This window comes from Ursus arctos, unplaced genomic scaffold (genome assembly GCF_023065955.2).
Source record: "Ursus arctos isolate Adak ecotype North America unplaced genomic scaffold, UrsArc2.0 scaffold_26, whole genome shotgun sequence".
NCBI lineage: Eukaryota > Metazoa > Chordata > Mammalia > Carnivora > Ursidae > Ursus > Ursus arctos.
Window position 1 is genome coordinate 23,336,120 of NW_026622941.1, and position 921,638 is coordinate 24,257,757.

At 38.9% G+C, this 921,638-nt stretch overlaps 5 protein-coding genes, 2 long non-coding RNA genes and 1 pseudogene across 21 annotated transcripts; 3 read left to right on the top strand and 5 right to left on the bottom strand.

Moving 5' to 3' along the window:
- Positions 1–31,207: 31,207 nt before the first annotated feature.
- LOC130544888 (uncharacterized) lies at positions 31,208–36,460 on the bottom strand. Its single transcript, XR_008961596.1, has 2 exons — positions 35,222–36,460; positions 31,208–35,108 (listed from the first exon to the last, which is right to left on the bottom strand). It is a non-coding gene; the product is annotated as an uncharacterized LOC130544888 (long non-coding RNA).
- A 64,709-nt stretch (positions 36,461–101,169) lies between these two features.
- LMNTD1 (lamin tail domain containing 1) lies at positions 101,170–173,498 on the bottom strand. 2 transcript variants are annotated; one of them, XR_008961577.1, is made up of 8 exons: positions 172,167–172,390; positions 171,452–171,582; positions 150,245–150,429; positions 147,285–147,419; positions 136,535–136,732; positions 135,684–135,803; positions 132,685–132,856; positions 101,170–107,254 (listed from the first exon to the last, which is right to left on the bottom strand). XR_008961577.1 is itself a non-coding variant. In XM_026502242.4 (8 exons), the coding sequence occupies exons 4-8, from the start codon at positions 147,311–147,313 to the stop codon at positions 107,234–107,236; spliced, it is 540 nt and encodes a 179-aa protein (XP_026358027.2). In that variant the 5' UTR covers positions 147,314–147,419; positions 150,245–150,429; positions 171,452–171,582; positions 172,472–173,498; the 3' UTR covers positions 101,170–107,233. The 2 variants fall into 2 exon arrangements, 1 of the variants encoding a protein (XP_026358027.2); XM_026502242.4 differs by lacking the exon at positions 172,167–172,390 and adding an exon at positions 172,472–173,498.
- Positions 173,499–189,963: 16,465 nt separating this feature from the next.
- On the bottom strand, positions 189,964–578,380 carry LOC123000103 (putative ankyrin repeat domain-containing protein 20A5). 9 transcript variants are annotated; one of them, XM_048216721.2, is made up of 8 exons: positions 577,721–578,380; positions 546,490–546,543; positions 471,567–471,742; positions 272,015–272,088; positions 271,671–271,880; positions 194,115–194,229; positions 193,912–193,957; positions 189,964–193,825 (listed from the first exon to the last, which is right to left on the bottom strand). In XM_048216721.2, exons 5-8 carry the CDS (start codon positions 271,682–271,684, stop codon positions 193,710–193,712), a joined length of 291 nt encoding a protein of 96 aa, XP_048072678.1. In that variant the 5' UTR covers positions 271,685–271,880; positions 272,015–272,088; positions 471,567–471,742; positions 546,490–546,543; positions 577,721–578,380; the 3' UTR covers positions 189,964–193,709. The 9 variants fall into 9 exon arrangements, 1 of the variants encoding a protein (XP_048072678.1); XR_008961580.1 differs by lacking the exons at positions 189,964–193,825; positions 193,912–193,957; positions 194,115–194,229 and adding an exon at positions 194,352–196,238 and having other exon boundaries at positions 578,020–578,374; XR_008961578.1 differs by lacking the exons at positions 189,964–193,825; positions 193,912–193,957; positions 194,115–194,229 and adding an exon at positions 194,352–196,238 and having other exon boundaries at positions 577,721–578,374.
- LOC130544879 (protein kinase C-binding protein NELL1-like) lies at positions 314,941–361,195 on the bottom strand (annotated as a pseudogene).
- Positions 578,381–578,439: 59 nt separating the features above from the next.
- RASSF8 (Ras association domain family member 8) lies at positions 578,440–695,587 on the top strand. Of its 5 annotated transcripts, none has more exons than XM_026502236.4 (6): positions 578,440–578,868; positions 616,650–616,750; positions 671,366–671,572; positions 687,827–688,716; positions 690,817–690,961; positions 691,501–695,587. In XM_026502236.4, exons 3-6 carry the CDS (start codon positions 671,470–671,472, stop codon positions 691,620–691,622), a joined length of 1,260 nt encoding a protein of 419 aa, XP_026358021.1. In that variant the 5' UTR covers positions 578,440–578,868; positions 616,650–616,750; positions 671,366–671,469; the 3' UTR covers positions 691,623–695,587. The 5 variants fall into 5 exon arrangements, with proteins under 5 accessions (XP_026358021.1, XP_026358024.1, XP_057174901.1 ...); XM_057318918.1 differs by lacking the exon at positions 578,440–578,868 and adding an exon at positions 594,293–594,453; XM_026502239.4 differs by lacking the exon at positions 616,650–616,750.
- A 13,530-nt stretch (positions 695,588–709,117) lies between these two features.
- LOC123001236 (uncharacterized) lies at positions 709,118–724,733 on the top strand. 2 transcript variants are annotated; one of them, XR_008955923.1, is made up of 3 exons: positions 709,118–709,194; positions 720,452–720,604; positions 724,402–724,733. It is a non-coding gene; the product is annotated as an uncharacterized LOC123001236 (long non-coding RNA). The 2 variants fall into 2 exon arrangements; XR_006409870.3 differs by lacking the exon at positions 709,118–709,194 and adding an exon at positions 719,303–719,466.
- Positions 724,734–732,576: 7,843 nt separating this feature from the next.
- BHLHE41 (basic helix-loop-helix family member e41) lies at positions 732,577–739,038 on the bottom strand. Its single transcript, XM_026502232.4, has 5 exons — positions 737,152–739,038; positions 736,945–737,008; positions 736,524–736,631; positions 736,086–736,197; positions 732,577–735,625 (listed from the first exon to the last, which is right to left on the bottom strand). Exons 1-5 carry the CDS (start codon positions 737,211–737,213, stop codon positions 734,517–734,519), a joined length of 1,455 nt encoding a protein of 484 aa, XP_026358017.1. The 5' UTR covers positions 737,214–739,038; the 3' UTR covers positions 732,577–734,516.
- Positions 739,039–809,861: 70,823 nt separating this feature from the next.
- Positions 809,862–846,311, top strand: SSPN (sarcospan). The gene is made up of 3 exons (XM_026502234.4): positions 809,862–810,351; positions 836,132–836,218; positions 842,080–846,311. Exons 1-3 carry the CDS (start codon positions 810,076–810,078, stop codon positions 842,443–842,445), a joined length of 729 nt encoding a protein of 242 aa, XP_026358019.1. The 5' UTR covers positions 809,862–810,075; the 3' UTR covers positions 842,446–846,311.
- Positions 846,312–921,638: the final 75,327 nt, after the last annotated feature.

Genomic DNA, 921,638 nt, shown 5'->3' on the forward strand with positions numbered 1-921,638 from the left:
GTGATTTAAGCTAAAATCTTATTGAGTTGATATACACAGTAGAATAGTGAAGTTAAAATTCATTGCACTTGTGAGTTTATTTTGTTAGATTTATGGTTCATTTGATACCAGGAAGATTTTGTTTGCTAAATCAGACAATAATAGCATTAAAAAAGAAAATTAATCTTTTAAATTTGTAAATAGACTTTAGGATGTTCGAAAGCATTCATTTAACTGTAAGTGAGATCAAACATTAATTGATGGTCTTTAACTATGATTGGACTTATTTTTTGAACATGGAATATTATTTTTAAGCTTAATTTAACACTAATAAAAAAACTACTATTTAGAATTTGTAACTTTAATTAAAAAGTTCTCAGTAATCTTTTCTACACACAAAATCCTTCCCCAAAGATAATCAAACAAATCTGACTTTTAACACAGGATTAATACACATATACAAGTCTAGTTGTTCGGTAACTACTGGGTTGTCTGTGTTTGAAGTTTTGAATTCTCTTACCCCTGATTAAGTTATCCCCACAATATGCATAGCATTATCCCTGCAACACAATCTAATCTTTAATCCTTCTTTTTAACCTCTTATTTTATTCTTCTTATTCTCCTGAATTGAACAATCTTGGTCTAGGGCACACATTCTGACTTACAAGCTGATTGACAATATGAACTTCTAGGGGATATAAATGCATGTTTAGAATTCAGAGATTCTAAAGAAATCTACTGGTTTTAAAGTTTTCATATTACTAGGTAGGGGAAAAAAAGCACTGACATGACTTAATGAAAGAACCACAAAACTAATTAAAGTTTTGTGAAATAAGCCCCACAGGAAAAAGTTTAAAGATCTGAAATATGTAAAGTGGAGAAAACTGAAATGTCTGAACAAAGTGGGTTTAAATTTGCCTTGTAAATACTGGTTGGAGTCCTTCCAATAAACTCCTCCCTCCTCCTCCCCACGCAAAAGCAAATGAAGCTGAGATTTCTTTTTATTCATCAGCTGATTTATTAAGTACAGAATTTGAAGGTCTCTCAATATAGGAAGAGGTATTCTATGAATTATATGCTAACCAGACATTTTCTTTCCATTAGAGATAGTACAAAAACAGAATTCGCTTTAACTATAGAAAGAAGATTATAGGTTGACATTAGAAAAAAGCTTTAGATCTCAAGATAGCATTGTACAAATAATGTACTATCTTTTTTTTTCTGGAAAAAGAACTTAAATAAAAAGAAAACATTTTTTTCTTTTCTTTTTTGTTTTGAAGAGTGTGATTATTTTCTTATAACTGAAAATTTAGTTTATGTCTTGTATAGATTTATGAAGTGATAGGGCTCGACTACACTAAAAACTACCCATATGTGATCAATATTAGTGTTTTTCAATAACATTAAGCTATAACCTATGCTTTCAAAGGCCCTGTTTCCTCCTTAAAATATCTCTGATACCAAAAAAGTAATCTCAGGATGGATTCTCCACTTAATTTACAAGTTATTTAAAAGAATCTTATTTTAAATTTGTATATACCTAGATATTAATTGTTGTCACACTTTTTTAAGAGTTCTTATTGTTATTTCAGAAAGCATAGCAAATATGGGCTGTTGGAGTTCTCCTTTCATAAAGATAGTACCATATTTTTTTACCTAAAACTTTCTCATTTTAAATAATTTTCTGGTATTGGAAAATAATGTGTTTCCTTTCTTTATTGGTAAGAAAAAAAAAAAGACTATCCATATGCCCCTATGCTTAATTAACCAAACTTTATGACAAGTTAATTAATATTTTTTGTTCACTTGTTTGTTATGTACCAAAACAATTGATTTTTATGATGGTTTAATGTCAGCTAATGTGGGGGTGCCTGGCTGGGTCAGTCAGTACAGCGCACGACCCTTGATCTTGGGATTTTGAGTTCAAGCCCCACACTGGGTGCAGAGCTTACTTAAAAAAATAAAATAAAATAATGTCAACTAATATGATTGTAAATATGTCAAATTATTATATTCCATGAACATTTCTGTTATACATTTTAAACCCTTAAATACAAATCTATATCTGTAAATGGCTTACTGTAGTGTCTAACATATTTCATGTGCTAAGTATTGACAAAAGTTCTAAAAACTCAACCAAAAGATCTAATCAACAAATTCATTAAAGATGCAAGATACACATTTAACATACAAAACTCAGTAGCATGTCTATACATTAGCAGTGAATTTTCTGAAAAAGAAATAAAGGAATTGATCCCATTTACAATATCTTTTTAAAAATTTTTTTAAAAGATTTTATTTATTCATTTGAGAGAGAGAGTGAGTGAGAGAGAGCATACAAGCAGGGGCAGAGAGAGAGGGAGAAGCAGGCTCCCCACTGAGCAGGAAGCCCGATGTGGGGCTGGATCCCAGGACCCTGAATCATGACCTGAGCTGAAGGCAGACACTCAACCAACTGAGCCAGCCAGATGCCCCCCCCCCCATTTACAATACCTTAAAAACGATGAAATACTTAGGAATGAATTTAACCAACACCATTCTTTGATGACCAGAGATGACCAGAAAAAGGTGCTGAGGAAAGCTCACAGAGTACAAGCAGAAAGAAAGGAAAGGAGGGTAAGCAGCCCTTGGGCATAGTCAGGTCCTAGACAAAATTTTTAAGATGTCAAATTCAGTCCTCTAGTTATTCCAACTTCCCTACCCATTCAGGCCCCAGGAAACTAGCTCCTTGGAACGCTCATTGTCACAGTCCCTGCTCTGAACCATACTTGTCTTTCTCTAACCAACTTGTCTCCGGCCCTCAGGGTTTTGTTTTTGATGAAATAAAAGTCTGCTCATCTGACAAGGTAGTACTGATTACGCGGCTAATCGGTTCCCCTTGGCTAAAGTGATCTTTGCCAAATAGCACATTTTCTTTATAATCAGATTCTCCCGAGTATTTAAAACTTCACTCAGAGAAATTACTTCAATAATAAAACTCTCTGGAACTCTGTTAGGTCTGGGTGGGGAAAGAAGATTTGGGGGGGGATCTAAATACTCCATGTATATTCATTCAATAAATGATTACTAAGCAGTTCCTGTGTTCCAGACACTGTTCTGGGCATGATGACAGCAGAGTAGAACAAGAAATGCAATGTCCTTTCTCATAGGATTGTGTTCTAGTGGGATTTAGGGGAGACAACTCTAATTTCATACGGTGACATACGCTATGAAGAAAACACAAAATGGTGATGAGACAGAGTGACTGGGTGAGGTTGGGCAAGAGAGGGGGTGTGGGTGGCAATGGTGTGGGGGGTGTGCTCCTTTTCCTGGATTGGGCAGTCTTGGGACTCATTTCTGAGGAGGTAACACTTGAGCTGAGAATCTGAGTAATACGGAACTAGCAGGTGAACATTTGGGGGCAGAGAGTTTTCCAAGAAAATCTTCCAGTGAGATTGGATGGTCTGCGTAAATTCACCTGAAGAATATCAGGAATCCTGGCAATACTGGGCTCTCATTGTCTCTAGAGGTTCCAGAAAACTAGGAAATTCAGACCAAAATTTGACATCTCCTGTGATCTTTTTCTTTTTAGATTTCAATCTTCTAGGCAATTAGAATAGTTGTATTCAGCTCATATAAGCTTCTAATTATTCATTTATTCATTAGTTCTTTAACATTCATTCAATAAATATTTATTATCTACCATGCACCAGATGATACAGCAGCTAACCAAACAGATAAAAATCCACATCCAGGGGCACCTGGGTGGCTCAGTTAGTTAAGCATCTGCCTTCGGCTCAGGTCATGATCTCAGGGTCCTGGGATCAAGGGCTGCGTTGGGCTCCCTGCTCAGCGGGGAGCCGGCTTCTGCCTCTCTCCTCTGCTTGTGCTCTCTCTCTCTCTCAAATAAATAAATAAAATCTTCAAAAGAAAATCCACAACCATATGGAGTTTGCATTCTAGTGGGAGAGAGATACAATAAAGAAAATACCCTATTTCATGAAGCCTAAGATGCACAGTTTCTCACCATTTGAACATTTCTGAAATTGTAATGTGGCTTATTCAACACTACCTTACATTTACAATTGGCAGCTGTTTTTCTTAGTGATACAAAAAATAATATTGCATCTTATAATCCAAGGCATCTTAGATTTGATGAATTATAGTTAATAAAAAATAAGTGCATAGTTAGTGCAAGGAAAGACGTGACTGTGACAGAGTGAGCAAAGGAGAGAGCGGTTCAAAGAGGTAATGGAGTGCTGGTTATGAATGGCTTTATCAGTTGATCTGCCATTGATGGAGAAGGAGACTGCAGGAGGAGAGGATTTGAAGAAAAAATATGAAGAACCCAACATGGGGCGTGTCGGGAAATTCAAGGAGTCAGTTTATCCTTGTGTCTAGACTCAAGAGAGGTCCATGTTGAAGCTATAAATATATATAAATATGTATGTGTGTATATATATTCAAATTGTTTATAAATTTGGGATAAGAATGCTAAGGATTGAGTTGGAGGGAGGACTGGTACTCCAGCATTTGACTGTGAACCAAAGATGACTGACTTACCTATTCTGCACTAGGAAGGAACCTCACTCACAAGGCTTTAAATTTCCTAGTTCCAACCCAATTAACTTAAAAGAGCCTGTGGGCTACATTTAACAATACTGCATGCGTTCATCACAGCGGATGATCTGATAGGTGGTTATTCCTCGGGGAGCAGTGTTTTGATCTGTTTTATCTGTTCCAGATATCTTCCAGTACTAAAAGATTGCAGAATTGCGCACAGTTGTGCCATAGACATCATCCAATCTACATTTTTCCCATTCCTTGAGAGGTTACAAATAATGATACCAATTTCCTTACTCTTAAAGTAGGAATATAATTGCTACATCACAAGATTATTCTGATGAAATAAAGACATACAGAAAGCATCTAGTACAGCATCTGGGAACACCCTGTCAAATCCATAGGTGTTTATTTCTTTATTTCTTTTTCCAGTAACAGTCTTGAAGATATTTTTTTAAAAAATCTACTGGACCAGAGTGTAAAGATATGTTCCAGGAAACCACCCAGTGGCATCTGCAATTATAAAAAATGAATGTGAGGATATTCCAAGATTATCTTGGAATCATATGAAAAGATTAAATGCGTAATCTTTTCCCCCTTTGTAATGTATAAGGAACAACTGTAATGCTTTACATCATTGAAACAGCTCTTATATATAGCTTAAATTGTATCAACAATACTATTGCCATTTATCTTAATTTTACGGACTGATACTATAAATCTAGGCTTCTAGAAGAAAGAGAACTTTCTAACATGGTGCTTCAACATACATGTAACATAGTACTGTGTATCTATTGGTCAATAGATTAATTTAATGGATGTCCATGTATTTCTTTAACAACTATTTTTTTAAGGACTTAACATGTACTGGGTACTGCACAAACCACTGGAAATCCATTGGTGAATAAGATAGCATTTGTGCTGTCAAAAAGATTAATATATGGTGAGACTGGAGAGTAAAGTGCAGAATGAGAAATTTTACAATAGGAGTAAGTTCAATGCACTACGGGAAGACGAGAGCACCAGGACTTGTCCCCAAATCTTTCATAACCCATTGAAGATTTCATTTACCGGAAGTCTAGCTTCCAATATCACAATTCCACATTATGAGTAGCAGATGATTACAAATATAGCTTTGAAAGAGACTACCTCATTAGCATCATTAAAGTTTTCCTTTTCCTTTCTACAACCAGAAGTATGAATATGAATGCCTGATTCTAACCCAAGCACGGTCAGCCACAGTAAGAATAGGTATTCCAGTCATTTTGCAAGTCAAGCCTTAATCACAGTTTCAATGAGTAAATTATCTCTCTGCAGATTTTTTGTAAAGGTGCAAGAGTATAAATGTCTTGGCTAAATAACACCAATGCTATTTTCCTGCAGGGAAATCAAATCTCATAAAAGTATTTTGATTTTCTTCCGGAGTATTTGCGTTCAATGACTCCTAGAAGCAAAATCCCCCAGTGGATGTAGTTCTTGTGTGTGATAACTTCTTAAGCCATTTCACAGTGTTGTTGTTTTTTTTTTTTTTCCTCTGGAGTTTCAAGGTAGATTACTAGCCTCCCTCAACCCTTATCAAGTGCTTATGTATCCTGGGCTCTAGGGGTGAGGAACTGGATAATATTCACCTCATAGCCTCGCACCTTTCTTTCTGGACATTGTGAATTCTCTTTGATCAACTTCCAACCACGGAGGTCTCTGTGGTGTGCGTTTATGGAGGCTTACCATCCGCTGCTCACCAAGACAAAAGAAAACCGTAATGAAAGTTCAGCGACATCCCGAACCACCTAGAAATGACCCATACTTAGGGAGAAACAATTCTATTCAAAATTCCCTTTTTATCCACTAACGAGTAACCTCAGAAAACATCCCGAAAAAAGGCTGACAATTTCTATTTTTCTGAAAATGTGAAGTAATTCAGCAAGGCTGAATCAGGGGCAAAATATTGAGGAAATTATTCATGGTTTAAAATTTGTTCTTTTTTTTTTAAATTTAGTATACTTTCCATTTTAGTGGGAAAGAATTATTACCGTTTTTGCCTTAAATAAAGAAACATCTCTTTTAAAGCTAGGCTTATATTGTGAGTAATCATTTATCTTATATATTTCTCAGTTAAAAATATCATATTCAAATTCAAATTCAAATTCAAATTCCCATCCTTCTTGTTGCCTCTTTGTAGACCTCAGTGTATGAGTGCTTATACACATATGCATTTTCAAGTGAATTTGAGATTTGTTGAGAAGGACACATGCTTACAGTTTTGTTCATAAAGATAACGCGTGTACTAATTAGGTCAATTAGTGAAGGCCCTGGGTCATCAGACTTAATAAATGGGTTGTATGAATTTCTTTACATCTGTCTCTGATTAGACTGTCAGTTACTAGAGATCAGGGACTGAAATCCTTAAGTACGCACAGACCCGACACCAAATGTAATTTCAATAAATAATTCTTGAACTGGATTCTCAAATGCGCCCTAAAGAAAATTAGACTATGGATAAATAAGAATTGAGATAAAAATTAAAAATAAACTTTTAATTCTGGTCATGTATTTAAGATCTTGTATGCCCTAGCCCTGTATCTAAGAATCGCTAAGGAATAGTAGGCAAGGTGATGCCAGTCCCCAGAGCAGTAGCACATTTTATGAGCAAACTGGTCTGACAGTAGATTTTTTCCCCTGTTTTTTCTTGGTTGTTGTTATTTCTAGTATCTGCAATTAAATGAACTGAACTGCTACATCCAACAATTTTCAGAGCTTATTGTCTATTTAAAACCAAATATAGCAAGATTTCCAAAGCAGTGGATTCTTATAATGGCTTTGCTTCTTTCCTTTCTCAACAGCTGTATGTCCGTGTGTGTGCCTGTGTGTGTGTGTGTGTGTGTGTGTGTGTGTGTGCACGCGCGTGAGTTTTTTTATATCATTACCTACCTATTTAAAGAGGAAAACTTCTGAGAAAAATCACCAGAAAACTGAGTTTATCCTGCTCTGACAAACTAAAAATATGAAAACAATAAACCAGTTTCAGCAAATCATCTCTTGCCTCACTTTACAAACACTGGATCCGTTTGCAAAATTATAAACTTTTAACTTAAGAGTTGTCTTTCCCTAAAAATATATAATACAAAAGGGAAGAATGATAAAGTCACATTGTTAATGCAGAGCCAAGGTTTCCAGAGTCCTTATTAACGCATATGAGCTAACATCATTCAGGATGTCTCCCTTCAAAATGTTGGGCTCATTCTATTCTCTTTGCACAAAGGACAGTCCTGGTCTTTGCACAAAGGACAGTCCTGGGCATGAGGAAGAGAAGAGTCTTTTAAAATAGCTTCTTTTCCAAGTGTCTTCCTTCCCTTAATCAATGAAGTCCCTAACTGTTTATTAAGTATCCCCTGCACTAGGAGATACAGAGATGAATAAAACCAGGTCCATCTCCTTAGGGAGAGTGACAGTACGTGGGGCAGGCACACTGTGGGGAGCCATGTTACCTGTCTGTGGACTCTGGAGAAGGGTTCCCACAAGTGTCTTTTCACTGGCGCTGGGAGGGGAGTTGGCACGCTGGGGAAGCAGGGAAGAGGAGAGGTGGAAGGAAGGCCCTTCATTTCAGGCAGGGTGGGACCATGAGGCTTTGGAGGTCCTCCCATGTTTGACAAGTGGGGAGGCATTTGCGAGGCTCGAGGGTGGAGAAGTAAATAGCATTTGGATTCTGAAGGCCTGAAGAAGGAATATGGGCTTTGTTCTCCAGGCTTTAGATGGCTGCTTCTCAAACTGCTGTGTATGTCCTCACCCAGTGGCATTTGAGGCTTTAGGATAAACATAGTGCAGCTTCCTAGAGTACCAATTTAACATGAAGATTTGGGGAGGGAAAAACCATCATTTTTATATAAAAATAAACATGTATATATCGTAAAGTAGAAAGCAACATTTTCTGTTTGGCGCAGCTGCTTCGGGCTTTGCCCTAGATGCTCAGATTTCCTCTCCTTCCAACTCTTCAGCCATTAGGTGTCCTTGGCTAACGAACGTCTGGGAAGTGCTGGAAAGTCATCAGTTCGCTGGCGCAGAGCCTGGACCTGAGTATAGCCACCCAATCCTAATCAGGAGACTAGCGCCTTCAGACTGGCTCCCCTCCCCCTCCTAAAGAAAAACCACCCATCAGTGTTAGGTGCAGTCATTCCAGCCTTCATCCCTTCTCAGGTGTGTTTTTGTTTTGTTTTGTTTTGTTTTTTTTTAAGATTTTATTTATTTATTCGACAGAGATAGAGACAGCCAGCGAGAGAGGAAACACAAGCAGGGGGAGTGGGAGAGGAAGAAGCAGGCTCATAGCAGAAGAGCCTGATGTGGGGCTCGATCCCATAACGCCGGGATCACGCCCTGAGCCGAAGGCAGACGCTTAACCGCTGTGCCACCCAGGCGCCCCTCAGGTATGTTTTTGAGGTGTTCCAAGTTTAAGTGGCAAGATAATAATTACAGCATCATTTATTAAGACAACTATGTGTCATGCACTAAATCTATTATGACATTGAACTCTTCATCTCCTGCTAGAAACTGTGCTTGTTTTGCATATGAGAAAACTGAGACCTAAAGTCACAGAGTTTGGAATGTTGGGGTCAGAACTTGAAGTCAGGTCTATCTGACCCCAAAGCTCGTTTTCTAAGTACTTTTCTTTATGCAGCTCTGCTTGAAAAAAAAAAAATGGTTGACAGAATTAGTCAACCATCTCTGTGGTCAGTGAGTCCCGATGCTCAAAACAGCATACTCGTACACGGTGTCCTAAATCCACAGAGACAAAGCCGTACCCAGGTAGAAGCCTGCCCACTGTGCACTTGCAGAGTCTTCATCCCGGTAGCCCGACCGCCTGCAAGGCCACAGAACCCAAAACAAACACTGGGGCTGGGGTGGTAAAATGCCGATGCCTCGGGCTGGGGTGGAGTACTCACCCTGCCTCTGTGGCCCAAATAGAAGGAGCGCCCACAGCGCTAGCCTCACACCTTGCAGACGGCACCTAAGCCCCAAACAAAGCGCTAATAGCGCACGCAATCCCCCTGCGCGCTCCCAGAGTCTTTTAGGACCCGCGGCATGTAAGTGAGGGCGCGGTTTGTTTGCAAATGTATGTAAATTGGCACCTAATTTCCTAGCTGATCCGTTTTTCTTGCACTTTGTAGTCACCGTGTTATAGAAAGTTTTTTTAATCTGGCAAAGCACTAATTCACCAGAAACTTGCAAATTGTTTTTATAGAAGCTTGCAAATCATTTTATTTTTATTCTTATTTTTCTAAGATTTATTTATTTATTTTAGCGGGGAGGGGCAGAGGCAGGGGGAGAGAGAATCCTCAAGTCGACTCCCCACTGAGCGTGGAGCCTGACCTGGGGTTGGATCCCAGGACCCTGAGATTATGACCTGAGCCAAATCAAGACTCAGCCACTCAACCGACTGAGCCCCCCCAGACGCCCCTCAGATCATTTTACAAAATAGACATTTTCAGAATCCTGCCTGCTCTTACATACTTGGGGGGAAAGAATTAGCACTTACAGGGCAGGGAATTAAATACACGGTAAGAGCCGAGTTGCAGGACTTTCGCCCACCTGAAGAGTCCCGTGCGAAGTCCATTTAGTGTTGATTCGGGGTCCCGGCCTCAGGGGTTCTGATTTAATACTTGTGGAGGGTCCAAGAAGTGGCATAGGTAACGAGCAACCAGGAGACTGTGAAGCATTCTTGAGAACTACTGTCTGAACTACTGTTCTGGAATACTATATAATCACTTTGCTTATTTTCCAACTTTTCCAGTTTTGAGATTGTATTATTTTTGTAATCAGAACCAAACATCTAGTTTAACAAAAAGAAAACGATTCCAGCTGCTGCCTTAGGGCTACCATAAATACTCTGCAAAACTTCCAACATATCGCATGATTTCTTGCTGAATTTTAGTCTCTAAAAAATATGCAACTGTGCATTAAGAATTCTCCATTGGTGCTCAGTCTCTTTCCCCAACCTTCAAGCATACTGAATTATTGGAGCCAGGCTCTTAATGCACAACTACGGTAATGAAAAGGAAAAAAAAAAAAAAATACATGCAACTGATCGATGCATCAGTACTGTGAACTAAGGATTATGATGAAGCCATTACGTTTTAATTTATTAGCAATTAAATAGCAATGCTGTATAAATGCGTCATCAAGAAGGAGGGGGAGAACGCCTTAGAAGCAGAGCTAGAAAGGGCAAGAATGCCGGCTGTGCCAACCCGGATGCACATCACACAGGTCTGAATGGGTTGAGCTTGCTTTCTTTTCATGCCCTCTCACCTCTGAGCTTTTTCAGGCACACCCCAGCGTTCCTGTGTTTTAGGGTCCACGGTTCCCAGGTTAAGAAATCCTGGGCCAGCCTGTTGAGGTAGTTTTAGAACTTGCCTCATCATTCAGGTATTTTCTGTCCTCTCAGGATAAGAAACTATCTTGAGCGGAGCAGGGCCAGTTTCAGGGACTCCCTGGAGAGACTCAATTCTATACAGGTTACCAGCGGTATGAGCACAGTAAGAGGACAGCTTGAACTCCAGGCAAAATACTATATTAGGTTTTCACATCCATACTCTAATTTCATCCCAACTTCAAATTATCCTACATTTTAGAGATGAAGTTCAGAGAGGGTAAGCAACCCTCCCAAATTCACACAGCCAGTAAGTGGTAAATACCGGTTTCCAATGCAACTGGTGCTTCAGTTGGTTAAGCATCTCCCTTCGGCTCAGATCATGATCCCAGGGTCCTGGGATTGAGTCCCACATCGGGCTCCCTGCTCAGTGGCGAGCCTGCTTCTCCGTCTGCCTGCACCTCCCCTGCTTGTGCTCTCTCTCTCTCTCTCTCTCTTTCTGACAAATAAATAAATAAAATCTTTAAAAACAAACACACAAAAAAATGAAAGGAGAGCTTGCATCCATAAAAGCTAGGATAGACAATTCACTGAGGGAAGGAAAGAGGTGTTTATACAACTAGATTCTAAATAGAACTAGGTAATCAACAGCATCAGCAGCTTAATTAATAAGAGATGATGACAAAGGGGCATATTTTCAATTAAGAAGAGCACTTACTCAAGATCAGCTTAACTGATACATGTTCTGCAAGGCTGAAGAAAATTATTTAACTGTGATCCTCTCTTATTTATAGAGAGCTTACTGTACTAGGAAAGATTTGTTCCATTTTGTTCCAGTTCAAATCACAAGTCTATAAAAGTTCTTGCTAGATAAGCAACGAAGAAACATTAAATATGTCACCAAAAGGCTTCTCTGCTGTCACCCCCGCCTCTACTGCATTGCCCTCTTCTGTTTTCCTCGGAACGCTTGGTACTACCTGCAGTTATCTTCGTTTATCTACCACGTGTGTTATGTGCATGCCCTACTAGCATACAATCCCCACAAGAGCTGTCTGGTTCGTCACCACACACCCGGTCATACGTCTGTCCCTGGCACACTGGAGGAGCTGGCTGCGAATTTGTTCAAGAAATGAATAAGACAGTCAAAGCACTTGCATGAGGGATTTAAAAAAATTTTATCTGGCTAAGTTTATGCTTTGGATCTGGTAGCGGAAGAATGATACAGCTGCATCTAAAAATGTTACCTCGTTATTTGGATCTGTAGTTACTATCCTGTATTTTTTTAAAGAGTGCTCTGAAAAAGTATGTATTTTATATAAAATAGAAAGATACATTACATAGAAAAGCCAATACTTATTGCGTGCTCACTATGTGCCAGATACGTATTATCGACTCAATTCCGCAATAACACCATAAGCTAAGGCAGTATTTTTTACCTTCTAAATTGTACAGATGCTAAAATTAAAGTACAGGGAGATAAGGCAACTAACTTACCAAAGTTGTCCAGCAGGGAGGTTGTGGGATTGGGATTCAAACCTAAGCCATCACACCCTGGAATCTATAGTCTCAGTCACTACATCCACCGGCTCCCTGTTATATGTCATTGTGACACATGCGTTTTTTTGGAGGGGGGGGCATAAACATGGCAGCAATTGTTACATACTTAGCAAAAAACATTTTTTTTTAAATCTATGACGGTGCTAACATTTGGTGCAAACACTGGTCTAAAAAGTAGATGTGACCCCATAGATTGCATATTAGTCACAAGCAGGAAAGCCAGTAACTATGCAGGGGAGAAAAAGACTACACCTTGACTAGACAACCAAAATTAAATTGCCAGTGAGGAGGAGGTCCATGGGTCCATGATGGATAGAATACATTGAGAAGGACATAACACCGCTTACGTAATGATATATAACCTGAATCTAATCATGAAGAAACATCAAATAAGCCCAAGCAGAGGAATATTTCATAAAACAACAGCAGTAAAACAAAAACGTCAATGCCATGAGAGACAAAAGAAGGCTGAGAACCTGTTTCAGATTAAAGGAGAATGAAGAAAAATGGCAATTAAGTCTAATGCGTGAACCTGTAATGCAAAATCCCATACTGAAGACAGAAAATGCGACACAGTTCATTATCGAATAAATTGACAAAATTCAAACATCGACTATAAAGTATTCTAGCAATATTGAATTTCCTCAATTTGATAACTGTACTGTGATTATATAAAGAGTATCCTTGTGCTTTGGAAATACACACTGAAGAGTAAAGGGATAAAGGGGCCTGTGCCAGCTACTCTTAAATGGTTAAAAAAATAGTAAAGAGTGATAATGTGTATAGCAAGTTTTTAAAAAGTGGTGAATTTGTGTAACTTTTATATGGGAGTTATTTTTATTACTCTTGAAACTTTTTGGTAACTTTGTATTATTTCAAAAGAAATAACTTCAAGTTAAAAAAATAATTGATTTAAATTTAAATTTAAAAGTAATATAATTTAAAGGTAAAAAAGGAAAAAAAATGCTTCAAAGAGGCATTGAGTTTCTTACTTGATATGACTGATTTACATGACTGTATTTCAAGAAAGATCCTATCCGAACTAGGACACAGTTTGAGTTGTTGGGCATGTCATCATGCTTCTGCCACAGGAATCACTATGTTGTCACTAATTGTGACCACTTATTATTGGCATTCAATGTCTCACTTGTCAAACAGGGAGATGTTCGCCAGGTATCTCGTATGCCTTAAAGAGTCTCTGATAGAAACTCGCAGAATCACCTCGAACAACTGGTATCCTGCAGTGAGGTAGAGAGAGACCGAGTGACCCAGGGAAAAGGCTAACAAACCGCGAGTTGAGACCTGAGAGAGATTGGTGAGGCTTTATTAGATCTCTAATTTACAAATTAAGATAGGGAGGAAAGAATGTTAAGGAATTGGCCAAAATTATGTGTTCCTATGACATAAGGAAAAAGCAAGTTTGGAAGGTGGGTAATAATAAGCGAGAAGAGGTGGAATGCATATTTGTTGCATTGTTATATAATAATTGGTATGTGAGGACTTTGGATTACTCCAGTCCACAGCACACACTGATTCCCAACGTTTATACTGTTTGTGGAAGCAAGAGTTTGTTCCTTTTTTATTTGTTACACTAATGTTCAAAAACTCCCAGTTCTGATAGAGCTCTTTTTCTAAAACTATCTGTTTTGGTAAGGGGTAATCTCATCTGAGTGTCCAGGAACTCCCCCCGGAATCCTTTTTATCTTGAGTAGACTACAGTTTGAAGACAGCCACTTAATCTTGCGTGATGGTGATTGTTACTGACAAGTAGAATTTTCAAGTTCCCCCCACCCGTACATATAGTCACAAAGAGAAGCTTGTACCAAGTCATTCAGATGCATTCTAAAAAGACTGTCTGAAGATTTGTTTACATCATGATTCTAGCCACCCAAATGAGCAATCCAGCTGCTGAATGGTAATCTGTTCAAGTGCAGCACGATTCAGCTTAGCACTCAGCATCCATAAGGCAAAACTTGATTCCACTATAATTTATAGACATAAATTAGCTAATTACTTCTTCCAGAGCCTTGAAGATTAAAGTCTTAACATAGCTTATTACTAATGTTGATAGAGGAAAGTAAGGTATTTCTCCAAGAACTTAGAAACTAGAGAAAGATTATTTTCCTAATATTTCCTACTAGAAAGGACAGGCAATTTCCTACTAGAAATTGCCATAGAGTGCTGGCAATAGTGAATAGAGTTTTTTGAAGGAAATTTACAAAAGAAACCCTACTCAAGGTGTTTAAAGTATTATTGGAGGAAGGTATGAACAGATGTGATTATAATTAAGGAAGACAAAATATACACAACTATATATATATATAATAACTGAAGAAAGACTTTACAAAAACAGAAGGAGCCTTGCAAAGGGGAGTCCAACGAGCAAGAACGTGGCACCTTAGTTAGGAAAGACACGTGCTCTCTGTGACGGACAGGTGTGGTTTATCAGCCTCACCTGGACCTGGACGCAATCCCTCCCCCTCCAGACTGGCTTGCTCCAGTGTCACATTTCTTTTCCTCACTAAGCTCCCTTCTGCATTTGGCTGCTCAAAAGGAGAGAATGCACTGAGCAAATGAACGGGAGCTTCTGTTCCATTTGTCAGCTACATTTCTCATTTAAATGAAGAATTTGTCGCTCTGTTTCACACGGCAATCTCTTGCCAGTTTAGTTAGCAATATCAGACTCCTTGTTCCCATGTCTCCGTGCTGACTCTTCAAAGCTGGAGACCAGTTTTCTGCGAAGCAATGACCATGCCCAGGTACTACTAGATTCAAGGAGCTGCTTCCCCACAGACTCTCCCTAAATGCCAGTTCCCTCTTTAAACCCCCAATCTGTAACCATTGGGAAATGTATCATTCTGCTCATTAACCATAATTAATTTTATAGCCTTAGTTCCACATCCTATTGGTTTTAATGTTATTTCAAAATAAAAACCCGCAGCAACTCAAGCATTACATCAGCAACGTGCTATGTAATATCTTCTTCTCACAGCTGGATGGATGGGACAAAGCAAGATGGAAGCCTGAGGGGTCTGGGGGGGGGAGGGGGGAGTTGAGGACAGGCTCCATTCAGGTTAAGCACTGGTTTATAGGTCACACTTCAAAGGACTTGGGACATATTCAGAAGACTATCAGGCAGCACAGAATGAGCTAGGCAAAGAGTCCCAAGAGAGTTCGAACTCCCCTCCCCCATCCACGGGTGGGAAGGTCTGTTAGGACTGCCTGAAAACTTTACTCCAGCAAGTGCTCTGCCAACCATGAATTTTCCTGATCCCGTTGTCTTCACAATCCTACAGTTTGCTCTTTAAACCATATTATCCTGCAAGGAGGTGAGGCTATCTCACAACAGAACAATATAAATACCATTCAGATAATATCTATTGAATGCCTACTACATGCCAGGCACCCTACTTCATAGAGTCAGCTCATGTAACCCACACAAGTCTGCAACCTAGTTAGTTGCTGCTGTTAAAGAATATATATATGTATGTATTTAATATATTTAAATTTATTTTTATATACTTAAATATATGTGTGTATATATTTACACATAGATGTGGAAACTGAAGTCTATGAAGGTTAAGTAAGACAAGTCAAAATTCACACTGTCAACAGGTGGAACAGGATTGAAATTTACATCTCTCCGCGTCCTTCCCTGAGATTCTTGCTAATTCAAGATGAGAGAGGACAAACTTTCTGGGAAGATGTGAGCCTAGAATCTACCACGTGACAAGAGCACACTTGGGCAAATCCCTGGCCAACTAGCATCCACCTTACTTTGGATCCAGGCCATTTTCGAAGCAGCTTGTTTTAGGTGTACAAAAGTTCCTCCGGAATTTCAGGGCTGAAACAGCTTTTCGTACCTACCTACAGAGAGTGGCAGTTAGTATTAACTATTGTTATTATTAATCATTATTTTGCCTGAATACTCAAGCAGGACAAACATAAGATTACATGAATTGCTCTTTTTAATATTTACTTTCATATTCATTTTTACCTTCATAGTGCCTTTATCCTTAATGTAATATTTTTCTAAACACTTATGACAGATAGAGCCAATCCACATCCTTTCAAATATCCTCAATTATGAATACCACTTACACCTTTAAAGTTTTAGTCTACTTCAGGAGAAAGCACTTCACTGACAAAAGACTGCAGTGTCCCTGAATAGCAAATAGAATTTCTACTGAAGGACTCAAAAGTCTAGGAGAGCACAGACCAACCACATTTTGTACACTATAAGTGATCTGGAACAAACTGGTGTCCCGTAGATACAAAATAATATACCAATGGAATTTAAGTTACCATTCATCATTTCAGGCTAGTTTTATACCTTATTAGAATGGATGGATATTATTTTCATAACAGTACAAAGAAAATGATTAAAACTGCTACTTGTAGATTGTGTTTCTAAGATGTTGGAGCCTTCCCCACCCCCTGTGGTGTATTTAAAACATTAATAGTATAGCTATTATTACTCTCATTTTTGAATAAGAAAAGGCAATCAGATAGTTGTTTTTCCAAGGTAATACAATAACTGCAGATCAATAAATGGCTTCTTGTTTCATCAAATTCTGCTTTAACTCTTATGTTCCAATTTTTTTTGTTTTCCAAGAGAAATATATTTTCCCTTATTCTTCATATCACTGTGGATAGGACGATGTCCAGGACAACTTAAGAAAGTATTTTGCAATGCTGATTCGAAGGGGCACAATGTTTACAGCAGCATTATCAACAACAGCCAAATTATGAAAAGAGCCCAAATGTCCATCAGCTAATGAACGGATAAGGAAGATGTGGTATAGATACACAATGGAATATTACTCTGCAATCAAAAAGAATGAAATCTTGCCATTTGCAACAACATGGATGGAACTAGAGTGTATTAGGCCACACGAAATATGTCAGAGAAAGACAAATACCATATGATTTCACTCAGGTGGAATTTAAGAAACAGAACAGATGAACGTAGGGGAAGGGAAAGAAAAATAAAATAAGATACAAACAGAGAGGGAGGCAAACCATAAGAGACTCTTAAATATAGGGAACAAACTGAGGGTTGATGAGGGGGAGATGGGTGGGGGATGGGCTAAAGCGGTGATGGACATTAAGGAGGGCACTTGTTGGGATGAGCACTGGGTGTTATATGTAAGTGAGGAATCACTAAATTCTACCCCTGAAACCAACACTACACTATATGCTAACTAATGTGAATTTAAATTTTTAAAGAAGCATTTTGTATCAGTAGTAATCAAACCAGATGGTTTCTGAGGTTTCTTATAAATTTGGTATTACTTTAGGTAGAAAGCATTTAATAGTAAAACCAAATAAGTATATAATATAGATTTAACATCTTCTCAAAGTGTTACTATGTGTTATAAAATATATGAACAATATAGGATGGTGATAAAAGCAAAAATTAGGCTTCTACTGCCAAACTTAGAGTAACAACTTCCCCAGTGACCCTGTCGAGCCAGTTTCTCTCCCTTTTGAGGAACAATTCCTTTTCTTTCACTCTAGACCTTGCTTCTAGATAGCAACTGTCATGTTCTTACATGACTGCCCATCCCTGGCTACAGGATCAAGAGGGTATGTGAACCAATTTGGGCAAGGACAGTACCTACATTATTGGTCCCGGTAACTGGTGCAGGAATGGGCATGTGACTCAAGTCAGGCCAATCGAAATCCTTCCCTGAGATTCTTGCTAATTCAAGATGAGAGAGGACAAACTTTCTGGGAAGATGTGAGCCTAGAATCTACCAGCAATGGCCATGTCCCACTGGGTGAGAAAATCAAGCCTGCAATTTAAGAGGAATATAGCTGAGGGGCGCCTGGGTGGCGCAGTCATTAAGCGTCTGCCTTCGGCTCAGGGCGTGATCCCGGCGTTATGGGATCGAGCCCCACATCAGGCTCCTCCACTATGAGCCTGCTTCTTCCTCTCCCACTCCCACTGCTGTGTTCCCTCTCTCACTGGCTGTCTCTATCTCTGTCAAATAAATAAATAAAATCTTAAAAAAAAAAAAAAAAAAGAGGAATATAGCTGGGATCCGGAAAGAAATACAGAAGAAATTGTTTATAGCATTTAGATCCTTGATTCTAGACATCCTCAGGCCAGCTGTACACATGCCCTTCCTACCTTTGGGAACATCATCCCATAAACTCCTTCTTTGTTCATGCTAGCTCAAATAGAGTTTCTATCATTTGCAGCACTCCCCCTGCCCACCCCCCAAATTCTGATTAGTACAACTGGTATAAAGTTGAAAGTGGAAAAATCTCCCCAACCCCATCTCCACAGGCACTAGTCAGGGCTTGTGGATGTAAGTTCAGAAACCCAATTTGATCCATCTTAAACAAATAGGGTGATTTCTTTGCTCATATAACCGAGCCTTTGGAGGGGCAAGTTGTATGAGCTAGCCCTGTGGACTCGACACCAGGGGCTCATGACCAGCTCTGTCTCATTCCTGCTTTTCTCTGCATGTTAACTCCATTCTCTAAGATTGATTCTTTTCCACTTGGAATGAAACTGGCCACCAGCAGCTCAAGAATCATTTTGTGACCACAGAGGGAAGAGGCCTTTCTCCTCTTGTTAAAAGAGGCTAGTTTGAAAAGCAGAGCGGCTAGAGGCTCCTGGGAAGTACACCTAGCCAAGTCCCGCAGCCAGAGAGAGAGAATTGAAAAGATGCTGGTAGCTTCCACTTGGAACAACTGACAAAAGCAAGAGGAGTGGCTTATCAGATAGAGAGGGTTGCTGTGTCTAAAAGAAAAGAAACTTGTAAAGCAGATAACCAGTTACTGATCACATGCCTTCTTTTAACAGTTCAGCGCATACCTTCCAGACTTTTGTCCCTTGTGAGTAAATGTAGCAAATAGGAAAATTCCAGTGTATCTGCTGGACGCATCCCAATATTTAAAACAAAGCATGGCTAGAATATAGATTTCTTTGTGAAAATGAGACATGCCATATTGTATCTTGTGTTACTATGAAAGGAAAAAAATTGTCCCTGTTCCTAACTGGTGGCATTCTACTTTCTTTCAGGAGCAAGAGAAAAGCAGAATTTCCCAAAAGAACTTGGAGGTGCAGGCATACGTCTGCCTAACTTTTGGCAAGAGAACATCATTCTGAAAATATATTACAAAGATATCCTTTTTCTCTTTTAAAGATTTTATTTATTTATTTGAGAGACAGAGCACAAGCGGGGCAGAGGAGAGGCAGAGGGAGCAGGACAAGCAGACTCCCTGCTGAGCGAGGAGCCAGACTCGGGACTCGATCCCAGGACCCCAAGACCATAACCTGAGCCAAAAGCAGACACTTAACCCACTGAGCCACCCAGGTGCCCCACAAAGTATCCTTCTGATAAAATCCTGAGACTGCTCTATCACCTTCTGCGACGTGACGTGACGTTAAGTATGCTCCTAGCATGGTTGTGGGCAGTCAGCATATTCTCAATAAAGACAGAATTAACTGCCTTGGAATCTAACATCTGTATGTATTTTCATCAGGCCTCCCCTGTTCTCTATTTATAATATGATGTACATATATACATATTTATATTTGAAAAGAAGTTAATGGTTTTGCATTTTGGTTAAAAATTATCTGCACGGCTTTCTGCTCTAAGCTGTGGCAGCCAACCTCCGAGAAGGGCCCCGGGGATTCTCACCTCTGTGGTGTTCATGCCCTTGCATAATCTTCTCCCACAATGAATCAAGGCTGTTTTGTGTGACCAATAAAGTAAGACAGAGGTAATGGTTTCCGAGGCTAGGTGACTCGGCAGCTGTGCCCCGTGCTCTCGCATTATTCACTCTGGGAGAAGTCAGATGTCGTGTCATGGATATTCAAACAGCTCTGCGGAGAGGCATGCGTGGAAAGAAACTAACGTCTCCTGCCGACAGCCACACCAACTTGCCAGCCGTATGAGTGGGCCACCTTTAGCCCCAGTGAAGCCTTGACATGAGGTCAGTCTCAGGATTTTCTCACCTGAGAAAATCCTTCAAGAAGATAGTCTGAACCCCCCACCCAGCCCGGTCATTCCCTGATTCTGGCCTATGGATGAATACTGTGGAAAAGAAGAACCGTTTATTGTCTTAAGCCACTAAATTTTGGGGAGTTATTTGTTACACAGCAATAAATAACTAATATATATATGAATAAAAATAAATTGAACAAATATATCTCAGTACGCTTAACAGTAACCTTTTCTTCTGAAATTCTAAGTCAATTTTGACATGTCAAATTAGACCACATTACCACAAATGGAATATGTTTTCTGGTTCCTTCTTCCTGTTGAAGCTACTATTCTGAGAAGTGCATATCTCTAAGGCACTAATAATTAAACATCTGTCTTCAGCCAATGAGATCTTTGTTGCAGAGAAAACTAGAAACCCTGTTTTCTTTACCAGTAGTAAAAATTCAGGCAAGAGCTGAGGTCACTAGTGAAAGAATACAAAGTAGCAGTTGGGCAATATCTCTCCACCCCACCCAACAGGTTTTCCTTTAAATGCTAAACAGACCTGCACCTTAACAAAAAGAAAAAAAACAAAAAAACAAAACCCACATTTAACAAAAGTGCTGCTGTTCATACATTTTAGAAAAAAAAAATTTTGTTGTTTACTTTCACTAAGTAACTTGTTGAGAAAATGCACTCTACTGAAGTATTTTTAGTTATATAAACTCCTTGTTAATTGCTAAAGGAAGGGGTTTTTGGAACCACTCATGCTAATATTTGCTTTCCTGAACACCAACTGTCCTTTAGCTACATGTTCAAAAGATTCAAAGAAAGAGCTTTTAAATATTGCAAAGAAGGAAGAGTGAAAAAAAAAAACTGTTTTTCTAAAAAGAACTATTTCCAGAAAAATTCAAATTGATCTAGGCATTCTAACAAAGGTGACAATGAATTGTCTTTAAGTTCGTGTCTAAAAATTACAGAATTTAACATGAGTAAATATGAAAATATGGTTCCTTTTTAGCAGCAGGGTTAAAAAAAAAATCCTACCAAGTTAAAAATCATTGTCATTCGGAAAGTAGATTAGTGGTTGCCTAGGGCTGGGGGTGCATGGGATGGGGAGGGACAGCTAACAGGTTTAAGGTTTCTTTTCAAGAGTGATGAAAATGTTATAAAATTAGATTATGGTGATGGCTGTCCAGCTCTGTAAATTTACTAAAAAACCACGGAATTTCATACTAGTAATACAAATTATATCTCAATAAGACTGTTCTTAAAAATTGTCATTGATGACTGAAAATATTCAGTTGAAGTATTAGCAATGTGCAAAAAGTCCCTTAAAGAAGTATTCTAGCTCAAGTGTTGTTTTCCTCCCACTTCTGAGCTGTTAGGGTGCATAACCAAAGCTGAAATCAAATTTTAAGATGCTCCAATGGTACATTAAAAAACCTCTCTAACAAGAAACACATTTAAGAGGCTTTATTTAATCTTGGAGGCATGCTGCACCGTGTGTTCTGACAATGAATTTGACAGACTTTGAACTTGCTTTCAGAACTGAAGAGGTAATAGCTACAGTCGTTTGCAATTACTATCCAGGCAAATGCACGGTGCAAAACCGAAACTCTTACAAGTGAAGAAGGCATGCTTTTCATAGACATTGCTGTAACCACAACAACGCATGCCAGGTATTTTGCATTTTAATTCTTTCAGAGGGTAACAAAGAAATTGTTTTCCTATGGGTTACCTTATATATACATGGAATAGTTGTGAGCTCTGAAGTGTGCAAGTCTATTTTTGTTTGTTTGTTTATTTTAGTTTTTTATTCTGGCACTGCAACAACCTCCCAAAAATCTTGTTAATTAGATCTTGTTGACTGCCTGTAATATAAAAGTTTTTTGAGGGGGAAAGTTTTAGTTCTTAAGTAAAAGGCCAAAGATAATTAAAGGTACTGTAATTATATCTGTATCTATACATTTACAAATTAATTAAAAGTTTATTCAGTATCCCAGGCCAAATAGTGTATTTTATTTTTTAAAAATGTGAAATGTATAATGAAAGTATATTTAAAACAAAATATAATACTTATAATGAGAAAAGCCAGGAAGAAAAGACTGTTACTGCATGAGTCCATTTATATCATGTTCTAGAAAAGCAAAACTCTAGGACAGAAAACAGATCAATGCTTCCCAGGAGCTACGGGAGAAGGGGCACTGAGTACAAAGGCACACTAGGGAACTTTCTGGTCTGATGGAAATGTTCTGTATTTTGATTGTAGTTGTCATGACATGACTTTGTGCACTTGTCACATTCATTGAACTGTAATTAAAAGGGATGGATTTTAACGTAAGTAAATTATAATTCAAAATCTGACATAAATAAATACATTAGAAAAAGTAGATTTAACTACATATTTTGACCGGAGTATGTTGTTAGAGTTGACTACATAATGCTGAAAACACACTATGGCATCAAACAAAGATTCAATCTATAGTTACTGGAGGTTTTATAACTTCCCCCAATTTTTTATCTTCATTGTAGAAAATTCCATGAGAAAAAGGTTTTAAAACCATTCTGGATAGAAACTATTTAAGCTGAAATTAGTTCCTACAATGTAGATGATCAGGTGTTTTACAGGGTACTTACTTTCATCATTAACCTGATTATTAATCATTTACTGCATCCCTCTATAATTCATCCATTGCTCTTATTATTACAACTACTTAATAAGGTAAAGTTCATTAAAGGCCTATTAAATGCCAGCCATTCTCTCACCTCTCTTTCTCTCTGTCTCTTTTTCACAAAGAATTCATTTGACTTAGTTCCCTTGATGTAGACACGTCTTTACTGTTTGTTGAGGTTAACAGACGATCCACATTATAATTTTCTCGGTATGTGTATATGGCAATGGTACACATTTAATAAATAAAATCGGAGAGATTTGAACCTACATTTTTTCAATTGGAAAAGATGTATCTTTTCCGGTTTATTTCTGTTTTGTCCTATTATGTGAATCATTTGAGGGAAGGGCAATGCCGTATGTGTTACTTGCGATCTCCACCGTCCTGCCCTCGACGTAAGGCACGCAGCACTTGCTCATACGTTGTTGCGCAAGGACAACACTGAGCCGTGAATAGTCATCACGGAGAGTTGTGTGCTATTGTAATACTTCTTTCAGGGATATATTTAATATTAAAAGTTACGGGGAAGGGCTTCTCCCTACATCAATAACAAAACTGATTTATAATTTATCCTTGACAGTCACGGTCATTCTATTTTTCAAAAAGTGTTTCCACTTACGACACAAGGCTTGGAGGCATAACTTCGTTCCATTCCAATGAATTTAAGACACCACTTGACTGTGGCTGTGATGGCTTTTGTAGATTAGTGTTGGACAAACCTTCCAACATCCTTTTCACGTGCCTGCCTATTCTGCAGAGGCTCCCAGCTTCCTGGCCGCTGGGTCCCAGAATGCATTTAGGATCAGCCAACGAGCTGCACTTCCGGAAGAGCAAACGCTACTTCCATTGCCTCTACTGACAAGGGTAGTTCTGGAGGTGTTGGACTTTGCTGTGTCAGCTTTAGTACCGCACCCCCTCTGTCTAGGCTCTAGCTTCATGGGCGCGGGGCGCGGGTTTTGCTGGTTTGGATAGAAATGAGCGTGAAGTACTTCTGAGGTCAGCAGCGTAGCGCTGGGGTTCTGATGGTGGCATTAACAGCGCAGTTCAGGAGCCTGCAACCTCCGGACTCGAGAAGAGGCAGTTGCTTCCTTGGTGGTCAGTTCTGTGGAGTGGTTTTGTGAATCATTTTAAAAGCTAAACCTTGAGGGCTGTTCTTCAGCCATTTCGAAGATTTAAGTCATTTAATACTCCCTAATAAATCCTTTCCTGCTCAAATAAGCTTGAGTAGATTTTATTCTCTGCAAATGAACCCTGACCAACAGAGAAATGAAATGGATTGTAGTCATCTATGGACAAAAATTAAATGGATGATAGCACTATACTGTCGATCAATACAATGACGAAAATGACTCCTGGGCCTCGCTAAAAGGAATGAATTTACATTGTAGGTTTAGATGGAAATTTTTTGTCTTTCTGTAATCTAATGAACTCCGAAGAGAAGGCTCCATATTGCATACCCATTGAAATATTCAGTATTGATCAGGACCTGTGGACTTACGATATTTTCCTTTTGATAACATTATTTCAAACTGATGTTAGGCATGATTAATTAGAAGTGGGAGGGAGGGAAATTAGTGAGTGAATCGTGGAAAATACATTTTTGAATGGAAACTTTTCTAAAATACACTAATTTTGTGAAAATCTACTGGTTTTATTTAGTTACAAAATCTTCAGCAAAGCCTGTGAGAAGTCAACGCCCTCCCAAAAAGAGGGGGCCCCCAAGTATTTGAGGGTACTGGCTTAAAAGGGGAGCCCTTCATGAAAAGTTTTGCTTGGAGGTCTAAAATTACACACAGGATGTGTGTGAAGTTTTACTTTGAAACCATATAATTAATTGGTGTTAGACAACTTATTACAGAGAATTTTGAATTTCAGAAGAAAAAAGCCTTAAAATGTAGACTATGACGATGATCACCTATTTTGAAGGATTTCTCTCTTGAATGGAAGTTAGAGCCACCATAGCAACTTTCACGATACTTTAACTAGTTAAAAGGAAGTCTTACAGTACCCCCTAGGTGTTCAAGTTATATCGTTGTATCATTGCGAATGTGTCAGCAATATAGAACTGCTATTTAAGAGGCGCTGACATGACCCTACAGTATACTAACCGAAATATGATACACAAAAACCATGAAGAAATTTTTCCCAATATATATATAGGGTCGGTCAAACCCCTATTAGAAACTCACATCCAGTCTGAGGCTTCATTTTTTTAAAAAGAATGTGCAGAAACTAGAAAGGGAATGGAGCATAGTACAAAGACTGATTAAGGAGCTAGAAAAATAGGGCATAAAAATGGTAAGGAAGGGAACCGGTTTCATTTAGCCATAAGAAGGCTAAAATGGTTTTAATGTGTAACTTAGCATTCTTGGCTATAGAAATAAAATATAGACAACTTCCAGGTAAAAGTCCCAACCATCCAGACAGTAATGGCATAGAACTAAAGAAATAGGACCCTACAGTTTGCCACAACAATCACATAGTTGAGAACTGGTTCTACCTTTTGATTCCAAAACAGCTGGCCAGATCCGCTGGATCTCCACAATGTAAAAACGCGGGGAAAATGATAGAACTTCTGTGGTGTCAGAGGATTGCTGGATTGATACTTAAATATTTCGTGACAAGAAGAAATACTCCAACTATTATTTATTACGGGGAAAACCATTAACGGGGAGGCCAGCCTGCTGTACCGGTTGCAGATACTTTCTGTAGAAGAACTCACTCACATAGGCATCGAGCTCACTGGTGTTAGCAAGTTCCAGCAAGTTTTATGAGTAATTATAGAGGACATACTTAACATGTACTGACAGATTTGAATCTCCAGTAATAACACTTATTCTTAAACCTAGGCTCCACGCCAAGAGGGAAAAAACAATTGGCTCTTGCGTTCCCTCACTTTCTGTGAGGAACCTGCCTTGTCATAAACCCAGTGTTTTAAAGAATAATCTTGGTCATTAGACTGGTTTCTACTATAAACCAGGCGAGGATTAAAGATGGCAAAACAACAGAAGGCTGTTATCAAACGCCACTAATTACTTCTTTTGAAACGTTCTGAAATATTTTAATAATAAAATGAGGGTCCTCAGTTCTCACCTCTGCCAACCCCCTCCCCTTCCCCCAAAAAAGAAAGCATGACTGATTGCCAGAGCAATGCCATAGATCTGGGACCACCCTGATGACCATATATATAAGGATACAGACCCGGTGGTTCTCTAGAGAATCATGATTCGGAATCCTTGTGGGAAGCTGTAGGAGGAATCTGGAAGGGAGATAGTGAGGAGTAGAAAAGTGGTGTTGCCAGAGAGCTTCCGGATGTTTTTTGCAATCAGATATAACCTTGATGCTTTAACCCTGCCTCTTTTTTTTTTTTTTAAAGATTTTATTTATTTATTCGACAGGATAGAGACAGCCAGCCAGAGAGGGAACACAAGCAGGGGGAGTGGGAGAGGAAGAAGCAGGCTCATAGCAGAGGAGCCTGATGTGGGGCTCGATCCCGTAACGCCGGGATCACGCCCTGAGCCGAAGGCAGACGCTTAACCGCTGTGCCACCCAGGCGCCCCTAACCCTGCCTCTTAAAGAAGCTTAGAATTCCAAGTAAAACGCAAAAAAAAAAAAAAAAAAAAAGGCGTGAGGAAATGTTTTCTTAGTTCAAATGAAGAGCAGAATGCACAATGATCCAGTGATTTTGAACTAGTTCCAGGATTCTATTTGGATAAGCAGAAGAAGGCAAAATGAGAGTTTCATATGTTCCCTGTAGTGGAAACCTGTGGCTTTTTTGCTGCTCTCTAGGCCTCACTCTGGGCAAGTACTTCCCTTCCCAGTTCCATGGGATCTCGACAGGACAGCCAATCACGCAGCTCTGCCTGACCCACGACAGGCCTGAGCATCAGAGCAGCCCCTTCCCCGGGCATGATGGTTAGTCCAAGATGGCTATGGGTCTAAACTGAGCCTTGGAGATTTGTGTGGCTTTTGGAGAATAGAGGCCACTTCTGCTGAGACAACCAGCTAGCAAGTCCATGTAAACCTAGGATGGTGGAAGACCACCTTTCTTGCCACCAGGAGAGAGTCTACAAGAGAATGAGTCCAAGGGCTGAAGCCAAGAGATCAGGAGTGAAAAACAATCCCGTAGCGATGGTTGAGCCTATCCAGCAATGGTGAAGACAAGGTGACCCCTGGACTTCTTATATGAAGGGAGCCATAAGCTTCTTTTTTCTTTGACCTATGTGTACTTACATTTCTGTTACTTCTACCAAGAGTCCTGAGTCCTGCACTCCTGTGTTACAGATCGGCAAACAAAAGCATGGTAATTGTTAAAATCTATAGTGAACAGGATGTGAGAAAACCCATCAAAATGTTCACTACTCCATAAGCAACTAGATATACATGGACACAATGACACTATCACAATTTTATTTATTCGGACTTAAACACTTTAGAGTTTGTGAGGTTTATAGTACAGAGGTGAACGTCATGGGTTTTGAGTTAAACAGCCCAAAGTCCCAGTCCCAGCTCACACTTACTGGTTGAGAGGCTTAGGTGGGAAGGGAGAAGATGGACCAAAACCCACTATATATCAGTTTCCTTATCTGTAAAAAAGGAAGAATAATAATTCCAACCTCATAAAACTATCATAAGAATTAAATGAGGTAGTGTATGTAATCTGCTGTGTGCAAACATTACGTGAACCATGTAGTGAATGGTATTTGGTAAGGATTCAATAACTTCCTCCTGTTTTCCTAATGTTAGTTCACACCAACATTATAAATGATACCTAGAGGAAGGTTCAAGTACTGGGGGGCAGAAATTTCGTGCATTTCAGAGCATGGAGGTTTCTTCCCCTATGTTAAAAAATACAGTTATAAAGCTGTTCTGAACATTTATTAGAACTTTTCTTTTAAAATCAATTGTACCTGTGAATCCTGTGTATACATAACAATACTACAATGAGGGAGTTTTTATTTATTCTGTTTTTAAAGATTTATTTATTATTTGAGAGAGAGCACGCATGCGTGTGTGCACGCACAGGGGTGGGGCAGAGGGAGAGGGAGAGAGAGAATCCCAAGCAGACTCCCACTGAGCACAGAGCCCAAGACAGGGCTCGATCTCACAACCCCGAGACCATGACCTAAGCCAAAATCAAGGGTCAGACACTTAATCTTAAATGACTGAGACACCCACATGCCCCAGTGAGGGAGTTTTTAAAAGTTAGACTATTTGTGTCCTCTGTCTCCCCTCCCTCATCCCCCTCCCCCTCACCATCTTCCTGGTTTCCTAATCTCAGGTTCTGACACTACCACCCCATCTCAATTCAGGCAAGATAGCCAGAAGGAATCAGTGTACTCTTTCTCCTTTATCCTCATTCCTTGCTCATTTGCCATTTATGCTCAGATCTATTTTCTTCCTTCCTCTGCTTTGCTCTTCCTGCAAAAGGTAAGCTACCTTGCTCAGGCTCCCTTGCCAACAAACTCCTAGTCAGGCTAGGCCAGTGGAGATAACAGGGCCAGGAGAGGGCATTTCTTCGCTCTTGTTCCTCGAGTTGACTGCATCTCTTTCAGGGTCCAGCTCCCTCTAGGCAGCCACAGGTCCTGGGCTCCGGTGACATTACCTGACTCTTTGGTTCCTCTGGTCTTAGGGATAGTAGTCCTGCTCTTCCTAATCTCGGGGTTTCCAACGGTTTCCTATGAACCCTTTCCTTGTTCTAACACCTTCAAAAATAGTTCCCCATGTTAAATCTCTTTACGAAACTCACTGACACAGGCTCTGCTTTCCTGATTAGACGCTGACTGGTGGAGTCCTCTATATGCAATTAGTGACCGTGCCTTGCCAATTTGTGTCTCTGTTTCTCTTCATCTCTTTCTCACTGCCCAAATTCAGGCCATCATCTCTCACCTGGACTAATCTAATGTCCCCATTTCTTGGCTCTTGATCTTCAATCTAGTTGCCTGTGAAGACCTTTTCCACATGCTGTCAAGCAAGCTTTCTAAAACACAATCCCCTGTGACCTTGTTAATAACCTTGTTCAAAACCCCTTCAGTGGCTCTTTATCTCATACAAGAGCTCTGAGCTCCTTGGTATGATAGACAAAGCCTTTCATAACCTGGCTCTTTACCCCTGCCAACTGCATCTCTGACTTCCCAGCGTTCTAGTAACACTAAATTGCTTATGACATTGTCTCACACATGCATTCACATATATGTATGCACACAACTCCTCACACACAAACGTTCTGTTCCACCTCTCTGGTTTTAGATCGTTTCCTTCTTATCCGACTGACTAACTCTTCTTTCAAAACTCAGCTCAAAGATGTCTCCTCCAGAAACCTTCTGTGATGAGCCAGCCTGGGCTTCCCCTGAGCTTGAATAGCATCTTGTGAACGCGTTCATGAGTGCAGTTACCGTACCTTGTTAACATGCCCTGCTTACGCATCTCTTTTACCCACGTGGAGTTCCTCAAGGGCCTCGACCTTGCCTTCCTCAGTCGTCTGTTTCTGTACTTCCTATCAAGAGATATTGGTTGAACTGAACTATACCCCCATGTGCCCTGGCAGCCCAAATTAGGAACCTGTGAATCATCCGAATTTCCTTCTCCTTTACTCCTACCTCCAGTTGGTAAACTGGTCTTAATTGTACCTCAGAAATTACTCTGATATCTTGATACTTCTCTCTCACTCCAGAGCCACTGCCTCCATCTTCCAAGGCAATGTTTTTTGTTTTTTTTTAAGATTTTATTTATTTATTTGACAGAGATAGAGACAGCCAGCGAGAGAGGGAACACAAGCAGGGGGAGTGGGAGAGGAAGAAGCAGGCTCATAGCAGAGGAGTCTGATGTGGGGCTCGATCCCATAACGCCGGGATCACGCCCTGAGCCGAAGGCAGACGCTTAACCGCTGTGCCACCCAGGCGCCCCCCAAGGCAATGTTTTTAAGCTTTCTTGAACCCTGACCCTACAGTAAGAATACATTTTGCATTCGACCTGGGATATGCATTCTGTAGTTCACATTTTTCATAAAATCACTTCTAAGACACCATTTGCATCCAAGAGGAAACTTACTCAAGATTTAAACCTAATAATTAACCACTCATTTTTTCCCCTCATTTCTTTTAACTTCCAGGTTATAAACCCTACATTATATTGAATGGCCTCAAGCTGTCATGCTTTCTATCCAAAGTAATGGTGCCTATGTTGAAACATAGGCACTTAAACATGCTAAATTTTAAGTAAATCCACTTTGTTCATTTTGAAGGTTATTTAAATCTATTATAGAAATGGATTTATTAAAAATTCAAATTGCCTAGAAATTTATGCATGAGTAAATCAAAAAGAAATTTTATGAAACATTGATCCTTATTACATGAGACTCTGATATTTTCCCATTCAAATCTATTTTTTTTCTAAATGCAGGTTGTGACCCACTAAAATCATTTCAAGATTCCACTTTTCCAAACTGTTGCAACCCACAGTTTGAAAACCACTGTTGTAGGCTTTCATGATCGCTTGCTTGAACTGCAATTACTTCCAACTCGCCTCCTTGTCTCCAGGCTGGTCTCCATGCTGCCATCGTTCTAAAAGAGACAAGTCTAACCATGTGACTTTCCTTCTAGATAAAACATGTCTGGGAGACTAACTCCCTGCTACCTACAGAATAAAATCCCTATCCCTTAGCATGGGCACATCAAGTCCTCCAGGATCAACCCAGCTTCACTTTTCACCCTGATGTCTACCCACTGCGTCACATTCTCTACCACACCACCCAACTTTTACCTTTCCCTCCACAGACACATTCTTAGCATCATCCTTCACCACTGCTGTTCCCTCTACTTGACGTGCCCTTCCCCTTTTTATGGGTCTGTTTATCTTACTGTATTCTTCAAGGCCTTAGCATCAATGTCAATATTTCTCTCTGTCTCCCTCCCCTGCCCCTCACCTCGAAGAGGCTAGCAGATTAACAGCGTCCTCCTCTGAGTTCCCATTTCACAACTTTGGCATTATCATTATTGCTTTCTGTAAGGCTTAAGATGTGCCTGCATCACCTTTCTGATACCAGCCTCTTGAGGGCAGAATATTTGTGCTATTAGAAGAGATAATGACTGCAAAGCATTTGGGAAAGAAGTGGGCAGGATCAACAAACATAAATTTCTTTTCCTTTTCATTCATTTTTGTGTCTTATCATCCACATGTTGTCAATAAATGTGTGCTGACTTCCAACTCATAACTTAATATTCTATATTTATAATTACTGTATATTAATAACACTCTATATTTATATAGTACTTTATAGTTACATCTGACAAAGTATTTCTGCAAATGCAACCCATTGATTCTGACAATCAGTGGAGCATATTGGCGGACAAATGGAATTCCTATTTTACCAAGGAAGGAAGACCCAGAGAGGCTGTCCTATTGACAAAGCCCACACAGCCAAATGTATATCCAGACCTGACTCAAAGCCAGCTGTATCTTGTTTTCTTTTGGGGGGAACTACCTGAGGCCACTAATGCCTCACAGCCATCCATCTGCCAATGGAGCCCTCGTCCACATTTGGAGAAGTGCCAAGGCTCTCACTAGCTTTCAGTTGACAGCTTTCTAGCTCCAGTCTGACCCCTCCCAAGTTTCGGTCTCACTTCTTCAAAGGCAGCCTGAATAAAATTCCTTTTCTGAAGATGGCTTCCCCCCAAAAAGGATTTTGGGAGATATATTTCTCTCTTAAAACCAACAAAAATCCAGACCAACAGAGAAAGGGTATATATGAGGCAGTTTGTTTACTAATAATGGAGTTTCAGTCAAAAATCAGGCCTAGGTTTCATAGGTGTTTTTAAAAAATAAAAAAGAAAAGTTCAGTGATGTGGCAGGGCTTTAGGAACCTTCTGTAAGTATCTTTCTCACTCACTTGGGGGAGATAAAGGATGACAAGGATGACAGGCACAAAGCATCAAATGGTAACTCCTAAGCGTCATTATTTATTTATTTGTTTACTTTTTTTTTTCCCAGTCGGCTCCACATTCAGCTTGGGGTTCGAACTCACGACCCTGAGATCAAGAGTTGCCTGCTCTACCGACTGAGCCAGCAGGGGGGCCGTAAGCCTCATTTTAGCAAGTGGAAGAAAGACAATCCAGATTGACCCAATGTCGTTACGACCTGGTGGCTCGATATACATATTTTATCTAATCCTCACATCTCCAAATAATCACACAAGTGCTTCCTTCCAGAGTATCTTCTACTCTGTGCCTCACACTGTGCCAGGCATGAAGGAGATAAAGGTGGACAGGACAGACACCACCCCTTTCCCTGTGGAACTGCCAACCTAATGTAGCCATTCTCAACCTTTCTTCTTCCTAACACACTTGGGGGACACAGCATAACATCATCAGCGCCAGGGGCTCATGGTGTTGTGATTTTCAGCTCAGAACACACTCGTGGCAGATTGGGAGTGGGAAGGGTGGATGGAGTTTTGGGGTGCCGGTTGACAAGGCACCCTGAATGATTCTGATGTATCCCCCTTCCACTTCAGCCAAGTTTAAAGGCGTTTAGTATACAGTGTATAGGTGCTCCGACGGGAAAGCAAGCTCAGGAACACCTACAGCGGCGTTGAGTGGAGGTCAAAGGGCTTTCTCGAGGAAGTAACATACAGTGAGAACTGAAAGGGTAGTAGGGGCTGTTAGAAGAAGGGAAGGGGATGGGATGACATGGCATGGCAGTATTCTAGGAGTAGCTTATGCTAAAGCTCAGAAAAACAAAGAAAGAATTTGGTGCCATTAGAAGAATTAAAAGAATTTAAGAATGGCTGAAGGGTAGAGAGCAGCATGAGGAACAGCTCGAAACCTAGGTCTGGACCTCGTCTTGAGGGGCTCTGTAACCCATGCCCTGCTTCATTCTGAGGGCAGCGGAAGCCCCTGAGGGGTTATGGCTGCACAGTGAAGAAGGTTTTAGGGATTGGGAGACAGAAGGCAGCTAACAGCCCGACCCACGGTAGGAGTTGGCCATTAATTAGATGCGTTGGTTAAGGGAAAGAGGAATTAGCTAGGTTTTGACTTCAACACCTGGGAAAAGGCAGGGCAGACCTTTTATCATAAGAGGTATGGAGACAGATAATGACCAGTTCAGTTTGGAACATTTAACTTTGAGGTGTCCAGTGGGGACTTCCATATATAGTCAGATACACAGATCTGGAGCTCAGAAAAAAGACCTGGGCGAGAGAAGGACTCCGAATGGTGGCTGGGCCCATGGCCTGGATAAAATCATCTAGGAAGAGTGTGCTGAGTGAGAGGAGACTGGGCCGAGGCAGGGATTTTGATCTTTTAACATCAGCATTTAAAGAACTAGAGGAGGAAGGGCAGTAGCAGAGGAGAATGTGAGGAGCAAAGCTGTCCAGCAGCGCACGTGCAGCGGGTTTCCTTCCATTTCACAGATGAGGAAACACAGATGAGGGTCTCACATCTCACAACTTGTCTAAGGCCTTCCAGCTGGGATGGGGCAGAATTGAGCTTCAACCTCTATCAGGTGTCTGGCTTTCAGATCACTTGTTTCTATCACAGGCATACCTTGTTTTATTACACTTTGCTTTATTACACTTGGCAGATATCGCGCTTTTTTACAAATTGGAGCTTTGTGGCATCCCTGCATCGAGCAAGTCTATTGGCACCGTTTTTCCAACAACATATACTCACTTCATGTCTGTGTGTCACATTTTGGTTAATTGTTGGCAATATTTCAAACTTTTTAATGATTATATTTGTTATGGTTATCTGTGATCACTGATTATGACTTGCTGAAAGCTCAGATGACGGTTAGCATTTTTAGCAATAAAGTATTTATTTTATTCTTAAGTAATCACTACACCCAAGGTGGGGCTCAAACTCCCAACCCCGAGATCAAGAGTTGCATGCTCCTCTGACTGAGCCAGCCAGGTGCCCCAGCAATAAAGTATTTTAAAATTAAATACATTGTTTTTTAGATATAATGCTATTGCACACTTAAGAAATTACAGTATAGTGCAAACATAACTTGTATGTACACTGGGAAACCAAAAAATTCATTTGACTCACTTTTTTATGACATTTGCTTTATTGCAGGGATCTGGAGCTGAATCTGCAGTATCTCCGAGGTATACCTGTGTATACAGCTGTGGTTGTATAAACAGGTACAACCTCGTCCCTCTAAACCTTTCCTCATTTGGATTTTCCTTCCCAGACACTAATCACAATCTTCACAAGCACAGGCAATTCCCCCTCCCTGTCTCTCTCTCGGTTGCCTAGATGCTGGTGAAGAGAGAGAAGGCAACCAATGGGGAAAACAAAGACAGGACTCATCTGACCTTGAATTAGGCTATCTGCTAATTCTGATCATGGCCTCAATCCTAATTTACATGGCAATCTCACTCAGTTCTTTAGGTTCCCTATATGCTTAATGGGGAGAAAAGGATTTCACATTATCCAACGGCCTGAGCTCAGAATGAGGTGCTATATAAAGTTAATCATTAAACAGCTTATAAGATACTGTTGCAAACGCAGTGCAATGAGAAAATTAGCTTAGGTAACTTAGCTTTTCCCAAGTCTCTTTTACATAAAGGGACTAAACCTGCTAATTCTGCCACTTGACACCCACCATGTTTAACCAAGACTAGGTTTGGGTTTGATTTTTGCTTTTTTGTCTTTTTTTTTTTTTTAAGTAATCTTTACTACCAACATGGGGCTAGAACTCACCACCCTGAGATCAAGAGTCACATGCTCTACTGACTAAGCCAGCCAGGTGCCCCATGACCAGGACTAGGTTTATTGTAGTTCACAGGATACCAGGAATGAATAAAGGCCCTTGCCTTCTTGGTGTGAGGCGAGGTGAGCCTGGAAGTTCCCCAGACCACTGTGGTCTCTCCTCCCCCATATAGTTGGCACAAAGAGGTTAACTGTGGGCTTTGGAGTCAGGCGGCCGTGTGTTCCCATCCCTCTACCTAGTGGACGCTGGGTTCTTGGAATCAGTTTCCTTATCTGTAAAACGGGGATAATAGTACTCACCTCATCCAACGCTGGTGAGATAAAGTCTGACAAGGCGCTCAGCAAGCTGCAGAGCACAGAACAGTCAATAATCATTAGCTATTGTCACCACCTTTTTTGTGTTAAGCTTTGCCCAGGGGTGGAGTGGGGCAGGAGCCTGGAACTGGTTACTAAGGTTACCTTGTAATGACCCCGAACTGGAGAGTGAAGGAGCAGCAGAGCAGGTGAAGCTAGTGTCAGACTCAACATTCCAAGAGGCAAACATGTACTAATTCACAACGCTCTCCTGCTTCGTGTCCGTCAAGAGGTTTCTGAAGAGCAGTGACAAGGCCCCAGAAGATGGGACCCTGGCAGAGAATAGGTGTCCTGTGATCATGTCCTTCGACACTGAGAAATAAGATCCCCGACAAGGTGTAGAGAACTCGTCCGTTTCCACACATTGTTGAGATTTCTCCCCATACACCACCTGCTTTCCTGGGGTTGACTGAGCTCACGCTGAACTAAGGATAGCAGCTGAGCACTTCGTGCTGGCCCCCCACCCCCTCCTGGAATTTAGGAAATCCATCTAAGCGCCGGGCTATCTTTGAAAGGAATTAGCTGTGGCTTCTAAGCAGCTCGCCGAGGAGGGCGACGTGTAGCAGGTCAGGGCACCCAGGCGAGGAGTCCCCGAACGCCTCCCTCCACCACCCCCTCCCCCGCCTTTGCGGGAAACCCCGCAGCGCCGCACAGCGGGGCATCCAGTGCCCCAGCCAGTGGCCAGCGAAACCTTTGCAAGAAATAAAAGGGGGAAATTTGGGAGAGGAAGAAAGCCAGCCCTGCAGATGCAATGGCTGCAATTTGGGTCTCTTCTCTTCTGACGTAATGCCAGTTTCCTGCTTTCGCATTGCAGTGTGCAGTTTGCCGGCTGGGAAGTCTTTAGATCAATCGACTGAAAGCCAAGATAATCACTGCCACTATCTTGCAATTTATTTTCCACGAATACACTTGAACTGGTCCAATAACCCCGCCCCCAAATTCCACGACTTTTGGCTTTTCAGGCCGTATTGTTCTCCCCTCCCCCCAGGAAGGCCGCCTCTACAGAGCACAGGCCAGCACCAGGAAACGGCGCCCGTTTGTGGCTCAAATGTGGGGCCGGGGCGTGGTCGGTTCAAACGTTCTGCCCCCTTCTAACCCCCCAGCTTTTGTGAGATTCCACATCCCTGGCTTTGTTTTAAGTAAAAAAAAAAAAATTGCCCAAGCTGCAGCAGTTCCTCCCCCTCTCCAGAAACCAAGGCTGGGAAGTGGGTAAAAACCACGGTGGAACGTGCTCGGACGCTCTCCCACGTCCCACACCCCCACTGGGATGGGACCAGCAGCGACCGCTCCGCCACCTCACGCGCGCCGGGTTAAATGCACCTCCGCAGCCGCCGCCACCGCCGCCCAGCCGGGCCCGGGGAGACTCCCAAGGGCTCTTTAAATACGATCTATAAATACTACGGGCTCTGGGCGCGCGCGTCAGGGCAGAGTCGGCTTTCTATTGGCTATCGTAATCTTGCTTATTTGCATAGCCGGATTGCTCAACCGGGCGGCGACCTCTGCCTAGCGCGCCCCTCCTCCTCAGCCGGCGCGCGAGGCCGCCGGGGCGGGCGGGGACAGTGGAGTGGCGGCCGCGCGGGCCGGCGACTAGCGCGGAGCGGCGGTGGCGTCCAGAGTCGCTATAACTAGGGAGCCTTTTAAGTCTTGAGTCATGCCGCAGCCCTGCGGGATGCCGATTGCTTCCCAGAAGGATCAATTTTGGGAAGCCGAAAGTCGGCCCTTTAAGACTGGATTTGTTTTGCTTTCTACAGAAAGAAAATGCACAAAGTTTTAAGGGTTTTAACCCGAGCTCAGGGTGGCTCACAGAGGTACCACGTGGGAGTTGAACACGCATCTAGAGTCCTGTCCAATGACTTGCGACTTGGGGTGCTCAAAAATGGCTTTTGCATGATCACTAGTAAGACCTCATTAGCTTGAAAACGAAACAAGGAGCGTTCAGAAAATGCAAGATGTAGGATTCCCCCTTGATTAAATCTAAGTCTTTAAAAATGCGCCAATTAGCTAATAAAAAACGGCGATGCGGAAGCTTTCCCCATTGCGGTTCTTACAGAAGAGAATCTCTTGTAGCAATTGAAAATGTGCAACAACTTGAACCTGCCCGGAGTTGGTTCACTCTGGGGAGACAGGTGGTGGTGGGGAAGGTCAGAGAGGGAGAAATAGACCATGATTTGAAATCCAGGAAGCAATCCGGGGTTATGGAGTGCAGAGAGGCACAGAAGATTCTGTCCAGAAAAAGCCGTAGATCACGCAAGAAATATGCAGATATTGTCACATATTAATAGTCGGATGTTACAAAATCATTTCTCTCTTCAGGATGTGAACTGAGAATAGAGACTGTTTCTTGCTATTCCTTCCAAACAACTTAGGTAGGATCTATCATACAGTGACTTCTTTACATCTGAGTGGGCTAAATATGATGACTTTATTCCTTCATTTTGTTTTAAAACGTTCTGCCCTTAAAGCGCATACAGCATATTCTAAAGTTCCAAGCCTTCCTGTAACAATATCCGGGGATGACTGGCGAAGTATATGTTGTGTCTTACACCTATTTGGTCCTCAGTAAGTATTAGTGGAATGAATCAACCAGATAAATGTATTTGTTCAGAAGAGACTAAGCATGCGCTAAAATCAAAGATCTCATTAAATTATATTTCATAAACGTTCCACTTTGGCATCCTTCCACCTAATAAAACTCAGAGCCCAAACGTGTTCTTGTTATTTGAAAACAATACTTAACTACTGTTCTTGCATTCTAGCGAATATGCTACCCTAAAAGCTTTTAAAAAAGAATTTCAGATTTTAACAGAAGAGCGCCCCCTGCTGCCAAATGGTTTATGGGCAACGCGCCCGAAAAGTAAAACGCTTGGGGTGTGCCTATGGGAATGAGAGTCAGTTTATGCTTTAAAATCCGTATTAGAACAAAAGATGGACTTGCTTCACAATCATTATTCTCTACGTTAACAGGTACTAATGTAAGAAAAAAGTGTCTTAATCATCGAAATACTTTTTTAAATAATTTTATTATGAATCATCAAAGTTGATTTGAATACAGTCTACTTGCAATCATCTTACACCAGCCTTTCTCTTCTCAACTTGTTTCCCTCCGTCTTAATTAGTGATTCTAATTTCCCAGGGCAGGTATGGGTGCATTTATAATCTCTGCCTTCTTGGTAATCATCTCTTCAATATGAAGACTGTCATTTTATTGTAGTATCTGTATATTTATTGCATTTATACAGTATTTTCCCTTAAGTTTTTTTATGTTACTTTTTTTCTAATTCATTTATTGATTTCCTTGTTAATATGCCCAGATGAAAGATTTTTTAAAAGCCCCCACGTAACTGTGTAAGTTGAAAACTGCACATCTCAGCTGCCTCTTCCATTACCTCTCATTTTTTAGAGCTGCTCATCTTGAGGAAAGAACTACAGTCAGGGGTTAGCTGCTGGTACAGCTTTGAGTCAGTAGGAGGTAGGAGGATAACTGGTAAACCACAAATGAAGAGCTAAGGGAGGTGTCTGTCTCCCGCTGTAATGCTAATATGGGCATTTCAGCTGTGTTCTTCACAATAAGCACTTTACCACCCTTTATAGAAACATACAGATAATGATCACGGATTATTCTGTGGTTCTCAATTCTCTCTCAGTTGCAGAGGCAGAAATGGAAATAGAGTTTATTATTATGCTGAAAAATCTATTTAGAAAAAACTCAAGTACTCTCCAGGGCTGGGAGAGACTCTGTGCTTGTGTAAGCCTGGGGCAAACAATCCAGAACTCTTAGAGGAGTGCCAAGTTCTTCAGCTGCTCTGTGAATTGGGCTCCGTTTTCCCAGCTGGAACCGTATTCTTTTTTTTTTTTACATGGATGGCCCTGTGGTCACCACACCTCAAGCCAGTTCTAAAGGTAGAAAATGGTTGAGAATATTCCTGGCAATATGTTTGCCTTCTTCCCTATTTATTTAGGGGTAATTACAAATTGTCCTCTCTATAAAAGTTCACGTCTCTATCATGTAAACATAGTTGGTAAAAATGTCAAAGTTTAAGGGCAGATTGGATACTGGACAAAAGATTTATGAAGTGGCCCAGCTTCACTGCAGTTAGATCAGCACACCCCTGAGATTCTGGGGCGATTAGTGAATTAATTTGCAGTGGAGTACAATGCTGGCTTCTCTGATCCAGGGACTGAGGGATGGTCTCTAAATTTTATTCCCGGTGCCCTTGCTCACTGACAGGAAGATTATACGACCATACGACGTGAGTATGGGAGTATGTGCATTGACTGTTGAGAGTGTGAAGTACATGCTTATTAAACTTGGGTTGTCTTTCCATATTGACATATGACTCGAGTTTTGTATATGTTGTCTCCTTGGGAGCCCATAAATTCTGGTTAAAGTCAAAATTACTTATGTTTTTATGAAAATGAATTTACAATACAATCCAGTTGAGTTTTATGATTTATAGTAACGCTTTCCAAATTATGCTTCCTCATTCAAACACAACTTCCTTTAAGTAATTTTGCTCTATACATCAGATAGCCTGAAGAATATTATTAGTAGGATTACCATTTAATGAGAATGTAGTGTCTACCAAGGACTATACCCAGGTTTCTTGCAATCCTATCTTAAAAGGGCAGCACTGTTGCTATTTGCATTTTACAGATGAGGTAACTGATCTTTAGAGGTTACGTAACTTGCCCAAAGTTAGTGTCAGAGCTGGCCTTCAGACTGAAGAGAATATTGCAATATATGTAAAATTAAAAATGAAAGTCATAGGCTCAATCCTAACCATTTTTATAGTATGATAGAGCAGTACTTTCCGAATTATGTCAGAGAAGTTAGTTCCATATGATATGTATGAATGACATAAAGAAAGAAGAAAGGTTCCACGATCCAGTAAGTTTCAGAACTAATGGTTTGAACCGATACCGTTTTAACTGCAGAACTGTACAACGTTGGTGAGAGCCATTCATACTGTAGTCATCCTGGATTTATATAGTTGTTACAACATTTTCCCAGGAGATGGAAAAATGTGTCTTGAGTAGGGGAATGTTCTGTTTTGCACAATGGTGCCATTTGGACTCTGATTGGGGCCAGAGGTGGGAATAGGATGAAATGCCCGACACCTGGATACAGTCCCATTTTTTGTGTATTGCCAACATCATCATTTTCTAGTGTTTTTAGCATTGATAGATTATTTGTATCAGATAGATTTTAAAAAGAGCTAATTAGAGTTTTAAGTGCCTTATGCTATTAGTTATTACACCTAAAAGATATGTTTGGAACGCTAAAAGATTTTCTTGCCGGTAAGAGACTTCACAATGTGTAATAAGAACATTGGAATAATGAAATGTAAAATTATTTTCGAAATCAGCTAGGCACAGTTGGTTCAAGTAAAAATAGTTGAAATTTGTAATGAACGTGCTATTACATGTGCATAAAATACATTTGTTTAAACTTCTTGAAGGGAGAAACTCTTTTTGTTTCCTTGTCCTTGCCAAATGCCTGGGCCATAGGAGGCGCTCACGTATGTATTAAATGTTTATTGAGTACTTTCTTTGTACCAGGCACGGTTCTGTCCTGGACACTAGATATTAAGAGTGAAAAGTGGGTTTTTGTCCTCAGGGAACTTACATTTTATTGGAGAGAAATACACAATAAGTGGAGAGGGGGAAGTGAAGCCATGCAGTGGGTGCTACACAGTGGAAAAGGTGCAGGGTCAAGAGATCAAAGTTTTCAGTGAGGCCAAAGAATTTTTGATATGGGGTCTAAGTAAAGGCTCTAGGGAGGATAACTTTTTGGGAGGTGGTATAATGATTGGTAACATAGAAGATGACGTGGAAGACGAAAGGAGAGGAGGCCAGGTTTCTGAGCAGGCTTGATGTTGAATGGGATAGCACCTGGGTGTTGCAGTCGTTGGGAATGGTGACTGGGGCAGGGTGGACAAGAAGACCGTGAGCTCTGTGCCTCAGTCCCTGTGAAGCAACTTAAGAGATTGTAGATGATACCATGGGGAGGGGTACGCACTCATTACATTGCATAGGATAACTTCATAAAAGCTGGAGTTTTTCAGGAACAAAAGAAATGACTTGAAAAGGGCAATTTATATAAATTTAGGTCAAAGGCTAGGAAGGTGAGAGAACGTTCGGGCAGACATGTTCTCAGGAGCAGCCAGATTCCACTTAGACCAAGACTGATGGAAACACGTATTTGTTGCATGAATAAAAATTAAATCTTCATTTATTTTGGATAGTTTTTAACTAAGCCTTGTAAGTTAATTTATGTTTAAAGAAATGCATATCCCAATTCCCCTTGTTCATATTTTCATTTGTGCTTCAATATACTCCTGAGGATAAAAGTTGGAAGTAGAAGAGAGATTTCTGAATTTAAAAGTATGTGTTGAGAGGGCAACTATCATTTTTGGTACTTCATGCACTTCAGGATTTTAAAATGTATTACAGGTACGTAGTCCTTTTATAATAATATGAAGGTGAAAACAAGTATATATTTTTTACCATAAATATCTGAAAATCGGGTCATCAAAAATTAAAATGGAGGTCTTGAACAACTTCCCTTTCATTCCTGAGCTAGGATAATTTCAGAAAAGAAAAGTCATCAGTACTTTTTTTTAGATTGTCCTGCCATCTCCACTCCCCTACCCAAACAGGAATTGTGGTTGGATTTTCTCCAAACAACTGAGTAGCTACTCCTTTCTCTTTGTGGAACAAGGAGCTTTAAAGACTCTTCATATCATATCCAGGCTCTAGTGGATGTTTACCCATGTTAAGGAAGGGCACAGAGGGGTTCTGAGGAGAAAAAATGTTTCTCTCTGCTTCCTATTTTCCAAGTAATTGACTCACTTGTGTATTCTGCCAGTGTGCTCTACCAAATCTTTTTTTTTTAAAGATTTTTATTTATTTATTTGAGAGAGAGAGAATGAGACAGAGAGAACACGAGATGGGGGAGGGTCAGAGAGAGAAGACGACTCCCTGCTGAGCAGGGAGCCCGATGCAGGACTCAATCCTGGGACTCCAGGATCATGATCTGAGCCAGAGGCAGTCGCCTAACCAACTGAGCTACCCAGGCACCCCTCTACCAAATCTTTTTATTTCTGTTTTGTTTTTCCAGCATTCTTGAGACATAATTGACAAATAAAACTGTACATAAATAAGCTGTACAATGTGCTATTTTGGTTATATGTGTGTGTGTGTGTGTGTGTGTGTTGTGAAACGATTACCACATTAAGGTGAGTTAACACACCCATCACCTCACGTAGTTGTCATTTGTGTAGGTATGTGCTGAGAACATTAAAAATCTACTGTCCTAGCAATTTTCAAGTACACAATAAGTATCGTTCACCATAGTCATCTTGATATATGAGAGATCCCCAGAACTTAATCTTATAAAAAAATCTCATGTAACAAAAGAACTACCATATGATCCAGCAGTTCTACTCCCGGGTATATATCTGAATGAAATGAATCACTGTCTTTAAGAGTTATCTGTACCCTCAGTGCGCCTGGGTGGCTCAGCCAGTAAAGCATATGTCTATGGCTCAGGTCATGATCCTGGAGTCCAGAGATCAAGCCCCGTGTGGGGCCCCCGGCTCAGCGGGGAGCCTGCTTCTGCCCCTCCTCCTGCTCCTTCTCTCTCTTGCTCTCTCTCTTGTTCTCTCTCTCTCGCTCACTTTCTCTAATAAATAAAATCTTAAAAAAACGAGTTATCTGTACCCTCATGTTTACTGCAGCATTATTCATAATAGCCAAAACATGGAAACAACTGAAGTGTCCCACAATGAATGAACGGATAAAGAAAATATGGTGTATATATACAGTGGACTATTATTCAGACAAAAAAGAAGGGCGCCATTTGCGACAATATGAATGAACCCTGAGAGCATTATCCTAAGTGAACTAAGTCAGGGGAAGACATGATCTTGAAATCTTTGGGTAAATAATTCAATAATACTTTAGGCTGAATATTGCCTCCTCTTGGATTATACCTTATCAAAAATGGGTAAAAACATGCCTATTTAATAAAAATAATAACAAAAATGAGCATACGCTGTGTGTAAGGCATTTTGCTAAGAGCTCACCTTAGACTATCTCATTTGGTCCTCATTGAGGTAGGTGCTACCGTTGTCTACTTGACAGATGAAGAAACTGAGACACAGAGAAAATAAGCAGTCTGTATTGTGAACCATCAGGCTATACTGCCTCTCCGTTTAGGTTATTCAGTAGACATTTTAATTTTTCCTGTGTTTTAGAGCTGAGATTGTCACTAGAACGGGATATTTCTCCTAAAGGGCTTTAGGGAAATGTGTTTAGAGTAGGAGAAGTTTCAAATTTCCATAAAAGAGCATCTCAAAACAACTATATAGTGATAACAATAAATGATGTTTTTTATAGTGTAGTGAGTGCAATTCATGATATTGTTTTATGTGACTTGAATTCAGAAGTGTTAAGAGTAACCGAGACTCTTTAGAGGGGGACAAAAAAAAAAAAAAAAAAAGAAAAAAGGAAGAAAAAAGAAAGAGCATATTAAAAATCCCCAGTGATTTTGAGTAACATATCTGTATTAGTTAGAATTCTGACAGAAAAGGGGCAGCATACTCAGCTGGGATTGTTTCCCCCCAGCTTTATTGAGGTATAATTGACAAATAAAAATTGTATCTATTTAGGGTACACAGTGTGATGGTTTGATATATGTATATATTGTGAAATGACTGCCAGAATCAAGCCAATTAGCATATCCATCACCTGACATAGTCATGATTTGTGTGTGCGTGTCTGTGGTGAGAACATTTAAGATCAGTTTTCTTAGCAAATTTCAACCATGTAATAGAGTATTATTAACTAGAGATACCACGCTATACATTAGATTTTCAGAACTTACTCATGTTACATAACTGTAGAATTTTTAGAAAAGTAGTGTTTATTAAAATGATTGTTGACAGAGATGTGAATGGCTTAGGGTTTAAGGGACTCAACAAGAGATGTTCAGGCACCAGGGATTAGTAACAGCGGAAAGACGTTACCTTCATAAATCTGAAGGGCAGGAGAGGGAAGGGTGTTATCAGAGCTGATGAGAGTGATCTTGGACATGACATCTAACAAGAGGTACCATTGTTGAAGGACCAGCCACAACCAGAGGGGGTGAGGTGACACATAAGCAGGAGCAATCAACACTGCCCACTAAAAGCAAAAGGGCAAGGGACTGAGGTGGGGTGAGGAGTTTCCTACCACAGAGGTTATTCTTCTGGGGCACAGAGCAGGACAGAGAATAGATCTGGAAAAAACTGAGAAAAAAGTCCGTTTATTAAGAACTGACCTGGGAGTGGTAAGTTAGAGCCCATTAAGTCTCCTTTATTTAGTAGGAACAAAGCTGCAGCCAATAAAAGCCTTAGGAGAGGGGCAAAAACCTTAGGAGAGACCTGAGATCTATAGAACATGGTTTTAGAGCTGAACTATAGTGAGAGACACTTTGGTCTGTAAATCACCGATTAGTCAGCTTGGCCTGTCCTAACAACATACCATAGACTCAGTGGTTTAAACAACAAGGATTTATTTTCTCACAGTTCTGTAGAAGTGCCGGATGAGGATGCTAGTGTGGTCAGGCTCCGCGGAAAGCTCTCCTTCTGCTTGTAGAAGGCTGCCATCTTGCTGCATGCTCACATGACCTCTTTTTTGGGCATGCTTCAGGTGGGGGCAGTGAGGAAAGAGAGAGAGGGAAGGAGAATGGCAGAGAGAGAGCTTCCTCTTCTTATAAGGACTAATCCTATTAGATTAGGGCCTCACCCTCATGACCTCATCTAACTCTAATTACTCCTTAAAGACCGTCTCCAAATATCCTCACATTGAGGGTTATGACTTGAATATATGAATTTTGGGAGGACACAATTCAATCAATAGCAATTGGGATCTCATTTCCTCCTTTTCTATTCAAAAAGAAAGTTAAGGGAGCCTGGGTGGCTCAGTCAGTTAAGCGTCTGCCTTCGGCTCAGGTCATGATCCCAGGGTCCTGGGATCAAGCCCCATGTCAGGCTCCCTGCTTGGCGGGGAGCCTGCTTCTCCCTCTCCCGCTTCCCCTGCTTGTGTTCTCGCTCTCACTGTCTCTCTCTGTCAAATAAATAAATAAAATCTTTTTAAAAAAAAGTTAAGAATTTGTTTTCTGATACTTCCTTTTAAACTTTTTATTGGGAATCATTTTAAACTAAAAAAGTTGCAAATAGGAGATAGGGAGCTCCTATATACCCCTCACCTGGTTTCCCCTAATGTTAATAATTCATATAACCATTGTATAATCATCAAAATTAGGAAACTACCATTACCATAATACTATTAGCTAAACCTATTCAAACTGCACCAGTTCTTTCTCTAACGCCCTTTTTTAAATTCTAGGATTCCATATCAAATTTAGTTGTTTCCTTAGTTTTCTTCAATCTGTGACAATTCTTCCTTCTTTCCTTGTCTTTAATGACCTTGACACCACTGACAAGTACTAGTAAGTTATTTTGGAGAATGTCTCTTATTTGGGGTTTGTTTGATATTTTCTCAAGATTAGATGGAGATTCTGCATTTTTGTCATGAATACCCCAGAAGTGATCTTGTGTTTTTCTCTATCATTTCAGGGGACACATAATATCAATATGTCTTTAACTGGTGATCTTATCCTTGGTCACGTGGTTATGGTGTGTTTCCTGTGTTTTTCCAAGAAATGTTACTATTTTTACCTTTATAGATAAATATCCTTGAAGAAATCAGTCTCTGATTCTTGATTGTTCAGTGATACCTTAAAACAGAAGTAGGGAAGGGAAGGAAACTTTCTGTCCACAATATTATATGTACTTGCACTCTGTGAGACACACAGAGTGGGGGACAGAGTAATATGAAGTTATTATTCCTATTTTATTTATTTATGTATTTTTAAAGTAAGCTTTACAACCACTGTGGGGCTTGAACTCACAACCCTGACATCAAGAGTCACATGCTCTACTTACTGAGCCAGCCAGATGACCCTATTCTTCCTATTTTAAAGAGAAAACTGCATCTTTTTTAGCTTAAGTCTCTTGGCCAAGGTTACAGAGCTAAGCCTGTGTTTGCTTATTTTAAGTAACTATTGGATATTCAGAAGAACTGATTCTAAATATAATCACACAATTTGTGACAGGAGAATCCCACATTCAGATTTACTTAATGGTAGAACAAATCGTTCCACTGGTTTTCAAATGCCTGCAATGTGCTCGAATTTATACAGTCTTTAAAAGCAAGTGATAGCTCAGTCTGAAGCACTAATTTAAAGCCCTGGCACATCTCCAAAACTCATTTAAGAAACCAAGCACTTAATTAAATCTTCAATCAGATTATTTAAGTGCTTTTTAATAATTGTGCTGTGGCTTAGGCAAAAATGATAGAGAAAACCCTTTGAAAATGTTGTGTCATGATTTTTGGAACCAACCAAAGATCATTTACTACAGATAAGTACTGATAAAATGAATAACTCTAATGATGACACAATTTTTGAGTTATTTAGGATAAGAATTTGTCAATTAAATCATTGTGCACACCTTCTGAATACATGTTAAATTAGAGTGAAGGTGGAAGATGGCATGTTATCTAAATTATATTTTTATTGACAGATGATTGTGTAACGTTTCCCAGAATGGCTAAGGAACAGAGGGCACCCCTCCTACACCAATCTCCTGCCTTGTCCGGTGCCTGGGGCCACCAGGGAACTAATCCAACACCAACCAGGACTCCTCACTTCTATAGGGCAAGTCTGGCCAAATGGGGCCCTCCTTTATCCTTAGAAACCTCCTTAATTGCCTCCCTGTCCTCCTCCTCCTATCCACCCCCAGCCCGGAATCTTCAGTACCAGACACAAAAACAGAAGGGCTTAAGGCAGGGCAGGGAGGGCCACTTCCTGCAGCTCGGGCACTCCTTGTCATGTTGCTGTTGGGGTGGGAGGGCAGAGTGGCCAGATGCCAGAATAGCCTCTCACACCCCCAGCATCTCAGGCCTCAGGAAGGCTGGGAGTGAGGGTGAGCAATTATTATGGCTTTGTGTGAAGAAGTTTTTAAGTTTGCTGTAGTCCCGTTTATCTATTTTTTTTTGCATCTGTTGCTGATACTTTTAGTATCATATCTGAAGAAATAATTGTCACGTCCAATGTGGTGAAGATTTTCTCTTATCTTTTTTTCTAAGTATTTTTTTAGATCTTACATTTAGGTCTTTAATCCATTTAGAGGTCACTTTTATATATGATGTAATTGTCCAAGTTTATTCTTTTGCTCGCAGATATCCAGTTTTCCCAGCACCATTTGTAAAATAGACAGTCCTTTCCTCATTGTGTAGTTTGGCACCTTGTCAAAAATTGCTTGTTTGTGTACAAAAGAATAATTATTATATATAAGGTAGAAAGTAAAAAGGCAACTTCTACATTTAGGAAGATGGCATAGACATCCTTTTCCCTCTTTCTCCCACTATGTATAATTGAAATCCTTGGATATTATATATAAAACAAACATAAGAAGGATGTGAAAGGTAGAGATAAGAAGGCAGGCTTACTAGAGGACTTAAAGCCCAAGGAACAACATAGTGGCGAGTATTCTGGGTTTGCTTTTTGCTTCATATATCTTAGACTTGGAATTGAAAAAACTGGCAACCCAGGAACAGTGAATATCAACAAAAACACAAAAACCAAAACAACCTTGACAAAAGGTTTTTGGGTGTTTTCGCCAGCCAAAGGATCAGGAAAGGGATAGCCTAGGAAGACAAATTTTTGGACAATAACCACTCTACTGGAACTAAACACTACTTTATTTATGCCAACAAAGGCTGAGTGCTGAGTCGAGCTTTCTAGACCCACAAAGCTGTGACTTTTATCCTTGCTTGTTGGTGATAAGGTATCTTCCCTGCCCCTTGCAGTGTCAATGGAACTCCTTCCTGGACGTAAAGGGGCTCCCCTAGCCCTTTCCACCGGGTTAGTGTTAGGAAGACCTATTACAGAGTCAGGACTTTCATCATCACACGATAATAATAAGACCACAGGCTGTGATGATATTGGAGATCACTTGAGGAGTTGGAACTCCCACCCGTGCCCAGAAGTAACAGAGGGACCCCCACTGCTGAAAATAAAACATATCAAAATTTGTAGAGAAAAGCTAAAGCAGAGCTGAGGGGGAAATATATAGCTAAATGCATACATTAGAAAGGGAAAAAAAATCAAAGCAATAATCTCAGCTCTCACCTCAAGCATCTAGAAAAAGAAGAGCAAAATAAAGCCAATGCAAGTAGTAGGAAAGAAATACTAAAGAGAAGAAATCCATGAAATTGAAAACAAACAAAGAGAGAGAGAGAGGGAGAGAGAGAAAATCAATGAAAAAACCAATAAAATTGATAAACCTCCAGCAAGACTGATAAAGAAAAAAGAGAAAAGACACAAATTACCAACATCAGGAATAAAACAGGGACTATAATTACAGAACCTGCAGACATTAAAAGGAAAAGGAAATACTACAAGCAACTCTACACACTTGAAGTTGATAACTTACAAGGAATGGACCAGTTTCTTGAAAAACGCAAACTGCCATAACTCACCCAAAATGAAATAATTTGAATAGCCCTAAAATTTTAGGAAAATTCACAATTGAAAAGTTCCCAACAAAGATATGTCCAGGCTCAGATAGTTTCATTGGAGAATTCTATCAAATTTTCAAAAACAAAAAATTAACACAAGTTATACGCTTCTTCCAAAAAAAAAAAAATAGAAGAGGAGAAAATACCTCCCAATTCATTTTATGAAGCTAGTATCACCTTAACACCAAACCCAGGCCAAGTGACACACACAAAAATGAAAAGTACAGACCAATGACCCTCATGAATATAAAAGCAAAATCCTTAAAATATTAGCCAATAGAATTCAGCAATATATGAAAGCAATTATATACCATGACCAAGTGGATTTATGCTAGGGAAGCAAGGCTGGTTCAATATTGAAAAGTCAATCAATACCTGCCACAATTTTAATGTGGTAAAAAAGAAAATTACATCATTATATCATTCAATGCAGAAAAAGCATTTTTGCAAAATTCACAACCTATTCATGACACACACACACACCCACAAACTCAGAAAAATGGGTAGAGAGAGGAATGTCCTCTCTTTGATTACAAACATCTATACAAAGCCTACAGCTAACATTGTACTTAATAGTGGAAGACTAAATGTTTTCCTCTGTAAGATGCGGAAAAAGGCAAAGATGTCTAGTGTTACCACTCTTATCTAACATAGTACTAGAAGTTCTAAAGAGTGCAATAAGGCAAGAAAAGGAAATAAAAGGCATACAGATTAGACAAAAAGAAATAAAACTGTCCCTGTTTGTAGATGACATGACTATCTATATATAAAATCCCAAGGAATCTACAAAACAACTCTAAAACTAGAAAGTGAGCTTAGCAATGTCGCAAGATATAAGAAAAACATACAAACATCGCTAGTATATAAAAATCCAATTTATTTTTTAATGTTTATCTTATATCCTACACAATGCTGATGAAAGAAAAGATCCAAACGGAGAGACCTTCTGTGATCATGGTTTGGAAGATCTAACATAGTGGAGGTATCAATTCTCCCTAAATTAATAAGTAGATTTAAAACAATTCATATAAAAATTCCAAATGAATTCTTAAAGATTGGTACAAAATTGTTCTAAAATTTATATGGAAAGGCAAAGGAATAATAATAGCTGAAACAATTTTGAAAAAGAAGAATAAAGTGGGAGAAATCAGTCTACCTGATTTTGAAACTTATTACACACCTACAGTAATCAAGACTCTGTGGAGGGATAGATACATAGGTCAAAGGAACAGAAAAAGAAAACTAGAAATTGCTTCACTGATTTTTAACAAAGGTGAAAAAGGAATTGGATTAAGGAAAGATAGTCTTCTCAACAAATGGTACTGAACAATTGGACATCCAGAGGTTAAAAAAAAAAAAAAAAGAGCCTTGATAAGTCTCACACCTTATACATAGATTAACTCAAAATGGACCACAAAGTAAATGTCAAATGTTAAACTATAAAGCTTTTCAGGAAAAAATACTTCTATTTTAAGAGCTCTTAGCTCTTAACTCTTTGGTTAGGCAAAGAGTTCTTAGGCTTGAAACCCAAAGTAAAATTTATAAAAAGAAAAGTTGATAAAATGGATCGCATTAAGATGAAAAACTTTTGCTCTGCAAAAGACCTGGTTTTTTAAAAAAATTTTTTTTGAGAGAGAGAGTGGACACATGAGTGAGTGGGGGTGGGGAAGGGGCAGAGGGAGAGAGAAAATCTCAAGCAGGCGCCATGCCCAGCACGTAGCCCAACGTGGGGCTTGATCTCAAGACCCTGAGATCATGACCCAAGCTGAAATCAAGAGTCAGTCATTTAACTGGCTGAGGCATCCAGGCGCCCCTACAAAAGACCTCGTTAAAGATAGTGAAAAGACAAGTTGCAGGGTGTGAGACAATATTTGCCAAACATATGTTCAAAAAAAGGATTATTATCTAGAAGATACAGAGAACACCAAAGCTTCAACAGTCAAAAAACAAACACTCCAATAAGATATGAAGAGAGATATCCCTGAAGAGGACATACAGATAATAAATAAGCACATTAAAAAATGGTCAACATCTTCTGCCATTATGGAAATGCAAACTAAAGCCACAATGATATATTATTACACACCTATCAGAATGGTTGGAATAAAAAAATAGAAAATGCCAAATACTTGAGAAAATGCCAAGTATCCGGATTACTCATGTGTTGTTGGTGGAAATATAAAATGATATAGTTACCCTGGAAAACAATGTGGCAGTGTTTTAAAAAAACTAAACGTGCAATGACTATATGACCCATATATTGTAGTTGTGGACATTTATCCCAGAGAACAAGAAATTATATTCACACAAAAACCTGTAGACAAATGTGTATAGTAGCTTTATTTGTAACAGTCCCAAACTGGAAAATATTCAAAGATATCTTTCCACAGGTGAGTAGTTAAACAAACTGTGGAATCTCCTGGCATGAAATACTACTCAGAACTGAAAAGCGTGAACTACTGATACATGCAATAGCCTGGATGAAAATCCAGAGAATTACATGAGTGAAATGAAGCTGTACCCCAATGGTTACTTACTGTTGGATTCCATTCATAAAAAAGTTTAGAAATGACAAAAAAATTATAGAAATGGAAAAAAGATTAGTGTTTGCCAGGGGTTGAGGAGGATATGGGGGTGGGAGAGAAATAGATGTGGCTATAAAAGGACAACTTGAGGGATCCTTACGGTGATGGAAATACTCTGTATCTCCACTGTATTGATAGATATCATGTCGTGATATAGTACAATATTTTTTTTTGAGATGTTACGAGAGGGGAAACCTGGGTAGAGTGTAGGACCTCTCTGTATCACATAAAATGCATGTGAGTCTACAATGATCTCAAAACAAAAAGTATAATTTAAAAAAGTGAAAGCATCTCCTTTGCCCTCCAATCTCATCCTTTCCCCAGATTTAACCACCAATAAACATTTTGGTAAGCTTTGTTCCAAATGGTGTGTTAGAACAAAATCCAGATTTGAGATGAGCATTCTGTGGCCTTTTAGACTATGTTATACATATAGGTCTGAAATCCTCACCTTTTCCACTTAATAATACATTCCAGACAGTATATATTTCTATGTTATTATATCTCCCTCTCTTTTTTATGACTATAGAGTGGTCCATTATAGGGAGGTAGAATTCCATTTCCGCTATTGATGGACTTTTTAGTTTGTTATGAGTTGAATGGTGTCCTCCCTGCAACCAGAATATATGTGGAAATCCCAACCACTGGTACCTTAGAATGTGACCTTATTTGGAAATAGGATCTTTACAGAGGTAATCAAATTTAAATGAGGTTATTGGGATGGTCCTAATCCAACATCAATAGTGTCCTTATAAAACGAGGAAATTTGGACAGAGACACATGTACAGAGGGAAGACGATATGAAGACACAGGGAGATTGCCATGTGAAGATGAAGGATTGGAATACAAACCAGGAATGCCAGTGATTGCCAGCAAACCACCAGAAGTTAGGAATAGTCGAAGGATTCCCTTACAGTTTTCGGAGGAAAGCATGGTCCTGCTCATACCTTGATATCAGACTTAGAACTTCCAGAACTGTGAGGTAATACGTTTCTGTTCTTTAAGCTAAGTGTGTGGTACTTTGTTACAGCAGCTCTAGAAACTAATACAATGTTCCTTTTCTTTTCCTATTATAAACTGCTGTGATGAACAGTCTTTTTTTTTTTTTAAGATTTTATCTGACAGAGAGAGAGACAGCCAGTGAGCGAGGGAACACAAGCAGGGGGAGTGGGAGAGGAAGAAGCAGGCTCATAGCAGAGGAGCCTAATGTGGGGCTCGATCCCAGAATGCAGGGATCACGACCTGAGCCGAAGGCAGACGGCTTAACCACTGAGCCACTCAGGCGCTCCTGCAATGAACATTCTTATACACATTCTTATTATTTCTGTCGGATGGAGGCAATTTATGAATCATAGTATGTGTATATAATACATATTAATATGTGTGTTAGTCTTCTTGGGCTGACATAACAAAAATATCACAGACTGGGTACTTAAACAATAGAATTCTAATTTTCACAGTTCTGGAGGCTGGAAAGTCCAAAATCAAGGTGCTGGCAGATTCAGTTCCTGATGAAGAATTGTCTTGGTCTGCAGATGGCTGCCTTCTGGCTGTGTCTTCACATGGTCAAGATAAAGGCAGGGAGTTCTCTGGTGTCTCTTCTGATAAGGACATTAATCCTGACAAATTAGCCTCATCTAACCCTAATTATCTCCCAAAGGTCCCATCTTCAAATATCATCATACTGGGGATTAGGGCTTCAACATACGAATTTTGGAGGAACAAAATTTAGTCCATAGCATTGTGCTTCCGGCCCCCCAAAATTCATGTCTTTATTTCATGCAAAATACAGTCATTCTATCCAATTAGCCCCAAGTCTTAACTCATTCCAGCATCCACTCTAAAGTCTAAGGTCCAAAGTCATTTAAGTATCCTTTAAAATCCCTCTCTTACTGTAAACCTGTGAAATCAGACAAATCATGTTCTTCCAAAATACAATGGTGGGAGAGGCATAAGATAGACATTCCCATTCCAAAAGAGAAATAGGAAAGAAAGAAGAGGTGAGGCATGCCAAGCAAGTCAAAAGCCTAGCTTGGCAAATTCCATAAAATCTTAATCTCTTTTGCTGAATGCCCACCTTCCAGACCCACAGGGGCAGGGTCCTACATTTTGGACCCACTGACATGGTCGTCCCACCCCTAAAGCTCTGCTGGGCAAGGCTGGCTCTCAAGGCTCTAGGGAGCCCCAAGCCCCCTGTGGCTCTGCAGCATAGCCCCACCCCTAAGACTTCAGGCAGAGGCCATCTGGCCTATTGTAACCAAAGTGATGGACTCGCCCTTTGGAAGAGAGGAAGTAGTCCTAATGATCTTTGAAGTGCCTTTGGGGTTATTCTTCCCTTTTCTTGAAGACCAGCACACATTCTTAGCTGAATAGCTCTATGGCCTGGTTCTATAGGATCTAGGAAGTCTGACAGCCTTCCTTCATTCTGTCTTGTTTTTTCTGTCCCCATTAGTCCCTGCTGCCAGTGTTTGGGCCGTAAAATCCCGTTTTGATTCCTGGCTTCTGCTGAGATGGCTGATTAAATCCATGAGTCACACCCATGATCTTTTTATCTAATGGTTTTTCAGCCACACCCTTAGGTTCTGTTCAGAACTGTTCTCTCTCTCTCTCTCTCTTTTTTTTTTTTTTGCAATATGGATAGACTGAATTTTCTAAAGCGCCATATTCTTGTTTAAAAATTCCTTCTTCAATTCATCTCCTTCCTTTTGCATTTTACTATAAGCAATCAGGAGAACCAAGTTGCTCCTTGAATACTTTGTTTATAAACCTCCTTGGCTAAATATTCAGTTTCATTGCTTAAAAGTTCTTCATCCTACAAAACACAAAACACGATTCAGCCAAATTTTTGCCCCGTTTTAACAAGGGTCTCTTTTCCTGCAGTTCCTCAGTAAGGAAGCTGTTCCTCATTCCATCTAAGACCTTACCAGAATGAACTTTAATGTTCACATTTCTATCAAAATTCTGTTCACTGCTAGTTATGTATTCTCTAAGAATATGGAAGCTTTCTCTCTTGCTCTCCTCTTTTCTTTCTCGGCTGCCATCAGAATTGTCTTTAATGTCCATGTTTTTAGCATGTACTTCAAAACGCTTCTAGCTCTACCTGTTAGGCAGTTCCAAAGCTGCTTCCACATTTTTAGGTCTTACAGAAGCCTCCCACATCTTGGTACCAAAATCTGTATTAGTCAGCTGGGCCGCCGTAACAAAATAGCACAGAATGGGAGACTTAAGCCACAGAAATCGAATTCTCACAGTCCCGGACGCTGGGAAATCCAAAGTCAAGGTGCCAGCCAATTTGGTTCCTGGAGAGGCCCTCTTCCTGGCTTTCAGATAGCTGCCTTCCTGCTGTGTTGTCACAGTAGAAAGAGAGGCCGCAAGCTCTCTGATATCTCTTTTTAAAGAACACTAATCCTAGCAGATTCAGACCTTACCCTCATGACCTCATCTAACCCTAATTACCTCCCAAAGGTTCCATTTCCAAATACCATCACACTGGGGGTTAAGGCTTCCACATATGAATGTCAGGGGCATATAATGCAGCCATAGAAGTATGTATAGAATATGTGATAAGCTTCCAAAATACCCCATTAGCATTATTGTAATGGGTGAAAGCAGAAGAAATTTCATCTTTGGGGGTTTGGGGCTATAATCGCAGGTTCCATAGGAAGCCTCTTCCTTATATAGCAATTATTGTACCACCCACGTGTTTTACTTATGTGTGAATGGGGTTTGTTTATCTGTAACATTGACATCTTAGAGAATAGCCACACCTTGGTGGGACCCAGCCCTTGGACTCCTTCTCCTAGCCTGATCTCCTATGCCCCTTTTCTTGGCCCTTCACAAGTCCTCCCTCCTCACTCCTTCCTTCCCTATCCTCACACACACATGTCAGAACTTGCTTGCTGAATAAGACTGCAGTGTCAATGATCTACACAATTTTAATGATTTAACTAAATGTGCCTTTTCTTTCATAAGATTTACTTTTTAAGTCTGGGATTTTAAGCATCAATAAGCAGAAAAAGGAAGGGTTTGGAAAAAGCTCACTTAACAATGAGATGGACAGAACCTCTAGTCCTGTGCTGGCCTGATGAGTGTGGTACTTCCTGCCTTCCCTGCGTTGCTGAACCTTTAGGCCATACACGATGCAATGTGCTTATGGTGGTTGTCCACCCTTCAGGCACATGTGAGCTCCCCACTGTCTCTGTTCAGCCAAAAGGGGAAGAGGACAGTTCAACATGGAGAAGGCGAGTGGACAAGTGGCTGGGAAACTCACCTATTTCTCAGCTCATGCTAAATCTTTATTCCCCTGTTGCTCTTTGGAAATGTAGGCAACACATGTGGCTTGCGTATGGAGAAAATTCTTGGAGGAGAAGCTACAAAAAGATGTTTAAGTCCAAACTCAGCTTCAAAGAAGGCCTCACATCTTTCCTTTCCTTTCCTCCCAGCCCAACCCCTCTCTTCTAAGGGTTTCTCATCTGCTTCTCTTTCCTTGTCTTAAGGTTTTTTTCATTTGCTGCTGACAACATAAACTATAAATTTAGTAAGGGTTTCACTGAACTTTGAAGTAAAACTAAAGCACAGCTGTTTCCTTTCTCTTGTGCTTTTTTCTCCTCCCCATCATTTTTTCCTTTTAGTCATTTAATATTTCCAAAAATTAGCCAAATATCTATATTTTATAACCAGCATTACTTTTTGAAAATATTGGTCTCATTTTTCTTTATTAAAGCGCTGTTCTAGGACTCTAGCTACTCACTGTTAAATATTAAGAAAAATGATTGTTGGACTGTTTTGAATGGGAGTGTAGCTGTGGCAGGTTTTGTTTTTTTTTTTTTCCCTTGCACACACCTCAGGAAGGAAAATACAGAAACACCCTTTAGACTACACTTTTGAGAAGTACTCTTCAGGCTCAGAATAACCCCAAACAAGCAAAACCTTGTGTTTAGCAGAGAGTGTGTCTGGAGGAGAAGAGGATGTTAAAAAAGAGCAGAACATTGGGCTCTTCTCAGAAAGATATTCTGTGCTGTTAGTGTCTCTAAAAGCTGTTTACCAAGGGAAAGGATGGTAGAAAATGTACTCATTACAGGGGTGTTTGAATCTCTAAATCTGACTTCAGTTTCTAAGGTGAATGGCTTGCGTAAATAAAACTAAAATTACCTCAGATTTCTGTATGCCATATTTTTCCTTCCTTTTCTGCTGTGGTTGGCACTACAGTTTGGGATGAGCTTGTAAGTAAAGCACTAGTTGTATAGAGAGTAAATACTTGCAGAATGGACTAGGGCTTTTATACTCCCAAATTCATCAATTCACAATAAATCTTCATTTGGGGAAGCAACATACATTTTTGACATTTTGATCAAAAGACATCATTCCCATGGAATATTGGACTCTATTCACCATGGAATTTTTATATTTACAATTATTTATTATGAATTTTCTAACTTCTTGCCTTGTCATGATTTCAGATTCAGTCTGCCTAAAACCAAAGTTATTAGCTTCCTCTGGTTCCTCACAAAATTTCTTCATTTACTGAGGAAAAAAATGAGTGCTTGCTTTCTTCTGGGCACTGGGTTAGGTGCTAGGACTATAATAGTGGACTATGACTTAATAAGTCTCAGCTCCGATACATTCTAACAGGAGAGATCAGAGAGTAGGCAATAATTATCTTAATGACTATGCAATTACAATTGAGACGCATGCCATAAAGGAGATGCTTAGGGGCCATGAGTGAGTTTAACTGAGGAAATCTGTCCTAATCTGGGGAGTCAGGAAAACTTCATTAAGGAAGGAATGTCTGAGCTGAGCTCCGAAAATGACTAGACGTTCCTTGATGGAGATACTATGGATGTGTCGAGGGGAATCAATGGCCAGTGGAAAGGACCTGAATTGTGAGAAAGCATGATATGTTAAACAAACAAACAAACAAAATCCAAACAACAACAACAACAACAACGACAGCAACAGCTAGGGTTTCGGGCATAGAGAATGAAGGGAGAGTGACATAAAATTTAGTCTAGTGAGGTAGACTTAGAGCATGAAGGCCTTTCAGCCTCGTGGAAGATTTCAAATCTTATTCTAAGTGTAATAGAAAGCTGCAGAAAGATTTGAAGACAGAGATTTAGATTTAACTTAAAAAGAATAAAATAGGGGCACCTGGCTGGCTTAGTTAGTAGAGCATCTGACTCTTTCTCTCAGGGTCATGAGTTCAAGCCCCATGTTGGATATAGACTACTGAAAGTAAAATGGCTGAGTGCTATGAGGAAAATGGAAGTGAATTCTGATAGAATTTTTGTTCATCTAGCACACTATCCCTTTCCCTTCACTTCCAGTAACAGAACCCCTTTGCTTGTGGGGATCTCCTTCCATGTGATTTGAGTAGAATTGACTGTCCCTCATCCCCCATCACGGGATGGGCACATAACCCATTTAATATATAAGTAATCAGAGTTCCCTGTTCTTTGGCCTCAGTGTTTGGTTCAGGGGTGGGCACATGACTTAAGTTGGACTAATCAATATTGTCTCTAGGACTTCTGCTCAAACTCTCAGGAAAGAGATAACCCCTGTCTCTCTGGGACTATTATCTATAAGGACCAGGTCAGATCATCAAGGAAAAGATCAGCAACTCATCCATCATTTGGGGACAGGCATCTAAGAATAAAGTCAACACAGAGGGAAGCATAAGTAAGAGATGGAGAGAAAGATGAATTCCTGAATAAATTGCGCAAATCCATAGATCTGGTCGTCAGACCTAATTCACTTCCTCTTTATTATATGATCCATGAATATATTTCCTTTTTAAAAAAAAATAATCAAGTTTGCAACATGGACGGCACTGGAGGAGATAATGCTAAGTGAAATAAGGCAAGCAGAGAAAGACAATTATCATATGATTTCTCTCATCAATGGAACATAAGAACTAGGAAGATAGGTAGGGGAAGAAAGGGATAAAGAAAGGGGGGGTAATCAGAAGGGGGAATGAAGCATGAGAGACTATGGACTATGAGAAACAAACTGAGGGCCTCAGAGGGGAGAGGGATGGGGGAATGGGATAGACTGGTGACGGGTAGTAAGGAGGGCACGTATTGCATGGTGCACTGGGTGTTATACGCAGCTAATGAATCATCGAACTTTACATCGGAAACCGGGGATGTACTGTATGCTGACTAACATAATATAATAAAAAACATTAAAATAAAAAAAATAATCAAGTTTGGGTAGAATTTCTGTCATTTGCCATCAAAGAGTACAGACCAATTCCAGAGGTAAGGGTAAATGCAGGAGACCTATTTGGTAGGCTTTGCCGTGCACAGGTGAGAGACAAGGAAAGCTTGGACTAGTGTGGTCATAATGCAGATGGAGAGAAGTCAACACATCTGAAATCTGTTAAGGAGATACAATCGGCAGAATTGAGTTAACTGATCAGATTTGAGAATGTGAGGGTGAGAGGAAGAGAGAAATGTCAAAAACATCTGCTATTTTTCCATCTTGCCTATCTGCGGATGCCATTCACTGAGATAAGAAACACCTAAGGAAGAGCAGTTTGGGAATAGTGATGAAAGGAGGTCTTTAGTTTAATTTTGCTCTTGTTGAGTTTGGGTCTCCTGAAAGACACATGCTTTGTTAATGGCAGTATCATTCTATTAATCATTTTGATTTAAAACTATTACCTTTGACTTACCTTTCATTATTATTCTTGCAAATAGGAAGACCTTTAAGTCTCTATTTTTTTTAAAAAAATCAATTTTTTTGAAGCATAGTTTAACATACCCCTCCCCAATTGCATACATTTTATATGTACAGTGCAAGTTGTGACAGATGTTCATACCCATGTAACCATCAACACAATCAGGATACAGAACATTTCCATCACCCAAAAGTTTCTTTTGTGCTCATTTCCAATCTATTTCCTGCCCCTCCAACCCTTGGTCCCAGGCAGACACCAATCTTCTTTTCATTACTATAGATTAAATTTGCCTTCCCCAGCCTTTTGTATAGATGGAACTGTACCGTGTGTACTCTTCTATGACTGGATTCTTTTATTCAGTGTAATGTTTTTTGAGATCCATCCATTTTATTGCTGAATTATTCCATTTTATGGATATACTATGATTTGTTAGTTCACTCTCCTATTAATGGATATTGGAATGGTTTCGAGTTTTTGGCTTTAAAAATAAAGCCGCTACAGGGGCGCCTGGGTGGCACAGCGGTTAAGCGTCTGCCTTTGGCTCAGGGCGTGATCCCGGCGTTCTGGGATCGAGCCCCACATCAGGCTCTTCCGCTATGAGCCTGCTTCTTCCTCTCCCACTCCCCCTGCTTGTGTTCCCTCTCTCGCTGGCTGTCTCTATCTCTGTTGAATAAATAAATAAAATTAAAAAAAAATTATAAAAAAAAAATAAAATAAAAAAATAAATAAAAAAAATAAATAAAGCCGCTATGAACTTGTCATGAATAGGTCTTTGTGTGGATATATGTTTTACTTTTTCTTTTTTTTTAAATTAAATTCAAGTTAGTTAACATATAGTGTAGCATTGCTTTCAGGAGGAAAATATAATGATTCATCACTTACATATAACACCCAGTACTCATCATAACAAGTGCCCATCACCCATTTAGCCCATCCCCCCACTCTCCCCTCCAGCAACCCTCAGTTTGTTCTCTATAGTTAAGAGTCTTTTATGGTTTGCCTCCCACTCTGTTTTTATCTTATTCTATTCTTCCTTCTTTTCCCCTATGTTCATCTGTTTTGTTTCTTAAATTCCACATATGAGTTAAATCAAATGGCGTTTATCTTTCTCTGACTGACTTATTTCACTTAGCATAATACACTCTCATTCCATCCATGTTGTTGCAAATGGAAAGCTTTCATTCTTTTTGAAGCCTGGGTAATATTCTGTTATATATAATGGAATACCATACACACACACACACACACACACACGTGCGTGCACACGCACACACACACACACCACATCTTCTTTATCCATTCATCATTCATCAGTTGATGGACATTTGGGCTCTTTCTATAATTTAGCTATTGTTGATAGTGTTGCTATAAACATTGGGGGGCAGATGCCTCTTCAAATCAGCATTTTTGTATCCTCTGGATAAGTACCTAGTAGTGCAATTGCTGGATCGTAGGGTAGCTCTATTTTTAACTTTTTAAGGAAACTCCATACTGTTTTCCAGAGTGGCTGCACCAGTTTGCATTCTGACCAACAGTGCAAAAGGGTTCCCCTTTCTCCACATCTTTGCCTACATCTTATATACCTGTAGTACCGACCAAAACCAGGAAATATACATTGATACTACTGTTAACAGACTTAATTCAGTTTTGGCTTTTCATAAAACCTGCATTTTTTGGGGGGGGGCTATGTGGATGTGTGTATATGCATGAGTGTGAAGTTCTATGTAACTTTACCCCATGCATAGATTCATGTAATCACCACTACATTCGAGGTACAGAACTGTTCTATCACTACAAAAGAACTTCCTCGCGCACTTTGTATTTACGTACCATCCCATTCTTGGTCCCTGTCTTCTAGCAACGAGTCTGTTCTCTATCTTCATAATTTTATCATAATCTATAGTATGTAGTGTCTATCTGGCTGACCTTTGGTGAACTGAACCACCCACAGCGGTACCTTAGTTCCAATGAGTATATCAGCTATTTACCGAGTGGTTACTATGAACCCAGAATGATGCTCAGCCCTGAGGACATGATAATAAGAAGTCCTTGCATTCACAGAATTATAATCCAGTGGGTCAAGCAAAGGTACAGAGTTAGGAGATGGGGGTTGATTCCCAATTTACCACTCACTCTACTTTAGGCAGCTTGGTTAAAAATTCTTTGAACTTCAGCTTCCTCATATGTCAAAAGAATGTAATGGCGGTAGTAGCAGTAGTAGTAGTAGTAGTAGCAGTAGTAGTAGTAGCAGCAGCAGTAGTAGTAGCAGCAGTAGTAGTAGCAGTAGTAGTAGTAGCTGTAGTAGTAGTAGCAGTAGTAGTAGTAGCAGTAGTAGTAGTAGCAGTAGTAGTAATAGCCAGTTCACAGGGTTGTTGTAGTAACTAAATAAAATAATATTTGTGAGGAAAAAGGTAGTTGTTAGATTGTTGCACAAATGCTAGTCACTAATGTTAGTAACGACGGCCTGAGATAGGCAAGAAGAGATGTCATTACCCCTAACTTTAATAGCTTTGAATCCATTAAATCCATAGCTTTGGATCCATTAAATCCATAGCTTTGAATCATTCCAAAATGATTCAGTACCTTGTGAAGAATCCTGTAGCCAGTTATGTGCGGTGTTCTTTCAGGACCAAGGTCTTTGCATTCTGTTGTTTTCACCCCCTCCTGCACTGCAAGAATCTTATACATTCCTGTTTATAAGGGAAGCCTGTCTTTTTAAAAAATTATTCTGGGACACATCTGAAAAGCCATAGTGTGAGAAAAAAAATAAAACCTCTGTTTTGCATTTATCTTGGCAGCTTGGAGAGAACATATTTTTCTGGGCATGTTTGGAAATGGATGATAGTTTTTGATTCTTATCCATATCCTCCAGGCTTTCTTTGGGACACTTCAGAGATTATGTTTGGGATTCAGAAAAGCGTAATGTCATTTTATTTTTCAAATCCTCAGGGTGTTAAGAGTTTTGGGTCTTATTTTCTGTCTGCCCTTTCATTATAGCTATTATTTTTTATATATAATATTCATAATTCATTTTGTTGAAGAAGAGATTTCATTTTATGCCAATAAATATGTATGACTATTGGAAGAGAGAAAAGTGTCTGAGCTGTGAGTGCTGGCAAGAATTATGAGGCATAGTACAGTAAAATAGAATGTGGAGATTATGTCATTGTGCTGCTCTGTACAAACTGCATGATTGAGAAGAAAATGAGAATCATCTTCTGCTGAAATTCATCTTGGAAACATCTTCAAAAGCATGTTGGAAATGGATGATAAAATTAAAAGGACATAGTTTATTTTATTTGGAAAATCATAATCCTTTATGAGAGATCTGGGTAAACAGACTTCAGAGTTTTGGCTTTGTTCAAGATTCCTTGACTCATTAGGTGGCTTGAAAAATTGATTTAATTCACTTGAATTCACTACTCCTTAAAATTAGAATAATCATGGCTTGTAACACTATACTTGGCATTTGGCAGTTAATTATATTAATGGTTAGTGTTTATTGTATGATTACTATGTGTCAGACTACATGCTAAATATGCTATCGTTATAAATCCACTCCAAACTCTGGGAAGTATGTACAATTATTGTTTCTATCTTATAGATAAGGAAACTGTGGTAAGAGTTTTTCAGTGTGTTATAATCATACGTTTACATGTTGGTCTTTTCCTCTGGACCTGAATTTGCGAAGGTAGGTACTGAATTCTCGTAACATCTGTCTCCCATGGTTAGCATAAACTCTGCGTCATAGGTAGTCAATAAATATGATCTAATCTGTGCTTCAGGAAGCCATTGTGTGTAGGATGAACAGAAGTGTGGAAAGATGAGGTAAGGAAAGCGCTGAGGCTATTTCAATTGTTTAGGGAAAATCAAATAAGAATGTGTATTTGGATAACGTACATAGAAAAAGGTGAGCAGACATGAAAGGATAAATAATTAGTAAGTGATAAAAGATTTTTTTCTTATTTATTTGAGAGAGAGAGCACATGTGAACTGGGGGGAAGGGTCAGGGAGAGGGACAGGCAGATGCCATGCTGGGCATGGAGCCTGACGTGGGGCTCCATCTTAAGACCCTGAGATCATGACCTGAGCTGAAATCAAGAGTTGGCTGTTTAGCCGACTGAGCCACCCAGGTGCCCCAGCAAGTAATAAAAGATTTTAAGTAAAAGCAGCAAGAACATGTATATCCATTAATAGAAAGATCATTGAATGTTACAACTTCGAGTATTGATTTGAAGGAGAAGTATGATAAACAGTTAAGAGGATAATACAAGCTGCATTGCTAATAAGTAAATGATTTTAACAGCTATTTAAAAGTCTAATTTCAACATCTGTATTTATGGCTATTGATCGATTGTCTTTTCTCTTGAGAAAGGTCAAGATTTTCCTGGTTCTTTATATGTTGAATAACTTTGGATTTGATCCTGGACGTTTGGAATATTATGCTATAGGGCTCTAGGTCTTGTTTAAACCCGATGGAGAACAGTGGTTTACTCATTGGTTTTCGCGGGCAATCAAGCAGTTCAGGTTTGGTAGCTAGTCCCTCTTCTGCCTTCTGTGGGCTGTGATTCCAAAGTCAGTGCAGTTTTCAAAGAGCAGTCTGAGACTCGGGTGGTGGCCCACCCTGTGGAGCAGTGCTCAGCGCCTGCGGTATGCTGTTTCGGGTCAGATCCATGCATGTGCAGCTCGGAGATGGACACAGGAGTTCCTACGTGGTTTTAGGGTCACTTTCTTGAACTTCCTTCTCTTCATGAGAATCTTTCCTGCCCCTAGCCATCCGCTTGCAGGTCTTTTGACTGACAGCTACGACTTTAGTTTCCCTGGTTATGCACGTTCTGCAACTGTGTCTGGTACAGGACCAAGTGCTGAGAGGTCAGACAGAAAAGAAAACCAGGGATTTCTCTCACACTTTTGGATCTATGGCTCCTCTGGCCAGGGAGAAGGATTTCTTTTCTTCTGAGTTTTAGGCATTTGCTCAGCTATTGTTACTTCTGTGCCAGGTGCTGGGACAAGAGAGGGGGGAAAAAAACCCAGAGGATTTCCCCCAATTTTTCTGACCCATAATAGGCCATTTCCTGCTCCTCAGTCAAGAAACAGAAGGCTTCTCTTGGAGCGCTTTCTGTAGGCACCTGTATATACTTCTGGATTTCAGGTTGCCCTGCAGTCCAGGCTGGGAGAGAACAGGTTTAAAGAAAAGGGAAACTCACTCCCAGTTTAGTGGTTCTCAGAGATCTGTTTGTCTTCCCCAATAAACTTGCTACCATTTCCTTTTCAAAGTCCTCAGGTAGCCGCTCTGTACCTGGTCTCTAAGGGTTTTAGTTGCATTCAGTAGGAGAGACAGGGGAAGGAATGCTTTCTCCATCTTCTTTGGAAAGTAGAGAGTGCTTATTTGCTCTTAAATACTTTAATGTAGTATTTCTTAAGATGAAGGACTTTCTCTTATATGATTGTACTGTAATCAAAATCTGGAAACTAACATTCTTATAATACTATTACCTAATCCGTAGTCAATATTCAAATTTCATCAGTTGCCCCAATAATTTCCTTTACAGTCATTCTTTTCCCTGATCATGTATTGGATTTAGTTGTCTTTTTTTTTTTTTAAGATTTATTTATTTATTTATTTGACAGAGATAGAGACAGCCAGCGAGAGAGGGAACACAAGCAGGGGGAGTGGGAGAGGAAGAAGCAGGCTCCCACTGAGCAGGGAGCCCGATGTGGGGCTTGATCCCAGGACCCCGAGATCATGCCCTGAGCCGAAGGCAGACGCTTAACCGCTGTGCCACCCAGGCACCCCTAGTTGTCTTGTCTTTTTATTCTCTTTTAATCTGGTACAATTCTTTTGCCATTCTTTGTCGTTTATGACCTTGACATTTTAAAGAGTACAGAGCAGTTATTTTGTGGGATAGCCTTAAATTTTTGTGTTTGATGTTTCCTAATGTTTAAAGTTAGCTATTATTGGCAGAAATGCCACACATGAGATTTTTTTTTTTTTAATGTACACGACAGGAGGTGCATGATGTCTATTTACACCATTACAGGGTTGTTATCTTTGGTCATTTGGTTAAGATGTTGCTGTAACAGTTTTCTCTATTGTGAAGTTACTATTTTTTTTGAGAGTTTTTAAGGGCTAGAGTTTGAATATGATTATGAGATTATAAGGAAATCTCTAGACCAATAGACTGCTTTGCAATAATGGAATGATCAATTCTGCACTGTCCAATATGGTAGCCATTGCCACATGTGTCTATTGAGCATTTGAAATACAGCTAGCACAACTGAGGAAATTAAAAGAATGCAATTTGAATTTGAAAAATTCCAAAGAACACCCTACCCTACCATATCCTAAAGAGATTTTTTTTTTTTATACCCTGGTTTTCTGAAATGCTTTGTGAAAAAAGAAGAGTATCATGGTCAAATAAGTTAGAGATCATTCTAGAGGGCATACTTGGAGAAACACAAGTGCTATATGCTGCCATATTGGAATCTAAAGATGGTTTTTTTCATTTGGTCTAGTGCTAAGTGTAGGTGAAATTGTCAGCTAATTATCTGAGTCCCCACAAAACTCCTTAACTGGTTGTGTAAATGACTTGCTGAACAACACAGGCAAGTCAGTGGTAATGGTGGGATTTACACCTAGGCCATTATTTGACTCCAAAAGCAGAAGTATTTCTGGTACACCAGAAACGATAATGGAGAAAATGCTATTGAAGTTCAGATTGCCTCATGAGATTTTGTCTAAGGTTGATGAAGGCAAGAGTTTCTCAAAGACAGGTTACTTAGTGTTTGGATTCCATGTTAGCAAAGCAAAAACAGGAAATGTTTAGTATTCACAGAATGTGGTCATCTCAGTCTTTCTAAGGGAATTAATATTAATATTAATGGCCCTTGTCTACTCACGGCATAGCTATCTGCGGATGTGTTTCTTTCTATTTAAATAGATAAAATCCCAGAACAGAGTAGTAGGTTAATGCCTTAGTCAAAGTCACTCAGAGCAAATATTCTCATGCAAATATAGTTATCACAAAACGGTCTAAGCATCTCTCAGAATCACACACAGTCAGTTGCTGAAGGGAACGTAGGATGGGTAGAAAGTCTGAGCGAAGGAGGCTTGGGTGGGGAGAGAAAGGCTAACAATATGCAGAGAAAAAGAAATCTTGAGCCAGAGAGTAGAGCCAGCGATTGGCTGGTTTGAATTAGAGAGTGAGCAGTGTACATTGTCTTCTTTCTTTTCCTTCAGTGGAAGTTCCTTTGGGAAGTTCTTTGCTGCGCCAGGTTGGAGAAATTTCATTCCTGTAACTGTAACTGTTGTTTTGACTGGCTTACCCCAGCGGTTGAGAGCTGTAGTTTGAAGATTTTTCAAGCAAAGGAACTTTGTCTGGTTGATGAGTTCAAAATTCAGATACAATCTTGAAAGAGGTAACGAGTCATTATTGTTGTCTGAAGCTATAATTCTTGAAGGTAATTCGGTTTAAAAGCAGAAGTATTTGGGAGATTGATTTCATCCTCAATAAAAGTACATTTTACTTTCTTTTAAGGTATGCAGTGGAAGTTGTGACCCAGAAGTGCCCCCATAAGACATTACAGATGGCTATTTTCATGTGCTGCTTGGCATATGTTCAGGAAAGCCACAGGGGAAAATTGGCTCTGAAATGCTTGTGCTTTAAGGTATATGCTGTGATACTTTGTAAGGATTCATTTTCTTGCCAGATATAACATTCAGTTACCAACTGGAAGTGTAAAAGTTCATATTTTTAGGAAAACCTTACCAATGAGTTTAACAGGCCTGCTTAATTAGGTTTCATTTTTTTCCATTCTTCAGAGCCTACTTAATTTACCACTAGAGGGCATTGTTGGCAGTGATATCAAGGGAAAGCAAAACAAAGAGACTCTTGCCTAAATTTATTCTGAGATCTTTTTTCAATATTCATTTTAGCCAGTAAAAAATAATGTACATTCAAAGGCTACTTTATTTACTATTTTGTTCTTATATTTCACACCCCAGATACTTAACTTCTAGACTTTCTTGGGGTGAGCTAATTTAATAAAAGATAAATCATTGCAAGGTTTTGTTCTGGATTTCTAACAAATTCTAAATCTAGAATCTGCCCCCCCCCCCATATTATACATTCTTGTAAATCCTGTTTCAGAAGGTTATTGAGCACTTGGGGACTCATCATTGTTTATTTCTGAAATCATGAAACAATTCTATTTTCCAAATCATACTTTTCTGATATTTGTCAGAGGATCTTGGAGTGGGAGGGGGCCAATTTGTTGTAATATATAAAGTCTCTTTTATATACTGACAGGCTGTCTACATCTAAAAATGATACAAGAAGGTTTTTTCCACTTGGGGATAGCTATATTACTTATTGGATGTTTTTCATGCGAAGAGAAAAGTTAGCCTCTTCAGAATTTATTGTATTGGACAATATCCTTTACTTGCAAGTAATAGAACCCAAATCAGGCATGCTTATGCAGAAAAAGCAGATAGGGTGTGAGGGAATTTATTGTCAGGAAACAGACGGCTCATGGGCTGTGGCTAACATGAGATCTGGAAACTAGAGATTTGTCAGGACACACTCAGTCTCTTGCGTCTGCTTCTCTCTTTGTCATTACTTCATTCTGTTTGCTCTGCATATCAGTACTCTCTGCTTCTTGCATTCTTATGGCAAAATATACCATTTGAATGGGTAAAAGTGACAAAAGATCTTTTGTTACCTAAGAGTAGACCATTCCAGCATTCTGGATGATACAGTATGTGAAATGATCAATGGTTCCCACAGTCATGGCCTCCCTTGCACATCACCTCCATGGTGAAGTGGGTATCCTCGTTGGATGTCTTGTTGTGTGGATTTTCAGGCCTATGGTTGAAGCCCTTGATAGTGGTGCTGACGGAGGCTCTGCAGACAGGAAAGGCAAACATATACCTGAGATAACGTATCTAACCCTCTGAAGGTGAATGGTTGGCCTTTTCAGGATGGAGAGGATCTGTGTAGCCAACTTGCTACTAAGTGGCTGGTTGATTTCTCCAAGGAATGATATCATATTGGGAGTTCAGTGTTGGTCCCTGTTGCTGAAAAGTTAGATATTCAAAGTCAGCAGTAGTTATTTGGCATTGGTAAGCAGGGTCTATGCTCACCCAAGTGAATGACTAGCTCTACCATTGGGAAGATTTCCCTTTCAGCTCTTTCCAAGTCTAGCACAGAGATGCTCAAGCTTTAGTTTGCATTAGAATCATCTGGAAGCTTTTTTAAAACACCAATTGCTGGGCTCAACACTGAGAGTTTCTGATTTGTAGATCTGGGATAAGAATCAAGACTGCACTTCTAACAAGCTTCTAGGTGATGTGGATACAACTAGTCTGGGGACTATACTTTGGAAATCATTGTTCTAGAGATTATAATACGCATCTTTAATTTACTACAGTCTTTGAGGACTATTTTACCATTTAATGAACAATGTAAAAAATCTCTAAAAGTTCCATTATTTATAATGGTCTTTTTTCCCCCTTTTCCCTTGTATTTTACTTCTACCTGTATTATAAACTTTACTACATGTTATTGTTTTTATCACTTTGTTGCTTTAAATAGTCTCTAGTCTAAAAAGTTTTCAAAGAATTAATCTTTTATATTTATCCATATCTGGAGCTCTTTGTTCTTTTTTAAAACAATTCCACATTTCCATTTGGGATAATTTCCTTTCATGCTGAAGAACTTCTTTTAGCTTTTTTTTATATTGTAGATATGCTGATGAAAAATTCCCTCTGTTTTGGTTTGTTTGAAAATGTCTTTATTTCACCTTCACTTCTGAAAGATATTTTTACTGGGTAAAGAACTCTAGGTTGGCAGTTTTCTTTTACTTCTTTCCAGCACTTAAAAGATGTCATTTAATTGTCTTTTGGCTTTCACCTATCATATAATTGTTCCCTGGAAGGTGTGTCATTTTTCTTTGGCTACTTTCAAAACTTTCTTCTATCTTTAGTCTTAAGCAGTTACCTATACTGTTCTTGGGAGTTTTTTCTTTGTATTTATCCTATTTGGGATTCACTGAGCTTTTTGTATCTGTGGTGGTCTTTCATCAGCTTTGGGAAACTCTTGGATAGTATCTCTTCAAATATTTCTTTTCTCCATTCTTTCTCTCTTCTTCTTCTAGGACTCTAATCACACATATGTTAGACTATTTGACAGTATCTTTTTCTTTTTAAAAAATTCCTTTTCCTACCCATGCTTCAGTTTGAATAATTTCTTTTGAGCTATCTTGGGATCCACTGACTCATTCCATAAAATTATAATTTCCTATACTGTATAGTTCTAGCAAGTTCATTTGGCACTTTGTGCAGATTCCATTTCTCTGCTTAAATTCTTCATATTTTTATCCATTTTGTCCATCCTTTCCTCTATTTTATTTAATATATTTATAATAGTTATTTTGATATGTCAGTTAATTCCAACCTCTGAAACATCTGTATATTTGCTTCTATTATTTTCTTGATTGCAAGTCACATTTTCCTGCTCCTCTGCATGTCCTTTTTTATTTTTAATTTTTAAAACTCTATACTGGACATTGTATAAAGAGATCTTAGATACTGACAGAGAGATATTTCTCTCCAGGTAGGGCACACTTTTTCCTGTAGGGGCTAGGAGCAAGGTTGAGGGGCTATTCACTTCACTTCTGTCAGGAATTGAGTTGGGATGGGAATGAGTTATAGTTTTAGTTTGCTGTAGCTCCCGTCCAGTTTCAAATGTGTTGAGAATGAGATCTGTTCTGTGTTTAATACAGCTGTTCCCTTCTTCTTGGAATTTAAACACTTTGGGACTATGGAGGTCTCTCTTTACCTTTTCAACCTAGTGCCCCAGCTTCACAAGCTGCCCATCATTCATCAGAAGCTTAGGTAAAGACTGACTGGTGGGGAGCACTGTTTATTCTTTTGTGGGGGGGGGGGTCCTCTAGACTCTAAGATATCACTCATGCTCATGTGGCTATTTTAGACTTTGTAAGATTCACTTTTTTCTCAGAAAAAGAGTTCCTCTTCTCATGGCAAACTCAATCATCGACCTACCCCAAGCTCAGCAAACGCTACCAGGGGGGAAATGACTCTTCCCTATCTGGACTTTAATCCTTTAGACTTCTTCGCATCCGTGTATGTTGTTGTTGTTGTTGTTGTTATTTGTTTGTTTAGCTTTTCAATTTCCCCTACTTGTTATAGTGAAAATTATGGCCTGCTACAGTCTTTTACATTACAACCTACAACAAAACTCATCTAGATTATTTGTAATCCCTGTGAAAACCAGGCAAATTGGATATTTTCATCTTTGTTTTAAAGATTAAGATGAAGCTTCGAGCAGAGCACTTGCCTAACATTATCCAAGTTATATGTAACAGAGTCAGAACCTCAGTGCGGGTTGAACTTTCCATGCCAACAGGACATGTGCCCACCTCCCTTCCCTGGCCTGCCCCCCCTGTCTTCCCACTGTTATTGCAGCACTGTAAGGTGACTCAGGAAAATAAAATGTTCTGTGGTCAAAACAAGCTAAGAAATGCTGTAGGCTATCTCCCTCTCTTTAAGATTCATGATATCAATCAGCGTGTTAAAAGTCACGTAAAGAACTTGTTTAATACAATGTTTTCTAAACTCATTTGACCTCAGCACTTTCCCCCTCCTCAGCAAATAGTATCTATTAACACTCCATAGGACTAGAATTATGTGAAGTACATTTTGCACAAAATAGCACTAGTCTGCCTCCCAGATTCTGCTGTCTGTGTCATCCTAAAAGGTCATTTATGCGTTATTTTATAACAATTCACCGAAGCATTTGACAGAAGACTGCAATGTTAAATTTTATTAATTTTAATATTCCCTGTAGAGGAAACACACATTTGCCTGAATTTTTGGAATAAATCTACTTTAAGTCATGCTTTCTTAAAAAAGAAAATGGTAAATATGAGAGAATAAACAGAGTTAGAATAATAAAATATATTGCTTTATTTAGAATATAGTCTTACCTGAATTATGAAGCAAGTTGCTCTACCCACACCAGTAATGAGTCATTTTGCAGCATATAAAAATGCTACTTTAGAAGTATTTTATATCAAAAGGATAAGGAAGTTCAGCAACTGAGAAACTTATAGCTGTCTAGACAGAGGTCATAAAAACGGAAGTATTTTCTCCATAGGGTAGATTTATGGGATATCACTATCTTGCCTTATACTGTTTTCCTGTGGATTTAACAGTAAAAGTTAAAGTAAAACCTATAAGATAGATTTGTTGCAGGAAATGCTCTAGACTGTGTTAATTTGGTTGAGACTCAGGTTATAAAATTTCTTGTGAATTAAAAACCAAATTGTCCTCTACTGGATCTTCTGGAATATCTACCCAATTCCAGAGTAGATGATTGTCCATCTTTTTTTGAGACAGGAGTCCTCTGTATGGTTTGAAATCCTCATGACCGTGATCTGCCAAGTGGGAAAGTTCAGTGTGTTAGACTCAAATGCACCAGGTGGTCACTACGTCCCAGGGCACGGGGTACGCTCCTGATCCTGACTACCATACGTTAACTGAGAAACATGTGACTACTCTTGACCAAAAAATCACACTTCATTTATGTCCCAATATTCCATGAATAAATGCGGAATCGTGGTTCGTCTTACAGGGAATACAAAAAAATACAACGTCTACCTGAGAAAAATATAGTGACCCCTCACATACTCATAATCTTAATCAGTTATCAGCTCTTGGCCAGTGTTGTTTTATCTACACCTCTTCCCAGTTCCTTTGACCCCCCTCTCTTCCTTCCCCACCTGGATTATTTTAAGGCAAATCCTGGATATCTTATTTTAGGATGATTCTCTAAGGACTTTTCCCCCCCTGCACACTGCTTTTTTCTTAATAAATCTTTTATTTTGGAAGCATTTTAGGTTTACTCAAAATTTGCAAAGATAGTGCAGAGAGTTTCCATATACTCTATACCCAGTTTCCTGTATTAGTAACATTTTAAATTAGAATGGTATATTTGCCACAATTACTGAACTAATACTGATACATTTTAATTAACTAAAATGGTTTGTTCAGATTTTCCTAGTTTTTGCCTTATGCCTATGTTCTATTCTAGGATGCTATCCAGAATAGTACATTTAGTTTTCGTCGTTTCCTTACACTCGTCTCGACTTTGATGGTTTCCTAAACAGTCCCTGGTTTTTGATGATCTTGGCAGTTTTGAGGAATACTGGTCAGGTGTTTTGTAGAATATTTCTTAATTGGTAATTCCAATTACTTAATTGGAAGCTACAGAAGTAAAATGTCATTCTCATCATATCATATCAACGTGTACTATCAACATGACTCATCACTGCTATTAACCTTGTTCACCTGGCCGTGGGAGTGTGGCCACGCTTTATCACTGTGAAGTTACTCTTTTCCCCCAGTATCCATACTCTTTGAGAGGTGTACGTTCTGTGCCACTCACATTTAATGAGTGGAGAATTATGCTTCACCTTCTTGAAGGGAAATATCTACATAAATTATTTGAAATTCTTCTGTGAGGAGATTTGTCTATTTTCTCCCATTTATTTATTCAATCATTTATTTATATCAATATGTCATCATGGATATTTGTATAATGAGTTACAATCCAATACTAACTTATTTATTCTGTTGCACAAATTGTTGCAGCTTTAGCCATTGGGAGTTCTTTCAGTTGATGTCTGTGTTCCTTTAACATACTGCCATCACTGTGGGGCTTTTATTTGTTTGTTTAAGCGCTTCCTTACGATGCTTCAGGCCAGTCTGATATGTTTCCTGCCCCAGCCCTAGAATCAGTCATTTCTGGTTTTAATTAATTAATTAATTAATTAATTAGTTATTGGAGAATGTACAAGAAACTAAGATCTAGGCTCTGTGTTTGTTATGACGCGGGTGTCACTGCTTCAAGGTTCTCTCAGCTGACAGAACAAGGAAATGTATGTTTATATCTATAAGTATTTCTATATATAGCCATTTGTATATTAAGCTAAAATGAATCATACAGATGTCTCAAACTCAAATTCATTAACACATAGATCATTCTAGTCTTTTCCCCTTTACAACCTGTCCTCCAACAGTGAGAATCCTGGCTCTCACCATCTGCCACCCATTTACACAATAATTTAATTCCAGCATATACATATAGTGGTTTCCAAATCATTTACCCAGACTCCATGGGAAAGAACTTCATCAATTAAAATATAGTTCTCATGTGCAATTTCTTTTGCTTCCAGTCTTACAGACTCCACTCATTTCTGAAGTTATTCAGGTCAGCACCTCATTCTTCTACCCATTTAAGAATATCTAAAATCCAAAATAGCACAAAAACTATAACAAAATAAAACCCACAGAACCATTCTTATCCCCCTATAATTAATAATTGCTAAATATCATCAAATATTTAGTCAAAGTTCACATTTTCTTCTATTATCCAGTATATGTTTTACTTTATTGCTGCCTCGTCTGAGTCACAATATAAACAAGTCTCACCCATTGAATCTGGCTGATAGAGCTCTTAAGTTTCATTTGCTCTGCAGGTTTTCTGCTCTCATTTTTTTAAAAAAGATTTTATTTATTCATTTGAGAGAGAGAGGGAGAGGGAGCATGAGCAGGGGGAGGGGCAGAGGGAGAAGCAGACTCCCTTCTGAGCAGGGAGCCTACTTGATGCTTAGTCCCAGGCCCCTGGGATCATGACCTGAGCCAAAGGCAGACAGTTAACCCACTGAGCCACCCAGACACCCCTCCGCTCTCATTCTTCTGTTGCCATTTATTTTTTTGGAAAAATAAAAGGTTTATTTGTTCTATAGAATTTTCCATATTCTGATTTTACTAATATTTAATATCTTAACTTCCTCTGTATTTCCAAAATTCAATATTCCTGTTATTTGTATTTCTTGTAGTCTTTTATTTGGATCCAGAAGCTTGAGCAGATTTGATGTGAGGAGGATGCTAATGTTTCATAGGCAGTGTTGAGTATGCAGGCACCTAATATCTACAGATCTTTCTTTTTGTGATGCTAAAACTGATCAACGTGTTAAGATATTTTCAACTCAGTTATCTCACCTCAATTATAAAGTCCACCATCAGCATTTAACCCAATCATTTTAGCATCATTGATGATTATTGCTTAGATTCATTTTCCCTCAGGGCTTAGAAAATAGTGATATTCTAATAGAGTCATTTGATTTTGCATTTATGCTTTTTAAGTATTTAATGGTTGAACGTTATTCAACTGTTGGTTTCCATGAAACACAGTTGATACAGGAATGCCTGATTCTTTCACTTCATTGCTTCAGTTTTCAGCATAATAAATTGACACTCTAGTAACCCTTCAAGGTGACCAGTTAGGTTAAAATTTTTTGAGTATTATTATGAATTCATGATTTTCATATAATTTTATGTTTCCATCTATTGTTATTAATTATGAAAATTAATTTTGATCCTCAGATTTCCTCTTCATTGACCCACGGAGACTCTTCAATTGGCTGTGTCGTTTTGACTTGAATCTGATGTTGATAGTTTCTTTGCTTTGATTCCAAGCTCATCCTGTACATTCTGCCTCAGATCTGGAATAAGCCATTTTTCAATGATTCTTGGTTCCTTTTAGGTAGGAAATAGTACTTAGAGATCTGGGCTCTAGGATGATACATTGCCTAGAATGATCATTATTTACAGGTCTTTTTAATGGGCGTATCTAGGAGATGTAAACTCTCAAACGAAAAAAATACATCATCAGTTTATACTGCCAATTTGAATTTAGCATTGCATGGTTTTTACTCAGCTTCCTTTATTTTATAATTACATTTCTTATGCTAAAAACCTTGATTCCAAGTGAAAATAATGTAATTTATTATTTGAAAGGAGACAGACCCATAAGAAAACATACTCTGTGATTTCATTTATGCAAAGTTCAAATAACAGTAGCTTATAGTATTCAGAAATTAATGCTTAGGAGGGAACACTATAGAGAACAACAAAGATGTGATTATCATAGTCAGGATGGTAGCTAATTTTAGAAGAAGAGGGGGGCTGAGCTTGGGGAGAAGCACTTGAAGAGCTTTTGGCTTGCAAGCAATGTTTTCTTGACTTGGGTAGTGATTACAGGGGTGTCCATTTTAAAATAGTTCTTAAATTGATCATATATGCTTTATGATTTTTCTGTTGATTTTCCCTCCCCCCACTTTTAAAGTGAAACACAAAAGAAAAAATAAAACAAAAAAAAATGGACATATTGACAAAATCATGTCTCCTGATTTCTTCTAAGAAGTCACAGCTATATGAAATCTGTGTCTGACTCCGAGATGGAGAACTGCCCGGGGCCCAGAATCAAACTGAAGGGTGGTAACAGTAATCATTGAAGAGAAAGCACCCACTGCAGCCTAGGAATCATAATCTATTCATTTATTCATCAATAAATGTTCATTGAGGTCTTCCTATGTGGTGGACACTGGTGTAGGCACCGGCAGTAACTAGATGAATAAAATAGGGTGTTTGCTCTGAGAAGGGGCTGGGGCTGGTAATACTCATCTAAATAAATCAGTACACTAAAATGTGGATTCTACGACAAATGTCTTTATAGCACACAGTGGGGGAAATGGGTAAGGATTCAGGTAAAGATAACAAGCACTCTATTTTTTTTAAAACCAGATAGAAATATTATACAGGAAATGAAGAATTCATAAAAATCTTTGCAAGTTAAAGGACTCAAGATATCTTCATAGAAGGTCTATTGATGTTTAAAACCTGTTTCCTATGGGGCACCTGGCTGCCTCAGTCAGAAGAGCACGTGACTCTTGATCTCAGGGTTGTGAGTTTGAGCCCTATGTTGGGTGTACAGGTTTCTGTACAGGTTTCTTATAAAAAATAAATTAAAAAGCCCCCAAACTGTTTCCTACTACTCCTTGAACCATAAAAGAGTGAAAGCAGTTAGGATCTAAGTTTCAGAAAATGGGAAACTTTGTTTACACGTCCATCTCAGTATAGTGTGGAAGGCCCTGAGTGGAGGAAGGCACATCTGATACATTCGTTTTATAAGAAACTTTGTTTACACGTCCATCTCAGTATAGTGTGGAAGGCCCTGAGTGGAGGAAGGCACATCTGATACATTCGTTTTATAAGTGCCAAGGGGGAACTAATATTTACTCATTCTCCACAAGAAAATCTGATGTTAGAATCCGCAGTAGTTATCTAAGGTAAGAATGATGGCTTTTAAGAGCGACGTTTAGTTTTACTGCATTGCTCTCACCGCATCCCGAGAGCTGGATTTGAGTGCTGGGAAGCACTGAGTAAAGACATACCTCCTCTTTCCAGGAAGACTAAGTACTTTTCCTGATGTGTCACTTAGCTGGTGAGCGATAAGGCTAGAGACAGACCATGGGTCTCTGGACTGTGGATTTAGTGGCTTTTCTACCAGACCCTGATACCACCCTGTTTTTTGTGCCCTTCAGCATTAGGTCAAAAGACACCATAACATTTTATTTGGCAACTTAGAAAGATATGGGAGATGCTTACTTAAGAGGGAGGGAAGCTTACTTTGTTAATAGTCAGCTTTGTCTCATAGAGAGAAGAGGTGATCCATGCCCCTTGGTAAGAAGAAAGTTTCTGTCCCTGGGGCTCCCTGGGTAGCTCCTTGCTGATTCAGTCCCATGCGATGAATGGGGCAGTGAAGCACTTATTTAGCTGTTTTGTTTTGTTTTTTTTTAATCTGGCGAAGAAAAAAATGATGACTGAAGTAAAAGAACTGCATGTCTGGCTTTTATAAAATAAAAGTGTTCCAGATTTTGTCTTAGCATTTCATCTTATTTCCATTCCTTTCTATGCCAGACCCTGTATCTGGAGCTGAAAGACCGATTTTTCATCTCCCAGGCTCCATTTCCAGCAGAGTTTTGGACTCAATTTAAGTAATGATAGCAAGATGCATTCATGTGATATTTAGAAGGTAAAGGAAGGTTCTCCAAGCATCAATGGCAGGTGTGTGAACTTCAGCAGACGTGGGTTTTTATAATTAATACACTTCCCTGCCAGTTACCCTCATCTGGGCAGCAGGCAGCTCTGACTTTCAGCTGTGGTTGTTTCTGGACCTCTGGGCAGCAGCGCCAGCTTCCTGATTCTCTGGACCAAAACTCTAGCTAAATACTGAAAGCTAGTGGTCCCTCACTCCCTGTAATTTTCACTCCTAGCCTTTTCAGTCATTTTGAAAACACCTGATTCTATGCACTAATCCTTTTTCCTTGAAATACGTAGAACAGATTCTGTTTTGCTGACTGAACTCTGATTTAAAAAGTTGTAATCCTGTGATCTAGGAATTGCACTATGAGGTATTTACTCAAAGAATACAAAAATACTAGCTCAAAGGGTTGCAGGCACCCTGATATTTATAGCAGTATTATCAATGAGAGCCAAGCTATGGAAATAGCCCAAGTGTCCGTCGACTGATGAATGGATAAAGAAGATGTGATATATTATTTATTTATATATAAATTTATTTATTATATATAAATAATTTATTTATATATAATTATTTTTTTATATATAATTATTTATATATAAATTTATTTATTATATATAAATAATTTATTATATATAAATTATTTATATATAAATATAAATTTATATATATAATGGTGGGTATATATATATATAAAACGGATATTACTTGGGCATAAAAAAGAATAAAATCTTGCCATTTGCAATGAGATGGATATAGCTAGAGAGTATAATGCTAAGTGAAATAAGTCAGTCAAACACCATATGATTTCACTCATATGTGGAATTTAAGAAACAAAACAAATGAGCAAAGGGAAAAAAGAGCGGCAAACCAAGAAGCAGACTCTTAACTGTAGAGAACGCACTGACAACGATTACCAGAGGGGAGGTGGGTGGGGGATGGGTGAGATAGGCGATGGGATTAAAGAGGGCACTTGCTGTGACAAGCGCTGGGTGTTGTTTGGAAGCACTGAATCACTAGATCGTACGCCTGAAACTAATATAACACTGTATGTTAACTAACCAGAATTAAAATAAAAACTTAAAAAAAAAGTTGTGATCAGAGTGTCTAGTCTGAAGTTCATATGGTAGGACCAGCATGTCTCTGATCGCAAAGACAATGGGAAGATACCAGCTAAGTGGTAGAACAGGAAAAAAAATCCCATGTTTTTATTTAAAAATGAAAAAAAGAACAGAAAAGTCATAACTACCAACATTTTGCTTTGTCTTTTTTGGACCTTAAAGACAAGGCTAAGCCTACATTAATCTTTATCACCCCCCCACCCCACCCCACTGACATCATTTCCCACCCTCTTCCCCTTTTCTTCAGAGCAACCACTATATTGGGTTTGTTCATGTGCTTCCAATCGATATTTTAAATATAAATATGCAGAAATATTCTATGCATTTAAAAAATAGCATCATAGGCACATATTCTCCATCTTGTATATCTTCCTCAGCATCACGTTGGTGAGACTGATCCATGTTAATATACGTGGATCTAGAGCAATTGCTTCAACCGCTTCCCAGTATTAGTCCACATTGCATTACTATGTCCCTATTAGACTGTATCTAATTTTTATGCTATCATTAAAACAATGACATAATAAGCTCCTTTTGTTTTGAATGCTTTCTGAACCTTGAATTTTAGGGAAGCTAAGGCAACATATATACCTAAAAATATATCTTCTCTTTCCTTGGTATTTTCTTATAAGAAAACTACTTAATAGTGATACGCTCCACACATTCTAAAAACTGACAAAAGTCTGATTTTAAATGATCAAACAAAACAGAGAGTTGAGAGGAAAAAGCTTTCCTTAAATTCTCTATCTCTTCTGACCCTATGAAATCATGGAGACAGAAAAGAACTGTCAGTGTTAATAATTATTCGCGAGTCTCTTGGCTTTTAAATTGTGCCATTGCAGTATTTGCTTTCAAGTACCTTGTTGGGTCCCCATCAAAGAGCAGCAACATGAAACGCCTCGCCTCATTTGGACATCCATCCCTTTTGCTTAGGCTCAATGTCAGTTTCTTGCTCCCTGGTAAAGTCCCCAGCAGTACAGAAACCCATGTTGGAACACAAAATCTAGTAAGTGTGACAATGACCCTTAGCGACTGCCCAGTGTAGTCCTTAACGAGAGTATTTAGTCTTTCACTTGAAAGGCATGTTTCATGCAGAGAGGTATGCTTTGCAGAGATAAAATTCCAAGAGGGTTGAAGTGAGTCATAGTAGTTGATTAGTCTGTGATGGTGATGAGTCACAAGTACCAAAACATTTTGCAAAGTGCTTGGCGGATAACCAAACGCTCTGGCTTGAACCACTGAGATAAGACATTTTGGAAAATGGGAAGAAAACTGTGATATCTTACTATCTTCCCATGGAACATGTTTGTCAGCCGTTTCGAGTCTTATTTTCATTTTTGCACATACTGCTCCCTTGACTTGAACACCCAGTCTAATGCTACCACTCCGACTTGCGAATTCCTATTACTCATTTTTTGAGATCCTCCTCAGCCCTGAAGTTTCCCTGAGACACGGTTACTCACTGTCATCGCTGAGCCCCACAGCTGTGGGTTTCTCTGCTATTAGACCATCTGTCATGTGATACTGTAATTTACCTGTCCCTAAACTTATCTTCTTCATGGCTCCTCTGGAGCAGAGACCTTGTCTTTGTTGTTCTTTTGCGCTTAGCACTTGTAGCACAAGGTAGAGTTCAACTCACTTTTGTTTCTTTGTGAAATGGGTGTTTCTGTTCATGTCGGCACTATGAGACGCTAACAGCTAACAATGTTGTTCCAACAGTAACAGTTAACGCTTACTGCTTCTTCTGTGTTGGGCACTGTCTTAATTGCTTTTGTTGTATTATTTCATTTAATCTTCTAACACCATCCAGAAAGTAAGACTATAATCCCTTTTATAGAAAAGGATGCTGAAGCACAGAGAGGTTATGTAACTTGTCCTAAGTCACACAGCTACTAAGTGTGGAGTTAGGAATTACACTCAAGCATTCTGACAGCAGAGGCTGCATCCTTAAGCACTGTGCTATATTGCCTGTATTTTATCCTAGGAAGAGACTCTAAAGATAATTTTAATGGGACAGAATATAATTTCATTAAAAAAATTTAAAATGGCAATCACCAAAAGAGAATGTCTCAGGATTAAGTTGAAGGCTATATTTGACTGAGTCAGAGCTATTCCTATTTGCCTTGAGGAAGTCCCTGATGTACTGTGTAGTAAAGTAAGCAAACTAAATTGTACAGTAACTATATAGTGTGATTCCTCGTAAATTAGAAGAAAATGATGGAAGGCTCACACATGCTGCAACTCTTCCTTTCACAAAATATACTTGCAGGCCAGGCTGAAAATGTTATGACACAGAAAGGGACTAAGGCAGGAGGGTGAGCTTATTAATTTTCCTCTTCTTTGCATTAGTTCACTGCAACATTATTTCAGTGGCAACATGTCACTTTTTAATATTTTAAGAGAAATTTAGAGAAAAAATAATATAGTTACATATACCACGTGTAAATGTAGAATGTTTTCCAAATATACCGTATTAATATTTGTATACATTTAATAAAACCTGAATATATTCTATATATGATTTGGAATGTTATCATTTAATATATTATGAGATATTCCCCCAAGTTATCAAGTATTCTGAAAAATGCATTTTTATGGAGACATTCAGTAGTTCACTGTGTGTAGAGGCCAGAGTTTATACCTAACCAAATACTTTGCTGTTGGATGTCCAGCATGTTTTAGATAAGGCTTCTTGTAGGAGTTTCCCTTTCCTTTTTCAAAAATATTATAGAATTTAGAGGGATAGAGAAGGCTTTGAGGGATGGTCGAGTTCATACCTCCATTATCCTTTAATCATCCTTTTAAGTGGGACTGAGACTAAGTAAAATGGTAGAAGGGATTTATTCTGTGCCATTTCTTTTATTCCTCTTCCTGCTCAGGTGCCCAATGCCGTCAGCCTCCCTCTCTCTCTGTGTGTTGCCCAAAGAAATTATAAAAGCCTCATCTCTCTGGTTTTAATAATCATAGCAGTGACAGTAGTAGGTAAGGCATATGGGCCTTACCCTGTACCAGGTTCTAGCTTAAATACTACATTCATTTTAACTTATTTAATTCTCGCAGAGCCTTCTGAGGTAGATACCCTTACTGTCTTCCCATTACAGATGAGATGGAAACAGAGTGGTTAAGGTAATCGTTTACTTTCACATAGAGTTAGCAAGTGAGGGAGCCAGGATTTGAGCCTGGGCAGCCAAGATTCTGGAATCTGAGCTCTAACCACTGTGCCATAACAGAGGATCCCCAGAATAAAGACGGCAAGGAAGTTCCATTCTGAGCTCTACTTGCAATCACTGGGAATGGCTGCCTGGAACTATGTACTGAGAAGGATTTGGAGGGTGTATCTGGATTTAGAAGAGAAAAGCGCCACGATGTATGAACAATGTCTCCCTTATGTGCAAGGGTGGAGCTATTGCATACTTCCCATCTTTGCCTTATGGTTTTCATTATGCTACAATTAGGGATACAGGGATAAAGCTCTAGAGATAAAAAAAACTCTGTAGGCAGAATAGAGTTAACAGTCACTGTTTCTGCAGGAGGGAGATGAGAGGGCAGAGGTTAGGGCTATTACAGGCCTTGGAAATCACACTTTGGGTCTACACCCTTCCTGCCAACTGGCATAGGGCCAATGACTCCATATGCATTTCAAGACTGCTATTTTCATATTTGTTAAAAAAAATTGCCTCTTTCATTCTGTTTGTCCTCAGTTGAAATAAAAACAGAGGGCAGTGGGAAGCACAAAGAGTTTGGAGAAAGAGATATGGGCTCGTGTTTTTGGCTCCTGCGAATTAACTGTTTTCCTGTGTAGCACTTACTAAACCTCTCCTAACCTCAATTTTCTCATCTGGAAAAATAAATCTTACTTTTTAAATTGTCATGGAGATTAAATCAGATAATTGTATGGGAGATGACATATGTTGAGGGCGAATGTTTCCTCCCTTTCTTTCCTACTAATTCATACGCTGTATCCTTTCATATTCATTTTTCCTTTACTTCTGATGGAGGCCATTTATGAAAATGTTTAATGGCTTTGATTTTTTTTCCCTTGATTTTGGTTATATGGAAATATCCTTACCAAGCTTTTCGTTATGGAGATCTCAGATATTAGCACTCAAATAAAGATCTTCCTAGTGCTTGGTGACTACCCAAAACTGCGTAACGGGTTAGTTTAGTGCTTGCTTGTTCACAAATTATATTTTAAGAGGTATTATAGAAAGCCCATCGCTCTCTCCTACATTCATAATGCCACCATTTTCCAAATCGCTCAAGGCAGAAACTCAGGGGCCGTTATATTCACTCACTTTTGATATGGATAACTTCTCTGATACACTAAGTGTTTCTTCGGCAGTGCCTACTCTGATGTCAATCTCATTTGTGCAGGCAACTTTTTTTTTTTTTAAGATTTTATTTATTAAATTAAGAGAGCACAAGTGAACACAAGGTGGGGGGAGTGGCAGAGGGAGAGGGAGAAGCAGGCTCCCCACTGAGCAGGGAGCCTGATGTGGGGCTTGATCCCAGAACGCTGGAATCATGACCTGAGCGGAAGGCAGATGCTTAACCAACTGAGCCACCCAGGCGTCCCTGTGCAGACAACTTTGCATACCTTTTAGAAGGACCTAACTGGGGGGCTGGCCCCTGGCTGCCACCTTGGAACTTGGCTTTGGAATGTTCCCCACATTGATAAGGGTATTTTGCCCACTGGGGACCCTGCTGTACCAGCTTGCCTCGACCTAGATTAATTGCACAAATGTTGCATTTTAGTGAACACCAGCTTTCCTGCCGGGAGTCTGAAATTTTGGCAGTTATAGAGTGTGCCAAACCCCAGCCTTTGAGTTGTAAGCAGGCTTCAAGAAATGCTGATTTTTGTTGGGAGGAAGGAGCATGTTCTGTGTGACTGTTCCTCCACTCCTTACCCCCTCCAGCCCCAAAGGGAGAATCTTAGAAGTCTGTGCCTGAATTCCTGCAGCCTCCACCTTGTGTGTCTTCTTCCCTTGCAGCGCCTGCTAAGTATGGTTGTGCTGTAATAAACCATAGCTGTGATTACGCTCCCACTGCGGTAATGAGCCCTCTGAGCCAGTCTAGTGAGCGATCCAACATGTGGGTGGGCCTGGGACACCCGAAAAACCATCCATTGTACTATTCATGCTTTAAAGTTCAATTTGAATCTTTTTCATATCATCCTTGTCCCCTCTTAACAAGCTCAATCTTTTCTCTCCCTTCTTGAACATATGGAATATATTTATTATAATTGCTTTAATGTCCACGTCTATTAATTCTATCATCTGTGTCATTTCTGGAACTGTCTCCCTTGACTGATTAGTTTGGTCTTCTCATAAGGGGTTGCATTTGCCTGCCTTTTGGCATACTTCGTAATTTTTTATTGGTTGCCAGGTATTTTACCTCGTTGCTTCTTGGATAACATTCCTTTAAATATTCTTGAGCCTTTTTCTGCAGTTAAAATACTTGAACATAGTTTGATCCTTTGGGGGCTGTCTTTGAGCCGTGTTAGGTGGAACCAGGGCAGCCTGTAGGCCCACAACCAAGGTGGCGCGTGCTCTTCTGTGTTCACTGTCTGATGCCCTGCTCATTACGAGGTTTTTCCAATCTGCCTGGTGGAAACACAGAGTACTCCCAAGTCCTGTGTGAGTCCCAGGAATTGTCCTGTTTCTTGAGGTGGTCCTTTCTTGGCTCTGATGGTTTCTTCACATGCATGTACTGAGCAGTATTTAGTTTAAGATGCAAAAGAAACGCTCAAGAAATTTCTAGAAATTTCTCTTTGTGAGGCTCCCTCCTCTTCATTCAGCTCTGTCCTCTTGTAGCTGCCTTGGCCTCCCCAAATTCTCCACTCTGTCTCCTCAACTCTGGGAGACTGCTGGGCTTTGTTTGGGTGTTGAGGCCTGGAGACTAGGCGGTGAGTTAGGGCGGTCATGAAGCTCCCTTGTTTGTGTTCCTTTTCTGCAGGGTCGCTTCTCTCTACTGCCTCTTGTCTGGTGTCTAAAAACCACTGTTTTGTATATTTTGTTCATTCCTTTTTAGTTTTTAAGGTGGTAGATCTAGCCTGTTACTCCTTCATTGTCAGCAGTGGATCTCCATCCTTCCACACTATTTGAATCATGAAGGAAAGGGCCTTAACTTCTCTGGGGACAATGGCTGGCACACAGTAGATAGTCAAACACTAGCTGCTGAATGACTAACTCAGCAAATAACTGGTCTCCCGAACTTTACCATAAAGACACAGAATTATTCTTCATTCACCAGACTAGACACTTATTAGTAAAATGTCAAACAATTGTATTTAGATCTATGCAGGCTCAAGGTAAAATCCCTGCTCTGGCATTCAGTAGCTTTCTGACTTTATGCCTTTTACCCTTCCGAGGATAACAGGGGCTTACCGGGCAGGCGGGAGAATTAACCAAGAGGCAGTGTGCGCCAAGTGCACCGTAAGTTCTGCGAGAAGGTAGAAGCCCGTGTTATTCTTAATGTATTGAAAGGGTGACCTTGCATTGAGATAAGACTTTGTAATTCCTGTGCTTTGCATATCGGGATCTTACATAATCCTAACAATATATTTTCTCCCAAGTAGTTACCTAGATTTAATATAAAGCAAACAAGGTTCTTACGAAAGAAGAAAAAAAAATACAACGAGCTAATATTTGAGTATCTGGAGACTTGAGAGCAGAGCTCTGCTTTGCGGTGGGCTCCTGAATGTCACACTCTTTCTGGTTTGAACAACAACATCGAGCGTGCGTGATAGACTTTGTCTCTCAAGTTTTTAACTTCTCTTCACCTACCTGATATGCCGAAAGCTGTTTTTCCCAGACTCCCCTTTGTACTCACCTTCTGTGCTATAAGGCCTAAAATTAATATGATGCGCTGCCCTGACAGCTGGTAAAATTGGGAAGGTCTCGAATGGCTGAACTGTCAGTTCTCCTCCCCACTCTGCTCTCATCATTAAGGCCCCCTTGCCAAAGCACCCTCCTTATCAAGGGGACCAGGCACAGTTTCTGCTTATCCCTCACTAATGGGTTTTAGTTTCTTGCCAGCCTGTGGAATTATTCAAACCAGCCAATCATATCCGAACCAGAGGGCGCCCCACCCTCTTAACACTATAAAGCCTGCCTCCCACAGCCCCTGGCTATTCACACGCATCCATGTGGCCCTGCGTGGGGTGCTGTGTCCTCCTTCCCTAGACTGTGAGGGTATGTGTCAAAGAAGCTGCTTTTGATCTCATCTGTCCAATGTTAGGTGTCAGGGGTTTGGCTATCCTCAGAACCCTAGGATGGGAATCTCCCCTTTGACAGTGGGGTGAATGGGCAGTGACTAAACACCATCCTTGCCATCCCCCGCCCCTCCTCTCCTCACTTTTCTGTGCTAGTGGGGACGTGTGGAGGCAGTGCCTCCACATCCACTCCGTTGAGCAAAGGGATCAGGATCTGAGAGGAGAAGGAATGGGCAGGGAGAAAAAAGGCCTTTAAAAGTATGTCTGCTAACCCTCTGAAAGCTCTGGGAATGTACAGACAACAGATCCCATAAGAGGTTGGGGGAGGGGACGTAAGGAGCCAAACACAGCTTCTCCTGCTTGGGCTCTCCCACACCCTGGCAGAGTGTGGCAGGATGGGGTGTTCTTCCTCTGCACTCTTGTCTTCCCTTCATCCTCACCCGTGATGGGGAACAAGTCTTCTAATCTGATTACATATCCAAATTACGCTGTGAGAGGTCCATATTAGGAAGAGGATTTGCTTGTTTAATAACTTCTTTGGTCAAGAGTCCCACTGAGAATGTTGGAAGCCACTGTTACATCCCCAAATAAAACCAGGAGCAATGGTCTGGTTGGCTTTGGGGAGATGGTGGGTGGGAAGAATGGACCAGACTTGGAGGAAGTGTTAGTACAGTGTTCTGTTGGGACTGACGTATTTCAGACTATAAAATATAATTCCCACCAAACTTTTAAGTAATAATAATGAGATGAAAGAAAAAGAAATATATTATGTAGTTCTGACTATAGTTTATTTCTCCACAAAATTCCTAGTGTTAAACCTGTTAAATTAAATAAGTTAGGGAGCCAGAAGTTAATTTCAGTTAAAAGGAGAAGTTGATGAATCTGAACAGTTTCCATAAACAGCTGATTTAAAAATCTTCCTGCCAGCTGTAATTAGCACGGCTGTTTTAGCTCGTGAAGCTCTCGTTCCATCTTGACTGAATCAGAATGGTCTCTCCTAGAGAGTGAGATAAAGAATCCTACCTTCTTACATCTGTTGAACAGTCTGGGAACAGCACAACTAATACACAAGCACGTGGTTACATAGTAACCATTGTATCCATTGTACCATAGTAACCATTGAATCCCATCACAGCCCTACAAGTGCTGCCTGTGTGACTTCGGGCAAGTTGCCTAACCTCTCTGAGTCCCATCTATAAAACGGGAGGGGTGACAATACCTATCTTGTAAAGTGTTTGTGAAAATTAAAGGATAGAATCAATGTGAAGCACTTAGGCCAGTTCCTAGTATACATTAAGTGTGAAAAGTAGCAGAGTATGCGGCCCCAAAATATGCCTCTTTGGCATAAGGTTATTTTGAGAAAGTGCAGACACCGGGGAAACTCTGAAAACACAGTAGAAGGGAAATTTACATTAGAAAGGGGCCTGTACCAGGAAGAGAGCTAACGCCAGACAGAACTTTTTCACTTGAGAGATTTATCTGCATGGCAGGGCCAACTTTGTTTACTGAACATTTTCTCTTCTCTTTGAAGCCCCAGCCCTCTGTCCCTTTCCTTAGCTCAGGAGGGTATGTAAGCAAGCCTCAATCGTCTGGCACCTTTCTAAATCTCATCTTTGTGGAGTTCCTGCCCATATGAACCTAAAATGTTTTTTCCCCCCTCCTGTTAATCTTTTATTACAGGGGGTTGTCTCAGCCACAGAACGTAGAAGGGTAGAGACAAAATTATTTTCCCTCTCCTACAACTGCTCGAAGCATTAGCTGGTAAAAAGCTATGCTATTTTTATCCCTAGCTGTCTAGGGAAAATGTTTACAGACTAAGGAAGTGAAAAATACTTGAAGTTTTAGAAGCACTCAGAGCATCAAACATTCTCTCCCCGGGCCTGCATTCGAGTGCAGGCTCGGATCAGTGCCGGGGGCAGGCCTGTGACAGCAGGCCCGTGTCTCTGACCACCAGGCATGTTGGCCTCTTCCGCCCGAGGCAGGCGGTAGGCAGTGCAGTATATGGTACAACACCGGCCGCCCTGGACTGGGGGGCTAGATTGCTTGTATTTCTTTCTTTTTTAATGTTTTATTTTTTATTTGACAGAAAGAGAGAGAGACAGCCAGCGAGAGAGGGAACACAGCAGGGGAGTGGGAGAGGAAGAAGCAGGCTCCCAGCAGAGGAGCCTGATGTGGGGCTCGATCCCAGAACGTGGGGATCACGCCCTGAGCCGAAGGCACGACCGACTGAGCCACCCAGGCGCCCCTAGATTGCTTGTATTCTAATTCCAGTACTGCCAATTAGTAGCTGTGTGACCTTGGGTGTTTAGTGAACCTCCTTGTACCTCGTTTGTCACCTGTAAACTGAGAAGAACAGCGGCACCTACCTCAGAGGATGTCATGGGGATTAAAGCCGGGGTGTCGATGGCCTGGCCTGCCGCGAGCACTCGTGATTGACAGCCAGGACCTGCTGATGAAGAGCATTCGAGTCGAGGCCTACTTAAGGAGCTCCTACTGCAGAATACAAAGCAGGTGTCAGCCAGGAGTTCCGACCTCTCTCACGCCGAGAGCTCTCCGAGAAGGATGGTTCTGGGGCTTCGACAGCCTGTACAGCTTGAGTATTATTTACAAGGCACCGTGCCCGAGCACTTTTCCAGTTTGTACTTGTTTACTCTTCATAATGATGCCATAAGATCGGCCCTGTTGCTCTTCCCATTTGACAGAGGAGGAGATGGAGGTACATAGCAGCTAAGCACCCCGTGCTCCAAGCAGCAGGCAGGACTACGTTAGAGGGCCCCGTGGATGTGGTGGGGGGCACGGAGCTCACTCAGCCATAGCGTGCACATGCTGGGCGCTGGGCTTAGAACAGGAGCCGGCAGCCGGGTCTGGCGGGGAGGGAGGGGATATGCTAAACCTTTGCAAATTCCCTTGTGTGCAGAAGGGGTGGTAAGCTGCAGAGCACACTTCCTCCCTGCTCGCCTAGCAGCCACTTCACTGCTCCTATTAGCAGAGGACAGGTCAGGGGAACACTTTCCTGAAATTCGGGTACCTGGCATTCGTGCAAACTGAAAAAAACCAAGGGAGGAATGGAATGGCTTTGTGGGGTAACATGACTCTTAGCACAACCCAGAGGTGAGGCAGAGATGCCTTCTGGCCAGAAATATCCATCCTACCACCTGTCTGAAAACTCTCTTTCCAGAATCCCCTGTTTAGCGAGGGAAAGACATAGGGAACACGTTCAACTGTCCTCAGGTAACACTAATTACCAGTTAATCCCTCAGAGTCGCTGTTTTATGTGTATTTGACGAAAAGATTGAATTTAATGTCATCCAGCTGAGAGCAAGAAAGGGAAAAAGAATACGAAGCTAAATGGTGAGTGTGTTTGGGGGTGACACGCGTGGGAGTAACGATGGGGGTGGGGATCGAGCCTAGGGGGTCTGAGAGAGGATCCGGGCACTGCCTGCTTCCAATTTCTCTTAAACCAGCCTTGGAAATGCCATGCAGGAGGACCTCAGGGGATTCTTTGGCTTGGATGTTTGTAGAACGCTGACCCTCAGGAGAGGGCATACAGGAGTATTGTCTCTTTCATCTTTAAAAACACTTTACTTTCTATTCAGCAGCTGCCCTATGGCAACTGAAGTTCCCATCAGTCAAGCAGACATTAAGTGGCTTCTTATATAAATACTTACAGAGTTCTGACTTTGCAAGGCTCTCTGAAAAGCATTCTGTTTCTTATAAGTTCTTTGAAGTTTTCTATTGGCTCCAGCAAGTGTGTGCAGATCTGTCCACTGACGGAGGTACTCCTGTGCAAATAACTCCACAACAGTAAAGCGATGTGAAAGAGAATATGCCCAAATTCCCTGCTGAGTTTTGGTCAGGTCAAAAGGTCATCCTCAGGTAGTGTGATTGGGAAACTGCTTTGCTGTTGTTTATTGTCCTCATTTAGAAGAGACTTCAAGAATTTCTTTTTAAATTTGAAAGCGTTTGGCAATTTTAAGGATACGAATAAATGGGAGAATTTAAATGGAAGAAATTAAAAATAAATTGTATTTAAAATATTGAAACAGTTTCCATTAACAATTTTTATTCAGAATATACCTTGTATCTCTATTTTTGTTTGCCTCTGATTCATCGACCAATCTGCCTATGGCCACAATATTTTGAGAGAGCGAATTTTTATTATAGATTTTATTGAATACAGATAAAAAAGTGCATGAATCATAAGTGTACTGATGCACAAATCAATGTGTCTTTTTTTTTTTTTAAAGATTTTATTTATTTATTTGACAGAGATAGAGACAGCCAGCGAGAGAGGGAACACAAGCAGGGGGAGTGGGAGAGGAAGAAGCAGGCTCCCAGCAGAGGAGCCCGATGTGGGGCTCGATCCCATAACGCCGGGATCACGCCCTGAGCCGAAGGCAGACGCTTAACGACTGCGCCACCCAGGCGCCCCTCAATGTGTCTTTTTAAACTGAACGCACCTGTGTGCCTAACACTAGCTCAGGAAACAGAAAGTTACCAGAAATTGGTGTGTATTCGCTGTATTCCCCCTGCCTTTAGCGGTACCCTGAGGCCCTTTCTGTAGCTGAAGCTAGAGCTTTCCAACTTCACGCCTTGGGAAAGGGAGGTCTCAGCAGAACATAGGAAAAAAAAAAAAAAGAACTTTACATTTTGACAGAGATCCAAGAATGAGAGATTTGGAAGAACATGAATCAGTCCTAGCCGGTTTTTCTAACTGTAAGCCTAGATAAAGGATTCTTGGGAGGGGAGGAGGAGACAGGAAATGAAGTAAGCAAATAAAGCAAAGACATTTGTGGGTCTCTCAGAAGGGAAATTGGCCCTGCCCGAAGTTCAGAAACTTTATCAGAGAAACTGTGGAGAGGAACTTTGATTCAGATGGAAATGTTTCCAGATCCAACAGCATCCAACTTTCAGTACAGTGAAGCACTGAGGCTTTGTTCAATTCAACTAATGGCTCCCACGTGCCATTTCTCAGTGTATCTCCCATGTCCCAATATGCACATCACAGACATGCAGGGGACTGATGCAGATGGTCCCTGGTCCTTACTTTCAGAAACATGGATGTAGGTTTTTGTCCTGACCATGCCCATGCCCAAACTTGTCTGTGCATTACAATTACCTGGGAACCTTGTTAAATATACAGATTTCTTGTATATTCAAGACCTCCCACTAAATTTAATCAGGCCTGGCAATCTGAATGCCAACCAACTCTACAAGTGTTTATTACACAGCCAATCTGGCCTCCACCAGAGTACTGGATTTGGGAAGTTGCTCTTCCAGTGGCCTGTGAACTATACCATTTTATCAGGACAAAGACTCAGGGCAGTGTGTCCCTGTGACCCGCAGAGCCCTTTTAGAAGCTGCTGGGGGGAGGGGAGCAGCTCAAGTGGTTAGGCTCCTCTCCTGCTCTGCATTCAGCAAGACCAGCCCCTCCTACCCTAATGTGCTTGCATAAAGAATTACAACATTAAAGGGCAGCTAGGTGGCTTAGTCGGTTAGGCGTCTACCTTGAGCTCGGGTCATGATCCCAGGGTCCTGGGATGGAGCCCTGCATCAGGCTCCCTGCTCAGCAGGAGCCTGCTTCTTGCTCTCCTCGCTGCTTGTGCTCTTTCTCACTATCTCTGTCATGATCTGTCTCTCTCTCAAATAAATAAACAAAATCTTTAAAAAAAAGAATTACAACATTAACAAAAGTTGGCGGACCACTCTGCATGGTAGTAGCAACCTTATCAATCATATCTTTGCTTTGTCATTTGTTTTATCAATGGAGGGACTTATGTGAAGATAAGAGTGCCCCTGGGGTGAGGCCAAAGTCCTCTCCTCATTCCCTGAAGAAGGGATGGTGTGATGAGGACACTGCTGCTCAGTCCTACCTGGCATGAGGGCAAGGTCTGCAGGCCTCCTGAGGCTCCCAAGAGATGCTGACTGGGTTAGATCCTTCTTGCTGGAGGGTCCTCTGGGCCTGGCTATGGTGGCTTTTAGAGCTCTGTCGACAATTAGTAAAAGCATGGCAAGGGTGCAGAAAACATTTATAATAATAATAATAATAATAATAATAATAATAATAATAATGAATTTTAAAAGCCAAGCCTATAGCACACCCTCACCAAGGTCAATGTTTTTAACCCCTCGAGATGAGCTAAAGTGAAAGCTGGGTGGGGGGGGATAAAGTGGAAGCTCCAAGTGTAATAACCCACTAGGGTAATGTATGAGCCACCGAGCAGTCACAACGAGAGTACGTACTGCAAAAGCCAGTACCTGTCGCCACCAATCGGACCTACTTGTTTGGGCTGCTACTGGCCAGGATGAAGTCTCTGTTGGCCAGTGGGAGCAACTTTTTAAAAACGGATAAAAAAGAAACCAGGTGGAGAGAAATCTAGAATTTGAGACCCCCCCCCCCCCCCCCCGCAATAATCCTCCACACGCGATCCTGGAGAAGTAAGAGAAGATACAAAAGGAACTCCTAGGGACCAGGTGATTCCCACTCAAAAACGAGAGTATCCAGGAAAAACAAAGGATGGAGAGGAGGTGACCATTGTGTCACTCAAAATCCTGGTGCTGGCTACAGTGTAGGATGGTGAATGTTTTAACTTCTTATTTAGATTCAGGAAGGATGGGAAAAATCAGAATTAGGTGGTGTTTATTTCGATTTGCTTTTATCCAAGTCAATTTTTTATTTCAGTGTATCTTATATATACTAAGGTACAAAATCATAAATTTATAGTTAGGTGAATTTTTACCAGGTGAACTTATCACTTTTGTAAGTGAGTACGGGATGAAGAGTTATCAGTTCCCTGGAAGCCGGTTTTGCCTCCTCCTGATCACCAGTTCCCGTAAAGGAACTCCCTATCCTACCTACTACCGTGGGGGATTAATTTTGCCTACTTTTGAGCTCTACATAAATGGACTCATGTGGCACGAACTCTTCTACATCTGCCATCTTTTACTGTGAGTTTATCTATGTGTTTGTGTGTAGTTGTTCCTTTTCATTACTGTACAGTGTCCCATCCCCTGGACATACTACACATACCATAGATTCTCCATTCGGTTGCCAGACTATTTAAGGTTCTCTACAACTCTGGGCTATTACAAACAATGCTGCTATGAACTTGTTTGTTTTAAAAATTGTCTTTATCTTTGACGTTACTATAAAAGGAATTCAACTATTTTTATTTAAGAACATGTTGAACATATGGCAAAATATTTTCTTGGAACTAAAATGTACACTTCACTACCATTTTATTTTTATATAAAAATAAAACATTATGAGCATACATTATCAATGGTGCACACCACTACCTCCTCTTTTACTTTTCGAATAGTGGGAGAAAACTGCAAACACGTGATTAGAGTATTAAGTATCAAGAAAATTACATTTATGGGTAGGGCTCATTTGGTTGAAAAAAGAAATTTACATTTTTTATTTTTAAAAAAGATTTTATTTATTTATTTTAGGTGGAAGGGGAGGACAGAGAGCAAGCAAGCATGAGCAGGGTGAGGGTCAAAGGGAAAGGAAGAGGGAGAGAGAGAATCTCAAGCAGACTCCACCCTGAGCACAGAGCTATAGACCATAATCTGGGTGATCTTTTCCTGGTAAGAAATCCTTTTTTTTTTTTTTTTTTTAAGATTTTATTTATTTATTTGACAGAGAGAGCACAAACAGGAGAAGGGACAGAGGGAGAGGGAGAAGCAGACTCCCCACTGAGCAAGGAGCCTGATGTGGGGCTTGATCCCAGGCTCTGGAATCATGACTTGAGCCGAAGGCAGATGCTTAACCAACTGAGCCACCCAGGCACCCCCTTGGTAAGAAATCTTTAAGCCAATTCATAATATTTTATAATCCTATGTTAAAAGTTCATTTAAAACTGCTGCTTCCCCATGAATGTGTTCTAATTCTAATTTGTCTTGGTGAGGGTGCGGTGGGTGAATGCCAGCTCAGTGGTGTTCTCCTGCGTATTCCATAATGTCCATGTTGTTCCTGTATATCAGTTAAGATCATGTTCAGCTTTACGTTACAAAAAACAGTATGAAAGAAGAAAAAATGAGCACATGACTTCCATTCCAGTGGTCACCCCATGGTTAAATAGGGTTGCTAGTGATTCAACTGAAAGCTGGTCCATGTTATAGGGAAGAAGGAGAGGGACGAGGACAAGGAGAAGGAGAAGAGGAAGAAATTCTTTAACAGGTAGGGGCACCTGGGTGGTTCAGTCGGTTAAGCAGCTGCCTTTGGCTTAGGTCATGATCCCAGGGTCCTGGGATCGAGCCCTGCATGGGGCTTCTGGTTCAGCGGGGAGTCTACTTCTCCCTCTCCTTCTGCCCCCCATTTGTGTTCTTGCTCACTCTGCTCTCTCTCTCAAATAAATAAACAAAAAATCTAAAAAAAAATTTTTTTTGAACAGTTAGATTTCTCAAGACTTCTTTTAAATCAAAACTTAAGTAACTACTTAGTTTACTCAGTAAGGTCAGGAGACACTTAAGTCACCAACATATATTAGTATATTGTCTCTTCTGATATGTGCACGTGAATGCACACATACACTACACATACACTACACAGACACACACTGACCCTTGAACAATACAAGGGTTAGGGGTGCCAACCCCCCATGCAGTTGAAAATTCAAATATATTTTGACTCCTCCTAAACGTTACTAATAGCCTGCTGTTGACTGAAAGCCTTACTGATAACAGTTGATGAACACACATTTTATGTTATATGTACTATATAGTGTATTCTTACAACAAGGTAAGCTAGATAGAAGAAAATGTTATTAAGGAAATCCTAAGGAAGAGAAAATACATTTACAGTACTGGTCTGTATTTATTTTAAAAAAAATCTGTGATAAGTGAATCCATGCAGTTTAAACCCATATTGCTCAAAGGTCAGATATATAAATAAATAAATAAATAAATAAATAAATAAATATATATATATATATATGTATGTATCAAGATATAAAGAAAGTTGAAAATAAATTCATCTGGGCTTTCATTTAAAGGCTGTAAGTCAAGCAATACTTCTTTTTTTTTTCCTGAAACTCAAATCTCTTCAGCAGTATTTTTCCTTGTGGTAATGGAAAATAGCTGATTGTGGATGATTAGATAAAAGTGAAACAATTTGAAAAAACAGTTCAGAATATGTATGAAAACAAAATGGAGGCAACAACAGACATTAAGAAAGGAATGCTGCATACGCTAACTTCAGGCGATAGAGTGGCTGCTGTCGGCAGTTCATGCTTGACAGTTATCAGGTAAAGTGATTAATGGGCTGAGTTTGATCAGAATCAACAGAAGATATGTTGAGACCTAATAACTTAACACCTCGTATTGATTCCAGAACCACACTAGCCTCAACAGCTTCCGTTATCTTTTATTTTACATTTCCCAGTAATTATATTTTTTTACCGTTGTCAGAGATCATTAATCTTGAAATTCTAAGACAATCTACTTTCATGAGAAAAAAAATTAAAGCCCAGAACTTAACACAAATCTAACTGCCACAAGACATTATTAATACTTATCTGTTGACTCATTTTACTTTTTGAGAATGGTTTAGGAGTGTCTCTTTTCCTTATTAAAAAAAAAAAGTTTGTGATGAGCCCTGGGTGTTATCCCAGCTAATGAGCCACTGAACACTACATCCACAATATACAGTGGCTAACTGAACATAAAAAAACCACAAAAAACAAAACAGTTAAATTCTGGATGGATCCTTTGCTAATGTTCCCAGTGAGAATCAGTAATAAAATGTAAGAGATAAAGACAAGTGGTTCCTTCTAAAACGAAGAAACAGGAAGTGAAATTTATCACATTTCCAATTTTTCAGAAGATGAACCTCTCATGTCTCTGAACTCCCATCCTCCCCAACCTAGCCGGGTGATTGTGTTTATTATGTTCGGCCCCCTCACTTGAAAAGGCCCAGGCCCAGGAAACAGCTGTTCACAATTAAATTAATTATCATTTGTCAACGGCATTCTGAATGCCGTTCTGAGGCCCAGAAATTCTGTGTTCACAGAAGAGAATGTTGCCAGGCCACAATGCACTTCAGAATGTGTGTTCACTTATATTTACCATTTCCCTTGGTAAAGTATCTTTAAGGTTTTCAAAGCAGTGACAATACCTTTGTAAAACTATTGTCACATAATCCACTAACATTTCTCTCTTAACTTTAGAGTGTTTGCTCATCATTTATCTAAGAATTTTTTATTCCCCTTGGATTTTGACACCATACTTAAAAATCAAAGACAAGTAGCAGAGAATAAAATGGGTATAAGAAATATCAGTGTGGTCTTTTAAAAATGAATAATTAATGGTTGAAACTAAAGTTTCTTTGGTAGTAACCCCACAAAATTTATTAATTAGGATCCTAACCCTTTAACCCCTTGGTTAAAATATTTCTTTGCAGAAATAAACAATCTGGAGACCTAAATAAGACTTGGAAGACCAAGAACTTTAACTGTACTGATTAACCTTAAGGATTGTGTCTATAAAGCAAAGTTCGGTCAGGGGATTTATTAATCTCAAGTTTACCAGGTAATTGACAGAAAAAAGCAAATGTATTTAAGTTACCTGGATAGTTACATCTGAGTTTTTCTTGTGGAATTTCTTTTTTTAAAAGAAATACGAGAATTTTTTGGAGTTAAGAATGAGGAAGTTAAATTTAGAAAATATTCATATTTTATTCAACTAGAGTTTTCAATTAAAGTTAAATTCTTCTCTCTAAATTACTGTTATTTTAAAAATAAATATGTCCATTAGCATTTTTGGACACCAAGTAAATAAGCCAACATATAGAAACAATAGTACGTAGGAATATGTTTCTTGAGGCATTGTTTACAACAAGAAATATTTGGGAAATGATTTGAATGCCCGGAGGTGAATAGATAAATAATGAGACTTGCCCCGTTGGCCATTTTAAGTAGTTATGAAGACTATGAGACAACATGTACCATGCTTATGATGAAATTACATAAGAAAATCCAATGATATTATTGAAAAACAAAAGAAAAAAACCCTGAGGATATAAAGATTTTATGTACTGATTTCAAATGTACATATTTCTATAGCTTTCAATATCTTTATGACATGGCTATAAATTTATTACTGCAATTTGAAATAATGTATTAGATCTATTTTTATAGCAAAGATTCTGAAAATGTTGCTGATAAAATAGAAAGTAAACCAGGAAGTTTAGTTTTTTGTAAACTATTTGAGTTTAAATAATAATAATAATTTAAAAAAAACCAGTTCAGCAAATATCCTTTTGAGCTTCCTGCTCCCCCGCCCAAATCAGCTCCCCCTACTTGTTGAACATTTAAAAGTTTTTTCTTTCTTTTTTCTTTTCTTTTCTTTTTTTCTTAGTGGAGACCAACATGGAGCTTGAACTCACAACCCTGAGATCAAGACCTGAGCTGAGATCAAGAGCTGGACACTTAACTCACTGAGCCACCCAGGTGCCTCTAAAAGTTTATAGTCCCCTAAAAACCTATAATGTGTAATTTGTTCTTCTCTAACACTATCTCATATTTCTCCCCCCTAAGCTCCCCTTTTTAAAAAGATAGTAAGACATAAGGAAACAAACCTAAAACTAACAAAGAAACACTATAGATAATGATAGACATCTATAGTGGTTTTTTGCTAGCTACAAAAGAACTAGCAAAAACTCCATTTGGCACTTTCAAAGAGGATTTACTTATAATTGTAAAATTTTCCTAACACAAGTGAAATTTAAACCATAATACTTTCTTCAAACATATCATTTCTGAAACACATGGCAATTACAAATCTTAATGAGGTATATATATTCCTTAGTTGCCAAGGAACAAAAGTAACAAATCTATTATCTAAACAGAATGGATAAGTTCATAAAAGTTCAAAATGAAGCATTTACAGTTAAGATGTGGACAAAAGGAAGCCTTATTTAATGGGGGTATGGAAGGGAATTTGAAAGATGAAAATTACTTTAAAAATTTTCGTGAAGTGCTTATGTTCAGAACTAAAGCTTTCTTTTCTCTTTACTTTTGCACTATTAAACTATTTTGCTTTTTCTTCTGGAGATATAGGGTCATCAACATCTTCTTATGCTGAACTAGCAGTCCTGGTTGAATACAGAACTTAATCAGGAAGTATTTGTAAAGCTTCTGTGATCCTAGTAACATACTTAGTATTCTAAATAGTGCTTCTTTAACATTGATGTGCATAATAACCACCTAGGGATAGAAAGTACATCTAGAGTTGATTCTAGGGTGATGAGTTTCTAATAAATTTCCAGGTGATTCAATGCAACTGTCTACAGACTAATCTTTGACTAGCACCACTCCAGAATACCAGAAGGCAAAGTTGCTTGCCTTTGTAAAAAGTGAACTGGAAATAGACAGTTGACAGAGGTGAGCCATAGAGTACTTGGCCAGATGTAGATAAAGCAACTGCAGTTGAGCTCTAGCTGACTGCTGGTGTTGGGTGCCAAAGTTGCTTGAGGCTAAAATGAGAGCTGTCTAGTTCAATGGCTTGCACAAGGTAGGTGTTCAATAACTGGTTTTTCCTCTTCTTTCTACAAAAATAATTACCAAATGAAACTGCCAGTAGACATGTCCAACTTATATTTCAGCATTTTATACTGATAAAATCAAATGCTGATTAGAGAATGGGCCAATGGGTATAATGTAGAGTGCAGAACACATTACTTAATAAATTTGAAATCAGGGTTTGTTTTGAAAGAAGATTGACTTATTTAGCAACCACAACAAAAAAGCTAAAGAGAGTAATTTTCCGTAAGAGAAGTAATAGGAAAGTCAATCATCATGGAGGTGGTGTTGTGGTTGGAGAGTTAGAACTGGACTAGGAAGCTAAGGAAATGGAGCTAAGAAGAAAGATTGATGAAGCAACACGCTTTTATGGGAGCAATGTCCTTGAGAAGCTCTCAGAGGTGGTATGACATTGTGATTTATAATAAGAAATACATATTTGATCTTCATCTCCATACCTGGCACAGAGCTCCCCAAACCCTTGTAATTTTCTGTGATGAGAGCTTTTGTTATGTTAATAAGTGACTTTTGGAAAACATCTAAGGATGGGGGCTGGTTACCAGGGGAGCGAACCTTCTGAATCCATCCCCCTGACTGCTGTGGAGGAGAAGGGGGGAATGAATCAATTACCACTGGCCAATGATTTAATCAATCATGTGTCTTTATAATGAAGCCTTCATAAAGACCCAAAAGGATGGGATCTGGAGAGCTTCCTCAGTGAACAAACATGTGGAGCTTCGAGGAGAGTGGTATGCTCTAGGAGAGGGCATGGAAGCTCTGTGCCTCCTCTCCATACCTTGCCCTATGCATCTCTTTCATCTGGCTGTTCCCGAGTTATATCCTTTTATAATAAACTGGTCATCTAGTAAGTAAAATGTTTTTCTGAGTTCTGTGAGCTGCTTTAGTGAATTAATCTAACTCAAGGAAGGGGTCGTTGGAACCTCTGATCTATACCAGTGTGTCGGAAGAACAGGTGACAACCTGAACTTGTAAGGGGGCATCTACAGTGGTAGTGGGGTGGTGGGCAGTCAGGTAGGACTGAGCCTTTAACCTGTGGGACCAGGTAGATAGTGTTAGAATTGAGTTAAATTGTAGAACACCCAACTGGGGTTTGGAGAATTGCTTGGTGTGGGGAAAGAACTCACACGTTGTGATTGGGTGCATAATCTTTAAAAAAAAAAAAAAATTCATCTCTACACTCACGACCCTGAGAGCAAGAGTCAGATGCTCTACTCACTGAGCCAACCAGGTGCCCCTGGGTGCAGAATTTGGTATGGAAATGCCCAAAAAGCTTCAGAACATACATGATAAACATTCACTTCTAACTTCTTTGGTGTGCTGTAGACTAAGTGACATAAATCCTCTCTACTGTCCCAATAAAATGTGTGTTGGACACATACAGCCTTATGTAGGAAGTATTTTGGGATGTGGAGAATTCCGGTAGTATTCAGGTTGATTCTGGTAGTACCGAGTAACGTTCAGCTTGAGGGAAAGGACAGCACGTGGAGAAGGTAAGACAAGAACAAGAATTCAGCAGAAGGTGATTAGTGACCAGGGGGAACACAACCCCTAAACAATTAATAATCAAACCCCCAAGAGATGGGGGTTTCCCATGATGGGGGCAGGAAGAGTCCTTGGGAACATTTTTGGAATTGACAATTTACATAAAAATAAACTTTACATAAAAATAAAGTTGAGACAGTAATATGCAAATAAATACAGAAGGGAGAAACATAATGTGACCAGAAATCAACCAGAAGATTTAACACACTTTAGATTTCACTTCAGATATCAAACTACAGGGAACAAGTGCCATTGTGGGATGTTGAGCCATAATATGTGAGCTAATTTTCACTTTGGCAAAACTAATAGTGCAGGTTTTTAAAAATATAGGTCATTCTTTTTAGTACCATTTTTATTTTTTCTTTATTTTTTTGATAAAAGGTTAGTATCTATTTTTTTAAAATTCAATTAACAAATAGTGTATTATTAATTTCAGAGGTAGAGTTCAGTGATTCATCAGGGTTATATAATACCCAGTGCTCATTACATCATGTGCTCTCCTTATGTGCTCATGTCCATCACCCAGTTACCCCAACCCCCACTCCAGCAACCCTCAGTTTGTTTCCTATGATTAAGAGTCTCTTATGGTATGTCTCTCTGATTTTGTCTTGTTTTATTTTTCCCTCCCTTCCCCTATGATCCTCTGTTTTGTTTCTTAAATTCCACACATGAGATCATATGATAATTGTCTTTCTCTGATTGACGTATTTCACTTAGCATAATACCCTCTAGTTCTATCCACGTCGTTGCAAATGGCAAGATTTCATTTTTTTGATGGCTGAATATTCCATTGTATACACACACACACACACACACACATACACACACACACACACACACACACACACACACACACACACACACTACATCTTCTTTATTCATTCATCTGTCGATGGACCTCTGGGCTCTTTCTATACTTTGGCTATTGTGGACATTGCTGCTATAAACATTGGGGTAGAGGTACCCCTTTGGATCACTACATTTGTATCTTTGGGGTAAATACCTAGTTGTGCAATTGCTGGGTTGTAGGGTAGCTCTATTTTCAACTTTCTGAGGAACCTCCATACTGTTTACCAGAAGGCCTGCACCAACTTGCATTCCCACCAACAGTGTAGGAGGGTTCCCCTTTCTCTGCATCTTCACCACCATCTGTTGTTTCCTGATTTGTTAATTTTAGCTGTTCTGACTGGTATGAGGTGATATCTCATTGAAGTTTTGATTTGTATTTGCCTGATGCCAAGTGATGTGGAGCCTTTTTCACTTATCTGTTGGACATTTGTATGTCTTCTTTGGAGAAATATCTGTTCATGTCTTCTGTCCATTTCTTGATTGGATTATTTGTTCTTTGGGTGTTGAATTTGGTAAGTTCTTTATAGATTTTGGATATTAGCCCTTTTTCTGATAAGACATTTGCAAATATCTTCTCCCATTCTGTCAGTTGTCTTTTGTCCACTGTTTCCTTTGCTGCGCACAAGCTTTTTATCTTGATCAAATCCCAATAGGTCATTTTTGCCTTTGTTTCCCTTGCCTTTCCAGACGAGTCTAGCAGGAAGTTGCTGTGGCCGAGGTTGAAGAGGTTGCTGCCTGTGTTCTCCTCTAGGATTTTGATGGATTCCTGTATCACATTTAGGTCTTTTATCCATTTTGAGTCTATTTTTGTGTGTGGTGTAAGGAAATGGTCCAGTTTCATTCTTCTGCATGTGGCTGTCCAATTTTCCCAATACCATTTGTTGAAGAGACTGTCTTTTTTCCTTTGGATATTCTTTCCTGCTTGTTGAAGATTAGCTGGCCAAAGAGCCGAGGGTCCATTTCTGGATTCTCTATTCTGTTCCACTGATCTATGTGTCTGTTTTTGTTACTAGCACATTTTTCAAAAGTCTTTTTAAAATTAGAATTATCTCCCCATCCCCCATGAAGTTTTTACCTGAAAATTCTGTAACATAGGGTTAGAATAATTCAAGCCAACTTTTCAATTTAGGTTCACACCTCCAATCTTTCCTCTTAATAGAATACCTTCCTCAATTCCTGAGACAGCTACTTGAATATGACAATTTCCCAGTAGCATATTTTCACAAAGGAGGTTGGACAATATGCCATTACTAACTTGGTAATGTGAGTTAATTGTACAGATTGAGAATGGCTTAACCTTAAATTCCTGGGGGATGTGGAACCCATCACACAAATCATGGCTGCCTTCTTCAAGTATTTATTTGTGTGCCTTGTTCTAACAGTAGATGATGGAGGTAAGGAGAATTTTAAGAAGCTTATCCTGACAATAAAGACAGACCTTTACTCTGAAGCCAAAGCTAGATGAATTCAAACACTGCATTTGCTCAATGTCTTTTAGGTTTTGTAACTATATATGTGTAGCTAGAAATGCTCTACTCTGTTTTTTTTTTTTTTCTCATTGAAAAATTTTTTTTTTTTTAAGATTTTATTTATTTATTTATTCAACAGAGATAGAGACAGCCAGCGAGAGAGGGAACACAAGCAGGGGGAGTGGGAGAGGAAGAAGCAGGCTCCTAGCGGAGGAGCCTGATGTGGGGCTCGATCCCATAACGCCGGAATCATGCCCTGAGCCGAAGGCAGACGCTTAACCGCTGTGCCACCCAGGCGCCCCTGTTTTGTTTTGTTTTAAAGCAAGTCTTATAAAAAGTGCATTTGGAAAAGGTTTCTTAGAAAAATAGCCACTGTATTATACTGGAACAAATTCTCTCTCCATCTCTCACTTTCCCATGTACTGACAGATTCCAAAGGCAAATCTGGAATTGCTATCTCCTTTGTATAATGTTCAAACACTTGGCCCCAGAACACAAAGCTCAGGATTGGCTGAATCTACCTTCCTAGTCTCATCTCCTTGTTCTTCCTTTCATTCCCTATTCTACGCACACCAATATAAATGGTCATTTCTCAAAACCACCTGGTGCCTTCCATTTACTTCCTGCATGTGCTGATTAACTTTCTGTTTCTCCATTTGCCCGAAGCATCTTCACTTTCTCTTAAAATCAGCTTCATGGCACCTACCTGGAATTCTTCATTCTCTAAGAACCCACAGGATGTTATGTTTAGCTTTACTGTGGTATGTCTTTGATTTTTTTTTTTTTTTTTGGTTACAAGCATGTTTCCCACTGGTATATGAACCCCATAAAACCATGAATCATGTATTTTTAAAATTCCAGTGCTTAGCATATAATACATGCTCAAAAAAATTTGGTGATTAAGAATGCATGACAAGGAAAAATAAGCTTGCAAAATGCAAACTAGCCAGGCAACTACCAGCCCTTCAAGATATATCTCCAGCTAATCTGTATAGATTTTAGTGACTTAAAGAGAGAAAGATATTGAGGGGTCCTAGAAAGGTGGTGCAAGAAATTAAGAGGTAATTTACAATCTCTACAGCCCATTTTTGTTTCAGGGCAATATTTCAAACAGATTCCCCTTTTTGAATTAAACTTACAGTATTCCCTAAGTAAATATGAGGATGTCACAGTTTCTTGCCTGTTTTGTTGTGATTCTTTGAAATATCAGGATTCAACTTGTTCAGGGGATATACTTTATTTTCTAAGATTGGGGCAGACATTCCCACTTGAGATTAAAAAGACAAGATCAAATTGAAAAGAAGTATATATTTTCTTGGTGATATACAAATAGTGCTGGTTTTAAAACAAAGCCACAAAATTCTTAGGCCTCCTATAGAAAAGTAATGTCTATGTCCCCTCCCCTGAAATACAGGCTCCCTAACTTCTTGACTAATAGAACATGGCAGAATGATACCATGTCATTTTCTGCATCCAGATCTTAAGAAATTGGTAGCTTCCACTTTCTGTTTCTTAGGACACTCACTCTTGGAACCTAGATAACTGGCACGAGGGAGCCCCAGCTGCCTTATGCAGAGACCAATGTGGGCATGAACATGCAGTCAACATCAGTTTGCCTGCCATCTGAATGAGCCATCTTGGGAGTGGATGTTTTCCTACCCATACCCAACCCCAACCTTCTTATAGATCCTCTGTTTTTAGTAGAGCAGGAAATACGAGAAATGAACTTGAAAATTAGTTCCTATGATATTTTGAAAGTTTTATATTTTCTCATACTGTGGTAAACTATAAACTACAGGCTGGAGGTTTCATGGCATTCAGCCTGCTGAAGTGGTCTTTATTGTAAGAAAAGTAAAATATTAGGAAAGTGAAACTCTAAAAATGAAACAAAATTTCTGCTTGTATCTAGTTTGTCTTGTAATCTCAAATAATATGTATATGTTATGAATATGTCTCTATAGATATATTTCAAACCAGTATTTTTGTAAACATATATGTGTGGTAACCATTTTTATTATCTTTAGTGCGAAGTTGTACTGTTGCTATACATTTAAAACTTGCTCAGATGATTAGATTCTAACGCCTCCTCTACTTTGACTGGGGATAAAGTGCCAAGAGCAGCAGGAGTTTACCTCCCAAAAGAACTCTAGCCCTGATACTGATCTGAAAATTTGGATTCCTCTTCAAGGCTCATTGGCAATTAACCAAAAACACTTCATCATCAGAACAGTGTTTACCTTTTCACATTTTTTTTCATTATTTTCTGCCAAAATCATAAAATATGTGTGTGTGTGTGTGTGTATGTGAAAGAGAGAGGGAGGGAGAGAAAGAGACAGAAAGGGGAAGAGACAGGGAGAATGTGCTGGAGTGTGGCTTAAATTTTCACCTACTTTGGAGTATATTCAGCAGGAGGTAGGGTTCTGGATTTCTTTTTCATTGTAATTCACCTAGTTCATCCGTCTGTAGATGAATTTGTTTCCCTAAACTGTGAATGTTATTTAGCAATGTTCATTACTCAAATGCTTTATGAAGTAAACCTCATAATTCCTATAAAATAATTACAAACAGAGTGGTCCTGGCAACTTGCAGAAGGCAACAATGAAGTGGCAAATTTCTGGAACTATAAGATAAAGCTCACGGCTATGTAAGGCTGCTAAAGCCTAAATGACCGATGTTGTCACTTTCACTCATAGGAACTTAGGAAAACAAAATGCTCCAAACCCGCATTCTTTCTTTGTAATCCCTGAACAGGCTTGCCTGAGCATTTAGACAGTTAATGATTTATACCAGCAAAGGTGGGTCTGTCTTCCCCCATCCATACCATTCTAGAGAAAAGCCGACAGTTCTTAAATAGGAAAATAGTGTTGTGCTAGAACACTCTGTGGTGACTCAACTGACAAGGAATCTACTACAAATCCCAGCACTGAGCATTTATTTCTCTTTCTTGCAGGGGCAAAAGGTTATATACCCTTTCTAGAAGTGCACTTCACCGAAGTAAGCAATACTTACATGTACAATATTTTTGACCACCCGGAGAGGAAATGATCTTAAAGAAGAGCTCAGAGGAGATACTGTGTTATTGATGAAGTGTCAATGAATTAGGAATATGTAGATGAAATTCTTCTGAAGCTACACAATCTTTAGGGAAAACTATTTGAGCTGAAACATGTTTTGCATTAAGAAGTCTTTGCTCATATGAGGGAAATAATTGAAAACACCTGAAGCTTACATGCCACTTCTTTCATGTGTTTCTATCCAAATCTTTGAGGAAAGGAGGTTGGAAGTCTGTTATGGGTGAGATCGCTTATTGGCTATAGTTACTGGAGCCCTTTTGGTTGTATGTTTATACTCCCAATGTGAACATGATAATCACAAATGGAGACAGCTGGAAGAAATTGTAAACCATGAAATAAGCTAACTTTTATTGTATACTTTCTGATGCCCTTGTAGTCTCCTCGTAATGCCATGACTATACAGTTTCCATGGTAACCATAAAAAAGACAGAACAGCCTACACATTTAGCCAACACACGATTGATTCAAAGATCATACTTAATGGCTCAAAGTGGCATAAGGTATTATTGACAGTTTTCCAAAAATGTGTAAGTCTATTCCTAAATGTTCAAAGAATGAGGAAATAATGTGATCAGTGTGGCCTGGTGACAAGAAAATATTTGTGTTGTATCACTATGCAGGGGTTAATGTGAATCCTTTTTATATTAAACCAAAAAGTATACGACAAATTCTTCTGTCAAGCAATGTATGTCTTCTCAGATGCTTTAGACCGGCATATGGTGTCTACTTTTAGCCTTGGAAATACTAATCAGATTTTATTAAAGGTATTTTTAAATCATTTTAACTATTTTTAAGTGGACAATTCAGTGGCACTGAGTACACTCACAGTATTGTGCAACCATCATCACTATTTCCAGAACTTTTTCATCATCCCAAAACATAGATTCTATAGCCATTAAATAATAACTCCCCATTCCTTCCTTCCTCTCGTTCCTTGTAAGCTGTATTATATTTTCCACTTGTATAAATTTGCCTATTCTAGGTACCTCAGATAAATGGAATCATAGAATATTTATCCTTTTGTGTCTGGCTTATTTCACTTAGCATTAACATTTTTAAGGTTTACCCATGTTGTAGCATATATTAGAATTTCATTTTTAAATGAATGAATAATATTGTTATATTGTATATACCACATATAAAAAATTCATTCATCTCTTGATGGACACTTGCATTGTTTCCACCTTTCGGCTATTGTGAACAATGCTGCTATGAACATTGGTATAGAAGTATGTGTTTGAGTCCTTTGGTATAGACTTTTTAAAAATGAAGTATTTTTAGTTTTTGGTGTTTGAATGTAATAAAACAAAATTCAGTGTCACCACTGAATGGGTTTTTGGATTATTTTGCTTTTCTTAATTTTTTTTTAAACAGATACTGGGAAAAATCCTTACTTTTCTCACTCCTCCTCACATTCCAGGACTGTATATGCCCCATCTTTCTTCATATGCTATATAAATACATAAATCAATGTAAGTTAAATTAAGTTAAACAGGATTGCATGGTATAGATTGGAAGTGTTTCTCAGAAACTGAAGCAATCATACCTTCTGACAGAGTCAACATTACAAATGAGCAAATTTCATAATTTTTCACATTCCATACTTGTGATAGGTATAGAATAAGATTGTTAAAGAATAAGGAATAAGAACGGTTGAAAAAAAAGTGCTCCATCAGATTATTTAGTTGAAACGTTCTTGGCATTTCCCAACCATGGGATTTTGTACTTAGTACTGCAGCTAGAAGACACTAATTTGGATGAATGTGAAGTAAGTGTAGGCAGGTTTAAAAACTCCCAACTAGTTACTAGTTGGGAGAAACCAGAAACTTCATCTACTACTTCCAGTCATCAGGAAGCTCAATTCATCCATGCTTTAATGAGATAGACCAGATTCCAAGTATAAAGAATCAGATAGGGGCGCCTGGGTGGCTCAGTCATTAAGCGTCTGCCTTCGGCTCAGGGCGTGATTCCAGAGTCCTGGGATCGAGCCCCACATCAGGCTCCTCCACTGGGAGCCTGCTTCTTCCTCTCCCACTCTCCCTGCCTGTGTTCCCTCTCTCGCTGGCTGTCTCTATCTCTGTCAAATAAATAAATAAAATCTTAAAAAAAAAAAAAAAGAATCAGATAGACCACAGATTCAGAATTCCTAAAATGTGCTTTTGGAAAATGCTCCTGCAGAAATGGTGGAAATTAGTGTTGGGAGAACATCATGTGCATAAAGTGAAGACTGAGATGGTTTTATTTTTGACCAATGTTTCTCTTCTTAACAGCCTAGAAAACAAATAGTTTAACTTGACCACAAACTCTATTTCCTTCTTTAAGAAATGGTTACCGTAAAGTCTGGAGGAATTATCTTTTCAAAAAGAAACCATTTTCTTGTTTGCTGCTGGCTTCCTCTCCTTTGCAGAAGGCTGGCTGTGACATGTTGGGCATCTTGTATTCTCTAGATTTGAATATTATTGTCCTGAACAAAAAAATAAAATGGCAATGCATGGTGAAACAGAATATAGACTGTAAATATGCTGAAATTGTTATAGAATATAAAGTTGAGATGTTTAGAATCTTTCCTTTGCCTTAATCTTAAATTAAGATTATAGTGGTAAAATAGCAGATCTTGAACATACTCATGGATGAAGGGCAATAATAGGGAGGAAATTATTCTGTGATACCTCACCCTTTGCCAAGGTGAAAGGATTATTCATTTCTTTCTCTTTTCTAAATCAACTCTGTAACATGTGTGCTTGTTTAGGTTATAGTTTTAATGATCATTTATGATGTAGAGAGCTCTTTGATTGTTAAGCAGCATAGCTATTTCATTAGCTGGTCATGGATATTGTTTACTTCTGGTCTTAAATATGAAGATCAAAATTGTTCGGAGGCAAGCAGTCCAATGACCCATTTTGAAATGTTCATGCCCTTCATCTCCTTCTTGATGGGACTTGAATAGTACCTATCTTTTCCATTAAATGTCTGAGATATTCCCTGGATTTAAAATGTACCAGGAACACACAAAAATTAACAAAAAAGGGAACGTTTCCTTTCTCTGCGTGTGCAACTGCTTGAGTCTTCTCCAGGGAACTTAGCAGGAGACCTCACAGTCTGAGATATTTATGTTCAATGCTTCCTTTATGGAAGTGGAACTGGAGACCTTTGCACAGGCATCTAATTTTCTTTAAACTCTGGAATACCTCTGACCCTGCCCGGTGGAGAGTCTAGATTGCAGGTCTTTTTACTCCTCCCTTACAACCTAACTGTGACATTGGAAGGTTAGGCAGGGGAGAGAGAGAGCATGGTGGCTGACAAACTTTGAAGGAAGGATGTTGGGGGAAACAACTATGAAATTTCAACTGAAGAATTTTGGAAACATAGCACTGAGGGCTGAGAGGAGAAATATATTAATAAATAAGTGGCAGGAATATATAACCAAATATAGATAAAAAAACATTTGACACCAGAAGATTTAACCATTAGACTTTCAAGACTTCATTAGCAAGGTTTCATATTAAAGAGTATTAAATATTATTTCCTCTTTCTGGGCTATTAAATACTGGCTCATTGCTTACAAAATGTGGCCCCAAGAGGAGAAACTGTTATGGATGGTTCTTGTCAGGGTCCCAAAGAAGGCTCCTTGGAAGGCTAGAAGGACACCTCATGTTTGGGTTATCCAGTTTGGGCCATTCAGAACCCAAGGCGATGTTGTGAACATAGCTTAGTTCATGGAAGGACTCTATCACCAATACTTTGTTAGAAGTGCCTCCTAGGTATAAGCACTTTTACCAATCATGAATTTAATATCCTGTGCTTGCAATTTTGGTGTTTTCTTCCCAGGTCCTAAGCAATTGGATACTCTTGAGGCCAGTGCTGGTGATAGACAACAAATCCTACTTCTGCCCCTCCTCTTTCTTCCCTCTATTCTCTATCCTAGATTCTTCGGTGTCTCCTAGCAAGTCTGAGAATTCATATGGCAGGTGGCAGACACAGGGAAATCACCTGGCCTTTACAGAGTTGTCTCACTCTAACTCATGGAAATTTCTGTTTCTGTGGCTTCTGTGGCATCACCCACCTACACTGTCCATTAGTCACACAGTAGAACTCCCACACAATCCTTGCAAAGTACTGAGCAAGAAACTGTGACTCCAAGTACAACTGCATGGTTTTAATCAATTGTAGCACAAAGATGTGATTAGCAGTCAAAGACCACTGAGAATGAACTTTGCTTTGCTGTTTGTACCAATAATTAGCACTCTGTTAAATTAGCAGTTTCGGAAATAAGACCTGACATCTTTTTTGCTGTATGGAGCAGTCTTAAGATTCTCATGATAGCCAACTCCTTTTTTTGTGAATAAAAATGTCTCTTTTCTATTCCTACTTCTTAATATGTGTTATTTTTCCTTTCAGACAAGTTGGGGGGGTAATAAGACCAAGACAATATTTGAGGGGAGGGACAGAGGAAGAGGGAGAAAGAGAATCCTAAGCAGGTTCTACGCCCCCAGCACAGAGCCCGACATGGGGCTCAATCTCACAACCCTGAGATCACGACCTGAGCTGAAATCATGAGTCAGACGCCTTACCAACCGAGCCACCCAGGCACCCCAAGACAAAGACAATCTTAATGCTGGCTTGCTAGGATTCTAGTCTTAGCTCTGCCACTTACTATCTAAGTAACTTTAGGCAAGTCACTGAATCTGTCTGAGCTAAAGTGTTTTCAACTGTAAAAGGGAGATAATATCAGCCTTACCTATTTCATAGGCTCAAACAAGATAATGTGAAAACCATGAAATGCTATATGAGTGTATAGCATTATAAATCACCAGGGAAAAGTCATGAATATCAATGAGAACTGAAAGATGACTTAGTTTCTGAACAATTTTCCATAAGTAGACATGCTAGACTCAGAGCTGACTATCATATGAAAGTTATTCACTGACAGATAAAATAAAATTTTGTTCCCAATAAAGGCTTTAGAAATATTGTGAGGGCACATTGATGGTCAATCCTAAATATACCACCAGATGGGGGTGGAGGCTCTGAGAAGACAGAAGTAAGGCATCTTAAGCCACCTGGAACTTTTCAAAACAGGGTAGGTTAAAAAAAAAAAAAAATCAAACCTACCGAAGAATCTCCTACAGAGCGGAATCAATGAACAAATTTGTGACCATGGAAGTGAAGCAAAATAATAACCGAAGACGACCAACAGAAGCTAAAACCTTTGCCAAAATTATGTTGTCCGATATCCAATGAGAGGATTCAAAACATTTTTTTTTTCCAACCAAACCCAACAACAAAAAATTTCCCTGTTTTTATATATAATAACATGTCCCCTTTCCAACTCATATCCAGTATAACTCCTTCCTGGCTACAGAATTGAAAGGTAGACGTGCTGACTGCCAAGGTCTGGGGTGGATTTCAGATCCCCTCCTTTGCATTTTGACTGTACTCTGCTCATGGTTATACCAACTGGAGGAAATGGGTCCCAGTGAAGGTAGACCTTTGAGAGCAGGAATTATGTCAGTGGGGACAAAGGGTGAATTCTCCAGTTCTTTGCAGTTGAAAGGCCTTAGATTTAGTTTTGGCTCTATGGTTGATTACAAGGTAAATTTTGGTAACGTGTCTCTACAGACTTCAGTTTCTTTTGCTGTAAAATGAAGTGGTTGAAAAAAAATCTCTTTACATTCCCAATGTCCTATAGGAAATGTCTGAGAAGAAAACTTCTCAGAAGGATAGGAAGGCTGTGGCCATTGTATTTTTAGGAAGTTGGAAGCTCAAGGGCAATGTTGCTAAAAAAATAGAGAGAGTGCACTTGTAAGAGAGTAGGTGACATCCAGAAAAATAGAGTATGAGGAACAGGGGAAATCTAGGGAGAGACAAACGGAACGAAATTGGGACAACTGAGCAATCTCAGAAAAAATGAAAGACTGATACACAGTTGTGGGTAGTAAGGGGCACTATGAAAGGCTAGCAGGCTGTGTGAAGTGGTAAAATTAAGTCATTTCTGCCAGTGGAGTCTAGCATATTAACAAGTTAAGGATCGGGTGGCTGTAGCTTTCTTCTTTTTTTTTTTTAAGATTTTATTTATTTGACAGAGAGAGAGACAGCCAGGGAGAGAGGGAACACAAGCAGGGGGAGTGGGAGAGGAAGAAGCAGGCTCTCAGCAGAGGAGCCTGACGTGGGGCTCGATCCCAGGACTCTGGGATCACGCCCTGACCCAAACAACTGCGCCACCCAGGTGCCCCATAGCTTTATTCTTAAACCAAGGAATAAACCTAAAGCCTACTCAGAAAAAGAGCAAGAGAACACGTAAATAGAACAGTTATGGACTAGGGCAACAAAGGATGTAAACTAGGGAAGGACACTGAGCAAAAAGGAATCCTTGACCAAAAAATCACCTTGTCATCAGCTCTTTGGGGAACAGTTTAAACACAACCACCAACAAAACAGAAAGCCATTGAGATCTTCGTCAATTACTTAGATGTTAATATCATGAAAAAGACAAAGCAATGTAGGAAGTGACTGGTTAAATGATACAGGGTCATTTATCAACTGAGTAGCAGAGGTCAGAGTTCCTAATCCTCCCTTCCATTGCCATTTAAGAGATACACAATGACAGAGAATCTGGAATCCCTTTAACCAGAATAATTTCTGCTAAACTATTAATAATGTGTTGCTCATAGGAACTAAAAGGTATTGGTACAGTTGGAGAACGTTTTTTGGGCATTTGAAGTGCCCTGGATTCTAACTGCTCTTACTTCTTCACCAACAAGGATGGCATGAGGATACAGGACAAAAAGTAAAGATGTAGTTATTTCCTTCTTCCCCGTTCTTAGAAAATTTATCATACAACAAGGGAAGACAAAACTGATGGATCGAAAAACAACATAAATATTTAACAAAAAATTAATGACTACAGAACATACGAGAACAATCCATGTTCCGATGGCTCTGAAAGATACATGTGCGAATTATTTTAGTCTTCTTATTTTTCAGCAGAGAAGGCAAATTTGCAATACTGTTGCTTACCTTTAAAAGTTGAGTTGACTGTTTATTTGCTTTTGTAACTCAGATGTCATATTTTTTCTTGGTCCCTGCAAAGTCCTCAAAAAGAAGAGAGACTGGGAATCCAATATTCCAAGCACTGAGTTTTCACATTAAAACAAATCTTGGGATAGACTATGAACAAAATAATTTTCTTTCATTTGAAGGAGACGTTTAAAGTTTAAGGACATTTATTTAATGGTAACTTTAACCAAGGGGTTTAAAAACCACTTGATAAGTAATATTTGAATATTAAGTCCAAGTTTTCAGTGAATCATTTTAAAAAGAAACCTATATTTCCAGACATAATTAATCAAAACCTTGAGGGAAGAAATATCAATCTATGTATTTTTAAAAACTGAGGTTGCAGGGTAATTTTACCAGCCTGTCAGATTCCTTAACTTCTCTATGTTCTACACTGAGAGCTGCCATAATGATGTTAGCTGGTGAAGGGAGGCACAGGAGTCAGGCTGCATCCTGAGGGACGCCGGACATGGTGCATGGACAGAAGCAGATGCTGCTTAGCTGGCCAGTTTAGCCACCTTCACCCTGGTGATGACTGAGGTGACAGATATGGTGGCTTCCCTCATTTCTATACGCTTAGGCAGGGATTGAAAGTCACGTCTTTAAATATAATTTCTTCACAGAAAACTAGAGTATCAAATTGAAATAGTGCTCAAATAATATGAAATACAAATTACTTCTAGCCCAGAAATGAGATGGATTTTTTTCCCCGTAAAATAAAAGATAAGAAGGCAAAATAACATTCTAGGTACAGACAATAATAAGCTCCTCTGGAGAAAAACAACTATGGGAAAAGTGACTCAGTCATACCTAACCCTTTCTTCTTCTCTGAAAGTGCAAAAGAATTATCAAGTTAAATTGCCAGTATTTGATTACAAAGAAATAATATCCAGAGACTGCTTGTGAAAATGTGATCTGAAAGAGAGATGAACAAAAATGCAGGGTGTTTCTGGTTAACACAGTGATTCTCGTAGTCACTAATAGGTTTCTGAAGCCAATAAGTCAGCATGCTGTTTGGCTCATCACAGTGTAAACTTTCTGAGTAGTAAGTTATGGACCTGGAGTATAAATAGGCTTCTGAAATATTTTCCATACTAGAGACAGTGGCTCAGATATAATAAGAATCTAGCTCATCACTTCTCGTCTTCTGGTACAATTTGTTGGCATGACACAAACCTTGTAACTATTTTATGTATGTCCTTCCAGACTAAGTAGCCTGAGGATGGAGGCTTTGAATTGTACCCTGGAAGCTTGTTCTTCAGGAAACAAAGTTCTGTATTTTATTTTCTAAAAAGATTTATTTATTTATTTATTTATTTATTTATTTGAGAGAGAGAGAGGGCAGGGAGGGTAGAGAGAGAAAGAGAGAATCTCAAGCAGATTCCCTGCTGAGTGCAGAGCCGCAGGCAGGGCTGCACCTGGGATCATGACCTGCACCAAAACCAAGAGTCAGATGCTTAACTGACTGAGCCACCCAGGTGCCCACAAAGTACTGTATTTCAGAGCTAAAAACATTTGTAAGAAAATTCCCACCTATAATTTCTTGAAATTTAGTGACAGAATTGTCAGTAACAGTGGCGTTTCTTTTAATTTCGATGGGTGATGGCAATTTCTTAATGGTTATTTGAGCCTGAAGCATTCAGCCCTGGTAACTTTAATCTTAGAATACTCTGACTTCCTGAAATAGTATTTCTTACTTGTGTGAAGAAATGGTTCATTAATGACATATATTTCCATAAATGAGATTATAATTGTTCTTAAGTAAAGGTAAATTAACTTTAAAATGCTTCTATTTTGTAACGTTGAATTGTTTTGAAACAAGAGATCTAGTCATGAAGTCACCTAATCATTCTGTCATTAGGGCTAATATCTTGGAATTCTTTGTATGGTCATTAAACAACCTTTATTTTGCCTGTAAGAACAGACATGTACATGGTTTTAATTGTCTATTTTATAGAAAAATGTCCTGTAGGAATATGGTGATATTACAATTTAAATTTTCTGAAAACAAGCAACGGAAGAGGAAAATCATTACCCTTGAATACATGATATGATTTTCCGTTATTAAAAAATTTCTGATATTTTGGTGCTATTATTTTGATAACGAAAAATGGACGGAAACTCTTGATAGTCAGTGTTCCTTCAACTAATTATTTTCTACTCAGATTGTAAGAGGTTCAAGTAATTGGCCTTTTCTATTCTAAAGGATTCTAAAGGATAGTCAGATTTTCCCCCTATATATCAGTTCATACAATTTTTAATTATATTATTGATTGGTACTGTCGTGTGTATATATATATATGTGTGTGTGTGTATATACATATATACATATGTGTATACATAAGTAAAGTAAAAATCACAGAGATGTGACATTCAACATTCGAAGTTTGTAATCTGATAAATGTAAATGATGCAATACAAGTATAAACATCAATAAAGAGAACAAAGTACTTAGATGGAGGATACTTAATTTAAGTATTGCTCCCAGCACAGATAAGCCAGACCTATTGGACTGTAATGAGTACTTGCCCACAGTACAACTAAAGTAAAATTCCATCAATGTGATCTTAACATATATAGAGCTTACAGTAGTAAGATTTTAAATGTTTAATTCTTGCATGTTATCTATGTTCTTGTTTCCTTTGTTTACTAACAGACTGGCTTTTATTGTGTGGCTCTGCAGTCTTCAGAAACAAAGAGACACTATTATTATTGTTATTATTATTATTACTATTATAACATTTGTATGGAAGATAGTAGCAGCTGTAGAGTTTACAGTTAAAACGAATCCCACTACAGGGTGCAATATGGACCACAGATGATAGGCAAAGCGTATCAGACAGCACGCAAATAAAATACATTGAACAGCATACACACACTGTCAGCTTAAAACAATGTTGGTAGGATACTATCTTCACACTACTTCCTGACATTTAACTTGAGTTACAGAAGACTGACAAAGTTGTCCACAATCTGTAAACTAATCTCAGCAAGAAGCCAGCAAATTCTCTCTAGATCTAGGAGAAACAGTGGCAACATGATGCAAACACATCTGCTTTGTCAAAGGTTAGCCTCCGCTACGCTGCACTCAGGTCTTGCCTCTGTGCACTAATAGCTCCAAGTGCATACCCCATTCCATCAGATGTCTTTCTTGTTATTTTTATTGTGAAAAATTTGAAATATAAAGAAAACATGAAAGCATAATACAACCAAATCCATGTATCTATCACCCAGATTCAATAGTTAATATTTTGCCATATTTGCATTATCAATTTATTTATGCTTATATCACCAAACCATTGAAAAGTAAGATTTCTGTATGAATCTAAGACAACCAATATAACCACAACACAAACAACACAATTAGCAACCTAAGGAAAGAACAATGACTTGTCAATATCTAATATTCATTCTATATTTAAATGTACTAAATTGTATTAAAAATGTCTTTTCTAGCTGTGACTTTTTTTTTTTTTAAGATTTTATTTATTTATTTGACAGCGATAGAGACAGCCAGCGAGAGAGGGAACACAAACAGGGGGAGTGGGAGAGGAAGAAGCAGGCCCATAGCCCCATAGCATAGGAGCCTGATGTGGGGCTCGATCCCATAATGACGGCATCACGCCCTGAGCCGAAGGCAGACACGTAACCGCTGTGCCACCCAGGCACCCCGACTTTTGTGTTTTTTAACCAATAGTTTAAGTGAAACTAAATGGTAGTGATATGGTGTGGGCCATCTGGTTTAGACACAACTTAACAATGGCTTAAGCAAAATTATTACTCTTTCATTTAGTCTGGAGATGTGCTGATACAGGGCATTTAGTTGGCTTTTCCATCGTGACACCCAACACAAGCTTCATCTCTGATTTGAAAGAAGGCAGCTGCAGCCTGTTATTATGGCACAGAGGAGACAGGGAAGCTTACAACTCCGAGGGCATAATCCAGATGTTGCATACATAATTTCTGTTCACATTCCATTATGCAGAATGTAGACTCATGGTCCTATCTAGCTGCAGTAGAGGCTGGGTCAAACAGGCTTTATGCTTGGTGGTCATGCGCCTAGATTTCCCTGGACTTGTATCTGAAGGACCAATGGTCTAGGGGCAGTAATTAACCATCTTTGCCAGAGATATTCCTGGAAATAACTGAGTCATGACAAACTATATTAAAATTAATTCCGTATACATTCCAATATAATGATAGGCTTAGACTTATTTCAGGTAAGACTATTTTTCTCCTATACTAAATAAGCGTTGTGTTAATACTCATTTTGAGTCCATCAATCTATTTTTTAAGATTTTCTTTCTCCTTCCTTGTCAGGGTATAAGCTGTCAGTGCTTATTATTGTAACTAACTGTGTTTACTTTGCTTTCTAATTTTCTTTTTTTGTTGTCACCAACTTTCTAAAAAGAAGAATTTTATCTAAGTATAACATACTTTCATTTAAGTATAACATACATGCAGAAAAGTTTACAAGTCATAATTGCACAACATGATGAAAATAGTGAGAAAATAGAGATACATATAAACACTATTCAGATTAAGAAGTGGAATATTATTAGTATGCTAGAAGCAGTTTTGTGCAACTTCCATGTACTACTCCCCTTCTTCTCCCAGAGATAACTATTCTGATCTTTAACACAATAGTTTAATTCCATGTTTTTGAATTTTATATAAATGGAATCATACAACATATATTCCCTTTTGTCTGTCATCTTCTGCTCAATATTGTCTTTATGAGATTCATTGATGTTAACTCATGTGGCAGGTAGTTCATCCATTTTCATTGCTTATGGGATTGTATTAATGTATTATAATTTATTTATCCATTATATTGTTATTGAATATGCTTTTGGCTCTTACAAATGCAGTTGTTATGATCATTATTGTATTTGTTTTTTTGGTATACATATGTATATATTTGTTAGGCATATGTAATTCCTGGGAATGGAATTGCAAGATTATAAGGTAATGGGAGATAGATAGATAGATATATCTATCTATCTATCTATCTATCTATCTATCTATCTATCTCCCATTACCATATATATATATATATATATATATATATATATATATATATATATATATATATATATAAAAGGTTTTATTTAAATTCCAGTGAGTTAAAATGCACTGTCATATTCATTTCAGATGTACAATAGTGATCGAACAATTCCATACAACACCCAGTGCTCTATACAACAAATGCACGTCTTCATTTCCATCACTTATTTAACTCATCCCCCAATCCATCTCCACTCTGGTAACCATCAGTTTCTTCTCTATAGTTAAGAGTCTATTTCTTGATTTGCCTGTCTGCTTTTTCTTCTCCTTTGCTTGTTTGTTTCTTGTATTCCACATATGAGTGAAATCACATGATATTTGTCCTTGTCTGACTTCTTTCAGTTAGCATAATACTCTAGCTCCATCCGTATCATTGCAAATAGCAAGATTTCATTCATTTTTAAGGCTGAGTAATATTCCATTCTATATATATACACCACATCTTCTTTATTCATTTATCAGTCAATGAAGACTTAGGCCAGACTGTTTGAAGCAGAAATGCTCACTGCCACCGACTGTTGAATTGCTTCTCCAACAAATCCAAGGCACAGACAGCGCCAGAGCCTGGGACTATACTCATCACAGCACTCAGTAAAGGGAGGATTGTCCCACAGAGCAGTGCAGCAGCTTCCCGGAAAGGTCACCCATCTACAATGATCTAAACTACGCTGGGGTTATATACCTGGGAGACTAGCCCTTTGTGCAACCACAGCACACACTTTGCTGATCCTGCCCATGCTACCGTCCAGAAGGCTTCTTCATCTCCAACATCTACTCTGCCATGGGACATTCTGAAGCTATGCACTAAATGACTGCATCATCAAACACCCTTCCTCCATCTACCGCCACTGATCTAGGCCTGGGCAAACAGTCATCGCAACAGCATCTGGTCCTCACTAACACAGGAATTCAGTTAAATCATGAAGATAGAATAGGACTTCCCTACTTCTCAGAAACCCACCATACTTGCCATTCCTTTATTCCATTACAAGTATTCATCAGATGACACAACCAAGGGCTGCCTGTGCCTTTCGAGTGACTAAAGGGAGTCACGTTGGGTTCCCTACCCGCTATAAAAAGAGTTCTTCACATTTTCTTTTAGTAGGTCTTACCTTTCTCTCTAAGGTCAATGCCATCATCGTGTTTTACTTACATCCCAGGGCTAAATGTCTGAATTGATATCCATTGGCCTTGTTTCTAATTGCAATTAAAAGGTCAGTGAGGACACTCTCACAACACAGGCAAAGAAGAACGTTTAGGATGCTTATGTAGGTGGAAATAAAACTGGGGATAAATAGAAATGGAGATCTGCAGATAACCAGGAAAATAAACAAGTATAAGTGATTTTTCTAAATCTAGGGAGTCAGTTGGGCAACCCAGGAAAGGTATCCTCTCTTCACATGCAGAATTCATGCCAATTCTTCATCCTCTGTACTTTCCATCTCTTAACTGGGGCTACAATATGACTCATACTCGAATATGTTTCTCTAACTTATGGGGTATCTATTACACACCAACCACTGTTGTAAGTGTATGTTTACTTTATAGAAACATGAAAACAACACTCACATGTATGAAGTGGGACGCAAACCTTTATTAGGGGCCATGGTGGAGTGCTTTAGGGTCCCTGGGAAAAGTCCAGATAGCCTTTCAAACTAAAATAGATTTCAGTAAGGTCAGTGGGAATCTTCTCTAAAGGACACATAAGGGGAAAGTAATGGGAGACAGGAGAAATGGTTGCTCACAAGGGTGGAATGGGAATGTCGTATCAGAAGGTACATTAACTTCTGGCTCTGCAGCTTGTTACGTAGGGAATGAACTAGTAAGATTCTCTTGTGTCACTTAAAGTCCCCTGCAAAACTCCTGCCTACACAAAATGTATGCTAAATAGCATTGTCATGGAGTACTTCAATTAGTCGATCAATAAGACCCATATACAATCTATAACATATCCATTATATTATTCCACTAGTCCCTAACAGGAGAAAATGATACAACAGATAAACTAAGGGAAAAACAATCACACATTATCTAAACATTAAGGCCACTGAGAAAATGGATTACTAGATATTTTTTCACTCTGTTGCCAAATAGGTGATAGCACCAGTTACCTACAAACTTATATAAAACGAGATAGGTTAACATTGGTAGTTGGATAACACTTCATTACATATCCATGTTAACATGATAAAAACCATTATGTTTTATTAATTAAAACATATTAAGTTCACAATAGACTAAATTATGCATTTCAATCCCCTCTATAATCTTTGCTCAAAATACAGAATATTAAGTGTTAGAAAGCATTCAAGCACTGATATAATGATGCGGGAGTAGTGGTTTCAATAAGTTTCAGGTGTGAGGTCATTCTCAACAAATGTGGATTCAGGCTGTGTCGGGAGTCAGCTGTCTTCTTTATGATACCTATGAGGATTTCTTCCTTTCAACCACATTCACTAATATCCTCTACTTCTAACTATTGCTATCATGAGGCTACATCAGTATTTTACTGGATTGCTACCTCTTTTTCCTCTAATACCAGTTGGTAAAATATTTTATTTAAAATACTCAGGAAGTTCTTCAGTTTTAATACATGGAGAAGAATGATGTTCTGAATACCTTTTTCATGACAACTGTCATTAATGTTATAACCAAAAACAATATCTCCATTTAGATTTTCTTCATATATTGTATATTATATTGTCCTTCATCTTCCATGGATAATTAGATATCCACGAGCCCCACCTAATGAAGGAGAGATCTCATATCTTTGATGAAGCAACAATCAGTCACATGATTTCACACACACTAAAAATAAATGTATTTTCTGAAGTGACTTTAAGAGTAGAGACACATTAATATTTCCTAGACACAAATATCAGATAGGGTCAATGTAAAAAAAGCACATATTGAAATTAATTAGAACTATGCAAAAATCTATCCACCTAACCTTTTTAAGCATAATAAGATAGACATCTTCTAGCAGTTTAACTTTGGTATTATTCCTTATCACGAGCATTCTAATGTCTGAATAGATTGACTGACGTAGTTTTCCACTTGATTTCTCTGACATTTATTGACATCTGATGTTCAGTTACATTAATTCCTCAATATTTACATTTTTCAAGTTACTTTCCTTTATGCACTCATGGGTGTTTGCTAAAATGTGTATTTAAAATGAAGGTCTTTCCTCATTTATTAAGTTTGTAGGGTTGAATCTCGTGTGCACTCTGGATATTAAGGATTGAATTCCAGTTAAAGGCACTGCAAATTTCTCTGTATTTTAGTTTTTATCCTGTATGAGAATTATGATGTTGAGTAAGTTGGGAGTTCCAGATAGAGGCTTAAGACTTCTTTTACCTTTGTAATGTTTCTCCTCAGTATGAACTCTGAGATGCTGAGTAAGGGTTGAGCAATCCTAAAAGTTTAACCATATTCTTTATGTTTCTAAGTTTTTCTTCTCCAATATGAATTTTCTGATGTCCAATGAAGCTTGACGTCTGATTAAAGGGCTTGCCAAATTCATTATGTTTGCAAAATCTTCTCCAGTATACATTCTCTGATCAGAAGTTAAGATTTTAGCATTGCTTAAAGGCCTTGACAAATTCTTTATTTTGGTTAGGGTTCCTTCAAGTATGAATTCTGTGATGTCGAGTAAGGTGTGAGTGCTGGTTAAAGGCCTGGCCACATTCTTTACATATATAAGGTTTCTCTCCAGTATGAATTCTGAGGTGTTCAGTAAGCTTTGATTGCTGGTTAAAGGCCTTACCACATTCTTTACATTGGTAAGGTTTCTCTCCACTATGAATTCTGTGATGTCAAGTAAGGTGTGAGTGCAGATTAAAGGCCTGGCCACATTCTTTACATATGTAAGGTTTCTCTCCAGTATGAATCCCGAGGTGTTCAGTAAGCTTTGAGTGCTGGTTAAAGGCCTGTCCACATTCCTTACATACGTAAGGTTTCTCGCCACTATGAATTCTGTGATGTCGAGTAAGGCTTGAGTGATGGTTAAAGGCCTGGCCACATTCTTTACATACGTAAGGTTTTTCACCACTGTGAATTCTGTGATGTTGAGTAAGGCTTGAGTGCTGGTTAAAGGCCTTGCCACATTCTTCACACTGGTAAGGTTTCTCTCCAGGATGAATTTTGTCATGTTGAATAAGGTATGCGGGGTGGACAAACACCTCGCTACATTCTTCACATTTGTTAAGGTTTCTCTCCGGTATGCATAGGCTGATGTTGGGATAGTGTTGAGTGCCAGTCAAAGGCTTTACCACATTCCTCACAAATGTAAGTTTTCTGTCCAGTAGCGACTGTGTTATGTATGTTTAGTCCTGATGATTGACTCAACATATTCCCAGGTTTATTACATCTGTATGAATTTTTTTCCATGTGAATTCTCTGATAATCACCAACATTGGAGGACTGCTTAACAGATTTCCCACATTCATTATATTTATAAGGATTCTCTCCCATAGGCATACTCTTATGTATAATCACATTGGAGCTTTGATAAAAGACTTCCACACATTTATCACATTCATAATGATTCTCTAGAAAATGAGTCCTCAGACATTTATTAACATTTGAACCCTTGTTAAATTTGTTCTCAGATTCACTGTATTGAGCAATTCTACTTTCACTGAAAATCCTCTGGTCATCTTGTAGGGTCGACTCCTTGGTGAAGGACCTCTCAGATGGATCCCACTTAGCACTTTGTTCTTCATTTTTAAATCTCTGATTTTCAGAAATATTTGACTCAAAGGTCAATCCAATCCTACTTTCAAAATGGTTCAAATAATTATTTTCAGTGTGGACTAGGCAAGTTTCCAGATTTTCCAAATTTTCGTTCTCCAAATATGTATGTTTCACCATTTGATTTGAGCTTTGCTTACAGAAAGACACTGCTTTTCAGAAGTAGCAGACTTAAGAAGGTATGTTTTCCAAAGTGTTTCATATCCTTCACCATTTTGGGCAGTGAGATTCATACTATGGACAATTGTCTCAGTTTGGAAATGTCCTTCATGATATCTTTGATGCTCTTCACTTTCCCCTTCATTTTTCCAGTCTATCATTAAGTGTAAATTCTCAAGGGCACTATGATTATATCTACCCACTGCCACATTTTGGAAAGAAGCTTCTATGCACAGTTTTGACAGGAAACTCTGGGTGCCATGCTGGGTGGATGGTCACTCTCTTCTTTCTCTTCATATCCCAGAGCTCCTTCTCTTGCTCCAAAAAGATGACCAGGTTTGGCTTCCACACAACGAGATCTGAGAATTGGCCATTTCTTCTTCTTTTACCTCGTTCTCTGGATTTCTTTTTCAAAGCAGATTTGTGGAGAAATCACAGCTGTGTCAGGAGAAAATGCCCTGAGAGCCACCAACAGAGCCTCTTCACACATAAACCGGTCACCTGCAGGCAGGACTGTGAAATGCAGAAAAGGCCCAACTTCCTAGTCCTTTGTGTCAGGAGCCAGGCAGAAACAATTTATTTTTCCTTATTGCACTCAGACTTCTAGTGTAATGATGAATAGAAGTTGTCATAAAGAAAATTCTTCTCTTTATCTGGATCTCAAAGAGGAAACTTCCATAACTTCACCATTAAGTATGACAATTTGCTTTAGGAGTTTTGTACATGACACTTGTCAGATTAAGAAAATTCTTCCCAGTCCTAATTTTCTAAGGTCCTCTCTTCATAGGTGGGTATTGAATTTTATCAAATGCTTTTTCTCTATTTTTGAGATGGTTGTATAGTTTTTCTCTTTATTACATTAAAATGATAAGTTTACTTGATTAATTTTCAAAGCTCAAACCAACCTTGCATTCCTGAAATAAACCCACTTTGTGATACATTATCCCCAAATAATCCATGTATCAAAGAAGATATCACATTGGAAATTAGAGTATATTTTGGACTGAATGAAAATGAAACTATGATATGAATCAGATCATAAACATGACATTCTTATACTACTCTTTTAGTATCTGTTCTAGATTACAAAACATGCATCCTTGATTTACTAAAGACTAATATAAACTGTAACTTTTACAAATTACTGGACAAAACACGTAATTTAGAGCACTTTAACTCCATTCACTTCCCTCCCAACTTATGTGTTATTGCTGTTGTTATGGGTTAAATTGTGTCCCCCAAAAAGACATGTTGAAGTGCTAACCCCTGGAACCTGCACATGTGACCCTATTTCGAAACAGTGTCCTTGCAAATGTAATGAAGTAAGATGAGGTCATACTAGTGTCCTTAAAATGATTAGTGCCCTTATAAGAAGAGGGAAATAGAGACACAGATACATAGGAGAGAAGGCCATTAAAAAATGGAGGCAGGTTTGGACTGATGTATCTAGAAGCCAAGGAATGCCAAGGTTTGCCAGCTAGGAGGAAAGTAAGGATAATCCCCTAGAGCTTTCAGACAGTAGAGCTTTTACCAACACCTTGATTTCAGACTTCCGGTCTCTAGAATTGTGAGAATACATTTCTGTTGTTTTAAGCCATCAAGTTTGTGGTACTTTGTTACAGTAGCCCTGGGAAACTAACACAGTTGTCATGTATTTAAACTCTATATAAATTTTAATCTCTACAAGAAAATATTGGTATTGTTTGTATAGTGAATATTCATTTATTGTTTGTATAGTGAATATTCATTTATGTTTGACTCTTTCCACTTTTCTTCATTTCTTTTTAAATCTCTGTATATCCCTTCTAGGATTGCTTTCTTTTTTCTTGGATTACTTCTACCAGTATTTCCTTACTGTGGGTTTGCTGTTGGTGAATTCTCTTAGTTTTGTTTGCCTGAAAATGCCTTTATTTTACCTTCACTTTCTGAAGTATATTTTTGCTAGGTATAGAATTCTAGGTTAGTAGTTCTTTTAGCATCTAGCACATTGAAGATATCATTCCATTATCTTCTGACTTCTGTTACTTGGTTTTGTGAAGTTTTACTATAATATACATTGGTGTTGTTCCCTTTGGCTTTGTGTTGCTTGGGATTTACTTTTCTTAATTCTGCGACTTGGTGTCTTTCATCAATTTTTGACAATTTTTGTAATTATTTCTTTACATACTACTTCTACCCAAATCTTTCTCTTCTTGTCCTTGTGGGACACAGATGATAACTTTATTAGACCTACTTGTTCCTAATCTCTTTTTATAACCTGTTTTGTTTTTCCTTTCCTTTCCTTTCCTTTCCTTTCCTTTCCTTTCCTTTCCTTTCCTTTCCTTTTCCCTTCCCTTCCCTTCCCTTCCCTTCCCTTCCCTTCCCTATTCTTTCCTTCCTAGATTTTGGAATATTTTCTACTCCATAACATTTTCAGCATTGCTTCTAAAATTTTCTTTAAAATAGGTATCTAACTCTATGAGATGCTTGCTTAAAAAACTTCAGTATCTCCCTTTCCATCTGTCCTTCAGCAAACATGTATTAAACAACTATTATGGGTCATGAACTGCGTTTAGTGCAGGAGACAAAAAGATGAGCAGTATAAAAGCTATTTCTATCTTTTTAGAGCTTATTGTCCAGAGACAAAGAAAATTTATAATAGAGTACAGTAAGTGCTTTGTATGATAGGGGAAGTATAGGATGTTAAGAGAATACATATCAGGAACATAAAACTCATTTGGTGGAGGCCAGAAGATGGACTCTTTGGAGGTAGTGGCATGTAAGTGGAAATATTAAGAATGAATAAGATTTATCCATGTGAAGATATGGGTGACAGACCTTGTGAAGGCCTAGAGGTAGTTATGGTATGCTGGAGGAACTAAAAGAACAAGACGGTTGAGGCACAGAACACAAGATGAATGTTTGATGAGATAGGTTGGGCCAGGCTACAATATACATAAACAATTTCATGGGTTTGAGCTTCATCATGAGGACAATGGGAGAAAAAAATGAAAATATTTAAGCAAGGAAAGTGAAGAGGTTTCTAAAGATAAATAAACAAGATTTTGTGACTAATTATAGGTGGGAGTTGAGAAAGGGAAAGGAATAGAGAAAGATTTTCAGGTCCTAGGGTTTCTGAATGGCATCTGCTAAGATATAGGGCAAAGGTGGAATGACAAACTTTGAGGGAGACATGATGATGAGATAAATTTTGTAAATATTAGGAATAAGACACTCACGGGGCATCGAAGAAATTATAAGCAGTTGGCCTCATGAATCAGGAATTCAGAATAGAGGGTTAGGTTACAGATACAGATTTTAGAATCTTTACTACTCCATTTCATTTTCCATATAGCTTTCAAAGTTCTCTTTCAAAAACAGATCTACCTATAAGAGACACCTGCTTATAAACCATCAGAGTCTCCTCCTAGCTACCTGATACAGTCTAAACTCTTTCACATAACGGTGTGCAAAGGCCTTTAAAATTTAGTACCTACCAAACTTTCCAGACTAACATCTCAACATATATTTCAGTTGGATACAGTTTCTCACTGTTCTCTAGACACACAGAGTTTATTTTTATCTCCATATGCTTTTAAAATATGCTGTTTCTTTTATTCAGAATGCCTTGTCCACTTTCTTTTCAACCTGAATAACTTCTATTCATCCTTCAATATCATAGTTCAAATACATATCCTCTGAGTTGCCTTTTCAATTGCTCTCATGTCACTTTATAAATGTTTCTAAAACAATGTTTTTCAAAGAGCAGATCTTGTCCCATTTATTGGTTATGAAATAAATTTAGAAGGTCATGACAGGTACTTAAAATGAAATAGAACAGAGTAGGAAATACAGACAGTTCAAAAAATTATTGCCTTTTGAAACTTTTGTTTCAGTTACATATGTATGTGTATATGTATATTGAATAATTATATAAACCATATTTCTTACTGTGGTTTATCATCAAAAATATTTGAAAGTCATTACCCTACTACTTTTGTTGCTTTACTAGTCATCTTTCTCCCTAGAAAGAGGGTGCCTTATTTGTTTTTGTGTCTCTGGTGCTTAGCACTGTGATTCATTATAGGCACTCAGTCATTTTTGAATAAATTGTTCATGGTGGAAAGTGCTTTGCATAGTTGCCAATGTTCTCTCCCTCTTTCTTTTGTTCAGTGTTCCTTCAATTCTTCTCTTAAGGTAAAGAAATAGTTTAAGTTTTGTTGATAACGTATCTTTAATACATATTCATACTAAAAGGAATGATGTGTTCTAGGTTTCAAGATATATTAACAGTTATGGATAAATTTTCTGAGTTTCAACAGCTCAGAGTGAAAAAAATTCAGAATTTTGAGTTAGATTTGAGTGGAACAACAACACAATACAAAACCCCACCGCCAACAACAACACCCAAGTTCATGGATATTGCTTCAGGGAGAGGGGGAGGAGACAAGGAGCACAGAAGGAACTACAGGGGGATTCTGCTTTACAAGTACTATTTATGTCTTTTAAAATAGAAAGTCGCTGATGCACATATGACAACATATTAACATTTTCAGCTGGGGGAGTAGGCAGAGGAGTGTCTTTTGCAACTTTCTGTATTTAATAGCATTAAAAAATTTCAAAGAGGGAAAATTTTCTAGCTCTATCACTAACTTTCTTTATCTGTCAAATGGGAATAATAATGGGACTTACAATGAGAGGAAAGTGTTTTGGTATCTATCATCAGATTTCTCTTAAGATAGGAGAGAGTATATTGATAGTCTTTTGATAGACGTTGTGGGTCTCTCTGAAGTTATGGGAGTAAGTGTGCTTCCAACAGAGAAAATGAGAGCAATTATGGCAAGAGATTTGGTTGTTCATGGAATGAAGGGCCAGTGAATGCCCTCTCCCCCTTGGTAGGATAGCTGAAAGGACTCTTCAGGAGAATCTATTCACAATTTTTGGCTTTTTTGTAGGGGGCTTTGATGAAACCCTCTTTCATAACTCCATAATTATCAGGAGTACTTTCTTCGTATGAGTGGTTTTTTGTGTGTTTTAGTTTGTTGTGAACATTCACTGCGGAACAATGAATTTCATATCTTATTTAATTCTTTCATAATGTGTAGGCACTAAGTTAACTGGAGCCTTTGTGCATTTTGTGATTTCTATCAGATTGGAAAAAATTCCCATGCATTTTAGAAGTTCAGAACACTCCCCCAAGTTTCTTCTAATTCCAATGGGAATAAATTCTCAGCAGATCAAATGATAAGTGGTAAATTTGGCAAACATCCTGCTGTTGCTTTAGAAGCATTCTCATTAAGAGTAAAAATAAGCCAAAGATGGTCATGCTCACTGGAACTATTCCATAATATACCAGAAAACCTAGTCAATTTAACAACATAAGAAAATGGTAAAGGACTTCTGATGAAGATGGCAGAGTGGGAGGGTCCTAAGCTCACCTTGTCCCACAGATGCAACTAGATAACACCCACATCAGTGCAAATAACAAGAAAACAACCCCAAGACTGGCAGAACAGACTCTCCACAGCTAAATGTAGAGAAGAGGCCACATCAAAGAGGGTAGGAAGGGTGGAGACATGGTTGGGAGCCAAACAGACCTGCAGGACTTTCCCAAGGAGGGAGGGATGCCACCAGTGTAGAGTGGGGGAGAGGACCAGACCCCATATCAGGCACCTCAGGCACAGGGAACATACATGGAGAAGATGAATCCCTATAACATTTGGCTTTGAAAACCACAGGGGCCTAATAATCAGTGGGGCTTAATACCTGGAACTTTAAAAATCAGTGGCTCAGCCCTGGGATAGCTGGGAGGGTGGAGTCCCTGCCCTTATAGAGACAGCCCAACAAGCTGTGCTGCGAAGTTATAGCATAGAAGCAGCAGTTTGAAAACTGCCTGGAATATACAAGAAGGAGATTTATTGACTCATTTCAGAGCATGTGCTGGAGAGGCAGGGATCTTTGGGAGACTATTGCGAGAACAAAAGAGCTGGTGGGTGCCATTTCCCTCCCCTGTACCCCAGCCTAGATATATGGACGCCTGTGGGAATGAGTGCAATGCAACAATCTCCACCTAGCTTGCTAAAAGCATGCCCCACTCCTGCACTCTTCTGTGGACTGCCCTTGCACCCAGCCTCTGCAACAGTTCTCCAAAGTGGCTAATGGGTCCCCTGCCATAGCAGAGGCAACCTTGCTAACACTGCATGCCAGGCCCCTGTGAACTGCTTCAGATCTACCCCCTTCAACCTGATGAACCTTGGCAATTTTGCTGGGTGGTTACTAGGGCCCTCCCACAGCAGACCAGCATGACCCTTGCTGGCACCTCAGCCAAGCCCCCATGTTTTCCTGTGGACCTTCCTCCTCCAATATGCCCTTGGCTGGAGCCCATCCAAAGTGGTACAAACAGCCCCAGCAGGGACCAGGACCACTGAAGGGCGACTCTTACTGGAGAGGGAAAGATAATGAGAGAAACCAGTCCAACTAAAGCCCCATAGTGGGCTGGGGCCAAATAGCAGGTCTGACTACAGGCCCTGACCACCAATAAAAGCTTCTCAGGGGTCAACACAAAAGAAAGCCTTGCAGTTTGGTGTTACTGAAGTGCTGGAAAACAACCGGTCTGATTCAACTAAAGCTCGAGGTGGCCCCAGACTGGCCCACTAAGAACACAGGGACCAAACACTGCCCACAACAGGCACAGAGTCATTGCAGATGACTAGAATGAGGGCGAATGTGACTCAGCTACAATAATAGGGCATACACAACAAACATGGAAGGCACCCCTGAAGTGCCAGGTGCTGGTGAACAGGGAACCTTGAACTGTAGGGCACTGTGAGACCTCTTCTTTATAAGGTCACTACTTTCAAGGGCAGGAGATATAGCTAACTTTCTTAACATGTTGAAAGAGACATGGAGAGTTAGACACAATGAGGAGACAGAGGAATACGTCCCAAATGAAAAAACAAGACAAAATCACAGCAAGAGGACTAAATGAAATGGAAATAAGTAATATGCCTGCTAGAGAATTAAAGTAATGGTCATAAAGTTACTCACTGCACTGGAGAAAAGACTAGAAAACATCAGTGAGACCCTTAACAAAGAGACAGAAAACATAAAAAAAGAACCAATCAGAGATGAAAAACTCAAAAACCAAAATTAAAAATACACTAGATGGAATAAAGGGTAGACTAGAGGAGGCAGAACGGATCAGTGACCTGAAGGACAGAGTACTGGAAAGCAATCAAGCTGAGCAGGAGAGGAAAACTAATAATAAAAAATGAAAATAGATGTAGAAAACTTAGTGACACCATGAAGCACAACATTTGTATCATAGGGATCCAAGGAGAAGAAGAGAGAGAAATGAGGGCAGAAAATTTATGTGGAGAAATAATAACCTAAACCTTCTCACACCTGGGGAGAAAACAAATCCAGAACCCGGAGGTCGGCAGTAAGCACACCCCTATCACTAATGACCTCGAATGTAAATGGACGAAAGCCTCCAGTCAAAAGACTATAAAGGGTGACGGAATGGATAAAAAAAGCAAGACCCACCTATATGCTGCCTACAAGAGACTCATTTCAAACTTAGACCCACGCAGATTAAAAGCGAAGGGGCTGAAAAGCATTTAGCATGCAAGTGGATGTGAAAAGAAAGCTGGGGCAGCAATACATATCAGACAAAATAACTTTAAAACAAAGATCATAACGAAAGACAAAGAAACACACTATGTAATCATAAAGGGAACAATCTGACAAGAAGATATAACAATTGTAAATATTTACGCACCCAACATGAGAGCAGTCAAATACATAAAGCAGCTAATAACAAACATAAAGGAAGTGATACTAATACAATAATAGTAGGGGACTTTAACACCTTACTTATCTGATAAGCGTTAGTGTCCAAAATCTGTAAGAACTTATAAAACTCAACACCTAAAAAATAACAATCCAGTTTAAAAAAAATGAGAAGACATGAATAGACATTTTTCCAAAGAAGACATACAGATAGGCAGCAGACACATGAAAAGATGTTCAACATCGCTCGGCATCAGGGAAATACAAATCAAAACTACAATGAGTCATCACCTCACACCCGTCAGAATGACTAAAATTAACAACATAGGAAACAACAGGTGTTAGCAAGGATGCAGAGAAAGGGGAAATCTCTTATACTGTTGGTGGGAAGGCAAACTGGCGCAGTCACTCTGGAAAACAGTATGGAGGTTCCTCACAAAACTAAAAATGAACTACCCTACATTCTACAATTGCACTACTAAGTATTTACCAAAGGATACAAAAATATTGATTCGAAGGGAAACATGCACCCTGATGTTTATAGCAGCATTATCAACAACATTATCTATCTTGGGAAAGAGCCCAAACGTCCATTGACTGATGAATGGATAAAGAAGTTGTGGTATATATATGCAATGGAATATTAATTAGCCATAAAAAGAATAAAATCTTACCATTTTGCAAAGATGTGGATGGAGCTAGAGAGTATAATGTTAAGTGAAATAAGTGATTTCACTCATATGTGGAATTTAAGAAACAAAACAGATGAACATAAGGGAAAAAAAGAGAGGCAAACTGGAAAATGGCCTCTTAACTATAGAGAACAAACTGATGGTTCACTGGAGGGGAGGTGGCAGGGGAATGAGTTAAATGGGTGATGGGTACTAAGGAGGGCACTTGCTGTGATGAGCACTGGGTGCTGTAAATAAGTGATCAATCTCTAAATTCTACATGAAACTAATATTACACTGTATGTTAAAAAAAAAAGAACTTACATAATTGAACACCAAAGAAACAAATAATCCAATTGAAAAATGGACAGAGGACTTGAATAGACAGTTTTCCAAAGAGGACATACAGATGGCCATTAGACACGTGAAAAGATGCTCAACATCACTAATTATCAGGGAAATGCAAATCAAAACCAAAATGAAATATCACCTCACACCTGTCAGAATGGCTAAAATAAAAAAGACAAAAATTAACAAGTGCTGGTGAGGATGTGGAGAAAAAGCAAGACCTGTGCACTGTTTGGTGGGAATGCAAATTGGTGCAGCCACGGGGGAAGACAGTATGGAGGTTCCTCAAAAAAATGAAAACAGAATTACCATATGATCCAGTAATTTCCCTACTGGATATTTACCCACAGAAAATGAAAAAACTAATTAAAAAAGATATGCACCCCTATGTTTACTGCAGCATTATTTACAGTAGCCAAGATCTGGAAGCAGCCCAAGTGTTCATCCACAGATGAATAAATAAAGAAGTGGTATGTGTGTGTATCTATCTATCTATCTATCTATCTATCTATCTATCTATTTATCTATCTATATAATGGAATATTATTCAGCCTTAAAAATGGATGACATCTGACCAATTGCAACGACATGGATGGATCTAGAGGATATAATGCTAAGTGAAATAAGTCTGTCAGAGAAAGATAAATACCATATGATTTTATTCATATGTGGAATTTAAAAAATAAAACATGTGAACAAAGAATAAAAGAGACAAAAAGACTTTTAAAAAATTATTATAATACCAGTATGGTTAACATACAGTGTGGTATTAGTTTCAGATATAAAATATAGTTATTCAGCAGTTCAATATATTACTCAGTGTTCATCAAGATAAATGTAATCTTAATCTCCTTCACCTATTTCACCCATATAATATAATATAATATAATATAATATAATATAATATAATATAATATAATATATTATTGCTAAAAGAACTCTTTAAATTTCAGACCAAATCTCTTACTTGACAGATGAAGAAACTCAAGTACAAAGATATAGGGTATTTAATTTTATGAAATGGAATATATTCAGGACTTTACATAATCTTCATCATTTCACTTTCAAAATTTACTATTTGGGGGGTGCTACATCCAATTATATGTTGGTCTATTAACAGTGGTTTTCATACTATGGTATAGAATTCTATGATTCCAGGGAGGTGCCTCAAAGATCACAGGGAAGAGGGAAAAAGCAAGGAAAGATGAGATGGGAAAAGGGTGTAGTGGGCAGTGGGAATTGCTATCTTTTCTTCAACTTGGACAGGCTTGCTTTTACCCATTTTATATATTGGGTCTGCCCAAGATTTCATTTAAAAAAGCACCCCTCTACTAAATAAATGTTTGCAAATCATTATAGTTTGAACAAGATATAGCACCTGTATGAAACAGACTTTCTCCACAGCTTAGGATCTGGCATTGTGTTATAATTAGCTTAGGATCTGGCATTGTGTTATAATTAGTTTCTTGTAAACATCACCTGATGAACCTCATGAACTCTTTTCCCAGGAAACAGCATATGGACACACATTTGTGTACCAAATACAGCAGTTCAGGGACTTCCTGAAATCTATCCAAAGATCCTGGGTTAATAACACAACTCTGAAAACTTAGATGACTTAAATAAGAAACTTCTTGTTGAAAAATAATAAGAATTTGGGATTAAATTAGAATGTGTTTGGAAGAGATGGATTTATCTCTAAGCACAGCATAACTTTGTAGGGCCAGTTTTTCCTGCCTAATGAAAAACAAATGTACTTTTGACCAGACTTCAAAGATCCTATTACTCTTGCTGGCCACACTATTCTTTTGATTCACTGATTCATTCAACAGATATTTATCAAGAACGGTAGAAGACACTGCTAAAGCAAATGGAGGTGAATGAGTTCAGATATTTGCTTCAGAAGCCATCTATACCGGAGGATATGAAGAGTTTTTAGTCCTTAGTGAATTTTACCACTTAACCCTTTTCACCAGGTCTCCCTCCCTCCCTCCTACTCTCTTGCCCTCCCTCCCCACACCCACACGTCCCTTAACTCTCCACTGGAGTAAGTATCCCTTTGACTTACCTGGGCTGGATCAGGCCTGGATGAGTGAGGCCTTGGCTGTCTATTTAAACTGCTTCTAGCCATGCACGTAGCGCAAGTTTCAATCAGAGGACTGTAGGGATGTGCGGGGACACTGGGACTGTAGCACCAAGGGCTGCTATTGGGAAAAGGGTTTGGTGGGTTTTCTTTTTCTCTATATAAAAAAAAAAATTAAGCCAAAGTGAATCCAAAAGGTATCTTATATAGTGGAATTAGCAATGAAGGCTCAATTAAAGTGAAAGAATGTTTTAAGAACAGAGAATATGGCTTTTCTAGACCTTTGGGCAGACTTTTATCAGCATCAGAAGCATTTGCCTAGATATGTGTGACATAAATTCTGTACTTTAAGCCACAAGCCAGCTCTTGATCCCAGAGTAAATTTCTAGGTGCTGCACCTCTTCCTCCACCTAAGCACTGCTAAAGACATGCTGATAACTTCATCTCTTCACCTCTCCACAGCCTTGCCTCTAGCAGCAGGGCCACTAAGAAGTGAAATGGCCAGAGGGGTCTTGTTATTGCCTAATGGAAGTCACCAGCCTTTACTGTCCCATGACTATAACCCTGCTTGCTCTGTGTTTTTCATAAAACACAAGAAGTATTATGGTTTTTATGGTCCTATTTGAAATAGGATTTTTTAAAATTTGATTTACCTATTCATCATGTATCTGTCACCCAGTCATTCCTACTTGCTCAGTTACTAATTGTGGGAAGGACTCAATTAAAAAAAAAAAGCCAAGCAACTTTTACCTTTTAAGAAAACCTCTGACTGTTCCATCTGATATTTTGAGATATCTTTATTACATTTATCTTGTTTTTCTTTAGTTGTAGTTAGTTGCTGGCCAATTAAACATGCGTCTTCGAGACGCTGAACTTACTACTGAGCATCTGTCAGTTCAATGTCAGTCTCTAATTTCTCCCACGCTTGCTTCCACTGAATAGGAGTGTACCAGGCAACAGCCTAACAAAAATGACTCATTAATATCAAATACCAATGCAGTTAGATAGATTTTTTAAATGCCGTAGGCTTATTGCAATAACATTTCAAAGTCCAACAGTTTAATGTCACTTACCTACTGTGCGTGAATTAGTGGAACACCATGAGGATGTAATAAGACATCCTGGCCTTAGTTTCTAATTCTGAAAATTATAAGGGGCATGACCTCAGGCAGATTAGTCACTTACTGCCTTGGGCTGTGTCGTCATATATGAAATGGGGGGGGGCGATAGTAGGGAATTGCTATATGAAGGTGTTGTGTGATTCAGCTAAACTACTAAATTTCATAACTATAAAGAACTATGCAAAAAGTAGTTGTAATGTTATCATTAAAATTTAAATATTTAAGATATTATATATATGTATATGTGTATATATAGGTCTTATTTGAAATGAGGAAGTGGGCAGTAGAACTAGAGACATGGAGAGGAAACCACATTTTTTGAGCTAGAATCCTGCGTGGAACTATTAAGGAGATCAGCTAGACTCGGAATTTCCTGAGGATAGAAACTATGCAATAGTTATGCTCTTTTTTCCCCAGCACCTAGCATAATGCTTGGCAGACACTAAACATATGTAAATGTTTCCCATATGAATGAACTGGTCAGTTTCACTCTTTGACTAGCAAATAAAATTATCTGTGTTTACGTCACCCTGCAGAAATAATCCGATCCTATATGTGCAAAGTAGTTCAAACCAGAGTAAAAAGAGTAGTGTGAAGACTAATCCCATTGCAGGGAATGACAGCTTACTCAAATGGGCATTCCAGGAGCTTAGGGACCTGTTCTGTCTGGTTCAATACTTAGTGCCTGGTAACAGTCTGCATACTAAGTAGAAACTCCCAAAATGTGCAGAGTGAATAAATGGGTGGATAAATGTGATGAAAAGTCTGAAATAAGAATGCCTTAATCTTAGAGTTTTGCCAATGATTTTTTATGAGCCTGAGTAAATAATTTAGATTACATCACCTTATTTTTCCCAACAGTGAAAATCATTAGAGAAGTATTACAAAATTCATTTTAAGCCCACTAAAAGATCTAAAGGTGAGTAAAGGCTTCAAAATTACATCTAATGAGTGTTCTATCTAATGACAACTGCTGTTCTTACAGAAAGACATTAAGTGGCTCTTAGTAAATTAGCAAGTCTACTCTAAAGGAAGAGTTAAACTAAGCATGAGGTATAATGTAGTTAGCAAGACAAACAGAAAGATAGATTCCAATCAACATGTTATCTGGATTAGTAGTTATATGACATAGTAAGACTGGAGGTAAGAAAATAAAAAGGCAGGTATTTTAGAAAAATCAAAAGAATGGTTTTGCAAGAGGAATAACTTTTTTGTTGTAAACAAAGATATCTTTCTATTTTATTAGTGTGTCTTTGGGCATATGTTTATGCTAATATTATGCTCAGGAAAAGGTAGAATGAAAATATAAAATTGTCAAATACTGGGAAAGAGTTATCCAAAATTATTACTAATACACCTAATTTTGTAGTGAATAATGTATAGTTGTTACAAATTAGACTACAGATCCTTACATTAGAATATTAGTCTCTTAAGGGCAGATATTGTGTCTTATTCTACATTGTATTCTCAGCACTTACTATAGCCGTTGGAATACAGAATAATCTCAACAAATATTTGAGAAATGAATAAGTGAATAGAAAAGATCTCTATGTAGTACCTTCCTTTCTTTCTCTTCAACCTAAATATCATAAATAAAATCCATCCTTGACTCTGAAATTTGAAGTACTTCTTAGAAATATGGGCTATGAAAATTATTTTTGCCAAATTATAAGTAGCTCTCTGGCACTTTGGCCCTGGGAACAGGGTGCTGTTGATTTGCCCGACATGTTGTTACAGTTAGTGATGGTTTTATCTAAGCTATTAAGGATGGACAATACTTGAGTCAGTTAAGAGGCGAAGGGGAACCTAAGGACAGCTATCCATTCTTCTTCTAAAACCTATTGTTAAGAATAGGACACTGACTTCACCATTCGGTTTGCACAGAATCGTTGTGCAGTTTGGGCTTGTTCCAAACTTGCTTTGTTCTCTCCAAAGAAAATCTGATGGTGGCGGATGCTTTGCTTCAGAGGCAGCTGTCCACACCTGTAGGAAAATGGTGTGTTAATGACAAATGCCATTTGAGCTCCATGTAGTTCTGCGTATGTCAGAGGGTCACTGCAATGTATCATTCTGAGCAGATGAGGTTCTAAAATATGCCTGTACAATACATCACGTCAAGCTGTCTACACCAAGCAGCCACCATACATGGTTTAAACGAAAGCACAAGAAAGAGAGGAAACCTTCCAGCATCAGCTAATCACCTGCTCTCTAACCAAACAATCTCTTTGCTTTTCTTTTAAGGCTTATGTTTGCTTAGTTTTAGGAACCTAGGTATTTTGTTTTAATAGTTGAATCATAACAACAAAAGGTATTCAGGGCGCCTGGGTGGTGTGGTTGGTTACCTCGGTTACCTCGCCGACTCTTGGTTTTGCTCAGGTCCTGATCTCAGGGTTATGAGAGCAAGCCCTGCACTTAGCGTGGAGTCTGCTTAAGACTCTCTCTCTCTCTCTCCCTCTGCCTCTCCCCCCCCCCCAAATAGATAAGTAAATCTTTAAAAATCCCCAAAGGTATTGTACACTAAATTGAGGAAAGCCACGGAAATTTAATTATGGGTATTAATTTACATTCAGGGATGGACAAAGTGGGACAAGTAACTAGTAACAACAAGAAATCACATTTTACCTAGAGATTGAGTGATGAAGAAACTGGTGCTAAGCCAGTCTGGCTGGGTGAAGGAGTTTTTCCTATAAAATTCTAGTTCATAGCATTTATACCTTTTACTCACTGTTACTGTGCAGTTGGCCTGCATTATGATATTCGGAAGGAAGCAGTACAAAGAGACTGTTTGTCCATTCACATTTTGCTGGAGAATATGACCTCCAATCTCCAGTTCTTTGTCAAGGGAAGAGTTAATGAGTCTCACAAATAAACCCTTGACATTTACTTCAGCTATTTTAATGTCTCCAAGAGCACTAAAAGAGAAAGCACAAAGATTATAGAGTGACTTTAGAGAAATGTGTCTTTAGTTCATTTTAAGAACTGAAAAATATGCTTTAAAAGTACAACTTTTAAATAGCTGTATATTCTATTGGACACATTCTATGTAGAAATGGTTATTTTATAACCTAAAACATATGGTTTGATCTCTTAGTTCTGTTTATCTGTGCAACGAAATTATCTCTTTCACATAAAATAATTAAAGAAAAGTGAAAAAGTGCTTTAGGTGTCAAGGTATAAATGCCATAGGAAGAGGTGATTGTCATTATTTAAATTTCCTTCTATTCACCATAAAAGCATGAGACATGAAACAATCAAGTAAATAAAGAGGAAAGATAAATCATTTAGATTATTTCTGACAAAGTTACTGTGAAGATGAAAAGCAACTATGTGCTTAAAAGAATTTTGCAAACAAAATATTATGCAATTATAAGATGGTAATTTTCCCCTCTAACATGTGTTGAGAGCCTAGTATGTACCAGGGACTAGGCTAATAAACATTTTTATGTTAGCTCTTCTCAAAGTGTGGGTCACAACCTAATAGTACATCATGAAATCCCTTCAGTGGGTTATAGCTGTCATTTTAAAAATGAAATGCCAATAATAATAACCAATACTTATTATGTGCTGGATATTTTTTAATGATTATATCTACAAATTCATATCCACAATTTCAAAATCCATAAAGTTCTGAAAAACCCCAAAACTTAAAAAAATGCATTTCATGTTTGATGAGTACCGGGTGTGGTATATAAGAGATGAATCACTAAATTTTACAGCTAAAACTAATATTATACTGTATGTTAATTAGCTGGAATTTAAATAGAAACTTGGAAAAAAATATATTTGAGACAAAATCTGACCTTAATTCCTTTGGTGGCAAAATCTGACCTGAAACTGAGGGGAGTCTAGTTATAGCCTTTATTTGTGATTTGTGTGAATTATTCATATGTTTGGCTGTGGACAAATTAATGTTTGATTTTGGATACTTTTCTAAGCCCTGATGGGGTGTTATGTAATATGTGTTCTAGTCATCATACCACTTTCCTGAAATCCCCCAAGTTCTGAATTTTGAAACACATCAAGTCCCCCAATATTTTGGTAAAGACACTGTGAACTTGTAGATATTCATTTAATTCTCATGATAAGGCTACATATTTCTTACTGAAAGTCACGGAAAAAAAAAATTGAGGGACACTAATATTTCATTTAATTCTCACAACAACCCCTTGAGACAGGTTCTATTTTTAGTCCCATTTTATAGATAAGGAAACTGAGGTTTAGAGAGATTGCCATGTTCGAGATCACTCAATAAATGTTAGCACAAACATCTTCTTTATCCATTCATTTATTGATGGGCACTTAGGTTACTTCCATTATCTTGGCTATTGTAAATAACGCTGCCATGAAGATAGAGGTGGGCATATATCTATCTCTTGAGATTGTTTTCATTTTTCAGTAAATACTCAGATGTAGAATTGCTGGCTCATATATTATTAGTTTGTTGAGGAACTTCCACATTCCTTTCCATAGTGGCCACACCAACTTACATTCCCACTAACTTAGTCTTTGTCTTAATGTCTCTGTGGTATTTGCTTTTACCAGATATGCTTTCTTTTTTGGAACTCCTCTCCTTGTTTACCAAAGTCCACTGTTTTCCTTCTATCAGTCTGGTTGCTCCTTTTCAGTCTCTCTCTTTTTTTTCTTTTTAGTCTCTTTTTCAGAGTTTTCTTCTTCATCTGTCTCTTAGATACTGATCCCTGGGATTCTGTCCTTAACCATCTTTTATTTTCATCACATTCCATATAAGTGATATCACCTATGAACAGGGCATCAGTAATCTTTAATACATTGATGACTGCTAAATCTAAATCTCTTGCTTAGATTTAGCTGCTGAGCTTTGGACCCATAGAAATGATTGACCACCACAGACCCCAAAGATGTCTCTGAATCAACATGCGTCAAATTGAATTCGTCATTTTAGAAGGGTGGGAAACCTATTCCAGTGAATTGCATCATCATTTATCCTGTTGGCCATGTCTGAAATTTCCATTACTTTCTCACTCTCTTAACCTTCTGGTGTTATCTATGACAAATACTATGGATTCTATCACTATATCTTCTATAAACATCCATGCTACGAAGTTGGTGTTTTCTCTGGAAGGAAATGGTCAGTTATTGCAATATTTATCCTTGTTCTGGATAGCAAACAAAAATTGTTCTGAAAACAAAATGGAGAATACTTAGGAGGGTACAGAACTGGAGAAACTAGTTAGGACACTGTTAAAACATCACACAGAGGTGAGGAGGACCTAATGAAGACCACAGCAATACGGATGGAAAAAGGGGGATGTTTTTATACTATGATTGAGTTCATAGTTTTTAAATAAAATAGCACTTAAATATATACGCACATTTTTAGAAGAAGAACTGTGCAGTAATAAAAGTATTATTCATGTTATTTTAAGTTGCCATAATGGTAATAATTCGTTATGACAAGCAATAGAAAACTAATATCCACTTCTTGTAAATTTTTAAATCGTGTGCCAAAAATGTTGTCAGAGTCTTCTGTCTTCTATTTTTCTGATGATAAACCACTCCCAATGTTCTATTGTTCCTTTGAATGTAAGTTTCCTTTTTCTCTGGCTAAGATTTTCCGTATGTCTTCAGTTTTTCATTTGTTTGCTTGTTTGTTTGTTTAAAGGGGGGTTGGAGAGGAGGGACAGAGGGAGAGGGTGAGAGAGGATCTTAACCAGGCCCCACGCCCAGCATGGAGTCAAAATCAAGAGTCTTAACCGACTGAGGCTTAACTGACTGAAGCCACCCAGACACTCCTCTTATGTCTTCTGTTATAGAAGTTTTTCCAATATGTACCCAGAAGTTTGGGTTTTTATTTTTCTGTCTTTTATCTTTCTGGGGTTGGTAGTGCTTCTTGCATCTGTGGCTTGATGTCTTTCATTAGTTTGGGAAACTTCTCTGCTATATTTCCACCAGTACTGTTCTACCTTCATCTGTGTCTCCTCTCCTTAACTTCAATTACAAGTAGGTACAATTTTTTTTTTTTAATCTTTCTCTATTTGTCTTAATGCCTGTTTCTGTTCATCTAATATCTTTGCAATTCAGACTGGGTATTTTCTTCTAAGAATGTTTTAGTGCAATAATTCTCTCTTCTGTTGTATCAAATATATTATTAAACCCACCTACTTCTGAAATAGTAATTTCTCTTACTGGATTTTTTAGTTCTAGAATTTCCTTTTGATAATTTAATAAGAATAAACCAATAAAATATTTAGTTTCCAGTTCTATCTTGTCATTTAATTCTTTGAACATTTAGTCATTGTTATTTTAAAATCCCTGTTAGATAACCGTAATATCTGCAACACCAAGGCCTGTTTTTATGTCCATTTTAACCTTAGGTTTTGGTTAGCTTTTATCAGTTGTATGCCGTATTATTTTTTACTTAGTGCCTAGTATTAAAGAGTAAAAAACTGCAGAGATAATTTAAGGCTCTGCATAACATTTTCTCAACCCATAGAGGATTTTCTTCAGCTTCTCGCAGCCATCTAAGTTGGGGGTAAATCACTTTAATCAAACCAGGGTGTGAAATGATTTGACGCTATGCTTAAGCTCCAATTAGGCTGGTCTATTTTGAATACAGCCTTATTATTGGGTGACCCTTTGAAGTTTCAACTGAAAACCTGGGTTGTTTATCAGGGACCCTCTTTCTGGATAGGCTCTGAATCCCAATTTTTATTCGCTGGGGTTTATGAAACTGCCAATATATTATTAACTTCTCAGCTTCTTAGCGGCTGCTTTCAAATTAACAACTGTTTTGAGGAGAAAAGTGGCTCCAAATGTCTGCCATCACTCTGAGTTTCCTCTTCGAGAAGAGGAATTGCGAGAATAGAGGATGTAAACATCCATGAAATCTCAATATACACGACTAAACTGCTTTCAAAATAGTGGTCTCACTTCATACTCTCATTGCTTTGTATGAGAATGCCTGTTTTGCAGAGGTTCACTTTTGATTAATTTACATGTGTAGTCTTTTCTTTTGCATTACCATTTATGGTTCTTACTAAATTGTGGATATAACATTTTATTCTTCTTTGAAGTCCCTAGAATTCCTCCATGTCATCCTTATCCTACTGTTATTGAATTCTCTGTGGTATGTTTTAATTTCTTAACAAGATGTCTTTTTGTTTTTAAGACTCGCTTTTTTTGCATGGGAGATGAGCACTAGTTTGAATTTTGCTTTTAAAAGGATAAGACACTAGAATAGTTCAGTTATCCCTTTGTTATCATACATGGAATATGTATAGTTGCTTTTCAAAAATCTTTCATTATTTAAGTGAACTATTTATTTATTGATCTTAAATTTTTATTTTATGTACATAAGAATAAATTGGCTCATATGAAAGAAAATATTACATCACCCATATCAGAGCTAGTCATTTCATCTGCCTTCCTTTTGAGGTAAGTCCAAAAGCTATAAGAAAATACTTCACACAGTACATAGAAATTCACCAAGGCAGGGTTGTTAAACTGCTATCCCACAGTCTTTAGTAGTTATCTTTTTCTCTTTCGAATAAGTCTTTCCATTTTTCTTTAGTAGGAAAGGGACTTGAGACCTCTGCTTATAAGTCATTATTTGATGAGAGTGTACAATGATGTACCAATCATTCTGTCAGGAATCTTTGCATGGGACTGATTTGTAAAGAGATTGAAGAGACATATGGCTATGTAACTTTTTAAAAAACAATGACTTGCTATCATTTAAGTCCTGATTTATCTAGTTCTTGGGTTTTTCTTGATAGCTTCATGCTACTTATCTGCCTTTAGGTTTCTACATCTTTAAAGTTTGCTAAAATTACCTTTAGAGTTTCAGTTCTTCCAATATACACCTACCTAACATTCTTCATACAGATGGGCATCTGTGTTCATAGTTGTGGGGGGTCTAACAAAGGGGTTGGCATTTAGGACCTCCTAAATTTTTAAGAGACAAACAGGGAGACTCAGGGAACTTGATTCAGTTCATTGGTATTATAAGAGAAAAGCCCTCAGACTGAAAGTTCTGGTAATAGATCCTTAATGTAACGAAGAGGTAAGTTAGTACATCATTATCCTCAGGTTTTAAAACATCTGAGGGAATAATAACTAGGACTTAGTTTGAATTAGAGTCCTTGGGGAATATGAATAGATTTGTAATATCATAAGCTATTTTGGACCAAAACTATGCATGTAGCTGTCATTATTTTGGTGAGGCCCATCTCAGTTTACACCTTACTACCATCCTGATTCTAGATTTATAGAATGGAGAATTGCCTGGGGGGTAGAGAAGGTGAACGGGTGGGAAGGTAGCCTTAATGTAGTTTGGTTACTCCTGAATCATCCAGAACTGACCTGGAAGCTAATACATGGTCTTAGATATAGAGGAAAGGATCATGTGTAGCCAGTGAAAATTCTAATGATGTCTCCATCTTGCTTCTTGTTTGCCTACTAACTTTTTCCCCTCCTGGAGGAAGATACTAAATATTCTTAGAGATGATGAATGATAGTAGGAAAGAAACAACATATTTTATTGAAAACAACCAAATTGAGAATTGGCTTCTGTTTCTAACCAAGATAGAATGACAGAAACTATATTTGGCCACTCACCTGAAACAACTAAAAATCTGGAAAAAATTATATGAACCAATATTTTTCAAGATATTGGACACTGGCCACTGAAGAATAGTGATCTCTGAAAGACAGGAAATAAATGAGGTGAGCCTTAAAATTTTCCCACATTATTGCCTTGAGAGAGTTTCCAGGCTGTGTCACAGAAAAGTGGAGCCAGGTAAAGCCTGATGGATCTTTTCACTTGAGGAGATGGAGCTGAGAGCCTGGAGAGACCAAGGTGGCAAGAGGTCATAGGCAGAGTTACCAGAGAGGAGATTGCTGCTAAAGAGAAAGTTCTGGAGATTTTCAGAAGATTCCCATTAAGTATTCAGCAGAGGACTGATTAGCACATGCCTTTGAGTAAACTCTCTAAGACAGGATAACAAGAGCACCTGAAAGGATTAGGGACACCAGCACTCAGAACGCTCCCAGGATCAGGAAAAGTACGTGAGTGCATGTTCCCATCAGCCAGACTAAAAACCTCACAATTCATGGGCCATTGGGTAGAGTGCTCAGAAGAGTCTTGCCTCAATAGTGAGGATTAATTAGCCATTGCTCTGCTGCCAGCTAACAACTTTTGTTTTTTTTGGTTTATTTATACATTTTTAAATTAAAATTCAATTAACATATAACATATTACTAGTTTCAGAGGTAGAGTTCACTGATTCATCAGTCTTATATAATACCCAGTGCTCATTACATCATGTGCCCTCCTTAATGTCCATAACCCAGTTACCCCATCCTTCCCTTCCAGCAACCCTCAGTTTGTTTCCTTTGAGTAAGAGTCTCTATAGTTTGTCTCCTTCTCTGATTTTTGCCTTGCTTTATTTTTCCCACTTGTTCCCTATGATCCCGTTTTGTTTCTTAAATTCCACATATGAGTGAGATCATATGATAATTCTTTCTCCAACTGACTTATTTCACTTAGCATAATACACTCTAGTTCTATCTGTGTCCTTATAATTGGCAAGATTTCATTTTTGATGGCTGAGTAGTATTCCAGTGTGTGTGTGTGTGTGTGTGTGTGTGTGTGTGTGTGTATACCACATCTTCTTTGCCCATTCATTTGTCAATGGCCATCTGGGCTCTTTCAATAGTTTGGCTATTGTGGACATTGCTGTTATAAACACTGGGGTGGAGGTGCCCCTTGGATCACTACATTTGTAACTTTGCGGTATAAACCTAGTAGTGCAATTGCCGTGTTGTAGGGCAGCTCTATTTTCAACTTTTTTGAGGAACCTCCATACTGTTTTCCAGAATGGCTACACCAGCTTGCATTCCCATCAACAATGTAAGAGAGTTCCCTTTTCTCCCCATTGTCTCCAACATCTGTCGTTTACTGACTTGTTAATTTTAGCCGTTCTGACTGTGTGAGGTGGTATCTCATTGTGGTTTTGATTTGTATTTCCCTGGTGAAAAGTGATGTGGAGCACTTTTTCATGTGTCTGTTGGCCATTTGTATGTCTTCTTTAGAGAAATGTCTGTTTATGTCTTCTGCCTATTTTTGATTGGATTTTTTGTTCCTTGGGTGTTGAGTTTGATAAGTTCTTTATAGATCTTGGATACCAGTCCTTTATCTGATAAGACATTTGCAAATATCTTCTCCCATTCTGTCAGTTGTCTTTTGGTTTTATCCACTGCTTCCTTTGCTGTGCAAAAGCTTTTTATCTTCATCAAATCCCAATAGGTCATTTTTGCCTTCATTTCCCTTGCCTTTGAGACATGTCTAGCAAGAAGTTGTTACAACCAAGGTCACAGAGGTTACTGCCTGTGTTCTCCTCTAGGATTTTGATGGATTCCTGTCTCACATTTGGGTCCTTCATCCATTTGAGTCTACTTTTGTGTATGGTATAAGTAAATGGTCCAGTTTCATTCTTCTGCATGTGGCTGTCCAATTTTCCCACACCATTTGTTGACAAGACTGTCTTCTCTCTATTGGATATTCTTTCCTGCTTTGTTGAAGATTAGCTGACCATAGAGTTGAGGGTCCATTTCTGGGTTCTCTATTCTGTTCCACTGATCTATGTGTCTGTTTTTGTGCCAGTACCATACCATCTTGATGATTACAGCTTTGTAATAGAACTTGAGGTCCAGGATTGTGATGCCACCAGCTTTGGTTTTCTTTTTCAAAATTCCTTCAGTTATTCAGGGTCTCTTCTGGTTCCATACAAATTTTAGGATTATTTGTTCCAGCTCTGTGAAAAAAGTTGATGGTATTTTGATAGGGATTGCACTGAATGCAGAGATTGCTCTAGGTAGTATAGACATTTTACAGTATTTGTTTTTCCAATCCATGAGCATGGAACGTTTTTAAATTTCTTTGTGTCTTCCTCAATTTCTTTCAAGAGTATTCTATAGTTTTCTGAGTACAGATCCTTTGCCTCTTTTGTTAGGTTTATATCTAGGTATCTTATGATTTTTGGTGCAATTATAAATGGGATTGACTCCTTAATTTCTCTTTCTTCTGTCTCATTGTGTATGGAAATGCAACCCATTTCTGTGCATTAATTTTATATCCTGCCACTTTGCTGAATTCCTGTATGAGTTCTAGCAATTTTGGGGTGGAGTCTTTTGGGTTTTCCACACAAAGTATCACGCCACCTTCGAAGAGTGAGAGTCTGACTTCTTCTCCGCCAGTTTGGATGCCTTTTATTTCTTTTTGTTGTCTGATTGCTGAGGCTAGGACTTCCAGTACTATGTTGAACAACAGTGGTGATAGTGGACATCCCTGCTCTGTTCTGACCTTAGGGGAAAAGCTCTCAGATTTTCCCCACTGAGGATAATATTTGCTGTGGGCTTTTCGTAGATGTCTTTTATGATATTGAGGTATGTTCCCTCTATCCCTACACTGTGAAGAGTTTTAATCAACAAAGGATGCTGTATTTTGTTAAAGGCTTTTTCTACACCTATTGAGAGGATCATATAGTTCTTGTCCTTTCTTTTATTAATGTAGTGTATCACATTGATTGAGCCAATTTTCTGAAAGTGCTTCTACAGCAGCACCTGTACCATTCATGTGTATAAATCAGGTAATTGTACATCGAGCCACTTCACTGTGTACGTAATTAGTCTACTTTACATATGTAAATCAATTATCTTATATACAGTTTGCCAACTTCTTGCTTTCCTTTATTTTTCCCCCACGTTGTAAGTTCAGATAGATCAGATTCCCGAAATACCATTTTAATAAACTACCAGTTTTTTGTTTTTTGTTTTTTCTCAAGCCATTTAGGGATATTTCCAATTCCTCCATCTGATAATAAAACACAAGGACAAAGTTCAAAGAAGCTGTTAAGTCCCTACTGATTCATTATATCAGGAAGCTGCTTTACTTGTACTGGATGTTCCCAATGCTTTTATTCAATCTTTTCTGCTCTCACAAAAGAACATTTCACTATGCTCAGGTGTCTCCAACTGTCACATAATTCCAAGTGACAATACTGAGAAATGACAATATAATTAGATTACAGATTTGATAGGCATAAAACACAATGACTGATCTCATTCAATTTTTTTAAACTCTGGGCAAAGATCTATACCTTCTAACCTTGCCCATTTAGGTCTACCTGAATCTCCACTCAAATGCTAATCTACCAATAATTCCAGATGGGAAAAAAATTAAAGATGCATTATTGAAAATGTTTCAAAGGATATAAAGATACAGAATTTTGTTCAAGACTACATTAAGGATCAGCACAGCATTAGATCTCAAATATACAAACATAAGCATGAAGTAAACCTTGAAAATTCTCCATTTATTTAAGGCAAAATGTTTTAAGTTCATAATGTATATTCTGTTACTTAGGTGAAGTTTAGATGACTAAAAGTTTTGCTTTGCTTTAATATGTGATTTAACTAAACTATAAAGCAATCTTAACAGAGAAAAACAAAGTAATTCTCAAATCATAATATGCTGCCTATTTTTAAAGAACACAACTGGTTATTTAAAAAAACTTTTAAACTTCTATAAAAACCATGATAGAAAAAATATAAAGTACTTAAACAATACAATTTATATGTGTGTCACTGCAGAAAAACCAGCAGAACATTCTGAAAGAAATACAATAATCAAATGCTAATAAAATCATAATGAACACAATAAATGTTATTACAGTGAACCAATGAAGGTTTTACTAGTCCTGAGTTTAATAAAAGCAACTATTAAAAACACTTGTGAATTTCATCAGAATTCATGATTACCTCACTTTAATAATATTCAATGAAAATTAGAAAAACTACCTTCTTCTAGGACTGGCAGTTACCTTAACAGGGCACCTTCCCAGATGTATGCCTGCATCGGAAAGAACTGTCCAAACCTACTCTCAGGAGACTCTACAGTTTCCCTTTGGTGACTTGCTTGGTATTCAACACCATTTCTGATATGGTTTTTTCCCCATAAATGTAAATACCTGGTTCTGTGGTTTATGACATTAGTATTCAATGAGGACAGAAAAAAAAATCACGGCTTACCATTTTTGTCTAATGAAGCCTCACTTAATTTTCTCTCATACCCTAGCACCTGGCACAGAGCCTCTGTCACATGTTAGCTGAACAAAATACGGATGAATAAATCAATTTTATAATGAAATCTCTTTTATGCTTGTTCTTCTGCAAGGCAAAGAATCCCTGTCTTTTATTGTGGAGATGTTTCCTCTTAGTCATTAATAGCCTTCGTGGCTTTCCTTTAATTTCCTAATGTGTCTTAAAAGCATGAGGCCAGAAAGGAGCACAATGTTCTGCTGAGGCTGTGACCAGTCAGGAACATACTAAAGGAAGGGTTTCCTGGTGTCGATGATACGTAAACATGCAGTCATTCCGAGACCACACTGTGAATTTCCACACGTAGAATAATGTTGAATCACTTACCTCAAGAACCAACCACAGCTTGTCTCCATTTATTTTATCCTTCTTAAAGTACATGCCATAGAACCTCACCACATTGGGGTGGTCGGAAAGCGTCTTTCAGATGTTATACTCTGCTTCAATCTCTTCATCGATATCCTAGTTTTGAAAAGTCATAGGAAGAAAACCATGAGAAAAACATGAATTATGTCAAAGAGACACATTAGAGCACACCAAGTAGAGAATTTAATTTTGTCAAAGCAAGGTTATAATAATGGCTTTTACTGTGCTCAATTGTACGTATTGAAATTTCTCATGCCATTATGTAAGGGGAGAGATTGTGATTTTCCCGCTAATCAAATACATCTCTAATTATGTTCATTTCACTGAGTTAAAAAGGGACAAATGAAAGACTATTTTTGTATGCAATTAGAAAGAAACATACATGAAGAAGGACTCCAGAGAATATTCCTTTCTTTGCAGTGTTAACTTTGTTTCACTGGCAAAGCCATTGACTTGAAATAAAAACTTTTAGCTGGTTCATTTTGTTCCTTTGAAATACAGGATATGTAGAAGCCTTCAAAAACTAGTCATATAAGGAATAAATTCCTACTTTTCCAAAAAAGTAAAATCAAGTTAGACTTAAGATGGCATCCAGGCTTTAGTTAGCGAACAGCCCATTTGCCAGAAGTACAACAGGTTGCTACCCTGCCAACAAAAATGCAAGACAACAACCACTGAGTCGTGTTTTTAGAAAACCACAATACATGAAGCGACTCAGAGTAATAATAAGAGAAAACCTTCGAATGCTGTTCTAACAGTAACATTTAGTGTCCACTTTGTTTTATAACAAAATCATGTAATCACAGAGCCGGATTTAGACCAGAGCTCCAATTTGAGAAAAAGAAGCTAAAGCTCAGAGAGGCTGGTGACAGAGCTGGTTAGGGTAACACGCAGGACTGGCCGGCAAGTCCACTGCCTCCTCCCTTCTAATCCCATTCATTTTATCCCTTTCTCAGATAGAAACGTACTATATCAAAATTCATAACAGTAAGGCTCTTTTAATTAAAAAAAGCCACTTGGTAAAATGCTTGGGATGCATTTAAATTTATTTTATTAAGATTATAATCTCTTGGTTATAAATCTTTTTTATTTGGCTTGTGACATGATGAATGAAGAGGAAATCAATAATTCTGAGAAAAACATATATGTACCATGACAAGAATAAAGGCAGCAAAAGAACCAATTTCATACCATGGTTATGAAACCGATATATTTCATTAAAGCAATAGAACAAAACATGATTTTTAAGGTTCACAGGATATGAAACAGGAGTAAATTATAAAAGAAAAATGGCCATATGTACTCATAATCCATTTGTCCTTCCGCATTAAGAAGTACAGGAATGGGAGAGACATGCTGGTTATGGGGCCAGACACGGGATCCAGCTGGAGCCCTTCCTCTTGCCACCATGAACACTAACCCATACTTTCAAAGAGCAGAGGAGAGAGGTACAGTCACTGTGGTATGGCTTAATTTGTGTCTCTCTTCCTTCAGATTAAATAGTAAGAACTGGGGCACCTGGGTGGCTCAATTGGTTAAGCATCTGCCTTTGGCTCAGGTCATGATCTCAGGGTCCTGGGATGGAGCCCTATGTCAGGCTCCCTGCTCAGCGGGGTGTCTCCTTCTTCCTCAGCCCCTCCCCCACCCCCAATCCCCACTCACGCTCTCTCTCTCTCTCAAATAAACAAATAAAATCTTTTAAAAAAATGGTAAGAACTTTCCAATAGGGAAATATGAAAACATTCAGCATCAGTTAAGCCTGGACATAGTTGTCTCTCTCTTTTTTTTCTTCCAGTGTATCTAATTTATTGCTTGAAAATTCATTGCTCTCCTCTGTTCAAAATAATATGAAACGCTGTAGTTATAATGGGTTTGGTAGAAATAAGCAATCAAAAAAGAAAGCACAACCCTAAGATGCACAGAGACCTGGAGACTTTTTGCAGAGTCCTACAGTTTGTTAGTGTAAGAGCTGTGACAAGGACCAGGAGTCTCATGTCCTTCCCAAAACACATCACGTCATCTCTGTCATGTCACACCCCACCATGTGTGCAAGAGTCAAGTAACTGGAGAAACTGCTCTCGATAGAACTTTGGCTATTATCTGGCTCACCCACATGCTGTGGGAGAGCTACATATTTCCCAGGAGATGAGAATGTTCCAAAACAGCCAGTTATCCTTCCCAGAAAAACAACAACAACAACAACAACAACAACAACAACAAAACAGGGTGGGAGACCTCATCAACTTCTTTATGGTCTTCATGGCCAAAAAAAAAAAAAAAAAAAAAAAGGCCTAGAAGGTTCCTTATCACACAAGTGCTATTCCAAAAAAAAGCAAGAGGATCCCGACTGGGGTATCATTTGAAGAGGCCATATGCACATGCAATTTCCGTTCTTCATAAGGAAACTCACCCTGATTATAAGTGAATACCATTTCTGCTTTGGAAACATTTCAGCAAACCTGAAAATTAATTTCCCATCTCCGAAAGAAATATCATCTAAAATAAAATATTTCTGGGTTCGCTTAAGAGACATTCTGCCTGAAGCCTAAATAAATGCAGGAGGAAAAAGAGATTTGGCCAAGATGACATTTTAGAATTACTTCTAGACCCTTGAGTCTGTGTTCTTACAATTTTTTTGAAATCTAAAATAACATTAAATCAACCATTGAGCTATGGAGAGCTGCACTTATTTACTTACTTGTATATTTGCTCAATTATTAAATATTTATTGGTCCCTATTGTATATATTAAGTATATAACAAGAAAAACCTAACAAATAGACTTCTTTTTTTTTACATTTTCAACTGTAGTTGACATTGTGACAAATAAATCAAGTTACCTACAGACTTTTTAACTGTTTAGTACAAATAAAAACGAAGTTAATCAGAAAAAAAAAAAAAAGGAAAAACAACGTGACATACCTGAATCGGGTCTAGAATTTTCACTGCTGCTTTTTGGCCATTTTTCTTATTCAACACTTTAAAAACCTTCCCGTAAGTTCCTTTGCCAATCGTTTCAGTGATTTCTCATGTATCAGAAGGATCAGGAAAGTTATCAAAGATGATTGTCTTTCCAGTTAATGGAAGCATCTCACAAGTTTAAATCACTGCAGAGAAAAAGCACAGCTTCAGCTACATTTGATTGGGGATATTAAATGGCACACATAAACTCATGGGAAATTACCTAACATTTCACTGATATGATGGAAAATATACAGCAGTAACCAAATGTACTCAGAATTATAGAAAATTTTAACTTCAATTCTTTTTGCAAACAGATTAATATGAGTTTAATAATACTTTGTAAATAGGACTTTATTTCTATGTTTAATATAGTCCCATATTAATTGCTCTTCATTCTTTTCATATTAAAATAAGAGGCACATATTTAAATCACTTTGATATACTGCTTTATACTCAGATATTAATACAATGAATCAAATAATTTAAGATTAACCTTAAAGATGATAAAATTCAATGTAGTCAAGGCAAATCCCACACTTTGAGGTGATTGTGTTTTATATCACTCCTCTATGTAAAACCCAATAATGGGTCCCCTCATATTGCTTTTAGGATGAAATTTAACACAACCTACCACGTCCTTTAAAGTATGGCCCTTGCTTAATGTCCTAGCCTCATGTCTCAACTCTTCTTCTCCCAGACACTACAAACCAGTCACCGGGATCCTTTAAAGTCATTTATTTCTTGCTTAAGGATCTTAGTAGACATGAATCCCTCCCATTTTCTGCCTGTGGTTTCTTTATTAAATTCCAGCACCTTCTTATCTTTCAGATCTTGGCTTAGATGTCATTTCCTCTGAATGTGACCACTCTCCATCCCACTTGGGTTGCATGCCCCACCCCTGTACTTGCATAGCACTCTACCCATGTTTATCAGATCTTATGATATGCCCAACACCTGGCACAGTGTTGAAATAACTAAGAGAATACAGCCAATGAGGTCACGTGACTTTTAAAAGGAGATGTTATATGTAACCTGAAATAAGATCCCAGGTTTCTTGACTTCCCAGTAGTGTTTTTAACTTTCTATAGTCTTCCTCTATTACATTCAACCATTTGTATATAACCACAAAAAAACCACACACACAAAAGAAGTAACAGAAAGAGCTCCCAGAACTTCTGGTGGCCCTTACATTTTTCTCGATTATCTGTGCAAAACCTCACAATCTTCAATGTTAAAAAGTTGCATGCAGTTGTACATGCATACACGCAGAACACATCTATTAATAAATAGGTATTAGTACTACAATAACGTTAGCCCATGAAATTCATTGGTCTAACCACAATTTTCAATCTCAGCCACACTACTGATCCACTGAGTCCTCACTTTCTTTATAGCCATCAACCATGTTCAGTCATCACTCCTTCTCCATTTGCTTCTTCCTCAGCATAAATTCCACAGCTTGAGTTATTATGACTTCCTTGCAAACACCCTCAACATACTCTTCTTCCTCTTTCTCCACCATCAGTCTCCCAGGATAAAAAAAACCAAGTCTGTTAAACCCTACATGTCTTCACACCTGTGCCTGTAGCTAGAGAAAAACCACACAAGCATATTGACTGGTTTCACTTCAAATTCAGAATAACAAACCTACAAGTAGACCCTCGACACTGCCTAGAATTCCTACTGTGCTTCCCTGGTTTGTCTATTCCTTTCTCATTATTTCACAGTGATCCCTCTCCTCACATTTTTCTGTCCTCAATTGTTCTTCTTTGCTATCTATCCCTGCCCACAAAATTTCCCAACTGATGCCCTTACTTAATAATTAATTGAAAAGATAAAAGCAACAGTAAATGCCTTAAAACTACAAACTTCTCATCCTGAAAACTACAAACCAATAAGCATCAAACATGAGTTCATTCTCATTATCCATCATCGATTTTTGCTGTTTGGCCTCAATTAGTCTATTTCTTCAGTTCCTTCTCAGCCTTCAGATTTTGGCTCAAACATCACTTTCTCAGAAAGGACTTTCTTGACCAACCTTCGTAAAGTTAGCTATCCCCACATATTTTATTTCTCCTTTAGAATGTAAGCTACAAAGGAGTATAGACTTTATTTTTACTACTGTATCTGCAATTCCCAGAACAATGCCTAGCACATGGTAGGCAATTAGTAAATCTGGCTAATTGGGCAAATGTTTACCTGTTAATTCTGACAACACAGACCTTAGCTATCTTGTTCACATCCAAATCTAATAATGCCTAACTCTGTGCCTGGCATATAGTAGATGTTAAATATACAGCTGTTGAATAAATTAATCAATATGGTTCTTCAAAAGAAGTTTCTAAATGAGGGAGAAAAAAAGGATTAGGGAGAGCTGAAAAGAATTTGAAAATCTAAACAAAATAAGGATCATGCTCTGATTCATTGTACTTAAGGGCACATCATCTCATAAATGGCTATGAATGCCTGCTAAAAATTACATCACTACATAAAAACACACTTATGAATAGGTCTTAGAACACTTAATCTTTATGAAATTTGTGCCTTTGATCCAAAATGCAATGGAATAAGTAGGAGGTAATCAGTAATAATCATCCACTTTAGTGATTTCATAATCAGTGACAAGATAACTACTTCTTACATCTATGTACTTGAGTCATGCAAATAAGCATTTATGCCAACCATCTAATGTAAAAGTTAGACCAAAAGACCAAATTAAATCTTGTTAAATGCCTGAAATAAGCGTTTTTAACCACAAGAAACATTCATTATATGGAATACTGCTTTTCAAGTGGTAATGTTAGTGAATACAATTTTAATTTCTGCTACATTAATTATTAGGAAGTAACTATTGGTATTTAAATATACAGGCATAAGAATGACTGAACACCTAATGTGTGCAGAGAATTTTAGAGTCTTGGGGATACAAAGATAAGCAACTCATGGATAGATATATATAAGTAATATTATGAAAAGTGGCAGATAATAGAAACAAGCCTAAAGTGCTATAGTAGCCCAGGTGAAGGAGCAATTAATTCTGAAGTGATCACGAAAAGATACAGAAAATAAGCAGTTTTGGAGCTGGACATTGAACATGAACAGAAGTTTGTCCAAAACATAATTTCCTCTTTAACAATTCTTGGTAAGATAAATATTTAAAGCAGTACATTGTTATATTATAAAAAAAATATAAAACAATAATCACAGAATAACAAAAGCAAAGGTGTTTTGGAAACAGAGTACACCTAGTCAAATCTCATTTAAAACAAACAAAACTCCCAACAAGTAGGTAAAATGAAGTTGAAATGACTTCCTCAAAATTAAACATTAAAAAAGTCAAAACCTTAAAATAGAAGCAAGTTCTTCTGAATCTTAAGCTATACTTTTTCCAGTACTGATAGATTATTATTATTTAAGAATAAACAAAATGTCAGTTAATAAACAACTAATTATTTAATGATTATAGTAGGTTGTATTCTACATGGCAATGAATGTTCATATTTTTTTCTAGTCCTTTAGCACTCACAGAATAAAAAATAATTCTCTAGTTCATAAAATGAAAACTAACTTCTTAATTATATGATCATATGGGCTAAATAACGTTTTGGTATATATACTTACTATATTTTGACATATGTATTTACCATAATTCCAAAAAGGTACTTCAATTTTAAAATCTACATTTTAAAAATGAAGAATCATCTCTCTGAATTGATTTATTATATATTGAACTGCTGAGGGTTTTCTTGGTCACTATAGAAAAAAGACCATATTACAATGAAAAAAGTATCTTACTTCAGGATCTTATCATTCATCTCAACACTTATTTTGATTGCTTTTGTAAACCTTACCTTTATTCTTCTTTACTAAAATAATCAAACTGCCCTCATGCTCATTCTAAAACACAGCAGGACTGATCTCCCATTGGGCTGTGTCTTCCCTCTGCCTGGAATGCTCTTTCTCCAGATATCCATATTGCTTACTCCCTCACTTCCTTTAATTCTTGCATCAGCCATCACCTCCTCAATAAGTCCTATCCTAACCATCCTGTTTAAAATGTTGCCTTGCCCTCCTCCATTCTACCCTACCTCAAAACCCCTGGTCTCCCTTTCCCTGCTCTGTTTTCATAACAGTTTTTACTTCCTTTCATGCTATATAACTTCCTGTTTATTATGTTTTACTTATTGTTTTTCTATACTACTGGAATGTAAGCCTATGAGCATTGAAATTTTATCCAAGTTGTTCACTGATTTATCCCAAAGACTCTAAACCCATGACTGGCACAGAGGAAGTTCTCAATAAGTATTTGTTGAATACTGGATAAAGATGAATAAACACAGTAGCTAGAAAAATTTCAGATGATTTTACCAATGAATTCAATCAAATATTTAAGAAAGAAAGAATGTCATCTTATGCAATCTTTTTTCAGGGACTAGAAATAGAGGGAACACCTGAAAGCACCTAAAAAGAGATAGAAATTAAAAAAAAAAAAAAAAAGAAAGAACCAAACAGAAATCCCAGATATGAAAATTAAAATACTTGAATTGAAAAAAATCCCCTAGAGGAGTTTAATAACAGACTTGAACAGGCAGAAGAAAACCAGCAAACTTAAAGCCAAGTCATTTGAAATTATCAAGTCTGAGGAGCAAAAAGAAAAAAGAATGTAGAAAAATGAACAGAGCCTAAGGGACTTCTGAGATACCATCAAGAGGACCAATATAAGCAAAGAAGGAGAAGGAGGAGAGGGAGGGGGTGGGGGAGGAGGAGGAAGAGGAAGAAGAAAAAGGAGAAAGAGAATGAGGCAGGGAGATTATTTGAAGAAATAATGACCAAAAACATAAATTTAAGGAAAAGACAGGGATGTACAAATCCATGCAGATGGATCTACAAATCCAAGAGGCCCAACAAACTGCAAGGATAAATCCAAAGAAACCCATACTGAGACACATTATTATGAAGCTATCAAAAGACAAAGACAAAGAAGGAATCTTAAAGGCAACAAGAGAAAAGCAACTCAACATTTACAAGATTTTCCAGCAGAAACCTTATAAGTCAGAAGGCAGTGGGGACAATATAGTTAATGTGCTGAAAGAAAAACTTGTCAAATGAGAATTTTATATGCGGCAAAGCTGTCCTTCGAATACAAGAAAGAAATTAACATTTCCCCAAATAAATAAAAGCTGAGTGAGTTCATTACAACTAGATCTGTCCTACAAGAACTGCTAAAGAGAGTCCCACAGGTTGAAATAAAGGATGCTGGACATTATATAATGATAAAAGGATTAACTCACCAAGAAGATATAACAATTATAAATATATATGCACAAAACATCAAGGCTCCAAAATATATAAAATAAACATTGATGTAATTGAATAAGAAATAAATAGCTCTACAATAATAGCAGAAAACTTCAATAGCCTGCCTTCTGCAACAGATAAAACAATGAAACAGAGATCAGTAAGGAAATATAGGTCCTGAACAACACTGTAGACCAATCTGATCTAACAGACACATACAGAATGCTCCATCTAACGATAGCAGAATACACATTTTTCTCAAGTGTAAATGGAACATTCTTCAAGATAAACCATATGTTAGGCCACAAAACAAGTCTTAATAAAATTTAAGACTGAAAACATACAAAATACCTTTTTCAATCAGAACATAATGGAACTAGAAATCAGTTGAAAGAAAATGGAAAATCCACATATATGTGGAAATTAAACAACACACTATTGAACAATTAATGAGTCCTACAAGAAATCACAAGGAAAATTAGAAAATATCTTGAAGCAAATGAGACTACAATACAGCAAAACTTAGGGGATGCAACAAAAGCAGTGCTAAGAGGCAAATTAATAAGTATAAAAGTTTATGTTAAAAAAGAAGAAAAATCTCAAGTCCTAATTATACCCTAAAACTAGAATTAGAGGAAGAGGAACAAATTAAACCCAAAAGTAATAAAAAGAAATAATAAATATTAGAGCAGTGATAAATAAAATAGAAAAGAGAAAAACAATAGAAAAAAATCAACAAAACCAAGAGTTTGTTCTTCAAGAGATAAACAAAATTGACAAACCTTTAGTTAGACTAAGAAAAAAAATGGAGAAGACACAAATAAGTAAAACCAGAAATGAAAGAGGGGGCATTACTACTGATTTAATAAAAATAGAAGGGATTGAACTAGGACGATTACATGCCCACACAATGGATAAACTAGATGAAATGGACAAATTCCTAAAAACACACAAGCTACCAAGACTGAATCATGAAAAAATTAAAAATCTGAATAGGCCTATAATTAGTGAGGAAATGGAATCAGTAATCAAAAAACTCTCAACAACAAAAGAAGCCCAGGACCACATAGATTTCCTGGTTAATTCTACTAAACATTAAAGGAAAATTAACACTTAAACAAAAATTAACACCTTAAACTCTTAACAAGCAAGGACTAAGAATCCTTAAACTCTTCCAAAAATATAAGAGGAATGACCAGTGCCTAACTCATTCTATGAGTCCAGTTTTACCCTGATACCAAAGCCAGGCAAAGACCCTACAAGAAAAGAAAACTGCAGACCAATATCCCAATAAACACTGATACGAAAATCTTCAAATAAAATACCATCACTCTGAATTCAATAGCATATTCAAAGGGTCTCAACAGCATATTTAAAGGATCATATACAATGACCAACTGGGATTTATTCCTGGAATGCAAATCAATCAATGAAAATCGACCAATGAATACATGTCATTAACAAAATGAAGAGTAAAGAAATGATCATTTAAATTGATGCAGAAATGCATCTGATAAAATGTAATACTCATTTAAGATTAAAAAAAATATTCTAAACTAAGAATAGAAGAAAACTCCCTGGACATAATAAAGGCCATCTATGAAAAACCCATCGCTAACATCACACTCATTGGTGAAAGACTAAAAGCCTTTCTTCCAAGAACAGGAACAGGCAAGGAAGCCTACTTTTGCCATTTCTATTCAATACAGTACCAGAAGTCCTTGCCAAAGCAAGCAGTCAAGAAAAAGAAAAAACATCCATGGATAAAGAAGATGTAGTATATACATAAAATGGAATACTAGTCGGCCATCAAAAAAATGAAATCTTGCCATTTGCAACAATGTGGATGGAACTAGAAGGTATCAGGCTAAGCAAAATAAGTCAATCAGAGAAAGACAACTATCACATGATTTCACTCATATGTGGAATTTAAAAAACAAAACAGAGGAGCATAGAGGAAGGGAGGGAAAAATAAAACAAGACGAAATCAGAGAGGGAGTCAAACAAAAAGAGACTATAGGAAACAAACTGAAGGTTGCTGCAGGGGAGAGGAGTGGGGAGATGGGGTAACTGGGTGATGGGCATTAAGAAGGGCATGTGATGTAATGAGCACTGGGTGTTATATAAGACAGATGAATCACTGAACTCTAACTCTGAAACTAATAATACCCTATATGCTAATTAATTGAATGTAAATAAAATTAAACTAAAAAAAAGGAATAAAGCCTTCCCGTATCAAAAGTAAAAAAAAAAAAAAGACATCCAAATTGAAAGAGAAGATTAAAATTATCTCTATTTCTCTATTCACACATAACTTGATCTTATATGTAAAGAACCCTAAAGAAGGCACAAAAAGACTGTTAGAACTAATCAATGAATTCAGAAAAGTTTTGGGGTGCAAAATCAGTTTCATTTCTATACACTAACAATGAATCTGAGAAGGAAATTCAGAAAACAGTTCTATTTACAATAGCACTAAAAAGAATAAAATACTTAGGAATAAATTTAAGCAAGGCAGCAAGAGACTTGTACAGTGAAAACTATAAAACACTGTTGAAAGATATTAAACAAGACACAAAGAAAGGTAAAGACATCCTGTGTTCACATATTGGAAGATTTGATATTGTTAAGATGTCAATACTATCCCAAACAATTTATAGATGCATTCCCTATCAAAATCCCAAAAAAGAAATAGAAAAAAATCCATCCTAAAATTCATATGGAATCTCAAAGAATCTTAACACAAACAATACTAAAAAGAAGGATAAAGTTGGAGGTCTCACACTTCCTGATTTCAAAACTTACTTCAAAGTTACAATAATCAAAACAATGTGATACTGGCATAAAGACAGACATACAGAACAAAAGAATAAATTAGAGAGCCCAAAAATAAAACTTCACATATACGATGTTCAAATGATTTTCAATGATTTTCAACAAGACTGCCAAGACCATTAAATAAGGGAAGAACAATCTTTTCAACAACTGGTGCTGAGAAAACTGGATAACCATATGTAAAAGAATGAAGTTGAATCCTTATGTTACACCATATACAAAAAATTAACCCCCTGCATCAGGCTCCCAGATCAGAGGGGAGTCTGCTTGGGACTCTCTCTCTTTCCGTCTGCCCCTCCCCCCCATGATCACTCTCTCTCAAAAAAATAAATAAACCTTTAAAAAAAAAAGAAAGATTGAAAAAATTAACCCCAAATGCATCGAAGACTTAAACATAAGAGCTAAAACTATAGAACTTAGAAGAAAACATAGGGGGAAAAGCTTCATAACAGTGGATGTGGCAATGACTTCTTGGATATGACACTAAAACACAGGCAACAGAAAAAAAATAGATAAACTGGATTTCATAAAAACTCTTGTGAATCAAAGGACACTATCAACAGAGTGAAAAGACAACCTGCAGAATTAGAAGAAAATATTTGCAAGTCATGTATCTTATAAAGGGTTAACCAGAATGTAAAATGAACTCCTACAGGACAACAACAAAATAACTCAATTTAAAATATGGGCAAAGGACTTGAATAGATACTTGTCCAAAAAGATATACAAATGGCCAATAAGCAAATGAAATGATGCTCATCACCACTAATCATTAGGAAAATGCAAACCAAAACCATAATGAGATACTACTTCACACCCATTAGGACGGCTATTATCAAAAACACAGAAAACAACTGTTGTTGAGGTTGGGAGAAATTGGAACTCTTGTGCCTTGCTGGCGGGAATGTAAATTAGTGTAGCTACTGCAGAAAATGGGATAGTGGCTCCTCAGAAAAACACAGAATTAACAACAATTCTACTTTTGGGTATATATTCAAAAGAATTGAAACCAGGTTCTCAAAGAGATATATGTATATCCATGTTCATAGCCGTATTATTCACAGCAGCTAAAAGGTGGGAGCAATGGCGCCATGTCTATCAATGGATGACATTCATTGATACGATGTTGTATAGACATACAATGGAATATTATTCAGTCTTACAAGGGAAAGGACATTCTGACACATGCTACAACATGGATTAGCCTAGGAGACATTACGCTTACCGAAAAAGGGCAGCCACAAAAGGGCAACTATTGCATGGTTCCTTTATATAGAGTACCTAGAACAGTCAAACTCAGAGATGGAAAGTCGAGTTGTGGTTACTAGAGACTTGGGGGAAGGAGAATGAATGGAAATTGTTGTTCAATGGGTAGAGTTTCAGTTTAAGAAGATAAAAAAGTTCTGGAGATGGATGGTGGTGATAATAGTTCAACAATAGGAAGGGACTTAATCTCACCAAACTGCGCACTTAAAAATTATTAAAAGGATAAATTGTATGTAACGCGCATTTTGACATGATAAAAATGTTACTCGGGATGCAGCAGAGGGAAACAAAGTAATGAAAAAGAGGAAAGCCTAACTGAAAGATATGGAAAAGAGAATGGAATGGTCCACTTGCCCTCAGATCCACGCATAACCTTCCATGTCCTGAGTCTGGGGAGCTGATATCTCAAAACCGTATTTCCCACCCTACTTGTTCCCTTGGCTTCCTCCTCTGCTAAATTCTGTCTGTGAGAGTCTCAGGCAGGAGACTGGATGGGAGGAGGAAGGGATACCAGGATATTCCTCCTCTGCTGTGTCTGGGTTTTATGGTGTCTCCATCAGTGGCTATGTCTCCACGGTCCCTGTTTCTGTAAGGCAGAACCTGCCATGGTTCGAGGGGGCCTCAGCTTCTGGGATCTGGTAAGACCATCTCTGTATTGCAAGCCTACAGCCCAAGCAGTGACAAGAGTTTTTTGCTATTGCTAAACATAAACGGCCTCACTATGCCCTGTTTGGCATTCAGATGTCCCAAAACATTTCTAACTAGTTTTTCACATGTCTTAGTCTGTTCAGGCTGCGATAACAAAAACGCCATAAATTGGGTGGCTTTTAAACAACAAATACTTATTTCTCCCAGTTCTAGAGCTGGGAAGTCCAATGTCATGTGCTGGTAAATTCAATGTCTGGTGAGGGCCCACTTTCTAGACAGCTGTGTTTTCACAATAACCTCACATGGCGGAGAAGCTGAGCTAGATTTCTGGGGTCTCTTTTATGGGACATTAATCTTATTCGTGAGGCTCCTCATAACCTAATCACCTCCAAAGACCCTACCTCCCAACATCCTGGTGGTCAGGATTTCAACATAGGAATTTTAGAAGGACACAAACATTCAGACCAGAGCACCATCTGAAATTCCCTGTTGAAGCATCCAGTATTAACTGTTTTCTAGACTGACTCAGTCCAACACACATCCATTTGAGAAGGAAAGAATAGACAGAATGGAGAAAAAGCAACAGGTAATGGCTGAGAGTTTCCCCAAAGAGGTGAAAGGTGTGAACACTCAAATTTAGGAAGCTCAAGTAGGGTAGATAAAAATAAATCCACAGTTAGATACACACCACAGTAACACCAAAGACAAAGAAAAGCTCTTAAAACCAATCAGCCAGAAAATATATATTACATGTAGAGGAAAACAATTAGAATGACTGCTGATATTTCTTTTCGTTAAGATTTATCTTTTAGAGAGAGAGAGGGAGAGCCAGGGGAGGGGCAGAGGGAAATGGAGAGAAGCAGACTCCCTGCTGAGTGGGGAGTGCCACGTGGAGCTCCATCCCAGGACTCATGAGATTATGACCTGGGCAGAAATCAAGAGTCAGACACTCGACCAACTGAGCCACCCAGGTGTCCCTTGACTGCTGATATTTCAATAGAAAGCACTAGTAAGTTATATTCAATATATATTCAAATGAAAGAAAATAATTGTTAATCTAAACAAAAGTATCCACAAAAGGATCTTTCATGATCAAAGGCAAGATAAAGACATTTTTCACCAAAAAAAATGTGTGTTTAACAATAATGACCCCTGAGAAAGAGCACGTTTATAGGATACGTTTCAAGAACAATAATGATCCACAAGAAAGGTCTAAATTGCCAAAAAAGGAAAAACAACTGTTATGCACGTGTATAAATCTAAACCAGCACTGACTGCAAGACACAAGAATAGATAATAATGAATGATAATAATAATGAAATGAATAATAATGAATAAAATGAATAATAATGAATAAAATGAATAATAATGAAAAGTGTAGTAATAGGATTTCAATGTTCCTAAATTCCTTATATGGTTAAAGAGGCAGTTAGAAATAATAACTTCAGAGGCGGAGTTAAGATGGCGGAGGACTAAGGGACCCCTTTTTCAGCCAGTCCCCTGAGTCGAGCTGGATAGGTACCAGACCATCCTGAACACCCACGGAATCAGCCTGAGACGCAGGAAGATGCATCTGGATCTCTACAAATGAACATCTCCAGCGCTGAGTATTGAGGTACGAAGCAGGGAGCCGCGAATCCACGCACAGATATCGGAAGATAAACAGAAAGGGGAGGGAGCTGCCGCACTCGGGCGTCGGAAGCGGTAGCCACCTGCACGGGGGAGCGGGCGGACTCGAGGACCGGCACCCACGAGACAGCAGACTGAGACCGTGAGCCGGGTGCGCGCGCCACCAGACTGAAAACTGGAGCTCCGGTGTGCTCACTGGAACCAGACTGAGACCAGGAGCTCCAGGAATGAGCGGGGCGGCTGGCGGCGGGCGGTGTTAGAAACACAAAGGACAGAGACACGCCGGCCCTGGAAGTGAGGGTTGGGACACCAGGTGTGGGCCGCACATCCCGGGATGCTGCAGGGTTTTTAGCACCACCAACAGAAACAGAGTTAAAGAGGCGAGAAGAGCTCAGTGGAGAGCGGACTGCGATCCCTCTGTTCTGAGACAGAGGCTGAGATTCGGCCACTGCTGCTCTGACTCTCAGAAGAGGCACAGCAAACCGCCAGGGAAAGCCGCCAGAGAACAAAAGCCTGGAAATGCCAGCTCACAGTGTGCCCATCCCCATCCCCCCTCGCAGGGGACACAGAGACTCTACCCAAACAGGGTTGCCTGAGTATCAGCACGGCAGTCCCCTCCCCCAGAAGGCAGGCAGAAAAATCAAGAAGCCCACATCCCTAAGGTCCCTATAAAACAAGGGCGCATGGCCTGGGTCCCGGTCAATAATTTGGGCTCTGGACAACCCCGCAACCTCTCCTCATCAGAATGATGAGAAGAAGAAATCCCCCCCAGCAAAGAAAAGATAATGAGTCTGTGGCCTCAGCCACAGAACTGATGGATATGGTTATAACCAAATTATCACAAATGGAATTCAGAGTAACAATGGTCAAGATGATGTGTAGACCTGAAAAAAATATTAATGAAAATATTAATGAGAATATAGAATCTCTAAGGGCGGAAATGAGAGCGAATCTGGCAGAAATTAAAAATGCTATGAATCAAATGCAGTGAAAACTAGATGCTCTGACGGCCAGGGTAAATGAGGCAGAAGAACGAATTAGTGATTTGGAGGATGGGATGGTAGAAGAGAAAGCTAAAACAGAAACTTGGCTCAAAAAAATCCACACTCAGGAATGTAGGTTACGGGAGATTACGGACTCAATGCAACGTTCCAATGTCAGAATCGTGAGCATCCCCGAGGGGGTGGAGAAAGAGAGAGGTCTAGAAGAGATATTTGAACAAATTGTAGCTGAAAACTTCCCTAATCTAGCAAAGGAAACAAGCATTTGTGTCCAAGAGGCAGAGAGGACCCCTCCAAAATTCAACCACGACAAACCTACGCCACGTCACGTCATAGTGCAATTCGCAAATATTAGATCCAAAGATACAGTATTGAAAGTGGCCAGGGCAAAGAAATTTCTCACATACAAAGGCAAAAATATTAGGATTACATCGGACCTGTCTACACAGACCTGGAATGAGAGAAAGGGTTGGGGGGAGGGCATTTTTAAGCTCTTTCAGAGACAAACATGCAGCCAAGGATCCTTTATCCAGCAAGGCTGTCATTCAGAATTGATGGAGAGATAAGGACCTTCCAGAATCGCCAGACACTGACCAATTTTTGTAACCACAAAACCAGCCCTACAGGAGATATTAAGGGGGGTTCTATAAAAGTAAAAAGGCCCCAAGAGTGATACAGAACAGAAATTTACAATCTATAGAAACAAAGACTTCACAGGCAACATGACATCATTAAAATCATCTCTCTCAATAATCACTCTCAATGTGAATGGCCTGAATGCTCCCATAAAATGCCACAGGGTTGCAGATTGGATAAAAAGGCATGACCCATCCATTTGCTGTCTATAAGAGACTCATTTTGAACCTAAAGATACATCCAGACTGAAAGTGAAGGGACGGAAAACCATTTTTCATGCCAATGGACCTCACAAAAAAGCTGGGGTAGCAATTCTCATATCAGACAGATTGGATTTTAAACTAAAGACTGTAGTTAGAGATACAGAAGGACACTATATTATTCTTAAAGGATGTATCCAACAAGTGGATATGACAATTATAAATATCTATGCCCCCAACAGGGGAGCAGCAAGATACACAAGCCAACTCTTAACCAGAATAAAGAGACATATAGATAAAAATACGTTAATAGTAGGGGACCTCAACACTCCACTCTCAGCAATAGACAGATCACCTAAGCAGAAAATCAACAAAGAAACAAGAGCTTTGAATGCCATACTAGATCAGATGGACCTCATAGATATAAATAGAACACTACACCCCAGAACAACAGAATACTCATTCTTTTCGAATGCACATGGAACTTTCTCCAGAATAGACCATATACTGGGTCACAAAACAGGTCTCAACCGATACCAAAAGACTGAAATTATTTCCTGAATATTCTCAGACCACAATACTTTGAAATTGGAACTCAACCACAAGGAAAATTTGGAAGAAACTCAAACACGTGGAAACTAAGAACCATCCTGCTCAAGAATGATTGGATAAACCAGGAAATCAAAAATCAATTTAAACAATTTATGGAGACCAACGAGAATGAAAACACAACGGTCCAAAACCTATGGGACACTGCAAAGGCAGTCCTAAGGGGAAAATACATAGCCATCCAAGCCTCACTCAAAAGAATAGAAAAATCTAAAATGCAGTTTTTATATTCTCACCTCAAGAAGCTGGAGCTGGAACAGAAGAACAGGCCTAACCCACGCACGAGAAAGCAGTTGATCAATATTAGAGCAGAGATCAATGAATTAGAAACCAGGAGCACAGTAGAGCGGATCAACAGAACTAGAAGCTGGTTCTTTGAAAGAATAAATAAGATTGATAAGCCACTGGCAAGACTTATTCAAAAGAATAGAGAAAGGACCCAAATTAATAAAAGTATGAATGAAAAGGGAGAGGTCACAACCAACACCAATGAAATAGGAAGGATCATTAGAAACTTTTATCAATAGCTTTATGCCAATAAACTAAACAACCTGGAAGAAAAGGATGCCTTCCTTGAAACCTATAAACTACCAAGACTGAAACAGGAAGAAATTGATTTTTTAAATAGACCAATTAATTATGAAGAGATTGAAGCAGTGATCCAAAACCTCCCAAAAAACAAGAGTCCAGGGCCTGACGGATTCCCCGGGGAATTTTACCAAACATTCAAAGAAGAAATAATACCTATTCTTCTGAAGCTGTTTCAAAAAATAGAAGCAGAAGGAAAACTACCAAACTCATTCTATGAGGCCAGTATTACTTTGATCCTCAAACCAGGCAAAGACCCCATCAAAAAGTAGAATTACAGACCAATATCCCTCATGAATATGGACGCCAAATTTCTCACCAAGATCCTAGCCAATAGGATCCAACAGTACATTAAAAGGATTATCCATCATGACCAAGTGGGATTCATCCCTGGGATGCAAGGGTGGTTCAACATTCGCAATTCAGTGTGATAGATCATATCAACACGAAAAGAGTCAAGAACCATATGATCCTCTCAATAGATGCAGAAAAAGCATTTGACAAAATACAGCATCCTTTTCTGATTAAAACCCTTCAGAGTGTAGGGATAAAGGGTACATTCCTCAATTTCATAAAAACCATCTATGAAAAGCCTACAGCAAATATCATTCTCAAGGGGGAAAAGCTGGAAGCCTTTCCCTTAAGATCAGGAACACGACAAGGATGCCCACTCTCACCACTATTATTCAACATAGTACTAGAAGTCCTTGCAACAGCAATCAGAAAACAAAATGGGATAAAATGTATCCAAATCAGCAAAGAAGAAGTCCAACTGTCTCTCTTCGTAGATGACATGATACTCTATATGGAAAACCCAAAAGAATCCACCCCCAAACTACTAGAAGTTATAGAGCAATTCAGTAATGTGGCGGGATACAAAATCAACACTCAGAAATCAGTTGCATTTCTATACACGAACAATGAGACTGAAGAAAGAGAAATTAGGGAATCCATCCCATTTACAATAGCACCAAAAACCATACGTTACCTTGGAATTAACTTAACCAGAGACGTAAAGGACCTATATTCTAGAAACTACAAATCACTCTTGAAAGACATTGAAGAAGACCCAAAAAGTTGGAAAAATATTCCATGCTCATGGATCGGAAGAATTAACGTAGTTAAAATGTCCATGCTACCCAGAGCAATCTACATTTTCACTGCTATCCTGATCAAAATACCAATGACATTTTTCAAAGAACTGGAACAAATAGCCCTTAAATTTGTATGGAAACAGAAAAGGCCCCGAATCTCCAAGGAACTGTTGAAAAGGAAAAACAAAGCTGGGGGCATCACAATGCCAGATTTCGAGCTGTACTACAAAGCTGTGATCACAGAGACAGCATGGTACTGGCACAAAAACATACACATAGACCAATGGAACAGAATAGAGAACCCAGAAATGGACCCTCGGCTCTTTGGGCAACTAATCTTTGACAAAGCAGGAAAAAACATCCGTTGGAAAAAAGACAGTCTCTTCAACAAATGGAGCTGGGAAAATTGGAAAGCTACAAGAAAAAGAATGAAACTTGACCACTCTCTCCCACCATACACAAAGATAAACTCCAAATGCATGAAAGACCTCGATGTGAGACAGGAATCCATCAAAATCCTAGAGGAGAACATAGGCAGCAACCTCTACAACATCGGCCACAGCAACCTTTTTCATGACACATCTCCAAAGGCAAGAGAAACAAAAGAAAAAATGAACTTGTGGGACTTCATCAAGATAAAAAGCTTCTGCACAGCCAAGGAAACAGTAAAAAACTAAGAGGCAGCCCACGGAGTGGGAGAAGATATTTGCAAACGACACTACAGATAAAAGACTGGTATCCAAGATCTACAAAGAACTTCTCAAACAAACTCAATACACAAGAAACAAATAAATCATAAAATGGGCAGAAGATATGAACAGACACTTTTCCAATGAAGACATACAAATGGCTAACAGACACATGAAAAAAATGTTCAAAATCATTAGCCATCAGGGAAATTCAAATCCAAACCACATTGAGATACCACCTTATGCCAATTAGAATGGCAAAAATTGACCAGACAAGAAACAACAACTGTTGGAGAGGATGTGGAGAAAGGGGATCCCTCTTACACTGTTGGTGGGAATGCAAGTTGGTATAGCCACTTTGGAAAACAGTGTGGAGGTCCCTTAAAAAGTTAAAAATAGAGCTACCCTATGACCCAGCCATTGCACTACTGGGTATTTACCCCAAAGATACAGACGTAGTGAAGAGAAGGGCCATATGCACCCCAATGTTCATAGCAGCATTGTCCACAATAGCTAAATCGTGGAAGGAGCCGAGATGCCCTTCAACAGATGGCTGGATTAAGAAGATGTGGTCCATATATACAATGGAATATTACTCAGCCATCAGAAAGAACGATTTCTCAACATTTGCTGCAACATGGACGGCACTGGAGGAGATAATGCTAAGCGAAATAACTCAAGCAGAGAATGATAATTATCATATGGTTTCATTCATTTATGGAACATAAGTAGGATGATCGGTAGGAGAAGAAATGGAAGAAGAAAGGGGGGGTAAACAGAAGGGGGAATGAACCACGAGAGACTATGGACTCTGGGAAACAAACTGGGGGCTTCAGAGGGGAGGGGGGTGGGGTAATGGGATAGGCTGGTGATGGGTAGTAAGGAGGGCATGTATTGCATGGTGCACTGGGTGTTATACGCAACTAATGAATCATGGAACTTTACATCAAAAACCAGGGATGTATTGTATGGTGACCAACAGAATATAATAAAAAAATTATTATTAGAAAAAAAAGAAATAATAACTTCAGACTTTTAAGATAAATATACATGTTAAACATATTAACCAGGAGAACCTCAAAATACCATTATATACAGAAAGTAGCAGGTGGCTTTCCTCAAAGCCAAGCAATATTGTAATACCCCGATTCTTACTTTTAAAAACATTCATCATATATTTTTGCAGAACATATTGGAGGATCCTTCCCTCAATGCACCCACCTCTGCTAAGCTGTTTCAACTTCACCAGGAAAAGTCTAAGTCAGAATCGAAAGGAGCTCCTGCCTACAATGGAAGAGACATACTGGAAGGTCAACAGGTCAGCTTCCTACATTGTCCCTCTCCACCTGGCAGCCAGAATGATCACAACACAGAAAATCAGATCACATTAGTTTCCTGCTAACGAGCCCTCAAAATCCATATTCTTACTGCGTTCTCCAGACCCTGAACGATCTGGCTCTTTCTGACACCCCTAACTAAACTCACCCAAAGTTTTTCGTCACCACTCCCTGTGTCTTTAACCTCCACTGGCTCCTGACAGGTGTTGGAACACCGTAAACTCTTGTCTGCTGCAGGATGTCCTGTTGTCTTGGCCTAGCTGCTTCCCCAAACCCTCTGAATGGCTGGCTTGACCTTCTCTCTCACACACACCATGAGGATCTCATACAGTTACTACACCCACAAATGAACTACCCCTGCTTTTATCTTATTGTATAGATTATCTTCTTGGCATGACTGTGAATGTAATAAAGGCTCCCTGTTAAAAGAAGCCCACTAAAAAGTGTGTTTGCCATAGAAAACAACTTCACAGAGATACCAGGTGAATCCCCACACGTTTTGGGTATCTCCTTTCTCACAGAACTTTAAAACACACTCACAGAAATCTCTGGTCTAGCTTAACTGCAGACCAGATGAACTGGACACATATCCCTTTCAGCTTTCCAATAACAGGTAATAAAGTATGGCTTAAAACAGAGCTTGTTTAGTTATATGTATTGTCTGTTTTGAATGAGCCATAATCAATGTTTTGTTCCCTTCAATTTGCTTAAAGATGCTCTGAAGAGAGGGAGAACAAGGACTACCAATGTACTTCCACACATGTATTCTTTCTACCACTCATTTTCTTAGTTTGTAATTATGGGGATAAAAGTACTCACTTAAAATAAATGTTGAGACCGAAAGAAAGGCTATCATTTCCTAGCAAATTTCTCCATAGTTAAAAAGTGGCATTAGTGGGATGCCTGGGTGGCTCAGTTGGTTAAGTGTTTGCCTTCAGCTCAGGTCATGATCCCAGGGTCCTGGGATCAAGTCCTGCGTTGGGATCCTTGCTCAGCGCGGAGCCTGCTTCCCCCCTGCCTACTGTTCCCCCTGCTTGTGCTTTCTCTCTCTCTCTCTCTGACAAATAAATAAATAAGATCTAATAAAAGATAAAAAAAAGTAAAATAAAAAGTGGCATTAGTGAGAACCCAAAACAACTTCGTCATCAGAACACTAATTTAAGCTTTAGTACAAACCTGTAAGCTTCAACATCCACAGCTATAAAATGGAATGATAACGCATGTCTGAACTAATTCTGAGTTGATTTAAGTATCAAATAAGGAAAATGTTTCATAAATTGTAATACAAGATTACTCTACTCCTTTTTAAAGGATAAAAGTTGGGTTATGGGGGCACCTGGGTGGCACAGCGGTTAAGCGTCTGCCTTCGGCTCAGGGCGTCATCCCGGCGTTATGGGATCGAGCCCCACATCAGACTCCTTGGCTATGAGCCTGCTTCTTCCTCTCCCACTCCCCCTGCTTGTGTTCCCTCTCTCGCTGACTGTCTCTATCTCTGTCGAATAAATAAATAAAATCTCTAAAAAAAAAAAAGTTGGGTTATGGTTTTGGCCACACAATAACCTGTTCAAATTAGTAAGGTGTATTTTCTGAGTCAGAAATCACAACCTGCAACGTCTGCAGGGCAAGGGAGGTGAAATACATGAGTGAAGCAGGTGGGAAGAAGCACGAGCAGGGAGTGGAGGCCTTGTGGAAATTGGAGTGTATGCAGACTCTGTCCAAAGTGGGCAAGCCCCGTCTTGCAACTGTTTTTCAGGAAAAGCTAGGACTCTGGGAATTTATGTAAAATGTACTAATTTTAAAATATTGGTAAACAGGGGGGAAAGGGGCGCTTGAGTGGCTCGGTCAGTTAAGTGTCTGCCTTCGGTTCAGGTCATGATCCCATGATCCTTGGGGTAGAGCCCCATATGGCATCCAGCTCTCTGCTCAGTGGGGAGTCTGCTTCTCCCTCTCTCTGCCCCTTCCCCAGCTTGTGTTCTCTCTTTCTCTCTTGCTGTCCTCCAATAAATAAATAAAATCTTAAAAAAATTAAAATATTGGTAAACGATTTTAAAAGTATTTAATTATTTTAAAGTGAGCTCACCCAAATCAACATATGCAAAGACCAAATTCAGCTTTTATGCTATCACCCTATGATTTCTATGTGAGGTTTTGTGTTCTTTGTCAAGAAATGGACAACAGACATAAACCTAACCACATGGTAAAATCATCCTCAGAACTCAGGAAAAATGGGCATTAACAGTGGCTAGCATTTCTTTGACTACCATATGCCAGGTGCCTACTGTACTTATAGTTTTATATGCACTATGTCATTTAAGACTCACAAGAAACATTCCAGAAAGGCATTACTTTAACCTGCATTTTCAGAAAAGAAAACTGGGATTAGAGAGTTTTTAAGGTCATAATGCTGGTGAATGGTAGAGTCAAGAAAGAGAGCAGGTCAAAGGCCGCGGTAGAAAGTTGGTGTTCAATGATAGACGATTTCAGTTCAGAAGGGTAATGCTCCCCAACTTGAGGTTCCTGACTCCCTATGTGTCCCAAAGTGCTAAGGGGTCTTCTGTGAATTATTTGGAAAGTCTAATGGAAATCTTCTATTAACCCTCTAATGGATAACTGAATTTGTTTCCTACTACCAAGGAAAGGGAGTTTGCTAGACACAATCTTTCAAATTATAGATCCAGGGGAAAGATTAATGAAGGGATCTTTTTTTAAAAATAAAGTTGGAAATGAAAAATTTAGAGCACTGACATGGTAGAAATTATTAAAATGATAAAACATTTTTACATCACAACTTTATATAATCTACATTCATATACTCTAGATTTGCACTTACAAATACTTGTTTGTTCACCAAACTATTAGTAGCAACTAATGGACCTTCAAATATTTTGGATTTGGCAGATAAAGTTATTTTTCAAACACTTGCACAACAAATTTAGGTCGTAAAGATACAGTTGAAAAAGAAAGAGCAAGACAATGTTATCCCCTTTTGTGATGTGACCATAATGTCTTGCAAATAGATAAACCAAACTGGTATTAAAGACCATCAAGTTGAATCTTTCACTTTGCACTTTTTTCCCCCACCAATAATAATAAAAAGGACTAAGACAAATGAGAGTAATTTTTCACACGAGCCAGACATCACATCAATATACTCATAAAAAACAGGTTATCGTTGAAATCGTATACATCTCTAAATTCTCCCATTTGAAAAAAATTACCTTTCATAATGTCATAAAAATCAATATGGCATGGATAACACGGACCCTCATTTATTTGTTAAAACTCGAAACTTAGGCTCCAGCAAATCCAGAAGACTTGTCAACTTGATCACCTACCTTTAGAAAAGTCTGAAAGTCATGCATAATAATGCTCAGATACAAGACATAAAGCGTCCAGGCTGCGGCTGTGATCCTGGGCCTCTGACACAGAACAAAGTCATGGTGTCACAGGGATAAGCATCCAGGATCTAGGGAAAGTAATCAGAAGTTGAACTTACAAACCTCTAAGTAGTATGGCAGGACTAGAATTTTCTCGTCCACGTTAGCATTTTTACATAACTAACACGGAGCACAAAGCACTTCATCTCCTTTACTGGCATAAAACAAATTTAAAGTCACTGGATCAATGTGAATTATAAAAAGACAACAACATAAACTTAAGGCTTTAAGAGCACCTACAATCACCAACAAAACTGCAGAAACAATGAAACCCGTGAAGAGTCTTCGGATTTTCAAGTCTTTTTTTTTCTTTTTAATTTTAGTGCCTTTACAACGGCTATTTCAAGGCTTACGTCCAATTTCTATCCTAGTAATAATAAACGATCACTTAAAATTTTATTGTTTAAAATTTCCCTTAGGAAAATGTTAGCAAGGTGCAAATACAAGAAACTACTGGAAAACAGTACGGGGCTGTTAGCAAGTTGAAATGACATCGTTTCTGGTAGGATTCCCCTAGTCTCTCCACAAGGATCACAGTGCTCTTGTCTGCACTTTCTTAGAAAGAAAACTTTCCAGAGGCGCATGGAGTTGTAGGGACCCCAGCCCCACCGACCTGCTCCTAGAGAAATCATCCCCAGCAAGAGCCCCTGGGGCCGACCCGGCGAGGCGTAGCGCCACAGGCTCCTCCCGGACCGCCGGGGCGAGGTGCGTCCCCGCTTCTCCGCGCACGTTCTTCACGCTCGCCCTCCAGGTCTCTGGGCCGGCCGGGGCGCGCGCCGGGCTCGAGAGTGCGAGGCTTCGGCGCCCGCGCGCGCCCTCCACGGCCCAGGGACCGGGAAGCGGCGCCGCCTCCAGCGCCGCGCAGGCCCCGCCCCCTCGCCGGGCTCCTCGCCAGACCTGCGCGGCCCTAACTCCTACCTGGGCGGGAAGCCGGTTCCTCCTTATTCCCTTCCCGGGCGCCGGGACGTGCTTCCTCCCCGCCGCGCCCCGGCCGCACCCCGTGTGCGCCGAGAGAGATGGCCGCGCCACCTGCGCCTCGGAACCTCGCGGGGCCGTGGGCTGGCGGCGGGGGCTGCGAGGGCCTTCCCGGGACTCGGCCTGCGCCTTCCTGGCCTGGTGCACCGGACGTGGGGGAAGGGGAGTGCAGCGCCCACCCTGGGGCGTCCCGGATCCCTGGAACGGCCCGGACAGGCCCAGTGTCCTGGAACAGATTCGCCTCATTTTAACGCGCGGTGTCTACTCCCCCCCACGCCCCAATCCACGCCAAGAACTTACCCAGTCTTTGGGGCTGGCTCTCTTGGGGCTGAAAATGAGCATCGGTTTTAGACCTGCAGAAGGAAAGTGACTAAAGAAGTCGTCCCCGGATACCAATTCACTTTGGCGGTTTAAGGAACCTGGAAAACTGGAAGCTTCAGGAAGACTGCTATGAATTACCAGTCCTCTAGCTGGTCCCGTGGGGGGCCAGTTCTGTCCTCCCTGTCCTGACTCTTCTGAGCCCACGGAATGGGTCCATGCTGACCACATTCCCCTGAACAGCCTCAAGGGACATTTTGCGCCTAGTTAAGCCTTCCTTCCACCTCAACAGGCGAGAACCACAGTCAAAATGTCCTTTGATTCTGTTAATAATCTAAATGGGCCTAACATTCATGATGTTATCTAAATGAGAAGAATTCTAGAACAGAGGTCATCTAGTCCTAATCAATGCATTTGCCTTAAGGAAAAAACATGGTCATTTCAATAGATGACAAAAAGGCATTCAGCATATTCAAGATCCTTCCTCGGAAAAGATCTCTGAAATCTAGAAATCGAACGATGAATTTTTCTCAGAATATCATGTATCTCATCTGATATCTGAAGATATCCCAGAATATTGAGAATATCATATCGATACTAACATGTAAACAGCCTCAAAATTTTAAGTTACTTCTTTGAAAACCAGCATATCAAATTTATTATTTAACATAATAAAAAGTAACCAACTGGCCACATACAAAATAAGAGAACAATAACCAATTAAAATGCAATGGGAAAATAGATCCCATTCACAATAGCAACTAAGAATATGAAATAACTAGGAATGATAAAAAATGAGAGATGTAGGAGATCTGAAAAAGAAAAGTGCAGGACTATTGAGAAAGTATCTATAGGGGTGCCTGGCTGGCGCAGTCCTTAAGCATCTGCCTTCTGCTCAGGGCGTGATCCTGGTGTTCTGGGATCGAGCCCCACATCAGGCTCCTCCGTTAGGAGCCTGCTTCTTCCTCTCCCACTCCTCTTGCTTGTGTTCTCTCTCTCTCTGGCTGTATCTCTGTCAAATAAATAAATAAAATCTTTAAAAAAAAGTATCTATAAAATATTTTATTAACTAGGGAGACAGAGGATATCCTTAAATGAGAAGGCAAGATTTTAAATACATAATTATTACTTCCTAAATTATGAGACAAAAATATTCTAGAATTCATCTAAGAAACTACATAAACTAGAAAAGTTAAGACAGTAGTTCTCAGACTGTGGTCTTGGGGCATCTGAGGTCGTTCAAGGGGTTCACAAAATCAAAATTGCTTTCATGATAGTATTAAGACTTTTTTCACTCCTTTTTTGGTATCCATTCTTTCACAAGTATACAGTCAAGTTTTCCCGTGGCTACCTCCTATGTCTTATTACAAGAGATTAAAGGAAGAAGCAGATATATCTTCTATCATGCCAAGCATGAAACAAATTTGCATGAATGTAAAGGAATGCCACTTCTTCCACTAAATTTCTTTTGTTTTGGAAACTGCAGGGATCAAGGATTAAATCACGATGCTTCAAATTGTCTAAACACCATTTATGGCTTTTCAATGATGGGCTCAACTTTGGCCAAGTGAGTCTTTCTTGGGACTTTTCCCTGGTTCCATTCAAACGGAACACCCACTGTCCTCTGTACTTACTGAACCTTCAAAATCTCAGTCGTGATACACTTGATTGTTCTTTTCCTGTGGAAAAGCATTTGCCAGAATCAGTATGATGGGTACAGTAGGCACTTTTTAAAAAAAGAATTTCATCCCTTCATTCTTGATTCATCATTCAATAAATATTTACTCCTTGTTCCTATAGGCTAGAGCTCTTCTGGACATTGAATTTGAAAGCCGTCTTTGCCATATATGCCTGTAAAACGTTTGCAGCCTTTGCTCTTTACATGAGCTGACACCCCATAACTAAGTGGGAGACTACTAACATCAGGTTACTAATATAAATGATACTCAGATAGTTGAGACTAACACATTCTTTCACCACTAACCTATGTAAATCATCTAACTTGTTCTGGATTCATAACTGGTTCAGAAAATTGGCCCAGGTGTTTTCTTAATCTTTGTTTTGGGCCCTTTGGCGGGTTGCCCCCTTGCTATCAGTTTCTCAGCTCTAAGGACCTGTAAACATTTACATATGCATGACTGCTAGTGCAAGTACATCAAAACTGTCATTTTTACTTCACCCATTGAGGCAGAGTGCAAGATTTGACTTATGTATGTTTGTAAAATATTCCGTTGCACTGCCATAAAGTGTATGCAAGCTACTTCAAATAGCACGCATTGCATAGGCTTTCTTTCCCTCTTGCTCCTTATGTGTCGGGCAGTAAAACAAACAATAGAAAGGAAGAACGTGTCTTGTTTGGTTGATGATGATTTTTGCTGGAGGCCATTTTTTCTACCTTCACCTTAAATTCATTTGGTATCAGATACTTCCACTGACACTCATCAACTGGCAAGATAACTTATCAAATAATCATTATCAAAATAAAAATTTTGGTTTGGATTCTTAATTGGAAATAAAATAGTTTAAAAATAGTTTCATTTTAGGGGCATCTGGGTGGCGCAGTCAGTTGGGCAACCAACTCTTGGTTTTGACTCAGGTGGTTAATCTCCTTGGTCCTGAGATCACCCACGTGGGGCTCTGCACTTGGTATGGAGTCTGCTAGGAGTTTCTCTCTCCATCCCGCTCTGCCCCTCCCTGCTGTGCGGGCACTCTCTCTCTCAAATAAATACATAAATCTTAAAAAAATAGTTTCATTTTAGAAAGTACATTTTCCAAGAAAATTTAATGAAGACAATCAATTAAGATAAGCACTTTATAATATAAAGTCCTTTTCAGGGGGTGGGAAAAAAGGATAAGAATTGTGGGCAAGAAGTAGGGTTAAAATCTTCATAGAAAGTAGATTAAGGTATTTGACATCTTTCCTTCAGAACATTTATAGCTAACATGGCTTTTTAAAAGTTTGAGATGTGTGGATTCCTGTGTGGCTCAGTCAGCTAAGTGGCTGCCTTTGGCTCAGGTCATCATCCCAGGCTCCTGGGATCAAGTCCCTCATCAGGTTCCTTGCTCATCGGGGAGCCTGCTTCTCCCTCTGCCTGCTGCTCCCCCTACTTGTGCTCTCGCTCTCTGACAAATAAATAAATAAAATCTTTAAAAACAACTTTTGAAATGTGTTGAGAGATTTCTTGATTTTGTTTATTGTTTTCGTTTGTTTTTTAAGGTCTCTGGATGTTGCAGGCTGTTTAAAGTTGTGCATTTTTCCTTATGGAGAATTTTGGGTTGGAATGTAGAGGTTGTGGTAGGAGGGAATTTAAGGGAAATTTCAACATCCTATACTTCAATCCCCTAGTTTATAGAATAGGACACCAGGAGTTAATTCACATGCCTGAGGTCACACATCAAGCAGGTGGCACTCCCAAGGGAAGAGCACTGACCTTTCATTTGGCCCACATTCTTGCCAGAACATTGCACTCACTGTCTGATCAATTTTAGGGTAGGTTTTGGGCTGCTGGGAACTCAGTTGGGAAGGTACCCATGGTATACAAATAGATACACATTATTATTATGATGATGGTGATGAACTTTATTGTGGACCCCAACACAGTTCCTAAAGAAAACGGAAACCCTTAGATCTCCTTATGTCAATGTTTTGGACTTGACGATCCTAGTTGTAAAGGATCCATATATAGAAAGAGAATCACGAAAATTTTAATTTCATTCATTAAAAAATATGGATCAAAAGCTTCCTGTATGCCAGGTATATTCTCAGTGTAGGGGATATGACAATCCAAGGAACGGTCAAAATCTCTGCTTGTATGGAACTTGTGTTCTAGTTGTAGAGACTAAATAAATAAGTCAAATATATTTCACTTCAGATGGTAACAAATATGAAAAGAAATAGAGCAAGGAAAAGGGATAAAAAAGATTGGGGGTAGAGGTTGTAAAAAGTAGTGTGGGGAGGGGCTGGGCCAACTGAGAAGGTGGCATTCAGGCCCTATGGGAATGAGGGTCCAAGAATTAACATGGTGGCCACAGCCCATGAAACATGGAGGCTTTTCTTGACCCCATGGAGAAGTGTCCTCCTGTGGGATAGGGTTGTCTCTACTGAAACACCCAGCTCTCCAGGGTGCCTTGGTTATTGGCTCTTCACTCCTATCAGTGGAGGTAAGGCCATTGTGAGTTTACTTTCTGTCCAAAAGTATCCCAAGTGTTTAGTGATTTAAAATGTGATGAGCCCTTGACATCAAGGAGGAGACACAGGAAGAAGGAACTAAGAGCTGGAACTTAACCCACAGTATGTCTGAGATTGTGCAAAACCATTGACATCGGTATCCAACCTGTTCTTTTTTTTTTTTCCAGCTCTATTGAGATATAATTGACATATAACATTGTGTCAGTTTAAGGAGTCCAAGTATTGATTTCATACATTTATATATTGCAAAATGATTACCACCATAGCATTAGCTAACACTCCTATCTTGTCCATTTTATTTTTGTGGTGAGAACATTTAAGATTTACAATCTTAGCAACTTTCATGTATATAATACAGTATTAATTATTAGCTATCATCCCCATGTTATACATTATATCCCCAGAACTTATTCACCTAATAACTGGAAGTTGGTACCCTTTGACCAACATCTCCCCATTTACCACCTTCTAGCCCTTGGCAACCACCATTCTACACTATTTCTAGGAATTTAGCTGTTTTAGATTCTGCTTATGAGGGATATCATATGGTATTTGTCATTCTCTCTCTGACACTTAGTATGATGCCTTCAAGATTCATCCAAGTTGTCACAAATGGCAGGATTTCCTTCCTTCTCATGGTTGAATAACATTCCATTGTAAACACACACACACACACACACACACACACACACACACACACACTACATCTGCTTTATCTGCTCATCTGCTGATAGACATTCGGGTTGAATGTTCTTAATTTCGCCACATCATGCAGATTGTCACCACTCAGGAAACTTAACAGTGAATCCAGGAATCCAGTAAAGTGGTTATTTGGATGCTCCTGGGTAGATACCCATACCACAATGTGGTAGAGATAGATGGAGAATCCAAGAACAATCAATTTTGGAAGGAAATGACCTAAAAACATGGAATCGAATTCCTGTTTTCCACACAGTTACTAGGGATTTTAGAAATCTTGTGCCTGACTTTAAAAATTATGACACTAACAAAGCATTCGATCTCTCTGTATGATCAGATACTGGGATGTGAGGAATTTTCAGGTCAAAATGCATGTGTGTTAGTATCTCCTATTGACATTGTAAATAACTTCTGGGAGATTCTGAACATATTCAGGCAAAAGCAGACAAACAAACATTCAGAATGTTAAAAGTGTAGAAAATCCTTAGAGTTAAATATGCTAGGGAGTAAGTGTAAGAGAGTAAACAGAATGAAAATATCCTACAGTCATAAAAGTACTGCATATTTATGAGAGTGCTTCAAAATTCGATTCTTTTTTTAAGGTTTATTTATTTTATTTTAGAGAGAGAGAGTGGGCTAGAGGAGGAGGGAGAGAAACTTAAGCAGACTCTGTGCTGAGCACTGAGCCAGATCTCATGACCCTGAGATCAGGACCTGAGCCAAAACCAAGAGTCAGGCGCTTCACCAACTGTGCCACCTAGGTGTCCCCCCAAATACTCTTGGTATGGTATCCTATAATACCCAGCATGTTTTAGTTACCAAGACCCTTCCAGACCATTACATTTCAATAGAGTTTATTTCACTTACTTTGGTTTATTTTTCCCATACAAAACTCAACTCTTATTTTAGATTAGCAGTAAAAAAAAAATCTGGATTCATCATACACATTTAATTAATTTATTGTCAATTTACCTCTTGGCTATGTACAATGTACAGTATGTATTTGCAATTTGTACATTATTTAAAGTTTCTGTGCCTCAATTTAGTCATCTAGAAAATGGTGAAAATAAGAATATTATCTACATCATAGAGCTATTATGAAGATTAAATGAAGTTATCATTATAGGAACTCTGTACCTTAAGTGGTGTATATTTATATTATTATAATTAACATATATTAGCTTTAATTATTACTGCTGTCATCAGTATTATAATTATCATCTTCCTCTCACAGAAAGATTTCAGGGCTCCTATTACAAAACTCTTTTCTTCATATTCCAATATGCTAGCTATTTGAATCAAGAAACTTGGATAATTTCATGGAGAGTGGTCTTTATAATTTCATGGAAAGAAAGTAGCCTTTATTATCACTGAGATTCACTCTAGTACTAGCTGCGTGAATTTTGTACACTTCTTTTAATTTCTCTGAACATTGTTTTTCTCTTTTGTATGACAAAATAGCTCTTATTAATGCCTTCACAGAGATATGCATACTCAAGTTCAGAGAAATTAAGGACAAAAAAGATGATACATAAGGACTGGTACTTTGTTGACTCATTAAATGATAACTATTGCTTTTAGTTATTATTTCTTTCAGGAAAACCCTGATACTAAAACTCTGTGTTTCTTCAAACTGAGGTAGCCAAAGTCAAGACTAATAGAGACTTTTCCGTCCAGAAATACCACTTATGAATTGAACGTTTCCTACTTCTTTCCTACCCAGTATTAAGTCTTCTGCAGAAATCTAAATAAAGAGGTGACCATGGCTTCTAAGAGCCTACTACTTTATGTTAATCATATTCCTTCATTGAATGAGGAGCCCGAATTGTGTAAATGAATCCTATCTTCCTTCGGGTAGGTGATTGAAATACCAAAATTAAAAGACACACACAGCAACCGCCTGGCTCCTTTTCAGGGCTAACACACCGAGGGGTCTGGTTCTGTCATTGAGAGAACCTCACTCGAGTTCTCACAGAGGAGGAAGAGCACTGCCACTCACCTGCACCACATTTCCTTTGACTGATCTCATCCAAACTGAAAGGCAGGCAGGAGGCCCAGAAGAACAGCCCCAGAGTTTAGGCCAGATCCACCCATTCTAGTGAGGAATCATATGGGCAAGTACAGGTGAATCATAGAACAAACAGAAGCAACCATTCTTGGGAAACAATTGCTTTTCGTCCATGTTTCTGTGTTAGTTCATTATTGCTGAAACTTCCCTCTTTGGCAGAGACTTTCTTTTTCTTTCTTTTTTTTTAATAATAATTTTTTATTATGTTATGTTAGTCACCGTACAGTACATCCTTAGTTTTTGATGTAGTGTTCCATGATTCATTATTTGTGTATAACACCCAGTGCTCCATGCAATACATGCCCTTCTTAATACCCAGCACTGGCCTATCCCATTCCCCCACCCCCTCCCCTCTGAAGCCCTCGGTTTCTTTCCCAGAGTCCATAGTCTCTCGTGGTTCATTCCCCCTTCTGTTTACCCCCTCTTCATTCTTCCCTTCCTTCTCCTACCAATCTCCCTGCTATTTCTTATGTTCCATAAATGAGGGAAACCATATGATAATTGTCTTTCTTTGCTTGACTCATTTCACTTAGCATAATCTCCTCCAGTCCCGTCCACGTTGCAGCAAATGTTGAGAAATCGTTCTTTCTGATAGCTGAGTAATATTCCATTGTATATATGGACTACATCTTCTTAATCTGGCCACCTATTGAAGGGCATCTCGGCTCCTTCCACATTTCAGTTATTGTGGACAATGCTGCTATGAACATTGGGGTGCATATGGCCCTTCTCTTCACTACGTCTATATCTTTGGGGTAAATATCCAGTAGTGCAATGGCTGGATCATAGGGCAGCTCTATTTTTAACTTTTTAAGGGACCTCCACACTGTTTTCCAAAGTGGCTATACCAACTTGCATTCCCACCAACAGTGTAAGAGGGCTCCCCTTTCTCCACATCCTCTCCAACATTTGTTGTTTCTTGTCTGGTCAATTTTTGCCATTCTAATTGGCATAAGGTGGTATCTCAATGTGGTTTGGATTTGAATTTCCCTGATGGCTAATGATTTTGAACTTTTTTCATGTGTCTGTTAGCCATTTGTATGTCTTCATTGGAAAAGTGTCTGTTCATATCTTCTGCCCATTTTTTGATTTGATTATTTGTTTCTCATGTATTGAGTTTGAGAAGTTCTTTGTAGATCTTGGGTACCAGTCTTTTATCTGTAGTGTCATTTGCAAATATCTTCTCCCATTCCGTGGGCTGCCTCTTTCAAAAACACTGCACTTTGGGGGTCGTCAGCACAAGAGCAGAAAGAGAAGAAAAAGAGGAGGGACGGAAAAGTCAACAGAAAAAATAAATTTTGCATATCCCACTCCAAAACAAGCCTCCCTCAACACAATGGGAAGGGCACAGAGGGATTATGTAAGTGTCATTTAAGGACCATGAGCTAGAGATTTTAGGCAAACATGGTTCAGGGTGAACTTTTCCTGATTAGCAATATAATTAGCCTTCGCTATGATTATAATAATTAATAGGCCAAGAGTTCAGGATGTGTATGTTTTGTTCTCTTTGACTGAAGCTACAACAATAAAAATTCCAACGTGCATTCTTTTCCGAAAGTTCCTAAAGCTGAAATGAAGGCACAGCCTTATCTTCTACATGACGAACTCATCTCTGATTTCAAAACTGCAAAATTCTTTATCATAGGATGAATTCACTGCTGAGAAGCCTCAAATGATGGGGTGATGCAAGTTGTCCTGCTTGTGTTAAATTATACATTTGCTTAAAGCTGAGGTAAAGTAATCCCCCAGAGTTTGTTAAAATATTTACATTGCTAATTAGTGTAATGGGACCAGTAGATTCTATACACGATAGCTCTGAAAAGCAGGAAAACCAGGAAAGCAAATACTAAAAAAAATAAAAAAAAGGACAGGATCCACCTTTGGAAATAAGTGTTCAATGTTTACAGATGCAAGACATCTTTTCCCCCCCAAGTCCATCAAATATGTGGTTTTTACACCTCTGAGGGTACAGGCTTTGATGCTTAAAAACATATGCAGAGACATCTTTCAGGCAGAGCAAATTAGAGCAAATCATTCTAGCCTTTGCTGTGGGTGGATCTCCCTACTGGTGGAAACAGTGCCAACTGTGGATGAGCAGCTGAGCTGGAGGGATGAGCACTAAAAACTCGCTTCTTGTGGTGCCAAAAAGAAATCGATGCCTAAATGTTCATCTGATGCTACAAAGCCACAAAGTCCCCATTACCTTCAAGAAAAAGAATGAGATCATCATCCTTCCTTCCATACGTATCTGTGACCCTCTTTGTTGATCGTGACCCTGAAAATATAATTAATTCCCGTTTCAACAAATTCATCTGTACAACGTAAGACATCGAGAACTGACTGTGCCATATGCCCACGAGGCTCTTTGCATCTGTCATTTACTGTAATCCTCACAAAACCCTGACTGGCAAGAGACTGGCATTTCCATTTTACAGAAAAGTTAAGTGAGGCTAAGAGAGGTTGAGTAACTAACCCAAGATAGCACAGTTTATAAGTGGTGGCCTCAGGGAGTGAGGAGCAAGTTTATGTGCAGTTGAGTTTTATAGAGTATGGGATACGTTGCAGACTTTCTTATTTTAAAACTTGCCTAAAATAATAAATTCTAATGGGATAGCTTTGTTTTTTAAATCTTTTAAATTTTTAAATTTTTAAAAAAGATTTTATTTATTTATTAGCGAGAGAGAGCAGGAGAGTGAGAGAGAGAGAGAGAGAGCAGGAGCAGGGGCAGAGGGAGAGGGAGAAGCAGACTTCCTGATGAGCAGCAAGCTGGATGCAGGGCTCGATCCCAGGACCCTGGGATCCTGACCTGAGCTGAAGGCAGACGCTTAAGGGACTGAGCCACCCAGATGCCCTCTTTGGTTTTTTTTTAGATACTTTGTTTACAGACCATTGTTCAGGTAAGAAATGGGGGACTTAGATGTGCCAAACTGGTTGATTGCCTTTTAAAAAAAATTCTGGCAAAATACATATAACATTTACCATTTTAGTTATTTTTAAGTGTACATTTTAACCACATTGAGTACCTTCGTACTGCTGTGCAACCATCACCACCATCCATCCGCAAAACTCTTTTCATTTTGTGAACCTCAAATTTTGTCCCCATTGACAGTAACTAGCATTTTCCAATTGGCCTCGGGCACCACGAGAAGCAATAGTTCTCAGTGCTCACCCCTCCATTCTACTTTCCGTCTCTGTGAATTGAGTATCTAGGTACCGCATATAAGTGGAATCATATAGTATTTGCCCTTTTGTGACTGTCTTATTTCACTCAGCATAAAGTCTTCAAGGTTCATCCATGTTGTAGCGTGTGTCAGAATTTCCTTGCTTTGTAAGACAGAATATTATTCCATTGTGCACGTATACCACATTTTATTTATCCATTCATCCATCTGTGGACACTTGGATTACTTTCACCTTTTGCTTATCAAGAATAATGCTGCTATGAACGTGGATGTTTGTGCAAACATCTCTTCAGGTCACTGCTTTCAGTCTTTTTGAGTATATACCCAAGAGTGGGGTTGATAGATCAAATTATAATTCTATTTTTAATTTTTTGAGGCACTGTCATACTATTTGCCACAGAAGTTGTACCATTTTACATTCCCACCAACAGCGCACAAGTTTTCCAATTTTTTCACATCCTCTTCAACATCTGTTATGCTGTTTGATAGTAGCCATTTTCATGGTTGGGGGGTGTGAGGTTGATTGCCTTTTAAGCATAGCTTTGCTTCTGCATAGAAAGGTAGGACACTTCATGGATATCTCAAAATATCCTCTCCATTTACTAACAACTGAATCTGAAATTCTTTGCAATGTGTGAATCATTCAAGGCTCTCAATAGAATGGATATTAGCTATTAGTGATTAATAACATTTGTGAAATTGTTTTCACATATGTTTAATTCTTACAACATTTCTGTGAATTCAATATTATTATCCCCATATATATACACATGAGGAAACTGAGGTCTGAATTGTTCAAGAGCTCAGAAACTCAAACTCAGACCCTCTTGCTCCAAATCCTGGCTAGTCCCACACTGATGGAGGCTGGAGAGTTGGGAAGGGTGTTAAAAGAGGAAATTATTATCACTGGTTAAAAATTATTGGGTTATTGGGGCACCTGGGTGGTTCAGTCATTTAAGCCTTTGACTCCTGATTCTGGCTCGGGTCATGCTCTCAGGGTCCTGGGATTGAGCACTGCATCAGGCTTCTCACTCACCAGGGAGTCTGTCTGAGGATTCTCTCCCTCTCCCTCTGCTCCTACCCCCCCCCCACTCACGTGCTCTCTCTCTCTCTCTCGAATAAAATAAATAAATCTCTTTTTAAAAAATTATTGGGTTGATGAGTAGAGAGCAGGACCTGAGGGAGTGTGGCATTTGGCACTCCTAATTCTGATGGTCAGGTTTAAGCGAAACTAAATTCAAGTGAAGGATCCCATGACCCGAAGTGGGGGAGCTTTCAGAGGAGAAGAATGTTGGAGTGAAAATTGAAGAAAACTGAATATAGTCATAACCAGTTTTACTCTTTTGTAGAGGGAGGGCTTTGCCTTCTTGCAGACTTGCTACCTACACACCTCGAAACACTGGGCAAGATTGTTTCTCTCCCTCTCAATTTTTGACCTGAAAATCAAAGACCACTCTCTTCCTTCAGGAAAAATCAAAGCATTTGAATCTGTAACATTTTCTAAGCTTCTTGGAGAAAAATGCTTACTGTATTTTATTTACTTGATTTAACTCTGAAAAATGACAAAGATAATTAAACATTCTTTCTATGTTTAACACAGAATTTGAATATTTAGCATGAAACGCTGAACATGTAAGTGTTAAACTCCCTTTAGAAATTATTATATTATAGCTCCAAAATTACTATGGACACCATTCATTTAAAAAATAAACCTTTAGTAATGTTTGACGCTTTAATAATGCAATTTTAAAAATCGCTTCAAGATCAGTGTTTTGTGACAAGTTGGACAGTAAGAAATAAAAAGATCAGACATTATGACCACATTCACTTGTTCATTACCTAATCGACTGACACTAAGAACTTTAGAATATGGATAACCATTTAGTAACCCACCAACTTTATTACTTAAATAATTTGGAAGAATGGAACAGTAATATGTTGAATTCAGAAATGAGACAAAACTAGAAACATGAATAAACAGAAAAAACATAGGGAAGGATGTAGGAATAAGCTTTAGAATGGTATAATACAACCAGGTATCCCTAATAAAAATCATTTTCTAATAGCACTTTACCCATTTCAAAGTATTTCCTAGTTACATTGACGTATGCCAGCGGTGACTGAATTCAGCCATTCACCATGACCACTTTAAACCATAAGTTTAAAACTAAACAAACTTCCAGAATCATGCTCTATCTACACGGCTACACATCACCAGTGACATTATACGCATTTGTTCCAAAAAAGATTGTGAATTAGGCAACATAAAATACCAAGAATGGAGCCTTACTTAAAAGTCTTTAAATAAAAACAGAGATAGTACCTATGTCTTTTGGTGAATGTGATATGGAAGATTATTTCCATGGCTCATTATACTTACCTGGCCACATGCCTCCTCAGCAAATGTTACTCAATTCTCTGGCTCATGGAGGGAGATCTAATTTCTAGAACAGTCTTGGAAGTGAGGATATAAACTTTGGTCATTCCCCAAAGGTTTGACTCTGGTTAATGGCGATTCTGGAGAGTTGGACATCTCTAAAAGTTATCCTAAAAGAACAAAGTTTGATGAAAGTACTTCGGCAAAACAGGTCAAGAAAAGCCCCAGAATACCAGACCAGGTAGACCAGAATACCAGAACACCATCCTCACCAAATATCTCTAAAATTGCACACACATACACACAAATATAGACAGTCACAAAGATTTTGTCTATAAAATGAATTTCATTGTGTCTATGTAAATATAACATACATATCAGGGATGATTCTTACTTCACTCAAGATCACAAATATTTTTAGAATGAACAGGTAGCAAAGAAGAAAAATTAGCCAGGGGAGAGCCTCTTAAGAAGTCTGATGATAAGGGAAAAAAGCAGTGTAGGAAAGGGTTTTTCTTATTTTTAGGCTAGTGGAGATCAGAGCAAGAGAAAGGAGCCAATAGACAAGGAGCAACTGAAGATCGTGAGCCAATCTACCTTGGAAAATAAAATATACAGCATATGTTAGGTACATACATCATGCCCTGTGCAAATGGCTTGCCGTAAATTTTCTCAGATAACTCCGAAGCACGGACCTTCTTTTTTTCACCCTGCAGTACCATTAAAGCAGCTCTGATCCCATCATATTAAATTTTTGTTTATGTGTCTCCTCGAAGGCAGAGACCATTCTTTATCTGTTTTTGTGTCCTCAGTGCTTAGCACAGGATAGAGTTCGGTTTGGCAAATTGAATAAGTGACTGGATGGGAAGACAGGAGAGAAGAGGCAGAAGCAAGGAGTGAATCCAAGAGAATGCAAACAAGGCAGGCTCCCGAACACACAGGCACTAATAGCTTGTGGAAAGGTAATGTTAGTGTTCAGGAACATGGGTAAAAGACCTAGAGAGCAAATACGTAGAAAAAATTTGAAATGAAATGGAGAGAGGAACATAAAGGGAAGGTGGGCCAGTGCCTTACAGTGCTATTTGGCAGAGTAAAAAGGTACATACTGAGAGTATGTACTGTTGCACGTGTGGGGGTCGACGCCAGGTCTCCCAGAAAAGAGAAGGATTTGGTAGCAGGAAACTATAAGGAGAGAGTGAAGACGTTTCTGGGTACCCAAGAGGAAGGGTGATGGGGAAGTAGTTGAAGTAAATTCAATCACAGGAGCTAAAAATCTTTTCTCCCACAATGGCTGGCAATTCAAGAAGGGGGACTAGCAGCAAGCTGAATGGTGCAGAATGTCAAAGAAGGAAGCCATTATAGGATGGCAACAAGCTTATTAGAAGTCTAGTCTGGAAAGATGGCAGGACAGAACGTCACTCAACGTGGCCCCACTCTTTCTGATTCATTCATTTTTTCTGGATAAGCCAAGGCTAGAAATTTCCAGTCTCGTGCCCTTCTCTAAAAGTAGCCAGAGCCTCTTAAAAAATTAGGCTGATTAATTTTCAGAGGGTGTTTTATCCCAAGGAGTCAGCTTTGATCACAGAAACTGCTATCCTTAGCCCAAACCACATGCTACAAAGAGACAAAACAAACCTAGCAGTGAGAGGGAGGCTGACTCACGGAATGCGTGCAGCCTACCGATATGGCCGCCATCAAATTGTCACCTCATTTTGATTGATCTGGGATCCCCAGGTTTCCTTTGGTGTCAGTTAGGAAAAGCTTACAGTCAGGAAATTTCTGGCCCCCCTGTGGGGTGAATTACACAGAAAAATATATCAAAACATTAAAGTTTAAATAAGACTGCTCAGCTAAATCTTATTATTGCTCCCACTAGAGAAGGTCAACTGCTTGTTTACTTCACGGTATTTCCACGGAGAGGGCACAGCAGGTCATGATGATCCAACAGGAGCACCTCACATATATTAACCTTAATAGGCTACGTATGTTTATCCGGGTGATATTTCTTCCTCTGTGATTACGAACTATCTTTTGGATTCTTAAACACTTTCCATAGTTAGTACCCGATCGTCTGAGTCTTTCTGAGAGTGAATACAAGAAACGATCACACTTGACACTTTGATCCAGAACCCCACAGCCCCCTTTGCTCAAAATCATTTTTGTGCTGGCAGCTACCCGACTTCAAGATGCTGGATATCACTGCTACTGGTGAATAAGCATCTGAGAGGCAAAATGAAGCTGATCAGGAGCCAGTCTTTGCCATTAGCAATCCACCCTCCATCACCCTCAATCTCTCCTTTCTTTTTTCCCCTTCTTTAACTTGTATTCGTGTCTTTCTTTAAAAGGCTTTGTTATCTTATTAATACTATGATTGTTCTCAGTGATCAAGTGTTTATTTCCTCCCTATTAAAATAGGGGCGCCTGGGTGGCTCAGTTGGTTAAGCGTCTGCCTTTGGCTCAGGTTATGATCTCAGGGTCCTGTTCAGAGGGGAGTCTGCTTCTCCCTCTCCCTCTGCCCCTCTCCCTGCTGTCGTGTTCTCTCTCTCACTCGCTCACTCTCTCTTTCAAATAAATAAAAATCTTTAAAAAAAAATTAAAAATCTACCCATCTGTGTAGCACTGTGCTATGTTCCCCCAATGAACAGAAAAGTTAATGAAATGGCTCCTGCCTTCGAATAGTTAATAGTTATGTGTCACATTGTGCATTTTTCCACATGGTTGTTATTTTCCTCTAGATTTTCAGTAATTCTTTATATGTTTTGGATATAGTACACATTGTGACACAATTCTGCCAAAAGTCTGTTCATGTCCGTTCCCATTTTGCTACATGTTTTCTTGTCATCTTATCGCTTTATAATTATTCTTTATGAATTTTGGATATAAACCTGATGTCAGTTACATGTGTTGAAATTTCTTCTTCCAGATTGTGTATTTTTTCCTACGTCCTTTATAAAGTCTTTCGGTACATTGGAAATTACAACTGTAATTTTTCCAATAAGGAGTTACTGCTTTTGTATCTTGTTTAAGAAGTCCTTCTCCATATCAGTAATAAGGATATTCACCTACATGTTTTACATTTTATAATTTTGTAATTCACATTTGTAACTGATTATTATGTATGATTTGGAAAGACTCCAATTTTTTTTTCATATTGATGAAAATTTGCCCAGGTTAACTTTTGTAATAGTCCATTTTTCCCCCTACTGATTTGAAATGTCATAAATAAAGTTTCTAAATAAATGGATTTTTTCCCCTAGGTTCTTTAAGTCTACTCCATTGGTTTATTCGTTACTTATGTGCCAATGCTACTGCACAGCTTTGAAGGAGCCTACTTGGGTATAAATCCTCGCTTTCCTATTTACTCTTTGTATGGCCTTGGGGTACTAAACCACAGTTATTGCTTTACTTGGCTCATCTATAGAACTGTAATAAGACCCCAGTTCACCTCACAGTCATTGCTGAGTTGTTTTCCATTTGTGACTTTAGGGTTTCAGGCCTTTCTTGCTCTCTTAGTAACTACCATGCCCCTCTGGGGTTCTACTGTCATTATGCTGCCTCTCCTGATCCTGGGGTCTGGGGAAATTCTGAGAAGATGTTGAATAGCAGTTGCTATTCTCCCACTACCTTCTTAACATCTATCCAGGATAGGGGGATATAAGTAGGCCTGAGTCCCCAGATTTATGTGGGATTTCTGTTCCCAACCTTATCTGTACAGCCCCTCATCTTTTCTCTTTATGTCAAGGAGCATTGAACACCTTAGTGAATGCCTTAGGGAAATAGCACCAAATAAGAGAAATTCTGGGAATAAATCTATTTTCAAATAGAATTTCAAATATATTATTCTGCTAAATAACTAATAACACATGTTCAGAAAGATCTTCGTATGTTTCAAAGTAATTATTCTACTGCATTAGCCTGCATTTATTTATTTGTTTATTTATTTATTTATTAGAGGAGGGGGAGAGGCAGAGGGAGAGGGAGAGAGACTCTTAAGCAGGTTCCATGCCTAGTGCAGAGCTTGACTCAGGGCTCCATCTTACAACCCAGAGATCATGACCTGAGCCAAAATTGAGTCCAATGGTTAACCGACTTAGCCACCTAGGCACCCCATAGTCTACATTTAAATACAAGTAGACAAAATGATTTATTTTCTAACTATTTTGAAGAAACAGGAATCTTTATACTTCTCAATTTGACTATTACGTAAAAACACAGTTTCCAAAATTCCCTGTAAAAGTGCTGTCCACAGTGCACCTGGGTGGCTCAATCAGTTAAGCATCTCTCTTAAGCTCAGGTCATGATCTCAGGGGCCTGAGATGGAGCCCTGAGTCAGGCTCCCTGGCCAGTGGGGAGTCTGCTTCCCCTCTCCCTTTGCCCCCCCCACCCCTCCACCCCCCACCCCCACTCATGCTCTCTCTTCTTTCTGAAATAAATAAATAAAATCTTTTTTTAAAAAGAAGGGCACTGTCCACATATTAGTTTACCAAACTTGGCTTTTAAACAAAAGTTAACTTGAATTTTTAAATGAAAGGACTATTATTACTTTTAGGTAAAAGTTTTTCATCTGAAAAGACAAATTTGGGTTAATTATTCTGTCTAAATTATTCATTGGTATAGCCAGTTAATGAATTTGTAGAGCACTTAGATATTTTCTTAGGTAAGATGTGGTCCATATATACAATGGAATATTACTCAGCCATCAAAAACAATGATTTCTCAACATTTGCTGCAATATGGACTGGACTGGAGGAGATAATGCTAAGCGAAATAAGTCAAGCAGAGAAAGACAATTATCATATGGTTTCACTCATCTATGGAACATAAGAAGTAGGATGATCGGTAGGAGAAGAAAGGGAAGAAGAAAGGGGGGGGGTAAACAGAAGGGGGAAGGAACCATGAGAGACTATGGACTCTGGGAAACAAACTGAGGGCTTTGGGCGGGGGAGGGATGGGATAGGTTGGTGATGGGTATTAAGGAGGGCACGTATTGCATGGTGCACTGGGTGTTATATGCAAGTAAATCATGGAACTTTAAAAAAATAAATTAATTAATTAAAAAAAGATATTTTCTTAGGTAAAGATTATAACTTAATTTGATAGACACTAATTCCTGAGAAGTTCTTACCTATTAAGGCTTATTAAATTGTACATAATGAAAGATATTCCCTGAAAAGAGATGAATCTATGCCTCTCATATCTTTAAGGAAAAACCATCTTTTTTCCTCTAGTGGTTTTGTCACCTTTTAATTCTGAGGTATGCTAGACACTCACTTGTATCTCACTACCGAGGATTTGTGAAATTGTTGATACAATCTGTCTAAATTTGATTTCACTTTAATAGATCCTTTCTTTGCTAACTATAAATTGTAGAATGGCTTTTAATGCTTAAAAATTTGACAAATTACTTCTTTTCAAGAATCTCAACTATTTAAGAAACACCTTTTTACCCATCAACCGGTCTTAACTACAGTCAGAACACATCCCTTATGGGCATTTGATTTTTTTAGGTAGTTTGAATCCTTGTAATTATGCTGTTGTTGACCATGACAATAATTTAAGTATGCACATTCATGGGTATTAATGGAGTTAGGGTCCAACTATAATTTCTGTCTCTTATTCTCTGGGTGGCAGTTCCAACATTAGTTTGGTTTCCACCTTTGTTGTGTTGGTTGGGTCTACCTGATGCGTACCACTTTGGCTTTAATCTAGCTAGGATTTGGCTAGTGATTTATAACATAGTTCAGTTCTTGAAGCTTTTGTTAAGCTCCTGCGGGTGTGTTTAGAGCATGCTCAGCTCGTGGCAAGTCCAGGACTTCCGAGTTCATAAAGTGAATGGGAGATCACCTTCTTTAGCACTGTTATCTCTGGGGTTACCCACACACGTTCTGCCTCCAGGGGCCTCTTTCCCCGCTTCCTCTGGACAGCATAAGGTTTTCTCTCTTCTCTCAGGGTTTTACATGTCAGAGTGCTGCCACAGCAAAGCAGTTCCCCAGCTGGGGTTGGCCTTGGGACTGGGCTGGGAGGTAAAAGGGAGAGGAAAAAGGAAAACCACTAGGGATTCCTGCCACACTCTCTGGCACTCAGAGGGCCCTTCTGGTCCTCTGACTAGACTAGGGAGTTTCTCTCTGAGTTTTGGCAGCACATTTCTGCCAGCGGGCCTGCCCACAGGTCAAGGCTGGGCTGCAAAGGAGGGAAAAGCAAAGCAAACAGGGATTCTGACCCCTATTGCAGATCACTATTCAGGTTTTAGCCGCAGCCCCAATAAGTTGGCTTACTTGATCAAGGCTGACACCAGATGTTCTGGATCTTGAAGAACACATGTGGAGACTGACCACATGGAAGAGGAAATTGAACCAAGGCTCAACTGTGTCCACCCAGTGCAGCTGCTCTGGTAATGGGGCTCCTTCTCAGCAATGCTAATTACATTAAAATTGAAAAGCCACATGAAAGGAAATAAGAAATAACTGGAAGCAGAACTGTGTGTAGTCTGTTCAGTTCCATCTTAAGGGAAGCTCTGAGGAGGAATTTGGGACAGAATTATGACATAAGCAAAGATGGAGGCCCTGAGGGAAAGAATTTGAGAGAGCTTCTAGGGAACTGCTGGGTCTCTCCCGACCCAGTGGCTTTTGGATCATGTCAGTGTAAGCAACAAATTAGAGGTATGCATATTCATATCATTCATATTCATATGCATATTCATATCCTGTTCCATTGGTCAGCATAGCTGTGAGGAGGAAGCTCAACTAGGAAAAGGTGGCTGTCCCCCCTTCTGCTGCTCTGGGTGATTTGCCTTGGAGCTAAGCCCCAGGCAATGTGCTGCTTAGATCTGCTTCCTGCCCCCAGGGTGGGGCCCTCCACCGAGGGCATTGGAACAAGAATTTGCTATGGATTATAGTCTAAGCCTGATTATATCTAAAATCAGCCTTCAAAATTTTTTTTTTTTTATATTTTGAGATAAAATTCCAATTACAGTCCTATTTGTTTATGGGTTGGTACCTTGTTCTTATCATTTACCATAAAGTTTTGGTCCTAATTTCTAAGTGAATTAAACCTGAAAGTCTTTTTTGTCAGTACCTGTTATCCTCAATGCAGGTCTTCCATAACTACCATGTGCCAAGCACCATCCTAGGGATTTTTGCATAAATTACCTCCTTTACTTCTCAGAGCAACATATAGAGCTCAGAGAGATTTTGCCATTTGCAAAAAAGCCAAGCTGAGATTCCAATCCACAAGTATTGTTTAACCCTTGTGCTTCCTTTCAATGTCACGGGAAACAGACCATTGTTCCCTTGTACTCTATTTGTCTTCTACAACCTCTGGTGTCCAAACACATTTGCATCTTCCTATCACTAGTTTTTGTCATAAAAAAAAATTGAGCAACTTGTTTTTGGAAACACTCGACAATTATTTGGAATGTCAAGAATGTTGGCCACTGCCAGACTTTAATTCCTTAGGGAACCCAAGAGGGTTTGCTTTTACAAAGCCACTGCCATTGATCCCTATCATGTATCAAAGGGTCACCATGATCTTTGACATCTGGTTCAAAGCCTGGACATTTAGCTCCTAACTGGGCTGATATCTAGCTCAGGGCCTGGCTGTGCAGCCTTCCCAGGAAAGGAGAGAGGGGTAAGAGCAGTGCTGAGAGGTAATGCATGTCAAAGAAATAGCAGGTGGACTGGTAAGCGTGGTTATCAACTACTCCCCATGTACAGCTACCACCCCACTGGGGAGCTACACAAGGCTGAGCAGGAACTACTCTCTGAAACGGGAGACCCCAGTGTGGTACATGGTGGGCAGAGTAGCTGTGAGCACAAGGACATGCCCTTGTAGGATGTCATGACCCGATCCCCTTGCTCTCATCTTCAGAACCTTGGGGCCTGGAGTGCCCAGGCCCTGCAACCTGCTGCTTTCTCCTCCTACATGCACTCACCCAAGTTACCCCGCCGGGTCACGGTCTCCCACCCATCCCCAGCAGCACCCATTTCCTAAGCCCCTGCACAGTACCCAGCCTCCATCATCACCTCCCTCCCCTTTAGCCCTTCAATCATTTGTGGGCTCTGAGCCCACTGTCCACTCCCAAGCACTAATGGGAAGATTTTCTTTCTGGGGTGGAAGGGTGGCTGGGAGACAGAACTTTGCCCTTTCCGTGGGCATTACATTTCTCTAGCCCTCCCTGCGCTGGCTTCGGAGTTGTTTCCATGATGACAGGACTTGTGTATAGAATTCAGTATATATATTATATATATAAATAAATATATAAATAAAATGTTTTGTGGCTAAAAATAATTTATATATATATAATTTCAAATACTTTATAAATAAAGTTGATCTGTACCTTGTTTTTTCCTTCAATTATCTGCATTATGTAGAAGCAGCTTCTCTACTATTGAGACGTTCTGATCAACGGCAGCATAGTGGAGCGCGGTACTGCCATTACCGTCTGTAAGATTCGGATCAGCACCATGTTCTTTTTTTTTTTTTTTAAGTTTATTTATTAATTTTTTAAAGTTCCATGATTTATTACTTGTGTATAACACCCAGCAGCACCATGTTCTAAAAGGATAGTTACACAGCTCTCTTCTTGGCACTGCACAGCCTGTCAGTATTATACCAATAAAGAGAGTGTAAATTCTGAGAATTTAAAGTAAACATGCCACAAGTTTCACCAATTAGTTATGTTTAAATGCAATAAATTTTCATTCCAAGTAATTAAACCAAATCCATCTCAGGCAGACACAGCTGCTACAATATACCTTTATTAACAGGGTCCTATCTTCTTTATCATAGAGGTTAAGCTGGCAATTCCTGTCTGCTAGAAAACTCACCACATCTGGATGGCCAGTGGCACAGGCCAAATGGAGAGCAGTCCTATGAAAGTGAAAGAACTTTTTAGGAAATTATAGTGCACTATTTCAAAGCATGCAATTAATTCATGTAATTGTAAACGTTAAATAGCATCTTATTTCTATGACTCCAAAACAAAGATTTAGTTTTCTTTTGAAGAAAGGACAATATTTGTTAGAGATTATTCACCACACTAATAAAAGAGCAGCCTATCAGATTAGATAGAACATGACCTCAGGATTCAGCTCAACTTGGGTTTGAATCCTACTTTAACTGTCGCTTCATAGTTGTCGCTTAGCCTTATCCTCAATTTCCTCACCAACAAAATGGGGATAAAGACAGTTATCTCAGGTTCCCTGCCCAGCTCAGTCTGAAGATCATGTGACTCTTGATCTCGAGGGTCCTGAATTCGAGCCCCATGTTGGGAATAGAGATTACTAAAAAATAATAATAATAAATAAATAAAATAAAGAGTAGTGATCTCATCTATGCAAAGTGTTTAGAACCGTTCCTACCACAAATAACATCTCAAAAATTGTTACATAATATTATGATAACTATTACCATCACTGCTACTTTACAAAGACAACACTCCAATTAGGTAAAGTGATACAATTATGCCTACTTTGCAGATACGTTTTAAGGATTTCCAAGAATACTATATTTCAGTGATTCTACGATGCTTATTCTGTCACCTTTTAATATCTCTGACATTAGGATGCAATTTATAATTCAAAATGTCTTACAACTATAATTGGCAGAATTTTTAAAAATTTCTTATTGATACATAAAATAGTGGGACATCATACAATCTATGGTGCCTTACATTAAATGAAATAATGATATATACAAGAGGTCTATTGCAGTTCTAGTCATATGGTTGGCATTTAAATGAATTTTAGTTCTTGAAAGCATTATTGGAAAAGAAGACTAAAATAATGAATTTTTTAAAGTAATTCTTACTCTGATTTTTAATAAACTTTAAGCCAAAGGAAACTCAGGATTCAAATAAGCAGGGACAACTCATTTTATTAAATATTTAGATTTATAGATCTTATGAAAATCAAGTATTACCAATTATCAATATTAGTGTTAAATACTCATAAATATCAAAAGGGCAGTTAAAGGTTAATTTTTACAATTTCCTATCTTCAGAAACGTTTTCGTTTGAAAGGAAGGAGGAACAGCTTCAGTTGAGATTAAGTCCTAATACTTCAATTTAAAATTTTTCAACTTAGGGGCACCTGGGTGGCTCAGTTCCCTGAGTATACGACTCTTGGTTTTGACTCAGGTCATGATCTATTATGGAATAGATCTTTTTTACAACATTATCGTATAAAAAGATGTCCATTAAAAATAAAATACACACTCCTCTACAGCCCAACATTAGGGCTAGAGATAAGGCAAACTGACCTCGCCACTACATCACAGTAGCAAAGCTCCGGGGTTTGGAATCTTTGAGCGCAGAGTAACCGTTAACCAAGCAATGACGCTGAACACAAATGCGCTTGCCCATTTCAGAGGCGGGCATCGCTGCGGGAGCTCACGGAGGGCCGGTGGCCAACGGTGCCCAGAGCACACATGCGAGGCCCAAACCTCTGAAATTTCAGTGATTGTGTGGGAATGATTGAAAGGGTTCCCTTCAAACGCTGGTGGGAGTTGGCTGAGCGTTTCTGCACATTTGCAGAAGTTAGACTCGCCGGTGTGGAAAAGCAGTCTTTGTATACTACTGGGACTAGAGTGCATGGATCTTCAGGATGCTGAATGCCTCGTCCCCCAGAAAACTTCCTAAAACAAACTCTCCCTCAGTTTACTCCTCTTCCATATCCCTCTGGGCGCCAGCTGGTCTCCATGGAGTTGAGCAGATGCAGCAATAGGCGTTCTCAGGGGCTCCTGGGTGGCTAAGTTCATTGGGCATCTGCCTTCCCAGGGCATGAACCCCGGGTCCTGGCATCGAGGCCCCGTCGGGCTCCTCACGCAGCGGAGCCCTGCTTCTCCCTTTCTCTCTGCCCGATGCTCTGCCTGCTTGTACTCTCTCTCTCTCTGTCAAATAAATAAAATCGTTAAGAAAAAAAAAAAAAAAAAAAGGAAAGAAAGAGATCTGTTTCATGGTCAGAGACTTCAGCAATATGTATCATCAAGTGCAAACTTATGAGGGGAAAACTATGCACGTTCTCCAGGTGAAATGAAAATGCATTTCTGCATGCCTCTTAATCCTCCCATTTGGCCCAGCCTTACGTTTACATTTTCTTTACTTTTATTATTTGCTATTTCCCAATTAAATCTTTAATCAGTCCAAGATTTATTTTGGAGCATGGTGCAACATATAAGTTCTTTTGTTTTGTTTTTTTGGGTTTTTCTGAGAGAATGGGGGTGGGGAGAAGATGGGGGGAGGGGCAGCAGGAGTGGAAGAGGGAGAGAGGAGGAGAGTCTTAAGCAGGCTCCACCCCAAGCACGGAGCGGCGGCTGGGGGGGGGGGCAGGAATTGATCTCAGGACCCTGATATCATAACCTGAGCTGAAATGAAGAGTCAGATGCCTAACCCAGGTGCTCCAACTTTTAAGAACTTTCTAAAAAATAGTTATTTGCTTGTCATAACTAATCCATCTTTTTTCATGTAATTTAAAATTCCACTTCACCATTATTAAATTCTCAGGTATGGTTTTTTCTGTTTCTGGGTTTTGTGTTCTGTTCAGTTGACTGGTAGTCTTCTTCTTATGTCCGTACTCTACTATTTTAACTTCTTTATAAAATATGTTTTGATATCCATTACAGATCTATAGTTCCCCTTCCTAATCTTCTCTTTCAGTATTCTCTTGGCAATATTTACCTCTACATTATTTGAGATGAATTTTTAATCACTATGCCAAATTAAAAGAATTCACAGTGAGAATTTGTCTGTAATTAGGTTAAGAGAATTAATTTTAGCAGAATCAATCTTGAATTGGTGTACCTAGATACATGTTATGTCTTTCAGTTTAAGTCTCATTAGCTTCTGGTAGTCTTTTTCCTTATATAAATCCTGCATACTTCTTTTTTTTCTTTGTATTGTTTTTGCTATATTTATATATGGGCTTTTTCATTTTTCTAGTGTGATGGTATGTTTTTCCATTATAATTTGTAAACGGTTATTGTTTCGATACCAGTATATTTATTTGGCAACAGAGTGAAAACCTTTTTAAGCTACAGTTTTGTTAACAGAAGTTGTCAGTTTCTGGCAGGTGCTTAGGGAAGGCACAAATTGGATGGTAAATATTTCACCAGAAAGATTTAATATTGAAGAATGGTATGATGCAATTGAAAAAAAAATCAAGTAAAATGCAAACAAGATGGGTCATGTGGCTTATATATACATATAGGCTGTATACTGAGTGTCTACAGAAACTCCTTTTAATGTGGTACTTGATCCAGTACTTACATCTGAGCTATACCTGATATTGTGGATGAAGCAGACAGACAGGAACAGGAGCAGACCCATGACAACAGCTAATACAAAACCAGCTAACCCAAAACTCACCAGATTCCTATTACATTTGTTAATGATTTTAAGAATTAACCAAAGTAGGAGCCCTTGGCTGGCTCAGTTGGTAGAGCATGCAACTCTTGATCTTGGGGTTATGAGTTTAAGCCTCACATTGGTCATGGAGCTTACTTAAAAAAAAAAAAATTAACCAAAATAAAAACTAACAGAAACCACTGTTGCACAAGATACACCAGCAAAATTTGAAAGTTTGGTGTCTATTTTTACGGCAAGGCAAATACACGGATATAAATTTAGGTACTTATTCTTCAGAGGAAATTTAATGTCATTTTGTGTCTGTAGGTTGAATGATTTGACAAGAAGTTGTTTGGAATTAGCAACTCAGAAATCAAGGGTCTGCATCTTCAGCCGAAATTGCTGCTGGAATGACATACAGAGCTCTGGAGAGCACGAGGGTCCCTGCTGAGGAGGTAACTAGTTCCAGAATGGGTGTCTTCACTGGTGAAAGAGCAATGAACAACAACAAAGAAACAGAAACAGAAACAACAACAAACCATTTCTCAGGCCGATCCAGCTTAGCTAGACAAACGGTTTTGGTGTGTGTCAATGGTTTCCACTATGATCAACAAATATTTGTCTCCTACAGGTGCCAGCTAGAAAATTATCTTTTGCCTTTTATTTGTCTCCTCAGAATTCCCCAGGGTGACTTATGAGACCAGTAAAGGCTCTCTGTAGTAACATTTGAACAGAAGACTCTGACATTTCCTAATGCAACCTGGAATGAGGGTCAAAGACATTACCAGGCTATAAGGAGATAGGAACCACATACCAGGACTCTAGGTAAGTTGCAGAATTTGGGGGACTCTAGTGTTTTTCTATAGATCAGAGATACTCAAACAGTGTATGATAGGCCAACTCTGAGCTTCTGTGTTCCTTGGTCAGATGCTATGTGGATACCCAAAGAGTTTCTCACAATCAATTGAAACCTAAGATTTCTGACTCCCAGGCTTCTGTGCAAACTAATGTCAGATCTAGAACAGACATTCTCTAGAAAGTTCTTGATTAGAACTCCCATCCCCATCTAAAGCTCAAAGATGCCCTGGTTCAGTTTTGCTGCATACTCATTTGATAGTTATACTAATGGAATTAATAATGTGTTAGAGTAATATCTGTTTTATGATGAAAAACAACTGAGATATGAATGCCTTAACAAATCCCTTAGCTCAGGTTTTCCAATTCCAGTTCAGGGTTGTTACAAACGTTTTCTCCTCTTAAGAGTTACCAAGACATTCATCAAACACTTTTCCATAACTGGTTCATTCATTCTTTTGGACATGTCTTCCCTTGCATCCCACTGTATCTACTGAGGAAAACTAAAACTACATTGTAATTAAACCATGATTAGAATATGAGGGTTCAAGTGTGTGGAGGATGATCTGCCAGTGTCTACTGGAGATCTCTGACCCTGAAGAACCCCATTGAGGGGACCATAAAGTTCAAACAGAAACATGTACTGAAAACCTTTATTCTGGAATTGTGAGAGTCAATGAGGAAACAACAGACATAACATTCTGGTGTTCACGGAGTGAGGCGAGTTTTATATTTCATGCCACATTTAGGGTGAGCACAAAAGGGCCTATGGAATCATGTGAAGGTAAGGGTAGTGAGTCAGGGAGTGACGCACAGGAAGAAGCAGTATCAAAGCTAAAACCTAAAGAATGAATAGGGGTTCGCCAGTGAGAGGGGGAGAAGCACATTCCAGAAAGAAGGGATGTATTGTATCACTGAAGGTCCAATCAGGAGAGAAACCGCTTAGTAATTTGAACAGGGAAAGTTTAATATGAAAAATTATTGGGATGCCTGGGGGACTCAGTTGGTTAAGCGACTGCCTTTGGCTCAGGTCATGATCCCAGAGTCCTGGGATCGAGTCCCTTGTTGGGCTCCCTGCTTGGTGGGGAGCCTGCATCTCCCTCTGCCTGCCTCTCTGCCTCTCTCTCTCTGACAAATAAATAAATAAAGTCTTTTAAAAAAATTCTTAACTATAACAGTAGATCAACTATAAAGGTGAAAAGAGAAATCCAAATGCCCTAGGGTATAAGATTACCCAAGAAAGATTGCCCAAATGGTTGACTCCCAAGGCTGGGATTCAGAACTCATTGAAGGAGGTGTGGTCACAGTCCACTGAGTTGCCCAGGCCAAAGCTGGTCCATGCTAGTCATCATGCAAGCAGGAAATGTCCTTCAGGAGCACAGGGAACCTCGTCTGACAAATGGATGTATAGAGAGTGTCAGGGCACAACGAGCCCCCCTACCAGCAGAGCAGTGCTAGGCCTCCAGTGTATCATATCCACGTGCAGCAGGATGCAACAGACACCTTAAGGATACAGCAGAGTTAAGGCTGAGGACTGGGTGCACAGAGAGAGTAGCGTGTCAAGAGCATTTGCTAGGGGCATGGTATCCATTTTCGAAGGGTCACTGGCTGGGGGCGGGACTGCGTGCTCTGGCTGTACGCAGCTAGGGCAGAATACTTCTGATGTTGGTGCAGAAGGAACAAGAAGAGCAGCAGCACACCAGAACATGGGCCAGGGCCAGGGCTCAATCTCCAGATAAACAGCAACAATCTGCTATGACACAAATGAGTTAAGATTGGCAATTGGATACACAGAGGAAGTCAGACACACAGGACTCAAACTTCTCTGCCATTCACTGTGCTGCAATCACACCTTCTTCAACAACTTTGAACCCCCTGCCCAAGTTAGCCCTTTTGGGGTGCTCTCTTTCAGCCCTAGGGTACCCTTCAGAATTATCTTTCCATCCTTTAATTACTTTCTCATCATAGTTTAGTAATTCTTTATATTAAATTTCCACTGTTTAAAATACTATATCATTCCTTGGGGCACCTGGGTGGGCTCAGTCGTTAAGCGTCTGCCTTCAGCTCAGGGCGTGATCCCAGAGTCCTGGGATCGAGCCCCGCATCGGGCTCCCTGCTCCACTGGGAAGTCTGCTTCTCCCTCTTCCACTCCCCCTGCTTGTGTTCCCTCTCTCGCTGCCTCTCTCTCTATCAAATAAATAAATAAAATCTTAAAAAAAACTACTATATCATTCCTGTCTTTTAATTGGACCCAGACTAATATAGAGGCCATGGAGTTGCACTGTTCAGATTTGTCTTCAAGAGGACCTAACATGGGGGCGCCTAGGTGGCTCAGTTGGTTAAGCATCTGCCTTCTGCTCGGGTCATGATCCCAGGGCCCTGGGATTGAGTCCTACGTCAGGCTCCTTGCTCAATGGGGAGCGTGCTTCTCCCTCTGCCTGACGCTCCCCCTGCTTGTGCGTTCTCACTCTTTATGACAAATAAATAAATAAAATCTTAAAAAGAAAAAGGACCTAATATGAGAACACAGTTGAGCTATAGCTCAGAAGGCAGCTAGCCACTACATTTTCATATCCACCATAGTGCTCACACTGAGGCCTTGTGCCTACCAGGCTGTGTCCAGCCAATGACTGAGCTCAGAAGGAATACTAAAACCAAGTCATTTCTTCATCTCTGTCTACTATAGGACTCCTCTACAGGCAAGCTTCTGGTGGAGAATCAATATCAGAACCCCAAGGGCCTGCACTATGATTCTCCTACTGGAGCTTGCACTAAGATCCACAGTACCACTTTTCCCCACCACTGACACCATTAATAGCACAGGGTCTACTGGATCCTCTGACCAAAGAAGCGGAGCTTCTTAAAGCACAGCTTGCACCTGCTGCACAACTCATCTGCTCTGGGCCAGCTTATGTCTTGCATTCTTTAGTGTCCCCAAGGTGTCTGGATGAAAGGAGTACCCAATGTAGGACAGAAATTGAAGATGACACAAAGAAGTGGAAAGACATTCTATGCTCATGGATGGGAAGAACACATATTGTTAAAATGTCTATACTACCCAAAGCAATCTGCAGATTTAATGCAATGCCTATTAAAATACCAACAACGTTCTTCACAGAACTAGAAAAAACAATCCTAAAATTTGTATGGAACCACTGAAGACCTCGAATAGCCAAAGCAATATAAGAATGGCCAAATCTAGAACAGTGACAACATCAAATGCTAGCAAGGATGCAGAGCAGTAAGAACTCTCATCTGTTGTTAGTGGGAATCCAAAATGATATACACTCTTTGAAAGAGAGTTTGGCATTCTCTTACAAAACTAAACATACTCTTAGCATATGATCCAGTAATCACGTTCCTTGGTATTTGCTCAAAGGAACTGAAAACTTAAGACTACAGAAAAACCTGTACATGCTTGTTTAGATGAGTGGATAAGTAAAGTGTGGTATATTCAGACAATGGAATATTACTCAGTGCTAAAAAGAAATGAGCTAAACCACGCTAAGGTATAATATGTGGTTTAATGGAGTATAACATGGAGGAGGAAAAGTTATTCCCTTCTTTCCCCACTTGAGTATTTGAAAGGGCTGAATTAGAAAAGAGAAATGAGCAAGCAGAGTAATAGGAGTGGGGTGAGAACACCCCTTATAGAAAGAACATCTAAGGAGCAGTTCTTGGCAAGTCATGGGATACTGGGTATATAGCATGCAGGCTATCCCCATAGGCAAGAACAATCTGGGGTGAAAGAGGGAGTGATTTACCCGTGAACTAGTCCATGGACCTCCCTTGTATTAAACATAGAAATTTTTAAAAAAGATTTTATTTATTTATTTGACACACAGAGAGAGACAGCCAGCAAGAGAGGGAACACAAGCAGGGGGAGTGGGAGAGGGAGAAGCAGGCTTCCCAGTGGAGCAGGGAGCCCGATGCGGGGCTTGATCCCAGGACTCTGGGATCACGCCCTGAGCTGAAGGCAGACGCTTAACGACTGAGCCACCCAGGCGCCCCTTAAACATGGAAATTGTAAAGACAGTGGGCCCTAGTGGCAGAGGGTTTTGTTTGTTTGGGGGAAATCTGTTTCCTGTTTGGTTTGTATTTGTGTTCCCAGGTAAATCCAGCCTGAGAAACAACTGAATAGCACACACTAAGTTGTTACTAATGCAAATACAGGTGACCCTTCATAAAGGCAACTTTCATGAATGTACGTGCTCTGCTTATGTTGTTGAAAGTGTGAGATGCTTCTCAAGAATCTGCTTCAAGAAAAGAGTTGCATTAGGTTGTGTATTTGAAAACCCACATGAGAAGTCAGATTTCCTACACCGAAGACTTGAAAAGTGTGGAGGGTACACATAGCACTTTAGTCACGAAGATTATTAAGAATCTGAAAAGTCACTATCAAGGGGCAGCTATAGGAACTCCCCTCTACTTACTATACTGGATGCTCCTCGATTAAGGAGTTGTTTAATTAAGCCAATAGGAGGGTAACAAAAAAGGGGGGAGGGGGAGAAGCAGCTATAATTTTTTTTTTTAAGTAGGCCCCACACCAAGTGTGGAACCCAACACAGGGCTCAAACTCATGACCCTGAGGTCAAGACCAGAGCCTAGATCAAGAGTCGGACATTGAACTGACTGAGCCACCCAGGTGTTCCAGCAACTATAATTATTTTGATTGTATGCAGTTTCCTTTTTTCTTTTCTCTAACTCTTCCATTTTTTCTGTATTTTTGGCAAGAAATTGCATCCTTGCTCTGAATCCTTTTCCTAAAATATAAGCTCTAGGATGATGATGACCGTGGAGATTTTTTAGGGATCTAGGTCATACCACTCTGCAGGATCTTACCAAAATTGGCAATATCCAACAGGAAACTAAAATAAAAACTGTACTTTTTAGAATCTGTGCTTAATTAGTATAAGTTCTACCCTATCATATGACAAGGGTTAATATAAAAACAACATCATCAGACCACACTCCTTAGTGCAGGGAACCATGTTTCTAAGATACATAAAATGGTTGTCTAGTTAGCATCCTTGGTCAGATGATTCATACTTTTGTATACGAGTAACAGAGAAGTAATCATGCCTACGGTGAGAGAGGGTGGTTCTCTTTCTACTTTTTTCATGTTTACATTGGTTTCTTTTAAAACTGATGGATGGTAATGCATAGTTCATGACATTTTCACAAAGCTCCAGGTCATTATTATTCAAATATACCAGCTTTATCTGAAATTAAGAGCTTCTGAAAAGTGAGATGTTTTGTTTCTTTGAGGAGTTTTAAGATTAAGTACCCAAAATTGGATTGGGCAGATAAAGAATAAGAACCATAAACACTAGAAATCTGCTCCTTAATGAAAGAACACATGCAAACTACTACATCTTTTAAACAGTGCTGTCAAAGAATATCTGGTAATAATAACCCTGTAGCTTTAATTCTGTGCATGATCAGGATGTGCCTAAGCACTAATTAGGCTTTTTCATTTTTTATAAGCTTTTTATTCTGAAATAATTATAAATTTATAGAAAGTTGCAAAAAACTATACAGGGAGGTCCTGTGTATTCTTCACCCAGTTTCCTCCAATGGTAACATCTTGCGTAACTATAGTATAAGATCGATCCAAACCAGGAACTCGACATTGGTACCATTTCATTCACTACATTCAGCTCATCAGTTTTACATGCACTCATTTGTATACACATATGTCCACATGTAGTTCAGGCCTTTTTGTCACTGCACAATATTCCACAGTACTAGTTCATTTAACCACTTGCCTGCTGAAGGACATCGGAGTTACTTCCAGATGGAAGACTATAATGGAAGTGCTACATATGTTCATGTACCAATTTTCTCTGGAATAAATATGCATGAGTGCAATAACTGGGTCACATGGCAAATGCATGTTTATATCCATCCTTTAAAGAAGTGTTTATTGAGCATGCATGTGCAAAGCACTGTTCTAGGTGATGAGAACAGAGGGAACAAAATTCCTGCCATCACGGAATTTATGCTTCAGTGACTATGTCCTGGCCAAAAACAGACTGCAGATTAAAAATGAAAAAATTACAAAACTATAGAATTTTACAAATGAAATGGGATTACAAATGAATTACCCAAATATCACATGTAAGGGAAGAAAACTGGGCTAGATCCTAAGACCCAACAAGTACAGAAAGGGCTAGACAAAGCAAACAAGATCAAACTAAAAAAAAAGGTTTTTTTAAAAGATTTTATTTATTTATTTTTGAGAGAGAGAGAGACAGAGCGGGCACAAGCAGGGGGGAGCAGCAGAGGTAGAGGGAGAAGCAGACTCCCTGCTGAGCAGGGAGTTGACGCAGGGCTTGATCCCAGGACTCTGAGATCATAATCTGAGCAGACGCATAACCGACTGAGCCACCCAGGCACCCCAAGATCAAACTAAAAATTAATAATAATTATAAATTCTAATTAAATAATTTGATCAGATAGGGAGCAAATGGTATTACAAGGATTAAAAACATAAACATGCATTACACAAACTGTTATATTATTCTTACCCCAATGTTGCATTAGAAAAATTTTTGCTTATTTGTTATTTATATGGAAGACTACCACTTACAATCTGCTTTCCATATTGTGATAACAGCATGGCCCCCAGATGTAGAAGAGTAAGAAGTTATCTATAACACAGTGATATTTTTGTTAGTATTTATTGTAAGAGAAGAATTTCATTCAGCTTATATCATATTGCTGTCATAATAAATGGACTTCTACCCCAAGGCTAAGACAGAACAAGCTAGTTATCATTAGCTGAAGACAGTACTTGAAAGGTTGTTATTTTATTTTTAACATGGGACATTTCAAAACCTTTCCTAAGGAAAACATGAATTTCTCAATTACACTTTCTGATGCACAAGTTCCCTATTTTCTGGAACTACAAAAAAGAAATTTGTAGTTTTCACCATGGAACAACCTGTTATTAACACAACTGACTTTAAGGGCTCCTTGCAGATCAAAACTCAATCTGCGCTACTTTGCTTTAAGTTTTAAATAACAAAATATTAGGGTATTGAAAAAAAACACTTTGAAAAAAGCAAATTGATTCCACCAAATTTAATATTCTACTATACTGCCATGGTTCACCACTTAGGAGAATGGCTGAGTAGAATTTGAAAAAGAAAAGAGGAACTAGAATGGTCAGATAAGAAGGCATATGATAAAACCAGAAAAAAAGTGTGATTAAAAATAAGTGTCACACTGGCATTAGATGAAATGGAAGAGAATGGGAAATCTAAAAGCAAATTCAGCTATATAAAAGAATTTAGGATAAAAGTGGTATTTTTATCCATGATAAACAGTAGACAATTCAATGTGTTGCAATAATTGGTTAAAAATTTAGGGGGAGGGTTTTGATTTCTACCATGTATCATGGGGATTAAGGAGTTAAATACTTAAAATACCAACCATGAAAACTAGAAGAAAATACGGTATCACATCTATCAGAAGGTCATGCAGGGAAACGCAGTAAGACTGCAGAGTGATAATGACAGCTCCCCCAAATCGGTGGTGATAAATTTAAGCAAGACCAGTTAAGTATGGTCATACATATATTTTTGTTCAGTCACATTCAGTTTTGCAGCAAATCCAGACATACACGGAGTAAGAAGAGTTGGTTTTAACCAAGATTGGATAGAAATGTCAGAGAAAGAACCAAAAAAAAAAAAAAGTGTGGCATGCTGATTCTAACATGCACCCATTCTTCCCAAATGACCCCTGCCGCCTGGAACTCAAGCCCCATATCACACTCTCCGTGAATGTGAGCAGCATTTGTGACTTGCTCCTAACCAACAAAACAAAGCAATGGTCACAAAATGGAACTTCTATGACTACATTCACATCGTTCTGTCTTGTTGAGAGGCTTTCTCGCTAGATTACTTGGATAAAGCAAGCAGCCGTGTTGAAAGGCTCATGAGGTGAGGAACTGAGGGGCAGCCTCTGGCCAGGAAAAAACTGAGGCCTTTGGGGAGCCTGGCTGGCTCAGGTGGTAGAATGTGCAACTCTCGATCTTGGGGTCATAAGTTTGAGCCCCACACTGAGCATTGAGTTAACTTAAAAAGGTGAAACATCAGTGCATGTAAATCCTGGAGAGATGAAGATTGACAGAGTAAGCTGGTGTTGGAGATTCTACGGTTGTTAGTAAATGACAAGGTTGAGGCTGTTTTTCATTGTGTCATACTTAGAAGTACTAATACATACTTGTACAGCCTTCTCAGGGACTACAGACCTATTTCTTCCTGCTGACTCAGGCCTACCCAGGTGTGTGGCCAACTGTTTCTCAGGCCAACTGCTCATTCATGACCTCCCATATGGTAAGCTCTGGCCTGAAGGATGAACATGTGAATGAATGGCTAAAGTAGAAAAAACAAGTTCAATGGAAGAGGGGAGGGCTAGGAACTGAGGGACTAGAGTATTACAGATATGAGTATTAGGAGTATTAGAGTAGGACGGTGAACTGAATCTTTGAGTAATAAGCGGGTGTATAACAAGGAAGGTATAGAGAGGACTATAACAAGAGAAACAAACAGTGATCATGAAGGGTCACCTGGGTGGCTCAGTCAGTTAAGTGCCTGACTCTTGATTTCAGCTCAGATCATGATCTCAGGGTTGTGAGATGGAGCCCTGCATCAGGCTCTGCACTGGGCATGGAGCCTGCTTGGTTCTCTCTCTCCTTCTCCCTGTGCCGCTCCCCCCAACTCTCTCCCTCTCTTAAAACAAAACAAAACAAAACAAAAAAATCCACCTTTGTTAAAAAAAAAAAAAAAAGCAGGGCACCTGGGTGGCTCAGTCTGCCTTGGGGGAGCCTGCTTCTCCCTCTACCCCTCCTCCTTGCTAGTTCTCTCTCTCCGTCTCTCTCAAATAAATAAAATAAAATCTTAAAAAAAAAACCAAACTTAAAAAAAAAAAAACCAAACATAAAAAAAAAAAATCTTAAAAAAAAAAAAGCACTGATCATGAATTCAGAACTTGGGGGGGTTTAAAGAGGAAGAAGGTAGAAAGGTCTAGAAGTGACAATGAGGAATAAGTACGATACCAACCCCAGTTCTCGGCCCAGGGGTAAGAGGGCTGCAGTAGTGAAAACAGCCACCACTGCAAGCCACAAGGAAGCAGTGTCCTCATGAAAGAACTAGTCTCAGAACCAAAAGTGTCAGAAACATTCAAAAGAAACTAACGATACAGGAAATTTTGCTTACGACTGAGGATGGTGAGCTACGGAAGGCACTGTGGGTGTTTCTTCACTTAGGAAGGGTGTAAATCAATGTACTATATCTTCACTGAGAAAGTTATTATGGAAAAAACAGTCAACTGAACTAAAGAGCATACTTAGTGACATAACTGGTTCATATTCTGGTAAAAGCTCTTTATCTTGCTCTAGACAGGGACTATGCTTTGAGTAGCAGTGGTTTAGGAAATGAGGGCTGGCCTAGGAGTCTTAAAGTGACTCACACCAACACGAATAAAGGGTCAAATAGATCAGTTCAAATAAGACAACTGAATAGATAGAAAGAGGGTTTTGAGGAAAGGATGGACGTAGGTCTTGCCCAGGAACATGGTAGAGTTCTGGGAACTCTCTCTCTTCCTCCTCCCAACGTAGTACGGAGACAGGAAAAAGGGAGGACTATTTAGCATCCTTGACTCTCTAAATGTGAGTAGCCCTCTCCAGTTATCGTTAAAACCAAACCTGTTCCCCAGGGGTAGCAGTGCCATATGCTTTCGAGAACCGCTACTTTAGACCCCAAGGGTGTGGGGTTCATCTTTCTTCTGCATTTAAGGATATACAGATCAGTGCAAAAATTTAAACATCAATAGAAAAGATCACCTTTAGCATGGAGATATTATAGAACTATAAATAACAAAGGAACAGGTCACAACTTTTTAAAAATTTGATATTTTGGGGGCACCTCGGTGGCTCAGTCGGTTAAGCATCTGATGTTGGCTCAGGTCATGATCCCAAGGTCCTGGGATCAAGCCCCACGTGGTTGGGCTACCTACTCAGTGGGGGAGTCTGCGTCTCCCTCTCCTTCTGCCCTCCCCGCCTCCCCGCTCGTGCTCTCTCTCAAATAAATAAAATCTTTAAAAAAATTTTTGGTATTTTCCAACATTTAAAAACTAATCATAAATCATTCTGGACCAGCTATCTATTGCTGTTTAACACATTACCATAAAACTTAGTGGCTTAAAATAACAACAAACATGTATTATGTCACACAGTTTTGAGGGATCAGGAATTTGGGGCAGTCTGGCATGGACTATTCTAGCTTAGGGTCCTTCATAAGCTTGTTATCAGATGTTGGCTACGGTTTCAGTCATTTGAAGGACTAACTGGGGCTAGGGTATCCACATTTCTGAGGTGGCTGGCAGGGTAATGCTGGGTGTTGGCTAGAGTCAGTTCCTCTTCACATGAGTCTCTCTACAAAGCTGCGTAAGCATCCTCACACCACGTGATCATCACTCACAACACAGGGTCCAAGAAACCAAGGAAGAAGTCATAATGGCCTTCATGTCCTAGCCTCAGAAGTCAACACGCTGTCCGTTCCGCAGCATTTTATAGGTTAGATAGGTAGTCCTGATTTGGAGTGGGAGGGGACAAGGACCATTGCGGAACATCTTGGAAGCTGTTTATTATATATTTTTCTAAGCAGAAGCTATTAAAAGCTACTAACAGTTTGTCTCTCAAATCCAGCAGCAACATCAAATTTTCTGCCTCCTTGCTGAAATCACAGCTTAGCTCTGCTCAGATGGCTCACAAAAAAGGGGGGGAAAGGCCAATTTTTAAAAATTTCATGTAAGTCACTGCACTTCTTTCTTAGTTGGTAAAAGTAGCCCTAGCCCCCCAACAAAAACAGTAAAAAAAATTACACAAGTATATTACCTGTTGACCAGATTTTCAGCATTCTTACTCTTCAAACTAAAAAGAAGCTAGGCATTTAACTGAAATTCTTATTTACCTACCAATAAGAAAACAGAAGTTGGCCTTTTCTTAGAGTATAAATTTAAGTATAAACTTTCTATTCTTTCCATTTAAAAAGCACTTTACACATTGGTACAAAAGTTCAAAAGTATAGTGTTTCAATTGATGACAGTATTAGCAAACTCATATCGTGCTCTTACTATGTGGCAAACACTGTACTAAACTTTACATGCATTATCTCAACTTGTCCACTCTAGAAATAAGATAAAAGGAAAAAAGAGATAACCACCTGAGGTCACAGTGCTATTGAACAGCAATGCCAGAACTTAACAAGCCTGATGCCTGGCACCTACATATGTATACTTAATGCCAACCCTTTATTAGCCCAGATTAGAGAACACCAGATAGACCTCTTAGATAGGCTCAGCTTCCACAATTCTGGTGATATAAAACTCATGTAGACTAAAAAGGTTACCAAACTTTAGATTCATATCAAGCAAATGTTTCTAAAACCAAAATATATATCTTATGGCAGTTCATCTCATTATCCTTTCTGGGAAGGAGAATGTAGAGTTGATGTATCCGTTTTTTCACAGAATAAACTATTCTAAATGAAAATGTGGATAATACAGTACTGCTAAAATCTTATGGAACAAACATTCTCTGAAATGGCACCAACTCTTTTTAAGATAAACTGGCAAAATTGATGAAATTATCAAATGTACATACCATTTTCATAATGTTCATACATAGTTTTATAATCAGCATGAAAAGACCTAAATATGCACCAAGAGCAAAATTATGGTAATATCCATACAATGTACTACAATGCACTGTATGGAGATAGAAGATTTCTATATTTATTCATTCAGTAAACATTTGTGTCTACTCCGTTTCATAAACAGGAAAGTGACATGGTGGCGAATGGGGAAGACTACTCTGCTTTCATAAAACTATGAACAACTGGAGTTTTAGATGGGAGATATAATTTTAGGAACCTTCAGAGAATAGGGTGTTCTTAAAGCTATGAGAAAGGATGAGATCACTTGGGGGGGGAGTGAAATACAAAAGATATCCCTCATCACACCCTTGTAAATTCTTTTAAAAACTTAAGACTTTATATCCAACTTTCTATACAGTAACCACTGTCTAATAAACATGTCAAACTTACTTAATGTTTCCCAAAACAATATAGATAGCATCCATCCCACAAGTATTCTTCCCCGAGTCTTGCCCATCTCAGTAAAGGGTACTTTTACCTCCATTCTTTCGGACACTCAGGACAAAATCCTTAAGTATCATCCTCAACTCTTCTCTCTTGCATCACACATCCAATCCAACAGGAATCAGTCGTCTCTACCTTTAAAAGATCAAACACCTAATCGAGTCTCACTACCTCTATCTACACCACCTAGTTTTCTTCTTCCTTTCCCTCTTAGGCCTGAAATCTCTCTGGTATAAGGGATCCATTTACATGACTGCCATCACAGTCAGAATAAAATTCAAACTTATGTCCAAAATGATCTTAGAAGATTGTGGCCTCCCCACAATTTCAGGTCTTAACTCCAACTAGTTCCCCTTGGCTTACATCAGGCCCCCTGGATTCACTGTTAGTCCACTAACATGCCAAGCTTGCACCTGGCCTTACAGCCTTCATGCTTGTTTCCTCAACCCAAAACCCTCCATTTTCTCCAGACGTTTGCATTGCCAACTGTCATTCTTCTAGTACTATTCAAAAGGAATGGACTGCCACACTGTTATATACATGAAGGGTAGGAACCCTATTCCATTGCTGTATCCCTACTATACATTTTTATGGAAATAATCAGGGTAACATGAGAATAACTGAAAACGTAAGTCTTGATGAGATGACATTTAATCTGAGACCTAAAGAAGGTGAAGCATCCAGCATAAAAAGAAAGTATTAGAAAGAGCTTTCCAGGCAACTGAAACTATAGTTGAAAGCTCTGAGTCTTAACAGTCTGAGGAACTGAAGGGAGTCCTGTAATTATGGCAGGAGTGGAGTAAGCCCAGTGAAATCCAGTTTGATGGAACAGGCAGGAGAGATCATGTAGGGCCTTATAAAACTGAGACAGGAAGTCTCTAACTCTGTTGACAAGAAATGGGAAAGCTTTTAAGCTGAAAAATGACAGGATCTGAATGCGTTTTATTTATTTATTTATTTATTATTATTTTTTTAAAGATGTTATTTATTTATTCGACAGAGAGAGAGATAGCCAGCGAGAGAGGGAACACAAGCAGGGGGAGTGGGAGAGGAAGAAGCAGGCTCATAGCGGAGGAGCCTGATGTGGGGCTCGATCCCAGAACGCCAGGATCACGCCCTGAGCCGAAGGCAGACGCTTAACCGCTGTGCCACCCAGGCGCCCCTGAACGTGTTTTAAAACTACTCAGGCTGCTGGCACATGGATTAGATGGCACAAAGAAAAGCAAGGAGATGACTTAGAACAGAACTACGATAATGCAGTTATGCTATGACGGTTTGGACTAAAGCCACAGCAGGGCAAGGGATGAAACAGAAGTGGACAGATTCCAGATTTTTTAAAGATTTATTTACTTGACAGAGAGAAAGAGAGAGAGCTCAAGCAAGTGGTGGGGAGAGGCAAAGGGAGAGGGAGAGAGAGAGAGTCCCAAGCAGCCTGCATCATGAGCACAGAGCCTGATGCGGGGCTCGGTCTCATGACCCTGAAATCATGACCTGAGCCAAAACCAAGAGTCCAATGCTTCACTGACTATGCCACCCAGGTGACCCCAGACTCCAGATTTAAGCTGATAGCAAAATCAACAGAACTACTGTTAGGTAGAACAGTATGAAGCAAAGGAAAAGCAGGAAGCTAAAAAGACTCAGGATTTTGGTGTGGGCAAAATTTCAGCGAATAATGATGCATTTATTATAACAGATAAAACTGGATTAGAGGTTGGGGAAATCAGGCTGACATAAGGTAATTTACTAGGAAGAAGGAAATGTAAGCATACAGGTGATGGTTATATACGCGCAAAGTATTTTTGGAAAGATACATATGACCAATGGTTAATGAGGAGATCTTTTCATTGTATAGGCTTTTGTACCATTTCAATGTTTGAAGAAATTCATTAATGTATCACTCTTTTTTACTAAAAACTAATTTTATCAGCTTTGAGGTATAACTGACAGAACTATAAGATATTTAGTGTACAATGTGATGGTTTAATACACATATACACTGTAAAGGATTTCCTCCACTGATTCAATGAACACACCCATCACCGCATTTGGGGTTGAGAACATTCAAGTCCCACACTTAGCAAATTTCAATTATACAATATAGTGTTATCAACTATAGTCACTGTGTTATACGTCATATCCTCAGAACTTATTTATCTTATAACTAAAAGTGTATACCCTTTTAACCCTCCCTGTTCTTCCCATCTCTCAGCAGCTGCTTTTCTACTGTGTTTCTGTGAGTTCAACTTTTTTTTTTAAGATTCCACATGTAAGTGATACCATGCAGTATTTGTCTTTCTCTGTCCGGCTTATTTCACTTAGCATAATGCCCTCCAGCTTCATCCACCCTGTTAAAAATAGACAGGATTTTCTTCTTTTTAAAGGCTAACCATATTCCAGTGTGTGTGTGTGTGTGGGGGGATCCATTCATCCACTGACAGATACTTGGGTTGTTTTCATACCTTGGCTATTGTGATAATGCAGCAAGGAACATGGGAGTGCAGGTATCTCTTCGAGATGATGCTTTTGTTTCCTCTAGATATATACTCAGAAGTGGGACTGCTGGATCACATGGTAGGTCTATTTTTAATTTCTTGAGGAACTTTTATACTGTTTCCCATAAAGGCTGAATCAGTTTACATTCCCACCAACACTGCACCAGGGTTCTCTTTTCTCTACACCCTCCCCAGCACTTGTTCTTCCTTGTCTCTTTGATAACAGCCATCCTAACAGGGTGAGGTGACTCCTCATTGTGCTTTGCATTTACTGATGATTTGTGATCTTAAGCACGTTTTCATGTACCATGAAAATGGCCATTTTTTATGTCTTTTTCTTAAAAAAACATTTTATTTACTTGAGAGAGAGTGAGAGCAAGAAAGAGGGAACACAGAGGAAGAAGCAGACTCCCTGCCGAGCACAGGGCTTGACCAGGGACTTAATCCCAGGACCCTGAGATCATGACCTGAGCCAAAGGCAGACACTTAACTGACTGAGACACCCAGGTGACCCCCTTTTTAAAGATTTACTTATTTGAGAGAAAGAGTGTGCGAGCAGTGGAGGGGGGGTGTGGGGGGTAGGGGCAGAGAGAGATGGAGAAGCAGATTCCCTGCTGAACGCAGAGCCCACTCTTCATGGGACCTGATCCCATGACCTCGAGATCACCACCTGAGCCGAAATCAAAAGAGATGGACACCTAACCAACAGAGCCACCCTGGCACCCCATCCATTTTTACGACTTTGGAAAAATATCTTTTCAAGTCTGTTGCCCATTTAATTACTTTGGATTTTTTCCTATTGAGTTGTACCAGTTACTTATATATTTTGTATATTAACCCCTTATCAGATAACGAAGTTTGTAAATATTTTCTCCCATTCAGTAGGCTGCCTTTTCATTTTGTTAATGATTTCCTTTGCTGAGCAGAGCTTTTTAGTGTGACATAGTCCCACATGTATATTTTTGCTTTTGTTGCCTTTCCATTTGGTGTCAAATCCAAAAGAGCACTTCCATTTTCTTTTAGAAGTTTTATAACTTCAGGTCTTATGTTCAAGTGTTTAATGCATTTTTGGTTGGTTTGTGTGTATGGTGTAAGACTGGTGTCCAGTTTTAGTCTTTTCCTTATGCCAATACAGTTTTCCCAAAATAATTTATTGAAGAGACTACCTTATTTCCTATTGTATATGCTAAGCCCCTTTCTGGAAAATAAACCATATATGTGTGGGCTTATTTCTGGGCTCTCTATTCTGTTTCATTGATCTACATGTCTATTTTTAGGCCAATTCCATACTGTTTTGACTACTATAGCTTTATAATGTAGTTTGAGTTCAGGAAGTATGATGCCTTCAGCTTTGTTCTTCTTTCTCAAAATTGCTTTGGATATATTGTGGTTCCATACAACTTTTAGGATTGTTTGTTCAATTCCTGTGAAAAATACCAATGGAATTTTGACAGGCATTGTACTGAATCTATACTTCTCTTTGGTTGGTATGGACATTTTAACAATATTAAATTCATGGGCATGAAATATCTTCCCATTTATTTGTGTCTTCTTCAGTTTCTTCTATGAGTGTCTTATATTTTCAGTGTATACATCCTTCACCTCCTCGGTTAAATTTATTCTGAAGTATCTTTTTTATTTATTTTTTGATGCTACTGTAAATGGGATTGTTTTCCTAACTTCTCTTCCTGGTAATCCACTGTTAATGTACAGAAATGCAGGGGCACCTCGGTGGCTCAGTTGGTTAAGTGTCTGCCTTCGGCTCAGGTCATGATCTCAGGGTCTTGGAATCAAGCCCCTTGTCAGGCTCCCTGCTCAGTGTCTCTCTCTTGCCTCTGCCTCCTAACCCCTGCTCATGCTTTGTCTCTCCCTCTCTCTCAAATAAACAAAATCTTTTAAAAAAGAAAAAAAGAAGAAAGAAAGAAATGCAACTGATTTTTGTATATTGATTTTGTACCCTGGAACTTTACCGAATTCACTTACTAGTTTTAATAGTTTTTTAGTGGAGTCCTTAGGGTTTTCTATCACATAGTATCATGTCATCTGCATACAGAGACAATTTTACTTCTTCCTTTCCGATTTGGATGTCTTTTCTTTTTCTTGCTCTGGCTAGGACTTCTAGTACTACGTTGACTCTTTTTCAAAACTGAATTTAAATATAGATACATATTTTAAGATTTTATTTACAAGCTGGGGGGCAGAGGAAGAAGAAGACTCCCCATTGAGCAGGGAGGGAGCCCCACATGGGGCTCAATCCCAGGGCCACTAGATCATGACCTGAGCCTAAGGCAGCCTTTTAACTGATTGAGACACCTAGGCTCCCCTTAAATATATTTTAAATAAAAAACTTATACCAATCTTTTCCTACAAAGAATCTAAATTGCTTGCATATACAGTTAAAACTTAAGACTATACAAATTCCATGTAAGAAAACAATAGGAAATAGGGCCACTAAGCCAGCAAGTTCAAAGAATCCTGCTTCGTATTATTCTCATTTGTTAAAACAGATTGATGTTTCTCACAAGTCCTGGCACTTGAGGGTACCATCAGTTTATTCATGTTCATTGACCCTGCATGGTGTTGAAGAGGCAGTGCTGAGACATGATCCTTGTCTTCAAGGAACCTTGTCTAGTAGCGATGTGGCTAGGTACATGAATAATTGAAATGAAGTCCCACTGAGAGCAGTGTGACTCTAGACTGGTGTGACTGACACTGCAGGCAAGGAAAGGCTACCAAGACCACAGCAACTGTCCAGGCAAAGGATGCTTAGGTCTTGAACAAGGACAAGATCAAGTGTTAGGAAGTAAGAACAGGTTACTAACTAAATGTCTGAGACTATGAAAAATGGAGAACTAAGGAAAACTCCTAAAATTTTGTCTCAACTAGATGGATGGTGGTGCCAGTTCAATCCAGGGGAAACAGGAAGAATAGTCGGTTTGAGAGTTTTAGGGAAAATGAATTCACTGGCTAAGCATGTTGAGTCTGAAGTATCTGAAGAACCAATAGGTGAGGACCGCTTTAAGGAGTGTAGAGCACAGGGGAGGACTGTGTCTTCAAGCAGTGGTCGTTCGCTGCAGTTTCAGAGATTTCACCACCCCGGGTAGAAGAGAGAATGTATTAACATTTAAATGGTGGGTGAAAGAAAAGGAATTCCAAAAGGAGTAAAGGCAGGCTGAAGGGGTGTTGGTAGAGGAAGCCGGGATGCATGGCCTGAAAGTTTTACAGAGTTCAAAATGAAAAGCAACTGATTTGGCATGAAGAGTCAACAGTCCTAGAAAAGAGCTGACTCATGCTGAAGAAAGGAAGACAGCAATGGATGGGGGCAGAAGATCAACATTAGAACTATTTAGTTCCAAAGTATAAATATATGATTAAGGCATTGTTTGGCACCTTACATTGACTATTTCATTTAATCCTCAGCAATACTATGAGGTAGGTAACCTTATTAACTGTATTTCACAGTTGCAGAAAAGACATTCATCAGGACAAACCAAAGGTCACACACGGCTAGTAAATGGAGAAACTGACTACTGTTGACAACAAAGTTACCTTCCATTATACCACTTCCTAACAATGCATCATACTCAATTATATTAACTACATTTATAAAAATTTAACTTAATAAGAATTAAAACAAAGTTGGACATTACACTAACTAGTTATATAATCTACCTTGATTTTTCATACTAGTATACCTCAAGTGTTTAATTATTTGCCAAAAGTGGTCACGTCTAACCAGATTTTTTAGTCATGAATATGTACTATCTCTTATTTGTCTTTTGACCTGATTACATATAACAAAAGCATAACTGACTGTGAACTGATATGATATGAAAAGAAAGTTTCAACCAAAATATAGATGTTTTTGCACAGCCTACTCATTTCCTAGTCTTTGAATACCAATTTTTGCACTCTTCCCCAGGAAATAATTTATAAGAATAGTATAAATCAACTCCCTAAAATTAAAACTCTCAGAAAATAAGTTATTCAGAATGCTCTTAAAGTGTTAGGATATAATTTTTCTGACGATGGATCTATATCTGTTCTCTATTTGCACATGTGGCTAATGAAACACTTGAAATGTGGCTACTATGACTGAGGCACTAATTTTAAAATTGTATTTGATTTTAAGTAATGTAAATTTACATAGCACAGGTGGCTAAGTGGCTATTATATTGAACAGTGTAGCTCTGGAACATTGGTACTCAACCTTACCTGTGCAATAAAACCACGTAGGAGAACTTTCTAAAACCTAATGCTTAGGCATTAGCCTATTTTTTTCTTAAGATCTCGAGGAATGAGATCCAGGCAAAATATTTTTTTAAACCTGGGTGATTTTTACATGCAGCAAAAGTACAAACCCACTGCTCTAGATGTTCTCAGACTTGAGTGCACACAGAAATCACTGGGGAACTTCTTAAAATGCAGATTATGCGGTGTCTGGGTGGCTCAGTCGGTTAAGTGTCCCACTTCTGATTTTGGCTCAGGTCCTGAAATGGAGCCCCCCTCCCCCCGCCACTTGGAGTTGGCTCCCCTGCTTGGGATTCTCTCTCTCTCTGCCCCTCCTCTCCCTCTCTCTCTAAAAAAAAAATCACTTTTTCAACAAGAAATCCTGACATATTCTTTTCATCTTAAGTAAGGATACTTGGGTATATTTGTTGAATATTCTTTTTAGTGTAGCTATCAGGTTACTGCCTGTATCATCTTCCTAGGAAGTATTGCTACTATCCTGACATCATTAATATAATAAAATTCAAGTGCCTTCTTACTGGAAGTTTTCACTAGCTCTTGAATTTTGTGTAGAAGGGTAACTTCTCTTTCTAGTTAAACTGTTTCAGAGAGTAGTTGTAAGCAGGGTTTAGAGGACATTATTACTATTTCTCATTTTATATAACTTCTCCTATAGGAAATCTTATGGTAGTGATGATGGTAGTCCAAAGATATTTTTAGGTACTCCTTACCAGCCTGACAACCTAAAAGACTTGCTTGTTCATGTATCACCTGGTACTTCAGGTGCCAGCTAAGGAGTTAACACTATTTGTATTAGCCAGCAACAATTTCACGGCCTGCAATCAACTGTGGAAATAAACTGAGGAGAAACCACCACCAGGGCCTGAAGGAGAGAATGGTGAGAAAGGAATGGACTGGACTCAGTTCCGGGGGAAAGGATCTCTTCAGAGGCAGGGGTGCACTGTTGGTCCTCACAAGAACACCAGCAACGTGTGCGTGTGTGGGCTTGTACATGCAAGTACCTAGATGATTTGAAACACAAAGGGTTTAACTAATCTCTTAATAGATCGTAAGAGAAGCAGGTGAACTACCTAAACCACCTTACTTTCAGTCATCAAATCTGACTTCTTTACATTATGGCTTTTTGTTCTCTTTTATTCCACATTTCAAAATGTTTTTCTACTCTGAATCTTTGTGCCTCAATTGACTTTTATACATTTGCTTCTGAAGTCAGCTTGTCAGCCAAGAGCCTCTTATTTTAGGGGTTATACACCTAAATGGTGCCAGGGGAGGGGCAGGAACCCTAAAACGGTGAAGCAGGCTAAACTAGGAAGCCACTGGGAGAAGTGGGAAGTCAGGCAGAGTCTCTGCAGAGAACAGAGGTGAGAACTGCTAGGTAGAGCTGTGCCCCTGGGAGAAGACCTCCTTCACTGCTAAGCCAGGAAGTGGAGCTGCTGAAAAGTCACTTCACCTATGATTTTTCCACCCTCTCTTCTTCTGGGTCAAAATTAGAAATAAGGAAACACTTGGGATCGAATATGATCTCTCCTCCCCACTGGTGCCTTTCCACCATCTGGACTAAGGCTCTTGGGGAATCTTTGTAAGGTTCCTGTTGGTTAAAGGGACTTTTCCCTTTCTTTCTTTCTGAATCTTCCAAGATTATTTTCAAAAATAATAAACCATTTAAAATAGGATTACAGGGGCACCTGGCTAGCTCAGTTGATAGAGCATTCAACTCTTGATCTCGGGGTTGTGAGTTTGAGCCCCACACTGGGTGTAGAGATTACTTAAAAATAAAATCTTTAAAAACAAACAAATACATAAATAAAATAGGATAACAACTGCTAACAAGTTATGGCCAAGCAGAATTTTTTCTTAAAGATTTTATTTATTTATTTGGGACAGAGAGAGAGTGAGCAAGAGAGACGGAACGAGCCTGGTGAAGGGCAGAGCCCGATGGGAGGCTGAATCCAGGTACTCCAGGATCATGACCTGATCCAAAGGCAGACACTGAGCCACCCAGCTGCCCCAAGCAGAATTTTAATAGGAAAATTACCCAGTTAAACACTAACAAATGGTAAAATTAAGCATGTAAAACTAACCTAAAAGCATGCCCATTCTAACATAATGTCCAACTTTCCACCTGCTCTATTTTTCATGTATTACAGATATCAGGATTTGTAGAATGGCTGGTGGGAGGCTTTGTTTTTTATAAAAGCAAGCTAGATTAGAGCTCAGAGGCAGACAGTATTAAAAAACTCATAGCACTAAGCAAGACTGGACAGCAATTAAATAGAGCCCAATTAAGGAATGAAAAAGAGGTTCTTTAAATGAGAAAAAAAGGAATTTTTCAAGTTAAAACACATAAACACAAACACACACACACACATACACACACACACACCCGTCTGAACAAAATACCAGCAAAATCCTATAAACAACTCTGATTCATTAATTCATTAAGCAAAAATGTTAATGATTCTATGGAATCATGTAAATCACTGTTATTATCTAGTAATTTCTTAAACAAACTGTTTCTAACTTCTACAAACAAATTCACACATGAAGACATAATCATCCTATGCAAAGAATAATATCAGGTAATTATCACATGATATTAAAATCTCTTATCTAAAATTTTATAATCAATATAGCACCAGCCCAAGAATAGACATAGATTAATGCAATGAACGGATATGTGTGTACCACATGGCAGTATTTCAAATCAGTAGAGAAAAATTAATAAATGGATGGCATAACTGGTTGTCTGGAAAATGTTAGGTTCCTATTTTGTACCACATATCAGAACAAAATTCCTATGGATTAAAGAAATTAATTAAAATCATAAAAACTAATAACATTGAAATGAGTAAGGTCCTTTTTTAAGCCTTCCATTCAAAGAAATCTTGATACGCCTGCTGCTAAACTGTATGTAAACTGTAAAGTCAAATAACCAGTAAGTAAAACATCGCATGAGAGGACAAATGGTTATCTGGTATAGAAAGGAGCTCTTTAAGCCCAATATGAAAAAAATCCCATACCCAAAAGAAAATGCCTAGGACAATCATCAAAAAAGTGTTATGAGGGGCTCCTGGGTGGCTCAGATGTTTATACGTCTGCCTTCAGCTCAGGTCATGATCCCAGGGTCCTGGGATCCAGCCCCACACTGGGCTCCCTCTCAGTGAGGAGCCTGCGTCTCCCTCTCCCTCTACTGCTCCCCCTGCTTGTGCTCTCTCGCTCTGTCAAATAAAGAAATAAAATCCTTTAAAAAAGATGCTGTGATAAACACTGTTGCTACTCATCACCACAAGCATCGATTTCAGGAAAAAAGGAGTTTTGTTTTTGCCTATTGAAATGGCAAGACAGTAGCTCCTATTATTGATAGTTTCCCCCACATTTCTGAAATAAGAAAATGTTACTTTTATGAATAAAAATTATTAGCATGAATACTGAGGTAGATAGTCCTCATATACTAAAATGAACACTGGAAGTGTTATCAAAAAAGTTTGGGTTTAGCACCAAGTACTGCAGTGACCAGTGCTGTGACTTTATTAAGTCACTTTTGCCTTTAGTATAAATCTGTTATCATCCAAAGCCACATCATTTAATTACCACCCTTTTTAGAATGCTTGTGAAAACCATAAAGACATTAATTTAAGCACTATTTTAGAGAAATATATGTCAATGTGTGGCCTGCGGACCTGATTCATCTTACATGGGGTGCTTATTAAAAATGCAAATTGAAAAAAATGCAATAGAGAAAAAAAAAAGGAAAAATGCAAATTGAAAGTCCCCTACTGGATATCTCATGGGAGGCCCACTGACCTGTACTTTTAACAAACATCCCTCCCACTGTACACATGAACATCGAGGTAGACAGCATTAAAGGGGAACCAAGTTTTGAAATTTTACACAGAACTCATTCAAGTATAACGTACTCTGTTGGGGAGGGGGTTTCCAACGGTCCTTCCCTCCTGTGTACCATTTTAAAAAGATCAGAGAAGTCTGATTCTAGGTAGAAAATGTTCACTGAAAGTAAGGCCAACAGACCTGCCATCCCCTGTCTGCAGAGAAATAGGTTTAGTGCATCTAAATTTTTCCTTTTCTTTTACTAGACAAAGTATAACATGTTTAATCACAACAGAGGCCCTGGTGTGATATCCTTTTAGAACTTTTATTTTATACTTAAATATATTCTATAAGATTCTTACCTCAAGGTGAGATGTCAGTCGTCACACCTCTGTAGTTTTGTTTCCTAAAGCACTGTAACTAAACAATTGTCCATCACCTATCCTAATCTTGTTTGCATGTACAATTCTTCAACCTAGAAACAGATCATCTATTATGACTGAAAAATAACCCATTCATAGAGCTGGCACTGAAGAATCTATCTAGCTTATCCTCTGGCAACATCCTCAAAAACAAGGACATTCACTCATTCAGAAAAGAGGGGGCAGTCACAGAGTAAGACATAGGGACACCATTAAAACCTGGGTGAATCTCTCCCGGCAAATTTTCAAAAGAAAGATTTCATCAGGTTTCAATAAATGATGCATTTTCTAATACAAATAGTGGTAATTGGCTTAAAATAACCATACTGCAGCACAAATATTATTTAATAAACTAAAGCAAAATTCAGTGGCTTTGTGTATCAGGATTGCGTCTAAGTACGCTATCATACTTGTACCTACTATCATATTCCTCATTTTCTTCGAGCACGAAATGTCTAACTTATTGAGACTCCCAACAACAGCCAGTACTTGCTATCTCAATGCACACCACTTCCATGTTTTGACCTGATAACCTTCTGAATAACTATGGAAATAGAAACATAATTACCAACAGAGATATGACGTATTAATTTTTTGGAAATTTTTAATTTCTTCAAGTTACTGAATAAATATGCCAGAAAACAAAGCGAAAACCTAAAATGACTGTATAATTGTCATGTTGGGTAGGGTTATTTTTTCAAGGCTTATCCAAGATACAAACATAGCAGACCGTTGCCAAAGAAGATAAGAAGTGCATAAAAACCTACCCACTACATCTTCCAACCCCAGCAATTAATGTTTGAGGAATAATAGAGGCTGCAGCCACCCCTGGCTTCTTAATCCCAGACGGGGAGGGGAGCGGTAGGGATGGTAAAGAGATGGTATTATTCCATTCCTATTAAATCTGTTCAGAGAAACAGCTGAAATAAAACTTTGCTTATTTTTCTTACAAATCTGCTATATAACGTTCCCTTTCACTGATCCCAAGGAAAGTACATTCTGTGTAGGATCAGGTATCAGGTGACTCATCAACAAAGAAGGGCAAAGCAATCAGGAGACAAAGACTGTCAGCATGGTATATAACGCAAAGTAGGACAGATCTGGATTCAGTTCAGATGTTGGCTCCATCAAATGCTAGCTGTGTAACCTAGACGCTTCATTTCTCTAAGGCACTTTCAGTCTTTTACTTGAAATTTTTGTGCCATAAAAACAGGGGGGAAAAGACTTCAATTTCTTTAGACAACAGAGCAAATAGGGCAAGTAATCAAAGATGCACAGTAAAAGTGAGTGTATCGTATGACATCAAGTTTGGGAGCTGGCAAGCCCACTGACAAACAGAGTTGTAAAGACTGAGCAACAGTGTCTGTTTTTCCTTTAAAAACAAATGTTGTAGGGACGCCTGGGGGGCTCAGTTGGTTAAACATCTGACTCTGGGTCAGGTCATGATCTTGGGGTCTTACGATCAAGCCCCTTGAGGGGCGCTCCATGCTGCTTCTCCCTCTCCCTCTGTCCCACTCTCTCTCCCTCTGCCTCTCTTAAATAAATAAAATCTTTAAAAAAATAAATTTAAAAACGTTGTAAATAAATACACACATTTATAGATATATAAACACAGTTTACATAAATTCAAAAAGCAACCATACTATTCATTCTGGGAACTTTTTTCTCCATCTTCTACATCAATAACAATCTCTAACTTCTACATCAATAACAATCAAGTGTATATTCCTTTTTGTTTTTCTCAATGCACATGTAATCACATACATGATTTATACATACATGCATGGAGATATACAAATAAATATGAGGATTAGCTGTATCTTAATAGATTAATATTACCCATACTTCTCTGCATATCACTTTTCTTGTTATCTTGTGAAAATCCCTCCAAGTCAAGGGATATAGCTCCAATTCATTCTTTTAAAGGCTACCTAATAGTACATGGTGCGGAGTTAACATATTCTATTCATCTACTCCCCAACAGATGGGCTCTTGTTTTGTTTTCCATTTTTTTTTTTAAAGATTTATTTGACAGAGAGAGACAGCCAGCGAGAGAGGGAACACAAGCAGAGGGAGTGGGAGAGGAAGAAGCAGGCTTCCCGCAGAGGAGCCTGATGTGGGGCTCGATTCCAGAACGCTGGGATCACGCCCTGAGCCAAAAGCAGACGCTTAATGACTGCGCCACCCAGGCGCCCCTTGTTTTCCATTTTTTGCCACTTCCCATGCAAAATGAGCTTCCATGTGCACAGGCCCTTGGTGTCGTTTGCATTTATGAGCTAAAATTCCAGGGGTGGCAAAAGACAAAGTTTTCCTCTAAGATTAAGAACAAGACAAGGGTGCCTACTTCCACCACTTCTATTCAACACAGTACTGGAAGTTCTAGCCACAGCAATTAGACAAAAATAAATAAATAAATAGCTTTCAAATCATAAAGGAAGAAACAATTATTTCTGTTTACAGATGATACGATCTTCTAGGTAGAAAACTCTAAACATTGGGGTGCCTGGGTGGCTCAGTCAGTTAGGCATCTGCTTTGGGCTCAGATCATGATCCCAGGGTCCTGGGATAGAGCCCCATGTCAGGCTCAGGACTCAGTGCAGAGTATGCTTGTCTCTCTCCCTCCCCCCGCTTGTGCTCTGTCTGTCTCTCTCTCTCAAGTAAATACATACATTTTTAAAAATCCCCATTATGGGGGCACCTGGGTAGCTCAGTCATTAGGCGTCTGCCTTTGGCTCAGGGCGTGATCCCAGGGTTCTGGGATCAAGCCCCACATCGGGCTCTTCCTGTGGGAGCCTGCTTCTTCCTCTCCCACTCCCCTTGCTTGTGTTCCCTCTCTTGCTGTCTCTCTCTCTCTCTCAAATAAATAAATAAAATCTTTAAAAAAAAATCCCCATTACGTTTTTCTTCAGAAAGAGAAAAACCCTAAATTAATCCTAAAAATTCTAAAGTTCATATGGAATCTCAGGGGATCCCAAATAGACAAAACAATCCTGAAAAAGAACAAACCTGGAGGATTCTAACTTCCTTATCTCAAAATTTACTACAAAGCTACAGTAATTAAAACAGTGTGGTACTAGTATAAAGAAAGACACCATATGATTATCTGAATAGATGTGGGAAAAGCATCTGAAAATCTACAACATCCATTTATGATTTAAAAACTCTCAACAAAGTAGGATTAGAGGAACTATACCTCAACATGATACAGGCCATAAATGAAAAACCCACAGCCAACATCATACCGTGGTGAAAAACAGAACTTTTCCTCTAAGATCAGGAACAAGACAAGGGTATCTCTCAGCACTCTCACTTTTATTCAACATAGTACTAGAAGTCCTAGCCCCAGCAGTCAGACAACAAAGAGAAATAAAAGGCATCCAAATTGGTAAGGAAGAAGTAAAATTTTCACTATTTGCAGATGACATGATACAATATACAGAAAACATGAGACTTCACCAAAAAACTACTAGAACTGAGAAATAGCTTCAGTAAAGTCTCAAGATACAAAATTAATTATACAGAAATCTGTTGAATTTCTATACATTAATAATGAAGTGGCAGGAAGAGAAATTAAGAAAAAAATCCCATCTACAATTACACCAAAAATAATAAAGTACCATGGAATAAATTTAACCAAGGAGTGAAAAGCCTGTACCCTGAAAACTATAAAACATGTGATGAAAGAAAATGAGGATGATACAAACAAATAAAAAGATATCCCATGTTCACTCACTGGAGAACCAGTTTTGCTAAAATGTCCACACTGCCCAAAGCAATCTACTGATTTAATACAATCCCTATCAAAACACCAATGGCATTTTTCACATTACCAGAACAAATGGTAAAATTTGTTTGGAAACACAAAAGATCCTGAAGAGCCAAAGCAATCTTGAGAATGAAGAACAAAATTGGAGGTATCACAATCTCAGATTTCAAGATACACTACAAAGCTGTAGTAACCAAAACAGTATGGTACCGGCACAAAAGTAGACACATAGATCAATGGGACAGAAGAGAGAGCCCACAAATAAACTCACGTTGACAACAGTCAATTAATCTATGACAAAAGGGCAAGAATACACAATGGGAAAACGGCAGTCTCCGCTGGGAAAACAAGACAGCTACATGCAAAAAAGAATGAACCTAGACCACTTCTTACACCTTACACAAAAATAAACTCAAAACAGACTGAAGACCTAAATGTGAGATCTGCAACCATAAAAATCCTGGAAGAAAAACAGAGGCAGCATTTTCTTGAACATCTGCCATAGAAATGTTTTTCTAGATAGGTCTCCTCAGACAAGGGAAACAAAAGAACAATTAAACTCAATTGGGACTACACCAACATTAAAAGCTTTTGCAGAGTGAAGGAAACCATCAAAACCAAAAAAAAAAAAAAAAAACAACCTACTGAATGGGAGAAGATATTTGCAAATGACATATCCGATAAGAGGTTAATATCCAAAATATATAAAAAGAGCTTATATAAATCAACATCAAAAAAACCAACTAATCCATTTAAAAAATGGGTAGAGGATCTGAGTAAATATTTTTCCAAAGAAGACATCCAAATAGCCAACAGACACATGACAAGACGTTCAACATCACTTATCATCAGGGAAATGCAAATCAAAACCACAGTGAGATATCACCTCGCATCTGTCAGAAGGCTAAAATAAAAAACACAAGAAATAGTAAGTGTTGGTGGGGATGCAAACTGGTGCAGCAACTGTGGAAAACAGTAGGGAGGTTCCTCAAAAATTTAAGAATAAAAATACTCATATAATCCAGTAATTCCATTATAGGATATCTAGCCAAAGGAAAGAAAGAGTAATTCAAGGAAATTTATGCACCCTTATGTTTATTGCAGCATTATTTACAACAGCCAAGATATGGAAGTAACCTAAGTGTCCATCCATAGATGAATGTTTAAAGAAGATGTAGTATAGGGGCACCTGGGTGGCTCACTCGTTAAGCATCTGCCTTCGGCTCAGGGCGTGATCCCAGGATCGAGCCTGCATTGGGCTCCCTGCTCCGCTGGGAGCCTGCTTCTCCCTCTCCCACTCCCTCTACTTGTGTTCCCTCTCTCGCTGGCTGTCTATCTGTCAAATAAATAAATAAAATGTCAAAAAAAAAAAAAAAAAGAAGATGTAGTATATATACACATGGAATGTTACTTAACCATAAAAAACAATGGCCCTAGAGGGTATAATGCTAAGTGAAGTAAGTTAGATAAATATCTTATGATTTCACTTTTTTTTAACAATAATTTTTTAAAAGATTTTTATTTATTTATTTGTCAGAGAGAGAGAACACAAGAGAGCAAGAGAGCACAAACAGGGGGGAGCGGCAGGCTCCCTGCTTAGCAAGGAGCCTGATATGGGACTCGATCCCGGGACCCTAAGATCATGACCCGAGCCGGAGGCAGGCACTTAACCAACTGAGCCACCCAGATGTCCCTGTAGGATTTCACTCTTACATAGAATTCAAGAAACAAATGAACAAAGAAAAAAAAAGATTAAAAACAACAACAAAAAAGAGTCGTAAATACAGAGAACTAGTGGTTGCTGAAGGAGAGGTGGATGGGGGAATGGTGGAATAAAGGAGATTAAGAGTACTCTTACTGTGATGAGTCATGAGTAATGTATAGAATCGATGAATTATTTGTACACCCGAATCTAACATAACACTGTATATTAATTATACTTAAAAAAAAACATGGATATATAGACCAATGGAATAAAATTGAGAATTCAGAAATAAATCTTTGCATTCAGTCAAATGATTTTTGACAAGGGGGCCAAGACCACTCAATAGGAAAAGGACAGTCTTTTCAATCAATGGTGCTGGGAAAACTGGATATCCACACACAAAACAATGACCTTGAACCTTCACACCATATACAAAAATTAACTAAAAATGGATCAAAGATCTAAATGTAAAACCTAAAAGTATAAAACTCTTAAAGGTAAACAGCAAAAATCTTCATACAATGATTTCTTGCGTATGACAACAAAAGGTACAGGCAACAAAAGAAAAAAAAGACAACACAAACTTCATGAAAACGTAAAAATTTATGGATCAAAGATACTGATCAACAGAGTAAAAAAAGGCAACTCACAAATGGGAGAAAATATTTGTAACTCATATATCTGTTAAGGGGTTAATATACAGAATATATAGAGAACCTACAACTCGACCAACAAAAACCCAAGAATCTGTTTTCAAAATGAGCAAACAGAAGGGTGCTGGCTGGCTCAGTTGGTACAGCATGCAACTCTGGATCTTGGGCTTGTGAGTCTGAGTCCCACTTTGGGTGGAGATTTTACTTAAAAATAAAATCTTTACAAACAAATTAAATAAATAGGCAAAAGGCCTGAATAGACATTTTTTAAAAAAAAATACAAATAGCCAATAAACACATGAAAACCTGCCTAATAGCACTATCATTAGAGAAATGCACATCAAAACTACAATGAGATATCACCTCACAACCACTAGGATAATTACTGTTTAAAAAAAAAAAGAACTCATTGGTAAAGATGTGATGAAAACAGAACCCTTGCACATCCTTGATGGGAATATCTTATAAAAGAGACACTGAGAAATATAATGTGGCGGGTTCTCAAAAAGTTAAAAATAGAATCACCATATGATCCAGCAAATCCACTTCTGGGTATATACTCCAAAGAAGTGAAAGCAGGATCTCAAATTGATATTTGTACACCCAGGTTAGTAGCAGCATTATTCAAAATAGCAAAAATGAGGAAGCAACCTAAGTGGCCATTAATGGATGACTGGATAAGCAAACTGTGAAATATACATACAACAGAATATTATTCAGCCTTTACAGGGAAGGAAATTCCGACATATGCTACAACATGGATGAAACATGAGATCACTGTGCTAAATGAAATAAGCCAGTCACAAGTAGACAAAGACTGTATGATTCCACTTATACGAAGTATTTAGAGTAGTCAAAATCTTAAAAGTAAAATGGTAGTTGTCAGGGCCTAGGGGCAGAAGGGAGGATGAAAAGTCACTGTTTAACAGGTATAGAGTTTCAATTTTACAAGATAAAAAGAGTGTTCTTGAGATGGATAAGGTTGTGATGACTGTACACTTTTATGAATGTATTTAATACCAATGAACTACATAGTAATATATACTAAAAAAATGCTTAAGATGATAAATTTTAGGCATGTCTGGGTGGCTCAGCTTATTAGGCATCTGTCTTCAGCTCAGGTCATGAACCCGGGGTCCTGGGCTCCCTGCTTAAAGGGGAGTCTGCCTCTCCCTCTCCCTCTGTCCCTCACCCTGCTCGTACTCTCTCTCTCACTTGCGCTCTATTAAATAAATAAAATATTTTAAAAAATGATAAATTTTGTTATGTTTATTTTTCCACAACAAAAGTAGAAAAAATGAAATAAAAGCACAATGAAATACCACCCCCCACACCCATGCATGCACACACACATGCACACACACACACACACACACACACCCATCCTAAGAGCTGCATTTCTGGGACAAAGAAAGTGTAATATTGATGTCGTTTTAGTATTAACAGATGTCAGTTTATTTTTCAAAAAGGCAGCATCAATCTCATTTCCCATTAGGAATGCATGAGAGTAAATGTTAATCTTCCAATACATTACTTCTCCCTTATTTAAGGGGTATACATTTCAAGATCCCCAGTGAATGCCTAAAACTGCAGAGAGTACCGAACCCTATATATACTCTATTTTTCCTATATGTACACGCCTATGATAATGTTTAATTTATAAATTAGGCACAGTAAGCAACTGATAAAAAATGGAAAAATTATAACAGTATACTGTAATAAGTTATGTGAATGTGTTCTCTTGTTCTCTCTTAAAATATCTTACTGTGCTGTACTCACCCTTCTTGTGATGATGTGCGATGACAAAAATGCCTACATGATGACATGGAGGGAAGTGAATTATGTAGCCATTGTGACATTAGGCTCTACCAACTTCCTTTAAAAAAAAATTAATCTATTTATTTACTTAAGTAATCCCTACACCCAATGTGGGGCTTGAACTCATGATCAAGAGTTGCATGCTCTTCTGACTGAGCCAGCCAGGCACTAACCTTCTGAAATAAGAAGGAGGATCATCTGCTTCCGGACTTCTGATCTGACTGTGTGTAACTGCAACCACAGAAGGTGAAAGTGCAGATGAGGGAAGACTACTCTATCTACCATCCTTCTAAGTGTTGCCAGTCAGGTGAGCATCTGTTTTAGATATCTGTCGGCCATCTAGATTTGTTCTTCTATGACTTGTCTCTTCATTTGCCCATTATTTCCTTAGGATGTATGTGTATTAAAAGTATTGACTCCTTGAAGCACCTAGGTGGCTCAGTCAGTTAAGCGGCTGCCTTTGGCTCAGGTCATGATCCCAGGGTCCTGGGATTGAGCCCTGCATGGGGCTCCCTGCTCAGTGGGGAGTCTGCTTCACCCTTCCCCTCTCCCTCTGCCTGCTGCTCTGTCTGCTCGTACTTGCTCTCTCTGTGTCACATAAATAAATAAATAAAATATTTTTAAAAAAACAGTATTGACTCCTTGTCATCTGCTTTGCCCATTTTTTTCCTTAAACCTTGTGAAATATAGTTTAAAATTTTTTTATGATTGGGACACCTGGGTGGCTCAGTCAGTTGAGCATCCAGCTCTTGGTCTTGGCTCAAGTCATGGTCTCATGGGTCCTGGGATCATCCTGCCGCAGGCTCGCTCAGTGGGGAGAGTCTGCTTGGAGATTCTCTCCCTCTGCCCCTCCCCCCCCACACACTTGAACATGTTCTCTCTTTCTCTCTTTCTCTTTCTCTCTCCCTCTAAGTAAATGGATAAATCTTTAAAATATTTTTTTTTAATGATCTACAGTTTGTCCTTTTATAGCTTGGAAATGAGGATGGCAAACTATGGTCTGCTCCTTGTTATTATAAATAAAGATTTATTGAAACACAGCCTTACCCAATCATTTACATAGCAAAGTCAAGTAATCGTAACAAAAACTGGCCCTTTACAGACAAAAACTCTAATGCTTATCATAGAATGAAGAGAAGAAAATCAAGTGCCTGATATGTCTCCCTCCATAGAATATAAGCTCCAAGAGGATTTTTGTGTGTTTTATTTATTGCTATACTATCTGACAAACAGTACATATTAAAATTTCAGAATACAAGGTCTCCATGCTTTCATATTCTTAACTTGAAATATAGCTAAATATTAGTGATATTTGAATAGTACTATTGGATGTGAAAAAAACTTTTTATCAGTAATGTATAATTTTTATAGTTCTATTGTGAAAATCAATGAGAAATAATGCACTACAGTTTCACAGCTGAAAAATATTCCAGTAAGAGTATCTCCTAGGGGAAATCAGTTGGGCTCGCTTTGATGTTAAAAGTCATAGCACTCAAGACAATTTACTGTTCATTATAAACTATTTTTCAGTTGACAAGTCTAATCAAGGTGACTATATTTTCAACACAAAATACCTGAAGAGAAGGGGCAACATTTTACCTACTAAACTCAATGATTAATGACACTATACAACTCTGGGTTCTAGCCTTGGCTTGTCTACAGTAAACAGGCTCATTGCAGAATTCAGACTTTTTAACACATGTCATCTGGGGTATTTTTTTCTCAGTATTTTGCTTCCAAGAGTAACTTTACAATGCATTGTAAGATTACTGCATGTTTTATTCAGCTTGGTAAAGAAGAGAAAAAAATTTAAGCCCAAAATATAACATACAATCCTTTCAACCTTTTTGTTCATGTGAAAGTTTTTATTATATAGTACTGGGAGGAAATATTCCAGAATCACTTAAAAACTTCTCATAAGCCTCATAACATTACAGTCTGACTACTATTACCCCACAAAATAAACATTGTTCTTTTAAATGACTGAGTTACAAGAGCTACATCCATCTTTCAAATTCTAGATTTATTCTTCTATGACTTGTCTCAAATTCAAATTCAAATTCATGGTAACTGGTTAACATTCACACTAAATCCATAAGTCTAATTATATTTTTCCTTTTACTTTTTTAGATACTTTTGATAACTTGACTAAGCCCTAGCAACAACCAATAATATTCATCTTGCACTAAAGTTTGACAAACTTTAAAATCTTTTTAGTCCTATACTGTTTACGTATTTCTATTGATAGTGAAGTGCGACATTAGGAAAAAGGACACCTTGATAAGTTACAGCATTTCCATAAAGGTGTCTTATAAAAACAGGAACTCCACTACTAAATCTATCTCTAGTAATCTACCACCTGGAAAGAGGCAGTGTAGTAATGAAGGAAGAACAGAAAATGGACAAGGAATAACAAAGAAAAGAAGAGGACTAAAAATCTATTTCCGTATCTTCAATGACTGGGATAAAAAAAAAAGTAATGGAAAAAAAAAAGCCTCTCAGGATTACATACATGTCCAGAAAGTGTATGTATGTATGTGATTACAGTTGCAATAAGCTGGAATTTAAAATAAAAGACTGAAGTAGCAGCAAGTAGATGAAAGGGGGCCCCTCCAGTTGCTCCTGGAGTCCAGCAACTCTCAGCAGTTGGCTGGAGACTAAGCTGGACGATCCTGTGGAGCTCCAACAAAGGGACGAGACAAACTCGAGTCCCCAGGGCCCCCCTCCCGACAACGCGTGAAACAACTTGATAAATGATTGCTGTGTCGGGGGACAAGGAGATGGAGACATCTGGGAGCAGAAGGGGGAATGTATCTAATTTAGAAGGCCAAGGGAGGCAGAATGGCAGACAGGAACAAGAACACCTTATAACACAAACATTCAACCAGAGAACCTAGAAGCAAATACCACAAAACCCAACAGAATCTCTAATAATTGAAGTCCTAAGAGTATAAGAGACTGCTCACAACCTAATTCCTCCCAAGTCACTAGGATTGTTGGGGGACAGTTTTCACCTTCATATAGCCCATTTTCTAGCCTCAAGTCCAACCTTAAAAAAAGCACTGCTCTCATGTTACTTCATTCATTTCGGGATGACATGAAATACAAACTCCATTTCCCCACCCCCAGTCTATGCCTAAAGGATGCAGATTCAGAACTGAAAGCCAGAAGCCGAAGTGCCCAAAGTTTAGCTCAAGCAAAGGAAACATTAATTACCCTAAAACAAAAACAGGAGTTCACATCTGGGGCCCAACACTTAAATTCTCCTCCTTCCCCTCCTCTGGAGTGTGTGCACAGCTATTTATACAACCTCTTCCTGACCGAGGATTGATATTGGTCCCACAGGACTTCCCTGTTTGGGGAAAACTCAGTGGTGACAAACTCAGTCAACAATGAGTAGGCATAGAAGGCATCTCAATTTGAGAAAAGGATTGTCAGAATCAGTAGCGATACAAATATAGGTTTTTCAAAACCAGTTACCCAAAGAGTAATTAATGAACTCAAAAGGGACATTAATTATTCAAAAGGCACATAGCTTACACATCTGATGAAAGACCATTAAGCAAGTTTACTAAAACACATGTCAAAGGTAGGAACAAACAAGAACCATGTAAAGAATTCTTAATTGACTCAAGTCTTAAGCCACTCCAACTTCTTATGTGATAAACTAGAAATAGGTAACGTTGCTATAATCAAAGTACTGTACCTTACATCATTGTACATAAAGCTTTACCTAAAGCCTGAATTCAGCTCTGACTGTAATTAAGCATAATTAAAATTAACAGCAAATTGTAGTCCAAGAAAGAAGAAGTTGGGGAATTCAACTTTTCTGATGCCCTTGGAGGATTCATATTCTATGGCCCAAAACAGAATATTTCAGAACATCTGACATAACAATTAATGGCCAGAGACACACTGTATAGTTTAAGGGACAGGACAACCATGAGAAAATAATCATTTAAGTGGCTTAAGTTGGAGGATCTTGATCCTATTAGTTTAATTTTTCCGGGGGGGGGGGGCGCTAAAAAGAGATCCAGTAAGCCTATTCTAGGCTAAATGTATTTACGGCCTATCCAGAATTTTCACTGTATTGAACAAAAACGGATGTTCTGTGACCCATCCCACTTGCTAATTCCCCCAAAACCTGCCTTTGTCAGGATACATAACTCTAAGTGGGGTCCTAGGGCTTCCTAAATTTAGAGAGCAGAGATGAAGAGGCTCTGCACCATGAATCTCACTTTGTGATAGACTAATTTTAACCAACAAGTCACAGAACTATGCTCTTGAAAGTTATAAAAACCCTCTCCAAATTCTACCTTGCTTTACAATCTTACTGCCAAAGTTTGGGTCTGGGTCTTACAAATAAGTAAATCCCTCTTTTGGGCTATCTTAATCACAGAATTTGAAAAGATTAATGGGTCAAAATTCACCTGATATATGAGATTGCAAACTGATAGCATGCAGAAATGTTTATTTTGGCCTGTAGTTTTGTTTTTATTTATTTGGTTGTGTAAAATTAAAAACAAATCTGGGAGAGTTTACATAAAAGTCTGGATACCTCACTTCTCTTGAAAAATGAGATGTGGTTCTGATTCATGGTCCTTCACGACAAGATTCAGCTGCAGCTAACACGTGGGGCTGCCCTCCTTTACAATGGACATATACCCTCCAGCTCATCAACCATACATCAGGCCCATCCCCTCAACGAACACCTGTCTGGCCCTGTAGGTATCTGAGTTTTGATGTCCAGTTCTACAACTTCAATGAATGCCAATTTAATCTGTACTTGGACAAAGCCTTGCATGTGTTCTTTTCTAGTCTAAACATTCATGGTTCTTTTTTTACATCAGTTCCAGATAATCCTCATTCCCTCTCCTCTTCAAATCTCCCTTGACTTGACACTAACCTTTCACCTGCTGCACCTAGGATTTAAGGAATATTCTTTGACTAGTTAAGAAAACAGGACAAATGTCTTTATTCTGAACAGGGGTAGGTAAAGGATCGCATCACCCTAAATAGCTACAAAAGATACTGATAAAGAAAATACAGACAAGTAAAACATAAGCAAGCCAGGAAACCAAGAAACAGTGACAGCTTAGCCAGGAAAAAAGAGTACTAATCCATGGTTAGGAAGTGTTTATTTCTAGGCTGCTGGAAGGGGTGAATGTCCATAAAACAAAGTTAGACCAGTGTTTGCCCCTGAAAATCTTCTACTGCCACCATTTAACACAGTGTTCCACGCCCCCAGCCCAACCCCTGCAAAAAAAGGGCGGGGAGGGGAGGAGCTTAGGCTACTTGCATCATAATCTCTACCCAACCCCAAATCACATTATCTGGAGCGGGGCTTCAGAAGCTGCATTTTTTTTAAAAAAAGATTTTATTCATTCATTTGAAAGAGAGAGAGAGCACAAGCAGGGGGAGAGGCAGAGGGAGAGGGAGAAGCAGACTCCCTGCTGAGCAGGGAACCCAACCTGGGGCTAGCTACCAGGACCCAGGGATCATGACCTGTGCAGAAGGCAGACACTTAACTGACTGAGCCATCCAGGCGCCCCAGAAGCTGCATTTTAAACAAGCAATCTAGTGGTTGCTAAACACATTCGAGTCTGAAAAACAAATTCTACTACAGCAGCCTAGAAAGGTACATCAAGGCTCAGAGCTTACATACCATACTCATTCTGGACCCTTCCCTTTCTCTCTCAGTCCGACTTACATGGTTCTTCCTATGTGCTCTCCCACTCACCCTGAATATACCTCCTTGAACTAAAGCAATAATCACTCCATGTAAACTAATATATAAGACTTCCCCCAAGAAAAGCAAAGGGTCTTTTCATTTTTTATCCTCCTGGATAGCAGAGTGCTTAGCACATAGTAGGCACTCATTTTATTCAAGGAAGTAAGCTGTTCCACTTCAGTGCCTTATTCAAACACTGTTCAGTGTGGTCCAACTAAATGATCTCTAATGATCAAATATTCTAGCATCTGTTTTATGCAGTAGAAAAGTATTTCTCAACCTGTTTTTCATTACCACCCCCTTACTTAAGAAACTTACTTAGATAGTATTTTCCTAATCATCCCAAACCATAAAACTTTAGTTTCATAGGTATACTATGTATCAGTTTAGAGGCCCTTTAGAGGCCCACAGTTAAGAAGACACCCAAAAGAAACAATTTTCAACCCCTTGGGGGAAATATCATCCCCTTGAGAATGCATTTAATAGTGTTTGGGATATTAACAATAACAAAGCAGGGCGCCTGGCTGGCTCAGTGGGAGGAACATGAGACCCTCAATCTTGGGGGTCGATCTCAGCGTCATGAGTTCAAGTCCCACACTGAGTGTAGAGATAGTTTAAACAAACAAACAAACTTTAAAAAATTAACAATGCAATGGCAAGGGGAAAGTATCAGTCTAATGCTCAACAACAGTTCATTTTAACTTCTCTGACCAAATCACCACATGATTCAAATTGATATGGGTTACTGACAAAGTTTAAAATACCCTCATCGATTCCAAATAAAAATTTTCCTCAAACTGAGGAAAATACTAATGGCATTCCTATTTGAATCTATTAACTATTACTGAAATAAACTACTTATGAAAAGCGTCTCTAAAGATTTTTAAGATACAACAATACTAGGCCTTCTCACACATATTTACTTTAACCAGTGAGTGATATCATTCGTATGAGGTCAAAGAATTAACCCTCCAGTTTGCCAATGACATAAGTGTTCCTCCCCAAAGTCAGTGCAGCACTTGGGCAATCAGAAGTACCAGGAAAAACACTATGCAGAGCATGTCACATTATAGACATCACTAAAGCATCTAACTGTCATCAAGGCCAATATGTAAAGGTCTATGAAAGCTGTAATAAAAAATATAGATAATAACAAGTGTTGGTGAGGATATGGACAGACTGGAACCCTCCTATACTGCTGGTGGGAATATTAAATGTGCAGGCACTTTTCCGTTCTTCAAGAGAAATGAAAACCTATGTTTACACAAAAACCTATATATGAATTATAAGGTAAGCAGCAGTATTCATAACAGTCGAAAGTGGAAACAACCTAAATGTCTATCAGCTGATGAATGGATACACACAATGTGATTAATTCCATACAAAGCAATACTACCTGGCAATCAAAGAATGAAGTACTAATACCTGTACAACATGGATAAACCTTAAAAACAGTAGCTAAGTGAAAGAAGTCTACTATAAAAGGCTGTATTTTGAAGGATTCCACTTATAGGAAATGTCCAGAACAGGCAAATCCAGAGACAGAAGGTAGATTCCTGGTTTCCAGATAATGGGGTGGGGAGGAGAGAAGAGTAGTAACTACCAAAGGTTTGGGTTTTTTTAAAGGGGTGACGAAAAATGTTCTAAAAGCGATTGTGGCGATTAATGGTTGCAAATCTCTGAGAATATACTAAAACCACTGAATTGTACGTCTTAAATGGGTGAATTGCATGGGGTGTGAATATCTCAATGAACTGTTACAGAGCAAGAGGAGAAGGGTGGAGGGTAGTCTTCGAAAAAATATCAGGAAATGGGCTGTGGTTGTGTCTGTGGTTGTTTTTCACTTTGAAGTAACGCTCCAATGATACCAACGATACCATTGAAATGGATATGTGGCTTTTTAATGCTCATATTTTAATTTATTGAGTTCAAGTTTAACAGTAGTATACAAAAAGTGAAGCACTGACGGCAGTTATTCAAAATCAATATACATATAATTTCATGCTGTGGCTCAAGATGGAATGAACTACCTTTAGAGATGAACAAATTCAAACAAAGGCTAGGATGTTTTAAAGATGTTCTAGACCATAAATGTATCTGAGAACAGGAAACATGTCTGTGTAATAATTTCAGTGTCAGGCACTATGCTTTACACTTTACATATACAATATTTGCCACCTTCCCAACAAATCTTGCAAGGTAGATAGAGTCTTCATTTAAAACAGCTCAAGAAACCAAATATCCTCAAGACTGGAACAGTTCAATTAATTAATTTAAGCTTCAGTTTCCTGATCTGTGAAAGAAATAACAATGCTATCTACACATCAGAGTTGCTCTAAAAACTGAAATAAGGTATATTAAGAGCCTGACATTAAAAAGTCACTCAAATTTCTGTTTCTTTTACCCCAACTTTAGCAAAAAGAGATCTAGCATTCAGAAAGCTAGCAACATGTGTAATAACTGATCAGGGTTAGGATCAATATTCAAAGATCATCAATACTGTCATGTTCACCAGGTTCTCTTCAAGTTGCTGTAAGCACTTAACTGGGCAACATTAGCAACAAACTATGTAAACAAAGCATTTACAAAGGTCACTGTATTAGTCAAATAAACTAACAGAGGTCGTAATGTGGCATATATTTAATGATGTCCGTGATCATAATTCTGCTAAATAATAACTAAACAGTGGGTAGTGATGGTGTATTAACTATTACAACTTGTACAGGCAAAGTAATTGTTTCCAGGGTCATTTGAATGTCAAGCAGTGAGCTGTTTTTAAAACCAGTGAAAGACCCTGTAGCCACAACCCACAGGAATGATGCAAGCCTGCTCTTCTCTTCCCCACTGGATGTTTTCAAAGAAGCCTTGGCTGGATGTTGAGAAACAAGTCAAGCCGCACAAAGTACAATTTAGGCTTCTTTCTCCAGCATTAAACTGGACACTTCTTTCTCCAGCATTAAAATCTGACAGGGCAGCTTAGACTAGAGAGGAAGCTGGCCAGAGAGGAAATCAATCACAGCCTGAGAGACAGGAGCATTGGGGTGTGTGTTTGGGGTGAGGAGGGGAAAGGGTTAGAGATAATTGAGTGTGATGAACTACAAAAGCTGATGGAAGATAAATTGGCTGATAGAACATCTTAGAGAATTAGGGGGCAAAATAAGAGTGACACATGGAATGATGGCCAAAGGACATGTGGTAAGAGCAGCAGGGATAAGGGTGCAGGAAGGTAAGTCCACTCCTGCAGACACACATCTGCAATGCTTATCAGCAACCTGTGCTCACCATTCTGCTAAACAAATACAAGCATAGATTATGTGGTTTATCATGTACCACCAAACTGGGAAGTTTGAAAAGTTTAATGGAGCTGGACTGTGAAAGATAAAAATACAGGTAAAATGGCAAGAACTATAGCAGTATGTAGTAGTTGTCTGGCATGAAGTGAAGAGCCAGAAGCAATCTTTTAAACAGCTAGCACAGAACCCCCAACACGCAAACCTAAGTGTGGAGCTGCTGAAGGTGGCAAAGACATACACAGCTCAACAGAAGTGAAACTGATCATGGTACTACACAATTCCCGGGACTAGACAAAATATATTCCCATACACTATATTAGGGTGGGAAGGGCTAAAACAATATATACTGTATGATTCTATTTATTTTCTAAGACAGACAAATCTCATCTGTACAAAAATCAGATCAGTGATTGCATAGGGTAGGTGTGTACAGGGGCAGATATGACTCAAAGGAGCATATATGACTCTGGAGGCATGAAAATGATCTGTATTTTGTTTGGGGTGGTAGTTACATAGGTGTATACTGTTACTGAAACTCAACTGTACACTTAAAATCTGTGTCATGTATGTAAATTATACTTCAATAAAGTTTTTTTTTTTTAAGGCTGGGAAGTATAATACTATCAAAATTTCTTCTCAAAATGTGTAAATTAAAAGTTTAGGCCATTAAGTAATAAACAGTAGTGAACTCTGTAATATACAGAAATAGTACTCCAAAGCTCGCTTCCATGGAAATTACAGAGAGCCACATTCTAAGCAAAGATTGTATAACACTTTGAATCCTAAAATTTTTTCTCCTTACCTTTTGTAAGACTTGACCAGTGAATTCATCAATAATATTACTTTCACTAACTACAACTTATTAAGTTACTACAAAAATTTTCCTTCCATAGAAATAAAATTAGTTACTGCCTCTCTAAGAAACAAGTTAAGTACAGAAAATTTCCCATTTTATAAAGAAAACTGAATTATCAAGACGTGACCTCTGGGCGCCTGGCTGGCTGAGTCAGAAGAACATGTGAGTCTTGATCCTGGTCGGAGTTGTGAGTTCGAACTCCACGTTGGGTGTAAAGATTACTTAAAAAAATAAAATCTTATGGGCACCTGGGTGGCTCAGCCGGTTAAGCATCTGCCTTCCGCTCAGGTCATGATCCCAGAGTCCTGGGATTTGGCCCTGCATCACTCTCCCTGCTCCGTGGGGAGCCTTGCTTCTCCCTCTCCCTCTGCTCTTTCTCCAGCTCCTGCTCTCTAATAAATAAATAAAATCTCTTAAAAAAAAAAAAAAGAGGTGACCCTCAAAGAAAATACAATGCCAGCCAATGGCTGTTGGTAGGTCTATATTTAATTTTACCTAAATGCTATTTCTACTAAAACTCTTACAACACAAACTTGTTGAATGCATTTAAATAAAGCCCATCAAAAATTAAGTTTCTTCTCAATAATTAGCAAGAGGAAAACACTCACTAAACTGCTAGCTCTGTGATAAAACTATTTTAAATTCTTTTTTTTTTTTAAGATTCTATTTATTTATTTGACAGAGAGAGAGACAGCCAGCGAGAGAGGGAACACAAGCAGGGGGAGTGGAAGAGGAAGAGAAGCAGGCTCCCAGCGGAGGAGCCTGATGCGGGGCTCAATCCCAGAATGCCAGGATCACGCCCTGAGCAGAAGGCAGATGCTTAATGACTGAGCCAACCAGGCGTCCCGCTATTTTAAATTCTTAAAGAATGTTCTTCCGTTATGAGAGAACACATCTGACAGCAATGTCAATGTGACATATGTATTAAAAAACTTTAAAAAGTTTCACACCTTTTGTACTTTTAGAAAATTTGTTAATATGGAAAACATACATGCACACATTTGATATACACTAGTACTTTATTTTTTAAAGAAGGCATTGAAATAATCTAACAGTGCAAACTGTAGAGCAATAACTGGATAAGTCACACTCCATTTACGGCATGACCAAGATTTGATTCCAAGCAGCTTAAGATTAGAACACAAGATCTTAACTAACATTCTATACTGGCTTTACTCATTTTATCATTCAGAGCATTAATAGAGGAAAGACTTTATCAATATTTGAAAACCAAAGAAACAAACACAAAAAATGGCAGGGGACAATAAAGGTTTAGGAAAAGAAAACAATGAAAAGGATACATAAATATTACACGTCCTGACTCAAATTTTTTAAAAAAAATTCTAAATTCAGTATCCATAATCTTTTTGAACAGTAATAAATATAACTTTTTGTGTATCTCTAGCTTTTATGTGACTCTACACGTACACTTAGGTGCCTAAATGCAAGTGGGTTTTGGGTTTGTTTTTATTTTTAAAGAATTTAATTATTTATTTGAGAGAGAGAGAGAGAGAGAGAGCGAGCATGTGAGAGTACAAGTAGAGGTTGGGACAGAGGGAGAGAGAGAAGCAGACTCCTCCCTGAGCAGGGAGCCCCACATGGGGCTCCATCCCAGGATGCTGAGATTATGACCTGAGCCAAAGATTGATGCTTAACTGACTGAGCCACCCAGGTGCCCCTGCAAGTGTTTTCATATGAAATTAATTATTATTAAGGGAGACATATTCAAAGGTATTTCAGTAAGTAGGGAACCCAACTCCCTGAGCACTAACTGCTGGCTTCATAATTTCACCATATCAACCTCTCCAACAGAGAATGGGAGGGGTCTGGAACATTAAAAGCAATCTTAGAAACAGTTTCTCCCCCCAAATCATCAATATACTGGAAAACTTGGACCTCTGGAAGTAAGTGATGAGGCCTCAAATCTACAGGGAATCCTACACATCAGATGGATAGACAGATGGTGAATGATTTTGGTTGAAAGATAAAAAGCTTCAAGTTATTTGCAGAATAAAGCAAAGAACAATTAGATAAACTGATATAGTGAAGACTAACATTCTCAAATTCCAAATTCTGACTCACTTAAACACAACCTTCCATCTCATGAAAATATGCAACCAGGTATATTTACTTTGTAAGAATAAGGAAAGGCCTAAAGCAAAAGTCAGAATACCTGTTAATCCACCACAGCCCAGGCTCAGTTTTCAGACTGCTGGAGGCTATTGCACATTACTTTAAGAAAATGTGGTGCACACACAGCAATATTATCCAGCCATGAAAAAAAAAATCTTGCCATTTGCCATGACATGGATGGAGCTAGAGAATACAATGCTAAGCAAAATAAGTCAGCCAGAGAAAAATACCATATGATTTCACTCATATGTGGAATGCAAAAAGCAAAACAGGGGTACCTGAGTGGCTCAGTTGGTTAAGCGTCTGCCTTCAGCTCAGGTCATCATCGCAGGGTCCTAGGATCGACCTCGCATTAAGCTCTCCACTCATCAGAGAGGTCTACTTCTCCCTCTCCCTCTGGGATCTCTCTCACTTTCGCTCTCTCTCTCAAATAAATAAATAAAAATATTTTTAAAAAAAGAATAAAGAGGGGCACCTGGGTGGCACAGCGGTTAAGCGTCTGCCTTCGGCTCAGGGCGTGATCCCAGCATTATGGGATCGAGCCCCACATCAGGCTCCTCCACTATGAGCCTGCTTCTTCCTCTTCCACTCCCCCTGCTTGTGTTCCTTCTCTCGCTGGCTGTCTCTATCTCTGTCGAATAAATAAATAAATAAATCTTAAAAAAAAGAAAAGAATAAAGAAAAAGAGAGACTGAAAAACGGACTCATAACCACAGAGAACAAACTGATGGTGACCAAAGGGGAGGGGGGTGGAGGATGGGGGTTAAGGAGTGCACTTGTTGTGATGAGCACCAGCTGATGTATGAAGTGTGGAATGACATTAGCATGAAACTAAAGTAACACTGTATGGTAACTAACAGGAACTAAAATAAAAACTAAAAAAAAGGAAGGAAGAAAGGCCCACAAATAAAAGCAGAAATATGAATTCTTCAATGCCGCAGAAATGATTGGTAAAAAAGAATTTACTAATCAAATTAACGTGGAAGTTGTGTTGCATTCTAACGGGGACTGCTGATACTGAAAGGGAATCTAGCAAATCTGAAGTGCAAGTTTCTTTTCCTATTTAAAGTAAATAAACTTTACCTTTACATATAAAAATTAATATTAGGCAATGTAGATGACCTATCCTGAAATTCTGATTGGTCATATTTCTGTTTTCATCTTGTTCAAGTCACTTTATTTAAACTATTTTCTGGTGGTATGACTAAAATTAATCCATACCACCATTACTACATCTTTGCCATCACTTTGGGGCCATTGTAAATTATATAAAAAATAAAAAGTCAAAATACTTTGAGATAATCACAACCAAATATAGTATTTGACTTCCAAACTGCATTACATAAAATGGTAAACATATCAAGAATGGTAAGAAACACTCTTCCATTCAAGTTAAGATGTACCACAACTTGGGGCACCTGGCTGGCTCAGTGGTACGGTATGTGACTCTTGATCTCAGAGTCATGAGTTCAAGCCCCATAACTGGGCATAGAGCTTACTAAAAAAAAAAAAAAAAAAAAAAAGATAGATGGATGTACCATAGTTTGTCAGCATCATCAGCAAGCCAAACAGTTCTAATAAATGTACTCCACCAATCCACAAATATTTTATAATAAAATCTGTATGCCTAACATTAAGCACATAGATGCCATACCACCAGGATTTTCTGGAATACAAAATGCTGGATTTTCAGATTTTTACTATATTTGGATATATTGTAAGTCACATTATTTCCAAGAGTTCAGATACATTTGGCCACTAAATTGTCTCATTTCAACTACAGGCCCAGGTATTTCACACATGGTACTAAATGGTAATACTATTGTATACTAGCACATTTTAAAGAGAAGACAAGGTAATCTGACTCATCTTCTCTAATGTACAAACATTTCACTTTCTCTCTCTAGTTCATACTGAAAGAAGTGACTGCAGATATTGTACAGTATTTTAGCTCTGTACCTTACATCTTTTTATATGGACTTATTTCCTAGGGTGAATTAAAATTTTATCTTGAGTGCCTTGAGTTTCACAACACTGAAGTAACCAGAGAAACCTAGGATTTTGTAAAACTGAGAATTGCATATTACTACACTGGAGTCATTCAGAAAATGTTGTTGGTCTATCAGCATTTCTCTGGAGGAACATATAAAATATATTTTTTAAAGATTTTATTTATTTGAAAGAGAAAGCACATACACACAAGGAGGTGGAGGGGTAGAAAGAGAGGGAGAAGTGGACTCCCTGTTTGTCCTTTCTCCCTGTCAAATAAGTAAATAAAATCTTTAAAAAAATGTACAGCACAGTGGACATAGTCAAAATACTATAATAACGTTTTATGGTGACTACACTTATAGTGGGGAGCGCTGAGTAATGTATAGAATCGTCAAATCAGTATGCTATACACAACAACTTTAACATTGCAGGACAGCTATATTCCAATAATAAAAATAATTTAATAAAAGAGCATACTGAAAAACTCGCAAAACTCACTATTCAGAAAACAACCCAATTTTTTAAATGGGCATAAGATTTTAAGAGATACTTCTCCAAGTCTATGCATGGCAAATAAGCACATGAAAAGATATTCAGTATAATCAGTCATTAGGTAAATGTAAAATCAAACCACAATGAGATACCATCTTACCTATTAGGATAGAGTAAAAAACAGCAACACTGACAGCAACAAACACTGGATACAGAGGAACTGAAACAGTGCTAGTGGGAATACCAGAACTACAAAAGTGTTTTCAGAAGGTAAACATACACTTACCATATGACTCAACAGTCCCACTCCTACCTATTCACACAAACATCTGTAAGTGAATGCTTAAGCAACTTTATTCATGATCACCGAAACTAGAATAATTCAAACATTCTTCCACTCGTGAATGAATAAACAAACCAGTTTATCTCCCCAAAATGGAATATTATTTGACAATAAAAAAGAATGAAGTGCTGGTAACTTCCAACAACATGGATGAATCTCAAACACATTATGCCAAGTAAAAGACACCAGACTCAACAGACTACGTACTATTCATTGCCACTCATATGACACAACCAAAATTATAGGGATAGAAGACAAATATGTGATCACCAATGGCTAGAGGAAAGGGTTAATTATAAGGGAGTGTAAGGAAAATTTCTTCAGTGAGGTAGCTCTTCTACACCTTGATTGTGGTAGGTTATACAACTTGAAAAGTCATAAAAATGCACAGAAAGGCAGAAGGGGGAGGATTTTAATATACCTAAATTATACATTAAAGTAATAAAAAAAGCAATTTGTTTGGAACATAATTTGTTTTTTTTAATAAAGCTAAACACACACGTACATATGCTCCAGCAACTCTATGGCTAGGTATTTACTCAAGAGAATTCAAAACATGTCCACACAAAGACACATATGTGAATATACACAGCACTTTTATTCACAAATTGCCAAAACTTGCAAACAACCCAAATGTCTATCAGTAGGAAAATGGATAAACTGAGGTATAGCTACATGATGGAATACTATTTAGCAATTTAAAAAATTAACCACCAATACATACAATATGGCTGCCTTAGAATGATTATGCTGACTGCAAGAAGCCAGATACAAAAGAACACAAACTGTATGATTATTTATAAGAAATTCTAGGAAAGGCAAACTAATCTATAGTAACAGAAAGCAGATCAGTAACTGTCTGACACCAGAGTAGAGGTGGGGGTCAATTGCCAAGGGCTACGAGAAAAAATCTGGAGATGATAAAAATGTTCTGCATCTTGACTGAAATAGTGGTAGTTACGAAGTGGATGCATTTATCAAAACTCAAACTACACACTTAAAAAGGATGCCCTTTATTGTATTTAAATTATAGTTCAATAAAACTGATTTAAAAATTTTGTCAATGACCAATCTGAATATAAAACAATTCCATTCATAATATCATAAAAAACACCCCAAAGATACTTCCAAATAGACTTAACAAAAGAAGCACAAAACTTATGTTTGGAAAACTTCAAACATTGGTCAAAGAAATATATAAGTAAAAGGGAAAGCATTCCATGTTCATGGATTAGAAGACTTAATAATGTTACAATGGTAATACCCCCAAAATGGATCTACATATTTCAAAGCAATCCCTATCAGACTCTGATATCCCTATCCCAGCGGATGTCTTAGTAGAAATTGACAACCTGATTTTAAAGGGACCTGAGCATAGCCAAAACAATCCTGAAAGAGAACAAAGGAAGAGGACTCATGGCTCCAGATTTAAACTCACTACAAAGCATCATGAATTAAGACAGTGTAGTATAGGCACAAGGACAGACATATAGTTCGGTGAAACACAATTAAGAGTTTAGAAGTAAACCCACATATCCACAGTCAACTGATTTTCCACAAAGGTGTCAAGACAATTCCACAGGAAAAGGATAGTCTTTTCAACAAATCATGCTGGGAAAACTGGATAGCCACATGAGAAAGAATGAAGTTGGACCTCACATCATATATAAAAAGTAATACAAAATGGATCAAAGACCTAAATACTATAAAACTATACTATAGATTATACAACTCTTAGAAGAAAGCATAGAGGTAAATGTTCATGACCTTGGATTTGGCATAGGATTCTTATATATGACACCAATAGCATGAGCAATAAAAGAAAAAATAAATTTCAAACTTTTATTCTTCAAAGGGCATCGTCAAGAAAGTGAAAAGGCAACCCACAAATAAGAGAAAATATCTGCATCTCATATAACTGGTAAAGAACTTCTATCTAAGATATATAAAGAACTTGTATAATTCAGGGCCCCTGCCTGGCTCAGTCAGTAGAGCCTGCAACGCTTGATCATGAGTCTGAGCCCCATGTTGGGAATAGAGAGAGTTTACTTAAAAAAAAAAGGGGGGGGGGCACGGAGCCCAACATGGGGCTTGTACTCAATGACCCTGAGATAAAGACCCGAGCTGAGATCAAGAGTCAGACACTTAACTGAGCCACTCCGGTACCCCAACAACCCAATTTTAAAAGGGGTAAAGGATCTGAATTGGTATTTCCCCAAGAAAGAGATATAAATGGCCAAAAAGCAAATGAAAAGATGCTCAATAGCATTAGTCATCAGGGAAATGCAAATCAAGACCACCTTGATACAATATCACACCAACTAGATAGTAGACTACAGTCAGATAACAAGATAACAAGTGTTGGCAAGGATGTGGAGAAATTGGAACCTTCACATACTGCTGGTGGGAAGAGAAAATGATGCAGTAGCCTCTTTGGTAAACGGGCAGTTTCTCAAATGATCAAATGCTTTTACCATATGACTCAGCAATTCCACTCCTAGGTATATACCTCCCAAAAATGAAGACATATGACCAAACGAAAATTGTATACCACTGTTCACAGCAGCATATCATAACTGCCACAGGTAGAAATAACCTAAATACCCATTAACAGGTAAATAAAATATATTATCCCTATAAAATAGAATATCATTATTCAGCTATAAAAAGGAATGAAGTACTGATACTTGCTACAACACGGATGAGCCTTGAAAAAATTTACACTAAGTGAAAAAACCAGTAACATTAGACCATATACCATATGATTTCATTCATTATGAAAACTTAGGAAAGGGTATCTACAGAAACAGTTGATAAGTGGTTGCTTAAGGCTGGGGGAGAGGGCAGATAAGAAGGTAGATAGCAAAGGGGGGGTTCTTTTCGAGGTAAAGAATATGTTCTAAAATTGACTGGGGTGGTAACTGCACCCATCTGTAAATATACTAAAAACCACTAAATTTTATACTTCAAATGGGTAAATTAAGTGCTACTGAATTGTATCTTAATAAAACTATTCAACTACACTCAGTGATCACTATAATCCACATAAGCACAATACATTGATTTTTTTTCTTTTTAACAATTTTACTTATCATTTGACTTCAAAATAAATATGGGAAGGGACACCTGGGTGGCTCAGTGGGTTAAGTGTCTGACTCTCGATTTTGGCTCAGTGATGATAGGCTCTGCATTCAGCACAGAGTCTGCTTGAGATTCTCTCTCTCCCTCCACCCCTTGCCCCCCCCACCCCATGCTCATCCTCTTTTTTTAAGTGTCTCAGGTTTTTCATCAGTAAAAATGGGATAATGGGGGTGTGACTGGGTGGCTCAGTCGGTTAAGCATCTGACTCTTGATTTTGGCTCAGGTCATGATCTCAGGGATGTGAGATCCAGCCCAGTGTCTGGCTCGGTGCTGGGCGTGGAGCCTGCTTAAGATTCGCTCTCCCTCTGCTCCTCACCGCCCCCCCCGCCAAATGCATACTCTCTCTCTAAAAAAACAAAACAAAACAAAACCCAAAAACAAACAAATAAAAAAACAACAACAAAACATAATATGGGAAATCACAAAAACATCTTTATTTAATTCCTTTCTCCCAAATGATTCTCAGTTATATTATCATAATTCAAAATCTAAATAGAGAAAATAATTTAATAATCTTCATCATCAGTTGTTGAAATCCACTTGTCCCTTAGCTCATTCAAATCTCATAACAGCCCTAAGGAATAAGTGAAGAACTTGCCAATAAAGAAACAGGCTCAGATAGGTTAAGTAGCTAGCTGTCAAGACCTTGAGTACAGCCTGGATTGCAGCCAGTGTTATTCTAATAAACTGTCTCTTTCTTTCTTATTATTTCACCTAAAATACTGTCAGCTTGAAATTTAAATCATTTTACCAAATTTTCTCTTAAAAACTATTCCCTTAACAGCCAAACACAATGTGTGAACCAGGATAGAGGTAGTCACAACATATGTAAAAGTCATTGTGGGGAAAAAATGAAGATATTTGAATATGGACTGTTTACTGGATATTATTATAGAATTGTTAATTTTCTTAAATGAGAACACACAAGGGGCACCTGGGTGGCTCAGTCAGTTAAGTGTCTGCCTTTGGCTCAGGTCATGATCCTGGGGTCCTGGGCTCCCTGCTCAGTGGGGAGTCTGCTTCTCCCTCTCCCTCTGACTCTCCCCCCGACCAACTGGTGCTCGCTCTCTCTCTCTCTCTCTCAGTCTTGCTCTCTCTAATAAATGGGTGAAATCTTTAAAAAAAAAAAAATAAAATAAATGTGAATACACTATTGTGACCATGTAGGAGAAGGTCCCTATTCCTCAAAAGTGCATGTCAAAGTATTTTCTTGATAAAGTATCATCACAATGCCAACTTACTTTCTAATGGCTCAGCAAAAAAAGAAAATAAAGCTGATGTGGTAAAATGTTAACAACTAGTGAATCTAAAGTAAACAGTGAGCAGGGATTCAATTATACTTATCCTTCTGAATTCACCAGAGGTTGAAATTTTTCAAAGTAATAAGAAAAAGTGAGATCTGAAGTTTTAAAAAATGATTGCACTCTGATTACTGTTATATCTTCCTACAGTCACTCTAGAAAATTCCCAAGAGAAAAAACTTTTATAAAATTGTATTCTTATCAGATGCTAAAAACAGTTTTGAATGAAACATTTAGAATTCATGATTGAAAACTGAATGCCAACTTAATGTAGAAGGAATGATGGAGGGGTGCCTGGCTGGGTAAGTTGGTAGAACATGTGACTCCTGATCTCAGGGTCTTGGGTTCAAACTCGACGTTGGGCATACCACTTACTTTTATTTGAGAGAGAGCTCTCAAGCATGAGAGAGAGCACAAGGGGTGAGGGAAGGGCAAAGAGAAGCAGGCTCCCTGCTAAGCAAGGAGCCCTATGACAACACAGGACCCTGAGATCATGACCTGAACTGAAGGCAGATGGTTAACCAACTGAACCACCAGGTACCCCGTATCACTTACTTGGAAAAAAAAAAAAAAAAAAAAAGGAATAATGGAACTTGAAAAGACCTATTTGGCAACTATGATGTAATCAATGAGCCAAAGAATCATGCATGGATTAAAATTACTAATGGGTAAAATTCTGATGAGAAACAGGATGTTTACATAGTATTCCTCCACCAGATATGTGTGTTACAAGGGAAAAAGAGTAACTTCACAGGGGTGAGACCTGACAGACACCATCTTAAACCAAGTGATCAAAATAATAACAACCAGCAACATAATGGGACCAACTGGCATCATCGTAACCCCTGATATCATGCACAAAGGACACCACACCAGTTCTTCCGCAGTCCTGCCAGAAACACAGTACCTGAATCTAATCATGAGGGTACATTCAGTGAACCCAAACTGAGCAGCAATCAATAAAATGTACTCTTCCCAAAGGTCAAGGTTATGAAAGACAAGCTTAAAAACCATTCCAGACTAAAGGAGCCTAAGGAGACCCAATAACTAAATGCATATTTGGATACTTGTGTCTCTACTTCTGCTTTTAAGTAAAATCCAAACATTTGAGAGAATCTCTGGGGAAAATGTATTATCAAAGGCAAGAAGTGTTTATATTGTAATGACACTACTTTGATTTTTTTATTGTTTTGCTTTTATTTTTTTTCCTTCCGTCTTTTTTGTGATGGTGAAAATTTCCCATAGCGACACCTCTATCTACTCGGCCATTCAAGCCAGAAACCGAGACTTATCATCCCATCCACTAGATCACCGACTCTTAAACCAATTGGCTTCTCAAACAGCTCTTAGATCTTGTCTTCACTCTCCAAACTCACAAATAGTGCCTTGATGCAGTACATATTATTTCTCACCACAATACTGCGGTAGTCTTTTACTGGCTTCCCTTCCTTCCAATGTCTTATTTTTCAGTGGGAAAAACTGTCATTTGTCCTCCATTTCCGTTTTTTTTTTTTCCTGCTACACTTCCTTGCAGCTGGGTATCACCATGTGACTAGGAGCTGGCCAATGGGAGGTAGGTAGAAAAGTCATACAGCAGTTCCCGAGATCTTAAAAAGACAGTTGGTGGGCATACTTCGCCCTCTTTTACTGTGTCCCTACTCAACTTTGTTGCCTGGGATGTAGATATTGCCATCTTAGACATAATGAGAGGCATACATGAAAGCAACATAGGAGAGCAATAATATAGGAAGAGACTGAGCTTCTGACCATGGAGTTTCTGATGTCATATCAGCCCTGAACTGGGTCTCTGGACTAGCTTTTTAAAGTGGTATTATTTTGCGTTACTATCCATCAAGCCAATCCTAATACTATACAGCTAGGCACCTAAATTCCACAACATCTTGAAGGTCATATTTCTGAAACATAGATTTGATCACGTCCCCATATTTATTGTCTATAGAATAAAGTTCAAACTCCACTACAAACCTTGACAAGACCTGGACTTTCTCTGGAGCCTCATCTCTCTTCATGCTTCCCCTTTGTGCTTTAAACTCCAGCAATACTGAATCATCTGCAGTTTGCTGTACTCACTGTAACCATCAGGCTTTTGACTATCATGTTTGCCCTGTGTGGAAATTTTCTATTCATCCTTTAAAAACCAGTTTTGATGCTTTCTTATTCTGTGATGTCTTTGCCTAACCCACTGAACTTTAATAGAGTTAATCATTCTCTTCTCTATGTGACTTTCACCCTGTCTTTGCCTCTAATATTGTCCTTATACTACATGGTAATTATTGGTCTATATGTACATTTTCTCGCCTGGACTATAGATACATTGAAGAAGAAATCATCACTTTTTCCCCCTTTCTTTCTTCTCTCTTTTTTTTATGGTTAGAGGAGGGGATATTGCCTAGGTCCTCAATAACTGTTGAATGGAACTAATTTGAGTTGAACTCTAAGGGCGTTTTAGGAAAGAGGGTGAGAGAACAGAAAACTAGGTAAAAAGTAGTAAAGCTTTTTTTTTTTAATTAGTCTATATGTAATCAGCAATATGCTTGGACCCTAATTATTAGTATTTACTAAGCACCATGGCTTGGGCAGCAAATCTGAATATTTATAATTTATCTCATTATTTCATATTATATTTCCATGAACCCAGAAGACCAGAAGTTCTTCTAAGGTATATATTTAGGCTACTAAAGAGAAAAGAATATAAAAGAACTGGCCATGCCTTTGAGGCTGTAGATGTAAAGTGTGGGTGTATTAAAGTTAATTCATGATTATAACAAACATAAAACGTTCAGGGATAAGGTAGCAATAAAATGAAAATAAATCTGTTACCATAGCAACTAACTAGCAATTTAGTGAAATCTCCTGACTCACCTGGAATTAACATAGAGAGATTTGTAAAATGGGGTAAAATGGAAGACATAAATGGATTTAGATGAATGTTATTTTTTTAGGTTTATTGAAATTTCAACTGATAATCCATTGTTAATTCGAGTTATAGGCAAAGCTATAAGACTCAGTAAGATGAACTGCAAATGCTGTACCCTTCAAGATAGCATATGAGATCAGGCTAAGTCTCACAAGCAATGTTGATCTAAAGAAACAACCTTCCCCCCAAAAATAAAGAAAGAAGCAAAACCTAAAAGAATTTGTATAGTATAAAGTTCAAAACAGACCACATTAAACTATATTGTTTAGAAATAGATACCTAGATGAAAAACTATGAAGAGAAGCAAGGAAATGATCATCAGAAAAATCAAGATGATGGTTTCCTCTGGAGCAAAAGGTGTCATTGAATTAGAGAAGGACTTGTGGAGATTCTTGGGTCCTGTAAATGTTTATTTCTTGATGTAGGTTGTACTTACATGAATATTTGCTTGAAATTATCTATTAAGTTATAATTTGAAATTATTTATTAAATTGTACATAGATGTTCTGTGTAGCTTTGTTTTATACTATTATATTTCACAATTAAAATGGGAGGAAAGCCTGCATATCAATAGGTAAAAGTGAAATACTCCAATAGGAAAATGTGCAAAAAATGAGAACTGAGTGGTCATTAAGCATAAAAAATATCCTCAACATTAGTAATTAGGACAATAAAAATTAAAAATACAATGAGATCCCATTTAAGACATATCAAATTAAAAAGTATGACAGTATCTTGGTGAAGATGGAAGAAGAGGAACTCCTATATGCTGCTGGAAACCAAATTAAAAAACAACTGGGGCATTATCTAGCAGAGTTAACACATGTATTCCCTACAACCCAGCAATAACTGTTCAAGATACATGTATAAAGATAATCACAGAAACATCTGTTATGACAGCAAAATTTTGGAAACAATAACATTTCCACATATACAACACCCATTTAGTCATCTGAAAACAATCAAAAATAGATTAGAGCTACACACATCTACATGAATGGCTCTCTTAAACATATTAAGGAAAACAAGTTACTGGGAAAAAAGTAGGATATCTTTTATATAAAATTGAAAACTTACAAAATTATATAACACACATATAGACACACATGTTACAGATGCATACATAACTGGAAAATTACAAAGTCAAGCAAGGAACTGATAGATACAAAACTTGGGATAATGGTTGAAGGTTCCTATTAGGGGCTGGCACTGGGAATGGGTACTTAGGTGACTTCAAAGCATTGTTAATGTTCTGCTTGTTCTATCTCTCTACCTGGGTGGTAGTTATAATTTTGTCTGTTTTACTTATTTTTAAAATTACATATGCCTGTATATAGTTTTTAAAATATGTTATATATTTCATTTTATACATTTTTTACATTAAAAATAAAGGATCTGATTATTGTTTTGATGTTTCAGGTACCTGCCATGTTTCCAAGAAGGGATTATGAGGTTTAAAATTTTATAGCGGGAATATTCCACATGGAATAATTATAAAAATGTTTCTAGCCCACGAATTAGACTGAAGGGAGCGTAGATGGCATAAAGCAATTATTCACTGTGCAATACCCCACATCTGCTTACTCTGTGAGTCCCTGCACTGGCAGAAGTGTTACACACCAAGGCGCAGCCTAAAGCAGCCACCACTTATCCTACCCACGTTTCTAGAGAGCTGGTACAACTGTGGGGATTAAAACCCCAGAGTAGATTGAATTCTCCTGCAAAACAAAGCTAATGCCTTTGGAACACAAGAGAGAAGTTCATAAGAAAAGAAAATCAATACTTAATCATCAGTCCTCATGCTCCACTTTTACTGAAAACCAAGTTAATTCTTTTCTGAATGGTTGGCCAACATCTTAATGCCTATGCTAGAATGTTAGAAAATATGTTTCAGGTAATAATGTCAATAAGTTTGATTGTTTCTAACCATGCTCTTTTTATATGTAGAAATTTATTCTAATTATTTAATAATACCAGAAAGAGGGAGAGTAGCCATATTAAATTTTAAAATCTTTTTGCCTCTTCATAAATCTATCAGAATAGGATGAAATCAGACTTGTAATTGGACAGCATGACTCGGGTTGCAACTTGTTAATCCTAAATTTTTCTTTTTTAGGGCATGCATCCAACTGAAAAAGAAAATACCTACAACCTTCTTGTTGATAGTTTTTGGGCCACAGCATTCTGACTTTCTCCTGTTTAGGCCGAGGGGAAAGGGGAAGTCAGAGGATAGAAGGGCAACATACCAGAAAGCGTAAGATATGCTTAGAGGGAAATCATTGAGTTTTGTTAATTTCTGAGGTGCTGAAGTGGTCAGGGAGTCACAGGACTTCCTTTTCTTGGCAGTGTCACATTTGCCTCAGACCCACATGGAAGAGCTTTCTCTAAGGATAATTCTAAGGGGCTTTTAATGGCCGACAGTGAAAAGATTCAGAAGATTGTTTCCTAAGAAGTGTCCTTTATCAAAAGTAAAAGACACTCTGACCTGATGAAACTGTCTTACTAGATTCTCATATATTTGGATTTTCCTGGAGGCCAAAGTCATGCCTTTCACCTCGTAATTTGGCTTTTAGTCCCCTTAATTTGAGTCACTTGAGAACTGAACACAGATGGGAAAGAAAAAGAGAGAAACAAAAGCAGTTGAAACAAGTAAAGAATTTAGGCTTAGTTTTCAATGTAAATTGCTCTATCGTCTTTTTTTTTTTCCCCTCTTGTTTTATCTAACCTAGTCTAACAGCACTTCTGAAATTTGGACAAGTTTCTGTAAACTCACACTGAAAAACATCTGGACTCTTGGCTGCAATTTGCCAAACAGAAATCAGCACCAATGGAAATGTTCTTTATTGCTATAAAGAGCAGGAAGAAAAGGTAGAGATAAATGAATGGTAAAAACTTCTGATGTATCACAATAAGATGTTCCCTTTCATAAGCCTTGCCAGAGTTCACTGTTTACTTTTTTTGATGTTCTTCATTATACAACATTTAACTTTGTGGAGCTCTGATTTGGTGTCAATTTCATAAAAATAAAACCAGATGGACAATTCTTTTAATGTTCAAAGTTCTATCAGGAACATGTGCTGACTATCTCAATAAGCATGTTGCAAAAGTTCTTGAAAAATAAAGTTACCTACATTTCAAAGTCAGATTTAAAAAACTTTCTTACAAAACCACTTTGATAGCAGTATATCTGATTCTTTGTACTCACAGTCAGTATGAGGGGACAAGAAGGCTTTCGTACATTCATTATTAAATAAATTCTAGAACCAGATTCATATATTTTTTTGTTAAAAATCTCCTAAGAAATGATTTATTCTAGTCTTTTAATTCTAAAGTAAAAGAAATATACATTGGTTGAATAAAGAAAGGAATTCTATTATATTAGGTCCTATAGAGAGGATATATCAATATAAAGGTAATTTCTGCCTCATGAAGTTGACATCCTATTAGGTAAAAGGAGAAATATAAACAAATAACATGAGTATGATGACTGAGTGCCTTAAATGGGTAAATGAAGTACTGACAATTTGGAATAGAAGAACAACTCATCTATTCATGGTGGTATATAAGATGGAAGGACAGAGATTTTCCTAGAAAAGGCAACATATGATTTGGCCATTGAAAAATGGATAAAATTTTAACAGAACTGTAAGTCAAAGAAATTACACATAGGGAATGGCATGGACATGTATAAAAATTAAGAGGAAAACCTGGAAAAGTGGATTGGTCTTGCATTCCACGCTAAGAAAGAGCTACACAAACAACTATATGACTGAAAGAATTATATTCTAGAATCAATGCTATAACATTCTCAGAAAAGCATCCAATTTAAAACAACCTCTGTTACAGAGAATCTGCTATCTCTTGAGAGTTCCTGTCCCAACTTTGTTTAGTTCTATTTTCGCTTTATATTGAGCTAAATAATTTTTCTTATAGCTTCCACTTAATTGTTCAAATTCTACCCCTTATGACTGCATGGAACAAAAAAGTCCTTTTCCAAATGGCAGTTATTAAAATATTGAGATCAACTGTCTTTTTTTTTTTTTTAATTGTGATTCGTGGGGCACCTGGGTGGCTCAGTCGGTTAAGCGTTTGCCTTCAGCTCAGGTTGTGATCCAAGGGTCCTGGGATTGAGCCCTGAGTTGGGCTCCCTACTCAGTGAGGAGTCTGCTTCTCCCTCTGTCCCTCACCAGACTTGTGCTCTCTCTTTCACTCTCTTACATAGATAAATAAAGTCTTTTTAAAAAATTAATTAATTAATTAAAAATAAATAAATAGTGATTTTTATGGCCAAAATATCTCCACTTCTTTAACCACTTGTTGTTATGTGACGTGGTCATAGATCTTTCCCCAACCTGGTCATTGTACTCTTATTGAACTCTGTTTCTTATATCCCCCTTTAGGTGAAATGCTCCCATAGGACACAATTCTGATTACATTAATGTGCAGTGGAGCAGTCTACTACCCCTCTTATTCTTATTTTAGACATCATACTGTAACTGATGCACTTCATTCAGATTTAGTTTAGTAGGCAATGCAAGGCCATTGAGGGCTTTTGCACACAGATTCATAGCTGGCAGTGGCTAAGGTTTGGTTAAAGAAAGAAGAAAATGAAGGGGGGAGATTATTAGGAAACTAGGACAACAGTATAGGGAAAAGGCAGTGTGAGGCTGAATTAAAGGAGTGATAGTGCAAATGAGATGGCGAATGGGGTATAGGGAAGTAGGCCCCATGGGGTTTTGTGGCTCATTAGTTGGAGAAGAGGGAGAAGAAACAGAAATTTTCAAGGCTTTTAATTTGTACTGGGAAAATGGTGGTCTCATTAGTCAGAGGATGTCTCAAGGCACAATTGGCTTCAGTGGAAGATGTGTTTGGTTTTGAACATAAGAAGTTTGAGGTTGGAACAGAGGCTAAGATGGAAGGAAAATTGGGAAGCCATCTTCCTTTAACAGTTGAAATTGTATGAGTGGATGAGATCCTCAAAATAATGTCTTAAAGAGAGAGAGAACCTTGAGAAATATCTACTTGTAGAGGCTTGTAGGAGTCAGAAAAAGGAGCAAAGGAGAACCAATATAATGCAGGGGAAGGATGTCAAATGAAGGATAAAATTGTATTATCAAATGCCAGGGAAGTTCAGAAGAATAAAAACTGAGGCTAAGCTATCACATATGGTGACTAGGAATACAAATTATTAAAGGGCAATTTTAGTGGTGTATCAGGGACAAATTATACAAAACGTTCAGATAGAAGTAGGTGGTGAGGAAGGGGAGACCACAAGGAAAAATGAGACCACAAAGAAAAATGAGTTAAAAAACACTGCCAATCAAGCTGAGGAGAAGATTAACACAATGAAAAGAAGCTGTTTGATTGTTTTAATGGTGGTAGGAAGTGTTTTGTTTAGAATGGGGAGACCTGAGAAAAGGCGGTGAAAAGATATAGTGATGAGGGAAGGACTGAGAGGAAGGAAATAACTACATTCTGGAATCCTTGACTATCTATGTAGATGAATTAAGATAATTAAGTAAAATCCATTAATTGTACTCAAAAATAATGGTTTAGCTCTAGCATTTAACTATTATGTTTAAGAGCATGTTATAGTATATTACCTCAAAGGACAAAAATTTAATGAAAAAAATTCCCAAATATTATTGAGAAATAAAGACTGCCTTTCCTTTCATCTCTCTGTGTGTCTGTCTGCCTCTCTCTCACACAAACACACACACACGAAGCCATGAGAATTTCAAAAATACTTCCTTGACTATTTTTCCAGGCAAGTGGTTTGATGAGCCAAGTCAACTACATATTGACCATAAAATTATTTCACACAAGCAAGTAAATTAAGTAAAATGAAAGTATTTTCAGTGTTGCAGCCTGATCCTAGTCCTGAAAGAGCAAAAGCTTTGCATTCAAAAATTAGAATAGGACCCATTTTATGTCAACCCGATTTCTTATTTAAATGGAAACAAACTGAGGGTTTTAGAGAGGAGGGGGGTGGGAGGATGGGTTAGCCCTGTGATGGGTATTAAGGAGGGCACGTATTGCATGGAGCACTGGGTGTTATACACAAACAATGAATCATGGAACACTACATCAAAAACTAATGATGTACATATGGTGACTAACATAATGTAATAAAAAAGATAATAAATGTTTCTTTATAAACTTATATTTCCTTTGCTTACCATTTTGGCCTCTTTGCCTTTATTATGTGTGGTAGAATTAAAGAGTAAATGCTTGTCATTCAAAGATATTTTCCCTTGAAACAACAAAATTTCAGTTCAGAGATAGAGATTGCTTGTTAAGCTTGTTTTACCATTTTAGCTTTAACATAACTGTACCTACTCAAAGGTTTTTGTGTGTATTCAATGAGATAGAGCTTTTCTTCCTATTGTTAACCACTGAAATAAGAAAAATACTGTGGCATTTGATAGAGACATAGCAAAATTAGAATTTTTCAGAGAAATTAAAATGTTTCTTGTTAAAATAAATGAATAAACTGCCTGAAAAAAGAATGTCATTCCCTATATTTAACCATCTCTATGTGAGATATCTGTGATCCCTAACACACGCTTTGTCAGCAGTACTGAACAACTACTCTAAGAAAACAAATGAATAAACAAACAAAAAGCAGAGTCAGACCTATAAATATAGAAAACAAACTAATGGTTCCCAGAGGGGAGAGAGTGTAGGGATGGGCAAAATGGGTGATGAGGAGTGGGAGATACAGGCTTCCAGTTATGGAATGAATAAGTCATGGGGATGAAAGGTACAGCACAGGGAATATAGTCAATGGTACTGTAATAGCATTGTATGGGGACAGATGGTAGCTACTCTTGTGGCGAGCATATACATAATGATAGACTTCTCAAATCACAGGCTGTACACCTGAAGCTAATATAACATTGTGTGTCAACTATACTCAAAAAAATTTTTAAAAATAATATCGAAATATTCATTGGGAGAAAATACAATACTCAATTGCTACCTATCAACTTTATCTAGTCAATCCTCTGGCACATTTAAATCCTTCTATAAAATTTATAATAAAAGGTTATTGGTAAATTTGATCACTTCATAAATGAAATTCTAGTAATTTTTTTAATAATTGGAGAAAAACTATTTTAATTGAGAATAATTTTTAAATTGAAAATTCAAAAGCAAAACTAGTGTAAGGAAATTCAATATGTTGTTAGGTTATCCTCATCACAAGGGCCCTGATAAGAGGGAGGAGATGTCTGACAGGAGAGTAAGAGATAAGGAGGGGATGTGATGGTGGAAGCAGAGGTGAGAGAGACTGAAGATGCCGCTCTGCTGTCCTTGAAAATGGAGAACTGGGTCTATGAGCCAAGGAGGCTGGTGGCCTCTGAAGTGTAGAAAAGAAACTCTCTCCTAAGGCTTCCACAGTACAGCCTGCCAAAACATTGATTTTAGGTCTTCTGACCTCCATATTTGAAAGTTACTAAATTTGCGTTGTTTTAAGCCACTAAGCTTATGGTATTTTGCTACAGCAACAACAGAAAATTAATACCCTGAGTAAAGAGACTTTGCCATTTTTTATGAGATGAGGAATACATTTATTTAAAAGGTTTTATTTAGGGATGCTTGGGTGACTCAGTCAGTTAAGCTTCAGCCTTCAGCTCTGCTCATGATCCTGGGGTCTGGGGACTAAGCCCCACGTTGGGCTCCTTGCTCAGCAGGGAGCCCGCTTCTCCCTCTCCCTCTGTCCGTCACTCATGATCTCTCTCTTATCACTCTCCCTCTCTGCTTCAAATAAATAAATAAAATCTTTAAAAAAAGATAAAAAATAAAAGGTTTTATTTATAATTCTAGCCTTTTTTTTTTACCTAGCGTTTGCTACAAGCCATCTCTGTGCTAATCACATATTTCAGTTAATACTCCAAAAGCTAAGAGATAAAGTTTATCCAGGTTTTATTTTTGTGGCAATTTGTTCTTATACCAATAATAGAACTGAAATGCAGTATGTTATTTAGATATATTTATTATGTTTACTTTTTATTATTAAAATAGAATAGAAATGCATATTTATTTAAAAAAAGATAATTTTGTCAGAATCAATGAACTTGACTTTCCAGAGGTTACTATGGTATCTGACCAACCTATTTCATGGAATTGTTATGAGCATCACATAGTATTTTATCTATCTATCTATCTATCTATCTATCTATCTATCTATCTATCTATCTATCTATATCTATCTATCATCTATCTGTCTATCATCTATACACGTGCATTATGTAAACTGTAACGAAAGTAAACTATTATTATCCCTACTTACTCTTTTGGACTTGGGAACTGAAGGCTTCTGGTAAAATGTAAATGAGTCTCATTTAGTCATTAACTTTGTAGTTCAGTGCTTTGAATTGTGCCTGGCACATAATACCTTGTACATAGTTATTGAGAGAATAAATGAGTGGATGATTGCATAAATGAAATTGGTGTATTAAAAAAACAACAGAAAGTTTTTGAGAATTGGTCATGGGAAATTAAATATTGGGAAGAGACAAAGTATTTGGAGAAGTTTAGGGTACAGGGTACCACCTATAATGGGGATGGAGAGCTACAGAAGTGGCTGATGTGAGAGAGATGTGTTAAGTGAGAAGTGGGGTGAAGGCAGATTCCTAAATAAAGCTGGCATTTGAAGAGTGACGAAAGGAAAGGGAAACTGAACAGCAGTGGGATAGCTGTCAAAAGGACAGGAAGAAGACCAGAAAAGAGTGCCGTGGCAAAGGAGGAGAATATTTCAAAAAAGGAGGAATGATTGTCAATGTCAAGTGCTCCCAGAGGGTGAAAATAAAAAAAAGACAGCGTCTGCAAAAAGTGTCCACTGGGTTTACTGAGGTAAGTCACCAACGGCCAGTGCCAGTAGGGATGCTGACAGATGGGGTGGGGGAGGATGAGAGGGCTTTTGATCATTAAATTTCTTAAGCATTTCCTGGTTCTCTTTCTGTCTCATCCGCTGCCATTCTGGCTCCATTTCTGGCTTCTCCAGCTCTTCCTTCCACCAACCCTGATGCTTCCTACAGCTCAGTTCTTGGTATTATCTGGTCTGTATAGATGCATTCCCTTGATAAGCTCAATTCATCCCGAGTCCTCAATTGTTGGGTCCCTGGGTAACACCTTCAGTGCTGACCTCCAGCACACCTACCTGCTCGTGGTTGCTTTTCCAAATATCCCTCAGAGTGATGAAGTATGAACTGGAACCAAGACTAAAGTTTAATTTACCTTCCACGAGCCTATCATGTGCAACAGACTTGGTGCCCATTCTCTTTTGGGTGTTTTCCTTCTAAAATTAATTTTCAGAAACCCAAAAGAGAACAGGGTGACAGAGGTCAACTGCAGAAGAGCAAATCGCACTTTGCAAGCAGAGTATAGGGAGACTGTATCAGAATTCAAAGTACGCTTGGTAAATAGAAGTGGCTGTATTTGCTTGCTAGGGCTGCCATAACAAAGTACTACAGATTGGATGGCTTAAATAACAGAACTTTATTTTCTTACCGTTCTCGATGCAGAAGTCAGAGATCAAGGTGTTGGCAGGGTTGGTTTCTTTTGAGGCCTACTTGAATTGCTGATGGGCTGCCTTCTCTCTGTCTTCACATGGGTTTCCTTCTGTGAGTCATACTGGAGTAGGGCCCACCCTAATGACCTCATTTTACCTTCCTCACCTCCCCAAAGACCCTATAGCCAAATATAGTCACATTCTGAGTTAGTGGAGGTTAGAACGCCAACATATAAATTTTGAGGGGACACAATTCAGCCTAAAATAGGGGCCAAAGACAGAATGAAGCTCAGTTAAAAGGGAAAAACTTAGACAGCAAAATCAACTCCTTGTTCACCAGATGAGGATGGGCTGGGATGTACAAATTGGGCAGAAAAAGTTCCTGAGGTCATTGCGAATAACATGCTGACCACGAGTCAGTGCTGTAACTCAGTAAAATACAAAAGCACGATTCCTGGATATTTAAATAGGAGAACCCTAGTAGAACTTGTGAGGTAATTCAGCAATTATGCTTTGCAGTGGTCAGTAATAAAATACACTTCCAATTCTGAACTCCAAACCGAAGAAGGATGTGAAGATTTTGGATGTGATTCAGGAAAGAACCACATAGAACCATATATTTTAATTATTAGAAAGTAATAAAGACACTGAAATTTCTCAGGCCAGGAATGAGGAGACTGAGGAGGGATTTACTAATGCTCATTAACTCAAAAATGGTCACTAGGAAGATAGTGATCAGTAGTTCTCCAATCCATAAACTAGAGAGTGAATGTAAAGAAATTAAGATTTGTCATATATTAAAAAAAAAGATTTGCCATAAATTTTTTCTTAATGTTAGTAATTTAGCTGTCATAAGTATTTCTCACCAGTATGAGGTGTTTTATTAACTTTAAAAATAAGTTGTCTTTCATGCTTCTGCCTAAATTATGAGCATATGGAATATAATCATTCATTTACTTATTCAATAAATATTTATTAAGTGCCTCTCATGTGCCAGACACTATTCCTGACCTAGCAGTGAACCAACAAAGTCCCTGTCCTTATGTTTACTTACAATAGGGAAGACAGATCTCTCTCTCTCTCTCTCTCTCTCTCTCTCTCTCTCTCACAGATGTTAACAATAAGGTCTATGAAGAAAATAAAGACCACAGGATAAGAGAACAGAGATAATAATAATATGACTGATACTATTTCAGACAGTATGGTTAGGGAAGGAAAAACAGATGAATCAGTAATAATAACCGATATTTACTGAATACTTACTATGTATCAGAATTGTGCTAAACTCTCACTTAATCCTTCCAATAATGTATTTTACGAAAGAGAAATTGCAGCTCAGGGAAGTTTAACTTGACTAGAAATTTGCACAGCTATTAAGACTCACAAACTCTGGCTAAGTCTTGCTTTTTCTTAGCTGCTAGTAATATCAATATTAACATTAATATTATTGGCTGAATTATGGCCCTCAAATTAATATTAACATTAATGTTAATATTAAAGTTGAGGCCCTATTATGTACAGGATTTTTCTTTATTTTTAATGAGTACTACCTAGGTAATAGCTGAATTTTACAGAACCCCAGTGTCCCGGTCCAGTCCAGAGTAGCCTCTAGGTTCAGAGGCATCACCAATACCAGACACTCTACTGATGTTGATCAAGTCCATAAGGCAGGTGTCTCAGTACAAAGAATGGACGAGACCGCATGGACTGGTGGAAGGGGTGACCTTTACTAGGAGAGTGGATCATTCACCCATGGTGATGGGGAAGGCAGGATGTATTGGCACTGATGCAGGTGTGGGTAGACGTGGCAGTGGGATCGTGTAGGAGTTCTCTTTTGGAGGCTTCTACTTTCTCAGAGAGTTAAAATAGGGGAGGGTGATAAAAGTTCAGTAAAATAAGGGGATTGATGTTTATTTCCTTAGTGATAAAATGATATTCCTTAGTGTGAAATGCCTCATCATACTTGACAGAAAACTGTCATAAGGGGAGGCAACAAAAAATTACATCAACTGCAGTGCCAAGTGATAAATAGGTGAATAATATTAGTCTCTTTGGAAGGTGTGTGGGGACAGAGAATGGATCAATTTACTCTTCCTCAGGGATTCAAAGGAAATTTTAGAGTAAGCAAAATTTGAAGCAACTCTGGAAGGACACAATGGTAATGGGCAGACACTTTTCTAAGTATTTAATATTTGTAATGGTCTTACAAGAGGTAGGTATTGTTCCTGTCCCCATTTTCAGGCCCAGGGATTGAAGTACACACTCACACAGCTAGTGTGTGCAGCAATGACACAAACTTACCTAGTCTCCAGAGCCTGCTCTCTCTCTCAATCATTGTCCCAATCTTAACTTTTTCAGGTGAATACCATCATGATGTTATTTATTTATTTATTTATTTATTTATTTATTTATTTATCTATCTATCAATCATCTATCTATCTATCTATTTGAGAGAGAGAGAGAGAGAGCATAAGCAGGGGGAACGGCAGAGGGAGAGGGAGAAGCAGGCTCCCCACCAAGCAGGGAGCCCAATATGGGGCTCCCTCCCAGGACCTTGGGATCATGACCTGAGCTGAACGCAGACGCCCCACCAACTGAGCCACCCAGGTGCCCCACCATCGTGATTTTAAAACTGCCTTCACAACTTCATATTTGTCCCTCTGTGGTTGTTTATGTGTCAGATGACTGTAGGATTTTACCTGAGATGGTTATGTTGATTAATTTCAACCAAGGCTGCCAATTAACCTTGCACTGGGAGCTTTTAGAAAATTCCTAGTTCCAGGTTCTACCTATGAGGATTCTGATTTAATTGGTCTTGATTGGGGCTCAGACATCAGTGTGTTTTAGAATAATTCCCCTGGTGATTCTAATGTGTAGCTGGAGCTGAGAATCAGTGTCATAAATGAAAGAGAAGAGTTCTGAGGGGTAGATACAAGAATTTGATACTTGCAATACCATTAGTGATACTTGGAATACCACTGCTTTGGGTTAAGACTTTTCTCCCTTAAAATGGAAAAGCTGTTGGGGTTGGAGCAATATGTTAATAAGTCCCTAGAAAGATCTTAGTGGGAGTGATTTTTATCAATTCTCCTTTCTCCTTGTGATGAGACCTTCAGGAGGGCTGGCAGTGTAGCACCTAGGTCTAGAAAGGAAGGAGGCATTAGGAACCAGAAAAGCCAAGGTTGAACTGAAAGTTAAGGATTTGCTCTTTTCTTAGTAAAATCATTGGACATCAGTTTGAATATTAATCAATGTAATTTAATAATGAACTCTGAGATCAAACCACCTGCTAAAATAATCTAATGATAACCCTAAATTAATTTCAAGATCATACTTTGGTTAGTAAAGTACAAAAATGGCAAGGCTATAATCTTCATGAAGGCAGGTGTTCTATCCTACTGTACCCATAGCACCTAGCATAATATTTAACACTTGAAAGTCATTCATTAAACAATGAATGAAATTCATCACCCATCTTCATCAGTGTGAAATGACTTGCCCCAGAAGAGGAAAGAGGTTTGACTGATTCATAGTCTTTGCCATACCATTGTAGGAACATTCTATAATTTGCTTCGAGTTATTTATCCATTTCCCTATTCAGACTGGTGACATTTAGATTGTTCCCAAATTTTTGCTATTAAAAACAATACTGCAAAAAACACCTTTGTATGTGTTTGTCTGTGTACTTACACAGCAGTTTCTCTAGAATATAGCCACAGAAGTAGAACTGCTGGGTTGGTGGTATGTACTTGTCAACCTTTTCTATATTGTTAATTGGTTTTCCAGCTTTATGCTCCAAATAAAACCAAAATGAAAAATATAAAAATGATTATCAATTTGACTTAAAATATAAAAATTCCAAATGACAAAATATAGAATGAACAAGCTAAACCACATTGCAACCCTTTTCACTTCTTTCCAGTGCATGTAAAATATATAATAAACCAACTCAAAGTTTGAAGTTTGCCTTTTATAATCAGTTCATAAAATGCTTAGTAGAAATCAGCCACCATCACCTGCCCTCCAACACCCTTTGTGTCTGTCTTTGCCTTAAGAAGTTGTTTAGAAGAATATTCACATCTCCAGATGGTTATTCAGGGCAGTTTGGCTGGTGGTAGTCAGGCTGAGATCCAGGAAAGAATGATCTAAGACTGCAGGTGCTCATTCTGCTATTTTTCCAAAGTGAGTTCCCAGCCCTTAGCAGGTGAGGCAATGCACAGGGCTGCCTGGAGCCCCTCCCTGGCACATCTGCTTTTCCCTCCGTGGTCCTGCTCCAGGCGTGGACTACTTTTGTCTAAATGGATGGTCAAGCTATCCTGGGCATAGCTAACGCAAGAGAATTCTCACCAAGGCTGATCCTAGATAGATTTGCTAATTTTTTCTTTTTTCTTTTTTTTGAAACATTTGTTGTAAGATTTTTGTTCTACATGTAAATTCTGGCTATAATCAAATAAGTCAGAGTTAGAGTAGAAGTGTCTGACCCCTCTCAGGGAATCCTTTGAAGTCTGTATCTCCAAAAACTTTGGCTTTATAAATATTCAAGAGATCTGAAATATATACATAGATGACCACGTGTATTTTATGATTTAGACTCTCCTTTAGCTCTGCTTGAAATTCAGGTGTCCTGTGCTGAGTAAAAGGAAAAACAAAGCTTGGCTATTGTCATAGTTTATTTCCAGTTATGACAGAGCTGCTCTCCTACAGGAGACTCTATGTTCCCATACATGATTGTATTTTAGATGAACTAGCAACACCTATGGTGATTTTCCATACAGTGGTTTTAAAGGACATTCCAGCAAAACCAAAACAAAGCAAACAAACAAAAAACCCAAATGGGACTTTCATTACGTTATCAGGAACTTCAACAACCTCTTAGTACAATTCCGTTTAATTCTATGCTCTCAATTCTTATTTTTAGCGTTAGTAAAATAAATTTTATGAATCTCACTTCTTATTGGTTGTTTCTCTGAAGGATAGGCAAAGCAGTAAAATAGACCCTTTCAATATAAGTGTTCTTTTCCTTCAACAAGATAGGAGTAAATTTACTGGCTTTTCTGCCACAGTAACACAAGAACTGCTGCTTCTGTCACGTGACTCTTCCATTTGCCCATGCTCCAGGTACAGAGCAGATTCGCACAGAGTAAGTCATTCAGTTTGACTTGTCTCTATGCACCTTTTTTTTGACCTGACTTCTTTTCCTTGTGTTGAACATAAATGTACTAAACACAGCACTGCAGCTTCAAGTGCCAGGTCACCTTGGTCCTCTCACAAAACCTTTTGTGGATCGTACTCATCTCAAAGCCACTACTGTTTGCTTCCATATCTTCATTTGCTCTAATGATGGTCAATATTTATTGAATTCTTACCACATGTCAAATGTTTTATGTGCACTGCATCTCGTAATTCTCACCAACATTAAGCAATAGATATGTCACCCCAGCTTTACAGATGGAAAGAAACCAAAGCAACAAAGGCTTTTAAGTGACTTGTTTAGGATAGCTGGTTAAGTGGCAGGGAGGAGACTCAAACCCAGGGGAGCTGACATCAGGGTCTGGGCTGCAAACCACTGTCCTGGGCTGCCTGCTTATCTGCTCTCTTCATCTCTGTTCATTGCTAGTGCCTGATTCCACAAGAGCACCTTTCTTCTGGTTTGTTCACTGAAGCATTCCAAGGACCCAGGACAGTGTGTGGCATGTTAACACATAATAAATGTTTCTTGCATAAATAAATCTCTTTGCTACTTTTTGCTTTCACTTATTCATGTATTTTCTCATTAAAGAAATGCTGATTGGGCCAAGAAAACTGGCCTTTTTCTACAAATTTGAGATACAATAATGAACAAAGTCCCTCCCCTTAAGAAGAGATTACATTCTTGAGGGAGGAGGCAGACTAATAAATGTTTAATATCAGGTAAGGAGTTGTGAAGAAAATAAATCAGGATAAAGGGGATAGAAGATGATGTGGGGATGCTATTTTAGCTAGGGTAGTTGTGTAAGTCTTATCCAAAATGGGGACATTTGGGCACTCACCTCAAGGAGAAAAGGAAATGAGTCATTTGGTTATTGAATGGGAGAGGGTCCAAATAGGAGAAAAAGCAGGTGCAAAGCCATGAGATGGAAGCATTGGGGATGTTCCAGGCACAATACAAGGCCAGTGTGTATGGTCCATAGCAAACAAAGAGGAAGGCAGTAAGACTTGGAGAAGTGCAGGAAGGGAGGCATTGGGCACACAGGCCATGGAGAGGATCTCAGCTTTTACGCTGAGTGAGACAGAAAATTAATAGGGGGTTTTTAACAGAGAATTTCTGTGATTTACTTCCAAAGTAAAAGGATCTCTCTGTGGGGAGAAGTGTAAGAGCACATGTGTGGAAGCAGATAGACCAGTCAGGGGCTATTACAATAATCTGGGCTAGAGGTGATCACAGGTTAGACCAAAGTAGTAGCAATGAGAGTAATGAGAAATACTTAAATTCTAAATATCTTTCAAAGGTAGCATCATTTGCTGACAGAGTAAATGAGGGACATGAAAAAAAGAGAGGAACAGCCCTATGGTTTTCAGCATTTGGAGGGGCACATTTAATGAGTTGGGGAAGGCTGTGGGAAGGGACGCTTGGCATTGGAGGGGAATCAAGAGTTTGGGTTTTGAACACGTTTCTCACAATCTAGTACTGCCTTGTATGGTGAGAATATTCAGTAAGGATTATATAAGACAGCAACTCAGGGACCTGAAAATCCAAACCCCCTCAGGGTATATGAAACAGGTAACCTAACTGTATGACTCGGCTAAGGGTGAAAAAACAAAGCAGTGATGAGGCCAGTGAACTAGGGAGTTCATGCATGATCCACAGGCACTGACATAAAACAAAAGATTGTGCTGGCCAGTGTTGCCCTTGCCCTTGGGTTTGTGACCACTGCAAAATGATACCTGCATCATTGGCTTTTACTCACATCATTCTAAGTTAATACTTATATGTGCTTTCTGCTGAACTGGGCAGGTAGCTGAATTTTGCAGGACAGAAACTGTATGGCCTGCCTTCATTCATCAATATATTATTCTACAATAAATGTTTGTTAAGCCCTTATTCTGTGCCAGAGTTCTAGGAAAGACATGACAGAAAATGTATAGTGTCAAATAACATTTCACATTATGTGAATACCTCATATAGTCAGAGATGACCCCCGACAGTCTCAACTATGAAAACAGAGTAAAACTAAACATAACATAAAGGCACCAAAAAGATCCTGAGTAGTTTAAATAGATGTTTGAAGTTGGACATTCAGATATTACAGCTTATAGGCTTAATCCATAACATTTTCTCAGTACCATCTTGTTTTACACAAAATTTTAACAAACCTGAACATTTGTGTTTGTAGTCCCAAACAGATAATCAGAAATAAGTTGGCAGTAGAGGAAAAGGGAAAGTCTAATAAAGGTAGACACACTGAGAAAGGTTAGATGTAATAAGAAACACCATCACACTGCTGAGAAAAAAAATACAAAAAATAAATAAATAAACACAACTTTTTAAAAATGTGTTACTCCGGGGAGACTTTATATTTTCTGAATGGACAAGAAGTCTGTCTGAGCTTAATAAACCTGAAGTCTTCACTATTTTACACGACAGTCAGGGACGGTCATCTAGTAAGGCTTACGCTGAGCTTATAAATTCTGATTGAGAAGGCGAAGGAATATATAATCCTTTTTTGTTGTTCATTTAAGAGTTTTTTAAATTTAAATTCAATTAGCCAACATATAGCACATCATTAATTTCAGATGTAGAGTACAATAATTCATCAGTTGCATTTAACACCCAATGCTCATCACATCACCTAATGCTCATCACCCAGTTACCCTATCCCCCCACCAACCTCCCCTCCAGCAACCCTCAGTTTGTTTCCTAGAATTAAGAGTCTCTTATGGTTTGTTTCCCTCTCTGATTACTTCCCATTCAAGGAATATATAATTGATTGAAAAGGTTTCCCTGGCAATTATGAATGTATGAATTATGGCATTTTAGAAAGAGTTGTTTCAGGTATTTGGAAAGTCCATTAAAGTGAAATATCTCATTCTGCAATGGTACTGGGTATCTGCTCTGATCCCGTGCTCTGGCCTGTATGCCACATACGTGGCCATATGTATGGTGAACAGATAGTAACAACACACCCTCAGATACACTTTCTGTTTACAGCAAGTGCCTCAAATCTCTTACATCACTCACCTCCTTTCGCCCTCCCATTTCCATTGCAGGGTGCTGCCAGGGTCTGTTCTATCTGTTGCCCCCTGGCCCTTTGTGGCCTGTACTCAGAGTTGCACCTAATGACAGAATTCAGCTTCCCTGCATCCGACCTTTGGTGTTTCCTGGGATGTGGCATGTGATGCGATGAGCACTGGGTGTTATATGCAACTGATGAATTATTGAACTCTACATCTGAAACTAATGATGCATTGCACCTCAGGTATGTACCTGTCTTCACTGGGCTTGTGCACCTCAGAGCTTAAACCTAGCTTCAGCCCAGACTTGATTTGTACTGGCATTGGATCCACCAGAACACCCTGTGACTGCTCTTATATTCAACATGCCCTGAAAATACCTTTTACATATGAAAAGGACACAACCATTGCACCTTGAATAAGGATGCAGTGTCAGTTGTTCCTGAGTTAGTGATCTTTCTTTTCAGAACTGGTTAACTGACAGAATCATACCTCTTAGGCTTAAAAGTATCCTGGAAGTTTGCCATCAGTCTTACACTGAGTACTATCCACAAAGTTACCAAACTCTGCCAGTTTTCATTAGTCTCCGGTATTTTCAGAAATAGTCATTTGCAAAACAGAAAACTAGGAAGAGATACTCAGTGCGCAGCTGTGGCATAGACAAAGCTAAAAAGTTAATAAAAGGATTAAACCAATGACCTTGACTTGTTGAAAGTAGAAAAAAAGAGCTAGCTGGCCATAGCTAGAGAGCTGATAGCGTGGAGCTAACTGAGCAGCCCAAACCCATCCACTAAGTTACGAGTTTAAATAATGTTAACTGTTGTCCAAGGTCAAGGAGGATTGAGCTACCATTATTTGCATTATTTAGTGGTTCTTTAGCTTAAAAGCTAATTACATTTAACCATGTGATCTGGGTTTCAAAACACACAGAGATCACAAACACTTTTGTAAAACAAGTTACCCGTATCCTGTCTAAAGGCGAATAAAATGACAAGCATCCCAGTGTCCACACATTGCCCTTACAACTGAAACTTTCTATTATTTTCAGCTGCTACATGGAAAAAACTGAGTTCTGTAGACCAAAAGTACATAATAGCATTACAATAGCCGCAACAGATCCAAGAATGTTGGGCACAAACATTTACATGCACATAAACATACATACCAAATACACACAAATACAGCAGAGCAGAGTGTTAATGGGTTATCTCTGTAGCTAGGTCCTTTCCATTCACACTTACTCCTCATTTTTTCCTAGCCAGCTAAGCAGAAAGTTAGCACAATGGCTCTGCTTGAGTAATAACATGACTCCGATTTCACAGTATCCCCACAAAACTCCCTTAACCAACCGCCTAGCCCTAAGTTTTCAATTTGTGTTTTTCAGGCTTCTGAACCATAACGTCTTTCCAATACAACTCAGTAATACAAAGTAATAAAATGATCTGACCTGAGTAATAACAAAGAATAAAATGAGCTCTGGAGGCTGGGGGATGGCTATTCTGGTCCGAGCATCACCATTTATATCCCTGCAACCGGAACACCCCTTGGGCTATGTTTCTGTATCTATAATGTCAGGGAACTCACTGAACAATTCCTGTGAAATGGACCCTATCCCTCCATAGTCTGTCTGCTCTGAGGGGTACTAGAACCTTCTCTACCTCCTCCAGTTGGACCCCCTGGTGCAGGTTCACTCAGGGCCTGCTTAATTTCTTTCTTTCTTTCTTTCTTTCTTTCTTTCTTTCTTTCTTTCTTTCTTTCTTTCTTTCTTTCTTTTCTTTCTTTCTTTCTTTCTTTCTTTCTTTCTTTCTTTCTTTCTTTCTTTCTTTCTTTCAGATTTTATTTTATTTGACAGAGAGAGAGAGACAGGCAGCGAGAGAGGGAACACAAGCAGGGGGAGTGGGAGAGGAAGAAGCAGGCTCCCAGTGGAGGAGCCTGATGCAGGGCTCAATCCCAGAATGCTGGGATCATGCCCTGAGTCAAAGGCAGATGCTTAACTACTGAGCCACCCAGATGCCCCAGGGCCTGCTTAATTTCTTAAGCCTGCTCTTTTCAGACCCCTGTACTTACCCTCCTGTCTTCATCTACGAAGTGGACTTTCTTTGTTCAGCAAGTCTTTTTCAACCTGGTGGTTGCCAGAGCGCTGCCTGGGCCTTGGCCTCACCACCACCCAGGCAGGCCCAGTGCCAGCTCCAGGGACAGCCTGAGAGCCTGGGGTGGTACCTCTGCCTCCCTCTTGTGGTGGCCTCCAGCAGCCGGGGCTGTGCACAACACCTGTTCCTAAAATCATAATTCAAGAGCCTGTGAATTTAAACTAGTAATTCAGTCCTCCTCACAAATTGTTTATTCCCCTTGTGGTTTTATATAAATGCCCCTCCTTTACTGAATGGAGAATAAAATAGAGTTATACTTACCTCTTCTTGCCTTTTAGTGTACTTTTTCATCTGTCTGAAAGTAATGACAAAACTTTTGGGTCCCTCGAAATTGCCTAAGAAAAAAGTGTGCCAGTAAAATGACTATTCAGCTTCCTTTTCAAACTTCTAAACAAGCAATATCAAATCCTTTTTTAGAAGATTAAATAAAGGGGGTTTTGAGGATGCTGTCTCAGATTTAGGTGCTGGCTACACAGGTGTGTTAATTTCTAGACAAGAATATTCATAATATTTATATTTTTGTGTATATTTTATACATCAACAAAGATTTTTTTCAATTAAGTAAATGTGCCATTATTTTAAAATGCTGCCAAATCAATGATATTTCTGCCCTTATGTAAACGACAGGTATAACTATTTTCATGAAAGTAGGAATTGCTAAGAAATTTGTGTTTTGCGAACAAGAGTACAATTTGATTAATATACCTAGTGATTCTCTGGGCTGAATTTTCTAACAGAACTAACTGGAACTGAAAAGTTTTGTCCTTTCCCACTGAAAATAAATGTACATATTATTTAAAGGTTAAAGTACAGTGGAGATTGGAAACATTGTTCCATAATTTTTTAGCACATGTTTTGTTCTCTGTCACTATTTCTCATGTTTGTTTACAGGCTGGAGAGTTTTATGCAGCTGATTGGATTTTCAACAGGATAATCATAAAAAATTGCTCCCACCCAACCTGAAATCTCAAAAACATTCTCAGAGAGCTTGAACATCACTTGAGAATATAACAGACAATGGCTTTTCTTGATTAAAGAGATTTGTTTTATGATTCTTTTTAAAAAGGCCTTTAAATTCAGTCATTTGAGAAAATGTTTGACGTTCTCTTGCATTGAAGTTATAGAACAGCAGTAAATCAATAAGTCTAGTAAAGAATATGCTACAATAAAAAAGGTATCTATTCCACAGAACCCAATTCTACGCCCAGAAAATACCCTTATGCTACCTTTTTTCCTTTCTCCGGGCTTATACTACAAAGAGAATTTTACATACTAACAAGAGGGTCAGATCAAATCTATTTGGCAGTGTAATGATCCCTTTCAAGGGCCAGATTCTTTGCCTGTAACTACTACTTGTAACTGACAATAGTTTATTTTTCCACTTCCCATCGAGTGGTGATGACGCGCCTGGGAAAGGCACCCAGGGAAGGAGGAGGCTTGTACATTTTTTTTTTCATTTTTTTCCTTTTTGTCTTTCTTTCTTTCTTTCTTCTTTCTTTCTTTCTTTCTTTCTTTCTTTCTTTCTTTCTTTCTTTCTTTCTTTCTTTCTTTCTTTCTTTCTTTCCTTTTTTCTTTTCTTGTGAAATGGCTTTGTACAATTCTAAGTACGGTTTGTTAAAAGGAACAGTTTCAACTCTCATGATGACTTTTTCCTCCAGAGTAGTGTGCAATCATTAATCAGTTCTTTCCACGGGTCATTTTATGTCACAAGAGAAATGTTAACATGCCCTGAATGTCCTTCAGAAGCTGGGGATAAACACAACTCTAGGGAGAAGCACTGGAGAGGATCACACTTTATAAACTAAAATTAGTGAAAATACTTTTTGGAAAGAGAACTTCCCACATCACACACAGTTCATTCAATTAAATTTTCCAGATTCCTTCTGAAATTGTGGATGATTTCTGTCATTTGGAATCACCAAAGGACACATTACCCACAAATTATCTAAATGTGCATATGTTTATTCCACGGTGCATATGGTAATAACTATATTTTATTGCATATATTCATGAACAGGAATTAAATTAACTTGGGGAAAACATCTTGCTTACAGCCAATCCTGTTCTTTGAAAGGCAAAGAATTTTATAAAAGATGAAATTTGAATACAATGATTGAATTGCATATATTACTTTTAAACTGAATTCAGATCGCTAGTTTTGATAAAAACTAATTTTATGCTTTCACTATTCACCATTTTAAATTGTATATCTATGGATTAGACCCCACAAATAATATGGATTTTATTTGTGTTTAGTCATTTAAACTTCATGTCTTAAAATAGGAGTTTGGAGACCTGGTTCTAGCTCTGTGACACACTAGCTATATGACCTTCAGTAATTGTAACTAATCCAAACTACAGTTTCTTCATCTACAAAGACTACAGCTCCTTCCAAACACTAAAATTGCACAATTCTAGAGAATTGTGCCTCTCCCTCCATCCCTTCCAGATGCTAACATACTAAACCCTGGGAACCGGGGAATATCACCTTACATGGCAAGAGAGAAATTGCAGATGTGATCAAGTTAAAAATCTTGAAATGAGGAAATTAGCCAGGTGACATTGATGTAATCACCAAGGTTCTCATAAAGGCAACACAGGGAAAAGTCAGTGTCAGAAAGCAGGCTATGTGACAATGGCAGCAAAGATTTGAGTTATTGGGTCCCAAACTGAGGAATGTCTGCAGCCTTTAGAATCTGGGAGAAGCAAGAAATGGATTTTCCCCTTGAGCATCCAGAAAGAACTAGTCCTGCCAACACACTGACTTTAGCCCAATGAAACTAATTACAGACATCTGGTCTCTGGAACTGCAGGAAAATAAATTTGCATTGTTTTAAGCCACTACATTTGTGATAATTAGCCACAGCGGCTATAGGAAATAAAAACACCATATTAGCGAGAAGCACTTCTCAGCGGTGGTATGAGAACCTCTGTGGACCCTCTTCCCAGTGAAACAACCGGGCCTAGTGAAAATTATAAAAGCAATTGCTATTTAGAGCCTCTGGGAGTTTTCCTAAGGACATACAGAAAATGAAGAAATATTTATTTAAGAAAATCTGCTAAATCTCATTAAAAATAGTGAGCCTCTGGCATTTCAGCCACAACTTGCTCCCCATCCTCTAGTTCAATGTAATGGAAGTTCTATTCTAAGTGGGTGTGGTCAAGAAGGTGAGTTTTTTCTTTCTTCAGACTACCATAGTCAGAGCAAATTACGCAAGAAAATAAAAGTCATCCAGATTAGAAAGGAAGAAGTAAAACTATCTCTATTTGCAGATGAAATGGGCCTGTTTGCAGAAAATATTAAGGAATTCACTAAAAACCTATTAGAACTAATAAGTTAGTTTAGCAAAGTGGCATAGTACAAGATCAATATATATATATATATTTCTATCCATTAGTAATTAACAATTGTGGTTTTATTAGTAATGAACAACCCAAAATCCAAATTAAGAAAATAATTCCATTTATAATGGCATAATAAAATATTTAGGAATAAATTTAAGAAATGCAAACCTTATGTTTTGAAAACTACAAAACATTATTGAAAGAAATTAAAGATCTAAATAAATGGAAGACATCCTATGTTCATGGATTAGAAGACTCAATATTGTTAAGATGGCAGTATTCCCCAAATTGATCTATAGGTTCAATGCAATCTTATAAAAATTCAAGCTGCCTGCCCTCCTTTTGGGGCAGAAATTAAGAAAGTAATCCTAAAATTCATATGGAAATGTAAGAAATCAAAAATAGCCAAAACAATCTTGAAAAAGAACGAAGTTGGAGGACTCTTGATTCTGGATTTGTTACAAAGTTAGAATAATAAAGATAGTGTGGTGTTGTGGCAATAGGATGGACATATAGATAAAGAGAACATATCTGAGAGTCTAAAAGTAATCCCTTGCATTTATGGTCAATTGATTCTGACAAGGGTGTCAAGGCAATTCAAAGGGGGAAAGAATTGGTTTTCAACAAATTATCCTTGGGTAACTAGATACTCACATGCAAAAAAAAAAAAAAAAAAAAAGAAGAAGAAGAAGAAGAAGTTGGACCCTTCTTCACACCACACACAAAAATCGGGCTCTGTGCTGGGCATGGAGCCTGCTTAAGATTCTGTCTCTCCCTCTTCCTCTGCCTCTCCCCTCACCCCTGATCACACACTCTCTCTCTCATGAAAAAAAAAAAAAAAAGGAAAAGACAACCCACTGAATGAAAAAAAATATGTGTAAATCTGATAAAGAACTTGTCCAAAATATATAAACAATCCTTGCAACTGAACAATAGAAAGACAACTAATCCAACTTAAAAATGGTCAAAGGATTTGAGCAGATATTTTTTCAAATGGTCAACAAGTACATGAAAAGATGCTTAACATCATTAGTCATTAGAGAAATGAAGATCAAAACCACAATGAGATACCACTTCACACACACTAGGTTGGTTGTGATGAAAAAGGCAATAAGAAATGTTTGTGAGTATGTGGACAAACTGTAAGCCACATACATTACTAGTGGAAATGAAAATGGTGCCACCACATTGGAAAACAGTTTGGCAGTTTCTGAAAGTGTTAAACATAAAGTTACCTATGACTTAACAATTCCACTCCTAGATATATACCCAAGATATATAAAAATATTTCCACATGAAAACTTCTACATGAATGTTCATAGCAGCATTGTTCATAATAACCAAGGAGTGGAAACAATCCAAATGTCCATCAACTGATAAATGGATAAACAAAAGAAATATATCCATACAATAGAATATTATTCAGTGATACAAAGAAATGAAGTACTGATGCATGCTACAAAATGGATGAACCTTGAAAACATTCTGCTAGATGAAAGAAGTCAGTAAGAAAAGACCACAAATCATATGATTCCATTTATATGAAATATCCAGAATTTAATAAAATAAGTATCTAGACAATTTATAGGGACAGAAAATTGATTAGTGGTTGACTCAAGCTAGGGCACCAGGAAAGGAGAATGAGGAATGACTGCTAATGAGTATGGGGTTTCTTTTTGGGTTTATATTGTGATGATTGCACAAGTTTGTGAATATATTAAGAAGCATTGATATATCTCAATTGTTGCTAAAAAATTTATTATCCAATATATTTTGAAACTAATATATATTTTATGTCAACTATGCTTCAGTTATAAATCAATCATTGGCAAATGAATAACTGCTGGTGTGTTCTACCAAAATAGCAAACACACTACACGGCTAACTGAAACTTCAGAAAGCATATGCAGTTTCAGACTTCCACTTTTAGTGTATGAGAATGTGTACTACTTTATTTTTCATATCACAAATTACATGTTATAAAACCATGTTTACTAATTTTTTAAATTTATAAATTATAGTATAAATTTATAAATTATAAACTACAATAAACTGAATAATAGCTCCAAAGATGTCCATATCCTAATTCCCAGAACCTAAAAACAAAATTTTTGTTATCCAAAACATCACAATAGTAACAAAATATCAGCTCATTGAAGGAAGAGATGTTTAATTTGAAGTTTATTTTAGTTTTCTGTTCATTTACTCATACTGCAAACATTTATGGAATGCCAGGAAGTGCTTAGGATTAGGAATGCTTAGACAAAAATTAGTTAAAAAAAAAATAGTTTCTTCATTTGCTACTATTCCTAGCATATAGTCTGTGCTCAACAAATAACATTTTGAGTGGATGGATGGATAACCATAGAATAGGTCTGGTAAAGACAGAAAAGTAGAAGTGTTCTGTTTATATTTATTTATCTATTTATTTTTCCATTTTTCCACCCACCTCCACTCTGGTAACCATTAGTTTTTTCTCTATAGTTAGGGTCTGTTTCTTGGTTTCTCTCTCTCTCTCTCTCTCTCTCTCTCTCTGTTCATTTGTTTTGTTTCTAAAATCCCACACATGAGTGAAATCATGGTATTTGTCTTTCACTGACTAACTTATTTTGCTTAGTGTTACATTCTCTAGTTCCATACATGTTGTTGCAAATGGCCAAGATTTCATGTGGCTAAATAATATTCTATTCTATTCTATTCTATTCTATTCTATTCTATTCTATTCTATTCTATTCTATATATACCACCACTTCTTTTCTTCTTTATCTACTCATCTGTTGATGGGATGCTTGAATTGCTTTCATAATTTGGCTATTGCAAATAATGCTGCAGTAAACATAGGGGTGCATGTATCCGTTTGATTTAGTGGTTTTGTATTTTGGGGGTAAATACCCAGTAGTGCAATTATTGGATTTTAGGGTAGCTCTATTTTTAACTTTTGAGGAACCTCCAAAGTGTCTTCCACAGTGACTGCACCAGTTTGCATTTCCACCAACAGTGCACGAGGGTTCCTTTTTTTCTACATTCACGTCAGTGCCTGTTTTTATTGTGTTTTTAATTTTAGCCATTCTGACAGGTGTGAGGTGATATCTCATTGTGGTTTTGATTGACATTTCCCTGATGATGAGTGATGTTGAGCATCTTTTCATGTGTCTGCTGCCTAGCTGTATGTCTTTGGAGAAATATCTGCTCATGTCTTCTGCCCATTATTTAATTGATTATCTGATTTTTGGTGTTGAGTTGTGTAAGTTCTTTATATATTTTGGATACTCTTTATCAGAGATGTCATTTGCAAATATCTTCTTCCATTCAATAGGTTGTCTTCTACTCTTGTTGATTGTTTCCTGCACTGTGTAGAAGCTTTTTATTTGATGTAGTTCCAACAGTTTATTTTTGCTTTTGTTTCCCTTGCCTCAGGAGCAACAAGATGTTGCTACAGTCGTTGTCAGAGAAATTACTGCCTGTGCTTCCTTCTAGGATTTTTATGGTTTCAGCTCTCACATTTAGGTCCTTAAACTGTTTTGAATTTATTTTTGTGTTTGGTATAAGAAAGTGGTCCAGTTTCATTCTTTTGCATGTTGCTGTCCAGTTTTTCCAATACCATTTATTGAAGACACTCTATTTTCCCATTGCATATTCTTGTCTCCTTTGTTAAAGATTGACCATATAATTGTAGGTTTATTTCTGGATTTTCTATTCTGTTCCATTGATCTATGTGTCTATCTTTGTACCAGTACTATAATGTTCTGATTGCTACAGCTTTGTAATATAACTTGAAATCTGGTATTATGATACCTCCAGTTTTTTTTTTTCTTTTTCAAGATTGCTTTGACTATTTGGGGTCTTTTGTAGTTCCATAGAAATTTTAGAATTGTTGTTCTAGTTTTGTGAAAAATGCTGTTGGTATTTTGATAGCAATTGTATTAAATGTGTAAATTGCTTTGAGTAGTATAGACATTTTAACAATATTTGTTCTTCCAATCCATGAACATGGAATGTCTTTCCACTTCTTTGTGTTGTCTTCATTTTCTTTAATCAATGTTTTATGGTTTTCAGACTACAGGTCTTTCACCACCTTGGTTAAATTTATTCCCATTTTATTCTTTTTGGTACAATTATAAATAAGAGTGTTTTCTCAATTTCTCTTTCTGCTGCATTATTAGTACATAAAAATGCAATCGATTTCTGTACATGGGTTTTATATCCTGCAACTTTACTGAATTCTTTTATCATTTCTAGTAGTTTTTTGTTGGAGTCTTTAGTATTTTCAATATATAGTATCATGTCACCTACAAATAGTGAAAGTTTTACTACTTCTTTACCAATTTAGATGTTTATTTCTTTTTGTTGTATGATTGCTGTGGCTAGGACTTCTAGTACTGTGTTGAATAAATGTGGTGAGAGTGGACATCCTTGTCTTGTTCCTGCTCTTGGGGGAAATGCTCTCCATTTTTCTCAAAATTTGAATTTTACCAAGACTAGAAGACATTTATGTCCTAATAGCCTTTCTTTACAAGTTGGTTATTATAAACTAGTAATTTGGCTGCAAAAAACCCTGCAATAACAAAATTATTGGCTGATATAGTAAGCTAGGTGCAATGGAAAGGAATTGTTATCAGAAAAACATAGGTTCAAATATTGTCTCTGGAACTTACTAGCAATGTAAACCTGAGATGAGTTATGTAAGTCTTAGTTCCCTCATCAGTTAATGGGGAATAATAGTCATACCTTCCCTACTTGGGGAGATTATTAATAATGTGTATTCAGAAAGCAGCATAATGTTTAATAAATGGCAGGTACCTTTATTAAGTTTATTTGAATTTACCTCAATTCAGCAAGTAATATAATCACCCTTTTACTGTTATTTGTCCACAATGGTAAACATTTAAAATGTGTATTTGCAGGGTGCCTGGGTGGCTCAGTTGGTTAAGCATACAACTCTTGATTTTGGCTCAGGTCATGATCTCAGGGTCATGAGATTGAGCCCTGCATCACGCTCCATGCTGAGCATGGAGCCCGCTTAAGATTCTCTCTCTTCTTCTACCTCAGCCCTTCCCCACTGCCCATGCTTGTGCTTGCTTTCTCTAAAATAATAAAAAAAATTAAAATGTGTATTTGTTATGTCACGTCAGACTTTGTGATAAATAACAAAGGAAACTTTATGGAACTCAAGAATTGCACAGAAAATAATTAAAGATACACATAATTTAAAAATTAAACTAATAATTACTGCAAACTTGGTCCATTGAGATTTGTTTTTCCATTCTAATCTTTTCTTTAAATAATAAAAATACTGTTATTATTTGTACAATTATATATAACTACAATAGAACTTTTAATTTTTTTAAAAAAGTAGCTTAGAATTATTTATACTAAAAAACTTGAAATCAGAAACTCTAAAACTCAACTCTGCAATCCAAGGGCTTTTACTCACTGCACAGCCTCATTAATCCAACTATCATTGTTCATCCAAAATTTTTAAAAATTTTTGAAAGTTTTTATTTATTTATTTGAGAGAGAGAGAGAGAGAGCAAGCACAAGTGGGGGAGAGGGTGAAAAGGCCAGAGGGAGAGGGAGAAGGGGAGCCCAATGCTGGGAGCCCAATGTGTGGCTTGATCCCAGGACCCTGGGATCATGACCTGAGCTGAAGGCAGATGCTTAATGGACTGAGCCACTCAGGCACTCCTCATCCAAAACTTTTACAAGTATTTCCCCAATGTTACCCAATTTAATTTTATGATTTAGATGCCATTAAAAAATAATAAATGTTAAAGAATCTAGGGTAAGATTTGTTTCATTTAGGGCCTTGAGATAAGGAGGCTTGTTATTCCCAACACCCCTATGTTATATCATGAATGTTTGTATCCTCTCCTAATTCTTACGTTGAAGCGCCCATCCCCACTCTGAAGGTATCTGGAGGTGGGTCCTTTGGGAGGTTATTATAGTTAGATTAGGTCACGGAGTTGGTGCTTCCATGATGAAGTTAGTGTCCTCACAAGGGGATGAGGAGACCAGGCTCTCTCTCTCCACCATGTTAGGATACAGTTAGAAGGCAGTCCTCACCAAGAACTGGATCATACTGGTACCCTGATATTGGACTTCCTGGCCTCCAGAACTGAGAAACAGATGTTCGTTGTTTGAGCCTCCCCAGTCTGTGCATTCTGTTATTGCAGCCTGAACGAGCTAAAACATCTCCTCTCTCTTTGGCCATCTGTCCCAGGACTAGAGGTGCCAGAGAATACACATTAGCTCTATTTTCCAAATATAACTTTCTTCTCCTTTCAAAGAATATATAAACAACAAACCTATCTTTTGATTTCCTTTACCCTCCTCACTTTAGAAAAGTATTAAGAAATTTTCTTATGAAGTATTATTTAGTCAGAGCTCCGCTAGCTGATGTTTAGTGGATTAATCTCATTCTGATGCCACATCACCAATATGAGCGTAATTACAGCCAGTTAGAATGATATATATAAATGATTCAGCAAATGCAAGTGTCAAGCACTGTTCTAGGCATTGGAAATACCACACAACATCATAGTCTTGAAAGAAGATTAATATTCCCTCGAGAATAAGCTTCTCAAGGGTCTTATATTCTAGTGAAGGAGACAGAAAATAAACAAACAAGAAAATAAACATATAAAAATGACAATTTTTATATTGTGATAAGAGTTAGAGAGTAAATAAGTCAGAATGGAATGAGCAAGGGAAGCTTTCTAAAACTGATGACATTTGAATTGAGTCCTGCATGACAAGAAGGAGCAAGCCACACAAAGAACTGGAGGAAAAGCATTTCAGGCAGAGGGAACAGAGAAGGCAAAGGGACCTGAAACCTTGATGTAAAAACAAAAAGGAAAAATAAAGAGGAGGTCAACATGGTGAGTAAGCAAAGGAAATAATGGTATGAAACGAAAAAGATAAGTAACGTCCCGATTGTAGAGGGCATTATAGACAACAGGGATAGACATGGGATTAAGAGAAAAGACACAGGATCCGATTTACATGGTCTTTTTCAATAACAAGGAAAATGTCCCTGGAGGCTCTGCTGCAGATCTTTCTTTCTTCTTTCTTTCTATCTTTCTTTCTTTCTTTCTTTCTTTCTTTCTTTCTTTCTTTCTTTCTTTCTTTCCTTCTCTTTCTTTCTCTTTCTTTGATTTTATTTATTTATTTGACAGAGAGACAGCCAGTGAGAGAGGGAACACAAGCAGGGGAAGTGGGAGAGGAAGAAGCAGGCTCCCAGCAGAGGAACCTGATGCAGGGCTCGATCCCATAATGCTGGGATCACGCCCTGAGCTGAAGGCAGACACTTAACGACTGAGCCACCCAGGTGCCCCTGCAGATTTTTCTTTCAATTCATTAGCCAGAATTGTGTCACATGTACATTTTTATTTTCAAACCAATCACTAACAGTAGGAATTGTACTATCATGATTCGGCCATGACTAATCGAGTTTCACCTGGGTGTCCAATCACCTCAGGTAACTACACAAAATTGAGGTTTCTCTTAGTAAGAAAAAAGGGAGGAATGGCTGTTGGATAGGCTTGTGATGGAAAGTGCCACAGAAAAATCTATGTTTGTCATCCAAACGTAGGTGACGGGTAGTCAGTTGATTATACAAGTCTGGAACTCAGGGAACGGTGTCAGATGGCAGATGAAGTCTTCTGTATATGGTTGGTATTTAAAGTCATAGACTGGATGAGATCACCTGGAGAGAATATATATAGATTTAGAAGACAGGCCAGTATTATGCTCTGGTATATACATCCTAATATTTAGTGATCAGGTAAAGATGGAGAAGCAATTAATGAATTGACCATAGTTGCAGGAGAGTGTTTGTTTTAAAAGTCAAAGGAAAAAAAGAAGGGATTGGACAACTGGGTCAGATATTGCTGGGAGTACAATGAAAACGGAAGGAGTATGCAGAGGATTTCACAATAATGAGATTCCCGATGGCCCTGACAAGAGCAGACTCAGTGGCTAGTTAAGCAGAAGCTTGGAGTAACCAGAGTGAATGAAAGCTGAGGAAGTATTTTGCAGCAGATGCTGTGGAAAACCAGAGAAATATACCACAGGAAATCACAAGACTCAATGGAAGGTTTTAGTTATCATAATTTGGAAGATTATAGAACTTGTTTGTATGTTGTCTGGAATGATCCAATGCAGAGAAAGACATTGGCGGTATCAACAGAGGTGAAGGTTAACTATGAGAACAAAGTTCTTGGAAAGGTAAGAGTGAGTGGGATCTGAGTATGAGTGGATGGATTGACCTCTGAGAGGAGCAGATACATTTATTCCATTTCAAAAAGAGGGAAGGCAGAGAGAGTAGGGGCACAGAGACTGAGAAGTGAATAGACTTAATAAAATGCAAGCTTTCCTGTGCAATGGCTTAGATTTTTTTAAAGAAATCTAATGGGCCCAAGTCATTAGCTAAGAATGGGGAAGGAGAGAGTGCAGGAAGTCTGGAGGGAGAGGATATATGAAATAGTTATTTCAAAGACTCCAAAGGGAGCTTTATTAAGGGAAGGTAGTAAAGCCCTTTGGCACTGAGGGTATATTTGAGGCTTGGGATCACAAATTTAAGGTGCAACCAGCAAATGGTTGTGATATAATCTAGAGTAGATGCAGGCATTGAGAAGATGGTTAGTAGGCTCATGAAGGGTTGGGGTCTAGCCAGGCAAGTACAGGAAAAATGGGGCCAGAGAATTAAATGTGTTTTCAAGTAAATTAATTTAATAAAGGGTCATGATTTGTAAGCTTGGTAAAAGAGAAGTCAAATTGGGAGAGTAGTGAAGATTGTGAAAAGTAGCAGTATCAATGGAGGTTTTAATAAAATTACAACAGAAGTTCTAGAGTAAGAAAGCTGAAGGGATAGGCAGTAGCAACCAACAGACTAAGTTCCCACTTCCAAGAGTTAGATTGTTCATACATTATGACTTTGTATTTTACGACAGCCTCTTCAAAAAGATCAAAGTACCTGCTGAGCCCAGCTTGCTAATAAAGAGTACAGTTACGTGTGGCTACGGTGCAGCCATGTGATGGTAATGTGCTACTTCAGCAATGACATGGTAAAAGTGTCCACATAACATCAGATCTGAATAGGGCAACATCATGGCATAAGGAAAAGATCTTGGGCTTGAAGTCAGAGCACCCTGATTGAAGCCCTCGCTGTGACATGTAGAGGCTCTATATCTTGGGGCATATTTCTTAGCCACTCTGAACCCTGGATTATGGCTCCCATTTTCAGGGGTTGTTATACACATTAAGGAGGATAATAATATATAAAATGCCTGGAAATAATAGGTTCTCATGAAATGCTAACTACTGTGAAAATAAGAAGCCATGTTCCTACTGCTGCATGGAAGTTGTGGATCTATTTTGGAAGCCCGTGCTCTGGGTATAGGTGTGGAAGGCATGTATCAACCAGAAGGGCAAAGAAAGGATTCTCTGTATAGGGCCATCCTGGGTGAAGGTGAAACCTGGGCTGATTATTGCATTATATTTAATAATTTTGATGATAGAAATGAAGGTCTAATTTTGACTACTGACATTTTAGAGGTCAGAAATAAAATCACAATACCTGGATTAACATCTTTGAATAAATGAAGAACACTAAAGTAGGAGATGTAGTAGTGTGCTAGATGGTGTGGAGTGACAGCAAGAGTAGGCCAGGTATTTGTAGACATTATGTGGCAATTGTACTGCCATGTTTCTACATGGGCTTTGAAACTATCCTAGTCTTAACCTCCCTTTCAGTTCCGTGTCATCTCCCACAGCCCTCTCCAGCTGCTCGTTGATCTTATCTGCCCCTACTTTTTCATTTGATTATTCTATCTTCCCAAATTCATCTTGGGCTATAGCATCTAATCTCCCCCCTTTTATTTTTTTTAAAGATTTTATTTATTTATTTGAGAGAAAGAAAGAGAGAGAGAGTGAGCATGAGCAGGGGTGGGGGCGAGGCCAAGGGAGCAGATGGCTCTGTGCTGCGCAGGGAGCCTGATGCAGGGCACAATCCCAGGACCCTGAGAACATGACCTAAGCAAAAGGCAGACACTTAACCAACTGAGCCACCCAAGCACCCCTTTAATTTCCCTTTCAAATGGCCTTCCCCTTTCCTGTTGATGGACTGCCAGTACCCAATCTGGCCCCTCAATCTTTTTTTTTTTTCCAACTTGTGTTTTTCTCAAAGCCCAATAGAGCACAGCTGGGTTGCGACTGGTGATGTCTGCCATCCATGTGTGTTAACCCAAAGTCCCTGGTTTTTCAGTACTCTCTGGCTTTGATTATTAAAGGAGGAAAAAGAAGACCGAAAATATGCAGCAAAGAAACATCAACCACATTTCAGAGAGAGATCTCCACTAATTGAACAGGTGGCCCAAAACAAAATTCCAAAAGTAGCAAGCTGTAAATATTTTCAAATATAGTGTCCTGGTGGCCTTAGAAAATCCCTCTAAAGTGGGTGAGGATCTACTGGGGCTCAGAAAGTTTAAGTGCAAATCCACTTTTCCATAGAAATTTTGCTTTCAGACTACGTATCTGTGTTTTAATCTTTAAACATTGTAACTATCAAATAATATGAAAACTTCTCTGTAACATGTATCTTTTACATATGAGAGGTGGTTGATATACCTTATCTAAACCCCATCAACTAAGAAGAAACGGGAAAAAGAGGGCATACTCCTAAAATGCCTTTCCTAGTATTCTGGAACGAGACGAATTTGGATTTTCTTCTGGTAACTTCTCAAATCCTTACAGCGAGCTTTTTTAAAGAGAGTGGAATAGGGTTTTGATGACTTTATGCATAACAGATTGTTTGGCCATTCCATAAAAATAATAAATATTTTTCTTATAGAATTTCTACAATTCTACACAAACTATTTTGGAAGAAGCTACAAGTACAAAAGAATATAAAACCCAAAAAGTTATTTTCATAATAAAAGTAATGCATATATAATTGGAGAAATTTAGAAAACATGGGTAAAGCAAAAGAAACATTAGAAATCACCAGAAATAGAAATCCACTTCTTTGAGATACCCCTGTTTACACTTTAATGTGTTTCCTGTTTTTATACATGCATGTTTATTTCTACAGTCCTGGGATCATACTATACCTCTTCAACATTATTTTTCACTTCACCATAGACTGTATTATGTTTTGCTTAAAAATAACATTTCAATTCATGACATTTTTATTATCTTAGAAGTGTCATCTCCATATTTGTGAAAAAATAGTGTTCTTGCTTATCAGTGGTAATGACAAATATAACCACTTTCTAAAGTGTCAGGTGTTTATAGTGTAGCAAAGAAATGAGGTAAGCTAGTTTATTACCCAATGGGAAAAATTCAGAATTTATTTCCCATTTACAATGATGGTCTGGACTTTGGAAATGCCAATGCTGCCTGCTCTAGCTGCCTGTTGAATGTAGCTTCCCCCAGTTTTTAGCCTGTTATACTCAGACCTGAAAATCTGGCACACAAAATCATAGTAAGAGCTCAGGCAATCAAGTTTTCTCAGCTACATGTTAGTGAAAGGACAGGATGGCTGGCCTGAGGTTCCTGCTACTGACTTGGTGAGGCGATGAGGAACACGTAGCATGAGGTGGGAATGTGCTCCTACCTTGCTTGAGGGGCAACTTAAAAGTAAGTAAGTCAGCTCATTGGCTTACTGATCTCATACCCTGGCAGGGCTCTAACAAGCTTTTATAGGTTTTATGGAATTTTATCTGCTTGGTAAATCAGTTTAATCATACAGAAAATTGTTTTTTTTAAGTTCTACCTTCTGTGAATTAGTCTGCAAACAAAGGATCTTTGATGGTTATTTTCCTAAGTAAATTGTTTCCACATCCCATATTAGGTTAATGAGTGCAGTTGTCATTATAATGATATGTGTGTGTACCCTAGGGGTTATTCTTTACCTTCCTATAATACGTGCTGCATGATTTCCTATTTCACTTGATAAATATGTACCAGGCACTATGCTAAGAACCGGGGACTCTTAGAAGGAACCCAGTAACCTCTTCACAGACCTCATATTCTAGAGCTGTGTTATCCAATGTTGTAGGAATTAGGCACATGTGGCTATTTAAATTAACATTTTAAAATAATTAAAATTTGAAAAATGAAAACTTTAATTTCTTAGTCATACCAACCACATTACAAGTGCTTGATAGCTACACACAGCTAGGAGCTACCATACTGGACAGCACAGAGACATTTCTGTCATTGTATGAATTCTATTGGACAATGCTAGTGGAGACACTGAGAGAATATCAAGGCTGTTAATAAATTATGTTTCTGTACCTATCATATTAAATCCATCCTTCAAAACATTTTGATGACTCTACTTGTGGTGGTTTTGTAATTATAGAAATAACTCTGTAAGGAAGCTTAAAGAGAGATTTAGGAAGAGGGTAATGACTAGCATATGCTCATTGTTTAGGCAATTTATCTTCAAGCATTTTATAAATGTATGCTACTATAGTAAACATTTTTGAGCAAAGTACTAACATAGGCATTTGTATTTTTAAAATAATATGTCTTACTTTCAGCTAATATTTCAAAACACAGTATATATTTAGAACTCATTAATGTTCATAGCAGCATTGTCCACAATAGCTAAATTGTGGAAGGAGCCGAGATGCCCTTCAACAGATGACTGGATTAAGAAGATGTGGTCCATATATACAATGGAATATTACTCAGCCATCAGAAAGAACGATTACACAACATTTGCAGCAACATGGATGGGACTAGAGGAGATTATGCTAAGTGAAATAAGTCAAGCAGAGAAAGACAATTATCATATGGTTTCACTCATTTATGGAACATAAGAAATAGGAAGATCTGTAGGAGAAGGAAGGGAAGAATGAAGGGGGGGTAAACAGAAGGGGGAATGAACCATGAGAGACTCTGGGAAAGAAACTGAGGGCTTCAGAGAGGAGGTGGGTGGGGGATTGGGATAGGCCGGTGATGGGTATTAAGGAGGGCACATATTGCATGGTGCACTGGGTGTTATATGCAAATAATGAATCATGGAACACTGCATCAAAAACTGGGGATGTACTGTATGGTGACTAATATAACAAAATAAAAATTATTTTAAAAAAAGAACTCATTAATGATGGTATAAATTCACATTTCAAATAATCTTATTGATGATTTTGAATTTCAAGGGCTAACTTCTTATCATATCCAATTAAATCATAATTGTAATTTAACAACGTAGGTGAAAAAGAGCTTTTTTCTAGGAGTAGAAGTGTCCATTCTGCTTTTCCTCTTCACTTGTGTTTGCGCATTATCATCTATCCACCATTTGCCTGCAGGCCTCCTTTTAAGCCCTGTGTCCATTGTGCTGAGGGTAAGCTTAGTTAATGCTAGATAAGCTGATTTGTTATTTCAATTAAGTGGGCACGCATCAGGTGCAACAGTTTACAACAGGCCTTCACTGAAGAACCAGGGTGTGCACTGCAGTCAACCATGAACTCCCGTTTTTCCTCTGGCTGTCACACTCTGCTGCCCTAATATGGATCAAGTGACAGTATGATTGTCAACACTTAGTAAATATTAGGAAAGCTTATTTCCTTTTCTTGTGATATAAATATAAATACAAATTCTAACATTTTCTTCCTTCATCCAAATGGATCACGTCATCTCATGGGGAGTAAAACTTTGCTTTGGAGGCCACTCATTTAGACTATAGCAGAATGTTTTCAACCCTATCATGTAATTTATGGATGGCATTTTATTGGCATCAGCTTTATCTAAACTTATGTTTACGTTTAATCTAATTTACAATGCACCCAAATTTATAGCAGCTTAACAAAAGTTTATACAATACCAAAAGACTTTTAAACACAAGGATGCCTGGGATCTTGTATACTTGGGCTACAAATTTGGTTGTTAGCTTCCTGGCAGCCAGTGTTAATCAAGAAGTATGCACCCCAATAGAATGTCCTCCATGTCAGTTCCTTCTGAGGATTCTAGGAGAATCTGTTCCATGTGTCTTTTAGCTTCTGGTGACAGCCAGAAATCCCTGGTGTTTTTAGTTTATAGATACATCCCCTCTGATCTCTGCTTCTGTCTTCACATTGTAGTCTTCATGGGTCTCTTATCCTCTTCTTAAAAGGACACCAGTGATTTTGGATTAAGGGCCCACTGTATTCCAGTATGAACTCATCTTAACTAATGATATCTGCAACAACCTTTTTTTCCAAATAAGGTCACATCTGAGGTACTGGGCATTAGAACTTCAACATATCTTTCTGAAGATCACAATTCAACCTATAGCAGACAGTGTCTATAAAATATCCTCCACCATGTCTGGCACGTGGTGGGTTTTCAATATATACGAATTTCCTTTGCCTTCCTCTAGATTGAACTTCTTAAGTGCAATGACTGTGTCTTATTCCTCTTTGTGGTCTCAATACCTTGCACACATAGTAGACGTTCATTAACAATTTTAATGAATGGCAAACCAAAATCTAGGAGACATGGTGGTCAGCAAGATAATGCCCCTAGCCCTGCAAGAGCAGGCCAGGTGTTTGCAGACTTTATGTGACAGAGTATCATGTTTCTAAATGGGTTCTGAAGCCATCCTGGTTTCTACCTCCCTCTATTACCTCTTATCTCCCATAGTCCTCCCCAGTTGCTCTGGCCTCTCCCCTGCCTCTAATCTGTTGTTTGACTGTTCTGTCTTAGCCTCATCTTGGTTTGTAGCATCTAATCTCCCTTTTGGATAGTTCTGCTTTCTTGTTGATGGACTGGCCCCCGATCTTTTTTTACTTGTAATTTTTTTCAAAACCCTTTGAAGGGGTGGCTGGGCTTAGAGTAGTGGTGTTTGCCACAATATATGTTAACACAAAGTCCCTGTTTTCTTCATATTTTCTTTGATTATTATAGGAAGAAAAAGTAGGCTGGAAATACAGACCAATGTGAGTAGAAAGTTAGAATTAAAAATAGTCTATATTCAATTCTACCACTTTCATTATTTTTAGTTCTAAACCACCACCAAACCTAGGTTAAACCAGTAGAGAAGATAATCTCATAATGAATAGATAAGTGTTGTTTGTGATTAGTAAACTAACAATCCACCTTAACAAAGGCTATGTTTATATACAAATGGGTAACACTTGCAAATGATCAGAGCATGTGGGTAAACTTTCCCATTATAATTTTCTTTTTATTTTAAAGACTTATTTATTTATTTATTTATTTATTTATTTGGGAGGGTGAGGAGCAAGGGGAGAGGGAGAGAGAGAATCTTAAGCAGACTTCCCGCTGAGCACAGGGCTTGATCTCATAACCCCGAGATCAAGACCTGGGCTAAAATCCAGCCAGACCCTTAACCAACTGAGCCACCCAGGAGCCCCTCCCACCATAATTTTCATACAACACACTTGCCTAAGAAATTTCTTTTCTATCAGTGGAACTAATGAAATCCTTAATTTGTGAAACTCCAAATGAATTGTTGAATCACTCATTAAAATAAATGTGGATGAATGAATGAATGAATGAATGAATGAATAAATAAATAAATCATTAAAATAAATGTGAATGAATACAAAATTCAGTTGGAAAATGATACTCTATCTATATAGAAAACCAACTAAGTAGAGTAATGATTTTCAAAGTTAAATCTGTTTCCTTCTGTATTATATTGCCATGAACTGGATGAAACAAGCTTTTAATTCTTTAAAAATCCTTTCATAAGGGGGGTGCCTGAGTGACTCAGTCGGTTAAGCACCTAACTCTTGATTTCGGCTCAGATCATGATCTCAGGGTCCTGGGATCAAGCCCTGTGCTCAGCTGGGAGTCTGCTTAAGATTTTCTCTCTCCCTCTCCCTTTGCCCCTACCCCCACTCATTCTCTCTTTCTCTCTCTCTCCCCCAAACAAAAAAACAAATCTTAAAAATCCTTTCATAAGTGTGTATGTGCCCCCTCATTTTTTTCCTGTGGAATCAAATCTCTCATAAACTAGGTGCTTATTCTAGTTTGGTCACCAATTTGCAGGGAGAGACGGACTTTGGCAAGTCACTTGATCTCTTCAGGGCCTCTCTTTGCTTGTCTATTAAGGGCATTGGGATATATTATTTTTAGGCCCCTTCCAACTCTATAGTCTCTGATTCTATGAACAAAGAAGTAGTTTTAAACTATGTTATTCATCTTCCTACAGAAAGTTATTTTTTAAGCAATATGAAGCTTACACATTTTTAAATGACCAAGAAATCAAGTATGTATTCAAAAATAAATAAAATCCAATCCACAAATCAACCCGTATAAATAATAATTATAACAGAGAAGCATGCTGGGCATGGACCCCGATCAGGTTTCTACACGGTGCCTTTATAAATCATACACTGATTTCTAAACTAATGAGGTCCTTCAGTTATGCTGTGATTTTCAATATCATGAGAGCAAAGGACATATTCAGTGAATTTCCATGGTTGATTCTGTTCAAATCATTTTGCATATACAGCAAACTGAATCTATTTAAAGACAAAAATCCATTCCCCAAAGTCATCTTCACAAATTTTAGCAAATGTGTAACTTAAAGCAATGCTTACAGTATACTAGATTGATTAGAAATTTTTTTAAAAGAAACCTTGAAATTGCATTTAATTGTGAAATAAATGTAAATTTACAAGGCAATGTTTGAGACTGAGAACATCTTTTCCATGCTGATTGCATGAGGTATTTTAAACAAAGCAGCAAAAGGGGTCATTAACCCCTAAAGAAGCAACTAGGTAAAACTGCTGTAGTTTAATAAATGTGTAATGTATGAGGTTTCTGGAATGATTTCAGTCAATGCAAAACAGATGAAAATAATAAATTTTTCTTAAAGGGACACTAACACAATTCAATACTCCATCTATCTATCTATCTATCTTTGTATCATCTGTATCTAAAGTTCCCTTCCTATAGGATGCTATCTTGTGCAATTTAGAGATTATACTTTGCTCCAAAAATACAGTTTTTTAGTTATGATGAAAATACAAGTTTACATAATTTTCAAAGTGTGTGACCTGGATTCTTTTTTCTATAAGGCAGCTTTTTCAATGCAATAGTTCTAATATACTAAACTTTTTATACATGTGAAAACCCTCTTATCATCTGATAAGCATAGACAATACTTCAAAGTTACTAGTAATCCCACCAAGTTAGAAGGACAGTATTCCAGACACTGGAAATTTCCTTCTAGAGGGCCTTAAAAGTCTCTGCAAACAATAAAGAATTAAGATGACATGTGGTGACACAATTGATGATGAAACCACTCATTTTAGTATACTGATTTTGAAAAGAAGACCATTAGAAACTAAGAAAACAATAGGTAAAAATTATTCTCCAGAATAGGATGTATATGTGCCTATCAAAAGCTGAGTAGAAGAGACGTGGGTTGGGAGAGATACTGTGCATGCTGAAGAATGGGCAGATGTGTGAGGAAACCAGTTGTGGGAGAGCTGGAGCAGTAAGTCAGCACAGGAGGCATGACAGCCTTGGAGACCGGTTCCCCTTCCTTTGAGAGAAAATATGAAAAGGGGAGAATGAAGGAATACAAAATGTGTATGTGTTGAGCTGGATACTCTGTGAGGTTTTTTACAGAAATTTTATCTTTTGGTCATTGCAAGCACCTGGAGGTAGATGGTAATCCTCATTTTACAGATGCCTTTATATAATTTACCTATTTATTTTATGCCTACATAGGTAATTATCTATTTATATGTCACACTGCTAATAAGTGACAAATACAGCCTTTTAGGACCCAAACCCATGTTCATTTCACATTTCACCGCCCTGTCTTCCAAAGGAAAAGGCTGAGGAGTTAGTGTAGACACACTGTGAGGGTAGAAAAAGAAATGGAGGATCAGATTGACAGTGGCTTACTTTTATGCCAGCATTAAGAGAGGATATGGAGCTGAAGGTTTAAGGAGAGGACAGAAACTTTCATCTGTGATACACAGATTAGTCTTTTTTTTTTTTTAAAGATTTTATTTATTTATTTGACAGAGAGACAGCCAGCGAGAGAGGGAACACAAGCAGAGGGAGTGGGAGAGGAAGAAGCAGGCTTCCCGCAGAGGAGCCTGATGTGGGACTCGATCCCAGAACGCTGGGATCACGCCCCGAGCCAAAGGCAGACGCTTACCGACTGCGCCACCCAGGCACCCCCACAGATTAGTCTTTAATGCAGCTTCTCCTTAATCTAGCTCTTACTGACTAGCTGTGATTGATTGGAACGTGAATATCAAATCCTGTTGATTTAAGTATACTTCGTCTTTATGTCTGCATAATTTTCAATTAGGAATAATCTTGACACTGTTTTTCTCTGCCTCCATCTCTCTGTCAGCAGTTAAGAAATGCACCAGAAAACTTCGAACGCTTTGTTGATCTTTTAAATAAATAATTCCATTTTAAAGCCATCAACTCTCACCAAATTTGTTTACCTTAGTTCAGCTCATTTTCATTGAGTTTCTTAAAGGGTGTGCAACTTACAATAAGGTACTCTACAATCTGGCAAATTGAATCAAATCAGTGGCAACAAATACTTATTAAACACTGATATTCTTGATGCAGTTTGGGCAGATTCATCCAGTCATGTGAAGATGATGGAGTATACCAGGATGCTGAGTGGTAAGTGAAATAATCATGTAGAACAATAATGGCTTGAAAGGACCTTCTGTCCTGACAAACATAACTAGCTACTGGAGAGGGTTAGCTAGGAGACCCAGGACCAGGGCCCCAGCCAAGCATGTAAGGCCTGGTATATACTACAGCCAGCTAGCAGCAGCATGAGGTCTGGACAGTGTGTTAGGTAACAGCACTAACAAGCAGAAAAGAAGGGTGTGTACTCCTATCAGGCACACAGATGCATGAACATGTACTGGGACCTCAGTAGCAAATGCCAGTATACAAGAAGGGGAAACGAGCACTTTGGCTGTGAAAAGTGACACAGCTATGGCTCTGGCCTCCCAGAAAGTAGCCAACAGCTCAAATATGTAGTCAAATGTGGTTGGCCATATCAAGTTCTAGTTCAGCCTAGACAGGTACCCAAAGGAGCACCAAAGGAATGAGAATCCAGATTCCAGTGTGTAGGGACCCATAAAGTCAGATGAAAAGCAGCATTTTGGGGCCAAGTGATGCAACAGGACTGAGTAGAAGTGAGGCAGGGCGGCAAGGCCCAGCGAACCAACTGAGCTGAAGTATAAGGAAGGACTTCAGGGCACTGATGTGTTCAACAAAAGTCCAAGTGTAAAACATAGTTGTACAGAAGGGACCAGTATGGCACAGGTAGGACAGAGATCACTCCCAGATTTCTGACTGTCTTGTCTATATCTAAAAGACTAATTCCAGACCTTACTTGCTTAGGTTGAGGTGGGAGGAGTAGGAGAGGGCAAAAACTTCTCAGCTTCTCTCTGTCCTGGTTTTACTGGCATTGGAACTAGGCTAGACTGAACCTTAAGGGGAAATGCTTCCATGAGTACAAAGGAGGGGGGGCTGAGGAATGTGAAGCAAATGGAAAGCAAATAGCTTCTGCCTAATTTCATGCTTCCTGTGAGGTATACGTCAGCAAGGACAACAGCCTGCAGGCAGAGCCTGATCAGGACTGGGACACCCACAGAGTTACTGGGATCTGGGAGTGTGAGAGTTTCCTTAGTTCAGGGGCTTAGGCAGATGTGGGAGAGGTCATGCCAGACCAGTGACCATGGCACCTGGGGCCTGACTGACACCACCTTTTGTGGTGACCCTTCAAAGCCTGGGGTCATAGAACCAAGTTAGTGTGGAACATTGGAGATGCCAGTGCACTGGCCAGGAAGTAGCCCCTGAAGAGCATGCTAAGCAGGATCATCCTGTGTTCCTCATTCCAGTTCTTTCTTGCAGCTTACTAAGCACTGGTTGGTGAGTCCATCTCTCTACCTGAGTGTTGCTTACGGAGCTCTGGAAGCTACTTCAAAATATTTTAGCTTATTTATTTTTTAATTCCCACCAAAAGCTTTTTTGATAAGCAATAAACATTAAATATTAAATATTTTTAAATTAAATGTTATCAGAGTGCTTACTGTGTACAGATCATTTATTTTCAGTGTGCTTTCAATGAAAAGAAAGATCTTGACCTGCTTACTTCTATACATTTTCAGTCAATAACATTCGAACATCTATATAATCCCTCTCTTTACCCATTACATTTCTCTTCCCCACATGGAGCATGCTCCTGGGGAGAGTTAAAAAATTTACCATTTTTACCAGCCTGACCAAAAGAAAAAATAAAACAGCCTGGAGAGTTTAGGGGCTTTACCAAAGCAATTTCCCATTTCCAGAAATCTCTGCTTTTATTTGCTACGTAGCCCCAAGATGGCTGGATTTGGAGAGGAAATCCAAGCTGGTTTGTATAACAATTTCTAGGGAACCTCTCTGTTTTCTGAGAAATCTCTATGGGATTTGATTTGAGAGGGCCTCAGGGGTGGAAGGACAAAGGTGTTAATGGTGTATTTCAAATCCTTCCTTGGATTAGGAGAAGCTGCTGATACCACAGGCATAAGAAGCTTTCTTCTCTAACTGCTCTCTTCACCCCAGCCTTCACCACAAACTTGCACACACACACACACACACACACACACACACACTTCCACGTGAACACACACACACACACACACACTCTTCCACGTGAACAAGAGCAATTTTTTTGTTCAAATATAAGGCCACAGTGACTCTGCCACTTCTATCTAATCAAATAGAATTATGGGCAAGGATGTAAGAAAACAGGAATGACATATGATGTCAAGATGACCTGACCAAAATAATATAAACTGATAAAGTATTGAAGGCAGACAAGTATTTTGAAAGTCAAAGTAGAACCTTGCTCTTCTAAGGACTAAATGGCAGCTAAAAGAAATAGCCTAGGCTTGGTCTGGATTGTGGAATGTGAACAAATAAATAAGAAAGGCAAATGAGCCCGTATCCAGGCTTGGCTGAAAAGTGAGGAAAACAAAGAGAACTTGAAAGAGGCAGATCAATGATGTAAACCTGTAGCAAGCATGGGACATTACTGAGATGGTGTACATTATAATTTGCACAATCTTCAGAGTCCGTACATTTCAAAATAAATTAATTAGAAAGGGAAAATGTAGTAATTCTGCAATTTAGTAAAATCAGCGTCCAAATCTGAAAAAAAATTATAGTCTTATTACCTTATTAACATTTTTACTTCAATTTTTCAGGATTTAGAATGTGAATAGAAGTCACCCTTCAGTGAGGACCATATCCTAATATCCCATATGCACACATAAGCTCTGCCACTATTTAACTGACAGGATCTTCCAAAGGACCGTTGCTGCCTGCCTCGTTACAGGTCATTCTGTCAGAAGAAATGGGCTGAAACACCGTGTTTCACCACCCAGAACTCATGCTAATGATGCTCCCCTTGCCAATTCTCTGAATTGGAAAGGACTAAAAATGCCCTAGTGTGAAAAGTATTAATGGGAGTATGTGGAGGATTGAGAGTGGAAAAGAGAGAGCTGAGCCCAGGGCCCAAACCTGACAAGCTCATATATAAATAGCTTTTTGCTAATGTTTCATCAAAACTGCTGTAGGTCTCACTTTGTCAACTGTTCACCTTGATGGGATTCTCAGGGGGCACTTCACACAATTCAGCCAATCTGGGAGAGCAAGATTAACCCAAGAGTGATGATTTGACCCTGGTAGTCTGAAGATTATCAAGTACTTAAAAGAAAACACCCCCCCTCAAAAAAATCCCCAAACAAATACACACAAAATCTTTAGAGGAGGAAGAGAGGAAGAGAGCAGTTTGTAACAGAAATGTATCTGTGCTAGGTCCTTGAATTAAGATTTCCCAAGAGCTCTGTGTGAACACCCTGTTGTGCTTAACGCTGACTATTGTAAAAACACACATTTCCTTTTTTAAAGATTTATTTATTTATTTATTTATTTGAGAGAGAGAGAGATGCGAGTGGGAGGGGGTAGAGGGCAAGGGATACAGAGAATCCCAATCCTGCTCCTCACTGAGTGTGGAGCCTGAAGTGGGGCTTGATCCCACCACCCTGAGTTCATGACCTGAGCCGAAACCAAGAGTCCGAGGCTTAACCAACTGAGCCACCCAGGCACCCTGAAACACACATTTCTATGTTGTTGCATACACTATTTATGAAGCACCTTAGAATCATTTGCAGAATATAATCTTCATTCCAGGCAAAGAAAGCAAACAGTTCAATTATAATCCATGCCAAATGTTGACTATCAGAAAAGCAATAAGTGTGTTCATCACAATCATTGCAGTTGCTCTATGGCAACATAAAAATATAATGCTTACATGTTGTCCAGCAAAGTTGCCAAATCAGTGCCAGGCTCTTTATGAGACAATAAAGAATAAATATAATCCGATAAAAATACAGGAATTGCCATACAGGGTGGTCCAGTGTTCTTGTGGCTCAGTCGTCTACTGCCAGCGCAACTTGGCCCAGAAAGGAGGGCGTGGCTGTCCTTCCTAACTCTAGGGCCTTTTCCTGATTCTCTTCGTCCCATGGCTGGACTTGTTTTGTAGGCTCCTTAGCAGAAAGTACATTCCAAACCTTTAAGCTTTTCTTTGTTGGAAGGAATGGTTCTGCCGTTCACAAATCTGTTCAAATTCTTTCCAAATCTATTTATATTTTCTTCCATTACTACCTCCCCAAATCATAAATTCTATAAAGGACTCGCTATGGGAAATTGTAAGCCAGAGAGTAACATTTTTAAGCTTTCTTTTCTCTGTAAGAAACTACACTAAAATATCCCAAAGGTGTGTGTGTGTGTGTGTGTATAGCAATTAAGCATATTTGGAAAACTAGGGAATTTACTCAAGAGAGATGCTGAAAGAATTGAAGGTCTACAAAAATTGGGGGCCTCCATTAGCCATATGAAGGGCCTGCGATATTTTAAGCTGTTGCACTGGGTTATTACTCATTTTTCCCAGCAATGATCCCAATACTTGGCAAATAGAGGCTACTATTTGGTCTATATTTGCTTTAAAAAATATGACTGATATAATATATTCACATATAATCTACGTTTATCAGGCCTAGTTACAGGTACATTAAAATGTTAGGGTTTTTTAAATTTTTCATTATTTTCTTCTTTTTTCAAAAATTTTCCTATTACTATCTTAATATGCTTTATATTTTTTTCATAGCAGCTATTACTATCTGACATTATGTGTGGGTTTACCGATTTGGTTTCGGCCTGTCTCTCCCAGAAGGATGTGAGTCCATGATGGCAGTAATTTTGTCGATTTGTTCAAACACTGTGTCAGGAGCTGGAATAGTATCTGGTATATAGCATTAACTCAGTAAGTATTGGTTGATTGGTGAGGGGATGAATTTTCATTCACACATTATCACCAACCTACCATTTCCCCCCAGAGAGAGGGCAACAAGGCCAAGTGAAGGGACTCAGAATCCAGTCAGGCCAACCAAGAGGTCACGCCCCAGCCACCAGCAGGTCACAGATGGCACACTCTGTGCCCTGTGGCCTAGCTTATGTTCTTAGTATTCCCCTGCCAAACTTTCTTTTGCAATGTAGTTCTTATTACTGCACTTATTTTCCCAACCATACAAAAACATAAAGACATTGATTTTTTTATTTTAAAATAAAAATAATGATAATAAATAAAGTGTTCTATTTCCTTTTGTTCAGTAATAAGCAGGCCAGAGAAACTCTAGTCTTCATACCGACAATCTGTTGCCATAGTAACAATAACAAGCTTGATTTTTTAGGGAAGGCAGAAAAAGATTTTCAGTTGATCTAATGAGGGAACGATCTCTTGTTTTTTATGTTTGTATTTATTTGTGTGCATACAAAAAAAAAAAAGACTCTCTTATCCTTAAAAATCTTAGTGGCCAATCTCTTGATGCCTATTTCCCTTGATGTCTAATTTTCCCACAAAGACTTGTTTTAGGGAGGGTACTTCTCATCAGCAAGTAGAAGATAACATTACCTTCATTCTACATTCCTTTAAGAGAAGTAGTACACTTTATCTCCATTTTACAGATGAGTAAAGAGAAGTATCACATTACGGGTGATCTGTCTCAGCCCAAGATGAAAATGACTAACTCAAATGATGAGACTTGTAATCAAAGAAATCCGATTAGAATCCAAAAATGATTTGTGAAGCTCTGCAGATGTGGTTTTTTCCCCTTTTTTCATTTGGCTTGGTTTTCTACTGACTCCATAAAATAGAGAGATTCAATACAGATGCCTATTCGTGAGATCAGTAACAAATGGAAAGAATGGAAGTGATTAAAGATGGGGTGAGCATTCATAAGTGTTTGGGGCAAATTGGATTATTTTAGACTAAATGGTGTTTTGGGAAACTATGTATAAAGCTTCTGGGGGGGAGACATTTTCTGGAACATATTTTGTACTTTAAAATGCAGGCAGATTCTAGTAATCAAAGATTTTTTTTCAATATATGTTTAAGTAGTATATATCCAAAAAGAATATTAAATTACTGTTTTAATGAATAAACTTGAATAACAATGGATTTTATATCACAACCTAATATTTATGGTTTTCTTTTTTTCAGGTTTGATCTGCCTTTCCTGAGAATTTTATACTTTTTGAGGGTGTGGATCATACCTTCTTTATTTGCACCCAATAGTCAAGAAATGCTTATTCATTTATCAATTTCTCAAATAGATATAAAAGTAATCAGTGTTTTATTTTCCTTAAAATTGATAACTATTTCTACTCTAAAAATAATATACATTTATTTTAGAGAAATAGAAAATAAAAAAACAATGGAAATTTATTTTCCAACCTGGAAATAACTTACACTAATAACATTTAGTAAATTTAATTTACCTCTTTTTTCTTGGTTTATATAAAATTTGCTCTAAAAAAAACAAAACCACAATTGCCATTTTGCTTTGTATCCAGCTTCTTTCATATGACACATTTATTATTTTCCACTTATGTATAGTTAGCACAATATAAAAGCAAGAAATGAAACCAGAACACCTTACATTTTAAATTAGAGTAAATCACAAACATTTGCAATGTTCCTTCTAAAATGTATTTTAAAAACCACTCAGCTATTATGAACTTCTAAAGCAATAAACAGAATTTGCCTGAAGCCCTGCTCTTAAGTACAAAAAGAGGATGATCGTTAGGTGTTGGTGCCCATTTCTAGAGTTCTATCCCCCTGTTCTTCCCACTTCAACTGCAGCTTGTCCTTCTGTCAAGGGGGCCCCAGTACAAGGAAATGGCACAGAGCGACTCAACTGCATCCCATCATTTCCTTTCAGTGATCCACGCATGCAGCTATCGGCTGTAGCCCAAATACCAGGCTGACTTACAGCTTCTCTGAGCCCTTCTCGACTTATCCCAGGTCAGAGCCTCAATCAGAACCACCGCTAGCATCGTCAATACACAGCTCTCGCTACTATCACACCATTGCTTCTCCTTTATGGTATTAGTTTTCAGGACTCATTTCATTTCATGCTTTTTTTGTTGGCTTATTTGTTTTGTTTTTATTTGATACCCTTTAAAGTAATGAAATGACTGAATCACTCCTTTTGAGCTATGAGAAAACATCTTCTGTTTATGGAATAAGGTAATATTTTATTGTTTTGTTTTTTTTTTGGAGAGGGAGCTGTGAGGGAGAGGCTGAAGCTGAGGGAGAGAATTTCAAGCAGACTCCATGCCCAGTGTGCAGCCTGATGCATGGCTTGATCTCACAGCCCTGAGATCATGACCTGAGCCAAAATCAAGAGTCTGACACTTCACTAACTGAGCCACGCAGGCACCCTTTTATTGCATTTTTTTATTTCTGAAAGAAACAATAATTTTAAGTTTTCCAATAAATCTGTAATTTAAAAAATCAAATAAAAGTTTGTGGCTTAAAAATAAAAGAGCTGTTGGTTTGTTCTTAGCACAAATTTCATATGAATTTAGCATATGAAATAGAAAGTGAAACACTGGATCTTATTGTAGGGTGGCCCACAATCCAATTTTGCCTGGGGCTGCTCTAGGATAGTGGTAGTTTGTTTCACTGGCACTGAAATTCCCTGGTCCTGGGGGAACTCCTCAATCCAAGACAAACCAGGATCGTTGGTCACCCTGAATATTGCTCAGTAAGGTATGAAATATTTACCAGGCTACTGATGTTCATGATGTTAGGGGTATTGTCTAGGGAATGAACTGTAGTTGAAACAAATCAAACTTATACCCACTTTATGGTCTAATTTCTGTCAAGTGTAACTGTAAGCTATTGAGGTCATTCTGGGAGATGTGTTTGGCCCTCTACATTTCTTACAAGAATACGTGACCTAAAAAATGTTTGCTAATTGCCTAAAGTCCATATGTTGATGCAGGCATAAAATAGCAATTTGATAAAATTGCGAAGACTTCATTTTCCATTGCCATTTTGTTTCTGGCTACTGTTAGTTCCGAATTGAGCCAAAGCCCAGACAATTCCAAACTTCATGTCTTTCAGATGTGATTTTTTTCCCTCCAAGATCTTTAGCACACTGGGTCTCCACTAAAGTTAACATTTCCCTGTAGTTCTCCAGAGCTGTTTCTCTGTACCAATACAAGGCATTCCCCAAGGGTCCTGAGAAAGAGTACTCTGGTAGGTAATCCTGCAACTGAAGAACACCCGCCATCCTTTTGCCTATCAGTAGAAATAACTACCCGTGAAACGCCCTCTCTCACTTTTTTAAAGACTTTGCTAGCAATCTGTCCTCCAACTGACCTTACCTCAATGCTTTTTTGCATATGCTAACACAGTGCAATGTGGTGACTGCCTTTTTAATTCATCCTGTAGTTTAAGAATGTAAGCCTTATAACTGTCAACATCCAACAAGTCATATTTGGTTAATATGAAAATTCATTACCGTTCCTTCACAGGGCACAGAAACATTTTATAACAGCTGGGGAAAAAAACATTGTATGATTTAAGAAAAAATAAAAATATACTGACATTTCCTTTTCAGTCTGTACTAGTCTATAACTTGCACCCAGAAAACTTAACAGTCTTGATGTCATTACTTGAGCATCTGAGCATCTGGAAAATGGAAGCTCATTGTTTTTGGCAAATTTCACCCATATGTTATAATGCATGGCAGTTTCATATCTTGGAATTTAATTTCATTGTAGGTTGAGAGGCACTATCACATTTTTTATCCTGATAAAAATAGCAGAGGCCTTTTTTTTAACTCACTAAATGTCTTGAATTTGAATAGTTTGAATGGTGACTAACATAATCACTATGGGATGATATTTTATTTTTAGAAAATATTTCAAGAGAAGAATTGTATCATCACTCAAACAGATTTTGGAATTTTTTTTATACCTCAGATTAAAGAACCACAATTTTAATGCCCCAATAGAAGATAAATGGAATGTTATTTTGAAATGCCATTTTTAAAAAGAGCTCTCAGAGATGCCTTGTAAATAACTTAAGTCCTTAAAATTTATCAATTTATAAATATTATGTGAGGATTATGTTGGCTCCATATGTCTCTTTGAGGGCTTGAATTTTCTCTAGAATGTTAGTGGTAAATGCATAAAGAATTATGTGTTATGTCAAGTTGTAAGTAAAAAGGCAATGTGGCCTCATATTTCCTCATCAGAAGTCAACTCTGCCACTGACTAACTGGGCCACTTTGGACAAATCGATTAAAGCCTTGGTTTTCTCATCTGTAAAATGGGGAATTTCTTAATCAAATGAGATAACATACAAACAGCATTTAACGAATGTCTGGCATGACTCAAGCATTTGATAAACAATAGCTGACATTATTAGTTTCATTAATCATCAAAGATACTGGGGTGCACAATGGCAACAATATTCTTAAAGCTATCTCATGCTGTTTCCTCTTCATAAAATGCCTTCCCCAAATTGTGACAGCTAACAACAGCTCAACCAGACTTCCATGTACATCCCAAATGTCATTTTTTTCAAGAAGCTTTCTCCTCAATTATATGTGAACATTCACTCTTTTACATGACTTGTGGTTCATGTGATAACATAATTCGTCTGGAGGAAGTAGCTTTTAAGTGGGCCAAAAAGGCTCAAGAGGATTTCAAAGGAGAAAGAAGGAGGGAAGTCAACTCCATGAAGAAACAGGTGAGCCACAAAGAATAAGTTCGCTTGATTGGAGCAAGGTGAGTGTGTGACTGGTGGGAGATAACTTCAGGAAGGGAGAAACAGTATGATTGTGTAGAATCATAAAGGACAAGCAAAGGAGGTTGAAATTATTTTGGGGTCATCTGCCAAAGCTGGGAGAGGAGGAAGTGACACAGAGAAGAAATGCCATTGCCCTCATTGCAACCTTTTAATTCTGGACTCATCAACACTCAGATGACTTTGCTTAATTTCTCCAAAATATCTTTTTTTTTTAAAGATTTTATTTATTTACGTGACAGAGAAACAGCCAGCGAGAGAGGGAACACAGCAGGGGGAGTGGGAGAGGAAGAAGCAGGCTCATAGCGGAGGAGCCCAATGTGGGACTCGATCCCGGTACGCCGGGATCACGCCCTAAGCCGAAGGCAGACGCTTTAACGACTGCGCTACCCAGGCGCCCCTAATTTCTCCAAAATATCTATCCCATATCTGTCTGTTCAAGATAACTGACCATGCCACATTACTAAGTCTTGAAAATATGTAAGTAAGAGCATGGGTTTAGGAGGCCGACATCTTGGATTCAAATCTTAGTTCTGCCAGTTACTAAAGAATGATCTCAAGAAATTACTTAACCACCCTAAGTCATAGTTTCCTCACCTCTAAAATTAAGTAGTCATCATATTAACTCATGCGGGTACTGTGAAGTTTAAATGCCACACGTGTAAAATACTTAGCAGAGTCCATGGAAATGGCTCATGGGACACTATGACTCTTCATTGCTCCATAATACTGTTTCCTGTTCTCCCATATGTTCAACAATCTGATTGGACTCCCTTCGCTATTATCAGGGATATCTCAAGAAAGGTTGATCCATTCAAATGACTTAAGCCTGGAAAGACTATACTAAAGGAACCATTTACAGAGGTATGCACTGGGTTAAGAAACCAAAGCTGGTGGAGCACCACTCAGTGAGAAATCATGATCAGCTTTAGGCTTAAAATGTAAGAGGGACAGAGGTATCACTGAAGCCAGATGGTAGCTAGAGCCGTGGCTGAGAGGAAAGCGGCCACCCTAGAACAGCAGTAAGGCAGGGAGGGAGCAGTGTGTGTGCAAGGGAATAATCCAGCCTCTTTCTCCTTCCTTCCAATCTCTTGCCATTGGCTGAAACCAATTGGAAACAAAATAATAAAAGAGCCAGGTGATGGATGCAGTCAATAGAGGCCTGTTTTCTGAGGGCAAAAGCAGGGCAGAGAAAGACAGGAAACAGATGGTGGAGTGGGCTGGGGCAAAATGTGCTGTTGTTTTTTGCATAAGTGGTAGAAGTATGGGAAGGAACGGAAACATCCCAAGGGAAAAGTCTCATTGCCCCCATGACAAGTGAAGGAAATGAAACTCAGAGAGGTAGTGAATTGTGAAGTTTTCTGGCTAGGAAAAGGAACCAGATTCAGATCTTTAAATTGTGCCTCAGGCCTATACTCTTTCCTACTACACTGTGTAGCTCCACTCAGAGTGATAGCTGAAATTATCTTGGTCTCACCTAAGCAACTTCTGCCCTGAGATAAACCAAGTGTAGGAAAACATATCTTGGGGTTTTTTTGCCCCTCCTTTAGCTCCTTACTCACTTGGTCTAAATCCATTCATTGTGTTTTTCCAGTTATCTTTCAGAGAGGGTTTCTTAAAGATTAATTTGAAAGTTGACAATAACCAAACTGGATTCCTTCCTTTTTAGGGAGAGGGAAGGTTATATCTAAAATATGAAGGCATCTGAAAGAGGGAGATTGAGAGAGAAAGAGAGAGAGAGAGAGAGAAAAGGGGGGAGGGAGGAAGGGAGGAGAGAGTGGAGATGGGAGAGAGGAACAGAGAAAGGGAGAGGTAAGGATGGAAGCTTTACAAAAAACAGTTTGAGGAACATTATTTGTAATAGTTAAAAACTGGAGACTAATCAAATGTCTATCAACAACAGCAGAATGGAAAAACAAATTGTGGAATATCTATATAATAGGATATTATACAGGAAGGGAACTAAAACTGCAAACAACAGAAGGAATGAAACTCCTAGATCTAGTATTAAGAACAAGAAGCCAAGTTCCATTCATAAGATTTCAAAAGCAGGCGAAATAACCTATAGTGTTAGAAGATAGGAGAGTGGTTATTTAGGGTCTGGGAAATGACTGGAAAGGGGTCTCTGTATTGTTAATAATTTTCTGATTTTTGTCTATTTGTTTTTGTTTGTTTAATCTCAGTGGTGTTTGTACAGGTGTGTTCATTTTGTGAAAATTTGTTCAGCTGCCTGCCCCTTATGATTTATGCCCTTTTCGATATGCACAGCCACACAAGTTCAGGTAACTAGTTGCATTAGTCAGTTTGCTGCAGTAAAAAATCAATCTCCCCAAATCTCTGTGGCTTACAATACAATTATCTCTTTGTAGTTTGCAGAATTCTAAGAAGGCCTGGAGAGTCTCTATCCCTTGGTGTTACTCGTGTGATTATGTTATGTTAAGTGGCAAAAGGATTTTGCAAATGTAATTAGGTTTATTAATCAGTTGACTTTAAGATAAGGAGATTATCTGGGTGAACCTAAACCAATCACATACACCCTTTAAAAGCAGACAGTTACCTCCAGCTGCTGGTCAGAGATTTGCCAGGAGGGAGATTCAATGTGCCAACACTGGCTTGAATATGGGATAGCCACACTGAAAAGATCTAAGAACAGCTACTAAGAACTGAGAGTAACCCCTAGCCAACAGCCAACAAGAAAATGGGTCTTTAGTCCTACAACCACAAGGAAACAAATACTGCCAAAGACCAGTGAGCTCAGAAGAGAACTCCAAATCCCAAATGAGAACAACAGCTAACACTCTGATATCAGCCCAGGGAGACCCTGAGCAGGTTATATAACAGGGTCACGCCCATATACCTGACCTACAGAAACTGAGATAAATAAATTTATAATTTTAAGCTGCTAAGTTTGTGGTAATTTATAATGCAGCAATAGAAAATGAATGCATACTTGTTCACATTTTGGCGGCTTTGTGTTGGCAGCTGCTGAGACTGCTCAGCTTTGCTCCACATGTCTTCACATTCTGGGGCACATATTGAAGGAGCTTCCCTATTTGGGACATTCATGTGACAGAGGGAAAAAAGCAAGTAAACTGACAAAATACCATGATGGCTCTTAAAGGATGTAGTATTCATCACATCTGTTCATACTCCAGTGGCCAAACAAGGTCACACAGCTTGCCCAAAGGCAGTAGGGCAGGATGCATAATCTTATAGAAAAGGTGAGACTCGGTAATTTTGAAAAATAATATAATATAATCCACCACCACGGAACAGAAACTCTGGTCTAACAGGAAAAAGCAAAGTCTTTAGGGTCAGAAAGACTTGAGTATGAATTTTGTTACCACCACTTTACTAGTTATGCGACCACAGAGAAATTAAGATATTTCTCTGAGCCTTAGCCTGTTAGATGGCAAATACATGCCTTAGAGAATTGGTGTAAATGTTAAATGTACCAGTATAATGCCTGATGGATATTCCAATATGTGTTGATAAATACTAGCCTCAGCCTCTTGTCTCAAGGATTAACAGATTTCTTTCCAAAGGGAAAAGTCAGGGAGTGGAAGCTACGTCTAAACATATTCATTTCTGAATATTTAGATTTCTTTCACAAAAATGGGGTGATATATTCTATTTTATAGCCTGCTTTTTCATGTAGTTATATACATATATATCACTGTTTAAATGGTTTCATTTAATAATTCTATGTATATTTTTCAATCAGTACCTTATTATTGGATATTTAGATTACTTGTCAATTTTCTATTATCCAGCCTCATAATCAGAGCTTCCACTAGCCCATACATATTAACTAGAGGAAGCCAGGGTGTAGGGCTTGCTGACTAAAGTGCCTGCCGGATTTTGGCCCTATTCACCCTGACTTACCTCTTTGATCAGATCCCATATATGATAGCTCTGCTCTTAAATTTTCAAATATATACTAGAAATGTTAAAGAACGATAAGCATAGAATCTCTGTCAGAATGGATGAGCCTTTGTTGAAGTCTCCAGCCATTTTGTATTATCAAGAGTTGCCAGATGATATGTAAAAGTATCTGTGTTTTAGTTTATAAACTGTGCTTTCCATGATTTGTTTTTATTGACTGGTTAATTTCTTTGTGAAATCAAAATTGACTAAAGTGCTATAGACTTTATAGTTCATAGATGCACATAGTGCCCTGTCTCCAGTGCCATCACAAAGGTGCTCTCTGATTAAGGCACTCAGGTGCTCTCCTTCTTCTTTTTCCACAACAAAAATTGAAAAAGGTAACCTTATGTTCTGAGTCTTTTTTTGCTTCAGACCAAGAAAATGATTGCTCATAGAGTTCCCAAAAGAATGGCCAACAATGACTCTTGTAAGCCCTGAATGAAGCCATTGTTATAGAAATATGACTGCCTTTATGGGTGAAACAATCACATATCTATCTATCTATCTATCTATCTATCTATCTATCTATCTATCTATCACCTATCATCTACCTATCTATTTCAAACATATAAGGAATTCAGCAGAAGTTTCCATCTGCCTCTGTTAAGAACTCCTTCTGGAGACACTGTGAGGCCAATTACCTAGGAGCTGGTGGACACTGACCTCTAACCTGGGCCTCTGGTCCCAGGTTTCCGTTGTCTCCTCCTGGGCTCCAACTTGGCTTCTGATGAATGTGCTATTGTTGGTCTCTTCAGAGAGGAGTTGTTAAAGGAAGGGGAAGATTATTTCCAAGTGAGTAGGAAAATGTTTCAACAAAAGAATGAAATGAAGTAATTAGCTTCATTCTATATATAAGCACCAGCACTGTTGCCAAATCTTCAGACTGTAGTGAGTGAGTAAAGAAATAATGACATTGCTGATGCAAGGCAGAGTCCCCTGCAGTCACTGACCAATCATGGGTAAAGCCACCCTCCTCTTTACCCCAGGGGGATGGAGGTGGAGGTGCATGCAAATTTATCCTAGGATATTTCTCATCTTATTAAAACCTTTTAAAATAGGGACCACTGCCTAAATGGGAGGATTATGTAAAATAATAAACCCTAAGGGAACTAAAGGTTTTTAGGATGATATGCCCCTTTAAAAAGTTGAGAGATCTGTGGGATGGTGTTATCTGATTGTTCATTTTTGCTGTATGTGGAAAGTCTTGCCATGGCCTAGAACAAAGCTGAGGAGAAACCTTACCACCACCCTATTTTGGTGAGCCTAAGGTTTGACAGGGATCTCAAAGCTATGAAGAAAGGCTTCTTAAACTTGATCTGTGCTGTTATTATTTTAGAAAATGAGGGAAGATCATGGGTTGTCTATTTCTCATAGATAATTTGACACTGTGGATTATTGGAAAATATGAACAGAAAAATGGACAATTGGAAAGATTACAGCAGAAGGATAAAAAGAGGAATATCTGGGCCTGACCCTAGTTAGCTACAAGTTAGCTAATAGCTTTGTCCAAGAGATGGATGACATGGCTGCTATATGGAATGAGGTTTCTTCACTTTCATCTTGAGGAGAGACTTGAAGAAAGGAAGCTGGTGGGTTTGCTGAAGGCCTGGAAGTGCATCTATGAAAATGGATGCCACCAGTGATGGAAAATAATAGTTAACTTCCAATAATGGCATAAGAACCAACCAAAGGGTTTTTAAAGAATAGAGGTAGTTGGATGTGGAAGACAAGAGTTAAGAGGAGTGAGAAGGAAAAAGAAAATGCAGAAAAGATAAGAACTTTACATTTTGAGGTCTTTCTTAAACTCCCTGGCTTCTTACCTTTACTTCTCTGTCTCAGGTCTAACCCTCCAAATAACACTGTCCCTAGGAAGCCTTCTGTTTCTAGCCTGAGTAAGGTGTCTTCATCTGGGCCCTTGGACTCCCACTGTCCACCCCTTATCACAAAGGCTTGCAATGGCCTAAATTTGCTTGTCTGTCTATCCAATAGCCTCTGAGCCTCATGAGTTCAGTGCAATATACCCGCTTTGCTCCCTACTGTGGTCTTAGAACCTAGAGCAATGCCTGGTGCATAGTGAGTGTTCAAAAGTATGTTGAATGAATAAATTGCAGGGAAGGCGGTGCATAAGTCATAGGCAGAGAGAATAGCCTGATCAGAGAGGAACAGATTCATGGAATGGCCAAGGTCCACAGGTAGAGAATTGATACAGTTTCGGAATTTAAAAAGCACCACAGAGCGTGAAAGAGTGGCAAAATTGGGCCCTGAGGGGAAAACAGGGTTGATCACAAAGAGCCCTCAAGTCATGTGAAAGAGATTAGAATTAGCGCTGAGGGTAGCATGGAGACACTGACAAGGAAGTTGGGAAGTGATGTGATTAAATGTGTGTGTATAGAAAGAGGAAGCTTGCTGCAGCCTGGAAAACTGATTGGAAAGGGGCCAGCATGGAGGAAGGGAGCTCATTTAGAAGATAGTTGCAGATATCTATGGGAGATATCATCATGGGTTGAACCCTGTAGTGCAGGAGGGATAGAGAAAGGGGATGGATTTATGAACTATTTCAAAAGTAGAGTTGACAGAGTTTTGATATTGGTTGGAGAGTAAGGAATAAAAAGGAGAAGTTAAGATTGATAACTATATTTTAAGATTGATGGTTTGAGCAAATAGATCCTGAATGGTACCATTCACTAAGATAAGCAAATAAGAGGAATATTTTTGCACTTTTGTAAAATCAGCTTTGGACAGGTTAAAGTCAATGTGCCTATGCAATACTGAAGAGGACACATCTGGAGGTGGCTAAATATGCACGTCTTGGGAGCTCAGGTGAGTAACAGAGCTGGAGACAGAACTGGTGATCACGGGCGGAGGTGGTAATTAAAGCTAGGCAAATTGATGAGATTGCTTAGAGGAGTGTGTAGAAGGAGGAGACAAGAAGATTCAGGACTCTGAGGAATGGACAGAAGAAAGAAGCCTAAAAAAAAAATAGTACAACAAAGCAGTCTGAGAGATAGAGATGTGTCACAGAAGCAGAGGGGAGAATTCAAGTAGAAAGAGTATTCTAAATATCAAAGTCTATAAGAAGTTAGGTTGACAACTGAGACAATGTCAATTAAATTTAGCACATAGGCAGTAATTCGTTACTTTGATAAGAATAGCTTCAGTAAAAGTTTGGGGACAGAAGCCATATTACACTGGGTTGAAAAGGGAACAGGAGATAACAGTGTGAATACAGTGAGTATAGACAAATATTTCGAGAAGTTTGACTGTAAAGGGGCAAGTACTCCTATAGTTTTCAAAGCCCTTAAAAATTCAATCTTTATGGGAAGAAATAATTGGCAACTAACTGTGGCCTAAGGAAGATCAAAGAACAAAACAGACCCCCAAGAGCTGTAGGTAACTCTAAACCTTGGAGGTGGTGGTCTCAGAAGGCAGGGGAAAGTGGGTTTGCTGGGAAAGTTCCATTTTATAAAACTGTGATATGATGGATGGTGGTTTGTTGAGTGAAAATACACAAAAGCAATTACAAAGAGGAGTGGATTTGACCGAGGTGCTCTGGCTGAGATGAACATTTTAGGAGTTCTATGCAGTAGTAGCAACTAAGACCATCCACAGGTGTAAGACTTCCAGGGGGGAAAATGTGAATGAGGGAAACAGACAACTGAGACAATAATGACCTAATAATCCATGATATTTGTCACCTAGGAACTAGGTAGGTACTCACCCTGATTGGACAACTGGATAAGGACAGTCAAGTTATCATTTTTATGTAGACTTTTGAACCTTTACTAAATAATCGTGAGTATAGACACATTTAAACTTTTGATTATTAAAGTTAACGCCTCTATCCACAGCTATGTATTGCACAATTCCCTTGACTTTACAACTTAAAAGTCATTCAGTAAAATTTATTCAGATACCTTTAGCATTTTCTGTATTACATAATTTCTAGGAACAATATATTTCCCACTATGAACTGCTATTTTCAATAATGAGTAAAATTATGAAAGATACAAATATAGAGTTCAGGCTCTCTCTGAATGAATGTTGAATGGTGTCATGTGTTTAAGCAACAGCCAGAATGTGGGTAACTGACAGAGAATATGGAGTGCTGTGTTAGGAAGTGGAAGCTAAAAAGGTGGGTGGAAATCAGATCATGGCAGGTCTTCAATATTCTGCTAAGTACTTTCAGCTTCATTCTGCAGGCAAGGGAAAATCACTGAATGATTGTGGGCAGAGGAGAGAGGCTTAGATCTAAATTTTAAGGCGGGAATTCTGGTAATTAGTAGGCTCTTAAAATGTATTTGTTGACTGAATGGAGAAATCAGACTGAAGACTGAGGGGTCAGAGGATAGGTACAATTACTGTTTGGAAGACAATGGGAGATAACGTGGACGGAATCTCATTCAGTGAATTCAGGGACCGAATGTGGTCAATCATTTGCAAAACTTATCAAATCAGAGAACAACAACAACAAAAAGATATTTACCTTGGACATCATATTTTAACTTAAGACACAAAGGAGTACATTCATCCAGCAATTATATAATAGAATGCTAAGGTGCCTTCTTTGACTATAGGTCTGCTAATTAGAGTTTTGTATTATTTTTCTTGCATGAATCACAGCCATTTTATGTTTCTTTGAATTGCAGCAAAAGGCAATTGGAGTGCAGAATCTCGAAGACATTTTTACAAGAGTTTTCCCCAATGATTTTTGGTTCACCTTCTCCATGCTTATGTGGATTATAATGTTTTCAGCCACTCACTCTCATCTTGTCTTTCCAAAGCATTCAACTCAGTTTTCATAGGAAGAGCTCTCTTTAACATTCATATCTCATTAGTTTACACAGTATTTAATTAAATATTGTAAAATAATAAAAAGTACAACTGCATTGTCTGGCTTGAGAACAAAATACAACTCTTTCTTGGTAAACATGCAACTAAGCTGGTGGGACCAGGAATGTTCAACATTCCAGGCAATCTCTTACAATCTCTTACTAGTTTCCAGTGATGAGTGTGTAAGAGGATTGAAGAGTGTTATTAATAACATGATTTGACTAATTGGGGATTGGCTAGCAGAACTGCTGTGACGATCTTAGCTGGGGCTACAGCAACAGAAAAAGACAGGAGAACAAATTGAAAAGTCATCAAGACACTCACTGCCTTTGGAAATAAAGAGACTTGAGTTCAAATACTGACTTTATCACTGAGCTCTAAACATTTAAGCTTCTGATTTCTTATGTGTAAAATAACAATAATGCAGAATATAGTGAAAGATTGGGAAAATGCACCTAATGTACTTAGCAATGTGCCTGACAAAAGTAAATGATTAATATGATATTAAGTCAATAGAATTTGATGTTGAATTCAGGAAAGTAAAGAGTCAAAGATGACTCCTTATTGTCTAACTTGGCTGAATAAAAGATAATAATACCACTAACTGAAATAGGAAACACAAGAGGAGAAATAAGTTTGGCAGATAAAATAGTATTGTTAGTTTTGGATGCATTGGGTTTCCTGGTGTGATAGTCATATTGAGGTGACTAGAAGGCAGTAGGAAATGTTATCCTGACGTTTAATGAGAGGCCTTAGTGATATCAACTCAAAGTCATCCATATAGAATGATAAATGAAGCCATGAAATGGATAGGTTTAGACACAAAAGGAATGAGGACATGGCAGGTTGGTTAGGGTAATACACAACCAGACATGAGGTAAAAGCCAAGATACAAGAGGAATCAGCTAGGGTAGTGGGGCAACAGTGGCATGTCCAGGAGAGGTATAGGTTTAGATAACTAGATGACTTTCATCTAAGTCTTGCACATTGTCTTGGCTCAGCCCCCCAAGCCTGAGGCAAATTTTTCACTCCAGAGGCATCTTAAAGGTCTCCCAATAGCACTGAAGAGTAGGTGGCTATGAAAGAGATTTCATAGCAGTTTTTGAAAGGGAAGCAAGACTGAGAGGATTTTTTTTCTTTTTTAAAGAGTTAGGGTTAGTGTTCAAGAGGAGACTTGAACATGTTTCCAGGTTAACGGAAGGGAACTAGTAGAAAGAGAAATTTAAAAAAAAATTACAAATAAAAAATGGCTCACTCTATAATAGGAGATTATAGGTGGTTTTTATATTCATCTTAGTTCCTTTCTGTATCTTCCAAATTGTCTGCATTGAGAATATAAATAATGGACTTAGAAAAAAAATTATTTTTTTTTAACATGAAATTGGGGATAGTCTATGAAACAATGTTCCAGGGGCGCCTAGATGGCTCAGTTGGTTAAGCGTCTGCCTTCAGCTCAGGTCATGACCCCGGGGTCCTTGGGTAGAGCCCTGCTTCAGACTTCCTGCTTAGCAGGGAAAGTCTGCTTCTCCCTCTGCCCCTCCCCCTACTTCTCTCTCTTTCTCTCAAATAAATAAACAAAATCTTTAAAAAAACAATGTTCCAGAAAAAGTGGAATGGGGTGGTATCAGGAATGCAGGCGGGGAAGAGAGCTTGGAAAGGGCACAGGGACGCTTCTCCCATTGAGAGAACAAAGAAAAGAGAACAACTGAAGATTCAGAACCATTTTGAAGGGAGGTGAGAGAATCTGAGGAAAATCACATCATTTGGTCTCTATATATTTTTTAAATTTTTTTTACAAAGATTTTATTTATTTATTTGACAGAGAGAGAGAGTACAAGCAGGGGGAGCAGCAGGCAGAGGGAGAGGGAAAAGCAGGCTCCCCACTGAGCAGAGTCTGATGCAGGGCTTGATCCCACGACCCTGGGGTTCGTGACCTGAGCCAAAGGCAGACGTTTAACCGACTGAGCCACCCAGGTGCCCTTGGCCTCTATATTTTTAAAGTAAATTAAGAGGCAAGGTAGTTTGCTGAAACTGAGGAGGAAAGATAGGACTTCAAGTACGGAAAGAGTGAAAATGTTTTTAAAAGTCAATATGAGGAATAGAAAAGAATTTACTTTGAAATTGGTAAAAATATTTGCGAAGAGCCTGGAGACCCAGCTGAAGATGGGTAATATGTATGTGTAGTGCAGCTAGTTACTGAGTTATCTCCTATGGTAACAGTTACCTGTCTGTACAGCCACAGCAGTTAGAATTCACCAGAGAGTCAGTAGATGAGGAAATCTAAGTTAGTCCTCATTCCCACTCCCATGGAACCTGCTCTCTTCTTGTGTTCTCTGTCTCAGGCAATAATGTCACCACGACCTCGAGGTTGCTAATTGTAGGAACCTTGGAATCGTCCTAGATCCTTCTTTCTCTTTCATGAACCCTATCTAAACAATCCCCAAGTTCTGCCCACTTCTTCTCCTAACTCTTCTCCTACCTTTACTGTCGCCATGCTTGTCCAGACCATTATATGGCCCTATCGCCTTGGCCTCTTAACTGCTCCCCCATATCTGTTCCTGCCTCACTCAATTCCATTCTTCGCACTTCGTCTTTTATAGAACAAAACAAACAAAAACAAAACAAAACAAAACAAAAACAAACACCACAAAAACACATCAAGTGTTGTTTCAGTCTTTTAAGACCCTTAAAAGGCTTCTGACTGCTTTTAGGATAAGGACCAAAATTCTCAACACAGCCCACCAGGTCCTTATGATACAGCCCCTGTGACATCTGCAGACTCACCTGGCATAGTTTTTCCCCTTGCTCTCCATTCCCTGGCCATATAGGCCTTCTCTCTGCTCCTCAACATGAAGATGAAAAGTGACCAACAGAGGCAGAGATGGAGGGTGTCATGTAATCCGATGCTATGGACTTCAGAGAAAAGCAAAATAACAAAATAAAATATAAAATAGCCTGAGCATTGACCCAAAGGGGTTGAATAATCTAAATCAGAAAGAAAAGAGGTGACATTTACATCTTGTTTAGCTTTCCCAGTGCTTAGGAGATTGTGAGGAAGCTCAGATCTATTTAAGGTAATAAAAACTCAGACCCTTCACAGAGCACCAGACCCTCTAGGACAATGTCTCTGGGCACCTTCCCTGGAAGCCCCACAGCATCTCACCCTCAGCAGCTCACTCCTCCCTCTCTACTCCCATCCATCTCTGTAAGCCACATCTGTGCCAGAGCCAAGTTGTCCTGGCTCCTCTCACATCTGGTCCTACTGATGTGACACCTCAGGCATTCTTAGCCAGGTTCCCAGCTTATTCTGCCCCCAGTCTAGTTCCCTTATCCAGTCTCTCTCCCATCCACCCTCTGCTCAGATATGAGCTGGTCTTTCTAAATCATCAACACCATCACATTACTCTCAGGTTGAAAAAGAAAAAAAAGGAAGTAGTGGAATGTAGGAAAAAATGAGAAGATTGTTTAGTAACTTGATACGAGGAGCAGGGAGGAAAAAAAAGGATGACCTCTGTTTGAAAGATTTTGATTCAAGTGGAATTATCAGAGAAGGTCAAATTTCAGTCAGTTGTATCCTTAGTTTTTCAATAACTGGATTAGAAAATATGATGTCAAGTATTTCCCTATATAGCTGTGAAATGGCTGGGCATTGAAGACAACACATGTTAGCACAAAAGGGTGGACCCTCTTTCTTAAATGAGGCACAAATTTCTGTGAAACTTAAATTAACTTCTACAAAAATTCCACAAAAATGTTCAGATCTTTTGTTTCATGATAGTAAGATAACACTTAGGATGGTCATTGAAAAAAAAAATCCCTTGGAAATTGGTTGAAACTCAGCAATGACTTCAAGTGACATCACCAGATAATATGTACAATTGATGTTCTCTCATTTCCTGACTCAGCAGGTGACTCAGCCCTTGTTCAGCAGGGCTGTGGGCACAAGTTATTGCTTGTGGCCTGAAGACCACATTACACAAAATTAGGTGCTCATAGTCCTCTTTTCTAGTGGGTAGAGGGCACAAAAGAACCATATCTCAAACAGCATGTTTATTTAGCAAAGAGCCTTATTTCCAAGGATCATGAGAAGGGAGGCTCTTTTAACCTTTTTATGTAAAAACTTTTCAAAATTTTATGAAAGAATCCACTTGAACTGCTGTTATTTGACAAGTGAACAGTGGTTTTCAACTATCTTCTCAAATTATAGCCCCCAACCTGGTAAACAAAGATATTCAGGAATTGTCTAGAGCCTCAAGCTTCACATGTCATTTGTCTACACAGATGATTGATTTCCCACCCTGAGCCTAAACTGGGTTCAGACATTCTGGATGTGTACAAAGCGATATCCTGAAGCATCTTTTGGAGAACTCAACAATTTTAATCAAGAAACACACTTGCAGTTAAAAGACAGAAATAATTCTGAGTACAGTTTGGTAGCTGTCTTCTACTCAGCCTCATGAACCACAGCTGGATGAAAGGGAGAGAGAGAGGGAGAGAGAGAGTTGGGGACTTGCTTTGGCTCCTAAGATAGCATGACCCGGAGCGTTCAGATCTCACCTCATTCCAGACCTCCATTCAGCTTTAGTGCTACAAGGAAACTTTAATGGCATCACCCAGTGTGAGATGGAGGGTCAGGAGCCACACCTGGCAGGAGGGGATCTGTCAGGACCTTCACTGTGGATTGTGTGCAATACTTGTTGTGGAGGGTCTTTCTAGGGAGAGTAAAGTCTAAGACAATTCACAAATTTCAGGCTTGGCTAACTGATAGTGGTTATGGCATTTCCTGAAATAGAGAATAAAAGAGAAACATGATGAGCAGGTCAGTTTTAGGTAAGTTGAGTTTGAGATGCTTATGAAATTTCTCAGGGAAGGTGTCAATAAGGCAGTTGAGAGCTTTCGAGAGTGTTTGGGGGTAGAGCTATAAATTTAGTGTCATAAGTTTAGAGATGTCAATTGAAGTAATGAGGAGATGTTACAGAGAAAGTGTGTGAAGAGAGCAAAAAAGACTGCAAAACCCTTGGATTATCTATACTGAAAGGAGTAGCAAAAAGTGACCTTACTGGGAAATGCTTGAATAACAGGGTAAGCTTAGGAGGTGCAACAAAGAGATTTGGAGGAAGTTGCTACCCCAAGAAATTACACTTAGAACTTAATCTACAGAGTTGTTTTCAGAAAATTATATTACATTTTTTGTTCCCAGATCTTCCCTTTCAGAGGAACTAACTGCAGAGTATTAAATCTGAAACTGGATTTTCAAATAAAGGAAATATTTGTAAGGACCTTGTTTTAGGGATATAAATCAGCAAGTAGTTAACCCAGGGAATAATAAACAGTCATTAACTGAAACATGGCAATGTAAATCCTAGAAACTTTTATTTCTTTTTAAAAATTGATTGTCCGGTAAGACACTAATAGCATGAAGAGTCACATTAATTGGTGCTTATAAAGTGACTAATCTCTTTATTTCCCCTCCAGTCATTTGAAACATTCTATAAGATGCCCTTGTTAAAAAAGGTATTTTAAAAGGAACTTTACAAGAGCTTTCATTTTGCAGGGTTTTGGAGTGTGGTGGCATGATTTTTGGCATCATAATTCAACAACAGCTAACTTTAAAGCAGACGTTTTTATGTAGGTTCAGAAGATATGCAGGACCATGAACTCTAACACTGAAATTTCAGAAAGCAACTCTTTCATTTTTTAACTGGAAAATAAACAGATTGCTATTTTCTTTGTAAAAGAGGCCCTACGTAATAAAAAATGAGGATGACAGCTTTGCCAAGTCCCTCCATTTCCACCTTCTTTAGGAATAAACCAACCACTTAACTTTTGCCCTTACATAAGATGACGTGGAGCTTTATGCTCCAGTCCCACATTCTCCACGTCCTGTCCCATGAGGAGTCCCACCCACAGCAAGCATCTGTTTTCCGGAAGAGCTCAGGTGGGATGCTAAAGAGGGTGATGCATGCAAACACAGTATTTATGGGTCTTCCCTATACATTTCTCATGATACTGACTGGGTAGAAGATGACTGTGACTTTAAAGTTGGTTTCTCTATGTATCGATTCCCAGAACTCCCAAGCCCTCAGGAACTGAATGAGTAAGTTGCTGAAACTAGCAATTAGTAGGCCCCATTTCCTCTTTGTCTTTCCCTGGCTGGTTCTGATGATCTTCCCATCTACACGTTCAGTCTTGCCCTTCTTGGACAGGAAGTATTTATAAGCCTGGGGCCCTTGATCTCTTCAGAGTCAGGAAGAGTTTAATATGAAATGTTCTGGAGGGAGTCCATTGGCTTGTACTATGCTAGTAAACACCTTACTGCCTGCCATACATTAGGGTGTGAAGCTCTGCGTACTGGTCCACATATTGCCTCTCACTTCTCTGTGATGTTCCCATGGGCCTCCTGTACTTGCTTTGCCTTTGAGAATTGGCCCTCCTTTGTTCTTGCTGGTTCTACCACTTGAAGCTTTGTCTGATTCTAATTCAGAGGCCATGTCCCTGCTATTCTTATACAGGCCAACTGGATGTAGCCTGTCAATCTCTATGAACTCACATCCTGGGCTTCTATGGCTGACCACTTTACTAGAGGCTGTTACAACCCTAAAACTGGGTGCTTTCTGCCTCCTAGGTAGATCCGTCCTGTCAGTCCTGGAATTGGCACAGGTCTCCTTGGGCCAGACCTACATTACTAAGGGGGCCAGTATCAGATTAATTACACTGCCCTCTGCTTTAATTTGCTAAGAATAAAAACTTGATGTATCCCTGACAGATCCCAAATTATACCATTAGCATGAAACAAGAATGTTTCAGTCTACATCAAAACTGTCATTAATTATCCGTGTAATGAACTCCCTTGATAAAGTGAATAAATTTTTAAAATGTGTTCAGATCACATGGACATAGCACCTGAGTATTAGTAACAATCTTTGCAAATAATAATTTTTTTAGTAAATGTATGGTAGCCCACTAGCCAGGTTTATCCGTGACTTTCCTAATTTTATGCTGAAAATCCTGCAAACTGAGATGTTTGTTCACCCTAGGAAAATTAGTCGTCTCTCTTGTTGGCCTTGATTCATAGATTAAGAAAGGACCCAACAATAACTATATATAAAATTATAATGTGATGATTCTCTTCTTAATTGCAGCCTCTTCATGCCCATTCAACGTATTGTAACTACACAGTGCTTCCAGCTAAATGGGTCCTTTCCAATTAGACCGCTCTTCCTTCTAAGGGACTTTTTCCATTTCCTACATGACATATTCTGTTCCAAAGATCATCATTAACGCTGCCCTCTAGATTTCAGCAGATCATCTTGACCCAGACAGTGACCATGGATCTATGGGAAGTCTTTTATCTAAGTCTACCAGTTGCCCCTCTTTTCTCATTGTTTTGACTGATGCATTTCGCTATCCTACAGCATGTGTTTTAAGTGTTTAAATCAGGAAAGGAACAGAGACTCAAATGCTAGTGTAGGCCAAATAAACAGGGTTTATCTGTTTTTTTTTCCCTATTCTGAAGGACTTCTCAAAGTCTTAATTTGCTACATACTATACACAGTCAATCTCTAAAGGAATCAAGGGTGTTTGTTCACTGTTTCCCAAACATACTTGATAATGGATGTCTTCGGAGGAATAACATTATTAATACCTTGTGGACATCATGTCTGGCTGTATAAAGTGTGGGAAGTGCTAGGATAAGAGGAAAAGCACAAACTTTGATGCCAGAGAGCTCTGGATTCAAATCTTAGCTCCAATGCTTTTTAGTTGGGTGACTTATTTACTTATCTGTAAATCTTTTATTTAATTACATTTCCATGTTGTTATTTTTATTTTTCTAAAAAAAAAAACATGTTAGAAAAGAGGGGGTTTTAAAAGCATTTTATTTCCTCTTTTGTATACCGGGTATCCACCTGGTGGGATTGTTGTAAGGATTTATAAACTTACGTATGAAAAGCACCTACCATTCTACCTTAAAAGCCTGTGTGGGTGTAACATGAATATCTCACTCCAGTGACTATAGCTTCATGAGAGATTAATAAATCAAAGCTAAAACTAAGAACAGAAAGCCAATGTGCTATGATTTCAGCAAAGAGTTTATGTATAACATCATTGTCTATCATTTCAGAATTCCTTTCCTTTGAGACTTAACATTTTTATCATCTTAAATTGTTATCAAATGATTCCTTACCAGACATTGTTCAAAAGATAATGACATTGAGAAAAAGTAAATGGGTAGAGAGAGAAGAGAACCAATGTATGCTTTGTTCTTCTTTGAGATCCACAAGGCATATTGGCATAGTAAAGTCTCGTTTTGGGGGACAGTGGGGCAAAAGGTCACAAAGAAGGTGGAAAGAAGAGGCCAGAGGCATTAAAGATACAGTTCAGATTCTTCATATTCAACAAATAAGAGGTAAGAGGGTTAGAGCCCCAATTGTTATTCCCGAGCCAAGTGTTCTTTTTCAGGAAAGACTTTCAAATCTATACTCAGTCTTATTTCACAGACCAGATGTGTTCCAGAAAAGCTGACCTTCATTCAAGCTTCTTAAGCACATATTCCCACAGGCTCCCATTATGAGAACAGAGATACGTTTCCTGGGAGAGAAGGAATAGGCCTACACATAGTCTATCGTTATGTTATAGTGAAAAGAACCCCAAATTTTGTCTGCTATGTATCACAAAGAATGGGTTCTCTTCCCCTTACAAAGCTTCAGTTTATTCTTGAAAATAGGGATGATGATGATGATGTTAATAATGTCCTTCCCCAGGGTGATTATCGGGAACAAATTAAACAAGTTAAGTGGAAAAACTATTAAACTGCTACCACTCTGAGGATAGGAACTATGTCTATCTTGCTCATCATGGTATTTCTAGGATGGTCTCAGGGTTTGGCCTCTGGGTGGTGGCCAGTGCATCCACGTTAAAAGGTTTGAGTTTATACTTTGTAAACTCAAAATCCCTGAACAAATTCTTGTTTGATTTTTGTTCATTTCTTTATATATGTTAGGAGTGTTTAATTATAGTGTTCTAGGACTTTTAGATTTTATTGCATCTACTGTTAACTACATTTAATGCAAGAAAGAACATTTTCAGATTAAAAAAAAGTAGGAATAATGTCATCTCTTTATATGAGTCAGTTCTGCCCAAGAAAGAACCATTAGTATAGTTAAGCTGTCTAAAAATAATGTTATTTGCATTTATTGAGTGCTTACTCTTTTATGTGCTTACATGTAATAATTAATTGAATCCTCATAATTCCCCATGGGGCAGCTATTTTTATTACAACTACTACATAGATGAGAAAACTGAGGTACAGAAAGGTTAAATAACTTCCCAAAGATTACAGAAACAGAATTCAAACCGGGTCAAGTGGCTCCACAGCCCTCACCTGTAACCATCATGCTTTGTTGCCTCTCTTAGTTCTTGATATTGTCTTTATTTTTCACTAGAGAAAACTTCACCATAAACCATCAGTGGACTGAAGTCTAGAAAACCAATGACTTATTTTACTTGAGGATTCTATTTGTTTTGACTATCCTTTCCTCTGAAACCCCAGACCCCAAGAAGTTCATTTGCAACTTGGGATAAAAACGATAACCAGTTCTGATCAGAAGATAATAATGTAGAAAAAGAAAATATAAATGGAGACAGGCTTCCATTGGTAACAAGAGAAGAAAATCAGAAAGACATATAACGTGGGAACACAATCTATGCTATTAGAGAGGGCAATGTATCAGGAGCAATGAGCAGAATTAAAAAAGTTAAGTTAGTAGACTCATGTACCAGTCACCGAGTTGTGGTGGAAAACCTGAAAAATGTCCACCTGCCCGGTGGACACCCTGGCAAATGTTATCTTCTTTAATCCACAAGAATGAAAAGAGCCAAGAGCATGACTGGAGTTGTACCAAATGGAGCAGAGGGTATAAATGAAACTGAACTGTGTATATATGGGGCCTCTCCTTAATTTCATGAACTAATCAATGCACAGGTGAGCCATCATGTGGTCTATGCTCCCCTTTTGGGTGAGCTTAGTCAGAAGCAATGAGGGTTTCAGGGACATTTTTCCTTTGCTGGCTGGGTCCATACTAGGCTCTGTCAATGAGAGAGTAAGAGGCTCACTGCAAGGCTGAAGGAAGACAGGGGTACTTGCTCTGACTGCTTCTTTCAGACATCCTGGTGGCTTACTATTTCTTTGAGTGTCTCCCCAGCATTTTCCCCCCCATCTGCAACAGTTATTCCAGGGGCAATTGATTGTAGTTTTCAGATTTGTTTCCTGCACCTTCCCAGGATCAGTTTAGCAACCCCTTTCAGAATTACCAGCCAGTTAGTGCCCCCTCCTCAGAGGTCTGGTGCAACTGGGCAGGAGCCCTCCTCTGAGCTTTTAAGTACTGATACTTCCAACCTCTTGTTTTTGTTTCCATGATGTAGGAATGGGAGCTGTTTCCTATAGTTACCCCTGGGTTCCCTTTTGCCTTGTCAGTTCTCTAATACCCATTTGGTCAATCTCTTTGTTAAAATACCTAGTGTGGTTTCTGATTGACTGGCTGGACCTTGGTAGGACAGTATCCACACCTATCTGCCTTTTGAGATTTATTCTTCATATCCTTCATCTGCCACTTTTTATTTGCATCTTTGCATTGTTGTAGAGGGTTTTTGTTTGTTTGTTTGTTTGTTTTATATATGTGTTCTGACTTACCATTTAGATAAAAAACTCTGGAAGCACAGAAAAAAACTTACAATGTTCAGATTCAGAAAGATATAGATTTAAGATCTGGTTCTTCCGTTTCACAAAATAAGTGATTTTGAGCAAATCATTTAACATCTCCATATGTCACTTTCTCATTTATAAAATGGTGACAATAATGCCTGCTTCATATTGATGTTGAGAGGATATAATGACTAAAATATATATAAAGTGCCTTAATAACGGCACTCAAATGTAAAGACATTCAGCAAATGGCCTTTTAGTTCATAGGTGTCTGTGCATGATTGCCTAAGACACTGGCTTGTACAGGATAGACACCCAATATATATATTTGGTGATAATGATGATGATTTAGAGTTTCTGTGTTTATGTCTGTGTACCATGCCATTGGACATTGGCTTGTACATAGAAGCTCTCAATGAATATTTGTGGGTGATGACAAATATAAGATCAGACTATTTGATTAAAAACCCATAATATATTATAATCCATTTGTTGTGTATATTTACTAAAAAATTGACTGCTGCTCTGCCTTCAAAGAATTCCAGAACATGCTATCTGGCTATCTAGAAGGTCTGTCTTACCTCTATGGAACACCACACATAGAGTGTGTACTGGTACAATGTGTTTGACACAAACAGTCTGTCATCTGTTCAAGTGCCCCTTCTGTTAAGAAAGAAATGAAACTCTTTCCAGATAATGTTCCTTGAGGAAAACAAAAGTCTGTGACTTTCATTACTGACTGATTCTTACTATGAAAATGGCAAACATGTACCACCAATAGTTCGCAGGAACTCAGAACAGCCCTGAGGACAGTGTAAGTGTTTTGGTAATGGAACAGCAAAATGTGAATTCCTGTAGCTCCTCTGTTTGCCCTTGAAGAGTCTGAAAGCAGAGCTGAATGTTTAATCATGGGGAAGGAATAATAAAGATCACAGTGCATGGGGAGGGAGCACCATGAAAGTCCAGAAGGTTCTGCTGAACACTGCGTGGTGTAAAAATGTTTTGTTGTTCCTGCAGCTTGCTTGCCTTAGATAAGGTCCATCCCACACTAAAAGTAAAAGCAATTAGAATCTTTGAGGGTTTGAGGGAGCTTTCTTACCTGTTTCATTTAGTCTTTAGAATATATTTATATTGAGCAATAGCAACAACAAATATCTAGAATATTTACACTTATATTTATACGTACTAAGCTCGTTAAGACATTAGACAACCAGAGCCTCCTAGTTGTTACTGAAGGAAAGGTATTCTGTCAAAATGGGTTAGTTCAGGGAAGTGACATTCATTTGTGATATCTGAAAATAAGTCATGACTCAGGAGTTTAACTCTGCTGGTATTAAAATGCTGCCCTCCTCATTGGTCTGGTCAATCTAAGGTGCATGTCTTAAATAGAGTAGTTCTTAAGCTTTAGTGCATGTAATAATCACCTAGAGGGCTTGGCAAAACACATATTGATGGGCTGCACTCTCAGGGAAGAGCCTGAATAGAAATCCCAAATGTATTAGTCAGCGTTCTCCAGAGAAACAGAACCACAGGACTGATAGATTGATTGAGTGAGTGATTTAAAGAAATTGGCTTACGTGGTTATGGAGGCCAAGAAGTTCCAAGAGCTGCAGTCAGCAAGCTGGAAACCCAAGAGAGCTAATAGTGTAAGTTTCAGTCTGAATCTGAAGGCCTAAGAACTAGGAAAGGTGATGGTGTAAGTTCTAGTCTGAAGGCCAGCAGGCTTAAGACCCAAGAAGACGTAGTCCAAAGGCAAGAAAAGAGGTGCTATCCAGCTCATGTAGACAGGCAGGAATTCTCACTTATTCAGTCTTTTTGCTCTATTCAGGTCTTCCATTGATTAGATGAGGCTCACCCACATCAGGGAAGGCAATCTGCTTTACTCAATACACCAATTCAAATGTTAATCTCATCCAGAAATGCCCTCAAGAACAGCCAGAATAATGTTTGACAAAAGGTCTAGGTACCTCAGGGCCCAGTAAAGTTAACACATGAAGTTAACCATCACACGCTGCTGCTGCTGCTAGTCCAGGATTCACATGCTAAGAACCACTGCTAGAGAAGAAATTGGGTCAGGAGTAGAAACTCACTGCTTGCTTTATCCTTATCACAGAGCCTGGTACCTAGGTAGGTACTTTAATAAAAAGTGTTATGAGTGAGTAAATAAAGTAATAAAAGAACGGAGTGGATGGAGGAAGGATCTCTATATAAAGAGACCTGAGTGGACTAATATTAAATAGTCAGGGTTCTAGTCTGACTATGATGTGGGAAACAAAGGCAGAAGAAAAATTATTAAATTTCCTTACTACCTATAGCCCATTGACAAGTCATTGAAACAGGCAGAGTGACATTCCTCTAGGGACTCAACTGCCTTGATGTTAATACTTTGCTAAGGACCAAACGCACTTTAGCCTGACCACCCCCGCCCCCACCAGGATCCTGTCTGTCTACCTTTATATGTTAACATATAAAAATTTCTTTTGAAACTTCCCGTATCTCTAAAACCCCCAAGATATGTGTTGGCAATCATTCCCCATGCACATGGCCCACCAATATCCATCTGAAGGGTCTCATGACTAAGGTTTTATTAGATGGTAATAAATGACCTTTTCCCAGCAATAGCTAGGCCCTCCAGGTCCTGGAAACCTCACTTCCAAGATTCTTTAGAGACTTACACTATCCCAAACCCCCTCCCAACTTGAAAGTTCTCAAGTATATAATGGGCCACTCCTCATGACCCCATTGCAGCTCTTTCTGCCCACTGGTCCTGTCCCCGTGCTTTAATAAAACCACCTTTTTTCACCAAAGATGTCTCAAGAATTCTTTCTTGGCCATCAGCTTCGAACCCTAACGTTCTTTCCTACATCAACTAGACCTCACTTTTCTCAGCTCTAAGATTTGGCCTAGATTCTCTCAAGTCTTTCATGGCTCCATATTTCTAAGTTCATTTCTAATTTAAAGAGAAATAATGTCTAACAATTATTTAAAACAAGTAATTTATTTTAACCAAGAAAGTGAGCTTTCATTGCAGGCCTGTTATGTGCCAGCTACTGTGCTAAAAACATGGCAGCATTATCTCATTTGATCCTCTTGATAACTCCATTATTCCCATTTTACAGACAAAGAAACTGAGTTGATGTATTGAGGAAGTGGTTGAGCTGGGATTGTATCTAGGTTCTCTTTAGTTCCAAAACCTTCCTTCTAACTATACTGACTGCACCACAAACATTTATAGAACATCAACTATGAGCAAATCACCACACTAGGGAAACCTCAAGGCATTTATCATTCAGTGAGAGCCAGTATTTTATTTTTAAAAAAGCCAAATACCTAAAGAAATTTCGAATAGAAGATTGGTCAAAATGTTACTGGAATGTAACATTAAGGACTAAGGCAGTAGGTATAGTGGTTTTAAGAGTGTAGATTTTGAGATCAGAGTATATGGGTTTGAATACCATTTTCATTAATCACAACCTGTATTAACTTGGCTATGTTACATAATCTCCTGCTTCAGGTTCCCCATCCATAAATATTTACCTCATAAGGGTATTTACAACCTACAGGTTGGATTACATCCTCACAGGATTAAGTGAATCACCATATGTAAAGCATTTACATAGTGCTATTCACAGGACAATCAGTATATGAATGTTTATTATTACTATTACATCCTCAGCATCTAGCCCAACACCTGACATGTGAAAGAAAATCTGTATATGACTGTTGAAGAATACCAAGAACCCATGCTCTCTAAAGGTTATAGCAGTTATCCATATAGTAGGTATATTTCCCTATATAATTGACCTTCTGGAAGCTCACTCTCACCCTTTGGATAGCTTCTTCCTTTTCTCAAGGCACCAAATTCAATAACATGTTATTACCATCTCTCAAAGTGCCTTCTTATTGCTGGCTCAGTGATATTATATTAGTATGGTTTTGATGTGCCACAGAACTAAATACAGAGTAAGAAAATGAGAATAAAAAACCCTGAAATTTGCCTGAAATGTCTGTTTTCAGTTCTTATAGCTGAAGATGATTGAAACTTTAAGAGTTTTAAAAAAAATTTTAACCAGAAAGAACTTTTGAATTTGCCTTTTAATTAATACCCTGTGTATAAATTGCAGGTAAAGACCTCTTGTTTTGCTTATCAGATCAACTGAATAAAAATCATTTTAAAACACAAAACTGCACTTGTACTGTCTTTAAAAAGTGGCACATTGCCAAGAAATTCATAGCAGAGCATAGAGCTGTGGTTTGTTCTCTGACATTAAAAGAATACCTGAGGTCTTTAGCACATGGATACTGAATATTCAACAATGGTCTGAGATTTCCAGTGCTGCTGCCTGCTCCAGCACTTTAATTCCTGGGATATGCCAGCATTGCTCATTAGCATTTAAATGGACAGCCAAGTCCTGCAGAAACCTAAGATATATGTCACACTGTAACTGGCTTCAACTCCTTCAGGGGCTGTGGAGTTTCTTTGCCTCTTCTGATGTTCCAACTTCTCTTTCAACTTTTGCCTTTGTGGATTTGGGATGATCAGTTATCTGCAAGATTTATAACCAACAGCTTTGATGTCAGACAGATGTATGGTGTCAACATTCTGCAATTTAAGAAAATTCTCTTTTTCTTTTAGGATGTACTGTTGTGTTTTTCTGTCTGCTCACTGTTCACTTTAATATAATAAAGCAAATTTCAGTTTCCTGGGTTTCTCTTAGGAAAATTTTAAATCAGCCCTCATTCCAAGTTGGAACTTAATTTGGTATAATGTCCCTAGCTTCACTAAACCACCAGGCTAGATCAGAAAGGGCTCACACTCCATATACCTAAAATCTACAACTGCTTCTGTCTCAGCAGCAAAACTACAAAGTACTAACTACTAGAGTACTTTCACTTGGATGTGATTACTTGCCTACTGAAACTCAGACAAAATACACAATTTAAATCACATGTTTCTCAAACAGCCATCATTGAATCTATCTTTTGACCTCAAGAGTGATAAAGGTAAGTCTTATCAATATTCCTGGATAACCATATTATACTGCCTTGTGGGTATAACAATGGCTACAGGACATAAAGCTGATGGGGTGATGTCATACAAGTGTGCAATCATACTGCTTTCCAGTGTGCTTCCCTTAGGGCTGCTGCATGAAGCACCTCACTAATGATCACTTTCATGGCATCACCTAGAGCTGTGCTGTCCCACATAGTAGCCACTTGTTACATGTGGTTACTTGAGTTAATTAAAAATTGAGTTCCTCCATTGTATTGTTCACATTTCAGGTACTCAATAGCCACACGAGGTTATTGAATTGGATAGTGTTAGATATAGAATATTTCTATCATTGCAGAAAATTCTATTGGACAGTACTGATGTAGAGTCTTAAGATTTAAGGGACCTTAGAAAGCGCAATTAACCATCCTACTTTTCCCGGGACTGAGGGATTCCTGGTATCTAGGACCTTCAGTGTTAAAATTATGACATTCCCTAGAAAACTGGGACCCTAAGAGGTCTTCTGGTCCAACCATATACCTAATGCAGATATTCCTCCTGTAACATTCTTAACTTCGGACATTTCTGAGCCTGCTAGCCAAGTGATGTTATATATTAACTGGGTTGGCTGAAGCGGGCAGTATTTGGAGAACTATAGTAGAAGATTAAGCTAAAACTAAATGGGTACTGATTTTCACCAAGAGGTAGAAAGCACACAGGAGCAAGTAGACTATTAAAGCAAACACAATGACATAGTCCCACCCACCGAAAGGGAATACATTTCATAAGTAGCCTACAAGATAGGTAATGAGTCTAGCATCAAAGGCACACGGCTCTTAGAAATGTCTGGTGAGTCAGGGTCCTGTGTCATATTAACAGGCAGGGTTCTGTTGAATTACTTTTTCTCAAAAGAAATTACATATATATATATATATATATATATCAGTCATTGAATTCAAGAACTCAAAGAAGCCTTGGGGATTTTCCAGTCCAACTCCAATTTTGCAAAAAAGAGACCTGGTGCCCAAAGGGCCTAAATGTCTTTTCCAAGATACCACAGTAATAGAGAAAGTCCATATTGCTTTTTCTAAGGGCGAAGGCACAGATTAGTCTAAATTCCTGTAAAGAAAATTAGTGACATTTTAATTGAGTGTTAAATTTTTATTACTTCTCCATGATTTTTGTTTAATGTTGTTAAAAGTACTTTACTTTATATTATTTTATATTTGAAGTAGCTTCCTATTAAGAAAAGTATTAACAAACATTGAATAGGAAGATGGTTTAATGTTATCAGATGCCAGAGGGAAGGCACAACTATTTTTATTTTGCTTTGGTTTCTACAACCAGAAGAATGATCACTTAATGAAAAGAGTACAACAACACTGTAAGGGGGAACCGAAGCCCAGTTTAGGCAAGGAAATGGAAAGAGAATATCTAGGACTCCTTAAATATGGTGAAAGCCCAGGCTCTAAACAAAAACAGACCTGTAGGTTCAAAGATGGTTTCACAACTGTGTGATTTTGGGTAAGTTATTTTATCTCTCCATTCCTCAGCAAAGTCAATCTATAAAAATATGGATTATAACAGAAACTATCCCATAAGGCTAGATAATATGTATAAAGTGCTTAGAACAATGTCTTACCTGCTTAATGCTCAATACATACTTTTAATTATTCTAATTATTATCATTAAATCACAAAACTGACTTCAAGTGTCCACATTCAGATGAATTATATACCAGGGTAATGAGTAACTTGCAGAAATATTTGTTGAATGATGAATACACAAATTACAAGTCTGGCATATGACTATTGCCTTAATCAGTAACATAAAATACTTGCATTCAGACACTTGCCAAAACAATGTTTCACAAATGTCAGTCATTTGATAAACACCTGTATTAATTTCCTATTTTTTGCTGTTATAAATTATCATTGGCTTAAAACAAGAAGAATTTACTCTTTTACAGTTCTGGAGGTCAGAAGTCTAAAACAGTGTTTTAGGTTGTTGGCAGGAGTGGTTCCTTCTTGGAGCTTCAGAGGAGAATTTGCTCCTATTTTTCAGCTTCTAGAGGCTACCTGTGTTCCTTGGCCTGTGGCCCCTTCCTTATATCACTTCAGCCCCTTGCTTGCTTGTCACATCTCCCATTCCTGTCTTTGACCCTCCTGTCTCCCTCTTAAGAACACTTGTAATTACATCGCTGGGCCCTCCCAGATAATCCAGGATAATCTCATCTCAATATCCTTAGTTTAGTCACATTTGCAAAATCCCTTTCACCATATAAGTGAACATTCACAGATTCTGGGATTTTAGTATGTAGACATCTTTGGGGGTATTATATCTAGCCTACTACATCACCTTCACCATTTGATGTTTTCCATGTTTGCTTACCAATAAACTATTACTTAATATTCATCTTTAATTGTTTTATTGAGTTAATTTATCTGTGAAGTCATGGTTTCAATGGGTTAGTTATATGTTTATCAAAACATATTAAAATTATGTTGTTAAAAGTTTTGCTTTTCCTCTAACATCTTCTCCTGTACTATGAATGATATTATATAATATACTTATGAAATACTGATGATAAATTCTGCTATAAACTTATATTCCTCAAAGTTTGGCCAAAGACCTTTCTACAGTAATAGATAATTGGGAAAACCTAGCCTAGTCTAATGAGCAGGCTTCTTATTTTCTCTTCTGAATTCTTTGAGTTTTTTCCCAGCATTATTTTAGAATACTTGAAGGCATGGTTTTTGAGTCATATTACTTAAGCCAAGCAGAAATTCCTTGACCAAGTTACAGCTTAATGTTAAGTCCTCTACAGTCAGGGGAGGTCAATGCAAAATCATCTCCTTGAACTGCATCTCTGATCCTTTTGTAAATCCACCATTGGCAATACGACCCATTCTGATAGTAAGCATTTGTACAGGGAAGCAGGTAATAAATTCCCGTTTGAGTTTAGTTCCAGGAAGAAAGATGGTATTAAATTTATTGGTTTTCTTTTGTTATAAAAAGAAGACAACAACAACAACAACAATAATAATAGAAAAAGAATAGCCTAATTTGTTTCTGTTTTTGACTAAAGCTACTAAACATAGTCAGATTCAAGGTGTAGATGAAATCAGCTCAACTCTGGAATGTTGGCATCAAGATTCCTTTGATTCCCATTTATGAAGTATATTGTTTTGAGGCTTAGTTGTTTTACTTTATATTGTGTCCAGTCTTGTTTGATGTAATAATATACAAGTCTTATTGTGACAGAAATTGTAATTAGGTGGATTTGGATGTTTTATATAAAATAAATTCCTGAATCCTGAACTATATTTGATATTTTAAGAAAGTAATTGTGGTGGGGCGTGAGAATGTAACCACAGAGAACCTGAACAGGGCCCAGCTGCATCCATCTCCCTCTTTGCACTAAGGCCATGCTGCCCATGAGCTACTCCCAGATAAGGACTGAGCATGGACAGGCTAGAAAACCAGGTCCATTCCTAGGAGACTCAGAACCCGTTGACAGCCAGTTTTGTCTCGAGGGCTCTCTGAGAGTCTTGCTGAAACTTCCTTAGGTTGCATGGTAATCTAGGATCCTTCCATCTGACTTTCCTTTCCTTTTCTTGTTCACTGTCCTTGCACTGTGGTCAGAAAAATCTGCCTTCTCTGACTCCCATCTCTTTTTCTTTCACAGGCATTTCCTTAATTAAATCTATATGTATTTAATCCTATTGTGGCATCTACATCTGGAAAGACCTAGATTAAGAAGTTTTATAACTTTCTGACCCTTGAAATAATCAGAACACCTTAAATTTTTTTTTATTTGAAGGCAGATATGTAACTACTTTATACAGTGGTCATACCAAGTTGTTTGATTGTATATTTGTATATCTAAAAAGAGAGGGCATAATACAAAGATGTAATATAAAGCTTTGTTCTGGCATATTTAACCTTGGGGCTGTATCTGCTTCTTGGAGTGTTTTGATGCAGCTTCCATGTGGAATGAACAGCTTGGGATCTGTATCAGTGTAGCATAATTGGACAGTTTGGCCATCGAAAGACTGCTGATAGGATGATGAATGATGAAAAAGGCTTCGGTAGCTATTATGGGGTTTTGTGATGAGATAAAGAGAAAAAGTTATCATAGTGCTCAGGTGTGAAGAAATTGCTGACAATTTATTTAAGATGGAACACGGGAAAACCAAAACCACAATTATACTGAAGGCAAAAAAACCCAAAACCCAAACAACAACAACAAAAAAGCCCTGGTAAAGAAATGATATATTTGAATAGTTGGCCTGAAATTTCCTTTTTGAAAAGATGGGGTACTTATACATAATACCCAACTTGAAAAGGATATAACACAAATAACTTTTAGTTTTCTTAAATGCTTCAATAGCAGCTACTTCCTTGTTTTAGCCCATTTTGAGTGACAGGACTTTTAATCTCCATGCCTCAAGCCCTGGTGGTGTTCCAGGTTGTGACAAAGGGGCAATCTACCATGATATAAACTTTAACTCCATGTAGTTCTTTCAAATTCCAGGGTTATTTCTATAGGACTTGAAGTCCTGATTTTTAATATATATGTACACATGAGCAGACTGCTAAGTATATGTTTGTAATATATGGCAATTCTTAGGATTAAAGTATTCATCATACATATATTTTATATACAATGGTCATCTTCAAGCATCTTAGATGGTACCCTGTGTCATAGCATAATTCCTTTAGATTTGATTTTATGTAGTATAGACAATCAGAGATAACTGATTCTTTTATTATCATTTTGTTTAGAAGGAGTTGTTAAACTGATAAGAGTTGAGTCACGGGTGCTGAGCAAGATTAGTAGTACATAGTGCTCAAGGGAGTCTCATTTTCTTTTTCTTTTCTTTTATTTATTTAGTTTTAAAGATCTTACTTATTTTTAGAGAGAGAGAGAGAGAACAAGTGGGGGGAGGGGCAGAAGGAGAGGGAGAAAGAGAATCTCCAGCAGACTCCCCACTGAGCAGAGCCCAAGCAGGGCTCCATCTCACTACCCCGCGATCACCACCTGAGCTGAAATCAAGAGTTGGACATCTTAACTGACATCCAGGCATCCCAGGCATCCCAGGTGTCTCATTTTCAATAAAATCCACGAATCAGATATTGTTGGTAGATATAAATTACGTTAAAAAATTTTATGTTAAAAAAAGATGCTGTTATAAAATATAACAATAAGTTAAGGTATAGTTTAATTTTCTCCAAAGCATTTCAGTTGTCTAAGTAATTGAAAGAAATATCATTTTAAAAGGGGTGGAGTGTTGAAAAATAGGAAAAGCCATGGAGATATGGAATTATTTCCCTGGTAGTTTTAACTTTCCTTCTTTCTTTTTTAAAAAATTGATACTATGGGGGCACCTGGGAGGCTCAGATGGTTAAGCACCTGCCTTCAGCTCAGGTCATGATCCCAGGGTCCTGGGATTGAGTCCCACAATGGGCTCCTTGCTCAGTGGGGAGCCTGCTTCTCTCTCTCTCTCTCTCTTTCTTTCTCTGGCAAATAAATAAATAAAATCTTTAAAAAAATAATAAAGTTTAAAAAATAAATAAATAAGTAAATAAGTAAAAATAAAAAAATTGATACTATGATAATAACTACCTCTAAAACGTGTGCATATTGGAAAGAAGAGGTCAGAAATTGTGGAAATAATTATAAAACCTACTAGAATGTTGTGTGATTATCTTAAACTATTCTGTGTATATATATTTTTAGTAATAGAAAATACATATTGCTTGAAAGAGGAAAATATTCTGCATTTCTCCTCTACTTTTACTCAACTACTTCTAATACTTCACCTCTGACACGAGATGTGTGGGTTTTCCACACCCAACTATTCTCTAGCTTTCTGGATACCAAGTAGGTATACTATGATTTAACTTATTGCTGAATTTGCATCATACACCACAAGTTAAGGGCGTAGTACTACAAGAATGCCCTCTCCCTTCAACTTCAGATGCCAATCACAAGTCCAGGTTGTCACTTGTGCTTGTGACTAATTGGCTCTAAATCAGAGATACCATGACCCTTTTCCCAAGTTTGATCATTTGCTAAAGTGGCTCATAAAACTCAGGAAAACAATTTACTCATGAAATTAACAGTTAATTATAAAGGGGATACAACTCAAGAAAAGTCAGGTGGAAGAGATGCATAGGATAAGCACCCTCCATACGCTCACCCTCCCAGCACCTCCATACGCTCACCAACCAAGAAGCTTTCCTAACCCCTTTGATTAAGATTTTTATAGAGGCTTCATTATGTAGCCATGATTAATTTAATAATTAGCCATTGGTGATTAACTCAATCTCTAGCCCTTCTACATCCCCTGAGGTCAGAGGGTGGGGCCAAAAGTTCTAAACCTCTAATCACATGGTTAGTTCCTTTAGCAGCCAGCCCCCATCCTGTGATTATATAGGAGTTTTCCAAAAACCACCTCAGTAACATAAACTCAGATGTGGCTGAAATGTGTTTGTTATGAATATCAAGACACCTTTATGACTCTTATCAATTAGGATATTCAAAGGATTTTAGTGGCTCCCTGCCAGGAGTGGGACTTGTTATGAAAAACAAGAGAAATCTTCTTTAGCCTTTGTAGCTCTTATCACTTAGGAAATTAAAATGAGGCTCTGACCAAAAAATGGGGACAAAGACCAGATATACTTATATTGCTTATTATATCACGATATCACATTATTACTAAAATCTTTAACCATGGTCTGATCTATAACTCAGTTAGAAATGAGATTTCAATAGAAATCCATTTTGCACTGTGCCATGTTCTATGGTAGTAAAAGAAAGAGCAAGTGTTTTCCTAAATGTAAGCCCCTTTTCAATAGTAGCACTTGACAGGAGCCTCAAGTTTCACATTTCCACTTTAGTGGACTGGGTGGAAATCTTTACAAAGTTGGTATTAAAGAGAGTACCATCTAGAAAGAGGCAGGGCAAAGAACAAGGAGGATGGGCAGTAAAGAGATTTTAGATTCAGGTACATTTTAAAACAAACTGAAGTTGCTTTTAAGTAGATAGTAGGTAGATAAGCGTCAGTAAAATACCACCAGTGTCTCTGAAGAGGAAAAAAGTATTAAGAAGGCAGTTAGAGGCTGGAGTCAACCAATTACTGAAATGGTTCCCGGAAAGGAAAAGGAGTCCTACAGCCCAAACATTTGACAGCAATGGAAACTAGCAGCCAACAGAATTAAATTGTGATTTTTTTTCATCTTTGGACTCACTAAGGGTGATCATATAGGCACCTCCTAAAGATGATTTAACTAGTGATAATGCCCAGAACATTATTACTCTACTCTTAATGTCATCATTGATAATTCTATTTTGGCAATTGTGGTATGAATGCTGTTATTTCAATAGCTGGAATAAAATGTCTTCCTATACAGCATAAAGTCATATTTTTGTGTGTTTTTCTTCATGTCTGAGTATCCTTTACCAGATATCTATAATGACTTAGATTAGATGTCCTCTAGGAGTCCGCTGAGTTCTAAAATTCTTTGAGTCTATGAGGTACAAAAGACATAGTGCTTTCTTATAGAAGACAAATAAATGGGGACTTCGGGTCCTGGGCAAAATGGAGTAATAAGGAACTGATTTATCCTTCACTTTAAACAAATATAAAATATATGGGGAAAAAAACAGTTTTCAGACATTGGACAACACACCACAGGAATGTAATCCCCAAGGAAAGGGACACAAACAAGAAGAGCTCTAGGACTCACTGTCTTACTGACCAGAGAGAGTTTCCAGACATAGAACAAAGAGACCAAATGCAGTATGGTAGTCTCACTGAGTTGAAAGCACAGAGATTGGAGTTTAAGGTGACCAAGATGACTAGATTTTATGGAGCAGAGCACCAGAAAGAAGAGAACTCATATATTGAGAGAGATTGTAAGAAATTTGCAGAGGGCTCTCTTTGAGTCTTTCAGCTCTATATTAATCAGTGCATGTATATGAAGAAAATACCTGAGGCTGGGGGGGGGGCGGTGGCTACGAGGAAAAGAACAGGCAAAACAATGTGTAGGAATAGTTCTGCTGGGAATAGTTTGTGTTCCTACTAGCCAAAGTAAAAAGATCTTGTAATACACAGGGCCTTAGGAAGAATCCCCAGAAGGCCTTAGTAGAATGACTAAAATAACTCTATACTAAAGCTGCTCTACATTCACTCTAGCTAAGCTTAAAAGAGAGTCTCTAACTACTTATTCTAAGTAAGTTAATGGCATGCGGAAGAAAATCAAATGTTATCTAAAGGACGACAACAAAACACAGTAACAATAATGCAAAATTAGCAATGTTTTGCATCCAATTACAAAGACCAGGTATGATAAAGAATCATATAACTCAGCACCCAAAAAACAAACAATCCACTTAAAAAATGGGCAGAAGATCTAAAAAGACATTTTTTCCAAAGAAGATATACAGATGCCCTAAATGAGAAGATGCTCAACATCACTAATCATCAGGGAAATGAAAATCAAAACCACAATGAGATATAACTTCACACCTATGAGGATAGCTATCATCAAAAAGATAAGAAATAAGTAATGTTGGTAAGGCAGAAAAGGGAGCCCTTGTACACTGCTGGTGGGAATGTAAACTGGAGCAACAATTATGGAAGACAGTAGGGAGGTTCCTCAAAATATTAAAAATAAAACTACCATATAATCCAGCAATTCCACTTTTTGGTATTTATTTGAAGAAAACTAAAATGCAACCTCAAAAAGATATATATATATCCCCATGTTCACTGCAGCATTATTTATAATAACCAAGATATGGAAACAACATAAGTATCCATTGATGGATGAATGAAAAAAGAAAACATGGTATAAATGGAATACTATTCATCCATAAAAAGAAGGAAATCTTGTCATTTATGACAGCATGGATGGATCTTGAGGGTATTATGCTAAACGAAATAAGGCAGAGAGAGAAAGACAAATACTGTATGATTCCACATACTATGATTTCACATGTATGCGAAATTTTGAAAAAAAAAAAAACAAAACCCAAAACCCCAAATTCATAGACACAGAGAACAGAGTGGTGGCTATTGAAGGTATTGGGTGGGTGGGAGAAACGAGTTAAAGGGGTCAAAAGGTAAGAACTTCCAAACACAAAACAAATAAGTCATGGAGATGTAATGTACAGCATTGTGTCTATAGTTAATAATACTGTATTGCATATTTGAAAGTTCTGCAAGAGTAGACTTCAAAAATTATTATCATAAGAAAAAAAAGTTTTGTAACTATGTTAAGGTGACAGATGTTACCTAAGCCTATTGTGGTGATAATTTTGCAATGTATATGGATATCAAATTATTATGTTGTACAATTGAAAATAATATAATATTAATGTCAATTATACCTCAATTTAAAAGTACTAGATATGGAAAGAAGCAGAAAATATGACCCCATAACCAAGAGAAAAAGACACAAAAATGGAAGAGATGATGAAACCAACAGACAAGGATATTAAAATGGCTAGTGTAACTATGACCCATATGTTTAAAATGGTAGAGCAAAACATAATCATCATAAAAAGAAAAGCAAAAGACATAAGAAAAGCCTGCATGGAACTTTGAGAGATTAAAAAAAAAAAAAGTACATGATTTGAGATGTAAAACTACACTGGAGAAGTTTAGCAATAGCTTAGACACTGCTAAAGAAAAAAAAAAATCAAGTGACTTCAAAATATAGCAAAGGAAACTATGCAAAATTAAGCACTGAGACCAAAAAATTGAAAAAATTATTTGTGGGACAGTGGAGTCTCAAAGGAGAGAAGATAGAAGGACAGAAAAAAAATATCTGAAGAAAAAATGGCTAAACTTTTTTTTTTCAATTTAATAAAAATTATTAACCCACACATCCAGGAAGCTCAACAAACCCAAAGTAGAATGAATATAAACAAAACCATGAAAGTCATGGTTTACGTTGTACATGATTACATTGTAATCAAGTATTTGACAACCAGCAATAAAGTGACAATCTTAAAAGTAGCCAGAGAAAAGTAGATACGTTACATACTTAGGAGCAAAGACAAGAAAGGCAAAAAACAAATGGAAATATCTTTCAAGTACTATAAACCTAAAATTCTATACCCAGGGAAAATATCTTTCAAAAATCAAGACTTCATCAGACAGACAAAGCTAAGAGATAACAACTACAATCAACTTCACTCTTTTCATATAATTTCAATTATTTGAAAAAAAAAAAACTTGCGTTACTTAGAACTAGCAAAGATAGATCAGGCTTCTTTGAAATTTAAAGGCTTATCCTCTCACACTCTCCCTCACACACAGCATTACAGAGTGAGTCCATGTTAAATAATTCCAAGATATGAGGTAAGCCTGTGCATTCCTGATACCAGTGTGCAGGACCTCCTCATCTCATCTATCATACTTTATCATAGTATGATAAATTGTACTATCATACAGCTTCTCAGTCTAAAGATTACTAACTCTATAAGATATACATCACAAAAAAGAGAACTCACCCTTTTTAAATAAAGGTAAAACCGTAGCAGTTTCCTCACATCTAAAACAAAGACATTTGTCTAGATGACATCTGTTTCCTTCTATCTCTAAAAGTACATAAGCCCAAGAAAAATGTTGACATAACCATTTACTGAATAAGCACTCTGCAATGCTATCCCTGTCAAAGTAATAAATACATAATTACAAATTGTGATAAGTATTACACAGGACAAGACCTATTGCTGTAAGATAAAATAATAGCAGATCTAATATTGATTGGGGAATGCTATGGAGTGAATTGCAATTGCCCCACAAAATTCATATATTGAATCCCTAACCCCTAATATGATAGTATTTGGAGATGGGGGTCTTTGGAAGATAATTAAGTTTAGATGAGGCCTTTATGATAGGAATAGTGCCCTTATAAGAAGAGATAACAGAGTTTCTGTCTCTTTTTCTTTGCCGTATGAGGACACATGAAGAAGGTGGCCACCTGTGGCCTGGGAGAGAGCCTTCACTAGAACCTAACCATGCTAGCACTCTGATCTCAGACTTCCAGCCTACAGAACTGTGGGAAAACAAATTTCTGTTGTTTAAACCACCCAGCCACCTGTCTCATTTTGTTATGACAGCTCATGCTAAGATTACAAACTGTCAGGTAATGCCCTCCTCATGTAGTAACATAGTAACATTTCAGCTGAGACCTAAAGGATGAGTAGGAACTGCACACATAAAGAATGAGAAAAGCACTTCAGGTAGGAAATAACATGTGAGAGGAATGCAGCTAAGAAGAGAAGAGTGTAACTGAAAGAAGGATGAAGCTATCAGGGTTGAGGAGGAGGATGTGGGGCTGGAGAGGTAGGCAGGGGCCAGATTAGACAGGTGCTTGAAGGCAACATTAAAATCTTGGTTTTTATCCTATGTGCAAGGTTTAAAGCAAGGTAATGACATGAACACACTTTTGTTTTAAAAGGATCACTGATTACGGTCGAGAGCAGGGCTGCCCAATAGAAATACATTGCAAGCCACACAGGACATTTAAATTTTCTATTAGTCACGTTTTCAAAAGTAAAAAGAAATCTATCAAATTATTTTTACTGATAGATTTTATTTAACCCAACATATCCAAACCATTAGATCATTATCTTATCAGTGTAAAAGTTTATTGACGTCTTACATTATTTTCCATACTAAGTCTTTGAAATTTAGTGTGTATATATTTTTTCCCTTGTGTGAATTTTAAACTTACAGCACATGTCAATTCAAACCTGCAGCATTTCCAGTGCTCCAGTAGCCACATGTCTCTGGTGGCTACTGTCCTGGACAGTGCAGATCTAGAGAATGAACTGGGGGCACTGGAATGGGTGCAGAAAGCTGAGTTGAGAGGTTACTGCAGAAGTCCCAGTGACCTAAGCATTGCTTGGGTTAGGCTAGTAACAACAGAGATGGCAGAAAGTAAAGAGATTTGAGATTAGTTTGGAAGGAGTTAACAGCAATAGAAATAAAGGAAAATGAGGAAAGGCATTAAAAAGTAAAATAGAACCAAAAATAAACCATAGGATATTTCAAAGACTGATCCTAATTAATGCTTTGATCTTAAATTTCCTCTTTGTAGAGGGCCCTTAGCAGGATATAGATTTTCACTCTCACTTATGATTTTATTGTTTTCTTTCTATACTTACTTTCGTTTTTGATCAACTGCTTTTCTGACTTGGTCTGCTTCAAAATTCCTGTTTCTTTTTCATCTGTATAGTGAATTCAACTTGATTTAACAGATATTATTGAATGACTGATTTGTGCAAAACTTTGTGCTAAACACTGGGAAGATAAAGAAAAATAAGAAATGATACTCATATTAAGAAGTTAAGTCTAGGGGCGCCTGGGTGGCTCAGTCAGTTAAGTGTCTGACTCTTAACTTTAGTTCATGTCATGATCTCAGGGTTGTGGGATCAAGCCCTGTGTCAGGCTCCTGCTTGGCAGGGAGTCTGCTTGAGATTCTCAGATTCTCTCTCTCCCTCTGCCCTTCCTCACAACTCTCTCTGTCTCTCTCAAATAAATAAATCCTAAAAAAAAAACAACAACAAAAAAAGAAGTTAAGTCTAATACAGGACCTAAAACATTTACTATTTTTCTCACAATTGTTTTTGCTGTGTGTGTGTGTGTGTGTGTGTGTGTGTGTGTGTGTGTGTCTGTTTGTTTGGGGTGACAAAAATCACAATAGGCAGCTTTATTTGTAGAATTTGATCCAAAAGTCCAAAAGAATAAATAAATAAATAAAGGAACTTGAATCTCTATTATGTTAGTACACAAAATAAACCAAAAATAACATCAACATTCACCATGAGATCATTTAAATGTATTTGCAAATGATCTGATAAGGGAAACATGATTTGCAACATGGGAAACTTCTAACAACCAAAGACTTGAATGCACTGCACTGTAGGTCATCTAGACTATGTTAGCATGAATGAACAAAGTGGTAGGTCCAAAATGCATTCCCCAAACACTTTTCTCAGATGCAGACTTTGATAACACTCTGTGGTAGAAAACATCAACTTCTGTTCGTCATTACATTGGATGGTCATTTTGTCCATTTTTCTCCTGTGATGATGAATCCATTTTAAATACTTCAATTATTATGAAAACACTCCAAATTCACAGAACAGCAGGCGTTTCCATCCTTGCATTTGCAGGTTGTACAAGGAGATCCAGCCATGTTCACACTGAGCTGCTAAGCCTTGAAATGCCACAGCCATCCAGGCAAGTTTTTCTGATGTCATAGGCAATGTTTTCAACTAGGTCACAGATACAGTGGGGACATCAATGCTTTTCCAAGATGGCTGTGTACTCACAGCTCAAATTGGAGTAAGTGGCCAGTAATCTACCTCTTCTTCCAGACACCAGCACTGCTGCCAGCTGTAAGTCCAATTGTCTCCACTTTGATAGATCTTGTGTCCATTTTGATCTAAATATAGACTTGTGACCCTGGTCTCACACTTTGGGCAACAGAAAAGGTCAACATTTGGATTCCAGCAATCATAAGCTGTCTATTGACAGAATATCTTTTGGTCCTTGCAGGAACAGACAGAACTGTTTTCTTTCAAGGTTCACACCTGCCTATTGCACTGCAGTTCCCCGTGGGGGCAGTCACCAGAGCAGAGGGCCCAGAAAGACAGAGGCAGTTGAATCCCCTTGCCAGGTTGATAGAGGCAGAATCCCTCCAACAGGTATGAGTTTTTATGGCACATTCATCAATGTCAATACAGGACTCCATCATCCTAAAAACTGCTTCTGCACTTACAGTGGTACCACCCTGGCAGGATAATACAGCAGGAGTGGTTGTGGCACTCAATGATTCCCCCTGTACATTCATCAATATCTTTCTTGCAGTGGCTTCCTTTGACTCCAGAAGACAAACACATTTGTTTGGAGCCATGATATTCCATATCTGCTACCCTCTTGGCAGAATACTCTGCAGACAGTCCTGTTCCCCACTCAGCCCAGTTTGTAGGTGCAGCTGTGTCCCTGGACAGTATTGGTGCAGATGGCATGTTCATCACAGGTGTGCTGCCTGCAGCCACATTCATCCTATTTTGTACAGAAGTCATCCACACAAATGTATCTCGGGACACAGTCACAGCGATGTCACCCAGGCAAGTTGACACAGACAGCATTGGCGTGACAGTAATGCATTTTAGGTGCACACTCATCAATATTCTCATGGCAGGTAGAGTCTCTCTGGACACAGATGTAACTGTTCTTGCACTCATGAGAAGCTTTTGTATTCCAGTTTTTGCGCTGTAAGTTTTCACCACATTTAGGTCTGTCTGTACAAAAGTTATAACTTCTACTGCATGTGATCCTTTTCTGAGCAGTTCAAAGGAGGGAATGCTTCTGTAATTTTTACTAAAACTTCACCTCAGCATTCCCAGTAGCTTTTAGTTAAAATCCACTGGCCTTCTGCAAGAACTTTTCCTGTATAGATACATTTTGGTCAGCAGACTTTATAGCACTGGCCAGTAATGTGCATGGGGAGGGAGTCTGGGGAGCAACTGAGAGGGGGATGGGGCATCCTTCAATACTCCACAGCACCATTTGGCATGTTCAGTTCCTGCAGTGTTCACCATCAACCCAAGAGACTTGATCTCTACAGAAAAGTCTACTCACCTGGCAGATCTCACAATGACAGTTTTCCAGTTGACTAAGTCTTGTTGTTGCATAATTTAGTTTTGTAGGCATCTTGGCCAAAAGTTCCTGAAAGTCCATTACTCCTTGTACCAAGCCTAAGAAATCACTGCAAGTTGGACAAGTGTGATTCAGGTTCAGACACTATGTTACATATGCATTTGGCATAAAGATGATATTCCCATCTTGGATGATTCCCTTGAATAAGCCTTGCTTTTGGTTTCACTGACCAACATGACCTTGTGCCATTGTCCATCTACCATCCAGTATGAAAGTGTTTCAGTCCCGGGCTTCCCGTTATGTAAAAATAGTGTTATTGGATCTCATCCCTCAGACTGTTGCTCTGCAGTTCAAAATAGCTGTGTTCCAGTTCTCAAATGGACAGTATCATTCCTAAAGTCAATGTTTTCTGCTGTACAGTGGCCAAGAAGAACAGCTCTTATTCCAGAAGAGCTGAATTAATTTCTTACTCACATGAGGGACTGCATAGATCTCTCTTTGTATATCTTGCCTTCTACAGGTTTCTTTGGTTCTTGTCCCTTTCCTAATCTTCAGAGTCAGCAGTGTAGCATCTTAGACTCTCTGCTTCTATCTTCATGCTGTGCCTCTATCTTGTCTTCACTATTTAACAATAGTTTCCAGTTTCATCCAGAATATTCTCAGAGAATGTGTACACCCCTATTTTTGGTAGAATGCCTGATCATTCCTCAGGGTCAGTCAGAAGAACAAAAATCACAGTAGGTATTTTGAACAAAATGGGGTTTAACCCTGGGAACTAGAGACTTACCAAACCATCTGAAGGGCTAGGAGAGCAAATGTCAGGGAAACCCCTGCAAAATTTCAGGAAAACTAGAAGTACAAGGATATTAGGAAAGCTACCTCCATTGACCTTAGCTGCTTCACCAAAGTGAGTGTTTCTCAGAGAGGAGGATGTGTGGAAGTCACTGGCAAAACTTCACAGTAACCATCTCCCAATCCTGCCTGCCCATGGCTGCCACTGAGGAATAAGGGATTTTTCCCCCATTTTATATTTCAAGGAAAAACCTCTCATTGGAGAATCCTACCTAAAATCTGCTGGCTAGGGATTCTGGCAAAGGTAGTTCCCAGGATCCTCCCCTGCAATGGAAGGGAGAATTTAGAAAGAGGGTGGGCATGAAGCTGAGTTGAAATATACAACCACGCACATGTAGATTAGGCATATTGTAGGCTCTGTGAGAAAATGTTGTATGTCTATAAGCCTCAGATACTCAATTTTAATTTTGTACTCCCAAATAAATTTTCAGTTAGACTTCTAGCATTTGTGTCTTGAATAATGCTTTCTTTCACCAGAATCAGAAAGTACTTAAGGAGTTCAAAGGCAACTAAGCTCTAAAAAATATTGAGAGACTGAATATACAAATGGAAAATGGATAGGCCATATATGAAAATAGAACTTTGACTCACAAACTATACCGACCTGCCCAGAAAACCAACCTTCTATATACAGTAAACAATCCAGGAAGCCAGGCAACTGTAAGTCAGACTTACAGGAAGCCAGATTGCTATCTCTAGTGACAACCCAGGAAGCCAAATTATAACATCTGTAAAAATCAGCCCAAAATGGTCAGGACTTGATTAATAACTGACAGCTTCCCTGCTTTTTGTCCCCACTTTCAATTTAGGACCAAGCAGAGAAAGTCAAGTACAGACCCCTAACCAATCACACAAGATGCCCTGCTTCTAGGTAGCCTGCCTGCAGTTTCTCCACGCCAAAAAGCTCCAACCAGGACACACCCGAAGGCTTCCCTTCTGTTCACTCTGAAGCTTTCCCAACTTTGCTTTTCTAATTTGGTTGATCTTCTTTATTTATACAATATTGTTTAAGCTAGGATTTGATCTAAAAAGAAACTATTTTGTGAGGGAAATAATGCATGAACTTCTACGCACCAGTTTTCTCATACGGAGCAGGCACTATGGGACAATGGTTAAATGCTTGAGTTCTAGAATCAGAAAACCAGACTTAACTCATATCATTTTCTCTGTCTAGCAGTATTTTTTAGGGTTGTTAAGAGGATCAAACTAGGTTATGGTTGTAAACTACATTATCTAATTTCATATTATTATTATTATTATTATCTTCTTTTTTCAATCTCATGAACCTCTATCCTGTTCCGCACATAAATTATCCCTTGATTCAGCATCCTTCCTCCATCTGATCCTTCCTTTAGCTCACCTAACAGGAAGCAACCAAATAAATCTTCCTCAACTGTTATCATTTCATTCCCCTACTCAAAAAACTCCAGGGCCTTTAAGGATATCCATAAGCTACTTTCCACACTTTCTCAACACTCTCTCTGACAAGAATAACCTTTCACTCTAGCCAATGCACATATTCACTGGTCTAGAGATATCCCACAAAATCCCATGCAAATGACCATTTTCCCCTCCATTGCTCACATTTGAAATAAACCACACCTCCTTTCTCAATATCTGAATCTTCCATCTCATTTATAGTTCAACTCAAATCCTCTCTCTCCCATTAAGCCTTGTCAGACAACTGCATTCCAGAGCAATTTCTTCCTCTCTAGGGTACTAAAGCTTTTATTAGATACATTGAATCATATTCTGATTTGCAATAAATACAGCTTTTCACGTATGTGTATCAAAACCTCAGTGAGAAAATATTTCCAAAGGCAGGGACAATAGTTTATACTTTTTGTGTATTGCCATATACTTAACCATAACAACTGTAATTGTTGTTCAGAACTATGTTTCTGTTATTGTGCCAAATACTTCATTTTATCTGACTTAATTCTCTCCAGAACTCTTGAGGGAGGGGTTATAATTAGTCACTTATCAGGCAAGAAATTTTAAGCACAGAGAGGTTGAGTTATTTGCTCTAGGTCGCAGAATTAGTAAGATGGATTTGAACCACCTAGGCATCTCTGACTCCACAGCTTATGCTATTAATAACATTTTGTGGATTGGTTAAACATACTGCTTTATGAAACCTTACTAGATATACATATAAATTTCCTCTCTTTATTTCTAGTGTCTCCTTGGGAAACCCAAACATGGGATACATTTTGGAGATCATGTATTTCTACAGTACAATCAACTTCCTAAGACATTTTTCTTCGATCTGTGATAGAAACCTTGAAATAATCAGAAAGGCATGAAAAAGTACATTTACTTTCACCATGTAGGTTGTTCAGAATGAAACACTGTAGAACAAATCACATGAGGCCATGCAACATCTTTCTATTTGCCATTTATTCCTATTTTAAGCAGAATTTGGGTGCCACTATTCACCCAAAATTTTTAGGTGGGTTTTAGGATACATGTCTTACGTCCCAGCTAAAAAGAAGAATAGTTGTTATTTATAGCATTCCAATAATATATGAAGAGCAAAACTAATGTAGAATTTCAAATATTGAATATTCCATAAAGCTTTATCATGAGAGGATATTTTTAGTTTTTTGATTCATTTGTTTTATACCTTGTCTCTCACAATAATCTTGGTATACATTCAATTTTTAAAATGGTGTGGGGAGGTAGAAGCATGGTGCAGTTGGAAGAAAACCTTGTCCAAAGTATCTTACAGTTTTATTTACTTATTTATTTTTTTAAGATTTTATTTATTTATTCGACAGAGATAGAGACAGCCAGCGAGAGAGGGAACACAAGCAGGGGGAGTGGGAGAGGAAGAAGCAGGCTCACAGCGGAGGAGCCTGATGTGGGGCTCGATCCCACAATCCCGGGATCACGCCCTGAGCTGAAGGCAGACGCTCAACCGCTGTGCCACCCAGGCGCCCCTATCTTACAGTTTTAAATTCTTTAATCAGAGAAGCATATGAATTCTCTTAAGTCTTACTGAATTTTAAAAAATTTTAATTTTAAACCTGACCATTCAAGAATATTAAACTAACTTGGCTCTTTCAGCAGGCAATCCATGATAAAGGAAAGCTGGGAAAATCCAATCCTGACAAAGAAATCCTAATTCAAAGAGGGTAATGTTAAATAAAGATCTTTCTCAAAATACACTTAAAGTATAAAGAGGCCATATCTTTATTTTATTCTTGTTTGTTCTATAAAAATACAAAGTATGGAAAGGAAATGAAAATTTCAATCAACATTCAGTGGTAATTAAAAGCAATTGTAGTCCTCAGGCTGTTTCTTTACAATATGATCCAGTGATCAGAAGGAATTGGAAATGATTACATTTTAACTAGAAACACATTTCTGTCCAGAACTGAGCTTCGAAGCATGAAACAGACACAGTGGTGGCCCCTGTTTGTGTTTCCATCTGGGGCTCTAATTTGAACTTCAGTGATTATTCTGCCAGACTTCTGGCTGTGCAAAGATCCAGAAAGTCAAAGCCAGCATATTCTTGAATGCTGTTTCACGCAAAAAAATAAAATTGCACCAATTACCATGTTTGCATTTTGTAGAATGGCTCTATTTAAATCGATTATAGGTTAAACAAGAGCGTTTGTAAAATTCACAGCTCAGAGTTAATCTGGCTTTATTCCAGGGCACCCAATCTGAAAAGTAAGTGATTGCAAGCACTCTTGGAAAAAAAGTTAGCAATGGCCTATAATGGAAAACAGTCTGAAACAATTAAATTTAGTCTGCTTTCAAATTAGGAAATTCATCCCATCACTGGTCTTTCATTTGAAAGATTTCTTCAGATCCCATTAAAAATGCTCATCTTTTTCTGGTATTCAGTTAGTGCTTCCAAAATGACATCCTCATCAGTGATAAGGATAAAAGTAATGAAAAATGTAATGCCTCATGCCAGGAATTACTTGGTCATAGAAAGCACCTGAAGGCTGTTGTAGTTGCTCTGACTTAACAGCTCCTGTTGCTGGGAATTCTGTTTTAATGGCCAGGAGAGAATGATGAAGTCATAGAAGTCTTGGGAGGAGAAAGAGGATAACTTTGTGGTCCCTAAAGAGCTTGGCAACTTACTATATTTGACGTGAAATGTATAGTCCTTTTATTTTCTTGTTCTAAACACACAAGAATCTTTTTGATCAATGAATCTCTGCTCCTGATTCTTATTCTGAGAATCTAATCATTACTTAGAACTTTTATATAAAGTTTTAAAGAATATGATGTCATTCTTGGGGTTTTCAAAATTTCTTTACAAGGTATGAAAACTGAATGCCTATAAAATAACAGAGTAAGAGCTTCCTACCTCTATCTATAATCATTGAGAGATGTTTTATTACCAAAACACTTTCCTCAGGAAGATAAAGGGGAGAAATGCTTTAATGGTAAAAGCAAATTATGATTCATAGGAACAAGTTAGATGCTCTCAGGTGGCATATTCTTTTCATTCATTTCATTTCACTTCACAAATACCTACATAATGCTTCCTATGTTCCAGGTACCATTCTCAACACTTTACAAATATCAGTTCATTTAACTCATACATCAACACCATAAAGCAGGTACTATTATTAATCCCACTCTACAGTGAACACTGAAAGAGAGGTTAAGTAATTTGCCTAAGATCATATAGTTGGGGAGACAAAATGAAGTTCTGCAGTCCATCTCATGTTTATAAGAAACTCTGATGGTGGAACAAGCACAAGGCCCACATAGACCGTCAACAAAAGCTGTTCAATGGCGTGGACTTTGAAAGCAAATGGTAAGGTCATTTTGTATTTGGTTGTATGAATTTTATAGCTTAGAGGTGGTTTTTCATATTTGTCATGTAAAGGGTAAAATTTTCATATGCCATCATAAAATCTCTAGCTGTGTATGATGAGAAAAATATACATAAGTCAGATGACTTGTCTGTCTGGCTTTTCTTATCAGCATGTGATACCAAGGCTAGATCTTTAAAATATAATGCTAAGATAAAAAAGAAAATTATATATATGTATATAGATATAAATATCCATATATATATATATATATCATAGTACCATTTATGTAAATCTAAAAATATATGCAATATAAAACCATAATATGTGTTTCACAAGTAGATACACAAACCCAAAAATGGATACATAGCAAACACATTAGAATAGTTTAAATAAAACAGGAGCAGAGCTTTACAGGGATCATTAATCATAGACTGAGATTTGTGATTAACTCAATTCCCTGCCCCCAAGGTCTGAGGCGAGGAGAAAGCATTTATCTATTTATCCATGCATGTACAGAGTCCTCTTATCTATGTATGCATTCATGCCAACCAGAGAAAGTGAGACTGTTTTCTATGTTGCTGATCCTCATTAGATTATTTTATTATATAATAATTATTAACCCTTGATAGCAGCAGTTCTCCCACACTTTGGGCTCAGGATACTTTACGTAAATTATTAAGGACTGTAAAGAGTTTACAGCCTAAAGAGATATGTCTATATCAATTTATGTCTATTGATACTTATCATATTAGAAATTAAGCCTAGGAATATTTAAATACTTATTAATTTAAAAATAACAGGGGCAACCTCATTACATGTTAATATAAATAACATATTTTTAATGAAAAATAATTATATTTTCCAAGACAGAAAAATCTAGCAAGAAGGGAGTCATTTTTACACACTTTTGCAAATATCTTTGATATTTGGATTAACTAAAGATAGTTGGATCCACATATCTGCTTCTGCATTCTATTTTTGCCATGTGTTGCTTTGGTCGAAAATATAAAGAAAATCTGGCCTCACACAGATGTGTAGTTAGAAAAAGAAAGAATGTTTTAATGGTCTTTCAGATAATTGTGGATCTTATTTTTTGATATGACACCAAAACTTGACAAGTTATTAATGGTTATTGCAGTGTGGAATCAGAAACTATATCAATGAACTTTTTGTACTGTGTTACATTAAAATTCACTGGTGTATGTTATATTTTGAATGGATCTTTTACACATGCATGCTTTGTAACAACATGCATTGATCATTTGAAAATTACAGGTTCACTGAGTTATGCAGATCTTCCAAATGTTGACACATTTCATTAATCAAGGTCAAAATATCACATTAGTTTATATCCACGTAATAAATGCAAATCTCATCCTAAAAGTCCCTTTTAAATTTGGGGAAGCTTCAAGCTCACAGTGGTAGATACAAATTTTTCCAAAATTTGAATTTTCATTTGAAGGCTTAAATGTTATCATTAGCACTTAATAGCAATTATTTTCCTTAAAGTGACATACCCACTTCATTCATTTTTTTAAAAAGATTTTATTTATTGATTTGAGAGAGAGAGCAAGAGTGGGGCGGCGGGGACAGAGCGCAGAGGAAGAGGGAGAAGCAGTATTCCCGCTGAGCAGGGAGCCTGCAGCTGAGCTACATCCCAAGACCCTGAGATCATGTCCTGAGCCAAAGGCAGATGCTTAACTGACTGAGCCACCCAGGTTCCCCCTGCCACTTCATTCATTTTTGATAAAATGATAGTTCGTAGACATTCGTTTAAGTAAAAGTGTTACTCAGCCTGGAACTCAAACAATGGCTTTTCCTATAGACAAATATTGTACTTTGGTATGCAGAAGATGTACTTAATATGTACAGAATATTTAAAAGACACGTAGTCAAGGGCTGAAATTTCATAAATTTTCACTGCTTTGTCAAGGACAGTCTTAAGTAAGACTTTTTTTTTTTTTTAACAGTGAATACATGGCAACAAAGAACACAATGTCTGATGCTATCTTCTTGATTCCTGCAAAGACACCAGCTGATTTCCCTACCACCGGGACATAGTAAATAGAAAATAACATCTTACCTTCATTATGAAAATAGTTTTGATTTCACCGGATCTGCTGGGGTCCAAAGACTGCACTGCTACTCTACAACATGAGATCTATTCAAACTCAGCACCTAAAGAATTTACATGCTAAATGTATCCTAAAATACCTAATGAAATCTGGATCAGGTACTTCCTGAGTTTCAAATAAGAATGAATCCAGAGTTTTCCAGACCATCTGTTCCTTAATTAATCTTGTTTGCCTTAGTAATGTTTGGAGCATTGATTTTTAAAAAGACAAACATTTAAGTGAATTTTCAAACTTTCTTAACTTCCTATTCCCAAGGACTTCACAGCTTCCCCAATCAGATTACCAGTTAAATCAGTGCATAATTCTTTTGCTTTATGGCTTATTCAGAAGGTGGTTCTGAGGCTGTTTCAGACCTGAGCTGGGTCACTGATCAATACTTAATCAACTCACACACTACAATTTACTAAATCGATTTTTTGGAGTTGTCCGTCTAATTCTGGTTCCCAGTCCACCCCTACCACACTGAAATCTGCAGAAACACAAGTATTTCTTGCCACAAGTATTCTAGTTCTTGCCCTTGAAACAGACTCACAGGCTCCTGAAATTGGTACTCTGAGGACATTTTGTCTGTTTCTGCACCCTCCTCCTCACCACCCACCCTTTCCTTTTAGTGGTTATGGAGTGTTCTTTTTTAGTATCAGCCAGGTAAGGAAAGTACGAGTGCCTTATAATGTATATAATACATCAAGAACATGAATAAATCCCAGCTCACATTTAGTCAGTGAACACTTCTTGATAGCCTCATGAAGACACTGGACTGATGGAGGGGATTTGGGAGTAGGAAGAAGAGCAACATTATAAAGAAGGTGAAGTTATCGTGCTTAGCCTCCATAAACTGAAAACGTGTTTAAGAGAAACAGCTCAGACTCATGTGAAAGGGCAATAATGAATGGAGCCTATATCCAAAGAGAAGTCAAATGAACAAAGCAAGTCAGTGCTGTTCCTACAACTCCAAACCCACTCCTGGTTGAATGGCCTTTACTTGATGTTCCTTCAACCTGCAAACTTCTTCCCACTTTATGCATCTCTCTGCTCAAATGTCACTTTAGCAGGGGGGACTTCACCCTATCTAAAATAAGATCCCCCATTATCTGTTTCCTTCCCTGTTTTATTTTTCATCACAGGAGCTATCACATCTGACATATTATATATTATTTCTTTGCTTGATATTGTCTGTTTCACTTCATTTCGGTGTAGGTTCCCAAGGGCAAGGACTTATTTGTTCACTGCTGTATCTCAGGGCCTAGATAGCTCTTGGTAGGTAATAGGACACAATAAGTATTTGCTGTTTGAATGAATAAATGAGTAAATGCTATCGAAGCTCAGAGTGGGGAGAAGTACCAGTACTACCAGTGGTAACTTTAGTACCAACAGTACCAGTGGTACTAACCAGGTGGTAAGGAAACATTTTGTAGTCTGAGGTTTGAGTTGGGCCTTGAAGGATGTTTCTCATCTGTAGGGCCAATGAGCAGAGTAGTCTACTTGTCTTATAGGACTCAAATGAGATGCCATCTTCTCAAGTAAGCCTTGTTGGGGCTCTAGGACTGGATGACTTGCCGCTGTTTTGGGTTCCCATAATTCTCCATGTTCTCCCCTATGGTGGAGTTCACTCTAGTGTATTTTATCTCCTATTTACTTGTCTGGCTACCCTAATAGAATACTAGCTCTGGGATGACAGGGGCAATGCCTTATTCATAGTTGTATATTCAGCCATAGCATACATCTTGCTACCCCCTAAAAATACTAGTTGACTGCATAATTTATTAAGCTAAGCAGCAAGCTCATGTAGAGGAGTGGGAAAACATAATATGGGCCAAACCATGGTTTGTGGAGCTGAGACATGGAATATGGGTTTTAAGCAGGGAGATGCTATGACAATCTATTGTCTTAGCAAGGTCAATATGAGCATGTGTCCATGATGAAGCAAGTGAAAAAACAATTAGTCCAAAAGACAAATTATAACCATATTGCAATGCTCTAGGCACAAAATAATAAAGGGCTGGACCAGCCTGGTAGCAATGAGAATGTTCATGAAGAAACACATGTAGCCAAATGTCACTGATTTGATGTTAAGAGCAGCCATGGAAGAGTGCACATCTTAAGCCTGGATGACTATGAAAGGCTGATGCAGTCACTCTAGCCCATGTTCCAAATCTTCAGCCTCTTAAGAAAAGAATTTTTGGCAAACTATTCACTATAATGGCACAATTTCCTTATTTTAGTATACTTAATGGTAGACTCTGTCAGAGTTCATTTATACAACCTATACTCTGATAGTAAGCTTTTAAACAAAACTTAAAAATTCTAAGATTAAATTTCTTTCCTGACTGCCGACAGTTATCTATAAAAAGAAGTTAACTTGTAGGAGATACAGGTAAAGATAATAAAATATTAAATTTCATCAAATTCTTCTTTGGAAGTATCACAGAATTCGGAGCTTCAAGAAACCTCAAAGCAGCTAAAGCAAATAGGATTTCTTTCTCCTGAGAATTATCTAAAACTGCATATGGGCTCAGTGACTCATGGGCTAGGCTAACGCAGGGGGTAGAGGGATGGGAGCACAAGTACCAGATTTTTTCTCTTCCCGCCTTAGAGGTTTGGTCTGGTGCCTTCTTTTTTTGCAAATAAGAAAGTTGCAGTAAGCTGGAGGAAAGTGATGAGCTACCCAAGGTCACAGGGCTGATCCCAGGCATAATTAGATCTGGAACTCAGATCTCCTGACTTCCAGGAAAGAAGGCAGAGTGAAAAAAAAATTAAAAACAGTACTTCTTAATAGGAATAGGTAAGCTTCAGAAACCAAGGAACAAATTTGGTCTTCTATATCTCCTCCCCAGCAGAGGAAAATAAGCAAAGAATAATCAGAAGTATTTTGGAGGTGATAATAGGATATAAAAAACCTGAAATGCTAGAAAATCCATAGGAAGAAGCGGTTCAAAGGTAAGGTCACAACTGATTTTATACCAATTTTCTCCTCTGAATCTGGATCTCTATCATTGTCATTTGTATTTTTCTAATCAAAAGCATATATAGTTTAGGATTAGGATATTAGACCTAATCCTTTCCATGCTTGGTGCAGTTGTACTTTTCAGCTTCAGACATGAATAGATCCAGGGGTTCATATGACATCATCTTAATTTAGTCTTGTTTTTCCTTCTCTCATTTCTGCTTTTTTTCTTCTTTCAGTTTTTAGATCTCTTCACATGGTGGCATATTAGCCACTATCCTATCTTCTTAAGAACCACAGCCAAAGATCTGTTTTCAAAGTTGCAACAAATCCCTCCCAAATTGAATTTCATTGGCTTTTATTATGTCCTGGGGCCTTCTATGAACCAATTATTGTGATTAAAGGAGTGATAATTGACCAAACATGGGTCATGTACCCACAGACGGAATGAGTAGATGGGCCAACTGCATCCAAATTTCATGGACCTTAGTGAGAAAGAATAGTTTTCCTAGAGAAAAATCAGTGTGCTCTTAGCAAAAAGAGAGAAAATAGGTGTTGGGCGCACCTTGATGGCAGCTGTCCACTATACCAACTAAGCCTAGTTCAAGTCAAAGTGGATTCTCTTGAAGGAAACGTGACTGGAATTGGGACTGGAATGTTTTCATGAAATGAAGCAACTATACTGGTTCTGTTCTACCTCTCTTCCTTCTTTTCTTTTCTCTGCATATCCTTTCTATTCTTTCTGAAATATTTGTTCAGCTTAAGCACAGTGTTTACTTTCTCCTAACTAGCCTGTCAGGGCTTCAACTTGGTAATAGCATCTCTCACTGTGCTCTTTCAGCTTCTGAACTGGCTGCTAATTGCCTCATTCTCATTAGTTTCCTAATTCCAAATTCCTAAGAAAGGAAACTGCTTCAAACCATTGCGTGCCCATGTCAAAGGTGATATGCCACAGGCTAGACATTACAATCTATGGATTGCCTACCAGTCCAGTGCTAGTTCTTATTCTAATCAGTTTAATGAGAGTGGGAAGAAAATGTTCTTAACCCTCTTGGCCAGATCATAGGCAGTCAAATTTCCTTTAGCAAAGTGAGCCAGAAGAACAGCATTTGTTACCACAGTACTGACCTAGTAACTTCACTTTCCTACTTTTCAAATCAATTACTTTACATCTTCTAGTACCATCTCATCACCCACTCTCACTGCATTCTTCCCTGGGAAAACATGCAATGAAAAGGGACTTACTTTATTTTCCCAACCCCAAATCCACCAACCCACATTCCTATCTAAGGCTGCACCCATCACTTGTGCTCTGAATCCTATCCCACTCCCCTTCCCAAGGATTTTCTTCTAACCATTATCAGTTTCCTAAAATATATTATGTATTTCTCTATGACTTTATTATCCGTGTCTTTCAATATATGTCTTTCCACTAGAAAATCAGGTCCTTGAAACAAGGATGTTGTGTTTAATTTAACACTATTCCCAGCACCTAGATTAGTGATCCACAATTAATTTTTGTTGTTGGACTAATTTGAGCATGGCAGCTGCTCAATAAAAAGAACTTCTCTTTCTCTTGTTCCCTTCCTTTAAATTTATTCTGCATTTATTTGAGAATAATTTCTGTTTAGAGGAACTTTACTATAAACAAAATACAGATAAAAATCTATTTGATAGAAAAGCATCTTTATGTTGTTAATCTTGAAGATAACTGACACATTGATGTGTATATGTTTTCCAAAAAGATGTATGTGTTTTCCTCATGTATTTTTCAAAACCTGCATAGCTTAATCAGTAAGTACAGAATGCCCTCAAATTGAAGAGCTTTCTTTTATGTGTATTTCAGGAATAAAATATGAAATGAAATGAAAATGAAAAACTCTCCAGGAGCTTACAATCTAGTAAGATAACCAAAGTTATGTATGGAAGGATGGTTTTTGTACTTTGGCTTATAAACGGAAAGATTTGAAATAATCTAAATCCTTATCCAAATACTAGTCAAATAAATTGTAATTGGTGAAGAAGACTATTTATTGCAGCATTTCTGTAATAGCAAAAGACTAGGAAGAACCCAAATGCCCATTAATTGTGGACTATTTGAATAAGCCTAAAGTAACACCAATGAAATGAGTACCAGGCAGCTGTGATTACAAAGATATACCATTAAATGAGAAAAGCAATGTGTATAGTATGTGTATTCTATGCCATTTTATAGCTAAGGAATACAGGGACAATATATATACACACACAAGCACACACATTTATCTTTTTTAAGAAAATATCAAGATAAACCAAAAGCTAATAACAATGATTACCTTTAGGTGAAAATGGGAATTAGGTAAAGGGTTAGAGATGAAAGTTAGATTTTTCAAAATATTTTGTAGATTTTACTTTGGAAACAAATAAATGCTTTACATAATCCTAAAATAAAAAAACTTAAATACAGCACCCTAAAATTAGAAAGCTAAAAGAAAATAATAACCAATTTCTTTTTTTTAGTTTTCTGGCATAAACACCCAGGAAAGAGTTATTTCAAAGTGACTTTAAAATGGTAATTTTTCTGTATATCCTTGGTAGGATATAGTCTAAATAGGACATAAATAAATGCAAAAAAAAAAGTCTTCCAAATAATAAAAATTCTACTCAATAATCATAATATTAATATAACATATTGTTCCTCTGAAATTATTGTAAGATAAAACAAATAAATAATTATATTATTCCATTTAAGAGCCGAGGTTTTTGGTGAAGGTGGAATAAGACAAATATAAATCAAATAAGTAAAAATCCTGTAACCAAAATTTGATTTGTAAATATTAGTATAGACTTCTCAACTATTTTCATAGCTTTGACTACTGAAAAGATCTAGAAACAATGGTCCACTCAGCAACTAGACTGGAGATTCTAAATACCATTCTCCATTAAAAGGAACTTTGGAGAAATGGCAGATTCCAGATGTAGGGCAGGAAATATACAAATATGAACATGGAGCATCTTTTTGCTCTCGTACGTCCTGAAAAGAACTCAGAAACTAAGTTGAAGATGTTCTCACCACCCAAAGACAGGATGAATTGAGCATAGAAAGAAAAAAATAATAGCAGTAGACTACAAACATAGTAAATATGTTTTAAAACCATAAAATAATACTTTTATAATACTTTTACAATAATACTTTTAAAAAGTCCATTGGTGAACTTCACCAGGTGTTGGTTTTCTCTTTTGCAAAGAGAATCTCTTAGGAATTAGCTCATTATTCTGATTGATAAAGGAAAGAATCAAGCATTTATATGCCTTTCCTGTAATTCACGGTAAGCAAGTAAATAGTTGATGTAGAAAAGCTGTCCTTTATAGAAAAAATTCCAGCTAATAAGTGAAGAAGTAATTATAAAATTGGATTATCTCAATTTTGTAACCCCTAATGAGATCATTGATTTAGGTAGGGATCATAAATATTTGCTAAAATGGCTAGGTGGAAATCTGATGAGATGAAAAAATTTGGCTGACATTACTTAAAAAATCAATGGATCACAAAAAGAGAGACAACTAAGCACAGGTCCTTCCTGATATGATGCAATAAGAAGTAGACAACCCTATCTCTGAGGTATTCCTGCAAAAAGGAAAAAAAATTAAATGTGATTCTGATCAATTTATAGAAATATAAGGGACTGAGGAACACTATAAATGACACCACAGGAACACAAATTAGCAAAATTCACAATATGAGATTTCTATAAGTTTTCTCAATAAATGCAAGAAAAACAAACAAAAAGATGAACCTATATATTAAAAGAACACTGGAGTTATAACAACAAAATGCAATATATAAGCCCTCTGGGATCCTCATTAAACATACCAACTGTTAAAAAGCAGAGAGAAAAAGATAGAATAGAATTAGCATATCATATTCTCAATACCATTATTATTTTTTTTCAGAAGTGATATTATGTTTGGGAACATGTTTTTTAAAAATCCAAAGAATCCTTATCTTGCACGAGTTCATAATGTAGTATTTACAAATAAGTGAGATGATGTTTGAGATTTACTTCAAAATAATCTAGCATGTAGAAGGGAAGGGAATGGTGATAGAAGGAGAGATGAAACAGATTGGCCTTATGTTGACATCTGTTGAAGCTGGGGGAAGGGAGCATGTCAATTCATAATAGTATTATCCCTACTTTTTATATGTTTGACAATTTCTATAACAAACATTTGAAAAAGTTATCTCAATATCTTTATTCCATTTTCTTTCAGTTCTTTCTGGAAAACTATAACATGACTCATGGGCAATGAAAATCCCTTTTCAGAACAATATGAAATCTTAATGAATTCCACAAGCATTAAATCTTCTCTACCCTCCATCAGTTATTTTAAAAGAACACTATTTCACCCATCAACTGACATGAAATATTTATATAATAGACCCTTGACTAGAAGGTTTTGATTTCGCATGAAGGAAATACAATAATTTGAGTTAGAAAAAAATATGGATTTTTTTTTTTAAAAACACAGATTGGTTTCCTCTAAGGTAACATCTATTAATTTGACTCTCAGTAGGACTAAGGTATATTTTACAATTTGCCAAACATCTGTCACTATATAGTGAGTAAAATTTTGATTTTTTTCCTGTACAATCAAAACAATAGACTGCCTTTCTTTAGACTGAAATCAATACCCTAAATCCTTCCAATCTTCTTTTTTTTTTTAAAGATTTTATTTATTTATTTGGCAGAGAGAGAGAGACGGAGGGAGCACAAGCAGGAGCAGCAGCAGAGGCAGAGGGAGAAGCAGACTCCCCACTGAGCAAGTGGCCTGATACAGGTCTCGATCCCAGAACCCTGGAACCTGAGCTGAAGGCAGCCACTTAACTGACTGAGCCACCCAGGTGCTCCCCAGTCGTATTTTCTACAATAAGTCTGTCACCTGTCCTATGCCTGAGTTGACAATGGCTTGGCCTTTCCCAACCAAATAGACTGACATCATCATCTTGAATCATGAAGATATCTCAACTCTCCTAGGTAAATATCAGAATAAAATGATTCAAAAGAATGAATGCACTGCAGCAACTAAGGGTAACTAAAACTTTTCACAGTTCCACATTTCTAGCAAGCAGAAAAATAAAGACAACACTTAACAAATAAAAGATGAAAAAGAAATGGGATGTTACCACCAATACGCTCAGAGCAACTCCTAAAAATTGCGTATGATGTCTGAATGAAGGCAGAGATATTTTTTTATATACGGAGATTATGTGCATGTACACATGTATATATGTTGTCATAGTACAGTCAGTATCACAGAATCCCTGAAAGTTCTGCCATGGTTTATGCTGAAAAATCTTAGAAAGGCAATGCCCCTATGCTACTCTATAAGCAATACAACACTATGTTGAATAGTCATAGATCCAGGGATCTGACTGCTTGGGTTGAAGTTAGTTCATATAAAGTTGGTAAACTTTATATGAACTAACCATGTGGCTAGGGGTGTATTACTTATCTGTCCTAGGCTTCAGACTTGTCACCTATGAAATGAAATTATTTAGCCTTGAGACATAATATCACCTTCTTGCCAGGTTTTTGTGAAGATTTTTTTGATGAACACTTACTGAATGAACCATGCACAGCATGGCCCTGTTAATGACGCCCTGCATTTGCTGCACAGTTACCAAAGGGCAAGGCCCCATCATGCTGGCATTTTAAGTCACTGTATTTGGGCTGAACCTCTTCTTGTCAACACAATATCTGTCATTGTCCAGTCCATCATCCATTGATTACTTTCTCCATGATAGCAGAATCCTGGCTTTTAGTGGGGCACATTGTCACCTGGAGTAAAAGACTACACTTCCCAATCTCCTTTGCTGCTGGGAGTGGCTACCCACCTATGTTTCAGACAATGAGAATCAACTGGAAGTGTATGGGACATCCAGGAAATTTTCTTGTAGGGGGTGTGTCAACTCTTCCTTCTTCCATCCTGCCTCCTGGAATGTGGATGTGATAGCTGGAGCTAGGTGCCACCTGGACCACAGAGCTATATCCTGAGGATGGCAGAGTAAATGGACAGGTGTCCAAAAACTGTGTAACTCTAAAGCTGCCTTACCAGCCCAGGACTTCTCACTTCCAGATCTTTTCATGGGGGTGATACATAAAGTTCTGGCTGATTTTTTTTTTTTAAGATTGTATTTATTTATTTGAGAGGGAGAGAGAGAGAGCACGTGCAGGGTGGGGGTAGAGGGAGAAGCAGGCTCCCTGCTGAGCAGGAAGCCCAATGAGGGACTTGATCCAGGAACTCCAGGATCTTGACCCGAGCTGAAGGCAAGACGCTTTACCGACTGAGCTACCCAGGTGCCCCAAAGTTCTGGCTGATTTTAATCACAAGGTTTTGATTTGTTTCATTATTTTTGTTGTTGTTTTGTTTATTATGTGCAGTCAACCAAGCCCTTTAGATATGGTCAGAGACAACAAACATTGGCTGAAAAATACATTTCATTTGTCAATGTCTGTGCAAATCCATATGCAGGTGAGAGGAGAAACACAGACTTGCAGAAGATGCTTATCTGAGATTGTGACAGATTAAGAAAATATATCAACCAAGTAAAGAAATAAAGGCATACAATTTTGGGAGGATTATGAAAATCAATATATGGCTCTGAAGCATCGTTAATGTATTACAGTGTAAATAGTATACAGAAATTCTTAGGAGACTTCAGAGAAAAGCAGTGGATAAAGTGAGAAGAAATAACATCTGGAGATATTGTAAATGGCTCTGGAATGGGGAAAAGTTTATGCAATTTTTGGGGCATGAGAGTGAGCCAAAGTATTTTGGCTGCTGAGCACTGAAAGTCAGTAATGTATAATAAGTGAGAGCCACTACACCAAAATTGTTCCTAGAATGAATCCACTCTGAATTTAATATGGGAAACGTTCCCATCCATACTGAGAATTATTAATTTCATGGCAACCTTTCTTATTTTGTATGTTTCACCGGTTATGGGTCAAGGCATGCACACTGATTTATGTTCCAAGAAATTGTTGGTTTTCTCTTTTGCAAATGCAAACCTAATGCAATCAGCACTAAAAATCCTGTCATTCTGGTTGACCTGGAATTGTCTGTTAGAAGCTGATTGATGGGTCTCATGTGCTTTGTGTAACAGCCAGAAAATGCTAAAACACTTGCCTCCACATTGTGGCTGATGCATCTCTTCAATAGTTGATTTTTTAATAGATTTTTAATTGTACAAAATATCTCGTATGTATATGCAGCCCCTTGGTATTTTCTTATTATATTCCAACCAATAAAGAACCTCCAGCATTCATCTGGTGCAGCCCCTGGTTCAGGTAGAAGTCAAATTGAAAATGCTGGGTCTGGTGATTATCTATAAAGCTTTAAGGCAAAATTCCTCTAATACAGACCTCGTAACGAACTCAGTAGTCCAGTCTGTTATTTTACCGCTAAACTCGCTAGAAGTTCTTTATACAAAACTTATTGTTTTTTTTTTTAAAGATTTTATTTATTTGACAGAGAGAGAGTGAGAGTGAGTGCATGCACAAGCAGGGGGAGCGGCAGGCAGAGCTAGAGGGAGAAGGAGAAGCAGAGAGAAGGAGAGGGAAAAGCAGGCTCCCTGCTGAGCAGAAAGCCTGACATGGAGCTCAATCCCAGGACCCTGGGATCATGACCTGAGCCAAAGGCAGATGCTTAGCCAACTGAACCACCCAGGCACCCCCTTTATAAAAATTTAAAAATATATACTGTTTTAATGTACTCCTTTCCTCTTGTTTGGTCTTCTGTGGACACAAGGAATAGCTGATCAGAGTCTTCATGAACAGCTCTTCTTATTCGTGAAAATAAACCGGGTCATCCTTGACCTTCTTAAATCTGAACAGCTTCAGTTCTTTTGACTTTTTCATATATCATTTGCATATTTGTGATTCTCTTCTCAGTATCTGTTCCAGTTTCTCCACATTCTTTTAAAGGTCTGATGCCTCACACTGGACCCATTGATCTGATAAGCTCTGACTAATATGAAGTATGAAGAATGGTCATTTCCCACATATGACATAAACTTGAATATTTATAAATAAAAATTAAATATTTACAAAATATACAAGGGATATATATATATATATATATATATATATATATATATATGGGTTTTTCATCTTTAGCACACACATGTGCACACACACATGCACACAAACAAACTTACACACCATATGGTCAGTGATAGAGCCAAATTTATTTTCTATATACTTCTCTTTAGATAGTGGTTCCTGACCCACATCTGTGGGTGAGGGTTTAAGATTGATGGGTTTAAGAATACAATTGCGACTTCATCCCTTTTAACCTCTATTCTGGTTTTGTATGTGCCACCTGGGTATATTGTAATAAGAAAGTTGTGAGCAGTAGCTATGGTTTAGAAGTATTCAAACAAGTGTGGAAACTATTTCTAGGGAAAGATGGGGAATACATAATATAAAATTGGCCTTTGGGAAAGTCTGATAAATTATGGTGAAGAGCTCCAAGGTAATTGAACATTTACTATGTGCCCAGCACAGGGCTCACCTAAGTCTTGCAACAAGTGCAAGAGGTAGATACTTTACTTTATTTTATAGAGGAGAAAAATAAGTTACAAAGATGTTAAGCAATTTCTCTGAACTAAACATGATTACAGCAGACAGGATTTTGACCCATGATTGTCTGACTCCTGGACTTGTGCTTTTAATCACTACATTAAAGTACCTATAAATATGGATATGTCTAAAGAAAGGAGAATTTGGGTAAAATTTCTCAAATTAGAGAAACTGAGAAAATCTAGACAATCTATAAGAACCAACCAGTAGTATTTTCTTCATCATTTAAGAGTTTCCATAAAGTGCTTACCTTTAGCTTGAAATAGTTTTGGTATTAATTCTAGAAGGATGGTGTTCATAGGCCACTTGGTTATTGTTTCATTGGGAACAGTAACTGGTTTTTTAACATGAGAGTTGAAGTGTTTTTTATAATTAATGTGGATGTAGACTTAGAACTAGCCTAGAACCTAGAGCCAGGCAGAGTGGAGAATTAGTGCTATATAATTACAAACACTATTTTAAAAAGGTAGAAGGGTCTGCTTATAGACATGCAAAACCTATTTGGAATTTTATTTTTTTAAATGTTTCCCAGATGGTTTGGCAAAGGAAAAGTGTATCTAGAGAAAGGATTGGAACAAGTGAGGCCAGATGTTAACATAAAGTTAGGGATGTCAGATTTACCAAATAAAAACACAGGGTGCCCAGTTGAATTTGAATTTCAGATAGACAACAAATAATTTTTTAGTGTAAGCATGTCCCAAATATTGCATGTATACTCAGATTTAAAAATTATTCATCATTTATCTGAAACTCAAGTTTAACTGGCTATCCTGTATTTTGTTTTGTCTGGCCACTCTACAGTAGATGAATCCAGACATGGGTATATGAGGGTTCATTTTTCTTCATTCAACTTTTCTATTAGTTTGAAAAACTTTTAAATAAAAATATTATATGCTTTCCATATATTTATGTATTTAATCATACTGTCAGCCTTCTCCACAATAATGACAAATTCTGTTGTGTAGGAAAGGGAGAATGATTTACATTCTAAAACTGCATTTACTCCATAAATATACTGGGGTAGGAGTGGGAGGGATGAAATTGGCAAGAGGGATTCAGTTATATAGCAAGCAGTCTGACTTGAAAGATTTTTTTGTCCCCATGGGCTTGTGACTCTCCTTCCCTGTCCAGAGACAACAGGGCAGCTTGGGGGCACCAAGAAGGAAAATGCCTGAGGACTCCATCAGCACCAGATAAACCAAGCAGATCAAAATAAGGCTCTAAAAATTAAACTGCCCTCGGAATCACAACAAACAACTAAATCAAGATCCATTTAAGTGCTAAATCTAAACCTGCTAAAATGGGAAGATTTAAATAGGATCCAGAGTCTCCTAACATAATAAACAACATGGCCAGGGAACAATAAAAAAAAATCACCTGTCACACCAAGAACCAAGAAAATCACAACTTGAATGAGAATATAAATGGATTGACACCAACATCAATATGAGTCATGTGTTGGAATAATGTGATAAGGCTTTAAAGCAGCCATAATAAAAATGCTTGAATAATCACGTATAAATTCTCCTGAAACAAATGAAAAAATTGAAAATCCTAACAAAGAGATAATGTCAATTCTCTTCAGGAATGTATTCTGTGTATTATTACACTGAATAGTATTATTAGTCTTTGAAGTAAATGTAATAACAGTACATTTAGCCAAAGTAATGTAATGTAGATTGCTTAATTAAGCACAATGAATGTCCAGTATAAAAGAAATGATGTTTGGAAGGTCAAGCAAGGCATACAAGTTGTCTGTGCTTGTTTGGAATTCCTACTTTTAGAATAGTAGTGTAAGAAACAAAAGAAAGTCTTCAAAGTTATACTAATAAAGCAACTCAATTCCTACTTGCCTTAAGGCCATTGCTAAGAATTTAGAAAAAAGATCAAATGTCAGAAGTCTCTAACAAACTAAAGAGACTAGGCTTTCCAACTGTTGCTCTACAATGGGAATTGAAGCACCGTAGAGATATACAAATGATTCCCCCAAGTTATTTTTTGAACTCTTATGCCAAGTAGAAGTGAAATGTAATGTCAACATAGATGCAGTCTCCACATCCCCATCTGCTAAAGACATGTGCTATGACAGTTGAACTGAATCACAATTAGCCAACAGAAGTATTTGGTAACCACAGATGTGATTAAAACAAATATTTCCACTTTGGAAATTTTCCTAGCCCTAATAGACATTATAATAGCCATAATTCTAGCAGGAGTTTATTGTGCACTTACTATGTACCAGACACTGCATTAAGTATTTATTTGCATTATTTCATTTAATGCATAAAGCAACTCTCATGGTAAATATTATCCCTAATTTACATGAGGCCACACAGTTTGCTTAATGAAACCCCATTGGCTTAATTTAATTCCTTATATATTAAATCCAAATCTCTGATCACTCTATAACTGTATCCCTTCAGCTGAACATGATCCTACTTCCAAATCATGACAGCAGACCTTAAGGGGTCACTTGATGCTGCTAGCATTCACACTGCATTTCCCTAGGTCACTAACATTTCCATTTGAAGGCAACCGGCTACAACTTCTTAAACTTCCAACCCCTCCCTCCTATCCTCACTCTCAGCTGGCTACTTTGCTCCTTACTTTACTAAAAACATACAATCAGAAGAGAAATTCTGAATCTGCACACTTTGCCATCCCATCCATTACTACAGAAGAACTGTGTGTTCTGTGTTTCAGTGTTCCTATCTCAAATAATCCCTTTCCTTGTTCCTTAGACCTCATCCTCTCCTATTCATGGGCATCCTCCAGAAATTCTTCCATTTTGCCTGCTTTATTATTTTTCTTCCTTTCTACTGAATCATTCTTATCAGCATATGCAAATATACTATTATTCTCCCATCGGAATAAAAGAAAATAAACACAAAGGCAAAATTTCTCTTTCATCCCTAGCCACTGACCATATATTATTGTGTTCATAGCAAAATTCAAGATTTGTCCATACTTGCTCTCTCCATTTCTTCTCATTCTCTTTAAAACACACTCAATCCTTCCCCACTGAAAATGTTCTTGCTTAGGTCAAAGATGACCTTCACAGTGCTAAATTCAGTGGCCAATTCTTAACCCTGTTTGTACTGGCCTTCAGCAGCATTTAACACAGTGGATCACTTCCTCTCCTTGACATGCATTCCTCAGTTGGCTTCCAAAACACACTGTGGGTTTTCTTTCTACTTCTCTTGCTGCTTCCCCTCAGTCTCCTTTGCTGGTTCCCCCTCATGTATCCGACCTCTGAACATTATCAAATCCAAGGCTCAGGTCTCAGTTCTCTTCTATTCTCAATCTTTCCTCACTCCCTCAATGATCTCACCAAGTCTCTTGGTTCTAAATATCTTCTTTCTGCTAATGACTCCCAAATTCTTATCTCTAGGCTACATCACTCTCCTGAATTTCAGACTCAAATGTTCAACTGCCTACTCTCGCTTCCTTTTTGATATCTCAGAATTAGTATGTTCAAACGTCCAAAACCAAATTTCACTCTTATCATTATGCAATGTCTCTATTTATCTCTAATAACATGTTTTGTTTTGAGATTTATTTCGCTTGAGATTTCTTATGATTGCTATTTGCACAATCAATCTATTGAATTTATGAATCTAAAATGTGTCTCCTATAGACAGAATATAGTTAAATTTTAGTTAGTTAAATTTTATCTGTTTATTATTCAAACCGACAATCTCTGATAGGACTTTTGATAGACTATTAGTCCATTTTCTTTTAATGTAATTACTAATATAGTTGGATTTACATCTGCTGTTTAACTTTTGTCTTCTATTTATCTCATGTTTTTTATTGTTGCTGTTACTTTATTTCTCCTGCACTGCTTTCTTTGTGTCTAGTGAATATTTTCTAGTGTCGTGTTTTAATTTCTCCAGTGATTTTTTTTTACTATATAATTTTTTGAGTTATTTCCTTAGTGGTTGCTCTAGGGCTTACCTTAATTAAGAACAGTTCCAGTTTTACACTAATTTAATTCCAGTGAGTTATAGAAATATTACTTCTATTTAGTCCTATTCACTTTCCCCCCTTTTTGTGGTATTGTTGCTATAAGTATTACATCTATAAATGTTAGAAACCCATAACTACATTATTATAACTATTACTTTATGTAATTTTATGTCTTTTAAAGACACTAAGAGGAAAAAAGAATAGCAAGTATATACTCACAGCTTTCATTAACTTTCTTATTTATCATTTTCTCTTTTTTTTCCTGTAAACTTGAGTTACCATATGGAGTCATTTTCTAAGCCTGATACACATATCCATCTCCTTTATACTATTATTGGCAATTATATTACATTTTTATATGTTATAGGCCCCCAAATACATTATATACATGCTCTTTTATACAATTACTTTTTAAATCAGTTAAGAAAGAATATGTATTTATAGTGTCTATACTGGCATTTATAATTATACAACTATTTTTATTAGTGCTTTTTTTACGTGTATTTTTTAATTTAAATTCACTGAGCCAACTTATAGTACATCATTAGTTTCAGATGTAGTGTTCAATAATTTATCAGGTTCATAAAACATCCAGTGCTCATCACATCACGTGCCCTCCTTAATGCTCATCACCCAATTACCCCATTCCGCTGCCAACCTCCCCTCCGGCAACCCTCAGTTTGTTTCCTATAGTTGAGTTTCATGGTTTTTCTCCCTCTCTGACAACTTCCCATTCTGTTTTCCCTCCCTTTCCTTATGGTCTTCTGCCCTGTTTCTTATAATCTACATATGAGTGAACCCATATTTTCATGTGTATTTTAATTGCCATCTGGGACGTCACTTGCTTTCAACCTAAAGAACTTCCTCTACTATTTCTTCTAAGGAAAGTCTGCTAGGAGAAAATTTGCTTAGATTCTGTTTATCTGGGAATGTCTATTTCACGTCCATTTTTTAAAAATAGCTTTGCTGGATACAGGATTCCTAATTGATCATTTTTTCACTGAGCACTTCAAGCATATCATCCCACTGCCTTCTGGCCTCCTTTGTTTCTAGGTCAGCTGTTAATCTTATTGCAATTCCCTTGAAAGTGAGAAGTCATTTTCTCTTGCTGCTTTCAAGATTTTGTCTTTGTCTTTCAGTATTTTACTATGACATGTCTATTTTTATATTTCTTTGTATTTGTCCTACTTGGAGTTCATTGAGATTCTTGAGTGTATAAATTACATTTTAAAATAAATTTCATTAGTTTTTAGCCATTATTTTTTCAAATATTTCCCCTCTCCTTTTTCTCTCTCCTCTCCTTTTGGTATTCCCATTACATCAATGCTGGTCCACTTAATGGTGTCCCATATTTCTCTGAGGCCCACTTTTACTCTGGGATGACAGTTATGGTTTTGGCAAGGCTCTCTTTGTCTCTTTCTCTGACCACACCCAGTTGTCAAGCTCCACTAATCATAGGCTGATTGCTGAGTTGTTTTCAATAGTGTTTTGTGGCATAAATCACTTCCTAGACTATTCCAATCAAAGTTTGGCACCTTTAAAGAGACAGCTCTAAAAGTCAGTATGTGAGCTTTGTTCTGAGCCCAGGAGGGCTTTCCTAGCTGTCTCTTTTCCATCTCTCTGGAAAACTAACTGACCTACATAGAGCTTAGCCTTTATCACCCAAGAATCTATCAGTCTCCTCCTACTTGGAGGAATTTCACAACTTCTACTGTTTTTGAATGACCTTAGGTTTGAACTTCTCTACACTGTTGCAAAGGAAATCAATCCTTTTGGGAGTGATTTCAAGTTCTCTGTTTTATGGCCTGCTTTTCCTCCTAGGTAAAATCTGTGAGCCATGGCATTGATGTTGCGGGGGTGGAGGGGAGGCAATGATGCATGCCTGAGTGACTCTCCACTTTAGGAGCTGAGCACTCAGTAGATGAAGGGACAACAGCCCCACATCTGCTCAGCTTGCCTCTCTCAGCATGAAACTTCTAACCCACAAGACAATGAAAGAGTGATCAGAGTCCCCATACTCTCAGTGATGCCATGCTCAAGGTATAGCCTCCATCCCATGAGTGGGGGCTGGGAAGGAGAAGGAGCTGCCAGTGCTCAGCCATATTCACCTGGAACTTAGCCTCAGGAACAGGTAACTGGAAGCAGATGAGAAATGCTTAGGTATTGCTCCTCCTGAAAAGAAAGCCTTCCAACTAGGAGCTGACCAGAAAGTGCACCCTGTGTTCATGACAGTATCATTCTGGAGTTTCCATCTCACTGAGGTGGGAGGGAGTTGGGAGGGTGTGGGTCTTGGTTCAATTATCACAGACACTTGCAGTTCTTACCTAGTTTTGGTAGATTTTCTTTTTTTTTTTTAAAGATTTTATTTATTTATTCGACAGAGATAGAGACAGCCAGCGAGAGAGGGAACACAAGCAGGGGGAGTGGGAGAGGAAGAAGCAGGCTCATAGCGGAAGAGCCCGATGCGGGGCTCGAGCCCATAAGGCCGGGATCACGCCCTGAGCCGAAGGCAGACGCTTAACCGCTGTGCCACCCAGGCGCCCAGGTAGATTTTCTTAAATAAATGTGTCTTTGCTATATGTTCTTTGGGCCATTTCCAGAGACCTTAAATGGTTGATTGAAAAAATTTCACTAGTTTCCATACGGAGTGGATCTGTGGAACTCCTCACACTGTAATGCCAGAAGTGGAACTCTCCTATGGATCTGTGGAACTCCTCACACTGTAATGCCAGAAGTGGAACTCTCCTTCAAAGTAAGCGTTTAAAACATAAGTCAGATCATACCACCCCTCTGCTCAGAATCCTCCAATCTCTTCCTCTCCCGTAGCAGAAAAACTGAAGTCCCTACAATAGCTCATAGGACCCCGTGACCTGCTTTCCTCTCCCAACATCTTTGACCTCATTTTGTACTTTTTTCCCGCCTGTTTTCCTTATTCCAGCTACGCTGGCCTCCTTGGTATTCTCAAACACATTAGCAAACTTCTGCTACCAGGCTTTGCACTTGTTCTCTCTGCCCAGAATGCTCTTTCCTTAGATATCCACAAAGCTAACCCCCTCATCTCCTTCATGCAATTATTTAAATATCACCTTCTCAGTGAACTCTACCCTGACCAATTTATTTAATACTGTAATCCACTCCTGCCCCTCCCAGCATTCCCAATCCCCCTATCTTAAAAAATATATAGCATGTATACCTTTTAACATGTTATACAATTTGGTAATAAATTAAAGTTTAGTATTTAACTTTTATTGTCAGTCTCCTTTAGTAGCATGTAATAAGCTTCAGGAGGGCAAGGATTTTTGTCTTTTTTGTTCACTGTCTGATCATCTACAACAGTGCCTATTGCTAGCAAATGCTGAATTAATATTTGTTGAATGAGTATTGATTTGAAGAAATAGTGGAATTGGGATTTGATCAAGAGATCATGCTTTTAATCACAAACCAATGTTGAGACCACTTTCAGACATTAGGTCCTGCTTAAATAAAATTTATGAGCTCAAAGAATATTTTACAAATATTTATAAGCCTAATGAGTTATTTAGTGTTCATTTTTAGTGTGCTGGGAGAGCTTCAGATTACTGAAGTCGTTGGCAGGCATCCTTGCACAAATACAAAACATAAAATTTAGGAAACAAAAAGAAGAGAAATTTGAGGTCAGATTTTATAATCATCTATCAGAATTAAGTCTATAAAACCATGGGAACATAAGAACTAGAATGATCAGTAGGGGAAGAAAGGGATAAAGAAAGGGGGGGTAATCAGAAGGGGGAATGAAACATGAGAGACTATGGACTATGAGAAACAAACTGAGGGCTACAGAGGGGAGGGGGGTGGGGGAATGGGATAGACCAGTGATGGGTAGTAAGGAGGGCACATATTGCATGGTGCACTGGGTGTTATACACAACTAATGAATCATCGAGCCTTACATCGAAAACCGGGGATGTACTGTATGGTGACTAACATAATATAATAAAAAATCATTATTAATAAAAAAAAAAAGTCTATAAAACCATGGAAAATCAGATTTTAGCCTATTTCAATTTTTAATTGGTATTTGAATTTGTTTCTGCAGAATTTCTTCAGTGATAAACTTGGATTTCATATCATCAATGAGGCTTCCTTCTAATGGGGATTTGTTTGGACAGCTTTTGTGAAACCTAACCATTTATTAGCTTAAAACTTTATGGCAGATGTCATCATCAGAAAGTATAAACTGAGGTCCAGTACCCTCTTTTGAAATGTATTACTCCAGACCTGGGAATAGAAAAGATGGTTGGCATTTGCTCTGTATAGCTGGGTCTTACTCTGGATGTTTAAAATAAAATTTATGGGCTGAAATAATGTTTTATAAATATTTGTTAATATGATGAGTTCTTGTAGCAAAATGAGGTATAATTTTCCAGGTCATCTTTTTTTCTTTTTTAAGACAAATATAAAATCTGCCCTCAAGTTCTCTCCTTGTTTTCCAAATATTGTGATTTGTATTTCTGCAAAGACTTCAGTTACCTGAAATACTCTAAGCACTTTAAAGATGAACATGAAAGAACTCATTATGTTGCAAACACCAATCTGCCTTCTTCCTTCTTGTTCACCCATAGTTTAGATCTCTGTCTAAAGCCTCTCTGCCCAAATTTGTCTACATAATTGTCCCTAAAGCCTAGATCATTGTGAACCTCTTCTTCCTGGGGAATTCTACTTTCTTAGAGATCCATGCAAATTTTGATAGCTGCTCTTCACACTGTTGAAAGACACTGACCAGATGCATTAACCTCTTCAGTACGTAGACTTTCAGTCTAGATCTGTATTCTTCAATCTTGGCTGTATATTAGAATAATAGCAGAGAGGTTTTTTTTATATGCTAATAGCCAGCCTGAAACTAATATAATACTGTATGTTAATTATACTTCAATAATGAACAAACAAACAAAAAAACTGATGGTTGAGTCCCACTCTTAGATTCTGGCTTAATTGATTAGAATAGGGATTGGCATAGATATATTTTAAAAACTCCCTGGTTGAATTTAATATGCAGCCAGAAATGAAACCCATATGTCTAAGAAATTAAGTCTTGCTGGGCCCCGAGGACCTATAATGTTGGAAATTACTCTTATCTTCCACATTTATACAATATCTTAGTGCAGCTTGAGTCAATAATTTTGATTCTGAAGACCTTAATAGAATGTCTGTAGTCTGTTAGACACTGCATTTTGCTAGCAATATGGAGCTGAATATATCTCCCACCTTCAGGTAGCTTTGAGCATAATTATAATAAAGGACAAGACAAACATTGACTAGAAAATCACAAGTGCAAAGAGTGACCACAGCAGACATTTATCCTTATAGGAAAAATAATTCCTCCTCACTTTACTTCTAGAACTTGCGTGTAGTGAGAGATGTACTTGATAGTATTCATTGGTTATTTGAATAATGTCAAGATACAAAAACTATTGAGTGACTGATTAAGGAAATATTTCAGTTAATAAATTTCCCCTTTCAATGAAAGTGCATTAGCAAAGATTGTTTCTCACTTTAATGTGACATGCTTTAATGAGACCTTCATTTCTTCTCATCACTCATCTACTTATATATGTGACTTGTATAAAAGAGATGGCAGGGCATCTGACTTCCAAAGAGATATTTGTCCTTAAAAATCTGTGGAGTATCAGAATTCAAAGATTGTCTGAAAGGAGAAGAAAAGTAGCAGGAGGTGAAAAGGGAATATATACTTCCTATCTACTCCTTGATCTTACCAAGCTTAGAGTGCTTGTACCATTACTTAGAATGGTCTCGTCCCAATCTTTGTGTAGCTGGCCCTTCTTGTCATTCAGATCACAGTTTAAACATTACTATATTTATATGTACCTGAAATTTTAATCTGGTCATCTTTTTTCTTCTTTAAGATGAATATAAAATCTGCCCTCAAGTTCTCTCCTTCTTGTTTTCCAAATATTGTGATTTGTATTTCTGCAAAGACTTCAGTTACCTGAAATACTCTAAGCACTTTAAAGATGAACATGAAAGAACTCATTATTGCAAATACCAATCTGCCTTCTTCCTTCTTGTTCACCCATAGTTTAGATCTCTGTCTAAAGCCTCTCTGCCCAAATTTGTCTACATGATTGTCCCTAAAGCCTAGATCATTGTGAACCTCTTCTTCTGGGAGAATTTTACTTTCTTAGTGATCCATGCAAATTATGATACCTGCTCTTCACTAAAGAACATTTCTTAAAATCAGGAATGGCAAAACACACAGACATGGAAATAACTGTCATGAAAGAAGAGGATTTTTATATTCATAGGTCCTTAGAAACAGGAGGCATGGCACACAGGGGAAGCACCAAGGTCAGTCATAACGCAGAGGGGTGAGGGAAAGTATGGGTCCAAACCTTTGTTGTCATTTTCACATGAAGAATGGGCCAGTAAGAAATCACTTGGTCTTGGGTGCTTTAGGGCAAAGGGATAGTGTCCTAGACCGCAGAAGCCTGATAAAAGGAAATGATGAGGATATGGACTCAGGATTGGTTGGTCTGTATATCAAGAGGATCTGCTGTCTCCAGGAATTAGTTCACACTAGGAGGGGCAGTCTCTCCAGGATTTGCAATGTTCCAAGATGCCAAACCATCAGAAAACACAGAAAATAAAAAGCATGAATATTATAATCACCTCGTCAAAGCAGCTTTCCCTGATCTCCTAAACTGAAGTGATTAGCACTCACATTCTATCCATCATTCTATTTTAACTACTCCAAAATACTTCCCTGATATTTTTTAATTTCTATAATAGTTTGTTTATTCTCTTCTACCATTAGAAGAATATTTTTCATCTTATCTACTTCTTTATCTTCAGTATTGGAAACAGGGATACATGTAAAATATTCATTAAATATTTGTTGAATTAAATATATGCTTTCCTTTCCTCTTAGATTTCCCATTTTCTTCCACTTCCTTTTCATTGTAGGTGTTATGAGAATCAGCACAAATTTAACACCATGATCATGGACTTCCTCTATTTTTAGAACCTTCAGAGTATTGTTCCTGGAGAACCACAAAGGTCAATGGTGTAAGGGCACATGGAGAGAAATGAGACAGAAGGTTTGCTGCACATAGAAGGCAAAGACCGATGAGCCTATTGATGGCAAAGGTATAGAAGGGATGGTAACAAAAGTAAAATGGCAGTTGTGTGTGTCACTTGAAAATTTTTATTTTATTTAAATTTAACTTGATCCATTCATTTTTATTCAAAAACTCCTTATTGTTTACCTTCCTCATGCCCGGAAAAAAATATCCTCTAATTTTTTTCAGAAAGAAACATCATTAAATTCTTCTCTGTATACTCTGTGCTGGGCAAGGGATACTGTTTGGGTCTCACATTAAAATAAAGAAGTAGAAAATTAAAGACAGTCCTAGAAGGCACAGAATGCATTCAAATACACTTAAGACAACTGCTTATGTCAAAAGACATATTTAACCAATGGACTCAATATTCAAAAATTGAGGCCTTTAAATTTTCCTTCCCACCACATAATACATTCAATATATATTTGTTGAACGAATGAAATGTAGAAGAAAAGGAACAAAGATCTGACCAACACAAAATCCTTGTGGAGATAAATACCTTTTACTAAAACAGGGTTAATGAATATTAGGATTAATGCTGCAAAAAACACAGTGGTTCACTTTCTCTTAATTATTTTCAGTGGTAAAGAAGCTGATGATTAAGAAAATCATAGAACTTGGTTCCAACACATTCACAGTTAATTTTAGAATACAAATTACATAAATCATAGTCTTTACATTCAGCAAGTATATAAATAGGTCTAAATTCCCTGGGGAGTAAGGTAAGTGTTGCTGTTGTTGTTATGCCTAGGCGTGTGTGTGTGTGTGTATGTATGGGTGTGTGGGTGTGTGTGTGATTGTGTGTGTGTGTTTATGATTGGCTGCATAACAGATGTTGAGAAAAATGATGCCCAGAAAAAGGGAACTGAGTAATAGTTGTATAAACATCAGTAATACAAAGAAAGTAAAGAGAGAGAAAAAAGTAAAGCCCCAGCTTATAAACACAACCAGTCTAGATGAATGGCCTCACAGGGACTCACTCTAGTCAAGATGCACAGATCTGCTTCTAATAGGCCCCTTGGATACTGAGGGAAGGCCTCTGATGTATGAGCTGGTGCATCTTTATTTGCATATTAAATGCATAAATAACCAGCAGTGCAGGGAAGAGATAGGGGGACAAATAGGAGCACGACATTGAAAGGGCATATTCATCTAGTTTAAAAACTTATTGGAACACAACCAGACTCTAGTGCACACAGACAGATTCATCTTTTTGTAGTAGGGCCTGAATCCAAAACAAGAGCAATGTAACAGTCCTCACCTGACCAACACAGCAGATGTGGCTGGAAGATAACTTGTAGATCATTTGTGTGACTCTCTATCACTCACAGAGAATTAAGCTAAGGCAGGCCAAAGTGACTCAGATAACGTTAGCAAGTGTAAGTTACGCAACACGCTATGGCATATAAAGGATGAATGAGACATGGTACTATTAAAGGGCTTTGACATTTATAGGGGAAAGGGTACAGATGAATAGTGAAATTCTATATAACATGATGAGTGGAAAGATCCAGGTTTGTACAGAACACTGTGGAAGCCCAAAGGAGGTGTAGCAAAGACATAGACTATATGGGAAGGAGGTTCTCTAGTACTCAGCTACAGGTAGTATAAATTCAATCTAAAACAGCTTTTCTCTGCCCACCCGTGATGGTGGGGAAGATTCACTCTATGCATTCATTAGTTCACTCTACACATTGCTTCTATGTCTGCATTTTGCTTCCTTTATAGTTAATAACCTAGTATGAGGTTGCCTATTTTATGACTGAATCAGAAACCCCATGGAAAGCTACCCTCAAAAACTTCTCAAGATTCCATGCAGGTTCTGCCATGAGGCAGCATGACATTTTCCCCCCACCCAGATTTCTAGGGCAGCCCTGGATGGGCCCCTGCCTCCAGTTCCTCCTGAAACAAGAGACTAGAGTCAGCATTTCTTTTAGGTAGGTAAATGAGATGTTTTCTTCTCTGCTTATAAAAAATAAAACAGGGTCATGGTTTTATAAAAAACACTTATTCACTCAAAGTTCAACAAACATTAACAGCCAAATCCTGTGTGAGTTTAAAGGTGTTCTGATCACCGATTCTTGTGTGTGGGAGGTTTCCCCACACCAACAAGCAATTCTTGGACGCTAGCTGGGTGTCTACAATTCAGCTGACACTATCAACTGGAGATAGCATCAGATTCCACCGGTTAGTGGCTCACTCCTACAAGACTGCCCCACACTTCAGATGTCAATTGCAAACCCAGATTATCATCTGAGCTTCTAACTAATCAGCTATACATTACCGGTCCCAACGACCCCCTCCTCAAGTTCAATTAATGTGCTAGAGTGGCTCAGAGAATTCAGGGAAACATTTTACTTACTAGATTACTGGTTTATTATAAAAGGATATAACCCTGGAATAGTCAGATGGAAAAGAGGTATAGGGCAATGATGTTGGAAGGGGTACAGAGTTTGTATGACCTCTCTGAGTGTGCCACTCTCCCCCTATGGCCACACATTCACCAACCCAGAAGCTCTCTAAACCCTATCTTCTTGGGTTTTTATGGAGGCTTCATTTGTTAGTCCTGATTACCCTGGAGTTTCTTGAGTGATGAGAGCAGTAAGGTGTCTTTTGTTTTGTCAATGAGTGACTTCAGAGAGCTCCTAAGGGTGGTTGCCAGAGGAGCCAGTCATGTGATTAAAAGGGTTGGAACTTTCAGTCTCAACTTCCAGACTTCTGGGAGGGGGGGAGGGGCTGGAAATTGAGTCTAATCACCAGTGGCCGGTGATTTAATCAATTATTATTATTATTATTATTATTATTATTATTAAATTTGAAAGAAAAAATTAGCAATTAAACCAGCAGAGTAATTTTAGGTAGTGATACGTATTGTAAAGGAAATCAAACAGGATTATGAGAGAGAAAGTGATTGGGAAAGTTACTTTACATTGAGTCATTGAGGAAGGCCTCTCAGAGATGTGCCATCTAAGCTGAGCAAAGCAGATCAGGGGAACAGCGTTCAAGGCAGAAAGAACTGTAGTGCAGAGGCTATAAGGCAGGATCATGCTTGAAATATTCCAAAAGAAAAGGCAGTCGGTGCAGCTAATCAAGGGGAAGAGTAAAAGGTAATGAAGTCGAAGAGGTAGGCAGAGGCGGGATCACAAAAGTCTGATAAGGACTAGAAATAGGTTCTTGTTTCTCTCAGTGAATGGAGCTTATACAGAGCACACAGCCTCACAAGGCATGGGTGGGTACTAGACAAGGAAGGTTAAATGCCACTTTGTTTCTCCAATCCTCAGTGGAGGAGAAAAGGGATAGTCCACAGGCAAGAAAAGGGGAGTCAAAGAGTAAAGCTTCTCACTACTCCAGGCAGGGTACAAGCAGAGAGGGAGCAGGAATTGCTATGAGGGCTGTAGTTTCTCCAAGAGACTGGACCTTTCCTTGTCTGATAGAGGGAAGATCCGCAGTTCACCCGTGGGTCCACACGTAACAGCAAAAGTGTGGCCTGGATAGTAGCCTGTTGACTCAGGCTGTGCTGGAGAGAAGACCGAATCCCTCTACGAAGAAGGCAGGGCTCAGGGACAGAGCTGCCCACATACAAGTAACTCATTACTTCTTTTAAAACACTATTTTCAAACTTCAGTCAAAGTATTTTCAAACTTCAGTATTATAATCAAATTGCTTCAGGCTTTGTATTTAAGGCTTATGAACTTCAATTAACTTAGGAGGTAAACGCCCTACCCCCTAAAAACTTTTACCATGTAATATTTATAACATTTATTTAAGGTAAGGATGCTCCAGATCCCATGAGCAAGGTAATCATATAATTTATCAAATAGGTCAGGATACTTCAGAGAACAAAAGGAGTTTTGCTTTTTTTTTTTAAGATTTCCTTATTTCTTTAGAAAGAGAGATGGAGGGGGGAGAAGCAAAAGGAGAGGGAGAGAGAGAGAGAAAATCTCAAGCAGACTCCCCACTGAGCAAGAAGCCCAAGAAGCCCAAGGGTGGGGGCGGCAATCTCAACCCTGAGATCATGACCTGAGACAAAATCAAGTGTCAGATATTCAACTTAGTAAGCCACCCAGGTGTCCCAGAGGTGTTATTAATAATAATCTTAGAACAACAGTATAAACTAAGACTGTCTTGGACAATTTGGGAGTTATTAAGAAATTATCTACCCCTTTCTAAGACAAAGACCAAGGGAAGGACTTGAGATTTTATTTAAACGAGGTAGGAAATCATTAGTGGGTTTAATCAGGGAAATTACATTGTCTGATTTATATTTTCAAAAGATCTCTCTGACTTCCGTGTGGAGATTGGATTGTAGGGGCACAAAGAGAAATAGGGAACATTTTAGAAGGGTTTTGCAGTGGGCTAGGCATGAGATGATAGAGGTTTGAACAAGGGTGGGGCAGGTAAGACAGAGAGACAAAATAAGTAAAATAAATACTTTTGAGGTAGAGCTCATAGCACTTACCAGTGGATTCAAGTCTGGGGATGAAGGAGGATGGGGTCCAATAACACAAGTTACTGAACAGATGAAGTTGATATTTACTGAGATGGCAGTTTTCTTTATGTGTCAGCAAAAATATGTGTCATATCTTTAGCTTGATCAGGTACAAGTAAATAACAATAACAACAATAATAACTAACCTCTTTTGATTGCTTATGTCAGATACTGAGCACTTTACATGTATTGATTTAGTCCTCATAATAACCTATGAGGGAGATATGATCATTCTCAACCTTTTACAAATGAGTGAACTATAGCACAGAGAGATTAAGTAACTTAAGTCACACAGCTAATACATCACAGAGCCAGGTCTGGATTTTATTGATTTGGGAGCTCTGATTCCAGATTCTGCCTCTTAACCCCATGCCATACTGCCTGTTTGTTTGACCCCATGATTCCTAATTTAATCATTGGCCTCCTTTGTGGCATGCTGTTGGAAACAAGGGTCTCAAGTTACAGAGTATGATGAATTGGCTCATCTCCAAAATATTCACTGAGATTGGAACACATGCCCCCCTTCCCCAAAGATGTTCAGAAAGAAAGCCATTGAAATCAGAGGGTCATGCGCCCATCCTAAATGGGACTGTGATTCCATGGAGTAAGCAAACATTAATCCTGTGTCTCCTGTAATTTATGAACTAGGAAGAGGCATGTTATCTTCCTCTGCCTCATTTTACCCATTTGAAGTAATGGGAAGTACTTTGCATTAATTATCTAGGAGGCAGCCTTGTGTGTACCATAGTTTAAAAGGCTGTTCTGGAGTCAGATTCCTGGGTTCAGATTCTAGCTCACCACTTCTTAGCTAGGTGTTTGGTATATTACTTAACCCCTTTCTATTTCCCCATCAGCGAAGTGAGAATAGGAACACTACACCAGAGACTGCCTCGTATTTTAAAAAATCCGTTTCCTTCTGGCTAAAGAGCTAGACTGTAGTTCCCACCTTCTCTCATGGTCTGGTGTAGCCAGATGATACTGGCTATTAGGAAAAGGGAGGAGTGATGGATGCCACCTTCAGATCTGGTCCATATACATCTTCTAAGTTATACTCTATGCTCTCTCTTTCCTGACTGCTGGGTGAATACAGAGGATTTAGCAGAGGACTCTGATACCCTAGGGGACTGCAGAGCCATAGACTAGAAGGGTCCAAGTGTCTGAATAACCTTGTGAAAGACCTCCTGCTAGGTAGGACTATCCGCTTACTCTTACTTACCAGAGTAAGCCTTTATTGTGTCAAACCACTGAGAGCTGAGAGTTTGTTTATTAGAGCAACTTGAATTAAAGGATTACTTCAAGCACTAAAGTATAAAGTATTGGTGTAAATGTGCTCTTAGAACATAGGAGAAAATGATTCTCTTTTCCAAATTCTTTGTTACAGCAAGAGGATAATGTAGACCTCATCTGAAATTGAAATTACGATTCTCCATGGAAGGCATCTTACTGTAATTGGCAACACACTATTTATACACAAAAACAGGTGTGAGTAGAAGATATAAAATGAGCAAAATAGCAAGGAGGTGAGCAAATGTGACCTAGGGAAATTCAAAAGACTGTACTCTGAAGATTTTTCTCATCCTTCCCAGAGTTCTCATGACCTTAGTTTGCAGGCAGGGCTGTAGGATCTGTGTAGCTCAGTCTCCCCAACATGCTTTCACAGCCTTGATAAAAACTTAAACCAACGGACTTATTACAACTATTGTTTTTCTTTGGGGTAGAGGTAGACTCATCAGTAGTACTCTGTGACTCCTATAGCAAGTAGGCAGAAGAAAAGATTTTAAAGAAAATTGATATCATATAGAATCAGAGATGTACATTTAGAAATGGAAGACATACATCTCTAAAGGCAGGAGAAACAAAAGGAAAAATGAATTTGTGGGACTTCATCAAGATAAAAACCTTCTGCACAGCCAAGGAAACAGTCAGAAAAACTAAGAGGCAGCCCACAGAATGGGAGATATTTGCAAATGACACTACAGATAAAAGACTAGTATCCAAGATCTACAAAGAACTTCTCAAACTCAATACACGAGAAACAAATAATCAAATCAAAAAATGGGCAGAAGATATGAACAGACACTTTTCCAATGAAGACATACAAATGGCTAATAGACATATGAAAAAATGTTCAAAATCATTAGCCATCAGGGAAATTCAAATCCAAACCACATTGAGATACCACCTTACGCCAGTTAGAATGGCAAAAATTGACAAGACAAGAAACAACAAATGTTGGAGAGGATGTGGAGAAAGGGGATCCCTCCTACATTGTTGGTGGGAATGCAAGTTGGTACAGCCACTCTGGAAAACAGTGTGGAGGTCCCTTAAAAAGTTAAAAATTGAGCTACCCTATGATCCAGCCACTGCACTACTGGGTGTTTACCCCAAAGATACAGACGTAGTGAAGAGAAGGGCCATATGCACCCCAATGTTCATAGCAGCAATGTCCACAATAGCTAAATCGTGGAAGGAGCCGAGATGCCCTTCAACAGATGACTGGATTAAGAAGTTGTGGTCCATATATACAATGGAATATTACTCAGCTATCAGAAAGAATGAGTTCTCAACATTTGCTGCAACATGGACGGCACTGGAGGAGATAATGCTTAGTGAAATAAGTCAAGCAGAGAAAGACAACTATCATATGATTTCTCTCATCTATGGAACATAAGAACTAGAATGATCAGTAGGGGAAAAAAGGGATAAAGAAAGGGGGGGTAATCAGAAGGGGGAATGAAACATGAGAGACTATGGACTATGAGAAACAAACTGAGGGCCTCAGAGGGGAGGGGGGTGGGGGAATGGGATAGGCTGGTGATCGGTAGTAAGGAGGGCACATATTGCATGGTGCACTGGGTGTTATACACAACTAATGAATCATCGAGCCTTACATCGGAAACCGGGGATGTACTGTATGGTGACTAACATAATATAATAAAAAATAAAAAATAAAAAAATAAATAAAATGCAAAAAAAAAAAGAAATAGGAAGATCGGTAGGAGAAGGAAGGGAAGAATGAAGGGGGGGTAAACAGAAGGGGGAATGAACCATGAGAGACTATGGACTCTGGGAAACAAAATGAGGGCTTCAGTGGGGAGGGGGTGGGGGATTGGGATAGGCCAGTGATGGGTATTAAGGAGGGCACATATTGCATGGTGCACTGGGTGTTATATGCAAATAATGAATCATGGAACATTACATCAAAAACTAAGGATATACTGTATGGTGACTAATATAACATAATAAAAATTATTATAAAAAAACAAAAACAAACAAACAAAAAGAAATGGAAGTTATTCTTGAGGGATGCTTAGATTTTCCTCTGAAAATCTTTTATTATTGCTGTAAAGTTAAAGTCCCAGAGAAACTTCAGAGATTCAAAAGAACACTCAGCAAAGGATCAATTACAGTTCTACCCAATTGGAATATTTTGAACAAAATGAAGACTTAAGCACCCTGCCAAGTTTTCTTTAGACTCTTATTGGCAAATACATCTCTTGAAACTTGATGTTAATTTTTTCCAGTTCACCAACAGGATCTTAAGATGTTATGCTCCATCATCACCATCTTATATCTCTACTGTATCACAAATATTATTTTGTGATATAGCATTGTCAGCAGGTAACACTGCTTAGAGTGACACAGAGAATACTTCATGGGCGTCTAAAGTGGCCTTGTAGATAAATAAGTTTATCAGTTCAAAGATATTCATATCCCCACAGAAACGTCTCATCATTGGAAATTTTCCAATGTCCCAAAGTGTGTCTGAGATAGTAAGCACCCAAAGAAAATGCCCATTACAAAAGCTTATAACTATCATACAGATATAATCCTAAGGAAGCCATGGTCACTTGGCTCAGTCCCAGAGGGATTTTAAATTCAGAGATATGTAATCCCGACAGGACATCCAACAATTTCATACATATTTCAACATCTTTAAAGATGATATATTACATAAACAACAAAACTTAGTAAAATCCTCTCTTTTTCTATTTTATTATATCCTAAGGTCCTGGAAACCAACCGCTCACTTTCCTTCCCCAGAAGAATTGCTTATGCTTCCATATCATTCTATCATGCAGATTTCTTTCTTTACAAAGTTCATAATTTCTTCACAGAGCCCCCTAGCAAAAGATATGCCTTCATACAGACCTCTGGACACTAGTTCTCTTCCGTGCTCTTCTTTTCTGTAAAAAATCTACCTGCTTTGCTTTTGACCTTTCTATCCCATCCTCATTCCATTAATTTTGCATATAAAGCCTAAAGAATTGCCTGGAATTTGGGAAAATTTCCTCTATATTCAGGGAAAGTTAGGGAACTGAGCAGGCCAAACCAGAACCTTCCTCATATGCTAATTGCTTTTGTCCTATCACACCTATAAGTATAAGACTAGTCAAACAAAATCCTAAAAGTGTACATGTCTCCTGTATAGGCTCATTTCCAAAGAGCCTTCCAATTCAAAAGCAATGCTTTGAAGAAAACAGAGACAGCCATTTGCCTCTGGTAAATGATTCAAGAAAGTCCAACATGATAGCACCATTTCTCAAAGGCTTCGCATAGCTGAGCTTTAGGTAACATAAAAAGTCCCCGTCTGTTGCCTAGTAAAAGAAGAATAGCTTATTCTCCTACTGGGACTAAATTAAAAGATGCGGCTGTTTCATCATATTTAGCAGCACTCTTATAATGCACAAACGCTTCTGTGGCACTGATTAAAAGGAGAAAATGTCATCTGGCTTGTAGAAAGAATCTGTAAGTAGAACAAAAGTATTCTCACCCTTGACTAAACATTTACTGTCAACAATCTGTCTCCTGTATGTGCCCAGGAAAACAACACTCCCAAACACACACACATAAACACAAATGTTCTATTCACAATAAATCTGCTCTAAGAAACAATTATCTAGGAATAATTTTTCTTTCCCTTTTAAGTTAAATGCTTTACAAATGAACGTCAGGATTAAATGTGCCTCCTCCAGTAATGGAGGTCCACAGGCAACTTACGCTGCCAGTTTTCAAAAGAAAGAAAAAGAAAGAGGGATTATTTTCTTAGCCCTTATTACAGTCATTATCTTGGCCGTTATTTCCACAAATAGGTTTCATTTATCCAAAATTAACTGTCTAGAATCTTTACGCTTCAATTTGGTGAAGGTTACTCTGTAACCTATTTCATATACTGTTTAAAATTTCTCATTTTTATGGGTCTTTTAAATCACATTGTCTGATCTATTTTTGTTTCTTAGAAAGGAGGGCTTTTACCCACTTAATTTATTATTTATTGCCCAGTATGGCAAAACCACACCTACAGATGCTTACTAAAATTATCTCATTTTCCTTGTGTGTGTATAATATCCTTGCTGTGGACAAGAAATCTCTCTGCACCTTGATCTTCAAAAACTGAAATGAATTCATCCAACATAGCCATTAGTTATAACATGACTTCTCTTTCTTGGATTTTAAGTCTTATTTAAGTGAGATCCAAATGTTGGAAACCTTGGATAAAAGACTTCTGTCTTCCTTAGGAAAATTAAACAAAATATTTATTTAAACAATAGATAAAACATTTTTTTTGTTTTACTTCCTGTGCTGTTAATACCTCCAAAAGGGAGAAATACCAACCTAAAGTATGTTAACATTATTTACACAATGTTAAATGTCAATTATATCTCAATAAAGCTAGAAAAAATATGTTAATGTTTTTGTTATTTAAGAAATTGTTACTACAATTTACAATTATAATTATTTCACTTTAAGCCTTACCCATTTTTGAAATGTTTTCTTTGTGAAATAAGTTAGGAAAGAAACAGAAAAGATTATGATAAATGCATTTAATAAACACTCCTCTAATTTCCTTATTTTCCAATGTCTTGAAACTGTATTCTAAATCTTACTCATTCCTATTAATATTAACTATCCCTATATTAAGTGGGGGAAGTTGTTTGTTAAAGGTAAAAGAGAAAAATCTAATTATATATTATACTTAATAATTTCTTAATTTTGAGGTTTGCTACTCTGTAACCTATTTCATATACTGTTTAAAATTTCTCATTTTTATGGGTCTTTTAAATCACATTGTCTGATCTATTTTTGTTTCTTAGAAAGGAGGGCTTTTACCCACTTAATTTATTATTTATTGCCCAGTATGGCAAAACCACACCTACAGATGCTTAATAAAATTATCTAAAGATAAATCACAAACCCTACATTCTGCTCGCATTGTAATGAAATTAATATAAAAACAAAATTGGGTTATCCTTGTAAGTCCTATATTTGGAGTTGAGCGAGGCTCACATTAGAATAATGGAGACAGTCTGGAGCCTCACATTGCAAAGAAGAGGGAGGTTTGGAAGCAATCCCAAAGGAAAATGATAAACATGTTCAATTATTGAAAAATACATCAGATGGGGAAAGCAACTGCTCTTGCTTAGCTTAGAAAAGAGAGTTTCTTCACACATGGTTCCCAAGCACATGAAGTGTTGTTATTAAGAGGAAGATAATTAGCTATTCTCTTTCTCTGTCTCTCTAATTAGAACAGATGCACAAAAATATTTGTAGAAAACAATTGTATATAAATTTTTTTAATTGTTTGAATATTTGGGGCAAAAGCTGAGTTAGGTTAGATGTGTCAAGAAGAAGGGTAGGAAATAAAGCTGGCCTTATGAAAATATCAAATAAGAGACTTGTCTCTATTCTTTGGCTTTTTGTGCTTCTATACCAACTCAGTAACCCTCATCTCCCATTCTGCAAGGCATCAAATACCCTTGTTATTTTTTTCTCCATCCCTATCAAATCTATCTCAGTACAAAATCTGATAAAGTAATACATATTATGGTAAGTAACTTAGATTATTAACACTTAAACATATCACTCCCCAATTCAACACAATAAATATATTTGGAGCTCCCACTGAGTATTAGGCTTTTCATCTTTTTTTTTTTTAAGATTTTGTTTATTTATTTTAGAGACAGAGAGAGAGAGCACACAAGCAAGGAGAGGAGCAGAGGGAGAGGGAGAGAGAGGGGAAAAAATCTCAAGCAGACTCCTCACTGAGCATGGAGACTGACACTGGGCTTGATCTCACAACCCTGAAATCATGACCTGAACCAAAACCAATAGTCAGATGCTCAACCAACTGAGCCACCCAGGTGCCCGGATATTAGGTTCCTTATATACTATTTATGAGAGTCTAAATTGGTATAACCTCTTTTAAAAGCAATTTGACATTTTTAGTAAAGGTGAAGATATGTAAACTACAAACCAGCAGTTCCATTCTTATATGCATATCCAAAAGAAAAATCACAAGAATATACATAGCAGCACTGTTTATATTATCAAAACAATGGAAAAAAACCCAAATATCCATTAATGGAAAAATGGATGAATAAATCATGGTATATTTATATGATGAAGTAACATGGCAGTGAAAATGACTCATCCGTAGCTAAATGATATGGATGAATCTTACAAACATAATATTGAGTCAAGAAGTCAGAGAAGTAATCACATTATAAAAATTTATTAATATAAAAATATTTTAACTAAAATATGTCTGAGAATACTTGCATATATAGTAAAAAGAAGAACTCCAAATTTAGGATTATTGTTACTTTAGGTGGAAGGAGATGAGATGGGATTAAGTAGTGGCCCAAAGAAGACCTCAAAGATATTTGCAAAGTAATTTATATCTCTTAAATCTATGGCCAGTACACATATGTTAATTTTATTGTTATTCTTAATATTTTACACACACGTGCAATATTCTTTTCTTGTTATTAAATATTTAATTTTTAAAAGTAAAAAAAAAAGTTGAGTTTCCTTGCACCATTATAATTTCTACAGGTGATTATTTTATTGTTTTGAAGAGTGAATTTTCTGGGGCCAAATATATCATGGGAAGTTTTAGACATTATTGTTTTTACCTTACTTTTAATGTAGTTTATCCCCCTTTCACAGCTGAAAAAACAGATCCACACTGTAATTTATGGTCCCATGGTCTTCTGGATGAGACAAGGTGGGTGAGAATTTGAAACAATGTCTCTCTGGTTCCCAAGTCTGGGCTCTTTCTGCTCCACCAAATGCTACAAAATGTTCCCCCACATATTACCTCATTTAAAACTCCCAATAGCTCTCTAGGGGAGGTATTGTTACCTTCATTTTTAAGATGAGAAAACTTAGAAGAATTAAATGCCTTTCCGATAGTCTTGGCATACAAGAACTTAAATCCAAGTCTTCTCACGCATAAATTCAGTGATTTAATAACCAAAACATTGTCATGTTCCCAATGATAAATCCTAGAATAACTGGGGTAGGTGGAGGATTTAAATTAACTTTCAATACATAATAGAACCACCAGAGTGTCGATAAAAATCTTTTCATTTTCTTTCCTCTAATATAAATAACTAAAGTAATATTTACCAAGAAATATTTTATATTCTGGTAGCTTCAGAAGTGCTGACTAAATTTTCTAGATCCCAGATTCCTAATTCTCATGTTCTAGTTCCTAGAACGGGAAACGTGGGCAGAGAGGTCAAATGATGGATTCAAGATCATGGAAAGTTCTCAGCAGTTATACCTTCTGACTGTCAAGTTCAAGCTCTCATAATCTAAATTGATTTTGCTTAGCAGTGAAACTCCTGCTTATTACTTCATGTCCACCTCAACATCTGTCTTATTTATTTCATCCCACAAGGACTCTAGTACTTTGTTCTGTCTTCCTTAAGAGACGTGATATCTGATGGCCAGAGAGTCAAGAGTAAAAAGTGCACACTTTACAATGGAATGCCATTTTGATTCCACTTGAACAGTGGGATTTTGCAAAAGCTTGTCACTACTGTGACTCTTACTTTCTAATAATTTATTTTTAACCCAAAATAATTTATGTAAAAAAATAAATAGGGGTTCCAGTTCAAAATGGTGATGTGGGATGATCCTAAACTCACTTCCCTGCATGCACACACCAAATTTACAGCTATATATGGGACAATTCCCTCTGGAGGGAAAAGAAAACACCTAAAAATCTGGAGGAGTGACCCCTTCACACTCGGCATATAAAAGGGAAACCACATCAAAGCAAGAAGGAAAGGCGGAGACACAGTCTTGCCATAAGCCCCAGTGCTCATGTGGCAATTCACATTTGGGAGCAAACTCAAAACCAGGAGTTTCTACCTGAGGAGTGAAGGGTTCATACCCTACATGAGGCACCACAACTTTTAAGACTGGCACCTGAGAGACAAGTCTCCAAAACATCTGGCTTTGAAGACCAATGAGGCTTGTGCTCACGAGACCCATGGGGCTGTGGTAAACTCTGGAACGGCTCTTAAAGGGCTCACCCACACACAGAGTCACCTGCTCCAGGGCCCAGTATTGAAGCAGCCTTTTAAAAGAGCCCAGACTTTGTGTGAAAGAGTCTCATTTCTTAATTTTGAGGCATTGGTCTGAGGGGCAGGGGCCTGCTGAGACATTCTTCAGGAATGGAGGCTGGTAGGTGCCATCTTCCTGCTCTCCTTCTCCCTGCCTTGCTAAAACAAACCAGTGGGCACTATCTTTTTTTTTTTCTTTTCCTTTTTTTCTTTTTAAAAGATGTTATTTATTTGAAAGAGAGCAAGTGGGGTAGGGGGTGGGAGGTGGGGAGGAGCACAGGGAGAAGGACAAGCAGACTCTGTGCTGAATGTGGAGCCTGATGGGGTACATGATCCCATGACCCTGAGATCATGATCTGAGCTGAAGGCAGACACTCAACTGACTGAGCTACCCAGGTGCCCCTAGAGCTGCAGCCCCAGGGGTAGGCTTCTAATTAACATATACTTAAGGGCCAAGTATAAACCTTTCTCTCTGGAACATTGGTCACTTCAAGTCAGAAAATGGTAAACTTTAAAATTTAGGAGATTTCAATCAGTGGTTCTCTTTTAATTTTATTTAATATGTATAAATGTGGAGGAATTTGTGGTTTTGTGTTTATAGTTCTAGGAAGCAGGAAAGGCATATTGTGGGGACTGGGGTGTGGAGACATATGGAGATGGCAGAAGCAGAAAGTTCATGAGAATTTTTTTACTTGATTGGGAAAGTCAGAATATAAACCTCTATCAATTGATCAACTGATCAATTCATTGATATATATGTTCATGTACAAATATAAAATTTGTGTTCATAAAGGAGTACCTACAGACATGTACTAACAGATAGTAGAAGACGCAAAACAGATCTCTCATTTTAAACCCTGCAATTTAAATCTAAATAAAAATGCTGCTTGAGTTAGTCTGGAATCTAGTATTTACATTAGACTTTATTCTAAATGTCGCATATTATGAAGTCTGGGCTGTTATTCTAATGTTAATGATAGCAAAATTTTGAATGAGATACATAACAAGTGCTTAGTGCGTTTTACATACATTCTCTTATTTAACCCTCAAAACTTTCATAGGAGATAAGTATTGCTATTACCCTCAGCATTTATTCAACAGAGGAAACTGAAGCTTGGAGAGGTGAAACGCCCAAGGTTACAGAGCTTGCAAGTGGTGGAATCTAGATTCAAATTTACGTCCTCCGGCCTTTCAGTTGCTTTTCTTCTCAGTTGTACCATGCTGCCCCAATAGCACCGAACTTCTCCTTTAACAACCAACAATTTGATTCCATTCTGGTAAGCCTAATGTTTTCCTGTTTCCAGGTGGAATAGGCTGTACTATGTATTTTCTAGGGAAAGAATAGTGGTGTTAGGGAAGAGAAGTACCTCTGCCTTCTGAGAAACTGCTCAGAAATTTTCCAGACCATGTCACAGAAGTAGTTTAACCCCAGACGCAAGACATTTAGGTGAGCCAGGTTGGAGTGTTCTGTGAGAGGAAAGGGTCAGGAAAATATTTCATCTCTTAGATACAGTCATTGTCCTTTATGTGTCCTTTGGCCTGAGAGAGCACAGAACAATAAGGTCAGCCAAACAGATGTGAGGGCAAAGCTCACCATGTGCTAGCTTTCTTCAGACACTATTATGAACATCAAAGACAGCTTTGAAGTTCAAAAGGAAAAGTCATAAAGACAGCCTGAGGGTCTGTGAACCTGTGAAGGGCACTATTTCCTTGGCAAGAATGCTAGGTTTTGCAGGGAGGAATAAAGAGTATAAAGAGACAGGTTATTGAAAAAACTGAGCATTTTAGCTTCACTGATCATCCCACGAAATGGTAAACTCCATGAAGACAGCCAGTTCTTTACTATACTGAATGCTTAGATCAGAGCACATAGTATATAGATAGTAATTCATCCATATATTAAATTATATATATATATTAATATGGATTGATTGAATGATTGATAGAATACCTATTATGTGCTTCTGTTCTAAGTGCTAGAGATATGCAAGTGGATGAACCAAATTCCATGCTCATGAAATTAACAGATCAATGTAAATATACACTATGTTAGGTGGTATAAGTGCTAATAAGAAAATTAAAACAGAATAAGAAGAAAGAGAATAAAGTTAACAGACTGGGGAGCTAGATAGAGATAAAAGTGTGGTCAATAAAGATGTCTCACTAAGGGCCATTTAAACAAAGAGGTCTGAAGGAATTGAAGGAGTGACCATGCAGATATGGAACAATAATCTAACATAATCAATTAATGATTTTAACTTCATAATCCCAATGTCTCCAACTCCTATTTGCTTGAGTGTAGGATGTCCAGAGTCTCCCTTCTGGGAGTATCTAGGAATCACCAGGTTCATTGTCACATGTTCTTGAATTAAACTTGGTAACCGGTTTAAAAGCCTGCTCCATACATGTAACCACATAGTATTGGTTTTGATGTCAACTAGTGAGTACATTTCCTTTTCTATTTGTTGATCATTTTCCTAAAAGGTAAACAGTAATAAGAGACTATTTCCCATTTCTTACATCTAAGGGAGTTTTTATGACATTACATATAATTGAAAAGAAATTTGAAGTTTCTACTTCAATTTGAACTGTTTAAATCTGTCCTAATGGAGTACTAGAGAAGTTTTAAGTCATATATTTACTCATGTGGGTAATTCAGGTATTGGACAATGCTTATTGGCTGCCATTGACCAGGCATTTAATTATGTGCTGATTTTTGACACAACTTCACTCTAAGGGTCAGAAGTACAATGCCCTAGGACATGAGAGTATTAGCAATAGTAATAGTTGGAGTCATCACAGGAGTGGCCAACCTGGAGAATCGAGTGGTCAAGTTCTACATAACTTTTCTGAAAACATGCATTCATTGGTATGATCAATCTTTATTTGATTCAAATCTAGCGAATATTTATTTAGCACTTTCTCTATGCAAGACCTTATGCCAACTGTCTGAAGGGTTTGTAATTTTAAAGAATGAAACATTTGATCTCACTGTACACTCTGGCTGCTGCCACTGTCCTTTCACAGAGCTTATTCATGCCATGGATTTTATAAAGGCAATGCAAACGTGTTGTTTGAATTATGTGAACAGTTGCACTAAAACATTGGGATTGTTGTTGAGTGACAATTAGCCCTTAATAGACTAATTTCCAATTCTCTTCTTTACTCTAGTGTTGAATGTTTCCACATTATACTTGACCAAAATTCTAAATTCAATAGCTTTTCCCTTCAAGTGGCATGCTTTTTAGATGCATTTAGCTATAAGAGAATGTATAAAAGTTGATGTATAAATTGACTGGCACACAAGATTTTTTTTTCATTTACTTAAATATTCAAGAAATACTATTTAGGAAGAATTTTCCAGAATTTAGTTGATAGGCACATGATATCAACAGCTCATCTCAATGTTTCTCATTTTCAAATGATAAGCAGATGAAGAAAACATTTAAATGTAAGGACTCCCTTTCCAATAGTGAGAAGATATGGTTCCCAGGCATACCTCATTTGTGGAAAGTTGTGTGGGAGATTGGGAGACATTGATGTTTCACAGCATGTTTATAAAGAATTGGTTTCTGTTAACAAGAAAGGTTAATGTACAACAGATAACACTGATATATTTCATGATTACTCAGTGGCTCAGCCTTACTTCCAGACAGTCAAAACCCTGTGTCTGCCTTATGAGAGGCAGGTTTCTATAGTAGGCTACTATGATAAGGATTCATTTATAGAACTCATTCTAGAAACAAGGTGGCTACAGTTCCCAGGGCATTGTACAGGAGAGGAGAGAGCTGCACAGACGGGATTCTGAAAGACTACAGAAAGTCCCTGTCAAGTATTCAGCTGAGTACTGATTAAACATAGGTATGAAGAAACTATCCATACTGGATAAAGATCCAGTAAAAATCACTAGAGGAACAGTGTATGAAGCTCACAAAGGGGCAGGAATAGTGCCTAATCCCAATAGCCAAGATGGAAAACTTTATAATTCATGGGGATTGAATTAGAATACTAATAAAAATTTTAGCTTAAAAGTAGAGAAAATAATTAACCTTAGATTAAACATTGCTTTGGTCCCTCTTAACAAAATTTAAAGGAATGGTCCAAAAGGATCATCTATTTCCAAGTAACTTAACCATGACCCAGAACAAAGCTCAATAATAACTATAGCAACACAAAAATATCCAACACCCAACAAAACAATCTATCATATAACCAAAACTTATAGGGCATGCAGAAGAGGAAAATAAAATGCATAATAAGAAGAAAAATCAATCAAAACTGACTCAGAAAGACACAAGTAATAGAACTAGTAGACAAGGGCATTAAATCACTAATTATAATGATATTTCATATGTTCAAAAAGCTAGTAGAAAAGCTGAATATGTTACATAAAGATCTGGAACATATAAAAAAGACAAAAACTGAAATTTCAGAGATGAAATCTCTGTTAATATAAAAAACATACTGGGTGAGATTAAGAGCAGATCAGACACTTCAGAAGCAAAGCTTAGTGAACTCAAAGACATAGAGACTCTCCAAAATGAAACACAATGAAAACTATTTCAAGTATCCAAATATATAGAGAGAGTGAGTCTTCAATGGAGTGGGGGTAAATATTTGGGGAAAAAAATGGTCAAAATTTTTCTGAATTTGATACAAACTATAAATATATAGATTTAAGTACCTCAACAAACTTCTAGCATAATAGCAAGAAGAAAACTATACCACCAACAACAAAAAAATCATAATAAAATTCCTTAAAGACAAAGAGAAAAATCTTAAAAAATTTTAAATCTTAAAAGCCACAGAGGAGGAAGGGGAATTATATGGTATATACAGAAGAACAAAAATGAAAGAGATAGCAGATTTCTCATTGAAACCATGTAAGTTAGGAAATACTGGAGTAACATCTTTAAAGTACTGAGAGGAAAAAAAGTTGTCAACCTAGAATTTTTCACCCAATGAAAATATCTTTTAGAAACAAAGATGAAATAAATGCTTTTTTTAACATATAAAAGGAGAAAATAATAACAACCTGACAATATAACTACAAATATGTTAAAGGAAATCCTTTAAGCAGAATAAAATAATACCTGGTAAAAACTTGGACCTGTAAAAAGAATAAAGAACATCAGACATGGTAACTACCTTGGGAAATATAAAGAACTTTTTTCTTATTATTTAAATCTCTTTAAAAGTTAACAGATTGAAGCAAAAATATTAATAATGCATTATAGAGTTTATAACACATATAGAAGTAAAATGTATGACAGCAATAGCACAGAGAGAGGAGAAATGAAAGTGTGTTTTGTAAGAATCTTATAATGTACTTGAAGTTAATGCTTAAAGTTAGACTGATAAAGATGTATACCATAAACCTTAAAGCAACAACTAAATTAATGCAAAACATTAGTCATAGTTAATATGCCAGCAAAGCAGATGAAATGGAATCATATAAAAATACTCAACTCAAAACTATTTGAAAGAAAGAGAGAAAATGGAATAAAGAATACATGAGACAAACAGAAAATAAATAGCAAATAAAATAATAACATGGAATGTAAAGGGTCTGAACCATCAATTAAAGGCAGAACTTATTAGGTAAAACAGACCCAACTGTACGGTTTGGTATGAGAGTTACAAATAAGTTAAATGTAAAGGAAAATGATATAATTTGAATCAAAAGAAAGTTGTAGTGGCTACATTAACATCAGAGCAAACAATAGTACCACCAATAAAGAGAGGCATTTCTTGATAAAGGGGTCAATTCATCAACAGTACATCATAATCCCAAACATTTAGACACCTAATATCAGACTTCCAAAATATGTGAAGCAAAATGGTTATAACTGCAAGGTCAAATAAATAAATCTACAACTACAACTGATATCACTTATAAGCTTTAATAGTTTTTTTGTGGGTTACTTAGGTAGTGGGTCAGTTGATTTTTGACAAATATGTAAAGGCAATCTAGTGGATAAAGGGAAGACTTTCCAACAAATGATGTTGGAATAATTGAATATTCACATGCAAAAGAGAAACTTTGGCCCAGTCCTCACACAATATGCAAAAAACCAAAAGCACAGTCCATAAAAGAAAGAAAGTTGATAAATGAGACTTTATCAAAATTAAGAACTTTTACTCTTTGAAAGACACTATTAAGAGAACAAAAAGATAAGTTGCAGACTGGGTGAAAATATCTTCAGATCACATATTTGATAAGAAACTTGTACCCCAAATATATAAGAAATTCTCTAATCTCAATAGTAAGAAAACAAGCAACACAATGTTTTAAAAAATGGGCAAAATATTTGAATAGACATTCATCAAAGATCTATAAGTGGCAAATAAGCATACGAAAAAATGCTCAATGTCATTAGTCATTAAGGAATGCAAATTTAAAAAAATGAGACACCATTACACACCTATTAAAATGGCTAAAATTAACAAGCCTGAGTATGCCAAGTATTGACAAAAAACTAGACGCTTTATATCCTGTTTGTGGGACTAAAACATGGTTCAATGACTTTGAAAAACAGTCCAAAAGTTAAATACACACCAACTGTGTAATTCAGCTATTCCATTTCTATGTATTTACTTAAGAGAAAAAAAAAGTATATGTCTATACAAAAGCTGGCACACAAATGTGCATAGCAGCTTTATTGTAACAGCCAAACACTAGAAATAATCCAAGTGTTCATTAACAGGTTAATGGATTAACAAATAGTTGTATATCCATAAAATTGAATATATTCAGCAAGAGAAAAGAATGAACTATACATGCAATGACATGGATGATTTTCAAAATATTTATGTTGGGTAAAAGAGGCCAGAACAAATAGAGTACATATTGTGTTCGAGTCAGTTTGAAATGCTATAGCAAGTTACCATAGACTAGCTGGCTTAAACAGGAAATATTTATTTCTCACAGTTCTCAGACTAAAAAGTTCAAGATCATGGTGCTGGCAAATCCAGTGTCTAGTGAGGGCCCACTACCTGATTTGTAGATGGCTCTTTTGTTTTAACCTCACATTGTGGAGGGCAGAGCAGAGAGGAAGCAAGTTCTTGTCTCTCTTCTTATAAAGGCACTAATTCCCTTGTGAGCCCTCATGACCTAATTAGCTTCCAAAGCACCCCCCCACACACACACAAATGTCATTTCATTAGGGCTTGAAAATATGAATTAGGGGGGCACAAACATTTGGCTCATACATAGTATATGATTTCCTTTATATAAAACTCTGTAAAATGTAAACAAATCTATAGTGGCAGAAACCAAATCAGAGGTTACTTGGGGGTGAGGCTGGGCAAGAACAAAAGACTCAGTGGGAACCATTTCTCCCCCACCACCCAACAAGCCTAGATAGCTCCTCACCTGAGAGAACCAATGCAAACTCTCTCCACCTAGCTTGCTAACACTGAGCCCCTACATTCTCCTGCAGAACTGCCCCATCCAACATGGCAAACTCAGGAATCATCCCTCTAAAGTGGCTCCTGCTCTGACACACCCTGCAGGTGGCCCCACAGGGACAGGCACCACTCCAAAGTGACCCTGTCCTGGGAAGAGGTGAAAATAACTACATATACTAGTGTGACTGCAGTACCTGGAGACAGGCTGAGGGCAGGTATCTGGTATGACTCCTGACATCATCCAACAATGAGCCCACAGTGGTCCCTGTCTGGGCCCTTGACAGCACAGGGACAAAACTCTGCCAAGTGTGCCCACAACAGGCAAAATGAGCCACTGAAGCTGCTTGGACAGAAGGCAAATGTGGCTCAGACACAACAGTAGGCTGCACACAACCCACATAGGGACACCCCTAAATTACCTGGTTCTGGTGAACAGGAGACATTGCACTATAGGGCACTACAGGACCTCTTCTTCATAAGAGGAGATCTTATTTCTTTCAAAGACATAACTTACTTTCTTAATACATAAAAACAAACACAGAGAGTTAGAAAAATAAGGAGACAGAGGAATATGTCCCAAATGAAAGGACAGAAAAAAAACCACAGCAAAAGAGCTAAAGGAAACAGAGATAAGCAGCATGACCGAAAAAAAATTCAAAAGTGATGGCCATAAAGATACTCACTGGACTTGAGAAGAGGGTGACGAATCTCAGTGAGACTTCCAACAAAAAGAACAAATTTTTAAAAACTATCAGAAATAACTCAATAACTAAAATAAAAAAATACACTGGAGAAAATCAGTAGCAAATTAGAAGAGTCAGAAGAATGGATCAACAAGCTGGAAGAGAGAGTGATGGAAAGCAATGAAGCTGAACATAAAAAGGAAAAAAGTAATAAAAATGAGAGTACCTCAAGGGAACTCAGCAACATCATCAAGTGTAACAGCATTTGCATCATGGGGATCCCAGAAGGAGAAGAGAGAAAAGGGCACAGAAAATTTATTTGAAGAAATAATAGCTGAAACTATCTGAAATCATATACATAAAACATGGCAGAGAGGAGTAAAAATTCAGTGCTTTCAGAATGGGTTGAAGCTTAAGTGACCACCAACTTCATAGAGACTGCAGTATGCATAAGATGTCATATATGAACCTAATGGTAACCATAAATCAAAAACCTACAATCGATACAAAAAAAATGAAGAGAAAGGAATTCAAGCATATCACTATAGAAAGCCATCAAACCACAAGGGAAGAGAGCAAGAGAAGAACAGGAAAAAAAGAAGAACTAAAGATACTAGAAACTAAGGAACAAAAAACAACCATGAAACAAGTAACAAATGGCAAGACGTACATTCCTATCAATAGTTACTCTGAATTTAAATGGACTAAATGTTCCAATCAAAAGACCTAGGGTGATTAAATGAACAACAAGCAAGATCCATCTATATGCTGCCTACAGGTGACTCACTTCAGGACATATGCAGATTGAAAGTGAATGGATGGAGAAATATTTATTATGCAAATGGAAAACAAAAAGAAACCTTGGGTAACAATATTTATATCAGACAAAGTAGGCTTTATTTTTTTTTTAAAGGTTTTTTATTTATTTATGTGACAGAGAGACAGGCAGCGAGAGAGGGAACACAGCAGGGGGAGTGGGAGAGGAAGAAGCAGGCTCACAGCGGAGGAGCCCGATGTGGGACTCGATCCCAGGACGCCAGGATCACGCCCTGAGCCGAAGGCAGACGCTTCAACGACTGTGCTACCCAGGCGCCCCCAAAGTAGGCTTTAAAACAAAGACTGTAAGAAGAAAAAAAAAAAGAGGGATACTACCTAATGATAAAGAGAACAATCCAAAAGGAAGATATAAAAATTCTGAGTATTTATGCATCCAACATGGGAGCACCCAAATTCATAAAGCAACTATTAACAGAAATAAAGTAAGAAATTGATAGTAATACATTAATAATAGGGACTGTAACATCCATTTATATCAATAGATAGATCATCCAAACAGGAAATCGGGAAGAAAACAGTGGCTTTGAATGACAGATTGGACCAGATGGACCTAACAGATACATTCAAAAAATTCCATCCTAAAGCAGTAGAATACATATTCTTTAAAAGTGCACACGGAACATTCTCCAGAATAGATTACATGTTCAGCCACAAACAAGTCTCAACAAATTCAGAAACACTGAAGTCAGATGCATCTTTTCCAGCCACAATAGTGTGAAACTAGAAATCAACTGCAAGAAAAAAATCTGGAAAAAAACACAAACACATGGAAGCTAAACAACATGCTACTAAACAATGAATGGTTCAACCAAGAACTCGAAGAAATTAAAAAAATACATGGAGTCAAAGGAATTTAAGAACACAATGGTCCAAAATCTTTGAAATGCAGGAAAAGCTGTTCTATGAGGGAAGTTTATAGCAACATAGCCTTACTTCAAGGAAAATGAAAATGTTCAAATAAACAACTTAATGTTACATTTAAAGGTGCTACAAAAAGAAAAACAAAACCCAAAGCCAATAGAAGAAAGGAAATAATAAAGATTAGAGTAGAAATAAATGAAATAGAAAATAAAAAAACAATGGAGCAGATCAATGAAACCAGGACCTGGTTCTTTGAAAAACTGAACAAACTGATAAACATTTAGTCAGATTCCTCAACAAAAGGAGGGGGGAAACTTAAAAAAATAAAATCAGAATTGAAGGAGGAGAAATAACTGACACCACAGAAATACAAAGGATTATAAGAGAATATTATGAAAAACTGTATGTCAACAAATTAGACAATATACAAGAAATGGATAAATTTTTAGAAACATGTAACTTTCAAAAACTGAATCAGGAAGAAATAGAAAATTTGAACAGAACTTTTACTAGCAGTGAAATTGAATCAGTAATTCAGTAATCAAAAAACTCCCAACAAATAAAAGTCCAGGATCAGATGACTTCACAGGTAAACTTTACCAAACATTTAAAGAAGAGTTAATACCTATTCTCAAACTGTTCCAAAAAACAGAACAGGAAGGAAAGTTTCCAAATTCATCCTTCAAGACCAGCATTACCTTAGTACCAAACCAGATAAAGACACTACAGAAAGAAAAGAAAGAAAAGAAAGAAAAGAAAGAAAGAAGAAAAGAAAAGAAAAGAAAAGAAAAGAAAGAAAACTACAGGCCACTATCTCTGATGAACATAGGTGGAAAAATGTTTGGCAAAATATTAGGAAACTGAATCCAACAATATATTTAAAAAATCAGTCACTACCATCAAGTAGGATTTATTTCAGGGATGCAAAGGTAGTTCAATAATCACAAATCAATCAAGGTGACACATCTCATTGTTAAGAGAAAGGATAAAAACCATGTGATCATCTCAATAGATGCAGGAAAAGCCTTTGACAAAGTACAACATCCATTCATGATAAAAGCTTTCAATAAAGTAGGTTTAGAGGGAACATACTCCAACATAATAAAGGCCACATGTGGAAAACCTACAGCTAACATCCTACTCAATGGTGAATAACTGAGAGCTTTTCCTCTAAGATCAGGAACAAGACAAGGGTGTTCAATCTCACTGCTTTTATTCAACAAGTACTGTTAAATCCTAGCCATATCAATCAGACAAAAAGAAATAAAAGGGATCAAACCAGTAAGGAAGAAGTAAAACTTCCACTATTTTCAGATGACATGATACTATATACAGAAAACCTGAAAGATCACCAAAAAACTACTAGAATTGATAAATGTATTCAGTAAAGTCATAGAATACAAAATTTATATACAGAAATCTCTTGTGTTTCTATTCACTAAATGTGAAGTAGCAGAAAGAGAATTTATACAAAGGATTCATTAATAAATTAATAAAACTAAGCACCATAACTTCCTTCTTGTAGCTTTTATTTTCTTAGTTTCTTTTTCTCTTTCTCTCTCCCTTTCTCTCCTTCCCCCCCCCTTCCTTCTTTCCTTCCCTCCCTCCTTCCTTTTCTTTCTTTTCTTTTCTTTCTTTTTTTCTCTCCTTTCTACTAAGACTATTTCCAATATGTCCTCTTTTCCCTCATTTGCTTTTTTTGCACTATAGAACATGAGTTCTGCTCAGAGCTTACAACCTAAATTAGAGAAATAAAAATCTCAAGTATAAAATGGAGAAAATGTGGTAGGGAGAACATGAAAGAATGTGGAATGAATAATATACACTTCATCACCTACATAAAGCCTTACTTAGCATTTTGTACAATATCTTTTCAAGGCAATTGATATTAGTAAATAAATGAATGAATTACTTGCAAATATGACATCTTAGTTATTTATCAGTAGCAGAATGCATTGACATTAACAGAGTCTCTTTGAATTATTCTTGTCTCTAGGTATGTTTAGATTATTGACAGTTCCTTGTACATCTAGTTCGGTAAGTACAAAGTATGCTATTATATGTTGCATCAAAAAATAGAAATATTCTTTCTAAACTAGTATACACCTATTCTTTTTTTTTTTAAAGATTTAATTTATTTGAGAGAGATTGAGGAAGCAAGCACACAAGCAGGGGGAACAGCAGAGGGAGAGAGAGAAGCAGGCTCTCCACCGAGCAGGGAGCCCGATGTGGGGCTTGATCCCAGGACCCTGGGATCATGACCTGAGCCAAAGGCAGATGCTTAACTGACTGAACTACCCAGGTGCACCTACACCCATTCTTAAACACAGCAAACAATAGAAAAAATACATTCTACAAGGTACATTCTCTATATGCTCCAATTCATGAAACTAGCAGTGATGAAAAGGACAGTATTTTGATAACAGCATTACAATGTGATATCTGTGGTTAGATATGTGACTCAGAGATTGGATTTTCTTCTCACCCAAGGCATTTTTGATGAGATCTCTTAAAACTGCAATAATTTTCTCATTTCAACTAATGATTTTTCTCTGTAATGTACTAAGAACCCACTCTTTTCTCCTGCTAAGTATTAAAGTTGGGCCATCCAGGATAACATTCTTGCAAAAAATCTTAAAGAAAATTTGGAAGGGAGGAAAGTGTGAAATAGAAAAGGACTTTCTAGCCCTGTAAAATGGTGCCAACCTTTTAGTAGGAACATATAATGAGTTAATAACAATAATAGCATTTTACAATTGTATACTTATATCCTTTTTCCAAGGCACTTTTACAAATATAATCCAGCCTAATTGTCACATGAAACCTGAGAAGGAGAGACCAAATGATTCACCTAAAATCAAAGTGTCAGGGCATCACCTCAAACCCAAATCCCCATGGTTCTTTTCACTTCTGTCTGAGCTTTCAAGTCATTTAGTCACCACAAAATTATGCACCTAGTAGATAAGAACTCTGTATCAAGAGTCTAGATGAAAATCTTAATTTTGAACTTTTTCTCATATTACTTCCTCTCTGCTGCCAAAAAGAAAACTTATACTTTTATTTCTTCAATTTGGTAAGCAACAAAACTTCTTACAACTTCAAAGTAGTAAAGTTGCATTGGCTATCCTATGCAATAAAATAGTGACTTGCTTTTCCACTTTTGATTAAAATGAGACTTACATAAATCTGAAATGTTATGAGATCTGGAAGAAAACATGTATTTTTCTTGTACTATTTGTCCCCCCATGATCCATAGCTCTGCACCAGTCTTCAATGCTACAATGAATCACAGTCCAACATTAAGGGATATCCTCACTACAAAAGAAATGAAAGGAGCTTTTTCTCAACTAAAATTATATTTATGTTCATATATAGAGTGTGTGACTGACTGTATAGTACTTAAATTCAAATACAGAGAAGACTATGCTTTAATGTAGAGCATAAAAAACTAGATATTTGTATATCAACTGTTCAAGATCAAATGGAAATGAACTATAAAAATAAAAAGTTTGAGTAATTTTTAAAAATAAAGCCAGATGAAAGTCTTAAGATTGGCTTGAGTTATACTATTTTTAAGTTTTGAAACTAAGAAAACTGCTCTCTTCCAGCAAAGTATTATAACAATGGCATAAAACTTTTTAGAAAATTGGGTGCCAGTCCTGGACCTACTGCTAATAACAACATTATGATCTCAGTCTTAGCATAATCATTTGCAAAATGATAGGTTGGGACTAAGATATTTTTCACATCTGATTTTCTATCATTCTAAATTCCTTTCCAAGGACTTCCAGCTACTGATAGAACCATGTCTGGTCCTCAAGGAACTTCATTAGAGTGTGGTATTCTCTTTTTAATACCAGCTGAAATTGTTAATTGCATGTAAAATAATATCTTGTGAAATAGAGAAACTTGATCTAAAATAGTTATAGGTCAATAGTAATAGTAATAGGAAGTGGTTTTCCTTATTAAGAAAATTTGTCTCCTTCTTTTTATGGTCACTTAAAATGTTGAAACACTTTTAATACATGTATGTGAATGCGCAAACACTGTCTAGAGATCTATTTTACAGTTAATCCTTTCATTTTTTAAAAGTTTTTATTTATTTATTGGACAGAGAGAGACACAGTGAGAGAGGGAACACCAGCAGGGGGAGTGGGAGAGAGAGAAGCAGGCTTCCTGCTGAACAGGGAGCCCGCGGGGATCATTCCCAGGACCCTGGGATAATGACCTGAGGGGAAGGCAGACGCTTAATGACTGAGCCACCTAGGCGCCCCTGATCCTTTCATTTTAAGGAGATTTCAGTTCTGATTACTTTTTTATTGGTTTCTTAATGTTGCATATTTTAACGAGAGATGTTTTCAAATAGTGAAATACATTACATGAAATGTCTGAACTGCACTAAGTTTACAATGCACTTTTTACATACACCATCTTGTTTAATCTAATTATAATAAAGCTGAGTTAGGAGTCATGTATATAGTATTGTTATTTTCTACCCCTGCAAAGACTAAGCAAACGCTTTCCATGAACTTTGGGTGTTTCTGGTAAACAGAAGTTATAAAATTAACAGTCGTTGATCTCAGGTAGCTACATCTAAGACACATAGAAGACACTAATGTATGGTGCATTAAAAGAAAATGGGCAGGCCTTCCAAATGCCCAGTGTAAGAGGGACAAAATTTCATGAAACTTGAGTCATAAATGTGCTGAACCTTTTAAGATTTCTCTGGAGAAAGTTACAACCAATTTTCATGTGAATTTGTATAGTATTATTTGGATGTCATCTTTTCAATATCATAACTTTGACACTAGAGCATTAAGAAAAACTTTTTAGGAAAGTATAACACATGTTTAGAGAAGTACACAAATCACAAGTGTACAGCCTAATAAGTGTAAGAAACAGCATCGCCAACATCCCAGAAGTGCCCTTTGTGCCCTCTGCTTGTCACTAATGCCCGATACAATCACTATCCTGGCTTCATTTCTGAATTTTATGTAAATGGTATCATATAGTAAGTACTGCTTTTGCCCAACATTATGCTTCTAAGCTTCATCTATGTTGGCATGTGTAGCTGTAGTTTATGTGGTCTAATTGTTGTGTGGTATTCAATTACATAAATGTATTTCAATTTTCTTACCCATTCTAATGTTGATAGGCATTTGGATAGCTTCCAGTTTCAGCTATTATGGATGATAGTGCTGCTATAAACCTTTTTATATACATTTAAAATAAAATTATACACGTTTTTCAGTGAGCATACCTATGTATTTTTTAAGATTTCCTATGTCCAGGGTCTGCATCTATTCAACTTTACTGAATACTGAAAAATGGTTTTCTGAAGTAGTTGTACCAATTTACACTCCCATCAGCAGTATATGGGAGTTTCAGTTGTCCCCATCCTCACCCCAGCATGTGATTTTACTAAAGCAGTTAATGACATTTTTATTTTCCTTGTACACTTATGGCTAGAAAAGCAATGATTTTGAAACAGTGAACTTTTATACTTTTAAAGAAATGAAATAATCTGAGTAATCTTTGCAGTAAAGCTACATATGCTAAATTTGTCCTAAAAGTTTTGAGAAAATTTTGAGTGCTTTGAGAAAGACACAAAACATATGGGTTTTCTCTTTACATATGTTGTTTATACAAAAAAACACTTAAGTGACATCACTGCTTTAACATGCAAGTCCGAATCAACCTATGATTTTTAGCTGAAGAGTCCTAATAGTAGTTTGGAAGATATGGGAGTTTACTAACATGAAGAAAGTGGATATTTTAGAGGTGTGAGGAATGAAATAATTTCCCTGTACGGGGTGTATGAATCCCAGGAAGAATTCATTTTGAGATACTGAAAATTAGGATTTTTATTCAGTTTACAGGGTGAAAGCAAAAGCAAGTTGTGTAGTATTAGTCTAAGGAACTCTCAAACACTGATTATTTATAACCTCAGAGGCCACAATTCTTCCCAATGTCTCTATCAGGGGTCTAAACAATGTAATTTACAAGGGTAATCAGTAAAACCAAAGGTGTATTCACAGTTCAAATCACATTATGGTTTAGAGAAAAATTAGAACAAGTATGGATCATTTGCCTTCATGTTTTAAACTTAGAAATGATGAGAAGCTTTAGTTGATATAAAAAAAAATTATTCTCCCTCAAACAAAGTTGAAAACTCAGAGCTGTGAAAATCCAAAACACTGTTTAGTATCTATGGTGGTAAGAAAACTCATCCTTCTAAGTTCCCTCCAATAAACTGGCCTTCCCATTTTTCTTTACTATTAGCTGATCTCTTATCACCTTTTATTTGGATTGTTTCAACTTTTCCTTCTCCTAGCTATTGCTTTAAATTTTTCTTCTGGAAAAACAATGCAAAGACATGCCCATATATTTTGACATCTGGAAATCACCAAAGTTCACTTAGTCATGAATCCCTTTAAAATATTTGTTGATCTCCATATAGAAGAACTTCTAGAAGGGGTCCAAGGATAATACTATTTTGGAATCACTAATATAATCTGGTAAGTAAAATATTTTAAAGGTTTAGTATAAAATTTAAATGAAGTTTATTAAATAGTCCTCTCTAGATATCTCTAATTATAGACTATATTTCCCTCTGATGAAAAAATGTTGTGGACTATATGACTTCTGAATTTCTTCATACTATGAAGATTCACTGAGCCCATTAAGAATATTTTTCCCCTCCCTATATTTAGATGAAATGACTCATGTCTGCATTATATTTAGAGCAGCCTGTAAACTCCAGTGGGAATGAAGTCTTCTTTGTACTAATTAATCATCTCACAGTATCCCATATAATGACACACATAAAAAGTCATATGATGCTAATTATTTATTTGTTAAGAAATAAACTTAAAAAGATAACGATGATAGCTAACTTTTATTGAGCATTTCCTTGTGTCAAGCACTATGTATGTATGTGCATTTATTTTCACACTTACCTTTAACAATACCCCCTGGAATCATTATCCCCTGTTACAGATGAAGAATCTGAAAATCAGGTAAGACAACTCACCCAAGGCCATTTGAACAAGGTCTGCCTATGCCCTTAATCACCATGCTTTCCCAAAAGAAAGTGCCCTTGGCAAAGAGAGAGAAAGACAGAGACATAGAGAGAGACAGACAGGAGAGTTGTCACGAGAGCACTGACTAATCATCAACAAAAGATATATTTCAATCTATGTCTCAGTCACTGACAACTGAAAGTCCCTCAGTACATCAGATATCCACTCTGAGGCATTCTCTTGACCTCATTACAATAGTAACAGATTTTTGCTTTTAAGTCTGTCATTTCAGAAAGAAGTCATGTTCTGCAAAGAAAAGCATTATTGAAATGATACTCTCTTAATTAGAATTTTGTTCTTATAAAGACTAATATGGAGATGATAGCCTAAGTTCTGAGGCTGAACCTGAGGACACAGACCACAGATTAATTGGCTGGACCATTTTTGCATTCAGGACAACTGATATTTAGAAAACAAGATACAGACAATAAATGTCATGGGAGTAGGGCGGAGGATACATTAGGTACCCACCACAACCCTAAAATATTAGTCTCATAACTGAGGTTCAAACAAAATTTTGTGGAAGTTCAAAGAAGGAAGGGAAATACCATTTGAGTGGGTGTTCTTCAACCTTCAAGCACCCTACTCAGGATGCCATTGTAATATTGTGCCCCTCAGCTCCAGGTCTATCTGGAAAGACTGATTAAAGCTGAGCTGCGCCCTGACATTAGGGGTAGGGGATAGCTGCAGCTGAGGTCTTTTGTCCCATGGGCAAAGACTGGGTGATGAAGCCACAGCTGTTTCATCAAATCATGCAGTCAGGGTTATTTTAATGATTAATGACACTATTCCTATCCTCATCAGAGACCAACGAAAGGAAATGCATTTTAAACTGCAAGAGAAATAGGCGCCCAAGTGGAAAAAAAAATCCCGATATTAGACCTAGTAGACTTAGTCACAATTTATTGACCTCTTGCTCTTGGCCAGGCAGTGTTAAGAACTTTACAAGAATTATTTTAATACTCATAAGACCCTGAATGGGTATTTCCCCAATTTTTCAGATGGGGACATTGAAGCTTGACACGGGAAGAAGCTTCTTTCAGCTCAAGCAGTTAATTGGTGGCTTAGCCAGCCTTGCCACCCAAGTTGACATGACAAAAAGTCATATTTTTTCTTCCCACAGATCATTTCTCAACCTATGGATTTTGGAACACTGATTTTATGGGACAATAAGAGTTACAATGTCTAGAATAAATATGTTTGAGAAATACTGACTTAAAGTTTAAACAAGTTTTTTTTTTCTACCAACTTTGTCAAATACACTGGTAATATACATTATAAATCTCCAGTGGAGTTTTCTAGTGTCTAGTGCCTGGCATTTTCCAAATCTGTTTTGTCACAGAACTCCTTTATTACTGGCATAACCAGAATCTCCAAGAACTCACATTGCATGGGACAGAATTCAGGAGAATCTGTACTACACTTATCTGCTGCAAAGTCTCCTTCAGTAGAGACCTTTTAAAAAATAAGAGTTAATTCATAGACTCACAGAAACAGGGTAATTCAAATCTCCGGTGGCTACTTGATTTCCCTCATCTTCAACATGTGGTAACACATTTCTGGTTTATCTGTGCTGGTGAACACTGTATGGGTGACCAATTCCACCTTCACATAACTCTTAACTGTTAGGAAATTCCTTACTTTCTAACATACCTCTTTTCCTCTCGAAGTTACTCTATGAAGTCGATTCTTGTCACCAATGAACAGTGAAGCAAGCCTTTTGCTACAACAGGTTTGGTCCCCATATATTTCACTGTTGTAGCAAGCTTCACTGACTGAAGGTCACAAGCAGTAGCTACCAAATTTCTGAAATATGGGGACAGAGAAATCCAAGATCAGGGATTCTTTATCCACAGTCCAAGGGCACAGTAAAATAACTCCTGTCCAGTATTGCAGCATCCCAAACCCTCTGCCCTTTGACATTTTTCATTCCTCCAGTCTTTGTATATATGGAAAGAAGACTCACGTTACAGTTAGTGGAGAGGTAGATAGCAATACTCCCCACGCCAATGCAAGTGCTCCCTTAAGCTGCTTTGTGATGCCAAATGGCAGCCTTTAAAAGCAGTGCTGACATGAACGTCAGGCACACCCTGATACCTAAGGATTAGGGCAGGTTGTGTTTCAAAACAGACATGGTTTGCACTGTATCAACCCTAGCATCACCAGACAAAAGATGACTACACACTCCTCTTTGCACCATGAAAACTTTCTCCCTAACGATAAAGCATTTCTCTCTAAGTATAGTCTTACAAAAAAAATGTAATATGGAAATAACTGATACAATTATTTCTTCAAATATATAAATCCTGTAAGCATATAAATATAATGCTCTACTTGTGGATCACAAATTCCCAGAGGGCAGGAATGTCTCCTGCTTATTTCACTAATCCCCACAGTTCCTAGCAGCGTGACCTGCACTTAGTAGGCCCTAAGAAACAATGAAGTGAATTAATGAGTTAGTTTATTCCAATTACTTGATTAGAAAGAAAAAATAAGAAAAGTCATTGTTTAAGAAATAGGCTCTCACAATTTCAAATGAGACCTCTTCTATAGTTCCTTGGAAATATAATATTCCATTTAGAATTTTTAGTAGGGATTTAGTAAAAGTGACTTTGTGCCTTAAATTCAGAACCTGCCTAAACTATTCTACAACTATATTCTCCTCCTAAGAACTAAAAATGTATTGATACTCTTTAATTCATGATTATTTAGAGATAAGCAGAGAAAAAAAGCATATGCATGCATACACTGTACAATCCCAAATATAATTACATGAGAATATGAAACATATTTCCAGTTAATATTAAACAGTATTTCTGACTTTGATATTCATGATATTTCAAGTGCAATTGGAGATCATGGCATTTCAGGCTAGCAACTACCACAAAGATTTAATAAGATCTCTTCCTCCTCACCTAATAAACAAGAAAACTGAAACCTGGAAGGAGGGCTACAGTACCACTGCCTAATGAGACACAACACATTACTGGTGAATTCAGTACTAGGCACCAAGTTTCTTAAGTTCTGGTTCAAGTTGCCTTTCTCTAGAGTTGATCTTCCAGCTTTTCCAGACTTTATCAACTCCCCCTCTCTTGATCTGACAGCCTCTCTCAGGGGATCAGAGGATCAGTCTCATTAGAAACAGGGTTGTTTGGTGTTTTGTTGTTGTTTTTGTTTTCCTTGAAAATACATTGTTTTACGCCATTTCTTTTTAGGGCTTAAGCTTTAAAATTTTTTTTCACTAGTAAATAGAGATCTTATTTGTGTCAACAGCACACTTGAAGAGCTAAGCAATCACATGATTGCACCTTGAGCAAGACATTGAAAGGAAGATTTGTCTAATAACCTGAACTCTTTAATGCCAGGAGACATTGTAACTCAAGAAAAATTGTTCTTTCTTGAGTGAGGAGTGGATGTTATTTAGATTGTTTTAGGGCTCTCTTTATTCTGACAAAAAAAATTGCAATAAAAAACTTGCAACATTATGAGGCAAAAATAAATAAAACAAATAAATATATAAATAAAGTAAAGCCTATCTAAGGGTACTTTAAAACCCAACATTCCCATTATGCACTTAGCATTCTCTGGAAAATGACTAGGGTAGTAGCTTTAACAGTGAATTAATCTTTCAAGAATTTCACTTGAAGTTTAGCAGCCTCTTCTATTATTCAGAGAACTGTCACAGGGTTAGCTACAATCTTATAGGACACATGCCTTAATGTTTCAGGATCATGGTATTTCTCAAACAGGCAATCCTGGGGAAAGAAAAATCCAAATCTGCAGAGTTAACCAAATCAGATTTCCGTGCAATATAGAATAAGGAATTTATTGCAAGAAGGAAAACAAAACAATCACTTGGTCCAGGACCCAGACTCCAGCTATAACTGTATCCTTAATAAGGGTTCACTTGGTGGTCACTTTAATAGTGTAGTAACTTACAGAGAATGGTAAGTTAGTGCATAATGGAAATGTTGGGTTTAAAGTACTCTTTAGACAGGCTTTGTATATATATTTATTTGTTTTATTTACTTTGCCATATAATGTAACAAGTATTTTATTACAATTGTTTTTGTCAGAATAAAGAGAGCCCTAAAACAATCTAAATGACATCTACTCCTCAATGAAGAGAGAACAGTTTTTCTTGACTTATAATGTCCCCTGGCATGAAAGAGGTCATCTCTATTTCTTCACGAATATTTTCCAGTTCTCCAGATGGAATCAACAGATGGAAGGAAAAGAGAAATGTATGCCAGAAGTCCCTGTATCACACTGGGTCTGCATTTACTCCTCTGGAGTCCCTTGCTGTCTGGGAAAGGAGAATGAGCCTGGTTGATACAGGGGGACAGATCTGCTCAGTGTTCAGTCACTTAATGTCAGCTGGCTGGGGCAGGACTCCAGGGGAGAGCAGTTTATCAGCCACAGAGCTCTTGGGAAAGCTCACCACTGAAGAATGGGCCCCATGGGAGCAGAACACTATCAACTCAACCATCTGAGTTCTGCGTCCTATTATGACTCCTTTTAGCAGGAGAAATGATTTCCTAGTGGTTGGGCATGTTCCAATTTATTGCTTTATTTGCTGGCTATGGAGTTAAGGGGGAAAATCCACCACGAGAATTCCTTAGCAACACTGAGAGGTCATTTGTCTCATCAAATTCTGTCCTTTCATAGCACTCTTACTAGCTAGAATTTCTCTAATGGCTACTTAATAATTCTAGCATTTGGTCTCACCAGCCTTCTCTGCATGAAACACCTGTTTTGGCAAAGTTCAAAAGGCCTCTATACTCACTAAAAATGACCTGTTTGGGAGAGTGTTTTTCTAATAATACCAAAGTTTTTATTTCCATTGTCAACATACCCACATTCAAGCAATCATGAAACATGCACATACATTTTAAGTATCTAGATCCTGAAGGGTTATTTTGAAGAAATTCTTCCACAGATCTATATAATTGACATTGAAGCCAAAAAATTCCTTTTCAATAACATATTATATAACATTATTCACATTATATTCTTCTGAGAAATAATGTTTCAAGTACTATCCACAATAATGAACAATATCATGATTATTAATCCATATAAGACTACATTAATTCAAAAATCTGGTTCCAAGCAATAGTCAGTATTTTAGTTGCATAATAGATTAAATGTACTCAGATATATTTCTTAATGTTCATTTAATTGTTAGATATTCCAATATGTATATGATACTCTCCTTATTAGTGATAGTAGTATGTCTACTTTGACTTTTTGACCCTCATCTACCACCCATGGTTTATGGCTATTCACACATTTTAACTCATTTTGAACTAATGTGTCCAGTTCTGTAATGTATAGGGTATAGGTCCCATGAGGAGTCACCACTACACAAAGTTAACAGATTCTGACTTGCAGCTGGACAGTTTGGATAGACTTTTAGGCAGGGATCCTTTTCTAGCTTCCTACTAATGCATTAGGACCCTGTGAGGGTCCTTGATCTGACGCCATCTGCTCAATAAACTGCAGGTACCAGTATGTGGTGCAAGTATTTGGCAACATCTCAAATGAAAGGCAGCAAAATACAGTGGATGGTGGCTTTGGAGTCAAGTTGAGTTTAAATCCTGCTCTGACACTTAATCTGTGAAATAACCTTGGGCAGGTTATTTTACAGTTCTCTGACTTCTGGAGAGAAAATTAATCATAAAGAATTATAGTTGGGTTTAATATGGTTGGCCATGTAGAGCAGTGGTTAAAGGCATAGCCTCCTAAGTTCCAGTCCAGTCCTGTCTGCCATTTTCTAGTTGCTCAACCTTGGGCAATTTAACTTAAATCACTACATCTTTGTTTCTTCAGCTGCAACATGGTGATAATAGTTAACGTCTCACAGGGTTTTGGAAGGAACAAATTAAAAAAAAATGAAAACCATCTTTCACAATATTTAGCACATAGTAAGCACGTAATATGAGCTATTTATTTTTACAAAATTTATCTCAGGCTTCTAGCATTCATAGGTATACAGTACGCTAAGTCCAGTGTCTTTTTCATGCATGCTCCCGTCCATAGTCTTTTTTCCCTGTGTTCTAACTAATGCCAGAGGCCACAGTCATGAGAATGGGAGTAACTGCAGAGCTAAGGAAAAGAACTGTTATTTATAAAATCTCCTAGAAAATATACTTTATTTTTCAACTTTGTAGGTGTTATTTTGAAGCCCTTAAAACTATTTCTATCTTGGAAACACCCAATCCTTAAGCCATATATTTTCAAGAAAAAGCATCCTTCAGTTACTATCTCTACTAAAATATCTATGTTTATTTTTTACTGAAACAGTTGTAACTGATGTGAACACTCATCAATCAAGATACTTTAGAAATGTTTTTCTATTTTCATTAAATAGTGCTTATCCCAAAGAGAAATGCTTTATGCCTTCAGCATTACTTTTAGAATGATACATATTTATGACATAATAGCATGCCACTTTTGGAACTTTTTGCATTTAAGTTTCTAAAAAATGATATTTACATAAATTTTCCTCAAGCATTTGTGTAATTCTCTCAAGCACACTCTTCAATGATTTTACATATACATATTCCTTTCATCTTTTAATAGCAGATTTGTTTATCTCCTCATTCAATCAGAATATTTTAGATGAATACTGAAATAATTATTGGCTTTTAAAAAATCATGTAATCACAGCTGAGTATGGCTGTAAATTATATACATATTTTATCAGTTTTAAAACGCATTCATTCTTTATAGCAAATTTCATATAAATGGGTTTTTTAATTACTTTTGATACATAGTTTATATTTATAAATGAAGGTGGCTTACCTTTGCTATCATCTAAAGAAAGCTTATTGTCAACTTAGAAACTTTGGAAATGTGGAGGACATTTCTATTTACTATTGGTGCATAATTTATGCATATATTATCTGTGTAGATGTGTACTTTTATATACATCAATATAGTACATATAAATACATACTATTACATATTAAATCAGCAATAGGGCATGTTACTAATGCAGCTAAGGTGCCATTCTTCTCTAACCCTTCCTCTAATCATTTCCATCCTCTCCCTTCTATTACCATCACTACTGATCATGATTATTGCACCATCCATACCCATTCAGTAATCATGATAGGGGATGCTAAAGAATTTTGTTTTTGTGCTCTGCATTTCTTCTCATAGTCTCTCAATCCTCCCCAAGCCTCCATCCCTACCCCAACCTATGTGCATAGGCCCATGCACGCACGTGCACACAAACACACACACACACAAACACATGATACTTCTTCAAATCTATGTCTACAGTGAGAGTTGCCTTAACCATGTTTAAAAACATATGTTATTTGTATTTGTACACAGGTAAATTATAATATAATAAAAATATATATTAATATAGTATATATTATATATACATCTATATCTTCATATATATCCATATAATAAATATGTAATTATGTATATGACTGCACACATTTTTATTTCCTTCTTTTTGGTCAAAAGTGGTTTTCTTCCAGATGCTAATATGATGCATAGAGGAAGCTAAATATTATCCCAATAATTTCACAACCTGGGAGCAAACTTGACACCGTTCACAGATACCCCCTTTCTGTATACAGTAGTTCTAGGACATAACTTTGAGCAGATGGGAGTTGGAAGTAGGGGAATGGCATACACTGTCTTAAGGATTTCTTTATATGTGCAGCTGCAGTCCCCATAAATGTTAGGTTTGGATGTTTTCTACACTGCATTTAGGTTATGTCAAAAGGAATGAGAGTTAATAAACACAGGGTGTGAGAAAGTTGGTCTGTTTTGTTTTTTAAGATTTTATTTATTTGAGAGAGAGAGAGAAGAAGAGAGAGAGAGAGAGCATGAGTGGGGTGAAGGGCAGGGGGAGGAGCAGGCTCTGTGCTGAGCAGGAAGCACGACATGGAGCCCAATCCCAGGACTCCAGGATCATGACCTGAGCCAAAGGCAGACGCTTAACCGACTGAGCCACCCAGGAGCCCCAAGTTGGTCTGTTTTTAAACATAAGTTGCAAAGACTATTTTATCCCACGTTCCTTTCTCAGTACTGAGCACATTGTAGGCACTCAAAAGATATAGATTAAATGATTGACTGACTGAATGAATATACTGCAATCATGGTTCAAGCAAAAATGAAAAGTGGGGAAAAAGAATTTTCTCTTCTTTTTCAGGGATTCATCACTATGTATTATGAAGATAGAGAAGAAAATCTGGTGACCTAGAACACATGTGCTATTTTCCAACCATGCAAAAAGAAACTTCACAAGTTTTCCATTAAAGAATCAGAGTCATGATCTGGTTACAGAACCTGAATGTGGACTGAGATTAAACGAAGAAGTTGAAGAGAGGTCACTTAGTCTAAACATACTCATATTCCTTACTGAATAAGCTTGTGAACTGATGAAAACCTTGTACTCTCCATCTGGCCTCAGTCAACCTATGCAGAAAGCTCCAGAGTCAACAGCAAACATGTGAAAAACATGTCTCATAATGACAGTCTGGTATTATCAATAGTTTCCTGATCCTAGTGCAGCTACCTTTTATTAATGATTGCTCCTAAATGACATACTAAAATCCAATAGAAACATCTTCCATACAAAGAGTAAACATTCTACACACTTTCTAAATTTAATGCTAGTACTACAAACAAAACAGGCTGGGAGGCTTGGCTACTGCCACTTTTAAAGAAAGTATCATCCAGCAATCTAGCCTTTACAGTCTTTTTGGAAGTGGGTGGCCACTTTAGGAATAGCCCCACAGAGGATGCTTAGTATGCAATTGACCAGGCTTCTCTTTGGAAACTAGAAATCCAGCTGACCTTCCTGATCTCCCCTGACTCAGCATTTGCTTAGACTGCTGTATTTGCATATGTCCCATGCAGTCTAATTCTTTCTAACTTAGTAATAAAAACATGGCAAGATGGGATACACACCATGTTTCATGCATTTTAATGTCCTAATATTTGTTAACTTGGAATGAAATATAAAATATACCCAGTTTTAGCACCCTAGCAAGCTGAATGCCTGGCCATCTGTTCATTTCTAGCTTTTATACTTCTTAGTCATTTCACTTCTGCTTTTAATTGTAACTGCCACTTTTATGCTGATGGCACAAATCCTGAGACCCTTTTTAATGCCATTTGCAATCCTCCTTCTGACCCCTGGCTCATCTAAAATGATGGCTTAATCTCAGTTGCTTTTAAATTGATGTTTATACTCAGGAAGTGTTTTCTTGAATAATACAATTCCATTTTTTTAATCTTATTTCCTGTTCTTGTGTGTGTTTTTTTTCCCCCACATTGGCTAACCAAGTCCACAGTCTGGTCCCTAGCACTGTAATTTTTTCTTTCATGTCTTACTCTCTCCATTCCATCACAGCTGAAACTTTGAATCACATTATCCTATTGCACATTATGATTTTGCTTTCACACTGCCACCTACTCTGCTTAATTAAATAATTTGTTGACACACTCAGATTTCTGTTTCCTCTAGCCCTGGCATTCCAGCCAAGATGATTACATCTAGGGCTTCAGGATCTGCCTGTGGTAAAATGTCGAACTAGGAAAAATCTGTTTTTTGAGCTTTCTCACCAAAGGGCTTATCAACTCTATTTCCTCTCTTTTCTTCTTCGTTTCCCTTTTCTCTCTTCTCTCTCTTTTTCTCCATGTGAAGTGATCATCTATTTTAGATATTTCATCCATTCTTAATTTTAAATACTCTTCCCCATTTGTCATTAAACCTAACTAAAACTCATTGTCTCGGGGCGCCTGGGTGGCACAGCGGTTAAGCGTCTGCCTTCGGCTCAGGGCATGATCCCGGCGTTATGGGATCGAGCCCCACATCAGGCTCCTCCACTATGAGCCTGCTTCTTCCTCTCCCACTCTCCCTGCTTGTGTTCCCTCTCTCACTGGCTGTCTCTATCTCTGTCAAATAAATAAATAAATAAAATCTTTAAAAAAAATTCATTGTCTCTATATGGTTAAAAATATGGTGAAATTAGAAAAATACTAATCCTACTATTACTACTAAAATATTAATACATAATAAGCCTGTCAGTTCTTAAGCACTTAAATTAGTCCAACTCTGTTGAAAATAAAAGTATTTATTGAGTGTCATCTGTGCTCAGGGCACCGTTGTAGGTACAAGGCATATAAAGAGGAATAAGATACCAGTCCTTGGCCCATGGAGTCTAGTAAAGAAAACAGGCACAGACATAGAAAATTACAATATGTTTTGATGGTTCCATGGCAATTATGTACATTGACATTGGGAGCACAGGTAAGGGGCGACTACTCTGAGCCACCCTCCCTTCATCTATAAATTCTATGTTTTCTTTCTGAAATGGGTGTTATTTCATCAAATTCTTTTATTAATAGTAATTGTTTATAACTGTTGAGAAAGTATTATATGCCTGGGGTTGCTCTAAATATATTACATATACTAATTCATCTAATTCTCATGAATGATAAATGATACTAGTAAGTTGACACTTATAGCCTTATTTTATAGATGATAAAATTAAGACAGAGAAACATTAAATTATTTTATTAGAGCCATGCTAACGGTAAGTGTCAAAGATGTCATGTAAATCCAGTCAGTTTGGCTCTAGAGCAGCACTGTCCAAAAGACCTTTCTGTGGATGATCAAAACGTTCTATATTTGTACTGTCCAATACAGCAGCCACTAACCACGTGTAGCTATTGAGCATTTGAAATGTGGCTATTTGCAACAGAGAAGCTGAATTTTTAATTTTACTTAACCTTACCTAATTTTGATAGTTCTAGCTCCTGACCTGCAGGTCTGCTCCTCATCACTAAGCTCTATTCCTTTCCAAAGCAATGTGCTAGTGAAGTGAAAAAGAGGAACCAGTCTGAACAGATATCTGATGTGACTTCCCATCAGAGATGTTGACAGTTTAGTAGTCTGCTCTAGAAAATACTATAAGACCTGAAGAAATACATGCTCTCAAGGTGGAATAATTAATATGCATCTGAAATTTAAAGGGTGTGCCTCATACCAGTAACCTCTCAAGGCACATCCATCTACCAACAGCAACTACCTTCAGTCTTGTTCCTTCCAACACTTCCAAGAGAAAGGATGGTAAAGTTCTACAATTAAAACTTGAGTAGATTTTAAGTATTGTATTTTAAGCATTGTGAATAGCCAATCAGAAACAAATTCAAAATATCTGTTCAATGAGGAGAGGGTGGAGAGAGGCTCCTACATGGTCATAATAATAATATTGGCAACAATAATAGCATTTATTGAACATCTTTTATAAATCTACTTGGCAATTTCAATGGATTTTGTATCTGTTATTTTGTCCTTACAACACTGTAAGGTGGGAATTACTGACTTCATTTTGCAGATAGAAACATAAAGTTTCAGGAAGATTATAAAGTTTGTCCAAGGTTATATGTCATATAAGTTGTGGAACCATGGTTTGAACTTTTACCTTATAAGTCTGGATCCAAAGCCTATGCTTTTCCCCCTATGCAAATTATCTTTCTGCTAAAATTGCCTCCTTAAGCCTCTGATAATCTGGGTGTCCAACTCCAGCTTCCAGTCTCACTTTAAATATCTGTCACTAGGATACTCAATAAAAATAGTAGAAGGCATTGAGATTACCTGGGAGGCTACCCATAAATGTTTCCCTTTATAGCTCATTTTCTTCAATATCACCAGATCAATCTTCCTGTTACAGAGTTTCATCCAAGTTACTCAAAAATCCTAGAGCATTGGTAGGATCAGGCATAGATGATCTAATCTGCCACAAAAGTAATTTGATTCCACTGATTAGCAGAGGTCCATTTAGTAGCAGTTGTCAATGTAAAATCTCCATTGCTGTGCAGTTGACTTCCTCATCATCCACAGGCATAGCCAGACCTTCCATTCTTTCTCCTCTTCAGTCTGGAGGTCCATCATTCCCTCCATCTATTCAACATCTAAGCATGTGACAAAATTCAGGTCAAATCCATTCCTCCACAAAGCCCTCCTGACTATTCCAGCAACCACTCCCCCACCCCTGCCCATCTCTCCCAAGCTTGACCTACCTTACCAGTTAGTTTCTGCCACATACTTTGACATTTAATTATAGGTCACATTGTTATCAAGTTCTTGCATGCATATAAACCTTGACTTTCCAATAAAGTTACAAAATGCTTAAAGGCAGGAATATACTAGAGAGAGTATTCAGTATCCATTTGGTAATTGAAGGTTAAAGTAAAGGGTCTATGGAATGACCAGGAGGATTTGTCTGTAGCCTCCACTTCTTTTCCTCTCCATTCAACTGTGATCTCTTCACGGCAGGGTCCATTCACTATTTATTTTTGTCCTTTTCTAAGTGTCTTCAGTGTCTCTTCTAGGATCTTCAAATAGTGAATACCCTCTAAGTGCTTAATGAATAACATTTATAGTAAACTGTGTGCCAGACACTGTATAAAATGCTGTTTATGGATCAACTCATTTAAACCTCATGGAACCACAAAAGACAAGTGTAGTGAGTACATGGTGTATTCTGTCAAAATCCCCTCTACAAGACTGACACACCCCTTCTGGCTCTCAGCAGTGTTGGAGGCTGCATTACTCTGCAGGAATTGCCCCCACTGAAAAGAGACATGTCACGCAAGGTAATGCTTCTTTCCTTGATTGGCTGATACAAGAGTTTAATGGCCCAGCCCCTTGCCTCAAAATGGGTCACTCTGAAAGGCCCTTTTAGCTGTCGAGCTCCTCAAGGGATCAGCCGAAGCCCTTTTTGGGACTGCATCATAGTTCAACTCCTCCCTTTGTCCAATCTTGTTTCTTTTGCTCTTCCAGAGCTGTGAATACCAGGGTGTCTGCAATAAACTTCCTGCTTGCAAATCCCTCTCTGAGTCTTTTTCCCTGGAAACTGACCTAAGACAGGAAGTATTAGTATTATGGTTATTTCAATGATACATATGAAGAAAGAGAGGCTTAGACAAGTAAAGTAATTTGATCAAATTTAAACAAATAGTGGGAAAGAGATGTAAGCCAGAATGGATGATCTACCTTTATCATGAATGGATGTTGTACTTTGTCAAATGCTTTTTCTGCATCTACTGAAATAAATATGATTCTTATCCTTTCTTTTATGAATGTGGTGTAGTACATTGATTGAGTTGCAAATATTGAAACTCCCCTGCCACCCAGGAATAAATCCCACTGGATCATGCTGAATGATTTTTTTTAATGTTCATCAAGGATATTGGCCTGTTCTCTTTTTTAGTGGATTATTTATCTGGTTTTGGTATCAAGGTAATGCTGGCCCATAGAATGCATTTGGAAATTCTCTTCCTTTTCTATTTTTTGGAATAGTTTGAGAAGAATAGGTATTAACTCATCTTTAAATGTTTGGTAGAATTCACCTGTGAAGCCATCTGGTCCTGGACTTTTGTTTGTTGGGGGTTTTTGATTACAGATTCAATTTCTTTGTGGGTTATTAGTCTGTTCAAGTTTTGTATTTCATCCTGTTTCAGTTTTGGTAGTTTATAAGTCTCTAGGAATTTACCAGTTTCTGCCAGGTTGTCCAATATGTTGGCATATAGGTTTTCATGATATTCTCTTATAATTGTTTGTATTTCTGTGGTGTTGGTTGTGATTTATCTTCTCTCATGTGTGATTTTATTTATTTAAGTCCTTTCTCTTTTCTTTTGGTAAGTCTGGCTAGGGAGTTATCAATTTAATTAATTTTTTCAAGAACCAACTCCTGATTTCATTGATCTGTTCTATGGTTTGTTTGTTTTAGTTTCTGTATCATTTATTTCTGCTCTAATCTTCCTTCCTTCTGTTGACTTTAGGCTTCATTTGTTGTTCCTTTTCTAGCTCCTTAAGTGTAAGGCTAGGTTGTTTATTTGACATTTTTCTTGCTTCTCAAAGTAGCCCTGTATTGTTATGTACTTTCATCTTAAATCTGTGTTTGCTGCATCCCAAAGGTTTTGGATAATTGTGTTTTCATTTTCACTTGTTTCCATGCATGTTTTAAATTTCTTCTTTGATTTCCTGGTTGATGCATTCATTGTTTAGTAGCATGTTATCTAACCTTCATGTATTTGTGGTCTTTCCAGATTTTTTTCTTGTGGTTGACTTCTGGTTTCATTGCATTTTGGTCAGGAAAGATGCCTAGTATGACTTTGATCCTCTTGAATTGGTTGAAGCTTGTTTTGTGGACTAATTTGTGATCTATTCTGGAGAATGTTCCATATGCACATAAAAAGAAGTGTATTCCGCTTTTATAGGATGGAATGTTCTGAGTATATCTGTTATGTCCATCTGTTCCAGTGCATCATTCAAAGCCATTGTTTCCTTGTTTATTTTCTGTTTAGATGATCTATCCATTGATGTAAGTGGGATGTTGAAGTCCCCATACTATTGTTGTTATTATCCATTAGTTCCTTTATGTTTGTTATTAATTGTTTTATGTATTTGAGTGCTCCCAAGTTGGGTGCATAAATATTTACAATTACATCTTCTTATTGGATTGACCCCTTTATGATTAATGACCTTCTTTGTCTCTTTTTACAGTCTTTGTTTTAAAGTCTAATTTGTCCTATATAAATATTGCTATTCCAGCTCTTTTTTGACATCCATTTGCATGATACATTTTCTCACCCTCATTTTCAATCTGTAGGTGTCTTTACATCTAAAATGAGTCTCATGTAAACAGCACATTGATGGATCTTGTTTTTTGATCCATTTTGACATTCTATGTCTTTTGATTGAAGGAGTAGTTCACTTACATTCAAAGTAATTATTGATAGATGTATTTATTGCTATTTTATTACTTGTTTTGTCATTCTTTCTGGAGATTTTCTCTGATCCTGTCTTGTCTTTGTCACTTTGGGTTTCTCCTTTACACTCAATGAGTCCCCCTTAATATTTCTTGCAAGGCTGGTTTAGTGGTCATGAACTCCTTTAGTTTTTGTTTGTCTGCGAAACTCTTAACTCTCTTTCTCTTCTAAATGATAGCCTTCCTGGAGAGAGTATTCTTGGCTACAGATTTTTCCCATTCAGCACTTTGAATCGATCATGAGACTCCCTTCTGGCTTACCAAGTTTCTGTTGAGAAATCCCCAGCTAGCTCTTTGGGTTTTCCCTTGTAAGTTAAAGATTTCTTTTGTCTTCTGCTTTTAAGATTTTTTTTATGACTATATTTTGCAAATTTAATTACAATACATCTTCGTGTTGGCCTACTTCTGTTGATTTTGATGGGAGTTCTCTGTGCTTCTAGGATCTGGGTGTCTGTTTCCTTTCCCAGATTAGGGAAGTTTTCTGCTATTATTTCTTGAAATATATTTTCTGCCCCCTTTTCTCTCCCTTCTTCTGGAACTCCTATAATATGAATGTTATTACATTTGAAGGAGTCACTGAATTCCCTAAGTCTATCCTCTTGTGTTCCATAATTTTTCTTTCTCTCTTTTGTTCAGCTTCATTATTTTCCATTATTTTGTCTTCTAGGTCATTAACCTGTTCCTCTGCTTCTTCCAGCCTGCTGGTCATTGCATCAATCCTGCTTCCAATCTCACTTATTGTATTCTTCATCTCCAATTCATTATTTTTTAACTCTGATCTCTGTGTTAAAGGTCTCACTGGTGTCTTCCATTCTTTTCTCAAGCCAAGTGATTATCCTTACAATTGTTGCTTTAAATTCTCTGTAAGATGCATTACTTATATCTGTTTCACTTAGATCTCTGGCCATGTCATTATCTTTTTCTTTAATTTGGAATAAATTCCTCTGTCTTGGCATTTTGTCTAAGTCTCTGCCTTCTATGTGTTAGAAAAGCTGGTTATGTCTCCTGCTCCTGAATAAAAAAAGAGGTCATATAGTGCTAGGGGGGCCTGGTACTTCAGGGACTATCTCTGATATATGCTACATGCACTCTGCTGTTGTGTTCTGACTGCTCTATCCATTAGGCCAGTGGTCTGCAGAGACTCTTCTTGTCTGCTGTTGGCAGTTTTTGGTTCCTGTCCTGAATGTGGCACATTTTAACTAGGTGTGCTCTGGTCTGCTTATGAAGTGAGACCTGACCCCAATGCCACCAGAACTAAGATCATACAGAACTCTCTGGTCATATGTGGTGTGGACAAGGTTTTTACTGTTCTTCTAGGGGAGGGGTTCACCTGGGGGAAGAGTCCACCTAGGGGAGAGGACTGAGACAAGATTGACTGAGAAGGGCAGTCCCACTAAGGCACAGGGAGGGTGGAGCTTTGTGTAAGGAAGTTAGGCAAACAGTGTCAGTGCTGAGCTTCTTCCTTCAGGTGGTTCTGTGTTAACGCAGGGGTGGGGGTGGGGGGGAGAAAGGAAATGGCACCAGCTAGCTCCTTTGTTCCCAGAGAGGTGCCTATGTGAACACTGCCTTTCTGAAAAGAGTGAATAATCTCCCCACTGTGTGTCCCAGGTGCTCTTCAGATTGCTGTTTCCATACTGTCTGCCCCAAGGTTATTTGCCTGCTTTCTCTCCAGGAGTGGGGTAGTGCCCACCATGCTCTATCCCAGCTAAGCCCACTGACCTTTAAAACACTAGGCTTTGAGCCCTGGTTGTAAGAACTCATGAAATTCAGCCTCTCTCATTTTCCAAGCCAATGGCTTTGGAGAAACATTCTTCTTGTGCATTCCCCCACCCTTCTCTAGAATCACAACTCCCTCCTGTCTGCAGCACCTACGATCCGTTTCTCCCCTAAACCATGTCTCTACACTTCCTACCTTTTTGATGTGGCATCCTCTCTCCCTTTAGTTGTGGAGCTTGTTCTGTCAGTCTTCAGGTTGATCTCTGAAGTACTTAGGATGACTTGATAGTTATCTAGCTATGTTTGTGGGACTGTGGCCATCTTCCTCTTTTCTCTTTGCACCTCCAGTATTTGTACCCATTTAAAATTTATAGGAATTTCTTTAAATTTCATGTCCTCTTTTTCTGAAAACATCTCATAACATTAAAAAAATTTTAAGGTTTAGCCCACAGACTCACTCAAGTATTTGTTATCTTCTACATGCCAAGCACTATAATAGATGAGGAAACCCTCACTCTAGTTATGGCCTAAAAATATAAACCCTGAGGAAGTTATTTAAGCTCTCTATCTGTGTGTTCAGAACACCAAAATAAGACCATGTCATGGCTCTCAAATGCTTACAGAGCCAAGGAAATACCATAAATGAATTTGAAGCTGAGACATCTCATTTACACATTAACCAAAAAGTCACATTCTTTACTTCCACAAAGAAACTTGCTCTCTTCTATTTGTTTTAAACACAAACCCTCTCATATTTTCTTTTCCTCTTTCTTTCTTTCCTTCCTTCTTTCTTTTTTTTTAGAAAGAGAGAGAGAGAGAGATGGGGAGGAGGGGCAGAAGGAGAGGGAGAAAGAGAATCTTAAGCAGGCTCCATCATGGAGTCTGACATAGGCCTCAATATCACAACCCTGAGATCATGACCTGAGCTGAAATTAAGAGTTGGTTGCTTAACCAACTGTGCCACCCAGGCATCCCTTGTTTTCCCATTTCTGAAAGAGACAAATATTTTTCTTTCTTCCTAAATTTACTACAAGAAATTAAAACTATAAACACAATGATCAATGTCAACAGACCACTGGCCACAATATCATCAATCCATCAAGGAATGCCAGGATGGTGCCACACTGGAAAGCCCAGATCCATCTATAAGAAGCACCTGATGCTTACTACGTAGGAATGAAGGCCCAGTACTGCCTAATATTCCAAATTTTCAAGAGAAAGCCAACATATAGATTTTTATTTGAAAATCATTTACTTGAAAATTTTGGTAACCAAGTCAAAGAATTATAAGAATTCAAGATGTGTCATCACTGTAGAGAACAAACAACATATAGTTAGGGCCAGCTGCAGCCTGGGGATAGTCAGTTTAAGACTTTAGGACTAGCTGATCTCCTTGTTTTTTTCTCACTCAAACAGTTCTATGATTTTCATTAGGAAACCCTGAGATTGGGATCACAGTGGCATGAATCCAATTAAAATCACAGCTACAACTCCCAGAGAGAGATTTTTAATATTATCTGTGTCCTGAAAAAAAAATCATCCTAAGAGAAGTCATTCGTTACATTTAATAATGTAGCTGGTAACAAGAAGATTGGAGGAAGATCATTAATTTCTATGTTTAGGTGCCAGTTATAATTCTCTTGAGACCTATGGATTAACAGACCTTTGATATTTGATGTTGCTAATATTGATTGAAAGTTGTATAATTTTCTGAAATGGAAAGATCACTTTGATATATTATTGATCAAATTTTTTACATCATCTGCGTCCACAGATTTCCATGTCAGAAAGTGCAAAGCAGGGCCAATTATATTACTTAGTCCTATGGGTTCAGTAGACACATGGTTTCCATTGTGATATGCATCCACTATATCACCTTAAGGTATCTCCAAGTGATTAATGATACGTAAACACAGTTTCAGAGAAAACAAATTGACATCTTAGCATGCCACTTATTAGTCATGTGTCCTTGAACATGTTACTAAAACTCTCTGGACTCTTTTTTTCATCTGCAAAATAGGAATTTTTGTGACAATTAATCAAAACATTATATGCAAAAGGCTGACATAAGGTAGGTACACTCAGTAAATGTTCATTGAATTGAAAGTGTGAGTATCCAATTGGCCTTGTTTAGAAGATTCTGGAATATCTAGGACAGGGTTTCTCATGAAAATATCCTAACAAATTAGGGAATTACAACAGTGGTGGGAAAAGATGGAAATTAGACTATGTACATAGGAAATTATACATAGCCCAAATCTTATCTCTACAGCAACCAGACTGTCAAAGTCTGGACTAACCCTTGGGTGGATTTAGATTTACAATTTATACCTTAATAATAAAAGACACTGAGAAAATCCGAAGATGCTTTTCACATTTTTGGTAACAAATTTCTTTATTGTTTGTGGTTTGTTGTATCTCAGATCATTCCTAAATTTTGACTTTAAAAAGGCCCATTTTATTCTATCACATCATCAGGGCAGGAGTTAAAGCAGAATTGATACAGCTAAGGGGGAGCAAGGCTGGAAACTCATGCTATCCAAGCTGAGAATGTGCCAAGAATTCAATTTAGTTTATGAAAATGTCAGAGACTCTGTCACAGCTGCTCTGACCTCATGAGACTCTCTCTGTCTATGACTCCATGAAATCACCCCAGGTGGCCAGTTTCTAGGCCATTACAATTCTTTAAATAATAGTTAAAACAAGATACAAGAATATTTATCAAGAGTAGAACTGAAGGTTAGAAGAAAACTTTTGGCTGGTAGATGCCTGTAACTTTTTGAGTGGTTGGGGGAAAGAAGGATCCTTTTAAAATAAGCAATAGTTTAGAACTTCTGATATTCTGAGTTAGGGTTAATATTTGGGATGTATGTGGGTTTTTTCTTTGGGTAAGTGCCCTTCCAGTACTGTATGTTGTTCTTCTAAGACTTGCATCTAACCTTCGGCCCATTTTGCAATCTCTCCTGCCTTAAAGATGGTGTACAGATTGCCTGAGATATAGACTAACAGCTGTGTTTTTTCTGGCAATTCAAACACTTTGAGTATAGGTCTTGGCAGTTGAAATGCTAGCCTGAAAGCTCTGCACTGAAGTTCTTTGAGAATTTATCAATTTGTGTTTAGGGACTTTTCAAATGGAAAAATGAAGTCATTCATGTTTTCACAGGCAGTTCCAAATTCCAAATTGTGTCAAGGGTAAAATGTTTCTGTGTTTGAAAGGCCAAAGCAGACTTACATAACCCAGAAGAGGACAATATAATGCTACCCCAGGAACAAATTATAAGGCTTTAAAAATTTGCTATTCTATAACTTTACGCAATAGGAAGTGGTTCTTTCTCACCCTGAGGGGAACTGAATTTGGTTTTCATAAAAGAAAAATAAAACCTGTAAGGCCCAGAGAATTGGAAATTCAAATACTCATCATAAATAAAGAAGGTTTTGTTTCATATTTTCCACATTTGGGAAACTGTCTCTCTGAGGAGTTTTGCCAGTGACATGCTCTATGGGTTTTTCCATGTTGCTACTGGTAATTGTGATCTGTGTACTTTTTCTTTTCTTTTTTAAAACAATTGAGACTTCAGAGCTTTTGTGAAGCCTGACTGCCACATAGATTCAAAGAATTCGTTTGTCAGATATTTTTCCAGGCTAGGTCCTTCTTATTAGTCCATCTTTCACTCATGTTTTAAGCTCTGGAATGGGACCCGGGCATACATAATATTAAAACCCAGAAAAGGGTAGGGTACATTGTAATGGCTGAGAAGTTGAGAAGTATGTGGAGGGTTTTCTATTTGTGGCAAGGGCTTATATACTTGAGTTTGTATAGAAGTAAGAGTTTCTACAAAGACAATAAGCTGGCTAAACCAGCAAGAGCAAAGAAATCAATACCAAGTCCTTGGTTGGTTTGGAACTAAGGGATTCAAGAGGTAAGTTATAGAAAAGGAATTGAGAGGAGATGAAAATATGGATCAAAGGGAGGGGTATATCATTTCACTGAGTGAATATCCTGGCTTAATGGTTTTTAATTCCAGAGTCCATGGTTTTTCTACAACACTGTGCTGCATTCTGTCTGAAACTATTTCCATTTGGGAACCCAGCAAATGATTTCAAACTGTAAGTATAAGCTGGTATATTTGCAAGCAATGAGATTGTGAGGAAGGATGGTGAGTAAAAAAGCACTATTCACCCTTAAGAGAAATTGATAAGACAGCTATTCTTGTAGTTTCTTTGCGCCAAATTTTTTTGAGAGCAAATATTTCTAACAGAAACTCTGATACACACCCTAAACCACCACAGTGAAAGCACAGGATGTTGTAAGAAAGAATTTAAGAAGAAAATATTAAAGAACTCAAAATCTCTCAGAAGTTTCTTTCATCTACAATAGAATAGAAGAGTGAAAACTGTGTAACTAAATAATTTGTTTTAAGGGTGGGACAAGCTATTGTTTTTAAAAAGGTTATAAAAGCCAATCCAAACCTTTATTCAAACTGATATTATTTGTTGTGATTTGCTTGGCTTTATGGTAAGCACAAGTAGACAAATGTTCTCCATATAGCCTGAAGATGGAAGATAGTATGGTCATCCCATTTACCCTTAGAAGGGCGTAACACCATTCTATTAATTCTTGCAAGGACTTAAAATTTGATACATAAGATTAGCAGGTATAAACTTTGGAAAGGTAAATGTACTGAATAAACAGAATGTATTAGCTCAGCAGTGCCTAAAATGATTACATCGATCATCTACTTTCCTGTTTCTTCACTTAAAATGACATAGAATCCATCTATGTTTTCTCCTTGTAGTGTTTTAATTAGAACATATTTTTCCATGTTACAATTTTCCATAGTTCTTTCTCAATTTGGTTTTCTCAGTAAATTAGAAGAAAAACTAAGAATTCAATAATATATAGAATTTCATTATCTGTAGCAATTTAGTGATTTGGAGCAAATAAACTTAATCAATTTATGTGTTTGAAAGTTCAATATAGTTCATGTTAGTCTGCAAATATCAGGACAGTTCTAAACTTTAGAAGGCCTATATTTTAAAATTTTCTCCTAATTTTTTATTTCACTATATATTACTTATTTTCACTTACCAAGATAAGAACTTATCAAATTAATTCATACTGAAGAAGTTGCATTCATTTATTTCACAAATATTTATTAAACATCTGATATATGTCAAGCAATAACTAGATACTGGAATACGGTAGTAATATCTAGAAAGAATCTTTGCCCTTACTAAATCTATAATGATTCATCATAGAACACAGACAAACAAGAAATAAAATAAAGGGTGCTATATTATAATGACAGAAGTGCTTATAGAGGAGTACATGTCAAGAAGCATCTAAGTTTAGGTGGGATCAGGAAAAGCGTATAGAAGGTACATTCCAGAGGGAGAGGGGTTAAGATGGCGGAGGAGTAGGGGACCCCTTTTTCAGCTGGTCCCCTGAGTTGAGCTGGATAGGTACCAGACCAGGCTGAACATCCACGGAATCAGCCTGAGGCGCAGGAAGATACATCTGGATCTCTACAAATGAACACCTCCAGCGCTGAGTATTGAGGTACGAAGTGGGAAGCCGTGAAACCGCGCACAGATATCGGAAGATAAACGGAGGGGGGAGGGAGCCGCCGCGTTCTGGCGCAGGGAAGCGGTAGCCACCTGCACGGGGGAGCGGGCGGACTCGAGGACCAGCACCCCGCGAGAGAGCAGACTGAGACCATGAGCCTGGGAACTCGCACCACCAGACAGAAATGGAGCTTCAGTGTGCTCACTGGAACCAGACTGAGACCGGGAGCTCCAGGAGCACACGGGGGTGGCTGGTGGCTGGCGGTGTTAGAAACACAAAGGACAGAGACCCGCCAGCCCTGGAAGTGAGGGCTGGGATGCCGGGTGTGGGGCGCACATCCCGTACGCTGCAGGGTTGAGCAGCACCAACAGAAACACAGTTAAAGTGGCCAGAACATCAGTGGAGAACGGTCCGCGATCCCTCTGTTCTGAGACAGAGGCTGAGATTCGGCCACTGCTACTCTGACTCTCAGAAGAGGCACAGCAAACCGCCAGGGAAAGCCACCAGAGAACAAAAGCCTGGAAATACCGGCTCACAGTGTGCCCATCCCCATCCACCGTCGCAGGGGACACAGAGACTCTACCCAAACACAGTTGCCTGAGTATCGGCGTGGCAGGCTCCTCCCCCAGAAAGCAGGCTGAAAAATCAAGAAGCCCACATCCCTAAGGTCCCATAAAACAAGGGCGCACGGCCTGGGTCCCGGTCAATAATTTGGGCTCTGGACAACCCCGCAACCTCTCCTCATCAAAATGACGAGAAGGAGAAATCCCCTCCAGCAAAGAAAAGACAATGAGTCTGTGGCCTCTGCCACAGAACTAATGGATATGGATATAACCAAATTATCACAAATGGAATTCAGAGTAACAATGGTCAAGATGATGTGTAGACTTGAAAAAAGTATTAACGAAAATATTAATGAGAATATAGAATCTCTAAGGGCGGAAATGAGAGCGAATCCGGCAGAAATTAAAAATTCTATGAGCCAAATGCAGTCAAAACTAGAGGCTCTGATGGCCAGGGTGAATGAGGCAGAAGAACGTATCAGCGAATTGGAGGATGGGTCAGTAGAAGAGAAAGGTAAAATAGAATCTGGACTAAAAAAAATCCACGTGCAAGAATGTAGGTTATGGGAGATTACTGACTCAATGAAACGTTCCAATGTCAGAATCATCGGCATCCCCTCGGGGGTGGAGAAAAACAGAGGTCTAGAAGCGATATTTGAACAAATTGTAGCTGAAAACTTCCCTAATCTAGCAAGGGAAACAAACATTCATGTCCAAGAGGCAGAGAGGACCCCTCCCAAGCTTGACCACGACAAACCTATGCCACGTCACATCATAGTGCATTCACAAATATTAGATCCAAAGATACAATATTGAAAGCGGCCAGGGCAAAGAAATTTCTCATGTACTAAGGCAAAGGTATTAGAATTACATCAGACCTGCCTACACAGACCTGGAATGAGAGAAAGGGGTGGGGGGGGGGCATTTTTAAATCTCTTTCAGAGAAAAACATGCAGCCAAGGATCCTTTCTCCAGCAAGGCTGTCATTCAGAATTGATGGAGAAATAAAGACCTTGCAGAATCGCCAGTCATTGACCAATTTTGTAACCACGAAACCAGCCCTACAGGAGATATTAAGGGGGGTTCTATAAAGGTAAAAAGGCCCCAAGAGTGATACAAAACAGAAAGTCACAATCGATAGAAACAAAGACCTTACTGGCAACATGGCATCATTAAAATCATCTCTCTCAATATTCAGTCTCAATGTAAATGGTCTAAATGCTCCCAAAAAACGCCACAGGGTTGCAGATTGGATAAAAAGACATGACCCATCCATTTGCTGTCTACAAGAGACTCATTTTTAACCTAAAGATACATTCAGACTGAAAGTAATGGGATGGAATACCATCTTTCACACCAATGGACCTCAAAAGAAAGCTGGGGTAGCAATTCTCATATCAGACAGATTGGATCTTAAACTAAAGACTATAGTTAGAGACACAGAAGGGCACTATATTATTCTTAAAGGATGTATCCAACAAGTGGATATGACAATTATAAACATATATGCCCCCAACAGGGGAGCAGCAAGATACACAAGCCAACTCTTAACCAAAATAAAGAAACATATAGATAAAAATACGTTAATAGTAGGGGACCTCAACACTCCACTATCAGAAATAGACAGAACATCCATGCAAAAAATTGACAAAGAAACAAGGGCTTTGAATGCCATACTCAACAAGTTGGACTTCATAGATATATATAGAACACTACACCCCAGAACCAAAGAATACTCATTCTATTCTAATGCCCATGGAACATTCTCAAGAATAGACCATGTTCTGGGACACAAAACAGGTCTCAACCGATACCAAAAGACTGAAATTATTCCCTGCATATTCTCAGACCACAACGCTTTGAAATTGGAACTCAACCACAAGGAAAAATTTGGAAGAAACTCAAACACTTGGAGACTAAGAACCATCCTGCTCAGGAATGATTCGATAAACCAGGAAATCAAAAATCAATTTAAATAATTTATGGAGACCAATGAGAATGACAGCAGTCCAAAACCTATGGGATACTGCAAAGGCAGTCCTAAGGGGGAAATATATAGCCATCCAACCCTCACTCAAAAGAATAGAAAAATCTAAAATGCAGTTTTTATATTCTCACCTCAAGAAGCTGGAACAGCAACAGAGGGACAGGCCTAATCCACACACGAGGAAGCAGTTGACCAAGATTAGAGCAGAAATCAATGAATTAGAAACCAGAAGTACAGTAGAGCAGATCAACAGAACTAGAAGCTGGTTCTTTGAGAGAATTAATAAAATTAACAGACCACTGGCAAGACTTATCCAAAAGAATAGAGAAAGGACCCAAATTAATAAAATTATGAATGAAAATGGAGAGGTCACAACCAACACCTATGAAATTGGAAGGATTATTAGAAACTTTTATCAACAGCTTTATGCCAATAAATTAAGCAATCTGGAAGAGATGGAGGCCTTCCTGGAAACCTATAAACTACCAAGACTGAAACAGGAAGATATTGATTTTTTAAACAGGCCAATTAATTATGAAGAGATTGAGTCAGTGATAAACAACCTTCCAAAAAACAAAACTCCAGACCCGGATGGTTTTCCTGGGGAATTCTACCAAACATTCAAAGAAGAAATAATACCTATTCTCCTAAAGCTATTTCAAAAAATAGAAACAGAAGGAAAGCTACCAAACTCATTCTATTAGGCCAATATTACCTTGATCCCCAAACCAGGCAAAGACCCCATCAAAAAGGAGAATTACAGACCGATTTCCCTAATAAATATGGACACCAAAATCCTCAACAAGATCCTGGCTAATAGAATCCAACAGTACATTAAAAGTGGGATTCATCCCTGGAATGCAAGGATGGTTCAACATTCGCAAATCTATCAGTGTCTTAGATTTTATCCAGAAAGAAAAATTCAAAAATCATATGATTCTCTCATTAGATGCAGAAAAAGCATTTGACAAAATACAGCATCCTTTCCTGATTAAAACCCTTCAGAGTGTAGGGACAGAGGGTACATTCCTTAACCTCATAAAAACTATCTATGAAAAGCCTACAGCAAATATTATTCTCAATGGGGAAAAGCTGGAAGCCTTTCCCTTAAGATCAGGAACACGACAAGGATGCCCGCTCTCGCCACTATTATTCAACATAGTACTAGAAGTCCTTGCAACAGCAATCAGTCAACAAAAAGGGATCAAAGATATCCAAATCGGCAAAGAAGAAGTCAAAATGTCTCTCTTCGCAGATGACATGATAGTCTATATGGAAAACCCAAAAGAATCCACCCCCAAACTACTAGAAGTTATAGAGCAATTCAGTAATGTGGAGGGATACAAAATCAACGCTCAGAAATCAGTTGCATTTCTATACATGAATAATGAGACTGAAGAAAGAGAAATTAGGGAATCCATCCCATTTACAATAGCACCAAAAACCATACGTTACCTTGGAATTAACTTAACCAGAGACGTAAAGGACCTATATTCTAGAAACTATAAATCACTCTTGAAAGACATTGAGGAAGACATAAAAAGATGGAAAGATATTCCATGCTCATGGATCGGAAGAATTAACATAGTTAAAATGTCCATGCTACCCAGAGCAATCTACACTTTCAATGCTATCCCGATCAAAATACCGAGGACATTTTTCAAAGAACTGGAACAAATAGCCCTTAAATTTGTATGGAACCAGAAAAAGCCCCGAATCACCAAGGAACTGTTGAAAAGGAAAAACAAAGCTGGGGGCATCACAATGCCGGATTTCGAGCTGTACTACAAAGCTGTGATCACAAAGACAGCATGGTACTGGCATAAAAACAGACACACAGACCAATGGAACAGAACAGAGAACCCAGAAATGGACCCTCGGCTCTTTGGGCAACTAATCTTTGATAAAGCAGGAAAAAACATCCGGTGGAAAAAAGACAGTCTCCTCAATAAATGATGCTGGGAAAATTGGACAGCTACATGCAAAAGAATGAAACTTGACCACTCTCTCACACCATACACAAAGATAAACTCCAAATGGATGAAAGACCTCGATGGACAGGAATCCATCAAAATCCAAGAGGAGAACATCGGCAGCAACCTATACGACATCGGCCAAAGCAACCTTTTTCATGACACATCTCCAAAGGCAAGAGAAACAAAAGATAAAATGAACTTGTGGGACTTCATCAAGATAAAAAGCTTCTGCACAGCCAAGGAAACAGTCAAAAAAACTAAGAGGCATCCCACAGAATGGGAGAATATATTTGCAAATGATGCTACAGATAAAAGACTGGTATCCAAGATGTACAAAGAACTTCTCAAACTCAATACACAAGAAACAAATAAACAAATCATAAAATGGGCAGAAGATATGAACAGACACTTTTCCAATGAAGACATACAAATGGCTAACAGACACATGAAAAAATGTTCAAAATCATTAGCCATCAGGGAAATTCAAATCAAAACCACACTAAGATACCACCTTACGCCAGTTAGAATGGCAAAAATTGACAAGGCAAGAAACAACAAATGTTGGAGAGGATGTGGAGAAAGGGGAACCCTCCTACATTGTTGGTGGGGTTGCAAGTTGGTACAGCCACTCTGGAAAACAGTGTGGAGGTCCCTTAAAAAGTTAAAAATTGAGCTACCCTATGATCCAGCCATTGCACTACTGGGTATTTACCCCAAAGATACAGACGTAGTGAAGAGAAGGGCCATATGCACCCCAATGTTCATAGCAGCAATGTCCACAATAGCTAAATCGTGGAAGGAACTGAGATGCCCTTCAACAGATAACTGGATAAAAACGTTGTGGTCCATATATACAATGGAATATTACTCAGCTATCAGAAAGAACGAATTCTCAACATTTGCTGCAACATGGACGGCACTGGAGGAGATAATGCTAAGTGAAATAAGTCAAGCAGAGAAAGACAATTATCATATGATTTCTCTCATCTATGGAACATAAGAACTAGGAAGATCGGTAGGGGAAAAAAGGGATAAAGAAAGGGGGGATAATCAGAAGGGGGAATGAAGCATGAGAGACTATGGACTCTGAAAAACAAACTGAGGGCTTCAGGGGGGAGGGAGGTGGGGGAATGGGATAGGCTGGTGATGCGTAGTAAGGAGGGCACGTATTGCATGGTGCACTGGGTGTTAAAAGCAACTAATGAATCATCTAACTTTACATCAGAAACCAGGGATGTACTGTATGGTGACTAACATAATATAATAAAAAAACATTAAAAAAATAAATAAAGTACCAATTTGCAAAGTGTAAAAAAAAAAAAAAGAAGGTACATTCCACAAAATACCCCAGAAGGGTATTTTTCAGTACCTAAAATTATTCATTTGTTTGTTTCCATATTTATTTTCTTTCTGCTCCCAACAGTACATAGACTTCTTAAGGACAGTGACTGTTTAGCTCATTCTGTGTTTCTAGAATGGCACACAATAGACACTCAGTAAGTATTTGGTGACTAAATGACTAATGGTAAGAAATGATGCTGAGAAGGTAACTGACAGCCTTCTAAGTTATGCTGAGATGATCAAACGTCATTTTCCAATCAGTGGAAAGCATGGAATGGTTTTCAGCAGGGTACCAAACTAGCTCTTGGAGAAAATGGATCAGGCAGAAAAAAAAGTTGATGAACTTCAGTGAGAGAGCTTGCCCAATGTGAGTTAAAATTGATGGTGGCCTAAAGTTCTTGATGGCAGTGGATTTGGAGAGAAGTGATAATTGATGGTGGCCTAAAGTTCTTGATGGCAGTGGATTCAGGAGACATTTAAGAAGTACAATCAACAGTGACTCGATATGGTGCAGAGAGGGAGGGGATTAATCAAGAAGGATTCTAGATCTGAATCCCTGGATGGATGGATGGATGGATGGATGGATGGATGGATGATAATATTCATGAAAATAGGAAGCAAAGGAGCAAGAAGTTTTCTTAGGGAATATGAAGAATTCAGTCTTGAGCATGTGTACTTTGAGATGCCTGCATGATATGTAAGTAAAAATGTCTAATAGACAATCAAATACATGAGTCCAAAACAAAGAAGAGCAGAGACAGAAGTTCATAGAAGTTGGGGTGCCTGGGTGGCTCAGTCATTAAGCGTCTGCCTTTGGCCCAGGGCGTGATCCCGGAGTTCTGGGATCGAGCCCTGCATCAGGCTCCTCTGCTGGGAGCCTGCTTCTTCCTGTCCCACTCCCCCTGCTTCCCTCTCTCGCTGGCTGTCTCTCTCTTTCTGTCAAATAAATAAATAAAATCTTAAAAAAAAGTTCATAGAAGTTGAACTTCTAATTCAACACAGACATTGAATCCCAAACTTGTTAGGAAGCTGCAATCAGAACAGAACACTTTTTCTTTCCATTTTCATGACACTTGGCGTGCCACACTTGCTAAGCATTAGCTGTTGCTGATGACAACTTCCTGGTGTCAGACTAGTCTTCAAGTTGAAGTGCTGAACTGAACTGACAGGGGCCTGGCCTACTGCAATTTCCAAATTGCTTTGGCAGCTGAAAGAGGTGAAAAACTCATTACCAAGCCATCTGTCCTGAGGTTCTGTCCTGATTTCTAGGCCAGAGAAATTTGAATAATTCTGAGAGAATTTAAATAGCACACAGAGATCAGTAAATTCATTTGTTATTAGCTCTATATCCTAGTTTCTTGGGCTTTAATAAAAACCTCAGAAAGTTGAACAAGGTGGCAGTATTAGCAAGTTGATACTCTAGAGGTAGCCTTCATTTCAGAAGAACGCATAATCTAACAGAGGATCAGATGTCTTTCCATTAAGTATACTACATTTTTGTTGCTTTTTTCCTCCAATTTCTATAACCTGCTTCTAGTCCTATATTAGGGTATACCTATGCAATAAAATTAAAAGATAGGTAGCAATGAAATTAATGTAACGGTCAATTTGAATCTCTTGCTTGTTGTAGAGAAACATTTCTGGATTCAGCTTTCCTCCTCTACTTCCCTCTAGTACTTTCCTCTGCTTTTTCTTTACACTTTTCCTCACTGTCTTCTTCCTCCTTCCATTTCTTTCTTTCCTTGTATAATGAAAGAGCATGAGATTTTGAGTCAGATAGACATGGGTTTGAATCGGATCTCGACTTTATTTAGTTAAATGCTCTGGAAGTGTTTTCTAAGTTTTAAATAATAATATTGATAATTTAAAATACCACGGGGTTACTATGAGGGCTAGATGAGAAAATTTACATAAAATCCACTGCGTAAAGATGGCTCACAGTAGGTATTTCATAAATATAGTTTGTATTCTTTTTCCATTTCCATTTTCCTCTGTTAAGAATGTTACTGGACCACAGCATAATGAAACTTGTTAAGCATGGTTAAATTAGACTCAGTGAATGATGGAAGAGAAACCTGGATGATAATTGGTTCAGAAGCAAGTGAAAAATAATGATTTACAGACAGTAAGTGACTTAGCCATTCTTTTAAAAAGTAGACAAGGGCAAAAGGTATAGAACAATGATGCAATACTATGAAAGAGAATCAGAATCAGGGAAAAATTTTTGTTGGTGATGGTTGGTTGTTTGATGGGAGGTTTGAGTAGCCCATAACAAGGGGAGGAGGAGACTGATTAAGAGGAAGAATATAAAAATAAGAGAGATCAATAACAGAGAAAAATACCCTAAGGGAATAGAATATAATAGCAGCACTGATAGAAGTAACTTCTGTAGCTATAAAAACAAATTGCCAAATGAACACAAACTCTTTTTGGACAGTATAAGCAGGGCCTTTGGAGAACAGGGCTCACCATGACCTAGAACTTCAGCAGCCTTTTATTATTAGCCAGCACGACCAAAGAGTTCAGTGTTCAGGGCGGAAGAATATTGTAGGAGTGGCCTATATGTGGCTGTCTTTTACTAATGCCTGAAATGGCAATTACTCATTATATGTGAAGTGGTTCAGAGCTATATAGGTTAAAGAGCATATCTTCAGGAAATGCAGCCATTAGTTTGAATGTAAGCTCTATAACATATTTATAAAATCTTGGGAAAGTTTTGAAATTTCTCCGAGCCTTAGCTTCTTCAAAGTACAAGTAATAGCTCTCACCTATTATTGGAGACAATGTACGTCAAGTAATTAACAGTGGTTAGCACACAGGAAACAATTTTCATTGTGGTGTGTTAGAATACTGTAATTTTCTTATTTGCCTATTATTGAATATATTTTTGTTTTCTTTCCATAAAACATTGAGCACTTCTAATACAATGTGCTTGCAGAGATTTAAGATGATATCACCATCAGTGGTGCTATCCTAGGGCAGCTGAATGAGATTGTCCCAAGATTCCGAATGTGGTCTGAGCCGATAGAACTGTGACATTCCCCCAAAGAAACGCTAGCCTTTTGTGTCACAGACTTGTGTGACACATAACTTATCCATAGTACCCAGCTTCAGCAAAAGAAAAGAAGGAAAATTTTCATTAAACCTTTTCAATGCTGACGACATTATCCTCAGGAACTTTACCTAGACTTTGACATCTGTTCACCTATTTTCTTCAAATTTAAATCAAACTGATTCTTTCCCAATATGATGGCAATTATGACACCAATAAAAGCACAAAATACAGAAATTCAGAGGTAAAAAGGATGTCTCATTCAACTGTTTCATTTATGGACATTATTACTGTAATTATTGTAATTTAATAAGTATTATATTTATCCAGTAGTTTTGACTAGAGCAATCCATTAAGAACACATTTTTAATGTAACAAACTGAGAATGTAAAAGACATAGTTTATGAGTAACCCAGTTTTTATATTGCTTTTCCTTAATCCTGAGTTCATATTCCACCTAGAAAAGGCAGAATCTAACATTAAGTCCCATCTATTACATAATTAAAGTCAATAGTGAAGAATATTTGGAATTGCTTGAAGTAATAGGGCAAGGGGTGGAGGTTAGGAAAGACCAAATACAATGATTGGTATAGTAAAGAAGTGCCTCTCAAACTTTCATGTGGATATAAGTCAGCTAGAGATCCTGTTAAAGTGCAGATTCTGATTCAGTAGACCTAGAATGGGATCTGAGATTCTTCATTTCTAACAAACTTCCAGGTGCCAAGGATGCTATTGTTTCCTAGAATCCAGTAATTGAGTGGGGAGGGACAATGGCATGTGTCTCTAGCTTGGCATCACAGAAAACATCTAAAAACTCAACCAGCAGCCACTTGCCTTCTTGAATCTCTTTTCTTCTAACATGACAACTCTCTAACACTCTGATTTTAATAACGGACTTATACCTATCCATAGGCAGAAGTCATAATCTCTGGAAATGTTTCTTTATCAAGAAACCTGATGGACATTGGTCAAATAGTCAGAGAAATAACAGTAAAGGTGACATCATCTCCTGAGTTGAAAGAGCAAGAACAAGACCAGGAACCTAATTAACTGCTTTTATCAGAACTGTGCCATTCCATGTACCTAAAACTCATGTTTTATGTCAATCATATCTCGGTAAGAAAAAAAAGTAATTGGGCCATTCTTCACACACTCCAATAGTGATTCTAAAGATAGATCTTTTGGGAAAACTATAACAAAACCTTCTATCAATTTTTTTTTTATGATGGGCCTATCAGTATGAGCGGTTCCTCCCTTTCTCCAGTATAAAACAAACTCAGATTCACATTCGATTTCAGTAGGTTTTAATTCTTTACTTTTACTTTTATTTTAGAACGGAGCACATAAGAAAAATACTTGAATATATGAAAACCTTAAAGACGTATGTATGCCCTAATTACTTTTAGAATTATTTGCTTCACTGAACACAAGAATTATAGTGGAAATCAATACTCTGGTTTATCTCTTTTTAAGAGTGTCTATTTTCATTAGAATATTTTTGTTTCTAAAAGCAGACAACCTTCTTTAGGCAATGAAAGCAGGCTAGTTGTACCCATTCACTTTCAACTGTGGTCAGAGGCAGTACACATTCCCTAGTGAACTCAGGAAAGACTGTCAAAAGTGCACTGTGCATGAAGATGTTTACTCAGCAGGGAGCTATCAAACATATTTAAGTGTTTTATCTTTAACAGCCAAAGAGAATGTCAGAAGCCTCATTTCCTGGCTAGACAATAAGCATCCTGTCTTAAGCTTAGCCAAGTACACAGCATATCATTTCAATTGCTGTGTGAGTGATGGCATAAGTATGACAGCCGACACCATCACTAAACCATATTCTTGGAAAGAAGGCAGTCTATAAATTCAGAGGGGAAGATTTTGCTAGTTGGGTGTCTGTATCTATATTTGCCACCTAGGGAGAATAATAGCTTTATTTTAGAATGTATTGTATAAGCAGAGATATACCCTAAATTTACAAAGGAGTAGCAGATGCTTTTGTTTTTTTCTGTCATTGCAGTTTTGTTTACTGGGGATCTTAATATAAAATTGCTCTGGAAAGAGTTTTGCAAATTTGTACCCATTCTCTGGGCTAAAGAGTTGTTGCAGTTGCTTCAGAAATGGAAACCCTGTTTCTATTTCACAGGTATTTTTGAAGGCACAGCAGCACAGTGGGACCTATGTTCACTTGTCTTTGTTCCCCTGATAAGCAGAAAAGCATCCTGGAGGAGAAAGACAGGCACAGGCTGTCACTGAGAAGCTAAGGTTCATGTCCGCTGTGAGAGCCATTCCTGTCACTAACATGATGCTTTACTTAAACTACCCAGACAAAAATAGATCTTCACTTGAGCTGGAAAAGCAGTGGGAAGGAAAAGTATAAAACTACAAGTTTAAATATTTCAGTTCTGCCTATGAGAATGACTACCCGTTTGTTGGTAACCTTGATCAGATTAGCTCACTTAAGCTGCCACAAATTGATCCACCTTTCTTGTCAATCAAGTGAATCACTTTTAAAATGATAATAAACACAGTCAAAGAAAATATAGCAAATTAACTTGAAGCTGACACGATATCAGTTTGGACTTGTGCTGATGACATTTAGACAGGAAACAAAATACTGAATTAAAAGCACATTTGCCTTTTTTAATAAGTGGTAAATTTCAAAAAAATAACCAATTTCAATTAATAATGATTTAACTATATCAATTAACTTTTTCTAGGATGCAGTATTAAAATAAAAGCCACAATTTGACAATTACCTTTTCTTCATTAGTCTCAGGTTGATTTATAGGGATCTTTCCAACTTGATTATAAACTCTTCGAGGGCAGCAATAATGTATGTTTCATCTATGATTTTAGGGCCACATCACAAGATCTCTGTGCTACCCATGAGCTAGAGAGATAAGAAAGGATTCCAGGCTATCCTCTAAGAAGTCCTCCATTTGCATTAAGGGAATAAAATGTCCTCTGTGTCACCAACTTCCTAATTACTTTATTCCTTCGTGCCACAGCTGGATTAAACTAGAAGTATAATGGGGATCTGGAGTCAGAGGGAGAAGGCTACACATTTCATAGCCTTGTCTCCCCTTATGGTTGTGGCTCTGATGCTGTAGTATCATCTCATTTGTCTTACTGCTCCTGAGAACTGATTAGAGTAAGTTTTACCTTCCCTGGAGTTTACATTTCTGTTCCTTTACTTTAATAAAATGGAAGTATCTCTATGCAGTGATTCTTGGTACAGCCATTTATTTTATAATTATACTACTAATAATATTTACCATTTATTGAGCATGTATTAAATGATGAGTACTCTAAATAGATTATGTAATTAAATATACTCTAAAACCCTATGAGGTAGCTAGTGTTAGTCCCAAAATAGAGATAAGGAAGTTGAAGCCTAGAGATCTGATCTAACCTCATACATCTGAAAAGTGAAGGAGGACGTATTTGAAAGCGGGTCTGATTGCTAATGTGAGAGTCTTGAACATCTTAGAAAATAAAGCATCTCTGTTTGTCACGTTGTATGGCTACTGAATAAATGCTGTACAGTGAGACAGGGACATAGATGGAGCAATCATTTGCTTCAGGTACAGCCAAAACACTACCATAAAAACGCTTAATGATGACTGAGATGCAGTTGAATGCTGAGATGTAGTTGCTACCTTCAATTGACAGAAAAATGAACTCAACTTTGTTGAATGATAGACCCTGAATAATTTATGACAACAAGAGATAGACTCGATTGAGAAAACTAAATATTTTTTTTCCTTCCTTGACTTTATCCATAATAGAAAGTAAAACAATGGTTGATGCAGACACCAAAAAGAGAGTGAAAAAAGAAGCCACAAATTGGGAAAAGAGACTTGTAATGCACGTAATTCACAAAAACAACTTCTGCAAACTAATCAGAAAAAGAAAAGAATCCAATAGGAAAATGAACAAAAGGCTTGAACAGGCTCTTTACAGAAGGGTAAATACAAATGGCCAAGACAAAGAAAAAGATATACTGTCCTATTAGAAATCAAGGAGGTAAAAATAAAAACCTCAGTGTACTCCCATGTTACATATACCAGATTGGGAAAATATTACAAGTCAGGTGAGAATATGAAGTCACTTGAATACTTACACAAGTCTGGTGGGAGGACAAATAGGTATAACTACTTTGTAAGGCATGTTGACATTATCTAGAAAGTTGTTTTACTCCTTGATATATGCCATAGGGACAATTTTGTCTATGTATACAGGGAGGGAAAAAGGCTCATAGCAACACTAGTGTAACAACAAGAGAAAAGAAAAGAAAGAAAAGAAAAGAAAAAGATTAAAAAGAGAATCAACCCAAATATCAATCAACAGATCAAAATAAGTAGAAACATAGATGATGGTGTAGCCATGTGATAGAATATTACATAACAGTGAAAATAAATACATATACAGCTACATGTAATAATATGATTGGATCTCGGGAATTAAAGATTAAAGGCAAAGCTGTTGCAGAAAAATACATGAAGTAAAATTCCATTTACAAACTCTTTGACATGCAAGATCAAGTGATATAGCAACGGAATGTTAATGCAAAATTCAGGCCAGGCCAGGGATACACTATTCAGAGAAAAGTGAGTCTTAGACTCACAAGACAACATAATTAAATGTAGTGTTTTCTTCTTAATTTTAGTGGTGGGTGTCCAAGTGAATATTGCATAATTATACTTTTTCTAATTCTTTTTTTGTGGCTTTTTAAAAAACTCTAGTAAAATATATATAATACCAAATTGACCATTTTAACAATTTTTAAGTGTACAGTTCAGTGGCAACCATCATCCTTAGATAAAAAGAATTATTCCTTTTGTCTAATAATATTTGATTAAAGGAGTTTATAATAATGTTTGATGATAATTATATCACTTTCATATCTTTCGTGAATTTTAGCCAGTTCATTACTGTAAGAAAAAGTCTCTCATTTTGGTAAGTTATCAAAGTGTGAAACTTGGTTTTTGTTGCTGAGAAAAGTACATTGAGTTAGTCTGGGAAAAATTAATGTAATATGTGGAGGAAGATTAAGAAGTTTCATCTCCTGAAGTAAATAAAAAGTAGCAACATATTTACAATGGGATCTGAAGTTTCAATGACACCTAGAGTTTATCTGCTACTTGTAGGGTTGATTGTAAAACAAATTTTAAGTCATATAGTTGTTTTATTGCATTCATTGACTTTCAACTCTCTAATTATTTTTACTATTAATTATTACTAGCTCAGTAATTAAAAAAATTGACAGTTGCATCTGGACACTTTCCAAATATTACATGGTTAAAAGTAGCAAGTCATTGTTTTATAATGCTTTCCATAATACCAACCATTCATGTGTTCTGTGAAGAGCAAGGATAGAAGATCAGGTATGAAACCCAGAGGAGTTATTTCAAATTTTCCATCAACTCACACTTTTGAGCATTATTGATCTCATTTTTTTCTCTAAAGCTAGGATTTCCGACCCAAGCTTAGCAATTTCTTGTTGCGGTTGTTCATTTGTTCCCTGTGCCTGTTGCAGCATGACTTAATTATTGTCCAAATGCATTTGTAACTCCAGAAACAGCAGAGGAAAAAAAAGAGCGCAGGGCTGTGTTAGGCAAGAATTTTGTTTTATAATAAAAGAAGGCATTGAACACCAAAGCTGACTATGAAACAAACCCAATCAAGGTCTGAAAATTCCACCAGAGAATGAAGCATGATGGGAATTTTCGAGTCCTAATTTCTTTTCTGCCTACAGGAGTTCTTGGTTAAAAGCAATGAATAAACCCATTTTTAAAAAACTGGCAAGACTTCAAAAGTAGTTTAATCTGCTACATTTTATGACGTTTTATAGCCAATTCGTGTTTTAACGAGTTCATTCACTTAATAATTACAATACATTACCTGATACATTTCCCTTTTATAAACTAGATTTTTTTTCTCATGAAGTATTATTTGTTCAGATTTTTTAAAATCTCAGTTTCTTTACTGGATAGTTCCATAGATATTCACAATGTGTAATTTTATGTAACACATTTATTATAAAGGCCTTAGCCAACAATGCACCGTGAAGAATAATGATAATACACTTCGCTGGTTCTGTTTCTTTAGGATTTTAATTAAAAGTAACCACATGGCACTAAAAGGTGGCATATAGATGATTGGTGAGAAACAATAGGGCAAAGTAAATTAAAATTGTAAGCAATTGTTTCATTGTACAAATAACTAAGTTTCACTGCATTCTGAAAGGCAACAGAGTCCAGTGGCATCCATTGGATGACAGATCCTAACTTCTATGCTCTCAATTGCAGAAAGAAATGAAACCCTAAATGTACTATCTAAACCTATTATTATTTGTTGAGAGCACTCACTTAAGCATTTTCTGTAAATCCATATCTAGGGTAATACATACAGACTCAATTTGATAAACGCACACAGTGATGCTTCATTAAATATCTATAAATCTCTGATATGCTTTCCTTTAAAAATACTGTCTTGGTGATCACAGCATTGTAATATAGCTTGAAATCAGGCAACATGATGTCTCCAGCTTTGTTTTTCTTTTTCAACATTTCCTTGGTGATTCGGGGTCTTTTCTGGTTCCATACAAATTTTAGGATTGTTTGTTCCAGCTCTTTGAAAAATGCCACTGGTATTTTGATCAGGATGGCGTTGAAAGTATAGATTGCACTGGGCAATATAGACATGTTAACAATGTTTATTCTTCCAATCCATGAGCATGGAAAAATTTTCCATCTTTTTGTGTCTTCATCAATGTTTTTCATCAGTGTTGTGTAGTTTCTAGAGTATAGATCCTTTACTTCTCTGGTTAAGTTTATTCTGAGATATCCTATGGTTTTTGGTGCTATTATAAATGGAATAGATTCCCTAAATTCTCTTTCTTCAGTCTCATTGTTAGTGTATAGAAATGCAACTGATTTCTGAGCATTGATTTTCTATCTTGCCACATTACTGAATTGCTGTATGAGTTCTAGTAATTTGGGCGTAGAGTCTTTTGGGTTTTCCACATAAAGTGTCATGTCATCTGTGAAGAGAGAGACTTTGACTACTTCTTTGCCAATTTGAATACCTTTTATTTCTTTTTGTTCTCTGATTGCTGATGCTAGGACTTCTAGTACTATGTTGAACAATAGTGGTGAGAGTGGGTATCCTTGTCCTGTTCCTGATCTTAAGGGAAAAGCTCTCAGCTTTTCCCCATTGAGAATGATATTCGTTGTGAGCTTTTCAGAAATGGTTTTTATGAAATTGAGGTATGTTTCCTCTATCCCTACACTCTGAAGAGTTTTAATCAGGAAAGGATGCTGGGGGCGCCTGGGTGGCACAGCGGTTAAGCGTCTGCCTTTGGCTCAGGGTGTGATCCCGATGTTGTGGGATCGAGCCCCACATCAGGCTCCTCTGCTATGAGCCTGCTTCTTCCTCTCCCACTCCCCCTGCTTGTGTTCCCTCTCTCGCTGGCTGTCTCTGTCTCTGTCAAATAAATAAATAAAATCTTTAAAAAAAAAAAAGGAAAGGATGCTGTATTTTGTCAAATGTTTTTTCTGCATCAATTGGTAGGATCATACGGTTCTTGTCTGTTCTGTTATTAATGTGTTCTATTACACTGATTGATTTGTGAATGTTGAACCACCTTGCGTCCCAGGAATAAATCCCACCTAGTTGTGGTGGATAATCCTTTTAATGTACTGTTGGAGCCTATTAGCTAGGAACTTGTTGAGAATTTTGACATCCATTTTCATCAGGGATATTGGTCTGTAATTCTTTTTTAATGGGGTCTTTGCCTGGTTTTGGGATCAAGGTAATGCGGGCCTCATAAAATGAGTTTGGAAGTTTTCTTTCTGTTTCTATTTTTTTGAACCAGCTTCAGGAGAATAGAAGAATATCTCTTCTCTAAATGTTTGGTAGAATTCCCCTGGGAATCCATCAGGCCCAGAACTCTTATTTTTTTGGGAGGTTTTTGATCACTGCTTCAATTTCGTTACTGGTTATTGGTCTATTCAGATTGTCAATTTCTTCCTGTTTCAGTCTTGATAGTTTATAGGTTTCCAGGAAGGCATCCATTTAGAAGCCACTCTTCTGAGGTTGTTGAGAGGCTTAAAATGGTAGAAGACGGTGGATAAACTAGTCCATCATGGTTAATATTGCTCAACCAACAAACAGTGCCTGTCGTGTGTGTGTGTGTGTATACTAAGTAGTTAGTGAATGAATACACAAATAGCCCATATCACCCAAGTAAAATCAACCTCTACCTAGGAAGTGAAGGCCAATCTTGTTTTCCAAATTGTAGGTAAAATGTTATAAAAATTGTACAGCAGGAAGATTCTACAGGTATACATCTTACTATTTTTGAAGTTTAAAAAAAATAAACCAATTCTAAGATATCATAGCTAAGTTGTATGTTTAATCAGAAGACAAAGGAATTTTCTCATAGGTGTGTGCTCAAGGGAAAACTTTATGAGAAACCATAAAGGGTTATTTATGGCCTTTTTTCTGAATTTTTAACCTTGATATGTCTTTCTTTAGGCCCACTTTCCATGAAATGGATCCACGGCAATCAATCGAATTGAGTCCTAGAAAGGATATTTTCCTTCCAAAAGCTGAACCTGTCTCCAAAAACATTTATTTTCTTATTTTCTGCAAATATTTACCCCCTTTTCATTTCCACATCTCACAGATTGGGAGAGAAATTATGCGAACTCTTCCATACAACTTTGTCTTACCTTTGCCTTTCCCACACACATATATATTCAGGGGAAAAGAAAAGTTAAAGAGACATAAGAAAATCCTCTTTGCAGTAAATAAAACAATGTTTAACCTCTAACATTTATTTTACCTGCCCTACCAAATATTCAGAGATTCCAGGGGTGAGGTTGTGGGAGAAGAGGCAGAGGAAGTGGGAAGGACCCATAAGTGACACACTTACTCTTATCAGGAGTGACCAGGCTCACTGACCAAGCTGGAGACACCAATATCAATAAGATGCAGTTCCACTATCATGGAACTGTCATTATAAAGATAGAAATGTGAACAAATAAATAAGCGATAATAAAATAAGTATAAAATTGGAAATGTTATGAAAGAAACAAATGAGGGCTGGAAGGTAGCAATGGCTGTTGTGGGTATTGATGATGGAGACCTGCTTTAGACAGCATATTCAAGGCCAAATGAGTTGGCCGTAGGAAGATGGGGAAGCATTTGCGGGGGTAAAACACAACCATTATTGCTCCTGAGGTAGAAAGAGTGTGAGGGGTAATAAGGAATTATGAACAAACACCCACAGTGACCAATTCCCCTTTTGCAAAGATTGTTCTGGTTGTCTTACAGAGAATAGACTGGAGGAGTCAAGAGCCAAAGTGGAGGGGTTGTTGCAGAAATCTTGGTAAAAGAAGTGGCCATAAGGACCAAACGGGGCCAAGGAAATGGAAAGAGTGAAGAGATGTGGCTTGCTGATGGAGTGTGTGTGGCGACCCAAGAAAAGGAAGATCCAACAGTGACTTCCAGGTTGCAACCTTGAACATTTGGGTGGCCAGAGATGGCACGCATTGATACGAATAAGATCAGACAATGGGAAACAGATTTGGGGGGAAGGATTGGGTGACTAAAATCAAGAATTCCATTTAATGCTCTTTTTATGGATTGATTCTGTAGATTTATTCTGTCAGAAGTGACCATAAGCAGAAATTCATTTACAAATAACCTCATTGCTGATCTTGTTTGAGCCATGAAATATCTGCTTTATAAAATGAGATTGCAAAACTAAATAGTGTAATTATTCCCCTAAACCTGGTATAACAAGCAACCATATAATGAGTCTCAGTACACAGTACATTTTGAGCTTCTCAGAGGAAAGTACTGATAATATGTGGAAGAGTCATAAATTTAGTATCCAGAAATGCATTATTGGATACATTAGTGCTAAAAATAAGAGTAGAGGTCTAAAAATACTTGCACAGTCTCCTCCTCCATATATGCTTTCTCTAACAGATTAATAAGTGACACTGCTCCTGTTCATGTATCCTGTCCTAGTTTAAGTCTGTGAACATTAAAACAAGTAATTTGACAAAGCTCACGATCTGGAAAGGTACTACTGCCATATTTGAAGTAAAGTCCATTATATTTAGAGAGGAGATTCTCCTTGTTTTCCTTGGACTTCTGTGCTATTTGAGTTGAGAAGACTTCCAGAAGTTACACATGGATTTACCTAGTTCAAATTCTTAAGTAGAGGACTAATTATTAATTGTATAAAATTACTCATAGAATGCTAAATATGGGTCTTCATGCCATATCAGTTGTTTCATTACATTGATTTTTCAATGGTTTGTATTAAATAGTGTATGCAGTAACAGCTATTGCCCAAATTTCATTCTCCTCTGAGGCATCCATCAGCCAATCTTCAGAGATCTGAAGTGTTGAGATATAGAACTCATTCTTGAATGTTTCTAGAGAATTTCCAGTTGGATCCATTTAATAAACATTAAGAAAATGTGTACCATGTGTCAGAAACTGCAAGGGGCTGATGGTACAAAGTCAATGTTTTTATAAACTGCCTCAAATGCCCACTTCTACTTTTTTAATAGTAGCCAATATTTATTGAGCTTTTAGTGTGTTCCAATAAATGTTTTAGACAGTTTCAAGAAATAACTCAGAGTCAGTTATTTTTCATACAGATTTTCTCACATTACAAGGAAGAGAATGACCAACTTGTCCCAGTTTGCTTGGGACTGCCTCAGTTATTTTTTTAAATTGAGGTGAAATTCAGATAACTTAAAATTAACCATTTTAGATTGTATATTTTGGTGGCATTTAATACATTCACAATGTTGTGCAATCACAACTTCTATCTAGTTCCAAAACATTTTCATCACCCCAAAAGAAACTCCCTAATCCATTAAGGAATCACCAACTATTCCTGCCTCCCCCCTGCCCCCACCACTGCAGGCAACCACCAATCTGCCTTTTGTCTTTATAGATTTACCTATTTCTGACATTCCACATAAATAGAATCATATAATATATGACCTTTCGTGTCTGGCTTCTTTGACTTAGCATAATGATTTTGAGGTTCATCAACATTGTACCATATATCAATACTTCATTCTTTTTTGTGGCTAAATAGTATTCCATTATAAATACATACCACATTTGTTTATTAATTGTCAGTGGTCAGACATTTGAGTTGTTTCCGTCTTTTAACTATGGTGAACAGTGCTTCTATGAACATCCGTGTACAAATATTTGAATACCTGTTCTCAATTTTTTTTGGGTAAATACCCAGGAATGGAATTGCAGAATCATATGGCAATTCCCTGCTTAACTTTTTGAGAAATCACCCAACTGTTTTCCACAGGGGCTGCACAAGAATTCCAGTTTCTCCACATCCCTATCAAAACTTGTTATTCTCCATTGTGTGTGTGTTTAATTGTAACCATCCTACTGGGTGTGAAGTGGCATCTCTTTGTGGTTTTGAGTTTCATTTCTCTAATGCCTAATGATGAGCTTCTTTTCAGATGTTTATTGACAATCTGTCTATCCTCTTCAGAGAAAAGTCTATCAAGTACTTTGTATACGTTTTACTTGGGTTGTTTGTCTTTTTATTGTTGAGTTCTAAGAATTTGTATATATTCTGAATATTAACTCCTTATCAGATATATGATTTGCAAATACTTTTTTTCATTGTGTTGGTTGTCTCATCACTTTCTTCATAACAAAAGTTTTAAATTTGATGAAGCAAAATTTATCTGTTTTTCCTTTTGCTGCTTTTGGTGTCATATCTAAGAATACATTGCCAAATCCAAGGTCACAAAGATTTAGGGCTACATTTGCTTCTAAGAGTTTTATAGTTCTAACTCATAAATTAGGTCATTTCATTTTACATCAATTTTTGTATATGGTATGATGTAGGGGTACAATTTCATAATTTTGCATGTGGATACCCTGTTATCCTAGTACCATTGGCTGAAGAGACTATTTTTTTCCCACTTAATTGTCTTGGCACACTTGACTTAATTGTCAATTGGCCTATGTTTGGCAGTAATTTCTGTGACATTGGCTGTAGAAACATTTTTCTAGATATGTCCCCTCAGGAGGGAAACAAGCAAAAATAAATATTGAGACTACACCAAAATAAAAAGCTTTTGTACAGTGAAGGAAACCATCAACAAAACAAAAGGCAACCTACTAAATGGGAGTAGATATTTGCCAATGATGTATCTCATAAGGGGTTAATATCCAAAATATATTTTAAAACAAGTCAACACCCAAAAATAAATAATCCAATTAAAAATGGGCAGAGGACTTGAACATTTTTCCAAAGAAGATACACAGATGGCCAACAGACACATGAAAAGATGCTCAGCATCACTAATAATCCAGGAAATGCAAATCAAAACCACAATGAGATATCACCTTACACCTGTCAGAATGGCTAAAATAAAAAACACAAGAAATAACAAGTGTTGGCAAGAATGTGGAGAAAAAGAAACCCTCATGGGAATGCAAACTGGTACAGTCAATGCGGGAAATAGTATGGAGGTTCCTTAAAAAATTAAAAATAGAATCACCATATGATCCAATAAACTCACTACTGGGTATTTACCCAAAGAAAATGAAAGCAGTAATTTAAGAAGATATATGTGCCCTTATGTTTATTGCAGCATTATTTACAATAAGGTGTGGATGTAACCCAAGTTTCCATCAAAGAAGAGGTGATATACATATTATAGCTTATATTATATGATATATATATAATTATTATTATTATATATATAATGAAATATTACTCAGCCATAAAAAAGAATGAGATCTTGCCATTTGCAACATGGGTGGATTCAGAGAGTATAATGCTAAGTAAAATGAGTTAGTCAAGAAAGACAAACACCATATGATTTCACTCATGTGGAATTTAAAAAACAAAACAAATGAACAAACAAAGAAAAAGAAGATACAAACAAAAAGACTCAAATATAGAGAATAATCTGGTGGTTGCCAGAGGGAAGGTGGGTGGGGGGATGGGTGAAATAGATAAAAAGGATTAAGAGTATACTTATCTTGATAAGCACTGAGAAAAGTAGGAATTGTTGAGTCACTATATTGTATACATTCAACTAAAATAATACAGAATGTTAATTATACTTCAATAAAAAAATAAAAATAAAACAATAAGAAGCTACATTAAATACAAATTCAGCACAGTGAGATTTCAGTGTGTGTTACACATACACATTTTGTAATGCTTATACAGAATGGTTTAAGAACACTTCTTACAAGATATATTTAAGAAGCTACATTAAAGACACAATAGCACAGTGCATTTTAGGGGAATGGAACATGTTCCCATTTTGTACTGCTTATACAGAACTGTTTTTTTCAAAAAAGATTTTAAAAAAGAAAGAAAAAATCAATTGGCCATAGGTGTTTGGGTTTATTTCTAAGCTGTCAGTTTTATTCTGTTGGTCTATATGTCTGTCTTTATGCCAGGACTCAAACTCTCACTTCTTGAAGTGGAGGTGGGTAAGGCAGAGAGAGGTTCATACTAAAATATACATAAATCTACAAAAATGTAAAAATAGAGTTTCTATCACTATAGAGCTCACAGCCTAAAACAGGAATGTACAATCCCTTGAAATTATACAAAATATTTTCATGAATGTACAGATCACATTTATCTAGGGAAAAGGATCCCTAATTTTCCTTAGTTCCCAAAACTGTGTATAAAACAAACACAAGAATAAAAACTAATTAAGAGAACAGTCATTCTCAATCCTAGGTATATATTAGAATCCTCCAGGAAGCTTTTTAAAGCTACTAATTCTTGGAAGTCATATCTACAGATTCAGATTCAAAGTGAGGTCTATGTATTAGTATTTTTTTAAAGCCCCCAAGTTATTCTAACATGTGGCCAGTATTGAGGACTCCTCGTCTAAACAGAGAATCATTATTATCATATAATGATATAGTTCACTATATATCATATAAATAATTTCAATATAGTATGATAAATACCAAATACAGATTATCTATAACAACCGTTCTCTTTTCTGTTAAGGTATCACAGATTATGATTGGCAAATATCTGATATAAAATAAAGACTTAGAAAAATTTTAAGAGAACTTTTAACCCAAATCCTTATATATATTTTTATTTTCTCTATATATTTTATTTTCTCTTGCTGCCTCAAAATATCTTACTGAGCCATATTTGCCTGCAACATCAGAAACCTGGAGCCAGGGCCATCAGCTAAGCCACTCCTGGGTTCCTAACCCTCAGAAATTGGGTGAGACAATAGATATTTGTTGTTGCAAGTAACAAAGTCTTGAGATTATTTCTTATGCAGTAATAGAGGACAATACAGATGGCAAATAAATATCCAAATGCTGTATAAAATAAGCATGCTTTCAATGAGTGTTCCCATGTGTAGAAGAAAGACAATGGTTGGCCTTGTGGTAAAGAACCTGGGTTCCAGTTGAGCCTCATTAATTGCTGTGTGAAATGGGAATTATAATGTTTGTCTCCTTGGCCAGAATTGCATCACATGTCCATACCTAAAATCAATTATGGTTCATCCCTTTTGGCTCAGGCTGGGGCTATGACTGGTTAGGGAAAAGTAGATACATATATAACATGAAGGTCTACTCTGATGTTTTTTTAATAAGAATAGAAATAAATAATAAGAATAGAAACCATCTCCTACTATCACAAATTAACAAAATGACCTTTAACATATAGCCTTTCCAAGCCTTTCAGAACAGAAACACCGATTACAAGTGTTGAGTGCTTATAGTGGGATAAGTAAATAAGAGAAACAAATAAATACAAAAATTATAATTTTTTACATGTTGCATGTCAAAGAAGGTTTGGAAAGATAATTTTGATGTAACTGCCAAAAGTATTCCGTATTTATCATACACAATTTAGAAGATTAGCTTTCTCTAATGTAACCACCTATAGCAATGGTAGGAATGAACCATCATGTAATGTGATGGTAGTTCTACAGGAAATTAATAGTATCTAAAATATCTTTCAATTAGTAAAAAGGAAAAGTATTTTTCATAAGTTGAAAATTTGCCTGCTTAGGATTTCTAAGAGTAATTTGGAAGCTTAATGAAGAGATTTTTGATTCTAGTTCATCGATAACATGGTACCAATGAAGAATGATTTCCTTATGCCAACACATGGACACAAATAAAAAAACATAGTATGACAAAATTTTACTTTCTTCAGCAAATGAACAAATAGCAAAACATTAAAGCAAAGTTTCCTGTAGATATAACTGAAAATAAATTATAGGAGAGTTTTATAAAGCACTTTTAATCCTCAATTTCTATAGATTTCCAAGTTTGTTGAATAAGTACTTGGGGCCCATATTTTTTTAGATTGCATTTTTTTTTCTGTACCACAAATGATTTTCTATATATCTTTTTTCCAAAGCTAGTGAACAGTTGTTACGTTTCACTGCCCCTTTGTACGACCTGTATTTTATAATATGGGTAAAGAAAACAACAGTAACTCTTTATGGGCTTTATATAAAGTAGTGAAAAAGAGATCATCTGATAGTTACTATTTTAGTTTCTCTTAGGTATTTGGTAGCTCCCCACAGGCAATGTACCATGGAAGCAAGAGTTTAACCTTTTATAGTAGCTTCTCCCTAGATCCTGGTTTGGACATTCAAATCAGTGTTCACACTTGAAGTCCTATAAAATGTGGGGTGAGGAGTTGGGAACACAACTAGAGTAGGTGAGACTCTTGGAAGTATCAAAATATCACAGTAGTGGATACTGGAAGTTCTAAATGTTCTCTTTCTGGGCAAAACTTGAATGATATACTTGAGTTAGTTTCAGGTAAACTCTTTACTAGAAGAGTACTGGGTGGGGGGTGTCTGGGTGGCTCAGTTGGCTAAGCGTTCAACTCTTGATTTTGGCTCAGGTCATGATCTCAGAGTCCTAGGATCCAGCCCTGTGTTGTGCTCCCCACTCAGTGGGGAGTCTGCTTGTCTTTCTCTCCCTCTGCACCTCCCCCTGCTTGTGTTCTCTCTCTCTCTCTCAAATAAATAATCTTTTTTAAAATTTAAAAATAAATAAATAAAACAGTACTAAGTTTCTACTATACAATATGTCCTGATTGTTTCTATATATAGATATCAACATAGATATTTTTAGTTGTAAGATTGCTTGAGTTAGAATCCTAAAGTCACAACTCATTTGTTATTTAACCACTTCATGCCTCAGTTTCCTTACCTATAAGTACTTACTTGACCTCTGTAAAATAAGGATAATATTTACCTTTTATCTGATGTTGGTCTTAGGATTAAATGAGTTAATACATTTCAAGTAATTAGAAAAATGCCAGGTACAAATATTAACATATTTTTAAGAAAAAAGTAAAACTGTATATATTTTTACTCATCTCCAACTCATTTGTGCAAAAGCTGTTGTTAAAGCAGTGGCTGCTGTGGTTTCTAATCTCAGCATGGAGAGTTTATTTAGCTGGAGGTAGGAAGTCCATGGATTTATAGGGTTCTGATCCTATCATACCCAGGCCTCTGCTTTACACTTTAACTTCTTATGACAATGACTCAGAATCACTGCCATCCAACTTGCCTGGCTGCTTCTACAAAACAACTTAATTCTCTGTGTCCATCTCATGGGGAACAGATGTTAAACTGAAAAAAAATGCCACCATAACAATTTCTCCTAATTAGCACCTTTGTGAGTAAACTGAACAAGACTGAACTGTCCTAGAAACTAAATTACCCTCTTATCTGTGGGTGAACCTTCCAGCTCAGCGGGATGAGTCACTACAGCGGAGATACTCCTCTGTACCTCTTCTGTGAATAAATGGGGCCTTCAGTCTTTCAGGTTATAAATCTGGCCATTTCTAAGAGCACTTTATTCATTCTTTATTTTTTAAAAACCCATGTTTTCATACTATCTCTCTTCTTCTTCTTCTTCTTCTTCTTCTTCTTCTTCTTCTTCTTCTTCTTCTTCCTTCTTCTCCTCCATAAACACAAAGTGATAACTGTACTTTCCACATTATGACTGACTCAGAAATTCCACTATTTTTTATGACCTCCTATCAGGAGCAGCATAAAAATATTACCAAATTAAGAACTAGCAAGGTAAGCTCTAAAAAAGAAAGAAGAAAGAAAGAAAGAAAGAAAGAAAGAAAGAAAGAAAGAAAGAAAGAAAGAAAGAAAGAAAGAGTGAGAGAAGGGAGAAAACCTTGTTTTATCACAAGAAGTTCCCAGTCAAAACCACATGATATCAAATGATGATTTTTGATGTTCTAACATGAAATCCAATATTCATTTGAGAATATTTTCTCCTGACTTAACATGCAGCATCTTCTGATAGCATTAATTTTAATGTCATGAGAGGAAGCTCTAGCATCTCAACTACTTCATTTGCATACCATAATTTCTATATGATTCAGTTCCATATCAATTTGAAGCCCAGGAGCCCAAAATAAATGTATCATTATCACCAAATTGCTGCATTTTTCTCTCTTTATAAAGATAAATTTATCCTTAAATTTATTCTAATCCAACTTGAAATATCCAGCCACTATCACAGGGGACTATTCTGAAGGCTAAAAGAAGAGTTAAAGGGTCCTCTGGTCTAAGACCACTTTTATTTATTTATTTATTTATTTATTTATTTATTTATTTATTTATTTTTTATAATAATATTTTTTATTATATTATGTTAGTCACCATACAGTACATCCCTGGTTTTTGATGTAAAGTTCGATGATTCATTAGTTGCGTATAACACCCAGTGCACCATGCAATACGTGCCCTCCTTACTACCCATCACCAATCTATCCCATTCCCCCACCCCCCTCCCCTCTGAAGCCCTCAGTTTGTTTCTCAGAGTCCATAGTCTCTCATGTTTCATTCCCCCTTCTGATTACCCCCCTTTCTTTATCCCTTTCTTCACCTACCGATCTTCCTAGTTCTTATGTTCCATAGATGAGAGAAACCATATGATAATTGTCTTTCTCTGCTTGACTTATTTCACTTAGCATTATCTCCTCCAGTGCCGTCCATGTTGCAGCAAATGTTGAGAAATCGTTCTTTTTGATAGCTGAGAAATATTCCATTGTATATATGGACCACATCTTCTTAATCCAGTCATCTGTTGAAGGGCATCTCAGTTCCTTCCACGATTTGGCTATTGTGGACAATGCTGCTATGAACATTGGGGTGCATATGGCCCTTCTCTTCACTACATCTGTATCTTTGGGGTAAATACCCAGTAGTGCAATGGCTGGATCATAGAGTAGCTCAATTTTTAACTTTTTAAGGGACCTCTACACTGATTTCCAGAGTGGCTGTACCAACTTGCATTCCCACAAACAATGTAGGAGGGTTCCCCTTTCTCCACATCCTCTCCAACAATCTAAGACCACTTTTAGAACCCGTCAGCGAGAGGGGTTTCAAATCCATCTTAGGAGTCCTCAAGGAAAGAAATTTTATAATATCTCCCTATAACTTCTTCTGCAACTTTGGCTATATAGGGTGTGACAATATAGCAACAAAACATATAGCCATAAATCATCCTTGAAAATCTTTCATTTCATACTCATATTCCACAAAGGGAATTTCTCAGGTCACCAGGCTAACATTTTACTTTTTGGACATTATACAAGTTGTTAGGATGAAATTTTAAATGAGTTGTCTTTTATTCAACCTCTTATTTTCTCTTTCCTTTTGTGATTTTAATAAGTGATGTAATCCTTACTAAAAATTCCTTATTTTGACTTAAGGGGTTTATTGTTAAATTGCCCTTATGATGATCTTTAATCATTACAGATAATATTGCTGTCTATGATATCTTTTAAAAAGGCCCATATTTATTCCCTAATGTAACACTAAGAAAGGAAGGAAGGAAGAGAGAGAGAAAGAAGCAACAGACAGATGGACATTAGTGATTGGTCATGGATAGCTGGAATATTTTTGCTGCAAGAATACAAACCAAATCAATTCTTTTAAGAATTAAGTACAAATGCAAGTTTATGAAAGTCTATCAGTTTTTATAGCTTATAAGATTGAACGTTCCCTTTTCAAACGGACTCATAAATGTTTTTGTTTCACAAAGAATGTTTATCTTCTTAAGTTTCTTTCGTATGCTCCTAAAGAGCAATGTGGTTTTGTTTAGTAGGTATTTATTAATACCCACTATCTACCAGACACTGTGTTCAAGGATAGGAATACAAAGATGAGTAAAACCAGGTTCATACCCGTGGAGCCTGAAGTCTTGCAGGAACCACCAACACATAACAAACACATCATTCCCATGCAAGGGGCAAATGACATGAGGCAAGCTTTTACTGGAGTATAGGAGGCCAAAGGAATATGAAGTCAGGGAAGGCTTCCTAGAAGAGTTGCTGTTAACTAGCAAAATTTCTAATTTAATTTTTAAGAAAACAGTCTGTATAATAGAAAGTTAAAAAAATACTCAGTATTTATGGCAGAGACTCTGGTACAGCATTTATTAGAAGATGAGAGTGAACAGGAGGCAAAGTATAAATCAACTGTGTCACTGACAAAGGGAAAAAAATTCCTCTAAAATGCTTAAGCAGAGTTGGAGAACATTCACAGATATGCTTCTAAAATTCTGACACAATTCCAATCTGTGTGTGCTTTTTCCACATCAAGCAATTCTCTGACATTGGCTGAGTGTCCTACAATTCAACTCAGTTCTGACACCATCTATCTGGAGATAGCATCAGATTCCACAGGTTAAAGGCTCAGTCCCACAAGACTGCACCCCTCCCCCCCAGCCACCACTCTGCCAACACACACACACACACACACACACACACACACACACACACCTCAAATCCAGGTTGCCATCTGTGTTTCTGACCAACCAGCTATAAACTGGAGGTTCCCACAACTTCCTCCTAGAGCAGCTCAAAGAACTCAGAAACATTTACTTATATTTACCAGTTCATTATAAAGGGATATAACTCAGGAATAGCCAGATGGGAGAGATATACAGGACAAAGTATAGGAAGGGGCATACAGCTTCCGTGTTCTGAGTGTGCCACTCTGCTCGAACCTCCACATGTTCATCTACCTGGAGGTTCTCTAAACCCCATAGTTTTGGGTTTTTATAGAGGCTTCATTACATTGGCATGACTGATTAAAGCATTGACCATTGGTGACTGAACTCAATCTTCTCTCCTGGAAAGAGTTTCCCCTGGCAACCAGCCCTCATCCTCAGGTGCTATGCAAAAATTAATGCATAACATAAACTCAGGTGTGGTTGAAACGTGTTTTTTATATATCAAGACACCTTCATCACTCTTATTACTTAGGAAATTTTAAGGGTTTTAGCAACTCCCTGCCAGAAATGGGACTTAGAGCAAATACATATTTCTTATTATAAATCAGTATCACAGTCCCAACCCTGGTCTTCAAACACAAATCCCTAATAGCAAAATAATCATAAAAGCCAAAAGATATTGGAACATTACTAGAATCTCATTCAGTCATTAATAACTATCCAGGCCATTGTCATCACATCATATGAAAATGTCTCCTAAGCTAACCACTCAGGTTTTCAGGCTTCCATTACATCTTGTTAGGTTCCAAAATTAACAGCAGTGCCAGCAATATATGGCTTCACCATAGCAAGAGGCATAACATTTCTTGCTCTGAGCCTTTTTTGAGGTGTCAATGCAATATTGGATTTCCCTCATTACATAACCCATTTATTCATTCCTTTACCCACAGCTACTATTTTTGCTTCTCTCCATTTATGCCCAAACTTCCACCTTAGGAAGGGACATTAGATTCGGTCACTGTGCTGGTCTAGACCACAGGCAGAAATACTGGTCTAGTAAGTGCCTGCCCCTCCATCCATGCTCATTCAGATAGGGTAAGGTTACACAAATGCTGAACTAGTGGGTTTTCTTTACCACCAGGCAACTCACTGCTAATCCCAATTTTGCCAGATGGGTTAAAGGCACACCCCACCCCATCAGGCCCTTAGGAATTCTGACATAAATATTAATAACATACTTACAGTCTCTTGCTTAGAAATCATCCCTGGTTCCAGCCCCTGTAGTTGCAGCCCTATGACCACTGCAACAAGTAACTCTACTTACGTTTTTTCTCAAACCAGACTGTGCATTATTACTTGGATGCTTTAAACAGACAAATATACCTGAAGCCACACCTTCAGAGAAAAGAGGACTGGAGAGCATCCCTGGATCTATTTTTAACACGATAACCCTAGATAATTGTTTCATAATAAACTTCCCTCTATCCCCTGGGTGGACCAGCATTTGGGAATCACCTTCTAAAGAAATGACTCTCAAGTTTTGATATATTTAAGAACAAGTGGGGTCGGGGCACCTGTGTGGCTCAGTCAGTTAAGCGACTGACTTCTGCTCAGGTCATGGTCTCAGAGTCCCGGGATCGAGCCCCACATCTCTCTCCCACTCAGCAGAGCGTCTGCTTGTCCCTCTGCCCCTCCCCCATGCTTATGCTCACTATCTCTCTCTCAAATAAATAAATAAATTCTTAAAAATAAGTGGGGACTCTGGTTTTTGTGTTTGGAGCCATTTTCCTATGAGATTCTAATGCCTACCTACCTAATGTAAGAAACCCTGGTCAAGACAAAATGTGTTTGGTTTGAGTTTGGTTTCTTTAGGTACCATTCACATGCTGTATAAGAAACTGGACTTTTTAGACAAAATAGTAATACTAATGAAGCATTCCTATATTTGGTGAAAGTTTTAACACACAGCAGACATTGATCATTGCCCATCCTTACTCCTTGGGCCTCTTCCAGCTGCCAATATTTACATCTCTGGCCTGAGATGTAAATCTCAAAACTGAGGGCCAAAGGGCTTACACAACTAACAAAATGGAAGAGCCAGGATGAGCAACCCCAGAAGCAGCCCTCAACCAACAGCTTTCAAGGACTTATGTATAAATGTCCCAGCTCCCTGTCTTTTTGGCAGGGTGATTCTGAGGCATGTGTTTACCTGCGAGAGTAAGCTCTAGTCACTCACTGTGGCTGGCTGAATAATGTACCTTTCATGGGCTGCCTTCTTTTCCCTGTACTCTTTCCTTGCTCCCCTATTGGTGTTCGCTGTACCTCTAAATCGCACTCAAATCTTTATCTCAGGGTCTGCTTCCAAGGGACTAAATCAAGGGGACATGACCCATTAAGTATAATGGTATCTTCAGGTTCAGATAGTATCTTATATATACCCCCAAATAAAACTAAAACTGCAAAGATAATGAATAAGACAGGCAGTTTAACAATAATGTTTTGTAAAGCATATTAGAAAATAGACATCTGTTCAATTACATAATTTTGGTACCAGGAACATAACATGGCTTGCACACACATGGAAGAAAATCACAGTAAGGACTATCACCAAGTAAGGACAGGTCAGTCATCATTCTAGGTACAAGGCCAAAGAATGGTAGAGATGGCAAGGGAGGTGTCAGGTGGAAACCTGAAGAGAGGTATCCGTTTTTTATAAGTATGTAAATGTAGGCATGCATATTGAAAAATCCTGGGAGATTGCAAACCCACTGCTTCTCCAGCTGACTCTGATCAGAACAGTATAATTAATAAATCATGACATACTGATGTGCTGAAGCTGGCTCAGATCAGCTCATGAGAGCCTGAGAAATGATTATTAGTTTCAGAAATTTTGCAAGCCAGATTACTTCATATTGTAGCTTGAAATAGGCCGTAGCGGGAGTATTTATACCACAGAAATGGGCAAACACTATAAATCAGGCTTCCTTCCTTCCCCAAGAGCCAGCTGTTAAACTTTTACCATCATACAACAGTGAATCATGATGTTGTCATTAGTCACCTGTTCTATTAATTAGTCAATCTTACTACAACAAGTAGCCCAAGGACCGGCAGTAGATCAAGATGCACTTCAAGGTATACCTTGTAAAATTCTACTCGACTGTAGAAGATCAAAAAGATATTGCCCAGATAGGTAGTCTTTACATTGAGCTTTGCTTGGAGGTTTACATATACAAATAGTTTTAGGGGACTAAATTTTCAAATCTTCAACTTTCATATATGCTCTTTCCAAAAATTGATTTGCCTGAGAATGAAGCTACTTCTCCATGGTCCTTCTCCCATTGTATAGAAAAAGGCTTACCTTCACACACACACACACACACACACACACACACACACCCCAAATCACTACTGGGGCAGTTCTCTGTGTTGTAAAAGTCTCCAAGGCCCCAAACAAAGGCATAGAGGGAAAGACTGGTTTGGAAGAAAACTCCTTCCATGATTAATTAAGGCATCTTAAATACACAGAATCTCCTATCTTCTCCTGTGTGTGTGTGTGTGTGTGTGTGTGTGTGTGTGTATACACACATATATACATATTATAATATATAATATATAAATATTATAAACGAATATAATATATATAAATATATCTGTTAAGATGAAGTTTGCATTAAAAATATTACTTTAACTATTTTTAATTTTTCTGAATTCAGAACAATTGAGGAAATATAGATCAATAACACTGATTCTTTTTGTTGTAACTGGAGTGCTTTACAGGACTACCTAAAAATTTAAGATACTTTGAAAACCCCATAGCTATAAATTTCACATTCCTTCTTTGCTATTCAGTGTGCTTTATCCAGTAAGGTAATTAAAATGCATTTAATCAAATCATATCATTGAAATATTTATCCAATTACAGTCATTTCATTTTACAAGATATTCAATATTTTCTACTTCTTAGTAACAAAAAAATGAATTTACTTAAACTTACAATTAAGGTAAATTTAGACATCAAGTTAAAAATTACTGAAAGGGTACACAGTTTTTAGGAAAATTTCTTTACTGGGCACAGGAGCAAAGAAGTTTGGCATTTCGAGCTGAGGTTACTTTCACAGCCCTTACTAGTAGCCTGGGAAATCCAGCCTTTCCGGAGGTGGACTGGATGGGGGCAAATAACTACCCTTCCAGAATACCCAAAAGAAAGAAGAGGAAAAAAATTCCTTTGAAGAATTTACTCACTGCAATTGTCCATTATAGGTATTATTAAACAGAGAAAGTACCGTCATTGATGTGTGTGGGAAAAGAAGTTTCTGAAGAGAATCTAGAAGACAATACTTTTAAAGCATTGTGATCTTTGAAAAAAATTAAATGTGAGTTTATTCAAATATATACATGTGTCGTGCTTGCTTCAGCAGCACATATGCTCAAATATACACATGTGAATATTGACTTTTGTCATTTCATTTAAGTAGAGTGGTGAGCAGAAAAAAGGAAAACCTCTGTTTTCTATGAACAGTCACTAATCCACAACCAAGAGTATATCTCATTGCTTTATTTTTCCAAGTGTACCAAAAAGTTAGCTTTTTTTAGATCCTGTGATCTAGGTGTGCCTGATATAAGTTCTACTGTGGAGTCATACCAGATAGTAAATGTCTATATTATTCATAGTATTAAAGCAGGAAATGCTTTCCTGATATAGGCTAAGCAGGGGATTTATGAGGCACCTGTACTTTTAAGAGTTCATATTGTCAGGACACATTGAATCATTTCTTCTAAAACCATCTACTAAAAACAACCCTCTTTTCCCTCTTTATTAGGAATTCCAGAAGTTATGGTCTCCCATAAAATCGAAATCATGTGGGAATAAAATTTATATTTTTCAAGAAAGTTCCTCCCAGTATTACAGATGATGTATTTGTGGCCCTTCAAACTCTGTGGCAGCCATCTATGGTGACTGTTTCAATAAAATTCCCAATTTAAGGGTAACTTGTTTTGGCAACTTGACGATTACATTTAGCCAGGTTGGAAGTGTGGAGGCAGATAGAAATTTTCTTGATCAAGAAAACAGTAAGTGTGCATATGTGTATTTTATCAAAAAAACAATCTTGGGGCGCTTGAGTGGCTCAGCTGGTTGAGCCTTTGGCTCTTGGTTCCCGCTCAGGTCAAGATCTCAGGGTTGTGAATCAAGTCCTCATTGGGTTCCTGCTCAACTCAGAGTCCACTTGAGATTCTCTCCATCTCCCTCTGCCACTCCTCCGGCTCTCTCCTGCGCATGCACGTCCATCCACACTCTCTCTAAATCAATCAGTCAAATCTTAAAAAAAAAAAAAAAATCTCAGTGGCCGCTCTGGTTCAACCAACTGCAGACATTGCCTTACTTTTTGGGGGGCAAAAACAGTATAAAGAATGGCAAGAAATAAGCTCTATTTTAATGGAAAGAATCTATACCTATTTTGTTTTCTAGAAATGGGACAAATAATCTAACCTGGCAGTTCATCTATTTGTGTGCATTGGGAAACTTACTTAAAAACTCTTTTCTTTTACAAATGTGTTCAGTAGTATTGATTTAGCTTCCACTTCTCACATTCAAGGCATGAAATCAAATGATTACTTATGGGCATGAAGGGAAATGAAAGACTCAGAAAATGATTGCTGTTAAAATATATATCTTCTATACTATTAATATAAATATATGTGTATCTTTTTTAAGCCAAAGGTACCACATGTTAAAGAGCAAGAGAAAGGGAATAAAAATAATGAAAGATGTCAATGATGAAAAGAACTATGCATGTGCAATCCAGAGGAAGACACATATGCTTAAATGACAATTATGAAAGGGAACGGCCACTGATTTTACTTGTTGTTGAACAATTAGATGAAGTACAACAGACTTAAGAATTAACCTCTGGACTCAGGTTCCATCGAAGCTGGTTCCTCAGGCCCATTGTGGAAGACTCCACAGCCCTCAATTTGGTAGAAACAGATAAAGGGCTCTACTCCCTGCTTGCCTCCTCCCACTTATTTCCTTTTCTTCTTTTTTCTTGTCTCTCACCTTTCTTGGTAGCACCCAGCTAAGCTGGTGCAGTGTTTTTGACCATCTTGAGTCTACCTAGGTATATTTGTCCCAGTTTATTGAGGAGCCTCAATTTGTTCTGTGTGTAAATAGAAACATCTTATTTTTTCCATTAAATAACTGCTTCCAAATATTTCTGTCAATGCTCCCCTTTTCCCCTTGCTGATTAATGCCCTTAAAAATATTTTCAGCCACTTTTACTTATTAGGACAGTCTAATTCCAGTGTTTAAGATGTAGTACTATTTGTTTTGAAAATTTCAGTTGCTCAATTGAAATATTTTTCCTTTTCCCTTTTTAGCTCAGGCTAAGGAGAGTGTGTGAATGTGTGTGGTGGGGACAAGGGATGGCTCTTAGGGACAGGTGTTTCTGATCTGCCCTAGCAGGGCATCCCTTCCTCTTCTAGGTGCTGGCTCATCCAGCATTAGAGTGGTGAGAAATGAAGGAATGGGGCCAATGCCTCCTTACTTGACAGAGGAAGGCTGCAGTTCTGACTGCTGTCAATTCTCTTTCCCTTGGGTTATGGTTACTGCCATGCTGATCTAAAAGATGTACGCTTTTCCCCAGGTGATAGATTCCTTTTGACTTCATTAACTGCCATATTACCCAAATCCCACCACCTCAAGGCAGAAGTCCACTGGCAAAGTTTTAGCAGCATCATTCTAAGTTGCACCAGAGTTAAATGTGTAGAACTATCATTTTTACAGAAATCAAAATGTATGTGTTAATGCAAGGTCAACCTATGGCAAATTGCAAGGCAAATGCCCAAGGCTCCTGTGCTTTGGGAACCACAGAAAGCAGATGCCTGTGTAGCAACTGAGATAGTATCTACTGGAGGAAAAGCAATAGCTGAGTAGTTGGTGAAAGGGAAAAAAAAAACTCACAAATGTCTTGAACACATAACTAATCTATAATTTCTAACAGTATCACCAAAAAAACCAAAACAAAACAAAACAAAAAACAAAGAACAGGATAAGATCGCGCCTTCCCTAAGACACACTCTCCAAGAAGTTCCTAAGACTTCTTTTCCCTACAATGATTACAAGAGCATTGCCCTTAGAGGTTTTATTACCAAGATTCCGCCTGTTTCCAAATGTGGATGGAGGAAGGAAAACGGATGAGGGATATATTTGTATGGAAGCAACCTCAAAACTCTGAAATTATGGAGCTGTTATAAATGAGCTTCTAAGTGGATATGATTCCAGAATTATTTCCCAACTCTTTAAATTTACAGGCATGAAATTTATTTTTCCACAGCCACAGATAAACAACTGGAAATGAAAGTGAACTTCAAAACATGTCTCTTTTCTCTAGAGATTTATGTCATGAATAAGGGAGAAATGGGACTATCTAGGAAACCCATTGCATGGTTCCACCTTCTTCCTAAATATCACAAATACAACATTACCCCATTCCTCAATTATATCCTTATATGCAAAACACAGAAGATTTATAACTGATTTCTTAATTTACCTGTCTTGATAACAAATTTAGATTGTTATGACTCATTGTATTATATGGTGATAATCTGTAATTTGGTTTCCTGGTAGAAAACAAGAATTAATCTGTCCTTCCCCAGTTGAATCTGTCAGTAACTCCTTGGAAGTAAATTGCTCTTCATAGGAACATTTAGAGAGAAAACAAACAAACTTATTCCCTAGGAATTGTCTTTCTTTCTTCCTTTGTTCCTTTCTTCCTTCCTCTCTTCCTTCCTTCCTCTTTCTTTCTTTTTTCCTTCCTTCCTTCCTTCCTTCCTTCCTTCCTTCCTTCCTTCCTTCCCTTCTTTCCTTCTTTTCTTCCCTCCCTTTCTTTCCTTCCTAATCCCTAGGAATTTAAAGCACAAGTTCAAGCAAATCACTTTGCCTTCCTGAATCTTAATGTCATTATTCACTTAATGAGGATAAGAATGATGAGGATGATGAGGACGATAATGTATTATAACCCAAAAGGTCTGTTATAATAATTGCTGTGGAAGACTTTATAAACTATGAAATCTGATGTAGACATTAGTTACCTACAAAATCCCTCTATAGGGCTCTGTACTTCTCCACATCACCTTGTATTATAATCAAGAATAACTGTCATCTGGATGTGTATTTCCAAATATATAATTATGTATGCAGATCGTCACAAGTTTATCAGGATCATTTCTAAACACTTCCCTTAAAGTAGTGCATGAAAGTTGTGTGGCACATTTTAACTAAGTTAACAACCCTCCAGCTTCACCAGGTCCTACAATTCTCATACTGCTCAGCCATTGCTAACTGCAAACTATAAGATCTGAATCTTACACTGCAAAAGCTGTATTAGGAATTAACCAGCGAGTTCCAGGCACACAACCCTGTGTTTTCTCCAGAGAAATGTGAAGTTAAAATAACATCAATAAGCTGCTCCCCAGAGCCCTTACAATGCTGGGTACAACGCTAAAGGCTTTCCATACACTTCCCATTTAATTCTTGTGGCAACCCTATGAGGTAAGTATTATTTTCCCCATTTTAGAGATGTGAAAATTCTTATTCTCTAATAAGAAAAGTGTAGGGACTGGGACTCATGATTGCTTCAACTTGGCTTAACCAGTTGATGGGGGTTGTTGGGCCCTTAGAAGCAGAGGTAAGGGTAACATCAACCTATTAGTTTGTTAGGCCCAAGATAAAGATTTTGCTTGGGCTTTTGCCTCTTTTCACACATATGACTAGGAAAGAAAGAAAATAAAACATATGGCAGGTCCCTAGAAATTTTTTCTGCTCTATATCAAGTTTTTAAAAGGTTTGATCAGGGGGTCCTTCACAGTTTCAGTTCTAAAGGGAAAACGGGACAACCTTCTAGATTTAGTTTGCTTTGACTCTCCTTAACACTAGTATGTATGCAAGTGGAAGATCCCTCATGTATATGTAAGCAGCACATCTTCTCCCAAACGCAAGTGTCCAAGTGCATTCACAGCTAATGCTGCATTCCCTAGGAACCTTTTGAAAATCTGCCTGATGTTAGAGTGAAGGTTTTTTTTTTCCTTCTGCAACACCCCAATTTTAATAGCCTGTGGTGTATTTTTGTTTTTACATTTTCTTTAATAAATGAGAATTTCAGGGAGTGAGTGATAGGCAAATCTCAACTTGTCAGGGGTGATTTCCCTGCACAGGGCAGCTGGTGAACCTGACTCCTGCATTCATGGAGCTAAATCCTGCACCAGATGATATACAATTAAGTGTAACATCATTCATTCCAGGCTGTCAGAGAGGAACACACAGAGGCCTCATCATACTCCCGTGTCCAACAAAGTAGGATGTATGCTAATGAACAAATGTGATATAAGATGAAGCCACAGGATCATGGAAATTTAGAATGAATGCATAGATGAGGTTTATTCCATCACTCAGGCAGGAGTCCCATTTGGCTAGATATAACATCTAACATTTACCTATTGCTGTGTGACAAACTGCCACAAACTAGCAATTTAAAACAGTGCCTATTATTTCACAGTTCTGTAGGTCAAAAAGTCTGGCGGTCTTGGCTGGATCCTACAAGCCCAAAGTCAGATTGTCAGCTGGACTGAGCTCTCATCTAGATGCCTAGATGCTCTGGAGATGAATCTACTCCCAAGTGCATTCAAACTGTTGGCAGAACACAGCTCCTTGTTACTGTAGAACACGGGCTCCATCTCCTCGATGGCTGTCAGCCCAAGACTCCTCTCAGTTTCTCAACGTTCTTCGAACCAACCATAGCACATGAAATCCTTCTTGTATCTTTATCTTCCTCTTCTGCCACTAGCAGGAGAAAGCTTGCTGCTTTTAAGGGTTCATGCGATTAGATTAGATGTACCTAGATAATCTCTCTTTTAAAAGGTTAACTCTTCCATATAATACACCACTTTCAGAGATTCTGTGGATTCTTGGGGCGCCATTTTAGAATTCTGCCTACCACACCTAGCAAGCAGAACTAATAAAAATATTGTCAGGTTTGTCCTATCCTCAACAGATCAAGACATTGTAAGTATAGGCAAAGCTGTTAGAAATAACATTGAGAATCATGTTTAAATTTCTCGACATGGAAGTTCGAAGTTAAAATGTTAGACTGAAATGGTAAAAAGTCAATGTCCTTTGAAAAAAGTTGCAACATTACTTTAGCAACCAATGTTCCTTAATATATAGTTTTAGAAGACACTAAACTATCTGAACTTGCCTTACAAAAAATAAGAAACCATAGCTGTCCTGATGACCCTATATCTTTAATTCAACAATCCCTTGATATCCTCTCCTTCATTCACAGCTGATGTCTTTAAATTAGCTTTGAATCATATTGCAGTCCATCCCCTGACCTGCTCCCCTCAGTTACTGAGCCCTTAGCACAGCCCTTAGTTCCTGTTTGCTGCCTTATGTGACCCATCAGGCTCCATTGGAGCTAACTGCTATAGCTCTTCCCTGACCAGGTCTGCCTTGTTTCTGGGCATTCTGTAAGCAACTTGTCAAAGCCAAAGGGCCCCTGTGATTGACTTCTCTCAGCGTCACATCACCTGCCAAGGAAACCTGCCTTATCCTCAAAGGATAACTGGTTCTTCCCTGGCTAAACTTGTCACTCTTGAATTCCTTTTGTTTGTCATCCTGTTTTTAAGGATTTTGTTCTTCCATTACACATGATAAAAATATTTATTTTACTCAATTGCTTATTTAGAATGACTTGAGTCTCCTTTATATTTGGTCAGTATTTGCTCTTGGATTAGGCATGCTTGCAGGTGGGCAAGGTATGAGCAAGCGTTAAAATGCTTTCTGACGAATTTGTCCAGGGATGATGATGTTCATGATGTTGAGATGTTCTGGGTAGACATCCCCAATTTAATGCCTATGTATCACCCAAATGCCAAAACGTAAAAGGTTAAGATGAGCCCAGGTTTATAAATGACAAATTGCCAGCCACATTGTTGAAAGTTGAGAGGTTAATAGAGATTAAGAATTTTGAAATGCCTTTTCCTATTTAATGGGAACAAAAGTTGTTCCTAACTAGTTTCCTGGTAAGTACATTTCCCGGTCCCTGCAAACTCAGAGACCAATGTAAAAAATTTTTTTTGCTGGCTATTAAACATGTACTTTTTATCTTGATTTTGATTAATAATTGATATATTCATGCAAGTAAAATAAAGTGTTTTTCCTTAGTCACTGCATTCAATTTGAAACAAAGTGTTGACCTACCACGGTTTCCTAAGCTAAAATCAAGCCTTGTGAAATTCCTAATTTTTTTATGAGTAAACTTTATCAAAGCAGAAAACTTTGCTTTGAAAATAAATTTTGGGAATCTAAATGTAAGCATAATTTTATTAATTTCTAAAAATAAAAAATATTCTAAGTATTCTTGGCCACAGGTTAAAAATTGTTTTTAACGTCATTTAAAATGTTTTATTTCTTTTCCCTCTATGTCATTAGGTTAGTTGTCCCTGATTCCAGATAACAAAAATGAAGCAGTATGACAATTGAGGGAATCAGTTCCTGATAATATTTCCCAGATTATCACAATCAAATTGGGTAGCAGGCATGTGCAAGCCCTCGGGGTAGGAGAGAAGGGTTTTCATTCACCAGCAATGTCATTACCAGACCTTTGCCCTGGACTTCACCCTGCAGAATCCCTGTCAGGTCTTTTTCCTGCCTACTGGATCCAAAATAAAGCTTTGCAGCCAAAATATTCAGTGACAGATGGCTCATTTCATTGCTGTAATGTCATCCTTTGGGTCTCTGAGGGGATGATTCCAGGAATAGAAAGCAGGGCAAATACAGGATTGGACTTATAACAGAATCTAACACAATCAGGGTTTCTCCAATTACTGATGGAATAAAGAACTTCTAAATTCTTTTCATCTAACAACAAGAGTGGCCCCTCTTCTCTCTATATGGTAATTAATGCATAGAGTGTAATATAAGCACAGAGTATATTATGGGTCCAATCCCTCCTCTGACCCTGACAAGTTCAGTGATTTTGAGCCTGCTCCTCAATTTCTTCATAAATAAAATGAGCATCATAATAGTACTTAGCAAAGGCAACAAAACCAAAAATAAACATGTGAGACTACATCAAATTAAAAAGCTTCTGCACAGTGAAGAAAGCCATCAACAAAATGAAAAGGCAACCTATTGAATGAGAAAATATTTGCAAATCATACATCCAATAAGGGGTTAATATTGAACATACATTAAAAAACTCCTACAACTCAACAGAAAAAAAAATCTTGCCTTAGCTAAGAACTCAATAAATGGTAACTAACATTTTCTTCCCTCTCTTTGATTAATTTGGTTTTGTATAAAAGAATAATACATAATAGAACATAAAACAAGAGGCATAACATAGGAAACCTATAAATGGAAATGATATTTTGTTAGTATTCTTAATTCAGAATGGACTTAGACTAAGTAAGACCAAAGTCAGTATTTTACTGTGTTATTCTAAAATGCGGACGGGAAGGTTGCTCCCACTGAAGCTGTAAGAGACAATTAGTTATTCTTTCCACTGTCAAGATCTCCAAGGCTATGGGAGATTGTGACTTATTTCTAGCCACATCTAAGCTCCCTTGATAAAATTCCTTATAGTGCTCATTAGAATTGGTTCTAAATTTCATTTTTAATTGCTTCTCTTTTTGAGAAAAGGTATGAACTTTTTCTTTTCCATCATATGCATTTACAAAGTTAAAATTCACAAAGATTCTGGGATTTGTTTTGCTTTGTTTTTCATTTTTTTTCCCTAACTTGGCACATCCTAATCTTTTCCCTAAGGTCTGTATCTATATTGCTATTTTCCAGTTTGTCTTGATATCATTGCTTCACCATTTGGCACCTCAGTCAACATAGTTTTACCACCATTATCTACACAGCACCACCCCATCTGAATGGATCTCACAACCGCCCTTCTCTGTTGCATGCCTTTGCCTGGGTCTGCTTTCCCATTACGTTACCCATCTGTCTGCTCCTAAAGAATGCCATGAGGGAGTGATGGTGCTTCACAGAGAGTTTTAAAATCTCGACCTTCATTTGAATTTAGTCATTGTGTATCACTGGATTCCTAACCTTTCTTCAAGACTTTTTCCAAACTGGGGTGCCTGGGTGGCACAGCGGTTAAGCGTCTGCCTTCGGCTCAGGGCGTGATCCCAGCGTTCTGGGATCGAGCCCCACATCAGGCTCCTCCGCCATGAGCCTGCTTCTTCCTCTCCCACTCCCCCTGCTTGTGTTCCCTCTCTCGCTGGCTGTCTCTATCTCTGTCGAATAAATAAATAAAATCTTTAAAAAAAAAAAGACTTTTTCCAAACTGAAAGTGACACCAAGTTAATCAGATTCATGTTTTCTAAAGCTCACAAACTTTCTAATTATGATTAATTTGGTCTTGATGGCATTTATAGTTAATCATTAGGTACCAGAATCTTTACATATTTTACTTTTAGTTATTACAATAACCTCATATATTAGTAAGTGCTATTATCCCCATTTTATAGGTGTGGAAACCAAGAATCAGGGAATTTAAGTAACTTCCCCAAAAGCCTACAGTATGTGGCTGCCTTTCCCACTAAGCCAACATGTCCAAAAGAGTCCTTTGGAGGACATAACAATTGTTCTCAAATGTATGTATGTATGTATAAAAGTTATCTGACATGTTTATTAAAAGTGTATCCCATAGTCCATCCTCCAAATTCCAGGCTCCATCCTCCAGATTCTGATTCAGTGGGTGGACCTAGGCTTTGCCTTTCAACAAACTCTCTGAGAGATTTTGATGCAGGCCACCTGCGCAGCACACCCAGCTCAGGAGAGACACAGACTGACTATGCATTCTCAGCTATGTACCAGCTCCTAATGAAGCACCACATTTCCTGCTTTTCTTCTTCTTCAAGCCATAAATTAACCAAGTGCTGAGATTTACTTTTACAACAAAACTTAAGCTAAACAGCCAGAATTCAGGTTTTGTTGGGAAGCAAAATTGTAGCCTGGGGATCAATAAAACTGGTTTCTTTTATCCCTTTCTTTTACTGACTTCTTGCATGTCATTTGATAAAATAAGCTTATTGTGTCTCATTCTTCTCCTCTATAAATGGAATGTGAAAATTCATGTCCATTACTTACTGAAAAGACCTCTAAAGAGGAAAACTGACCATGGTGGGAGCATGAAAAGCTCCAGGCAAAGAATACGGTGTGAATCCTCAAGACTCAATTACTTTCTTATCTAAGTGGGGCATACTGATTTTATTATGGCTGCCATTTATTGCACAAAACATGAGGGATAGCATATTCAGTTGGCATTTGTGGGACTGGCGTGCAGTACTTTGCAATGCACAGGTTTTGTGTTCTTGGAAAAGTTATTTTAAGTTTATGCACCTCCTTTGCTTCACGTGAAATGGGAAGACATAATAATATTATCAACTTCATGGGGTGTTGAGTTGTCACTTCATGATTTGTATAAATGAGCTTTGATGAATTACTCAGCCCAAATATTTTCATTCTCAATAGCCTAGCTTCAAGCTATTGATAATATCAGTGTATTCACTCTTATGTTCCTGTCTATTACAGAAAACAAATATGACATTGTTCCTGCTCTTAGGAAAGTTACTCTCAAGCAGAGGAGACAATCTAATGCGATACCTAAAACAAGAGACTTGGCAGGATTTTCAAAATGGGGGGAAAGGGGAGGAAAGCCAGAAAAGTGTATATAATATGACCTCAGTTTTTAAAAACACTTTAAAAACAATTACCAATTCCTCCATAGTTTTGTACATATCCATTAAACGTAAACATATAAAATATCTGTATATATATTTATATAATATGTAATTTACTAAATATACATATATATGTATATATATACATATATATCATTAATATAAGATGTTTTGGAGATAGAATAAAGAAAATAAAGGAATAAAGTAAAGGAAGGAAACAAAAAAGAAACATAAGTAAATAATAAAACAGTTTAAAAAAATACATGGATGTCCATGATAAAAAGAGCATATGTGATATGACCCCATCTAAGTAAATGTGCATTTGGGTGTGTCTGAGATACATGAAAACAGAGACAAAACACTAACAGGGGCTATTTCAAGGTAGTGAGATTTAAGTGATCTTTACTCTTTTTCTGTATTGTTAGACTATTTTTTATAATGACATATTATTTATAACTAGAAACATTTTACAAAGGATAGACTGCCAAAATATTTATTATTGTACATGATGTATTGTTTTATTTTGTCTTTTCAAGTGGTCTCTAAAAGGTATGTATTATTTTGAAAGGAGAAAAATGATATTCTTTAAAGAGGTATTCTGAGTAGTAACAAAATGCAGTGGAAAAAAGATATTCTTAATAGAAGGCCAAAGCTGCTTTAGGTACCCAAATAAAAGTGAACAATGAGCTGGTTTTGCTAGAACAAACTCAGTCACTGAACTCTTCTTTTTCTTCTTTCTTTTCCTTCTGTAGAAGTTTTGAATTATGTAAATCTTGGATTTGTTGAAAGAAACTATTTCTTTAATCTTCACAATATGGCTTTACTTATGTTTTTCCAATTCATTATCATTTTCTACAACTCAACACGTCCCAAGCTGAACTTAGTATTTTCTTTCTGCCTCAACTTACTTCTCTTCCTGTCTCCTTTTTTAAGAGATATGTCACCACTTTCACCCAAGTCACCCAAACTGGATATCTGGAATCCACCCTGGATTCCTCCCTCTGTACCGAATGAGTCAATCAGATACTACAGATACAGATACTACACCCATCAGATCTCTCCTTATCTCATCTCTTCTCCATAGCTATTGTCCTCAGTGGTCCTACCCAGATTGCAGCAATTATCTTTAAACTAGTCCCCTATCTGCACTTAGAAAATTTGATCGAGCAGGAGAATGTCTAAACTTCTTTATATGTTATGCAAACAGATGTCAGTTGCTTGCCTATCTTCATCTCCTTCAACGAACAATCTCTCCCAAAACATGCCGCCTTGGGGACTGTCAGTTACAATATTCTCACTCTCCGTGATATTATAAGCCAGGCAATGAGAGCTTCATCCCCCGAGGCTCAATGAGTGGTTCAGGGATGGGTTTGCGATAAGTAGGGGCAGATATTTTGCTCCAGACTTCTCTTCTAGAGATAGAATAAAAACTCTCTGGCAAGTCACAGATTAATTAAGCAAACTCTTCTGTAAGACTTATTTCCTTGAAACTTTCTAGGAGGCCATGTTCAAATAGTGTAGACATGGAACAAGTCAATTCTTTTAGTTATCCTATAAGTAGGCAAATATTTTCATCTGGTTTGGGAACCAACTCCAATTCTAAAAAGGTAACCAAATTGGTGGTGATTTAAGATGATTTCTACTTTATTATCAGTCTGGTGGATCCAAAAATTAATTAATTCCAATTTTTAATTCCAACTAGGCTATAAATGTCATTATTTTTTTATCATCTGACATCAGGGGACTGTCATAGCAATTGTCTATTTCTTGTTCTAACTTTTTATTGATTAATAATATGCATAAAAAGTACACAAAGTATATAGCTTAATAAATTTTCACAATAGAATACAAGTTTGCTACTGCATATTTTTGTGCACATAAATAAATTTTAAAATGTCTAAGGTCAGGACGATGTTTTCATTTTTCTCAATGCCTCAATCCCAAGCGTAATGGTAATGCCCACTATTGAAGTCACTGTATTTTACCTGCCAGACATTTTATACTCAAAAGTCATCAGGTAAAAGGGTAGGAAGGCTACTGCAGAACATTCATTTAACAATAATTCTGCCAATAGCTAACAATTATCAAGTGCTTATTGGTACCATTATTATCTCAGTTTTACAGATTAGGAAACTATGGTAGACAGAGATTTAAAAAGTGACTGAGATCAAATAGCCAGTAAGTTGAAGAGTAAGACCCCAAGAAAAAACTCAATTCCCAAAATATAATTTAAGCAATTGAGTCCTTCCACTATGATAAGTACCTTTTTCACTGAGATGAGAAAAACTTACAATCTTTCTAAAGACCAAGAGACAATGCATTTTTCTTTAGTAAACATTAGCAGTGATTCAGTCTTAGAGGAAGAAAGCAGTTGAGTGAATTCTAATAGCATTTAAAATTCTGCAAAAAAGGAAAAGCAAGAGCACATGTTATAATTAAAGACTTACTTTTTTATTATAGGCACCTTCCATTTCTTCCTGGATCCAAATCACCTCTGCTGCACTGGCTTCTTTTTCATATTGCTCCTTGTTTGGAATCTCTGGAATCCTTAATTTGGGTTCTCTTCCTACTGGATGGGATGATGCTTCTGAATGGGCAGGCTATCACTCATCTCTTGAAATGCCTGTACATTTTATTGTAAGAGAATAAATGAGGAGGTCAGATTGTCCTTCAGGCCATTGAGAAAATCCCAACCAAAAAACCCACCAAATCACATTTACTCAAATTGGTTAAGGTGAAGAAATTCTTTAGATTCTTTAAGATATGTTAGAAATAGAGACGGCAGTCCAAGATGGTAGCATATTGGTAGCATAAAAAGATCCTGAACTTACTTCCTCCTATGAACACAATGACATGGATTGTCATCTACAATGACATATGGATTAATTCACACTTAAAAAAAAACATGAAAACTAGCTGAACAGTTTCCTTTACAACAAGGGATAAAAGGGCTGGAGAGGGGTAGGGAGGAAGAGGGATAAGAGAGGAAAAAGTCGGGGCACCTGGGTGGCACAGTCGTTAAGTGTCTGCCTTCGGCTCAGGGCGTGATCCCCGTGTTCTGGGATCGAGCCCCACATCAGGCTCCTCCACTGGGAGCCTGCTTCTTCCTCTCCCACTCCCCCTGCCTGTTGTTCCCTCTCTCTGCTGTCTGTCTCTGTCAAATAAATAAATAAAATCTTTAAAAAAAAGAGAGAGAGAGGAAAAAGTCACCAAAACCTACACATGGCAGCACAAACTAGGGAGGGATCTCACAGACAAGAACCTCTCCTTGAAAAATGAAAGGTTTATACCCCACCTTGGGCACCCTAACCCTTGGGCCCTGCACCAGACAGGAGGCACAAAAAAGTCTGACTTTTGAAATCAATGGGGCTTACTTCCAGGGCACCCAAGGAACTGTGGGATTATGAGCTACTCCTTTTGAGGGGCTCCTATGTAAACTCACTCATTCCAAGAAGCAGAGCAAAGGCAGCAGTTTGAGAGGGGACTGGATTATTTGTGAGGGTGATTCAGTTGCTAATTTGAAAGCATCTGCCAGAGGTGCCTTAATTAGTTGGGATTTTCCTTGGGGGCAAAGGCACTGGAGAGTGACATTTTTTGCACTCTCCCTCTGTCCTGCTAACACAGGCGGGCACACATGGACACAACCTTAATAAAGTCACAGGCTTGCCTTGCCCCCAGAGCGCATTCTAGTCCTCACTAAAGCCATAGACACACTGTACTTCTAGCACTCTTCTCTGGCATCACTAAAACTGCAGGCATGCCTGCCCCCCAACACTCTTTCCTGGATGTAATAAAGCCACAGGCAACCACAGATTCACTAAATGCAGCCGGTGGGGAATGCAGTCCACACAGAGAAGGGCTCTTGATTGTCTGGCTCTGGGATCAAAGGGGCTTGTGCTCCTGGACCCCAGGTGTCTGTAACAATCAGAAAGACAATTCTTGGCAGCAGGCAGCACACTGAAACACCACCCCCAGTCTGCACATGAAAAAGGCCCACTTAATTGTCCTGGAGTTTCAACCTGAGGGACAGGATTCAGATTTGCCACACATCTAAAGGCTACAGAGCTATTCTTAGGAAATGTAGGTAGGAACATCCCATCTGTGCACCCTCCTTTGGCCTCACCAGAGCTCACTGGTACCTCCCAGAAAGGTGCTTAAACACTTGTCTAAAGCCACAGTTCTTGCAAATGTTTCTCAGGTGCCCCCTGAGAAACAGATCTTCTGTTTAGGGGTCAGCAGGATTTATGACTATGATCCCACAGGATTGTATATATCTGTACACTTTAAAAGTTGTTGCCTGAGAATCTGGCTTCCAATCAGCTTGAATCTAGGTGCTGACTGAGATCACCCCCTTTGGAACACTGACACGTCCTAGCATACCCTCAACAACTGGGACCTATAAAGAATAAATTAGGCTACTCAGACAATCACAGAAGCTTGACAGACAACCAAGAGCTAGGGGAAGGTTAAAAGATAAGGTTCATCTGCTACACGAGGACATTCCTTCAATAAGGAGAGGTGGCTATTTCACCTATAATTCAGAAACAAACATAGAGAATCAAGCAAAATGAAAAAGCAGGATTATGTTCCAAATGAAGGAGCAAGATAATCTTGGAAAAGGATCTTAATAAAACAGGGATAAGCAATCTACTTTATAAAGACTCTAAAGTAATGTTCATAAAGATACTGACCCAATTCAAGAGAAGAATGAATGAACATAGTAAGAACTTCAACAAGAGATAGGAAATATGAGAAAGTACCAAACAGAAGTCACAGAGCTGAAGAATACAATAACTGAACTGAAAAATACACTAGACAGTTTCAACAGCAGACTAGATGATGGAGAAGAAAGGATCAGTGACCTAGAAGACAGGAACTTAGCCAAATAGAGCAACAGCAACAACAAAAAGGAATTTAAAAGTGAAAATAGCTTAAGAGACCTATAAAACAATATTAAGCAGGAAAACATTTGCATCACAGGGGTCTCAGAAGGAAAAAAGAGAAAGAAAGGGGAAGAAAACTTACTTGACAATATAAAGACTGAAAATTTCCCTTAGCTGGGGAAGGAAACAGACATACAGGTCCAGGAAGCCCAGAGAATTCTAGAAAAGACAAACCCAAAGAGATCCATACCAAAACACATCATAATTAAAATGCCAAAATTTAGGGGCATCTGGGTGGCTCAGTCATTAAGCGTCTGCCTTTGGCTCAGGGCGTGATCCTGGCATTATGGGATCGAGCCCCACGTCAGGCTCCTCTGCTGGAAGCCTGCTTCTTCCTCTCCCACTCCCCCTGCTTGTGTTCTCTCTCTCACTGGCTGTCTCTCTCTGTCAAATAAATAAATAAAATCTTTAAAAAAAATAAAAATAAAATAAAATGCCAAAATTTAAAGATAAAGAATTTTATAAGGAACAAGGAAAAACAAGTTGTTACAAATAAGAGAACCCCCATAAGACTGCCCACTGATTTTTCAGCAGAAACTTTGCAGACCAGAAGAGAGTGGCATCATATATTCAAAATGCTGAAAAGAAAGAACTTTCAACCAAAAATACTCTATCTGGCAAGGCTATCATTCAGAACTGAAGGAAAGATAAAAAGTTTTCCAGGCAAGCAAAACGTAAGGAAGTTCATTATGAGAAATGTTAAAGGGTCTTCTTTAAGCTGAAAAGAAAAAGCACTAACTAATAACAAGAAGATACATGAAAATAAAGATCACTTATGATGCTTGTATGAAAGTTAAAAAACAAAAGTAGTAAAATCAAAATCAGCTGTAACTAGAATAATCAGTTAAGGGATACACAAAATAAAAAATGTAAAATATGACTTTGAAAACATAAAATATGCAAGGGTAGGCAGTAAAAAAGTAGTTTTTTAAGAATGTGTTTATATTTAAGTTGCTACCAACTTAGACTGTTCTATATGTAGACTGTTATATATGAACCTCACAATGAACCACAAAGCAAAAACCTACAGTAGATACACAAAAGATAATGAGATAGGAATCTAAAATAACACTAAAATTCATAAAACCACAAAGGAAACAAGAAAAAGAAGAATAGAAGAGAGAGGAACTACAAAACCTCTAGAAAACAATGGACCAAATGGCAACAAGTACATACCTATCAATAATGAAAATGTAAATGGACTAAATTCTCCAATCAAAGATTTAGAGTAATTGAATGGATAACAAAAACAAAAACAAAACAAAATAAAAACAAGACTCATTATGTGCCCACAACAGACTCACATCAGATCTAAAACACACATAGAATGAAAGTGAAAGGATGGAAGAAGTTTCCACACAAATGGAAATAAAAAGAAAGCTATACTTATATCAGGCAAAATGCTTTAAAAAAAAGACTGTAATAAAAGACAAAGGAGGACATTACTTAATGACAAAGGGATAAATGCAATAAAAGAATACATTTGTAAATATTTACATACCAACCTAGGAGCACCTAAATATATAAAGCAAATAGTAACAGATCTAAAGAGAAAAATTGGCAGCAATACAATAATAGTAGGGGACTTTAATACCCCACTTATATTGATGGATAAATCATCCAGACAATAAGGAAATATCAGCCTTAAACATTAGGCCAGATGGGCTTAATAAATATATGCAGATCATTCCATCCAAAAGCAGCAAAATACATATTCTTTGGAAGTGCACATGGAACATTCTCCAGGATAGATCACATGATGTTAGACCACAAAACAAATCTCAGTAAATTAAGAAGATTGCAATATTTTTCAAGCATCTTTTTGATCACATGGTATAAAACTTTTAGAAATCAATTACAATTTAAAAAACTGAAAAAAATCACAAGTATGTGAAGATTAAACAATGTGGTACTGAATATCCAATGGGTCAATGAAGAAATCAAAGGGGAAACTTAAGAACTACTTTGAGACAAAAGAAAATGGAAATACAGCAACCCAAAATCTACAGATACATCAAAAATAGTTCTAAGAGGGAAGTTCAAAGCAATATAGGCCTACCTCAAGAGACAAGAAAAAGCTCAAATAAATAATCTAATTCTACACATAAAAGAATTAGACAAGGAAGGACAAGCAAAGCCAGAAGGTAGTAGAAGGAAGGACATAATAAAGATTAATAATATAATAATAATATTAATAATATGAAGTTCCTCAAAAAAATTAAAAATAGAACTACCATACAATCCAGCAATACTACTTCTGTGTACTTATCCAAAGAAAATAAAAACACTAGATTTTATCAGCCAAAGCTGAACTTAAACACACAATCTCATCTCCAGTATGGCTTATAGTACATTACTCTCCCCCAAAGGGCCAGGCTATGACATTTAATTAATAGATCATAATGAGAAATAAATATTCTAAAGTGTTTTTCATCTGGGACAGACTCTTATTCCAACATTGTTCTTGGTTAGTTATTTTCTCTAACAAGAAACTGAAAAGCTGCTGGAAGTCCAAGATGGCACAGAAGCAGAAGACCTTAGTTTTGTCTGGTCCCAGGAATTCAGCTAGAAAGCTATCAAACATTCTGAACACCTGCAAACTCAACTGGAGATCTAAGAAAAGAATAGCTCCAACTTTACAAATAGAAAAGTGACCACTTTCTGCAAGAATGACAAGACACAAAAACTCACCTCAAAAAAGAGAACAAGAGGCAGCACTGACTGTCAGGGACCTAGTCAGTATGGACATAAGTAAGATGTCAGAACTAGAGTTCAGAATAATGATTATAAAGATACTTGCTAGGCTTGAAAAAGTATAGAAGACACTAAAGAATCTCTTTCTGGAGAAATAAAAGAACTAAAATCTAACCAAGTCAAAATCAAAAAGGCTACTAATGAGATGCAATTAAAAAATGAAGGGTTTAACTGCTAGGATAAATGAGGCAGATGATAGAATTAGTGATATAGAAGAAAAAATGATGGAGAATAAAGAAGCTGAGAAAAAGAGACAAACAACTACTGTATCACGTGGGGAGAATTCAAGAGATAAGTGATACCATAAAGAGAAATATTAGAATAATTGGGATCCCAGAAAAAGAGGAAAGGAGGGAGGGCAGAAGGCATATTGGAGCAAATTAAAGCAGAGAACTTCCCTAATCTGAGGAAGGAAACAGGCATTCAAGTCCAGGAGGCATAGAGAATCCCCCTCAAAATCAATAAAAATACGTCAACACCCTGACATATAATAGTGAAAATTGCAAATGTCAGGGACAAAGAGAAAACCATAAAAGCAGCTCAGGACAAGAGGTCTGTAACTTACAAGGGTAGAAACATTAGACTGGCAGCAGATCTATCCACAGAGACCTGGCAGGCCAGAAAGGACTGACATGATATAGTCAGGGTGCTAAATGAGAAAAATATGCAGCCAAGAATACTATATCCAGCTAGGATGTCATTCAAAATAAAAGGAGAGATAAAAAGCTTCCAGGACAAACAGAAATTAAAAGATTTTGTGATCACTAAACCAGCCCTGCAAGAAATATTAAAAGAGACCCTTTAAGTGAAGAGAGAGCCCAAAAGTAACATAGACCAGAAAGGAACAGAGACGATATACAGAAAAAGTAGACTTTATAGGTAATACAATGGCACTAAATTCATATCTTTCAATAGTCACACTGAATGTAAATGGGTTAAGTGACCCAATCAAAAGACACAGGGTATCACATTGGATAAGAAAGCAAGACCCATCGATATGCTGCCTGTAAGAGACACATTTTAGACCCAAAGACACTTCCAGATTGAAAGTGAGGGGTTGGAAAACCATTTACCATGCTAATGGACATCAAAAGAAACCTGGATTGGCAATCCTTCTATCAGAAAAATTAGATTTTAAACCAAAGACTAACAAAAGATGAGGAAGGACATTATACCATAATTAAAGGGTCTTTTCAACAAGAATATCTAACAATTGTAAATATTTCTGCCCCTAACTTGGGAGCAACCAATTATATAAACCAATTAATAATAAAATCAAAGAAATACATTGATGATAATACAATAACAGTATGGGACTTTAACACCCCACTGACTACAATGGACAGATCATCTAAGCAGAAGATCAATAAGGAAACAAGGGCTTTGAATGACACACTGGACCAGATGGACTTCACAGATGTATTCAGAGCATTCCACCCTAAAGCAACAGAATACACATTCTTCTCTAGTGCACATGGAAAATTCCCTAGAATAGATCACACACGGGGTCACAAATCAAATCTCAATCAGTACCAAAAGACTGGGATCATTCCCTGCATATTTTCAGACCACAGTGCTTTGAAATTTGGACTCAATCACAAGAGGCAATTTGGAAGGAACTCAAACACTTGGATGCTAAAGAGCATCCTACTAAAGAATGAATGGGTCAACCAGGAAATTAAAAAAATAAAATAAAAATTCATGGAAACAAATGAAAATGAAAACACAACTGTTCAAAACCTTTGGGATGCAGCAAAGGAGGTCCTAAGAGGGAAGTATATAGCAATAAAAGCCTTTCTCAAGAATCAAGAAAGGTCTCAAACACATAACCTAAAGGAGCTGGAGAAGGAACAGCAAATAAAGCCTAAACCTGGTAGGAGAAGAGAAATAATAAAGATTAGTAAAGATTAGAGCAGAAATCAATGAAATACAAACAAAAAGAATAGTAGAACAAATCAATGAAACTAGTAGCTGTTTCTTTGAAAGAATTAATAAACTGATAAACTCCTGGCCAGACTTATCAAAAAGAAAAGAGAAAGGACCCAGGTAAATAAAATCATGAATGAAAGAGTAGAGATCACAACCAACACTGAAGAAATACAATCAAATATAAGAACATATTATGAGCAACTATATGCTAACTAATTAGGCATTCTGAAAGAAATGGATGCATTCCTAGAGATGTATAAACTACCAAAACTGAAACAGGAAGAAATAGAAAACCTGAGCATGCTAAGTGAAATAAGTCAAGCAGAGAAAAACAATTATCATATGGTTTCACTCATTTGTGGAACATAAGGAATAGCAGGGAGATCAGGAGGAGAAGGAAGGGGAAAATGAAGGGGGGGGTAATAAAGGGGGATATGAACCACGAGAGACCATGGACTCTGGGAAACAAACTGAGGGTTTTAGAGGGGAGGGGAGTGGGGGAATGGGCTAGCCCGGTGATGGGTATTAAGGAGGGCATGTATTGCATGGAGCACTGGGTGTTATATGCAAACAGTAAATCATGGAACACTACATCAAAAACTAATGATGGACTGTATGGTGAATAACATACCATAATAAAAATAATAATAAAATTAATAATAATAATAATGATAATAATAATAATAATAATAATAATGAAAACGTGAACAGACCCATAACCAGCAAAGAAATTGAAGCAAGTAATCAAAAATCTAACAATAATCAAGAGTCCAGGACCAGATGGCTTCCCTGGGGAATTGTACCAAACATTTAATGAAGAATTAACACCTATTCTTCTGAAGCTGTTTCAAAAATTAGAAATGGAATGAAAACGTCCAAACGTGTTCTATAAGGCCAGAATTACCTTGATCCTAAAACCAGCCAAAGACCCCACCAAAAAGAATTACAGACCAATATCCCTGATGAACATGGGTGCAAAAATTCTCACCAAGATACTAGCCAATAGGATCCAACAGTACATAAAAAGGATTATTCACCATGACCAAGTGGGATTTATTCCTGGGCTGCAAAGGTGGTTCATCATCCACAAATCAATCAATGTGATACACTACATTAACAAAAGAAAGGACAAGAATGATATGATCCTCTCAATAGATGCAGAAAAAGCATTTGACAAAGTACAGCATTCTTTCTTGATTAAAACTCTTTACAGTATCAATGGGATAGAGGGAACATACCTCAATATCATAAAAGCCATCTACAAACAGCCCACAGTGAATATCATTCTCAATGGGGAAAAACTGAGAGCTTTTCCCAAAGGTCAAGAACATGGCAGAGATGTCCACTATCACCACTGCTGCTCATCATAGTACTAGAAGTGCTAGTCTCAGCAATCAGACAACAACAACAACAAAAAAGGCATCCAAATCGTCAAGGAAGAAGTCAAAACTCTCACTCTTCTCAGACAACATGGCACTCTATGTGGAAAATCCAAAAGATTCTACCCCAAAATTGCGAGAACTCATATAAGAATTCAGCAATGTGGCAGGATATAAAATCAATGCACAGATATCAGTTGCATTTCTATATACTAACAATGAGACAGAAGAAAGAGAAATTAAGGAGTCAATCCCATTTACAAAACTGCACCCAAAACCATAAGATACCTAGGAATAAATGTAAACAAAGAGGCAAAGAAACTGGACTTAGAAAACTGTAGAACACTCATGAAAAAAATTGAGGAAGACACAAAGAAATGGAAAAACATTCCATGCCCATGGATTAGAAGAAAAAATATTGTTAAAATGTCTATGCTACCTAGAGCAATCTACACATTCCATGCAATCCCTATAAAAATACCATCCACTTTTTTCACAGAGCTGGAACAAATAATCCTAAAATTTGTATGGAACCAGAAAAGACCTGAATAGCCAAAGGAATGTTGAAAAAGAAAACCAAAACTGGTGGCATCACAATCCCAGACTTCCCAAGCTCTATTACAAAGCTGTAATCATCAAGACAATATGGTACTGGCACAAAAACAGACATATAGATCAATGGAACAGAATAGAGAAACCAGAAATGGACCCTCAACACTATGGTCAACTAATCTTCGACAAAGCAGGAAAGAATATCCAATGAAAAAAAAGATAGTCTCCTCAACAAATGGTGTTGGGAAAATTGGACAGCCACATGCAGAAGAATGAAACTCGACCATTTCCTTACACCATACTCAAAAATAGAGTCAAAATGGATGAAAGACCCAAATGTGAGACAGGAATCCATCAAAACCCTAGAGGAGAACACAGGCAGCAACCTCTATGACCTCGGCTGCAACAACTTCTTGCTAGATGTGTCTCAAAGGCAAGGAAAATAAAGGCAAAAATGAACTATTGGGACTTCATCAAGATAAAAAGCTTTTGCACAGAAAAGGAAACAGTCAACAAAACCAAAAGACAACCAACAGAATGGGAGAAGATATTTGCAAATGTCTTATCAGATAAAGGGCTAGTATCCAAAATCTATAAAGAACTTATCAAAATCAACACCCAAAGAACAAAAAATCCAATCAAGAAATGGGCAGAAGTCATGAATGGACATTTCTCCAAAGAAGACATACAAATGGCCAACAGACCCATGAAAAAATGCTCAACATCTCTCAGCATCAGGGAAATAAAAGTCAAAACCATGATGAGATACCACCTCACACCAGTCTGAATGGCTAAAATTAACAAATCAGGAAACAACAGATGTTGGTGAGGATACAGACAAAGGGGAACCCTCTTACACTGTTCGTGGGAATGCAAGCTGGTGTAGCTGCTCTGGAAAACAGTATGGACGTTCCTCAAAAATTTAAAAATAGAGTTACCCTACAACCCAGCAATTGCACTACTAGGGATTTACCCCAAAGATACAAATGTAGTGATCCAAAGAAGCTCCTACACCCCAATGTTTATAGCAACAATAGCCAAACTATGGAAGGAGCCCAGATGTCCATCAACAGATGAATGGATAAAGAAGAAGTGGTATATATATATATATATATATGTATATATATATATATATATATATATATATATATATATATATATACAATGGAATATTATGCAGCCATCAAAAAATGACCTCTTGTTACATACAACAATGTGTATGGAACTAGAAGTTATTATGATAAGCGAAATATGTCAATCAGAAAGACAATTATCATATGATCTCAGTCATACGTGGAATTTTAAGAAAGAAAACAGAGGATCATAGGGGAAGAAAGGAAAAAATAAATCAAGACGAAATCAGAGTGGGAGACAAACCATAAGAGACTCTTAATCATAGGAAACAAACTGAGGGTTGCTGGAGGGAAGGAAGGTGAGGGCATAGGGTAACTGGGTGATGGACATTAAGGAGGGCATGTGATGTAATGAGCATTGTGTATTATATAAGACTGATGAACCACTGAACTCTACCTCTGAAATTAATAACACATTATATGTTAATTAATTGAATTTAAATTAAAAAACTCTGTCTCCTCCTTCTGCCCCTCCCCCACTAAAATAAATAAATAAATCTTTAAGAAAAACACTAATTTGAGAAGATATGTACCCCTATGTTTATTGCAGTATTAATTTACAATAACCAAGATATGGAAACAACCTAAGTGGTCATTGATGGATGAGTGAATAAAAAAGATGTGATACACACACACACACACACACACACTGGAACACTACTCAGCCATGAAAAAAGAAGCAAATCTCACATTTGCAATAATATGGATGGACCCTGAGAGTATTATACAAAGTGAAATAAGTCAGACAGAGAAAGACAATTACCATAAGATTTTGTTTATATGTGGAGCCTAAGAAACAAAACAAAACTCATATATATGGAGAACAGACTGATGGTTATCAGACGGGGAGGGGTTTAGAGAGTGAGTGAAAAGGTTGAAAAATCAATTGTATGTTGTGGATAGTAAGTAGACTTATCATGTGATCACTTTGTAGTATATGCAAACATCAAATTATTAGGTTGTAGACCTGAAACTAATATAATGTTATATACCAATTTGCCTCAATTTAAAAAAAGTATATTAAAAATAATCCAAGACTGTTTACTTTGACACATAGCTTGAAAAGCTACAGATAATGCTGAGGCATTTCTAGGTGATGAATCTATATTCTGATTCTTATTTTATTGTAAACATTTCTGCTAAAAAATAAAAAGTAAACACTAGACATTATGATTTGAATGCTGTCTTTCTTTGGTTGTTTTTATTTAATATACCTAAGATGAAAAGAGAAAATTTGGTGAGACAAATAGATATACTATTTTAATGTCCATGCCATGAAATGTTCAAAAGAACACAGTAGAATTAATATATATTCATTCTGGACCAGAAGAGACCACACATGAATGTATACATTATGGATCTGTAGTCAAGAGGAGAGAAGATAGATTAAAAGCATGAGTTTGAAGTGCCCTTATAATTAAATTTAGTGAATCATTGTAACTTTAAAAGCAAATCTAAGCAATTTAATAAATCAATTTTTTAAGTAAGACTTTCATTTATTTGTTGAGTAAAAAAACTATTGTAGTTGTAAAAGATTGTGATACACAATCCAGATTAGGGAGAAACATGGTCCTAACATTTAAGAAACATCTCTTGCTCTTTCTTTCCCAAAACAACTATCTTAATCTTTCAAATCAAGTGGTTGCAACTACAGAAGTCATGCCAGTCTGCATTTGCTTTACTAAATTGATGATCTGAAGAATGATGAAGGGATGATGACTCCATTAAACTGTCAGCCCAAACTACTGTGCACACAGCACTGTAAATTACCCATTTCTTCACTGTTCTATGCAGTTCCAAACAATAGGTGCCTTTTAATATGTAGTTTTTCCTGATTCATAGTAACTTTAATATTATCACAAATATGCATGAACATTATTTCTTTCTAAACCAGTAAACCAGGCAGATACCCCTGTCATGGCTAGAAAAAAAAACATTTGGTTAGGAAGAGTGATCTTTCCCATCAGTACAATACTCAGCCATTAAACAAAGCAGCAAGTGGAGAATGACTGAATTAATGGCTACTAGATGGTTCGTATTAAAGAAATTATATCAACTGCTGAATATTTGCTATGTTCCATTCACAAGGCAATTGTTTTTCCAATTTTACAGATGAGGAAACAAAAGCTTACAGAACCTGTAAGTGACACTGCTAGCAGCAGAACCAGGATTTGAACCCTGCTTCAAATTTTAACTCGAGTTAATTTTAAACTTTACACAGGAAGCTGTGCATGACAATAGTCCACACACACAAAGAAACCAAGCTTGGTCCACCATGAAGCTATGACATAGAGAAGAAGAAAATATTATTTTTTCCAAAAATTTGATATGTCTATGGGGGTGTTATACAGGCAATTTACCTAAATTCCATTATGAAACAAAAGAAAAATTAAAGAGCATGGAAAGTTGGTACTCTTTCAGGAATAACAATAAGGTAACACCCTTAGAGCCCCCACTAAAGGCCTTGCCTTTTTGTTTGTTTCTTATAAGCACGAAATTGAAAGAAGACAGCCCCATGCCAAACAAAACCAAATTTCCTATCTGAATTCTCTAAATTGTCTTCTTTTTCAACCTATTTATTTTAATTATTCTTTATTTGGTTCCAGTGCATTCTACATCAAAGCAATAGTTCCCAGCCTCCCTTTCAAGTCTTTAAATCTCATTGCCTTTATTCAATTTCTTCTCATTCTATTTTACTATTTTCATTTTTATGGTCCATCATACTCTTTCTATTTTCTTCTGGGGCTGTGAACATTATGAATACCCCTGCTCCTGTCCCTGTAAATGTTAGAAATCCTCTGCCTACAACATCTTTATTTTTCTCACTTTCTGTCTGGCATAGCTAAAATAAACCTCATAGTTACATAATAGATAATATCTATATAATCTCTTGTGTATATATATATGCCAAAGAGAGGCAAAAATATATTTGTTAATTCATGAATTTATTTGCAATTGAGATTACATTATTCCAGAGTATATATTAATTATATAGATTCCTTGGCATTTAATTACACATCTAGCAATGATTTTTTAAAAAGAATCATTATAGAAAATGAATTATATGAAATGGCAAAAACACAAAAACCTCACATAATAGTGATAATTATAACTGATAACTTATCACCTTGATAATGATAATAAAGATGGCAATGATGATGATGATGATAAATCTATGAACTAAATATTACTATACTTGTATACACACACAAAAACCTATCCTCCTTAAGTGATGGTAAATAAGCCTAAAATGAATAAGCCTATGATGATGGTTGACTGTAATCATGCCACTAATATTGTCTTTTGCACAACTCCTACTTAGTGATTTTGAATTTAATGTGTTTCCAAAGGCATTGCCAGAAGCCAGTGAATACATAAAGAATACAAAAGAGAAAAAAAATAGAACAAGTGCCTTAAAACATCAAGTATCGCAACTAATGAATCATCGAACTTTACATCAAAACCAGGGATGTACTGTATGGTGACTAACATAATATAATAAAAAAATATTATTATAATAAAAAAATAAAACAAAATAAAACAAAAAAATGAGAAAAAAAATCAAGTATCAATAGTTTTCTATTAACAACTTCTGGAAAGCTGAAAAGTAATTCCCATTGTACTCTACATCGCAGATAATCTAGGTTCACATTTACTTACATAACTGTTGTTGTCAAGAGGCTCTGTTATTACCATTTATTATTTATGGAGTGCCAACAGGATTTTAAGACATTGTCCCTATATGTTGAGTCACACTCAGTCTAGACAGAACAAATGAGATGAGGCATAAAAACCCAGGAGTAGGTGGGGAGTATTAAGTTCTTGGTCGTTTTGTTTGTTTCTATGCTACTTTCCTGGATGACAGAGAACAAAAGCATCACTGTTCTTGATCAAAGAAGGAGAGTAGGGAAAAGAAGAAAATGTGGCTAAAGCTAGGACATGTCAAAGAAATGGGGGAAAAATGCCTTAATTCATCTATTATAATTCTAGCATCAGGAAGAATGAGAAAATGATATTATTCTTTTGAGTCCCAGAAAGAAAAAAGAAATCCAAGAAATGAATTGGTGAAGTCAAACTTAATTTAAGAAAATAAATTGAGTAAGAAAAGCTAGGATTTGCTTTGATGTTTAATCAATTGAATTTTATTAGTGCTCTTTTTACTGTGAATTATGGGACATATTAAAATACTTAATTCATATTTATTTGCCATTAATTTAGTTAAATGGCTCTGTTGGCCACTCTTACAATAAAGACAACTAATAATAATGATGGAATTGAGAAAGATATATTGTGGCCCATGCATCATTTTTCAATACTTGAAGTAAAATAGAATCCAGGGATTCCGGAGCCACTGTATGGGTTCAAATCTTGACGCAGTCACTTACTGTGTATCCATAGGCAATTTACCTAACCTCTCTGTGTCTTAATTTCCTCATCTTTAAATATGGATAATAATAGTTTCTACCCCATCGAGCTGTTATAAAAATTAAATTAGTTAATAAATATAAAAATTTAGAATAAGTGACTTTCATATATTAGGTACTATTTAAGTATCTGCTGTTATTTGAAAGTTATTTTTGAAAAAAATATGTGACCAATTATGACATTCACTTCTGGTTTTAATAATACTCCTAAAACCAGAAGTAGAAAAAAAAATTCTTAATTTGAGGTATAGGTTAAGAATGCTTCTGGTGGAAAATAACAGAAAACTCCATGAATGGTGGTTTAAGCTACAAAAACATTTTGTGTTTATTTTAAAATAATTTCAGAAGCAGACAGTCTCAGAACTGGGTCAGTGAGCCAAAAATATAACCCAGGGCTCTGGTTCATTCCAGCTTTGTGTTGTGACCACGCTTAGCTGTCAGCTCTTCATTCTCATGCTGGTTGCTTATGATTAGAAGGCCTGCCGCAGCTCCACACATCAAGACTAGATGTAGGGAAAGGAGAATTGCCAACAAGTTCTGCACTCACATATGAACTGGCACCTATCCCCGAAAAGGATTCAAGTTATCCCTGTCTTAAAACACTAGCAGACTTCCTGTAACAGAAGTAACAGGCTCTCCAGCCTCTATAATGAGAGGCCACAGAATGGCTTTTGGGTCAGCCCACTAGCAAGTTCTGTTACTTTGATAAAGAAGTCTTTCAGAAACCAACAACAAATGTCACACATATGGTGAGACACTCAAAGTATTCTGATTGAAGCTTAGAACAAGAAAATCTGCTTATTTACAGGTATTAGTCAATATTTTTATGGAGGCCTTAGACAATGTCCATAAGTGAAGAGAATCAAAGATAATCAACTGAAAAATTTAGATTTGAAATGAAATAAAATTAAAATTCAATTCCTTTGTCTCACTAGCAACATTTCAAGTGTTCAATGGCCTCATATGATAGTGTTACTATATTGGACAACACCAGTTAGAGAACATTTCCATCATCTCAGAAAGCTTGATTTGACATTGCTGTGGTTTAGAGGTAAAGTTGTCGGTATCTATCAACCTTTAAAATGTGACTATTTGTTGAATGTACAATTATACTGTTGACAACAATCTACTGAAACACACAAGTACACAAAGTTGTATGTATAAAATTGCAGTATTAAACAAGTTGTTTAATGAGGCCTGTACTCAAGGGACCAAGGGCTACCACACAGCAGTGAAAAACCTTTTTTAGCTTGGGGCCCCTTACAGTGCAGCAATACATTAGTATTTGAGCAGGTTTTCATGTTCACTTTCACATAATTTCTCAGAATTTTAATTTATTTTATTAATTCTCCAACCCTTCAACAGAGGAAATACTATAAACACTGATTGTATGAATGATCATACTTGCTTCAAACTGTATTTTTTAATGCTCTCAATGCTTATTAGTAATAGCTCTTCTAGGGTCATTTTCTGTATAATTACCATGTAATCAACTGAGCAAAATTTTAATGACTCTTTAACAGCACAGAAACTCGTCAGTCATTTGCCAAATAATTGCATTAGCTGAAGTCACTGGTCTATGTACCAATAGATATTCTGCTAACTATGGAATTTCTAACATGAATATGGGTGACTTCAGTCTTTCTCATTCAGTCTATTTATCTTTCCTTCTGATCAATATTCATTTCCCTTGTTGTTTTGTTTTTCCAAGTTTTGAGGTTTACATGATTATTTAAATGTGATTTGATAACCTTATTTTTTCAGGAGAGCATATTTGTTGTATACTATTAACTTTTAGTAATTAAAACTAACAATTGGCTTAGCTTTATTTTATTATGCATACTTTTCACCAAAGATAAAAAGTAGGAGTGTGCCCTGTTTTATACTGATAATAAACTGACACAATCTTCTTGCTATTTTTATATTACCGCCATATGGTATGAAATGTTTCCATTGTGTTTTGTTGTTTTTCAAAGACAGGACTAAGTTTCCTTTTCTGTTTTAAAACCTTCCAAACCCATCCATAAAAAATCCTACCCATAATTCCACCACCCAGATTCACAATTATAAATTAGTAAATGGCTGAAATAAACAATAAAACATATTTCAAAATACCGATTACCTGGTTTTTATTTTTCCCAAGTGTAATTTTAAAAACAAATGCAGTGTCTCTAAATCTTCTGCTGTGATGCCAGCATGTCACAAGTTGGTTTATGGAAGAGTGAAACCTTTATCTAAGTCAGCCAGCTGTTTGGGCTCCATTACGCCAAACAATGGATTTGATTATTTTTCCTAATGACTTGATTAACTTTGGTAACATGAAAATACTGATAGTTGTTTAGAAATTAAAGTTAAGGTGATGTCAGTTTATAATTTGAACCAAAGTTCCACTTCAATAGGATAGGTGCTTATTTATTCCTTTAGAGAGTAAACAAACTAAATTAATATTTTAATACGGAATAAACTGGTTCATGTTTTTGGATTCACGTCTGTTTGTAAATTTTATCGACATTTCCTATTTGAACAAAGAATGAAATCACTTTTAAGGAAAATAAATTAACTATTTTTAAAATTAGTAGACCTATCCTATTTCAATCATATGGTTCTTTTTTGGCTAGATTAAGTTGCATGGAAAATAACATTAATTTGGTTCCTAATACAGTTAGTTAGCCTTGAGAAATTTAAATCTCTTAAAATCCTTCAGCAGTCCACTGTTTATTTCCATTATTATAGTTACATGGAAGCATTTGTCAATCATCTCTATCGAATATTTCAGATGTTTCTTTCTAGACCTCAGTTTACCTATTTATAAATTTAAAATTAGAAAGTTAAAAGAAAAAATCTCTATCATTCTAAAATTCTATAATTCTATCTGAATTTTGAAATGGTCTAATAAAAATATATCCTTGCTTCATGTTATTTGATGAGCATAATTTTTTTCTTTTAAAATTTCTGCCTAATTACTACACTTTTTTGCCACTATTACAAATTAACTACTTACTACTACCACTATTTGAATTAGATGTGTTAATAAGATACCTTATTTGCAAGGGATGGAAATACAGTATTATTTTAGTTTAAGCAAAAACAAAAATGATGGTTCATATATCTGGGAGATTCAAGGGCTTCTAGCTTTGGGTGGAGCAAGCAGAATCCAAGTGGTCAAATGTTGTCAGGCATTTGTCTGTCTCCATGTCTAATTTTTGGTTTGGGTTTATTTCCAGGCATATTTTCTATGTGTAGCATAAAAATGACTGTCATTAGCTTCATTTGTCTTTATATCCAATGAACTTGGGCAATGAAATTGCAAAAGTGCACATTTTTCCTGATAGCTCTAAAGCCCTGGGATGAACTCTATTTGGCCTGAAATGGCTCATGTAGCCAAATCTGAACTAATTCCAGTGGCCAACAGGATATGTATTCTCGTTGGCCAGACCTGGATCACACACACCATCCATTAACTGTTTTAATAACTAAAGTCACTCTGATTGGATCCGTGTGGACTCAGAGTGGAGGAATGATTCCCCCCCAAAACAAGGTGTTCCACATTTAAGGAGAAGGAACATAGGGCAGGTAAAACCACAAGATGCCCACCATGACAACTCGCCATAGCATTCCATCAACTTGAGACCCTAAACAGTATACTCTATCATCTAATCTATTTGTGCCACTGTTGTTAATGTAGTTGAGTCCAAAGTGTTTATTTTATGACATTGACTTGATATTTTCCAGAATCTAGTATCTTACATGGAGTGATGAAACATTTTTAAAAACAAGTATAAAATACATTCTGTTGTAGAAATGTCTTTTATCAGTATTTTTTCAATAGTTTTTTACAGATTTTTCTCAACTTTTCTATGTATTATCTAATTTATAATTTAATATGATAATGAATAGATCAGTAAACATTATTCACTTGTTCACTTTCCAAAGAGTTTTACTAAACTCTTCATGGGAAAAAACAATTTTTCAGTACACTTGCTTTATGATATCCACTTACAGCATCTACCTACTTATAGCAAAATCTTTATAATATCAATTAAGTCCCTGATATGAGATCCAAGATAGACATACAAGAGTCAGCAACCAGATTCTAACAAGCTTATCAAGCTTATCTCTTCTAAAAAATTAATTTTAGGCAATTGAACCTTTCAAGTAAGTTTCTTTAATAAATATTTAAAAGTGTCAATAATAAAAATAAATTTAGCACCCTGATTCAAAGTCTTACTTGTACTTCCCTTAGCATTTTAATTGTATATTATTGATCATCTTCATGATTTATCCAAAATATATTTACTATCAGGTAAAAAATAAGTGAGCCTCCCCAGACAAAGTCTACTGTGCTTGAGGTGAACAGTATCATTTCAGATGCAAACTGAGAATAGATTGGAGTGTAAAGTGACTCAGAGCCAGATTTTCTGCACCTCCAAATAGTCTTATGTCATAATTAAGCACCACTGACTACCTGTAGGCTATTAGGAAACCAATTTACCAGGTTAGCCAGCATAAAGAACAAGTAACACTTTTTCCTTCTTTCTTTCTTTCTTTAAGGAACATGACATTTATTTCTCCTGGCAGTTTAAACAGGTTCTGAGTAGGTGACTTTTTGCTTCTTCAGATATATTATGTAAAGACATTCAATAAATCAATGCCTCTAATTTGAAATATTTGTAGTGGGGTATAAAAGCCAGCTGCCTCCTTTTCATGGAACTGTAACACTTTTACAGAAGGAACAGCCATTCGCTTGCCTTTAAATATATATGTATAGATACATACGTATCTATAAATATATCTAATATTTGGTTATAAAAACTGTGGGAAGATCTACTGATTACGGAGAAGGCTCCTGGGGCATTCTTATGAGAAAAATCTTTATTTTTTTATTTTTTATTTTTTTGTTATTTGCTTCAGGGTTACAAGTCTGTGATTTATCAGTCTTATATAATATGGGAAAAATCTTAACACAAGTGTTCAGCTCCACTGCATGAAGGAAAGCCTAATGAGAATCAGAAGATGACCAACCCTACCCTCCTTTCCAAGCAATAAGCAGAGGTTATTGCTGAGAGAGACCAATGTACCATTGGAAAGGCCCTTAGAGCAAAGCCAAAGAATGTGGGCACCAGGCCATGCTTTGACTTTCACACCTATCCCATCTTCCCTTTGGTGAAATTTTCCCGGATGCCACATATCCCGGGTGTAGTATCCACAGTCATGAGAATGATCCACATAGTGAGGAGTAAGAAAGTGCAGAAGTGTTCCATTTTAGAGACCGGGTAAACAGGATCTGACTCTAGTGGGCAGCAGGCCAGAGTATTACCTGGGAATCCATCCATAGTAAAAGGCTGAAGGAGCAAATACAGTGCTTAAGAGATTGGACTTCTGACTTAAATTAACCTAAGATCCAAGGGTGCCTTTACCACTCACGAGCTGAGCAACTGGGAAAAACTGTCTTACATTTCCAGCACCATCTTTCCTTATCCAGAAAGTGGACATAATAATAGTATCTGTAGTGTAAGGGTATTGTGAGTTCCTGGCACAAAATTAAGTATCTACTCTAAAGTAGCGGCAAAACAGTGGTCCAAAGATGGAGACAGTGTTGTGAAAGCTGACGGACAGGTTAGAAGAGTTGAATAAGGAAACACAGTGTCCCCTTACTGAAGTCAGCCACACTGTCACAGCAGGCAAGGAATAGGCATCTATCCACACCCACACTGGGCGGCCTGGTAGCCAGTTGGCCATCTTTCTAAAAATAGAACCTGTGGTTGCAGTGCAAGACACCAGCAAACTGACTTCAAGAGCCCTTCAGCAAAGCTTAATCATAGATTAAAAGGTAAAATAAATAAACCCTCTGGTTTGAAAATAATTTCTCTAAATCCTCTGGTCTGTTCCCTCTCCCTAGGCAGAACTCCATTTAAATATCTTAAAACATGTAACATGACTTTAATTTCAAGTATCTGTAGAGAAATAATTTTCACAACCTCACCTGACAAATTATTTCAGCAGCTCACAATCTTTACTTCAGAAAGAAAAAAAAATTCTGACTGGGTATACAGTGACCATTTCTAATGCATAATGATATTTTGTCTCTAATGGCCAATTGTTATTCTTTCTGAAAGGTTTATTTCCTTTTAAACTAACTTCAAGATCAGTACATTGAGTCCTTAATGAAAAAAATGCATATTTTAAGTTAGAGTTCCACATACAATGTCATATTTAGAGCATTCGGATTTGAAACTATGGGCGTGAATTTCAGTTCCAGCTTCTCACTACAGTTCAGTTTGACTCTCATAAAAGGTGACTAGTCTCCTATCTCCCCTCCAAAATATCCCTTAGTTTCATTGTCCTCAGCTGTTCCGCTCATTAGACTCACCGAGGAGCATTTAAAACCTTCTGACGCTAGGGCCCCACCCCCACAGATTCTGAGTTAATTGGCCTGGGGTGTGGCTTGTCATTGGTTTGTTTCTTAAAATTCTCAGGGGATTCTAGCAAATTGAGAGCCATTGCTTTCCACAGAATTATGTATGCAACGGGCATCAAATACCTCTTTCTCTTTCTTTTGTCCCTTAGTTTCACAATTTAGTCATTTTAAGAAAGATTATAATATGAACATGATATCTTTAATTAAGAATACTAGATGATTGCATAACGATTCTGTCTTTTCGTTTGACTGATTTGGAGAGCAATGATATAGTAACTCCTACTGTTACTATAAAATGGTCTCATAAATTGTATTTTAAAATTATTGAAACTGTGTTCCCCAGCTAATGAACTTTTTTTTTTACTATAAACCAAATCAGATACAAATTTCTATAAAAGTAAGTAATGACCATTCTTCACCTTCCATAGAGAGAGGTATTCTGTTTCTAATAATGTCACCACTAGTCTCCCAGGCATCCAAACCTGATTCTTCCTTCTCTACCACAGTGCTTTGTAGTGGGTTAAATAGAGCTCATCTTATTTTCAATTTACAAATAAAAACACCCTATTTGGTGGTGAGGGTTTGGGTACTCAATGCTTCCTCCTGTTTTACAGTGATTTTATCTGTGATTCTGTTTGTGAACTTTGCCCCAGCTGTTTCTGGAGCTGTTGGGTTCCTGCCTCCCCACATTGTTCACCAGACCTTCATTTAATAAATGTTTCTGAGGCACCTAATATGTACCACATGCTATTTAAAACTGTGGACCTAGCAGTGAGCAAGACAGGCCAGAAGAACCAGTTCTGTCATGGAGATTGCTCTTCAGAAGGGGAGACAGAATAAAGGACAAATAAATAAACAAGAAAATGCACTCTGTGTAGTACAGAGAATGTAATGGTCACAATCTTGTATTCCATATAACACACTTTGGGAACTTCCGGTCTCTATGTGCATCTAAATAAACTTTCCCCTCCCTGGTTATCACAAACTTTAAAATGACTTAGTTATTCAGTCCCAAGAAATCTTTCACTTCTTCTTACCAACAAACTCCTATAGAATTAGATCTACCTCAAGTTTCCAAAATTTCAACTGTAGAAAGCTCACTGTATTTTATCTTGAAGTTCAGGAGAAAGAAATGCTGAAAGGGGATGCTGTAATACTTCAAATGAACTTACTCTTGCTTGGAACTCCTAATATGTTATTATTTTCCTCTTGCTTCTTTGTCATTTTCTGTTGGCTTTGACTGTAAGTTTTCTTCATATGCTAGTTCTTACACTGACCAAAGATGAGATTTTCCATCTCCTTCTATTAACCTGGATATTCTTTCTCTTCACCTAGCACCTGAATTCAGTTTGGCCAGTACCATTTTTACTCTACCCTTCTCAAGTTTTGTTGACAAGCCTGGAGGCTCCACATTATCAGGACTCAGCAAATACATATGCTACTTCCAGCTCTGTTGATATACTAGTTATTCAACAAATATTTACGGACCATCTGCTATGTTCTAAGATCCATATGATGTACAGGGGTTACAAAGATGAACAAGATATGGCCCATCTTCTATGGAAGTTTATAGATGCTTAAAGCAACACATGATAAGGTCAGTTGGTTAAACACCAAAAAAAACTATTAAAGTGGAGAATCATAACTGAAGTGTATAATTTTCACTTTAAACCTTTAACTATATACTGACTTTCCAAACTTTAGATATAGGGTCAAGGTCTTTTCTTCCATTGCTTATTGGAATTTTGCATGCTCTTTCTTGCATAGCCATAGCACATCATCTATAATTTCTAGTTTCAATTTGCTTAAACAGAGTAAGAATATCACAACACTATAGAAGTATCTGTACCAAAACCACTTAGATTTTTGTGATTTTTTTTCCCCAGTCTTTTACAGTTTTCTTGCTTATACCTATTCTGATAGCACTTGTTTTAGCATTTCATTTTTATAGTCTTTCCAAAGTATTCAGACACATTTTCAAGAAACAACTCTCTTACATTCCACGCTTAATATTTCATCAGTTTAATCCTTAATTAAATTACATGCTTTAAAATATCAAGTATAATTCACATAATCAGGTTTGAGTACAAATACAACTGACTCTTGCTAAGTGCACGCCCCAGGGGAGGGAGGCAAAGACATACAAACAAGAGTACTTAGTGTACCTTGGGTATCTATATCGCTACATTTCATTAATCTGGCAGGTTGCTTAAGAGATCTACTCATATTATTGCAATACAATACAAATGGTTTAATAAAGGCTTATGCAAAATGTTGTTATATCTTAAAAGGATCCTTCCCTGTTATCCAGCAGGAATGTTGTTCTGGACTTATTTCTTCTTCTCCCTCCTCTTCTTCCTCTTCCTCCATCTCCTCCTCCTCTTCCTCTCCTAATCCTAACACTCCTCCTCTTCCACTTCCTCCTTCTTTTACCTTTGATTATTTCAATGTATCTTTTGGAACAAGCAATATAATTCTATAGTCCAAAATTTTTTAAGTAAAACAGTAAAAAGTATCTCTGCTACCCCTGCTCCCTAGCTGTCGGCCCTTTTTTCCAGAAGCAACCAATGTTACCAGTTTCTTGGGTGTCCTTGAAGAGTTTTTTAAATGAATATAAAAACACATCAAACATATAATCACATACATTCTTTTCTTTTCCTTTTATAAAAATACAAAATGTTAGCAACACTAGTTCTGCCATTTCTAAGATGAGTTTTGAAATTTTCTTTCACCCTCATAGGAGACAGAATTTTCATCAGGCAAGTCAAAAACTTGTCAAATGCTCTGTGTTCAGCTGACTAAGGCTTCCAGCAGATGGCCAGATTATGTCCCCATTACTACTATATCTTGATACTGTGCCAGTTTTGTAAAATATATCAAGATATCATCTGTTTCCTCTCTAAGGTCAGTTCAACATCATTTCTTTCTCATTTATTCATTTCCACCAAAGATATATATTTGGTGGATTTCCTTAGAGGTTTATCTTCTTGACATACAGTACTGCTGTATATTCCCTCCTATCAGATTTTCAGTTATTATGTATTTATTTGGTGCATGAGATAAGCTATTTCATGAAAATACTTCTAACAAGTCTTGGTATTTCCCTTTAGCTTATATGTGTATATACATGTTGCAATGTGTATGCATTTTATTTACAAGCCATGTGCTTTACATTTGTTGTGGTATTTGAATTTTTAAGCAATACTTCCAGTGTCTTCTAATTATTTTCTTATGTGAGTCACTGAGAAGTTACTTCAGTCTTATTTTTCTTTCCATGTCCTATGTGTTTTTCTCCAGTTAAATCAGCATCACAGCTTTATCTTGGAGTTTGTTTTGCTTTCTTTACATTTTCAGTGTACAGCCCTCTTGAACAGGTCTGCTAATCTCTGGGAAAACACATTTGTTCTTCCCTATTTGGAATATGCAAGTCACCCAGGAGCCTATCATTCCAGGATATTAAGTCATGGTCCAGGTATCTAAGCCCATTTCACTAACACTAACTGCATTGTCAGTAGTTCCCTTCCCAGAGATTCCCCTATCTTCCAAATGTTCTACTCCAATGAAAAAGAAACAATGGAAACATGACCTACAGTCCACTAGTTTCCTGCCTAAAAATTCACAGTCCCTAAAGATATTTCCCTAATCTTTTGTTAGTGTCTTTTTTTCTGTTCAAGAATTAACAATTTGTTAATTTGCCAGCTTTGTTAATTAATTCATTACTTTATCCAACAAATATTTATATAGTGCCAAGGGTCTGAAGTTATTAAAAAGGATTAAGTTTTACAGTAATTTATTATTGTATAGCTATAGTGCCTATAATTTAAACTGGTAAATATTACATAAAAGTATGTTATAAAAGATTTAGGATCAGTGATGAAGAAGTAACTAAATCTGGTGGGTAGCAAAGTAGTAGAAGCAAGTAGGAAGGCTTTACAGAAGAGAAAATCTGGGATTTTAGAAATAAGTAGGAATCCGTCAGGCAGGTAAGGCAGAAACATGCATACAGTCAGGCGGAGGATTTCGTGCAAAAGCACAGAGGTACGAATACGCATGTCAAACCTAAACTAAGGAAACATCATTAGTAATAAACAGGTGAATACAGAGTTGGGAGACAGTTTAGAGTTAGAATTTACAGTATTTGCTGACCATTAGGATATGGGAAATGAGAGAAAGGTAGGATTCCAGAATGACCAAGTTTGGGGTAGACTGATAGATGGTGAAGTCTGAGATGAGGGAGTCATGAAATGGGAACAGGTTTGGGTTTTAGACTGATGATAATGAATTCGATTTGCCACATACAGAGTTTGAGGTAGCCATAAGCTATTTAGGCTGACAAGCCCTCTAAGCTATGAGAACTATCAGTCTGAGTCCAAGAGTGAAGACTGAATAAAACATAAGCACAGGCAAATGTTAAAGCAAAGTTTGATATAGATTGAAAAGTTAATTAGAGGTAAACAAGTGGAGCAACTTGTCTTAAACACTCTCTCAAATAAGAGGTAAAATTTGGAACAAGTTTTTAATCCATTTATCTGTCTTAACAGGCTAATAATGGAAAAATATATAGTAATAGAAAACATTAGTAATAGAAATAGAATAATAACAGAAAAACCATAGAACTTCCAGGAAAGATGATGAAGTAGGAGGACCCTAAATACACCTCATCCCACAGATACAACTAGGTAACACTCACACCAGAGCAAACAACACAGAATAGGACCAAAGACTGGCCAGACAAACTTCACGACTAAATATAGAGAAGAGGCCACAAAGAAGAGGGTAGAAAGGCTAAGAACTCCGTGGGAACCTAAACTCTGTGGGTCTGAACACTGGAGGGAGGGAACTGTGGACACAGAGAGGGGCAAGAAACAGACTATCACGTCAGGGAGCATGCAAAGGCAAGCAAAATTCCCCAAGCATTTGTTTTTGAAAATCAGAGGAGCTGAATTTTTGAGTGCTTACAAGCCATGGGACTTAAAACCTGGAACTCTCAAAATTAGCAGGCTCTGTTCTGCGAGGGTCCAAAGGGCAATAGGAAGCTGAGTCCCTACCCTTAAAGAGACAGCACAGCAAAGAGCCCTAAGAGATACAGCTTAGAAGCAGCAGTTTGAAAGGCCAGAGGCTTACAGGAGAAAGAGTTAGTTACTAATCTCAGAGCTCGCTGAGGTACTTCTCCAGAAACAAGGTTGCTGGCAGGTGCCATTTCCCTCCCCTACCCTTCATTATAAATACACAGCCACTTGCACAAAACAGTGCAGAGCTTGCACTCACAACCTAACCTGCTCACACCATGCCCCGCCTCCACCCAGACCTGCCTCCTGTCCCAGTGTTGTGGATCTCTTCCCTCAGAAGACCCTGAAAACCTTTCCATCTGTCTTTTGCCTCCCCCAGAGCATGCACAGCAGCACACTAAAACTGTACACCCTGCCAGCACGAGTTCTGTGGAGCAGCCCCTTGCACACCTCATCTCTGCAGCAGCTGGCTGTCCCAGTGGAAGAGGACCAATGCCACCTAGTTAAAAGTGTACCTCCTGCCCACTACTTTCAAGAGCAAGAGATACAACTGACCTTCTTAACACAGAGAAACAGACGCAGAGAGTTTGGCAGAATGAGGAGACAAAAGAACTATTTCACAAATTAAAGAACACGATAAAACCAGAACAAGAGACCAAAGTGAAGTGGATATAAATAGCATGCCTGATAGACAATTTAAAATAATGATCAAAAAGATATGCACTGGACTTGAGGAAAAACTGGAGGACATCAGTGAGACCCTTAAAACAGATAAAAAAGAACCAATCAGAGATGAAGAACACAATAAATGAAATTAAGAATACACTTGATGGAATAAATAGCAGGCTGGGAAAAGCAGAGGAATGAAATAATGAATTAGAAGACACAGTATGGAAAGTAATTAAGCTGAAAAAATGAAAAAAAAAAAAACCCCACAGAATTATGCAAAACAAGAATACACTTAGGAAACTCAGTGATGCCATCAAGCGTAATAATATTCTCATTATAAGGATCCCAGAAGGAGAAGAGAGAGAAAAAGGGGCAGAAAATTTATTTGAAGAAATAAAAGCTGAAAACTTCCCTACCTGGTGAAGGAAATAGATGTACAGATCCAGGAGGCACAGAGATCCCCCAACAAAATCAACCAAAGGAAGTTCAAACCAAGACACGTAGTTATCAAAATGGCAAAAAATAGTGATAAAGAAAATAACTGAAAAGCATCAAGAAAAAAGCAGACTGATTCCCAAGGAAAACCCCATAAGGCTATCAGTAGGTTTTTTGGCAGAAATTTTGCAGGCCAGAAGAGAGTGGCATGATATATTTAAACTGCTGAAAGGGAAAAATCTACAGGTAAGGATATACTACATAGCAAGGCTATCATTCAGAATAGACAGAAAAAGGATTTCTCAGACAAACAAAAACTAAAGGAGTTCATGACCAGTAAACCAACCCTTTAAAAAATATTAAAGGGGACTCTTTGAGTAGAAGGAAAGACCAAAAGTGACAGTATAAAAAGTATGTAACACAAAAGCAATAAACATAAGTATTTATGTATGTACCTAAAACATGGGTGGGAAAGGAGTAAAGAATGGGGGGTCCAAACTCAAGCAACCATCAACTTAATATAGACTGCTATATGCAAAAGATGTTACATACAAACCTAATGGTAACCACAAATCAAAAACCACTAATAAATACACAAAAAGAGAAAGGAATCCAAGTATATCACTAAAGAAAAACAGCAAACCATGAAAGAGAGAAAGATAAAAAGAATCAGAGAAAAACTATAGAAACAATCAGAAAACAAGTAACAAAATGGCAATAAATACATAGCTATCAATAATTACTTTGAATGTAAATGGACTAAATGTTCCAATCAAAAGACACAGGGTGACAGAACAGATAAAAAAACAAGACTCATCTCTATACTGCCTATAGGAGACTCATTTTAGACCAAAAGACACCTGCAGATTGAAAGTGAGAGAATAGAGAAACACTTATCATACAAATGGATGTCAAAAGAAGCCAGAGTAGCACTACTTAATATTGAGCAAAATAAGCTTTAAAACAAAGACTGTAACAAAAGACAGAAAGGACACTATATAATCATAAAGGGGACAATCCAACAAGATGATATAACAATTGAAAATATTTATGCACCCAATATGGGAACACCAAATACATAAGACAGTTAATAACAAATATAAAGGAACTAATCATTTTTTTATGATCCAGCCATTGCACTACTGGGTATTTACCCCAAAGATACAGATGTAGTGAAGAGAAGGGCCATATGCATATGCACCCCAATGTTCATAGCAGCATTGTCCCCAATAGTTAAATCGTGGAAGGAGCCGAGATGCCCTTCAACAGATGACTGGATTAAAAAGCTGTGGTTCATATATACAATGGAATATTACTCAGCTATCAGAAAGAACGATTTCTCAACATTTGCTGCAACATGGACGGCACTGGAGGAGATAATGCTAAGTGAAATAAGTCAAGCAGAGAAAGACAATTATCATATGGTTTCTCTCATCTATGGAACATAAGAACTAGGAAGATCGGTAGGAGAAGAAAGGGATAAAGAAAGGGGGGTAATCAGAAGGGGGAATGAAGCATGAGAGACTATGGACTCTGAGAAACAAACTGAGGGCTTCAGAGGGGAGGGGGTGGGGGAATGGGATAGGCTGGTGTTGGGTAGTAAGGAGGGCACGTATTGCATGGTGCACTGGGTGTTATACGCAACTAATGAATCATTGAACTTTACATCAAAAACCAGGGATGTACTGTATGGTGACTAACATAATATAATAAAAAATATTATTATAAAAAAAATAAAATAAACTACTGAATTGAAACAAAACCAATCAAACCAATACTTAAAATCCAAATTGAAGTGTTACTAAGATTATGTATATACTGAGGTACAAAATGATCTGGAAAGAGAAGCATTCTGTATTGAAAGTTATTTTTTCTAGAAGCTACTTTATTTTCAAATTTAAAAATAGTACTGAATTGAGTCTCTGTTTATTCAACTATATATTAACAGATTGATAATTAAAAATTTTATTGTGTAACTGGAAAAAAAAATAAAGGAACTAATCAGTAATAATACAAAAATAGGAGGGGACTTTAACACCCCATGTATGTCAATGGTTAAATCATCCAAACAAAAAACGAACAAAGAAACAGTGGCTTTGAATAACACACTGGACCAGATGGATTTAACAGATATTTTCAGAACTTACCATCCTAAAACAGCAGAATACATATTCTTTTCAAGTGCACATAGAACATTCTCTTGAATAGATCACATATTAAGCCACAAAAGAAGCCTCAACAAATTTAAGAAGACCGAAGTTATACCATACATCTTTTCTGACCAAAACTCTACAAAACTAGAAGTCAGCCACAAGAAAAAAATCTGGAAAGACCACAAATACATAGAGGTTAAATAACATGCTAATAAACAACAAATGGGTCAACCAGGAAACCAAAGATGAAATAAAAAAGCATATGGAAATAGAGACGCCTGGGTGGCTCAATCATTTAAACATCTGCCTTTGGCTCAGGTCATGATCCCTGGGTCCTGGGATCGAGGCCCACATTGGGCTCCTTGCTCAGTGGGGAGCCTGCTTCTCCCTCTGTCTGCAGCTCCCCCTCCTTGTGCTCTCTCTCTCTGACAAATAAATAAAATCTTAAAAAAAAAAATTTAAGTATATGGAAACAAATGAAAATGAAAACACAACAGTCCAAAATCTTTGGGATGCAGCAAAAGCAGTTCTACAAGGGAAGTTTATATATAGCAATATAGGCCTACCTCAAAAAGCAAGAAAAATCCCACAGAAACAACTTCACCTTACTTGTAAATGATCTAGAAAAATAACAACCAACAAAATCCAGAACCAGTATAGGAAGGAAATAATAAAGATTAGAGTAGAAATAAATGATATAGAAACTAGTTTAAAAAAAAAACAGAACAGATCAATGAAATCAGGAGCTGGTTCTCTGAAAAGATCAATAAAATTGATAAACCTCTAGCAAGACTCATCAAAAAGAGAGAGGACACTCAAATAAACAAAATCACAAATGAAATAGGAGATAGAACAACCAACACCACAGAAATACAAACAACTATAAGAGAATGTTATGAAAAATTACAAGCCAACAAATTGAACAACCTAGAAGAAATGGATAAATCCCTACAAATGTAACTTACCAATACTGAAGCAGAAAGAAATAAAAAATTTGAACAGACTGATGACCAGCCAGGAGATTGAATCAGTAATCAAAAAATTCCCTACAAAACAAAATCTGGTCCTGGGACCAGATGGCTTCACAGTAAAATTCTACCAGACATTTAAAGAAAAGTTAATAACTATTCTTCTCAAACTACTCCATAAAATAGAAGGAAAACTTCCAAATTCATTCTATCAGGCCAGTATCACCCTAATACCAAAACCAGATAAAGATACCACAAAAAAGAGAGCTACAGCCAATATTTCTGATGAACATAGGTGCAAAAATCCTCAACAAAATACTAGCAAACTGAATCCAACAATACATTAAAAAAATCATTCACCACAATCAACTTGATTTGCAAGTCAATCAACGTGATACATCACATCAATAAGAGAAAAGATAAAAAATCATATAATCATTTGAATAGAGCAGAAAAAGCATTTGACAAAGTACAACATCTATTTATGATAAAAGCCCTCAACAAAGTAGGTTTAGAAGGAACATACCTCAATGTAAAAAAGGCCGTATATGAAAAACCCACAGTGAACATCATACTTAATGGAAAAAACCAAGAGCTTTCCCCCTAACGTCAGAAACAAGACAAGAATGTCCATTCTCACCATTTTCATTCAACATAGTACTGGCAGTAGTAGCCATAGCATTCAGACAACAAAAGGAAATAAAAGGAATCCAAATCGGCAAGGAAGAAGGAAAACTTTCACTATTTGCAGATGACATGATACTCTGCATAGAAAACCTGAAAGGCTCCACCAAAAACTGCTAGAACTGATAAATGAATTCAATGAAGTCACAGGATGCAAAAAGCAATGTGCAGAAATCTGTCACATTTCTATATACTAATAATGAAGCAGCAGAAAGAGAAATTAAGAAAATGATCCCATTTATAATTACACCAAAAAGAATAAAATACCTGGGAATGAAGGTGAAATACCTGTACTCTGAAAAGTATAAAATGCTGATGCATATAAAAAATTGATGAAAGAAATTGAAGACATAAAAAATGCAAAGACATACCATGTTTATGGATTAGAAGAACAAATATTGTTAAAATGTTTATACTACCCAAAGCAATCTACACATTTAATGCAATCCTTATCAAAATGTCAACAGCATTTTTCACAGAACTAGAACAAACAATCCTAAAAATTATATGGAACCACAGAAGACCTGAAATAGCCAAGGTAATCCTGAAGAAGAAAAGCAAAGCTGGAGGCATCACAATTCCACACGTCAAGTTATATTACAAAGCTGTAGTAATCAAAACAGTATGGTATTGGCACAAAGATAGACTCATAGATCAATAGAACAGAATAGAAAATCCAGAAATAAACTCACAATTATATGGTCAATCAATCTTCAACAAAGCAGAAAAGAAAAGATAGTCTCTTCAACAAATGGTGTTGGGAAAACTGGACAGCTACATGCAAAAGAATGAAACTGGACCACTTCCTTACACCATACACAAAAATAAACTCAAAATGGATTAAAGATCTAAATGTGAGACCTGAAACCATAAAAATTCTAGAAGATAACATAGGCAGTAATGTCTCTGACATCAGTCATAGCAACATTTTTCTAGATATGTCTCCTGAGGAAGGAGAAATATAAGCAAAAATAAATCATTAAGACTACATCAAAATGAAAAGAAACAATTAACAAAACTAAAAGGAACCTACGGAATGGGAGAAGATATTTGCAAATGACATATCCAATAAAGGGTTAGTATCCAAAATATATAAAGAATTTATAAAACTTAACACCAAAAAAACAAATAATCCAATTAAAAAAATGGGCAGAAGACATGAACAGACATTTCTCCATAGATATACAGATGGCCAACAGACACAAGAAGAGATGCTCAACATCAGTCATCATCAGGGAATGCAAATCAAAACTACAATGATATATGATCTCACACCTGTCAGATGGCTAAAATCAAAAACACAAGAAACGAGTGTTGGTGTGATGTGGAGAAAAAGGAACACTCATGCACTGTTGGTGGGAATGCAAACTGGAGCAGCCCCTGTGGAAAATGGTATGAAGATTTCTCAAAATGTTAAAAATAGAACTACTCTACAATTCAGTAACTACACCAACGGGTATTTACCCAAGGCATACAAAAGCACTAATTCAAAAAGATACATGGCACTCCTATGTTTATAGCAGCGTTATTTATAGTAGCCAAGATATGGAAGCAGCCCAAGTGTCCACTGATAGATGAATGGTTAAAGAAAAGGTGAATATATATATACACACACACACACACATATATACACGTATATATGTATATATACATATATGTATATATACATATGACAATATATTATTCAGCCATAAAAACAAATGAAATCTTGTCATTTGCAAGGACATGGATTGAACTGGAGAGTATAATGCTAAGCAAAATTAGAGAGTCAGAGAAAGACAAATACCATATGATTTCACTCATACGTGTAATTTAAGAAACAAAACAAATGAGCAAAGTTAAAAAAGAGAGAGAGAAAGAAACAAACCAAGAAACATACTCTTAACTATAGAGAATGAACTGAGGGTTACCAGAGGGGAGGTGAGTAGGGGGATGGGTGAAATAATTGATGGGGATTAAGGAGTGCTCTTGTCATGCTAAACACTGGGTGATGCATGGAATTGTTGAATCATATATTGTACCCCTGAAACTAATATAACACTGTATATTAACTATATTGGAATTAAAAATTTTTAAATAAAATAAACAATAAAAAGAGTAAGGGAAAGTAGTAATAGAAAAAAATATGTCATAATACAATATAATGTTGTCCTTAGGGCCAAGAACACCAGCTCTAGCACACTTTGCTATTTATGATCCTAGTTCTGAATCATTCCTTTCAAACTTTTTTGGTAATCTCACACCAGATTCTCCCTGAAAATTAGACAAAGACTAAAATCAATAAGTCACTTCAGATACCTCCAACTGAATTGACCAAATCTTTGTAGCCATTTACTAATTTAACACTTGGTCTGTAACTTCCAGTTACTGCTATGGTGATGACCTAGCAACCAGCTGCTTTTGGATATTTATGAATGCCAAAGGAATAATGGGCCAAATGTGACAAACAATTCCTTATTGCTATAAACAGATAATTCAATTAACCCTGTGATTTGGTTGCAAAAGTTATTGGTTATTTAGCATTTTAAGTTTCTCAATGAATTCAATATAAGTGAAGGAAGTTTAATATGTCCTCAATATATCACTCTATTGGCTAGGAGTAGTTTCACTGTTTTTTCAAATATTTTATCACAACTATAAAGTGGCCCAATTCATAAAGATGAAAAAAAAAAAGCAAGACTTTCTGAAAATTCCAACACAGAGACACCAAAACCATCTATGAAAGAAGGAATTCAGGCAAAGCAGAATTGCAAAATGTTGTGTAGAAAGTAAATAGGTCTCTGTTTCATGAGAAAATCACACCCACAGGGGAGAAACTGGGCTGAATGAATTTTCCTTTCCTGCAGTTCTGGCTGTACAGGAAAATTGCCAGGGATGTGACAGAAAGCTAAACTTTCAGATTTCTTTCACTTCCCTGCCATTTTCAAGGGCAAACCAAATCTGTTGAATCTGTTTGGTCTAACATATTTCTACCCCAATGGTCCTTTATAGACTGGAAACTGAAGACATTCTAACGTAACAACTTTGTTTGATTTAAAATTGTATTCAGTACCTAGGTTAGCTCCAGGTCCATGTGGTTGGTCAAATATTTGTTAAATTAAATAAATACATCTTTTATCCATGCCCATCTCCATAACTGTCACTGACTTTAACTATCACAAGAAGTACTTTCCCGTGTCTCCTGTGAAAGCCTACAATGGAATCCCAGGAAGACTAAAAGATCTTCATTGTAGCAATAGCTATTAGTTAGATGATCAATTCTTCCTCTAGTCTAACCTATGAATAGGCCATCATGATGCCTTCATATTCTTTGGAATTTTAAGGGAAAAAAACCAATAAAAATGCAGATCTAATAGATTTGTGTATATGTTGTAAAAATCTTTATTTAAAACACTAGTGACAACGATAGTAAGAGCAACTATAACTTTCAAGTTCTGCTTTGATATACTCATTTTTTTAAAGTAACTAATAAACTCCAGGCAAGGGACAGTGCTGACCCAGTTTCTTTTGCCTCACATAATCTCAGTCAATTACGGGCATCTCTATTCCATTTCTCTTTACAATCCGGGAGAGAGATCATGTTTATATTACATACCAATCTTCTCTCCTTACTTTGTTCTTCATTGTACTCTCCTTATCTCTTTCAGCGATCAATTATTTATCACCTGCTATATGTTAAGTATTGGAAACACAAATGCATGTAATAGTTAGACTTTACTCTCAAATATTTTATCAACTTGTAGAGTAAATCAACAGTCATGATAATTGCAAAATGTACTGTGGTTGCATGTAGAAAAGGCAGATAATTCTGACTTCTCAAAAGAGCACACGGACTGAATCTTGAATGACAAGTAGTAGTGAAGCAAGGAGGTAGCATGCGCAAAGTAGCATGGAATCAAGGGAAACCACAGCACATTCAAGAAGTAAGTAGTTCTTTAAAGATGAACATAGATATTATAAGAAGAGGTCAGCAGACTAGACAGAAGTGACAGAAGTAGGCAGGAATAGATAAGATCACTAAGCCTCTATGCCATCCTAGGAGTTTGACTTTAAGCTGAACCTTCTACATAGCCACTGAAACATTTAGTGAAACTAGCATTTCCATGATAGAAAAAGGTTCTCCGATAACACAATTGAAAATACATTGACAGCAGAACAAGAATACAGGCAGAAACACAGTTTAGGGGAAGCTGTTGTAGTACTTTAGAAAAGAAACGACACCTGAACTACGGTATTGACAGACAGAAAGTTTAGCTCAAAGCACTCTAACCAGTTGGGAGGAGATTAGCAAAATCCTCCAGGAAAGAAACGATGTTGTCCTAAAACAAGGCCGGGGCAGTAGAGATGGGGAAAAATGGAGATGAATTTAAGAGATTTTCTCTCTCTCAATTTCTATACAACATGCCTATTGTTTTGAATTTCTTCTTAGAATCTAAGTATATGTGAGTGAAACCTGTTGACTCTTGCTCCATGGACTGGATTAAAAATTGTCTAATGTCATTTTCATTTGTAGATGTTTGAGATTAAGATCTCAATGCAAGTATATTTATAACACACTTTTTACCAACTCTTGCCTGGAAGTACAGGCTATGAAGGAATTTAATAATCAGCCAGAACCCTAGTGAGCCAGCTTCCTAAATGAATGAAAGCATTTGGTAGAAGAAAGAGCTTGAACAATGATCCTGTTAAAATGTAAGTTAAATCATCTCACTCCTACTCAAATCCTTCAATGTCTTTCCATCTTGCTCTCAATAAAAGTCAGTCCTGTACTGACATTTTACTGATCTGATTTTTACTAACCCACAAGGCCCTACAAGAGCAGGAACATGACTCTCTCACTTCAATTCTTCAAGTTCTACTACTCTTTCCCCTCCCTCATTATGAGGTGGCCATGTTGAACTCCTTGCTGTTCCTCAAAGTCCACAGGCATGCTTGGACATTGAGCACTTGCTCCTCTTGTTTCCCAATTATCCTCCTGGCTTGCTTCCTCACCACCTTTGGGTCTTTTCCTTACCTTATCACTTTATTTAAAAATAAAATATCTCTCTCACTCAGCATTCTTTGGCCAATTTTTATTTTTCCATAACATTCATCACAATCTAATAAACTTTATATTTTACTTATCTTGTGTAATGTCTATCTCTTACTATTCTACAACTAGAAGTAAGTTCCACGAGGTCAGGGATGTTTAATGTTTTTCTTCATCTCTAGTGCCTAGAACAATGCCAGGAGCATTGTAGAAACAAATGAATAAACTGCTGATTCAGCATGACTGTCAATCATGTTTGTTCCAAAGACCTAATGGACTGACCAGCAAAATCATGACCATGGAAAGAACCCTGCAATTAGTTGTTGTCTTTTCCATCAGGAAACCACTAGCTAAATCAGATATAGTCTGAACTGTTTCCATGAACACAGAATTTTATATAAGGCACCATAATTAGAACTTGGTTCATAATAATTAATTTATAACCAGTCTTTGCCTGACAATTAATGACTATAAAGCTGTGTTAAATTATTAGCATAGTATAAAAGCTGTGCTTATTCATAACTGCAGCTTTCTATTCTATCTGGTAACAACAAAATGCTCATTGTTCACTACCATTGAGAAAGCTTTTTGTTGAGAATAATCCCATTGCCTCCAGCTTTGTGGTTAGAGATTTTAGGGTCCTCAACTGAAGGTGACCGTATCAGCTGAAGCAATCATCACAGTTAACAAAACTAAATTATTGGGTGATGCATCCAAAGACCCTTTTTTAATGGTCTTATTTTTTGGAAAGTATTTTTTGGAATACATAAATGATTGCTCACTGTAAAAAAAAATAACTAATATAGACACAGAATTTAAAAGAATAAGCTTACCTTCATCCTTCTCCCTAATTCTATCCTCCTCCCCAGAAGTAACAAATATTAGTAGTTTGGTACATATTTTTCTATGTTTTTCCTATGCATTTACACAAATATGCACATCCAGAGTTTTAGTTTTGGAAGATATAGCTAATTAGCTAGCTAGGTAGGTAAATATAGATATATAAAATATAGATATATATTATTACAATATATACATACTCATACATATATATACATATACAGATATAATTTTTTTTGGAAAGTGCTTTCTTTACATAGCAGTGTGTTTTGAACTTTCTTCCACATCAGTACATACTGAGTTCAGCAATTATATATCTAGATTTATCCTATTTTCTTGGATTAATTATTGAAAGTGTTCTCTTTCACTTTCAAAACTAGCCTAGTTTGTAAATTATGTGGTTCCCTAATATAAAGCTACCTGATTAATGAATTCATAGTGGTATATAAAACCATTATTTTTGTCATCATTACCCTATAAATGAACATTTAGATACCACCTTTTTTGGTTTTATGAATAAGGCTGCAGTGAACATCCATATACATGCGTATGTATATTTGGATAAATTCTGTAAGTCCAATTGTGATGTTAAAGGGTATACACACTTACAATTTTTATATACTGTCAAATTGTTTTCTAAAAAGTTATGCCATTTTCTACTTTCATCAATAGCACCTATGTTCCCATACCCTTATCAACTACCTCCGGATATTATACATTTTTTTGGCTAAGTCAATGGGCAAAATGTCACATCTCATTCTTATTTGAATTTACGTTTCACTGATTACAATTGAGGTTAAATTGTTTATTTCATATGGAGCTCCTGGGTGGCTCAGTTATTCAGCGTCTACCTTTGGCTCAGGGCATGATCCCAGAGTCTGGGATCAAGCCCCACAACAGGCTCCTCCGCTGGGAGCCTGCTTCTTCCTCTCCCACTCCCCCTGCCTGTGTTCCCTCTCTTGCTGGCTGTCTTTCTCTCTGTCAAATAAATAAATAAAATATTATAAAAAACTGTTTTTTCATATTACTTCATATCGTTTCCCCATTTTTTAATGAGATTGTTTTTTCCCTTATAAATTTGTACATATTCTTTAATATTAAATGTAGTGTATAAGTTGTAAATATTTTCTCTAAGAATTTCACCTATTTTCCCAATAGCATAAAAAACAAATGTGCCAATTTCACAGCTATACCCACCAATATTTTTATTCTCCAAAAGTGGTTAAAATACATGTAACTCAAAGCCTACCATCAAACTGTCTTATTTTCCGAAGTTAAAATATATATGTACCCCAACCATATAAAAGTATTATGAACTATAGACAGGTATGATCTGCCAACTAAATATGCATGAATTCTTTTAATTGTATATATCATTTCTCTAAATTTTACATTAATTCCTTATTTTTTCAATAATAAATATTTTATTTACAATTTTGAGTACAACAACAAATAAATATGTTGAATATAAATCACTCTAGCTCTTACACATAAAATCTCATCTCTTTACAGGAAGCAAAACTTAATCAGATTCTTTTGCATTTTTCATACTTTGACTACATCTCCTAATTTGATCTTCTACAAATGTCATCAAGGTTGAGTTAACTTTCATCCCAAGGTCAACATGGATTGCAGTGTCTGTCATCCTAGCATGCAACTGACACCTGAAATGTTACTCATATAATTTTTTTCAGTAATTTATGAAGAAATGGAGATAATGTTTAATGATTTCCAGAGGGACAGAGAAAAAGCAATTTATATATTATATGTATATAATATATAAATATGTACATATATACAAACATTCGATTCAATAATCTGTGGGCAAAAGATTTCCCTGAAACACTCTCTCAAATGAATATATGCTATTTGCCACAGTTGGTTGTCAAATAATCTTTCTCTTTTGTTTGGATGAAAAAGTCATTTAGTGAGGTATTATCTTCTCTCTGAATAAATACACTGTTCATTAATTAACAAAAATTAAATATAAAAACAGAAATTAACAGCAACAGGAATTCTGATTAATAACATGATATTCATCCTTTATCTGTAACAGTCTTTGTGTTTTATCAAAATCCCATTACAACTAACAACAGGCATTAAAATTGGATTTCGGCATTTTCATTATGACCTGATTTATATGAAACAAGTCCTCATCACTTCCACACCTTTTAACAGGCGACAAAAAGGCAAAATCTGGGCTGTTCAAATAATAACACAGAATAGCAACTGGAAATAATTGATCTCTCCCTATTTAGGATCAACTTAATAAACTGTGGTAAATTAGCTGACCTGAAACTTTCAGGCTTGGCCAATTTATCTTTATATATGTACCAACACATTCTCAAACAAGATTTCCAAATTATTAGATAAATATGCCTTTTATAGTAATTCCACACCTCTGTCCACTTTGCATAAAGATCACTTGCACTAATTTATGACATTCTTCATACTCTTGAGACTCTCCACAGGTGTTCACTAATGACAGTCTAGTTGTGGGGAATAAAACATGGTTTTCCTGCTATTTGACTCTATGAAATTGCTATAATTCCCTTGGCTCAGATTCAAGTTGTAATTGTTACATAAGATGAGACTGGAATGGCAATTTTTGCTGTCTCATTCCTCTGAGTATTTCAGAGCATTGTCATCATAGCAGGAGCTCTAATGGTAATCGTGGTCCATCTTTAAAAGACTTGAGTGAAAAACTTTAAAAAGCAAAAGATCTTTTTTTTTCCAATCCCCAGAGTAATAAAGCATTAGTCAGTCACCAATCCCACCCAAACCCCAGTTTGACAGAACTCAGTTTGTTTCTTCCAGATTTGATCATTATTTCTAGAATGCAGTTCTTAGGAAAGAAATCATTCACCTATTTTAAAACTAGATATTGATTTGAAAGGTTTCTTTAAAGATTTGTTTGTTTGTTTGTTTGTTTATTCAAGAGACAGAGACAGCATGTGCAGGGGGAGGGACAGAGGGAGGAGAGAAGCAGTCTCCCCCCTGAGCACAGAGCCTGATGCAGGGCTTGATCTCAGGACCTATGATATCATGACCTGAGCTGAAACCAAGAGTCAGACACTTAACTGACTGAGACACCCAGGTGCCCCTGATTTGAAGGTTTTTAATAGTTTGCAATTAAGGTGAAAATTTGACATCTTTGAATGGTTTTCTCCAATACCAATTATTAATAGCTGTATATTAAAACTGGAATCACTAGATTGAATGGTCTTTCCTATGTGCCATCTACTGATATTGGTAAAGGAAATTTTCTAATTCTGCCCTTCATTTATGACAATAAGGAGCCTGTTAATCATTGAGGCCAATCAGCTCACTATTGCTGCCCACAATGAATCCATGCAAGGGATTTGGAGCCAAAGAAAACTGGAAAACTGGATTACATTTTAATTCTACCATTTATTAATTATGTGACCTAGACAAATTACTTCCACTCTCCAAGTCTCATAAAAATGGAGATAATAATACTCATCTCATAAGTTATCATGAAAATAAAATGTTAAATGTTCAGCAGAGTGCCTGACACTTCTAAACATTCAAAAGGCAACGTTCTTATCATTATACCTTTTCTTTGAATTGTTTTACAATAACTGATGGTAATCCTTCATCTCTTTCAAAACCATGGTAAAAATTTAGCTCTCATACCAACATGCACTTATGAAATTGGGGAAAAATATAAAGTCCAATTGGCGAAGGTATCTTTTGAAATGAGGACTCTTACAAACTTGTGGGTATGTTCTTTCTGACGAGCAATTTGGCAAAATATGTCAAAAATCTTAAAAATGCACACTTTCTTCAGGTCAGTGTTTCCTTCATGATGATTTATCCTAAGGTTTTAGCCATAAAGTTGTTCATTTTACCAAAAGTCAGAATCAACTTCTGCATTCACTAGTTATGAATTACGGCTCAAAGATAGGAACAAAAGAAGTAAAACTAAAGCACTAAAACTCTAGACATTATATCTAAAAAAACATAAGAAGACTTTAAAAGGTAGAGAAAAGGTAAACTGGCTCAGGACCTGAAGAAAGACATGGCAGTGAGTTCCTTGGGTTTTCTTTTTGCTGGAGAAATAGTAATCTATAAGTGCCAATAGGCACAAGCAAATAAACAGAAAAGTCCTAAGGAAGAGCCACTTCTCTCTAACCAAAGGACTAGGAAAGAAATAACCTAGTAAGATAGAAAACTTTTAGACAATAATCACCCCTATCCAAACCAACTTGTTCTGAGGGTGAGGGGTGGTTCATTACTGCTTCCTACCTGGCCTCTACTGATACCACTAAGTGGGGGTGGCAGCCCACATGGCCTCCACTGACACCACCCCAATGGTGGTAAAAAAATGTGCATCCCCACTCCCAATTCCATCAGCAAAGATTGGAGTGGGTATTATGGATCTTTCTGGTCTCTACGAAGGAACGTCCTTTTCCCTAGTAGAGCCAGTACTTTCATCCTTGCCTAACAATTACAAGCCCCTCTTCCTTACAGTGTCCATAAAGATCACAGGGGGAGCTCAGACTTCAATACCCCCTAGTGGTAACAAGGCATCCCTTCACCTTCCCACTAGAATGGGAACAGTGGAGGCCATGTACACTTTTACTCCTACTTAGTGGTAACAAGGCACCCCTCTCCCACAGCAGCGTTGGTTGAGACCAAGTAGGGAGCGGTAATGAGGCACCCTTTCCCTCAGGCCAGGTGATGTCACTGGTGGCCTAGTGAGGAGGCTGATTCTTTTGCCCACCTATCAGTTATAGGACTCTCCCCTAGCCCTCCCGCATGTCAACAGAGGCCAAGAGGAGAATCTAGACTTCCACTACTACCTAGCAATAAGGATGTGGCTTCTCACTCACTTCCTCTCTGCAATAGTGTCAAATAAAGTCTTCTGTACTAGAAGATTTAAAGATGATCCAGAGTCTCAAAACATAATACTCTAAATGTCTAAAATACAATCATAAGTCACTTGCTGTACCAAGAAGCAGGAAAATCTCAACTTGAATGAGAAAAAAACAATCAACAGATGCCAACATTGAGATAACACAGATGTCAGAATTATCTGACAAGGATTTTATGGCATTCATCATAAAAATACTTCAACAATTTGAACACGCATGAAAAAAAATGAAAACAGAAAAAATATTGATGATACAAATTAGAACCAAACGGAATTTTTAGAATTGAAAAATAAAAGATACTAAAGAAAAAGAAAAGAAAAACTCAATAGATAAGCTCAATAGAAGAATGGACAGGACAGAGAAAATAAACAGTAAACTTGAAGACAGAACAACAACAACAAAATAAACCAATTTGAACAACAGAGAGAAAACAGACTGAAAAGAAAATGAACAGAGCCTCAGGGAACTGTGGGACTATAACAAAGGATCTAACACTTATGCCACTGAAGTCTCAGAAGGAGAAGAAAAAGAGGGAGGATAAAAAGCATTTTTTAGACAATTGCTAAAATTTCCCCAACTTGGTAAAACACAGACATTTTCAAGAAACTGAGCAAACTCCAAATAGAAACTCAAAGAGTTCCACAATAAGACATGTCATAGTCAAACTTCTGAAAACCAAAGGCAAAGAAAAATTCTTAGCAGCAAGAGACAAATGGCATCTTATCTATAGGGGAAAACGATCCAAATGACAGGGAATTTCTATTTCAAACCCGTGAGGGCCTATAGAAAGTGACATAACATTTTTCAAGTACTGAAAGTAAAGAACTGTTGATCTAGAATTTTATATCCAGCAAAAAATATCCTTCAGAAATGAATAAGAAATCAAGACATTATAAGAGGAAGCAAAACAAAAAGAATTTATTACCAACAGACTTACTCTATAAAAATGACTAAAGGAAATTCCTGAAACAGAAAGTAAATAACAAAAGAAGTAATCTTGGAACATCAAGAAGGAAGGAAGAGCAACGATAGAATAAAACTTTGAGTAAATATAACAGATTTTTTCTTGATTTTTCTAAATTGTGGTTGATGTTGAAGCACAAATGATGATATTGATTTGTAAAACAAAAAATGTAAAATGCATGTATTTAAAAGAATAGGCAGAACTCATTCTATGAGAAATCAATATTACCCTGTTACCAGAACTAGACCAAGGTATTACAAGAAAACTGGAAGCCAATATCTGTTACGAATATAGACCCAAAATCCTCAGCAAAATACTAGTAAGCCAAATCTAGCAACATATAAACATACTAAAAGAATAAAGGCCAAAAACCATGTTATTATCTCAATAGATGCATAAAAAGCACCTTACAAAACTCTTAACACCCTTTTTTGATTAAAAGCAACAAAGTAGGAATAGAAGGGAACTTACTCAAACTAATCTAAGAAAAGCCCACAACTAACATCTAACTTAAAAGTGTAAGACAACGCTTTCCCCCTAAATTCAGGAACAAGACAAGAATATTCACTCTCATCACTTCTATTTAATATTGTACCAGAAATTCTAGACCGGGCACTTAGTCAAGAAAAAAGAAAGAAAGAAAGAAATCCAAACTGAAGAGGAAGAAGTAAAAGTATTTATAAATCTATAAATTCAATGCAGTCCCCATTAATATCTTAGGTGATTTTTTTTTGCAGAAATTAACAAACTGATCTTAAATTTCATATGTAAATGCAAGGGATCCAGAGCTGCCAAAATAATCTTGAAAAAGAACAAAGTTCTTGGAGAATTTGTTCTTCCTCATTTTAAAACTTACTACAAAGCTACATTAACCAAGAAAGTGTGGTACTGACAAAAGTAGACATATAGATCAATTAAACAGAAATGACAGCCTAGAAATAATATAGTCAATTGCTTTTTGACAAGCTAGCCAAGATAACTGAATGGGGGAAAGCGTAGTCTTCTCAACAAATGGTACTAAAAAGCAGATACCCACATGCAAAAAATGGAAGTTGTACCTTTTCTTACACTGCCCAAAATGGATCATAGACCTGAATATAAGATCTAAAACTATAAAACTCTTAGAAGAAAACACAGGAGTAAATATTTCTGACCTTTGATTAGGCAAAGGCTTTTAAGATATGACACCAAAATTATAAGATAAAAGAAAATAAATAAATTAGAAGTAATCAAAATTAAAAACTTTTGTGCTATGAATAATACCATCAAGAAAGTGAAAAGATAATTTATAGATTGGGGAAAGTACTGACAAATCACATATCTGATAAAGAACTTGTATCCAGAATACATATATGTATTTGTAAATGTATGTATACATGTGTGCATATATGTATATATGTATCTCTTACAACTCAATAATAAAAAGATAAATAACAAAGTTTAAAAATAAGTGAATGATCAGGGGCGCCTGGGTGGCATAGCGGTTAAGCGTCTGCCTTCGGCTCAGGGCGTGATCCCGGCGTTGTGGGATCGAGCCCCACATCAGGCTCCTCTGCTATGAGCCTGCTTCTTCCTCTCCCACTCCCCCTGCTTGTGTTCCCTTTCTCACTGGCTGTCTCTATCTCTGTCAAATAAATAAATAAAATCTTAAAAAAAAAAATTAAAAAAAAGTGAATGATCTAAATAAACATTTTTCCAAAGAAGATATACAAAGAATCAATAAGCACATTAAAACTGTTCAGGTAATTAAGTGGCTCAGTTGGTTAAACATCCAGCTCTTGGTTTCAGCTGAGGTCATAATCTCATGGGTTTTGATATTGAACCTCGCATTTGGCTCTGCACTCAGCAGGGAGTCCGCTTGAAGATTCTCGCCTTCTGCCCCTCCCCCAACACGCGTTTTCTCTCTCTCTCCCTAAATTAAAAAAATAAATCTTTAAAAAGATGTTCGGGGTGCCTGGGTGGCTCAGTCAGTTAAGTGGTAACTCTTGGTTTTGGCTCAGGGCATGATCTCAGGGTTGTGAGGTCAGGCTCCACGCCAAGTGTGGAGCCTGCTTAAGATTCTCTCCCTTTCCCTCTGACCCTCCATCCACTTCTCAAAACAAAAACAAACAAACAAACAAAAAGTTCAGTATCACTAATATTTAGGGAAATGTAAATCAAAACCAGCTCACTAGAATGACTTTAATTTTTAAAGAACAGAAAATAACAAATACCGGCAAGGATAGAGAAATTGGAATCCTCACACATTGTTGGGGAGTATTTAAATTGGTGTGCCATCAATTAGGAAAGGAGCTTGGCAGTTCCTCAAAATGTTAAACATAGTATTACCATATGATTCAGAAATTTCACTCCAAGGTATATACCCAAGAGAAATGAAAACATACATCACAAAAATTTATACACAAATGTTCATAGCAGCAATATTCATAATAGCCAAAAAGTGTAAATAATCCAAATACCCATCAACTGATCTATGGATAAATAGAGTGCGATGTTTCCCTACAATAGAATATTATTTGACAACTAAAAGGAATGAAGTATGGATACATGCCACACATAAATGAGCTTTGAAAACATGCAAGTAGAAAAAACCAGTCATGTGGCACCTGGGTGGCTCAATCGGTTAAGCGTCTGCCTTCAGCTCAGGTCATGATCCCAGGGTCCTGGGATTGAGTCCCACAATGGGCTCCCTGCTCAGCAGGGACTCTGCTTCTCCTTCTGCCCCCTCCCCACTCGTTCTCTCTCTCTCTCTCAAATAAATAAATAAATAAAATCTTTTAAAAAAAAAAGAAGACAGTCACAAAAGACCAAATATCTTATAATTCCATTTATATTAAATGTCCAGAAGAGGTAAATCCATAGATGGAAAGTAGATTTATGGTTGCCCAGGGCTGGAAAGCTGAGGAAGGGGTAGGGAGAGATAGGAGGAATGGACTAGTTGTTCATAGGTATGAGGTTTCTTTTTGGGGTAATGAAAATGTTCCAAAATTGATTGTGGTGGTGGTTTTTCAATTGTGAATATACTAAAAACCACTGAATTGTCTACCTCCAATGGGCAAATTGTCTGGTGTGTCAAACTCTATCACAATAAAATTGTTAAAAATGTCAATAGAAACTAAGAACAAAAATTTTTAATGATATAGGTAAATTATTATGTGATAACAGTAGGGAAACAAGCTGAAAGCAAAATTATTTATCTATACATGTTCACTATATGTAAAGTATACTGAACTTATTTTCTAATTTTCTTATTTTCACTTATTTGTCTATTAAAGTATTCATATGCACATTTTCTTCTATTTTTCTGTGCATTTATCTTCTATCTCCTTAACTTAGCAATAGGAACCCTGTGACCAAAACTCGATATTGCATTTCTTCCTTATTTCTCACACAGAACCTGCCAAGGTCATATATACCTAGTGAATAATAAAAAGCATTGCTAACTTATTAGACAGCTGACTCCAGTATATTAAAATTTTAGAGACAGGACTCAATAGATACATTTAAGAATTGCATTTCCATCTCCATGACATGGAGTCTGGAAATAGTCCAAAAATATTTGCACTATTGTATTTAATTCCAAATGTTTTCATTTGTACAATTTGCACCCAGTGTTAGATTGAAAGAAAAGGAATTATTTGGAAGTATAGATGATCTTTAAACCAACTTCAGTCTTTATACTAAAGATATAGTTGAGGTAATTAGATATCAAAGTAATCTGAGAAAAGGAAAAATTAGATTGAAAATAATCATACGGGTAACAATAACATTATTGAGCATTTACTCTATGTCTCATATTCCACTTGATTTATTATTTCACTAAATTATCCCCCAAATCCTAAAAGATAAGTATTATTCTTACCCCCTTTTTACAGATAATGAAGTAGAAGTTTGCAGTTTAAGGAATTTGCCCAAGTTCACATAGCTTATAAATAACAAAGATTCAAACTGGGGTTTGGTTGATTCCAGAGACTGAACTTTAAACCACAAAGCTATATATCTTCAATTTGCCAAAAACATGTTATCTTTGAAAATCATACATTTCAATCACTTCTCTCCTTTCTGGAATTAAGTTGATTAAAGATTTAAGTAAGTTGATGAGTTACACTGAGTATAAAACAAGGACTACAGGGGCACCTGGGTGGCACAGCGATTAAGCGTCTGCCTTCAGCTCAGGGCGTGATCCCGGCGTTATGGGATCGAGCCCCACATCAGGCTCTTCCGCTATGAGCCTGCTTCTTCCTCTCCCACTCCCCCTGCTTGTGTCCCCTCTCTCGCTGGCTGTCTCTATCTCTGTCGAATAAATAAATAAAATCTTTAAAAAAATAAAAAAAATAAAAAAAAATAAAACAAGGAGTACAATCTCTCCCTTTTTTGCAAATAAAAAAATGAGGCATTTGGGCAGATGCTTTTCCTAAGCTTCATAACTTTGGTGATTTGGGACTGGAAAAGGTAATTCCACCCCATTTCAATCACTTAAGTAAACTTAGCCACTTTGCTGAGTCACAGTAGTCCCTCCTAAAGAGTGACTTCAATATCTGCACGACAGTGCCAGAATTTCTCAAGCTCTGCTTTCCTGACACCACTTTCCCCTTTTTTTTTTTTATTTATTTATTTATTTATTTATTTATTTATTTATTTTATTTTTTTATTTTTTGTTCTTATTAAACTCTTTCTCTTTATGAAGACTTTTGCTTGGTAACTCAATTTAGACTCTAGCACCAACAGAATGTCCTTTGGTCCAATGTGAGAACACTTTCGATAAATGACACCTTACTTGCCTCCCACCTCTGGGCTCCCTGGACCCCACGACCGTACACACACACACACACACACACACACACACATACACACACACAAACACATACACACAGCAGGGATGGGTCTGACAAAAATAGGCACGCTATGCTAATGGACACAGGCAACATGTACTTCTCTCCAGCAATACCTTTCCAGGTCAAATTTGTAGAGACTTAAGCATTATTTAGGAGGCATAATATTAGAAAGAAGAACCTGAGAACAATTCCTGACCCTTAAGGAGGAAGTGCAGAGAAATCATGGAACAAAAAGGATTCTTCAAAAATTCAGTAAAATTCTGCATATTTATCTTAGAAAAAAATCTCTAAGGAAGAAATTTTTCAACAACTCTGTGTCACTCACTTCAAGGTCCAATAACATATTTTGTGGAAGGAATAGTCCACAAGAAGACAATTTTGAATTAACAAAATCAAACTAAGACACCAGGGAGGGGAAAAATGTGAAATAAATGAAACCAGAGGGAATCAAATTTAGGATTTGTTGGCAGCCTTTGCTGAAGGAAGAGGAGAAAGAGGAGAGGGGAAAAAGGGAAGGAAGGAAGGAAGGAAGGAAGGAAGGAAGGAAGGAAGGAAAGAAGGAAGGAAGGAAGGAAAGAGAGGGGAAGGGAGGGAGGAAGAGAGGGAGGGAAGAAGGAAGGAAGGGAAGAAGGAGGAAGGAAGAGGGAGGAAGGGGAAAGGGGAGGGAAAGAAAGAAACGGGGAAGGAAAGAAGGAAGGTGGGAAGGGAAAGAAGGGAAGGAAAAATGAACTATTCGGTCTGGTGAGAAAGACATGAACTTTTTATCAAAAAATATTTCAGTAACTGAAATTCCATTAATGCATCCAGCAAACTAGAATGTTCTATCTTTCTCTTTTTGCTCAGTTATTTTCTCCCCACTTTGAATCTAACCTCTTCCTTCAGACTTCATTGATTAGTGCTTTCCTTCACCGTGATATTTGTCTTCTGTACTTATGACTTTTGATTCTTCTTGCCTAAACTTAAGCAGTTGCGTACTACCCGGTCCATCTCCCTAACTTCCACTACCCACTCTCCACTTCCCAAGTCCTTGGGCTTCCTCTAGCAGAGCTACTATCACACTCTCTGTTCTCAAAAATCATAAAGTCCAGATCTGTCTGGCAGATAAGGCCAAACATGATTTGGCTCCAACCCATGCTTCCAACTAATCTTATTTCTCAGCTCTTGGCTTCTTATTAATAAACCTTAAGGTTTTGATGGCAAATAAGCAGTAATGCCCACTGAGTCCCAGTCATGGGTACCTGTCTTGCTATCAGGAGAGTTGTAAAGGAAACCGCAGAAGCTCCTCCCCAGAGAAACTCACAGCCTAATGAAGGCAAAATTAACTTCAGCAATGAACGTAGAGTTATACTGAAGATGCACTTGCACTTACTCAGATGCTTTTTACAGAAGATCTGAAGAAGGGCAGAAACTATAACATATAAAGCCCTTACAAGGCAACATTAGAATCATATACATGCGAGGACTGAGTATAGGTAATATTGTTCATTAAGCTTTGTACCAAAACTGACAGGAGAATCTTCCAAATATAACTTTATTCATTACAACCCTCTTTTATTCCGATCCATTCAAGGTGAGACAAATTCACCCTCTTCTTTAAGGCACAGATGTGAGTAGACAAGAAATATGAGATTCTGGTCATGCTGGACCAGGTTATTGCTGCTATGAAGTTAACCTATAATTTCCAAATAGGCTTTCAAAATAATGGAGGGGGGTGGCGGTGAGTGGTCCATCAAGCCAACATCTCTTGATCCTTGAAAGAACTCACTCACCAAAGGCCTTGTTGGATCTTTTTTTTTTTTTTTAAAGATTTTATTTATTTATTTGAAAGAGAGAGACAGCCAGCGAGAGAGGGAACACAAGCAGGGGGAGTGGGAGAGGAAGAAGCAGGCTCATAGCGGAGGAGCCTGATGTGGGGCTCGATCCCATAACGCTGGGATCACGCCCTGAGCCGAAGGCAGACGCTTAACCGCTGTGCCACCCAGGCGCCCCCCTTGTTGGATCTTTTATCGAACTAGTGGGTCAAGGAAATTTACTTTGATGAACACAAACAGGCATTTTTCACAATTACCATTATTTACAGATGCAAATGTTGTGTAAAATATAGTGCCTAAACTCAGCTGTGATTTAACACCACCTATTTCCATAATGAATGTTAGAAAGGATGAATTAATAGACCCTCTAACTGAACATGTAATAGCTTTTAATAATCTAGGGGCTTCTTTAATTATTTGAATTAAAATAAAAATTGAGGATTAAAAATTATAGGGCTTTCCACAGAGTTAACAGTAAATCACCAAAGAATGTACTCATAGCAAACAAATTTTGGTTGGTTTCTATAAACAAGACATTATATCAGACCCAAAAAGTAGTAACTCAAGAAAATATATCAATTTGTTCGGCATTCAAGTGTAGAGATATGCATGTGACTTAAAATTGATTATTGGTTTGACTTGTTTTGGACTGATAATGAAATAGGAAACCCCTGTGCCAATATTACTTACCCTATCCCCTGAATATTAGATTTTCCATTTTTGAGTTAAAGCAAGCAAGAAAAATGTTTGCTTTTTGTTTGTTTGCATTTTACATAACTCTAAATCACTTCAAAAGACTTTTTAATTTTAAAAACATGTTTAAAGATTTTAAATTGTTGTCATATAGATTAAAAAAGTTGTTTGAACTAAAGTCAAACTCATTTGTGTGTGTAAACATAATCACCTCACTGAATGATTTTTAATTTCTTTTTTAAAAGCAGGCATTTTCTACCCTTGTAATCTGAGTATATTTAACAAGCTACCAAATAAAGCTTACAGCTCAAATAGATGGCAATAGTACTGACTGATTTTCATCCCTCTAAGTTCCTCAGACAGAATGTGCAACCATGTGGCTTTGTTTACAGTTTCCCCTTCCTTATTTACAGTTTCTCCATACATCACTTATGACTTAAAAGTATGGATTCTTGTTTTTTTCTGGAAGTTTCTAAGCATAATTACAGAGAATAGCAGAAAAAACAAACCAATAACAGTGCTATGGTTTTAGTGACCATTTTTTGAGCCAATGATCATATTCTGCTTGATGTTACCATTATTGTGTTTAAACCCAGGCAGGTTGTATCTTGTTCATCTTTCTTTTCTTTTTCTTTTTAATTTTACTTATTTGAGAGAGAGAGAGCGAGAATGAGTGGGGGAGAGGCAGAGGGAGAAGCAGACTCTCTGCAGAGCAGGGAGCTCATTGTGGGACTCAATCCCAGGACCCTGGGATCATGACCTGAGCCAAAGGTAGATGTTTAACTGACTGAGCAACACAGGTGCCCTCTTGTTCATCTTTCTGTCCTAGCTATGCACATTGTAGATGCTCGTTATTTGTTAAGCGACTGACTGAATAAATGAAGAACTAATAACTGTAGTCATACTGCTATTCAGAAGAGAAGAGTGGAACAAACCTACCTATATGCCTTTCCTGGGTGAAATGAAGAACTGGATTCTAATGGAAGTAGTTTGTATTTCAGTATGACTACTTAAGGTCCTTCTCAGTTAAATTTACTCTCAAAATCACAAATAGAAAAGAGAGAAAAGTATGAGTGTGCCTCTTAAATTTCTTTGAAGCTCTTTATTATTCTGATGAAGAATAAATGACTTATACAGTTTGGGGGGTTTTCAGAGTTGATAGTCTTAAGGAGGATTGTTTCATCATTGAAGTACATTCTCTAATCCCTTCTTTACACACACACACACATACACACACACACACACACAAGTACACAGAAATAAGATATTACATCTGAAGAAATTTTGGAGTACCTCTTAATATAAGCCTGACCCTTAAAGATTGATGCTTCCTAGAATTTTGTCTTTGGCCCACCTCTTCATGTTCTGATTGAATGATGATACTCACTTTCATGGTTTTAACTTCCATCTATATGCTTAGAATTTCTAAATCATTAACTCTAACACTGACCTTGTCTTAAACCTCAAATGCTTATATCCATCTGTCTAGTAACATCTATACCTGGATATTTCTCACTTTCCTAAATTCAAACTTTCAAAAATTCATCTCCTCACTCTCTACCACATACCAACAAAACTGGCTAAATCTTTCCTCTCAATTATTATCATTTCCATCTATCTAGTCATAAAACACAAAAACCTCGGGTTTATTCTAGACCTGGTATTAGAAAACTACAGTCCGTGGATCTGTTTCCATAACTAAAGTTTTACTGGAGCACAGCAACACCCATTCATTTATATATTGTCGATGGCTGCTCTTCTGCTACAATGGCAGAGTTGAGCACATTAGAGGCCAAATGGCCCAAAGAACCTGAAGCATTTGCTATCTGGGCCCTTTGTTTAAAAACGTTTGCTGCTCCCTATTTTAGATCATTCCCTTTCTCTTAGAAGGCAAAAACTACCTATTTTTCCTCCTATATATTTCTCAAATTCATTCCTACCACCTCTCAAACTCAGGGTCTCTCTTACCTGGACTAGTGCAACAACCTCCCAACCCCATCCCTCACCTACCACCAGAGTGATACACCTAAACACACATCTGATTGTTATACTGTTGTGGACAATTCTTCACAGATCTCCAATATTTCAGTGCATCTTGTGAGGAGAGGCATTTGACAGCTTTTATTTCAGACTGTCCTTTCAAGAATATTTGTATAGCAAACATCCTTAGAAAACACGGTGTCTCCCTTCAGGAGAGAGAATATTCGTTTGCCATACAGTAAAACAAAGATAACATCTTCCTCCAGGACAAACAGGACAAACGTTGGGTAGGTTTTCCTGCATCTCCCTTATAAAATATTGGGGAATTCTGAGTTTGGGGTTTCTTGGCTGTGGTGGAAACCTATTGTGTGTACAACATCCACCGGGGCCCACCTTCCTGTCGCCCACATGGAAGAAAAACCAATATGAATTTGAACCTCATGCTTCCTGTTGTGCCATTAGTAACAAAATCCTTTGTCACTGACCTGGGAGTACTGTGTTCAAGCATTTATGAAATTCTAGCAGCCTAACTTGTTAGCTTGCAAAGTTGAAAATCTCAGATCCTTCACCGTCTGTGCCATTCAGCCCTTTTCTATTTCTCTCCATTACTTATACACTGCATAGTGCTCAATGATCTGAGTGGACCTGTTCCTCTAGCCCCATTCTCTACCATTCCCCTCCTCATAATAATTACTCATGGTCTACAGCTGACTGTAGCTCTCCAATTAGCACATTCTATTCTACGTCTTCCTGTCTTTCTCACCTTGTCCCTTCTGCCTTCTAATCTAATTACAATTGCCTTCTAATCTCCCCAACCACACTCTTCTTTTCCCCTTTCCCACCTCAGACTTTCTTAGCCTGCAACCTTCTTTTCATACCATAAACACAGTTCAGCCACTATCCCCTTCTGAGAGCATCCACCCATCCATCCCTGTGCTAAATTCAGATCCCTCCTTGTGGGTTCCCAGAGCACTGGAGAACAACTCAATCATAGTCCTTGCCATATTTTTGAAAGTGTCCATTTATGTGCCTGTCTCACGCATCAGGCCCGCGAGTTACATGAGTAAAGAGACAGTATCTTCTTCATCGTAGTATCCTCAGCACCTCATTTGATGCTGGCACCTATGGATGCTCAGTAAATACTTGCTGAACTGATAAGAACTGAAATAAACTAAACCGATTTTATTAACTCTAATGCCCTTAATTCTCACTTGGAGAAAAAAACAATACTTTTCATTTGTATTCTTAAACTGGGAAAATTGCTTTCCTTTTTCTTTTTAAATGTTATTTTCCCTTTTAGAATATGACTCATTAAGACTTAAGTCCTTCCAGAAGAGGTAAGAATTTAATAAAATATTCTATAGAGGTTTGATATTTCTCCAAATCTAGTTTTATTCTCCAAACCATATTAGATTAGTCATGTGATTCCTGATATAAGTAACTGAAAAGAAAGCAGCCCGATTCTTTAACACTAAGCTCTTAAGGATTGTACTGAATAATGCCAGAGAATATGGGCCATGTGAATAGACTCAACACCACCTGAGTACTCTGACTCCTGGGAAACCCCCTGATTACCCAGGGAAGGATCTATGCTTTTAAAAATGAGGAAGAAAGGAAAAGAAAAAGAAGGGTGAGAGGAGAAAAGACCATTGTTAGCATCCCCAGTCTCTAAAAGTTCCTTTATACGGGGGCGCCTGGGTGGCTCAGTCATTAAGCGTCTGCCTTCGGCCCAATGTGTGATCCCAGCATTCTGGGATTGAGCCCCGCCTCAGGCTCCCTGCTCTTCTGGGAGCCTGCTTCTTCCTCTCTCACTCCCCTGCTTGTGTTCCCTCTCTCGCTGGCTGTCTCTCTCTCTGTCAAATAAATAAATAAAATCTTTAAAAAAAAAAGTCCCTTTATACGGTCTCACTAATGCATATAAAATAATTATGGGCAATGCAGTTTCTTATCTAGAAGCTAGCATTGGTATGTTGAGGTTGCCAGATAATCCCTGTAAACTCAAATGAACCCAACCACAATGCAGTAGGTAGACTGAGCACTGTGCCATACACCAAAAAAGGGATGCTATGTCTAATGAAACTTGGCTAAAATATCCTTGAATATTTTATTGGGTATAGTATTTATACACACTCTAGGGAAAAATCTTTTCTCACAGCTTCCCATTGACCTTTCCAGATAATATAATCTCTGATCCCTCTGAACCTAGATTAAGAAATTTAACCTGACAATTCAATCAGTCCTAGAACTGCTGTCATCAAAATATTCTTTTTAAACTGTGGTGATAGAAAAGGGACACGGCCTACCTTCACCTCAAGCTATATGACAAAACCAAAAATATGCCCCCTCCCTAATTCAAAGGCAGAGCCCTAGACTAAGTAAAAATACATATTGCATCAGGACAACCCTTCAAAAAAACTAGCTTGTCTTTTTCTGAATCCTTCGCTTACAACCAGTGGAAAGTGTAATGCATCAAACTACCTAAATATAATCCACCAATGTGTTAATGAATTATGACTTGAGAAATATATATTTGGACTTCATATAAGTGGGAGTGATTCCAGGATTTGAAATATCTTGTTGAAACATTTGACTATGAAAAATAACAGATATATTTACTATGAGAACATATTTCTTATCATCTTATTAATACTTTGACATTGGATAGAAAGTCAAAAAATGCCAAATCTCTTTTGCTTTCTTACAAAATCTTATGGTTAGCATATCTTTTTTAAGACAGCAGGAAAAAACGTTAAATAAGATTATGGCAAAAATAAGTTTATTATCTATTTCAAAAGATATTGGCACATACATATACATAAAATGGTTTTGTCTATTTCCTAAAATAAAATTTTTATGAAAGAAAAAGTTCAGGATCTTGAAAACTAATCAATACGCTTAAAATTCTAAGTATACAGATGCTCAATTGGGAAATATGTTCAAAATAGCTAGAAAGTAGCTCTCCCATAATGTTGACAATGCAAGATTATTGCAATATTTGCAAAAGAGAATTGCAACAAAAGAAGACTTGCATATTTAATTCATTAGCTTTAATTTCTCCCAAAATATCAAGGGGATTAAATTCATTGCATCAGACATTTGTTAATCCTAAGAATTTATTAGCTCCTCTCCAGCATTGTTTTAAAGTACATACTTTTTTCTTTCTATATGTTCTGAGATTTTAACCTCATAGATGCCAGGAAGTTTCAGCAGAATATCAGTGTAGAATCATCATTCTTTCAGGCTTGGATTCCTGGGGCAGCTACAGCCAGATTTGTTGTGGGTTGTCCCAGGCAGCAGCTGTGCTGATAGTTACACTAGGGAGTGTTCTCCATTTAACTGGGCATGGTCTACTGCATTAGTTATATGAGTAAATAAGAGGCAAGGTAGAATAGCCACTCATTCAAAACATCTATTATATCAAAGTTTGTGCTTGACTGGCTCAAGTATGCTTATTATAATAGATTTTTAAATATTCAGATGGCATCTGGTTACACAAGCATGGTGATAATTAAAAAATCTATAGCCTATCCTGCAGATCACAACCTATTTCCCTGATTACCATCTTCTTTGTTCTAAGAAGGATGACCACTTTAAGATTAAAGTTCTGGGTCTGTAGGATGCATGATATGAAAAGTTGTTTTCATGGTTGTTTACCAATTCTACCATCTTAGAGACAACTAACTTTCTGACTCATCACAGTTTTTTAATTTTTCCCATTAAAAGAGTTCTAGCCTGTTGTACATTAAGTTTTCAGCATGTTGATGTTTTTCACAGTTTTACTTTACAGATTCATTTTACATTTAAATTCCTATCATGGTTGCATCCTTGAGTTGTTGTTTTGCATGTCAAACCATTTACTCCAGTGCAGTTAAGAAGCACATGCATTTCAGCACTCCTGAGAATGGCCTGAGAAGTGGGGTCTCACTCATTCTAAAGGGAAGGGAGGGTGTGCTAATGACAATGCTCATTTCAAAGCAAGGATTTCAAGACTTGAAAAGGACCTATAGACCAGAAAAAAATATTCTATTTATAGCCCATGCTGCAGATAAAACAATTTGGTGTTTATTTCTATTTCTTATGACAAAGAAATATGAATATAAATTAGCTCTCTGCTTATTATAAGAAAAACAGTAGCTGTCTAAAATTAAGGACCATATGTCTTGACTCAAACCTGAAAAATTGAAACTGATAACTCTTAAATAAAAATTTCTAGCTACTTCCCACCCTTTTAAAAAATGTCTTCACAAAATAAAAATTGTAAAAAAAAAATGTCTTCACATAACTAGCATGACTTAAGATTGGCTCATTTCTGTCCAGTTTGCTGGAAATGTTCAAAAGCAGCAATAGTATTTGCTTTCTTAATGAAAAGGACTCCATCCAGATCTTGTCATCAAATCATCAAATCTACCCAGATTTATCTGCATAGATTCTTGCCTCTAAATGCATTTGAATCTAAGCCACTCATAGTTCTGACATATTTCATGTTTGATATTAGATTATTCTGCTGTGCTATTAAAAATCCATCTTCAGGGGTGCCTAGGTGGCTCAGTTCATTGAGCGACCAACTGTTGATTTTGGCTCAGGTCATGATTTCAGGGTCCCAGGATGGAGCTCCAGGGTGTCGGGGTGGCGGGGAGGGGGAGTCTGCTCAGCTGGGAGTCTGCTTGAGGATTCTCTCTCTCCCTCTTCACCTCCCCCCAGCTCACACTCTCTCTCACTCTCTCTCAAATAAATAAATAAATAAATCTTTAAAGAAATTCATCTTCAATAAAATGAGATTGGATTATTTCTAATCTTTTACATTCAAACTTTCTATGTTGTTGAATTCTCCAAGGAAACTAGTATCATTTGTGATGGTAGTATATTTTACGGTTTACAAGCATTGAAATCTGGATTTCTTTCTTAATCATGTCTACAGTAATGACTGAGGCCTTTTGCTCTCATTTATATGGGAAACGTAGTTGGTATTAGGACCCAAGAGAGTATGAGTTGAGATGGATACAAAGAAACTGAAAGAGAAATACCAGCAATGTCTTAAGAAGCAGAAACTTTCTAATTCTCTGTTGTCATTAAATTGAAAGTGATATGAACTAATGAAAGCAGCAAATCTAGGTGTGACATGTACATGGGGATTCAAAACATACAAAGGGGAAAATAAGAAGTCCTTCTGCCAAGGTTGCAATATAATGAGATATCCCCATTTTCAAAAGAAGCTGAACTTCCAAAGAAACACACAATCCCACTGGTGTTTCCACAGGTAGTTGTGTTGGGAAAGAAGGAAAAAGACAACTGTCAATATTCTAGCAATAACTGAGGTGCCTGTGTTATATACACAGGAGATTCAACTGAACAGAAACATGAGTGAGAGAATAGAGGCTTTCATGTCTGTTTATATTAGCTTAAGAAATTTAACCAATTTACTAGCCAGGTTTTTTTTTTCACAGTTTTATTATAAATATAAATATAGGTGAGATATATTCTCCTACATATACACCAAACTCTTCATGATGACTATTTCTGAGAAGTGACATTGTGGGGAGTGAAATGGTGGAGGACTTCCACTTTTTAATTCGTATAATTCTGTATTGTTTATTTTTTATGTGCGTATATTTCATGTAATAAAATGTATGTGTCTTTTCTTTGAAATTCATAAACAGAAACTATGATATATCCTGTAGTTTAAAAAGACAAAAACAAAAACAAACCTATCCTGGCCATCCATAGTAAGAATTAATTTATCCTGAGCTAAACCCTTGTGACAAGTTTAACAACTAAAACTTATTAGCTTCAGTTATTTTTTGGATTTTTTTCTCTAGAACAAATTATTTTAAAGTGAAATTCTAACGTAATATGGGCAGGCAATATATTGTTTCAAATGTTGCTGCCCTTTATTACTAAAAATGCTAAACTCAATCACTGCCTGCCAGGGGATACATCATCATAATACAGGGTTTCCCAATTTCCCCAAAAGCTTGCTATAGGCAGGAACATCAGGGATTTCTTTCACTTTCCATGTTTGCCATTTCCCAGTAGGACACAAGTGACGGAAAATATTTGTATATGGACACAGAGTCTAAAGGACCCACAATTCACAATATTTGGGGTACAAGGTGAGTCAGGGATTAAAGTTGCTGTAAGCAGTAGCTTCTATCTTGGCACCCCCTTCTAAATCCTATCACCCCTCAAAAACAATCATTATCATGTCTTCTGTTTTGGTGCCAGCCTTACCCCTGGTCATTTCATATACATCTCATATAAACTGTATCTAAAATATAATTCACTTAACTCTCACCCTTTGTGAAATGTTGCAGGTAGGATTCTTCAGGAAATATTCTAAAACTGAAGTTTGCACACAGGATATTACAGTGTGTGTTCTGGGGGGTCAACATCTATACAGATGTGAAGGAAGTTGGATGGGCAGAGGAAGCAATTGGGCTGCACTGAAGTCCCACCAGAGCCTCATCCATCCTGGGGTAACTTCTGCAGCTAGAATGGCCCTGCAAAATTGTCCCAAGTTGGAGCAAGGTCAGACAACAGTCTTCTGAGTGAACCAGTCTTTAGATGCAGGCGGGGGTAGCACATTGAAAAAAATGGCTCTTTCCACCCCAGCATAGTCACCAGAAAAGGGATACTCAGCTGTAAGAAGTCTGCCATCATACTCCCAGCAGCCAGAGCAGTTAGTACTCCCAGCAGCCGCAGCAGTTAGTGCTCCCATCCTGAAGGGTGGATCTAAGCAGTGCTCCACAGGGTCCAGCACACTAAATATACCAACCTCTTTCTACAACAGCAGTTGGCACTTATCAGAATAAATCATTTAACTGAGACTCTTCTGTTTGGTTCATTTGTACACTCTTAATATTCCACCATGCATAAATATTCTCTAGTTCATTCATTAATTATTTCAATTTGGTCCAATTCAACAATGATGTGTTGAATACCTACAATATGTAAAGTACTGTTTAGCTCTGGTGATACAGAAATGGATAAGGCATAGAGCAGAAGAACGATAGTCATGTTATAAAAGATTTATTGAGCTTTTACTATGTGCCAGGTTCTGTAAATCTCACTTAATTCTCTAACAACCTTGTAAATGAAATTCTATTTTTATACCCATTTTATCCCCATTTTATGGGGACTTATGAATGGAGGGGTTTAGTAATTTTTCCAAGGCCACTCAGCTAATATGATTTGGAACAGGGTATGAACCCCAACAGAATGACTCCAGAACTGGAGCCCCTAATCACCAGGTCTGGAGAGTTGGAGAAAACTTCTTGAAGGATGTGATATGGAGAGCAGCTTGGGTGATGATTAGGATTTTCAAGGTGAATGAGGAGGGTTAAACAGCACTCTAGGCAGAGAGCTACCACTGACAAAATAAAGAAGTGAGATGGAACACAAGTTGCTCAAGGTTACTAGAACATAAAAGTGCAAAGCAGGGAGTGGCAGGAGGTGAACTAGAGATGGAGACGGGGCCAGGTCACAGTGAGCCTGTATGCTATGCTAAAGAATGTCTGTTTAATCCTGGAGGACGGGAAGCCATTCAAGGGTTTAAAGCAGGGAAGAAGAAAGTAGAATTTGTGCTTGAAAAGCTCTCTATACTTGGCTGAGGATTTAGGGTGCAGTGCTATGCTGAGTATAGGTACATTCGTTGTGGAGGAACAAGGATTAGAGAAGACACTAGGATGGCTGGCAGCTGAGTGGGTCTTTGGTGTCTTTGCTAAGTAACACAAGAAATTCGGAAGGAACCTTTAATGGGGAGAGGACAGGGCAGACTGTGATAAGGAAAAGGCCAGAGGGTTGATGTTTAATTCGGGTTTACACTGTGTTTAAAGAGATTATGGAATGTATATGCCCACTGGGCAACTGGATATTTGATTCTGAAGTGCAGATGAGAGGTGAGGGCTGGATATAGTTTGGAGACTGATTAGAATGTGAGTGATAGTTAAAACCATAGGGTTAAAGTGCCATTATGGAAGTTTGCCACATGGAGTGTCGAAAGTACGAGCAATAGACTGTGTATTAAAACTTAGGGAAGGACAAGCAGAAAATAGTTTACAAAGGAGGACAAAGGGCTAGAGAGAGGAGAACTGCCCAGCATCTGAGAGAGAGTGCACGCCTTACAAGAACTTTACAATGAAAACAGTAGTCCCTAGTGTCAAAGGCATGGGATAAATCAGATAATTCCAGTGCTGGAAACTGTTATTGGGGTTTGGCAATATGGGAGTCATTGCTGACCTTGCCAAGAGTGCCTCTTGGAAGTGAAAAAGGTAGGAATCCTATTACCCTGAGTTGGCAAGGTGAATGGGAAGTAAAAGGGTAGAGAGAATGGTATTGAGAATTAATTCGATAAGACTGAAAGGAAATGAACACAAAACGGGGAGCCAGTATCAGAGGGACATTGATTTTAAAAAAAATCCCTAGACAACTAATATATGTCAGATGCTAGGGAGACAGAAATGCTGAGATCTGGTCCTTACCTTAAGGGACTCATAATCTAACGCACAAGATAGAAACACAAACAGCCACAGTAAAATGTGGTGAGAGTAGGAACAGCGGTATGATCCAAGAATCACAGGAAGAAGAGAAAGGCCCTGACTTTGCTCAGAGTTCAAGGGAGTAAGTGAATTAGCAGAAGATCAACAGATGATCAGCAGAAAACTGAACAGCTGTGGAACAGCATGAAGGAGTATAAAAGACAGGCACATTTGTTGAAATGAATGCTCAGTGTGGTTGAGTGCAGGAGACTGGTGGAGGCAAGGGATAATGCTAGAAAGGTAAGGTTGTGTTCAAATCACAAAGGACTTTGTTTACCACATTAAAGAATTAAGCTTTTCTTCTAAGTGATGGAGGAGCTTACTGAAGAGATTTTAAGTACACTGAGTCATATGGAAAACTGTTTTATATGCTGGTAAGAGAGAAGAGGCTGGCTTGGAGGAAGCAACCCAGAAGTTAGAAAGACCAGTTATGAGACCACTGTCATTTATGATGAGGGACACAGCAAGGATGGGAATGAAGAGGAGGAACAGATTTGAAGGAAAATAAGAGACAATTTATAGAATATTATTATACTGATGGGGGGTGGGAAGGAAAGGAACAGTAAAAGACCATTCCAGACTTCTGAACTGATGGCTTGATAGATGTCATTAGAATGAACTGAAAAATAGAACCTATAACAATATTCTAAAGTTTATAAAATATAGTGAGTTTGATCCTGAGATGCCCATGTGACATCCAAGAGCACAAACATCCAAGTACCCAGTATAATATGCATGTGTCAAGTCAGAGAATGGATGGGATTTGGAGGTAGAAATTCAATGGACGGTAGTTAAAGCAGGAGAATGAACACAGAAAGAAGAGAAGGGCCTGAGGACAGCATCCCGGAAAACACAAGTAAGAGGCTATAGAAGTAGAAAGTGTTTGGACCAGCCATTGTGGGAAATAAGAGGGAGAAAAGAACAGGGAAAAGTACAAGAATTATTAAGTGGCATCGAACTCGGCCTACAATGGAAAACTTACTTTTGTAGGGGTTCTATCCACAGGGCTGTACGACTTTATATAGCAATGTTAGGTGACCCAAAAGATTAGGTGAATTGAACTTGGTAGGAAGTTTTCTGGGCATATAAGTCAGAAGGAAGCAATGGCAAAAAAATTTGAAGGTACAAATCTTTTTGTTACTAAAAATGATAAAAGTATACTTTAGAAAATAGGAAAAATCTTCACATTTCCACCATCTGCATAGCTAATGTCTTGTTTGGTTTATTGCCTTCTACATAATATACATAACTGCAACCACAGTTTGCATATGACCATCTATTCTTTTATTTTAATTAAACGTTATAATGTAAGCATTTTCCATGTTGCAGCACAGCTATTATAATTAATCAGTGGGTTCTTAATAAGTGTTTCAAATTACAATTTGGGGATAATCCAGATCACAGATCAAGATCCTCATTTCTGTGAAACTGAAGAAAAGGATTGCAAAACATCAACTAAATTACCAGGAATAAAAAGAGACATGACTCACTTTTGTCTTACTGTTAGATTTCTCTTATCCTGATGTTGCAAACATCACTCTTCCCTTTTGCCAACTGTGTTCTTCAACCATTTGAAGTTAGGAATATTAACATAAGTTTGTTCAGAGTAGATCAAGGTCTGTATCTAGTAAGTGCAAGAATTACATTAGATGGGTCTTCAGCCACCCCCAGAACTAGGGCTTCCCTTTAGAAGTGTACTAAGAAGATTTCTATATATTCTTACCATAGATACAAGATAAGAAAGTTATAAAATTCCATTGGTTCTTAATTCTCTACTCTCTTTGTTTCTCCTGGGTTGGAAAAGATTTATTTTAGTTCTGCTGAAAGACTGGGTGATTTAGTGGAGTGAGAATTTATTTTACTTTTTTTCAGAACACCTGAAGCCTTCTCTGGCAAGAATGGATCCAAAGACACATGAAGAAAAATTCTCATCATTCAAGTTAGAATTAAAGATGTACTAAAATTGGCAAAAATCAAAATACTCAGAATCTTGAGCCTGTGTTTATGATGGTAAGTGATGTGTTAATGAGTCTTTATAAACATGGTCTTACTACAGATAAAAGATTAGTATCCAAGATCTACAAAGAACTTCTCAAACTCAATACACGAGAAACAAAATCAAATCAAAAAATGGGCAGAAGATATGAACAGACACTTTCCAATGAAGACATACAAATGGCTAACAGACAAATGAAAAAATGTTCAAAATCATTAACTATCAGGGAAATTCAAATCAAAACCACATTGAGATACCACCTTACGCCAGTTAGAATGGCAAAAATTGACAAGGCAGGAAACAACAAATGTTGGAGATGTAGAGAAAGGAGATCCCTCTTACACTGTTGGTGGGAATGCAAGTTGGTGCAGCCACTTTGGAAAACAGTGTGGAGGTCCCTTAAAAAGTTAAAAATTGAGCTACCCTATGATCTAGCAATTGTACTACCGGGTATTTACCCCAAAGATACAGACGTAGTGAAGAGAAGGGCCATATGCACCCCAATGTTCATAGCAGCATTGTCCACAATAGCTAAATCGTGGAAGGAACCGAGATGCCCTTCAACAGATGGCTGGATTAAGAAGATGTGGTCCATATATACAATGGAATATTACTCAGCCATCAAAAAGAACGATTTCACAACATTTGCAGCAACATGGATGGGACTGGAGGAGATAATGCTAAGTAAAATAAGTCAAGCAGAGAAAGACAATTATCATACGGTTTCAATCATTTATGGAACATAAGAAATAGGAAGATCGGTAGGAGAAGAAAGGGAAGAATGAAGGGGGGGTAAACAGAAGGGGGAATGAACCATGACAGACTATGGACTCTGGAAAAGAAACTGAGGGCTTCAGAGGGGAGGAGGTGGGGGATTGGGATAGACTGGTGATGGGTATTAAGGAGGGCACGTATTGCATGGTGCACTGCATGTTATACACAAGTAACGAATCATGGAACATTACATCAAAAACTAGGGAATTACTGTATGGTGACTAATATAACATAATAAAAAATTATTTTAAAAAGAAAGAAACATGGTCTTGATCTGTGATTTAGAGTATCCCCAAATTAAAATTAATTATAATTGTAATCATATAAAAATTATATATAAGCTATGTTACAACATTGAAAATGCTTGCATTATAATGTTAAATTGTAATGTTAAATTAAAATAATAGATCATCATATGTAAACTATGGTTGCAATTATGTGGAAGGCAATACACCAATCCATACATGAGTTGTGTAGATGGTGGGAATGTGAAAATTCTCCGCTTCTATTTTCCAAAATGTAGTTATACTGTTTTTACAGCAAAAAGAAAATCCATCTAAGCTAGAAAATATGTAAAGCAGCACATTCAATAGGTATGATTCTATACGATGGGAGCTTATAAATCTTTTCCACTCTAATGACCTTCAGCTCTGCTCTACCTTGAAAAACCAAGCCCTGAAGCTTGCCACTCTCTATCTGGAACAGCTAAGTCTCTAAAATCTGAAATCCCATATTCCATCCTTAGATGATTGAAGCCTATCTTTCCAGCTTTTTCACATCTTTACCATGATACCTGCTTTTCAACATCATCAAGAATTCCAGTTCTTTCAGTCTCACTTTATTCCTAGAAGACCCCATTTCTCCTGCCTTGACATCTCCAGATCCTTAACTCATCAATTCCATCCAGGATGACTAATATTCTTCTCATATTTCTTTGTCTAAATTCCAAAGTATTGATTCCCCCCCCCCACAGATGCATTATATGGGAAGAACACCTAATCTTATAGGTATATCAAGAGACTGAACCCCACTCAGGAGGCAACTTTGACCACTATGGTGGATATTGGCAATTGCCTCTCCATATCCTTCTTCTTTACTAACAGAATCTGATTTTCTTTAGCATACTATATGCATAGCCAAAGATTACTCTCTTAAAAACAGAGGTAACTATTTTTAGAGGTAAATGAGATATACTCAGTAGTCATCCAGGTAGGTGTTCCAGAAAGCTCTTTAAAGGAAGCTGACTCTTTTGGAAGTTGCGCTCTTTTGGGCCTTTCTGGTTCTTTCCCTCTTTGAGCCTTTAGCTGAGATGTGATGGCTGGAGCTTCAGCAGAAATTTTACAACCATAAGGAAACCTTAAAAATGTCTCTGCATGCTAAGGATAATGAAACAGAAACTGAGAAGAAGCCTGCAGGCATTGACAATATTGCATAATTATGACACAGACTTTCTTTTATGTGAAAGAAAATAAACCTCTTTTTTTAAGTCACTGGTATTGGGTAATGTTACTAATTTGGCAATTCCTAGTAAGTACACCATTCATTCATGCACTACCATGTATTTGCTGGCTGCCTATGGTGAGTTCAACATTATGTTAGAAGTTTGGGTAAAAACAGAAAAAGCCTAAGTATAGTTTCAGAGTAAAAATATATCCCTCTTTCTTCTATGTTAGGAAAGACAGCTATATCTTAAAAATTAAGATTCAACTTCATGGCAATATAGGATATTTTTCAAGTATGTTAAAAAGTATAGGCAATGAGCACTGAGGTGCTCTGTGAGTTGTAGCGATTGAGAGAGAAGGTGATGAGGCTTGAGTTGAACTTGAAAGAAAAAAAAGGATTGGGGAAGGGTTCAAGCATTTTTCCTCATGCTGCAAGGAAAATCATGAGCAATGGATCAAAAAGGAAAATAAAAACATAAGCTGAGGAAGTACTACAGACTAGTGGCTAGCTGGACTGATTTTGTTGTGAGCCCTTAGGTAAGACAGTCTCTCTGTTCTGGAGCTTTCCCTCCTTCCAAAACACCACATGTTTACAGCATGCTTGGATTTTATTGGTTGAACTCTGTACAACACTGTCCGTGGCACAGGAGTTTTATGACCATAAACACTGACCTTTCCTCATAAGGTTATAAGAATAACAAATTATGTGGGATTAATATTTCATAACCCTTGGTCTTCATGTTTTAATTGTTAGCCGATGCCTACAGTGCTCATGCTGAATGAAATCACTCTTTGCGGGGTACTTTATCAGGTCCTCCCTGACGTGGTGGGAGCTGCCTGTGACTTCCTTCTGCTCAGTGAGTGTGCCTCACTGTTTTTGTCCTGTTGTGCTGTATTGGCTAATGTATCATGTTGTCAGTAAAGGTTTTGTTGTAATCTTTTACCAAACATTGTCATAACCAGAATACACTCCTCTTCCTATGATCATAGTTCAGAAAGCTACACTGGCTATTCAGTCACTGAAGTTACCTGTATGCGATATTTAACCATCTGTGTACCACTGATGTGAGAAAGAGAATCACTGACTGCAGTAAAAATCAATACATTTCTGTTTTCCCCTTTTCTCTCCAGTACAGATCCTAACATGCCTGTAAGCCTCCAGTTAACTGACCCTTTTCCTCAGTATTTTTTTTCTCATGACTCAGTTCCTGTTTCTTTTATTCTTTAATAATATTAAATGGTGTTTCTCAGATTTCTTCTACAGCTATTTAGTATTTCAGCATAAAGCTAATCTTTCAGTAACTCAATGCCTTGACTAAAGACCTTAACCTGCACAAACACTCTTAACCTGTTTTCATTTTGACAACCTGACTTCATTTTCTAAAGTCTGGGGCTGTTAAAGAAAAAAATATCACAGGCTGTCTTCTGGGCATGTCAGAGACCAAACTTATATAATGTGTAGGGGAAAAGGCCTTTGGGCAGCTCTTGGGAGCTAAGAGAGAACAGATAAAGCTTTATCCATTTCTGCTCCACGATGAGGACTGATGTCCTCATACTTATTTTGTTTCTGCTCCAGACCTGGGAGTGGGTGGCAAACATTAGGACCCCTCTTTAATTGGAAGGCACTAAAGCCAAACATTTTCACCATGAGAGCAATCATTTAGGCAATGGTGGTCTCTTCAGATGGCCTCTATTAAAAACCAGCATGAAGGGTCTTAAGTCCATAGATAAGTTTACCAGCTTCAATGTTAAGTATAAAGGAAAAATCCTATAAATCATATTTAAAGGCAATCTTTTTGACTTTGAACTATCACATCATGCAATTGTACACTGCATATTCCTATTCAAGATCTTAAAACGAATGTAAAGTTAACTATTCTGCTGCAGTGGAAGCTCATACCAGCTGCGAGAGAAAATTCTCCTTTTTCTACCAGGAAGATTAGAGGCTGTTTCTAACAAGGCAAAAACCAGTTATTAATGTTTTCTAGTTAAATAAAGACTTCGTGTTATTGGGGATGTGTAAGCAATTAGCTCCTGCCATCACACACAAGATACATAAAGTGGATTGTAGGAGAAGTGTGGGCAGGGGATAAGTAGAGCTCTATTTATCCACACCTAAACTCATTTTCCTGCCTTTCACGGGAACATCTATCCTAAGACACCCCAAATGAAATGCAAGATACTTCAAATCCCTTTTCACAGAGTCAGTGTGGATCGGGGATCTAGACAGAGTGTTTCAGATACGTGCTCTATCGCTTACTGCCTGTGGATCATGAGCAATTCACGTAAACTCTTTGAGCAACAATTGCCCATTCTGTAAAACAGTATGAATAATACATACTGTCGAGGGTTACTGGGGTATTTAGCAATAACATATATAAAGTAGCTGGCATATAGAAGGCTTCAAATACCTGGTAAATATTGGTATAAACATAACAAATCTCCATGTTTCTCCCCAAACACAAACAAGTGTGCACACATGCACAGTGGGGTTGAGGGGATGGGGGAAGAAGAGAAGAGGGAGGAGAAAATGATTCTATGTTGTTGAGAAAGAGGAGGCCTGTACAAATCTGCTTTAATTACTTTATCAATTCACCATCACCATCTAGGAATAGTATAAAGCTCACCTGAGCTATAGGTTTTATATCAACAGTCAGCTTCCATTCAGAGAAATGTATTTAATTTCCCAGAGAATGGGCAAGAAATTTTCTTGAAGGGAGAGGGAAAAGGAAATATTGCCCATCAGCCATATCCTCCCTGAGAGGCTGATCTGTCTGATCTATCTGGATGAGCCGCCCCTACAAATTTTTGCAAGAACTTTGGTAATCCAGCAATGGAAAGGAGTGGGATATGTGAAGGGGAAGGAGGAGGTGAACCTTCTCTCCTTGTTCCTGCTTACTGCTTCCAACTGTGTGTGTGTGTGTGTGTGTGTGTGTGTGCGTGTGCGTGTGTGTGTAATGTCATTTTCCATAATAATATCTGCCTTTCCAAGGTAGAGAGACAAACCAGGGACCTCCTTTCTTAAAATACCATCTTCAGTGCCTGTCATTTCACCATGACTCTGAGAATAGGTACATGGTGAGCTGCCCAGATTCCCCTGCAGCCTGAGCCTCTCATCCTCTTTGCTGCTGGGAGCATTGCCTGCTGACAACTCACAGCTGACTCTTTCCCCAGGAATTGCCCTCAAAGGGAGCTGCCTTGTTCTCCTATGGCAGCCCATATCCATATGGGGGTACAAATACCCCAAACCCTTGCCTCAACTGAGGAAGGGCCATTCCAGCTCTGGAACTCTGCAAGGGGTCTGCTGAGATCTTGTTGAAGCTGCATCATGATACAAGTCTTCTCCTGTCTCCTCTGAGTGGATGCTGGCTCTTCCCTATTTCCCTCACTCCTTAATAGGTATTCCTGAGAGCTCTCCCCAACTAACTTCCTACATGAAAATCTCTACCTCAGAGCCTGTGTCAATGAAACTCAGCCTACAATAGTGGCCTTCAACAATAATGGGCAGAATCTGGTAGAACTATGCTGCTGGCAAAATTCATGACAGTCTTCTAATCATGTATATAGCTTCCAGGGAAGGGGCATGCTGGGAGTATCTACTCACTAAAGGCTGATTGGAGACTGCATTTATCATAGAGGCAGCCTGGTGGAGGAATTTAACACCAGGGCCATCAACTCAAATGCTCAGGTGGAATCGCACCTCTTTGCCTCTTGATGGTTATATGACCTTGGACAAAGTCCTTAATCTCTGTGTAACTTAGCATCTGTCTTCCTTTGTAAATTGAATATATTACAGTATCCACTATAGTGCCATATAGTACCTACTTAATAAAATTTGTGTTGGGAGGACTAACTGCATCAACATGTGTAAAGAGCTTAAATTAGTCCTGGCACATGGTATACACTCAGTAAAACATAAAACATAGAACATTTGGATAGTCCATGTGTGTATCTGTATTTAGGAACATCCAGATTATCAGAGTAGTTGTACCCATTGCATATTTTTTTTAAGTTTTATTTATTTAAGTAATCTCTACACCCAACATAGGGGTCAAACTCACAACCTCAAAATCAAGAGTTGTACACACTTCTGATTGAACCATCCAGGCACCCCTCCCTTGCATATTTTTATCTCCATTCTTTAAGAAAGTTTATTCCCTGAAGACAGAGATAATGTACTTAATGATTAAATAAATACTGATACACCATTCATTCATTCATACACATCTACATATATGTAAATGCACGTGTGTGTACATAGAGTATGAGTATGTGTCAAGCTGCCTCTCTAAAGCTCTATTTGTGGGGCGCCTGGGTGGCGCAGTCGTTAAGCATCTGCCTTCGGCTCAGGGCGTGATCCTGGCGTTATGGGATCGAGCCCCACATCAGGCTCCTTCCTCTGCTATGAGCCTGCTTCTTCCTCTCCCACTCCCCCTGCTTGTGTTCCCTCTCTCACTGGCTGTCTCTGTCAAATAAATAAATAAAATCTTTAAAAATAAAAAAATTAAAAAAAATAAAGCTCTATTTGTGCAAGGATACCACATAAAGACAATCAGCAATGTAATGACCCTAGGCAGAGGAGCTAGAAAGGACAGAGGCGTGGAGCTCTCCATTGTGTTCTCCACTGATCTGCACTCTCCCCTTCGGCTCTGATCCCTTACTTTGAGAAGCCTTCTCTAGCAAACAAAGGAATACATAGAGGACAGGACCTAGGTCTTGTCCTGAATAGCTCTGGCTCATATCTAAAGATGTACTATGTACTATGGAGGGGTGTCTGGGTGGCTCAGTCAGTTGAGTATCTGACTCTTGATTGCGGCTCAGGTCATGATCTCAGGTCCTGGGATCAAGCCCCGAGTTGGTCTCTGTGCTCAGTGGGGAGTCTGCTTGAGGATTTCTCTCTTTTTCTTTCTGCCCCTCCCCTCTGCTCACATTTTCTCTCTCTCTTTCTCTCTCTCAAATAAATAAATAAATAAATCTTTAAAAAGAAAAAAAAGATGTATTATGGAGACAAAGTGTTATTCTGCATATTTGGTGCTTGCAATTGTAATGATTGGTAAGATAGTAATTCTGATATGTTATATTCACGAAAAGATTGAAACTGATTGAAGGCAGGACTGTAGAGACTCCAAGGGGAATCTGAGCTTACAGTAGTGCTATAGAATGTGAAAGGGAAACTTGGCCCCAGCTCTTGAAAAAATGATTGGATGCTTGCCAAGCATTTTTGCATTGCATACTTCTAGACTACATGTGCATAGAAAGCAGAAGGGGATGATAAAATGCCAGTCATTGTTCACTTCAAACAATTCAGAATCCATCCCAAGGCAAGCTGAACACTGGCCTGGGAAATAGCAACGGCATGAGCATTGTTACCAAATACAAGGAACAATAACAATAATGAACATTAGAGGAGTGCTTTACAGATTACAAAGTATTTTCAAACACAGCATTTTCCATCTTCATAATGCAAAACCACCAGAGGAGTAGACATGTTGCTATTGTTGATATTACCACTATTTGCAAAAGAGAGGACTTAGATTGGTTCAGAGAACTTCTCCAGGTCACACACCTGAGCCAGGACTCACGTGCAGTGGTCACTCCAAGCCCTGAGCACATTTCCCTACCCAAAGATGCTCATCTCCAATAGTATCTAAGTTTAATGCTCTCTGCTGAGCTATGTCATCATAGATCATTGAGTATGTAATATAAGGAGTGAAGTCAGAAACATGAACCACTAATTCACACAGATATATTATTTCTCCCACCCAGAACAAGCCCACTCACTCAGTATCAGAGATTTTTTATGGGTGTGCGTGAAAGACCAAATCTGAGATTCTTTAGAGACTACCTGATTTAACTCACTAAACTAGAAGGCATTTTAGTGTGCAGCTATAGAACGTTCATGCTCTAGGTATATACTTAATAAATTCAGCCTCTCTCTCCAACTCTGAGCCCAAGTTCCTTTCTCAAGAACTTCCTAAGATGTACACAAACCTCTTAGGATATGATGGTGAAGGAATTTGGAGTAAGGGGTAGGGCAACTGAATAGTGATCCCCTTAGAACTCTGAGCAGGAAACAAGAATTATATCACCTGTAACTGTCATCATGAATTCAATCTCCTTGTGTCCCTCCCTATCCCATGAACATTCACTCTTTTTACTGCCTGACCTAAGCATGAATCTACCTGAAGAAGCAGCTGTGACAGCAATTTTCAAGTATGATTTTTTAATGTAAATCATAAATGTACAAGCTGCTGAAAAAAATGAAAGAAAATCTAGAAAGGCTTGTTATGCTTACCTAAATGCTGCATTCAAGTGTGTGAGCCTAAACCAAAGAAAAATTACGGCTATCATATTCCATGAGGGAAATGTGGGTTAAATATTGTTTGTTTGTTTAATATTCTACTTAGTTTTCTTGATCCTGTAAAGCCATTTTCATTTCTTAAACTTATTACTAAAGCCCACAGGGAGGATCAAACCTGAATTTGTTAATAGGATGTACTCAAAGCTTAAATGTGTGATATATGATTTGGGGAAGCATATATTTGGTTGTTGCTATGTGGATCTCACATTTATTCCAGTTTGATTTGTGAGAAGCTATTCTTAAGTTGTTCCACTTATTAGCTATTCTGATCTCTAGGGTGTCCATTTATGGCATGCCAGAGGGGAACATAATATTAGGAGCAGATTTTTCTTAAAGCAAAGTGGGAAATCTGCATGAACTTTTTAAAAAGAACTTTGAATGCACTCCAATCTGGAACACATAATTATTTCATGCTGACTAAAATCAAGAAGTAAATATGTGACTATCCTCACAGATGTAATTACAAATTACAACCTGTGCTTCATCACTGCCATCTACTCAAAGATACTCTTTGTTGAATTTCTTAAAATGATGACTCTTTATTTCTGTAATTTAATGGGATCTTAAGAATAATGTAACACTATGTAATTTCTAGGCAATATATGGTGCCTGGTGACACTTGTTGGAACTTGAGGAATATTTCTAATAATGTTAAAATATATTCACAAGCACACACAAAAATTTCTTTTATCTTCTTTTTCTATTTATTTAATATTCTTTTTAAAAACAGGAGAATAGGAATAATCTGCACTAACTCCTGAATTCCTTTTTTGGAAATGTTACTGAAACTCATCATTTTATGAATACAGTTTGAATTATTTTTACATATATGTGTGATAACTTATGTTTGTCAGAAAGAAGTTCATTTGACACTTTCCTGTCCGTTAACTCTGCCTCTGAGATACTGCCTCAGATTTTCCCTGTGTATCTGGCATCCTTCCATCTAGAAAAAAATGTCATATCATTTGTAAATTTGAAGTTTTCACTCATCTATAAAAATTTTAAATAAAACCAATTCTAGTACTAATCCCAGGTAATCCCACTATTTGCACTTCTATATTATTTAGAAAATACTTATTTATTCTTCTTTCGTTTGAGGTCTCCAAGCTAGTCATTTAACAATGTCAGAATTTATTCTTCAATCCCCTGATAACTTTTTAAGAATCTTCCTCAAAATCTTGCTCTGACCAAATTATCCTTAGAGGAAAATAAACCTTTCCCCCAATAAATTATGTTTCTTGGGCATTTAATGAGTCTCCATTTAATCTTGGTTTCCAGTAGCTTTCCAGATATAGAAATGAAGCACTCTAGGATATAGTTTCCATTTCTGTGGCCCTTCCATTGGATGTAAGCCATTATGGAAGTCTATCGAGAATGTTCTAGCATAGCACTACAACTGCTGTACAACCTTTTCTCCTTATCCTTTAATAACCAAATCAAATTTTATCTCCTCTGTGACATTTTCTATGACTTCCTTTATTCCCATCATCCTGCTTGCATGAACAAAACCAAGTATATTTAGGAATCAGTAACTAGGAATGCTTTTCTTCAAAGTCCAGAGGAATAGAAAACTGATTGGTTGAGTTCAAAGAGACATTTTAAGGTGAAATGGTAGAACAGTAGGAGAGTTCTTGTTAAACAGCCTTGACCATCTTATTGCACAGTAATTCAAAAGTTCAAAAAATTCAAAAAAAATTCAACAGTAGCTTTAGATCTAGTGTGGACCCAGCTAAATGACTACAAATTTAATTACTTTTATAGATATTGGGCTATTCATATATTCTTTTTTTATTATAATAATATTTTTTTATTATATTATGTTAGTCACCATACAGTACATCCCTGGTTTTTGATGTAAAGTTCGATGATTCATTAGTTGTGTGTAACACCCAGTGCACCATGCAATACGGGCTATTCATATATTCTATTTCTTCTTCAGTGAGCTTTGGTAATTTGGGTCTCTTTAAAGAGTTTGTCAATTTCATATAAATTGTTCATAGTATACCTTTATCATCCTTTAAATGCTGGTGCTAATGAAACCAAATTAAGGATACACTTGATTGAATGTGTAAAATATGTAATCTAATTTGTTGGATCTATAGTGATTTTCCCTTTTTCATTTGTAATAGTGGTTATCAGTGTTTTCTCCCCCCCTCTTTTTTTTCCTGCTCAGTCTGGATAAAGTTTTATCAGTATTATCAATCTTTCAAAAGAAACAGTTTTTAATTTCACTGATTTTTCTCTATTGTTTTTCTGTTTACTCTTTCAGTCATTTCTGCTCTTGCCTTCATTATTTCCTTCCTCCTGCTTATCTTGAGCTAAATTTGCTCTTCTTTTTCAGGTTTTTTAAGATCATTGATTTGAGACCTTTCTTCTTGTCTAATGTAAGCATTTAATGTTATAAATTTATCTCTAAGCATTGCTTTGGCTTCATCCAACAAGTTTTTATGTTGTATGTTCATTTTCATTCAGTTCAAAATATTTTCCAAATTTTCTTGTGATTTCTTCTATCACCCATGGATTATTTAGAATGTGTTGTTTAAATTCCAAACATGTCGGGATTTTCCAGATAATTTTTTACTGATTTGTTGTTCCATTCCCACTCTCCATCTGGTCCTGAGTTTGAAGCTGTAACTTTGATCTCGCTGCCTGGGCTATGATGATGGGTCACTACTAGGATTTGATCCCTGAAATGTCCCCTCCAGCTTCATGCCCTATGCTCTTGCCCTTTGGTAGTCCTCATGGGACTCATCTGTGTATCTGACTCTCTATCTTCTACCTGATGTGTTAGAGGGATCACAAACAACAGAAAATCTGATAGGAAATCAAATACAGATCAATTAAAAATCTACCAAAGTGCATTAAAGTTTTGACAGAATTTAGATCAATAATACAGAGAGAGTGAACTCCAGAAGCAGTAATTGAGGAATAGGGCACTGAATATGTATAATGGGGTTTTACTCAAACTTGGGAATTAACAGGATTGATAAGATCAAGGTATAGAGGACTTTCAATTGTTAGTAAGACCCTTCTTTGAAATAACCCCACAATTCTTTCCAAATGACCTTTCCATTTATTTCCATTGGATTCTCAGTGCAGATATCAAATGATTATGTGAATTAAATATTCTATTTGATACCAGAGTCACAACAGAGAATATTTTCAGATTCAGCAAAGGTGCAACCACTATTCTTCACCAATGACTATAATTACACCTGTCACTGGCAATTCCTCTAATATTGGTTATAATATAGACCAATCTATTTCCCAACATGTCAAAACTTAAATTCATATCATTAATGTTTCAGATGTGAGAATTATGAGAATTTTGTTTTTTTATTAAAAGTGTCCTTATTTTTAAACATATATACTGAAATATGTGTAGATAAAATATTTTTATAAAAATCTGAATGTAATTACTTCTTTATTGAAAAAGAATACACTAGAAAAAAAATTCAACTAATCTCAAATGAAGAGTATGGGAAGAAAAACAGCTGAAATATATAGGATCTAATGTCTATATCTCGTCCATATAAAGTCTTTAAACTGACATCTCACATAAAGATGTACAAACAAACCAATTCATAAACACCTGTCTTAATTTGAAGATGGTCATGATTGATATTCATGGAACCCAGGCCCTATAAAATATATCCTCTTTATGGCATGGAACAAATTACCAACAATCAAGGGAGATGCTTAAAGAGGCAATTAAAACATGAGGATGTTACTTAATCTGATTACAGGCAAAGCTGGGGCTTACCTTAGGTTGGCCCCCTCTGTGCTTCCTAACTCACAATTCCCCTTCCAAGATAGCCTGAAAGAAGAGAAAATAGAACAGTTCTGACTAATAAATCAGGTTATATCTATATGTACAAACAAAAAGTGTAGCCTCTGAGCTGAATTTGTCTCTCCCCACTCAGAAAGAACAGGATCCTTACTCATTTGTGAAAGTAATATTTATTTTTAATACTGTGCATTTATTTATATAGATATAGTACTAACTGCATTTATAGGGTTTAAATTAGCATAGTTCATGTCTGCAAATTTGATGAAAAGTACAACAAGGATGCCAGGTATATTCATCAATACTTTTATGGTAATTGATTTTTTTTAAATCAGCAAATTAATTTGTGATGCTGCTGAAGGCGACCAATCAATTTCCCCATTATTTTAAGTTATTTGTCATTTTGGGGAATGAAAAATAATTTTCTTGTAAAAAATTAAAGCATACAATTTGCTTTTTTGGATTAATGTGACACTGTCTGGTATCACTAATTGAAAGAGGATTGATTAAAATTTCCTAAAAGATTTTAAAAGTGTTTTATAATCATAAATATATCCTACACATAAAATCAGATTCCAATCTATAATCAACATGACTTAGGAAACTTGATTGAACCTGAAAAAAAGAAAAGGCAAGCAAAAGGGAAAAAGTAAGGCTAGAGGGGGAGGTTTTAACTCTTAGAAAAGATAAAAACCAGTCCAATAATCCAAACTTGTGGTTATTTATTATAAACGTAGCAGAGACATTGAATTAAAAAAAAATCTTGCCTGACTGGCCATCTGTCCACACTTTGGTACTACTGCTGCTCTGAGGAAAAATAAATACATCCTGGGTTGAACCCAGGAAAACAGGATTTACTATTATTAACATTCTCACCATTGTGCCCAAGTCAACCTTTCTGCAGTCTAGAAAAATATGATAAATAAAATTCAGATGATAGAGTGTGAATTGATCAGAAGCTTTGATCTCATATTTATCATTTTGGAGTTTTCAGTTGTTTTGTTTTGTTTGGTCCCATTCTGCAATTCTTAACAGCTAGAATTCCATTTCAATCTCAATAGGAATTAAAGAATACTGAATACTATACCGTCCCAGCTTTTAAAATGTAGCTGAAATATCACTTAGAACAATGGCTGGGGAAGAAAACAACAATAAACTGTTTTGTTTGACAGTGACTGACAATGATATTATTGCCCACACATGTCTGCACATTGAGGAATAGGGCACTGAATATGTATAATGGGGTTTTACTCAAACTTGGGAATTAACAGGATAACTAATAACTACTGTTGTACATTTTGCAGCTCTTTCCCCTCAAGTATAAACTAGGTATGGAATTAGTTGATCAACTCATTACCATGGATGGTGAAGAATCTGGCAAAGTGACCTAAATGTAGATTGTAGGTAAAACTGTATTGTTATCTATTGCTGTAACTGATGCCAATGCTCTGTCCTCATTAGGAAGAATAACCTTGGGGAAGGGGCTCAATGCCCCCAGAGATCCTCGTTCCCATGGGTTCTACTCTCACTTTTTACCAGCCTTAGCTCCACAGACTCTCTTGAGGTTCTGAACTCAGGTTCTGCTGTCTACTTGCACAGCAATCTAATGATACCACCACTGGGTCCCAATTATTTGTCTCTGGGATACTTACTTCTGACGTCTAAGGATTCACTAATTTCTCTCTTTATCTAAAATAAGTTTGGAAAAGGTTTTGTTTCAGCTTAAAAAAATACTTAACCCAGGGGCGCCTGGGTGGCTCAGTCGTTAAGCGTCTGCCTTGGGCTCAGGGCGTGATCCCAGAGTCCTGGGATCGAGCCCCACGTCGGGCTCCTTCACTGGGAGCCTGCTTCTTCCTCTCCCACTCCCCCTGCCTGTGTTGTGTCTCTCTCTGTCAAATAAGGAAATAAAATCTTTAGGAAAAAAAATACTTAACCCAGAAAAATAGGAGGAAAACAATGAATTTAAAAACAAAACTTCAAATTCTCATTCTACCCTTAACTCCCTATGAACCTTGAGTAAGTTACCTCACTTTTAATTATTCATTCAACCAACATTTGCTGAGGAACTACTATGTCAAACATGGTTAGGGATCAGGTATGCAAAGAAAAACAGGAAATAATTCTTGTTCTGCAAGAGCTCACAGTGGAAAAGAGAAGATGGGCATATATACCAATGTTCACAAAGCTGGGTGACACAAATCATGATACAAGAAAATTAAGCGGTTCTTAGGGGGTCATCTCACCGATACTGGGAAGGTCAGGGTGGGCTTCTAGAAGAGTCTGAGGTGAGGTCTGAAGGATGAGCAGGAGACAACCAGTCCAAGAAAGAAGGAGGGGAGAAGGGGAATGCAAAAGGAGGAAAGAGTGCAATGTTAATGGCCCTAAAAAGAAGAAAATATCCTAGCATGCTCTTTGAGCCACGATGAAAGATTTTCACGATAATATAAATATCATTAATTAGCTTTTAAAGCCAAACTGTAGGTAAAAGTATTGTCAATGGTTTCAGCATAGAATAGTTAATAACATTAAATGTCAACATTATTTAAACATATAAAAGAAAATTAACTTATGACCTAGTAATTCCACTCCTAGGTACTTACATAAGACAAATGAAAACCAATCTCCAGCAGAAAATTAGCAACTTTATTCATATTAGCTCAAACTGGAAATAACTCAAATGCCTATTAACAGTGAAATGGACAAATTGTTTAAATTCACACAATGCAATACTATTCAGTGATAAGAAGAAATAAACCATTGATACAGGCAACGGCATGGATGAATCTCAGACGCTACACTGACAGAGTCAGACGCACACACAAAAGACAACACTGTGATTACATTTATGTGAAATTCTAGAAGAAAATCTACTCTGGATAAGTTTTTGCCTCTTGAAGGGGCAAGTGACTGATGAGGAAGGAGCACAGGGGAAATTTCTGGAGTGTTGAAAAATAGAGATGTGGGTCACACCGGTGTATGCACTGATTAAAATTCATTGAATTGCAGTTTCCCTTTCTGTGAGGGGGCGGCAACAGAATGAGAGGAGCCTGTGCTCACTTCATCCCACAAATGTGATCAATGACAGTCAGATCATCCTGGGTGCCCCAGAAGTTGACAGGAGACTGGCAGAACAGGCTCCACAACTGAAGGTTGTGAGGAGGTCACACTGGGGGGGGGGGGTGAGAATTGCAGAGATATGGTTTGGGAGAGAGACAGATCGTGGCCCCTGTGGGGGGAAGGAGCCAAGGTCACAGAGGGGGGCAAGGGATGAACTGGCACATGGAGGAGTGTGTGGGAAAGACAGGTCCCCATAGCAATTGGTTTGGAAAGCAAAAGGGGCCGAATTTCGTGACTTCTTGCAAGGAGCTAAGGGGGCTTAAGGCCTGGTGTTTTAAAGGTCGGCAGGTTGGCTGAGATAGAGCTCTGAGAGCATTACACTGCTCTTGGAGAGAAGGTAGGGCAAACAGCCCATGGACATACAGGGTGAAAACAGCAATCTGAAGAGTGCCGAGGGCACACAGTGGGGTTATTTCACTAATCTCAGAGCATATCCCAGAGAGGCAACATTCACTGACAGACCTCTCTGGGAACAAAAGAATTGGAAGGCACCATTTCCCTCGCCTGCCCTCAGCATAAGCACAGAGCCACCTGTGGCAAACAGCTCGGCGCTGACACTCGCTACCTAACTTGCTTATACCACCCCCGCCCCCAGCTCCAGCAAAACTGCCCTTCCCAGTCACACTTGTCTCAGTCCAATCATGGTGAGTGCCCACCTTCAAAAGACCAGTCCAGACCCCTGCCAACACTGCATCTCCAGACCCAGGAGTTTTGCAGGGCCTCGGTTCCAGCAGCAGTGACAATGGGTCTCATTTCACAAGCAGACCAGAGCACACCTAGTTAAACATGTCACATTCAGGTCAGACTAAACACTGCCCACAGCAGGCAAAGAGAGTCTCTGCAGATGACTGGCCTAAAGGATAAAGTGGCCAGGATGAAACAGCAGAGCACACACAGCACACATTGAAAACACTCCCTGAAGTGCTAGGCCCTGGGGAACAGGGAACATTACAGGACCTCTCATTCATAAAGGCTTACCCTTAAGAACAGGAGATGTAGTTTACTTTCCTAACATATAGAAACAGGCACAGGGACTTAGACAAAATGAGAAAACAGAGAAATTTGTCCCAAATGAAAAAACAGGGCAAGGCCACAGCCAGAGATCTAAGCAAAACAGGAACATGCCTGATGGACTATTTAAAGCAATGATCATAAGGATACTCACTGGACTTGAGAAAAGAGTGAAAGATATCAGTGAGACCCTTATTACAGAGATTAAAAAAAAAAAAAAAGAACCAATCAGAGATGAAGAGTGCAATACACGAGATTAGAAGCACATTTGATGCAATGAAGAGCAGGCTGGAAGAAGCAGAGGAACGATTTAATGACCTAGAAGACAGAGTAATGGAAAGTAATCAAGGTGAATAAAAGAAAGAAAAATGAATTATACAAAATGAGAATAGACTTAGGGAACTCGGTGACTCCACCAAATGTAATACATTAATATCATAGAAGTCTCAGAAGAAGGAGAGAGAAAGGGGAGCAGAAAATTCACTTGAAGAAATAATAGCTAAAAACTTCCCTAATCTGGGAACAGAAACAGATATCCAGATCCAGTAGGCATAGAACCCTCAACAAAATCAATGAAAGCAGAACCACACCAAGACATATTACAATCAAAATGGCAAAATATAGTGATAAAGAAAAACTTTTAAAGGCAGTAAGACAGAGGAAGACAGTTACAGACAAGGGAAACCCCATAAGATTATCAGGGGATTTTTTTTGGCAGAAACACTGCAAGCCAGAAAGGAGTGGCATGATATTCAATATGCTGAACAGGAAAAATCTGCAGCCAAGAGTACTCTATCCAGCAAGACTATCATTCAGAATAGGAGAGATATAGAGTTTCCCAGACAAACAAAACCTAACAGAGTTCATGACCACTAAACCAGCCCTGCAAGAAATATTAAAGGGGACTCTGAGTGGAAAGGAAAGACCAAAAGTGATAGCATGAAGGTAGGAAACATAAAAGTAGTACAAATGAGTGCTTTTGTAAAATATCAGTGAAGGAACTAAGAAAATAATAGGATGTAAAATATGAACCCATATACCTAATACGTGGGGGGAAAAGAATAAGAATGGTCTTGAACTTAAGTGATCATCTGCTTAATATAGACTGCTATATGCAGAAGATGTTATATACAAACCTAATGGTAACCACAGTCAAAAACCACTAATAAATATGCAAAAAATAAAGAGAAAGGAATCCAAGTATATCTCTAAAGAAAAACAGCAAACCATGAAAGAGAGAAAGATAAGAAAGGATCAGAGAAAAACTACAGAGACCAGAGACAACCACAAAACAGGTAATAAAATGGCAATAAATACATAGTTAACAAATAATTACTTTGAATGTAAATGAACTAAATGCTCCAATCAAAAGACATAAGGTGATAGAATGGAAAAAAAAAAACAAGACCCATCTATATACTGCCTACAAGATACTCATTTTAGACCAAAAGACATCTGCAGATTGAAAGTGAGGGAATAGAGAAACACTTATCATACAAATGGATGTCAAAAGAAGCCAGAGTAGCAATACTTACATTGGACAAAATATAAGACTGTAACAAGAGACGAAGAAGGGCACTATATAATCATAAAGGGGACAATCCAACAAGAAGATATAACAACTGTAAATATTTATGCACCCAATATGGGAGCACCAAATACATAAGACAGTTAATAACAAACATAAAGGAACTAATCAATAATAATAGAATAATAGGAAGGGGACTTTAACACCCCATGTATGTCAATGGTTAGGTCATCCAAACAAAAAACCAACAAGGAAACAGTGGCTTTGAGTAACACACTGGACCAGATAGATCTAACAGATATATTCAGAACATTCCATCCTAAAACAGCAGAATACACATTCTTTTCAAGTGCACATGGGACATTCTCCAGAATATATCACATATTAGGCCACAAAACAAGCCTCAACAAGTTCAAGAAGATTGAAGTCATACCATGAATCTTTTCTGACCAAAACACTTGAAACTAGAAGTCAACCACAAGAAAGAATCTGGAAAGACCACAAATACATGGAGGTTAAATAGCATGCTACTAAACAATGAATGGGTCAGCCAGGAAATAAAAGAAGAAATTTTAAAAATACATGGAAACAAATGAAAATGAAAACACAATGGTCCAAAACATTTAGGATGCAGCAAAAGCAGTTCTAGAAGGGAAGTTTATGGCAATACAGGCCTACCTCAAGAAGCAAGAAAAATCTCAAATAAACAATCTAACCTTACATCTAAAGGAACTAGAAAAAGAACAACAAACGAGTCTAAAGTCAGAAGAAGGAAGAAAATAATAAAGATTAGAGAAGAAATAAATGATATAGAAATTAAAAAAACAGATCAACGAAACCAGGAACTGGTTCTCTGAAAAGATCAATAAAATTGATAAACCTCTAGCCAGACTTACCATATAAACAAAATTGGAAAGGAGAAATAATAACACCACAGAAATATAATTATAAGAAATATTATGAAAAACTATATGCCAACAAATTGAACAACCTAGAAGAAATGGATAAATTCCTAGAAACATATAACCTATCAAGACTGAAACAAGAAGAAATAGAAAATTTGAGCAGACTGATTACCAGCAAAGAAATTGATTCGGTAATCAAAAAAGTCACAACAAAAGTCCAGGACCAGCTGGCTTCACAGGCAAATTCTACAAAACATTTAAAGAAGAGTTAATACTTATTCTTCTTGAACTATTCTAAAATACAGAAAAGAAAGGAAAACATCCAAATTCATTCTATGAGGCCAGGATTACCCTGATACCAAAACCAGATAAAGATAGCACAAAAAAGAGAACTATAGCCAATATTTCTGATGAACACAGATGCAAAAATCCTCAACAATATACTAGCAAACCAAATCCAATAATACATTTAAAGAATCACCACAATCAAGTAGGATTTATCCCTGGGATGAAAGGGCGGTTTGATATTTGCAAATCAATCAATGTGATACCTCACATCAATAAGAAAAAGGATAAGAACCATATGATCATTTCAATTGACACAGAAAAAGCATTTGACAAAGTACAACATCCATTCATGATAAAAACCCTCAACAAAGTAGGTTTGGAGGAATATACCTCAATATAGTAAAGGCCATATATGAAAAAAATCACAGCTAACACCATCCTTAAAGGGATAAAATTGAAAACTTTTCCCCTAAGGTTAGGAACAAGACAAAGATGTCCACTGTCACCACTTTTTTCAACATAGTACTGGAAGTCCTAGCCACAGCATTCAGGTAACAATAAACAAAAAAAGTAAAAGGCATCCAAATTGGCAAGGAAGAAGTAAAACTTTCACTATTTGCAGATGACATGATACTCTATATAGAAAACCTGAAAGAACTCCACCAATAAAAACTGTTAGAACTGATAAATGACTTTAGTGAGGGAATAGAGAAAGGATACAAAATCAAAGTGCAGGTATCTGTTGCATCTCTATACACTAATAGTGGAGAGGCAGGAAGAGAAATTAAGAAAATGATCCCATTTGCAATTATACCAAAAATAATCAGATACCTAGGAATAAACCTAAACCAAAGAAATGAAAGACTCATACTCTGAAAACTGTAAAACATTGATAAAAGAAATTGAAGATGACACAAAGAAATGGAAAATGTTCCATGCTTATGGATTGGAAGAACAACGTTGTTAAAATGTCTATATAACCCAAAGCAATCTACACATTTAATACAATCCCTATCAAAATACCAACAGCGTTTTTCACAGGACTAGAACAAACTATCTTAAAATTTATACGGAACCACAAAAGACTCTGAATAGCTAGAGCAACCTTGAAAAAGAAAGGCAAAGCTGGAGGCATCACAATTCTGGATGTCAAGTTATATTACAAAGATGTGGTCATCAAAACATAATGGTACTGGTATGAAAATAAACACATAGATCAATAGAACAGAATAGAAAACCCAGAAATAAACCCACAACAATATGGTCAATTGATCTCTGACAAAAAAGGAAAGCATATCCAACAGGAAAAAAGGCAGTCTCTTCAACAAATGGTGTTGGGAAAACTGGACAGCAACATGCAGAAGAAAGAAACTAGACATTTCTTACATCATACACAAAAATAAACTCAAAATGGATTAAAGACCTAAATGTGAGACCTGAAACCATCAAATCCTAGAGGACAGCACAGGCAGTATCTTCTCTGACATGGTACATAGCAACTTTTTTCTAGATAGGTCCCAAGGCAAGGAAAACAAGAGCGAAAATAAACTATTGGGACTACATCAAAATAAAAAGTTCTTGCATGGCAAATGAAACAATCAATAGAACTAAAAGGCAACTTACGGAATAGGAGAAGATATTTGCAAATGACATATCCAATAAAGGGTTAGTATCCAAAATATATAAAGAACTTATAAAACTCAATACAAAAAAATAATGATAATAATCCAATTTAAAAATGGGCAGAAGACATCAACAAATGGTTCTCCAAAAAACACACCCAGGTGGCCAACAGACACATGAAAAGATGCTCATGATCACTTACCATTAGGGAAATCTATAATGCCAAGTCAAAACTATAACGACATATCACCTCACACCTGTCAGAATGGCTAAAACCTAGAATACAAGAAACAATAGGTGTTGGCAAGGATGTGGAGCGAAAGGAACCCTCGTGCACTATTGGTGGGAATACAAACTGGTGCAGCCATTGTGGAAAACAGCATTGAGATTCCTCAGAAAGTTAAAAATAGAACTACTCTAAGATCCAGCAATCGCATTATTGGGTATTTACCCAAAGGATACCAAAACACTAATTTAAAGAGATACATGCACCCGGATGTTTATAGCAACATTATTTACAATAGTCAAGATATGGAAGCAGATTACATGTCCCTCGACTGATGAATGTATAAAGAAGTGGTATATACATACAATAGAATATTAATCAGCCATAAAGAATGAAATCTTTCCACTTGTGAGGATGTGGCTGGAGCTAGAGAAATAAGTCAGTCAGAGAAAGATGAATACCATATGATTTCACTCACATGTGGAATTTAAGAAACAAAACAAATGAGCATAGGGGGAATAAAAAAGAGAGAGAGAGAGAAAGACAAACCAAGAAACAGACTCTTAATTACAGAGAACAAACTACTGGTTACCAGAAGGGAGGTGGGTAGGGGGGATGGGTGAAATAGGTGAAGGGAATTAAGAAGGGCATTTGTTGTGATGAGACAGGTGATATATGGAATTGTTGAATCACTATATTGTAAACCTGAAACTAATATAAGACTATGTTACTAAATGGAATTAAAATAAAAACTTTAAAAAAAATGAAAAACAAAAACTCATTGAATTGCACAGATTTGTGGCTTTCATTCTACATTTTTTATCTAAAAATTGAAAACAAGAATAAACTTTAATTAGTAGTATGCTTTTTTTCTTCAGCAGTATAAGTTAGCTATTCTGAGACTACTTCCTATGTTCTAGGCTTGAGCAAAATTCTAGGGTTTCGAAAATAATAGGAGCCAGATTTCTCACTGTCAAGAATTGGGTAACAAATACAGAAACAAAGAAAACTAAAACTATGTTGTCCAATATGGTAGGTATTAGTCACATGTGGCTTTTGAACCCTTAAAATATGGCTAGCCCAAATTAAGGCTGTGCTGTCAATGTCAAATACACACTAGATTAGGAAGTCTTAGTACAAGAAATGTAAAATATCTTATTAATAACTTTTTATGTTGATTATATGTTGATATGGTAAAATTTGTTGATATATTGAGTTAAATAGTACATTGTTAAAATCAATTGTTTCTTTTTCCTTTTATAACATAGCAACTAGAAAGTTTATGGTTACGTATGTTGCTCATATTTGTATCCACTGGACAGTGCTGAAATATATTGTAGCTTGTGGTGTTGGACTGGAATTGGAGCTATCACATTCTAATATGTGAACTCAGAGTTCTATCTGTCTATTCTTTTCTTCTCTGAAAGGGCCAGGAAACAATGATATACCAGTAGCAATAAGCATACCTAGCCCCCAATCTTTGTACCATTCTCCATTAAAAGGAAATAGAGTTGCTTGGAGAAATGGCTAATTTCAGGGTTGGGGCAGAGAAAGTACAGGATGAGCCTGGAACACCTTATTTCACAAGAAAGTAAAGGATTGCTATAAAAATGATGGGCTATATCAAAACGACACGAAAGAATCACTAGCCAAAACTAGGATAATTTGAACATCAATATAAATGATGATAGCAATGGATTATAACCTATTGAATAAGAATCCATGAGTCTGTATCCATTATAAATACACAAATACATATATACATACATACTTCCTTATAGTAGAATGCCAACTAATAAATATAGAAAAAATACGATGGAGGTAGAAAATTATCAATGGATAATAAAACCAGTGGGTAAAAGTTTGATGAGAAACAACATTATTTACAGTTTCAAAGTATCTCCCCATATATTAATTATAAAGGGGAAGATCTCTTTAGTTTAGAAGAGTAATTTAATAACTTCGCAATTGAAAAAAAATTATCACAATAAACTCAAAACTAATTATGTAATCTTGCTGCCTTGGTGTTTTTAAATAGCCCTGAGAGGATTCGACCTTCCCTTCCTACTCCCATAGGATCTTGGCTGGCACACCATGATGGACAGTTGGATCACTCTCTCACAAGTCCATCTGCTCCATTGTTGGAGACAGCTCTCTTTTATATAATGCTGAAAACTGGACTTTAACTTCTACTATCTTTTAAAGTCTGTCCTCCAGATCCACAGAGCAACCCTTCAAGTATCAGAAGACATTTTTGATTTGCCACTTCTGCCTCACCTTCCCTAAGCTAAACATCTTCAGTTTATGCTATTTGTCCATTCAAAATGATGATATTTCTTAAAAGTCATGTAACATTTTAAACTTTTTTTCAGTGCTTTGTACACATAATCTCATGTTACCTTTATAATACATCTCTGAATGATGTTCAACAGGTATTTCGCACATGAGAAAACCAGCTTGTCCAAAGATTATACCACTGTTTTATGCCAGAATATAGACTAGAAGCTTGATCTCTTCACTTTCTTCCTATCTCTGAATTTAAATGAGCATTTACATAGACTGAACACTCACTAACCACAGCAAATATTTAGGACAAAAAAATTTTGAAGCCATTTTACTAATATTAAGAAAATAATTAGGAAGATACATTTATGGAAATTAATACTTAAAAAGTTACAATTTTTTCCAAATGGTAAGAATTTTATATGGGTGTTTAGAACTTCAAGATATATTAAGTGTTTCTCTTCTGTTTCCAGCTAAAAATTTTGACCAACTATAGGTTTGAGTTCAGGTTAAATTTTCTGATCATTTCAGCTGTAAGATAATATACCAATATAAACCCCCTGGTTTGCCTCCCCACCCCAAAAAAAAAGTAGAATTCTTAGAGTAATTTTTTAAAATGTGTGAAGGTTCTAGGATTTTTTATACTTCAGTCAGCTCAGATACTGTTTCCCTGCTGGTTTTCCAATATTCATCTTCATCCACTCATATTTGTTGAGTTCCTGGGCATCTGCTGGTTCCTCTTCTGTGTTCTCAGCAAGGAATGTCAGAATTCAAACCTTTTTCCTTAAACAGCAACAATAAAAAACTCACTGCATACGTAAAACTTCACCTATTGGGATAAAATCCTTGAGGCCTCAGAGCTGAATTTAAATACATGGAAGCAGCAGTCGTTAATGGTATATAATTAAAGTATCAGCTTTAAAATGTGCCTCCAACAGCATCTCAACAAAGTCCAATTTAAAGAACTTTCACTGTGCCAAGGAGGTGCTCTACTGAGCCCAAGTACACTGACAAATTGAGGGCTCTCCATGAGGGACACCCTGGCCTTCATCCATTGTAGATGGAAGTGTGTACCGATGACAGAACTCAGAATGTAATCGAACACTCTTGTGCCAGGGCAGGAGCAGACCTAGAGCGGCTCTCAGCCTCTGCAGGAACTGGAGTGCAAGCCTTTGATGATGTGATGAGCTGGGACTCGTGGCAGGTTGGACTACTAGAAATATTAGCCTGATTACATGGTCTGTGTGAGTAGAATGATTCTGCTTTTTACTTTCTTATTTCCTTTCTGAATGTCAATTTGAGCCATTTACCCAAGGGACAAACTAATGGACATAGGTATACAGAAAATGAAAACTAGTAATTATGCCTTCTGGCTACAAAATGGTCAACAATCAAAGAGGAGCAGACTGGGAAGCCACGTACAAAATTTAGATCAACCAGCCTCTCCTTGAGATATTGACCCAGCCACCATCCAGGCCCAATTCCAATTGTTTAGCTTTGCGGGCAATGACCGGCTGCTGAGCACAAGTGGTTCAAGCTACCATGTTACCGAAATACAGTATGTGGCTCCTTCATCTTGCATCTTCCTAGGATTCTTAGTGAAGAATAGCATTCTCTACTCCCCAGTCTTTGGTATGTTTTCTTTCTAGAAGCAATGGAATCATTGGCAGGAAGCAGGCTTTAGAGTGAAACAGTCTACTTTTAACCTAGGTTCTCCCACCCTTAAGGAGGAGGCTGTGCCTGGCTTCTGATGTTTTCTTGTATTTAGAGAGACCTTGGCTGATATAACACTCCTGGCCCCCTTTACTCCTTTACCACTCTGCCTCAGAGAATGAGGAGAAAATTATTTGATTGGTAGATTTCAGAAGAGTAAGTAGGGTTTACAGAGCTCAACCATTGGCATACTCTCCTTCCTCGTACCTATTCATGTCTTCTTTTCTATGCTGGAAGTTTTATAAGGGGAGGCTCCCACAGGAGGAGACATGTCCATCTGGCCTGGACTGATGGATAAGTCTGCCTATTTCTGAGCTGCAGTATTAGGAAACCCACAGTTGCTGCACTGCTAAGCCACATCATCCCATCCAGCCTTAATCAATAATAAGTATGGTATTCTGATCTCCGTCTGTCCTATTCCTTGTCTATCTTGTAAGTGGCTTACAACTCAGAACCACTTTTTAACTGTGTTGACCTTGGAAAGTTATTTAACTAGTTGTCATTATCCACTCATATTTGTCAAGTTTTTGAGCATCTTCTGGTTCCTCTTTTGGATGTTAAATTATTTTATTAACCTGGCAGGACTGAGAATGTAAAGTGCCTAGCACAGGGCTTTGCATTCAATTAAGGTTTGCCTTCCCTTGCTATTATTTTAATTTAGTCATCCTCACATTTTTTAAATTCCATCTTCCCTTTAACTTTCTCCAATAAATTCTCTTCTATCTCTCCTCAGTCTTCAGTACTTTCTTATTAAACCTTTCTGTTGCCCTAAATCAACCTCAATTTTGTTCTTGAAATATAATCCCAGACCAGCAGGATCAGCATCTTCTGGAAATTTGTTGGAAATGGAAACTCTTAGGCCCCATCTCAGACTTACTGAATCAGAAACTCTGGGGGTGGAGCCCGACAATTTGTGTTTTAACAAGCTGTCCAGGTGATTCTGAGGCACATTCAAGTTTAAGAACCAGATGCCTGTATCATTCCATTTCTGTTCAGTTCCATGCCTTGTCTCTGCCTGGTTACTTTTCTTTTGTGCTTTAGTCTCCTTTGTAATTACCAACCGTTTTGTTTGGTTATCATTATCAACTGTTTCATACTTGAAAGCCCCCATTGCCATCCAAAAAGGGAAACAAAAGTTAACGATTTTGCCCTTAAATGGTTTAAAATTAGGATCTACGAGTCTCTTATACATATTTTTTGTTCACTCCTAATTATTATATCTGATTTATTGAAAAGCCAGGCAACTCAGTATGTTTTAATTTAGTTTACCAGGTGTTCATTTTCACAGCCATTGTATAACATAAACCCACTCACAAATCTGTAAATCTTTGCTCTGTGTTTTGTTTTTAATAGGTAAACAGAAAAATCTCGTATCACAGGAAACTACAGGTAGCACTGAAAAAAAAATGGTTTTCACAGTACTGGTTTCCCAACAACTTGAAAAGCATCAAGCAATTCAATTATCCTAAAATTGCCATTCAATTTGTTTCTCTGTGGGAGAGCTAGTATTCTGATTTCATGAAGACCAGGAAATTACCTGCTTTTTGGAATATGTGAGTCTTTTCCTATCTATTTTTGCTTATCTCTGAAGGAATATTTAGGGGCAGCAGGGATGGGGGAAGGGTTGGAACCAGGGGGAAAGGGAAGAGGTAAAATGGGAGCTGACAATTTCATTTCAAATAACCCCAAAATATCACTACTTGTTAAATGTACTTCAAAATTATCCTTTGGCAAATTTAACCTAATGCTTAGGTTCTTCAAATAATTGATTGGTTCAGGTAATTATTAATTTCCCTCCCACCAGTCCTCAAATGCTTATGCAATTAATTTTCAATCAACAAAATTTGTAGACATGCATGATTTTATAATAAATTAGTATTAATGTGTAACATTTTGAGGAAATGTCATTCTCCTGCCATTCACTATGAAGCATTTTTGTGGGAAGCAAGTCATTCACTTAAACTGTAATGAAAAGCACTTAGTATTTATTAGTGTGTAGGAGGCTTGTTCTCAAGGGAGCATTTCACAGCTATTATTCACTCAATCTGTTTCCTTGGGAGGGAGGGAAAGGGAGCCCAGTGAGCCAAAGTCAATGAGTTGAGTCATTGTTCAACTCCACTCCAAAGGACTACTCTGTTTCAACCCCAGGTTCAAGTTAAGATTCTCTGGCTCAGGATTTTCTTTGTCATCTAGTCCCGCTGGCAACAGCTCAGACATCACTTGTCTTTTCTCTGATCACCTTCCTGGGAGGGCCCTGAGATGCACCCATGCAACAAGAAGCCTTCATAAGGAACAAGGGGCTTCCTAGGTAAAGCAGACATTCCTAGAGTTTCATCTTCAGATTTCTTCTGAGATCCCCACAGTACCCACAATGGCCAGATGTTCTTATTTTCAATACTCCAACATCTTAAATTTGGTGGTGGTGATGATAGGGCTCCTCCTTTCTGATTTTAACTTAATTGATTTCTCTTTTGTACTAACAACTTCTTATAGAAAGGGCACTTTGGTGTTAATTTGTCTCAAGTCTTTTTTTTATTCCTAGTTGATCAAGTTCCTTCTGGAACTTCCTCTACCAACCAGTCTGAACTGCAAGACAAATTATTTCAACACTGTCTTTTTGAACATGCATTCCACCCCTTAACTCTTGAGTCTTCCACATCAATAGCAGTCCTTGATCATCTCAACTTTCTTTTCCATCTCCATATCTAAGCTGCCAAACTCTGAGGAAAGATTACAAAACCATATCAAGTAGTTTTTCTCAGCGGTCCTTTCAGACCCTCCAGTGGACTTTGTACAGCTTCATGCAAGACGGTTATTGGTGTCTCCTGAAATGCCCCATCACAATCCCATCTCCCTTATTTTATGAAGGTGATCTTGCCATTTGTCGTGACACCGGTTTTTGCCTCCCCCCTTCAAATTTTCTTTGTGCTTCCACTCTTTTTTCTTCTTTATTGCTTCAAGGGAGTTTTGCCTTTTCTCTATTCAACTCCGTCATCAGTCCCACCTTTCCCTGCTCCTTTTCCTGGTGTTTGTTCTGCTCTGTCTCTCAGTCTTCTCTTTTCATCTTTCTCCTGGATATGTCTGTTAGGCCTACAAACACTTTCAGTACTTTCCTATGAATAACAATGGACACATAAGCAAACAAAAGTCAACTTCCCTTGGTTTTACAATTCCTTCAGATTGTTATCTTCTTGGTTTCCTTTCTAGGGTAAATCTGTTTGCTCTGGACCTCCTGAAAACTAGTTAATGCCACTTTGTTTCATTAAAAATTGCTTTCTCAGAGGCCACCAAAGACTTCTAAATCACCGAATCCAATGAACTGTTTTATTATTCAGTTTACCTTATACTTTCTGACATGTCTGTTCTTACCAATTCATTTTAAACTAACTCCATTGCTTGGCTTCCAGGAGGCATACCATGCACTAACTGTCCCTTCCTTGCTTCTGTCAAGGATTCTGATTCCTTCCTCTTCCAACTTGTCAAAAGTGATCTTCCACCAGGTGCTTTCTCTAGGCCTCTTTAATCTCTTCCTTGACTTCATCAACTCCCACATTTTAAACTGTTGCTTCTTGTGGATCATTCCAAAATCAAAATTCCAACTGCCCTTGGATCTTTTAGAGAAAGGGTTGAAAACTATCTCCATAAAGGAAAGATAGTAAATATGTCAGCTGATGCAGGCCATATGGTCTCTGTTATGAATACTAAACTCTGCTGTTGTAGTGTGAAAGCAGCCACAACACATAAATGAGTAGAACTCTGTTTCAATAAAACTTTATTTATGGACATTGATATTTGAATGATTTGATTTAAAAAAAATTAAAAATGGAAAAGTCATTCTCCACTCTTAAAAAGGCAGCAGGCTGGATTTGGCCCTCTGGCTATACTTTGCTGACCTCTGTTTTAGATGCATTCCCATGGTCATAGTCCCTCAGCCTTTTACTACTCCTTCCCATTGTGATAGTGTTTCCTCTTTAAGGATGTCTTTATTTTTATTTTAAAATAAAGAGTTTTACACCATGTAATATCCTGCAGGTACAGACTTCCTTTAGAGTGAGCTTGGGAAAAACAAGTATGGATACAGCATTCATATTTCAGAAAAGGAAGTTGAGGCCCTAGCTTGGATTGTCATAGAGTTAAGTAGTGATAAAATCACCATTAGAACTCAGTTCTCCAGACTTTCTGGACCAAGCCTCTACATAAATTGTCACGTAGCAGTCAATTGCCTATAATGTGTGGTTTATATCTTTCAATACAGAAAGAAATAGAAGCCTTGTTAAAGTTCTTTTCAGATCTCTAATTCATACTATCCTGCATCCTGCCCCTCCATGAGCATGTTCTTTCTTTCTTTTTTTTTTTTTTTTTTGTCAGTCTGATTGATGGCTCATTATGATGCTTCTACCCAGCTTAGTCAGGCAGCCAGAAACTGGTGGAAGAGGGGCCATAATGTTTATTAAAGCAAAGTTCCACAGATGTCAGTGTAAGGTTGAAGTAGAAATCTTCATAAGTGTACTTAAGATCTAGATAACAACTATCATTATTTTGGTACCAGCAGAAAAAACTAAAGCTCAGTATTGTATCTAAAAAACAAACAAAAACACCCCAAGATGCATTTGCTATTAGAAAGAGAGAATGGATGATGTTCCCATAACTAATGCCTATTTTATCCTCTTCTGTGTATTTTCTCAGAACTCATTTGGGGTTCTGAGATGTACTAAGAATAACATTCACTTAATTTTTACGAGTTTTATGAGATCATAGAATCTTCTGTACTCTCTTTTCCTACCTCTTCAATTTTAGGACTGAGAGAAATGAGTTCACCCTTACGTCATTCAGAGGCTACGTGTTTGTTTTTTAGCCATGGGCCAATTTGGCACTATTCGTTTTAACTTTTATATTTTCAATTATTTTGTTAAAACATTCTGATGGAAGAACTTTACAAAAAACAAACCTAAATTATAAATATGATTTTGCTTTGTGAGGAAAATAGGGCAAACAAAAAATACACTAACAAAAATATTCAGCAAAGAAGCACCATTAGGTATAATACCAAATATGGGTATAAAAAACAAACCATGAACAGGTGTGTGTGTGAATCCAATTCATACTTTTTTTTTTTTTTTTTTGGAAATTTGATGATGTTAACTTTGCTTTATGCTTTTTTTCTTATGGTATTATAGGGTGACCCCTGAAGAATCTTGTTTCTAGGAGTACATTTGATCATAAGCAGAATTTGGCCCTAATTAAAACAGGATTATCACAGGATACTATATCAAAGAAATGTGCTTCTGAAATGGGTATTCTTTTACTTATTTTACTTTAATAGATAAAATGAAGGCCATTTCAAATAACTACTCTCTGGAAAATATATCTGCCTTTGGTAAACAGATTTTTAGGTCTGAATGGAAGATTACATTTAGCCTTATTAATTTCTTAATGTATAGAGAAACTCAGTATCAGAATCAAAGGAAAACAACTGAAAATGTCTAGCACTTTGTTTTCTGAAGAAAATTACTTCTCGCTTATATAGTTTGGTTATTCTCTATATTGAGGTAAAATACTTTACAACAGATATCTTGAAAAATAATCTCTGTAGGAGTATTATAGAGTAGACTAAAGCCACTGTAAGAAAGAAAACCCCAAAAATTCTGAAGAAAATTACTTCTCGCTTATATAGTTTGGTTATTCTCTATATTGAGGTAAAATACTTTACAACAGATATCTTGAAAAATAATCTCTGTAGGAGTATTATAGAGTAGACTAAAGCCACTGTAAGAAAGAAAACCCCAAAAATTCAGTGGTTCAAAGAACAATGAAGTTTATCTGTCTTCCAGTTAACAGTACAAGATAAGCATTCCAACTTGGTGGGCAACTCTGCTCCAGTCAGCCATTGGAGACCCAGGCTGGCAGCAGCTCTGCCATCAACTGTTGGCTTGCAGGGCTCTGGTTGTCACCATTCCAGCTGGCTAAATAGGGGAAAGAGAGGGAGTCTCTGTCCAGGGATATCCTCTTAAGCAGATAAAGTAGAAGTTCCTTACATCACTTGTACTCATATTCCATTGGCAAGTATCCAGACACACAGCCACACGGTGCTACAAGGGAGACTGGGAAATACGTGTACCAGGAGGAAGGGAAGAAGCAGGCGACGGTACTCTCCATATACGGATTGTTAAAATTATAAAACACCAATAATGTACACTGCAAGGTCTCCAGAATGTTATACAAACACAAAAGAATATAAAAACACGTTGTTTTTTTCTATAATGAGAATATTCAACAAGGTAAAAACCAAGGCAGGTCTCTGATTTTATGTTACCACATCAAAAAGATTTTTGCTATCAAACACACAGAGAAAATACCCAACTTAAAATAAATCATGTTCTAAAAGCTGGGAATTCATTTTCTCATAGAAACAATGTTCTAAAAATGGCCAGGTTCCAAAATTCTTTCAAAAGGGCTCACTTACCTCTTGTGGTCTATCTGCAATGAAAAGTAGTGGAAGACAATACTGTCCTGTAGCACTCAAAATGGAACTGTTAACTAGAAATAATTTTTAAAAATCTTTTTAATAAGGAAATTAAGTTTAAATAGAGAATGATATGGTGGAGAGTGGGAAATGGGAAATGAATACTTTCATGTAAAGCCAAAGTGAACTTTCAAGAGTATTCTGGCAGTAGCTATTTAGGTTGATTTTTCCTCCTTCAAGGTTTATCACAAGCAAAATGAATGTGCTTATCAGCCATGCATTACAGCTAGATTTTTGGAACAAAATGGAAGAGAGAAAATACTAAACACAGGTGTAGGGGGAGAGGGTTCTGTAAAATAATCAGGGAAGGGAGGAAAAGTCTCATGTGCTCACCTCTACATCTACAAGTATGTATCAAGAAAGATAAGCAGAGGGAAAGACAAAGTTGAGGGTGGGAACTGGAATGAAGGCTGATATATGGAGGATCTCTCAGGGGGAAGGATGAGAACAATTGGGGATTGAGTTTTCTCTGGTCCGACCACTAGAAATTTACTTACTGCCAAGAAGGTCTCAGGTTCAGAGAGGCAGCGAACAAGCAACTATGCATAAAGAAAGAATGTTCACAGGCTGAGAGGAATTTAGGGAGTAACTGACTTCTATTTCTTTTTTTTTTTAATTGGCACAAGGAAAGTTGGTGAAAATGAAAACATATCAAAATGCAAATCAAAAGAATCTTCATGGCAGAAAAGACACATCTGAACAGGGTCCATACAAATATACCCAGTATAAGCCTCTTTCCACCTTTCAAGTACACATTTGTTTTTTCTAGCTCTTCTATTACAGTACAACTTAATAGTTCCCCTACTGCTTCTAACATGACTTCTGAAGATGTTTGATCTTAAGTAAAAAGGCAATTTCAGTCAGCTTGATCTGGGCGGTAAGTCCTATATCTTAAATGCAGTGGAGGGCTGTTCTCTGCAAGTCTGACTGCTCACAGTCCATTGATTGCAGAACTCACCAAGAGATAGATACTGGTTTCTCTCGCTTGACAACTGCACGTACTATAATCAGAAAGACATGACTTTGGGCCCCTCTAAAAAGCCCAAGCCTCAAATTGCTTTTGAAGCAGTATTTGGTCTAACGGTGGCACCAGCAACAATGAACCATCCACCATGGGCATCAAGAGCCCAGCCTTTAAAGCCTGAACACAGAACAAAGATTTCTTTAACTTCTGAAAATGAAAGCACCCTTTGAAAATAAACAAATTCTCAAATTGGCTGCAAACTATTTAATCAAATGTTTTTTGTGGTTTCAGAGAATATTAATACAATCCTAAACATGTTGACACAATTTTGCTCACAAATTTCTCTAATTCCAGCTTGCTGCTGTGTTAACTATTTTACAGAGAGATAAAAGTTGATGAAACAAGGGATAGAAATGATGTAAGGTTTCAATACAAATGTTTGTTTGTATTCTGTCTGGAGTCTTAACTTTGAGCCTAATTAGCTGCATTATCCTGAGCAGGTCCCTAGACATCTCTGGATTTGATTTCTCAACTGGAAATTGAAGGGATTGGATGAGATGAGCTCTAAAATCCCTTCCAGCTCGACAGGCTGTAATTCAAATTTTTTCAGCTTCAGTTGTGCCATGACAGGGAACTTTACTGGCAGTCTTGACTTACTTAAAGATGGAGCATACTGCTTCATGCCTATGCAATAACTGCCCTGAACAGATACCGCACAGCTGCTCTGCTTCCTCCTGCCGGAGGCTGCTTGGATGGGGGTGAGACTGTGAAGTTCTGTGCCCAGCTCTAAAGAGTTTTTTGAAAAGCTGCCACGTGACTCTTAAGAAGATTTTCCTATACAACCTGACTACCCAAAGCCAACTTTACAAAGCAACAAACAGGCATTCACGGTCAACACCAAGAAAAGTCTTCTGCTGCTCAGCCCCTGCCTTGCCACACAGAACTCTCATTCACAACAATAATGTCAAGTCTGGGCTCAGATTTTAAATAAAAGACTGATTAAAAAAAGAAAAGCAAAGACATTTCAGAGGACTGGTTTTCCAGTATTTTCATGTGCAGTAATAAGTTTTCAGTAAGGATGTTTATCAGGATGGACCAAAAACAAAACAAACAAGAATAGGAAAAAACTTTTCTAATACCCACCTGGGGGCTAAGAACTGCAGCTGGTACTGGTCTTCATTTCTGAATCATCAGCAGGCCATCAAGTTCCCTCTTCCCCACTCCTCACTGAGAGGCTGGGTTTCTGGTCTCACACCTGAGTCCTTGTCCCAGTATAAGATATCATATAAGAGAGAGCACCTCACTGAATGATCCAGGCCTCCAACCCCAAACTTCTGGTTTCAGTAGAAAGATCAACGATAACAGCAAACTTGAACTGCAGCCAATTCTAGGTCACACACAGTTAACCGTTCAACCACTCTATTTGGTAAATACTCATTACTGTCATCCCTTTTACAGATGCAGAAACTGAGACCCAAACACATTAAATAAATTGCCCTAAATCAGCACCACCATAGTGACACTAATGCTAATCCACACACTTGTCAGTTTGCCTGGAGCCATCTATAGTGCTCTGTTCTGCTCTGTTCTCTCGCCTTCATGAGTAGGGTTAGGATAAGCCAGAAGGAAGAAGGGTTAAAACTGACAAACAGCATCAGAGACTTCAATGTATTTCATTCTCAAATATTCTATCCTTTTTATAACTGTCCGCGTTCAGTCTCTCTGAAGAGAGCTCTGAAAAGTACATTAATTTATCTAGCAAAAGACTCAATCAGGTGTCTCTTACATACATAGTAACTACTGAACTGGCTGGTGGAGGGTAGGTTTGAAAGTAGAGAAAAGAACTCCAAGATGCTGTCCATGCCCTAGGAGGATTATAAACCAGTACTGAAGCCTTTCAAACCTCTTCCAGACCTGTTATTTCCCAATGCATCTTCTTTTCTGCCTATATTAAATTAGGGAATCATCTATCTATAGTCTACTTTCTCTCAATCTTAGAAATTCAAATTTTAATCATTCATGTGAATTCTGTACTGTCTCTAAAATATATCCTAAGGATGTCCTTGAGCTCTCACACTGAAATAATTATGTGCAAAATAGTTCTTCCTCCAAATCACCACTTCCTTTCCCAACTTCAGCCTACTAGAAAGACAGTAGTTAAAATCACCTGCCTTTAATGACGATGCCATCGGGTCTCCCTTGGTTTCCTTTTTCTGCACAGCACCCAGGCATGGGTGTTGATTGCCAAGGTCTGGAATTTTAACTCCCATATTTCATTTGTCTTGCTTCTTTTGCTTTGTTTACCTTGATTTTTTTTCTAATAACCCCCTCATTTGCTCCTGTATACAATGACCAGGCAGGACTAGGAGCCCTTACCCACAAAGATCCCCAGAGTACAATCATGATTACCTTTTACACAAGAGGCGGGAGACTGACATGCTACTCTATCTTTGATTAATTTCTGACACTTGGGTTCTAGTACATAGTTTTTGTTTTAACCAACACTTCCTTAGGGAACATAAGGTGCTAAAATTAAAACACAAAACAAAAAATGTCTCTGTCCTGAAGAGAAGAAAAAGATTTCCTTTTCCTGATTTACTCTCTGAAACTACCCAAAGCTGAATTGATCATCTACTTCTGTCTAGAATCACTGGAGTATTGTGCAATTTTTCTTCAGTTTGACACACTGTCATGACCCCTAATTAGTACAAGTAACATGAGGCTATTTCTTCTTAGGGTGTCCATTCTTTGTTCATTTATTTGTTATAAAGCTCTATTGGTTCATAGATCTCACAAGATAATGACTTTTTTGAAAACTAATGCTCACAAATTGATATATAAATTGGATGCTAAGAGTGAAGTCACAGAATACAGTAAAAAATATATAATAGAATTACATTCACTTGATATTACGTTCCTGGTGCAAATCTATTTTAAAGCCTTACCTAAAATTTTTTTTCTGGATTCTTCAGTTGGATTTTGAACTATTTGGGTCATTATTAGAAATGGAAGCAAGCCTATTCTGCCATGTCTCCTCTTTTTCAATGGCATCAATTACTTATGATTCATATATTCAGAATGTTAGATCTACATGTGACACTGGAGATAATTTTGTAAGCCCTTGGTACAAGAACAACGCAGTCCCACCTGGAAATGCAGCCCTCTTGCAATAAATACACATGGGGGATACACAGTGAACAGAAGAGGGAAAGGGTACTCCCACTAGGCAGCCAGATCTGTCAGTCAATCCTGGGAGATCACTGGCAGATCGTACTTCCATCTTACAGAGGTCCTGGAAAGCAGAAGGACTTGCCCAGGATCACAAAGCTGATTTAAGCAGTAAGAGCTAGCACTCACTGGGTCATTTTCCAGGATGGTCCTTTATCCAGTAAAAGATACACATGACCAGGAATGTCATGTTGCACATAGTTACCTTAGTCATGGTTGTCTATGGGCTACTTTCCCGATTTGCTTATATATCGACCTGGAAACTTATCACTCCTTATAAAAAATAGGTTAACTTCTTTTGCTACATGAGACGTCTATGCTGAGGAGTCTTTGATACTGCTGGCCCTGCCCACTCCTCACTCCCCGCCCCCCATCACCCTCAGCACAGGTGAAAGGAACCTGCTTACCCCCGGACCTCAATTTGTGATGCCATTGTGATCCTTTCACTTGGAACTTATGCCAATTCCACGTTCCATTTTCTCAGCTATTTTTGATTCTTGCCCTACTCTTTAACTACATACTGTACTGGTAAAGACTACGGATTTTGGAGCCCCACTTCCTGGTTTTGAATCCCAGCTCTGCTACTATCTAATAATGGAATCTTGGGTAATGTACTTAATCTCTCTCTGCTTTGACATCCTAATTTACAAAATGGGTCAAATAATAGTGCCTACCTGATAAAGTTGTTGTATTAAAAAAGTTTATGTATGAGAAGCATTTAGAACAATGTCTGGCACAGAGTATACTGAAACAGAAAATTATAATCATTGGGTTTGCCAGAAGTATCTTCTCACCTAAGAGCCTGCAGATAATAACAACAACACTTACGTGACCAGGCACTGTGCCGAATGCTGTACACACGCTATTCTAATTAATCATAAGTCTTTTTGTGCTACTACTATTACCCTCTCCTCTCTCACCCCTTATTTGTTTTGAGATGAGAAAACTAAGGTCTGAGACCTTGAATAACAGGCCCATGGTCACCCAGGTAGTAAGAAGCAGAGTCAGAAGTTGAACTAAGGTCTGTCTTGGCATCTTTCCAAAATCTCTGAGAAAAGGGCCTTAGAGTTCTTTTAAAGTCCTTGTATTTAAATGGGTTGACTTACCTCCCATACAGATCAGAAAGACTGGGATCTCCAGAGGAAAGGGAAGGGTCTCTCTTGGAAAATGTCAGGCATGGGATGAGGATACCATCAACCTCCTACCTTCCACTATGCCACACAGCACTCACATGGACTACACTGCCAGAGGCCACCCCTAACCCACTGCTTATTTGAGTACAGTATTAGGGAATGTTGCTCTGATTCAAGCCAAATGGTAGTATTTACAATTTCAATATCAGTAGTTCTTGAAATCGTTTATCTCTACCCCATCTTCAGGGTATAGGTAACATCTCTTCCTTTCCCAGATTAGAAAAAAAAATTATGATTTTCCTCTCTTCCTTCAGAGCCTATAGTAGCCAGTACCTTGCCACTCCCGTCCCAAACCAACCTATTCTCAGTTGTCAACATTTCTTCCATTAGTCTTAATTCGTGTCTTCAGCGGAAAGTCTGAGGATGAAGGGCCAGGAGAAGGAAGAGAAAGAAAGTCCTTGAGTTTGCTAGAGGAAGAGTATGCACTGCCTTGTGTCTGTTCCTATAACACCTGCCCACTCCTGTATCTCCTCTGGAGTTGTCTACCTTCTTTACTCCCACACTGCATCCCAAAGCCTTCACTGAGAACCTCCCAGAACAGCCTGAAATGGAAGTGAATCAATTTCCCTGAAATGGAAGTGAATCAACTACATGGACTGTTTTTCCCAAAGACCCACCCATAGTTCCTATGTTGGGCTTGGCTTATTGGGCTAAATCTAGGAAAGGCAAGAGCCTGGGAAGGATTTTTACTCTAGTCCCTCTCCCTACACCCACCATCATATTTAGCTGTCAAACTACTAAAAAATGTCAGAAAAACTGAAGTTGAACGTTTGTTATATAAGGAATCGTAGAAAAGCTGTTTGAAGAAAGATAAGTAGGGCTCTATGCCAAGGGAGACAGAAATCCTGGTAAGCAGCAACAGGATTGACAGAGGAAAGATAACCAGGCAAGTATGTTTCTAGGACAAGTGGAAGAAAAGAAAGGGGGAGACTGGCAAGTTGGCCTCAGATATAAGCCTTAACCCAAGAGACTCCTAGAGCCATTCCAGCCTCTCTGGATCAATCCTAAATTTTCCTAACATCCTTAGCTTCTTCCCTGCTGGGCACCTTGCCTCATCCCCTGAAGCCACCACCAGCTACCACTGCTTGGCACAAAGGGTGGGTGAGAGGAGAAGGAGAGCACATGCCAGAAAAAGAGAGATGTTCCTTGCATCCCTAGTTGCACTCTGAAAGTTTTTCCTTTAGAAACAAGGTCATACATGTTGTTCAGCCTCTGCAGTGCTTTTAGTAGTATGCTTCAGTTGTTATAGGATCATTAAGGATTGTTTGGGTCTCTAACCTACATATGACGTGTAGTGGATATGATGCCCTGCCCGGATCCCCTTCTTGGACTGGTACCTGCATCCCTAGCTGCCATGACTGTTGGTGGCAAACTGTAGCTGCCCTCCTCTCAGAGATTACCTTTGCCTTTGGGGGAGCAGAAGGTGCCTTGCCTTGGGGGTTACCACCAACCCTCAGTCAATCAGTGACTGACAATGGGAATGCATAAGGCCAGCCTCCTTGACCCAAGGGACCAACTCTGGTGCAATTCCTGCTTTAGAATTCCCCACAGAATCAGGCTGAAGCTGGTCTCCTGCTGAGACCATGTCCTTATGTAGCTTTATTCCACACTGTACTATGCAACCTCCCCTCCCCTTCTCCTGAGGCATCCTCCCAATAAGTCACTTGCACAGAATCCCTGTTTCAGGCTCTACTTTCAGGGAACCCTACCTCAGACACATGCTCATTCCATATGTTTATTAGAGGTCCTTTATTGTCACCAGAGTAATACATCTCTGGGGAAACAAAAAATGAAACAAGGAGCAACTTAACAGGACCCTAAACCAAATGTGGACATATAACCCAACTTGATTTATAATATTCCTAAGCCTATACCTAATATCTGCTCTCTTGCAGACACTAACGGACCACATTCTATCAAATCCAAAATGAAGACTTATTTATTCATATTCTAACTTTTCTTACTACAGAACATGAATATACTTATTTTAAAAATTAGCTATGTAGCATTTATCATTAACCAATACATTTGTAGCAATTCTTAAAAATGTGGCTGGATGATTCTAAATTATTTTGTAATAATTATTCTTGCTATGATCATATAAATCTTACATTTTTAATCACTTTTTGGGTTTTTTTCCTCCCACAAACCATAAATTCTGCTATTGTGAATGACTGGGTCCCTGATAAGCATGTTCTGGTTAATCCAGCAGTGTTATAAAACAGATCAAATTTCCAGCTTGCAATTAATAAACATATAATTAAATATATGAAGGCAAAGCAAAAGATAATTTAATCTTTCTGCTATGATTCAGAAGTCATTTCAGGGTCATCACTATAAGCCTCAATTATAGTATTGCAGAAGTAGAGGGAGATTGGTGAATAGCATTCAGGTTGGAAGAATGCCAGACAGACCAGGTTTTACTTCATGTATTTACAAAAATGCAACTTCATAACACCAGGTACCACATTCACTGTTTTCCCCCAATATACTGATCCTAGTATAGCCTCTTGTAGAGAGTCCCCTATAATTAATCTCAGCTGATTAAATCCATTCTTCTAGTCCATAATAAAAAAATCAGGAGTTTTTCATTTTCATGGGATTATCCTCTCAAAAAACTTCTACCTAAAGAGGACCCAATCATCTTTTAAATCCTGTTTCTGAATATATTTGCATGTATTCCTTTTGGTAGAGCCTGTTGCAGTTCCCATTTATAGTTTATGCTGTATTTTCATTCCATACTGTGCTGTATTGTTTAACAAAATACATCACCCTCCTACCCCATCAAACTGTTGGAGGGTCTTTTAAGGGGTAGTTTATGACTTGGTAACTAATCTTCCCTTTTTTTTTTTTTTTTAAAGAAGAAACTATCATGACACTAAAAATCCCTACAGATCTGAGAATTGTGCTGTTTCTAAAAAGCCCTTTTATATTTGTCAAATAAATCACAATATTTATAAATCTTTATCTAGTTTCAGTATGCATACAAGATATTCATTGGGAATGAGAAAAATACCATATTTACTTGCTTTCCACACACATCTACTGAAGAGAAGAGATGACTTTTTTCCTTTTCCTTCCAAATTTATCAGTAACAGTGACTAAATGAAGGTTTGGTAAGATAGGCTGAATAACTCTAAATGACCCCATCTGTACAAATTTTAGCATATGATCTCAGGCTTCCAGGTAGTCTTGATGTCACAAGATTGTGGCTATGATTCCATCTATCACAACTATATTCCAGGCAATAACAGGGCTCGAGTCAGCCCTGCTAGCACCCACCACCAGATACACAAATAAGAAGTCCCATACAACACCTCCCATCCACATACCGTGGCCTATACTTAGTAACCCCCATCTGCAAGGAAGGTTGTGAAATGAAACTTTTCACTAGGCACAAAATCAGATTTCTGTTACTAAGAAAGAAGGGAAGAAAGAAAATGGGATAGGCAACTAGCATTATCTGCCTCATTTTCTTTTTTAGCATAAGTTTCCTCAGATGAACTAGGAGCTCCTAAAAGGCTGAGATTATGTCATATTAATCTCAGAACCTAGCACAATACCACAGTTTATTGTTTTTGAAAATGTTTATTAGTTAAAGACAAGATCGAAGACAAGTATGACAGGTAAGTGGCATTCGTTTGTTTCATTTATATTGTCACTCATTCATTTAATTGTTATTTCAACTAATATTAATTGAGCTCCCAGGCTGAGCCAGGTCCTGTATCAGGCATGGGGAATACAGTGATAAATACAACACAGTCCCTGGCTTTATGAAGCTGGTGAAGGTAAGGTTAGGGGAGGATGGCAATGGCTCTAAAATCAACAGGCAATTTCAAGGTTCCGTGGTAAGAGACTGAGAAGTGGTCCTGAGCCACCGTTTGAGAGGTAATGAAGCTGTAAGTAGTCTGAGTGAATCACAGAGTGGGGAAAGAAGTAGAGAAAAAGAAGGAAAGACAGGAGGGCTAGGTACTAAAGAAACTTACAAGTTATAGTCATAAGTCCATAATTTATCCCTGCCAGCACACATACCTATTTGTTGTGAGAAAATGTTTGTTTCTCCCTTAGACTTCCTCATGAAAGAATTTCCCAACACTTTGCCCTTGATGAATCTGACCCACTGATAAGCTTCTTGGCTGGCCTGAACTGTAGTCACAACTGTGTTCCATGGACCTTACCCAAGCATGGAGCAACTGTCTTCCCAGCATCCCATCTTGCAGGATGATGTTCCCTGGTGGACCAGTTTGGGCAATGTTGGCCTAGACAGATATTTCTCAAACTTGGCAATATGACTCCACTGGACACCATAAAAAAGAGTTGCCGGGGATTTCCAGAGAAAGGGACTAATCCCCAGAAACAGCAGATGTGAACCTGGTTTTCTTAGTGTGTTAACACTTTGGATTTCAGTTCCATGAGTCACCAGAGAAATATAGGTTTAGCTGGACTAACGGCACACCACTTCAGCAATCTTACAGTCAAATAAGTTATCCCTATGATGATATGACTAGTAATTAAAACAATGTCATCTCTTCCCACAAGTAATCCAATTCAATTCAGTTTGTAACATATACGGCTAGAAATATATCTACATCAATTCCTATTTTCTTTGCCCACCTTAGAGAAAAAGATACCCCCTAACCATGAAGCAGAGATCACAAGAAGAGAGAGATTTGAAGATGGTATACTATACTTAAAGATGGAGGGAGAGGCCACAAGCCAAGGAAAGCAGGTAGCATAGAAGCTAGAAAAAGCAAAGAAATGGATTCTCCCCTTGAGACTCCAGATGGGACATAGCACACACCTTGATTTTAGAATTTCTGACCTCCAGAACTGTAAGATAACACATTCTTGGTTTCAGCCACCAAATTTGTGGTAACTTTTTTACAGTTAGGAATGGGAAAGTAATAACACATAGTAATATATCTCTAGATGCTCTCCCTCCACCCCCTCATTCCCACAGCTCTCCACATAAGTCTCTCTCTTGGGATTCTCCTCTATTCTGAATCTACCCTCTCAAACTGTTTAGCTGAAAATCAAATCCGATTATGTCACAGGGCTTGAAATGCATGAATACTCACTGATTCTAGTTAGGTTACTTCTGGGAATATAATTAGAAACCAGAAGTAAGGGTTGTTTACAAATCCTGTCAAGGACATTTGGTGTGATCTCAGGAAGGCTTAACAGAGATGTGATTATAGCTAAGAAAGCTTAAAACAAATTGCACTATACACTGAAGAAAGACTGCATTAACCACATGGGGTTGAGGTAGAGAAGAGATTTTTGGGGGTTTATTCAGGACTGGACAGAGGTAAATTCACTGACTTTGGCAGCCATCAGTAAGACAGACTCTGGTTTGGAGTCGGGGATACCTCACCAGGTACCTGGATCCTAGTAACTGCTTATCCTAAACAGAGGTCATGGTTATATTATCATAGTAAATTTCATCCTGATTTAAATGCTAGTCACACAAAGCTGGCTGTCATGAGTCAGTCCACTGTTCACCTCTGGACCTCTGATAAAATTGAGGTCAAGACCCTGCTGGTGACCAACAGAAACTGGATGAAGCTTCTTCTACTTCCATTGCCTCCTCAGAAAGTTGAAGGATATGTCCTTTGGTAAGATCCTGGATCTTAGTTTAACAATAGCCACACTCCTGCCAGCTATCACTCACCCCTGTTTCAAGACCTCCACAAAAGAAGGATGACTACCAACAACAACAGCAACAACAAAAAAGGGAGGAAAGTTCTAAGGAGGAAGGGGGAGGTCAAAATTGGCATATGCCACAAAGGGCATGACAAAATGGGGATTAAATTTTTCCATTAGATTTGGCAATTAGGCGGGTGACTGATGTTGTTCAGGGGAGTGAAAGGCTGACAAGGGAATGAGCGCTTAGGAAATGTTAGCATTAAGGCTGGAAAAGTCCCCCGAGAAGAGGAACCATGCCCTACAGAATCACCTTAAATAAAATTCCCTCAGGTTTTGCATCTGAATCATAGAGAACTTTCTTGTCCTCAAAGCCTTCAAACCTTAATCAGCCAAATTTGAGTCTTACTATCGCTCTCTCTCCTCAGTTCACCTCGAACTTAAAGGAACTAATGAGCTGTGCAGTAACTAAAGGTCAAAAAACAAGAGGAAGAAAGAAACAAAAGGCCTACGAACACAAACTCAAAACAAAATAAATCGGGCCCTCAGTAAGATGAGCTGTAACAAGTTGTGCTTCGAATTTAATATCCCTGTTTGGATTAAAAAAAAAAAAAACAACAGTGTCTGGAGAATTAAAAGGGGCATTTTATAATTGGAATGTTTTCTTGTATCTCATCCATTATCTTCACTCCATCTCCCTCCAAATTAATAGCTGTTGCTGAGTTGTGGGCATGTGTGAGTACAAGCCTGGACCAAAGACCGAACTTTGTCCAGTGGCTAAAGTAATTGCGTGCCATTAAAAAAAAAAAGAAGAAGTGGAATAGGGAGAACAACATACATATCTGCATTTCCAGATGAAAGCACTGGTTTTCTTCCTCGACTGTTTGCTGTATTCAATGGGGGGGAGGGGGAGGGCAGTTTTCTGAATCTGAGCCCAGCTCCTTCTAAACTTGGTTACTCACGTCTGATTCATTCGCTGTGTTTTTCGTCTCCTGTCTCTGTCACTGCCTGCTGCTGAGAAGGGGGTCGCTGAATCACTGCCACTCCAGATGAAAAGCAACTCAAACCCAGTTCTTGGGGGATGGAAGGGCTTTTTTCTTTCTTTCTTTCTTTCTTTCTTTCTTTTCTTTCTTTCTCTCTTTCTCTCTTTCTCTCTTTCTCTCTTTCTTTCTTTCTTTCTTTCTTTCTCTTTTTTAAGCGTCTGCAGAAACAGCCGTCTACTTTCCGGGACGGCCGTAGAGGGCAGTTTTACAAGTCTCACCCCGGGCTATGGAAGACTGCTCCTGTGAGAGTCAGTAGGCACCGGTCACCTCACCATTTCGGGCTTTCCGGTCCACAGGCCTCGGCGGTCTGGGGCGTGTGGTGGGCCGAGCGGCGGCGGGGCCGTGCTTAGGGCGCCGGGGTGAGCTTGGCCCGGTGGGCCCGAGCGGCCAGGCCGCGTTCCCCGCCGCTTTAAAAGCTCCCACAATGCAGCGCTGGCGTCCCAGTTCCGTTACAATGTCTCTCACGGCGCCGGCAAACCGGCGAGGCGCGGGCGGGGAAGCCGGGGAGCCGCGGCTGTAACCCGAGCGCCCGGCCGAGGGGGGCGCCTCCGCGCCGCTCCTCTCGCGCGCTCTGCCCGCGGCCCGGCGAAGGGGCGGAGCCGCTGGGCAGCCCGAGCCCAGCCCGGCCCCCCAGCCCGGCCCCCAGCCCAGAGGCACCGGCCTCGGGAGCGAGCCGGCCGCCAACTCCGCCGTCCGGCGCAGCGTCCGCCGCCCCGCTCCTCACCGAGCCTCGCTTGACCGCCCGCGGCAGCGGCGGCGGCGCTAGGGGCGGCTCCTGCGAGCGGTGCAGCGGCCGCCCGCGCGCTAGCACACCGCGGCAGACCCACCGGGGGTGTCCACACTCACCTAGCACCGGCCGGAAGGTGCGCGGAGAGGGCGCGCCTGGAGCCAGGGCCTCCCGCCAGTGCGGGGCGCGCGGCCCGCCGAGTGCGGCGGAGGGAGGTGCGACGGGCGGCGCGGCCGGGACAGGCGCTGGGCGGCCGCCGAGCTTCGGACGCCGCCGCGTCCCCAGCGCCCCGGCCGATTCGGCCCGGCGGCCTGCGGGGGCGGCGCAGTTGCGAAACTGAGTAAGTATTAACTTTACTCGGCCGCCGCGATTTCTGGGCAGCGTCTGGGACCCCTCCCTCCTCCTCCTGGAACCTCCCGGCTCCCCCTTCCCCGCCCCCTCGCCCCTCAGTCTACACCTTGGGTTTCTTCGCAGGTTCTGCCCTCCGGCCGCGGGCTCCCTGTTCCTCCCGTTCACCTTTTTCCCTGTTGTGCTCGCCTTTTGCGCGTTCTCCCCGCAGCACACACGCGCCTGATTGAGAAGTACAGGCTTGTGCCCTGCTTCTCGGTTTCCTCCCAGTGTCCTTGGCAGGGGAGTTTAGAGGCCACTTTTGTTGGTCAGGGAAACATATGTATGGCTTCTTTAATATTTTTCTCTCCAAATGGAAATCGGATGCTTGCTTGCCGGGTGGCGGTTTGGTGAACGCTTACTTTCTCCTCTGAAAACACGATTGGTTTTTAGGTTTTAAAATTTTGTTTGAAAGCTTAATAACCATCATCCTCCGTCCCTGTTTCCCCTTGCCGCCAACCCGTCTGGGGAGGGGAGTCCAAAAGAGGGGACTTTCAAAGTAATTCCGTTTTGCAGACTAGAAACTTTGGGAAGGTACATCGCTGAAAGCTTAATAAGCTTCACCCTGAAGGGACGTGAGCTTTGAATGTGGGTCCTTGTGCGGCACTGGAGCTTACAAGCCCAGTACCTGGGTTCTCGTAATCGAGTATTGCGTTGTTATTTTAGCATCGTAGAGCCGCCTGGTGTTGCTAAACCACTACTTTTTCAGCATCAAATGGCATCTTGAGCAGTGCAAACGTTGAGTGTAATTACGGGTCAGTATTGCCCCTGATCTTTAGGGATTCAGAAGGGAAATAGATGTAGGGCACATTTCCTTGCTGACTTAAACCCATCAGGTTAGCTGTGTCAGGACATCAAAGCCTTGTATTAAAAAAAATTCTTCCAGCCTCGTTACAGCGAGGAGGAACATTTACGGATTTTCCAGTATGATGTGGCTCAGCAATTCCTCATTAGATCTGTTGTGTCACCAGAAAGGACCTTTAAATATGTATAGATCTCTGCTTTTCTGCCAGTTGGTTGGATTAACCACTCATTCTGGTAGAAGGCCTCAGGTAGCCCCCCCCCCTTTTTTTTAAAGTCTTTCATCTTTGGGTTGCCAGGAGTTGGCCATCCTGTTATGAAGGAATAGAAAACGGGAAGCTTTCTTAATGGATTTTCAGCATCCCGTCCTTTGCCTGCGTGAGGCAGTAGTGAATGCAAGCTAGACCTCTGCAGGGAGAAGTGCCAAGTAGACACAAGAATCAGGAGGAAGGACACAGTAGTACTATCATTTTGGAGGGTGGTTTGTGTGTTTATCTTTTAGTGGGCATATTAATGCTACTTTTTATTTCTCTCCATGGCAAACTCTCCCCAAACCATGAAAATTACATATAACCATACCCCACTTTAAGAAGACTGAATGTAATTCGATTATTCTGTTGAAGGATCAGACCCACCAAAATACAATTTGTGATGTAGGTGATAAAACCTTTCAAAAATCTTTCCCTTCCTTATTTTCTCCCCTTTTAGGAGCCTCAAGCTGGTACTTTCAGTAATATACACAATTGTTGGTAATACATTGAGTTCTTTCTAGGTTCATTAATCAAGCCTAATTTCTGGGCTTCAATAGCTGAGGGGGACATCAGCCCAGAGAGGGAGAAAATCATGAGACTCTGCAGATAGAAGGCATTTCAGTTTGCTAAAGTGTCATTGTGCTGCAGGGAAAAGCTTTTTAAAAGAAGGGAGAATGTTTAGGTTGTTTTTAGCGTCCGTATTTACTGAATTTGGCATTTGGTTGAGATATTTGGGAATTGCAGATATTAAATTCTACACAGTTGTGGTATCATTTCTTTTTGCCTAACGTTCTATTCTTTTAAGGTTTTGATTTTTTAATGGGAATCTCAATTCTTAGCTTTTGTAGCCTTCTGTACTGGGTGGCTTGCATTAATTTTTGACTTGAATGCCTTTGCCATTTTTGAGAAATAGTTTCAGAATTTCTTGCTCTGTTGGTCTATCTTATGTTGATGTATGTATGGCTTGAGAGTAAGAATATTGTTTGCTGCTGGGTATTGCTGCTTTTTTCATTATGGTTCATTCCTGGCATAGTGGCTTTGCTCCTTTATTGTAAAACATTAAGGTCCTAGATATCTTGCTACTGTTCGAAACCTTGCAAAACTCTGCAGATAGAAGTGGAGCGGGGTTGGGAGTGGTATAGGAAAACATAATGCACCATAAATCCCTAAATTTGGATTTAAAAAGTGATGTATCACCTGCCTACTCTTCTTGGGTGCTACCTTGCTCCAACCCTAAATAGATTTCAAAATGCAAAGTGTAGAAATAGTTTCTAAGAACTGTGTATAGTGGAAAGAATGCTTACCCCACAGCCAGCCAATCAGACTTGGGTTGCAAATGTGACTTGTCACTTCGAACTGAATGAGTTCATCATGCTCCTTCAACATTATGATCTACAGTTTGCTTTCTGTAAAATGGGGATACTACTACTAAAAGGGATGCTGTGACAAGTAGAATATTAATATAGTGCCTGGTACATCGTAGCCAATAAATGGCATTATCTCACACTTCTGCAGAACTGAGCTTTTGGTTACCCAACCTTTCTTTCTTTTTTTTTTTAATAATAATTTTTTATCCAACCTTTCAAACAGTTCCTCCTCTGTTTTTCATCTCATCCATCCAACAAGTGGCTCAAGCCAGAAGGCTGGAGTTTATCCTTCATTCTCTCTTCTGTTCTTTCACCCCTTCCACCACCACCCCCGACACCAGTTTGTCACAAAATCCTTATCTACTTTTATGGGAAAATCTCTTTCAAATCTGTCTGATTTTCAGCCTCCACTATGCTTCCATTCTTCTTGAAGCCACCATTATCTTTCCCCTTTGCCTTCTGCACATACGCTGTACCCCTTCCAGTCCCTTTTCCCACCAGCAGTCTAAAAAGAAAAAAGGTCACTTGATGTTTAAAGTCTTCAAAGCTCTTACGGGACACATTTATTTCTCCAGATAAAATATGAAGTCTTCAACATGCCTATAAGGTCCTGCATGATTTGGCCACTGCCTCCCCATCTTCATCCTTTGCCAGCCACATTGTCCAGTTCTCCGGCAGATGCACCTCAGGGCTCTTGCTCATGCTATTGGTCTCTATTTTAGGACCATCTCCTTGAGTTATTTGTCATCCTTGGGTACAAATTCAAATATCCTCTTTATAAATGTCTTATCACCCTTATCATCATGTAACTTAGAATTCCTTTATTTTGTCCCTCATAGCACAATCATCTTTCCTTTTTAATGTTTGTTGTAACATATGATTATGTATTATTTAACTACTTAATATTTCTCTCCTGCCCTCCAGGGCAGAAATAATTCCTTGTTTATTCGCTAGTCTATACTGAGTGCCTGGTACATTTAGTATGTGCTCAATAAATGGCTATTATAATGAATAAGATAATAGCATTAGCTTTGTATTTGTATCTTGATTGCCTTCTTTATCACTGTTCAGTCTGCTTTTCATAACAGAAAAGCCAGACTGGCACTCTCCTGTTTTTCTTCCTTGCTGGTGTTATGTATAATATGAAACAGCCTTTGCAGATACCAGGTAAAATTAATGCATTTGGGCTCTGGAAAATTCAGAGTAATAAATTGAGGCACCTTTTAATTAGTGTTACCCTTGTGATTTTCTTTTGTAGATAATCCTTTTTCTAAGTACATCATTAAAGTAATTATGCTTTTTTTTTTTCAGCAGCACAGGATTACTGAAAGAAAAAAATCTTACTATGTCATATTATTTTACGCATGTCATATGATAATACATTAGTCAGCAGCTGTTGATCACTCAGTTCCACACTTCAAAGGAAGGTAGAGAAAACTAGTAGAGAAATGAGAGTTATAGTACTAAGGATGTTTAGTACTGTCCAGTTGTTGATGTGACTTACATAAATAACTAGATATCATTTGAACATTTAGTTAAGGTAGCAGAGTAGTTGTTTAAAAATTGGAGCCACCTAGAGGTCGGAAATTCTTTTTCCTTCTCTCACTAAAGCATTCCTTCTTTTAGCCAAAAAAGTCTCATGACTTTCCAAGGCCAAGGAAGGCTTAAAGCTTTGTTTGGGTATTTTTGTCATGTGGTCCTCTTTACAAATTATTAGTTTGATGCACTATAGCTCTAAACTACTTATGTTCTTATTTCTAGCCTCTAATTCTTACATAATCACCCACATTTTCTTTTGACTTGTTTCATAGGACTTGAGTTTCCTCTTAGAATTTTCCCTTTTACCCTTAGAGTATAATTCCAGTTCCTTTCTAGTTTTGTATTTTGCAGGTCATGAGATATGCAGAGAATTTAGGAGTTGATTCTAGTTCTTTCATGATTTATTTGTTTGCACTTAACCTCTGCGTTTCTCCTGAATGTTATGCCTCATAAGTGGTCTGGACTTGAGTTTTTGTCAGCGAAAACCTGGATGCCCTTGGGTTGGGAGAGCAGGGAAGATTAAAAAAGCATTTTTAAGTCTCTGTTATGTGCCAAGCTCTGGACTCAGTGCTTTCACAAAAGAAGAATGAGTAGTTCACCTGATCAAAATCATAAAAAGGAACCTTCAGCTTTTCATACATTTGCTTTACTCAAGGAAATTGTTCTTGTTCCCCCATTTACCTACCCTTTATTTTCTGGTTGGGAAGGCATGGCAAGATAGAGAAGCCCTCTCTAGCCCAACCCATTACCTTAGCTTTTTATTTGTTTAGACCTGATTTTACTTGTATAAAAATATTGGAAGTGAGGCCAGAGAGGGACATGCCTTTTGATTTGTCTTTGAGGTAGGACATTTGCACCGTGAGTAGCTACCACTATGGAGGAGAAAACAGTTATTGTTTAAAAACCCCAGTTATTTTTTCCCCGCATGTATACATGCTTACTTCGTTACTTTGGGTGTCCTTGAACAAGTTGCCTGGGGCTTTATAGCACCAATAATATCTATTACCTATTTATTTCACAGCCTTGCTATAGGATTTAGAAGTCTTATTTTTGGCAGTGTTTTTTTTGCCACATTCAAATATATCCCAAAGCTCATTATAATTAACTCCAGTGCTCTCCAAGTTTTATGCATCAAGAAAAATATTTTCTTACTCAGTAGCATGTGTTTTAACTCTTTGTTTTGATAAGAAGTCAGATATGAGTACAGGTTGTAACAAGAGGAAAGTTGTAATAATTTTCTACCAGGTTTTATTCATGTGGATGATACATTTTGTCACTTGTTAACTGTCATTGGCCCCTGGCTAAATCATGTTTATCTTTAATTATAGTAATTTTATTATTGGAAAATCACTTAAAATTAAATTATTCGTCAGAAAGAAGCACATACATTGAAAAAATTAGAGATCTCGTAATGGATGGGTACTGGACAGAAAAGTAAAATGTCACTCTAATTTTTGCTTAAAATATTTGAATAGGTTTATGATCTCTGGAACCCTACATAGAAATTCTATTGAAATATAGGTTGGGAATAACTTGCGGTGTTTAATGTAAAATTCGGTCATTTCTGAAGCAAGTTCTAATACTTGATGCCATTAGATGTCAAGAAACCTAAAATAGTTTAATTGTACTATATGTTTCTTTTTGTATATAATGATTTCCTTCTTTTCTACTTCTTTTTTTTCTTAAATATCTCTACTGAGGAAAACTGAGGTAAACAGCTACCAAAATGCAATGAACTGCACACATTTAAGTGTACAATTGGATAAGCTTCCGACCTACATATATAAATATGAAATCATCACCACAACCAAGATAGTGAATATATACATCACCCTCCCCAAGTTTCTCCATTCGCATTTGCAATCCCTTGCCTGTTCATCATCCCCTCCCCCCAGAAGCTTTGCTTCTGTCTCTGCAGAGTAGTTTGCGTTTTCCAGAATTTAAATGAATGGAATCTTGTAGGATATAGTCTTTTTTGGTCCGGCTTCTTTCACTCAGAATAATTATTTGGAGATGTATTCATGTTGAAATATGGAGCAATAGTTCATTTCTTCTCACTACTGAATGGTGTTCCATTGTATGGATATACAACAATTTATGTATGTATGTACCCGTTGATGGACATTTGGGTTGTTTCTAATTTTTGTCTATTAAAAGCTGCTGTGAACATTTGTATATCATCCTTGTATGGACATATGCCTTCATTAGACTTGGGTAAGAACCTAGGAGTAGAATGGCAGGATCATGGTAGACATATGTTTAGCTTTTTCAGAAACTGCCAAACTGTTTCCAAAGTGATTATATCATTTTACTCTCCTACCAGCAGTTTATAAGCAGGCTAATTCCTTCACAATCTTGCCAACACTTAGTATGATTAGTCTTTTTTTTTTTTCATTTTTTATTAGTCTTTTTAATTTTAGTCATTAGTGATATTTCATTTTTATTTTAATTTTCATTTCCCTAATGAACAGTGGTGTTGAGCATCTTTTGATGTATTTTTTGCTATCTTTATATCTTCTTTGGTGGTCTGTTCAAGTCTTTTGCTCACATTTTTGTTGGATTGATGTTTTCTTATTATTGAATTTTGAGAGTTCTTAACGTAGTTTGGACAAGTCCTTCATCAGATATATGCTTTGTAAAGATTTATTTCCAGTTTGTGGCTTGTCCTTTCACTTTCACAGTGACTTTGAAGATAAGAGGTTTTTAATTTTGATAAAGTCCAGCTTATGATTTTCATCTCTTATAATTGTGCTTTTGGTGTCCTTTTTAAGAAAAACTTTGCCTAAGCTAAGGTCACAAAGTTTTTCTTCTAGAAATTTTCTGGTTTTCTTCTAGAAGTTTTACAGTGTTAGGTTTTACATTGAAGTCTGTGATCTATTTTAAGTTATCTTTTTAAAATAGACTTTATTTTTAAGAGCAATTTTAGGTTCGCAGCAAAACTGAGTGGAAGGTACAGAGATTTCCTATATACTCCCTGTCCCACACCTGTATCCCCTCCTCCATTATCAACATTCCCCACCAGAATGGTACATTTGTTGAGTTGAACCTACATTGACACATCATCATCACCCAAAGTCCACGGTTTACATTAGGGTTCACTCTTGGTGTTCTAAGTACTATACATTTAGGCAAATGTATAATGACACGTATCCATCATTATGGCATCACAGAGTAGTTGCACTACCCTAAAAAATCCTCTGTGTTCTGCCTATTCATCCCTCCCTCTCAACTAATCCCAGGCAATCACTAATGTTTTTGCTATCTCTGTAGTTTTGGCTTTTCCCAAATGTCATAGAGTTGGAATCATATGGCATGTAGCCTTTTCAGATTGATTTTTTTACTTACTAATATGCATTTATGTTTCCTCCATGTCTTTTCATAGCTTGATAGCTCATTTTTGCCCTGAATAATATTCCATTATCTGGATATACCACAGTCTGTTTATCCATTCACCAACTGAAGGACATGTCTGATTCCAAGTTTTGGCAATTATGAATAAAGCTGCAGTGAGCATCCATGTGCAGATTTCAGTGTGGACATAAGTTTTCAACTCCTTTGGATAAATACAGAGGAGCACAATTGCAGGGTCATATGGTAAAAATATGTTTATTTAGTTTTATAAGAAATCGCCACACTGTCTTCCGAAGGACTTTTCCAAAGAGTACCATTTTACATTCCCACCAGCGGTGAATTAGAGTTACTGTTTATTCACATCTTTATCAGCATTTGGTGTTGTCAGTGTTTTGTATTTTGACCATTCTAATAGGTGTGTAGTGATATCTCGTTGTTTTAACTTCTATTTCCCTGATGACATATGATGTGGGGCATCTTTTCATATGCTTATTTGCCATGTCTGTATCTTTGGCAAGGTGTCTGTTAAGGTGTTTGGCCTGTTGAGTTAATATTTTATATTGAGTAAGTTTTGGATTGAAGTTCGTTTTCTGCATATGGAAATCTAATTGTTAAAAAGACTGTTTATTCTTTCTCTACTGAATTGCTTTTGCATCTTTGTGGGAAATGAGTTCTCTGTTTTATCTCTTTTTATCAGTTGATATTCACAGCTGGATAACAAAAACTAAAGAAAAAGCAACTAAATCCTATACTTGACAATGAATGTGTTTTTGTCATGTTTAATAAAATTTCTAGGTTCCTTACTGTAGCCTTTATGTAAACCTTTTCCACTCAAACATTTCTTTCTTCTCCCTTTCTCTTTTTGTAATTTGCTATGTATTATAATAATAAAGTCTGGTTGGGGGGGGCATGGATAACTTACCCCTTTAAATTTTAATTATCTTTCCTGTTAGTGAAAATTGTTTCTGTTTTCTCTCTTTGAAAAATCTCCCAACCTAGATCACACCTTCCATTTTAATTTTTCTAGTTTTGATGATCTGTGTCTTCTCCTATTATTGAGTAATGATATGTGGTATATATTGGAAAGGGTGCCCACTTCAGTTAAAAGCCTGGCTGGACCTGGGTAGCCTTGGAGTAGTTATACAGCTCACCCCTTCTCAAGTTTCCTTTAAATGGGGTTACTAATTCATCACTCAGGGCTGTTTTGGAATAAAAGTGATGTTTATAGATATCCATATATGGAAATGAATGTATATGAAGTGTCTCAGTGAAGAGTTAGTGCCTTTCCCCTTATTCAACTCCAGTAAGCTGTGTATCCTCCTCCTGTCTGAACTAGGAGTCTGAAGAGGCCCCAGTGCCCTTTGGAGGGCAGGCGCTGCAGTCTGTCTAGGCTCATGGTCTCAGAAGAGAACGTGGTCGGTGTAGATACCCAAGTGTGGGAGAAGAGCGTTTACTGGTTAACATGGATGATCTTCCTCATCCCTCACAGTTTGGAGTTGGCTATCTGCTAGGCCATTCTCCATTAGTAATCTTTCCTCTCTATTGAATTTCAGGCTCCTCTTCCCTTCTCTTCTTACCTTCAGCCTGGAAAGAATATGCTCAAGTCTCTCTTGACATTGCTACTCCTAGCTGTTTCCTTTCTTAGCCAACTTCTTACAGGAGTTGTGTGTTCTTAATACTCCTACTACATTACCTACCAACTCACTCTCCAGATGGGTACCATTTCTTGGAAACATTTCTTACCATAGGCACCAATTTCTTAATTGCCAAAATTAATGGAAACTTGTTACCTCTAATATAACAGAAGCTTTTGTAGTATGTGTACACTGTTGAGCCATCCCCCCCTGTCTTCAGACTTCTTGGCTTCCTTGTCAACACTCTTTTTTTTTTTTTTTGGTTCATTCATTCATTCAGAACTGAACTGCATGACCTTCCATGCAAGAAGCTGTTAATAGAGAACAAAACACAGAAAACTGCCCTCATAGAAAGTAAGCTCCATTGGAGGAAATTAAATAATGAATGAGTAATTTTACATGCTTTATAGGATGATAAATGAGTCAGAGGGAAAAAAATATAACAAGTTGGAGAAATTGAAAATGGTGGGGATGGGAGTAGAGGTGTTATATGGTATTAGATGGGCAAGAAGTCCTTACTCATGAGAGCACATTTGAGTAGAGAACTTAATGAAGTGAAGGAAATAACTCCACAGCTATCTGGAGGAAGAGTACTCCAGATAGAGGGAGTGAGTACAGAGGCACTGAAACAGGTGCATACAGTTGTGCCCATATCATAGCTGCCAGATCAGTGAGGCTGGCAGTAGAGGGAGGAGGCAGTAGGAGTAGGAGACAAGGTAGAGGAGGTAGTGGGGCCCATATACCCAGCACTTACTGGCTATGACAGGGATCTTGGTTTTTTACTCTTGAATGAGAAGACAGTTGAGATCTTGAACAGAGGAATGAATGAGTTGGAGAGAAGCATGGAGTAGTAGGCAAGAACATGAACTGTGGAACCAGCTGCCTAAATTAAAATCCCAGCCCTATACTTACTGGCTCTGTGACCTTGTAGTAGTTCTGTAATGTCTCTGTGCCTTATTGGTAAAACGGGAATAGGAATGATAGCCATCTCACAATGTTGTTATGAGGATGAAATGAACTAATATTTGTAAAAAAACAGAGCATGGCAGATAGTATTATAAAAATGCTTATTAAATACAATTAGTAAAATTAAGAAGGCTCATTTGCTGCCATGCGGAAGGGGATTGTCAAAAGGAATTAAGAATAGGAGCAGAAAGCCAAGACATGGAAACAACCTGAGCGTCCATCAGTCAATGAACGGATAAAGAAAATGTAGCATATACATGCAATGGAATATGATTTAGCCAGAAGAAAGGAAACCTTGCCATTTGTGACAACGTGGACAGATCTTGAAAACATTATGCTTAGTGAAATAAACAGAGAAAGACAAATACTGTATGATCCCATATACATGTGCAATCTGAAAACAAAATAAAACACACCTCATAGATACAGAGGCAGGGAGTTGGGGGTAGTTGAAATGGGTGAAGGGGGTCAAAAGGTACAAACTTGTGCTTATAAGGTACACACGTCCTGGAAACATAATATACAGCATGGTGACTTAAAAAGAAGAAAAGAAGTAGGAAGACCAATTAGATGATTGCAATAATTCACTCAAAGGATGGCTTAGTTGAGGTGCTCGTGGTAAAGGTAGGGAAAAGGGTCACATCATGAGTGTATTTTGGAAATGAGGATGACTAACTGGCTGGGGAATAGATCTGCTTTTCCTCCCATCTCTGATCTTTCTGGCTCAGTGTTCTTTGCTGCTTCCTTCTCTCCCTTTTGACCAGGGGTTCTCAAACAGGGTAGTAGTATTTGGAAATATGTGGCGGCCTTTGTTGTCCGTCACAGAGATGAGGCTATGGGTATTTCTTGTGTTCAGTGGGCAGGGGCTGGGCCAGGATGCTCAGCATTCTGCATGGTGAAGACATGCCCTGCGTCATTTGCCAGTAGCATCCTTGTTGAGAAATGCTGCTTTAGACCTTCTTCCCTCTTCTCTCCCCTAGTCCCCAGGCCTAGGATTTCTTAACCTGTGGTCCTGTGTGGGTAGCAGGGGGCCTGTAAACTGCCTGGTGTTTTTTCCAAAATGTTTGTTTATGTACATTTTTTTGAGGGGGAGGAAGTGGTGAGGATTTTCATCAGGTTCTCGAAAGGGTCCATATCCTAAGAATGTGAAAACTCTTGTTTTGAGTGGTCTCACCCACTTTCATTGTTTTTATTCTGGCCTATGTAGTGATGGACTTTCAAATCTGTTCCTGTAGTGTTCTGTGCTCTGACTTCTAGACCCTTCTCTGCTGAACCATGCAGCAGTTCCTCAGGATCGGCATGTCTCCTAACTTCTTCCTAACTTCCCATCTGGGTTTGCAGCACCATCATCCACCTTGTTCTTAATCTTGCCTTTCCTGTGCCACCTCACCTTGACTAATTCATCTAGTTCTCCTGATTTTACCTCCGGACAGCTGAGGAAATTTTTCCCATTTCCCCTTCATACATTACTCTAATTGAGCATCTCTCATTTAGGCTGTTGGCCACTTCACTGGTCTTTCCACCTGAGACCCATCTTCCACATGTCAGCAGATGAGTGCTTGGATACAGAAATCTTTACTGTGTCACCGACTTGCTAAAAACTCAGCTCTGTCAATGCCTGCAGGGTTGAATTCAGACTCTTGTTATAGCATACGAGGCCTGTGAAATCTGGCCCTAGCCCCTTGTCCTGGACTGGCCAGGTGGCTGTCCTGCCTCCCTGCTTGGCTGCCCTCCACTTCTCCTCCTTCACCTGTCCTTCTGTGGTAGCCTGTAGTAGGATTAAATTAGTAAGCTGTTTTATGCATTGATGCTGAAACATCTAAATATGTCATTTGATCACATGAAAAAATGGTTCAACCTCTCTCTTACACACACTCTATAGCTTTAAAACCCAACCTGGCTATCCTCTTTTCCTGAAGGAGGTGCTCACTCCCTTAGAAGTCCATCTTGCTTTCTTTACCTACCATATGCATGCCTCTTTGCATCATAATTTCAGAAGCTCTCTATTTGAAACAGATGAGCTTCTGAGAGGCTCTTAAGCTCATTTGTTCACAGGTTCAAAGTGACTAAGAAGACTTTAAGCTTACAGTCCCCCAGTGCAGTTCAAGGAGTATAAATTGGTTCTTTGAAACTTTATAACCAGTTATGCCCTTGCTGCTGGATGTTCAGTGGGGCATCTTTTTCTAAAGCAGAACAGCTCTGTCTACATTAAAAATCTGTTGAGGCAGATGGCTCCTTCATGGTCTCTTTGGAGCCCTGAGGAGCCCCTTAGTAGCCCTTGGAATCCAACTTCCCTCCTTATCTCTTGAATTACAGGAGCCTCAGTGGGCTCAGTGTTGGCTGTGTTCACCCTTTCTGTTCCAGAACAATTTCCTGGCCTTGTGAACTAACATTGGGCCAAGTTTCCACCTTCAGCGCTGATCATCCTGTTGTACATTCAAAATGGAAAAACTTCTAAAAATCTTTCTTCTCTGTTCTGGCTGATTATTATTGCTAGGTTATAATTGGCATAGGTTAACCTTTTTCACCCTCTGCCCCATTTGTCTTTTGCTCTTTAGGGTTCTTCCCAGTCTTCATTCCATATGTAAAAGGAAAAAAGAAAAATATTTTTCATCACTCTCAACTATTTTTATTAGCACTCCTTTTGTTTCTATCATAATTTTGTGTCTTTTTTATTAGCATTTAACTATATACTGTACTTTTCCATGATCAGATAATGATAGGATTAATAATGTTTGTAAAATACTTCAAAACATATTTTAAATATAGCAAACACATTCATCTACAGACTAATGAACATGAAGGTACCCACCCAAGGCAGAGTTTTCAGAGTTTGGCTCTGGGACCAGCATCTTGGCAGTTGTGATTTGAAAGCTCAGGGGTAGGGAAGTCAGGATGTGTTTCATGCCACATTTCCTGCTAGATTGTGGGTCTCCTTGAAAGTGGGATCTTTATTTAATTACCCACCAACTATAAGCCCTTTGATGGCGGAAACTTGTCTGATTCTCCCTGGATTCTTGGCCCACGGCACTGTTGGTTGTTGAATGAACTCACTATTCTAGCTAGCATTTACCCTCAAGGGGAACCATGCCAAACTGCCTCTGAGCATTTAGTTGTGTGACTAAACAAAAAGTTTAAAATGTAGACGACTAAAACATTCATGTTACACGGATGACTGAGGTGATACTGAAATTTGGTTTGGTAGGAATGGGTATTTTACTTGGCTTTTGAAAACACTTCAACAAATAGTACTTACCGTGTTCAACAGTAAGGTTTTGTATAGGATACGTGGAGGGGTGATGCAGTCTGGAAGCTTATTATTGAGAACTGAGGTTGCAGTAAATACATAATTACATATGGCAGAGTATGTTATATATAACATTATAAATATATTAAGCAGAGTATGAGGAGAAAGAGGCTAAATGACTTAAAGGGTAATAGTATTCACTAAGGCAATTTTTTAAAAAAGGTTTTATTTATTTATTTTGAGAAAGAAAGAGATTATGTGAGTGGGGGGGAGGCAGAGGCAAAGGGAGAGAGAGGGAATCCCAAGCAGACTCCACGCTGAGCATGGAGCCCCATGCAGGGCTCGATTCCATGACACAAGATCATGACCTGAGCTGAAACCAAGAGTCTTGACACTTAACCAACTGAGCTACCCAGGCGTCCCACTAAGGCAACTTTATAATAATAATTGGAAACATCTGAATGGTTGATTGCATGGTACTGGTTAACTAAATGATGGCACAGTTTCCAGATAGACTGTTATGTAGCCATTAAAAATATTTATGAGTAATGTGGGTAAATGCATATGCTTTTTTGTTAGGTGAGATATCAGAATATAAACATATATACACAATTTTTTTTTTAAACAGGCATCCAGGAGGAAGAAGAGCACCAGGAACAAAACACACCAAAATATAAACATTACATCTGACTTCAAGTATTTTATATGTATGTGTGTGTGTGTGTGTATACATACATACATATCCTAAATATACACTTATTGAATTTGCACACACTGAACACAGCCATGCTACAAGTGCCCAGATTAAAAGATAACAACATTGTCAGCATTCCTTCAGGCCCCCTTGTGCTCTTAATTTTCAGTGACATTACATAGTTTTAATCATTTTTTTCCTTATATAAACGAAATCATACAACATGTACTTTTTTTTTTTTTAAGATTTTATCATCGACAGAGATAGAGACAGCCAGCAAGAGAGGGAACACAAGCAGGGGGAGTGGGAGAGGAAGAAGCAGGCTCATAGCGGAAGAGCCTGATGTGGGGCTCGATCCCATAACGCGGGGATCACGCCCTGAGCCGAAGGCAGACGCTTAACCGCTGTGCCACCCAGGCGCCCCCAACATGTACTTTTTTGTGTCTTAATTTCTCACACTCAACATGTATGATTCACCCATATTGCATATAGTTCTGTAGATTGTTCATTATTTATTATGGATGACTTTACATCTTGCTTTTTTATGTTTTCCAAAATTTTCTATAATGAGCATATCTTTTATAATCAGAAAAAGATTACGTTGGCTTTTAATTTTTTTAATTTTTTATTTTAAAGGTTTTATTTATGAGAGAGAGAGGGAAAGAGTGCACACACAAGCGGGGGGGGGGGGGGGAGAGAAGCAGGCTCCCCGCTGAGCAGGGAGCCAGACACAGGGATCAATCCCAGGACCCCGGGATCATGACCTGAGCTGAAGGCAGACGCCCAACGAACTGAGCCACCCAAGTGCCCCTACATTTGTTTTTTTAAAGATGCAAAGTCAAGTTTGTTTGTGCTTAGGTGGATTGAGTTACCCAGTTCAGCCACACCATGGGACGTGTGGAGGAGAATTGAGAAAATAAGTTGTGGCTGTTCAGAAACACATGTGGTGCAGTGCAGTGTGAACTCAGCATCAAGAGAACCAGACTCCGTTTTGTCATTTAATAGTCCTCAGACTGTGGACACTCCCTTGAATTCTTTGATCCTCAATTTGCTCATCTATTGGTCAACTTGGTGTGATGATATCTTCTTTATAAACTAGGCATAGGCATGAACTTGAGATAATGAGTCTGTGAGTCTGCTAGATGGCGAGGTACTTCATTTACAAATTAGAGTTAGAGAGGATGGATGTGCAGGAAGGGAGCTCATGTCCAGTTGCCATTAATTTTCTTTATGAAGTGAGAGCTGAGAATTATTTGTAAGTGAAAGCACATGGCTTTGAGGTGGTAGTTTGCACAAAGCAAAGAAGCTTTGGGGCAGGCAATCCCTGTGTGCTCAGGAAACTAGGGGGCCAAGGGGGAATGCGGGGAGAGTGCAGCAGTGTTGAGGGCCCAGCTGAGGTTGGAGCATATATGTGAATATAGTGTGTGAGTTTTTCTTCCAGAAGATTATGTTTTATTTGGGCTACTATTTTTTTTTTTAAAGAGTTTATTTATTTATTTGACAGAGATAGAGAGAGCCAGCGAGAGAGGGAACACAAGCAGGAGGAGTGGGAGAGGAAGAAGCAGGCCCATAGTGGAGGAGCCTGACATGGGGCTCGATCCCAGAACACCGGGATCACGCCCTGAGCCGAAGGCAGACGCTTTAACCGCTGTGCCACCCAGGCGCCCCCTATTTGGGCTACTATTAAGGTGATTTTTCCTGATTATACAACTGGGGGATGGAGGAGGTAAAAACAAAGAAAAAGGAAGGAGGAGGAAAGCCCACTGACATGTGAGAAACGCCATGTCTAATCTACAAAGAGAACACTCTTTAAAGGAAGCCTCTGATTTAAAATGTGTTCTGGAAGTCCACAGTGATTTGGAACTTAGAATATCTTTTTCCAAGGGTGTTGACACTAAAAGGGAGAGCTAAGATTTTAGTCTAGCCCGCAAAGGTCTACAAAACAGGCAGGAAACTTTTACTAATATTGTTTTCTAGCTCTGAGATTCCTAAAATCTCTAGCAGTTCTAACTATTTTAGATCCTTCAGATAGAATAGGGCTTGGTGGGTCAGCTTGGAACTGTATTCATGGATGGTATTGTTTCTGTGAGAGTAATACTCAGGTGCAGTGAAAACTTCTGGGAATGCGCTCCGAGTTTGTCTGAGCACTAGGTTCTTTTTTTTTTTTTTTTTTTTTTTTTTTTTTTAAAGTTTTATTTATTTATTTGACAGAGAGAGAGACAGCCAGTGAGAGAGGGAACACAAGCAGGTGGAGTGGGAGAGGAAGAAGCAGGCTCATAGCAGAGGAGCCTGATGTGGGGCTCGATCCCATAACGCCGGGATCACGCCCTGAGCCGAAGGCAGACGCTTAACCGCTGCGCCACCCAGGCGCCCCTGAGCACTAGGTTCTGAACCCAATACTGGGAGGTTAGCTATTTGCAGATACATGATGTTGGTATATTGGGCAGTGCCTTTACTCATCTTTGATCCATTCACACAGTATCTGTTGAGTTGCCTACAGACTGGATATACAAAAACAAAGAGAACCAGTCTTATCTTCCAGATAGTTTGTATCTGGGCCAGGCATTTAAAGAAATCATTTTTGGAATGTAATTATGGATAAGATGGAGATGTGGGTTCTTGGTGTGGGATTGGAAGTGAGTGTTTCTGAGGAAAGATGTTCCTTAATCTGCCTGAAGAAATAAGGGAAGGTTTAAGAGGAAAATTGGCTCTTGAGCTAAGACTTGAGGATGAAAGGCATTTTCTGGGCGGATACTCCATATAGATAGAATGGTAAACACCCCCTGGGAACAATATGTAAGGGAGAACGTGGTCTGTTGGAGAACTACAAATAGTTTTGGTATCTCTAAAGTTAAACATATACAATGGAGTGGGGGAATGGCAGGAGCCATTAGGAAATCACCACCGCCCATCCCTGCCCCGGGGTTTGGGGAAGGATATCTCATTGTCCTCAAGTTTCTTTAGGTCTTTTGATAGCATGATTGGTTATGAGAAACACAGTTTTTCTATTTCTGTCCTGAATTAAGATTTCTGTTTATTTAGATTTTACACTAGGAGGAAATTTTGAGATTGCTTTAGAATTAACTGGGGCTTAGAGTACTGCTCAGTGTCTTCTAGTACAGTGTATTCAGATCATCTGGTTTATATTCACTTCATGAACATTTATGAAGCACATGTTATATAGAAGGAACTATACTTGCTATGGATGGTATTTTGAGGATCGGAAATGGCCCCTGTCTTTCAAGAAGCTTATAATCTAGTTAGCAAAATTTTGAACTTTCAAAAGCCCTATTATGGAAAGAAAGATGATAGCAAAAGGAAAGAGGATGGACTTTTTACTTAGAACTATGGGGAGCAGAGAAATCTATTTAGAAGACCATGTACTCTAATCAAGGTCTGAAAGACCAAAAGAAATATGACTGGTGGACAGTGGTGTAAAGGTGGGGCAAGGTGATTAAGGAACTGGGAAGAGGCCACCTCAGCTGGTGGGCCATGGTGGGGCCTAGCCCAGAGGCATGGATGTGCAGAGTATGGTTGGGAGATAACACAGTGTCTAGAGTCACTCAATCTGGAGTATATTGCTGGGAGTAGAGAAAAATGGGGCTGAATATGTCGCTGGGGCCAGGAGTTGGGGTCTTAAAAAACTGAGGAATTTGAACTTTATTCCAAGGCAATACACTTTCAAGAACAAGTCTTCTGCTGGTCTTCCTCTCCAACTCAGGCTGCTATCGTCTCCAGTTCTCCCTCCCATTTGCTATGTACAGATTATCAAGGAAATTGTGATTTTGTTCTAGAATTTTAGGAAGTTTTCATAGTCAGCAGCCTAATCCCTTGGTGTTGGTTCTCCTTACTTTAGATTTTTTGCAGCACACTATTCAGTTTTTCAACTATTTTTATGTCCATTATATAATTTGATTCTTGTTTTTGGAAATAATCAGATAAGACAGCTTCTAGTTAGAGAAATCAGCTCAGAAAGCCTAAATGAATAGCCCAAGATCATTCAGTAGTCAGAGTTCAAGATGAAATTAGAAACAGTGACTTTATGACCCTGTTTGGTTCAGGATTCCTTCCATGAAGTCATTATGCCATAGCCTTCCACTTGAGTGATTCTGACTACCAGTGAATGTATGCCAGTCGTGTTGTTACAGCATTGGTAAGATGTTTGCATGGATTCATCCTTGTTTGTTTTTTTTTTTTTTAAGATTTTATTTATTTATTCGACAGAGATAGAGACAGCCAGAGAGAGAGGGAGCACAAGCAGGGGAAGTGGAAGAGGAAGGAGCAGGCTCATAGCGGAAGAGCCTGATGTGGGGCTCGATCCCAGGTCGCCGGGATCACGCCCTGAGCCGAAGGCAGATGCTTAACCGCTGTGCCACCCAGGCGCCCCTCATCCTTGTTTGGAGTGGGGTATTTTGAAATGGCTGAGATTGTGGGTTATATCTATAATCATTACACAAAGAGAAACTGGCTTATATGGGAGTTTGCCTATAATCATTCATTTTTTCTTTGTCATTCATCTAATCATTTTTTAAAAGATTTTATTTGAGAGAGCGCACACACACATGCGTGAGAGACATGAATAGGGTTGGGGGGGGCGGGCAAAGGGTGAGAGAGAAGCAGACATCCCGCTAAGCAGGGAGCCTGATGACCCACCGACTGGTTGGACTCCCACCCAGGACCCATGAGATCGTGACCTGAGCTGAAGGCAGACACTTAACCTACTGAGCCACTCAGGTACCTCTCATTCAACTAATCATTTTGATTTTTTTTTTTTCTGGAAATAATCCACCGTAATCATTGGAGTATTTTTTTTTTAAGATTTTATTTATTGATTTGACAGAGAGAGACAGCCAGCGAGAGAGGGAACACAAGTGGGGGGAGTGGGAGAGGAAGAAGCAGGCTCTCAGCAGAGAAGCCCGATGTGGGACTCGATCCCAGAACACCGGGATCACGCCCTGAGCTGAAGGCAGACGCTTAACGACTGAGCCACCCAGGCGCCCCTCGAGTACTTATTCTTGATTTCATACATTCAGCAGGAAAATTGTTTTCCATTTTTCAGATATTCAGCAAGATAACAAAGTTAAGTGTATACTAATTTTGTGAATCATTTTTAACCAGTATGACTTACAAAGTTAAGTGCACGACTTAAAATATTTTAAAACAAAAAAAAAAATTGAGGTTCTTGCTTTATAATTCTCTTTGATTTTGCCAAGAACAACAGAGTTGGCCTTTTAAAAGTCATAATTGAAGCTATCTAGGTTGTAAGGCAGCTATAGTATTGGCAAGAATACTGTTTCTTATAGTTAAGGACCACTGACATAAAATACTAAACCTATAAAATTCTGATAGAGACGTGGTGGTATTGATACTGAGAGAGACTTGAGGGGTTGTACCATATTCAGAAGAGCAGTCCCAGAAGAGTAACAGTGGAAGATCACATCATTAACAGTAGGGCTTGAGACTAGGTCTTGAGACACTCCTCCTAGGCCCCCTGTTGTCAGTAGGATCAGGCTTAAACTCCTCAGCCTAGGCCTTTGGACTTCAAGGGAGTGTGGAGGCTTTTCCCAAGTCTGACAACAAGGGCACAGAACACAAAAATAAGGACTTGCTTATGAACACTGAGTAAATATAATTTGATGGCATTGTAGTAATGACAATAAGTTTTAGACCTCTCTCAGAAATGAAGATGGAACTCTTCTAACATTCTGTTAAAAAAAAAAAAAAAACAATAGAGTCTAGTTGAATATGCACAGGCTTCTGAGCTTCTGATAGAGTGTGATCTGGAACACTTTGTTCAATTCTAAGGTCAAATCAAGTTATTTTTAAGTTCCTAAATGAGTGGCACTGGCCTAAATATAATACCCTTATGTATCTGGAAGTCCAACTGGCCAACCTCACCTGTCTAATAAGAGCATGTACACTGGCAGTCACAAAACCTCTGTGTTCCCTCACTTCTATCCTTAGTATTTCTTATTTAATGCTATGTTAATTATGTATGTACTATATATGATATTAATAATGATATTGTTAATAAATAATAAATATTGCTTATCTTATTTCCAGTCGAAAGTATTTTAGACTTTAGACAAAAACCTGTGGGTGTACATCTGTTTGGTGAAGAGGGGTTCTGGAGCAATGAAATGAGGGCCTTAAAACACAGGCACATAGATAAAACTAACATTCCGGAAAGAGGCAGGACAACAAGACCAGCATTCTTTAAGTTCAAAGTATAGTCAAAAAGGTGGTAATAATATTGCACATGAGTATGATGCCTTATAGTTTTCAGGTCATTTTCACATCTTTTAAATCATCTGATTGTTACGGCAAACCCGTAAGAATAGTACGCTAAGCATTATTCACACTGTGCATTCAAAGTGAAGTCATAGACTACATTGTCTAATATAATAGATATTTACACCATTCTTCCACAGTCAGTTTGGTCCTGTCCAACCTTCTAGGTGTCTTATTTGGGGGATTAGGTTGATAATGGTATCTATCAAAGAAACTTGAAGCAGGTTAGGATTACCTGGCCTCACTACCAGATATTGTAATGAAAGCACATTTTGATTAAACTACACATACAGATAATATTTAGATAAACATTCACCGGCAAGTAGCATTAAATTGTTGATACGGTTTGGTTTGTAAGCTTGATGAAGGCTCAGATCTTTGTGTTTTGGTGTTCTGATACACCTTTCAAGGAACATTTACTAGAAGCAGACAGCAGCATGGCAGAGGAGAGATTTTTGGTCTTTTACTTGTCATGAGGGGTTCGAGGTTTCAACAGATTCTTACAGCTTGTTTACTTAAGGGTGGAAATATCTCTAAAACATTGTAACAAGTCACACATACTTGAATCCTTTAGTTTCACCAAGTGATTCTGTCTCTAACATTCATCAGGCTAATTATAATTAACAAGCTGCTGATTACACCAAAGTAAATCCACCCACCAAGTCATAAGTGGTGTCCCCAAAGCATTTGTCTCTTGTAACCACCTCTGGATTTTGGGCTTCCTGATTGGAGCCCACCAGATCCACCGTGGACAGTGCATTCCCACTATCAAAGTTATTGCCTAACCTAAACAGTGTCGCAGATCACAGGGTTTATGCTGAAATGGCTCAAAAAGCAAATTGCAGATATTGAAACACATCTAGGCTGTTGAGCTATCTAGGTAGGTTACACTATTATTTGTGTATTCTGTTTAATAAAATAAAGAAGTGTGCCTGTTAGCAGGCACATTAATTCGATTATAGACGTCTTAACAAAATGTAGAAAGTAAGTTTGTGGTGATGCTATTTGTGTGCACTGTATCTGATTAGTGACTATTTATGTGTTTTTGTGTGTGCGTATATATATACACACATACATATACAAATCAACTTCATATAGCCCAAGGATTCAGTGAATCTCAGGTGTAGGTTTTTTTTTTGTTTTTTTTTGTTTTTTTAAGATCTATCTATTTATTTTAGAAAGAGAGAGAAAACACATGAGCAGGGGGAGGGACAGAGGGAGAGGGGGAGAGAGAATCTCAAGCAGACTCTGCACTGGGATCTCGCAACCCTGAGATCATGACCTGAGTCGAGACTTAAGTGTCAGACGCTCGACTAACTCAGCCACCCACGTGTCCCTCGGGTATAGTTTTCTGAGAAGAAATGAGGGCTAAAAATTTAAAGATTTCTATTACTGAGATAAGGCTAAGGTTTTGACACCCACCCATACATACATGAACAAGATATAGCCCAGTGAATGCTGTGCGCAAATATTTACATGCTCAAGCATGTGGTAGATGTAGGTTAGTAGTTAATATAGATGGTTTTTTGGCTAGGTTGGGATATATTACCTATGGAATAAATGGGAGGAAGTGGCACGCATACATTTTTTTTCTAATTTTAATTAAAATTTAACCTATCTATGGTTTATAACTATCCCCCAAAGGTAAAAGCATATTGAATTTTAGACTCTGCTTTGCCACATGTGGTAGTAGTTGAAGACCAATTAATAGACAAGCTTGTCCTAGAAGAGTAAGAATGTAGAGTAAGAGTCAAATAGTGAGAAGCTACAACAGCTGGCCTAGGCAGGAAGAGAAGCCAGAGAGAAAAAGTGAGAGCATTGCCCTCCCTGAAAGCAGAGGGGAAAAGTCTCAAAAACAGAGATAGCCAGCAGTATTGAAGCTGAAGAGGGAAGTCAAGTAGGACAATGACTTAACTTTTGGCAATAAGGAGGAGGTCATGGATGATCTTCTCAAGAAAAGTGAAGTAAGCATTGAGTTAAAGAGTGTGAGGAAATGTAGGCTGATTTTTAAATAACCGTAGTAATTTTATTTATAATATCCGAATGTTTGTAATGTGCCAGGTGCTAAGCACTTTACTTGTATTAACTCTTGTAAATCTCACAACAACCTCATGGAGTCTATACTTTTTTATCTCCCGTTTTACCTGTGCAAAGACTGAGGCACAGAATAATTATGCACACTTACACGGGTAGGAAGAGTGGGCCAGAGCTAGTATTCTAAGCTAAGGGTCGCCCCACCACTATTTATTTTAAATAAATACCATTCCATGCTGAAGCTTTGCCATAGAGGAGAGTTCGGGTGCTTTTGTGTTCTTTGTACTGTGTTGGGTGATGGGCACACAGAGACAGTTCCTACCCTTGAGGAAGTTTTTACAAGAGTAGTAGGGAGGACAGGTCAACAGCACATGCAGTGTTTTCATTTCTGCGGTAGAAGTGTGTAGCAGGTAGAGTCAGGACACAAGAAGACCGTGGCCAGTTTTTAATTGTTGGAAGAAGGAGGGGGAGAAATCAGAAAATGTCTCTTGGGTAAGGTGACTCTTAAACTGAGGTTCACAGTGACAGAATTTAGAGTGGTGATTTAAAAAGTTTCAGTGCAAGAAGCTGGATTTCATCCTTAGGTCTACGTCTTTGTTTTCATCAAATTTTCTAAGTACTCTTCCCCCGTGGTTAAAACTGATTTAAGCAAATATGCCATGTCTTCAAAAGTCTGCAGCAGGCTTGTCCTAACAAGGTATTTAACTCACAATGTGAATGTTTTGTTGTGAATGTTTTGTTGTTGTTATTTGTTTTGGCCGGGTGGGTCATTATGCTGTAACACTCATAATACAATTATATGGAGCATTCTCTTTAGAGAGAGAAGAGACTTCCCTCACATGTTCTATTTTAAGAATTTTAAAAAGCACACACGTATACACAAAAAAAGATATACAGCATCTTTGGTTTAAAGAGAGTATTTAATGGAAAAAATAAATGTAGTAACTACTATGCTTTCTGTATGGGGTGGGAAAGACCTTTCTTACGTAATCATTTCTGCACCTTCATTAAAAGCACCTTAGAAGAAATGAAGTTGTTGCCTAAATGAGGAGAACAAGGAAATCAGCAAAGAAACAGTTCTGGAAATCTTGCAGGATCTTTCTGAGTAACTTTACTTCCATACCATAGGTGCCCTCTCTCCATTAAGTGATTACATGATGTAGCTGAGTTTATTTCTTATTTATGTATAGTTTTGCTACCATTTTTTTAAAAGCAAGCAAATTTTAATTTTTTTTAAACTCAGTAAATTCCATAAAACAAAGTTGTTTTATTGCATTGGCTCACTATTGGTTTTGTTTTGGGGTTTGTTGCCCAGAATAATAGTAAGAATCATGAACTGAGTGGATATTATAGGTACAGGGCTGTGCTCTGTCCTTTACCCACATTTTTGTTTAATCTTACAACTCTGCAAGGTAAATTTGCTCATTTTACAAGTGAGAAAATAGGTGTGGAGAGATTTTTTTTTAACTACAGAAAGTTAACTAAGCATCCAGTGGGAAGAGCTGGTCTGAGAAGAATGAGGCCAATGGAAGGAGAAAAAGAGATGAGGGAGGGCATGGAAGTGAGCAAAAAAAAGAATGAGAGATCAGCCAGATGAATCAGTCAGCAGACTGACCTGGGGGGTAGTGGAGGTTCTTGTTCTACCACCCCTCAGGCTGTGGGTATATAAATGCCCTTCTCTGGGATATGTTAGCCTTCTGTGTACCTGGGGTATCTCTTTTTTCAAATGCTTTACGGCGGGTTTGTAAACTCATTACAGCAGTCAGGCAGATGGCACTAAGTGAGCTGGGGTTGGTATAAAGGATGAGTGGTTGTAACCGTGGCAAGTTAGAGTATACATATGCCTTACCTAGACAGGGTGGTCCCCACTCAGCTCCAGTTGATCACTGCCCTTAGGAAATGTGGGTTGCTGGACCAGGTGATTTGGCATATCTTCAGGTTTTTTCAGAGAAGCCATATATCTGGATATTTGGGGGTGATTTCCAGCCTTTTAAAAACATCAAAACACCATATTGGCCCAATGAGCACTTAGTGGAAGGCGGATTTGTGCTTTAAATTGCATCATGCCTTCTTGTTAGCTGGTGAGAGTAGGGTAGGGGTAGTACTAAGTTCTTAGGCCTGTGGGAAAGGATTTCTTGGTTACCTGAGCAAGCCTAGCCAAGGCAAGGGCAGTAGTTAGAAATGCTCTAATTTTAATTTTTCCATCACAGGGGATGTAGATGTCAGATTGTCGAGATAGTCTCATTTCAAGAATAATTTAAACTTAAGCTAATTATTAAAAAATTCATGGAAGATATTCCAATTCAGTGAGTTTTTTAGATAGCTTAAATTCCTTTAAAAGTTTCATTTTAAGAATTAAGGCTATCAAACTGCCTGTTTTAGCAAATATATTAAACATAACCTTTGGGAGGGAGGTGTTGAAGGACATTATTAGCATATTATCCCCTAAATTTAGATTTTGCCCAGTAGAAAATTGGCAGTAGATGTGCACTTTTTATGAGCAGTTTAAAGAGATACTGAGGCAGTTGCTTTATTGAAAGTAGAAAGAGTTATATTGCTAGGGTGACACATGTCCTGATTTACTAGATCAGTCCTGTTGTTCTGGCATAACAAAAGGACCTTTTGTCCAGGATGATAAATTATATGGTTACCTTATATAATGTTAATATGTCTTTTAGTTGCTGGTCCCTTTCTTGTAGAGGTGGAATGAGCCAGATATGCTGAATGACCTTGTTGCTTCTCGTAAAATTAATCACTGAAGCAAAGGCTAAACCAGTCTTCACCTCAGTGTGACTCTCTCAGCCCTCCCTGGAGGATCTTTGCTATTGCCATCATGGTTTTGCTTGTCAGCAACATTTAAACCATGATTGATTATTTCTATATCATCGTTTTCAAAGCCATCCTTCTTGTTAACTTTAGCCTACACTTACATCTGTATCAAATTTAATTTGTGGTATGTGAGGGAGGCATAGCAATCCCCATTTCAAGGGTCTATACTAAAAATTATCCATAATCATCCTTAAATGACACTTTGGTAAAGGTAATAAAACATTGATTTTATAAAAGCACATTTCCAGACAAATATCTTTTATTGCATGAAATTGAACATACTGGGTTCTACTTTCCTGATGTATCAATTCTTTTTCAGAAATTATATTTTGTAATTAATTATATATGAGTGATATCATGTTCCACATATTTTTCAACTTAGAATAAAAATATAGAAGGCATATTAATCAAGATTGTGAATGAAAAAGTTTGAAGATATAGATGAAATCTAAAAATGACAGATCGAGAATTCAGAGTGATTTTAATGGCTTCAAACAATGGCTGAACCATAAAAAAGACTAAATTTAATGGGTCGGGATATGAATTTCTACATTTAGATTGAAAATAATAGCAGTTACATAAATACAGGAATGAGGAAACTTATCTCAACATAGCTCATATGAAAAAGAACAGGAAGTAATGGCCTCTTAAAAGGTTAATGCAACCTTTCATTTCTGGTGGTGTGTGAGACTAGATACATTAAACTACTCTTCTACCACAAGCTGAAATAAAAATGCTAGATAAGTTATATAAATGTGCCTTTAAAAATGATGAGGGGGGAACCTGGGCCGGAAAATGAAACTGAGAACTCAGTGAGGTGAGTGAAATGGCCAGTATGAGAACACTTGTTGAATGCAGCGAATATGAGCTTTGATTTACTTGGTCTCCTGTTGCTCTCTCCACAGCCCAGAGCCTATGGTAGGGGAAAAAAAAAGTTTAATAGATGTCTCCACATCAGCCTGGAACCCCCTAATGGCACTTTCATAGTGTAGCATTGAACTAGAACTAACTTTTTCCCTGATCTCCTCCCAATCCCCAGCAACTCTAAGGAGACCTGCCTATCTGATATTTCATAACCAATAACTAGCGTTCATGCAGGTTTGCAGTCCTAATTTAGACCTACCTGGGTGGTTCAAAAAAGACAATCTATAGTTGTAAAGTGGTTTTTACATAGTAGCTCAAGGTAGAAGCTAGTGCAGATTCCTTCTGGAGGAATCTTTCTTCCACCCAGGCCTCAAAGAGTTCGAAAAATATAATTGCAAGAAATTTTAGCTCACAGTCAGAATTATGAAACAGACAAGTCAACAAAGCATCATGAATCGAACCAGCCAGAGTAGTAGATAATAGAATTAGACATGGAGTAATCACAAATATAGTTATCAGAGAATGTAAAGTAACTTTGTTTTAAAGAAATAGGAATGTTAAAAATGTGAGTGAATAGCAAGTGAATATAAAAATGACAAAGGAGGTCTGAAAAAACTAAATAGAGCTTTGAGAAATTAAATATATAATTGGATTTTAAAAATCAGCACACAGGCTTAATGGTAAATTAGGCCTAGCCAAAGAAAGAATTATTGAACTGGAGGACAGTTCTGAGCTTTCTGACTGACCCACAGTAAGAAACTCATTGATTGACATGTGTGTACATGTGATACCTGTGTATAATTTAAGCCAGAGTTTCAAGAAATTGATTGTATCCTCCTAAGGGTAATGTTCTCTATTATTTTTCCTTTCTAATTTGCTCTTTTTCATTTAAAATCAAAAGTTGAATCCAACCCAGGAAATTTTATAAATCATGGTGGGTCGTGACCACAGTTTTGAAGAAAACTGATTTTAATAAATTTGAAAATACACATACCCTACAACCTAGCATATATCCACCAGTGTTCAGAGTACTTTATGTGGCTCACCCCAGAAAACCTGGAAGAAACCAAAACATCAGTTGTAGAAAACATAACTATGGTGTGCTTTATACATACAGTGGATTACTGTAGGACTAAGGTGAGAACTGAATGTGATGGACCACTAGTAAATACAGCATGGGCACCACCACAGCAGAGTGCATGCTGCCTGCAAACAGCCCGCCTTAGCCCATACCTGTGCATAGGAATTCTTTTTGCAGCTTTGAAAATGACTGGATCACCCATCCAAGCAGCAATAAAATATTGAATAGAAAAAGCAAGGCGCAAAAGATTATATGGGGTATGATTCCATTTATATGAAGTTCAGAAATTTGGGCAAACTAAACACTATATCATTTAGGTATAAATGATTATTTTTCTAAAGGCAAGAGTACACACAGAATTTAGGGGAGTTTTAACCTCTAAGTGGGACGTGAGGGAGTGGGTTAGGAAGAGTCAAAAGGGCCTTCAGAGATATTAGTAATTTTTTTTTCATAAAACTAGTTGTGGGTACAACTAGAATTCCCTTGGAATTCTTTATACTTTGTATCTATTAAGCATTTAATGAAAGTAATTTAATAAAAAAGCCAAGGCAGAATCAACACAGGTAATAAATCTTTTATGCTGATCAGACCGTCTTTAGAAAGTCATTTTTAGTTTTGGGTACCAAATATCAAGGACATTAACAAATTGGAATATGTCCAGAGGAAAATATGCAGAGTGAAAATATAAACCTGGTCTTGAGCCTTTCATTTTTCAGATGCAGAGCATGTGAATTTTGAGCATGGGGCAGTTTTGGTTTTCCCAAGCCTGTTGGTTAGTATATGTGGAACGTGAACTCTGCGCTGTAAGTCTTAGGGCTGCACTTTTGTCGCACCATGCAGAAATGAGTTCTAAAAAATTTCTACAATTCTTCTATAGTTTGGTAAAGGTTTTGTGTTTTTCTGTCAAATGCTGCAACTGTAGGCCTTATGTGGCATGTCGTAATATACCAAACAGCAGCTCGGGAATGGGATCTTTCATTGCTGGGTTCAGACAAGCCCTGTGCTTTCTGTAGCTCCTGAAGACATCTTTAAATTCGGTAGTATCCATCGAAAGGAGACACATCTGGGTAATTTTGTTTGGTGCCTTTTGGAGGAGAGGAAGATTCAGTCCTAGCATTGCTCGGTCTTTGGCTGTGCAGGGAGCCAGTTTGTCTGACCAGGGCCTTAGTTGGACATAGACATGGAAGCCTGGGCAGATGGTAGCCTTTATCTAGGTAATGATCACTTGAGGTAAAGGTATAAATTAGCAATTACTGACGATCTGCAATGTGCCAGCTGTTGTTAGGCATTTTTTTTTAAGACTTAATTTTTTTAGAGCAGTTGTAAGTTTGCAGCAAAATTAAGAGGAAGTTACCAAGATCTTCCATGTACCCCACACATGCATATCCTTCCCCATTATCAGCATTTTCCACCAGAGTGGTACATTCGTTACAATTAATGAACCTACACTGACATATCATTATCACCCAAAGTCCATAGTTTACACTACTGTTCACTTTTGGTGTTGTACATTCTATGTGTTTGGACAAATGTACAATGATATGTATCCACCATTAGAGTCTAGAGTTGCACTGGCCTAAAAATTCTCTATGTTCTGCCTATTCATTCCTCCCTCTCTTTCAACCCATGGCAACCACTTACTGTCTCCGTAGTTTTGCCTTTTCTTGAATGAATGTCATATAGTTGGAATCATACAGTATGTAGCCTCTTCAGATTGGCTTCTCTTTCACTTAGTCATATGCATTCATCTTTCCTCCATGTCTTTTCATGGTTGACAGCTCATTTTTAGCTCTGAATAATACTCCATTGTCTGGATGTACCACAGTTTGTTTATTCACCTACAGAAAGACATCTTCCGTGCTACCAAGTTTTGGGAGTTATAAATAAAGTTGCTGTAGACATCCACATGCAGGTTTCTGTGTGGACGTAAGTTTTCAACTCCTTTGTTTGGATAAATACCAAGGTGCACAATCACTGGATCCTATGGAAGGAGTATGTGTACTACATTCCAGAGTGTCTTCCAAAGTGACTATCATTTTGCATTCTCACCTGCAGTGAATGAGAGTTCCTGTTCCATTTGGTGTTGTCAGTGTTCCAGATTTTGGGCATTCTAATAGGTGTGTAGTAGTATCTCATTGTTTTAATTTGCATTTCTGTAATGATACATGATGTAGAGCATCTTTTCGTTTATTTCTTAGGCATTGTCATATAAAAATACTCTATTCCATTGGGAAGGAAGTGGTCTTATCCCATCTTACGGATGTGAAACTCAGGGAAGGGTGGCTAAAATCAGTATTTGAAGGAGAGAAGGCCTTCCTGTCAAGAGAGCAAGCTGCAGAGTCCTGGCTAGAGGCAGTGTTACGGCGTGTTTAGGAGCATAGGCTGTGGTAGACAGGGCCAGGTTCATATACAAAATCTGCCATTTGTTAGCAGGGTGAGCTGGGTCGTAAGTTATTTGTCTTATCAGGAAATGAGAAAAATACTTACTTCATGGGATTGTTATGAGAAGTAAATGAATTAGTATGTATAAAGTACTTAAAACAGTGGCTTGGCACATAGAAAGTGGTATAAAATGAAGTGTTCAGAGAATTTTTTTCCCTGACTGTAGGTCTAGCAAGCAATTCTCCTGGTCTCTGTGACCCTGTAGCAGAGCCTGCCCTTAGTCTTAAAGAAGTGAGAAAGTTATGTCCAGTCTGGTTTCCCCAGCATCCCACCCAGAGGTGGGAGTGGCCTTGATGATTTACATTCATCAGTTCATCTTCCAGGATCCTTCATCTTCCAGGGACATAGAGATGTTGCTTATGGTGCATTTATTAAAAGATGTAACAGGTACACTTACTCCCAAGGGCTTTGCTGTACAGATGAGGAATTGAGGCTCAGGGAGTTATGGTGTCCCAAATGTACATCGTAGCAGAGCTCAGATTAGGGTGTTTGCTGCACTACCTCTAGAATGTGTGGAGGGCAGGACTGCTCTTCTCCCTGGAGCCTTGACCTCATAGTGTGGATGACTTCACATTTCTTGGGTTGCCTGGACCATTGAGATTGTGGGTTCTGTGTCCCTTTTGGGGCCTGTGATGTGTAGGCCGTTGCTAGATTCCATCATGTCAGCACTGCTTGCCTCTTCTGTTAGCACATCGGCTGACTGCTCCTCTTAACCCAGTTTCTCTCTGTACGTGCAGACATTAGACTTCCATTGGCTTCCTCCGTGTGTTTCCCTCACATTTGACCTATCATTTCCCTTTGTCATTGGCTTTTCACAACCCTGACCAAGTTCCTATTTGTTTATTTCTCCCCCTCTCCTCTTCTGCCACTTCTGTTTGCTTTAATCATTTTCCCTTTTTTAATCCTGTTTTCTCCCTTATTTATCCCCACACACTGGCTCTTGTATGTTTCTGCCATTTTTCCTGTATCTGGGGTCCAGAATGGACTCTTGATTTTTAGAGTCATTGCTAGACAGCAAAGGGTATGAACTGGAATGTCATATGAGCTGACCAAAATCCATACGTCATGGGAACTATGCAGTTTTGCCTCCTCACTTCGTTTTGATTAACCTGGAGCCAAATTGAGCATTATTATCACAGCATTACGGTCAGTATCATAAGGTTTCAGCAAGGGAAAAGAAGATACCAAACCTGTGGGGATTATAATTCCAGAAATCATCCAAGGACTTCCCTTCCTTAAGGTACTAAGACAGGAAATGATAAGGTCTCAGAAATAGGTAAAGTATAATAATTACAAGTGCCTGGCTTAAATAGTGTTTAAACATAAAAATACTCTTTCTTTAACTTAAGGTAGCCTTATTGCTTATACTCTTCTTTGAACTGAAATGAAGACATTTATTCAAGATCAACATACATTATGAAACAGTTCAATTTAGGAATTTAGATAATTGTTTAAAACATACTTGACCATGCTGAAATGTTACATGGTAATTGTCGATTTCAATAGCAGGATATTCCTTGCCCTCTATGTTTTTTGCTTTTTTTTTTTAAATATATGCTAAAAATTTTCTATAAACTCCTATTTTAAAGGGAGAAATGAAAATCATTGTAACTTGAAATTAATTAGTGTTATTTTTAAAATGAATCCATCACATTTAAAAAATACCCTTCTTATGGTAGAGTTTTAAAAAATTAGTTCTGACACCAATAAAAGGAAAATGGGAGAAAGTTCAACCTTCCGGTCAGAACTGTGAGATCTTTAAAAGCAATCTTGGGATTTTACTTGTTGTCTGATAGCAGTATTGAACAGATGGTAAATTGACAGAAATAAAGCTGGATAATCAAATCTGATAAGCTATGAAGAGGTTAACTAGAGAACTATGGAAATTTTGTAAAAAATTTCCAGGGTGACTGGGGAGTGGTAGCTTAAAATCATTGTTTGGTATTTCATTTGTGTTAATACAAAAAACAAAGCCACAAGTTCGCTTTTTAATTAAATTTTTTTTTCTTTCATTTAAAAAATAGTACTCCTACCTCCCAATCAATTCCTTGTAGGTGGTGAAGGAAAGAGAAATTTGTATCAGCTAGCTGCCTATATGCCACCTCAGGAAATAGCATGTCAAATTCCTGCTTTATCAAGACCCTCCTGCTGGCGTTTCTCCCATCCTCATTTAGTGAATTTGCCAGATTCTGTGCTGGGTGCTGGGACTATAAAGAAGAAATGAAACAGGAGTCCATGGTACAGTAGGGGAGTGGGTCCAACGAATAATACAAAACATTCTGGAAGTCTCCAATCCTTTTAACATGTTTAAAGAACTATCTGCTGAAGGACTGGCCACAGCTTCACCAGTGTCATTACCTTTGTAGTTCATTTAAATGAAAGACCAGTTAACTTATTTGATTTTTTTCTGGTCTTAGAAAACAGCTCTTTCACAGGTATACCTATCCCACCTAAATTCTTCTGAAAAATCACTGTGCGTCTAAAAGAGCCTTGTACTTTCTAAGCAACAGTAAAGACAGCTTTGCAGAAGGAGCCCACTTCCTTTTCTGTTCTTCAGGTCTTTTTCCCTCTGAACATTTCCATGAGTTTGATGTTTTCTCTTCAACTCTGGGCCATGTGCGCTGTCCTAATCACTGGGCCACACCAAGATCATGCTGTTTCTTTCTAAGTGCTTGCTTAATGTAACCATTTAATACGTCCCAGTGTCACATTTATCTGATGCATGTTCTACAGGGAAACATAACTTCTATTAATGTTTGTTATGTTATGTTTGTTCTTTAACCTGTATGCATTTAACAATGGTTTTTTTGGCCAACTCAAAGTGGAGTAATAGATCTTCAGTAAAAACACCTAGATAATTTGATGAATGCTTACCAAACTCTGCATTTGATCTGAAAACAACTCTGGTGTGTGGGTTAAGTGTTAGCTAAGGGAAGGAGACCCTATCCAAGCAACCCTTGGACAGCTTGTGTAGCAAAGCTTATGAAATGCATTTTTCAAACTTGTCTAAGCAAAAGTGATTGCTTGGCTATTTCAAAAATAATTGATCATATCCTTTGTCTTATCCTTCTCCTTTGTCACTCTTCTGATTTCCTGTGTGACATTACTAACAAATCAGGCTAACAAGGATGAATTTCAATTCCTACGGCTTATGGATCAGTTTATTAGGCCAGAAAGGGAAGGTGCAGTAAAGAATGTGAACACTTACTAGGAGCAGCATGGGTTATGTGAACTAACCTCAGATGGAAGTCTGGTAGAAAAAAGCAGGATCTTTCAAATCAAGTACTCCTGAATTCAAATCTGGGCTCTCCCATTTACTAGCCATGTGATCCTGGAAAGGTACCAAATCTTTCTGAGATTTTAGTGTCTTCATCTACAAAATGGGAATTGTCAGGATTTACCTTCACAGGGTAGTGGATAGCTTCTAATTATGCATAGAGTATTGCCTGGCACTTATTTTCTGAGTGGCTACTATAACATCTGTAAAAGGCAGGAACTTGGTTCAGATCAGGTCACCTAATCTTTCTGAGCCTCAGCTTTGTCATCTGTATAATGGGAATTTCAACATATTAACATGAAAAAGTTCAAAAACTTTGCAGTCATATGCAAGTATAATGACTTATTTTACAAAGGCCTCCTGAATATCCACCAGGATATGAACTCTACTGTAGCTTTTTTCCAAGTCTTTTTGATGCTTCCAAAACATTCACTTGGTATTACTATTACTACATATTAGTTATGCCACACAAATACTGCAGAATTACTGGAAAGAAACCCATATCTTATTCACATTTATAATCACTACTATATTTTAAATATATTAAGAGTTTGGTAAATGTTTATTATATAAATAATTATTTTTTGTTATTATCATTGCGCTCTGCTTTGGAAACTAATACAGCTAATAACATCATAATCGATTTATTTATACCTTTATTGTTTGTGTAATCATTTTATTTTAACATTTGATATGGAATATATAAAACCTAAGATACCTTTCTTACTAACATTGCATATTTCTTTTTGTACAACTGAATCATATTCACAGATGTAGGATGGCTGTGAGTTTTGGTGTCAAAGAAGGAAAAAAACTTTGAATGTTCCTACCTTTTCTTTTATTAGAAAAACTAAAAATTCAGGAGAATTTCAAATTTGCATAATATTTATGGTTTTAATTTATTTTGTATATACAAAGAGATATCACTTATGAAAATGTGCTATTGCATTCTATTTATAGTTGAATATTTATTTATAGTTGAATATTTAAAAGGATTTTCTCTTTTTGATACAAAGAAATGTGCTTTTTTAACTTTTCAGGCGTCTTGAAATCACAGAAGAAAGAGTAGCTTCCTCCAAACCTTTAGACTTTTTCTTATATGACCTATAAGACTTGAACAACTAGAACAATAAGCTCTTTTCTGATTTCTACTGTAATAAAAATGCCACTGTTGTCCATTGATTATCCATCTGCTGGGCCTAGTTTAGAGGAAGGGAATATACCCAACAATCAGCAGTCACTAAGAGATACCTACAGCAAATAAAAGGCTTGCATGCTTTGTTTCATTTATTTAAAAAAAAAAAAAAAAGGAAAAAGGCAGTTCTTGAAAACTGGAATTTATTTTGCTCTGTAGTTGTTCTTACTCTATTTTGGTTTTGTTCAGTGTATAGGAATTGCAATGACTTGATACTGTGTTCATTTGCATCAATAACTTCTATTTGCATTCTTATAAACTAATTTAAATAAAGTCTGTGTATGTGACAATAGATACATATTAGTTATCTGTTGCTGCATAACAAATTGCCCTGAACCTAGGGACTTAAAACAATCAATGTTTTGTTTTGTTTTATTTTGCTTTGTTTTGTTTTATCTCACCTAATTTCTTTGGATCAGGAATCCAGGAATGTCCTAGGTGGGTGGCTGTAGCTCAGAATCTTACATAAGATTGAAGTCCAGGTGTCATCCCATGTTATAAGTAGTCTATGTGAAGGCTTGATTGGGGCTGGAAGAGCCACTTCCGAGGTAGTTTGCTCACATGCCTGGCAAGTTTGAACTGGTTGTTGGCAGGAGACCTGTTTCTTACCACGTGGACCTCTCCATAGGGCTGTTTGACCATCTGTAATAACATGAGCAAATGATCAGAGAGCAGGATAGAAGCTGCATTGTCTTTTATGATCTAGCCTGGAAGTCACACATCATATCCATTGATAACCTTGCTGGCTATACAAGTTAACTCTGCTCATAGTGGGAGGAGAACACACAAGGGTACGAAGACGAGGAGGCAAGGATCTTTGCGGTCTATATTGGAGGCTGGCTACCAAACTAGAATGTCTAATCTAATGTGCGCAAGTGTCCAGTGAATGTTCAGATAACCTAAATTTTAATTTTATAAAAAAAAATATAATTATTGGAGTGTAGAGGTTTTCAGTTTTCACATCTTTTATCCCAAATTGCACATGTTGACATACATTGATTATTGGTCCATTTCAGCGGAATACAGATAGCAGTGCAAAATCTCCCTGCCCTCAAGGAAAGGCAAATCTTTCATTGTAATTATGCCAAGTGTTCCAACAGAGGTACAGACTGAAGATGATGAGGTCAGTTGTTGAAGAACAGGAGCTCTGAAGTCAGTTTGCCTGAGTTCAATTTCTGGCCCCCTTATTTATTAGCTATATGACCTTGGGCCACTTATTTAACCTTTCTATTCTACAGTTCCCTTTTTTGATTATTCCCTTTTATTAGCTTACCTTCCTCATAGGGTTGTAGGGATTTAGGAAACAGTACCAGAGAATATTATTAACCAGCCACTTGAGATTTCCTGGAAAGATCAGTTTGGATGAAGGAAAGTTTCCAGGGAATGTGAATCATTTGAGTTGTCTCTGGGAGGGTAAGTTGGAGTTTGGTCAGCACAGGAAGTTGGTGGAACCTGGGCACCAACATGAAGGAGAGTTAGAGGCTGAGGAGCGGAGGCAGTGGGCTTGAGACTGGGGCATGTCACGTGGTAGCTTCAAAAGAATGACTAGAAATAAGTTTAGACAGTTGGCGTGCAAGGATGTGAAAGTCTCAGGTGGAGCCCCAGTACATTGTAAATGTTCTGAGATTATCTCAGTTTAAATCACAAATTTCTTACTGCCTTTACAACTCTTACAGTTGCTAGATCTTATGTCTATATTTATGGTTAGAAAATATTGTCACTACAGTTACAGACAAAAAAAAAGAAGTTTGAACTTTTTTTGTAGAGGCTTTTAAAAACAGTAGAATGATAGAATTTGCTCTTTTTGTGTTTTTCTGTTAAGAGGTTTGGGCAATGAGTTGAATAGTTAGGATGGTAATAGTAATCAGTAGGGAGAGGACTGAAGCCTCACAGGAGACTAGAAAGGTGACTACAAGTATACAAGAGCCTGAGACCCTTGCTTGTTGTCAGTTTTGGCATTTCCCACAGGCATCCCAAGCACGTTCCCAGAACACTGGCAAGACTAGGACACTGCCCAGCCCATTCCAAAGAACCTCGACTCATCCAGAATTTTGCAATTATAAAAATCTAAAAGGGAGAGATTTTAATGTTAAGCATATATGTAAGTATCATTTTGAATTATACTTAAGGAAATAGACAAAATAATCTTGGCCTTTAAATGTCTGGCTCTAGTATTGATAACCTTATTTTATGGATAAAAGAAGATAACGATTATGTCAATTTTAGAAACTCCTCAACTGCCCACTTCCCACTTTCAAAAGATTTTTTTGAAAGTAAAACTGAAAAGAAAGATGAGACTTTAAAGAAGAAAAGACGGGTAAGAAATGAGATTTTTGATGTAAATAAATAAGAATCCCTTTGCCAAAGAGCTGGATTCCAGATGGCTTCTAGGCCCAAGGGTGGGAATTAGGGTGCTTAGTCTATTTAGCCTTTCTCACATGGTTTTTAAGTCATCTTCCAGTACTCTCTCCCAGGGGGGCTGACTCTTCATTGCTTTTCGGATGACATGCTCCATGAGCAGGCTCTTTTACCAAGACGCGTGAGCCTCAAATATGTGTCTTTAGCTTCTTTAGGAGGTAGGTAGGTCTAGTTGAAGCTAGAAGGCTCTAACCCATCTGACATAAAATGATGAAACAGGAACTCTGTGATATCTAGTTTGCTTAAAGCTTATTTATTTTCATGAGGAAGAATTTTAATGTGACTGCTGCCCACTTCTTCTTTTAAAAGTTGGAAGCATATACTAATGCACCTTTGCGCTGCAGCCATAACACTATGTAAAAAATAATCTAGAAATGGGTAGTGTTTTTATACAACTATTAAGTTATCTGAAATGTTAGTCTACTAACCACACTGAGAGACAATGTCTCCATTCAGGGATATAGTAGCCTTGCAGGGAGAGCTCAGCTACGGAAGGGAAAATTTTGGAGTGACTTGCCCCTTCCTCAGTTGTGTTTGAAATTTATATGTTTTCTGATAGCTTGTATCAGATTTGGGCTCTTTCTCTTTACACTATGTCTAATGTGATAGTTCATATTATTTCATAACCAAAATTTTAAGGATTGTAACTTTTCTGATGGTATTTTCTATTCATAATAAAAGTAGTTTAGTGTCTTAGTGTGAAAAAAAAATAGTTGATAGAAGATGGTCCTGTTACTAAAGTAAACCTTTCTATAAATAAATGCAGAAACATCTGTTAAGGGCATAGTCTGAATGTGGCAGACATCTGAATTGCGTCAATTCCCGCCTTGTGGCCAAGATTTCTTTCTTAGGCTTTCTTTATAACTAATGGCAGAGTTTCACATTCTCACAGCATTAGGCAATAGAATGGTCAAAAGAACTGGTGCCAAGTTACCCTCTTTCTTGGGTTAGCTAGTGGTAATAATTTATACTCACCAAGGAAAAGTGTGGCATGTTTTTGTTTTTATTTTGAAGACTGAAAATCTGAGATCTCTCCTTCAACGTTTACTTTTAGGCCCTAGCTTTAGGCAGTTTTCCAAATGTCTAACTGCTAAACTGCTTTCAAGAAATTATTGCGGTATCTCAGGAAGCTTTGGTCAGGAGAAAAAGGTGGCACGCAGCCTTTCCTAGAACACCCATCAAATGACCTTTTTCAGAAACAACTGAGATTCTTCTTTCAATGGCAGAAAAATGCCAATTGAAACCAAACAGAAAACAAACTTACCCCACAAGTATTGTAGTTCAAACAAGTAAGGGGGGAGGTCAGAGAGGGGCTGAAAAATTCTGCTTGGGAAGACTTTTGAAGCTAAAACTTGTATTTTGCTCTTTGAGGATTATAAGTTAAAATGGGGCGGCTTAGCGTTTTTAAGATAAAAATTAGCCAGGACTGTAAGAACACTATGTACCTTTTCAGGTGCCTGTGTACCTCTTCCTAGAATACCTGTCTGGTGCTCTACTCTTCCTCAAGACTACCTCAACACTCCTCCCACTTGGGGACTCCAGCGCCGCCGTAAGGTGAGTCTGCAAATTTGTACTCCTTGCATATATCCTAGAAGAGTATCATTTAAAGTGACATTTTAAAAACAACTTTTCAAAATTTTGGGAGACTTTGAGAGGTTGTGTTCACTGGTGAACTCTTAAGAATCATCATCTGTAAGCCCTATATTTAGATAAGTATAAAGTTAAATTAGCAACAGTATAATATAAACCCTAGGTTCAAATTTGGGTTGACACTAATAGCATTGAATTTGAAGCAAATTTTTGCAAATTAGTATGTCACCACTCTTAGGTTTCCTGAGCCTTATTCTACTCATGCTTTAAATTGGCAGCCTCTTGTTTGATTGATTGATTAAGTTTTCACTTTAATTCCAGTTAGTTAGCATACAGTGTTATATTAGTTTCTGGGGTACAATATGGTAATTCAACACTTCCATACATCACCTATGCTCTTCAAAACAAGTATACTCCTTAATCCCCATCACCTATTCAACCCATCTCCACCTCCCTCCCCTCTGGTAGCCATCAGTTCTCTATAATTAAGAGTTTGTTTCTTGCTTTGTCTCTCTTTTTTCCCTTTGCTTGTTTGTTTTGTTTCTTAAATTCCACATATGAGTGAAATCAGATGGTATTTGTCTATCTCTGACTTATTTCACTTAGCATTACACTCTCTTGCTCCATCCATGCTGTTGCAAATGGCAAGATTTCATTCTTTTTTATGGCTGAATAATATTCTATTATATTAGAATATATATGTACCATACCTTCTTTATCCATTCATCAATCGATGGATAGCAGCCTCTTTTAAAGCAGAAAAGTATTTCTAACGGTGAAAATTGGAAGGTCTGAAATAGCTTATAGTTTGATAGGTCTGAAATAGCTTACAGTTTGAGCTTCCATCCCTTAAATAGTGTAATTGGCTTCATTAAGTAAAGGGGGTCACAGAGTCTCTTGAGGTGGGAATATACAACTGAATTAATTTTCACTTGCTTTTTGTACGCTTGATGTGTATCCTGTCTTGAACTCTAAAGTGACTCATTGGTCTCAGAAGGGAAAATAATTTGACCTTGTTTGTAGTATGTGAATCACTTCTGAATAAACTGTTCACATTTTACAGGTGAATAAACTCTGTAAGGGCACCAACCAGCACGCTGTCTTGTAAATTCCTTAGTTCCTCATTTGCAAAAGTTATGTGCTTGCATTTTTGCCTCAACGATGATTTTTGAAGGCTTTACATAAATTAATTCCCCCCTGAAATAAAAAGTATAACCTTAGAGCCTTGTAGTAATTGCTAAACTATGTGGAGGGAAATGGATTCCTAAAACCACAAGTCCGTATCCTCGCTGGTTCAGTTTTCTTCCTATAGACTCTGTTGCACTGCTGGTGGCAGTAGCAAAATCCATGACTAGAAGGCCCCAAGTGTTGAAGGTGAAAGATAGTCTGATTCTAATAGAGCAATTTTGTTATATCCATGTCAGAGCTGAAGAATTCTAGTTAAGCCCTGTTATTTGCAATATAGTCTAAAGAAGAAAGGTATAAGGAACAAAATGTATTATATAGTCCCACTTACCACAGTTCTCTCCATAATTGTGTCGTCACTTAAATTTTAGATGTAGCTTTCATCACTGATAAAGCTATTCTGTAAATCTTTTCTTTATATTAATTATTTTCTATTTTGGAGGAATTATGTAAAAGTTATACCAAGAGGAATTCAGATTTAATGTCTAGAGATTGTATACACTTGGGTTTGAATGTTTCAGTTGTTTTGTTTCTTTTAGAACACGGGTAGTTATCCCCTCATACAGGTAGGAGATGTAGGAGTTGCTTGGAGTTTGCTGCTAAAGAGTTAATCTTTTGCTATTTCTTCTCAAATGTTTAGTATGCTAAAAATTAACAGCCTTTGATTCTTGGCTTCAAGTGCATAGAGACTTCCTTAGCTTACTGCCTTGTTTTCCGTTTTTAAATGGAGTTTTGTCTGTTTTAAATAAATGAACCGTTCCTGGATGTGATAGAATTATACAGAAAACTGTTTTGCTCTTGCTGGCTTCTGAAATAATCCAGTTTACTCATTGAAAGAGGATATGTGAGTTCCCTAAACCTTTTTGAGTGAAGCATCTAATTTCAGTCATGTTAACTTCAATAGCAACAAAACCAGCTTTGAATTCTCAGTATTGCTACACTGTAAAACTACCTTATTTTTTTTATGGAGCAGCTTTAAATTTTTAATATCTTACAGTCAGAATATTTCTACTAAATTACATTTTCTCCACAGTGATGCAGTTTTTCCTGAGCCATTATTCTTTTAGAGAATGATAGAGAATAATTCACATTTTATTTATCACAAGGCTTCTTTTCCTAGATTTGTAAATTTGAGGCTGTGTGGGAACAAACTTTAAAGCTCCTGTTTTATGTTAAAAAGACAGATTACATAAAACAAAATAAGGTTTTGCAGATAATTTATTTGCTTCTCTCTTTGGAATAGGACTGCATTCTTCTCCCATCCCCCTTTTCTGGTACTTTCCTGTAAAAGGTACTAAATAGAGGGAAAAGAGTGATAAACAGGACTTAGCCCTACAATCTTCTTTCAAAACTGCCTTGTAAGTAATTTCCCGTAGTTTCTGTAATGAAACTTATCATGGTAGTATATTGTGCTTCTGGTAGTGGGGAGTAGTTTCAAAATACTCTCAGCATTTCATATTTTAAGCTCTGTGTGTGTGTGTGTTCGTGTTTCAGGTTAGGTTTTCTGCCCCATGTAGATTTAGTGGAATTTATTTTTTATAAGCTTATACTTGGTTTTAATGGTTTAGATGGGAGCATTTCTAAATAAAACTGGTAAAGAGATGTTTATTGTTGTTATAGGTAATTTGTGCACACAGATTTTAGGAGGCTCGAAATGATCTTTTGGCAGAAAAACTTGGTAGAAGAAGGGGGGACATTTTCTGTAATTTAAGTTGTCATAGTAACCTGCATCAAACCCATACTTGGAATCCAGGCTTGAAGAATTTCAGTGACAATAAACATTCCAATTGCATTCATCTTTTTTTTTCCCCTCTGAGAAAGGAGTCATCAATTGTGATCTAATTATTTCATTTCTGTTTTTAGAAGATGAGTAGCAGCTTGCATTTTTTAGCACTTTGAAGTTTCCCTGGCAGAGTAAAAATGAAAAGTTAACTTGTTTATATTTGAACTTGGCATTTTCTGATAATGTATCTCAAACTATGTCAGAAGACAAGATCGGTTCAATATAATGGTTACTTAATAAAATATGAAAAACACAGAATTTGATAAGGATTTTAAGATATTGCCACATACATTTGTTAACATGCCAGTTTTAATATAAAAAGTATTCAAATCTGATTTTCATAGAACTCTGTTCTGGGAATGTTGGGATTTTCCTAATACAAATTGTTAATATATTTATTTTATGGCATCTTGTACTTAACCATGAATGTATTTAAATAGAAGGGATGAGGTATCATTTTTATTAGCAGAGTAAGTTTACTTTGAGAAATTTGTATCTAGGCATTTTTTTAGATATATTCTCTTTCACAGAGGACGGTAGAATGTTGTTTCTAAAGACAAAGCGTTTTTAGGGTTTGCTTCACTCTTGCTTTTTGCAAGATACTGATTACTAATCAAGGTAATTTGGAGTGAAAAACAGTCTCCTTAAGCAAGGAACATTAGGAGAAATAAGGAGATAAAGGTGTGTGTGTCCGTTCATTTTTGGAAATTTGGCAAAAAAAATTGGAAGAGTTTGTGACTAGTCTAATTAATAAAAATAATATACAAATTTAGCAGTTTTTAGATGTAACTGTAGCTATCTGTAGATAAAAATGATAAAACTCTTGTAGAAACTTTTCCACATATGTATGAGACTCTTAATAAAACAGGTAGTATTTTGAAAAATGTAAATCAGAATTTGAATTTTAAAAAGTATAAGGTAGATGTAGAAAGCCTAGATAATCCATTTACTGGGAAACTGAAGGAAAATATAATCACCTATTCTCTCATTGTTTAGAGATATTTACTATAAATATTTTATGGAAGTATCTGCAATTTTATAAACAAATTAGGAATCAGGCTGTCAATAGCCAAAATACTAATAATGGTGAAACACTAGAATTTTGTCTCCTGTTAGAATTAGCGGCATACTTGCTTCATCAGTACTAATGTAACTCTGAAAATCTAGCCAATCAATTAAGAACAGAAAAAGAGAGAGAACTATTGGAAAGGACAAAATTATTTGTAGATAATAAAAAATGCCCAAGATACTCAAACTAATATAGTAAAATTCCATTGTAAATATCATGATTTGTATAGTAGTAATAATCAGTTCAAAAATAGAAAAAAAGGGACCATTCATGGTAGCAACAAAAATTTATGCCGAGGATTAAACTCTGGAAGAAATGTGAATGACCCGTGGGCAGGAAACTATTAAACTTCATATAGACCTAAAGATTTGTTTAGTCTTAGTACTTAATAAAGGAATGTCATATTTGGGATATTATATCATTGAAGTTTCAAAAACATGTACATGAGACATATATGAGTGACCTTTATGTAAAATGTAACGTAGACCAATATAATTCCTAGTGTTGGCTGTGGGAGAAGATAGATCAGAATGCTCGTATGATGCAACTACAGGGTAGACAGTGTTGCAGCCAGTAATGGAATCCGTCTACCTACCTACCTACCTACCTATTTACATACCTGCTTATTTATAGATAATTTTTTTTACTGTTTAACGAAATGGAAAAATGAGAGTAACCTAAAAAGTAACAATGTCAGGATACCTTGTATTTATAACCTTGTATTATAACCTTGTATTTTTAAGTATATTTACATAGAAAATAAACGAGGAGGCAATATACAAAGTGTTAGTAATGATTATCTGCAAGTGGTAGAACTACAAGAAAATTATTATTATTATCAAATTATTATTATAGATTCTCTAAAACAAATATATTTATAATCAAATTTGAAAATAGGGGGTGCCTGGGTAGCGCAGTCATTAAGCATCTGCCTTCTGCTCGGCGTGATCCCGGCGTTCTGGGATCGAGCCTGGCATCAGGCTCCTCCGCTGGGAGCCTGCTTCTTCCTCTCCCACTCCCCTGCTGTGTTCCCTCTCGCTGGCTGTCTCTCTGTCACATAAATAAATAAATAAAATATTTCAAAAAAAAAAAGAAAGAAATTTGAAAATAGATTTAGTTTTTAAAAATCTAAGGTTAATCAAATGTGTAAGATTTCATTAGCTATCTTCTTGAAAAAAAATTATTGTAAAAACATTTATTGAGATGGATTATGTACAGGATTAAATAACGTGGAGATCATCAGAGTGTCTGGTTAGTGCCGCACAGACTGCACTCCCCGGCTACTGTTCATATTAGCCTGTGGTGTATACCTTATGCGTCCTGGGAGTATGGGGCCCAACATCCCTGAGAATGATAAAGAGCAATGTGTTCCTATGTTTAAATGTCAGCCTTTCCCACCATGCCTATGTATCAAGTGCCACAGCAGTTTAAATGTTTAAATATTGATTGCCAATGACATTGAATCAAACTTACTAAAATCTTTATGGATTAAGTGGGAGAATTAGGACAGTTATTTTAATTCTACAGACATTTTGATTATTTACCCTTCTCTCCCCTTTCCCATTGACTCTACTGTTTTGTTTACAGCAATTACACCTAGGCAAGAAATTTAATAATTTTTAGGAAATACACCCAGTGTGAGATGCTTTGCCTCTGAAGTCTGAAGTGTTAACTTTGTTTAATTTTTTTGTGCTGTTCTTCCTGAATACAGCTTTTAACAGTGGGCTTTTTTTTCCCAATAATTATGGATTTGCGGGTACCACCACTCCTTTGTGACTAAGGAGGAACTTCAGTCTCTCTGGCATGTAAGACCCTGAAAACGTCCTGGCACAGCCTTGAACCTGTCTCATCACAGGGCACATATCCCTATAAATTGAAATGGTGCCTCTATCTACCTGAATGTGATAGGGAGAATATAAAAATTAAACAGGGCCAAAATACAGAATCAATTTTTGTTCTTATATACTACTAAGATAATACTAAGGTAGTAATGATACCATAACATCCCTTCTAATTTTAGAAAGGCAATTTCTTTTATTTAGAGTGGACCTCATGGAAGTTCTTAAAGTAGATAGGACAGCATCCATATTTTCTGCCCTTAGGAATATATAGTCTCACCAAGTAAAGAAGATTCACAGCAGATGGGAAACATCGTTTTTATTGCCAGGTGATAAACTCTTGAGCTTGCACTCTCTTTCTGTCTTTCACTCTTCCTTTCTTTCACATTTCAACCAGAGTATACTTGGCTCCTTAGAAATTTAGGGAAACTTGTCTTAAACCTCCAGTTTTAAAACTTATGAAAGTCTCCCCATGATCTTGCTAACTCTAGAGTCTTTGTGTCTCCAACAAGCATCCCTGCATCAGTCTTTGCCTTGCCTCTGTGGACATTCTTCATTTTGAGAAGGGTTAAACCCTTCTCTTTTAATGTTTCTGTGAGAGCACAACACAACACACACGTACACATACATTAACACCACTTAGTAGAACCAAAGATCTGGGACTTAGAGGAAAGAGACTTCCATTGCAAGAAGGGCAACCTTGATAAATCTTCCTGGATTCTGGCTTCATCCTTATCGCTTCCTTCTGGGATGTCTCAAGAAGCTGTCAAAAACTGCCATGGATCATCTGAGCTCATCAATCTGGGTACAAGTCAGCTTATCTCATTATTAATTGTGTGACCTCGACTGCTTAACTCCAGTTTTCTTACTCAGATGTTAGGTAAGATTAAATTATACAGTGGACTCTAAATGTCCTGTGGTTAGGGGTACCCATCTCCATGAAGTTGAAAATACATATATAACTTCTGACTCCCCAGAAACTTTACTAATAGCCTATTGTTGACTGAAAGCCTTATCAATAACATAAATAATTAACAAATATTTTGGATGTTATATGTATTATATACTATACTCATACAATAAATAAGCTAGAAAAAAGAAAATGTTAAACTCATGAGGAAGAGAAAATACATTTACACTCTATACTATATTTATCAAAAAATACACATAAAAAGTGGACCCACACGGTTCAAACCTGTCGGAATCAACTGTATATGTAAAGGTCTTAGCGTGTACAAAATTCAGTGTATGATAATTATCACCGTTTTTGTTTTTTTTTTAAAGAGTGATGTTTTCCCCAAGTGCTTCAATCTTGTTTCAGACTTAGGCTAGATATACTTTTATATAAGCAGCCTTTCACTCTTCTGTACTTATGGAAACTATATAATAATTGTTCAAACCAGACACTTTGGAGAGTGAAACATGGCACTATAGATAATTATGCTGGGATAACGATGTAAACCATTGCTGTTCTAGGCAAACCAGAATGAGTGGTCACTTGGGGTATACTCATCGTGCCTGACCACAGTTCATGCTCAGAGATCACAGGTCATTGTCATTGAGTGACACAGTGAGGTTATAGGACAAGTGAGGTCACATTCATCTCTTTGATCTTTAGTTCCTTACTTGATAAATCGAGGGTAACAATAACTAGCTCACAGGGTGGCTGTAAAGATTAAATGAAATTGTGATCACATAAAACACAGTATGTATGTGGAAATTAGACACCTGTTAATTCCCCTCTCCGTCTGTGCAAATTACTTTATCTGTGCTGATGGATACGTTTTGTGTGTAGCTGTGTTATATACTTCCTTAGTGTATCTTTGTAGTTCATTTGACTGGACATGGTAGGTGGTAGTCATAACCAACTGCACATGTGGTTCCTCAGTTTACAGTGGAGAGTTGGTCTATATTGTGTCAATTAAGTGCTTTTTAACATTGAAAGACATGAACTATCGTATTAAGGAACAACACCTACTTTCCCTGTAAATTCTCTGTGGTATGTTTTTTGTTTTGTTTTGTTTTTCCTTTTGTGCTTTTCTATTTTTTGGATGATTCATAGTGTAAATAGGAGGATTTTTTTTCCTTAAATATTTCAAATATGAATGTTTATGCATTTAATAGACTTTGTGTGAATGAAAGACACTTGTTTTGCACATCAGCTGCAGAGATATATTTCTTTCTTGGGAAAAAAATCTAGCTGAAACCTTAAAAATTAATAGAATAATTAGTAATATATATAGACCAAATTTGATTTTCTTATAATTTACAAATAAATTTTAATAACACAAAACTGGAGGAAGTAATAGACCTCAAGATTTGGGTCTTTTCCAAAATGACCACAGCATTTTCACCATTATCCTCCATAGTTGTTCTCTTCATTAGCAAATCTATATTCAGACCTGATATTGCCCAGTCTTCAGGCTTACAGACAGGTAGCGAATGATTTTAGTCATGTCATAAATTATGCAGTTGTGCAATGAAGGAGTGATGGGAGCATATGGGGAAGAAGTTTGTGCAAAAATTAAGGAAGGCTGCTTGCAGATACCATTTAAGTTAAGTGTGTAAAGGCGCGTAGGTCTTTAGGAAGTGGGGAGAAAGCCTTTGAAAATGGCCTGGGAAATAGCATATGCAAAGCCTAGAAAGGCACATAAGAGCAGAATGTGTTTGGGGCTTAACTAAGTGTGAATATGAATGTGGATGGGACGGAGATGACTAACTTAAAAAATGGGATTCTTATTCTAATTGGTACAAACAACCTTTTCTGGGGCTCTGGGCTTTATTGTATTGAAGGGATCAAAATTATAAGTAGATAAAGTTCTATTTGGAAAAGAAGTACAAGTGTTAATGTTTTGGAGTAACCTAAACTTCAGAAATCTCTGTAGGGAGAAAGATTACTCACATTCTTTATTCTTGATAATTTCTCTGTAATCTTAAGAAATTAAACTTTTGATATCCTCATACCTCAAAAGGATATTGCTACTTTAAAATGTTCGCACTTAAAAAATGAGATATAGGACTCCTGGGTGGCTCAGTTGATTAAGCTTCTGCCTTCGGCTCAGGTCATGATCCCAGCGTTCTGGGATCAAATCCCACATCAGGCTCCTTGCTCAGTGGGGAGTCTGCTTCTCCCTCTGCCTACCTCTCCCCCTGCTTGTGCTCTCTCTCTGTCTCACTGTCTCTGACAAATAAATAAATAAAATCTTTTTTAAAAATTAGATATAAATAACATTAAAAGCTATACTATTTTCAGCCAGTTGATTATTCCATTCATTTTGTTAACATTTTCTCCTGTGAGCTGCTTTGTAGCCACCAGACAATTTTACCGTGCAAATTTTTTGCAAATCTTGCCTTGTCAAAATGTGAATTGTGTGAGGGATGAAATGATTAAAAATTGCTTTTTTTTTTTTGTTCAGCAAATAACACTTTCAGAAAAAAACATGCTGATATTAACTGCCATTTCTATTTCATTTTGCTCCCAAGAATTGTTTGAATGTATATACTCCATCTTTTTATTATATCAAGAAGTAGAAATATAAATAATGATTTTTACTATTAACAAAATAGTAATTTCATATAGTAATATTTATATCCTCATGTGAAAAATAAAATAATGTCATACGGGTGACTACCTTAGTTCTCGTACCATCTTGCCTGCTTCATTTCGTAGTTTCCCTGTGCTGTACTATAGCATATACATAAAATCTTTATTTTTTACTTGGAAAGCATTGTGAACATTCAGATTTGAACTAGAAGAAACCAAGATCTGGTTGGAGACTGATTTGCTCCCTTTAAACATCTTCTCTAGGGCAGAAACTCTTCTACACATATTTGTGGTCCTAGTGCCTAGCCAGTAGATAAAAGTCTGTCAAATAGGTGAGTATATTTCTTACAACCCTAATCAGTTCATGTTCTTTCCTGTACACTTATACTTCCCCCATCCATTTTTCTACTGCAAAATGGAAGCCCTAGATTTCAAATTATGTATAATGCATAGTTGTTGGCTATCATAATCCATCCCCAGCTCACAAGAAAGCCGAGCTCCACCAACACGTTAGGACAAGGGGACTATCTGGGCTGAGAACCAATGGATATACCAGAATATTTCTGAATAAATTTAATTTCCACACTCAAGATGGCTGGCACTTTGTGCTTTTCGATATGTTGTTCATGCTTCTTCCAATTAAACTGCAGAGTCAAGAGATTCTGTTGGATCAGAGACTGTATTTCTAGAATAGTGTTTCTAAACAGGAGTAGTTCCACCATCAGGGGTGTTTAGGAAATTTGTGAGGACATTGTTGGTTATCCCAATGATTGAAAAAATGCTACTGGCATTTAGTGAATGGGTAACAGAGACGCCAGGCATCCTGTGGTACACGGGACAGTTCCACACAGTGCTGTTCGAATGCCTCGCTCTATTTTCCTATTGAAAAACCACAGCTGAATGTAACCTTATACATGTATACACAAAGCATTTTTGCATAGTCTTAATATATAATGAGTTTTCCAGGAATGCAACCATTATGGAAATTAAGGGAAAATCATATTTAATTCAGGATTTGAAAAAGAGTTGTTCCCCAGCTTAATAACCATGCCACAGACACAAGTCGCCCTTGTAGCATTTGAGTTTCTACCTGCACTTAACGCTGTTGCATTTATGGTATAACCATACCTCAGAGATATTGCAGATTCAGTTCCAGACCATTGCAGTAAAGCAAACAGCACAATATAGCGAGTCAAATGAATTTTCTGGTTTCCCAGTGCATATGAAAGTTATATTTACACTATAGTCTGTTAAATGTATAATAGCATTTTGTCTTAAAAAAATGTACATAACTTTATTTAAAATACTTTCTTGTTAAAAACTTTAACCATCATCGGGGCGCCTGGGTGGCTCAGTCGTTAAACGTCTGCCTTCGGCTCAGGGCCTGATCCCAGAGTCCTGGGATCAAGCCCCGCATCAGGCTCCTCTGCTGGGAGCCTGCTTCTTCCTCTCCCACTCCCCCTGCTTGTGTTTCCTCTCTCGCTGGCTCTCTCTCTCTGTCAAATAAATAAAATCTTTAAAAAAAAAAAAAATTAACCATCATCAGAGTGGTAATCACTGATCACAGATCACCATAGCAAATATAATAATAATGAAAAAGTTTGAAATGTTGTGAAAATTACCAAAATATGAGAGAGACACAAAGTGAGAAGATGCTCTTTAAAAAAATGGTGCAAAGAGACTTGTTTGTTGCAGGGTTGCCACAAAACTTCAATTTGTAAAAAACACAGGATCTGCAAAGTGCAGTAAAGCAAAGCACAATAAAACGAGGTGTGCCTGGAAAGGCATAAGCGTCTAACTGCTTCATTATGTCTTGTCATTTATATATTTAAGTTCATGTCTCTCTGTTATAAAGTGTTTTTCTTTTATATCTTTCTGGCTTCTTTGTTGAGAATAGCCTGCTTGGGGGTGGAGGAAGCACAAGGGTAGAAGCAGGAAGACTCATTAGGAAGCCCTTACAGTTATTCAGGTTAGCGGTTATGGTAGGGTAGATAGAGAGAGAGTCGACAGGATTTCCTGACATTACATAAGGCTTATGAGAGAAAGAAGTCAAGAATAACTTTAGGCCTTTGGGCCCAAGCAACTAAAAGGATGCATTCTAGTTGCTTTGAACTGAGATGAAAGAGTGTGGGTGCAAACAGATAAGGGGGGTAAGAGTAAGGGTTCCTTTCAGATGTGTTGAGTTTGAAATGTCTGCTGGACATAAGAGTAGCAGTGTTGACTAGGCATCTGAATGTGAGGCTGAAGTTCAGAGAGGGGTCTGAGCTTGAAATGGGAATTGTCAAGTAGATGGTATTTCAAGAAATGATCAAGTTGAATGAAATCAAGGTAGTGAATATAAATGGAAAAGAGTAAAGGACCTATGACTGAGATTTGGGATTCTCAAACAAATAAAGCTTAGAGAAGAGTTTGAGAAGGAATACCAATGAGGTTGGAGGAAAAACAAGAGAGAGTGCAGGTGTTCTAGAAGCCAAATGAAGAAAGTGTATCAGGAGGAGGGAGTTTATTAAATTGACTCTTAGATTTAGCAATGAGCTAAACAAGATGGATGAGCTTGGTTTGGGTGGAGAGATGGGTGTTAAGAGCCTAACATCTTAACCATTTTGACTTACAGGCAGAATGGCACAGGGTCTTTAGAATAAGGAAAGTGAGGCACCTACAAGGGCACAAAAACATATAAGGAGGCACTCACTTTTAGAGTCATGCAAACACAGTGTTGGCACTTGAGAATGATGCCTCCTTGCATTTTGCACCATAGGTGCCCTGCTTGCTACACACCGCCTCATTCCCCTGGTCCTGAGAATGGGCACTGTGGTTTAAGGATCAATAGAGAACTCTCTTTCCCTAATTATCTCTTTTCATATTACCAATTGGAGAATAATATGCTTTAGTCAGTCTGATAGTCCTCTCCTTCCTTCATATCTGGTCGACTTTGGCAACTAACAAACATGAGGAAGACTTGATAAAGAAGAAAAGAAATGCTTCTGGGCTGCAAAATTCTATTGTTAGTGATAAGACAGAGTGGGGAATGATTGGTTGGGGCCTTTGGGCCAGGAACATGAAATTTTGGGTACCTAAAAGTCTGGAGAGAGAGAACTGGGGGATAGAAGGGAGACTGGTTAGGATCAATTCTGTTTACAAAGACTAGAATAGAAACTGTCCCTCTCTAGCTTAGTACATTCGTTATTTTTTTTTAATGATTTTTTATTATATTATGTTAGTCACCATACAGTACATCCCCGGTTTCCGATGTAAGGCTCGATGATTCATTAGTTGCGTATAACACCCAGTGCACCATGCAATACGTGCCCTCCTTACTACCCATCACCGGTCTATCCCATTCCCCCACCCCTCTCCCCTCTGAGGCCTTCAGTTTGTTTCTCATAGTCCATAGTCTCTCATGTTTCATTCCCCCTTCTGATTACCCCCCCTTTCTTTATCCCTTTCTTCCCCTACTGATCATCCTAGTTCTTATGTTCCATAGATGAGAGAAATCATATGATAGTTGTCTTTATCTGCTTGACTTATTTCACTTAGCATTATCTCTTCCAGTGCCGTCCATGTTGCAGCAAATGTTGAGAATTCGTTCTTTCTGATAGCTGAGTAATATTCCATTGTATATATGGACCACAACTTCTTAATCCAGTCATCTGTTGAAGGGCATCTCAGCTTCTTCCACGATTTAGCTATTGTGGACATTGCTGCTATGAACATTGGGGTGCATATGGCCCTTCTCTTCACTACGTCTGTATCTTTGGGGTAAACACCCAGTAGGGCAATGGCTGGGTCATAGGGTAGCTCAATTTTTAACTTTTTAAGGGACCTCCACACTGTTTTCCAGAGTGGCTATACCAACTTGCATTCCCACCAACAATGTAGGAGGGATCCCCTTTCTCCACATCCTCTCCAACAATTGTTGTTTCTTGCCTTGTCTATTTTTGCCATTCTAACTGGCGTAAGGTGGTATCTCAGTGTGGTTTTGATTTGAATTTCCTTGATGGCTAATGATTTTGAACATTTTTTCATGTGTCTGTTAGCCATTTGTATGTCTTCATTGGAAAAGTGTCTGTTCATATCTTCTGCCCATTTTTTGATTTGTTTATTTGTTTCTCGTGTATTGAGTTTGAGAAGTTCTTTGTAGATCTTGGATACCAGTCCTTTATCTGTAGTGTCATTTGCAAATATCTTCTCCCATTCCGTGGGCTGCCTCTTAGTTTTTCTGACTGTTTCCTTGGCTGTGCAGAAACTTTTAATCTTGATGAAGTCCCATAAATTCATTTTATCTGTTTCTCTTGCCTTTGAGGATGTGTCATGAAAAAGTTTGCTTTGGCCGATGTCGTAGAGGTTGCTGCCTATGTTCTCCTCTAGAATTTTGATGGATTCCTGTCTCACATCGAGGTCTTCCATCCATTTGGAGTTTATTTTTATGTATGATGTGAGAGAGTGGTCAAGTTTCATTCTTTTGCATGTAGCTGTCCAATTTTCCCAGCACCATTTATTGAAGAGACTGTCTTTTTCCCACCGGATGTTTTTTTCCTGCTTTATCAAATATTAGTTGCCCATAGAGCCGAGGGTCCATTTCTGGGCTCTCTATTCTGTTCCATTGGTCTATGTGTCTGTTTTTGTGCCAGTACCATGCTGTCTTTGTGATCACAGCTTTGTAGTACAGCTGGAAATCCGGCATTGTGATGCCCCCAGCTTTGTTTTTCCTTTTCAACAGTTCCTTGGAGATTCGGAGCCTTTTCTGTTTCCATACAAATTTAAGGACTATTTGTTCCAGTTCTTTGAAAAATGTCCTCGGTATTTTGATCGGGATAGCATTGAAAGCGTAGATTGCTCTGGGTAGCATGGACATTTTAACTATGTTAATTCTTCCGATCCATGAGCATGGAATATCTTTCCATCTTTTTATGTCTTCCTCAATGTCTTTCAAGAGTGATTTATAGTTTCTAGAATATAGGTCCTTTACGTCTCTGGTTAAGTTAATTCCAAGGTAACGTATGGTTTTTGGTGCTATTGTAAATGGGATGGATTCCCTAATTTCTCTTTCTTCGGTCTCGTTATTCGTGTATAGAAATGCAACTGATTTCTGAGCATTGATTTTTGTATCCCGCCACGTTACTGAATTGCTCTATAACTTCTAATAGTTTGGGAGTGGCTTCTTTTGGGTTTTCCATATAGAGTATCATGTCATCTGCGAAGAGAGACATTTTGACTTCTTCTTTGCCGATTTGAATACCTTTGATCCCTTTTTGTTGTCTGATTGCTGTTGCAAGGACTTCTAATACTATGTTGAATAATAGTGGCGAGAGTGGAGTACATTTGTTATTTTTAAGAGTTTTAAGGGCCCTGGTACCATTATGTCTTTCTATCTTTGGAATCCAAGGGTGATAGGAGGTTATCACTTATCTTGTTAGTCTTAAGAATTGAGTTTCTTGTTCTGCCCAGTGTAGATCTGAGAAAGATCTTCTGAGGTCATCTGAGGAAATATCCTTTGTACCTCAGAAACTAAAGGAAGCTTCATAGCAACATCTGCAGAACCCAGAGAATTCTCAAGGCTTTGTGTCCTGGAGAATATTGTCATGTGGTCTTGTGCTTGTTGCCTCTGAGGGAACCATGGTGGTAAAGGTATAATAGAGAATCACAGACCATCTTGGTCATACTATCTGAGTTGACAGATTCTCATACAAAGAACATTTAAGACCAGATGTGTAGAGATGGTGCAGATGTGCTTGTATAGAAAGTAAGAGTCAACTGAAGGAATGGTGAGGAGAGATATACAAAGATGGCTCTGAGGAGCTTCCATCAAGAGGAAGTGTCTGGAGGGGTGGGCAGCAGACACACTTTGAAGATAAAGGATGAAGGTGGTTAGTGATTCTCTTATAATTGGGAAGTTGCTGATTATGAGACTGAGAAAAAGCCCCCTGAATTTACAAGTGAGAAAATTTTCTTCATTTTAAAGTGGCTCATGGAATGGCAGGAAGTCCATGACTATGAATGAAATAAAAGGTAACTGACTAATGATTGTATTTCTTTTAGATCTGAAGTATTTCACTGCAAAAGTTATACCTTTATATATTGCAGCCACATATGAATGAATCTGGGAGCAGTATTGTCAGACGACAGAAGTTTTTATTGAAATTTCTTTTGGGTTGAGGCCTGATGCTGCTTTAGTTTGTGTTAGTTCCATATCTAAGAGTTGACAGACGCTCATGGAAAGAAGTCCTCACTGGAAATAGTAGACATTTGACTTTATTCAGTGTTACATAATCAGGAGGTCCTTTGAGAATTTCCCCAGAACTTATTTTCTGAAAAATTAGTCAAATATTTCCCAGAGGAGCTTTATTCTTTTTCATAAGCAATATTATTTTTGTTAGTAGTAATTATTCTTCTAGGCCCTTGCTTCCTCTTCCCTCTATTCCCACAAATAGCTGAGTCAAGTAAATGTGAGGACATAATTAATTAACTGAGAAATGGAGATTAGCCCATGAACTTCAGTTTAAATCTAGTATCTTTAAATCTTTTATTATCATATGTGTGGCAAATAGTAGACCTTTAGTAGTAAATGCTTTTTTGAAACCATTAAGTATAATGTATGTTCTACTTAATTATTTCTTTTATTAGATGGTAGAGTTTATTAGTTCATGGTTTGAGGTCTGTTTGCAGACTGCCTGGATTCAGATCCTGGCCTTACTCCTAATGAAGAATGTGATCTTGGGCAAGTTTTGTAACTTCGCTGTGCCATGGTTTCCTCTTATAAAAAGTAGGGATAATAATAGTGCCTAACTTTTAAGATTACTGTGAAAACTAAATAAATTGATACACTCAAAGCACTTAGAACAGTTCCTGGCATATGATAAGTACTTAATAAATATTACAAACGACTTTAACAAAAGCTGTCAGGCATTTAATATTTAAAAAGTGAGAAAACCAAATCTCTGCTTCTTCCCCAAATAGCACTGTAACTGGCAATGAATACTTGAGTGTCAGTTGTGTGAATTTTAGAGAAGCCTTTTTTCAGTGGATGTAAACAGCTTCCTGTGTTTCTGAAGATGGAGGAAGAGAAGTCATCTTCCCATCTGGGCTCCTATCAGTATATCACTCCTGACACACTTTCGGCACTGTGTTTATAGATTATTTATAATTTTGCTAATCATATATAAGTGAGTTGAGTTTTTAAAAATATGTGGGGACTATGAGTAGTATCCAGATTTGTATTGGGTGTTCTGTGTCCGTGATATTTCCTTCCATGTGAATGTTTGGAGTGGTGTGGTTTGTTCCATCTTCATGCTCTGTCCCTCCACCCAAATTAATAGAATCAAAGGAAAGTCTATCTCCCAAAATAAAACAATGATGAGATTTCCATGTAGGCAGCAACATGTTATCCACAGGGTTCTTTGCTGATATAGGCTCATAGTCATAAACGGGACAGAGTTCTCTTCATATGGTGTGCCCACAGGACTTCCCTCCCAGCTTCTCTCCTGTTTCCAGTAATCCAAGTCAATTGTATAAACACATGGGAAAATGTGGCTTCTCTACTGATAGCCACCTGATGGGACAGCACTTTGGTGTTCATAAAACACTTAAATAGGTGAACTTAGGGTGATGCTCACAGCAGACTAATGAGAAAAATATTCTTATCAGTATTCTACAGCTGAAAAAAATAGCCTGCATGAGTTTAAGGGAGTTCAGGGTTACACAGTTAAAATACAGTGAACCCAGGTCTGCTGACTCCTTAAATCCTGTGTCCTTCTCATTTTATTGCTTTCTCATCAGAATCACTCAGGCTTAGTAAAATCATGTAATAGGACCTGGAATAGTAGCCAAGACCATTCGTTAGAAATCATAATCACAGAATTAGAATTTCAAATACCGTAAGATTTGACACTATATTTAACTGTTAAAAAGTTTACTTTTCATAATAAAAAGCCCTACTTTCTTTTTAGCTATATTGTTCATTCTTTCTGGTTATATAACATAAGCATTTTCTAACTAACTTTAAATTTTTAAAGATTTTTTTCATTATATGTATACTTTGTCATTAAAGTAGATTTCATGTTGACAGAGTCTTATTTCTTTCAATGTGGCTAGTGTTGAGTAGGCCTAGATTAAGACTCTTTCTAAAATTCTTGAAGAGTATAATTACCAGTTCTTATGCTGTACTTGGTTGGTAGGTGAGTGGTCCCAGGAAGAATAAAATGGTTCTATTTTTGTAACCATTATTTTTCTAAACCTCATTCTGAGTAAATGGTACATTTCTGTATTGCAGGGACAAACCTCAGACCTGTAGCATTGGTTTGAAGAATATGAGAGTGTGGACCTTTGTTGCTTCACGGAGTTGTGTTCGTGTGCCCAGCCTGAGCTGCCAGTGCCACACACGCGGCCACAGCTGGCTGCTGCCATATGTCCAGTGACTCGCTGAGTGAAAGCTCGCTCACTATAGAAGCAGATTTTGGCAGAGCACTGCCTATGTCAAGATCACGTTCAGTGATCAGTCACTAATGAGTTCTGAAAGACCCAAACTCCTATAGCAATAGTAACAGCTATTTTTTTATTAAGTAATTACTGATGCCAGGTTGTAGTTACGTCTTCATCTTCATCGTTATTTAGCTCTGACAAATTAAAGGATGATTATTCCCACTTTACAGCCAAGGAAACTAGTAATTTGTCTTAAGTCATAGAGCCAATAAGTGGTGGGGTCAGGATTTGAATTCAGAGCTGCCTGACTACTAAAATGTGTTCTTAACCAGCAACTTCCACATGAAGGATGATGAAATATGTCATGTGTGTATACCTGTGCCCATGGCAGACTTAATTAATTGCTCATGGTATGCGTTCAGGCTGAGCCGATAATCCTTTTTAGCATTACATTCTTGACATCTGCAGTCAAACAATCAGACTTTTAATAGGCAAGGTAAAATATACTCTAAATGTGTCTGTATTAACTTTCTCTGAAATTTCAGTGGTGTCTTGAAATTGGACCAATTTGATTTTGGGAAATAATAAATAAGATAAATTACCACTTTGTTTTATAGGAAGAACAAACATGCAATATTTTTCTATGGAAGTCTTCATTGGTGTGGACGGTTGAATTGAATTCAGGATAAATTCCATTTTAAATAGCATATAAAAGTCCTCTCCATGTCAGAAAATTTTAAGGCAAGTTGATTTTACTGATTTATAATATTTATTTATTTATTTGAAAATTTCCTTGATAGGTATTTGAAATAAAAAACAAATTTTGACAGTGCTCAGAGTTTGTTATAATGAAATTATATTTTTTATACAATCAGCAAAAAATGAATTTAAAATTCATTAGATTTTAATCATAGATCAAAATCCTTTAACAAATCCTTTAACAATTGAATTTAAAACTCCGTGTTAATGGCTGTAGTTGCGGAAATAAAAACTTGTTAGGATTACAGCTTTATTTACTTAACTTGCTTACTTATTCACTTATTTATTTATGGTCCTTTTTCCTTTCAGACCTTACTACTACTTCAAATGAAGATAGTATTTTTTTTAAATGTCATGTATGATCAAACAGACATTCCACTGTGTCTCTCGGCCCCTTGATATAAGGGACTCCTCCTCACTGCAGTATTACTGAAGAGCATCTTAGCCCAGGATTCAGGGTTGGCATGTTTAAGCCAAAGACCGGTATTATTACTATAATAAATGATCAGTCCTGTCTGCTGCTTAGCGTTCAGATTTCTAGAAAATGTGCTCTTCTTTATTCTCCTCTGAAATCTGACACAAACTAAAAAATGGAAAATAACTGATGTCAAAATATATTTCCATAGATAGTCTACCTCACCAGCAAAAAGACTGAAGTATAATTCAATCCAAATTAATATGTGAGGCCATGGAAAATTCTTTATCTTTTGTGCGTATCTTTAAAGTTAAGTAACATTATACTTTTAAGTTACTTATCTCCATTTGTAAAGAAATGAAAATTTTCCTTACCTATTTTTCATAGGGATGTTCTTAGAAGAAAATATATAATACTGAAAATAAGACAATGTATTGTAAGGTTGTAAGAAATGCTGACTTGAATGTGCTTTTTTGAAAAAATAAATGAAATTAAGAGAAATAACTCAATAGTGTTTCTTTAGTAACTCCTTTTGTCCTCAGTAATACCATTTCTGGTTTTTCTTTATTGATAAGGCCTTAGCTATTCATACTTTAAAAACAGAAGACAGTACTTCTCTATAACATTGTGACCACAGACCCCACTAACTCTGACTAATGGTTACTTTGAAGTGCTGGTGGCCAGTTGAAGTTTATAATTTGTTACCAAATTACTATTATCTTTATTTTCATCCTGTATTTTGCCTGTCAAGCAGTCGTATTCTCCAAAATTGGAGAGTCAGAACCTTCAACTAAAGAGTTTGTTTAACTAGAGGCAGGAAGGGCCTATTTTCCCTTGAAACACTTGGGAAATTCATTCATTTTCGTTTGTTTTAAACTTAAAAATCTGGAAGTTATTTAGGGTTGCTTAAGGGGTTTTTGTTTCTTTGTTTGCTTGGTTGTTTGGTTGATTGGAGTTTTTGTTTTTAGATTATCTAATGACTCTCCCAGGTTCTAAAGTCTAACTAGTGCCTTTTTGTTGTTTCATCTATAGTGTTTCTTGAGATTAAAAATTAGCTTCTCCCTAACCTAAGATTTTAAGATCTCCCAATAAATAATCTTGGACCATAGCTCACATGGCCTAGATTTTTGTTGTAATGTTACCTTAATTAATCTGTTATATTATTGCCATTTGTTCTAGAAAATCACAGTTTTCTAGCTAGATCTGGGAAGAAGGAGGTTTTTTATGTATTAATATTTTATTGAGACATAATTTACATAACACTATTAGTTTCAGGTATACAACATAATGTTTCTGTATTTGCACGTATTATGAAATGATTACCACGATAAGTCTGGTTAATAGCTGTTCCCATAACATAGTTAAACATTGTTTTTTCTTGCAGTGAGGAACTTTTAAGATCTACTGTCTTGGCCACTTTCAAATATGCAATGCAATATTAGTAACTGTAGGCACTATGCTGTATATTATATCCCCATAACTTAATTATTTTATAACTGGAAGTATATACCTTTTGACCCCTTTAGCCCATTTTCACCCACCCATACCCTACCTCCTGGCAGACCCACCTTTTCTGTGTATCTATGAGCTTGGTTTTTTTCTTGTTCCTGTTTTAAATTCCACATGAGTGAAATCATACAGTATTTGTCTTTCTCTAATTTATTTCACTTAGCATGATGCCCTTAAGGTCCATCCATGTTGTCACAAATAGCAAGATTTCATTCTTTTTTATGGCTGAACAATATTCTGTTTTATATATATATGTATATATTATGGCTGAACAATATTCTGTTTTATATATACACACACACACACCACATTGTGTGTGTGTGTGTGTGTGTGTGTCACTTTTTTTTAATCCATTTATCTGTTGATGGAGAGCACTTAGGTTGTTTCCATATCTTGGTTATCATAAATAATACTGTAGTGAACATGGATGTGCATGTATCTTTTTTAGTTAGTGTTTTTGTTTTCCTTGGATAAATGCCCAGAAACGGTATTACTGAATCATATGGTAATGCCATTTTTAATTTTTTGAGGAACACTTCTGTTTCCCATAGTGGCTGCATGAATTTACATTCCTACCAGCAGTGCACGGGGGTTCCCTTTTCTCCACCTCTTTGCTAACACTTGTTATTTCTTGTCTTTTGGACAGTAGCCATTCTAACATGTATGAGGTGATAGATACCTCATTGTGGTTTTGATTTGTATTTCCCTGGTGTTGAGTGTCTTTTCATTTACCTGTTGGCCATCTACTGTATGTCTTCTTTTGGCCATCTGTATGTCTTCTTTGGAAAAATGTCTGTTCAGATCCTCTGCCCATTTTTTAATCAGATTGTTTGTGGTTTTGGGGCGCCTAGGTGGCTCAGCCGTTAAGTGTCCGCCTTCGGCTCAGGTCGTGATCCCAGGGTCCTGGGATCAAGCCCCACATCGGGCTCCCTGCTCTGCAGGAAGCCTCTTCTCCCTCTCACACTCCCCTTGCTTGTGTTCCCTCTCTCACTGTCTCTCTCTGTCAAATAAATAAAATATTTTTTAAAAAAAGATTGTTTGTGGTTTTGCTATTGAATTATAGGAGCTTTTTATATACTTTAGATATTAACCCCTTAACAGATATGTGATTTACAGATATTGTTTCCTATTCAGTAGGTTGCCTTTTAATTTTATTGATAGTTTGCTTTGCTTTGCAGAAGCTTTTTAGTTTGAACTAGTCCACTTGTTTATTTTTGCTGTTTTTACCTTTGTTTTTGGAGTCAGATCCAAAAAATCATCTGTAAGACCATTGTCAAGGAGCTTACAGCCTATGTTTTCTTGTAGAAGTTTTATGGTTTCAGGTCATCCATTCAAGTTTTTAATCCATTTTGAGTTATTTTTATGAAGGGTGTAAGGGTACCCTTTTGCATGTGGCTGTCCAGTTTTCCCAACACCATTTATTGAAGAGTCTGTCCTTTCCCCCATTGTAGAGTGTTGGCTCCTTTGATATAAATTAATTGACCATATATGCATGGGTTTATTTCTGGACTCTCCATTCTGTTCCATTGATCTATGAATCTGTTTTTATGCCAGTACTATACTGTTCTGATTACTATGGCTTTGTAATATAGTTTGAAATCAGGGAGCGTGATGTCTCCAGCTTTGTTCTTTCTCAAGATTGCTTTGGCTTTTGGGGGTCTTTTTTGGTTTCATACAAATTTTAGGATTATTCTATTTCTGTGAAAAATGCCTTTGGTGTTTTGATAGGGATTTCATTGAATCAGTAGATCACTTTGGGTGGTATTTTAACAATATTTTAACAATACTCTTCCAATCCATGAACATGGAATATCCATGTATTTGCGTCTTTAATTTCTTTCATCAGTGTCTCACAGTTTTCAGTATACAGATATTTTACCTCCTTGGTTAAATTTATTCCTAGGTATTCTTCTTGACTCAGTTGTAGATGGGTTTGTTTTCTTAATTTCTCTTTCTGATAATTCATTATAGGAGGGATCTTTTTATTGATGTTGTTATTATCTCTACATACGGACATATGAAAAAGAGCTTTATAACTTTTAATTTCTGTACAATTTTTATATTGAATGAGAAAGTTGCTTTTAGGTAGTTACAAAGATAAAATATAAAAATCAACAACTTTTTTCAGAATTTAAGTTGCTTATAAAGTTGTTTCCTGGCAGTTGTCTATGTCAGCCCAATTAAAAGTTGTGAAAATATTTTCTTCTTCCCCTTTTTCTTCATGCTATCTGATTTATTTTGTCTTATTACATAAATGTTCATTTGTATTTTTTACTTACATTAACAAGACAGGATAGATAATGAAATGAAGTTCATTCATTAGTTGACAACTTTCCTTTTTCTTTTCGTTTCTAGTGACTTGTAAAATTGGCTTGATTCTTTATTTCTCTGCTATGCACAAACCAGACAACTTTTTCTTTTTTTACAAAAGCTTTGGCTTCACGTTTTTAGTATTTTCAACTGGAATTCTTCCCCCTGTAGATGAATAATAGTAAATGAGGAAACATTCTTATTTTCCTCTGGTTTTTCATATGGGAGTGAGAATCCCTATAGGATTAGGTAAGTAAAATATTTTTAACAGAAAAGCTTTTTTCTGATTTTTTTTTTTTTGTCTCGTTATTTTATCAGTATTGTTAGTTGTTAGTAAGCATATTTATTCTGAGCTACACAAAGAAGAATTGGAAAACAGTGCTTTCTATTGCTGGAAAAATCTGGGTCCAATCAGGACAGAGGAACCACATGATCATTTGAACAGAGAAAGTTTAATAGAAGGACTATAAATATGATAGGGAATAGGAAGTGAGAGATTGATAAGAGGTAAAGAGAACTCTGTAGAATACAGGAATAGCAGGTATAATATGATCTTAATAGCCACTACCCTACAGCCGAGGGGCCCCCAAGAATGGGCCCCTTGGGACTGAGTTTCAGAGTTTGTTGCAGAGGACCTGCTGTGGCTCACTGCAGAAAGGTCAGTGTGGTGCCTTGTTGATGGAACCTACCCAAAATAAACCCACCCCCTGGGAACTTGCTGAGGATGCATCTTACCAGAGGCACTCCACTGTAAAATCACCCAAAGCTGGTGCTGGGGAGGCTGCAGGGTCAGCTGACCTCTCTACAATTGCAGGAGCTGAGCACTGGGGGAGCCAGGAGGGAACAAAATCCTTTCCTCCTGCCCTCTATGGTGTGTCTCTCCAGTGCCCTCTCTTGACGACCCTTCATATGCTAGAGTTGTCAAAGAAAACCATTTAAGGACCCAGATCCATTTTCAGAGCAGGCCAAAAGGGTGAATTTGGAGCTGAGAAGCAATAGTTAATAACCAACATAACCTGCAAGATCATTCATGACAAAAAACATTTTTCCCTTCCCATGGACTAGGACAGTCTGTGAGATAGCCTGAGCTTAAAAAGACTAGACTAAAAACAAGGAAAGAGGGCTCCTGGCTGTCTCTGTTGGAGGGATATGAGACTTTGGAGCTCAGAATCATGAGTTCAAGCCCCACACTGGGTGTAGAGATTACTAAAAAAAAATTAAACATACGACTTAAAAAAAAAAAAAAAACAAGAAAAGTTTATAAACCAACTATGGATCCCAGCATTAGTAGCCAAACAAAGAACATGATTTTAATATCTTAGATTTCTGGAAACTAAACACTTAAAATTATTAAAACTTGAAATCACTGACCAGAAATTATGTAGGTCCTGAGGAGAACTAGCAGAAAGTATCTGGAGGTAAACCTGTGTTGTGCTGGTTGTACCCCATGCCACTTCCAGGGGAAAAGGGATGATGAATGCATACTAGGTTAAATCAAGGATATTGATCTCCCTATCAGAAGAGCCTTTCACTGCATTTGGAAAGTTTGATCTAGCCCCAGACCTGTTGACTCATGTTAGCCCCTTTGTAGTCAGTTACTTAGAATAACCTGTTCGTGTGTGGCTTCAGTAGGTACATCTAAATTTTCTCAATAAGTCTTCTCTCAAGAGTTGAACTCAATTCTGGTGAACCTGAAGCTCTCTTGTATCATGGCAAAGTGAGACTTCTGTCTTCTACCTGGTTTAGTTTGGCCATAGTGGTGAAGTAGTGTGCTGTCTTTGAATCATGTAAACATTTATAGGTGGTCTTTTGGGTCCTATGTGGCATGGGGATGGACTGCACAAAGGGGACTGGAGAGCTGGACTATGGTGGTCATAATTGTCCATTGGTGAGTATCTCCAGTTTGACCAACATATCTGCTTGACAAAATTGGTTACAGATTACAATGTACCAGCTTTATTCTTCTAAAATAATCTTAATAATATTAAAAAAATGCCACACGGGGTAAGTTTGCTTTTTAAAAATAAGATATAACTATCTCAAGTTCAGTGAATAACAATTATGAGTGAGTTTAAGAACGCTAAACTGATACTTTTAAAAGAAAGTATGGCCATTAAAAACAAGACTTTTTGGTGAATAATAAACTGATACAGAAGAAATTTCTAAAAGAATTATAAATATAGTTTCAGAAGTTGCAAATTATGAGTAAGTATATATTTCCCAAATTGCCTACCCTAATGGGTACAGCACCCATCTACATGTAAAGTATGAAATTATATATTAAAGAAAAATATAGTCTCATTACTTTGTACTCATAACTCTTAGTAATAGCTTTGGTGCAGCAAAATCCGAACTTCTACCTCCTAGAGCAGACTAAATAATATAAATGTTCTTCATGCATAGGCTTATGTAGAAGAAAGTGTGATGTGTGTGTATGTGTGTGTGTGTGTGTTACTAAATTGAGTTTAAAAGATACTTTGAATTGTAAAAACATTCTTGAATGTAGGAGAAGATTTATCATTTTGCAGAAGGGCAATGAGTTATTGTTCTTTTAAAGGAGTATTTGGATGAGGTAAAAATATAATAACACAGTTTTAATTTTGATGTTTTAGATAATTCTCTTATAAGGGGGAATTTAATTTTCTTGATATCCATTGTTTGATCCTGTTTTTTAAATTGTGTCTCTGGAAGTACCTTAGGGCCGAAGCTTAAAATTTTCAGCTTTATGGCATTTGGCTATGATGTAACAGGAAAAAAATGAACATAAGAATCTCATTTGTCACTTTACATAAGAGTGATTACCTTATATGGCAAAATAAATAAGGATTTTAAATCTTTATACTGGATTATCTGAGAGGACCCTAATGCAATCCTATTTATCCTTATAAGAGAAAGGCAGAGGGAGTTTTTGAGACAGAAGATGATGAGGAAATGGGACCATGGAGGCAGAGATTGGAGTGATGTGGTCACAAACCAAGGAATGCCTGGAGCCACCAAAAGGTTGAAGAAGCAAAGAAAGGATTCTGTATTTGAGCCATTGATGAATGCATGGCCCTATTGATACTTTGATTATGCCCAAAATCAAAACTGATTTTTGGATTTCTGGCCCCCGAACTATGAGAGAATAATTTTTGTTGTTTTGTACCAAGCAGTTTGTGGTTATAGCAGTTCTAGGAAACTAATTCACTTAGTGCATAGATTGATTGAATCTTTGTTTCCCCCTAAAATTCATTATGTTAAAATAATTACTAACTCAAATGTGATGGCATTTGGAGGTGGGAACTTTGGGAGGTAATTAGGTTTGGATAAAGTCATGAGGGTAGAGCCCATATGATAGGATTAGTGTCCTCATAAGCAGAGACCAGGTGGCTCTCTACAAACCAGGAAATGGGCAGTCTCCATGCCCAGTGCAGAGCCCAAGGGGGCTACATCTCATGACCCTAAGATCGTGACCTGCGCCAAAATCAAGAGTAAGATGCTTACCCAACTGAGCCACCCAGGCACCTCAAAGGATACTGTGTCTTATGAGTAGAGCATGCTACCAGCATTTCTCATCCCCTCTAACTTTAAGTTATAGAAGCTATATTCCTGGTGAGTACAGCCAACAAGTCGAAGGCTCCCAACCTCCACCCACCCCATACTGATAGAATGGAGACTCTACTCCAGATGTAGCAGACCTAGAATACCGGGGCCCCAGTTGTCCTCACTCTACCTTGCTTAAAAAGCAGAAGTTTCACACACACAGGCAAGCCAAGAAGACCAGAGGCTGCTGCCCCCACCCAGCCTCTAGAGCATGGCTCTAAGATTCTGCCTGGGGAAGACGTAATCCATAAGAACAGAGAGTACCAAAGCTCTCCCTAGAGGAACTGATTTTACTTGAAATGGAGTTCAGGGAAACTCAAGTCTAAGGATGTTCTCAAAAACAATGGAGATCTTGAGAATAAGCAAATAAGAGCAGGCTGATGGATTCTCTTAATTAAGAGGAAAAAGCTAACCCATAGGCCAGCTAGTTTTCAGAACTAAGAAGAGGTCAGAACAAACCTCAAAGACTAGCCAAAAAACTACCAATGCTCATATTTAACTGGATCAGACTGTGAAACAACTTATGCCCCAAAGCTCTGTTCAAAACAGTAAAGTAGTCAGCTAGCAATTATTTGAGCCAAAGATCTGGGCTGACATCTTGCCAGAGGTAAGAAAAAGAGACAAAGAGTTTTGCTAACATGACATTGGCATTCCCTGGTGATTTTTACTTAATGTCCTCCAGGTTCATCCATGTTGTAGCATGGCAGGATTTTCTTTCTTTTTTATGGCAGAATAATAGTTGCATGTATATACTACATTTTCTTTAAGCATTCATCCATTCCTGGACATTTAAGTTATTTCCAAGTCTTGGCTAATTGTGAGTAATGCTACAATGGACATGGAAGTACAAATGTCTCTTTGGGATCCTGATTTTGGTTATTTTGGGTAAATATCTAAAAATGGAATTGTTGAATCATATGGTAGTTCTATTTTTAATTTTTGAAGGGGCTTCCGTACTGTTTTTATTTACATTAGTGAACCCACCAACATGCACAAAGGTTCCAGTTTCTCCACATCTCACCAACACTTATTTCCTGTTGTTTGTTTTATGTAATGGCCATCCTAACAGGTGTGAGGTGATACCTCATTATAGTTTTGATATGTGTTTCCATGATGACTAGTTCTGTTGAGCATTATTCATAAATCTGTTGGCCATTTGTATGTCCTCTTTAGAAAAATGCCTATTCAGGTCTTTTGCCCTTTTCTTTTCTTTTCTTTTCTTTTCTTTTCTTTTCTTTTCTTTTTCTTTTTCTTTTGAGAGAGTGTGCACAAGCTGGAAGAGGAGCATAGGGAGAGAATCTCAAGCAGACTCCATGCTGAGCACAGAACTGGACATGGGGCTCAATCTCATGACGCTGAGATCATGACCTGAGCCAAAAATCAAGAGTCAGACACTTCCACCCAGGCACCCCTCTTTTGCCCATTTTTAAATTGGGTTGTTTTGTTTTTTTGCTTTTTCTGGCTTTTTTTTTCTGAGATCTAAGATCTCTATATATTTTGGATATTAAACCCTTATCAAATATATGGTTTGCAGATATTTTCTCCCATTCTGTAGGTTGCCTTTCACCCTGTTGATGTTTTCCTTTATTGTGCAGATTTTTAGTTTGATGTACTTCTATGTGTCTGTTTTTGCTTTTGTTGCCTGTAATTTTGATGTCATATCCAAGAAATTATTGCCATGCCTAATGTCAGACTTCTTCCTTAGGTTATCTTCTAGGAGTTGTAACAGTTTCAGGTCTTACATTTATATCTTTAATTCATTTTAAGTTGATTATTGTGTATGGTATGGGATGAGGGTCCAATTTCATTTGTTTTCTTGTAGACATATTGCAGTATATTTTGAAATCACAAAGTGTGATGACTTTGGCTTTGTACTTCTTTCTTAAGATTTTTTTTTTTTTTTTTTTTTTTTTTTTTTTGCTATCTGTGGTCATTTGTGGTTCCATGTGAATTTTAGGATTGTTTTCTCTGTTTCCGTAAAAACTGTCATTGGTATGTGGATAGGGAATGCATTGAATTTGTAGATCACTTTTGATAGTTTTGGTTATTTTAGCAATACTGAGCCTACCAGTACATGAATATGGGGTGTCTTTCCATTTGTTTGTATATGCTTTAATTTCTTTCATCGGTGTTTGGTTGTTTTCAGTGTGTAAGTCTTTCACCTTGTTTCGTTTATTCCTAAGTATTTTATTATTTTTGATGCTTACTGTAAATGGGATTATTTTCTTAATTTCTTTTTCAGATAGTTTGTGAGTATATAGAGACACACTGATTTTTATATGTTGGCTTTGTGTCCTGAAATTTTATGAATTCATTTGTTAGTTCTAACAATTCTTATGTGTATATATGTATATATATATTCTTATGTGTATATATGTGTATATATGTATATATGTGTATATATGTATATATATATGTATATATATGTGGATTCTTTAGGGTTTTCTACGTATAAGATCATGTCATCTGCAAACAGATAATTTTACTTCCCCCTTCCCAATTTGGATGCCTCTTTTTTTTTTTCTTTTTCTTGCCTAATTGGTCTAGCCCTAGCTAGACCATTTCAAGAGTATGTTGAATAGAAGTAGCAAGAGTAAGAATCCTTGCCTTGTTCCTGATTTTAGAGGAAAAGCTTTCAACCTTTTCCTGTTGGGGATGATGTTAGATGTGGCTTTTCATATATGGCCTTTATAAGCTGAGGTAATTTCCTTAGATTCCTATGGTGAGAGTTTTTATATGAAATAATGTTTAATTTTGACAAATGCTTTTTTATATCTATTGAGATGATCACATGATTTTTATCCTTCATTCTGTTAATGTGTGGGATGTCATATTAATTGATTTTTGTATTATGAACCGTCTTTGCATCCCAGGGATAAATCCCACTTGGTCATGGTGTATGATCCTTTTTAATGTGCTTTTGTATTTGTTTTGCTAGCATGTTGTTGAGGATACTTGCATCTGTGTTCATTAAGGGATATTGGACATAATTTTATTTTCTTGTACTGACTGTGTCTCACTTTGGTATGATGGTAATGCTGTGCTCATAAAATGAGTTTGAATGTATTCCCTCCTCTTCTGTTTTTTTCAAGAGTTTGGGAAGGATTGGCACTAATTCTTCTTTAAGTATTCGGTAGAATTACACCAATCAAACCATCTGGTCCTTGGGTTTTCTTTGTTGGGAGATTTTTGATTACTGATTTAATCTCCTTACTCAAGATTGGTCTGTTTGGATTTTCTGTTTCTTCATGATTCAATCCTGGTAGGTTGTATGTTTCTAGGAATTTATCTGTTTCTTCTAAATTGTACAATTTGTTAGTCTGTAATTGTTTATAGTAGTCTTTCATCCTTTGTATTTCTTTGGTATCAGTTGTAATGTCTCCTCTTTAATATCTATTATCTATTAAATATTTATTTGAGTCTAAACTCTTTTTTGCTTAGTCTAGCAAAAAAATTGTCAGTTTTGTTAATCTTTAAAAATTTTTTATTTTTTTTTCAATTTTTCTGTTCTCTATTTCTTTTATTTCTGCTTTAATGTTTATTATTCCCTTCTTTCTACTAATTTTGTACCTAGGTTGTTCAGCTAGTTTCTTGAAGTACAAAGTTAGGTAGTTTATTTGAGATCTTTTTTTTAAATGTAGGCATTCATTGCTGTAAACAACCCTCTTCATACTGCTTTTGCTGTATCCATAAATTTTGATATACTGTGTTTTCATTTGTCTCAACATATTGATATTTTCTCACTTCTTTTTTGCTTTTTTTTTTTAAAGATTTTATTTATTTATTTGACAGAGATAGAGACAGCCAGCGAGAGAGGGAACACAAGCAGGGGGAGTGGGAGAGGAAGAAGCAGGCTCATAGCAGAGGAGCCTGATGTGGGGCTTGATCCCATAACGCCGGGATCACGCCCTGAGCCAAAGGCAGACGCTTAACCGCTGTGCCAGCCAGGTGCCCCTCTTTTTTGCTTTTTGACCCACTGGTTGTTCAAGAGTAATCTATTTAATTTCCATAAATTTGTGGATTTTTCAATTTTCCTTCTGCTATTGATATGTAGTTTCATTCCGCTGTGGTTAGAAAAGATACTTACTATGATTTCAATCTTAAATTTGCTAACTTTTTTGTGATTTAACATTTGAGCTATCCCGAAGAATGTTTCATGTGCACTTGAGAAAACATTTTTCTACTGCTATTGTGTAGAATGTTCTGAATATGTCTTTTAGGTCTTTCTGGTCTATAGTATTGTTCAAGTCCTGTTTCTTTATTGATCTACTCTGGATGATCCATCCATTGTTGGAAGTGGGGTATTGAGGTTTGCTATTATTATTGTATTGCTATTTCTCCCTTCATTTTTGTCAATGTTTGCTTCATAGATTTAGATGCTATGATTTTGAGCACATATATAATTATTATGTCTTAGTGATCTTGACTCTAAAAACATTCACAAATGTTTGGACATTTATTTGATTAAAGTTAAGAGTGTTTTTATGATTCACTGCTTAATCCACTTTTACAATTAACCAGCCAGTTGCTATTCTATCTGTAGTGGATAAGAGACTTCTGCTTCGTGTTTCTGGCCTTGGAGCTAAGAACTCCCTTTTTTTTTTTTTTAATTTATTTATTGTCAGAGAGAGAGAGACCACACAAGCAGGGAGAGCAGGAGGCAGAGGGAGAAGCAGGCTCCCCGCTACACAGGGAGCCCAACGCAGGGCTCTATCCCAGGACCCTGGGATCAAGACCTGAGCCAAAGGCAGATGCTTAACCAACTGAGCCACCCAGGCATCCCAAGCTAAGAACTTCTTGAAGATTAGATTGAAAGTCATTAAGTCATTAATAAAATTAAACATTTATTAAGTATCTATTGTGTGTTACTGCCTATCAGCACGTAGCTAGTAATTGATACCATAGGAATGACTTTGGTCACTTAGGGAAGAGGTGAAAAGAAGTGGTGTAGAGGACAGAGCCAGAAAATCGGTAGTTAATGTTAACATGAAAAAGAATAGCCCACAGAGATGACTATTAGAGAGTGACCAAATGGATGGGAGAAGCCATGGAGAATAGGATGTAAATCAGGATAGGAGAGTGTTTGCAAAGGAATGGTCAGCAGTGCCAGTGCTGTAGAGACATCAAAGAAGGTACTAAGAAAGAGTAAACTGAGTATAAAGATATGGCCCTCCAAGCATGAGCTTCTTGGTGAACTTGTTGGAAGTATTTCATTGGTAAAGGGAGGACATACGATAGTGGAGTTTGTGAGGTGAATGGAAATGAATTATAAGAATTTGAAGCCATGTGTAAATTTTTTTACTATTTTAAAAAATATGTTTCACTCAGAATTTTATTCTCTTTCCCCATATTCTGTGGGACTATAGGTGATTTTATTTTCCTAGGGCCTTTGCCCATTTACTGAATATTCTATAATGAACATATTTTACCTTTGTAGTTGGAAAAGAAAGTTGTTATGTATCCAAAAAAATATAATGATGTGCAGTAGCCTTATTTGCTATATGTTGAAATACAAAATGTTTTTTAAACAAGTATTTTACAGACTGCTAAGGACTTTTACTGGCCTACTAAATACCCTTTTCTTTGGGATTTTCTTTGGTGCTACATGGAATAAGAAAGACTGTGTTTTAGAAGGTTCTAAATCCCTAGGTAAATAAAGGTCTGTGCTGAACTGTCTCTTGGCTGCTGTAATCCACATACGTGAAATTATAAAAGCCTCCTCTAACCCTTGAATTTTACTTCTACCTGTAGCTTACAGTAGTAGAGTGGCAGTAAATGTGGAGACAGTTGGGCCCTACCTTACCTAATGCAATTGAAATGGAAGAGATTGAAACTTTTGGTTGTCTGCTCCTTCTTGTATTATATGAGAGGTGGGATGAGTGGGGAAGCGTGTTTTACTGACCACGTATTTTATGCAAGATACTATGATGAACTAAGAGTCTCTCTCTAATTTGATTGTAAATATATATGTTGAATCCTGAAGGAGCCCCGGCTAAGTTACTTTTTCCTTAAAGCCATATTTGGTAGACAAAACTTAAGTTTGACACGTAAGACTCATTTAAAAAGCAGTATAAATCTTCACTGCATTCTTTAGTTGAAAAATGTCCAGGAATGGTTATATTTATAAAAATTTGTGAAACTGAAATTTCATCCAATTTTCTCCATTATCTCTTACTAGCATGATCCCTGTTCACAAATCTCTCTTCTCCCAGAAAACTGTGTCCCCTTCACTCCTCCCTCACTGCTTCAGTCAACTGTTTCGGAGATCATTTTAGCCTCTCAGGCTATTTCAGTTTTCCTGTTCCTCCATTACCTGTATTCAGCACTAAGGGTAAAGATGGTGGGGGGTTCCATGCTCAGATAGGTTTTGGGTGGGGAGATAATATTGCAAATACAGGCATTGTTTGTTTTTTGTAATTTTTTGTATCCTTATTACAAATACACAGTAAGTGACAATTCCCTCACAAACACTGTTTTTCATCTCTCTGGGGAAGGGTGACCTCTGGTGGCTAAAACAAAAAGCCCCAAATTCAAGAGACCTAAAGCTTTAATTATTTCATCTCTGCTCAAATTGTGTGCATATGTTCATGTTTGGTCACTTTTTGTAATGTTCCATGTACTCATTCCAAGTAAATGGGTATCTTTTGCCACTATGTTTAAATCCTGCATCTTTTGTTATTCCCATGAGCTGTGCCCTCTGGATTCATAATTGGCCTTAATTTGAGATCTAAAATATTTTCTTAATAAAATATGTTAGTTGCAATTATTAATAATGTAACTATATTTATATGACAATTATAATTGTATAGTTGTTATTAATAAAGTGATTGTTTATTAATAATTATAGTTACCTAGTATAATATATAACATAGTTATAACTTAATTGACATTAATATATTAATTCAATTATACTTTCTTAACAAGACTGTCTCCTTGGTAGTCTTATATTATTAAAACTTAAAACTTTTCTGTTAGTTTAAATTGATATTATCATTATTAGTGATCGTTATAATTGGAAAAATAGTTTTACCTACTGGTTAAAGAAGCTGTCAGTCTCAAACTGCGTTGTCTGATTTTTACTCCGGACTATACTATTTATCTTTGAATCAACCCTCTAACTAATATTTAATTGGGTTGCTTCCTCAGAGATATGTGTCCTTACCTTGTTTAGTCTGTCACTAAATGGCAGCCAAATTGTCAATTTTGTTCTCATAACAGTCGTCACTGGTTTGGTCATTTGTGTCTCACTTTGTTTAAAAAGGATTTAGGACAACTTACAAAGAGGCATACTATAAAAATGGTCAAAATAAATTTTAAAATAAAAATGAACCAAAGAGATAAAGTATCTTCGCTCAGTTCATACTATAGAATGTCTAAATTTTCTCAAAATTGATTATAGTACCTTTGTTTTCTAACATATACTTGATAAATGTTATACTGATTAATATGGTTAGACTTAAGAGTGAAATAATTCTTAGTAATTTTTCCCCATGATCTAAAGAATGTTTTATTGAGGAGAAAAGAAAAAATTATTTCTGTAGCAATTTAAAAACCTACATTCTCATGCTTTATAATCTTGAGTTAGGAGAGTATAAGAAGCAGAAATGGATCCATTGCACAGAATTGTACTTGTTTTCAAAGAACTTTCTGTGAGGTTCAGTGGGATGACTTTTTAAAAACACTTACTAGGTAAGATGGATTCTCTTCTTTTGTAATCCAGTATTGAATTTTTGTCTGTCATACACAGAATTATTTTGACAGCCTGTGATGTTCTGCAGAACTATTACTAATGCCATAGGCATTTTTGCTGAGTTGTTTATTATGAAACAAAGATTCCTGTTTTACTTTAAATGTGGTAGAAAAGTATATTATTCTAATAAATGATATTTAACTTATTTTGTAAACCAAGTAGCTGTCTTCGAACTTCTCTTTTTTCCCAAATTAGATTTTAATTAATAAGCAGCCCCAGATTAACATCTGAAGCAGAGGATTCAACAAGCATTTTTTCACACATACCATACAGACAAGTACTGAGTTTTCATGGTTAATTGTATATCACAAAATATATCCAAACTATGGCACAAAGGCCAGACGATGCTTAATTATTACATATCTTGAACCATTAACCGCTCTTCTGTTGATAATCTAAGACATCTTAATTTCATAAATATGTACTACTTCGGTATATTATTTCCTGTAGGAACATAGTATTTCAGTGTTCTGTAGTAATAAAACAAATAGATATTCTATCATTAGTTATAGAAAGAATGTACTAATTACTCAATAATCATAAATATGTTTTTGCAAAATATCAGTACCATGGAAATGATCGTGTAAAATACAAATATTCTCATAATAATAAGGGTTTTGAACTACTGGCAGTAAAAAGGTCAAATAGTTGAGATATTTTTAAATAGAGGACTGGAAAATGAGTGTCTGCTTCTGAAGGTGGCTTGTTAAGTGGAGTCTGAGTGATCAGAGTGGAGGTGGGAGAGCTTGAGAGAAAAGGATTTAATAGAGATTTCAATATCAACTATACATGTAAAACCGCAGTTATTCCCATCGTTATTGAAAATATTTCTTGTTCAGAGAAATTCAAGAAGTCTGAAAAGATGTTTCCGTGGTTTGATATGACCTCTATGTTTTATTTATAAATGCATTCCAAATAAATTTACCAAAATATCTTGTTTCCCATCATCACATACTAGTTTAATGAAATATATGTTTCTGTGTGTTTAATTTAAATTTATGTGCATGATATAAGATAGCAGCCTGCAGCATAAGAAGGAAACTTCTCATATCCCAGCAGAGCTAGTAACTAACGTATGGTATTGGGAAGTTTGGAAGTTTTATGTCTGGAAAACTTCTGGTTTTAAGAATTTTTCCATTGAGCGTGCTTCACTTGAAAAGATCCTTCCTTTTAAGGTAGTCTGTAGTGTTTATTGGCCCAGCTCATCCATTTTTGTGATGATTTATTCATTTATTTTCACATGTAAAACGTTTAAATGTCTTTTTGGAAAATGTGTGCAAATATGTATGTTGTTGCTTCATTTTTCCTAAAAGGAAGTAGGAAAAATTGGAGTCATTAATATAAAAACAATTCTATGTATGCTGTTAGATTCACAGTAGGTTTCTCCCAATCATCTAGGTAAGGAACTTTGGAATGTTTATTCAAAACAAACTTGTAGCACTGTTTCATGTAGAGAAGTATATCCCAAAGTTGAGTTCTAGGTCTCATGGGAAACTTTCCTGGCTTAGTCAAACGTTCCCTTGGGACACGTGAATTTTTAGAAGGGAGAACAATAACAAAAAAGGATTTGGAAATTGCAATGCTAGTGTGCAGCAAAGAATTTTGAAGAAACTATTTCCTGGCAATTTTTGTACCTTATTTACCTGTTCTTTATAACCTAAGATATTTTTAATCCCTAAAACCTCCAAATCTATTGAAAGTCAAAGGCATTAGGTAGATTTCATTAACATATGAAATGTCCAGTTTTCTTTACCATTTTATAATTATTTAAAATAGGGTTAGTAATGAGAATATCAGCTGAGAAATTCTGTTGATGTTTGAAATGCCTGGGGTGCCAACATAATTAAACAGCATATGTACTCGCTTTGGCCCTGTTCCAAAACCAGTGATTACGTGTCTGACAATAATCCCATGCGTCTACAAAAGCTGTTAGAGTAAACATCTGGGATCTTTTACTACCTAACCTAAAATATTACATAATCAGTTAAACGAGCTTCTTACCCACAGATGTACTACAGAGAGCAATTTATGTGTGTGATTTATTTTAAAGCACACGCGGGTTAGGAACTAAACACATATATCAGATACTTCAGCCATCCTTGAAATGTGACTTTTCCTCTAAGGCAAAAAGTAAGGACAGTGTTGTGCTCACTTCGGTAGCACATACACTAAAAAAAAAAGTAAGGACGGCGTAAATGTTGCTGAAGATTTCAGTTTGACCCCACATACTCTATAGTAAGACTTAAGATCAGTCGGAGATCAAATTCTTACAAAATTGTGTGGCTCAGCTCTCAAGCCATTATAGAATTTGAGCTCCTCTGATCAAAAGAATTTGATATCTGCTCATGTAAATATTGAAGCTCTAAGTAAAACTTGTGATCTTTTAGGTCAGAACAAAAATACCAAATTGTAGCATTTTTTTTGCTTTTACAGTAGAAAATGACAGGAATAGTGAACTTTTCCATATCTTTTTAAATTTTTCCACTATATTCCTCCTTCATGCTTGGTACTGTCTCACTCTTTCATTCCAAAGCACATAAAAATTTTTGAGTAAAATGATTTATCTGTAAAAATGACATTAATATAATTATCCAAGATTTCTGTTTTAAAGGGGAAATTAATAACATGAAAGGCTATGTATTGATTTTTTTTAATGAGAGACATAAGATGAAACTGAAGAAAATAATCTTCGTAGAAAGAAATTAAAGGACCATGTATTTTTTTTTTAAGTGTATTTCTTTGTGGATGTGAAAACTGTTTCTTTGTATTTAGTATGCAAACCTGCCTGGTCCCTGTGGGGTTTCCCGCCCTCTGGGTAAAGATTAAGAGCAAGGACTGGAGTGAGACTCCGTTCAAATCCCGGCTCCATGTCGGACTAGCTGTATTGTATCTAGTTAATTAGCCTTTCAAAGCATCTACATCCTCATTTATAAAATGGAGATGATGATAACACTTTCTCAGTGGGTTGAGTTAGTGTTTGTGCCTGGCATAGAGGAAGCTCTTGGCATCTGCTGGTGTGCCCTTCCCACCACCATCTCATCAAGCAGAGACCAGCTGATACCCAGGGGAAAGGCCTGGTCAGATGCGCAGGAAGGAGGGGGATGTTCTAAGCAGAGAAACCACTACCCAGTGAGGCAGAGAGACATGGCTCCCTCTCAAGGGCAAGTGTAGTTGGGGAGGGGCTGGAGTGAGGTGGACAATGGTAGGAACTTTATCCTAAAGTCAGTGAGGAACATCCATGGATTTAAGCAGGAGAGGCCCAGATATATACTACTACTGAGTGGATAAATGAATGGGGAAATGAACTAAGTTGCTTTGGGATGGATTTGAGCTGAGGAGAAGCTAAAATTGAAGAGGTTGTTAGGATATCTGCTGTTTTGAGCCCTTATGGTTAGAAGAATGAGGTTATGGATGATTATGAATTTCTTCAAAAAGAAGTTTTAAGTGTATGAATAAGTTCTAGCCCAGGTGGTATTATTCTTGGCCAGCTGTGAAGATAGGAACTATCTGTCATTCGACCATACAACTTAATTACACAAGAGTAAAACTAACTAGACAATAATGCCCACAGAAGAAGGGTCAGTGCCTTGGTACAGCCTTACCTTTATTAACCTTACCTCTAGGAGTTAATTTTTAACAGTTGTATTGGACAGTTGGGAAAATACCCATTGAAATTTATAGGGAAATACTGGAGTAATCTTCATAAATCTCAAAAATAGGATACGGTTCATAGGAACTAATAATGTACATAGAAATTAAAACCAAAGTATTGCAATAAAAAGAAAATATCCAGAAAGGTAAAAGCAATCAGCAGCAAACCAATTGGAAGAACACTGCAGCGAGTGAATCTGCGATACGGTACTTTTTTGTTGAATGAGCTTTAAAACGATTATGAAATGGGGCTCCTGGGTGGCTCAGTCGTTAAGCATCTGCCTTCGGCTCAGGGCGTGATCCCGGCATTCTGGGATCAAGCCCCACATCAGGCTCCTCCGCTATGAGCCTGCTTCTTCCTCTCCCACTCCCCCTGCTTGTGTCTCCTCTCTCGCTAGCTGTCTCTCTGTCAAATAAATAAAATAAAATCTTTAAAAAAAAAAGAATTATTAGCACAGATTTTAATAGATGATGTGGAAAAGATATAATAAATAATTTGGACCTTATCCCACCCTTGTTTGGTTTTCTCCCTCTTCGTCCCTGCATTTTAGTAAGGAAGTGGGAAGCAGGAAGTTTCACAGTGTTCCCTAACTTGAAATATGGACAGTAAATCCTGGAGGACAAGGAGTAAGAGTTACTCAGCCTGCCAGAAAAAAACAAAGTTTTTTTCTAAAAAGCTTATTTATAAGTTTGATCATTTCCACTTTAAAAAAGAAGAGTCTTAATTTCAGAAGTAGTTAAAGAGTGATAAAAATCCTAGATAAGGCGTGGTGGTATTCATCCTACCCCTGTGGACTCAGGGGTTTGGGGTCTTATCCCCCTGCCCAACCATTGCTGTGACTATCCCAGTTGACCACTGTATTCACGAAAGATCTGTGTCCTGCCCTTCTGGTATTGGGGCTGTAAACAAATTAAGAACCCCTGACCTAGACCATCTATAGATCTCTTCAAGGGCTTCCTACCGGTCTGTATCTTTTCAAATGCATGCAGCTGCCACTAAAGAAGTACTGTGAGACAGTAGATGGGAGAGGATCCTAAAATAAAAAGGGTTGAGCCTGGTGATACAGCATCTGTATTTTAATGAGTTACGAACATACGCTGAAGTACAGCAAACTAAACAGACCAGTTATGAGATATAGAATTCAGTGTAGCCTGGCACTGTTTTCCTCAGAGTTTGTGAAATTACCTCCTTTGAATAGGCAGTAAAGAGAAATAGGAAGGAAACAAAGACAAGAAGCCATTTCATCCTCTCAAATTAAACAATATCAGTGATAAAATACTCTTCCTCACCTCAGTGAAACACTGCCAGTTCCCCTCTTTGGTGTGCTCTTACAAAAGTGAACTCTTCACAAATAAATTTAAAATTCCATGTTATTTTATATAGTTTTTGTATTTTGTACTTTTTGGAGGTATTTTTAGAAATAAGGTAGAGATTTTACTACCAGTATCCCATTTTATTCTATCTTCTGTCAAAATTTTCATGCCGTATTTAAAAACTTTATGACCAAATTATATTTTATTAGTAATTTTCTTACTTGTTTTTATTAGACTTTTAGGACTGAAAGTTTTATTAGACATGTAACACTTTCAGTTTATTCAGATTAGCACTTGAAATAACAAACTTAACACAGTAAATTTAGGTAACTATTTTCAAAAGCAAATATATTTCATAGCATGGACAGCCTTTCTATGGCTGATGGATGGCCATGACTACTTCAGTGGGCCATTCTATATGGGGGGGCTGTGCACACCCATTTTTGCACACACACACAAAGAGACACATCAATGGGATACAGGGAAAAGAGCTTCAGAGGAGTGGCAGTGTCCTGAAACCAAGAACTGTCCCTGAAGGTCACCACAACATGTTTGTTCCCCAAGAGTTAGAGTCTAAAGGAAAATAATGCCCCACCAGCCTGAGTGTGAAACAATTCAAAGGTTGTTTTGTTTTGTTTTTTAAAGAGAGAGGTAAGCAAATATGTATTAAACTCGATTCTGGGACTGAGCTTGAGTGCCTATGACGTGTGTGTGCTTAAGATCTCACCTCCTTTTTAGTGTATTGTCTTTCTACCTTGTACGTGCCTCCAGCATCAGTCATATCAAGTTGTGATTGTAAACCTTTGGATTTGGCACCCACGTTGTACATGGTATTTATGCTTTGGGTGAACTAGTGCCTCTGTGATAAAATAGTTTGTTCTCTTCATAATATTTTCTCTGCTGTTTTATGCTTTTTTCTTAGAGAGGTTTGTTTTAAAATGAAAGTCTCAAAGGAGGACATCCTCAGCCACTTTGGAAATAGAACTGACTAGAAGTAAAAAAAAAAAAACAAAAAAAAACGAAGTGAAGACCACAAAGATAAATAAGCTGAATGTGGTTTCAATAGTTTTCTGAAAGTATTTTACCTTCTCAATCACTTATGGACACCCCAGATCCTGCATACTTACTTATTTGTTTGTATACTTTGTGCTTAGAACCCCAGCTCCTGAGGCATGTTAGGAAGCCCAAAAATATAGAACTAGGTATTTGGCTTTTAAGTATATCTTCAGTGTATACCTTCATCATTGTTACCCAGGGCACATTAGAAAAAAAATTACTTGTATAACCTACTCTTTAACTCCTAAGATTAATTTGGGAAAATGATTCAAAATGCTGCATTCTTTAAAATTCTTGTTTAAAAAACCCCACCGTTTTAAAAGGGAACATTTTTAATTTGCCTCATTTCCAACCAGATATAATTAGTGCTTAGTGAAGCCTCAGTTCCCAGTGCACAAAACTAGGACATTGCTTTGTCTCTTGTTGGTTTTATTTAATTTGACTTTAGTGTCTTCACAATGAATTTATTGGCCTGATAAATTACTCCTTTGTTTTCAAAGACAAATCCTTCCTGTCACTCAGGTCTGTGTCAGTCCTTTCTACTTCGAGCTTTGTGGAACAGTCACAGATGTTTATTCCTACGTAATTGTAGGACTTTTTCTTATTTTCCCAGGAAATGTTTATATTCTTCAAGTTTGTTTTTGAGTTGCTTTTTTTTTTTCTTTTTAACTATTCTAATGTGAATAGTTAAAAAGTTCACAATGTGAAGCATTAGAATCACAACTGGAAGGGATACCATGGGTGTTCCTCATGATTGGGCAGGGAGCCGATCCAAAACTGTTGAGTTTCTATGAAACTCCTCCTCTCTTGAAATTTAATATACCTTTCAGGAGTATGCTCAGAAGGTGAATTCTTAAGGTGACTTCCCACGGCTCTCCGAAAGAATCCCCAGAAGAATTAGTTTTGCTGAGTAGATAAGGCAAACTCCATTCCTTGGTTTCGCTTAGGCAGGTGGAAGGTGTCCTCTTCATCTGCTCCTTATAGATCTCCTGCGATAAATCTGGGAGGCTGATAGGGATCTGAGTGGGTAGAGTTCTTATTTCAATCTAGACTCCTATTGAGGCTGGATGTTAGAGGACTGAAGATGAGAGACTTGAGTTCTTTACCTAACTCTTTTACCTTAACTCTTGAACCCTCTTGAACCTGTTAGCCTCAGCTGTTCGGTGTTTTGTTTTGTTTTGTTTTGTTTTTGGAAGTGGAATTGTAAGATGATAGTGATAACTACTTGGCTAACTTTATAAGTCTAACCCTCATCAACAATACATGATGTATTTAAAATTAAATCATTATTTCATTTTCTTGACTTTGATCGGATCTCCACAAATTTGAGTATTAGATTCATTTGAACGGTTGCTTTTTTGTTTTGATTTTGGTAATATTCTTGATATTTTGACTTTCGTAGTTATTGAATCATAACTTTAAATACATTAGTGTTTTTGATTTTTAAAAAAGGAAATAAAGACATTGTTTATCTCAACATAGGATTTCTGGTTCAGTAGCTAAGCACAAATAATTAGTTCCTTGGATTTGAATTTTCAAAATTAACAACTTCATTCTTAGTCATTTTGCCACTTCTAGGTAAATTTTGAGCAGTGGAAAAACTTCCAAAAAGTTAGTTATGCATCTACTAGTGTTTCAGTGAACTGATTATAGATAGATAGCTCTTGACTGTAAAGACTTGTATCCCATGCTGCTGTGCTGAAACCTCCTAAATGCCCCTCTGCCTTCCCTTCCAGCACCCCTTCCCCCAAACCTTCTCAGCTTTTAGATATTAAATCTACTAGCTTTTAAATAGTAAATTTGTTAGGCCTGAATCCTTGATTCCCATTTTATTAATAAGGTAACTGCTGACTCTTTATTTGAACTGAGACTTTTTATTGTTTTCTGAGCACTGAATATATTTATATAGGATGAACATGAATTTAATATATTAATATTTTTATATATAGATTTTATTCTCTGTGATTTTTTTCATAGTCAAAAATTTAATAATTTATTTAATCTATCTTTGCCCCTAAATATGTTGCTATCCATCACATTCAAACACAAGCCATGAGTTTTTTGAGATTCCCTACATTAGTTTTAATATATACAGCTTTTAAAGTATTTCATTGTTTAGTTTGTTCCTCTTTCACTTCTCTGGGAGCTTAGTTGGATTAATATCATTAAGGATTTGTGGAAATTTAGACAACCAGAAATACATTGATCTCCTGGCTTTGACATTGGATAGTTGTATAACTTGAACAGTTATTACTAATATAAAGAGCATGTATTTTTTTCACAAGATTAGCAGTTATAAAGGAAGGAACTCTGATTTCTAGTTTAAATTATAGTTAAGGAAGTAGAGTGAGAGAGAAGGGTGTGTGTGTCTGTGGGCACACACACACACACACACACGTATGTGTATAAATAATGCATACACATATACATATATTAAAATACTAAATTGCAAGTCTAGATCAGTCTTACAGTGGAAGCACAGGACAGCCTGATATAAATTTGTACAATAATGCTACAGAGGGGCGCTTGGGTGCCTCAGTCATTTAAGTGTCTGCCTTCTGCCCAGGTCATGATCTCAGGGTCCTGGACTGAGCCCCTTGTCCGGCTTCCTGCTCAGCAGGGAGTCTGCTTCTCCCTATCCCTCTGCTCTTCCCCTCCCCCCCCATGCTTTCTCTCTCTGTATCTCAAATAAATAATAAATAATAAATAATAAATCTAAAAAAAAAAAAATGCTAAGGAGCTACTATTTAAGGACATAAAGTATACTTGAGTGAGTTTACAGCTTTATGTCACCTCTCTGATACTGTGATGTGTTGGGTCTGTCTTCTCAGCTCCAGATACAGATTTCTAATTTTGCTGAATAGCTCTACAGAAATATTGCTCTTACAAATTCAGAATATCCAAGACTTAATAACTTCTTGTTTAAGACAATCATTGAGAATATGAATTGCTAGTTATCGTAAATGTCTTAGGGTCTAGGTTTTAAAAATAAAATGAGGTACATGTTTATTTAATTTTTTTCGGAAATAATATATGTACAAATCAAAAAAGGTTAGTTTATCTTTTCCCCACCTAAGTGAGCTAAATGTAGCAATTTAAGAACTTGTTTACAGAGAAAACAACATATTTGAAAGAACAGTTTGGAAAAGAGCATATGTTGTGTTCACTCTGTGTATTCCCAAGCTTTGAAATGGAAAAGAATATTAGCCACAGGTCTCTCTCTGGGTCTATTTGTCTTCATAATCTTAGATAAGTTATTTAGATAGGTAATTTATAAACCAGAATCTGAAAATGGCTTGAGTAGTCTGTGCTGTTTATTTTATCAATTCCTTTGTTATGATTTCATTAAATTCCTTACATTCTTTTTATTAAAACTCTCTGAGTGTGTAGGGTGGAGCATGTCTTTCCTTTTAACTGGTGACATTTGGCCTATTTTGATTAATTTGTTTTTAGGGAGGGAAGAGCTTTGCTTAAAGTGATAAGGTGTTAAAAAGAGCCGTGTCCGCAGAATTTTATACTGCACTGATTTTTTTTCCATTTCTAAACGTTAGACATTATTTTTGCAGTTATTTTTCTATCTACTCTTTCATAAGTATGATTTACTTGCACTGAGCTTTTAAAAATGAATATCCATAAAATTATTTCAATTAAATATTTTATTTAGGATCACATGGAAGCTACAAATTGTAGATTAAAACAATAGTATTCCTTTTGTAGGCATTGCCTTGGAATATACAATATTTAAGAATTTTACAATGCAAGGACGCCTGGGTGGCTCAGTCAGTTAAGCATCTGCCTTTAGCTCAGGTCGTGATCCCAGGGTCCTGGGATCGAGAGTCCCACATCCCGCTCCTTGCTCAGCAGGGAGCCTGCTTCTCCCTCTGCCTGCTGCTCCCCTTGCTTGTTCTCTTTCTTTCCCTCTGACAAATAAATAAATAAAATCTTTAAAAAAAATTTACAGTGCAGTGTAATAGTCACAGTAGCATCATTAATGGTAAGATTTACCATTTATTCAAAGAGTTTAAATCAGGGCTTTACTGGGCTTAAAATGCCTCGATGTCAATTTTGTCACCTCTGGATTCTTACTGACACTTTCTCATTAGTACTGTGCTTTTTATCCTGTTAAATGTAAACTGTCAGTTTCTGTCCCGTGTTATTCAGCAAACACATATGGTGCACCCACTATGTATCAGCCACTGGGCTAAAGGGTTCAAAAGGTAGTACAGGAGTCAGAAGAGTTAATCAAAGAAGCTCTGTGAGAGTTGCCATGATGAAACAAAAACATAATGCTTTTGAAAGCACAGAGAGTGGCCGCCTTCAGATCAGAAGAGGAGACAAGAGATTGGGGAAAGATGCCTAGAAGGAAGCTAAAGTCAGAAAAGTATTTTCCAAGAAGGAAGAATAGCATATACAGTGCAAAGGTGCTTGAGAGAATGATGTATTCAGTGAACCAAAATGTCTTAGCATAATGGTAGAGGGCAACTGGGAGAGTTGCAAGAGGGTCAAGAGAGAGTACATCAGTGACTGTTGAGGAGTTTGGGTTTTATAGAGTCTTCAGATCTTTGGGATCTGAAGGCAGTAGAACGCCTTTGGAAGATTCTGAGCAGGAGTGTGGAATCAAACTTGTATTTAGGAAAGATTTCTCGAGCAATAATGTACAAAATGATGTGTAGGGGCAGAGGTAGGGTAGGGAGGCAGAGGGATCCGCTGGCAGGCAGCCTCGGAATGCAGTCGTTCCACTCCAGGTTACAAGTGTCCTAAGCAGCGTTTGTAATAGCCAAAAACTGAGAACAACCCCCCTGTCTGTCAACCCTAGACAAATGAATAATTTATACAGTGGAAATCTCTACTGCAGTGAGAAGGAATGAACGACGCTATGCACGGCAGCACGGGTGAAGCTCAGCGGACATACTTCATATGACATAGGCCCTTATACAAAATTCAAAACCGGATGAAACTAGTTTATGATGATAGAGGCCAGAATAATGGTTGCCTTCTAGGGAGGCGTCAGGACAAGGAGAGGGGTTCTTTTTGGTCTTAAAAACTGATTAGACAGATGTGTTTGCTTTGTGAAAATTCATCAAACTTAAAATTTCTGAAATATTATGTTTCAAATGTGTCTCTAAAAATCCAGTTTTCTTAACTGCTAAGCATGTACACTCTTCCGTTCCCATTCCCTAGAAAGCCCCTTTCTTTCTAGATAGTGACATATCTATTATCTTGCTGCTATTTTGCTCCCACTTTGCAACTCGTTGAGGCAGGGGGTAGGTTTTGGCGACCCCTGGAGGAATCCTTGACCTATTTTTTGACCCATTTCACTCAATGGGGTGCTAGTTCTCCAAGCACCTTTGCCAAGATAACTGCTGTATTAGCAGTGCTTGAGCTTTGCTTTTTACTCTGAAAATGTAGGGCTTGATGAGATGTAAACACATTGTGGAAATCAGATATACTAATGAAATGTAAGTAAATGTATTTAAACATAACAAAAACTAAAGGGGTTTTTTCCCCTTAAGGAAGCAGTTAAATTTGGAAAACATATTGGGATTTTTAAGTTAATTGCTTTAGTTGATGTACCTTAGAGTTGAGCCATTTATATTTATTCATATGCTCTAGGTCAAATGTAAAGCTTTCCTCATTCAGTCTGTCTACTGACTGACAGGTCATAACCATCTTCACCTGGCATCGCTGGTTTCAGTAAAGGGCAGGAACTCGGCCTAAGCCCAGTCCTTTAAATAGAATATTGTCAAGTAGAATACCACTTCAGTCAGCATCACTGGTAATATTTACAATAAATACCATGCCTTTTGCCCCAAAATGTCACAGCACACAGCTCTCCACTTAGCATCTATCTTCTCCAATAATATCAAATGCCCACAAAACAGTGCAACACTTTCTAGATTGTTTGAAGTCCAAAACTTCCCCTAACTAAGTACAGGGCGCACATAGTATCTCTTTAAAGAGAATGTCATCTAAAGGTAATATGAAGAATAAGGTGTGGCAATTTGGATCAAAAGCATTATGTGTTACATTACCTCTCTCTTAAATTTTGAATTAACCTCTCTATTAAAATTCTGCTACAATGAAAAAAAATAAAATTTTGCTACAATAGAAAGTACCTATTACTTGAAAATATCACCAAAAGGTGCACCTATTTTTGCATATTATCTAGGGATTTAATTATTTAATTGATTTAGATTTTTCTTTAGGAAATAAATAGAATTAGCAAAATTCTTCTTGACTCTTAAAGATTATGGGAAAACTACCTTTTCACATTGATCATACTTTTTAAATTTTCTTTGAATTGAAATAGTTCCTTAACAAAGATTCTTAGGGATTGTGCATGTTTAATTTTTTCAAATATAGTTTCTGGCTTCCACACTCTTAAGGCATTTAATACTTTACCAACTGAATACGTATAGTAATGAATTTTAGGAAATATGTGAACTGTTCCACTTTATATACTGTATTATTTAAATCTTAAAATTGAAATTAATATAAGTTTTATAGTCTGGCAACTACTTTGACCCAGGAGTCAGGCACTCAAATTTCCTTTAACTGTATGTATTAATTTCAGTAGCATTTCCTCCCAAAATTCTTTTATTTTGGCTTTCAAATGTTTATATACTAATTTCGCTTAGAAATACTAATTTCCTGTACCTTCAGAGGAACATGTTCTGACATATAAAGTTTGGCTATTTAAAGTTGCCATTGTAACCGCAAGTCCAAATGTTGTTTTGTTGAAAAGTTAACACTTATTTCATTGTAAATATAAAAATGGCTTGTCAGAATTGATGGGCTCAATATTTATAAAAATATGAATGAGAAGTCTGTAGTGATCTTAGCTTCATGAATAAAAAATAAATTTATTTTTATCCCCTATCAAGTAAAACAGTAGATTTCATCACAGAATGTCATAAATACTAAATTCAGGAAATAGATACCATAAGGTCACAACATAATTTGCTATCACTCTTATGGATGACAATCACTAATGAAATAGCCCATATCTATTCAGATGTGGAGAAGAAAATGATTCTGCCCTATAGACACTTTGTTGTAGTGGAAAGAACTTAGGCTTTGGGGGTCTGATCACATTTGGATTTAGACCCAAGCTCTGTTCCTGCTTCACTGAGACAAGGGAGAGATGGGAGGAGCAGTTTCCAGCAGGAATCTCAGGGGTCGTGTATTCCTTACTAAGTCGGATTTGGTTATTGAACATCAGCTCCTTGCTTCTTCTCAGCTCTGTGGCAGTAATTAAGCTAAATATATCATTCAGCTTTGTAGTATTGGAATTTCTTCATTACAGGATCACATCTGCTTGATTACTTTCTCTCCTGAGCCGGGACTGGTGATTACAAAGTCCTGGCAAACTTTACTAATAACTTTATTTCATAAATGTAAGTAACTTTTTAGTAGTTACAAGCATTATCAGATTTGGATCTGCCACTTGCTGGCTGAGTGACGCTGGAGGAGTTACTAATTTCTCTATCCCTCCCTTTCCTCATTTGTATCAAAATAATTCATGTCACATAGAGATATAGATGGGTATTGAATGGATTAGATCTAATAGTTAACTTTTCATCTATCACAGAGTAAGGGCTCAGTCTATATTAGCTATTTATTCTTGTTGTTATGCAGGTAACAAAGATGTGTTTTTATTTGAAGGGTTGGTTTACAATGAAAATACCAAAGTGCACCTGCTCAAGGAGAAATATCACAAATCTGTTTGCACTTCCATCTGTCATTTAAAATGTAACCAAGTGTTCGGTAATTTTTTAAAAGTACATTATAACATTGCTCCCTGCCAGTTTTCTAATGACTATGAAGGAGAGCCTTGAAATAGCACATATAGTAAAAGGCACGATTTAATTGAGGCCAGAGTTCAGGGTTTTTTGCATTAAGACTTAGAGAGTGTGATCCCTCATCCCAGGCCTTAGAGCTGTAACAGGAGTTAAGCTATCACAGATCTTGGCACTATACATATGCCTCCAACTACCTGTAAAGGGCCACAAAGTAGACTGGGGGAGTGGGAAAGGAAGAGGCAGGCTCCCAGCCAAGCAGGGAACCCGATGCTGGGCTCGATCCCAGAACCCTGGGATCACACGCCCAAGCCGAAGGCAGATGCTCAACAACAGAGCCACCCCGGCGCCCCACTAAGTACATTTTAAAAAGACATTTCATTTCTCGCAAATGCCTCTTGAAAAGTTATGCATCTTGACTTAAGTCACACAGTAGGTAATAGACTCAGGATTTGAACCTTGGTACATTCTGTTTCCACTAATCAGTGTTACCTTGAAAAAAATGGCTTTTTCCAAAAAGTCATTTTTAATGGTGTGAACTTAAAGAAAATGCCAGAAATCTCTAAGAAGCTTTGGTTTGTATTTAAGGCAAGAGTTAAAAATTATCACAAATATGCAGACATATTTATTTTGGGCTCTATAAAAATAAATCTGGATGTAATTTTCAAAAAATGGAGAAATAATTTGTTAGTACCAAAAAATGAACCTGATCATGAGACACTCATTTTGCTGACATGTGCAGTATTTATCATAGGTTCTCTGAATTAAAACTGTAGTTTCTTAACATGATATAGTTGGTTTACTCTTTTCTTTCTCCTAAAATGGAAAATTTCTACATGTTGTCTGATCATTGTTTATTTATAAAAATAAATTTTCACGCGATAGTAGAGGAGATTTCTTAGTGTAACTTAGGACATTTTAAAATCATTTGTTTGGGGACATTGAATCCTTTTGGAGGTCTGCCTTATTCATGCTTTTATTTCTTTATTCATCCCAATTTTGAATATAAGTCCCTAAATTCCTAGGTTTGTGACTTGGGAGAGTTATTTAAACCTGAGACTCACTTTTCTCATCTTTAAAAATGAGGCTAATGATACCTAACTCACTGAATTGTATTGTGAGGAATAACTGAGGCACAACACACCATGCTTAGCAGATAATAAGTACTCGAGCTGTTCATTGCCGTAATTGCAGAATGGTCACTTGAATATGTTAAATTTGGGAAATGTTAAATCACTGCATGTGTTTGAATGCTGTGACCTCAGGATGATGACTAGTAGAGAAAAGAGCATGGGTTTACTGGATTTAATAATTCATATGCAAATATTGCTTAGCATTGTGAACTTTTAAAAACATACTATCAAAGAAAAAAATTCTTTGACTTAAGACAGTTCTCTAAAAAAAAAAATACAAAACCCATCTTTAGAAGACATGGCTTAATCATGGCAATTAAGACTTCATATAAGAGAAAGAGAAAAGCTATTAAACTTTCTATATTGTTCCTGGAAGCACAGCTTTACACAGTGTATCTATCACCACTCCTGGGTATTTCAAAATACATTAAAGGGCTAGCAGAAATCTCATTTTATATATAGCGTATCTTCAGAAGTTGGTCATTTGTATCCTGCAGTTCAGCGGGGTATTTCATAGGCATTGTGCCTCTCTTCCACTCTCTCACCCTCCGTGCTGAGTCACTGAGTACTGGTTTAACAGAGTTTAACCAGTGTCTCTGCTGTGGGGTATCTTGCTGCACATGGTCTCCCAGAGACAATGTGTTTTGAAATGTTTCCCAGCGCTGTTAGACTGGGGAGCCTTATTTCCCCGCGGTGCGTGTCACAGGACTGTTGTTCTCAGTATCTCATTCTGGGAGGCTTTTATTGATATTGCGAAAGTCATCTTCCTCAGTGTCCACTTTAACATTGTATACTTTTTGACAGCCTACTTTGTGTGACACCGTTTGCAGAACTGTATTATAGCAAAATAATGCGTTTGCTACAAGCAAGTGAACATTTAACTGGGTCCCAAAATGCAGAACCAGAGTGTCATAAGCACGCATCACCTGAACACTGCACTTCAGGAGCAAGTAACCCAGGACTGGCATCTGAGGCAGTTTTCCAGAAACCATTACTTGTACCTACCAAAATCTGTTTTCTTACCCACTTTTTTCCTTCCTAATGTGTTTTCACTTCTCTTCTCTCATTGTGCTTCGCCCTGTCATGTCTCCAGGTTGTTGTTTTTATTGTTATTATTTGTTTTTATCTTTGGTTACTTTTCCATCTCCCACAGACAAAAGGTCCCCATTTTTTTCCTTACCTTAGTAACCATTTGAACATTAAAAAGTTAATACTTTTTTAGTTCATAACAGTTGTTCTCCAGAATTTCATTTAATTCTCACATCAAATTAGTTCTAGAATGAGGTAATCTAAACTCCCTTTAGTTTTTATTTTTTTAAAGATTTATTTGAGAGCGAGAGAGCATGCACACATGTGCAAGTGGGGGGAGGGGCAGAGGGAAAAGGGAAGCAGACTCGCAGCTGAGTGCGGAGGCCAACACAGGGCTCAGTCTCATGACCCTGAGATCATGACCTGAGCCAAAACCAAGAGTCGGTCGCCCAACCAACTGAGCCACCCAGGTGCCCCTAGTTTTTATTTTTTAACTAGTTTTCTGTACAAAAGAGAATTTGGGTATCTGATTATTAGCTCTAATAAGTACTGTTCAGAATATACAGTGTTCATTGTGCAGAATCTCTTTCTATATGATGCCAAAAGAACTAGTGGCTAGCATCAGTGTTTTATTTAAAAGTAGCTAGCTTGATTGTGAAGATTTTATTAGAACACATTTTATCTGCATGCTGCTTCTATAAAGAATGCTTTAATATGCAATAACCATAGATATTAAACAGAACTGGACATGAAAGAAATGTTAAAATTGGCAATAAGCCACCTGTATGCTTGTGTCTAGTGTCCATGGAGTAATAGAATTTGCTTAGTATTAGTAGCTTGATGGTAGCCGTCACAAGGAAGTTATACCATTTTAAAGTATGCAGTCAATTCTTGTTATTTTTGAGAGCCTTTGGTCACAACAGTTTCATCAGCTGACCAATACATCACCTTGTTTAATGTGTTTTTCTGTTGAAAGATACCTTGTTTGACATATACTATTGCTTCATTAACATTAAACTCACAGCCAGTAGTGCTGTAACTCGTACCAGAACAAGACTTATTCAACAAAACATCCTTTTCTCCAAAAGTCACATCACAGCCTTCTTGTACTTAGGAACACTAGATAGTGTCAGCACTATGCTGGGGAGCCATTTTCAACAGTGAAATCACCAACAAAAACGACAAAAATACCAAAACATGGCACTAAATATACTGAGAAAAGATAACCTGTCGACAGTATGAAAGCTGAGACAAAAAGGCAGAGTACTGCCTCTTTACAGCCCCAGCGAGGAAAGTATAGGTCAGGCAACTCAAATTTTTCACTGCTGCACATGTCTTTGAATGACTCTGAAAGTGCCATAAATATTGATTTGGGAGTTACAAATAAATTTTAGTGAGTGGGTGAATTCACAAATAAGGAACCCATGAGTGATGAGGATTGGCTGAAATTGTTTTATTAAAGCACTGTTCTTGGGGGAATATGTCTCCACAAATGCAGATGCTTAATTCCAATAGGTTTATAATAAGTAGTTTTTACCTAAAGAACACTTGTTACCAGTAGCATGTTACTGAATAAACCCAATTTTTCATTATAAAAATTAAAATAATAATGATTTGAATATAGAAACCTTATGGTAAAAACAATAACAACTGTAATGTAATAATACCCTTGCAATAGAACCTTACTTCTACCTACATCATTGTTTCCATGGAAAAATGTATTCCAAATTCCAACTGAGATGCCAAAGCCCCGTTAGCTTCTTGAGTCCTCAGTTTCAATGATGAGCAATCCACCATACACACCTACAGTGTAGGACTTCTATTTTCCCTCTAGTCCAGTTCTGGGGCTGGGAGCAGAGCCATAGGAGTTGGACTCTGGACGATAGAACAGAAGAGAGTAGTAGGGGCTTCTACTGAGAAGACAGATTCTTCAAAGGACTTTCGTGAATAACACCGTGATTTTTAGGGAAGCTAGGGGGATGATTGTTAGTACAGCCCCAAACTTGACAGAAGCCATATTTTGAAAACAGTGGCTCTGCTAGAAATAAAATTTTGGACCGTGTGGTTCATTGATCTGATCTATTAAGGCATCTTTTTTACTCTCCTTAAGGATTTAAGTTTGAAAGATAATATTAATGGTGTTAAAAGAAAAATGCAGGTGCTGGTCTTCTCTGTGATGAGCTGTGGTAGGAAGTCTCTGATCAAGAGGATAAATACCCTGCAAGTTTATATCAACTAAGCAATATTATTTATGCTCGATGTTTTCCCACCACATTATCTTCTGTAATATTTAACAGATGTACATGTGTTTTGTGTTCATTTGTATTCACTTAATGTTAAAAGTTTGAGGTAAAAGAATGATAATTCAAGATAAGAAAATCTGTGGTGGTGTTCTAAAATCTTTATAGAACTTAAAAAATGAACCTCATAAGTTTCTTCCAAATGACAGGTTTCTTTTGGGGGAGGAGGCCTTTAATGAGATCTGTTTTTCTTGCTAGGTTTTCCAAGTTTAAAATCTTTTAATGGAAAATAATGGACTAGGTATTAAATAGATTTTAATTCAGTTTAGTTTTTTTAACTCAGCTGAGTTTTTTATTTAATAAAATAATTTAATTTTAATATATTAATTTAATACAATATATTAATCTTTGGCCATTTTTTAAATATTAATTTTATTCCAAGAGGAATCATACATATTCTATTTTTAGTAAATAGAGCGCCTGGCACAGAAGGAAAAATATCTTGTTTTAAGTCAGAACTCTCTTTTTCCTTTCCTTAAATGGTCTTTAAATGGATTGGGAACAGTAGCGTATATAAATTTCCCATTTGAAATTTCAAGTGTGCACCAACCTATTAAATGTTCTCAAGAGTTTAACTGTAAAGAAACTTGTTTAACTTTATTTGTAAGATTTCTTACATTTCTTTGGCTTTGGAACCTTTCCCCCGCGCCCCTGAAACTTTAGCATCTCACGGGATTTCATAACTGAGGAACAGAGTTATGGAAATTAGCTTGTCAGAGGCGAGTGGCCCTTCTTCTGGGCATATAGGGGGTTTATGAAACCACCTTGGCACATCAGTGTAGACAGAAGCAGCCAGATCAACACACTGGGAAACAGTCAGTCCTTTCCCTTGTTTTCAGGATGACAAAAAGTATTTTTGTACCTTCTCTGGAGAAAGCAATAGGTTTATTCTCCTTCACGCATGTGTGTTCCGACTCGTATACCCAGGTGACAGGTGGCCTAGAACTATCTTAGGTCCTTTAAGAAAATGCACAAGGATTGTGTTATTGTTTGTAGTAAATACTGTTTTACTAGACACATTTTTAGTGTTTTTTAAATAAGCTTTTTCAATAAGTCATTAATCCTGAAACACCAGTTCCATTGTCAACCTTTAAATAAATTTTAATATTCATTTTAATTAAATCAGTGTTTATTATATCTCATAAACTTTAGCACTCTTTTCAAAAACCAACAAAAAAATAGGAAGATCATAGGAGAATGGACAAACAAATCATAGATTGATTTAAGTTTTAACACAGAAGAGCTGAGATTTTAAAAACCTACAGGAAAAAGAATTATGTACAATTGATTTTTAGCCAGCTAATAATAACATTCTAATCAATACAAGAAATCAAGGCATCTGGTTTGATTGTGTGAGAATTTAAAAATTTCTGCTCGGCTTATATATAATGCAGCTAAACAAAAAAATCAAACAAGGGGGAAACAGCAAGTGTAACGAAAAGTTGAGGTTTGCATTATTAGAGTAACTCTTATAATTTAAGAATACTATCAAAGCCCAGTTAAACAAATGAGAAGAAGGACAAACTGTCCATACATGGGGAGGTTGTCAACTAGTAAAGGAATTAATTTCCGTCAACTAATATTTTCTGCACACCTGTGCCTTATGCAGTGGTTGGTGTTAGAGTTTGAGTGTTGAAGCCAACACTCTCAGTCTTTTGGGGAAGAGAGGGAGGCAAGGGACACATGAAAGAAAGCAATGCAATGGAGTTATGAAGATACATTTACAAATGCTGGCAAGGCTGTGGAAACTGGTTCAACTGGTTTATAACTCGAAAAATGACAAAAACTTTTTTTTAACCTTACAAATGATTCTAATGAGATTTAAAAAAAAAAAGAAAGGAATGGCTTATATGTTGAGCAATAGGGCTTAGTCAAGTAAGTAAGATTTCTTAGAGTTACTTTTTGATTTCTTTATGATTAGAATTATAATTATGAAAATTATAGTAATATGAAACAATGTCATGAATAGGTGGCTATAGTTGTATTAATGCTACTGAATTCAGTTCTATAAAATAAGTATGTACATGGTCATTAATGGTAGCAGGATTATGAGATATTAGAATTTATTTTGCATAATACTTAATGGAAGAAATTTGAAGACTCATTTTATTAAAAATCTTTTTTCCTCTTTTTAGCTGACTACACAAGACTCTGCCTTCCCCATGTTTCTATAGCCAGCGACATGACCTGACACCTTGATGACCAGTCACAGGGCCCTTGGGTGACTGGCTGGTGCACCATGGAACTTAAAGTATGGGTGGATGGAGTTCAGAGGATTGTTTGTGGGGTCACCGAAGTTACAACTTGCCAGGAGGTTGTAATAGCCTTAGCTCAAGCAATAGGTAAGTGGAATTTCTGGCAGTCTGAGATAAAGTCGTTTATGCTTCCTCTTGTGGTTTGTTTATGTTTGTTTGCATTAAATGTAGATTTCTCGTTTTTTATTTGTTTCCATAATACAACTTGCAGGTACACTTTTACTTATTACTATTCCCCAATGCTTGAGTAAATCTGTAAAGACACTTATTCTCTGTCTCCCCCCAGATTTTACTTCAGACTAGAGTCTGCACTGCCTTCTGCTCTATTGTTGTTTATACTAAACAAGATTTGTGGAACTAAAGATGCTTTCTTGAGCCAAAACGTAAATTCCTGGTTCCCAGACCCCTCATTAGGAAAAATCTTATTTACTGTTTATTCTGACTACTTTTAGAAAAGAAAAATGCAGCAAATAACATGGTCCTTCAACAGAAAAATAATACGTGCATTTGTAAATCTTCTTATACAGTGCAGATGAAGTTATCAAGTACATGCTTACTAGCTCCATCTTCTTTTTTTTTTTTTTTTTTAAGATTTTATTTATCTATTTGACAGAGAGAGACAGCCAGCAAGAGAGGGAACACAAGCGGGGGGAGTGGGAGAGGAAGAAGCAGGCTCCCAGCAAAGCATGGAGCCTGATGTGGGGCTCGATCCCAGGACTCTGGGATCACGCCCTGAGCCGAAGGCAGATGCTTAACGACTGAGCCACCCAGGCGCCCCTTACTAGCTCCATCTTATTCACCTACAGTGTTGCAACTTTTCTTCTTAGCGTCAGTTTAGCTTTATCATTTTTATACATGTTTATAATCGTTTTGGAACATGATGAGGGCATAAGCACCTACATCAGAAAAGCCAGTAATGTGGCTTACAGCTTATATTTGCATCTTAAGTTCATCATTTAGCAAACATGTATTAAAAGGAAATTGTTTTCAGCACCATGTTAGGTGCTAGTGCTTCTTTGTCTTTGAGCAACTAATCAAGTTTATGTTGTGCTAGTTTATATTGAAAACATATCACATTTGTTCAGGATTGAGAAAAGCCTGCACCATGACACCTTAGCATTTTGTAGAGGCATTTCTGGCATATATACCATTAAGAACTTGGCAGTGCCCTGTGCAAAGATAGAGACTTTCTTTTAATACTGACATCTTTTGATTTTTCCTAAAATACTTTGTAGCACACACATATGTTAAAATAATGCTAAAAATCCTACGCTTTCATGTTCAATGAAATTTTCTTCATTTTGGCCTAATTATATTTGTGGACTTAAGTTTAATTGTTAAAGAAGGGAAAATAAAGGCATTTAATTTTATTTCATATTCTTTGCAACCAACTTATTCAGTAATTGTCCCTTTTACAAGCCTGATAAAGAATTCAAAGTAATGATCATAAAGGTATTCACTGGATTTGAGGAAAAAATGGATGAACTCAATGAGACCTTCAACAAAGAGATAGCAACTATAAAAAATAACCAGTTAGAGTTAAAGAATACACTAATTGAAATGAAAAATACACTAGAGGGAATCAGCAGCAGATTAGAGGATGCAGAAGAATGGACCAATGATTTGGGAGACAGGATAATGGAAAGCAACCAACCTGAACAGCAGAAAGAAAAAAGAGTAATAATAAATAAGAATAGATTAAGGGAACTCAGTGACATCATCAAGCATAATAACATTCACATTATAGTGACCCCAGAAGAAACGAGAGAAGGGGACAGAAAACTTATTTGAAGAAATAATAGCTGAAAACTTCCTTAATCTGGGGGAGGAAACAGATAGCCAGGTCCAGGAATCACAGAGTGCCCCAAACAAAATGAACCCAAAGAGGTCCACACAAAAACACATAATAATTAAAATAGCAAAAATTTAAGATAAAGAGAGAATATTAAAAGCAGCAAGAGAAAAGCAGATACATATAAAGGAAACCACATAAGGCTATCAGCTGATTTTTCAGGAGAAACTTTTCAGGTCAGAAGGGAGGGGTGTGATATATTCAAAGTGCTGAAAGGAGAAAAACCTACAACCCAGGCAAGGTTATCATTCAGAATTGAAGGAGATAGAGAGTTTCCCAGACAAACAAAGGAGTTTACCGTCACTAAACCGACCTTACAAGAAATGTTAAAGGGAATTCTTTTTTTTTTTTTTTTTTTTTAAGATTTTATTTATTTATTTGACAGAGAGAGAGACAGCCAGAGAGAGAGGGAACACAAGCAGGGGGAGTGGGAGAGGAAGAAGCAGGCTCCCAGTGAAGGTGCCTGATGTGGGGCTCGATCCCACAACGCCAGGAACACGCCCTGAGCCGAAGGCAGACACTCAACGACTGAGCCACCCAGGCGCCCCTAAAGGGAATTCTTTATGTGGAAAGAAAAGACCATAACTACAAGTGAGAAAATTATGAAAGGAAAAAAAATCACTGGTAAAAATAGTAGATCAACTACGTACGAAGTCAATATGGAGGTTAAAACACAAAAACAGTTGGGGCACCTGGGTGGCTCAGTTGTTAAGCATCTGCCTTCGGCTGGGACAAGGACCCTGGGATCAAGCCCCGCATTGGGCTCCCTGGTCAGTGGGAAGCCTGCTTCTCCCTCTCCCACTCCACCTGCTTGTGTTCCCTCTCTCACTGTCTCTCTCTCTCTCAAATAAATAAAATCTTTAAAACACACACACACACACACACACAAAAGTAAAAATCATATCTATAAAAATTAGTCAAAGAATACACAAAATAGAAAGAAGTAAAAATATGACACCATATACATAAAATGCGGATTGGGGAGTAAAAATTTAGTGTTTTAGTATGTGTTTGAACTTAAGTGATTATCAGCTTAATATAGACTGTGTTATAAATGAACCCCATAGTAACCACAAATCAAAAATTCCATAGTAGATACACAAAAAATAAAGAGAAGGGAATCCAAGCATAACACTAAGGAAAGTCATCAAACCACAAGGGAAGAGAACAAAAGAAGAACAAAAAAGAACTATAAAAACAACCAGAAAACAATTAACAGGGGTGCCTGGGTGGCTCAGTCGTTAAGCATCTGCCTTCGGCTCAGGGCATGATCCCAGAGTCCTGGGATCGAGCCCCGCATCAGGCTCCCTGCTCCACTGGGAAGCCTGCTTCTCCTTCTCCTACTTCCCCTGCTTTTGTTCCCTCCCTCACTGGCTGTCTCTCTCTCTGTGTCAAATAAATAAATAAAATCTTTAAAAAAAAAAATTAACAAAATGGCAATAAGTATATACTGATCAATAATTACTTTAAATATAAATGGACTAAATGCTCCAAGCAAAAACATAGGGTAACAAAATGGATTTAAAAAAAAAAAAGGCCCATCTATATGCTGCCTATAAGAGAAAAATTCATATCAAAAGACACAGACTGAAAATGAAGGGATGGAAAAAGATAATCCACGAAAATGGAAGTGAAAAAAAAAGATGGGGTAGCAATACTTACATCAGACAAAATAGACTTTAAAACAATGACTGTAGTAAGAGATAAAGACATTATCTAATGTTAAAAAGGGTTCAGTCCAAAAGCAAATATTAACAGACTTAAAGGGAGAAATTGACAGTAATGCAATAATAGTAGGGGACTTTAACACCTCATTTATATCAATGGATAGATCACCCAGACAGAAAATCAGTAAGGAAACTGGCTTTGAACCACCCATTTGGCCAGATGGACTTCACAGATTATACAGAACTTTCACCCAAAAATGGCAGAATACACATTCTTTTCAAATGAGCATGAAATAGTCTCCAGGATAGATCACATGTAGGCCACAAAACAAATCTCAATAAATTTAAGAAATTTAAAATCATATCAAGCATCTTTTCTGAATACAACAGTATGAATCTAGAAATTAAGTACAAGGAAAAAAAAAACTGGAAAAACTCAAACACATGGAGGCTACACAACCAGGGGGTCAGTGAAGAATCAAAAGAGGATTAAAAAAAAATACATGGAGACAAATGAAAGTGGAAACAACTCTTCAAAATCTCTGGGACACAGCAAAAGCAGTTCTAAGACATATTTATACTGATACAGGCCTACCTCAAGAAACAAGAAAAATCTCAATCTAACCTTACAACTAAAGGAGCTAGGAAAACAAATCTCAAAGTTAGTAGAAGGAAGGAAATAATAAAAATTAGAGTGGAAATAAGTGAAATAGGGACTAAAAAAAAATCAATGAAAATAAGAGCTGATTCTTTGAAAGGATCAAATAGTCAAACCATTAGCCAGACTCTGGAAGAAAAAAAAAAAAGAAAACTCAAGTAAATAAAACTCTGAAACAAAAGAGGAAAAATAACAACTGAGACCACAGAAATACAAAGGATTATGAGAATACAGTGAAAAATTATAAGCCAACAGATTGGACAACCTAGAAGAAATGGATAAATTTTTAGAAACATAAAATCTTTTAAAACTGAATCAGAAGGAAATAGAAAACCTGAACAAACAGATTACTGGTAACAAAATTGAATTGGTAATAAAAAAAAATTCCCAACAAATGAAAAGTCCAGGTGTATTCTACCAAACATTTAAAGAAGGGCAAATACCTATTCTTCTCAAACTATTCCAAAAAACAGAAGAGGAAGAAAAACTTTCAAATTCATTAATTCAAAGCCAGCTTCTATTACCCTAATAGCAAAACCAGACAGACACTAGAAAGAAAGAAAGAAAGAAAGAAAGAAAGAAAGAAAGAAAGAAAGAAAGAAAGAAAGAAAGAAAGAAAAAAAAGAAAACTACAGGCCAGTATCCCTGATGAACATAGATGCAAAAATCCTCAACAAAGCATTAGCAAACCGAATTCAGCAGTACATTAAAAAGATCATTCAGTCCACCAAGTGGGATTTATTTCAGGGATGCAAGGATGGTTCATTATTCACAAATCAATCAATGTGATACCTCGTATTAACAAGAGAGAGGATAAAAAATCATGATTATGTCAATAGATGCTGAAAAAGCACTTGACAAAATACATCTGTCTATGATAAAAACTCTCAATAGTGGGTTTAAAGGGAGCATACCTCAACATAATAAAGACCATGTATGAAAAACCCACAGCTAGCATCATACTCAATTGTGAAAAATTAAAAGCTTTTCCTCCAGTATTAGGTATAAGACAAGGATGTTTACTCTCACCACTTTTATTCAACATAGTACTAGAAGTCCTAGCCAGAGCAATGGAAAAGAAAAAGGAATAAAAGTCCTCCACATTGGTAAGGAAGAAGTAGAACTCACTATTTGCAGATCACATCATAACTATGTATAGAAAACCCTAAAGACTCCACTAAAAAACTATTAGAACTAACAAATTCAGTACAGTCGCAGAATGCAAAATTATTATACAGAAAACTGTTGTGTTTCTATACACTAATAATGAAGTAGCAGAAAGAGATTAAGATAACAATCCCATTTACAATAGCACCAAAAAGAATAAAATACTTAAGAATAAATTAAACCAAGGAGGTGAAAGTCCCACACTCTAAAAACTCCAAGACTTTGATGAAAAAAATTGAAAGAAACACGAACAAATGGAAAGATGGACCATGCTCGTGGATTGGAAGAGTTAATATTGTTAAAGCGTCCATACTGTCCAAAGCAATTTATAGATTCAGTGCAATCCCTATCAAAATACAAATAGTACTTTTCTCAGAGCTAGAACAAATAATTCTAAAATTTGCAGGGAAGCACAAGAGACCTTGAATAGCTAAAGCAATCTTGAGAAAGAACAAACAGCTGGAGGTTTCACAATCCCAGATTTCAAGATATGCTACAAAGTTCATAATGATTAAAACAGTATGGGACTGTTAGACATGTAGATCACTGGAACAAGATAGCCCACAGTTACACAATCAATTAATCTATGACAAGGGAGGCAAGAATATACAATGGAGAAAAGATAAGTCTCTTCAAAAAATGGTCTTGAGAAAACTGGACAGCTATATGCAAAGAAATCAAACTGGGCCACTTCGTAGACGACACACAATAACAAGCTCAAAGTGAATTTTGCCCCCCCAAGGTAGATTAAAGACCTAAATATGAGACCAGAAACTATAAAACTCCTGAAAGGAGCCACAAAAAAAGAATGAGATCCTGCCATTTGCAACAACATGAATAGACCTAGAAGGTATTATTGGAATAAGTCAGACAGTTAAAGACAAATACCAAATGATTTCACTGATATGTGGAATCTGAAAAACAAAGCAAACTAACAAAAACGGCCTCATAAATGCAGAGAACAAACTGGTGGTTGCCAGAGAGGAGGGGTTGTGGGGATTGGCAAATAGGTAAAGGGGACTAAGAGGTACAAAATTCCAGTTATAAAATAAATCACAGTGATGAAAAGTAAAACATAGGAAATATAGTCAATAATAGTTTAAGAACATTGTATGGTGACAGATAGTAACTACACTTACTGTGGTGAGCATTGTGTAATATATAGAATTGTTAATCACTGTGTTGTACTCCTGAAACTGATATAACATTGTAGATCAACTGTACTTCGTAATAAAAATAAATAAAAAACTAAAGATAGAAAAAAGGTAAAACATAAGAACTAAGAGGTGTTTTGTCTCAAGGCCCAATTACATATATACTAACCAAAATAAAGTCATTTAGGAATATTAATATTTAAAAAATAGCTTTAAAACAAAGGGCACTACAAAGAAGAGACTTACTATATTAGCATATATATATAAGGCTTAATTCAAAGGAAGATAAAAAATTGTAAACTTACATACAACAAGTTACATTGCCTCAAATATATAAAGTAAACCTGGGGCACCTGGGTGGCTCAGTCGGTTAAGCATCTACCTTTGGCTCGCAGTCATGATCTCAGGGTCCTGGGATCAAGTCCAACATCGGGCTCCCTATTGGGGAGGAGTAGTCTGCTTCTTCATTTCATTCTCCCTCTGGTGTGTGCGCGCAGCCTCTCTCTCTCTCAAATAAATAAATTCTTTAAATATATATGTATGTGTATAAAGTAAAACCAATGGAACTAGAAAGAGAAAATAACATTCCACTGTAATGGAAGATTTTAAATACACTTCAATGACTGATAAGAAGAAACAACAAATCGGGGGGGGAAGCCTCACATTATTTGAATAAAAATATTCGTCTTTGTTTTTTTCTGCTTAGTAAAAACTAAAATTAGCAATTGTCAAATTGAACTTTCCTGTTATATTTGAGAATCAAGCCATGGGCAGTGGTTTAAAAGAAAATGAGTACTCCTTACAGGGTGGCCGAGGAGTGCAGTTAGCTGCGTCTGTCCATCTGGCATCCACATTTTCTACATAGAATTTCAAGGGGAAAATGCCCTGATGTACCAGGTGTGTGCTTATCCATCTGGACTAAACGGTGCACTGTACTTGTTTGTGAACAAGCTAAAAAGTTTTAACTGAGTCTACCCCCATTTTTGCTTTGTCAGTTAACTCAGTCCAGAGCTGTTTTTGAAAAGTTGACAACTTTTGACAACTTGCCTACAGAGATTTTATGATATTACTCCAAACTTGGCTAAACTACTCTTTTTCTGTATCATAAATACTTCATTGAATTCAGAATTCACCTGAGAGATACTCACCCGGCAATCAGCCGAGGACTGTTGGTCCTTGCTTCTCTGGTGCCGTAAGACATTCTCAGCATCAAATGTAATATGCTTCTGATACATGCTGAACTATTTCTCTATCTTGTAATGTGAGTTATTGGTATTCAAAGTTTAAACACTAAATGAAAGTTTTATAGTATTTTAACCTTATTTCCACTGTAAGAAATAATAAGGGGTTTATTAGTTAGGGAAAATTAATGCTGTGACATCCAACCCCAGAATTCCTGTGGCTTAACACAGTAAAAGTTTATCCTATTAGCAGAGTATTGACTAACTGAGCAAACTGCAAATGTTTCTAAAAAAATTACAATAAAGCAACTTGTAGAATACCTTCATGGGTTTAAATCCACGTATTAACCGCATGGGGTGCAAGCACCAAAGATATACTCTTGATTAGGGATTGTTAGGGATTTTTCTGGATAGCTAAAATTACTCTCAGGAAACCATCGAGATATAAAAATATTTACGTAAGTTAGCAATCTGCAAATATATATGGCAGTGAACGTTTTTTGACTCGGTGCTGCTGATCAATGGAGTCAAATTAGAAAATAGCTCAAGACAGAACATAATTTGGTAAAAAGATGTTGAATGTATCTGATAATATGGAAAGAAACCCTTTCTATGCTGATCTCTGACTTCCTTGACAGGTTATATTTAGTTGGTGGAAATAGAACACATCCAAATTATGAGACAAAATAACAAAATAAAAACATAATTGAAACACTTCAATTGGCACGAAGTGGTTAAACCGCCCTGCAGCGCATTGTGTGTTTGGTCACTGTAGATGCTGGGCTTTTTGACACATTCCCAATTTCGAGTATTTTATCTTGGTTCTCCCATAAACTATCCCAGAAATGCCATTATTTCACAGTTCAAACTGCTTCTCAAATCTGTATGTGAAACAGAAAGCCTTTGACTGTTCATCTGTTTCAAGTTATAGTCCAGAAAATGCGTTTGCTTTTACAATATCCCCAAAATATGAAAAGAATGTATTTCTGCCCTCAAGTAGCTTAGAACTTAAGTAGAGTATGGCTAACAAAAGATTAGAGAGGAAAAGAGAAGGAAGAAATCAAGGAGACTGAGGGAAAAGTTTTCTGATTCATATTCCTTTGTTGCCTGGTGCCATTTACAGTACTGAAGATTCAGAATTTTTCTCTGTTCCCACTTGTGATCTTGTTCCCATATCACCTTCAACTGGGGCCAGAGTTAGCACTTAATAGAAACATATTGGTCGGGGCTGGGGTCCAAGGTGGAGTGGACTGTTCCTAAAAAGCTATGTTTCATATGGTTTGCCCCAAGAAAATCAGTTTTCTTTTTTTTTTTTTTAAGATTTTTTAAATTTATTTGACAGAGAACACAAGCAGGGGGAATGGCAGGCAGAGGAAGAAGGAGAAGCAGGCTCCTTGCTGAGCAGAGAGTCCGCCGTGGGGCTCGATCCCAGACCTGAGCCTAAGGCAGACGCTTAACCGACTAAACCACCCAGGCGCCCCAAAAATCAGTTTTCAAATAAGCACATTTTATACTGAATTATAGTTTATTTAATACTTGTTTCTTTTCTCTGGAAGTTCCTCTAACATAAGGGTCCTCCTTGTTTATCCTTACACCATTGCTTTGCCTAAAGTAAGTATTCAGTAAAACATAGTTTTAAAACAGTGCTGTCCAGTAGAACTTTCTGCAAGGATAGTAATGTTCTCTATCTGTGCTGTCCAGTATAGTAACCACCAGCCACATGCAGCGACTGAGTACTTGAAATGTGGCTCATATAACTGAGAAAATGAATTTTTAATTAAAATTTAAATGTGGCTAGTGGTTAATCAGTATTGTAGTAAACAGTTCTAGAAGATGACTAACTGGTATCTCAGACTTAAAATGTCAGAACCCGACCTCTGTATCTCAGCTACTGCTCACCCGCAAATTTCTTCCTTCTCCTTATCTCAGCAAATGAAAACCCTTTTCTTTTAATTGATTAGATCTAAAACTTTTGTGTGATCTTTGATTCTTGTCTTGTTCTAGTATCTCACAACCATTCCGTCAACAAATCCTATCTGTACTACCTGCAATATATATGCAGAATCTGGTTTCTCTTCACAGCCACTGTTAACCATCATCATTTCTCACTTAGATTTTTGCAGTAGCCTTCCAGCTCATCTCCCTGCATCATCTTGGTCCCCTCCAGCCTATTCTCAACAAATGTCTTTTAAAGTTAATACTTTTTTTAAAAAGTTTTTATTTAAATTCCAGTTAGTTAACATACAGTGTAATATTAGTTTCATTTAGTGACTCATCACTTACATGGCAGCACCAGGTGCTCATCTCAGGTGCACTCCTTACTCCCCATCACCTAGTCCCCATCCCCCACCTGCCTCGCCTCTGGTAACCATCAGTTTGCTCTCTATAGTTAAGCGTCTGTTTCTTGGTTTCCCTCTCTCTCTCTCTTTTTTCCCCCCATGCTCATTTGTTTTATTTCTTAAATTCCACATGAGTGAAATTGTATAGTATTTGTCTTTCTCTGACAGACTTTGCTTTCCATAATACTCTTTAGTTCCATCCATGTCATTGCAAATGTCAAGATTTCATTCTTGTTTATGGCTGAGTAATATTCCATTGCATGTGTGTATCTATGTTTGTGTATACAGCACATCTTTAAAGTAATACTTTTAAAATATGCATCATATCACTCCTCTGCTCAAACCCTCCCCCCGCCCCATCCACAGTGGTTTCTTACTCAGAAAATTCCAAAGTCCATACAGTGGTCTTCAGGACCCTAATGAATCCATACTTTATCCCCTTACCAATCTGACCTCATTTTGTACCACTTAGTTTTGATTGTCCCTTCTTATACACACCAAAGACATTTCTGCCTCAGTCTTTACACCTGTTCTTTTCTCTGCTGAGAATACTCTGCACCCAGACATCTTCATAATTCATTCCCTTGGATCTCTGTTTAAATATCATCTTCTCACAGAAGATGTCTCTGACCACACGTACATATACACATGCACACGCACAAGCTTATACGCTCACGTACTCTTTATTGTCGTAGTCTAGTGTTCTCTAAAACACTTACCCCTCCTGACATTACATATAGGCCACGTATATAGACCACATATGCATTTTCAAATCTAAACATTTCTGAAAGCCTAAAGTTTATCATACTTCATTTGTTAGCCATAACTGGAATGTCTTGAACTCATTTGGTGGTAAAAAAACTGCTCTGATTTGATATAAGGCTGTTTTTAATTTATGTTTATTCCATTTGATATGAACATTGATACATTTTACTTCATACATTTTAATATGTTTGATTACATACCTACAGGATAGCACTATATTACCTTTCTAAAATCCAAAAAGTTCTGAATTTGCAGCATATCTGGCCTTAAAGCTGTTGGATAATGGACAGTAGACCTACATTTACTTATCCGTGTGTTGTGTATTGCCCACTACTGTGTTGTTATTGTCTATTCTCATAGCTTAAAACGATGCCTAAGTAATAGACAGTCAATACATATTTGTGAATAAATGAATGAATTTTTAAAGTTTTTTTTCTATAAATTACAGGCTGAGTTAGGTGACCACCTAATGTTTCATCCATCTCTAAGATTATATGATCCTTTAGAAGATAAGAAAAATATTTTATATTGCCACATTTAACACTTAATTTCGTGCATAAATTATCGATTTTAGAAATTTACGAATTTATCAATTTTCTATCTGTTTAAAAAAGTAATACTATTCATTGTAGACTGTTTTGAAATTTAGGAAAAAAAGCAGAAAAAAATGACCCTACCTCCTAAGAGTAATCACTATAAGCAGTGCTTTTTATGTACTTCTAGATAAGCTTAAAAAAAAGATTTCACACTCCATAATTCTTGATAGTTTTAAAGTCTCATTTTGCATTTACTGGATTGTGAATTAAATTTTCCACATCACTTAATCCTCATAACAGTCTTATGAGGAAAGCACGGTTATTATCTCTACTTTATAGATGATCAAGCTAAGGCCCAGAGATATCAGATAACTTGCCCAGGCTCCTGTAGCTAGTAAGGAGGGTACTAGGATCCAAACCAGTAGACTGACTCAAGAACCCTGCTCTTAACTACTGTTATACTCTGTTGGTTATACTCCCTAAAACCTCAATGGGCATCTGTTAGCAAATACGGTTATTGATTGAATTATATTGAAACAAGAAATAAAAAAACTTAATAAAATTTACTACTTTTTTATAGTCAAGATCATCTTTTACAGTTTTGATATTTATAACAATAGTGTAATCATTCATAATTTTAAGTACTTTCTAGATTTTCTACGTTCATAAAAAGATTATTTTAATGACTGTCAAGACATGTAATTCATAGCGCATCAGTCAGGATGGGTTAGATTATGCTACATTAACAAAATATCCCCCAAATCTTACTGGTGTATAGTGATAAGTGTTAGCTCTTATTTTGGTTAATAGTATTTATGCAAAATAAGTAACATAGTGCCTAACAAACATAGATATAATAAATGTTAATCATTATGAAATCAATAAATTTTATGTTTTCATCATTTTTTTAATAGTAGTAAGCTTATCATATAATCCTAGATAGTTCCTAAATTAATATGCAGTAATTCTGTGATTACATTATCATCTCATCAACACATTGGGAAAATATACTGTGAATGATTTAGCTGTGAGTTGTGCACAGCTGGCTGACAAGTTATACTCACATATTTACGTTATATCACTGTCATCATGAAATAAACACTCCATGGTTAAAGTTATCTTAATAGCTACACTCGGGACCTGTAGAAAATTCATTGATAAATTTACAGGATAGTTGTATGTGATTGGAAGATTGCTTTAAATTCTTTAAGCTTTGATTTCTTCACTGGTAAGTTGAGGATCATATATCTATACTGCTTATCTCATAAAACCAATTAGGATTACATATATATTACATATATTTTAAAATATTATATATATTTTTTGATATATATATATGTAAGCATCTAAAGCGTTTAACAGACTATAAAATGGTACAATGCAATTTCTGTTACAGAGATCAATATTCCTTATAAGAATTCTAAGTCATTATGAGAAGGATTAGTTATGTTCACTAGAGTCTGTAAGAATCCAAAATGTTTATATAGCTCAAGGAACAAAGTATCTGTTATTGGAAAAGCTCAGTGGGGTTGGATAGATTATTCATGATTAAGAATAAGCTGTTACGGACATTACTCCTAATATGTCCAGAAGCAGGAGGATATGTTAACATTAAATTCATAAGAGATTAATGCCAACTCTCTATCATGTTCTTTTGAATCATGTACTGTATCCATCTTTGGGGTAAGAAGGATTTGAAACTGAAGAAAGAACCAAATGTCAGTTAAAACTAAATCTTATAAAAAGGGTTGATGATCAAGGTGTTTAATAGAATCCCCAGGGCCTGACATTATTTCTGGCAGATGTTTGGTGTTCGATATATATTTGTTGAATAAATAACAAGATGTGACTTTTAAATCATGATTTTGTTCTTTGGCTCTAGGAAATTTCCTAAAATTGTTAAAAAGAAAATGGTTGCACTATTGAAAGAGTGGTTGAAATAAGGGCATAATGTTTTTGGGTGACCCATATTTGAATATTTGAGATTTGGTGTATATTTTCAAAAACTCGATATTACTGCACAGTTATACATACTATTCTGCTTTAAAGTAAGTAAGAGTAATCTGTTATCCTATTTCCCTTTAATTTATGTCAGTCATCCAAAGAGATTCCACTAATGCATTAAAGTCTCTTTATGTCATTTTCCTTATTATATGAAGTTAATTATCCTTGGGACTACACTCAATTGCTTCCACTGTTTGAAAGTATAGTCAGTATTTTATTTATTTACCATTACTTATTGTGGCATACATTTCTAGATAATCAAAACAACCTAAACTACAAATGCTATAGATAGGTAGGCAGGTAGGTAGGTAGATATCCCTTTTTATAAGTTCTAGGGGTACATCAAGATAGTGTGCAAGGTAAAACTAAATGTATCCATTTAATAAAATGCTTTGAATGGAGTTTTGCAGGAGGAATTTGAATCTATCCAAATGAAATAGGATCTTTAGGGCCTTGCCAAGTATGGTATTAAAAATAATGATTATGGGATTTAACTTTTACATAACCTATCTAAAACCTAATTTTTATAATAAAATCAAAGCTATTAATTCATTTACCTTTTATAAAAGCTTTTTTTATATTGCTGGATAGAATCTTTTTTCTTTTTGCCTAATTGCACTAAATATGCGTTATTTAACAAAAAGGGAAAACTGGCAGTAAAAGCAATTCTTCTACTAAGACATTCTCATAGGGCAGTGGTACCATTAAGCATTGGAAAAATCAGCTTTCTATTTAATTATTGCTAAATTAGGGTCTTTAAAATTGTTACTATAACTTGTATACTGTAATGATTCCATTTTCTTCTTCAAGATGCTTCATTGGCCTGGTAGAGAATTAGAGAGGGCTCTGCTGATCTATTCCAACCCCTCACATTACTGATGAGGACACAGAACTCCAGAGAAGAGTGAGATTCTAAAAGTAGTTGATAGGCAGCAAAGCCAAGAACACAAAGTACTGTGATCTTCGAAGCAGGGTGTACACATGGAACAGTTTTAACCTTGCAGATTTGTCATGTGGCTTTTCTTGGAGTAATTGCACTAATTTTTAACCTGAAAATAACTAGAAACATTTTTTATTCCACAAAGCCAATCCACTGTAGTAAGGGTTTCTTCTTCATTCCCTTCGTTTGCCCGGATATTTTGACAATAGTAACAACTAACATTTGTATAGAACTGCTCAATTTTAGAAAACATTTTTATATTTTACATCTCACTTGACTCTCGCAACAACACTGTCAGTAAGAAAATGATATTCTCACCCTATAGATGAGGAAACTGAAGACAAAAGAAGTTTAGTAAGTTGCGCAAATCAATTAAATAGCTGGGGCAGCCAAACTTGCCCACAGGCCTTCCGACTGCAGAGCCTTTGCTCTTTTCAACTTTATGTTGTTGGGAGTTGCCAAAAGTTGCTTAAGGATTTTTTTAAAGTCAGCTTATTGTCATGTCATGTCATTTTTAAGAGGTCTCTGGTCACCCCTTTTGTTGTGTGAATAACAGCGCTTTACATTAATAGTAGCTGCTGGGTATTGATTGAATACCTGCCATGGGCCAGACGATGTGGTGGGTGCTTATTATGCCTGACTCTGTCTCTCAGAACCTGTGAGGTATTCGTAGTATCTCCATTTTAGAAGTGAACTTACACTATTTATCCAGTAGGTAATTAAAACCCGGGATTAAAACTCCAGTCTGTTTGCCTCGCAAGCTGCAACTTTTTAGCTGTACCCAAGATTCAGTTTCTGTTAAGGAGAACATATGCCTATGTTTAGAGCAATATCACTCTTAATGTGCTACTTCCGAATTCTATACACAGATATTCACACGTATATGTATCCAGACCTCCATTTATTGACCCTAATAACTGAGAAGATAACTACTATTGGTTCAGAAGCTCATGAAATTGAAAAAGAGGATAAATCAATAGCTGTATATTCCAGTGTTATAATTGCAAGATGACAGGATCAGTATTTTCTTCCTTGTAATAATGCTAAGTAGTAACGGATACTTTTTTATTGAGATATAATTGACGTGTAACATTTATATTAGTTTCAGGTGTCCAGTGGACACTTCTAACAAAATATAATACATCTGACCCACCCACCTTAAATGGAAATATTTAGGAAGTGTGTTCAAGGTAATGATACTATACTGTTTTCTGAAACTTGATCTTCTGTAATTACCAGTTAGGCTCAGTGTAACTTTTACTTAAATATGATTTTATTGTGTTTGTTTTTTTTAATATTTTTGCCTTTTAAATTTTTTTAAGAAGAATCTTTGGAGTTACAACTACCAAAACTGTAGAAGACTTCTCTTCAGGCCCCTATTTTTATACAAAATTATGTTGAAGGGTCGTTTTCACTGAGGTGATTTTTATTTGCCACAGGTGTGCAGAAAGCTACCAGCTGTGTGAGCTGTGAGTTGGCCAAGCCCTCATGCAGAGACAGAGGAGAGACCTGTACAGCCACCTGTGAGCTGAGTAGCATGTTGTCCACTGGCTCCATACCTCCCTTCAGGAGGAAAGTGGGGCCTCCAACCTTCCCAAGTTCTAATGTGCAGAGAAAGAAGAGAGATTCACAAAGTGGAAATATATTCAAGTTTTGAAGTTCTGCCTAGTTCCTGGGACCAGGCCCTCATGACTTCCAGTGGGGCATCTTGGTGTCTTGCTTCAGCTGGAGGTCTTGCCCCAAACAAGAAAGTCTAGGCAATCAGGCATTTGACAAGAATGTAAGAGTTTCACTGAGGTTTAAAGTATATAAAGTTGAATTTTTAAGCAAGTCAGAAGAGTATATTTAATTCACATCCCATGATTTTATGCTGTTAACATATCTTCAAGAGAATTTGTTTTTTGGTTTGGTTTGCTTTGGGGGTTTTGTTTTTGTCTTCAAGAGAAGTTTTAAAGGCAGCATGGACTGGACTTGGATGCTAATCAAGACGACATAGTTATCAAATAGTGTCCTCTGTTGCATTATTTTAACTATTGCATATTCCACTTTGACAATTTATTCTTATCTTTTTTATCTAGGTCGAACCGGAAGGTACACTCTTATAGAAAAATGGAGAGATACTGAAAGACACTTAGCACCTCATGAAAATCCTATTATATCCTTAAACAAATGGGGGCAGTATGCTAGTGATGTACAGCTAATTTTACGTCGAACGGGGCCATCTCTCAGTGAGCGACCCACTTCAGACAGCGTGGCTCGAATTCCGGAGAGAACTTTATATAGGCAGAGTTTGCCCCCCCTGGCTAAACTGAGGCCTCAGATTGACAAATCAATCAAAAGGAGAGAACCTAAAAGGAAATCATTAACATTTACAGGAGGTGCCAAAGGATTAATGGACATTTTTGGAAAGGGTAAAGAAACTGAATTTAAGCAAAAGGTGCTGAATAACTGCAAAACGACAGCAGATGAATTAAAGAAGCTGATCCGGCTGCAGACGGAGAAGCTTCAATCCATTGAGAAAGAGCTAGAATCAAATGAAATAGAAATACAATTTTGGGAGCAAAAATATAATTCTAACCTTGAAGAGGAAATTGTCCGCCTGGAGCAAAAGATCAAAAGAAATGATGTCGAAATTGAAGAGGAAGAATTTTGGGAAAATGAATTGCAGATTGAACAGGAAAATGAAAAACAGCTGAAGGATCAACTTCAAGAAATAAGACAGAAAATAACAGAATGCGAGAGTAAATTAAAGGACTATTTGGCTCAGATCCAGACTATGGAAAGCGGTCTTGAAGCAGAAAAATTACAACGGGAAGTTCAGGAGGCACAAGTCAATGAAGAAGAGGTTAAAGGAAAGATTGGTAAGGTCAAAGGAGAAATTGACATTCAAGGCCAACAGAGTCTGAGGCTGGAAAATGGCATTAAAGCTGTAGAAAGATCTCTTGGACAAGCCACCAAAAGATTACAGGTAGGAACATTTCTACAAAAAGAATGTTTCATCTGTTTAAAAGAATTAATATATTCTTGGCATTTTCTTTAATGACTGTCCATTTTCTCTTACATTTAAAATTAGAAACCTAGCTTGGTTTATAAGTTTCTTAGAATTTCTGTGACTTATGACAAAGCTAAGATGTGAGACCAAAACAAAGATGAGAGCTAAAGCCACACTTACCTGGCTCCACAGAAAGAGGTGTCTTACTGTGGCAATTGTAACATTAGGTAATTGGACACAGAGAATAGAATCTCAGAGCTGGCATGGACACTAATGATGAGATAGTGAATCTGACCTTCTCTCCTTTTAGAGATAAGGAAACCAAAGCCAAAAGAGATTACCGCAGATTGGTTTACCAAGGATTGTGTGGCTAGGTGACTGCTTATCCCTAACTTCTCCATTGTTGCTCACCCCATCTTTCCTGAGATGTAAATAGTCCCCTTCTTTTCTCCACATTACTTACTTTCCTTTGCTTTCCTGAGGAGAGGGGCACAAAGGTTCCCTCTCTGGTTCACATACAAGAAAATTATATTTTGCCATTAGATCCTGATCACTCAATTTGCATTTCTCAGATACCCATTCTTGAAAAGAAAATGTGGTGATGTTAGGGGAGTTGCAAAGAGATATTAAATATAAATAATATTTTAACATACTACATATAAATAATATTTGAATTATTAAATATTAATATTAAATAAATTTTAAAATACCAAATAAATTTAAATTTCTGGATTTGGTTATATTTGGCCACATTTCAAGTGCTCCATAGTGGTTGCTGTATTGGTCAGTGCTGGAGGCTTGCTATTCAAAGAGTGAGCCATGTAGTTCAGGGCACACTTGTTAAAAATTCAGAATCTATATTGTAGTAAGATCTCCAGATAATACCAGTACACATGGAAGTTTGAGTAGAGTTAATTTAGAATATGAGCAGTTTTACAAGCAGAGAAAGCTGAGGTTTCAAGAAGAACTTGCGTGATTTCTGTTCTCTGCCACTAACTATAGTCAAGAGGTAAAACTACCACCAAATTTTCAAAATCAAGAATTTCTCATGCAGTAGAAGGTTGTTAACCTCTGATTAACCTCTGATAACCTCTGATTTGTCAGTATTATGCTATTTGGATTCATTTTGACCCTTAAAAAGGATACAGTTGGAAGTTGGGTTGCCTTTGGTTTTGTTTACAGGAAACACTAATCTATGACAGTCATTGCTAGTAAATCTCACTACCCATTGGAAAGTATCTCATAATCAAACTAACATATCTCCAAGTGCCCCCTACACTCAAGGCAAGTGGAGGAAACAAGCACTCGTTTCTGGTATCTCTTCGCTACCCCTACCCATCTTCAGACACACTCAGCCTGGGTGAGGCCTTGCCACTTTTTCTTCTAGTGCAGTAAAGGAGTGAAAGAACAGCCATTCGAATCATAGAATGCCTCTCCTTGTTTTTGAGCTTTCTAGCTCTCCAAACTTGATCTCCTTTCTTTAAGGATCTTCAGTTCTCAGACCTGTCTTTGCCAGGGATTTAAGAACCCCACAGTGAAAATCTTGTAGGAATCTTGCTTTCCTCGTGTTCTAATATATATCAATAATGAATCTCATGAAAACGTAAACAGTTTACCAAAAACAAGAACTTCTCTGAATCTCATGGACCAAATGACTATAACTTTTGCAGTCAGTTATGAAGTCAATAGGGAAATTTAATTGTGAACAGCTTATAGCAAGATTGCTGTAAACACTGGGATGGATGGCAAATAGTATTTTATTCATACAAGTTTATAGACATAGATTTATTTCATCAGATGCATAGTGTATTCCTAACAGAGGAAAACATCGTGTTTAAGAGAACGGACTGAAAAAGCTGGTGTCCTTTATTTGCTCATTTTTTGGCCTGGGCCCCAGAGCAAAAATGACCTCTTTTTAGCCCATTGTATCAATATTAATCCGGTTTGTTAAAGACATTCTTGTGAAAGTGTGTATCGCACATCCAGCCCCCGTAGCAGACGGGCTATCACCGGGATATCTTTAGCTGGCCAAGAGTGAAGTTTCAAATAAAAAGACAAATTTTAACTTCCATCTAGGACAAAGAACAAGAACTGGAGCAGTTGACTAAAGAGCTGCGGCAAGTCAATCTCCAGCAGTTTATCCAACAGACAGGGACAAAAGTTACCGTTTTGCCAGCGGAGCCCATTGAAGTAGAGGCCTCACACGCAGACATAGAAAGGGGTAAGGTGTTGAGAATTCTGCTCTCTTTACTTTATTCTCACTGGTTAACTTTGAATAAACTACTTGTATTCAGTTAAAATGTTATCCTACCGTTCAAAGCTTGGGTCACTTAAAAAAAATTGATGTACTTCCTGCTTCTGGGGAAAGTCAGTAACATCTAGGTTGTTGATTTGCTTAGGTGAGCATGTAATCACCAAATCTTATATCGTTTGTTTTAAACTGCTTCTTTAGAACACCTTTTCCTGATGTGTGAGTCACCGTCTGTTGAGTTTTATTAGCTTCTGTTCCTAATGCCCCTTCTTCCTCTCCTAAAAGTCTTTATTGTTAATCTTTGCTGATATTTAAAAGATGCATATCGTCTGAACAACCAAGAAAGAGAAGGAAAATGCTCACCTTTTTAAAAAGATGTTGAAATCACTGAAAACTGTTTTTATCAACAGAGAGGGTCGAGAAGAATTAGGCAAAGTTCTAATTTTTCATATTGCTGACTACTTCAAGTTGCTGAGTCTACCAAATGGCTTTCTTTGTTTTCTGTGTAGAGGCACCATTCCAGTCCGGGTCCCTGAAGCGGCCTGGTTCATCTCGGCAGCTCCCCAGTAATCTTCGTATTCTACAGAATCCTATCTCATCTGGTTTTAATCCTGAAGGCATATATGTATAACATTATCTGTCTTTAGGGGAGAGACCCAATAAAGGTACCAAGGACAGTACAAATTCCTTCTTTGATTTGTGCCAATGATGAACAGAGGATCTATTTCACAAGCCACCGTATCTTTTTTCTGTCCTAAATTGCATACCACTTGGAGCCATACCCTGTGCACTGATGCTAAAGAACAAAGAAACTGTGTGTTCACACATCGACAGTGTTGACGTTTTTGTCCAGCAGCTGTAATGCAAAGCCTTCATTTTTATTTGTAGCATTTTGAGAATGTTAGGAAAGTATTATACTGTGTGTATACATAAATAAAACCACGACTTAAGAGCGAAGAGAAATATGCGACTGGCTTAGTTTAATTTATTCCATATAATCGATTAATGGGTGAAAGTTGATGTTTTAATATTTTTTATTAATACTTCTCCTGTGACTGAATTACCTTATATATTGTGTGATTATGACTGTGTGTGCATGTTGCCAGACTCCCCTCTTTGCTGATCTACAGCTACACAAGTGTCATGGGGTGCTCCACCATCAAAGCTACTCCAGAGGAACCCACTTGGATCTCTTTTGTGTACCTGTCCCAGCCATTGCTTCATTAGGTGAAATAATTCAGGTTTTAGTTTTAATGTGGACTTGGATCTTCTCTTTACGATGTTTCCAGTATACGAATGACCACATACCAGAAGAGAAATATTTTCACAAGGTAAATTGTGTGTTTAAAGTACTGCAGTACTTCAGACACTTTAAACAAGAATGTAACTGTTGAATATCTGTCCAAACAGCATGGGGTTTCCTGATCCATGACGTGTTTTGTTTCTGCCCTGCTTTAGTCATTTTAATCTCATGGATCCTCAGAGTTGCCATAACACATAAGTTATAGATATCTGGTTGATCTACTGGTGATATATGTTTAAAATAACCCATTTCGTACGTGTAGTCTGTTGGTGTAAGCACCCATGGGTAAGTTATTGCTTGCACATAATTCACTCTGTACTTTATGGATTATTGCTGTTTCTCCAATCACTGAGATAGAAAGTACATTGGAGTCAGGTATTTTTTACAAAGGAAATAAAGTTAAATTCTTTTTTTTTTTCTTTCTCATTTTTGGGCTTGGCTTTTACAGGGCATGAGTCTCCCAATTATACATATATTTTCTTGTTTATTTATAAAACCAAAAATCAGTCAACACCTCTCCCATGAGTAGTGACTTAACTAAGATTCACAAGTAGTATCTGGATGGATGTGGTCAGATACCATTTTGCCATTTTTAACATTCCCTCTGATCAAAATATGGTACAATATAATTAAGACTTTAATCTGAAATTTAAAGTAGTTTTTAATTCTGAGGAAAATATATTCTCTGTATTACATGCAACAAAGTAAAAGTGGATTAGTATATTAATGCCATGGTAACAATAAAAAGATGTAAGTTATATCTTATGCATGAGGGCAACTTTGGATGTTTTAACACATTTGACTTATTTTGGTTTAAATGAATGCTGAGAATGCTGCATTTAGGTTTCCAGTGAAAATTTTTAAGAATGGCTATGAAAATATATAGAAGCTTCTAGAGAACTGAAAGTAATAATGCAGAGTTGCCTTTTCTAGTCCAGCTAAATGGCAGACCTCAACTAAAGACATTATTTTCTTTGGGTTCTTGGAGTTACCAAATTGACCTTGCCATTATACTATTTTGCAAATAACTTGAGAGATAATTTATTCTTACCTACATAATCACAACCTATATGCATTTGTTCTCAATTTATGATAGTTATTTCATATCTATGCATATTTAAAAATTAGAATTAAAAAAATCAAGATACTTTGTAGATTTTGTGACAGTAATGATTTATGTATGCCCAATATATGCCTTATTTTTAAAGGGTTCCATCCTATACCAAGAGTCATTTTGTTATTGTTGTTCAGACAAATTAAGATCTTATTCACAAAGAAAAACATTTTTATAAATTGATCACATTCTATTTAAAACAAAATGTTAAACTGAAGATATATTAAACTTTGCAATTTTTAATTGCAAAGATGCCTTGGTATGCCATCAAAAACACAAAGTCAGTGTCCAGCTGAATTATTGTAAATTATTATCAACATTAACCTAATAACTTTAAGACTGGCAGCATTGTGACAACTTCGTCTGAATTTTCAAATGCCAAATAATCTTTATGGACCTAATTACAGATAGAAGTACTATTTCCTAGATGAGAAGAATATATAAATGTGAATTTGATAAATATATTGAGCAGCTATACTTTTTAATCAGTTATATTACTTCTGAAAGAACATCTCTAAGAAATATTTTCTAAGTCTTTTTAAAATAGAAGAAAACTCTTTTTCCCTAGAATATCTTAAAGATAATGTAGTCTATTCCTGATCATTTTTATCTATTGTGAACACAGAGGAGTTACATTAAGTGCCACATCTTTTGAATACATTTTGGGGGGGAGGGGACGATAGCAGGCAATGATATACAAAAATACCAAATATAAAATTTTGCATCTGGGGGAATATTCAGGTTCTAAATACTAAACTAGATTATAAGGGGTTTTATTATTATACTGCAAGTTGTTTCATTATGATTTCCTTTAAGTATTACATACATTAGAAGATAATTTTTTTTTTCTTACTAAGGAATGATTTGAAATAACATTGGTATATTTGACCCTTTTGAGTGTCTAGCATCCTCAGAGAATGATCCATAGTGGGTTGCCTCAGTCCTTTTTTTTTTTTTTAATGAGATATCTTGGTTAAATTAGCATGATTTTTGTCCTAATGCACAAGGAATTTATATGTGAGACTTTGGTTGGTATTAATAGGAATTACCCATTTAATTCCCTCAGTCATCCCTGAAGTAATCATCAATTCCCATGGTTCAAATTAATCATAAACTTGAGCTAAAAACAGCAAAAATAAAGAATTTATGGTGTGAAATGTGATTATTAATAGTGTTTAAGAAAAACAAAGCACTTGCTTTCAGAGCATAAATAAATTTTGTACCTGGACATTTTCTTTGTGAATAAGAGAAAAATGGTCTTTTGAGTAAAGAAACTTCATTTAAAGCCATTTCTGTGAACATCTCTCCAAGTCAGAACTATAATAATGGATTGAGGAAGTGATACGGAAAAGGTGAAAACTCTCGATTTCAGGTGTGCAAAGGATGTGGGCAAATGGGCATTCCCCTGTGTGCATTGCCTTTGAAAAATTGGGCCTTAATTTATATGTATATAACAATGCTGTGTTCCCATCCCTCTTCTACCTAAAGTTGTCTTTATTAATCTATATTGTATTAAAATTTAGCTCATAAGTATTACTTTTATATTATGTCCATTTTTTGCATGTTTATACTATTTGCTACAGTATTTTTAAGTTTTGGGTGAAGGCCATCAGCTGTGTGGAGAAGACAAAACAATCACTATTTATTCAGTATTGCTGCTTTACATTTCCAGAATAAGCTTTCGATGCCAGGACACTGCTTGAAAGCTGCAGGAGCTCTATTCCAATGCATTTTATATATTTTTAGAAACCAAATAAATGCAGATAACTATTTAGTATACTAATTATATTAAACCAGCAGAAATATAAAGGCAATAAAGTATATACATATATATGGGGGGAGGGAAAGATTAAAAAATAGGTTTACAGCCAGACATGGTGATAGCCCTAAATATATTTCCGATATGTCTTTCTTTATTGACCCAAGGAGGATTTGAGTTGCTGCAGCTTTAAACAGAAATTGCCATGTTCACTACTGTGGACACATAAATATGCTTTTAGTACTGCTTTGCTTATGTACCAATAAAATATCTGTAATATGTATTATATGTAATTATTCTTTTTTTGACTTTCATTTCAAAATGTATATTTTCTGATTATTATCATGAGCTGTAAAACGAAGGATCAATATCTGATATTCTCCCAAGTAATAAATTTTCAGGATTCATTGGGGCATCATAGTTGCTGGTTTGTTTCTTATCTGTTTAATATTTTAAAATATAAGTTTATTTTCTTTAAAAGATGCTGAAGAGAAAAGGTCTGCATGTCAGTGATATAAAATTACATTTCTTTAAAGGTAATGTTAATTATCATAACTAAAGAATTCTCTATTGCTAAAAATGGTTGCTGTTTTGGGGTGCCTGGGTGGCTCAGTCAGTTAAGCGTCCTGCTTGATTTCCACTCAGGTCATGATCTCAGGGTCATGAGATGGAGCCCGGCATCAGGCTCCATGCTGGGCTTGGAGCCTGCTTAAGATTCTCTCCTCCCCCCACCCTACACAGGCATACTCTCTCTCTCCCTCTCACTGTCTCTCAAATAAATACATCTTTTTTTTTTTTAAGATTTTTTATTTATTTGACAGAGACAGCCAGCGAGAGAGGGAACACAGGCAGGGGGAGTGGGAGAGGAAGAAGCAGGCTCCCAGTGGAGGAGCCTGACGTGGGGCTCGATCCCAGAACGCTGGGATCACGCCCTGAGCCAAAGGCAGACGCTTAACGACTGCGCCACCCAGGCGCCCCAATAAATCTTTTTTTAAAAAGTAGCTGTTTTATTCAAGTGAAACCGAATCAAGAAATTAATGTCTCCCTTTTATTTCAAAAGCAAAAGGAAACGTTGTGTCTTAATGAACCCCTGTATTCTCAGATTGCTTTATAACCACAAGTCAGGGGAACAATTTAGTACTGACTATGTGCCAGGTACAATAGGAGATACATTCAGCCATCTAGGGAACCTCTTCCAAATCATACAGCTAATAAGTAGCTTACAGGACACTTGAATATAGACCTTGCAGATTTTGAATACTTTCCTATATTCCATGATAAACTGCGTAAGTTTTACAATGCCTAGTTTCTATTTTTAATGTGAAAGTAATATGGAAGTGCATAAGTTATCATTTTCATATTTTGTATAAGTTAGATCTTGATCAAGAAATTATACATATGAATAATAGTATGTTATAAAAACAATAATAAATTATTAAGAAAATATTGTAAAATATAAATTATTCTTTGTGCTAGTTTGGGGGACTTTTAAAATTTTAATTTTCCTGTCCTCCTCTAAAGCATTTGTTTAGTTAATGGTAGACCAAGAAATAAACTTCTGTTCACTTGGCTCTTCACCTGCCACCCATTTCATGTATTTGTGCTGCATCTTAGGAAGGGCCAGCAGAGTCCTATAAAACAGGCACAAACTTGCTGGACACGTTCCTGCTCTCTGTAGACATTTAATGAGCCTTTATTGTTGGCGAGACACTGTGCTGAAATTAATATGATTTGCTTTGCAGCTCAGGGAGGTTACAGTCTAATGATCACCATTAAAGGAACAAGGATAGAGGGCCATGGAAACACGCCAGAAGGGCTTTACCCTAATCCAGAGTGTTGGCAAATCCTGGAGAAAGGAATGTAAACTGGGGAGGGATATCTGGAACAGACTAGAAGATGGCAAGATTTAGAGCCTGTGGGGCTGTGACCAGAGGGTGAAAAGGTCGGGAGGGCTAAGAGAAGGTAGGCATCATGGAGGGCTTTGGTTGCTGTGGTAAGTAAGGACTTGTCGGTGGAGCTACAGAGGAGTTTTAAGCATGGAAATGAAATGATCAGACTAGCATCATAAGAAGATCCTTCTTGCTGGCTTTGTGGAGAACTGTGGAGAAGGGTCAAGACTAGAGCCAAGAAGACCACTGAAGAGGTCTGCAGGAATCTAGGCCAGAGATAATGGTAACTTGAACTAAGAACGTAAGTAGTTGGAGTTTATGCAATAGCAAATGTCTATTGAGCACCTACTTTGTGCCAGAAGAGTACCGAACAGGGTATAGACATCCTAAGTAAATAGTAGCAAAAGAATATCATGTTTAGATATTGGGACAGAATAAAAGAATTCAAGAAACTCCAGGTGTTTGACAGCTATCCACAGCCCTAAGTGGCTGATAGTAATGGTGCTGTGAGTGCTCAATGATGAGTAGTCACAGATACTCTGTTCTGTGTGTTGGGGGCAAAAGATTGGGAGAGGAGGAAGGGAAGAGAGAGTAAAGACCGGAAGAAGACGTATTTGAGAGTAGGCCTTCAAGTGGGCCTCCCCCTTGTTTAGAGTCCCTGCAGTCTTCTGCAAGGATGGAGTGGATTTGGGGAAGAGCTCTCTGCAGCACCAGATTTAACCATCAGTCCCTTCATCTGGTGTGTTGGAATCCTGTTTTCCCAGCATCGTATTGGCTTTGTGTTCTATATAGGCCACTTTAGTTCATCTGCCATGAGGATGAGTCCAAGATGTTAGAAGGGTCCGACTGATCCAGAATGAAAGGCAGTGAAGGGCGTGCACGATACAAACACCTCTGTCTACGCCAGGCCAGTATTGACAGGCTTCCTACAACTGCTAGCAGTGTGAAAATCAAATAAAATTGATTGCAATGCTGAAGGAACAAAGGATTTGTTAAAGCATAAAACAAATCACTGGGGCACCCGCATGGCTCCGTCGGTTAAGCGTCTGACTCTTGATTTCGGCCCAGGTCATGATCTCAGGGTTGTGAGATGGAGCCCATGGGGGGTGGGGTGTGCTGGCCTGGGTGTGGAACCGGCTTAAGATTCTCTCTCTCCTTCTCCCTCTGCCCTTCCCCGACATACGCGCACACAGGCACACGCGCTCTTCCTCTCGCTCTTAAAAAAAAAAAAAGCAAAAAACAAATCATAGACACTTGAACAAAGAACACGATGAGCTAAAATGCCATGTGGCGACAGGTAGCATGCAAACAGAGGCTAGGGAGAGCAGGACGTTCACCAGGAGCCACCCACTCAGCCCAGAGAGTGACATTTGTGGCTGTCACTAAGCTATGACCTACTTCCGTATCTTCCCTACCAAACCCAGCCTGCGTCAGAACCTTCAAGGACTTACCATCCCGGCTCACCTCGACAGGCTAAAAAGGGCTCCCTTTTATTTGGCCAAGATAGATTTCCAAATATCGTTAAGACCCCACAGAAGAGCCAGTTTCTCGCCAATATGAAGACACTTCAGATACTGAAGGCGTCTATTATGTCTCCTACTGTTCTCTTTCCCAACTCCCAGTTCTTTCACATAGTAGAATTTCCAGCCCCCTCTCTCTTGAACATGCTGTAGAGCACTCTTGAATGTGGCAGCCCGGACTCATCACAAAATTCCTTTGGTCATTTGACCAGGTCAACATGGAGGAACTCGATGCACTGTTAATGCAGTCTAGAACTACACCAGGTGATTTATGTTACTGGTTAGTTTTTTGTGAACCTCAGCTCACTACTAAATCATTGAACTGATTAATAGTTCTCTAAAGTCCTGTGTTTTTCACACATTCTGCTGTCAGTGAAATCTTTCCTAACTTGAATGTGTGTGGTTGAGTTTTAGGATGCACGTGCAGAACTTTAATTTATCAAAATACTTATCATCTCTAAACACTTTGAAATTAATAAATCCCAAAAGGAAGATGTGAGCTTTAATGTCAGATCGATCATGACATTACTTTGGTCAAGGACAGAGTGCTAGAGGAGCAGACAGGAGGTGAGTGGGAAAATCAGGAAAAAGCACCGTTGAGGACATCTAGGCTCCCGAATTGGACTCGTTATTAAAGAGTGAATTGGCTTCCACTGATATTTATTGCAAGCCTACTGTGTGGTAGACACTAGAGAGACAGCAGTGAACAAAAAAGACCAAAATCCCTGCTCACTTGGAGCTTATATTCTAGAGGGAAAGACAGAGGAATAAAGAAGGAAAACATATAGCATTTTTCATTGTGATAAAAGCTAAAGAGAAATTAGAAAGTGGCAAAGAGCAATAGAAAGTACCAGAAGTTGAAGGCAAATTGTAATTTTATATAAGTTGCCTGTGGCCTCTCTTAAAAGGCGATGTTGGAGTAAAGACCTAAAGGTAGTCCCAGCACCTGCAGAGATGGAAGAGGAAATAGCAGGGCCACATAGCCCATGTTAGGCTTCATCAGAAACGTAGGGGGTGCCTAAGAAGCCTGTGCAGTCTAGTTTCTGTTTCCCAGCAATGGCCTCAGAATGCATTGGCCTTTTTCTGGCTGTGAGCCAGTAAATCCTTCTCCCAATTACTCATTCAATCAATCCTCTCAAATCTAAGTAAGTGAACAGAGAGATCTTTTAAAGATATTAAAAAATATTTAGGGGCACCTGGGTGCATCAGTCAGTTAAATGTCCAAATCTCCATCTCAGCTCAGGTCTTGATCTCAGGGTCATGAGTTCAAGCCCCGCATTAGGCTACATGCCCAGCATGGAAAAAACAAATGTTTAAAATCTGAATTTAATTACTCTTACTCCTTTCCAAATTTAAATTCATAGGTTAAGTGTCCTTCTATGAATAGACTTACATTTGATCTGCTCTATTTTCTATAATAGTAGCTAAAGGAATACTTTTATATCTAAAGATGCTTTATTTTACTAGACATCCCTCCCAAATTTAATGCAGCTTTCTAACCTAAAAATATGTTTTTCAATTCAAGATATTAAACAAAAACCAGCCATTTTCAGGTTCTCTACCCTATGTCGATGAGTGTTACAGTCTGTGTCTATGGAAGGGATCTGTAATTTGAGGTCCATGGACAACTCCTAGGAAAGGTTTTGGAGGCATATTGTGTAGAGACCCCTAAAATAGACATTTGGGGAGTTGTGGACAAGTAGAGCGTGCACTGAGTAGGGGGTAAGGTGAGGAGGGAGTGAATGAGATGGGGCCATACTGTGAAGAACTTTGAATTTCATCAGGTAGGTAGTGGAGAGCCAAATGAATTCAAAGGAGCCTTAAGATCAGCCTTGATTTTTAGAAAGCTTACTGTGACAGTGTTGCAGGAACTGTGCTGCCGGGGGAAGAGATCGGTGTTAGGGACACGCCTGCGAGGCGGTTGTGATAGATCCGCACCAATGTTAGCATCTTCTATGAAAACTGTCCTCATCTTCCATCCCCTCCAAATTCTGTAATTAATAGCATTGACAACTCTTCACCTTGTGTCACCATTTTGCCCCGAACGTATGTCTAGCATAGCCCATGAAAAAACCCCAGGTGGACCTAAATGGGTAATTCCTACACTCTGCCTTACAAGAACAGATACAGAGAAATTACTCAAATAATGGCACAGGAATTTGCAATGACGTGGGTGGAGCTAGAGGGTATTATGCTAAGCAAAATAGGTCCATCAGAGAAAGAGAAATACCATATGATTCCACTCATGTTGAATTTAAAAAAACAAAACAGATGAACATTGGGGAAGGGAAGGGAAAAAAAATAAAATGAAAACAGTGGGAGACAAACCATAAGAGACTCTTAACTCTAGGAAACAAACTAAGGGTTGCTGGGGGAGGGAGGTGGGGGAAGGGGTAACTGGGTGATGGGCAAGGAAGGCACTTGATGGAATGAGCATTAGGCGTTATATGCAACTGATGAATCACTAAATCCTACCCTTAAACTAATTTTTTAAAAAATGGCACAGCAAAAATTCCAAAGCCTGTCATCTGGCTTAGAGTCCAGTCAAGTAGATACAAAAAAATTAACCATCACGGTGTGTATGTACATATATGTATGTGTGTAGATAGATAGATAGATGATAGATAGATAGATGATAGATAGATAGACAGATGATAGATAGGAATATATCCTTGTTATCTATGTGGTATTCTAATACATACAAGAGCAGCCAAATAAGAACCTTTTTACTGAATACCACTGTACACAAACTCTCTAGTATGAGTCTCAAGTAAACTACTGGAATTGCTTTCCTGCTGTTGCTATCTGACCATATCCCTCTTGCCAAGACACCAAATAAACTTATGAGATTCAGAGAAAACAGAGGATCAACCCTTTACAGGGTCTTCTCTGAGCAAATATTCATGGAGGGCTTCCTTCTGCAATGTGCTAAATGGAACTTTAAAGGGAGCTACCAAATGGAAGTCTAGACAAGTTCTTGAAAATCTGTCTTACAGGAACCAGTTCCTGTCTAACCATACGCGGCTCGCTGCCTTGACAGTTCCTTTTATGACACAAGCAAATGTGAGAGAATGCTTCCAAACCAGATTTTCGCTTTTTTTTTTTTTTCATTTGCTATGGCCTCAAAGTGATATCCTTGATTTTGCCAAGTCAACAAACACTTGGCATGTTTTGGGGGTGTGTTTAGTGCTCTGGGGAATTGGTGGACATTATACTGAAATTCTACCTCTTTGTGATATCTTTAATGCAAGCGGGATCAGCCAGGAAGGAGCTACTTAAGAGGATGATGAGTAAAGTGTTGCTCTTGTCCTGCCAAGATGCTGGTAGGATCCACACTGAGACAGCCAAAAAGCATTTGAATATGCGGGTCTGAAGCTTGAGAAGGAAACGAAGCCGAAGATGGACAGACAGAAACTAGCTGCACTCAGGCAATAGTTTAAAATGCAGGAGAAAACCCCCTTAAATACATATGAATTTATTTTTACAATACGAGGAGATAAGCGTTCTCAGAAAGATAAACATTTGGTACTCCGTAAGGTCAGCCTCAGTGTCCCCCAGGGACCACTTAGAAGCGTAGAGTCTCTGCCCCACTCTGGACTTAAGGAATTAGAATTTGGGCTTCAGCGGGATGCCACAGTTTTCACATGCACATTCACTTGGAGAAGTACTGGAGTCCTCGAAGAAGAGGATGAAGGACAGGAGCTGGAGGACCCTCTTCATTTGTGAGGCCAACAGCCAGAAGACCAGAGAGGGAGGCCATGAGGAATTAGAAGCCAAAAATGTCCGAAGGTCATTGTCAACAAGCAGGTGGATGGAACACTCGTCTAAACAGAATTCTCCTTAGGTAATGGGGTGATAGAGGATGAAAGTAACCAATGTCTTTTAGTTTTAGTGTTTTTGTTTTTAGCAACTTCAGATTTTCTGGAGAATATTAACAACATCACCCTTCTCTGCTCCTCTGACCTCCACGCCCTGAGAGGAGGAAAGATCATTAGGGATCCAGACATCGGGCTCATCTTAGCTCTGAGGATGGCAAACCGCTTTTTGTATTTGAGTGATTTTCGCTAAGTGAAGAGAATTTTGAGATGGGAGTAGTTGGCCCCGCAAACAATCGTTATGGTTTAACAGTAAATTCCAGCAAAAGGAGTAGGAGCGAGGACTGAATAGGGGAGTAACCCGACAGGTGGAGATGCGATTGCCACGGACTGAAAGAGGGGATGAGGGTTCTGGGCCACAGACCCTTCTGCACAGTCTTCTGCCGCATCGACATCGGGGCGGTGCTGAGTTTGGCTGCGGTGCACGGTACTCGGTGCTCGGTGCTGCGTGTGTGGTGGTGGGCAGAGCAAACAAACTGCTGGAGCAGCCGGCCACCCCCAAAGCTTCTCCCTCAACAGAAGCTGAGAACCAGGCCCCTCCTATCCCCCCCGATTTATATAAGTCCAGGGGTTCTGGTATTTCCAGACTGGGGCAAAGATGGGGTGGGCGGGGGCGTTGGGGGGATGGGAGAAGTTCCAAAAACTGGCTGATACCATATGTAATTAAGAAAAAGAACAAATTTGATATTTCTTTAACTCTTAATGTTGTGGAGAAATGTATGCCTATTTCATTTCCTTTACCCTCTCCTGCCAGAGTCGCTTGCTTTCTGACAGATTTTATTGAAAATGGTTTCTAATAGGTTAACATTACGTCTGCTTGAATTCCCCATTTCCTGACTGTCAGACACTTGTAGAGGAAAAAGATGATGGCTCGAGCAGAAAGCGTAAAGAAGTCTGGAGACTCAAGTTCTAATATCACTTCTGTCTCATAATAGCCATATGACATTGGGCAAGGCATCGACTCTCTCTGGGCCTCGGTTTCCACTTTTGTAAAATGAAGAGCTAAGATGCAATGGTTTCTAACTCTTTCCAGCTCTAGCGCCCACAACAATGACATATAACAAAGACGATAAGTGTAGAAAGGTCTGAAAGTCATGAAGATTAAGAACCACAAGTAGCAGCAACTAAATTTGTCAGTCAATTTAATCTTTTTGAAGTTTATTACTGAACATTGTCCACGATATGGGCCTCCAGGGAAGACAGAATTATTAGGAGGTAACCAGACTGTAAAGAGGTCACTAATGCCCAACATATAGGACAGAGATCCAGTCTCCCCACTCAGTGTGGCTGGATAGAACCCCTCTGGCTGAAACTCACCTGCTCCCACACCCTCACTACAGAGTGTCCCTCTTGTATGTCAGGCTGCCTGTTGCTCTTAAAGACCGACCCTGCATGAAGAGTTCCCTGAGTTGCCAATCCTCACACCGGCCCTACGGGGTTTTGCTAAAAAATCTGACCTAACATTTCCCCTTTCCTCCCCTGCCCCATTCTTTAGGTTCACCTATTATATGCTAATAGCATCCTTGACTTACCTTTTTTTTTTAATTTAAGATTTCCCTTATTTATTTGAGAGAGAGAGAGTGGGTGCGGGTGGGGGGAGGGGCAGAGGGAGAGAGAAAGAGAAGCGGAGTCCGTGCTGAGCTCAGAGCCCATCGTGGGGCATGATTCCAGGACCCTGAGATCCTGACCTGAGCTGAATTCCAGAGTCAGACGCCGAACCAACTGAGCCACCCAGGTGTCCCCAGCATCCTTTACTTCCTATCACAGCAGTTATCAGAACTAGCAAGCAGTTTGATGATTTAATGTCTATCTTTACTACACTGTAAGCACCACAGGTCAGGGACCCTGTCTGTTGTGTTCCCCCTCCATTTCCAGCACCTGCCACAGCTCCTGGCACAGGATATGCATTCAATAAATAGTAATTGAATGAAAGGGAGAATGAATGAATTTCATCTTGCATATGAGAAGATGAAGTCTCATTGACCAAGTCAAATTACTAACACGTGAGATAACAAAAACAAGGATCTGCTCTCACTGGCTCCGCAGCAGGTCCATCCTCCACTTGGGGGGCGACCTGGTCCCTCTCCCAGACTTCAGTCTCCTGGCAACAGCAGGGGGCAGGAGGGATGCGTGCTGGAGAAGCAGGCCCACGGCTGAGGGTATGTCAGGGTATGTGGCCGCACCCGTGGTCCCTCTCACGTGCCCTTTCTCTGTGTGCTTGCCAGGGCTCAGGATATATATATATATTTTAATTTTTTTAAAAATTTTACTTATTTGAGAAGGAGAGAGAGCGCGCACGAGCGGGGTGAGGGGCAGAGGAAGAAGCAGACTCCCCACTGAGCAGGGAGCCCCATGGGGGACTCGACCCCCGGTCTCTGGAATCACACTGAGCGGAAGGCAGTCGCTTCACCGACTGCGTCACCCAGGCGCCCACTCAGGATATGCTCTATGCACATAGACTCAGCACCTACTTGAAAGGGTCCGTGTGTTTGCAGAAGGTCTCCGCATACGGCCCCGCCCTCACATGGAAAAGCGCCGTGAAGTATTCAGAACCACGACCTCTCATCTCTCGTCACCTTCATTGGACCGCAGACTCCAGGACACAACCCTCGAGTTGGGAACCCATGGTATTTGTATTTCTCCAGTAGACTTGATTTGGGATCATCTCTCATTCCTAACGTAGCAATTTATCTGTGGCCCAGATACCCGGGTCACATAAGCCGAGGGCAGCCCTCGATCCACCGTGCCAAGCTGTAGGTCCTTTTCCAGAGCCCAGGTGTCCTTCGCTCCGCTCCTCTCTCTTGCCCAGAGCTACACTCCTCAACATGTCCCCTCCATCTGCTGGATCTGCCTGCCGCCCCTTGTCTCTTCCATGGCCACAGCTCCTTCTCCCTGAATTACTTCCTCAAAACGCATGAGGTGATAATACCTCTAATTTAAGATAAGCCGAATAAACACATTCTTGCCGCAAAGAAAATCCGCTTAACTACCTTTCTTCACCTTAGAATGTCATCAAAGCAAATTCTCAAAATTAGGGCTCAAAGGACTTTTTAGCGAGTCTTTTACTTGTTCTATTTTCCACAACTCAGAGAAAATGTATTCTCAACAGAATTTCCTCAGCCTCTGTTGACAGTTGTTTGATTAAGAAAGAGCCTGGGGTTCCTGGGTGGCACAGTGGTTAAGCGCCTGCCTTCAGCTCGGGTCATGATCCTGGGGTCCTAGATCAAGTCCCACATCGGGCTCCTTGCTCAGTGGGGAGGAGCTTGCTTCTCCCTCTACCTGCTGTTCCCCTGCTTGTTCTTTCTCTCTCTCTCTCTCCGACAAATAAATAAAATCTTTAAAAAAAAAATAAAATCTAAAAAAAAAGGGCCTAGCTTTCCCCACACCAGCCTGCAGGGCAGAGAATGTGTGCAGAGTCAGAAAGTTCTCCTGCGCGGAGCACGCAACGAAAGCCTGACACTGTGTCCTTCCTTCTCCGGTGGCCGGCATTCTCCAGTTTCCGCTCAGAGCAAGACCAAGAAGGGTCTCCCTTGCAGAGTGACGCAGTGCGCCACGGCTGCGCCTGCCTCCTGCCCGGTCAGCCGCTGCCCTCTGCAGGACGACTCGGTTTAGGCTCTGTCGTCTCCGGAGTGCCTTCAGTCTTTACAAAGCCAGAGCTTGAGCTTGTGACGTTGTGCATGTTACCTGTAATTACCCCACAAATGCCCATCTGTTTAAAGTTGGAGATTTGTTTTCATACGACTGAATTTCACTAAAAAAAAAAAAAATCTATCTACATGGAGAGTTTCAAATCTGGGGGCGGGTGGGGGTGGGGTGAGTTCTGATACAGACATTAATGTTCTGATTTTAGTTTACCTCAAGAATCCCGTGGTGTATAAAACCAATTACCTTTTGGGTTTTCCGGTGTTCTGGATCTTTACCCTGTATTTGCAGTCTGTATTTTGAGCTGATACTTCAAACTGCAGAGAAAACATTTAGAGCAGTCTGAGCTGAAGAGCAGAGAGTGTTGTAGTGAGAAATGAGCAAGGTTCTAGGCCTAATTTGCTGGGTGTTTTGGTTTTTTTTTTTACTGTGAGGCCTTGAAAAGTCATTTTACTTCCCTGGGCTTTTGTGTTATCTTTTGTAAAATTAAACAGCTGACCAGGATGAGTTCCAAGATTTCTTCCCGCTCTGAAAATTCGTCGCCTTATGCTTACACCTGGTCACCCTTCTCCGCTAATATGTACTGCTTTTTTTTAAGTCGTATGAATTAGTTTTATTTCCTACTTTATCTCTTGTGGCTTTTAATGGCCATATTTATGGCTCTGTTGTATTAGCTATACTCTTTTCAACAGACATGGATGGTTTTACATACAGATCTTTCAAGAAAAACAATGACACAGTCATTGCGGCCATACTTTTAAATAAAAAAAAAAAAAAGATTGTTTCACTCTTCCCTTTCCAAATGATTTTCAACTTCGATGTTTCTTCACTGTACAGATTCTTCCGTTTCCAGCATCAGTCTTTTAGCCAGAGATAATAGTTAGTGATCTTTATCATCGACAATGAAGACATTTATTGAGTACCTACTATGAGTCAGGCATTCCGCTACGTGCTACAAATACAAAGACAGACAAACCCTGGACCTTGTAAACTAAGACTAAGAGAAAATGTTCCTCTATGCCTAGAAGTTAATGCCGCTGCCTACCCCTCCGCGTTCCTGCTGTGTCCCAAATTGACTTCCAGGATATCATACTAAAAATCTACTAATATGGACAAATAATCTAGAGCCGAGAAACATGATCTTCATCCATAAAATATGGCTTCTGTTGTATACATGTGGCAAATGAACTTAATTCTTACAAATGGCCTCAGCTTCCTTAGCTGTAAAATAAAAGCAAATTGTGTTTGTGGACTTGGGACAGGGATTGGGCTCCATGATTCTAAGATTTATTCCGACTCTTATAGGTCTGTGGTTTTGATGTCAAGTTCAATTATATAATGCTTTCAATAATGAAGACGCAAGACTTGACTTCTTCATAAAGACAAGCAGAAATGAAGTAAAATCTATGGAATCTTCCATTGCCAGAAAACTTTCATTGTAGGAAGACTAAATACATGTCTAGCCAAGTCTATTTATCTATGGTCAAGGCCAACAAGATCAATGGAATAAAAACTCACTTTAACATGGGGCACCTACATTCAAAAATAAATCTCCTATCTAAGATCATTATTATCTTTCAAAGTAAAGGTGAAATAAAGTTGAAAGTATTCTTCACCAGAAAACCAGCACTACAAGAAATGTTAAAGGAAGTCCTTTGGGCAGAAAGAGAATGATACCAGCTGGAAATGTGGATCTCCACAAAAGAATAAAGAGTTTTACATGGATACAAATTTCATTAGCTGGTATTCCAGTCTCCACCAGACCAGAGGCAGCAAATGAAGAAATGGAGAGTAGAAGGTCTGGTAGAAACAGATACATGGATCCTTCAGCAAAGGAATTCAGCCGATAACCATACACCCGGGGAAGAAAATAAGAAAAAGAAAGTTTTTTGGAGGAGAAGGAGAAAGGGGGGAGGAGGAAAAATAATTTTTAAATTTTAATAAGTTTGTACCGATTCGTGTTGGTCACCAAGAAAAAAAAAATCAAATTCAAGATACCCTTTAAGAAGGTTAGAAAGTGAAATATGTCTATGAGAGAATTTTGTCTACATTGAGTAAAATAAAATTTCATTACTAGGCTAGTAAAAATTTTTTCAATTGGACCTTATACCATTTTCTGATAATTTCATGGCTACTGTTGGGTCCTGGTTGGCAGAAGCGCTGCCTTCTGCCTCTGGCTGCCCCCTTCTGTTTGTCCTCCGGGCATGTGCTCCAAGCATGGTACTCACAAAACACAAGCATTTGATGGAATCTTTGATACATTCATTTCCAGATTTTCCGCTAAAACTCAGTCCTCCTGCCAAGCATAGTTAACACCCCTTTTGAAAGGTTAAGCTGAAGAAACCCTAGCACTTGTCTATTTTTAAATACTATGAAGTTTTAGAAGTGAATTTAATTTTGCCTCTTGTCACATGTTTACACGGAGGAGTCAGGAAGCCTTTTTCTGATTGCTTCACAGCAAATGCCCTTCTCGTCTTTTAGAGTATGTCCCCATTAGACGTAGTGAGCACTCTCTCATGATTCCTTCATTAGTAATCTTTATCCTCACTTTGAAACTATGGCTCTGAGCGCCAACCAGAGTGCAAATCATGGCCCTGGCACTCCAGAAGCCACTGCCCTAGCACCTGGCTCGACCGCAGAATCCCATTTTAGCTGTCCCTGCCACGAGTACCTGTTGGCCAGTGGTTGTGTACTAAGAAAAGTCCCTCCACATTCTTCCCGAGTCTAAACTATGCCTTCCCACTTGGAACTGATGGAAGTCCAAACAAGCAAAACAGATTTTAGTGTAATTTTGCAGAACTGTTTAAAGTTACACAGGGTAGGATTCGTTTATTCAATCTGCACTCAGAAGGGCCCTGGGCTTGTTTTAATGCTCTGCTGTCACTGTCATGAAATATTTAGTAATTCTGTTTTTGAACACGTGTTTTGTAAGTGACGTTAGCTGGGACAATGGAGTGTGCGTGTGAGCAGAGGGGTCCACTCACATGCATCTCCGTTATTCCTTAGCTCCCCCTCCACATATGGCATCACAGTGTCCCATGAACACAGAAGTCCAGGGGCCCACAATGGGGGAATTCAGCAAGACTCAAAGCAAGTACAAGGTAAGTGTGTTCCATCTATGATTGAGTAAATGGGAGCCCTGAGAGCCCTGAGAGGTCATCCTTTTCTTTTATCATAACTTCTTCTAATGCAGATAGAAGGCAGCAGTGTTCTAAGAAACACAAACGACGAAGAAAACCTGCCGTATCCTTTCTTCCTCATGTTACTTAGCCAACCACTTACTGTGTGTATTTGGCATAGAAGAAAAAGGAAAGATAGGGCAACCCATAGTCCCTTTTCCTGTCAGTCCTTATCTATTCATCAGCAAGCCAAAGGCAGAGAGTGTTAGTTGAATGTGCATGAATCAGGACGTGAAATAAAAATAGTCGAAATACTTTTGTTCAGTATTTCCACCGTTCTGGGAAGAACAAAATACATATGCATGTATGAGGTGCAAAATACATATTGTATCATTTCAGCACAAGTTATGTTTGCACTTAATACAATTCTATTTGTTCTTATAGTCGCAGTTACAGTTCGCATTGCACAATAGCAAGATGAATGATAAAATTCATGCCAGTAATTAAAATTTTAAATTTTTCTTTACTTTAGAATGACAATAGCAAATAAAAAATCACCATAACAAAGCCAAGAGAGAAATTGCAGAAGAAAGGAGAAGGTATTTTAGTACCTTTAATAGCACCCTTTCCCTGATTTTTAAACCAGGGATCCCACATTTTCATTTAGCATGAGCACTGCGAATTATGTACCCAACCGGGAGGTAGGAAAAGCAGAAAATGATGAGAAAGTAAAACTTGAAGCAGTGACAGGAAAACATGTAAATGACTATTTCTTCAGGTAATTACAAAAAAAAAAGTATTCCGAGAGAATGATATACTAAAAAGTGATATACTTAGCTCTCCGTTACCTGCATCGTTTAAACCAAGCACCTTTATTTCCCAGCCATTTGTCAACCTAACGTCTGCAGTAACAAGGAACAGTACACTAGGGGGCAGCAGCTACCGCCCGTCAGCCCGCTAGGGCTTGCCGCCCAGGATCAGAATGATTCCTTACTTAAGAGACCGTGAGGAAATAAAGAGATAGTGACTACCTAAGAAGTCGGCTGTTTATGTTAATTTGCTCTGCTGCATTGTTCCAGAAAGACTGGGCTGCTTACTCTAAGGACTGGAGGTGTTTCTTTGCCAAAAATTAAGTAGCAGTGAACCTGTTTTTATGGGCTCACGCTCTAGGACATAGACCTAAAGTGAAAAGTAACATAGTCTGGGGGCTCAGTCCCTTAATCATCTTCCTTCAGCTCAGGTGGTGATCCCAGGGTCCTGGGATCCAGCCTTGTGTTGGGCTACCTGCTCAGCGGGAGTCTGCTTCTCCCTCTCCCTCTGTGCACTTTCTCTCTCAAATAAATAAAATCTTTAAAAAAAAATGGTAACATAGTCTGAAAGATCATTTTATTTTTTAAAAATATTTTATTTATATATTTGAGAGAGTGAGCAGGAGAAAGAGCACAAGCCAGGGGGAGAGGCGGGGGGAGAAGCAGGCTTGAACCCCGGGGTTCATGACCTGAGCCAAAGGTAGACGCTTAACTGACTGAGCCACCCAGGCACTCCCTGAAAGATCATTTTAAACTTAGTTTCCCTGTACAACCTAGTAGTAATTGGTCATTTTTATCGACTATGGATTTGATCAAAAAGAACAACTCATTTCACTGAGGCCACTTAGCAACTATCAAGTGATAACAATTTCGTAATCATGAAGAGTGTGCAGATTTCAGAGGAAAACTGCCAAGTCAAACGATTAGAAAACCATTTACAAAATCCACACTCAGTCACTCAACTCGGCTGGAATTGTTGAAGAATCAGAATGTGCTGAACAGAACACAAATCTAGAAGTCCATTTAAAGGAGATAATTTGTAAAGATCACTATATTTACCAAGATATGGAAAGCTATTCAGTTCGCATTAAGGTGAGAATAGCGTTGCCCTGCAGATGAGTTGGCTCAAACACAGCTTGCAGTATTGTATTCAGTTGCTCCCACAAGATTTCCCAAATAAAAATTTTGTAGAGAGTGGATTGAAAGTTCTATGAAACAATATGTTAAGAAACCACTGTTGTGAGTTCAACTCTTTGGAAAGAATTAAGAAAAAGTTCCTTTTATCCCAGCTTATCACAAACCTCTCTGGAAAGAATTAAGAAAAGGTTCCTTTTATCCCAGCTTATCACAGACCTCCAGGAAGGTGCTTCTCAAAAGAGGTAGTTCTATCCACCAGGGGCATTTGGAAATTCGCAGGGTGTTTCTGGTGGTCCCAGTGATTGGAGGCACTACTTCCGTTTAATATAGTGGAGAGCTAGGAACATTAACTCCTACAACGCATAGGGCACCCCCCCCCAAAATGGAAAAGTATTGTCAAATGTCTCTCGCATTTAATGCCCTGCCTTAAATTTACAGATGAAAAATTGTTTCTTAGAAATTAAGTCTATTTTACATATAAACATAAATTACTTGCAGCATGGTTTTAATAAAATTCAGTACTCCAGGAATATAACCGCCAAGTAGGTCAAGGGAAGATTGTGCTTTATTCCCTTCAGAACTTCACCAAGACTTGTAACCGTCTCTGAGGATTGTGTCCCCAGCAGCATCTGGTGGAGCCGAGTCACCAGCAGAACACACTGGGAACAGTCTGTGTTTATAGTTCTGGATTCATGGTGATTCTAAGTGCACATTTAAATATACCTTTTTAGTCTTTATTCAAAATGTTAAATATAAAAGGAAGAATCGAGTTGAAGATTTTCCAGCATACTGATAATCAGTGTAGGCATCTGACCACTTCATCAGGCTTTTTCGTATGGCTGTAACTGTGCATTTCTGTACTTGAATGTCTATTTCTTGCATTTCTCCTTTGTAGGGCAGTTAAGGCCTTATACGTGTGTGTGTGTATTACAGACTATATTTTCTATGGATTTCATTTCAGGGTAGTAAAGGAGCATAACAAAATATGTGTCATAAAAGGGGCTTTGGATCTCTTAGGTTTGAAAGCCAAGGCTTTAGGGGTCTTCCTTCCACGTGCAGCTACCTTACCATTTCTGCCAGTCTTCCCCACCCTACCCCTCTGATTAATAATTTTTAAATAGACAGTTGTAAGTCGAGCATTCTTAAATGATATGGATATAAATCTAGGATTGTCAAAAGTACATAGTAATTGTTTCATTCATGAAGTACTACCAAGTACCTTACTAATAAGGTACAAGTAAACAGATAGTGTGTAAATAGCACCAAAATAATTTCTACCCTAAAGAAAATCTCTTTCTGGAAACAAACCAACCAACAGGGATTTAACAAGTATATCACAATAATTGACAAAGCAATTGACTAGGTGAAATTTTCTACTGCATATTTTGAAAGCATTTAATTTGTAACCACCCATTATAGACAGGTTAGGTCCTAATAAACCAAATCAGAATAGATATGCAAGAAAAAGAAATAAAGCTAAATCTTAAAAAAAAAAAAAAAACACATAATGAGAGATAAAGCAACTTTTAAGAAAAAAAATTAGAATATGATAAATAAAATGGTGAAAGACTCATTATATTTCACCCAAATATACATTTTTTTTTAGAATCAGAATTACATGACTGTGAAATTGGTGTATTTTTTAAAGCTCTTTTGTATGGCTAGAATCAAACTCTTTAAAGTAAATTTAGTAATAGAAAAAAATAGTCCTCTGCACTTATTAGAAACAAATGTTACTGTGGGTTTTTTTCCTTTCTTCTGGCTGGTTGCTAAAATCAAGGACGGAATAGCCAAAGGCAAAACAGGCTAGGGAAGGGTGGCTATGTGACCAGGAGCAGGTGGCCTGACTTCCCAGTGCCCGCGTTTCCTTATATGGTAGCACCATATTAAATGAATTAGTACATCTTATGTGCTCAGAACAGGGCCCAGCATTTATAGTCAGAGGCACATAGCAACTAGTGTTAGCGTATCTCTTTTCCAAACCAGAAACATGAAGGCGGTTGGTGGGACCAATTGCTAACATAGGAAGGGCCTATGTCCCACTGGACAGTCACATGACTTGCTTTGTACTTCAGGGCTCCAGATGCGAGAGATGCCAGTGTAATTAAGAGTGTTTGAAAGCCTGGTGATTCTAGGGCATTCCTGACTGAGCTGTATTCAGTTGTTCAAGTTAGGAAAATGGAAGATTTGTGTGGATTTAGATATTGAAGTCTGTTACCCAGCAACAGATTGAAGGTCCTCAAGAAATCTGAATTAGCTCATTAGCGAGGCAGCTTCTTGCTAGGTGGCTATGGACTCTGACCACAGTGAACCCAAGAACTCACGATCCTCTGACCCAGAAAAAAAAACAAAAACAAAAAAACACCACCACCTCACGTGAGAACTGATTAGGTGGCCAGACACCAGGAAAACTCGTTTTACAACCTATCAGGTGGCTAAAGGTTGGTCACATTGTGCGGGGGAGCAGGAAAAGCAGGGCTGCCACATCTCACGGCCGGCCATCCGTGGAGAGTGCACCACGTGGGAACGGGCTCTGGACCTTCGTGCAGCTCTGTGGTCCCGGACAGGCCCTGATGCAGCCGGGGCTCGCCGGCCTGTGACACCAAATGGAAGCTACATCTGTCTTCCTTCCTTTTGGCCTTTCCACAGCATTGTGCAACCACTGAACTCGCCCAGAAAGAAATGCAAAAGAGGTTTTAGATTATGTCATTCAGTCCTTAGAACTACCCTATCTCATTAAAACCATTCTCTTTCCAGGCAAGGGAAACATAGATTTAGAGAAGTAACCCTTGAGGTCACAAAGTTGGTAAGTGAGCCTCATGCCAGGCTGCCTCATTCCAAATCCCATGCTCCCGACCTATATGCTAGCCCACCTCCCTGGAACCAATCACAGTAAGTGTTTGCCTAGTGTTTGAACGTCCAGGAAGCTCCAAACCTTCGTGGACCTTGTATCACCATCCTCTCCGTTACGTACATAAGTAAACGGACAAGTGATATGTAAGGCATTTCCCCAAATTTATACAATCAGCTAGTGGAGGCAGGATTTGCACCCCAGTCTTTTAAATCAAAGTAGAATTTACAATAGGAGTGCTCAGAAAGAATGGGGTGGGCTATGCTGAGCGCCCCGGCCGAAGGGAAAAGATTCTGAGATCAGGACCTCAGTCAATTTTCGTCTTTGCTGTCTCCCCAGACAATGCTTTTCCACGAATAGAATTACCTAATAATTACCTGCAACCTGATCACTGCATTTGTACGCTCGATCTATACCCCCTTTCTCTAGATGGTATGTAGGATTTGTATAATCTGGAAAGGTCTTCTCTGTTGAAGATGAATATTTGAGAAAGCACTCTTAGATTTCAGCAATATCCTTAAAGTAACATGTCAAGACCCCATGGAAATCCCCCATAGGGTTAATAAGCAAATACTAATGGTTCAGGATGCCAAGAGCAAGAAGGACACCACAAGATGAGAAACTTCCATCCCTCTGGAGGACAAACATCTCTGAATTTTGGAGAAAAATGCCATTTTCAGGCTTACTCCATTATCTTTGTCTAATAACCTGTTACTTATTATGGATTTCAGAAGGTCTGGTGAAAAGAGTGTGGCTGAATCAATAGAACATTGTTCCATGTGAGAAAGGAAATAACCTTTCTGTATAGATCTCTGTCAAAGTTTACTCCCCTGAGCTGGTCTTCAGGCATGTGCCACAGGGGCTCAAAACACTGGCAGCCATCATGAGCAAGTTCTGTGAGCCCTGTGATGCCTGCAATTATTTGACCCCATTTTCTCCACTACAGGGGTACTGGATCTGTTCATCTGGAGAACTGGTTTGGGTTTTTTTCAGTTATAAAATATAACAAAATGTTTAATCAGTTAATCCCTTTAGGTTCGATTGTAAAATTTATTTAACTTTCCCTAGTTAATTTGTTGCCAATTTATAGTGAAAGTAGAGTATATTGTTGTTGAGATAAAACGTCCTCAAAAATATTTTCAATCCATGAAATAAAAGATAATGCATTTTTCCCCTCAACTACATAATAAGCTGTCAGTATCACCAAATTTTACCTAGTTCTAATAGTAGAAACATAAGTTTAGAAGGGCCATTCATTTAAGAATGAATGAGTGATGGGTGAATGAATGAATTTTTAAAATATTTACTGAATCCCAGACATGGTACTAGGTACTGGGAATACCCAAATTAATAATCAAATAAAACCCAAAACCTACCCTGGGTATCAATATAATCAATATAATTTCATAAGCGGGATTAATAACAAGTTTGGGGCGCCAGGCTGACTCAGTAAAGCACACAACCCTTGATCTCAGGGTCATGAGTTTGAGTCCCATGTACTTAAGAAAAAAGGAAAGAAAGAAAAAAGAAAAAGAAATATAAATACATCGGAAGTATCCTAAATGCAAACTTTGGGGAATAATTCCAAAGCAGAAATTAGAAGGCTTTTTTGCCCTCTTCTGGTTTCATTACTTTGTTGTCTGTGTGAGTGGGAAAGCACATATTCTCCCCCTCTGAGAGGAGAGGGGGTCACGTTGGACAGAAAATGTTAATGTTAAGACAAACTGCATACAGTTTATTGTAGACCTAGACCAAAACTGAAGGGAAAAGATTCCTGAAACATGGCCTTGGGTGCCTGATAACAGTGCTTTGGAGCTGGGCAGATGTAAAGATGAGCGATTCACCTTTACCTCTGCCAAAACAGATATTCCCTGCCAGTTGGAAAGATAACACGACGGAAGCCATGAATGTGAGGAGGGGAGTTGAGTATCAAAAACTGGAGATGTCTTGCCGACTGATGCTAAATCCTGTGAGGAACACCGGCACGTCGGCATTCTTCCCACAGCCTACTCTCCAGGAAAGAAAGCCTAGTCTCCACAGGCAGGTGTCAGAGTTTACTGCTTATGAAGGGATAGAGCCGCGCTGACATGCCAAGTGGTCACAACCATGGAAAGCCAACTCATCAAGCCTGATAGCAGTTCCTTGAAATTGGGCCATCTGGGGGTTCCTAGACAGGTCAACTGTACAAGAATGGGCCTTCACCAACAGGGAACTGAGAAGCACTAAGCAATGGGGGTGCTCCAAATGACCACTCAGACAGATGGAATTGGGTAGTTTGGAGTGGCCTGTGCCCAACTTCTCAATCAGAAAAAGGGTCGAGGTGGTTATCCTTCTCTAAATTTGGGTAGGAAGTACAGTCAGTCACAATAGAGAAGGCAAGCCCTCCTGAGCTGATGTTATCTCCTCTGATTCTCCTCCTTGCTCACTCTCTACTAGGCATGCTGGCCTCCTTGTTGTTCCGCAGACACGCCGCACATGCTCCTCCCTCAGGGCCCTTGCACTTGCTGTTCTCTCTACCTGGAATGCTCTTCCTCCAGATTTCCTCATGGCTCCCTCTCTCACTCCCTTCAAGTCTTTGCTGAAATTTTACTTTCTCAATGACACCTCCTGTATTCATTTAACTTTTCTGCCATAACAAATTACCAAAAATAGAATGACTTAAATCAACACAAATTTATTATCTTACAGTTCTGTTGGTTGGAAGTTCAGTATGGAAGTTGGAAGTTCACTAAAATCAGGGTGTTGGTGGTCTGCGTTCCTTTCTGAAGGTTCTAGGGGAGGACCCATTTCCTACTCATTCGGGTTGTTGACAGAATTAAGTCCTTGGGATTGTAGGACTGAAGTGTCTGTTTCCTTGCTGGCTTTCAGCTGAGGGCCATTCCCCACTTCTAGAGGCTTCCCACATCCTTTGGCATGGCCCCCTGCCTCCATCTTCAAAGCCAGCGATGACAGGTTAAGCCCCTCTCCCACTTCAAGGCTTTTGTTTTTCCTCTTTCTTCTTTTCTCTCTCACTGAACCAGGAAAGATTCTCCACTTTTGATATTTTATGTGATTAGATTGGACATACCTGGAAATCTCTGGGGGAGCATTAAACATATTTAAAATCATGATGATTTAGGGGCGCCTGGGTAGCGCAGTCGTTGAGCGTCTGCCTTTGGCTCAGGGCGTGATCCTGGCATTTCGGGATCGAGCCCCACATCGGGCTCCTCGGCTGGGAGCCTGCTTCTTCCTCTCCCTCTCCCCTGCTGTGTTCCCTCTCTCACTGGCTGTCTCTCTGTCACATAAATAAATAAAATCTTAAAATAAAATAAAATAAAATAAAATAAAATAAAATAAAATAAAATCATGACGATTTAGTCAAGTTACCCAGGAGAACAAATAACTATTTAAAAACCCAATTCAAAATAAATAAATAAATTAATTAATTAATTTTAAAAAACCCAATTCAGGATTATCCATCCTCTCCTATGATCAGAATTTGCTTGAAACCCAGTGCAACGTGTACCTCAAGGTATTATATGTGTCACTGACCAACCTTCTGAAGCCCGATGCCTCTCTCATGAAAACTTCCCTGATCCCAGCAATTGAGGACAAGGGCAGCTATGCTGGGTATATGACCTTTTCTCATAGTCACAGTTGATTGGAGTAGGGAAGACACTTTATCCAAAGGGCCACCAGTCCAGTGATTCTTTGATTTGAGCAAACAAGATCTAAAAATAATGGACACACAATGATACAACCAATATTTTCCAAAGTTTGTTGTTGTGTGCCAGGCCTGTATAGCTCCTTACACCTCTACTCTGTGAGCACAGTTTGCTCTGAATGTCATGCGTACATGTGCGTCAATATTCACAATACCTTATGATGAAGTCACTCCTACTAAATCCAAACGATGAACTCAGAGAGTCGATCTCCAAACCCACAGCCCTATTATTGCCTTCTAACTGGGAAGGAATGGTTCCAGAGGAGCCGGATATATTTTTTTAATGAAAAATTCCTTCTTTCTTCCTTTCTTAATGACAGCAAGTATATATGTGTATATTTTTAAATGTTTGTAAATGCAATAATATTTTAAATATTATTTTAAAGAAAGATATCCTAAATGTCATTCAAATGGTAGGAATGACATTAATTCAGTAATCTTGGCCTTTGGGTTAAAACAGAATTACACTTAAAAAGAGAGGTCACTGTTTTATACAAATGTCATAAATTTCTCTGGACTATAAAATTAGCATAAAATTGATAAATGAACACACATCATAATTTCTCTACAGATGGATTCTACTTAAGTCAGGTAGACATAAAATGAAAAGGTTAATATTTACCCAATTTAAAAGGGTATTTAAGGAAACGTATATCTAAGGATACCCATTAATTCTTAAATCAGGTTATAAATTTTGATTGAGAAAACCTTTTCATCACATATCAGTGGGCACATGATATCTACATGACTTCCCACTGGTGATACTAGCCTCCGTCATCGGGTTAAGGTGGTGTTTCCCAGGTTTCTTCACTGTAAAGTTACTCTTTTTTCTTTACATACTCTAACTTTGGATGTGAATCGCTAAGTCCAGTCCTCATGAAAGGGGTGGTTTGTTTACTATTCATTTTGAAAACATTTCCAACTTCTAAGAAAGATACAAAATCAGTGTGATAAATCCCCACATACACTTCATCTAGATTCATCCCCGATACCATTTTCCACATTTGCTTTATCAATTTCTTTGTCTTGCTCCTTCTACAAATATATATATATATTATTGTTATTCAAATTATTATCTTCTGACTTAACCATTTCCAAGTAAGTTGCAGACACCGTAATCCTCTATCCCATGTATTTCAGCATGTATATTCTAAGAACAGGGAGTTCTTACATAACCATAATTAAGGAATTCTTTCATCATCGATGTAATGATCAATTTCCGGAAATTTAACATTAATGAATTACTATTATTGAATCCATGGCCCAGTGTTTCTGCTTTTGTCTGCAATGGAGTATCTGGTCCAGCTCTCTTGCCTTGGGTATCACATCAGACACAATGTATAAAGCAAGTATCTTCAGACATTGGAGAATAAGCAGCACCAGGCAGAGTAGTCAATGCAAGCCTGCAATCAATCCCTGAAGGCAGGGAAAGGTTAGAGGTGAGCCTCATGAAGAACCTGGCTCCCTGCCTGGGGAAAATTTCCCTCACTGCAGCCTAGCCATCTGGATTCCAGGCAGAAAAGGGCAGTCCCTCTGAGCTGAAGAGGAAAAGATCGAGTTTGGGGCAGCTGAAGGGCTGGAGTCTGCAAGGCAAGGCCCCAGAGAGGCAGGAGCCGTGCAGTTTATAGAAACATCAGCATGAGTTTATGCTGCTACTTCCAATTCTAACCCAGCATTGTTAGGCTTTCCCTAGTCTCTCCTTCTCCCATCTCTGGCTCTCTTTTGGAGACCCCGTGTGAGAGCAGACGAGCAAGGTAAGTCACCATTGTCACTGTCAAATCTCCTAGCTGGGGAAAACTTGCCAGGAGAAAGGTGGGCAGAAGGAGGGACGTGGAGCAACAGCCACTTGTGTGAAACCCTGAGAAGTAATGATATAAAACCCAGGAAATAATGATTTGGTGAGAGAGTGCTCCAAGCATAAATAGAGATTTAGGGAGTAGACGATACCATATTTGCCCCCTAAAGGGCCAATCATGATATTTTCTAACCAAAATTCCAAGTTATTTTTTTTTTAAGATTTTATTTATTTATTTGAGAGAGAGTGAGAGAAAGAGAGAGCGCGCACAAGCGGGGTCAAGGGCAGAGGCAGAAGCAGACTCCCCGCTGAGCAGGGATCCCGACATGGGACTCAATCCCAGAGCTCCAGGATCATGACCTGAGCTGAAGGCAGACGCTTAACCGACTGAGCCACCCAGGGGCCCCAAAATTCCAAGTTATTTAATTGTAGTTTATTCTTCAATAAATAATTACTTCTCGCCACAGCTTCTTCATTCCTGAGCTCTTTCTTTTGATTCATTTTTTTGTTGTCTGGGGTCCATCTTTCAGTAGTTCTTTCAAGGAGGGTTTTGGGCTTGTTTTCCTTTGAGTCAATGATTCGCAACCTTGGCTGCCTATTGTAATGACCTGCGAGCTGGTGAAAAACCAGGGACTTCAGGCTATCAGCCCAGACCAGTTCAAGCAGGTTGTCTAAGAGTACGCTCCATGCAGCAGTATTTTTAAAAATTCTCAAATAGTCCTAATGTGCAAACAAGTCAATAGCTCTAATCTCAGAGAAATTACACTAACAGGCTCTCTTAGGAGGAAAAAAAAGTCCAAGGGAAGTTGCCAGCAAGGGTCAAAGAATCAGGCTGCGGTGAGAATCACTGCTTTATTGTCTCAGATTTGAGAATTTGGTTGTCTCTACACTAGAGACTCTTTGGGTGGGTTTTTAAAAACTGCATCACATTTTTGTTCCCCCAGAATTTCCTCTGCATAGCAATCACCTCAAAATCCGGTCACATGCGGATTCTGATTCAGTAGATATGAAATGGCAACTGAGGTCCGGCATGTCTAAGAAGCTCCCAGGTGATACCGGCGCGACTGGTGTGTGAACCACATTTCCGAACAGCAAAGGTACAAACCTTACTCCTCTGCCTTCCCTAGAGAATATTTCTAGGGAGGAATCGGAAGCTACCTGAACTTGACCTTTTTTTGCCTTTTGGGTGGCTTGACTCTTCTTCCTGGATGTCCGTATGATTCTCTTTTTAATCTTGGAAATCAGATTTAGTTAGGTTACATGTATTAACAAAGTATAAAATGAAGATTCCCACATTGATACTGCATTGGCTTCCAAACTTTTGTTGTTCTAGTGCCTGTGAGGCCCAAACCTACATCAGTTCCAGCTCTTTCTGAGGACTCCGTGTAGGATTGGCATGATGCCCGCCCTACACAATGGCTGAGATTTCTGTCGCCCCTTTCACGCATTCATTCCTACAATAAAATGCCCATCAATTGAGGTAACTGGAATTAGTTTGTTCCTCGCAACCAAAAAAACATTTATTAAAACAATTAGAAACCATAGATTTTAAAATATACAATATAAAAATAAAGATTGCATAGAATGCTATGTCAAAAAGCAACATGAATGCAAAAAAAAAATGTACGTACACTTAGGGTTGGCAGGAGGGGGGCAGAGAAGTTTTCCTAATTTCAGTGTGTTTCTTACAAGTCATTATTTAAACTAGATCAGCTGACAGATAATAAACAAGAGAAAAGGTAAAAAAGTTACAGTGCCAAAAAAGAAAGGGAAGAGAGACTAAAGATTCAAATGTGGTGCTAAAGGATTCTGGAAGACTTACAAGCAATTAAAAGCTGAAAACTGAGAAATAAGAAAATCTTTAAAAAATAGTAAGGCAAGATTTTAAACCCGGAGGACTATAAAACTCGTAAAACAAAAGTATAACATGGGCTATAAAATAAGCTGAAGGATGATTAGAGCAAGAAAATAAAATTCAAAAGGAAACCAGAAAGTTAAAGTGACTTGTTAAAATGAAAATAAAAATGAAGTCAGTTATAAAATAATTTTAAACAGATAAAAATTAAAAAATAAAGAAAGGTGGAAAGACTTCAGGGTAACAAGGAAGATATAGGATACGAGACACTTGTTTAAAACAGGAGAGGAGGATTAAAGGTAAATACAGTTAGATGATTTATATAGATTTAAAATTCCATCAAAATATTAAAAAAAAATAAAAAGTTTGAAAGTTAGAGGAGAAGAGAGAGAAAAAAATATTTTGAAACGTAACAAGGAGTAAGAAGGCTTGGTGCTTATTGTCTTTCCTCGAGATAATCTGCTATTGAGGTCGTGGTGTCTTTGGGGGGATCCCGAGGGGACAGAGAGCCACACACCCCTTGGTCATGGAGGCTTCCCCCTCGCTCCCCTCAGCAGGTACCAAAGGCCAGCCTCACCAGCAGTAATCAGAGAAGACAGACGGGAGGTATTAATACAGCAAACTCACAGCTGGATGGCACCAAGCTGACCCAGGAGAAACTCCCCAGTCTGCCAGCTGCATTCCCTCCTGGATTATCTCCTCCCGATTTAGCCCACGTTCAGAGTCAGGGGAAACTACTTTCTCTAGATTAATAACCTACAGAGCATCAAGTGTCAGCAGTTGTCTCATGTCTCTAGACAATTTTTTAGGAACCGTGGTACAGCCCCCCGATAAAAAAGGCATTTATTTAACACATGTCAACGGGGCATCTTCCTTGTCCCTGGCAGTGGGCTGGACTCCAGGAACACCGTCGTGCTGTGGTAACACAGCTCCCTTCACAGACGTCTGGACTTGCCACATGGAAAGGATGGAGGAATTTTGATAGGGGTTTATTTATTTCTTTGAGAGAGAGGGAGAACAGGGCGAGGGGAAATGGAGAGAGAGCCCTGAAGCCGACTCCTCCCTGAGCCTTGAGCCTAACAGAGGCTCCATCCCGGGACCCTGAGCTGAAATCAAGAGTGGGCCACTTCGCCCGACTGAGCCACACAGGCGCCCCGAGATAGTTTTACTACCCTCCGGATGACACAAAGGAAAGGGGTGGCTCTGAGAGGAGGGGCACCTTTCTTTCCTCCTGCAGCGGTAGGAAGGGAAGTGAGGGTGTGGGAGGAGGTAACTGGGAAGAGTGGAAGGTTTGAGGATATGATGTTCAATGGGCTGAATTCTCTTGATGAAGTAGGGGTTTTTCTGAGAGTGAGCAGTCTGGAGGCAAGCAGAGGTCTTGAGGTAAGTGGGAGAGAGAGGTCTGGGAGGGTCATACACGAAACTGGAGAAGGAGCTAAGAACAAGTAAACAGTCTGACACACAGCAGCGAGGGCCAAGCGCCAAGCGGAGGCTGAAGGTGGTGCCAGCATGAGTGGCAGGGTTTGGGCGACCAGGTGTGGGAGACACACACAGTTCATTACAATACAACGTGAAAAGTCCCAGTGTGACCAGGCAATTTACTGAGGCATTAATCTGTGTCTGTTCCAGTTGTATTTTCCCCTCCATCTATTTTCAAGAATGACTTCAGGGCTATCTGTGTCAGGGAAGTTGGGGGTTAAATTCTTGAAGAAAACCTCCCACCAGGCCTCTTCGAAAGCAGAGGTCGTGAAGTGACCTTCTTGGGGCTAATACTTTTACAGAGATGCTTCGTTTGTAATGAATAGTGTTTGGAAGTTGTTAAAAATCGTTGGCAACATTTGAAAGTAGATTTTACCTTAAAATGTAGATTTTAGCCTCTCCTGGAAAAATTGGATGGCCTGGCTATCCTGGGCTGCATTTTCATCTGGCTACAATTAGTTGGAGCTGAGTAATGTCGGCCTCTTGTAAGGGGTTAGAACACCACCCCCTCCACCCATTTCCTGTGGTCCTACCATTCCCTATGGTCCTCCACTTAACCAACACCACTCATGTAGGTTAACTGCCTGTCCCTAGAACCCCCCTCTCAGGTTGGAGGTATGTTAGGAGGAAGAAGTAGAAGCAGAAGCAATAAGGCCTGTGGGCTCCCAGGTCTGCAGTTCCTTGGTGTGGCAAAGACACAGAGGAGAATAGGGACCCAATGCCCCGAAGGTCTGGATCATTCAGCCGTGGCAAAGACTCCTCCCAGAAAGAGGCAGAGGAGCTAGGGACACCGAATAGCAACCTTGGACACTGACAGTTATCCAGGATGATCTCAGAATAAAGGGGTTCTTCCTCCATAATCGTGGTATCCCAGGTCCTCGTGAAATCCTAAAGCGGGTAAGAGTAGGAGAGCTCACAGTGACAGATTATTTTCCACCTGCCTTTGGGGACAGGGCTTGAAGTTACAATTAATGACAGAAAACAAGAACACACATCACTTCTTGCACATGCACGTATGTAGAATAAGATTTTAAACACCCAGATGGAGATTTAAGGAAAGGGCTAAGAGAACACAAAGCAAAGGAGTGGGTGAGGTTACGTTTTGACTAAGATCGTTTTGGAAGTTTTCGCAGACGAGATTTAATTTGAGCTGAGTTTTGAAGCATGAGTAGGAGGCCTCCAAATAAAGGCTATTTTCCTCAAGACAAACATTTGAGAGTACAAAGCATATTCAGGGACCTGTGGTAGTTCTGGGCAGCTAGGGCATTGGATGCCCATTCCTGGTTGCGGGAAATAGGAAACGAGATAGAGTAGAAGTGGGTGAAATGAAAAGGGAAGGTTTAAGCCTTCGTGCCTGTTTCCTGTAATGGGGAGTCCCTGGAGATTCTTTAGTATACGACTGTGCCGGCAGCGTGGCCGGTACTTGGGGAAAGGAAGACTGGATTCTTGCAATAATGCAGGTGAGAGATGATAAAGCTTGAAACTAGGACAATGATTGTGGGACTGGAGAGGAGGGTTTGGATTTCAACAGCCATTTATTGAGTGCTTACTGTGTGCTAGGTATTGTGCCTGGTGCTGAGCATACACTGGTAAAGAGACGATGCTTGCTCTTGCCTCGAAGAAGCTCATTCACCAGGGGACAGAGGTGCCCACACCTGGCAGAGCCGGAGAAGAGCGAAAACATCTGGGAGCTTCAAGCCCTGGTCCCATGTGTTGGGTATTCCATCAGGGGTGGAATTCAGAGGGTCCCACTCAGTTCCACGCAGGGTCAGGAGCCATCTGAGAGCTGACATACAAACCGTTTTGAAACTTGCTCCTGCTACTGGGCCATTGTAGCTTGTTCTCTTTAACTCGGCGGATGGAGAAATAATCAGAATATTTGTTAATTTCAAAGAAGGTATTTAAGTAAATAATTTTTTTAACATTATAAGTTGTAATCATTTAGAATAAGATGAAATTGATATTAACTCTCTTGTTAGGGGACTCAATGCTTTAATACCATATCTTATAATTTTATTGTGATAATAAAATTCAATCAAACTGCTCTGAGTCTTTTCCCATTTGCAAGTATGGGCTGCTAACTGCCTTTGACTCCTTACCACTTGCTGACATCTCCACGTCACGCAGTACCTGGAATATAGCAGGTGCTTAGTAAGCGCTGAGGAAATGGATTCATAATATGGAAGGCCCTATGAGAGGGCCTGTGCTGTGGTCTTTGGGTGAGATGATCAAGCTAAAGTGCTTGCCAGAGATTTTCATTCATTCACCCAGCAAGTATCTATTGAGAATTGATACATGTTTCTTTATAAAAGACAAATAAATATTTACTTATTTACAGCCAGATACCATTCTTGGCATTGGACAAACAGAAATGGACAGAGCAAAGTCCCTCTTCATCCTAGTGAGTCAGACAAGCAGTAAGCAAATTATGTGTGTGTGTGTGTGTGTGTGTGTGTGTATCCATATACACCAGTATACACACACACTATGTCAGGCGTGATATGTGCTGTGAAAAAAAAATAAAGTAAAAATAAAGAATGATGGGGGGAACTGGTATTTTATATACGGCCTTTGGGCTGCTCAGAGAGGGCCTCTCTCAAAGAGTGGCATTTGAGCAGACATCTATAAAAAGGTGGGGATCTGGGGGGGTGGGGAGTTGGAATCAGCTATCCAAACATCTAGGGCTGAGTGTTGCAGGCAGATGGATGAGCAAGTACACATATTCTGGGTAAGGATCAAGCTTGTCCTCCTGGAAGACCAGACAAGCGTGGATCCAGGGGGTTAGGGAAGGGGGAAAGGGGTAGGAGAGAGGTGTGCGCATTGATGGAACTGGAGATTTATTCCTTTCACTGGGCATTTTTCATAAGCGCCAACTGAAAAAAGTCCAGTGCAGAGGGGTGCTGATCATCAGTTGTCACAGTAATTGACTGGCAAGTGCCTGGGACCTTGTGAGGTTTTATCACAAGTTTTGAGCACCATCATGGGTGATCAATTTGTCAATATGGATCACTGCTGTATGCCCGATGCCTGGCACATAGTAAGAGCTCAGTAAAAAATTGTTGAGTGCGTGTTTGAAGTCCATCTTTGTTTTTTCAACTTTCAGGATACTATTAATAACTAAGCTGTCTAGGACGTTATGCATACCTGTCATTAAAAGGCAAACAACAAAACGATGAATTAATCTTGTGCTTTGTGAACGTCTGTTAGCTTATAGCAGTCTGTCTCCAGGGTGGCACTCACTGTGCCCTTTACACTGGACAGTACACAACCACTCTATGATGTCTTTGCAAATACTGGCACCTGACCTGTCCAAACATTACTGGCAACGCCGGAGATCGCTTTCCATCACAAGACCAAAACCATATTTGCAGGAGGCAGTGGTGCTTCCCTACTTTTGTTACACTGTTGGGTATTTTCGGTTATCTAAAGGGCATCATGAAGTCCAAATTCCTCCACACTACTCATTTTAGATCATTTATAAACATGCATGTTTCTTGAAGTTTTACAAAATCAGCATGAACACTTCGAAAAGTGAAAGTGTGCGATTTGATCATTTTTTCTAAGGGATTTGTAAATATTCTTTTAGAATGTAACTTAAAAAGAAAAGCCATCCCTCAGCCCCTGACTCCATTAGCTTCCTTCACTCGACCGCACCATGCAGAATTCACCGGTGCCACAACATCACTTCTTTTACTGTACATCCTGCACGGAAAGTCCCAATGTATTTTATCACAATTAACTAAATCCCCTAGTGCTTAATCAGTGGGAATTCAATTTGCAAAACTGAGACCAATGAAAGATGCAAAGCCTCCACCAGGCTGGTTTGCCCAGATCTCTGGTCTAGCCGACCAGAGACTGGGTCTCCCCAGTCCCACCGACCGCCTGCGGTTTCTCCAGCAAGACGTGGCTCAGGGACCAAGGCAGGACGCGGTCTGGCCCTAGTCCCGCCGCGGCCGGGTGTGTCAGCCACCTTCCTCCCCTACCCCAACCCCCGCCCCCGCGCCTGGCCCGTCACTTCCCCCGGCCGGGGCCAGCCCAGGCTTGAAGTCCCCGCCCCAAGGCCCTCCCCGGGCGGCTGTCGACCTTCCTCTAACCCGCGCCCAGGCGGGCAGCTCGGAAACTGCTGTGTCAGAATGGTTCGAGGAGCCCGGAATGAGAGCCAGCTTTAATTTGGGAGGAATGACTACCCAGGGCCGGCCGGCTACGACTCAGCAGGGAAGACTGTGTCGCAGCTGTTGGGAGGGCGCGTCCTCAACCCCACCCGACCGCCCCGCCCTCGGCCCTGCTGTCCTCCCCCGGGCCCGCCAGCCTCCCGCTCCTCCCGCGCCCGCGACTGCGGGGCGGCGGACGTGGGGGCTAGTGCGCACGCGCGGAAAGCCGCGAGCGGGCGCCTCCCCGCCCCCGCCCCGCCCCCTCTCACGTGCCGCGCAGCGTGCGCCCGGGCATGTGCGGGCGCACGTGACAGCGCCGCGTCCGGCTCCGGCTCGCTCACCCCGCGCGGCTGTACTTTGAACCCCGGCGTAGGAGGGGGAAGGGGGGTTGGGGAGGAAAGCTGGCCGGGAGGGGACCGGAGGGGGAGGCCGGCCTCCGGGAGAATGATATCATCCGCAGATTTATCGCTAGGCAACCTAAGAATGCTTCTCTCTTTCCAATCCTAGAGCTCCTTGAAGATTTCAAGGCTGATGACATTATTCCCCCCTGCTTTAATTCTCCACCAAGCAGCGCTCGTGTGGCGACTTAAGGAGCTAGAGTTGGTTTACCAGTTTTTAAATGAGTACGTTTCAGACACAGAGCTCAGAAATAGATCCTTCATTGCGCCTGCTTGCTTCTGCAGAGCTCTCCAGGGGTGCGGGCATACAGTCAGGTTTCTTCACCTGTTCGGTCACATGAGGATCACCCAGCTAGCTAAAGTACAGCTATGCAGACGAGCCTTGCTTAACATACTATACACTCGAAAACCAAGCCCTGCCTAAGGTACAGGGAAGCCGGTGTCTTTAAAATGTGGTATTATGGGATATTTTCTGACTACCCTAAATAACAGGTGTACAGGAATTGGATCCAGGTCGAAGTTCTGTGAAAACTAATTTTCTCAACACGATGCTGAACCCGCAAAGTCGCATATGGAAGCAAAGTTTATTACAGGGCTATACGGTGGACACTCAATATTTCAGTTGTGAAACATTCGGTATTCTAGGTATACACATGTGCATACCAATATGTACAAGGCTTCAAATTGAAACTAGCTAAAGTTTACAACACCCTAAAAATATCCCATGTAAAAACTGCAACAAATCGCCCTCTTTCCTACTTCCTCAATTCTAGTGTTCTTTCTGTCCAGATTCATAGTTTGCTTTGATCCCTTCTTTCGTGGAGAGTCTTTAGAGTGCAACCAGAGTCACATAGGTAGGAGGGGTAGAGGCAGAGGTGGAGATCTCACCAGATTATGTGGGGACTTCCAAACAAAAGAGGGCACACTTCTGGGTGTCTCCCAAATTGAGTAGACAGCGGAATTGTATGGTTCTTTGTAGGGGGCCTTGAATATTGTGTCTTCAGAATTTTTGTATCTTTAATTATTGCCTGCTCTATGCCATGTTTTGGAAAGGCAATACCTGACCATCTTTCCTTTCTCCACCAACACCACATACTCTGCCTCTCAGGATCTCACGTGGACTAGCTCAACTCAGGTCATGAGCAAAGCTCAGACTGTCCCCTCCTCGTGAGTGCTATGGGGTAATAACATAAAGAGCAGTGGACTCAGAACCAAAACGTCTGGTTCCAGTCCTGATCCTGCCGCTTACTGAGCTACGTGACCTTGGACTAGTTGCTTGCTTCAGCTTCCTCCTGGAGACTTTAAAAAATAGACCTTAGGATTCCTTGTTTCCCTCTAGAACTGCTCTCTTTCATTTCCCCTTCAGGCCCTGAATGAAGAAGATGGATCATCATGCCCTTACTTGAAGGAAAAGAACTCACCCTTCATTTCTTCGGTAAGACAGACAGATGGTTGAGATGAGACCAAGCTGCTTGTAAGGTACTAGCCCCCCTCTCCCCACCTTCTGCATTAGAAATTACGCTATAAATGCTGCCCTTTGCAGTAGGAAACACCATGACCCCTCAGTCCCAGCTCATGGTTCAGGTTCTCAGGAGGAGATGATGGTGAAAGCCAGTACAGCAGTCAAGTTCTAAAGAGACTGAGAAATTAGGAAAGCAGTGCTGGGACCTTCGTCAAACATAGCCAATTAAACTCCTGGTGCTCAGCACAGAACTAGACTATGTCAGAACCTTCTCCTTGGAGATGGCCCCATGGACTCATTCACCTGTTCATTCTATGAAACCCAGCTACAACTCTAGGCCTCTGACCCATGCAGATGAAGGTAGCACCCCTCACCCCCTAGTATTGTATTCACCTTTGTATGGCACTTAGTATGCTGCATTGTAATTTATTTTGGTCTGGGTCTGTCATCCCCACTAGACTTTGAGATCTTTGGAGATGATTAATTTTTGGTTCTCCAGCACTATCATAGCACCTCACAGACAGCAGGAGCAAAACAAATGCCTGTATCTCCATACCCACCGTTTGAATTTATAGGCTCACAGACAAAAGGAGTTTGTTGCAATCTGTAGGGAGTCTGAAACCTCTTACCGGAAGCTCTCTGATGGGTGTGTCTAAATTCAGAGCAGCATCTGGGCCTGCACACCTCCATCCCAGTTCTCCAGAATGCTTTTGCTGGACCTGCCACCCAATATTTCCAAAACTCAGAGGTGGAGGAAATTATACACCAGAAGCAGGGCTAGAGTCATCCATGAATCAAAATACTGAATCCGTTTTCACTAATGGCCCTTGGTCTCCTATTCCTATCAGTCTGAGAAAAAGAAGTGTTAATCAAAATAATTTGTTTCGGTTGTGGAAATGCCTTTATTTTGTGGTTAGTTGTGGAATAAACCATTAGCAGGCTGCTTTTTTATGTAATAAAATAATAAAAAATATATAAAATATTTGAGGGCTTTTGCCTAAGTGTTCTGATAGTGAACATTGCTGAGAACGTGCAAAGTAAAAGAAATGAAGAAAAGAAAGGTTGTGGGAGAAACGTGTTACTGATTCTACAAGCTCACACAATTTAGAAAAGTGCCCCTCCGGTACTTCTGTTAGAGCCTATTTATTCTAATTTTAGACACATTTCAAATGGGTGTGGTTTTGGTTAAATGGTTTCCCAGGCCACAGTAAGTCAGAGATAGCAAATTAGATAAGAGTTGGAGGCAGGCACTCTGATACAGCAAGAAGTGACAGCTGGCAGCCTGATCATGAGTAAAGAGACTGAAAAACCTATAAAAAGCAGATATAAGAACTCAAAAGGAATTTAGCAGAGACGCCAGTATTCCCAGGTGACATGCATAGTGCAAAAGTGATGTTTATCACGGTGACCCTGGTTTATTGAGAATGGATAGCTATGGAGAGGGTATTTATGGCTAAGACATGTGTAAGACACTTTAGGGCACACGGGTAACATATTTTAGTAAGCTTTCCCCTAAAAGAATGTAAGGAAAAAAGAAAAGATAAACAATATTGGCCCTTGAACATAGAAGCTTTAGTTTTCGGAATCATTGTTTCATGGGGCACATATCATTCCCTGAGGCCAGATAAATTGGGCATCACTGAATTCAGAATTTTAAAATATCAACTTTTAAAAAGGTATAGTTTTACATTTGTTCAGAGTTTCCAATATGGAATCACTGAACTAGTGCAAGAAGCCCAATTATAAGCCAAACGTCCAACTCCTTTCTAGGAGCCTGTTTTTAAAGTACATGCTAACACGTTTTTTAGTATAAATCTCATCCTGATCACAGGAAATATGTGATAATTTTCTGTGTAAATTAAATTCTATGAAAAACTAGAACTTACATTGGACTTTAGCATACACTGTATATCCATTTTGAGCCGGCGTAAAGCAACACAGAACAATGGGTATTGATCTAAGGGTCGGATAGATCAAGAATTTTTGTTTAATGAAAAACATCAGATTGCTATCTGAAGTAAAAGACTATTATCACAATAGTACAGCCAAGCTTTTGGCATTATAATGGCCTTGATTGGTTCATGAGGGCTGTCTATTCATTTCTATCTAAAGGCCTTAGTATGTTTGCCCAGTCTTGCCTTCTAAGGATCTCAGAACTGGCAATCGCCTTCCATGGGGAGGTTCAAGATTGACCTGTGACATATTCGGAAATAGGCTGAGGCTTCTTTTACATACTTTTGAACAAATCTCAGATGATGACCAATAACCAAATTTATGGCCTGTATAGCCAATAACAGAACCAGATGAAAAATAGTTTTCACAAAGATAGGAACTAAAACTCCAGTCATACTTTAAATAGATATTAAAATGTGGGTTCTGGTGCCTTAGTTCTTTGCGGGGAAAAGACCACTTATCAATTCAATATAACATTTGCTGAGAAATGTATGTATGCAAAATCAAGTGGCATTAATACTATACGTATAATGTATGTATAAAAGCATCACTAGCTCATGATTCATATTTGTCTTAAGTTGAAAAATCACATATATTACAACACATTCTGGCTAAAATTTCACTACTGCAGCTATCTGACCATCCTTAGTGAATCATCACTGGAGTCATTATTCCAGTATTTGAATTCATAAAATAATCAATTACCAAAATAAAAATTTTCAGATGCCACATAGACAATATTATTTTGCAGTTGTGTCCTCACTAACTTTATCTTATTACCATGTAAGTATATAGGCATTTGGACTAAATAACTGACCTAGAAAATCTGGCCCAGCCCTAAGGTTTTTTACTTTATTATACCAAAATTATACAAATGCTAAAACATTTATTGTTCTTTGATTTACTTTAAATCTTTTTTGGTTATGAAACTAATATTTATTACACTATGGTCTTAAAATGTAGCTCAAAATATTTAAAATGCTACTTTTTCCCATTGCTCTGATTTAGACAATTATCTTTCTAAGTTCAATAAAATGCTCAAAAATCTTACATAGTTTTCAAATGGTAATTTTCCCCCTTTGTTCTTGTGATTTATTTATGACATTTCATGAATGCTGCCCAACCAACTTCATTTTATGCGGTCAAAGATGCCATAGTGGGAGGTAGTGTACTGACTGAGGGATGCAGTAGGTCTGTCCCCTTGTGCTGGCTCCAGGCGGCTGTTTGTTTGGTCCTAGGAGGATATATGATATCTCTGGGCTTCATGTTATAAAGTGCAGGGGGCTGGACAAACTGACCTCTGAGGTTCCTTTGGCTCCACATTCTAGGACTTGTAGTTTGGTTGCCGTAAGTCAGCAGAGGGAGCACTTTTTCTACATCTCATAAATTTTGACTATTATTTCAACACCTTTCAAAAATCAAGGCGTTTGTGAAGAACGTTATTGAAACTAAAAATTGACAATCCTTCACATATCAAATCACAAATTTGGTTATGAATCTGAGAAAAGTCTACAAATAATTATTTCTTTTCCTTGAATTCCATGATTTAAGTCCCACAAGAGAATTCTTTTATAAAGGTTAAGGAGCTAAAAATACAAGAAGAAGTTAAGCACCCCTAAGTGGCAGTGTATTTATACTGGACCTAGTAAAGGAGAAACACCAGACCATACAAAAGTCTATCAGGAGTCAAGATGAGACGTGAAAAATTCATCAATCAAAAACATTAGCAAATTGGGTCTAACATAAACAGACCACGCAAGTGACTGGTAGGTTTTTCTTTTGCACTTTCATTAAGATACATTTGAAACAAGTAGGTAGACACAGCCAGAGCTTGGAGGCTTGTAAGAAATTGGAAATGTGTGATATCAAGCCAATGACAAAGTATATCTGAGAACGTTAATAACTTTCATCCCTAAATTCATAGATACCTTAAAACTAATCGAGCATGTCTTTTTAATTATTAGACAATCTCATATCATATATTAAAGTTTTTATTCCTTAGTAAGAATTTTAAAATCACAAAATAGTGTGGCAATATTTAGGTAATAGAATTTATGGAGTGCTGAAAATACTAGAATATAAAGATAATTTCTAGTTTATCTTCACATACTAAAATTTTCTAAACCAGCTGGTTTCTTGCAGACGGTATTTATTTTTTTTTAATAATTTAAGACAGCATAAGCTTGTACCAAGCATAAGCATTGTAACAAAAGTGCAACTTTTCAGCAAATCCTCCCCAAAAGATATTTTAACTCAAAATATCATTAGCACATAGTTTCTCCCTACAAAAATAGCATGTCAGACATCATTAATTGGATGTATTAACAACTATGTACATAAGAGCCACCTTGTAGGCTAAGAGTTTAACGTTGTTTAAACACAGCGTTTGAGGCAAACAGTAGCAACAGCAGCAGCAAATGCACCAAACTGACTAAAAGACCCAGATATGTTCTTCACTTATAGTCAGACTGTTGTGTCTCACCCCTTACATAACATTCAAGTGAGATTTCTCACCGTGCTACCTTGGCAACAAACTAAAAATATCCAGACAAGGTCTTGGTTTAAGCCTTATTAAAAAAGCTTTCTTTGTGATTATCTGGTATCTGGTTTGGTCTCCAGAAAATACATAGACTTGGAGATAGGAAGGCCTCACAGGGCTTCATTCCACATCTTTACAGCATTTCCAATCAAAACTGACCAGTTTAATGCTTTCCTCCACTTTTGTGATTTAACAGAATATAGGATAAATCATTTTGGATTTGTTTTCTTTTTTGTTTTTAAGTTCAGTGCACATTCCTTTTTTTTACAGCAAGATTATAAAAACTTAGGATCATGGTGAGTTAAATAATGACAAGGTGGAAATAGATTATATATATATATACACACACACACACATATATATGTATATATACATATATATATGAATGCAATTAAGACACGTCAATTGATTCACGGTCACTTTCTCAATAAAGTGCTAGAAAATGTACCAAGAATGATTCTGGCCTTCCTCATCCATCTCCTTCCCTGACTTAGTTCTGACAATGGCCCAACTCCGAGTCTCTTTAAACAAGAGCAAGTTACTAAGGGATACCATTCAAACCACTTCAGAATAGGTTGCAACGTAAGTGACTGCATCCTCACTTCCTCTTTGAAAAATATATGCCTTTAAAAAAGCTGAACATTATAAAATACTGAAGAGTAAATTCAATTCTAAAAGATCCTCATTCTGTTTGGAGAAAGCCTCCTAAAGCAGGTGGGACGGCTCTGCGGCAGGCAGATAGTAACTACCCGCTGGCTTTTGGAGGTCAACTCCTCGGCCACCTTTCCCCGACCCTGGTTCAATCAGCTCACCCACAGAGCACACCCTTCTTCCTCCAGAATTAGGTTCTATAGTTTAAAAGATAATGGAACATGGCCTAAAGGAAGGCAAAACTTATTTGGGCGAATTCTTTAAAGAACAAAGTATCAATATCGCAGAGGTTCTTTTATAGCTGGTGGGGGAAGAAAGGGATGTTAGTGTGCGGAGGGTGGGGTGGTGAGGGTTGAGCAAAACAGGAACTCCAAATGTACACAAAACACCTGTGTTGTTGTTTTAAAAGCCTGTCGTGCATCTATTACACTTCCTCCCTTAAAAACGTTAAGGGTGTTTTAACTTATTAATATTATTATTCCGTGTGAACCCTCGTCCTGTCTAAGAAAGGGGGCGAGGATTCAGTGGGTTTCCTTTCCTGGCTGCGAGGGATCTTCCTGAGCAGAGCTCTCTGGGTTCCCGGGCTCGCGGGCGCCGGCGAAGGACAGGTGGGTGCGGCCGTGCGGGTGCGGGGGGTGCAGCGCCCCAGGGGGCGCCACCTCGTGCGGCAAGAGGGTCGCGGCGGCGGCACTGGCCTTCTCGGGAGGGGGCGACAACACCGAGGACAGGCAGGGGAAGGCGGCGGCGGCGGCGGCTGCAGCGGCGGCGGCGGCGGCGGCCGCTGGCGCTGGGATGCCGGGGTACAGCAGTGGGAACGGGGCGGCAGCCGCCGCCGGGTACAGGTACTTCTCCAGGCCGCTCTTGTCCAGGAAGGGCTGTACGTAGGCGGCGGCCGCCGAAGGCGAGAGGAAGTAGAAGGGCAGGCAGAAGGGAGCCGCGGCGGCGGCTGCGGCGGCGGGCTGCGCGAAGGGCGCGCCCCCGCCTCCACCGAACGCCACCAGCGAGCTGAGCAGGGCGGCGTCGGGTCTCAGCAGCGCTGCCGCGGCGGCCGGGTCGGGCCCCAGGAGCGCGGCCGCCGCCGCCGCCGCGCCGCCCCCCAAGCCGCCGCCGCCACGGGAATCCAGCTTCATCCTCTTGGGCGCCGGCGAGTCCTCCCCGGGGGGCTCCTGCTTGATGGTGACGCGGCCCGCCCCAGAGCCTTTGCCCTTCTCGCGGTCCGGCCTCGCTTCGGCCTCGCCGCCGTAGCCGCTGTCGGTGTCCGTGTCGTTCTCGGCGGCGAGCTCGGCGCTGGGCTGAGTCCGCTGGATGACCGGCACGCAGTGGGCGAGGGGCTCAAGCTTCTGCCCGGCGCGCTCCAGGCAGGGGGCGGCCGCGGACCCTGCGGGGGCGACGGCCGAGGGCGCGCCCGTGCCTTTGCTCAGAGGGACCTGTTGAGTCAACAGCTGGGGGGTGGGCAAGAACTGGGTGGCCACGGCGTGCAAGTGGTTGATCAGCTGGACACACCGCTGCTCCCTGGGCGTCCAGCTCTCAAACCGGGAGAGGTATTGCAAGACTTCTTTGGCGCATGTTTGAAATCCCGAGTGGAACGCATCCAAGTCGGACTGAATGGGCGATTTCAGAGATCGCTCCCCTAGGATGAGGAGGGGGGTGGGGGTGGGGGCAGAGGCATAGAGGCAAGAAGAAAAATACCGACGATAAAACATCTGCTTATCACGTGGGCCCTACATTGACTAAAGTGATCTCGGTTTTTCCTCTGTATTCGGGTGATATAATCCACCGGTTGCCGAGGGGGGGGGGTGGCGGGGGTGGGGAGCAGGGGGGCGCTCTACTCCCAGCTGAAAAACCAAGGTGGAGAGCGCAACCGCCACTTTAAATAAAAATCTGATTCCTCTGAGTTCTGCTGAAAGCCTCTAGGATGCTTCGGGAAATGGGCACTTTCCAAAGAAGGGGAAGTATAGGCAATTTAACAAATGAGAGTGAGCCCGTAGACCCAAGGAAAGAGGTGGGGGTGGGGGCAGAGTCCTAAACACTGCCCCTCTGTGGGCTGCCGGGCGGCATCAGGGTGGGTTGGCCTCCCTGAACTGACTTACCATTCTGTAAAGCAATTATCTTCTGATGCTGCTGCTCGGTTAAGGCTGTTAAAGCTTTTAAGTGTTTCAAAGTTAATTCCAAGACTACCGCTTTCTCCAGATGCCCCAGAGTCTGCAGTGGTGCAAAAGAGAAGGGGGCACTTGGTTATTTAAAAACATACATTTGGCTTGACTGGCTCTCCAATCAGCACAGCAACTTACACCGACACTTTGAAAGAAGTACTATTCCTATACTTCTTCAGCTTTCCAGAAGACGGGTTCTACATGATTTCTTGCCTTCAGCTGTGAGCACCTACTCTTGAGTTTGTGGGAAACTCTACACTACAGCACAAGTTGTAAGGCATATGATATTTACATTTATTCTTATATCTCTGGGAGTAGTACCAAGCTATTAACACGCCCTTGGAGAGCAGCAAAGAATGAAAATGTGCATCTTACTGTCAACTTCAGATGTTCAGGCAGTAAATCTTTCAGCTGAGCAATGCATTCATTAATTCGATCTCTTCTTTTCTTTTCTATTAATCTGTGCGGTAATTTGTAGGTATCCTTAATATACGACAATCATGGAAGAAAGAAAACAATAAGCTACACATTTATTGGATAAAACAATAACCCTCCCCCCACAGAAACCCCCCGTATTATGTGATAAACTATCCCCAAGAAACCTTTTCCTCTGGACTGTTCTGAAATGCAATTTGAATTCAGGTGTGATGTTTAGTATCCAGCAAGCCACTTAAAATTCACAGTTGGGGAAGCTCTAGGGCTGGAATATATTTGCGGGCAGAGCTTCGCTGTGAAATCAATGGCCCTAATTAACTATCCTAGCAGGTTATGAGGAACATCGGAAACTTACACTTACCTTGCTATCGTCTCGCTTCATGCTCCTTTTGGGCTTACACATATACAAAGAGGAATAGTCCAGTCTGCAAAACAGAAATCAGCATCAGGCACCCATTCGGGGAGGGGCACTGCCCTTGCCTGCTCCATACCACTTTCTGGAGAAGAAAAAAAAAAAAAAATCAAACTGAAGCCTAGACAGATATTCGCAAGGGTGCGTGCACCTTACCCTATAAAATCTCTATGTTCCAGTAACTGTCTCTCTTGCAAATGAGGAATTCCTTCGTCCATGTTCAACCGCGGTCCGTTTCCTCTGTTTCGATTTTTGGGGTTCTGTTCTATAATCTGTGGGACGATAGCTTTGGGAGATCTTGGGGGATCTGTGCGTCTCCAGTCTCTCTCTCTCTCTCTCTCTCCCTTCTTCAGTGCAGTGTTGAAAGTGTGAAGCAGTTGGTTCCCCCCCTCCCACCGCGCTCGCTCTCTCGCACACACGCACACACACGCACGCACACTCGCGCCGGCCCCAATGCGCTGGTAGTTTGCTCTCACTCCGGGCAGTGTTTGGCCACAGGGCACGCGCGTCGCCGGCCAGACCAGCACCCAGCTCACGTGCGGAACGTACCATCCGCGGTCCAGCCCGGAGGGGGGCGGGGGAGGAGGGGCCGGGCCAGGAGGGGGTGTCGGGAGCAGGCTGCGAGGGAAGGCGAAAGGCAGGAGGGGGCGGGGACACCTGATCAGGGCCACCGGAAAGGAAAAACAACTTCGGCCAAGCTATTCATCTTCCCAAAGGCGTTGCAGTCCGCTGGGGGAGGAGGGGGGAGGAGGCGCCGGGGGTGTGGGACAGCCAGGGCTTCCTCGGCTCGGAAATGCTACTCCCTCAGTTCGTCCGTCATTACGGTGCAGGAACGTGAACGTGGCTTTTTGCTTCGCCACCGACTGCACTGGTGGTTTGGACCAGAGAAAGGAAAGAGAAAATTCGCGGTGGGTAAACTTCAGTCCCGAAGGAAAATTTGGAGACTTGTTTGCTCAACGCTCAGTGGCCTGGGGGGACCCCTTGGCCCTGGCTGGAGGTTGCCCCCTAATGGGGCTACTTGAAATCCTCTCCCTGAAGGATGTAAAATAAATTAAAATGTAGTCACTGGGTCAGAATGTCGCAACCCAAGTGTCTTTCGGCGACACGGTGTCCCTGGGCCACCCAAACTTCCCGCAGCAGCCGGAATTGCGGTGCCACTAATCACAGAAGCGGATGACGACGTTTGGGGCCTCTGGTGCTCCCAGAGGAACGCGGCGGGAGGGAGGGGGGAGGAGGGGGTGGCACAAGAGGGGCTACCGCGGAAAAGCAATGCACCATTATCACTCGCCAGCTAAACTCCGTCGCCCCTCTTCCCCTCGGGTGGTGCTGCGTGGTTCTCCCCCCCACACACACACACATACCCAACACCTCCCCCTGCCTTGTGTGATAAGCGACGACGGGAGTGTGCAGAGCCCACGTTTACTACCGCTGGCACCTCCAAAGCCTCCCTCCTTAATCCTGTCTCAAACGGGTACCAGCACAGGGCCAGCAACGTGATCCGACCTGCCGCTGCTGCCACATCACTGCGCGGGGAACCCGTGCACGCGCGCGCTCGCCCTGTAGCAGCGGCGCCCGGCGCGGGGAAGCACAAGCCAGCACGAGCCGGGTTACCTTTCCCCAGAGCCATCCCGGGAGCATGACTCACTGCTAGCGAGAGTTACCAAGAGCTGCCCAGAGATGCGCACGGCCCACGCCGCCTGGCGCAGCGGGCGACCAGGGGCCTTGGGAGGCCGGGGGGAAAGCTTGTCCTGCGGGACTCCCAGGGCTCCCGCCCCGCTGCTGCCGCTACTCGGCTCTGCCGGGGGTGGAAAGGAGAGAATATATGTTGATTTCTCTTATATAAGTAGATAGATGGAAAAATCAAAGGTCTTTCCTTCCTGCAGCAAGAGAAAGGTTCACGTTCTCCTGGGTTATCCCCGAAACCTTCATTATTGCCACCGGCGCATGAACCGAGGGGAGAAGTACGCCGAATGAGCACGCACAGGGGCGCAGCAGGGACTGGGGCCGTCGCTACGTGTCCCCCCGGCCCGCCCCGCAGAGCGCGGGTTCCGGGGACGGATCTGGGTCGCGGGAAGCAGCGGCTGGGAGGCGGTCACGTGTCTGCGGGAGTCGCGTCTCCTCCCAGCCTCTTGGAGCCGCCCGGGCCGCGGCCGCGGCGCGCGCTGCTGCAGTCTCCCGAGTCCCGGGCGGAGACGCGCCGCGTCTGGCTTCGTGACTCCCGCGGCGGCGGCGGCGGCGGCGGCCCAGGCTCACCCCGGCAAGAGGAGACGCTCGCGGTCCGTCCACTGCGTCTCAGGAGAGGGCCCTTGAAGGTCTCTCGACTTCCTCAAATAGAGACGTAGTTTGCACCAAACAGGCAGTTTGATAAGGATAAGACTCAGAAGAAGTACTTAAATACTGACTTTATTTTAAACCTCAAGCCAACCTCTCTCGTTTCCAAGTCATTGGATGCTTAATTCTCTTTAGTGGAGAGGGCAATTTGATGCCCTACAAGCGTCATATCCCTGCAGTACTGTCCGCTTGTTCTAAATTGACCCAAAAAAGGGGAAGGAGGAGGATGCCTTTAAGGTGAAACCACCCCTCATAGGTTTGTGAATGTTCGAAGTCGGAAGAGGGTATTAAGTGTTTGTTCCACATCTAAATGTTCCCTTGAAAAGGATAGAATATTTAGTGAAAATAAGGTCTGGATCACTTCATCTTGGCCTTGTGGTAGAGCAGACAGGACCTAAGGCAGACATTTGACTACCGCCAACCTTAGGGCCTAATTCTGGGGGCGGACTCTAAAGCAGTTTAGAAGAGGCGGAAAAGGGAAAGAAGACTAGTGGACCATGGGTGTGTTAGTTTTGGATGTACACGTCTCATCATTGGAAGACAAAGAGGCCTGTTGCTGCAAATGAACCCTTTTGTGTTACCACTTTTACCTCCTCATCCTGTCCCAAGCTTCCGTACTATGCCCGACATTTTTGTTTTCTCTTCCACTCCTTTCTCTTTCCGACGCCCAGCCCAAACTGCAGAGGGAGTCGTTTCTAATTTTTGGTTTCCTTTGTGATTCTCAGTCCTCCTTTTCTTCTGTCTTTCCTTTCCATGCCCACCTTTTTACTCATTTCTTTTTCTTTTCTTCTCTTCCCTTATGTTTTCCTCTTCCTACCTTCCCCCCCATGAAAGCTCTGCTTGTGTTCTTGCTTTGCCGTTTTTTCTTTGATCTTTTCTTTGTGTTTTGTCTTTTTTCTTTCATCATTCGCCTGGATAACTCTTCTTGCTCATCCTCTTCCTTTAAAACCTGAGTCCTACTCTTTTCTCAAACTCTTGCCTTCTGGAATATCGGGCATAGTTTAAAGCCTTCTAATGTCCTTTTGCTGCAAGGAGGGTATGACACTAGCTAACAGCTATATAGCATTTACAATTAGAGAACCAGAAAACCACTCTAGGGACTTTTTATGTATGAACTCATTAATCTTTTCCACAACCTTATAAGGTAGATCCTATTATTGCCTCCATTCTGCAGATGACAAAACAGATATGTAGGGAGAGAGAAATAAATGTGCCTATGCTCCCAGAGCCAGGATTTAAGCAGACAGTGGGCTCCAGTGTCTGTGCTCTTAACTATTATTACCCCTTGGTAGGGTAATAGGGCCAAGGTCTAAATGTTAACTAGCTGTGCTTTAAAAACACAGGTGTTTTAAGCAATTTACCAGTGTCAGCGCGCACTTTTGTTGTTGTGTGTGTGTGTGGGGGGGTGCATTGTTGGAAGAGAGGTGGGAAAGGCGAGATGTTAGCATTGGAATAGATGGCAGAGAAAGAAATGTATGAGAGAAAGAAGGGTGTCAGTCTTTTGTCAGTGAGGGATTCCACTGGCATCTGACTCCAAATTTATTGGTTTAAACCCAAATCTCCTAATTAATTGTTATAATTTCATACAGATGGACACATGGAACTACAGTGTAGAAAAGGCTAACATTGACCAGCGGTTCACCATTTCCACGGAGCAAACCAAGCCGAACTCTAATGTGAAGACTTCAGGTTAGTAAGAGCAAAAGTTCACCTGTGGTGAGGTTAGAAAGGAAAAAAAAATCCCCTAACAAAGGAACAGAAGACTAGAATGCCCTCTTTGGGTCTGTTTAAAAATAGGTTGAGTCTTATCTTTTTAGGAAGATTTAATGCTGTCCTGCTGAAAGCCAAGGAGATACAACATGAGCTTGAAACCCCTTTGAGCCTATAATTAGAGAATTTTGTGATGGCTTGCTTTCAATTAAAGATACCCATCTTTCTCCTTTTAATAGGTGAGGGGGAAGCTGCTTCCATTGCTTTTCTTTGGTTAAGTAGGGAAATCACTACCTATAGAGACGCTAATGAAAGGGTACACTTATCCCAGTTCCCACCCCCTTCCCCCACCCCCACGTAAGTATTCTGAGCGCTATGCTCATTATATTCACCTGTGACTTTGGAAGGTCTTATCATGTTTGCTTGCAAAGTCTTGGATTTCCAGCAGAAACTGAACTCTCCTGAGAGGATTAAAGTTTCCACAGAGAATAGAGGTTTTCTGCCTCTAGGGTTCTGCAAGCCCTACCACTCTCTGGGGTGGTGACTAGGGTGTTTGGGGACTCCCAGTCAGACTCAAACTAAGCGTGCATCTCTAATAGCCTTAAAGACCCCAGATCTGCCCGACGGTGTGAATCTTCTTGCCCATACTGCTGTGAAAATACCCCATTAGGGGGACACATGTCCAGTGCTGGACAGAAAATTTACAGTCAATTCGACATCGTTTTACATCAAAAAGGGAAATGCATGCTGTGAAGCAGAGTTCATAAAAATCTGAAGTAAAAAGTTTACGGTTAATGCTAAAATGAAGGCGGGGGGGGGGGTGCAGGGCAGAGTGGGATGATAGATTAGGGGTAAGTGAAAGCTTCCCCTGGAATCCTCTCTCCGGGCATACACACTGCTCTCAGCGGAGAAAAGTTCGTGTTGTCATGCACAACACAGAAAGAAGGCCACCTCATAAAAGGATCTTAGAAGGGAGGGAAACCCCGTGCTACTTACTAGAAGCCAAATACAACTTTTAAATATTGATATTGCTATTTTGTGAAAGCACCAGATTTAAAATCCCAGAATAGAAGGTTGGGTTTTGCAGTTTCATACTCAGCAAATTAGCAGGAACAGCACAAGTGTCTCTGTTTAATTTGTAAAAGAACGTAAGTCTTTCTGTAGGCTACCAACTAATGTGTTTGTGGTTGTAAACATACACATGAATCACGTTTTGTATTTATGTTAGCACCGCTCAAGAAGTTTGTACACTTACTCGTCTTTACATAGCACCAAGGAGCAGGTAATATGAAGTAGAAGAAATGAATTTTATCACCGCTGAAATCTTTGTGTTTTTGTATTTGTGTGATTATCACAAACACTCGTGCAGGTTGTCCTGAATTTAAGATATGCTTCAAATTCCTAGAGTGATCACATAAAAAAGACAACTAGGAGAGTGACAACTATAAGAGGTGATCTCCTTGGCTCTCCTCTCCTTGTCTGCCTGGTCTCTCTGGGTGCCCATGTGCTTAAAATTCTGATTGAACCCAGAGAAGTAGAGTGAGGAACACGTGACACGCCCATAAGGATTTCCACAAAGTGATCCCTATCTTTCTCTGGATTTTTCTGGACTAGCTGGATAGTGGAATCCAGAGAAGCTGCATGAAGATGGGGTCTTTAGACTCCTTTTCCCCCCTTGTTACTGCTGATGAAAATCTGTAGAAAGTTTTCAAAGAGATACATATTTATGCATCGTGAAACACAACTAGGAATAAGATGTGCTAGACAACCATTTATCTCACCTGCCCGTTATAGGCATGGCCCTTGAATACTGATTACAGATGGTGTCTGCCCGGTGCAGAGAGCCGTCTGCTAACAGAGTCCGGTACTTTTTAAAAGCATCAAAAAGACAAGCTAAGGAGGATTTAATCTACACTTAGAACTATTGGTAAAATGTATTCGACAGTTAACTTAAAGCAAGAGTTCATATCTAATTATCCAAAAAAGTAATATGGTTCTGATATTAACTTACAATCCTCATTGACAAGGAAACGGATGGAAATCTAGGCTGGGTGTTATCAGTTGAGGGCTGCATTCGTGCTTTTCTTATCATTTCCACCCAGTAACTTTTCTTATAATTTCCACCCAATAACTTCTGCTTATATCTGTGTCCAATCCTATTACAGGAGTGCTACAAGTACAGTTTTCTAGTTGGGGCTCTTCAGTAATGTAGGGGTTCTTTTAGTACAAAGGGAGCGGAGAATGAATATTGAGTTGGCACCAGCATCTCTGTGGTGGTCGGACGAAAGGAAATGCCTTGTTCAGGTTCTCTTCTTTTTTTCGTCAGTGGGCCTTTTTTCTCTTCTATGCCATATGGGTTGGCAGTGTCCCATTATTGTATGAGGGTATTTAATACCAATTTCAGAAAATTTTCAGTCTTTCCATCTGCAATTGCCCAAACTTAAGTAGGTCCTTAAGCACATGCTTTTTAACATCTGTATTTTTAAGTGCTAATAATTACAGAAATCTGCTTCGGGAGGGAATTTAACAGGGTTTGCTCTTCTTCCCGTAGAAGGCGAACTGCAGCTGCATGTTTTCTGGGAAATGATGGTCTTCCTTCCTGTGTAGCGGCATCTGTCCTCTCTCCATAGCTCTGCCTTCTGCCCCCAGCATTTGGGTTGAAGACAGCACCCCCCCCCCCATAGTGTCCACCGGCACGTCGCTAGGACTCTGCTCTTCCTCTGCTTCGAGCCACCCTGGAGGAGGCCACAAGGGCCTCAGGGTCAGAAGATTAGAAGAGCTTTGTGATTGACTTGGGTTCTTGAGTAGGTGAGGGAGGAGAGGAGAGGGAGGTGAGGGCCCAGTCTCTGAGGCTGGAGTGGAGAAGCGAACCCTGTAAGAGAAGTCATCTCTGGGGTACGCTAGTGTGCCCAGGTATTCAGGCAGTTGTCCCACAAACCTTATTTAATTCTCTCAACTCTTGGATCTAGGCGCCTGAACTCCACTTTGTAGATGGAAAAACTCAAGTTTAAGAGACTTTCGGTAACTTGTCATTGCCATGTGGTAAATAGTGAAGTCAGGCAACAGGGAACTGAGGCCTGAGGTGTGCTGCTGGGCGTTGTTACCAGCCGGAGCCTAGGATTCTAACAGCCATCTTCTCCTCTCAACCCTGGAGGGGACCCCCCGCCCCAGCCTTCTACCTTCCTTGGTAAAGCCCCTCCAGGTCATGGGAGCCATCACTAGAGGCCAGTTAGAGTTGTTGAGAGATGAGAAGATGGTGGGATGAGGCATTCCTGAGCCTGTGCTGTGGTGTCCTGACATGTGGGTTGGAATTCTGGGATGCGAATTGTGGATGCGAATTGTGGTTAGTCCACTGGAATATTTATTGTGCTGATAGAGGCTGTGCACCGGGATGGGCATTAGGGATTCAGTATTGAAGCTTGTCTTCAGTGACGGTACGATCTAATAGGTCATAATTTGTCAAAGAGGAGCAATCACTAAGGAAGCCGGGTAGTTATCCTAAAGCCAAAGCATGTTCCGAAGGCAGTACTCAGAAGCCACCTCTTTGGTGCATGTGAGATACACTTACAGCAATGCTTCTCTAGTAAGGCGCCTTAGAAATCATTCCAGAAAGTATAGTCGGTGACCTCAGCCTATGGGTAAGCCTTGTTCTGTAATCAAAACATTCTTGGATGGAGAGAAGGGCAAGGACAAAGCTGTCTGCCCTGCTCCCATAAGCTGCCTAGACCATCATTACTGCCCCCAGTCTGGCCTGTCTCCCTGGTACTGGTGGGAATGCCCCTTCAAGAGCGTCCTCTCCAAGTGTATACAGCTTCACCTTACATGCTCCTGATTTGCTGTCTGTGATTCTGTCAGCTTCTATGACACGTATTGTGACCTTCTCTCCATGTGGCTTAGTGTTTAAACTTTCTCTCTTTGGAAATTGAATCTAAACTTCGCCCCGCGGATTAACATTTGGTTTTCCCCCTTGGTGTTCCACACCCTCTGGGGTCTCTGGTAAGAAGCTCCTGCCCCATCCCAGCCCCTCCGCCCTCACTCTGACCCCAGTTATTTGGTTCTTGCGCCAGGTTGAGACGTGGACACAGCTTGGCTTAACTAATTTCGTCTGCTCCAGAGCAGGCCAGAGCAGTTCTGAAAAAGATGGTAACTCATTACAGTGGCTCATAACCTCCAGATTTTCACATCCTGCAAAAGGGCACGTCTTCTTCACTGTCATGCTGTCAGCTTCCTTAGTTCATTTCTTGGTCTCGGCTCTTCAATCTGGAAAGGGGCCAGGCTGGGCTGGCAGATTGGGGCAGCCCGATATCCGCATCCCTTTCAGCTATATGGACCAGATGGCAAACTCAGCAGCACTGCCTGACCTTAAAGCCGAAAACTTAGTGGTCATTTTTGATCCCTTCATCTCCCTCACTGCCCCATTTAATTAATAACAATGTCCTACAGATTCCACTTCTTAAACATACATCGAGTCCCTCCCCCCCACCCCGTCCTCAGTGCCTACCCTCTAGACCAAGCCCCCCCCCAATCTCACACCCAAATACTATGAGAACTTAACTGCCTAGCAGTTGGGGTTTAGTAAGGAAAACAGAAACAGCTTTAGATATCTCAGGTAGGAGGGACTTAACAGGGGGATTAGAAGCAGGCATAACCTTTGGATACATAAGCGGGGGTAATCAAGACTGCAAAAAACTGCTGCTGACCTCCAAGAAATGCTGGCCGTCAGAAGGGTCCGGGAAAGCTGGATGCCACTGAGCTCAGCTGCCTGCCTTGCTGAAGAGGCTGACTTGCAGGAGCTTGCCTGGAAGCCTCTGGAAACCTCACATTCGCACACAGCTACCGCGGAAGGAATATGGTGTGTCTTTTCCACTTTCCACATCTGGCATGCGGGCCTGTGATTGGCACAGTCTAAGCAGGAACCCTGTGGGCAAGGGCGAGGGGAAAATGTCACTCCCAAGTTCCTCACCTGGGACAAGAGCCAGGTGTAGAAGGCAGTGGAGCACCTCACACTCGCACCCATTGTGTATGCCCACCTTCCCCCTCCACCACACCTGATTCCCTCTCAGCTTAGGAATGGAGCCATCTTTCTGTCCATGTCATTCCCTTGACCAAAACCCTTTGTTTCCCACTCCCATGAAGCTTCAGCGGCCCACGAGACACTGTATATGACTCGGCCCCTGGCTGCATCTTCAGTCTCAACTCTCATGCCTCTTTCTCTCTTTCTATATTCCAACGTACCAGCCGTCTTTCAATTTTTCTCTTTTCAGTATACTCTACTCTTTCAGGCCCTACCCTCATGTTGTTCCAGCTGATTGGAATGCTTTTCCCCCCACTTCTCCAGCCCCATTCAACTCTCTTTAACCTGCCAATCCTTCCAATGCCATCGGAAGTATCGTTTTCTCCAGGAAGCTTCCTCTGAGTTCCTAGAGCAGATTTGTCTCCTTCTGGAAGCTCCTTTGTACATTATCCTTCTCGTTCATAACATTTATATTGTTGGAAAGACTCCTAAGACTTTTCAGTGTCTGTATTCCCCCACGAGTCTGTGAGCCCCCCCAGGGAGGGGCCCCTCAGTCGTTGACTGCTGTGTCTCCGGTGCCCAGGACAGCGGGAAGCACAGAGCAGACGCTCAGCTGTTTCTTGAATGACTTGCAGGGGCGCCACCAAATCATCTAGGAGCTGAAGGCTTGTTCCAGGAAAAGGCTTGCATGACAAGTCGTAACCCAGCCACAGAGCATTTGGGGAGTCCTCATGCCTGCTAGAGGTGGGAATCTAGTGTTGGCTCCTGCCGTCCCTTCCTCCCACTAGGACTTTCCTATATGAATGCGGCTCTTACGGGCAGGAGCACCCTCACTCCACTTGGGGCACTGTGCATTTCTTTCTTGGCCTTACGAGGCATGTGGAGACTAGGAAGTAGACAACATGAAGGATCATAAAGTGCTCCTGATGTAGCAGGAAACCCAGGAGCCTGGCAGGGTCTCTCGTGGAATGGCGGGCAGTTCTGTTGGGGACCTCTGGAACTGCTGTTGGTCACTGTGCCACGGTGGACATGTTCTGTGCCCAGAAGGCGGTGAACTCTGCCAGTGTGCTCCCTAATGGCCGTGGTGCGCTGGCATTTCTCACTCTCAGACTTGCACTTCCTTTCGCAGTGTGCATCAGAGGGCGGAGAGACTGCAGGGGCTGGAGCCGGTCCCGCTGGATTCCACAGGTGCTCCAGAGACCACGGATCGGGGAGGCGACACCCAGGGCATGGCTCTCAGAGGCCAGAAGTGGGGAGGGGATGCAGATTTCGGCATGACAAGCTGTATTTACAGGTCTGCCGAGCTGAGTGGATCACAGGAGGGGGTCCTGGGGCAGTGCCAAAGAGCTTGGTTACCAGGAGTGCAGAAAGAAACAAGCCCTGTGCCAGGATGTAGGAGTCAAGCCTCAGACTGTGGAACAAAGTAGGAGGGTTGAGAGCCAGCAAAGCCAATCCATCAGAATGCCAAACTGGTAGGCACAGAGGAGACAGGGAGAGAGAGGTCAGGAGAGACAAAAGAGAGCTGGAGCGAGACGGGGGAGGCAGACCCAGGTTGGGACGAGAGTCTGCTGAGGTGGGGGAGTGCTCTCTGGGTTGGTGAGTCATGCCCCCGATGGACTGGAAATATGGGCAGGACCACTTGGACCCTCATCCACAAACCAACTTTGCATGTGCTCCTGGCACTTAATACTTGCAAAAACAGAGGTCCCATTCTTCTAATCATGTATTCAGACAGGCAGTGTTGATTTTCCCCATCATGGGGTTGCAAAATCAGACTGCATGTACGGAACATAGCTCTGGCGATAGCAAGCCATCAGCAGGCCTGGGTCGGAGTCCACACATACTCAGCAGTCCTGCACTGTCCGGGGTGATCCAGCAGATAAAATTCTGAGTCTGTTGCGATTTTGGAGAGCTATGCTAATGATTTTTCTGGAACCTATGTTTTTTATTATATTTTTGAAATTCTGCTTTCGGTGTACCGAAGATCGTGAAATAGACACAGCCCACATTTCTGCCACCTTTCCTATGATTGCATGGTCCTGCTTACAGTGGCAGAGTGCTGTGGGCCCTGCCTTTAAATTAAGAAGACCTAGGTTCAAATACTGTTTTCCCCTGAAAAGTTGTGTGACCTTGGGCAAGTTATTAATGAGTCGTTTTTTTGTCAATGTAGTACAGAGATAGTAGCATCTACTTCTGACTGGTTGTTGTACGGGTTGGGGACAAGGCATGGGGAGCACCTGAGACACTGTAGGCGAGCCGTAACTGGAAGCTATTATTTTCCTGATTTGAGCTGCTTGGTCAAAGTTGTGGGTATCATGGAATATGGTTGGAAAGTAATTGATAGATTCAGTTACATATTTTAAGTTTGAGAGGTAAACCTTTTGCTTTCAATTATCCTTTACTAATAGGTGAATAATAATAAAACAGAAGGCCAAACCTGTCAATGTGATTTTCCATTAATGAGATAGTTTTGCTTCATGTGCTAGCTGGAAATAGGCAATCCCAGCCACAACTGTCTGATTTTAAATCATACTCTTCAGACTGCCCTTCAGAGAGCACACACAGTTCCACATTTGCGCACGAATGGGGGGAAATGCTGTCAGCTCATGTTTTGTCATAAGTTAAAGCCTTATTCAGGTTTTACGTGAATGACATGGATGAATTAAGTTTCAAATTTTGTTATCTGGCTGTGGGAGGTATATTGACTTATTTCCTCTCTATACCATCTATTCTAACAGCAAGCACTTTTCTTGCAATTACGCTGTGCCACGCTCTGCTCTGTTTTAGGGTTTTACAAATATTCACTCCTTTCTTTCCTCCAAGCCCTTTAAGATAGGTACTGTGATCATGCCCTTCATAAAAGGAGGAAACAGAGGTACAAGAGCAGCAATTTGTCCATGCCACACAGCTAGGAAGTGGCAGAGCCAGGATTCCAGGCAGGCGCTGTGACCGCAGAGCCAGTGCCTGCAATCTCGTGCTTTACTGCCTCTGCTTTTCAAAGGCTTCCCCAATATTCAGAGACACATGGGACCTTTCCATTCACCAGCCATGATTTTGTTTAGAGAAGAGAGGGTTCATAGTGCAGAAGGAACATCTGAAACTCTGACCGCAAGGTTAAGCTTGGCCAAGGACTGTTCGACTGAGAAACGCAGGGCATTGAACTTCTGCGAACCTCAGGGTCCTCACCTATTCAGTGAGGAAATTATATATCTGTCGTGAGGGTGACTAACAGTATGTCTGACACATAGGGGATGCCCAAGAAATGTTAGTCCCCTCCTTGAATACTACATACCTAAATATATCCAAGTATGCAGTTATTGGGGGGTTCTTTCCTCCTGAAAAATTCATTCTTGATTTCTTTAACTTTTCACTTTTAAGAAAGTAGGGTGAATTTTGATCACCCAGTTAATAAGTGTAAATCATTTTCTATGCGGAAGGCATTTTCTGTTGGTGCTATCCCACAGAACTTTTCGTGATGATGGAAAAGTTCTATAACCGGTGCTGTCTAACGTGGTAGCCGCTGGCCGTGTGTGGTTATTGAGCACTTGAAATGTGGTTAGTTTAATTAAGGCACTAAATTTCTAATTTTATTTAATTTTAACTGATTTAAGTTTAAAGAGACACATGTGGTTAATGGTGGTCACACTGCACAGTGAAAGCCTAGATGTTTTAATCTGGTCCAAGTACTAACTGATCAGCAGATAATTCTTTTAAGAAAGCCAAGACAGATTTTTAGTTTGTTCTTTTCCTAAAGTGTCTATGAGCTCAGCATCTTTATAGGAAGAAAAAAAAGTATCAATTACCGAGCATAAATTCAGGCAAATAAAGAAAACCTATAACCACCAACTTCACTAGGTTTTATGATATTTGACAGATCCATTTTAATTTTACGGGAACCCAAATGACATAACTTATCAACATTTTAAAATACTGATCATGAATTTGCTATGAATATTTAATGAGTTCCCATAATGGATAGTAATATAATAATTTTAATACCGCATATCACATCATATGCCTGTCAGGTTTGGATGTAAGCCGTGGTGTCCTGGTACATGTTTAACCAGTCCTCTGGGAAAAATGTGTGTGTGTGTGTGTGTGTGTGTGTGTGTGTGTGTGTGTGGTTTATTATAAATGTTATTATTATAAAGGATGTGTAGCCTAGCACCCATTTAAACATAATAATAAAATATACATTACTCCTACGAATTTCATATAGCCAATTGATTCTCACTGAATGCTTTTATTGATTTTTGCCAGATTCTTTTATCCCTTGCCAACCTAGGGTGGCAATTAATTCACAAGTATAATTCTGACATGAATGTTGGGTATTTTTGTTTATGTCGTGGTAGGTGAAATTGAAACAATAAAGACAATTGTTAGAGCCCGACTCCTTCATCAATGTTATGAGCAACTTCTTCACTAAATCAGATAATACTTATCACATACTAGAAAAAGATTTCCTCAATTTTCTGTGTAATTCACAGTATAGTGACTATAGACATGACGCACTTTTAAGTCCAATCTACGATTAACATTTTCTCTATCACTTTCCTGAGTCTAACAATTGACAAAATAATAAATCAGGCTCTAATTTGTAGCATTTGCCAATTTTCGTGGCGTAACTACTCCCACCACAACCAACCGTAGGCAGCAATACAGCAGCACCGAAAGTCCAGTTGGGAAGCCACAGGAGACGTAACTAACCTCAAGAGCATAGGTAATAATAAGATGTAATAAAGTAATTAGGAAGTGATGAGTTTTGTGTATTAACCGCCTTTGTTCTTAATATAATCTATTTAGTGGTAGGCTTATAGGACTTAATTTCTAATAATGGCTAGTCCCAGAATCAGTCCTGTGGTCATCAACAATTGATTGAGGGGCTGCTCTGCGCCAGGACTGAGAGCTAGGCTATAAATATGAATCAGGCCTGTCAATATGTGGGCCTTCCAGGATGTGCTTTTGCCCTCTTCTGTATCAACGTTTCCCCCTGCATGATCTCATCTAGGTTCATGGCCTTAATATCATTGTTATGCTGATGACTCCCAAATTTATGTTGCCACCTCTCTTTTCTACTGCAAGTTCCAGGCTCATAAATCCAGCAGCCTACTTGATGACTCCCCTTGGATATCTTATGGTTATTCTAAACTTGACATGGCCATTCTAGCTTGACACATCTTAATGTCCCCCTTATGCCCCAGATCCATCCACTCTTCCTCGATTCTTCACCATGCTCTGTCAACGACACCACCATACACCACTGAATTGAGCCCCAAATTTAAGACCCATCCTTGGTCCTTCTCTTTCATATTTTCTACATCCAGTCCATCAATAATTTCTGTCTCTCCTCTACCAAAATCTTGCCCGAATCTGGACAGTTTTCAGCATCTTCATTGCTATCACCCTCATCAAATCCACTGTCTCTCATTGGGACTCTAGAGAGACTCCAACTTGGTCTCCTTGCCTCTACTTTTCCTCATACAGACCTTACACACAATACCAAGAATGAACTCTTAAAAATACAACCCAGTTCGTGTCACCTTTTTTGTTTGAAATCTCTCCAGTGATTATTTGTTATAATTAGAATGAAGTCCAAATGTCTTGCCATGTTTGTGGTAGGCGGAATAGTGGGCCCCCAAAGATGTCCATGTCCTAATCCCTGGCACCTGTGAATAAATATTTCCTTACATGGCAAAAGGAACTTTGCAGATGTGACTAAATTAAGGCCTCTGAGATGGGGAGGTTATCCACACGGTCCCAATGTAATCACAGCGGTTCTTAGAAGAGGAAGAAGGAGGTTGAAGAGAGTTAGAGGGGGATGTAACTACAGAATGATCGGGGAGATGCCACATTGCTGCTTTGAAGACAGAGGAAGTGGGGCAAAAGCCACGGAATAAGGGTGGGCTGTGGAAGCTGGGAAAGGCAAGGGAATGGATTCTTCTCTAGAGCCTTCAGAAAGCAGTGCAGCCCTGCCCACACCGTGGTTGTAGCCCAGTGAGACGCATGTCAGGCTTCTAACTCACTGAACTGTAAGATAATACATTTATGTTGTTTGAACCACCAAACTGGTGACTATTTGTTACGGCCGCAATCGGAAACCAATGCAAGTGTCTGCGAGGGCCTCCACAATCCGCCCGTCAGCCTCTCAGATCTCACTGCCTGTCTTTCTCCCCCCTTGCTCACTGTGCTGTAGCCATCTACACGTTTGTTTCGTCCGCTTAACGCGGTGGATCTTTCCTCAGGCCTTTAGTTCCAGCTACGCCTCGCCTGTGACTTTCTTCCCCAGGTCTTCACAGAGTTGGCTATTCATCATTCTTCAAAAAAGCACCATCCCCTAGTCACTTTTTAATCTGTTTTATTTTCTGAATGGCTTTTATTAGGATCTGAAATTGTCTTAATCATTTGTTTATTGTCTCTGTGCCCCCTCTTCCCACCAGACACGTACCGTCGAAATACAAACTTCGTGAAGTCAGGGACCCAGTCTGTCATGTTCACTCAGTAAGCGTTCAGAGTATATTTGGTGACAAATGAATGAAAATATGGTGACTTGCCTCAGCATACACACATCCGGTGGTAGAGAAGATGAAAAAAGCAATGATGCTAGAACAATGTAATGGAGGCTATGAAAGCAGTTCCTGTGGGAGGTTACATGTCTCCATGAGAGAAGCACTTTGGCAGGCTTTCCAGAGGAATGACGACTGAGGAGAAACTGGGACAGCAAAAGCCAGGTGAGAAGGAGCAGGTGGACTATCAGGCATAGGATGAAGGAGGGGCAAGGGCACAAAGGTGTGAAAGGAAAGGCATTATGGGAACTGCAGGTAGGTTGGTTACCCTGGGAGCCTAAACTGAAAGGTAAGAAAATGCCTTGCCACGGAAGACTTGACATGACCTACCAAGAGATTTTTAATCTGTCTAAGTGGCAATTAGGGGGCCTTGAAGGATTATAAGCAGTGTCACTGTTGCATTGTAGAAAATGTATTCTGATGATACTATTGAGAATAGATTGAAGGGGAGGGATGCTGGAGCAGGACACCAATTGGGAGGACATGGCCATTGTCAGAGACCCTAGGGCAGTGGCAATGAAGATGGAGAAGGAATAGGGAGATCTGAGGACTATCTTGGAGGGAGATTCTATGCGAGTGCTGAGCCATTTGTCATGTGGAGTGAGGGAGAAAAAGGATCAGGGATGACTCCCTTTGTTCTGGTTTGAGTGACCAGGCAGAGGGTGCTACCACCAATAAGAATAGGGAATGCAGGAGGAAGATAGGAGGAAGATTTCACCGTGACTTGTTTGAGGTGCCATGGGTAAAGGAGACATCTCTGAAGTATTTGGATAATTGGATCTGAAGTTTGGAGGAAAGACCAAGACTAGAAATTTAGATTTGAGAGTCAGTGGCATATGTGATGTGACTGGTTGGGACAGTTCCAAAGACACAGAGATTAGAAGAAGGTTGAGGGTGGAATCCTGAGGAACTTCAATTTTTATATATTGGGTAGAAGAATATCAGTCCAAGAACAGGACCAAGAAAAATTAGAGAGGAAGGAAAAGAATCAGGAATGTTGCTCTTGTGGCCAGAAATGCCTAGCTCCTTCATCTGCACCTGCAATATAGCACCCATTTTAAAGATGACCTCTTTGAAGTCCTCTCAAATGGATGCAAATGATTTTTATTGAATCTGTATCACACCTTATTTGTACCTATTTTATGGTGATTGTCACATGGAAACTTTTTTTTTTTTGTACTTTGGTCTAATTATCTCACTCCTATATTGTAAATTTCTTGAGTGCAGAGACTATGACTCACTTAGTTTTCATTCTTTGGAACTTTCAGTAGAATATCTTGCACGTATTACCTTTATGGCGAGTGAATATGACCACTGAATCCAGCAAATACTATTTGGAAAGTAAGAATTGTTTATATTTAAAAGAAAACAGTAATCACTTGAATAAGTATAGGTGATACCAAACAGCTAGCAAAATATTTCAAGATGACAGCCATGTATTATCTTGATACACTTGATCCTTATGAATTCCTATGTAGTCATAGTAGAGAATTATTTATTGAATGCTTACTATGTTCCAGCCATTCTCTCGAGTTCTTTATACATATGATTTCATGTCATTTTTACAATAGCCTGTGGGTGTGGCATTATTATTCCCATTTCACAGATGGAGGATAGGAATTTCAGAGAAGTTGAATAACTTGCCCAAGATCACACAGTCACTAAAGGGCTAAGATTTAAAGCTGGGCAACCTGTCTCTAGAGCTTGTGCCTTTGAGGTGACAACATATAAAAAACTCTGTGTCAAGGCAAGTCAGGTGCAGAAGGGGCACGTCAGAAACCTGCGGAAGGACTTTGGTAATTTAAGTGCTCATAATCAGGGATGCATTTTGAGTGGTTAGAAATAAATATGTGACATATTTGCATGGGAAACAAGTAGTTGCATTTTTGTGATTTACCTTAAAACAAAGACTTGCCGATTTAAACGAATACTCACGTAAGATCAATTCATTCAGTAAGAGATTTAGAATGCAGAACTCTGCCGTGGAATACCACAGCACAAGAACCGAATATCGGCCACTGGCATCTAAGGCAGAAACAAATGAATCTAATGGAGTAAAAGACCCAAAAGAGGTTTTAGTGCCCCAAACAGGCGAGCTTTAAGAGCTATTGCTACTGCAGTTGTAGCAGTAATATCCGGTTCCTCCTGGTTCTTTCCACTTTAACAACAAGGTAGGATATGGTCTTAGTTCTCATTGGCCTGTTAGAATTGTAACATGTAACATATTAACTGTGTCTCTAAGGGACTGTAAGCCTATCAAGAACAGAGCTCACTTTTACCATTATTCTGTAGCAAATACGAAACAGGAGTAGGTAGTGAATAAGGTACAACTTGTAGCAATGATTGCAGTGGGGCGGATACCAGCTGCAGAAAGTAGGGGCTTTGCTGTTTCTGTGTACCACTGGCCTTTAAGAGAGATTCTGAGCTCAGTAAGTATTTGTGGAAGGAATGGTTTTATAGAATGGGGCAATTGTCTGACAGGGGAAATTGATTACCTACGAAGTCTTTCCATTTTTAAGGTCTGTGGCTGTTTTATTCATAGTCTATGTGCCTCTTAAAAATTATGTCGGTCACATTTCTTCTGTGCTAACGCAGTACAACAAACTACTCATTTTTTAGTTCACTTTTTCAGATTATTAAACATAATGATAACTTGCTAGTATACAGTCACTTCAATAGCACCATATTGGGATGTTTTTAATATTTCAATTAATTGAATGATTGAGCAAGTTTAAATGATTGACTGTCTTACTATATTATTAGAGAAAAAAAATTCTAATAATGGGAGACACCAACAACCCAAATCCATATTCAAGTAATTGTATATAGTCTTTTTTTTCAGTTTATTAAGAAAAACTAGAATCGACATGTCTGTCAAATTCTTGTCACATCTACATTTTTGTAATCAGAATATTTCTGACTTCCCCAACCAGATAACCTACTGTATTCTTCAGGACTCTTCCCCACTGCCAGTGACAGAAACCAAATTCAAATTAGCGGAAGCAGTGAAGGAGATTGGTTTGTGTAAGCAACTGTGGGGAGTGCTAGGTGACAGAACTATGGATGTGAACGTCATTAGATCTCCTTCTCTCCATCTCTCAAGTTCTCTCTGCAAATTAGCTTTATTCTCTTCAGTGGGTTTCTCCCCCAAGGCTAAAACTCAGGTGTGTGTGGAGGGGGAGCGTGTGGGGGGGGTGCTGCAGCTTTAAGGCATAGCTTCAGATTTGTAATAAGAAAACAGGTTAATCCTTCCGGTTTCAGTTCAGGAAAGGCTGGGAAAGGACTCTGGCCCCATTGGGGACACTTGATGAGTTTCTATGTCCTAGAAGGACTGGTGAAGGACTCTGACCCATTAGCCTCAGTAACAGCTCTGCTCTTAGGTTGGAGATGAGATGGGATCTGTATCGAAGAGCAGGTGAAAAACAGTGGTGTCCACCACACTCATGACCTTAGCATCCACGCCGTGGTGGCCAGGAGCTGTCACATAGTAAGTGGCAGGAAGGTCGGTCTTGTGCAGAGCCTCTGTGCACTGAGGATTCTGGGAATCCTCGGAATGCCTGTGAAAATATCCAAGACTCAGTGTTGGCTTTCACTCCCTCCTGTGGATCCCACGGTCCTGGACATGTTCATGAAACTCTGTACGAGGCAGGGCCAGCGCCACCACCTCAGTCTTGGACTCGGTACTGGTGGGGAGGACTACTCCACGAAGACAAAACTGGAACGCGGCCCCGTGCCCTCTGCCGGGAGTCTGCAGTTCTCTCTCTTGCCGGGAGTGAGCTCCTTCTAGCTGCGGCTTCTCCAGGGTGCGCAGACTACCTTGGTGGGTACACTGGGATGGGAGGGATTTGGGTGTCACTTCTCATTGTCTGTGCAGGTGTATGATTGTACAAGTTACCTTCTCTCCTCGTTCCTTAGCTCTAACTTTAAGAGTTCCCGGAGCCCCCTCAGGCTCATTTGACCTCTCTTGGGGCCATTTGCATTGAAGAGGTGTAAGGGAGGTTTATGCTGGTAGATTGCAACACCCAGGAGCCACTGTTTGGCATCAGTCTATTTAGTCATCTGCATAATTCCTCAAAAGGCAGATTCACCTTAATTTTAGTACTAAATAGGAAACTCACCCTCCCTGTACACAACTGTTAACATTTAAAACCCTGCAGAGTGTTAAGGCGAACTTTCTGTTTGGAAGTTTTTGAAACAACAGTTTTATTTAGATACAATTTGCATACTATAAAATCAGTGAACAATTAATTTCCAGTGTGTAATTAGTTTTTATGTGCAACCATCACCACAATCAGATTGAACCCATTTTCATCACCCAAAAAAGTAACCATTATCAGTCATTCTCCACTGCCCTGTACTCCACTCTCTCCAGCCCTGGGCACCGCCCAGCTTCTTGCTGTCCCTGTGGATTTGCCTTTCTGCACATCTCATATAAATGGACTCATACAACCTGTTGTCTTTTGTGTCTGGCTTTTTTACTTAGCATAATGTTTTCAGAGTTCCCTATTGTTGTAGCATATATCTATACTTATTCCCTTTGATGGCTGAATAATATTCCATCATATGGACCACACTTTATATATCTGTTCATCACTTGATGGACATTGGAGCGATTGCCACCTTGGGCCGTTATGAATAATGCTGCCGTGAACATTCACGTACAGATGTTTGTGTAGACACATCAGTTCTTCTGATTATATATACCTAGGAGTTGGATTGCGGGTTTTAACCAGTTGAAAAGACTGCTTTCCAAAGTGGCTGCACCGTTTTGCATTCCTTCCAGAAATGTATGAGAGTCCCGATTTGTCCACGTTATAAGGGATATTTTAGCAGAAGACATGATAAATGTCAAAGTGAGGCATGTGAGTCATGATCTCTATTTACTGGCAATGAGCTCAATAAACTTTAAATTTTTAAGACTCCATTGATTCAACCTAAAAAGTGATATTTAAAATACATAATTCTGGGGCACCTGGGTGGCTCAGTCAGTTAAGCACCTGACTCTTGATTTTGGCTCAGGTCATGATCTCAGGGTCTTGAGATTAAGCCCGTGTTGGGCTACATGCCTAGGTGAGGATTAAGATTCTCTCTTTCTCCCTCTGCCCCCCCCTTAAAAAAATAAAATACACATTTCTACTCACAAACTCTAAAGTTTATGAGCCTAAATAATATACAAGAATAAAACTTCAATGTACAGTGCAAGTTTATCCAAATTCTAATAAGTGACCAACAGCGAGGATTAATGTATCTGAACAAAGATTTCAGGTTGATAGTGTTCAACTTTCTTTTCAAGGAAGCTCATCAACATGTAAAAAAAATTAGTAAATACACTGGATAGGTGGAGGTAAGGGTTTTATATAATTTCATTTTCTGGAACTATCCATATCTGGGCCTTAGCTCACCTAAGACATCCTATAATATATGTAATAAGGCAATAAATAATGTAGCTGGAAATGAAAAATAGCAATAATATTTACACATGATAAAAAGGCTTGGAGGTGCTCTTCCGATACTACTTAATGCAACATCATAAACTTCTTCATGACCAAAAACAACTATCAGTGGTGGAGCACATCTTTTGCTCCCCATTCTTCCTCAGCAAGCCTGAGAGTGGAAGGCTTTGAAGGCAGCGAGTGCTTGCTTCTCAGTGATTTGTCCCTTTCCATCATGGTGGTGGTGGTTAGGTTGCTGTAGTTTGAAGGCTACCACAAGGCTCTCAGAATGTATCTAAGGGGGTGGCGTGGATGTTCATACCTGTCTTTCACTGATAGAATCTTCTTTTTAGAAACATTGTATCTGAGAGAACTTTTTTGGAGCTTTAGAATTCATCCGGATATTTATGTAATGAAACAAATTCTTCATTTCATAAAATATAAACGGCCACGGGAATATAAGATAATTGGTACATTTGTTTTATGGTTTGAACTTCTATTTTGTGACTTTCTGCCAAGGGAGGGACTCAAGGTCTTATATGTGGATACCAGCCCATAAATGAACACTGTGCACTTCTTACGGACCGATGTGATCTGGCCCTGGTTATTTTTCCATTCTCCATCCGCTCTCCTCCCTACTCCTACTCTCAGTGCTCTCAGTGTCAGGGTATGTCCTGGTATGTGGTGGTTTGATGCACCTGAGCCTTACCTCGAGTCACCTGGCTTCTTCCCCAGATTCTAATTTGGCAGAATGGCCTGGGTTTATGCTCCCGGGAGGTGAATAAAGTTGAGATGCTGCCTAGCTAGTGTTTTTGTTCTGAGTATCTATAGGGAGGGGATCCTAAATCGATCTGAATGAAATCGAGGCAGTGAATAATCCTGTGGAATGTTGTAGAACTGATGCTGCGAGATAAATATGAATACCGTGGGCTTGTGTGTTTATAAAAAATTGACCAATGTGATATGCTGCTTTATAGACTGGATGTAAGTGAAAAATTCAGGGATTCGAGAAACCTATAGTTTCTCTACTTAAGGTTTTGCATTTTAACATCTTGCGTTCTATAATATTTAACTCAATTCCACCTTATTTCAAGCATGGCTTTCTAAAACTATGTCTACATCAAGTGAAAACATGAACCCGAAAGATTGTAAAATGATGAATTTTTCTTTTTGAAAAAAGCTTACTTTATCATTATGAGATTTTCTCAGTTGTGCTATGTGACACTTCCATTCAGAAATGTCTTGAAATAGTGAGGATTTTACAAGAATTACCGTAGACAAAATGCTATGTTTGCCCGACCATTACTGGCTAATCCTGGTGCAATTACAGTTCTCAGCTCATCTCACCATTACACACTCAGACCTGCTGGGTGCCTCACGCAAATGCCTGGATATTTTTTTAATTCACAAATTCTCTTTGTTCCTCATCAAGCGTTATTCCTATTTAAGGTTTGCCATTAGAAAAACTTCAAGCCATCTTGGGTTTTAAAGTAATGGTAGATTTTTCTTCTGGAACATTTCTCTTACATGGAGAAGTACTTACTATAAATTGAGGAATACAGGGCTTACTCTCTTGATGTGTAAGAACTATTTTCAAATTGGCTATAGATGTGATAGTTTATAAATTCCACCTCAGAAGTCCTATGTCTATTTGCTTATGTATCTGCATTTGTACACCTTCAATAAAAATTTACTCATTCAGGCACCTGGTGACTCAGTCTGGTTAAGCATCTGCCTTTAGCTCAGGTCATGATCCCGGGGTCCTGGGATCAAGTCCCACATCCGGCTCCCTGTTCAGTGGGGAGTCTGCCTCTCCCCCTCCCTCTGCCACCGCCCCTGCTTGTATGCATGCTTTTGCTTTCTGTCTCTCTCTCAAGTGAATAAATAAATAAAATCTTTTTAAAAATTTACTCATTCATAATTCTCACAATTGGAAATCTCAATGCTTTGAATTTTTTTTATCCACCTACCGTGTGGTAATTAGTGACCAAATTGGTGATTCAGAGGTACTGTGACAATAGGGATTATTTTTTAAATCATCAAAGAGAGATCAAATTTTGTCCCTAATGATTTCAATATTTAATCCATTTTCTTTTAGCATAAAAAATAGGTTGCACATCGGGCCACCTGGGTGGCTCAGTGGGTTAAGCAATTGCCTTCAGCTTGGGTCATGATCCTGGGGTCCTGGGATCGAGCCCCATGTCAGGCTCCCTGCTCAGCGGGAAGCCTGCTTCTCCCTCTCCCTCTGCCTGCCGCTCCTCTTGCTTGGGCTGTCCCTGTCAAATAAATAAATAAAATCTTTTTTTAAAAAAATAGGCTGCATAGAGGCCAGACCCCAGACTCAAAGCCCAGCCTCACCTTTGTCTCACTCTAACCTTGGGCAAGTGTCCTAGCCCCTCCTAGCTTCATTTTCCTCATCTCTTATTTATTGATATTGACATACAGCTTGTAAGTTTCACGTGAGAATTAAACAAGCCAGTAAACTACTCATCTGGCACCTAAATTGTACTCATGATGATTTGTGCCTTTCCATCATCTGGCTGCAATCGGTCAACAACAGCAATGATAACAATAACAATTCTTTGGAAACATTATTCTATGTGGAACATACGTTGTGATCTTTTTCTTTAAAGATTTCATTTATTTATTTGAGAGAGAGAGCATGCACATGCATGAGCAGGGGGAGGGGAGGAGACAGAGGGGGAGGGAGAGGGGGAGGGAGTAGCAGACTCCCTGCTGAGTGCAGAGCCAAGGCAGTGCTGGATCCCAGGACCCCAAGATCATGACCTGAGCCAAAGTCAGATGCTTAACAGGCTGAGCCACCCAGGCGCCCCTGTTGTAATCTTTTTAACCAAATAATATGATAATCCATTAGTCAGTTACTGTACCTATTACAAAGGTAACAGATGCAGCTATGCACAAATGCGTGTGTGCAACACACAAGTCCCTACATACTGCAACTGAAGCTTTTAAAAAGAGCTTTTAGAATTTAACTCCTCCTATATTTGGATACATATATTCTCAAGGTCAGTACTTCTCACATCTTCTCAGGTGCAGGAAGAAACATGGGCACATAACTATGCTATACGGCGTACTGTCTCAAACTGGAAGACAATTCCGGTCGACAGAACACTGTCTTAACCTAGGGCACCCATGGTTTATAGCTGCCTCTTGATTGTGTCAGGAAGGGAGCAAGGCCAAACTTGTATTAGCCATCAGAGGGAAAGCACTTTGAAGCGAGCAAAAAGTGGATTTGACTCGGGCGGCACAGGGGCACTTTGTCTTGCCTTCCCGACTCGCACACATCACACTTCATACAAGTGCTGTAGTGACGTCACACAGTTTGGTATTCCAGCCCTGAACAGCACAATTCCGTGAGTGCTTTTGGAAATGTCTGCGTGACCCCCTCCCCGGAATGGCATCGTCACGTGTAATAGACTGAAGTTGGTCTGTGGATCAGTTAAGAGTTTTACACACTGAAGCAGTAAAACCTGTTTATTGCTTTTTTTCACTTAAGCTAATGGTTTTATTTTCTCGAGATTGACTAAATTGTTTCTTTGTCCTATTCATATACTTTAAAGATGCTTCAAAAAAGCTTGTTTACAAGTGTCCTTTTAAAAATAAAAGCCAAGTGTAAAGTCCTGTTTTTTTTCTTTTTGTGCAAATCCTTGTGCATTTTTAATTTGGAGAGTCCTCTGCATCATTATACTCTACCTACCTACTAAAAAATGCATTAAGGGAGACCCTTGAGACCCCAGAGCTGAGAATACTTTGTAATAAATGAGCATACAGCCCAATGCTGTGAGGGCTGATAGATTTTGGAAGGAGACATAAGGCTTTTGTTTTGTTGTTTTTTTTTTTTTTTTAGACCCTTCTTAAAAACCTAGGAACAGTCATCATTGGGATTTGTGATGTATTCTGCACGAGGATAATTTTGCCTCTGGGAAAGTTAGAGCCAGGCCAAAATCACTCCTGGGATTTTGAAGTCTGAAGTCACTTGTTTGGCTCTGCTCACTAGAGAACCCAAGAATGCTGTTGATTGGCCAGTGTGAACAATGGTTGAGAAATGACTTGTTGTAACAATCATTTCCAGAATTTTTTAAGGTACAGAAAAACTTCTACATTGGTTTTTAGGCACTAGAAAGGCAAATCCTGGTGGGGTTTTCAGGTGGCACTTAGAAATAAAGGAGCTAGTGTATATTTAAAAAATCTCCATGACTGTTCGTTCTCTCTGAGAACTCTGAAGTGCCCTGTTAGTCTTTTGAACAGGTTTTTTGGAAAAAAATCATGCTATAATGCCAGTATGAGATCAGCTTTTGTTAAAATACCCAAGGAAAACCATCAAACATTACTGAATCTGTTTGGAGATGCTAGAAGAGAGCAAGAAGGAGAAGTAAAGGGAATAAAATTCATTCTGGGTTATTTAGATGAGTATTGGCGTCATTTCCCTTTTATTTATTTATTTATTTATTTATTTTTTAAAGATTTTATTTATTTATTTATTTGACAGAGACAGCCAGCGAGAGAGGGAACACAAGCAGGGGGAGTGGGAGAGGAAGAAGCAGGCTCCCAGCAGAGGAGCCTGATGTGGGGCTCGATCCCAGAACGCCGGGATCACGCCCTGAGCTGAAGGCAGACACTTAACCGCGGTGCCACCCAGGCGCCCCGTCCCTTTTTGATCTCTTCTTAATCTTGAAAAAATAGCCATATACATTGTGTTAGTTTTTCTCTTGCTGTTATCCAGCATGACTATTTCTTAAAATCCTCAACTGGGTCTCAAAGCTTCTGTTTGGAGGCACTTTTTCATATAAATGTTTCACTATCCAATTTTTAAAAGCATTTATTTATTCAACACATGCTTATTAATGCTTAGTGTGTGTCGGGCAGTGTTGAAAGTTCTCAGGGCGCATCAGTGAACAAGCAGACAAAGCTCCTTGCCCTCTTAGAGCTTTGCAGTTCCATTCCCACCGAGCCACTAACTCGTCTGTGCAAGCAGCCTGCAGCATGCTTAAAGGGTCCCTCTGGCCCAAGGGGATCTATTATAAGTTGATCTATTCTTCCTTGTGTGTCCCTGCCTGGTAGAAAATGAAAATAAAACAAAGGAAAAGCTAGATTTGTTTTTTTTCTCATCCAGTGTAATAATTTAACCATTGCTTTTGCGTAATGCTTGGTTTCTAGACTGAAAGAAAGAGGGAAGGGGAAGAGGGGCTGCATCAGATAATACTTTTGAATGCTGGAAGACTATTTTCTCAATATTTTCTGCTACTCATAATTCAGCATCAACAGACACAACACACTTTTAAATCTAATCTGCATTATTAACATTTCCTCCATCATTTTCTTAAGTCTAGACAGTCAACCAAACAATAAATCAAGCCCTGACTGTAGCATTTGCAATCTCCATGGTGCAAATACTTCTACCGCGGCTGATTTCAAGGTGCCAGTGCGATGTCACTGAATGTAGGAAAGATGTGCAACAGCTCCCCATTAGGAGTATTTCCAGCAAATGGAGGCGTAGCCATAAATAACTTCCAGATTGTAAATAATAGTAAACGTAGTCAAATGATTAGTAAGTGATGAGGTTTGAGTATTGATTACATTTGTTTTCAATATAATTTATATAATTATAAATTTACATACTTTAATTGCTAATAGCGGCTGTGTTTGACAACTGGCTTGCAAGTTTCCTAAAAATTTAGCCATCACTTCTCATAAGTCATTATGTCAGACCAAAACCACAGTAATCATAAATGATCTCTTCAGTTCCCTTATCACTCCCCTTCAATCCAACAGCAAATTATGTTGACTCTACCTCTAAGACATATCTTGAATTGCTCACCTCCCTACTACCATCTGACTTCTCATCGCATCACCTCTCCCGTGTTCCTGTAACATCCTCGTAATTGCTCCTTCTGCCTCCACTACTACTGTGTGTGTAGTCTGTTCTCCATACAGAAGCCAGAGTCGTATTTTTTTTTAAAGATTCTATTTATTCATTTGAGAGAGAGAGAGAGACAGAGAGAGCACAAGCAGGGGGAGAGGCAGAGGGAGAGGGAGAAGCAGACATCCCACTGAGCTGGGGGCCCAACATGGGGCTTGATCCCAGGACCTGGAGATCATGACTCGCGCTAAAGGCAGACGCTTAACCATCTGAGCCATCTAGGCGCCCTCGTATTTTTAAAGTGTGTGTCGCATCATCACGTCCCATCGTAAGCTCTTCTACATTTTCCCATTGTCCTCTGAAGAAACTCACGCTTTTACCATTCCCAATAAGGCCCTGTATCATTTACCTACAGTCCCCTTACGGCTTCATCTTACCCACTGTCCTGTTCAAGAACTACATTCCAGCCACCCTGGCTTGCTTGCTTTTCCTAAAACGTATCTACTTTGTAGCAATCTTAAGGTATTGGCATTTGTTCCCTTTTCTAGGAATGCCCTTCCCTCACGACATTCCAGGGCTGGCTCCTTCTCATTAGGTTTCAGTGAACTATTCTTACGGTGGTTAATTGTATGTGTCAGCTTGACTGGACCACAGAACACCCAGATTATCTGATTAGATATTATTTCTGGGTGTGTGTGTGTGGGGGGGGTGTTTCCAAAGAGATTGGCTTTTGAATGGGTTGACTGGGTACAGCAGATTGCCTTCCCCAATGTGAGTAGGCATCATCCAATCCATTGAAGCCTACGTGAAGCAAAGAGGCAAAGAAAGTTTAATTGGCTTTCTAATCTGTTTAGATTCAATGACACTAATGACTTTATTTCTGGTAGTAAAGAGAGCTCTGATAGTTCATGGAGTGAATTTATAATAGAGATATGCAAAATATCTGTATTGGATACTCCTAATCAACCACTTGTAAGAAGCAAGCAGTTGAACGACTGTGTATGTGATACTTTTTCACATTGGAAAACGAATGAATATAATGAGATTGGTTGGCAGTCCTAACGTCTCTGAACAAAGTAGTGAAAGAGGAGGATGAGCTCAGAGATTTGAACCCCAGCTCAAGCACTGTATAAATGACCTGAAGGCTTCTGTTTGAGCCCTGAAGGAGACCCTTATCTCCAGTAGATGCAAGGCTGAGATTGCTGAAAATCCAATGCACAATCTCATCCCGGGACTCGCTCAATTACAATGCATATTGAACTCTCACCTTTGCAAGGCGTCCGCCGGAAAAGTGAGGGTATGGACTGGGAAATGATCAGATCCTGTCAGTCCCCACACGTGGGAAGACCCTGATGAAGTTGGGGACATTGAGCCCCTAAATTCTGAAGAGTCCTTTCTGCTGGTGTAAGAGGTCTCCCTATCCGGAGTGGAAGTTGTCTCCCCACCCCACTGGAAGTAACTGCCTTGCCCCCAGCAGAAATGGCCTTTTCGCCCCAAGGGGTAACAGCAACCCACCTCCAGTGGTCCTAGCCTTTCCACTTCCAGCTGAGGGGATTAACTGTGTAATGCCTGAGAAACTGTAATGGCTTTTCCTGAAGCCAGTTGCCATGCAAGACAATGCTGCTTCTCCTCAGGACGCAGTGTTACCACTCCTTTTTGTTTCTAGACCTATGACTAGACTCAAGTCCCCGCAGGCCCCTAAAGGCGAGGTACAGAGCGAGACCCATAAGAAGTACTTTACCATCCAAAAGAACTCTTTGAGGTTTCTAATTTTTACAGACAGAAATCCAGGGAACATCTGGGTGGATGGATACGAAGAGTGTGGAATCTCAAACGGAAACTAAGGTTGGAGCAAGCTGGATTTATTGATGTGGGCTCCCTAACAGAGATTCTGCATTTTCATGTTGTAGCCGGGGAGTTAGAAAGGGCTCTAACGATTTGCTTTGTTCGTTCAAAAGGTGGCCCGCAGTGAGTGAGTTGTAACTGCCCAACCTGCCTTGGTTTGTTGTAGAGGAAGGGATGGAAAGGCTTAAGGAGGTGGGAAAGTTAGAGTGGATTTGTCATTTAAGACCTCCTTCCCCACACTGGGAGGGTCCGAAAGACCTACTTTTCTCCAGTCCTGTAAGAAATACATGTGTGAGGGGAGCCCTGACATCCTTCAAGAGCTCTGTAATTGTTCCCTGTAGGTCAGACCTCACAGTGGGAACTGCAGCCACTGAATTGGGAAACCTAAATACGATGGGAGGAATTGGGTGCCGGGGAGGCTGGGGCCAGGGGGCGGCACTCAACAGCGATGGCGAGGTGAGCGTGGTTTCTGTAATGGACAACAGCGTGAAAACAGCAGAGTCGTCTGACTCACGCGGACCTACGGAGTTGATGACTTGATCATAGTGTTCCTAGAAATCAAATAGACAGGAAGCCTGATAAATGCTTGCTTGATCTGTATGAGCAGAGAAGTTCTAGGTCAAGGGAACCAAAATCTAACCTGAGTCATAAAAACAGAGTCATGGCCCCCTAATTAATTCCCAGACTTGAGCCAAAGCCCTTGCATGAAGGGGAGGCTGAGTTCCCTTGAGGAATGCTGTGGACTGAGGGTTACCAGCCGCAACCATGTGACCAGAGGAATTCCATCTTTACCTTACTGCTGGAGCTGGGACATCAATTATTTTCCTGCTTTTGGCTCCTGGTTCTCAGGCCTTCAGACTTGGACTGGTTCTCTGGCTCTCAGGTCTTTGAACCAAATCACTGGCTTTTCAGGGTCCCTGGCTCGCAGATGGCAGGTCATGAGATTTCTCAGCCTTCATAATTGCATGAGCCAATACCTTACCATAAATCTCTCTTTCTCTACTATCTATCTACCTATCTTCTATTATCTATCATCTTCCCTATTGGTTCTGTTTCTTTGGAGAATTCTGACTAATGCAATGTTCTAGGAGAGTTTTCCCTGGCTTTTTTTTTTTTTAATCTAAAGTATCTCCCCACATCACCACTCTGTCACATTACCTTATTTCTACAAATTCAGGCAAATTACTTAGCCTTTTTATGCCTCAGTTTTATCATTTGTGAAATGGAAATAACTGTACTACTTCCCTCATAGAGTTGTGAAAATCAAATGAGTTAATATTTGTAAATTGTGTATTTATTTTCTGCTTGTGTATTTATTTTCTGCTTCCTCCACTGGAGAGCAGTGAACTTGAATGCCTTGAACATTGCTGTGTTCCATCACCTAGAATAGTGCCTGACATTTGTTGAATGAATCAACACAAGAACTGATAGTGACACCATTCTGAGCCTTGATTTACTTTCAGAAAAAAATGATCAAAGAGGCTTATAATCAGCATGATTGTTAAAACACAGCCTTTCATGTAGGTGGTAGAATTCCTTGACTCCTGCAACATTACTGAATACTGGTCCTTCCTGAGGGCCAAGTCGCTGATGGCCCCAGTGGCCTCAGTGGTCAGTAACACTGTGGCTAAACTCCGCTTCCACAGCGAAGTCTAAGTTGTGAGAACTGGTCGTTTTTACTCATAGTGAAGAATGAGCCCAAAACCAGAACGATGAGCTTGGGGATTTCTGAAGCAGCCTGATGCTTGGGTGTCCAACGCCTCAGGACATCTTTGTTCTCCTTAATGAAGAGGCTCTGCAATGATTACCTTTAGTGGCAGAATTTAGCGTAATCCTGGGAAGACTTACAACCTTTGCTTTTTTGGTGGTTTTATTTACAACAGATATATCATCTATGGCAAGACCTTATCTTGAGTTCACCCATCTCAAACCTGAGCAGTTGTTCAAAACGGTGATTTAGAAAGGCCCATTCCCCTATGTTTCCTTTTTCAGTTAGACCCCTGAAATGTCAAAAGATGGAAGCGTTCATGACGATTTCCTGCAGCTCACCCTCTGTTGATCTGGAAAATCAGCTCCTTCACTCTGCTGGGGGCTTTTAGAGGACAGACGGCCTGTCTTTCTTACCATTGCATAGTGAGTATTTACACAGGGCCTAGCACTGAAGAATACCTATGGATGAAAGAGGGATTCTCGTGTTGAGGAAAATGTCAAATTAGATATCTGAGATCCTAGAGGGCAGGACCGGCGGGGTTCTAGAGGCCAGAGAACTCTGAATAATCCCCCCTTCTTTCTTCACAATTCTTCCTAAGCAAGCACGGAACAAAAAGAGGTGAAGCTTTGAAATCTGACAGACCGGGTTTCAGGTCCTGACACGAGTTAAATGACTATTAAATGAGCTTGAGCTAGCTCCTTAAGCTCTCTGGGTTTCCATCTATAAAACAGAAATGAAAAGTGATGCCTGTAAGGATTAACTGAGATAGGGTATGTAATTTTAGCTCAGAATGTGGTACCTACTATGAGTTAAATCACTGGAAGCTTAGATAGGAATCTTGCAGAGTGCTCCTTGTTTGCGTGTTATCAGCAAGCAGATGAAGGGGCAGTGGTAAGTCTACAGCTCAGTCGGATTGGGTCTGGTAACAGATTCACTGCTGCTCTTGGGCCAGAACTGTGTTGGGAAGACGTGGGGTTGGGCCCAAAGGCTGGGGCACTGTGATGCTAGGTATGTCGTGAGGAAATGGGGCACGACAGTATAACAACAGAGAAAAGAATCTGTGGAACCCAGGCTAGATGGGGAATTTTATTGGGAGTGATACCTGAATCTTTATCAAACTACCGGAGAATCTCTATTCTTCACTAAATATCTCCTTTTTAGAGGAGGGGGGCAAAAAAGAAAAGCAAAACCATGTTCTAAGACCATTGAATTAGAAGACCTTGGCAGCTGGCTGATTTTAAACTAATGACTAGTGTATTCATCTCAGAAAGCAAGGCCACTGGCCAATATCTGTTTCTTCTTGTATTGGGTAGATCGTATATTTGAGAGTGAATCATGAGTTAGAGTTACTGGTCTGGACTGATCAGGGAAAGGTGAATCATTAGATAAAGGGGTGAAAATTAAAGAAGTAGTAATTGTGAACATAAGAAAGAGAGGACCATAGATGAAAGGGATGGAAGCAGGTATCTGAAATAGAGGGGATGGTATTGTGTTGTGAGTAGAGATAAAAAATGAAAGATAAGCCTTCAACAAGAAAAACGACCCAGGCTTTATCCTTAACATGGCGCGAGCATACAACTTTAAGAACTCAAAAGGAATAAAAATCCATTTAAGAAAGTGTCCTCTGGCAATAGACTGATGCCCCTTGAAGGGTTTTGTAATATGTGTGTAGGCGAGAGAGTAATTTGGCAGAAGGAGGAAGAGTTAATCTGAAAGAGGAAATTTGAGGTTAGGAGAACATGAAGGCAAATCATTCATGATGAATGCAAAGAAAAGAGCAAGATTTAATAATGAATAAGGGGGACAAAGAATAAAGCTAACAGTGCCTGTGTATCACCCATGACACCCACTATGGCAAGCTTTTTACATCTGCCATCACATGGAGTCACGACCTTTGCGATGAGCCCTATGGTTGGCCCCATTTAACAGGGTAAGTGGGTGACTGCGCGGTGATGGGGCTGGGAGGAAGGGGAGTTGAGGTGTGTATCTAGGGCTCTCGGAGACAAAAGCTCATGTGTTTAACCATTGAGCAACATGCCCAAAGGGCTGAGGAAGAGAGGAAGATCCGGAAAAGATTGGGAAGGAAAGGTACAAAGAACTTTGATGTTAAAGAATCTTAGAATGAAGGTAAGACACAGCGAGGAATAAAAAGAAGAAAGCATAGTAAGGAAATTAATGTTTATCGATCATGTGAAGACTCAGCTGCATAGATATCGTTTCTTATCACCCAACAGCCCCTTGAAATAGATAGACATGATTTCCGTTTACACAGATGAGGAGCCAGAAATGCAGAGAAGTCACCGTTAATCACTTCGTCGGTAAATACCAGAGCCAGGATTAGAACCGCTGTCAGCAGCACTAGAAAGCCCACAGTATTTCCATTCAAGCAGCTGCCTTGGGAAAGGAAGTGCCGAGACTGGGTGTGAGAGAGCAGAAATGGCATCTCCTTCGAATGGTGGGCTAGAAATGCAAATAAAGCATGACTAGAAAGCCGAAAAAAGGAAATGAGAAAGGGAGGACGGGGGTGATGATGAGGCTCACAGCACCTGTTTTTCCTTGGGCCAAAGAGGTCTCTCTTAAAGACTCTGAGTGAAAAACAAAGCAACCGAGTGGCTCAGAAAGGCCAACAGAGACTCTTCCATCAGCTGGGCCGTGAAATGCTCAGAGACGTTGAGGCATGTGATTTGGAGAAACCCCAAACCATGACAAGAAAGAGATTCCAGACAATTGGCATGCTGCTGGCTGCAACAGATGTTTCACAGAAAACAATAATTTTAAAAAGGTGTAAATGCAGAGTGGCTCAGGAAGATGCTGTGACTGCGGTTGGCAGGAAGTCTGGTTACGATGCGGATGGAGCGAGACATAGAGGGCTATGAAAAACAGGCCCCCGAAGCTGCAGGATCGCCACTTTGCATGTAAGGAAACCGCGGCCCATCGAGGTTGAGGACTTGGCCTGTGGTGCCTGACTTTGAAAATCTTGGTGCCTGACTCCAAATCTAGGGCAATTACTACTGTGCCATTTCCATGTAAAGAAACACACTTCTTTTTTTTTTTTTTTTATTTTTTTTTTAAAGATTTTATTTATTTATTCGACAGAGATAGAGACAGCCAGCGAGAGAGGGAACACAAGCAGGGGGAGTGGGAGAGGAAGAAGCAGGCTTCCAGCGGAGGAGCCTGATGTGGGGCCCGATCCCAGAACACTGAGATCACGCCCTGAGCCGAAGGCAGACGCTTAACCGCTGTGCCACCCAGGCACCCCAAGACTTCTAATGGTGAACTTGGGGTATCAGGGAACGGGGGAAGTATTGGTGAGCTGGGCTCTTTACCTTGTACTCCCCAGGTAGCTCTTTTTAAAAATTCTCTGGCTTTTCATAAAACAACCCTACTTTCCTGATGCGAATGCCGTTCAGCTCAGTCACGCTCATGCAGGGTTGGGGGGTGCTGGTGTCTTCCAGGTGCGGCTTCATATAGAACCTTCACCTTGTGTTAGGTAATCATTAACAAAGGTGGCTGCTGACTTGACAAAGTGATGGCGGATTTCACTGAGAGTCCTTTTGTTTGCTGCCCTCGGGGTTACAATGATCCTCTGGAAAACAATTCTGTGATGACCAGCTCAATGTCATTCATGCAAGGAAGCTGACCGCTGCGAAGTCCAGCCTCACCCCCAGGCCCCGGAGTCGTTGTTTCACACTTAAGCATGTCTGAGGGAAAGTGGAGCGAATTAACTTGGGCCCGTTCTGAATAGAATCGACTTATTTTGGCCCACAAAAATTCACATTGGGTATATTCACAATTATCAGTGCCATGTTGACACGCTTGAGCCGTTCAGATGACTAATTTTGCTTTTCCTTTAAGGAGATCTGGAGAGTGCCACCCCCTCACCCCGATTTCTGTAATAAGGTAAATAGAAGGCACTAGAAATCATGGTCAAGGTGACTTTTGAGTTCACTGTGGAATGTCTCTAGAACATTCTGTGGCTATATTCTATACCCCTGCTTCATTCCACTTGGATAAAGTAAATATTCCCCCAATTATTGATAAGATTCAATGGCTCAGTAGCAGCATGGCAACCCCAAATCACAGGACAAAAATCAACGCCTTGTCTACTATCTAGGCTCTTCATGAAGAAATCAGCTATTTCCTGAGAACAGACGGGCAATGTGCTTATTTCTGCTTTTAACACATTTTATTCAGAATTCAAAGTATTTTTACAAGAAAAAGCACACGAATCTCATTATCTACCTTCTGATCTGTGATAAGGTCATCGGAAAGGAGTATTTTATCTTTTTTCTTTGCTCAAAATGTCAAATACAGAGCAACAAGAAATGGAGAATAGGTTTTGTTTTAGAAGGTAGAAAACATGTTTAATATAACAAAAGACACAAGTAGGATATTAATTAGTAGCTTGACGTAGGAGAAGATCTCTAGAATCTTCTCCACCTTGCTGTATTCCCTTCTTTCCTCCCTTTCTTTCTTCACACCTTCTTCCTTCCCTTCCTTCTTTCTTTTCTTTCCTTCTCTTTCTCTCCCCTCCCTTTTTCTGTCTGCCTTCCTTCCTTTCTTTTTTAATTCTCCTGTATTTGCACATCTTTCTCCCTCCTGCTCTGCGTCTCCTCTTCCCCAGGACATGGCCCTGTGTGAGCCCACCCTGCCCAGCTTCTATAAAAAGATATATTACCTTCCCGGCCACATCTCACAGCCTCGGGCCAGCTGGTCAGGATGAAGGTGCGGCTGCTTAGCCAGAGCCCCTTCAGGCTCTGAGTGACGGAGGCTTCTTACCACCTGCAGCACGGGCTCTGCAGGAAGTCCCTCTAACTGCTCCTTGAGTCTAACTGGAAGTTCTCTTTATAACCAGAACAGGCAGAGAGGATCCTGGCTAAGGGAGGGTGGATAGAGGGTGGCCAAACAGACAAAGGTGAGGAACCCCGGCAGGCGGGACTGCTTCCAAAGCTGACCATTGGCGTGTAGTGTTTTATGTCTTGGACTCTCTGATTCGCCCACTGCCACACGGTGGCCCCTTTAAGGCCAGGTGTTGTGAGATTATTCTCATGTCGTGGGCATGACACTGACCCACCCCCACCTCCTGACAGTGTAGGCCATAGTGGGGTCAAGCTCAGAGGCATGGGGGAAGATACCTGGGGTCGGGATATCTTCCATTTCAACTGACAGGAGCAAGAGTGGCGTGTTAGGAACGAGGTTGGGCCACACTCTCCTTTGCTCTGTTGCCTCTGATTAAGACCCCTTGTGGGCACAGCAGCCACGTGACCAGCCCTGGGGTCAGGAATGGCACCGCTGAGGGCTGCTCTGCTCTACCTGCCCGGGGCCTGGTGATACTGGATGGGGAAGGGAGGTGGTGCTAGCTAGAGTGCAGATCCCATCCAGGGGATGTGACACACAGACCGACAGGCTGACAGACTGACAGACAGTAGGGCTGAGAGGCCTGACCCTGCTAGGACAAGCCCTAGCTTGGAGCAGAGGTCTTACAGGGCAGCAGAGAGGTCCCAAAGCTAACTCTCTGTCCAAAGAATTAATTGAGTCGCTCAGGCAGGAGTGTTGCTAATACCTTAAACAGTGGGTAGTTAAAATGAGGAAACGGGCATCGGCCGCACAGAAGTCTAGGCAACATGACCAGACTAGAGACTGGCCACCAGAGGAAGATTGGGGGTGGGGGGGATGGTGTCCCAGGGGTCAAGATGGATGCCTTCAGGCAGGGATCCCCTGGGACAGGTAGAGCAGTGCGGGGGCTAAAGCCCAGCTGAGCCACCTTTGGTTCTGTCTTTCTGAGTGATTATAGGAGCTGTTCCAGGGTGGTTCAGACTTCCAGAAGCAGGGTCCATTATGACCCCACCCATGAGGATGAGCATGTCTACAAACACAGAAGGGGCTGATCTGTGGACACAGGAAGAGACACAGTCTTTGAGTATTCCTGTCCAGGGGACAGAATCCCAGATGGAGGCAGAATTTACAAAGAGACAGACGGTTGAATGAGAGAAACACATTTCCTAACCTGCCAGCAGCCACAAATGCTCCCGGAGTGGTATGCTCAGTACCCGGCATAGTGCCTGGAACACGGTTACGGTTCATTGAATGGACTGCCCTTGCTCAGGATTGCTTGCTAGAGAAGAGATCCCCTCTAAAAGGGTCCGGGCGTTGAAGGAGATTGGCCTGATGTCTGTCCCCTGATGAATATGTGTAGGTGACTGCAGATCTGCGTGAACCCCTTCCCTGAAGCACTACCAGGAAACCTGGTCTTGAGGCGTATGGAAAGGGTAGGAAGCTGAAACTCGGTCCGCCCCCCGGAATGGAACAGGCATGATGGTGGATGATCCAGATGGCGAGGATAGGTGGAATTCCATTTTGAAAGAGAGAACCCAAGAGCAGAGGACATGTCTCGGTCATGGGCAGTCCACGATAGTCAATATTTGATCAAGCTAAAGAAAACAGAAAAATTAGTGTGTGTATAAATGGACACTTGTTTTATATTCCTCAGTTACCTTTGCCCCACCCCCAAATGATCTTTTACTATCAAATGAGCTTCTACTTTTTTTTTTTAAGATTTTATTTATTTATTCGACAGAGACAGAGACAGCCAGCGAGAGAGGGAGCACAAGCAGGGGGAGTGGGAGAGGAAGAAGCAGGCTCACAGCAGAGGAGCCTGACGTGGGGCTCGATCCCATAACGCCGGGATCACGCCCTGAGCCGAAGGCAGACGCTTAACCGCTGTGCCACCCAGGCGCCCCTCTACTTTATTTTTTAAGTCAGTTTACCTTGTCTGTAGACTCAAGGACTCAGTGCTATTGAAACACATAAATAAGATCGGCGTATTAGGTTGTATGAGAAATTACTCTGCTATTTTACTGCAGTTGCCAGAGCAAACTCTTCATTACATCCAATGTTGTCAGTCATTTTGAGAAATTCTGCAAGCAGCAACATTCAGTATAAACAATATAAACACAGAGTGGTTTATTTTGTTTCCTTGATGAAAAAGCGAATGTGTGAGGTTTTCCTTTGTAGGCACACCTTATCTATGGCAGCTCTTTCCTTCCTTATTTATAACCTGCTATCACCTGGTTCCCTCTCACTACCTCTACTGCTACCACCCCGGCCAGAGCCTCTCATCTCTCGTCTTACTGGAAACACCTCACGAAGGTCTCTTTGCACCTGTCCTTCCCTCTTCGGCCTGTTTCTGACACAGCAGCCTGAGTGAGCGTTCTAAAAAAAAGTCATCTCCTGTCACTCCTCTGCTTAAAACCTTGCCATGGCTCCCCTTTACTCATAGTAAAATTCAAAGTATTGACCAAGCCCTTCATGATCCATTTGCACCCGTCTGCCCTCCAACCCCTCTCCTGTTTCTCATCCTTCACTCCCTTCCAGCCACACGGCCTCCATGCTGTTCCTTGAACCCAGCAAGTGTCTTGTGCCTTAGGGCCTTTACTTTCTCTTGGCCTGGAACAGACACCCCAATGACAGCCTCTGGGCTCAGTTCCTCTCCCCTGAAAGCCTTTGCTTAAATCTTTGTTCTCAGTGAGTCCTGCCCTGGCCACTCTAATTCTGCGCCTTAGCACTCACCCCTGCGCTTGTGATCTCCCTTAATCTGCAATCTTTCTTTCTCGTCACTTACCACTTCTTAACGTACTTTATGATTTACTTATTTATTCTATTTGTCATTTGTTGCTAGTGTTCCACTAACAGCATGTAAGCTACACAGGGAGGGGATTTCCGTTTTGTTCCTTTGCAAGAACTAGAGCAGCATTCGGCACGTGGTAGGTACGTCGCACATACTGTTGAATGAGTGAGGGCACAAGTGCGTGGTTTTGGTGTGTATTAGTTTACACAACCTTTGTCATCCTTCTGTGTAACAGACCCCTGGCCAGTCCTTTCGTTCATCACTTCATTTGTTCTTCGAGCACCTGTTGCTGTCTCATTTGATTATCTTGTACGCAGACAACATCAAAGGCCTCCTTTTTTTTAACTTGAGAAAAATCACATCCATATTCATCCCTATAGTTGTTCTTTCTTTTTATGATTCATCCAGTTCAGTAGGGCTTCAAGAAAACCTCTCAGCCAGGTCCTGCTTTTATGCAAATAGAAAATCCGAAGTTTCCAGCATGCTGGCTCTTCTCATCCCCAGTGGACTAGTGCAGCTGAGTTCTTTCTGCTGTAAAACTTGTGACTCTCTTGCTTTAACTTAAGCCCTGAATATCTTATTTATTCTCTCTAGACAGGGGTAACTAGGAACCAGACACCTCATTCCCAAAAGCCCTTCATGGAGCTGAAGAAAGTAAAGCTAATCCTCAGCATTCTGGTCTCGAGATGAAACAGCCCTAATATCATTAATCTTTCCCAGGGGACATTTTTTTTTTTTTTCTGAAAACATCTTACTTTAACAAATAGATTTCAAAAGGCAGCACAGATTCTACTGAATGCAACAGTTCACCAGAGCTCAAGCTGAAAGTGGTGAACAAGGGTTGCCTTATGAGGCAACCACTGTATAACTCGGTTTAAGAGAGTTTTGCTTGGTTCAAACAGTAAATGGTCATGGCAGAAGGAGAAATCCCGTGAAGATACTACAAAAATGACCCAAAAGGTTGGGAAGACGAGGTAATGTTATCTGAAAACAACATCCAAATGAAGTTAAGGCAGTAGGAGGTTGTTTAACTAGAGTGGACAAAGGAGTTAGAAGATTAGGCAGAATCAGGGGCGCCTGGGTGGCGCAGTCGTTAAGCGTCTGCCTTCGGCTCAGGGCGTGATCCCGGCGTTATGGGATCGAGCCCCACATCGGGCTCCTCTGCTGGGAGCCTGCTTCTTCCTCTCCCACTCCCCCTGCTTGTGTTCCCTCTCGCGCTGGCTGTCTCTATCTCTGTCAAATAAATAAATAAAATCTTAAAAAAAAAAAAAGATTAGGCAGAATCAAATACTGTCTGCTTCAGTGTGTGTGTGTGTGAGAGAGACAGAGACAGAGACAGAGGCAGAGGCAGAGAGACAAAGAGAGACTGCTTACCAAGAGAACCAGAAAGCCTGAGGCCTGGGACCTTTGGAACTTAGAGTGTAAATATGGCCATAGCATCACAGCTTGGAGAAATCGAACGAAGTCTTAATAGAGAGCAAGTGTAGACCTGAATGGACTGAAGGTTAAATGTGGGGAGGCGAGTGACCCACAGTGTTGTTCTTAAGAAGGCAAATCATACCCTTTCTATGGCAGGTTGTAACCAAGTGTTAAGGTCATCTGAAATGGCTCGAAAACCCCCAGTCAGTGCAGGTAGAATTGGGTGAATACCAAGCACAAGAATAAGTGAAAAAAAGTTTTTCCATTCGTGACAATGCTTGATTGTAAGTGCAAATCTCAGTCACTCAGAGATTTATATTTCTTTAAATACAGATATGCTATATATCTTATCTTTTAACATTGATAGATCATTGTGCCTAACATCCAACAAAAAGTGTAATTGAACTCTACTGTGCTAAGCACTAAGACCACCAGGGTGAACAAAACCAGTCTCTGTTTTCATGAAGCTTAGAGGACAGAGAAATATTCAATTCATAGCATGTATCATTTGAGCAGTTGTTTTAATAAAGGGATATATTTTTGAAGAAATAAAAAACAAGAGTGGGTGGGCCACACGTGAATGGAGCTACTCTTAATTCTCGGGTCTGTACAAAGCCCAGTGAGCAGGTCACTCCGTTGAAAGTCATGGCGGCGCCGCCTACCAAGACTAGGTACCCGAACTGCAGACAGAGTGCCTGAAAAGAATCAATCACCCCCTTGAGTAGTGCTCCTCAGAGTGTGGTCCAGAGACCAACCTGCGTATGAATCATGGCACAAGCTTGTCCTAAACACAGAGTCTTGAGATCCTTCTCAAGAACTTACTATCATATTTGCAGAGATGGTTGCTGGAGTCTTAGTTTTAAAGCATCTCCAAGTGATTCTTAGGCATTGTTTTAGAATCACCCTTTTTGGGTTTAACACAGAATGATTTTTTTATACTCCTGAACCTACGATGGGATAGCAAACATCGAAATATCCTAAATTTATATTATCTTCCAGTGATGCTGTATTATTGATTTGATTCAGTTCATTGTCAAATGTCAGCCCACCTTCCCTTCTATTGTATTGAAGCATAACCAGTCCTTTGCTATGTTGCATTTGTGTCCTTTGTTGACTTTTCTTTTCCCTCTAGGTATATCCTTTCCTATTTGTCCCAAGTTCAATTTCATCCTTTTAAGTGTCCCTATTGAATTTCATAACTTTTGACTATTAAAAAATCTCTAGATTTTGAATTGACCTCTTTTCTCTGTGGTACTTAACAGTCCCACACGATTTATAGCAGTTCCACATGATTGTTAACAGTCCCACCATATTTACGAAGCCCATATTTGATTTCTTCTTTCATTTGAAAGGATAAAGACAAGCAAACCCCCTTGTAACTCTCCTCCCTGGGCTGATTTCTGTGGAATACCACTCTACCCATTAGTCACCCTTAGCCATGAGTAACTTTGCCCTTAACTCCTTTGACATTCTCATAAAGAGAAATGACTGTTTTCTTTGTGTTTAATTTATTGCCTGGTTTATATAAAAATGCCCTAAAAAATATTTAGAGCATGGGAGAGAATATAAGGAAGAGTTCTTGAGTAATTTATTTGAAAGATTCTTAACTTTTAGTTGGAATAAAAACAGTAAATGTACCTCCTTCTCCATATCTTAAAATTAAGAAATAATTTAGAAAAGCTCTGGCAGATGAGATAAACTGCCACAAATCTTGGGCCCCGATTCCCATCTATGGAGAGCTGGAGAAAGTGTTTCCTCTCTATAAAGAGTTCACTGCCCTTTTTGCAGGTCCTCTGGCCTTCAGAACATCTTGTAAATCTGCCCCTTCTAGATTTTGAGAGCAGAAACTGTAAAGCTGATATTTTAATGCACCGTGTTTTAACTGCAGCTGCTTTGTTGTATGTATCCTAATTGAATATTTTCAATTTTGTACTTATGGCCTGAAGCAGTCTAATCATCCAGGATACAGTTTAATAAATTGAAAAAAATTAAAAAATGTACAGTAATGAATGGGACTAATTGCCATTGTGCCTCAGACAGTGGACTGCAACCAGAAGATGCTTAATAAATATTAATTTATGATCATGACAGTTAGCCCTAGAGGCAAGGAACATGGTTTTCCTTTTTTTCTGAGTTACCATCCAATCAGAGAAAAGGCCCTTTTATTCTTCAGTTTCACAATCCACAAAAGGAAATAGTTCTTGTTCCTCATTATCAGCCCAGGATAGAGAAAGAAATGCGGAGGGATTAACTTCATAATTGTCTTTGTGTTTGAAGGTGGCGGCTGGCCAGGTGTTCTCAGGCTCAACTGAAGAATCAGAATGCAGTGGGTTTGAATGGGCAGGTTAAGGGGAGATGAGGAAGTCCTGGAGCACCCCTCCTCGACCCCTTCTGAGCTGGAGCTTTTCTTGCTTTAGGTGACCGAGGCAGATGACCTCTCCTACGGTCTTGTCCCCCTAAGTCGATTTTAACAAGATGGTTACTGTTTGGAGGTAATAAACTGCAGAAGGCAGTTCTTCTGCGGAGTCTCTCGATAATTATGTAATGCGGGAGGAAAACACTGACTATGTATATGTCTGAACAGCAAAGCAATAGGGTTGAAGGTAACCGTCCAAACGACCAGCAAAGGCCTGGCTGATGGTGCATCCTTTTTTAAAAAATTAATTAATTAATTAAGTTATTTATTTATTTATTTATTTGACACAGAGAGAGAGAGAGAGAGCGAGCATAAGCAGGGGGAGCAGCAGGCAGAGGCAGAGGGAGACGCAGACTCCCTGCTGAGCAGAGAGCCTAACATGGGACTTGATCCCAGGACTTTGGGATCATGACCTGAGCTGAAGGCAGACGCTTAATGCTTAACCGACTGAGCCACCCAGGCGCCCCAGATGGTTCATCCTTTGACCCAATAATCCCTAAACTCTAGAGCCAACTCCAGGCCAGCTGGCCATGTCTAGGCTGCTGCCGGTTTTTTGTACGGCTTGTGAGCTAAGAATGGCTTTTACATTTTTTACATGATTGGAATACAATAAAAAAAGATAGTATTTCATGACCCATTAAAAGTGAAATAAATGCAAGTTTGATCACACACATATCAAGTTTTATTTGAACACAGACATGCTAATTTATTTACGTATTGTTTATAACTGCTTTTGTACGACACCAGCAAAACTGAGCAGCTGGAACAAAGATCACGTGACCTACAGAGTCAAAAATGCGTGCTACCTGGCCCTTTGCGGGGAACGTTTGCCTGCCCCTGATCTAGAGGATCTACCCAAAAAGTGGCTCAGAGAATGTGGCATATGCTTATTATCACCGTGTTATCTGTAATAGGAAAATGGTGGAAGTATAAATGTTCCCCAACTATACGGGTGTTATTAAGTAAACTGTGGCATATCCACTCAATGGAACTTTTCAAAAGCACTAAAAATAAAGGCAGTGACTATCTACCAATATCAAAAAATAAAATGCTTATATGTTAAAGTGGAAAAAAATCAGAGCATAAACTTGTGTGATTCTAGCCTTTAGTCCATTAAGTTATCTAATAAACATTTATTGGGGGCTAGAAGATATTTTTTAAAAGATTTATTTATTTATTTTTAGAGAGTACGAGTGGGCGGGGGGGTAGGTTGGGGGTAGGAGCAGAGGGAGAGGGGAAGCAGACGGCCCACTGAGGTTGTGGGGCCCCGTCTTACAACCCTGAGATCATGACCAGAGCCAAAACCAAGAGTCGTGCGCTCAACCAACTGAGCCCCCCAGGCGCCCCTGGGGCTAGAATATTACTGAGGCATATATCGTATACACGAGAGGGGAAAAACCACCTCGAAAGTGTTTACAGTGAGTTGGTAAAAGTGATCGATTTTGCCAATTATTTTACTCATCTCTATTTCTATTTTTTTTCTGTATGATGTTTATTTTGCTTACATATTCAAAACCTTCTCAGAAAAGATTAGGGAAAGCATCAGAGTGCCGGAGAGGATGAAAAACAGCTCTCCACAAGACTGACACTACGCGGTGGGGCGTGCAGAGGACCCCTGACCCTGGGGACTGTGGCTTGTTCTGCTCCAGCAATTCCTGCTTGTATCTCCTCTTCTGCCACATTTCTCTTTATGAAAGAAAAGAGCAGGCCTCCCTTTAAAAATTTCCCTGCTTTCTATCTCCACCGACCCAGGGAGCCAGGAGGTATGAAAGACGGTCCCTCCATCCAATAAATAGAAAACAAACTATTTACGATCAGTTGCGCCATCTGAGCAAACCCCAACTCTTTCTCTGAAGAGATATAATTGGCATTCTGTGTCCTTCACAATGACCTATGAACTCGCACCAGAGCAAGATTGAAGTGCATTTTTTCTGAACTGGAATTGGTTCTGGAGCCTGGATACTGAATACCCTCTTTCTTCCTCCCTCCCCCTAGTCAAGAAGATGACCATTAATCACATTACATTTCAGTCTTTAAGGTAACACAGCATCACCATTTATTAATATTGCCTTTTCAATATTTCAAGACATGTAAGGATGAAATTAGTAGCAAAGGCAACATATGAGTAGGATTAAAAATGTGACTAGCACAAAACACTGAAGGGCATTAAGAAATTAATATGTGCGTAAGGCATCCATAGAAAGACAAAGAAAAGGAGTTTAAAAAATACCAGAATGATCCAAGGAATGATCCACCCAGACTAGTGTTCTGAGGCTGTCATGGCAGTGATGACCCAGTGGGAGTCGTGGACAACCACTGATGGTCATTGCACGTGAATGAAATAACATTGACGTTTGAGATGGTCCTCTGTCCTTACCTTTGGATACAGTTCTTAGGCTGATCAGAGACATCTATGTAGGGACTGGAGAAGTGAATTAAATCTAATAAGTATTTCTTGGGCACCAACAGCACTGGGATCAAGAAATAACTGAGGACAGTGTTGTGTTCTGGATAGCAGGGGGATGGTGGCCTGGAGGGCGTGGGGAATCAATGTGCCGTGGCTGTGATTCTGATATGAGGATGTGGTAACAGTAGCAAAAAGGAACGAGAGGAAAACAGAAGACACATTTTCAAAGGACAAATTTATGTGACTCAGTGATTGATTAGATAGGGGGCATTATATAGAAATTTCCCTGAGGGCAGAATTCGTGCCCTGGACATGCTACAAATGGCTGACACAGCACCTGCGGCTCACGTAGCAAATGTGCTTTGAATGAAATTTGCTGAAGATGATTGTGATGCTGGGAGCTATGTAGTATCATTAATAAGATTAAAAGATAAAGCCAGATTTTTTTTAAAAGAAAGATTATGAGCCTAGTTTTGGAAGAGAAAACAATTTAAGGTAATGGTGGGTCATCCAACATCAACTGCCTAGTTAGCTGATTGGAATTATGGAATTCTAGGGGCACTCTTGACAAGTATGCCTATATTCAGCAAGCATTTCTTTAGTTTTGAAACTCCTAAAAAATTGATTCTGCTTTCTACTAACCAATTTCCTTCTTTGTTTCAACCTTTCAAAAGCGGTTGGAAGGCTTTCAGTTAATATGCAAATTAATGTTGTCTACTAAAATTGCCTGAATTTGGAGTAATGATAATCAGTCATAATGGAGGTTATTTTTGAAATATATTGAGATTCTTCTCATGCATTTTCTTTTTTCTCCTGGAAGTACCCGTTTGCCTTGAGAGGATTTAGGAATGTTACAGAGGGGCTAGGAAGGGTTAGTATTTAGGGGATACCTGACTGGCTCAGTCCATAGGGCATGCAGCTCTTGATCTCGGGGTCATGAGTTCAAGCCACATGTTGGGTGTAGAGCTTACTTAAACACATACACAGACAACTAAAAAAATAGTAATTTAAGAAAAAAAAAAAAAAAAAACAAAGAAAAATCAACACCAAAGGTTAGTAATATAGGAAGTGTTAGTATTTAGCCTCTAACATCAAAATAGGCTTTTCAAAAAAGCAATGATGATTAATTTTGCCTGGAAAGAAAGAGTTTTCTAAATTTCTTTAACTGTCAAGACTAAGCCATGAAAACTTAAATCATAGATTTTCTTCCATAGTGCATAGCGCATAGCCTTTCCCCTTAAGGCAGCTAAGCTATGAAGATGGCTGATAAAGGAGACAAGAGGATATGATGTAGAGGAAATAGAAAGGGAAGGATGAGAGGAATTTGAGGAGATCAAATATGAAATTCTCAACTCTATCTCCCATGTGAGGTTGAAAGTTCAGTAAGTAAAGTTTTAGAAACATCCAGATGGGTGTGTGGAAGCTGAAGGACATTTGCACCAATGCCTTACTTTTCTGGTAGTGTGGAAGCAGCTGTGGTTCCCCCCAAGAGTTCCAGCCTCTAGCTTGTCGCATATCCAAGATGGCGCTGGGAAGATAGCAGCATGAGGTAGCAGCACAATGTGGCTCAAGAATGAGCAACAGGTTCCTCCTACCCACATTTGTGATCTAAAAGGGGACACTCTGTGAGGCGTCTCAGGGGTGCAGAAAGATTTTGTAGACCCGCAGAGGTGTAGGGACGGAGAGGTGAGGCTAAAGGCTGTGAAGAATGAGAGGCAAATGATTGGCACCACAAACACGCCAGTGCTGGGAACTAAGTTTTCATCTTCAAAGGTCAGACAGAGCCTGCAACACTTCAGCAGTCACCAATGCAAAAAGCAGCCCCCCTGCATTTCCCCTAAGCTCCTATAAGGATGCAGAAGCCTCAGCCCCCTTGTCTATACCCAGAAGCTTTCCTAGAGAGAAAAACAGAGGAGGGAGCCAACTTCTGAATGCCTGAGCACTTACCTGAAGTCATCCAAGCAGAAGGTGGGTTATCCGAAGAGACAGTGCTAATGGTGGGAGGGATTAATGTCTGCAGAATGAACAAAATATGTACCCACCCGCTACCCCCTGTGTTCTCCAATTCCCCCAAACGTGGGGACTTCCGAGGAAATCTAGAAAGTTACAATAAAATAAGGAAGCTGCATTTCTTTGTACACCTGGGTGTATACAATGTGAGCGAATATCCAACATTTCTGCACAGCATTAAAATTAGGAGGGAAATGAGGATGGACTGCAATAAACTACTCTCAGTGTAACTCAGTAGGTACCAGATACATCCGAAGTCGGAAACTTGTCTTCAAAATGTATGGCACGATTTCCGATCGCTGGAAGTAAGAACTGTCCTAAGCTATTATTAGACCGTCTTCCTCCAATGACATTAAAGCCGACTTCAGAATATAGTGCTATTTTAAGAGTCTTCATGTATTTACTAAGATCCAAACAATTGGATTGATTACCACTGTTGAAATCCTTTCAAAGTAACAAAGCACTGTAAAAAATCTCCACAAATATCCCTGCATTGTAGGCTTCACCTCTTGTTCTTTAATCATCTATTGTCATTAGTCTAATTTTTCCCTGTGGTCTACGATTGGCTAATTCCAAGTAAGTGAGAGGAAACTTGCTTCAATTCAGAATCTGATATTTTATGTTTTGGAATTCATTGAATAAATAGATGCTTATTGACCACATTCCTCTTTGGAAGTAGGTGTTTTCCGCTGTGTTTCTGTCCCACTCATTAGTCAGATGGTGGGCATTGAGAGAGTGATAGCTTTGCCCATCCAATGATAGAAGGAATAATAAACGTAAGTGCTCATCATTTGTCAAGCATCGTATGCAAATTACTTTATATAAATGCTCACATTTCATCATCACAGTAACTGTACAAGTAAGTATTATTATTATTTTTTTTAAAGATTTTATTTATTTATTTGACAGAGATAGAGACAGCCAGCGAGAGAGGGAACACAAGCAGGGGGAGTGGGAGAGGAAGAAGCAGGCTCATAGCGGAGGAGCCTGATGTGGGGCTCGATCCCAGAACGCCGGGATCACGCCCTGAGCCGAAGGCAGGCGCTTAACCGCTGTGCCACCCAGGCGCCCCAAGTAAGTATTATTTTTAACCTTATTTTGCAGATGGGGAAACTGAGATGTAGATACATTAGGTATCTTGTCAAAAATCCTACAGCTAAAAAAACAATCCTACAGCGAGTAAGTGGCAGAGATGAGATTCAAACCCATTCGGCCTAATTTACGAACTCCTTTTCTTAACGGTGTCACTGTAAGAGCACTAGATTGTTCTGTTGCTCCTTAGTTGCTGTGGTACGCTTCTGGGCTTCATTTATCTATTCATTCCACATTTATGGAGTATTTCCTAGGCACATCCTACAGGTAGGCGCGAGGCGGGGACTGGAACACAGCAGGTAAGTTTTCAGGTTAGTGGAGGACATGGGTTTGTTAACACGTGTTAAGCAAACAATAAACTTAGGATTAGCTTGACGTTCAAGGAGTGAGCTGTGGGAACAACTCTGAAGGTGACTGAATTCTTCCTGGGAGATCAAGGAAAGCTTCCTGAAGCAGTGGAATCCAAAGTATAGTCTGGAGACCGCTGGTGGTCCCTGAAACACTTTCAGGGGGCTTACAAAGTCAAAACTCTTTTCTTAATTATGCTAAGTTACTCTTTGCCCTTTTTACGTGGGCGGAGGATCGCCCCGGCGCTGCTTGCTGTGCGCTGTCCCGACACAAATGCGCGCACAAGCAGGTATGGGAATCCCACTGTCCTCTGTCAATCCAGAGATTTACAAATATTTAAAATAATGCCCCTGTTTTCACTACTTTTTTTGTTTCCGAAAGATAGTTACAGTTCTTAAAATATTTATGTTACCTTATGGGTTTTTTGTTTTGTTTTTCAATGGATTAGTAAATAAATATTTTTAAAGATCTCAGTTTTAACTTTGAATCCAGTAACTATCCGTAGAGACGATCTACGTAAACACAATGTCTTTGGGCTTCTTAATTTGTAGGAGTGTAAAGAAATGCTAAAACCAAACTTCTGAGAAGGGCTGGCACAGGGGAACGAATCCTGGAGTTGGCAGGAGAAGGCCGTAGCTCTGGCCTCACCTCTGGTCACTCCGCCTCTGTGCTGGGGGAGCCATCAAAACACACCTCGTCTTGGTTTCTTCCTGAAATCAGAGGATGGCCACGCCTACGCACCCCCTAGATGTAGCTCAAATGAGAAAAAGTATATAAAATTGCCCAAGTCATGAGAGTCACTCATAATATTTGGTGTTCATTTTCGTGTGAAATCTATACATTCACCTTAGAATTTTTAAAATGTGTATGAAAATAATTCAAGGATATGGTAAAAAATACAAATATTCCAAGAGGGGTTTCTTCTGGGAAAAAGGTTTCCTGGCGCTTAACTCTTCACTTCCACTCCTCAGAGGTAAATATCCACGCTGTTCCCTTGCTGCTTTCACTTTTCCAGGTGGTGACCATCCCTACTCGAAGTAATGGGCTTACTCCTCCATTTCCTGATTAGCGATTTTAGAGAGTGTCTAAAAGCTCTGTGCTGTGAAAGATGAAGCTAGAGCTTATTCATATTATCCCTAACTAAATGTTCATGTATCATTTTAAATATAAATAAGATAATTAGGCCTCTGCTTGCTGACATACTACATATTTTTCCTTTGCTACTCTACTACTTTTTTTTTTTAAAGATTTTATTTATTTATTCGACAGGATAGAGACAGCCAGCCAGAGAGGGAACACAAGCAGGGGGAGTGGGAGAGGAAGAAGCAGGCTCATAGCGGAGGAGCCCGATGTGGGGCTCGATCCCATATCGCCGGGATCACGCCCTGAGCCGAAGGCAGACGCCTAACTGCTGTGCCACCCAGGCGCCCCTCTACTACTTTTTTAAATAGTCTCTTGACTCTACCTTATAAAGCAAGAGGATATGACTTTATTCACCTTCCCTCCATCTTTACTCCTCTTCTGCTTCCCTATTTCTGACAGTGTACCCTGTAAATTTTATCTTGTACCAACTTATTTTTCCTGTATCATGTCTTTGTATTGATTGATCTCTGAGTGAACAGCATTTGCCCTGCTGTGACTTTGTGAATACTGTTCACTGCATGTTCTTCTCTACGGGCTAAAAGCCGGGTGAGATCTTTGTCCCACTGGAAGGAGAAAGCTTCCGGCCTAAAGGACAAATGCATTTTTTATTTTACTTATACATTCCGTAATCGTGGACTGCTGTTCATACTCAGACAATGGGACAGGAGATAATGACTGTCAGGTGTCCGGGTGATGTCCAACTTCAGAACTGGGGAGACTTTACTGTGGAGCATGGCCTGCCGTCATAGGAATCCCCGTCTGCTTCATCTCTTTAGAGCACGGGGCTACGTGGCAGCTTGGCGTGTCGGCCGTCGGCACTGCACCGTGCAGGCGGAGATGGGGCTGACGTGTGCAACGGCACGCTCTCCGTAGAGAGAGCTGTCATCAAGTCCCCAGTTTTCAGGTCACCTCTGAACTTTGCTCTTTGCCCTTCCTAGGGCTCTACTTGGAATGCCGACTCTGGAATCCTCTTTTTGGGGGACCATCAAGACGGCTTCTCCTGTCAAAATGCTTCCTTCCTCATCCCCATGTTCAGATACTTACTGATCTCTTTCACACGCTGATAATTCCCTTCCTTTACTACTCTTTACACTTACAGGCTTTTTTTCTTTTCTTCCCTTGTTACTTCCTTATGACCATTTCGGTAGTTTTGGGAAGGAGGATAAGAAACACACATGTTCAATCGTTATATCAGAAGCCCTTGGCGTTTCTCTTAAACACACACACACACACACACACACACACACACACACACACAAAACTTTTAAGGATTGATGGACTAGTTGTCGTATCTTCAAATTTTAGGTCTTAGGAAATTTGGAAATGAAATCCCAGTACATTAAAATATATTGCCCTGATTATTTTTCTTAATATTTTTGTGATTATATTGACTGTGGCTCATGTATGGCGATGATTAAACTTAAATGGTGACTTCAAGGATGAATGAAGAAATGAAGATTTATAAAACTGATAGACAAGGAAAAATTCACTTGCAGCCATCTCAAACACTCAAATAAATATGTGATACCTGTGATTTCTGTATTAAGTTCACAGATGTCTCTTAGTGGAACATTCCAGGACATGGAAAGCAGGGCTCTCATGGTTAAAGCATGCTAAGGAGGAAATGGTCCGAGTTTCTTTGGTCACCAAGAAAATAAATACACCTTGTTTACAACCTAGTAGAGATGAAGTAAAAATAAATCAGGAACTTCCTTGTGGTAGCCATGAAAAATGGTAGACATTATTTGAAGTTCAAATTCACACTTTCAGGCATCATCACTGGCTTATTATACACATCTGATCTTTAAATACCCTCTTGGTTAAATATTGATGGTTCTTCAGGCTCCATTTAAACTACAAATACTGACCACATCTACCTATTTGTTCCATTTTTTAACAGCTTCGTTGAGGTCTGATTGACATATAATAGATTGCACATATCTAACGTGTGCAATTTAATAAGTTCTGACATATGTATATACCCATGATATCATCACCACAATCAAGATAACAAACATATCCATCGCCCTTCACAATTTTCTTCTGTCCCATGGTAATCCATTCCTTCTGCCTCTCCCCATCTCTCCCACCATCTCCAGGAAACCACTGGTCTGCTTTCTGCCATATAGATTAGTTTCCATATTCTACGATTTCATAGCACGGTGTGTGCTTTTTTCTGTCTGGCTTTTTCTCACAGAATAACTATTTTGCAGTTCTGTCATGTGGTGGTTTCCCCTTTAAGGCTCCTACAAATAAAGTTGCTATGGACATTTGCATACATGTCTTTGTGTGGGTATAGGCTTTCATTTCTTTTGGTTAAGAAGGCGGGTTTATATTTAACTTTTTAAGAAACTTATACTATTTTGTGCTTCTGCTGTTTTGCATGCCTACGAGCAATGTATGAGAGTTCCAGTTCCTCCACATTCTCACCATCACTTGGAAGGCTCAGTTTCTTTAATTTTAGCCATTCTAATGGGTATGTAGTGGTAGCTCATTTTCGTTTTAATTAACTAATTTAAATTAATAAGATTAATTTTAGTCAATCGATTAGATTTATTTAATTATTTAATTAATTTCCCTAATGACTAACAATATTATACTTACTTACATGTTATACTTACTGTACTTGTAAGGTGCTTATTTGCCACCCATATACCTTCTTTTGTGACATGTCTATTCAAATCTTTTACCCGTTTTTTATGGGGTTAATTTTTATCTTTATTTTTGACTCTTATTTTTAACTCATATTTATTTTGAATCTTTATGTATTCTGGGCACAAATCTTTTATCAGTATGTGATTTGTAAATATTTTCTCCCAGCCTTTGGTACATCTTTTCGTTCTCTTACCATCTAGAGAAATTTTATTTTTTGTGGTCTTTATGGGAATTTTAATTTTTTTAAGGACTAATGACAATCATATTTATGAATAGTATATCCAGTCCAATTGTCTTAGAGAACTATACAGAAAGGCTGAGGTGATGTCTCAGACTTTCTTTTTTTTTTTTTTTTTTTAAAGATTTTATTTATTCGACAGAGATAGAGACAGCCAGCGAGAGAGGGAACACAAGCAGGGGGAGTGGGAGAGGAAGAAGCAGGCTCCCAGCAGAGGAGCCTGATGTGGGGCTCGATCCCATAACGCCAGGATCACGCCCTGAGCCGAAGGCAGGCGCTTAACCCCTGTGCCACCCAGGCGCCCCCAGACTTTCAAACATACATTTCAAAGAGGCATTTTACTTGAACTGTTAGTTATCATGGGAAATACAATTCTATGTAATTCACGGAACTTATTTCTTAAAATTAAAAAATTAGAAAAGCTGTGATTTCATGTTTTTTTAAGTGAATCATATGCTGAGTTTAAAAATGTACTCTGAATTTCTTAAATTATAAAATATATTTCAGATGTAGAAATTCTTTTCATTTTTTGTTTCTTTCTCTTCATTCAGATATTTTAATATGAATTGTTCTAATGAAATAATGTATTCAGTCTCTTTTTCAATCATTTTCTAGATAGAAGATTCACAAACATTAGATCGGTCATAGTATATTGGGTTATATGAATCACATTTAGTAATAAATGAAAGGGAGACTATGAACGATGGGCCTATATCTTTCATAAGGCTCTCATATTTGTATCAGAGTTCTACTAAATTTAATCCTGGAATGAAGGCAGACTCTAGATAAGGATGTTCACCCAGTATATTTAAAGCCAGCATCCCGGATTTGGTTATGCCCCTTTGCATGCAATTGGAAGCTGAGCATTGCTGGAAAACTGAACTCACTATCTTCATTACCAAAATCTTCTTATTGCTTCTATTCTCGTATTCTCTGGTGCTTGTGCAAATTAAATGCAGATATTCCTTCAAAATAGTTGAAGTTTTATGATCTAGACGCTCTTTGGAAGTAGCCGCTTTACCCTCCATCATGGAAACACCTTCCCCTGAGTTGGTTAGGTCAGATTCTTGGGCGTTGTGTTCTTTCTGTCCTATCCCCAATTTTACTGCCTTGTTCAAGCCACCCGCAGCTCCCTGCTGGATTCTTGCAGCAGCCTCCCTCCTCGTGTCCCTGCCTGCATTCTTTCCCTCCATCAGCCCATCATCCACGCTGTAGCCAGGTAGTGTCTTCAAAATCTGAATCTAAACACACTTCGTTCATGCTCAGATCTTGCCCGTAGCTTTTTTATTACCTTAAAAATCAAGTCCAAATTTCTTAGTGCGATTTCGCAAAGCTATTCGTGTTGGATTTTATCCTTAAAAAGATAAGAATACAAGAACAGGGGAAGATATAATTTAAAAAAAAAAAAAAAGCTCAGAATATGAAACTGGCAAAGCTTGGTGACTGAATGGATATGGGGTTGTTGCAAGGGTCCAATGAGGCAATTTAAGTAAAAGCACTTTGTGAAGCATAAAACATTATTTTAATGTCATTATCATGTTAGTACTGTTCCTGTTTTCTCAGCAAATCTCTGAGAATTATGGAATACCAGATTTCACTTTCAAGTGGCTTACTTTTCCAGCCTGCCCTCATGAAATCCTAGCATATGGGGTTGGTTGCTACATGGCTCTAGAAACTCAGATAAATGTTGTACTGTTGGACACCTTTGTCTCCATCCTCAACCCTTACAGGTGCTCAGCCTTGAGCAATCACGGTGCCCAGTGGACAGTTGGGATCAACCTGGAGGAGGGGCTGTGAAGGTGATAGATGCTTCCCATAGGACTTTACGTATGACTTAAGCTCACTCTGCACCACCTGTAGCTTCCCTGCTCACCAAGGAGTTTTTTCTTTTCTTCTCCTCATCTCACCTGGGAGAGCTAACTCAGGCCCTTAGGGACCGTAAGGCTTGAGGCAGAGGGTTCTGGTCATAAATCTTTGGGTTATAAGAAACAGAAATCCTGAAAACTGGGAACTAGAAAAATCAAGAACTGGAAGTAGTCTCTCCAAATCTTAAGTGCCACACAGTTTCTCTCACATATTCTGTCAACTGTGCTCTTCTGCTCCGACCACGTTTCTACTTACTCATCTTGCACAAGACCCAGTGTGGAGCCATCCAGTTCTACATATATCCTGTGTATCAGGGCAGGTCATCTCTGACATATGCTAAGGCCAGGTCTTGCTGCTCATTTCCCAGTTCCAGACTTTCAAGAGGGGTATCTGATTGGTCTAAATTATCATTGGAAAAAGGCCCCAAATCTTAGTTCACTGGCTGACCTATGGATCCAATCTCCTAGGTCGGCGATTTAGCAGTTGTCCGGTTATTCGAGGCCAGGAAATGCAAGGTGCACACTCAGTAGGCACTAGGAGTGAGGACTGCAGAAAATGCTGTGGTCAGGGCGATAATAGACATCCCTAATACATGAGCAACCACAAAGTGTGGTAGTTAAGAGCATGGGCTGGGGAGCCAGACCACATGGGTTTAAACCCTGTCTCTAGCTGGTAACCTTGGGCAAGTAACTTTACTTCCCTGTGCCTCAGAGAATAGAACTAATAGTACCTTCCTAATATTGTTGTTGTTAGGATTAAATACGTGTGTATGTTGCAAGCACATGTGTGCTCAGTATATGTTCAGTGCTATACGAGTGTTAACAATCATGAGAAGGATGCAAATCTGAAGTATGGAGGGGGCAAATGAAGAAGGGCTGTCTTCGCTTGGCTGGCGGAGTAACCGCCCAGATAGAGGGTGAAACCCAGCTCGAGATGGAGAAGTGGGGGAGGAAAGCAAAAGAATGAGCCCAGTAAGAATGGATTCTGAATTCCTCAGTTGAAGTTTCGGGGACTGAAATACGGGAGGGATCAGGGAGAGAGGAGAGAAACAAGGAACAGAGTCATCTGGCTCTGATGCAGGCAAATGTGTGAGCCGCTCGACACAAGCTCAGATGTGCCCTGAGCGCTTCCATGGTCTCTTCTCCAGCGAGTGTGGCCTCTGGTCTATTCCCCCGGTAGGAGCAGCCGGCTTGGGGTAAAAACCTGAAAGCCTTCTTAAGAGTTTAAAGAAATTAGATTCTCTAAAGATATGATAATAGTGTAGATATCTGGGCTAGATTAATTCATTGAATCATTTGGTCATCAGATATTTATTGGGCATTTGCTGGGGGCTAGGCTCTGTGCTGGGGCTGCAGCAATAAATATGTCTATGCTAAGAGCTCAGAGACACACAGACTTAGAGCTGAGGAGGGAACACAGCATCACAGGAAGAACAGCGCTGACATAGGGACCTGGACAGGAGCTGCACAGAGCTCTAGGAAAGGGCTTGAGCTGCAGAGCTGACTGCGGCCAGGGGGTCAAGCCAGGCTTCCTGGGAGATAGCAGGGGGAGTGGGAGAAAGGGTGTTCCAGTCGTGGAGAACGGAACGTTCGTTCAAAAGCCCTGCAGCAAGAAGGGAGCAGTGCTTGAGGAAGGACGGGACCCTCATGTGGCTGGAGACTGGACAGAGAGGCGAGGGTGAGGGTGGAGGGGCCAGGTGGGGAGTCATGCTGAGAGGTTTGTACTTTCTATAATGGGGCAATGGGAAGGAGTGGAAGAGATTAAGTTTGCACCACGGGGACTGGATTTCACTCACGCTGACGAGTTGCCCTCCCCTGTGTTTCTGGGGACAGGAGCCAGGCGCTGTGGTGTGGGGAGTAGAGGCAAGTGACACGGTACCATCAAGACAGAGGAGGATTCAAAAGCCAGGGGGCCCCATGTCGAGAGAAACCTCCTCTGTTTCACGGTGTTGCTTCTGGGCGCTCTGTGTTCTTGAAACCGTCCCCAGTACACAAAAGCTGCCTGGGCGTTTCTTGTCAGTTTCTCATGACTGCACCCCACAGCATCAGAAATACCGGCTCTGCTGCATGGCCGAAGGTCCAAATGCCTCGTGAGAGGCCCTACGAAATGGTGCAGCAAACCCTATGAAAGCCGTCAAGGACAAGCTAACTAAGTTTCATCCTTCAAACTGAATTTCATCGAGGTGTGCCCCTCTGTGGGTTCTCGACTACACACACACACACACACACGCACACGCACACACAGAGGGTGTTGCCGCCTCTCCTCTTGCTCAGCTCTTGGGTGATTGCAACCTTCAGATGGGTTGGATCCTGAATTTAGCCAGGCTTTTATTATTTGTTTGTTTGTTTTTTGCAGTGCCATAGTGAAATATTTACTCAGGCTGCTCACTGTCCCTTTGTATGCAGAGGACACCCGTTTGTCCGTTTGTCCCGAGATGAGGGTGTGTGCTGGGTGGTAGCTTTGTCATGGCAGAAGCCTTCCCCGCTCAGAGCTCCGGCTCTCCCACAGCCCTGTTGGAACCAGAGAACTTGGCAGGGATGTAGTTGAGAAAAGTCGGTGAATTTATGTTTCATCTTCTTTCTCCACTTCTTCTCTTGGAGGTGTGAACAAATAATGAAACTGCTAAAAAAGAAAGGCAGCGTGCAAGAAGGAGGCCGCACAATTGGCCCTTGAAGTTACAGAATCAGGATCATTAGCCGTGACTCTGAGCTGGAGGTGCTGAATATTCATTCGCACGATTGTGCGTGGAGCGGCGAGATTTCTTTTCTTGACACGATGAACAGAGTGTCCCGACACCTTGAGACACTAGGGTGCTTGCAGAACCTAGTCAGAGGCGACAACAAGGGAAGGGATTTTTTACTTCACCTCCCACACCAGCCCCAAAAGCCCCACCACTGTACATTACATGCACATAATCTCATCCTACAAAATGTAAACAAAACCACTAAATTTAAGAAACTTGATTTTTCTCACTTCACTGTCCCCTGGGCTTTCTGGGTACACAGGATATTTTCCCCCAAGCTAATATTTAGCTTTAATGTTCACAGTTTAATAACTAAGCATTTTTAGTCCAGACATATATTCTGGGGTGAAAGAAACATTTAAGAGACGCAAAAACTCTGAAGGTGCTTGAGATCTTTGGAGAGGAATGGAGAGGGCATTGGATTTTTGTCTTTTCATCTCTCAAGCATCAGGCAGCATCTTGTAATCATACAGCACCCGAACATGGTTCGGGGCTCAGCAACAGCTGAGTTCAGCTCCAGGCTAAAACACGTATCAGGCGTTGTTTGCGGGAAGAGAGCGTACGGAGGGTAAGAATAACAGTGGGTGCTGTGTAGCGAACGGACAGCTCAGGAAGGGAGGAATCCAACATCTCCAGGGGGAAATGACCCCTGCTGTCTCCCAGTCCGTTTAGATGCTCCACGATAATGCTCACCAGTTTGGCTGTGCTCCGGGGAACAGACCGTATTGTTCGAGGACCAAGAACAGGCTTCGCAGAAAGCAGAATGATTTTCTTAAACTGCACCAAATTTCACCCAAGTTTTACTTTGGTTTAAAGGGGATCTATTTTCTTTATCACTTTGGTCCTATCAGTAAACAACTGATCTCTGCAAAAATCTTTTTCTTTTCTTAGAGTTTAGTACTCCTTTTTCCCCCCTTTACCCAAAGAAACTGTTCCCAATAGAGTTGGGAAAACTTTCATTTTATTCACTTCTTTGTTTACCTGGATGAATGCTGTGTGATCTTCTATTTAAAGACAAGATAGCAGCAAAAATTACGTTGTAAAACAAAATTATTATTAAGGACCAGAGTCCTATTCTGACATTCTGACTGTTGGAAGGATATCAGTAACAATGGTAGCCTCCTTCCTCTGTTTTATTGTTACAATTGTTTTCTCAGTGGTGGCTTGAAAAGGAGTGTGGTCAGAGCACGTTCTAAAACCACAATTTCTCTTGGTTCTACAGGACAGTTTACAAAAGGCTACCAGGGAGGTAATCTGACAGTCTTACCTAAAAATGTATGATTCTGACAACTGAGACACCAATTACAGATCAAGGTTTAGTTTTTGTTTTGTTTGTTTGTTTTTTCCTTTGTAGGGTGATCAGAGCTAAACATGTCCAGTGAGATAAGGGTTTGAAGGACAATACAAAGTAAACTAAACCTGGCACATTAATGCCTCTCATTGGAACACCTATAAGTAGAGTGTAACATCGTGCAATTTAGAAATACAAAATCAAAACCCGAGTTTTAAGAAACCAGGACTTCTATGTAGAGTAAGTGTGTCTCTTTCAAAGCGGTCGCTTAGGAAGCCTTTCCACTCACTTAGTTCCTGTTGCAACAAGTATTTTTGTTCATTATTTCTTGAGAATTGTTTTTAAACCCTGTGTGGTGCATTATTTTTAATACTCTATATGGCAGCTAATAGCATTCTCCAAATTGACAGCCGTTTGGAGGTGAGTAAAGCACGTGGCAGGATGGAAGGAGTTGAGTATGAAGAGTGAGCTAACCTGGTTTTAAGTCCCAACACAGCCATCAATGCGTAGGGAGAGCGTAGGCAGGTGGCTCAGCTAATCTGAGCCTCATTTGTAAAAAGGAGGAAGTGGAATCATTCACTCATTCATTCATTTGTTCATTCAAGAGGGGCTTATTGAACATTCACTATGGGAAGCTCAGTACAGGAGTGGAGGGATGAGTTGATTACCTCTAATTCTAAATTCTTTTTTTTTTTTTAAGATTTTATTTATTTATTTGACAGAGACAGCCAGCCAGTGAGAGAGAGAACACAAGCAGGGGGAGTGGGAGAGGAAGAAGCAGGCTCCTAGCAGAAGAGCCTGATGTGGGGCTCGATCCCAGAATGCTGGGATCACGCCCTGAGCCGAAGGCAGATGCTTAACGACTGTGCCACCCAGGCGCCCCTCTAATTCTAAACTCTGTCCTAAGTTGGTGATCCATCTTTAACAAAATAAAAATAACAGGCTAGGTTTACACAATGATTAAATAATAAGGATAATTATCTTGATTGGTTTTTAAAGCATCTTTGATGAAACTTCCCAAAGAAAAGTTGCAAATGTTGGAGCAACTATAGCTTTACTAAGTAAAAGCTTAACTTTTTTTAATTGACAAGGGTGAAGGACCAGAGCTATTTCTAATCCACTTCTTGAATTAGAATCTCTAGAGAAAGGTCTAGGTCACAGGCATTTAAAAAGAACATTGCCGGTGATTCTGATACGCAGTCAGAAGTCAGAACCACTGACTGATTATACCCCTTATGCTTTCAGAAATTGTCACTTTTACCTTAGTATATATATATATTTTTTAAAGATTTTATTTATTTATTCGACGGGATAGAGACAGCCAGCAAGAGAGGGAACACAAGCAGGGGGAGTGGGAGAGGAAGAAGCAGGCTCATAGCGGAGGAGCCTGACGTGGGGCTCGATCCCAGAACGCCGGGATCACGCCCTGAGCCGAAGGCAGACGCTTAACCGCTGTGCCACCCAGGCGCCCCACTTTTACCTTAGTATATTATACCTATCTCTTTTATCACAAAACTTTCTTTTAAAACTATTATCTTAGTAGCATCTTATAATTGAAACTACATTCGATTAATATATGAACATCTGGTCCATAGAGAATTTCTCCATCTCCTAAGTTGTGATTTTTTAAAAAATTGAGTGTCCACTAAGTATCTAATTGTCTGTTTGTTGTTTAGATAGCTATAAAAAAATTTAAGATCCAATCTCTACCCCAAATGGCCAAAGTTAGAATTAGAGAGGGTGTTGATAGTATTATGAAAGGGATACTCAGAATACTTAGATCTACTCTAAACCACAGCCTCCCTTCCTCAAGAGTTTCCTGAGGGATATGAACGTGTAGAGAGTGTGGTAAGTTGCTAGCTGGACTTTGGACCTGGACACCATTGATGGCTACAGTGTGATTCTGAGCTGGCTCACAAAGCCTAGGCTAGCCATCCATCATGGGCCTTGTTACAGCTCCTGGTCATCATCCCAAATTATCCTGTATTCTAGATGACCACGTGGAAGGAAGAAACTGGAATAAAGGGACCAGTCCTCAAATAAGAGCTTCAGGGGCCATGAGCTTCCCAAAGAAACAGCCCCCAACTCAGCCTGCTACATTCACTTATGAATGAAAGCTTGAGGAGAGGAGGAATAAGCAAGCTTGTCCGGATCGCAACCTCTATGCCAGTGGGTGCACTGGATTCTTAAAGCCCATAATAACTTCTTGGGGGTGGTGGTCAAGATGTAGGGTGGAACATGGGAAGATTTCTGCTCCAGAGCCTGCAAAAAACAATCTGGATGGGCAGAGAGTAAGGTACTCCCTTTCTGGATTTGCAAAGCACTGTGTATATTTATAAATTGCTGTTATTTATTATTCTCTATTTTGTAATCCATCCTGTTCATTCTTTTTTTTTTTTTTAGAAGATTTTATTTATTTATTTGAGAGACAGCAGAGAGCACAAGTGGGGAAAAGGGGAGAGAGGGGCTGAAGGAGAGGCAGAAGCAGAATCCCCGCTGAGCAGGGAGCACGATGTGGGGCTCGATCCCAGGACCCTGGGATCACGACCTGAGCCGAAGGCAGATGCTTAACCAACTGAGCCACCCAGGCGCCCCCATCCTATTCATTCTTTAGTGCTAACCCAGTTCCTAGCACACAGTAGGTAACCGCTGGTGCTTTACAAGTGAAGGTTATCGTGTAAAGCAAATACAGACTGTAGGATCATACAAATAATAACATAGCATACATACAATGCTGTAGAAGTTCAAAGAAGAAATGGTTCAATGGCCTGGAGAGGGAGGAAAATCTTCACAGAGAGAGTGAGCTTGAGATAGACCTTTCCATAGAGTAAACCTTGTATTTACAAAGCAAACATCTGACCTGTGACCAGGGCTGTGAACTCTCCCTTTGGAGGTTGGAGAATAGTGACAAGACAGCGGGGACTTTGAAAGTGAGCAGAAGCTGGAGAGCTGACCGAAGACCATCCGCGGTCCATAGGTAGAACATTTAATGGCATAGTTCATTTTTCTCCTAGATGGGCATCCACAGAGGAAAGACTATTATAAATATTAGTAAATAAAATGGAAATATTTTCTCTCATAAAGAGGAAGAGAGCAGAAATGAAATGCAGCCTGTGGAACAACAGAAGTGAGTTTCTTTTAAAACTAAGGGGTTTTCTGTTTTGTTTTGTTTTTTAATTTGTTTTTGTTTGTTCGTTGGTTGGTTGGTTACATCATAATGTAATGTGCTCATTCGAGGACAACAGAAAAGTAAGAAGAAGGGGAAAATATATCATCCATGTCCCACTGCCCGCCCCCAAGCAATTGCTTTTAACATTTTGATGGGTTTTTTTTCTAGGTGCCAGTTTCGTTCTTATTAAAACCCAAGCAACTCGCTTCGATAAATGTTTCACATTTCCTCCCTTTTCTTCTGTTGTGTTGCTTCCCCTACTCTCTCTAAAGAGGATGTATAAGAAGATAAAATTATTTTGATTTAAAGTATGGATTGCTTAGGCTTTTAGGGACAAAACTTAATGCATGAATTTTAGAATCATGTGATATTGAAAAAAATGCTCTTTCTGACCACTTTCATGATGTGTTAAATGTTTATTGAGATTGCTTATGGACAAAATTTATGACTGAGTGAAAAATAGATGTTGAAGAAAGCTGCAAAGGATTGACAGGCATAGGGTTCATGAATTCCAGCAGGACCTTCGTTCTTCAGTATTCAGGGGAGCTGAGCAAGGGCTGTCCCCCGGGGCCAGCAATACCGTGAGGTGTTTAGCCCCCCCCCCCGCCCATACCTTGTCCTGGTCTGATTATACCCTTACTGGCCTGGGGGCAGAGAGCAAAAAAGTGAAACTGGGAAGGATAGTCTCCAAGAGCTAGGCATAGGGAAGGAGCGGTTGGCCGAGTGACAGGATTTCGTGAACCAGCAGGTCCGACCTGATACATTCCAGAGTCACCTCAGAGATAAATAACCACAAGGCAAGAATGATCACTCTGCTGTGCCCCGTGTTTCCCAAGCACCCAGTCTGTGTGCCTTCGATTATGACACACGGTAGTAGAGCCATTCGCCCTTTGTGCCTTGCTGTTCGTCGCATGCAGTCCTGTTCTCACACATGTCACACTTTCTTGCACTTTTCTAGGAGGTGTCTCCCTCCAGGTGAATGTGAGCTCCTCGAGGGCAGGAACCCGCCTTCTTACCATCCGTGCCACCAGGATTACTTAGCAGTAGTAGGCACTCGGTAAATGTTTAGTGAATGAGCGCAGGAAGGAATGTTGCATGGGCAGCTCACTACTGAGAAAGAGACGCCAAGAAGAATTAAAACGATATAGTTCAACAGTTACCTTTCGGGAAAGGAATTGCCTCAGAGATGGCCAGAGTGTTGAGCTTGGCTGGGGTGTGTCCTGGGCAGGTTTATAGAGTGAGACCTGAGCATGAGGGTACATCCTAAACATACTAAATGCCTAGATGCATCCCAAAGATAACTAAATCCGGCACTTAGGAAAAACACACCAAACACGTCTTACATACCCTACAGGCGATTCTGACCTGCGTTCTTGGCTCAACACCAGTGCATGCAAACATCGGTTAACATAACTACTTAATTTTATGATTTAGGCAAAGAAAAGAGCAACAAAAGTTTCAGATATAATTAACTAATTGAGCACGATGCTGTATTTGTACACATGCACTAAGCTAAAGGTGGTGTAGATTATAAAATAGCAATTGGCATTTCCCTACAGGCCAAATTGGGAAAGCGTTGAAGACACCTTATGGAATGTCTCTCCTCCCCTCCAATGGCTTCATATATTTCTACACAATTTGACAGGAAAAAAATGTGCTATTTTAACATTCCTGTCTTTTGGGGAATGAACTCACCACTCACTTGTCAGTTCTCTATGTTTTTCTTCTGCCACCGCAGGTCTGTTGTAGCGGACATGAGGATACTCACGGGCAATGCCGAAGTTCACCTGGGTGGGTGCCTTAGTCAGGATAGCTTCCAGTTTCAAGGGATAGAAATAACTCACTTAAAAGGAGTATCTTTTGACTTGTTTATTTATTTAACCATTCAAGAAATACTGATGGAGCATCTAGTGTGTGCCAAGAATGATGGTACAGTGGTGAACAAGACAGTCTCCTGCCTTGGGATACTCAAGGAGCCTGCTTCAGGCAGACATGTTTTCTGAGGCTCAAATAATGTCAGATTCTCTCTCTCACCTCTGTTTCTCTCTGCTCATTGATCTTATTCTCACCTGTTGTAGAAGGACCCTCTCTAAGCTGTGGGAAAGAAACCCTGCAATTGGCAGACTCCATTCCAAAAAAAAAAAAGAAATGAGAGAGGATGGCACCCCACCCCAGCATCCTTCTCTCATGCTTAATGGAAGGATTCTTACTCCTTCTGCCTTGGCTTCTCCTTCATGTACTTGACCCTTAAACCCAGGGTAGGAGCAGGGATATTATGATTGGCTAGAGCAGGGCCAGAGGCCCATTCCTGCGATCAGTCTCACAAGACCATATGGAGACGGGTGAGGGGTGACCCTCCAACATTAGAAGGGATTTTAGGCCATCAAAAACAGTGTCATCTATCATATCACATGTGATCTTTTAGGGAGTGTAACATTTGAGAAATGGAAACTTTTTTTTCTGTCATGATTTAACTAATCTAGCTTAATATTAGATTATCAAAACACTGGTTTTGAAGTACCAGCAACATAGTAACTTCTGGGAAATAATTTGAAATCAATTGGGGAAGTCAAGTGTGAATCTCCGTCTTAATTTGATGTTACCTTCACAGGGCGCATAGCAAGATTATAAATAAAATGGCAGCCCTTTTATGATTGGTCAGACAGCATTTGTGTACAGTCACTTCCCTGAAGCAGTGAGTGGGGTCAAAGTTCAGGTGGAGGGAGGGGTGCCTGGGTGGCTCAGTCGTTAAGCCTCTGCCTTCAGCCCAGGGCGTTCTGGGATCGAGCCCCACATCAGGCTCCTCCGCTGGGAGCCTACTTCTTCCTCTCCCACTCCTCCTGCTTGTGTTCCCTCTCTTGCTGGCTGTCTCTATCTCTGTCAAATAAATAAATAAAATCTTAAAAAAAAAAAAAAAGTTCAGGTGGAGGGAGCCCTAAAGCAATAGAAGACAGCAGGCTGAATCATCTCTCTCTAGGGATCGTTCTGGAAAAGTCCCAATTACAGGTGGTGGTGAGGAAAAACAAAATATTGTGAAGCAAAGCAGTAATTTAGTAGCTAAAACTCGAGAGATATCAGGCGGTGAGTATAAGAGGACAGGGAGGGTTCTACTCTTCTGTGGAGAATATGGGAGGAGAAACCACGAGGACAGAATTGTCAAAGAGAAAGATAATGCATAGGAAAGGAAAAGTGAATAAGAAAATAGGGCAGGGCTAGGATAACAGCCAACAACAATTGATTATTTATCCATGTCAGGAAATGGTCTCGTGTTTTCATGAACTACTGTGTTTATACTTCATAGCAACCTTCTGAGGTAAGTACCTGGGATATTCACATTTTACAGAGAGGAAATCAAGGCTTAGAGAGGTGTGGGAACTGGTCTACATCACACAACTGGTAAGAGTTAGAGCTGAGACTGGAACTCGGGCAGCCTGAGTCCAGTGTTTGCATTCAGAGCTGTTCATAGGAGAACTGTCAGAGAAAGAGAACACGGCCGGCATGGATTTGTCTTTGGGCCAAAGATGTCTTTAAAGGTGGTGATGACTGGGTATGGTACCAAATGCAGGGAGCCGTAAGTCTATGGAAACCTGCATATTATGGAAAGGATAAAAGACGTCAGTCTGGCTTAGAGTCAGACAGTGACTCAGTTATTCTAACTAAGGAGAAGGGTTCGTGGTCAGAGTGAAAATCACAGAGTTTGCTTATAACACATAGGATATTTAAAATGACTTTGTGGTGATTTTAATGTTATTATTTAGAAAGCCTGGTTATAATTCATCCAAAGTGTCCATTTGAGTGATTCTTAAAGACAACTCTTAAAAATGAAAATGGGCAAACAAAATATAAAATTCAAGGATTTTAAAGAAATATTATTTATGTCAGAAATATCGGAATCCTGGTGAATCGTGTAGAAACAGCATGACAGTTTAGGATCTATAAATGTTTACTAAAACTGTACAACATTCCGTGCACTGTGCTGAGTCCTGCAGGACTGATGGTGATGAGGAAAGCATGGTGCCTGCCCTGATGGTGCTTATGATGGACTCTAGACAGCGTCTGTCCTTGCTACCCTGGGACTTGGCGGGGATTTCTGTGTACAAAGCGCTGCATACCCTTGTGATATTGTGATTTTATAAGAAATATATATTTGGTTTCCGTCTCATTTTGGCACAGAGCTCCTAAAATCCTCAGAATTTCCTAAGTGATGAGTGTGATAAAGGTGTCTTTTTTATGTTAATGAGATGGTACTGGGACTATACCTAAAGATGGGCACTGGTTGCCAGGAGAATCAACCGTGTGATTAGAGAGTTAGAAGTTTCATTCCTACCCCCTGACATCCAGGGATGAGAGGGACTGGAGTTCGAATCAATCACCAATAATCAATGAATTAATCAGGCTATGTGATGAAGCCTCCATAAAAACCCAAAGGATGGGGTTCATTGGTGAACTAGAATGCTTTCACATGCCACCGTGCCGGGCCCCAAACTCTATGAGGACAGAAGCTTCTTTGTTATGGACCCTGCCCTTTGTACCTCTTCATCTAGCTGTTAGTGTCCTTTAATATTGTGTGTATTAGGCCAGTAATCTAGTGAATAAACCAGTTTCCTGAGTTCTGTAGCTGCTCCAGCAAATTAATCAAACCCAAGGAGAGGATCACGGGAACCTCAGAAGCACAGGTAACAATATCTGAAGTTGGGCCGCTCTTAGTCTAAGTGGGGCTGAGCCCTTAAGCTATGGACTCAAGGCCACCTCCAGGTCAACAGAGTGGGAATTGCATTGAAATGTAGAACACCCAGCTGGTGTTGCAGAACCGCTCGGTGGTGTCAGGAAAAACCCGCACATTGGAATTGGAAGCAGAGCCCTTAACACATATGTTTAACATGTATGTTAACATGTCAAACGTGTGTGAACATAAATGTACTAATGCAATTTCTTTATGCAATAAGAAATTCAACTCAAGATATACATTAAACTTGTACAGTTTTTTTGTGTATCAATAAATCTAACAAAATCCAAGTCATTCAGCTGAAATATATGAAAGGACACTGGTCTTAGAGTAAGAAGGAAAAATATAGCCTTGAGCAAATCATTTAACCACTCTGAAGAAATTCTGACTTCATAGGGTTTTGGTTAGATTTAAAGAGATAATATGTGAGAGAACTTTGTAACCTATAAAAATACATATACGCATTCCAGACATTATTATTTTTGTAATTCACAGAAAAATTATGTTTTTGTTCTTTTAGAGAAAATTTTCAGAAAATGATGTGGTTTTATGAAAATGTATCTATAATTAGATATAATGATAAAATATGCTGTGAGATTACTGTATCTGGAAGTAGAAAGGTTCTAGATCTAAAATCTGCATCATTTAGAAAAAAAATAATTTGATATTATGTTCATTGTATACATATCCTAGAAGAGGCCGAAGATCTGAATTCTCTCAACTGCTTTCCTTCCAACCCTGCACACTTAACTGCATTCTATTCAGTCTTACATTCTTTCCTCCTATCTCAGCCTCTGAAGGGAATTTCCATCTGACTAATTCTCCTGCCTCAAGGAACTTATCTGATCAATTATCCAAAAAAAAAATTGAGGCAAAAATTTCCTCAGCTTTATATTATCCCTATAGCTACAGCTTTTCCCCCCTTCCCTTCACTGCTTAGCTTTTCCATAGATTTCTTTACACATGTTCTTCCCCTTTGTCCCTTTCCACTCACTGTTAAACTCACTGAAATCTTTTTTTTTTTAAGATTTTATTTATTTGACAGAGAGAGAGGCAGCCAGAGAGAGAGGGAACACAAGCAGGGGGAGTGGGAGAGGAAGAAACAGGCTCCTAGTGGGGGAGCCTGATGTGGGGCTCGATCCCAGAATGCCAGGATCACGCCCTGAGCCGAAGGCAGAAGCCCAATGACTGAGCCACCCAGGTGCCCCAAAATCTACTATATAGGACTGCTGTTGGCAAAAGCAATCAGTGGCCATCTTGCCAGTAAAGTCTCTGGACATTTTATGTTTACTTTACTTGGTAAGTGGAGTTCAAGGAGGGAGTGAGTTTGGGGTACATTTGGGACATTCAAATGGAGATGTGAGTAGGTATTTGTATTTGCAGACCTAGAACTAAGGACAGAAGTCTGGGCTCCTTAGATCTGGGAATCTGCAGTGAAACCATGGAATGTGTAGTGTAAGAAGACAGAAGACAAAGAATACCAACATCCAGGAGTTTGGAAATACAGTCTGTGAAGAAAGTTGAGAAGGAGAGTGTGGTGGTTTTAAAATATGTCTTTGATACTCTTTGGTGCTTTGATACTCTTCCTTTTAGTGGAAGGATCTAAATTCTTCTCCCCTTGAGTGTGGGCTGGACTTAGTGACTTTCTCCTAAAGAATGTGACTCAAGAGTTACTAAGTTATTAAGACTTTTGAGGCCCTGTCATGAAAAGGATAGCTTTTACCTTGTTTTCTCTGTCTCTGACTCTCTTGTTCTGATTGAAGCCGGCCACCATGTTGTCAGGATATCAGACAGCCCTGTGGAGAGCCAGTGAGTGGAGAGGTCACATGGAGAGGACCAAACTTGCTAGCTGGAGGCGTGAGTCACCTTGAAAGCAGAGCCTTCTGCTTCAGCCAAAACTTCAGATGATTCCAGGCCTCTGTCTTCAAGGCTTCCTACTGAGACCCCAGATAATGTGAAGAAACAAACCATATCTGCTGTGCCCCATTGCAATACGGGACCCACAGAAACTATGAAATAATAGATAATTATTGTTGTTTCTGACCACTAAGTTTTGGGGTGATTTATTATGTAGCAATAGATGATTAATACAGAGGAGCCAGAAAGGCAGGAGAAAATTAAGAGAGTGTGGTAAGATAATTGAAAAAACCCAACTCTCTATTATTCAATATATATACATAGAACTTGCACAACTCAATACCAAAAAAATCTGATGTAAGAATGGGCAGAAGATCTGAATAGACATTTTCCGAAGGAAGACAGAGATGGCCAACAGACCATCATGACGCCCAGCATCACTAATCATCAGATAAAGGCGTATCAAAGCCACAATGAGGAATCACCTTACACCTGTTAGGGTGACTATTATCAAAAAGACAAAAAAATAAGTGTTGGCAAGGATGTGGAGAAAAAGGAATCCTTGTGCACCCTTGGTGGGAATGTAAATTGGTGCAACTACAATGGAAAACGTATGGTTTCTCAAAAAATTAAAGATAGAAATACCATATAATCCAGTAATTCCACTACTGGGTACTTACCCAAAGAAAACAAAAAACTAATTCAAAAAGATATATGGATTCCTGTTTATTGCAGCATTATTTACAATAGCCAAGATATGGAAGCAGCCCAAGTGTCCATGGGTAGACGAATGGATAAAGAAGAAGTGAGATAGGTAGATAGATAGATTTATATATATATATATATCCCATTATAATGGAAATGAGAATGAGAACTTGCCATTTGGGAACAACCATAGAAAAAAGAATGAAAATCTTGCCATTTGGCACAACATGGATAGACCTAGAGGATATTCTGTTAAGTGAAATAAGTCAGAGAAAGACAAATACCCTATGATTTTACTTTCATGTGGAATCTGAAAGACAAAACAAATAAACAGACTCTTAAATATAGTAGGTGCCAGAAGAGAGGTGGGTGAACAGGTGCAGGGAATTGGTGGTACAAACTTTCAGTTATAAAATAAGTCATAGAGATTAAAAGTACAGTATAGGAAATGTGGTCAATAATATTGCAATAACTTTGTATGGTGACAGATGGTGACTATTGCAACTTATCATGGTGAACATTGATTAACATATAGAATTGTGAAATCTGAGGACACCTGAAATTAATATAACATTGTACATTAACTATACTTCAATAATAAACTTTAAAAATTCCCAATTTATTCAAATGTTAATTATTGATGGATATACAGTGACTTCCTATAGTTCTTTTTATCACATTTTGAAAATTCAGATATCATTACATAAAATAACATGCATAGATCTTAAGTGTTGTTCAATGAATTTTCACAATTTTTTATACTCACATAACTACCACCTAAGCCTGGATGAAGACGACTTCTGTCATTCCAGAAAGTCCCCTCTTGCTCCTTTCCAATCAATTCTTTTATGCCAACTCCATAATCACTTCTTAAATTCAATACTGAAGATTAGGTTTGACCTTTAAAAAATGTGTATATAAATGGAATTATGCAGGATGTATTATTTTAATGTCTGTTTCCTTTCCCTCAGCATACCTTAGTGCCATTCATTCAGATCATTGCTTATATGAACATTTCATTTTTTTAAAATTTTAATTGAAGTGTAATTAACATACAGTGAATAGTACATTCCTTCTTATTGGCAAGTAGAATTCTGTTGTATGGATATACCACGACTTGTTTGTCCATTCTTCTCCCAATATTCTTTTTTTTTTTAAAGATTTTATTTATTCGACAGAGATAGAGACAGTCAGCAAGAGAGGGAACACAAGCAGGGGGAGTGGGGGAGGAAGAAGCAGGCTCATAGCGGAGGAGCCTGATGTGGGGCTCGATCCCGTAACGCCGGGATCACGCCCTGAGCCGAAGGCAGACGCTTAACTGCTGTGCCACCCAGGCGCCCCACTTCTCCCAATATTCTTATTTAAAATTAATTTAGTTATTTCATCATATGCAGTGAAAACATTGAAATTACATGGACAAAACTATATGAAGAAAATTATATGTAGAAAAATTTGATAGCATTATAAATAACATCGTATAAGGAGGTGGAATGAATTCGGAAATGACTGGTAGTTATCATCTTTACAGACTCTGTATAGAATGGGACAGTTATAAGCCCTCTGTTGACCGTAAAGAGTATACTTCCCATATGACACTCACCCTGAAAATATAAACTACCATGAAAAAAATCACAAATGAGTCAATTCTTTTGAAAAAAAAATTGAACCAAAAGACGCACTAAAAATTAATGACATAGGAAAAAAGAAAATAGGAAAAAATGGGCGTTTTTAAAATTTTTTGTACACACACACACATCAGCAATACCTGTAAAGTCATTTTACGTATGAGCCAATGTGCTGCATATCGTAAATGAGTTTTCAGTTGTCTCTGTATTTGATACTTTTTAAATCAAATCTAACTGAACTCTTTGATATATTTAATTACATATTAAAGACACTTGATATAGTCCTTGGAAATATAATATTTTTTCTAGGAAATCTTTTTTGTTCTCGGTGAATCGAAGATCATGTGTTCAGAAAAACATTGGTTTACAGATTATTTCTAGTTGGATTTCCTAAGGACATTTTGTTAATGACACTGGTTATAAAAAGAGTTATCATTTTCCCAGTTCTGAACTTCTGAAGTGTAAATACTTCCCAATAACGTGGAACTGGGGACACAGCAGAGATAGATACCAAGCTTAATTTTGTTATTTCCCCCAGAACATCAAAATAATCTCAAATCATATATTAACTATTCTCCTGTAATTTCTAATTTACAATCTGTTAGTTTTGAGTTATGAGAGCAGCCAGTAGAGTATTTGAAAACACTTTGTTTCTACTTTGCTTTTCTTCCCGGTAATATAAATATCTGAAGAGATTATTGCTTAACCTGTAAAACAGACATTACAATTTATGAACAACTGAAAAAAACCCTGTTCATTTCTGTTAAACTATGTGATGCCCTGGAAATGGTGATTTTTCTCAGTAGAAAGGACATGTTAAGTAAAGGAAAAGCTTTCCTTGTTGTATCCTTAAGGACCCTCCCATTCCATTTTAGCCTTGATTAGCTTTTATCGCTGACCTTCTGACAACTTTTCCCACCCTCTTCTTTGCTTCTACTTCCCCATATCAGTTAAGTGAAAATACCATTCTCATCACCATGGTCTCATGGTTACAGACCAGCCCCACTCAAACACAAATTCAACCAAGCAGTGGGGAATTCGAGCGTGTGCATGGCTCCCTGTATTACTGCTTCCTTCATTGGAAGCCGAAAATTGAAGTTGGTGGTTGTAATCAGACTAGGAGGATTACAATTCCCCTGGGCTGTTGTTCGCGGCCACTGGTTGCATTTGTATGGTCAGCAAATAAAGCCTGTGTCTAGTTACAAATGAGTGATAGAAAAAATGCTCTTCATTGACTCTGGCATGTATATTATGGTGGTGAATCAAGATATTTTTGTGAAGTACTCAGTTTTAGGTTCAAGGCTAATAGCCAGTTCTGTGATGGATAGAATACTACCTATCATTAAATTGTTTAAAATCAAGTGATTTACACAATCCACTTGTTTGCCTACAGAAAGTAATTAATAAAATAGGTAATCCACAGGAGTTCACACTTGGTTCCGCTCACCCCCATCCTAACTAGCTAAGTGAGTAGCCTAGTAATCTGGTCACTTAATAATTCTGATACTCAATTTTTTCATCTTTAAAAGCAGAAACTGTAATTATAAGGTGGTTGTGAGGAGTAACAGTCAAGTGTGTAAAGCACCTAGCGTATACTTGATACAGAATAGATACTCAGTAATTGGTTTCTATATTAATTCATAAAAACAATTAATTCTGTGTTATCAGCTTCCTAAAGATGCTTACCATGTTTACATAGAAAAAACATGTACAGTTTTGTCATTTGGGTTGTTCTCAGTCAGGCCCAAGTCAGGCAGGTACCTTGGTGGAACACCAGCTTTTATTTGTCTGTTTTCACCAGAAATCCTAGTGGTGTGGTCGCCCCAAAGCTGGCAATGACCTTATCTCAGCCTCTGTGCTCCTCTTGTGAGAGAGCCTTGTTTCTACTGCTTCTGGGAGGCACATTGGCCTGTGTGGTTTGAATTCTGCTTTTCAAGCTGCTGCATTTATTCCGTGGACCGTATTTTTCTCACTGATCCCGAAGGAAGGTATAAGAAAACACTGAAGTTCATAAAGTAAGAATATATTTTATATCTTCAAAGATACCTTTGTTAGGACGGGGCAGTTTACAAGGAGCGTCAATGATGATTAGTTTATAATTCTAAGAAACCAAAGCAGAGAATTAGACTTTCTTTAAATTAGCTGATAGGGACCGATCTAGGAGTTGGCTTTATCTATCCCAGCATCGTGGCAACATCATGTATTTTTTAAATACATCTTTCTGAATGTTACAATGACCATACCAAAGTAGATATAAATACTCCAAAATGACGGGATCATTTCTTAGTGGTTTCACTGAAAATTTCTCTAAGTGCTACTGAGAACAGATATGTGGGAATAAGATTAATCGGTTTTATTGATCTGTTCTGTGACTTTGGGCTGGGACTGAATCTATCTTGAACATCCTTACATTGTAGCACATTGTAGGTACTTAAAAATACCTCCGATGTGGACTGCATTAAATTGTCCATGTCCAACGGGTATAACAAGCCCCCCAGGCACTGATGTGGAGATTACTGAAGACTGGTTGGGAAGTCCATACAAACGACTGAAAGAACTTCTAAAAACAAATACACTCGGTAGAGTGTATTAGCCCAACAGCTCCATAAACAGTGCTTTCAAAAGCAAATACCTCAATGGGAAAAGTGCCTTTATTTGTCAACTGGATTGCAGAATTTATAAAGAAAGAGAAGAGCCTATTCCTTTGTTGGAAAATAAGAACAATTTAACTTCTGAAAATGACTTCACAGCTTGGGACCCAGCAATGCCTATTTTGGATTAAACTGTCTATTAATTAAACTCAAAAGATTAAACATTCATCACCTTGCATTGCACCTCTCAGAAAACAAAAACAAAACCAAAAAAAAATCCTGGGATTTTGAGTGAGGAAAACAGACACACACACACACACACACACACACACACACACACAACACACGCAGCCTGTCTACCGTGCATAAAGTGCACAGGATTTAGAAGGCCAAGGGAGCCGCGCCGACTCCCGCGGGGATCGGCCAGCCCTGCGGGTGGGCCCAGCAGGCGCTGCGTCCCGGCGCGTTGGCAGTTGGCGACCCCCCTCGACTCCCCCTCTGCTGCGGGCTCCCGGTGGCCTTTGGAGGCTCCGCGATCGGCTCCAAATGTTTTCCATATTTGTTCAGCCTCCGTAATTCGAATACCAGGGCAGGCTCAGCCCGCCCAGCGCCGCGCTCCGGGGCCCAGCGCGCCGCACACGCACCCACCCACCCACGCCGCGGCCATGGGCAAGGACAAGCAGCCCCGCGGCCAGCACAGGCAGGGGGGGCCGGCCGCGGACGCCGCCGGGCCAGACGACATGGGGCCGAAGACGGGCAAAGGGGCCCCCAAGGAGCGCGGGGAGGAGGAGGCCCGGACGTGCTGCGGCTGCCGGTTCCCGCTGCTGCTCGCGCTGCTGCAGCTGGCCCTGGGCGTCGCCGTGACCGTGGTGGGCTTTCTCATGGCGAGCATCAGCTCCTCCCTGCTAGTCAGAGACACTCCATTTTGGGCTGGGATCATTGTAAGCATCGAGTCTGTTTTGCCTAAGCGCGTTTGCCAAACAGGAATGCACAGCAGCATGGTGGAGCCCAGACTAACCCAACTGCATGCGCCCTTCCCCAGCTCCACTCCTCTAACTCGCGCTCTGCTTGGTGACGGTGCGGGCCACACTTGGTTTGCCCGGGGGCAAGGCTGGGCGCCGGTGGGACTCGAACCCCTCTTCAGCCCGTTGCTCTCCCCGCCTGCAGCGGGCCTGCCTCTGACGCTCTGGAGCTGGGGAGGCGAGTCAGGGGCTGCTTATTTTGGTCAAATTGAACATTCTGGATAACAACAGCAGATTCACTTTGCCTTTGTCCTTACCCTGGTCCCCGGACCCCACCCTTGTCTCTAGATAAGTAACAGTGAAGTAAGTTCAGCGAGTAAAAAGCAGGTTTAGGAAAGAGCCTGCGCTTGGGGTTGCCACATTAGGTGGTATTAATTTGATTTTTTACGTTTGAGATTTCATGAGTAAGCTTTATAAAGTAATGTTTTAAAGCAGGAAATGCGAATACAGCAAGCAGGGCCTTAATCTGTTGGCGTCTAAAGTGGGATAAAGGCAGGGGCTGGCCATGGCAGAAGTCTATTTGGGACTCTGCTAATGGATGTTCTGTTCTAAGCAGAACACTGGTCAGCTGTTGTGAGTGAGTGTTGAAACACACAGCATACTTGGCTTAATTAAACGGCTTCTTTGATGAGAAATGGGTGCCATTTATTGGGCACCTAGTGTTGCTTGTCCTGATAGAGGCCTTATATTGATTATTTCTAATCCCCACATCATCCTCATGGGATAGTTATTATCACTTCATTTCTCAGATGAGAAGACCGAGGGCGGCCCACCCAGGGTGGTGAGTTGGCAGAGTTGGCCAATCAGCCAAGTTGATTCCTTTTTGCACCAGACTACATCTGCATTTTCCTCACTGAGCCACACTGCCACCCCATTTAGTTTGTAATTTTAATATCCTGCTTTCGTGCCTTGAGGCTGAGTAAACTCTTTTCGTGTGCATTTAGTTTGCAATTTTTTAATTTTATTTGATCCGTGAAACAACACTTGGAGGTGGGAACTGTTACGCCTCTTTGGATGGGGGAGGCAGGCTAAGAGAAGTAAACGACATTCTCAAGGCCCAGAGATTAACAGTGGCAGAGCCAGGAGACATTAGAATGGCTACTGCTGGCTCCTAGTATCACACTGCGTCACGACGGCTATTACCACAGGAACTATAACTCATAAAACTACCCTCAAAATAATTTTCTATCAGGGACAGATGTTAAAAGCACCTGATAAATATGCATCGATGCAGGTCTTTTCTCATTAAGATTATTTGAACTCACAAATTCTTGCCGAGTAATTTAAAACTTTTAATTTGTGTACTAAGAATTCCCATGAAATTATCATGATTGGAGTTTTCTAAATCAAGTAATTTTAAAAATAGCTTTTCACTAAGATATACTGGGTATTTTAGTCGCCTAAATGACTGTCAAGATACTCACAGGGGGAAAAGTCTGTCCTTTAAGACCAGGCGAATTAAAAGAAAGAAGGAATGAAAGGCCTTCAGTCAATGGTTTTGAATATCACTTACAAGTATGCCTTCTATCCTTTCCTTATTTCAACTTTAAAAAGCCCGATACCAGAAAAGCAAATTCGATGGGAAAAAACGTGTCTTGATGTTTAAGGCACACACATCGGAATCATGCAACTCTGAAATTTCACGAACTGAGCAATTCTGAAATTTCATGAGGGCCTGTTGGCAGCATCACATGCTCCTAATTGCCTTTGGAAGCTCCCCGGGTGTGATACAGAGACCATTGTAGACAGCCAGGTCGCTGTTCTTTCTAGTTTGCCAGTTTATAAACTGGGATCCATTGGAAGTTTGCTCGGGCTGTGCGGCCCTGATGGCATCTGTCAATCTAGTTTTCTTTCAACAGAGAATTTGTGGAGAGAAAAGCAGTTAGTGGAGACAGGCGAGGAGGGTCTCGAGGAGCCAGGCGAGGAAAAACTCTCCTCCCAGCTGGGCCAGAGTCGCAGGCTCCCACAGACACGGTGCTAGTGTCCTCAGCTCGCTGTCTGTGGTTAGTCACGGGCACTCTTCCAAACTTTCAGAGAAGGGCAGAGACAGGGCGGCCAGGTGAGAAGGTACAGAGGCATGAACACCGCGCCTGGTACTGAGCCACAGATGGCACGTTTTTTGCTGAATAACTTTGGGCAAGTTACTTAACCGGTCTAGGCTTCCATTTCCTCATTGATGAAATCAGAATGGAATAATTCCTACCTCTTGGGGTTGTCGTGAGAATTAAACAAATCAATACATGTTCTAATACTTAGAGCCATGCTGGCTAATGGTAAACATTCAGTGAACTAGCTGTTTTTATTAGCAATCAAAGAAGCAATCAGTGGGAGTGGCAATCACTCTTCAAATTAGAGGCAGCTCTATTTTATCTCTAGTCTTGCGGAGTAGTTATTTCAGACTTGCTACCTTTCCTAGACCAGTTGAACCCTGAAGGTAATATCAGTTTGACTGTCTCAACTTTCTCAGTTTGTAGCCAAATTACTATTAGCAATCTTATGGTATTAGATTAGTCCAGTACTTTCTGGATCTCTCTGGAGACTTAACAACAATTAACTTGGAGGAAAGGGACCTCCTCAGGGTCATTTCCCTCAGGGATACGGAGTGATTGTGGTCTGGGATATCCTCCAGGGAATACTGAACCGTTTGCCCGGTTTAGGAAATCTAGACCAAAGCAGTACAGGTCAGTCCCAGCGGCTGAGGCAAAGTGAAAACCCACTTCGGTAATTCAGGCTGAATTCAAGCAGGGGCTCTCCGACTGTGCCCCCGCACCATGAACACCTTTAATGCTCCACTCTTCTATTTCTCTTTATACTGGCTGCCTCTTACCATATAGTACTCACTTCACTTTACAAAGGTTCTATCCCATTCCTTTGGGATTTGGGAATCACCGTTCTCAACCTAGAATCTGGCTAGGTGGATGAATCCTACTTAGGTGACTTCTCATTGGCCAATGTGTGGGGGACTTGATGAATACTCAGTGAGCTTCTGGTTGTAAACTGGAGAAGTCCTTGATGATCTATGATCAGAGATTTATGTCCAGTGGATTTTAGGAAAACAAATAGGTTATTTCTTGCCTATCCGTAAATGTGACTTCCCTCATCCTCCATCGGAGAGATGACTGGAGTCTTTTTACTTCAGTTTCAAAAGAGTCCTGTAAATGAAAAAAACAAAAACAAAAAAACGGAACGGAGTCACTATAGAGACTCCGTAACCTGTAAAAGTGCCATTCTTCTCCCAAAATTCTTTATAAATGGTTTGAGGGTTGTAAGTCACACCACAACGGCAATACAAAGTGAAACAGGGTCTTTGAGGATGAACTTGGCTAGGGGCAGGGGATCCTAGGAGGTGACAGTTGGCTTTGCATTTTATTCTATTAATGGTTTGAGTAGTTGGGTCAAATAGGCAGTTAAGTCTGCTCATCATTCCAGAATTCTTATTGATGAAAAATGTATGGATTGAAGGAATCTAAGAACTTTGAGGCCTTTCCTTAATTCTTGCTCGATAGAATACGGTTTTGGCTTAGGTGAGGTGTAACTTGTTTGAACTTTGGCTTATTTTTCTTCATGCAGTAATATTTGTTGGGGGTGTCTGCTGTGTAGGCATTGGTCTAAAAAGAAGGAATCATATACCAGGAGGCGGAGATCTCTAGAGATCCTGATGGGCATGTGCCCTCATCACATCTGACAGTAATGAATACTTCCGATTAAAAAGTTTAACCTACACAAATATTTTTAAAGCCCATTTACCTTTCAAAGTATTTCATTTACAGTGAATTATTTGCTTTGGTGTCTCTACTCTAAGGTAAATTTAAGAGCAAACTCTTGCCTCTCATCCCCAGTGGGGATGCATAGTATTTGTTAGTCTCTTGGCCTTTGTAGGGAATAATTCCACGGAAAGTCGGAATTTGCCTTACTGTGGTTTTCAGCTTTCCTCATAAGTTTCTCCATTGCTCCCATATTGCACTCAGTGAGAATAAAAACCCTGAGATATATACCACATTCATCACATTAGAAAGTTTAAGGAAAGGGCTTAAAAGGAAAGGAAGAATATTTCCTTTCCTTAATGTCATTCATAAAACTCATCGTATGAATCTGTAATAATTAAGAGTCCTGTCAAGAATTTCAATAACAGTTTTCATATGTTAACTTACTCTAAGGAATTTAAAATGCAGGTGTATTTGGATTTTAAAATCTATTTTTAACCTTGGCTTAATGGAAGGGAAAATTGGTTGGTTATTTATTTTAAAACAGAGTATACCCTGAAATGCACAAGTAGATATATGACATGTAGCAAGTAAGGAACAGATATTATCATCCATAATTTATAAGTAGAAAAACTAAGTAAGACATGATGATTTGGCTACAAGATTTGATCATGGTTATAGGAGAAACCATAAATGAGGAAGGTTTGGCGTTTGGATTTTGGATAGACCCTAAAAAATTCAAGAAGCTAAAAGTGCTGTTAGTTTCCCATATAGGTATATTGACATTTGAGAAAGTTAACCTTAAATTATGTTTTTAGGAATACATTACATAGTAATACATTATTTTTCATATTGGGACTTTGATATACTTCTGAAATCTAATGTACCTCTGGTACCACTGGGAAATAATTCTTATTATAGCAACTGTCACAGGTTTGTTAGAAACTGAGGAGTGGTAATTATATGGCCTAACTCAGTCTCCACTGAGTATATATAATAAATAATGGTTGGAAAATTATCTTATAGGTACATGAAGTTCTCCTAGTAAGTATAAAAATGCATATAACTGGATTAATTTGGCAAAAGAAATTACTTTTAATAAATGTATGAAAATAAGAGGGATTATTTGAGAATTTGGTGACCCATTTCCTGAAAGAATCTTAGAATGAAGGATAAGAAAGCTTAAGATCGGACAGAATCATTAGGAAAAATGTATTTTCACCTCCACTACTAGCCTGATACTAAGCCACACATGCCAAGGCCAAGAAAGGGCTTGTTCAACGAGGAAGTTATCCCTGGATCTTCTTTCTCTTTTTAAAATAAAGAGGGGAAGTGGTGGGTCCTGATATTTTTCAATCCTATAGTGTGAATATATTCAACCAGAAAGTTAGTCTCTGGAAACTTTTAAGATATCAATCATCATTTGGTTTTATTTCTTATGGTAGAAATACTAGTGCACAGAATTTGGGGGTAATCAAATAAACAGAAAGCCGTTTATTCTCTTTAAGTACCGTGTATGTCCAAGGGACTCCTACGTGTATCCCTGGACATATGATGGGTACCTGAGCAGTGCTGAATCGAACTCTGTCTATTCCATACTTCCCATTTTCAGAGCTTCTGTTTGAACTTACAAAAGCCCATTTTTTAAATAAATAAAAAATATTTTATTTATTTATTTGACAGAGAGATAGAGTGCGCATGCAAGCAGGGGGAGTGGCAGGCAGTGGGAGAGGGAGAAGCAGGCTCCTCGCTGAGCAGGCAGCCCAGTGCGGGGCTCGATCCCAGCACCCTGGGATCATAACCTGAGCCGAAGGCAGACACTTAACGGACTGAGCCAACCAGGCGCCCTGCGAAAATCCATTTTTTAAACTATGGTTTGAGAAGTGACATATAGTTGTGTTTTGCAATACTGACAGACTAAAGTTTATTGATAACATTTTAAAGAACTATTAGAGAATAATAAGGAATGTATTATTACACCATTTTGGGCTCCGGGGTTCCAGAAATATCCAAGATATACTAACTTAGCATTATTGAGATGTTTTATTTCCTGTTATAAAATGACTACAGGATTTAAAAAAAAAAAAAAAAAGGTAAAAGAGGTCATTTGACTTATTTCACATATCCCTAAGTAGAATAAACCAGGACAATTAGGATTGGCTTGGCTGAATGCCCATGTCTTCCTTCTACAAAGAAACAATGGCATAAATGTCCCAATTTAGTCTAAGAGTTTCATAGTTTGCCAATATGATACCCACTTTGAATTTGTTCTGAGGAGGTGGCTGTTTTCTAGTCTTTTTCTTGCCTTTAGCCTTGTCTGTGACATTGGTACTAGGGGCATCCTTTAACCTGGGTCCACTTGCTGGTGTTCCCTCCCACCCTGAAGAGTTAGCATCAGCATTAAAGGATTCACACGAGATTCTGTGAAGAGCTCAGTATGCATATTTCCATGTGGCTGTAGGACAGGAATGGAATCTAGTCATTAAACTTTGATTAGATATCATTGCACTGCAAACTAGAGAAATGCTGATCAGAACGGGCCCATCAGAGTCTAGAGCTGGATGGGACCTCACGATGTCGTATTTTAATTCTAGCTATTTCTTGCTGTGAATATCCAAGTCCAGGCTTATGACAACGAGTTCATAAGCTGAAGGTGAACTTTTTTTTAAAAAAGTGGATGTTGGTAACAGTATTTATAACGTAAGCTGTGTAAAAGCCTATTTCAGAGGCATATCCTCTTTGAGAGTGTTTCGATGCTACCTCACATCTCAGTGTATTGAGATAAAACTTGGCAGGAGTGACTGTCAGATGCCTGAGCGAGGCAGCTCAGTGGATCACCCTGGTTAATTTTAAAACTCCTATGTGTACATCTACGTGTATGGCAATAACGAAAATGCATTTTCCTTTCGGTCTTAGTCTGCCCCAGCGGGTTCTGCTCAGGTGTCTCCTCCTGGCTTGCAGACAGCTGCTCTCCCACCGCGTGCTGCCACGGGCTTCCTTCTGTGCCTGCGCTAGGAGAGAGAGCAGGCTCTCTCCTCCTCTTGTAAGACCACCAGTCCCTTCTGACTTCACTTAACCTTAATCATTCCCGAAAAGCCCTATCTCCAAATTCAGTCACCTTGGGGGTTAGGGCTTAAACATAGGAATTTGGGGAGGACACAGTTCCGTCCATAGCAGTGTCAGTGAGGGATGGAAGTTGGTACAACCCCCTCAGTGTTTCTTAACCCCGTTTTCCAGCTGATTCCTGAAGGCCCTGCGGCTTCCACTGGAACAGCTGAAGTCTGAATGTTTCTTTTCTTTCTTTTTTTAAAGATTTTATTTATTTATTTATGAGAGAGAGAAAGCGAAAGATGGAGCATGAGTGGAGGGGGAAGGGCAGAGGAAAAGGGAGAAGCAGACTCCCCGCTGAGCAGGGAGCTCGAGGAGCCCCAGGACCCTGGGATCATGACCTGAGCTGAAGGCAGACGCTTCACCAACTGAGCCACCCAGGCTGCCAGTCTGGATGTTTCTGATGAGAAGTCGGAGCCGGTGAACTGATACTCAGTGGCGCAGCGGGGTGGCCGAGCTCTGTGCTCGTGCCAGTAGTGAGATGTATGGAGATGCATGGAGGAGGTGGTTTTTACTGCGTTTACAGATTGCTGCTTCTGTCAAATTTCTGTAAAAATAAAGTGTAGTCGATTCAGCTAGTGACTATAGTTCTTAGGCTAGCTTGGGCATTTCTTTTGCTACCTTATTAGCTCTTTAAGGTAGCTGTTAGTAAATTTCTGCCTTTCTTTTCTGTTCTGGGAGTGACTCGGTGTCAGGATCCAGTGAAATGACACCTTGGCCTCTGAGGCAAGGAAATGAAGGTGGCGGCTGGGCGGTGGCCCCTGGCCTCTGACGGGCAGTGAACTCATGCTTGGTGTTCTGGAGCTCAAGGGAAGTCACCTCTCGGGTCTTTATCCTATGCAGCTGTTGTTTTCATTGTTGACGATGGTTCTGAAAACGACCAGATGACCAGTGGTTGTTCTATGGAATGGGTCAGAATAAAACTCTGGAGGCGTTCCCACCTGGGTCTCATGATGTAAGAGCCTAGGAGCCTGTGCCTCCTTGGGAGACCCCCTTCGGCACGCCTTCTCAGAGGATCCTGTCTGTCCAGCTTAGACATCCCGAACAGGGTTCTGCTTTCCTTTAGCAAGTGCCACGCAGCCCAGACCATCCCGAGGGAAAGATGAGAAGACACTAACTAGAATGGTTGATCCGGTCCGAGGCCCAGAAGGAGGGGCGCGCACAGGGCATGGCCCTTGTTCCAGGGACACCCTGCGATATCTCTGGGTTGATCTCTGAGCGTATTTAAAGTGGACCCTCCAGAGCCACGTCCCCTGCCTGACAGCCACGAGTGTGTTTGAGTGCTGTGTGTCCTGGGTGCCAGCAAAGGCCAGTCAGTGCCCGGACGCCGGAGAGCGGAGGGTTTGTTCACAGACAGCATTCTCAGATGCCGCTGGAGAAGTTCGCTCAGGGCCTGCTTCTGCTGTGGCAGAAACGAGCCACGTCCGCCCCGGCTGGGAGAGGCTGCGAGAAGCAGCGAGGATGCTGTTTGCGTGGCAACCCACTCAACTGTTGTTTGGAAAGTGTTTGATTCAGCGTTCATTGTAACGAGCCATTAAAAAACCCTTCAAGATAGGTTATTACCAAGGAAGGCCTCTCTTGTGTGGAACATAATGACAGGTGACGAGAAAGAGGGGGACTTGCTAATGTGTTAACTAGACCCTGACTGGGGAGAGAATTTTGGCTTTATTACTAGGGGGAAAAGTGTAACCCTTGCCAGCCTCCTTCTAAAGTATCAGGTGTGGCGCACGCATCGGGCCATTAGGCTCCGGCTGAGTCTCCTCTCACATTTAGCTGTGCCAGGAACGCTGCGAAGGAAGGAGGCCTTTTCCAGGATAAGGGAAATAGCATTTCGGGGTTCCTCATTTCTGCTGGAGGGCGGAGTGTGCCGCCCACTTAGGGAGAACGCAGGACGACCACCCCTGCCTCGGGGAAGGGGGGAGCGAGCGAGCAAACCGGGTCTCCGTAAGGTGAAGACATTATAATCAAGGAAAAATAATTCCTCCAGGACCGCATATAGATGAGAGACAGAACCCAGCTATTTCAGGGCACATGTTACATGTTCAGTAGGGCGATGCATTTCTCTCATGCGATCAGCCCGTCAGAGTTTGAAACAGAAGGATCAAACCCACGCAGGTTGGCTTCGTCTCATAATCTTCTCGTGAACGAGTAGTTTGGGATGCCTATTAAAGCGTTTCGATCTGAGTTAAGGGCTCTGAGAGCAAACAGAATTTTTAAAATGAACATAGGGTGACCGTGCTATTGTGTTATAGAGCCCTCAATAAATAATTCGCATTCAGTCACCGAAGCTAGTGCGTCACAAATTTTTCCACCTCCAGACCTCCCTGAGGCCTCGCTCCCCTTCTCCCTGTCCTCGCACACATCACAAAAAGCTCAGTGTCCAGCTAACCCATGTTGCCATGGAAGGGAACAGGAGAAATGCTAGAGAGGCTGCAGGCTGCTTGGGGACACTGACCTCTTCATTTTGAAAAGGACAAAACACTTTTCAAAGGAGAAGTAATATTACTATATACTACTTCATGTTACATTATAGCCTGTTTTTTTTTTCTTTTAAAAAGTGCTCTCAATTAGAAAAGCCACTTGATAATATTTTTTAAAGGTTGAACAGAATGGTTCTCTCATTTACACTCTTGTTACCGTGTTATATAATTGAATTTATACTGATTTACTGTATAATTTCTATATGCTGTACTATTTCATAAATTTTTATTTTTTGTACTATTTCAGATATATGAACCCAGGTTATTCATGTAGAATTATGTCTGCAATCATTTATAAAGTGGAACCTAATTTGAGAGCCTACTTAATTATGCCTACATAATAAGATCCAGCCTATAACTGTACGACAGGAGGAGGCAAAAATCCGCATTTACAAGATTCCTTTCCCTTCCGAGGACTTGAAAAATCCCAAAGTGAAACAAATGAAGTATAGGTTGTTTATTTTTCCCACAAATATGTAGCAGTTCTATCCCACCTGTTGATTCATGGGAAATGCTAGAACACAATCTTTGTGTCTTTTACATTCTTTGAAAATGGATAATTTTGAGAACGTAGGTATTTATTGAATTCGTTGGCTATTAGTTTCTGATAACTCACCATGAGAGTGAGTTAGGTGGTTGGTAAGAACGGAAACAGAAGCCTATATGAGAAAGTGTAAAGTTTTCACATCTTTTTTAAAAAACTTACTTTGAGAGAGGGGGTGGGGAGGGGCAGAGGGAGAGAGAGAATCTGAAGCAGACTCCCCACTGAGCACAGAGCCCGCCTCGGGGCTCCATCCCACCACCCCAAGATTGTGACCTGAGCCGACATCTCGACCTGAGCCGAAACTAAGAGTTAGATGCTTAACCAGCTGAGCCACCCAGGCGCCCCTAGAGTTTCCACATCTTTGCCTGTCTCCGTTGGTCTTTCCATATGCCAGGTACAGTGCCCCCAGGAGCTCAGTGTCTGGGAGAGGACACACAGACAACCAGCTACAACACAGTTTAAAAAACCGGGTACTGAGGTGGTGCCCTGAAGAAGACAGCACAGGGGAGCCGTGATTAACCCCATTCAGGGAGGATCAGAAAGGGCAAGGTGAGGGGGGTCTGAAACTGCAGGATGGGCATCAGCTTTGGAATGGAACAAATGTGAGTAGGATCCTAGCTCTAGCAATTTGTAGCCGTTTCCAAAAATCTTGGGTTTTGCTCCTTATTGTCATTTTTGCGTGGGTTTGAATAAGTACAAGCAGCTTTAGGCAATTCTATGATTATTTTTAAATTATGAAAACTTTCAAGTGTATAATCGCATGTAGAGAATAAGAAGACAGCCACCTACTTACACCCAGGTTTGTCGTTTTAATGTTTTGTCATAAGTGTTTTAGGTTTTTTTAAGAAAGAAAACATTACAATACCTGTTTCTTTCTTAGTCCTATTCACCTACCCCACCCCCCCTTCTCCTGTTAGCCACTCTCCTGAATTTGGCATTTATCATGCCTATGCATGTTTTCATACTTTCTTATATGTATATAACCATAACCAATAATGAATTGTGCTTTATGTTTCAAATTTTATATAAATGGTAGCATAACTTCATTTCTGCTCAACAATGTTTTTGAGATCATTTATAATAGTACACAGATACCATTCATTCACTTTTGTTATACTGTATTGCCTTATAGGAATATACAATTTACTTATTCTCCTGTAGATGAAAACTTCGGTTATTTTCAAAACTAATTTTTTTTTTTTTTTTGCAATTACAAAGTGTTGCCACGGGGTTTCTTTCCCATGGCTCCCCACGCACCTATCTCAAAGATTCTTTAGGGCACGTTCCTAGGAATTGAATGATTGGATCATAAGATATAGGCATCTTTGGCTTGCTAGCTAGTGTCAAATCAGGACCACAAAGCCACAGTGGTATGAATTTATACTCCCACCAGCAGTAAATCAGAATTCCCACCAATCTACAACTTGTCCACATTAGTTACTGTCAGGCAATTTAAATTTTTGCCCATCTTATTTGTGTACAATATCATGTTTTAATTTATGTGTTTCTGATTCCTACAGGAGTTGAACGTATTTTAATGTTTATTGGCCCATTTTATTTGTTTTCTAACATTTATTTACTGCACAAATATTTTCTACGAGCTGTTTGTCTCTTACTTATTGATTTATAGGATTTCTTATCTTTGTTATTTAACCTTTGTGATTTTAGCTACTGCAAATATCTCCTCTTAGTGGGTACCATGCCCTTTATCCTTGCTCATGGTGCCTTTGTTGTGAATAAAATTTAATTTTAACATATTTATATCTAACAATCTTTTTTTATGATAGGTGCTTTGATCTATTTTAAAGAAATCTCTCTCTACTCCAAGTCATAAAGATACTTTTCTAGATTTCGTTCCCAAAATGTTGAAGTTTTGCTTTTGTATTTTTTTATTTTATTTTTTTTAATTTATTCTACACGGATAGAGACAGCCAGCGAGAGAGGGAACACAAGCAGGGGGAGTGGGAGAGGAAGAAGCAGGCTCCCAGCGGAGGAGCCTGATGTGGGGCTCGATCCCAGAACGCCAGGATCACGCCCTGAGCCGAAGGCAGACGCTTAACCGCTGTGCCACCCAGGCGCCCCTGCTTTTGTATTTTTATCTTTAATCTATGTGTTCTAACTTTTTGCATATGATGTGAGGTAGTGTCTCATTTTTTTCATACAAATTATTGTTTTAAAACTATTTAACGAATAATTGGTCCTTTCTATACTGAACTGCTACGTCCATTTATCATCTGTCAGCTTTCCATATTAGATTCGAGGATTGTGTCTGTGTTTCATAATTTTATTTGTCATTCACTGTGCTGACACCACAGTGTTTAAATGAACAGCACGGCAACGCTCCTGTGATGAGGACGGTAGCATAAACAGCTCGCCTCCACCCCTCCCCACGCCTATCTTATTCTTCTTCCAAATGGCCTTGGTGAGACTTAGCCATGTTCTCTTCCATACGTATTTTAAAATTGGCTTTTGAGGTCTCAAGAAAAGTACTTCTGGTATGTTCATTTGATTTGTACTTTATATACATGAGCAAAAATCTCTCTCCATTTACCTGATGCTCTGAAGTTTAGCTACAAGGTGTCCAAATGGAGATTTTCTTTCTATTTTTCCTACTGGGGACTTGTTATGTTTCCTGTATCTAAGATTTTTGTGTTTTCATCAATTCTGAAAAAATGTCACAGTATTTCAAATATTTGAAAAAAACCAAAACATTTTTTTTTCCAAATACCCTCTCTTTCTTCAGTCTCTCTGTCTGAAACTAGTATTGGAGATATGTTTGGACTCCTTATTTCATCTTCCCTGTTTCTCACCTTCTCCGCTGTGTGTCATATCTCTCTCTCCGTTCTGTCGTTTGGATTCTTTCCTCAGCTCTATCTTCTAGTTCACTGTTCCCCTTTTCAGTTGAGTTTTTTTTTTTTTTAAGATTTTATTTATTCATTCCAGAAAGAGAGAGAGAGCACAAGCAGGGGGAGTGGCAGGCAGAGGGAGAAGCAGGCTCCCCGATGAGCAGGAAGCCCGATGTGGGGCTCCATCCCAGGGGCCTGGGATCATGACCTGAGCCAAAGGCAGAGGCTTAACCGACTGAGCTACCCAGGCGCCCCAGCCACCCAGGCGCCCCCTTTTCAGTTGAGTTTAACCTGTCTCTTACATAGAGTTTTTCATTCCAATGTTTTTTTTGTTTTGTTTTGTTTTTGTTTTTGTTTTCATTTCTAGAACTTCTGTTTTGTTTTTACTGATGTTTTCTTTCTAAATATATCCCTGGTGTTTTTTAAAGTGCCCTGTTTTTTATTCATGTTTTCCTTTCTTTTTTTTTTTTTAAAGGTTTTATTTATTTGTCAGAGAGAGAGCGAGAGCGAGCACAACCAGGGAGAGCGGCAGGCAGAGGGAGACGCAGGCTCCCTGCTGAGCAGGGAGCCCAATGCGGGGCTCGATCCCAGGACCCTGGGATCATGACCTGAGCCAAAGGCAGACGCTTCACTGACTGAGCCACCCAGGCACCCCTTATTCATATTTTCTATTTCTTCTTTCCTGGCTTCAATTATTTTCAGTGTACTTTTTGTATAGGCTCTATTCTTTAGTTCCATTATTTGAAATTCACAAGCTTTAATTCTTAGAGAATGTATGTGTATGTCTGGGTGTGCGCACAGACACTTCATGCACACATGTGCTGGCCTTTGCTAATGAATTGATTATTTATGTGTTTGCTGTAATTGGTTCGTGAGTTCATTTTCCAAGAGGCTTTCTTTATATGTAATAATTTGATGTGGCCTCCTTGAGGCGGTAACCCTTCCAAATAGTTTGTCTTGCCAGGTGTCTCAGTGATATCATGAGCCTAGAGCTACTTTTTTTTTTATTAACCTATTTATTATGGAAAATTTCAAGTATACAAAAAAAGTAGATCAAATCGTATATGTACACCTATGCTCCCATCACCCAGCTTCAATAATTATAAACTCATGACTGATCTTGCTTCATTCGTGTGCTCCTATACTCCACATCCATATACCGTGTATTGGTTTATTTTGAAGTAAATCCCAGATATTATATCATTTCATCCATAAATACTTCACTATGTAAGTCAAAAGATGAAGACTAAAAAATAATCAAAATACTAATCATCCCTAACAAGTTAACAATTTCTTAATAGGATCAAATCAGTGTTCGAATATCTGTGATTAACTCATGAATATTTCTTCACAGTTTGTCAGAGTCAAGATCCTAATAAGATCTATACACTGCAATGAGTTCATATATTTCTTATGTTTCCTTTACTCAAAGATTTACCCTTTCTCTCTCCTTTCTATCAAAGTGCTCTCTCTCTTCCTCCCTCCCTCACCCCCCTTCCCTTCCTCTTTCTTTCCCCTTCACAATTTTTTGTTGAAAAAAATCAAGGTTTCGTTTTGTTTTTTCAGGACTGCTTTCTCAAAACCACCTCCAACCCCCCCCCCATCAGCTCAGACAGAACAATTGTCTCGATGACGTCCAGTGCTAGTAGGTTCATTATTTTCTAGTCGTGTAAGGGTGTAGCCATTTGAGGGGCCTAGCTTTATGCCATGGTCTTAGCTCCATCCCTTAGCCTATAGAAGATCAGAGCATTTTAAAGTACTTTATAGCAAGAAGGGTTTCATAAAAGTTAGTCCTTCCCATTATGCAGAAATAAGACCTCGGGATGTTTTAAAACATCTTCTTTGGATCAACTTGCACGTTTCTTTACCTCTCTGAGTCAATTTTCTATAAGATGGAGTAATATTTTTTACTTACGGCATTGTTTCAGGGAATAAATGAACTTAGTATATATAAAGTGGGTAATGCACAAAAGGTACCCTTTCTGGATAGAGGAAACTCTTGAGCAGGGTTTGAAGAATGAATAATACTGGATTTGAAATAGTGGAAAGGGGAGTACTATACCACGAGTATAAAAAAGCAACCTTATTGCTTCACAATTCTGTTGTTGTGCTCATTCCGTTTTTTGAGGATGTAATTGCAAAAATTCCCAGTTGTTACTATCAAATATGCATCTTAACATATACACACAAATCTGCTATAATACTAAAATAAGACCCAAACCAAAGGGATTCTACTTGAATGTCTTGATATGCATGATAAGTCATGCATTAGGACAGTTGTTGGATTTTTCTTCTGTTTTCGGAGTTGATATAATGCTCGGTTATGAGATTCATTGGTTTAAAATGAGCTATTTGCAATAATCTTTAGGCAAGGTTTTTGGAACTTGTGAATTGTAGCGACTTCGTGCTGGCACATCTCTCAAAGATCTCCCTAGCTTTCCAGCCTTACTTTGGCAGGGACATCAAGAAAAGCACACTAGATCCATAGGATTTGGGGGATTCATGCTCCCTTCATCCAGCTGCTGGTCGCAAATTCCAACTTCTTTTTATCAGTTCCATCAGGGTAGTTTTCTATTATCTTATAAAACAACAAATGAGATACAAGCGAACATCTGCAAAGCACAATGTGTGCTGAGAAATAAGGCAGTCACTTGACAAGCACATTTCCTTCCCACTCTTTCTGTGCTGGTACAACAGATCTGGCTAAACCACACAGTGATGAAATTACAATGCAACATTGGCTAGGAAAATTTAAAATGTATGTAATACAAAGATATACAAAGATATATAATACATGTAAATAACATTCTATATATTTCTGGTTATCGGATACTTTGAAATCATGATAAAAGCCAACACTTTGAATTAGAAAGGATGTATTTTACCACAGAAAAGATTTCAGCCTGGTATGGAAGTGCTCCTTAATACTCCCTCCTTCTTTTTCTTCTTCTTCTTCTTTTTTAAATAAAGATTTATTTATTTATTTATTTATTTATTTATTTATTTATTTGAGAGAGAGAGCGAGAGAGAGAGAGCACAGGGGAAAGGGGCAAAGGAAGAGAGGCAGGCTCCAGGCAGGGCTTGACCTCAGGGCTCCACGACCCTGAGATCATGACCTGAGCTGAAATCAAGAGTTGGACACAAGCAACTGAGCCACCCAGGTGCCTCAATACTCCCTACTTCTTTACCAACCAATCAGAGCTTTGATCTCAACAGAACAGGTGACTCCATCTCATTGTTGATGATTACGTGAGCAAGAGTTTCCTTGGAATTGCCTCATTACTTCTTAGAAATCTTGTGTTTACAATGTATTTTCCAAAGAAATCTAGATTGAGCCGAGCTCTAGGTGATGATAGGCCTGCTTTGTTCTTCAGCTTAATTCATTACCACGTAAATTATTTATTTTGCATACCACATATGAAAAGTCCATACATTTACGGTAATGGGACCTGTCAGGTATCAACACCTTAGTCAAAAGGACAATCATAATAATAAAGGGGAGAAGAAGACTGAGAGGATATTATAGTCTAAACTCAGGTGTGACCGAGCAAGTATCATTTCTCTTTAGACTCTGGAAAGAAATAATTTTCTGTGATAAGATTGGTTATCTAGAATTGCCTTTTCACGGAGAGATTTTGACCTAGATCTCTACCAGATTCTTTTAAAAATAATCTCTTGGCTTGTCTCAAAAAGCAAATATTACAAATTGTCCCCCCAGCCCCCACAAGAGGCTGGGGAAATATATAGATGAGGATGTGTGCTCTAATCCCAGCTCTTCCCAGGCCAAGCGGAATTTAGTTCTTGAATGAAGAGAATTTTTCTGCACTAATGCTGTCTGTTGGCAATTTTTACTCTAAGGAAAAAACTAAAGTAAAAAGTGTAAAACAGTGAAGCTCCGGGGCTGTAGATTCCTAAGGCTAATGAAAAGGCACTGAATCTCTTCCTGACAATTTGATAAGCCAAATAAAACTCTCTTGAGCAAAAGTTTGCTAGACATAAGAAGTTGTTGCTAGCTATAGTTTTGTTTATAGTAGAAAAGAAGCTACTACTTTGCAAAATGTTGTGGGGTTTTTTTTCAAATTCGTAATGAATGATCTGGGCTTTAATGCTTGTACATTAATATTCGTAGTGTTTAGAGACAGATAGTTACAGTGTTGTCTTGCATGTTGATGTGCAATTCTGTCATAAGCTCTTCAGTTGATTGTGAATCTTTATATGCCTATTGCTTTTGGAATTTCCCATTAATAGCCATGCACTACGTTTGGCTAAAACAATTATAATTTAAAAAAAAACTTGTGTTAATCTTGGATCTGCTTTGGACAGAAAATATTTTTAGCTGAACAGCATTTTTTTTTTCACAAATTAAATACTTGTCTTTGTAAAACCATAACAGCGTCATCAGAGAAACATATACAGTTCGCATGGTTACCAAGGTTGACATTTCCTGGGGAGTAGAGGATAAATAGGTTTGGAGCGAAAAGGAAAAGCAGCAGAAAAAGAATTGTATAACTCTTAGGTGTTTGCAAACTATTTATATCAACAATATTGGGAAGATTTTTGAAAAGTGGGCCCTTGCTGTGAAAGCAAAAGTAGCCCAAGTCACTGAAGGAATGGATTCATTTATTCATTTGACATATGTGCTGGGTACCGTATGACATCCTTTACATTTACTGTCGCCTATAGGCCTTAGAGCCATTTTGGAAGTAGGCACTGTTGGTCATCTCACAGATGATGGAACTGAGGCTTGAAGAGGCTAACTTGTCCAAGACAAAAAGCTAGACTGTGGTGGAGATGGGTTTTGAACCCAAGTCTTTCAGATCCCGGAGCTAAGATATATTGCCTCCGTCTCTATCTTTGGGCATGCGGCCCATTTTGCTGTAAAACTTTATATAGTTACCCTCTGTTGCCCCTTCTCTGGAGGCATGTGTATGTTATCTTTTATGGAACCTGTTAGGTCTTCGATAACTTATAGTGCAGACGTATTGTTGAAATAACAGAAGCAGCAAGGCTCTCATAAGAAACAACTGTGAGTCCACCATCTTTTTAAAGGGGTTGCTGGGCGTTACCGGTTCAGTCTTTAAGGGGGGAAACATCTCACCTTGAGGATTGATTGTTTGTTTTTTGCTAATTACTATATGTCATGCTTGTGGGGAAAAGGAAGCAATGAGGTAAAGTCCTATGCTCTCCATGGCTCTTCTCAACAACTGACATATATCTACGTCTACCAGTTTGTTTCTTTACGGTCCGCCTGTCCACTTTAAAGCATTGGCTCTATCAAGGCAGTGATTTTTGTCTCTTCTCTTTACTGAGGTATTTCCAGACCCTCAAAGAGTAACTGGCACGTGGAAGGTACAAAATGAATATTTGTTAAATGAACAGAATGAGCTTATTTCTAAGATGTGATAGAGGGCTACATTTATATGTATTATTCATTTCAGCTCAAATTTAAGACTAAGTTATACTGGCACAGGTTGGGGTCATATGAGATGGAAAAAAAATAAAACCTGCTACAGTAGCAGGCATGTTATTTATGATCCTTAACACAAATTATAAAGTATTATTTTCTCTCTGTTACACGTGAAGAGGCTGCGTCTTCACAACTACATCGCCTTCCCCCAGACTGCTGGTCATTTGCGTCTCAAAGACTGTTCCAGATACTATGCCTCGGGAGGGGTGCTTGGCGCCTTTCAGCATAGGAGAGGAGCAGATGCCGAAATGTTCTCCAAATTTCTGCAGTTCTCATTTCACTCAGTGCTTTCCAGATTCCTCCATGGAGGCGGCCAGGCTGTGTGATGGTTAAGAGCCAGGTTCTGGACTCTTGGGACAGATCTCGGCTCTGTATTTGCTCTGTGACCTTGAGCATAAACCCCTTCTGAGGTGTAGTTTCCTCATCTATGAAATGGGGCTAATAATAGTGACTACTTCATAGGATTTTCATGAAGACCAAATGGGATAATTTACCTAGAGTGCTCAATTTTAATGCTTGGCACATAAAATTGCTCAAAATTGGCCTTAAAATGTCTAAACATCTAGACTTGATAGTTTTTCTTCTGTAAATATAAAGATTAAGGCAAATATCCACTGGTATCCACTAATACAAAGTAGACTGCGTGGTATTGGCCATCAAGGCAGTATACGTGTTACCAATTTTAAGCATGGTTAACTTGGTAATACATTTGTGAGCCCTTAAATATGCTCTAAATTTGGTCTACTCTAATAAACGTGTAAGTGACTTGCAGTAATAATTATTATAATAATTACTCCCAGTTTTCTCCAGCTATTTCTTAGGCATTATTGTAGGCTCCTTATTTACATTATCATTATTCTTTGAATTAACCACCAAAAGACGGCACTATTGTCTCTGTTTTATAGATAAGGAAACTGAGGCTAAGAAGAATTAAATAACTTTGTCCAAGATCACTTAGTTAGAAAAATAATAGAGTCAAGCACCAACTCTAGCCCACAGGTTTTCCCCTGTGCAGCACTTCATTCTACTTACAGTTTCCTACTTGATTGTAACAGAACTAAATAACACTTACCACTTTTTGAATGAACTGTTAATTAATATTTCATACTTTCGAGAGTTATTTTCACCTTTCTTACTTCAACTGATTGGGAGTTTTTTGGAGTCCTTTTATCTTGCTCTTATCCAAAAATGATATCTAAAATAATAACTATTAATAATAATAATAACTGTGAGGAGGGAATAACCTCATAATTCTACCATATTTAAGTCCATTTAACACCAAAAACTTTATTGTCTTTAAAAAATAATACACAGGAGGGAAAAAAACCCACAATTGATTCAATGTCCCTTACATTTAGGAAGGACGAAGGGTTTTGATGAGTGAACAGCAAGGAGGGGTTTGTATGAGCTGCTGTTGGCTGCTCATTTTCCCTCCCGGCCTACACTGGTCAAACGACATGACCCACGGCAATTAATTTTCCTATGCCTCAGTTCTTCAGCAAAGTAGGGATTAAACTGTGAATTTCCAAAGGGCAAAGAGGATATCTTATTTTTCTTTCTAGTGCCAGTATCTACCTCAATAAAGATTGTTGAGCTAAATTCAGTGGGAAGTAATACCGAGATGAGGGTGACCATTAATAACAAGATCTGAAAGATTACATTGTACTAGTTCTTACTCCATTTCTACAAATTAGGAGATGAATATTAGGATTTCTCTCGGGATCTCTCCTTTGCATCTTTATATTTGATTCCGCAGGCTGGCTTCAGGGATTCCAAACAACTAGGAAACAGTAATGTGCCAAACTTTCCTCTTTAGTTAGAAACTAATCCCACTTGGTTACGAGATGCTTCTTTAAGAGAAGGGACTCAAAGGAGGCAGAGAATGGGGTAGAAGGGGAGGGGTGTGCTCCGGGCTTGTGACAGAGGACTGTGCACGTCTCTTCCCAACTCCATGCTCAGTGACTTCACGTTGATGGCAATGAAGGATTTCTCCCTCCAGTTTTAAGGGTTCCTAGAGTAGGAAAGACTAAATTTCTTTATAAGGAAACTATTGTTATTATATCTCATTATTACTTACAATAAACAAATCTTTTATAGGAAACTCTGCTCGCCAGCATATCGCTCCCGATCCTAGTCTTTCAGATTAGGAGAGAGAGCTCTTTGAAGGCCCATGCCAAGTGTCGGCACGTAGAAGACTATGTTTTCAGCTTAGACTCCTGGTGCTCAAAGTGTTGTTTTAGGACTAGCAACATTACCCAGTGATTTGTTAAAAATGCACATTTTTGGTCTCCACCCCAGACCAACTGGATCAGAAATTCTGGGGATGCCAGTTTTAACCAAGTCCTCCAAGTAATTCGGAACCACTGCCTTTGACTTTGTCTTACCGTAAGGCCATGGCGATGAGAATCTGGTAAAAATGCTTAAGTTATGCCAAAATATTCTCTCCCGTCCTGCTGAAATCGTGATCCCATAAACATTCCTTAATAGATCCTCATGAAATGTTATTTTATATATTATTTATATATTATTTAAATCTCTGATACATGATGTGTTCATCAACAGTTCTCCGGAGTGAGACTGCATTCGGTCGACTGATCACAATGTTTATCATTTGTTGAAAACGCTAATATTCTACCTTGAATCCTATTAAGTATATGAAAATCCACAGAAATTCTCTTAAGAAACTTCCAAATACTTACAGTTCTGCTACATCTCTCATTGATCAATTGTCTGTGCAAACATGAGAAGAGAGTTCATCTTGTTATTGTATTGACTGACTATAAAGGTGAAAGTTGATTAACTTACAGAAATAGAGTCACGTTTCAGGTACACAAATGAAAGGGTTGGGGTGGAAGGAGGAGAGAGTCTTTGAAAGGCATTTGACAGGGGAAGGTTGTATTCCCCAGGTAGTCCTGTCAAGCAGCTCTGTCGACAACAAAAAGAAGAAAACAAATAAATTGGAGGTTGTGTGAATGTCGCAAGACCAGAATATAAATCCGTATGACATGGAGAGAAGTAAATATCAGTAATTCGCATCCTCACAAAATGTTTTAGGCTGGTATCTTCTAGCTATGCCAGAATGAAAAGGAAAACAAAATAATACATAGGTCACTCTCCCAGACACTGGTCCGGCATTCACCTTTTATTCATAATGCCAACCCTTAAAAAGCACCACCGCAGGCACAATAGGAAGACAATGTGTGACAAGACTCAAGACTCCTACGTCTGGAAATGGATCTAACACTCAGAGAACATTTCATCCCTGTCTAACTTTCTAACTCACAAGAGAGAATGCAGCGTTCACTCTGAGCAAAGACTGTCTTTAGACAGAAGGTGGGATGTAGGACTTAGGTTTTCTTTTGATGCTAAACAAACTGTAGAAACATGCATCTAAAAATTGATTGAAGATGATAGTAGTCGTCTTTTTTCCCATTTAAAAAAAATCATTCCAAGCTTGTGTTATCCGTCTGTACATGAACTAAATCTTCCCAAGCTCTTAAAGCCCACCTGTGCTTTCCCCAGCGCCACCTTGTTCTTGTCTGGCTTTGTGCTCAGTGACACCACCTGTCCGCCCCAGGTCTGGGTGTCTGGTCCAATGAGGGCCTTCTTGAAAACCTTACATAACTGTTTTTTTTTTTTTCCCCTGTTCCATGGGCCTCACCTCACCACACCAAATCTAATGGAGGCTCTGGCCCAGAATCCAGGAATGTTGTTCCAGATAGACCTGGCGGGTCTCACTGCTCATTAACATGAGCTCCACCTCCCTGCCTGGGAAGTCAGAACACCCTGTCTTCCTGGAGTGTCCGTGGCCTGCCAGCTCAGGAAACAGGACCCTTCATCTGGCCTGAGAAACCTGGTTTCCTCCCCATGGCCATAAGGCCTTCAGTTTTAAGTTTCAATAAATACTACTCTTCTGAAAGGTGCTAAACACCAATAAACTGTCTGATAAAGAAGTATTATTTTAACATGTAAATCTGTAGGGGAGAAAAAGAAATCCCCCCTCCTGGAGGCTCCCGAGCCCTAGCAAAATGCTAAGAAATGAAAGTGTTGAATGTATTCAGGCTTTATAGTAAAGACCCTGTACAAGAACCTAAAAGGAGAATCCCCAAATCCAAAAGGATAATCAGTTTCATAGTATTTAGACATGATGTACCACCAAAATTATAAGTATGTCTGAGATGCTTTCTGTTCAAAAGAGCCAAAAGTTTTTCATAACTGGGCAACCTCCTTGGCTCTTTCCTGTTTTCACTAGACTCTCTCTGGATAGTCTAGCATTTCGGATGGTTTCAAGGACTTCGCGTATGCTGGTGACTAACCAGTGCTTATCTCCAGCTCAGGCCTCCTTCCTGAGCCCCAGGCCCATGCGGCTGAGCTTCGAATCCCCGTGGCAGCATCATTTTCTACTCCCACTCTGCTCTTCCTCGTGTGTCTCCCTAAATGCCAGCACCATCCACCTGGCAGCTCAAGTCAGGCCACTGAGCACCTTGCTGACCCCTCCCGCCCCCTCCAGCCCCTGCAGCCTTCACCTCCGGTCAGTTGATCGGTTTCAGAGCCTAAGGATTCTGTTTCCCTCACGTCGCATCAACACACCCACTGTTTCTCCCCACTGTGAGCTGAGCTCAGGCACTCACCATTTCTCCACAGATGCACCCGGGCCTGGGCCTCTCAGCTGGTCTTCCCTTCCCAATCCATTCTTCACAGCCAGAAGGACCGTTCTGAAAGGCAGTGTAGAGCGTACCATTCCGCTGCATCAGACGCCCTAGATGGACACAAAAGCCATTTGTGACTTACCTCCCGTCCATCTCAGTAAACCCATCTTTCACCGTTTCTTCTCTCATCCTCTGCACTGGGGCTATGGGAGTCCGCGAATGTTTACTCTACATTTCTCTATGCTTTTGTACCTACTAATACGTCCTCTAGTCTTCCTCACATCCCTCTCCTAACTAAGTTCTGCTTATCCTTCAAAATCCATCTCCCTTCAGGAAGTGTCCCCAAGTTGCCTTTGGGTTGGTCAGCCCTCCTGTGTATTATGGCAGCGAGGTCCTGGTACTCACATGGTATTCTAACTTCATTGTCCTCTTTCCCCCCACTACACCAAGAGAGAGCTCCTTGAAGGCCGAGGCTCTGTCTTTTCACCTCTCAATTCCCAGAGCCATGCACAGGGTCTGGCTAGTGTATGTCCTCAAAACAGTTCTGTCATTTGACTAAGAGAAATGCCCTAGAATGAAGTCATGGGTTCCTGTGCACCTTCTTGCTGGAAACTGGCCTAAATTAAGGCTATAAAGAAGTAGAACTTTACTACCAAAGTGGGAACATTGTTCAAGGAAGGCACAGAATCAGATTTTAAGATGTGGGTCCATTAGGCCTGATTACTGGAATGTGTCTCTCATGAAGACCAAGAGGAGAGGCTGGGCAAGTGCCAACTTCACCACAGCCTCTAGGGACAAAGACAGTTACACGGGAGAGAGCTGGACCCTGGGCACCTGCAGACAGACACGAACACGGGCGCAAGGCACATGGTTAGGGATTTAACACTCTGCACAAAAGCAAGGTGAGAACCCTCCATCTGGTTTGTTGCCAATAAACAACAACAAAAAAGGAGGTCTTTCTTCCCTTGTTTCAGTTCTCTAAATTCTTAATGTGAAAATACATAGTCAGCCCCCACAGACCTGCTCAAACTTATACCTCAATTAGGTAATTTTTAGAAATGTATTTTGAGAAAGAAATCCATCCCTGACTTGGGAACGTCAGCCAGGTTGTGGGCTCCACACGGAACTTCAGGATCTTGACTTCTGCATCCGCCAGTGCTTTGCCGGGGGTCCTACCTGCTTTGTTTCCACCCAGCTCTCTCCAATCCCTGCCATGCTCATGTATTTTAATCCTGTATCTCTCCCCTGGGAATGTTACTATTAAGTTATCAGCCAGTCCTAATGATGGAAAAGCCTATACTAAAAGCAGGCTTGGCTTTTGGCTTCACGGCCCAGTAGAAACCTGAACAACTCTCAACTTGGGAACCCAGGAGGGCACAAGCAACTTATTGATTATGTCCAGGGGAGAAAAGGATAGAAGCATTACCTTAAAATGCTCTGTTGGCATTGTAAGTAAACAGCTCTCCTACCCTGTGGTGTAAAGCTAGCCCTAGGGGTAGAAATTATCACCAAAGCAGTCTTTTAATGCACTCAGCTACACTTCCGACATCCTCTCTAGGAAACTTGTGCTTATCAGAAAATGCAATTCTGTTGCTTTTGGTTTCTGTCCTAAAGTAGAACTTAGCAACATTTGAACCGTTCCAAAACTAAGTGTGGATAGATATATTTTGATTAGAAATTCTAAATCACATTTACAAAACTCCTGTGCACTAAAAAAATCTGTTTTGACAAAGCAGTTGAGTATCTTTTCTCTCAAAGTGGTCATTCCCCCTCCCAGCCTCCTTCTTCCCTTTGGGGACACTCAAACATGGGGGGATCACTTCCTGTCTTCCCTGGCCAGTGTCCTCCCGTCAGGCATGCAGTAGCCACGAAGTGCAGATTTTGCTGGGCTACACCTTTCCTCTCCGCCTCTTCCTCTGACTTTGCCTGCATCATCTCAGCTCTGGCCCACCTGATACGTTCATTTTGCCTAGATGAGTAAAATACTACCCCAGCGTTCTCACCGCCAGTCTGTCCGACACCACTGCTCATCTTCCTGAAACAGGTCTTGCATCATGTCATTTGTCTGGTCAAAAAATTTCAAGGGAGTCCCATTACTTCCTAAATCAATCCTATATCCCTAGGTTGTTACCTTACGGTTCTGCTGTCTATGTTGTTATTTCAACTACAGGTATATATTTGCTACTCTCCCCCCACCATTTGCACCAGCCTCCCTCTCTGCGATTGCTTGTGCTGTAGCACCCAACTCCCTCATGTGAGTGCCGATTTCATTCTTTACTAGCTTTGTGCTTCTGTTTCCTCATTTCTAATATGAGGATCATAATAGCGCCTACTTCCCAGGGTTTTGTGTTGATTGCCTGAGGAAATCCATACAAAGCCCTTAGAAGACCGCCGCACAAACTCAGTAGTCAGTAAACGTTCGAGATCACTATCATTATCATCATCCCTTTCAAGGACCATTTCAAATCTACCTCTTTAGTGAAGTCTTTATAAAGTGCCCAGCTCATTGTTGTTTTTTCCCCTTTTTGTGCTTCTCTGAAGAGCATTCGACATATAATGCCCTGCCTTAGAATAGTGCCCGCACTTGCCTTGGCCTCGACTGGACTCTAACCTTGCTGAGGTGGAGGAAATTTTATCCCTCATTGTGTACTCGAAAGGGACCTCATACAGCACCTGGCACATCAAAAGGACTTAATAAATACGGCTCCATTGAAAGAAATTGATTTTACTATTTTAAAAACTCTGTTCCTCAAGCCGAGAAAGAAATAACACATACAGATAAGTAAATGAAATGAGCACCTCGATAACAAGGCTATTACTGGTGAAAGACGCTGAGATTGATGTCATTAGAATGCACGACTGGCCCTGATAACACCCTTTCGTCCATGTCCTCCGTTGCAGGTCTGCTTAGTGGCCTATCTTGGTTTGTTTATGCTTTGTGTCTCATATCAAGTTGACGAACGGACATGTATCCAGTTTGCTATGAAAGTAAGTTGTCATTTTTCTTTCTCTTTTATCATCACATAGAAAAAAAACCCACGAGTACAAAATAAAAGAATGCTTTTTAAGGGGTTGCATATCAGATAATTCTAGAAATTGCATTTTTAGGCAGGCCACAAAAATGTTTTAGGAGGGCATTCATCCAGACCCCAAAGGTAATGCTGATTTTTTTAAAGTCCTAATTTCCAGGCACTAGGTTGGCACAGAGCATATGAAATCTGTCCTTCAGTGCCCTTACAAGGAATATTGAAAATTCATCAGTTCAGCAAAACACTTAGCCAGGGAAAAGGTGTCTCTATTAGTGCCCACTTCCATATCTTGGGGGTTTTTAGAATATTTTAATAGGCAAGCAGTCTATTTCCTTTTGTAGGTGGGATCACTGAGACAGAAAAAGTACATTGGGTGCATCCAAATGTTCTGTGCAAAGAGTCTGAGGATAAGGGGGAGGGCTGGGACACGCATGGTTTAACAAGTGTGTGTGCCTTTTCCATGCCTGTATTTTTTTTTCCTCCGTTAAAGATGGTGCATTTGGTTGGAACCAATTCACATACACAGCATTTTCACTGCACAGTAGAATCTACTCCAGAGGGAAACATAGACACACCCTTTTAGAGTTTAGGGAGATAAACACCCAACTCAGCAATCAGAGCCAGTAGAAATCAAATTCCTACATTTTCTTTCAACTACTTGTAGCAGAGAGCAGAACGGTTTCTGTAATGTTAGTTTGTTGGGGTTTTTTTTTTTTTTTGGTCCATTCAAACTGTTTACTTTTCTTTTGTAACAAAACACATAACAACTGGACACGTCTTTGTTCAAAAAGAGAGCATAGCTCATAAGGGTAAGTTCACTCTATTATTTAGAAACGAAGATGCAGAAAAGATATTTTGTAATCTAGTATAATTGAAGCAGTTGACATAAAAAATGCTTATATGTGTGTATATTTAAATCATGTTGTAAAAGAGTAATTAATGGAATAAAAATGTTCACCTTATATTAACTAGCCAAAAAAAGCTGGCTACATAAAATGTACAATGTGATAACACAGAAATTAAAAAAAAAAAAACACCTCTCAGTGCATAGAAAAAAATAGTTATCTGTGAGTGGTGGGAAGACAACTGCATTTTGTAGTCTTTTTCTCTAATTTTGAAATGTTCTCCAATAGATATAACTTTCCTAGTTAAAACATAAGGGATTCTATTTTTAAAAATTTATAGAATTTCATGGATATGTCTACATTTGGACATTTTACTTTTTCTGAGGGTGTTCCTTAAAAGAAGGCCAGATAGAGCAGACACCAGTCCATGTTTACTTTTTTTGTAGAGGTCTGATTAAACACAGCAAGGCTTAGTGATGATTTAAAAAAAAAGAAAAAGGAAAAAAGAAAAAAAAAAAGTCAGAAAGCCTAGTAAGAAATGCCCTGTTAAATTACAGGAACCTCTTTCACTAGGGTATAAAGTGATCTCTGCTAGGTTCCTCAGCTTATGTGAAATGCTCCATTTCCCCTCCAGATGACCCAGCAGAGACACCAGCATCAGCTTCACGGAGACCCCGAAGCCATCTCAACACCTGCACTTAAAATAAGGAGCAAGGACAAAAATAAAATAAAACAAGTCAGTGCCAATGTCAGGCAGGTTGAGAATTCCCCACTAGGAAGATCTCATTAGCTACCTTTTTTTTTCACCTGTGACAGACATTGACAAATACGGAGGCACTTTTCTCTTCTCCTGAATGTGACCTTTAGTGATGCTTGCTGCCAGCTCTCTAAGGTCCCCGCTCTATTATCTTCAGGTCTAAAATGAGCTTCAGTCAATCTCCGGGGTTTCCCAAGGCACAACAAGTTACAGCCGACTTGCCTTGTGCCCCCACACCGTTTTTGTTTTGGGGGGGGGCATTGGGGAGGCACGAAATGCATCTTCATACGGTGCTTCTCACTAGCATAACGGCGTTTTAGTGCCTGCGTGTTGATACCCTGGCCTAAGATTTGTTGAAGATTTTTGGAGACCCCCATGGCCCGGGCAGCCCCCCGGGGGATCACCGCGGCTCTCTGTAGCCTGAGCACGCGCGCGCACACACCGCTCCTTCTTCTTCGAGACAATAGCCACGGGCCTGGTCTTTCATCTCACGCCGCTACAGTCCGCCCTGGCCGCTCGCGGCGGGCTCTGCGACTACGCCGGCGAGGTCCTTCTGTCTCCCCGCGGCGCTGCCCGCGGCCTTGGCGGACCCCTGGGCCTGGGACTGGGCCTCCTGCCTCGCCTCGTGGCCCTGTCTTCTCGGGGCTCACCTGGCTGATTTTCAGAAACGTGTCCGGTTCATGTGCTTGGCAACACTCCCGGGGAACATTCCCCGCGAGGGCATTTAAGGCGCAGTCGCCTCGTGCCCACAGGCAGGAGGCCCCCGGGCTGCTGCTGCTGCGGCAGCGGCCTCCCGGCTCCTGCCACCGGGAAGGTAATTAAATCGAAGCCGAACCGCCCTCCTCCCCAAGTCACCGAGCGTGGAGGCTGCAGCCGGGTACCAATTAGCGGCCGCGAGCGAGCGGAGCCGTGCCGGGCGCCGCCGTTACATAAGCGCCGGGGCCGCGGCGCCCCCGCCCCCTGCCCGCGGCCGGGCGCCAGACGCGCGGGCCGACAGGGGCAAGACAGATGCGTCCCGGCCCGCTTTCATCAAGATGTGTTTGCTCGCATTCCCAAGGTCATCGTAAACACTTTCATTGATAGTTTATTCCTGCCGTGTAGGTAAAACAAGCCACTCGATTTTACATTACAGATTCTAACCCAGAAGCTTGTTGCTGTCAGATGAGTTAAAAGCCGTGAGGGAAAAATGCTACCCCGCGGCAGAGGTAGCCTACAGGCCTGGGCGGGAGGGGGATCAAGTATGTATTTATGTCTTAAAATGGATAAGAGATTTGATGCTGTGGCTCACGCCTGTTTACTCGGCCTGATGAGTCCACAGGGTGGGAGACGCAGAGTCACGGTGGGAGATACGCACCGAGGAAAATGTATTCCTAATCAAAGGGGCTGAGGGGCATGGCTTTTGTTTGTGCTCTCGCTGGCTTCTAGCATCTTTAAGATGCTCGAGGAAGATTGGGCGATCCCTGTGTTTGTGTAAATGTTCACATCCTTCCTAGGAGCCACCTATGCGTTGTTACTCCCACGTGACGGAGAATGAGACAAAGCCGGTAGAGTTGATATCCTGAGTCTTGAGAACTGGCAGCTCTTTCCATCTCTAGTAATTTGCTTATTGATTTCACAAATACTTAAGTAGTGCTACTGTGTACTAGACACAGCTCTGAGCCCTTTACAGACACCAACTCTTTCGATACTTATAATAATCCTATGACCACAGGCGCTATTATGATCATCATTCCAAGCTTAGAGGTGAAGAAATGTAGGTACACGTGGGACTGATTAGTTTGCCCCAGGAATCAGGATTCCATGGGGGCAGCCTGGCTCCCCAGCGTATGCTCCTAACCATCAGTCTGCTGTACACTTGTTAAATGTCTTGGGCTAATCTTTTCATACCTAAGCCAAAAGGTGATCTTTTAAAAATAGGCAAAATTCTCATTTCAGCAAATGGATTTCTGTGATTATGAGAAAACAATATTTTTGCAACCATCCGAATTACTTGCAGATTGAGAAAGAGGGATTATTATCTTTGGTTCAAGATATTGTCCCAATGAACATTATAGTAATCTGCTAAGGATGTATGTGTGTGTTGGAGGGAGGAGGGTTATTACAAGACCTCTTCAGTTCCATCCATTGATGGCAATAAAATGTGCCGACAAAACTCCAATTGGGGCCATTCTACTAAGCAGATGACTCTCAGGTGGGAAATTATCCCTTTAATTTGGGCCTCCCTGCTGGTAAAGGCACCGATGTACCCATGTTCCCAAAGCAAATAGTTCCCAGTTGCATGCTGCCTGTCCTGGAAACACGGCTCCGGTGGGCACACGCGTACAACAACACCGTCGGCACAATTTAATCTGGCTCTTGGTATCAGGAGTTTGAAGTCGGTTGTCAGGCCCAAAGATTTCGGAACCACCCAGAATATTTCAAATATTCTTCCCCGATGGTCCCACAAAAATAACCTCATAGTCTTTAGCCTGAGCACTATAGTGTTTGCAGAGAATATGGCCACTGACAGTTCAGGGAGGAGATGTGTTCAATATCACACATTGAATATTTCCTTTAAAAATTTTTAGTGGTGCCCATTTGGATTTATCTGCTTCCCTTCCTCCAGGGGAGACCAAATGTGTTGAGTAGAAATTCTCCTTGTTATGTCCCTGAGATAGAAGACGTTGCAATAAACTGTTTCACAGATGAAACACGTGGGTTCCAACCGACAAGTCTTCAAATGATTTGGTGTGTGTGTTGAGGATGTCTTTGGTGAGAAGGTTCAGAGAAGCCAGGCCCTGCTTGGTTGGGAGCCGTGCTACGACAGGATGGTTTAGCCAGTGAGTTCCACCCTCCTCCTGCCCTCAGTCGAGCTTTCAGGCAAACTGGACACATGATGAGGGCACCAGAACACAGACACACACACCAGAAAGAAAACAAATACATTTTTAAGTGTTCTATATTTAAGACTCGAAAGCACTTGAAATTGTCGCCATGTGGAGAATCACTCATTTGGAGGACTTTTGTACCCATGTTTTATAATCTTAGATATGTGTTTTTATTTTAAATTATTGGAAGTGGAGGGAGTGCATAATCTTTTCACAGCTACTTTAATCTGAACCTGGACATGAGGAGAACTGATCTTACTTTGGGGAGTTCACATTCACCAGAAACGCTCTACAAGCAACTTTTGACTGTGGTATGCAAATCTCACACAAAGAACTGGGTTCAGTACACTAGTCCCAACAGCTGGGGCCTCTGTTCCTTATCTAGACCCCCAGCAGGTGGGACCATGAAGAAAAGCATCTCCACTAGGTCAGTGCAATCCCAGGAACATTTCTTGTTCTATAAAATGCTTTATATTGTGACCATGTCAACAAGCACTCACAATTTTTGATCAACACATTTCACGTGTAAGCTAAATGTCCTCTTCAGGGAGTCCATGGTTCTTCAGCAGCAGAGTTTAGATCTTGAACCAGACCTTTCCATCACAAGGCTATCACACAGGCCAACAGTGTTCAGAACCTCTTGGCAGCTGAAGGGCCGTTTAGGGTTTATTTTTATGCTCAGGAACCACATGCTTACAGGTGGACTTGGGTTGAGACGTGTAGGTGATGAAGCTGACATCCAGTCGTCTACCTTCTGGAACCATAATCCGCCCCCCCCCCCCCCCCCCCCCCCCGCCCAGCAACCTCTTACTGGGGATCCTGGCATTCTGGACACAGGTTAGCAATCACTATATTGAACACCATTGTTTTTATTAACCCGTATCGCCAGTTGACCAATCACTGCCAATTCTGGCCAACACAGTGTTTACATTGCAGAAACGTGTTCTTTACTTCCCAGTCTTTTTGCAGTCAACAGATGAGCAGTTTTTGAGGTCAGAGACAGTCGCGGCATGCCTTTCAGGGATGGCTCTCGTGTTTGGGATTCACCTAAACTGTTTGCTGCATCCATGAACATCCCACAGTCAAGCTAATGTTGTTGGCTCAATGTATGAAAAGCACCCAACATCTGTATGGCAAATAAAGCTAGGATCAGGGCGTAAGGACTGCTCACTAAGAAATCAACTTGGAACCATTCCTCTGTCTTGGGGACTCCGTTTCTGAGGCAAGAACAGCCCCTCCATCAGGACCCCTCTGATGAGAGGAGAGAAAGCACAGCTTTGATGAATTAGCTTTGTCATGCGTCATCCAACGCTCTTTGTAACTGGAAAGGTTCTCTTCTGCTTTCTCGCAGCTGTTGTACTTTCTGCTGAGCGCCGTGGGCTTGACGGTCTGCGTGCTGGCCGTGGCCTTTGCTGCGCACCACTACTCGCAGCTCACCCAGTTTTCCTGCGGAACGGCTCTGGACGCCTGCCACTGCAAGCTGCCCTCCGTGGAGCCCCTCAGCAGGACCTTCGTGTACAGGGATGTGACGGATTGTACCAGCATCACGGGCACTTTCAAACTGTTCTTACTCATCCAGATGATTCTTAACTTGGTCTGCGGCCTCGTGTGCTTGCTGGCCTGCTTTGTGATGTGGAAACACAGGTACCAGGTTTTTTATGTGGGTGTAAGAATGTGCTCCCTCACGGCTTCCGAAGGTCAGCAGCAAAAGGCCTAACGTTCTTGCTCACAGGTGCGAGAGGAAACAGCCCACTGACTAGCTGAGGTCAAAAAAGAGAAAGAGGAGGAAGAAAGAGAGAAAGAGAGAGAGAGAAAAAAAAAAACCCAAAACCAAAAACCAACATTTGACAGTAACTAATAGTCACTATTCTAAATGAATATTTTTGTATTTTTCATGAAATAAAAACATCTTTTCAGGTTTCTATAGTATTTTTAAAAACTCTTATAGAGAAAATAAGATCCAAACTGACTTTGGGACAAAGAACTCGGAACAGGGAAAGAACGGCACACATCTCTCCTTGCCGTCTGGTGTTTATTCCTCATATAGATTTCCCCCGCTTTCTGAAAGTGGAGCATTCCCATGAAAACTTTCGTAAACCGAAATGGTGTAAAGTGAAGAAGCTACTTCCTAGAAGCAGAAATCTTCAGCTCTCTTTCGGTTAGCGAAAACTCGTGCTCATGTAGCTATTTTCCGAGAGTGGGGAAACCTGTCCTCATTCTATTCATCATTTGTATAATCTTCTTTCCTGGGAGTTCAGTTTATAGTGTGGACTGGCATTTTAGGCCCACTTGCTAAATTTTGCCGTCTTTTCCAGAACTTCCCACCTCCCCCCATTATCTCCACTAAGTCTTGGAGAAAGGCAGGGGGTGGGGGGAAAGCTGAACAGCCAGGTTGAGTTTCTCTATTTTCCCTGGTAGAGATGTCTCCAAGGCATGAAACAGCTTGAAGGAGCAGAGTAGAAAAGGAAGACTTTGCACAGGCTAAATAATTATAAACACCTGGGCTGGGGCCGAGGCCTTTTTCTCCGCAGCTCCCTTAGTTCGGCTCTGCAAGTGGATCCCTTACTAAACGCTTTGGATGATTGTCTGCTTCTCAATAATTGAAAGTTGGTGGTAGTTGTATTCTTAATGATGTAGAAGGCTCAAAAATAATTACATTATGCTTCTATTCTATCATCTAAAACAAATCATTAAAACTAATTTCTACCTAATTGTTAATTATAATTATGCTCTGAAGCCTACTTAATGAGCCCTGGCTGTACTTACGTAGCACCATCAGAGAAATTACTCTCACAAGAGAGGAGGCTTAAAGATTCTTTCTTCTGAAAGCCAAGCTTTACAACGGAGAAGAGAATTTTTTTTTTTTTATTAATAGCTCAGGTTAAAAATACTCATTTAAACAAAAACAAGAGCATTTGTAATGGGCAATGTTTGTACAGATAGCACATTTGTGATATGTTGTGAAGTATCTCTCTTGGCAGCTAAGTCCTTTGGAGGAAGATTGGGAATGCCGATGCGTTCCATTCATAAAAGTGTATCTGATAGGTAATCCTGTTGTTGACTTGTGTCCACAGTCCACCTAGAGACTTCAACTCCTGTTCTGAAGTCCTGATTTGAGCATCTGCCCGTTGACTTGGAAGGTAGTTTTTATTTTAAGTTACCACAACTTAAAAAAAAAAAAAGCACAAGTACCCTATGGTGGGAATCTTTTCTTTCTTATCAAGTTCTGCACAATATCCATGTTTTAAGGACGGAGCTCAGAATGCAAATGCATGCAGCATAAATGTTATCTAGATCTTTCTCTACTAGCATGCTCTATTGAAATCAGAGATTCAAGATAATAATGGAGATGAATTTGCCTCTCCACATTGCCTATTGATAGACTCCGCTAGTCATGAAATTCAAGCCTAAAAGAAAAGCGTTTTCTTGTTTGCCTTAGAAGATAGTCCAAAAATCCCATTGATTGCGACAGTAGTGTCAATTTCTACACAATATAAATATCCAAGTAAAAAGAAAAACATTAAGTCGGTTAGTTGGAGGATTGTAAATAGCTTTTATGTCCTCCAGATAAAACACCTGATTAACAGATGTGAAAACCTTTTTTATGTATTGACTTGCTTTAAAAATGGCCTTCCTACACACGAGCTCAGGCCAAGAATTCACATTGGAGGGATTAGTGGAAAAGACTCTGGGGCAGAGGTTTGATCACACACAGAAACTACAGCGAGAGAACACCAAGCATCCTGATGATGACCTGAAGAATACTCTGTGCGCTGTTAAAAAAAATAATACCGATAACTGAGTCCATTCTGATTTGGACAGTTTCCTACACAAAGAAGAAAATGGCCACGAATCTGAAATATTGTAGCTGTTCTGTAAAGAGTGAGAAACTCATGATTTAATGCTAATTGCTGTGAATCAGGCACCACTGGAAGCACACCCTGACTTCCTTCAATGACTTTTTATAGCGAACACTACTGGTTTTATATTAGAAAAATTAAAATTCTACACATCACCAAGGTGCTCAATGCTTTACAAATGATTCACAGGGTATTTCAAATGGTAGAATAACTTTAGCTTATGTGTTTTCTTTTTCCAAATGATGCCACCAGGCAGGACTTACGTAAGTTTGATAATAATCAGGAAATATATACACTATACACACACACACACACACACACACACGTAAACTGGGGATTTTGCTATTGTGTAACTAAATCATTCTTAAATCCCCGAAAGAAAAAAATAAGAATAAGTGAAAGAAGGAACAAATAAATAAGACAGGAAAGAAACCAAGGCAAGAGTCCTGTGCTGTGAACTCCCCGAGTATTGATACGTGTAAGAAATGTGTTGCATGAATAGCAAACTGCTTTGCGCTGGATTTAAAGTATTTTAAGGTTGTGTTTTGCAAATATTGAAGTTACAATAACGGCAACAGAAAAGGAACAGATACACAGCTTTACACTTAGCAAAATGTTACATTTAAAATCTGACAAGGAGCCAAGATGGTGACTGTCTCTTCTAAACCATAAAACAGTAAGATTTGCGCAATCTTCCTCCTCTTCCACCTCCTTCAGGAGGATTAAATGAATCAAGACTTTGGAAAGAGGGGGAACTGCCGGGACTTGGCAGTACTTGAAATAGGAGGAATACAGCAGCCTAAATGTACAGACTTTGTAACGGAGCCCACTCGATCGGTCTGTGCCTTCACGTGACCGCCATCTGTGCCTCCCTCGCTCTGTCCAAATTTGTGGAGGCAGCTCCTTGGAGCCGAGCCTAAAAATATAGCTACGCCAGGCCCTAGAAACTGTAGTCAAGGAACAGGCCTGACTCTTTTCCCTCTTTGAGTCCAGCGTCTACATGCTCTTTTTGGAGGGGTTTCCAGCTGCAACGGCAGTGTGTTCGGACAGCGAGGACCCGTTATATGGGTGTTTTCTATTCGCGGCCAGGACATCCGAATCTCTAAACGCTCTTGTATTTCCCCTCCCTGCATGCGTTGTATCTGGAATACGGTTATAGATCTTTAGTAAAGGGTGGGGTAGAAGGTATCCAAGGAGGGTTCTGGAGGACAACGGTGGGGCAGTTATTTAATCAGAACAAACTTCGAAGCTGCCCTGAAAAACCAAGGCCACCTTTCCGTTTTCTAGTGACTGCTCAGAACTACGGCCAAAGCGCCATTAATTTCCGTCAGTCGCGCTGGCTGTCAGTTTTTGCTACACTCCAAGAACTCTGTCATGTTTCGGGATGCACACTGAGTCTTCAGGACGGTGTTAAAAAGAGCTGCTGGCCAAATAGATTGACTCCCAGTGGAAACATTTGTTTGGCTGAAGGCTCAGTGTTTCAGCCTGTGAAACGGATACCTTGATTCTTCTCTTCTGATTTTCTAGTACTTTATTATCTCGAGTGATTATCCCCTTTGAAAATATTGATCTGCATTTTGATGTTGTGGTTGCATTCTTCTGGCGTTGATGAAACAGTGAATAGAAAGCAAAGTGCTTTCCAGATGTTTGAGGTGGTGGGTTTTCAATGGGATGCACATATGCAGATTTTCTTTGTTAATAAAGTTTTCATAATCTCTGAAAACACCTTGTTTGGATGTGTTTTGCAGTACATCGCATGTGAACTTGTATACCTAAAATCTCTCAGATGAGTGCTTCAAAAATCCGGTTTTGGGATAGATGAGAACTAATATTCATTTTGACTCTTTTGTTCCGGTAACTGTCTCTATTTTGGTACACGGCACCCACTGTGGAAGTCAAGGTTATAAATGCTCCCCGGGCCGGAGAGAGCCAGAGCTGAAAAAAATCTTGCAGCAAGTACTCGGAATGCTGATTCTTAATTTATATCTATTAATGTCAAGTAAAGCTTGGCCTTGAGAATGGAATACATGTTTGAGTGCCACATGATCAATCATATCCTACATTTAATTATACAGGAAAACAGACGGCCTAATTCCTTTTCAAATCTGAATGCCAGGACTGCTTCTTCTGAACTCTGTGGCAATTTAAACAGTTGATGGTACCGTGCAATGCAGCAGTTCTTTCTGTTTATTTGAGTTAGAAAAGCTCGTAGAATGGGAAAAGAACAGAATCATGACTTAGGACACACTGTCTGAGGTACATTTCCTATCCTTAGTGTTAGGGCTGCAGCCCTAGGATGGAAATCTGACGGCCGCTTTCTGGCTGCGTGACTCTAGACAAACCATTTCATGTTGGGTTTCCTCATTTGCAGAGTGGAGAAAAACATAACTGGGGAAAGTTAAATGAAATAGCACTTCGCAAAGGGACTTGCTCAGAGAGAGCCTAAGAAGCATTTGGTTTCTTCCACCCTTAGCTGGTTTCTGCATAGCCTGTGTCACTTCTCCTGTCCCCACATCCAGCTAGAAACGTGGCTCTGCTTTGCTTATCCCCTTCTGTGACTCCCTTTTTATAAACCAAGAACATTATCAAAGGGGCCGCCTACGGAAATTCTGCTTTTCAATAAGGTAGCACCAACTCTTACTGATGATAGAGCCCAGAATTACGTGCTGGCCGGATCCCTATTTGTTGGTTTAAGCAGCTGGATGTTTCCCAAAGGTGACCATCTTTTCTTGGCTCGTCACCCAGAAAGAAGTAGAAGCTGAGGCATTTCTCCTGATTTTCATGTCACTTCAAATTTAGTTTGATAGCAGTGTGTTTAACCCCAACATTTAAAAATGAAACTTTATTGAGCTTTCGTACATTATCAGTCCCCTATATTTTAGGTTGTGATGTACAATCCCTCATTTATTTAAAAACCAACTATCAACCACCTTTGGTATGCCTGACTCTGTGGGTCACTGATTATCACTCGAGAATCGTAAAAAAGGTCTCTTTTTGAGCATAGTCAGCAGATATCATCTGGAGCTTCATTCTCCAGGTTGGATATGAGAACACTCATATGAATCTAAATTCTTGAATTTATTGATTTGGAGTTATTGAATATATATACAGTCAGAAATCTACTTTCTCCCTTGATAGAGTCTATCTCTCTTTGTAATTCATAATAAATTGTTATAAATTATTTTTTTCATTTGACAGATTTATCTTTTATTAGTTTGTCTTTAGGAAGTACAGGACTAATATTGGCTATTTTACTTCTAAAATTCAGATTGTAGGCAAATAAAAATGAAACTAGCGTACGGGAATGCCAGCTTGAAGACAACAGCTCATTCTTCGATTTCTTTCCAACAAATATTTATATATGTTTATTGATCCCTTCCAAAGCATAGGTTCTTAGAGAACGTCTTTTTTTGTTGTTGTTTGTTTGGGAAGGTCATCAGAAAGATCCTGTCATCAAAGGGATGTGGGACATATACTCATCTGTTATTCTTGGGAAAAAGCAGATACTAGGGCTGTAATCCAAATACACAGATTTCAGCTGAGATCTGAAGTCTTAGTGTTTAGCAAGGTTCTCTGGCGCAGGGGGGATACGGAGGCCTGCAGATTCATTGGTGGCACCTGTGCTGGCCCTGCCCCTTCCACACAGAAGCTGGCTGGAGAAGGAGGCAGAAGCTTCTGGGGGGTGGCCTGGCCCTACCTGCTGCTGCCAGGAATTGTGGGGGCAGCTTGATTAATGGCCGACGAGGGAGCTGAACAGTGAGATGTCCGTGGGCAGTTCCAGGGTCTCTGCACCTGGAGATTTAGGACTGCGCCTCTCTCTTGGTGGGGTGCTCTGCTTACTCTGACTTTCTGCCCAGCCCCCCCTTTTCTCAGCAGCCCGTACTGCGGTGTCTTTGCCTGACCAGGTATGACTATGGGGAGCAAGGGGATGCCTCTCAAGGACCACACGGGGCCGTGGCACTTCGGAGCAGAGAAGATGCCTGTCATCTCATGCAATCCACTCCCAATGGGTCTCCCTACATCTTCCTAGGCATGTGTTTTGTGGACCATTTGGGGACTCAGGGAAGGCCTGAAAGTGGTATGCTGGCCACAGTGAATGATCAGAGATAGAAGAAATAGAATCTGAAAATTATGTGATGAAAGTTGTCACTAGACTCAATGGATTTTTTTTTAAAGATTTATTTATTTATTTGAGGGGGGAGGGGCAAAGGCGAGGGAGAGAATCTCAAGCAGACTCCCTGCTGAGCATGGAGCGTGACACAAGCTTAATCCCATGACCCTGAGATCATGACCTGAGCCAAAATCAAGTCAGGAGCCACAGGCGCCCCTCAATGAATTGTTTTCAATTACTCTTTCACTCAGGATAGAATTCATGTACTCTTACAAAATAAACAATGACCCCTCAGGTACCTTTTTGGGCAAGAGTCAATTTTTAGGTTTTATTAATTTTTTTTCTAGATTACAATTGAAAAGAGAGAGAGAGAGCTTACTTTATTTTAATATACAGAAACTTAGGACCAGGGCACTAAACATGTCTATTTAACTAATGACTGGGAACATGCACTCAGGCTAATACGGGGAGGAACGACATCATCAACATATTTGGGGTCCGGATGAGGTAATCACAAGTGAAAAACCTGGATTCCGTTTGGCCTAGCTTGGGTTAGAGTAAGAGCAACCACCCTGGTGTGACCCTCACACCCACCCACCGCCAGATTTTAAAATTGCTTTGGACAGTTCTGGATAAAGTGACCAAGAAGGCCACCTCCACTTCTGCGATTTATATGTCTTTTTCTGGGCTCTTTCTACCCTTCCATAGAAGAGACTGCCGCCCCTTCCCCACCTCCTCCCACAGCAAAATCTGCCCCTCTCTGATCCCTTGTCCCATTTCTATGACAGTCAACTCAGGTATTGTTAACTCAAATGCTGGGGGAGAAAACCTTAAGTGGGAGATCCCTATAAATATTCTTTTCATTTTAACAGGATTTTCCTAAAGATCAGAAAGCTTTTCAGGTCCAGAAAAATGAGGCATGATGGGGGGAGGGGAACCTGCCCAGTAGTCCTTCAAACCCAGTCATGTAAGTAGCCACCTACTCTGTCTGACCAGAAGAGTCATCGTCACAGAGCTGGTGAGACTTGGAGAACATTTCCCAGTAGCCCCAGCTCTGGCTGTGGCTTGGGAACCTGTGTGGGTCTGCAGCTGAACGGCCTGCTGGTTCCAGCTGAGCAAATCTCGGCTCAAACTGGTTGAAGGGAAGCATCCAGAAGTCTAAGGGAAGGGGTTTTTCCCCCCACCATTTCAGAGGGCATTTTACTGTGGAAGGCAGAATGAGTAAAAAAAAAAAACCCAACAACAAAAAAAGACAAGTGGGGGGTTGGTGGGAAGAATTCATGCAGCACCTCCCTGCCCCTAGTGCCTGGCTCCCTGAGCATGACTTGTGACAACTCACCAAGGTTGACTAACTTTGCTCAGACCCCCGGGCTTCTCTATTCATCCCACACAGAACACCCTCAGAGACTGGCTTGGCTTCACACTGCTGCCCAGAAGAGGACGTGTCAGGGAATAAGTAAGAAAAATGCTCATTTCTTGTTGAAAAAGTCCCAAATTGTAACTTAACAGGGTGATCTTTTTTTTTTTTTTTCCAAAATGTGCTTTTCCCCCAGAGTCCTTGAGCACAGACCTGCGGTTTTCTCTCTCCTGGGTTTTATAGTCTATCTGCCTCAAGCCAAGAGACTTGGCTCCGCTCCCCCTGAGTCAGAGTCTCGGCTGGTAGCTGAACCCAGGAAGGCCTGGCCCCACATCTCTCCCTGGAACCACCAGACCACACAGCCTCCTGTGCTCAGGCCTTTGGCTGGGTATCCTGCCTCCTCTTTGTTTGGAAAGAGATGTCTTACGTAACTGCACAACCTAGTAAATGCTCCATTGTCTTCCACTTGGGACAGCTCAAAATAACCCATTAGTGACTTATGACTTATCACAAAGATAGAATCTCACCCACACAGCCACAGCCCCCATGGAGCAGGCCTCACCTATCTTACTCAGGTCAATAATCAACAAGGAGACTTAATGACTGTTGTCTTTGGGGGAATCATAAGTTCAGGACAAGGTGCAGGAAATACAAAGCCTAGTTTATCTATAGGTCACGGTACTCTGCTCTAGCAGCCCGTGAGAGTCATTTGTAATTCAAGATCGAGACAGGCTTACACAATGCTGATCGGATGATTCTTTTGCTAATCTGATTTTGATAAACAGCTGATGAAAATGGAAGGTGTCTGGTCATCAGAGGAGAGATACCCAGGCAGGGAAATCAGTTTCTCTTCTCTCCTGGGGCGGGGATTTATTTCGAAGCTCCTGTTAAGAGTCCACAATGCCAAGAACGGTGATCACTGCCCTGAACCTCAAGAGCCTTCTAAGCAGAATGACAGAAACCCATTGGGTAAGGTCTTCTCTTCCATCTTATTTTCTATGAATCTCTGATTAGCCCAGTTGGGAATTCTAGTAATTACTTTAAGCTGGCACCTCTAGAAAAAAAATATACCTCTTAGGATTCAATTAAAAATGAAAAGAAACTCTGTCTGCCTGGTGTTGCCAAGGAGTTTTCACTGTCTAAGGCAGGGGTGTAGACCAGGATGAATAAAACACTCTGCGTTAGGTGACATTTCCATCTGGTTCGGCTGCCAGAGCAGCCCTGGGGAGAGGAGCTGGAGAGAGATGGGGGCCAGCCTCCTCCAGTCCGCTCTCCTCCCCGTGGCTCTCAGAGTCTATCAAGGATCCCTGAAGATTCTGCCTTATTTCTTTCTGCGGCAGACATTTTCTCATCTGGGACCGGCGACGTGATGAGTTTCAGGTGCAGGCACGTTTCTTTCCCTGCTCCGTGACAGGTGAGCCTTCGCCGCGCGCTCAGAAAGGGCCGCTGAACTTGAAGTGCAGCCATCTCCAACGGCCTTTGGGAAGCATACCTAGGACGCATGGAGGGAAAAGGTGAGGGGCTGTCTCCCCTGGCCACGGCGGCCCCGGCCACTTCCCTTAACACCTCAGGATCACGTACCGAGCCACCAGGTTCCACGCCTGCAGCAGCCAAACTGAGCATGTGCGAAATGCTGCTGCGCTGAGCTCTGCAGCTCTGGGCTCGCGTCTCATCCTGTTCCGCGAACTGAGTCGGAAAAAGCCGCGAGCGCAAGGGAGCTTCCCTGCCGGCTTCCCAAGAGCCGCTTCCGCAAGGATCTCTGAAGCCCAAGCTTCCTGCAGAAGCTACTCGCCTCCATGACAGGGCAGAAATTGAAGGCACGTAATTTGGAAACCGTACCAGCTTTGAAATAGTAAGAATAAATCTTTGGTTTCCTATTGCTGGGAGACAAGGTGGAGTTCAGGTCGACCTCAAGTGAAAAAATTGGGTAGTTGCCATTTTATTTGAATACAATCTGCGTTCAAAAATGGGTGGGAACTCTATACTACAGGAACAGCTCAGAAGGCAGTGAGTGCCTAACATAGCTCACGGAAGTGCCTTTACAAATCCGTTTTCCTTTTAAATGCTGACATGCTGGGGTGCCGGAAAGGGGGGGCACTCAGTTTGTTAAGCGGGTCTGACTGTTGATTTCCGTGCAGGTCATGGTCTCAGGGTGTTGAGATCAAGCATGTGTCGGGCTCCGTGCTGGGTGTGGAGCCTGCTTAAGAGTCTCTCTCGCCATCTCTAAAAAAAAAAAAAAAAAAAAAAAAAAAAAGTAATAATAAATTAATAATAATAAAAAATTTTTTAAAATGCTAACTTGCTGTGTAGGAAGGATTTCCTAACCATGAAAGTGTAAAGTATGGAAGATTACCAATGGAACTTGTAGAATCCCTATCTCTATAGAACATTAAATAATTTTATCTTAGGGTAATTAATAAAATAGTACACAACTCTTTTCCTGGAATGGTTTCTTTCGAACCCTACCTAAAAGTTGTAGGAAAAACAATTCTTCCAACTGGAATTCATGGGAACTTACCAAACCAAGAGACTTCTAATTGTGTTGCTGTCCTTTCTTACATGTCCCTCAGCCTCTTCTATGTCTAAAAATACTTCTGGCTTAGGAATTTTGGAGACAGAATCAAAAATAGGGAAGCTAAGGGGCCAGCCATAAAAACTAGAATTGAAATATCAATAAATTATCACTTCAAGTTAGCAATAAAAATGCAAATTAAGGGGCACCTGGGTGGCTCAGTCGGTTAAGTGGCTGCCTTCAGCTTGGGTCATGAGCTCAGGGTTCTGGGATTGAGTCCCACATCAGGCTCCTTGCTCAGTGGGGAGGCTGCTTCTCTCCTTCCTGCTGCTCCCCCTGCTTGTGCTTGCTCTCTCCCCCCCCCCCCCGTGTGTGTGTCAAATAAATTAAATCTTTAAAAAAATACAAATTAAATTGAAAAATTCTTTCATTATAGACTACATATTTTAAGCACATACATGAAAATAATATGCAAAACCATGATCCTCTTTAACTGGGCTTGGGAAATCTCGGAACGATATTTTAAGGACCCTTTGAATTCAGTGTTGATATATGTTTGAGAGTCCATATATTATGGCCATTAAGAATATGGTTTTGGAACCACACTTGAATCTTGGGGATACGTGGCCTTGAGCAAACCACCAACTCTCTTTGTACCTCTTTGCCTCAGTTTCTTTGTCTGAAGGATAATCATAGGTATGTGTGAAGAGTGAATGAATGGATGATTATCTCTAATAGATTTAGAAATGGTGCCTATGATTAATGCTATCTATGTAAGTGTTTGATGTTGAGTATAAACTGTCATCAAATTGAAATTCAGGGGCACATTAGGAAACCAGGAAAACTAGTAACCTCTAAAATTTCTAGAGCAAAGCACTTTGAAGAAACACACAAATTAATAGTCTCTATATTCTGGATCCTAAGAACAGAACAGTAATCCCCCTGCTTCTTGTAAGCACGAAAAGTATAATATAGATAATCTTTTTGTATTTGTTCCTCAGCCATGATCTCTACTCAGTGGGCAAACTGGAACAGGGCTTCAAAGCCCCGGCATTGGGAGCCCCGAGTCTCACTGATGTGGGGCTGTGACATGGGGGCCAGAATAGGATTTTTAGGGCCCCAAGCCATCCTGTGGGCCTCTTCCCTAGTCCCATAGATACAGGGGACTATAGGTTATAATGAATACCTCGTGTAGCCTTTAAGGGACTAAGAAAGTAACAAAGAGCGTTGAGTAGTGGGCCGGGCACACTGGGGAGGACAAACCCACCATTTCTGCTTTGGAGATGCTGGCAGGTTTATGAATTAAGTGTTTGCACAGATATATATGGCTTTAAACCTAGCTGGCAGAGTCATTTCTTCGTTCCACCAGCAGAATCCCTGCCCAGCACCAGGAACTCAGGCTCTGTGTAGGGGTAGGATTTGGGTAAAATCCTGGTAGGGACCTCTGTGGGAAAATCTAGAATGGTTCAGAGCAAACTGGGATCCTTGAATTTTATGGATCCATGTCCAAATAGCCAAGGTCAGTACTGGAATCCAAGAGAGAAAACCTGTAGAAGACTTGTCCAGAGTTGTTCTCGGCAGGCCACATTGCCTGTGCCAGAGGCCCCTGGGGCCGGTCCCAGAAGTGGGCTCAAAATGCAGGCCTCCTCTGTCCAAATCTAAATGCAGAGTTCTATAAATTGACGTCTTGGGTACTCCGAAGAGCTAAGATAGACGAGATTTGGATTCATAGCATGCCTGTGAATTAAAAATAGAAATTAAACACAGACAGGAGCAACTATCCTGCTGGAGGAGAGGTGACTTTCTTGCCTTAAGGAGAAATGTAATAGGATCTCATCTGACCACAAGCAGACGCTCCAAGCCACGCCCATTGCTTTGACAGTAGTAGAACTCTGACGTCAAAAAAGAGACGTGGCCCACACCGTACTTGACCCCAAACCACCTCCGCTTCTGCTCCAAGGTCATTCGCTTCACCTGCTTTTCTTACATGCTGAGGAAGAAACACCACCACCAGCGGGAAGGGACCAAAGAGACATTAGCATAGGAGCCCTGGGACATCTGCCTGCAGCTTTTTGTATTCCTCCTGTGACACAACAGCAGTTCTGGATGAAGACGACTTGGAAGATTAAAGTGACTCCAAGACCGGCACGAGGCTTGTGTGGAAGCTTAGGATTTACTGAAGGTTCCCGTACTCTTCTGTGAGAGCAGTTAGGCTTCAGGCGGATTTTTAAATGAAATTATCAGATTTGTAAATGTTTTTTAGAGATAATATTTCTCTTCCAACCCCGGATTATACTCCCATCCACACTTAACCTCTGTGCATTTCTCTCCCAGTGCAGTCATGGCCCTTGACATAAAGCAGAAGGGAGAAATATTTTTCTGCTCTTAAGTTTAAACTTTGAATCTGGTTATTTACAGTCAGAGTTATTTATTAAATTTGTTTTAATGTAATAAGGAAAATACAAAAAAGGGAAAAACATGTTTTACAAATCTCTTAGTTTGCTCCCAGATCTTTCCCTCCATATTTATTTCTTATTTTAAAATCATCGTATTAGAGCTGGAAGGAATCCTTCTTGTCCAACTCACTCATTTTATAGAGGAACAAACTGAAGCCCAGATGAGGGTAAGCAACTTGCTCAAGGTCACGTGACTCAGTTTCTCTCTCTTTTTTCTTTTTAATGTAAACATTTGGCTCAAAACTGGCACAGATTTCCTTCCCGATTATTTTTCTTTATTCTTTGCCATGTGTATTAATATATTTTACTGTTTGGGATCTGCAATTACACACACTCTTATTTCAACAAGTTGAAAACCCCTGCTCAGTATTCTTATGGAGGCTAGGCAAGGTCAGGGACAGGGCGAAAACTCCACATTCATATTCCCAGTGTACTCCAGGACATTTCTTCTGTGCTTTTTTAAAAAATAAAATAAAGTAAAATAAAAATAATTAAATGAAATAAAACAAAACTTACTCATCCTCTCTCAACCTCAGTGACCTTGAAGAAATGGAAATAGTGAAATGAAAAGGTGATTCATGGTGACCCAAGAGTTTGAAGAAGAGTAGCTATAAGTGTGAGTAGGAATACTGAGGGGACGGCCAAAGCAGCCACTTTCTTTGAAAGCCTGCATATGGTGGTGATTATATGACATTGGTGACTGGAATCCCCAAGGGAGCTTCCTGTCTACCATGGTTAAAAACAGACTCTAGAAACGGTCAGATTGCCTGGGGTCCAAGTCTAGGTCTTACTACCATTTACTAGCTCTAGTCTCTTGGACAACTTCCTTAACTACTCTATACCTAAGTTCCTTCATTCATAAAATGAGTTGAATAAGAGCACCTACCTTATAATATGCTGGAAAGAGTACCTGGAACATTCTAAGGGCATAATCTATGCTTATTATTATCATTATCTATTATCAACCCTGTTTCCCAGCCGATCTGAAAATCTGGGCCGAAGATAGAAGAGGAGGGAACTTGTTCTATTATGTTTGACCAGGTACTTAGGAAAACAACACAGTCATGGCTTGACTTGATAATGGAAAATCCTTTTTCCTATTACTAATGTGTAAATTTCCTAAACTATTAACGTATACATTCAAAATAGAGAATAGTTTCCAGAATGTGCTTTCTTGGAGAGCTCTCCAGTAGACTTAAGACTTTAGATTAGAGTCTGGTCTCTGGTTGATGGAATCAGTCTCGCTAAAATTAGTAGGCACCGAGTTTTCTCACTGTACCTTGAGATCTGTAGCCGGGGACGACAGTCCCAGATGTGGGATTACGTAGAGACTCTGTTCCAAATGCTTCAGGCGCCGGTAAGCATTGGAGAATCCTTCCCAGTCACTTTCCTGTGCCCTTGGTGATGTCCTTTTCAAAGCTGGACCCATCTTCTGGAGAGATACACACTAGTACATACATACTCTAAACAGTACTAGGATTTCAGAGCCAGCCCTTCCAGCTGCATGAAAAGGTTCAGTGTGCAAGTAATGAGACGTTTCTCTTCTTCATCAGATCACCCATCTCTCCAGCGTTGTGTCAATCCTCTTGCCTTTCGTAGGGTTGCAGTGGACCACTCAGGAGGTATCACGTAAATTACCAGCCCACAAGGAAAAAGTAGGGAAAGAATGTAAAGAAAATGTCTAATGACGATTAATTAGCCTGATACCGATAAATCCTGAAGGCCATCTTAATCTGGGAAGAACCCGGGAGTGCCTGACAGCGCTAACGGAATCGTGCTGCAGGAAAACCTCCACTGCTTCCGATTTTTTAATCTATGTCATGTGTACAACCACTAACACCAACACACAATACCCCGATAACGGGAGAATCCAGTAAATTGTGCAAGCTCCTGGTAAAGCCATCAGAGCTTACCTGTCCCCACTGCATTGGAGGGAGGAATCAAATATTGCAACGTACAGCTCAAAACATGGGGCTTTGGAGTCAGTAGGTAAAACAGGAATGAGCACCATCATTGGTTGTGCTGCCAGAACAATTAGAAATATTCTTCACCTACTCTACTTAAGAAAAGGACCGGACTCCCACTTGCCTTCTGCGCGGTGAGTAGCTAATGTGGAGTGAGCCACGGGGAAGCCTGCCATGGCCTCGGAACAGGCTCCTCTGCTCTGTGCCGTGCCCTTGGCCACAAAACAGAAGGCTGCAGGGGCTGGGGGAGGCCAGACTGAGGAGAGGGAAAGAATGGCATGAAATCCGATGCAGCTGCTGAACTTTCTTTTCATTAACTTTAAATTATATCAATTTTTAGACTTTTGGATACCTACTGGAAGGAGAAAAAAAGAGGAAAAAGACAATCTGTCTGCTTTTAACCTAACTCGAATTGAGCAATAATAAAAGTAATTTAGCCGAGGGCAGAAAGCCAGGACCACCACTGTCCCTGCTCCCCACCTTCCAGTCCTATTTAGCTAGAAGTTTCCATTTCAGCTCTCCTCCTCTGAGGCAAGGAAAACACAGCTCCAGAAAGGAGGCTGTCCCTGCAGCTGTCTCCTCTGCCTGGCCTTACCAGAGTGACTCAGCAAAGCAGCCCCTTCCAGGGCGGGAACAGGGCAGGGCCTGTGTTACACGGCTGTAGAAGCGTGTGCCATCTTTCCAGCTTGTGTATTCACGCTGTCCCAAAGCACATCTATTGGAAATGGTCAATAGCACCCAGATCGTTAAATTATGTATGTACTCCATATTGCAAGTGTCTTTCGGGGGAAGAGGTGACCAAAAAGATGGTTCTTGGCTGTGCTAGGCCAGCTGAGACTGGTGTGGGTGGATGGGAATGTGGTGGGTGGAGGGGCAGGTAGTAACAGTCACCTCCAGATCCCCGAGTGTTCAAGATCCTAGCGCTCCAAGCCCTTCCCTGATCTTCTGCCCTAAGGTACCTTCTATTACACCTGGAGCCTTACTTTGAATGCTCTGAGCTTCTCCAGAACACCTGTACCTCTTGGTCACAAAATAAATAAAGCAAGAAGGGAAGGAAATGTAAAAGATTCAATTCTCCAGTGCATGTTTATGGAACACCTACTTTGTAATAGTCCTCATTCCGGGAGCCAGATGTAGGGAGATCCATAAAACTTACAATTATGTGGGAGAAACAGACAATGAAAACATAAGCAAATAAACAGAACACTTTCAAGAGTGGTGAGTATTCTGGAGAATACTTTTATGGGAGAGAGTGAAGGGGCAGGGTGATACTGGGATGATAAGAGAAGTCCTCTTTTGGGACTCGTCATGTGATCTGGGACTTCAGTAATAAAAGGAGTGAGCCATGCAATGACCTGGGGAAAAAAAGCATTCCAGGCAGAAGGAAGAGCAAGGATGAACGCCCAGGGATAAAGTTAGGCCATCAGGAGAACAAAGAGAAGAGCTGAATCACAGTGTTGGAGGAACAGGCTGCTCCCAGATAAGGAAGAGGAGGTCGGCTGCAGCCGGGTCACAGCGGTGGGGCTCGTCGGCCCCAGGGAAAGTTTGGGAGCCGGCAGAGCGTTTGTAAGCAGTGAAGTGACGTGATGTTTATCCCGCTTCCCATTCCTCTCTATGACAGACGCACAGATACGCACAGACACAGGGAAGACATGTGGTCAGGGTAGAAACTGAGTTAAGGTTATGAAAATAGTTTATGTTTTTATAATTGAATGTCACTTCAGATTTGATATTTAGAAGGATGAACAATTTCTCAGCAATGCAAAAGGAAGGGCTAGGTTGGAAAATCAGGCAAGTGTTTTCTCGAAGCTGTTTTATAAAATTAATACCTGAAATGGGACAACATCATCCACACACAAGTCACGCTGGACGTTCATCTTTCAGAGTCAACCAACTCTTAAGATATTTTGACTAGAACAGACACACAACAGGGAAGAGAAAATGATATCTTTCTCACTGAGTCCCCAGAACTTACATATCCATTAAGACAAGGCACGGCTTGGTTTAAGAAACCAATGACCAGTAATTTACAAGTGGCGGGGTTTATCCATATTTGCACAGAGTACCAGGTCTCCCTCTGAGATCCAGACAAGAACCTTCAGTTTTAGCCACTTGTTTAACCACAGTGGTCTCTCTTTGTTCCAGGACATTGGCACCACCCTGGAAGATCCAGTCAATGAAAAAGCTTGGACTAATAAATGTTTTGGGGTGTTGACCTATGAAACTCCTTCAAATATTCCTTTTCTGTGTAGCTTAATTTCTCTTTCTTTCTTCCTTTTCTTTCAAGAATTTTTAGAAAGGGAGAGAAAAATATGAGAAAGGGGACATGATTTTTGTTATGAATTCTGTGATTATGTCTAATGTGGCTAAAATGACATAATACTATTTTTGTAAAAGGATGGAGTTTTAAACACCTAGTGATTAGAGGCATTCTTCAGACTATAAGTAAACAGAGACTGAGTACCCACAAAATATGTACGAAAATCAAACAAATACCTTTTTAAAAAAAACAAAGTTAATGTCTGAAGAAAATTGATGGACTTGAGCAGAGTAGCTATTAACAGAGAATAAATGAAAACATGTTACTTGTAGATACGTTTTTATTCAGGTCATCATATTTATCCCCTGTCAACTTAAAGACATAATAGAAGACAAAATATTTTAAAAGAGTAAAAAACCAGAGGCCAAATACTAAATAAGGTAGGGAAAGTAGACATAAAATAGTAGGAGAAGCTACTATAATTAAGCAAACTACCTAGCTCTGAAAAATGTGGATACCTTCTGCCGTCCTATATTTTAATTTCACAGTGATTCCAGAGCCCTAAATAAATTAGATTTGAACATTTTATTTTTACCTCAGAGATAGTTACTTCTTTTGAATAGACATTGGAAAGTTAGCTCAATGATTAGAAATCTAAAGAATGAAAGTATGGGAGACTGAATATTGACTCCCAAAGATACCCGTGTTCTAGTCCCTTGGACCCAGTGAATGTATTATATGGCAAAAAAAAAAAAAAAAAAAAAAGAAAGAAAAAGAAAAAAAAAAGAATTTTGCAGATGTGATTAAATTAAGAATTTTGAGATGGGGAGATTATCCTGGATTATCTGGGTGGACCCTAATATAATCACACACATTCTCATAAGAAAGAGGCAGAGGGATACTTGACACAGAAGACGAGAAAGCAGTGTGACCCCTGAGGCAGAGAATGGTATGGTGGGGCCACAAGCCAACGAATGCCAACAGCCAGTTCTTCCCTAGAAGAATAGTTCTTCCCTAGAGCCGCTGGAGGAATGTGGTCCCACTGACACCTTGGGTTTGGTTTGGCGAAACAGATTTCAGACTTGCAGACTCCCGAACTGTGAGAGATTAAATCTCTGTTGTTTTAAGCCACTCCACTTCTGGTAATTTGTCACTGCAGCCATAGAAACTGACACAAAAAGCTAGTCTGAATTAATACTCACTGACATCTTAAAGGAAGTAAAAATAGCTGTGAGAGGGCAGAGGACCCCAGGCTAAAATCAGGTCACAGACTGACTTCTTGATATCAGCCTGTTGAGACTCTGAGCAGAAAACCCAGCTAATTCATGCCAAGACTTCTGACCTACAAAAAGTATGAGGTAATAAATGGGTATTGTTTTCAGTTGCTAACTCTGTGGTAATATAGCAGTGGCAAACTACTATACTATACTAACCACGCAAGATGAGGATATATTCACCCTTACGATTTCCTTAATAACACTTCTCTGTTTCTCGGATCCCAGTTTCTATCAACGGTGCACTTACTTCCACATTTTCAAGGTTAATAATGTTTATATTCTGTTCTATAATAGTAATAGTGTTGTAGCATGAGAAGAGGATCTGTAGCAGATTGGATACATTTGAACCTAGTTCTACTTAACATAGGCATATATTTTTAAAAAGATTTATTTATTTTAGAGAGACAGAAAAAGACTGAGCATGAGAGAGAGTGAGCGGGGGGAGGGACAGAGGGAGAGAATCTCAAGCAGACTCCCCGCTGAGCTCAGAGCCTAAGGCTGGGCTTCATCTCAGGACCTGAGATCATGACCTGAGCTGCAACCAAGAGTAGGACATTTAACCAACTGAGCCACCCAGGTGCCCCAATATAAGCATATTAAATTTGGGTAAGCAAAGTCATCTTTCTGTAGCTGTTGCCTTATCTGTATTATCAAAACAGAAAAGTACACCCTACGTTATAGTGTTATTGTGAGAAATAAGTCAATACATGTAAAGTGCTTACAAGAGTGACCAGCACGTCATCGTCATCGTCATCATCATCAGTGTTCAGTAAGTATTGCTATTTTTATTACTATGTTTATATTTTTGTGATTTGAATACATTTGTTCTAAAAATTGAAAGCCAACAAATTACATTTACATAAATAGGACTAAATATTTTTCACAGCAGTGCCAAATTGTGTGTTAGTATGAAGTATGCTTCTCTGCAGGTCCAGTGTCATAACTTCTGGACTATTTGAAGGAGAATGTTCCTAGCATCAAGGTCAAATGGATACTGTTTTTTCTTATATATACATCAACAGTTTCTCAAAAATTTGTCGTATTTTGTTTACTTTGTATTGGACAATAACCTTATTGTTTATTTTGTCTTCTTGATAAAAACTTTTGTTCATAATACCTCAAAATGAGGTATTTTAATAAGTCAAAAAATTGTTAAGATCTCTTTTCTCTTCAAGGGTATTTCTCAGCTCCAATTTGGACTACTTCTTAAAACTGTGAAATAGCAGTCAACCTGGGATTTTATGGTAAATACTTGAACACTTTTTTTCTATTTGTCAGTAAAAATAAATCAAAAATAGTATGTAAAGTGCATTTTCCTGGAAAATTCTGTCAGTGTGATAATCACAAATTGGTAGCAGTCCCAGGAGGCAGAGGGCCAGCTTTGAAGTCAGACACTCCTGAAACCTAATCCTACCTGTACCACTTCCTCTTTGTGGGAGTTTAGGCAAATGAACTTTTCAGATCCCCAGTGTCCTCATCTTTGGAATGATGATAATAGTACATGGCTGATAATTCTGTACATGGCAGATTAAATGACATAATGAATGTAAAGCTCCACGTGTGATACCCGTTACACGGTAAGCTCTTACTAAATGGGAACTGTAATCATCACTAGTCAAGAACTGCAGCTAATCATCTCCTTAGCACTTAACTCATTTGAAAAAAAATATTTATTTTTGACTTTCAAATTCTGGGATATAAAACACAGAATAAAAAGCACTGAAAATGTAAATGTCCAGTTTAATCATTAACAGAAAAGTGTTGCACAGATAACAAACACAGATTTTTAAAAAATGCATTGCCAGCATTCAAAAGCCCTCACTCTCCTTTCCCCTCTACTTCTCCTTTAGAAACACTTCCTTCCACTGTAAGGCTAACAGATATTTAATTTGAATTTTCAATTTTCTTAATTTATATGGTAAACACTTCCCCACTTTGTTCTTCTAGTTTTACCACCTAGAGAGAGATACCTCTAGCAAGACTGAGATAACTTACGAGTTGCCCAAGAAAGTTTGGTAGATCGATTTCATATTTTTTGAGAGATACAGTGTGCAGAAACTATACAGAAACTAATAAAGGAGTATACTATTTACTCTCCAGCAGCTTGTAGTGATGAAAAATAAAGCCACGCTCCCAGCGATCAGCTTGCCTAATGCCCTTTGTTCCACTTTCCTATTGAGTATAACAGTATTTACTAGAAACAAAAGGAATACTAGCAGTCGCTCTTGTTAGAATTCTTTTCAAAGCCAACTCTGTACCCACTCCCATAACATGAAGAGAAGGGAAAATGGAAAGGGGCTTACTGTTTATTGAGTTCCTGCTACATGTCTAGCAATGTGCTGGAGATTTTCCATTGTACTTATTAATTGTTATAACAATCTGATAGATATTATTAACTCTATTTGACTTGCAAGGAAATTGAGGCAACAGCTCAGAGTCAGGACGATATAATACATTTGAAAGGAGTCAGTTCTTACAAAGTATGCTTTCCAATCACAACAGAACTAGAAATCAACAATAGAAAGAAATCTGGAAAATTCCCAAGTATTGGGAAATTTAAAAATACAATTCTAAATAATCCATGGTTCAAAGAAGAAATCGCAATGAAAATTACAAAATATTTTAACTGAATGAAACTAAAGTATAACATACGACAATTTAAGAGATACAGCTAGAGTAGTGCTTAAAGGTAAATTGAGTTTTAAATACCTGTGTTATAAAAGAAGAAAGGTTTCAAATCAAACTTAAGCTTTCATTGTAAGAAATTAGGATAAGAAAAGCAAGCAAACCCCAAATAAATAGACAAAAGTAAATAATAAATATTAGAGCAGAAGTCCATGAAATAAAAAAACACAAGAACAGTAGAGAGAATCAATGGAACGAATTTTTTTTTCTTTTTTCTTTTTTTCGTTTTTTTTGATGATCAAGAAAACTCACAAACTTTTATATGGACTGACCAGGAGAAAAAAAGAGAAGAATCAGGAATGGAATCAGGAAAGAAATGGAGGCTATGACTACTAACCCTCCAGAAACTAAGAAGGATTATAAGGGAATATTATGAATAACTGTATGACAGTAACTTAGACAACTTAGATGAGATAAACAAATTCCTAGAAAGTCACAAATTACCAAAATTGACCAGGAAGAAATAGAAAATTGGAATACCTCTATAACAAGTAAAGAAATAATAGTAATGAAAAATCTTCCCACACAGACAAGCCTAGGCCCAGACAGTTTACTGGTGAATTTTGGCTAAAATGTACAGAATAATAGCAGTCTTCACAAAATCTTAGAGAAAGTAGAGAAGGGAATACTCCCCAGTTCATTTTATGAGTATTACTAGTATCACCCTGTTACCAAAGTCAAACAAAGACATCAAAAGAAAACTACAGACCAATAATAACCTTCATGAACACAAATACAATGATCATTAACACTATTTTAGCAAATTGAATCCAGCAATATATATATAATTAAGATAAAGTAGGATTTATTCTAAGAATGCAAAGTTGGTTTAAGACCCGAAGATAAACCTAAAATATAAAGGACAAACAGCTCTTGATCTTCTCAACAGATACAGAAAAAGCATTTGACAAAACATAACATCCATTCATGATTAAAAACTCAACAAACTAAGAACAACGAGGACTTCGTTAATCTGTGGATGTGATGTTTGCTTATGTCTCTAAACTTACTACAATCATTTAATTAAAGGTTAATAAATTTACAATAAGTAAATCTGTTTTAAAGTTTATTTATTTAAGGACTCTCTACACCCAGCATGGCGCTCAAACTCATGACCCTGAGATCAAGAGTCACACGCTCCTCTGACTGAGCCAGCCAGGTGCCCCAACAGTAGGTAAATTTTATTATATATAAATTATACCTCAGTATAGCTATTACAGAAAATTGAAAATGTCTAAGGTGTTTCTTTCAATAGAAGTCACTATAGACAAGAAGAGTATCTTTATTATGTTCTCTTTAGAACACAACTCATCAAGATTACTCAGTCAATTTTTAGTAATTTTTCAATTGAGCTTTCAAGAATTAACCATGTTCCATGGACTATATAATCTATAGCCTGGCATTCAAGTTGCTGCATGTTCTTGCCACAATTTATTCTCTTTTATCTACTCTGTTTCCATCAAAGCAGCTTTTAGACCAACATTTTCATGTCTGTATCTTTGCTCATGCTGTGCCCTTCATCCACTAGGTGGTACTTTGGGCCCTTGCAGCTTTGTTCCTACAAGGACAGATGTCAGGGTGATTTGAAAGAGGGAGACCCATTATGTAAACAAGCCATTTCTCACTTGAGTAGTCACAAGCCAGAGGCCCTTTACCAGGTATAATTGGACAACTTTAACTCACATTCATAGAATTAATATTTTTCTTTTCCTCAGCAAAAGTTGAATATAAAGGATCTCATGTTTCAGAATTTTTACAAAATGTGGGTTCCTTGGGCTAATTTAGGGCTTTACTCATTAATTCTTCAACCAACATTTACTGAGTGTCTGCTCTATGCCAAACACTCTTCTAGTTATTGAAGTACAGTAGGATATACAACAAAGTTCCTGCCCTCGCGGCACCTACATTATAGTCGAGGAAGAAAGTGAATGAACAAATAGTTTCTGATGTTTAGTATGTAAGGACTTTGCAGAGCCCTGAAAAGCAGGAAAGGGGGACGGGGGAATGGTGAAGATGGCACCATTGTATGTGGAATGGACGGCCAAAGCTTTTCTAACAAGATGACATTTCGTACATCTGAAGGAAATGAGGGAGGGAATCACGAAGCTAACCTGGGAGAAAGCAATGAAGGCAGAGAGAAAACATAATATATAAATGATTATAGGCAGGAGCATTCTTGGTATATTAATGTAAGAGCAAGAAGGGCAAGTATGTGGGTGTAGCACAGCGTGGACAGGGGTATGCGGTAGAGACAAGCTTGGAGAAGTAGATGTGATCTGGCTTGTAGAGCATGAAGGGACTCGCAAGGCATTTTAAGGCCTTTTGACTTTACTCAGAGTGAAATAGAAGCTTCTGAAAGATGTTAAGCAAAGAAGTGACACAATCTGACTTCTGTTGTAAAGGGATTACTTTAGCTGCTGTGTTGAGATTGATTATAGTAGGGCAGAGGCAGAAGCTGGGAGACCAGTTAGGATGCTATTATAATAATCCAGGCAAGAGGTAATAATGGCTCAGATCAGGGTTAGCAATGGAGGAGATGAGAAGTGACCATATTTTGTATGTATTTCTAAGGAAGAGCCAACAAGATTAGCTGATGATGAGATACAAGGTGTGAGAGGATGAGAAGAGCCAAAGATGAATATTAATTTTACTCATTTAACAAAAGTTTATGTAGTACTAATTATATGCCAGGGACTGTTCCAAGATCTTGACAAATATTGACTCATTTACTCTTTGCAATAGCCCAATGAGATAGCTACTATTTTTGTTCTCACTTCTTGCCTTCAAAGTTCTTGCTGTGAGGAGCTGGAAGGATGGAGCTGTCCTCTACTGAGAGAGGGAAGACCATGTGAAGAGCAGGTTCAAGCTGATAGGTTAAGGTTGACAGGACTGAAACAACTGTGTGGTGTCAAGCAGGTGCTTGGTCACACAAGTCTGGGGTTTACACAATCTGTGTAAAGATTGTTTAAAACCATGAAATTGGAGGCGATCTCTAAGGGAGTGTGTATATAGGATGAAGGACTAGGCTGGGGGCCATCCAGTATTTAAGTATGAGGACGCAAAGACAAACTATCAAAGAAGACAGAAGAATGGGGCGCCTGGGTGGTACAGTGGTTAAGCGTCTGCCTTCGGCTCAGGGCGTGATCCTGGCGTTATGGGATCGAGCCCCACATCAGGCTCCTCTGCTATGAGCCTGCTTCTTCCTCTCCCACTCCCCCTGCTTGTGTTCCCTCTCTCGCTGGTTGTCTCTATCTCTGTCGAATAAATAAATAAAATCTTAAAAAAAAAAAAAAGAAGAATGACCAAAGAGCTTGGCATCCTGGAAGCCAAGTGAAGGAGGAGGGAGCAAGCAGCTGGGATAAATGCTGCAGATGGGTCAAGTAAGAGAGAACTGAGAATTTATTCACTGGTTACTTTGAAAAGAGTTGTTTCATTAGTGGTAGAAATGAAAGTTTGAATGCAGTGGGTTCAAGAGAAAGCTGGAGGAGGAGAATAAGAGATGGTAAATAAAAAGAACTATTCCATGGTGTTTCCTCTAAAGAGTAATAGGGAAATATGGCAGCCGTCATGGAAGAGTGTGGGGTCAAGATGGGACTTTTGTTTTATTTGTTTTGCTTTGTTTTAAATATGGGAGAAATAGCAGCATATTTGTATGCTGGGGGAAATAGTCCAGTAGAAAAGGAAAAAAATGTTGCTGTAGGAGAGAGGAGATGAAGTGATGTTCATGCGCTGATGAGAGAAGATGATAAAGTATGGGGCTTGGACGTCGAAGCACAGATAGTTCATCCTCAGCAAATGGAGAAAAGGCAGGATGTGTGGGGGTCGACAGAGTTATGTGGGAGATGTGGTTGGCATCTGTGGAAGTTCTCTTCTGATTGCTTCTGTTTTTTGCAGTGATGTGGGAAAAAGGTCATGTGCCAAAAAAGAAGCCCAGAAGTATTGGAGTCTTGAGGATTTCTAGGGAAACGAGGATTATTAGCCACAACAGCCCACCCACAGTTTCTTCTATCATCACAGTTTCATTATTTGGGTTTCGAAAAGTTTGGTCTTCAAGAGGCCGCTATTAAAAAGCAAATACTGGGGCGCCTGGGTGGCGCAGTTGGTTGAGCATCCAGTTCTTGGTTTCAGCTCAGGTCGTGGTCTCAGGGTTGTGGGATCAAGCCCCGGGCCTGCATGGGGCTCCACACTCGGTGTGGAGTCTGCTTGAGATTCTCTCTCTCTCTCTCTCTCTCTCTCTCTCCCTTCGCCTGTCTTGCTTGTGCTCTCTAAATAAATAAATAAATCTTTAAAAGAAAAAAATGGGGCAAATACTTAGAAGCCCCAGTTCTTTTCAGCTGCTTTTCTTGGATAAGGCGTTTGTATCAGAAGATGTCTGAGTTGTCAGACGGTAGAGTGAGATTTCTCAGGTCATGATGCTTGTACTCTATTTTTCCCGGGAAATCTAAATTTCACTTCATTTTTTTTTTTTGTTCAAGAAAAGTAAGCTGTTAAATGTAGAACTGAGTGTAATTCATTTGAAAAGTTTTGCAAGATTTAATATAATTAAATCCATATTAGAAAAATAATTTATCAAACCACTTGTCCAATTTTTTCCCTATAGAAGTAAGACACAAGTCCAGGCCCTTGGCAGGAGTCAGGGAGGTGGGGTGAGGAAAGACACTCGTTCTTAGAAAGGAGGAAAGGTGCTTCTTATAGGAGATAAGGAGTTGTTCTAGACCAATAATGTGTTACAATTATGGGGGCCTTCTCTGTGTCTATCAAATCTAAATATATGTTGTTTAATGAATACCCCCTTTCAAATTAATAACTACTGAGCAAGAACATACTTACTTGTTCTCTCCTCTACTATTATGGCCAATGAATTTCTGTAGAATTTTCTTTTTATAAAATGCTTTGGGCCACCCATATGGTGGCAAGAGAATGCTATACATAAGCCTTAAGCTTGAGTTAGAATCCCGGTTCTATCACACCCCAACTTTGTGATCCTGGGGGGAGGGTGTCTGCTCCTCACTAAGACAATCTGTTCTTCTATAAATCATGGGGTATGGATGAAGGTTGTAAAATGGAATGAAGAAACGTGCCATAGTAAATATGTAGCACTTTGTCTGGCTCATTGAAAGAGTCATTATTATTTGTATGTTGCTAGACACTTAGGCAGTATCTTCTCTTGTACCTGGAGAAACAGCCAGAGCTCTCTCAAAGGATTTCTGTTTATTCTCAACCCAAAGATCTGAATGCCACGACACAGAGGAAAGTAAATGGAGAAGAGTTGGAAGAGTGTTGGGAGAATTGGAGAAGAGTGGAGAACGTACAGGCTATGTTTTCTTCTTTTCTTAGAAACATCTTTATTTCTAGTTTTGTTTGTTTTGTTTTGAGGGCTGGATATAAGACTAAGCCTCACCTTTTGTGAAACTTGAGATATCGCGGACATATAACATCATGTCAGTTTCAGATGTACGACATAATGATTTGATATATGCATATATTGTGAAATGATCATCACAATAAATCTCATTAACATCCATCACCACATATAATGACAAAAATTTTGCTCTTGTGATGGGGACTTTTAGGATGTACTCTTTTAGCAACTTTCAAATATATAACACAGTAATGCTAATGCTGTACACTACATTCCCAGAACTTATTTATTTTAAAATTGGAAATTCATACATTTTGATCACATTCACCTATTTCACCCACCCCCAACTCCCATCTCAGGCAACCACCAAGTTGTTGCCTGTATCTATGGGTTCAAAGTTTTTTCTTTTTTCTTTTTTTTCGCTTTGTTTTGAAATTCTGCATATAATGAATATCATAGAGTATTTGTCTTTCTCTGTCTGACATATTTCACTTAGCATAAAGCCAGAAGGTCTATCCTTGTCACAAATGGCAGGATTTCTTTTTTTATGGCTGAATAGTATTACATTGTGTATATTTATACCACTTTTTTTTTTTAATCTGTTCATCTGTTGATGGACACTTAGGTTGTTCCATGTCCTGGTTATCGTAAATTATGCTGCAGTCAACATGGGAGTGCATATATCTTTTCGAGTTAGTGTTTTCATTCCCCTTTCATGAATACCCAGAAGTAGAATTCCTAGATCATATGGTAGTTCTATTTTTAATTTTTTGAGACATAGCCTCTCCAGGCTATGTTTTTAATTATCTCCTTGGTAATGTAAACGTGTCAGGGACTGCTATACATTTTGCTCATTTCTAGCTTGCCTAAGACTCTAGGAATCCTTAGCCAACAGATGAGGAGGACATCTTCATTTTACCATAATATTTAAGAAGTTCCAAAAGGGTGAGGACCATATGTGTGACTGAACTCAGCGGGCCTAACGAAGGATAATAATCTAACAAAAATGTGAGAATTTCCCGAGCAGTTGGGTTTCAGAGCACTGCAGCCATGAGCTCCTTTTCATACTGGCTTGGGTCTGGGAAGTGAGTGGGTGTGCTGGCTGCCTGGCTTGAAGCTGGATTTAATGATATCCTCCAACACTGCATCCTTTGCTGATATAGCTGTTTGAATCTTGCAGCTGTTTTGCTGTTGGTGTGTATTTTCTTCAGTGTTACAGTTGAAAATGATGAGAGCAGGAATAATTCTTGGAGTCACACGTGGAGCCCCCATGGGCAGAGTGTTCACAAGGTAGGATGCTTAGGGAGCAAGAGAGCCCAAGTTCTGTGTTTTGCAGAAAGCCTGTCCTTCTGTGACCTCTGTGTATCAATCAGCCCAGATTCCAGACACTCTGGCTGATGGAAAAGATTAGGTCTCCAGAACAGCCCCACCAGACAAAGCCCCAGTTGATACCTGGGTTGGTTAACCATTAACTTGACCAGGTGGAAAGGAGTCAAGTCTATTCCTGATTTATAGGCCGCCGCCATGGGGCCATATGTCTTGTGCAACCAGCTGTAGCACGGGGCCACTCCCATGCTTGTCACCCGGCCCTTTATTTCTTGGCAGGTGACTGTTTACTCTTCTTTCCGTAACTCCAGAAGCTGGGCCAGGGCTCTTGGAGCAACTTACAGGTCACGCTGTGCAAGGGTTTTTAGCGTCTTTATTTAGCCATGGATACTCTTCTCCCAACAGAATCTCACACCAAAGTCCAATATTTAAATACTTTCAGTTAACTCTGGAAGTATTTGGCATGAAGTAGAAAGTAGATGATCCAAAGCTGGTCATCTCTACCCCTTCCAAATCCATAACACACACACAGACACACAGACTCCTTGAGGCACCTCTTAAGAATTCCTAGCACTCTAAGCAAAGACAATTTGATAGTCTTATCCTTTCATTTTACAGATGACAAAACAGATCTAAATCTGCCCTGTGCAATATGGTAGCCACTAGTCACAGGTGGGCAGGGAGCATTTGATATAGCTAGTCTGAACTGAAATGGGCTGTAAGTGCAACACACACAAAATTGTAAAAGACTTAGTAGAAAAAAAAAGAATGTGAACTATCTCAGTAATACATTTTTTATTGATGACAGGTTTAAATGATAATATCTTAGATAGTCTAGTTTCAATAAAATATATCATTAAAATGAATCCCAACTGTTTTACTTTACCTTTTTAAATGTGACCACTAGAAAATTCAAAATTATACAGGTGGCTCACATTCATGGATCACATTATAATTCTACTGGACAACGCTGGTCTAGATTACTCTGCTAAATGCACTGTTCAAGGCCACCCAATCATTGGAGGCAGGTCAGCATTCACGGCTCCTAACTTAGGGTTGGCTCATTCCACCATCTTCACATCACTCATTTACATGGAGACCTGATTGACAGATAACAGCTTAAAGTGACATCCCTGGGCAGTTTCACTGAACGTGATGGGGGAGGAGGAAGGAACTTGCAGGTGAAGGTGAAGGTAAAAATGGGGTAGTATTAGGCCCATGGATGGCCTCCCCAGTATATTCGATTGGCATCTAAGAGGAAATTAACCTACGGAGGGAAAATTGACTTAGAAATAGAAAAACCCAAGTCTTAGACCCTTTGATGATTACCTTCTCTCCTTGAACACGTTTCCAACCTTCCTGGGTCTCCTGTTCCTTCTTTTGAAGGTAAGAGAGTAAATTCACAAGTGCCCATACCCGTCCTTCATCTCTCAATTCTGTGATTTACCACTTGTGCATTCATGATATTCTTCCCTGCCAGCAAATACTTTTTCATGAGGTGTTCCTGTGTCCACTTCCTTTCCTTGTTCAAATTTCATTCCTAAAAGCTTTGAAAAAGAGACGTTGGGTTGGGTAGGGAAGATTACTTCAAAGACAACTCCAAGTCACTTCCTTTTGCCCTTGACCTTAGAAGCAATAAAAGATGAGCTATGTGCTCTTACCTGTGGCTCAGTAAAGGAGGAGGAAGAGGGCAAGGGATGGAGGAAGGGGAGGGAGAGTGAAAGGAGAGAAGAAGAAGGTGAAGAATAAAAAGGAGATGAGTTTTAGATATATATTTATACCTAGTGGGATGATTAATCTTCTATCCGGACTCCTTGACCTATAAACTTGTGGAAACCAGGGACTATACCCTATTTTTTGGAGAGGGGCTTGTCCTCTATAATACACAAGCATACTGCTCCTCAATGGACGATGAACATGAAGCAGTCCCTTCATTTGGTTCCCCGGGTTATTGACAGCCCACCTTATATGGCTGGGATGTTCACAATGGGCCTGATAATAAAGGCAGGTGAAACACAGACACAGACAGTAGGAGAAGTCAAATTAAACAACACATTTATTAAAATTTTACTCTTCTTCAGAGGTCCTACGAAGCAGAAAACACCCAGACATTGTTTTAAGTCAGGGAGTTTCCAGCTTTGCAACTGAACTCCCTGGCGGAGGGCCAGGCCTGCCGTCAGTGCGTGGGAGAGAGTGGCATTCTCAGGGCCGTGTTGGAAGTTCCAAGTTTATGAGGCATTTATGTTAGGATTTAGTGGTTACCTGTGGGTTTAGAGTTTAATTTTTTTCTCTAAAATACACTTCATCTCCGAATTGCAGCACATGCTAAGATGCTGTTCGTGCTCTGGCTTTTTCTTAAGGCAGCTCTAGATTTTGTCTCAGATGAGATGATGAGGATACAAAGCTTCCGTCAGGCCCCACCCATACCTGACAGCCATGCGGGAAGAATCGTGTGAGGGGAAGTGGCTCTGAGGAATTGTCCTGAGACACTGGCTCACAGTGCCCTATTGTCCTCTTCTTCATGTAGGTGTTCTAGAAGGGACAAGGAACTGGCGCAACTTTGAAGGGCAGCACGAACTCAAACTTACCTGCCTACACCAGAGATGTTAACAGCTGAGGTTAGCTTTGCCAGGAACCAAAGAACATTTAATTAAAATAGACTTTTACAAAAGAAAGGAAGGAAGAAAGAAAGAAGGAAGGCAAAAACTAGAATATTCAGTTAAAATGTCAGATTTCTGGAAGCTTTAGAAAGGATAAAACTGAAGCAATTAATACAGTGGGAGTAGGGGAGTGGGAATCCAGCCATGAATCCTTCAGGGGTATTACCCTGCTGATGCTGGTGTCCATACCTGCCTCACAGGACGGAGAACACAAAACTCAACTCTACCAAAGCTAATAGCCAACTATCTAGTGTTGTGTATGGGGTAGGATTCCTTCCTCAAGGGTCCGCTGAGACCCTCTCAGTCAAAGCCTTAAATTAGTTTCCCTTGATATACTTGAGGCATATGAATAAACCACTCCTTTGGCAGTTAAGAAACTGAGCAGGGGCTTCTGGAGGCTTGGCCAGGCTCCAGGTAAATGGGGTTGTAAACTGGAGCTCAGGAAAATTCCCTGTAGGTTGAGCACAGTCTGTTCAGACAGCGCAGGTTAAAATGTCCTGGCCTAGAAAGCCCACGTAGCTGTATTTCCTTAGCGGGGCCTTGGAAGACTCTTCCGCTTCTTCTCACTGGGCTATGAGCCTTGGTGTTTTTCTCAAAGAGCCCAGGAAGCTGGTCTCCACAGCTCCATTCATACTCAGGGATTATAATGGGGAAAGGGAGACTTCTCTCTCTGCACGCCCTAGCTTATCTTCTGAGAACTACATAGGAAAGGCCAGGCTTTGAGCTACACAGAAAAGCCAAGGTCTCCACATTTAGGGGATTTGCAGGGTCACCATGTGGCAGTCTGCTAGGGCTACCACAGCAAACTACCACAGGCTGGATGGCTTACACAGGAGAGACGTATTGCCTCACAGTTCTGTAGGCTGGAAGTCCAAGATGACGGTGTCATTGGTGTTGGTTTCTTCTGAGACCTCTCTCCTTGGCCTGCAGATGGCTATCTTTTCCCCTGTGTCTCACATGGTCTTTCTTCTGCATGTGTCTGTGTCCTAATCACCTCTTATTGTAAGGAGACCAGTCATATTGGATTAGGGCCCAACTTATGACCTCAATTTGACTTAATTTTCTCTTTAAAGACCCTCTCACCAAGCACAGTCACATTCTGTGATACTAGAGGCTAGGACTTCAACATACAAATTTTGGAGGGGGACACAATTCAACCTATAATACCATGTCTCTGACTCTTGGGAAGGCTGAGAACCCCAAGGCGATTCCCAGTTCTTGGTGGCGTGTCACCATTTAGATAACTCAACACATCATTCCATCGCCATTTCTTACCCAAATGTCCTACATTTACTGGACTTCCCAAGCTCCTTAGGCCAGTCTTCTCAGTGTCTAATTTCACTGTGATGTTGGGGATGTTTCCTAGAATGTTCCTCTTAAGGACCACAGCATGGCCAAGCTGGTGGCCAATATGCTCACTCACCCACCCCTCCTCCCCTACAAGCCCTTCCCAACTGAGCCCAGACAGACAGGGAGACCCAGTTAAGGAGGGCTATACACACACCCCAATCCCCAGTGGTGGCATTAAAAAAGATAGCCTTCTCCTCATCAGCTTGTCCTTCCTGTGGTGTTTATAAGCAGGCCTTCTCTGTGTGAAGCAGATTCCAGAAATGGATTTTTAGAATTTGTTTTGCTTCCTACCACTACTCAAAAGTAATTCCCTGGCAAGACAGGCTAGGAAAGAAGACGGGATTACTGAGCCCAGAGATGATCTCGCCTAACCCCTCTGTTTCTTTCGAAGAGCAATTTAAAATCACTTCTCTCCCTGAACCAGATAAACAACTGTCTCCTTTCCTCTGGGCTTTGCAATTCAACCCTATTTTCTATGATCACAGTGCTGAGCTTATTATACAAAAACAGCCTTTGCGAATCCTCCCTCTCTCTAAGATGATGATTCTTGGGTGGTCCTTCTTGGGTGGGTCCCTGGGCACCGAAGGCCCATGCCATGTTTCCTCCTCTGCTTAGCGTGCTGGGGGAAGAGTCGGCCTCACGGAGCTCAGCTCCAGCTCACCAAGAGATAAGATCAGAAACACTGTGGAAGGGCCGTGTTTTAACAAGGCAGAAAATACAAGCTATTCCAGACCTCAGGCCTACTGTGCAAAAAACAAACCCTGCAGCACACCCAGGCTTTGGGGGCCCTCTCCCGGAGAGACTTCTCCCCTCGTAAAGATTGGTATCGTGGGGTGAAGAAAGAGTCATGTCACTCCCAGCAGGATTTCCAGTCAGAAAGGCTTCACTTTCAATTACCCAAGAGCAGCTGTAGACTGCTGCTTATGTAATGGCTCTGCGCCTCCTCGGGAGGAGGATGTGGAACCATTTGGTGTTTGCTGAATAATGAGTCACGGTCAGATTTAGGGAGTAGAAACAGTGAATTTCTCCCCTGCATTGCTTCATCCGGAACTTCTAGTAAAGAGTGATAAGCACTGAGTCAGTGCCCCGGGGCTGGCCGGGGGTGGGGGGGCAGGGGGGGCTGCCTGGGAAGGGAAAGCACCACAGAAAGCTCTGAAATACAGGCCCCCAGAGGGCTCACATGTCGAGCTGCTGAAGAGACTTGAGGGGCATTTGCAGCTTCGCTGGGCAATGTATGCGGAGATTCACTGTTTATTGAGGCCCGTGGCTGACCGGACAGGGGTTTTCCTATCTTGGGCAGTTGCAGCCTTTTTCCAGGCCCCAGTCAGGATCCGGGAGTGTCGGGGTGAAGACGGGAGCTTCAGAATGAACAGAGCTTTCTCCACACCTCATTTTAATTCTCAGAAATGAAATGAGTCTGAGAAGTGAGGTGGGGGGGGCGCGGGGAGAAGAGGGGGCCCATATTTATATCCACTGAGAAGTTAAAAGGTTCGGTTTCAGCCAGAAATAAAAAATTAAGATATTCTATTTTTCATCACGTTCTGAGCTAAACAAACAGACAAAATCCCAAGAACACAAAATTAAGCCGTGTGTGAAAATGGGCCAGAAATGATTTGTCCGTCTTCACAAGACAATAATTATTTGTCCCTCTTCTAAGAAATCCAGTCAAAGTTTACAGACTTTTCACATCAGCAAATAATTTCTTGTAACTTCCTTCCCCACGCCCTGTGATGCTTTTCAACATGCGTGGCAAGAAGTCACAGCCGCCATTGTCCCTCTTTAGCAAGTCACCACCCAAATAAATCTGTGTGTGAACGCAGGGGTCTCTTATGGAGCTGGTGGTTCTCCCCGATGTTGTGGTAAAGGGTACTGAAGAATTTCAGGGCAGCTTGCTTGACGAGCAATGGAGGGAACATTTTCTTCAGTGTGCAAACCTTCAGGAGGCGGGGAGCTCTGCTTCCGTGAAGCAGCATCTAGAGGTCAAGGTCAGACTGCCCGGGTTTGAATCCCAGCTCGGCTACCTACCACAGCTATGTGACTTTGACACACAATTAGCTTTTCTTCTTGGTTCCTTCATTTGTAAAATGGGGGCATTGAGACTCTCTACCTCAAGGGGGCTTGCTAGGTCTGAGGGAAAAATCACAAAGCATTTGATGTGATTTAAACCTTCATTAGTGATAATGATAGTGATTTTACCAGTATCATTACCATTACTGTCATTATTTAATCTTAGCATAATGTTCGTCTCTAGTGATTTCCACCCAAAAACATGTTAGTGAGATAGGATAAGCAGGAGCAGTTCCTACGGTCAAGCAGATATGACCTTTTCACAATTAGTAAAAATTTCCTTTAGCATTTTCATCCATATAATGGGGGAAATATTAAAAATTTATGGTGAAGTTTCAATGGAATAAAGTATATCAAGTTGTTTGGCTTGGAAAGTCCAATAAATGATAGCTATTTTGGTTATTATATTATCTAGCCCATAAAACGGAATCTCTGCTCAAATACATTTCAGATTTTTTTACCCTATGTAGCAAAATGAAGTTCCAGCCCCACCCCTGCCCCAGTCATGGACACCCCTTTAGAGTATTTCTACATTTATTTATGATATAAATTTTCCACAGGGAGGTGAGTTCCTAGAATTCTAACTCTGCACAAGGGTCGCAAGGGTCCTACTCTGGTGTTTGGTTGAGAAAAGAAAGGATAAAAGATACAGCAATTCTTTAGATTCTTTAAGAAGGGCTCTTTTGGCCTCAGTGGTATTGATTGATTTTCTGGCTTGATTTACTTCGTATCTTGTTGAGTTCGGCTGACCACAGGAAGCAGATGACACTCCCCCTCTGAGACTGGCTGTGAGTGCTGGAAGCTGAGGAGGGCAGCCACACGGCTGACATCATCCTTCTCCTCATCACCCCAGCTAGCGTCCACATTTTGGGGGCACCTATTATATGTGTCAGGTCCAGCGCAAAGGACATTTATCTCAATTCTATACTTGAGATGGCCCTGTTGGCTTAATATCATTTTCTCTAGCCTGAGGAGGAGAAAACAGTGTTCCTCAGAGGCTTGCAACCCGCCCGTGATCCCACAGCTGTAAATGGTACCGCTGGGGTTAGAATCTGGGGAAGTATTGGGCCAACCAGTTTCTGTTGCCATTCCTACTGAGGGTGGGCCTGGCTGGAACAGCCCCCGTGGCTGTGGTGTGTAAATCGTCTGCCTTCGTGCCCCTGCTCGGTAGCCATCCGATGACCTGCTGTCCAGGAACGCTCACAGGCAGTCTGTGTTTGAGGAGAGACTGCAGCCATTGCCGACCGGCTGGAAGAGGCCTTTGCCATCCTCCGGCTCTTGGTGTAACTGAGACGAACTTGACAGAGACAATTCAGTTCCACAGGAGAATGCAGTCCTCCACGGCACTGCCAAGTTATTCTGTGGAGTCAGCGGGAAGGGGAGGGGTGCTCCCTCCCACCCATCCTTTGGCGTGGTGGCCTCACACGAGAATGACCCCAGCCCCCCGTGCCTTCCTGCAGCTATCAGAGCCCTTTGAGAAGGGCAGAGCTGATGGCTTGGACAAGTTTCTTTTCTTGAAACAACGCTAATTTGTCCAGTTTTGTGGCTTTTTTATGTGGAACAACATTAGCTCATCCAAGCTTGTGGTTTATTTGAAAATGAAATTCCGGTAAATCTTTCGCACCATCTGGCAGTGCGGTGATTGGCCGCCAGTTAGGAACAAGCCACTGAGCACACAAGAAAACAAAGCAGAGAAAACCCACCCCAAACAGAGAGGCTCTCTGTAATCTCTGTGCCCAAGCAACCCCACAGGGCTCTCTGAGGACGGGGCTGCCCCCGTGAGCGGAGCCATAACCTGTCACTCCCAGGGTACTGGTTTCTCTCAACAGCTGAGGCCCAGTGGAACTTCTCAGCTTAAGCTTTAGCCAGGGTCTTAAATTCTTTCTATAGAAACAGATTAGAAGAGGCCCTCTGAGGGCGCATAGAGAGGATCTAGAAACCAACATGAGTGATTAGGAGAAAAGGGAACTTGAAACATTGGCGGGTGACTCTTGGAGTGTGGAAAAATGACTAGGTCTGGGTCCCTGAGGGACGTAAATGTTATTCTTACTTATGTGTCTGTCACACCCAGCAGTCCTGCCCCCGCCTTCATTACGCGTACAGCCAACGTTTCCCCGGTGCTCACGGCGTGCCTTGCACTGCCTTGGGTACAGGGTACAGACATTGCCGTGCCTTTAAAGATCTTATATTCTGGTAGGCTAGATTAGAAAATATATCACTTAAAATAATTATTTCAAGTACAGTAAGTGCTGTGCACGGAGAAATCAGGGGCTTCAATGGGAGGGTGCGCAGATCAGGACCGTTTTTAACAGGACTGCTCAGGAAAGGCTGTCTGAGGAGACATTCAAGCTGAGACCTCACGATGAGGTGTTGCTGACAGTGCAGGTGTAGGAAAGCCTTGGGCCTGAAGGAACTGAAGGACTAGCCTGATTAGACAGTGAAAGAGAAGGAAGGCCTGAGATAGGGATGGAAAGGCAGGCAAGGGCCATGTCTATTAGGCTGAGAGAAGCCATTTCCCCCTTTTTACACAGTGAACAGGCAAGATCTCCTTCTACATGGACGCAAGAGCACTTTTGCCACTCTGGGGAGAATAGATTGTTGGAGGTCAAGAATGGAAGTAGAAAAACCAGTTAGAAAGTTACTTTAGGTGTCCAGCAAGAGATGGTGGTGGCCTGAGCCAAAGGAACAGCAGTGGAAGGGGAGAGGAGGGAGAGATTTGAGGTAGAACCAGCAGAATTTGCTAGTAGATTTGATGTGGAGTAAAAGGGAGAGATCCTCCTAGAATCTCCTAGGATGGTGCTCCTCGTTCTTCAGCTTGAGCAGCTGAGCGGATAGTGACACCATTTCCTAAGATGAGGAATCCTGGGATGGGAGCACAATATCTTGGGGAACAATCAAGAAATCTGTTTAAACCACGGTAAGTCTGAGATCTCTGCTTGGTCGGAGCAGGAATATCAAGTAGATATCCTAGAGCTCAGTGGAGAAAAGTATAAATTAAGATGTCATTAGCATGAAGAAGCTAGTATTTGAAACCACGAGAATTGATGAGCTGCCCTGGGAGATGGAAAGTAGAAAAGTGTTCCAGAAAGGAATGTTTGGGGATTTCTCATGCCCTGGCCTGCATGGGCCCCTGGGTAGGAGTACACACAGAGGCACTAAGTCATATCAAGAGGGAACTCATGCATGTATGTGTGGAACCCCAGCCCACTTGTACACAACCCCTGATCTCCAACACCCATTTGCACACATAGCACTCGTTGTCCACTAGTCAGGGATGAACCTGCAGAAAAGACCCTCAGTCAGGTCCTCAAAATGGGCATTGAACTGTTTGGACAGGAATTCCAGGGCCCTGGGTAAGCATGTCCTCTCAACCCATGGACCCTCACTCTCCTGGGTCAGGGTCAGAGCAGGGACCCCCTAAAGCATGGGATAAAGGGCCGGGGCTCCAGCCAAGGGTGGTAGAGGGCACTAAACAGCGTAAATAAGGCCATTTCTCCAGGCAGCTGATAGGTAGGACTGGGAAAAGAGCCTATATAACTCACCCTGCCAACCCTTGGGCCACTCCTATAGTTTCTGCGACATAGACCTGCACCTTGCTCTTTATTAACCTTGTCATAATGGAACGGCCACCTTTTTAAACTTGCCAAAACTGACCCTGGTGAGAAGGATGAGAAAGCAGAGATGAAAACTTAGGTGAAATAGAAGCCATCCACCTGCAGAGGCTAACCTCAGCTAGCTTAGTCATGGGCCTGATGCACAGGGCCCAGTGGGCATTTAATGGGTTGGAACATTAAGTGTGGTTCACTTAAGTGCTAGTGGGAGGCCATCCCTCAGGCTATGTTCACAAAGGGAGTTCCAGACCCCGAGTGATGTGCAGGAAGGTGAGAAGCGCCATGGCTTCTGTGAGACTGTCCATTCTAGCCCCACATGCAACCAGGTGCTGACTGGCTGAAAAATAGGATCCATGCAGTGCCCTTTGACCCCAAGGGCTGGGAGTTAGCAAGATTCAGCTAAGGAATTTGAGGCTTAAGGCTGTCTTCCCATCTTAGTGCATTATGAGGGTGCTAGGCAAGATAACTTATTTTCATTTTGTAAAGCGGATCAACATTTTGGGAGAGGCGGGGGTACTGAGGATGAGATATACTTGCTCACTCACGTACTCACACCTCCAATACTGGGACTACTGACATCATGAGTTAATTTCCTGCCCCATGTAGAGAACTAAGTTGTCTCACATGATTGGCTCAAGCCAAGGCAAGGCCCATCAGCATTACCTTTCCAATGACTCAAGGGCTGGCAGCCCTCCCATCAATTCCAGGACTGGTGACCAGGCCTTATGCACTGTCTGAGTAATGAAATCCTTAGCTGTCCTCATCTACTGAGCAAATTCAGAAGGGGCAGATGTCATATATAATAGGGCTATAAAAATAACGTAACTGAATGTTCATTTATTTTTGTCTTCATAATAACCCCCATGGCCAAATAAAGGTAGGACTATGAAGGAAAGGTCCTGAGAGCCAGGAATGATATGTTTTATTACAAACCCTGGTTGTGGCACATTTTGTGGCCTCAGGCAAGTCACCCAATCTGTCTGCTCTTTCTTTCCAAAGTGAAAAGGGGCTGGGAGAATTCATTAGTTTGGTGGAAAGGTTTGAGCAACTTGGTTCCATCCCTGCAATAATGACCTCTTTCTGTTTACGAGACTTTGGCTCCGATCCTCATTTCACTTTTGATAGCCAAGTGGATTTGCAAGTTAATGGGAGCTCTCAGCGGCAATCTGTAGAACATTCTAAAAGCCATGGTTTGCAACATCCTGAGAAAATGTCAGGGACTCTTCAGCGTATTTCTTAAAGGGGCTTTCAACAAAACTTAAGACCATTCCGAAGCAAGTTTTATGTGGGAATGAGATTATGCTATATTCCTTTTGCAAATTAAGGCAACAGAAAATTTGTGGTTTTGAATTGTGGCCTTGAACTTTATATGTTCAATTACCTTAAAAGTTTAACTCCCACCTAGTGCACCGTTCTACACGTGACACATTTAAATGCTTAACAAATGTTTCTGGTGAGATAGATGGGCGAAGAGTTGACAAAATCATAGTTAGTGAAAGAGACACCTGTCATTAAGTTTGACCCTAGCTCTGGAATTCTCAAGACTTAGGGTTTAGGATCCTCAGGCATTCTTGATGTTAACTTCTGTCTTCTTACTTCAACAGAGTTCAGGTTTCACTTGGATGGAAATGAAGCCAAAAGCAGACTCACTATGTTTCCTTGTAGCTGTGGAGGACGCTTAAAATATTGTTTGTGTAGGACAAAACCGCTATGGTACAGGTATGATTTACAGAAAAAGAAACTAAGGCTTGGAGACATTGTGCAATTTAGTGTGGTCTTGTCCCTAGGCAGCCCCCTAGAGGCATTGAACCCCCTGCTCCCAAACTCCCGTCTGCCATCTTGCTTCCAATTCTCTAGATGCTCACAGATTCTCTGACACAGGAGATTCGGGAAGTCAATGTCATGCATAATATCTTTGCAAGATCAGTTTATCACATTAGCTTCTGAGCACAATCAGGCCCAGAGAGGAGGCCAGTTAAACCTTAGTGGCCACCAGCCCAGAGAACAGCCCAGACCAGCCACTTTATAATAGAAGCTAGGGGTATGATCCAGAGGGTTCCATGTAGGCTCATAGAAACCATCTCCCCATTCCACCATGAGGTCACTGAAGACATATCTCTTCCCCATATACCCAGATGCTATCCCTGGGAGAAACGGGGAGGAGACAGAACTCTAAAGGAATAAATATTTTATGTAAGAGAGACTACAAAATGACATAAGGAGACTATTTGAATGATAATAGCAGACTAAGTTTATTGTCATATCTAAAAGCCTTACAACTCAAAGTATGGGCCCCAAATCAACAGCTTCAGCTAGGAGCTCATTAGAAATACAAAACTCAGGACCCACTTTAGATCTGATGAATCAGAATCTTCATTTTAACCAGATCACTAGGTGATTCGTTCATAGGCACATGAAAGTTTGGGGCACGCTAGTCTGAAACTCAGGACCCTTCCTTGTCCCTTCCCCATCGTCCAATGAGGATGACAAAAGCAGCCATAGCTCAATATGAAACTGTATTTTTAAAAAGATTTTATTTATTTATTTGAGAGATAGCAACAGAGATAGTGACAGAGCAAGAGAGAAGAGGGAGAGCAGGCCCACCACTGAGCAGGGCTCCATGCAGGGTTCGATCCTGGGATCATGACCTGAGCCACAGGCAGACGCTTAATGGACTGAGCCATGCAGGCGCCCCTATGAAACTGTATTTTATCTACGGATCTCCATGTATGAAGACGTGTGACCTTGCCACAGCTGAATGAAAATAAGGAGCAAACTGAAGAGAACAGCGGGAGCTGCCAGCATCTTTCTGAGTCAAAAGGAGCGGGTCAAACCATGTTGGCTACTGGATGTCAGTTCACATGTCAATTTCTTCTGTTGACAACTGATGTCTAAGAGCTGGGTTGAGAATTCTGAGTCACACAAAATGTCAGTGGGAGAGTGCCATGCCAGATTAGCTATGACTGTCATGGGTGGAGGGTGGGTGAGTACCAGCTTACCTTCCCCACGTGTGCCAGTTCTGAGGTAGGAAAAGTGCTGAGAAGGACAAGACTGACAAAGGGCTTTTGATCGCGTCTCTCAAAAGTTGCAACGGTGGAAACTCTAAGTGCTTTCTGATATTTGAAGGAAGTTTGTCTGTGGATCAAGTAGCCAAATAGCAAGCCTACCTCAGCGTAGGAGAGGCCATGAGCCTCATTCTCTAGGATGGGTGCTTACTTGGGGACTCACTCTTTCGGCTTCATACTCATTAAGATGGGAGTGGCCAAGAGAAAGGGTTTTGCTAAGCACAATATCGGAAGAACAAATTATCAGGCACATGCTCACCTTGTTTGTGAAAATATTGCCTTTTTTTAAATAATAATTTTTTATTATGTTATGTTAGTCACCATACAGTATATCCTTAGTTTTTGATGTAGTGTTCCATGATTCATTATTTGTGTATAACGCCCAGTGCACCATGCAATATGTGCCCTCCTTAATACCCATCATTGGCCTATCCCAGTCCCCTAACCCCCTCCCCTCTGAAGCCCTTGGTTTGTTTCCCAGAGTCCATAGTCTCTCATGGTTCATTCCCCCTTCATTCTTCCGTTCCTTCTCCTGCCGATTTTCCTGCTATTTCTTATGTTCCATAAATGAGTGAAACCATATGATAATTGTTTTTCTCTGCTTGACTTATTTCATTTAGCATAATCTCCTCCAGTCCCGTCCATGTTGCTGCAAATGTTGGGTAATCGTTCTTTCCGATGGCTGAGTAATATTCCATCGTATATATGGACCACATCTTCTTAATCTAGTCATCTGTTGAGGGGCATCTCAGCTCCTTCCACGATTTAGCTATTGTGGACAATGCTGCTATGAACATTGGGGTGCATATGGCCCTTCTCTTCACTACATCTGTATCTTTGGGGTAAATACCCAGTAGTGCAATGGCTGGATCATAGGGTAGCTCAATTTTTAACTTTTTAAGGGACCTCCACACTGTTTTCCAAAGTGGCTGTACCAACTTGCATTCCTACCAACAGTGTAAGAGGGATCCCCTTTCTCCACATCTTCTCCAACATTTGTTGTTTCTTACACTACAGATAAAAGACTGGTATCCAAGATCTACAAAGAACTTCTCAAACTCAATACACGAGAAACAAATAATCAAATCAAAAAATGGGTGGAAGATATGAACAGACACTTTTCCAATGAAGACATACAAATGGCTAACAGACACATGAAAAAATGTTCAAAATCATTAGCCATCAGGGAAATTCAAATCAAAACCACATTGAGATACCACCTTACACCAGTTAGAATGGCAAAAATGTTGCCTTCTTAAGTTTTAGATTATATTATATGTTATATATATATGATATACATTATATATATATGTATATATCCTATATATAGGATTTAGGGCTTCTATAAATTTTACTGGCAGAGATATTTTTTTGCAAAGTCAGAAACATATTTCCTTGAAACCTAGAGCACTGGATTGGGGCTTGAGAAGATGTGGATTCCGACTCCAATGCTCCTGTTTACTAGCTATGTCTACAGAGAAGTCAGTGAGTCTCCCTAAGCCTCAGTTTCATTGGTGACTGGCATTACTAAGCAATCAATACATCTTTTTTTAAAGAAATTAATCTTATATATACAATGGGATATTACTCAGCCATCAGAAAGGATGATTACCCAACATTTGCAGCAACATGGAGGGAACTGGAGGAGATAATGCTAAGTGAAGTAAGTCAAGCAGAGAAAGACAATTATCATATGGTTTCACTCATATGTGGAACATAAGGACTAGCATGGAGGACATTAGGAGAAGGAAGGGAAAAATGAAGGGGGGAAATCAGAGGGGGAGACGAACCATGAGAGACTATGGACTCCGGGCAACAGACTGAGGGTTTTAGAGGGCAGGGAAGTAGGGGGATGGGGTAGCTGGGCGAGGGGTATTAAGGAGGGCACGCATTGCATGGAGCGCTGGGTATTATACACAAACAATGAATCATGGAACATTACATCAAAAACTAATGATGTACTGTATGGTGACTAACATAACATAATAAAAATATTTTAAAAAAGAAATTAATCCTAGTCTCCACTATAAATTATGTTTAGTTTGAGTACATATTTTTAATAGAGCAACTTTCATTTGTGAAATATTCAGGGCATCTGGCAGATGCTAGAGATGGTGGGGAGGGCAAACCTTTGCTGCTAAAATTATTTCTTTTCTGTCTTGAATGATTTCATGTTACAGAGCTTCCTGGAAGCGAGAGACCAAGCCAGAAGACCCCTTGAGGTCCCTGGTACCTTTCAGGTTATACCATTCTCTAAAGAAAAAAATGTGGTCAGGTTGAAGAATATTAATAGGTACAGAAGCACAACAGGAATTTGCCTCACTCTCCCCCCCAAACAGCTGAAACCAAAAGAGATAGCAGGCCTCCCTAGATAGCGGGCCTCTGCTGCATTCCCAGCCAGATCAGGAGAGCAGATGAGGCCTCTTAATGCAGGAAGTGCTAGTTCCAGAGTTCCCAGACAGACCGTACACTTCTTGATTCCGACGGACCCACTCCAGTGTCACTCACAAGCAACTGCCCTTGCTGGGGGTCGTTAGCAGCGACGATGGTCCCACCCTGGACAGCCAGAGAGCGCTAAGGTTAGCAGCCCAGGCCCACTCACTTCCGGTGGGCGGGGCAGGAAAGGGGGAGAAGGCTGAGGTCCTGGGGCCGATCCCCAGCTGCCAGCTCTATTTGGAGGCTGAAAGCAGGGACAGCAGATGGGAAGTGATGATCTCCTCCCGCTGCAGGTGATTCATAGGGCATCCGGGCACACGGCCCACCTCCAACACCAGTGGGAGCAGATTTCACATAGATGCAAGAGGCTCTGCTGGCGCATGAGAACCGCATGAGGCTGGGAGGTGGAAGGGAGGTGGGGGGAGGGGGTGTTCTCACAGCCCAGGCCATCCTGGTGCCAAACCCGCGCACATCTTCTTGCTTCATTTGCCCTCAGAGGCTTTGGTTGGTTCCTCCTTTAGCCTGCTGAGGGCAGGTGCGTTTGCAGCCGTGTTTGCCTTCGAACTGCTCCAGCTGCGTTCCTACCTCACTGTCACAGGCATCCCACATCTCTGCCTCTTGCGGGTGAGTTCTATATCTCCTCCACTGATATCCTTACTGACAGGATCCCCAGACTTCCTGGCAGGATGTAGCCACTTTCTCCCCACAGCAAAGCAGCATTCTGGCCAGGTTCTCTGGCACCTTATTGCCTATGCCGTTGTGTGAGGCGTGGGCTCCCTGCCCTGCAGTGTGAGGATTCTCAGACTCCAGAGAAACAGAGCAACTCAGCTATTTGGCTTTTTCCCATGAGACAGTCTCCAGTGGGGTTTGACCCATTTATTCATCTCCTTTCTCCTTGCCACAAAATGCCTTGGTCAGAATATTTGGCCCTGGAAATTGGTCATTTGCCAACCAGGAGTGGAGGTGCCCCTTTTCGTTGGGGGGTCCTGATGCTTCCAGCATCACTGAGGCTGACAGTGGTTCCAGCTCTTCATTGCCTGAAGCTTTTTCTCCCCTCTGGACACATCGAAGGTGTTATAATCACTCTGCCTTTCCGTCTCCTGTACCATCCTTCTCCCAAGGAACGAAACTGGGAGTTCTCTCCTCATGTGATTGCTAGTCACAGACAACCCTGAGGTCAACACCGGTTTGCCAAAGCTTATGTCTGTGCTGCCTGGTATCCTTCCCTCTCTGCCTGGTTGGGCATTACCACAGCAGGAGTCTAGAGTCACTTCCCGGCTCCCAGCATGTGACCCGCACATGCCCAGAAGCATGAAGAGCAATGGTAACCTTTTAGGAGATTTTCCAGAGCCAATGAGACAGTCCATGGAGTGTTATTTATGTCTCTTTTTCTCCTTTCTTCCTTTTGGAAGCACCAATTTGGAAGGGACAGACAGAATAAAACAGAAGTCAAAGAACTGTCTAGGCATCCTTTCCCAAGCTATAATTAAGATGGAAGATCATTTGCCATCCTGAGGATTGGTGTAATCAAGCATACGGTAGAGCTAGATTCGGGAACATTTTTATCAGCTTTGGAACTACAGCTCTTCCATGGCCACGTTTCTGTTCATGTCTCAGATTTCAGAGCAAGGACTGACATTTCCTGCACAGACAGGCCATGCCTCGGCTCTCCCGATCCGGCTGACCACTGTTCACTGGAGCTGCATGCAAGGACGAGGAGTGGACACATTCCAGCACGCTGGGGTTTGGAACAGCACCTCTCATCCCCAGAGAAGGGATTCTCTGTGGGGGCTGAATTGGCAGTGCTTAAGCTTGCCTTGCGGTCGGCACGTAGGCCATCAGAAATCATCTGGGTGTCAGCCTGCCAAGCTGAGGCTGTCCTGGGGTGCAGGGATTTATTGCTAACAGAAGAAAGAAAAGAAGTCATTTTCTTAACTCTGCTTTGCAGGCCACGTTTATGCAAAGGGACGCCACTGTTGCTTCAATCAGTTCAATATCTAATTCATCATGCCTGTGTTCTTCCAGCCGTTTGGGCCTGTCTGCTACCAGGAACAGGTGCCAAATCAGAGTGTGGAATTTTCCCAGCAGGCCCTAGGGTGTGTTGCTGCCAAGGCAGCTGTGGTAGGGTTGAGGAATAATGAGTGAACCACAAATCCAGAAAAGGAAGAGGAGGCTGCCTTTTTGGCGGGGGCTGACTCAGGCACAGGCTGTCCCTTGAGGAAAGATGTGGGTTGTGAAGACCCCTCCAGTGCCAAGGCTGGACAAGGCCAGGGCAGGCGAGAATGGACCCCACAGAGCAGCTTCCCAGAACTAGGTTAATCAGACCAGGTGAGGACAACTGAGAGTGGCTGCCTGCTAAGGCCACGGCAGGCCCTGCCCAGCAGGGAGAGCAACAAGCAGTTGGTTGCTGGGGAAGTCCTAGAGACCTACGTTCAGTGAGCGAGAGCAGCACCAACCAAGCATCTGAAGTGCGGTCTGGAGCTAAGTGTGCGCCAGGGAGGAAACAGAGCTGTGCACCGCATAGGGCATTCAGAATAACAGGAACAAAGCCAGTGATACCCAAGGAGTTGAGGTCAAAAGTCCAAGCCAATGAGTAGCAAAAGAGAAGCAAGTTCTTTGGAGTCAATCAGTAGCAACTACATATTGGCATCATTTGATAGAGTATATTTCTCCTCATCCTTGTGAAAGGAATTCCGCTCATGGCCAACAGGGCACACAGTACAGTTAGACAGACAGGAGACTTGTGATCAGAGCTGCTTGCCTACCTTTACCTGTCCTGGACTCCACAATCTTGGCTGAAATTCTAAGACCACATCCAAGGTCAGTGGGAATGAGTGCCATGGTGTGATGTCTGCCATGGGAACAGGAGGGGAGACAAGGCACATTGGCCATGGCCATGGTTTTATTCTTCCCGAGCTCTTGCTTCATTTGAAGATTTCTTTAAGTTCACAAAGAGAACAAAATGTTTTGTTGAGAGTGAGCCCATAATATGACGTGAGAGCCATAGTTTTACATTTTATTCTACATTAATGAAAACAAAATCATCTAATGCAAATTAAGGACATTGGGGTGAGATATACTATGAAAGTCCAGGCCTTCATCACTAAACAAATGAGCACCCTCTCTCAGTCTACCTCTTTTTTCTTCTGTCATCAAATTTTGATTCATCCACTTCTGCTCCTCTTCTATGTACATACTTTTTTGATAGGACTAAGATTTTTCTGGTTTGAAGTCCAAATTGAAATTCCCACTGAAACATGGAGACCATGAAACTCCCTGTAGTCCAACATTAAATATCCCCTGGAAGAAAAAACTTGAGATTTTCCTTTCTAAACACTATTGAGTAGGTATAGAAAGGGGCTGTTTTAACCAATGGCCTTTAAGGAGGTTGAACAAAGCTATTTCCTTATACTTTTTAAAGGGACATAGCTCTGAATGCCTAATATTTGTATGTGGTCTAAAACTGTAGAGTTTGGGATGGTTATCTGGTAGGAAGAGGAGTAAACAAACATTGAATGGTCAGGTGTCAAGCATTATGCTGGTGCTTTCCTGTAGATACGTCATGAAATCCTCAGAACAACCCAGAAGGGAATCTTTGCTTCTGTCTTTATATATGAGTTTAGGAAAGTTCAGGGAGATTGAATGTTATGGATTCAGCTGATTGAGTTGACATTTGAACTTAGATCTGATTCTAAACCCCATGGTGCTGTTGGATTCTATCCTCCTGGTGGTGGCTATTTGGAACCACTTGTTTCTTCAAGCATTTTATGCTATAGCTTTGTGGTTTGAAACATTAACTACATTCATAATTATGTAAATAAACGGACTGATACAAAATAAACTGACTAATCAATTTGGAAAAGAGGTTGATGTTCTCATTTCCCAGTAGTTATTATTGTCTAACACTGTATCTATAACTTAAATGTGGGATATATTCCAACAAAATTTTTGATTCAGAGGCAGATTATTCCGCCAAGTCTATGGATGCAATAAGAAGCAAAAAAGTACAACACGAGGTGACCTCATTGATCCCTCCATTTCCATTTGGAGATTTTTAAAGTTCCCAGATAGTCCATGGACATTATAATTCTTGCCTAGGAACTGGGTTCATTCTTCTCTGTCATCTTCTCCCCCCCCGCCCCCAACATGCTCATTCTCCTTCGTGTGGGGTATGCAGATCTCCTGACTCTGGGACTTCAGCTCTATAAAGAACTATATTTTAAAGCATGAATAATTCTGATATATCTGATGGAAAGATCTCTGAGGTATATGGAAGTACGGGGAAAAAGAAATTATTGGCCTATGTCAGCACCGATTATAAGGAGATTCTCAAAACCCAGAATTGTTCACTGGAAACCTGGTTATGGCAAAGAGAAAACAGAAGCAGCATCTGAGACTCAAAACAGAGAAAATCAGAGGGTCTCAGGAAAGAGTCTTCAGAGAACACAAACTCTCGAACAAAAACAAAAAATTACTTGGGGGCACAGGTCTGTTTTTATCACTTAATTCTACTGAGAGTATAGATTTGAGATGAAAGAGAAAGAGCTAAGAGATCGATGAGGGCCTGTCCAGATAGTGATGATGAACTGGATTTGGATTTCAGGCCCATTAGCTTACGATGCTGGAATACTAGTCCTTGACCATGGGTGGTTCACATTTCATATGCACAAACGGAGTGTGTCTGCCTAGAGGCTAGATTGACAGAACCAGAAGGCTTTAAAGTCAGTATAGTGGAGGAGGGAGAAAAATAGACAAACCTGGGAAAACAGTTACCATGGAAGGTGGCAGGTAGAAACAGGTAAAGAAGAAACAGAGTGGGAAAGGGCATAGTGAGTCACAAGTGGGATGGTGAGTAGCCTTCAATATCAGTGCACAGACCACGGGGAATTCACAGCGGAGCTGGAGCTGACGATGCGGGTGTCTGGTCCTCTGTCACTGGGGCCCAAGGAAACTTCAGAACAAGAGTACACCATAGCTGTGGAATAGACCAAGAGGCCAGGAGGTGGAGAGACAGGAACAGGTTGTGAATTTGATCCCGGAGTGGTTTGTCATGACTGGGTTCAAGAAGTAGGCTGTGATCTTCTCTAGGTTGCCAGAGGTTCTTGAAACTGGCTAATGTATGTGCTTGGGAGGTGCTGAGTGAAGGATGACTTGTTAGGCCTACAGTGGGGCCATAAATACATCATTGGGCGTGCTTTTATACATATCAATAAACTTGGGTAGAACAGAACTCAAGAATCAGGTAAAGTTTCTTCCTGAGTCATTTACTTATTCAACAAATATAAATTGAGTGCCTACTTTACTGGGGTGCTGAGGATAGAGCACTGAGTGAGAGAGACAAGAGCCTTCCAATGATGGATTTACTAACAAATGGGAGGGTGAGAGACAAAATATGAATAGGATAGCAATTAAATAAATAAGAATATTTCATATAGTGATATTTACTATGACAAAAAGGTAATGAGTGATAGATTGTCAGTGGGGATGTAGTGAGGTAAACAGTTAACTTTGGTTGGGGAGGTAGTGAGAGCGGGCACTTGAAAAGTATATCATGTGAATAAAGTCCTGAAAGATGGATCCACAATGTGGAGGAATGGGGACGGAATGTTCCAAGCAGAGGGAACCACATCTGCAATGGCCCTGAGGAAGGACTCTACCCCTCAAACAGAAAATAAGCCAAAGCAGCTGGAGGAGAGTAAGTGGGGGGAAAGTGGGAAGAAGCAGAGTCTGCTCAAGTTTCTCTCTCTCTCTCCCTCTGCCCCTACCCACCCTGAAATAAAGAAATCTTTATTTACTTTTTAAAGGATTTTATCTATTTATTTGAGAGAGAGAAAGTGAGTGAGAGAGAGAGAGAGAGCACAAGTGGGGGTAGGGGCAGAGGGAGAAGCAGACTCCCTGCTGAGGAGGGAGCCTGATGCGGGGCTCAATCCCAGGACCCTGGGATCGTGACCTGAGCTGAAGGCAGGCAATCAACTGAGCCACCCAGGTGCCCCAACAAATAGATCTTTAAAAAAAAAAACAAGATCCAATAATGTGCTGCTTACACTTAGCTTTAAGGGCACACAAAGGCTAAAAGTGAAGGGATGAAAAAAGATATTTCAAGCTAATGGTAACCAGAAGAAAACAGGAGTAGCTATACTTACATCAAATTAGATTTAAGAGACAACTGAGACTTGTTTTGTGGCCTAATATACGATGTATCCTAGAAAATGTTCTATGTGCGCTTGAGAAGAACGTGTGTTCTGCTGCTCTTGGATGGAATGTTCTGTATATATGTTAGGCATATTTGGTCTTTAGTGTTGTTCAAATCCAGTGATTCCTTATTGATTCTGTTTGGATGATCTATCCATTGTTGAGAATGAGGTATTAAAGTCCCCAACTATTGTATTGCTGTTTATTTACCCTTTCAGTTCTATTAGTATTTGTTTTATATATTTAGGTCCTCCAATGTTGGATGCATAAGTGCTTACAATTGTTGTATCTTCTTGATGAACTGACCCTTTATCATGAGACAAATGAAGGTCATTATATAACAGAGAATCAAGTCTCAACAAATTCAAGAAGATAATATAGATAGACTTATGGGAGTTGAACACAAACTGTAAAACTCTTCATATCACTTATTATCTACATATCAAATGACATCAACCACAAACAAAGCACTAAAATATTAAGTAGAGTGACAGCTAGTTGACTTCAGCAACCTCTGCCATCAGCCACTTCAGTGCTGACACAGTGAGAGTATGAATGGAATAAAGTGGCAGCATGGTTGGAGGCTACTCATGGGCTCAGCAGCATGGGCTTCCACTCACCAAGCCTGATCTAGATACTCCCACTGCCTAATATCCAATCTGCCAACAATAGAAACCAGTGCTAAGGTTCTGATAAGATCCCTTCCCTCAAGGAGATCGATCAGCCACTTGATGGCAAGTTGATTACATTGGACCCCTTCCTCCTAGAAATGACAGTGGCGCGTATTATGGGTATAAAGTTTGTCTTTCCTAGAGCTTCAGCCTGCACTGCTATCCAAAGGCTTATAGAGTGTTTGCTCCATTGACTTGGGATCTTGTATAACAATACACTGGACCAAGGAACTCACTTTATAGCAGTAGCTCTCAAAGTGTGGTCCCCGGATCAGTACTATCATTACTTGGGAAATTTTTAAGATGAGACTGAGGCAGGGCCCAGAAATCTGTGTTTTAACAAGACTTCCAAATAATTCTAATGTACATGAATGTTTGAGGACCACTTCTTGATAGGAAAAGAAAAAAAAAGAAAAAAAAGATGTGGCATTGGGCATATGACCATAATATCTACTGGTCTTATCATGTACTGTGCTACCAAGAAACTGCTAGCCCGATAGAGTGATAAAACAGTCTTTAGAAAGTATAGCGCTGAGTGGAAATACTGTCTCGTATATATGTCATTCTCTGGGGTATATGATATACCTCAGTCTTTCTCAATTAGAATTCCGTGAGAGATTTAAACCACACCAAAAATTAAGTGGCTATTTTTTCAATTTCCCAACGGTAGTCCATAACTAATACTATCTTAGACTCTCAGGAAGAAAGTTAACTCATTATATATAATGGATATACTAGGCAGTAGAGCTTAATTATCGTGGAGAAACCTCGTTAAGAATAGCTGCCGTAAATCAGTGACCATTATAATGTGTTGTGCCTCCAAGAGGAAGAATAAATGGGTCTAGGAAACAAGGGGGGAAATAGGAGTGGTAATTCTTATCATTACTCCCAGTGACCCATTTGGGAAATTTAGGCTTCTTGTTCCTATAACTCTGGGTCCTGTGAGTCTAGAACTCCTAGTTCCCAGAAGATGTGCTCCAGCACAAAGAAATAAACCAACAAAGAACAAAACATAATATCTAGAAAAGAATGTGTTCAACTGGGTGGAGAGAAGACTTAGGGTAATCACTACACGACCTAAATTGAGAGCAACCTGTACAGTTTGGAACAGCAGGATGGGGGCACTTAGGAGACAGGTATCCAAATTCTATAGGGTAGATATTATGGATGGTTATGTGATGGGGCATCCAGAAAAAATTAAGAATATGCATATGGAATTTATGAAAGTGAACATTTTTAAAAAGAACAAAATCTATATGGCTAAGAGTAGTATATATAGACTTATAAATACAGTTGACCCTTGAACAATGCAGTAGCTAGGAGCGCCTACACCCTGTGCAGTCAAAAATGTACGTACGACTTTTGACTTCCCTAAAACTTAACTACTAATAGCTTCCTATTGACCAGATGCCTTAATGATTAACATAAATCATTGGTTAACATATTTTTGTATGTTATATGTATTACAACTGTATTCTTACAATAAAGTAATATATTTGTGTGTGTGTCTATACATATACAGATATGTATGTGCTTTCTATCCCTTTAACTCTGGTCCCCAAATATTGGTTCAGTGAGTTAAATCTACCAATGGCATATATCTACCACATATGTATGTATACATATAATATATATACACATATACATATAAGTCTATGCACACATATATAGATGTGTGTGTGTGTGTGTGTGTGTGTGTGTGTGTATAAAACAACTCAGGTAAAAATAAGTAATATGAGGGAAAAAAGAGAGCTGGTGTTGGAAGGTGGCCTCCTAGCTAAGGTGTTTAGGGAAGTCCTGAACAAAAATATAGATGGAATGAAGGAGTAAATCATGAAGTTAAGAAGATGGGGTGCGAGAGAACATTCAAAGCAGAAGCAACAACAAACACAAAGGAACGGATGGAGCATTGGCACAGAGAAGGTCAGCAGGAAAGCGAGGGAGTTGTTGAGTATTCAATGAGAGAGGAGGTATATGAAAGCTACCAGCTAGGAGAGAGGCAAACCAACTACTAAAGAAATGAAGGGGTAGTGCTGAGCCATGCCGTGAGCCCATTTGAGGTTTGTGGTCATAAATTTACAGTGAGACTACTCAGTATAGTTCCGTGATATTTTTTTCAGCAAAGTTAACATGGAAGGAGGTAGGCCCAATATAGGATGTAATCAGGACCAGCATTTAACCAAGTAAGTATAATGGAGGGGGGAAAAGGGCAAGGTATTTGAGATGCGTGTGAGTTTTTCTAACAATAGAATTTTAAGCTGACTAAGCAGGGAAGTAGGGACATGAGGAAGGATAATGAATAATGAAAAATTTCTAGGTTCGATAGGTTGAAAAAGACCTAGCCCTGTAGGAGGGGGTGCAGTTTAGCCTCATGTCAAGAACCTGTATCCCTGTGTAGAAATGTACACATCTGAGGATGAGAACCCCAGATAGACATTTGGGTGGCTTTAAGGAGAACACGCTTGGGGCCAGCTGGCAGAGAGGATACTTTCCTGACCCAGATCTCAACACAGCTTAGAAGCCTACTCCAACCAGGAGGGCATCTGCAGGGGGTCTCATTTGGCTAAAAGTGGAGCTTCTGAAAAATTCTTGTCTTACTGTGCTGGCAGAATTATCAACCATTAATGGAGGAAGAGACAGGGGAGCTTCTAGTTTAATAAGGAAGAATGTCTTGGTGAAAGTGAAATTGATGGGAATTTTGAGAGAAAATGGTCTGATTCCCTCAGCTGCTCTAAATGAACCTAATTCTCCTGGTTCATGAGATCACTGAATCCACTCCTGGTAAATGTTGTGGGATTGTGAAAAAAAAATCAAGTAATATCAGCAATAGGTAAAGGTTCTCACTTCAAGAAAGAAGCTACCTTCTTTTTCTGCAAAATAGCCTAAGGACTACTGGAGAAAAGGATAATCAGATGGAAAAATGAAAAGCTGCTGACCTTACCCAATGGAAGATTAGTCAATCAGATGTTTCTGGTGGCAGTTGACAGGAAGCAGGGGTGAAAGATTAACAAAAGGAACCTATCCCAATCACAAGTACCCCAAACGTTGGTTATGGTAAGCTAAGTCTACCAATGGCAATAATTAGTAAAAAAAAAACAAAAAAATACCTATTTTTGTATTATGTACCTGTATGGATTAGCATTTATATACTTTATCTCTAATCCTTTAAATAACTCTGTAAGTTGAATTTTTATACTTACCTTACAGTTAAGGAAACTGAAGTTAGACAAGGCAATTGACTTTCTTGAAGTGTCATAGGATATGATGGAGCCAAGATTCAAACCAGGTCAGTCTCTCTCTAAAGATCATTCTATAGTGTTGCTCGCATCTGCGAAACAACTCTTTTTTTTTTTTTAAAGATTTTATTTATTTATTTGACAGAGATAGAGATAGCCAGCGAGAGAGGGAACACAAGTAGGGGGAGTGGGAGAGGAAGAAGCAGGCTCATAGCAGAGGAGCCTGATGTGGGGCTCGATCCCATAACGCTAGAATCACGCCCTGAGCCGAAGGCAGACGCTTAACCGCTGTGCCACCCAGGCGCCCCATGCAAAACAACTCTTGACGTGAGGTGTACGTAAGAGAACTTTGTAGTGAAGAAGACAGTCGTTTTGGTTGGCAGTAGCTCATTGAGACAGCATGGTTTGGTCATCATGTAAACTAACATTATTTTGGTTATCAATTATTTTGCATCAACGTGGGGTCAGAATCTTGAGTGATCACCTTGTGTCCCAACCACATCTACAGTACTGCGTCCAATTGGGAGCACCGTGCATGAAAAGGATTATAAATAAACCAGATGATATTTGTAAAGAAATGACCAATTTAATGGAAACTCAAAATCAAGTCAAAGGCTCATTGAAGGAACTAGGCATTTGGAGAAAGGAATGCCTAGAGGAAATACGATATCTTTCCTAAAATATTTGACAGGCCTTTCGTGAAAGAGAGAATAGACTTATGCTATGTGAAAACCAAATGATAGAACAAGAACTAATGGATAAAAACTAGAGATCCAAATAAAGTAGGGGCTACCAGAAAAGTTAATTAATTAATTAAAAATATTAGGTTTCTCATCCTGGTATATTTTCTAACCGCTGGAATGTTATGGAGGCAATTTGAGCCTCAGATAAATGATTGTGTTACATGATTTTTATATTAGTTTCCAACTCTAAGATTCTATGATTCCATAACTTCTCATTTTTAAAAGATCAAGTTTCTTTATATACACAACTGCATAGTTTTATAATGCATAAATGTTATTATGTATACCTGACTTATTTAATAAGTAAAGTCTAATGCTTTTCCTTTTTTTAAATTGGATTTCCTCTCTTAGTCTCCCCAATCCACTGATTTTAGCAGCTCCACACCCTCCTGGGTTCAAATCCTAGCTTTGTTGCTTACTAATTGCATCCTTGGACAAGTTACTTAACTTTTCTGTAATAATAACTAGTTCACAGGATTATTATGAGGATCAGTAAGTTAATACAGGTGAAGCACTTAGAACTGTACCTAGCATTTAGTAAGCAGTAGATAAATCTGAGCTGTTATTATTTCTCATGTAAATCCTTCCACGTCAACTGGCAGAGAACTCTTCGACTACTGTGGCTACATAATATTCTAAAATTTATCCAGTCCCTCTTTGATGAGTATTCTCTTTTTTTCTGGCTTTCTCACTCATACAAATAACATTGCAATAAATATATATGCTTAATGTCTTTTGTATTTTGTTTTTATGTCTACGAGAGTAAAACAGGAGTGGATTGAAGTGGATTGCTGGATTGAAGGCTAGATGTATTTTTAATTTTAAGAGATGTTGCCATTTAGCCCTCACCGGTAGGGCTATAAATCTTAATATTTCTTAAAGTAATGTATAAAAGTACATTTTTCTTAACATTTTCCACCATCAAGAGGTAGTACAGCTCTTTTTAACTTTTTCCAGAGTAACAGGTATTAGTAAAGTGGTATTTCATTGTTTCTTTAATTTGCATTCCCATAATTTTAAGGAATTTGAGCACTTTTTCGTGTTGGTTGCCATTTACTCATTTTTCTATTGGGTTGTGTTTTTCTTGTCAACTTCTAAGTACTCTTTGCATAGCATATATATTAACTCCTTATATGACTTCCCTTAAAACACTCTTGATTCAAACCATGAACATGACCATGTTGGGCTCATTTCCGCACTGTCATTTTTATATGAATCTTTCCCCCTTTTCTTGTCTCCTGAGTACCTGGGATGGAGATTGGCCTATGAGGAAGTAAAATATCCAACAAGAGCATAGTGGGTTCCATTGCAGACAGGCATGTTACCCCATGGTTCTTGAGAGACAAAACAAAGACTAGATGATGGGGTGAGAGGATGAGAGACTAATCTGCAGAAGCCAAAAACACAGGATCCAAGTCAGGATCCCGGGGACATGAGTATGGAGAGCCAGAGAGATGAGATCAAAGTGGAGGTAGGTCAGGGGAAAGGGCAGTGGTATGGGCTATTTGCTTAAAATACCCAATAATGTTTGAAACTTGTTGTTATAGACCAGCAGGAGTATAATGTGTGCTGGATGGACCTGACTTCAAATGCTCAGGCAGGAACAGATAATTTGCTTGTTCAAAACTCTTTATTGAAGCCTTAGTGCCTAAATAGCAGAGTCCCAGGTACTTGAACTTGTTCTTCAAGGTCTTCTAAAATATGATCTGACCTTTCCTTCCTCACTTTGCACTCTATATTCCTTTATTGTTCCTCAAATTCCTTTCATCTTCTGGTTTTTGCCTGGAATGCCTTTCTCCTGCCTCTCCTTCTGTACAAATTCTATTCATTTTTAAAGCCTCTGTTTCTCTGAATGCTGTCCTGACCACTCTAGCCTGATGTGAACTCTCCCCATTCTGGACTCTCATAGTCATTATTATCTGCCCACGCATTTGGCAATTGGTCATTGTCTCCTTGAGATTCTTTTGGAAACAAATCCCCCACAAAGCCAACTTAAGCAATAAAGAAATTTATTATCTCATGTAGCAGGAAGCTCTGAGTTAGGACAGGCTCCAAGGTTGATTCAGGGACTAAATACATCGTTGGAGACCTAAGTTTTCTCCACTCGTCCATCCCATATCTGGTTTCTTCGTGATCATAAGATGGCATTCAAAAGCAGCTAGGGCCACACTCTTCTTTGTTTACATCTAGCAGCATAGAGTGGGAACCCTCTCCCGGAGCAGTGGCTGTTTCTCTTAGTTGGCTTGAGCCAGCATTGGTCACATGCCTACTGCTGAACCAATAACAGTAGCACAGGGAATGTCACATGTTAATGGTCCTTATTAATTAGGACTATCACCTGGTCTGGGGAGAGAATCATCTTCTCCTCTATCCCCTGGGAGGAATGGATACTTGAATAAAATTGGGTTTCTGGTAGGAATCAAGAAGAGGAGCGATAGACACTGCATAGTTAGAAGTTGCCCTATGACAAGTGTTTATTATCTTTAACTGCTATTTGTACTTTATACTGTCACCTTTTCGTACTTCTTATATCTTTTTTCCCAAGGTAGATTGCAAACACTTTGAGAGAAAACCTATATCTTACATTTTGTAACCCCCAAATGTGTCGGTAAATATTTATTATAGATGTAGATATCAGTAAATATTTATTGTAGATGTAGATGTGTCTGTAAATATTTATTGAGTGCATTTGACTTCTCTGGGATTCACCTACATTATCTATCTTACTAGCACTATGGTGGATGCAATTGAAGTTTCCAAGCTTCTGATGATAAACATAAAAATATAAGGTTTTTGGACCCTAAGCCCAGAAAGCTGGAGGTCTGTTTGGAATCATGTTGTGCTCCTTCCCTACCTCTGCCCACAGAACTACGTGGATATTAGCATCAAACCCTGAGCAAGGGAGTGAGACAAGGGAGACTGAAATTTCTGGAATGCAATAGATCTTTTTAACCTTGATACTTGCATTTGACTACACTTCACTGCTGAGAACTACAACATTTGTCGTAGCTACAAAGCATGCATTTTATTATATTCTTCTCAGAAAAGACAGTGGTCACAAAAATGGATATTTAAGATGTTTCATTCATTCATTCAACAAACATGCTTTTGAACACTTATTACCAATTTCTGTATAGTCACAGAAAATAAAAAGTTGGATAAGAAATTATTCCTACTCTGAAGTTATTCATTAGTAAATATGCTATCACTTTTTCAAATTTGATAGAAGTCATTTCTGCATGGCCACTGGGTTTAGACCTCAAATCACCACCTGGAGTAGCTGCTCTAGGACTAAGTGGTTTGCTATGGACACTTTGCTGATTTTTATGGGAAGAAGAAGTACAGTTTTACCGGCTAGTCAATGTCTAGCCTAAGGTGATTCACTTAGCTCAGCTGCCACGTCACTAAAATGGGAATTAATACTACTGGCCTACTTCTGGTACAAACTATAAAACCCATTACCCATGTGTGAAGCATAATTCTGACAGCCTAAGCTGGAGAATATCATTAGCTAAGGTATAGTAAGATTGGGTGAGGTGGTTGTTAAGAAGTTTCTGAATGAGTCAGGCCTCTGGTGCTAAATTTATTAATGAGTCATTTTCCTTGCCTAGCAGACACTGTGGCAGAAAGTGAAAGAAGAAGCCATTCAATGTCTGTTTCTTAAAAACGTATTCTGAGCTTCAGTCCACCAAAGTAGATTTCAACATATTTTAGCATTTTAGGCAATACTTGTCACCAAAACATTCTCCTGGTTCCTCTCAATTTGGAAAAAGCAAGTGAAGTATTTTCTCCAGGAATGGGGAAATTTGTTTTCATTTCTTCCCAGGGGTTTCGGATGATAAATTTCTAGTGGCCAGATATGGCGTCCATCACCCTGCTCTGTGCAACCTCCAAAACTCAAATCTGATTATTCCAACCTTTATTAAAATCTTATTAATAACAATGATGATGACAACTCACTGACCTCGTGTCCACCTGCCTTATATGGTTTTACTGGCCTTTATCTCCAGGCCATACCAGGTTCCACCCCCAGAGCTATATCCTGGCTCTCTTTGCACATTTCCCAACCAAGATCTCAAATTAGTCCTCTCATCTTTTTATTGCAACTTCCTCATCTATTGTCTCTTATATTCACTCATAGGTACTAAAAGTCCTCTTCTACGCTTATACTAGCTTCAATTACATATCATTCTTTCTACCACGCCAGCATATGGGAGCCTTTCTAACTCCTCTTGAGGCTTCATTCCATTTAGGCTCCATCATCAGCTATTATAACATTGCCCCCATCATCCTAGGCACCTCTATCTATTTGGCATTTTGCTGTGTTCATCATGCCAACCCCAAGCCCTGGCCTGCACCCACTATGTTCTTTGGACCTGCCCTTGACAATCTGAGACTGGAATTCAGACTCAAAATCTTATGGGATTGGTCTTCTTCAAATTTGCATTTTCAACTGATCTGCAAAAATCTATTAAATTGAAAAGAGGAAATCAATAGAGGAAAACAGTGAAACCAAAAGCTGGTTCTTAGAAAAGATCGATAAAATCAATATCCCCTCTAGACCAGCTAACTAAGAATAAAGAGGGAGGACACAAATTACTAATATCAAAAATGAAAAAAGAGATGTCACCACAGATCCTATGGGCATTAAAAGGATAATAAAGGAATGATATAAACAACTCTATGGCCACAAATTTGATAACCTAAATGAAACGGGCCAATTCCTTGAAAGGCACAACCTGCCAAAATGCATACAAGCGGAAATGGAAAATCCGAATAGGACTATATGTATCAAAGAAATTGAATCAAAAACTAAAAACTTTTCAAAACAGGAAGTGCCAGATGAATTCAGTGGTAAAGCTACCAAAAATTTTAAGAAGGTAAAAGCAGAGGGAGTATTTCTTAACTCATTCTATGTGGTCAGCATTACTCTACTACCAAAGCAGATGGAAACATTATTAAGAAAAGAAAACTACAAACCAGTATCTCTCATAAACGCAGATGCAAAAGTCTTTCAGAAAATATTAACATATTAAATCCAACAATGTATAAAAAGAAAAGAGTTATGTACCATGAGAAAATAGGATTTATCCAGATATACAAATCTAGTTCAACATTTGAAAATCAGTTAATGTGATCCTTTATAAAGGACCAAAAAACAAAACTCACATGATCATATCAATAGACAGAAAAATCATTTGACAAAATCAACCACCCATTCATAATAAAACTCTTAGTAAACTAGGAATAGAAGGGACTTCCTTGACTTGAGGAACAAAAAACCTACAGCTAACATCCTACTTAACGGTAAGAAACTTGAAGCTTCCCCATAAGACCAGAAACAAGACAAAAATATTCACTCTCACTACTTCTTTTCAACATTGTCCTGGAAGTCCTAGCTAATGCTATAAGAGAAGAAAAGGAAACAAAAGCTATGAAGATTGGGAAAAAAGAAATAAAACTGTTCAGAGATTACATGACTGTCTACATAGAAAATCCAAAGGAATTGAAAGAAAGAAAGAGAAAAAAGAAACCTCCTAGAACTAAAAAACAATTACAGCAAGGTTGCAGGATACAAGGTTAATATAGAAGGCTGATTGCTTTCCTATATAATTGCAATAAACAAATGGAATTTGAAATTAAAAACACAATTCATTGTGTATATATACCGCATCTTCTTTATCCATTCATCAGTCGATAGACTTTTGGGTTCTTTCAATAATTTGCCTATTGTTGATAGTGCTGCTATAAACATGGGAGTGCATGTATCCCTTCGAGTCATTTTTCTATCCTTTGGGTAAATACCTAGTAGTACAATTGCTGGATTGTAGCATAGTCTTATTTTTAACTTTTTGAGGAACCTCCATACTGTTTTCCAGAGCAGCTGCACCAGTTTGCATTCCCACCAACAGTGTAAGAGGATTTCCCTTTCTCTGCATCTTCATATTATCTGTTAATTCCTGTGTTGTTAATTTTAGCCATTCTAACAAGTGTGAGGTGATATCTCATTGTAGTTTTTTAAATTAATTTTATTTATTTATTTATTTATTTATTTATTTAATTTTTTGAATTTTTCATTATGTTCTGTTAGCCAACATATAGTACATCATAAGTTTTTGTTGTAGTGTTCAATGATTCATTAGTTGTGTATAACACCCAGTGCTCATCCCAATGTGTGCCCTTCTTAATACCCATCACCCGGTCACCCCATCCCCCCAAACCCCTCCCTTCTGTAACTTTGATTTGGATTTCCCTGATGATGAGTGATACTGAGCAGCTTTTCATGAGTCTGTTGCCATCTCTACATCTTCTTTGGGGAAATGTCTATTCATATGCAATGGAATATTATTCAGCCATTAAAAAGAATGAAACCTTGCCATTTGCAATGCCATAGATATAGCTAGAGAGTATTATGCTAAGTGAAATAAGTCAGTCAGGGAAGACAAATACCATATGATTCCACTCATGTGTGGAATTTAAGAAACAAAACAGATGAACATAGGAGGGCAAAAGAGAAGCAAACCAGAAAACAGACTCGTCACAATAAAGAACAAACTGAGGGTTACTGGAGGGGAGGTGGGTGGGGGAATGGGTTAGATGGGTGATTGGTATTAAAGAGGGGACTTGTGATGAGCACTGGGCGTTGTATGTGAATGATGAATCACTAAATCCCACACCTGAAACTGATATTACAATGTATGTTAACTAACTGGAATTTAAATAAAAACTTGAAGAAAAAAAAGCCCAATACCATTTATATTAGCTCCCTCCAAAATTAAATACTTAGGTATAAATCTAACAAAATATGTATAAACCTATATAAGCAAAACTATAAAACTCTGATGAAAGATAGCAAAGAAGAACTAAAAAATGAAGAGAGATTTCATGTTCATGGATAGGAAGACTTAATATTGTTAAAACGTCAGTTCATTCCAACTTGATCAATAGATTGAATGCAATACCAATCAAAAACCCAACAAGTTTATCTGTGGATATTGACAAACTTACCCTAAAGTGTATATGGAAAGGCAAAAGACCCAGAATAGCCAACACAGTATTGAGGAGCAAAGTTTGAGGAATGACACTACTCAACCTCAATACTTACTATAAAGCTACAGTAATCAAGACACTGTGGTATTTGCAAAAGAATAGACAAATGGATCAATGGAACAGAATAAGTAGCCTAGAAAACAGACCCACATGCCTATAGTCACCTGATATTTGACAAAGGAGCAAAGGCAATAAAATGGAGAACAGATGGTCTTTTCAAAAAATGGTGCTGAAACAACTGGACATTCACATGTGAAAAATGAATCTAGAGAAAGTCCTTAGAACTCTCAAAAAAATTGACTCAAAATGGATCACAGACCTAAATGTAAACCACAAACTGTAAAACCCCTAGAATATAATGTAGTGGAAAATTGAGGTGGCTTTGGGTTTTTTTTCTTAGATATGACACCAAAGACCGAATCCATGAAAGAAAAAATGATAAACTGGAATTCATTAAAAATTTTTAAAATATGCTCTGCAAAAGGCATTATAAAAAGAATGACAACACAGACCATAAACTGGGAGCAAGTGTTTGCAAATAACCTATTTGATAAAGGGCAGTGATTCAAAATATATGAAGAACTTTTAAAATTCAACAAGGTAAACAAATAACTAGATTAAAAATGGGACAAAGATGTGAACAAACACCTCAGCAAAGAAGATATATGGTTGGCAAATAAGCATATGAAAATATTCTCCACAACCCATGTCATCAGGGAATTACAAATTAAAACAATGAGATACCACTACACATCTATTAGAATGACCAAAATCCCAAACACTGACAACACCAAATGTTGATAAGGATGTGGAGCCACGAGAACTCTCATTCATTGCTTGTGGGACTGTTAAATGGTACAGCCATTTTGGAAGACAGTTAGGCTATTTCTTACAAAATGAAACATACTCTTTTTTTTAAAGACTTTATTTATCTGAGAGTGAGGGAGAGAGAGAGAGAGAGAGAGAGAGAGGGAGAGAGGAGAAGGCGGAGGGAGAAGCAGAGTCCCTGCTGAACAGGGAATCTGTTGGGCGGCTTGATTCCAGGACCTTGAGATCATGACCTGAGCCGAAGGCAGATGCTTAACTGACTGAGCCACTCAGGCGCCCCAAAACTAAACATATTTTTAATATACGATCCAGAAATTTCACTCTTTGGTATCTACCCAAGAAGTTGAAGACATATCCATACAAAAACCTGCACATAGATGTTTATAACAATTTTATTCATAATTGCCCAAACTTGGAAGCCACCCAGATGTCCATCAGTAGGTAAATGGATAGACTGTGGTACACCCAGAGAATGGAATATTATTTGGTCCTAAAGAGAAATGAGGCATTAAGACAGAAAAAGACATTGTGGAAACTTAAATGCTTATTACTAAGTGAAGGACGCCAATCTGAAAGGCTATTTGCTGTATGATTTCAAGTATGTGACATTTTGAAAGTGGCATGTGATGATTGATTTCATGTGTCAACTTGACTGACCACAGGATACCCATACTAAACATTATTTCTGGGTGGGTCTGTGAAGATGCTTTTGAATGGGATTAACCTTTGACTTGGCAGACTCAGTAGATTGTATATAAGTGTTATCTAATCCACTGAGTGCCTGAATAGAACGAAAGTTACAGGAAGGAAGAATTCTCCCCTTTTTGCTTCTGCCTACTGTACTGGGATGCCTCATCTCATATTGTCTGGCCCTCGGACTGGGGTGTACACTATCAGTCCTCCTGGTTCTCAGGCCTTTGGACTCAGAATGGATTGCACCATCAGCTTTCTTGGGTCTCCAGCTTGCAGAAGGCAAATCGTGGGACTTCTCAGCCTCTATAATCATGTGAACGAGTCACTCATAATAAATCATTATCTATATCTATATATTCTACTGGTTCCATTGCTATGGAGAAACCTGACTACTACAGGCAAAACTATGGAAATAGTAAAAAGATTAGTGGTTGCCAGGGTAGGGATAGAGAAGAGATGAATGTGCAGAGCACAGAAGTTTTTTAAGGCAGTGAAACTACTCTGGATGTTGCTATAATGGTGGATTCATGTGATTAAAAAATGTGTCCAAATCCATAGACTGTACCGCGCCAAGAGTGAACCCGAGGGCCAACTACGGACTTCGGGTCATAATGATGTGTCATTGTAGGTCCATTGATTGTAACAAATGTACCACTCTGGGGGGGGGGATGTTAATAATGGGCATGGCTATGTATGTGTGGGAATGGGGGTATGGAAACTTTCTGTACCTCCTCTCAGTTTTGCCATGAATCTAAAACTGCTTTAATGAATAAAAATTACTAAAAATATTTATATTTAAGGATGTTCATCACAGAGTTATTTTTAATAATGCAGAACTGGAAACTACTTAAATACCAAGCAATAAAGGATTGATGCATTAAAATGAAGGAGGACTTTGGTGTGATGGATACTTTAGCACTGACAATTAGGCTCTTGTTTCTGGCCCTAACTAACCTGCCTTCCAGGTTTTTGTAAAGTCTCCCCGACCCAAGGATTTCTATGAGTCCCCAAAATTCTTTCACAGGAGCTGGAGTCAGTCTATTGGATATAATCGCATGTGGGTTTTGCCCTATTCTTTTTCTCATTCCCCCTCTCCTTAGTGTCCTCTATTCTCAACACCCTTTGAAGGAACCGCACTCATACCATTGCCGGCAGGATCGGTCATGAGCATCACCAGGGTCCGTGCTCAGAGCACACCTCCTAGGTCCCAAATCTGCTGACCTCCAGAGTGTCAGACCAGTGCTGAGTAGAAGTGGTTGGAATCCCTCTTTTCTTCAGGGCTCAAAAGTACTCTCAAGGCTCTTACTGGAACTGAATGCCATGCTATCCCTCCACTGTCTTCACCCTCCCAGCTTGCTGTCTGTCTCAAGCACTCCTCACCACATGCCATCATCATCCTTTAGGTAAAAACCAAAAGCCTTCCCGAAACTCAACCTCATGCAAATAGGTACTGAAAGGAGTTCCTAGTCCCTGGTTCTAGAAACAACCCCCTGCATCCCAGTTCGGGATCATCCGTGGTGTGTGTTTGCATATTTATATATGCAGCTAAATAAACTTGACAGTTACGCTATAGCTTTAGTGTGTTTATTTTGTTTTAATACATTATATACATAATAATACATCAGGCTCACCTGTTCACGCGAAGGATGTAACTGATCCATCCCCTAGGAGAAGAGCCAGGAGTCACCTGTGGGGATGGGTCAGAGCTCTACCACTTTCTTACCCTTTGTGCAAGTGGGATTGGCACCTGAGGAAGCATCTAGGCTTCAAGTCCTACTAGGTATGGCTGAGTGTCAGAACAAAGCACAGTGTCCAAGGAGGACCCCGAATTCATCGGCACCATCCAGGGACAGTAATCCACTAGGAGCACAGACCCGTCGCCACCCAGCTGTAGTCATTCCCATATTGGCCCAACCACCTGCGGAGACTTAATTATTAGGTTGGCTGACTCCGGGTCGCTTGAATTTAACTCAGTTTGTTGAATAATGGATGATGTAGACAAGAAGCCTTCATCTGTGTCACCAGGGTTTTGTTTGTTTGGTTTTAATGTTGGTGAGGGTGTACCTTACCAAATAGCTTGGATTTTAAATATGAGTCATAATGAATTGGGATTTTTGTTTTGATCCAATTATGTCTCTGAGAGTCTCAGATGGACACCTGGATACACCCATGACATGGTTTCATTGCAAACTGTGTTGGGAAGGGAAACTCTACAAATCATCACCCGATTAATACCAAAAAGAAAAAAAAAATTGCAGTATTAGACAGCATTTAGTGTCACCAATTAGCAAAGTCATGGGGCTGCGCCAGTCATTCCAAAACTTAATATCCACAAACTAAGGGCAAGTGGCCTCTTTTAATTATTTGGGAATAATGGGCCTCAGGGAAGTGAATGCTTTCAGCCTTGTGATCTGAGCAAGGTTCAGGAGCTGGAGCGGTTTTGGCTGAGTCACCGCCGGCTGCGTGACCCCGCACACATCACCTGACCTCCACATGCTTCAGCTGGCCCAGCTGTAGAGATGAGTAAACGTGGCCCGGAAGGCCCTGGGGCGCAGACACAGCCTCTGCACACAGCTGCCCCGGGGTGGCTTCTGGGGGCGCAGGTCAGCTCTATCAGAGGCAAGGTACCCTAAGAGAGGCTTCCAGAATAGCCTCATGTAAAAGCCACCTTTGGAAAAGAGACCCTTTCGTGCTCTGTGAGTGGGAGTAAAATTGGCAAAAACTTTTTGAAGGCTGAAAAATATTCAACAGTGTTCATCGTGCTGTTATCTTTAATAATGAAAAACCGGAAATTATCTGAATGTTAAACGGTAAAGTGTTTTTAAATAAAATATGGTACATTCGTGTGTTGGAATGCTAGACAACCATTCAAAAAAGATCATTGAGGCAGAATAATTAATGACCTGGAAAAATGTCCCCAAGAGACTGGCAAGTAGAAAAGAATTATTAAACAACATTGTGAGAATAATCTGACTTATTTAAAACTACATATGCTCCCACAAATACAGAGAAATGACTAGAAGGACATAAACTACATTGTTAACAGTGTTTAATCTCTGAGTCTTAGAATTCTGAGTCCCTTTTTTATTCAGGATTCTGCCTGTATGCTCCAAACTTTTCATAAGGACCGTGTGTTCATTTTGCCATAAATACCAGTCCCCCGGGTCTCTGGTAACCTGGGCTGTGGTGTAGGGGCCAGCCTACGTGCATACCTACGGAGCAGATGGATACGGTGACAGGGCGGCGAACCGCGGCTTGAGCAATTCCAGCCCCGGAGGCTCGTTGGCCTGGGAACAGAGTGGGATTTTTGTTTGAGGAGACTGAGCCTGGAAGAATGACGCCTCTGTGGGTGGTTTCTCAGATCCTCGGTGCATGTGGCTTCCAGCCCTGACTGCCCGAAAATTCTGGCTTGCCGATTAAGACTGAAGAGTGAGCCTGCCGAAGCAGCTAATTCCCCTAAATAAGCCCATGTTTTACTCTCTATCTGTTTAATATATATTAAGCAACAGGTGATCCTGTTCACCAGGAAGTATGTTCCAGGGGAAATATTTCTTTCAGAATTAAACAAACAGTGAGACTACGTGGCTCAGTCAGTGAAGCGTCCAAGTCTTGATTTTGGCTCAGGTCATGATCTCAGGGTCGTGGGATCGAGCCCCGTGATGGGCTCCCTGCAGGGCGTGGAGTCTGCTTAAGACTCTCTATCTCCTTCTCCCTCTGCCCTTCCCCACCCCCACTCTCTCTAAACAAACAAACAAACAAACAACACCAAAGTTAAGCAAACCACCTTGGTAAAGGCCCTAACACCTGGGAATCATGCAGTTAACTTTCTCAAGCATTCAGTTGACATGACTTTCCTGAGTCACATTACCACGGTTGGCTGGAGAGTGTTCTCCCTGTGATGCATCCTGCATGGGCGCAGAAATTTTCAAATGGCACATCTTCCTTTGAGAAGAAAGTTGTCTCCTCCATAATGCATACTGGAAATAAAATGGACAATTTCTGAGACAGAGCTCATCACCTCTACAGCTTTCAAGATGCTATTTTCTAAAGCAACTCAGCCATTCTTCCTGCAGGGGCAGTAGATAACGTTAACATTCCTGATACCCGGCTTTGGGAGGTCGCATGTCATTTGCCTTGCTCGGGTCCACAGTGAGCACACGCACTCCCTGAGCAGACTTGTCGAGGATGGCCCAGAGGCGTGGGAGCAAGCAGCAGAGGCAGTCTAAAGTACATTTTAACATTGCTACAGACACATCACAGTGTGAAATTGGGGAGATAGTATCTCCATTTCATGTAAAAGAAATTTAATATTGGGGCGCCTGGGTGGCGCAGTCGTTAAGCGTCTGCCTTTGGCTCAGGGCGTGATCCCAGCGTTCTGGGATCGAGCCCCACATCAGGCTCCTCCGCTATGAGCCTGCTTCTTCCTCTCCCACTCCCCCTGCTTGTGTTCCCTCTCTCGCTGGCTGTCTTTCTCTGTCAAATAAATAAATAAAATCTTAAAAAAAAAAAAGAAATTTAAAAAATCACGCCAATTACTGATCAGTTTTATTTAGCATCTGCTATGTGTCAGGAACCGCTCCGGGCACCGGGGAGACGGCAGTGAATATAACAGACAACGCCCTTACCCTCAAAACTTTACATTCTATTGAGAGGAAACAAGCAGATCTATAATATAGCAGGTAATACATGATAGGAAGAAAAATACGGCACGATAAGGGGATAGAGAAGAAGGGATGTGTAGTTTTACAGAGGATCTTTCTCTTCTAAGCTGAGGAGAGACACAGAGGCAGTGAGCGAGTGAGCCATGTGAGTTCTTGCAGGATAAATGCTTGAAGTCGAGAAGAGAGCAAGTGGAAGGCCTTGAGCTGACGTACCTCGTGATGTGTTCGATGGTCAGCAAAGAAAACAGAATAGCTGAAGGCCATGGTGAGGATTTTGAATAAGATGAGATGCCATTGGAGGATTCTCAGTAGAGTTACCTGTGTGTTTGGGGGTGGCAATCGTCATGGATGGGATCAGGGTAGCCAATGAGGTCACTACTGTCACTGTCAAGGTGACCATGGTCTGGACCTGGGTTGAAACAATGTAGGTGTAAGAAGTGGAGCAATTTCAAAGGAAGATATGAATGGACTGGCTGATATATTGCACGTGGGAGGTGAGGGGAGAAGAAAACAAAGGGAACTGGCCTAAGCAACTGGAAGAATGAAGTTACTTTCTGAGAACAGAATCTGGTGAGAGGAATTCACAGTTAAGTGTTGGATATATAGTCAATTCTCATTATTCATGATTGAAATTGATTCATGAACACGAATCAATACTGAATTGCTCCTAGGGGAAATAGATTTTATTTATTTATTTGTCAGAGAGAGAGAGCAGGAGCAGGGGGGAGAGGCAGAGGGAGAAGCAGACTCCCTGCTGAGCAAGGAGCCTGACGTGGGACTCGATCCCAGGACCCTGGGATCATGACCTGAGCCAAAGGCAGACCTTTAACCTACTGAGCCACCCAGGTGTCCCCAGGGTTAGCTTCCTGTGAGCCTTCAGTGGCAAGTGTTTTTGTCAAGTGACCAATACATGATCTGCTTTATGTATGCTTTATTTTTTTAAAGATTTTATTTATTTAATTTTAGAGAGAGAGAGAGCACGTGGAGAGGGGCAGAAGGGGAGAGGAAGGAGGGGGAGGGAGCGGGAGAGAGAATCTGAAGCAGTCTTCACACTGAGCATGGAACCCCATGTGGGGCTCTATCTCACAACCTCGAGATCATGACCTGAGCCGAAACCAAGAGCTGGCCACTTACCTGACTGAGCCACCCAGGCGCCCCTGCTTATGGGTGCTTTAAAGACACCTTATTTAATATATATTGCTCACCCATTGTCATTGAACTCATAGCCAACAGCATTACAGTTCATGCCTCAATGAACCTTATCTACACATGTATTTTCTCCATAAGGCACATTACAACCTTTTTGCACCGAGAAACACTAGACAGCACTTTGAGACAATGCTTTGGAACCATTTTAAACAGCAAAATCACCAAAAAAAGCACAAAAATGCAAAGAACGTAGCATTAAATAGATCACAAAAGGATGCTTATTTATACTAAGAGAGCTGAAACAAGAAAGGAGGGTGTTGCCATGTTCCACCTGACCTGGAATGTGCATGTTGAGTGTCTCACATTTTTCGCAGCTCTGCACATGTCTGCAAATGACTGTGAAAGCAGCAGGGATGTCGATTTGGGGGTCACCAATCAATTTTCGCAAACAGGCAAATTTGCAAATATGGAATCTGGCAGTAGTGAGGGTTGATGCTGTTAAGAGAGGCCTGTTATTCATCAAAGTGGAAATATGAAAAATGAGGTGGAGTTCGGGGGGTTCCAGGGGGAACGTTGGGGCTGGAAGTATCGGTTTGGGAGTGTGTCTCCATCTGCAGCTGTAGCTAGCGTGAGACCGGACGAAATCATCTGGGGAGGGTGGAAAAGGGAGAGAAGAGCCAGAGGCTGAACCTCAGGGCCTTCCAGTGAAGAGGTGCCTGCAAGGGGAGCCTAAGAAAGAGTGGCCTGTGCAGGAAGGACAGAAGCAGGAAAGAGCTGTGTTTCAGAAGGAAGGAGTCGAGAATGGGTCTAATGCTGCTGAAAAGTTGTGTCCCACCAGAGGACCTTTAGAACTGACCTTCAGATTAGACAGGCTGGAGGTCACTGGTGATTGTGATGACAGTTGCTCTGGAATAACGGAGACAAATGTCCGACTGGGGTGGATCAAAGAGCAAAGGCACAAGTTTTTCCAGGAGTTTGATGTACATGGGAGAAAATGAGTAAGGTCAGAACTGGGAGGAGGATGTAGGATCAAGGATTCTCGTTCAAGGGAGCGATGACGGTTTGTGTGTGCGCTGAAGGGAAGGAACCCATGGAGAGGCAATGATGGATGGAAAGATAAGAGAAGGACCAACGGCAGCGGGCCCTCTCGCCCTTGGAGTAACTCACGAACTTCACATCCATTGTATGTGGTCGGTACTGTTACGATCTTCATCCATGGATGAGAAAAAATGAGGTACGGAAAGGCCGGAGACTTGTTCCCGGTCACCCCGTGAGGAAGCAGCAGACCAGGATCAGCTCTGGGCCTCTTCTGTGACTTGAGATTCCAATCAATTCCCATAGATGGATCACCTTGTAGCTAGGGGTCGCCAGCCAAGGTCGCACGGTGAGAGGAAGGAGTGAGATCCCAGGCGTGTGCCTTTCCACTCAGCACGCTCTTAGTGAGAAACACCACCCTCCGAGGCGAGCTAGGGAGAAATGCTGCCACTGCGGTCTGGGGGGAGCCCAGGAAGTCTGGGTCAGTGCTAATACCTGAGGCTTCTAGAACGTGTCTCACCTTCAGAAATGCTACGCGGTCAATCTTGTCGCGCATGGGAAATAAAGTCCATTCCTTAGGGTCATTCCCAAATCAAGAATTTAATTAATTTTCTCATAAACTTCTCCTAGTTTTATTTTGGTCCCACATGAGAGATTTCTGAGAAAATAGCTCAGCTTTTCCCAAAATGTATGCAGCTTGGCATCCCTCGGACCCTGTCCACAGTAGCTAAATAAATCACTTGTTGCTAAACAGAGCAATTTATTCCCCTGACATCTACAGGGCCCTCTTGGTTTATTTTAAAATATATCAACTAACTTGCCACAACTGCCATTGCTTTTAATGCGTCTGACACATCCAATTTCAATAGCTCAATGAAAATGTCACATAATAAAATAGGGAGAGGCAGGCCGAGAAGGCGAAGGGGGCTGGTATGGAGACTCACCCTTGGGGAGTAAGTGAGGAAGACACTCGCTCAGGTGGGCTTCAGGAAAGGGACTTCCTGCCCGCAGTTGGGGGAAATTAATTAGGTTGCATGGAAATATCTCTTTGTATATATTCTCTTTAAAACATTAATCCTCCCATATGTGCTGTTTTAGCAAATGGAATCTACCCACTCTCCCCAGGTATTCCACATGAAGTAACAACCACCTAACTAATACCTTTAATTTTTCATTTCCAAGAATATATTTACTCAGGAATATAGTCTCGTTATTTCACAGAGTAGAGAATTCTGGCAGGTTAGATGGGTGATATCCATCCACGAATGAATAAATCCCCTGGTTCGGTGCTGTCATACACTGGGCATCGTGATAAACATCAAGACCACAAGAATTAATGACTCCAGTGGGTTTGCAATCTCAGGAAGATGATCTTTTTCTACAGGAAAAGGTAGAAGAAGGTGGTCCAGTCCTAGCTCTGCTACTCACTGCGTGATAATTAAGACAACAGACTTCGATTCCTTGTCTGTAAAATTGAAAGGATATTAAATATTGTCTTGGAGGAATATTAACTGCTTACCTTTAGGTTTAAAAATAACATCTGTCAAAGCCCTCTAAAACTTGGTGCAAATCTTGTTTCTTCCTAACTGAAATCAAAGTATGTGGAGATGATTGCATCTCCATTTCTAATGTTCAGGAAACTGATTCGGTTGCTGAATATTTACTATCCATTGCTAGTGTCTTTACAGCAAAGCTATCTGATACCGAAAACAAGGTGCTAGGCGATCACATCGATATTGTTTTGCCCCAGCAATTATAAGTCTACTAAAATATTCATCTGGCTGCCTTGTCGATTCCTCAAACTCAACAGATCGCAAACATACCCGTTATGAACTTTCTCTCTCTGCTAATAGACATCTACCCTCTTTCTCAAATTAGAACTTCAAGGTAATCTTCAACAACTCTCCCTTTCTTGGTCTAAAATCCTGGACTGCTACCTCATGTATGTCTCTCGGGCCTGTCCCACAATTCTTTGTCAGACGACCGCTGCCCTGGGACAGGCCTTCTCTTTCCCCAGGGGCATCTCTGCAACACCTCCTAACCGAACTGACCCTCCCGTCTCTAGCTTCTTCTCCAATCCATCCCTCACTCTGCCTCTAGTTATATTCCGAAAACTAAACATGATCATGTTCTGCTTCCTCTAGAAGCAGCTGCTACCTTCCACCTCCATATTTCCTTAGGTTAGTACCATGGAACAACTTCAACAAGCCTGGCTCTTATGACTCCTCCATGACATACCGGCCATCGGTGACTTCGGCCATTCCACGAACACAATTCATTTTTTCTCCTCTTTCTCTGCTTGCCTTCACTCTGCCTGCAACTTTGAACGCCCCTTCTCCCTGGTTCCTTTCTTGACCGCTTCTAACGTCCCCATTTAATTGTCCCGGCCATTTTCTCCGGGCCACCTCAACACTTGGGACATAGCACCAGCTTCTTTTGAGCCACCATGGCACCGTCTGTACTTTGACCATGGCATGTGCTGCGTTGTTCTCAAATACATTCTGGACTGTCTCACCCCTGAAATGTGAGCTCTGCAAGAAAGTGTTGGCGTTTTAGTCCTTGTACCTCCAGGGCCTAGCCCCATGCCTGCAACACTGTCTGACCCCGGAGATGTCTGATGGATCAATAAATGTATGAAGAGGCATTACTCCTGTCCCTCAAGCGCTTGCCCTGGATCTTCATCTTCTGAGAGCTGCCTCACATTCCTCCCACCTCTACTTCTCCTGCGCCGACCTTTCTTTAATTTTTAAACAACAGCGTTACAACCCCATCTCTCCTGGAACATTACTTGCCCTCTATCTTCTAGTTGTTTCTCAGTGCACATGGTAGCGTGTGGGTTAAGAGTATGGATTTTGGAAGCAGACTGCCTAGGTTCAGATCTTAAAAGCTGTGGAACTTTCAGCAAACTGCTTAACTTCCCTGTGCTTCGGTTTCATCCTCTTTAAACCAGAGGTGATTCTAACCCTTACTTCATAGGGTCGTACGAGGATTAAATGATTTAAAACACGTGCAGCATTTAGTGACCTTTAGAGCACACTCAGGAATGTTTGCTGTTATTCGTATTAGTTCAAATGTGAACGCTCCCTCTGTAAACTCTCCTTTCTCCTCCATGATCCTTCTTCTGGGCTCCACGGCCTACCTCTCTTATCACACTTACCACGTGGCTTTGCAATCATCTATGTATCATTATCTCTTAGTAGCTACTAAGTTCTTTTAAGACATATCATGTCTTCATTTTTACTTCTTCTTTCCCTGCCTGCTGTCTCCACCTAGACTAGAACATTCGGCACAAAGTTGGCACTCAAAGAATTCATTCACTTAGGCATCTATATCACTGAGCTTTGGCCAATATGATGGGAAAATGCTAGAATGCCACCGTCTCCAAGCAGGGCTTTTTTATAGTGTGTTCTGAAGTCAGCTGTCCACTTCATTCCTCCATCCTCCATGCACAGCACAATTATTTTTATTTTTTTATTTTTTATTTATTTTTTAAAAAGATTTTATCTATTAATTTGACACAGAGAGACAGCCAGCGAGAGAGGGAACATAAGCAGGGGGAGTGGGAGAGGAAGAAGCAGGCTCCTAGCAGAGGAGACTGATGTGGGACTTGATTCCAGAACGCTGGGATCACACCCTGAGCTGAAGGCAGACGCTTAACGACTGAGCCACCCAGGCACCCCAGCACAATTATTTTTAATTTAAAGAAGTGATTACTAAGTAACAGTTCTAACCAGGGGACAGGAGAGTCTGGCCAATCAGGAGTAGGCGTGGCCCTCACAGAATCGGCCATCACGCTGTTGGACTGGCTGCCCACATAGCTCACTCACTGAGCCAGCCCAGGGTCTTTAGAGGCGACCCTAGAGGAAAAAGATTGTGTGGGGTGCAAAGGGAGTCTCAACACTTCGTAGTATAGTCCACTTACAATCTGTGTTTCTATGCGCACCCACACACAGTACTGCTGTATTATTTTAAACCAAGAAAAGGGACATACCACAATGTACATGTCCAACCAGTAGAGCGATATGGAAACTGTTAAAACACACAGGTAAATTGTCATGTATCTTGAATCCAGAGCCCTGAAGCCTATAATTATGAAGCAAGTTTGAATGGATGGTGATAATATGCCTCTCCTTTCAAATCTCCTGACCTTATACTTCTCTGTAGTTCTTCACGTAACAAATTGAAAAGCTGAGATGCGGGGAAGTCTCCTCAGGCGCATCCTTTTCAAAAAGGTCAGCACTGAGCTGTATCTCCACAATGGGAAGGCTGACTTGTGTGGGGACTCGGCTCCTTGGGGCATCTCGGGCTACACGGAGCCTGTTCTGTGCTGTCTTCCCAGCCGCCCTGCATCAGCAACGCTGGAAGAGGGCGAGTGCGAGTTTCTTTCGGTAGAAGGTCATTCCCTTCACTCCCGCTCCACCTCTCTTGCTGGGGCAGGCTGACAGGCACGCTGGCAGCCCAAACCGCATTGCCCGAACAGCAGTCCTTGAAGAAGCCGAAGGCTTTCCTTCTACATTGATTCTAGAGTCAGATGCAGTGCGTCGTTTTGTACTCACTATACGTGGAGAATCACAATGCCAGAACCTTCCTGTCCAGGCTTATATACCGCTTTTCCCCCTGCTTCTTGGCCACCCCATTCCACTTCTTGCAGTGTCGTAAACAGGAAGTTTACTTCTAGAGGTAGAAGAAGATTTGGTGAGAACGGAAGGGACATGGGGAGGGGTGGTAAAAGAACTGACTGACTCAGAACATAGTCCTATAAAAGGGGATGCCCGCCTCTTCCTCAGATGACGGTGGCCCATGTCCAGGGATTAGAGACAAACTGTGAGAGTCCATCTCACCTTAGGCTGTCCACAAACTGATTCTGAGACTGGAGTGTCAAGCACGTGGCCCAGGTGCAGTTAGACGAACTCCTTACTAGACTTTCCTTAGCTTTAGGGATGGTATTGAGTTACCTAGGTTTTGTATGATTATGGTATTTTGTTTTTATATTATATTATTAGATGTGGTATTACTTTCTACTTTTTATATGTTTATGACTAGAAAGTTAGGAGGGATATATGAGGATCTGAGAGGATATGAGCATATTTTATAGGAAGTCCCATACCTTTTGAAACTCCTCCCTTGACTTCTGAAACCTCATTTCTATTTGTTCTCACACTAGCTCTCTGATTTCTCTCTCTCTCTTTTTTTTTAGCTTCACTTGCTAAATTTTCTTTGGGCTCTGTCTTTGATCTTCTCTTCTTAATGTCTACACTGTCTTTTAGCATTAATTTATTCTTTTGCTCTCACCGCCATGTATGTCTTGATGACTTTTAAATCTTTTCTCTCTAGCCTTGATTTCTTTCATGAACTCTAAGCTTATATATCCAACTAACAGATATTTCTTCCTAATGTCTCAAAGAACTAAAACTTAGCATGTCCAATAATAAACTCATTGCATACTTCCCCCTACAGCCTACTCTGCCAGTATTCCCTATTTCAATGGACAACATCACTATTTTCCCATTCATCAAGCCCAAAGCCCAGGAGTCATTCTGGGTTCCTCCTTTTTTCTCATTCTTCACCCAACGGAGAACCAAAATTCTTTTGAATTTTCCCTTTTGAATATAACTTGTAACCAACCCCTCTTCCTATCCCCAGTGCCTACTCTTTGAGATAAAACCCTCATCATATCTTGCCTGGACTTTTGCAATAGTCCTTAAATATAGTAAGCACTAAGTAAACATATGTTGACATAAATTAACTTATAAACGTGGAGCTAGATTTTATTCAAAATTTCATGGTTTGTTTTTTACATGAATGGTTGTCTGCTCTCATATATTATGCAACTGAGCTTTTTGGAGCTAAATTTTACATTCCTGCCGGTTAAAGTTCATCAGAATAGATTTGTTCATTGTTCCAGTTTTCTGACATTATTGTTACTGTCATCCATCACGTTCAGTCTACTCCCCAACTTTATGTCATCCCCACATTTTGTAATTTTGTCATCTATTTCTTTATTCCAGACATTGAAATAACTGTTGGTCAAGAAAAGGCCAAGGACCGACATCTAACAATAGGCCAAGGATATTTTACTCTAACCTCACATTAAATAAAATTATTCACTTGTATACAGATTTGTAGAACTCTACTCTGATCCGGGACAAATTTTTGTGTCTTGTCTGCATGACTATCATGCCACTTTTCTTAAATGTCTTGTTGAAATCAATATAAATGACAGCTATAGTATTCACTTCATCTACAGTTCCAGTTATCCTATAAAAATGTAAATGAGTTTGGGAAAACTTGCTCTCAGGGAAATACTTGCTGGACTTAGTACAACTTTTACTTCCTTTAAAAAATGTTATTATTGAACTATAAAAGCAATTTTAAAAATAGAGAAAATAAGGAGAAAAGAAAATAACATATCATCCTTGCTATTTTAAAACAATCATCATTATAGTGCATCTTGTTCATGTCTTTTTGAGAAACATGCTTTTATACAGTTAATGGTGTACATATAATTGCAGCTATTTTAAAATTTTTTCCTACCTGTTTTCCAATGTTGCCTCAGTTTGCATAGTTCTCATAAATTTCATCTCATTCCATTCTATGAGTGAAGTATAGATTTTAAACACACCGAAAGTACTGGACTTTGGACTGCGCTCCATTTTTGAATTGTAAATAATGATATGATGAGTATTTTGCGTATGTAGATTTTTCTTTACTTTCTGTTTTTCTTAGATACATCCCGGAAGTGGTATATTTGGGTTAATTTTCTGGTGCCTAATACATGTATGTATCTGTATTAGGTAGGCTGGGTTATGCTACAGTAACAATCATATGTACCCTGATCTCATTTATTTAAGAACAACCAAAAACTCCTTTAATTTCAATGCCTTAACACATGAAAGTTTGTTTCTCGTTCATACCAGTTTTGCCGTGCCTATCAAGGCTCTTCAGGGTAGCTCCCTTCAAAGAGGTGACTCAGGGATTCAGACTGGCTCCATCTTGGTTTCCATAATTGATGTGGTGAGGAAAGAACTGGAGACGTGGAGGGACTTTTTCCTGCCTCAGCTTGTCAATCACTCACAATCCATTGGTCAGAACTAGTCATGTATTTTCCACTCAACTGCAATAGGTGCTGGGCAACGTGTCTAGTATGTGTCCAGTAGAAAAGGAACATCACTCTTGGTAAGCATTAAAGTCTACTCCAATGGGGTGGCTATGTACTATGTCAATCTAGCTTAGCTGGAGCTATTATTTCCCAGAATCCCCTTTCTCAGAGGATTACAGGTTAATTACAGGAGATATTTTCACAAGATGTGGTGGATGGAAGTGAAGCAACAGCCCTCAAGTTCAGAAAGAATAGGCAACAGGAGCCCCTGCAGCTCACAGCCTGATCTCCTGGCACACCTGGCTGGCGTGGGGCAGCAGCCTGTCCACACCGCCCCCTCCCCCCAGCACCCATCAGATCTCCTTCAGCTTCTCTGAGTCCCGGGTCACTTTCACATGCACCTGCAGCTCCAAGGTGAAGAACGTCAGCTTCATTTTTCAGCTCCACGTGTTATGGAGTTTGGTAGTGGTGAGAGCTATATGCAAATTTTTTTTGTCCCCATAGGTTCCAGTTTGTCCTTGTTTTTTTCCTGCTTCACACCCAGTTTTTCTTCCTGACTGCCAGCCCCACTGACTTAGTGACTTCAGACCCACAGCCAGACGCAGAAGCACCAGCCTTCCATAGAGTTCTTCACTACATCCGGTCAAATTCTTAAAATAAATCGCAGTCATCATGATTTTGCTTCTCTGATAAAACCTAACTGACATAAAATACATTATTATTATTATTTTTTACAGAAAAGGGTCTAATTTTAAGCTATTGTGTTCACAGAATTTTTATTTGAATATGCTGCCAAGAAGACCAGATTCACAAAGAAACATGTTATTTGTGATGAAAAAGAAGGAAGAGATTATGCCATACAGAAAAGCAGATACGATTGTCCAAAGTGAGACAATCATAAAATCAAAACTAAAAGCAGTTAGTAGAACAGGGAGCAGCCTCGGAAACCTTTTCGCATGCAAACAGTGTCATCGGGCGGGGGCGAAGGGGACTTTGGAGGGATGTGTCGAATTGGGTTGCAGAAGAGAACATAAGAACTAGGAAGGTCGGTAGGGGAAGAAAGGGATAAAGAAAGGGGGGTAAACAGAAGGGGGAATGAAGCATGAGAGACTATGGACTCTGAGAAACAAACTGAGGGCTTCGGAGGGGAGAAGGGTGGGGGAATGGGATAGACTGGTGATGGGTAGTAAGGAGGGCACGTATTGCATGGTGCACTGGGTGTTATACGCAACTAATGAATCATCGAGCCTTACATCGGAAACCAGGGATGTACTGTATGCTGACTAACATAATATAATAAAAAAACAAAATAAAAAAACAAAAAAAAACAAATCCACACCGGTATCCACATTTCCCCTGCTGTGAGGAGGTAATTCTCCCAGGAGGTGATTTTAGCCCAAGGACCAGTGTGAAAAGGGAGTGGGCTAACCCAGGGGAAATCTGCATCGAGGTGTAAAAACCAGAATTTTCCATTAAATTGAGTCAAACTAAGTTCAACGACCAATCTCTGTTCCTATAAATCTACCTGCATCAAGTTTGGTTTCTGTGTTTCTCTGTTTGGTATGTGGCCAACTCCATGGAATGCACCCGCAGCTCTGTTGTTGCGGAAAGACACAGGAGAGGCTAAAGCGCACGGAGTTCTGGCCTGCCGTGAAGCTAGAGGCTTTCCCGAGACTTCCGCAAAGCACCACGGCTGACCGGTCAAAGGCAGGGTGACTTGCAGACGTCCATCACACTCCCCTCCACATGCAAACTCCTGCCCTTCGTGCCAGTTATTCTTACTGGAAGAGGAACTCATTGTCCGATTTCCTTCGCTCAACCTTTCCTCCGATTCCAAGCAAAACAAAACAATTCTTGCCACACTGCTTCAAGGAACTGTGGCAGACTGGAAAATGCCCACATGAGCAAAGAATTCTAGTCATGGTTTGCATGTGATTCATGCAACTCATTGATTTCAGCCGTTGCATGCTTGTCTTCTGAGGGGGAACTATCATTTTGAAGCACTGTGCGTTAAGAACCAGAGAATGCTAGACACCAAATGCCCTGTGCCCACTGAGCCCACGCTGGGCACCAGACACAATATAGATATACCAGTAGGTGTTGGCCAATTGGGGACCGAGCCCACCCCCAATAAATGCTGGGCACGATGTTCCATTTGAATTAGCACAGTGTGGTTCAAGCCCCCAATTTTTTGTCCTTCACGTCTCACTATGTAAAACAGCAATAATAATGACTTTCATACCAATGGACAGATTACACAGACACGTGGCAAGAAATGAAAAAGGCACTTGAAGTATCACATGCAAAAAAGTTCTACAAACCCCATTTTATTCATAATTGATAACTTATACTTCTCTGGTCTTGACAGATTCTATTAGGATCATATTATTTGAGGCAAATATAGTAATACTCGACTGCAGGAAAGAAAAAGTCTACTGGTGATGATATGAGAAGTAGTGGTATGATAATTTTATAAATGATTCCAGTCTGTGGAAACAGTCCAGGTCAGAGATGATACTTGGATTTGTTTTCAGATCTCTCCACTTCCACACGCATGTTAGATCCTCTACTTGGTGTCGGTACTGGGTTCCCTTCTACTTGACCAGCGATTATTTCAGAGCTAGCCAGTGAGTGACTGGAGGGCCTCAAATGGTCTCAGGCATTTTCTCACAGCTGGACTTAGTTGTCAACTTTTGCAAGTAGAAAGTTCCCCGGAGCTTCCCCACTCCCTACAAATGGTATGCACCCCACGATGGCGCCCATTTTAGTGACCTGCCTAGCTCCTAGAGGCATGTGTGTTTGTGGTTAAGGTGCCCACTCCTCTCTTTCCAATGGTATCACGTGTCACTCATTGGAACGGGTCTGTGGGTTATTCCGTAGCGATTTAAGAACAGCTGAGGGGAGACGCCTCTTACAGCTGCCCTTGCACAGAGCACAGTCTGAGGCACGTTTAAATGGTAGCTCTCGAGTCTGTAATTGGTTACAGCATTACACCTGTGCAATATTTACTTACTTAACCCCTAGTCCACTGGGCCTCTGGAGGGTCGGCCCTTTTCTTCCTATTAACTCTCATTTACTCCTTTTCCCTAACATAGTGAAGATCCACTCCTCACCTTCCCTGCCCAAATCCCCAGATGGCCAGCCTGTCCACTCAGCTCAACCCGGGCACGTGGGGGCAGGGGGTGAGGCCTAGT

Excerpts from the sequence above, each read along its gene's own strand:
- LMNTD1 (XM_026502242.4), bottom strand. The coding sequence starts at position 147,313 with ATGGAGACAAGCTGTGGTTGGTTCTTGAG. Across the intron at positions 135,804-136,534 it reads ACAGTAACAGTGAGTAAAAG|GTGTGGACAGCTGCCTCTGA; the intron begins GTATAAATGCTA and ends ATTTTCCTACAG. Across the intron at positions 107,255-132,684 it reads CCAGGCCTGATCCAGCCCAG|GACAATAATATTCAAATCTA; the intron begins GTAAGTCAAAGG and ends TTTTTTGTTCAG.
- LOC123000103 (XM_048216721.2), bottom strand. Across the intron at positions 193,958-194,114 it reads ATAGGACCCTGTTAATAAAG|GCTGTGCAGTGCCAAGAAGA; the intron begins GTATATTGTAGC and ends TAATACTGACAG. Across the intron at positions 193,826-193,911 it reads TGTAACTATCCTTTTAGAAC|ATGGTGCTGATCCGAATCTT; the intron begins ATGGTGCTGCTG and ends AAAAAAAAGAAC.
- RASSF8 (XM_026502236.4), top strand. The coding sequence starts at position 671,470 with ATGGAACTTAAAGTATGGGTGGATGGAGTTCAGAGGATTGTTTGTGGG. Across the intron at positions 671,573-687,826 it reads AGCCTTAGCTCAAGCAATAG|GTCGAACCGGAAGGTACACT; the intron begins GTAAGTGGAATT and ends TTTTTTATCTAG. Across the intron at positions 690,962-691,500 it reads ACACGCAGACATAGAAAGGG|AGGCACCATTCCAGTCCGGG; the intron begins GTAAGGTGTTGA and ends TTTTCTGTGTAG.
- BHLHE41 (XM_026502232.4), bottom strand. The coding sequence starts at position 737,213 with ATGGACGAAGGAATTCCTCATTTGCAAGAGAGACAGTTACTGGAACAT. Across the intron at positions 736,632-736,944 it reads TGAAGCGAGACGATAGCAAG|GATACCTACAAATTACCGCA; the intron begins GTAAGTGTAAGT and ends TCGTATATTAAG. Across the intron at positions 735,626-736,085 it reads GATAATTGCTTTACAGAATG|GGGAGCGATCTCTGAAATCG; the intron begins GTAAGTCAGTTC and ends TCCTCATCCTAG.
- SSPN (XM_026502234.4), top strand. The coding sequence starts at position 810,076 with ATGGGCAAGGACAAGCAGCCCCGCGGCCAGCACAGGCAGGGGGGGCCG. Across the intron at positions 810,352-836,131 it reads CATTTTGGGCTGGGATCATT|GTCTGCTTAGTGGCCTATCT; the intron begins GTAAGCATCGAG and ends CCTCCGTTGCAG. Across the intron at positions 836,219-842,079 it reads GTATCCAGTTTGCTATGAAA|CTGTTGTACTTTCTGCTGAG; the intron begins GTAAGTTGTCAT and ends GCTTTCTCGCAG.